Source organism: Pongo abelii, chromosome 9 (genome assembly GCF_028885655.2).
Source record: "Pongo abelii isolate AG06213 chromosome 9, NHGRI_mPonAbe1-v2.0_pri, whole genome shotgun sequence".
Taxonomy (NCBI): Eukaryota; Metazoa; Chordata; class Mammalia; order Primates; family Hominidae; genus Pongo; species Pongo abelii.
In genome coordinates this window covers 90,434,241-91,457,922 of record NC_071994.2, presented here as the reverse complement: position 1 = coordinate 91,457,922, position 1,023,682 = coordinate 90,434,241, and the positions used below count along the sequence as shown (strand labels likewise).

The following is a 1,023,682-nucleotide window of genomic DNA, read 5'->3' as shown; positions in this document are numbered from 1 at the left end:
CATCAGACTTTTTATTAGGCAAGAAAATCTCTGAGAAATCTTTACAAGTGGCTTGTGTTGCAGAGGCCAAGTTTGCAGCTTGCTGATAAATGTGTAATCAACTAGGAGATGTAAGCATACGTGCCAGAATTGGCTTTGCATTTCAGATATAGACCCAAATATTGTGTGAAAAAATACGCTTAAAGTAACTGCTAATTATGACAGATTCCAAATACACATGCATTTTGACAAGGTGATTTCTGAAATTAAATTTGTGTTTTATTTTGATAAAAGACTTTAATGGAGGTTTTGACTGATAAATAAACTCAGATTTCAAGATTTTTAAATAGCAGCCTCTGTGCCTTGGTTTTCTCTTACAGTGATCGTAGGAAGTGGTTTGTTTAGTTATTTATTTTAAATATCTAATGGGACACTTGGGAAATATTGAGGGCATAGTTACCTTATACCTGTTTTCCAAAGCAGATTGAAACAAAATATCTGGTAATATATATTATGACCATGTGGGTGTTGTTAAGCCTTGTCTTTTGGGGCAGTTGCCTCTTCCCTTTAACCCTTATCTACAAGTAATAGGAAGAATGCTTCAAATTAGAGCTAACAGACAGACAGAGCCCTGAGAGCCACAGCTATACCTTGAAGTTGTACTATGACTACATTTTTTGTTTTGTTTTCTAATATAAACTCTTTTCCTAACCTATTTCCTGGAACCTAACTTTAACCTTGAGCCTTATTTTTCCCTGTTGGTTAATAACCCAGCTACAGACTTTGAGACCCAAAGTTCGCTGCCACAATTGGCAGAAGCCTATTTGTTTGAGTTTTTGGATTAATCCAAGCTCTGAGTTTGTCTATTCCCAATTCAGCGCTTGAATTAGCCTATTATCCTTGATTCTGAGTTTTTCTCTGCCCCAGGGCTCAGAGGAGTCATGGAGGCACTGGCCCTGCCCAGTCACAGCCCCTTCTGTGCCCATGGTTGCTATAGCTCCCTGACGTGCACAATGTGCTGCAGAACCCAGTGACTTTATGGTAGATAGAGGTTCTTTGTGTATGAAGTGATGTTTGAAATGGAGTCAATTCTCATTATTTATGGTAGTTTTGTTCTATAAAGTTGCCACACAGACTGAATTAGTGAATAGCAAACCATTACTCTCAGATAGGCTCCCTCGAACCTATGATCAAATTTCCATCTACCTTTTAATATATAACCTTATATATGTGTGATTCTTTTTAAAGACACCTTATTTAATATATATTGTTGATTAATTAACATTGAACTCATCCCTGGACAAAGCTTATCTACCATATATATATAAAATCCACAAGACAAGAAGATATACTTTTTGTTTTATTCTGACAAAAGACTTTAATAGGAGGTCCTTAGGAACACTAAACAAAACTTCACTACACTTGAGGCTCAGCTGGGAACGTCAACCTGGAGAGACAAATGTTTGGCTGCTCTGCTCATGGCTGCAAATAACCATGAAAGTGCAGCAGGTATTAATTTGGGGGGTCACAAAAATTTTTAGCAAGCAGGTGATTTGCAAATATAGAATCTACATATAATGAGGCTTGATAGTATCTATTTTTTCTAGGTGTGGTAAATGGGAAGGAAGATTCTACAACTTTTTATATCTTCGGTTTTTATTCTTCACTTACTGATTTTGAACGAACTTTGGCATTTCTGTAGGAGACAGAGATGCTTTTCTATTTTGATTGGTCGGCCTTTCCTCTCGTCCCTTTCTTCTGCCTTCAAGAATAGAGAATAGAGAATAATAATTTGGACAGGGTGTGAAATTTTTATTGGTCCACATTTATTAATAGCTATGATTCTTGTGTATAAAGGATTACACATATATCTGTGTGCAGAAAAAAAGTTAATACACCAGGCCTGAGACTAATATCCTTCTGAGAAAAGTGTGCTTGCAAGCTTGTCTCTTGGCTGGCATTTGGGAACTTGAAATTTCAGGACAATTCTCATTACCCCAAATGATAACAATGACTGAATGTTACAAAACTTTCGTGCAAACAATAAGGTTTATAATGAACACCTGCTTTTTTTCTGGGACTCTGGAATTGTGATAAGTGCTAGGCAAGATGCCTGTGAGATCAACCTCCAATAAAAACCTTGGGCACTGAGTGTCTAAAAGAACTTCCTTTATAGACAACACTTCATGCAAGTCACAACTTGTTGCTGGAGGAATTAAGTGTATCCTGTGCGACTCCACTGAAGAGGACTCTTGGAAGCTTGTGCCTGATTTCCCGTGGACTTCACCCCACACACTTCATCCCTTTACTGATTTTGCTTTGTATTCTTTCGTTGTAGTAAATCATAGCTGTGAGTAAAAGTATACTGAGATCTTGAGTATCCTTAGAGAATTAGTAAACCTACGTGATACTGGGCACCCCTGACACAATTTGCATGCGTCTTAGTACCTTCATCTGTCATTGTCTTTTGTCCCTGGGAGAAAAGTGGAGGCAGGACTTTATCCCATATTCTCATTCTCTCTTCCATTTCTTCTATGCCATACGTATGCTAGACTGTCAATGAGGTTGCTGTCATCTTTGTTATGCTTCTTTTCTCTCTTTGCCTTCCTTTCACAATTTGATAGACTAAGGGTGGTAAGTGCCCCAGATTTGGAGTCATTTTTTTCTAACCATTGAAAGTTTCACTTGAGACTATTGCTTAAGTCTTGTGCACCAACCTAGCTTTAGCAGAGAACCCCAAACTAAAGTTAGCCACTGACATCGCTGGTAATATAACCTTCTTTCCCCTTTGCATATTGTTTATTGTATATTCCTCTGTCAGTTCCCTAACACAAAACAGAGGTGATTGGCAGGGCAGAGTTAAAACATTATAATATCACCAAAGCCCTAATATTCCTTGCTTTTTTCTCTGCTCATTTTTCTACTCAACCAATCTCCTCCCATCTTTTTCCAAAGTGGATTGTGGTGGATGTCATCTGTGTTGGTAGAATTAGCTTTTCCAAAGTCTTCTTTCTTCTCTTAGTAATCTTTCCTGCATTCTCCAATCTATCTCATTTCATTGAATCTCATAATTCCAACCTTAACCTAGACAACAGGTTATATTCCTAGGAAAAATAGAATATACCTCATCAGCTGTTCTTTTTGATGGTTTTATATACTACCAGTGACGAGTTTTTCTTCCAGTCTTTATTTTTTTAAATTCAGAATAAACAGTTTACCTGAGACAGCAATTTTAAGGTCAATACATGACACACTGATGCTGCTTCAACTGCTTGTCCAGGAGCTTTTAGGTTTCTGTCAAGATGATGGCTGATGATTTCTTTTAATTGACTTTATAGATTGATATCTTTCTGGACCTATTGAATTCCAGAACTGACCATATAATGTGGTGGTTACAATTTCTTCTGAGACAAACTCTCTAAAATGTAAAGTCATACTGCTTGAGTTAAAATCCTGCCTGCACCAGTGTGAGTGAGCTCTGTTACCTTGGACGATGTTTTAAAAATGATTATCAGCTTTAGTTTTTTTATCTGTAGAATGAGGGTTACATGAATCAATAAGATGTAAGGTATCTAGGGTCACAAAGTAAATTCTAAATGCTATTAATAACGATAATTTTACTAATTAGACAAAGATGAATTTGAAAGTCAAGGAAATAGTATGGATAGCATGAAGGATGAGGATGTAAAATCAGGAATGTATGATTAAAAGTCCTGGTCTCTCCATTTTACTAGTTGTGTGACTTTGGGAAGCTCTCTGTTCTTCAAGTGTCCTCCTCATTAAAATTGAAATAATATACTCATGTCCAGTGTGTATATGACAACTATATGTCAATTATATAGTGATTGAATTATGTCTAACATAGAAAAGATAGAAAGGCATCTATTATAATAATTATGAAAGAAATTGGGCCAACCTGAAGAAATAAGGTAGTGAACTATGGATAGTTTGTTATTTTTTCTATATTATGAACTTATTTACGAAAGTGTGTTTTTAAAATATTTTTCAGAAGTGATTACATTTTCGTTATAATTTCATAGGTATTTATCAGCTTGCCTGTCACCTCCAGTAAGTGTGCATTTCTTCAAAGTAGTACATGGTTTTAGAGTCTTAATCATCTTTTCACCCCTGAGTTCTAGCAAAATTTCTGATTTTCAATAAGTTCTCAGTAACTGGTAAATTAAATGTAATTCTCATTGTGTTGTTATACCTAAAAGCCATGCCTAATAGGAAATATTGAGTATTGTTAGGGGTACTTAGAACCATAAAAAGAATCTTAATAGTTTTCCTTAAAAATATTATAAAGAAAAACTAAATGGAAACAGTTAATTATGTGTATGATCAACACATTACTTTTTAGTACTTAAAAATTAGGTAATAGTCTAGTTAGAGAAAAGACTAGTTATTAGTCTAGTTGGAAAAAAAAGGAAAACTTAGGGAAAAAACAGACTTTCAAGTTGAATGTGAATTTTGATTTTTCCTCTCTATTATTTATGTCACTAAGTCCTCTTAATTTTCTCATTTTGAGGTTTCTCACATCTGTCCTTTTCTCTTTCCATGGCCACCATCCTAGTTTTCGAGATAATTTAACACCAGCTAGTTAATTCATTTTCTAATATGAAGCAGCGTTAAATTCAAGACTACTAGCAATACAAAATGTTTTTTCCATGTGTACTTGTAAATGTTTTTCATAAAAATTTTAATATCTATAGCTCCTGGTCTTCTTTTTTACTTATTGTCTGTGCCTACACTCAAAATATTTTTAGGCATCAACTAAGTATGTACCTTAATGAAGTTTTACAAGATGCACACCCCGGTGACCTGTAGTTTTTTGACGGGCAGGAGAGCAGGATTTCTTTTCTAGAAAAGCTACATTATTATCAAAGGACACAAACTTAAAATTCTCAACACACTCTTTTGGTGTTGGCCTTCAAACCTTGATTTAAGATACACCACTCATTTGAATAACTAGAAAGATCAGTTTAAATGTAATTATTTCCTTGATTTTTCCTTGATGCTACTACCAGATACATATACACACTTTAAACAATCACACACACCTGGCAGTAATCGATACCAACATGGTATATTGGAATATCTATGAACTTTGAGTTTAGCCATAGGTTTGGATCTCAATTTCATAGTGGCAGCATGACTTTGGGCATGCTACTAAGCCTCTTAGCATATCAGTTTCTTTATCTTGCAAGTGACGATAGTAATAAATTCACAAAATTTCAGTGACAATGCAATGAGATCAAATATGTAAAATACCCAGATCATGACACATATTATAAAATCCTCCCTAAGTATTAAGTCCATAAAATCTTCCATCTTTCATAACTCTTCTTCTATAGCCCTAAGCCAAATCTATCATATTTTTATAGCTTGGGAGTATAAATATTTCTTATATTTCTTCCTAGGCTGAAACCATCTTCAGGGCCAGAACTTCTTTCTAGCTACTTCTGTAGCCCCACATATCTTAGCCTAGCATTCTAATTTCAACTCATGTTTCATCCATTGATATCTGAAAATAATTTTTTTGAACCAAGCTATTTTTATGAATTATTCCAGTATTGCCTATTATTAATAACTTTTCTTTATGATCTATCATGCTGTGGAAGCTCTGATGGAAATGTTCACCATCTCCATCTAAGAACATTGTCTTTTAGAGTCACTAGAAGATTTATCACATCAGCATGCCTTCAACTCGTACTGAGGATTTTTCTATAAGTAGTTCCCACTTCTCAGTGTCACCATGTTTACCAGTTTGGGTTCTCTATTTCCTTTTAGTTGAAGTATTACCTAGTTTAATGCAACCTGGACTTCTTTGAGAGCTATCAGCAATCTTCACTTTTTGGAAGTCCTTGACATACTGAAGTGAGGGCTAGATCTTATTGTTTTTTAAGCATAAAGTATGTTTATTCTGTTTTTACTTTTCTCTATTTGCTTAGATTTAATTTTTGAAGAGTTTCACTTTCATTCTTCCATTTAATATTTATCCTATTCTTACTAGGGACAAGACATTGGGAATGTAATTTCTCAAAATTAATGCAGAATTTATCTTCATGAAATTTATTATCTAGTGGAAACGGATTCATAGAATTTACTTGCCAAAGTACTGAAAGTAAGTTGCAGAATAGCATGAAATAAAACTGGAAAGGGAGGCAGGGGCTAAAACAGGAGGTCTTTGTTGAGGGTTTAGAATTTAACTGGAGAGAAATATTAAGCTTCTGAAGTGTTATAAGCATCTTTTTAAATGGTCACTTTAATTGCTATGCAGATTAGAAGAAGGCAAATGGGGGAGTTAGAATTAAGTGGCTATTGCAGTAGTTTCAACGACAGAAGATTATGACTTAGTCTAGAACTGAAATAGAGAGATTGCTGTGATGTGACAGTGAGGGCATGTTAGAATGAAGTAGAGACATACCAAAGTCATTGCATATTGCAGGCAGAAATAGGACTGCTGCAAATAGATTAGATGTGTGGGAAACTATATCAGAGAAGACTTCCAAGTTTATTGCATGAGAAATAACCTGGGTACAGGTGTCATTTATTAAGTTGTGGAAGTTTGGATGAGAAAGTAATTTTTTTCAATAATTTTTAGGGGTACAAGTAGTTTTTGGTTACATGGATAAATTGTATAATGGTGAAGTCTGGGTTTTAAGTGTACCCCTCAGCCAAATAGTGTACATTATACCCAACAGGTAACTTTTTTATCCCTCATCCTGTTCCCATCTTCCCACCTTCTGAGTCTCAAATGTCCATTACACCACTCTATATGCCTTTGCATAGCATATGGCTCAGCTGTCATCTATTAGTGAGAGCATATGGTATTTGGTTTGTTCCTGAGTTATTTCACTTAGAATAATAACCTCCATCCATGTTGCTACAAAAGACATTATTTCACTGAGAATTGATATTTAGGATGATAGTAAGAGGTCACTTTTAGATGTGTTCAGTTTTAATTCCTATAAAATAAGTAAATTTTAAAATAAGCAATTGGATATATCAATCAGAAGCTCTAAGATGAAGCTTGGACTAGAGATATAAGCTTGGGAGTCATCAACAATTCTGGAATTTTAGAAAAGAATACTTAAGCAGGAAGTAGAATGGAAAGATGACAGTGATAAGATCATCCACGTGTAGTGGATGCTCTGCTGTACTGAACAGATTGTTCCTTAAGGACCAAAGCATTCATTTCCCCCAGCTACTGTTGGTGTTGGCTGCTGATTGCTCATAGCTGAGTCCCTCTTCAAGAACTGTGCTCACAGAAGGGAGTCTCTGGGCCTGAGTCTCTTGCCTGGGGCACCTCAAATGCAATGACTAGACAATGTGGGAAAACAAATGCTGAAGCTCCTGGCTTTAATGTGGGACAGTTCTAAAAGACCATCCCAACTGCAGATAGCTGTTGGATCACCTGAGACTTCTGGGAAACCTGAAGACCACTGGTGCCAAAAGTAGTCTTAGGAAGCATTCTCTGAAATAGGATTTTGCTGCTGGATAATCCACCAGTTAATTGGCAATGAAAACTCCATCACTAGTAGTAGTTGGAATACGGATAGCTCCTAGCATGATATAGTGGGCAATTGTTAAAAACTTTACCAGTATTAACTGGAATGGGCTTACAGAAGAACTGAATGCACCTGTAACTAAAGCACAATTTAGGGATTTGGGAAGTTCAAAGGAAGTGGCTCTTGTTGAGTGCTATTGATACATTGATGCTGAAAAACGACAATGAAAGTTTAGGGCTGACTAAAATGAATTGTGAACCCAAGGGATCTACAATTTAAGCTGAAATGTGGAGCTTAATCCATTGGAAAGTCTTTAAAAAAGGGTTTTGGCCTTTCTTTGTCAAAGAAACTCTCAACTGTGCATTAGCTCATGTGCTTGAGGTTCGAGTTTCAGTCATCTTATCTTCCCTTCCTGTTTGTTCTACAAAATTCAGACTGGTTTAGTCAACCCCTATAATTATGTGAGACAAATTTCTTATAAAAAGTTTATACATATGCTTATATATATGTTTATATGTTTGTATATATATTCATATTTCTCCTAGCTGCTGAGATCCCCATAGGGTGGGCTGAAGCCTCTATTACATTGCTTTTTCTCTTCCTTTCACTCCATACTTCTCTTACACCATTAGAGATATTAGTTCTGCAAGCATTTTACCTTTTCTTCTATTATTTCCTTTATTTGAATTTTTATTTATTTATAATCATGGAATGCAAGTGCAATTTTTGCTACATTGACATAGTTCATTGTGGTGAAGTCAGAGCCTTCAGTGCATTAATTACTGGAGCAATGTGCATTGTACCCACAAAGAAACCTGCCATTATCCATCCTCCTCCCACTCCTCAACCCCGTGGATTCCTCATTGTCCATCATTCCAAACTCTGCGTCCATATGTACACATTATTTAGCTCCTACTTATGAGTGAGAACAAATTTTACAAACACTTTCTAAAAAACCACCTGCATGCAAACATCTGCCTTAGAGAACTCAAACTAAAAAACCTTCAACATCTAGAGATAGAAGAGTTGAACCTTTTGGAAATGCCAAGAAGGAAAAAGCAGACAGGAAGAGAACACCTACAGGTGAGTTACTGCTCAGAAACCATAAGGAAAGAGTGTTTATGTAGAAGAGAGAATCAGGTTAAATGAGTACCAAAAATGTCATCTAATTTGTCAGTATAAACACCTTTGGTGACAATGGTAAGGAAAGTTTCCATAGAGAGGCAGAACAGAAAAATTGAAGTGTGTTAAGTAGTCAGTAAAAGACATAGCAGTAAAGGCCACAAATATAAACAGCATTGTTAAGAAGCTTGGCTATAGAAAGAAATAGGGCAAAAGCTGAGTGGAAACTCAGCTTTTTTTTATTTTGGCCTTTCTTGGTCAAAGAAACTCTCACCTGTGCGTAACTTATTTTAGCTCATGTGCTATCAATGGAGAGTGATTTTTCTTTTTTAAGTTAAGCATATCTGAATGCTGAAGTGTTAAGGACCCTACAGTATGGGAAGGGTTGAAGACACAGGGAAGAATGAGGAAAATTAGTGAAATAAAAACTCAGGAATTTCAGAAGGGTTGGGTTCCTGAGCTTACAAAGAGATGGGTGTTCCATAGGAAGGACACTTAATGGCAACAGTGAGTGATGTGGTTTGGCTGTGTCCCCACCCAAATCTCATCTTGAATTCCCACGTGTTGTGGGAGGGACAGGTGGGAGGTAATTGAATCATGGGAGCAGGTCTTTCCCATCCTGTTCTCGTGATAGTGAATAAGTTTCATGAGATTTGATGGCTTCATAAGGTGGAGTTTCCCTGTACGAATTATATCTCTTCCTGCCACCATCCATGTAAGATGTGATTTGTTCCTCCTTGCCTTCCTCTAAGATTGTGAGGCCTCCCCAGCCACGTGCAGCTGTGAGTCCAATTAAACCTCTTTCTTTTGTAAGTTGCCAACTCTCAGGTATGTCTATATCAGCAGTGTGAAAATTGACTGATACAGTAGGGAATAAAAAGAAGATCAATAAAACAAAAATCTAGGAAATTTGTAGATTTGCTGGCAGAAAAAATATTTAAAATCCCACATACCTTATTCATATAATTCAGTGTGTGTCCGTGTGTGTATGTATGTCTGTTACTATATCTATATCTACATATCTGTGCCAAAGCACTTTATATCTTTAAAATAAACTGGCAAAACAGTAGAATAATGAAAACCCTAATCAACTATTCTTTTCTCAATTGTTAAGGTGAAGTTCTTTTTCATGATTTTTTATCTACGTTGCTCTATCTTCACCTAATCTGAATTTTTCTGATTTGGTTTATGCCAGGGGTCAGCAGACTTTTTCAATCAAAGGCAAGATAGTAAATACTGTAGGCTTTGGGCCATATGGTTGCTGTTGCAACTACTTAGCTCTACCATTGTAGCATTAAAACATCAATAGACAATATGTAATGTAAATGAATGAGTTTGGCTGTGTTTCAATAAAGCTTCATTTACAAAAACAACTGCCAGGCAGGATTTAGCCCATTAGCCATAGCTTGTCCGCACTTACCTTTGCTCATGTTATCATTTTCTTCAGATTATCGATCACCTCATCTACCTGGTGAACTTCTGGGAATACCATTCAATTATTAGCTTTTCTTTGAAATCTTCTATAGCTCCCCTGATGATATTGTACCCCTGCAGTATTAATTATATTACTTCTATAAGACATGGAATATTCCTTTATGATGGTATTTATAATTTTGCAATGATTTGCTTATAGACTTTTTTCTCAGAGTACTGTGATTTCACTGTGAATAGAGACTAAATCTTATTAACATTTGTATCTCCAGCAAAGTGCCAAGACAGAGTAGGTGTTCTATAAAGACTTGTTCCTTGAATGAATGAGTGAATGATTAAAAGTGAACCAACACTCTGTAGTTCAGAGGAGTTTATCCTGCTAGGGACTGTTGGCCAAGGATGTGCATTAGGTTCAAGCCCAGTACCACATCATAGGTGCTTTAATAGCCAACTTTTGTTTATGAGCTAGAAGTCTATGTACTTGCATGATTAATATTTCTAGGCCCCAAATGTTTCTCTGTCTTAAAAGTACACTTATCATAATATCATTTTATTAAATAGGTACATTACTATTCATGGTTTTGCAAAATTATTATTGAAAAACAAAATGTGTGGTTATATTTTTATCTTTCTTTCTGAAAACAGGTAACATGTTGAGTTAACATACTCTATGAGAACTTGTGAAATAATAATGAATATTTATGCACTATTGTAAAGGCTTTAGATTTACTCTTTAGGACATTCTGAGGAAAGTACTATTATTACATGCATTTTAACAATGATAAAACTGGGGCACACAGAGGTAAGATAACTCACACAAGGTTATACAGCTAGTGAGAGATTGAACCAGGAATCAAATTCATAGAGTCTGACTTGAGATCCCACATATGTTAAAAATTTTCTCAAATGTTTAATGCACTTAATATCACAGCCTATGCCATGTTAAATTCACATGAAGTTAAGGCTCTAACTTAAATAAGGCTCTTCAGTTCCCCTCAAAGATAACTGCAGCATGTCTTCTTCTAAGTTCTTTACCTTTTAATTTTCTCATTTATTCTTTCTGATGTCCTTTTTTTAGACTCTTTTCTTTGCATTTTTAAGTCCACATAATCCTTTTCAAAAGCACTGTGGCAGTCCATTAGAAAAGTTATAAAAGTATTCATGTGCTTTGACCCAGAGAACCTACTCCTGGAAAATAACTTCAGATAAACAAAATGGTATATGAACCAAGATATGCATTACAATATTAAACAAAATGATGACAAAAGCTAAATCAAAACTGTTTAGTAGCAAGGAGTTGGTTATTACACTTCGACATAACTGAGTAAAATATAACAATTAAATTTATAATAAGAATCACCTAGGAATAACTAAACTCAAATCCAAGATAAATTACCTAAACTACTGAGCAGACGTGTAAACTTGGGAAGGTGTTTACCCTATTTCAACCAGTTTCCTTCCTTGACAGTATGAATGGTACTTATTCTCATATTGGTAACATGTCGATTATTAAATGAGTTAACATACATGAAAGTGCCTAGCACAGTTCTTTGAATATCACAACTACTGACTAAATTGTAACATCTTTGTTACTTATTTCTAATTGAAAAACTAGAAATCATAAGAATATGCCTTATAATCATGATTATGAAACATAAAAATTGGAAGATGAACATGAAGTCATAAGAATAATTTCTTACATTGCTATTAAGAAAACTCATAAAACAATAAGATAAACATGAACAATATAGAATTTTGGCAAGCCTTTCTTTAAAAAAATACTTAAATTCTTCCCATATTGTTTTAAATAGCTGAACAATTTGGAAGCTCTTGAGGTCTAAGTGGTTTCCATAGCCAATTTTAATTTTCATTACATTGTACAAAATGGCAAATGATTTTGAAAATAAGCAATAAAAAGTTTATTAAAAAACCAAAACTATTTTCACATTTGCATTTCAGCAGCTTTCAGAAGGCATCTAATCACAGGGGGAGTGGAACTTTGTTCTACTGACATGTCCTCCAAAACAAGCTTACAATAGGTGGCCCCAGTAAGGCCCTTTTTATGATGACAAAGAAATCCCACAAAATCAAAGCCTACACAAACAAGGAAAAAGCTAAAAACATCCGCCACTAATGCCAGTTGTTAGCCTACTGGAGACACTTGCTGAAATGACTTGTGCCAATTGCAAATGTAATTTCTACAGATGGAGAATTATATATTTGACTTGTTGGAAAGGTTGGATACTAAAAATACATTTTTTTTTTACGAAACACAGAGAGATTAAAAAAAGAGTAGCAGCTGCTTATTTCCCTTTTTTTTTCAACAGAATGTGGCTTACAATGCAGCAATGGAAAATAATAAGAGCAGAAGCATAAAATGAAGCAATTTGTAAAGGTCTCAGTAAAAAACAAAGCCATAGAATATAATGTTGATTATAATTTAATAGAACTGTCAGTTTGAAATATCAGTCATGTAATTTCTATGCCATATTGAGAAAACCATGGAATTAAAGTGATGATGGTTTCATCATAGATGCTGCTTGTATACAAATAGACACCTCAAGCCTCTAGAGAAACAAAATGATGTTCTATATTGAGGTGCGGTGATGGAGGGAATTGCCTGTGACAAAGGAAAAAAATGACTTTATATGGCTCCCTCTCAGTAACAATGACAATTTCTTAGGTGGACTTTTATTCAAAATGTGTTGCAAAAATGATTTAAACATACCACCCTGGACTAACATCTTGCCTTCAAATCAATCCTAGATGAGTGACCCACACATAGTTGTTTTGCAGTGTCCACAACACCTTGGCCCCTGTTAGGTAAGGCAGACCCACCCACACGTGTGATCTGTGACTAAAAGTGCCCCCAATCACCGTTATTCCTTCTTCAGAATCTTCTACAGACTATTGTGTGAATTTCTTTTCCCATTCCTTCTTGCTCTTCATTTAACTAGCTTCAATTCCCATCTATAATTGACTCTAATCCTCAGACGCCATTGTTAATGATCTGCTTGAAATCTTTTTTGCTGGTTGTGTACTAAGTTGAAGATATACTCCCTGGTATTTATCATTTCCTCCCACAGACTTCTACTGTGTCCGTGTGTTCTACTCCCCACTTCTTGCCAGATTTTCCTGCAGTCAGTATCAGAAATTAGACATGCTAGCTTAAGCCTGACAACTAACGAGAGTCAGAAGATGACTGCTGCTCTATTACCAAGTTTAGTAACTGTTAGGAATTTCTGATAATTAATAAGATAACTTCAGAAATAATTGTAAATTTTTACTTATTGTAGATTTTAAAATTAACCAAAATGTGTGGTTAGAACATGTGTGTGGTTAGGACATGTGTAAAGTAGGATGATATTTGCCTCTCTTTGAAATATAAAATGGGACTAAATAAAAAGTAATCATTTGAAAATTATGTGGTCTTGATTTTAGGTCAGTCTTATGCAGATAAAGGTGTTTTCAAGAGCTCAAATTTTTCAGCCAATTTATTTTTAAATGCATTTATAAACTATCAGAATGCTATGCTGCAGACCTTTTAGTAGTTATAGAATCTTGTGACTGAAAGGTACCTCATAAAAACCTGTGTGTCTCGTCTTAACTACCTTCCCAGAGATTTAGGGCTGAGATCCCAGACCCAGAGAGGTTTCTAGGAGCCTGGATTGAGTAGGTCTGCCTTTAATATGCCACCAAGGGACAGAGAAAGTATGGTGCTCAAAGATGACACTGGAAACAAAAGTAGTCAACTGAAATACTATTTGAAAATCCTAAGCAGACAAGCACAACTAGATATAAGGAAACTGAAGAGACTGGGAACACCTGGACAAAGTAAATTAATTTGGTTGGAAGGCTGGAAGAAAGAATGGTGAAAACCCCTGAAATAATGTGGAAGAGTAAAAGGGACTTTTTATAGAGCATGGTTAGCATTGCTTTACAGTGGGAACAGTTGGTAAGAACCCTGAGCCAATTTAAATAAATGTAATATACACAGACTCACTGCTTAAATTTTCTCTATAGATTCCAAATCAAATTAGCCACTCAATCCAGTATGTGAAGACTTCCAGTGGTAACCACTTACTATTGTCCAGAGATGTCCATTTTGATTTTGTAACTCTGAGTATTGAACAATGTTTCCCCTTATTGAACTAAAATGGGCCCACTATAACGTCTTCCCACTGGTCCTAGTCTTTTATGCTATGCATAGCCATAATACAAATGTAATATCAATTGTACTTTTTTTGGAAATCAATAGGGCCCCAAAATTAAGTAGTAGGATTATCTGAACATTCTAATTTGAAATCTTAATAGGCAAGGAAAATGGAAATGAGTTATTTCACTAGAACTGCAGAAAGGCTAATATTCAGATAATTGTTCAAACTTCAAATGTTTGATTGCATTTTAAACTTTCTCTAATAAGATACTTTTTAGAAGGTGAAAAGATGTTAATATACTTATCATCATTAAAATATTTAATGGACACATCTTGAGACAGGCACTTAGCTGGATGTGTTATAGAGGCTGGGCCCTTGTTCTCAGTGACCTTAAAAAATATCGTCAGAGCTATGACAGGAAAGAGCTAAAGGTTGTTTTCTATTTGAAGTCCATAATATATTTTGGAGCAGAAATGTAAAATATAGGGGAATATCATCCTTTCTGAAGAAAATAAAAATGTGTTTCTGAAGCCTAAAGGAGTCAGCTAATGTAGATTTCTCACTGTTTTATTAAAATAAAGAAGGGGTCAATAAAATATATATATATATTTATATATATATATCTTTAAATAATCAGAAGGCGAAAATCAAAATTATTTCAATTTTTTAAAATAAGAGCACTTTAATTCAGATACAAATAACAGTTCCTCATTACCAAATAACATCCTTTCCTTAGACATATGGGCTTAGGGGAAAATGTTAAAAGGGCTGAGTGAAAACAGCAAGACAAAGACAGGTGTGTTCTACCTGAGTTGGAAGAAGGCTGCACTTTGTATTAGGTTACAGTTTTGCAAATGGTCTTTACAGAAAAATACCAGCAGATATTCTCTGGGAACCTGGACATTACTTTGAGTTAGAGTGAGGTCAGGCTTTTTGGCCCTACTCTATTGCCTAAGCCTTTACAAATGGCTCTGATACAAGCTGTGGTAATCCTCTTTCTCCAGGAGGAGTGGCTGCTTTTCTTCAGGAAGCTGCTTTCTCTTGTGACGACACAGCAAGCTCACAAGCCCTGACAGCAGGGCAGTGAGGACGGCCCCTACCATCGCCGCCCCAAGGAGCCATGACCAGATCCGACTGGCTTGTTCCAAATAGGACTTAATGTAGTCTTGAAAGGAGTCTGGGTCTGAAATAGAAAGACATCCCATTGTTTTTATTGTTACCACCATTGTTATGATCACCATCACCTTCATCCTTTCACAGTCCTTTGGAGTAGACACCTGGGTTTGAAGGCCAGCTCTACTACTTATTAGCTGTAAGAGCTTGGGAAAGTTATACCTAATACTCCAAAGCCTCAGTTTCTTCATCAGAAAAATAGGAAAATAATACCCCCCTTGTTGGAACGTTTGAATTTTATAGATAACATCCGTAAGTGATTCAGAGCCTGGTATATAGTGTGTACTCAATTAAATGTTAGCTGTGATTTTTCCATCTTTTTCTGTAAAAGGATGTTGTAACTATTCCTATTATCAATAGAACACTGTTATATCATTAACCATTCACTAATCCAGTCTTTTAATTATTTGACAAACATTAATAGTAATGTTGGCAAATGCTCAGTAATCTTAGAAGCCTCCCAAGAACACCAGGGCATTTGAACAATCTCTGTATTCACAGAGGTCACAGTCTTAAATCTTGAAACAGATTTTGGTGCATGGGCGCCGTCCCTCTGCCCTAAGGCTTCGGGAGTGGGGGGCGCTCTTGGTTACCGGGCCGCAGTGGCATAGGAGTGGGCCCTGTGCCGCGGTACCCTGGAGTGCCCGCACTCTGGGCCTTTGTTTCTCCTCGGAGATGCACTCCCTGCTGAAGGGCAGGGGCCTGGCATTTATAGGCCTCAGGACTCTGAAAGTAAAGCCTGGAGGGGCGGGGCTTAGGGGAGCCGATACATGTAAGAACAATAGCCCTTCACGTCTGCCAAAATCAAACAACAACCAAAACAAACAAAAAAAACCCAAAAGCCTTAAATGAAACTACAGTGCAAAAAATATAAATAAAGAATTTTAAAAAGGGAGGAAAAAAGAAAACAGAATGAAAACAGTAAAAAAGTCGAAGAGGCAGAGCCTGAAGAATGTGTGGAAAAACTACTGGATCCAATTATAGCAAAAGGGAAGGTGGAGCATTTCCTGAAGTGGAAGGGACGTCAGATGTTGACAGTACTTGGGAACCCGCAGAAAATTTAGATTGTCCAGAATTAATTGAAACATTCATTAATTCTCAAAAAGCTGGTAAAAAAAAAAAAAGGTACAAAAAGAAAGTCTTTATCTGACAATGAATCTAATGACAGCAAATCAAAGAAGAAAAGAGATGCTGCCGACAAACCAAGAGGCTTCACCAGAGATCTTGATCCTGAAAGAATAATTGGTGCCACAGGCAGCAGTGGAGAATGGATGTTTCTCCTGAAATGGGAATATTCACATCAGGCCGACTTGGTGCTGGCAAAAGCGGCAAATATGAAGTGTCTTGAAATTGTAATTTTTTTTACAAAGAGAGACTAAGTTGGCATTCTTGTCAAGATGATGAAGATTAATTGTCTGCATTGTGATATATATATATATACACATATATACATATATACATATATATACAGATACACATATACATATATACATATATACACACATATATACATATATGTGTGTATATATATACATATATATATCTGGGTCTTGGCTTTTAATTAACTAGTGTGGAAAAATAACTACAATCTAATGAAAAACAGTTTTGATATGTTCATTTTAAAACTAGTATTGGGAGAGTTGGGTTTTTTTGGTGTGTGTGTTTTATTTTCATCAATATCACTGGTTACTTTGAACAAATAAAAGCTTTCTGTAGTTGCTTCCTTTATCACAAAAGATTTGATATCCTGTTCTTTTATGAATGTATTCATAAAATGATGTATTATTTCCTCTGCATTAGAGAACAGCATTTCTAAATGTCGGGGAAAATTTCCATAGTCATTACTCAATCAGAACTTGCGTTTAGCCTAAGGACCATTCTGGGTTGTGTGTGTGTGTGTGTGTGTATGCATAAAATGTGTACGTAAATGGCTTTTTGTGTTGTTTTTAAACATTCACCAAACAAAAATCATGGGTAAGCCCATGTTTTTGAGATGCCATCATTCTGAGCAACCTAAGAAATAAATCACATCAAATTAAATTCAAAATTTTCCTGAAGCCAGACATTTCAAATAAAACAGATGATTCTATAATTAGTTGGACAATTTAAATGAATCATTTAATAGTAGCCATATAAGAATCTCTATCTTATATAATGGGATCATTTATATCTCATATCTTTATATCCCTATCTCATATAATGGGATCATTTATATCTCATATCTTATATAATGGGATCATTTATATCTCATGTAAATGAACAGTTTGTTTGCAAAATTCCTAAAAGGAATAATTTTATTACTACCAACAACCTCCCCAACCAGATGAGGGAACTAGAGACATCCTGCTGTGTTTTAATTATCTAAACAAGACTTAATTTAATGGACATTTAAAGATTCCTCTAGCAGGCCATTCCTTTACAAAAAGTTGAAATCCCTGTGCTATACTGACTAAAAGGTAATGATTCATGGGATGTCTAAGACTTGACTTTAGGAACCCAGGCAGATGGTTGGAGATTTGGCAGTTTAGAATCTGCTGCCATAAATGGATGAACAACTTTTGTAATGTATTGACTTGCATATTTTTTCTTTACCTTAACTCATTTCTTACATGTAGACTCAGTCTTTTCAATATTCGATTTGCTGGTTCAGCAGAAACCAGGAAAAACAATAACTTGGTAGTAATCAGAATGTTATCCAATTGTATATTGATTCCTTTATTGTAAATGAAGGTGAATAGCGGTCAATTGTTTTACATTACTTTAAAAAGCAACAACAGATTTTGACCACATATGTTTTAACAATAATTCTGAACAAGGAAAAGTCTTTAGCCTCCTGATTATTTATATTCCTTCAAACCACATAAGAACATGGCACTGGGGAGAGACAGCATCCAATATGTTACTGGGTTAGCATTTCCTCTATTATCGTACCCATCACATTATATTCCAGCTATCTATTACATGAATTTTTTTTCTATTAAAATGGCTCATTGAGGGCCAATAGTATATTGTCATCATTGATATAATTCTGAATCTGGTATAGTGTCTGAAACACATATGAGAGAATGAGCATGTTTACTGAATGACCGAATGTGTTATTGGATCCAGAAGATATGGTGAAGGAATGTCCCTGAATGGCAGCTGTGGAATGAGAAGGGGAGACATACACAAAAGGATGTCACCCAGGGAAAAAATTTATAAATTACTCATATTTCACTATGTTATGAAGTGGTATTTACAGTTCCTTTTAAAATTTGGTATAAACAGTGATGGGTGCTTTAAAATGAAAAAAAAAGTCTTAATTACAATAGAAAAGTAACGTAGGAAAACAAATGTAATCATAGCATACTATTTGGTTGAACTGTAAATAATATTGTAGTAGTAAAAACAATAAAATTCCCAGATGTGAATTTGCCCCCAAATATGATAATACTATACTGAGAAGATGAATGAAAGAACAGGGAAGCTGTAAGAGAGTTAAAATCATTATTTAAATATGAAGAACTCCAAAGATAAACTTGATGAATTAACAGATAGTAATATTTCCCTATTATTTAGAAATACAGGGCAATATAGCAGAATAAATAGCTAAAAGGGTTACAGTAGCTGATATAGGGGCATAAACCTTTTGTTATAAGACTTGGAGCCCTCTTTGGCTTGTAAAATAACATGCATATAATATTTGCTAAAACAAAATTAAAACATATGCTTAACAACTTATGTGTATGTGGAAAAAAGTATAAGAAAAAGTACAATGGAGACTAAAACAGCACAAGTGATCCACCTAACAATAAGATTACAGGTGATTTTTATTTTTGGTTTATTCTATTATTAATTTTCCAAAATAAAAAAAATGTCTTTTTACTGATACAGTTAGCACGCTACTAAAAGTACCTGATGCAGTTAATAGATGATATAACTATATATTTAGGAAATCCATAATCAGATAATGCATAGTAAAAAAATAAAATACTGCTAGATAAGGATTACATAAATTAAACTTCCCTATACATCAACAATTAACCTATTGTTTCTATTAAAATGGCTCCTTTGAAGGCCAATAGTATGCTTTCATCACTGATATAATTCTAGAATCTGGTACAGTGTCTGAAACACATATGAACATGTTTACTGAATGACTGAATGTGTTATTGGACCCAGAAGATATGTTGAAGGAATGTCCCTGAGTGGCAGCTGTGGAAATGGGAAGGAAAGATTTGTTTTAATGAAAAACAAGTCTCATTCTCACAATCAACTACATATTTAAGGCACGTAGAAGTTAAGGAGAGATGTTTAAATTTTATGTAAATATAACTATAGAATCTATTTAGGAGACTATAAGATTTGAGTAAATAAGGAAGTCTGTAGTGAATATCTGTTCAGTAAGAGCAAATGGATTCTTTCTAACAAAACAATTCCTTTATAGAAGATGTTCTCTATAATGTATATAGAAGATATGTATGTAGAACATACACAGAAGATACTATAAATTTACTTTTTGACATAGCAGAAAGAAGAGAGTGCATCCTGGGCTTACCTTGCAGCAAGTCATGGCTATGTGACTCAAGTCTAGAGCAAAAATATATGTTTAACTTTGGGGGAAGTTCTCTTAAAAAGAAAAAAGTATATCTTTGACCATTTACCTTTTCCTTTCTGACTAGCTAGAATACAGACAGGTTGTTGGTCAGCCATCATGGACTATATAATCCAGTGTAAACCCTAGACCTTGAAAGTTACTGTTTTCAATATATATTAAAATTATTTTGAAAATGGGACTGCAATACTTAGCTTAAATTGCTGTTAGTGGCTTCAATACATAGTACATTTAAAATGTCCAAAAAAAGGCAGGGTACATAGAGGCTACGTAATGAATATTTTCTTTTTTGTTAAAGGCTCGGCTCAAGTGCTTTCATAGCTTTTAAATACTATTTCCATGTTGGTCCTGTTCTCCAGCTTCTCTTATTATTGCTCCACTTCAATTCACTCCAAGTGGTCTCAATTTTTACTGTCACCAAGGGACTGTCTTTGAGACACTTTTATTTCTCAACATCCTTAAAATTTGGACTTTCTTTCTAAGCCATCTGCGTTTGAGCCCCAATAGTGCACCTTTTTGTTCTGTCCCAATGTTGTAATTTTTTGATCATCTTTCCCTATGTGAAGTCCTATTTTTCTTGTCATCCATTCTTTTCAGAATAATTATGTAGAGTTTTGTTTTATGCTCTATCATTTCCAAAGTGCGTTAACATGCCCATTTATTCACAAAACAAACACATGAACTAGTTAGGGGCCATTACTCTAATGAATTAGGAGTCTGCCTGGAGCGATTAAACTAGACAATGTATGTATAGCCCTTGGTACAATGTCTACCATATAGAAAACAATTTACAACTGCTGTTGATTCTTATCATGATAGAATGATAATTTCATCAATATTTCAACTAAATCAGCTTACAATATGAGTTTTTCTTTCCAAACTTGCTTTGACTGCTGACTCAGCTCCATTCTGTCTTCTGGATTCTCAAACTAGTTTCTTTGCTGCCTTGTGACATTTGGCACAAATGTCCATTTATTATAATTATATCTATTTATATGTGTCTTATTTTTCAAGCTTGTCACAAACTCTCAAGAGCAAGTATTATGTCTTACTTGTTTTATCTTTCTTCAATTCATTTATTAAAATATCACATATTCATTGAGATACACTACCTGTTGGCTGGGAGTTGGGGGGACTCTGTCTCATTTACCTTTTCACCCTCAGCACCTGGCAGGTAAACAAATCATTTCGAGAGTAATGTTGTTCTGATGAAGATACAAAGGGATCATGGAGAAAAGACTTCCTACATCTCTGTGAAGTCAGGGAAGGCACCCCAGAAGACTGTCCCACTGAGTAAAAGAATGAATTAGACTCTGAGCATATAATGTTGATGGCAATCCATCCTAGGCAGAAAGGAACAGCATGCACACAGGTATACACAGCCAAACAGAGCTATTGAACAAATTCATGAATGATAGAAGTGTCAACAAATTCCATTGGTAGAATGGGGCATTGCAGTTACTGTGAACATTGTTTCCCCTTCTCATTTTTGAAACCAAATTTCTAGGTCTTTTGTAATGTATGGGAAGAAGGAAGCTCTCAACAGAGAGTTTTTCTGCTACGTAGAAAGTAAGATTACATTTATCAACAACATTGAGGACATAACCCTTCTTTGCCAAAGATTTTTGGCCTCACCTTGTAAATGAGTTGTACATACAAGAAAATCACCTGCTACTCAATTTTCTGAAGAATCACTCAATTCAATTATAAGAGAAAAAGTTTGATAAATGGCAGACATCAGCTGCCTTTTTACAGAAACCACTTAAGTAATTATAAACATGAGTACCTGGATGATGAATAATAATCCCCTTGAACAAAATTATATCAAGAAATTTTAAATAATCTTTTAGTATGCTTAAAATTTAGGTATGAATAGAGATAAATTTTAAACTCCTTGAAAGTACAACAGAAGCAACAATATGGAAAAATTCATAAAATAGAAAATAGGCAATTGGTGTTACTTAGTTTAGCTGTTTTGTTTTGCTTTGTTTTTAGAGATGAGTCTTGCTGTGTTGCCCAAACTGGCCTCACACTCCTGGGCTTAAGAGAACCTCCTGCCTCAGCCTCCCGAGTATCTGCCATTGCTTATTTTAAAGTCAAACTTCTCTAAAATTAACTTTGTAAATTCAAAGCTGTGTGAAAATTAAAGAATTTCAAATAAATTGTTTCTTTAAGTTTAATTGGAAATAAATACCTTCAAGCCTCTAATATGACTCATTGAGCCTCTTCTCCCCTGGCTCATCCAGGAAATTTTGTTGCCTTTGTAGTAAAAAGTATCCATTTGGACACTAGGGAAGTAACAAAGAGGTGGAGCATATGTGTATAAGAAAATATAGGGGTTAAAGGGAACCCTCTTCTCTGTGCAGTGATGGAGTGATGAAGTTTTGGATTCAATATTTGACACTAGATTTGTAGTTTAAAATTAATCACTTTAACTTTTTGAGTCTCAATTTACTTACCTGTGAAACAGAATAATAATCACCCCTCCATGGGGTTTTAAAAATTAGCCGATTCAACAATTTATATGCTGATGTCTCTCACATTCGGATCTGAGGGCCAGACATCACTTTTGAGTTTCAGGCCTGTGTATCCAACTTTCCAAGGCACATTTACCTTGCCATCCCATATAACTGCATTTCACTGTATAACAAAACCATAAGCTTTCCTCCATGTCTTTCTTTGCTCCTGTTGTTATTATATGAGTGAATTGTACTACCATTCATCAGTTTCACAGGCCAGAAAGCATAAAGCCATTCCTAATCTCCTTCATCTGGTGTATAAATCATTTTCCAACTTCTGTAAATTTTGCCTTCAAAATAATATCAAATTAATCATGCTTTCTAGCTCCCTTACTGCCACCACCACTGCAACTTAAACTACCTTTACCTCTTCCTCAGACTCTTATAATAGCATTTTCACTGCCTTTCTGCATGTGCTTTCCAACTACTAAAATTTTTCTGCATACTGAAGCTGCAATAATCTTTTGAAAATTCAAATTTGATTATAACCTGCTTAAAATTTATCAGTGGCTTGCATTATTCTAACAATATGGCCCAAATTCATAACCATGTCCTCCTTTTCAACTAGTTAATTCTACCTGTCATATTGATGTCATCTGAAATATCACTTCATTGACCCCTGGAGTTAGACATATCTCTACATAAATGAGTTTTTAAGCAAATGGTTAAGATCTTTCTCTTCCATTGTAAACATTGTGAAGATAGAGACTATGTTGTTTACCATTGTATCCATAGTATCTAAGGCAATGTCTTATTCAATAAATGTGTATGTAAAGAATAAACAACTCAGTACAGACACATAAAAAAAAACCTGGTGTGATAGAATACTTATAGTGTTTTAAAATATATATCCAAAAGTGACCTGAATATTAAGAGGTGTGGCATTTTTCTAGAAAACTTCACTTATATTAGTTAAGAGAAATGACACTTCATGATAAATATTACTTGCACTCAAATTGATTTATTGATTTCAGTCAATACCAGATACAATGTGATGCTTAGAGAAGCTTGCAAAATAAATTCTGATCTTGGGGGTTTGGGGAAGAATAAAACCCAGGACAGGTTCATACATAGAAAAAAAATGCTATGTAACTATGAGAAAGGCATGAGTAAACATCACTATAAGTATAAAATGATTTTTACATCTGAGAGTTTGACAAATGGAGAAATAGAGTCAGAATTCAGGCAGAAACAATAGCATATTTAAAAGCATGAACCCCTGAAAGTCTAGCGTGTTTTGGAAATGGAATCAGAGACCAAATCATAAAATCCTAAATGGAAAATATTGGAAAAATAGTTACCAATAAGCTCCCATTTTTATGTGCTGTGGTTTTCATAGAAGAGAAGACATGTTACTTGAGACTTACAGGAAGCCCCTCCTCTTACCACACCTCCACCCTTTGCAAATTTCTCTTTCTTAGTGATCTTAAGATTTTCCAAAAACTGATCTCCTTTGTCAGCTGTGTTAGCATTTTGTCCATTGGCTACAGTCTTCAGATAAAGCATAAAAGTTCAATTAAACTCATATCTTCTCAATTAATCATCCCTCAAAGGGCAGAACAAGGTTGATAACCTATAGGCTCTCCTGTTAGCCCCAAATTGTGTATGTACTATACCATATACTAGGTAAGTGGCCTGGGAAAATCAATTTATACTCTTTATGACTCTGTTTCCTCATCTATGGAAAATAAAAAGAAATAATGATACCTACTTCATAGAGTAATTATGAAGATTTAAGGAAGTAATACATAGGGCACATTGAGAAGAGTTCCTGGCTAATAAAAAATACTTAATATGTGTTAACTATTATAAACTGGGTCAACTTATTTCCTTCATGTCCTTTTCCACTGTTCATACTACTCAAATAGAATAATTCAGCATTTCATAAATATGCTGTACATTTTCCACCTCTACTGTTCTTGCTATTCTCTTTGCTTAGCATATCCCCTGCCCTTTTCTATCTGCCACCTGCTTACTCATTCTCAAGGCCTTGTTTTCTCTTTTTAGGTCGAACCCTTCAAAAGTCATGGCTTTCTCTTCAGCATTGCTGTGGGATTTTCTTTATGACTCTTTTACTGCACATAACACAGCCTGATGTTTTTTGCTTCCTTGCACAATTGTCTTACTTCCACACTGGAGCTTCTTCAGGTATGAAACTATGCCAATCATGTATCACTGGATTCGAGCACAAGAGTGAGAGGGTTGAGTTTCATTCATTTGTTTGTTTTATTTATTTATTTATGTATTTATGTGTCATTATCAATGAATACAATGAAACATCAATGCTTGTTAAATACCTCCTACCCACAAGCCGCACTGTTTTTGATAATTAACCCTCATGCGTTAGGTGAATTACAGTGTGGTGAGATGAGGAGGACCTCCTAGAATTGAAATCTTGCTTCTCCACATTATTAGTGTTTGAGAAAGTCACTTAAATTCTCTGGGTATCAGTGTTCTCACCTTTATCTTGGAAGAATAAAACTTAACTCCTATATGGTTTCTTAATAATACATGTAAAGAATATGCATGTAGTGGACTTTCAGGTAGAAGGAAACACTACTATCTGTTCCTCATTTTGTCAAGAAGATACTGACATGGTTCTATGCAGGAAGATTATTTAGAGCCCAAATCTAATTCTAATCCTGGGGTTTTATATTGCTATCTTCATCATAGGGCAATAAACATTATAATAGCTATTATTATTAACTACACTTAAGTTCAAGATTTCTACAAATTTTCTTGGTAACCCTAGCAAGAAACTTCCAAAAATGATTCCAAAACTGCTGGTTGTTTACCCTGTGTTACACTGTACTAGGCTCACTAATGTATTATTCTCAATAATTCTTTAAGGTGTTCTGTCCCAGTATTTCAGGTGAATAAACTGAGATTCAGGAATTCAGAGCAAATTTCCCCAGATCACATTACAGTCAGTTGATAGAGTCATGTCTCAAAGCCTTTTTTTTTCTTCTTCTTCTGATTCTACTGCTCTTCCCATGGTTGCCATGTACAAAATGGCCTATGTTAAGCAAAATGACTATGACTTTAAAGATCCTCAGAATTTGACTCCTGTGATAATAAACTGGTAATAAATTAAGGATTATAATGCACTTTCAGGATTTAAAGTTTCAGGAATAACATTGTCGAAGCATAAAGTTTTGTGTTATCTCAAAATAAATTGGTAACACTAGATTCAGCAATTCCTCTGAAAGAAAGTAAACTTTACCTGAATCTTGTAGATATCTATAGTCATAGCCCAGATCTTTGGATGAAATAAAGAAATCACCATTTCTGTACAGTGGTATAAAAGGAACCATATAGGATTCCCGGTTATGTCCAATGGGTGCATTGGCTTCCGGATAAACTTCTTGAAGAGGACGGTGCCTTCGGAGCCACTGCTCAAAAATACTGCAGAGGAAAGTATTCAGACTAAGAAACGTATTGTGTATAAAAGAAACATTTGAAAATTTTTAAAGTAAAATAAGGCATATATTAAAATCTGGAGACATGGAAAGATGTTGAATATATTCTTTATACTTCAAAAATATTTCGTAAAGTATCAGTTTATTATTTCAGGCCTTGAAGTTCACTCATTTAAAATAAATATTGAGGCTGGCTTTGAAAAAATAATTTCTTAGCAGGTGAATAAAATTTACACATTGAGTTTTAACCTTCAGAATGCTGCAAAATAAAGGTAACTATTGGTTGAGTGACAATTGAGTCATAGTTGTAAATTAAATATATTCCCAAAGAAAGACCAGAGAAAGAACACATAAAACTAAATTGGAAACAGTGCTGGAATTTGATCATTTTTTTGGTTCTGGTGGGAGGCTTTAAATGATTTAAACATTCATGTTGTGATAGGTGAAGTGTGGGCTTAATGAGTCTTGATGGGAGACAGAGCTTACCTCCAATGACAATGGTTTAGATACTTAAACTTTGTTTCTCGGCTTTTTTTAAAGTTAGAGTATGACCATATGATAAATATTCTGCCAATCTGACATACTCATTCATGACTTCGAAACAGGAGATAGTGACACAAAGAAGCAGGGACAATCAGAAACCATCCTAGAAATGGGCAGTGGCAGTTGATATAACAATATTTAGTTTTCAGGGGCAGCAAAGCCAGATGTACCAGCAAAGGAATCCATTGCCCAGCAAGTGCCCTGTGTTCTATAGCATGGTTTTGGCAGCTATCTTAGCTGATGCCCTTCTTGCTTATTCTCACCTGTTTCTCAACCTGCTGCTCCATGATTTTGTGAGCTGCTCAATAGCCGCTCAGCAAATTCTTTTCCTACTTAAATCAGGCAGAGTTAGTTTCTGTTTCACGCAACTAAAAACTTTGACTGGAACAAAAACTAAAAACTTAAAGGACTGAAAAAAGTCCGGTAAGAATGGAGTAGAAACTCAAGTTGTAGGGTAATTTATAGTGAGGCATTAACAATATAACAAAGAGAATGGCTTTGCATTATCGAGTCCTATGACATAGAAGAAAGAACACAAGAGCTGGAGTTGCGGAACTCTTCTTGAGGCCTAGCTCTGTGTTTTCATCTGGCTGTATAACTCTAAGCAAATCACTGAACTTGGAGATTTAGCCTCCTCATCCCTAAAATAAGAGTAATAATATCTGTCCTACCTGTTTCCAATATGATAGTTTTTGTGAAAGTACTAAATAAGTAAGCTATCGTTACTTAGCTGTACATTTTAAGCTAGCAGGTCAAAGGATGGTACATGGTAGAAAAGGTGGTATTGAAAAAGAAGCGATAATGCTTCAAACAAAATGAATACAATTTTAGAAAACCATTTTCAACATTTTGAAGCACAATAACGAAGAGAACAAGGAAGCCAAATGGAAGAAATGGTAATCATTTTTTCCATGACAGAAAACAATTTTGTTTATTAGAGGATCTGAACTTGAAACACTACTTGTGGTCAAAGTTGGTTTTCAGTTGTGAATTTAGTGAGGAATTGGCGGTCCACTGATAAACACTAAAAATCTGGTCCATGCAAACCAAATGCTTTCTAAATTAGTTCAATTATTAAACGAATATTTACTGAGTATCTACTGTAGGTCAACTTACACAAAGAACTGTGTAAAAATCCGAGTTCTATAGGTTGTGACAGGGAAGATGTGTAAAATTGTATCTGTTTGATCTTTATTCTACAAAATGGAAATTATACTTATGTCATGAAGGTAATGTAAGGATTAATTAAAATAACACAAAATACACAGTTAAGTGCTTGCCAAATGGTACATAAAAGCTATTATCTTTCTCACAGCTCCTCTCTTCTCTTCTTCCCCCTCCTAAATATTATGATTATACTGGAAAAACTTTAAAATTGATGAGACATAACATATGCTGTATTAGAAATGCCAAAGCCTTGTATATGTGAGCAGTGCCTTTAGTGATGGTTATTATTCTGATAGGCAAAAGCGAGAAATTAGAAGATTTAAGAAGATTAGTTTTTCTGTGCTTCAGTTTCCTCAACTGAAGAGGTTAGAAACTGGGTTGACAATAAACCCCAAATTTTATTAAAGTCCTATGATTTTATAAACTAGTCCTTTTGTTTTAACTTTTATGGTTTTCTTCTCTTTACAAAAGCAGTACTTATTTGTTATGTAAAATAGAGAAAATACAAACAAAAAGGAGAAAAGAAAAAATCACATGTAATTGCTCTATGCTTTTGTTATATCTAGTTTTTAAAATATGCATCCGCAACACTCTACATGTATTTTACCAAAAAAGGAAATCACATTACAGATAATTTTTAGTAGACATTTTATTTGTACTAAACCATGTGTTTTCAATTGGTAAATTAATTTTTTAAAATGAGAAGGAGGCTGTCTGATAATCCCTCCACCACCCCTGTCAAATTTTGACTGATTTTGGAACAGCCTGATATACAATGAGCCACTAAATAAGGGCTTGAGGCAAAAATTGTACCTTTTGTCAATTGAGAAAAATTACTTCTATAGTTCAATTTATAAATAATCTTGTTTCTGCCATGAAATAAAAATTCTGTACCTAAGTAGGACAAGGACATCAATTCTCAGCACCAAAGATTTAATGGATGAAACCATTAATGTGCTCACCCACCTCATCAACCTTTTCAAATGAAGGTATTAATCTTGATTAAGTTCTTCACCAGTGATTCTCAACTTCAGTTAATTTCACCAAACCGTGACTAGAATAGCTCACATGGGAATATTAATGTTTAACTTAGATAATTACATTGACATTTGGGGAGGAGGGGGTAGTCATCTTTTTAGCAAAACTTAATTTGAACTGAATCTAGATAGTTTTTCTGAAAATCTGAGTAACAGTGAAATTCACAACAGAAAAATTAGAAAAATGTAAAGATGACCACAGATGGAAATATGGAAAGATGTGTTTTATAAATAAAAGCTGGCATGGGACCTCTGATTTCAGGTCTGACATGTAAAGACTCTGGTCACTCTTATCCTTAAAATAAGAAAAAAATTTAGACAAATTAATAATCAACAAATTTTCTTGGACCCATGAGAGAATTGAAGTTGCATGGCAAACTGCCATCCTCAAAAGTGGAGAGATGGGTTCATCCAGAGGCACATAGCTGAGATCTGCTTACCAGGGGCAGGAGCAGCTGGATTCCTAAAGTGGTAGGAACACTGAAACACTTTGATGAATGGCTGGAGACTGAGTCTAGACTAGTGATGATAGTGGGAAATTCCTGGGTGCTGTTGTCTTATGGGAACTTCCACATGTTTGGGGCTTTACCTCCAAGAACTCCACCAGGTTTTTATGGTGAAGACTTCAGAAAGATACTCTCCTTACTCTGTTACAGGGAGGAGGAGAGTGACCATTGTGAAATATGCCCAGGACATTCTCCATATCAAAGCCCTATGATCCAGGGGAAATTGTTAGAGCCTTAACCCAGTTTCAGGAAGAGAATTCCTTTCAGTCCATACTCTTTCAGTCTTCCTGTCTCACCTAAGGGGAAGTAAATATAAGCCACAGGGGTCAGAGTTTCAAGGAAATAAATCGAAATACTGCAACCAGGGAAGCAAATAGAGGGGCAGAGGCAAAAGAAGAAAAAGCTGTATTGTGAAGCCCCAATGCACTGGCCTACTAAGGGACTAAGATTTAATTAGAATATTTTGAACACTCCCCTCTCTCATACTTCACCAGCATCCAACAAATCTCCAGTGGATTGCAGCTAAAAGAGCTGAAATACATAAACTATCTCTGAGGAAGAGTTTGTAGGGAAACCCAAAACCAAGAATAGAGACAAAAACAAATACACTAGAGAAACTTGAGGCCTCTGATCTCAAAACTAAAACAACTACGACAAACACTTAAGCATTGTCCAACTCCTTGCCAGAGTAACATAAATTTGTACACTAAAAGCCCATTTACCTTAGTTTATCTTACCTAATGAAACATATATGGCTTTTAGTAAAAAATTACAAGGCATGGCAACAGAGAAGAAAAAAAAATCTGAAGAGATAAAGCAATCATTAGAATCATTTATATCATATTAGATATGATATAAATTTTGGAACTATGAGACATGAAATTTGAAATAATTTTGAATAATATCAATTTTAAATAACTATGCATAATATAAAATTAATATATTAGAATAACATTTCTAATAGAAAAAGTCAATCAGATGCAAAAAATCATGAATAATGTAAGCAGAAAGATGGAAACTCTAAGAAAAAATTGAAAGAAAGGCTAGAAATCAAAAACACTCCAGCAGTGTTGTATATATCACTAGCATTGATATGTCCAAGAAAAGAATCAGTGAGCTTGAGGCTAGGTTAGTAGAAACTTCCCAAACTGAAATGCAAAGAGAAAGAATAAAAAATAATTAAGAATTATGGGATAATTTCCAAAAAAATGTAACATATGCATAATTGGAATGCCAGAAGAAGAAAAAGTAGGCAGAACAGAAGAAATATTCTCCAATAAAGGGAACTGGATCTCCTTGATGAAACGGCAGGCTCTAGGGCTGGCATAAGAAATATACAAGATGTATGTTGAGCATCTTTCAGTGCCATAAAGTAAGGATATGTTCAAAGAAATGACAACCACCCACAATGTTAGAGATATGTCAAAGGGACAGAGTAGTCAACTGAAACCACTCCTAAAGGCCAAAGCTGGAAGAGTTTGAGTCACAAAATAAAGTCATATAAAATAAATATAGAGGAGTCTATACAGATATAATCTATAAATATATAAATTAATAAATGGAGAGAAATACATAAATCTATCATGTGAAAGAATTCAAATAATTATGTAGATACTCTGCCTTGAAGGTACTATATATAACTCCCCACTCACTAAGTATGGGATGCACACAGTGACTTCTTTTCAAAGAGTACAGTATCAAAACATGGTGAAATCATTTAACAGTTTGAAAAACTTGACCAACACTACCTCTGCCAGGTGATCAAGGTTAACATTCACAATGGTAAGTTATGTTAATAGCATGGCCCTTTTGGGGTGATAGAGGTGTGATAATTTCTCTCTACCCATCATAAGGGTCATGGCCAACACTCCTATAACAAAAGACAGATTAACAAGAGAAAAGCATAATAAATTATTTAATCAAAGTTTTATATGACGTGGGAGACTTCAGAAAAGAAGAGCCAAAGACGCAGGGAAAATTGTCTATTTTTATGCTTAGATTTTATGCTTATGGCCAGTGTTGCAGAAATTTGGATGAAAGAGTATGATATAATGGTAACAGACTGAGAGAAATAACCCAGTAAGCCCTGTCTGTTTGTATTCTTCTTGACCTCTCTTTGCAGCAGTCCCTCCTCCTACATAAAGCACAGGACCTTAGTAATGAAGGTTTTATGACCTACTATCAAACAACGTAGGTCAGAGTATTTCTTTATGGCCAGCTGCTACACAGAAAGGTGGGAGAAGATGATAGTAATATTTCTAGGGTTTATGGCTTGTTTTGAAAAGAAGGGTTCTAGTTTTTATGATCTTGGGGAACAGGGAGTTTAGTTTCTATGGTTTATTTCACAGGAGAAAGAGGGGCCAGAGACTTTGCTTCTGAAGAATTCCAATCTCCTTTACTTCAAAATACTCAGCGTCCCAAGGCACCATACTTTGGGGTACATTTTTGAGTCCCTATACACCTTTGATATGATGTGAAGAGAATGGTGCTTTACCTCTATGGTTGTCCATCCCAAAACACATAACCCAGTTTAATCATGAGAAAAAAATCAGACAAATATCAACTGTGGGACATTTTACAAAATACCTGAGCAGTACTCCTCAAAGTTGTGAAGGTCATCAAAAAACAAGGAAAGTCTTAAAAACTATAATAGGCAAGAGGAACCTAAGGAGACAGGATGATTAAATGTAATGTAGTATCCTGGGTGGGATCCTGAAGCAGAAGAAGATATTAGGTAACTACTAAGTAATCTAAATAAAGTATTGACTGTGGTTGATAATAATTGTATCAACATGGTTCATTAATGTTGACCAATGTTCCATACCAAGGGAAGAGGTTAATAATAGGGGAATTGGGTATGGAAAATGTTGGAACTCTCCGTTCTATCTTTGCAACATTTTTACCTATAAAATAATTATAAAATAAATATTTATTTAAAAAAAGAACAAACAAGGAAGCCTTAAGATAGTTGGATATTTGGGAACTGATTTGTTGTAACACATCTACCACCACGATGACCACACACCAAAAAAGTTACATACACAGATATAATAGAAGACCTTTTTATTTATTTATTCATTCATATATTTCAAAAATAAATGAATATATTTTAAACATCTATAATAAACTGGCTCTGTGCCCAGCATTGATGAAGTTTTCTGCCCTATAGTATTTGGAGTCTAGTGGTGGAGATAGACACTAACTAGCAATTTCAGAAATCAACCTATACTTATGGACTGGCAAATATGGAAGCATGTAATATGGTAACAGGATTTAATGGGGAAGCCTCATCTTGTCTGTGGCCTGAGGAAAAGTCTTTGATGGTGCATTCTTCAAGAGTTGAAGAATGACCGTTTAGAGAAATGGTAGAAGAATATTTCTGAAGAATAGAATGGAATTTGGAAAGAATGATTGGAAGTATGCGACAAATTCAAGGAACTAAAAATTGACCAAGATGTCTATAGGGATCAAGGAGCAAATAGCTCCAGATGAGTCTAGGAAGGTGAACTGAGGCCAAATCATGAAGGGTAGCAGAGGCCATGTTAGGGAGATTTGTGTTTTTTTCCTAAGAGTGGTAGAAAGTCACTGTTTGTATCTAGGATGGTGAATGATAACATGAACAGATTATCATTTGTAAAAGACCACACAGATTTCATTGTAGAGAAGGGACTGAGGAAGAGTAGGAGTTGGTGGATATGCAGGCATCAAGGGGGATAAAGAAATCAGTGAGAAAATTTGCATCCAGGAAAAAAGATGATGTCCGGAAATCCAAGCAGTTCAACTGAGGGACCAGGTACCACAGAAAATGCCTAGTTTTCTGGCTTATGCTATTGAGCAAAGTGTTTGTATTACCAGATACAGAAATCCCTGAAGAAGTGGAATATTAGGGGAGGATGTTGATGTCATGATTCTAGATGTGCTGTGCTGCAAGATGTTTTTGAGACATTTCAGTGGGGACGTCAGGTCATTCGCTAGATATCTGGGTCTGGATTTCAGAGTAAGATTAACTTTGGAAACACAAATTGAGAAGTCACCAACCTCTAGTTAATAATTGAAGCCATGGGAATAATGAGATAATGAAAATACAAGAGAATCTGGAGTTATTTTTCTTGGATATCATCTTTCTGAAAGGCCAGGACAGATGATGTGACAGTCACACTCTCTTTGAGAACTGCAGCTTGAGATGCCTCCAGCCACTCAAATTTCTAGTCACTCAAAATTTATTTAATTGCAGTTGTATAATAGCAAGGCCAGTGCATTCCTATATTTTTAATTCTTTTTTTATTATTTGTTTCTTCATGTAGTACTTGTTTTGAAGCAGTCACTTGTTAAAACAAACTTGTAATTTTTAAATGATAATAAACATTTCCATTTAAACTTAATCCAATAAAACTCTCTAAGCCTCAGTGTGCTCATTTATAGAAAGGGGATGGTACTATCTATTTTAATGTATTTATGAGAACAAAAATAAAATAAGGAAGTCAAATGTCAAGTAACAATAGTTAAGGATAAAATGAGACAAGATAAATGATTGGCTTAGTTCTGAAAAAGCAGTAATTTGTTTTCTTCCCTTTCAAACCCCTCATTTTACAGAGGCAAAATAAAATTTGAATCCAAAGGTCACAGTTAATGGTACAACCAATATTGGAATCAAGGGGTCTTGTCTACCACTCTGTTACTAATAATAGTAAATACCCTGTTCTCTGTGTGTTTACACAGGATGACAGGGGTGTTTCTGCAGTTGCAAGTATGCATATGCTTCTACCAAATTCTGATGTGTAGATTTTCTCTCTCTTGGAAGACGCTCTGCTTGACCTTCATCTTGAAATGTAAGCTGTTTATCCAACAGACACCTGCATTAATTAGCATTAAACACCTTAAGTGTTCCTTTTCTCAGAGGACTCAGGACTCACACACTCTATACTCAAGGAGCAGCAATGAATACATTACAAGATCAGGAAAGGATATGTATTAGCCTAAGAAATACAACGAAGGAGATAATGTGAAATCATACTTAAAAAAAAAGGCAGAGAGAGAGAAAGTAGTGAACAAAGTTGGTAAGGGACTGAGTTAAGATGAGAACCCAGTTCTTCTACTTCTTTCTCTGACACTTTAGTGTTCGCTATCTAGGTTTCTGTTCTTTCCTTCCTTTCTCTCCATGAGGAGGTTTTTGTTACTTTCCGACTAAGCTTTGAGCGATGCAGATGGAGGAGAATTTGTCAACAGGGTGGGAAAGGTACAGAAAACAGATGCTAGATTGTCAGTTAAACACGCTCCTTATTTCAGAAATTCAGGATCACAATCAATCTTTTTTCTTTCACTGTGAGGGAACAAGTCCACATAGAGGCAGAGGCATTGTTGTTTTCAAAGCAGGCACAAGTACGTTGGAGGAATATCAATGCTGCCAACCAGCTGAAGAATAACAGCTTTTTATCTTTTGTTTTCTCAGTGCTGTGCACACAGATTAGGTGCCAACTATTTACCCAATAATCTTGAGTTTATAATCTAACCCAGATGACAAAGTTAGCAATAATGCAATTTCTATAAAATAAACTCTTAATATATTGTTAAATCAAGTTTAGCTGAAAGTTGTCTCCTACATATTTTAAGTTCAGCCTAAAGGTTTCTCTGTACATTGTGAACTATAACCTAAATGGAGTTGTAAACAGACTATAGTCTATTCTTGTGCCAATCACAGAGTTTTGTCTAACCCAAGGTGGCCAGCTGTTCAAACCGTGTTCAAATAAGTCAAACACCAAGCTATAACCAATCTGACTGTTTCTGTACCTCACTTCCATTTTTTTAACGTTATTTTTCTTTTTCTGTGCATTCATCTTCTTCCACCATGTGGCTGTGCTAGAGAATCTGAGCCTACTCTAGCTCAGGAAGCTACCTGATTCATGAATTGTTCTTTGCTCAATTAAACTCTTTTAAATTTAATTTGGCTAAAGTTTTCCTTTAAATAATATCTTGCTTAATATTTTATTGATTCCATTTTACAGAAGAAAAAATTGAGTCAAAGAGTTTAAGAATTTGCCAATAGTAACTCAACTAGAAAGCAGTAGAAGATCTGGGGTTCCATTTTAGATTCCTGTGACTTTTATTATAACACCCAGCTGGCAGAGCTAGGACCAGAATCAAGGTGCTCTGTTCCAAGTTTAATGCTTTTCCAATAACATGCAAGAAATTAGTAATTTGGAATTAAAACAGAAAGGTGGGCAAGGCCTTCATGTTTTGTTCCAAGCATTAGCAGGCCTTTCAAAGCTATACACAGAAGTGAGAACTAGGCATCTTCTGATTTCACCTCACGTGACAAACAGACATTTGATTACAACATCTCTGAGTATGTAAGAAAGGGTGACGGCACAGTTGTGAAACACTAATAACAGTAGTCTAAATTAGACATATGATTTATCCTTGTAGAATTGAAACCCTTTTTTATTCACAGGCCATGAGGAGCCGTAGACCAGCACTGGCTTAGTAGGGTACAAGGCAGCAACAGATAAGTAGGTCAAAGAGGATGCCATGAACATGAGATTCTGGATCTGGGCCTAGATGTATCCATGATGACTAGCTTAGAACACCCTCCTGAGAAGGGCCACAGAGTACTTGGGAGGTGACTTTAAGAGTGCTGAAAGGGACCTAAACAGCTCACATTCACAACAGGCAGTGGAAGTGAGGGGAATTGGGGAAAGCAGTACAATATATCTTGTTATAAACATAGGAAGAACCTGCCAGATGAACATACAAGAAGGGAAAGTCCAATTTTCACAAGCACAAAGGCTTATACAAGGCATCCTAACTTTGGCCTTGGGATGTGGGAGCAAGAAGAGAAGTCAGAAATACAAAACCTCCTCATAAGAAACCTTGTTTCAAATTCCTGTTATTGATTTTTGTGAGGAGAGAGAAGATAATCTCTGGAAGTCTCAGTTTACTCATCTGTAGAATGTGGATAATAACAAACTTCGAAGAGCTGTGAGACATAAATGAGATGAGGTACACTAAGGACAGTGCTTAATATGCAGTGACGTTACTTGTGGCTATTATACTTGCACAGAGCAGAAACCATTAGTTCTACAGCTTAATACAGGAGCCAATTAAATTTCCTTAGAAAAGACATTTTAAATATTTGCTATTTGTTCTCTCATCCAAGTACTAACCAGGCTAGACCCTGCTTAGCTTTCAAGAAATTGGTACGCCTATGGTATAGACATAGGCAAATTTTTGCTATTTGTGAATTATGGTGTACCACAAATAAAAGAGTTGTCCTAAAAATTAATTCAATAGGTCTATGAATTTTATTTCTTATTTTAAAATTTAAAAAGAGAATCATACAATCTAAAGGTTAGCCTCACAGATTCTGGAGCTAGATGATTGTGATACTTAATAATTCTGCAAACTGGGGCAAGCTACTTAACTTCATGTGCTCCACTCTTCTTTTCAGTGAAGTGGGGATTATAACATATTATGAGCTAAACTGTGTCTATGTAAAATTCAAATGTTTAAGTCCTAATTCCTAATACTTCAGAATGTTACTTTATTTGGAGATAAGATCTTTAAAGAGATAATTAAGTTGAAATGAAGACATTAGTAGGCCAGAATCCAATAGGAATGAAGTGCTTAGAAGAAGAGGAAATTTGAGCATGGGCAGGGACAGAGAGGAGACTATGTGAAGACACAGGAAAAAGATGGCCATTTACAAGTCAAGGGAAGAAGCCTTAAAAGAAGCCAACTCTGGTGACGCTTTGATCTCAGAATTTAATTTTCCAGAATTGTGAGAAAAGAAAAATTCTGTTGTTTAAGCTACCCAGTCTGTGGCACAGGTATACCACATTTTATTGCAATTCAATTTATTGCTTTATGCGGATATTACATTGTTTACAAATTGAAGGTTGTGGCAGCCCCACATTGCAGAAGTCTCTCAGTGACATTTTTCCAACAGCATGTGTTCGCGTCATGTCTCTGTCACAGTTTGGTAATTCTCACAATATTTCAAACTTTTTCAATATTACTAAATCTCTTATTATGATCTGTGATCAGTGATTTTTGATGTCACTCTTGTAATTGTTTTGGGGTGCCACAAACCACATCCATATACGATGGTGAAGTTTTGTATATGTTCTGACTGCTCCACCTGCAGGCCATCCTCCTTCCCTCACGCCTCCATCACCAACAGTCCTCCTCCCTCTCTTCAGGCCTCCCTATTCTCTGGCACATAGAAATATTGAAATTAGGTCAATTAATATATAGGCCCTACGGTGGCCTATAAATGTTCAATTGAAAGGAAGAGTCACTTTAAATCAAGAGGTAGGAATAATTACCTAGAGGTAAGAATAATATTAGATAAATATTAGAGATAAGAATAATAATGAGGAAAGCATGTCCAAAGCCAACATAGCTAGGCCTTTTATGTGAAATACAGTCAAGCTGTAAATGCAAAAGAAAAATTCTTGAAGGAAATTAAAAGTGCTACTCCAGTGAACACATAAATGATAAGAAAGTGAAACAGCCTTATTGCCAATATGGAGAAAGTTTTAGTGGTTTGGATAGAAGATCAAACCAGCTACAAACTTCCCTTAAGCTAAAGCCTAATCCAGAGCAAGGCCCCAGCTCTCTTCAATTTTATGAGTCGTGAGAGCAGTGAGGAAGTTGAAGAAGAAAAGTTTGAATCTGGCAGTTGTTCAAGAGTTTTAAGAAAAGAGCCCATTTTCATAAAATAAAAGTGCCAGGTGAAGCAATAAGTTCTGATGGAAAAGCTGTAGAAAATTAACCAGAAGATCTTGCTAAGATAATAGATGAAAGGCATTACACAAAACAAACAATTTTCAAGGTAGACAAATTGCCTTCTATTGGAAGATGCCATCTAGGACTTTCTTAGCTAGAAAGAACTCAATGCCTGGCTTTAAAGCTTCAAAGGATAGGCTAACTCTCTTGTTAGGAGCTAAGGCAGCTGGTGAGTTTAAGTTGAAGCCAGTGCTTATTTAGTTGAAGCCATTCCAAAAGTCCAAAGGCCATCAAAAACACTAAATCTACTCTGCCTGTGCTCTGTAAATAGAACAATGTTTAGATGACAGCACATCTGTTTATACCATGATTTACTGAATGTTTCAAGTCCACTGTTGAGACCTACTCCTTAAAAAAAAAAAAAAGATTTCATTCAAAATATTACTGCACATTGACAAGGTCACCCAACAGCTCTGATGGAGATACACAAGGAGATGAATATTGCTTTCATTCCTGCCTGCACAACATCCATTCAGCAGCCCATGGATTAAGGAGTAATTTTGACTTTCAATTGTTATTATTTAAGAAATACATGCCATAAGGGTATAGCCGACATAGAGTGATTCCTCTGATGAATTTGAGCAAAATGAATAGAAAACTTTTTGGAAGGGATTACCTATTTAGATACAATTAAGAACATTAATTTTCATGGGAGGTGGCCAAAATATCAACATTAATAGAGTGTAGAAGTTGAATCCAAACCACATGGATGACTTTGAGGGGGTTCAAGATTTCAGTGGATAAAGTTACTGCAGATGTGGGGGAAATTGCAAGAGAACTGGAGTACAAGTAGAGCCTGAAGATGGAAACAAATTATTCAATCCCATAATAAAATTTGAATGAATGAGGGGTTGCATCTTATGGATGAGCAAAGAAAATGGTTTCTTGAGATGAAACTTATTTCTGGTGAAGATGCTCTGAACACTGTTGAGCTGACAACAGAGTACTTAGAATATTCTATAAACTTATCTAATAAAGCACCAGCAGGGTTTGAGAGGATTGACTCCATATTTGCAAGAAGTTCTACTGTGGGCAAAATGCTATCAAACAGCATCACATGCTACAAGAATATATTTTTTGAAAGGAAGAGCCAATCAATGTAGCAAACTCTGTTTTTTTCTTTCTTTAAGAAATTGTTGCATCCACTCCACACTTCAGCAGCCATCACCCTGATTGGTCAGCAACCATCAACCTGCTAGACCTACCAGAGGTCTGACCTACCAGAAAAAAGATCACAACTTGCTGAAGGTTCAGAATATTCTTAGCATTTTTCAGCATAAAGTATTTTTAACATAAGGTATGTACATTTTATTCTTAGGCATAATGTTATTGCACCATAAATATACTACAATATAGTGTAAATATAACTTTTCATGTGCACTGGGAAATCAAAATATTAATGTGACTAACTTTATTAGAATGTTTGTTTTATTGTGGTGGTCTGAAGCCAAACCTTCCATATCTTAGAGTTATGCTTGCACTGTATTATGGAAGCCCTAATAAACCAATAGATAATAGTACTTACTACAAGGGATTGTTTTTAGCATTAACTGAATTAATGTATGTAAAATCAATTAGAGTAACGTGTAGCATAGAGTAAGTATTGATGTTATTATAATTGTTATTAAAATTATAAATACTTTGTTTTGGGATTTTTCTTCCTTAGGGGTTCTTTAAACTTTTATATTCTCCTACATCTTTTGCCCCTTTAAGATTAGCTCAATGGCTACATCTATGAAAACTTTTAAGAGTTGACATTTTCCTCCTTTGATTATCACATTTGTCATATTGCATTGCAGTTATTTCATCATGCGTAATTTTTTGCCTATATGGGAAATTCGCTGAAAGCAATGATATTGCCTTATTGGTCATTATATGTCCTGTGTCCATTACAGTGCCTGCCAGTTAAAAACAATATGAATTCAACCAGGAGATTGAATTCATATTATTTATAAAGTCTCATAAACCATATATATAAAATACATAGGAATTGTGTATTTTTCTCTGGAGAGTCCAAAATTTTTTCAAATTGTTTAAGATTAAATTATTTAAGATTAAATTCTTTAAATTATTCAAATTATTTAAACATTTTATGAATCACTAATTTAGTGTTTAGATATCAGAACTTGGAGAAGAAAGGATCTAAGAAACGTTGATGACTTTGGATTGAATCTTGGTAGATTGCATCATTCACTAATCCCCATCAGTTAGGACAGTGCCTGGCATGTAATAAGCATTGCACTGAGTGCTGGAAATAGAAAGCCAAATGAGGAAAGGTGCTTGTCTTACAAAGAGCTAAAGTCTGGTCAATAACTCAGCACAGTACAGTGTGAATGCCAGCAGAGAAGGGCCCTTCATGCCTTGGGAAAAAAGAGAAAGATGAATTAGTGTCCGCTTGGATGAGGGTTGAGTGGTGTCAGTCAAGGTGCCCCTTTGGTGACACTTGAACTTAAGTTTTAAAAAATGAATAGCAGAGATCTAGGCAAAGTAATAAGATGGAAAAAAGCACTCTAGGAGGAGTAAAGCACAAGCATGAAGGAACAGAAGTATGCTTCTGGGACCCTGCAAGTAGATCAGATGGATTGAAAGGAAGGATATTATGTGGATATCTGTAGGTATATGTGGTTTAACACAGATACTGTAGGGTTTGCATGAAAGGTAATTAGTCAATATTAGTTTAAAAGCTGTGAGGAGCCATTGGAGGATTTTAAGCCATGCAGTGACATAATTGTGCCTAGTTACTGTATAATTCAACGGACCAACAGCTGAGTTTGGGAGCTCAAAGAGAGCAACATGGTAGTAGACAGACAGCCTACTCTTACTGGGAAAAACTTGGAGCATCTATCTGGGTTTGAAATAATAGCGTCCCAGGAGCTCTATTTCCTCCTGATTCCTGGCTAATGATGAAACACATTTGAGGAGTGTCTGGAAATTTTCACTGAAAAACAGCCCCTTTAAGAGAACTCCACACTTTAAGAGTAGAGATTGTCAGGAATAAATAGCTTCAAATGAAAATCCTGTTATACAGCTAAGAAATTCAACTGTGGCCAATCTCAATTAACTACAATTTTAAGTATATAGTCTAGAAGTTCTTAACTTAGTTGAAAAAAGGGGAAACAAACCCTTGGGGAATCAGTAAGGCAGTTAAAATCAGATTAAAATACTTAAACTAACAACGAAACTTGGAGAAACTCAGTATAAGAACCAAAAAGGCCTAAATAATTAAAAGTTTAAGAAAGAAAGGCAGTTTCAGTGTTTTTTTTCTCTCCTTTTCCAAAAAACATTTAAGTATATCATTAAGTAGCGGGCACCCTGCTATGAACAATTCAATGTGCACCCAGGATTGAGAGACACTGCATTAGGCAGAACTTGCACTCCAATAAAATGAGCCAGGCCACACTGGCCACAGTAGTCAAGATGAATCTAGAAAATGTCTCCTAACAGACCTCCAGACAATGCTGTGTGTAAATGGGAGGTCTGCTATTCACTTGGCTTTCAATAGGAATTACTGATGGGCCTTCAAAGCCTCACCCCTCTTACCTGTGAAGTGGTGATAACAAAACTTACCTTACTCCCTTCACTGAGTTGTCCATTTATTTATTCAATAAATATTCTATCATGTTAAGAATCATGACATGTCAAGCTCCAGTGATGTAGAAGCATAGTCCCCAACCTCATTGATCTCCCTCCATGTTGTAACAAACGCATACATAAAGTGTTAAGGCAATGTAAATGATGCTCTTAAAGATGTGTATAAAGCCTATGGGATTACAGCAGGACCAGCTAACCAGATGTGGAAACGAGAAAGTGGTATTTAAATTGGTTGAGTAAATTATGGGAAAGGTATCACATAGAATGTGTAGACTGACAGGGACCCTGGGCACTGATGTAATTGAAAAATAAAAGTGATCTGGTGTGGGATGCAATGTAGAGCAGTGCGGGATCAACAAGAAGTGAGCCCAGAAAGGTGGAGGTGGGTCACACTGTGAAAGGCCTTATGCATATCAGGGTGGGGAGTCTGGGCTTGATCCCAAGGGTTAACTTGAACCTAAGTACTTTAGATAAGAAGTAACCATTCCTGGACTTTAATTTTAGAACTATGATTATAATGGATGTGTGTATTATATTAAATTATAATCAATCAAAATATAATACTTCTGTTTAGTGGAGATCATAGTATGCCAGGGGAGCAGTAGTGACTAAGATAACTTCTACATATGACAAATAGCTATTGCTTTTATTAAGATGGCTATGCTGCCTCTCTTTCTTCCAAAATTTCTCTTCATTTAACATAAATTATTGTTCTACTATTCTTCACTAGAGTGATGCTTCTGAGGCTCCTAGAATAATAAAAAATGACTGATTGCTTCAGTAATAATTTCAATTTATTGGATGACAGTCATGCATCCAGTGCTATGCTGAGAATTTTGATATATATATATATATATCATATTTATTTCTCCAACAATACTGCAAGAAATGTATTAGTAATGGTAGCAGTAGTGAGAGTTAGCTCATATACCACTGTATGCCAGGTATTATTCAAAGCACTTCACATACAGGAACTCATTTGAACCTCAGAACAACCCTATGAGGTATGTTATATTTGTATTTTACAGATGAGAAAACTGGAGGACAAAAGGGATATAAAACTTGCCTAAGGTTATACAGCCAGTAAGTGTGAAGTGGCAGAATCAACATTTGAAACGTGCAGTCTAAATATGATAAGTGTTCTTAGCCTTAATGAGGTATTTGTACAAAAGTACTCCCATTAAAATACATATAAAAATAGGCAAACAAACAAAAAGTGAGGGTTTAGGCAACTTTCCTCTATTTAGTTAGTAAATGGAGCAGTAGGAATCAAACATGAGTCTTTTGTACTTGGCACTTTCCAGGACACCAAGTGCTTCCAATTGTGTATTCTGCATACACACATACACACACACACACACATACACACAGTAAGCCTATATGACTTGCACATTTTCTAAGTTAATCAGGAAAAAGAAAAACATTGAAAAAGATCTTTGAGTGGAAAACTATGTGACATTTTACATTAGAAATAAAAACTTCATCTGTTCACTGCTATGTCCATAGAAAGGAGAATCGTGCCTGTACACAGTTGATAATAAATATTTGATAAGTAACTATCCCAGAGGGTTTTCAGAATGTATCCCCTGGGAATGAGGAGAATATATTATGTTTCTTTAAAACATATATTCAGAAAATAGATACTAACAAGCTATTACCTACAGGCAAGTACAGGAAATGTATGTAGTAAAATGGGAGATGAAAAGCTTCAGAAAGCAGAGTCCTTCCCTTAAGGAATTTTCAGGGAAGAAAGCCACTTAAACCATTTATATCTATTTTGTCTCTTTTTATATCTTTAATCATTTATATGATTTTTATATCTTCAGTCAAAGACCAAGAACTTGTATCTGATGGAGAAAGGTGTCTTCAAGTGCTATAAAGTAAAAGTCATTATTCAAGGTAATAACAGTTAAGTAAGTTCAAAGTGAGCATATGTAGTACAGGCACACTTTCACATAGCCAACACTCTTGTCATAGCACACAATACTTTCTGGTTTCCAACATCCTCACTGAAATATTCCCAGTACTATATCCCTAAGCCCTAAGCATCAACTTTCATGTGACATTAATAGCCTTACTGCTCTCCCCCTACTGTGGTAGATTTCACTTGATTCTGAGAATTACAGTGGAAAAGTTTATCATATATCTACTATCTGTACAGATATAGAACTCCTTTATTTTGAATGACAAGTCTTTCCCCCAGACAAAAGGATATCATTCCTGTTCTGCATAAGGCCCTTCAGACACAAACTGTAACACTTGTAGCCTCCCCAGTAATTGACATGGTTTGGTAGGAATCCAGAGGAATTATTCTTTATGTAATAATCTACATGATAATCTTCATGTAATAACCTACATGATAATCTGCATATGAACAGGCAAGGTTTCCACCTCTGCTTCAGAAAATGAGAAAAATGAGTGCTTAGTTTGGTGCTTATAGACTAAAACAATAGTAGAAAAGTGGGCAGCAAGAACAAAATAGCAAAAATCTGTGGGTATCAGCCCAAAGTATTTGAATTTATTCTGTATGTAATATATATGCAATGGAAGACTATTGCCATTTGAAGAGTGGAATTGTGTGAAAAAATAGTGCATAGAAAGAATTATATGGAGGTGTTATGCAGATTGGATTTTGTTGTTGTTGTTGTTGTTGGAGAGATTAGAGGCAGGGGACCAATACATATGATGGGGCTAAGTACCTATGGCCCATACTAAATGTAAGAAAAATCAGAGGTAATATCTGTAGATAAGACAAGAAAGCAAAGAAAGTAAAAAATATGTGAACACAGAGATGCCATCTAAAAGAAGCAAAATTCTCTGTGAATTATCTATGAACTCAAATGCTTCTTTCCAAAGAACAGCAAATATTCTATGCATGACTAAGAGTATTTATGGTTTACAATTATAGAAATATACAGAACACCAATACACAAATAATTTATCCAATAATAAAACTAATATCATTGGCAATTTAGATAAGAAAAAGCATGATGTGTTAAAGTCTAGCCTAATGAACAAAGAAGATAATGTAAAACATTCTTCAGAGAGCAAATTCAACTGAAGCTGACAACCTGACATCTTAATCACAACAAATGATCTGGACTGCTGGAGGAAGGACCCCAAGAAAAGATCGATCAAGTGCTAAAAAACAGACTATTTTCTTTGCGTTTTGCCCAAAAATAGTAGTTAGATATCCTCCCGTGTACTTACCATTTATTTCCTTCTCCAGCCAAAATTTTTATTTACCTAGTATTTCTTAGCTTTTTTTCCTTTTCTACTCTTCTAATCCTCTATTCCATTTGGAAAAATTGACAAACTAAAGTATGTCTTAAAAAAGCTAGTGATCTGAGCATCAGTCGATCTGGAGTTAAAAATATTAATTGCCACTTTCAAGAAAGGAAAAACTGATTATTTTATTTTTATTAAATCTCCACTATGGAAAGGGAGATAACATGGAGGAAAGGATTCCTATTTCTTCTGCTAACAAACAATTTGTGGAAGAGTGAGAGACTAGTGAAACCCCCTCTGAGAACAAACAAATAACAGAGGGTAGAACATCAAAGGAGAAAACTCAGAAACATCTCAAGAAGACTCCAGAATATAAACCAAATGGACTTGTGATAGTGAAAATTTTGAAATTTCTATTAAAATCCCAAGTTGATTACTTATTATCTATTTTCTCCGAGTGATTAGTAGTAAAATTCATGAAATGAGAAAGGCCCAGTTAAGAAAAATCAAGGGTAGTAGGAGCTATGAAGACATATTTCACTCCACAGCCAAGTGGTGAAGGCAGGGGAATTCTGAGGGGTGGAGTGATTGTGACAACTCTTACCAGCAAGCTCCTCCTTGGGCCCGTCTGACAAAGCTTATCCTTTTATCAAAGGTCAAAGGAGTAAACTCCTTGTTTGAAGGCTTTTCCCTACTCACTTATATATCCTTGGACAGTGAGAATAATTGTTTTTATCTCCCATATCCCTGAGTTCTTATGATTTGCTTATTTACTTTTAAAAGCATCAGTGAAGGTCCAATTTATCATTGTTTGTTGTTGTGCCCAAAACATTTGAGAATCTGTAATTGTTTAGAAGTTGTTATTAGGTATACTCACTGAAAAAATATGAGCGTCTCAGAGGCCTGATTACCTAATGGGCTTAGACTCAAAACTGACGTAACTATCAATAAAGCTTAAAAGAATTAAGTGTGCACTAAATACATAGATATCATTTACTGAGAAGAAAAGGAAAAGTGAACAGATTTCCTTGAAGGAGTGGAAGAGAAATGGCACTTAAGAAAAGCAGTTTTCCTTACAAAGGAGAGAGGAGAGTTCTTAGATATATAAATAACATATTAGACACTTCACAAATATTAGGGCTTGAAAGAACACTGCTCATCCATGTCCCTGCAAAGGACATGATCTCGGTTTTTTTTTGTTTGTTTGGCTGCATAGTATTCCACGGTGTATATGTAACACATTTTCTTTATTCAGTCTATCATTGATGAACATTTAGGTTGATTCCATGTCTTCGCTATTGTGAATAATGCTACAATGAACATATGCGTGCATGTTTCTTTATAATAGAATGATTTATATTTCTTTGGGTATATACTCAGTAATAGAATTGCTGGGTCGAATGGTATTTCCGTCTTTAGGTCTTCAAGAGATTGCCACACTCTCTTCCACAATGGTTGAACTAATTTATACTTCAACCAACAGGTACAACAAACTCCCATGACGTAAGTTTACCTATGTAATCAACCTGCACATGTACCCCTGAACTTAAATAAAAGTTAAAAAAAAAATACTGTCATCTAATCCAAGGGTTGATAAATAAGTCATCTAGAGTCCGTGAAATATTTGAGGACTTGCCACCCAAATGGACTTCGGAGACTTTACCCCAATCACAATTAGAGCAGTTCTACTTGTATCTGTTTTACATGCTGAAATGACATTCAGTGTAGGAATTTTTTTTAAACAAGGGTTTCTGGATTTCCACTTCTGGATTGGCAGTGGGAGAAGCTTCACGGACCTTCTCCTTTGCAAAATAAGCGTAACTAGTAACAATTATGTAAAAATAATACTCCCCCACTTAAAGTCTCTAGAAGTTATTCTAAGGGTACACAGAAAAGGCTGAAACATTTGTTCAAGAAAGTCTACTAAAACATTAAGAGCAGTGAGGCTCTGTGGCATTTGAATCATGATCTTCTAACTTCCTCTCACTTGACAGAGATTGTGTTGAATTTATAGACTAACTTAGAAAGTATTGTCATGTTAATGATAGTTAAGTCTTCCAATTTGTGAACAAGGGAGGTCTTCCTGTTATTTTATTCAGATCTTTATTAATTTCTTTCAATAGTGTTTTACAGTTTTCAGTATATAAGTCTTGCCCTGATTTGGTTAGAATTATTCCTAAGTATTCTATTCTTTCTGATATTACTGAAATTGTTTTCTTAATTTCCTTTTCAGTTTGTTTATTGCTAATGTTTAGAAATACAACTGATTTTTATATATTGATTTTGTATCTTGCAATTTTCCTAAACTCGTTCAAACTGTTTATTTGTAGATTCTTTATGATTTAAGACACTATTATCTGCAGAAATAGTTTTAATTTTTCCTTTCCGGTGTGGACAATTTTTATTCTTTGTCATGCCTAATGGCCCTGGCTTAAACCTTCAATACAATGTTAAACAGAAGTAGTCTAAGCAAACATCTTTGCCTTGTTCTTTACATTAGGAAAATTATTTGAGTTATTTTTCAGTTTTTAGTAAGTGAGTATGATGTGTTACCTGTGGCTTTTTCATAGTTGTTATTTATCAAAATGAGAAAGCTCTTTTTTATTCCTAGCTTGATGCATGTTTGTTTTTTAAATCATGAAAGGTACTATCTTTTTCTGCACCTATTGAGATGACCATGGGTTTTTATTTTCTGTTTATTATATTAATGTGGTATAATAAATTTATTGATTTTAATATGTTGAGCCACCTTTGTATTCCTCAAATAAATCCAATTTGGCTTTGACATAAATATTTGTATATGCTGCTGGGCAGTTTTTCAGTATTTTGCTTAGAATTTTTTTTCCATTTATATTTGCAAGTGTTATTGTGCTGTAGTTTTCTCTTGTGATGGTTTTGTTTGACTTTGCTCACAGGATAATACTGGCCTCGTAGAGTAAGTCAGGAAATGTTCCCTCCTACTCTACTTTTTTTGAAAGACTTTAATTGATGTTCTTTAAACATGTGAGAAAATCAATTAATTAAGCTATCTTGTCCTGAGATTTTCTTTGTTGATTTCTTTCTTTTTTTTTTTTTGGATGAGTAGCTTGTATCTTTACTTATTACAGGTCTGTTTAGATTTTTATTTCTTCTTGAGTCTGTTTTGGTAATTTGTGTGTTTCTAGGAATTTATTTTATCTACTTTATCTAGTATCAGTTGCTGCCATACAATTGTTTATAGTATTTCTTTGTAATTTTTTCTCCTGTGAAGACAGTAGTAATGTCCCTCTTTCATTCCTGATTTTAGTAATTTGAATCTTCTTGTTTTTTTTTTTCTTGGCCAGTCTAGCTAAATGTTTGTCATTTTTGTTGATCTTTTCAAAGAATCAACTTTTGGTTTCATTGATTTTCTCTGCTGTGTTCCTATTCTCTATTTTGCTTATTTCTACTTGAGTCTTTACAGTAATTTTTTTCTTCTTATTTGAGTTTAGTTTGATCTTTTATTTTCTTGTTTCTAAGGCTAGTGGTTATGTTATTAATTTGTGATATTTCCTTTTTTAATGTAGTCATTAATAACCATAAATTTCAGGCCAGGCATGGTGGCTCATGCCTGTAATCCCAGCACTTTGGGAGGCCAAGGCGGGCAGATTACCTGAGGTCAGGAGTTCAAGACCAGCCTGACCAACATGGTGAAACCCTGTCTCTACTAAAAATACAAAAATTAGCTGGGCCTAGTCGCAGGTGCCTGTAATCCTAGCTACTCAGGAGGCCCAGGCAGGAGAATCGCTTGAACCCAGGAGGCAGAGGTTGCAGTAAGCTGAGATGGTACCATTGCACTCTAGCCTGGACAACAAGAGTGAGACTCCATCTCAAAAAAAAAAAAAAAAAAATTTCCCTCATTGCCGCTTTTGCTATTCTCCATGGCTTTAGTTTATTTTGTTTTTAATTTATCTCAAAGCATTTTCGAAATCTCTTGTGATTCTTTCTTTAATTCAACTATTATTTAGCAGTATGTTGCTTAATTTCCCCATACATTCATAAATGTTTCAAATTTCTTTTTATTGTTAGTTTCTATTTTTTTTCCATTGTGGTTGGAGAATATACCTTGTATGATTTCAATCTTTTCAAAGTTTTGAGACTTGTTTTATGCTCTCACATGTAATTAATCCTGGAAAATACTCCATGTGCACTTGAAAAGAATGTGTACTCTGTTGTTGGGTAGAGTGTTCTATAAATATCCGTTAGGTGTCATTGGCATATAGTATTGTGCAAGTTTTTTCTTGCTGATTTTTGGTCTAGTCCTATCCCTTACTGAAAGTGGGGTATTAAAAAGTCTCTATTATAGTTGACTTGCAAACGTTTCCCTTCAATTTTGTCAGTTTTTGCTTCATGTATTGTGTGGCTCTGTTGATAAGTGCATACATATTTATAATTCTTGTATCTTCTTCAGCAATTGACCTTTTTATTGTTATATTATGTCTTCTTTTGTCACTTGTTAAAATTTTTGTCTTAAAGTCTGTTTTGTCTGATATTAGTATACCTATTCAAGCTCTCTTTTGAATATTTTTACATAAAATATCTTTTTCTTTTTCTTTTCAACCTATCTGTGCATCTAATGTGAGTCTCTTGTAGACAACATATATTGAGATCATTTAAAAAAATCCAGTTAGCCAATTTGTGTCCTTTTATTGCAGAACTTAATCTACTTACATGTCATGTAATTGCTGATAAAATGTCATTATTCTTGACATTTTTCTGTTTGTTTTCTATGTATCTTATGTCTTTCTTTATTGTTCCTCAGTTCTTCCATTACTGCCTTCTTTTGTGTTAAATACATAATTCCCAGCTGTTCCCAACCTTTTTGGTGCCAGGGGCTGGTTTCATAGAAGATAATTTTTTCATGGATGGAGGTTGAAGGGATGGTTTTGGGATGAAACTCTTCCATCTCAGATCATCAGGCGTTAGATTCTCATAAGGAATGTGCAACCTAGATCCCTCATATGCCCAGTTCACCTGCCGCTTAGCTGACAGGAGGCAGAGTTCAGGTTATACTCACTTCACCACTCACCTCCTGCTATGTGGCCTAGTTCTTAACAGGCCACAGACAAGTAGCAGTCCATGGCCCGGGGGTTGGGGACCCCTGTTATATGGAGCATGCTCTCATTTTTATGCTGTTATTGTCCCACATTTTATCTGTGTACATTATATGCCCACCAACCTGGATTTATAATTATAGCCTTATATATTTTCTTTTAAATTGGATAGAAAAAATAAGTTAAAAACTCAAAGAGCATTTTTGTAGTCTTTTAAATTTATCTATGCAGTTATCTTTCACAGTGCTCTTTACTTTTTCTTGTGGATGAGTCACTGTTTAGTGTCCTTTCTTTTCAGCTTGAACTGCTTCCTTTAGCATGGTTGGAGGAAGTCTACCAGCAATGCAATCTCTCAGTTTTTCATTTATTGGGAAATTTCTTTATTTCTCTTTCATATTTGAAGTATAATTTTGCCAGATATAGAAGTCTTGGGTCACTGTTCAAAGTTCTTTCAGCACTTTAAATATGCCAATCCTTTTTTTTCTGGCCTTCATAGTTTCTGGTAAGAAATCAGTTCTCTCTTCTCTCCTTCTAGCACTTCTGTTACACATATGTTGATATACTTAATGATGTTGCTCAGATCTCTTAGGTTTTTTCATTATTAATTTTTTTTTGCATTTTATTCTTCAAAGTGGCTAATCTCAATGAAATGAGAAGTTCAGGGACTTCTCTAAGGTAATAAAACTGTCTGATAGCAGATGAGAAACTACTGCACATGTCCTTGCCTTAACCCAGTTATTTGCTCATTCCATTGAATTAAAAGAAGATAAACTAAAAATATACAAGCTCTTTTTAACCAACAAAGAATGTCTACAAGTGGATAATTTTAGTTATCAGAGAAAACATAGCCCCTGGAAAATAACATGTCCAAAGTTACATGAATAGTAAATGGCAGGCCCAGGAATTAAAACAATGTTCTTAAGAACCAATCTGGTTCTTAAGCCCATAAACTCCTAACTAAAAAGAATAATATAATTAAATAAGAGGGAATAATTATTAATCAAAATTCAGATAGATTCAGTATAACAATAGTGGTGTGTATTTTTAAGAAGTTACATATGGTTCTGTCATTATGCATTGATGATTGTCCAGCAGATATGCTGGGAAGTTGGTAGAATGCCAGCTTGGAAGGAAAGATGTGAGGTCACAAGTAAGCTGTGCCTAGAATATTATTCTGGTTTTAGGTAGGGTAAGCCCCTGAACAGGGGATCCAGAGGTCTAAACATGAGCATTCAAGGAATTTTATGAATTCTGGTTTGACTTTGGCTTACTATTTTATTTCTTGGTCCTATTTCTTCCAACTTCTGATATTTTTTTTTAACCTAACTACATTAGCTACTTCAGAGTAGTAATATTTGATGTTATTTCCAAAGGAACCTAATTTAGTGTGAGATCTATTGTTCAGAAACAGGTGGTTGAGGTTATAGCTTTCGGTAGTCTGCCTGCTTGGCATTACTTTCTCAGTGATAGAAGTTTAAATAGTGTCAACCTTCTTGGGAAAAAGACTAAAAAGAATAAGGCCAAATACTAGTGTTCTAGCCAAATATTCTACACAACAGGGCAGAATTTGATTCTCAGTATGAGAAGGAAAGTGCTAAGCTTGCAGGGAAGATGTCTAGGCTATGTAAAAAAAGAGATTAGGAGAATGCTATAGTCATCGTGTTCTTAGAATTCATTTTTAGCACATCTGTGGTTACATAAATGTTAAGAATTCTAGACTCGTTCATTTTGGGCATGAATGCAATGGTTCTCAACCCATTATAATACTGATGCCCAGACTTCCATATCTGTTAATTCAGAATTTCTGTGTTTGGGGCTTGCACAAGGGTATTAAAAAAAAAACACCCACTGATTCGTGCAGCAAGGATTGAGAAATGCTTTTGCAATAGATTACCTATTCGGGTAGGTATGACTTAGAAAATGGATGAAACACACATAATAACAATGTATTAAGTAACTCCAGCTGAGAGAGGGTGGCAAAGGCACTGGCTGCTCCCCACTCTGCTCTGAAGGAATGGTGTTTTATCAGAGCCTCATAGTTGGTCTCTGGTATTAGATTTGGCACTGTATAGTGGGAATAGATAGGTCAGTCTTTGGAAGGAAGAAAGCCATATTGTTGAAGCTATGCAAAGGCTTAGAAAACAGGCCAGTGCCTATTTACATTGTTTACAATTAAATGTACAGTAAAAATACTTTGTTTTTCTTAAATTCACCCAATATCTGTCCACTTATCATGTTTGTTTCTTCATAATTTCATGGGATTTTTTCCCACATATTCTGTGATGCACATTATAAAAAGTGTCAAAGAGGATGATCATAAATCCTCGTTTTTTCTAATCTAACACCTAACTTTAAAATCTTTTCATACTTCACACTGAGCCAGAAACAGCCCCAACTTATTTCACTTTTTTTTTTTTTTTGCACATTTTCATTTGGCCAGATGTTGCCATATAGGTAATAAGAGATTTCCTTTATTTTTCCTTTGAGGAAAAGTTGTTACATCCATCAGGCTTCTAGCAAAAAAAAAAAATCAATTTTCTTTTTTGTTCTTGACTGATTTGATATAGATAGCTAATATGGAAACACAATTTTTCTCCTTCACTACTTTCAAGGTATCAGGTGTCATAATTCCTCAAATTATAAATAGTTAAAAGAAACATAAAAAACGTTTCTCATCTGTGTTCAGATAGAATCCATTTGAGAAGAAAATTTTTCACCTTTCACCAAAGCAATCAATATACACTCTGTTGTCATGCCACACCTTCAACATGAATTTAAAGGCATAAAAATAAGTGTTGTGGAATCAATTAGCACAATCTTTTGGGACTTTGCACCAAAACACAATTGTACATTGTTAAGTTTTAGGAAGAACATGATTTTTTTTTAAAATCCATATTCTCAAGATACATTTGGGGTGTTGCTACATGGTAGTGCAGGAAAGACTATATGCATGAAATTCAGGGCCTTCTTTGAGGAGTTTTTAGCATTTCTGTGTTCAATAATTTAATGGAAGACTACAGTAACCAAAGAAAGGTGAAAATCACTCAGAATTCAAATTCCCTAGGAAAGAAAGTTTGAGTCATTTGATAGGTAGAGATCCTTAGCCAGCCGAAATGCTGGCTGAGTGCAAATATAACATTTAATGGGTAGTAAAAAAATAAAATAAAATGAGGTCTGCAGCAGCTATGCATCTTTTCTTTCCTGGTCCTTCTGTGTTTTCACATATAACCTAATTTGTGTCTGTCTGTGTGTATACATATACAGTATTTTTATATATTAACATTTCATGTCTCATTATTTCATATGTGTTATCAATGATATTTAATCTTATAATTCCCTCTTTAGAGTACAGAATGTTTATATAAACCATGACAAAATTTGATGTTTATATGACATCTCCCAAAGACGGATAATATGGCTATTAATCAGAAAGGAATAATTAATCAGAATTGGCTTTTGGGACATTAGTTACCTCTTCATGGGGATAGAATGAAATAATCTTGGTTTGAAAAAAATAGCATAAGTTTGTTATTGTTATTGTGTGAAATTTAACTATGTATGGGAGGGTAAATGTGTATCAATGCCTGATAGCCAAGAGGTGGACTGTGCCAGTTTTTAAGCTATTGTTTCCAGCCCCAACGATGTCCTACTATATTCCATTTTGGGATACTGGGGCTGAGAATGTGTAAGCTGCATTTCTCTTTTGCTAGTTGAATCCCTGATAGACACTACATATAGGCTAGAACAGCAAAGGACTTGTTCCTTCTTGTTTATTTCAGTGACTGTTCTTGACCCTACGAAGAGCAGTAGAGTCTAGCTTCTAGCTTTCTTATCAGCACACCAAGAATCAGCCTTATCATTCCCCTTATGTAGTTTCAACATGCTTTAGGCCATATTCCCCATTCCCTCACACCCCTACATCCCTCTCTGCTCAAAAATCTGAGATCTAGTTCTGTAGAGCACTAGTATACTCATGAGCTATCAGTACCAGTTGACTAAAGCCTCCTACTCAGGAGTTTGAATTCCTGCCCTGTGAGGCTCCTCCTCCAATGTCAGGTGATATGAGATATCACTACTAAATAAACAGTGTCCCCTCTTCAGAAATCTGAGTGCAGGTTTTCGAAGCCCTTCCCAAAACTACTATATTCTAATATCTCTTACTACTTTGTTATTTTTCCCCAGCCCTAGGAGTGGTACTGCTTCCTTCAATGCCTATCTCTGTAATTTTTCAGTTTTTTTTCCACTTTTGAATTTTCAAATATCTATTTAAGCTATTATTTATTATTATATAAACAACTGACATTATTAAAACAACTAGCATTGTTTCTGTTTTTTCTCATTGAATCTTGACTAATACGAAACATGAACACGCACATACACACACACACATATACACAAGTACACACACATACCTCTATCATTTTGTATAAAACTATAGAAAACAAAGTTCTTTATAGCTAGTTGAATGTGAGTTAATGTGATTTTTTTAATACAAAGTTAAGAAAAACCTAGTAATTATAGAGTATACATTGAAGGCATATGACATAGGACAGTATCAGAAATACTTGGTGTGTATTCAGAATTCATACATTTTACAGGCAAAAACTTACGTTCACACATCCAAGTTGCTCTAAAAATATTTGTAAATTTTTCAATAACAAACAAATACCCGATTTTAAATTAAAGTTTAAAATTATATTCTTGAGTTTTATTAACAATATTTTAAGTGCCCATTAGCCACATGTGCAGATATAGGTCATTGTCTTTATTACTCATATTTCACCCTGATTCTATAGCAAACCATATGTAAAATTTTTGAACAATATATGGCAGTTTAATGATGTCAAAGATGAGAACAGAAGTAAAATGCCACTGTTTAATTAAAATATGTGAATTATTTTGTCAGAAGATACTAGACCAGCAAGTAATAATAATAAAAAATATCAAAAATTACTGAAATGTATAATGGAAAAACAACAGAGACCATCAAGTAAACTAAAGCTGCCTCTTAGAAAAAGACAAATAAAATGAAGAAAGGTCTAATTAGGCTGGTTATAAAAAATTAGAAGAGACAGAAATTACCACTAACAAGAATGAATTAGCGGCATCACTACAGAACCTACAGATATCAAAAGGATAAGAAGTATACATTATGAATTATTGTATGCCACTAATTTGACAATTTAAACAAAATGAACTACTTTGAAAACCACAAACTACTAATGTTCATTCAAGAAGAAATAGATTGGTTGGGTAACATTAAATTTATTAAACCAATTGAGTTTTAATCTTAAATCTTTCCTACGAGGAAAATTTCTAATCTAGCTGACTTTACTGGTGAATTCTACCAAACACTTAAGAAAGGAATATTGCCAATTAAATATAAACCCTTTGTAAAACTAAAAGAGGAAGGAACATTCATTTTATTTTATTTTATTTATTTAATTAATTTATTTTTCACTAGACAGGTCATCAAGACAGAAAGTCAACAAAAAAACAATGGATTTAAACTATACCCTGGAACAAATGGGCTTAAGAGATACTTACAGAACATTCAACCCAACAACCACAGAATATACATTCTACTCATCAGCACATGGAACTTTCTCCAAGATAGATCATATGATGGGCCACAAAACAAATCTTAATAAATTTAAGAATACTGAAATTGTATCAAGTACTCTCTCAGACCACAGTGGAATAAAATTGGAAATCAACTCCAAAAGGAACCTTCAAAACCAGGCAAATACATGGAAATTAAATAACCTGATCCTGAATAATCATTGTATCAACAATGAAATCAAGACGGAAATTTAAAATATTTTTTGAACTGAACAATAATAGTGACACGACCTATCAAAACCTCTGGAATGCAGCAAAGGTGATGCTAAGAGGAAGGTTTACAACCTTTAACATCAAAAAGTCTGAAAAAGCACAAATAGACGATCTAAGGTCACACCTCAAGAAACTAGAGAAACAAGAACAAACCAAACCCAAACCCAGCAAAAGAAATAACCAATATCACAGCAGGACTAAATGAAATGGAAACAAAAGAAATACAAAAGATAAGTGAAACAAAAAGCTGGTTCTTTGACAAGATAAATAAAATTGATAGATCATTAGCAAGGTTAACCAAGAAAAGAAGATAGAAAATCCAAATAAGCTCAATTGGAAACGAAATGGGAGATATTACAACTGATGCTACAAAAATACAAAAGATCATTCAAGGCTACTATGAACATCTTTATGCACATAAATTAGAAAACCTAGAGTAGATGGATGAATTCCTGGAAATACACAACCCTCCTAGACTAAATCAGGAGGAATTAGAAAGCCTTAACAGACCAATAACAAGCAGGGAGATTGAAATGGTAATAAAATTACCAACAACAACAACAAAAGGTCCTGAACCAGATGGAGTCACAGCTCAATTCTATCAGATGTTCAAAGAATTGTTATGAATCCTACTGACACTATTCCACAAGATAAAGAGTGAATTCTCCCTAAATCATTCTATGAAGACAGCATCACCCTAACACCAAAACCGGGAAAGAAGAACATAACAATAACAAAAAACTACAGACCAATATCCCTGATGAACACAGATACAAAAATGCTTAACAAAATACTAACTAACTGAATCAAACAGCGTATCAAAAAGATAATCCACCGTGATCAAGTGGGTTTCATACTAGGGATGCCGGGATAGTTTAACATACACAAGTCAATAAATGTGATAAACCACATAAACACAATTAAAAGCAAAAATCACATGATCATCTCAATAAATGCAGAAAATGTACTTGACAAAATCCAGCATCCCTTTATGATTAAAACCTTCATCAAAATTGGCATACAAGAGGCATACCTCAATGTAATAAAAGCCTATCTATGACAAGCCCACAGTCAATATAATACTGAAAGAGGAAAAGAGGAAAGCATTCCCTCTGAGAATTGGAACAAGACAAGGATGCCCACTCTCACCCTTCTATTCAACATAATACTGGAAGTCCTAGCCAGAGCAATCAGACAAGAGAAATAAATAAAGGGCATACAAATTGGTAAAGAGGAAGTCAAACTGTTGCTGTTTGCTGATAATATGATCATATACCTAGAAAACCCTGAAGACTCTTCCAAAAAGCTCCTAGAATTGATAAATGAATTCAGCAAAGTTTCATTATACAAAATTAATGCACACAAATCAGTAGCTCTGCTATACACCAACAGCAACCAAGCTGAGAATCAAATCAAGAATTCAGCCCCTTTTAAAATAGCTGCAAAAATAAAATAAAATAAATTACTTAGAAATATACCTAACCAACGAGGTGAAAGACCTCTAGAAGGAAAACTGCAAAACACTGCTGAAAGAAATCATAGACAACACAAACAAGTGGAAACACATTCCATGCTTGTGGATGGGTAGACTCAATATTGAAACATTCATTTAAAATGGTCAGCATTACCTAGATACCAATACTTGGCAGGGCTGTGTGTTACCTGGAAATGAAGTATTATGTAAGAGCAGAACTCAACAATACTAAATAAATACCAAAATAAAAACAGAGATTTGAAAAAAAAATCTTCAAGCAGTTAACATTTGTAGTTGGCAAATTCTTGTCACCTGTATGCAATGCTTATAGGCTAAGAAGTCTACTTTTGCAATAGGTACTGACCTAACTATAGAGAAAGTGAAAGGATCTTTCATTGACAAGTAAAGAAACAGAGCATAAGAATTAAGACAAATTCTAATCCAGCTGAAATGAGTTAGAATTCTGAAGTTTAAATTTGGAGGTATGACTAATTTGCTTGCTGTGTGGAAGAAGAAATAAAGTCATGTAATATAGAGAAATTAACCTAGATTTGGGATCAGAAGATTGTGGTTCTATTTACCACTTAACCACTTTGTACTTCAGAAGCACTTTTCCAAAATACTCAATTTATTTATTTTAAAAACAAATGGCTGTATGAGACTGTTTCTATAATTAAATGACATAACAAAGGAGTATTTCCTAAATGTTGCTTTCCTTTTCATGTTGAAGCATGAAACTCCTTAAAATGATCTTCGAGGAGCCTCATTACGTCCCCAATCTTATTCTCCTGTACAATCTCCCTAGTTTACAATGGTCCAGTTATTCTAATCAATCTGTTCCTTGAAATTCTTAGTTTGTTTTAATTTCAGAGGTTTTGCACATGCTTTTTCTGAATCAGTACTTTGTTTAATTTAAAAACACAAAACTTATATGGAGTGCAAGCACCAGGTTTCTAATTTTTCAGGGTATTATTTTACTATCCAGGTCTTGAAGGCTAAAATCTTCCTTTGACTTGTAGTGGATTTTGTTTTTCTACTATACTCATTCATGAATGATGCAGATTTCTAGGGTCTTTGATTTATGTGGACATTTTGGTCCTAGCCTTGGGTAGGCTCAAGTCTTTCATTTCTGCCCCATTATGGGCTTTAAAATCTTATGCCTTAGGTTATTGAGACCAAAACCCCAACAGCCAAGGTAAGGTACAGGCCAGCTTCCTAGATCAGTACTCCTGTTTTAATTTATTTTTTCTTTCCGAATCTTATTAGCCTTACTGTTCTGAGAGATAGATATGCATGTAAGATAAATTTTCCTATTATATTTTTCTGGCTTTGTACTGATCATCTCAAGGGAGTTTTCAGATTCTCATAGTCTAATATCTCACTAGAACAGAAAGCCATATATCAACTTTTAGAATTGCACATAAAATATCTTAAAAATAAATCAAATGTCTTCCTTACTCATAGAACATGAAAAAATAGAAGGACATTGGAAATCAGAAAAGCCAATGTCCTCATTTTGTAGTGAGGATAAAAGGAAATATATGCGGATGGCATAACTGAAGACGATGCAACTTAAGAGTGACACTACTACAACAAGGGCTTTTCTCAAGGCCTGCTTCCCTCACCTCCATACCTCAACACTGAGTACTAGAGGTAATTACATTTCAATGATTTAACTGATATGAGCAACTTTCTGATTAGTATCAAGGCACCTCACAGAACAGGGATCACTGGGGTTAAGGGATTTCAAAAATGTTATTTCTGTTCTCCAAAGCGATTGATTCCTGGTTTGGTAAAAGAATACCCCATCATGTGAATCTTGAAGCTTGTTCTCCTGTCTTTTTTTACCTGGCATACAGGAGCTGTGATGTTTCTTTTTATCTTGGGAAAGCACTTTTTCTAAAAACACAAAAACAAAACTTTTTTCCTTTCAGTAAATATGCTTTGTATAAGGACATAGCTACAGAAAACTTTCAGCTGCCATTTCCTCTTTGACTTTTTGAATTTAGTAATATTTCTTTCCTGAGTATTCAACAGATTCTTATCCTTATTGTTATTCTAGATTATTGTGACATTTTGTACTTGACAAGGTATTTCTTGGGCATGCTTTACTTTAGGATAAAAATAACATTTGTATTGTCCATGTATGTTATTATTTGTCCTCTGCTGTGGCAATCCGACAAGCAGAAATTTGTTTTGATACTTCAGGAAACCCTTATGTCATCAAAATTACATTAATAAACAGTCATATGATAAACAGATATGTTATGAATAATTTGGCAAAGGAGGTTTTCAAAATAGCATTTCTTATAGATATTTTATACATTAGTTATTGTTCTTTATTTATCCTTTGAGGAAAATCTGAGATAATTTCCCTAAAGAATATCTTTTGGAATTAAAGCCATACGTTTTATAGTACCTATTTAAACATTTCAACATGCTTTAATGTTTTTTCTCTCATTTCTTCAGCAAATTTCACTTAAACTATAGACTCAGTCACCTGTATCTTAAAATAAAAAAATCATTCTAAAATACTATATTCTTAATTCTTGCTCCCTTCAAATGATTTGTTTCCTTATTTCTCTATTTTATCGTCACAATTTTAAAAGCTAGGTCTGATTTAACATTTTCAACTTCAAGTCTGTCATTATTCCATTACAGTTTGACTTTCATTCTCACTACTTGTAACAGGCTGAATTGCTTCCATGCAAAATTTGTATGTTGAAGTCCTAATCCCAAGTACCTCAGAATGTGAGTGTATTTTAAGATAAAGTTTTTAAAGACCTTATTAGGGTGAACTCTAATGCAATATGACTGGTATCTTTATATGAAGAGAAGGTTAGGACACAGACACACAGACAGGGAAGACCCTATGAAGACACAGCAAGAAGATGGCCATCTACAAGTCGAAGAGAGAGGCCTTAGAAGAAATTAACCCTGCAGTCACCTTGATCTTGGATTTCTAGTCCCCAGAATTGTGAGAAAATAAATTTAGGTTTTTTAAGCCACCTAGTCTGTGGTATTTTGTTGTGGTAGCCCTAGAAAAGTAATATACCACCCTATAAATAATGTTTTTGATATGATTATCAGTTACTTCCTAATAGATATAATGACAGAATCAAAACACAGGGACTTTCAAGTAAGACAGAAGTGAGTTAAAGTCCTAATTTTAGTCAATTACTAGTGCTAAAACTTTGGGTGAATTATTTAATCTTTCTTTGCCTCCGCCTTCAGACTTTAAAAAAGGAAATAATTAATATTCATTTTTAAGGATTAAAGAGGATGGTTATATGGAAATGCCTTGTGTAATATCAAGCAGATAATAATGAAACTCATGACACTATAGTTCTTTCCTGTTGTCCAGACCAGCATGCTTCCTAAATTCAGACCACTGATATATTTAATGACATAAATAATGGATGATTTGTCTAATATTGTTTTATCTAACTTACATAAACTGTTCCTTTCTAATTCTTATTCTCCTAGTCAGCCCCCAGCCCCTTAAGAACTGATGACCTCCCTTCACACCTGAATAAGAACATAGAAATAACTAGATCGGTACACACTAATTTGTCCAAGAACAATACATGCATCTATACTCTATCCTGTGTCTCCATTCAGGCATAAAGGAAGGTTCCTCCCAACTCATGGCAAAGGCTCCTCTCTCCATTGGGCTTTAGATTTCACATCTCCAGTACCTTGCTGTGGCAGTCTTTTCCTTTTTCTCCTATGTCTCTTTCTCTGAATGTTTTCATTTTCAACAACATATAATCATTCTCTAATACATATCCTCTCTCTTAAAAAGAAAATCTCAAATCCTCCTTTCTTGTTCATATCTCCTTTCCTGCTTCCCACTTAAAAATGCTCCTTTTTTTGTGAAAACTTTTCAAAAGATTTGTTTAGAATCTGCTCCAGTCTGGTTCCTGAAGCTTCCATTCTACTGAAACTTTTCTGTTGCCAAGGGCATGATCATTCTTGTATTTTCAGACCCAATAGGTACTTTTCTCTCCTCATTTTATTGATCTCTTAAGAGTACCTGATTTATTTGTCCACATTTTTTTTTCTTTTTTTTTTTTGCTACTTGGCTTTTGTGGCTTAATGTCCTTGTTTTCCTTCTTCCTCACTGATCAATGACCCTCTGTCTTCTTTGCTTTTGCTGACTCATCTGTATCGGCTCATCCTTTTAATGATGGGGTATGCCAGACTGCTTCCTTTTCTTCTGTGTTTATACTCAATTCCTGTGACCTCATTCACTCCATTAATTTTAAATAATGCTAAATAATTAAGTTTTAAAACTTAAACAATTAAATAACACAAAGTGATTAACGCTAAATAGATAAGGCTAAAGCTACCAAATACATATATCTAACCTGATTCTCTCTTTTGAGCTTGATACTCCAAGATTCAACTGACTGCTTGGCAGCCTCTTTTGGGCATCTATTTGCCCTATCCTAAAAAGACCCAAAGATGTTCAAAGAAAACTTTAGTTCATTTTCTTTGCTAAATTTATTACTTACCCATCCTTTCTACTTCAGTAAACATCTCCACTCTTCTCTCTAATGCTTCTAATTATTGGAGTAATCTTTGACTACTCTTTTTTCTTTATTTTTAAAATTACTAACTACGTCTATATTATCACATAGTCCATTAACAAGCCCTGTTGGTTTTACCTCTGAAATACACAGGGTTCAGTTTTCTTTTTCCCAATAGCTCCATTGTCACCTCTGTGGTTGAAATCACTATCATTTCTCATTTAGACCAATGCAATAGAGTAATCCATGTCACTTTTGAAGTTTTCACTCTAACAGTCTATTTGTCACAATAGCCAAGACAACTTTTAAAAATGTCAATCTAAAAATTATTTCAGCACCTGGATTAAAATAATTTAAACTCTTTCCTCTGTACTGTACTTAGGGCTCTGTTGATCTCTGCTGATCCCTTCAATCTTATATTGCACGAAGTTCCTCTTGTTCACCATATTTAGCTTTTCTAGTCTCCTTTCCAAAATTGAAGCAGGACAAGCTCTTTTTTGCCATGGGACCTTTAAATGTGTGCCTTCTGCTTCCTAAAAATCTTGTCCCAGAGGGATTTCTATGGCTACCTCTTTTCTGTGGTCTCAGTGTCAAATTGTAGGTCATTTCCTCAGAGAAGCCAGCTATAAGTAGCCTATCTCAACTGGAACTTTCTCCCAGTAATTCTTTATAAAATATATAGATATTATATCACATCATAGTGCTTAACTGAATTTTGTGCTTATTTCTTTCTTTTCTGGTTTGCTTATGTTTCTCCTCACTAGAATGCAAATATTTTAATAGCAAGTTCCTTGTCTATCTAGTAACTGTGTGCTAAGAACATTGTTACATATATATTTTTACAATATCATACTAAAAATCAAAGCTGTAACTTTAGATGGCTACAAATATTAGCACCATTTTATGGCTGAGAAAAAGAAGGCTTAGGGAAGACTAAGCAGCTTGCCAGAGATTATGTAGCTAGATGTAGCAGCTTTGGGATTCAAAATGAGGCATGTCTGATGCTAAAATCTATGATCTTAATCACATGATTTACTGCCTCTTAGTCTCCTGATTTCTGGCCTTTTGATTTACTTTAGAGCTCTGTTCATCCCTTGGATCTGATATTTGGTGCTATTTCAGTGGGTCTGACATTTGGCTCTCTAAATAATTATGATAAAGATCTATCCTACAGTCATGCTGCTTCTGTCTGCCTAAATATCCTCCTGCTATGTTAAGTATATTCCACATTGCCCCCAGGATCTCCTAATCTTCAGGGCAAGAGGTTGACACACTTCCATCTGCTTTGCAGAAAACTGTGTGCCTTTGGGCACATCATCTTCTCTGGGTCCCAATTTCCTTATTTGTAAAATAAACAATTTGAATTATGATCTTGAAATTCTCCTTAAGATTTCAGCAATAATGACAAGTCATGTTTCTTTATCCCCCTTCCTTTAAGCTTTTTAAGTTATCAATATTTTAATTTAAGCAATTTAACTTTCCTAGTACTAGAATATATTAATCCTACAAAGAGCAGCTACATTGTTGTAGGAACATTCTTTAGGTTGTTCGTTATAGTACACGATGTCTTCATCACTTGATAGAAAGCAATTCAACTTTCTTAGATTAATATTTCACTCCACAACAAAATGCTATTGATAACCAGTAGATGCCTGCCTACCTCAGAGTTATCAATTATACAACAACTTAGTCTAATAAGTATGTAATGAATGTCTCCTATGTGCTAGGTTCTGTGCTAGGTGCTAAAAATGATCGATACATAGATGCTGTCTGCCACGAACCCATGATTTAGTGGGAGAGATGGGCAAACCATGAATCAATCTAACAAGCGCAGAGTGGTATAAGAGCTAAATCTAACAATAACATCAAAAAGAAAAACAGCTGTCAGAATATAGACAAGTATGACTATAATGGTGTAAATGTTCTTTGTTCTAGGGCATTAATTCTGCTTGAGAGAACAAATCAGGGAGCAGTTTTTAAAGCTGGTCACAATCCAACAGTGTAAAAAGAAACCCAGAAACAGACAGGTCCCCCTCTGCCATCCCATCTGATTGCTAGAATAGACTTTAAGACATTTTTCTGGTTTCCAAGCTTACCTACCCCCATAACCCTGAAATTTCTGCCTTTCTGAGCAAGCTTCAGCCTTGCAATCACCAGCAGGGAAGCAATCTGCTGTTCATTCCTGAAGCCCCCGGGACCTTTCTTACTGCCACCCTTCTGGTTGGACTGTTTCTGGGCTGCCAAGTTGGCAAGGCGTCTGGTTTGAAGGCATGTGGGTTAGGACAGTCTTCTTAGCAGGATGGCCCAGGGGAGGCTTGGGGAGTAGAGTAGAAGGGAAGCCTCACTGGAAAATACAGCCAAAATGTCACTCCAGAAGATGTAATTAATCTGTAGCTAAGGAGGGAGGCAGGCTGGCCATCCCTGGAGTGTATTGTTTCAGGTTTACACCTAACCTAGATTCCTACACATTTAAGAGACACGCTATGGGAGAATCAGTGAGGTGATGCCAATACTGGAGAGCATTTAGAGTACAGTGAGTAAAGAACAAAAGCATTGAATATTTTTTTAAGCCCCTTATACTTTAGCTCTTTACAGGAGCTACTCTTTGTTAATGTGTTATAGTTTATAAAGTATGAACTCAGGTTCTTATGAGGAAAGTAGTATTATTACTGCCTTTTTCTAAGTGAGGAAAATTAGGCTTGGAGATCAGCAACTTTCCTAAGATCACACAAAAGAAGCATGAAGCAGACCCAGGACATAATCACAGAACTTCTGACTCCAGGTCTCATGATCCTTCCACTACAGGATTCCTCTTCACAGTTAGAATTTAGTATCTAGACTGTGAGCTCCTAGTGGTGGATGTCATGTCCTGCCTTTTATACCTCGGTCTCAATTCCTAAGCTAGTGCCTGTCCAGTCAGGTTGACTCCTATGAGCCCCAGCCACATCAGAGTATTTAAGAATCAGTTAAAACTGCTGACCCAAGCTTCTGAGCATGCTAAATGGCACATCTCCCTACCCTTAAATTTTGGCCCAGTGTTTGTTCCTCTTCAGATTTTTTTTTTTTTTTTTTTTTTTTTTTTTGGAGATGGAGTCTTGCTCTGTCGCCCAGGCTGGGGTGCAGTGGCACGATCTCGGCTCACTGCAAGCTCCGCTTCCAGGTGCACGCCATTCTCCTGCCTCAGCCTCCCGAGTAGCTGGGACTACAGGTGCCCGCCACCATGTCCGGCTAATTTTTTGTATTTTTAGTACAGACGGAGTTTCACTGTGTTAGTCAGGATGGTCTTGATCTCCTGACCTCGTGATCTGCCCGCCTCGGCCTCCAAAAGTGCTGGGATTACAGGCGTGAGCCACCACGCCCGGCCTGTTCCTCCAGATTCTTCTTAATCCACATTTCCCTGTCTGCCTGCCCCATCTGAGCATGCTAAATTTTTTATCAACTTGTTTTGCTTAGAATGCCTCCTGCAGCAGTAACTGCACTGCTTGACTAGTGTTCAAAATAATCACTTATCCTGATAGTTCCTGCTCCCTTGTTGGAGGAAGAATATACTTTCTTTGTCTATATCCACTATACACTTTCCTTCTATTAAGCCTCCATCTAAACCTTTTATGAAGCAGTATTTAGTACCGGTTACTTAACCTCTCAGAATTTCAGTCTATTCTTCTGTTAAGTATTGACTGAATGAGTCAATTCATGTGATGCGCTTGGAATTTGGTGTGTAGTAAGCACACAATAAACCTTAGTTTTGTTTTTAGTATTTTCGTAATGTTGTAACTATTGACTGTTGTCTGAAGTTTCTTTCAACCACATACTTCTATACCTTTTTGTTTTGTTCTCTATGTATTGACTGTTTTTACACGCAAATGTCACACTAAAAAATCTACTCATTCTTCATAGAACCACCAGTCATAAAATTGTATTCCAAACAATAGTATCAAACAGCTGTTCATTGACTATCTTATGCTAGGCATAGTGATAGGTGCTGCAGATTTAGGGGTTAAAGAGGACTACTCCTGTTGTCCGTATTCTTTGGTGCTCTTTTTCGCACTTCCAAATATCCTGTCCTATTGAGCCACTATTACTGCAGAGTTACGTTTTGCTTTACATTACTTAGTTGTTGACATATCTGCCCTGGAGGAAACTAGGTGGAGAATAATAGTATTTAGTAATCACTTCATCTCCATGGTCTAATATAACACATGACACATAAAGGGTACGTAATGTTAGTTGAATTAACAGATGAAGGAATGCATATGTGCAGAGGTGTGTTTGTTTTTTTTTTCTGTATAAGCCATTCTTAAACGGGAATGTGCAAAGAAGGAAATATTTCTAAAGCCCCTTTTTTGCTGTTCTGACATTTATTGATGGTGCACCATCTAGCACCAACCCTTTACTTTCCTCCTCAGAAAGCTATGCACATAAAAGCTTCCAATCTACTGCTAAAACACGGGCAATGTGTAGCTTAAGACAAAATAGGTCACACAAAAGTGAGACGTGGATTTGCAAGAGTTAATTCCATGCAGAGAATTACCAAAAAGAGAATTTGAAGACCTGCAGAAATAAGGAGGAGCCATTGAATACATGGTTCTCGCCATAAGCAGGCCATGCTAAGCTGAGAGGGCATTTCAGAAGCTGGAGCTGGACAGAGAGAAATACAGAGTGTGTCAGGAAAAATGCAGAACCTGGAGCTCAACTGCCTAGTAGATAGATCTCTTTATTCAATCAATCTATGAGACAGATAATTCTGGAAAATATGAGTCACCAGTAATTACTTTAATAAAAATAGATAAAAGGAAACAAACACAATTTTAAGCAACCTTAAGAGTATAGGCAAATGATAACACATCCCTCTCTACCCTTTTGTATGTTTGTTTGCTTATTTATCTGTACAGTTTTGGAAATAGCCTCTATTTTTGATATTATTGCAAAAATGTACATATCCATTGCAAAAAAGTTTTAAAATTTGTAAAACACAAAATAAATAAAATTTATGCATAATTCTACCAACCAGAGGTCCATTACCAACATTTTTATACCCTTCTCACCTCTATTAATAGATATATTTGCATTTGAATATACATGCATATGCTTTTGAAATAGAATATTATTAAAGATCCTATTCTATAACCTTCCTTATTTAATAATAAATAATAAATATTTTAAAACCCAACAGTTATAAATACACATCATTTTAATGGTTACTGAATTTTCCATTGCATGCAAGAGTTCACTAAATGTATTTATAGAGTGCTTTGAGAAACGACATCAGAGAATATATTTCAACTACATTTCTTAAGTCAATTTGCTAGTTAACACACTGCAGTTGGACATTGTTATACTTTATTAATTCAACTAAACTTTGTGTGCTGGGAATTACCCTGAGCACAGAAAACTACAGATACAAAGATGTGATGGATAAAATGAGAATTGAAATTATAATTCAAGATCTTGCTAGGTAACTGGACAATTATAACTCATAATAATACAATTCTAATACAATGTCTTAAGCTCGACATAAAAGGTCAGCCCCCAAATTCTTGGAGACCCAAAAGACTGGAGTAAGGACCTTGGGGAAGTGGAGAAAGCTGCACTGACAAGGTGATGCTTGAACTATCTCTTGACTTATAAGTATAGGTGGAATCCCCATTTGCATGTACATTAACATGCCCGTTTAGGAAGAATGCAGAAGCTGAAGTGTCCAGTGAGTGGCCCACACATGCTAAATAAGTATTTATTGAATGAATGTAGAATGAATAGATAAAACGATAAAACGGAATCTTCTAAAACATTAATACTACCCTATAACATTTATATCAATTTATTGGGACCTCTAAACCCCAATAAAGCACTGTATTCCTTTGCCATGCCTACTCTGAAATCATGTAAAACCTATAAACTTTTGAGAATAACACTATTTTTGAAGAATAGGCATTCAAATTGTTGGAGAATGATAATTATTATATCATCTTATTATTCAGTATCACCTAAGTGTTATTTAAAATACTCCCAACACCCTGATAAAGGTGGTATTTTGTGATATCTATTATATAGAGCAGAGGCTCCGTGATTGGGTGGTTAACTGACTCATTTCTGAGTCGAGGTCTCTCTGACTCTTTAATTCATTACGACACTGTGCTTCCTACTCTTTATAGAGAGCATTTTAGATTCATACCTTCTTTGATTTCTATAACTTCTGAGTTGGTCAGGACCTCTTTAGAGATTCCCATTTTAGCGATGAAGAAAAGAAGTCTCAAAAAAGCTACATTATTTATCTGAACTCCCAGAAATACTAATTAACAGATTCTAAATGTAAAAAAAGTTTTCTTCCATTGGCCCACACTGCCATTAACCACTCCTGACACAATGTTCTATATGGAAAAATTTCTGAAATGCTAGTTGTCAGACTAGAGCCCTCCAGTTTATCTCCAAGGTCCAAATGACCACCTTCACCAAAGTCCTTCCACACTAGCAGGTCTATGTGCTATAAAGTCAATAAAGAGGCCAGGCATGGTGGCTCATGCCTGTAATCCCAGCACTTTGGAAGGCCGAGATGGGTGATCACCTGAGGTCAGGAGTTTGAGACCAGCCTGGCCAAATGGTAAAACCCTGCCTCTACTAAAAAAAAATGCCCAAATTAGCTGGGCATGGTGGTGGGTGCCTGTAATCCCAGTTGCTCGGGAGGCTGGGGAAGAAGAATCACTTGAACCCGGGAGGTGGAGGTTGCAGTGAGCTGAGATTGCACCACTGCACTCCAGCCTGGGTAACAGAGAAAGACCCCATCTCAAAAAACATAACAAACTAACAAACAAAGAAAACCCATAAAAAACAAAGTCAGTAAAGAGCCAAAGAAATCCCTTCTGAAATTTTATCCTGGACACTCATCTTTCTCTGAAATAATAACATATCTTTATCTTCTTCAGAAGTGTATCCACACCTGGCTCTTTCCATGCTCTTCACTATGCCAAAATATTTATAATATAATCTATGGTGGGAAACAGTATAATGTGATTTAAATTGCTCAAAAAATCTGGGTTCAAAACGTGGTATCATCTTTTAGTATCCATTTAAAGAAAAGCGAATTATTTTTTCTCTTTGTCTTCAGTTTTCTCATCTATAAAAATGGACTGCAATACCTTACATAATTGTAGTGAGACAATTTCACTATTATATTAATATGAAATATATATATTATATGTACAGTATATACTATATTATATAGTATATATAATATACTATATAATATCTATTATAGTAATATATAATATAAAATATATTAATATATTAAATTATATTAACATGTATACAAATGGACTGCAATACTTTATATAATTATAGTGATACAATTTTAGTGAATTGTAAGAATTAACTGAAATAATATTGATAATAACTTAAGCTTTTGAGGTTTTTGTTCACTGCTATAACCTATTGCCTAGTATAGTGTCAGGAGCTCAATAAGTATTTTCTAAATGAATTAATGAGTGAATAAATTCATTAAATTAATAAATATGAATGAATGATTGAATACAATATTTAAAGGGCTTAAATATTTACTGGACACATATCATATTTCTTGACATTTTGCTAGGTCCTAGCAATAAAACTATGAACAAACCAGATGTGATCCATGTAGAACTAATGGTGAACACTGTTAAGAAAACAGGCAAGTAAGCAGAGTACAGCATGATGAGGATGCACAGGGTAGACAAGAGTACATACGAGGATAAATTTAAGTGTATGAGGAAGACATTTCTTCCTGAGGCAGGTCACATCTGTAGAAGTAACATGAAAAATTTCCATCACAAGACCTGGAACTTAGTATGTTCCTAAATAGTTCTTCATACTTTCTACACCTTCTCCCACCATCCAAGTTGAAGAGCATTTATTAGGCTGATTTAATGACCCAAATGCCCTAGTCTTTAGTTTTTCCCAAATCTGATATTTGTGTAGAAACAGAATAAACAACTCTTCAACCAATTCTTTCTTTTGGAGTCTTCAACCTCCTCAAACTTTTCAACCCCATCTCCATGCCTGAAAGTTTTTTGTTTGTTTTTACAAACCTGAGAACAGCTTAGAGTCCCTTGTCGAACCTTAAACTGAATAAAGAAAAATAATTTTAACTATAAATTGAACTTCTCTATTTGTAACTTACCTATTAATCATAACTAAAAGCATGATTAAGCTGTAACTAAAAATCCCAGTAAAGACCTGCAACTGTACTAATGTATTACTGTCATTTCTTCAAAAAGAGATTATCCAGTTGTAAAGTCCAGAAAGGAAATTAGAGATTTAGAGCAATTCATTCTTTTTACAGATAGTACTACTGTATAAGAAACAAATGTTCATGACCTTAAAGCCATGAACAAATGACTGAATTAAAAAGAAACCACATGAAAAGGAATAACTTCTGAATAGCAAAAAAGTACCATTAAAACATTAAAAGATAATAACTAAAAAATATTTATAATGTTTATGACAAAAAGAACTAATTTTTAAAAATTGTGAACAACATATACAATGCAATAATAAAACCAAAATCTTTTTTTTTTTTTTTTTTAAAGTCAATAAATTTTTATTCAAGGAATTCCATGTTGTGATTTCTTCCACTGTCCATCAGGGTCACTTTAGATCCTCTAAAGAGCTGGAGTCAAAAGATATATCTTCAAGTTTGCCCTTTTTAATGAAACTGATCCAGTTGTCCTGTCAGCCCATAATTACTTTGGCTTCTGTGGTCTCGTTTTAATATGGGTATACTGATGAAGACTTCAAAATTCACCAAGAATCTTTGGGATCTAATTTCTTCAACCAATTTACTTTAGGGTCCTTTTTACTGTAGGTGGTGGGGATCTGCCTGGTTCTCAATTTGACACCCTGTCAACATGAATGAGTTCAAATCACATTCATTCCTAAGCGATCACTCAAGAATAGTACAGATGTGTGGAGTATGTCAATACCTAAGGTAAAAAAGTAGATTATCTGGTTTTTCATAACGTTTAGTAACCGTCTTTTTCAAACTTTTAGCAACTGTCTTGTAGTTCCTTCCCACAGATCTAACAATAGTCCTGTGAGTAAAGTAAAACCACAGAGTTACTCTATGAGGCGTTTCCAACGATGTGCAGGCTACAGGAAAAGCCCCATCGGGATAGACCTCAACAATAAAACCAAAATCTAATATAAAATAGCAAAGGAAGTAAATAGAAATTTCACAAAAATGAAATATAATTAATTTTGTTATTTTGTTTCTTTCTCCCCTTTTTGTATTTTCTGAATATTTTTTAGGTGGTAGGATAGGTTTTAGATAATTTTTCCCAATTGGATCCTTTATGTTTTATTTTTATTTTTATTTTTTGATTTCCAGCTTTCATTTTAAGTTCAGGGTACATGTGCAGGATGTGCATGTTTGTTATGTATGTAAATGTGTGCCATGGTGATTTGCTTCACAGATCAACCCATCAACCAGGTATTAAGCCCAGCACCCATTAGCTATTCATCCTGATGTTCTCCCTCCACCCCACCCCACTCAATAGAGAAACATAGGGCTTACACCACATTTTAAATCAAATGGACCCAACAGATATATACAGAACATTCTAACAGCAACAGAAAATGTGCATTATTGTCAAACATACATGGATAATCATATAGTTAGACACAAAACAAGTCTTAACAAATTTAAGAAGATTGAAATAATCAAGTATCTTTTCTGACCAAAATGGTATGCAACTAGAAATCGACAATAGAAAGAATTTCAAAAAATTCACAAATACATGGAAACTTAAAAATATGTTTCTGAACAACAAATGGGTCAATGAAAACATTAAAAAGGAAATTTAAAACCTTTAGAGAGGAGAAAATGAAACACAAACTACTAAAACTTATGGTATGCAGCAAAAGCAGTTTTAAGAAGGATATTTATAACCATAAATGCCTATATTAACAAAAAAAATTCCAAATACATAATCCAATGCTGTACTTCAAAAAACTGAAATAAAGGTCAAACTATGCCTAAAGTTAACAGAAGGAAGGAAATAACAAAGATCAGAGAAGAAGTAAATGAAAATAGCACAAAAGATAAATGAAGCTAAGAGTTGGTTTTTAACAAGGTAAACAAAATTGACATACCTTTATCCAGAATAAGAAAAAAAAAGAAGATGCAAATCAATAAAATCAGAAATGAAAGAGGAGACATTACAACAGATACCACAGAAATACAAAAATCATAAGAGACTACTAAGAACAACGAATTGGGTAGACTAGAAGAAAACAGATAAATTCCAAGAAACACACAATGTCCAAAACTGAATCATGAAAAAATAGAAAATCTTAATAGACCAATAATGAGTACAGAGAGTGAATTAGTAATAAAAATTCTTCCATCAAAGAAAAGCTTAGGACGTGATGGCTTCAGAGATAAGTTCTACCAACATTTAAAGAACTAATACAAATCCATCACAAACTCTTCCAAAACATTAAGTGGCGAGAATACTTTCAAACTCATTTCAGAAGGCCAGCTTTACCTTGATACCAAAGCCAAACTAGGAGAGTATGACAAAACAAAATTACAGGCCAATATTCCTAATGAATATAGATGCAAAAATCTTCAAAGAATACTAAAACACTGAATTTGACAGTGAGTTCAACAGAAAGCTGGTTCACTATCATCAAGAGGGATTATCCCAAAGATGCAAGGATAGTTAATACACAAATTTCACAGTTATATTTGTGAAAAATCACATGATCATATGATCATTTTAATAGATGTATTAGTAGAAAAAAGTTTTCAACAAATTTAATATCGTTTTGTGATAATACTCTCAAAAAATTAGGTATAGATGGAACGTACCTCAATACAATAAAGTTTGCATATATGACAAACCCAGTGCTAACATCATACTTCATGGCAAAAAGTGGAACTTCTTTTGTCTCATATCAGGAAGTAGACAAGGATACCCACTCTCACCACGACTAATCAACAAATACTGTAAGTCCTAGCCAGAGCAATTAGCTAAGACAAAGAAATGAAATGTATCCAGATTAGAAAGGAAGAAATTAAATGGCCCCGGTTTGCAGACATGATTGTACATACTGAAAACCCTAAGAAATCTGCCAAAATTCTATTAAAAATTAAAAAATGACTTCAGTAAGGTAACAGGATACAAAAACAAGATACAGAAATCAGTAGCATTTCCATACACTAACAATGAACTATCCAAAAAAAGTGAAGAAAGCAATCAATTTACAATAGCATCGCAAAATATATAGATCAAAACATCACATTGTACTTACTAAATATATACCATTAATTGTTAATTAAAAATAAAAATTTTAAAAATCCTAAGGAATAAATTTAAACAAGGAAGTAAAATACCTATACAATGAAAACTATAAAACATTGATGAAAGGAATTTAAGGAGATACAAATAAATGGAAATATATCTCTTGTTCAAAAATTGGAAGAATTGGCTGGGCACAGTGGCTCAGGACTGTAATCCCAGCAATCTGAAGTCTGAGACGAGTGGATCACTTGAGGTCAGGAGTTCGAGACCAGCCTGGCTAACATGGTGAAACCCCATCTCTACTAAAAATACAAACATTAGCCAGATATGGTGGTGTGTGCCTGTAATCCCAGCAACTCAGGAGGCTGAGGCACTAGAATCGCTTGAACCTGGGAGGTGGAGGTGGGAGTGAGCCGAGATCATGCCACTGCACTCCAGTCTGGGTGACAGAGTGAGACTCTGTCTCAAAAATAAATAAATAAATAAAAATAATAAAACACAAAATTTGGAAGAAAGAATATTATTAAAATGTTCATACTACCTAAAGCAATCTGCAGTTTCAATGCAATCCCTACCAAAATTCTAATGATGTTTTTCACAGAAATGAAATAAACAATTCTAAAATATTTATGCAACCACAAATGATCCTGAATAGCCAAAGCAATCTTGAGTAATAAAAACAAAGCAGGAGAATCATAGTATCTGACTGCAAAATATACTACAAAGCTGTAGTAATTATCACAGGATAGTACTGGCATAAAAACAGACATATTGACAAATGGAAAAGAATAGACATACCAGAAATAAAGTCAAGCATTTATGATTGATTTTCAACAAAGATGCCACAAATACACAATGGATAGGCTCATCAATATATTGTGTTGAGACCACTGGATAGTCACATTCAGAATAATGAAATTAGACACTTATCTCACACCGTATATAAAAATCAGATCAAAATTGGTTAAAGACTTAAGTGTAAGACCTGAAAATGTGAAACTGCTAGAAGAAAATGGGGGGAATGCTCCATGACATTGGTCTGGGCAATATTCTTGGAAATGATCCTCAAAGCACAGGCAACGAAAACAAAAATAGACAAACAGGATTACATTAAACAAAAAAGCTTCCTTCAGCCAAGAAAACAGTTAACAGATGAAGAGATAAAAATAAAAAGATAATTGATGTGTCCAAAATAAGGGACATAGAAAGAATGTGCTGTGAGTTAATAGATTAGAGCAGTGGTGTGTTGGCCATTATTTTAACAACTAGGTCTTTTGGAATAAGAGCCCTGATGTGTACCATTTGCCAGTTTCATGGTGTAAATACTCTCATCATGGCTGATTTCAGGCTACCAACTTGAGGTCACTTAATGCCAAGTTGGGAAATGGTATATTCATAATTAGATTTTGGAGTGATAGTTATAGACAGAAATGACCTGGGCATAGTTTATGGAGGAGGTCAAAACTGAAACTAATCTTGAAGATTGTGTACAAACTAGATAGGTCAAGAAAAGTAGGCTAGAGATTTGAGGAATGGTCTAAGCAGAGCCCAGAAATAGGAATAAATGTGGAATGTTTAAGAAAATACACTCAGTACATAGTTTGCCAGTAAATATATTTGTGCATAATTGAATGGCAGTCAATAGACCTGTCTGATTGGAAAAATGAGTCTTCATAGGTAGAAACTTGAGACGATGGCTCAGATGCCACACAATGATCTGTGGTAACCCACAGTTCTCTAGCTTTCTGTATAATGATAATTGAATCATCAGAATCTTCATCAGCTTTGTTAGAAAGGCTCAGAAATTACCTTGATCTTTGCTTATTATTTTTGAGTTATTTTAATAATTATGCAAATGTCTAATAATAAAATAGAATTAATAGAGAATTCTAAGGGGGCAGAAAATTCTAATTTTCAAAGGTTGCAGAGTGGCTTTTCATAGCTGTATATCTACATAATGACATTCTCTCTACTAAACAACCATGCCTACAGACATTGAATTTAATGATAGTACTTTCTTTAAATATAGGTGGGCTACAGAAAAAACAACTTCTTTCTCTTGTCTGGTGTGTGTGTGTGTGTGGTGAGTGTGTAGGGAATTTTGTGGTTTGGCAGGGATCCCCAAACTTTTTCTGCAAACGGCTAGCTATTAAATATTTTCCACATTGCAAACAATGTGGTCTTGGTCACAGCTACTCAACTCTGACATTGTAGCCCAAAATCATCCATTGACAATATGTAAATGAATGTCATGGCTGTGTTCCAATAAAACATTATTTATAAAAACAAGTGGGAAACATCAAGGCATCTAGACAAATTGACACTTTTAAAAATTTTATGTTTAATTGACAAATAATAATTACATGTATGTATGGGGCATAATGTGATGCTGATATATGTATATATTGTGGAATGATTAAATCAAGCTAAAATAACAATCACCTCATATTTATCATTTTATTGTGGTAAGAACATTTAAAATCTACTCTCAGCAATTTTGAAAGATACAATATATTATTATTTACTGTAATCATCATGCTGTGCAGAAGACCAGTAGAACTTACTTCTCATGTCTAACTAAAACTTTGTACCCTTCAACTAACATTTTCATTGACCCTATTCATCCCCTTCCACTCCTGCACATCACCTTGTGATACTACGATTCTATTTCCTAATCCTACGAGTTCAAAGTTTTTTAGATTCTGCATCTAAAGAAATTATGTGGTTACTTGTCTTTCTGTGCATGGCTTATTTCACTTAATGTAATGTCCTCCAGGCTTGTCTATATTATGATAGATGACAGAATTTCTTTTGAAATGGTAAATAGTATTTCATTGTTTACATATACCATATTTTCTTTACCCATTTGCCCAATTATGGACACTTAGTTTGATTGTATATCTTGCCTATTGTGAATTATGTTACAACAAACATGGAAGTACAAATAACTCTTTGACATACTGATTTTACTTCCTTTTGATATATAGTCAGAAGTGGAATGAGTGGATCATATGATGATTCTATCTTTAGTTTATTGAGGAAGGTCCATACTATTTTCCGTGGACTAATTTACATTCCCACACAAAAATGTGCATGTGTTCCGTGTTCTCCACACCCTCTCCAACATTTGTCTTTTATCTTTTTGATAAGAGGTATTTGAACAAGTCAGAGGTGATATCCCATTGTGGTTTCAGTTTATATTTCACAGGTTATTAGTGAAATTGGGCATTTTTCATATGCTTATAAGCCATTTATGTTTGGAAATATAAGTGTTATCATTTTATTGTGGTTCGCTTTATTGTGCTTCACAGATACTGCATTTTTTTTTCACAAATTGAAAGTTTCTGGCAAACCTGTGTTTAGTAAGTGTATCACTCCCACTTTTCCAGCATGTGTTCACTTTATGTCCATCACATTTTGGTAATTCTTGCAATATTACAAAGTTTTAAATTATTATTGTATGTGTTATGCTGATCTGTGACCAGAAATCTTTGATGTGACCATGGTAATTGTTTTGGGACACCATAAACTGTGCCAATGTTAAAAAGGTGACTTTAATTAATAAATGCATGTGTTCTAACTGCCCCACTGACCAACCACTCCTCTGAATCTCTCCCTCTCCTTGGGCCTCCCAATTCCCCAAGACACAAAAATATTGAGATTGGGCCAATTAATAACCCTAAAATGGCTTCTAAGTGTTCAAATGAAAGAAAGAGTTGCATGTCTCTCACTTTAAATAAAAAACTAGGGATGATTGAGCTTAGTGAGGAAGACATGTTGCAAGCTCACCTAGGCTGAAAGCTAGGCCTCTTGTGCAAAAGTTAGTGAAGCTGCAATTGCAAAAGAAAAGTTCTTGAAGGAAATGCAAAGTGCTACTCCAGTAAACACACACAATAAGGAAGAAAAACAGTCTTACTGCTGATATGAAGAAAATTTTAGTGGTCTGGATAGAAAATCAAACCAGCAACAACATTTCCTTAAACAAAAGCCTAATTGAGAGCAAGGCGCTGACTCTCTTAATCCTATGGAGGCTCAAAGAGGTGAGGAAGCTGCAGAAACAATGTTTGAGGCAGCAAAGCTTGGTTTACAAGATTTAAGGAAAGAGCAGTCTTCATAACATAAAAGTGCAAAGTGAAGCAACAGGTGCCATGGAAAGCTGCAGCAAGTTATCCAGAAAATTTAGGTATTAGATGAAGGTGGCTATACTAAACAACAGATTTTCAGTGTAGACAAAACAGCCTTCTATTAGAAGAAGATGCCATCTAGAACTTTCACAGTTACTAAGGAGAAATTAACACTCAAAGGATCATAAAGGATTAAGCTTCAAAGGATAGTGTGATACTCTTGCTAGGGGCTAATGCAACTGGTAACTTTAAGTAGAAGCCAGTGCTCATTTACTGATCTGAAACTCCCAGGGCCGTTATGAAATACTCTAAATCTACTCTGCCTTTGTTGTTTAAATGAAACAACAAAGCCTGAGTGATAGCACGTCTGTTTACAGCATGGTTTACTGAATACTTTAAGAACACTGTTGAGACCTACTCCCTGGAAAAACAATTCCATTCAAAATATTACTGCTCATTTATAATGCACCTGGTCACCCAAAAGCTCTGACAGAGATATACCAGGAGATGAATGCTGTTTTCATGCCTGCTAACACAATATCTATGTTGCAGCCCATGGATCAGAGAGTAATCTGGACTTTCAAATCTTATTTAAGAAGTACATTTTGTAAGGCTATATATTCCATAGATAGTGATTCCTCTGATGGATCTGGGCATAATAAATTGAAAACCTTTTGGAAAGGAGTCATCATTCTAGATGCCATTAAGAATATTTCTGATTCATGGAAGGAGAACAAAATATTAACATTAACAGGAGTTTGGAAGAAGTTGATTCCAATCCTAATAGATGACTTTGAGGAGATCAGGGTATCAGTGGTGGAGATAACTGCAGATATCATGGAAAGAGCAAGAGAACTAGAACTACCAGTGCAGCCTAAAGGTATGACTGAATTGCTGCAATCTCATGATAAAACTTGAACACATGAAGATTTGATTTTTATGGTTAAACAAAGAAAGTAGTTTCTTGAGATGGAATCTACTCCTGATGAAGATCCTGTGAATGTTTTGATAGTGTAACAAAGTATTTAGTATATTAGATAGACTTAGTTGATAAAGCAGCAGCAGGCTTTCAGAAGGTTGAGTCCAATTTTGTAAGAAGTTTTACTGTGGGTAAAATACTATCAAACAGCATAGTATGCTACAGAGAAATCTTTTGTGAAAGGAAGTATCAATTGATGCAACAAATTTCATTTTTGCCTTATTTTTTAAAATTGCTGCAGCCACCCCAGCTTTCAGCAGCCGTCACCCTCATCATTCAGCAGCCATCAAAATCAAGGCAAGACCTTCCCCCAGCAAAAGTTTGATTTGATGAAGCCTCAGCTGATTGTTAGCATTTTCTAGCAGTAAAGTATTTTTAAATTAAGGTATATAAATTGCTTTTTAGGCATAATGAGATTGTACACTTGTCTATGGTAAAGTGTAAACATAATTTTAATTTTTAATATTTTTTCTTTTTCAACTTTTATTTTAAAATCGGGGGGCATGTGTAGGTTAGCTACAAAGGTATATTGCGTGATGCTGAGGTTTGGATATGATTGAACCCATCATCCAGGTTATGAGCATAGTACACATTAGGTAGTTTTTCAGCTGTTATGCCCCTCCTTCTGTCTTCACTCTAGTAGTTCCCAATATCTATTGCTCCCATCCTTATGTCCATATGTAGCCAATGTTTACCTCCCACTTATAAGAGAAAACATGCAGTGCTTGGTTTTCTGTTCCTGTGTTAATTTACTTCAGATTATGGCCTCCAGCTACATCCATGATGCTGCGAAGGACATCATTTTGTTCTTTCTTATAGTATTCCATGGTGTAAATGTACCATATTTTCTTTGTCCAATACACCATTGATGAGCACCTGGGTTGATTCCATAAACATAACTTTTACATGCACTGGGAAACCCAAAACTTTGTGTCTCTCTTTATTGAGATATTCACTTTATTGTAGTGGCCTGGAACTAAGCCCACAGTATTTTGATGTGTGCCTGTATACATATATTGTGAATGGCTAATTCAAACTAATTAACATTGCATTACTTCATGTACTTACTTTTTGCTTTTTGTGTGCTAAGAACAGTTAAAATTTACTTTCTTAGCAATTTTCAAGAATACAATATATTGTCATTAACTTTAGTCATCACGCTGTACAACAGATCTCTTAATTTACTTTTTTTCTTTTTTTTTTCTTTTTTTGAGATGGACTCTCGCTCTGTTGCCCAGGCTGGAGTGCAGGGGCACAATCTCAGCTCACTGCAACCTTGGCCTCCCAGGTTCAAGCGATTCTGCTACCTCAGCCTCCTGAGTAGCTGGGATCACAAGCGCACACCACCATGCCTGGTGAAATTTTTGTATTTTTAGTAGAAATGGGGTTTTACTGTGTTGCCTAGTGTGGCCTCGAACTCCTGAGCTCAGGCAATCCACCCATCCCAGCCTCCCAAAGTGCTAGGAGTACAGGCATGAGCCACTGCGCCCAGCCTACTTCTTATACTTAACTGAAATTTTGTATCATTTGTCCAACTTCTCTCCAACCCACACCAGCTCCAGCCCCCGGTAACCATCCTCTACTCTCTAATTCTAGGAGTTTAAATTTTCTTTTGACTCCACAAATAAGTGAGACCATGCAGTTTCTGTCTTTGTGTGCCTGACTCATTTTATTTCACATACTGAACTCCAGGTTCATCCGTGTTCTTGCAAATGAGAGGGTTTTCCTTTTTTATGGCAGAATAGTGTTCCATTGTGTATATATACCACATTTTCTTAATCTATCCGTCATTATCAATATTTGGGTTGGTTTTGTATCTTGCCTTATATGAATAATGTTGCAATGAACTTGGAAGTTCAGATATATTTCCCTTTGGATATATGCCCAGGAGTGGAACTGCTGAATCATATGATAGTTTTATTTTTAATTTTTTAAGAAACTGCTATGTTTTCCCAAATGACTATATTAATTTACATTCCCATGAACAGTGCACAACAATTCCTTCCTTTTTTTTTTTTTTTTTCTTTTCTTTTCTTTGAGACAGAGTCTCACCCTGTCACTCAGGCTGGAGTGCAATGGCATGATCTTGGCTCACTGCAAACTCTACCTCCTAGGTTCAAGCAATTCTCGTGCCTCAGCCTCCCGAGTAGGTGGGATTACATGCATCTGCCACTACGCATGGCTAAGTTTTGTATTTTTAGTAGAGACGGGGTATCACCATGTTGGCCAGGCTGGTCTCAAACTCCTGACCTCATGATCTGCCTGCCTTGGCCTCCCAAAGTCCCTTTTTTTTTCTTTTTAACATAGTCTCTAATACTTCTTGTCTTTGTCTTTTTATTAATAGCTGTTCCAAAAGGTGTGAGGTAATATTAATATTATCTCATTGTGGTTTTGATTTGTGTTTCCTGATGATTAGTGATGTTGAGCATCTTTTCATGTACCTGTTGGACATTTGCATATCTTCTTTTGAGAAATGTCTATTTATATCCTTTGCCCAATTTTTTAAATTAGTTTTTCTATTTTCTAACTATTGAATTGAGTTTTTAATATAGTTTGAATATTAACCCCTTATCAGAGGTATGGTTTGCAAATATATTCTCCTATTCTGCAGGTTGTCTGTCTGTCATGTTAATTGTTTTCTTAGTTGCTTGGAGATTTTTAGTTTGAAGTAATCCTATTTCTCTATTTTTGTGTTTGTTTCCTTTGCTTTGGGGCTCCTCTCCAAAAAAATCGTTGCCCAGACCAAAGTCTTGGAACTTTTACCATATGCTTTCTTCTAGCAGTTTTACAATTTCTAATCCCTATATTTAAGTCTTCAATTCATTTTGAATTGGTTTTGGATATGGTGTTAGATATGGGTCCAATTTCATTCTGCTGAGTGTGGATATCCAATTGTCCCCAAACGACTAATTGCAGACACTGTCCTTTCCCCATTGTTTTTGGCATCTTTGTCAAAAGTTAATTAAATGTAAATTATTGGATTGACTTATGGGCTCTCAATTCTGTTTCAATGAACAATAAATCTGCTTCTATGCCATTACCATGCCATTATAATTACTATAGTTTTGTAGTATATTTTGAAATCAGGAAATGTGATGCTTTGTTCTTTTTGCTCAAAATTATTTTGGCTATTCAGGCTCTTTTATAGTTCCATATGAATTTGAAGACTGTTTTTCTATTTTTATGAAGAATGTCTTGGTATTTTGATAGGATTACATTGAATATGTAGATTTCTTTGGGTAGTATAGTAATTTTAACAACATTAATTTTTCTAATCTATGAATACAGGACATCTTTTTTTATTTTTGTGGTCTACAGTTACTTTTATCAATATTTTATAGTTTTCAGTGTACACGTCTTTCAGTTTCTTGGATAAACTTACTTGTAAGTATTTTATTTTTTGTTGCTGTCATACATGGGGTTGTTTTCTTAGTTTCTTTTTCAGATAGTTCATTGTTAGTGTACAGAAACACTACTAATTTTTTGTATGTTGCATTTGTATCTTGCAAGTTTACTTAACTTATCAGTTTTAACAGTTTTCCAGTGAATTCTCAGGCTTTTCTGTGTATAAGGTCAGATCATCAGTAAACAGAAACAATATCCTCTTTGTTTCATATTTTGATACTTTTTCTTTTTTTTTTTTTTTGCCTAATTGCTAATTGGGTAGACCTTTTAATACTATATTGAATGGAGGTTGCAAGAGTGGTCATACTTAAATCTTTAGAGTTCACTGGGTAGTTCTAGATATTAAAAATGGCAAAAATTTACACTAAAAAGTGATACAAAAATGACTCTTTAAAAAGTGTTCAGTGTATCTTTTCTGATAACATTTTATTCCAACACTATGCTTTTCTCTCTTATGTATGGGTTTAGGTGGTTGTGATGTTGGTATTCACACCGACACTTTGGTGTTTATACATGTTCTTATACACTGATTTCTGAATAAAACTTAACACAGACCGTTACTTAATTCTCGTTATATGAGAGTTGCCGTGAAACCAATGACAATCTGCCTAATGATTTTCCTGGATAATGGTCACTTTCTTATTTGATTTTATGTCCATGTTCCTGTGGACGTGAGTGAAGAGAAGATGTTGGTAAATTAAGTAAAATCTTTAATTCTCAGTTTCAGTTTCCTTATCTTTAAAACACGAAAAATAACTCCTCTTATTTTTACCCAAAAGGATGATAGTATTATGTTAATGGCAGGTATAAATATGTGCCCTTTATTCATTAACTGTGGTGAGAAAATTACCGTAGAGGGGACAAAGAACACTCCACAGCATTTGTCAGTCATGATTTGATGCTTTATTTTCTCCTTTCTTCTTGAAAATTTCAAGAGTAGACAGCTGACCTTCCTCTGAATACTTTCTTTTCTGCTATCACCTACAATTAAGTCTAAAAGCTAATATGTCTAAGACATTACACATGTAATGGAAGAGGGCTAATAAGGGGAATAAAAGCTCCAAGAGAATTAAATCACATTAAATAGGATAGTTGGGTCATAGTGCTCTCTGTCTGGAGAATTAATCATATACTGTTCAGGCCAGTGGAAGAGATCAGTTTGTACTTCCTTATATGAAAGTGTGTTAGGTTCAAAAAGAGAAGAAATAACCATACAATTTCCAGAAGGAAAGATATATTGATGACAGATGTAGTAGGTTAGTGCCAGGCCCACATGGCCTTAAATTCCTGTAGCAGTTCTGTGTGTCCATCCTCCTGCTTTTTCATTCTTTGCTCTTAACCACTTCCTCCTGAAGCCTTTAGAAGGCTGCCTTTGGGTACTGGGGCCACAAAGCCTATCTGGACTCAAGCTCCTGGGAGTTTTACATCCCCTACCTCAGGGCAACCTGTAGCCAATGGCTATTTAGCATGGAAGTACAAAGACTCATCTGTTTTTTTCTTAAGGTAGGACAAACTAGTGTGTACTTTACCTTCTACCAAGATCTAGTGGAGTCTGGGATTTCAACTGACATTGTACCCTTATTTTACTTTTCTTTCTTTTGTATCCTGCCTAATCCACCTTCTTACTAATTTATCTTTATAAACACTTTCTTTATTATACATTTGCATGCAAATTCTTAGCCTAAGGTCTGTTTTGGGGACAACCTGATCATAGACAATAGACTACCATAACTTCTTAGCTTTTATTTAATAAATTAAATCACATTTGATAGGCACCCTCTATTCAAATCCAATGAACACATAATTTATAAAGAAATATTAACCAACCTGTCAACAAATGCATGGTGAAGAAGGAAGATGGGATCGTTGGCAGATCCCTGTACCTGGGACATTGTTCCATTCATATAGATGTGCAAGGCATTGTGCATGCTGCTTTGAGAGGCATCTGCTATCCCAGTAAGTGGACTAGCAAATCCTGTTCATTAAAAAAAAATGAAAAAAATATGTTTACTTTAATGACTGAAAACAGAAGTGATTATCCCATTTGATTTATAACTATAACTTGATGACAGTTTCAAAATATAAATCAAAAATAAAATTCATTCCGTATTGAGACTCATTACATTTTGGATACCCAGTGTGTATTCAATAAATATTTGTGGAATTTAATGGCCAAAATTTGGGTACAATGGACAGCTTAACCAAGTAAAAGAGGCTGAGCCAATGTGTGTTCCCTCCTATTCCTTCTGCCTATAATTTCTGTTTCAATATGGACAAGTCATAGGAACACTTTATAATAACCAGCAGTCACTTTCACTTCAGTCTCTGACAACACCTATAGCAGATCTTTTCAGCCTGTTATGTGTCCCCTTGCTTTCAAGTTCTGGAGAATACTTTAAGTTTGGTTTCTGGTTCCAGAGAAAGCGTAAAATTTGTGACTCTTCACATTTCAATTCCTCTTTCACAGGAACATCTTTCATATCAGTTCATAATGTGTCTGATTTTACAAAACATTCATTTCAAAAATAATCAGAACTCCAATAAATATTTCCGTTTATTGCATCAGCAACAGTAATAATGGGTAAAATTTTAATAAGAGCTATTATTTTCTAAATGTTGAGTATGCTAAATGTTTATTGTGACATATGTTCTTCAATCTTTACAGTAACTCTGTTGGTTAGAAATTATTATCCCTATTCAAAGAAAACTGAGGTTCAGAGAAGTTCTGAGTTTACCAAGCTACCCAGGTAGAGTTGGAATTTTAATCCGTATCAATTAGACGCTAAGATATGAGCTCTTGGAATTTTGTGTTCTCTCTCATGTGCCCATTAAGAAGAGGAAGAGGAAGATAACTTTTTAGTGCCCACTCAGGCAAAACTGAGAGTTAGGACCAGAAAAAGAAGTTTGAATAACAAAATTGAATTGTAAGCAGGAACCAAGTTGGGGGAACATGACAAAGGGCATATTATTAAATTTCAGAATTAAGAAATATCAAGCAAGCAGAAATTGTGAGTAAGATTACAACGTAAACCAGAGTTATAACAGAAACAGTGAACAAAGTAGGATTTAGGCAGGGAAGTTCTAGCTTTATTTCATACAAGTAGAACTATTTTATTGGCAATATCTTCCTTATTAAAGGTGCAGTTCTTAATTTTTGCATCACATGCCTTGTGCTCTCCCACTATTGTGGCTGATAGTGTTTCTGCCCCTTTGGGTAGTGATGATTTTCCTCCTTTTACCTCCTTTTGAACTTATTTTATTCATTCTGGGAGACCATACCAATCCCTGATCCCTCTGGAAGATCAGCCTAAGAACATGCACATCCCTCTCCTTTACACAGTTTTGTCTATGACAACTTCTGTGAATATACATACATGACACTTAATCTGTGTAGAAATTTTTCTAGATCTTGACGTAATTTTATGTGACATTTAGAAGGATCTGACCAATTAAGTACTTAAATTATTATAGAAATGGAAAAAAATGGCTTAGAGGGGACAAAGAACTTGTCTAAGGTAAAATAACAAATTGGAGGTTAAGGTTAGAGCAGATGCCTGTTTTAGTATAGAACTTATGCTTCTAAATACAATGGTTTACTTCCTTTGCTATGTAGCAATAAATCATGTCACTGAGGACAATGTTCTTCATAGAAGTTGTTTTCAAGATTTTATCTTTGAGTAGCACCAAATGAAAAATTTAAAACCACTTATATATATACTATCTCACTTTTTAAAGTAGGTCCCAAACTGATTTTTTTAATTTAAAAGAATTTTTAAAGTTTTATATTTTTCATTGATATGTAACGATTGTACATATCGTTGAGGTACATGTGATATTTTGATGCCTATAATGTACAAGGTGTAATGATCAAATCAGAGTAATTGGAATATCAGTCACCTCAATCATTTATCTTTTCTTTGTGTCGGGAATCTTACAAATCTTCTCTTCTAGTTATTTAAAAATATACAATAGAATAAACTGTTGTTAAGTATAATTTTTCCGCTGTACTATCAAATTGTTTTAATGATAATCATAAATAGTTTCAGAGGATATAATAAAAGGATATTGAAAATAGTGTCAATTTAAAAATGAACATATAATATTACTTTCAAAAAATGTATCCACCATAATGATTTGATTCCATCATCCATATCAAAAATAACTTAAACTCTTCTTTGATAGTCTGTAGCTTTCTGGTTACCTTTTTATACTTGAACTTGTATTTGTATGCTATTTTTCTACACAATTATATCTAAATGTTATATATGTTATGCTTAAAATATTTAAAAAATATTAGTGAGGATTAAGGAGATGTTAGTCTAAGGATACAAATTTTTTGTTAGATAGGAGGAATAAGTTCAGGAGATCTATGATACAACATGGTGATTATAGTTAATAATAATGTATGGTATACTTGAAAATTGCTAAGAGAGTAGATTTTAAATGTTCTTACTACTCAAATAAGTATGTGAGGTAACAGATATTTTAAGTAACTTGATTTAGCCATTTCCCAATATATACATACATCAAAGCATCATGTGATGCACCATAAATATATACAATTTTTATTTATAAATTTTAAAAAGGGAAAAGAATAAGTAGCCTACCAAAATTCTCTGTAACAAAAATAGGTATATCAATTATATTCTAAATTAAAAAAAATAAATAACTGCCAAGAAGCTTTGTTCTCATAAATAACTAGATAAGGATAAATAAATTTTTATTTAAATTTTACTTACCTTTTTGAACTCATTTGAGCTAAATATGCTAATAATGATACAATCCAGCAAAAAAAAAAATAGTTTTTACAATTTGATCCATCAACTGACAACTCAAGCAAGAATTATTTGATAAAAGCAATTTCACAAATGATGAATTTATTTATAAACTACCCAGCTTGTAAGAAGTTTGTTGCCTAGTAATTAAAGTTATACATGTTGGCAACACTAGCACCAATAGTTTGGATTCCCCACTTGTTAAACACTCTGGAAGTTTTTCCCATTCTGGGAGCAGACTGTATTGAGAATGAATTCGGGATAGGTGGAAGATAGGCTCTTCTGAAACATCGGAGAAGGGAGATTTTGAAAGGAGAGTTTGTGAAGGAGAATCTTCAGGAGTCTTCTCAATCAGATTCATTTGGAAAAGGATGCTTGGAAGGATGAGCTAAAAATAAATTTTCTTAAAACTCTCTGCATCATGTACCCCTTAGAAAGTCTTTGTGAACCTGCATTAGTGTATCTATGCCACTTTGAAGATACTGCTGTAAAAAAGATTTTTGAACCGAGTAGAACTCTGCTTAAATTCTATGTTACATACTGGAAGTATAATCCTTGTCAAGTTATTTATATTTTTGGGGCTTCAATGATAAGAGAGGAAGTAAATAATGTCCATTTATCAGTTGGTGGCAAGGATTAATTTTGATAGCAGCTATAAAAGCACCTAGTATATATCTGGTGCAAAGTGAATACTTCCTGAGTAGTAACTAGTCTTTCTATAATCATGTTGCATGTGATAAATGGTTGCTGCTAACCAATAATATGGTGCACTCTCAATGCAAAAGTGTCTCTTTTGCTGCAACCATTAGGTACCACCCTAGCATCACGCATCTCCCTCCTTCCTAAACTTCATTGTTCTGTGAAAACCTGCCTGCTGCCTGCTGTCATCCTATATCAGGTGTTCTTAGGTGTCTTAGGAAGTAGAATGGACTGACATTTTAAGAGCATTTTCAGCCAGGCTAGTATTTCATTACTCACTACTATACTGACCTGACAGATGTTGCATCTAGAAAAGCCTTTAATATTATTAAGAAAAAAAAAAAGCAGCTAAAGAAAAAGCACACGGAGTTTGTCAGAATACATTGTGATATGTGCTTAGAAATAATGTAAAGGCCCAGGTTGAACCAAGATTCTTTGTAATACATACGGGATTAATATAAACAGTTGTAAACAGTTTTATTATAGTAACAATTTTAAATAAACTATGTATATATTGTCTCTTCAAATAGACTAGAAACACTTCAGAATTAGAGATCAAATTGTTTGTTTTGATTTTCGATAATCAAAATCAGAGACTTGAACACTTTCATATTTAAAAGATAAACAAATATAAAATACTCTCAATCTTTCATTTGTATATCCTACAGAGACTGGGAATAGGAGAGACAATTTCCAAAAAACCTATAAGGGAATTTTAGAGAGCTCTACTCTGGCACCTGTCAAGTGACAAAACAGAGAAAACGTTATGAATGACAAATAATATAAAAATGTAAACAAACTATTTTCTACTTTATCTTTTCATAAAGTTCATTTTCTTGGTTGGTGAAGTCAACTTGAAAAAAAATAGAAATAATTACTCCAACATTGGTAGCTTCTCTGGCTGAGATTTGACTCTGTTTTGGAAGAATAAGTCAAAGAGGAAATTCTAAGTACCCCAAAATAGTGCCCATATATATCCAGCTTTTCAAATATCTTTCATGTAAATAATCTCATTTGAATCTCAGGGCTACTTGTGATATGAATATTATCATTACCTCAATTTTACAAACGTGAAAACTACGGCTTATAGAAGTTAAATAACACATACATTAAAGCTAGTAGTTGGGGAATCAATGAACTGAATAATTGATTCCAATTCCTGTGCTCCTTTTTGCATATACAGTTGGGTAGTGTCTGTACTGACTTACCCTTGGAAATTTCTTTGCACTATACCCCTGCAATGAATTTGTGGACTTGCCATTTTTAGCTACCAAATTACAGCAAGGTGCAGAATGTGTTATTATCTCAACCTTGTCCAAGAATTCCTCATGGAAAGAAATTTTAATGAGCCAGTAGAGACATGTTAGTCACAGATGCCAAAATAGCTCAATGTTCTTTGTGAAGGGCAGTAAGAGTTCCCCCAAATTAAGTTATGCCTTAACATTTGCAAGCTACATTCCTATAGGAAATTAATAAACCCAGTTTCAGGTCAATGGCAACAATAGAATTTCTTTTTTTTTTTTTTTTTTTTAACACGGAGTCTCACTCTGTTGCCCAGGCTAGAGTGCAGTGGTGCGATCTCAGCTTTCTGCAACCTCCACCTCCTGGGTTCAAGTGATTCTCCTGCCTCAGACTCCAGAGTAGCTGGGATTACAGGCACAAGCCAGCATGTCTGGCTAATTTTTGTATTTTTCATGGAGATGGGGATTTCCCATGTTGGCCACACTAATCTCAAACTACTGACCTCAGGTGATCCACCTGCCCTGGCCTCCCAAAGTGCTGGGATTATAGGCGTGAGCCACCGTGCCCGGCACCCAGCAATAGGAAATTTCAACTAGTTGATCTCTTTTTGCTCTTTTCTTCCCTAATACTACTCTGAAAAGTTTATGTTTGTTTGTTTTTAATATTGATGCTAATTTCTCATACCTAGAGATTCAGATATAACTGGTTTAGAATGGGACTCAGGCACTTGGAGTTTGAAAACCACTCCGGGTCGTTCTAACATGTGACCAGGGTTGCACTGAACTGAATTAAGCTGGATTAATCTCCATTCTCTAAACCTGAGCTCATGCTTCAAAAACTTTACCTCTGAATATATGATTTCCTTGATGTGAAATTTTCACCTTTTATATTCTGACAGTCCAAAAATCCTTCTGCCTTTAAAATCTTACACTATAAACTTATGCCTTGACATATTTTCTTGCTGGTAACTGTTCCATGTTCCTTTGAAAATTATGATTTAAGAAATTGAGCAACTACTATGTAACAGTCACTGGCTAGACATCAGCACATATATCACCTCATATAATTCCGTATCGTTCCTTTTAGGAAGATGGGTTACAGATGTTGCACTTTAATCATACCTGCTAAGAGCCTGAAATATGAAAAGGTGTGTAGTTAAATCTTCAGAAGAATAGAGCACATTTATTGAATTTCATTTAAGTGCATTTTTAACCTATTTTAACGTTTCATAGTGTTTCAGAGATGGAATTGGAGAAAAGGAAATAAAAAGAAGATAGAAAATGTACATTAGTGCATCTGAAGATTTTTTAAAAAGTGACTTTAGACCCACTGACTTATATTCCTTCAATTTACTCTCCTAATGTGCGACTTCGTTGAGGAATTAAGTACACAGCTTCAAAAGGTTACGCACAATGGTTTTAGGAGGCTGTATTTGATGGCTGAATACTTTGAAAAGGCTTGTAATTTAAACTACTTACAGAAGAAATACAGAATTGCAGATCAAGAAACATTTTTGGATCTAAGCAAGTCCCTAGATACACGAGAAGCATTAACTTTCAACCAACTTCCAGTTTGCTCTAAGTGCTAGCTCTACAGCCATAAATGTAATTTGTTAGCATTTATGTTTATTAGAAAATACTTTTAATTTGACTCAGGAGATTTCTTTGATTATGAGGAATAGAGTAACGAAGCAAATGAAGTGGTGCATGAGTGTTTCATACTATGTAATTATTACAGCATAGCCCAGGGCACAAACACTCCACATATTTTGTGGTTTTCAAAAATGTGGTCCCAGAGTTAGCAGCATCACCTGTAAATTTGTTACAAATACAAATCCTCTAACCCTAACAGTGAATCACTGAACAGAAAGTAAGGTGGGGACCCATCCTGTGTGTTAACCAGTTTTACAGGTGATTCTAATGCACAATAAGGTTTGAAAACAGCTGCTCTCATTCTTTTCATTGTTTGCACAAAGACAATACAAATCACAATGAATTGTAAGTCATCTCCATAAATTCAGTAAAGGTTTTTGTGTTATTAAAGTGTTTATTATTTTAAGTGGGCTTCTTTACTTGTTAACCTCGGTATTTGTGTTTTCTCTTCTCTACTGCTTAATTGCCTCTCTACAACAAAGATTACTGCTATTACTACACCTTCTATTCCTATGTGGTAGGTGCTAGGCTGCATTTCCTTAAGTTTTTATGGAACTTCATCTTCATAGTAACTCTGTTTTTTTTGCTTTGTTTTGTTTTGTTTTTGAGTTTTGTTTTTTTGAGACGGAGTTTCACTCTTGTTGCCCAGGCGCTGGAGTGCAGTGGTGTGATCTCCGCTCACTGCAACCTCCGCCTCCCAGGTTCAAGCGATTTTTCTGCCTCAGCCTTCTGAGTAGTTGGGATTACAGGCACCCGCCACGCCCGGCTATCTTCGTAGTAACTCTGTAAAGAAGATATTATTTAACCAACTTTCAGGTGTTGAAACTAAGGCTCGAAGAGGATAGGTGGTTTATCTAAGGTCATTCAGTAATGATATAGTTTGGATATGTGTCCTAGCCCAAATGTCATGTGGAAATGTAATCCCCACTTTTGGAGGTGGGGCCTGGTGGGAGGTGATTTGATCATGGGGCAAATTTCTCATGAATAGTTTAGTACCATCCGTTTGGTGCTGTTCTCACAATAGTGAGTGAGTTCTCGCAAGATCTGATGATTTAAAAGTGTGTGGCACCTGCTACCCTTCATGCTGGCTCCTGCTCTGGCCATATAATGGGCGTGCTCTCTCTTTGCCGTCTACCATAATTGTAAGTTTTAGCCTCCCCAGAAGCCAGGCAGATGTCAGCACTGTGCTTCCTGTACGGCTTACAGAACTGTGAGTAAATGAAACCATTTTTTTTTAATTACCCAGTCTGAGGTATTTCTTTAAAGCAATGTGAGAACGACCTAATACAAGCAGATAAGTGGCAGGGTCAGAATTTTGGCCAATTATCTGCCAAACTTCCAAGCTTTGCTCTCAATTATTCTGTTACATTCTTTCAGTTAATATAAAGCCATTAGTTGCAATAAAATTTAAAATAGACAATAGATGTTGTGTTGCAGTTATGCTAGTCCCTTTATTTCCTTTAATTCTTGTCATATCCATTGGAATAAAAAGCTGAAACCCAGCTTTTTCATAAAGTACTCTCTTGGGGTAGAAAAGGCCCTATCATGCTGGTTCTTACTCTCTGGATGAAAACCTCATCAGCTTCCTATCACAGGACTCCAGGGCACATAGTCAACTGGATCAGAGAAGGCAAGAATTTTTGGTAGTGTCACCAAGATATTGTATAAGACCCAATACCCACATACTTATGGGTAATTTTTGTTCTTATCAAATTTAATTTTTTTACTAGATTGTAAGAATTTGTGGAAGGACATAATTTCATCCTAAAGGTTGCTTTTAAAAGCATTCTATCAGGCCGGGCATGGTGGGTCACGCCTGTACTCCTGGCACTTTGGGAGGCCAAGACGGGTGGATCACTTGACATCAGGAGTTCCAAACCAGCCTGGCCAACATGGTGTCTCTACTAAAAATACAAAAATTAGCCAGGGGTGGTGGTGCATGCCTGCAGTCCCAGCTACTCGAGAGGCTGAGGCAGGACAATCGTTTGAACGTGGGAGACAGAGGTTGCAGCGAGCCAAGATCACTCCACTGCACTCCAGCCTGAGCAATAGAGTGGGACTCTGTCTCCAAACAAACAAACAACAATAACAACAAAAAAGTCATTCTATCTTTCTGCTGCTCTTTACACTTTGGATATAAGTTTAATTTAGGACTAATATTTTCCTGAAACAGTTTTTGTCCAGTTTGAGTCTCAAGTCCTAGTCTATTGTTTGGAATTGGGCTCGAAAATTACAGTGTGTGCATCAGCATGCAAGACGGTAACTTTAAGGAACTTTTATTATTGCAGTAAAAGGATAGTTTTAAGTAATTTACAAATACTGACTTACGTAATCTTCACAACAACATATGAGGTAGGTGTTGTGATTATCATCACTTTGTAAGTGAGGGACCTCAGGCAAGGGCAGGTTAAATTTATAAAAGTCATTTAACTAGTAAGTGATAGTACGGAATTTAAACCCAGGTAGTCCAACTCTTAACCGCTTTTCTTTAGCTGCATCTAAAACTTGGCTTTTCTATTTGGAACACTTGAGGACATGATCTCCCTTGCTAATGATCCAGGTTTTCTACCTGTTAGGTCTGTAACATTTTCAATTGGATAAATTATCAGAATCTCAATTTCCTCATTTATAAAGTGTGCATAATAATAAATATGGTATAAGGCATTTAAGAGGAGTAATTAAGATAATGGATGTGAAAGGTTTTTAGAAAAGTAGGAGTGTAGTGATGTTAACAGTTGTTATTAATTACAGAGGTTATCTGGTAATTGGTAAGGTTATTCAGTAAAGATATAGGAAAGAATTTTTCGGTTTTCCTCCTTTTCTTCTTTGTACTTTACTGAAACTATTCCAGCTCATTCTTGGTGATATCAGATCATCCATACAAATTTCTTTGACAAGAAATATTTGGTTAGGTTCCTTCATTTAATGACACTTAAATTTGCCTCTTTTAATCATTTATTTTCTTTGGATTATAATTAGTTTTTCACAATCTAGTTCTTAATTATATTAAGTTTCAGGAGGGCAGAATCTGTCATTATTCCTAGTATATTGCAAAGTATCTGTAAATGTTTTTTAATCAATAAATTTGAGGCATATATTTCTCTTTCTAAAACATGTAGCTTTAGTTGCTGGCATAATTTTAAAATCAATTAAGCTAACTTTTTTGAAGATTCCTATAATGTTCTAAGGTTTATGTCTTTGAGTAAGATTGATGATGGCTTTGAATTTAACCCTTATGTTTTTATGTTATAGGCCTTTCTCTCAATAGTCTCCTGATGGAATAATTAAGGTGAATAGAGAGAAAGCCCTGAACAACCTACATGAAAAATAGTTTTGGTGGTGTTCAGCATGGAGGAGATAACAGTAGATGTTAGGATAGAAGAGGTAGCTGATTCTTCACTCTAAAAAAGTAGTTAATAGAAATAACTATTCACCCATAAAACATGGCATAATAAATTTTTGGGAAATACCATGGGAAAAAAGAATATGTAATGATTGTGGAAAACAGAATAGCATGATCTTTTTCCATGTGGTAAAAGAAAATGGCATAACATGGGAAACTATTTCAGAAAGAGTAGGGCAAGCAAGCAATTGTAAGAAAGAGAAAATTATCTATTCTTTCACAGTTAAGAATTGAGGCTTCAATGTATACATATGTAACTTACCTGCACATTGCGCACATGTACCATAAAACCTAAAGTATAATAATAATAATAATAAAAAGATTAAAAAAAAAAAAAGAAGTAATCAAAAAAAAAAAAAAAAAAAAAAAAAAAAGAAAATGAGGCAGGCCAGCCCAGGCCACAACTAAAGTTCAGGAATTACTGGATCCTAGAGGGAAAAATAAAACAAGGAAGAGACTCGAACAGAAAGACCCAAGACACATCCATTCACTGTGTTCAAAAAACCACTTTCCCTTAACTCCTGGATGCACAACCAACCTCACATTTATATGTGGCCCTGTGAATAAGTAGTGGGAGTTTATCAGAGTCCTCAGCTTTACTTTAGCAGGCTGAAGAAGGCTTTGTAGTGAAGTAGAATTTGTATCAGCCTTGGAGTCAGATGAATTTGGAATAGTAGACTTAACTGTAGTTGTTATCAACCATGTGACTATCAAGTTCCCTATCCGTAAAATCAAGGCAAAACCTATCTCATGCTGTAGTTGGAAATTTCAAGTGATTTATTTGAAAATGTACAAGGTATCAGGTGCTCAACAAGTACTAATTTTGTTTTCTCTGTTGCTCACTTGTAAAGTGGAAATGCAAGTATCTATTACCTTCTTACTATAATATAGCCAAGCTCTTTAGATATCAAAGAAGTCTATTTACGTTATATGAATCAAAGGCTAATGATCAGACTTGCAAATTGAAAACAGGCCACTCCTTTTACACTAGAGATTTTACTAAACAGAAAAATCTTTTCATAGAAACAGCATCATTTTTTTTCTGTCCTTGAGGTAAGAGGAGCTTGCAAAGAAGAGAAGTATAAGCCATGAAATAGTTAGTTTTTATAACCATATTTCTACAGTTGATTATAAAATCTGCTCCCCCTCCGTTAATTATTACATCATAAGAAAAGAAATGTGAATATAGTAACCAGCTATGGAGCAGAGCTGCCCTGTATGCCTGATCATAAAAATCACCTGAGGCATTTACTAAAGTTAAAGTTTCCTAGGATCCAGCTATAGAGTGTGTGTGTGTGTGTGTGTGTGTGTGTGTATTATGAAAATACATTCTAGTTTTGTATTATGAAAATACGTTCTAGAACCAAGTGAACACTAATCACATCTGGAATCAATATATGTGCCAGATAATTTGTAATAACCAATTAGATCAAGTTTGGGAAACACAATGACCTACTATTTACTATTAAAAAAAACTGCTTCATTTTCGTAGCTCAGCAGTGCATGCTTTTACTGTGGGATTTTCATGCTGTCCCTCAACTTTCCAAATACTAGAAGGTTGTGTGTGGACCTCATTCTGTTGAAGGCCCTCAGGATGCACCCAACCCACTGTAGACAACCTCAACAGCCACCAGAGAGAAAAGCAAGGTGACTAATGTACCATTGCAGGAAAACACCTTTTACCCTGCCCCCACAAAAATAACTGTGTGTGGGTGTGGGTGTGTGCTCTTTGTATTGATAATAAGGTTTAATATATAAATACAAATAATTATGTGATATATATATATATATATATATATATATATCCACACACACACATATATATAACATTATTATATAAGTCACCGTGGCTCACTGGAGGTCATAAACACCCCCATTTCCACTGCCAGACCTACTGAACCAAAATCTCTAGAGGAAAGGCCTGATAACGTACGTTGTTAGCCACCATCTCTTTGGATTTTGCAAATGTGCCTTTAGATGTCAACATTCTTTGACATTTCATCCTAAAAATGCAGAATTACATTTGAAATTAATAAGGTCTTCTCAGATGCCCTTATTTTTAAAAAAGAAATTATTCTACAATCCCAAGACTTTATTGCTTAACAAAATGTGGCCAACAGACCCCTTGAAGTCCCTGAAACTCTTTCAGAGGATTTGCAATGTCAAAACTATTTTCCTAATGATACTATGATGTGATTTTGCCTTTTTCTGTGTTCACATTTGCACTGATGGTGCAAAAGCAATGGTGGGCAAATCTTCTGGTGTCTTAACACAAATCAAGGTAGTGGCAACGAAGTGTACTGTAATTATTATATTCTTCACCAGCCACAGACTTGCAGTAAAAATGAATAAATGCTAGTTTCACTTAATGTCCTTAATGAAGCAATACAATTTTTTTAAACTTTTTTTTTTACATGCCTTTTTAATTTTCTGTTTGACAGACTGGAACCTACATATGCACCATTTATGCTGCATTCTGAAATATGTTCATCTAGGGAAAAAACATTTGTGCCATTATTTGTGTTGAGAGCTGAAATAATCATGTTTCCCACAGGAAATCATTTTCACTTGAATGTAGAATTCAGAGATAAACTGGCTATTTAGACAGGCATTTGGCAGACTTCTTCTTATGTGAACAAAGCAAGTCTGTCACTTAAAAAGAAAAAAAAGCTAATGGTATTTTTTTTTTTTTTTGCCAATGCTACAATTTGAGTTTTCAAGCAAAAATTTAAATTAAGAAAAATTGATAACATCACTATGAGCTTGACAATGTCTTCATACTTAAAGATATTTCTGATGAGATTGGTGGTGATATTAATAATGTGATTTTGAATATTGTATAATGAGATATGTTAACTTTTGGAAGATCACATAACTGAGTATTTTACAAATGACCAATACATGCTATTATAAAATCACTAATGGGTAAAATACTCATTCATGGTGCTAGACAGATCAACGGACTTTAATGTAGTAAGGACAGAAAGTTCATTGATGTGATTTCAGATTTGACAGTGTAATTAAACTCTGAGGAAATTACCATTTGTGAAGTTTTAGTATCAAAAAGAAAGGATACACCATTATCTGAAAATGTTTTTAAAAATACTTCTCTCTATTCTGAGTACATAGTTGTGTGAGGCTAGATTTTCATCAAGTTCTTCAAACAATAAATTATAATATATTGCATGTAGAAGTAGTCATAAAATCCAGATGTAGCCTGTTTTTAAAAAATAAAAAGTAGTCTCATTCCACTTAGTGTTTTTGAAATTATTAAAATTATACTATCACATAACAAGTTAATTTTTTAAATAAATTAATTCAAATATGCAAGATCTTTTTATTTCAGTTTTACAAATGAGAAGTAGTCATAAATATAACCCACATAAATAAAAGCTGGCAGAAATTTTTCATATATTGTAAGAGTTGTAAATGGATTCTGAAACCAAAATACTACAAATCATTAGTGTAGAAGATGACAAAGCAGTCCTATGTATGCATCAGACATTGTTAATTTGTCTTTGATACCTTGAAGTTAGGCCAGGCATGGTGGCTCAAGCCTGTAATCCCAGCATTTTGGGAGGCTAAGGTGGTGGATCTCTTGAGGTCAGGAGTTTGAGACCAGCCCGGCCAATATGGAGAAATCCCATCTCTACTAAAAATACAAAAAAATTAGTGAGGCATGGTGGCACACACCTATAGTCCCAGATACTCGGGAGACTGTGGCTTGAGAATCCTTTGAACCCGGGAGGCAGAGGTTTCAGTGAGCCAAGATTGTGCCATTGCATTCCAGCCTGGGCTACAGACCAAAACTCCTGAAGTCTTTTAACTCATATTTGTTTAATAAATGCATAAAATAGAGTTATAAATTTTCTTTGCAATATGCATTGCTAATGTGTAGTGATATTTTTCCCAAGACTTATCCCAAGGAAGTGAAATGTCTGTCTTAATGCCTGACTCTATACTTAGAAAAGGTGTATTATTATTCTGCTCCATAAAGATCTTCTAGGACCCTCAATTGAATTCTTGGAAAATGAGATTATCCCTTTTAAATAGCCATTTTCCACAGCAGTGAGTTCAAATCATGAAAAATTAAACAAAAGCTCTTTAGCATGGATAAATACACATCATGAAGACTGGTAGCCTATGCTAAATTATAAGAGAAGTTGAGAAGACTATTGAAGATTACAGAGAAAGTGGCAGGAGAAAAAGGGAAACATTTTTTTGTGTATGTAATAGGAGCTAGATGTACATAAATTCTCCTAATAACCTGAGCATTTAATTATTGAAAAAATTTTATAAATGAGGAAGTAGATGCCCAGAATTTTAGAACTGATACTGAAATCCAGTTCTATATGTCTTCAATATCAGTGTTTTCATTGCCCCTAAAGGACTCTGCACGAATCTGGGAAGTTTCTCTCTTTCTCTCTATCCAGTGAATCTTCCTATGACAGTACTTGCCAGAAGATAATACTTGCACCTTTTAATTCAGAGTGAAGATGACACAAGGCTTACATAAATTCACTTTACTTTCTCAATATTCATATTTGGCAAGGACAATAAATTGCATATGCCAGTACAACTAGAGGAGTAGAAGAAGGAATAGGTAGAAGAGTCATTTTAAAATGCATAAATATATGGGGACGAATGTTTTTTATTTTTTTTATAGAGAGAGCCCCAGCAATATCATTATTGCACTTACTGCTTAAAAATTACTGAGTATCAAGCAATAATACCTTCAAACTTTAAACTATTCTAAGTTCTCTCTGAAAGAAATAGAAAACAGTGACTTTCTACCACTCAAATGTCTCAACAATGTCACTGGTTATAAAGAACTCTGTCTCTGCAAAAATTAAAATACCCCCTAATCCTCAAATAGTCATTATTTCTAGTAGGCTATTACTGCATGCTAACTAGAGAATTTCTATAATAACCAGATGTGATAAACGTATTCTGGTCCTCCCAACCTTCTGCTTTGGGAAATAAGACATTGATTAAGAATTTGACAGGGATTTTCATATGTAGTAATTACACTTGACTTGTGTGTGTGTGTTATATGTGTGTGCACGTGTGTGGGTGTAGATGGGTGTGTGAAACTATTACATAAATATTAACTCTTCCCTGAGAGCAGCTTCTGCCTTCGATAATTTAAAATATACATAAATATCTACAAAGCTGTTATTCACAATAGAACATTTCCTATTTTCAGAATTTTAAAAACAGTAATGTTATTTTCTGATTAAATAACTACATTTAAAGCAAATACACTTGGAAAACAATACAATTGTCACTTGTTGAATTCCCTACATGTTATAGAAAGGGTTCTATTTGCTCTGAGAACTTGAAGAAAGAGAACAAATTTGGTATTTCATTGTGGTTTTGATTTGCATTTCTCTGATGGCCAGTGATGATACCATCTCACACCAGTTAGAATGGCAATCATTAAAAAATCAGGAAAGAACAGGTGCTAGAGAGGATGTGGAGAAATAGGAGCACTTTTACACTGTTGGTGGGACTGTAAACTACTTCAACCATTGTGGAAGACAGTATGGCGATTCCTCAGGGATCTAGAACTAGAAATACCATTTGACCCAGCCATCCCATTACTGGGTATATACCCAAAGGATTATAAATCATGCTGCTATAAAGACACATGCACATGTATGTTTATTGTGGCACTATTCACAATAGCAAAGACTTGGAACCAACCCAAATGTGCAACAATGATAGACTGGATTAAGAAAATGTGGCACATATACACCATGGAATACCATGCAGCCATAAAAAAGGATGAGTTCATGTCTTTGTAGGGACATGGGAAAAGCTGGAAACCATCATTCTCAGCAAACTATCGCAAGGACAAAAAACCAAACACCGCATGTTCTCACTCATAGGTGGGAACTGAACAATGAGAACACTTGGACACAGGGTGGGAAACATCACACATGGGGGCCTGTTGTGGGGTGTGGGGAGTGGGGAGGAATAGCATTAGGAAATATGCCTAATGTAAATGATGAGTTAATGGGTGCAGCACACCAACATGGCACATGTATACATATGTAACCTGCACGTTGTGCACATGTACCCTAGAGCTCAAAGTATAATAAAAAATATATAATATATAAAAAATAGAAAAGAGAAAAAAGTTATCTTTTGAGTAAAATGAGTGGAATGAGCTTGTAATGTAAGGACAGAGACTGTCTCCTAAATTTATTGGAATAATTACTTTGCTGAGAATGGTGCCTTAGTTTAATCAATGAAATGTCCTAGGACTGTTGTGAGGACTAAATAAGATAACATGTGAGAAGTATTAATGTCTGGCACTTAGGAATTCTTATTGTTATTATCAGGATTATTTCCTGATCAGAATACCAATGTGGTTATCAAGGTGGTAAATCTGGGGGATTAATTAAAACAGCCCCAGAAAGGTTTTCCTGGTCTGGCAATTATCTTTCAAAACCTTCTGCCTCTCTCTGAGTCAGGGTACACCAAACTACTGAGTTGCTGATTCCCTCAGAATTAGTGAGGAAGATACTAGGGAAATAATCTAGCCTTCTAATTACTAGAATGTGTCACTCCGTGTTAACTATCTCCTTGGCTATCTAGTTTATACAATTAGTGTCAAGTGAATTTATTTTTTGGATCTGTGTGACTTTTTTTTTTTTTTTTTTTTTTTTTTTTTTGCATGAACTAAGAAAGTCCATTTCTCAGGCAGGAAGACTGAAAACTAGATTACCTATGGAGGCTTCATTGTAGTTTTCCAGCTGGCTTTTCTCTGCAAATACACACACTATTCTTGTTTAAATGTCATTAAAAATTTCAAAACTTCCATTGTTTCTCATTAAAGACCACAGCTCATTTACCACTCTGTAGATTGCTCCTTAAAAAATCCTTGCATGTGAAGTGGTGAAATACTTCCTAGTGAAGTGTTTGACAGTGACATTGAAACAAAAAGGGCTGAAGGGCTGCAGAAAAAAAGTTAAGGTTCTAGAGAAGCATAATATCAGGTTTGTAAGTGCTGTTATATGAAAAGAAATTACATTTTTGAATGATATATAGCTTACTAGGACAAAAACAAGGACCAATTGTTAGAAATCAATCACAGATGTGTCAGAATCATCCTGAACTTGTTGCTTTCCTTGCTGCCTTACAGTCAGTCACCGAGAGCTTTTGATTCTATACACTAACCAACTCATCTGCACCCTCATTCTCACTACTTTAGATCAAGCTGTCATCCATGACTCCCCCCAATAGCTCACTGATTATCTTTCTGCATTCTACTAATGCCATTAGCATCATATATTTTGAAGTATAGGTAGGATGATATCAATTCCCTGCTTAATAACCTATCACAACTACCCTTGTCGATGGCAATGTTTTCAAGACAAATTTTTCAGACATACTTTTGAAGATAAGAATGTTACAGTTTTTAAACATTGGGTTTTTATGGTGATGACAGCTACTGTTTAATGTATTACTAATGAATTTATAACTCTTTAAAAGTGAAGATTTGAAAGAATCTTAGAATAAACTTCAGTTTCTTAATTCTCTAGGGATTTGTGAACATATTCCTAGAGGCCTATAATGTGTTTTTTTCCTTCAAGAAGATTGAGAGACACTGGTATACATGGATTTTTCTAAACTCCTTACATCTCTTGTTATTTCCCACTACAAACTCAATATTCTAGCCACGTAGAACTTTTCATTTTTTGGTAACTCGTCTCACACTTTCACACCTCTATGTCATTGCATATGTTGTTCCCTCTGCTGGAAATGCCTCTCCTCCTCTTCTCTGCTCAGTGAGCAGTTACTGATATTTCAAGATCCAATTCTATTTTCACCTCCTTGGGAAATATTTCTGGTGTATCTGGGTTCCTACCTCATTTTATATCAATTACCATTTTGTGTATTTATGTATTTGTGTGGTGTTTCTTCACTTGATGGTGAGCTTTTCAGTGAGATAAACTGTGTAAGTCATCGTTGTATTCTTTTGTACTTCCATAGTATACCATAATACCAGGTTCATGGATGCCTCTATTTAAGTTGAATGGAATTAGATTTTGATTTAGCCTAAAGAACTTCATATTTTCCCTTGTGGGGTAGGTTTTCCCTTGATGGGTCACATGGTGGTGTTATCCCAGTGGGCATCTTAGCATAGTGTGGGATGTCGGACTGAATATACTGAGAAGTCTCTTCCAATAGTAACTTTCCATAGTCATAAACTGCATTTGTTAGAAGGGGGTGGTTTGAAACAATGTATGATCAACCAAGATTGACTTGGTCCTACCTATGATTAATTTGATTTTATACCATGTCAGCCAATACTTAATGAGCACCTACTATAGGCAGCCACTGTGCTCAGAGTTGGAAACACAACATTAAACACCAACAAGTTGTTCCTTGTTCCTGTCTCCTCCTTCCCTTTTGGGTAACAGAAGATACCTTTGTTCCTGCTGTCACCTCATTTTTGAAACTTGTCTTGAAATCCTATCTGTCTCTAGAAACATTATTTATTTTGGGGTCTATCTTCATGAATTTTCTTTTCCATCCTCCCCTTTGCCTTATTTTTCCACTAAATGTAGGCCATTATAATATATTTTCTCAGAACTCACTGTAAACTTACTTTGTTAAGCTAATTGCCAGAGAAGTTAATGATTGCTAAGTTGTCAGTAATTAACCACAGCTTAACACAATACTGTTGTGCCCTTTGTTGAAAAAATGTTCTAACTACCTTACATGTATTACATCATTTAATTCTTTGAACCTTATACATTATCATTGTTATCCACATTTAACAGATGGTAAAACTAAGACCCAGAGAAGTTAAGTAACATACCCAAGGTCACACATCTAGGAAGTGGTTGAGCTAGGATCTAATCCTAGTCAGTTTGATTACCTTTAACCAATTCATTGAACTTTCAGTCCCCATGTCCCATTCTCCAACAGTGCTATTAAAAAAAAAAAAAAAAAAAAAAAAAAAAGAAAAAGCAAACAAAAAGATCTCTTGTAAACTCTGAAATATAGGACATAATGGATAGAGATTTTCATGAGAGAAAATTTTGTTTTAATGTGACAACTGACACTGCACAGGGTCCCCTATTTAACCTAATCAGAAAACTGCTTATAATACAGACATTTTTCTTTGCTTTATCTAGAAACATGAGGTTTTTATTTTTATTTATTTATTTATTTATTTATTTATTTTTGGAAAGAGTCTCACTCAGACTGGGGTGCAGTGGCATGATCTAGGCTCACTGCAACCTCTGCCTCCTGGGTTCAAGCGATTCTCCTGCCTCAGCCTCCTGAGTAGCTGGGATTACAGACATGTGCCACCATGCCTGGCTAATTTTTGTATTTTTAGTAGAGATGGGGTTTCTCTATGTTGGCCAGGCTAGTCTTGAGCTCCTGACCTCAGGTGATCTACCCGCCTTGGCCTTCCAAAGTGCTGGGATTACAGGCGTGAGCCACCACACCCGGCCATGAGGTCTCTCTTATACAATTCACAAATTACACATCTTCACTATTTCAGCAATGAAATCTCAGAGGAAAGCTGACTTTACTTAAATAACTTCAGTAGACAAAAATACAACAGTTCCTTTGTCCTAGCAATGACGATGAATATTTTGTTCCATAGGAAGTGCATTATATACTTTTCACAAGACCAAGAAAAAAAAGGAAGCAATAACTTTAAGGTATAATCAAAAGCAACAATTCCACTTCATATACATGTATTGAGGGAGCAGAGTATAATTTTGACATTTGCTCTCCTCTCAAGTCCTACTGTCCTCACTGCTATATTCACTTGCGTACTCCTTATAGACCAAGACACCACACATCCCTGCCCTATTCATGTTGTGAGATAAAATGTGTCTCTCTGGTGAGCAAAACTTGCTTCCGAATCTTGATCTTGAATTTCCTTCCCAATGAAAGAAAACATTTCTCCTTGGACTTATGGCTAATTTCAGGCCTGGAGCATTGTAGGTACAAGACGCTCTAAAATAATTTGCTTACCAGAGAGAGTGTGTGTTTTAAAAAATGTGTATATGAAATGGAGACATAAGAACCAGCTTGAAGGTATACCATGGACAAATTTTGGAACCATTGGAACACAAAGATAATTAAGCACATCAATGAGTTTTACACTATCAAACAATGGAAAGCCTTTACTCCATACCATTAATATAGATAGATAGATAGACAGATAGATAGATAGATAGATAGATAGATAGATGGATAGACAGACAGACAGATAGATAGATAGATAGAAAAAAATGGAGGATTCTTGCTAATAGTAGAATCCTGAATATTGGCTAATAAATTTAAAAGAAGTGCTGAAGTTGAAAAATCATAAATTTTTAACCATCGACGATGCCAACTGTAGAATAAATTGTGATAAGAGGTGAGGTATTTGCATAGTCTTAAAATGTCTCCATGTAGACAGTTTATTAAACAGGGGGAAGAAATAATTATACAGTGGGAAAATTGGACCACATCTGGAGTAGGCGATAAAAATTAACATCACCAACATGAGACAGATGGTCATGATGTGCCTCCAGATATGACACCATCTCAGAAAGATCCATAATCACCTATGTGGAATTTTGGCTAAAAGTGCATTACCTGGATCTAGTCATGAGGAAATATTAGATACACTCAAAATGAAGAACATTCTATTAAAAAAATGAGGAAGAGGAGGAACTGTATCCTCCAGAGCTGTCAAGCACATAAAGACATATATGTACAAGGCTATGGAAATATTTCAGACTAAAGAACCATGAAAACTAAATGCTATTTGACCCTAGACTGGATTCTATTTTGGAGAGGAAAAATACTGAAAAGGATATTATTATATCTATTTTTAAAAACTGATATACAGTAGATTTGATAAAAGCATTATATCAATATAGAGTTTACTGAAGTTGAAAACTGTTCTGTGGCTATATGAGTCTATTCCTATTCTTAGGAAATACACACTAAAATATTCAGGGGTAAAGAGTTATAGTCTATGCAATTTACCCTTAAAATGGCTCAGACTGGGAGAGAGAGAAACAGGATACAATGTAAGTAAGTTTGGGTAAAATATATATTCATGTTTTTTGTATTGCTTTTATTTTCACAACATCTCTGTAAGCTTAAAATTATTGCTGAATACAAATTTAAGAAAAATAATTTTAAAATGTGTACCTGGTAAAGAAAAGTTCTTCTTAGCAGCTGAGCTTAATGGTTTCTCACATTTTCTGTCATGACATGGGCTTCGTACAACAGGCATGGATAAGGTAAGTGGTGGTTTAGATGCAATTTGAAGGATTCTAGCTATTATTTACATACTCGGTTATCAGACACTTACTGGACGCCTACTGTGTGCCAGACAATATGCTATGTTGCATCTGTTTGCTTCTCAACACACTTTGCCTACTAAAGTGTGTAAGAATGATAATAAATTATGGGAAAAAATAATTTACAAACATAAATTATTTGTAGTAGCAAATTATTTGCAGTAAATCTGCTGTTCCCTCCTCACCTGTGTGTATTAGTCTCTCACTTGAAAACCACTGGCTGAGTTGACACATCTTGAGCCACTTTTTTTCTTTGACTTGAGACCCTAGACGAGTGATGTTCCCCTGTCTTATTTCTGCGACCAACCCGTGCTTCTTAATAATAAAATATATGCTTTGTCACTCATGGCTGAAAAACAGCAAAATACTCCAGTTTCCTTAAAGATGTGGCTTCGCTTTGCAATGTCATTAATATCAGCATTCTGAGTACTCTTGTTAATCCCTGAAGAGTCCAGTGGGTCACCCAATCCTCCCAGATTGTGACTTTGAAATTGTGTACCTTAGATTTGTTATATAGGCTCTGAGATTACCTGGCACTATGTCTTGCCTTCTTATATCAAAAGACCAAACTGGTATTGTCCACTTTAAAGAAACTGTCAACCCACTGTTGATTATCAGAGTGCAATGGAAAGAACTTGGACTTTGGTACTTGATAAAGCTGGGGGCAGATTATCTCTGCCACTTTTCAATGGGAATCAATAACCAAAAGACGAATATCTCTGATAATGTTCCCTCCCTAAAAAGTGGGAATAAAAAATATAATCTTCCTCAGGGGATAGTTATTAGAATTGAGTGAGTTAATGCCATACAAAGTGTTTGACATGGTGTTTTGGATACAGTGATTACTTTAAAAAGTTAATCATGAATATTACTATAGAAGAATAAACCTAATTTCTATTTTCATAGCTGGAAAACAGAATTCATCTTTAGGATGAGACTGTCCTTCAATTGATTCTGGATGTAAGACCCTGAGGTTATGGTTTTGAATAAAACAGGGAAATGAATGAAACAGTAAAACCACTCTGCACAGTACAATAATAAAAGTTAGGGTGTAAAACAATGACAAAAAGGAAAAAAAAGAACAAGTTAAGGAGAAAGGATTACAAAAGGGAGGAAAGTTTTTCTACATGGTAAGGTGTCACAGGCCTTTTAGGAGCTGGGATGTCTAGTGTTAAATTCTGAGTTGTCTGACTTGCCACAAGTCAGTGCCTATGTCTTCCCCAAACTCCTGTTAAATTTGTAACTTGAATGAGTTTTTCTTTGTTTTTGTTTTGTTGTGTTTGTTTGTGATTTTGTTTTCCTAATGCAAATTTATGTGAGTGAAATGGGTTTCATGACTGGGTCAGCTATAAGCAGAGAAGAATGAATAGATATTGAATGCAAAATGCAAGCAAGGTGAAAACATTTGTAGGAGAAATATTTAGGAGTTAGAGAAGATCATGAGATGCAATCTCTGATGAAGAACAGAAAACTTAAGGGATAATGAGAGGGAGGCTTGACCTATGTGCTGTGTCCTTATTACAGTTAAATGAATGAACTTACCTCAAATAACCCACTGCCTAGAATATTTTAAACAGGAGAAAACTAAAACACTAAAATGTAGGAAAATACTATCAGTCCATAGACATATATCTGAAATTCCACAATACAAAATGTTCTGGAAATGAAATTACTTTTTCTCTTTTAATGGAAAAAACTGACTTTACTCACCATTAGGTTGCCTATTGCCTGTATTTATTACCATGATGAATATATTCATATATTTCACTAAAGCTGCCACTGCTGCTGCTTCTGCTTCTACTGCTGCTACTTCTTTCTTCAAAGTCTCTCACTTTGTTACCGAGGCTGGAATGCAGTGACATAGTCATAACTCACTGCAGCCTGAAACTTCTGAGTTCAAGTGATCTGCCTGTCACAGCCTCCCAAGTAAACTGGGATTGCAAGCATGAGCCACCATGCCTGGCTCCTGAAGCTAACATGTTGAATTATAACGTGCTGACCAGTGTCAGCTAGGGTCATTGTCGATATAAGTATATACAACACGTATTCTTGGTCAACTCAGAAAATTCTGAATTCTCAAACACCTCCTAGGACTTTGGATAAGAGACTGTAAATATGAATTCAGAAAAAAAATTAAAAGTGAAAAGAAAGAGATTACCTTCCAGTGTATTTCTAAAGCTGAAATTGGCAGCTTTATCCATGGAACCAGATTCATATTGGGTCAAACTGAGGCAAAATTCTACGTCAGCTGAAGAGGGGAGCCTTGGGGTTCTGGATTTGTCATGGTTTCCAGGATTACGCCGTAAAGGTCCCTCGGGCGTTCCATTGCATAAAGATTGATGGCTGTTGTACTCCTCCAATCGGCTACAGACAATCTGTACAAAACACCCTCATGTTAAAGAAATTGTCACCACCACTGAGTCAGTAGAAGGCAGAAATGTTGGAATTCCTAATTACCATTTTTAGACTTCTCCTTAGGAGATTACTACAATCTTGTGTCTTTAATGACAGGGATATGTTCTGAGAAATCCATCATTAGGTGATTTTGTCATTGCGTGAACATCATAGTCAGCGTAGTTGCACAAACCTAGATGGTATAGCCTACTAAACATCTTGGCTGTTTGGTAAAACCTACTGCTCCTAGGCTACAAATCTGTCCAGCACATTACTGTACTGAATACTATAGGCAACTGTAAGATAATGGCAAGTATCTGTACATCTAAACCTATCTAAACATATAAAAGGTACAGTAAAAATACAGTATAAAAAAATTTTTTAAATGGCATACTTGTATATACAGGACACTTACCATAAATGGACCTTGCAGGACTAGAAGTTGCTTTGGGTAAGTCAGTGAGGGAATAAGGAGTAAATATAAAGGCCTAAGATACTACTCTACACTACTGTAGATTTTATAAACACTATATATATAGGCTACATTAAATTTATACAAATATTTTTCTTTTTTTAATGATAAATTCACCTTAGCTTCCTGTAACTTTTTTACTTAATTTTTTAAAACTTTTTGAGTCTTTTGGTAATAGCACTTAGCTTAAAACACAAACACATTGTACAACTGTAGGAAATATTTATTATATCCTTAACCTATAAGCTTTATGCTATTTAATTTTTTACTTATTATAAACATAATTGAAATTTTGTTAAAGACTAAGACACAAGCATACACACTAGCATAGGCCTACACAGAGTCAAGATTGTCAATATTATTGTCTTCCACCTCCACATCTCGTCCCACTGGAAAATCTTCAGGGGCAATGGCACACATAGAGCTATCATCTCTATAACAATAGCGTTTTCTGGAACACCTCCTGGAGAGCCTGCCTGAGGCTGTTTTACAGTTAACTTACTTTTTTATAAGTGGAAGAAGTGCATTCGAAAATAGTGATAAAATATAGATAGTAAATACATAAACCAGTAACATAGTTTTTTATTATCATTATCAAGTATTATGTAATGTACATAATGGTATGTACTAGACTTTTATACAAGTGGGATTTCAGTAGGTTTACACCAGCATCGCCACAAAGACATGAGTAATGCATTGTGTATAATATTATGACTGCTATGATGTCACTGGGTTACAGGAATTTTTCAGCTCCATTATAGTAGTGTGGGACCTCTGTCATATATGTGGTCCATCCTTGACAGAAATGCCATTGTGCGGCATATGACTGTATTTTAAAATTGTCGAAGGAATTAGCTTTTTGAAGGTTGCAGAATGAGCCATAAAAGTTAAAACCTAGAACAGGATTCTAGTGTTGTATCAACCACTTAAGAAAATGATTTAACTGTCTAGGCCTCATCTATCAAGTGAAGGTAATAACAACTACCTCACATAGTTATAGAAAATAAAATATTTATTAAATACCTATTATATATTAAGCACTGTGCCCAGTGCTGAGGCTGGGGTAGGTAACAATAGAGATAGGCATCTTTCTGTATATAAAGCCCATAGCACATGGCATGACCAACAGAAAACACTCAATAAACAGTAGCTTTAAAAACATTAATCTATATTATATTCAGAATGTCAAGGACTAGAAATAGTTTCACTTTGGGCTTTTTGTTCATAAAGTGTTGTGTTATTGTCCCTTTTTTTTTTTTTTTTTGATATGCAGTACAGTACTTGTGGTTGATGTTTTTTTTAAAAAAAGAAATTTCTCTGATCCTTTAGCTAGAACCAAGGTGATTTTCATTGTAGAAATACCGTCTTAAAAATAAGAACTTCTCACCTTTTTATAAGCAAAACTTTTTAAGAAAACATGGCACATGCATTGTTTCATTTAAATCACAAAGCAATACTTTTCACTTCACAAATAAGGAAAATGAGACTCAGAGAGGGTAAGTGGCATTTCTCAGCTTATATGGCAAATAAATGGCAATGTTGTGATGGCAACCCAAGTTTTCCAACTTCATCTTTAGTGTATTTTGTGCTTTTATAACTAGTCTAGCAGAGCTCAACATTAAATTTTTTTTTAAAGTAGGTTCTAGTTTAAAATACAATAGAGAGTTCTAGTCCTGTATCTCAGTTGTGGCTGACAACAGGATGTTGTTCTTTGTTGGTTTCCCTAAACCTTGATCAAATTTTTCTAAATAAACTGTCTTAATATAACTTGGTTTGGGTATCTATTTCCTACTGAGATCCTGACTGATGCAAACATTATTTCCTACTAATCTTTCCCTGTCCCTCTCTTCTGTATCTTCACTGGCCTTTCTGCACTTCCCAAAACTCACCAATCACTCTTATGCAACATGTTCTTGTACTGGTTATTTTTTCTGGGTAGACTGTTTTCCCTTGATACCTGCTTGGGTTATTCATATCTTCATTATCTTAATGAAACCTACACTAAACATCTATTTAACATAATATTGAGCCTTACCCACTTTAGCAGTGTTGTAGAGCTGGTTAACACTAGCTAGCAAAACTTCAAAGTGTGTAACCCTTCTCAATATTAGAATGTTCAGCAATATCCCATCATTAGACGGAAATCTACCATTGTCAGTATTTACACCACAACAATTGGCAAATCAGAATCATCTCTCCCTACTTTCCCATTCCCCATTGAGAACAAGTTATTAAACATTTACTGTACACCACTAATTTCTGCTTTATCTGTGCACTTAGCACCTTCTAACAAACTATATAATCGAAAGAACTCTCATAGAATAATTGATTTATTGTTGCTGCATTTCAAACCTAAGTTTTAAAATGTCTACGTGTCAGGCATTATACCAGAACACAAGAATACATATTGAACAGGATAAACACAGTTTTTATTTTTATAGAGTTTACAGTCTAATAAGTATGGTTATGAAGATTAAATGTCTATACCATATTGCCTTATTCATTGACTTAAACATTATTTTTAATAAGTATTAGCATTTTAAGCATTGAGTGCTTTATGTAACTTACCTTCTAGTGGAGTAGGTCTAGGAAGTCTGAGTGCGTGAGACAGTAAAGAAATATATATAGCTTATTATATTTTTTAACTCCTTAGCTTTTTTAAATAAAATATTATATATAATTTATTATATATATTGTTTTACTGTCTCACCACATAGACTTCCTAGACCTACTCCACTAGAAGATAAGTTACATAAAATACTCAATACTTAAAGTGCTAATATTTTTGCACATGAATTTTTAAATCAATGAATAAGGCAATATGGTGTATATATTTAATCTTTATAAACATACCTGTTAGATGATAAACTCTATCGAAATATAAACTGTATCCTGTTCACTATGTATTATTGTGTTATGGTATGGTGCCTGACACAAAGACATTTGAAAATTTTGGTATGAAATTCAATAACAATAAATCAATTATTCTATGAGAGGAGTTCTTTTGATATTTCCATCTCATCAATGAGAAAACAGGCTTATAGAGGTTAAGTGACTTCATCAAACATATATAGTTTATAAAATGGAGGGAGTTAATATTTGAATATAGACTGCATGATTTAAAGCTTAAATCTTAACAAGTATCTTAAATGAAAATTCCATTTCCTGGCTACCCATTCCCACATAAAGGCACTCTAGTCATCTTTTCCTGTCATCTCTTGACCAATGAATTTATGAACCTTCAAAGACTCCATATTATAAAATCCAATTATCTCTGCAAGTTCCCATGTTAAGATAGCATCGGGCACAGTTGACCACTTTCATTTTCACAAAACACATTCCTCTATCTACTGATTTCTATAATCACATCCCCTTTGATTTTTGCCTTTCTCTCTTGCTGTTACTACTTGGTGTGTCCTACTAGCTCTTCCTCGTCTATCTTACGTGTAAATATTGTAGTGCTCTAGGCAGGACTTGCTATGCAATTTGCAGCACCAGATAAATGTTGAGGCCTTAGCTGGGGGTAGGGAAATCAATATTCACTTTCTCAATCTACAGGGAATAGGTGTCCCACAGTTTCAGTCTATAGTTAATAGGTGACTCCCTAGGGATTGAAACCTCCATGCTAAGACTTGTTTGAGTAGGTGGGTAGATTAGTTCAGGCTGCCATAAGAAAATACTACAGACTGGGTGGCTTAAACAGCAGACATTTATTTTCTCAAAGTTCATGAGTTTGGAAGTCCAAGATCAAGGTATCTGCTGAGGCCTCTCTTATGTCTTGCAGAGGAAACCTTTTCTCTGTCTTTACATGGCCGCTTCTCTATGCATACACAAAGAAAGAGATGGCTCTGTCTTTTTTCTCTTCTTATGAGGACATCAGTACTATTGGATTAGGACCCCACTGTTAATGACCTCACTTAACCTTAATTACTTCCTTAAAGCCCTACCTCCAAATACAGTCACACTGGGAATTAGGGATTCAACACACATGTTTTTGGGAGACACAACTCAGTCCATAATACTGGGTGAGAGGCCCATATGTAATCACCTGTGCACCATGCTAAGGTGCAGCCAGCCTTGGTAGAGAAGGCCTCTGTTTCACCCTGAACCAATAAATCATGGGATCATCACCCAACCTCACACCTCTTTTTGCTTGCACCAAGGACCCCACCAGGGATGGAGAGTGACAGTGAAATGTTGACCTCTTCCCTCCCACCAGTGGCCTTGGGCAGAGGGTGAGGAGGTGGAAACTAGATAGGGCTGGTGGATGGGTAGTGGTAGCCAAGATCCATCCCAGGAAAACAAAGAACAAAAGGTCTGCAGGACGCATATGAACCAAGCATATGTTCCATTGTCCCTATAAATTCACTTATAAAGCACAAACCCAAAGATAAGATTAATAAGAATTTCAACACCAAGACCACAGATCATTAAACCTCAAATGTAGGGTCTGCTTCTGAGCATGGAGCATTGTACGATGGCACTGCTTTTATTTTGTCAATTCTACCTCCAAAAAATATCTCGAGTCAGGCAACCATTCTCCATGTGCTCACATTCTGTGTGATCCTGCTGCTAAAGTCAGATGGCCTACTTTCTGTGGACACTGCTTGTGCTTCTCCATTCTATGACTCTGATTGTGGCTAAGCATGCCTACTCTTTGCCATGCATCTAATATCCTACCCATTCTTTAAGGCCAAAGCAAATAATTAGTAAAAACAGGCATTGTTGACTCTGACTTAAAAAGTAACTCAAAAGGGGCTGACTCTGAATGTAAAAACATTTCAGGAATCCTTCACCAAATTATTATTCTTGTAGTTTCATTTATATGTAGGCAGAAGAATAAACTATGATAAAAATATATGACTACATAAGCCAAAAAGGGCTCTTAAGATAAAATAATTTGTTATTTTTCTTAGTGGTACATAAATTAATGCATCACTTAAATTCATTGATACCTTAGATTTAATAAAATAGAGTAATTAGGTAGTGAGAGAGAAATTCGAAGCAAAAGATGAAATTCAGGAGAGTCCACCCTGCCATCATTGATTGTTCACAACAGGTGCATGAATTCGTGGGAGGCTTGGGGCCACTAGGGAGATAACATTGTTCTTTACCCAACTTACACTTACTCATTTTCGTCTCTAATAAACAATGATTGTTACATCCCTTATAAAAACGCATCCTTCATGAAGACACATTTATTTTTACATTGTTGTTTATTTCTTTACTCTCAGAATCTAGTAGAGTTTCTAGCACTCTGTAGATGTGCAATAAGTGTTTGTTGGATGAATGAACAGAGTCAGTGGATGAGCCAAAGAATCTCCTACAAAAAGTATGTGTTGAGTGCTCATTTTTCTTGGTCATGTTGTTGGTACCACCTCTACCATAGAATATATTTCTAGAACTTATTTTTTTAAACCTATATGGAGTCACTACTCTGTCCTAGGCCATAAGGGAGATATCTCCATATACAGTAAAAATAGAAATTCTCACAACTACCCTGTGGATTTTTATGATTTTATCTCTATTTTCATGATAAGGATACTAAGCCAGACTGTGAAAGACTACAAAAGGCTAACGGGATATAAAGCCCTATGTTATGACTTATAATTTTGTGAACAGTAGGCGAGACACATAGAATAATAATTTAAAGGTAAAATGTCTTCCTGGTCAACTGTTTGCATCACATTTGAAAATAATCAAGACTGTTTTATTGGTCTCCTATCCCACTGAATTTGCTATCTATAAGCATGTATAAACAAATTTAGTCATCTCAAATAAAATTGAGTGGACAGTCCCCCACCGTAGATGGCTGCTACTGTGTTAGATAAGAAATGCTTAGAGAACCTACTCTTAATTTTTGGTCACTAAGACTTAACTTAAGAATTTATGCATTGTGTTGTAGAGAAAAAACTGGGCTCCGTAATGCAGGTAGATGCAACTTCAATTCTGGCTAATTTTCTTACTGGCAATGAACATGTTTTTTAGGCTTGCTAAATCTCAATTTTTTTAAACTGTACTATGACATAATATATGAAAAGAAACTATTCAACAAATAATTTCTGGCTCAACAAATGCCAGTTTCTAGTTTTCCTTATACTTCTCAACATTCCTAAATCCTTTTATCCATATGTAATTGAACTAGAACTGTTGAGTGACTTGTCCTAGAGTCATAGGACGTTTAGAGTCAAAACCAAAGCACTGAAACACAAGTTTCCCTATTCTGAAGCAATACCCACTACATTTATTATGATGTGTTAATGGCTTAGGAATGGTTTAATAAAACTAACCTAACTTTTACATTGAATGTAATATGTTGGATGCTTTTATAATTTTGGTTAACTAGACGCTACAAGTATATAGACTAAATCATTTTTATTCCTCTTTGAGTAATCTCAGGATATTTTCAAAAGATCCTGCTGCCTTAAAGACTCCTACAGCCAACTCAGTTAAATTAGAGAGGCTTGAATGAAACTATTTTTGCTGAAATGCCAACTTCCAAGTGACTAAGTGTTCGGATGACTGGAGGTATTACTAACGAGGAGAAAATCTACCCTGATTCCAGAAATAATTTGAAAAACTCCAAACCTTAGTCTTTATACTGCATATAGGAGAGGAGGTAGGCTAGGAGAAATTGTTAGTATTGTGCTTATGATCATGAAGATTCTAGTCAGAAAGACCTGGTTTCCAATACTGACCCTATTAGTTTCATGGCCTTGGGCAAGTTACTTAAGCTCTCTGGGTATTAAGTTTTTTCATCTGTAAATGGGAATTATACCTTTCTATCGATGATCAAATAATCTAACATGTATAAAGCACTTAGCATAGTGCCAGGTGTAAAGTGTTTAATAATGACAACTATTATAATTATTTTTGAAAACAAGACCATTGGGCAGGTCACCAAATTGTTTTTAACTTTGGGTGTATAACAGTGTTTGAATATTCATTATTATAATATCTAACTTTGATGTATCATTTAAAAATATATTATTTCCACACATGCAACTCAAACAATAGGTCAGATCCTAAACAAGCCATATAAACACATCTTATTGAATCCCTTCACAGTAATGCTTTAACCTATATTATTCTAATTTTAGGGACAAAAATCATCTCAGAATAATTAAGTAACTTAGGGTCTTGTAGCTAAGTAAGTATGAAAGTTCTGTTTTCCATTCCATTTAATCCTCCTATTAACATACACACAAAACATGTATAGATGGTAATTCTACCTCATTTTTTTTCTCTTTGGAAAAAACAAAGGTCAAAGATTTTAAGGAACTGGTCCAATGTCATCTACTAAATGGCAGAATTTGAGCCTGGATGTTCTGATGATGACTCTGTTCTTTTTCTATTTCAACACAAGTGATTTATAACATATGTTGGGGGGACGACCAAGTGTTCCAAGTCAAAGAAAAAAGGGGAGATAGAAGAAATAGATATATTAATGAGGAAGGTGAACTTAAATACTGTTCTTTTAAATTTAAAGAAATAGCAATAAACTGCCAGCTATTAAAAGCTTTTGGGAGCAAAGATTTTGTTATAGCATTAGAGGTTTATCTGGGGAAAAAGTGTAAACCATATGACATTCCACAAAATCTTTTTCATAAAGAAAAAGAGAAGCTGTTATTTCACTGAGCTGTTGTCATGGTTACCTAAAACCCATGACTCTCTGTTGAAATGTGACTTTTTTTCTTCTGTTTGCCTCCATGTGATGTGCTTTTCACCTGATGAGTGAATTCCCTGGTCACAATTCACTCATATCTATCAACTAGGAAATGTTTTTCCTCTTTGTTTCCGTTCATCATGACACCTATTCCTGATGCCCCTTTTATTTTTGTGGCTAGCTGATCTGTTGGTTGCATAACATGAGATCTAATTATGTTGAGCATGGGTAGTTTGTACTTAAATGTTATTAAGCAACCCTCTACCTCCAAATATAATGAACTATTTTAATTGATGATAAACATGGCCCCTACTTTAAAGCTTTGGGCGTTAAACAAATGAGCAAACAACAGACATGAATTAGGAACACAATATTTCCAAATAAATTAATTACCTGATTTTAACATATTTAATAGAAAACTCTGACCAATAAATATTAATTTCATTTAAATCAAACTCAGCTGTGTTGCAACTTGCTTCATCTTCTTTCTTGAATTCTGTCTTTCTTTGCATGCGCACGCAGACATACATATGGAACTACCAGAGAGAACGACACAAGATATATTATACCCAAATTTGAGTAAGTGGCTACTGTTGACATTGTTGTATCCTTGGCATTGGGAATCCAGTGCTATAAAAAACTGCAGTCAACGGTCCTAGAAATCTACCCGTGCAGAGTTTAATATTTTATGTATGTTAGCATTGGAGCTAACATTTCTTTGATGTTAAATTCAGCATGTATTTATAAAGCCTGTTCCATGTGTATATTATAGTCCTGTGCTCTGTGGATACAAAAATATTTAGAAATGATCACTACCTTGGAGCAGCTGACAGGCTGGCAGATACAGACAGGCTGGAAAGCCATTACATGTAATGAAAAGTTACAAGTGCTATGATACAAATCTGTATAAAGTACAATGATAGCACAAAGGGGGGGAAAGGGTCAACTCTACCTGAGTAACGGAGGTGGATCAGTAAAAGTCTCAGAATATTTTCATTATGATATAAATTAAAAGGACTACATCACTGTGTCTGCCTATGTTGTCTGGGGCAGGACAATTTTAAGGGAGTCAACGTGATTACATGTCAAATTATACACCCAGAAATTAGAGGGTTACTTGACCCCTTCTGAACCTAAATGGATCCTTACAAACAAGAAATAACATTGTTAACTTAAAAAGCACTGCAGTCAGAGCCGCTTGGTTTTAGTCCTCAGATGTGTGACTTTGGACAATCATTCTACCACTTTAGACTTTTCTATAGTTTTTAATAAAATGCACAGCTTACCCTAAATAAAATTGAAGATCTCTCAGCTCAGAGTTAATAAATGCTATCAAATCTCTAAAATCTCAATTTTGGGGTCAAGTAAAATGATATCTGAAGCCAATAAAAAAAGAAGGTTTTATGTGAAAGGTGCATCAGCCTAGCTAATTTGGAAGGTCTTAATTAACTCAATCTGGAAACTATTTGATCTCATCTCACACAAATAGTCTAGTTCTTAATTTCAGCATTCAATTTGGGCAAAGGCATTCAAATTAATGGTGTGTTTATTACAGAACCTGCATTTTTGTAAAGTGCAAGTAAAGAGATACCAAAACAATCTCCATATTCATTAACTCAATGATTCTCAGTGCTGGCTGCACATTAGAATCACAAAATGAGGGTTTAAAAATGCAAACACTTGAAGGCCCAGCTTGATGGCTCAGGCCTGTAATCCCAGCACTTTGGGAGTCTGAGGCGGACAGATCACTTGAGTTCAAGAGTTCAAGACCAGCCTGGCCAACAGGGTGAAACCCCATGTCTACTAAAAGTACAAAAAATTAGCTGGGCATGGTGGCTGGCCCCTGTAGTCCCAGCTACTAGGGAGACTGAGGCAGAAGAATCACTTGAACCTGGGAGGCAGAAGTTGCAGCGTGTGGAGATTGCACCACTGCCAAAAAAAAAAAGACACTTGAACTTTACAACCTCACAGGAGACCACCTGAATCTGAATTTCTGGCAAGAAATTAGGTGCATGAAAACCTTGCAACAGTTTTTTATTTTTATTTTTTAAATGGTTTTTTGGAAGCTTCCTAGGTGATTTTGACATTGAGAACTCTGAATTAAAGCAATGTAAGCAATCGATCTTAACTTTTTTAAGGACTTTGTAACCAGAGAGGCTGTGTGAAGGAATGGAAACAGCCAATGCGAGTGGGGTTTGACTGTCACCTTTGCCACTAATAATCCCTTGATACTACTAAAACACAGTAGGTGAGCAGCAAATGTTCATTTCACCTTTCTTAAACTGTGATTTGCTTGTTTCTCTTCAATCATCTTCCTTCCACTCTGTTTTCTAATTTTGTTTTTGAAACCTGTTTCTACACAGCAATTTAATCATAGAACAAGGTTGAAGTTGATAATTGTAACAATTTCAGTTCAGGGCTTACTGACTTGACACAATTTTTTTTTCTAGAAAGTATTAAAATTGAACATATTCATGAAGAAAGAAAAAGGAAAAAGTTCCACTCGACAATTAATAAGTAATTAGAAAAATAATACTCATATAGTTGTGGATAGCATCTGGTATTACACATCTCATGTAATTAAAAATCAATGTGTATCTATCTATTAAGATTTCCTGTGGATGTTGCAGCTTATTTTGGTAATTTAGACAGTCCTCCAACCTTTCTGGGTCAAGTTAAGCCACATAGTTAAATAAAGCATTATAACTGACTGAAAATCCCATGTCAAATCCTGGCAGTTTTTTTTAACAGGAACAGAGGATATGAGAGCTAAATGAGAATTTGCACATTATAGATTAAGGTAGGGAGGTCTGAAAGCTTATTGAAATAGATTTTTTTCCAAGCACATTTTTTCTAGCCTTTCCTGCACAAAACCCATTACATTTGGTAAATAGCTGACTAATAACACCAGAAATTATACAGTGGCTATTTTTTTAATGAACTTCAGTAGACTCCTTTGGGATGGGGTACAAACTTGGTTGGGCGGAGAAGGCCATCTACATTTCAAAACTGCAGATTGTGAGAAATTGAGTGCAAGAGTCTTCCCATCCCATTCACATATTGGGCTTAATTTCATAGAGCATTGCTAGTCAAAAGTGCTGCATTAGAAATTTTTGGAAGACAGGCAGAAAAGCATTCCTTTAACATACGGTTTTAAAATGATAAATCATTAAGCACATATTTCTTTGGTTACCATTTGCCCCTAATTCAGAATGAAAAAATCAGAATAGAAGAAATAGGAATTCAATTCCAAATAGTAATCATTCATATTTTATCTAAAGTTTTCAAGGACTGAGAAAGAAAGCTAACTTCTAATGCAGCCTAAAGAAAAAGTGAGACAGAATGAACCAGATCTTTTAGCTAAAGATATCACAGCAGTCACATCCTTGGAAACAGAATACAGTGGTCATACAGCTGGACTATTAGAGAATAAATGTGATTTTTTTTTTTTTTGCTGCTTATTAGCTGTATGATCTTATGCAAGTTACCTGATACCTTTATAACTTCTAAAATAGGGAAAGATTGATAAGAGCATGAAATGAACGAATGCACAAAAACACTTGCCGCGGGGTTTGCACATGCTAGAGGTTCAATGAATATTAGCCATCTTCATTATTTACCTGTTTAAGCCTCAGGATCGTCATACTTTCAAAAATGAACATCTAATCCAATAATTATTTCCCAAACATTCCTGATTAAAAGAATCACCACATACATTTAGTAAATTGTGCCTTCTCAGGACTCTCTCCTGAAGATTCTGACCAATGAATCTGGGATAGGGCCAGGAATATGCATTTTTAATTTGTACACCATATGAATCCTGTTGTGAGTAATAATTTTATTTTTCAGAAACATTAGTGTATATCATTTGTTTTTTTAATCATCCAGATATGCATTCATTCACTCATTTATTCAATTCACAAAATACGTAATGCACTATTGCCATTTTTAAAGGCACCATACTATGTTCTGGGAAATACAATAATGAATCAAGTACTCTGTTCATTGCAGTTTAGAAACCTAGTAGAAGTCATTAGACAAATAATTACACAAATATCTAAAGTGTGCTATTAAAGGAAAAATACAAGGTACATTGAGAGTTCTTAACAGGGCACCATTTCTGTCCTTGATGGGGGCTGTAGTGAGTGTTCAAGAGAGAAGTTTATAGCCTGCCTGAAGAAGTGATTGTTAAGGTTCCTCCCTGCTCTGACATCGTATATCTAGCATACCTTACCTGCCAAGAGGAGAAGAATGATGCTGGGCTGAGTAAGTTAGGATTTGTGGGGTGCTGACCTCCCATGTACTCATCTGTGCAAATGTCACACTTTTCTGCATCCCGCCAGTCCCAATATGGAATAGTGAAGTTTTCATCTCCTGTCAGCATCTGGATTTCTTGTTCCAACCGCAACAAGAAGAGTCTATGCCAAGGCAGAAAAGCTGGTGCTTCATGGGCAAAATCAATGTCTCTCCAGATTTCAGATCCCCCAAGCAGTGCATCCATTGACACATAATAATGCATCCAGACAAAGAGGTCATAAATATTGATGTCGTTAAACATGGGTGTTGATCCATTTTTCATTTGGCCGTAGGTCCCTATGGGGATGACATAGTCTGAGCTGATGGTATGCTTTGCTAAAGTGAGGTAGGCAAAAAATTTGTCCTTCTCTGGGGCACTCAAATCAAAGATGTTTCTTCTCACCAAGAGTCGTCTCTCTGTGCAGTTTGGTCCCCAAAAGCCAAACTTGCAGTTTCCACAGTTGAATCCCATGAAGTTGCCAGAGCACTGGCAGGTCCTATTATAAAAGACGGAAGGCCACGACTCCCGGTCATCCACCCCTGTGAAGGGAAATTGAGGCCCAAGTGGTGCATTGGACAGAAGGATATTCTGACAGGAACCTCTGCCTGAAAGCTGGCCACAGGGACTCCTGTCCCCGTTCCATGGTGGGCAGCATTCCTTCTCCATCAGGTTCTTAGAGGAGACACAGGCTCGAGGGAAATGGCCAGCGGAGGTCTGGAAACTCCACAGCAGGCAGTACAAAACAGCCAGGAGCATTCTTCCTCTAGTCCTCACAAGGTCTGCTGGAACTGGCTAATTGGAGTCACAGACTTCTCTTTCCAGCTATTCCTACAGTGATTATCACATGTCTTGGCTGAGACCTATATAATACCACTCCCACCTCCAGCATCAAACACTTTAGTCTTTATCTTAAGCTTTCATCCTCTGAAAAACACATGACTGACTTTTCTTTGGAATTGGCTCGTATCCCACCAGTGGGATAGGCCTATGTTAAAGTGAAAATCTCTATTCACCATTAATAGTTTAATTCTTATTGTTAGAATATTAACAATAAGATTAATAATAATGCCTGACCTAAGCAAACCCAGTTAATAGACTATAAAACTAATGATGATTTGAACTTGCAAATGAGAGGTAGTGTCAGGAATAGAGCTTCTCTTATTAAGAAAGTTTAGGAAGTATTAAAGATTATGGGCTTAAGGTGGTTATTTCTCAGAGACCATAAACAGGCTACAATGTTTGAAGAACTCAATATGCAGAGAGAGAGTGTCTTCAGAGCCCAGAGATAATTCCTTATATGTTATTGAATTTCAGTTTGTTTATTTTATACAAAGTATCAGAAAAAAAAATCTTTCTGATACTTTTCTCTGATAATCCTGATGCATTTTCTGACAACTCCTAAGGATAGCTCACTTTGATAGCTGGGCGATTTGCTTCATTGTGGGGATATCCCACGGCAAAGAGCTCTCTCTCTCTCTCTCTCCTCTCTCCTCTCTGTCTCTCTCTTTCTTATCTCTGTCTGCTTTCTCTCTCTCTCCTCTCTCCTTTCTCTCTCTCTCGTCTCTCTCTCCAATGTTGTAGCCATGTTGTTTTTTGTATAAATTCTAGAAATTAGGAACTTATTTGAAAATGTTTTTGCAATGTGTTTTGTGCAAAGAAATTCTCAATTAGTGAGTGAATGAAAAAGGAGAAATATATTTCTTCAGCAAATATTTTTTGATCATCTCAATTATTTCAAAAGTTCCTTCTCTGTGTATAGTGATCTAGAGAAACTGAAATTCATGGCTAAAAATACAACTTAACTATGTTTTCAAATGAGTAGTATAGATAATTAAACTTTTAATGAAAGAGATGGATTTGTGGGCTGATATTAGAAAGAATTGCATAATTTTGGATAATAATATGCAAGTGTTATCAAGGGAGTACCTTGATTAATATCTCAAAGGGTGGGCATAAGTTGGACAGATAATTGAGAATAGATACAACACCTGAGACGGGGAAATGTGCGGAGGTGGGAACTGTGTTTCATCTGTCGAATTAGAGCATTAAACTCAGGCCTCCACACATCATAGAAAATTAAACCTGGGACCAATCTATGGAGGGGCCTAAAGACTTTGTGGTTTGAAATAAAGTGAGCCCTTTTGTGAGCTGAAGAGTGACAAACAGAGTAGTCAAATCAAAGTTGCCCCTCTGAAGCTTCCTTCTTTGTCCTCCTCCATACTTAAAGTTGGGTGGTCCACTGAAATTAATGAAAAAGGAAAAGAAAGTGAAAGCTTTGAGGAAATCATTAGTATTTGGGTCCTTAGCTGAAGCATTCTAGGAAAAGCCATCACTATTTCAATGATGCCAGAATGTCAGACTGCTCTGCTTTTTTCTCTTTTTGCTGGAGTTTTGTCTCATTATTTAAGGAAAAAAAAAGTCAGGGCTCCTCCAAACAACTTTTTTGAGACAGAGCAGGCTTTGCAGGTACATGGAGCAGTGTGTGGGTGAAGAAGAAGAGAAGTTTCCATGGAAATGCTGCCTCTGGCTGGGATCAGGAAGTCATCACATGATCTCCACAAGGAGGCTTAATCTTTTCCCTCTCTTTCTTTCAGAGCCACAAAGAGATTAACACAAGACTTCTTGTCCCCGGGGAGCCTTGGTTCTGCATTACTTGTAACCACATGTGGCATTTCATAATTCTTTTCTATGTACTCGCAGACAGAATTCAACTTCTCATGTTCAATTTAATTAAGAATTTTGCCTTACACTTGCCCCACTATCAGGCTTCCAGTGAAATAACTTAGAAAGTCTTCATCATGCTCTTTAAGGGCTTTTGTGTCTGCTGTCCCGTCTATTTTTCATAATCTTTGGAGCCTGTTTAGAGGAATTACTAAAATGTACTTTGTCCTGTTAATTTCCTTTACAGGGTTGATTTTCTTAAATAGACAGACCTCTTTATTTGTCCCCAGTATAGGCCACTGTCTCCTCTGGCCTACATGTGTTGTAGTCTTCAGTCTTATTGCCAGTCTTGGGTTCCTAAGTATTAAATCCCATTTAGAGTGCTTTCTTCCTGACTCTAGATGTACATTCTTAGGTATCTTCAGCTGTGGGATTTGAAAGGGTCCTATCCTATTTTGGGAGATTATTGTATGACCTGACATGAAATTAGTGCAATGCTCTATAAAGTAGAATTAGGGGTTAAGTAAATACTCTGCAACTATTTACTTGCAGACATGGGGAGAGATGGGAATGCAATGGTAAGCATAACAAAAACATCTATCATCAGGAGGGATATTGTCTCTTAAAATACTATTTTAATTTTAGTAATTTTAAATAATATTTTAACTACATTACTTTAAATAACTTTTTTTCTGGATTAAATTATTTTTTAGGTTGCTATAAGAGAAAATAGAGAAATTAGGGAACATGACAGAAGGGCCTTTCTAGGCTCATGGGAGAAGGGATAGTCAGGGATAATTTTATGGGAGAAGTGACATTTCAACTGACACTTGAGGGATCACTAGAAGTCTGTTTGATGAAAGGGAGAACAGTAGGAGTGTGAGCTTTCCAGGCAGAGAGAATAGCATGTGCAAAGTCTCCAAAGTGGAAGTAGGTTGGTATATTCAAGGGATTTAAGGACAGTTAAGGTGTCTGCAACCCCCAAAATGGTAGAGGCGTGATATAAGTATGAAGGTGCGTGTATGGACCAGCTCATAGTCCATAAAGGCTTTGTAGCAAAATTTTGGGTAATGACACATGAATTTAAAACTTTTCACTCAAGCTACTGAGGTGAGAACAGATGTGGGATGGGAGCTAGACTAAATGCAGAAATTACCGTTAGGAGATTATTGATGTAAACCAGGCAAACATTGCTTAGACTAGAGTAATGATCTCTGAGATGGACATAAGTTAATGAATTTGAGAGATATGTAGGTGATAAATTCAAGAGCAGTAAGAAGCGAAAGGAAAGAAGATTAGGGATATGTACTAAGTTTTTGGCTTGTGCCATTAACTAAAATAAGAAACAATAGAGGATAAATGTTTGTGGGAATTGAATATAGGCTCAATTTTAGATAAGTTGAATTTGAATATAAACTAGCCACAATCACTGATCCTCTATTTCTGGTATTTGTATAGATAATTCAGCCACTCACTGGTGTTAACCTGGTCAATTTTTCTAATTTTCTTCACTCAGATCACTGGTATTTGCTCTTTTATTTGGTAGTAGATTGAATCCATTTTCTGTCTTTGTTTCTCAGCCCTCCTTTCAATTATAATAGTAGCTACCATTTATTAAATACAACTAATATCATTATCTCAGTATCAGTAGCTACCATTTAAAGAAAAAAATTTACTGTGGAAAGAAATATGCTCAAATCACTAAAAAATAATATAATAAACTAGCATTTACTTACCTCCAAGTTTCAACATCCAGCATTTTTCTGTTTGTTTTGTTTCTCCTAGTTTAAAAATTCTGGAATGTTTTAAAACGAAACTCAGATAGCATATTCTACGTCTAATTTTGGTATATATAGCTAACAATTAAGAACATAAAAACAAAACCATGTATCTCACACATAAAACACATCTCAAACAAAAAGAGAGAACAATAATTCTTTAATATCTGGTATCAAATTTATGGTTAATTTACTTTAATTGTCTCAAAAGTATTTTTGTCAAGATTCAAACAGGTATATACATTGCATTTTGGTTGATCTATTTTATCAGTTTCTATTAATTTATAAGTTTCCTTTTTTTAAAAAAAATGAAATTTTTTTTTAGAGGAAACTGAGTTTTTGCCTTACAGACTTTCTCACATTTCGGGGTTAACAACTTTTATCTCTATGAATTTAACATGGTCATTATCCTGTATTTTCTATCATTTTATACATTTTCAATAATAATATCTTGCATTTTCTACAATCAGGGAGTGAGATCTAGAGATTTTATTATATACAGGTTGAATTTTATTATTGCTTTTCTTAACAATTACTTCACAGGCATTGTTATGTACTACTTATTTTGATATACTAGAGGACCGTATTATCTGGTTTTCTCAGTATTTGTTTTTAAAATTGATCAGCAGCTTGAAGTGATGTCAGACTGTCCTTTCAATTACATAATTCTCTAACAAACTTTTATATGGTTTTATTTTCACTGATAAGTATATCCTACATTTGGTATTTTATTAAAGGTTGCAAGAATGGTTATCTCCTTTTTTTGTAAAGAATAACTTTCTTCATGAACTATTTAGTTACCCTGTACAAGAAAAGTAGGGTAAATGTTTGATTCTTGTCCTTCATTTTTTAATTTTCAGAATAATAATGTGGCTACCTAACAACCTCTAAACATGATATATTTTTAACTATCATGAAGACTTCTAAAGTTTTATGTATTTAGTGCATTTCTTTTGGGAGACAAATTGATGCATCTGTGTTCAATATTTTGCTAATTAGTGGATATTAGTCAACCTACATTATGATTTGTTGGTCAATGATCATTATGATTATGTTTGTGTGCGCATGTTTGGAGTTCAAGAAAAAAATATGTAGCCATCAACTCTTTATATTTGAAGTTTAGGCTCACTCATTTGTTCAATAAATATTGAACATCTATTTTCCCTAAAACCTTACAGTAAATACCTGGGGCATAAACAAATTGTATAAGTCACTGACCCGTAATTTGATGTTATGAAGTCAGAATCTCTGATGTAATATCCAAGGTCTGCCAGTTATTAGTCTCAGGCCCCATGGCAAGAGAAAAGGAGGAAGAGAATTAGCATATACTGAAGATCTGTTCAGTAATTTCACTTATCACAACCTGAGTGTGCTCAACTCTACTACACAGGAGTATTTGGAGTTTTAAACAATTTAATAGATATTAAACATTCAATATAAGGTCTGACACATATTAAGTACTTAATAAATGTTCACCATTTTCATTAAAGACCATAAATTTGGTGCTGTTAGTGTTTATCACTATAATGCTCTCAATACTTTTAGGCTGTTTTTGGTCTAGAGAGCTAGGGAATAAGTATTTTATTGGATATAATTAAATATCATTGTTTTAAATTGGCCTCTCCTTCTCACGTTAGCAACCTCAATTGTCTTTTTTTCTCCAATTAAAACCTTGTTCCTTAGGATACTGAACTTCTGCAATAACACTGAGATGTCATACTTCTATAGAATTTAGAAATTAGCACATGTTCTTTCTCTTAACAAATAATGTTTTTCTCTTTTATTCACTTGCATAATTTCTACACATACTGTAAGATACATCTCAGGTGTCATAGCTTCAAGAAAGCATTTTCTGATCTACAGACCTTCTCTGAGGATAAGCTGGAGGACTATCTTGCATTTTCTCATTCTACCCTCAATTCACCTTTGTCATTGCACTCACCACAATGCATAAAATCTACTGATGTTTCTCATGCTCTTTGTATATCATGAATCCTTTAAGAGTAAAAATGTGGTTTCACACCAAATGCCTAGAACATTGCATGTTAAAAATATCTTTAGTAGATGGAGAATGGATGGATGAGAAATTAACAGTTCAATTTCTTCTTTTGTTTTCCTTAATATTTCAGACATGCAGAAAAACATAATAAGCACTCATGAATTCATTACTTATTTAATAAATTTTAAAATTTTAGACTAATGGATGCACTTTTAAGATCACATAGTATCATTTTGGACACACGAAAAACAGAGCTAGAGGAGGAAGGGTAAAAGTATGAATGAGACTAGCCCTTATTTTGAATGAAGTGTCATGCAGGGCAGAACCCATCCATACATTCAGCATAGAGTAGAGAAGATGAGAAGGCCCAATATGAGAAGAGACTCACAGAACAGAATTAGGGACGCATTGTACCAGAACCTTGGTAGAAGTCTAGCTAGAAGGAGGAGACAAGTGTTTACCTAGGATTTATTCAACTATCATTTTCATGCCACATTATTTATTGGATGTCTACTTTGAGATAGGCATTTTGCATGCATTTTTTCTGATTCAGTCTTCAAGACTGTGAGGTGCATATTGTATCCCTTTATAATTAAATAACCTGATGTTTATGCTTAAGATTTAGCAACTACTAAACTGCAGAGCCATGTCTTTCTGCATACTTCCATGTCTCACTGATATTCTATTTCATTGTGTTATCTTCCACGCTAATGTTAGTTTTACTTGCTGATTGCATTTGACTATACTAATCCTGCTTCTAGTTTTAGACTTCATACTTTTCATGTTCTATATTCTCATATCTGTTCTGAATGTCAGCTTTAGGTACTTGGCTACATTTTTGATAGGCTTCTAGATTACAGATGGGTCTTTAGCCACCCTCTGCTCCAGTTTCAAAATGTTCTTTGTAAGTGACACACAACCTCAGTCATGCACTAAAGCCCCTCCTAAAACTGATCCTCATAGGTTGTTGAAGTGTTAAGAAAATTGTGGTCACCACAATGTTGAATGACTTACATTTTTTTTTTTCTTCAGTTGAACTATCTATAATTATTTTAATGGCAGACGGTATTGATCTCTGGGAAGCCAATTTCCTGATTATGTATATTCTACTACATGCAGAACTAGTTTTGCTATTACTTAATGCCTATACCACTTGTAATTAAATTCTATTAAAATTATTTAAATAGCATTACCAAAGAGCAAAATATGCTTTACAAGAACAGCAAGAATAATCTAAGACACGTTATGGAGAAAATGGGCTGGCAGGAAAATATAACTGTAGAGTTGAAGAATGGCTGCTGAGAGACAGCACAACCTCGGATGAATTCGGAACAGAACTAGCTAATGAACCAAAATGTAGAACTAAAATGTGCAACCTTCACAAGTTTGAAAAACCCACTCATTTTAATGTCAATAAACTGTGCAGATCCTCTAGGAGAAAGCACATGGCTTTCAATATTTATTGAACATAAATAATGACACAAACTGTCAGTAAAGTAATTCTCTTTTCTCGGAGCTCAGAACATGATACCTCCAAAGGATGACTTCCTGGTGTGCTGAGTATTTTCAGCTGAAGGAGACTGGGAGTGCCACAGAAACAAGAAGGTCTCTCTGCCCTTCCCCTGGCCTCTTTTCTCCCTTGAAGTGGGTCATAGAAACCAGAAGTCCCCAAAGCAAGCCATAAAACCTGGGAAGGTCACTCTCTGAACTCCTTCCTTTTCCCCAGAGGACCTTCATGTGACAGGTGAGTCTTCAGGGGGAGAAGGCCTTGCTTGTTTAGATTCTTCTTTACCCCAGGGGCCTAATTCTGAGCATTACAATCTCTGTATCATAGAGATAATTAGACATTCAGGCACAATAGGAGTTGCTTAGGCGTAGACAAAGGACAACAGGTTTTGAGTAGACAATCAGAAATTGTGAATTGTGATAGGGACTCAGATTTCAGAAGAAGTAGTTTCAACTCTCAAAAGTTTAAAATTTCTACCAAGTTAGCAAAATTAACATACCTCCTATGATGAAAAGAAAATAATCTCAGTGATTAAGCTTCAAGTGATATCTTTTCAAATAGATGTACCAAATATTGTTATTTGGTGCAATATTGTATTGCACCAAATATTGTATATGGTGCAAGTCAGTGGTTGAAAAGCATATTTACCTAAATAATCAATATCATGCTTATTTCTCACTCACCTTTCTCCAAATACTTACATAAATTGCCAAACTAAGTTTGGGTTTATAGAGATATTTACCTGTTAAATTAAGTTTAGCTTAAAGCTGCCTCTTTACATATTTTAAGTTCAGCCTAAAGATATCTCCCTTTAAACTGAAACCTAACTGGATGTGTAAACAGACTGTAATCTACTCTTATGCTAAACACCATGTTTTGGCCAATCAAAGGTGGCCAACTGTTCAAATCATGTTCAAATAAGGCAAATGCCAAGCTATAACCAATTGAGCTGTTTCTGTATCTCACTTCCATTTCCCCTACTTCACTTTCCATTTTCTGTGGCTGTACTGGAGTCTCTCTGAGCCTTCTCTGGCTCAGGAGGCTACCTGATTTACAAATTCATTCTTTGCTCAATAAAACTCTTAAGTATAATTTGCCTAAAATTTTTCTTTTAACAAACCTGATGTCAACTTGTGTGCCTCCCTTGGAGTTCAGCCTGCCCTGCCTATCCTCCTAAGCTTATTTAATGTGGCACTTAACCTGATGGCCTGTTGATTGCTCGCAAGATTAATTTGCCCTGAAACATTCCTTTTCATCATCTCACACTCTTATTTCTGAACAAATTTACATCCATTATAGAAAACATTTATTTAGACACCTGATATGAAGTACCACATCCAGAGTTCAGATAAAATATGAGGCAGTGACTATTTTTAAGGTGTCAGAACAATATGCATTACTTCTCTTCCTTCATTTAATCAAACAATTATTTATTTAATGTTAATTTTTGTACCAAGCCATGTGCACGGCAACAGACGATAACAGTGACAAATGAGCATGGTCCTTGTCCTGGAGTGGTTCACAGCCTGGTAAGGAAGTCAGAGAAATCAAGAGACAATTTCAGGACAGTTTATTAAGTGCATATTGTTCAAAATATGGAATGTGGTATCAGTCAGGGCCCTGGCAGGAAACAGCTGACACACTGAAGCTGTTTTTTTGAGAAGGGCTTAACAAAGAGACTATTTACAATTTTGGGAGTAGGGTTTAAGGAATCAAACAAGTGATCACGCAGTACACTGGGAATGAAGGGCAAGGGCAATGAACAATTGAACTGGAACACAGAGAAGATCACTGTATCGACTGAGCCAGCTGGCAGGAACTGTGGCCTTACAGAAGGATGCAGGCAACCACTGGCGACATGGCAAAGAGAGATTTGAGAACTAAATATCCTGACCACAGAAGTCACTTTCTTCTGCCCTCTGATCTTCTAGTCATGCACCTCTGGGGATGAAGCCAAGCTCAAGCCAGAGGAGCAAGAAGCCCGTTGATGCAATTCTTACAAGTCAGCCTCATGGGGCCCAGAACAAGGTGGAGAAGGGAAAAGAATAGGTCCAGGGGGCCAGAGGAATAATATCTAACACAAATGCCTACTCTATGCTTTTCATATAATGTTATTCATCTTTGCAACTACCCTGTATGAAATGGTTATTTTAATTTTGTAAATGAAGAAAATGAGGTTCACAAAGTTTAAACGACTTACTCGAGGTCATGCAACTAGTAACTGGTGGATTCAGGGTTTGAACTCACCAGTGTGGCTACATCTCCAGGTCTATGTATTGAGATTTATGTGCAGGAAATGATGGGACCACAAGAGAAACATGTAGCCCGTACTATCTGCAAATGGGCCAAGGGAGACAAGATTGCCACGAAAGGCTTCCTAGAGAGAGATGATGCCTGAACTGAGCTTGAAAGAAGATTGGTGTAAGAAAATAGGGAGGAAAAAAAGGGACAGAAATTGTTGCCCAGGTAAAGGGGGCAGCCAAATATAGAGATGACAAAATGCATTTAGGACTTCAAGTAGTTGATTATTTTTGAAACGGAGAGGGCAGAAGTAATGAGAAAATATGACCTCTATAGTAGCATTGTGAAAAATTAACATAATTTAGGGACATTTAGATGAGTTAAAGATTGTATGGTTTATGTCTCACAGTGTATAGGTATTAAGGTTCATAGGAACAAATGAATAGGATTATTTTAGGTGAAAATAAGAAGGGAGATAGAAAGATTTTTACAACAAAGACATAATGTGCTTGCTTGTTACTGAAACACATCTTTTTCACCATTGGCCCTCAATTTATCACTTTTGAGGTCTATGCCAACAATTTACAGAAGTTTTATTTTAAAATGTATAACTCTTACTACTGCATACAATATAATAATTTTGTGCCATTGATGTGGCTCACAGCTTCATCATAAATCCTGCATATGTAAAAAAGTCAATCACTAATGCAAAGGCTACAAAGATATTATGAAGACTTCTAGAAATTGTATAACAGTATATTTGTTATAGTGTGGTCCCCATATCACTCACATATAAACTCTACTGTTTTTGTCAAACATGCCTCTTTTATCCAGTGGCCAAAAATACAGCCTTTTATCTAGGGACAATCATGATACATAGAAATATCAAGGGAACAAACACACACAAAAATGGCCCTTGAAACAAAATAGATGATCATACAAAACTAAAGTTTTGTCTTATATAAACCATCAACTTCATTTGTTCCTCAGTTTCTCTTTAAGTAAAATAGGGACAGTAAAATCACCTCATAACATTACTGTTAGAATTAGATAATGTCTTCATAAAAGAAAGCTTCTACTTCCCAGATCCCCAAATAGTCTATACACTTCACTTCATATTTTATACATCTCCTTTCTGGAGGACATGCCATTACTTGACTTAGGAAGCACAGGGAAAACCAACAGATGTGGAATCCTATTTCTTTGAAGAATGCCATTGGTATTTTTATGGGATTGGTAGTATTGACATTTTAACGATATTAATTGGAATATTATTCTAATCCATGACATGGAATATCTTTCCAGTGTTTTGTGTTCTCTTCAATTTCTTTCATTGGTGTTTTACAGTTTTTTTTTTTTTTTTTGCAGAGCTCTTTTAACTTCATAGATTAAATTTGTTTCTAAATATTTTATATTTTTGTAGTTATTGTTAATGAAGTTGATATCTTGATTCTTTTTCAGATGTTCACCATTGACATATATAAATGATATTGATTTTTGTATGTTGATTTGGTGTATAGTCACTTTTGTGAATTAGTTTATAAGGTCTAACAGTTTTTTAGTGGAGTCCTTAGGTTTTTCTAAATCTAAGATCCTGTCTTCAAACAAGAGAGGCTAATTAATGGATTAAAAAAACAGATAGAAATAAAATCTAGTGTTCCATAGTTCAGTGAGGTGAATAAACAATAACTATTATATATTTTGAAATAGCTAGAAGAGAAAAATTTGAACATTCCCAGCATAAAGATAAATGTTTGGGGTGACATATATCCCAATTTACCTGATATGATCATTACACATTATATGAATCTATAAAAAGGTCACATGTACCCTTAAAACATGTACATCTATTATATATTAAAACAATTGAATTTTAAAGATATAGAATCAAACTATATCCAGTTTTCTTCTTATAGTAGCAATTCTAAAAAAAAGTTAGGTAATGAATATAAAAGAATATACAGAATTTTGAATTATGAACTCTTTTTCCATCACCCATTGTATCAATTTATTAATTAGTAATCTATATTTGTGCTACTAAGATTCTATATTATTTTTATTTTATATGCTAGGAAAACAGGCTGAGAGATTAAGAAACTTTTTCTTGATCCTTTGAGAATTTCATAGTTGTAACTAAATTCCTAGGCCTAGAATTCTCAATTCATTTTGATCCCTTAATCCCCTAAGGATCTCACATTTGTAAAGTCTTTTATATCATCAGATGAAAATTGCTACTGTACAGGAAGACATATTTATATCACATGATCAATGGCACTGAGAAACAGAGAAAACATGTTTCATACCATAAGAAAGCAACTCTGATGTAGTATGAACTTTTTGCCTTGTGTCAGTGTAGAAGAAGCTGGAGAGCAGGCAAATGCCCTCACATCACATTTATTTTATGACAGAGGTCTGGGGAAAGAGAAACTGGGGAAAAATCCAGGTTTCAACATCTACATTCACTGTCCATCTATCCAGAGAAGCAGGAACTCCCACCTACATCATGTTATATACAGCTTCAATTCCTTCCAATAACTATAAAACCAACCTGCTTCCCATCTTTTCCTCTGTCAAGAGATGATAGTTTATTATAAAATAGGAATATATGAAGCACTGATAGTGTTCAGATATACTTTTATGCTAACTGTATGACTCAGTTTCACTTTGTTGAGGTATAATGATTAAATACAAAGCTTTAAAAAAGGCTAAAGTGTACATAGGGTGAACTAAGGAAATCAGGGCTATTTCAGAATGACACAAAGGGAGGCTTTTCTTTGATTTGACAGCCTAGGCCCTACCTGAAAGTTAGGCTACCTTGTCAAAGCTGTTATTTAATGGTTTTGAATTTTTCCACCCAACAGCTGGCTAGCAGACTTATTTTCTTCATAAAAGTTATACAGTCTTCTTTTAGCAGCTACATTACGAATGCGTAAGAGAAGCTATCAGATATAAGCTTATGGTTATCAAACTCCTCAGAATTCATGTGATTCTTTCTTGTTCTAGATTATAAATATAATATATATTTACAGAAACATGATCCAGAGAGAAAACTGGTCCAGACTCTCACCATTTAAAATAAATTTAGCTTCTGGAAAAATATTGAAATATACATTAATTATTGAAAATCAAATAAGAAAAAAATTCTTGGTTCTGGAAATGAATTAAATTAAAGCCAGTGCATTAATCTTTCAATCTGATGCACTTAGTTTCTAGGAGGTTAATAATCCAGATATAGACTCTTCATGTTGGGATATGAGGCTTTAACGCTCATTTAGGAGCTTTGGTCCTAGGCATGTAAGAAAAGGAGAGCTGAAATAGAAAACCTTGTATAAACTTGGCAATGTAAAAAGGCTCCCCTTACAGAACGAGTTAGATGGGAAAAACATCCACCAGAAGAGAAAAGTTACAGCTGCAAATGATAGAAACTTTTATAGAGTCATAGAACCTGAGCTCACAATTTAAGACATGGTGAAACCCCATCTCTACTAAAAATACAAAAAGTAGCTGGGCATGGTGGCTCATGCCTGTAGTCCCAGCTACTCAGGAGGTGGAGGTTGACACACACACACACACACACACACACACACACACATATATATATATATAAAAAAATATGTTTTAACTATAATATTTTAGCAGTATATATCTACTGCTAAATGATATATATATACTGCTAAAACATTGTAGTAATATATTACTATATTGTAATTAAATATTATAGTAATATTATAGTAAAACAAAAATAAAACACAAATTTTAGAAACCTCACAGAAAAAACAGATTATTCCTCCCCACCCCCAAATTAGACAATTAAAAATAAAGGAATATATCCAATGTACTAAGAAAAAATAGCATCAAAACATAGAATTTCAGTTTAATGTATTATGATTTAAAAATGGAGTTAAAGGTATTTTGAGGGGAAAGGCTGCGAATATTTATCATTCACGGCTTTTCAATGAGAGAATGACTAAACCATGTACATGATTGTGGAGGAAAGAACTCAGAAACAATAGTGAGCAAAAATAACTAGTTAAAAACAACCTGTTTCCCCTTCCCTCATCTCATAGCAACGAATCACTCTAATTTCTGTTTCTGTGAGGATTTGAATATTTTAGGTACTTTATAAGTGGAATCATACAACATTTTTCTTTCAGCGGCTATTGGCTGGTTTATTTCATTTAGCATAATGTTTTTCAAGTTCATCCATGTTGTTGCAATTGGCAGGATTTGTTTCATTTTTAAGACTCAATGGTACGCCACTGTGTATATATACCACATTTTCTTTATCCATACATGTCAATGGACACATCAGTTGATTTTATATCTTAGCTATTATGGATAGTGCTGCAATAAACATGGGAGTACATGTATGTCTTTAAGATACAAATTTCATTTCCTTTGTATATATAGGATTGTTAGTAGTAGGATTGCTAGATTGTATGGTAGTTCTATTTTAACTTTTTGAGGAACCTCCATACTGTTTTTCATAATGGCAGTATCTTTCTATATTCTCAACGTTTCAGTTATGCCATATGAAACAGTTTTAAAGATCTGCTATATAACATAGTGCCTACAGTTAATAATACAGTATTATACAGTTAAACATATATTAAGAGAGCAGATCTTAGATTAAGAATTTCTACCACAATAACAAAACAAACACACACATACACACAAAGGGACATCAAGAAACTTCTGAAAGTGATGGATTTTTTTTTTTTTTACCTCCATTGTGGTGATGGTATCCTGAGTGTATATGAATATCTATCATCTTAAAATTGTATACATCAAACATGTGCAGTTTTTATTTTATATTAATAATATCTCAAAAAACTGTTTAAAAAGCAATTTATAGTTTCACTGGCAGGAAAATGGTGAGTGTGTCCACTAGGCCTTCTTCAATTCTGTGGTTTATCTATTTAAAATTCCTTGAAATAACTGGAATGTTTCTCTTTGTAGTTTCCAGCATTCATCTGTTTTTTCCTATTTTTAATTTGATGTTCATGTCCATGGAAACCTAATAGAAAACTTCACATTTATATTAAATTTTCTTGTATAAATTTTAAAAATAACTAGATAAAAATGTGAGAAATACACTGACCATAACAACAAGAGTGATGACAAATAATTTCAGTGGTTTAAAAATGATGTGAAACTAGAATATTATACATAACACAGAAAATGACTTTAAGCTAAAATTGTTATTAAGGATTAAAAAAAGCTGTTATTACAGATGGAAGAACCAATTCATTTACCAGATGGCTGAACATTTTCTAAATTTGCGTATACCTATTTATTGCCCCAATCTAGAATACAAACGTGAATATACCAAAAGGTTAAAAGTATAGGGATAGAAAAAGAAAACCAGGAAATTATTAGCCGAGCTAAAGCTGTTATAACTTTGATTATCACATAAAATAGTCTTCAAGACAAAAATATTTATTAAAGATAAAATCATTTCTTGACAAGAAAAGCAGTAATTCTCTATCATACAAATTAAAGGCTATTAAGATTCAGTAGCATTTTATTTTTATACAAAATTTCAATTATAGTGTTTCCGTTGTTTAATTCTAAGTATTTTACAATTTTGTACCAGAAATATACAATTCCCTAAATATTTTTGCTCCTATCAATAAAGCTACAAAATTGAACATTGATATAGAAGTATCCTTAACTGTAACACAAAATTTTAATGAATCTCTCAGAAAGTGATACACCAAACTTTGTTTAGTAAAATATGAAACATTTTAATAAACAGCCATCAACCTAGCCAAAAACTAAATATTAGAGAATACTGAATAAGCAAAATTATCAAGATGTGTTTTCTGGCCATGTTGTAATAAAAGTATAAATTAATTACAAAAAGCCAAAAACCACAAATGACATATTTGTAAATGTATAAATTACAGAAGAAGTAAAAATATATCTCACCTTATATTTATTTATTTATTTTATTATACTTTAGGTTCTAGGGTAGATGTTCACAATGTGCAGTTTTGTTACATATGTAAGACTTGGAACCAACCCAAATGTCCATCAATGATATACTGGATTAAGAAAACGTGGCACATATACACCATGGAATACTATGCAGCCATAAACAAGGATGATTTCATGTCCTTTGTAGGGACATGGATGAAGCTGGAAACCACCATTCTCAGCAAACTAGTGCAAGGACAAAAAAACAAACACTGCATGTTGTCACTCATAGGTGGGAATTGAACAATGAGAACACTTGGACACAGGAAGGGGAACATCACACATCAGGGCCTGTTGTGGGGTTGGGGGAGCGGGGAGGGATAGCATTAGGAGATATACCTAATGTAAATGACCATATATTTATAATTGAAAAATATAAACTTTATATATCAGAACTTGGAATATGAAGAAAAAAATGGCTTTTTGATAGGAACTCATAGCTCAAATCACATATATTACAATAGAGGTAAAACTATATTTTTTTAATGTTAAATACAAAATGTCAGAGAAAAAAATAGAACAAAATAAAAAATAAATGTAAGATTAGTAATTTTTAAAATATTTTAAGATAATATATTTTTGAGAACTAATAAAATAGACAGGTTTCTGGGAAATTTAATCAAGAAAACCAAGAGAAAGCACAAATTAACTCTTAACTTATAAAAGCATTATAACTATATATGCAGTGGTCATTAAATAAAATCATAATTCTACCAAAAATTTTCTGAATAAAATTATAAATCTGGGATAAAATGTATATATTTAAGGGAAAATACAATTCACAATGTTGACTTATAAGAAATAGAAAATCTAAGTAAACCAAAATTACTAAAGAAATTTATCAGTATTAAAATGTCTATTTGAAAATAACATTTCCTGGTGGTTTTACAATTGTGTTTTGTCAAAATACCTAGGAACACATATCCTCTATATTAATCTGTTATGGACAATAAAAATGGAAGACATCTCTGTAACTAATTATATGAATCCAGTTTACTTTATTGCAAAACCAAATCAAGACAACAAGATAAAATAAAACCATAGGGGACTATCACTAATGGACATGATGCAAAAATCTCAATAAAATTTTAGCAAACAAAACTAGCAAAGAAATTAAAAACCCACATGACCAACTAAGATTCATCTGTCACTCTTCTAGTTATGATATAAAATTGGAAAATTCATTAACAGATTTTGGTTAAACCACTTAATGTTACTTTCTGCTAAAGTTAAACAAAAACACATGATAAAGGTGATTCTTAAATGAATACATTCACAAGGACATGCCTAAAAGAAGAGGAGATCATACCCGTCTGGGAAGGTGGGATGCAAAGAGTGAATGGTAATGGTAGCAGCCCTGATCAGGCTGAACCCTACACTGGAAGAGTGGACAGCAACAAAGCTGTGCAATGTGCACTGCAGAAATTCTGAAAGGCTCAGGAATTGAACAATGTACCTCTGGAATGGGTGTGGAGGGAAAATCAAAAACAATGTGCTTATTTTAAAGTCTTTTTAAGATGCACTTTGCTGCCGGATCAAACATCCCAGTTTCTGCAAAGGTAGAGGTTGTCTCCATTGCAATAAATTGCGGTCAGAAGCACAGAAATATTCTCTAAGGAGGACCTTTGCAGTTTCTGCATTGAAAGACACAAGACAGTGTAAGGCTTTGAAAACAGAGGAACTAGAAAACGCTCCATTGACAGTTGAGCTGCCAAACCTCAATCCTCATCCCCAAATTAGTTCCTAGATTTCTGGAAGCTGTTATTTATGTATTTATTTATTTTCCTGTTAGGGAAGAGATTGGAAGTTTTTTTTTTTTTTTTTCTGAGAAGTCTGACCAGCCCTAGAAAACAATAATTATACAAATTACAAGTGGGGGTTCCCAGTGAAATCACTTCTTCAGACCTCTCCATGATTAAGCTTGTAGATTACAGTCTACAGGACTCTTCCAGGTGTCCACATTTACCAATAAACTTTATAGTGATTCAAGTTTAAGTATGAGCAAACATCACCCAATTCCTGAAGAAATTTCCACCATTAAAAAAAAAAAAAAGCAAAGATGTGACAGAAACTGTAAACCCTAGCTGATACAAACAATAATCTATTTGGACAGAAAGTCTTAGGTCAGAAGCTTTCTCCATCAAAATCTAAAGAGCAATATCCACTGACTTCAGACATTTGGTTCTACAGGGAAATATGAGGCCAACCTCATTTTTATTTATTTACAGATAACTTATTTTAGCTGTTTGCATTCTTATAATTCTTCTCTTTATAGGAAGGATACAAGTTTCATAAAGATATTGTAGGGGAGGGGAGGGGCCAAGATGTCCAATTAGAAGCAGCTGCGGTCTGCCGCACTCTTGGAGAGGAATGAAAGGGGCGAGTGAATAACAAAACATCTTTTTTAAGAGTATGATTTATCTTTTCTAAAAAAAATTTTTGATACATAAAAAATTATAATGAAGCTACATAATAATTTTGAGATTATTAGGTTGAAAATGTGATTTTGTCTTTTAGTGAATTAACTATTTGTATTTCCTTTATTCTTTTTTATGGAATTATATATTTATATCCTCTGATCCCATTGCTTTAGAGAAATTAATATTTTTAATAGTAATTAATTATATGTATCAATTTACTTTGCTTTTATTAATACAGGGTTATTTTCTAAACTAGGACCAATAAAATTCACATAAACTTGCTTTTGACTTTTTGTTATTTGTTAACATTTTGTTATTTATTTGACTTTTTGTTATTTGTTATTTGTTGTTTGTTATACTTTTGACTTTTTGTTATTTGTTATTTGTATATTGTTATCTTGTTTTTGACTTTTTGTTATTTGTTATTTGTTAATTCAAATAACAAAAAGTCAAGTATATGTGAATTTTATTGGCCCTAGTTTAGAAAATAACCCTGTATTAATAAAAGCAAAGTAAGTAAATTGATGTATACAATTAATTACTATTAAAAATATTAATTTATCTAAAGCAATGGGATCAGAGGATATAAATATATAATTCCATAACAAAGAAAAGAAGAAATAAAGGAAATACAAATAGTTAATTCACTAAAAGACAAAATCACACTTTCAACCTAACTAATTATCTCAAAATTATTATGTAGCTTCATTATAATTTTTTATGTATCAAAAATATTTTTTAGAAAAGATAAATAATGCTTTTAAAAAAGATGTTTATGAGACGGTTGTGAAACAAGCTGTCTTAAATACTGCCTGGGAAAAGATACAATTTGTCTGAACTTACTGAAAACAATCTGTCAATTAGTATGACAATTAGTATGTCAAACAAATACTGTTAAAGTCTCTGTAAAAGTATTAGTCATTTTTAGAAATATATTCTAGGAAAATAAGAGATGAAACTTATTTTAAATTTTTGGTGATTTCCTGAGACATGATAATGAGGCAATTCTGGTGACCACACTTTTAGGAATCACTGCTTTGGAGAAACTTTGTATTTCTACCTAAAGACATGTACAAGCTTCTTTACTACAATATTGTTTGTTGCAGATGTAAAAATTGTAATTAAAAATAAAATACCAACCATAAAAAGATGAGTACTAGGTTGGAATATAATTATAAAATATAACTCAGCTGTTAAGAAGAATGGACTAGGTCCTGAAACAACGTTGTGGGATCTTAAAAGTGCACTATGAAATAAGCAAGTTTCAGAGGGATACATATAGTATGCTATTTATTTAGCTTTAAAAAGCTTAAGATATTGTATATGATTTACAGGTACACAGCAACAAATGTAAAATAAAATGACTGAAATATAAGAATAAAATTCATGGCAATTTTGCCCCAGATAAGGATTTCACAATAAGACTGGAAATGGAGGCAAAGGCACTTAAACTTTATCCATAAATACTTCCTATTATAAAATAGGATTTGAAGCAAATATATAAAATGAGCATTTTCAAAACTTGGTGTTGGGAATAGGAGATTAATTTATCATTTCAAGTAATATTTAGCATCCATCTACTACAAGCAGGCAGTTTTCTAGGTTCTGGGGATACATAAATAAATACAATTCAGTTTAGATTCTAGCAGAGACAGTCAGTCAATAAACAAGTGAGTGTAGTAACTAAACATCAGGTGAGGATTAAGTACTATGGAGATAAAAGCAGAAAAACAGAAACAGAAAATTTAGAATGAAGAGGATAGGAAAAGAGTTAATGTATTATTTAGGAGAATTAGGCAGTGACAAGGATATTTGAGAAAGAGAGAGAGAGAGAGAGCACAGGAGCACTATGTAGAGGAATAGCACTTGCAAAGGATTTGAGACTTGTATGTCTGAGGAAGAGCAAGGAGCCTTGTATAATTTGGGTGGACCTATAGAGGGAGAGAGGAGAAGGAGATGAGGTCAGGAAAGTAATAAGTCATCAAGTTATTTTTATAATTACCTTTTAATCAAAATGTAGCACATACGGATATAAGTGAACAAATTATAAGTGTTTGGATAGATGAGTTTTCCAAAAAAGGACATGGCTATAGGGACAAGATGGCCAACTAGACATAGCAAGGAAGTGCCACTCCCACTGAGATAGACCAAAATATCAAGTAAACCAACATACTTTGAGCAGACCTCAAAGAAAAAACACCAAGAGTGGATAAAGAGTTACAGACTCTGAGGCTGAAGAGTGAGGAAGTTGGGAACACGGCATAGGATACCAGAATGGCTTCTAAGGAAGTGGTGAGTGAAGGGACTGACAGACTAATTTTATTATGACCCTCTAGGATCCTAGCTTTAACGAGACCCTGTGTCTCCCATGGACCCATGGACATTTGAGCTGGCAGTGGAATTAATGGCTAAATTAACTGGGGAGTAGTCAGAATCAGGGTTTCAGCTGCCCTGGAGTCCAGGGGCTTTTTAAATTTTTTTGGCGTGGAGCATCTCTGATGGAGCATAGCCATAAGTGCCCATCCCCCGGGGCTCTTCATGTCTTTCTGAGACACTCTAGCCCCAACTGACTGCCAGTTTGGAGATTTCTCAAAGAACTTTAAGCAGAGCTACCACTCGACCTAGCAATCCCATTACTAGGTATATACCCCAAAGAAAACAAACTGTTCTAACAAAAAGACACTTGTATGTTTATTGTAGCAATATTCACAGTAGCAAAAACATGGAACCAACCACCTAGGTGCCTATCAGTGGTGGACTGGATAAAGAAATGTGGTATATACTACATAGCCATAAAAAGGAATAAAATCATGTCCTCTGCAACAACATGGGTGTAGCTGGAGGCCATAATCCGAAACAAATTAATGTGAAAACAGAAATCCAAGCACTGTATGTTATCAGTTTTACATGGGAGCTAAACATTCAGTACACATGGACATAAAGATGAGAACAATAGACACTACAGGCCTACTGGGGCAAAGTAGAAGAGTGGAACATAGATTGAAAAACTACCTATTGGGTACTATACTCACTACCTTGGTGATGAGATCTGTACCACAAACCTCAGCATTATACCGTATTCCCATGTAACCTGCATATATATGTGTGTATATATATATGTATATATTGTATATATATGTGTATATATATCTGTGTGTGTGTCTATCTCTCTCTCTCTCTCTCTCTCTCTCTATATATATATATATATATATTTGCCCTGTATTTAAAATAAAAGTTGAAATTATTTTTTTTTTTAATGAAAACTCATTAGTGTACCACTGGTAAAAGAGAGAGGAGAAGGAGGAGAGAGGGATGGTGTGATGGTTAATACCAAGTGTCAACTTGATTGGATTGAAGGATGCAATATGGATCCTGGGTGTATCTGTGAGGGTGTTGCCAATGGAGATTAACATTTGAGTCAGTGGACTGGGGAAGGCAGACCCACCCTTTTCAGGTGGGCACCATCTAATCAGCTGCCAGTGACTATAAAGCAGGCATAAAAATGTGAAGCTATGAGACAACAGGCCTAGCCTCTCAGCCTACCTCTTTCTCCTGTGCTGGATGCTTCCTGCCCTCTAACACTGTACTCCAAGTTCTTCCATTTTGGGACTCTGACTGCCTCTCCTTTTTCATCAGCTTGCAGACAGCCTATTGTAGGACCTTGTGATTGCATTAAGTTAGTACTTAATAAATTCTTTCTCTTCTTTCTTTTCTTTTTCTTTTCTTTCTCTTTCTTTCTTTCTTTCTTTCCTTCCTTCCTTCCTTCCTTCCTTCCTTCCTTCCTTCCTTCCTTCCTTCCTTCCTTCCTTCCTCCCTCCCTCCCTCCCTCCCTCCCTCCCTCCCTCCCTCCCTTCCTCCTTCCCTCCCTCCCTCCGTTCCTTCCATTCATCCATCCATCCATCCATCCATCCATCCTATTAGTTCTGTCCTTTTAAGAGAGCCCTGACTAACACAGATGGGGAGGGAGAAAGGGAAAAAAAGAGAAAGTGAGATTGAGAACAGTGCAACACCCAAAATCTCCTTCTATGCCTCTTACCAGTCATTTATTACTATCCTTAGAACAGGTAACCACTATCCAAACACCATCAATTCATTTGGGCAGTTTTTGATGTGGTAGCTCAAGTTCATTCATTTTCATGATGTATAGTAATCAAAGACACACACACACAGTTTCTTCATTCTGCTCTTGTGGTTTTTATGTTCATTGTTCATTTGAGGAGGAGAACCTTTTCTAGTTTTTTACCACTGTGAATAGTGCTGTGATAAATATGATTTTTGTGAACAAAAGGGGCACATTTCTGTTGGGAATATACCTGGGATTTACATTGCTGCAGCATACTGTTTACATATGTTTCAGTCCCACTTACTACTTCTTTTTTTTATTTTTTAATTATACTTTTAGGGTACATGTGCACAATGTGCAGGTTGCTTACATATGTATACATGTGCCATGTTGGTGTGCTGCACCCATTAACTCGTCATTTAACATTAGGTATATCTCCTAATGCTATCCCTCCCCCCACCCCACAACAGACCCCGGTGTGTGATGTTCCCTTTCCTGTGTCCATATGTTCTCATTGTTCAATTCCCACCTATGAATGAGAACATGTAGTGTTTGGTTTTTTGTCCTTGCGATAGTTTGCTGAGAATGATGGTTTCCAGCTTCATCCATGTCCCTACAAAGGACATGAACTCATCATTTTTTATGGCTGCATAGTATTCCATGGTGTATATGTGCCACATTTTCTTAATCCAGTCTATCATTGATGGACATTTGGGTTGGTTCCAAGTCTTTGCTATTGTGAATAGTGCCGCAATAAACATAAGTGTGCATGTGTCTTTATAGCAGCATGATTTATAATCCTTATAAATAAATAAAGGTTATTTATTTAAAGGTATGTAATTTGCTGAATTTTTAAAAACATTTACAACCATGTAATCATCACTATAAACAAGATTATTTTTATTACTGCTGGAAGTTTCCTCATATCCCTTTGTAGTGAGTAGCCTCCATCACCCCCCTAACCTTTAGGAATGGCTGCTTCTTTCATTATAGTTTGTGTTTTACAGAATGCCGTATAATTGAATCGTATAATAATTATACATTAATCCATTCAAACCTGGCTTTTCCACATAATATATTTTCAAGATCCATTTATGTTATGTCATGTATCAGCAATTCCTTATGATGTAGAAAAATTGTTTTTTACTGGTTGATGAATATGGGGTTGTTATTTTCTGACTATTATGAATAAAATTGCTATAAACATTGAGGTACAGGTATTTGTGTGGACACAAATTTTTATTACTCTTGGATAAAACAAGATTGGGATTGCTGGGCCGTATGTTAAGTATTTGATTAAACTGGTTAAACTACTAACGTGTTTTCAAAACTGGCTGCGAGACTTTCCATTCCAACCAGAAGTATATGAGATCTTTACAACTAGACAATCTATTCTTTTCCATTGAAATCTGTATCTATGCTATGCCGATGCCACACTCCTTTAATTGCTCTTTTCAAATGATGCCATGAAGTCATATAAGTTCTCCAAATTTATTCATATTTTGAAATTATTTTGACTATTTGAGGTCCTTCATTTTCCCACAGTTTTAAATTGCCATTTTCTAAAAAGTCTAATGTAGTTTTGATTAAAATTATGTTGTATCTATAGATAGATTTTGTGGGAATTGATATATCACCTATATTGGGACTTTCAATTTGTGAACATGGCGCATTGTTCATCATCACTATAAACAAACAAAACAAAAATTTTTGTTTTTGATTTCTCCCTTCAATATCTTACAGTTTTCAGCACAAAAATTTTGTACATGTTTTGGTACATATCTTGTTAGATTTATCCATAAGGATTTTATGCATTTTAATACTATTTTGCAAATGATATTTTTATTATCCAAGTAATTTTTGTATGTTGACTTTGTATTCTTTTTTTTTTTTTTTTTTTTAAGATGGAGTCTCACTCTGTTGCCCAGGAGGAACTGCAGTAGCATGATCTTGGCTCACTGAAATCTCTGCCGCTTGGGTTCAAGCAATTCTCCTGCCTCAGCTTCCCAAGTAGCTGGGATTACAGGTACCTACCACCATGCCTGGCTAATTTTTGTATTTAGTAGAGACAGGATTTCACTATGTTGGCCGGGCTGGTCTCGAACTCCTGACCTCAAGTGATCCGCCCACCTTGGCCTCCCAATGTGTTGGGACTACAGGTGTGAGCCACCGCTTCCAGCCAAATTTTTAATTAATATTTATAATTTTTGTGGTTCTTTGGAATTTCTGGTATGTTGTATCATGTCATCTTGTAAAAAAAAGAGAAATTTTATGACTTCCTTTCCAATCATATGCCTTTACTCGCTGTGCTGTACTGGCTATAATACCTGGCACAATCTTGAATATGAGTGGTGAGAGAAGAAATCATTGTCTTGTCCCTGATATTAGGGACAAAACATTCCATCTTTGAAAATTAATTATCATGTTAGTTATAGGATTTTTGTAGCTATAATTGATCATTTTTTGGAAGTTTTCTTCTATTCATTGTTTTTTAAAAGTTTTTCTTTCCTTATTGTGGTTATCATAAATGGATGTTAATTTTTGTGAAATATTTAATTCTGCACTGAGATAATCATATGATTTGTCCTTTTCAGTCAATGAGTATGGTGAATTATAATGTTTAATTTTTAAATTGTTTTCAAACCGTATAGTCCTGGGATAAATTCCACTTTATGATGAGGTATTATACTTTTTGTATGTTGCTGTATCTGGTATGTTTATATTTGTTAGAAATATTTGCATCCCTGTGATATAAATATGATCATATGCTTTATAGGCTCAATATTTTAAAATAAGATAAACATAGAATCCTGGGATAAATTTTGGCTGAGAATCTGGTATATGATTCATTATAAGCCATCACTTCACTTTAACAATATCAATAAAATACATGTATTATCAATTTACAGTTTAAAATTTTTTCACAAGCATTATTTTATACTATCGTTACAATAATCTGCAGAAAAATATAATTTTCTTCATTTTTTAGATAAAGCAACTGAAATGGGGGAAGATAAAATGCCTTGCCCAATTTCTCGCAATTTATTAAGTTCCTTATTAGCACTTAGAGGTCTGCACTTTAATATAGCTATTATCGTGAAATATAAAATTTCTACCTCCAGATCAATTTTCTGATACCTCCTTGCAAACAGCTTGACTTTTAAGCTCCACTAGATATTGTGATGTAGATGGTTATTTCTGTGCTCCTACTCACCCTGTTCTGTACACTCCTTTTTGTCACTTCTTATCTCCGGTCCTGCAACCCTAGCTGTTTAGGGTCTGCATAATCTGCATACCAAGTCCTGCACACATACCGCAACACATCTCAATCATCACGACTGCTAGGCTTTGATTCACAGCATCATGAAGAATTATATTTTATTGAATCTGAGATACCATTACTTATTAGATGTACTGATTATAAATCGAACCATTAATTTATGTACTGTTAAGGGAGAAAAATGTTATTGCAAATGACACTGAAATATCTTCTTACCACATTCATTGTGATTCCACTAGTAGAAAATTCAAAATATGAAAAGGCTGTTTCAATTATCTGTTACTGTATAACAAAACACCCCCAACTGAGTGTCTTAATACAAAAAAATATATATATCTTTCATGGTTCTATAGGTTGACTTGGCTAAACTGAGCCACTCTTTCTTGAGTTTTCTTAAGCATGTTTTTTCATTGATAGAAGTGATAGCAGGAATTGGAGGACACCAGGATAGGCATCCCATAGATGGCAATTGATGCTACCACTGAAGAGGAGCTTAGCTGGAGCTGTTGAAGAGATTGCTACACAAGACATTGCTATATATGTATAGGCTTCATACAACATGAAAATTGAGTTCAGAGAGGGAGCTTCCAAAGCATGTTCTAAGAAAGAGGAAGTAGAAGTTGTCAGTATAATGAAGGGCTTGACCTGTAACCAGCATAGCATTATTTCATTTAACATCTATTAATCAAAGAAGTTACAGGGTCTCCTGATGCAAGTGAATAGAGAAACAGACTGCATTTTGATGGAAGTTTGGCAAGTGCAAATATGTTATGAATAGAAATATGCCTCTGTGAATTCACAAAAAATTGAAGTATATGTATTAACATTGTTACTTGTGATTGCCTCTGGTTCTAGAGTATTGAAAGAGCTAAAATTCTTTGTAGGATTAAAATTTAAAGGTTGGAATTGAAACAGATTTTTACTTTTTACAGTTTTCTCCATATTTTTGAGTACATTTTAAAGGGTATTAAAGAAATATGTTTTGAATCAAAATTGACTAACTGCCCTCTCCCAATTTTCCCAAGGCTCCTCAAAGGATAACAAAAGGAAGTAACTACTATTGGCATAATTTATCTGGACATTCCTCAATTCTTTCTGTTTTTCTAAAAATATTTCCTTTAGAACACCACTGCTGTATTTTCTTCCTCACTCCTACACATGAAAAAACTCTTGTAATAAGAGGTTGCTTCTGTAAATTATAGTCTTCAAATTTTTGGTAAAAGAATAATTCTTGCAAAGATAAAGGAAGACAATGGGACAAGTTAGGTTTAAACATTTTTTAATCTTTTGTATTATGTGGGATGATGAGAAGAGACAGGAACTGTGGGATACTGGTTGTAGTATTTTGCTATTTCAGCGTTAACTCTTAAGCAGTGAAATCTCTCCTTACAAAGCAAGGCCATGCATCAGTAAAAGTTCCTACGATCTGCCAGACAAATGGCTTCCACTTCTTTCTGTATTATATTTTCATGTAAGAATACCTTGATCCCTCAAAAGGCCACATCCATTAAAAAGGGAATGGATGGTGTGGGTAACTATAACAGGAACACTATTGATTCCTAATTAGTGGAAAATATAGTGAAGATTATTTCTGTGTGGACACTATAGGCATCAATAACTACTATTAAATTTACTTGAACTCCTCATCACATTTTTAGTAAAGCCCCACGGGGTGAAGAACAGTAAATTGCAAATGAGACTTTTGCAGATTTCAAAATGAAGTCTCTGAGAGTTTGAATATTGACATGCTCCAAATCTGTCATTGAAGACTTTGTAATTACTCCGTCTATGGGAGTAATTTCATCTGAATGCTCTCTCCTTGGGCCACACTACCTTTTGAACTTCTATTCAAACATGCTATAACAGTAGACACTGGACAAATAAGAAATGGATTTTGCAGTGTTTACATTTAACTTCTTTCCTGATTTTCTCTGTGTCCATAAAACTTCAGGTGTGCCACTTATCTTTTTTATAGATCAGATTGACACTGAGTAAGGTATACCTAGGGTTTGAGCCTGAATCTGTTATGACAGGCAATAAATCACCTAAAACATCTTTTTGTATTTGATGAGCAGTCAAAATCACTTATAGGAAGCTGATGACAGAGATTATTTTCTTTCCCTCAGTTGGCCCAAGTTTTCACTCACACCAATTTTGAGTTGTTACTAGACTAATGACCCAATTCAGTCAGATGCTATGATTTGTTTTTGTCATCAGTTTTGTGATCATGAAGAGGATGAAGTGTTAATAGTTCTGACATTTGTTTTTTCGTATCTTTTAATACACTGCTGAAGAAAAAATTCTTACTAATATTATAGAGTCTTCTTTTACATTGTTTTCTTTTCAAAATAAGTGAGAAATTCAGTAACATTTTTTAATAACATTTTTCTCCTAAATTCCCAGAATGTCACCACTAGGAAAAAGACATCTTAGGTAAATATAAGATAAATTTGTTAAACTTCAACTGGACCTTAGGTACTTCTGTTGAGTTTTTTCCACGGTAGATAATCGACACCTATCTCACACGCTTTGTTCTTCTTGGCAGATAATCTGGTGTATTAGTTAAGGTTCTTCAGAGAGAGAGAACCAATATGATGTATATGTATGTGTTTTTATACACAGATTTGTATATATGTGTACCTATATATACATATGTGTGTGTGTGTGTGTATGTGTGTGTGTTTGTGTGTGTTTATACAGAGAGATTTTTTTTTTAATTTAAGAAATTGGCTCACATGACTACGGAGGCTTGGCTCATCCAAAATCTGGTAAGAGTAGGCCAGAAGGCTGAAGACTCAGGAATTAGTCACAGTTAAAGTCCAAAGGCAGTCTACTGGTTGAATTCCTTCTTGCTCTGGTAGAATTCTAGATCAGTCTTTGTTCTACTAAGGCCTTCAACTGATTGTATGAGATTATGTAGGGTAAACTGCATATTTAAAATTTACCAATTTAAACGTTAATCTCATCTCAAAAGCACCTTAACAGAAACATCCAGGATAATGTTTGACCAAATATATGGACACCATGAGCTAGGCAAGTTAACATAATAAGTTAGCCATCATACTTGGTGTCTTACTTTTCTAAAAACTTTCTGCTGCTTCAGAAGAAGGAGACTTTCTACCCTTCAGAAGCTAATACTCTCTCTACCCTTACCCTTATTTTTTGATTTCTCTTATAACTTGTTCTTTCATCTGTCCTCCCAAACCCCACCTCCATCCCCTTATGACACCCTACTTTAGTCCTTCCAGTCTTCCCAGAAACTCGTCAGGTCTCTCCATTGATAAACTTTCTCTTGACCTTTTCAGGGTTGCTGTTCCTTGCCCTCATTTCACAGCCCAACTCCCCATTTCCCGTACTTCCATTCAGCACAGGAAACACAACTCTCACAGGTCAGCAGTAGGTTCCTAGTGGCTAGAACAATGAGTTTTTCTTTGTTCTCGTTCTTTGACATTTCTCTGTATCCTGGTCCTGTTATCTTCCTCTTCCCCATTGAATATCTCCCCATTTTGGTTTTCTGTGGTTTTGTCATCCTCTAATCATTTTATCTATTTCTCCTTCACTTGCTTTTCTTCTCCCTGTCATCCCTTATGTAGATGTTTCTCAAGTTCTATTCTCTGTCTTTTCCTTTAATCTCTTTATTTTTTCTGCCTGGATAAATATCTAAATTTTAATGGTTTTAAATATGTACTTAAAAAAAAAACGTGTTTCTAAATGTATGTCTTCTAAATTATTTCATTCTTCTGTATTTTAGCTTCCTGAACTAAAAATCTGGGAGTTATATGTAAAAATTTTCATTTTCTCATTTTTCTCACTTAGACCAATAAGCATTCCAGCAGGATCCTAACAAAGAAATACTTCTTCTACTTGAGTCATTTCCTTCATCTTTAGTGCCCAGCCATAATTTGAAGCTTCATAATCGCTTCTCTGGTTATTTGGTAAGTCCTGCTGACCGTTCCCACCTCTAATCTCTCTTTTTTGCATCTGTTTCTGTAATTTGCCGGAGCCTTCTTTCTAAATATGTGCCTAAACATGTCTCTCCTTGGTCTGTAGTGATTTTTGTGATGTCTCTTCAAAATGTGCTCCATCCAACATAATATCTGTTACTCTTTCAATTTATTATTACCATGTGATAAACCAATGTATACTTACTTCGTCATTTCTTAAATGTGAAAAATGAAACTTGAAGGACATAAGTCTGTGGTTGCTCTAATATCTGAAGATAGACCTGCAAATATGATTATAGTCCTGATTTTAATTTTTTGCTTATCATGCTGTTATACTAATTCAAACTAAGACAGCTTCTAAATAAATAAATACACAAATAAACAAAAGCCATTGGCATCTGTCATGAGAAATGAGTGTCTGTTGAGTAAAGGCAGTGATAATTCAAAGCAGTAGTTGTCAACCTGGCTAGATTATTAAAATCCCCAAGGGAGTTTTAAAAACGTTGATGCATAGGCATCACCAGAATCTCTGGAGGTGGGAATCTTACACCAGGATTTTTTTTTTAAAGATCACTAGTTGAGCCTAATCAAAAGCAAATTTGAGAACCAGCAGTTTCCCTTGCTATTTGAAGTGTACATATTTGAAAGTGGTCCATAGGATGTTATAAACACATATGTTTTTAAAAATCAAATTACTTAAAGCATAACAGAAGTGTTTAATTCTTTACCTATGCAAATGTATGAATTTCTCTTAGGAGGAAGTATAGTATTCAGAATTGGCAAACTAACTTATTGCAGAACAGTATCTTTGTTTCCCTCCCAGCTTTTTTGTAGTATGATTGACAAATAAAAATTACATGCATTCACTGTGTACAAACTGATGTTTTGAGACGCATATACATTGTGAAATAATTACCACAATACAGATAATTAACATATTCATTATCTCACATAGTTACCGTTTGTGTGTATGTGGTGAGAATACCTAGATCTACTCTTAGCAAATCTCAAATATACAACACATTATTATTAGCTGTAGTAATCATGATGTACATTAGGTCTATGAAATTTATTTATCTTTAAATGAAACTTTATGTCCTTTAACTAATATGCCCCCTTTTTCCTCACCCCCCAGCCACTAATAATCACCAATCTACTCTCCGTTACTATGAGTTTAACTTCTTTATAAATTCCACACACAAGTGAGAGCATGCAATGTTTTTCTTTCTGTCTGGCTTATTTTACTTAACATGGTGTCCTCCAGGTTCCTCCATGTCGTCACAAAAGATAGGGTTTCCTTTTTTCAAGCTGAATAATATTCAATTGAATAGTATATACCATACTTTATCCATTCAGTTGTAGATGGGCTTTTGTCAATAATGCTGCTATGAACATTAGAGTGCAAATATCTCTTTGATACAGTTATTTTAGTCCCATGGCTATAAACTCAGAATTGGGATTGCTAAACCATATGGTAGTTCTATTTTTAGTTTTTTGAGGAAACCCCATACTGTTTTCCATAATGGCTCTAAACAATTTACATTCTCACCAACAGTGTTAAAGGATTCTCCTTTCTCCAAATTCACCAACACTTGTCTTTCATTTTTAAAAATAATAGCCACCATAACAGGTGTGAAGTAATAGCTCATTGCTGTTTTGATATGCATTTTCTTGATGATTAGTGATGTTGAACATTTTTATATATACCTGTTGGTCATTTATATGTCTTCTTTGAGAAATCTTATCAGGTCCTTTGCCTATTTTAAAATTGTGTTTATTTATTATTATTCTTGATATTGAGTTACATGTGTTCCTTAATATTTTGAATATTGGCTTTTTATCAGATATGTGATTTGCATTTTTTCCCATTCTTTTGGTTGCCTTTTTGTTTTGTTGATTGTTTCCTTGGCTGTGCAAAGACTTTTAGTTTGCTGTAATTCCACTTATTCATTTTGGTGTTTGTCCCCTGTACATTTGGTGTAAAATTCAAAAAAGCATTGCCAAGAGCCATGTTAAGGAGCTTTTCCTTATGTTTTCTTTTAGAGATTTTATCGTCTCAGTTCTTACTTTTAAGTCTTTATTATGAGTTGATTTTGTGTAAGATGTATTATAAGGGTCCAGTTTCATTCTTTTTCATTTCACGGTATAATTCATTGAAGAGACTATTCTTTCCTTATTTGTATTCTTAGCACCTTTGTCAAAAATTAGTTGACTATATACATGTGGGTTTATTTCTGGGTACTGGTTTGTTTTTCACAGAATTCTTTGGGACTAAAATGTTCTCCAGAACATTTTGGTAAATACTGATGTAACAATTTTTCTCATAGGGGCACTGTTGGCATTTTGAATGGGATCGTTATGATGCTAGTTATTGCTAAGGACCTGCCCTACATGTTTCAGGAAGGTTAGCATTTCTGAACCCTGTTTAGTAAAATTCAGCAGCACTCCCCAGTGATTTCAATAATCAAGCACACTCCCGTAAATTACCTAGCACTTTCAAGTCAGTGATGCCATCCAAGGTTGAGAACTATTTTGTAGCTGGTCACTAGGCACAAAGAACAGGATGATTAAGTTTGTCAATTGGGAATGTTATTCACTGCAACTCTCTGAGTCTAGATCTTCCCCATTGTCTTTGGCCTATTACATAAAGCCTTGAACTCTGCTGGTATCATAGCTAGATTTGTCAAAGACTCATTCAGAGCATTACCAAAAGCTGCAGAGGCCCAAAGTTGTCAGAGAGGTTCTGTCTTGTGAAAATATCGGAAAACCTCATACGTCATGGGGACCATTGTACCAGTGATGTAGATGAGATTGCCTGGGCCAGAAAGACTTTGTGATCACATCAACTTTAGTTTTTCTTTCTCACATTTGAAATGGCCAAAAAAGATATTTTTTCTTAAATCACTCATCATATTCTGTCATTCCTCTACTGAACATTCCTTTATTGGTTTTCCATTGCTAAAGATTAAGATACAAGTTCTTAGTATGACATTTAAAATAACCATATCATAATAACAAGTAGCCTTCTTTACATACCTCGGCACACTCACATGCATACACCACCTCTCCATTTCTCCTTCTCTATCAATTACAGTCACATGACCATTTTCTGACTGAATCTCATTATTTGCTAAACAAGACATATAGTTTGTATCCCTAGGTTTTTGCTCTTATTACCTAGAATGGTCTTTTTCATTTGACAACCTGATGAAAATCCTACTTAATTTTTATAGCTTCTTAAAATTGTTACCTCCTCTGCATAAAGTTCTCCAACATTTCTATTTATCAGTCACTTTTCTGTTCATGGCTGCAGACACTATTATACAACCTGTCATAGAAATCCACCTTAAAATCTGCAAAGTGGTGTGTATGGTGGACAAAATCTTTTTCCTTTTCCTACATTCCTATCTGGACTCTCAGAGGAGAGCACTTCGCTAGACCGTGTGTCCTCTGGCATCATGCTAAGAAGGCAGTTTCCATCTTCTAGGAATCTCTTTATTGCCCCTGCTCATAAGATAAAGAGTAGTTAACATAATTTGTGAAACTTAGATGTAGAGTGAGAAACACTGGAAATGTACTTTACCATTCTCCTTGTTCTGACCACCTCACAGATGAGTAGGAAGATCAATGGAAGGACTCTTCTCTGTTTTCTGCTTCCATGTGGTACGAACATTTGGGTCAAAGTCCTACAGTTGCTTTCTAAAGGCAGGCCAAATATCCTCAATTACCCCTCCCCTCATCTGTCTCTGTGTCTGTCTTTTTACCTGTCTCTATCCCTTCATCTGTTCTGTGTTTCTCTTTATCTCCTTTCTCTTTTCCTATCTTTGGATGGGTTTTCTGTCAGTTTCTCTCATTGTCTTCCTCTCTCCTTTTCCTGTAAGTAACTGGTAAATGTGGAAGATCTGAATTATTTGTACCTGGCGAATTCAGCTCCTTCCTTAGGTTGAGTGTTCCAGACTATAAACATGGGTGAATATATAAGGATCCTTTTTGATGTCTATCTAAACCACATTCTTCAATCCAGTTTTACCATGAATACTGTGTGCTTTGGGGTTAGTAGGCATATGCTTTGCTGATTAAAAGGTTTTCACTTTGTTTTTATTTTCTTGTTTCTAGTTTTCCCATCAAATAGAACCAGTAGGACACCCTCCCTCCTACCTGATCTCCAGCATATTGCTGTATTGGAGGGAGGTGGTTGCAGAGAGTATTGGGAAAAAGGACGGTAGCAGCCATTTTGTGGTTATATTGATTCTGATTCTTCTAAAAATGCAGAATAAATGAGAAAGTTTGAGTCTTTCAGAGGGCAACTATTACAAAGGAAACCAGATTCCATTTAAATAAGACTCTTTTTGGATTAGACCAAAAAAATTAAATATTGATGGGAGAAATACACCATGGGGAGGAAGGCAGCCTCAGTAAGACTTGGTGTCTAGATGTGACATATTTGAAAATGTTTAAGTTTTGAAAGAATATAAGTGCATTTGAGATTCTTTACATGCCTTTGTTTTTTTCTAATTCCCATTTTTCCAAAATACCATCCAGATGTCTTTGCTGTGGTTTTTTTTAAAATGACGATCTAAACTCTTTTAAGTCCTAGTTTCTGAAAACAAAATCCTGCTTAGCATAATTTTTTATTTAACAAAATTTGTGGTTTAAAAATAATTCTAATTATTGGGTTTTTTTTTTTCCATGCATCTGATATAAGGAGAGCTACTGACTCATTTAACATGTTTTAACCTATACTTTGCAATGTTGCACTAAATAAGAAAACCAGTTGTGGTTCCTACTCTTAGAAATTTTACAGTCTAGCAAAATAGATAGCTCAAATAACTGTTTGAGCTAATCAACTTATGTTTTCTTAGTGTGATTCTATGTAGATTAAAAAATTTTGACCACTCACCAAATTATACAACTGATAATATTTTTTTCATTCAAGGACAAAAATAAATAGCAAATATTATATTCTGCATACTTGAGAGAGATGATCCTTGTCGTTTTCCTTTAAATATAGAATGATTTTCAGTCTAACTTATTTAAATGTTATCAGAATATTTTCTGAGGCAGAGAAGAATCATATTACTAAAATATGTTAAATCTAAACATCCTTTTGTTCAAGAAACAAACATTTTCAGAGAATTAACATTACCCTCATTGTTGATTATATTGAGTATGTTAACAATAATGGGACTAGAGAATTTAGTGTGATTACATGTCTATCTTTCCACCTGTTCAGTCTCACATGTGGTGGCTAGTGGCAAACATTAGACATAGTCAAAATAAACTTTGAAAGTCCCTAAGAAAGGTATATTCAAGGAGATGATTATCTTGTATCTCTACCCCAACAAAACTAGTACTTTCCAAATATTAGATGTCTCTTTTGTAAGTAATGAATGATGTAGTTAGTTTATGTTCAGGGCTGTGCAGCAGGTTTAAATTTCATTATATTACCCTTGCATTATCAATGTCACTATCTGGTCCTTGAAAAATGGTCATCCCTCAAGTCTCTTTAAGTTCTACCCAGAATCGAGCTATCACCACTAGATTGTCCTATCACTTTGTATGTTTTATCTTTTTGTTCCTCTCGGACTGTCCAATTTCTACACTCAAATTTTGTTTCTGGCTTAGGCTTTTTCTTGGATAGCTTATTTAGAGTCCCTCTCTGCTTTAGAAACCTTGTCTGATACCTCACCCAATTGACTCTCATCCCTCTCTACCCCCTTAGTTTTGATATCACTCATATCTACAGTCAACAACACTTATCTTCTGATCTATCTCTCTCCCATTGCTTCTCCTGCCCTGTTTTCCAAGGAGAATTGGACACACATTGTCACATTGTAATTATTTTCATAAACATTCTGAATTTGAGTCCCTGTCTCCCCACTGTTGCCTCAAAGGAAGGTCATGATCAACACAGAAACGACAACTTCTTCCTGAGATTAATCTTTAAAAGTTGAGATGGGCAATGATTTGAACTGGGATTTAACAAGCTGGGAGCCCAACTTGAAGCGTCATGTTGCTTACTGTTAGGGAATTCAGAGTAACTGACCTGTCCAGACAGCTGGTATAGCCGAACTGCCAAGGATCTATTTGTAAAATTCACTCAGGAAATGTATGGAAAATAACTCATTCCAAGAGCAAAGAGGTAATCTGACAAGCTAAATTCATGGACAATGGGGAAGGTAGTTATAAGTATGAGAATATGAGCTGCTCAGATTCCTCAAAGGCAGCATAAATAACAAGATATGTGTAGGTCTAATGATACATTAAATATGCTTGTCCTAAAAAGTTTTCAGCCATTGCATCATTGTCCTTGGCTCTCTCTCCTCTCCTTCTATTTAATTTTCCTCTAATCCTGTCTTTCTGTTCAGTTCTAATGTATGCAGTTTAACTGTCTTTTTTCACATCTTGTCACTTACTGTCTACCGCTGCCTTCAATGTCTCACCATACATGCCAAGTGACTTTTGAAAATGATTTCCTAAACACAAGTATAATTCATTCCTTAAGAGGAAATATGTCGTGAGCTGTTAAGATCATAACTCTTTTTCAGCCTGATGAATAACCCTCTCAAGTTTTTGCCCTGTGTATTCTCTACAATATCAGACATGCTGAACAGTCAATGCAGGGACCTCATCATTATCATTCCAGGTTGACATGGTCTGTTGAAATGCAAGTACATATTTTATGGTGACTATGCTATCTGTTTGCCTGAGTGAAAGGATGTCCATGGTAATAGCTATATAAGATTATTGCTGGATGTGTATAATTTATTTATTATAATTATTATAATTCTTCAGGGAAACATTACTTATAATTCAGCAATTCACTTTATCATCTGAATGTTTCTAGGCTTGATTAATGGGCCAATTTTGTATAGTTATAGTATGGCATTTTCTTATTTTGTTCACATAACTTTTTAAAACATATAGCCTTATATACACATACATATGTGCATATATGTGTGTATATATAAATATATGCTCAAATTGTGTGTGTGTGTGTGTGTGTATAATAATCTCTTTCAACTTAGTGATGCTGCCATGAGATCATCAGATCATCAGATAATCATTTTGGAAATTATAACAATTCATGCCCAAAGCATGATCTACATAACATCTTTGGGCATAGTTCTTCACTAAAGTCTAATTGTCATATATATATTTGCATTTGTATTTGTAGGTAGATTGCAACACTTTTAGGTATTACATATTATATAATGTACTATATTACATTTCTTATATGTTTACTTTATAAGATATATAATAATGTACCTGATATAAATAAATCTTCATCATAGGTCACTTTTTTAGATGTAATGCTAAATATTTTAAAGGTTTATGTTATTCTCATCAATTTTTACTTTTTATTTGTCATCTGCCTCTGTGTCTTAGCTAGTTCTTTTGGTTTTATAAGAAATTATAGAATTTTAGAGCTGGAAACCCTTACTGAGCATCAAAAGACTAGAGCCACTTATCTTTGAAGCAGTCACATGTTTTCTGACTTGACCACAGGCTCTGTTCACTCAGCCTGAGTTGTCTGACTGAATCATGGGGAAGGCTTTAATTCACTTTTCTGCCCTACTACCCTCTGAAGACTGTTACTTCCTCTATATTCTGGAGATGGAAAACAGAAAATAAAATAAATGGAATACAAATTCTTATTTGTGTAAATTGTAATGCCAAGCACTCATATTTTCTCAACCAAGTTGTCTTTGCTTTGCCGACTTTTAGCAGCTATTTCCTAGTGACAGCTCAAAATTTCTGTATAGCTTAATTTTGGGAGCAGCAGTCTGGTGGAAGGGTCAGTCAAGGCAGTTTTAAATCTGGATGTGCCCAGAAGGCACTCTCTTTTTATTTAGGTTATATAATACAAATAAAAAGAGCAAGTACACCTTCTAAAATGCTTCTTTTTGGTTTTATGTAAAATTTGAAAAATGTCAATGTGTTTATGAAACAGTACTACTTTATGAAACAATATTTGATTTCACCTTGGGATTTTATGTAGATTATTTAGGGGCAGGTGCTAAAGCTCCCCACAGACTATTTCTAGGCCTTATCAATAACCAGGCAACTTAGTTTATTTGAAAATAGTTTGTTTTATATAAAACAAATGTTTTATATATATATATATATATGCTGTTTTTAACAAATACATGTTTTAACACATATATGCTGTTTTTAAGTGGTATTTTTAAATAAATATGTACATATATACTGTTTTTTAATGACTTTTATTTATTTTTTTTTTTTGCAGTACCAACTATCAAGGCTTGAAAGCTAAGGGTATTCAAGATTAACATTATTTTTAAGTAACATTTTGTTAATGGGAAAGTCATTCATCCATTATACCAATGATTCTTTTATTTTCCTCCCTCCCTCGCTTCCTTCCTTCTTTTGTTCTCTTTCTTTTTGATTGAAAAATAATAGTTGTGTACATTTATGAAGTACAATGTGATGTTTTGATCTATGTATATGTCGTAGATAAGATTCAAGAAAGCTAATTAACTTACCTATCAGCTCACTAACATCATCATTTATTTGGGGTGAGAATGTTAGAAATCAATTTCTTAAGCAATTTAAAATTTACAATACATAATTACTAACTGCAGTCACTGTGCAGTACAATACATCACTAAAAGTTATTCCTCTAGTCTAACTACAACTTTGTATCCTTTTATCAGCATCTCCACTTTACCTATCCGTGGCATCCCCTAACCCCTCCTCAGTCTCTGTTTTTATGATACCAACTTTTTTACATTCTACGTATATGGGAGACTATAAGCAGTTATCTTTCTCTGCCTGACTTATTTCTCTTAACATAATGTCCTCCAGTTCTATACGTGTTGTTACAAATGACAGCGTTTCATTCTCTTTTAAGGTTTATTATATTCCATTGTGTGTATACCATATTTTCTTTATCCTTTCAATTGTTGATGGACCCTTACGTTACTCTCAAATCTTGGCTATTTTAAATAATGCTGAAATGAAAATGGAAGTGCAAATATCTTTTTACCATACTGATTTCAATCTCCTTGGAAACATACTCAGACATGGGATTGCTGGATCATATGGTAATTATATTTTTAGCTTTTTGAGGAACCTACATGTATTCTCCAAAATGATTGTACTGATTTACATTTCCACCAACAGTGTACAAGAGTTCCTTTTCTCCACATCCTCATCAATACTTATACATCTTTTTTATAGTAGCCATTCTAGCAGGTATGAGGTGATATCTTATTTTGTTTTTAATTTGCATTTCCAAAATAGAGATGTTGAGCATTTTTTCATGAATCTATTGGCCATTCGTATGTCCTCTTTTGATAAATGTATATTCAGATCCTTTACCCATTATTAACAGTTTTTTTTTCAGTTGAGTTATTTGAGTTCTTTATACATTTTAGATATTAGCTCCTTATCAGATATGTGGTCTGCAAATATTTTTTTCCAATCCATTGGTTGTCTCTCCACTCTGTTGTTTACTGTGCTATGCAGAAACATTTTAATTTGATACAATCACATTTGTCTATTTTTGCTTTAGTTGCCTGTATTTTTCATGTTGTATCTATGAAGTCAGTGCCAAAACCAATGTCATGGAGATTTTCTCTACGTTTACTTCTAGTAGCTTTGAAATTTCAGATCTTATGTTTAAGCATTTTAAATTTTTAAATTTTTTCCATAAGTTATTGGGGTACAGGTGGCATTTGGTTACATTAGTAAGTTCTTTTTTTTTTCCGTTAACATTTAATTTTTAATGTTTCTTTAAACATAACTCCGATAAAGGTCAAACATTAAGAAAGAACTGTAAAAAGGTAAAATGAGCCTTGGTACTGTGTTCAGAAATGCCTCCTGTTAACACAGATAATGGATTTATAGGTTGGAAGTAAAATTTTTTTCAAATGCATTAGCACAAATTGTTAAAATGGTGAGGACTTGGGTATACCCCATCAATTTATTAAATTGAGTGTAACTAAAACAAGAGTGGGAGGCAGCCAATAAATGACGGGCATGGTGCTTCCGCCAACAATACAAGAATAATTATGATGTAAATGTTGCTATCAAGTCAAAAGATACAATTTAACAGTAAATAACTACATTTCCAGGAAGAAACTACTTGGGGAAGTACTGCTTTTGTACCTTTAAGGCAATAATATTACTATTATTAATAAAAATGACTGAGCACTATGTGCTGTGTTTTTCTGAAAATAAAATTATAAACAATGAGGTATGTTTGTAAGGATCAGCATTTTATTTTATGAGTCATTTTAAATGTTAAATTTAGATACATTCTTCAATGACCCATAAATGTAACATTATTTTTATATTTTCATGAGTTTTTGCAACCACATACCAAAGCTTCTTCATTAGCATATGAATAATTACCTTTGTATAGAGGAAGTTAAATAGATAGTGAGATCCTTTCTTTACATTAGTAAGTTCTTTAGCGGTGATTTGTGATATTTTGGTGCACCCATCACCTGAGCGGTATACAGTGCACCATATTTGTAGTTTTTTATCCCTCCCTGCCTCCCACCATTCCCCCCAAGTCCACAAATCCATTGTATCACTTTATGCCTTTGTATCCTCACAGCTTAGCTCACATATTAGTGAGAATATATGGTGTTCGGTTTTCCATTCCTGGGTTACTTCACTTAGAATAATAGTCTCCAGTCTCATCCAGGTTGCTGCAAATGCCGTTAAGTCATTCCTTTTTATGGCTGAGTAGTATTCCATGGTATAAATATACTACAGTTTCTTTATTCACTCGTTGATTGATGGGCATTTGGGTTGGTTCCATGATTTTGCAATCGTGAATTGTGCTGCTATAAACATGTGTGCAAGTATCCTTTTCACATAATGACTTCTTTTCCTCTGGGTAGATACACAGAAGTGAGACTGCTGGATCAAATTTAAAATCCATTTTAAGTTTATTTTTGCATATGGTGTAATAGGATGGCCCAATTTCATTTTTCTGTATGTGGATATCCAGTTGTCCCAACATAATTTATTGAAAAGACTCTCCTTTCTCCACTGTGTGTTCTTGACATCTTTGTCAAAAATCACTTGGCTATAAATACTTGAGTTTATTTCCAGGCTCTCTATCCTGCTTCATTGGTTAATGTCTCTACTTTTATGGCAGTACCATGTGTTTTGATTATAATGTATTATAATGTGTTACTAGCTTTATAATATATTTTGAAAAAAGATAGTGTGATGCCTACAGCTTTGCTCCTTTTGTTCAAAATTGCTTTGGCTATTCGTGGTTTTTCTGGTTCCATACAAATTGTAGGATTTTTTTCTTTATTTTTGTGAAAAATGACATTGGAATTTTAATAGGAATTTAATTGACTCTGTAGATAGCTTAGTTTGAATGGACATTTTAAGACTTTCTCCACTTTTATTCAACATAATACTAAAAGCTCTAGCCAGAATATTAGGGGAAAAAAATAAAAAATGATTCATTCAGGAAGGGAAGAGGTAAATTTGTCTCTGTTTGCTGATGACATGACCTGATATATAGAAAATTTTCAAGACTCTACCAAAATACTGTTAGAACTAATAAATTTAAGTAAAGTTGCAGGTTACAAAATCAATATACAGAAATCAGTAGCATTTCTATAACAACAAGCTGTCTGAAAAGGAAATTTTTAAAAATTTGATTTACACTAACATCAAAAAATAAAATAAGAGAAAATTTTACCAAGGAGATGAAGATTTATACACTGAAAACTATAAAATATTGATAAAAGAAAGTGAAGAAGATACAAGTAAATGCAAAATATCCTATGTTCATGAATTAAAATAATTAATATTGTTAAAATGTCCATAGTACCCAAAGCAATTTACAGATTCATTAAACCAATGATTTCTAACCTCAGATTCAAATGCACATGAATGGACTTCAGCAAGGAGAAGAATACCCAAAAATTTAAACAAAATTCACATGGATACACACTTTATTGTAGAAAAGGCCTATAATTCATGGAGGCATACTGGATTATACTAGTACATATGAACTACATATGCTTAACCAAAACCCCCAATTCTGAAATCTTACTATGATAGCAATTTATTTCTTCCTCACTTAAAATTTCAGGGTAATATGTAGCCTTACTTTCTGAAATGCTCTCAGGTTCAGTTTTCTAAAATTTTTTTCCCACCATCTTATGATATTTATTGCTAGGTGGCACATAAAAAGATCAGCATTTCAGCCAACATAGAGATGCCATTCCTTTAAAGGCAAGTCTGAAAATTGTACCATGCTTTCAATGAACTCCCCATTGATTAGAACTTAGAAATAAAATCCTCATTCTGGGTGGACATGTGTTGAGGATAAAGGATTCTATTACAGTGGAGAAAGTAATTAATAGATATTAGGGACAACCAGCACTTTCTGGCACAAACATACATTGTAAAGTGCTTAGAGCAATACCTGGTAGATAATAAGTACATATTAAATTTTAGCTATTTTAACTGTGGATCTAGGGTATAAAAACTGGAAAAATCTGGTAGTAGCAGAGAAGTCAAGGTAATATGACTTATAAATTAATTGCCTCATGTAATATTGTCTTAGTTGTTTTATATGTAATTTGTTTATATTTTGAGTGGATTAAAATAATAAAATCTAATAGATTTAAATTCATATGTATTTTTCCCTCAGTGCTTGGTACACAATAATAGAACTGTTAGTTTACATAATTCCTGTGAGATAACTTTGATTTGTGATCATCGAAACAGCATTTTATCTGGTATGAGACTTTAGCCTTAGGTATTATTTCCCTACATAGGAATATATATTCTAGATTTGAACTAAAAGAACAATTGTTCTATAGTGATTATCTTGCGCCACTCACACCCCACATTGTTCTATTCAATGCAAGAAAAAGGGTTCTGAATATTAAAAAGAAATCTCATGCCAAGTGAAATATATTTTTGTATACCTGAAAGCACAAGTCTGGGATATAATATGTCAATATTTCTAAGCTATCATAAGAGTGAATATTATTACATAGATATTATTATTGATGTTAACTATTTCTACATGACACATTTGGTAGCCAGCTGTCCAGTCAAGACTTTGGAGCATCTTTGATTTTGAACTTCGTAAAACCTATTTATAAACTCCATAGGAAACTAGATCCATTACTTTATATACCTGCCACATGCCTAGAACTAAACAGCATTACTATTTTCCTTATTTGGAATATTTAGAATTAAATATCATTTATTTTTTCCATCAAGATGGAAGGCAAGGTGTTATAGTAAACCTGACATATTAATTTAATATTTTTTATCAAGAGGATTCAAATATTAGACTGGGAATTAGAATATGTGAGTTTTATTGCTCCCTTTTACTCCAAGAGGTAATTTGTATGTTTTTTTTTAAACTAATTTATAAGGGTTGGTTTCTAATTCTAATTCCATTTATAACTGTGTGGTCATGAAAGGGTGATCCAGATTTCCGATTTTATAATGTCAAATAATCCAATTCTAAAAATATCTAAGATTTATAACCACACCTAATCTTTGTGGGTATTATTATGAATGAAAGAATTTTTTTTTTTAAGAAAAGGTATTGACCAAGACTTTTGCATTTCAGTTGTAAGTTATAGGAAAACAATTTAAAATAAATTATTATTAATTTATTTGAAATACATTATTAAAATTGGGAGAAGTTTCTTGGAAGGCAACAAAAGCATCTATCTTGAAGACATTTCATGACCAGATGAATCACAGTGCTAGGTGCAGGAGATAACATGATCAGTCAGTCTTGGGCGTATGTCCACTCTTGTGTTTGCAGTACAAGGGGAAGCAGAAAATAAGAGTATTAGACAGATGCCAACAGTAAAACTAAAATTAGTTTCTAAAATGCTTTTGATCAACAACTGCATCATTGGTGTGAGTTATCTCCTCTTACGAGGGTAAACTGAGTGAACATTTGCAAATAGAAATACAATATAATACAAATGCATTAAGATTTTATATAGTATTTGTGCATTTATGTGTTTTTGTAAATCTAGATAATTGTCCAAATAAAAACTCACACATTCATTTGCTAGGGCTGTCATAACAAAATTCTAAAAATTGAGTGGCTTAAAACAACAGAAATTTATCTTGTGATCCTGGTGGTAGAAGTCTGAAACCAAGATGTTGGTGTGGTTGGTTCTTTCTGAGGCCTGTGAGGAAAGGCTCTGTTCAAGGCCTTTCTCCTTAGCTTGTTATGGCTGCCTTCATACTCACATGTCATTCTCCCTATACACATTTCTGTGTCACAATTTCCCTTTTTTTTTATAAGGACATCAATTATTTTGGATTAGGGTTCACTCAATCTCATTTTAACATGATTACCTCTATAAAGACCTTATCTCCAAATAAAGTCATATTTTGAGGCACTGCAATTTAGTTCAACATATTAATTTGTGGAGGAACAATTCTACTCATAACAACTGGAATGAGACCATAAAACCACAGGCTTAATGGATTTGATCTATTCTAGTAGTAGCCTTTTTATTCCTGGTTCCATTTCTTCCATCACTGACATATAATGTCATTGTTGTAAGAAGAATGCCCCTGCCCCCCCCCCCCAACACACACACATATAGTGAGGATGTCCACATTTTCCTCTACTCCAGTAGCTCCTCTACTAGTCAGGTAGGACTTACTCAGGTTATGGAAGGTGGGGCCAAAAAAAAAAAAAAGTCTTCCCCAAAGTGTTATGCTTGGTGGCCATATGGATAGTTAGAATTAGTGGCCATATGGACAGTTTGGTCTATCAAACTGATTGTCCCAGAGCAACTCATGCTGGTACGTATCCCTCCACAGTCTGTGGCAACTCTTATTTGGAAAATGTCCAGAGGTGCCCTCCCTGTGGTTTCCAAAATCACTGTTGTTTTTTTTTTTTTTTTTTGGCATTATATGCTCAATGACTATTTCCATGTGAGCCCCTCAAGACCAAAGAAACGAGAAACAGAGATTTTCAGCCTTTTCCACACATTTTTTTGGATACTTCTTTCTCTACGACCACACAGCTCTGGAAATGAGCCTGATTCACCTGCCCAGACTATTCCAAGTGAGTATCCCTTGGATGACCTTGATTTACTTTCTGCCAGCATTCCTCAGCCTAGTTGACTTCAAGCCATGAGATCGGAGAGATTTTACTGAAACTAAGTCTCAAAAAGAGAAAGGTTGACCGTAAATATATATACCTACAATATACCTGAAAAAACCAAGTATAAAACAAATTAAAGAAAGGTTGGAATCTAGGACCTGTATTTTTCTCTGAGGCTACTTGGTTTCTATGTAGATATTTTGACCCACTCATCAATGATATGAAGTAAATAGACATTATCAATTAACCACCACCACTTACCAAATATAATGTATTCCACACTTTTTTGCTAGAGTGCCAAGGACCATCTTTCCTTATATGACCTTAGCTAGATAGAAACAATCAAGAGATTTTTCCTAGAACAATAAGATGAAAAGGCCCACTCCGTCAAAATATAATTTAAAAAATATTTATATAGATGGCTTTCATACAAGTATATATTGAACACATTTCAAAATGTATTTAATTCTCTGAGGGAGCCAGCAAGATGGTAAAGTAGGTTCAAAAAACATTTGTACAGATTTTTGCAATCAGCCAGAAAAGAAATGTATAAATACATTTGTCAAGTTAAAATAAAAAACTGGCTAATATCCTACATGCCAATTATACTATAACCTTTGGGGTTATCTTTTCTACTATACGAAAATAATCTCCATTTTTTCTAAAAAAAATTTGCAAGTTCAGAATTTTTTCTTAGTTTAATGAATTCACAATATTTATAGAATCTATGAGTAGGGTCCTAATCAACAGCAAGAGAAATTTACTTATGAGTACATTCACCTTAAAAACAAGATAACCTTTAATTATGTGTTTTATTTAGAAAACCATTTTCACATTACTTTTTTTAGTGGCTACATAACTTTGCATTTTTTAAATACTCTTGGAAAATTTGGATAGGTCTATTAGTGCTTGAGTGTGGTACAGAAAAACATAAAAGTATCTTTTTGTGTTGTTTCCATATTTTAGATATTTTTTCTTAACTACTCTAAAGTTGTATAATGCCTGTCATAGCTTCATAAGAAAAATCAATCTTTAAAATTGTTTTCTCGTAAAAAATTAAATTTTTTTCATCACCTGGCATTCAGCTATATGTTAATTATTACAAGCAACTAAGGTCTTACAATTTATTATCCACTTGTATGACCACCTTTACTTTTAGCAACGTAGTGGACTACAAAAAAATAACAAATAAAAAGCGGAAAAGTGACATCGAGATGACACAGTAGAAGGCAATGTGCTCAAATTCCCCAACAACAAGAATTCTGTAGCCATTCACAGGTAAGTCTCTCTGCAGTAGCCTTGGTATTTAGGCAGGAGTTTTGTGAAACCCTGGTAAAGCACAGGACCCAGGAAGACTGTTTTGAGAATACAGAACAGCAACCAGGTTGCGGATCCACTGGTGATGTTCTCAGGCTCAAACCCAGAATCAGTTCCATTCCCCAAAGGCTTTGGCTACAGCACCATTTGGCCTTGAGCCTCCAACTAAAACCATTTGCCAAGGGAACCAGAAGGAATCACGAACACCAGTGTCTCATCAAGAAAAGATCATTTTCCTGTTGACATTGATCTCTGCAATGGACCTGAAACTTGTCCTGTGGCTCAATTCCAGTCCAGCCCAGTTGAAGTTCCAGCTTACAACTGCTCACACAAGGACCACAGAGAGACTTTCCCATATGTTGCACACAGAATCTGAGCCTCCATAAGGGGCTTACCAGCCTTCATCCCATAGCAGATCTTGAGCAAGCCCAGTCTCACCTCTGGGACCTCTTGTTGCAATCAGGAAACTATCCTACTTGTGCAGGGACCCACACGGATATGTGCATCCAGCTGAGCTAATGAAACAGGCTCACCAGCCTCTGTCTCACATCATATTCTGAGGGGGCCCTATTTTGGCTCCAGCTCCTGGCACTGTAGTCCATGAACTATTCTGCCTGTGCAGGATCCTGCTGGGAAACACATGCCTGCCTTACTCAGTGAGATGGGCTTGACAGCCACCATCCTACAGGAGGGCCAAAAAGCCCCTTTATCAGCTCCATTTTCTCCTGCTGCAGTCAGAGACCTATCTTTCCTGTGCCAAGACCTCCTGAGAGACATACACCCATCTGAACCAAGGAGATGGACTCCCAACCTCCATTTCACAACAGATCACCAGGAGGCCCAGCTCTCCTCCAGCCACACATGCTGTAGTCAGAAACCTCTCCTGCCTGTTTAAGATGCTGCTGAGATACATGCACCCATCTGAGCCAAAGAGAAAGGCTCACAGTTAGCCATCCCACAGCAGATCCCAAAGGCGCCCTGTCTCAGCTCTGACCCTTTGTGCTGCAGTTGGAGACCACTCTCACTGGTGGAGAGACATGCTAGGAGATACATACCTATCTGAGCCAAGGAGATGGGTGCACCAACCTCTACCCGACAGCAGATTCTGAATGGGCCCTCATTCAGTTCCAAGCCCTTTCACTGCAGCTGGTGAACTATCCCACTTCTGCAGGGAGCTTCAGTGAGATGTATGCCTGGCAGAGCCAATGAAACAAGTCACCAGCCTCTGTCTCATAGCAGATCCTGAGGGGGCCCAATCCCTGCTCCAACCCGTTTCACTGCTGCTGAGGGACCATTCTGCCTCTAAAGAGTAGTGCTTGGGGATTGTACCTGTCTGGGCCACTGGGAAAATCTCTGGCTCAAGTTTCTGGCCAGCTTTCCCACAAAGCTGAGGTACCCCCACCTTGAGTTTTCCCCAGGTCCATTTGGGCCAGAAAAATCATGCTGATCACAGAGCCCTTGCAAGACTTGTGGCAAACCTGTGCTTACAGCACCAGAGCACCCTCTACGGCTTAGACAGCTGCAGCGGTGACAGGCTCTGGCAACACAACAATCTGGTTAAAACCTCTAGAAGGCCCAATGAGAAGAATGAGCACAGGCAAAACCAGATTTTGAAGTTTGGAATAAATATATAATCCCTCGAGGCTCATGCAATATCACACGTCCACAAGAATCAACATTAAAAGAAGTATGATGTCACTAAAGCATCAAAGCAAAGCACCAGAGACTGACCCTGAATTAATGAAGATGTGTGATCTCTTAGAAAATAAAATCAAAGTAGCTGTTTTAAGGAAACTCAATACAATTCAAGAAAACACAAAGAAATTGTTCAGAAACTCATCAGAGAAATTCGGTAGACATAATAATACAGGATACCGGAGCTGAAAAAGACAACCAGTAAAATGAAAAATACAATAGAAACAATCAACAGTAGAGTCAAACAGAAGAAATAATCATTTAACTTGAACATAAGCTATTTGAAAATACATACATATTATAATCAGACTCTCAAAGGTCAAAGACAAAGAGAGGATTCTGAAAGATGTGAAAGAAAAGAGGCAAACACATAAGAGTGTTCAAATACCCTTGGCAACAGACTTCTCAGCAGAAACCTTGCAGGCCAGGAGGGAGTGGGAACATAGGGTGCTGAAACAAAGAAACAGAAAACACTGTCAACCACTAGTACAGCACCGGGGAAAGCTGTCTTCAGAAATAAAGTAGCAATAAATACCTTCCCACTCAAACAAACTAAAGGAATTTATTACTATCAAACCTGTCCTACAAGTAATGCAAAAAAAAAAAAAAAAAAGGTGGGGGTGTTCTCTAAATTGAAAAAAAATGATGCTATCATGTAATAAGAAAACCTGAAGATATAAAAGTATACCTGAAGACATAAAAGCCATTGGTAAAATAAGGTATATAGACAAAATATATTTACTTTAATACTTTACTACTGTAATCATTGTTTGTAAAGCATATCTTTAGTATAAAGACTAAATACAAAACTACCAAAGTATTTACATTAATTTGTTATGAAATAAATAATATAAGAAAATATAAAATGTAATACCAAAAATTTTAAAGGACAAAATGAAGTTCAATATGCATTTTTTTGTTATTTGCTTTTCTTTGCATTCAAAGTTAAGTTGTTATCAGTTTAAAATAACTTGCTATGACAATAGAATACTTTTTGTAAGCCTGATGATAACCATAAAAAAAACACCTATAAAAGACACTAAAAATAAAAAGGGAGGAATTGAAACATACTATGTGAAAAAAAAAAAAACACTTATGCACAAGGTAAGACAATAAGAAAGGAAGAAAGGGTTTACAAAAGTACTAGAAGACAAGTAACAAAATGGCTGTAGTGAGTTCTTACCCATCAGTAGTTACCCTGAATAGAAATAGATTAAATTCTCCAATTAGAGGACATAGAATAGCTAAATTGATTTTTTTTTAAATTACATGCTGTCTACAAAAAACTTACTTCATCTGTTAAAAACATTGAGACTAAAAGTGAAGAGATGGAATAAGATATTCCATGCAAACAGAAACCAAAAGAAGGCAGAAGTAGCTATACTTATGTCAGGTAAAATAGACTTTAAGTCAAAAACTGTAAAAAGAGACAAAGAAGGCCATTATGTAATGATGAAGGGGACATTACAGGGAAAGGATTTAGCAATTATAAATATGTATGCAGTCCACATGAGAACACTTATATACAGAAAATATTAATAGATCTAATGACAGAGTTAGACCACAATAAATAGGAGATTTAACACCCCATTTTTAGCAATAGATCATTCAGAAAAAATGTCAACAAAGAAAGATTAGTGTTAAACTACATTCTAAACACAATAGAACTAATAGATATTTAAAGAACATTCCATCCAACAGCCTCAAAATGCACATTACTCTCAACAGCACATGGAACATTCTGCAGAATAGACCATGTTAGACCACAAAGCAAGTCATAAGTAAGTTTAAAAAATCAAGTTGTATTAAGTATCCTCTCTGACCCCAGTGGACTAAAGTTATAAATTAATAACAGGAGGAACTTTAGAACCTATACAATACATGGACATAAACAACATACTCTTCAATAACAAATAGCTCAATGAATAAATTAAGAAAATTAACAAAATTTTTTTGAGACAAAAGGGGAAACAAAATAACCTACGGGATATAGCAAAAGCCCTAAATGTATAAATGACTAAAAATGTACAGTGATATGGCTTGTGTCCCCACCCAAATCTCATATTCAATTCCCACATGTTGTGGGAGGGACCCAGTGGGAGGTAACTGAATCATGGGGGCAGGTCTTTCCTGTGCTGTTCTTGTGAAAGTGAGTAAGTCTCACAAGATCTGATGGTTGCTGTAACAGGGGGTTTTCCAGCACAAGCTCTCTTTGCCTTATCCACGGAAGATGTGCCTTGCTCCTCCTTGCGTTCTGCCATGATTGTGAGGTTTCCCCAGCCACGTAGAACTGTGAGTTCTCCACTAAGCCTCTTTCCTTTGCAACATGCCCAGTCTTGGGTGTGTCTTTATCAGCAGCATTAAAATGGACTAATACAATCAATGAAGCAACAAGTTTGTTGTTTGAAAAGATAAACAAAATTTACCAGCCTTCTGCTAAACTAAGGAAAAAAGAGAGAAGACCCAAATAAATAAAATCAGGAATGACAAAGGAGTCATTATAAATTATACCATGGAAATATAAAGAATCATCAGGGACTACTATGAATCTATATCAACAAATTGGAAAACCTGAATGAAGAAGGCAAATTCTTGGACACAAACAACTTACTAAGATTGTTATGAGGAATTGAATACCTGAACAAACCAATAAAGAGTGCCAAGATTGAATCAGTAATAGAAAAGTCTCCAATCAAAGGAAAGCTCAAGACCTAATTAATGGCTTCCCTGCTGCATTCCACCACACGCCTAAAGAAGAACTAATACCAATTCTTCTCAAACTATTCCAAAAAACTGAAGGAGAGGGAATCAGTCAAAATTAATTCTAAGAGCCTAGCATTGTCCTGACACCCAAACCAGAAAAGAACACAACACAAAAAGAAAAATATAGGCCAATATCACAATCCTCAACAAAATACCAGCAAACCAAATCTAACAGCATATCAAAAAGATTTCTCCTCTTGTAAAGTAGGATTCATCCCAGGGATGCAAAGATGGTTCAACAAATGCAAGTTAATAACTGTAATACATCACATTTACAGAATGAAGGACAAAAATCATATGACTAATAGACAGAAAAGGCATTTGATAACATTAAACATCCATTTCATGATAAACACTCTCAACAAATTATGTATAGAAGGAACATACCTCAGCATAATAAAGCACATATATGACAAATCTACAGCTAATATTATATAACAGGGAAAAGTTGAAAGATTTTCCTGTCAAATCTGAAACAAGAAAATGTTGCCTACTTTCACTACATTTATTTAACAGAATAATGGAAAGCCCAGCCAGACTGTTAAGCAAGAGAAATAAATAAAGGACATCCAAATTGGAAAAGAGGAAGTCAAATTGTCCCTGTTTGCAGATGACATAATTTTATATAGAGAAAAACCTAAAGACTACCCCAAAAAACTGTTAGAATGAGTAAACAAATTTAGTAATGTAGAAGGATATAAAACCAACATATGAATTTCAGTAGCTTTTCTGTATGCTAATAGTGAACAATCTGACAAAAAAAAGCAATCCCATTACAATAGATATCAACAAAAATAAAACATATATAAAAATTTAATCAAGGAAGTAAAATATCTCTATGATGGAAAGCTACAAAATATTGATGAAAGAAGTTGAGGACACAAATACATGAAAAAGATACCATGTTCATGAATTGGAAGAATTAATGTAGCTAAACTGTCCATAATTTCCAAAGCAATCTATAGTCACAAAACACCCAAGACTTTCTTCATAGACACATAAAAAATCCTAAAATTTGTATGAAACAAAAATAACCTTGAATAGCATAAGCAATTTTGAGAAAAAGGAACAAATCTGTAAGCATCACATGATCTGACTTCAAAATATAGAACAAACCTATAGTAACCAAAACAGCATGCCACTGGCATAAAGAGAGCAGCATAGAGAACCCAGAAAATCCATGGATTTACAGCCAATTGATTTTTGACAAGAACAAGGATGGGAAAAGGACAGTCTCTTCAATAAACGGTGCTGAGAAAACTATATATCCACACACAGAAGGATGAAACTAGATACCTATTACTCAGTACTTACAAAAATCAACTCAGAAAGGAATAGACTTAAATGTAAGATCCTAAAGTATGAAACTCTTAGAAGAAAAAATCAACAGAAAATATTTATTTTGTGATATTGGTCTAGGCAAGTTTTTTTGATAAAACCTCAGAAGCACAGGCAACAAAATAAAAACAGATAAATGGAATAGTATCAAATTAAAAACCTCTGCACAGAAAAGGAAAAAATAAACAGAGCGAAGAAATAATCTACGTTATCTATATAATGCGATAAAATATGCTCAAACTATAAATCTGAAAAGGGTTAATATCTAGAATATATAAGGAACTCAAACGTTTCAATAGCAAAAAAATTAAATAATGACTTAAAAAAGGCCAAAACATATGGATAGACATTTCACAAAAGAAGACATACAAATGGCCTACAAGTATATTAAGAAATGCTCAACATTAATAATAATTAGGGAAATATAAATCAAAGACACTATGAGATATAATCTCAGTCCAGTTAGAATGATTGTTATTAAAATGACAAAAAAAAATGACATGAATGCGGAGAAAGGGGAACTCTTGTATACTATTTGTGGGAATGTAAATTCATACAGCCACTACGAAAAATAGTATGGAGGTTCGCCCCCAAATTAAAAATGGAAAAACATTTGATCTTGCAATCCCACTACTGGGCATATAGCCTAAAGAAATGAAATTGGTTTGTCAAAGAGATATCTGCTCATCTATATTCATTGCAACAGTATTAACAAGAGCCAAAATATGAAATCAACCCAAGTGTCCATAAATGAATGAAAGGATAAATATGGTATATTTACACAATGAAATACTATTTAGCCATAAAAATAATGAAACGCTGCCATTTGCAGCAACATGGATGAGCCTGGAAGACATTATGTTAAATGAAATAAACTAGGCACAGAAAAACAAATACCTCATTATCTCACTCATATATGAAATCGAAAAAAGTAGAGAGTAGAATAATGATGACCGGAGGCTGGAAAAGTAAAGGATATGGAAGGATAAGGAGAGGTCGGTTAATGGGTATAAAGTTACAGTTACGAAAGAGGAATCAATTCTAGTGTTGCATTACACATTAGGGTGACTATAGTTAACAATAAAACATTATATATTTCAAAATAGCTACAAAAGGATTTTGAATGTTCTCACCAAAAAGAAATGATAAATGTCTGAGTTGATGTGTAATTAGCATATTTTTATGGGGTACAGTGTGATGTTTTAGTACATGTGTACATTGCACAGCATGAGCAATATGCAATGTATGCATGTATTAAAACATACTGTACCCCACAAAATGTACAAGTATTATGTGTAAATTTAAAATAAATAAAATTTTTTTCAAAATAAAAAACTTAATTTCTCCTAAAGTATGTGCTGAACACAAAAATATACCTATTTATCATGGTAGGAGTTTTATACAAGTTGGCAAGGTTGTTATTTAATGCCACCACTAATTCACTAAAGTATTAAGTAATTGGTCCTAATCACTAGACCTGTAGGTGATGGAACAGGACAATTAGCCCTGCTATCTAAGCTCATAAGTCCACAATCTTTCCCCAATACCATCTCAAAAATGCCTTTTGACAATTCTCAGGGGAGCTTTAATAAGCTCCCTGAGTTAAATTTAATGAGGTAATTATCAGGAGTTTGGTCAAAAAGCTCTAATAGGATGGAAGTAAGTCTGTTTGAAATGACTAAATGAGCATGAAAGAATGCCAACTATTCTAATTCCATGTAATGGAAAAGCATTGTCAGCTTCTTTTTGTTTTAAACTGCACAATAGATATGACAATTCTGAAAAACAAAGGAAAGAAGGAGATGCCCTTAGGGTCAGAGTTAGAGTCATTGCAACTGGTTTGAACAGATGATTGAAATTAAAAAAAAAAAAAAAAAGCTGGGAAGAGAGGGTTAATGAAAGAAGTACAGCATAAAGATGCAGGAAAAATCTGGAGTCCTTGATTATAATCATACTCTACCACCAAATCTGTATGGCCTTAGCAGATTAATGTGCTTCTGTAAGCTCCAATTCCTTATTGTGTATGTTTAAATTGTCGAGCTAAATTGTCTCTAAGGCCCATTATAGCTTTAATATTCTTTGAACTCATTTAGGCGTCAATAATAGAGGACTAACAATATATACACAGTAACATTTTCTTGCTTAAAAATTTTCAGTCAGTCTCTATTGTAGTATAGCACTGTCATTAAGAATTTGCTTAATTTCCCTGAGTTGTAATTTTCTTCAATTTTGTGAATATTTAAGATATTTATAAAAGTATATCACAATATTCAGGAAATGGTAAACATTCAATAAACATTGTCACCATTTTTTGCCTTATATATCATACTGAAGAAACACAAACTGCTTATAGTTATCTTGTCCTTTATATATATATATACATATATATATATTTTTTATTATACTTTAAGTTCTAGGGTACATGTGCACAACGTGCAGGTTTGTTACATATGTATACATGTGCCATGTTGGTGTGCTGCACCCATTAACTCGTCATTTACATTAGGTGTATGTCCTAATGCTATCTCTACCCCCTCCCCCCACCCCACAACAGGCTCCAGTGTGTGATGTTTGCCTTCCTGTGTCCAAGTGTTCTCAATGTTCAATTCCCACCTGTGAGTGAAAACCCGTGGTGTTTGGTTTTTTGTCCTTGAGACAGTTTGCTGAGAACGATGGTTTCCAGCTTCTTCCATGTCCCTACAAAGGACATGAACTCACCCTTTTATGTGGCTGCATAGTATTCCATGGTGTATATGTGCAACATTTTCTTAATCCAGTCTATCATTGTTGGACATTTGGGTTGGTTCCAAGTCTTTGCTATTGTGAGTAGTGCCACAATAAACATATGTGTGCATGTGTCTTTATAGCAGCATGATTTATATTCCTTTGGGTATATACCCAGTAATGGGATGGCTGGGTCAAATGGTATTTCTAGTTCTAGATCTCTGAATAATCGCCGCACTGTCTTCCACAATGGTTGAACTAGTTTACAGTCCCACCAACAGTGTAAAAGTGTTCCTATTTCTCCACATCCTCTCCAGCACCTGTTGTTTCCTGACTTTTTAATGATCACCATTCTAACTGGTGTGAGATGGTATCTCATTGTGGTTTTGATTTGCATTTGTCTGATGGCCAGTGATGATGAGCATTTTTTCATGTGTCTGTTGGCTGCATAAATGTCTTCTTTTGAGAAGTGTCTGTTCATATCCTTTGCCCAGTTTTGATGGGGTTGTTTTTTTCTTGTAAATTTGTATGAGTTCTTTGTAGATTCTGGACATTAGCCCTATGTCAGATGAGTAGATTGCAAAAATTTTCTCCCATTCTGTAGGTTGCCTGTTCACTCTGATGGTAGTTTTTTTTTGCTGTGCAGAAGCTCTTTAGTTTAATTAGATCCCATTTGTCAATTTTGGCTTTTGTTGCCATTGCTTTTGGTGTTTTAGAAATGAAGTCCTTGCCCATGCCTATGTCCTGAATGGTAATGCCTAGGTTTTCTTCTAGGGATTTTATGGTTTTAGGTCTAACATTTAAGTCTTTAATCCATCTTGAATTAATTTTTGTATAAGGTGTAAGGAAGGGATCCAGTTTCAGCTTTCTACATATGGCTAGCTAGTTTTCCCAGCACCATTTGTTAAATAGGGAATCCTTTCCCCATTTCTTGTTTTTGTCAGGTTTGTCAAAGATCAGATAGTTGTAGATGTGTGGTAGTATTTCTGAGGGCTCTGTTCTGTTCCATTGGTCTATATCTCTGTTTTGGTAGCAGTACCATGCTGTTTTGGTTACTGTAGCCTTGTAGTATAGTTTGAAGTCAGGTAGTGTGATGCCTCCAGCTTTGTTCTTTTAGGTTACGATTGACTTGGCAATGCAGGCTCTTTTTTGTTTCCATATGAACTTTAAAGTATTTTTTTCCAATTCTGTGAAGAAAGAACATTCCATGCTCATGGATAGGAAGAATCAATATTGTGAAAACGGACATACTGCCAAAGGTAATTTATAGATTCAATGCCATCCGCATCAAGCTACCAATGACTTTCTTCTGTTCCTTCTTATGCTTTCATGAAATGAAGGGCATATAAAATATATAAAATATATATATATAAAAGCAAGAATAAAGCTTTCGTGAAATAAAGGGCATAGAAAATATATAAAAATGACCGTTCAAAGGTCCAAAGTCATCCTGGGTCTTTGTTTCTCATTCTTGATAAGTTAACATAAAATTTCTTACACTGCTTTTCCTCTTTAGTCTAAAAATTTGGCCCATGAAGTTGTGTTGAGATGCCTGTTATTGTAAATATTTATGTGGCATTAAAGAAAATCTTCGCAGCAAATACACGTTATTTAATGACACCATTTGCATGGAAAAATCAACAACGCTTACAGTAATAATCTCTTTACACAAATTTTACAAATATTCTTGACTTCACTGACACTTTATCAAGTGGCATGTCTAGTCCCAAAGTAAAGAGTGTGCATAATCAGTCAATTCACTTCCTGTGTTGTCACTAATCTTAATACTGTACTCCACAACTTCAAAATCTGTCCTCTACCATTGTGGAGAGCAAGATAAAAGGTTTAATATACTTATAATTTAACATTTTGACTAATTTATTTTCTGGTGAATTTAAAACTTAAGGCAAATTTTTTGAAGAAGGATTTTTCATTTGTTTTAACAGAGATATCGATATCAGCATTTAGATATATTTGACTTTTTCCTGTCAGAATAATCAATTAACTTGATTTTACCTTTCATGGTCCATTTAATTTCGTTTTGAAAGATTTCTTTTCTTGCCCCCCTACTACGCTGCTCCTTGCGGTGATTATGTCAAACAAGCATCTATTTTTCTATTTCTGGACACCATAAGACTACAAAGTTATTTATTTGGTTGATTGTTTGATGCTCCATTCCCCTTCAAGCCCCACCAAAATGATATGATGTAGCTTATCAGATTATTTAGGTGTAGTTGATCTAGCCTTGGAAACAGCATTTTTCCCCCATAGAACTAAATTTCAAGAGGAATTTAATACATGGTCCATTTGAAATGAACAACAAAATAGAAAATACAGACATAGCTTGGAGATACTGCAGGTTTGGTTCCAGACAACCACAATAGAGAAAAAGTCATATGAAACTAAGTCACACACATTTTCTGGTTTTTCAGTGCATATACATTTATCTTTATATGATACTGTAGTCTATTAAGTGTTCAACTCTTTAAAAAGTACATACATTCATTAAAAATACTTCATAGCTAAAAATGCTAGTGATTATCTGGGCCTTTAGTGAGTCATAATTTTTTGCTGGTGAGAAGTTTTGCCTCAATATTGATGGCTGCTGACTAATCATGGCAGTAGTTGCTGAAGGCTGGGGTAGCCGTGGCAATTTCTTAAAATAAGACAAGGAACTTTGCCACATTGATTGACTCTTCCTTTAACAAAAGAGTTCTCTGTAGCATGTGGTGCTGATTGATAGCATTTTACCCACAGTAGAACATCCTTCAAAATTGGAGTCAATCCTCTCAAACCCTGTCCCTGCTTTACTGACTTAGTTTATGTAATTCTCTAAATCCTTAGTTCTCATTTCAGCAGTTTTCACAGTATCTTCACTGGGACTGAATTCCATCTCAAGAAACCACTTTGTTTGCTCATTCACAAGAAGCAACTCCTTATCCATTCAAGTTTTATTATGACATTGTAGCAATTTAGTCACATCTTTAGTCTCCACTTTTAATTCTAGTTTTCTTCCTATTTCCATAACACATGCAGTGCAGTTATTTCCTTCACTGAAGTATTGAATCCCTCAAAGTCATCTATAAGGGTTAGAGTTAACTTCTTCTGAACTCCTGTTAATAATGATATTTTAACCTTTGCCCAGGAATCACAGATGTTCTTAATGGCATCTAGAATGATGAATCCTTTTAGAAGGTTTCCAATTTACATTGCTTGGATCCATCAGCGGAATAACTGCTATCTATGGCAGCTGTAGCCTTATTATATGTATTTCTTAAATAATGACTTATAGGTTGAAATTACTTCTTGATCCATGGGCTGAAAAATGGATGTTGTTTAGCAGGCATGAAAACATTAATCTCCCTGTACATCTCCATCAGAGCTCTTGCTTGGCTAGGTGCATTATTGATGAGTAGTAATATTTTAAAATAAAATTATTTTTTTTTGAGAAGTAGGTTCCAATGGTGGGTTAAAAATAATCAGTAAACTATGCTGTAAACAGATATGTTGTGATCTAGGCTTTGTTGTTCCACTTATAGGCACAGGCAGAGTAGATTTAGCATAATTCTTGAGGGCTTAAGGGCCCTAGAATTTTTGGAATGTTAGCAGGGCATTGGCTTCAACTTAAAGTCATCAGCTGTGTTAGCCCCTAACAAGAGAATCAGCCTATCCTTTTAGCCTTTTAAATCAGGCATTGAATTTCATCTATTCTCTTAGTTAGACCTTCTGAATATCTGAATAACTTGCTGCAGCTTCTTCATCAGCACTTTCTTCTTCACCTTACAATTCTATGTTATGGAGACAGCTTCTTTCCTTAAACCTCATGAACCAACTTCTAATAACTTCACACTTTTCTTCTGCAGCTTCTTCACCTCTCAGCCTTTGTAGAACTAAAGAAAGTTAGGACCTTTCTCTTGATTAGTCTTTAGCTTGAGGGAATGTGGCTGGTTTAGTCTTCTATTCAGATTACTAAAACTTTCTCCATATCAGCAATAAGCCTGTTTTACTTTCTTGTAATTCATATGTTCACTGGAGTAACACTTTTAATTTATTTCAAGAACTTTTCCTTTGTTAACAGTTTGGAATAAGAGGCCTTTCTTTCATTATTTATTGGCTTTCTTCATGCTTTCCTCACTAAGCTTAATCATTTGTAGCTTTTGATTTAAAGTGAGAGATGTGCAACTCTTTCTTTCATCTGAACACTTAGAGGCCCTTGTAGGGTTAATTAATTGGCTTAGTTTCAATATTATTTTGTCTCAGGGAATAAGAAGTCCAAAGGGGAGGGAGAGTCAGGGGAGGGGCTGGCTGGTGGAGCAGGCAGACCATACATACACAGCATTTATCAATTGAGTTCATGGTTTTTATTTGGGTATGATTTGTGATTCTCTAAAACAATAATAGTAGCATCAATATTATTGATCACAGATCACTGTAACAGACTCATTATTAATGAAAACATGTGAAATATTGTAAGGATTACCAAAATGTGACATGAGATGGGAAATAAGTATATGCTGTTGGAAAAATGCTGCCAATAGACTTGCTCTTTGCAGGGTTGTCACCAATCTTCAACTTGTTAAAAAGTATACACACACACACTATATATATCTATATAGATATAGATATATGGTACAATAAAGCAAAGAAAATGAGGTATGCCTGTACCAAACACCTTAATCTAAACAACCTATGTTTCTGCCATGACATGTGTGAAACAAATCAATACTGCAGGAAGGAATATCTCAAATTTCTTCTTTGCCTATCATTTGGCTGACTTAGCTACTCCATTTTTGGTTGTTGTCAACTGAACAAGCAATTGTATCTACCATCAATGAAGAAGTAAGTAAAAGTTATTTTGAGAGGCAAATGTTTAGATTTTCATACTCCTTCCATTTACATACCCCAAGAAATAAACTTGATAGGTTCCATGCTCCAAATTTTGTCTCATCATTAAAGCACAGCCTTGAATTTCATGTGCTGGATGTTCTTGCTGGATAAAGCTGAACCTCTGACAGCCATGCAATGATGTACAGAATAAAATAGTATTCAGGAAATACTTCAGTACTGACAGGACTATCAGACTTAAGATGAGTATTTATTTTGTGTCAAGTTATTTTATTGTAAAGTAATGAAATCACTTGATTGCTATTTTTCAGTATTTGTAAGAGGAAATCAGCGGACTCACATGGAGTGGAGTGAAATGAAGGGAACAGGTAAGAGGTTAAATTTTGGACAAACTTTATAGCAGTGTTCCAGGAGCAAATATAAACTTGCAGAAGACATTTCTCTAGGTTGGTTTTAAGAAGGGAAATCTTATACACATGAGATGTATAAAAGTATGTGTTAATCTAAGTTGACAGAAAGTTCATAAGAATAGAAAAACAGGCAGAATAGAGTAGAATGCATAAAAATAGACCCAAATTAATATGGAAGTCTATTGAGTACAAAAAAACTGCACCTCAAATCACTGAGTCACAATTGACTTTTTAATAGATGGTACTGGGACAATTAGTCATCTGGAATATAATTTTGATCCATCGTTTGGCCCGTCCTTAAGAATGCACTCTGAAAAGATCGGCAATGTAATAGTAAGTCATCACTCCATGAAGGTAATGGAAGACAGCAACATTTGTAAATGTTTTATTCCCCTTTAAATAAAACAGGTTAAATTGCAGTGCATTCTTCTTTACATAGGTGTAGAGAATGGCATTCTAACTATAAATCAAAATCCAGATACAATTAAAAAATTGATAAATTTGAATACATATAATTTCTAAAAACACTTTTCATGAACAAAAACAAAACCCACTACAAATGAAGTTAAAAGACTGACAAACTGGGAGAATACGTTTGCAACATATATATATATATGTATGTGTGTGTATATATATACATACATGCATACAGGTGACAATTGAATAACACAGGTTTGAACTGTGCAGGTCCACTTATATGTGTATTTTCTTCTGCCTCTGCCACCACCTAGACAACAAAACCAACCTCTCCTCTTCCTCTCCTCAGCCTACTTTTTGTTGATAACATTTGTATAAGAAAAAGAGACATTAGAACACAAACACATGTCTGTTCATTTTCATGGAAACAAATACAGGAAAAGTAAACAGAGAGTTTGATAATTTGGTTGTTTCTAGGTTTTGGCTAAGAAGAATAAAACTGCTGTGAAATTTTATATACAGATCTTTGGGTGTTTGCTTTTATTTTATTTTTTTTAGGTGAATCCTACTAATCCAATGGCTAGAATGCATAGTATGCTTATGTTTAACGTTTGGAAAAATAGAAAACCTTTTTCTAAGGGCTCATATCATTTTATATTCCAAATTGCAGTGTATTAAAGTTCCAGCCTGTCACCAACTCTTGTCACCATTCAACTGCAGGTATGTTAGCAGTTTGTAAAGCATTAATTTGTTGCGGTTTTAATTTGCATTTTCCTAACGGCTGATGTTGAGTAAATTTTTACATACTTATTTGCCATCTTAATATCTCCTTTTATAAGGTGTCTGTTGAAATATTTTTCCAGTTTTAATATTGGCCTTTTTTACTTATTATTGATTTGAAGTGTTCTATTTAATATACTACAAATGTAAGTTCTTTGTGAAATGCATGTTTTGCAAATATGTTTTTTCCAGTCAGTGGGTTTCTTCTTTCTCTTATCTAATGGAGTCTCCTAAAGGGCGAAACTTTTACATTTTTATAAAGACCTATTTATTCTTTTATGTTTTTATGTCCTGTTAAAACACCTTTGCCAAATCCAAAATCTTCTGTTGTTTAAATCTAGATGATTGATAGTTTTAGCTTTAGGTCTGTAATCTATTTTCAGTTAATTTTCATACATTCTATGAGGAAAGGTTTGAGATTTACTTTTTTTATGTATAGTTACTCAATAGTTTTGGGGCAACTTATTGAAAAGGTTATCTTTTCCCACATTGAATCACTTTAGTACTTTTGAACAAAAATCAGTTGACCACCAGGCCTGCTTTGCAAGAGCTCCTGAAGGAAGCACTAAATATGAAAAGGAAAAACCATTATCAGCCACTACAAAAGCTCACTGAAGTACACAGAACAATGACACTATGAAGCCACCACATAAACAGCTCTGCATCATAACAAACTAGCATCATGATGACAGGATAAAATTCACATGTAACAATAATAACCTTAAATGTAATTGGGCTAAATGCCCCAATTAAAAAATACAGAATGGCAAACTGGATAAAGTGTAAAGCCCCATCAGTGTGCTGTCTTCAAGAGACCCATCTCACATGCAAAAACACTCATAGGCTCAAAATAAAGGGATAGAGGAAAATTTATGAGCAAATGAAAAAGAGAAAAAAGGAGGGGTTGTGATCCTAGTCTCTGACAAAACAGACTTTGTCAAGACTTTATTAATCAAAATAGGAAGCATTATAATCAACACATTTTTGCCAGCAAGATATGTTTGTTTATTCCTGTAGCATAAAAATCCATGTGTTTGAGCCTAGTTATAATGATTTGAAATTCATGGTTTGAAACCTCAATTATGTTTGCACCAACCTAATATAATCAGTATTTTCCCCTTGAATGTTAAATAGAATTCACTAATGAAGGTCCCCTGTTTTCTTTGTGGGAAATTTACACACACACACACACACACATTTAAGTTATTTCTTTACTAAAATTTGAATTTGATTTTTTTCAAAGTGGTTGAAATTAATAAATGACATGAAATTTTTACTTTTCAAAATATTTTCCTATTATTCCTTTAATGTTGATTTTTTTTTCCTCTCTCCCTCTGCAGTCTGGCTAGGGGTTTATTAATTTTGTCAATTTTCTCAAAAAACTAGCTTTTGGTTTCTTTGAGTTTCTATATTGTGTAACTGTTTCTTATTTTAATTATTTCTGCTTTTCATTATTTCCTTTTCTCTACTTATTATAGACTTAATTTGCCCAACTTTTCAAGTGTCCTGAGGCAAAAACTAAAAAGTCATTATCTGAGACTTTCCTTCCTATTTAACATAGACTATCAATGCTCTAATTTTTCTCTGATTACTGCTTTAGCGGCATCTACAATTTTTGTAATGCCATGTTTTTATTTTTGTTCACTTAAAAATACTTTCTAATCTCTATTTTTTAATTTTTCTTCAAACCATGTATAAGTGTGCAATTTAGTTTTCAAGTATTTGATAATTTTCCAGCTGTCTTTCTATTATTGATTATAGTTTAATTTCATTGTAGTCAGAAAATACACATTTAATAATGTTTGTTTAATGAAACAGAAGATGGTCTAATTTTGTAATGTTTCTTATGTACTTGTATAATACACATAATATGATGTTGGATGAAGAGTTGCATAAATGTCAAATAAATCAGATAAGTTGATAGTGAGGTTAAAGTTTTATATATCTTTGCTAATTGTCTGTCTACTTGTTCTGTGAAATGTTGAGAGATATGCTCAAATACATTTTGGATTTATTCCTCCTTTTATTAGTATAAGATTATGCTTTCTGTCCTGTGAAGTTCTGCTATTAGATGCATTATTATCTTCTTGATGAATTAATTCTTTGTAATTGTAAAATTATTCAGTTATTCTTTGTCATAATTTTTACTCTGAATCATACTGTGATATTAAGTTTGCCGTTCTACCTTTCTTTTGATAGTGTTAGCATGATATAGTATTTCCTATCATTTGATTTGTCTTTATAATTAAGATGAATTTATTTTAGGCAGCACAGAGCCTTGATAACATTCAACCTGATTTTTTCTGCATTTTGATTGGTGTTTACATCATTTACATTTGATATGATTACAAATATAGTTTGGATTACATCTTCCATCTTGCTATTTATTCCCATTTGTCTCATTTTTACCTTATCAACATTTTCTCATTTTCTGACTTATTTTAGATTAATTCAACATTTTTAACTATTTTGCTTTATCTTCTTTGTTAGTTTATTAGTTTTACCTATGTATTAATAAAATATGAATAGTTATTCTTTAGGATTTATAGTTGTTCTTTTAAGATTTATAGCATACATTTTTAAATTATTTAGTGATATACCCTATGTACACTGGTAACACCAGAGCACTTTATTCTTCTTCTGCAATTCTTTGTAATGTTGTTAATATAAATTTTATTTGTACATATTTCATAAACTCTATATAATACATTGTTATTGTTTTTGTGTTGTCAATTATCTTCAAACATATTTTTAAAAGAGAAAATATATTCATTCGCATATTTGCCATCTATTATTTTTTTCTGTCTGAAGGACTTCCTTTAAAATTTCTTTTAGTGAAAACCTGCTGTTGAATTATTTCAACATTTTATATTTGAAAAACACTTTATTTTATCTTCATTTTTGTTAGACCTATTCATTGGTCACAGAATTCTTAGTTGACTGTTTTGTTTGTTTCCAGAAGTTTCGGGATACTGCTTCATTGTCTTCTGACAAGCCTTGTTTCTAACAGTAAATAATTTCCTTGTCATTTTTACGTCTGATTCTCTGCACAAAATATCTCTGTTTTATCTCCGGATACCCTTAATATTTCTCTTTACCAATTTTGAATCAATTTGATTATGATGTGTATTGGCCATTATTTTTTCATGTATTTTAATGCCTTTCTATGGCCCCAATTATGCATAATATGAGGCAGAGTTAGTTTTTTTCCATAACTCTCTGATGCTATAATTTTTTAACTACTTTTACCTATGTGTTTCATTTTAGACAGTTTCTTTTATTATGCATCAATTTCAAAAATATTTTTTCCCAGTGTGTCTATTCTGCTCCTTACCCTCTTCAGGATAGTTTTCATGTCATGCAATTAGTTTTTATCTCTAGAAATTCAATTTTGCATTTTTCTGTCTTCTACGCTTCTCTTTAAAGTGGGTATGGTCTTGCCTACTTTCTTTACCATATGGAATGTATTTTAACTCTTTTATGTTCTTGTTTACTAATTGTCACCTGTGTCTTTTTGTTTTTTATTGATTTATTTTTCTCCTTATTAGTGGTCATATATTTTCCGCTTCCTTCACATCTGTCAATATTTTATTAGATGTCAGGCATTGTGAACTTTAGCTTGATGAGTACTAGGTATTAGTTTCCTTAAATATTTTTGAGCTTTATTCTGTGGTTCTGTGGTGCAATTCAATTTCTTAGGATCAGTTTTTTCCTTTGAAGCCTGCTTTCTTAGCTTTCTTAAGTTGGTCTGGAACAGTGCCATTTTTTTCCACCCTATTCAGGTGATAGCCTCCTGAGTCCTCTACCTGATGCTTCATGAATTATGATGACATTTTTCACCCTGTTTAGTGGGAACACAAACTGTTTCTGGCCATTTTTGAGCTTCACAGCTTCTTCCTCTTGCCTCTTTGTGGTGTTTCTTTCCTTGGTCTTGATTAATTCATCACACTCATGCACAGCCATTACTCAGTGGAAGATTCAGGTGGAACTCTCTGTAGATCTCGCCTGCTTTTTATGTAGGCTGTAGTGAATTGTTGTAATTTTATGTCACCTTTGTATCCATTTTGAATATACACTTAACTTTCTCATACCAGAAGCAAGGCTTAGTTACTCTTAACACAATTTACACTTTTCTGCTTCCTCCCAGTTTTTCATTATAAAGGACAGATATCTGCGTTATACAACTACGTCTGGTGATCACCTCCCTGTGGGATTTAGAGATACAATCTACTTGACTTGCCCCACTGAGTCCCACACTCCACATGGACTGCATAGATATATCTTAATGATCACATCTTAGTCACAGTATGGCCCCACTGAATGCTTGTTTTAAACCCATGGATTAGAACTCTCCATAGGAAAGTTCCTTGGGTAACACCCCGGATCCCTATAAAGGCCTTGGCCCATAGGTCCATCTCTCTCTTTGGCTCCTCACTTTCAGGTTGAACACATGGCCCCTGTGATCTTTCCATTGGCCCTTGTTGGTACTTCTCTTTTCATGACCTATAAATAATAAATGGCTTCTGTTATTTTATGTGTTTTTGTTCTGTTGACTCCTCTGTGTCTCACCTGACTTACCCACCTGGACCTAACTTTTCTGCTGGTCAAGGCTCTCCTTAAGAGTAGATATGATGGTAGAAATAAACTGGACAAGGGTAAGAAAAGATATACAAGGGTGTCTGTGAGTATAAACAACACATTTTGAGAGGAACACCTGGTCATGGGTCAGATACTTAGGCATTAGGTTATTTGCCAGGATAAAAAAAGTATCCCCCAAAAGGCAAACTGCAAACATCCAAAACCACATCCATTGGATCCCCAGGAGAGTAAAGCTACTGATTATAGTCACTATCCAGAAAAACACCTCGAGGCCAAATTAGAGCAAACAACGTAGTTCCCTCCACTCTATGCCACTCTCTGCTCTGGTACCTGCCCCCAAAATTGTAGCCACCACAACCTTTTCATATTTCAATCCTGTCACTTTGATAGAGAGAAAGAGTACCAGGCTTTCTCAGGACTCCAATTCCCATGCTAAAACCTGGACATTATTCAGAAAGCAACCTGGCATAATAGTAGGGCTCACCTTGAAATTTCCCATATCTTGGTAATTACTTGTCCTAAATAGTGGTTGTGAAATAACTGAAAACTACTGTTGCATATATTATGCCCATTTTTTAAGTTCAACAACTTAAGATGAAAAGGAAAACCAGTCCCTATTATTCTATAATGTTTGTAAATGAAAAGTTAGCTGTATGGTTTAAACTAAGTTTCTCAACTTTTCATAGCTCTCTTTTCTGGAAGTGTAAAATGAAGGATATTATCATTACCTTACAGCGTTATGGTGAGGATTAAATAATATTGACCTTGATACAGACATGGTATAATTGTCTCTGCTTTTTAAGAGTTTTATCAAATGTTAGTTTCTTTCTTCCACTCATTCTCCTTAATCAAAAATAAATTAGCATAATTTGAATATGCCCTTTAGCCCATAAGGTAACATAATTTGTTGTTTTATGAGGAAGAAATAGAGGATAATCTGTCCCTTTAAAAGAATTGTCTGAAATGTGTTACAGCAAAAAATACTTTTTACTATGTTTTATCAGATTAGACTCACAGCTCCTGCCCTTCCCCCTGCAAATTTTATAGAAATCAAACAGAATTAACCTGCTGAATTAATTACTTGTGTTTTCCACAACAGATATAAAACTGCTGCTTTCACATATGAAAGCACTGAAGGTAGAAGCTGTGACTATACCCATGCATAGTTGCCAGCCTCTAAGATGGACCTCATATATCTTCCTTCTGATGCTCATCCCTTTGCTTAGTTGCCTCCAAAAATATATCAGGGCTGGTCTGTGTGTCCAATAGAATAAAGTAGAAACAAAGAAATGCCAGCTTGTGATTCTGGAGACCTTTCTAAAATAACTTACTCTGGGAAAAGCCAACTGCCATTGTATGAGCAGTCATATGGAGAGGTCCATATCGCAGGGAGCTGAGGCCTCCCACCAACTGCCATGCAAGTGACTTGGATTGGCTCCTCCAGGTCCAGTCAAGCTTCCGGATGACTACAGCTTCAGCATATATTTGGCTGCAACCTTCTGAGTGATCTTGAGCCAGAATCACTAGCTATACTACTCAGTTTCCTAATATTTAGAAATTATGTTAGATATTAAATGTTTAATCACTGAATTTTGGAGTAATACTTTATGCAGGCTAGATAAGTAATACTGATTCTGCTACTGCAATGTGGATATGCTATCATAACAAATATCTAAAAACTTGAAAACTAGGAAGTGGTTACAAGCTGAAATGATATTAAGAAGAGTGTTCATTGAAATGTTGAGCATGTGTTCTTTTTTTCCCTGCTATTTATAGTAAATGAGAGAAGTAAATGAAAGGCTAATATATGTGTAAAAAGTTGAGATTTCATAGTTTTAAATTTTTAAGCTTCCACAGGTAGCAAAAGATTTTAAAATTAAGACATGGCCTCTGAACAAAGAGCAAGGAAAACAAGGTCCAAAGATGCAGTAAATACCATGTTTAAAAATTATGTTTATCTTAGATAATTTGAAGGTGGTACTTCCACGTACACCGTTCTGTCAGGTAAAAGTCCTTCCAGACAGACTGGGCTTCTAGGAGTGTTATCTGTAGAGATCCAAGGTAAAGAAGGGCTTATTTTGGAGAAATTTGTGGGTGTGGATTTTACCTAATGGAATGAACTGCAAGAAGATTCACAAGAGAATTAAAAAGTTTTTAAGATAATATATCAATAGAAACAATGCCAGCTTGGATGAAAAGGGACAGAAGGAGTACAAAATGAAAGGCCTTTGGGCCTGCCAAATTTCTCCTAGCAGGAAATAGGCTTAAAGGACCACTTACCTGCAAATACATACTACATCTCCTATAAAAGGAAGAGTGGTTCAGTGGAAACAAGAATCCAGAAGGGAAAGTCAAGGGCTATGACTTCTGGGCAGAAGCAAACTGAGACTTAATCAAAGAACTTGCTACATTTTCCCAGTTGGATCTCAGAATTGCTAGAAACCAAGACTACTATGTGCCACTCATTTCTCTCTTTTATTGAAAAGGAATTGTAAATGTATATAGAAGTGTGTGTTTCACACTTCATTGGAGCCAGAGGGCACACTGTGGTAATAATCGTGTAAGATATCCCCAATTAATCCCCACCTCCTAGTACTCATGTCCTTGTGTATTCCCTTCCCACATTGTATTATGGAAGGTCTGTGTGCCTGATAGAATAAAACAGAAGAGACAGGGTGAGACTTTGGAATCTATAGGACATAAAAGACATTGAAAATTCTCTCTCTCTCTCTCTCTCTCTCTCTCGTTATAAACAAACCTATACAATTGATATTTGAATCACATTTTGTAGCCCATGTCAACCCTCCAGATGATTGCAGCCCCAGCTGACAGCTTGACTGCCACCTTGTGTGAGACCTTGAATTCAAACCCTTCATAAATCTGCTCCAGGATCCCTGATTCTCATAAACTATTAATATGAATAAAATGTTGATTTAAGCTGATAAGCGTTGGGGGTATTCCACTCACCAAAAATAGATAACTAATACACCACATGTCCAGAATAATGGTATGTGGTGAAACTGATCTGAGCATCACCCTGTCTTATTGTTTTACCTAATAAAAATTGAAGTGGAAGGCCGGGAGTATGGCTCATGCCTGTAATCCCAGCACTTTGGGAGGTAAAGGTGGGTGGATCACTTGAGGTCAGCAGTTCAAGACCAGCCTGACCAACATGGTGAAACCCCGTCTCTACTACAAATACAAAAATTAGCCGGGTGTGGTGGTGTGCGCTTGTGGTCCCTGCTACTTTCTGGGCAGGAGAATTGCCTGAACCTGGGAGGCAGGAGGTTGCAGTGAGTCAAGATCGCGCCACTGTACTCCAGCCTGGGTGAGAGCAAGACTCCATCTCAAAAAAACTAAACAAAACAAAAATGGTAGAATCCATTATGATCACTAAACAACAGTAGCATCTAGACATGGTTTCTGCGACTTAATTTTCCCTGAGCTGTTGTCTGCAGAAGGACTGAAAGCACCTTGAACTGGTATGTTGTACAATGACTTATTGAAAACTTACTGTGTTAACTTGGCTTTTACACTTCTTTGTTGCCATTCATACTTAGCACACATATAATTATTTACATTTCCCCAAAGTGTCATATTTTTTAACATCTTTATATCTAATTTTTCCTTCATCCTATTACCTCCTTGTCTATCTGATAACATTCTTATCCTCCTTCAAGATGTTGTTCACATAATTTCTATAATGCCTTCCATACCACCCTAATGAACATCAACTCCTTCCTTTGCCTGTTAATGTGCCTTGAGTATGATTCTTCTTAATAGTTATACTAAAATATTTTTATATTCCCAGTGTCTTATACAGTGACATACACAGAATATGTTATTAAATATTTTATGGGTAAAGGAAATAATTAACAGATGAGACAGCACTGTGAAGGCACCTGATAAATATTAAATATATAAGAAAAGCTCTAGAGTAAGGAGATGTCATGTGCAACGAGATAGGGACAATTATTATTACATTGATTCTAAAAGGATCAGTGCCTTATAAATTACAAATACTTCATATACCACAAAGACAGACTACTTAATTGTTTTATAGAATTCTCAGATTGAATTCTAAGAAGCTAGTAGGCAGGATCCATGTCCATTATTAAGCGCCAGCATGCCACAGGTGTTTAGTAAATGTGTGTTGAGAAGTCATGAAGGGGGAAAAAAGGCTGTGTTTTTTACTTTATAGATTATTAGTGAGAATAGCTGAGTATAACAGTCATTGACTTACTGTATCCCTATTTATATTTCCAAAAATCATAAATTATGTTTAATGACTAGATATATAGTCAAAAAAGAAGCCAAGCAATAGGACTTAGCCAAAGGAAATCCCAGCTTCAGCATACCTTTTAAAATGGCACTGAGAGAGTTTAGGTAGCAAGTAGCAGGACCAGAGGAGAGGGGTTTCAGCTGACTTCTCAACACACATTTATTAAACACCTGTGATACGCTGGAGCTTAATAATGGACATGGATCCTGCCTACTAGGTTCTTAGAACTAAATCTGAGAAATAAGAAAATGTGGTAAATGACTAATAGAATAAAGAATACAGTGCTGTGAAAGATGTGACAAATACATAGCAAATGAAAAGAGGGGAAAGGGAATTTGAAAGTATGGTGGATTATGAAGGGCTTGATGTAGAAGGAGACATCTGAAATAGGCTCTAAAGGTTAGATGCATAACCATATATTCAAGCCTTTATCTACTGATTGTAAGAATCAGCATAGCACAGGATAAAAAACACCACATTTCGAGCCAGAAAGAACAGAGCTGCAATCTTGCTTTTCATTATTACTAATTATAGGACCTTGACTATATGAAATTACTTTTCTGTGTCTCAATTTTTTAATATGTAAAATGAGGATAATAATAATAGTGACATCTCATTTCATTATAAGAGTTATGTGAAAAACTATAGAAAAATATTACACCACCTGGCAAACAGGCAGCAACAAATGCATTGAAGTTATTATTATGGTTACTATTGTTGTGATTTTAGCTACCTGGAGACCCACAGAGATGAACTGATCCCTTTACTCATTCTTACTGCCATGAAAATACGATACTTAAAGTTGGGGCAGTGTTCATGTCACCATGGGAAACAGCAGAGAGAATAATATAATGTTGGCTCAGCTTTCACTGAACATTTTAACCATAATGGCAGCATCTTACTGCCAGACTACTTGTTATGTGAGAGCTGTAATCCATTTATCTTAAGTCATCGTTTAACAGGTTTTCTTTACCTGCATCCCCAAACACTCCTAACTGATACGTTGATCATCCAACAAGGAAATTTTAGAGTGAATGAGACATAGCAGGCACTGTAAGACGTTATATGATTTTGATAGGTGGAAGTAATTTCATATTTGTTCTAGACGATAATATTTCAAAGACCCACTGGATCCGAGATTGAAAGAGAGGAAGCCAAGAACTTCATACACTCAAACTGAAAGCCCATACCTTTCATTCCCAAAATATTCATGACCATGACAGAATCTGGGTTTCCTCATTCATAAGATGAAAGTAAAGTATAAATACTTTATAGAACTGTTGTGAGGATTAAATACAATAGTCTATGAAAATTTTCTTTCCTAGTGCCTGGCAGTAGAAATCACTCAGGAATTGGTATCCATTTACATTATGAAAGCAGCATATTATCATTCCCTAGTGAATTTTCTTGAAAAAATTCTCAGTTATTTAACATGTAATAAATTAGTCTTCATTTGAAGCATACCTTCTTCCTGGATAGGGTTCAAATCTTACCCTTATTTTTGGTCCCTTCCCCTCATTCTCAGTGCCACAACCAATCACAGCCCAACTCAGAGAACATACTCATTTTTTGTTTTGTTTTATAGAAACAGGATCTCACTATGCTGCCTGGGTTAGTCTAGAACTCCTGGCCTCAAATGATCCTCCCGCCTCAGCCCCCAAAGTTCTGGGATTACAGGTGTGAGACACCACACCCAGTCACAGAGGACGTGCTTATTGAAATGAACATTTTCAAAGTAGCTGTAGGTACAGAACCATCACTATCTTTTTGCATATGGAGGCTGCTTCACACTTCCATTATATAGATGCAAATAACCTGAGAGTTGTTAAACAATTCTGTAATATCAATTTGTCCTTGGAAGTCAATATTTCTAAAAGCTAAATAGGAAAGCCTCGCCTAAGCTTTTCCTTGACATATGCATTTGGTTCCTGGGTATAATGAAGAGAAACTTGCAAACTGTGAGATAATTTCATTGAAATAGCTCATTTTGATTATAATTTAAGTGGTGATAATAAGGAAGCATCCTAAGCAATGGCTTTATTAGCATAATTTTTGGAAGTCTTGTTAACTCTATGTGACAGTTGAATATAAATTAATGAATAATTTAGAGATAAAAAGTTTCTGCTATAAATTATATTTCCAGGTTCTTGAAGTTATGAAGGAGAATAATTAAGGTCACAGGCACTTGGATCAGATAGACCTAACTATTCCCAGCCTGATTCTATTTCCTGTGGGATTTTGAGAAAAAATTAATATCTCTAAGCCTCATTCTTCATTTGTACAGTGTTGATGATCATTGTATTTACATAATAGAATTGTGATAATTAAACTAAAAATGTATTGGAAATGCATTAAATAAGACTGGCATACAATAATTGCTCAATAAAAATTGACTACTCATCTTGCAATTTTCAAGTATAATCTATATCTCAGTTAGGCTCTCCCTACTTCTTAATTTCTGCATTGCATTAGCTTGAACCCCACATTCCATACTTGAGTTTCTCTCTAATATTGCTGACATTATGAGGAAGGTCAGTTCTCATAGTCACGTTTCAATTTGGATTTCGGTTCTGCCGAAGGATCATTCTTTGCTATTGTGGGAATTTCCCTTTATTACCTCCTGGTATTCAAGTAAAACCAAATGTATTCCCCTAATTTTCTTATGTAACTAATTTAATCCTTATAAGACCCTATTGCCAAAGTAAGCACTAACGTTTACTTTTTTTTTTTTTTTTAACAACCCCAAACTCATTAATTCACTCTGCCAAACAACTGGGCCAATTCCACCTGGTCTCTATTCTTCCTCTACTTATCTGATAATAATGATACTAATGCTATCCACAACCTCCCTCCCCAACACAAATACATGAGAGAGCAGTGGGGACTGTGATTAAATGATAATGTTGATTTTTGCTTTCTTTTCTGCATTTTGAATAAAGAAAATGCAATTTTGTATAAGTTTTTACTGCCTTATATATGCACAAGTTTGAGTTGCAGTTAAGCACCCATGTAAGACTAAAAGGACAGATTTTACCTTGCAAAGACCTGCTTTTGGCCTATTCTTAGGTTATAATTTAAGCAGACTGAATCATTTTGCAAGGGGGGCCCATTCGTTCAAGGAAGACCATATTTACAGTCAAAATTCATGTGTTCTTGTTATGACTTCAGTATCCTCATCTGTCCAAAGATAGAACTAATATTTTATCCGTACAATAGGGTACTTATGATGGATAAGTTAGAAAATCAATGTTAGCACGCTTTGTAAATTATAAAACACAATACATGAGTTACACTGAATTGAATTGAGGCGACATGGCAGAAGAGAAGCAAACAAACAAACAAACAAACCTGGGCTCTAAAATGAAAAGACCTCAGTGGCTGACCCAAACAAGCCCTTTTTCGTCCCCTTTATTTCACTACCTCTCAGAAATGAGGCAAATGATAATAATTAAAATAATGCCTTTTACAGGTATCTTATAAAGGTTAAGAAAGATAAATGCTTTTTTATTTTCTTCTTTTGTTTGTTTTTACAACATTGTTGGAAAGGAAAAAAAAAAAAAAAAAAAAAAACCTCAATCCTTATTCCCTTCTCTGTTTTATTTTTTAGGCTTTAGATGGTAAGAATATTGTGTGGCTTTTAAACCAGAATTCCTGTTAGTTTTGTTTTGAGAGAGATGCCGGCAAATCTGCTTGACACAATTGACAGGTGGCAGTGTCCTGGCCCTGAGGAACACAAGGGACAAGGATGACCTTTGGGTTGGTTTGAACCAAGGGTCATGGGTGATGATCGTTTTAAGAAAATACTGCTTTCCTCTAATACATTTTCAGCTTTATCTGCTTGATATCACTGTCAGGGGACTGCTCAAATCGTTCAATATGTGGGAGGCTTCCTGCTAGGTCTGCCTCACAGAGGAGGTATTATATCTGGTTTCTGCAGAGCACAAGGTAGAAATAAATTTGTCATCCTGCTGCCCTTTTAAGAAAGAAGAACTGTAAAAATTCTCATTTGTGTTAATTACCTCTTATAATAAACTGATTAATGTTTGCAATAAAAATTATTGAGTGTTTATAAGGTGCCAGGTACTGTGCTAGTCCCTGGAATTGCAGCGATAAACCCCAGAGGTGGTCTTGGGTCCCACTTCATGTTATTCCCAAATAAGAGAATGATCTGAGACTTCAGTTTTATATACCCAGTTTAAGCAAGGGACTTGAGATTAATAAATGTTTACTATGGAAAGAAAGAAAAGTAAGGTCTGAATCTTGAGATCACATGGTATGCTTAGAAGCCATTATTTTCTTCATTAGGTGGAACTTAACAGGAGTTGAATGGGTAGGAATGACAAGAGAGGAACCTGAAGAATAGACAGAGACCATAGTAGAGTAGACATTCATGTCGTGGGATATACTTTAGGAATCTATATTATCTAAGGGCACTAGAATCGTCTCTGATACACTATACTCCCTATTTCTTCCAAGGCATGTGAAATTCAAGACCAGTCCCAGCTCTTATAAATAACATTCTTCTCAGGCCACTGCTTTAGCCAGTGAATTTACCTCTTGACTGGACTATATTAGTCATTTGTTTGAAGACAACTTCGTTCTTCAGTAGGGGAAGACCTAGGCCAGCAGCAGCTCTTACTCTGCAACCCTCTGCTACCCTCTTCTGGTGGTAGCCTGTCACTGCAATTAACCCTTCAAATCCAGGTGAATCTATTCGAAGTGTGGTTGGTAGTGGCCAATTTAGGAAAAGTGACATGGGGCAGAAAACATAGCTAGACTCAGCTCCTGGCTCTAGAAAACCAAGTCCGTTCACGGAATTTGACATCTTAAGGCTATGGCAAGAGACTTCATGTGGTGGGCCAGGCAAGCAGGCTGTATGAGGCCAGGGACATGCTAAATTACTGTCATGCTTCCAATAAGAGGGTAGGCATGTCAATAACAATGAAAATATTACTTTTCATTCAGCAATATTAGAAAGCACAAGCAGCAGCAGGTAAACCAGCACCTCCTTGTGTGGCCTTTCCTTGTCATCTTGCTTAAAATATCTTCCAATTTCTGTGTCCGTCCTTGTTTCCCTTTTCTCTATAATGCATTTTACCACCTAACATGCTATGTTTGTTTAATTTTGTTAGTTGACTGTCTATGTTATTAAAAACTAAGCTCCAGGAAAACATGTTTTGTTTGTTTTTTCTTTTGTCACTACTATATCCTCACTTATATTAGGACCTGATACCCACTAGTTGCCCACAGTAGATATGAATTGGGTTGCCAGAACTGAGCCCAAATATCATCAGAGTTTTGGAAAGTGTGATTGTTGGGTTTGACTAAAGTTCTCAAATGTTACAGAGCATAAGAATAACCTGGGAGGCTTATTTAGATGAAAATTCCTGAATCCCTACCTCCCCAAATTATAATTCAGTGGGTCTGGATTGAGATTCAAAATCTGAATTCTTAAGCACCCCCAAAATAATACAGAAGGCACTCTGATGACACTTTCAGGAAAACAAAATTAACCCATCATAGTTCAAGGTTAAAATTGTTTTTAGAGGTTAAGGGAGATTGTGCAGGTAGAAATTTTGCTTGTGAAAAAAAAAGAATGGAGGCAGAAGGTGAAAACAAGTGAAGCCTAGGGGTGTCAGATATCATTGCATGCCCAATTTCAATGCTTAATAAATTGTACTTTCTGCAATTATATTCTCAAAGATTAGATTTTAATATATAGTGAGTGATTCTGACACCAAAAGCACAGAAGTCATAGTTTAGAAATGCTGGAATAAAGGGAAGGGAAGGGAAAATATTTTACTTTCTATTATGTATATGTGCCAGACACTGTGCCAAGAGAACTTTACAAAAAGGTAAATATTATTAAACTTATTTTACAGATTAAAAAACATGAGAATCACACATGATATATCACAGAATCACTGTGCCAAGAGAGCTTTACATGAAGATAAAAACATTATTTTACAGATGAAAAAACACGAGAATCACACGTAATATAACTCCCTGAGGTCACACTGATAAAATAGAGGTGAACTGTGACTCAGATAAAAGGAGCCCTGAATCTATTCCCTTAGATTATTCTATTACATACCATGATTGTCCTGCAGCACATACATTAAGATTTGTTGAACAGATAAATGTGAGGATGATTTAGTGAACAAATGAATAAATGGTAGCATAGTCAGTTTAAAATAGGTGAATGTGAGAAAGCTGATAGTATCATTCTGAACCAAGACATTCATTTGAATCACTAATATAGTAATCTGATGTGATTAATCAATACTAGGTTTTATGCAATTCATATTTCTTCATTGACATATTTTGCAGATGAGGTCAAGTTTATTGATGTTCAGTGTGCACAGAGTATATACTCTTTTAAATAATTTAGTTACATAAATTTGGCCAACTGTATGCAGTTTTGTAACCCTTACCATAGTCAAGACAGACTCTTCCCTGGTTTAATTTTGGAATTACTCTTCCCCAACCACTAGCTCTTACCAAAACAACAAAAAAAATCTGATTCTACCCTTATAATTTCAACTTTATATCTTATCTTACAGATTCATCACTAGTTATTTTAGGGTTTTGATGGTACTGCAACCATTTTTAAAATTTTAATTTAAAATTGTTTCTTGCTAGTACTACAGCCTTGAAAGTGATTGCCATCCTAAATTTTGTATGCTAAGACTGTACTTTTGACTTCTCTTAATAACACTGTGGATAGTATAAAAAAATACAACTACATTTTGTATGTTAACTTTGTGTTCTGTGATTTTGTTAAACTGATTAGTTCTAGTAGCTTTTGAGGGGTGTATTTTGTGGGAATTTTTACATAGACTGTCATGACATCTATAAATACTCATTTATTCCTTTCAAATTCATATACATTGTCTTTGTCTTGTCATATTGTTTTAGTAATGATCTATCTCCAGTACAATATTAAAGAGATTTAGAAAGAAAAAATATTTTTGACTTGTTTCTGATTTTCAAGAGAGAAAACATTTAATTCTTCACTCTTAGGTGAGTTTTTTCATAGATATACTTTAATAGGTTGAGAATATTCTCTTCAATTCTTACTGTGGTGCGAGTTTTTATTATGAATAAATTTTGAATTTTTGTCAAATATTTGTGTAGGTCAGTTGAGATAATTATTACTTTTTTGTATTTTGTTTATATACTTAGTTAAATTACTCTCCAGTAATTTAATCTCCACTGACATAATGCTGGATTTATAAAACTAAACTTATTTAATAATGATATCGTATACTTTTGAAAATATATGGCTGGATTCAATTTGCAATGATATACCAGGCAAATATTAGCCAAATTATAATCAAATTGACTTCGGAATAAGAAACAAAGGTGGTTATGTGATTATGATGGGTTAAATTCAATAAGAATATGTGATAATCCAAAATGGGTATGCAAAGAATAACAAGGTTCAAAATACAAAAAGAAATAGCTAATAGAATAAATAGAAAATACACAATTGTATTTGTAGAGTTCTATGCTCCTCTCAAAATAATTGATAAAATAATTAGAAAAACATTTGTAAGGATATAGGAAATCTGCACTAAGCTATCAGCCAACTTGACCTAATTGTTATTTATAGAACATTATAGCCAACAAAACATATAAAGCATTATTTCATATGTGCACAGAATACATCAAGATATATATCCTGGACCTATAAAATATTAATAAAATGATTATAATCATATAAAGTATGCACATCAAGCACAATGGAACTAAATTGAAATAAAGGAAAAAATGAGAAAATCTTCAAATATTCGGAAATGTAAGTAACACATGAATAAGAAAGAAATCTGAAGGGAAATTTTAAAATATAAATGAAATAAATGGAAAGAAAAGTACAATATATTAAAATGCTAGATACAACTTAGAGATAAATTTATAGCACTAAATACTAATATTATACGGGAATAAAGCAATGAATCAATGGTCTAAGCCTTCAGTTTAAGGAACTAGAATAAGAAGAGTAAGCTCTAAATAAAGAGAGAAAAAATAATAAATATAAGGGAATAAATTAATGAAATAGAAATCAGTACAATAAGAATAGAAAACTAAAAACAATCGAGAAAAGGTGACACTGAAAGCTGTTTCTTCAAAAAGATCAATAAAATTAATCTCTGTTCAAATGGATCAATAAAAAATACAAATTACCAATATTAGGATAAAAAAGACACTGCATATATTAAAGGGACAATATATTATATGAAAAGACAAAAAATCTAAATAGCCAAACAATTTTAATAATTTTTATTATAGTAAAACACATAACTGAATTCAACATTGCAACCATTTTTAAGTGTATAGTACAGCAGTGTTAACTATATGCACACTGTTGTGCAACAGATTTCTAGAATTTATTTTTATTTTGCAAAACTGAAAATATATACCCATTGAACAACTCTCCCCTCCCCCAGCTTCGGGCAAACACCATTATACTTTCTGTTTTTAAGAGTTTTACTATGTTAGATATCTCTTGTAAATTGAAACATGAAATATTTGTCTTTTGTGACTGGTTTATTTTGCTTGGCATAATGTCCTCAAGGTTTATTCATGTTGTAGTATGTGAAAGGATTTCCTTCTTTTAATATTGAATATTCCATTGTTGATAAACATTGAGACAGCTTTCACCTCTTGGCTAATGTGAACACTGCAGAGTAAACATTGGTGTGAGAATATTTCTTCCAGCCCCAGTTATTAATTATTTTGGGTACATACCCAGAAGTGAGATTGCTGGATTGTACGGTAGTTTTATTTTTAATTTTTTGAGGAACTTTTATACTGTTTTCCGAAGTGCTGTACCATTTTACATGCCCACCAATACTATAAAAGAACCCAATTTCTCTGCATCCTTTTTGATACTTGTTATTTTCTGGTTTTTGTTTCTGTTTTTTATAGTTACCATTCTAATTGGTATAAGGTGGTAACTCATTGTGGTTTTGATTTGCATTTCCCTGATGATTTGTGATGTTGAGCATCCTTTCCTATAGTAATTGGCCATTTCTACATCTTTGGAGAAATTTATATTTAAGTCCTTTTCCTATTTTTCCATCAAGTTATTTGTTTTGTTGCTGTCATAGTTACTGAATTGTAGGTGTTGTTTTTATATTCTGAATATTAACCCCTTATCAGATATATGCTTTGTAAATATTTTTACGTATTCCATAGGCTGCTTTTTTAGTTAGTTGATTGTTTTCAGCAGAGAAGTTTTAAAATTTGATGTAGTTCAGTTTGTTAATTTGTTCATTGTTGATGTGCTTTTAATGTAATTTCCAAGAAATCATGCCAAGTCCAACGTAATAGAGTTTTTTCCTAAATTTTATTCTAGGAGTTTTATAGTTTCAAGTCTTATGTTTAGGTTTTTAATCCATTTTGAGTTAATTTTGGTACATTATATAAGGTAAGGATTCAACTTCATTCTTCCATATGTAGATACCCAGTTTTCTGATACCATTTGAAAAAGAGACTCTCCTTTTCACATTGTGTAACCTTGGCATCCTTTTCAAAGATCAATTGACCATATATGTGTGGGTTTATTTTGGGGCTCTCTATTCTGTTCCATTGGTCTATATGTCAGTCTTTATAGCAGTACCATGTTTTTGTTACTGTAGATTTATGATATGTTTTGAAACCAGAAAGTATGAGATCTCTAGCTTTGTTTTTCTTTCTCAAGATTGTATTGGGTATTTGGGGTCCTTGGAATTCCATATGAATTTTAGGATTTCTATTCTAAGAAAAAGGTGCCATAGGGATTTTAATAGGAATTATATTGAACCTGTAGATCACTTTGGGTAGTATGAATATTTTAACAATAATGATTATTCTAATTCATGAATATTTCATTGTATTTATTTACATCTTTAATTTTTTCATCAATATTTTGTAGTCTGTAGTGTGCAAGTCTTTCGCCTTCTTGGTTAGTTTATTCCTAAGTAATTTACTCTTTTTGATACTATTGTGAACAAAATTCCTTTCTCAATATCCTTTTGTGAATTGTTCATCATGAGTATATGAAATTGATTTTGTATCCTTCAACTTTGCTGAATTTATTAATTTTACTAAGTTTTTTTGTGTGGAATATTTAGTATTTTCTACAAGTAAGATTATTTCAACTATAAAGAGATATAATTTTGCTTTTTCCTTTCCAATTTGGATGGCTTTAATTTCATTTTCTTCCCTGATTGTTTCAGCTAGGACTTCCAGTACCATGTTGAACAGAAGTCACAAAAGTAGGTATTCTTGCCTTCTTTCTCATCTTGGAGCAATAGCTTGTTTTTTTTAACTGTTGAATATGATGTTAATTGTGGGTTTTTCCTATATGGCCTTTACTGAGAAAATTTCCTTCTATTTTTAGTTTTTTGAGTGTTTTTATTATGAAAGTGAGCTGCATTTTATAAAATGCTATTTTTTAACATCAATAAGATGATCATGTGGTTCTTCCCCCATTATTATGTCTCTTTTTATAGTTTTTGTAACAGCCTATTTTATCTAATTTAAGCATTGTTGGTCCTGCTCATTTTTGGTTTCCATTTATTTGGAATATCTTTTTCCATCCCTTTACTTTCAGTCTACATGTATCTTCAAGGATAAAGTGAGTCTCCTATAAGCAGCATATAGTTGTGTCTCATTATATCCATTTAGTCAATCTATATCTTTTAATTGAAGAAATTAATCAATTTACTTCAATGTTATTATTGATCAGTAAAAACATATTCCTGCCATTTTGTTAATTATTTTCTGGTTCTTTCATAGATTATTTATTCCATTCTTCCTCTCTTATTGTTTTTGTCTGTGGTTTGGTAGTTATTTGTTGTGCTAAACTTTATTTTCCTTCTTATATGTATATCTGTTGTAATTTTTTCTTTATACTTATCATGAAGCTAAAGTCTTGTAGTTATAATAGACTATTTTTAACTAATAAAAATTTTACTTTGGCCACATAAAAATGCCATTTAAATTTTCTTCCTCACACTCCACAATTTATATTTTTGTTGCCTCCGTTTACATCTTTATCTACTGTGGGCTCCTTAGCCACTAATCGTAGCTATTGTTTTTGACCATTTTGACTATAAACCATGATACTACAGGAATACAAGATTTACACAGCTCATTACAGCACGAGGGTGTTCCGAGTTTGATTTTGAACTTATCTCTACTCGTGAGCTTTATACTTTCACATGTTTTCATGATAGTAATTACCATCCTTTCATTTTTGGTTGTAGCACTCCCTTGAGCATTTTGTGTAAGACCAGTATAGTGGTAATGAATTTCCTAAGATTTTGCTTGTCTAGGAAGGTGTTTATTTCTCTTTCATTTTTGAAGACTAGCTTTGCTGAATATAGTGTTCTTGAGTACCATGCTTTTTCTTTTACCAATTTGAATATATCTCCCTATTCTTTACCAGCCTGCAGTTTTATGCTTGCAGAAATCTGCTGACAGAGTAATAAGAATTTGCTGATATGTAACTAGATGCTTTTCTCTTGCAGCTTCTAGAATTCTTTGTTTACAACTTTTTTAAAAAGTTGTTTTTAATTGAAACATAATAGTTATATGTATTTATGGGGTACAGAGTAATATTTTGATACGTGAATACAATAGATAGTGATCAAGTCAGGGTAATTAGTATATCCATCATCTCAAACATTTTGTGTGTGTGTGTTGAGAACATTCAACAACCTCTCTTTCAGCTATTTGACAAATACAATAAATCATTATTAACTATAGTTACCTTATAGTGCTATAGAACCTGAGAACATATTTCTCCTATCTACGTGTAACTTTATATGTATTAATCACCTCTCCCTATCCTCCCCTTTCTTTTACTTTTCTCAGCCTCTAATAACCATAAATCTATTTTCTACTTCTATGAGCACAGCTTTACTGCAGCACTATTCACAATAGCCATGACATAAAATCAACCTAAGTGTCCATCAACAAACGAATATACAAAGAAAATGTTACACACACACACACACACAGTGGAACACTATATCTGAAGATATATACACACACACACACACACACATGCAATGGAACACTATCCATCATGAGATGAATTAAATGCTGTAATTTGCAGCAACATAAATGAGCCTGGATGATATTATGTTAAGTGAAATAAGACATAGAAAGAAAAATACTGCATGTTTCACTCATATGTGGGAGCTAAACTTTGTCTTTGAAAAACGACAGTTTGATTATAACATGGCTTAGAGAGAATCTTTTTACACTGAGTCTAATTGGGGAATTTTTAGCTTCCTGGATTTGGATGTCCATATCTTGCTCAAGTATTGGGAAGCTTTCCATCACTATTGTGTAAAATAGGTTTTCTGTGCCTCCTTCAATAATATGATACTCCAAATATTTGTTCATGTAATGATGTTTCATAAGTCCTGTAGTGTCTCTTTATTCTCTTTTATTTCTATATTTTTCTGACTTTGTTATTTCAAAGGACTTGTTTCCAAGTTCAGAAATTCCTTCTTTTGTTTGAGCTAGTCTTTTGTTGAAACTCTCAATTGTGTTTTTTATTTCATTCATTGAATTATTCAGCTCTAAGATTTCTGCTTGGTTCTTTTATATGATACTTATCTTATTGTTGAACTTCTCATTCATATCACGAATTATTTTCTTGAATTCATCAAATTGTTTGTCTGTATTTTGTTGTATCCTGAGTTCCTGTAGGATCATTATTTTTATTTCCTGTTAAGGCATTTCATAAATACATTTTTTTTGGAATCTATTTCTGAAGACTTATGTTCCTTTGGGGTGTCAAATTTCCTTGTCTTTTTATGTGTATGGTGCCTGTGTGTTCATATCTGCAAATCTAGTAGAACAGTCATTTTTCCCCTATTTTATCAGGTACTTTTTTAGAAAAGACTTTTCCCTGAAGATGGGTCCTAGGATGTCAGTTGGGTAGGATGCATTGCCTTTAGCTGTGGATGGATTCTGTAGTATGATCTCCATGCAGTTACTTCAGTTGAAATCCTTGTCCATGATATCTGTTATTGCCTCTGTGGTCTAGGCTATAGGAGTCGGTGATGGTGGTGGTGTGGTATTGCTTGAGGTTGTGTCTCTGGGCTGGTCATGTTGGGTGCGTATGAGCACAATGTGCCAACAGGCTGCGTGGTGGGCTCTCTGGGGGACTGGGCTGTCACCACATTGGCTGTTGGATTAGGCACAGGCATAGGCACAAGCATTTTTCTTGAAATGGAGAGAGAAGTGAGGTGTTGCCTGTAATCCCAGCACTTTGGGAGGCCGAGGCAGGTGGATCACAAGGTCAAGGGATCGAGACCATCCTGGACAACATGGTGAAATGCCGTCTCTACTAAAAATACAAAAATTAACTAGGCATGGTGGCATGTGTCTGTAGTCCCAGCTACTCAGGAGGCTGAGGCAGGAGAATCGCTTGAACCCAGGAAGTGGAGGTTGCAGTGAGCCGAGATCACACCATTCTACTTCAGCCTGGTGACACAGCGAGACTCCATCTAAAAAAAAAAAAAAAAAAAAAGAAAAGAAAAAAGTGAGATGTTACCTTCCTTCAGGTCTAGTAAAGAGTGTCCCAGGAGAATCTCTAATTAAGAATGGGTTGGTTTATGAAAAGAGGATATTGGTATCTTATTAACTACCTGAGTAGTGGTGATTGAAAAACAAATTATCTGGCCTGTCAGTCCGGTGCATGGTGAGATTATTTTTGAGGGAGCTTGACCTAAAGTGTAGGTATGCATATGAAGATAAATATATTTGGTGTCTAATTTTAGTATAGGCATGTCTTAAATCTAGAGCCTTCTAGAGCAACTTAGGCCAGCAGAACTCTAAGATAAAATATGCTGTCTGAAGAAAATATGGTGGTGACCCTACAATATTTTAATTCTCTGATGATCTTGGAAGTGCAGAAGCAGGCTCCAGTGTTCCAATAGCTCCACATAAAGTTAATGAAAGTTAGCTGGGAGATGTAATTTAGGAAGCATCCTAGCCAGCTGACTGGTCAAGCAATAAATTTCCCAACCTAGAGAAGTGGTTGACAGCATGTATCTTTGGTGACATTGTTGAGGAACTTGGCTGTATTATATGAGTGGGTTCTTGAAAAGAGAGATAATTAAATGAATCTGGATACCATCAGAAAACTAGACTCATCAATAATACAGAATCCAACATATCCCTGGAGCATCTGAGCATCAAATTGTGTAAGGTCAGGGGTACCTTCTCCATACTACCATATCAGCAGCCACAAAAGAAGATTATTTTTCTCTCAATTCTTCTTCTTTGCCTCAGTGGTAAAGTAATGAGAAACTAGGATAGAGAGAAAACATGAAGGACGTTTAAAGGCAAAGTCATCTACTTCTGTTCCAGGTGCTAAATCAGGGAAAAATGTTCAAAGAATAGATCAACCATCTTTGTCCTCTTCTATTCTTCAAATTTCAAGTCTTTTCTGAATAGAATGGAGAGAATGAGGATTCTGATAAGAAAACTATGTTTTAAACTGAAAAGAACTGTCTTAAGAACCCAATGTAAACAAAATAATTACGTATTTAACATAAGCTTCCTTGGAGGGTTCTGCCACCTTATTGGGAAGCAATAATTTTAATAAATAACATAACACATTGGGAAGCATAACACATTAAGAAACAATAATTTTAATAAATATGTGTTTATATTAATACTTCAAATAGTGGAAGTTCTCCAAGAAACCAGTGGCACTATTTTTATGTTATTGTTCTCTGAGAAAAGTATGACCTTGAAGCTAAACTTTTGGATATGTATACTGAGAACTTTGAGGAGAAATAATTTATATGCAACTTAACTAAGCAGTTTAAACATGAAAAATGTATTAACCATAGTTCACTTAAATGGTTAAACCATAAAGGAGGACACAGAATACCTTGATTATACTTCCAAGGTGTTGGTATTAGATTGTTTCAGATAATTGTACATGCATCTTATTTGTCCTGACAGGGCACAGATTATTCTTTGGCCTAGGTTGATAAACTGAACTGCACCTTTATTCACAGTATGACCAATTCCTTCAGCAGAGTCTAGACATTTTGTGGCAATATTTCATTGCTGCTTACTTATGCATATTTGGTAGTTTCTTTGAGTGGACTAAATCTCCCTTTTTAGTCCTTGCACTCATACTTCTTATCTGAAAAAGGAACAAAATACTTGTAGAAATCTACCTGGTCACCTTATTCTGAGGATCTAGTCGTATGACCTGTCTTTCCATCTTCTCTCAGTAATTTAGAGGAAAGTACCTATCCATATAATCTGTCAAATAATTCTTGGACAAAATTTAGACATTTCATCTCTGATGACCACTAGGTAGAAGCCCCCCTACTGTCATGTTGGTTTCATAAATATCAGTGTTCATGCTGTGTGTGGGCTGATTCAGAGCTTTCACACACCTACAGTTCTATGCTAAAAATAAGAGGAAATCATTTGTTTCCTAGGCAACAATTTCATGGAACATGTATAGTTCTCCTTTGAAGGTGTCCTAAATGGTGAAGTTTAGTATTTGCAATATTAACATGTTCAGTTTTTAAAAAAAAACTATTAATAATGTGCTTTAACAATCATAGATTGCTAAATTAGGCAACTATTAATAAATGTTGACCAAGTTCAAACTTGTGCACAAGGAGGGCTAGGTGTTGTCTCTGTATAAACTCTATATAGAATATATAAAAGGGGATAGGGAATAAGAACAGAAGGAAGGAAGAAAGGTAGGAAGGAAGAGAGAGAAAACAAGAGAGAAAGAATCTACAAATAAACACCAAACCCACAGGAAGATTTTCAGATTGAAACAAAATGCTTAGTATGATGATTGGTAGGTATTATGTGTTCAATCCATGGTAGTTTTTAAATTTTGTTAAAATAAAAACAATCATTTCTGTGTAAAATACTTAGGAAAGCACTGGAGTGTTAAATGTATCATGAAATATAAGTTCAGTGTTTATTATAATCAGGCCAAAGATAACAATGAAGGCAAGACATTGATAGATCAGGAAAGGCAAATTCTTCTTTTGTTGGCTTAAATTTGTATTCATATGTACAGATATACAGCCTATGTAAATTATACCCACGTTTGCAAACCATTTAGCACCTCCTATCTAGAAGGTTTTATATAGAGTATTCATATGCATTAGCTCTTTAAATTCTGAGAACTCTAAAAGAAAGCTATCATTGTTGATATTTTAAAGATATGAAACAGATGCTCAGAGATTTCAAGTGATCATCTCAAGCTTGCACAACTAGTAAATCTAGGATCTAGAATTCAAATTAGGTCAGATCCTTGATGTTCAACCACACACTAAGCCAGAGGTCCTCTGCTTTGTTTTTTCCCTAGGAAAGTAGATCTAATATTTCCATAAAAGCAAAAAGTAGCTAACAGAACTTGACAAAAAGATGTTTAGATAAATTAAGCTATAATTTATCTAATAGAGAAAGGAATCAAAAACATTTGATGTCCCAGGCTATGAGTAGGACATAAGTCAAAGTTATAAATTATTTTGTTACTGCTTTTTCTCCAGAGAATTTTAGAGCTAGGTTAAAAACACAGTTTGATAAATACTTCTAATAGTGATTCATAGTATTATTATTTCAAACCCGAAACTTTCCTGGACTCATACAGATGCCTAAGAAACACAACTGCTACAGAATAAGTTCATTGAGTACTCCTGGGGAAAGCTATATCCTGTCTCCTTTATTTCTTCCTTCATTTCAAGTCTCTTTAAAAATAAGCCCCATAAAATGATCCATTAAAACAAGACATGAAAAATAGCTCTTAAGTGAATTAAAACTTAACATTCAGCTAGTTGTATAAAACTGTAAAATTATTTCATTACATTTACAGTAGGCTTTCTTATGTTGACATACTTGCATATTTTACAGGAAAAAGCTTATAATAAATTTTAGCTGTCATCTTGATTTATTTTTAAGGTGTCAAAATCTAATTGTTCTTGTCAATTAAAAGTATATTTTCTTTTATTTTTCTAGAGTTGGGTGTCATCCTCCTATAGGTTGGTGACATTGTGAATGTTTCAGTTAACAACTGGCTTGGACACAGGCATTCAACTGGTTCAACTTTTCTAGCTTACTCTCTTAGATAACAGAAGTAAATGTCTCAGTTTCCTTTGTCAGTTTAAACACAGATGATTAGGGTCATGCTGACAAATAAGATGCTCTGGGAGTTTCAGTTGATTCGATTCTGAAACTGAAAATACTTTTGCTGAAATTGATTGAATATTTATGTTCTGTTAATAGTGATTTGGCTACATTACTTTGTGTGACGTACTATGAGGGCAAACACAGATCAAGAGAGATAAACTTGAAAGAGTTACAGAGTTTTGTTACTCACAGTTCCCTAGGGAGAACACAGCATGCCATGCAGAGTCACTCAAGAGGAAATACCGGGACTGGTGTAAAATACACACACACACACACACACACACACAAAATATATACACACATACATACACAAAAATATATATATACATATGTGTACATACATATACATGTAAACATGTATGTGTGTATGTATATACACATACACATATATGTATACATATACACATGCATGCATATATACATATACACATGTACTTATATATGTGTATATGTACGTATATAAAATTTATATGTAAAGTTATATAAAGTTTTCTTTGTTTCTATTTAAATTCTTTAGACCTCCTCCTTCATTATTGTGAGAAATAATTCATTTTGTTAAGGGAACAAAGACAACCAGTTCCATTCTTCATTTTTCCTGCTACTGAGACTGAGCCAGCCAAACCAATATCCTTGCCATCTCTCACAAAGAGCTTATGTCTTCTCTGTGCACATACAAATATCTCTCTGCTCTTTCCAAGTCACATTTTGCTGCTCCTTCAGAAGGTAAAGAATAATTTTATGAAAAATTTTATGTCACTCTGATCTAGTAATTAGATCTGTAATTTATTACTCTGTACCATTTGGATGCTTGTGTAGGCATCACAATCCTCAGATTGGAGCTTACTCAGAGTAGATATGTAATAAGTATTTGTTGAATGGTTTCAACTCTACTTCACGCAAGTGCCCTGTGGATACCCAATCATGAATATTTTGAGGGTAAAACCCTAACTGTGTGGTTTGTCTCACATGCCTTAGTCCAAAACAGTATAGTTGATGGCTACCTCATTTATTTAACTCTATATTGGATTGTGACAGATATAATAATACATTGATACTGTGATATATTAACCAGGGTCATGTCTAGCAAGAGAAACATATACAGAGAAATGACAATACACATTCTTATTTCATTTCAATTGAAAGAGTTGCAGAAGTAACAAATAGAATGTAATTAGTGCATATTAACATGGAGATCTAACTTGGCCTGAAGAGCTATGGAAGTTTTCCCTGATAAAGTAATCATTTAAGCTGAGATCTAAAGAATAAGTAGGAAGGAGTCAGTAAATATTTTCACTTTACTTCAGTATTGTTCACCAAATTTCTAAATGTGATTTCAATTTACTGACATTCACATGATTATCTATTAGGTAAATCTACTTGGGGCATCAGATGGTTTTTAAATTTAAAAATGTGACTCTAGAATGAAAACTAGAATGCTATGCAGGAACACAATGTTTGTATTCTAAATTTCTTATTATCTCCAAAAAACTTTCATCCAAAGACTACATGTAATTTTTTATTTGCCTTGTTTTGTAGGCAATAGAAAAGAATTTTGGAAAAGTTAGCAACATCCGTAGTAGTGTTACACTGATGACTATGATATGCTAGTCCTGAAGTTGTTAAGCTTATACATTTACAGTTGGTTTTCAAAGAAGCAGTTAAGTAATAAATATTTATTTTATTGCACATTGTCTAAATATGAACATCTGCATTGTAATCAGTTACATCATATGTACTAATAGGGACTGCTGTTTATGATAGTCATTGTGTATGTCCTATGGGTACTCTCTTGAGATTCACGTAAGATAATGAACATGAAAGAGCCATGGAAATGATAAAGCATTAGGTAAACAACATGTTATATTTATGACATTCTTTTCCAATTTTCCTGTTGTTTAGACGTAAAAACATAAGAATTTCAAAGTGTTTCAAGAGAATACTTCAATGGTGGATCAAAGTTAACAAGAAGAAAAGAAAGCAGATAAAAGATAAAACTCCAAATAAGATAGTTTGAAAAAATAATCAGCAATGCACAACTTAAAGATTCTATTAAAGTTATGAGTAGCAGAGTAAAATTGATTGGATAACTCAAAAATGTAAATGTAACTAATATCACAGAACATTTAAAAATGGTTAAAATGATACATTTTATGTTATGCATACCTTACCACAATATAAAAGATAAAATGTTAATAATATTTTATTACTGCATTAAAATGCATTAATATTTTTATCATTATGCATACTTTACCACAAAACATTTTTTAAAAGCTTAATAAACAGATTCTAGAAACATATTAGAAGTATAATAAATCATTACCAGCTACAGTTTTCCAGGAATAAAACAATGTTTTATTATTGGGTAACCTATTAACAAATTTCCCTAGGAATGACAAATCACAATAATCTCAAAAAAGTTTATAAAAATTGTCAGAATTTAACATTTATTTTGTGCAAAATAGCAACAGTTAGAGATATATTATGCTTATTGGAAAACAGCATTCTCATTAAAGCCAGAAACAAAGCAAGGAAACTCTTTATTACCATCACTATATAGTATTATCTGTGAGTTATAAGACAATACAATTAGATAAAGGAAAATAAGAGGTATAAAAATTAGAAAGGATATGATATTATTCTCTGGAGATCTTGTAATTGTTTACTGTAAAACAAAATTTTTTCAAAACTTTTTAGAGTCAAAAATATTTATAAAGGATAAAATAATTAAGCTGAAAATTAATTTACAAAAACCAATTAGTTTCAAACAAAGAACACTACAAAACTATCATGGAGGTAAATTCCCATTTCAAATAAATGTTAAAAGGTAGTAAATATAATAAGCACAGGAGGACTCAATAAAGAAAATTTTAGAGGACAAAAGGGATACAAAAGAAGGTGTTGAGTGCAAATTAATATTTGATATAAGAGGTGTTAAAATATAAGGACAGCGATTATCCCTAAATTGTTTAACATTTAACACCATGTCAACAAAAATGCTTTGAGATTTACTTAGTACCTTGGGGGGTAGGGAAACATTTTTTTTCTTTTTTTTTTTTTTTTTTTGTAAAGTAAACAATCAGTAAAATCCAGGATTTTTTTTTTAAATAAAAAGATACATACTGAGGAGAGAATAGCCTTATTAGATGTTGTATTAGTCAGGGTTCTGTAGAGGACAGAATTAATGGAATTAATGTGTGTGTGTGTGTGTGTGTGTATATATATATGTATATATATACATTCTATTTTTTTATATATATGTATACATTCTATTATATATATATACTTAATAAACTCCTATTTTTTCCTATTTCCCACAAAATTATTTTCTATTTCCTACAAAACAAGGCAAATAAATAATTACATGTAGTCTATATATATTATAGGAGTTTATTAAGTATTAACTCACATGATTACAGGGTCCCACGATAGGCCATCTGCAGGCTGAGGAGCAAGGAGAGGCATTCCAAGTTCCAAAACTAAAGAACGGAGTCTGATGTTCAAGGGCAGGAAGCATTCAGCACAAGAGAAATGTAGGCCAGGAGGCTAGGCAGTCTCTCATTTCACGGTTTTCCGCCTGCTTATATTCTGGCCATGCTGACAGCTGAATAGATGGTGCCCACCCAGATTAAGGGTGGGTCTGCCTTTCCCAGCCCACTGACTCAAATGTCAATCTCCTTTGGCAACACCCTCACAAACACACCCAGGATCAATAGTTTGTATCCTTCAGTCCGATCAAGTTGACACTCAGTATTAACCATCACAGATATTATAGTAGAAAACTACAATAGTTTATACTGTATGATATAAACAAACAGATCAATGGACCAGAATATAAAGTCTAGAACAGTAGTGAGTAACTAGAACATTAGTAAAGTCTTAGCACTTTAGGGATGGATAATTCTTTTTTGTCAGATGCCGTCTGGTACATTGTAGGATTTAACAACATCCATGGCCTTTACCCAAAAATGACAATATCTCTCCCTAGTTATGACAATCAAAAACATCTCCAGAGACTGCCAAATGTCCGCAAAGGCACAAAGTTGCCGTTATTTAATACCTACTGATATAAAAATATATCCAAATATAATTGGCTATTTATATACAATAAACATGACCTTCAAATTAGTAGAGAAAAAATAGATTATTTAATTTTATGGTTGGTAAAAGTGGATAGAATTCTGGAATAAATAAAAATAGATCTATACCTCACACTTTAGAACAAAATAAATTATGATAACTCACACAATGAAATGGAAATAGACATGAAATATAAACTATAAAAGTCTTAGAAGAAAATAAACAATTTGATTATTCAAAATAGTGTTTCTAAATAGGAACAAAACTCAGAAGTCATTAGAAAAGATTGATAAGTTTGATCCCTGAAAAATTTTTAAAAATCTCACTTTATCAACAAGATAAAGTCAAGAGATAAATGGGAAACTAGAAAAATAATTTCAACTTGAATCACAAGGAGCTACTTTCCTTGTTAAAAAAAGATTACAAATCAATAAAGAAAACAGGATGAACTCAAAACAAAAAGTAGTAAAGATTAGGAATGGTTGACAGAAAAATTATAGCTGTTTCTTAAGCATATGAAATAATATTTTGACATATTCATTAAAAAATGCAAATTAAGATCCTATTGATATATAATCTTTCTTATGTCCTGTTTGCCAAGATCACATGTGTGATGACATGTTGCATTGGTGGATGTTTGAGGAAGTAGCTGATCTTGAAAGATGGATATGTATTTATTAGGAAAAGAAGGAGATAAAATTATGAGCATTTCAAAACCAAGAAACTACTAAGGAAGGAATTTTGAAAATATACTTCAAAATAACAACTGAAAATACCATTTGGACATATTCTAGAACATATTCACATTGTGCAAAATGATATATTTAATAACGATATTTGTTATATTATTGATAATACAAAAATTCTGGAATCAGCTTGTTTATAGGCGCTGGTAAAACATTACAGTACATCACTTCAAAGGAATGCTGTACATTCATGAAACCACTATAGTTGTACTGAAAAATAAAAAAATAAGGTGTAGAACAGTGTGCTTAATATGCTATACTCAATTTGTATAAAAATAAAGAACACATAAACATTTCACATACGTCTGAAAGGACATAAGAAAATAGGAGGTATACTTACTTTTACTCATTAATGTATTATATATTTTAAATGATATATCATGTGCATTTATGAGATATTCACAATGAGTAAATACAATTTTTAAATGCATTAAGGACATAGTGACAAAGCATCCACAGTCAGCACACAGGTATATCCTATGTGACTGCCTCTGTTGACTATTGAATGGAATTACCTATCACAGAATCATACGTTACCAATGGAGGTGTCACAATTTTAGCCTGGGTTCAGCGGTAGGAAGGGACTGGCTAGAATTAGTTTTGGCATCTTACATCTACTACTGGGCTACTTAAAGGGCAAACTAATCACGAGCGTTGCAGGAGCATGAAAAACATGCACTACTTAAAAAAAGATTTTCTGTTTTATTCTTGCTATTTGAAAATAAATATTGAAGCATCTATCATGGGGATAAATCAAAACATTATAGCACTTTTTGGAACTTTTTAAAAGATAATTTTAAATTTTCTTTGAATTTTTATGGAGGTGAATCTTAAGCATTTTCTTTCTTTTTTGTTTGTTTGTTTGTTTTGAATGGGGAGATTTAGGACCATTATTCATCCTAAAATAAATCCGTCCTGGTGTTCAATAGATCTCATTCACTATATAACATTATTTTCCTGCACCTTTATGTCACACTAACCATATACTATCCACACTGCCATTTCTTGCTAGGGTTGAATGTTATGAACCTCAGCACACCTTTCTCATAATGAAAATGGCATAACCTGGGCCTGATCATTTCCACTAGGGGAAAACAGCTGTTTGCTACTCTTTAGGGCCCTGGCAGGTCATGCACTAGAATGCCTCCATCTGTCTGACTTCAAGGATCATCAGCCACCTCAATGCCATTGTTGTGTATGTACCAGGCTGTTTCTCAGAGATGGTGATGCCCATTTGAACCCAGTATAACTTTGCTACCCTGTTTTGCATACTGCGAGCAGAGATTCTGGTTGCATTTCTTCCTTGAAGGAAGCTCTATGACTTATTTTCCATAGTCCCTGTAAGTTTGAGTCTTAACTGAGATAATCCCCAGTAGACCAACCATTAGACAAAGTGAATTTAAAGCAGAGAGGATAAAGAATAACTAAGAGGGTGAGAAGTTATTCATTCATTTATTCTAAAAATATTATTACATACTAACTCAGTATCAGGCACTGTGCTAAGTGCTAAAAATACTGAGATGTGTAAGGCTGAGTTGCTGTTCTTAGATACTCAAATATTATTAGGTAACTTTCATCAAAATTACTTTCAAAATTTCATAGAAACTGCCAGAGGCTTCATGTACTAATGCTTTCATGCATTCTAAAAAATTCATCAATAGCTACATTGTATTAGTCTGGGTGTTGCTTTTCGATGTTGCTTCTTTGATATCTACTGTAATTAATTACCACAGGATGTAGGCTCTTTGATTTCACAATTCAGCTTAAAGAGGAGAAAGGGCTTTTTCAAAACACCTGAAAGAATTTTACCATGGCCCTCCACTATAATCCCACTCTTGTATGCCAGTTACATGTTTTCGACTTTCAGTATATGTAGCTTCATACTGTACTATGGCTTTCTAACATTTGACCTCGAGATCTTAAATTTGTGTCTTGTGAATGCATCCAAAGTGCTTGTAATCTGCTCTCATGTAGCACCTGGACATAATCTTGGCACCCATCAGATCATATTATCACTGTTTTCCCTGCAAAGACTCGCAATTACATTTGAATTTCAGTAAAACAGCCTTATTTTTAGTGTAAGAATGTCCCATGAAATCTTTGGGGCACAGAGTTATGCAATTTTCATTATGAATGTATACTTTAAAAAATTTTGTTAATCTGAAATTCAAATTTAACAGCTTCCTGTATTTTATCTGAAAACTCTAAAGATGTATCATAGCCTGAATATTCTATAATTTTATCTTTAAATAGCATTTAATAATAAAGGACATGATTTAGTCCATAGCAATCAGAATTTAAAAAAATTAATCAACCCTTTTATCAAGTACTGTAGTCTGGGTTATATTCTTATATCTATATCTACATACATATATATATTATATATATATTATGTATGTATACATGTAATCTGCTGTTAATTTTTTTCTGTTAGCTAAAAGTTTTTCTGTTTTTTTAATTATACTTTAAGTTCTAGGGCACATGTGCGCAACATGAAGGTTTCTTACATATGTATACATGTGCCATGTTGGTGTGCTGCATCCATTAACTCGTCATTTACATTAGGTATGTCTCCTAATGCTATCCCTCCCCACTCCCCCCACCCCATGACAGGCCCCCGGTGTGTGGTGTTCCCCACCCTGTGTCCAAGTGTTCTCATTGTTCAGTTCCCACCTATGAGTGAGAACATGTGGGGTTTGGTTTTCTGTCCTTTTGATAGTTTGCTCAGAATGATGGTTTCCAGCTTCATCCATGTCCCTACAAAGGGCATGAACTCATCCTTTTTTATGGCTGCAGAGTATTCCATGGTGTATATGTGCCACATTTTCTTAATCCAGTCTGTCATTGACGGACATTTGGGTTGGTTTGAAGTCTTTGCTATTGTGAATAGTGCCGCAATAAACATACATGTGCATGTGTCTTTATAGCAGCATGATTTATACTTTTTGGGTATATACCCAGTAATGGGATGGCTGGGTCAAATGGTATTTCTAGTCCTAGATCCTTGAGGAATCGCCACACTGTCTTCCACAATGGTTGAACTAGTTTACAGTCCCACCAACAGTGTAAAAGTGTTTCTATTTCTCCACATCCTCTCCAGCACCTGTTGTTTCCTGACTTTTTAATGATCACCATTCTAGCTGGTGTGAGATGGTATCTCATTGTGGTTTTGATTTGCATTTGTCTGATGGCCAGTGATGATGAGCATTTTTTCATGTGTCTGTTTTGAGAAGTGTCTGTTCATATCCTTCGCCCACTTTTTGATGGGGTTGTTTGATTTTGTCTTGTAAATTTGTTTAAGTTCTTTGTAGATTCTGGATATTAGCCCTTTGTCAGACGGGTAGATTGCAGAAATTTTCTCCCATTCTGTAGGTTGCCTGTTCACTCTGAATGACTTTAACGAGTTGAGAGAAGAAGGCTTCAGAAGATCGGTAATAACAAACTTCTCCGAGCTAAAGGCGGATGTTCAAACCCATTACAAAGAATTTAAAAACCTTGAAAAAAGATTAGACGCATGGCTAACTAGAATAAACAGCATAGAGAAGACCTTAAATGACCTGATGGAGCTGAAAACTGTGGCACGAGAACTAAGTGACGAATGCACAAGCTTCAGTAGCTGATTCTATCAACTGGAAGAAAGGGTATCAGTGATTGAAGATCAAATGAATGAAATGAAGCAAGAAGAGAAGTTTAGAGAAAAAAGAGTAAAAAGAAATGAACAAAGCCTCCAAGAAATATGGGACTATGTGAAAAGACCAAATCTACATCTTATTGGTGTACCTGAAAGTGACGGGGAGAATGGAACCAAGCTGGAAAACATTCTTCAGGATATTATCCAGGAGAACTTCTCCAACCTAGGAAGACAGGCCAACATTCAAATTCACTAGAAAACACTACAGGCCAGAAGAGAGAGGGGGCCAATATTCAACCTTCTTAAAGAAAAGAATTTTCAACCCAGAATTTCATATCTAGCCAAACTAAGCTTCATAAGTGAAGGAGAAATAAAATACTTTACAGACAGCAAATGCTGAGAGATTTTGTCACCACCAGGCCTGCCTTACAAGAGCTCCTGAAGGAAGCACTAAACATGGAAAGGAACAACTGGTACCAGCCACTGCAAAAACATGCCAAATTGTAAAGACCATCGATGCTAGGAAGAAACTGCATCAACTAACGAGCAAAATAACCAGCTAACATCATAATTACAGGATCAAATTCACACATAACAATATTAGCCTTAAATGTAAATGGGCTAAATGCTCCAATTAAAAGACACAGACTGGCAAATTGGATAAGGAGTCAAGACCCATCAGTATGTTGTGTTCAGGAGACCCATCTCATGTGCTGAGACACACATAGGCTCAAAATAAAGGGATGGAGGAAGATCTACCAAGCAAATGGAAAACAAAAAAAAGCAGGGGTTGCAATCCTAGTCTCTACTGTTAATTTTTTTAACCATAAATCTGAATAGGTCTTCATTTCAATTTTTTTCTCGTGAATTAATGGGTTATTGAAGTAAATGAAAGGCAACTTTAAGGATGTCAATTCACGTATTCATTCAGTAAATATTTATTAAGTGGCTAAAATGTGGCAGACATGTTCTAAGCAGAGATGGTGACATGATAGAAAAAAATGAACTTTCATAAAAATAAAATTGGCCATACATTCATAGAAATAAAATGAAATCATTAAAATAAATAGCAAATGACTACTGTGAAATTGTGTGATTATGGAAATTTGTGGGACTTTGGGACAAAATCGACCGATTCATACTTTAAGGAAGGGAATTTGTCAAGATATATGAGTGAGGTGGAGATTATTAAGCTTATATCAGGAAGCCACTAGTGTTTACTGTTATACATTAATTCAATGTATTATTTACTTTTACTAACTGGAAATTGATTACTGTGATACAAGATATATAATGATCAAATAGAAAAATAATAATGTTAAAATTTTGAACTAATAATTATGGATCTGACAAAATTGAATGCTCACATTTAGATAGCATGTTTCTGGTTGAACAGGCCAAGGTTTCTAGGGAACTTTCTGAATTGTATTTTTCAGATTATTTAATGAAGGAGAGTAATATTTAGACTTTGTTGCATATAAAAATCAAAAGCAGTTATTGGTTATTAACTTATCCCCCAATAGCAAAACTTATGCTCCAAATACGTTTCTGTTTTCTCGCTAGCTCTCGATTGGTTTACAGAGTCCATGTTTCCATGAAAGATGGAAATCTAAGTTTATAACCATTTACTCAGGAATAAATACAAGGCTATATTATTCTATCTATATATTTCTAAATATTTAATTTGTGGTGCGCAATACCTCTTATTTCTCTTCCTTCTAATGCACCGTTGATAGTTTATACCTAACTTAAAGGTATTTAAGTTAAAGACAATTTTCTTTGGATTGCTTCAGGAATGGAGGAAAGATTCTGAAAACAAGTGTTGAGAGAAAATCAATTTTTCTTATTTAAAAGGCTCGTGAAAACGGTCACTATGGAAACAAGACATGAGTCCATGGAACATCAAGAGATCAGAAGAGAGGTGTTGAGCTGAGACTCTCAGTCTTAAATTTGGACATTTGACATCAATTTTAATCCTCATTTGATGATAACTTCTTTATAAATTTTGAGGTTTATTTTAGATTACATAGCCCTTGGATTTTTAAATTTCTGCATAATTGTCTGTGGCATTTGTTTTCTCTTCTTCCTTCTTACCTTCCTTCCTGTCTTCTTCCCACACTTTATTCTCACACTCTCTCTTTTTTCTTCTTTCCTCCCTCCCTTCCTCCCTTTCTTCCATATCTCCTATTTAAATGTTTTTTTCTCCTCTTTCTTCTTTTCCTGCCATTGCTCTTCATTGTTTTGAGTGACAATGTGACATGCAAAAAGAAAGGAGATGACAGAAAACTTTCTTGGCTTTTCCTTTTTTTTTTCCCGATTTCTTTTTTTATTTTTATTTATTTAATTTTTGAAATTTTGTATTTCTTGACCTAAAATATTATAGTATTCTGTCTCTGTTTGCATACAATGAAGATGCTTATGAAATACTGTCTAAAGATTTCCATTCATAGTAACAGTGGTCAGCTTCTGGATATGTGCAGAAACCAGTGTTAATGAGAGAAAAAAGTAAAAAGGGTTTTTTTTTTTTTTTTTTTTTTTTTTATATTAACAACAATACATTTAACCACTTGGTCTTTGGAGGATGTAGGATGGAGGGAGGCCGTCTATTAGTATTCAGGGAAAAGGACAGGTATATTGCTTCTAATTTTTCCTTTGAGGTTGTCTGCCAGACTAATTAATGTTAGAGGTAGCAAGAGGGTAATAGCCCTAATAGAGAACTCACCATAATGGACGGGGTGCTACCACTATTACCGACCTCAGTCATTTGACCTAGGCCTCTAGTCATTTCTCTAGCAATGAGATAATACACACCCTCTCTCAAAATCACATTCAGAAAGGTTTCTTATAGCAACCTAGTTATTGTCATTCTTTAGAAATAAAGCGCTTTCTGTTCAATTCACAGGGTGACTTGGCTAGTAGAGGGTTCCAGCCACATTCCCTTCCAGAGTTCTATAATCTACAGATAAGCCTACAAATATCTTGGCTTTTCTACACTCAAAATATTACTAAGAAGTGGGGAAAGCAATACATTATGTTAAAAATAGAAGTGTGAGCAGTAATTGAAAAATGGATTGCTTAAATATTGTAGGTAGTTCAGAGTACACTCATAAATAGGTATGAGCTTAAATGTAAATTGTTTTAATTTTAACACTTGCTTGAGGATATCCGTATATAGTTATATATGAATAAAATCGAAAAATGTGAAGTTGAAAATAATCATTAGCCACTGTATTTACAAATATAGGAAATAATTTAGAAAACAATTTCAAGTAAAACAATTAAAAGCTAGGATTTTGTGTATAACATATATGCAACTAGACTTTCAGAACCTTGAGGTTATTGCTCTTTGTAACCTCTATACATAGCACAGGGTGTAGCATATAACAACTGCTCAATTAATATTTGCTTAAGAAGTACATGGATGCACAGAAGTACATATATATGTTAACAGTTAAAAACAAAATGCAAAAAATATTCACTTAATTTTGAATTTACTGGACAATAAATATTTGTCATCCTATTTGTTTTTGCATAAAATATTGAATAAATTATCTTGTAATATTTTGAACATTTTAATTCCCAATATATTTTTATATAATGAATTGCTAATATGACTTTACTTTTTAAAATTTTTCTAGAAATGCTGTAATGTCTACTTGAGATTTTATAACAAAAATATTTTATTCTGGTATATGTGAATTAAGTATGTCAATATTCAAGATTTACACAGTTTAAGAGTCAGTGGGGAAGAGTGTTTACAGAGTTAGGATGCAGCATAAGATAACTGGAAATAGCACAAGTTTGGGGTTCTAGGATATGATTTTACATATTGGAGTTGCTATTTTAAAATTGTATGGTAGGCAGGGTGTGGTGCCTCATATCTGTAATCTCAGCATTTTGGGAGGCTGCGGCAGGAGAATCACTTGAGGCCAAGCGTTCAAGAACAGCGTGGGCAACATAGCAAGACACCATCGCTACAAAAAAATAAAATTAGCCAGGTGTGCGGATTCACACATGTAGTCCTAGCTACTGGAGAGGCTGAGACAGGAGGATTTCTTAATCCCAGGAGTTCGAGGTTACAGTGAGCTGTGATTGCCACTGCATAGCCTAAGCAACAGAACGAGAAACTGCCTCTTAAAAAAAATATAAGTGCTAACAACTTCACCTCTTTGGGTTTCGTCAGTTACTTCCCATAGTTGATATGAAGAATATTTGAGAGATATGTCTATTTTTGACATAAAGTATGCCTTAAAATTTTTACAAATCTGAAATGGGGGTATCCATTGGAAAAAAAAATTCTCATTCTCAGAAGGGGTAAACAGGGCATTAATCATATAGAAGCTCATTTATTCTCATGTTGACAAATTGCGCTTTACTTGATAAAATGGCACCTACACTCATATCTATGTCATTTGTACCAAATTAATTTAAAATAAACACAAAGGATGTAAAAAAGACTGAAGAGTGGTTCTGAATCTTGGCAGTACATTAGCACCATCTGTGAAACTCTTTAAACATTCCTTGAGGCCTCACCTGATATGAAGTAAGCCAGTGGTTTTAAAAGATCTCCCACGTGATTCTAACATGTAGCCAAAGTTCAGAATCCTTGCACTAAAAAGTCTATGTATCTGAACTAGTTTATGCTACTTTAGAATCTAGCTTGTGAAAATCTGGATTAATTGCTAGAACACATTAATTTATTTGTTAAAAGTGTGTTTGGTAACCACTACATGCTAGACACAATAGCCAGTACAGAGAATGCAAAAAATAAAATGCCTAAGAAGAGTTTGCATTATATAAGGCAACCTGATGAATAATCGCCACATAATATGGTATGCTAGGGCTTTTTAGCAAAGTTTTATGGTAGCTGAAAGACATGGTGTCCAGTCTTTCTTTTTTTTTTCTTTTTTTATTATTTAAGTTTTAGGGTACATGTGCACAATGTGCAGGTTAGTTACATATGTATACATGTGCCATGCTGGTGTGCTGCACCCGTTAACTCGTCATTTAGCATTAGGTATATCTCCTAATGCTATCCCTCCCTTATCCCCCCACCCCACAACAGTCCCCAGAGTGTGATGTTCCCCTTCCTGTGTCCATGTGTTCTCATAGTTCAATTACCATCTATGAGTGAGAACATGTGGTGTTTGGTTTTTTGTCCTTGTGATAGTTTACTGAGAATGATGATTTCCAATTTCATCTATGTCCCTACAAAGGACATGAACTCATCATTTTTTATGGCTGCATAGTATTCCATGGTGTATATGTGCCACATTTTCTTAATCCAGTCTATCATTGTTGGACATTTGGGTTGGTTCCAAGTCTTTGCTATTGTGAATAGTGCCGCAATAAACATACATGTGCATGTGTCTTTATAGCAGCATGATTTATAGTCCTTTGGGTATATACCCAGTAATGGTATGGCTGGGTCAAATGGAATTTCTAGTTCTAGATCCCTGAGGAATCGCCACACTGACTTCCACAATGGTTGAACTAGTTTACAGTCCCACCAACAGTGTAAAAGGGTTTCTATTTATCCACATCCTCTCCAGCACCTGTTGTTTCCTGACTTTTTAATGATTACCGTTCTAACGGGTGTGAGATGGTATCTCATTGTGGTTTTGATTTGCATTTCTCTGATGGCCAGTGATGATGAGCATTTTTTCATGTGTCTTTTGGCTGCATAAATGTCTTCTTTTGAGAAGTGTCTGTTCATATCCTTTGCCCAGTTTTTTTGGGGGTTGTTTGTGTTTTTCTTGTAAATTTGTTGGAGTTCATTGTAGATTCTGGATATTAGCCTTTGTCAAATGAGTAGGTTGCAAAAATTTTCTCCCATTTTGTAGGTTGCCTCTTCACCCTGATGGTAGTTTCTTTTGCTGTGCAGAAGCTCTTTAGTTTAATTAGATCCCATTTGTCAATTTTGGCTTTTGTTGCCATTGCTTTTGGTGTTTTAGACATGAAGTCCTTGCCCATGCCTATGTCCTGAATGGTAATGCCTAGGTTTTCTTCTAGGGTTTTTATGGTTTTAGGTCTAACATTTAAGTCTTTAATCCATCTTGAATTAATTTTTGTATAAGGTGTAAGGAAGGGATCCAGTTTCAGCTTTCTACATATGGCTAGCCAGTTTTCCCAGCACCATTTATTAAATAGGGAATCCTTTCCCCATTGCTTGTTTTTGTTAGGTTTGTCAAAGATCAGATAGTTATAGATATGCGGCGTTATTTCTGAGGGCTCTGTTCTGTTCCATTGATCTATATCTCTGTTTTGGTATCAGTACCATGCTGTTTTGGTTACTGTAGCCTTGTAGTATAGTTTGAAGTCAGGTAGCATGATGCCTCCAGCTTTGTTCTTTTGGCTTAGGATTGACTTGGCGATGTGGGCTCTTTTTTGGTTCCATATGAACTTTAAAGTAGTTTTTTTCAATTCTGTGAAGAAAGTCATTGGTAGCTTGATGGGGATGGCATTGAATCTATAAATTACCTTGGGCAGTATGGCCATTTTCATGATATTGATTCTTCCTACCCATGAGCATGGAATGTTCTTCCATTTGTTTGTGTCCTGTTTTATTTCATTGAGCAGTGGTTTGTAGTTCTCCTTGAAGAGGTCCTTCACATCCCTTGTAAGTTGGATTCCTAAGTATTTTATTCTCTTTGAAGCAATTGTGAATGGGAGTTCACTCATGATTTCACTCTCTGTTTGTCTGTTATTGGTGTATAAGAATGCTTGTGATTTTTGTACATTGATTTTGTATCCTGAGACTTTGATGAAGTTGCTTATCAGCTTAAGGAGATTTTGGGCTGAGACAATGGAGTTTTCTAGATATACAATCATGTCGTCTTGCAAACAGGGACAATTTGACTTCCTCTTTTCCTAATTGAATACCCTTTATTTCCTTCTCCTGCCTAATTGCCCTGGCCAGTACTTCCAACACTATGTTGAATAGGAGTGGTGAGAGAGGGCATCCTTGTCTTGTGCCAGTTTTCAAAGGGAATGCTTCCAGTTTTTGCCCATTCAGTATGATATTGGCTGTGGGTTTGTCATAGATAGCTCTTATTATTTTGAGATATGTCCCATCAATACCTAATTTATTGAGAGTTTCTAGCATGAAGGGTTGTTGAATTTTGTCAAAGGCCTTTTCTGCATCTATTGAGATAATCATGTGGTTTTTGTCTTTGGTTCTGTTTATATGCTGGTTACATTTATTGATTTGCATATATTGAACCAGCCTTGCATCCCAGGGATGAAGCCCATTTGATCATGTTGGATAAGCTTTTTGATGTGCTGCTGGATTTGGTGTCCAGTCTTTCAAGGGAATGGGCAGGCAGTGTTTCACTGGAGTTAATCTTGAAGGGTAAACATGCATTCATTAGAGGGAAAAAAAGGAGATTAATATTAAATGTCTTTCAAAACAATAAAGAGTCATGATAAAAGGGAAAAAGGGGAATTAGAGATTAGCGAGTCTTCTACTCTTTCTGAATATTCTGGAGATATTCATTCCAATATAAGGTTTAGAAAGCCTAGTGTTTCCTAGTTCCTGGGACTTGAATTATCAGGTTCAATTTGATTATAGGACTCATTTAAGTTGAATGATGACTGGATCTAAAGTGCTTACTAAATTATTATAAGCTAATAATAACTAACATTGTATGATTACTATTAGCAAGGCACTGTTCTGATGGCTTAGCAGAAGTTAACAGTTAATACTAACAATGGCTTTATGAAGTAGTTGTCACTAATCTTTCCCTCTACTTATAAAGAAATAAACTAAGGTACAGAAAGCTTAAATAGTCAATACACAACTAGTAAGCAACACAGCCAAGTGTCAAATCCATGCAGACTGGCTTCAGAGATCATGCTTTTACTCATGTGCTACAGTGTGTTAAATGCTCACCATGTACCAAGCTCTGCACTTTGCAAGTGTAACTAATTTAGTCTTCACAATAAGTTAATAAGATAAGTTATGGAACTAGCATTTTTTCCCATTTTACAGATAAAAACACTAAGAAAGAGAACTGAATGATTTACTGCTTCAACAAGCACATGGGCTCTTGGTCTGTCCATCAACGTTTCTGATAGATCTGTGTGTCTAGCCCAGCTCAACATTCTTTCTTAAAGAGGTATAAAAGGCAAATATTTAGTAACATAAATAAGCTCTCACCTCATCAATTTTCAAAATTCTGGCTTTCATTGCTTACTACATAATTTAAAATAATTACTGGCTTTAGCTCAATGAATTGTTTCTAGGAAATGTAACACTGAAAAACAACATAAATTTCCCAAATCACTAGAGTTATAGTGTGTTAAACATAATGTTAGATTTCAGGTGGCTTAGAATTCTCAAGACTAAATGTATTATAAATAGTTGCAACAGCTATATCTAAGCCATTAAGAGCATAATTGTCTCTTATATATGCAGTGAAACATTCCCAGCAATTCTATTAAGCAATGAGTCTGAGGTTCTCTTTGGAAGGACAAAAACTTCTGTATACCCTTACTTGGTCATTTACACGCAGTTCAGAATACTGCTGCCATTTTACTTAACCTATTTTTTATTGTAAGTGAAAAATTTTACTATCTTTGCCAAAAGTATTGATGAAGAATTACTATAAGACCTGGTCTTATAATTTAAATATATTTACAAAGAGATGAGCTCTACTAGACTAGAAAGTAGTTTTCAAATTTCCAAGTATCTTAAAAAGTGGACTTTATGTCCCAGGCTATGTTTAGTTTCTTGGTCATGCTAATGTGGGATGTAAATAACTGGATATTAAAATAAACTAATCCTCATTCCCATCATCATCACCACCAAATATCCTGTACCTGCCACATTTCAAGGACTGTACAATTGTTTCACATCTATTATTGTTTATCTTAGCAACCTCTACGTAGGTACTACTATTCATATATTACAGAAAAAACAAAACAAGAAATTTCCTGTCAGCATAAAAACAGAATTTAGAAAAGGATTTTCTTTTGTTATATATGACCCTTCCTAGTAATCCAACACTGTTATTCAAATTCTTGCCTATACATCACATTGTACTGGAACAAAGAGAGTCATATTGTGAGGAAATGTGAGGGAAAAAAGGACACGATTTGCTGAGACTTTATAGCACTTTTGATTTCCAGAGTGACTTTATATATAACAAAGAAAATTAGGTATTTTCTTACATTAACTTTTTGATTTTCCCATTTCCAGATAAGGAAAGGAGGTTCCAAGGTTCAGCAGCTTGTCCAAGTCCCCTACTCAAGAAAGAGCCAAAATTCAGTTTCCAAATGCAATCAGTTAGGACTGAAATCCAGTGGACATTCTGCCTCACCCTTGGATGAGTGCTCTGTGTCTTCACCTGGGATATAAAGGAAGTCCTTTGCCCCTTGTGATGAGACAGTTACACATACACACACACACACACACACACACACACACACACTATATTTTGTGTACCCAGAGTGAAGATGAATATCTCTGTGTTTGCCATATATGTGCCAAGAGTCTGCTTGGACAGAGGACTTCATCTTGGAACACACTGTCTAAAGGAGTTGTAGTTCCAAAGCACTAAAAGACTAAATACTTTTCTTACTGTATTTTTTACCAAGTATCATAACAAAAATTAATTCACAGGGCTATATTTCTAGGTCTGTCCTTCCTGAAGAATAGAGAGATGAATAAACATAGATTCATATATAAAAACTTCTTTGAATTAAATTTCCATGGTTTGTCTAGATCTTAAATTGAAGCTTTATATAAGAGTGCGTAATATAAAAAAGGTTCCTATTTTTGCTATAAAATCCCTGTTGAAAACACTGAGTTTTTAGGGACCATGTATATAAGGGTCTATATAATAGCTCTAGCATTTAGTAACACAGCAATAATAAAATTCTTTCTATGAACAGACTAAATTTCTTATATTAGATAATGATATAACTAAATATTTTCTGGTAAACCACTTTAGTCAATATGATAGGAGTATTTGTCATTTCCTTTTTCTGCATGGCTTTCATTTTCATTCTTAATAACATATATAATTGACTCATTCATATCTAGAAAGTTGGCAGATTAAATTTAGTAAATAAAATTAGATAAAATTACCTTCATTTGGGAGTTGAACAAGCTGAGCTATAGTTAAGGTTTGTCAAGCTCTACTTCATCTACCCCGATGTCTTTTCAGTTTCTAAAGCACAGCAAATGTTGTTCTGCCTCAGAGCTTCCACATATTGTTCCCTCTGCCTGTAAACCCCCTTAATTTTCTTCCCACTCTTTGATCAGCCACCCCTTGTTGATCACATCTCTTAACTCAAACAGAAACATAGACATATGTCATATTTTTTGCATAATAATACACTTTTTTGGTCTTGATTTAATATTTGTCTTAGAATTACGTTTAATGTCCAATTAAAACAAGATACCAGGCCCCCTCCTCATGCCCTGCTATTCTTTATAACTGTACCTTGTTCTTCATTGTATTTCCCATAAATTGTGACACATCAGTTAGTTTATTCATGTGTTCCTTACTTTAAGCCTCACAGGACAGGAGACGAATTCCATTTCATCCATCATTTTATCCCCAACACCTAGCCATTCCTGGTATATGATAGTTTAATAAATATTTAATAAATGGCATGAATGAATAAATTTAAACACATATGCACTCACACACACATATGTAATAACTTTAAGTTTTCTAAGGCCAAGTAAGTATATGTTAATATTTTGTGTATCATTCTATTATAGTGTTTTGTACAGTAACTGGCAAAAAATAATAGCAATAATAGATATTTAATGAGTGTTCATTAAATTGATAAAAACATTCAAAAATTTTTAAGCCACTTATAACCTTTTATTTAATGAGCTCAGATAACCACATACTTGCAAAACATTTAGAATTTGTGTAACGCCCTTGAAGTCTAGAACACGAGCTAGCTAAGTCTGAGAATCACAAATGCAAAAACACAATTTAAGAAGTGGGTAAGTGTGCCCATATTTGGAAAAGGTGCTGTCACTCAGTAGTCTTTCAGACCTCCTGCAAACATTCACATGATTTACCATCAGTGTTGCCAACTTGTACAATGAAGGGCAGCATATAACAGGTATACTTCTATTTTCATAAATATTCATTTAAATATTCTAAATATTTATTGAGAGGACTTAGGCTTTTACTCGGTGAAATCAGAAGTTACTGGAGAGATTCGATTTAAGATAAATTCTTTAAAAGATCACTCTGGATACTGTGCTGAATGTAGCCTGTACTAGTTTGGAATTTATTCCCTGTAAGGCAGGTAAAAGATGATAGTTGATGGGTTCAACAGGTTCTCTGTGAAGGTGGTTAGAAGTGGTAAGATTCTAGGATATATTTTAAAGGCAGAGCTAACAGGATTTCATGACAAATTCTCACACATAAGAAAGGACAGAAATGAATGGAGATTTCGAGTTTTAAGCTTGATCAATTCTGAGAATCACTGTGTTTTCCATTCTTTTTTTCTACTGTTCTACATAAGAATTAAAATATTTTGTTCATTAATAGCTCATCCTAAGGCAAAAGTTATACCCTTGAGCAATTTATAATCAGAACTTACTGTTTGAATGTAAAACATTGTTTCTATATTTCTTTTAATTTTAATTTTGCCTAATTCAGCACTTTACAATTATGAGATGAAGATATATTTTAAAATGTCACTGAGCAATTTTAAGATTATATAATCACGTTTTCCTTGTCATCTGAAAATTTTATTATTGTTCAACAGGGAGAATGTCCTTCACATTTTAGCCTTTAGAGCATAGGAAGTCGATATGTATTGGTAAGTAGGTATTACATTTATGGAGTGCTTTGTCATTTTTTTGACATGCTTTGACATGTCTTATGTCATCTCACTCTCATCATAACACTGGAAGACAGGAGAGAAGGAAATATGTGTAGGAAATTGAAAAGTTTAAGTGACTGAGTGGCCAACATGGTATCTCCTTCTTTCCCATTCACTAATGTATTTTGATCCAGCTCCAATTGATGGAGAAAAACTGGGAGCTTGGAGTGCCCTATGCTCACTCAAAGCTAAATGTCTCATACAAAAACCCAAATTTGACCTTATCTTTATTGTTAACGCCTCAGAAAACTGGATAAACAAATCACTGTATTCATCAGACTTAATCACATCACCAGAGTCATCTAGTCATGTCACCCTCCATTTTCTTGCGAACTCACTATTTTTTGTATTTTCTCACCTATGCCATCTTTCTATTTCTCATCTATGCCATCTTTCTTTCTTTCTTTTTTAATTAAGGAAGCTCACTCACAGCTTTCCTGGCCTCTCTCCAAAGTACTAAAACTTGTTTTGTGAATTGCAGTCAAAGAAATGCAAAAAGTAACAATGATCCCATCAGTAGACGTGAAAATGCAAGAAGATGCCATTGTAAAACTCAACAAGGTGTGGTAGATAGATCTTTTTCTTGTTGTTAAATCCTGAAGCTATCAAACAATAACTTACCTTTTTGACAAGGGTCTGGTGGAAAATCAAATGAGCATTAGTAATGAATGCCTCAGCATCAATCCCCTTGACTTAAGTGCACTCATCTTTTAATCTTTGACCCAGCTGCTGCAAGCACCTGGTTCCCAAAATTCAGCTAGGGAAATACAATGGGAATAATAATCATATTACTGCAATGTCTTTCTTTTCTTTAAATTAAGCCATGCAAGTAATTTATACCAATCTCCTTTTCAGAGGCAGAAATGAAGTCTGTTTTTGTATTTAAAGATAACCTCAGCATAGCTGACAATCCTGGTCAGTTATGGGGGTGGTGAAGGAAGGGAAGCAAAGTCAGTTGAGAAAGTAAAGACATTCAACTGCCAACGAAGAATAAATTTTAACGGATGCAGGAAGAATCGTTTGTAAGAAGTGCAGAAAATGCAAAATGGTATTATTAATAAGTAACATCATTAGAGGCCGTTCTTTCTAACCAGTCACACCTCTGAATCATCTCGGGCTTCCCTGACTTCCTAGCTTTCTCTACCCTCCAGCAGTGACGCCCCTTCTCCCAATCATTGTCAGGGGTTTAAGTGCCATAGTCAAAAAGAACCTTATTATCTACCTGCTCCCCCAGCTTCTCTCTGAGTGACACACCACCCACGCCTCCTCCGCACAGCTTTCCTCCTCCCATGGCTCCCAGAGGGAATGTGAGGAGCAGGAGAGGGAGACCAAGGCTACCCTCGCCTGAACCCCGAAACGACGAGGCTTTAAGACCCTTATTCACCCACTGAGTCTATGCCCTGGCCGTTCTGCCAACCCCCGCCGCGCGCTGCTGGAGTATAAGCCAGCCCTGCGCTGCGCTTCCAGCTGCGTCTGCCCGAGCGCGGCACGTGCTCCCGGCGCTGGCGCGAGAGAGCGAGCGCCACCGCCGCGGGCCCCGCAGCCGTTCTGCCTGCTGTCACCGCTGCCTCCATCGCCGACACTAGCGCTCCAGCTGCAGCCAAGGCCGCTACGAGAGCGCAGGAAGCCCTCGAGGAGCGGCTGCCTGGGGGCGCAAGGCTCAGGGCGCGCACCTGGTAAGCACAGCGCCTTTTTCTTTCTCTTGGCTGTAGTTACCACGGATATAGGATACCGCTGGAGCCCCTCCCCCAGTGCAGGGATGGAGAGCGATCAAGCAAGGGGCGGGAGCGGGGGCGAAAAAGACCCAGGAGGGCGAGTGGTGGGCAGGTGGAGGGCTGGTAGAGCCAGGAACGCTACGAGGTCCTGCAAGTTTAGAAAAGTCACCCTGGAAGGACGTGTGCTGTGTGAATCAGACATAAATTTAAGTCAGGAGCCTGGGCTACCGCGGTATCCCTCCAATGGGAGGTTTTTGAAGATCATTTTGCTTTTATTTGCATAAGTGAGGGATTTAAGTGGGCTTGTTTCCATAGAAAACGAACTAAAAAAAAATCAGAGGAGGAAAAAATAAAGATCCGAACCAAAGGATACGTTTGGATCTCTCTCTCTGTGTCTGTGTCTCTCTCTCTCTCCCTCTCTCTCTCTGTGTGTGTGTGTGTATTTGTGTGTCATGCCAATACATGTGCACGAAAGGCAAGGATTTAGGAAGGGAGATGGGCTCCTCTATCTTTGAGCCCATTAGGTGTTTGGGGGAGCTAATAAGAGCAGTTGCTGGTGCTTCACCCCAAAAAGAGGCAGCAAAGAAGGGACCCGATCGGATGTAAATGTCAGTGTTCCATTTCTAAAAGGACTACAGTACTAGGAGGGAGAGGTTTTCTGGAACTGTGGGTCATGTAAAGATGGTACACCTGCAACTCTGGACCTATAAACTCAAGTTCATATACTACCAGTGGAGCTAGGAAGACATGTTTACTCTTGGTTCCTTTATGGAACTTTGGCAAAAATAATCTCTCTCGCTCTCTCTCTCTCTCTCTCTCTCACACACACACACACACACACACACACAGAGACAAAGAGAATATGAAAGAAATGAATACAGGGAAGAGAAGGGAGCTGAATATGACTGAATAGGCTGAGTGGGGTAGTAGAAGGCACAAGAACAGGGTGATCGGGTTTGACATCACTGCGTTCATTCAGTTCTACCCTAGGTAGTTCCTGGGCAGATCTCTAGAGAAACATGACCTTGAACAAGCCCCTTAACCTTCATGTACTCAGTTTCTCTATTGAACAATGTAGAGGATCTTCTGCATTTGGGGACATGAAGGTCCCATGCAGTAGTGTCTATGTATGTGTTTGAAGATCTGAATACTAAGAAGTAAGAACACTCATAAAATATGGGTAAAGGAAGCTTCAGGGGATTCTTCCTCAAAGTACTAAAGGCAGTTGGCAAGATCCTGACTGTGCTGTTGGGATAATGCATGCTGAGAGGTCTGTGGAAATGAGTGAGGAAAATCCAACCTCCAGCCTGTAGTTCAGTGAACTTGGAGTTCTAAGAGCTGTTTAGAAATGTTCAGATCCAGAGAGCCTAAAGTCATATGCTATTTTTTTTAGTGTTTTATTATTTATTTATTTTTATTATACTTTAAGTTCTAGGGTACAAACCTGCCCGTTGTGAACAAGTCATATGCTATTTTTAAGGTTAGCATTGAGGAAGAAGCTGTGGTGGCAAGGAAAATAAGTGCCAATCCAGTTTAAAGATTAGGTAGTCAGGGCAGCAAGAAGAAGGTTTTAGAGTAAAACGTAAATGCAATGTAATCTGGGCAGAGGGGTTAGGAAGACGAAGATAATGGATATTCCTCCTGAGACAAGGATGTCTACACTCCTAGGAGACAACTGGGACCTACCATGTCCTTGACACTCCTTCCACCTGTCTGAGGAAGGCACAGGTGCCCTTTCTCACTCAATACAGGTTTATTCTTAGAATTTAGGGATTTGTATCCCAGGTGCTGAGATATGACGGTAAACATGTGAAAACTGAGTCCTGGGAGTGCCTCCAACTCCCTTGCCATGTGAGCATCTGTTTGCAGAGCTGGTCTACCCATCCAGATTCACCCAGGAGTCTATGTTCCTAAAGGAACTCACTGTGCCACTTGGTGGCACCAAAAAGTTGCGCAAAGAACTCTGTTCTCTATAAATACAAACTACCACCCCTCCCTCCTCCGCTCTCTCCCCTTCCCCCCATCCCCCCTTTCTCAGTAGCGGGGAGATTGCTGCACACGCCGCCCTCAGCTCGGCTGTTCTGCGCACGCTGAGCGGAGGGGATGAGCTTGAGATCATCTTGGGGGGGAAGCCGGGGACTGGAGAGGCCGGCTCTGCCCTGCTGATCCCCGTGGCCCAACTTTTCGGGGGGCTAGCTAGACCGAGTCTCACTGCTCGCTGCGCAGCCAACAGGGGGGTAAGCTTGCTAAGTGTCTGTGTGCCCAAGTGTCCCTTGGCCAGAGAAGGATTTAGGATCTATAGGCTTGCTGAGTAGCTCATAGTTTGGTTTGGGGGAGGGGGACGCGGGTGGAGCAGGGGTGGCCAAAGCCGATAAGATTCAAGTCTGATCCATTTGCGAACAGCCTTAATTAAACCTGTTGGGGAAAAAGGCGCGAGCAATGGGGTGAAGGAGGGAAGAGCTGCAAGGGTTGAAAAGGAGATTCTGCATGCCTTCGCATCCGAGTTCCCGCTCTCTAAGGCCAGGTGCGCGTGGTTTCGAATGCAGAGTGTGCTCCCGCAAACCACCCGAGGGCTCGGAATTGTGAGAAGCAAAGGTGGAGAGGGAAAGAGGACGGAGAATTGCTTTTCAATAGATCCGTTAGGGGCCACTTCGTGGCGCCTGCTGCAGGAAGAGGGGGGACAGCGGGTGGTGCTGAAAGCACATCTCTTTCACTCAGGCTATATTGCCTCTCTTTGAACACCAGCCTGAGCCCTCCCGCTCTTTCCTCTTCCATGGATTTATCTTTCCCCTCGAACACAAAGCCTGCTAGTTATCCCACGGCGGGAGCATGAGCGGCATGCCAAGGAGGAAGCCCAGGCTACAGCGACTTAGGGAAGAAAACCCAGGGCAGGCCCATGAGTGCTGAGGCTAGCCCGTGGCACGAGCCCAACGTGCATTAGGACCTCTCCAGTGAAGTGACAGGTCCACCTGGAAGGCTCTTTTACCTGGTACTCGAATTTACAGCTGCCCTCCTTTCCTTTCAGAGGAGTTGCTGTGTGGAAGGGAAATTTAGGAGAGGATAACAAGCGCTTGTGCTTATTTAGACACAATCTTGATGCTGCCTTAGCTGGACTGCAACATCGAGTAACCAGGGAGATAGGGTCTCCAATACTTTACTTTTTCAATAAGAAATTGATACAGACCAGTGAGAAGGCAGCTTCTCCTTTTCACCTTCTTCTCCATTTGCTACATGGTATTTTATTGTTCAGAGTTTCTCAGGACAAAGCTAGAGCTAATTTGTGTCTCTAATCCTGGGCACTGGCCATTTGAAGCAGCCAAAGGTGCATGGACCAGGACTACGTGCAGCCCTTCCTCCAGTGAGACATAAGCAGGGGTTTTCTGTGGAAGCCTTAGTTGCATGACATTCTACTGTCAGCTGTGGAGTGTTCAGGTATGCTACCTCTTGTTAGGTGTGCTTTTTGCTGTTTTCTTTATGGAGTGCAGGGAGTTTCCTCCTTTAATTTCTCAGTTACCTCAATGTAATTACACATGTAAGAATCAATTGTGGCTATTTCTGTCCTTTATGCATGTTTATTTCCATTTAAACATGCCATTGGTTTAGGACTTGAAAATACTGCGTCCTGAACTCATTGGGTTAGTAATGTGCGTCCCATCAAATTTCCAGCCTTCTCCCCGTGAAATCTTGTCAGCACTCTGGACAGATCTTTCAAGTTTCTTAGGAGAAAAATGTACATAGCACTTCCTAAATAACAGCTTCTCTTAAGAGAAAAAGCTTTCCCTAGTCATTTACACTCCACATGACAAAATATACAATGTAGATATTTTAATTGCACCCCCTAGAGGTTTGTGCTATCACACGGGAATGTTTTGGCTGCAGACTATACACTCACAAAAAGCCCAAACTCTTCAATGTTCACTTATGAAAGCATATGTCGAGATTATTTGGGAGAGGGAGTTGGTATTTGAATAATCCAAGTTTTTCACTTTACTTCCATAGGTAGACACAGGCCTTTACTATCGCTTTATAGTATACCTTATGGACATGATGACAAACACCCAGGGGTAAATTGAAAAATTCACTCATATCTATTATCTCTAACCAGCACAAACTATCCAGACTTTGGGAATACTTGATTAACTACATAACATTTTTAATTTTGGCTCTGATTATTAACATTGTTGCGTTTCATGATAAAATGACTTACCTCATCAAAGGTGCTCACTTTTGTGACTAAAGCATTTTAATAATTCTACTTTTCTTATATCTTTTCAAAACCCATTTAATATTTTATAGGAGTCTTACTATATTGTCTTTTACAGAATGATCATTTTGGTTAGAGAAACTAAATTAAGTGTCAATAAAAGGTAGGTGGTATTACAAGTAGAAAATGTGAGATGAGGTTGATCATTAAAAATATTGTATTTATTTGTATACCAATTTTATCCCAGGTTTTCTATACTCATGGGATGAAGACAGAGCTGTATCCAAATATTTTATCTTACACATTCTTATTGTATTATGTATATGTACATGTGAGGTACTTTTATGTGTATCTCAATATAGATAGATCATGTATAAACCAACTTTATAAAATATTAGATATTACTTTTTATATATGTTTATATATATGTTATCTGATAAAGCTGATTTGGCTGGTTTAGAGGTTGGATATATTGAAGATGTATTATTACAAAGCAGGAAGATTCTGCAGTTTAGAAATATGTGTTATGTGTTATATTCATATTCAGAGAAATATTAATTCTAGTCATTTTAGTCAGTGAGTGAAGCTTAGGAGAACATAAGAAGACATGAGCATCAAAAGAAATATATTTTAGTGCACGATGTATTTATATAACCCAAGAAAAGAAACTTCAATTTTGAGTTTTGAATTTTCAATTATTTGTAAATCAGATAATATCTTGATATTCCTTTATCTTAGTTGTTTAAAATGTGTTTCTAAAAAACATTAAGGCATAGGCTTAATGCTTTCATTTCCTTTAAATTCATAGGAGATGAAAATCTATATTTTACCTGTCTGAATTATATTTTAACTATATATAACTTTTGTCAGAAGGGCCATCAGGCAAAAGTCTTGGTGCAGACTCATCCCTGCTTTAATAACTACTATTTATTAAGCACATCAGGCATCATGCTAAGCAGCAGGTATGTTATTTTATTTAATTAGCATATCAACAATACAAGACATTATTTGTTTTTCCTTTTCAGTTATAAAAACTAAGTTTTTTATTCTACTGTCAAAGAACAGTGCATAGTTTATGCAGTGTTCACTGTGGATCACTTTATTTTTATTTGTGCAATTCCTTATACTCATTCAATAACATGTACTGCTATAACCCATCCCCCATTTTGAAAATAAGGAAACATATATTTCATTCATATATGTGTGTGTGTGTGTGTGTATATATGTGTGTGTATATATATATATATATGTATATATCTTTTACCATATATGTAAAAGAGAAAAATAATGGAAATATATATGCATACATATGCAAAAGAGAGAGATTTGATTTGTTTGGCACTAAAATTTACCCTGTTTCCATTGTATTGAGCTGCTTTACTCTGTGGTGTGGCTAAACACTAAACATTATGGGATTATTTTATTGTGGTTTCTAGTGAGTTGTGGTATGATTGGAAGTACAGGCTCTGACTTCAAATTGCCTGGGTTTGAATCTCAGCTTTGTGGCTTACTAATTGTGTGACGTTAGGCAAGTTACTTAAATTTATGTACCTCAGTTTCACTATTTTCAAATTGGGGGATGGGTTATAGCAGTACATTGCATGGAGTGAATATGATGAATTAATTGCACAAATTAAAAAAAAAAATAGGTGCAGGAAACCACCATGACACACACAGACATATGTAACAAACCTGCACATTCTGCACATGTATCCCGTTTTTTTTTTTAGAAGACATAAAGAGAAAAATAAATTAAAAAAATAAAGTATCTTACCCATAGTGAACAGAGCATAAACTATCAATCCTACCCAGGCCTTTGGACGTCAAGTTTTCTGCGTTTCCTATGTTATTACATTTAATGTTCAACTGCCCTATGGATTGTGTCTTATTTTTATTTTATGGCTTTAATGATAAAACATAATACTAACATAGATTAAATAACTTGTCCAATGTCCCACAGTACAAACAAAGGTGACAAAGCAGGTATTTAAATCTAGGATCATCTGATTTCCAAACTTTTACTCTTATGATACTGACCTACAGCTTACACACATATATCAGTTTTTTTGAATTCTACTAATTTTGAGTCAGCAGCCCTTCCTCTACAAGGGAATGTGCAAATATCTATTTTTCTCATATATTCAAGAATATTTAAAAATAAACATGCAAATGCTTGAAGATAATCAGAAATCAAAATAATACATAATTGCTATCTCAAATATCTCCTTTTTTAGTCAGACTGTAGAAGAAGTGTAAAAGAAAGACTTAGATGCAAAATATATATTTTATGTATATATTATTCTGTTGGTCTTGCCAATATATCAGATTCAAGAAAAATTCTCTAGTGATTAGTTGTTCACAATAATGCTGGTTCAGGCCATGGGTTTTAAAATTTTGATTATAAATGTTCTGAGGAAAATGAAAACTTGTAATCACAGTGATAATAGTGAGCACTTTAATAATGCAACCTTCTCCATTATATTTTACAGAAGAATAATCAAAAATATTTTTTAAAAAACAATTTGTCTAAATGCATAGTAATGTAGAATTATTCAAAGACATAGAAGTAAATAATAAACTATTATATCATTTGTTTAAAAATAAAATTATGAAAAATCAACGTGTAAATTACTTTATAAAGTTATCGTTATTGTTCTAGTCTTGTTAAAATTATAATAAACTTTGCATTTCATATCAAAAGCAGCCTTTGAATTTGGGAAGTATATCGTAGGATACTCTCCTCACATTCATTTCTTGTAATTTGTGATACTTAGAACTATGTATATTTAATGTAAGGTAATATCAACCTTGACTCTTACAGCTTAAATCTGTCTTTCTCAAATTGAAATTTTTAACTTTTCAACAAGATAATACAGACAAATAACTAAGTAAACATTGAGTAAGGCAAGCCTATTTCAACCGTCTCTCCTTAGCATTATTTGGAAGTTTCAGGTAGAGAATTTGTAAGACTGATGTGTCCAGATGATTGGCTCTTAGGTATGCTCTTCTTTCATGATTATGTCGACCTTTCCAGGATTAACTTTCATGTAATTAGTGTTTTTCAACTGGAAGTGACTTTGACATACAGGCGACATTTGCTAATATCTGAGGACATATTTGCTTATCAGAGCTGGGAGGGGATGGCATTGTCGTCTAGTGAACAGAAACCAGGGGTGCTGCTAAACAACCAACAGTGCACAGACAACATCTGCCCACAACAAAAGATTATCCACTCCAGAATGTCAGTAGTGCTCAGGTTGAAAAACCCTTATCTAAATGATGCTAGGAAACAGAGTTTCCTATATTTACTTGATTTGTTTGTATGCATTCTGATGAATTTATGTACATTACATAAGAATTTAATAGAAAGCAGAATCTCCAAAATGCTTTGCAATCAATGCATGAGGTTTGAATAACTAATTCATTTTTTTTTTTTTTGTGGGGAGACCTCATCATTTGTTTATTAAGTATGGGCTTTGGAGCCAAATATAGTTGGATTCATGTTCTAGTTCTGCCATTTATTGTAGGTTTGATACTTTGGAGAAGATTCTTGACCTCTAAACTTCGATTTCTAGAGGTAGTAACATAGGTAGTAATTATACCAACCTTACAGGGTTATTGTGAGTCTTACATTAAATAATTATTATACATTATTTAACAGAAAGAAGGCACTTTATAAATATTATGTATTAATAAGTAAGTGGAGATCAAGTTATGGAAATGTAAAACCACAGTCTCAAGCATTTAATGATAGGTAACGTAATATATAAATAATGCTTTACAGTCTTCAGAGGTATACCCTTAAGAAATCAGCTGAAGGCTACAGGATGGGTAAAAGTCTAAAATCCCTGCTTTATAATTAAACTGAGACTAGTTAACAGTGGATTGCATCATTGTTATTGCTTTACTGCAGAAGGCTGTTCCAGGTCTTCATAGACTGCTAAACCACTTGTTTAAATGATTTACAATGATTTAGTGAGCTCTATTGAACTGCCAGTACTTTTTAATTAATGCATAAAATTACAGATTTCATCGTTGTACAATAGTGTTTTATGGCCCTTTTTTTGTTGAGGGGGTTTCAGTTAAAATATGGCCTATACTTTGTGGGGCTAAACAGTGAGGATGCTGCATTTTCTTGTTTACAAGGTCACAAATGTGTGATTGAGATAGTAATGACAATGGAGCTTTCCTTAGACTACAGGGTTCTCTGTATCATTGCACCTCAGACTGTCTCTTATCTATGGTATGCACTTGTTTTCAGAAAAATATATCAGGTGCATTGATGGCATATGCAATATTGACACCCCTGACTGTTTGTGATGAGGCCACTGATCAGGCAGAAGAAATCATTTTAGTGTTTATGTCCTAAGCTGTGTGATTTGCTTGTGTGGAGATTAAGTTATATAAGAGACATCTGTGCCAGAAAGATGGTCAGTATTTTAGAAGATTGTTGAAAATAAAGGACAATGTGAGCTATGAATCTGATTATATAGTGTAGATTGCAATTTATGGCAAAGTTTATCCATCAATATATCTTTTTCATATCATTTAGGATATAATATGAGAGTGTGTGGTAACCTGATGCGAAATACTTTTGTATGTATTTAAAATATGTCTATTGTTTTCTATAATGTGCTAGTAATTAATTTACTATGCTAAGGACCCAGAAATATAACACCGAGTAAAGCATACTTCTGAAAATAGGTACTTGAACTAATATACTATATAATCAAACTGTTAATACGCTTACCCACTTTTTAGTGAATTAAATGTCACCATATTATTAGAGTGTAGATCATAACATTTTAAAAGCTTTTTTATCATTACAAGAATTAATGCCTCCCCATTATCTATAGGATAAACCTGCCCCTTTATTTCTACTGATATATTATCCCCACCATCTAAAAGCTATAACCTAAAGAAAATAATTTATTTTACTTGAGACTTTGTTTCCTAATATAAGAAATTGGGGTTCTTAGATATTTCTAGAAGTATTATTTTTAGGTAGACGTGAGATCAAGAATGAAAAAAGGCTCTTTACGCTGAAAATAAAGTATTACGGTATTTTTCTTTGTCTTTTCTTCTACTAGACACTTGTTAAAATAATGAATTAATCTTGTGGTGAGGTTGCACAGGAGAAATCTCACCACAAGGAGAAATGGCCTTACTTAGGAACTTATATAGAAGCAAGAGAGAGTAGATCTTCACAGAAAGAATATTGGATAGTTCTCAGAATTGATGATGTTAATGAGACAGATCTTGGAGTGAAGTTGATATCATCTTTTATATTCTACATTCATCAATTGTAAACTATGAGAAACATTCATGCCAGAAATATAATCTTTAAATAATTGTGCTACAAAGATACTTTCAGAAGCAAGCAAAATGCAACATTGTTTATGATATTAAGACAAATCTATAAATAACCTTAGTATCTAACAATAAGGAATAATTAAATATTGGTACACACATATAATTCAATGCCATGCAACTGATAAAGTTAAATAAATGTTCTAAATGTGACTCCTGGCTCTGCTACCACCCACTTGCTTGGGAATCTGGGCCAAGCCTCTGTATCTCTCTGAGCCTCAGTTCCTTTCTCTGTAAAATGTGCATACATAAATTATTTTACAGTTTGTATGACAACTCAATGTCATTTCATGTGAGATACTTAGCAAAGTGAACAACACATGGTATGCCCTCTATATATTTTAATTGTTGTTATAATTGTCCCCATCATCCAAATGAACTGATATGAAAGATATGTATATTATACAAAGAAAATAAAAATATATTATGAGATTTCATATTAAAATTTTATTTAAATAAAATAAAATATTATAAGCTTAGAAAATTATATGAGCTGATACCAAGTTGTAAACTATGATTAAAATTGTGTTTTGAGTGACATTTTGTTGAATTCAAGTCCCAGGTCTGCTATGAATCATTTGTTTTCCATGGATCTCAGTTAAATGGAATCATCTCCAGGGCCCTCTCTAGTTTTATGATGCTATTTTTGTTAAACATTCTACAATATTAGCTTGGTAATGAATACTATAAGAAAGTATAAATAAAAAATTGCCATGTGAGCTTGGAGGACAGAGCAAACACTGCCAGGTGAGGGATATAGTAATAATTTAGGAAGGGACTATTTTTAAATATTAGCTCATTCAATACTCACTAAAACTCTTTGGGGTAGGTACTGCTGTCACTCCAATTGCCAATAAAGGCATGAGGCTCAGAGAGGCTAAATGCCTAAGGACACACTGCCAATAAATGGCTGTGCCAGGATTCAAATTCAGGTCATTGGACTCCAAGCCCATGCTCTTAACAACTCTGCCTTGAAGACCATTGGAACAACTGCATATCAGGGATCAGAAGCAGCATGTGCAAAGCCATTGGAATAAAACAGTGTATACTTGGACAAGAGCCTAACTTGACTAGTAGGCTCCCAAGGAGGAATGGATAGAGGGAGATAAGGTCTCAAGGGAGAAAGTTGCAGAAATTTAGAAAGCATATCCCTCAGTTCCAAATTAAAAATAATAATGAATAGTAAATATGTTGTATTACTATATTTATAAATTTAGAAAACACTGATGAAGACAAGAAATAAAATTAAAAGTACTATATTTTTACTACACAGAGAACACTCTATTAATGTCAATGTATGTTTCCAGTCTTTATGTATGCATACATGCCTACCCATAATATTTATTGAGAAAATCAAAGCATACCGTCCCTTTATTTCTGCATGGTGCAACATAAATACTTCACATTTTAGTGCTTCTCTCTCCTCACTTCACAAAAGGAAGTTTCTATTAAAAAAATCCTTCAGTCTCCTTTGCTGATTATTCCTTACCACTGAACCTTGGAATTCCCTGGGGCACAATCTCTGGCACTAGTTTCTTTTCTCTTTCTAGTTCCTCAGTGATTTAATCCAGTTTCATGGCTTACAAAAAGGACTTCTGTATACTCACGCCTTCCACATTTTATATCCTGTTCAGACCTGTCTTCAGAATTCAGCCCCTTACATCCGCCTGCTCATTCAATGATCTCTTCTTGAGTTTCTAGTATGTGCAACTTGATATGTCAAAATTGAACTTATGTTGTTTTGTTGTTTCCATCCACATCTTTGCCACAGCATTCTCCACCATAGCCGATGCGACTCCATCCTTTTTGTGTTCGGGCTGAAAATCTTGGCATCCTCATTGATTTTTCTCTTTCTCCAATATCCCAAGTCAGCTCTAATAGCCAATTTGTTCACTCTACCTTCAAAATATATTCAGAATCCCAGCAGTTCTCACCACTTGTACTTACCGTATCTCCAATCCAACCACTGTCATCTCTCTTACCTAAGTTAGTGCAAATTTCCCAATTGCTCCTCATTTTCTGCCTTCGTGCTCTTATTCTTGTTACAATTTTGGGTAGAATGTGTTCCTCCTCTGTTGGAATCCTCCCAGAAAAACGTTCTTATGAAATGTTAAAGCCAAAGTCTTTTAAAGTCCAAACAGGCTCAACATCACCACATTATCTCTTGTTCTCCATGTCTTCCTTTCTCTGCATTTTAACTTTTCTACAGCCACATGAGCCTGTTTGCTACTCCTCAGCACACTAAACATTAAGTCTGTCTTAGGGGCTTTGTATTTGCTTTATCCTTTACCTGGAATGTTGTTTTTCTAGAGATCTGCATGATTCATTCCTTTAATTCTTTTAGCTATTTACTCAAATGTTATTTTTTGAGTTTATGCTTCTTTGGCCACATTACTCAAAATTTCCTATATCTCTGGCACTTTCTATACTGCTTCACTGCATTTTGTTTTTTTGCTTTTAAATACTCACCACCATGTAGCACACAATATTTTACATATTTATTTTGTTTCTTGTCTGGCAAACCCTCTTCGAGTATAGGCTCCATAATGATGTGACTTTATATCTATTTTGTCCATAACTGGATCCTTGGGCCATAGAAGGGTGTGTTACTCAATAAACATTTATAGAAAACACATGAGTGATGCTGATAGATTTGATGTATTCCTTTCAGGTCTATTTGGAATTTACTCTATGAATTTCTTGTATTTTGATTGCACATAAGATGACTTTCTATTTCACCTTATAATAATCTAAGTAATAGCACAGTTCTTTCGCATTTCTATGTCATAAATTTTTTAAAAGTATATTCCAGGTATCTAAGTTCATGGCTAATATCTGCCTCATCAGATTATGCTTCATAATCTGATGAGCCATAATTTGGGGTGGATATCCGGGCAATGTAAATACACTTGTACTAGATAACCTACACACTGTACCTTCTGTGTCTCTGTGAGCTGAATAATCTTTTCCCTGGAATGCTCTTTACTGTATAGTTTGAAAGGCGACTCCTGTAAGATTCTATATCTCTTGGATGTTCAAATTGTGTCTGGGTGGCCCTTCTTGTTTTCATGGACATTGATAGTATCTTTCATATTTTTGGTAGAAAGAGGCTGTGAGGCAGCAAGGAATAGTTAAAACAATGTGTTATAAAGTCAACAGGCGTAGACATAAATTCTAGCTCCATTATTTTCTAAGTGATCAGCTAGTTTTTAACTTATCAAAACCCATTACATCACTTGTAAAATGAAGGTAATAAAATAATACAGTTCAAACATCCCAAATTCAAAAATTAAAAATCGGAAATGCTCCAAAATTGTAGCATGTTTGAGTACCCATGTGACACTCAAAGGAAATTCTTAATGGAATATTTCCAATTTCACATTTTAGGATTTGGAATGCTCAAGCAGTAAGTAAGTATAATGTAACTATTCCAAAATCTGAAGGATTCTGAAATCTGAATTTTGGTCCTAAGCATTTTGTGTAGGGGTTGTTCAACCTGTACCTACATTTTAGGGTTGTTATAAGGATTATTGGTATACATATGCCACACATACAGACACACTCAAAGACATAGCCATTGTGTCAGAAATCTTCAGTGTATAGAATGTACATGGAATATAGTATCTTCCATGTGAATCAGATACGTTTTTCTCTGAAATATATAAGCCTTGCATAAGTCTTTAAAAATAAAGTACCTAAAACATTCTTTTTTGCCCTCTGTGACGTCATTTACTCTCACTTTATCTTCTTACTTTTTGTGTTGACTCCTTTTCATAGCTGGCTTTTCTCAAATCTGGCCCCTCAGCAGAGCTTATTTTTTAGCTGTACCTTTGCAATATTTATACTTCCTCTCCAGGTGATTTCATGCATTCTAAATATTTTATATATTGATGACCCTCAATTTGCATGTCTAAACCAAAACTCTCCCCTGAGTTCAGCCTTACATATTCACTTTCCTGTTTGACATCTTTACCTGGATTACCTCCAAGGCATCTCAAATTTTGCATTTTCAAATGAAGATCATTAATTTTCTTCTGCCCCTCACCTGTTTATGTGCTAGTCTATCCTATCTGTATTAATGCTGTCAAAATGCACTAGGCTCTCAAACTAGAAGCTAGGAGTAGACCCTGATTCCTCTCTCTACCTTACTACTCACATCTAGTCTATCAGCAAGTACAGTTGATTCAACTTGGAAAATATATCTGTGACCACTTTTCTCCATATCTACTGTCACCAATCTTAGAGAAGTCACCATCATTTCTTGCTAGATTATTACAGGTTTCTTTATAAGATTTCTTCAATTGATTATCCAGGAAAATGAGCAGCCAGAATAATCCTTTCTAAGATTGAATTGTTCCAGTCATTTGCTTAAATCTCCTCAATGGCTTTCTGTTGTAATTAACATTAACTTTTTTCTTTTTCTTGAGACGGAATCTCACTGTCTCACCCAGGCTGGAGCGCAGTGGCACAATCTTGGCTCACTGCATCCTCCTCCTCCCAGGTTCAAGCGATTCTCCTGCCTCAGCCTCCTGAGTAGCTGGGATTACAGGCGTGCACCAACACATCCAGCTAATTTTTCTATTTTTGGTAGAGACGGGGTTTCACCATGTTGGTCAGGCTGGTCTTGAAAGCCTGACCTCAAGTGAACTGCCCGCCTCGGCCTCCCAAAGTGCTGGGATTACAGGCGTGAGCCACCGCGCCTGGCCAACATTAAAATTTTTTATAAGAGCCTACAACATCCTACATGGCCTGGACCTTTATTGCCTTTCCATATTCATCTTGTATCATCATGCCTCCCATGTTCTTCATGTTGTACGCATATTTTTTACGTGACTGACTTTTTTTCATTCTTCTGTATGTTTTTCTTTTTCTTTTTTTTAAGACGGAGTCTCTCTCTGCCACCCAGGCTGGAGTGCAGTGGCACGATCTCCACTCACTGCAAGCTTCGCCTCTCGGGTTCATGCCATTCTCCTGCCTCAGCCTCCTGAGTAGCTGGGACTATCTTTTCTTTTTTTAACTTTAATTTTAAGTCTTTCAAATTAAAAATTCATGGGCACATGTGTAGGTTTGTTACATAAACTTGTGTCATGGGGATTTGTCGTACATATTATTTCATCACCCAAGTATGAAGTCAAGTATCCACCAGTTATTTTTCCTGATTCTCTGTCTCCTCCCACCCTCCAGTAGGCCCCGGAGTATGTTGTTCCCCACTATGTATACATGTGTTCTCATCATTCACCTCTGATTTACATGTGAGAACGTGCAGTATTTGGTTTTCTGTCCCTGTGTTAACTTGCTAAGGTTAGTGGCCTCCTGCTCCATCCATGTCCATGCAGAAAACATGATCTCATTTTTTATGGCTGTATAGATTTCGTGGTGTATATGTACCACATTTTCTTTATCCAGTCTATCACTGATGGGAATTTAGGTTGATTTTATGTTTTTGCTATTGTGAGTAATGTTGCAATGAACATATGTGTGCATGTGTCTTTATAATGGAATGATTTATATTCCTTTGGGTATGTAGCCAGTAATGGGATTGCAGGGTTGAATAGAATTTCTGCAGTGGGAGTATAAATTAGTTCAATCATTGTGGAAGACAGCGTGGTGATTCCTCAAAGACCTAAAGACAGAAATACCATTTGATCTTTATTTTTCTTTGTATTCATCAGGTTTCAGCTAAAGTTACCCTTTAGAATACCAATACGTAAGGCCCACAAGCATAGGGAGCTTGTATATTTTGCTCACTCTTGAATATTCAATTCCCAGGACAGAATTATAGCATATACATACCATAAATATCTGTTAAGTGAGTTAATGAATAGATGGGCATGTTAGGTGCTCAATGAAAGATAATAATGATACTTACCGATGCATGTTATTACAGTTCTTTGTTACATTAGTCTCTTTCACTAAATAGTTAATAATTTTTTGTTAAATAAGGAACAAACTTCGCATAACTTCAAAAGGCAATATTTTAGTGTTTTAATATGTATACTGTATCTCAACATGTAGGGGTTTCATAAAACAACTTAAATGAATAAAATGCATGGGATTGATATTTCACCCACACGAGCCTGACAGGACACCAGGTCTCTCATATCACTTTGATGTTCTTACATAAAAAATGAGTCGTGTTTTGTTATTTGTTCACTCACTAACATTCTGATTTAATAAGAAATTGTGCTTTCTTTAACTTTAGATATTTCTTTTTGTCTGCAGCAGAATTCACATGACCATGAGAATAATTATTTTAGGTCTTGGGTCTAAGGAAAGTGAAAGAAAGGTTTGGTAATATTCAAATGACTTGCCAATGAAAAAACTAACAGTCTTCATTTCTTCCTCTGTGTCTACAATGCCAACTTTCGTACCAAAACTATTTTTTTCTATATATTCCCAAATGTCTAGTTATTCTGGAACATCTGATTATTTGATGAAATATTAAAAAGTTTAACTTTTGTCGCTGTACATAGGAAGACTTTCTCTGTTGCCATAGGAAACAGTAGAAGGAAATAGTGAAAATGATGGTAGGAGTGATTAGAAACATGATTCAAGTTACATTCATTTTGTGTCTGGACTTAACTTTTTGTAGATTTGATGACCTTTGAAACCATTAGTATTCTTGTAAAAGTGCGATATTTACATACATTTGTGAAGAAATATCACCTGTTTTTGAAAGTCAGTGCTTAGAAAGATAGTCACTTTAAAATAATTTGAGATCCTTGGCTGGCAGAGTTGATAACAAAATAAGTCTCTTACACAATTCCCCTAAGTGATCAAATCACGAATTTGTCAGTTGTCTTTTACAAATTATGCTAGAATTTGCCATAGAAAATTTGGGACAAAATTTCTTTCTTCCCAGGAATTTAAATTGAAATAGATGATGACATTCATAGCTATACTAAATTTCTACCTGGCAGAATAGTTCCAAACATACATCCTTTTAGCCTTTGAGCTTTAGTGATGTGGAATTTTTTTCTGGATCAGGGCTAGAGGACTGATTACTGTGAATTGTATTGCAAGACTCTGTAATTACTTTGAAGACTCTCTGGAGGACCAAGTAGGTTGCCAGAGAATTTTCTGTCCTCACGACCTAGCCACAGAATGCCCTTGAAAATTTAATAACAAAAAGATGTTGTTTTGAATATGTATAGCACTTTTTAATTTGTAAAGCATTTATTTCATTGATATCTTATATTGATTGCCGTAAGGGACAGCCTAGCACATAGTATCCCCATTTTTCAGGTGACCAAATTCTGGTACCGAGAGGTTAAACAGTTTACTAATACTTCTTAATATAGGAACAGGGATTGAAATGTGAATATGCTTTTCTCTAAAAATTGGTGCTAATTTGACACTTCCTTGCAGCCTATTTGGGGGACATTGTACTCTATAATTTCCCAACCTTTTTCTTTCTCTTCTACAGTTTATTTAACATGAAACACCCACCTTTCTTCATTTGTTTTTGTTATATCTTCCACATTAATTAGATACAATACTTATTTATTCCTGAGAAGATTATTCAAGTTGCTTGACATTGTATTTGGAGAGAGAATATGTGGGGTATTTTTGAAAAGATAATTTTATTTTTGTAATTGCATAATTAATTACATACTCAAGGCTAAAGATTTCAAAAGAAAAGAAAGCCTAATGAAAATTTAACAACAGTTATCCACACTTTCATTACCAAGAGATCACCAATGTTTAATACTCTGGGATGCATACTTCTTGAAGTTTTCTTTTCATGGCGTAGTTTTGCTTCTAGGATGCTCTGTCATCTCTGCCTGAGAGTACAATACAGTTCTGCCTGCCACACACAAGATTTGGTTTTGTGTATTGCAGGTGAACAAAAAAAGACTATTAATCTAAGCAGGCAGGGTCAAGAAGCTACATCAGCTGCTTCATCAAATCACAAAGGAAGCAGTCAAAGGAAAGTCAGAAACATTTTTGAATTATTTTTTCTTTGTTATCTGCATCATCAAAATGTTTTCTCTGCTAACATGGATTATAGAACTTCCCCAAACTAGTTGCATTCATGTTTGTTAAAGACCCATGTTATTTTTTTTTTTTTCAGGTTTAGAAGATCATGACCACATGGATCATCTAACTAAATGGTGCACGGGGACACAATGGTCCTTTAGAGAATACATCTGAATTCCTGGCTAATTTCTTGATTTGCCACTCAACATAGGACATCGCTTGTTCGTAGCTATCAGAACCCTCCTGAATTTTCCCCATCATGCTATCTTTATTAGCTTAAACTCCTTTCCTAAAATGGTCCTTCTGTTGATCCTGTCAGTCTTACTTTTGAAAGAAGATGTCCGTGGGAGTGCACAGTCCAGTGAGAGGAGGGTGGTGGCTCACATGCCGGGTGACATCATTATTGGAGCTCTCTTTTCTGTTCATCACCAGCCTACTGTGGACAAAGTTCATGAGAGGAAGTGTGGGGCAGTCCGTGAACAGTATGGCATTCAGAGAGTGGAGGCCATGCTGCATACCCTGGAAAGGATAAATTCAGACCCCACACTCTTGCCCAACATCACACTGGGCTGTGAGATAAGGGATTCCTGCTGGCATTCGGCTGTGGCCCTAGAGCAGAGCATTGAGTTCATAAGAGATTCCCTCATTTCTTCAGAAGAGGAAGAGGGCTTGGTGCGCTGTGTGGATGGCTCCTCCTCTTCCTTCCGCTCCAAGAAGCCCATAGTAGGGGTCATTGGGCCTGGCTCCAGTTCTGTAGCCATTCAGGTCCAGAATTTGCTCCAGCTTTTCAACATACCTCAGATTGCTTACTCAGCAACCAGCATGGATCTGAGTGACAAGACTCTGTTCAAATATTTCATGAGGGTTGTGCCTTCAGATGCTCAGCAAGCAAGGGCCATGGTGGACATAGTGAAGAGGTACAACTGGACCTATGTATCAGCCGTGCACACAGAAGGTAAGTTTCCTTTGCATACATCGAGTATATATTATTATGCACTCAACAGTTAAAATTTCAGGTTTGGGAAGAGCAAACTATTCCTAATTATTTTGGATATTTTAAATTGTCCCAGTTATACCAGTACTATAAGAAAAGACTTGATGGCATATATCTAGAGAGACATAGACTTAAACTACAGAAGGGTGTATGTGGCCAATATTTGGTGAAATATAATTTTGTTTTAATTGTGAATTACATTCTTTACTTCTGCTATACTGATGCTATATTATACTTCTGCTATAATGATTTTTTATATTCATTGCTAGAGGTTTTTAAGTCTATATCTTCATTGAACATCTCACATTTTTGTCATTTCACGATTGTTCTAGGTGCCTATTGTTTCTAATAGTTAAAGCAAGGTACACATAAATACACATAGGACTGAAGGTAGTAGCCAGTTCTAACCTAGGTATGTTGTTATAGAGAATTACCAAAAAGTTTAGTCTTACAGCTATTTTTTCAGAAGAATTCATGGTCAAATCCAAAATGGAGATAAGAATAACTTAATTTTATCCTTGTATAGAACACATTTGAGAAGTATAATTTTAAATAATTCAACATGTTTGCTTTAAAATTTATTGCTTCTTTGTGCTGAAAGAATAGTGAGGAAAGAAAAATCTGACTGATGTTTTATAACAGTGAATAATAAGTAGCCCTTTGTTTTTTGTGGTGTTTTAAAAATCATTAGTTCTTGACCATGGCTGTTTGGAAAAAATTTGTTTTGACCTACAGAGGTTGTGACCCAAATGGGCAGACTCACTTGTTATGCAGCTCTTCTTCTAGAAAAACAAAATGTGTATATTAAACACTAGAATACTGAAGAAGATACAAAATACTTTTTTATAAATCATCGAATTATTGTATTTGTTGAGATTTTTACAATTCTGCATTAACGTATCAGTATAGTCCAAATATTTCGGTCCGGTAAAATGTGGAATTAAGTTACTAACCCCACTTCATAGGTTAGGAATATATTTATGCAACACATATTATGCACAAATACATATGCAAGACTCTCTGACAGTCCTGTGAAGGATAGCCCTTTGTTTTCTATATCACAGACTTCAGTGGGATTGCAATCTGGCAAAGGAGATGAGGCATGCACAAATACTTATATAATCATAATTCAAAATGACACAGTGTTACAAATCTGACTAAAGGAAATTGATGGAGAAAAAAATCACCTCCTCCTCTGTGGTTATAGGGGTCATGGTGGGAATCTTACAGAAGGAAATGGAATTTTACAATTGAAATTTAACAAGAAGAATACTGACAATCGGTGAAAATTAGCAGGGATGGCTTTCAGTGAAAAGCATAAGAAAATATGACTAGGTGAGAAAGTAAAAATGTGTTTGAAAAGGCTAATTATAAAGGTATGTTTTGGTTTGCCTCAAATAAATCATGCATTTTATTAGGGACTCCCTTCTAGCTTCAGAAGATCAGGGCTTGGTCACGGTGTGGCAAATGCTAATTCAATTGTGCCCCAAGGGAAACTCTTAGTCATGACCTTTGGCTTTTACTAGTTTAAACTGTTGTTTTTTCCTGAATTTACCCCAATAGCAATCTAATAACCTAATAAAATAAGTTATGATGCATTCAAACAATGCATTATCATTTAGCTATTAAAATAAATAAGACATTCTATTAGGTAATGATTACAATTTCCAAGATCATCTTAGTTGAAAAAAACAAGTGGCATCTCTGTATATATAACATTTTATTTTTTCTAAATGGGGTTTTTATACAAACAATTTGATTGGATATTCATAGAATTATTCTCAGAGGAGAGCAAAACTACTAAGAGTTGCTGCTTCTGAGAAGAAATCTAAGTTAAGAAATGAGGTGGAATATTTTATGTATAATTTTTATGTACATACACTTTAAGCTCTATATTAAATACATAATTTACCTACTGAAATATAACAATTACATGAAAACATTCTATTTGTGGGCAAACAAAAGACAATAGAAATTACAATGCCAAATTCAGGCAAAATATTTAGGTTGTACCACCAGGATTCAGGAGAGAACAAACCTTGGAATTAGACATTCAAAGGTTGGAAGAAATATTCCTTTGCTTACTGTTTGTGTGGTTGTGTCAAGAAATATTTATCTTGCTTTGATCCCAAGCAAGAAGTATGTGGATAACGAGGTTATGTAGTGTTAAGTCTTATGATTTATCAGTACAAGAATGGCATGGTAGGAATTTTCACAAGGTGAAACTCACCTCTGGGATCAGAAAAGTGAGAGTCAAACAGGATACAGCTTTGTTGGGTACTGTGGGAACTCTCCAAGGTCATGCTTTCTTTTTTTTTTTTTTTTTTTTTTTTTTTTTTTGCTGCTTGGTTTTTCAGAAAGTCTTGGTGGGATCTTCCATGAAATGATAGTGTCAGTTATCATCCAGTCTCTTTCTCTCACTGGGTTGAGGTGATTTTCTCTAGCATTAGGAGAATTAATCCCAGTACTTGATAATTTATCTTCATATTCTTATAATTATTCTCCTTTGTTCCATCAATATTCTCTTTCTTGAAGAGTATGGAAATTTCCAAATGCTTTCACATGAACCATTAAAGTCTGTGAAAAGATGTTGTCCTATTTTCAAAAAACATTTTTTCTCCTAATTGCCTATGTATTTTGTACTTAAACCTAACCATACTGTGTCACGGGTACCACAAGATGTTCCTTCAAGAAAGTGTATGTCATCACAGAATTCCAGAGGAGTGTACAAGGAAAACTGGGTTTCAGCTTCGATGTTAATCTCTTACACTTGCTATTTCCTGTGATTTATAGCTTTAGTAGGCTGTGTGACTGGGTATTTACCGTGGCTTGTTCTATTACACAGAAATTATGCCTAGAACTTCTAGGCAAAGAGATTCATAGTATAAAACAGAAGAAGAAAAAAAAAGAGCATTTTTTAAAGAGCACATCAAACTAGCTCTTCAACTGGGCAGAGAAAAGGAATATGCAATAACTCAGAAGAAAAGTAAAATCACTTCTTTTAATGGAGTCAGAACTCTCTCTGCACTAAGGAAATGTAAAGGGTCCTTTGCCTTAGTACTTTTGGAAACCTTGATACATGTGCCCACGATGACACAGGATTGACGGTGCTTGCCCGTTTAGCAGTGGGGCAGATTGCACTGATGACTTCTAATGGCGCCTCTGTGTTCACATCATTTGCTTTTGACTTGATAATTCCCTTTTACTTTCATGTAGCACTGGCCTTCTGACACTTTGACCAATAGCACTTGGTTGACGTGAGAACTTTCTTCCTAGTTTGTGCTGGAAACCTATCATCACCCTGTGAAGTATGAGAGCACCAAGGTTTTCCAAATGAGTGAATCTTAGACCACTTGACCTCAAACATGTGAGAGCATGCAATGCAGGTCAACAAAATTGCCTTCCCAACCCACAGCTAATTGCAGTCACATAATTGAGCCCAGCTGAAACCCTCAACATTAGCCAGCTGACTATTATTGTGAGCAATAAAAAATGCCTTCAGGATGGAGTCCAGTATAAACATACTCATCCCTTTCACTTTAGTCTCTAACTTCCCTCCTCCCAAATAAGATACTACTGCTTAAACTTCAAAAGCAAAAAAATAAACATGCATTAATATTCTTGAAATTTGAATATGAAATAAAACAATATATGCTGTGGGCAAGAAGGAATATTTAAAATGCTTTGCCTGTACTTCTGTGGCTAGAGATGTGATAGTTCCCTTAAAGTCTGAATGTTTCAAATAGTTAAGCACTTGAATATATTTCTTTATTATATTCTTTACCTTGATCTATTTGAACTTCATTGAGAAAAGTAATTATTGCATTGTGTTTTATACAAAAAATTTTTATATTGTACTTTCTGGGTGATTGACAAGATTTCACACTTCACTAGTTTTCCTTACTTTAGCTGAAAATCTGCAGTATATCCACAGGGCCTATTAGAGTGCCCATCATATAATAGGTGCTAAAAGACTATTTGCTGAATAGAGGAATTTGTATTAGTAAAGTACGTAGCTCACTGTTTATGACTATATAGTATGTGGATAAATAGCAGCCACTTGTAAGTTTTTAGTTTTGCTTCTTTATAAAAATGAGGTGTCAAAATGACTCCCTTTATTAATTCTAAATCCTGTTCACGCTACACTTCATTTTTTGTTTTCACTGGTTCTTGAATTTATTCTTTCTGTCTAATGACAGGAATGTTAATTTGTTACAGCAAAAAACAAATCAGTGATGTTCTGGGGAGAAAAATGTACCAATAAATTGTACTGGTAGCATACATTATTAAAAATATGGTCTTCAGGTTAACCTAGAGATTGCAAATTTCAGGTTATAATATGACTTCTCGTCAGTTATTTACTTAAAAATGTGATAACAATCCAGCTTTGATTGAAGGACCTTCAGTGTGATTCATAGTCTTTGTGCTTGTATGACTTCTAAAAAGTGGGAGTACACCTTTCCCATCTCAGCATTTCTACTAATTATCATTATACAAGACAACAATTTAGCTTGGGAAAATAATAAATGGCACTGTGGAAGCTACTGAATAATTTTTAAAAGGACTTTATTTTGTTTCTGCAGGAATTGAATAGTGCTGAGAGTTAAATTTTGGGACGATCACGGTAGTGATAAAGACACATAAATTACTATTCATTCCATAGAATGTTAACACTGTGTCTCAGGCCAGCATTTAATCTTCTGTATTTTACAGTTAAGGAAACTAAAATAGAAAGGTCACATAACTCTACCTTGCTTGTCAGATAATTAGTTGCAGAGTTGTGTCTTGGAACTCAAGATTTCTGTCCAGAACTTGGTTTCCAAAACATTGCTAGAGATTATTAGTCAGGTTCCTTTTTGCCATTTTTCTACCTCTCCATTGCATTGCTTTATTCGTTCTCCCTTTATCTCAATGGCACCAATATTTCTAAACAATTGACTGAGAGTGTTAATAACTATCCGAAGTAGTAGAAGGGACCACAAATGAAATAATTCATCTAAAAATTAGCCTTGACAGGAGAATTGCTTGAACCTGGAAGGCAGAGGTTGCAGTGAGCCAAGATCTCGCCATTACACTCCAGCCTGGGTGACAAAAGCAAAACTCTGTCTCAAAAAATAAAAATAAAAATTAGCCTTGAGAAGTAGCATGATCAATTTGCTCTTGATCTGTAAATTAGATGAAGTGCTCCTTTTCTTGGGTCATATCGAAGGTTTGCAGAAACTCTGAAAGATTTTCCTTTGCTCCACAAAAATTCTGAAAACGTGAGATCCCCAGAAATCTTTGAAATTATGGATTCATTGTATAATTATATTGGTTACCACTGACTTAACAATATATACAATTTAGAAGATGCAGAAACTTTTAGGGGAATTCTTTAGTAAGTTGGATCATGGATCCGTAATCTGGGAAACACAGTGGGCAACTCTAATTGTAAAGAAACAGTTTTTCATATTCATATATCACTGTCAGAAACTTCATTGCTAACAGTGAAAAAATTACAGATAGCTCTAGGAAGAGTGTTTAGAGGGGCACTCCCTCCTCTTCCCTTCCAGAAGGAACAGCCTATGGACTCAGTAAATAATTTCTAAGACAGTTATTATTGCCTATTTCAGAGAAAAATATAGAGCTTGCTGACATATCCACATGTGGTTTGGGCAGTGTTTCTTCTATATTCAGATTCATTTCTGATGATACAATTTCTGGCTTGGACTCTGGCTCACCTATAAGAGACTAATGCCTGGGATAGCATCCCACCTTCCTCTCTCTTAGGCACCATTGCTGTCATCAATTGCTGAAAATACTAGAAAACTCCCACAAATATTCCATGTCCAGGATGACTAAGCTGAATTAAAAGGAATTTTGTTTTCAGCAGATTTCACTGCACTGCTCCCCCATAATGCACAAATATCTCTGGTGATGTGCAATTGTGGACACTTCTACAGTTCTAAATAATCAGATGCTTGCCTAAATGTGAAGATCATCTCTTAGGATGTAGCCTATCAGGTATTCAGTATTTACCCATCTTATGGATGGCAGCTGCACACACTTGTGTTTTCCCTTCATCGCTATTATTCCAGATGTCATTAAAACCTTTTAGCTTCTAGGTTTATAGTGTTCAGCCACTTCTGTTGAAGTTGCTTCTGCATGAGGAACACTCGGGAATGAGAGGGCATGCTGTGAGATGTTTATGTTCCAATGTACAGCTTGAAACACATAAAACACAGAATGAAAAGCAAATTATGCACAGTAAATTCTGCCCAACATAAACTAAGCAAGCATGTAAGAGAAAGCAAGAATAGAGATCCTCAAAACTCTAGAGGGAGTATCTTGAGTATTTTTTTTCTTCCTTCCCTCCTCCTTTTCTTCCATCCTCCTTTTCTTTCCTTCTTTCCTTCCTTTATAACTTCTTACCTTCCTATCCTCCTTCCCTTTTCTTTGTCTCTCTCCCTTTCTCTCTCTCTTTTTTATTCTTTGAGACATGGTCTCTTTCTGTTGCCCAGGCTGAAGAAGAGTGGCATGGTCATAGCTCACTGCAGTCTCAACCTCTTGGTCTCAAACAATCCTCCTGGTTCAGCCTCCCAAGTATCTGGGACTACAAGCACATGTGACCACGTGTGAATAATTTTTATTTTTTAATTTTTTGTAGAGATGAGGGCTTACTGTGTTTCTCAGGCTGGTCTCAAACTCCCACCTGCCTTGGCCTCCCGAAGTGCTGGAATTACAGGTGTGAGCTGCCACAACCGACATTATCTTTCTTTCTTATTTATCATTTTTCCTCATCTCTTTTTAACTGGAAGGATTTTTGTTTTGTTTTGTTTTTGTTTTTGCAGGCTCTTCTGTAAGTCTGGTCATTATCCTGTTAATTTGATAGTGAATAGATAAAATATGAAGATGACATTAATACTATCTTGGAGTTGGAAAAATAAGTTAAAATGACTAACTGTGCTAAAAGTAAGATAACTGACATGAGAACTAAGGATTTTACTCTGTGACTCCAAGAAAGTCACTTCAACTCCTTGCATCTTTTTTTTTTTAATATACAAACAGGCACTACAAAGAAAGTTCATACAGATTTCTTCCAAGACTAAGCTTCTGTGACTTGCTATGCTCAAACTTCTGCAGACTACAGCTGGGCTACATTAAATGTTGGACATAGGGTGGGCAACATAATAAGGCTCTATCTCTACAAAAAGTAAAAAAAGAAAAAGAAAAAGAAAAATTAGCTAGATATGGTGGTTTGCACCCAGCTACTTGGGAGACTGTGGCAGGAGGATCACTTGAGGACAAGAGGTTGAGGCTGAAGTGAGCCAAGTTTGCACCACTGCACTCAGCCTGGGTGACAGGGCAAGACCAATATCAAATGCAACCAAGAAGGGCCTGTTCGAAGGAGAGTAGCCCAAATGGTTATGCAATTTGAAATCATATCCTCAGAGAATAAATTTAGTAGAGAGAAGACAAGACATGGCAGGGCCCTGACTGCTACCTTTAGGTATCTGATATATTTACATATTTTGTTTATTTAGATATTTGTAAATTCAGGTGGAAAAGGGCTAGGTTCACTCTGTATGGCCAGCAGTTGACAGAGACAGCTAATTACTAAAATACAAGAGTAACAAAGTATGGTTTAATTAAATTTTTTTTTGTTTATTAGCAGAACTGTTCAATAAAGGAATTGCCTCTCTTAGGAGATAGTGAGTTAGTTCTCTGTAACTCCTTGTGCACAAACCTGGAATGGACAATCACTTGGAGGACTCTGGAAAAATGGACTTAAACCTCAGTTGAGGAAAGAACGATGTTGGACTATTTGTTCTTCTGATAATTCCCAATGTTGACAATCAGTTGCCATTGGGATCTTACTAATCTGTGAGTTGAAACATAATCACTTTATATATATATATTTTTTTTTTTTAATTTTGAAATGGAGTCTCACTTTGTTGCTCAGGCTGGAGTGCAGTGGCGCGATCTCGGCTCACTGCAACCTCCGCCTCCCAGGTTCAAGCAATTCTCCTGCCTGAGGCTCCCGAGTAGCTGGGATTACAGGTGCGTGCCACCATGCCCAGCTAATTTTGTGTATTTTTAGTAGAGAGGGGGTTTCACCATGTTAGTCAGGGTGTTCTTGATCTCCTGACCTCATGATCTGCCTGCCTTGGACTTCCAAAGTGCTGGGATTACAGACGTGAGCCACTGTGCCCCACCACATATACTATATTTTAAATTTGCTTAGTTTGTTTATTTCATAACACAGTCTGATAAAGTAACCATTTTAGTAGAATGGACAAAGAAAGAGTGATTTTTTTCTGCAGCTAAAGTTAGTGGAAGAGCAAGGATTTAGATCCAAGGACAACTCCTTTGAAACAAATCTAAATCTCATTCCTTTACATTGGAGTAGGTGTGGCTCCAAGGAAAAGTAGAATGGACATCACCTGGTTGTTTTTCCTTCCCTGAGAAACAAAAAACCCTATTTGTTTCTCCACTGAGTATCTTTTGAGCATATTTTTGTGTCTTTTTATCTAGCTTTGAAAGCAGCACCTTTCTTTGTTCCCAAGAAATGGGTTAATTATAGTGAAGAGAAAACAAATTAAGGAGGAGGCCTGTGGTAACAAGTTGACCTCACAGAAGACCTCTTCCTGAGTCTGATGAAAAGCACAGACTGTGCTTGGTTGTTTCTATTTACATCTCCATCACAGGCTCCACACTCTGTCCTTCAGATGCCAATAATAGCAGGAAGCAATATGGTACAGAATTTTTTAAGAGCTGGAGGATATATTGTTAAATGATGTAGCCTTATATATGAAAGGCAATTCTTTGGAATTCATCAGGATTGTGGGTTATGAAATCTCATTTTGGCACATTTGCAAATACTCCAGAAAGATTTATCAAACATTCAAATGTTGAATTGAGGAGATGTTTTGGCAAGAGGTGTAATAGTCAAATACATTTATTTTAGGGGACTTCGTAAAGTGATTTCGGCCCAGTGTTAAATTTACACATTGATTTTCACACACACAGACACACACACAATGAGATTCTAAAGAAAGAGATGATCTAGTCCGTGTTTTTCGTTTTTTTCAAATAGTGGATAACTCATAAGTTATTTGTAAAACCAATTTAGAGGGTTGAAATCAGAATTTAATAGAGAATACATTAAAATAGACTAGAGTAAAATATAAATATCAACATGTATTACATCATAGGTTAGATATTTTGTAAATTTCACTTTAGTTACACATAGCCATAAATAGCCTGTGGGTTACCGTTTAAAATATATTTCTTCTGTGTCTTGCAGCTAAAAAATTAAAAGTTTAAAAGTGACTTACTCTACTTCTCTTTTTCATGTTGTTGCTAAATACTTTTCTAGAGAAATGTAACCGATACACAGGAATTTATTATTCTGTGACAATGTCATTTAGTTTGTATTTTCTGGAGTGATGGGTTTTAGGTCTTATTTAAAACAAGCAAAAATTTCAAGGCACCCATGGTAGGAAATGATAGAAGCATTGAACAACTATCTTTTAGGGCAGATATTTTTATCTCAATTTGATAATAAGGAAATTAAATTTACTTGTCCAAAGTCCCTCAACTAGCAAGCCTATTAATCAGTATTTGTACTCAAATTTGCCTGGGTTCATCCTACTACTTAAATGAGAATTATTTCAAAGGGTCAAAAATCAGATTCCAAAGATATATTTGCAACAAACTGTGAATTTAAGTTATTGCACTGTAGGTTACTCATTGAACAATTATACCAATTATGTAAATAATTGGTATAATTTTGGTAAATGGTATATGCATCAGGATAGGACAATGGAGTGGATACTAGACAAGGAGGTCAGGGGAGTTTCTAGTCCTAGTTTTTATCAGTGATAAAGACAGCCTGGGAGCATTTTAATTTTTAATATCCCAATATAGTACACTAAGAAATAAATGCCAAAAATATTATTATTTTGACATTAAACATATACATTTAACAAATTAACATTTCTAACTCCCCCCCCCACACACACACACAGAGACATACAGGTACAAGCACATAAAATATAACGTAAGGCATTTGTGCCATTTACGAGATAACTTTTTGGCTATATAAACAAGTCATAGTGCACCATATGTGCACTATGTGTAATAAGCCACAAGTTTAAATATATAAAGTGGCAATCTTCCACTATTCTCTGAGTGTCCCAAAAATTATATGAATAATTTCATTTGATATATAGTCAAGTCTAAAATTTAGACTTCTTTTGAGAATGAGAAGCTTGGGGCAAATACTATGGGTAAAATATAGTATAGTAATGTATGAGAGTGTGCTTTTAAAAGTATTATAAAAGTAGTTTAATGAAATAAGTAACCTACAGTGCAATAACTTAAATTCGCAGTTTGTTGCAAAAATATCTTTGGAATCTGTTTTTTGACCCTTTGAAATAATTCTCATTTAAGTAGTAGGATGAACCCAGGCAAATTTGAGTACAAATACTAATTAATAGTCTTGCTAGTTGAGGGGCTTTGGACAAATAAATTTAATTTCCTCGTTATCAAATTGAGATAAAAATACCTGCCCTATAAGATTGTTTTGAAAACTAAATATAAAGCACTTAGTATCAAGCTTGGCACATAGAAAACATTCAGTAAGTATCTTCTAAATTTTCCTGCCAAGAGCCTGTCTTGCTTTATCTTGGCCTTGAAGAAAAAAACCGTAAATGATGTTTCAATTCATCATTGCCCGGTTATAACTGACAGCATAAGGGAGTGGAGAATTGGTCAGGAAAGTTACCAATATATGTAATGAGTTTTAGACTCTTACTAATTTTCACTTTAGAAGATAAGTTTGCAATTGCACAAAAAAGGTAGGGTGCTTATTGCCTTGGCATAAGTACAAATACACCCCACACTTTCCTCCTCCAATTGGTGATGTATGTTGAGAGGCATTATGCTGTGGTAAGATGAGCAAGGCCTGGACAGTTCCAGAGCTGTGAACATGGTTATCTTTGATGTGCGTGGGTGTAGGAGATGAAACTAGAGGGGATTAAAGATGGAATCTTAATGCTATACTTCAAGTACTTTTGAATTCTTTTTTACATTTTCAACAAGCATAAGCAAATTTTATAGTGAAAAAAATAAGTGAAAGCAATAGATAGATAACTTCTTTGTAAATTTCAAATTGGACATGCTCATGTGCCTTTACTAGTCCAACTAGAAACTTTGTTAATAGAAACAAGTTGTAGCACACTGAGATATGGCATGGGCCTGATAAAACCAAAAGAAATAACATGGACCCTAGGAAATAGGCAGATTACATTTAATTGCTGCATTAGTTTGAAAACTAAATTAAATGCTCTGCCAGATTGTTGTAGTTCCAATAATAGCAATGAATATATAACTCATTTATCAAGTGTTTATTTTCAGAAATTGTAAAAGTTCTTTTATTCTATAAAGTGATGTCAAGGTAGATTTTCGTGCTGTTATTAATATATTATTAATACTACCTGAAAGTCAGTAGTCTCCTTCATAGCTGCAATGAAAAGTAGATAGAATAAAAATAGAATGAAAAGATACTTCTGCATTCCTTTCCTCAAGAACAATAAAAATATAATTATTTGTATTTTTAATGATTTCTTCAGAAACTGTCTTCATGTTGCTTGGTTATATACCCTCTTTTCAACTGTCATATATTTGACCTTCACCAGATTTGGGTTAGGATTTCAATCCTTGACTTTCCCTAATAAAGCTAGAGCGCCATTTTTGTTAATGAAAAATATATTACTGAATTACATATGATAGCATTTTATCCTTTGAGAAGCTGAAAAAATATAAAAGTTAAGTAAGACATACTGAAATACATGTCAGTTTAATTTCAGTTTTATGGAATTAGTGCACATGTACCCTAGAACTTAAAGTATAATAAAAAAAAGAAAAAAGCTACAAATGATGTTGACAATATGTTTTTATGGAAATGATTTCATAAAACAGGAAATACGTGAAGACAGAGAAATATTATATTATCTGGCTATATGATTTGTAATAAAATTAAATTTTATTGTTTTCAATTCTCAATACATTCATTCATTTCTTATAATTTGGATGATTGAGAATAATTGATATTAATTTTTTGCTCAGAGGATACAAAAACATGTAAATAACTATAGATTCCATTATATATTATGTTAAATCCATAGGTTTTATTAAAATATATATGCTACAAATCAAGCTTACGATATTATACAACTTTGTATTTATATAAAATTGATAACAGCAAAGCCTCTTATACTTAATACATTCCCTCCCAAAAAAAAAAAAAAAAAAAAGGATTTGAGGGCTTGGCGGTACTTTAATTTGACCGGATTTTGAACTTACAAAAATAACCTAAAACTTGTGCTTTCTGAGAAATTTTTGGACATAATATAATTTTCAATGAAATACAGATATTTGCATTTCAATGCAAATATATAGTCCATGAAAGCACAGCAAATAGAGCTTGAGGTCCATGTGATATTACCACAAACAAATTATTTTATTCATTAGTCTACAAATATTTATTGGGTAGATACTCTGTACTCAGCTCTGTGGTAGATACTGTGAAAAAAGTGAAATGGAAGCACATGAGTTTTCTCAGATATATACCAAGCCATGGCTCCACAAAAATAGAACATTTCCCCCATAGAAAGAATATGTTCATATGTAAGCAGAAACTCACAAAGTTATCTATATGGCAAGAGATGAATAGAATATGTATGGATAGCTTTGGTTGAAGTAAAAAAAAATCATTGTGTTGTGTTTTTGTTTAACACAATGTTATTTTATATCATTTAGAGCACCGTAGATGGTGTAGTAATTCCTTTTTGTTTATGCTATTGAATGGCTCTTATTCAGTATGAAGATCATCAGTACTGTTCCCTTTGAGATAGGACGTCTGAGTTGCACACCATTAATATCTTTTTTTTATAAAAGAGTTAGATTTTAAATCTTCTACACTGACAGATATAGCATACAACTTTAAACAATAACCTATAAAATCCATAATAAGTAATTAAGATATTCTCTGGCTTATTTAACAACAGTGAAACAATTTATTTTTAGGACTATTCGATCTCTCATAATAATTATCTAATTATCTGTGTGCAACTATCGAAAGACTTAAATAAACACTTTTTATATTTTAACCATGCTACATTTTTCTTGGTATAAATTTAACATTCTTCGACTGAATTGATTCATAATCTCAAATATTTCTTGGTATCTGTCTGTTTTTTGAAATTCTCAATCTTATTTTTATTCCTGGTTTTTTTTTTCTGAGTCTTAGCCTCTAACTTTTCTCTTCTTTTGAATAATCAATATAATTGATGGTTGGACTGAATTGCTTTCACGTATTTGGAATGTACCTTTTTTAAAGGAGACTTCATTATTTGTGACTTTAGAGATTAGTAATTTGAGTTTGTTTGGCTGGAAATTTTTCTCCTAGCTTCAAAACCTGTTACATACTTTTGCTTTTACCTTCAATCTGTCAATACGTGGAAAATTAATGCATACAATTTAAAAATTTGAAGAGGCTGAAGAGAATATAACACTTGTGCCATTAGCTGGATAAAAATATGTCCTTTAGAAACACAAAAAAGAAAAATTTTAAAATTCAAGATTTTATATATGAAATACTAAAGTGGACATGAATGGAGTTTTGTAGATTGTACACAATTTCTATACATAGGCAACTGAAATAAATTTTAACCATTCCCAAGAAAGAGCAGAAATTAATGCTGAAGTAATTCAGCTTGAATATGTAAAACTTTGTTTCTGATACTTTTATAAAATAAAAACAATTTAGTTTCAAGGTCAGTGGAAAGAGTATTAATCTTGGAATTGCTCTGGAAACCATATTTTATTTTCCACTTTGGGATGACCTTGGGCAGCTCACTTAACCTTTATAAATACACAGATCCTCATTCGCAAGATGACAGATGGCTGTACCTGCACTTTCTGTACTAATGTTTTGTTATGATGGTCAGTTGAATAATCAGTTAATGCACTTTGTAAGTGTAAGGCTGCCTGATAAATTAATTATTAAATGAACACTCACTATGTGCCAAGATCTATGCACTTGGACTAGGCTTTTAAGTTTTCTTACAAAATATTGAGTACAGTACTTTGAAAATTAGATGCTAATCAAAGACTTCATTAATGATGTCTTTATAACAGCAAAAACAGTGAGATATTGATTGGCTGGGGGAAGAAGTTAAAGTCCTTTTTCACATATTTATGCTCCATCAGTAATTAACAATATTCATAAAGTTTCAGATCTGGAAGTGACAGATCTGAGAGTTCTAACAGTGGGAGCACTGAGTAGTCATCAAGAAAGAGTGCAGACATTAAATTCAGATATACTTGGGTTTAAATACCAGGTGTTATCTTATGTGCTGGTCCGTCACTATTTGCTGTGGAAATGAGGCAAGTTCCCTATGCCTAAATTACCACATTTCAAAAAAGGGATGATTATCAACATTGTTGGCTCATAGGACAGTTGTGATCATTAATTTAGCGTAATATTTGGCACACAATAAGGGTTCAAAAATGTTAGTTCCTGCTAGTATTTGTTCTTTTTCAACCTCCTCATTTTTAGAAAAGAAACTCAGATCTAGGAAATTTAAGCAACTTGTCTAAGGTCACAGAGCTGGTGAGTAAGAGTGCTTGCACAGAACGAGGCTCCTGGTGCCAGGGTACTGTTGGGAAAATATGCTTAATATTCAGATAATATTTATTTTAAGGCACTCATTCTCACAACAAATGTATGTTCAATTGTAGTTGAAATATATATGTATATATATTATAGCTTTTTTTAGTTTACTGTTTTTATCACTGTGTTTAAGGACATAGATCTAGACTCTATGGTTAAATAAACTAGAATTTGAACAACTTATTTAACCTTTGTAAATCTCAATTTCATCAGTCGTAAAATGATTGATGCTGCTACTGCTAGAAAACAATTACATGAAATTTACCAGGTGTCCAGGCAGTTTTCTGAGCACATTGCATTCATTAATTTATTTAAACCAAGTCACAGAAAATGAAAATAATGGTAAACAAACATCAAATATTTATGCAAATTAAATTAATAGTATTTTTAAAAATATGTATGCAATATTTATGATGTGTAGTATATAATAGGCAGTCAATAAGTGCTATCTGTTAATACTATTTTTCTTATTTTTGTTTTGGCCTAGCCATGATTTCAAGTGTAACTTCTCGAGTCCTTTTTTTGCATTTTGAATTATTCTCGTAATATTCTGGTGTCTGAGAACAACTTAAACTATATGTATTAAGTGAAAATAAGGAGGATGCAAATAATATATTTTAAAAGATACATGATTTGCAAATATAAAGGTGATTTAATAGCTAGGTATTATTTAACATTCAGAAAAGAAACAAGAGAAAAAAAATTTTTAAGTCACTAATATTGCAACAGAAATAAAACTTTTTAACATTTTATTATCATTTCTAATTATCTTATGCACAATTTTAAAAAGCAGCTATATACATAATATTGGATGTTTTTGTTTGCATTTTTTCATTTTACTGAGCATTGTAAGGAGCACATTTTCTCTTGTTATTCATACATTTTATGGACATTGTTATTCATGGTATTATAATATCCTATCTTTTCTCCACAACATTGCCAGCTTGGGAGCCCTCAGAGTCTTTTTTATTTTTCACAATTCCAAAAAGCACATAAAGGAACATAAATATGTGATATTTATCTCTGCATTTAAGAAATCTAATTAAATTAATAACAACAAAAACAAAAATAATCAAAAAGATTAAATTCTTGTACAACTTGAAAATACATTAATAGTTTTTAAGATTTATTACTTATAACAGCAATATTGTAAGTGTTTTAAATGAATAATTGCTGGCATAAAAAGTTTAGGTAGTTTAAAAACACTCATCTTACTACTAGTTTAAGAAAGAAAACATTGTGCCTATCCCTTCCCATGGATAACCCACTTTAAGTTGCTTTTGAAATAAAGTTTTTGTCCTACAAAATATAATTTTGAAGTTTTAAATATATAATGTTTCCATATATCCAGAGTAAGATTTTTACTAAACTTTCGTTAGACCTCAACTCTAAGGTAAATCATCCTTTAATCTTTCTTCATAAGTTCTACTCTTAACTCTACAAGTAATTTTTATTTCAACTCTTCCAATAATTTTTTAAATCATCTAATTGGATAAGTTTTCCCCTACTAGACACATTTATATTTAGAATCATGTTTAGTTTTACTTCCACCATGGACTAGTTAGTCAAATACGCATGTAAACTATAGGATGTTTGTCCATAGTATTAGAATATTTTACCAATAATTCAGTGTTCTTAAGTATAATAGGGCATAAGATCATAGAATTTTGAATCAGATCATCTGTTCCTAAGATTCTCAATTTTATACTAACTTGAGAACATCAAACAACCCATCTTAAGGACTTTGTTTTTATATATTTTTAAAGAGTTATTCTTTAAACATATGATTACTTTTATTGTCATAGCTAATACTACTAACTTCTTAATATGTTCCAGCCATTGTGGTTCTATTTTATTTAGTTCTTATGATAATGTTATGAGTTAAGTACTTTTAATTACCATTTACCAGATGAGAAAATGAAGGCACAAAGACATTAAATAAAAGAACGTATTTATCAAAGTGCTCCCTGAGAAAGTCAATCTCACATGGCCTTATGATTGTTTCTGTCTTGCTTTTTCTCCTTTTGCTGGAGAAAATACTTCCCCAGGATGGATGGTGTTGATATTTTGAGATTACCACAAAGCTGTGTAACCACTGATAAAGCCAAAGAGACACAATATAGTGTATAAGAAAAAAAGCATTTGGGCTGTCTTATAAAGGCCAATCATTCTGAAGACACTTTTATTGAAAAAGAATTTTACTGGAAGAATTAGGGAAGAAGTCAAATATCCAAGTTTTATCATTTAGGAAGTACATTAGGGTTAGCTGATCAAAAAAATATGTTTCATAATTGCACCCATTGTCATTGTAATATTTTGAAAAAAGATGAATTCTGGTTAATAGATTTTGTACTAATGTCATGCTTTGTGTGTTGTTATTGGTGTCAATTTTAGAGTTCTTAAAGAGAGACAATGTCTCTCTTTCAGAAAGAAGGAAAAAGCAAGAATAACAAAGTATAACAATATAACAGGAGTAAAAAAAAAATGTGTGTAATATAACATCTGCAGCTTTGGTTGTCTCTTTTGTTGCTTCCGGTGGCACTGTTTCCCCGGAAACCCCGTATTCCTCAGTGTCTACTACCCAGCTAACCACCTTACCGCGATTATTCAGCAAGGAAGTTTTGTAAACAATTTAGTAGGAAATCCTGAATGAGAGACGTAAGGACTTTTTAATATAAGGCATTTAGGAAATAAAAAGTTTCAGTAGGCCTCATCCTTACCATGCACAACCACGATGACTCCTGTAAAATCTCATTAGGAATGCATCTGGAATAATCAAGTATACAGCATTCTGGTGTTAAGAAAACTTGAAGAAAGCCTCAATAAACTCAACTTAAATTTTAACATGTGTAACGTTAATGTTCAGAGTCCTTGTGATAGAAAACTAGAAAAGCATTCTATAGATTTATTGAAATATATGCTATACGTATGTATGTGTCCTGCTATCAAATTATACCAGAATCTGAAGAACAAAGCACTAGTATTAAGGAGACTTAAGTTTTCTATCAACCTTCTCACTAAGTATGGTTGAGTTAATTTATCTGACTTTGTTATGTCACTAATTATCACAGCTTATTTCCTATTGTATTGAATGATTCCTTCAAATATTATACTGACAGAATAATCCAAAAAGTTTTTTAACAGTGTTTCTACCAGATAACTTGTAGTTTTCTTTTTCTCATTAACATATTAAGCTTATTTGTATTACAAATTCTATAAGGTTTTGGTTAGAAAAATGCCCATCAGTGATAGACTGGATAAGGAAAATGTGGCACATATAAACTATGGACTACTATGCAGCCATAAAAAAAGATGAGTTCATGTCCTTTGCAGGGACATGGATGATGCTGGAAACCATCATTCTCAGCAAACTAACACAAGAGCAGAAAACCAAACAATTCATGTTCTCACTCATAAGTGAGTGTTGATTAATGAGAACACGTGGACAAGGGAAGGAGAACAGGGAGGGTCTGTACGGGGGTGGGGGGCTGGAGGAGGGATAGCATTAGGAAAAATACCTAATGTAGATGACGGATTGACGGGTGCAGCAAACCACCATGGCACGTGTGTGTATACCTTTGTAACAAACCTTCATGTTCTGCACATGTATGCCAGAACTTAAAGTATAATTAAAAAACAGAAAAGGTTAATTTAATTTTCTATTACTAACAAAATGAAATCAACCAATTATTTTAGAGATGTACTGAGGCATCTTTCCTTTTTAAGATCATTACATTGTGTGTTTATTAAGGGTTAACAAACACTTTGGTCATATGATATATGACTAAAAATTATAGTACTTCGAGTGTGTTTTGGATTTGTTTTTGTCTTTCTGACAAGGTCTTATTCTGTCACTCAGGCTGAGTACAGTGGCATGATCATGGCTCACGGCAGCCTCGACCTCTCAGGCTCAAGTGATCTTCCTGTCTCAGCCTCTTTCTCAGTCCCTGATCTGGAACTACAGGTGCACACCACCACTCCTGACTAATTTTTTATTTTCACTTTTTGTAGACACATAGTCTCACTATATTGCCAAGGCTGGCCTCAAACTCCTGGACACAAGTGATCCTCCTACCTTGGCCTCCCAAAGTGTTGGTATTACAGGTGTGAGCCACCATGTCTGCCAAAATTTGATACTTAAATTGTTAAAAAACAGATAATAAAAATTGTATTGGGATAAGTGCTGCATGGATGTTAGTTATGATTAATGAGGATGTAGGCTTCTTGTAGTAAGGGTTCGTCTTTGTTTTGTGCTGCCATACCAGACTACCACAGACTGGATTATTTATAAACGGAAATGTATTGGCTCACAATTCTTTTGGCCAGGAAGTCCAGTATCAAGACGCTGGCAGATTTGATGATTCTAAGATAGTGCCTTGAATGCTGTGTTGTCCTCCTGGAGGAAGAAATACTTCTCTCACATGGCAGAAGATCCAAGGAAAAGAGGGCAAATGGGGGCCTAATTCATTCTTTTAAAATGGCATTAATTCTACAAATGGGGGGAGAGCCCTGATGGCCCCATCACCTCCCAAAGTCCCACCTGTTAACACCACCACAAGGGCACATTTCAACATGTGTTTTGGAGAGGATATTCAGACCACAGCAGTGATATTAAATTTCTTTGACATTGTTCATAGCAGTTGACATAGTTCTGAGTACATGGAGGTCAAATAAATACATACTGAATTATATTTATTCAATGTTGAATTTAAATACGTTCATACGTCCTAATGAAAACAGAAATGCTAAATAATATGGAAGTGTTTCCTTTCAGGATTTAGATGTCACGGTCTTATTTTGTAGACTAGACCAGGGTGACTAATTTATGAGAGCTTGGTCAGTACTGCAACCCTAGGGTTAGGATTTTTTACTTAATGTAGAAGTGTGAAAATCAGAAACTTTGTCATAAACTATTTTTATCTAATAAACCAAACTTCCTAGTCTTCCTTGTTTCAGTAGCCTGTTTGGCACTGTAACTTAGTAACTAATTCCTTCAGGCTTTGAAAAATATTTGAGTGAGTAAGAAAATGCCAGCCAGGCGCAGTGGCTCACGTCTGTAAACCCAGCACTTTGGGAGTCTGAGGAGGGTGGATCACAAGGTCAAGAGATTGAGACCACCTTGTCCAACATGGTGAAACCCTGTCTCTACTAAAAATACAAAAATTTGCTGGATATGGTGGCATGCACCTTTAGTCCCAGTTACTTGGGAGGCTGAGGCCAGAGAATCGTTTGAACCCAGGAGGCGGAGGTTGCAGTGAGCCGAGATTGCACCACTGCACTCCAGCCTGGCAACAGAGGGAGACTCCATCTCAAAAAAAAAAAGAAAGAAAGAAAAGGTGGTACGGCTTTGTGGGGGTGGCCAGTGAGCACGCATCCAATATAAAAAGAAGGCAAACACCTGGAAAGGAAAACTTGTCTCTGTCTCTCGAGAAGGTGGGATGAAGCCCTTTTTCTTCTGTCCCATGTACAATCATTTGACCATTCCTTACTTCAACAACTCCACTTTGTCACATGGGTTACTTAAAACATATGACTTCAATAGGTTGTGAAATACTGTGAGAAGACAGAAATAACTAGTCATAAGATTAATTTTCCAGGGTGACTTTCCCTGTTGCCCTATGGAGTTCTCTTTTCTTAAAAATATTCCACTTAAAGGTAAAGAAAGTGTGATTAATCTAATGTGTTCCTTTTCCTTCCTTCCAGCAGGGCTTAGAATATGAGAAATACTAGTAGATTGTATACACTGAATGACTCTCATGTGTTAGTATTTTCATATATAGAATCTCATTTTATTTTCACATTGTCTTACAATGCAGACATAATTGTCTTTTATAGGAACCAAGGAAACTAAGGTAAAGAGAAAATAAGTAATATTACAAAGTCACAGTAAACTTGAGACAAAATTTTATTTTAGATGTTTCTGACTCCAAAGACTCTTTCTATTGCACCATGCTATCTATATTCAGTGTTCCAAATGCAGATGCTAAAGAAGTGTAAAGTGTCTATATGAAACCCTGACCCTCAATTCTACTCATGGAGTCAACTACTATTGGCAGTTTCACATTAAATTTTCTAATTTTTCTCTAAATTTTTTCCCCTTAAGTTTTACTTTAGGTTCAGGGGGTACATGTGTAGGTTTGTTACATGGGTAAATTGTGTGTTGTGGGTGTTTGGTGTACAGATTATTTTGTCACCTGTGTAATGTGCATAGTACCCAGTGGGTAGATTTTTATTCTCTCCCTCCTCCTGCCTTCCACCCTCAAGTAGTCCCCAATGTGTGTCGTTCCCTTCTTTGTGTCCATTTGCTTTCAATATGTAGCTCATCCTTACAAGTGAGAACATGTGGTATTTTTCTATTCTTGAGTTAATTTGCTTAGGAAAATGTGTGTTGCCAAAAAGGGCGTGGTTTTGTTTTTTTATGGCTGTGTAGTATTTCACTGTGTATATGTACCACATTTTTTTAATCTAGTCCACAGTTGATGAGCATCTAAGTTGATTCTATGTCTTCGCTATTGTGAATAGTGCTGTGATGAACATATGCATGAATGTATCTTTATGGTAAAACAATTTATATTCCTTTGGTTGTATAACCAGTAATAGGATTGCTGGGTTGAATGGTAGTACTGTTTTAAGTACTTTGAGAAATCACCAAACTGTTTTGCGCAGCAGCTAAACAAATTTATATCCCTACCAGCAATGTAAAATATTCTTTTTTCTCTGCAATCTTGCCAGCATAACTTTTCACAATCCATTTCTTTTCCTCCTTCCCTCTCTATCTCTATATCTTATTAAATCATATTTGAACAAAAATTAAGATTGATTTTTGCACCTTCCTTTGTGACTTAATTTAAAAAACAATAATAATACATCATGAACATGTTTTCAATTCCATCTGATGCATTTTGTAAGCGTAGACCACTTCCAGGTTATTGTGTAGTTCCTATTATTGCATGCTCCTTTATAATTAAAGGGTGTAGAGTGTATTGACTCTACGCTCCTTATGTCTGCATTAACCTTTCTCATATTTTCACTTTCACTGAAGTCTTTAGCAATATGATCTATCTTTCCCTTTCCACGTTGTCTCTTGTTGCCATCCTTAGCAACTTCCAAACATAAGTTTGCTGTCCATCTGAGCCACTGAGCTTACAATTTATTGTCAGCCACCAGGGCAAATCCAGTCTAGTGATATCTCTTGAACAGAGTTAAGGTTGCTTCCTGGTAGTTAGAGACACAAATGGAGGCTTTCTCTTCGGACTAGAAAAGGATGGTTCATAACATTTTTTTTCCTTATGCCACTACTCCCACATCCTCACATTACAAGATACAGAAGAAAAAATGAAGCCAATATAACGTGAAGATGACTTTCTAGATTTCATTCTTACCACACCTAATTCTCGGCTTCTCCTGCTAACTAACATTGTATAGATTTGTGGCTCGAGGCAGACATTAAGAAGATATAAATAAATCTTTTTTGGTGGAAAAATTGTCTATTAGCGGTGTAGAGCTCATTTGATTACCTGTCCTTTGAGATATTCACTTGTTTAACAGTCAGTTGTGGTTATTTAGAGAGTCTACTATGAAGCAAGTCTGGGCCAAGGTGTAGATAATTTGTTAGCAGACTGTGAAGGTCCAATATTATATTGCAAATCTTGATTCATACTTCAAGCTTATTGGCCAAGGTATTAGATTTGTTTTTTCCAGTAATACACATAAGAATTGAAAATATGTCATTGAAAGTTGGACAAAGTAGAAAATATTTGTTTTCCCAATATTTTTGGCCATAATATATTGTAATAGAATACAAATATTTTCTGTTATTTTGATCTTGAGATCTTTGAGCTAAAGAGGTGATATGATATACTTAAACATCCCTGCCAGTATTTTATGTTTAATAAGCTCTACCTCAATTGAAAAATTCTATTATTTGAAGCAAATTAAAAATGAATTTAATGCCAAAATAAGCTTATTTGTTAATTTGGTAGATGATCATAATTATTTTTGCTATGAAGATCCTGATATAAGAGTCTGAAATTAAAGGAGGCTGCAGATAATTTAGTGATGGTGCAGTTGAGGGATCATTAGGCATACTCTTCTCAGTATCTCTGGCACGGCAGGGCTAGCTGTCTGAACCTGTATTTATGTAATCTTTCAATGAGTATCTTTGGGATTAAAAAAGATACTTAGTATCTGATGAATAACTTTATTATTTATTTATTAAGATAGAGTCTCACTCTGTCCTCCAGGCTGGAGTACCGTGGAGATATCAACTCATTGCAACCTCTGCCTCCCAGGTTCAAATGATTGTCCTGCCTCAGCCTCCCGAGTAGCTGGGATTATAGATGTGGACCACCACGCCCGACTAATTTTTGTATTTTTAGTACAGAGGGGGTTTTACTGTGTTGGCCAGGCTGGTCTTGAATTCCTGACTTCAGGTGATTCGTCTCCCAAAGTGCTGGGATTAACAGGCATGAGCCACTGTGCCTGGCCTCTGACGGACAACTTTAATATTAAGATCATTATTTTAACATTTTTATTTATTTATTTATTTATTTATTTAGAGATGAAGTCTCACTCTGTTGCCCAAGCTGGAGTGCAGTGGTGTGATCTTGGCTCACTGTAACCTCTCTGCCTCCTGGGTTCAAGCAATTCTCCTGCCTCAGCCTCCCAAGTACCTGGGACTGCAGACATGCGCCACTATGCCTGAATATTTTTTTTTATTTTTTATTTTTAGTAGAGACGGGGTTTCGCTATGTTGGCCAGGGTGGTATTGAACTTCTGACCTCATGATCCACCTGCCTCGACCTCCCAAAGTGCTGGGATTACAGGCGTGAGCCACAGCCCCTGGCCTTAAAATTTCTTAATTGACCCATTGTAAGGTAAAATACTAAGGAAATGATGAACACACATGGCTGGACAAGGAAAGACCCTGGTATGTCTGGGACTAGAGTTGTGATCTACTCTGTATTACTTTGAGACTACAGAGGTTCTAAGGACCCCAGCAGTTTTTAATCTCAACTTGATAGCAATACTCTGTTGATTTAACATTATAATAGGTAGGATGCGTCTGGGAAGTATGGAGAAGAGAACAGAAGAAGAGTGTTTGGGGGTCACGTTGTGTAAGATGGAAAGCAGAGGCAAAAGAAAGGGATAACAATTTCCCCGATGGTGTATGAAACATTCTTCATCATATTCTGATATTCACCATGTACCCACACAATGAACGCACGTGTGCACGCGCACACACACACACACACACACACTTTGCATATACTTCATTCATGCCCCATAATAGTACAGGAGGGTGCAGTGATACATTAACTTTCCAAGTATAATACATCACTGTTTGGAAAAAACATAGCTGGAAACGTGCATGAAAATTACCTGGGAATGTGTCAGAAATACACATTCTTGGGACCCACCCCAGATTTTGTGAATCAGAAACTCTGGGGATGAGACATTTTAAACAGATTTCCTACAAAGCATTTGCTCCTACATTTTCATTTTTAAATCTAAGACCTAGTTCAAAACCCATTTCCTGCTTGAACCCTCCTCTAGCCCCATGATAAGTGATCCACTTCTTGACACAGAAAACATTTTATACTAAGGGACCTTATAATGCACTGTCGTTTATTGCAGTTCTATTTGAGCACATTTTACCTCCCAGGCCAGACTAGTAAGGAAAGTAAAAAAGAGTAAAATACTCTTTATCCATCTATCTGTCTCTCTGTCTGTCTGTCTGTCTATCTGTTTATTTGAGATGGAGTCTCCCTCTGTCTCCCAGGCTAGAGTGCAGTGGCACGATCTCGGCTCACTGCAATCCCCGCCTCCCTGGTTTAAGCAATTCTCCTGCTTCTGCCTCCTGAGTAGCCGGGATTACAGGCATGTGCCACAACGTCCAGCTATTTTTTTTTTTTTTTTTTTTTTTTTTGTATTTTTAGTTGGGATGGAGTTTCACCAGATTGGCCAGTCTGGTCTCCAGCTCCTGACCTTGTGACCTGCCCCACTTGGCCTCCCAAAGTGCTGGAATTACAGACGTGAGCCACCGCGCCCGGCCTATTCTTTTATTTTTAATCTTGCATAACTCCTACCTTATGGTGGATCATATTCATATTTAAATATTTGGTGTATGATGAACATGGAGTAAAGGTTCTATAATATCAAAATAGTTGAAGTTACGGTTAGTGTGTATAGTGAATATTGGCTCCTTTAGGCTATAAAAAACAGCTTTCACAAGTATAGAAAGAAAATGCATGAAATGAGCACTTACTAGAGTCCAGGCATGTGTTTAGTTAAAATGTAAATGGAATAACTGCTATAAACCAGGCCCCATGTGATAGGCTGGGGAAACATATTTCACCAGCCCCTCCCAGGATACGATCTATCACAAAACTCTGTTTTGTTTTCTTAAGAATGTTTGTTATCATCTCAAATTCTCATGTGGTTTAACTCGTTCTCTTGTTTATTGTCTGCCCCTTTCCCAAATCCATGAGATAGACTTTGTCTAATATATTAACAGTTGTATCCCAAATGTCAGGGGCAGCCTGGTACATAATATCTATGGAAAAAAATACTTTTGAATGAGTGAATGACTTAAAGAGTGAGTAACATTGTGAGGAAGACATTATAACCCCATCATAGACAAACTGAGATTCTGACAACTTAAGTGACATGCCCAAAAAATATAGAGTCTAGAGTTTAAAGCTCAATTCTTTCCAATTCTAAAAATTGCATTTCTTAGCTCTACTGGCCATCTTCACATGATTTTTCCCCTTTTAACATATCTGTCTCCAGTTTTTTCAAGGGATCATGGGAATTCGAGCTGCAGTTTTTTAGTACTGACTGCCTGCACTTGAAAACTTCTCAAAATTGTGCTGAGCTGTGCAGTTAATCATTTTCTTGAGTTGAAATGAATACTGCAACCTTGCATACCACCAGTTCTCTCAATAATTTTGGTATATACAGCCCCAGCTTTTGGAAACTTCCTTGAGAATCAAGGAAGCAGAAAGATAGGATTAAGGAAGCAGTTATCCAATGAGTTGCCAGTCCAGTGAGCTGACAGCAGGAACCTTGGCCGTGGGCTGATTTTAAAGAGGCTTATGCAGGTGATGGAGTGACCTTGTTAGTGATATTTTCTTTTTTATTTCTTCCTGCACATTTTGCTTTCTGTTTATTACATTGAGGGAAGCAGAGGACTTGTGAGGAACTTCATAAAGCTTTTTTTTTTTTCCAGGACTCCAAATATCCACTGAATCCCTTCTGTCCTTTTTTTCATTAGCTTCAAAATATTGCATATCAGACTGTTGTAATAATAAATCCATTCAGTATTCACTAATGAAGTTGTATAAAGATAACTATGACCTGGAATTTAGACGGTGAAATGAGGGGACTGTGGTCAAATGTATTATTTATCCTTCTTCATGGAGACTCTCACAGGATATTGGAAAGGAAATAGCCTTGGTAAACAGAATATCCTGGATTTGAGCCCTAATTCTGCCACCATTAGAAAACACTAATCTCACTAAGCCAGTTTTTTCTTTTTCCTGCCAAATAAGATTCATTGTGATTACATGGAAGGATATTTGAGAATTAAATGAGATAATGATTAATACAGCCCTAAGGATCATGCTTGGCACATAGTATATATTGCATAAATGTAGTCACACTTATTATTTTTAACATAAAATAATATGTAATGAATGGTCTCACAGGGATAATGGATCATTAGTTCATCAAAAACCAGATAGGCATGAAGCTGGAATCGATGGTTCCTTCGGTTCTGTGTCTAGGACATGTAGACCAGATTATATGGAGGTTTTTAAGTGAACTACCTACTAGTGTAATTGAATGAGGACCATCATGGCCATAATTTGGCTTGTTTTTACTTCTCTAACAGTGTTATAGTTTTAATTCTCTGACTGTCAGCACCCACTGATCTTTAGCAATTCCAACAGTCTATCACTAAATTCTGCTGTGGTCCACATTCTTAGTATGGACTTCTACTATTTCTCCCATTACAGGAAAGATGATGACTTAGTTTAAGAATGTTTCCTGTAAGTGAGCATGCTCTGAACCATCTGTGGTGGAAAATGGATGTGACATATTATTAATGTTGGATTGTTGCCTAAAATGTCTTTTGATGCTATACACATGAGATTGGAAGTCCAAACACCTGGGTTTAAATTCCTATTCTGCACTTACTATTTTGTGTTATCTGAGACTTTCACTTGTGCACTATAAATAGGACCGGAAATGCTTAACTCACATGGTAATTATGTGGGTTAAATTAAATTAGATAAGGTATATTCAGCACCTGGAATAGTGAGAATTAACAATTGGTAATGCTTTGGCTTACCTCCCTGTCCTTCCATAAACCATGCATGGCTGAACTCACCCTGTCCCTGCCCAGATTTTGCACTGTTGAGATTATGAGGTACTTCCTAATGGTTGCTGCAGCTGCAGCCCATAAAACAGAGCTCTCTGTGTGTGTGAAGAAAATCATAATAAAAGGGTCCTCCAGAGCCATGTCACGTCTCTCAGGCAGTACAGCCTCTTTCATTGAATCATATGAATGATTAAACCAAAGGTGTCTGATTTGTCTTCCTGTTTTATGGCAGAAACTTTTCTACAGGTTCTGGCATCAGAAATAATCCTTCTACTCCAAAATTTGGGAAGTATGGGAGATGAAAGGGTATGTTTGTTGTTTGACAGAGTTTTGCTCTGTTGCCCAGGCTGGAATGCAGTGGTGGTGTGTTCTCGGCTCACTGCAGTCTCCACCTCTGGGGCTCAAGTGATTCTCGTGCCTCAACCTCCTGGGTAGCTGGGATTACAGGCACCCACCACCACGACCAGCTAATTTTTTTTTCTTTGTATTTTTATTAGTGATGGGGTTTCAGCACGTTGGTCAGGCTGGTCTTGAACTCCTGACCTCAGGTGATCCACCTGCCTTAGGCTCTCAAAGTGCTGGGATTACAGGTGTGAGCCACCATGCCCAGCTGAAAGGGTTTGTTCTTGATATGACATTTTCTGTACAAAGCCTAGATAGTATGGAATGGTGGAAAAAGCTGGCAAACACTAATACCAGGTGATCAAGTGTAACGTAAACAATGATAAGGGTATGATGACAGCACATACCCTCGATATGATGTAAATAAGAATGGCACTTTGTTCTGTGATCTTCCTCCCCAAAACATACAACCCCAATGTAATCTGAGAGAAAAACATCAGACAAATCCCAGTGGAAGGACATTCTACAAAATACCCGATTCGTGCTCCTCAAAACTGTCAAGGTGATCTCAAACAATAAAAACATGACAATCAGTCACAGTTTTGAGGAGCCTAAGGAGACAGGACAACTAAATCTAGTGTGGTAACCTGGATGTGATCTCAGATAAGAAAAAGGATACTAGGAAGACACTAAGGAAGTCTGAACTAACTATAGGCTTTAGTTAATAATAATGTATCAATATTAGTTTACTCTTTGTGACAAATGAACCATATTAAAGCAAGATGTTAATGGGAAAATGTGGGTATGCAGTATATAGGGACTTTCTGTGCAATATTTACAGTGGTTCTATAAATCTACAACTATTCTGAAATGAAAAGTTTATTTTAAAATATTATTCTTATTTATCCTTCAAAATTCTGGGCGCTCTTTTTGGAAGCCTAACCTTTTATGTAATCCTATAATCCCATAACTTCCCACTCTCCCCCATCACCATGGTTTGTATTAGCCCCTCCTCTCTAGTCTTTATTGCATTGTATGACCATTTTTTCACAGAGCTAAATGTTCTTCAAGGACAGGTCTTTAATTTCCATATCCCAGTGCCTCTCATAGCATTTGGGATAGATAGTGGATAGATAAATGTCCCAGACATAGTAGAATAAATTTTTTAAAATATTGAATAAATCAATGTTAGAACAAATAAATGCATTTTTTAATGAATTAGTAACTGAAGGGGCAGAAATATTAAGCCCAGCAAATGACATCAGCTGCCTTTGTACTGATATGATGTTGAAAAGAACAATGACTGAGGGATCTCGCCACGGTACATTTCACATATTATCGCATCACTGATAACATAATTACTGACAAGTGGTTTGTTTCTGAGGGGCAAGGCTCTATTCTGGGGGTTGGATTTGGTACACAGATACTGCTTGGTGTTAAGCACAACTATTTGGTGTTAAGCACAACTACATGTGCCCTGCATGTGAGCTTCATTCACTAAATCATTCAACAAATGTGTAATGACAATGTGTAATGACAACAAATGTGTAATGACAATGTGTAATGACAATGACAACAATAGCTACCCTTTATTAGACAATTATTTGCCATATATTGTCTCAGATGCTGTATTGTACTGATTTCATCCATGCAACAAACCTGAAATTTAAATTATCCTATTTTATAGATGAGGCAATTGGGGCAGATAGTTTAAGTAATTTTATTTAAAGGGCCTATCATGCGCCAAGCAGTGGATATACAACTGGAAGAGTAGGAGGGAGGCACTGGAGAAAGGGGTTGTAAGAAGTAAAAAGAAAGTGCTAGTGATGGGCATATTGACGTAGACTTTTATCTAAATGCTTGGGTCACTTATGACCCTTTCTTTGTAGAAACTGAAAACCAAACATTCTGTAGATTTTCTTCTAAATCTCTTATTTTGCTTCTGGAATAGAAACTCTATGGTGAGTACTCAACAAATAACAGGAAACAACAGTGCATCTGATATAGTACTTGTGAGAAGAAGCATATTGTGTTAAAGGGTTCAAGCTTGGAATCAGATACACTTGGACTGAAATCCTGGGTCTGCCATTAGTAGCTGTTACCTTGGCCAGTCAGCTTCTGCTTCCTTTTTTGTAAGTGGGAATTATCATTCTTCTCTTGAAAGGTTGTTGGAAGGATTAGTCATAGGTATCAAGTACTGAGAGCAAAGTAGGTATTTATTTGATAAATGGTAAGAGGCATTTTCATTACACCTGTGGAGAGAAGTAAAACACAGTAGCTGGTGGAAGGAGGAGGTGTGCTGAAGGCCAGCTTTCAATTTCTGTACATTAAGCTATGCCTTGTTTGTTTTTTAATTTTGTTGAGTGAGTCTGTCTGAAGAATGACATTCTCAATAAAGTTTATTTTGTAGGGCATAAACTAGTATTAACAGAAGAGTCTACTTATCTTTTATTCATTGAGCATTGCTACAGACTAGAGCCGTGGTAATACTGGTAATACTCAGAAGTCCATTAGTTAAACCTTGGTGGTCTGAGGGTCATACCAGAACAAGAATGCACTGATGAATTTCTTATTTTTAATGGAGTCAAACATTTGCTTAGTTTATATATAGTTTATTCTATGGTGACAGAATGTTAAAGTTTGGAAGGACTTGAGAGCTCATCAAATTTATTCTTATATCTACCTCTGTGTATTCATAAATGAGAGAATATGAAGAAAGCTTCTTGGTGTTAATGATAGTGCTAGCCTTGCTACTTGTATTTGGTAGTTAAAGTATATAGCTTTTCTTTTTACAAACAATTTAAAGTACTCTCGTCATGTACTCCCATCAAAAATTTAATCTGCAGATGGCTATTATCCAGTTTGCAATGAAAAACTGAGTGGAAACAGTATTTACTTTAGGAAAATATCTTCCTGACTGTTTTATCCTATCCCACTAGAGGTAGACCTTAGTATGCATATACTAAATTTCAGGAGCCAACATGGTCTTTATTGACTTGGCCTCACAAAAGAAGCATGCCCACTAAAGTACACCCAGATGTGTAGAAACAGCCACATCATAATGGCTTACTGTTATACTTGCTAATTGACAATAAGAAAATCACTCCACTTCTCTAAATGCTAGTTTCATCCTTTCTCAAACAGGAGATAACAATTACTTTTCAGGGATACTTAAATAACTACAGACAGTGTATATAAAGGATTATGCATTGGTTAGCAAATACCACCACCACAAAATATTGGAAATGTAATATTAATTTATTTCTATAAGACAATTATTAAAGACAATAAGAATATTGTTATTCAAAGTCCTTATATAAAGACATGTCAGCATAAAAATTACTTTTGAAACAAATTTTACGAAAATATCTCTCTATATGAAAAACTGTTATTTCCATGCACATAATATGTACATATATGTATAATGTATATATAATAAATATGAAAGATGAATATATATTATATATGTTATGTGTTATAGATAAGCACAAATATGTTTTATGGTATATATAAATAAATATATGTATAATACATAACATATATAATGGTTCTATATATTTTATAAGATTTATATATAGATATAATTTACATGTATTTAGTTTTACTTTAACACTAGAAATATCAGCACTAAAATAAATTTTTGAATATAGTGTTTTTTTCCCTGTAGATGACTGATATCTTCTCTTTCCTTCCAACTGGGTTTTGATTGTTTCAATATCTGCAATCTGCTCTACTAAAAACCACATTTGATCACTTTTAGAAACAGGGAGGACCTCAGCTGGCAAATATATCGTGCCTTCTAGATCAGGAGAGTAAACAAAAGCAATAAGGTTAAATGACATGCCCCCTAACTCACATTGTTAGCTAATGGTAGAGGCAAGGTGAGAACAGCCAGGTGCTGCCTGGTATTCTTCCAAGCTGGTTTGTGTAATCACACTCAAAGGTGTAATGAGATATGAAACTATTTTCTGTCACATAACTCTTATCCATTTGGGAAGGTTTTCTAATGAAAAGTTCAATGTACATCCTCCAAAGTACTTGGCACACTTCCTGGGAAGTGGTATTTAGTGCTACCTGGGCTTTTAAAACACACACAGAATAAAGTGTTTCTCTCTGTGTAGCTTTGGATTAAAAAAATTAACTGGCCATTGCCTGGTGAAGTATGAGGCCCTGAGATATCCACGAGGGCAGACTAATATCCAGAAAAAAAATTTTTTTATGAGTGACTACCTCTATTATCTAAGGAATATGTCTTTCAAAACACTGCCAGCAGACACCCATTGATTTCTTCTCAGTCATGAGCACTGAGTGGCAGGAAGAAGCACAATAAAACTGCTAGCCAACAAATACCCTGCGAGTGCCACCAAGGTGATATCATGTATTACTTCACAGCGAAGGGAAGCAAAAGTAATGAAGTGTCTGCCTATAAATTTTAAATTGTGTGATCTGGTATCACTGACTTTTGTATGAAAATTCATAGTTTATAAAATTATATAAGGTAGCAATACTATGAAGTAGGTTTATGAAATTTTATGAGTGGATGCTCATTTCACCAATAAAGGATTTGAAGTTCAACCAGGCTAAGTGACCAGTCCAAGTTCAAATAAATATTAAGTTAGTAATATGTAAACTCACATCCTTTTGACACCTGTGCTCTTTCAATGAAACCATGTTATATTGTGTTTCATACGATTCCGTTGATTTATGTAAGCAGCAAGCTATGGTTCTAAATTGGGTTCTGGCCACCCTATGAATCAGCCCTAGTGAAAGATGGATGAGTGCAGCTCACTTGAACACATGCAGTGGGCACTATGCCCACAAGAAGTAGGCGGTGCCAGAACCAAGCATTCAAGAGTAATTGAAGCAAAGCTTTTAAAATTTTTTTAAAAATATTTTTAAGACTTTTTGTGGGTACAGAGTAGGTATGTATATTTATGGGGTACACAAGATGTTTTGATATACGCATGCAATATAAAATAAGCACATCCTGGAAAATAGGGTATCCATTCCCTCAAACATTTATCCTTTGAGTTACAAATAAGTCAATTGCATTTTTAAGTTATTTAAAAATATACAATTAAGTTATTCTTGACTATAGTCACCCTGTTGTGCTGTCAAATAGTAGGTCTTATTCATTCTTTCTATTTTGTACCCATTAATCATCTGTGCCTCCCCTTCCCAGCGCCCCCACTTCACTTCCCAGCCTCTGGTAACCATTTTTCTACTCTCTATGTACATTAGTTCAATTTAAAGAGGCAAAAAAACAGCCCTATCTTTAGGGGAAAATGAATTGAAGTAATAGCATTGAAACCAAGTTCAGGTCAGCTCAGCAAATTGTCTTTGTGCTTTTATGATGAGCCAGCACTGTTGACCCATAACACAAATTCTGTTTTCTGTACCATGTGCTGTGATACTAATGGTCTTGGTAGAGCTCTATGATCTCTACAATTATCTTTCCTTAAGTAGTCTAAATTTCTATTAAGAAATAGAGGTTGAGTTACTAGCAACAATTGTGAAAAGAAAAGGGAAGATACCTGTAGTGTTGTATTTGTTATTATGTGTTTGTGTGTGTATTTGACACATGCACAAACATATATATGTATGTTTGTGTATATGTATGTGTGCATATGATAATGGATATATTTGTGACTATGTAGCAAATATCTCCAGAATACCTGCCTTACTGATGTTGGGCACACTGTCTTTTCTGAACTAGAATAAAAAATATAAGCCTTAAAGATTCAAGTCTTTCCATACTTTTCAAACGTAATGTATTTTATAAGAAGTGGGAGGCTACATGAATAAGTGTTACCTAATCTCTAACCACTAGGGATTCACTTCTAGTCAATGAGCAAGGTGCATGCTCAAATAATTTTAATAACTATCTGGTAGGATGTGATAAGTACTGTAATAAGGTTAAAATTGTTAAGGGATCACAGAAGAAGGAGCATTGGATTTGGATTTGGGTTGTAAAAACCATTTCTCAGTAGAAATGACATTTCCCTGAACCCCTAATAATGAGCAGGGAGTTGACATGAGAAGATAAATAGCTTTGACAGTTTACAGCTATTTTTGCACCCAGAAGCAAGATAATTCTTCCCTGGTAGTAGTATGGGGCAAGTCTGCCCTCATAAAGATTTCGGAGTGCTTCAAAATACACAGAATTGTCAGGTGTGAGAATGAGGCTTTGGGCCTGAATTTGTGTTATTCACTTCACCATCAGGATTCTGACCAACATGTGCTGCTCCTAATGTGCAATGCAGAGATCCGTAAACCAGCTTGATTCAAGCCATACATGGAGAATGAAGTAGTACCCTCCCTCTTCTTGTGCTTTTAAAGCTATAAAATGAAAAATAAGTTATTTGCTTCTTTCTAATATTCCCATAAAGACAAGATTATTTGTGGACATTTGTTCTCTGTGGACCAAGTCAGGAACATGAGCAAGGAAAGCCTAAATATTTCCTCTAAAATAGTAATTGACAAATAAAGAAAAATAACACCTATGCTTAGCTTCCAATATTTGTCATCTATCGCATTAGACTTACAGAACTCTTACATGTAGCAACACAATGTGCTATCTTAAAGTCTGATCTTAACTGTATTACAAAGGGAGTACCTATCGACTTTGTCCACAAGATCTTAAATTCAGTGAAATATGGCAAATAGATCATAAAAAATTTGAAATGAAACAGCTAATGAATAATGAATGTTCTGTTGCTATCTATGGATAAGCGTCTGCAAACATATGTTTTTTCAGGACTTTAGAGGATGTTGATTTTATGCAAACTAGAAATTCTCTACCATCTGTAATAGGAAACGAGTTCTCTGTGCTATAGCTAATAATAGATAGAGCACTGAGTGAATTTAGGAAACTATTCAAACAGTATGTAATGATTCCTTCACATTGTTCTTTAGCATCGCTTTCTTGCTCTTTGACGATTTGGGCTGGCTGGAATGCTGACATGCTGAGGCTCTTTTAATGTTAATGTTTGGTCAATGTAGGGCCTTGAATATTGTTCAATTTTGCGAGAGCTTTGAGTCTATGTCTCCTTATGTTCATTTGCTTCTTCTTCGTATTAGGACATTGGCTATCAAAGGTTTCTGTGCAGCAGTTCTTGATTCTCTTAGTGGATTTGATCCTAGAGAGAGAATAATGTATGCAATCAATGTAGAGTCATAAGGTAATTATGTTTTTTACGCATCGTACATTTTCCCAAAAAAGATCCCTATTTGCAACAGTAAAGATCACCAAATAGACTCTCTCACCATGCTAGGTTAAATGGTTCAGACTCTGCTCACGGGAGCTTGATGTCAGAATTCGCTGGATTAGGCCAGAATGCTCTGACGTGAGGAGTGCGAGTCAGCTTCCTCCTGCTGGGCACCTACTTCATTGGCATGAGGAATTCCTGCTACCCCTACAGGTCTTTATTTGCAAGTATTATACGCAGATATATTTTACCTTCTTTTCCCAAATCTCCATTGCAACAAAAAGTCTAATCTTATTTTGCTGTTCATTTTTATCTTCAATGTCTTCTCCTCTGATTGTAGATTTTCTGCTTCTAAATTATTTGTTTCTTCTTTTTTCTCTTCCATTCTTCACTCAGTCCCTCCATTCTCTCTTTTTCCCTCCCTTTTTTTCTTTCATTGTAATTTTTTGATCATTATAAAAAATGTGTCCATTAGCCTATGCATTATTGCTATCAGAATGGGAAACAATGTAACTTGATAGTTAATGGAACTAGCTTTGGAATCAAGGTAATTTGAAGTCAAATCCAGACTTTTTTCCCTTAATCATTCTGTGAAATGATCAAATTTTTAATTCTCCTTAAATGCAAATTTATTCATCTATGAAAACATCTATGAGATAACATTGCTATAATGTAGATATATTAAGAGTAATAGCATCTATATAATAGCAATCCCATGAAGATTACATAAAATAATGTATGAAATATATTTAGCAGACTCTCTGGCCCCTAATAATCAATTCAGTTAATGGTCAAGATGCTGTAGGCTGCTTCATGGTTGGTGGTGGTGGCAGAGATCAATTATTATGCCTTATCAAATATATCATCTCAGTTTCTTTGAAAGTACATTGCAGATTTCATGTAATCGGTGTTGAGATGCCACTATGAATGAAAAGGCAATTTTGTGCAAAGCTCTGGTTTTCTGTAATCAGTTAGGATTAATTCTTACTTGTGGACAAGCTGAAGCATTCTTTAGCAGCTCCTGACAGCTTCTTTGTAATATACACATTTTCAACTAGACACCACTGAACTAATAATGAAGATGCCATCTCCCTTATAAGTTATTCCCACGATATTCACAACTGTTTTAGCCTGAACATTTTGATGAATAGACCTATTTGTTTTAAAATTGTTTTTTAAAATCTCTCCACCCTCAAAAAAATTCAAATTTTTTTGAATTTAAAATAAGAAACCTCCCTGTAAATTACCAAAAGTAAAGCTCATGAAGAATTACAGAAGTTTTAAAAGAAAAAAAAAAAAGAAAGAAAAAAGGGCTAGTGCATTACGAAAATTAAGCAGATGCACTGTGAACATTAATTACAGCTAACTGAGGTTTTGTTTACTGAGGTTAGCAGATTCTAACTCATTGAGTTTCCTTAGAAAATGGACTCAGTTATCCTTGCACCATAAGTTATAAAGCAGCAGATATTGTCTCTCTCTACAAATGGAACCACATTAAATTAAACATAGCTTTTCTTATTACTCTTTTGGAAAGCAAAGGAGGGAGTTACCTAGAGTCCATCAGGATGCCTCAGACCACTAAGGCTTCTTATTTTCTCATAATCATGTGCTGTCCTCTGCAGATATTAGCTTTGCTTTCGCAAGCTCATGGTGTGGCTTAATACATATGGCACCATGACATGGTCAGTTGAGGAGGGAAAGGAAGGAAGAAACCTGTGTTCTAATAACTATTCTCCCATTATCCAGTTGTATGTTCTCCACAGTCACTTTGGCTCTCTGTGTTTCCACTTTGTCATCTAAAAAGTTGTTTATATCAATAATTTTTAAACTTTTAACAATTATAACTCCCTTTAAGAATAACATGTCTATAATTTTAATTGGCATAAACATGAAATTTTCACAAAATACAGCTATATATCATTTTAACAATTCTGTGCCACCCTAAATCCCTTACAGTTGCATGAATTCTAGGCTAATGACCCTTATCTAGGTGGCCACGTGATACCTTCATAATTCTATGATCTTTGGGCATTTAAATTCTTTCTCAAATAGCTTATACTCATAGGGTCTATTGGGAAGCAGGGGTTATGTATATTTTACACATTCTCTAGCTCCGAATTTGCTGTAAGATTTGATCATGTTATACAGTTTCTGTGGCCCATGTTTATAGGGTAGTGTCGTGATAAAATCTTAGACTTTGGAATCCAAAAGATCTCAATGCAAATCATGGTTATGTCATATATTCACACTCCAACTTTAAAGGAGAGTATTCTGTGGGCATGCTTTTATTGCATATAATCCTGTATAATAGGCCATGATCTTAAGACTTTGAAAATTTACATTTAATAATCATTTGCTCAATATTTGCCTCAATCCTTTGTAATGTATATGCCCATATACATGTGTACATATATACATATATGTTCATATACATGTATACATATTATATATCTATATTATATATAATATGTGTGTATATACATATGTGGAGTTTGTAGCTAATTGATGTTTCAATTTAAATATATTTATTACAATTGTAAACATTTTGATTTTGTGTTTTTATTTTATGGCTTAGAGATCATTGCTCTTAGATCTTAAACACTTTTTGTATTCTGCACAATTTCATACATACTTTATTATATTACTTAATGAATATAATGGCCACTATGTGAGTCCTAGTTTTCTCATCTGTTAAGTTGATGATCTTGGGTAAATTCCTCTATTTCTCTGAGCTTTAATTTTCTCAATGGGCTGCTAAGAAACTTAGGTCAATTAGTGGTTAAAATAAAGCTGGATGTAATTATCTAATTCATAATTCATTTTTTCAAAATTGAAATTAGTTCATTACACTTGAAAAGGTTAAAGAATACCAAAGAAGGAAAACAGGTATGAATAAAGTCTCTGTAATTACTTGATTTACAATTTAGTGACATTACATCTTGGTATGCTAATATGTCAACTTACCTTTGTGTTAACAAATTAATTCATTTATACACTTAAAATTAACTTATAAAACCTGTGCTTATCTCATACATCTTAAGGTTTTTTATTTTTTTTTTTAGGTAGAGGGGTAAAGAAGGAAGAGATGCATAAGAGGGATCAGACATTGATGTTATCTTTTATGAGGTGTGTAAAACAATAGGGTTAAAGGTAAATTAGGCTCCTAATTAGTTGTAAGTAAAAAGTTATCACTTGTCAGTTATGTTTTTAAAATTATGCTAAAATGCCCTTAATTAAGAAACAAACTAAAGAAATAACAGAGGCAAATCAAAATACAAGAATATTCTTCAAAAACTTATTCATATTTATTGTTCCTTCTGTCTTCTAAACATGATTTTTCTTGATTGCCTTTTACTGTAAATCATTACTTATGGATGGTAATCATATTTGTAGTGTAATGTGAAGAAACATTTTTTCATGAGTTTGAATTAGAAATAGCAGAATATATAAAGACAATAGAGTACACCAAACTATTTTCTCCCACATGAGAAGTAATGAAATTTTATACTGGAGAACTTAACTTTATGATGAAACCAGTAACAACATGATTGTGTTATTTGAGTTCAATTATAACAAAAGGACTAACAATTAGTGAACTATCACTTATCATAGTTTTGGATATATATACTATTATCAAAATCAAATTTATATAACCTTGATGTCTATACAAACATAGCCATGAAGAATAACATTTTAGATGCATAAATACAGACTGTGTAGTAAAACAATTTTGCAGGAATAGTCCTTGTCTATTTACATATAATGGAGAGAAATAACACCAGAGGAAATGTATGATTTATGATAGAGATCTGAGCATACTTAAATTTTATTTTATTTTGAATATTTGCTTTATTATCCAGCTAACCATGTCTTTTATTTTGGTCAGTAAAGTAAATGGTTTAAGTAGTAAACATTATATATCCTTGAGTTTACATGTCAGCATTGCATACGAATTCTTTCCAGCATAGGTTCTCAAAGAAGAAATTTTGGTCCAAAGAGACTTTTTCTTCTCTATGCCATACTGTTTTTTCAGTTTCCTTTTTAATCAAGACTCAAAGAAAAAAAAAAACATATAATTTTATTACATATTTCTCCTCTTACAACAGAGATAGTTTCTTTCTGAGTACATACAATGTTATTGAAGTTTGGAATTCTAATTTTAAGTATTACCCAGGACTGTGTTTCTTTATTTGAAGTTATGTATAAATGCATTAATATTATGAGTGATTAAACAAGGAATGAAAGGTTGCCACTTTCACCAATCATATGAAGTTATTAATAACACAGCGTTAAACACAGGAAGATTAGAAAACTACAGGAAGATTAGAAAACTACAGAAACTGAGGATTCACAGTCTTCATTCAGTACCTTCTTTCACTTCTCACCTTGATTCATAAGAGTCTTCTAACTGCTCTCCGTATCTTCACTTCATAGTTGTAATTAATTTTGCATTCTGTCACCAGAGGTTCTTAAACATTGAGCTGTTCATCATGCCCTTCTGCTTAAGCCCCTTCCTCTTATACACTTGGATAAAACCCATATGACCTAACAAGATGTAAAACAAATAAACCTTTATTACCTATCTAGTCTCTTTGTACTTCCCCTAAGCATCACTTTTCTCCCTTCTTGTCTTGCATCTATGCTCTATTTATAAAAATCCTAAACATAAAATAGCAGCAGAATGATAATGGCAGTAATGAAAATCACTCTTGTTGACTGATTATTAACAATGTGACCAATCACTGGATTTGAAGTTTCATCTATTCCTCCACTCAAAAGATGCCCCTGAACACATACCATATACTTGGCACTAAACTTAGCAGACCATGACTCCAGGAGAGTAGTGAATATTTGCTTTTTCTTGAACTATAACACCACTGTTCTTTTCATGTCAGTTTATCTCTCTTCTTAGTTTAGTGCCAAGTATATGGTATGTGTTCAGGGGCATCTTTTGAGTGGAGGAATAGATGAAACTTCAAATCCAGTGATTGGTCACATTGTTAATAATCAATCAACAAGAGTGATGTTGAGTGGTGGAGAGTGAGTTAGGAGCAGGGGTCCAGGTGGAAGCAGGGAGAGAGTTAGAGTTAATGACTAGAGTCCAAAAGAAAGGAAGACTGTCAGCTCATTTGGAAATAGTGGGTGTAAAAAGAAATACTTTTCTGAAGTAAATGCATGACTTATCTCATTTAAGCCTCACAACTATGCCAGGGTAGATCTTATGAATCTCACTTTTCAGATCAGTACTTTGAAACTTAGATAAGTTGTATCAATTTGCTTAGTCCCGTGGCAGTATATGGCATAGCCGGGCCACAGAAACCAGGTTCTTTAATTCTAAATTATGTCCTCTTTCTACTACACTGTTCTCTTTCCGTATTCTGCAACGCTGTGCTTTTTACATGTTATAACTTTTCATTTGCTTTTTTTCTCAACTTGAAATATGCTTCCATTGTTTCAAACCCCTGGATGCCTTCTTCAACGACTGCCTCTTTATGCTTCCGGTCTCTGCTAATATCTGTCCTTTGTGCTTTCATAGCACATTTTGTTTTCCTGTTGTTTTATTCTTTCTCTACTAGACTATGCACTCTTAAATACAAGGAATAGGGCTTTCATCTGTATAGTTCCAATGCCTAGCAAAATGACAAGAATATGGTAGGTGAGCAACAAAATTTAAATTAAATGAATGCTTGTGATAACCGTTTAAGTCAAGCCCTCAAAAATCCCCTAAATCCTTTGTACAACATTTCTGGCCAATGATCACTGAAGGCATTCACCATTACATTACTGCTAATACCTTACTGATCACCTCCTAAATGCCAGGCACAGATATAAATACTTACCAATTTGCCGTATTTAATACTTGCACAATCTATAAAAATAGATATATTATAGCTGAGGAAAAACTGAGTAACTTATATAAGGTAACATACTCCAGAATTCAACATTAAAGGCATTCTGAATCCAGAGATATTTGATGTAGATTATAATATATCAATTCCCGTTACTGTTACCTTTGTTTGGCCCTTTATAACTATCCATTGTTAGATGGAAAATTACACCTTGACTTTCCTGACCCTAGCTTGACAAATTGGATATTTTCTCCAAGTCAAGCCAACCTAATACAAGCAAGTGGTTCTTCCTGACTCCTGATATTTCTGCTCTTTCCAATTTCTTCCTGATATGAAATGTATAGCCTGATTTTAGTACACAATGTAATAAATTTGTCAACTTCTGCTTAAATAAGGAGTCTTTCAACAAGCTCTGACAACTTCAAATTTCTCTTTCGTACTTACATTTAAACACATAAAATTTAGTAAAATATTTTAAAAACCAGTTGCAGAATCTTACTTGTCAGCATAAATCCAAAGATAGATTTCATCTATGTAAGAGTTTTGCTAAGTTGGTCCTGCTCCCAGCTGTGAAATCCCATAGTCAGAGAAGTCAGTAATGTCCTAAGCCTAGAGGCAGTCTGGTCTGCTAAAATGTATTCCAGTTTTGGAGGTGGAATCATTGAGTTTTCAATTGCGTGTAACCCATATGCTATTTCTCCTGGCTTTAGAGTTCTTGATTAGACTAAGGAACCAAGAAGAGCTCTGTTTGAAGGACAGTGTCTTTAAATAGAAGAGAGGCTTCTAGTCTCAAAAACGTAAATATTTCATCTATTTGCATATGGGATTAAATAATTGTAGATTTAAGTTCATGTAATCAAATTCCCTTTCTCACCAACCTTACAAATGGCTTCCTCAGAAATGCTTCAGAAAGAGGAAAATAATTTTTAGAAAGATAAGTAACTTGCCCAAGTCACAAAGCTACATTTCAAATGTAGATATAAATGATTCCAGAGCCTAAATTCGGAACTATTTAGATCTTACCTTGTGCATGCCCACTTTCAACATCTTAGGACTGCTAAATTTTTTCTTTTTGTTTCAGGTTAAGCATTCTCAAATTCCATAAGCTTTCCTTGTGTAATGTGCCCATACTTTGTACTCACCAGTGGTCCCCAATCCTGGTTAGTAAGAAAGTATTTTAAAGAAGGAAAGCTCTTAGATCCAAGTATAAGAGATTTTTGACGGAGATAATCAAATCTATAATAATTTGAGAAGTTCAATGTCATTTAAATTCCAGCATATAAATGCCAATATTAGAGACTTTAAAAATATTCTTTGCATTTAATAATCTACTCCCAATAAAATCATATGGCAAACAATTTAAACTTGAGTGAAATGAAAAACCTACCTTAGACATCTCTCTTATAATTTATCATAGAGGATAATAGATCATTTGGTCCAGCCTCTTGCATTTGAGAGAAAGTTGTAAAGTATTCATTTGAAAACATAGCATTTAGTACCTATTAATTTGCGAAGATCTCTGCTATTTATTTTAAATTATACGTCTTCGACACCCTGAACTCCAATAATTCTTTGATCTCAAAAGGATCTACAACTCACTATTGATCTTGCCTACCCTTCAATGTTCATTATCCTTCTTAAGCCTTCACTCCGACTTTATTCAGCTTATATTTCCAGTTCAGCTTTATAATCACTTGTTGGGATATCTCTATATCCCTTTGTACATTCTACCTGCCACCATACTTGACTGGAGCAACTCCAGCTTTGGCTAATTTTACCTGTCTGCCTAATTTACACCTGTGCCTGGGCCACTCAACAGGGCTGGATCAAACACAAAACACTACTGACTGGCTTTACTTAAATTTATTGTCACAAACCTTATATAGCTTCAATTTACTTCTGACCAATACCACAACTACATTTTATTCGTCAATTTACTCTCCCACTCTCCAAAATAATAATAATAAGTTGTTTAAATGTTCAAAGACGGGGTCTCAGCAGATTTCCTTTGAAACTCATCCTAGCTTTATAATTTAAAAAGCACTATTAAAAATTTGTCATTAATCTTTTAAGACTTGGTTCAATGTTATTCTTAGAGTTCTCCAGGCCATCTAGCTAGTCCTTTTTCCATGCTTTAAGAATCCCCATTTTTTGCATTCATCTCAATGCAAGCTATATTGTATTGCTTTTAAAAGTTTTTCTGTTTATTTATCTTCCCCCCTCACCCTGCTCTCTCTTTTAAATGACATTCCCTCATTAGGTAATCAGATTCCTAAGGATAAGAGTTTTAAGGACTGTGCTGTATTTTGTTTGTTTTTATATCCCAGGGTTTTTCAAGAAGCCCAGCACTACATCCCATATTGTACTGCGTTTATCCGTCTGGTTTTAATACCTTCCTCTCACCCCAACTCCAATCTTTTCCTCCACAGTGAGACCTGTGAGAGCAAGGGTTGTGTAGCATGTAGTTGATTCCACTGCTAGAATTATGCCTGGTACATTATAAATAGTAAGCAAGTGTTTGTAGAAAGCATAGCATAGCAAGAAAAACATAAGTTCTCCAACTTCTTCCATTTAACATGTTTTTGTTGAGCATATATTCTGTGCTTTTCATGAGAAAAATTTTTGTCATAGTGCAGTGAACAAGAACACAAAAAAATTCCTATAAAGGAAATGTAAAGATGGACACTAAGAAAAGTAAATGAACCCTAAAATGTGTTCGAGCGAGATAGGCTAGATTGAATATTAGATAAGGTTCTCTGGGTGAGCCTTACTGAGAAGACGACTTTAGAGCAATGATCTGAAAGAGGTGAAGGTACTCTCTAGGTGGCTCTCTGGGGGGAAAGCATTCTGAGCAGTGGGAATAGTGTGGCATCCTTCATAAAAATGGAAGCCTTTGGAGGGTTTTGAACAGAAGGGTGAGGTTCTCTGATTTATGTTAAAATACATAAGTGAAAATACAGGAGAATATAATCAGTGGTAAAATGTCCTGCAATAGATTATCAAACACTCATCTCTCTTGGTTCTGTGCTTTAGTAGTAAGTGACTCATGCAAAGTAAAAGTTGCCCTTGTTGCAGATAACATATTTAGTAGATGAATAAGTAAACTAATGAACTTGAATGACAGGTTGCCAAGGGAGTAACCTATCAGGATTCATTACAAAAGAGGCTTGTCTTTATGTGGGAATCAGGGGCAACAAATCTAGTTATTAGCATTGGCAGCCTCTTATTTCTGAGTTTTTTTTTAGGAAGCCAGAGCTCACAAACAGGATTCTTCTGTGCACTTTATCTAATGTTCTTGAATAACAAGATCAATGCATATCCGGTTTGCTAAATATATCCACTAGCTCTTTCCTTGATGCAAATAACTTACACATTTTAATAAAAGCATGTTAGCTCTTTGTTGTGACTTTATTTAAAGCATAATCTTCTGGAATTATTAATTACCATTACTTTGGCATCCTACATTTTTCTTAGCCTAGATACTGTTTGGAAAACATGCCAAAAATAGTTAAACTTGAAATAGAAATGTGTTCAATCCAAGAATCTTAGAAGATAATATGAGCTCCAGGCACTCACTTTATGTCCTTCCACATGCCTTTTAAAATGTTGTTATCAACCGTATCTCCGGCTCTCTAGGGGGAGAAAATAGCTCACATATAAGAAATGTAGGTGCTTTTTGCGTTAGTATAAGTAAAAATTACCCTTCATTTAGAGCATTAAGAACAAATGAGATTTAGTATTTTTGTTTTAAAAATGACAGTCTGTTTAAAATATATGTACTTTGTTTTTGTTGACATAATTATGATTAATGTGATGTGAAAGTCTTCAGATGACATTTTTAATAAGCCAGGTTGCTGGTGTTAGGACCCTTTTAAAGTAAACCCTTTGTTTTGAGATAATTGTAGACTCACATGCAATTGTGAGAAATATATAGAGAGGTCTCAAATACTCTTTAACAGTGTTTCCTCAAATGGTAACCTTTTGCAAAACTATGTACAAATTGTAGCCGGTGTAGTGACACTAATACAGTCAAGAACAGAGCAGCTCCATGGTGTATATGTGCCACATTTTCTTAATCCAGTCTATCATTGTTGGACATTTGGGTTGGTTCCAAGTCCTTGCTATTGTGAATAGTGCCGCAATAAACATACATGTGCATGTGTCTTTATAGCAGCATGATTTATAGTCCTTTGGGTATATACCCAGTAATGGGATGGCTGGGTCAAATGGAATTTCTAGTTCTAGATCCCTGAGGAATCGCCACACTGACTTCCACAATGGTTGAACTAGTTTACAGTCCCACCAACAGTGTAAAAGTGTTCCTATTTCTCCACATCCTCTCCAGCACCTGTTGTTTCCTGACTTTTTAATGATTGCCATTCTAACTGGTATGAGATGGTATCTCATTGTGGTTTTGATTTGCATTTCTCTGATGGCCAGTGATGGTGAGCATTTTTTCATGTGTTTTTTGGCTGCATAAATGTCTTCTTTTGAGAAGTGTCTGTTCATGTCCTTCGCCCACTTTTTGGTGGGGTTGTTTGTTTCTTTCTTGTAAATCTGTTTGAGTTCATTGAAATGATGAGTTCATGTCCTTTGTAGGGACATGGATGAAATTGGAAATCATCATTCTCAGTAAACTATCGCAAGAACAAAAAACCAAACACCGCATATTCTCACTCATAGGTGGGAATTGAACAATGAGAACACATGGACACAGGAAGGGGATCATCACACTCTGGGGACTGTTGTGGGGTGGGGGGAGGGGGGAGGGATGGCATTGGGAGATATACCTAATGCTAGATGACGAGTTAGTGGGTGCAGTGCACCAGCATGGCACATGTATACATATGTAACTAACCTGCACATTGCGCACATGTACCCTAAAACCTAAAGTATAATAATAATAAATTAAAAAAAAAAGAACAGAGCAGCTCCATCACCACAAAGATCCTTCATGTTTACTTTTTATAGCATTTGCTTCCCTACCCACTACGTCCCTGACCCCTGACAACCACTAACCTGCTCTCCATTTCTATAAATTTGTCACTTCAAGAATGTTCTATAAATGGAACTATACAAATATGACCTTCTGGGTTTGGCTTTTTCACTTAGCATTATTCTCTGGTGATTTATATAGGTTGTTGGCTGTATCAATATCTCTGTCCCCTGATACAGATATACCATCCATTGAAGTTTAAACATTGACCAATTGAAGGATGCCTGATCTGATTCTGGTTTTGGATTATGACAAATAATTCTGCTGTGAACATTCTAGCACTTTTTGTGTGTGTAAGCAGAAGTTTTCATTTCTCTAGGATAAATGCCCAGGAGAGTGATTGCTGTATTGTATGAGAGTGGAAAATGTAGTTTGGCATTTTTTTTCTCCCCAAGAAACCTCAACATTGTCTCCTGGAGTGGCTAGGTTATTTTACGTTTTCATGAATAATGTATAAACGACTGGTGGTGGTTTTATTTATTTATTTATTTTCTCATTTTAGCCATCTGCTACGGGTATACTGCTATCTCACTGTGGTTTTAATTTGCATTTCCCTGGTGACCAATAATGTTGGAAATTTTTTATGTGCCTTTTTTTCATCAGTATATTCCCTTCAGTGAAATGTCTGACGAGGACTTTGCCCATATACTAATGAGCATTCTTTTTAACCATTGAGTTTTAAGTCGTTCTACATTCTAGATAGTAATCCTTTGTTGAATACGTGGTTTGCAAATATCTTCTCCCAGTCTGTAGCTTATTTTTTGTCGGTTTTCTTTAATTCTTTTAGGGTCTTGTAAAGAGCAGCTTTTAGTTTTGTTGAAGCTCTATTTATAATTTTTTTCCTTTTATTTATCTTGTGTTTGGTGTCAAATTTAAGTGATCTTTGCCTAGTCCAAAGTCACGAAAACTTTCTTCTATTTTTTCCTAAAAATTTAAAATAATTTCAAGTTGTACATTTAAGTCCATGATCCAGCTTGAATTATTTTCTCTATAAGACATGAGGTTTAGGTTGAGATTCTTTTGTTTTTTCTTTGCCCACTGATGATGACTTACTCCAATATCATCTATTAAAAAGGCTATGATGTAACTTACTGCACATTGGGCACATGTACCATAAAACCTAAAGTATAATAATAATAATAATAATAATAATTACAATAAAAGAAAAAAATAAATAAAAAAAAAAAAAAATTAAATTGCAAAAAAAAAAAGGCTATGAATTGAATTGTTTTAATACCTTTGTCAAAAATCAGTTGGGCATATTTATGTGGTTTTATTTCTGAGTTTTTTGTTCTGTTCCATTGATCTGTGTCTATTCCTCTGACAATATAACATATTGTGGACTACTGTAATTATATAATAAAACTTGAAACCAGGTAGACTGACTTATTTTTCCTGTTCAAAATTGTTTAGCTAGTCTAGTTCCTTTTTTTATTATTATTATTTTACTTTAAGTTTTAGGGTACATGTGCACAACATTCAGGTTTGTTACAAATGTATACATGTGCCATGCTGGTGTGCTGCACCCATTAACTCGTCATTTAGCATTAGGTATCTCTCCTAATGCTATCCCTTCCCCCTCCCCCCACCCCACAACAGTCACCAGTGTGTGATGTTCCCTTTCCTGTGTCCATGTGTTCTCATTATTCAGTTCTCACCTATGAGTGAGAACACGCGGTGTTTGTTTTTTTGTCCTTGCGATAATTTGCTGAGAATGATGGTTTCCAGCTTCATCCATGTCCCTACAAAGGACATGAACTCATCATTTTTTTATGGCTGCATAGTATTCCATGGTGTATATGTGCCACATTTTCTTAATCCAGTCTATCATTGTTGGACACTTGGTTTGGTTCCAAGTCTTTGTTATTGTGAATAGTGCTACAATAAACATATGTGTGCATGTGTCTTTATAGCAGCATGATTTATAGTCCTTTGGGTATATACCCAGTAATGGGATGGCTGGGTCAAATGGAATTTCTAGTTCTAGATCCCTGAGGAATTGCCACACTGACTTCCACAATGGTTGAACTAGTTTATAGTCCCACCAACAGTGTAAAAGTGTTCCTATTTCTCCACATCCTCTCCAGCACCTGCTGTTTCCTGACTTTTTAATGATCACCATTCTAACTGGTGTGAGATGGTATCTCATTGTGGTTTTGATTTGCATTTCTCTGATGGCCAGTGATGATGAGCATTTTTTCATGTGTTTTTTGGCTGCATAAATGTCTTCTTTTGAGAAGTGTCTGTTCATATCCTTCACCAACTTTTTGATGGAGTTGTTTGTTTTTTTTTCTTGTAAATTTGTTTGAGTTCATTGTAGGTTCTGGATATTATTAGCCCTTTGTAAGATGAGTAGGTTGCAAAAATTTTCTCCCGTTCTGTAGGTTGCCTGTTCACTCTGATGGTAGTTTCTTTTGCTGTGCAGAAGCTCTTTAGTTTAATTAGATCCCATTTGTCAATTTTGGCTTTTGTTGCCATTGCTTTTGATGTTTTAGACATGAAGTCTTTGCCCATGCCTATGTTCTGAATGATATTGCCTAGGTTTTCTTCTAGGGTTTTTATGGTTTTAGGTCTAACATGTAAGTCTTTAATCCATCTTGAATTAATTTTTGTATAAGGTGTAAGGAAGGGATCCAGTTTCAGCTTTCTACACGTGGCTAGCCTGTTTTCCCAGCACCATTTATTAAATAGGGATTCCTTTCCCCATTTCTTGTTTTTCTCAGGTTTGTCAAAGATCAGATAGTTGTAGATATGTGGCATTCTAGTTCCTTTACTTTTCCATATGCATTTTCGAATAATCTTGTCTATATATAGAAAAAGCCTGTATACTTTGTAGATTTATACATCATTTTTTAATGATTGTAAATGGTAATTTTTTATTTTCAATGTCCTTATGGTCATTGCTAGTATATAAAAATACATTTGATTTTTATGTTTATTGTGAATACTGAAGCTTTGCTGAACTCACTTGTCAATTTTAAGAGTATTTTTGTAGATTCCTTGGGATTTTCTATTTAGACTGCCATGCCATCTCCTAATAGAAACAGTTTTATTGCTTCATCTCTAATCTTAGTTTTACCTTTTATTGACTTTTATTGCCTGTTGCACAGGCTAGAACATCTAGTGCTATTTTGAATAATGGGAAGATTGGTTAGCCTTGCCTTGTTCCTAATCTTAGACTAAAGCATTTGGTCTTTCAACATGAAGTATAACATTTACTGCTGGTTTTTTGGAGATGCTCTTTATCAAGCATCAAGCTGAGTAGTTTCTCTCTATTCTTATATTCCTGAGAGTTGGGTTTTTTAAATCAATGAATTTATGTTGAATTTTATCAAATGGTATCTCTGCATTCATTGATATGATCATGTCATATGTTATATTACATTGATTGATTTTCAAATATCACTCCAACCTCACATCCCTGGAATAAACACCACTTGGTCATGGTGTATAAACTGCTGAATTCATTTTTATGTACTGCTGAATTCTACATAATAATATTTTGTTAAAAATTTTTGTGGTTATATTTGCAAGGTAGTTTCTCCCTCCCTCCCCCGCTTCCTTCCTTCCTTCTTTACGGCTCACTTCTCTCTCTCTCTCTCTCTACTATTTTTCTTCTCTCTCCCCCTCTCATATTTTTCTTCTCCCACCCCCTCTCATTTTTTTTTTTTGTTACTAGTTTTCATACCAGGGAATACTTTCTTTGGCTTTGGTATCATGAATGTACTATATTCATAAAGCATATTGGGAAGTATTCCCTACTCTTCTGTTTTCTGAAAGAGATTGTATAAAATATATTTGAACTCTTCCTTAATGCTTGATACGTTTCTCCAGGGAAACCATCCTGGCCTGGAGATGACTTTTTTGAGTTTACATTATAAAGTCAATGTCATTAATAGTTATAGAATGTTGAAGTTATCTATTTATATTTAAGTATTTGAGTAAATTGTGATTGTTTATGCATTTCATGGAATTGATTAATTTCCTCAAAGTTGTCAAGTACATGTTTGTAGAGCTATTTGTAGTATCCCCTTACTATTCTTTTAATATTTGAAGGCTCTGTATTGATGTTCCACATTTCACTCATGATGGTGGTAATTCATGAATTCATGTCCTCTCTCTCTCTGTCTCATTTTTTCAGTCTTCTTAGAGGATTGTCAATTTTACTGATTTTTTTAAATGAAGTAACTTGATTTTCTCTATTTTTTGGTTTCAAGTTTATTAATTTTTGTTATTATATTTATTGTTTTCTTTCTGTTAGCTTTGCATTTATTTTGCTCTTTCTTTTGAGGTGGAAAATAATGCTACTGATTTAAGATTTTTCTCTTCTTTTTTTTTTTTTTTTTAATTTTGAGACAGAGTTTCACTCTTGTTGCCGAGGCTGGAGTACAGTGGTGCAATCTCGGCTCACTGCAACCTCCACCTCCTTGGTTCAAGTGATTCTCCTGCCTCAGCCTCCCACGTAGCTGGGATTACAGGCGCCTGCCACAAAGCCCGGCTAATTTTTTTGTATTTTTAGTAGAGCTGGGGTTTCTCCATGTTGGCCAGGCTGGTCTTGAACTCCTGAGCTCAGGTGATCCACCCGCCTCAGCCTCCCAAACTGCTGGGATTACAGGTGTGAGCCACTGCGCCTGTCCAGTGATTTTCTACTTTTCTAATAAAATCATTTAATGCTATTCATTTCTCAGCACTGTGTTAGCTGTGTTCCACAAATTTTGTTATATTGTCAACTTAGTTCAATGATTTAAAAAAGTTTTATCTTGATACTTCCTTTTTAGCATGTAGATTATTTAGCAGTGTATTGTTTAATATCTATGTGTTTGAGATTTTCTTGGTATCTTTCTGTTACTGATTATGTTTTGATTCCGTTGTGGTCAAACAACACATTCTGCATGATTTCAAGTCTTTCAAGTTTGTTGTGGTTTGTTTTCCATCTCAGTGTATGTTCCAAAGGCACGTGAAAAAGAAGAACGTATTATTCTGTTGGATGGAATGTTCTATAAATGCCAATTAGATGTTTTACTAGATATGTTTATCTATATCCTTACTGATTTTATGTCTAGTTCTATCAGTTTTTGAGAGAGTGGCATGGAAGTTCCCCACTAAAATGTGGTTTTGTCCCTTTTTCTTTTAAATTGTATCAGCTTTTGCTTCACATTACTAGAAGATTTGTTGTTGGTTGCATATAACTTTAGGATTGGGTTGTCCTCTTTTTTATCATTCTATAGTATAATGACCTGATGTATCATCATTCAAATTTGGCAAGTAATTAGTTGCAGCCATAGATAGTGTCAGAATTGTCATAACTTGATTTGTGTTGCGTGGCTTATGAAGCCCAAGTACACCAAATACCATTTCTTCTCTTCAGAAGTGCTCAGAGATGTCCTTTGGAAGTTTATCAGTATTGTTCTTCTCCAAAGGAAGATCATATTTCTTATGGATTTCAGAGATAAAGACACAGCTGTAATCAAATTGTGTGTATAGAAAATAGGCCATTTTGTAGTAAAATTCTCCCACAGGGTTTATCATGCTGAGTTGAACTGTGAAACTAATAAGTTGAGTGATAATTAAAACTGTCCTAAAAAATGTTAAGCTGTAAGATCTCATAGAAGCATACATTTACTTTGACTACCAGCTATATACTATTGTTTCTCTGTGAGGTTTTTCTTTTTTTTTTTTCTTTTCTTTGTTATTTCTTTGGTTATGGTTTTGATGACCATTTCTGAGGGAGATGTCAATTTCTGGAAATCCTTTGGATGAAGGGTTCAGGTGAGGAAAGCAGCCATATGGTTCTTCCTCTTTCCCTGCCCAGAGCCCCAATATGTAATCATTCTTCTTATACATTTGTAGATATTTTATTTGGAATTTCAAGATTTGAGTTTTGCTGGGTACCCTTCACATGTTTGATACAACCTGTATACCATTTTTCAATCATATTATTAACAATGAGAGCTGATATTTAGAAAATGTCAAATGATTTACATCCTACAAATTGCAGCAGCCATCATAGTTGTCATGTCCAGAGAATCTTTAATTGTCCTTGCCCAAGAATATATTCTACAACATTAGTGCACACCACTTCAGTACCTTGTAACATGTACCTCACTGGCCATTTTTTTTTTTTTTTTTTTTTTTGAGATGGAGTCTCGCTCTGTCACCAGGCTGGAGTGCAGTGGCATGATCTCAGCTCATTGCAACCTCTGCCTCCCGGGTTCAAGTGATTCTCCTGCCTCAGCCTCCCTAGTAGCTGGGACTACAGGTGCCTGCAAACACACCTGGCTAATTTTTTGTATTTTAGTAGAGATGGGGTTTCAACATGTTGGCCAGGATAGTCTTGATCTCCTGACCTCGTGATCCACCTCCCTTGGCCTCCCAAAGTGCTGGGATTACAGGCGTGCGCCACCGTGCCTGGTCACTGGCCTTATTTTAACTCACATGTTCACTTTTTCTCTGTACAACCAATTCTTGCTGGATCTCTTATTTCATATCTTGTTACATGTGGGTGCTATAATAACTGTTTCCTATTCTCTCCTCAAATTATTCTATGATTTTTAAAGCTTAGTTTCAGTATCATCATTGTTCTGGGAATTTTTCTAACCAGGCTCATGCTCACAATTCTCAAAGGTTAGGAGCTCTACAGCTAGACAATTTTGCTCATTTCTTTATCTCCAGGGTTTGGCAATTTATAGGTACATAATAAACATTCTTTAAATAATTTCATTTTAGTTATGGTTATGGGAAGGAATGAAAGCATAGGTAAATGTTCTGAGGATAAACTAAGAGGCAAGCTGTAGGTGAAGCGTTCCCTAAAACAATTAAGATAATTAAAACCATAACGTACAGTAACAGAGAAGCTCTATAGATATCAGTAGAACTTCACCCCCCACCAGTCCTTGGATCTTGATCTTATGGAACCTCATACACACTTGAGACAATGATTTTGAAAAAAAAACAAAAAAAAAATCAAAAAGAACTTTCTGATATAAAGTAAATTAAAATCTTAATCTGAGTTAAATCCAAATCATCCCAGGAACACCAACAAAGTGTTTTACTGGTTTTTTTTGTTTGTTTGTTTTTTTTTTTTTTTTTTTTTTCTGTAATGCTTTAATTCAGTGGCTTTCAAAGAATGACCATGGCTAACTTTGGTGTCTCAAAGATTCTCTCAGAGGATTCACAATGTCTATGTTATTGTCATATCAATACTTTGTAGCAATTGTAAAAAAAAATATATATATATATATAATAATCAGTTAAAGTGATAAATAATAATAATGGGTTTTTGTGTAAGGCACCTTACCAAGTACTTAAAAATACCTTCTCTCTTTTTGTGAAAAATGCTGTTGGAATTTTGATAGGGATTGCATTTAATGTGTAGATTGCTTTGAGTAATATTAACATTTTAACAATATTAATTCTTCTAATCCATGAACTCAGGATATCTGTTAATTTATTTGTGTCTTTTTAAAATATCTTTCATCAGTGTCTCATTGTTTTCCTTGTATATATCTTCTACCTCCTTGGTTAAATATATTCCCAAGCATTTAATTTTTTTATAGTTTATTCTATTGTAAATAAGATTATATTCTTATTTTTTTGGGGGGGATAGTTCATTGTTAGTGACTGAATGCTGCTGATTTTTGTATATTGCTTTTATATTATAAAACTTTACTGAGGTTGGTACAGTGCTTTGTATCAGTAATCCCAGTACTTTCGGAGGCCAAAGCGAGAGAGTTGCTTGAGCCTAGGAGTTTGAGACCAGCCTGGGCAACATATGGAGGTAACTACAAAAAGTCAAAAAAACTAGTTGGGTATGGTGGCTCATGCCTGTCATTCCACTTACTCAGGAGGCTAAGGTGGGAGGATCACTTCATCACTCCATCTCAGGGCTGCAGTGAGCCATGATTACATCACTGCACTCCAGCCTGGACAACAGAGTGAGACCCTGTCTCAAAAAACAAACAAACTAAAAACACCAGAAATAAAACCAGAAAAAAAATTTACTGAATTCATTTATAGTTCTCATATCTTTTCAGTGGGGTCTTTAGGGTTTTCTATATATAATATTACATTACCTTTACACAAAAACAGTTTATCTTTGAGAACCAAAAAAGACTCTGAATAGCCAAAGCAATTTTGAGAAAGATCAAAGCTGGAGGCATCACATTCCTTGATTTCAAACTATATTACAAAGCTACTATAATTTAGAAAGTATGGTACTCAGTTGAAAACAAACATATTTACTAATAGCGCAAAATAGAGAGCCCAGAGTTAAACATACATATATGGTCAACTAATCTTTAACAAGGATACCAAGAACACACAATGATGGAAGAAAAGTCTCTTCAATAACTGCCACTGGGAAAAATGGATATCCATATAGAAAAGAATGAAACTGGACACTTATCTTTTTTCTTTTTTTTTTTTTTTTTGAGACAGAGTCTTGCTCTGTCCCCTAGGCTGGAGTGCAGTGGCACGATCTCGGCTCACTGCAAGCTCTGCCTCCTGGATTCACGCCATTCTTCTGCCTTAGCCTACGGAGGAGCTAGGACTACAGGTGCCCGCCACCATGCTCAGCTAATTTTTTTGTATTTTTAGTAGAGGCGAGGTTTCACCATGTTAGATAGGATGATCTGGATCTCCTGACCTCCTGATCCGCCCACCTCAGCCTCCCAAAGTGATGGGATTACAGGCGTGAGCCACCATGCCCGGCCTGGACTCTTGTCTTACATACAAAAATTAGCTAGAAGTGGATTAAAGACTTAAATGTGAGATGTGAAAACATAAAACTTCTATAGGAAAACAAGAGGGAAAGATTCTTGAAATTGGTCTTCCCAATGATTTTTGGGGGAGGGTATGATACCAAGAGTGCAAGCAAAAAAAAAAAAAGCAAAAATAAACTCATCTGACTATATTAAACCAAAATTTCTGTACAGCAAAGCAAACAAGCAACAAAATAAAAAGGCAACCTACGGCTTGGAAGAAGATATTTGCAAACCACATATCTAGGAAGGGTTTAATACCCAAAATGTATAAGGGACCCATACGACTTAGTAGCAAAGAACAAGTAACCCAAATAAAAATGAGCAAAAAAATTGAATAAACATTTTTTTCCCAAAGACTTCTTTCCAAAGAAAATATACAAATGCAAAATTATAGTATAAAATCACCACCAGGATATTGACATTAATACAGTTAAGAAAGAGAAGTGTTCCATCACCACTAGGAAACCTCTTGTTATCCTTTTATAGCCACACCCACTTCCTCCATTTTCTCTTTTTTTCTGAACCTTGTCAACCACCAATCTCTTCTCCATTTCTATAATATTGTCATTTCAAGAATGTTATATAAATTGAACCATACAATATATGACCTTTGGCTTTTTCACTTAGCATAATTCTCTAGAGATTATATTAGTTGTTGTATATATTAGTATCAATAGGTTGTTCTTTTCTGTTACCTAATAGTACTCCATGAGATGGATGTACCACATTTAAATGTTCATCCATTTAAAGATATCTGTAATAAGCCTGCCATAATCATTTGTGTACATATTTATACGTAAATATAATTTTTCATTTTTTAGGATAAATGCCCAGGATTGCAATTGGTGGGTTGTATGGTAGTGGAATGTTTATTTATTACTTATTATTGTTAAGAAACTGCCAAAATGTTTTCTGGAGTTGGACATACCATTTTATACTACTATCAGCAATATATAAATTATTGATGTTGTAATTTTGCATTTTAGACACACTAGCAGTTGTGTTTTGATAACTTACTCTGGTTTTCACTTGTTTTATTTTGTTAGCTAACCCTATTGGACATAGATTGATGTGCATAATTGCATCTGCAAGTGTCCATACAGTAGAAAAGGACAAACAATGCTTTAGTATTGCTATGATAATAATACTGACATTGCAGATCCTCTGAAAGTGTCTTGGGGACACCAAAGGCATCCTTGGCTGTGTTTGAAAACTGCTGAATTTAAATTTAATATGGAAAATTGAAACATTTGGTGTTCTTGGTATGATTAGGACTTCATTTTGATTAATAATTTTTTTATGTCAGAAAGTGTTGTTTATTAAAACGTAGTCCCAAGCATACATGAGGTTTCATAAGATCAATATACAAGGACTCATGGGGTAAGCTCTACTGAGATCCACAGACAATAAATTGTGCCTTTAGTTATCTTGATTGCTTTAGGGAATGCTTCTCTAATAGCTTGACTCTTAGTTTATACTCACAAGAATCACCTATAATTTTATCCATTCTCTTAATTATGACTAAAATGAAATCATTCAAAGGATTTTTATTATGTACCTAAAATTTGCCAGAGTCTGGGGAAAAATAAATAAACAAAATTGGTTATATATGTAGGAGCATGAGTTATGGCATCTAACCTTTAGAATTGTGGGTATGAAAATAGTTTTTCCAGAGAAACGATGATACTTCATCCAAATCTTAAAAAGCATGGTGAGATTAAGAGAACTGGGTGTGAGAGTGGGAAGGCAGTCTTTATTCCTTTAGAGTGGCATTTATGGCTCTTGTGTATTTATTTCTTAGACTGGACCTGGTATCAAAGGACTTAATAAATGATTAAGTGGAATGGAGTAAAATTGAGTACCAGATTGATGATACACATAATACTGTGATTAGAAAAAAAGTTAGTCAAATTATTAAAATGGCATTTAAAAATATCATTGATAACAACATAACATTTATTTTCATGATTTGCCAGGTGTGTGTTCTTCAGATTTGAAGAAATTAGATGGAATGATTCTTTAGTATATGATGCCCTGGAAAATGAAAACATCCAAGTACTCTCTCTCTCTGTTTCCCCAGCAGTGCTGTAATTCAAATAAATACCTTTTTTTCTCCTATAGCTTTAATAAAGCATTTGAATGTTACATAAACTTTTAACCCTTTTTGATTAAAAATATATAGGTCTTACAAGTTTAAAGTGAATATCATTTATTCTAATTTTATAATCTTTATTTAAATTTAGGAAGGTAATTCTCAGAGTTAAGAGAATAAAGATATTGCTAATTAGCTGCATAATATACATTTATAGTCATATGTCACTTAACAATGGAAATACTTTCTGAAAAATGCAACATTAGGCAGTTTCATCCTGTGAACTTCATAGAGTGTACTTACGTAAACCTAGATGGGATAGCCTATGCTACACTTAGGCTATGTGGTATGGCCTGTTGCTCCTAGGCTACAAATCTGTACAGCCTATTACTGTAGTGAAAACTATAGGCAATTGTAACAAAATGATAAGTGTTTACATATATAAACATAGGAAAGGTACAGTAAAAATACAATATAAAACATAAAAAATGGTACACCCGTATAGGGCATTTACCATGAATGAAGCTTGAAAGATTAGAAGTTGCTCTGGTGAGTTGGTGAGTGGCAAGTGAATGTGAAGCCCTAGGACATTACTGTGTACTACTGTAGACTTTATAAACACAGTAAACTTAAGCCGTACTAATTTTATTAAAACACCTTTTTTCGATAATAAACTTACTGTAACTTTTTTACTTTATAAACTTTAAGTTTTTGATTATCGTAATAACAGCTTTAAACACAATCATATTGAAGAGCTGTGCACAACTATTTTCTTTATATTCCTTTTCTGTATGCTTTTTAATATTTTTAAAAGTTTTTATTTTTAAACTTTTTGTTAAAAACTGAGATAGAAACACACACATTAGCTTCGGTCTACAAAGAATCAGGACCCGTAAATATCACTGTCTTCCACTTTTCTCACTGTAAAATCTTTAGGGGCAATAATGTGCATGGGGCCATTACTTCCTATGGTAAAAATGCCTTATTCTGAAATACATCCTGGTGGATTGCCTGGGGCTGTTTTACAGGTGACTTTTTTCACAAGCAGAAGGAGTATACTCTAAAATAATGATAAAAAGTATAAAGTATATTATCAGAAGTACATAAATTAGTAACATAGTGATTTATTGTCATTAACTTGAGTATTAGGTACTGTATGTGTTAGATTTTATGAGATATTTAAAAAAAAGACTTTTGTGAGACTGGCAGCACAGGAGGTTTGTACACCAGCATTACCACAAACACGAGTGATGAGTTGCACTATGACATTATAATAACTATGACATCACTAGGCAATAGGAATGTTTCGGCTTCATTATAATCTTATGGGATCACCTTTGCATATATGATTTGTTGTTGACCAAAACATTCTGGCAATAGGTGGTGCATAACTGTAGTTACTATGCACATGAACTCTTTAGGTGCCAATTAAGATAAATTTGGGAAACAACTAAGGAGACAATAGAGTTTTATTTGTGTGTTAATGTAAAGTAGTAAGAGAATTGCTATGAGGAAGAAAAAATTGTAATGATATAATCCAACAGATTTATGTCAGTAGTCCAGACTTGTCTGTTATTGTTATAGCATACACTTAAAAAATGTGAATTAGAATGCCTGGCCAAAGAAACATTGAAAAGGGAGGCTATATCATGCCCGTAAAGATTAGCTAAATTGTGTGTGTGTGTGTGTGATGGAGTTTCGCTCTTGTTGCCCAGGCTGGAGTGCAGTGGTGTGATCTCAGCTCACTGCAACCTCCGCCTGCCAGGTTCAAGCAATTCTCCTGCTTCAGCTTCCTGAGTAGCCGAGATTACAGGCGTGTGCCATCATGCCCAGCTAATTTTTTACTTTTAGTAGAGACGGGGTTTCTCCATGTTGGTCAGGCTCGTCTCAAACTTCGGACCTCAGGAGATCCACTCACTTCGGCCTCCCAAAATGCTGGGATTAAAGGCATGAGCCACTGCACCTGGCCAATTTCTATACAAGATGGAAATCAGTACAAATGTACTGATTTTAACAGTTAAAAATTAATACTCCTCTATAATTTGTATTTTCATTACATTTCTTTCACAAAATTTAATTATAATGTAAGATATACTTTTAAAAATTTATCGTGTGTGTGTAAAACAAAAAAAAAATAGATAAATTGTGTGTACAGATACATGTATATATGTGTGTGTCTATTTCCCTGTATTTTAAAAACCTGGACAGTGTTATTCTCATAAATAATTTATTAAATTGATCAAAATTTTATAACTATATTACAAATTAAAAGAATTATTACACATAAAATAATTTGGCAATGACAAATTTTTATAAGATGGGTGGAGTTCTTTTTCCAAATGATTCATGGATCCATAGATAAATATTACTTCCTATTAGAATTGAGACTTATGTGAGCAAAAGGTTTATATATCACTTATTTGTATTTTTTAGATTGTATTATAAATGTAAGAGCTATGAAATACTGTTCACATAAATGAACAAGTAGGCTAGAAGAAATTCTATTGCAATGACATTGAATGTTTTTAATTCTTTCTATTTTCCAAAAATCACATGATGAACATGAGAAAATAATTTTAGTGACCAGCTGATCATCTGTTGAATTTTCCTTCAATTTTGATAGAAACAAAAAATTGGAATCTATTTGACTTGCAGAAATATTGGTTACCCAATACCAACAGCGGGATTTTGAAATGTCACTTTGCTTTCCCTAAGGTTTTTTACATGTTGGAGCAATACATCATAATAAATTGAGGATAGAAAATTCAAGTTATCTTGCATTGTAGGAATACAAAAGGGAAGAAAAAGTAACATGGCTGATCAATATTAAGATACAGCTCAGGTTCAAACTTAATTCAGCCTCCTAGATGCCAATTTCTCCTATAGGCAATTTATTTGGCTGATCTAATTTAATCCTTATAGCTATCTGTGATATAAGGACTTATTCTAATTCTTCAGATGAAGAAAGTGAGGGCTATAGAAGGTAACCACAATTTAAGGGCAGAGCTGAGATACGAACTTCAGTTCAATGACTCCTGGTTCTATGTTCTTTTCACTTGAACATCAATTAGGGATTTCAATTTTATAATCTGAAACTAAGAACCCAGTTGTTTATGGCAAGGTGGGGGGTAGAGAAATAATTTTTTTTGTATATACTATTTCTGACTAACTAATAAATGTCTAAATCAGCCAGAACGAATGACTGTCTCTCCTTGACTCATAGTTTGGAGAGCAATCCTTTGGTAATCCATTCCAATGTTTTGTCTGTAAATAGCATAAAGATCACAATTAACTAGATTAAGCTTCCATGTGAAATTTTTGCCGTTTAAAAATTAACTTTAAAGTATACTGATTCATTATCATTTTAATCTGGACAGTTTTGAGTCTAGATTTGGAAGTCACAGACTTGTACATATTGATGTTTCATTGAATGTATGTAACACTAGATAAATTACCTAATGTCTCTGAGCTTCAGTTTCCTCATATTTAATATTTGGGTAATAAGGTTCATATAATGTTTGAATGCAGTGGCATATCTAAAATATTAACAAAGTGTATGGCATAGAACAAACACGTGCATATATTGATGAAGTCAAATGCAAGAGAGCATTGATGAAATGAGGTTGAAGAGGCAGAGATCACAGAGTACCTTGTATGCCTAGATTAACATCTTTATCTTTGAGAAGAGAATATGGGCAAAAAATAGTTCCTAACCATAGATTTTTTTTAAAAACTCATTTTTTTTTTTCTGATTAGGGACCATTTTAGGTTTAAGAAAAGTTGTAGAAATAGTACAGATAATTTCTATATATCCTTCCCTCAGTTTTCCTTAATGATATTTTACATCACCATTTGTCCAAACAATTGGTATTATACTATTAACTAAACTACTACAGGTCAGGTCATATCCTTTTATTTTTATTTATTTATTTTTTTGAGACAGAGTCTCACTCTGTTGCCCAGGCTGGAGTGCAGTGGTGAGATCTCGGCTCACTGCAAGCTCTGCCTCCCGGGTTCATGCCATTCTCCTGCATCAGCCTCCCAAGTAGCTGGGACTACAGGCGCCTGCCACCACGCCCGGCTAACTTTTTGTGTTTTTTAGTAGAGACGGGGTTTCACAATGTTAGCCAGGATGATCTAGATCTCCTGACCTGGTGATCCACCCGCCTCTGCCTCCCAAAGTTTTGGGATTACAGGTGTGAGCCACTGCGCCTGGCCAGGTTATATCATTTTTATAATGGAAAAACTACTAGAAAAAATAAGAACACTTTTATTTAATTAAAATTACTTTTTAGGAGTGCATTTCTTAGATCTTTCTTAGATTTTAGATATTTCACCAACATGAGGTGGTCATTTGGTTGAGGACATCAATAGTTCTCTCTCCTGCTAAATGTTCAGAAACCACGTTCACTTAGGACTCTCTTAATTTCATTAACAAACATTGCCTAGATATAATTTATTTTTTGTTAACTACTCAGAACTTATTTACCAAAATTTGAATGCTTATTTTTAGCCATTTTAATTGAGTAGGTAATAGAGATATTGTATTTCTGATTAATATTTCCAATATTTTCAGCTGTGTTTTTTCAATTATAAAACTAGGAGCCAATTCTAAAAATATGCACTGAAGAATTAGTCTGTGGATAGAAGTCTGCAAAATCCAACCTCCACATACTAAGACTCTGTTTATCTCCCAATGATCATATCTTCATAATCTCCCACATTTCTTTACCTCCAACATCTAAAATTGTATAGTCCTTTATTGGGTAAATAGCCCATGCAATAAAATGCCTTACATTTCCAAGCTTTTTGCCCTGGTTAGGCCAATGTGAGGTCTTCAATAAGAATCTGGGAATTAGAAAGGACCATGACTTAACAGCAGCAATGTTAAAAAGAAATGTTAATGTCTGTCTCACATGTCTGCTCAGTTACTCATTGATTTCAGCTCAAGCCCCTATTAGGAAGTGATTTTTTTTCCCACAAAAAAAGGAGTATAAAGTGTTCCTCTCTCTACTGCAGCACAGGAGAGCCACAGACAGGAATTCACAGAAGCATCAGACCTAAGCACAGAGAAAGTCAGAACCAGAATATTAAACAGATGGGGCAAAAGACAACTTTGGGCAAAGCTGAACACTTTTCTACAAATACTAAGATGGACCCTGAAAAAAAGCAAATGGCATGGTATACTCACAAAACAGATCAGCAATAATCAGACATCTCTAAAGAGTCTTGACGCAAATAAGATAGTCTCCTAGCAAGGATTAATATTTTTTTAATACCTGTAAGGTAATGACTTGGAAATTTATGTCAGACTCACAAACATTTATCACTTGATATGTGTATTAATATTTAAGTTAGAGAATAAATGTGCAGTTTCTTATTCCAGTAAATGTTTGGTTCCAGTGTTTCAAAAAATCATTTTGTTTACATTTTGGAATCAAAAGTTCAATAAACCCTCCCAGCGTTATGAAATCATGATAGTGAGACTAGTTAGACCCTCCATGACTTGAGAGGCTCCTGTTGTTTTAAAAGACTGGTTTCTCTCAGGATAAACTAATTACTCATCACAGGAGAATTCCAAGGCCCTAATTCTCCTTTCATCTGCCTGTGACTTTCGCATTATTCATTAGGTTTAGATTATTTAAGAGTTAATAGCAGCATCAGGAATGAAACTGCATTGCTGAACAAGAAGATGAAAAATTATAGCTCTTTGTGAAATGAATTTTTCTTAAAACTAGGAGGGTTTTAAAGATGGTAGGAGGTATATGAAAGATTTTGATACACTGTATAGTGTTTATGTCTTTTCTCACACAGTAAAGAGTACAATCTTAAAGAAATATAAATTGAAGTTAGGAATCCTGCGTTCAATCTCGGCTCTTCCACTCACTGAATGTGTGTCTTTGACAAATTTCCTACTCTGAGCATCAGCTACCTCATTAGCAAAATGGAGATAATAGATACCTAATAGAGAATGGGAGGATTCTATGACGTAACAGAAAGCTTTTTGTATGGTTACTGGCACATGCAAGGTGCCCAAAATATTAGCTGCTTTTTTTTTCTCTCCAACATCAACATTTTATCTTTTCAACATTTTTAAAATTTAATTTCTTGACATACAAAATACTGTACATCAAGCTTGTCCAACCCTTAGCCTTGTAAGCCACATGCGACTACAGCCCAGGATGGCTTTAAATGCTGCCCAACACAAATTCATAAACTTTCTTACGACATTATGAGGTGTTTTTTTTTTTTAGCTCATCCGCCATTGTTAATGTTACTGTATTTGATGTGTGGTCCAAGACAATTCTTCTTCCAGTGTGGCCCAGGGAAGCCAAAAGAGTAGACACCCCTGCTGTACATAATTAATGGATACAACTTAATGAGTTTGGAGGTAAATATACACCGATGAAACCATCACCACAACCAATGCCATAAATATATCCATCATTTGCAAAAGTTTCTTCCAGCTTTCTTGTTTATTATTATTACTTTTTGTGACAGAACAATTAACATAAGATCTACCCTCTTTGCAAGTGTTTAAGTGTACAATACAACATTAACTATAGGCACTAAGTTTGTACAGTAAATACCTAGGACTTATTTATCTCGTATTTTAGAGCGGGCTAATTGTGAGGAAGATTGGCTACAGGTGCAGCAGAAACTGATCTACTACAAATGAAAATGCGCAGTTTTCTATATGATACCCAATAAAGTAGATGATATACTTAAGGATGTATAAGCAGAAATGCTGAATGAAAAGGTAATAAAACCATTTTGTGCAAGATTACTATGAGTTTGTATGTGTTGACAAGGGAGGTGTGTTGATGTGCAAGAGAAAGTAATTGTTCTCTCTACCTATCTTTCCCAGGGCATTGTGATGCCAAGTAACATTCATGTCAATTGTCATAAGAAGCACAGAATTTTGAGGTAATTCTACGCATGTTGCATCTGTCTTTCCCTCTATAGCAAGTGGCTTCTCCTTGAATATCCAAGGCAACAAAATATGAAATCTTGAGTTAAAATCTTAATCTTTCACTTGCAGAAATGTGCTTCTTACCTGCTGTGGTCATTTGCTTTGAGCTAGTCTCAAATTCTTGCGTATGAGACCACTTCAAATATTCAAGACCTTCATAGCTGACAGCAAGTAGATAATACTTTGGAAATTTAAATTTCTGTGTTCTGAATGGAACTTTATTTTTGTTAATGAGCTCAGTTTTTTAAAGACTTTGGCTCACTCCTGTAATCCCAGCACTTTGGGAGGCCGAGGTGGGCGGATCACAAGGTCAGGAGATCGAGACCATCCTGGCTAGCACGGTGAAACCCCGTCTCTACTGAAAATAAAAAAATTAGCTGGGTGTGGTGTCAGGCGCCTGTGGTCCCAGCTGCTCAGGAGGCTGAGGCAGGAGAATGGAGTGAACCTGGGAGTCGGAGCTTGCAGTGAGCTGAGATCATGCCACTGCACTCCAGCCTGGGTGACAGAGCGAGACTCTATCTCAAAAAATAAAATAAAAATAGAAACAAAAATATTTTATGTTAAATCACTTGGGATGAATTTCTCAAATTCATTTAAAAATGTTCCTTCATTTTGACAAAGACTTGTTTTAATCTCTTCAAATGAATCTATTATTTGAGAATAAAATCTTGCTAGACTCTAAATCTCCCCACATGAGAAATAGAGTTTTATTTGATCTATTAGAAATAGATCAAATAGAAATAGAGTTTTATTTGATCTATTTTATTTCTAGAAGTAGAAATAGAGTTTTATTTGATCTATTAGAAAATTAAAGTAAACTGAGAGTTTCTCCCTCAATATTGACTAGTTTACTAGGGGTGACATTATTCATTTTTTCTCTTTCCAACAGTATTATTTAAGGGTAATATGCTAAGTATACAGGAAAAACCAGCATACCTGAGTATTTTTTTTTGTATTTATAGAAAAGAGTTGGAGGAAGTAAGTCTTCACTAGCAGCATAAAAGAACTTCCATTTTTATCTCTGAAAAAAAAAAAATTGTGTGTGTGTCAGATTTACTGCTTAATTGCAACTACCACAATATAAAAACTTACTCTGGATGCTCAATTCAGCAAACAATTATTGATTGTTGCTTCTGTATATAATAGGGTGCTACTAATCCTAAAGAATACAATGTTGAAAAACTCAGCATCATCAACCTCCTCCTCAAATCTATTACTGGTAAAATTTACATAATAACAGCAATTATTAATTCTTTTTTTTTTTTTTTTGCCAAACTCTGTGTTCAGCACTTGGATTTTTTAAATTTTCTTACAACAACCCCATGTATTAGATATATTATATCTATTTATTGGATACAGAAACAAAGCCTTTGGAAGATAAGATTCAGGGTACCATAGTTCTATTTGAGAAATAAAAAAAGTGGCATTGAAGAAAGGAGAGGAAATGGTAGATTCGCAAGATTCACGAGACGGAAGTACACTCCAGCCATCTCTCAATTTTTGTTTTAATTACTGTCAGAGCCACAATCCGATTCTCTCCAACTTGGTCACAATTTTATATCAGTTTTTAAATATTCATTATATTTAATCAGTCAGTATCTGCACACTCAATGTATGTATTTTAAGTTGTAATTACCTAGGAATCAATTTTATTTTCCTCTTCTTGAGGTTAAAATCAATAATCATTAACTGGAATCATTTCACTTAAAGCATCATTAAATTTATCAAATTAACTAATCAAATAGGTAGAACCAACATAACAAATAAGCAATTTCACAAGCAGCCCTGTGCTAGCTGCAACCTGAATATTCATGTGAAAGTGTAAAACCAATGTGAGACCGTAGCTCTCTGTTCAAATGGAAGCTAGGCACATTATATTCATAACATTATTTCATTCTTGTTATAACCAAGGGAGGACACTACTATGATCTCCATTTTATACATAGGGAAACTAAGGTTAGTGGAGGCACAATTCACTTATCAATGTTTGGCTTCAAAGTCTGATTTTTTACCTCATAGTATGTTGGAATCAAAATGAGACCAACATTGTCATTTTAACAGAAATGAAACAAAATGTTATATAATACATTTAGATGGCAGTGCTTCACAAACGTTCATGCCCATATGAGTCAACTGGGGATAATGTTAAAAGGCAGTTTCTGAGTCAGTAGATCTGGGTTGGAGCCTAGGATTTTACATTTCCATCAAGCTCCTAGGTGATGCCAATATTTCTGGCCCATGGGCCACACTGTGGGTAAGAAGGTTTAATTTGGAGCCTTGAGATATAACAAAGGGTGGTCCTAGGTGGGAGGCATCAGCATGATGTGAGAGTTTGTTAGAAATTCAAACTCCCTGGCATCCTTTCAAACCCCTTAAATTAGAATATCTGGAAATAGGACCTGAAAATCTGTGTTTTAACAAGACTTCAAGATAATTTTTGTTCACACTACAGTTTGAGAAGCATTAATGTAAATTGCATATTGAATTTGTATCAGAAAAAGAAATGATGTCTTCTCACTCCCTTCCTCTATACCAGATTGTTTCTCCCAGTGCTGGAATTGACTGCCATCACGGTTTGTGAAACGTCAAGATTTTATTCATAGTCCTCTTTCTTTATACTTTGTATGATATATTTGAGAAATGTTATCTATTCAAAGCTTTAACTAGCAGCTACCTGCAGAAGAATACCAAACTTACATCTCTTGTTCTAACTTCCCTTAGTTTAAGTCCTAAATGTCTAATTCTCAAATACATATTTATCTGCACAAGTATGTCCCACTGACACATCAGACTCCTTATGTCTAAAACAGCTCTCATCAATTTTACATGATAAGTCTTCTCAATTATCTTTCTGTGTTTGATATTCCCATCCACTGCAATTATCTAAGACAGGGTCTTCAGAATATTGATTGAATACTTCTTATGAATCACTTCTTACACCTAATTATTTACCAAGTTTTGTCTTTCCTATTTTTCTTTCTAGTATGTTCCTACTTACTTACCTCATTTAATGGGGTGAGAGAGAAGACATTAAAGAGATGAGAGAGAAGAGATTTTTGTAGCAATTCATGCTAAAAGTTGATATGGTTTTAATGTAATATCATAAGATTGGGCACACAAAAGAAAATCTAAGACAAAAAATCATGATAGAATGTAAAACTTACAAACTGAAACACAAATGATGGCCTAGGGTGTTAAGGTATTCTGAAATGATTCTATATTGGGGACTATGCTCTAATAAAGCTGACATTTATTCACATGGCTAATATAAACTTGGAATATAAGATTCTTTAATTCATCCATTTATGATTCATTCTTACATACACCAATTAATATTATAAGCATTTACTGAACATATATTTAAAGCATTGTGCTAGGCTCTCTAAATACAGATTATCTATCTATCTCTCTATCTCTCTGTCTGTCTGTCTGTCTGTCTATCTATCTATCTCTATTGCCAGGGAGATAACACTGTTTATTAGCCAACTCAACAGATGTTTTTCAATCTTTTTCTCCATTTTTATATCTACTCCAGAAGCTGGGAAGGCAAATGCCCATCTTCACAGCTTCCCTCACAGTTGGGTATAGTTCTGGCTACTGAGATTTAAACAAATATTTTCTGGAGATCCCTAAAACAACATCTGCTTTCTTGATAAAAAGACACAGGTTCAACTGGCATGAACCTTTATCATCTTTCTCTACTCTCTTTCTGATCTTGAAAACAAATATGATATCTGTAGATACTATAGCCACTTCAGAACTAGGAAATAAATAGCTTTAGGATAAAGGCCAACATTTTGAGAGGATAAAATAGTAGAATATTTAGTGTCTGAATCCTTCTAGAAAGTGTTGATCTTCCTCTCATTTCATGTTATGCAGGCAATACCTTTGAACCTTTACTTAATCTTCTAATTTTTAAATTTTTAAAAGCATTATTCAGTAATTAAAAATTTACATAGAAATTGAAAAAATATAGGGAGCTCTTGTATGACTTTCACCCGGATTTCCTTGTTAACATTTCTCTTATTTTGAAAAAGTTAAGAGTAAGTTTCAGTTATGATACCCCATTACTCCTTGTATTAGTTTCCTGTGGCTGCATTAACAAATTACAACAAACTTGGTGGATTTAAATAACAGAGATTTATTCATTCACAATTCTGGAGACCAGAAATTCAAAATTAGCCTCATTGGATTGAAATCAGGGTATTGGCAGGATGGGGTCTCCTCCAGAGAGAGATCTGTTCCTTGCTTCTTTCAACTAATGTTGGTTATCAATGTTCCTTGGCTTGCCTCCATATTAACCCAATTTCTGCCTCCATCTTCACACTTTCTTTTTCTCTTCTGTCTGGGTTAAGTACCGCCTTGCGTCTCTCTGATAAGAGCACTTGTGGTGGTATTTTAGGGCCCACCTGAACAATCCAAGATAATCTCCCAGTCTCAAAATCATTAACTTACTCACATCTGCAAAGAACCTTATTTGTTATATGACAACACTTAAACAGGTGTAGGTTTCAGAACCTGATACTTTTAGGGGCTATTTTTCTTCCTACCATACCTGTTAATTCTATAATATATATTTCCTATGCACAAGAACATTTTGCCACATAGGCACAATGTATCCATCAAAATCAGGAAATCAGTATTGATGCAATATTATTTTCTGGTCGACAGACCCCACTTATATTTTCCTAATTATCCCAGATATACCCTTTTTAGGCCCACTAGCCAATCCGTACTCAGTGGTTTTATTCATTGTCATATCTCTTTAATACCTTTCAATCTGGAATAGTTCCTTATTTTTTGTTTGTCTTTAATGGTCGTAACATTTTTAAAAATTAGCCTAGTTACTGTGTAGAATGTGACTCCATTTATAATGTTTGTTATATTTAAGAATTTGTACATTTTTGGCAAGAATACCACAGAAGTGATGCTGAGCTCTTTGCAGTGTGTATATCAGAAGGTATACGTGCTCATTTTGTTTCATTATTGATGATGGTAACATTTATTATTTAATTAATGGTGCCTGTGAGATTTCTACACTAGAAAGTTAATAAGTATGCTATCAATAAATAATCAATATGCATTTATGGAAAGTTACTTTGAGACTGTGTGAATACTCCATTTTTCATCAGTCTTTTACACACCAGATTTGGCATTCATTGATGAATTCTGCCTGAATGAGTTTTCACTGATGATTATCAAGTGGTAATCTCCTAATTCCATAATTCTTTGTAGATTGATTAGTTGGCATGGAAGAATTCCCTTCCAATTCCAACACTACCCCCAATTTATATATGTATCCATTTATGTTAGTAAAATCTCATAAATTCTTATTTTACTCAAAATATTATAACTGGTCATTATTATTGTTAAGAGTTAAAGAGGAAAGAAACACAAAAAGTGGCTCAACAGTCAAAGACAGGTTTATTTTGGAGAATAAACCTGAGAGGGGCTTCTGGCCAATTTCAGTCAGGAGTGCTCTCTCTTACAGACTAAGAGTATGTGTTGGTTTTAGAGTGAGGGAGCTTATTACAGACTTGAAATGTTTCTGTGTGGGGGAGAAGTTTTATGGCAGGGTTGGAATGTCTCTGGTTGGAGGGGAGGTTATCTCGGGGCTGGCATGTCTCTGGTCGGGGAGAGGTTTATATTACGGTTGGAATGTTTCTGGTCGGAGATGTCATTTATGGTTTATGGTCATGCTAACCTTAGCCATTAGGCTGATGCCCTTTGGATTTAGGCAATTTTTGATCAAGGGGAACTTTAAGATGGCAGTGCTTGTGCAAGATGGCGATGCTCCTGCCCTGTCAATTATCACTTATTTCAATTCGTCCCAGACTTGACTAGTGGAAGCTCCTTCAACTGGTTCTTATGTCTTTTGCACATGCCCCTAGAGTACCTCTGGCACAACAGGATGTTGCCAAATCATCTTGTATTTTCCCTGCCTCAGCCCTGGAGTCAGGTACTCTTTCCCAGGAAGCTCTGGCTCCTTAGTATCTAGAAACAAAATAATAGGACACTATATGTGCTCCTTGTGACTGCAGTGTAATTACATGCATGTCCTCTAAAGAGAGTCAGTTAAAAAAATCTATTTATGCACTATTCACAGTGAAAAAGATACGGAATAAACCTAAATGCCCATTAACAATAAACTGGATTTTTAAAAAAGTGGTATATATGCAGTATGGAATACTATGTAACCATGAAATATAAAATGATCGTGCCCTTCGCAGCAGCATTGATGGACCTGGATGCCATTATCCTAAGTGGACTAACACAGGAATAGAAAACTAAATGCCACATGTTCTCACTTACAAGTGGGGACTAAATATTAAGTACACATGGATGCAGAGAAGGGGACAACAGTCACTGGGGCCTACTTGAGAGTGGAGAGTGGGAGGAGGGTGAAGATAAAAACATTATTAGCTTCCATGCTCATCATCTGAGCGATGAAATAATCTGTACACCAAACTCCCACAGCACCCAATTTACCTATATGACAAACCCGCACATGTGCCGGTGAACCTAAAATAAAAGTTAAAAACAATTAAATTTAAAAAAGCAAATTATGTATACAAATAATATGCACATATGCATATATCTATATGTTTTTATATTTTATTTTAATTTTAACTGGAGCTCTATCATATTTGATCATTGTGCACACTGGTGCTTCTACTTGCATTCCAAAACTGTCTCCTTTCCATATTCATAAGTCTCATTTTCAACAATGAGAAATATGTTTTCCACTACCCTAAATGAATTTCCTAATTTGTTCAATCCTGCCGGTGTTAACACACTCCTCACCATGACAGCAGAAAGCAGTGTCCTTGACTCACATCCATATTGGGTGTACTGGCTAAAAGCACACACAAAGGAAGGGGAGAAGTAGGGAAAGGAAGAAGGTAAAACAGGGCAGGAAGAAGGGTGAAGAAAAGGATATTTAGAAAGCACAACCGCAAAATTTCATTTCCCTGTATTAATATGCTGGCTCATGGCTGGGCCCCTACATGCCACTGCCCACTGCCCACTTCCCACTGCCCACATATTGTATACAACATCTGAAAGCTGAACTTTCAAAAAGGGAATGAGAAAAAGGGAGAAAAATTGATCAGTTAGAAATGTTGATTCCAGATATGTGACACTCATCACACCAATGTGTTGGCCCAAAGTGGGCCCTGACATGCTGTTCTCTGTCCCCACTGGGCATGCCTACCCAAAGCTTGACTAATGTAGTAGTTTAATTACTTTCAGTTTAATGTTGCTGCTAGCTGTCCAAGATAAATCAGTGTTTCTTCTTCCTATGTACAGAGTAAGGCTCCATTTCACGGCTTCCTTTTTAGCTACTGAGGCCAGATGATGATGTTTTAACCACTGGAATGAAAGTAGAATTGATATGTGCTGTTTCCAGACAAAGACATTTAAGAAGAAGCTATATCTCCTTCACCACCTCTTCACTCTTGCCTGATAGATGCAGATTTCAGTGAAAAGCTAGGGGAAGCAGGGACCATAGGATGGAAGAAGCAGAGCTTCGTAAGTTATGCTATGTGAAGCAGAGCCACCCACATTGAACTATTAGGTAGGTGAGAAAAAAACATCCATTTATCTTGGAGCCACTATACCTCCTATGATCTATTTGTTACAGAAGCTTATTCAAGTTACACAAACACACACAACATCTTAAACTAATATTATCTTTATAATATTATACCTGTTGAATAGTTGTGCATAGTATATTATGTGTACACTGAATAAGGTCACTTAATACATGTTAGACATAGAAGAAAATCAAGAAATGTTTCCCACAGGAGGTAATACCTACTTGAGTATGGAAAAAATAAGTATTAGTTAAAGAAGCAGGAAATAAGATTATGTTCCCATTAGAGATAACATCATGTATAAAAGTACGGCAAATGAGGCAGTCGATATTGTGTTTAAGGGGAGTCAAGTTTCTTGATATGACTATAACTCAAAATGTATGAAGACAGTCATGGAAAGATAAAGCTATACATGTCCTGCTGAATTTCTTTCTGTGCACGAAATTTAGCATTTCAATGGAAAATGCAAAGTATATACATATTCTTTCTTTTTGACATCAGTTTATTTCTTCCCTGTTAACGATGGTCTCATGTCTAAAGCAAAAGATGTAAAATAATCATACAGAATTCTTATTGCTATAAACATCTGAGCCTTGATGAAGCTATTAACATGAAGCCATGTTAATAAACATTAACACCTTTATATCACATATTTGATAAAGTTAAAAGTAATTTCAGCCCATTTGCTATACTCTATTTTGTTTGTACCCAGGAGCATTTTCTTAATAGGAGTTCCAGGAGATCACTGATTGGTTTCAGTAAAGAAATCACTGACATAAAGATGTTCTTTTGATGGGGAAATTAGATTTGATGTATTCCACAAGAAGCAGTTAGATCTTAATTTAGAGGGTAATTTGGTACCTAAAACTACCTGCAGAAGGTTTAGTTTGGGGTGTAAAAATACTGTCTCCAAGCATTTGGTAGTGTTTCTCACATGCTTGGATACTTGCATCTTATTTTTCCAGCAAGTAAATATATATATAATCAGTGACAGAAAAAATATAAAAATTTTTAAAAGCATAGGTGTTTTAGGTCATCTCCTAGAATGCACAATTGATGGGAACAAAAGTTAAATGACTGAAATGCATTCTTATATTATCCACTTAGTTTTCTCCTCACCTGTTGTTCGTTACTTCAATTCTGTATTCATTGTTATTGCTCCTGTTCAGGCCCTTATTTCCTCCTATCTATGCTAAATAATTGTCTTACTTTCAGGATTGTCCTTTGCTCTCTACAGTATACCTTCCACACTGATGCTGAAGTTTCTTTTAAAAAATCTAATCTTATTGTTACTACATCTAAAAAACCTGATCCTGGCTATCCACAGCCAAGAGAAATAAAGATTTCTTGTCATATCATCTAAACCGTTTGATTATCTGACTCTTACCTACTTATTTTTTTGTTTAGTTTTTATTTTTTAAGTATACAATTCAGTGGCTTTTTAGGCTATTTTCAAAGTTTGAAATTACTTATATTGTCTAATATTAGAACATGGTTATCACCCTTAAAAAAATCTTGAACCCTTTGTGTTATTTTTTATTTTTTAGAGACAGGGACTTACTCTGTCTCCCAGGCTGTAGTACAGTGGTACATTTATGGTTCACTGCAGCCCCAAACTCCCGGCCTCAAGCGATCCTCCTGAGTAGCTGGGACTACAGGTGCAAGTCACCACACCCAGCTAAGTTTTTTATTTTTATTTCTGGTAGAGATGACGTCTCTCTTTGTTGCCCAGGCTGGTCTGAAGCTTCCAGCTTTAAGTAATCCTCCTAAGTCGGCCTCCCAAACAGTTGGGAATACAAGCATGAACCACCATGCTCAGCCCTTGAACCCTTTAGCAGTAACTACCCCTAGTTCCTGGAAACCGCTATTCTACTTTCTGTCTCCCTAGATTTGCCTATTTCGTACATTTCACATAAATGAAATTATACAATATATTCCTGCCTGTTTAAACTTTCTCTCTTTTGTAACTCCATCTTTCATATTCTTCCAGGTGACCAGATCTAATTGTAACATACTGTATTAATTTTAATTAAGATACAGATTGACTACTGTATTGGACATTCAAAATTAATGATTTTAGTATGACATGTATTTCTTTCTGTATAAACCTGAATTGGGCTTTTTCACATAAAATTCTTCATTAAATTTTTAGCAGTCCTAAATCTTTCTATTCTGTTGCTCCACCATCAATAGACATCACATCCAAATTCAAATTCAAAGGAAGGGGAAGGCCTAACCATGACTCACCTGTAAATTTGATGGTCACTCTATTTTTGCTCTTAGGTGTAGTCTTCACTTTTTCCTTTTCTGTTGTATAATCCAATGGATGACCTTGGTAGGTTAGGTATTTCCTTCCTCTTGGTCTGTCTTGGGTGCATCTTCTATAGAAGCTGCCTTTTCTCTGTGCCTCTAGCCTCAGACAAATTGCCCATACCCTCATCACTCAATTTTCAACATGCATCCATCAGCGGGGAGCTTTAGCTTTTGGACTCATCATATAATCTGTTGCTATGAATTGAATATGCCCTCTGAAACTCATGTTGAAATTTAATCCCTAAAGAGTGTTGATAGGTAGGACTTTTAAAAGATTATTAGAACACTAGGACTTTGCCCTCATGAATGGATAAATGCCATTATTGCAGGAGTAGTGTCCTTATAAAGAATTAGCTGAGCCCCTTTATTGCTTGCTCTCTCATGCATGCACTCTTGCGTTTCAGCTGTAGGATTATATGGCAAGAACGACTTGCTAGATGTGGGCCCCATAGCTTCAGACTTCCCAGGTGCCAAAAGTATAAGAAATAAATTTCTGTTCATTAGAATTTATCTATCAGTGGTTTTCTGTTATAGCAACATACAATGGACTGAGATATCCCTCCATCCCTATAAGTGGTAGGGGCATCATTTTGTTTTTAATCTTTAATAGATAAAATACTTTAATAGATAAAATACTTTTCAGGAGATTTTATATATATGTGTGTATATATATATGTGTGTGTGTGTATATATATGTGTGTGTGTATATATATGTATCTATGTGTGTATATATGTGTGTATATATATGTGTATATATATGTGTGTGTATATATATGTGTGTGTGTATATATATATACACACACACACACACACATATCTTCTTTAGTAAGTTTTGATAAATTGTGGCTATTAAGGAATTCATTATTCTTGGCTTCTTGGATCGTCTGTCACTGTGTAAAAATGTCTTCTATAAAATATCGTCTGATTGAAACACTTAGATTGGTCTCAAATTTTATTAGATGTACTATGTCTGATGGTGTGTATGACATTGAATTCCACACATACATTTTGCATTTCTCTTGGCCTAGCTGCATGGCCACAGCTAGCTTTAAAAGATGGTGGAAAATACAGTCTTTATTCTGGAGGGCCATACACACAGCTAAAGATTATGCTTCATGTTTATTCCGTGAGAGGAGAAAACACTTGATATTAAAGGAAAACCAGAATTATCTGCCATAGTATGCACCTTGGTCAGCCAAAATCATTTGTGTACACTTCCTTCCACATAGAGAACATGTTCATCTCATACCCGGGGGGAAACTTCAAAGTCTCATTCATGAAAGTCCATTGAAGTCCATGAACTTGAGGTTATGAGTACTCACCTTTATTAGCTCTATCTATGGTTCTTCATGATCCAGTGGCCTATAACATACCCAAAATGCAGCAGTAGAGTGGGAACAGTATAACCACACTAAAATGTCCATCTGACTTGTCACATTTGTGGATATAGAGTTGCTCACAATTTTCCCTTGTTATTTTTGTGTCTGTGGAGGTATGTAATGATGTCCCTTATTCAATTCCTGATATTGGTATTTATGTCTTTCCTCGTTTTTGGTTGCCAGTATGACTAGAGTTTTATTTTTTTCCAAAAACACAGCTTTTTTTAAAACTGCTTTTCTGTTTTTAATTTCATTGATTTATGCTCCTAGTTTTTTGATTTGCTTGCTTTGAGTTTGTCTCTTCATTCTCTAATTTGTTAAGCTAGAACTTGAGTATTGATTTAAGATCTTTATTCTTTAATAAGCATTTAATGCTATACCATTCTCTCTAAATATTTATTTAGCTGTGTCTTACAAATTTTGATGTCTTATTTCTATTTTCATTCAGTTCAATATTTTTACCTTGAGACTTCTTCTTTGACCTCTAGGTTACTTAGAAATGTGTTGTTTAATTTCCAAGTACTCAAAAGTTTCCCAGATATATTTCTATTATTTATTTCTATTTAAATTATGTTATGGTCTATTATACTTTGTATGATTTTTACTTTTGTAAATTTAAAGTCTGTTGAATTTCCTATTCTATGTTCTGTCTTGATGAAAGTTTCATGTATGCTTGAGGGAACAGTGCATATTCTGCTATTTTTCAGTAAACTATTGCATAAAATGTCACTTAGATCAAGTAGTAGCTAGTATTTTTGAGGTCTTCTGTAAGCTTCCTGACTTTGTGTCTCCTTGTTCTGTGAATTACTGAGGAGTGTTGATGCCTCCAAATCCACTACAACTGTGTGTTTGTATATGTCTCCTTTATGTACAAACAGGTTTTATGTATTTACATATGTTGTTAGCTACATACCAAATTAAGATTTTAAAAATACCTTCTTAGAGAAATGACCTGATTGTGTAGCTTCTTACTCCTGATGATACACCTGGTTCTGAATTCTACCTTGTCTCTTATTAATATTGCTACTCCAGCTTTCCTTTGTTTGGTTTGTGTGTTTGCCAAATCTCTTTCCATCCTTTTACTTTTATCATACATAAGGCTATATATTTAATGTAGTACAATGGACTGAATGTTTATGTCCACCCAAATTAATGTGTCAAAATCCTAATCTCAGTGTAATGGTATTTCGAGGTAGGGTTTTTAGAAGGAAATTAGGTCATGAGCATAGAGTTCATGACCTAATTCATGAGTGGAATTAGTGCCCTTAGAAGAAAAGGCCAGAGAGTGAGCTAGCCCTCTTTCCTCCATGTGAGGATAGAACGGGAAGTCTGCAACCTTGCAAGAGGTTTCTCACCAGAAATCAACACACTGGCAACCTGATCTCATACTTCCAGCCTCCAGAACTGTGAAAAATAAATTTCTAAAGTTTATAAGCCACCCTGTCTAAGGTATTTGTAAAAGCAGCCTGAACTGAATAAAACAAGTATGTTTCTTGTAGATAGAATGTAACTACATTTATAGAAAATGCTATTATTGATGTAGTTGGATTATTATATACAGATCTGCTAGGTATATTGTATTTGTTCAATATGTTGTTTTATTGTTCTTTTTCTAACCACTTGAGTTAACTTAGCAACTTTTTAATGCAATTTTTACAGTTTTTCTTTCAGCACTTTAAAGATGTCATTCTATTATCTTTCAATTTGCACAATTTCTGAGGAGAAGTCTTATATAATTCCATATAATTCTTTTTTTTTAATATACAAAAGTAGGCCAAGTCTATTGCTGAGAGTGGATATAATTCCTATTCTTATTTCACTGTATATAATTTGACCTCATTCTTTGGCTATCTTGAAGAACTTCTCTCTGTCTTTGGTTCTCAGTAGCTTGAATATGATGTGCCAAGATATGGCACTTTTGATATGTATTGTGCTTTTTGTTCTCAGCTTCTTGGATACACGCTTTGCTGTCAGTCAATAATTTTGGAAAATTACGATGTTTCACTTCTCCCTGCAGGTGTGTGTCTGTTTGTTTATTGGTGGACAGTTGGTTGTCCTGTGACCACAGCACTTAGATGGGCTCAATAAAATTTGTGAACTTGCTGTTTGCCTGGCTTTTTAAAAATGTGCATGTTCTAGTTCCCCAAACTACTGAGCAAAATATAGAATTTAAAATAGTTTTAAGTCTGGAGAGTCTAGTCTTTAAAAAAAAAACCCTCTGTGTCCTGCCTATTCTACTGTTACTCTCAGAAAAATAAAATGAAAGCTATCTTTCGAGTCATCTAAAATAATATGTTTGGATGGGAAGGTAAAATCCTTAATTCGATTTTTGCTACTGTGGTGGCTCCAATGTCTGACTAACCATTTTTAATTAAAAACGCTTGGTGCCATATTCTTTTCTCCAGGTAAAGCACTTTTTCAGGGCTGCCTAATATTATTTTTCAACCTAAGTTACAAAATCAATTCACTTTTTGAATATATAAGGCCCCAAATTATGAAATTTTCAGTCAACCTAGATTACAAATTGCACATAAAGAGTGTGTCCCTGCACTGATCTGTAGAGTCTCCAATCTGTGTAAACTAAATCCCCACCCTAGTGTCCTTCATCTCTTGTGGGCTTTTACTAAAACCTAAAATAAGAATAAGAATATTTCTAAACATTTCCTCTTGAGCATAGACTCTCACAGGAAGGAGTTTTCTTTCCAAATATTAGGACAAGTTTTACCAAATATTGGCCGTAATGTACTGAGAGTTTTCAGCTTTCCAAGATGTGATATCTGTATCTTCACAGCCTCTCTTACTGTCTCAAAGAGAATGCCACGTATTTTATATTCGTTTAGTGAAACAGTCCATTGTATAGAATAAAGGGTCACATACCATAAAACATCCAAATTAAGAAATTACAAGTGGTTTAAACAAGATAAAAAAAGTAAAAACCAAAGCTAGAAGAGGTTGACCGGCACAATGTCATGGGGTCTAGAATTTTTCCATCCTATAATTCTGCCACCTCTACCAGGTTGCTTTATCTGCATGGTCCAACATGGCTAAATAGCATAACTGTATTCCAGCCAGAAGGAAGATAAAAGGGATAGCAAGTTTATTACTTCTTCTCCTTTTGAAACATAGCACGGATGTTGCAAACACTACTTCTGCTTACATTCAGTGATCAAAACTAACATAAATGGCAATACCTAACTAACTGTATGGTTAGTTAGTGAGGCTGAAAAAGTAAATTTGATTCTGGGCAACTATTTTGCCTAGCTTTTAATTAGTAATTTTATTACTATTAGAAAGGCATAATAAATATTGGGGAATGACCAACAGTATGCCACATATATCCTGTTATTTAATGTAAATTTGCATCTGCTTTACCATTTCCCATTGTCTGAAATGTTTCCTTTGTTTTCCAACTTGTCAACCTCTCTGTTTCTTTTAAGCCTGCATTTGTATATCACCTCCTTTGGTAAGTTTTTGTTTGTTTGTTTGTTTGTTTTGAGGCAGAGCCTTGTTCTGTCACCAGGCTGGAGTGTGCAGTGGCATGATCTCAGCTCACTGCAACCTCCGCCTCCTGGGTTCAAACGATTCTCCTGCCTCAGCCTCCTGAGTAGCTGGGACTACAGGCGTGTGCCGCCGTGCCTGGCTAATTTTTGTATTTTTAGTAGAGACGAGGTTTCACCACGTTGGCCAGGATGGTGTCTATCTCTTGACCTCGTGATCTGCCAGCCTTGGCCTCCCAAAGTGCTGGGATTTCAGGCGTGAGCTACCGTGCCGGGATGGTAAGTTTTTATTGAACTACTTCTCTCCATACAACAAAGATATTTTCTCCTTTGCCTCACATTATTTTTTTCTAGATTATTTGAATCAGACTGTAAGATACTGTGGGTTAGAGTATGTCTTACTCATTTTAGTATTCCTTGTATCTAGTAAGGGTTTGCTACAAAGAAGATACTTAATAATGGTAATAAATGGATATATTTTTAACAAATAGTTGAATAGGTGATAGAATTAATGGATAGATGTCAGGAATTTTTAAATTAATAGATGAATGAATCAGTGACTAAATGAATAAATCGACAGATTGGTGATGGTTTCAATATACAGATATGTTAGGGAATAAATGGATGAGTTAGAAAATAATTGGATGAGTAGATATATGAATGAATTATTTAGTGTATGAGTGAATGGTGAGTTGAATGGATGAAGAGAGTGGTGGAATGGATGACAAGGTAAGTGAATGGAAGAATTGAAGAATGGATACGTGAATATAAGAACAAATGAGTGTGTGGATGGAAGAGTGGATATTTGGAGGAAAGATGGGTGGATGGTTAAATTACGAAACTGATGGATAAACTGATGCATAAGTGTATTGGTGAGTGCATGGTGAATGGATCCTACATACATATATAACTGAAATGACACTTCTGCCATTTTGCACTGATTTGAGAGTTAGAACAGCCTGGATTTTTATCATACCTCTGCCATTGACTTTCTGATTTTTATGCACTACTTATGCATCTCAGTTTATCTATGCATCTCAGTTTCCTCGATTCTAAATTCATATTATAATAAATGCCTTGCAAGTTTTTGTGGGGATAAAATAAGACATTATATAATGTGACTGGCACAAAGTATGTGCTCCATAAACAGTAACTGCTATTACAGTCATCATTACCATCATCGAATTCTCAGCCAGCTCTAATTTCCTGCACAGCATTTCACTGATCACCGGGTGTACATGGAAATATATACGTAATCTTGGTTCTGCCTTCTAGGATCTCCTAGTAACTCTGGGTAGACAGGCCATATGCATAAAAGGATTATCACCATTAAAATGAAGGGAATGCTCAATGCCAGATAACAAATTTATGATAAAATTGAAAAAGAAAAAGATCATGAATAGTCAAGTAAGTCTTGGAATGTTATGTTGAAGTTTGGGAAGTAAAGAAAGGAAGAATTTAATTAGCACAGAGAAGGTGATAATATCTTGCCTGTACTTCTCAGTAAATTGCAAATTATCTGAAGGATTTCAAAGGAAAAATGAATAAGTAGCAAGAGTTCCATTTATCTGTGAGACAAATGAGGTCTCAAAACATTTAAATGAATGGCCCAAGGACAGACAGTGACTTTGACCCTGGCACAGTTGCAAATGGCAGCCTCAATTCTTGGCTGCTGTGTCCCTTTGGGTTTGCCAGTGTTTTTAAAACAAGCAAAAAAAAAAAAAAAAAAAAAATGCTGTAACCTTTTTTCTGAGGACAACTTGGCTGAGTTATTTTGACAAAATACAAATCACTGGGAACAGCTGAGCTGCTCGTACATTGCATCCATTTGTTTACCCACCTGTCTAGATGCTAAGAACAATATTCTAAAACATTGAGTTCATATATGGTGCCTACTTTTGGTGTTCTCCTTTTACCCCACCTGGCTCCAGTTAAACCTCCTTGATTTATTAAGGCTATTCTTGAAGAATTTCTCACCTAGAGATTCACAGGACCCCTAGCAACTATAAATTAAAGAGCCAGTGATATAATCTAGCAGTTACTTTAGGCCCCAAAGTCGAACACCATTGGATTGAAATTCAGACTCTACCAGTTACTAGCTATGTGTTCTTTAGTATACATGCTTCTTTCTGAACTTGTTTTCTTATCAATATCATGGGAATGCTAATATCTGTTAAAAACTGCTTCATCTAGAACATTTTTTATATATAATGTAATCAGAAATAATGGTTGACTTCACCTGAATTCATTTTTGGCTTACTGTTTATACTAAGGAAAATATCTTACGGTCATTTGGTTTCAGATCTGTGATGTTATTTTAGTGGTCTCCTTTACTTCCATTTCCGTCAACTGTAACTAACTCTACTAGGTCACCAGCAGTGATGGGGAATCTAGGATAAATCAGCTCAAACATGTTCATCTCACACATTTTTCCAAGTTTCCTAAAATTTCTGGGTATTGTAAGCTTCCCAACTCATCTTCCTGCTTCCACACTTGCCCTACTACTATCTAGTCTTAAGACTATCTAATGTGATTCTTTTAAACTAGATATTAGGTCTGTTGCACCAAGCATTAACCAGCACTCACTCAATTTTAGTTAGCAATGGATGTTCCTTCCTAGGAAATATTTGTCTTTGTCCAAAGGTGGTTTAGAAAGTCAATCTGAAGAATTTCACAAAGCCCTTTTAATATTTAGCAATATCCTTTTTGTGCCTACTTCATAGTTTTTTTATTTTTTATTTTTTTTGTGAGGATGACACAAGCTTATATAAAGTACTTAGAATAGAGCCTGACACACAGTAATTGTAATATGTGTTAATTATTGGATAATGTCTCTGTTCTTTTTACAGCCTTCCAGTCATTCCCAAATTCATTCATTCTAAATATAAATCGACCTACATAATCAGTTCCCTACTACTTCTCTGACTGCATGCCTTTCACTTGCCCCATTCATCCATCTTACTCTGGCCAAATGGTCTCCTTGCTCTTTCTCAAACATTCTAAGCACAAGTCTGCCTCAGATCCTTTCCAAGTGCAGTTTCCTCCGCTGAGAACATGCTTTACCCAGAGTCTGCATGGCTTGCTTCCTCCCTTCATCCAGATGTCTACTCAAATGTCATCTTATCAGCGATGACTTTGCTAAACACCATATGTTAAACTGAGTTTAAAATGTTCTATGGAAAACAAGGAAAGAAAATCTTTCCAAAGTCTAGCTGTATAAATACTTTCTTCTGTCAAGAAGACTTTGTTTGCCTTCATGATTTATTCCATCTCATCTTATCTAAACATAGCAGATAGGAGTGTGATTTTTAGCAATACACTGACCTCTTATCACATTTCCCTCTTCCTGGCTAGGCAGTGGTTCTAACCCGGAGCTCTGTGTCTCTGGCTGACTCAACTAAGGTCAATATCTGAACATTGTCTCAAATAAGAGGTGAAACTGTTACGTGGAGCAGGGAAGGAAGGGTGTTAGTAGTCTCTTATTTGTCCTTAAAATAGAGTATCTCAAAACTGCTTTAAAAAGAGCTATAACTGTCAGATGATTAGTATATTTTTATCAATTTATACCTGTAGAACTATGTTTACTTTAGAATTTGACATTTTAAAATCTAAAATGCATATAAAAATAGTTATTTAGAAACATTACATATATTAATGTATATAAAATTAATTATAATATGTTTATTTTATGTTCAGCATCTGAACATTAAAAATGACAAAGTCTGGATTATTAGTTAAAATTTGCATAATATTAATTTCTTAGACATATTTGTCTCTGATGGAGTCACTGGTATTTTCGTGAATATATTTATTTCAACACGACATCACAGTTTTATTTTTTCTATAAATTTGCTACAATCATCTTAAAATTTGTATTTTCAGTTACTAAAATTTAAATTGTTTACACTTTCAATTGACATTTTCCTGAAGAGCAGAAATTACTAATATGTGATCCAAAGACATTTGGAGATTCAAAATCCTTTCACAGGTCCTGTGAGGTCAAAACTGTTTTTATATAGTATTAGAATGCCATATATCTCTATTTCTCATTCTCTTATGAATATATGATAGAATTTTCTGTAGCCTTTCTGACACACGGTATCACAGCATTTTAAATGCGATAGATATAAAAATCCAACTATCTTCTATTAAGTTTGACACTTTGCAAACTTTTTAAAAATGAAGTAAGAAAAAATGCCACCCTTCACACTAAAAATGCCACCCTTCACGCTAAAAATATTTCTATATTTTCTATGGAAATATACAATTTTCAATAAAAATATTTGTGTTAACATGTAATAGGTTATTTAAGATCAATGAATATTTAAATTTGTGTTTTAGTTTTTAATATAGTAAATACCAGTGGATATTACCCACATAAACAAAAGTCATTTGGAGCATTCAATACTTCTTAGGAGTGCAAAGGTGTTATGAAACTTAGAAAGTTTGAGAATTGCTCTTGTAAACTATAATGGTTTATCTTAAAATACCTTCACTGCAAATACTGATTTATCTAATAGGTATCAGAACAAATTATGCTAAATGAAACATGCCTTTAGTTATATTTTATATTGAAATGTGTGAATATTTAAGCCTAAGCCTTAGAGGAACAATCATTTTTATTATCTTTAGAATATTTTATTTGGCAGATATTTTATAAGACAAAATTTATTCAACAAGTTGTTTTTGTGATTCTTTTAATTTTTTTTATGTTTCAAAAAATTGATTTTATGTAACTTGTTATATCTTCAGGGTATTTAAAAACAGAAAATGATAATTATGATTTATTTATCTGAGAGACGAACAGGGTACTACTATATTATGTGCAGTAAAAAGAAAAATTTATTTACATTATATATCTCTCTAATATTTTTTAAAGTGATAAACATTTATTCTGTGGTTTTCACAGCATGAGGAAGGGAGGGGGAAAACTGGAGAGGACCTGTGTGGGTGCTGTAGGGACTCCTGAAGGCTTCTTTCTGGTGGCTGGAGGGCATAAGTTGGGGAAGTAGTTGAGTTAAAGTGTTGTCCTGGAAGTTAATTATTTTGATAATTTTAGATGTTGAAAAATTCTATACCTTGTCAACTTCAATCTTTGGTAATATAAAAAATATAAATTTCTAAAATTAAAAATAGTTCTTAAGAAGATTCTACAATTTGAGATAGGATAAAACACAATTATAGAATTTAAAAATTAGAACACTATGCACAGTTTGAGATTTCTATTCTTCCCTTTCTGCTTTTGTGGGATAAATTTGGATACTTTTTTGTAAACTCTATTTAAATTTTAAAATGAATGAAATATTAATGAAGATTATTTAAAGAAAAAATAAAAAATATTGTCTCCATGGTGGAAGATCATTTTAAAGCACGAACTAATCCTGCAGTATTCTTCAATCTAATAGAGAGAAATTATCTTCATTCTTTCTGATATGATCCTGTTAGTTTTCCAGCAATAAATTATATAAATATAAATATTTATATATTATAATATATAAATATTTATATATATTATATATATTATATATAATATATATAAATATATTTATATGTCCGTTTTCATTATAGTAAGTTGGTGAAAAATCAGGAACATACTTTCTTCTGTGATTTTATAGTGATGTCTCAATCTCCATTACCAATCAGTACACCGTTTTAAGACATCCTCATTTTTTTCTTATCTTCGTCCCTGTTGTTTAGAACTAAGTTCAAGATCTTGTCATCTGTGTCCTGGAACTGTTGCAATAAACTTACAGCTTGTTTTCACATTTAATACTTCAGCACTCTAAAGTGTATTTCATCCCACACTGCTTTTGGTAAAATGGAAATACATCCACAGCCCTCCTCTTCTGAATGTTTATCAGATCTCTTTGTCATGTTCTTTAGTCTCTTCTCCATCCGCCTTCTGCTTTAGCCATACTGTGCTGCTTACAACTTACAATTCTCTTGAATATATTCTTCTGAGGATGTGTTTTTAATCGGAAACATCCATTCCTTTCTTAGTGATGTCACTTGGAAAATTCCTACTCATCTTTCAAGTCTTACTTTCAACAATCCTCCTCTGAGAAGGCTTCTCCAACTTACTTTGACAGAATGAGGTCCCATCCTTTCACATTTGCTTAGTATATTCTATTTTCCTTGTTCATAGCACTTTTCACCTTGAACTACAATTATTATTACTGATAATTACTGAGCACTTATTAAATTCCAAACAATGGACTAAATACTTTATGTATTTGCATACATTAGTTTCCTAAGTTCTCACAATAACCCAATAAGGTATGCAATTTTAGTGTCTCCATTTTACAGATGAAGAAATAGGCTCAGATTAGTTGATCAAGCTGAGAACAAAATAGAAGTTATTGTACCGAAGCTTTTCTTTTTTTTTTTTTTTTTTTTTTTGACGGAGTCTCGTTCTTTCGCCCAGGCCAGACTGCAGTGGCGCTATCTCGGCTTACTGCAAGCTCCGCCTCCCGGGTTCACGCCTTTCTCCTGCCTCAGCCTCGCGAGGAGCTGGGACTACAGGCGCCCGCCATGGCGCCCAGCTAATTTTTTTTTTTGTATTTTTAGTACAGACGGGGTTTCACCATGTTAGCCAGGATGGTCTCGATCTCCTGACCTCGTGATCCACCCGTCTCGGGCGCCCAAAGTGCTGGGATTACAGGCGTGAGCCACTGCACCCACCCAGTTTTTCTTTTTAATTTATTACATACTGTGCCTCTCCTAGGAGACTATGAATTCTTGAGGATAGGAACAATGTAATATTTATATTCAATCTAGCCTAGCAGAGTGCCTGGTGTATGATATATGCTTAATAAATATTTCTTGAATAAGTGAATAAAATACTTGCAACAAAATAATTCACTTAATTAAAATCAGTGTACCATGATAAATATCATCTATCACTAAGATTTTAATGTTATTCTCTGACTGCTCTACTTAGGAATTTTGTTAAGGGATTTGCATTCTGAACACTTTAGCTTTTACGTGCAAAGAGTGTGAAGGCAAAGTGTTAGGTGATTATTTATTCCGACAAAATTTTCAAACTGAGGGGACTCTGTGCCAATCTGCTACTCTAAGCTTTGCACTTTCAGATTCTCACTTGTGAGTAGTATCAGGAATGCCTGAATAGAGGTTTGAGTTTCTGATGCTGTTTGTGAAACTGATCTGACGTTAGCAAGACAAAATACAAATGCTGTTTCACAACTGGATTTTTAAAAAATAATTTGTAACCAACATTATTTAAGAACCTATCTTATAGGAACTTTAAAGAGATTCAAATGGTCTTCAACTCATGGTACATTCAGACTACTAACTAATAACAAGGCTTTCAGATAAATATCTATTGTGCAAAGTATGAGATCAAGGTCAGAATTGCTAAGAAAATACTGAACAAGGAGTGATGAATTCTGATGAGAGAAAAGACTTTCTGTAGTGGGAGGCATTTGATCTAGATGCTGAAAAATGTTAAGGTTTAGTAGGTGGACAGGTGGGAAGAGCACTCTGAATGAACAGAACTCCACACACAATGGAAAAGAAGCAAGAAAGTTCAGGATACATTTGGGACAAGGACAGAAACAAGGTATGATCAGAGTGTAGATGAAATGTGAAGAAATTAGATAGAAAAAAAAGCATTTTAAGCTAACGAAGAAGTTGAGAGTGGAGAAATAAATATGGCAAATTATTTTCTGTATGCTGTGGAAATATAGATTTTTTGTTAATTTTATAATTACATGAGTTTTATTATGTGTGCCTTCATCAAGAGTTAACATACATGGTTTACAAAATTTACTAATTTTCAAGAGATTATAGTAAGGCATACATAATCATCATTAACTGTTACCATTGAACCTGAGTAATCACCATAAGATCTTTTAGTGTCATTGTTTATACACATTAGTGATTAATGTATGACTCTAAAACATAAGCTAAACTGTTGGAAATATTTTATGTAGCAGATTGAAAAGAATTGTCCCCGCTCTTTTTATTCTTGAAGAATGATAATAGTAAACTCCTTCTGGTTCTGTAAGTGAACAAGTTACTCACCTTATCTTTGCTTTTGATTGTGTGTGTATACAAACAATACAAAATTACTTGATTGTTGGCTTTGTATTACCACTATTAATGCCAATGGGGGAAAAAAAACATGTGAAAGTGTTGGACAGGCCATAAATCATTATAGAAATTGTCTACATCATTTTTCAGGAAATTAGCAAATGGGAAAGTATCCCCATGTATTTTATTATTTTGGAAAGAAAAATAGATCTAAAAGTCTTTTACATTCAGTCTTTTAAATTTTAATCCTTAGCCCTTGCCATTGCAGCCTTTCTACATTCACCCATCCGAGCACCTGTTCCACAATGTACCATACATACCACCAGGCTTTAAGGTTAGAACAATTACAGCAAGCAGACTAAGCTTCCCAACAATGGTAACAAAATCAGCCAGGTGATTACAGGACAGAACACAGGGGGAATGACTACAGCTGTGTTGTCCACTACAGTGGCTAGTAGCCACATGTGGTTTCTTAAATTAAAATTAATTAACATTAAATAAATTAAAAATTCAGTTTCTCTGTTGCACTAGCCACATTTCAAGTACTCAATAGCCACTGGTATCAGACAGCTTACATTTATAGACCATTTCTATCACTGCAGAAAGTTCTGTTGAGCAGTGCTGGGCTCTCACGTTAGACCTGATTATATTACTAAATTGTTAAATAAACATTTATCCTTTATTTAGTCTCTCTGGTCTTGTTTTTCCTTATACGACATGTGTTAAGAATAATAACACTCACTTTACTTACCTTAGAGAGCACACAAATATTAAGTAAAAACACTTTTTAGCATTCTCTAGAAGAACACTACAAAATGTCAGGTATCTCTGTATTATTTTTGGAGGGCTCGTGAGGTCAATGACAAGCTTTTGAATTCTTAACTAATTTTCTTTAAGATATGCAGCATTTCCATCTTAGGTGGAACAGTTTTGATACTGTTGATGTATAAGGCACCACATGACTGGTATTGTGCTTTCCCAACTCTTCCACTGAGAAGAAACAACATTTTAGCTAACCTATGAACTTAACATTGAATAAAGCTGCTGAGAAATGACCAGAATATGAACCTAATTTTAATGAAAGGAGAACAGCAGGTTGATAACCATTCTTTGAACAGTAATTTTATCTACACCATTTATGAACCAAAAGACTGACATGAAATATAACTTGTTAACATAAAACATAATATGTTCTTTCAGTGGTGTTTACAGAAGCTCATTCTCCATGCAATGGTCAGAAGACATGCACGTTTAGGTAAAGTACTTCTCTTAAAACCTTGTAAGACAAGATGCTACATTACAAAAGTCATATGAAAATGACTGCTTGAAATATCTTTAGCAGCATAAAGCACTCAATTGTATGATTCTTTCACAATTTCTCTTTCTCCATTAAATGACATTTTGATTTTTTTCCCCATAAATCACGTGATTCAGCAGCATGGATATTAGGATTAAGTATCCAACATAGGCAATGTTGATATCGTGGATACCAAGGAGATGTGCTTTTCTGATAGCGACTGGCCACAGGACCCCGTGGAACACTGTGGTAGTCCCTGTGGCAAGGACAGAGGAAACAAATGAAAGTGGAGGCTCATGTGGTTTTATAGTTTAGAAGAGGTCAGCATATGTGACTTCAAGGGACCATCAGAGTGTATATATTTGGCTTACATTTCTGCTTCATGTACCTTCTTTTGCTTCTTTGAAGATATTGTCTTAAGAAAGAAAAAGATATGATAAAGTAGGCTGTTGCAATTTAAAGAAACAAATTAGTCATTCTCCAGGTCTTATTCTGAGAGCCTATTATCTGCCCAATCCTATGGTATGGGATTTTAATCTACTGGCAGAGATGTGCGTATGCATATAAGTGTGTGTAGATGTGTATACACTACAATGAATACATGAATTTTTAAAAAGTGGGATGTCAATATTTGTGTCTTGATCCTCTTTCCTCATAACCCTCAATCCGTAAACAATAAATACGAGTCTTACAAATTGCAAGGTACTATAATAGGCTGCAATAAATTTGATCTAGAGTATCAGGGTTTTTATTTCGCTATCTTTGCAGAAGGGTAAATGAAGGTAATTCAGAAACATGATTGCTTTCTTCACTCTCTATTCATTTTATTCATTACATTGAAGATAGTTTAACATTATAGAAAGTTTAGAAAACAGAGGGGAAAATCCTCCATTATCCAAACACTCAAATGTAATAACTATTACATTTTTATTTTTCTTACCACCTTCTCTATATTCCTTTTAGAAGATATTTTACAGATAAAAACAATTATGGAATAATGGATGGAAATAGACATCTGTTCCTGTTTTCTTTTCTCTTTTTTTCTCATTTAAGAAATGGAAATGATTGCCCAAGGCTGAAAATAAATTGCTCTGATTTATTTTTAAAATGGATACCAATTGTTTGATTTCCTCTATACATACATATTGAGAGAAAAATAAAAATACTGACATTATCAAAAACCCTGTGACTTTCCACATTAGCATTCCTGGGGATAAGAAAAAAAGCTCTCTTTCTGCATTCACCTTTTTAACTTACTATGGAATTTACAAGAGGTAGTAGGCGGTACTGAGAAGTTAATGGTAGAAATTTTTCTTTATGTTTTGGGATATGAATTTTGCATCAGAACATTCAACCAATATTCATTGAATGCATACTGATACCATTTACTCTACAATTTACCAGCAAAGAGACAGTGGAAGAGGGAGAAAAACCTCGCTCCTGTGCAGCCTTCAGGTTAGTATATGAGAAATACAAATGAACAGGGAATACAATCTATCCAATGCTACTGAGTGACAGTCGGAAGTTCAGAGAGCTATATGGGCACATTAGAGAGTCCAGGAGGTCAGAAAAACATTTCAGTGAAGAAACCTGAAAAATGTATAGGAGATTTTCAGAAAAGTGGCAGAGACTGGGTATCCCAGGAAATGGGGACAGGGTGCGAGTTAGCTTAAAGAAAAAGCAGAGAACATGGTGCATTTTAGCGATGTGTGAGTGTGTGTGTTTGTGTGTATGTGCACATGGTGGAAGAGAGCAAGACTTTGCTGAGAGCTGACACATGAGAAGTTGGCTGGGACATGAGTTATATGGAAAAGAGTGGCAGGAACAGAACTGCATTTCAGAAAGATAATTCTGCCTGAAGTGTCTTCTTTGTATCATAAACGAAACAGTGACCAGAACAGTCACTATGGAGCAGTCAAAAGCAAATAGACTGAATGAAACCCATGCTTGAGAAGTGAAGTAATGCATAGTTTCTTTAATAATGTATAAATACACACTGCACACATACATACACATGCAAACAGACATCCATGCCAGAATCAGTAATTAGTAACTATGATGACGTTTATTATGCACTTAATATGTGCCAACAATTGTACTTAAAATATCTTTAGCCTCAAAACATCCTTGCACTATAGACATTGTTGTTTACAATTTCTAGAAAGAAAACTGAGACTCAGAGGGGATAAGCAAGTTGCTACTGTTTCTCCTTTGTTAAATAGACAATATTTCTCTGACCAAAAACTCACACTATGTCTACCATACTATGCTCTTTCTCTATTGAACTGTCAACCCAAGGGAATAATATGAGCCATTGTTGAGATTGATAAATTGGAAAAGCAAACACAGGACACATCAGCTCTTATCGTCCAACACAAAATAGAGAGTTCAGCAGGTTCAATAGCAGACAGGCCACATAACCTGCACACTTGGAAGGAGGCCCAGAGCTTCCCGGTATGCGAAAGTTCTTCCCTTTTAACTTCTCATATCTCCCAAAATCTAATTTGTCAATATCCCATTTAACCCCAGAATAATTTTCTTCTACTTCAACCTTAGTTCTTACCTCATAGTTCTTCAGTAAAACATTGTAAAAGCAGAGACTGTTCTGGAAATGGAATTGATTCTGAAAATGTTAACCACTCTCTTTCAGGTTTGAATTCAGCACAGTTTTTCCTGCATAGCAGAAAGGAAATACATAGACATAGACCTCTATTCATTGCTTTAAAAACTAATGCAGATACTCTCTGTCACACACAGACACACACACACTCTAATCTGCCATTTGAGAAAAAGAAATTGTCAAGTAAAAATTCCTAGACTGATTTTTCTCTGCTAAATAAATTCATTTTCTGGTTTCTAGTCTTGGTTTTTCCCAACACTGATGGTCTCATAAAACTGGAGTATAACTGCATTTGATTTATACATTTACAATTTCTCTCACAAGTAGTATCTCCCTTGATCCTAACGACAAACCTGTGAATTAGAATCATGCTGGAATTTGGGTGAGGCAAAAATTCTGTTCAATGATAACAATAAAACTGGTTTTGCTACAAAACAGCTTTTTGGGTAGCTACTCTCACAGCAAATAATGACAGAAGTAGAGCGTTTTCTTGTAATAAGGAGAGGATAATATTTTGGAATATCTGGGAGGACTCCCTGACAGCTTTTTGAAGTATTTTTTCTAATTTCTTAGTCTTGCACTTCTTTTGCCATTCTAATAATGAATTGTCACATGTCAAAGGATCTCACTTTATAAAAACTTGTATTATTTTCAATAGTTTGCACATTATTTTCTAGTTCTGTTTTTTTTATTCTTATCATTAACATTTTAGTGCAAAAATTTAAGAAGGTATTTCTGAGTGAAAACAAAAACTCAAATTTTCCCAAAGAATACCATTGGTATTGTCTTGCTCTTTTTGACTTGTTTCCCTCTCTGTGCATATGTTACACACACACATACACACACACACACACACACTTATCTCACAAATATCTCTTAATAGGTTCTGTTTAGAAATATTTTCATTTACCTATTTTTTTCAATCAACAGTACAGCATAGAACATATTCCTGGTATTTTTCTAAACACAGATACAAAATGTAAATAATAAAGAGTAGTTGCCCTTAATGGTGTCTAATAGATAACAAAGAAATTCAGCCAGGCGTGGTGGCTCACGCCTGTAATCCCAGCACTTTGGGAGGCTGACGCAGGCGGATCACGAGGTGAGGAGATAGATTCCATCCTGGCTAAAACAGTGAAACCCCACCTCTACTAAAATACAAAAATAAATAATAAATAAATAAATAGCCAGGCGTGGTGGCACGTGCCTGTAGTCCCAGCTACTCGGGAGGTTGAGGCAGGAGAATCACTTGAGCCCGGGAGCCAGAGGTTGCAGTGAGCTGAGACTGCGCCACTGCACTCCAGCCTGGGCGACAGAGCAAGACCCCATCTGAAAAAATAAAAGTATTACATATTGATTACATTGATGTGTATATCATTTTTGGCTCCTAAAATACTGTTTCTAATGATTGTATTCTTATAGTATAGTATGGGTATTCAATAAAGTTTTTGCTATTTAAAAATATTGCGATGAGTATCTTTGTAGATAACACTTTTCATGCATTCATAATAATGTTAAAAATAATATATTTCAAAGATTTCCTTACGTTTTGCCTTAACTTTCTTTAAAAGTCTATGCTTTATTATTTTTACATTTGGTATATTTTAACAACTAAACTCTTACTTCATAAATTGCCCATGGAACACTGCCTAAGTCTCAATCATTAATCTGGTCAATTACTTGAAGTGTTTTTTCAACTAGGATAATATTTCATGGTTGTATGTTTTATGGTAGAATGTGTTCACTTAACAAATATTTATTTAGTATACCTACTGTATTTCAAAATGACACACAATGGGTATGTAATGGGAATCAAGTAGAACAACGTATTGCCTTCATAAGAATTACAGTAATGAAAGAGACATACTTAACAGGCAAGTGCAATATAGTGTGAGGATTCTATTGATGGAAGATATCCAGAGCTGTAGGAGCACAAAAGTAGAAGAGCACAACAATAAAGGTGAAACAATTGGAAGAATGTGAGCTCATGGTGAAACAAAGTTAGCTCCCTCTGGACAACACCTGGACTAAAATCAGGGTTTGATGCCTTAGGCACTGTACTTTTATTATATAATCCTACTCTTAGTGGTCAGAAACTGCTTGTTCATCTAGAGGAGTGGCTTCAGAGGACAATCAGAAAATCAAGTATCTGCACATCAACCTTCTATCTAGACAGTAAAGAGGAAACAAAGCAAGCCATTCTGGGCTTCATGTTTAGTTGGGGCACACAGTAATATCTTTCCAGATGTAAAATTAGGAAGTGACCATTTTTTGTTTCTCATCTGTCGCCTCTTTTGAATACAATTGTTCTTCATTTCTGCTCTTGTACTACTTTATTTGCACTTGCCTTTAATTGCTCTTCTTCCTTATTTGTATTACTTTCTTAGGTCCATATCTTATCCTTTTATTGTGCATTTTGAATTGTTTTCATAATTCACTTTATTTCTTTGGAATCTAATATTTGCACATAATAGGAGAGCAATAGCTTTCTTGATTTCATATTTTCTTTTGGAAATTAGTTTATTTCTAACAGTGAAAATAAAAAGGGTGTGTGCATGTTAGCTGGACAGAATACAGGAAAATAGGAATGATCTCCATATACTGTCATAAAACTTCTAGGAATTTTATGAATTCTCAAACTTGAACCCTTGCATTTAGCCAGGTTAGACCTAAGTTAACTGGGAAACATAATGCTTTCTTCTGTTAGGTGAATTTCATAAAGGTGTAAAAGAAGGATATAATGTGACCATTTCATTTTTCAGTATCATTGGTAAAAATTTATTTCTAGTCATTAGATAACAGTGGAAACTGAAAGCAGCATGCCATCCTTGAGGAAAGCAGTGAAACTGTAGCCACCTGTCTTTTGTGAACCACACTGGGAGCTTAATTAAAGAAACCTGCACCTGACTCAAACTGGTTTGAATACCAATAGCTGATTCATTAATTGCAGAATAAAGTTCTTAATGCTTTAAAACACTAATATGGGCAGTAAGAATGTTTATACCAGTAGTTTTCAATTAACATATAAAAAAAGCAGCTTTCTTGTTTTCTTTCTTTTAAGAAAAGGACGGTCATACAGAAAGCCAATATGTAAAACAGATAAATTCGGGACTTCTGTGGCTGAGATTAGGTTAGGTTGTCCCAAGCTCCCCTCCCTTCTCCTCCACCTATCCTTTTGGCCTCCATTTTCCTGCCACTCTCCCAATCACCTCTGAGGCATTTCCATGGAAGCTCTGTTTCTGCTCATCACATTTGAAAGCCAACGGCTACACTATCCAATTTGCAACTTCTGACTCCAGAGCTTGTTCTTATAAGTAAACAGTCGTTTCCAAGGGACATCTTTACACTGTGGAAATTATTTATATTATTAATAGTAGTATGAGGAAAGATGATAAGACTTCTTGAACTTTAAACATAGTAGATATTTATTTACTGCTTTTCCTTTAGCTCCGAACAAGGTTGTTCAATAAGGGGAGAGAAGCCTTGGTGACCCCTCTCCGGCCACCTAGTAAAGTGGATTATTTCTTCCAGTCATAATGGATTATATTATTTTATTAATCAACTAAATCTATACCAACAGATAAGTGGGTAGTTGGCAAATATAATACTTAAAGCCAGAGATGGTGTTTGAATAATGAGTTCACCAGGCAAAGATTAGAAAGGGATAATAGGGAAAAAAAAACTAACAATGCAAGGACACAATGGTAAAAAGAACACATTTTAGGTACCTAAACCTCCATGGTGTGTATTTGTAAGTACAACATTTGAGTCAGGAGGTGAAGCTTGTGGGTGACTCTATTGTCCTAGTGAGGATTTTGCATTTATCTCTATGTGGAAGGCATTGGCAGGCAAGTAAATATGCTTTTTGGAAATGTTGTTTAAAGTAACCAGAGTTAACTCAGCAAATATTTCAACAGAAAAAAATGAGCATACCAAAATAGAAATTTCTATAAACATTAACATGCAAGAACAGCAAAATATTAATGCAGGAGGTAGGATAAAATGGGGAAATTATTTAAGTCATGTGAGGCCTAATAAGTGATACAGTGAAAGGGAATCTTTTTTTTCACAATTCTCATTACAACCTCTCATTTACTTACATTATTAAAAGTTTGGTCTATAATATGTTTCCTAGTTCTTTGTTTAAAAAATTCAATATGTTCAATCCATTTTTAAAGCCAAAAAGCTTTCTACTGATAGACTTGTTAGATTCCTCAGTGAGTCTACCTATGCAAAGATTTTCCCCATAGGTAAACATTCTCACTGATTAAAGCACAAAAATAATAAAGCAGTTAGAGAATGGCTCCAGGAGATAATGTTTCATTGACTGGCATTCTGTCAGTAATGTGAATGCCATCCTGTTTTCATTTTCTCCCTGAACCCTGTAGGGAGGGCAGATTGAATAAGTAACCCCCACAAAAGAAAGAATTTCTGAAAATGTCAAAAACACAAACATAATTTGGTCTCTAAAATAATTTATTACTTTGCATGGACAGATCCAGAAGAGATGACATAGAAAATTTTTCAACTGTTTCTCCCGTTCACCCCTACTCTAGTAGTCCACGGTTTCTATTATCGCCATTGTTATGTCAATGGGTACTCAATGTTTAGCTCCTACTTGTAGGTGAAAACATGCAATATTTGATTTTCTCTTCTTGCATTAATTTGCTTAGGATAATAGCATCTAGCTGCATCCACGATGCTGCAAAGAACATAATTTTAATGGGCACCTGGATTGATTCTATATCTTTGCTAGTGTGAATAGTGATGCAAAGAACATGCAAGTGCATATGCCTTTTGGGTAGAAAGATTGGTTTTGTTTTGGATATATACCTAATAATGGGAGGGCTAGGTCGAATGATAGCTCTGTTTAAAGTTCTTTGAGAAATCACCAAACTGCTTTCCACAGTGGCTGAACTAATTTCCATTCTCACCAACAGTATATAATAATTGCCTTTTCACTGCAACCTTGCCAGCATCTTTTGCTTTTTGACTTTTTAATAATAGCAATTCTAACTGGTGTGAGATGACATCTCCTTGTGATTTTGAGTTGCATTTCTCTGAAGATTAGTGATGATAATTTTTTTCATGTTTGTTGGCCTCTTGTATGTCTTCTTTTTAGAAGTGTCTGTTAATGTCGTTCACTCACTTTTTAATGGGGCTATTCATTTATGCTTGTTGAACTGTTTACATTCCTTATAGCTTGTGGATACTAGACTTTTGTCAGATGCATAGTTTGTAGATATTTTCTTCCATTCTGACAGGCTGTCTATTTACTTGGTTGATCATTTCTTTTGTTGTGCAGAAGCTCTTTTGTTTAACTAGGTCTGACTTGTCAATTTTTGTTTTTGTTGCAATTGTTTTTAAGGACTTAGTCATAAATTCTTTCCCAAGTTTGATGTCCAGAATGGTGTTTTCTAGGCTTTTTTCTAGGATCCTTATAGTTTGAGGTCTTACATTTAAATCTTTAAACCATCTTGGTTAATTTTTGAATATGGTAAAAGGTAGGAGCCCAGGTTCATTCTTTTGCATATGGCTAGCCAGCTGCTCCAGCAACATTGATTGAAGAGAGAGTCCTTACCTGATTGCTTATTTTTGTTAATTTTGTTGAAGATTGGATGGCTGTAGGTGTGCAGCTTTTTTTCTGAGTTCTCTATTCTGTTCCATTGGTCTATCTCCCTGTGTTTGTACAAGTACCATGCTGTTTTGGTTACTGTAGCATTATGGTATAGTTTGAAATCAAAAGATGTGATGTATCTGGCTTTGTTCTTTTTGATTAGAGTTGCTTTGGGTATTCAGGCTCTTTTTTTTGTTCCATATGAATGCTACAATTTTCTAGTTCTGTGAAAAATGACATTGGTAATTTGATAGGAATAACATTGAATCTATAGATTGCTTTGAGCAGTATGTCCATTTTAATAATATTTATTCTTTTAATTAATGAACATGAAATTTTTTTAAATTTGTTTTGTGTCATCTATGATTTCTTTTAACAGTGTTTTGAAGCAGTTGTCCCTGTAGAGGTCTTTCACCTCCTTGGTTAGATGTATTCCTAGGCATTTTGTGTGTGTGTGTGTGTGTCTATTGTAAATGAAATTGCATTCTCGATTTGGATTTCAGCTTGAATGTTATTCGTGTGTAAAAACGTTACTAACTTTTGTACAGTGATTTTGTATCCTGAAACTTTATTGAAGTTATTTACCAGTCCCAGGAGCCTTTTGGTGGAGTCTTTATAGTTTTCTAGACATAGGATCATCTCATCCACAAAGAATAATAGTTTGACTTCTCATTTTCTTATTTGGATGCCTTTTATTTTTCTCTGTTGCCTTATTGCTCTGGCTAGCACTCCATTCTATATTAAATATGATTAGTGAGACTGGGAATCCTTGTCTTGTTCTAGTTCTCTAGGGGGATATTTCCAGGCTTTGCTGATTCAGTATATTGTTGGCTGTGGTTTTGTCATAGCTGGCTAATTGACAAATTTTAAGCATCCTAGTGAATTTCAGTCTCTGTTTTAAGCCCTTTGCAATCCACTGTATTTTTTATGAGCTACACACAACTATCTTTCTTTAAAAAAACAAGGGATCTGGAGATCTAATGTACTGCATGAGAATTATAGTTAATAAAATTGAGCCATAAACCAGATATTTGCAAAAAAAGGCACATAGATTTTAGGTAATTTTACCATACACACACAAAGGGTAACTATATGAGATGATGGATATATTATTAGCTTGGCTATGGTAATCATTTTACTATGTAAATATATATCAAAATATCATGTTTTAAACTTGGAATATATTCAATAAAATAAAGGAATAATTTAACAACTATTTAATTCTCCCACTGTGACCCAAACACACACATGCACACACACAAAACTCCATTATGTTTCTCTCTTACTTATGAACATTTATTGGTTCTGTAGCATCCAAACTCCTTAGTTTGTTGTAGGAAATTCCTTATAATCTGGCTTCTCTCTATTTTTCTGGCTTCAAGTTTAGCCTGTTTGCTTCTACATCATTTATTCTTTCAGAGTAAAATTCTTATTTCTCCCGCCTAATAAAGTCCTTTCATGAGGTCATAGCAACAATCAACTTATCCTTCAAGATGCAGCTCGAATGCATCTCTCTTTAGGCAACACAACTTTAGGATCATCTATTTTCTGCCAAACACTATTAAAGTGCCAAGCATTTGAAATTGATTATTCATGTTTACTATTCACAACTTCTTGAGGTAAGGCTAGACATCTCCATTTCAGAAAAGAGAAACAAAACTGAGGGCCAAAACAATTAAGGGTCTGTGCTCGGTTGCTTGAACATGTAGTGAAAATGTGAATTTGTAGCTATGGATGCCAAGACCCCTATATATGGACCTCTACGTTGCATACTGTAGTTTACTAGAACAAAAAGAGAGAGAGAGATCTGGATATATGAATGATATTGAAACCTATATGTTGAGGTAAAAGCAAATTCAATATTATTAAGATCAACTCCTGTTCTTTTGCTATTTCTCCTATACTAAAGCTACTTTTTGTTGCTGGTGGGAAGGAAAGGGTAAAGTCCTACAAGGCATCAAGAGTTCCCACTTGGTAGCTTGGTGTACATCATTAACTGATAAGGAAATTACAGAAGAAGGCGAGTTTTTAGGAGAGGACCATAAGCTTTGTTTTTGTTTTGGAATGTTATGAGTGAGTAGTAGCAGTATGCTTCCATAGATCTGTACAATAGAAAATTAGCCATTACAGTCAGACCTAGACTTTCACATTTCAGAATTGGGAGCATTTCTATGTAGAAGAAATGGTGAAAATGATTATCTGAAAAAGATTATCTGATTGCTGCTAATTGTGAAGCTAATGTATAGAAGAGAGACTTGGATAAATTTTTTGATGATTTCTACATGTCTGGAGAAATGTTCTGGAATACAGTCTTCACAAATGAAAGTTACGTTTGATTAAATGACCACTATAAATTGTAAAACTGCATAGACATCAAAAGGAATTGCCTAACACACGACAGAAGACATAATGTTGGTATTAGAGTTCAGCAGTTCTTTCCTAATGACACCTATATGAAGCCCTGTTAGGCAGAGTTCATCAGTCAGTTAATCTCTCTAAGCCTCAGAGTAATAACAGTTATTAATAACAACAGCAATAATGTACTCATATGGGACCACTTGTCCTTGGGCTTCCTAGGGGATTGGAAGGAATAAAGAAATGGTGCCATATTAGGAGAACAACTGGAGTTGCTTGCTTGATAGATGTTTTGCTCCAAAATTTTTGGTCTGGGATTCTAAAAGTGATAGATCTGAGATAACAATGATGTTGAAACATATTTGTTGAGGTTCTATAAAAGCAAATAAAATATTGTTAAAATCAGTTCAACTCAAAACATCAAAGTAATTTCAAACTTCGGTTGTGTCCCATTTTTTTTTTTTATTTAAACACTGTCATTTTACAGAGAAAATGACAAATCTAGGTCATTATATTATCAAATGAAAGCTCTTAAACGCTTTACTAAGCTTAAAAGTCTTCCCATAGGGCAATAGAACCATTGAAAGTATTCTTGGGTGAGAGGCTCATGTTTGATTTATGAATATATAATTTTAGGGAAACCTTTGAGGGCCATAAGACTAGAAACTGGTGTTGGCAGGAAGCAGGAAGCCAGTCCTTACTGCAATTTTCATGCCCAGAAGAAGGAATGGATGCACTTATCTGGGATTTAGGATGAATGAGACTGGTCAAATTGTATTTCCTGCTGTTCTATTTGTTTAGTTTGAAACAGACAAATCACACTAGAAAAGTTGAAAGAATGTTACAATATATACTCATATATCCCTCACCAAACTCACCATTTGTTAACATCTTACCACACACTTCCCTTTTGCCAAATCATTTGAAAATACGCTATGAATGTCATGACATTTCATCAATAAATATTAAAATGTGTATATTTTCAGAATGGTAAAATTTTCTGACACAGACTGAGCATACTTACAGCACAAGTCAACATTAATTTACTATCGTTATACACAGCCCATACAAATGTCCCCAGTTATCTAAAAGATGTCCTTTATGGCTGTGTTTTATGTTTTGTCTTTGCATTTCTGTGTTTTGTTTTTGTTTTTATGTCTAAAATCCCATTAAGGTGTATATATTTGCATTATTTCTTCCTAGTCACCCTTCGTGAAGCAACAGTCTTCCTCACTTGAATTTTTTTGTGTAACATTGAATTATTTGAAAAGTCCTGGTCTGTTGTCCTGCCAAATATCTTATAGTATAGAAAGGCCTGTCTTCTAATGAGATAAACTTACACCTAACATTTCAAGCAAGAATATACTATTGGTGATGTTGTATGTCTCCCACATCATCGCATCAGTAGGTACATATGTGCCATTATTTGGTTAAGATTCTGACCATCAAATATCTCCATTGTGAAGGAACTTTTAAACTTCGTAAAATTAAAATTGATATTATGTTCCCTAACAACATTTGTTAGGCCAATGTTTTAATGATCCCATATAAGCCAATTATTACTATAGTTGTTCTACATTTACAGTTGGCATTCTTTTCTGTAAGGAAGCTTTTTCCTGCTTTCCTTCCCCTCCCCTCCCCTTCCCTCTCCTCCCCTTCCCTCTCCTCTTCTCCTCTCCTCCTCTCCTCCTCCCTTCTCCTCCTCTCCCCTAATCTCCCGTCCTCTTCCCTCCTCTCCCCTCCTCTCCTCTCCCCTCCCCTCCCCTCCCCTCCTCTCCCCTCCCCTCCCCTCCCCTCCTCTCCCCTCCCCTCCCCTCCTCTCCCCTCCCCTCCTCTCCCTTCCCCTCCTCTCCCCTCCCCTCCCCTCCCCCCTTTCTCTTCTCTTCTCTTCTCCTCTTCTCCTTCTCTCTCTCATTATTAGGTATATATGGCTTATTTCTTTAAGTTCAAATATGTTATATTCGGTTAGTTTCATTATTATTTTTGATATTCAGAGTATTCCAGTTTTGTTAATGGGGTCGCCTTTAAACTGGCCTCTGTGTCTTTTTCACATGTCCCCATTAGACTTTGAGCATTTCTTTATTTTCTGGCACATTAAGGTGCTTCAGGCTCACCTTGTACTTTTATTTGCCTCAGTCTGAAATAAGCAATTTTCAGAAAAACTTTGTTTCTTATTAGTATAAAATGACGTTTAGAAACAAAGATCTAAGTTTGGAGTGTTTGTTGCCTCTTGCTTGTTTCATTGTGCTTTGGCCCTTTTGATGATAGAGTTAGGGGGAAAAATGTGTGTGTGTGTACTTCACACATTGTCACATATGAGTGCACATGCAAGTGTGTTCATACTGATTGCCTTAAATGAAATTCAGCATTACAAGGTTTTTTCTCATATTCTTCCATTTGATATTTGTATTTCTCTGTTTCTATAGTGAATATTCTTATTTATCAAAATATATATGTTTAGTCACTTTTTTTCAATATACTCTGAGTAGTTTCAGAATTGCATCACCAAGACTATTATCAGGAAATCAACTAATCAAAGTTCAATATTTTTTCAGTTTTTATTTTTATGCTATACTTCCCATAGGTTTATAGTCAACATGATGTATTTCAAAGATACTTGAATTAATTTTTCCATATGTTTATGGAATTTAATGTTCCATTAAATTTTTCATATGTTACTATTTTGCATCATATTAGGATTATCAGTATTTATTTTTATTAAATTTCAGAGTTTTATTTTTATATTAATTTTGAGTAGTAAGATATTATTGTTCAAAAGATAAAATTGTATAATGGGAGTTCTTTCTCCCATCACCATTCCCATTAAAAAGTCTTCTTTTCCTCAAGCAAATGACCAAAAAAAAAAAAAAATTGTCCCTGGAGGCTGAATTGCTTTTAAAAGGTCTTCCAAAAAAAAAAAAAATACATAAACCTGGGATGAGATCACACTATGTGAGATGATTTCAAATCAGGAAAAAAATGGGCCACTTAAATAATGTTGCAAATAGATGCTAGAACACAAAGAAAATTAAAATTGGTTTCTTCTTCAGAGCTATGGAATATATCACCTAAGGCCTGGGCACTAATAGAAGACTGAATCTGATTCATTTGGGCAGGCATATTTAATTTTGTGTTAAGAACCCTGAAGTTTAAAACTAGGCCACTAAGGTGTGAGAGAAATCAATAAGCTTCATTGAATGATATTTGAGCAAGATAACACATAATATAAAAGACATTCTACAATCTGATTCCTTTTATTACTGAATTATTCACTCTTCATGTTATATACTTTGATCTTTCAATTACTGCCACCCCAGCCTATGTAAAGTTATTTGCACATGGTCTGCTACTTCTCACTTCTGTACTTTTAGCCGTTGTTTGCAATGCTCCTCTGACTTATTTTTTCAACTAGGAGGCTACTACTTCTCAATAGAAGTTTTTTTTAGACATCAGGTACTTCTTTCCCTTTCCTATTTTTCAACATTTGTTTATTCATTATGTACTAAATGTCAGGTGTGCTCATATTGCTTCACCAAACATGTGCACACATACGTATTAGAATATTATTATTCTAATAATATTAGAATAATTATTCTAATCTAGTTTTGTGTTTGCTTATCTGTTTTTAAAATGTGAGCTACTTGGTTTAGGATAATGCCGTACATGGAGTTATCCAGTAAATATCGTTAAAGGGCCAAGTGAGAATTACTAAAGAAGAATGATCGTGATTTCTTCCTTTGTTACCCACATGTGCAGCTAAAATACACACATTACAACTTTTAAAAGTTATTTGCTTCAATTGTCCTAGTATCATTTGGCCTATTTTTCTCTACTGTCATCTTCAGGAGACATGATAGGATCATGTTGGTGCATCTGGTATGTATTGGTTTCATGAAAATACAATTAATGTGGACACCCTTGTATTACTTGATTAAAAATTATTTTGTATTATAAAAATATTATTTTAATGTAAGCACACCGGGTACCAAAGTTCTGGTAGCTAAAAACAAAACAAAATTGAGTAAACAATTCAGGCCTTCAGTGGTGACATTTAGAGAATGAAATTTGAATATATATTTGGTGATCTCAAGAGAAGAGAAATTATTTCAGATGTGCCAGAATAAAACAGAATTCTTGAGTCATCCACAGATGAATTAGTCATAAACTAAAAATATAGAATATGCAAAGAAAAAGGAAAATTATTGCAGAAGATAAAAAATAGAGCAATTGTGAATTTAAAATATACTGCAATCAAGAACATTTTAGGCAAATATCAGTAGTGCAGAAAACAGTACAAATTCACAGTTATGGAGAGAAAAGAGAATATGGACTAGAATCCATCCTGGAACATGTTAATGGCGACAGTTTGTTTGATACCATCTTGAAAGATGCAAACCTTATATAACTTAGGAAATCAAAAATATATGTAAGCTTTTCTAAATTTGGTGCTGATATATAGATGTAAAAACATAATCCAATTTTAATATTCGTTAAAAAAAGACATTCAAATGGTTGACCTACTTTTACTTGAACCCTGTTATGTGGAGATGAGATAAGAAGACAGTGAGGAGATAAACAGTGTTTGTACAGAGGACCCAGTGAATGAGAATGACTGGATTTGGTTCTACTACTTGCTGAATATTAACTTCATACAAATCACTTGACTTTTCTGGGGTGTACCTTCTTCTTTAAAAAAAATGAAGTAATAATAGCTCATAAAAATATTGTGCGAATTAAATTAGAAAGTATATAAAAAGAACTAGTACAATGTTTAACACTAAATAGAGACCCAATAATTATCTTTTTCTTTTTCTTGTTGAATATCAGGCTCTGTCTCTTAAGTAAATTTTCTAAATAATGGATATATAGTCCTTCGTGTATGAAAAATATAAAAGATGTCTCTCCCATTTAAAATAACAATGTATTGCTTTAAAACACAAAAATCAAAGTCATACTAAATACTTTCTTCTCTTGCTAAGAGGAGTAAAATGTGATAAGGCTAAGAGCTTCTTATCCAGCACACGCCTCATTATAAATATTTGGTTCCTCCCAGCTTTATTGACATACAACTGACAAACAAAATTTTATGTATTTAGTGTATAACATGATGTTTTGATATATTGATGATATATATATACATTGTGAAATCAATAAGTCAGGTTAATTGACATATCCATCACCTCACATAATCATTTTCCTTGTTGGTCGTGAGAACATTTAAGATCTAATCTTATAGCAATTTTCAAGTATATAATACATTATTTTCAACTCTAGGCACCATGCTCATTACGAATATTTGTAATCACATTTTATTTTAATTCAACTGTGCTATCTAAAGTTATTGAATCATTACAACTGTTTGCCTCTTTAGAAAATGACAGTGATTGTGTGAGATACAGTTTCATGCATTACTTCCCCTGTTTGCCCACATATCCACTGGCTTTGCTCACAGATATTAGTATGTGAATATAACAAACACCTCTTCTAATTTTCTGCTTCTATTCTGCAGTCAGCTTGGAAACTGGAGGACTGAATTTGCTTTAAAATTTGTCTATAAAATAAAAGATCCTCTACTGTATTTGAGGGCCTGGTGGGCTCTCTTGAAAAAGACATGCAGAGTCCAACAAATTTGTGTTACAGAATTTGTTTGGAAACATTTTGTTTCCTTCTAGTTAAAAGACTGTACTTTGTGTAAATATCCAGCCATGTGAATGCTGGATAAGAGAAACTTTACTATAATTGTTCTCATTTGGTTCATATGTTATAATGCTACTGATAAATGAAGCTATGCAAATTGTTAGCAGAAAGAATGAAGGCTGTGTTGTCATTGTTTGTTTAGAAAATGAGAAATCTGTCAGACTTCAAAGTCATTATAAATGTTGAAAGAAGACAAGTAAAGCAAATATAAATATTGTATTGCTTTATCAACTTCTCAAACTATAAGTTTTTTGTACTCTATACTGAGAATATCATTACCGATGTCATTTACCATTTATTTGATTTTAAGTACCGTAATCGCCAGTATATGTGGTAGCACGTTTTATCCAAGAAATGATGAGAACATTTCCACATTATTAAGGTCAAACCCAGTTGGTCCCTCTGAGCTCAAATTAAGCTCAATACTCACCTTTCTTAAAGATTCCAGACTCAAATGAACATGTTATAGATCACTTTGAGTTTTAGTGAGTTTTTTTTAAATTACTCTCAACAATGCTACTTATTTATTCTATAATAAATTGTAAATTATACCATAGCCAATATTGGAACTTCTCTTTCTTTAGGAATCTTCCAGCTTCTAATCTTTCCATCCTCCACTCCCTATACTTCAAAACCTAAAATAGCTAAACCTAAAATACCATTAGCATTCAAAGTGATTACTATTTCATAAACTATGTCCAGGCTTTGCTCCTTTCTCAATGTTGGGCTGTTCAATTTTAATATTTCAATTGGTCCAAACAAAACTAACTGAAAGGGTAAAGTGATTGGGCTTTTTCAATGCCCTTATATCTTGGTGTTTGTTTATGAATAAATGGGTTAATGATATTTTTATTAACGTTCATAATGACTGTTTAAAGTTATCAGTTTAAAAATAATACAGGTAGGTATTTTAAGCTTAGCTTTTTATCCAATTCATATTTCCATCCTTCATATCAAGTATTTGTTCTTACCATGTGTCTTGTTTAATTATATCAGCTTTCCTTGCTTTATGTTAAAAGATACTTTATTTCACATTGTTTTCCATGTTTTCACAGCTTTTCTTTATTTGACATAGTGGTAAACATACTAGTAAACAGAAGAAAGTATGAGAGATTATAATGAGAAAAAGCTTGATGACCCAGATAAATCTTACTGCTATTGGCCTAATAGTCAAGCCTCTTTTTTCTTTTAATAAATGTTTTTATTTGTTAAGTTTTCACTTAGGCTTAAAACAATATGGTCATCTGGCTAATAATAATACTCACCATACATTGACTTCTTGACAATTCTAGGCCTTTGTTTAAATATTTATGTTGTTATTTTGAATCTCTTACAATCATCCTGCAAGGAAGATGCTAGTCAGATTAGCAACCTAAATCTTAGGGAATTTAAATATCTTGACCAAGTCACACAGCTGCTGGTGGCTGAGACAAGATCTGAGCGTAAGTCTTTCTGACACACTTTTCACACCTGCCTGTAGTCTTGTACCTGACTCCATTAATCAGCATCTCCTCTTGGCTCTCTATTAATATTTAGAAAAATGAACTGTGGGATTTACTTTGTAGAATAATATGTGACAAAAGCATTAAAATAGATTTATTCTTTATGTCATCTAAATGTTGTCAAAGGGACTAGGATTAGTTGGGATTGTATTTAGTTTAATTTTTAATTAGTCTTACCCCAAATAAATTCAATACTAATGAGGCAATATTCTCTTTTCAGAAATGTTTGACTGTATCTTTTTTAAAATCTTTTAACAAAAAATATAATTAACAGGAAATAATATATGAACAACCTAAAATATGTGGTTTATATATGAAGGATATCCATCTTGTAAAATATGTATTCCTTTGAAGGTCTTCAAAAAGAGTATTTCCCTTATCATTCATCCGTTGGAGGAGTGAGGCTGGAACATGAGTCTCATCCTATGCCAAGCTGCCTTTTGTTGTCGTGAGGGACTTTTGACCATCACACTCTTCCTAATGGGGGAAGTTCACACGTTGCTCATGGATTTTCCTAAAGAAATCTCTATTTAGAATCACAGTTGCTCATATTAACTAGAGCACTACCTTTGGACCTAAGCAAGCAAGATTGATCATTCCTTCTCTGCCCCTTTTGAGCAACGTAACTTGCTCAGCCTCATTTCCTTATATGCAAAATAGGAAGTCAGTAATTGGAAGAGTGATAATTTTTTATATATATATAAATTATACACACACATACACTATTTTTTTGTCTTCATCTATGTGATCTTTCTTCACTATTCTAGACATTCTTGTCACCTTATACATTCCTTTTATTTTTGTCACTTTCTAACCTGAAAATTGACAGCTAACACAATTGCTTTGGAAGAGAACATGGGGTTGTGGAAAAAACTAAAATCAGAGTCTAAAAATCTCAGCTCTGTTGTTAATGAGGTTGAAAGCTTGGTGAAGTCACCTAATGCTTATATATCCTAACTTTTCTCCTGTGGTATGGGGATATTAACAGTTTGATAGCAGATTTATAGTGTTGATGTGAGAATTAAATGAAATTGCTAATCACAATTGTACCTAGCACAGTGCTTGGGACATAATAGGCCCACAGTAGGCAATTGACAGGTATTAATTTGCTCTTTCCTGTTCCTTCACGAAAGCTTTAGATCATAGAATTTGGCAAACCTTATTGTCTGTTGGCGGCCTGTTTCTATAGTCCAGTGTTTTTCAGACTTAACTTTCAACTCCTTTTAAAAAGAAAAACATTTGCCTGAAATCCTACCACTAACTTATGCATTTTTATTATAATAATATTTAAAATATAAAACTATTACATTATGAATTAGACACTAATATTTATAATGTATATTCAGTTATAAGACCAGAGCAAATTTTCAAATAAGGTTTGAATACAATTAAAATAAAATAAAATTCAAATAAAATCATTAAGTTAATGTGATTGAGGATGTTATCTTTCTGAAATTAAATCACAGTGTATAGCTGAATATAGTACTGGATATACTTTTGCATTCATCCTGCTTCTACCTCACCATTTTATGTAATGACTTGAGTCCCTTTTCACTTAAATTATTCAAATTTTTAATTTCAGCATTGGGTACTGGTATGATTTAACCCTCACCTGGTGCAAATGCGTCATGTAAATTTTGAATAGCCGTTTGTGTTTTCCTGAAAAATAACATGACAAATAGAGCAGCTTTGGGCACTAAAGATGTGCAATACTTAGTTATTAGGCTATCATCCAGAAGATAAGAGTTATTAACCTTGTTAGGTTATCTTTGAAATCAATTGACAGTTTGACACATTCTTAGAGCTCATTGTGAACTCTATTATCAAAGAATAGAGATCACAGCTTGAAAATCTTTCCGTATTAAAAGACCAATACAGGAATCAAGAAGAAAGCCTCTAGTAATTGTTTTGATGTTTGTGACATTATTAAAATAGTAAAAATTAGAGAAGTGAGTTGTGTGGCAGTGTGAAATGAAGATTTTTTGTTTGCTTTTTTTTTCTTTTACTTTTATGATGTTGAATCCCTTTTAAAAAGAAAGAAAATTATCAGCAAGATAAAGACAGATCTTATTATCTGTCCTTAAAAGTCCTTTTCTTTTTGCTGGTTTCTTAGGGTATGTTTTAATTTTAATAGGCCCAGGTCTGGTTCACTTTTACATTTCCTTCAGTGTCAAACATATGTAAGAGATGTTCCAAGCCCTTTACTGAAGAAAGGAGTAATTTTATTATCTGCAGAATATTTTAAAAAATACTTTATTTTTACCCCTTGGAGTGATTTAGGTAGCCTATGTGTAAGCAAATGAATGAATTAAATAACATTTTCAAACGTGTGATTTCTTGGTTTCATGGATTTGAATCTAGTGCAGCAGTAAGTAATGGATAGAATTAAGATAGTAAAAGTTGACTTATGCAATTGCGTGGTGTTAGATTGATTTACGACTCAAACGAAATAGTTCTTACAAGTAAGACTAAATTGGATATGTGACATGGAGTGATAAATTGAGAACGCTGTTGAAAGTATTTAAACTTTTAAAAATTGAAGAAATCTGTCCAAAGAGTAGCACATTCATGGATTTTGTGAGATAAGATAGAATATATGAGCAGTTGAGATTGCTTTTAAGTTGGTCTCAATACATCAGTTTGAAGTTTAGCAATGAACAGTAAGTCAGGAGAGTCCCAGCTAATGTAGCAAAGACCTTTCACCAATAGAGGAACTCCAGCTTATGTACTTTCACTTACACCTTCATTGCTGTTATTATTATATTTTAATTATGAACCCTGCACTTAGATGTTACTTGAGGAGAAGGATAACACAATTCTGTTCCACTGGCAAATCAAACATATGCTTACCAAAAAAAAAAAAAAAAAAAATGCCCCAAATATTTGAATTGCAGACCTGAGGTATTTTCTGAAAACCTCTCAATTTTTTGGAGTTTATTAAAAGATAGAAAGTAATATAAAGTTTAAATGTTAATTACTTATGAGTGACCTTTCTGAATTGCCCGTTTGGAAGACTTGTCTCTGAGATGATTTAAAAGAATCTCAGATAGTGTGTTTTCCAAATAAAATTGATTTGTTAAAAGGTCATACACATGATTTAGAGATATGTGGGTCAAGGAAAGAAGATAACTAATTTCAAATAAAATGTTTACTGTTTAGGCGGTCTTTAATGAAATCCTACCTGGCATTTTGGCAACATCAGTCATTAGAGACTTTATTTAATGAATCAACAGGGAACTGAAGCTTCCATTTAACACTGTTTTGTCTAGAGTGAATTTTAATTTGAATTGAGCCAATGTGATATAGAAATATTGGTAACCTTGGAAAATATCTACAGAACCCCTTCTTATTCATAAAAAAAGATTTTTAAATTACCAAAATATGTCCTAAATATAACAACTCCTAATACGTTGTTACATATGTAGCTATTTATCTCTCTATGACCATTCTGTATTTACAGGTATAAAACCTGCTTATTTTTTTATCTATTTATTTAACATCTTATTAATAACAGACACAACAGCAAATATAATAACTAAACTGGATTAAGTGCTCACTATATGTGAGGAACTATGCTAAGCATCACTTACACATATTATGAAAATTTCCATATCACTAGCTAACTATGTGCATATACATTGTAAGTTTTGATAGCTGCATAGTGTGTTATTATATGATTATACCATAACTTATTTAGCCAATAAACTATTGTTAGGCATTTATGTTATTTCCAAATATTTGTGTTTATATATACTAACATAAGATTCTTTTTAATTTGTGCATCCAAATTTATTATGTCAGGATCAGAAGTTTAATACCCAAACCAAAACATTTACATGTTCATTTGAAATTTCATTATTTAGCTGTTGTATCAAAAGATAAAAAATAGAAAACAGGGAGGTTTTGGAAATGCATTGTTGAACTGTAAACTCAGTAATCCCATGCTGGTCTATACACCCAATAAAACTTTGTGAGACTGCCTTCCCTACATCCTTGCTGACTCTGGTTTTATGTGTTTCAATCTTTGATGAGACTGGTCAGTCTTAAAACCGGTCAGATTTATTTTATTTATGGATGCACTCAATTGCTACTCTTTCTCCTAATAGATGCGATCAGATATTAGGATATCTTAATTGATGAACCATGCAGTGTGTTTTCATGACATATATGATGTGTTATATATCAGAGACAGTAGGGAAGATATAAATAATACTATCACTTTAGTTCAAAGGTGAACCATGAAAAAGCTTCAAAAATATTTCAGCCCACTTTCTTCATATACAGAAATAACAAATGGCAATATAAATAAGAAATAAGGTGAGATGTGACATCATCCACAATAAAATAATTCTCAGGTTATGATATAGAGCCGGTACAAAGGAAAAAACAACAAAAATAACACTGCATTTTATCTCTTTTAGAGCCCTGTGTGGGGCTAGAAATTCACAAGTCTCTGTCTTTGCTCATGCTAGTTCCTCAATGTGGTTTTCCAGCCCTGCTATTGGTTTCTTCTTTGCCTGTTTACATTGTACTTATCAATGGGACCCAGATCAAAGGCTAGTGTCTGTTTGCACCTTCCTTAATCTCTCTAATTAGGATGATTTTTTTTTTTTTACTTTGGTTCTTTCAATATTCTTTCTCTATCTTTGTGTTCATTTTAATTTTGCATGGTTAGGTGTTAATAAAGTCATTTCTCTCATTTTTATGCATATTCCTTAAAGTGGTATATATTTTACTCAATTGTGCAGCATAATCAGAACTCAATATTACAGTGACTGGCAAAGTACATAAAATATTTGTTGAATGAGTAAGATAAAGTGTTTTATTTATAATGCTTTTCAGATAGCATATAGTATTTGAAACTCGTTGGAGAACCACTAAAAATGACACTGAATTATTTTCAGGAGAAGTTTTAAGCTTTTCATTTGAAAATAGTCATGTGTTTATCTATAGCACATATAATAGCATTTAAAAAAAAACTCTCATTAAAAGAATGTCCTCCATTTTTATATACCCGTATATAAAATATAATTGTATAAAGCATGCTTTATATACTTTCCACCTCTAGAAATAATAAAATCAGCAACTGCAATCTCTCATTTTTTTAAAGAAAAACCTACTACACTTCCCTTCATCTAGAAATGAAATGGTTCATATATCTATTTACTTTTGTTCTCTACCATTAAGGAGTTAGCAATATGAGGCCGAGTATGGTGACTCATGCCTGTAATCCCAGCACTGTAGGAGGCCAAGGTGGGTGGATCGCCTGAGGTCAGGAGTTTGAGACCAGCCTGGCCAACATAGTAAAACCCCATCTCTACTAAAAATACAGAAAATTAGCTGGGCGTGGTGGTGGATGCCTGTAATCCCAGCTACTCAGGAAGCTGAGGCAGGAGAATCGCTTGAACCCGGGAGGCAGAGGTTGCAGTGAGCTAAGATCTCACCATTGCACTCCAGCCTAGGCAATGAGAGCAAAACTCCATCTCAAAAAAACAAAGAAGTTGGCAATATGAGGTAAAGTTGAATTTGAGGGCCACATGATAAAAGTTGCTTTCCTTTTTTCCTTGAATAATGCATCAGATAATTTACTTATTTCTGTATTTATTAGAGATGGAATCTTACTCTGTTGCCCAGGCTGGAATACAGTGGTACAAACACAGCTCATTGCAGCCTCCAGCTCCTGAGCTCAAGCAATTGTCCTGCCTCAGCCTCCTGAATAGCTGGGACTACAGGCATTCTTCACTATGCCAAACTAATTTTTTTTTTTTTAATTTTGGTGAACACTGGGTCTCACTATGCTGCTCAGGTTGGTCTCAATCTCCTGTCCTCAAGCAATCCTTTCTTTTCCGCCTCCCAAGTCATTGGTATTATAGGTCACTGCACCCCACACAAATTATTTTTTATCACTTTTCTTTACTTACGTTAAGACAGATGCTCCTTTTTTGGCATGTCTTATTTTCTTTGAGCTTGAGAAACATAGGCACCAAAAAACGTTTGGAGAGATGACAGTTTTTTTCTGCCTAACAAATTTGACTGTGTACATTTTGATTTATTTCTTTGAAACACCAGTCTGATCCAATAATCTTACTTTAAAGCAAACTTGTGAAATAGCCAAACTAGGATCCTTGGTGTGTTTAAACAAAACCCAAGTGTTTGAGAATAAAACATGTATCACTTATGCATATAGTGATTCAGTCCAGATTAACTGGGAAAACTTGTTCTCATTGTTTTGAGGCCCCTCTTGACCAAACTATTCATATGTAATTAGAAGCCATTTATAGAGCTTCACTAATAAGTAATAAATACATTTAATTTCATATTGTTACCTATTTTAAAAATGAAGAATTTGTGGGTCTCATTGACAAACATAAACTTAAGTTTACAAGATAATAAAATATCTTTGAATGATAACACAAGATGCTAAGTCATATAAAGGAACATTAAGAAACTCAAATTCTGTTGCTGGACTTTTCATCAGTATTAAATAGGCCATTAGACTGAACAAAAGCTTTTCATGATAAATTAGAATGGCCTTAGAGTTTTTATCTTGCTTTTGGATATACATAAGATAGTTTAAATATGAAAAACTAAATTTCCTAATTAAACATATTAAATCTATTTTTAATTTATGTATTTCATTCATGTTTAATAATAAAGAAGATGAAAAGTAAATTGTATGTTGTTAATTGTTTAAATCTTTACAAAGCATATTTTTATTATTGGGTTTATTAATATTTAACTAGTTTAATAGTTTAATAAATAATTTTCTTTAAATGATAATTGAAGAACTTTCTTTAGTCTTAGTTGGGTACACCTATCCATGGGAGTGCAAGCTGACCAATAAGCCAGAACCAAGGACCTATCAGAGGTAGACTGTAGGCTCTAATTTTTGAGCAACAATATGCCATGATTTGGTTGTTATTATTCCAATTTCACATGATGAATTTGAATTTAGATATGTCTGTTTATTTGACCACTTCTTTGGTGAGAGAAAGAGCTATGGTATGAACTTAAATTTGTCTAAAACTTATATTCAGCAGCCAAAGTACCAAAGAAATAAACTCTTGAGTATGTGTGTGTGTGTGTGTGTGTGTGTGTGTATATATAATATATATATATATATATATATACACACACACATACATAGGTACAGACCTCTCTAAAAACCAATAAGGGAAAAAAAATTCATCCATATTTCTTACTATCCATTTACTGCACTGATAACAAACAGTGTACATTTTAAAAATATGTTGGTATATGTTACACAGAAACTTATAAATTAAAACATAAAATCACAGACCCACATTTGGAATATTTAATAAAATATCTAAACATTACACTTTTTGAGCTGGACACAGCTTAGAATTGTTTGAACTAGTCCTTCCAATGTGTTTTGGCAAAGCTTATAATTGTCATTTTATCAGTGATTGATTCAGAAAACATGTAGTGACCAAAAACTACAATAAATTTAAGGATATTTTTAAATGCTTTTGTGTTCTTGTAAATCACAGTAACATCACCACTCATTATGAATTAATAGTACATATATATATATATATACACACACACACACATATATGATAGATTGTCAATCCATAGCTGAAGCTTGGTGCACTTATGGATTCACAGACCCACAACTACTCTTTGGAGCTGCAGTTATTGTGACCCACAAGTGTGGAACCACGATGAAGTAACTGGGGCCCACAGTAGCCACAGATGAAGTAACTGTGGCCCAGAGAAATGATTCGCCTACAGTTACATAACTGGTAAACACCTTATTACAATTAAAACCCGGAATTCCTAAATGTTGGTCTTACGTACTTTTCCCTACACCAAAATTTCTCATCAGTTTTGTTGATGTCTCCTTTGAGAATCAGATGCGCATATGTGCCCATCCCTGTGAAATGCTGCACATAATCCTAAGAGGGTTCACAAACCTTTTAGGGTCTACTCATGAGCCCCTGGTAATAACATCTGCCGAAGCTACCACCTTAATTTCTATGTTAAAAACCAAGGAGAGGGTGGGCTACTGGGCCCTGCTTCTGAAGTTAAGTGATTGGGGGGCTTTTTAAATCATATTTTTAAAGTGTACCTTTCCCTCAATTTTAACCAGGATCACTTGATCATCATAATGTGCATGTATTAATGGCTTTATTTGAGATATTAATAATATCCTTAAAAATATTTTTAAGAAATCTGAATCTCACTGTTATTTCTTTAAAATTAATTGAACACACACACAAATGAGAGAAAAGAGAAACTTAAAATCCTTCCTGTCTATACTGGTGGCTTAACTTTGTGATGTTTTTAATAGAAAATCCAGCCTTTAGCTAGGAGTTCATAAATATTGAGAAGCATAATCTTCCTCCAGAGAAAGTGCCTACCAATTTGTGTGGATTCTGGTTGCCAAGAGACAAAGTTTAGTCCATTCAAATTAAGTTCAATGGTTTAAAAATCCCAAATTTATGATAAAATGCTATCTTTTGTGGTCGAAAATGTTTATTTGAAGTATTTAGGCCTTAACATGTACTCTTCTTTTTAAATAATGACAAATATGTGCACCTTTGAAATTGAGGGTTTTCTTTTACTTTATCTTTTTCATTTGTTTGTTTCTCATTCACATTGCAAATTCAAAATAATGATGCCAAACAGTCAAAAGAATCTAAGTCTGAGGTTTTACTTCTAGAATATATTCTTTCTGCCAGACATTCCAAAGGCTTAAATTTTCAATTCTGGGGTATTTGGCTATGTGTAAATAGCCCTAGAAGAATCGAAATAAGGCCAACAGGAGGAGGGAGCTTCCTGAACTATATTGACTTCCTTCTTTTTGGTTCACCTTTAGTTTTTGAGCATTCCGTTAAGTTCATCCAAACCACCCCAGGATAAAGAGGGTTTTCTTTATTTAAGATGTCATGAGGCTGACAACAAATTAGCATTGTATGCATTGAAGTTTTAGTCTCCTGAAAAGAAAGGCTACAAGAAAAGAAATTGGTCATAGCATTTTCCTGTGAATAGTTCAAACATGTAAATAGTTGAAATGTAAATATTTAACTGTTAGTTAAATAGTTGTAATATAATTATCAAATAATTAATTTATATAGTCAAAATAGATGGACTAGATTCACTCGATCATTGAACAAGTATTTGCTGAGTAGCTCCCATAGATGTAAAGAGCCATTCTAGGTGTGGGATAAACAATGAACAGAACACCGAACTGCTCTCATAGGGTTAACATTTTGGTGGATCTTAGATTGATATCATTTAAGAAATAGATTTCTCTATGATTTAGAAGTCTAATTCCAATGGACCGTACTGTAAGATCTGGGAAAACAAATCAAAAACAGTCATTTTGAAATAAAATTAATATAGATTTGTAGAGATACAGATGAAAATTCTAGCTCCAATGAACCAAAAGTTGAGTTGCTAAATAGACAAAGTAGTCTTTAAGCAAATACAAAGGTATATGTGAAGAGATAAAGACTGAAAGGATGGAAAGGTCAAGTTTTATAGGACCACCATCAGTAGATATATACTTATGTTTTATATGAACACTCTCAGTAGATATAAACTTAATGCCTGGATGATATCTGTGGCTATCATTTTAAAGCAATAAGTACTTATTTTACCCATAAAATGTTATCTTTTAACATGCTAGTGGTAATCACAGTGGATTTGTACTACTTTTCACAACTCACACTGTAGAAAACAAAGTATAATTTGAAATTTGACATTAGCATAGCATCCAGGTGAGTCAGCCTGGTTTTTTACTTTAGAAGGATTTGGTTTTGAATATGGGCTCTGCAGACTGCTCCTTGTGACCTTATCTGTAAGACACAGAAGTAATGCATACATTGAGAGTTTAGGGAATCAAATGGGAAAAGGTGCAGGAGGCACCTAACATAGTGTTCTGCATATAACAGCTGGTCAATCAGTGGCTGGACATTTGTATTTACAGGACCAGAATTTGGATTTCATGTGCTTGATTTAATCCTGTGCTCCTTTGAGAGTGTACCTAGCTGCCTCCAGATATAGTAACGGGGAAAGTTTTAATGGGCAGGAAAAGAAGAAATATGCCTCACTTTTTTTTTTTTTTTTTTTTTTGAGACTGAGTGTTGCTCTGTCACCCAGGCTAGCGTGCAGTGGCACAATCTCGGCTCACTGTAACCTCTGCCTTTCAGGTTCAAGCTATTCTCATGCCTCAGCCTCCAGAAGAGCTAGGATTACAGGCATGTACCACACCCAGGTAACTTTTGTATTTTTAGTAGAGTCGTGGTTTTGTCATGTTGGCCAGGCTGGTCTTCAACTCTTGGCCTCAAGTGATCTGCCTGCTTCGGCCTTCCAAATTGCTGGGATTATGGGCATGAGCCACCACAGCACCCGGCCAGTGCCACATTTTAGAACACTCTTGAGGTGCTTTCTGATTTTTAGGTAAGTGTTTAAATCCATGTAATACATTACAATTGACTCAGTAAACTATTATCTATGCCTTGAAATTTGGATTAGGAACCCCTAAAGGTGAATAAAATTATGTTGTAAGGATGTGATATGTCAAATATCAGAGAGAACTACAGGACGGGTCAGCAATTAAGTTGCTAATGGGGCCAAGCATAGTACAAAGTAAAGGTGGAGGATGAGGTGGGACTTTGGGAGATGAAGCTAGTTTCTAAGGAAAAGGAAAAAAATAAAGCAACAAAAAGTCAGTATCTCTGATCCTTTCCTCAACTCTGAAAGAGTAATAGCTCTTTTCTTGGGCACTAAAACCATATTGAGACACAGTGGCCATTTTATAGGTGTCAGTTATTTTATCATTATTATTTTTATTTAAATCATGACACTGTTGAGCTAATTAAATCCTTCCTGACTATCTTCAGGCCAATCGATCATTTCTTTGCTTTGGTATCTATCTATGTTTCAATAACATGTGTAGTTATATACAACTACATAATTTTAATAAAAACACATGATCCTTATAACTCTTAAGGTTTTTTCCTAGCTGAAGTAAGACATCTGTGAGATATTTACAGCCTCCCTACCCCAAAATGATTTTTTTAATTTATTTTTATTGTGTATAGTTAATATATACAAAATGATGTTTTGATAAACATATACATAGTGAAATGCTTACTATAGGTAAGCAAATTAGTATACCCATCACTTTCCATAGGTAACTTATGTGTGGTGAGAGTTCCTAAAATCTACTTTCTTAGCAAATTTAATTATATAATACAATATTATTAACTGTAGTTAATAATATTATAATGGTGTACATTATAATATTAGATATCTAAACTTATTCATTTTACATAGCTGCAAGTTTGTATATTTTTGACTTACATCTCCCCATTTTCTCTTCCTCTGTGTCCCTGGTAACTAGCGTTCTACTTTCTGTTTCCATATACTTGACTATTTCTTAGAATCGACATGTAAGTGAGATCATGCTGTATCTATTTTCCTGTGTCTGGCTTATTTGACTTAGTATAATGTCTTTCAGATTCATTATATTGTTGCAAATGGCAGGATTGCCTTCTTTTTCAAGGCTGAATAGTACTCATTTGTATGTATATATAAAATAACAATTTATTTATCCATTGATGGACACTTGAGTTGTTTTCATACCTTTGTTACTGTGCATGATGCTGCAATAAACATGGGAATGTAGATCTTTCTACAAGGTGCTGACTTCATTTCCTTTACATAGATACCTAGCAGAGGTATTGCTGGTTTTATAGTAGTTATATTTTAAAAATTTTAAGGAAGCTCCAAATTATTTTCCAAAATGGTTATACCAATTTACATTCTCAGAAACAGTGTACAAGAGTTACCTATTCTCCACACCCTGGCTAACAATGATTATTTCTTTTTTTATTTTTGATAATAGCTATACTAACAGGTGTGAGGTGATATCTCACTGTGGCTTTGATTTTCATTTCCCTGATGATTAGTGACATTAAACATCTTGTCATGTGTCTGTTGGCAATTTGTATGTCTTCCTTAGAAAAATGTCTATTCAGACCTTTTGCCCATTTTTAGTATTTATTTATTTTTCCCTTTAATTTTTTTATTTTAATTTTTATGGGTATATAGTAGGTATATATTAATATATATGTGAATATATATTAATATGTATACTCACATAAATACGAATATATATGAATATATATATTCATGGGGTACATGAAATATTTTGATACACGGATACAATGCATAGTAATCACATCAGAGTAAATGAGATATTCATCACCTCAGGCATTTATCCTTTCTTGGTGTTATGGGCATTCCAACTATACTCTTTTTGTTATTTAAAAATGTACAATAAATTGTTGAGTGTAGTCACCCTGCTATGCTATCAAATACTAGATATTATTCATTCTATCTAAATATATTTTTGTACTTATTAACCATCCCCACTTTTCCTCTACTCCCCACTACTCTTCCCAGCTTCTGGTAACCATCATTCTACTCTCTACTCCATGAGTTCAATTATTTCAATTTTTTGCCCCTGCAAATGAGTGAGAACATAAGTTTGTCTTTCTGTGCTTGGCTTATTTCACTTAACATAATGTCTTCCAGTTCCATCCACGCTGTTGAACATGACAGGGTCTCATTTTTTTATGGCTGAATAGTGCTATCTTGTGTATATGCACTACATTTGCTTTATCCGTTCATCTACTGATGAACACTTAGGTTTGCTTACAAATCTTGGTTATTTTCAATAATGTTGCAATAAACATGGGAGTCTAGGTATCTCTTCAATGTACTGTTTTACTTCCTTTTGGGTACATACCAGTAAAATTGCTGAATCATATGGTGGTTTTACTTGTAGTTTTCTGAGGACCCTCCATACTGTTCTCCATAGTGGTGGTAGTAATTTATATTCCCAGTCTTTTATATCCTTGCCAGCATTTGTTGTTTCCTGTCTTTTGTATAAAAGCCATTTTAAATGGGGTGAGATGAAATCATATTGTAGTTTTGATTTGCATTTCTCTGATGATCAGTGATATTGAGAAACCTTTCATTTACTCGTTTGCCATTTGCATATCTTCTTTTGAGGAATGTGTATTCAGATATTTTGCCGATTTTAAATTGGATTATCAGATTTTTTACTATTGAGTTGCTTGAGCTTCTTATATATTCTGGTTATTAATCCCTTGTCAGATGTAGAGTTTGCTAATATTTTTCCCATTCTATGGGTTGTCTCTTCACTTTGATCATTTCCTTTGCTGTGAAGGAGATTTTTAACTTGATATGATCCCCTTTGTCCGTGTTTGCTTTGGTTGCTTGTAGTTGTTGGGTGTTACTCAGTAAATATTTGCCCAAACTCATGCCTTAGAGCCTTTCCCAAATGTTTTCTTTTAGTAGTTTTGTAGTTTAAGGTCTCAGATTTCAGTCTTGAATCCATTTTGATTTGATTTTTGTATATGGCAAGAAGAGAGTATAGTTTTATTCTTCTGCTTATGGATACCCAGTTTTCCAAACACCATTAATTGTAGAGACTGTCCTTTCCCTGATGTATTTTCTTGACTCTTTAGTCAAAAATGAGTTCACTGTTGATATATGTATTTATTTCTGTGTTATCTATTTTGTTACATTGGTCTATGTGTCTGTTTTTGTGCCATCACCATGCTGTTTTGTTTATTATAGCTCTGTAATATAACTGGAGGTAATGTCATTCCTCCAGTTTTGTTCCTTTTGCTCAGGATAACTTTGGCTGTTCTGAGTCTTTTGTGGTTCCACATAAATTTTAGAATACTTTTTTCTATTTATGTGAGAAGATAAATGGCATTTTAATAGAAATTTCTTTGAATCGCAGATTGCTTTGGGTGTTATGGGCATTTTAACAATGTTAAATCTTCCAATCCATGAACATAAAATATTTTCACCTTTTTTGTATCATCTTCAATATCTTGCATCAATGTTTTTTAGTTTTCATTGTAGAGATCTTTCACTTTTTTGGTTAAGTTTAGTCCTTGGGATTTTATTTTATTTGTAGCTAATGTAAATGGGATTACTTTCTTGATTTCTTTTTCATATTTTTTACTGTTGGCATATAAAAATACAGTTTTTTTATATTTTTATTTGGTATTCTGAAACTTTACTGAATTTATTCTAAAAGGTTTTTGATGGCATCATTAGGAGTTTCTAAATATAAGTTATCTACAAATGCAGATAATTTGATTTTTTCTCTTACAATTTAGAAGCCATTTACTTCTTTCTATTGATGGCTCTTACTAGGACTTCCAGAATTATGCTGAATAACAGTAGGGAGAGTAGGCATCCTTATCTTGTTCCAAATCTTAGATCCAAGGCTTTCAGTTGTTGTTATGTTCCTTCTAAGCCTGTATTTTTTTTTTTTTAAATGGAGTCTCACTCTGTCTCCCAGGCTGGAGTGCAGTGGCACGATCTCGGCTCCCTGCAAGCTCTGCCTCCCAGGTTCCCACCATCCTCCTGCCTTAGCCTCCAGAGTAGCTGGGACTACAGGTGCCCGCCACTACGCCCAGCTAATTTTTTTTGTATTTTTTACTAGAGACGGGGTTTCACCATGTTAGCCAGGGTGGTCTCAATCTCCTGACCTTGTGATCTGTCTGCCTTGGCCTCCCAAAGTGCTGGGATTACAGGTGTGAGCCACCACGCCTGGCCTAAGCCCAGTATTTTGAAGATTTTTACCATAAAAGAATGCTGAATTTTATCAAATGCCTTTTCAGCATTGATTAAGATGAACATATTGTTTTATCCTTCATTCTGTTGATATGGTGTATCACATTGATTGATTTGTGTATGTTGAACCATCCTTCTATCCCTGGGATAAATTCCACTTGGTCATGGTGAATAATTTTTTTTAACAATATTGTTTTTAATCACACTATTTTTAACACAATGAGATTTCACTTTATTAAAAAAAAACAATGCAATGCTCTTTTAAGTGTGGAATATTAAGATATTTTCAGGACTGAGGGTACAATAGATTCTATTAATTTGCTGATATCTCATTCACTTATAAGGAGGCCAGCTTTGAAAGCCTTTATAACCTGCACATATATGTTTTTAAAAAAATAAAAATAAGAATGCTCTACACTTACGTAGCACTTTGCCTGTCAAAGTAGATTTGTTCCTATTTTCCATTGGGTAATGTGAGGTGAGGCAGGTATTGTCACTGGGCTCTCAGAGAACAAGGGTTGATAGGTGCAGCAAACCACCACAACACATGTATATCTGTGTAACAAACTGGCATGTTCTGCGCATGTATCCCAGAACTTAAAGTAAAATGAATGATGTTTTTAATGCATTGGTGAATTTGGTTTGCTAGTATTTTGTTGAGGATTTTTGCATCTATGTTTATCAGAGATATTGTCTTGCATTTTTGTTTTTTTGATGTGTCTTCGTCCTGTTTTGGTATCAGGATATTACTGGCCTGATAGAATTAGTAGTACTTTCAATGAGTTTGGAAATATTCCCTCCTCCTCTATATATTTGGAACACTTTGAGTAGTATTTGTATTAGTTCCTCATAAGTGTTTGGTAGAATTTAGCAATAAATCCAGTGGGCCCTGAAGTTTTGTGTTTTTTTTTTTTTTTTTTTGGCTGGGAGAATTTTTCTTATGACTTTAATCTTCTTACTTGTTATTAGTCTATTTAGGTTTTAGATTTCTTCATCATTTGATACTGGTAACTTGTATGTGTCTAGGAATTTACCTGTTTCCTCTAGGTTTTCCGATTTATTGGCATATAGTTGCTCATAGTAGTCTACAATGATCCTTTGGATTTCTGTGGTATCAGTTGTAATATCACCTTTTTCATCTGATTTTAAAATTTTGATCTCTCTTTTGTTTTTAGTCTGGCTAAAGATTTGTTGATTTTTTTTTATCCTTTCAGAAAACCATCTTTTCATTTCATTGATGTTTTGTATTTTCCCGTTTCAATTTCATTTACTTCTGCTCTGATCTGTATTATTTCTTTTTCTCTACTAATTTTGAGTATGCCTTGCCCTTATTTTTCTAGTTATTTAAGATGTGTTATTAGGTTTTTTATTTAAAATTTATATGCCTTTTTAATGTAGGCACTTATTGAAATGAACTTTCCTCTTAACATTGCTTTCTCTGTATCCCATAGATTTTGGGATGTTGCATTTTCATTTTCATTGGCTTCATGAATTTTTAAAATTTTTGTTTTAATTTCTTCATGGGCCCACTGGTCATTTAGGAACATTTTGTTTAATTCCCACGTGTTTTTATAGTTTCCAAAGTACCTCTTGTTATTGCTATTTAATATTATTCTATTGTTCTCTGAGAAAACACTTGATATGATCTCATTTTCTTTTAATTTTGTGAGTCTTGTTTTGTGGGCTAACATATAGTCTATCCTTGAGCATGATGTATGTGCTGAGGAAAAGAATGTATATTCTGCAGTTGTTAAATAAAATATTCTGTAAACATCTATTAGATCCATTTGGTCTATAGTGCCTATTAAGTCTGATATTTCTTTATTGATTTCCTGCCTGGATAATCTGTCCAGTCCTGCAAGTGGGATGGTGAAGCCTCCAACTATTATTGTATTTGGATCTATCACTCTCTTTAGCTCTTATAACATTTGTTTTATATATCTGTGTTCTCTAGTGTTAGGCACATATATTTTTAAAATTGTTATATCCACTTGCTGAATTGACCCCTTAATCAATATATAATGACTTTCTTTGCCTCTTTTTGTAGTTATTGTCTTAAGATCTATTTTATCTGATATATATATATATAGCTACTCCTGCTGTTCTTTGAATGCCATTGGCATGGGATATCTTTTTCCATTTGTTTTTTTTTTTTTTTCCAGTGTATGTCTTTATAGGTGAGGTGTGTTTCTTGAAGGCAGCATATTGTTGGGTTTAGTTTTAATGCATTCAGCCACTCTACTTTTTTTTACTGGAGTGTTTAGTCTATTATATTTAATGCTATTATTGATAAATAAGGACTTACTACTACCACGTTGTTATTTGTTCTCTGATTGTCTTGGGGTCTTCTCTTCCTTCTGTCCTTCCTGTCTTACTTTTTGTGAAAGTGTTTTTCTCTGGTGGTATGTTTTAAGTTTTTGATTTTTATTTTGTGTGTGTGTGTGTGTGTTTATATTTTTTAGGTTTTTTGATTTGAGGTTACCATGAGGCTTGCAAATAACATAACTCATTACTTTAAATTGATGACTACTTAACTCTGATTGCAAAAACAAAGAAAAACTAATAAAAACTGTACACTTTAACTTCATACTTCTTGCTCTTTAACTTTTTGTTGTTTCTTTTTATATCTTCTTATACTATGTATGTCTTTAAACATTGTAGGAGTTATTATTTCAGATAGATTTGTCTTTTAGTCTTCCTACTCAAGATATGAGTAGTTTACACACCACAATTACAGTTAAAATACTTTATATTTGTCTGTGTACTTATTTCCAGTGAGTTTTGTACTTTCAAATGATTTCTTATTGCTCCTTAATGTCCTTTTCTTTCAGATTAAAAACTTTCTTTAGGAAAGATCTGGTATGGATGAAATCCATCAGGTTTTGTTTGCCTGGGGAATTTTTTAATTTCTCCTTCATGTCTGCAGGATATTTTCACTGGATGTACTATTCTTGGATAAAAGATTTTTTTGTTTGTTTGGTTTGTTTTTGTTTTTGTTTTTCCTTCAGCACTTTAGATATGCCATGCCACTCTCTCCTGGCGTGTAAGGTCAAGACTTTAAGTCTGCTGCCAGATGTATTGGTGCTCCTTTGTATGTTATTTATTTCTTTTTTTCTTGCTGCCTTTATGATCCTTTCTTATTTTTGATGTTTGGGAGTTTGCTTATTAAATCTCCTGAGTTAGTCTTATTTGGGTTAAATCTACTTGTGTTCTATAACCTTGTTGTACTTAAATATTGATATATTTCTGTAGGTTTGGAAAGTTCTCTGTTATTTTTTTCAATACACTTTCTACCCCAATCTCTCTTTCTATCTCCTATTTAAGGCCAATAACTCTTAGATTTTCCCTTTTCATGCTATTTTATAAATCTTGTAGGCATGCTTCATTTTTTTTGTTATTGCTCTCCTCTGTCTGTGTATTTTCAAATAGCCTGTTCAAGCACACAAATTCTTTCTTCTCCTTCATCCATTCTGCTCTTGAGAGACTCTGATGCATTTTTCTGTTTGTCAGTTAATAGGGCTGTTCCAGAATTTCTGCTTGAGTTTTTAAGATTATTTTAATCTCTTGGTTAAAATTATCTGATGGAATTCTGAATTTCTTCTCTGTAATATCTTGAATTTCATTGTGTTTCTTCAAAACAGCTATTTTGAGTTATCTGAAAGGTCACATATCTCTGTCACTCTGGGATTGCTCATTGGTGCCTTATTTAGTTTGGCAAAGTCATGTTTTCCTAGATGGTCTTAATGCTTTTGGATGTTTGTCAGTGTCTGGACATTGAAAAACTAGTTTATTCTAATCGTTGCAGTCTGAGCTTATTTATACCCATAATTCTTGATAGGGCTTTCCAAGTATTTAAAGGGAATTGAATGTTGTTCTAAGTCTTTGGTCACTGTGTGCATTAGGGGGTACCCCAAGCCCAGTAACACTTTAAGTCTTCCTGACTCATACAGGTACCGCCTTGGTGATCTTCAGTAAGATACAAGAGAATTCCCTGTATTACCAGGTGAAGTCTTGTTCTCTTTACTTACTTTCTCCCAAGCAGTGTCTCTATTTCTCTTCGTACTGAGCTGCCTGAAGTTGGAGAAGGGGTGTCACAAGCCCTCCTGTGACTACCATTGCTGGGACTCTTCTTGGTCACAGCCGAGGCTAGCACAGTACTGGGTCTTGCCCAAGGCCTATGGTGACTACTGTCTGGCTATGGCTGCTGTATATTCAATGCTCAAGGGCTCTTTAGTCAGAGGTAGTGAATCCTGCCAGGCCTAGGTCTTTCATTTCAGGGCCACAGGTTCCCTTCTGGCCCAGGGTGAGTCTAGAAACGTCATCTTGGAGCTATGTCCTAGTATTGGGGTCTTTATGAATTAGCTTTGTGCTTTATTGTACTATGGGTGAACTGTTACCGAAGTTGCAAGACAAAGTTCTCTTTACTCTTCTCTCTCTTTTTCTCAAGCTGGAGGAATTCTCCCAGAATTGTGAGTTGTGTTGCCAGAGCTGGGGGAGGGATGACACTCCCTTTGCTGCTCCAGCTGGTTTCTTACTGAGTTACATGCACCCCAAGTCCACTGGCTCCAAGCCCAGCAAAGCACCAAGACTGCCCAGGAATTACAGTCCTTGTGGTCTAGGCAGCCTTTCTAATTTATTTAGGATCTCAAGGCAATTTAACTCATGGTGGTGGTGCTAGCCATGGCTCAGGTTCTTACTTCTTGGATGTGCTATTTCCCTTTGACTAGGGCTGATCTAAATCCTTCCTCCTTGGAGGCTGGCTGAATTCTGCCTTGCATTACTTTCCCCTGTGACAAGTCAGCACTCAGTTACAATGCGAAGTCTCAAAATCAATGCACTCTCCCTCTCCCAAGCATACAGATTATCTGTCCTACTGCCTTGTGGTGAACTGGGGGATAGGGGAGGGGTGGTGTACGCAAATAAAGACTGTCTTTCCTACCTTTTTTCATACCTGTTTCCTTGATATGAGGTTAAAGGCATGCATTGTAATTGCTAGCTTGATTTTTGGTTATGAAGATGCTTTCTTGTGTAGACAGTTGTTCAATTTGGTGTTCCTGCAAGGGGAACAATTGCTGGATGCTTCTCTTCAGTCATCTTGTTTCTCCTCCTACCAAATGAATAATTAAGAAGAATAAATGGCACAGCCATTATTTACCTAATTCTCAAATTTATCTTATTATTATCTTATCTTATAAGAAATTTATTGTGACCATAGCCTTACAGGATTGTTTGACTATTCTGTGGTAGCTTTTGTTTTCTTTACTTAAGTAAAAACTTCATTTTCTTCAGAAGATAAAAGACTATTTGGCCTTCAGTTTTCTAGACAACCATGAGACTAAAAACCTGTTCTTAAGGAACATAATGTCTGCACAACAAAACCTCTAGTTATCAAGCCTCTTCCTGACTGGCAGATCTGAAGTTAGAAGATGTTGGTAGTGGTGCTTTGAAGATCCTCCAAAGAAACCTGTTTGCAGCCCATACATATTGTCAGATTATTTCCTAAGAACTGAAGAAATGGATTGTCAAATAACTGTTGAAGATCCAGGTCCAAAAGCCTGTCACATAAGTATTAATGGAATTTTAAATTAATTAATGCATTATATATTAATAGTATATCTTTGATTAGATAATGAGAGAATATATGACCTTTGCAAGAAAATTGAATTTAGTCTTGGATAGCTACAACAGCTGTAATAGAAACAGATACTCTCCATAATGGGGCAAGGGAGCAAGAACTTATCCCCTTCCCCTTATTTTCAATTAATTACACTTCAGCTCTCCACTAATTTATTCTAATATGACCTAGATATCACTGGTTTTTGAATCAAACTTATGCTGCACATTAAAAAAAGAGTCTTACAATTCAACAACAAAAGATGGTTGCATTTTGTTTTATAAACCACCAACCTTGTTACTTTAGGAAAGCCCTATAGGGCAGCTTTATTTCTGGGGAACTACTTCATAGTATATTTATTGATGTTTTCTTTTCTCCTCCTCCTCCTCCTCTCTCTCCTTCTCCTTCACTGAATTTCTCTTGCTCTCAGTATAATTAAAGATTAGATTTTTTTTTTTTTATTCTACGAAGAGCAGGTAGAAGTAGTCAAACCTAGTGCTCAAAATAGTATAGTTATTCATTATTCCATCTTCTGGAAAATATGACCTTTTTGTTTTTGTAAAAGTTACTAACAAAACCATTAAAAATCTTGTTAAGGAAACCTTAATTTTCTGAGTATTTTCTTACCCATACCTGAATATTGAGGCAAATTGAAGATGATGATCCCTTTTCATTTCATTTTAGATAATTTTCCATGAATAATTAAATGAACAGCTTTCATTTGAGTTTTAATTTCTTTCACAGTCCCCAGGAATATTACAACATTTTTCTTTACGTTTGAGAAAAGAAGAAAAATACCTAACATGATTGCTAAGAAAAAGGAAAATTATTTTCCTTGAGTCTAAAGTGGATATTGTTGACCTTTAATTCACTATGCAGTTATTCACAAATTGTTTGTAGTAAGCTGGTAAAGTACAGGATAAGATATGGATCCTACCTTGGGATTCAATGGAACAGAGAAACAGGGCAGCAAGGATGTGTGCTGAGTCACAGAATAACCTTACCACCTGCTGCCACTGCCTTAGTCCAAGCTGCCATGTCTCCTCACTTGTATTATTCTAACTGTTCTTGCTTCCTCTCCTGGATTCTGGCAGTGTATTCTCAATACAGCAACCAGAGTAAAACTTCTAAATTAGGCCAGTCATGTTATTTAGCTTCTTAGAGGCCTCTGGTTTATATCTTTGATCTCTCACAAGAATCTCACTAAACTCCATTAGGATAGAGAATTTGATGTGATTGGTCACTACTATATCTCCAGTTCTTGGGAGACAGAATGCTTGATGTATAGGAACTATTACTTCATATTTTTGAAATAATGATATTCTGGAAGCATGATGTCTCAAAGATAGAAATTTGAGCACCCTCTATCAGTCTTCAGAAGATGATTGGAAATGTGGAAGGAGACCCTGGATCAGTGACTCAGTGAAGCAAAGAAAGTCAACTTCGTCTTTCTAGAGAAATGTCCAAAATGTATGCTAACTGGAGACATTAAGAGACATATGACACCAACATGCTGAGTGATTTATCAGAGCATTGGCAAGGTACAGAATTTACCCCGTATGGTTCAAATGAAGATGGTTCTTTGAAAGGAATGCATATGGTATGTGATCAGGATTAAAGGAGCAGAAGCAGCAGGAAACCATTAATACCCCCTAGGGCTGAAGGAACAAAGAGAGAAAACAGTATTGTGTGACCAGTGAGATATGGAACTGTAGGCCACATGCAGTGGCTCACACCTGTAATCCTAGCACTTTGGGAGGCCGAGGTGTGTGAAACACTTGAAGTCAGGAGTTTGAGACCAGCCTGGCCAACATGGTGATACCCCGTATCTACTAAAAATACAAAAATTAGTCTGGCGTGATAGCACATGCTGGTAATCTCAGCTGTTTGGGAAGCTGAGGCAGGAGGATTGCTTGCACCTGGGAGGCGGAGGTTGGAGTGAGCCGAGATTGTGCCACTGCACTCCTTCGTGGGTGACAAAGCACGACTCCACCTAAAAAAAAAAAAAAAAAAAAAAGAGAGAGAGAGAGAGAAGGAAAAAAAAGAAGATATGGAACTGTAAAAGAGGGACCAATCAGTAGGAATTCTCATCAGAGAGGGATGCGGTTTTTACCAAAGAGAGGGATGCAGCTCTGAGACAGGGGAGGGGAAGGAAATACCCTGAATTCTCTCTTCTACGTTGCCCTCCCCTATTGCCTTCCATTAACCCAGCTGGATGCCAGGCAGGAAGGGATCTCATGCTACCCTTTGCATGAGTTGGCCTTCTTGGGCTCAGAGCAGGGCAGAGAAGTGTTGAGAGACTGGATCTTGAGGGGGTGAGAATAGAGAGGCACAGGAGATATCACCATGGGATATAATCATGCCTCTGATTTTCTCACTGATCAGACCACACCTAGAGCATTGTGCTCAGTTCTGGCCATTACCTTCTAACATGGTCATTGACAAACAATCCTATTTAATACCAATGATCATGAACAGATACTGTAGGAACTGGGGTTATTAAGCTTGAGAATAGATGATTTAAGGATTATGCATAACTGGCTACATAATTTGCAAGGCCCACTGCAAAATAAAAATCAGGGAGCATTTGTTCAAAAGTTATTAAGAATATTAAAATAGCAACAGGAAGGATTGAATCAAGCATATTGCTACTCAAATTCGCAATCCCGAGTTCCATGCTCATGTATGTAGACCTGGGAACATGTCAGCCTCCATCAGGCATTTAAGGGACTGGCATGAGGACAACAGGTCAATAGGTAAAGACTAGTCTGTGTCTTAAGAGAGTAAAACTCACATCCAAGGAATGGAATTTTATCAAGTGTTTTTGTTTGTTTTAAAATAAGTTCAACTGTTTCATAATGGAATATACTTTGTATTACTGGAAAATCTTTAAGAGCTACTATAGAAAGATTGAATGTTAGCATGGATGTTGGACAAAATGACTATTATGGATGCTTTCAACTATAAAGATTGAGACATCTGACATTTTTAAAAAACTTATGAACTGAAATATTATTCTTCATTACGGACAGATTAGCCTGAGCCCTCCCCACTCCCACTGACACATACACATGCATGCATATACATACACAGTATATAAAGATCTCCATGGCAAAAGTGTGACAATGCAGAGAAAGAGAGAGCAAATCAAATGCATAGAGGGCAAATGCAAGCGTTTACCTGTGCACTTTAGGAAGCCAAGACCAGATGAGAGCCTTGTTTTCTAGTCTACTGTTATTTCCATGAAATATGAGAGAATAAAGTTCCTTAGGATAAGTCAGCCCCTTTAAGAAAGTAACAAACATCAATTTGTTTGATGGCAGTAAATTGAAAAATGTTGCATTGTCATTATTTTAGTTATACCAAAGTATGTACATTTTTAAAAATGTATTATCTTGATGTGGAATACCTATTGAAAAATAACAATGTTATTTTTGAAGCAGTACTCCTGCTTCATAATCTCAACTTTTGAATGCTCTAATACTCTTCATTTGGTCGTTTTAGGAAGTTCTACAGATACACGTTCCTCTGAACTTCGCCAATACTTACAGTATTGTACAATACTTATTTGTGACTTCTCATCAACACCCCAACTGGTTAGATGCTGTTATTTTTACTGGTTGTATATTAAGACAATAAATAATTTCATACTTGGGTAGCAAAGAATTGTTACTGACTAGTTCATATTTCTAGATTCCCCACCACCATTTCCAATAGAGGGACTTTTTCTTCTTCCCAAATAAAATTGTGCACAGATGCCAAATGCATAAGGCAAATGAAAGTAAAACCACTGTATTTAAGTAAGCACAGTGAGCACAGAGCCCTCCTAATTTACTTCCCCCTCATCTCCAATTTTAGCTTCTGAGGCAACACAATGTGTAAACCAGTGATCTGGTTCGACTTGCTCAATTTACGAATAAGGAAACATAGCCTAAAGAGGTTTAGTGACGTATTCAAAGTCAAACAGCTTATTAGAAGTGGAGCCAGGATAAAAACAAAGTCTGTGAACCCTAATGCTGTTTTCTATACACTATGCTACCTGCGTGGTACACGAATTAAATACACTACCCATCATACGGATAGAAAAGAGTTTAGAGCACTTTAGTGAGGGAAAGTGTCACTTTTGAGTACAAAAAATCTATATGCTTTCTCATTTGTTTGTTTTAATTTGTTAAATTTGTTTAATTTGTTAGCTTATTTAATTATTCATTTTTCACAGGAAATGAACAGGAAACACAGGATAGATGAATAAATAGAAAATGATAAAGATACAGACACCACACAAGCTATGCAATTACAGTTCTGTGTAGGCGAAGGACTTGTTAAAAATGAATCTGTTCTCTTATGAGTGCCCAGAGATTCCAACTAGTTATCCTTATGCCTGGAGCAGAGCTTTATATACAGTGGGGACTAGTCCCTTTTTTATTGTTTTTAGATGCTGTATGGTAAATATTTAATCTTTTTCATCTTTTGGGAACACGTGAGTTGCATGGAAAAATCAAGAAGTGACTAGGGAAAAATATATTCTTATTCACAAAGCAACATTTTTTTTCCAAACATGACTGAATGCATTTGCTTGTTATTTTAGAGCATTTCAATAAAAGATTTAAACCTTAAAATTCAGGAGAACTTTGGATTTATGTTTTTGTTCCCATTCTCTAGCTACTGAAAATAGATAGAGACCAGCAATTTTAAAATATTTCTTGGATTTTGGGTTGCATATTTTAGGACTTTATCTGAAACAAACAAAAAAATATGTTCTACATTTTGTGATTTTTAAGTATTGAGCCCATTTATATGGCTATATATTGATGTGAATAGACATTTCACCTACTGGATTCTTGCTTGAAATACATTTTAAATGTATGGCTTATCATGTTCTTGCTTAAAACTGCTGCCGATTCAAACCATATAGGATATTTCTCTTTGTCTAACCATTTGACAATTTTAGACATATATAGTCTAAACATATATGTTTGAGAATTGTTCAGGTTTTTGTCTAATTCACTCCCTCTTCACAGTCTCAGCTAAAGAAAAAAAGCCAATCAAAACTATACCCATCACAATGTAAAATGATGTAACTGCCGTGGAAACCATTTGGTGGTTCCACAAAAAGTTAAATGTAGAATTTACATATGAAACAAAAATTCCATTCCTAGGTATTTGAGAACTCCCAGGTTCTCAAAGTATTGAGAACAGAAACTCAAACAAATATTTGTATATCACTGTTCATAAAATCATTGCTTATGATAGCCAAATAAACTTGGTGTTCATCAGTAGATAAATAGATGAACAAAATGTTGTCCTGTATATTCATACAATGGCATATTTAGCCTTAAGAAGGAATGAAGTCTCATACATGCCACAACACAGATAAACCCTGAAAACACGAGACTGAAAAAATAAACTAGATACAAGAAGACAAATATTGTATGATTTCAGTTATATGAAATATCTGGAATAGATACGCTGATAGAGATAGAAAGTAGAGTAAAGACTACCAGGGACTGGGGAAGTGGGAACTCGGGAGTGATTGCTTAATGGGGATGGAGTTTCCATCTGAGGTGAAGTGATTTTGGAAATAGTGCTGATAGTTACTTAGCACTGTGAATGTGTATGATGCCACTGAATTTTACCCTTAAAATGGTTAAGATGGAAAATTTGATTATATGTATTTTACCACAATTAAAAAAAAAGTATATACTCATAATCTCTAGAGGAAAAACACAAGTAGCAGGAAAAATCATATTTGTCCTCAAAATGACTATTATTGCAGTAGGTGGGCTTCATGCTCCAGAGCTTTGGGCACTAATATTAGATGAGAATGAATTTGTTATTATTGTGCTCCTCATTCGTGCTAGACACTGCTATGGTAACTGGGGTTACAGAGGTGAGTAAGAAAGGCACACCCTCTGCATCTTGGAGATACCAGTGAGCATGGCCAAGAAACAACAAGCAAACATAGAAAGAAGCAAATGTCAGTTATAAGTGCCATCACGGAAACAAGCAAGAGATGAAAATAGAAAATTGTGTGTGTGTGTGTGTGTGTGTGTGTGTGTGTTTACTGGTGAGGATGAAGAGTTTGGGAACATCCTGCTTTATTAAAAAGAAGCATGGGATTCAGAGTAAAAAAAAAAAAAGACAAAAATTCAGAAAAAAAAGAGATGGCAGTGTAGTCTGGCCATTGATTTACCTGGCAGTGGAAAGTAGAAAAGAGTAATATGAACGGGTCTGGAGACACTTTTTACCTTAGACACCAGCCACTTTGAGGGAGGAAGTATATGAGTAAGAACAGGATGGCAATTTTGCTAATATACTACATGTACGATAAGTTTTAGATTGCTGTTAAATGTTGTTTGGCTAGAGAAACCCAGGATTAATAGAACCATGCTTTATAAATCATCTATTTTCCACAAGGCTTCCAAGGCAATAATATACTTAAGGAACAAGGACAAATGAGAAATGAAAGATCCACTTTAATTTTAGTTGGGGCAGTGCCTGTAACTGCCAATTAAATGTTTTGAAAAATCTGGATTCAAGTACAATATATAAATTTGGACTCAACGTCTCCAAGAAAGGACTTCAGCCTCAAAGTCCAAGTCATACCACTAACAGGCTGCCAAGTTCAAAGTGATTAGGGTTTCTCACCATCAGAGTACTAATACAAAGCAACTAAGAATGCTAGAATAATGGATTTCCTTGCAGTATGGAGAGAAGGGACCACCATATGCATATAGGTAAACTCACACTTTGTAAATGTGACTCATTCACTGGGCATTCTGAAATCTGAACAAACAGTTTAATATCTGCTCTTGGTGAAGTTTTAGGTTGAACTGAGATATTAAAAGGATTTTCACAGTCAAATAATGAGGAAATCATAATTCATGTCAGTCAGAGAGAGAAAATGACCCCAAACTTGAAGACTGTATTCCAATATACCTAGAAAATGAGGTACTTTGTTAAAATAAGGTATAATAGGATAAGAAGCTGAAAATAGAACTTAAGGCCATACTACTTTTAAAAAACAGGCAAAAAAAATAGCCTCTTATTTTTATGCTTTGAGCAGTTATTTTTAAGCTTGTGGAAAGATAGTTACCGAATCTGGGTTTAGAAAGATACATTCTGGGGGCTATATGTGAAAGAGGTGGTGCAGAGGAAAGAAACTCCTAGCAGGGATGGTAGTAAGCATGCAGTCACTACTTATCAAACCCAAGATGATCATTTTTATTCATATTACTAGAAAAGAGACTAACAAGTTTTTTCCATCATGTAAGAAAATATGGTGAATCATGACCATTATTTTCAAAATCTATCATGCGATCATAGACTTTTCAGGAGCAATACATCCTATTACAGTTCCTAGGTAGAAGACAGGGGAGAGCAGGTTTGCAAGATGGACAAAGTTGACAAGTATTTTCATGGCACATATAATTTTCTCAAATATGGAAAACATGATGTTTGTATTGAATGCTAAAATATGGATAAGTATAGATAAGAAATATTGCCCCATATTTTCCCTCATTTTAATAACCATAGTCAATATCTTAGGGCATATTCCCATGTTTTCTGTGGAATTGTTTAATAACCACTTTCTCCAAAATTGTCTTATGCTGCATTTAGTCTCCTCAGATAATATTTTTTCTAATCATGGTGGGATTACACGCAAATTATATAAATTACATACAACAGACAGAAAAATTGTTTTTAAAGCTACCATTTATGTGCATCACCACTGCCAAATTTTCTGCTATGAGATGCTATAAATATATATATGAGAATAAACAATTTTATTGAAATCTTTAATAATTCTGAGGAACATTTCTGAATTACTAGTTTTCAGATTAAAACACTGAGGCATAGAGAAGTTAAAAGACTTGACCAGCTAGTAAACAACAAACCTGGGATCTAAGCCTGCTTGATTCCAAAGCTCTGGTGTTCACGATTAAGTTATTCTGCTCTTCCACCATGTAAATGGTAAAACCCTAAACAAATGTTCCATGTAATTATAATAATTTCTAATATTCGCAGGAGTAAATACGGCTGCAGAGAAATTGTGACATTTTAAAGTCATACAAGTATTTAGTGAGAAGATAGAGCACTAGAAGCCTTCCAAATTCTGCTCTGTTTTGATAAAATAGCATTTTGTTCTATTTTCACAATTCTCTCTCTCTTACTCTCATTCTCTCAGTCTTGCTCTCAGTTTCTATGTCCATGTGTGACACTACTAGCAGTTTTGGACAGAGTGGGGTCATGGAAGGCCAGAGGAGGAGACTCCTGTGGTCCCTTTGTGGGACACTAGAGTGTGGCCAGCTGTGGCCTCCCAGCTGTTGGCAGGCTTTCAGGAAAACTCAGTGATGATCGCTACTAGCTAATATCCACAGGGCTGACATGACATTCCAGACAAGCCTGTAAGTACTTTACAAGTAGTAATTTATTTTTCATAACCATCCTCATTATATAGATGAGGACATGTGGCCCTGAAAAGTCAAATAATCTATCCAAGGTGAAGTGTCACTTCAGGCAAATAGAATACCGAGAAATTGAACTCAGGTATCTGCTTCTAGGCCAGGATTCTTTCCTTGTTAGCCAAACTGCCCCAAATCCTCAAAGGAACTCTTTTTAACTGCTTCGAATAGCTAGGCAAAATATAACCTGTTACTAGCAGTACTAGATGTTCAAACTAGTAATTATTTAGTATTTTAAAAATTAATAATGGTAATTGATTAACTCCTTAATTAGCCTTTTCTGGCATGGATTCCTTAGCACTTTCAAATGTGGCATTATGTTTTAATTCATACAATGGCTCCATGGAGTTTCCATTATTTACTCAATTTTTAGCAGGTGAATATGATGTTAGTAAGATTAAGTGACTTGCACAAGGTTACATAGCTCATGTTTACTAAAACTCAAAATTTATGCCTTATTTTCCAACTCTCTGTTGAGTATTACATTCATTACACCATAATTGTGGTTATTTCTGACACAGAGAATTTCCTGTATTTTGACATATATGTATTTTCCAAAACCTTACCAACATCTATTTATCATAGAAATGTAAGTTTGCTCCTGTCTAGAAAGTAAAATAGAAATCCAGGGCTTTTGAACTTTTTTTTTCTCCCAGATGAAGTAATTACCTCTACAATGGTACAAATATTTAAGTAAGCCATCTGGTGAGATAATCTCATGAAATTAACTCTCAGATTTATGTATGAATGTCCTCAAAATTTGGGGAGCGCTAATAAAGTAATAATGTATGTCTCACATCCTAGAAAAATCACTTGAGGAACACTCTTGTTTTAGTTGCCCTCTGTTGTGAGTCTTTCCTCAAAATAGACCAATATAAGTGCTGAAAACTCCCCAATGACAGAAATAAGAGTAGATGAAATTAAGAAGCCAGTAACCATAAATGCTTTTGATTTACTTGTCAATAAATATCAATTGTTTTATCTGGCTAAGAGAGACACTGTAAAATTAATTTGCGTTTACAAAACAGAAGGTAACCAATATAACTCAGCTTTCTCTTCTGTTATACACTAAGTAAATTTGAATATAATTTTAAAGTCCTTAACAGTGTTCAGATCTTGCCCTTTATTTGTTCTGACTTCCCCTCCTGTTTTATTCTCTAAAAAATGAAAGTATAATAAGATTTGAATGTAGAGAATGCATATGTTTCTCTTCCTTGTCCCCCACCACTGCCTCCTGCCTTGCCACACTCCAGGGTTGATGTTCTCTAGAGTCAGAGACTTTTATTTTGTTCATTTGCTCATCTCAGTGTCTGGCATTTAGTAGGTGACTCAAAAATGTCTTTCAAAATGAGCTTTGCAGAGAGACTGAAAGAGACTCAAAGTCAGGTATCACTAACACCATCCTCCAGGTGAACCAATCTAATAAGAGGTCCTACCCTGTTTAATAAAGTAACCTTGTCCAGGCATGGTGGCTCATGCATGTAATCCCAACACTTTGGGAGGCCGAGGCGGACAGATTACTTGAGGTCAGGAATTCCAGACCAGCCTGACCAACCTGGCGAAATCCCGTCTCTACTAAAAATACAAAAATTAGCCAGGTGTAGTGGTGGGCACCCATAATTCCAGCTACTCGGGAGGCTGACACGAGAATCACTTGAACCTGGGAGGCAGAGGCTGCAGTGAGCTGAGATTGCACTACTGCACTCCAGTCTGGGTGACAGAGCAAGACTCCGTCTCAAACTAAGTAAATGAATAAATGAATTAATTAAGGAATAAATAAATAATAAAATAAAGTAAGCTCTTGTCCACATGGGCCTATCTTTTGCTCTTTGGCAGGCTCCTGCTTTCCGACCCCTCATCAATATGGCCCTATCGTTGGGAACATGTACTCAGAGATGGTTAATTTCCACATTCTTCTCTACCTCACAATCTTCTCTCCAGTGACAGTGACTTATCTGTAAGGGTAATATTCTTTACTTACAAAGTTTCTAAGATAAACAAATATATTATATAGACACATCTGAACTGAATCTTCTGATTGGATGAAGATGTATGACACATTCATGCCCCAAATTAAATTCACAATTCAGCAGCATAGTCATATATCAATAAGAAATAAAACAACTATTGACTAGATAATAAGAGCTTCTGTTTATGAGATCTTTTATATTAACATAATAATCTTAGATATTTAACAAATAATGCAGCCTGATAGTTCTCCTTTCCAATACTCATTTTTCCAATAAATACCTCTGCGGTGAATTGAATGGTATTCCCTACAATGATAAGTCCACATCCTAACTGTGTAAACCTGTGAATATGACCTTATTTGAAAGCACTATATACACAATATATACATATATTCTAGAGATAAAATGCATTGTGTGTAATACATGCACATATATGACGGAATACGTATATAATGGTTATGTAAGATACACATTCTATCTGTAGGTTTACATGAGTAATTTGAATCCCACACTTATGGTTTAGAGACTCCTAGGATTCCACCGAAAAAGAAAAGGGAGTATACAAGCTAAAGCTGTTTCCAGTGTTTAAAAGAAACCAATGGATAGAATATATTAATTGCAATAAAGTAGTAAGGTTGATGGAAATCATAGGTTCATTTGCTCTTGGCTAGAATGGTGACTCCAGGAGAGGATGACATTGCTTTGCTGTCGCCCATTGGAAGTTGAGATTGAGGTTACTTATGGCTTTGAAAAAACATGGTGGCATTAATTAATTATAAATAAATAATCTTTGGTTGAGAAAATGTTTTTAAAGTATGGGTTCCTGAAGGAAAATAAATAGTCAAAAGAGCTGTAGGCAATGAAAGCTTGACAAGTGGACCCATATATATACACATACAAATTGACAATTGTGCATAAATCACAATGCCTTTGTCTTAATTTTCTCTTTTGTGAGGTCAGTCTAGTTTTACTTCTTAACACTTCATTTGTCAACTCTCTGCCCTTCCCTGAACGTTATCTTTCTAATGCATCCTCTTCATCAGTTGGCTACTATACCCTTAATTATCTGAATCTGTCTCGAGACCCTTTAATCATTTATTTCATTCTCAATGAGAGCATCTTCAATGCATTTCATAATGCTATTCCAAACCCTGAAATTCCTTTCATCTCACTCAGCATGAAATCTACAGTTTTTACTTGGCCAACAATCCCTAAAAATCTGTCACACCTTTTTTAATAAATATATGGAATGCAAGTATAATTTTGTTATATCCCTAAATTGCGTAGTGGTAAAGTCAGATCTTTTAGGGTGTTCATCACCCAAATAATGTACATTGTACCTATTAAGTAATTGCTCATAATCTGTGCTCCTCTCCACTACTCAATCTTCCTAATCTCTATTATCTATCATTACACATTCTACATTCATGTGAACATGTTATTTTAGTTCCCACTTATAAGTGAGAATGTTGAATTTGTATTTCTGTGTCTGATTTGTTTTACTTAAGATAATGGCCTCTTGTTCCATCCTTATTGCTGCAAAAGACATGATTTGTTTTTTTAATGGCTGAATAGTATTCCATTGTGTATATATGCCACATTTTCTTTATCCAATCATCTCTTGATAGACACTTGGGTTGATTCCATATTGTTTCTATTGTGAATAATGCTGTGATGAACATATGCGAGTAGGCATCTTTATGATATAATGAATTCTTTTCCCTTGGGCAGATAGCCAGTAGTGGGATTGCTGAATCAAATGGTAATTCTATTTTTAGTTCTTTGAGAAATCTCCATACTGTTTTCCATAGAAGTTGTACTAGTTTAAAAATGTGTCACAATTTGATGCTCACCCTCTTCTCCTAACATTGTCCCTCTTAAACATCCTCTCATATCTCCTCTTCTACCAAATCAGTCCTTTCTCTTGCTTTTCTTTCATGATGACAGAAACCCTCTAGCCTCAGGGTCTTTGCATTTGCTTCGCCCCCGCCCCAACCCAGAGAGTTACAGATCCCTCTTTTCACTCAGGTGCATGAATAAATATTATCATAAACAGGAGTCTATCCCTGTCTACCTTATCTAAAATAACACTTCCCCTGCTGTTGCTTGTCCTCTTACTCTGCTTTCTTTTCTTTCCTTTTCTTTGCTTTTTTTTTTTGAGATGGAGTCTTGGTCTGTCACCCAGGCTGGAGTGCAGTGGCACGATCTTGGCTCACTGCAACCTCCGCCTCCTGGATTCAAGCGATTCTTCTGCCTCAGCCTCCCTAGTAGCAGGGACCACAGGCGCATACCACCATGCCCAGCTAATTTTTTTTATTTTTCGTAGATACGGGGTTTCACCACATTGGCCAGGCTGGCCTGGAAATCCAGACCTCATGATCCGCCTGCTTTGGCCTCCCAAAGTGCTGGGATTACAGGCATGAACCACTGCACCCGGCCACTCTGCTTTATTTTCACACATATTTATTTTTCTGTTTGGTGTCTTTCTCCCTTTGAGAGAATGTAAGCTCTAGAAAAACCAGGGAGCAACTTGGATGTGCTCTCTGCTACCCTTCCAGGTCTTAGAAATGGGTCTAGCACCAATAAATATTTTCTGAATGAATAATTACATTCATTTTCTTACTCTTCATTTAACATTTGAGTACCTAATAACAATAATAATGGTTTTTGAATGATCAGTATGTGCTAGATACCATGCCAAGTGCTTTACATGGACCACTTAATCCTCACAAAAGCCTTTTGAAGTGAGTTGTTGGATCTTCTCTTCCCAGATAGAATGTGAGTCTGGGGGAAATTTTTAAATGTTCCCAAGTCCACATGACTATTAAGTAGCAAAGGTAAGGTTTAAACCTAGACATCCTAACTACAGATCCCAAGTTCTTCCACCCTAAGTTATACTGGCATTGCATCAGGTTCAAAAGATAAACTCATTTAAAAAACAACCAAAAAAACAAAAAGAATAAAACAAAAAAACTTTTCTCTGCCCTTAGGCAGTCTGCAGCCTAAGCCAGAAACAGAAAAGCAGCATATACAGTTAACACAGGGGCATTTTGGGACCTTCTCAGGGGATCATCTAAATCATAAAGAATAAGGAGAATTTTAGCCATGCTAAGAAATGTAGAAAAGGATGGGAACCACACCCTGAAATGGGAACTACTTATATAATTCCAGAGTTATGGAAAAACCTGGCTCATTTATGGAATTTATTTTGGCTGTTTGCCTAAGAGATGGGAACACAAAATTGAAGCATTTGGCTTTTTAGCCCTAAGTTTGAGATGCATTCAGAAAAGGTGGCTTCAAAAATGTTAAGTAATTAAAAATAAACAACTCAGAAGAAATGAAAAGAAAATATCAGAGGCTATGGGAAGAATTCTATTGAGAGCAATCAAGCAAATGATCACTTTTCAAAGGACAAGGAGTGAATAGGCCTCCCTCCTAAACTGAGGAATATTGCTGAAAAGTTAATGGGAAGACTTGGTGGCAAAATTCCCTGGCATTTTCAGAGCTCATTCACCATAATGCACAAACATGAAGGGACATAGCCTGGGTCTTTGATTTCCCTAGCTCTGCTATGTTGCCATCACAGCAATTAGGGGAACATTCCAAGATACTTCTGGGGTCAAAGAACATGAAGGCTGGAAACGACTTCAGGAAATGTCTAACAGATTAGAGTCAGAAAGAACTAGGTTGGAATTCTACCTCAGGTCTTTCCTAACATTGAAATTGTATATAGCTTACAATTATCTCAGATTTATCTAATATAAAAAGAGAAAGAAGGATATCAACTTTATAGGATTGTTGTGAGAACTGAGTGAATTAATGTATGTCAAGGGATATAACAACATCAAAGTCAATCAATAGACATTAGCTATGATTTTATTATTATTATCCACCCCAAACCATTGTTTTTCCATTGATAAGGAAACTGACATACCAGAAAATGACTTGACTAAGCTCACACACAGATCTCACAAGTTACCCAATCCATCAGCATTCCTCTAGAGCTCTCCCTACCTGTCCACATCAGGTAATATGTTTAAGTTCCATTAAAGATCTGATAACTGGCCTAAAAGTTCTATCTTATTTTAAGCCTCTGTTTACCATCCCCACAAAATCATGGACCTGCTTTACCTTCAACAAAATTTATAGAGATCACTTCAAATATGGGATCAAAGTTGTAGTTGGCAATACTAGGAATAACTCTAAAGTAACAGAGCCTGTGTTTCATAAGGTGGTTTTGACAACATCATTTTCCCAGAAAACCATCCCAAACAAGACTGGGCTAAATGGCTCTTCTCTGTACTGCGGGACAGATGCTTACCTCTATCTTAGTATTTATTCTTCTGTCTACTGGAATTATGCATTTGGTGGCCCTTTTTATAATGCAAAAATAGAAACTAAGTCCTAGCCATCTGTGTATCTCCTGTTCATAGCGCAATGTCTCATATACAGTAGATGATCTCTAAAATTGTATATAATTGAATATTTATTTTATTACAGTTAATATGAGCTCCATACAGAAGGCCATTATACCATGTTTTAATAGCATCAGTACAATTATGACTGTAGATTTAGATATTCAAAATGATCATTTTAACCAACATGCTTTTCGGTATATAACATTTTCAGTTTTACTTAAAAATTCACATAGATTCTTTGCTTTTGTATCTGTTAAAATAGTCATCCATTTACATATCTATATGTAAGCAGTGGTGTGTTTCAATTTGTCACACTGACTTTCAAGAGTTGTGTCCATCTCTCCCCAAATCTTTGTTCAGTGATTTCACATTTGTGGCTTGAAACTGGTCATGGTAGGAGTGCTTGTGCCACGGAAATCAACTAATGTTAGAAAGCAGAGATTTTTTTCTTCCTCGGAAACCAGGTTGTTATACATTTACAAGTACATCACTATACATATAGTTCTTTTTTTTATTTTAATATTTTCTTTTTATTATTATTATTATTATTATTATACTTTAGGCTCTATGGTACATGTGCGCAACGTGCAGGTGGAGGGAGGGGGGAGGGATAGCATTGGGAGATATACATATAGTTCTTAATACTATCCACTCTAGTCTGTGTAGTTCTGCATTTATGGTTTTTATCAATCTAAGGTAGAAGCTATCTCTAATTTTCTGTCTCTGCTTCATTTTTTTTTATTATTATTATACTTTAGGTATATCTCCCAATGCTATCCCTCCCCCCTCCCCCCACCCCACAACAGTCCCCAGAGTGTGATGTTCCCCTTCCTGTATCCATGTGTTCTCATTGTTCACTTCCCACCTATGAGTGAGAATATGCGGTGTTTGGTTTTTTGTTCTTGCGATAGTTTACTGAGAATGATGATTTCCAGTTTCATCCATGTCCCTAAAAAGGACATGAACTCATCATTTTTTATGGCTGCATAGTATTCCATGGTGTATATGTGCCACATTTTCTTAATCCAGTCTATCATTGTTGGACATTTGGGTTGGTTCCAAGTCTTTGCTATTGTGAATAATGCCTCAGTAAACATACGTGTGCATGTGTCTTTATAGCAGCATGATTTACAGTCCTTTGGGTATATACCCAGTAATGGGATGGCTGGGTCAAATGGAATTTCTAGTTCTAGATCCCTGAGGAATCGCCACACTGACTTCCACAATGGTTGAACCAGTTTACAGTCCCACCAACAGTGTAAAAGTGTCCCTATTTCTCCACATCCTCTCCAGCACCTGTTGTTTTCTGACTTTTTAATGATTGCCATTCTAACTGGTGTGAGATGGTATCTCATTGTGGTTTTGATTTGCATTTCTCTGATGGCCAGTGATGGTGAGCATTTTTTCATGTGTTTTTTGGCTGCATAAATGTCTTCTTTTGAGAAGTGTCTGTTCATGCCCTTCGCCCACTTTTTGATGGGGTTGTTTGTTTTTTTCTTATAAATTTGTTTGAGTTCATTGTAGATTTTGGATATTAGCCCTTTGTCAGATGAGTAGGTTGCGAAAATTTTCTCCCATATTGTAGGTTGCCTGTTCACTCTGATGGTAGTTTCTTTTGCTGTGCAGAAGCTCTTTAGTTTAATTAGATCCCATTTGTCAATTTTGGCTTTTGTTGCCATTGCTTTTGGTGTTTTAGACATGAAGTCCTTGCCCATGCCTATGTCCTGAATGGTAATGCCTAGGTTTTCTTCTAGGGTTTTTATGGTTTTAGGTCTAACGTTTAAGTCTTTAATCCATCTTGAATTGATTTTTGTATAAGGTGTAAGGAAGGGATCCAGTTTCAGCTTTCTACATATGGCTAGCCAGTTTTCCCAGCACCATTTATTAAATAGGGAATCCTTTCTCCATTGCTTGTTTTTCTCAGGTTTGTCAAAGATCAGATAGTTGTAGATATGTGGCATTATTTCTGAGGGCTGTGTTCTGTTCCATTGATCTATATCTCTGTTTTGGTACCAGTACCATGCTGTTTTTGTTACTGTAGCCTTGTAGCACAGTTTGAAGTCAGGAAGTGTGATGCCTCCAGCTTTGTTCTTTTGGCTTAGGATTGACTTGGCGGTGCGGGCTCTTTTTTGGTTCCATATGAACTTTAAAGTAGTTTTTTCCAATTCTGTGAAGAAAGTCATTGGTAGCTTGATGGGGATGGCATTGAATCTGTAAATTACCTTGGGCAGTATGGCCATTTTCACGATATTGATTCTTCCTACCCATGAGCATGGAATGTTCTTCCATTTGTTTGTATCCTCTTTTATTTCCTTGAGCAATGGTTTGTAGTTCTCCTTGAAGAGGTCCTTCATATCCCTTGTAAGTTGGATTCCTAGGTATTTTATTCTCTTTGAAGCAATTATGAATGGGAGTTCAGTCATGATTTGGCTCTCTGTTTGTCTGTTATTGATGTATAAGAATGCTTGTGATTTTTGTACATTGATTTTGTATCCTGAGACTTTGCTGAAGTTGCTTATCAGCTTAAGGAGATTTTGGGCTGAGACAATGGGGTTTTCTAGATATACCATCATGTCGTCTGCAAACAGGGACAATTTGACTTCCTCTTTTCCTAATTGAATACCCATTATTTCCTTCTCCTGCCTAACTGCCCTGGCCAGAACTTCCAACACTATGTTGAATAGGAGTGGTGAGAGAGGGCATCCCTGTCTTGTGCCAGTTTTCAAAGGGAATGCTTCCAGTTTTTGCCCATTCAGTATGATATTGGCTGTGGGTTTGTCATAGATAGCTCTTATTATTTTGAGATATGTCCCATCAATACCTAATTTATTGAGAGTTTTCAGCATGAAGCATTGTTGAATTTTGTCAAAGGCCTTTTCTGCATCTATTGAGATAATCATGTGGTTTTTGTCTTTGGTTCTGTTTATATGCTGGATTACATTTATTGATTTGCATATATTGAACCAGCCTTGCATCCCAGGGATGAAGCCCACTTGATCATGGTGGATAAGCTTTTTGATGTGCTGCTGGATTCTGTTTGCCAGTATTTTATTGAGGATTTTTGCATCAATGTTCATCAAGGATATTGGTCTAAAATTCTCTTTTTTGGGTTGTGTCTCTGCCCGGCTTTGGTATCAGGATGATGCTGGCCTCATAAAATGAGTTAGGGAGGATTCCCTCTTTTTCTATTGATTGGAATAGTTTCAGAAGGAATGGTACTAGTTCCTCCTTGTACCTCTGGTAGAATTTGGCTGTGAATCCATCTGGTCCTGGACTCTTTTTGATTGGTAAGCTATTGATTATTGCCACAATTTCAGCTCCTGTTATTGGTCTATTCAGAGATTCAACTTCTTCCTGGTTTAGTCTTGGGAGAGTGTATGTGTGGAGGAATTTATCCATTTCTTCTAGATTTTCTAGTTTATTTGCATAGAGGTGTTTGTAATATTCTCTGATGGTAGTTTGTATTTCTGTGGGAGCAGTGGTGATGTCCCCTTTATCATTTTTTATTGCATCTATTTGATTGTTCTCTCTTTTTTTCTTTATTAGTCTTGCTAGCAGTCTATCAATTTTGTTGATCCTTTCAAAAAACCAGCTCCTGGATTCATTAATTTTTTGAAGGGTTTTTTGTGTCTCTATTTCCTTCAGTTCTGCTCTGATTTTAGTTATTTCTTGCATTCTGCTAGCTTTTCAATGTGTTTGCTCCTGCTTTTCTAGTTCTTTTAATTGTGATGTTAGGGTGTCAATTTTGGATCTTTCCTGCTTTCTCTTGTGGGCATTTAGTGCTATAAATTTCCCTCTACACACTGCTTTGAATGCATCCCAGAGATTCTGGTATGTTGTGTCTTGGTTCTCGTTGGTTTCAAAGAACATCTTTATTTCTGCCTTCATTTCGTTATGTACCCAGTAGTCATTCAGGAGCAGGTTGTTCAGTTTCCATGTAGTTGAGCAGTTTTCAGTGAGATTCTTAATCCTGAGTTCTAGCTTGATTGCACTGTGATCTGAGAGATACTTTGTTATAATTTCTGTTCTTTTACATTTGCTGAGGAGAGCTTTACTTCCAAGTATGTGCAATTTTGGAATAGGTGTGGTGTGGTGCTGAAAAAAATGTATATTCTGTTGATTTGGGGTGGAGAGTTCTGTAGATGTCTATTAGGTCCGCTTGGTGCAGAGCTGAGTTCAATTCCTGGGTATCCTTGTTGACTTTCTGTCTCGTTGATCTGTCTAATGTTGAGAGTGGGGTGTTAAAGTCTCCCATTATTAATGTGTGGGAGTCTAAGTCTCTGTGTAGGTCACGCAGGACTTGCTTTATGAATCTGGGTGCTCCTGTATTGGGTACCTATATATTTAGGATAGTTAGCTCTTCTTGTTGAATTGATCCCTTTACCATTATGTAATGGCCGTCTTTGTCTCTTTTGATCTTTGTTGGTTAAAGTCTATTTTATCAGAGACTAGGATTGCAACCCCTGCCTTTTTGTGCTTTCCATTTGCTTGGTAGATCTTCCTCCATCCTTTTATTTTGAGCCTATGTGTGTCTCTGCACGTGAGATGGGTTTCCTGAATACAGCACACTGATGTGTCTTGAGTCTTTATCCAATTTGCCAGTCTGTGTCTTTTAATTGGAGCATTTAGTCCATTTACATTTAAAGTTAATATTGTTATGTGTGAATTTGATCCTGTCATTATGATGTTAACTGGTTATTTTGCTCGTTAGTTGATGCAGTCTCTTCCTAGTCTTAATGGTCTTTACATTTCGGCATGATTTTGCAGTGGCTGGTATCACTTGTGCCTTTCCATGTTTAGTGCTTCCTTTGGGAGCTCTTGTAGGGCAGGCCTGGTGGTAACAAAATCTCTCAGCATTTGCTTGTCTGTAAAGTATTTTATTTCTCCTTCACTTATGCAACTTAGTTTGGCTGGATATGAAATTCTGGGTTGAAAATTCTTTTCTTTAATAATGTTGAATATTGGCCCCCACTCTCTTCTGGCTTGTAGAGTTTCTGCTGAGAGATCCGCTGTTAGTCTGATGGGCTTCCCTTTGAGGGTAACCCGACCATTCTCTCTGGCTGCCCTTAACATTTTTTCCTTCATTTCAACTTTGGTGAATCTGACAATTATGTGTCTTGGAGTTGCTCTTCTCGAGGAGTATCTTTGTGGCGTTCTCTGTATTTCCTGAATCTGAATGTTGGCCTGCCTTGCTTGATTGGGGAAGTTCTCCTGGAAAATATTCTGCAGAGTGTTTTCCAACTTGTTTCCATTCTCCCCGTCACTTTCAGGTACACCAATCAGACGTAGATTTGGTCTTTTCACATAGTCCCATATTTCTTGGAGGCTTTGCTCGTTTCTTTTTATTCTTTTTTCTCTAAACTTCCCTTCTTGCTTCATTTCATTCATTTCATCTTCCATCGCTGTTACCCTTTCTTCCATTTGATCGCGTCGGCTTCTGAGGCTTCTGCATTCTTCACGTAGTTCTTGAGCCTTGGTTTTCAGCTCCATCAGCTCCTTTAAGCACTTCTTTGTATTGGTTATTCTAGTTATACATTCTTCTAAAGTTTTTTCAAAGTTTTCAACTTCTTTGCCTTTGGCTTGAATATCCTCCCGTAGCTTGGAGTAATTTGATCATCTGAAGCCTTCTTCTCTCAGCTCATCAAAGTCACTCTCCGTCCAGCTTTGTTCCATTGCTGGTGAGGAACTGCGTTCCTTTGGAGGAGAGGTACTCTGCTTTTTAGAGTTTCCAGTTTTTCTGCTCTGCTTTTTTCCCCATCTTTGTGGTTTTATCTACTTTTGGTCTTTGATGATGGTGATGTACAGATGGGTTTTTGGTGTGGATGTCCTTTCTGTTTGTTAGTTTTCCTTTTAACAGACAGGACCCTCAGCTGCAGGTCTGTTGGAGTACCTGGCCGGCCGTGTGAGGTGTCAGTCTGCCCTGCTGGGGGGTGCCTCCCAGTTAGGCTGCTCAGGGGTCAGGGGTGAGGGACTCACTTGAGGAGGCAGTCTGCCTGTTCTCAGATCTCCAGCTGTGTGCTGGGAGAACCACTGCTCTCTTCAAAGCTGTCAGACAAGGACATTTAAGTCTGCAGAGGTTACTGCTGTCTTTTTGTTTGTCTGTGCCCTGCCCCCAGAGGTGGAGCCTACAGAGGCAGGCAGGCCTCCTTGAGCTGTGGTGGGCTCCACCCCGTTCGAGCTTCCCGACTGCTTTGTTTACCTAAGCGAGCCTGGGCAATGGCGGGCGCCCCTCCCCCAGTCTCGCTGCCACCTTGCAGTTTGATCTCAGACTGCTGTGCTAGCAATCAGCGAGACTCCATGGGCGTAGGACCCTCTGAGCCAGGTGTGGGATATAATCTCCTGGTGCGCCATTTTTTAAGCCCGTTGGAAAAGCGCAGTATTCGGGTGGGAATGACCCGATTTTCCAGGTGCTGTCCTTCACCCCTTTCTTTGACCAGGAAAGGGAACTCCCTGACCCCTTGCGCTTCCCGAGTGAGGCAATGCCTCGCCCTTCTTCGGCTCGCGCACGGTGCGCGCACCCACTGACCTGCGCCCACTGTCTGGCACTCCCTAGTGAGATGAACCCGGTACCTCAGATGGAAATGCAGAAATCACCCGTCTTCTCCGTTGCTCATGCTGGGAGCTGTAGACCGGAGCTGTTCCTATTCGGCCATCTTGGCTCCTCCTCTGCTTCATTTTTTATGCCACCTGGTACCCATAAATAATTACCAGCAGAGTTGTTTATATATTTAGCAGACACTCATAAAATAAATAATTAATATGAGACAGTCTCCATATCTAACTAATTGTTCCTAATATATCATTTAAAGTCTTCTTACATTTTATTAAATGAAGTTGTGAGGATCAGCTTTGTGAGTGAATCAAACTCAAATTTTTGTGGACTGGACAAAAATATATTTTGGAACTAGAAAACAATGTCTTACCAAAATTGCATATAAATTTAATCAGCTGACAAAACTTTTGCACTGCCTTATTTACGCAAAGAAATGTGGAAATAAGGCAGTTATTCAGACTTTTCTTAAAAGATGTAAGGCAGAGATTGTTTTATACACATAAATGAGGTGTGGGCTTATTCCCACTTCAGATTTTTTTTTTCAGGATAATACAAGATTATTTCATGTCATTCTACTATTATAAATAATTGGTTCAGGCCCCTAAATGGAGCTTAAATTTCAAACTGTAGGTTATTATTATAAAGTAATCTTTGGTGATAAATCAGTCTATTTCCTCTGTAGTTACTTAAGGGTGGAAATGTTCAAGAACATGGATATATTTTAAAATTACTCTTCTCAGTTCTTTCCCTCATAAATAATTAGTAAGTCTACTAATTATTTTCTTCCAAAATTATCTACTTCCTAATTATCCACTATTTTTTTCTTCCAAATATAGTAAATGGGCAAGAAATAAGTTTTATTTTAAAATGGTTATATTACTCTCCTATCTCAGGGTATATGAGATAAAATTTAACAGAGATCAATGGACGTCTAAATTTTAGCCAGCTTATTTACTGATGAGACTTCTCCCTATACCCTCTGCTTGACGGAATGTTCATGTTGCTCAAGATGAAATAACCTAAGGGAGCAATAAATTATTTTGGCAGATATTCTGAAAGAAAGCTCCTGGGAAACTGCTGTAGATGTCATTAGGATTTTAAAAATCTAAGTTTTTAGGCTAGTCAAGAAAATCTAAGGTCACAATCAGAAACCTGGGAAACTGACAAGTAACAATAATGAGAATGTACACAAACACATACCAAAAGCAAAATACGTATATCCCTTTGATTCGTTCAAATACCACCTAAACTCTGACCACTAAGAGAAATTCAGGTATAAAGGGCATTTTTGGTAAGCTCTAGGCATGTTCATCTATCCATTTTTCCATTTAGTCCTTTACTTGATAAGTAAATTATTAATTAGTAAACAAAGTTATGTATCAATCTAAAAATTACTGCAACAGTTTCTAATATCAAAATAGTAGCAAGCCAGATAAATAAATGGATATATAGTTCAAATATAATGTAACGAATGGAAAGAAAAATACATCATGTTTTGTGTGAACACCAAAGAAACATAAATACCTGGGAGAAAAGGGAAAGTTTTATACACACACATACACAAACCTGTGTATTTATGTGTGTGTGTGTATATATGACATATATGACTGGATAACAGGGTGCCCATATATATATTTGAGCACCTGTGATACAGCAGCTGCTATACTAGTTGGTTTTCCATAGTTTATTTCTTAGTCCATTTATTTTAATCTTTCAATTAATGCTACAGACAGTATTATTTGCATTTTACATATAAGGAAACTGAAGTTTTGGGAAATTAAGCAAACTGTTGTTTTGGTTGAATTGTGTTCCCGCCTCCAAAAAAGAGATGTGAAAGTCCAAATGCCCATTACTACAGAATGTGACCTTATTTTTAATAGGGCCTTTACAGAGTCAGTCGAGTTAAACATATTTTGAGTTAAACATTATTATTAATTATTATTATTAATCAAGTTAAACATTATTAGTGTGGGCCTTTATTCAATATAACTGGTTTCCTTACAAAAGAGGAAAATTTGGATACAGAGACAGACATGCACAGTGAAGGCCATGTGAAGATGGAGGATTGGAGTGATGCATCCATAGGCCAAGGAACACCAAAGATTGCTGTCAAACCCTCAGAAGATGAAAGAGGAAAGAAAGAATTTCCCTACAAGTTTTAGAGGAAGCATGGTCCTGCAGTTTGTTTTTCTAGCCTCCAGAACTGTGAGACAGTATTTCTGTTGTTCTAAGGCACCTGTTTTATTGTATTTTGTTATGGTGCCCAAGGAAACAAAGTCGGTCAAACATGGGGCTAGTAAGTAGTGATGCACAATCATCCTTTCCTGGTTCCAAAGCTTACATGTTTTCTCCTTTACAAAGAAAATTATCTTCACCCAAACCTTTTAAGGACGAATTAAAGCTTATAAGGTGGAAGGGAAAGGAAAGTGCCTCCTTTTATCGGAAAATTTTGTGAGTTCAGGCTAACTCTAAAGGCCGTCAACCTTAGCAATATTGACAGTTTGAACTGAATATATATATATTTTTAGGTGGTCTTTCCTATGCACTGTAGAATGTTTGACATCATCTCTGACCTCAACCTACTAGATGTCAGCAGCACCTCTTTCAGCTAAGACAGTAAAAAATGTCTCCAATTACCAAATGTCCCTCAGGAGGCAAAAATGATCCTGCAGAGAATGACTACCATCAGTAACTTGCTGATGTTCACCCAGCAACAGTATTGCAAGCACATTTATTTCATGCATCTTACCTGATTAAGAGTAGTTGCCCAAAACATGGTATTAAGAAGGAATAATAGACTTTTTGAAGATAAAGAAAAAACGTTTCATTATGAAATTTTTGTGTCTGCTGTGGGCCCAGGAGGGGAAATATTGGGCTGTCCTTTATAAATTCTGACTTCTAGGTAGTAGTTCTAGACAGAAGAAAAGGGATGAACCCTATGAATATTTGTATCAAAATTTTAAGTTTGGTAAATGTCAGTTTATCCAACTGCATATTTTTTCTTGCCTGTTAAGAGTTTGAGAGGAGTTTGAATTTCCTTTTGCAGTTCCTCAACTTTGTCTTTTTTAGAAGGTTGATTTCTTCCAGACATATGGTTATTATTAAGGAATAATTTTTTTCTTGTCAAAACATATATTTGTAAGCCGAATCCTATTTCCTATATTAGTGTTGCCTTCATTTAAGGCTGGGGGCTGGCTCCAGCATTTTTTTTTTAGTATTATACTTTAAGTTTTAGGGTACATGTGCACAATGTGCAGGTTAGTTACATATGTATACATGTGCCATGCTGGTGTGCTGCACCCATTAACTCGCCATTTAGCATTAGGTATATCTCCTAATGCTATCCCTCCCCGCTCCCCCTACCCCACAACAGTCCCCAGAGTGTGATGTTCCCCTTCCTGTGTCCATGTGTTCTCATTGTTCAATTCCCATCTATGAGTGAGAACATGCGGTGTTTGGTTTTTTGTCCTTGCGATAGTTTACTGAGAATGATGATTTCCAATTTCATCCATGTCCCTACAAAGGACATGAACTCATCATTTTTTATGGCTGCATAGTATTCCATAGTGTATATGTGCCACATTTTCTTAATCCAGTCTATCATTGTTGGACATTTGGGTTGGTTCCAAGTCTTTGCTATTGTGAATAGTGCTGCAATAAACATGCGTGTGCATGTGTCTTTATAGCAGCAAAAAAAAAGGAATAATTTTTTAGATTTAGCCACCCATGATTGAACTGATGTTTCATCCTGTGTTTCAGAACACTAGTTGGGCAGTTCGTTTGATTAGGGTATTTTGTCCTGGAGTTCAGGGTCTGGGATGTTGCCCTTAAAAAGATCTGCAAGCTCAGACATTTAACAAATTTTGCACTTTATGATGGTTAATTTTACGTGTCAACTTGGCTGGATTGCAGGGTGCTCAGATATTTGGCTGAATATTGTTTTTGGTTATATCTCGGAGGATGTTTCTGGAGATTAGTATTTGAGTCAGTAGTCTAAGAAAAGCAGACTGACCTTCCCAATGTATATGGCCATCATCTAATCTTTTATGATGCCCAGTAGAACAAAAGATAGGAAGGGAGGATTCACTCTCTTTGTTTGACTTGGGACACCTAGTTCTCAGACTAGGACTCACACCATTGGCCCTCTGGTCCTCGGAACTACACCACTGGTTTTCTTCGGTCTCAAGCTTGCAGATTATGGGATTTTTTTGCTTCCATAATTGTGTAAGCAAATGCCTTACAATAAATAAACCTCTCTATATTAATAGATAGACAGATAGATAGATAATAGATTCTCCTATTGCTTCTGTTTCTCTGTTGAACCCTAAAATACTCTCATTTCCCACTCTGCCCCATCTCGACTCTTGTTTTTGATACTTGCTATTGTTTTATTTCCTCCTTTTTTTCCTATCCCTTTCTATATACTTCCTTTGGAAATCTTTGTTGTTATCTTCTTATTTATGATATGATGCCTTTCCCTTTTGGAATGTTCAGGGAAGTTTGAAATGCTTCTCTGATAATTGCCTTATTTATGTATGTCAGTGATTAGATGCACAAGTGTTGGAAACAGGCAAGCTTAGATTTGAGCCTTGGCCTACCCTCTACTAGATGTAGTTATCTCATCAAATTCATTAAATTCATCTATGAAATGGAGTAGTTATTGTGTAAGTGATATATTTGTTGCAAAACTTTCAATACATATTACCTTCTTTCTAATAGGCAGTTAATAATACAATTTGAAATGCCTTGTCCATTTCTTTGCCTGGAGAACCTCCTTCAAAATTCTAATTTTATTCTAATGTTACTTTTCTCAATTCTAGTGCTATTTCTTCTAAAACATTATAAAAACTAATCTTTTATAGCAGCATGATTTATAGTCCTTTGGGTATATACCCAGTAATGGGATGGCTGGGTCGAATGGAATTTCTAGTTCTAGATCCCTGAGGAATCGCCACACTGACTTCCACAAGGGTTGAACTAGTTTACAGTCCCACCAACAGTGTAAAAGTGTTCCTATTTCTCCACATCCTCTCCAGCACCTGTTGTTTCCTGACTTTTAAATCATGCTGCTATAAAGACACATGCACACGTATGTTTATTGCGGCATTATTCACAATAGCAAAGACTTGGAACCAACCCAAATGTCCAACAATGATAGACTGGATTAAGAAAATGTGGCACATATACACCATGGAATACTATGCAGCCATAAAAAATGATGAGTTCACGTCCTTTGTAGGGACATGGATGAAATTGGAAATCATCATTCTCAGTAAACTATCGCAAGAACAAAAAACCAAACACCGCATATTCTCACTCATAGGTGGGAATTAAACAATGAGAACACATGGACACAGGAAGGGGAACATCACACTCTGGGGACTGTTGTGGGGTGGGGGGAGGGGGGAGGGATAGCACTGGGAGATATACCTAATGCTAGATGACGAGTTGGTGGGTGCAGCGCACCAGCATGGCACATGTATACATATGTAACTTACCTGCACATTGTGCACATGTACCATAAAACCTAAAGTATAATAATAATAATAATAAAAGAAAAAAAATAAAAATAAAAAAATAAAAAATAAAAAAAAAAAAAAAATAAAAACTAATCTTTTTTACTAGTAAATATACATTTTTAAACTTCTACATCACAAGCACCTAACATAATGACTAACACTTAGAAGATGCAATAAATATTTGTTGAATTACATTTGATCACACAGACCTGAATTCTATAAGAGATGTGAGAGGCATATTATTGCACAGTGTATGCCAATAAGCAGCAAATATTTTCATAGAAAAACCAATTTAAAATAGTTCACACATTGACATTATTGTTTAAAAATAGCATAGATGTTAAGAAACCAAGTGATAATTATATGGTGGACTTGTTTTTTTCCATTTTTGCCTTTACAAATAATCAGATTAGCTTGTGGGAAAACATAATGAATACCAACAGTAATAAATTCTTCAGAGTTTATAAATATTTTCACAATCCAATTATGATAGTTAATACTCATTGTTGATTGTGCAAAATTTTTACTATATTATTCAATTATCATGGTTTAAGATATGATTATGGTTACTGTTCCCTCTTTACAGTAAAGAGACAGCCTAAGGTTTAGTGATGCACTTGAAGTCACAAAGCTACAAGTTGAGGTTAAAAATTCCAGCCTGTCTACTGCCAAACTGATATTCATCATTCTTTATAGCCTAACTAGGATGTAGGGTTACTTCCACTTTACTGATGAGGAAACTATTTCAAAAAGATTGTAATTATTTAATTATGTGTTACAAATCACTTTCCCCCATCCAAAACAATTGAATTCTACAATGAAAAATCAACTCAGTCTTTTTTTAATTAATTTACTTTTTTAGTTATTTTCTTAATTGTTTCAATAGGGCTTACAATATATATCTCAATTTATCAGTCTGCTTCAAATTTACACTAACTTAATTCCAGTAATATGTATATTTTAATCCAGAGTTATCACTGTTGTCTCCTCTCTTAGTCAGTTCAGGCTGCTATAACAAAAATAGCACCAGGTGGCTTCAAAAACAGAAATTATTTTTTCTCACAGGCTGGAGGCTGGGAAGTCCAAGATCAAGGTGGCAACAAATCTGTTGTTTGGAAAGGCTTCACTTCCTCATTTGTTGATGACAATCTTCACATTGCGTTCTCATGTGGGGGAGAGCAGAGAGAGAAAAAATGTGTTCTTTCATTTCTCTTTTTATGAGGGTACTAATTCATTCATAAGGATTATGTCTTCATTACCTAATATTGTCCCCAAATCCCCGTTTCTTAATACTCTCACTTTGGGGATAGGATTTTAACATATGATTTTTTGAGGGGAACACAAACGGAATAGGAACAAACAAGCAGTGAAGATAAAACCGATCCTGCCATTAAGTTCCAAGTTCAAGCACACAGCCAGAAAAAAGTTCTGAAATTCTGAAGGTTAGTGCCTGGGAGGCACTAGAACACAGGTTAGAAAATTGCAGTGGTGGGACCAAAGAGAAAGTACCTTAGTGCCATAGACAGACCTCAAGATGAAGCAGCTACATTGTCTGTGGTATAAACCTGGGGTTCGTTGTCACCCGCCAGGAAAATTTAGGACACGGACAAACACAAGGAGTACAGGAGCTGAGGTTTAATAGGCAGAAGAGAAGAGAAAGATAAACAGCTTTCTTTATAGAGAAAGGGGTTTCTGAGCAGAAAGGACCGGCTGACAGCAAATGTGCCAAATTTTGTAGTCCAGTTTGAGGTGGCGGTGTCTGATTTACACAGGGCTTATAGATTGGTTCTATCATATATGATGTTTACATAATGCACAGGGAAGTCTGGTCTCCCCGCCCTAATGTTATTATGCAAATGGGCTGTCCAGTTCATCAGCACAATCTTGTCTGCTCCTTACAGTATACATAGCTAACAGAGAAGAGAAGATGGAGCCACCATCTTGAAAATGTCTAGTGCTTAGTTTCTGCCGGCATTCACCCATGCAAACTCCCAGCTTGCTTGTCTACGTCTGCAGGTCAATTTTACAGGCTACTCTTTGTTAGTAAATGTTTTGGGGCTGTGTTTCATTAAAAAGAAAAGCATTACTAAAGACTGTTATACCCTTGCTATCTGCCTAAGTGATTTCTTCTTAACTCCTCTATCATTCCCCTCTCTGGAGTGGTAACCCTAACTGCTGTTAAGGGGTGTTGGATGATGACTCTTTCTGGCTACTTCCGCTGAAAAGGGGCATCATGTGTGGAACAGCAGCTAGGGCTCCTCTTGGGTCGATGTAAGGGTTCCTAGAAGAAAGATGCATCCATGTGTGGTTCAGTCTAAAGCTCCATTTGGAGTTTGATTGCTGTCAGTCATTCCAATGGGTTGTGATACTGGTTTTCCTCCACCAGGTGCTGCTGAAATATTAATATACAAGTAACATTCTTTTTTGAATAAGTGGTACTGGATTTGGGTAGCTAGAGTAACTTTAGTGTTAACCTTGGCTAAATCTTTCCTGTAATTATTAATTCCTTCATTACTTCAACAGACCACCTAAGACGTGCTTAAACTTGTCCTAACATCCTTCTTTTTAAATGACCAACCATTCTTTTTAGGACAGGTATTTACCATCCTTGTAATCTTTTCTTGACTTCCACAACCATCTATAACATGCTCAAACCTTCTGACTTCTCCTAAACATCCCTCTTTTAAACAACCAACTGTTCTCTTTAGGAGAAGTATTTATCATACAAGATCCTTTCTTATGTAAAATATTTTTCCTTTATAACCGTTGTATATAGCCAGGGTGTGACATTACCAAACCCAATAAGAAGTTCTAGCAGATTCAGTGATAGTAAAACTTCCATACTTCTTTTTCTTTTCTATTTTTTTTTTTTGGTAACTGTTATCTCTCCTGTAAGGATAATAATTAAGCAAAATACTATAGCAATGGAAACTCTCTGTCTGATATTCCAGTTAGAAGGTGCTACTGTGGATAGCCCTACTGCGAATAGTAGAGGGAGTATAGCAGTTTCTGCAAGTGTGGTGTAGTAGATAATTTTCATCTAAAATTGTACCTGCCAAGATATAGAATTTCCCTTTGGGGGGGCCTATGAAGTTTCTTGGCTTTATTTTCCCAAACAAATAAACCTCTGGGTTATGGGCACCCTACTCACTTTCATTACCTGGCAGAATTTGCAGAATACTTGCCCAGAACTAGCATATTTATCCAGATTTTCACATTACCCATCTCTCTTTGTTTTTTCCAAGCTGCAGGAGATCACCACTTGATTCACAGAAATAAGCAGAGTTAGTCTAAAATGTAGGTTAAAGCTTGAAAACAATTATTGTGACTAGGATTTAATGACAAATGTATGATAAGCTTTGGAGCACAATTTATCTCTCCAGTCCTCATTTTTGGTAAAAACAAATTATGATAGGACTGTGTTGTTTGTAGAATAAACTTTAGCCTTATACTTGGCGTGAATATTTGCATAAAGTGCAGCAAGAATAATTATCCCTACATAGGCCTTTTGGGTTGGCTTTGATGGAACTCTGTTCCATAAGAAATCTCAGATAAGACCTCTTCAAGCCGAGTTCAGCAATGGGTTTTTATCCCCAAATACTTTACACTTAAGGTCCCAAGATAAACTTGGAGGTCCTGGACATGTCAGAAAGTGACATTCTTTACTGACCACAGGTTAAGAAAGCTGTCCAGGGACTGTGTAGACAAGATATGAGGCCAGTCTTCCCCAAGGTGCTTTTATCAGCTCTGCAAGCTGAGATTGACTTTTTAAAGGGGGAAGCATACACTTCCTGTCAAAGCTTTGATAAAATAACCAGTTTTTCTAATTGTGTCTTATTGAAAAAAAAAATACTTCTTGTGGTGCTGATACAACCAACTATATTGCCATAAGTTAAGATTACTCACAGATAGTTTTCAAATTCTAGAGGAACCAGGTACAGAAAAACAAACCTGCTCCAAATTTTGTTCACAAGAGTATAACTTACTCAATTATTAAAGGCTGTACATAGTTCAAAATAAGTTTCCTTGACTCTTAAAAAACAAAATAAGGATTGGCAATATTCTAAGCAAAAGTCAAAAAGATTGCTTTAGCTTTGAGTACAGTCCATTTAAGTCAACTCTTGTTTCACATGATATTCATAAACATTTCAGTTCTTCATGAGTCCTGTACATTTTTTCCAATGTTACAATCTTCAAATCTATTGGAAATCTGCATTTGAGAGCACCTGTTAAAGTCTTATAGCTTGATTATATCCCATCTTTTGAGAAGGAACACAGAAAGATAACAATTGTCTGTAAGTGACAAAATTTTCAGGGTAGTTACAGTTAAAAACATGACTGACAAAGAAGTTTAGTTATCTCCATGGTTTACAATAATTTTAAAATTAATTATGATTGATAGTATATACTGAGACATTAGAATTTTAGAAATCCCATACAATTTTGGAACACATATTGGTATTATTCACAAAAATATAAGTTAAGATTGGACATCATTTTGGCAATCCCAATGTGATTAAACATGTCAAATAATCCTGTTCACCTATTTTCTGAATGTTTCAGGGGCCCCCTGAACCATCTAGAAAGCCAGGCATCAGGAAAGAGAATTTTGAAACTTGAAGTTTGATTTTGGGATGTCTGTTAATGTTAGAGGTTTAAAACAGTTGATGTTATGAAATAGAATTCCAGATAGTCATAAATTACTTATTTTGCCAAAATGATGACTCAAAAGGCAAAAACCTTTCATTAGCCTTTACTATTACATAAAAATCCTGCTCAAAGCCAAATTTTACCTTTGCATTAATTTATTAATGTTAACCCCAATTTGATTAAATGCCACCCTAAAGACAATTCCATCTAATCTTAACCAATTTGACCATGAGATGAAATCCTTACAAACCCTTTATAACCCATTTTGCTAAAGGGCAGATTAGTGTCTTAAGACAGCATTTCGGTGCTTTTATTTCAATGCTCAGTTTATGAAAAGACCATCTTTCCACAACATACTTAAGCCTGTAGCTTTATCTTATCAAATTTAAGATAATTCCTCATCCCTGGGCAGTATTTACATTTCTATGGTTTCTTATAATCCTTTACTAAAAAACACATTTTACTGTTTTTATACACCTTATCTTTAAAATCGTTCAGTGATCTCAAATACATGCTGCACTGTTAACTCTTAGCAACTTTTACATTTGGTGAGAAAACTGGTTAGTAAGCAATTTTAATTATGTACTAGGCGTGGAGCCTAGGACCCAGACAGAAATGCAGATAAGATCTGACTCTTTCCAGCATCTAACTCCGTGTGTCCCAGGCCTTACTTATCTGTAAATCAGGCAGTATGCAACCTTTGAATATTTAGCAAACCTAGTATCTGTTTTACGATTTAGACCACCTATTTGGATTTTGATGACCCTTGCATTTTACCAATAATCCTTAAGATTATTTTTATTTCTTAAAAATTAAAGTCACATGAACTAAAACGTATTTGATTTAAGCACTAGTTTTTAAGCCAATTAATTAGAGCTCTTATTATAGACATTACACACAACACATATATAGCGACACAAACAGAAGATTCAGCACTTGTAAGAGTTTTCATTTGTCAGTTTCTTAATTGGATTACTGGCTTCAGGGTGGAGCCTTTGGTGGAATTGGGCTAGGTAGCATGTATTTTTAGGGCCTAATAAGTAGGCACAGCTGAAGGCAAAGGCAGATGCCTAAAATTAAGTGTGTCATTTTATACTGGATTTTTGATCCCCTAAAGGAAGGAGATACTATGGGAGAAAACAGTGCATTGCTTCTACCATGTATTTCATTGCAAGGCAACCCAAAGCTAATCAGCTTTATCCCCCATGGGAGTATCATCTCTCAGTCGGGGTTGGGGATGTTTCCATATCTTTCAGGTGGCCAAGAGCATGCTTCTCTGATTTATAATTACTATTTGCCATCCCTTAAAGTGTATTTCCTACATACTTATTACACATCAAAGCTCTCTCCTAATGTGAAGTATTTTGATACACCCAAAACTCAAAGTGGTCAGAACACACAAAGCAAAACTGAACAGAGCCTTTAATTTTGAGAGGGAACTATCTGCTCTTAATTCCTGGGGTTTCATGAGGAAAAGAGAGTTGTTTTATTTTTCCCCACAATGGGGTCTGTGGCACCTCCTCTGTTTTTCCCAAGGACTACCAGAAGTTATCTTAGGGCCTCTCATGCATGCATTAAGAGTGTCAAGAAATAAAATGGAGAAAGATGATTTAGTTAACTGAGAAAAATTAAAAAAAAAAAAACTTTTTCCAGAAAACAAGATCCAAGAAGAGAAAAATATAAAGGCCTTTTAAATATATTTATTACTTGAATACCCAGTTTTAATTAAGCTGAGCACTCTTTAACAAAATCCCTTTAAATCCACTGTTACTCAACTTTAGCTGGCCAAGCAGTTAAGACTTTCAGCTTTTGAACTTTACAAAAAGTAACCTCACAGGTGAAACCAACAGCCCTAATTATGTTATGATGTAACTGAGTGTACAAGGTGTTTTTAAAGGGGTGATAAGCAGCTTTTGAAACTGTCATTGCAAAATTGTGACTGCGACAGTGAAAGAGATCTGACCCAAAGAACTCTATTTTTTTTCAAGCCTGGAAGCTGTCCTTGTCCATCCCTGGGTGTAGGCTGAACCAACTTTGGGAGGCACTTGGTTTACAATTTAGACTCTAAAAGATGATATCAGCCCTTTCTTGAAATATACTTTCCTCTTGCCTAGCCTGGGTACCAGACCAAGAAACTAGCCACAAGATTAAAATCCATGGCTTAGGAGTCACACAGCTGGAGGCTACAAGATTTTGACCATCCCTTAACTTAGCCCTCAAGATTAGTGCTTAAGATATTTTGTAAACCCTGCCCTTGATCAATCAGCTGGCAGCTCCCTGATTGAAAAACTGGCTTATCTGATTTTGTGGCCCTCACCCAGAAACTGACTTAGCATAAGAAGTCAGCAAACACTGTAAAATGGCGGAGACTAAAACAAATTATTGCCACATGGTTACAGGTCATGTTCCCAAGGACAAGAAGCAAGATGGAGGCCTTTAGCCAAGTTTATTACTGATCATTTTGTTGGGCTGGCTTGAACAGCAGGCTTAGGGGGTCCTGGGTCTGCATCCTAACCTAAAGTAACTTTTCTTTTGACAGAACCATACAGAAAGACACACAAAGCACACTAGATTATCTACAACTTAAGGCCAACCTCACAAATCCTTTCTCATTAATTAAAACTTTTTCAGAGAATATAAACAGTGATCCTTATTATTTCTTTTACCAGTTTACACAGGGATAGAGAAGCCAAAAACCCAACTAGTAAAAAAAACTTTTACCCTTTTGCCGGCATGTCAGGCTTCTGGGTTTTCTTTCTCCCCCAGCTCAACTCTAAGCCAAGCATTTTAAGTTTTGGGGAAATTAACTTCTCCCAGGTTGAATGAACATCATAAAAGAGCCATTGAAAACAGTGAGAAAAGGAAAAACACCATAGGAGAGTCTGGGTCTTCCAATTAGTGTTTCAAGAGGTATTGCCTCTCTTCCTACTGGGAATGGTGTTTCCCCTATTTCTTCACTTTCTCTATCTTCTCTTTTCCCATTTGGCCTACTATAGGAGACCTATTGCTCACCTCAGAAATTCTCTGCTGCTTGCAGAGCTGTCTGTTTTAGCTGCAGTTAGGGTTTGGCTTAGGAGCAACATAACATCCGTCCATGAGAGGTCAAATACCTGAGTTAAATTCTGGAAAACTTCTATATGCCTATCAGGGTCATTAGAAAATTGGCCTAAGTCTCCCTTTAATTGCCTGAGGTCTTGCAATGAGAAGGGTACTTGAATCCTAGTGGCATCACCTCAATTATGTATTTTCTGTAGGGGTAAGTGAGAAGGTGATGGAATGGAAAATTTTAGAGATGGTGGAGGTAGAATAACTGGTGGTGTGGTTGGAGGCAGCCCTGGTTAAGGAGGACTGGAAGGGCTGGTACACCCAATAGCTGCCTCGGATGGTTCCCCTAGAAATTGCTTTTCTCATTTTGGGGAATTATTCTCTTTTGGCCTGCCTGATATGATTGCTAAAAGAACTGGATTCATTTTGCAGTGCTTGCAAGGATCTAGTAAAAAGGCCATGCCCTTGTTCAAAAGAAAATGAGCTGCTTTTTCTTTAAAGTCTCAGGTTAAGTGGAGTCCCTGTGCTTCAGAATGCACTCCAGAGGAGTGCAGGCTGAATATGGTACCCATCTAGAAAGACAAATGACAAAAAGGCATCCGTTTAGTCTCCTTCCTTTTTGTGTGACACAGAGTGGAGAGGAAGACAGTGGGGGCATTCCCCTTGCTGTATTCCCTCCATGGTTCCTGGGTCCCAGCACCTTGTTGAACATGCCACCCATGGTTGCAGGCATGACTGCCAGCCATGGAAACAGAGGCACTTAGAGATTGGGGTTTGTCACACTCACCCAAGTGGCTCTAGTCCTCTGTCCTCTGCCTGTGATTTCCCTTTGACTTCCTAGACTTGTGTGACCTGTCTGGCTCCCTGAAAAATAGATCTCAGAAAAAACTACATAATAGTTGGGCAAGGCCTCTTTAATGGAGGGGTCATGGTAGACTGAAATCTATATCTGATATTATGGGCTGTACTAAAGCATTTACCCTTAGAGAATGGTTCTGGTTAACTTCCAGACTTAAAATCCCCTTACTAATTAAGTACCATTCTAATTGGAGGCAGAATAGGTGCCTTAAAAATGTAGGGACTAAATGGCCATTTTCCTGCTGATGGGACAGTATCAAGGACTAACATTTGGTTCCAGAGGACATTTTAATCCTAATTGTTGAAGGTAGAGTTTTCCTTTTAACAGAAGCAGCATAAAGCATGGTGTCTAGTAGAGGGATGCAAAAAGGGAGAGAATTGGGTAGCTAGAGTGTTTTGGTAAAGGACCAACGATGTGCCTCATGGAAAAGATCCTTATTCCACTAGGTGGGGCTGTTGTCCTCGAAATGTCGTGTGCTTTTCAGACCAAAGGCAGAGAGAGATGCTCCCTGTGGTGAGGGTGACCCTCTGTTCCTTGAAAATCACAAAGATGCCTTCCCTTGAGCTATATCCCTGGTTACTATGACATTCCCTGATCTTGCCAAACAAGATTACCTCCCTGAACTATACAATTTCCCATACATTGCATACACAGAGAGGATGAAATAGATATGATGATCGCACACAGGAAAGGAGGAAATTATGATAAAAAGTTGGAGATTCTGTTGCCGACATCTCATCAGGGTAGTCAGAGGCCGGGGTCGGTTCAAATACCTTTGGTTAACAGTGGTGGTAACCCTGGCCGGAAATCCTCAGGTGCACCAGGATTTCTTCCAGCCCCACATGACAGCTAAGTCCTCCGTGAAAGGAAGCTGGTTCAAAAAGCGCCTGTATGCCCAGTGACCCATGGGTACTGGGGCATGCTCCATGTTCTCTCTAGCAATCCTGTCCCCCAAGTCTTGTAAAGCTGGCAGCCATGCTAATCATTTTTAAGTGGCTGAAAGGGGCCCCGTATTTGGTTTGATCTGGTTCTAAAATGGAAGCCAAGGGCCTCAGAATAAAAGGACAGAGTTGGAGTCTGCTCCTCTACTCACCATCTCGATGAATGTTGTATGTTGTTATCCCGGACGAACCCCCATTATAAAGTAGCTATGTCTGGGGTGTAAACCCAGGGTTTGTTGTCACCCACCAGGAAAATTTAGGACACAGACATACATGAGAAGTTTACAAGCAAAGGTTTAATAGGCAGAAGAGAAGAGAAAGAGAAACAGGTCTCTGAGTGGAAAGGACTGGCTGGCTGCAAATGCACCAAAATATATAGTCCAGTTTGAGGAGGCAGTGTCCGATTTATATAGGGCTCATAGATTGGTTTGATCAGGTATGATGTTTACATAGAGTGCAGAGAAGGCTGGTCACCCCACCTTAATCTTATTATGCAAATAGGCTCCAGTCGATCGGCACCATCTTGTCTGCTCTTTACAGTATACATGGCTGGCAGAGAAGGGAAGAATGGAGCTGCCATCTTGAAAATGTCTAGTCAGTTCCTGCCATCATTCACCTGTGCAAGCTCCCAGCTCGCTTGACTACATCTGCAGCTCAACTTTCCAGGCTGCTCTTTGTTAGTAAATGATTTGGGGCTGCTTTTCATGAAATAAAAAGCGTGACTGAGGATTCCCAAACCCTTGCTATCTCCCTAAGTGATTTCTTTTTAACTTCTATATCAAAGAGACTGGAGATTTTCTTTATGAGAACTGTATATTGCCTCTTTGGTTTGGTTTGTTTTAAAGGCAGGTTATCTATGGAAACCTTATTTATATATTAATTTGTTTCTCTTACTGGAGCTGAAAAACTTTTTAAGGAGGGATACTGTACTATTCAAATACCTTTCTAAAGTCCCCTAACTCCCAGCTTTAAACACAGCTGGTTCACCAAAAAAAAAAAAAAAAAAAAAAGGTAACTATTATAGAATTCAGAAATTTTACTAATGATGACTGTAATTTAAAAATCACAGTTCTCAATGGATTTTTCTATAGAAGGATTTCTAATTATAATTAAATTTAAGTGGAATAATCATAATACTTTTACTGAGTTGCCATTTGTTGTGTCTTTATAAAACATATGCTTCAGAGGATTTAATCTTGATTTGCATTTTTTTCCTTTCTGCACGTTGAGTTGTGGTTCAGTAGATGGAAGATCTAAAAAATAACAATTATATATTTAAACTGATTTAAACTAGAGCCTAAAAAATAGGATAAAACAAGAATGGGATATACCTCATTTTATAATATATATAAATTCAGAAACATTTATAAACATATAAATAAAATATTATTTTAAAAATGGCTTCTTTTCAGATATTAGGAATGAGTAATTCAGTTAAGGCAGTAATGTGGAAATTTTGAAATGTGGAAATACTATTCAATTTTAAGGACAAATATGGTGTATTAGTCTGATCTCATGCTGGTAATAAAGACATATCCAAGACTGGATAATTTATAAGGAAAAAGGTTTAATGAACTCCCAAATCCACATGGCTGGGGAGGCCTCAGAATCATGGCAGGAAGCAGAGGAGAAGCAAAGTGATGTCTTATATGGCAGCAGGCAAGAGAGAGAGCATGTGCAGGGGAACTCCCCTTTATAAAACCATCAGCTCTCATAAGATTTATTCACTACCACAATAATAGCATGGGAAAGACCCACCCTCATGATTCAATTGCCTCCCACTGGGTCCATCCCATGACACAGGGGAATTATGGGAGCTATAATTTAAGATTTGGGTAGAGACACAGCCAAACTGTGTCATTCTACCTCTTACCCCTCCCAAGTCTCATATCCCTTTCACATTTCAAAACACAATCATACCTTCCCAACAGTCCCCAGAAGGTTTAACTCATTTCAGCATTAACTAAAAAGCCCACAGTCCAAAGTCTCATCTGAGACAAGGCATGTTCCTTCCTCCTATGAGCCTGTAAAATCAAAAGCAAGTTACTTACTTCCTAGACACAAAGGGGTACAGGCATTGGGTATATATACCCATTCAAAATGGAAGAAATTGGCCAAAACAAAGGGGCTACAGGCTCCATGCAAGTCCAAAATCCAATAGAACAGTCATTGAAGTTCCAAAATGATCTCCCTTGACTCCATGTCTCACATCCAAGTCATGCTGATGCAAGAGTTGGGTTCCTGTGTCTTGAGGCAACTCTGCCCCTGTGACTTTGCAGTGTAGAGCTCCAGCTCTTGTGATGAGCTGGCATTGAGTATCTGTGGCTTTTCCAGGCAGACAGTGCAAGCTGTAGGTGTATCTACCATTCTGGATTTCTGGAGGACAGTGACCTTCTTCTCACAATTCCACTAGGCAGTGCCCCAGTGGGGACTCTGTGTAGGGGCTCCAATCCCACATTTCCCTTCCATAGTGCCCTAGCAAAGGTTCTCCATGAGGGCCCTGACCCCGTAGCAAACTACTGCCTGGACATTCAGGCATTTCCGTACATCCTTTAAAATGTATGTGGAAGTTTCCAAACCTCAGTTCTTGACTTCTGTGCACCCACAGTCCCAACACCATGTGTAAGTTGCCAAGGCTCAGGGCAGCAGATGAAACAACTGGGATGCAAGGCACCATGTCCTGAGGCTGCCTACAGCAAGTGGGCCCTGGGGTCTGCCCATTAAACCATTTTTTTTCCTCCTAAGCCTCCAGGCCTGTGATAGGAGGGACTGCCATGATGGTCTCTGACATGCCCTGGAGACATTTTCCCCACTGTCTTGGTGATTAGTATTTGGTTTCTTGTTATTTATGCAAACTTCTTCAGCTGGCTTGAATTTCTCCCCAGAAAATTGGTTTTTCTTTCTTACTGCATCATCAGGCTGAAAATTTTCCAAACTTTTATGCTCTGTCACCTCTTGAATACTTTGCTGCTTAGAAATTTCTTCCACCAGATACCCCAAATTATCTCTCTCAAGTTGAAAGTTCCACAGATCTCTAAAGCAGGGACAAAATGCTCACAGTCTTTTTGCATAGAAAGAGTGACCTAGTTCCCAACAAGTTCCTCATCTATATCTGAGATCACCTGAATGGGACTTCATTGTCCATATCATGATCAGCATTTTGGTCAAAGCCATTCAACAAGTCTTTAGGAAGTTCCAAACTTTCCCACATCTTTCTGTCCTCTTCTGAGCCATCCAAACTGTTCCATTATCTCCCAGTTACCCACTTCCAAAGTTGCTTCCATGTTTTGGGGTATCTTTACAGAAGTACCTCACTCAACCAGTACCAGTTTACTGTATTAGTCTGTTCTCACACTGCTATTAAAGACATACCCAAGACTGGTTAATTTATAAAGGAAAGAGGTTTAATGGATTCACAGTTGCACGTGGCTGGGGAGGCCTCAAAATCATGGCAGAAGGCAAAAGAGGAGCAAAGTCATGTCTTACATGTTGGCAGGCAGGAGAGAGCATAGGCAGGGAAACTCCCCTTTACAAAACCATCAGATCTTGTGAGACTTATTCACGGTCATGAGAAGCATGGGAAAGACCCACCCTCATGATTCAGTTACCTCCCACTGGGTCCTTCCCATGACACGTGGGAATTATTGGGGCTACAATTTGAGATTTGGGTGGGAACACAGCCAAACCTTGTCATATAGAAATACAAAATAATTAATAATAATAATAAACATGACATCAGCTGTTTGATCTTGAATTCAATGAAATTGTTGAAATTATTAGCTATTTATAGGCTGACATATTTATTAATATAATAAATAAATTGTAGTCTCCACACAATTTTACAAGGGGCTGAATGAGAGGTGAATTTCATTCTATCAATTCTTTTTTTTTTTTTTTTTTGAGACAGAGTCTCACTCTTTCGCCCAGGCGGGACTGCAGTGGTGCTATCCCGGCTCACTGCAAGCTCCACCTCCTGGGTTCACGCCATCCTCCTGCCTCAGCCTCCCGAGTAGCTGGGACTACAGGCACCTGCCACCACGCCTGGCTAATTTTTTTTTTTTTTTGTATTTTTAGTAGAGACGGGGTTTTACCGTGTTAGCCAGGATGGTCTCGATCTCCTGACCTCGTGATTTACCCACCTCGGCCTCCCAAAGTGCTGGGATTACAGGCATGATATTTTTCTTTTTATTATTTATTTATTTATTTACTTATTTTGATTCAGAGTGTCACTCTGTTGTCCAGGCTGGAGTGCAGTGGCAGAATCTTAGCTCATAGCAACCTCCATTTCCTGGGTTCTCCTTCCTCAGCCTCCCGCATAGCTGGGATTACAGATGCTACCACACCCAGCTAATTTTGTATTTTTAGTAGAGACGGGGTTTCCCTGTGTTGGCTGGGCTGGTCTCAGAGTCCTGAGCTCAAGTGATCTGCCCACCTTGGCATCCCAAAGTGCTGGAATTACAGGTGTGAGCCAATGTGCCCAGCATTCCATCAATTCTGATTTGTATTTTGTATAGAAAATGACAAATTTCCAAGAACTCCAAAGCCTCAAGCAGCTTTATATAAATACTCATTATACCATTGGATTCTTTCTTAAGTAGGATATGATTTGTATTCAAAATTTTTGAATAATTAGTTTGTAATTTTCACAGAACAATAAGGATTTTTTTTTTCCGTTTTGTGTTTCACAAAACCTGAAAGTCTCCCATAGGAAATTGGAGTATTGAAGCTGAAGTTAGCAAGAGCAAAACAAATGGCCACTATTTAAATGAGAACTAGAGAAGTCTAAGAGAACTGAGTTCACATGATTTTCATCCTTTGTTACTACAGTTTCCATTTATACTTGAACTCAGTTTCATCTTTCTGAAGAGTTACTGCTTTTCTTCTAGTGAAGAGAAAATAAATACGTGCTTGATTACTTGCTATTCCATATAACTGAAACCAAACTAACTTGTTTTTTAAGTTTTCAGGTTCTTTTGATATATTATAGTTTAATATCATTATTTTATCGCAGACGATGATTATCTTTTGCCATCTGCCAAGTAACTTTTTACAGTTATTAAATCCATCAAGTTCATCTCTTGTTGATCATCATAGTTGAAGAAATCAAGGTGACAGTTTTTTTTTTTTGAGGCCTATTATGGTTGAGCATGGTAACATTTTTAGAGAAATTGTTTAAAATCATTATGATAGTCTCAAACTTTTAAAGTCTCAAATCCATTAAAAATTAAAGTTTTTTTTTCTTTTATTATTATTATTATTATTATTATACTTTAGGTTTTATGGTACATGTGCGCAATGTGCAGGTAAGTTACATATGTATACACTTCGGGGACTGTTGTGGGGTGGGGGGAGGGGGGAGGGATAGCATTGGGAGATATACCTAATGCTAGATGACGAGTTGGTGGGTGCAGCGCACCAGCATGGCAAAAATTAAAGTTTTTAAGAGGATTCCTTTAGAAAGAAAATGAGATGGAGTTAACACAGTCTTATTTCTAATAATATTTTTTTTTAATTTGAAGCTTACACTGAAAAATACATGTCACTTAATGTCCTTCCCCTGACTATATAAATCCTACTAAGGGACCAAAGAAAATGCCACCTTCATTTAGGCTCTCCTGGACTTCTCTAATATGTGGTGTTATTGCCTTTTACCATAATTCCTGTCATTTATTGAGGGTCATTGTTATGTCCTTCTTGACCTATATTAACTATTTAATTTCACAACAATTCTATAAGATAGGTATTGCAATTTTTTCCCCAGACAGTACACTGTGTCTTAAAGTAATTTGTGTAAAGTTACACAAATAGTATGTGCAGAAAGAGAATTGACCCCAATCCAATAAGACTTTAAAGTCTAGACACTTCCCATCACACTTAATTGTACCTCTCCTTTGTCAGTAAATCATGTTTCCTTTAAAACATTCTATTAAGATTTCCCAATAGGATAACAAGTTTTTGAAGCCACATGTCTTGTCATGATATAAGTCAAATGGTTTTGTGGGAAACACAATGGACCAGGGTCAGAAGACCTCCTACCAAGTTCTTGCTCAGTAATAACTTTAAAGTAATTCAGAAATTTCAAATTTAAAATGAGGAAAGAATTGTATTCCAGGGTTGTTGTTTAAATGTAAATATAAGGAAGGCTTTTTAGAAGGTTAATTCAGTGTATGTTATTCTTATATAGAACTATACCAATTTTGGTTCCTATTCACAAAAGAGCTGACTAATACATATTGTTAGAATGGATGAATAATATGAGAGTTAGAGAAATATACAAAATGTACAATTTTTACTCACTTTTTTCCTATTGCCATAATCTCTTCAATGCATATTTGCAATTCCATTTTATTTATTCATGTGCTATACCTAATATTTACGCATTGCTTGCTCTTCACATTTTTGTTTCTGTTAAGACCTTCTTTTTCCTTTATTTCATGCTTCTTTTCTCTTCCCTGCCTCTTAGCCTTCTTTGTTGGCAATCAAATAGCCAAAAATTGCATGCTGTCTATTTCACACCTAGCAAAAGATGCTTCTATTCTTGTCTAAGACTTGGCTGGCTCATGTCAAAATTCTCGTACCAACTCCTTTCCAGTCTTTCATATTGAAATCTCAAGCATTTCTCCAGAAATTCCCTGTGTACCCAAACCACTTCATTAAAGGCTTATTCATTTTCTTCATTAAATACATGTATCTATTTCTCTATAATAAGGCTAGTGTTTAGTTTTGTTTCCTCCCACCCCACCTTCCATCCTCATGGAAATATTAAGTAATATTTAATAAAGACTGAAAATTTGCTGCAAAGAAAGAGCTGTGATTTCAGCTCTATAGGCAATCTTCTGAGAGCCTCATAGTACTAAAAGCAGATTATCTGATAATGCCATACTGATCATTTCATCTACCAAGGTAGATGAAAGGTAGATAAAATAAACAGGTAAAAAATATTTACTCAGGAATTATTTCATATTAATCGAGGAAAAATAAGCTCATATAAATATAGAAAGGTGATAAAAATCTTGGAAACATATGACTGACATTATAAAAGAAAGAAAGGGAAGGAGACTGGTTGCAGGTAGATTTCTCACCAGCTTTTTTAATGTGTGTGTTTTTCTTACATTCATTTATTACTCTAAATTTTTCTTTTGAAATTTGCTATTGTCCATTATTCATTTTTCTACTAGCATTGCCATTTTTTAATTAATTATTAATATTCATATCTAACTTTAAGACTTAAGCTCTTTTATGGTATGTCTATTTAAAATTTTCCCAATTTAAAAAATTGTTTATTTTCTTGTTGTTGATTACTAAGATTACTTTCTATATTCTGGATACAAGTCAGATCTGTGATTACCAGATACTTCCTCCCAGTTTGTTATTTTTAAGAGAGGAAAATGTTACATTTTAATCTATTTAATCTATTCACTTTGCACTCATAACCCCTTTTATTACATTTATATTTAGAGTCCTTCTCAGTTAAATATTTATACAAAATTTTTCCTCACATTTTATATTTCATTTACAATTTCCATAGTATTTCTTATCCTATAACTGACATCTAAATTTATATACAAAATTCACTTTTTGAAAAAATTCTCTTTATTGCTTTTGACAAATATACACATTTTTATCACCAAAACTAGGTACAGAAAAGTTTCATCAACCCCCCCCCGCCAAATTGCCTAAATGTAACTTGTGCCAGTCTTTTTTATCTGCTGCAACTGCTGATCTGATTTTTATTTTTATAGTTTTGACTTTTCCAGAAAGCCCTAAATGGAATCATACAGTATGAAACCTTTTGAGTCTAATTTCTTTCTCTTAGCATAATACATTTGGAATTTATCCAAGCCATTGCATGAACTACTAGTTTGTTCCTCTTTATTGATGATGAGTATTCCATTGTATGGATGAACTACACTTTGTTAATTCATTCATGTTGGAAAAGACAGTCTCATGAGTACAGTCTTTCTCCTACTTAGCCATCTAATGGATTTTGGGCCTGGAATACTTTCTTACCAAGATAAAAAGAGTGCACACCACCTGTGCAGGGCCTATTGCCTTGTGTGAGAATATCTTTCTCCACTGCCAGCCTAGTATATGTCCCTTTGTTCTGTTTAAGCAAGTGTATCACTTGGCACTTGGCCAGCTCCACTGTGGGGGAGAGAATAGGGACCTTCTACAGCACTCAAGGAGTGTGCATGGGCAATTACCCTGCATTCATTGCTGAGAAACCCCCTGACCATGGGGTATTGAAAAATACTCTCAGAATGAATTTTTCTCTGTTTCCTCTCTATGTGAATAAAGAGTTGTTCCATCCAGTGCTTGACTGTGTTGTGATTCCCATGATAACTGCAATACCAAAATGCAATGGGCAGAAATATTTGGTGTCCTCTCCAGGGATTGGCAACTGGTGCATGGTGTTCTGCTTAATAATTCACCGATTGAAGAACATCTGTGCTTTTTTGTTTTTTCCAAATTTGGCAATTTTATATACCTGGAGTAAATAAATAAACATTGTGTAGATTTTCTGTGAACATAAATTGCTATTTCTCTTGGATGATTACAATAAGATTGCTGAGTCACATGGTATATTTTACTTTCCTTCTCTGCCTTTCCTTCTTTCTTTCTTCTTTTGTTTTCTTCCACAGAGTCTCTCTGTCACCTAGGCTAAAGTGCAGCAGCAGCATATTGGCTCATTGCAATCTCTGCTTCCAGGGCTCAAGTGATCCTCCTACCTCAGCCTCCCAAGTTCCAAGCAGCTGAGACTACAGGCATGTGCCACCATGCCCAGCTAATTTTCATTTTTTTTTTTGTAGAAACAGGGTTTTGCCATGTTGCCCAGGCTGGTCTCAAATTCCTGTGCCCAAGCCATACATCCATACATCTGCTTTGGCCTCCCAAAGTGCTGGGATTACAGTCATGAGCCACTGACCCAGGCTGATATGTTATATTTCTTAATGATAAACTGCCTTAATAATAATAATAATAAACTGCTTAATGAAAAAGATAAATATTTCTCTTCCCCAAATATCTACACCATTTTGTATTCTCACCAGTAATGTATGAGAGTTGCCCTTGCTTTACATCTTTGCCAGCATTTAGTTTCCTTTTTTTCACTTTAGTCTTTCTAATACTTGTGTGAAATTATCTAATTGTTTTTAATTTGCATTCTTCTAACGTCTAATGATGGAAATATTTTCATGTGCTAATTTACCAGGGTAATTAGCATATTATTCACCTCAAACACTTGTCAAAATAATCTCTTCTTGCTACTTTGAAGTATATCATACCTTATTCTTGGCTATAGTCACACTACTGTGCAATAAAACACCAGAACTCATTCCTCCTATCTAACTGTAATTTTGTTCCATTTGACTGACTTCTCCCCTCCCCTCTTCCCTGCTACTCTTTCCAGCATCTGGTAACCACTATCCTACTCTCTACTTCAATGAGCTCAACTTATTAAGATTCCCATTATGATTGGTATCATGCATTATTAGGCCTTAGGTGCTTGGCTTCTTTAACTTAACATAATGTCTTCTAGTTTCATCCATGCTATCACAAATAACACAATTTCATTATTTTTTATGGCTGAATAGTATTCCATTGTGTTTGTATACCACATTTTTTATCTGTGTTTATGGAATCCCAAATCATGCCCATCTATGTTGGTGAACTTAATCAATAAACGTTTGTGTTCTGACTGCTCCACCAATGGGGCACTCTCCCTTTGGTGTACTGCTCCTTGGGGCTTCCCTGTTGTCAGAGACAGAACAATATTGAAGTTAGGCCAATTAATCATCTACAATGGCTTCTAAATTTTCAACTGGAAGAAAGAGTCACATGCCTCTCACTTTAAATGAAAGCTAGAAATGATTAAGCTTAATGAGGAAGGTGTGTCAAAAGCCCAGATACACTAACCAATCTAGGCCTCTTGTGCCAGCTAGTCAAGTTGTGAAGGCAAATAAAAAATTCTTGAAGAAAATTAAAAAAATGCTACTCCAGTGAACGCACAAATTATAAGAATCTGATACAGCCTTATTGCAGATACAGAGAAAGTTTTAGTGGTCTGGATCAAACCAGCCACCACATTCACTTAAGCCAAAGTCTAATTAATAGCAAGGCCTTGAATATTTTCAACTGGCTCAAAGCTGAGAATGGTGAGGAAGCTTCAGAAGGAAAGATTGCAGCTAGCAGAGTTTGGTTAATAGAGTGTAAGGAAAGTAGCCATCTCTATAATCTAAAAGTGCAAGGTAAAGTAGCAAATACTATTGTAGAGGTTGCAGCAAGTCATCCAGATATAAGATAATTGATAAAGGTAGTTACACTAAACAATCCAGTTTCAATGTAGACAAAGCAGACTTATATTGGAAGAAGAGGCTATCTAAGACTTTCATGCTAGAGAGGAGAGGTGAATGCCTGCTTCAAGGCTTCAAAGGACAGGCTGACTCTCTTGTTAGAGATAATGCGGCTGGTGACCTTAAGTTGAAGCCAGTGTTCTTTTATTGTTCCCAAAACCCCGAGGCCCTTAAGAGCTATGCTAAATCTACTCTGCCTGTGCTCTAAAAATGGAACAGCAAAGCCTGGATGACAGCATATCTGTTTATAGAATGCTTTACTGAACATTTTAAGCCCACTGTTAAGAACTACTCTTAAGAAGAAAAGCTTCCTTTCAAAATATTACTGCTTTATGACAATGCACCCAAGAGCTCTGATGAAAAGTTACAAGGAGATTAATGTTGTTTTCATGCCTGCTAAGACAACATCTATCCTGAAGCTCATGGATCAGGGAGAAATTTTGGATTTCAATTCTTATTACTTCAGAAATATATTTCATAATTCTATAGCTGCCACAGATTGTGATTCTTCAGATTAATCTATGCAAAGTAAATTGAAAATCTCTTGGAAAGGATTCAACATTTCAATTACCATTAAGAACATTAGTGATTCATGGGAGTGGGTCAGAATATCAATATTAACAGGAATTTGGAAAAAGTTGATTCCAACCCTCATGGATGATTTTGAGGGGTTCAAGACTTCAAGTAGAGGAAGTAACTAAAGATGAGGCAGAAAAGTAAGAGAACCAGAGTTAGAAGGTGAGCCTGACAATGTGAATTTATACAATCTCATGGTAAAACTTGAGTAGATGAGAAGTTGCTTGTAATAGATAAGCAAAGAATGTGCTTTTTTGAGATGGACTCTGCTACAGCAAAGATGCTGTGAGCCTTGATGAAATGACAATGATTTAGACAATTACCTAAATCTAGTTGATAAAGCAGCAACAGGGTTTTAGGGTATTGACTCCAATTTTAAAAGCAGTTCTACTGTGGGTACAATGTTATCCAACAGCATTATATGCTACCAAGAAATCTTTCATGAAAAAAAAACAGTCAATTCATGTGGCAAACTTCATTGTTATTTTAAGAAATTGCCACAGCCACCCAAACATTCAGCAGCCACCGCCCTGATCGATCAGTAGCCATCAGTATCAACACAAGATCCTCTATCAGCAAAAATATCATGCCTTGCTGAAGGCACAGATATTCATTAGCATGTTTTAGCAAAAATGTATTTTAAAATTAAAGTATGTCCATTTTTTATACCTAATGTTATAGCACACTTCATAAACTACAGTGTGGTATTATAACTTTTATATGCACTGGAAAAGCAAAAAATTGTGTGACTCACTTTACTGTGATATTTGCTTTATTGTAATGGTCTGAAATCAAAACGGCAATATCTCCCATGTATGCCTATATATTCTTAATATTAACCCCTTTTCAGGTGCATAGTTTACAAATATATTCTCCCATTCTACAGGTTGTCTCTTTACTCTTGATGTTTTCCTTTGCTGTGCAGAAGCATTTTAGTTTGATATAATTCTCTTATTTGTTTACTTTTTCTTTTGTTGCCTCTGCTTTTCAGGTTTTATTGCAAAAACCTTTGTTCAGATCCATGTCATAAAGCATTTTTTCCTGTGTTTTCTTCTAGTATCTAATAGTTTCAGGTCTTACATTTAAGTCTTTAATCCAATTTTAGTTGATTTTTGTAAGTGGTAAAAGATACGGTTATAGTGTCATTCTTCAACATGTGAGTATCCATTTTTATCATCACTATTTATTAAGGAGACTGTCCCTTCCCCAATGTGTGTTCTGATACTTTGTCAAAAAGCAGTTGGCTGGAAATGCATGGATTTATTTCTGGGTTCTATTCTGTTCCATTGATCTATATGTCTGTTTTTTTTGTTTTTTGGTTTTTTTGCAAATACCATGCAAGCATGAATTTACAAGGATTCCTTGTACTTCCTTTTTTTTTTAAATCATCTCAGAAAGATTGGTATTATTTCTTCTTTAAAAGCCTGATAGAATTATTTGGCAGTGAATATATCCAGTGCTGAACTTTCCTTTCTGAATCAATATCATTACTTATTAATGGTCTGTTCAGGTGTTCAGTTTTTCTGTGTCTTCATTATTCAATCTTGGTAGGTTGTACAAATCCATAAATTTATCCATTTCTTCTAGGTTTTCTAATTTGTTAGGGGTATAGTTGTTTATAACAGTCTGTAATGATCCTTTGTATTTCTGTGGTATATTTATTTTTAGTCTATATTCTGTTTATGCTCTGATCTTTATTATTTCTTCATTCTGTTACTAGTTTGGGGTTTATTTTGTTCTCATTTTTCTAGGTTTTAGAAACGCAACTTTTGCTTATTTCTTTGGAATCCTTCTACATTTTTGACATAAGTGTTTTTGCTATAAACTTTCCTATTATAACTTCTTTTTCAGCATCCCATAGGATTTGGTATGTTGGGTTTCCATTTTCATTTGTATCAATATTCTTCAAAAATGTTTCTTCACAATTTCTTCATTACTCATTAGTTGCCCAGGAGCATGTTGTTTAATTTTCATTTATTTGTACATTTTCCAAGGTTCCTCATGTTATTGATTTCTAGTTTTATTATATTTTGGTTAGAAAAGTTATCTGATATAATTTTAACATTTTTAAATGTGATAAGACTATTTTTTTTACTTCACATATGGTCTATCCTAGAGAATGTTCCATGTGCTGCTGAGAAAAATACATATTCTAAGGCTGTTACATGAATATTTCTGTAAACGTTTATTAGGTTTATTTGGTCTACAGTGTGGCTTAACTCGTAAAGAAACTGATATTTCACTATATCTGGATGATATGTCCATTGCCAAAAGTGGGGTGTTGAAATCCACCACTATTATTGTACGGCAGTGCAATCTCTTTCTTTAAGTCTATTAATGTTTTCTTTATATATTTAGGCACCCCTATGTTGAGTGCATGTATATTTATACTTGTTCTATCCTGTTGCTCTATTGACCCTTGTATCATTATGAATGTCTTTATCTTTTTACAGTTTTTGGCTTAAGCTCTATTTTGCCTAATGTAAGTATAGCTACTCCTGCTTTATTTTAGTTTCCATTTGTGTGCAATATCTTTATCATTCCTTACTTCACTTTCAGTCTTCATGTGTCTTTATAGATGAAATGAGTTTCTTGTATGCAGCATATAGTTGGGTCTTTTTTTTTTAATTCATTCAGCCTTTCTGTTTTATTTTGATTGAAGAATTTCATTTACATTTAAGGTAATAAATGATAGGTAAGGGGTTACTACTGTCATTTTGTTACTTGTTTTCCAGTTGATTTGTTGATCCTTTTTTCATTTCTTCTTTTACATTTTTTCTTTGTGATTAAGTGATTTTTTCTAGTAATATGCTTTGATTCCTTGTTTTTTATTCAATACCTCACAATTGCTGTGTTTTCCCTCTCCAAATTCCCAGAGATGCTCTCTGTCACTGCCAGTGTGAGGAAGGGGTGGTGTCAGTGATTCAGGTCTGTTTATTAAAATCTCTTATTCTAGTTTCTATTTGTGTGAAATATATTTTTCATCCCTTCCTTGCAGTGAGAGAGGGAAGATCTTTGTAGCTTTCTATTTGCCATCTTCTTCTGCCTCCCTCACAATTTATATATTTTTAAATATTGCCTATCTCTTAATAATAATAGCTAATATATAAAAATACAAAGGTCTTGAAGGAGAAATAATTGCAGCCTCACCTTAAATTATCATGAATTTATCTTTTAGAAGGCTCACTTTAATAAAATGTAAAATTTAAATGATTACTAATTTGCATCACTTCTTTGTGTTATAATTTTTAGATGATTGAATTTATCTTATTACATTGTGTTAGTGCTTTGTTTCCTGCATCTTGATATGTTTCTTCCTTGGTGATTAATTTTATATTTCATTACTCTGTGCATTTATGATAATATGATATCTTCTGAAACATGTAGCTTTCATTAGTCTCACAAAAATTTCCAGGAATACCTTAACAATGCTTAATAATGTTAATTTGTTCCTCTCTGTCCATCTCTTTTTTTTTTCTCACTAAAAATGTAGGTTTTTCTATTAGTTGAATGATAATTAGATTTACAGGTTTCTGTGTGATATAATGGAAACAGTGCTTGATAAAATTAAGCAGCCTGGTTTTTTTCCTAACATTTATTAATTTTGTGACCTTCAGTATGTTAATGAATTCTATTGAACTTTTTTTTCATCTGTTTATAGGGTATAATTATTTCTAACCTATTATCCCCTTTTTGTTATGAGATTACAAAATATTTAAGAGTCTAGTAAATAACTTTAATAAGTTATGTAGTTTGAAATCACAGCAATTTGTTCAACACCTATAAATTCCTTTTCAGTACACACAGTATTTTATATAACTCTGAAGAATGAAAATATCACATGAATAAAATCTTCCTTAATGTGCTAGGGTCTTCCTTGCTGATGTGGATTTAACTGACTTAGATTGATTCTCTCCTTTCTTTCATTTCCATATACTAGAATTTGCATTCCACAAATATTCTTTTTACCTCCTATTCTTCATCCTAACTTTGCACTCAAGTCTGATTTATGCTCTACTGCTTCATTAAGACAATGCTGCTGCAGGTCACTAACCACCGTGTCTTGCTGCCTTCTTTCAGTCCTAGTTATCTTTATTTGCATTATGGCATTTAACACTATAGGGCACCTTTGCATTCTGGAATCATCATCTTTCTTAGATGCATGTAGGTCTCCTCTATTTCCAGTGACCACTTTTCTTTCCTGCAGTAGGTTGAACAGGCTTGTGTATAAATACCTAACTTTGATATTAGAACTAATTTTTAGTTCTTATTTTGTGTCCCTTTAATAGTTATTTGACCTTGAGTAAGTGTTTAATCTCTCTGCTGTAGTTTCTTCATCTGGGAAATGAGGATAATATTTCATTCCAGTCTTACTGGGTTGTTTTGAACATTCATTAAGATTATGTGCATAAAAGCTTACCCAACTCTAACTCTCAATAATGTTAGATGTCATTGATATATTTTTTCAACATTTTTAAATTTTATTTTTAATTGACAATAATAATTGTACATATTCATGGAGTACATAGTGGTGTTTTCAATACATATAATGTATAGTAGTCACATCACACTAATTTAGCATATCCATCATCCAGACATTTAGCATTTCTTTGTATTTGGTGGGAGCATTCAATCTATTATTATTTTCAAACAACCTTTCTTCCCTTTAATCATTTATTTAATTCTGAGCAAAAGCTCCAGCGTAAGCTCTCTGTTATTTCTCTTCACTCAGTTTCTTGGCTTTACCTCTCATTTTTACACGTACATGCATATCCCCCACTGCCCAGACCTCTCATGAGAGCTCCATTATTAGGTTAATTTTTGAGTCCAAAATGTCATTTTGTAGATTCCTTGTGGTAATCCATGTGTCCACAGTGGAACACAACATTCCCTGTCAAACATCAGCTTCTACTGCCTGGCTATCCTATCTGTTAGTTGGTCTATCAGACTACAAACTATGAAATCATTCTTAACTCTTTCTTTTTATGTATTACTTAACCCCAGACAAAATATGGTACCAAACACCATGATTTCTTTGTAGAAGTGGCTTTATGGTTAACTCTTTCTTTGCTTTCTGTTGTCTGTGACCTATTTAAAGTTCTTGTTATTTCGCAATTGGATTTTTTTCAGTAGCTTCTCAATGGATCTCTCTCACACACCATTTTTGCCTCCAGTCACCTTTATGAACCATTGCCAGAAAAATATTTTTAAATATTATTTTCATTCTACAACTTTCATGCTTGAGACATAAACTGTCTGCATTGCCTAGTGTATTACTAGGTTGCAACTCTGTCTGACTTGGGGACTTCTCTTTATTTTAGTGCTTTCTCCCATTGTTCACCCATATGGGCCCTATGATTCAGAAAAATCTAATGACAACCAAAAACGTAATTTATATCCATATCTGTCACTCCACTCCCTATAAAGCTCTGTCCCATATCTAGAATATCTTCTCATATAGTGAAGTATTTCTTCTTTTCTACCCTTTCTTTGTGGCCTAACTAAAGTTCTAACCTCTCCCTAGAATTATTTCTTCACTTATATTTTTTCTTACTTCTATTAGAAAGACAGGATGCTATCACTGTAAGTTATGGAAATTAAAATCAAGCAAAAAGAATCTACTTGTTTATGTAATTGTGAAAAAACAGGGATATAGTAGGGGCCACTAAAAAAATATAACCATTCTGTTAGCTTCTTAAGTATGAAAAATGTAACCAAAAGCCCCGATGAGCAGTTTAGGTAACATCTCAGTCCTTTAAGCCAATAACTGAGGTTAGGGGGTTGAAGAGTTATAAATCTAAAATCAAATTGTACTTTATTAAATATAAATTATTATAACACTTTTAAAAACTTACGCCTTACAATTTATTAAATAAAGTGGATCGTGTACACATATCAAATAAACAGAGAAACAGGGATCTATTTCCAGGAAAAGGGATTATGAACAGTCATTGCACTGCTGGAGTTCTTGGAAACTGGACAGGTACCATTTTTGTATCAATAATAATGAGTTTTTAATTAAACTTAAAGCACATCCATGATTATTTCCTTTTTCCATAGCTACCTACACAATTTCATGAGCTCATGACCCAGTGTAATCCTGAGTCCTTGAAATGTTTCTAAAACTGATTCACCCTCTCAGTGAAATAGGAATAGATAGGACTTCCATTTCCAGGATTTTTCTCAGCCAGAAGTGTCCCCTGGAGGCTTGGGCAGAATTACAGATATCTTGAGATTAAAGGAAAAAAAGGAGCCACATTGGCTGCTTCCATCTGCTTCAGAGCAAAACTTGCTATTCCTGTGTGTTAGGTAATCCCAAATGGTTTTTACATTCTAGTATCTCAAAGGTATGATTAAAGGATTAGTGTGGAAGGAAAACAGCAGACATTAGTGCAGCAGAGTTGAAAAAAGCCAATACTTTGGTACTATCCTGGGATTTCATCAGCAGCAAAATGAGGACAGGAGAATTAGACCATAAGTGATTTTATTAAAACACTAGGGGAATCCAATCAAGATGCTTTAGCTATTAAGATCCCTGATTACAGGGGTTATATCTGTTCTAATTTGCTTCGTGAGGTGCCTACATAAGCAATAGAGACAAGGACCATGTTTTTAAGAAGTACTAAGATGTTGTTACTTTGGAAAAACTACTGAATACTCAGTGCATATCTAATGAGCAGTTTTAGTTTTAAATTTCTAGGAAGAATGCTTGGCAATAGTTGAATTAACATTTGCCAGGTATCTAACTGAGAATATAAGTTAGGAGCCATATGTATTAGTGAAACATGGAGAATAGATGGTTTTCTTTCAGGAGGGTATCATAGTTGTGACAAACACCAACAACTAAGAAGTTAGTAGCAAAATAAGAACTCATAAAAATGTGTGTAACTAATATTAAAAAATACTACTCTAGCCTTATTTATATGTCAGGCTCTGATATAAGCACTTTCCGTGCAAAATCGCATTTAATCCTCATAACCACCTTATGAAAATGTTATAGATGAGAAAACAAAGGCTTAGAGATATTAGGTAACTTGCTCAAACATCCAAACTAGTAGATGTCAGAGTCAGGATTTGAAATCAGCATTGATTAATTCAAATGAAGTTCAAATTTCATCTAATTTCAGAGCCATTCTCATAAGAGCTCTTTATGATTGCCTACTGAGAAGAAGATATTATGAGAGAGCTAAGACAGAAACTAAATTTTGTTGAGTGTCTATCCTGTGCCAGACTTTGGTCTGGTGATTGGCCTACTGTATCTGATATGGTTTAAGAAACTGAAGCTCAGAGACATTTAAATAACTTGTCTAAGGTCATGTATCTAGGAAATTGTGGATACAGGAATCAAACTCATTCTATATATGGCAAAGGCCAATGCCCTTTCCAAGTATTATGATCTCTATGACAATAAAATTAATTTCATCTTGCCTAAGGATTTGGGTACTCTTTGTGATTGCAAGTTTTGTTCATCTGCAGAGGACTATACTAGTTAGCTTGAGCTACTATAACAACAAATCCACAGACTCAGTGGTTTGTAAACAACAGAAATGTATTTCCTTATAGTTTTAGAGGCTGAAAGTCCAAGATCAAGGTGTCAATAGGCTGTGTTCCTTCTGAGGATCTGTCTCCTTGGCTTGTAGATGTCATCTTCTCCTTGCGTCTTCACATGATAATGTGCAAGTCTATTTCTTAATCTCTTCTTATAAGGACCCCATTCAGCTAGATTAGGTACCACCCATATGATTTTTTTGCCTTAGTTTCCTTTTTAAAGACCCTGTATACAAACACAGTCACATTCTGAGGTACTTGGGGTTAGGATTACAACACAGGAATTTTCTATAAGACACAGTTTGGCCTATAACAAAAGCCAACAGTGCTCTGACATGACACTAAGAAGTTAATATAAACTTCTTATGAAAAAAGACACAACAAAACATCCTAAAACTGAACAGCTCATGTATGATATAGTCTTTGCTTTCATCACTTTCTTTCAAGTTACTGCCGTTTCTCTTCTGGACTCCTTACTACATTAGCCTCCAAACTAAGCTTCTTGCATTTTCTCATATTCAACCCCAAATGAAGTAACATTTTGCCAGTAATTTGTAGATTCAATGCTATCCCCATCAAGCTACCATTGACTTTATTCATAGAATTAGAAAAAAAAACTTCTTTAAATTTCATATGGAACCAAAAAAGAGCCCGTAGAGCCAAGACAATCCTAAGCAAAAAGAACAACGCTGGAGGCATCACGCTACCTGACTTCAAGCTATACGACAAGGCTACAGTAACCAAAACAGCATGGTACTCATATCAAAACAGATATATAGACCAGTGGAACAGAACAGAGGCCTCAGAAATAATACCACAAATCTGCAACTGCCTGATCTTTGACAAACCTGACAAAAACAAGCAATGGAGAAAGTATCCCCTATTTAATAAATGATGTTGGGAAAACTGGCTAGCCATATGCAGAAAATTAAAACTGGATCCCTTCCTTACACCTTTTACAAAAATTAATTCATGATGGATTAAAGACTTAAACTAATACCTAAAATCATAAAAACTCTAGAAGAAAACCTAGGCAATCCCATTCAGGACATAGGCATGGGCAAAGACTTCATGACTAAAGCACCAACGGCAATGGCAACAAAAGCCAAGATTGTATTGCATAATTCCAAAGATCATTATTTACTTTGTATTCCAGGGGAAAGTCAAACTCTACCAAATTACATTAAAAAGTGGCCTTGCATATTGTCAATGCTTCATTTCATGGTAAACATCCAAAATCAGGCCTTTGTTCATTTTATGTGCTTTTATTTTTATGTATTTATTTTTTATTATACTCTAAATTCTGGGATACATGCGCAGAATGTGCAAGTTTGTTACATAGGTATATACATGCCATGGTAGTTTGCTGCAATCATCAACCTGTCATCTACATTAGGTATTTCTCCTAATGCTATCCATCCCTAGCCCCCAGTCCCCTGACAGGCCCCCGATTGTGGTGTTCCCCTCCCTGTGTCCATGTGTTCTCATTGTTCAACTCCCATTTATGAGTGAGAACATGCAGTGTTTGGTTTTCTGTTCCTATGTTAGTTTGCTGAGAATGATGGTTTCCAGCTTCATCTGTGCCTCTGCAAAGGACATGAACTCATCCTTTTTTATGGCTGCATAGTATTCCATGGTGTATAAGTGCCACATTTTCTTTATCCAGTCTATCATTGATGGACATTTGGATTGGTTCCAAGTCTTTGATATTGTGAATAGTGCTGCAACATATGTGTGCATGTGTCTTTATTGTAGGATGATTTATAATCCTTTGGGTATATACCCAGTAATGGGATTGCTGGATTAAATGGTATTTCTGGTCCTAGATCCTTGAGGAATCGCCACACTGTCTTCCACAATGGTTGAACTAATTTACACTTCCACCAACAGTGTAAAAGTGTTCCTATTTCTCCACATCCTCTCCAGCTTCTGTTTCCTGACTTTTTAATGATCACCATTCTAACTGGCCTGAGATGGCATCTCATCGTGGTTTTGATTTGCATTACCCTAACAACCAGTGATGACGAGCTTTTTCCATATGTTTGTTGGCTGTATAAATGTCTTGCAAAGTGTCTGTTCATATCCTTCACCCACTTTTTCATGGGGTTGTTGTTTTTTCTTGTAAATTTGTTTAAGTTCCTTGTAGATTCTGGATATTAGCCCTTTGTCAGATGGATAGATTGCAAAACTTTTCTCCCATTCTGTAGGTTGCCTTTTCACTCTGATGCTAATTTCTTTTGCTGTGCAGAAGCTCTTTAGTTTGATTAGATCCCATTTGTCAATTTTGGCTTTTGTTGCCATTGCTTTTGGTGTTTTAGTCATGAAGTCTTTGCCCATGCCTATGTCCTGAATGGTATTGCCTAGGTTTTCTTCTAGAGTTTTTATGGTTTTAGGTATTAGTTTAAGTCTTTAATCCATCATGAATTAATTTTTGTAAAAGGTGTAAGGAAGAGATCCAGTTTTAGTTTTCTGCATATGGCTAGCCAGTTTTCCCCACACCATTTATTAAATAGGGGATCATTTCCCCATTGATTGTTTTTGTCAGGTTTGTCAAAGATCAGGCGGTTGTAGATTTGTGGTATTATTTCTGAGGCCTCTGTTCTGTTCCATTGGTCTATATATATTTGTTTTGATATGAGTACCATGCTGTTTTGGTTACTGTAGCTTGATGGGGATAGCATTGAATCTACAAATTACTTTGGGCAGTATGGCCATTTTCACAATATTGATTCTTCTTATTCATGAGCATGGAATGTTTTTCTCTTTGTGTCCTCTCTTATTTTTTTGAGCAGTGGTTTGTAGTTCTTGAAGAGTTCTTTCACATCCCTTGTAAGGCTCGTTCAACATATGCAAATCAATAGATGTAATCCATCACATAAATAGAACCAATGACAACAACCACATGACTATCTCAATAGATGCAGAAAAGGCCTTCAGTAAAATTCAACACCCCTTTATGCTAAAAACTCTCAATAAACTAGGTATCGATGGAACGTATCTCAAAATAATGAGAGCTATTTATGACAAACCCACAGCCAACATCATACTGAATGGTCAAAAACTGGCAGCATTCCCTTTGAAATCCTGCACAAGACAAGGATGCCTTCTCTCACCATATTTAACATAGTATTGGAAGTTCTGGCCAGGGTAATCAGCCAAGAGAAAGAAAGAAAGGGCATTCAGATAAGAAGAAAGGAAGTCAAATTGTCTCTTTGCAGTTGACATGATTGTATATTTAGTAAACCCTATCATCTCAGCCCGAAATCTCCTTATGCTAATAAGCAACTTCAGCAAAGTCTCAAGATACAAAATCAATGTGCAAAAATCACAAGCATTCCTACACAACAATAATAGACAAACAGAGAGCCAAATCATGAGTGAACTCCCATTCTCAATTGCTACAAAGGGAATAAAATACCTAAGAATACAACTTTGTTCATTTTAAACTCTGTCATTGTAATACTCTATTGTATCCTTCTGGAGCGCCACTGTACTCTCTTATCCTATTATTGCCAGTGTAGTCTTACTTGCAGTTTAATTCATGTTACCTGCCTTCAGAAACCTCTTCTATTGCACCTCTTTATGTATCAAGTTTGGGCCTCCCTCTTGTAATCTTAGCCTACTTGCCCTCCCATCATATAGCCTCAACCGTAGGCAGACTGGATCTTGACCACATACTGCCCACTTTAACCTGCCTATGCTCTGTTTACTCCATCTAGAATGCCAAAGTCCACTCCTTCTGCAGGGTCAAATTTAAATTATACTTTATGAACAGACCTTTTCCTAGTACAGCAAAACAGAAGTAACAATATTTTCCATTTTATATCATTAAACTTTCACCTTTATTGTACTGGATCTTTATAAAAAGGGAATCTCTATTATAGCCAGTTAAGTCAGTGGTCCCTTCAAAGTCATGGAGTAACTGAAAATATGACAGAGATCATTGACTAGAAGAATTTTAGGATATTTTATTGGCATAGTCCAGTGTTGTGCTGGAACCAGCTCATCTAGGCAATTGTAAGAGAAATGTTAAATTTTTAAGAGTCTGTTGTTAAACACAGCCATTATTAAAAATTAAATTCTATAAACAATAATTAAACTATAAAAAATAAAAGTTAAATATCAGACAATTCTAATTAAACATAATTCCTTTTAATGTATTTTACAGTTTTCTATTCTCTTTAGGCTATTTTCAGCTCTACTGTCTATGTGGTCAACATAATATATATGAGTGTGTTGTTCCCCTCCCCGTGTTCATGTGTTTTCATCATTCAGCTCCCACTTATAAGTGAGAACATGCGGTGTTTGGTTTTCTGTTTCCCAGTTCATTTGCTAAGGATAATGGCTTCCAGCTCAGTCCATGTCCCTGCAAAGGACATGGTCTCATTCATTTTTATAGCTGCATAATATTCCATGGTGTATATGTACCATTTTTTTTTAATCTGGTCTATCATTGATGGACATTTGGGTTGATTCCATGTCTTTACTATTGTGAATAGTGCTGCAATTAACATACACATGCTTGTATATTTATAATAGAATGATTTATATTCCTTTGGGTATATACTCAGTAATGGGATTGCAGGGTCAAATGACATTTCTGACTCTAGACCTTTGAGGAATTGCCATACTATCTTCCACAATGGTTGAAATAATTTACATTCCCACCAACAGTGTAAATGTGTTCCCATTTCTCCACAACCTCGCCAGCATCTGTTATTTCTTTACTTTTTAAAAATCACCATCTGACTGGCATGAATTGGTGTCTCATTGTGGTTTTGATTTGCATTTCTCTAATGATCAGTGATGTTGAGCTTTTTTTCATATATTTGTTGGCTGCATAAATATCTTCTTTTGAGAAGTGTCTGTTCATGGCCTTTGCCCACTTTTTAATAGGGTTGTTTTTTTCTTGTAAATTTATTTAAGTTTCATGTAGACTCTGGATATTAGATCGTTGTCAGATGGATAGATTGTAAACATTTTTCCCTATTCTGTAGATGATCGGTTTGCTCTGATGATAATTAGGAAGAGCATCAGGAAAAATAGCTAATGCATGCTAGGCTTAATACCTAGGTGATGAGTTGATAGGTGCAGCAAATACCCATGGCACAGGTTTACCTATGTAACAAACCTGCACATCCTGCACATGTGTCCCAGAGCTTAACAAAAATGAAAAAATAAAATCTTCCCTATAGATACAATATCAATACTACACAGTCCTTGTCACACTAGTCACCATATAGTAAAAAGACAAACATTAAATTTTATAATTAGAGTAACGCAACTAGAGGCACCATAGAAATATGCATAGTGGATATATCTATTGACATTTATTCTATTTGAATTTAAAACAATTTTTAAGTGTTTGTTATTCATTTACTCTGCATGTTAACATAAATAATGTTTTATGAAAATAACTATATTTCCCCAAAAAACAATAAAGTTTACTAAGTGAAATAAACTAGTTACAAAAAGAAAAAAATATATATAACAAAATAATGTAGGGAGCAGGTCTAAAAATCCACTCTCTAAGGTTTCTCAGCATACATATAATTTTGTAATTGAGGAGACAAATTTACACAAAAAAGGTAAGTCATTTCCCAAAAACCATGTAAGTGATAAATCAAACAAATAGATTTTCAATCACTGTGTCCTCACTCTATCGAGGGCACTTGTGACTAAGCTGTGCTGTCCTTGATAATATATCTTATCTTAGCCCAGCTTAGTGCTTTTATATCACAATGAATGCAGAGTAGCTTCAATAACAGAAGCTGCTATACACAATGATTCATAGTGGATGCTCAGTAATTTACTTATGAAAAATTGCTGCTGATTTTCTAAAATTTATTTATTCAGCAAATACTTAGGTTGCCTAGGCTCTAGAGATAAAGGGGGTAATTAACCCCTTTGTTCAACTATCTCAGTCTTTTATGGAGTAAGACAAATACGTAGTTACAATAAAACATAAACAATATCCTATGACATTGGAGGGGAGTTAAGCAATGAGAGCACAGTGGAAGATATCTGTTTAGAACTGTGGGCCAGGTGTGGTGGCTCATGCCTGTAATCCCAGCACTCACTCTGGGAGGCTGAGGCTTCCCAAAGCCTCCTGGGATTGCTTGAGCCCAGGAGTTCAAGACCAGCCTGGGCAACATGGAGAAATTTAGTCTCTACAAAAAAAATACAAAAATTATCCGGGTGTGGTAGTGTGTGCCTGTAGTCCCAGCTAAGGGAGGCTGAGGTGGGAGGATCACTTGAGCCTGGAAAGTTGAGGCTGCAGTGAGCCATGATTGTACCACTGCACTCCAGCCTTGGTGACAGGAGTGAAACCTTGTCTCAGAAAAAGCAACAACCACAACAACAATAAAAACTTAATTTAGAGAATTCTGTCACTTTCAGCAGACTCTTGAAGGATGGGTAGGAATTAGCTAAACAGAAGGGTATTCCAGGAATAAGAGAGATTGTGTGAAATTTAGAGATGGAAAAAAGCCTAGTGTATTTGATCTATGTATCCTTTGTTATGGCTGGAGCATGTGCTGTGCCTCAGGAAAAGGCAGGCAGTGAGACTGGAGAGAAGAGTCAAGCAGCAGATCATGAAAAGTTTGGATGCCATTAAATATCCTAAGAAGTTTGAATTCTACCCTGAAATGTATAGGATCTAAATTTCTTTGCATGCCTAAAGTGGTACTGTCTAACAGAAATGTGATGTTAGCTATATTTGTAATTTTAAGAAAAAGTAAAAATAAATGATATTAAATTTAATAATACATTTTATTTAACCCAGTATATCCAAACTTCTATCATTTTAACATGTAATCCACATATTAATGGGATATTTTGCATTCTTTCTTTTATACTAAGTCTTTGAAATCTATTTTGTGTTTCACACTGATTGAAGATCTCAGTGTGGCAAGTGGCTATTAAACTGGACAGCACAAGTCTAAATTACATAGGAAAGTCACCAAGGCTGTAATGCCTGAGTACAGCATAGTTACCCACTATTAAATGAAGCTCAAAATTTGGCAACAATGACAGAACAGCCATTACACTACATTTTAATTCTTTCTTCTCATTTCTGAATCCAAAGTGAGTTCCTCCTCTCAGTACTGTGTTTAGACACCAAGCCCTTCCAAAGGGAATCTGGCTACAACAGAATCCAGACAGCACAGATCTAAACTGGAGAAGGTGGTGGCAGGCCAGGGAGCTGCTGTCAAAGAAGCGACTTTTTTTCAGCAAAAGCTGTCAAGCATGAAAAGTTTTGGCTATGCTGTAGAGTATTTCCTGCCTTCAGCTGGTGATGGGAGAATTTCTGCATTGTCATTAGATCCAGTTAGAATCAAGGATCATTGGTGACTAGTGAGCTAAAACAGGCGAAATAAATAACTCACCAATCCACCCGACCCATTGACACACAGCTCCATATAGAGTTTTGTCCTTTCTGTGGAAACGGAATTACTTTTAATGAGACAAGCGCCGAAGGCTTCAGCTGTGAATTTGACAGCTTACAAAGAAAGCAGAAAGAAGTTGAATTCTGGAAGCTTAGAGTGGGAATCTGGGTCATAGCTTCTGTCCTAAGTTTTTATTTTCCTCTAGGAAGAATAGCCAGAGGAAAAAAATGAGGAAGACTCCAATATTTTTAAGAAGATTAAAAAAGTGATTTTTTTCATTATGCAAATCTCAAACCATTTTAAAAAATAATAAAAGCTTGGAATATTACAAAAAAATTAACACCAAAATCACTGGTTTTTGTCATTTTCTATGGTCCCTCTGAAGTTTCTCCCTCTTCAGCAATGATGTAGTTAAGTAACTAATACAAGATAATATGGTACGTCTATTTTCAAGAACCCCCCTCTTATTTTACAGGACTTTGTCCATAGAAAAGCTATGATTAAGCATTGTGTATTTTGTAGAAAGGCTCTGAGATTTAAACACCATCTATCAGCAACATGAGGACTGAATCATTTAGTGCTAAATCACATACATCTATAATCTTTTGGAAATTAAGCAAAATACTTATATATTAAATAATATGCTGAGACAAATTCAATTCAGTAGCATTTGGAATTAGTTTCAAATGAAACATTTAGTAGCAGGCCTTTGGAAGAACCACAGGACTAAATTGAACAATTTTTACCCAGTGTCTTAAGAGTAACAGTATATGGAAGGCAAAGAGCATGGGCTTTGAAATTTGACAGAATGAGGGTTGAAATTTCAGCTTTTCTACTTACTAGCTGTCAATTATTTGGCAAATTCTTTCAGCATCAACACCTTATTTAGAAATGTGGGAAATAATAGCAACTTCATTAGGTTGGTTGATTTTAATAATAACACATTTGGAGTGAATAGTGCAATAATTTGTTCATATTATTATTAACCTTTTACCAAATAATTTTACAGGATCTAGATAAATGTTGAGGATGGTGATGACGATGATTATAAAAAAAATCCTGTATTCAGTGCTTACTCTGTTCCATGCTCTGGGCTAAGTACTTTACCTAAAATAACCCCTTCTTAATATGAGCAAACAAAACTTCTTGAATTTCCAGATTCTCTTCTAATCGCCACCATACTCTTAGCTCTTGTTCACTGCCAAGTGTCTCAAAAAAGTTGTATAAATATATTGTCTTCACTTTTTTTACTCCCATTCACACAAGCCTACTCCTATGTATCTTCTACTATGTTGCCAGAATTAGTGTTTTTTTTCACTACACATCTTACTTTAGTTTTCAACAGAGTAAATGTTTTTTAAAAAAAAGAATGTAAAAACAGTTTCTTTTCCTGATTTCCATAAGAATATATTACCTTGGTTTCTCTTCTTCATTGTCTTTGTGAGCTATTCCTTCTCAGTTAATGCACACATATTTGAATTCTTTAGGGTATAACTCAGAGCTCTCTTTCCTTCACTTCCTACAGTTTTATCTATTATTGTTGCTATCCATACTCTGAGGACTCCCAAATAGTTCCAACTCAGAATGTTCTTATTTAATTTCCTACTTGGCATTTCTACTTGGCTATTTCACAGAAATTTAAAAATTTCTTTCCAAATTTGGTTTTCTTTCAATTTTGTTTGTATCAGTTCATTCAACCCAATTATATGAACTAGAGTTGCTGGAGGGAGTAGATACATGTTGAGAATCAACTTTTGATTCCAGGGCTCAGGAATTTACCAAACCAAATATGACACTCAAACTTGTTGTCCTCAACATGTATGGCAGTTAAAACTGTCACGTATTCTTCTTTAAATAATCTGATTTCCTATTTTCTACCATATCTAAATTTATTTTGTCAACATGTACCTTTGCGCTTAAGATCAAACTTCTTTCTCTAACTCCATACTTGATAGCCAGAAGAAAATTTCACCAACTCAGCATACCACTCAGCAAACCACTTGGCATTTACTTTTACGGCAATATTCAGTAGCCCTGGTTAGTATTACTTTAAATAATGTTTTATACATATAGTTTAAAATCCCTGAGTGGGGCTATGCATAGTTATAAACTTATAACTTATCTACGTTTATTACATAATTATACTAGCAATTTGTTTTCTGCTTAATTTACTGTTGAAGAGTTCATCAAATGTTACTACATAATCCATTCCTAGAGTAATAACTAAAGCAAATTTTCTAAATGAGATCCTTCTGGTACTTCCAATAATAAACAGCTAGGATGAGATTCAATAATGCTGTGCCTTATGCTTAATGCTGTGGTATATGGGTCGTGTTACAGAAAGACTCCAGGGCAGGATGAGAAATAATTGGGCCATTGTTCAAAACTTGGAAAACTGTTTGTTAGCAAAGTTTTCATATCCATGACATTTATAATTCAGGTACCTTGATGAAGGTGCATGATAGTGATAACTTTTTATTCCAGTCCTTTGGCTTTAAAACTTTCACATTAATCATATGTCCAGGTTCCTAAACACCTAAATCTCAATTATATAGGAATTTTTGGGAATATTTCTTGCATCATTTAACTTCCTTCTTTATTTGCATAAAAATATGTATATACAATGTTGTGAAGATAGAAATATTTGCGTTAAAGAACACTGTCTAGTAACAGGAGATAAATATAAACAAATGAGTGTAATACAGAGTTTAGAATTCTACATCCATTGCACATATGGCTGTAGTGGGAAAAATGGCATCAAACAAAAGAACCTCTTTATGAAACTATTAATAAAATAAGAGGTGCTTCACTGTCAAGCTTTTCCCGCTCCTGGCCATTTTGGTTAATCACTAGTTTAAGCCACAACCCTGTCAATATGGGCAGTTTGGGCTAAGATCTCTTGATGAACCAACACTTCTAATTCACATTAAAGGACACGAAGTGGAGACTGGACACTGCTTATATGTATATTTAGGGGATGATATCATGCCAGACTAATGTCACAACTCACATGATAAATGACTGAGTTTTACTTCACTAGTAGTTGTCAGTAAAATGAACTGTGTTTACAGTAAGCAACAGGATATTAGTAGTTAAAGCCACTTGAAATATACTTTAAAATAATTGTTTATATTGGGAATCTTAATTTCCTTGTGAGGAAAAGATAATTTGGACCAACTAAGATGGAAAATAAAGTTCTATAGTAGAAGGTTAAACTTATTCCTTTTCTTTGCAAAGATTTAGTATTTCCTGAAGTGAATACTTTCTGAAAAAGCATTTTCCACATTCTTTTAGCATCTGCTTGGTGTTCTGCTTAGAAAAATGTATTTACTCTTCCAAAATTTTTTTTCCCTATTTTTCTGTACTTTTCTGTACAAGAAATATGTAAGTACCTACCATGTGTTGATATGTAGTTAAATAAAGCATTAACTACCCTCTATGGGCTCACAGTTTTGAAAAGAAGGATATGTAAATACATCCAAAATATAATGAATATATGCAATATGCAACATATATAATATAGAATATCTATTTTAATTTAAGCCTAATTTATTATAATACTTAGTACCTTAACTCATTTCCTGACTCTGAGGCATTTTAGAAATCCCATGATAAAACACATTATTTAAAGTGAGTTATATTTCCTAAGAAAAAAATTCAACATCATGGTTTATATTTTTAACCAAGTTTTCAGCATCAAATAAATAATGAGTATAATCAGCCTTGTTATAAAGGTGAAGGATCCACAATTATAAACTTTTTTAGCAATTACAAATTACAGAGATTATACAAATACTGTAATTAAATAATGGCACTATGGAGAAGATGTAGTCTTCATCCTAAAGGAATCTAGGGAATTGAACTTGTACAACATGGAAAAAGGTATTCCATGTAGAAAGAACAGCATTAGTAAAAATAAATAAATGAGAATATGTGGGGTGTCTATGATACATATGAAAGAGAATAGTAAAAGGTACACAACAAAAAATAGTGGTTGGTAGGGTTTGGAAAAATGAAAAATAAGAGATGATAGAGAAAATAGTATACAAGCTTCTATGCAGTGAATCAGGGTCTGATTTATGGAAAGGGAAGTAAAGATACTATGAAAAAAAGAAAAGTATCAAAGAAAACAAAATTACTTATCTTTTCTATGATTATAATAGTTTGATTTTGATTCTAATGATAGTTTTCCCTAACACACGAAATTAATAAATTTAAACAATATATTTAATGGCTATTTTGCCAGAAAAATGAATATCTCACTAGGTATACCTTGTCTATGCTGTTTTACTTTATTATCTTTATCTTAAAGTGGCCACTGTAACACAGTTGTTAATGATATTGAACTTGTACCATCTGAAATAGCATTTACCTATGATTACAAATGACTTACTAAAGTATGATTCCGTGCCTTTTAACATACAGTTCAAATAAAAAATGTTTCCTAGGTTAGCAGAAAGTTTTTTATTTTATAATTTAATTTAATTTAATTTAATTTAATTTTATATCCAGGGTGTTCATGTGCAGGTTTGTTACATGGGTATATTGCCTTTTGTTGGATTTGAGGCTTGTAGTGTACCCATCACCCAGATGTGAACATTGTACCCAATAAATAATTTTTCAACCCTTACTCCCTTCCTACCCTCTTCCCTTTTGGGATCCCCAGTCTCTGTTACAGAAGAAAGTTTTAAAGTTACTCTTTAACAAATCCTGTTTCCAATGTGTGCTTTGTAGGGTCAATGTAGGTAGATACTTCCAGATCCCAGCTAATGCAATTCAGGTCAAATAGTATTAGTGAAAGCACTAGCTTTAAACAGTATTTGAGGTTGAATTATTAAAATCTGTTATGATCTGAGGAAAAAACTGGAGTCCTCAGGGTAAATATTTTGATTATTGTGCAAGTCTGTTCATGTTTTAAGTGAAATATTTTATAATAGCTTATTAGAGTGATGCCCCCTAGACACAATGTGGCAATCCTGATTGCTGGCCACATTGTTGGGCAATTATTTTAATCTGGAAATAGACATTGATTATTTTGTACTGCTCATTCAATAATTTATTTCTTTATTAAACATGTGTTATCTAACAGGTCTCATTAGCGGTACAAAAGTGAATAATATACTGTTGTTGCAAATGGCAGAAATTTTTCTTTTTAAACCCATTTTTTAGGGTTTTTAGGCTGACTAGTATTTCACTGTGTATATATATACACCACATTTTTTAATTCATTTATCTGTTGATGGATATAACTTGGCTTTTGTAAATAATGCTGCCATGAACGTGGTAGTTCACTTAAAATTAGCTGGAAAGGTAGCCAGAAGTAGAGGTGTTATATCATATGATAATTCTATTTTTAGTTTTGTTGAGGAACTTCCATGAAGCTTTCTATTAATGGGTGTACTAATTTACATTTCCACCAAGAGTAGCATATAAAGAACTTCTGTGAGTTTTATCCCTAAAACAGGATAAAATGATAAAGCAAAGCAAAGACAATTAATTTTAAAATTATCTGCATCAACTCTCTCCTTTCAATGACTTTTAAGTATGCTAGTTTATTTTTGTCATTAAATGTATATTTTCATATTTTTAAAAATCAAATAATACAGTAGGGCTTAAAGTGAAAAAAAAGTGTTTTAGTTTTTCATCCTTTCATTTTCACCTCCATATCTCTAATATGAATATGTCTTTTTTAAAAATAACTACTTTTAAATGACTATAGACATTATCTCTTACCTTGTACATCTTCTTATTCCTTCTTTTAATATAATTCTCTCACTACATTAGCTGCCTCCTGATTATTTTAGGATCAAATACTTCCCTTAATCACATATATTTTATTTTCTGTATATCTTGACTTCCAAATTGGGAGTGGGTGATTTTAATGGCCTTCCTCTTCCCAACAACTTCCCCTGCATCTACCTCTCAGCCTTCATCATCTTTCTCTTTAATTGTCATTGTAAAAGTTGCTAACAAATATATTTTATTGCATGATGAGTTTTTCCATTTGTCTATAGGTGGATTCTTAAGGTTGAAAATCAATGATTGACATTTGCATCATTATACTTGTAAGTAGTGTGAGCTACGAGTGAAGACATTGGGCTATGATTACATTTTCTCCACATAATTCCAAGTTGTAAACCCTCTGCTACCTAAAGAAGAACGTTCTATGGATTCTGTCTTACTTCTATTCATTGTTTAAAATGAAGTCACATGTTAGTTTCATATTTTATACCACACCTTTCTTTCTCAGTTACTTGTTTCCCTCTATTGGAAAAAGTAATAGTTGCTTCCTTAGCTTTTTCCTCATTCTACATATTACTTGAAATGTGTTCTATTCTTATTTGAGAAGCCTGTAGACTTTTTTTTTGGTTGCACATTTTTCATTATTTTAAAATGTATAATTATAGAATACAGTGTTTCTATCAACTACCAGAAAGTCTCAACGCTTCAGTCTTTTCCATTTTATTGGAAGACATATTCTCTTTGTCTCCCAGCTTACAAAGGATTTCTTTTGTTAAATCAAAATTATATTCTGTAAAATTTTTATGTCACACATGTATTAAAACTGTTTCTTATTTAAATGTTTAAAGTAAACTTTCTATCTTAGAGCAGTTTTTGATTCACTGCAAAATAGAGTGAAAATTTTACATATACCCCCTGCCTTTTTTAATTTTAAAGAGTACAGCTTGGGATTTGCTCTGGGAAAATAATAATTTATTCTGCTAGTGTAAGCTTATTTTTTTAGCCTAGTGTACAGTAATAGTGCCATTTGCTCCACTGTTTGTTTTGGATGCTCCAGTAAAGAGTAGCTAAACTCTGTCTAGAATATTCTTTATAATTTCAGTAGGTTCAATTAATTGGGTTCAGGTGACCTACCAGATAGTTTGCATACATTAAATATAATATTAAAATATCTGAATATTAAGCAGTGTTACTTTAGAAAGCTCAGATTAAAAAGACTATATAAACTGAAGTTGAACTCAGGTTTCTCTAATAACAAAGTTCTTTCCACTATTTCAAGCTGCTTCTCTACAACATATTGTATAAACAAAAACAGTGTTAAAGCTGTTAGGAACAAAGTGCTAAATAATCTGAATTTGTTAGGTGTCTTTTCTTGTTTAACAGTGAATGTATTGAGAATAAAAGTAAATAAATGATGTGAAATTCTCAATAAATTCACATCACAATCACTATACCTAATTTCAAATTATTTATGCAGCTGCCTCTGCATTAAATCAAAACATGAAATGCAAGACAGTCTGTTGAAAAACAGAGTTAGCTAAAAATAAATCAAAGAATAATAGATTACTCACATTAGTGTAAAACTGGTAGTAATTTAGGCCCATTGGCACATTTTTCAGAAAGTGCCCTTTAAACTTTGTTAATTGCAAAATAACTAGATTGCCCACCTGCCATCATGACAGAGGCTTCTTGTTGCTTTTAATTCTGGAGAAGGAGGGAAAAGATGCAGCTGGCTCACCAGTACTTTTGGCTGAGACTCAAGCTGACCTGCTCTGCTCTGCCCTTTGCAGTTTGTTCATGGAGATAAAACTTCACTAAAATCCACCCTCAAAGTTAACAGATTTCATTTGCAGCAAGGTACCTGTGGTATGGTAGCACCCATATCAGGACAGGAATCAGAGATATATGTTCAAACTAAGATCCTGACACCTACTATCTGTATTTGAACTTCAATTTTATCAGCCAAGGGGAGATAACATTAACCTTTATCACAGAGTTGTTGTAAGGAGCAGTGAGCTAACATATATAAACTGACTTTCCCAAAATCAAATTGTTGTGGAGTTATATTTATTGCAGTTATAGACATATAGTGAACCCTATGCAACTGAATGCCCACAGTGCTCCTTATTAATTTGATATCTACTCTTCCTGATGAGATTCCAGTTCCTAGGTCAAGTTGATTTTTAGGTCAGTCGCATCCTTATATGTTCTACAGCTTGGTTATCTTGTAATAGCCTCTTGTATTCTTCAAAGCAATCCCCCTCATATATCTAATATTTTGAAAATTCAGAATATGAGCCCTGTATAAAATATAGAGCCTTAAAATGTTCCAAAAATATCTAAAATTGGAGGATTGTCACTCTGAAATGGGAAAGAGAAATGCAGGTGTAATTAGAATTCTGAGACTCCGAAGAGTCAGCCTTAGACAAGTAGAGGAAGCAGAACCTATGCTATTAGATCTGTGAATGGAGTTCAGCCCTCCACTTACTGCTAGTGTAACTCCAGGTAAATGTGGACCTAACTGCTCTATCTGTTTTCTGATCTATGTATGGAATGGAGCTCATAATATCTACATTGATATTTTATTGTGAGTGCTAAATTAGATCACATATATAAAGGTCCTTGTGTCCTGGCATATAGCTGACTGTCAATATTAATCCCCCTTTTTCATTAATTTTAAAAGAGTAACATTAGTTCTTAGTCCTCAAATTTTGCAAAAGACTTTGAACTTTTTATCCTTATCAATAACTTCCCCATGGTTGTATAGGATAAAACTGTAAATGTTTTTCATAAGTTTACACATTCATCTGTGACAAGACTAAATCTTAAGCAAGGATCTCAGTTTTTCAATTAAGACCAAACCATAAATTCTCATGATTATAAGTATATAATATACTGAATATAATATATAGTATAATACTTTATAAAATATTTATATGGCAACATCTATACTATATAAACTACATATATTACTTATATGTACTATATCTTTAAATACAAAAATCTCAGTGGGATGAAATTGTCATCAATGAGAAGTAAAGGGAAGTGAGATAGAATGCAAAAAAAAAGCAGATAAATATTTCCATCAACTCATATTTAGAATAAGAGCTATTTTGAGTCCTAAAAGGATGATGAATTGCTTACACTTTTTATATTATTCTCTCCATCACAGTGAAAATATAAATGATCAATGCGTATATAATGTGGTTCAATTGTAATTTGCCCAAAATAAGCAATTCAGCAAAAGAGCAAAAACCGAAATTCAGGTCTTCAGGTTGCAAGTCCCATACCAATGACTTTCATGCTCCTAACACCTGCATTCTAATTATACCCAATTAATGCAACACTCTCATTTCATTATCCCTCTGCTTATCTATGTTTTCACACAGGCAACTATGGAGAAAGTGGGATGGAAGCCTTCAAAGATATGTCAGCGAAGGAAGGGATTTGCATCGCCCACTCTTACAAAATATACAGTAATGCAGGGGAGCAGAGCTTTGATAAGCTGCTGAAGAAGCTCACAAGTCACTTGCCCAAGGCCCGGGTGGTGGCCTGCTTCTGTGAGGGCATGACGGTGAGAGGTCTGCTGATGGCCATGAGGCGCCTGGGTCTAGCGGGAGAATTTCTGCTTCTGGGCAGGTGAGTGATAATAAGAAAATTTACATGGAGTTAATACCAGGAATTTGGCAGCACCGAAGGATAGCTTTTAGTGTACAATAAAAAATTCTTTCAAAGCTTAATCTGTGCAGTGGAAATAGAGCTTAAATTTCATAACGCACCTGTGCCTGGAGAAAATCATGGAAAATAAGTAGATCCTCCATGTGCTGATTAATAGTAACAGGAATCAACAAATGAAGATGATGCATCTTTAAGTCCTAAAAACCATGACTGTAAGGTAATGAAATGGATTTTTATATCCTTGAGTAATTCACTTGGAAAGTAAACATGACTCAAACTCACAGTTGCTTTTAAAACTGATTTTGAGAATGACTACATGAGCTTGGTTTATAATGTAGAATCATAGAATTTTGGATTTGCTTTCAGAGCACATTTTTAAAGCATTAGAAAATTGGCTTGTTATTTTATATCACAAAAATGTAGGTGCCTGGTGACCTACATTGCTTCTAGACAAGATACTAAAATACTAGCTTCTACAGAGATTGACTTTAATTATCTGGATAATTCACTTGATTGACACAACTCAGCACATTCCCTGTTGTTGTGGCTGAATCAGTGTATTAGTCAAATTCTCCAGAGAAATAAAACCAAAAGTATATACATATATAATAAAAAATATGTATATATGTGTCCTGCACACATATATATGTATGTATAAATTTTTTTTGAGTGTGTGTATATATACATATGTGTATATATATATACACATATGTGTGTATATATATATACATATATGAGATTTACTACAAGGAATTGGTTCATGTGATTAAAGACCGAAGAGAGCCAATGTGTAGTTTCAATCCAAGTCCAAAGGTCTTAGAACCATGAGAGTTGATAATATTAAGTTGCAGTCTGAAAGTTGGTAGGCTTGCAATTCAAGATGAGCCAATGTTTCAGTCCAAGTCTGAAGGCTGAAAAAGACCAATGTCTATCTCATGCTATCAGGCAAAAAACATTACCTCTTAGCCTTTTAATACTATTCAGGTCTTCAGTTGATTGTTTGAAGTCCATCCATATTAGAGAGAGCAATCTGCTTTACTCAGTCTACTGCTTCAAATGTTAATCTCATCCAGAACACTCTCACAGACACAGGCAGAATAATGTCTGTTAAAATGTCTGGGCACTCATAGCCCAGGCACTAGACACATAAAATTAACTATCATAATTAGTAAGACAACACCGTAGTTTTGAATTTGTGAATGAGGTGCACTTCTGAGATGGTAACACTGGAAGTCATAAGTGGTAGGGAAGCTGCTTCATTGCATACCTTTAAAACATTGTGTACCATATATCTTTTTATTAACATGTAGCCAATGTAAAGAACAGCAAAAACCTTAGAAACCACTGCATCTTTCTCAGGATTTCTGCCCCAAATAGAGAGCCAAGTCACTTGTTATTAACTTTTGATGGCTTATTAAGGGAAATGTACTCCCTTCATTTTCCAAATGCTTAACTGACCGTCTGTGATCAGACTTAGCTCCAGCTGGGATACATTTTATGACAGCCATTTTATGTACCCAATTCTTTTCTGTCCGATCTGATGGCAATAGATTGATGGGGCTATTTTGGTATGAGGCCACACATCCTTCAATAAAAATGATATTGAGTGAGATTCCTTTTTTATCAATGTCATACATTTTGTCAAAATCATCGCTAGTTGGCAGGAATGATGCACCAGTTAGTTTCATACAACCCACGAACATGCCAACTGCCAATATTCTTATACTGTATTCTGAAGTGCAGTGTTACCACTGCAGTAAAAAGAACAGAAAAGAAAAAAAATCTGGCTTTAAGTAGTTCTGTTTTTCTGATAGGGAATAAAGAATTCACGATTCGTATCTGCTCCATTTGCCAGCATTAATAAGAAAAATCAGCAGCATTTGTTTTCAGTCATATGGTGTATTTGCCAAAAAGCAAATGTTCTTTGATCCCATGTACACCAAGTAAAGAGATTTGCTTTTACAATATTTGCCATTTTCCATGTATGATTTTATTTCCAGAAGCACTGCAAAATTTTATATTTTGTGTATTTTAAAATTAATTTTGTATATGATAAACATAGAGTTCTTTCCATATCGTTTAATTCATGGAATACTAAATTTATAGCCTTTAGTTAGATTTTTTTATCCCCCCATTAACTGGCTATTTAGTAATTCGACATTTACTTGAACATCAGTTTATTTCATTTTTGAGCAGTTTTGTTAGATCTTCCTTACTCCAAATTTTAAAACTGTTTCCCTGTAGTTTCTGCCTTTTGGCCCATGTTTTTTTATTTTTCTTTAAAAGTAACATGTGATGCTCTTTCAAATATTTGGGAACAACAGTGTGGTCCTCAGTACTCTCCAACTTCTCTTTGAAATATCCCAACTTCTTCCAACTATCTTAGTGAGATGGCACTGTGGGCGTTAATAAAACCACTTATCAGAACCATTTATAGGACCATTTATCAAATACTTTGTGCCAATTACTGTGCTAAGCACTTTACATGTATTGTTTCATTTAATCATTATTTGACAAATGTTGAGTGTTTACCATATGTAAAAGTGCTATGAAACTTACAGATAAGTTAGATAGAAGGTCATATAAGTGTTATGAAAAAACCCATATCTAAGAACAACCTAAATATTAAGTACTATTCTATTTTATACACAGGAGTTCTAAGTAAGACTCATTAAATATTGATGTGTGAAATGGAACAGAAAAGCAAAAGTTAATAGTTTGTAAGAAAAAGTTTACATTTACTAACTCTAATTTTACAAATGAGGAAACTGATACCTCCAAAATCTGGATGACACAATTAGCCAACTACCATAACTTATAATCCAGTATACTTTTCTACTAACTTGTCTTCTGTAGAGTAGAAACAGAGGGAAAGTTATTATTTGATAGCAAACCCTAGGTTCTACATAGAACCTGAGTTTATTTTTAAAAAATTTTAGATAATTCAAATTTTTAATTTTAATTAGTATTTTATATCAATGCTACCTCTTGAAAATTTTTATTTAGTTCACCCTATAACTTCTTTCAGTATTCTAGTGTTATTTTATTTACAAATATTCTGCAAATCTCTCTTTTTGCTCCTTCTCTTCCCCAATTCAACTTGAATGAATGGCTTTAGGAACTAGAAGTCAAAGCTATGTGGAAAAAAAAAAGGCTATATTTAGAGCCTACTAGAAGGTCCACATTTAATAGCTGTAGTTACTTATAAATATCTCCAACTGCCTTAGGTCAACCATGTTTAATAGGTCGTTCAACTTGAGTGCTTGGCAGGACTAAGACAACTCTGCTGCTGAGACAACTGCATCCATCAACACATCTCACCATCTGCGCTGCACATCAATAGAATGTTAGAATGATACACACCTGGCCACTAGGTCTTTCCATTTGAGCTGTGGGTAATCTGCTGTCTCATTGCCAATAAAAATATCCTGTTCAGGTCCCTGAAATAGTCTTGCTAAACACTTTGGCTCTGACAGCAGGCTGAGATCAATAATCTGAACAGTAATGGCATTTCTTAAGGGGCTTATTTTCTAGAATGAACACACTGTCTTAGTTCTAGATCTGGGAAAGAATTACTTGAAATACATTATTTAAAAGTTAGAAATTTAAATAAGACTTGGAAACAACTAGTTTTTAGCACATTAACTACTGAAAGATAGTTTTATTTGATCTATAATTAACTTTATTTGAATAATTTGAGAATATTATTTAATACGATGATTATTACAAAGCCACAAAAAGGAAATGTACTTAAATTTCAAAAGTACTTGAGGGTTATAAGTAGCATTTCTTAGTGAGAGGTCAATCTACGTCAATATTTTTCAAAATGGAAATGATAAGAACTTACTGTAAGAAATATCCTTGCCAATGAAATTACAGTTTTTCTAGTCAAACTATGATAGTGGCTATTCCCCAGAGGTAGATATTATTCTTTATCTTTACATGTAGCAAGAATGTCTATTCCAAATTAAGTCATTTTCAAGCAAGTATACAGGCATTCCTTGGAGAAAATGTGCGTTTGATTTCAGACCACCACAATAAAACAGTATCACAATAAAAATCACACAAATGTTTTGTTTTCCCAATTCGTATAAAAAGTGGGCCGGGCGCGGTGGTTCACACTTGTAATCCCAGCACTTTGGGAGGCAGAGGCGGGCGGATCACGAGGTCAGGAGATCAAGACCATCCTGGCTAACACGGTGAAACCCCATCTCTACTAAAAATATAAAAAATTAGCCGGGCGTGGCGACGTGCGCCTGTAGTCCCAGCTACTCCGGAGGCTGAGGCAGGAGAATGGCGTGAACCCGGGAGGCGGAGGTTGCAGTGAGCCGAGATTGCTCCACTGCGCTCCAGCCTGGGCGACAGAGCGAGACTCTGTCTCAAAAAAAAAAAAAAAAAAAAAAAAAAAAGTTATGTTTATACTATACTGTAGCCTAATAAGTGCACAATAGAATTATGTCTAAAAATATATAAATCTTAATTCATATATACCTTATTGCTAAAAAAAAACAAACAAAAAAAACAAGTGATCATCTGAGCCTTCAGTGGGTTAGATTCTTTTTGCTAGTTGAGGGTCTTGCCTCAATGTTGATGGCTGCTGACTGATTAGGGTGGCAATTGCTGAAGGTGGCACTGACTGTGGCAATTTCTTAAAATAAGACAACAATGTAGTTTGCCACATCAAATGAGTCTTCCTTTCACAAAAGGAAGTGGTATTTATCTGTAGCGTGAAATGTTTGATGGCATTTTACCCGCGTTAGAACTGCTCTTAAAATTGGAGTCAGTCCTTTCAAATTCTATCACTGCTTCATCTGCTGTTTAGGTAATATTCTAAATTATTTGTTGTCATTTCAACAATGCTGATAGCAACTTCACCAGATAATATTCTGCTTCAAGAAACCGCTTTCTTTGCTGATCTATAAGAAGCAATTACTCATCCATTTAAGATTTATCATGAGATTGTAGGAGTTCAGTCCCATCTTTAAACTCACTTTCCAATTCTAATTCTCCTGCTCTTTTCACTACATCTTCAGTTACTTCCTTGACTGGAAGTATTGGAACACTTCAAAGTCATCCATGAGGGTTGGAATCACTTCTTCCAAACTCCTGTTGTTGATATTTTGACCTTCTCTCATGACTCGTGGATGTTCTTAATGACACCTAGAATGGTGAATCCTTTCCAGAAGGTTTCCAACTTACTTTGCCCATATGCATCTGAGGGATTACCATCTATGACAGTTATGGCTTTATGAAATGTATTTTAGAAATAATAAGACATGAAAGTCAAAATTACTTGTTGATTCATAGGCTGCAGAATGGATATTGTGTTAGCAGGCATGTAAACAACATTAAACTCCATGTATGTCTCCATCAGACCTCTTGGCTGGCCGGGCACATTGTCAATTATTAGCAGTAGTATTTTGAAAGGATTTTTGTGTATATGTATATATGTGTGAGTAGTAAGTCTAAAAAGTAGACTTAAAATATTCAGTAAACCATGCTGTAAAGAGATGTGTTTTCACCCAGGCTTTGTTTTTTCATTTTTAGAACACAGTAATACATGTAACATAATTCATAAGTTTCCTAGTCTTCTCAGAATGGAAATGATTATTGTCTTCCTCTTCAAGTCACCAGTTTTATTATCTCCTCATAGAAGAGTTAGCCTGTCCTTTGACAATCTGAAGCAAGGCCTTGACTTCTCCTCTCTAGCTGAGAAAGCGTTAGATGGCATCTTCTTCCAAAAAAAGGCTGTTTTGTCTACATTGAAAATATGTTGTTGAAGCTTCTGTATGAGTCTGCACTTGCTGCTTCACCCAGCACTTTGATGTTATAGAGACAGTTTCCTTCCTTCAACCTCATGAAATAACCTCTGCTAGCTTTACACATCTTCTGTAACTTCCTCCCCTCTCTCAGCCTTTATAGGATTAAAGAGAGTTAAGTTTTTGCTCTTGATTAGAATTTTGGTTTACAAGAATGTTGTGGCTGACTTGATCTTCTATCAAGACCATGAAAACTTTCTCCATATCAGCAATAAGGCTGTTTCTCTTTCTTATCATTTCTGTATATTCACAACTTGCCTGTTTTTTTGCAACAGGCCTAATTTTTGGCCTATATTTGCTTCCACCATACCTTCCTCATTAAGTATAATCATTTCTAGCTTTTGATTTAAAGTGAGAGACTTACAATTCTTCCTTTCACTTGTGCATTTAGCCATTGTAGGGCTATTAATTAGCCTAATTTTAATACTGTTGTGTCTCTAGGGATAGGGAGGCCTGAGGAGAGGGAGAGAGACAGAAGTACAGCCAGTGTGTGGGACAATCAGAACATAACACCCTCATTACTGTCTTATATGGGCACAGTTTGTGATGCCCCAAACCAATTACAACAGTAGCATGTTCCTAACACAAAGAAATAATAAGTGTCTGCGGTGATGGATATGTTTATTACCCTGATTTGATCCTTATATATTGTATACATTTATGGAAATATCACACTGTATGCCATAAATGTGTACAATTATCATGTAAATTGAAATAATAATATAAGCAAAAAAGATCACTGGTTACAGAGCACCATAACAAATGTAATAATAATGAAAAAGTTTGAAATATTATGAGAATTAACAAAATTACACAAAATGAGACCATGCCATTGGAAAAATAGTGCCAACAGATGTGTAGGACAGAGTTGCCACAAACCTTCAATTTGTAAAAAATGTAATATCTGTAGAGTTACAATAAAATCAAGTGCAATAAAAAGGCATGTCCATAATTTTCTTCTACTGGGCCATTCAGTGTCATTAATTTGTAATGTGGGATAAAAGTTAACAATAGGAATGATAGTACCTTTACTGAGGTCATTGGGAAATGTCAGATATGAAGTAAAGAGCAGATCATGAGTTCAGTTTTGGATAAGTGGAGTTCAGGTACATTTCAAAGATAAAAGTAGTCTACTAGGTAGGAGAATATGTAAGTTGAGAGCTCAGAAGAGATATATAGGCTGTAAATAGAACTGAGAGAATCATCAGGATAATATCAAATCAAGGATGCGTTTGTTAAAATTAAGAGAGGAATTCTAAGAAATTGTCTTTGAGGGACCTCAGCATTTAGGTTGAAAAAAAAAAGATGAACTCTAAATCGGAGAGAGGAACAGGCAAATCCAGAGATGCAGACAGGAAACCAAGAATGTGTGTCATCCAAGTCAATGGAAGAGAATGTTTACAGGCAAGACCACCAGTGTCAACTGAATTTAGGAGATCAAGTGAAAATAACACTGAAATGGCCATGTGGATTTATTGAGGTGGAGAGAACTGGCAATTTAACAAGACATGGCTGAATAGAGTAATAAAAGCAGATTAACAATGAAGTAGCTAAGAAGTGAGTAGAAGATTAGAAAATGAACCCATGACATATAAGCCAGTATTTTGGGAAGTTGAACTAATAAGGAATGAAGAATGAAATCTACAGTTCACCCTTGAACAACATGAGTTTGAACTGTGCAGGTCTCCATTTACATATTTTTTTTCAGTTGATAGGCTGAAATTTAATTTTGAGATTTGCAATAATTTGGACAAACTCACAGACAAACCATGTTGCCTAGGAATATTTTTTTAAAAATAAGAAAATATGTGTCATAAATGAATATAATATTTACATATACTATTTTATCATTTACTACCATAAAATCTACACCAATCTATTATAAAAAGTTAAAATGTATCAAAACTTTTGTGCACAGTTGTGAGCCATTCCTGATTAAGAGAAAAAAAGATTTACTATTAAATCATAATTACATAAAATTAACTGTAGTACATGTTGTACTACTGTAGTAATTTCAAAGCCACCTCCTATTGATATTGCAATGATCTCAAGTATTGTGAATATCTGCTTAAATCACAGTTTGAGGATAATCATCTCCCTGTGAACTGTTCATTTTACCACTAAATCACACATCACAGTGAAAAGTGATTGTTCCTGGTTATTGCACATTTTTTATCATGTCTCCTGCAATACTGTGAACCTTAAATAACACCATGGGAACAAAAGTGTCAGTAGTGATGCTGAAACTGCTCCCAAGAAGAAGAGAAAAGTCATGATATTACAAGAAAAAGTTGAGTTGCTTAATATGTACTGTGGATTCAGGTCTGTAGCTGCAGATGCCCTTCATTTCAAGATAAACAAATCCAGCATAAGGAAAGAGTAACATAACGAAAGAAAAGGAAACATATGGAGCCATCCCTGTGGCTGCACCAGCAGATGTGAAAACCTTGCTTTTCCGGGGAAATACCTTTTTATGTAATTTTGAAAATGCAGCTTTTATGTAGGTGTAGGATTAGGCATAAGAAAGGCGTACATATAGAGTCTAATATTATTCAAGAAAAAGCAAAGTCATTAAAGGATGACTTACTCAAAAGGAAGGTGAAGGATCTAAAGCTGGAGGATTTAGTGTTAGCAAAGGATGGTTTGATAATTTTACAAAGAAATTTGGCTTAAAAATTGTCAAGATAATGAGAAAAACAACTTCTGTTGCCCAAGAAGCAGCAGACAAGTTCCAAGACACCATTAAGAAAACCACTGAGGAGAAGGAATATTTGCTGGAACAGGTTTTTAATGTGTGTCAAAGTGCTCTATTCTGTACAGAAAAATACCACAAAGAACGTTTATTAGTAAAGAAGAGAAGTGAGCACTAGGATTTAAGGCAGGAAGGAGTAAGCTAACCTTCCTGTTTTGTGACAATACAGTCAGGTTTATTATGATCATGACTTTTCTTATCTACACAGTTGCTAATCTCCTAGCATTGAAGGGAAAAGATAAACATCAGCTCCCAGTCATTTGGTTGTATAAGAAGAAGACCTGGACATTTAGAGCTATTTTCCTTGATTGTTTCCATCAGCACTTTGTCCCTGAAATCATGAAGTACCTGGCTAGGAAGGACTGCCTTATAAAGTTCCTTTGCTATTGAGCAATGCCCCTTACTGCCCAGAACCTCATGAGTTCAACATGGAAAGTATCTACTTGCTTCCAGACACAAAGTCTCTAATTCAGCCTCTAGATTAGGGGTCATAAGGACCATAAAGGCTCATTACACACAGTACTCTATGGAAAGGATCGTCAACGGTTTGAAGAGGATCCAAATAGAGACAACATCATGAAAGTCTGGAAAAATTATACCACTGAAGATACAATTGTTGTTATGGAAAAAGCCCTGAAAGCCATCAAGCCTGATACAATAAATTCCTGCTGAAGAAAACTGTTTCCAGATCTTGTGTATCACTTCACAATATTTATGATAGAGCCAATCAAGGAAATCATGGGATCATGGGTATGAAAAAAAAAAGGTGGGGGTGAAGGGTTTCAGAATATGGATCTTGGAGAAATTCAAGAGCTAACAGACATCACACTACAAGAATTAACAGAAGATGACTTTGATGGAGATGAGTGCTTTTGGACCAGTGCCAGATGAGGAGGAAGACGATGTTGAAGAAGTAGTGACAGAAAGCAAATTGACATTAGATAATCTGGCAGGAGGGTTTCAGTTATTCAAGACTGCTTTTGACTTCTTCTATGACACGATCCTTTCTATGATATAGGGACTGAAATTAAAGCTAACAGTGGAAGAAGGATTGGTACTGTATAGAAACATTTTTAGAGAAATGAAAAAGAAAAAAAAGGCAAAAATGCATTTCCTTAAATGTGTTAAGTTAAACTAAGTGTGCCTGCCTCTCCTGCCTCCCCTTCCACCTCATCTGCCTCTTCCACCACTGCCACCCCTGAAACAGCAAGACCAACCCCTTCCCTTCCTCTTCCCCATCAGCCTACAGTATGAAGACAATTAGGATGAAAACCTTTATGATGATCCACATCTACTTAATGAATAGTAAATATATTTTTTTCTTCCCTATGATTTTCTTGATAACATTTCTTCCTCTTGCTTACTTTATTATAAGAATACGGTATATAATGCATACAACATACAAAAATATGTGTTAATCAACTGATTATGTTATTTGTAAGGATTTGGGTCAACAGTAGGCCATTAGTAGTTAAGATTTAGGAGAGTCAAAAGTTATGTATAGATATTTGACTGTGTAACATGATGTTGCCTGTAACTCCTGCTTTGTTCAAGGGTCAACTGTATATTTTAAGGGAAAATGAGGTAAAGAGAGATTTTTTAACATTAACATTTTATTTCTCTCCAAAGATGTAATGTATAATCATGTAAAATAATTTAAGTGGTGAACAAAATGTATAGTGAAAGGCACTTGTATTTCTGTGTCGACTCATGGTATTATTAAATCATTTGCACTTTGATAATATTATGAATGAAAATGGCATCATAATGTTTTAATTTGTAGTTTTAAAATTATGAGTAAGATAGTAAATATTATCTTATGTCAATATTTCCTAAAAGCTACCTATCCATGTACTAAGATAGTAAATATTATCTTATGTCAATATTTCCTAAAAGCTACCTATCCATGTACTAAAACCATTTTTTTGTTTATTTTTCCTTATTGATTTCTAAAAACTTTATAAATTAAGGAAGGTAGCTCATTGGAATATGTTGAAAATATTTTTACTCTTGTCATTTAATGTGGGCTTTATGATCTTCAGACAATGCCAAGCTTTATAATTTTTAGATTTTTAAAATTTTATGATATGTAGTATCTGTATCTTACATGCAAAGGTCAGTTGTTTATTTAATTGGTTAATTTTGGTATCCAGGTAGGATAGGTGATTTAATTAATGAAAAGAGGGTTATGAATAGTATAAAATGCATAGAAATGTGGGAAGGGGTGGCATTTAAAGTCTAGGTGGAGGAAACCAACTGAGAAGATGTACTACAGAACTAGAACAGAAATTTAAAAATGTGTTGGGGCAGATATAACTTAAAAGTTTAGAAACAGAAAAATCACTTGATGGCCTTTCTTCCTAAATTTGGAGGCAAGCGAAGGAAGTTTGTGTGTGGGTGTGTGTGTGTAGCATAAGGGGTGTGGCAGTGGGTTGAGAAACAGTCAGTGGAGATTGGAAACCAGGAAACCTATACTGCTAATAAGTGGTTTCATTTATTATTTTTGAAAGATATTACTCCATCTGTTATAAACAATGAGGAGAGAAAGCTTTCGTTAAACTATAATGCAAGATATTTTTAAAGTAACACCAAATTTAACATTTGTAACTGTAGAGTCACATAAAGTATTATATTAATTTCTCACTGTTAGGGATTTAAACGTTCATTAAACAATAGCCCTTTTCTTAAATTAAATACCAGCAAGAAGTCATGGAGTTAGTATATATTAGCTAAATGAAAACCAAATCTTTGATCTGTGACCAAATATTCTTCTGCATCCCCACAGTCACAGACAGGGCTGCACAATCACAGGACTTGCTTGCTTTAATAGATAGCTTTCAGAAGGACAACAGAAAAACTCTTAGGTTCAGAGAACAGACTGCTCCATAAAAAGAAGAGATGGAGTCATACACACTTAACCCCTTCTCCAGTTTCACCAGACAGGTGAGTCACTATCCCCAGAAGGGATAGTAGGAAGATGGTGGAATGAAGCTGTGTATTTTCCTTCCATGCTTTCCTCTCCTGGAGCATAAAAGTTCCCCTCAAACACCCCTATTAAAATGTAAAGAATTAGATATTTCTTTTATTTCTCACAAGTCCCTTCGGAAGTGAGTAATATTAACCTAACTTTATAGATGAAGAATCTGAAACTCAGAGACATTACTTATTTTTTTTTATTTTTTATTTTTCTTGGGATGGAGTCTTGCTCTGTCACCCAGGCGGGAGTGCAGTGGCGCGATCTCAGCTCACTGCAAGCTCCACCTCCTGGGTTTATGACATTCTCCTGCCTCAGCCTCCCAAGTAGCTGGGACTACAGGCGCCTGCCACACGCCTGGCTAATTTTTTTGTATTTTTAGTAGAAACGGGGTTTCACCGTATTAGCCAGGATGGTCTCGATCTCCTGACCTCGTGATCTGCCCACCTCTGCCTCCCAAAGTGCTGGGATTACAGGCGTGAGCCACCGCGCCCGGCCGATGTTACTTATGTCTTTAAAGGCAACTCTGCTTGCTAGATGTAAGCTGAAATGTAAATAATACCAGTTGCCGTGGGAGGTGCTGTAGGTCTGACAACTGAAAATGAACGGGGGCTTTTGATGTTATTGGATGAAGAAGTATTCCTGTGTCCAGGATGAAACCAACCCAGGACTTTGAAGCCCTCTTCTAATACTAGAGCTTGTGCTTTAAAGTAATCTGCATCTCAAAGTGCGCTGGTGGCTTTGAGATTGATTGCACTGAGAACATTTGTTTACATAAATATTTAAAACATTTTGATAATAATCACTTTTTATAGAGTGATCTTTATTTAGTAAGCACTGTTCCAAGTGGTTGATCTTCATGTATTAATTTATTGACTTTTTATAGGAATTTTATTTGTAAGCTATTATTATTAACTTCATTTTATAGCTGAAGAAACTGAGACAAAGAGAGACAACTAATTTGCTCAAGGTCCCACAGGCAGTAAATGGCAGTGAGGATATTAGAAGGTAACCTGTATCCTAAACCATTCTGGAAAACCATCTCTGGATCTTTGATAATCCTCAATTTCAGTAATAAATTTTGTTCTTATAGTATAAGATAATATGTTTTTCTCTATTTTCAAGATAGATAATTTAAACAAAGGAAAATGTAGAATTAAAGGTGATTCTGAAAATGTTTCTTTTTTAAAAAAAAAATAAGATTAACAAACTAGGAGTAATTACCCTTTCTGTAATCAAGAAAATTTAATAATTAGATGGACTATTCAAACTGCACTTCCATTTTCCCAGGAAACTAAACTTTTTGATGAAACTTTAGTTTTTAGTAAACACAGAAAAGTTTGAAGTTGCTTTATAAGTGTGTGTAAACATCTACAGAGAAACAAAGGCAAACTGAATATTATTCTGAGCTGAATTCCGGTCAAAAACATTTGCTCTTTATTGTTTTCTAGATTTGTTTTTTGTTTGTTTGTTTGTTTGTTTTTGAGACAGAATCTCACTCACTCTATCACCCAAGCTGGAATGCAGTGGCGGTATGTCAAGTCACTGCAGTCTCTGTCTCCTGGGTTCAAGCGATTCTCCATCCTTAGCCTCTCAAGTAGCTGTGATTACAGGCATGCACTACCATGCTCAGCTAATTTTTGTATATTTTTTATTAGAGACGAGGTTTTGCCATCTTGGCCAGGTTAGTCTCAAACTCCTGACTTCCAGCGACCTCAGCTTCCCAAAGTGCTGAGATTACAGGCATGAGCCATCGCGCCTGGCCTGTTTTCTAGAAGATTGACATGATTTGGTGGAATTAACAGAAGATGTGAACTATCATACATATATATACATACACACACACATTTATACACACATATACATATGTATATTTCTATTAGTTGACAGGCACTGTGATAAATCATACTAAAAACAGTGACTGAGTAACTGAGGCCCATCAGCTGAATTCTATTTTTGTAGGATAGTTTCATTGGAACATAGTCGCATTCATTGACATAATGTCTATGGCTGCTTTGGGGCTATAATTGCAGAATTGAACAGTTTTAATAGAAATCATATGTCCCATAGAGCCTTAAATATTTACTATCTGACCCTTTACAGGAGAGGTTTGCTACCTGATCCAGAGTTTTTTCATCTGTGAAGATGAATATGCCTACTTACATAGCAGTATTAAGTTTTCAATATTACTCAAAAGTAGTCATGGTTTGCACATAAACTCCACCTTTTTTTTTCAATCCTTCTTGAGGGTTAAGGGCTTCTGATGGGTTATGAGATCGGACAGTCTTAGGAGTGTTGGTTGGAGTTGAGGGTACAGACTTGAATGCCGTGATTCTCAGCGGAGAGGAGACCCAGAACCAAGGAGCTTTTTTTGACTTCAACATCCTGGAACATAATGTTCAAAGCAATTGCAACAGGCAATGCATTTGAACTATCTCCTCATTCAACCCTAAGTGATTTAATTTTACCTAAAATAAAAGAATGTGCTAAGTTTAATAAGAAATGTACTCTTTGGGTATAGATATTAGTCTTTTTAATACAGTTATTTTTGCACCTCTCATTTGCTAAATTGTATCAATAACATGGATTAAAAATGCTTCTTTTCTTTTTTCCTCATCCCATCGTTCCCAGTTTCCTCGGAGTTGTTTTTCTATAAAACAAATGTAATTGTGTCATCCTTCTGCAAAATGATCTTAGTTGACTCCCCTTTGCCATCATAATCCACTCCATAATTTGGCATACACTACATGGCCTAAAATCTGCCAGTCACTTCCTATGATACTCAGCGGTGAGATTTAAAATATGTGACAACTAGTAAGATGTGGATCCAATCAAAACAGATGCAAGTCTTACCCAATGGGTTAATTCATGCTGATGCATACCAGCTGAATATCAGAACTGACACACTTCTGCACCTTCCCACTGCTGTATCTTCACCTGTTCTATCTCAAAATGCTTACAATTCTCTGAACATATCTAGCTTACAGTGTAACCTACACTGTTTTCTCCCTGGAATTACTTCCCTGTCTTTTACCTATATACTCAGGTTTATATATCAGGTTTATCATGTAAGACATTTCCCGGCAGTTTGGAAGACATCCTGAACTCCAGCAGGATTTCCACAGACCCCTTAAAAAATACCTGGAACTTTTCATTTTTTATTTTTCTGTTTTCTTCTTTTTCCTCTTACACTAGAATATAAGCTCCTTGAAAGTGTGGATAAAGGTTTATAAATCTTCATACCTTTCATACCTAACACATTATAGATATTTTAGAGTGGCTGAAACTGCAGGGGGAAAAATTGGCAGTAATGGAGAGGCAGAAAAACGATTCTCTTTAACTCAGTCAGCCTAAGTAAAAGGCAGGACTCTCAAACCCTAAAAGTGAAAAAGTAGACTAAATGTATGTTTCTCTGCAAGTTAAGTCAGCTAAAAATCTCCTGGTGGAGAACAGAGGTGACTCCCTAAGACACCCTCCCCATGAGTTTATGACAGATCTATTTCATAGCTTTTCTTACTGAATGGTGAATTTCTGGCCTTTGCAAAGCACGTCTGAAGAAATAAGCCCTTTCTATGAGGTTTAAACATGCATTCAACTAATCAATCACTTGCAATAGGAAAAGTCAAATTATTAGTAAAGTGGTGAGACAAGGAAGACCAGATACATTCTTGGACACATGTCTGTGCTGTTTTAAAGGAAGCCTTCATAGGTTTTATTTCCTTTCAAAGTCAGGGAAAATAGATGTAGTTTCTTCAGTACTCTGACTTCATATTATTAGACTTGCCAGCTAATAAAGTGAATATTGATTAGATATCATTCAGTCATTAGTTCAGAATATTTTAAAGCTTTATTGTTTTCTAATAGCTTATCAAGTCATGAATACAAGTCTTTATGCTTCAAGATGATTTATAGAGATTCTCTCAGTTTACCTTTTTGTACATGTCAAAATCTCTTTTCTTACTTAATTTTACTTTAAAAAATAATATTTGGCAATTTTTTTGCAAAAAGTAATTTTTTAAATTCCTTTTGTCATGGATACATATTTGTACATATTTATGGGGTACACATGATTTTTTTTTACAGTCATAGAATGAGTAATGATCATGTTAGGATTAGGGTATTTACAATATCCATCACCTCACGTATTTATCATTTCTATGTGTTGGAAACATTTCAAGTTCTCTCTTATAGCTATTTTAGAACAAACAATATATTTTTGTTAATGTTAGTCTACTCAGCTAACAAACATTAGAATGTTTTTCTTCTATCTAATTGTACATTTTTACCCATTAACCAACCTCTCTTATTTACGCCCTACCCATGTACACACCCTTCTCAGCCTCTGGTATTCACTTCCATGCGAAAACCTTTTTTTTTTGGTCCCACATATATGAGTGAGAACATGTAATATTTGTGTTTCTGTGCCTGGCTTATTTAACTTAACATAATGAACACCAGTTTCATCCATGTTGCTAAAAATGAAATGATTTCATTATTTGTTATGTGCTAATAGTATTTCATTGTGTTTATATATACCACATTTCTTAACAATTCATTGATGGATACTTAGATTTATTTCATATCTTGCTTTTGTGAATAGTGCTGTAATAAACATGGAAGTGAAAATATCTCTTTGATCTACTTATTTCCTTTTCTTCAGATACATACCTAGTATTGGAATTGCTAGATCATACAATAGTTTCATTTTTTCTTTTTTGAGAAACCTTTATACTGTTTTCCATAGTGTCTGTATAAATTTACATTTTTACCAACATTGTATTTCCCTTTTCTTTGCATTCTGGCCAGCATCTTTTATTTTTTGTCTTTTTAATAATAGCCATTCTAACTGGGATGATGATACCTCATTGTGGTTTTGACTTACATTTCCCTGGTGCTTATTGATGTGGAGCATTCCTTCATGTATGTGTCGGCCATTTATACGTCTTTGAGAAATGTCTATTCATGTCTTTTGCCCACTTTTTCATGCAATTATTTGTATTTTGGGGGGGCAGTGGGAGTTAGTTTTTTTTTTAAGCTGTTGAATTAAGTTCCTTGTATATACTAAATACTACTCTCTTGTCAGATGAAACATTGTGCAAATATTTTCTTCCATTCAACAGGTTATCTCTTCACTCTGTTGATTGTGTTCTTCACTGTGCAGAAGCTTTTTAGTTTAAAACAATCCCATTTGTTTATTTTTGTTTTTGTTGTCTGTGTTTTTTAGGTCTTAGCTATAAAATCTTTGCCTAGCCCAATGTCCTCAAGTGTTTCCTCTATGTTTTCTTTTAGTAGTTTAATAGTTTGGGGTCTTACTTTGAGTCTTTAATCCATTTAAGATGTTTTTATGTATCATGAGAGATAGGAGTCCTGTTTCTGTCTTCCACATATGGACATCCAGTACTCCCAGCACTATTTATTGAAAAGCATGTTCTTTTCTCATTGAATATTCTTGACAACTTTTCCAAAAATCATTTGGATAAAAAATGCATGGATTTATTTCTGGGTTCTCTATTCTGTTCTGTTGGTCTATGTATCATTTTTCATATCATGCCATATTGTTTTGGTCACTATATTCTTGTAATATATTTTAAAGTCAGGTAGTGTGATGTCTCCAGCTTTGTTGTTATTACTTAGGATTGCTTCGGTTTTTCAAGCTCTTTTTTGATTCCATATAAATTTTAAGATTTTTTTTTCTTTTTCTGTGAAGAATATTATTGGTATTTTCAAAGGAAATGCATGGAGTCTGTAGATTGCTTTGAGCAGTATGGTCATTGTAACAATGTTAATTCTTTCAATCTATGAATATGGGATGTCTTCATATTCAATTAAGTTCTCTTAAATTTCTTTCATCAGAATTTTGTAGTTTTCTTTGTAAAGGTCTTTCGTTTCCTTGGCTAAGTATACTTGTAGATTTTTTTATTAGCCATTGTAATTGGGATTGCCTTCTTTATTTTCTCCTCAGCCAGTTCATTATTGGTGTATAGAAATACTACTGGTATTTTAGTTTTAATTTTGTATACTGCAACTTTACTAAATTTATTGGATCTACAAGGTTTTTGGTATAGTCTTTAAATTCTTCTAGATATGTAAGATCATGTCATCTACAAACTAGTATCTGTGGTATTGATTGGATGGGGCACTTTGGCTCTGAGTGTGTGCAGTAGTGTAGTTTTTGTATGATTTCTTTGGGTATAGGCAGTGTCAGTATTGTCTGTGATTTCCTTAGTAGCTTATGGTACAATTGGTAGTGAAGTCTGTAGTGATGTTTTGCTGGAGACAGGAACATCCACTGAGATAGTCCTCAGGCCCCAGTGATGGCAATGTCAGGCTAAATGTGCCTGGGTCTCACCAAGCACAGCATTCACTGGCACCAATGTTAATGGGCTCAGGCTAGCTGATTCTGGCCTCCAGACAGCTTGCTCAGGTGCTGGTAGTGGCAGCTTTGCATTGGGCAGGTAGGTAGATACTCAGGTCCCTGAGCAGTGGGTGTTATGTTGGTGATGGGAGTAGCAGTGACAGAACAATCCTTTGGATCCCAAGCAGTCCAAGCTGGTGTTATCAGTGGCTGCAATCGCTGGCCCACAGTTGGTGTGTGTGGATAGATGCCAGCTGTGGTGGTAGTGGCAATTTGGGTGGGCTCATCCTCAGCACCATGAGAGGTGGTGGATGGGGCAGAGCGATTGCCAGACCCCCAGATGCCAAGTGACATGTTCAGGCACTGGGGGAAGGATACTTAAATGGAGTGTGACTGTCCTGAGGTCCCAAATAGGTACATGCTGATGCTGGCTGTGGTAGGCATGGGCTGAATGATGCCCAGATTCCTGGCAGAATGCTTGGTTAGGGAGGCAGTGGCTGCACTGTGGCCCTGCTTCTGGGAATGGTGGAGTTGCTTTCAGTGGCACAAGCCATAGGCAGGAGGCTGGGAGTTCAAGCTTTAGCCTCGAGTGGTGGCTACAAGTGAGATAGCCTTTCTTCATGGCACTTTTAAATGCATGATGGCCCTGCTACTTGTGGCAGTTGGGGTTGCTGCTAATGGCTTGTACTTGGCATTGGCTATAGCATCTGACAGCAGCATCCATCTGTGATCAGGGGATGTCAGTTTTACTCCAGGAATAAGGAGATGCAGGATACAGACTGGTGGTGACTGGGCTCTCAAAATGGTACCTCACTGTAGTTGTTTAGGGCTTGAGATGTGTGCGGGATCCAGCGTGATATGGTTTGGCTGTGTCCCCACTCAGAACTCATCTTGAATTCCCATGTGTTGTGGGAGGGCCTCGGTGGGGGGTAATTGAATCATGGGGGTCAGCTCTTTCCCATGCTGTTCTCATGATGGTAAGTCTCATGAGATCTGGTTACTACAATGGGGAGTTTTCCTGCACAAGCTGTCTCTTTGCCTGCTGCCATCCATGTGAGACCTGACTTGCTCTTCCTTGCCTACCTTCGTGATTGTGAGGTCTCCCCAGGCACGTGGAACTGCAAAATCCAATTAAACCTCTTCCTTTTGTAAATTGCCCAGTCTTGGGTATGTCTTTATGAGCAGCATAAAAACAGACGAATACACAGTGTGACCTCCCTTTCTGGAGCCATACTATCAGAGCTGTCTCCAGGTAGCTCTCTCTGTTAGTCTCACAGCCAGTGTGGGTAGAATGGCTCTGGCAAGTATTGCAGGAATCCGTGGTGGGGAATATGGACCATTAGGGGTCACTCACTTACTCTTTCCCCACATTGGGAAGTCTCTCCCGGCTCCTGGCAGAGAAGGCTGCCTCACTTCCCTTTCCTTTCTGCCTTAGGTGTTTTCTTTTACTTCTCTGTTGAATTCCAGCATTCTTTCTAAGGCAATACATTCAAAGTGTGATTATCCATTTGCTTGGAGTTTTTTTAGTTTTGTTTTTGTTTTGTGGAGGAAGCAAGTACCAGATACCTCCAGTCAGCCATTTTGAAGCCTCTCTCTCTTACTTTTATTTTAAATATATTTTAAATATATTTTATTTAAATATATTTAAAATATTTTTAAATATATTTTATTTAAATATATTTAAAATATTTTTAATATATTTTATTTAAATATATTTTAAATATCTTTAAATATATTTTATTTAAATATATTTTAAATATCTTTAAATATATTTTATTTAAAGATATTTAAAATATTTTTAAATATATTTTATTTAAAAATATTTAAAATATTTTAAATATATTTTATTTAAATATATTTTAAATATTTTAAATATATTTTATTTAAATATATTTTAAATATTTTAAATATATTTTATTTAAATATATTTTAAATATTTAAAATATATTTTATTTAAATATATTTTAAATATTTTAAATATATTTTATTTCAATATATTTTAAATATTTTAAATATATTTTATTTCAATATATTTTATTTAAATATATTTAAAAACATTTTAAATATATTTTATTTCAATATATTTTAAATATTTTTAAATATATTTTATTTCAATATATTTAAAATATATTTTATTTCAATATATTTTAAATATATTTTATTTAAATATATTTTAAATATATTTTATTTAAATATATTTTAAATATATTTTATTTGAATATATTTTATTTAAATATTTTTAAATATATTTTATTTAAATATATTTTATTTAAATATTTTTAAATATATGTTATTTAAATATATTTAAAGTATATGTCATTTAAATATATTTAAGTATATGTTATTTAAATATATTTGAAATATATTTTATTTAAATATATTTGAAATATATTTTATTTAAATATGTTTGAAATATATTTTATTTAAATATGTTTGAAATATATTTTATTTAAATATGTTTGAAATATATTTTATTTAAATATGTTTGAAATATATTTTATTTAAATATATTTTTGCTATATTGCTGTAACAGAATGTCAGAAGAATACTTTCCAAAATCCAATCCGCAAATCAAATCTTTGTTTTCATTTGCCTTTTCCTCTTTGATGCTTTGCAATGTGTCCATTCATCCTTTTTAACATGTAGCATTAATATAAGTAGACATTATGCTAGTGCATATTTTTTTTTAATTTTTCCATTATTTGTTTTGTTTTCTTCTTTCCATTATCTCTTTTGGTTTTTGTGGTTTTGTTTGTTTGTTTGTTTTTCCTTTTGTCTACCTTCTCCTCTCCCTTCTTCCTGTCTCTTCTTACTTTCTCCCCAGGTAACCAGTGTGAATATGGACATTCTCTTCCTCACATTTCTCTTTGGCTTTATAATCATTGACGTACAGATTTCCCCTCAATATAAACTTTGGTTCTACGATATTGATTATGCTAAATTTGCCATTTTTTGGTTGTACATAATCAAATACATATTTAAAAGTTATTTTATAGCTTCTTCACTCCCCTTTTTGATCCAAAAAATTTCTCTGAAAACTGGCAAAGTTTTGTTTCCTTGTTTTGTACCTTTATTCATTTAATCCAACTACAATTTTTTAAATTAAAATTGGTGCATTGCGAGGTCCTTTGAGATAGATGATCAGATGTGCCTGCATGATTTAGTAAATAAAGGATTCTTTCCCACTGAAATAACATTTCTTCATATTTCATTAAAATTGTACATATTTTAAATTATATATTTTCTGTATTCTATTATATCATTTTAGATACTCTCTTTGGTACTATTGTTTTATTTGTCTTTTCTTTTGTAGCAGCATAGTAGGTGGATGTTTGTTTGTTTGTTTTTGAGACCAAGTCTCACTCTGTTGCCCAGGTTGGAGTGCAGTAGCACAATCTCAGCTCACTGAAACCTCCACCTCCCAGATTCAAGCAATTCTCCTGCCTCAGCCTCCCTAGCAGCTGGGATTATAGGCATGTGCTTCCGCGACCCATGAAGTTTTGTATTCTTAGTAGAGACAGGGTTTTGCCACATTGGCCAGGCTGGTCTCGGACTCCTGGCCTCAAATGATCTGCCTGCCTTGGCCTCCCAAAGTGTTGGAATTATAGGCATGAGCCACCAAGTCCGGCTGACATAGTGTTTTGATTACACTGTTTTTCTATTATACTTAATACTTGTAAGTCATGCCACTCTAATTATTTTTAGTTTTCATATACTAATTTTGTTTTTCTCTTAAATATTGTTGGTCTTTAAGAATTTTTTAAGATTATTTTCTAATTATAAAATTAAGTTTTTAAATATTAATATTTAGAGGGCTGAAATTTTAATGATATTAAATATTCTAATAAAAAAGAGAAGACATTTAATTCCTATTTTTACATTCTGCCATAAAGACAGATTGCTTTATAAATATTTTGTGTTTTCTTCAATTATTACCACGTTTTGTAATTTTGTTAGTATATTTTTGATTTCTAACTAACTGTTGCTAATAATGAGACAAGCCACTTAATGTTTGTATAATTCAAAATTCTTATTTAATATTTGTAGTTTTCTCCAGAAGTTTTGGATTTTATACATGCACAATAATTTTATTAACAAAAAGTATCTGAGTCAATTTATCTCCAATCCTTATACTAATGATATTATTTTCTTGATTTATTACATTCACCAAAATTTTTTAATCACTGGTGTATAATAATTGTGGTAACAAGTATCCTTTTCTTTACTTTTTATGGGATTGGTTTGTTATTTTACTATTTAGAAATAACATTTTATATTTTTGTCTTTATCAATTTACTTATTTTCTTCTTCTTACATTGTCCTGTCATGATCCTGGGTCCTCATATCTCCAGTTCCAAATAAACACTTTAAAGAAAAATACATATATGCCCAAATTAGAACAAATAAGATTGGATGAGAATTAGGATCCTAAGTTGTGAATGTACAATTACCTGTATCTCAAGGAACACAAAACAATTATATCTGGATTCTGGTTTAGATGGTAACTAAAGTATACAAGTTTATCTTTTTTCTCCTCTAACAATCCATCTAATTTACTTGCCATTTATTTACAGTAAAACCCACAGTCTTACACTATGTTACCAGATTAACACACACCTCTTCTGCCTTTCCCATCCATGTCCTATTGCTCCTCCCCTGACCCACTTCACTTCAGCCACAGTGGTCTTCTTGCTGTTCCTAGTCTCACTTCCACCTCAGGGCTTTTGCACTTACTGTTCTCTTTGCCTGAAACAATCTTCCCCCAGATATCAAAATCACTAGATTTGTCACATAAAATCTTTACTCAGATGTCACCTTCTCACCGAAACTTCTCTGACCATCACATTTAAACATAAAACATACCCTACCATTGATAGTCTTTACCCCCCACCCACTTTATTTTTGTCAATAATATGTATTGCCTTATAACATGTAGCGTATTTGCTACAAAATTTATTATTTATTTGGTTTATTGTCTCTCTATGCTAGAAGATAAGCTCCATAAGGAAAGGGATTTTGTTTGTTTACTGCTCTATCCTATGTCACTATAAAGAATACCTGGTACAAAATAAGCACCTAATGAAATAAATAAGCTGAAGAAACCTTAATCCATATTTTAGCAGAGAGGATTTTTTAAAGTTTCTCATTTAGAATCCTGGAATCATCTGAGATCAAAATAGCAGGTCTGGAAGAAGCAGCAGGATTCAAACAACCAGCCAAGTGAGTAGTTTTATGTTCTGGTACAAAATGAGCACAGTCAGCTGTTCAAAGAGTGTTAGGGTGAAATGAAAATGGCGTAAGCAGGGGAACTAGCTGACTCTTCATTTGTCCTAAAGCAAAGTTTACATAGCAAGAAGAGCATAACGTATTTGTAGAAAATTAAAAACTAAAACATCTAGAAATCTCCATGAAATATGAGGTATAGAAATCTCTGTGAAATGTGAGTATGCATGTAAGGATGTGTGACTAGACATCCAGAAAGATGAAGTGTGCTGGAAGATTAAGGGAGGAAAATGTAACATTGCTGATGTGGAGTAGTGCCAAATGAGGTCAGTAGGTTAGGGTAATGGAATTACAGGAGAGGTGAATGGCACTGCCCTTAGCACATTGATTAAATTACTTACATAGGTCTTGCATTTGAGGTTATTTACATAGAGGTTTGTAAATAACTGGTGTTTAGATGTCCTAATTTCTCAAGCAAAATAAACACATTTGTCATTTGTACAAATTGCTTATTCAGCCAGAGAAGACAGTGCTGTTTAAAAAAAAATACTCCATTACAAATAAACCTCTTGCTTCCTACAATAGAATCTTGCTCTAATGATATGCCAAGAAACTTTCAAGATGTATTTATATTTAATATGACATCTCAAGAGACTGTTATAGCCTGACACTTCCACTTTTCCATTTTTGAAGTTTCTATAGCAGGCTGGATTATGTGCAAAACAATTGAAAAAGTTAGTGATTACCACTCCTATGGGAAAATTTTATTCCTAAAAGTCTACATAGTCTTGTGATTTTTAAGTAGATAAAGGGAATTTTTTTCAGCTCAGCATTTGTTACCATGCATTCTGAGGCAATATCATAACCGTAACAGTACTAATTCCTTATATTTATTTAGTGCTTTAAAGATTACAAAATGCTTTCTATGGGCATTATGCCATTTAATCCTTCTTGTCCAGTAAATATATGACAGTCACCAGTGACAGTATGTCCAGATGGTGGAAAACGGACATCAGTTACCTAATATACGTTAGACTAGTGGCTACCAAATGCTGGTCTATTGGCCCTTGGAAGGCTTTAATTAAATTTTCAAAAGTCCAAAATAAAAGAAAAATAAATAAAAATAATTATATATATAATTATTTGTACATACATGTGTGTCTGTGTATTTGTAGTTGATGATGGCCTTTATTTTAAAAATGATTTTTTCATCACTAATTCCTATAGAACTTAAGGTCTAAGAAAAATAGCAAATATGTACTAAATATTTAATACTTAATTTTGGTAAGTCCAACGAAGAAACTATCTTTTTTATTTTGGTAAGTAAAATACTCTTTCTTGTATTAGATGACAGTAATTTATGGTAATTTGTTTAGATTAAAAATTGCTAAAACTGAAAATTGAACTGTCAGTACTCTATTGGCCTTACATTATTTTGACATCATAAAGGTCTCTGCAAACTACCATTCAAGGCCTCCCCAATTTGTTCATATACCTTTAAGGATATTATTCTAGAGGAAGACACCTCTTAATACCAGCTTAACACCTAGAGTGAGATTCATCATTTTCTTTTATATAAAAATAATTACTTCTTCCTACATAACCCAGTGACTGTCCAAAAAAATATAATGCATTTTGTTTCTAACTTAGAACATGGAGTTTGGTTAATGTTTAGAGTAATGTTTGGGCATGCTTTGTGTTAACAGGTGAAATGAATTAAGGAGAACTGGAAATATTAAAGAAAACATGTAGTGTTATTTGCACTAAAACCCAAGCCACCTTAATTTCTTTGAGTGTTCCTTCAGAAATAGGCAAACAGTGATAATCTCTCTTGTGGTTAAAGCCAGTATTTGCCCTAATTTATTGTAATTCTAAAAGCTGTAATCATTTGAGTCCAGCTTGTCTTTCCACTTTCATATTTTGAGAGATTTATTCATATTTAAAACATAAAGCAGCTTTCTAGCATTAGTTATACCCCACTTGTGATTTGTGTTGTCAATTTCTTTTACAAGAGACACCCACACTGTATGTCAAGTATCTATTCCCTCATCTTGATAAAAGTCATAGAAAATGTTGATTTGCTGATTTAAGACATAACTCATTTCTCAATATAATGAAGATGGTAAAGTGGCAAGTAAGGAAAGTAAAGACTGCCTCTGGTATTTCTGAGCAGATTGGGCTAATGCAAATATAGTACCCCTAGAGGAAAAACTGAAGGCAACTGATAGTATGGATGAAATAGCAAAATTGTTTCAATCTTGTTTGAGGGGTGTTCACAATAACAATATACATCAACAAAGAAAAAATTCAGCAGTACTTAAGAAAATAACAAATCTTAACTCAAAAAAACAAAACAACGGTTCAGGATCCAGTGTAGTTGATTTTATCCTGTTAACTGAAATAACTGAGATGATCCTTAGCATAAATTGAATAGCCATCAGACAGGTAATAAAAATAAAGACTTGCACATGAAAAAGTAAAAAAAAGAAAACACGGCAGAGCAAGGCACTAAGAAATGTGCAGGGTACTTAGTTGCAAACTTCATGCTTAGTGAAGTTTTCACATGAGTTCATAAATATTAACTCATCTGTGTTATATATCTAAAATTAAAACACATGTTTAGATTTACAAATACGACTATGCATGTAGTATATGTTACTCAGAAAATGAACATGCAATACGAAATATGACTCATAAAAGATGATGGTAGTTAAGAAACCTCAGTTTGCCATATACATATGCATACCCATCTACACACACACACATACCCATATATAGGTACTAGCAAATTATTTAGAGCAGGGATCCCCAACCCCCAGGCCAAGGGCCAGTACAGGTCTTTGGCGTCTTAGGAACCAGGCAACACAGCAGGAAGTGAGCAGTGGGCAAGTGAGCATTACTACCTGAACTGTGCCTCCTGTCAGATCAGTGGTAGCATTAGATTCTCATAGGAGCGTAAAACCCCTATTATTAACTCTAGATGCAGGAAATCTAGGTTGCGTACTACTTATGAGAATGTAATGCCTAATAATCTGAGGTGGAGTAGTTTCACCCTGAGACCACCCCCCTGCCCCGCCCCACTGTCCTGTGGAAAAATTGTCTTCCATGAAACTGGTCCCTGGTGCCAGTAAAGTTGGAGGCTACTGATTTACAGCTTTCTAAATAAACCACAGAGCTTGTGTACAGGGTGGTGGGGAGGAGAGCAATTCATATAGCAATTCCAAGGGATAAAAGAATCTTTCCATGTAATCTAGCTCTGGTAGTTCCTTATATGTTCATCGAAGACTGCTAATATCCTCAGTCCTTCTCCCTCACCCCCAGAAAATTCTGTGAAGCCCACAAAAGCCAATCAGAACAACTTCCAATAATGACAGCAGATTGAACACTGACATTTAATTTCAGGGTTTTTTTTTTTCTCTTAATGTTTCCAAACAGAATAAAGAAACATTGCCCTTAAATCTTACAAAGACCGAAGGAATGCAAGAAGAGATGATAACAACACAAATTTTAAAATGGACAAGTAGTAACTAATTTACAAAGAAAGCCAAATTCTCAGCCAAGGAGTAATCTGATATGCAGTATAGAACCCTCCAAAAGCTCGGAAATCTGTCATAGCAGTTACTTCTGGAAGCTGGAATGATCGTAGTCCCAAAAGAAGCAAGAATAATAAAAAGTTTGTTTAAGTAATAAACATCCCCAGAATCCCATCTAGTTAGCCAAAGAGTTGAAATTTATCCGGAGTACAGGGTGAAAAAGAGGATCTCTGGATTGAAGGTCCCAACATCAGGTGAGAGGCAAGGCACTATACTGAAATGTGTAAATAAGAAAACTTTTACAAACTAAATGTTGATAGCCCAAGTTCTCTTCTACAGTTGGGATCCTAGAATGCAGGTAGCCACAACTTTCTCTCTATGCAGGAGAGTGGGAGTATCTTCTTCCCTGAGACCCATGAAACCAGCTCAACATCAGTGATCAGCCAGAGAGCATCCTAGTCAGTAGCACTTCCTGATGTAAAATCTACAATAGACAGGTCCCACTCACAGACACAGTCTCTAGTCTTATTTTTTTTTGAAATCCCCTAACATTAATTATGAAGAGACCATTGCACATCACTAGTACATCTGAGGAAAACTTCTAACACTGAAGACAGAGCACAAAACCAATAAACTTAAAATACTGAAGGATATAGAAACTCTTCAGGGAGATGGAAAGTTAAAGAACTAATAGTAATATCCTCAAACTCAAAACAAAATATACAGCATCCTTAAAAGTGGAAGGAAACGCTGTACAAAGGAATATAATAAGGTCTTAAAATGAAAGCATATGTAACAAATAAAACATCTAATAGAAGGTTATGAAGAAACAAAATCGAGGAAATATCTAAAAATGTAAAAAAAAGGCAGAGGAATAGAATAGAGGAGAGAAAACACAAGAAAACTGGAGAACTGCTCTGGGATTTCCCAGCATTTGAATAAGAAAAACTTGCAAAAGAATAGAGAAAATGAATAAATTATTAAAATCATGTTTTAAGAAAAATCCTCAGAACTGAAGAACATGAATTTCAAGATTGAAATTACCCTTTTAATTCCTGGATGGTTGAAAACTATTGAGCTGCGTTTTAGTCACACTTCAAAAAACTGGAGAGAAAGAAAAGATACCTCAAATTTCCAGAGAGAAATTGGGGGACAAAAGGGGAGGGAGAGAAGGAGGAAGGGAGGAAAGGAGAGAGAGAAAGAGAGAGAGAGAATATGGACTGAAAGGTTGAAAAGATTGGCAAGCAATATCACCGAGAAGAAACAAAGACTTAAAGGGAAAGATGTACCACATTCAGGAACCGGAAGAGTCAGTATTCTTAAGAAGGTAATTGTATTCCAGCCCTGTCTGCTGCCACACTTTCACATCTTTTATCAGCTGAACTGAATTTGTTTGAATTCTTAAAATATGCCAAGCTTTTCTCTGCCTCCGTATTTGCACATGCTATTCTTTTAATTGGAATGATCTTCTTACAGTTTTAGCTCAGCTAATTCCTACTCATCCATCAAATATCAGTGTAGATGTCACTTCCTCAGTGAAGTCTTCCCTTGCTACCTAAAATAACTTCACCTCTTTTGCATGATTGCTTATTATCCTGCATCTTAAAATCATTGCCTTTATGTAATTTGTAATTAAATGTTATTTGGCATTTTTATCTATATATCTCTTATTCACAAGATCATAAGCTCAACTATGTATAGCACAGTGGCTATAACACAATAGGTCAATATCAAAGTATGTGTCATCCTGTACAGAAATTACTCATTTAATTAATTCTCTTTCCAACTAAGACATAAATTCCAGAGGACATATATTATATCTATTTCTTTACCATTGTATTCTCAGTGTCTGGCACTTAGCAGTTGCTCACAAAATATATGGTATATGAAGTCACTTAAATGATTTGATCTAAACAATAATCTGGGAAAGTAATCATCTCTTCTCAATTCAAAAAATAATATATAAAAACTTCCACTGAAATGATTTTCCATGAAACAGTCATCAAAAAGAATTAAGCATAAGCTGCTTTATGATAAAATGTAAGTAGGAAATTGGGAACTCCAGTATTCAATAATTCATTCTTCACCGAGAATGTATTGAGGGCCTAGCTCTTGTCTCTCATCTAAAAGGGACAAATGAGTTCATGGTGTTCATGAGTTAAGGGTGTTTTTCAAGTTTTAATTTTCTGTGGCTAGAGAAGATTCTGGAAACATAGGTTCAAAATTTGAAGTAATTTATTTTCCAGACTAAACTTTATCCTGAAAGCAGTAGAATTATAGAAGATTTCAAGCAGGGGGAATTCAGGAGCAAGTTTTGTATCTAAAGGATCACTCCAGGAGTAATATGGAAGTGAATCAAAAGGAAAATCAGACTAGAGCTTGGGAATATCAACTGACCTATCATTGCAATAGTCCAGAGAAGAACTGCTCAGGATTGAAAGCAAAGTAGTATTGGAGAAGGAACAGAGAAACTAAGGATATGGCTTACAAATCATGGAGGAAGGTGACATTGAAAGCTGAGCCACTCTTTGTCTGGGGATGGTCTGGAAATATTTTGGAACTATGACCCTTCCTCCTCCTACCTTATGCCCCCTGCTTTTTTTTTTCTTTTTTCTTTTTTCTTTTTTTTTTGGCCCCTCAAGCAAATGTCCAAAGACGCAGAGAACAAAAGATAAGGGAGTTACGAACAACCCTTTTAATAGAAAACAGGAGGCCAGTGAATGGAATAAGCCCAAATTCTCTGCTTTCACTTTTCTCTTTTTAGTGGTTTGCTTTCAGAAACTTAGAACAGCTCTTTCAAATAGATTCTCAGGGCAGATAGTTAATTATCTTGTTATCTATGGCCATTTTAACACTGATGTAGAGCCCTTTCAGGAATTCAACTTAGGTCATTGATTATTACCTTGGCTTAAAAACTTCCTGGCTTCAGTGATGTGTATCTGTAGGCAACACCCTCCATTTGTATATGTTTCTAAAATGATATCTTATACATCAGAATAAAAATAATTTTTCTTTCCTTGTATGAGGCTATATTTTCTAGTGCCCCCAAAGAAAATCACTTTCAACAGGAATAATTTTTGTGCTTTTGTTGGCTTATGCAAATTTTAGAAAAACTATTTTTTAGTGCTGACAGTATTTTCTACTTGTATTATATGTTTAGGAATCCATGCCTCCAAAGGACACACTTAGAAATACTTCATTCTGTTTCACAGAGGAAAGTGAGATGGTAACAAAACAAGACATAGAGAGATAACGTTTGGAGTGTGATGTTTACTAAATATTTTGTATACGTTATTTCCTTTAATTTTCATCACAAATTGACAAATTAAAAAATGTTTTCTGCATTTCTACCAGTTAGCAATTCAGTGCTCCGAGAGGCAAAGCTATTTGCCCAAGATTGCAGGGTTAATAACTGTAAAAGCCAGGTTCATCATAGTTTTTCAAATTATAAAGTGCTTTTATCTAATACTTCTCTGCAAAGACCAGCAAACCAGTGAACACCTTATTTTCAAAAGGTACAGGGCTCGAGAAAGAAGAATAGCAATAATGGAAAAATAATATTACTGATTATATTTACATTGGCTTGTTTTTTTTTGTTTTGTTTTGTTTTTTTTTTTGAGATGGAGCCTTGCTCTGTTGCCCAGGCTGGAGTGCTGGGGTGCCATCTCAGCTCACTGCAAGTTCTGCCTCCCGGGTTCACACCATTCTCCTGAGTAGCTTGGATTACAGGTGTGCGACACCAAGCCCAGCTAATTATTATTATTTTTTTTTTTTGTATTTTTTAGTAGAGACGGGGTTTCACTGTGTTACCCAGAATGGTCTCGATCTCCTGTCCTCATGATCTGCCTGCCTTGGCCTCCCAAGCTGCTGGGATTACAGGCGTGTACGTTGGCTTATTTTTAAAAATTAATCTGCTATGATTTGAATATGCCCCCCAAAGTTCATGTGTGGGAAACTTAATCCCCAGTACAACAGTGTTGAGAGGGAGGACTGTAAGAGATGATTAGGTCATAAGGGCTTTGAGCTCATGAATAGATTAATTATATTATAATGGAAGTGGGTTACTTATGGCAGGAGTGGGCTCCTAGTAAAAAAGATGAGTTCAGCCCCTTTCCTTTCTCTCTCGCACACATATTTGCTTGCCTTTTTGTCTGCCAACATAGAATAAAGCAGCAAGAAAGCACTTGCCAGATATGGGTCCCTGAACCTTGGACTGCCCAGCCTCCAGAACTGTAAGAAACAAATCTGTGTTCTTATTAAACCACCCATTTTCAGGTAGTCTGTTATAGCAACACAAAATCAACTAAGACAAAGTCCTTAAAAAGGAATTAAGTTTTCCACAGTAACCCACAAATATTTGCTAAGGACGATTTAAGAAAAAGTAAACTTATTTTCATTTTTAACAAGAATTAATGACAAATCATGGTATTGCCATTAACAACATGAATTCTTTCATTTTTGTTTCAAAAAATGACCATTGAGATAATAAACTTAGCAGAATATCTTGGAAAAATCTGTACAGTTATTGTCTAAGGTTATATAAATGTGTGAGTTTAGATGAATTAATAGCTACATGTTAATTTAGACCAATTCATTATTTAAATAATGTTTATTAATAGCAACTGAAAAATATTCTTCAGTAGCATATCTACTGCACAATCTAGACAAATATGTAAATTTATATAGTCATTTTCAGTTGATAAAGTATCTTCATATTTTGATACATTTTCTCTGCTTCAGAGGAGAAAGCTGGAGTTCACAGTGTTATGTGATTTGGCCAAGGTCACAAGCTCAGAAACTATGGCATCAAGCCTCAAACCTATTTATTTTGATTCCAAGACCTATGCTCTTTCCACTCTATTAGGACTGCCTTTCTCTCTTTGGAAACATTCTTATTAGTGATTTGTATGAAGTCATGAAAATGTTGCTTTTGAAATTTGTCCTTCACATAGAGCTGGAAGTTTGAACCAATGTGACTAATTAAAGAATAAGAATTGGAAGGAAAAAATCCTTTCTGATGGAAAAACTGGACATATTCTAGAAAGTTGAAATTTATTAAGGACAAATATAAACTCTCATAATAGATTGAATTAATGGATTCAATGACTTTGGGGGTTCTGTCCAACCATAACAACTTTTTGAGTCTATACAATAGTGCTGTCTTTTTTTTATTTCCCTTTGCATAAAATTGAAATCTGCATTTACTTTTAGTGTCTTCTGCTGATTTCATTGAATATTTATATAAACTGTGATTTAGAGACATATGTTTATCAGTCAGCTTTGTTCTGCAAATGAACTACTTTATTAGAGCTACTTTCAGAATAATAATTGAATGACAGGAATGAATAATGCGTTCTGCAAATATAATAAATATATTGGTCTACTATCACTTGCAAAGCAATAATTTCTATGTAATAAGTGTTTAAAAATAATAAGAAAATTATACAAGTATCAAAGCAGTCCTACATTTATAAATCTAATCTTGCTACTAGAAAGAACATGACTTATTCACATCTTAAAGATGTATTCATCATTCTACTTCTCCAAGTTTACTGAATAAAATAATTTTTCTGATTTTTATAGAGCCAAAAGACAGCATATCATCATGTATATAGTTTTAAGATATAGGTTGGGTAATACTTTTGCACAGAATGGAGGCATTTGAGGAATGTCACTGGCTGATAATTTTTCTGTCATAATCATGATATAACATATTGCTGAATAAAGCCAGCAATAATGGTGTCAAGTAAACCAAATGTGGTGTCCCAACTAAGACATAAAATTTCATCTGTCCTCCAAGGCATTATAAAAATCAGGCTTTCACAGATCCGTTAGCCAGTTCATTCATTTTCATTTTTTTCTTTTTTTATAATAGAGGTAGATTTATAGTTTTGTATGTTTATATTTTATAAACTATCTTTTCATACCAAAAAGGAACTGAGGTTTAGATTAGTTTAAGTAATGAAAATGTTAGCAATCAACTTTCTCAACATGTAATAAGCATTCTGTGAGTACTTACTGCTTCTAAGTTACAATGACTATAGAAATGAAAGAAACAGACTTAGGGAAGCAGTGTAACATGTTGGCTAAAAATATAGATTTCAAAGTTTAATAGAGCTCATTCAGTTCTTAACACTGTGGATTATCAGCATGAGATCTCAGCCAAGTTATTTAATTTATTTAAACCTCATTTTCCTCATGCATAATGATGATTATAAATTAATCTCACATTTTTTTAGGAAACAGAAAAGATATTTAAAGGACTTAGTACCTGGCTACCATAATGTTAGCACCCAATAATTTAATAAATAACTCAGTATTATTATATTTCCCTCAAGGAACTTTCAGTTTGTTTTCTAACACATTCAGAGTGATTTTGAATTTTTGTATGTTGACTGGTTGGTAGGTAATAAAAATACCTTACACTAGTTGATGCTATTTTTATAAACGTTAGTCAAAGAAATTAGAAATAAATGCAAAAATTTAAGTATGGTTAAATATTAACACTTTTTGAGTTGATATCACATGATGACATGAAACTGGAAAATAATTTTTCAGGGTTTGGGAACTGTGTCAAGTACAGCTGAAAACTGGATATGTCCACAAGTTCAAACAAAGAAGTCTAGTGGACAAATAATCAATAGAAAAAAAAAGAGAAATTTAAATTCTGTAGTATCTAATATTAGAATTTCCTAAATCAAAAGGGCATTTCATATACTGTTTACATGTAAACAGTGGCAAAATAAGCAAACATACCCAAAATTATTTGTGTAAAATATCCATATACGTTTCTACTAAAAAATTCCAAACCAATTTGAAGATATTTTACCACTAATCAACTACATGAACCAAATTTTGTTCTCTTCATAGAGTGATATTTTGGTTCTTTAGTTTAATTATGTATTTAATAAACCAATCTCAAATTATTAAAATAAACTCAATCAAATATGAAGTTTTTTGCTTGTTCATTTGTTTGGTAAAAAGGTACACATTGATTTTTCAAATTTATGTATATAGATAGATAGATAGATAGATAGATAGACAGATAGATAGATAGATCTGTTAGAGTTAGCTGTTTCTTCCAGAATTAATTATGAAGGAACTTTTCTATTTTATTTAAATTGTCAAAATTGTGGGCATAAAATTGTTTACAATGTTTTTTTACAATATTATATAATTTGTAGCAGTATAACTTCTCTAAAAACTCATATTGGTTATTCGAATTTGTAGCAGTATAACTTCTCTAAAAACTCATATTGGTTATTCGTGCCTTTTCTTTCTTTTTTTTTTTTTTTTTTTTGGACCAATCTGGATAGAGATTTATCAGTTTTATTGATTTTTCTCAAATAACTAGCTTTTTTGATTCACTGATTTTTTAAATTGTTTTTCTGTGTTCTCTTTCATTGATTTTTGCTTTGATTTTTATTTTCTATTTTCTGCTTATTTTTATCTTCATTTGTTCTGTTTCCAATTTCTTTTTTTTTTTTTTTTTTTGAGACGGAGTCTTGCTCTGTTGCCCAGGCTGGAGTGCAGTGGCATGATCTCGGCTCACCACAACCTCTGCCTCCTGGGTTCAAGTAAATTCTCCTGCCTTAGCCTCCCAAGTAGCTGGGACTACAGGCACGTGCCACCACGTCCAGCTAGTTTTTGTATTTTTAGTAGAGATGGGGCTTCACTATGTTGGCCAGGCTGGTCTCAAATTCCTAATCTCATGATCCACCTGCCTAGGCCTTCCAGAGTGCTGGGATTACAGGCATGAGCCACTACGCCCAGCCTGTTTCCAATTTCTTAAGGCAGGGGCTGAAGCCTCTGATTTGTGATCTTTTTCTCTGGTTTGCATGTTTGTCCCCCAAACATTTAATGTTGAAATTTGATTTCAATGTTGGAGGTGGGGCCTAATGACAGGTATGTGGGTTATGGGAACAGATTCCTCATGAATAGATTAATGCCCACTGTCAGAGATGAGTGAGTTCTCACTCTGTTAGTTCCCACAAGCAGTCGTTGTTAAAAAGAGGCTAATACCTCCCCTCTTTCTTTGTTTCCTCTATCACCATGTGATATCTGCACATACAAGCTTCCCTTCTGTTATTTTCCACGATAAGTGAAATCAGCCTGAGACCCTGACCAGATGCAGATGACCAATCTTGAACCTTCTAGACATCAAAATTATGGGCCAAATTAAGCTTTTTGCTTTATAAACTAGCCAGTCTCTGGTATTCTGTTACAGCAACACAAACTCAATTAAGAACCTTCTTTCTTTTCTAATATAGCATATAATTCCCTAAATTGATAACTCACAAATTTTAATATGTTGTGTTTTATTTGTATTTACTTCAAAACACCTTCTGATTTTCATTTTGATTTTTGTCCTTGACACATGAGTTATTATAAATGTTTTATTTAGTTTCCAAATATTGAAGATTTTTCAGATATCCTGCTGGTACTGATTTATAATTTAATTCTATTGTGGTCAAAATTATACTTTGTATGACTTGAATTGTTTTAAATTTATTAAAGCTTGATTTATGGCTTAGAATATGGTTCATATTGGTAAGTGTTTTGTGTGTCCTTGAAAAGAATGTATATTGCTGCCATTGTTTGGTGGAATATTCTATAAATTTCAGCTAGCCCTTGTTGAGTGATGGGTTGTTCAGGTCTACTATATTCTTATTTTTCATTTGACTTGTTTTGTCAAGTTATTGAGAGAGGGGCATTTAAATTTTGACTGTGCTTGTGAATTCTTTTTATTTTTACAGTTTCATTCATTTTTGCTTTATGTATTTTACAGACCTGTTATTAGGTGCTTACATGATTGGGATTATTCTACTACTTAATGAATTGACACTTTGATCCATGGTAATGTTTATTTCAATTCTGGGAAAGTTTCAATTAATTGTTATTTTTTTTCATTACTGGTTGTTTTTTCCCACTATTCTGTATGCCTGGTAGCTTGTTTAAATTGCAATTCAGATATTATAAATTTTACTTTTGTGATTGTTGTATTCTTTTTATCTTTATAAATCTCTTCAAGTTTGTTCTGGGATGCAGTTCAGTTAGTTGGAAGCAGCTTGTTCTTTACTGTTACTATTTTATAATTTGTTAGGTAGGACTACAGCTGTGCTTAGTATATATATAGAAATATTCTCCACTATAGAGGCAAGAGTCTTCTGAGTATTCTACTGTGTCTGTGAATTATAAGACTTCCTACTTAAATTTATGGGTACAGGCACTAATCTAGGTCCTGTGTGTATACTGAGTACTGTTCAACCCAATACTTTCAGACTGTATGTTTTGCAGGCTCCAATGGCTAACTCACATTCAGGTACTGATAAATTATCTGCAAAATACTCAAAAAAGGCCCTCTGTGGATTGCCAGAGTCCTCTTCTCTAGTCCTCTATCTTGTAGATGTTAGAAGACTTTGTGTCCTCAGACTCCTGTTGCAATGGCCTGGAAATTCCCTCATGGCTATGGGCTAGGGCAATTATAGGGTTCATCTTGTTTGTTTCTCATTTCTCAGGGATTACTCTCCTACATTGTTCAATATTGTATTTCTTGAAAACTATTGTTTTGTGTATCTTGTCCAGTTTTTTAATTGTTTCACATAGGATGGTATATCTGATTTCTGTTAAAACATGGTCAGAAGTCAGAGTCCAATAGTATTAATTTTGGAATCATTTAGTAATTAAAAGTACTATTACATCCAATAAGCAACTGGAATTTAGAAAGCTAAGTCTTGTTTTTTTTTATCTTTTGAATTAATGGTTAATCAGGGAAAGTATTATTGTAAAAATTGTTTTTAGGATATATAGGTGGAGTCAAATGAGATGAAATTAAAAGATAATATTTCTTTTCTAAAACATTATGAGCCAGTTTATTCAGTGTTATATATTCTTACCCAAGCCTGAAATTCCCTAGATGATTCAACATTTTATATGAATCTTTATATGTTATATGTAAAAATATATGCATACTCATCTGTGTATCTACTTTGCTTAATTTCTAGAGATACTATGGATCAGTACAAAAGGTTCATAGTCTGTTTCACTTTCTCATGAAACTGTTGTGATATAAAACTGTGGCTTTTTGAGATATGTTTAGAAAACTTGCACTGGAAGAAGCTGGGAAAACTAGAAGTCCTTCCACTAATATGAGCCTCCAAATGTTTCAAGCATATGGCAGAATTTTCATTGGTATTCTTTTTTTAAATGAGTTATAGAAAACTGAAGTAAAGTAGATGGTGGTAGAATAAGTCGCAGTCAGGCTGACTCTGAAGTGGTACTCAAGGAATACTGATTGAAATATCTTGGCAAACCTGGTGAGAGAACTAAAAAATCCCAGCCTGGGGTGCTCCCCTTTGTGCTGTTCCATTAATCATTCATGCACTTAGCAGACAGCGTTTAGTACCCCCTACCTGCAAGTCACAGGGATACAAACATGAATAAAATGTCAGCAACTTGTTGGAAGACTGAAAGACGGTATTTAAAAGATTTATTTGTGATACAAACCTGGTAAGAATCACCAGTTTCTTTTGCAAGAAATTTAAATTTTGGAGGACATTAGAATACTAAAGCAGTGTACTGAAATGCACAAATAGAAAATATTAAAATGAGATAAACACTATTGTTCCCCTGGAGTTAAAACAAAAATCAAATATAAATATATGAAATTCAGGATGAGTGATAGGGAGGTAAGACAGAAAGATAAGGATTTACCAGAATTCAGGTGAGAAAAGCTATAAAATATGAATGAAACAAGCATAGGCAGAGATTGAGAGGCCTTTATTTAAGTAATTTTCTAGCTGTGAAAACTATGTTCAAAACATTTAAAATATTTGTTTCAGTTTCCCTACATGCAAAATTGGATGTTTAGTATTCTAGCTTCAAAAAGAGTATTTTAATTCCTGGAGGTCAAAGTTTTCTGTGTTAAAACCTGGGTTTTGGGAAAAAAAAATGAAATTTTGTCTTTTATGATGAAAGGTTTTCATAGGTTTCTTCGCATTTTATTGTAATACACTTTAAGGCAGAGAGACGGTGTCAGCCATATTAACATCAACAGTAAGAGTTTGTTGATTGAAAAACATTTTTGTCTCTTCCACTTACTGAACAATGCAGAACAAATAACATCTCCTGGTCTTAGTTGCTTTATCTCTATAACAAATCCATTAGAAAAAAATTAAGTCAAAAGACCTGGTTCAGAACCATCTCTTCCATTTCGTGGGCAATCCTAAGCAAATAATTTAACATTTCCAGGTCTTAATTGCTTTATCTCTGTGATAAATGCATTAGACAAGATCCTCTCCAGTTGGAACATTCTATAATTCTAAGATTCTTATTCAGACATAACTGAGCAGCTCTCACAAATATGGTTTTTGCAGTTGATGTATCACATATAATTATCTCAATTTTTGGGGGCCTCTTCGGAGCCTCATCACTAAAATGGCTTTTCCTGCTGAGCTAACTTCAATATATATGAATATTAGGACAATTTCTCTTGGATATTTATGAAATTATCAAAATACAGTATTTACTTTGGCAGCAAATGGTTAATATTGAATGTAGGTTATCATTTCAATATTGTAACCTTCAGACTTATAAAACAGAACTTCCGAAGCAAGGGAAATTAACTTCACCTTCCTCTTGTTACCACTTGAAGGCAGAAACATTAACAATATCACCACAGTGGCCCAGAGTGTACTCGTTTAATATGAGTCTTATATAACTGACCTAATTCTACCCTCTACACTGCAGAGAAAACTCTTTTTTTGGGAAGAGTATGTCATTTCTGGCTGTTATCACTGATAGGTGCTGTAAATTTGTACCACTGGGCTCCAGGTAAATTGGCGCGTGGTACCCCTGGAAGGGGATATGCATTGGATCTGGAAGGGTAGGGTATGATTGGAGAGGGAAGGAAATCACCATATATTGTGTGCCTGTGGTATGCTTTATATATGATATCTCACTTAATATATACAACAGTACATAATTTTGTATCATTACTTCCCAACTTGTCATACATATAGTTTGTCCTATAGGTATTAAATTATAGAGACCGTTCTCCCTAATTTTGAGAATTCATTCTACTTTCATTCTATAGAGTGAGCCCAATCTGCAAAAATGCTCTAAGGCTGATATCAGTCCAAAAAACAAATGTTCTTCTCTACTTCTAAGAGAGACCTGCTGGAATATTTTCTTCTCTCTGTGTCTAAAAGGACCCAGGGTCATAATTTTTCTACAGCACAGAGTAGCAGAGAATACTGTGGATTCTACAACAGGTCTTTGTTATAAAATATTCAAACTGAGTTTCTGTTTCCTGGTTCAAATTCCCAAAGTCCTTGTTTCCTTATATTTTACATTTCATATCCCGCTTTTAATGCTCTGTATCTTTTTTCTCCAAACTGTCACAAAGTCTATCAAAATGTGTTCAGAATGTTTTCCAAAAAAATCTTCTGTTATTTGTCCTCAAAGGCACCAGCTTAGTCTCTGTCCTGCTGGAAATACATATTTGAATACTTGAATTGTTGTCCTTCTAAGTGATCCACCCCCAGTGTTGTTAAGGCATAGCATCTTGAGAATGGAAAAAAACAAAAAAGGTGTTTCTAGAATAATGGCTTTTCCATAGGAGGGAACTTAGAATATTAGAGCTGAGATAATCTTTGCCTAAAACTTATCTAATAGAATCTTTATACTTTTTCTCTGAGATAGTCTTGTTCCCATCTTACAGATGAATAAACTCTGTTAACTTGTTAATAGCACAACCAGATTTCCTAATTCCAGTTCTGTTTCTCTTAAGCAGTGACATAGTTTTTTGAACTCTTTGAGCACAAGGAGACTATCTGCCCATATTGACTTCCTCTTTGGACATAGATGGCAATAAATAGATTAAACAAAACTCTTTTTTATTCAATGATCCTGGTTGGCATTGGTCATCTTCATACTGACATACATATTTATACTTCACAATTAATTTAACTTTGAATATTTAATATAATAAAATATCAGTGACTGACACAAATGCAACTTCTCAATAAAAGCTGTTTCCCTTCCTCCTATGCTGCATGTTTGTTGGAGCAACGAGCAGGATTCATTCTGCCTGTTGATGCCTTCTGAAGGATGCTTACTCTAACAGCTCCCTGACTGATCTTCAGTATCTACTCTCTTCCTAATTTAATCCCTGTCTTGCTGGGCCCCACCATACCTTGCTAATCTTATTTATGAGCATTTACTTTTTTCTCAGCTGTTTCTTCATGTAATATTTATGTAGCTACAGATGTTTGTACAGAATTGATATTTGAAAAGGACTCATTCCCATGTTTTATTTTTACTAATGCCACCAGAGACTAATCCTCTTTTACTCCTCTTCATATACTCATCTTTCAAGAGCCAGCCCAAGTCTTTCTAATAGCTTTACTCAGCTATCCAAACCTAATTATTACTGGCCTTTATGGATCTCAGTGTTACTGCCATACATAGCACCCTTCCATTATCTCAAACCTGCTAATCTAGGCTGCCGTTTTTCCAAACCATTTTTACTCTTCAGTCTTTCTCATACTTGGGGCCTAATCTCCAAGAATGAAAGTCATCATATTAGATGTGAAATCAAAGCACAGAGGTCCTGCTGTAACAGCTGTCCCAGTTCCTGTCCTCAGTAGTAGAGGCCTCTCTAGCCTTTATTTCTTATAAAGGAAAGTCCCTGAGTAGGGCAGTCAGATAAAATACAAGACACACAATTAAATTCAAATATCAGGTTTAAGAAACACATTTGTTTAGTATCAGCTGTCCCTAAGATTGCATGGGATACACTTATGCTAAATTAACTAGTTTTCTAAAATTTAAATTTAAGAGATATTTGATATTTCAATTTGCTAAATCTGGCAACCCTATTCCTGAGGAATCTCCTCAACTTTTTTTTTTTTGACATATTAACTGCATTATACCTGGTCTCAGTTCATCTTGATTGAATGTCCTTATATGATGTCATATCTTACATGTCTTTAATGCTGCCTTGTTTTCAAAGTACATATATTATTTTATTTCTTCCCCCAAATTGCCCAAGTGTATGTTTATTATCTTTACCAGTCATTAACTTGGTTGTTTAATATCACTGGGTTTCCATTTTCTAGAATATAACAAAGTTAATCATGCCTACTTTGATGAACAGTAAAAATAATAATCTTTACAAAGATTAAATGAGATGAACTACATAAAGCAAAGTGCCTGGCTGACCAAAGGAAACAAATGACCAAATGAATCTATATAACCTCTACACTCCTCTGTCACCATCCTAATTGACTTGCTTAAGATTGAAAAGCCAATACATGATGAAGCTGAGTGCTTAAACTTGAATAAACTGGTTACAGTTAAGAGCTTATTAGAATAAGCCTCTAACTTGCCCCTTAGAGGGGAAGGAAGTCTGATGAAACATAAGAAAATACAGTGACTTATCACCTCCTTTCCTCCAGCTGGATATTCCCTTGTCTCCACGATGAGACTATTTTTCAATTAATTCCTCCCTTATAAGAAATATATGAGATAATGCTTTGTTCTTAATTTGAATCAGTTGCTCTATGCTTTTTCTCAGTAACTTGTGAATTAAAAAAGAAATAAAATGCTTTTAAAGAGTCTAAGGTTAAACTAATTAACAGTCTCCAAACAGAAACAAACAGGTTGTTAAAAGATAAAGGAAGTGGATTGTTAGATTATGTCTATTCTTCCCCGTGGACATACAAGGATGTTAATTAGTGGAACATGGATGCCGATAAATGCTAAACAATTATTTCTCATAAATCTTTGTGAAATGTGAAAAATAAAAATATATCCTGGGAAGCAGGGTTAATTCATGTTCAGGGATCATATTTCGAGGTACATGATTGGTATTCATGAACATGGAACGAGCAGAATTCAGAGATTTCTGCCAAGCCAGGAGTTCATCTAGGAAGACTAAGAGATTGAAAAAGAGAAGCTGTTAAGATAGCTAATTTTGATGCCATTTTTATTATCTTTCTTGCAATAATATTTTAGATTCCAATATAACATGATGACACTGTGAAGTGTCATATGTTATGGTCACTATGTTACAATGTGGCTTTGAGAAATTCTCACCTCTTAATAATGTCTATGGAAATTTACTTTTTCACTTCACTAAAGTGGTTTTTCACAAATCCAGGCTATATAACTATAAAGATCCATGCCATTCTCTGCTTATCTGTTCCTGTATAGTGGAAACATTAAAAATGATAATCTAAATGCAAACACATTGTTTTAGTATTCTTTTTATTTATTTATCTGACCATCTGTAAATTATTTTAAATATACAGTTTACATGGTAAATACATACCCTGCATGCTGCAACTAAAATTCTATGACTGTAAAGTACGTATATACAGTATCTAAGGACAGCCAGATTTTCTTATATCTTGCTATTATAGTTAGAGATTAGAAAATAAAGTCATTTCAAAACTTATATTCTAGTGGAAAATTCAAATATGAGATATGAAGTAACAGGGCTTAAATACACGTCTGTGCATTCCATATATATACTATGTAAAATGTCTCTTCTATAAATAATTGCCAGTATGTAATATATATACCATCACATACACAATTATTAAATAGTAGATATTATACAGTGTAATCAGTAAACACCCTATTATAGATTAACCAGTATCTAGAAATTTATAAATGAATATTCTACCAAAACATATGCTATAAAATGTCTGATATGCCTGTTTTTGGGATTAAAATTATTCTATAAATGATAACAAATACTGAGAAATAAATGTTCTAAAGTGTTATAAAAACTGCATGGCAAATGAGAATCAGCTTGTTAATTGACTAATAGGTATAACTCAGTTTCTCTTAGCACATTTTTATTCAAATTGTATAAAACATGTTATTTGAATTTTGCAATTCATTAATTTCAGATGCCTAAAAAATAGTGGTTTATATGAAGAAAATCTCCTGCCTACACTCTGTTTTTTGAAACACTAAATGCAATTTGAATATCAGATCTCTCTTTTGGTGACAGACTTGCTTAACAGACTGATTACCAATGATAACTTGTAGTTTGAAGGTTTCTCAAAAAGGTGGCATACCATCAATTGCTCGACTCACAGGGCCCAGCAGTGAGTGCTTACCAAGTGGGTCCTTTTCTTATTCTCCCACTGACACCAGCCTAGTTTCAATCTTAATTACTTCCCATTTGAGCGAAAGTCTCCTAACCAGTTTCTCTTTTTCTTTTCTCTTCAGATTTTAAAATAACATTCCTATTGTAGACAGGATAAGCTTTCTAAAATAAAATAAAGTGACAAGATTTTATTGAATGGACATTACAGGCTAGGGACAGAGTTGAGTCTAGTATAGGTTTGTAGGTAGGGTACAAATTCAGTAATATGCTTCATTTGAGAGGATTCCAAAGATCCCCTTTCTAAGGTTGCCTGAAGGTTTAAGACAGCTTTTAAACATTTTTTGAAATTCCAACATTTTCCACCCATTCATTTGTTCAATAAGCATTTTTAATACTATGTCAAGGTTTATGGTAGACAATGCAGATATAGAGGTAAAACAGCAATGCCTTTACCATTAAGAGATGTAGAGTCCAGTGAGAAATCCATGTCAACAGATAATTTGTACAACATAAAATAAAATGCAAATACAGCCTAGGGAAAGTAAAACCTTGTTTTGCCTGGGCAAGTTAGGGAAGACTTCACAGAAGAAGCAATATTTGAATCAAGTCTTAAAAGAAGATAATCATTGCCTTGAAGTTCTCTTTTAAAATTTAAGCAATATCTTACAGTTTAGGGGTAAAGAAATGAAGATGTGGAGAGGTAACAATACTATCTGGGGACCAATTAGTATATTAGAACCTTAACACATTGAAAGAATACAAGTATAAAAAGATAGGGAAAGTTTCACAGGACACCAAAAAAAATCCTAAAATACTGTATGCCCATGTGATTCCCAGGATGAGGGTGTTGAAGGGAATAAAAAGCACCAGAGATGAGCTTGATCTACTCCATAATTAGGTATAAATCTAGCCCCATGTAAAATAACCTCAGTATTGTCAGCCACAGAGCTATCCTCTCTAGCATTAGTCAATTCTTGAAAGCTAGTTATTTTCACAGTTGAGATCAACTGCCTAAAATATTCTATATTACTTCCTTGCCTCTAGAACTTGATTAACGATAGGCAGAAACCAAAGGAATTCGAACTCATTTGTGAATAATTAAATTGACCATTAAAATTGATGATTAATGGAATAATTAAAATGAATTATGTCAATGTTGAAACATCTAGTGTATTTCTTCCAGAGAATTTAAAATAAAAAGAACACACCATATCTTTAATAAATTCTTGCTAAATAAATGATTAAGAATTTCTGGAATTTCTGAAACTACAGACTGTGAAATTTATGGATCATTTTAGAAAAACAGACATTTTCTTGCTCTCCTTCTCCCTGTGGACCTACTGAATCAGAATCTCTGTGTATGAATCTTGGCTTGTGTATGTTTAATAGAGGTCCATAGATGGTTTTGGTGAGCACTTCTAGTTAAGAACCACAAAGTTTTTTCTTTACATTGTGCAGATGAGAAAACCGAGGTCCAAAGGGATGAAGCAAATTGTTCAATGCCATGCAACTAGTAGATGCAGAATTGGGATTTGAATTATTATCTTCCTTTCCATTGCTATTGGCAGTGCTTGACAGCTGCCTCTGGAAGAGTCTGACCCTAGAGATCTGGAGCAGAGTAGCAAGTCAAAGCTAGTTATAGAAATAGAAGCCCTAATCAGAAATTTAATATGTCAGTGTCAAGGAAGAAAATAAAGGGAAGATTCCTACACCCAAAAGTTCAGATAATTGTCAATTAGGGGAAAAACGTCAGAGAGATATATTTAATCATGAGATTGATGGGTTCCCTTACTGAGAAAACATTATTAAGTACATATTATGTGCTAATCACTGAGAACAAAAGGAAGAAGACAAAACATGAACCATAAGACATACTCTCTAAGTCTTTAGAATTTTTAAAAGAATGTTTGATTAGAAGAGTGAAGATTCATAGTCAAATCAATACTGTTCCATTTGCATTGAAATTTCTTTTTGCTTTGTATTAGTAAAGCTATGAAGATGGTTAAATTGCTCTATTTTTTTGGAAACCAACATTTAACATATTAAGAATCAATATTTTCTGTTTTTAATAAGTATACGGGCCGTGCGTGGTGGCTCACACCTGTAATCCCAGCAGTTTGGGAGGCCAAGGCGGGTGGATCACAAGGTCAAGAGATTGAGACCGTCCTGGCCAACATGGTGAAACTAAAAATACAAAAATTAGCCAGGCATGGTGGCGCGCGCCTGTAATCTCAGCTACTTAGGAGGCTGAGGCAGGAGAATCGCTTGAACCCGGGAGGCGGAGGTTGCAGTGAGCCGAGATTACGCCACTGCACTCTAGCCTGGCAACAGAGTGAGACTCCGTCTCAAAAAAAATAAATAAATAAAATAAAATAAGTATATGGAGAAATATCAGCACTCATGAGTTGATGCATGTGAAAGTTGATACAGCAGAAACTCTGGCTCCAGCTCTTTAACAAACTGCCTACTAGGGTTGCAACAATCCCTCCAACACATGCATTTACAGGAAGCAGTCTGTAGAAAAATCACTGAATTTATTACAATCAAGCTTTTGGCTTAGGACTTCTCTTTTTTTAGTTTTTTAATTTGTTCAATTTAAAGGATATAAGTGCATTTTTTACACGAATATATTGTGTAGTGAAGTCTGGGCTTTTAGTGTAACTATCACCTAATAAGGTACATTGTACCCATTAAGTAATTTCTCATCCCTCATCCTCTCCCACCCCGCTATGTTTCTGAATCTTCAATGTCTATAATTCCCCACTGTATGTCCATGTGTACATGTCATTTACCTCCCACTTATAAGTGAGAACCTGCAGTATTTGACTTTGTTTCTGAGTTGTTTCATTTATGATAATGACCTCCAGTTTCATTCATGTTTCTGCAAAAGACATGGTTTTATTCTTTCAATGGAAGAATACTATGTATACACAATGAATAGTGTATATAAATTTTCTTTATTCAATTATCTGTTGATGGATACTTTGGTTGATTCTATGTCTTTGCTATGTAGAACTTCTGATTTTTGTGAGCTGAGCTGGACCTCAGAGTCTTAAAGCCTACACCAGAAGAAGTGTTTTTCTTAGTTCTTTGTCTTTATGACCCTACTCTTAAATGTTGATCCATGAGCTCTCATCACTGTCACTGCAAGATTTGAAAGCAAGCATAAAATCAAAGAAACCCAGGAAAAAATATAACCTATCTTCCTGAAACTTAAAAGATATTCTAAAGCATTTCTCCACATCTCCCTCCCCCACGCTTGTTTCTGCTTGGTGCAGAGAAGGGGTTTCCTGCAGCTTAGGAATATTCCTGACCCTTATTGCATCATCCACATGGGTGTAACCAGAAAAGGGTTAACCTCTGCTCAGCATACTAAATTCTCTGGCTCCTGACACCAAGGCCTATATAAGCTTTTCTCCTCATAGAGGTTATAAAATTTGATAATGTATAACTAGTAAATAGAAGGACTAGAATTGAAATTCAAATTTAAATGGAGAAATGTGTGCCTTTGAAGCAAATGTGCCTTTCATTTCACTATACTATCTCTGTGAAACAAGTCAAATTATTCTATCACGTGGGTTTCTCACCTATGCCTCACTCTCACCTATGCCTCCCACATTGTCCTCTTAATACACTCTTTTAACTCATACAATTTATGTTTGTGGGTTTTGTTAAGATTCAGTTGTTCCTTAATTTGATGCTAATAGCCCTTGCATGGATGATTGTTTACAAGTAGATATATTTGTCTCAAATAACTAAATTGTTCTGTGCAGTTCTAGCAGACTGCTGGCAATATGAAATTTAACATTTACAATGTCTCCTATACTAGAAGGAATCCAGAAGCATGAACCGTGTTAGGCTGGTGCAAATTACCTTTGAGAGTGCCTCTCAAAAAGTAATTAAATTATTTTTAATGGCAAAACTGCAATTACTTTTGCACCAACTTAGTAGTAATTTATAGCTTCAGTGAGACACAAATAAAAATCTCACATCTGGAGACATATAGGAACAAATCCTTTGGCCAGCTTCTCAGTATCTACATGGCAATGTAGTTTTCTTATTCCCCACCAGCAATTATTTATACATTTTAGGAGAAAATTTTGGAACTTAAAATCTCTACAAGTTTATGGAATCCCCAAATCTGTGGATGTATCACTCAAAAGTCAAAGGCTTAATTGTATGCCTCTGGGCTGTCATTACCCCAGTACAATATAGCCAATGACTTTGGATTTCTAAAAAACATACCTGAAGCATATAGCATATATCAGTAGAAACAATCCTATATATTTTATTTTACTATAGTGGGCGTTGTACTTGAATGGTATGCCCTGAAAAACTAGACCCTGTTTAAAAGCCCCCCACACATATTCCTTCCTTTCATGTAATAATTTGCTATTAATAAAATTGCTCTTACTTTCACATTTATCACAATTGATCGTCATGGCCACACTGGAAAGTAGCCTAGCAGGTATGATTTCTGCCAACTTATGAATAAGGAATGTGTTTCTCAGGGCAGTTGAAGGTGTTGTCATTGCCATTAGGAACTGATAGAGGAGGGACTTACATCCAGGTGTCAACTATCAGAACTTGCTCTTTCCATCATATCATAATGTCCCTTGGCTAGTCCATTAAGAGTGCCTCTCCTCACTAGTGAATCTAATGAACAGGATAAAACATTCATTCATTTGTGAAATATTTGGTGAGTACCTGCTATATTTTGTGCCATGCAGTTGGCACTAAGGATTTAAGGTAAACACAATATGATTCTTGTCCTTCAGGAACACAAAACTTACTACTGGAAATAGATAAGCAAAAATTTTGATATTGTTTTGCAAGAAGTCTAGTAGGTTTTTTTTTTTTTTTAAGTACTGTAGAACCATGAAAGAATTACATAACTCTGCCTGTGATTGTCAGAAAAGGAATTGCTATGACAATCTCTCTTTGTCAAGAAAATTACATAGCACACAAAAACAGTACTGTTTTGGCTGGAGAGTCCTACATAAGAACTGCACTAGGTTAGGAATCAGGAGATTTGACTATAGAACTAATTTTTAGAGCAACTTTGGCAATTTGCCTTCCTTTTAAGCCTCAATTTCTTCATCTGTGAAATGAAAGAATCAAGCTAAATGATAGGTAAATTCCCTGCCAGCCCCAAGGTTTTGTTTGTTTATTTATTTATTTTTTACTTTTCTCACAGATGTGTATAAACTCTCTGTGGGGCTGTTTCAGAAATTGCTTCTTAGATTTTCTTTCAAGTTAGGACCTCATTCATGATGTTGGTTTCTCTTTTCACTGGGAGGTTGATTCTCATTTCCATTGCCTATTGGCCCACAGAGTCTGTTGTTTGCCAGGAAGTCTGGGATCAAAGCCCAGACTGTTTCAATTGGGATTATTGATATGTGCTTTACTACATTATCCAGTATTTAGTCTGAGCTGAGAACTTTCTAAACTATGAATGCCATTTTCATTTCTGTAGGTGAAGAATAAGAAAAAGGAGAAATCTTCTGACTTTTATTATCGTAGAACCGCTGTGACTATGGATACACAAAATAGCTAACGTTGCTCTAGGGAAACTCAAGATTGGGGGCCGTATATATCCATATTTAAACTTAGGCTGAAAGCATATCTCGTTTCCATTAAAGATGATGAGTGTGTTATTTTAAGTTTGGGATATCTTTGCTGTACGAGTTTCTACTTCTTTGTATTATTTATTTCATTGTCTACTTATCCATATTATATATAACTCCACTGCACTCATAATAAAACATAATTTGTTCATATGCTTCAAAAATTTCCATGCACTCACATACCTTTATCAAAATGCATCACATGTATAATAATGTGCCTAATTATCTTGAAGTATACATATATAGATAGTTACAAAAAATGATATTAATACTATATATACTATTTTGTGGTCCCTAACTTAACTATTGTTGATAAATTGCTATGTTAAATGGTTAGCTTTAAATCTTCATTTTTTAATGTGTTTAATCTTTTTTAAGGTTCTGCTGTAAGTTATTTAGAAAATTAATGCAAATCTAATTTTCATAATTATAAGCAGCAATTCAATTAAAATTCTCATATAAAAATATGTGAACACTTTCTTAGTAGCTTTTAAGAGAAATTTCTAAAAGTGCCATATACTTTTTAAGTTAAAAGCCATGTACTTTTTAGAACACTTTATGCGTATTATAAAATTTCCCTTCAAAAGGGCACAAGAGTTTCTGTTTTTCACATCTTTACTAACTTTGGATACTAAACAGAGATTTATTTATGAAAACAAAAGCTTTTATTTTTTCTTTATACCTTTTTAATTTAACATACATCTAGAGATAGCTTAGAACAGGTGCCAAGGTTGCATGCTTTACCCCTTTTGAGTCTTCCCTGGATTGTCATATAAAATAAGTTCCACTGTGGTACAGTTTTTTTTTTTTTTTTTTGGTGTTTTCATTAGGTAGTGAAGAGTAGAGAAACACTCATGACTTTGACTCAGTGTCAGGAATTTCAATCCCAGCTTTCTCTCAAATGCTCCTATCCACAAAACAACAATTATGACCGTGATAAATAACTTTACAACACCACAGGCTTTCCAAAAACATACATATTTATTTTCTCTTTATTTTCCACACCAATGTTGTTAAACCTGGGGAAAAGACATAACTTTTAAACTTAATGATGTGAGATGAAGATGGTTGTTCTTTGTCCTGCCTTGATCGCTGCCCCACATTCACCAGCTTTTCATTTAAGACGTTTTCTTAAAATAAGTTTTGTAGAATTTCCTTGATGTATTGTAAGGTCCCATTTATTCATTCTACAAAAGTGTTTTCTGTGTAATGTACTGAACTTAAGGTCAAGAATTTCTAGCAACAAATACAGTGCTTTACACATATTAAATATTTAATAAAAGTTTTGGGACTGATAGATGAAAGTTTAATTGAACATAGTGCCTGCCCTCAAGGCATTTTTCAGACAAATGAAGAGGATAGGAGAAAAAAAAATTGAATGATATTGTCATATCCAATGATAAGATTGATTGAAATCAAAGCTAAATATCACTCGACACTGATTTAGGTAAAGGGGAACATGTAGTCTCAGAAAGATAATTTCCATTAGAAATTGATACTTGACCTGGGACTTAAGGAACAAAGAGGAGTTTGCTATTTGCTAAGAGAAAGGAGAAAGAGCAGACAGGAGAGCATGAGATTCCAGTCAATGAGAGAGCAGCATGGGATAAAGGAAACATTATAATATCCATGGAAGGAAAAACCAGCATGGTATTTTACCATGTGTCATGATAGTCATGACATATTAAGGGTTATTATTTTCTATGTTTATTCTTAGCTCCCCAACTAAATATAAAGGGAGGTGAGGCAAGAGAGAAAGAGAGAGGAAGAGATCAAGATCCATAATGCTTTTTTTTTTTTAACAAAAGCAATTCATGAAAATGTTTAAAGGGATGCAGTAAATAATATTTTCAAAATCTAGATAGAAATAATCAAAAACCCATCTTAATTATCTTATACCAAAATAGGATCCTATATTGTGACAGGTAAGAGAATCCAACAAATTTAGAACCTATTTTAAAAAGCAAAAGAAAAAAGAGATTATTAGCATTGTAAAATTAGTGATGCTGGACTTACTAAATTCTAGTTTCTGCTGCTTACAGTGTCTTAGTATCATCTCAAGCAAATTAGAATAATTTAATGGTAAGATTATTTGTGCTATTGCTTAGGTCATTTAAGATATGCTTATTGTATCTGGCATTTTCTCACGATTTTTTTAAGTGAGTTTATAATTAAAAACCCAATCTTGGGCTGGGCTCAGTGGCTTACGCCTATAATCCCAGCACTTTGGGAGGCCAAGGCGGGTGGATCAGGAGGTCAGGAGTTCAAGACCAGCCTGGTCAACATGGTGAAACCCCGTCTCTACTAAAAATACAAAAATTAGCGGAGCGTGGTGGTGCATGCCTGTAAACCCAGCTACTTGGAAGGCTGAGACAGGAGAATCTCTTGAACCCAGGAGGCGGAGGTTGCAGTGAGCTGAGATTGCGCCACTGCACTCCAGCCTGGGTGACAGAGCGAGACTCTGTCTCTAAAAAAAGAAAACCAAAAAACAAAACAAACAACAACAACAAGTAAAAAAATCTAATCTTCTCATGTTGAACACCTAGATCTTGCAGAGATGGTATCAATGTTTGTACAGTCTCTGAAACTAATTTGGTATACATTAATTCAACAGCAAACATTTCCTGTTTGTCCACTCTGTACTAAGAAATTATCCAGGTTCTTAGAGTGTAATAAAACTATGCTTGTTTCTGTATATATATACATTCTGTATATATATACACACACACACACACACTCTCCTTTCATCTAGGTAATCACAAAAAGAATACAGGCACCTATTTCTTTCCACATCTTCCCTAGAGAGCAATATTGCTTCATGATCTTCACAGAAGTCAACTTGTGACAAAGAAGAATTATGTAAAGATCCTAAGATCTCAAGAGCATTTTTATCAGTTTATGAAGTTCAAATCATTTTAGCCTATTTATAAGACATGTATAAGGTAGGACCCATGGCAGATATGACTTCCCATGCTTAATGAAAATCAGTCATGAAAATATCATGGCACTTAAAAAATAATTGCATTCCTTACCATTTCTGATCTAATCTTCACTAAGTCGTGGGGAGTGTCATATGTATATTTTAAATTATGTCTTTTGTAAAATTTAAAAGAAAAGGCACTTTTATAAAAATTTAATTCACTTGTTCAGCATACATTATTAAGCATCTTTTATTCCAAACAGCATACTAGGACCCAGAAGTATGATATTAAATAAGATAGTAACTTTTCTATTAAAAAGGTGTTTAATAGTTATTTGAAATTGATGATTCGTAGGAACAAAAATATAACAGAATCCTAATTGCTGGAAACAGTTCAAATACTGACCTTGCTTTGCTTTCATTAGCTAACCACATGACTGATTCCTTGAAACACATTGTGTCCATGGATCTTGTCTCTCCCACTACTTATTTTGAATTACGTTGGAAATGCAAGTAGTCCTGAAGATCAGTAGTAGTGTTTATGCTAGCAGTAATAGTACACTAGGCAATTTAATTATATCCTTCAGAAGACTTTTCTGGACCAATTAGTTGAACCCATTTTCTCTGAGTAATTCATTGTAGTCCATTTCAAATTACTAATACGTTTCATTAAATAAGTAACAATCCAGAGGATTAGCTAATTGTTTTTCTTTTTTTTATCAAGAAAGCTTCTAAAATGTCTCTCCAGGGCTCTCCTACACAATAGGGACATATGCAACTATTAAACTCGTTGTTTTCTCAGGCTAAGGGACCCACTGTGATATCCACATTGGCAATATAGCAAAATGGTTATGAACATAGGCTGAATTCTGGGACTCAGTTCAGCTGCTTACTACAGAAATGATTTTTGGCAAATTATACAGTCTCTTTAAGCCTTCATTTATGCATATGTAAAATGGAGAGTGCTAATAATATCTCACTGATAGGGTTGTCATGATATGTTGAACACTCATCACAGAAGCTTGCATTAAAAAATCTGTTCAATATTGTAGGTATTATTGTTATTATTAACAGTAATTAGTTATTTCTAATGGCTTCACAGATACCTTCAAACGGAAAGCAATCCTTTCACTATTTGCCCTTCCCTAGTATATGATCCATCCTAGTAGAGTACCTTTGTTCATGATCAACTTATTTTCCCTTCTCTTCCAACTGCACAGTCCACTTCAAGCCTTTCCTTTATGGTGTCCTTGAGGTAGTCACAACACTGCTCTTTGGCCTTGTGTAGCCACCATTATGTAGCATGGAGGTCACTGGGCTGTGAATCTGAAACTGGATTAGAATCTGTAACCAGCTGTACAAATTTGGCCAAGTTGCCTGCCCCTCTCTGGGATACTGCTTTCTCTCTTGTGAATTAAAGGCCCTTTCAGTTCCATATGCCCTAGTATTTGTAGAATTTCTACATATGGAGATCTCAATCTCTCTCAATATAGTCTTATGTTCATATATGGGAATTCTACCATTTTTCCACATGTTCTAGCTTTGATTGTTAAGACATTCTTGTTTGTTCTTATCTGAAATTTCAGTAAGTTCTACTTATTGCATTTTGGTCTTTCATTGGAGGCACACAGTGGAGATTCTTTCTTATGCAATAGATCGTGAAGGATGGTAATCACACCATATCAGAGATCCCTGGTCTTTACAGCCATAGCTATCTTAGCTATTTTTTGCACTAACTGGTCTCATGAAGAACATTGGATGCTATGTGTAGCCCATCTAGGAGGAAGATTTATTATGAAATGTACTATTTAGCCTAATTCTTTATCCAAGCAGACAAAGTAACCATAATAACCCTCCAGTAACAGGATATGATGCTTCACGTTAACACTCGTTCATCATCCTCTTCTTTATTGCTCAAGTTTGAAACTATTTAATATCAAATGCATATACTTTATTTTCCAGTTCCATTAAACTTACCTCCATAATGCTCCTCACATCCATGCCCATGGACTCACCTTACTTTATGTTCCTAACATGTCAGCTGGAATAGATTTCTAACTGATCACCTTGCCTCTAGTGTTTCCACCTTGATTCATCCTCTAAATGTCTAACAGAATATTCTTTAAAAAAAAAAACAGAATTTATTCAGTCTGTGGTCTGACTGTAACCCAATTTTCCAGGCTGACTACACTCTCACAGATATGCCAGGGAATTTTAAGCCATGGTAAATAATTCAGATTGATAAGAACAAAAAGTGTCCACAGAAAGGTGTTACAGAGGAAAGTGAAATAACTCATATTACTAGAAACATTTTAATTTAGTGCAAATAGTGGCTTGAATATGGGGTAAGATTAGAGGCAGGTAGACCATTCAGGAGGTTATTGCACTAGTCCGGGTGAGAGCTGCTGGTCCCCTGAAGAAGAATAGTGGGGACGGGAATGCTTAAGAACATGCATGTTCCAGATATATTGAGGATTCCAAACCATTATATTAATTATCTCTCACCTTCAATCCCAGCATTTTGCGAGGCTAAAGGCTGAGGCAGGCAGATTGCTTTAGGCCAGGAGTTCAAGACCAGCCTGAGAAACATAAAGAGATCCTTGTCTATGTATAAAATTAGCAAGGCATAGTGGTGTGTCACACATAGTGGTGTGACTACTCCTTGAGTAGTCACAGCTACTCAGGAGGCTCAGACAGGAGGACCACATGAGCCCAGCAGGTTGAAGCAGCACTGAGCTGTGATCACACCACGACACTTTAGCCAGGGTGACAGAGCAAGACCTGTCTCTACAAAACAAAAACAAAAACAAAAACAAAAACAGTCTTCTCTGTTGTTTCCTTTCCCAACCTATCCCTTCTTCTTTCAGATCCTTCTTTCTTACTTAACTTCTTGAGTGCTTCCTGACTCCAGTATTGGCCCTCCCAGTAGGTTTGTTCTGAAACTATTATAGTTCTGGAAAGTTATGTAATGACTATATCATAAAATATAAGCTTTACTGAGAATCCCAGAAACACATCTTAATTTTTATATCCACATTAGGAACGTTATTCTTAGATCGAATTAAAATTCTTCCCAATATTATTATTTCTATTTCTGTGTCTTATAAAAAAAAGAACCTTCCTCAGAATATGTAAAAATATACTATACTTTAAATGCCAGATTGATACTACAGTTCTACCATCAATGAGTTATTCCCATGTTTTTAAACCTGAGATCCAGAAATACCTAGCAGTCCTTAGATGTTCACTATAAAATCCATTAATTCTCTCGAATTATATGTCAAATTTTTATATATGTGTAAATCTGGAAAGCCCATAGCTTACATCACAGGTTAAAATTAATTGAAACAATGAAAAAATACAGTTCATATATATGCTTTGTTGTTCCTATAGAAATCCGTACCTTAGGTTTAAGTTTGGGCTAGATTATTTAAGTGCTGTTGTGCTTTCAGTTAGGATTGATATGAGTTATTCAGGTAGGTGTCAACTGCTCTGTAATACTTATCATCAATTTGGAGATAAGAATCTGAACAGAAGGGTATAATCTGTAACTATAAGAATGAGTGGTGATCATAAACATAAGGCTAGTGCTATACTCTAAATAGTATCAGAAATAGATCATGATGATGCATATTGCAAGGCCCGTCTTTCATGTTTAACACTGTAATTTTTAAATATTTTTCAATAATACTTGCACATATTCTAAGTGTATGTAAACACAAATGGTTATGGTATGATTTCATTAAAAAACACTAATAATTGGTTTAAGAAAAGACAATTTAAAAAGCAGTATTTCACTTCAGAACCATGTCTCGTAGTTTTCATACCCCTTCCCAAATACCTCAGTATGTTGGGTGGGACACACAATATGTGCAGACTAAATATTGATTGAGTTGTATAGAAAAATTCCCATCTTTAAGGTAACTTTTTTACAATGGAGAAGTAAGCTGGAGCTTTATCAGACCAATCTCTAGAAATATCCCCTAGTTGTAATGTTACTGTCATTTCTTTGATACCAGAAATAATAGGAGTCCTGTCGTAAACATGTTTTGCTTTTTGAACACAGTATGTTAATGGAAACTCATAAAAAGAGTAGTTTTCTTGGTCACTACATTACCACATTTGTTTAGCTTTATTTTTTTCTTTTTCTATTTAGAGATTGGGCACCAAAGATGCTAATTCTGGCCTATAAATAGCCCAAATTAGAAAAATAGAATAAATGTCTTAAGTTCCTCATAAACAATATTGCCCAGGTAAGATTCATACATGCAGACTCATCTATGCATGAAATGGACTCTTTCTAGAGCAATAATGTCTATGAGATATTTTCAGGCCCCTACTAAGAAAACAGGGCTATTGATTTTAGTGTAAGGCCCAATTTTCTTTGTTTTGTTTTGTTTTATTTATTTATTTATTTTAATTATTATTTTTTTAATTTTATTATTATTATACTTTAAGTTTTAGGGTACATGTGCACAATGTGCAGGTTTGTTACATATGTATACATGTGCCATGTTGGTGTGCTGCACCCATTAACTCGTCATTTAACATTAGGTATATCTCCTAATGCTATCCCTCCCCCCTCCCCACAACAGTCCCCGGAGTGTGATGTTCCCCTTCCTGTGTCCATGTGTTCTCATTGTTCAATTCCCACCTATGAGTGAGAACATGAGGTGTTTGGTTTTTTGTCCTTGCGATTGTTTGCTGAGAATGATGGTTTCCAGCTTCATCCATGTCCCTACAAAGGACATGAACTCATCCTTTTTTATGGCTGCATAGTATTCCATGGTGTATATGTGCCACATTTTCTTAATCCAGTCTATCATTGTTGGACATTTGGGTTGGTTCCGAGTCTTTGCTATTGTGAATAGTGCTGCAATAAACATACGTGTGCATGTGTCTTTATAGCAGCATGATTTATAATCCTTTGGGTATATACCCAGTAATGGGATGGCTGGGTCAAATGGTATTTCTAGTTCTAGATCCCTGAGGAATTGCCACACTGACTTCCACAATGGTTGAACTAGTTTACAGTCCCACCAACAGTGTAAAAGCATTCCTATTTCTCCACATCCTCTCCAGCACCTGTTGTTTCCTGACTTTTTAATGATCACCATTCTAACTGGTGTGAGATGGTATCTCATTGTGGTTTTGATTTGCATTTCTCTGATGGCCAGTGATGAGCGTTGTTTCATGTGTTTCTTGGCTGCATAAATGTCTTCTTTTGAGCAGTTCTGTTCATATCCTTTGCCCACTTTTTGATGGGGTTGTTTGTTTTTTTCTTGTAAATTTGTTTGAGTTCATTGTAGATTCTGGATATTAGCCCTTTGTCAGATGAGTAGGTTGCGAAAATTTTCTCCCATTTTGTAGGTTGCCTGTTCACTCTGATGGTAGTTTCTTTTGCTGTGCAGAAGCTCTTTAGTTTAATTAGATCCCATTTGTCAATTTTGGCTTTTGTTGCTATTACTTTTGGTGTTTTAGACATGAAGTCCTTGCCCATGCCCAACTTTCTAATGCCACTACAATATTTTTTTAAAAAACTAGGTTGTTGGTAATAAAATTGGGTGCTGAGATGAAACAACCTAAAGAGTGAGTCTTATTCCTGGGATTCCATATTCTGTCTAACATGGTCTCCCAACTTTCTTTGGTTTCAAAACATGTTCTACTACCTAGCTTTTACATTGACCTAGGTAGTACACTGATCAATGCCATAAAATCCATTTTACTCTTTTTTCAGCTAAGTAAAATGGGCTGTTACAAATTATTGAATAAGAAATTAGTGACATAAAGCCCAGAGAAAACCAAATGAATTTACAGAGTACAAAGTAAACACTGATTAAACGAAAGAATATAAACCTCTAACTAGAAGTCAAACATGAATTAGAATTGATTTCATTTCAATACTGACTATGCCACAAACTTGTATGCTTTTAAAATATTGATAGAGGATCTTAAAACAATTTAAATGTCCTTTATTTAATAGCATTTGCCCCATATACTTCAGTATATATTGTAATGTTGGTCATTTGTCATGTATTCATATTCATATTCTAGAACATATAATAGAAACAAAAAGGGCTGTCTTTGTCCAAGTTATCAAGTTATCAATGAAATTTCCATTTATTGAGTCTTTATTATATGTCAGGAGACTTGCATCTATTAGTTTTCTAATCAAGGGAGCTTGGAAGTGGGTGATAGTATCAGTTCAACATTAGCAGTAGCAGCTCAGCATTTGCTGAAGGTTCAGTCTTTATGTGTGGAGTTGAGAATAAAGAGTAAACAAGACAAAGTTGCTCTTCTCAAGCATTTTATTATGTTTTCTTTAATGCATGTTTTCAACTCACAATTCTCTCCTAATGTATTCACCTGCATATTCAGCTGCTTATATGACATTTCCAGTGCATTTTTCATAGGCATCTCAAACTCAGTCAGTGCATTATCTTACCATTGACACTTCCTCCTGTCCTCCTCTTGGTTTAAGTCTTGAAAAAAATGAGAGTAGATATAATATTCTCTTACAATTTTATCCCTAAATTTTAATTAAGGAATAAATCCTGTTCATTTTACTGGTTTAATTTCTTTCCTATGTGTTCATTCCTCTGTGTTCACACTATCACGGTTTGCAGACTTTTGTAATCTCTTACCATTCCAATTGTCTAGTATTTTCTGCTTCCATTTCCTCTCCTGTGCTTGCAATTCATCTTTGACATTGCTGCCAGTGATCTTTCTAAAATTTAATTCTAACTGTTATAAATTTCCAGAGGCTCCCCATTCTCTGCACGATAAAGTTCAAATTATTTATCATTGCATTTGCAGCCCATCATATGCTAGCCGTTGCCTTCCTCTCTAAACTTATCTTCTACTGTGTTCAATTTTACTCCTAAATGCTCCAGATTTACCTTTCCAAACTACAGTATATCGTGATATTTCCTACTTTCAAACCATTACCTCTGTTGCCTAAGATACCCTACCCCTTGTCTTTATTCCTGATTTGTACTTCATGCTTTTTCTCTTCCATTCCAGGCATCCTGTCCTCTCCTACTATCCTGAGAGTTGATCTGTCACATACATCAAGCCTCATATATTTATTTTTCAAATTAGTTATTATACCTTCTCTCCTAGTACTATTCTATGTATTAAAAAAGAAGAGTTTCATGCTTCATCTAAAGTTGTAACTCTCATATGGTAAAATTTTTCATAGAACAAACATTTCCAGCCAAAGTTGCTGTTATGGAGTATCTTTAAAATTAATTCATGCATAGTTTTTAAAAATTAATTTGCTTATTCAGGCACATATAAGCAAGACAGAATTATGTTACTCAAGTCAAAGTTTGATGGGAAAGACAAACACAAAGATTGATAAACACAGTGCAGTGTGATGTTCTGTGTTTGTAAATAATATGACTCATACATTATGAATGAATTAATGGGTAGATAGAAGAAAATATGGATTTAGAGCAAAAATAGTATACAGGATATGGGAGAATACTTAGAAATTGCTTGTACGAGCCAGGTGCGGTGGTTCATGCCTATAATCCCAGCACTTTGGGAGGCCGAGGAGGGTGTTTCATCTGAAGTCAGGAATTGAAGGCCAGCCTGGCCAACATGGCAAAATGCCATCTCTATTAAAAATACAAAAATTCGCCAGGTGTGGTGTTGCATGCCTGTAATCTCCCAGCTCCCAGCTACTTGGGAGACTGAGGCAGGAGAACTGCTTGTACCCGGGAGGCGGAGGTTGCAGTGAGCCGAGATTGCGCCACTGCCCTCCAGCCTGGGCGACAGAGTGGGACTCCGTATCAAAAAAAAAAAAAAAAAAAGTTACCTTGTACATTGTAGATGTTCAATAAATATTTGTTGAATTTTGGGAAGCTGCAAGTACATTAATATTGGTACAGCATATAATTTACCATAAGAATAAGTGGAAGGAAAGGTCATTTGGACTGGTTAACTTCATATTCACTAGCTATTCTGTAGGCTTTGGAATGCCACTGGTGTGTGGTTTGAGGAGTTAGAAAATTTCCTTTGCATTTTTAATATGGTACCACAAGGGAATAATCAAGAGACTTCTATCATTCTAAAAGATAAGGTTCATAAAAGGATTTTAGGAATGTTTATAAATTCTCTGAGTATTAAAAACATCAAAAATGGCTAAATATAGTGTACTTGAACAAAAAATGTTCAATTTATGACAAAAATGAAAATCATTATATATTAGCAGGTACATTAACTTACAGATAAGCCTTACCGAAATAATTCATTCTCAAATTTTCACTTAAACTTTTCTTCTCTTTCTTTTTTTCTTTTTTTCTTTGCTTTTATGTTATTTAAATTGAGCTTGGCCTCCAGACCTTGACAATTGATCTCATCACCCACAATTTCCTTCTTGTTAAAGGTATTATCCTCTACTTTGTGGATTGCCATTCACCTTTCACTCACAGATTAAATGATTGTAGATAAAAGGAACTCTAACAATTATTTCACTCATATCCAGATGCTGGAACTGGAGACCAGGGAAGAACTAGCTTTCCTAAGTTCATATCTGGGTCTGGTTTAGAACATGATTCTCCTAGTTTTCAGCCTAGTGATCTTTCCTGTAACTATATTAACATTATTGGTCCAAAAAGATCTTAGCTTTTTTTCCAGGATTACTCACCTTCCTTAAGAATACATTCCCCAAGAGGACAATGAGAACATTGCTGCCCTCCAAAATAACAATGGTTCATGGTAAGGGAGGCACAGAATCTCTATCAAACTATCAATTGAGGAGGTGTTCGTCCTTCACTTAGCATTTCACACGTTTTCTTGCCTATGAAAAGTTTTATCTAACTACTCACATCTTCCACTTAATGTATTTTGGAAAATAGATTTCCATATACAATTTAATAGCCCCCTTTCTAGTTTCCCTAGCAACTGACAGAATTTTGAAAACAGCATAGTTGCTTTAAACAGAATTGGAAATTAAGAAGCATTTATGTTTTAATCTACTTCCATCAGATAGTCACATTTCTAAATATCTCAAATATTTTAACGTATTTTTAGTAATTTATCATTACTACTTTTAGAGCCAAGTTGGACTATGTTTCTGTTCTCAATTAGAAGAGATGTCATGTGAAATATATACCCTGTGGAATAAAATATAAAATTATAATTTCAATACTTTTGGTAAATGGAATTATTGAATAACAATATGATCTGCTTGTTCATAAAATTCTTCCCACCATCCCATTTTTTTCCATGTACTTTAACACCTCACATGGCCCATGGCTTCCTTTGACTTTATTCCCGCTGTTTTCCAGTCCCTCTCAGGATCTCTGAGTCTAAAATTCTTCATATTTCCTCTTAAAATATTACTATTATGATTGATCTGCTTTGTTTCTTCTAAAAATACACCACCTAGCTTATTGTGTTATATCCAAAGGGCTCATCAGGTCTATTTTCAAAATGAAGTAAAATATTTTTGAAAAGTTATTCTGGAGCTAACCATTTATATGTGATGGCCTGTTCTGATCTAAGGAGCAAAGAAGAATAAGGATATGTTCCTCCCAAAGCTAGAGTGCCCAACGTGTCTAGCTGGTAAGCCCAGCAGGATACAAAAATAGTAGTCTTTTAGGGCAACATTTATAAAACAACCATTTTGCCAACTGCTGACCTAGGGATGAATACAGTAAAATATCTTCCCTTGGGAAATTCATTGTGTAATGATGAAGACAGGCATAGATCTAGCCTATGTATTGACCTGCCTACCTGACATCTCCACTTGGATATCACATAAGCCTTTCAAACTTAACATATCCAGAAAGAAATCAAGTTTCTATCCCATTTTTGTCCCTTTTCTCCCATTCATTTCCCAATATTCCCTATCTCAATAAATGATATTATTTTATTACCAAAGCCAGAAAATGAAGAGTTGTTTTTCCTCTCTTTCTCTTTTCTTTACCTCCTAAATGCAATCCAACACCTAATGATCTATCCTTAAAGTCAATCTTAAACATATCCATGTATCACCATCATTAATATTCTTAACCCAAATCATGGTATCTCACCTGGATGGCTATAAGAGCCTCCTATTATTCCAGTTCCATTCTTGTCACAGTCCTATTCACGCACTACACAGGATCTTTAAAAGAGAAGACTCTTTAAAATCTATAGGAAATCATGCCATTTCCCTAATTAAAATCATTTGATACTTTCCAAAAACTCTTCAAATAAATCCAAATGCCTTATTGTGTCTCCTGCAACCTTGTATGGTGTGGCCTCCACCAATAACCCTTGCTCATTCCACTGTCTTCCACATTCTCCCCTTTTTAATTTTTGTGATATAAAAAAATTTCATTTCTTTCCTGCCCTGGATATTTTTTAATACTTACTCCATCCTCTGCTTTGAATAGTACTGACCTCTGCTCACCAACTCTATAAATGAGTGCTGCTTGGATGTCGGATCTCAGCTTATCTCTTCAGAGGGGCATTTTCTGATTGTCCTGGTTTAAAAGACACACACACACACACACACACACACCATCATATCATATCATATCATATATCATATTTTTAAATAAAGATATCTGCTTGTTTCGTTCATTCTATTAACTACAATCTGTAATTAGTACATTTTATTTACTTATTTACTTGTATATTGTCAGTCTTTTCCACCTAACAGCCATCTTCAAAGGGCATCTGAAACACAAAAACTTACCATGTATTCTGAATAATACATACATTATTTCAGTTTTAAATCATTTTACAAATATTTGTAGATTGCCTCTTATGTGCCAGAAGCTCTTCTTGTCTCAGAGTCCAGCAATGAGCAAAACAAACAGAAGCCCCTGTCTTCATGAAGCTCATATTTAAGTGGAGCGAGGAAAGGGGATAGATAATAGACACAGAAAGGTATGTAACATAAAAAAATAAATAAAGCAGGAAAGGGGCATTAAAAGAGTGTCTGTGGGAATGATGTTTTAAAATAAGGTAGTCAGGAATGTCCTTACTGAGAAGATGATATGTGAGAACTTACTGAGAAGTTCTCCCCATCTTACTGAGAAGATGGGGCAGAGGGAGCCATGTTGGTATCTATGGAAAGAGCTCTCCAGGTTGAGGGCACAGCAAGAACAAAAGCTCAGAAGTAGAACGTGTTCCACACATTGCGGAAGTAGCAAAGAGTCTCGTTGGCTGAGATGAGTTGAAGGAGATGAGTTCAAAAAGCTAAAGAGAGTAGATTGGTTAATGTAAGAACTATAAGCACTTTGGCTTTTGGAAGCTTTTAGAGGATTTGCAATGTTAGCTAATTATATCAAGTCATGGCAAAGCAATGCATTAAGGATTCTGTGAGCTCAAAGGTACCACCTCAAATTCATTCTGGGTGGTGCAAGGGAGCAATGTCAACAATGACTTATTGGAGAAAATTATAGCTGAGATGAAATGACTCTTACCTATCAAATTCCTATTCACATTCAGAACACATATCCAGTGTTACCTCCATCACCTACTGCTACATCTTATGGATAGTTCCATTTCACTATGCTGTATGTTTATCATCTGTTTCTCAGACCACAACTCTCTTTGTACTAGGGACCATGTCATATTCATGTACCTGGCACAGTGTATGACAAATATTTAATATCTCTTGGACACATGAGTTTAAAAGCAGAGAACAGAAAATGTATGCTTCCCCTTGGTAGTTCTGAACTAGCAGATTTTTACACTAAGTGAATGGGCATCCTATCTAATGTGTCAGTACATGAATAGGTAACATTTATTGTCTTTGGAACCCGAGCAAAGCAGGAAAGTGCTCTTACACATCAAGATATCAGCTTGTTTTCTTTCCGGTAGTTTACTTTCCACCCTGCCTGAAGATAAATGGTGCATAGTCACTACTATTGTTGCTAACCATGTCAAAAATGGTAACATATGGATACTCGTTCTTAACTTCTTTAATTATAGAATGTTTAATAAAAATTTGAGGCTTCACTTCATCAGTCACAACAGAGTTTTCCTAAAATTTGCAAATACCTGTAGTAGAAATGACTAATTGGGCCAAAGAACTGAATGCTTTGACTGCATAATGTTGTGTCTCTGAGGATAATACATCATTTTCCATGATGTTTCTAACATCGTAAGTACACAAATATTCTTAGATATGATTGTTTATCTGCCTAATTATTTTAACTGTAGATGTTTTGAGGTCATAAGTAATAGGACAAAAATCTTTATTTCATCTTTTTCCATTTATTTTTTGAACAACTTACGTCCATTTCTTCTTGATCTATTCATCTCCAAATCAAGTTTTGGTACAAACTAGCCTTTCTTCTTTAAAACGTAAAAAAGCATTTGGAGAGGAAGATCATGCCCACTACATTTAGAAATTTACCAGAATAACTACCAAAACAGAAAGAATGAAATTCTGCCAAAGTATGTAATTAGTTCTCAAAACTATTTATTTGAAGGCCGCTAATTGTAAGGGAACTTAATTGCAATTTTAATGTTACTAAGTAACCAAATGCTTACTGTGGGATCATTTCAGTTGAGATAGAAAGATAATCCCATACACTCCACCTCCACTGACAATCCTCTGCAGAATACATTTGGAATATTTTAAGAGGTCTGTTTAATTCTAGTAATTGAAATGTCCTGCGGTTTTAGTGTGTTCGTTAACATAGTGTGCTAAACTGAATATAAAATTTTATACCGCAACATCTCTTGAGAATGATTTCAAAATGTTGGCTAAATTCAGCTCTTGGTCTATGATTTATATGTCATATAGAGAGCTGTAAATATATTTCATGATAAATTTACAAGAAGAGATTATGTGATGGATAGAACAGTTAAACATTTGCAACATGTGACCAGAGATTAACATTCCCGAAGACGGGCAGGCCTGTATCTGCTAATCGGGTTTATGGACTTGCCTTTTATTTTGTAATTCTATAGGGAGAAATGAAATCCTGCGTTTATGGAATCATGTTTTAAAAGCCTTCATTTCCTAATCCCTCAGTTACCTTCATTTATAAAATGAATAATTTCTACCCATTACAACACAGTATTTATTCAATAGAACGAGAAGGGATAGAATATACTGATGAAGAACACAGGCTTTGCAGTCTGTGTTCTAGCCAGCCAATCTCTAACACAGCTCTTCAACATTAGTTCCTTTACTTAGCCTTCTGAGCCTTATTTTATTCCTTTGTATTAAGTGGTGGGTGATACCTATCAAAGAAAATTACTTGCATGATTAAACATGATTTGTATTCAAAGCACTTAGTGTAATATGTGACACAGAAGTATGTGTAAACTCAGTGAGAAGAGTGTATTGATCAGTTAGTCCTACAGTGGGCACATAAGTGGAGAATAGGAAAAGTGTGCTTCCTACTGGTATTTCTGAACTAGCAGATTTTCACTGTAAGATATGGAAAATCTCATCTAATGGATCAGTATATAATTAGGTCACATTGCATTGTCTTTGACATCTCAGCAGAATATGAGGCTACTGCCTAACACAAACAAGATATATGCTTGTTTTATTTCCAGTAGTTATTTTCTAACCTACCTGCTACTAAAAGATTTCCTAGAGGAAAGAATATGGCAGATAAATTATGGCCACGGTGGTATAGTGGTAAATGTATAAAAATTGAGCTTAATTTTTAGCATCATTAGAAGCTGGGAAGAAATTAATGTAATCGGCTCCTGTAAGCTGGTAAGAGGCTGTCATCAGTACTCCACTGATAATGGGGAATTATTTTTTCTTCTTTGTACAGAAGGACTCACTGCTAGCAGATTTATGGGATCAAAAGATGGAATGTGTTTCATATGTGCCAGTGTATAAGATGCTTTGCAGGTACTAACCTATATAATCCTCCTAAAACCCTGAAAAGTAGGTATTTTCATTCATTTTCATAAGAGAACTAATGGTAAGATGTCTTCTAAGTGCATACAAAAAAGTAAGACACAGAAGTGCCCTTTTGAGTCATTCATATATCATCTGTGCCTCAGTCACATGGACGTTCTAGCATCCAAGATGAGTATGGGTGGAGTTGCCTTCATTTTCCAGAGAGAGAGAGGGAGAAAACAAAACATTCAAATTAAAAGTCAAACTCTTGGAAAATCATGGTTATTGTTTAATAGACCTAACTATACAATATGGTTGCTGCTCAAACTATGACATTTGCTTCTATTGTTTCCCTTGTCTTTGCATTTATTCCAATTACAGCTCTGACACACCTACCTACCTGCATTATTATTTTTTTCTTTTTAGTGTGCTAGTGCCTGTAAAATTTTAAATAGCCACCTTGTATGTGATAAATAGACAACATCTAGAGTGATAAAATATTATTTCACAGCAGTTCAATGATAATGTGTATGGACAATGAGGAAGATACCCAAAATTTAATGTTCGATTGTTTACAGGATTCTAAAGATTCAGGTCTGACTATAATTCATAAATCATCTGAACACAAGTCCTTTATGTTGAGTTTGATTTGAAGATGTCCCAAAATTACTGTAAGAGGGGATAATTAAACCCTTAACATTATGGGAAAATGTGTTCTCTCCCTCTTAAAAGTGTAGACACAAACAAAATGTTTAGGAAATAATTGATTTAAATACCACTGGTTAGCATAGTAATGTAGAGTCCAGCCTTTAAGTTAGGCGGATTTAAGTTCTGGATCTAGTTTTGCCACAATCTAGCATGGTGATCCTTAGCAAATAGCTTAATCTCCAAACTTCAATTGTCCTCTGTCAAAAGGAAACAATATTAATTTTTAACTAATACATTTGTTGCCGGGATACAAATAAATAGTATCTGTGAAGGACTTAGCACTCTGCTTGGCATATATAGTGAGTGGTCCATGAATGAGTTCAGCCATTATCACTATTGATGTTTCCTCTGAAACCTGCCAGAACAACAGCCCGTCAGCTTTGGACCATGTGAATTGATATTTTAATTATTTGGGAATTATATTCACAAAGACCATTTTTCTTCCATAACGTGGTGAAACCTAAAGCTTTCCAATTTTCAAAGAACAGAGACTTAAAGCTTCATTTATAACAGGGACAATCTTAAATAAGCCAATATATATGAGGTGATATGGAAGTGTATGTAAAAAAAAATATGCAATTAGTAAAAGTTACCCATTGACATGGTTTGACTGTGTCCCCACCCAAATCTCATCATGAATTCCTACGTGTTGTGGAAGGGAACCTGTGGGAGGTGATTGAATCACAAGGGCAGGTCTTTGCTGTGCTTTTCTTGTGACAGTGAATAAGTCTCATGGGATCTGATGGTTTTAAAAATGGGAGTTTCCCTGCACAAGCTCTCTCTTCGCCTGCTGTCACCCATGTAAGATGTGACTTGCTCCTCCTTGCTTTCCACCATTATTGTGAGGCTTCCCTAGACACGTGGAACTGTAAGTCCATTAAACCTATTTCTTTTGTAAATTGCCCAGTCTCAAGTACATCTTTATCAGCAGTGTGAAAACAGACTAATACAGCAATTATTGTTATTATTATCAGTGCTACTTCTAGAAGAATTGTCATTTTCTTATTAGAAATTCATGTTTTAAAGGCTTTTGTAAAAAATTAGATTTAATAATATACATATGAATAAATGCCATGCAATACAGTAACAAAATCTGTAGAGAATCTAAATTATAATAAAAATTATAATTTTATGAATCACAATACTTTTCAATGAATAAATGCAAAATTTACACCCAAGAAGGATAGCATGTGAGGAGTGCTTGGAAATCAAGTGTGTGAATCCAGTACTGTGTTAATGTGATTCTCTGTCACCTGCTGTCATGCAGCAATGCTGTGGGCAGCCCCATTGCTTGTAATTCTTCTGCTCAGCATGGGATTTCAGCTTTGTTGGCTTGTCAGTTTCAACAGGTGTCATTTAGCAAAGAGATGATTTAATCCATGATGCTAGTTTCCCTGTGGTGGCCAGAGGAGATTGTGGTCAGCACATTAATGTCTTCCTGCTTTGTTCATGCTTAGCAGGAATCCAGGAACTCTTCGAAAAGTCACAGAGCAGCAGAACAAGCTAACTACTTGCCTTACAAATGGACCTGGTTGGATGCAACCAGGGAATCATTTGTGAGAATCAAATGTATTTATGATGACTGGAATCATAGCCAGGACAATCAGCCTGCCTGGAAATTCTGAGCAAAGTACTGCACCATGCCTTTGCCTCCTTTAACTGTATATCCAGACATAAATATGGGCACAGAGGTCTGAATACAGTACTTTGAGTCCTGAATATATCTGTGAACAAATGAAAGATGTGTACCTGTATAATTAGGATGCTTGAATGTATCTTGTGAGGTCCATCTCCATTTATGTAGTGTTTCCAGTTCTTTGCTGCTGATTCTCAGAGCATATTTTAATACTCCTTAGAGTCAGACATGCCCAGTTATGATAATCACATACATGCATCTTACAGATGTTGAATTTTCTCTTTCCCTTCATTCTTATTTTCTTAAACACCTCCGCTCCCACATGCTCTAAAAAATAAGCCTCTGCACAAAAGGATACACCAAATATATATATATATATATATACGTATGTGTGTATATATATATATATATATATATATACACGTATGTGTGTGTATATATATATATATATATACGTATGTGTATATATATATATACACGTATATATATAAAACACAGCTTGGTTGCTTCGCTATTGTCTAATTTATGTGTTTTTCCAGCTCTATATGCCATATGGATGGTTACTAAGAAAGACTAGGATCAGCCTGAGGTTATTTTCAATAAGTAAGTTTAAAGATTTCTTAGTGGAAAAAAAAAAGCCATGTTTAATGACTACAGAAATGAAATGTGTGAATAGATCAAAGGAGGATGCAAATTTGTCTCACACTTGAGAGCTGTTCCCCTTGGTAATGGGAATTTGCTTCTGAGAAGTTATATTGAACACTTTTTCTATAGGAAAAATATACAGGGTCTGGCATGGTGGCCCGCGCCTGTAATTCCAGCACTTTGGGAGGCTGATGTGGGGGGCCAGAAGTTTGAGACCAGCCTGGGCAACATAGTGAGACCCCCATCTTTACAACATTTTTTAATAAAAATAATGAATAAATAAATATACAGATACCCCTGAAATGTAAATTAATATTTGCCAACTTTCATGGACATTTTGTTTGTACCCTCAAATATATTCTCTGAATTAACTTTCATCTGTATATTACCTGATTTACTTTTATCTGTAAAGCACTGAAGGGTTCAGTACTATTATTATCCCCATTTTTCACTTAAGAAGATTGACTCACCTACAAGCTAAGGTACTCTCCCAACATCATAAAACTTAACGGCAGCTTGATCAGCCTTATATAGGGAGGCTAAGAAGAGGAGTGTTAAGTCATGACTATAAACTCATGTTCTCAACCAGCTATAATGGGAGTTAGAAATAAATGAATAAGCACTTGTTGCATTTATAAATATTTGAGAAATTTTCAAAGATGCCCCAATGGAAGTAATACAGGAAATTGTTTATTAGAAAAAAGCAGCACAGTGTAGTATAAAGCAGCCCAGCATAATATTTAAGGGCATTCCAGCAGGGAAGACAGCTATTAAGGATATGATTGTACAATTAATTGTTATCATTGTAAGTGCCACAAGGAAAACAGGATACCATGAGAGCCTATTAAAAGAAGACCTCCCTCATTTGTGCAGGTCAGGAACAGATTCTGCAGAAGAGTTGAGGTCTGAAAAATTAGTCAGACTTAGCCAGAGAAAGAGGGCATGGGGAGAACATTCCAGGCGCAGAGCATAGCTCTCAATTCTGAGGAGATTAAAGAAAAACAAAATGACTGGAACATAGTGAACAAGAGGGAGATGGGGCACTAATCCAGGAAAAAGGAATGGGACCAGTGACTAGGGCAGTTGCCATGACAAAGAACAGGGGAAGGATGCAAGAAACATCATGGAGTTGGAATTCACCGACCTTAGCAACAGTGTTGATGTACGAGGTGAAAACGGATCATTTGAATCAGATGATTTCTGATGTTTGCTTTTTGGTGACTAAGAATCCAAATAAGGAAAAATTTTAGTTGCAATGTAGAACTTAGGAGGAGGAGCAGCAGTTCCAAGGGTGATGAATCTCCTGTATAGCGCTGTGCGTGGGTGGGTATGAGGGTGTGTGTGTGAGTATATTAATTTCTTTAATTCTGAAATTAGAAAACTTTGATGTCATTTCCTCTTGTTTCTGAAAGAGCACAGAACAAAATTCTGTTATTGAAATTTTCAGATAATTGGGGGTTTGCTAAACATTAGGAAAACTGAGCACTTATCTAGACTCGACGGTGCTCCTTCCTGCCTTCCTCCTTAACTTCCATTGCAGTATGGTCCTCTAAACCCAGCAGAGTCTGATGTATTCCAGGCACCAGAGGAAAAAATATGAGAGATGCTTATTTTCTTTAGAGCAAACATTACCACGCTAGGTTCTGCCAGATGAAGAATTGAAGGAATATCAACTTCTTACTAATCCCAAACAGCTGTGAAAGGCTAAATAATCCTTACAGCATTCCTATTGACAGCTGTAGCAGCTTACACAAATACTTCATGTGTTCTGAAGCAGTTGAGAACAGCAGAGAGAACACAAGCTTTAGATCAAGAACCCCATTTAAATACTATGTTTACCACATTCTGATTAATGTGGTTGCTTAAGCAAATTGCTCTCTGAACATCAGGTTCTTCATCTATAAAAGATTTTTGTGAGGATTAAACTCAGTAATAAATTATGTAATCTATTTATTATACAAATTGCTGCACTGGTCTACATGGTGTAAGCACTCAATAAATGGTAGCTCATTTTATTTAACCCAGAAGGGCAGTAGGCCAAGATCTTCCTTGAGTAGAAAACAGTGAAAATGTTATGTAAAATATATTTGAACTTCATGAAGCCTAAGTGAAAATTTTCTTAGTGACAGATAACTTGAAACAACTCCTTTCCCCAGTTAAACAGAGAAACATTTTTTGTTTAAAAATATCCAGATCACTTAAAAACAGGACCTGGCATTGATCATAAGTTCTCTGGGCCATAGGTTCTTTCTTTATATAAAAAGCAACTTAGACTAGACCAATGTTGTCTAATAAAACTATAGTGTGAGAGGACTCAAATATAAGCCAATTCATAGTTTTAAGTATTTTAATAACAACATAAAAATGAAAAGCATTGGGCATTCCAAGATGGCCAAACAGGAACAGCTCCGGTCTGCATCTCCTAGCGTGATCGATGCAGAAGACGGGTGATTTCTGCATTTCCAACTGAGGTACCTGGTTTGTCTTACTGGGACTGGTTGGACAGTGGGTGCAGCCCACAGAGGGTGAGCCAAAGCAGGGCAGGGCATCACCTCACCTGGGAAGCGCAAGGGGTTGGGGGATTTCCCTTTCCTAGAAAAGGGAAGCCGTGACAGACTACATGGAAAAACTGGACACTCCCGCCAAAATACTGTGCTTTTCCCAAGGTCTTAACAACTGGCAGACAAGGTGATTCTCTACCGTGCCTGGCTCAGCAGGTCGCACACCCATGGAGCCTTGCTCCCTGCTAGCACAGCAGTCTGAGATTGCTCTGCCAGGCTGCAGCCTGGCTGTGGGAGGGGAGTCGCCATTGCTGAGGCTCGAGTAGGTAAACAAAGTGGCCAGGGAAGCTCCAAATGGGTGGCGCCCACCACAGCTCAACAAAGCCTACTGCCTCTAGACTCAACCTTGGTGGGCAGGGCATAGCTGAACAAAAGGCAGCACACAATTTCTACAGACTTAAACATCTCTGTCTGACAGCTCTGAAGAGAGCAGTGGTTCTCCTAGCATGGCATTTGAGCTCTGAGAATGGACAGACTGCCTCCTTAAGTGGGTCCCTGACCCCTGTGTAGCCTAACTGGGAGATACCTCCAAGTAGGGGCCGACAGACACCTCATATAGGTGGCTGCTCCTCTGACATGAAGCTTCCAGAGGAAGGATCAGGCAGCAATATTTGCTGTTCTGCAATATTCTCTATTCTGCAGCCTCTGCTGGTGATACCCAGGCAAACGGGGTATGGAGTGAAACTCCAGCAAACTCCAGCTGACCTGCAGCTGAGGGACCTGACTGTTACAAGGAAAACTAACAAACACAAAGAAATAACATCAACATCAACGAAAAGGTAATCTACACAAAACCCCATCTGTAGGTCACCAACATCAAAGACCAACGGTAGATAAAACCACAAAGATGGGGAGAAACTGGAGCAGAAAAGCTGAAAATTCTAAAACTCAGAGTGCCCCTTCTCTTCCAAAGGATTGCAGCTCCTCGCCAGCAATGGAACAAAGCTGGACAGACAACAATTTTGGCGAGTTGACAGAAGTAGGCTGCAGAAGGTTGGTAATAACAAATTTCTCCAAGCTAAAGAAGGATGCTGAACCCATTGAAAGGAAGCTAAAAACCTTGAAAAAAGATAAGACGAATGGCTAGCTAGAATAAACAGCATAGAGAAGACCTTAAATGACCTGATGGAGCTGGAAACCATGGCACGAGAACTACGTGATGCATGCATAAGCTTCAATAGCTGATTCAATCAGATGGAAGAAAGGGTATCAGTGATTGAAGATCAAATTCATGAAATAAAGCGAGAAGACAAAGTTAGAGAATAAGGAGTAAAAAGAAATGAACAAAGCCTCCAAGAACTATGGGACTATGTGAAAAGACCAAATCTATGTTTGATTGGTGTACCTGAAAGTGAGGGAGAGAATGGAACCAAGTTGGAAAACACTCTTCAGGATATTATCCAGGAGAACTTCCCCAACCTAGCAAGGCAGGCCAACATTCAAATTCAGGAAATACAGAGAATGCCACAAAGATACTCCTCAAGAAGAGCAACCCCAAGACACATAATTGTCAGATTTGCCAAGGTTGAAATGAAGGAAAAAGTGTTAAGGGCAGACAGAGAGAAAGGTCAAGTTACCCACAAAGGGAAGCCCATCAGACTAACAGCAGATCTCTCAGCAGAAACCCTACAAGCCAGAAGAGAGTGGGGGCCAATATTCAACATTCTTAAAGAAAAGAATTTTCAACCCAGAATTTCATATCCAGCAAAACTAAGCTTCATAAGTGAAGGAGAAATAAAATCCTTTACAGAGAAGCAAATGCTGACAGATATTGTCACCACCAGGCCTGCCTTACAAAAGCTCCTGAAGAAAGCACTAAACATGGAAAGAAACAACCAGTACGAGCCACTGCAAAAATGTGCCAAATTGTAAAGACCATCTATGCTATGAAGAAACTGCATCAATTAATGGGCAAAATAAACCAGCTAGCATCATAATGACAGGATCAAATTCACACATAACAATATTAACCTTAAATGTAAATGGTATAAATGCCCCAATTAAAAGATACAGACTGCCAAATTGGATAGAGTCAAGACCCATCAGCGTGCTGTATGCAGGAGACCCATCTCACATGCAAAGACACACATAGGCTCATAATAAAGGGATGGAGGAAGATCTACCAAGCAAATGGAAAGCAAAAAAACCAGGGGTTGCAATCCTATCCTATGATAAAACAGACTTTAAACCAACAAAGATCAAAGGAGACAAAGAAGGCCATAACATAATGGTAAAGGGATCAATTCAACAAGAAGAGCTAACTATCATAAATATATATGCACCCAATACAGGAGCACCCAGATTCATAAAGCAAGTCCTTAGAGACCTAGAAAGAGACTTAGACTCCCACACAATAATAATGGGAGACTTTGACACCCCACTGTCAATATTAGACAGATCAACAAGACAGAAGGTTAACAAGGATATCCAGGACCTGAACTCAGCTCTGAAACAAGCAGACATAATAGGCATCTACAGAACTCTCTACCCAAAATCAACAGAATACACAGTCTTCTCAGCAACACATCGCACTTATTCTAAGACTGACCACATAATTGGAAGTAAATCACTCCTCAGCAAATGTAAAAGAACAGAAATCACAACAAACTGTCTCTCACACCACAATGCAATCAAATGAGGACTCAGGATTAACAAACTCACTCAAAACTGCTCAACTACATGGAAACTGAACAACTGGCTCCTGAATGACTACTGGGGAAATAATGAAATGAAGGCAGAAATAAAGATGTTCTTTGAAACCAACGAGAACCAAGACACAATGTACCAGAATCTCTGGGACACATTTAATGCAGTGTGTAGAGGGAAATTTATAGCACTAAATGCCCACAAGAGAAAGCAGGAAAGATCTAAAATCGACACCCTAACATCACAATTAAAAGAACTAGAGAAGCAAGAGCAAACACACTCAAAAGCTAGCAGAAGGCAAGAAATAACTAAGATCAGAGCAGAACTGAAGGAGATAGACACACACAAAAAAACCCTTCAAAAAATCAATGAATGCAGGAGCCGGTTTTTTGAAAAGATCAACAAAATTGATAGACTGCTAGGAAGACAAATAAAGGAGAAAAGAAAGAAGAATCAAATAGATGCAATAAAAAATGATAAAGGGGATATCACCACTGATCCCACAGAAATACAAACTACCATCAGAGAATACTATGAACACCTCTATGCAAATAAACTAGAAAATCTAGAAGAAATGGATAAATTCCCCGCACATACATGCTCCCAAGACTAAACCAGGAAGAAGTTGAATCTCTGACTAGACCAATAACAGGCTCTGAAATTGAGGCAATAATTAATAGCCTACCAACCAAAAAAAGTCCAGGACCAGAAGGATTCATAGCCAAATTCTACAAAGAGGAGCTGGTACCATTCCTTCTGAAACTATTCCAATCAACAGAAAAAGAGGGAATCCTCCCTAACTCATTTCATGAGGCCAACATCATCCTGATACCAAAGCCTGGCAGAGACACAACAACAAAAGAGAATTTTAGACCAATATCCCTGCCGAACATCGATGCAAAAATCCTCAGTAAAATCCTGCAAACTGAATCCAGCAGCACGTCAAAAAGCTTATCTACCACGACCAAGTTGGCTTTATCCCTGGGATGCAAGGCTGGTTCAACATATGCAATAAACCTAATCCATCACATGAACAGAACCAAGGACAAAAACCACATGATTATCTCAATAGATACAGAAAAGACCTTTGTCAAAATTCAACAGCCCTTCATGCTAAAAACTCTCAGTAAACTAGGTATCGATGGAACATATTTCAAAATAATAAGAGCTATTTATGACAAACCCACAGCCAACATCATGCTGAATGGGCAAAAACTGTAAGCATTCCCTTTGAAAACCGACATAAGACAGGGATGCCCTCTCTCACCACTCCTATTCAACATAGTGTTGGAAGTTCTGGCCAGGGCAATCAGGCAAGAGAAAGAAATAAAGGGTATTCAATTAGGAAATGAGGAAGTCAAATTGTTCCTATTTGCAGATGACATGACTGTATGTTTAGAAAACCCTATTGTCTCAGCCCAAAATCTCCTTAAGCTGATAAGCAACTTCAGTAAAGTCTCAGGATACAAAATCAATGTGCAAAAATCACAGCATTCCTCTACACCATAAACAGACAAACAGAGAGCCAAATCATGTGTGAACTCCCATTCACAATTGCTACAAAGAGAATAAAATACCTAGGAATCCAACTTACAAGGGATGTGAAGGACCTCCTCAAGGAAAACGACAAACCACTGCTCAATGAAATAAAAGAGGATACAAACAAATGGAGAAACATTCCATGCTCATGGATAGGAAGAATCAATATCGTGAAAATGGCCACACTGCCCAAAGTAATTTATAGATTCAATGCCATCCCCATCAAGCTTCCAATGACTTTCTTCACAGAATTGGAAAAAACTACTTTAAAGTTCATATGGAACCAAAAAAGAGCCCACATCACCAAAATAATACTAAGCAAAAAGAACAAAGCTGGAAGCATCATGCTACCTGACTTCAAACTATACTACAAGGCTACAGTAACCAAAACAGCATGGTACTGGTACCAAAACAGATATATAGACCAATGGAACAGAATAGAGGCCTCAGAAATAATACCACACATCTACAACCATCTGATTTTTGACAAACATGACAAAAACAAGAAATGGGGAAAGGATTCCCTATTTAATAAATGGTGCTGGGAAAGCTGGCTAGCCATATGTAGAAAGCTGAAACTGGATCCCTTCCTTACATCTTATACAAAAATTAATTCAAGATGGATTAAAGACATAAATGTTAGACCTAAAACCATAAAAACCCTAGAAGAAAACCTAGGCATTACCATTCAGGACACAGGCATGGGCAAGGACTTCATGTCTAAAACACCAAAAGCAATGGCAACAAAAGCCAAAATAGACAGATGGCATCTAATTAAACTAAAGAGCTTCTGCATGGCAAAAGAAACTATCATCAGAGTGAACAGGCAACCTAGAGAATGGGAGAAAATTTTTGCAATCTACCCACCTGACAAAGGGCTAATACCCAGAATCTACAAATAACTCCAACAAATTTACAAGAAAAAAACAAACAACCCCATCAAAAAGTGGGCAAAGGATATGAACAGATAGACACTTCTCAAAAGAAGACATCTATGCAGCCAAAAGACACATGAAAAACTGCTCATCATCACTGGCCATCAGAGAAATGCAAATCAAAACCACAATGAGATACCATCTCATGCCAGTTAGAACGGCAGTCATTAAAAAGTCAGGAAACAACAGGTGCTGGAGAGGATGTGGAGAAATAGGAATGCTCCTACACTGTTGGGGGGAGTGTAAATTAGTTTAACCATTGTGGAAGACAGTATGGTGATTCCTCAAGGATCTAGAACTAGAGTTACCATTTGACCCAGCAATCCCATTACTGGGTATATACCCAAAGGATTATAAATCATGCTGCTATAAAGACACATGCACACATCTGTTTATTGTGGCACTATTCACAATAGCAAAGACTTGGAACCAACCCAAATGTCCATCAATGATAGACTGGATTAAGAAAATGTGTCACATATACACCGTGGAATACTATGCAGCCATAAAAAAGGATGAGTTCATGTCCTTTGTAGGGACATGGATGAAGCAAGAAACAATCATTCTCAGCAAACTATCACAAAGACAGAAAACCAAACACCTCATGTTCTCACTCATAGGTGGGAATTGAACAATGAGATTACTTGGACACAGAGCGGGGAACATCACACACTGAGGCCTGTAGGGGTATGGGGGGCTCGGGGAGAAATAGCATTAGGAGAACTACCTAATGTAAATGATGAGTTGATGGGTGCAGCAAAGCAACATGGCACATGTATACCTATGTGTCAAACCTGCACATTGTGCACATGTACCCTAGAACTTAAAGTATAATAAAATAAAAAACAAAAATAAATAAAGGGTCAGATAGTAAACAGAAATAAAATTTAAAAAGTACATGATTGATATTTAAAAGAGTTTTCAAAAAGGAATGTAAAAAATAAAGCAAGTCTGCGATGAGGCAAAGAAAACGTTTAAGACCTTCTTACTGCCTTCATGTGTATTTGAGGATCAGAGGAGTGCATCCACATTTTGTTTCTTCTCTTTTACATTTTTTTTGCTTTCATTTTTGTTTTTACCAATCACATATTAGTCCTGAATTTAAACTAAGAGCAATAATAATGTTTCAATATATATCTTTATGCTTAAAATAAAATGTTAAGAGTTTCAAGATACAGTAAGTAAAACAAAACAAAATGTCCTTCAGTGGGTGAATAAACAGTAGAATATCCACAGGGAATACTGCTCAGTTTTTTTTTTTAATTTTTTTTTCTTTTCATTATTATTATTATTATTATTATTATACTTTAGGCTCTATGGTACATGTGCGCAACGTGCAGGTAAGTTACATATGTATACATGTGCCATGCTGGTGTGCTGCACCCACCAACTCGTCATCTAGCACTAGGTATATCTCCCAATGCTATCCCTCCCCCCTCCCCCCACCCCACAACAGTCCCCGAAGTGTGATGTTCCCCTTCCTGTGTCCATGTGTTCTCATTGTTCAATTCCCACCTGTGAGTGAGAACACACAGTGTTTGGTTTTTTGTTCTTGCAATAGTTTACTGAGAATGATGATTTCCAATTTCATCCATGTCCCTACAAAGGACATGAACTCATCATTTTTTATGGCTGCATAGTATTCCATGGTGTATATGTGCCACATTTTCTTAATCCAGTCTATCATTGTTGGACATTTGGGTTGGTTCCAAGTCTTTGCTATTGTGAATAATGCCACAATAAACATATGTGTGCATGTGTCTTTATAGCAGCATGATTCATAGTCCTTTGGGTATATACCCAGTAATGGGATGGCTGTGTCAAATGGAATTTCTAGTTCTAGATCCCTGAGGAATCGCCACACTGACTTCCACAAGGGTTGAACTAGTTTACAGTCCCACCAACAGTGTAAAAGTGTTCCTATTTCTCCACATCCTCTCCAGCACCTGTTGTTTCCTGACTTTTTAATGATTGCCATTCTAACTGGTGTGAGATGGTATCTCATTGTGGTTTTGATTTGCATTTCTCTGATGGCCAGTGATAGTGAGCATTTTTTCATGTGTTCTTTGGCTGCATAAATGTCTTCTTTTGAGAAGTGTCTGTTCATGTCCTTCGCCCACTTTTTGATGGGGTTGTTTGTTTTTTTCTTGTAAATTTGTTGGAGTTCATTGTAGATTCTGGATATTAGCCCTTCGTCAGATGAGTAGGTTGCAAAAATTTTCTCCCATTTTGTAGGCTGCCTGTTCACTCTGATGGTAGTTTCCTTTGCTGTGCAGAAGCTCTTTAGTTTAATTAGATCCCATTTGTCAATTTTGGCTTTTGTTGCCATTGCTTTTGGTGTTTTAGACATGAAGTCCTTGCCCATGCTTATCTCCTGAATGGTATTGCCTAGGTTTTCTTCTAGAGTTTTTATGGTTTTAGGTATAACATTTAAGTCTTTAATCCATCTTGAATTGATTTTTGTATAAGGTGTAAGGAAGGGATCCAGTTTCAGCTTTCTACATATGGCTAGCCAGTTTTCCCAGCACCATTTATTTAGAAGGAGAACTAACAGAAAGGACATCCACACCAAAAACCCATCTGTACATCACCATCATCAAAGACCAAAAGTAGATAAAACCACAAAGATGGGGAAAAAACAGAGCAGAAAAACTGGAAACTCTAAAAAGCAGAGTACCTCTCCTCCTCCAAAGGAACGCAGTTCCTCACCAGCAACGGAACAAAGCTGGATGGGGAATGACTTTGACTAGCTGAGAGAAGAAGGCTTCAGACGATCAAATTACTCCGAGCTATGGGAGGATATTCAAACCAAAGGCAAAGAAGTTGAAAACTTTGAAAAAAATTTAGAAGAATGTATAACTAGAATAACCAATACAGAGAAGTGCTTAAAGGAGCTGATGGAGCTGAAAACCAAGGCTCGAGAACTACGTGAAGAATGCAGAAGCCTCAGGAGCCGTTGCGATCAAATGGAAGAAAGGGTATCAGCCCTGGAACATGAAATGAATGAAATGAAGCGAGAAGGGAAGTTTAGAGAAAAAAGAATAAAAAGAAACGAGCAAAGCCTCCAAGAAATGTGGGACTATGTGAAAAGACCAAATCTACATCTGATTGGTGTACCTGAAAGTGACAGGGAGAATGGAAACAAGTTGGAAAACACTCTGCAGGATATTTTCCAGGAGAACTTCCCCAATCTAGCAAGGCAGGCCAACATTCAGATTCAGGAAATACAGAGAACGCCACAAAGATACTCCTCAAGAAGAACAACTCCAAGACACATAATTGTCAGATTCACCAAAGTTGAAATGAAGGAAAAAATGTTAAGGGCAGTCAGAGAGAAAGGTCGGGTTAACCTCAAAGGGAAGCCCATCAGACTAACAGCGGATCTCTCAGCAGAAACCCTACAAGCCAGAAGAGAGTGGGGGCCAATATTCAACATTCTTAAAGAAAAGAATTTTCAACCCAGAATTTCATATCCTGCCAAACTAAGCTTCATAAGTGAAGGAGAAATAAAATACTTTACAGACAAGCAAATGCTGAGAGATTTTGTCACCACCAGGCCTGCCCTAAAAGAGCTCCTGAAGGAAGCGCTAAACATGGAAAGGCACAACTGGTACCAGCCACTGCAAAATCATACCGAAATGTAAAGACCATCGAGACTAGGAAGAGACTGCATCAACTAACGAGCAAAATAACCAGCTAACATCATAATGACAGGATCAGATTCACACATAACAATATTAACTTTAAATGTAAATGGACTAAATGCTCCAATTAAAAGACACAGACTGGCAAATTGGATAAAGACTCAAGACACATCAGTGTGCTGTATTCAGGAAACCCATCTCACATGCAGAGACACACATAGGCTCAAAATAAAAGGATGGAGGAAGATCTACCAAGCAAATGGAAAACAAAAACAGGCAGGGGTTGCAATCCTAGTCTCTGATAAAACAGACTTTAAACCAACAAAGATCAAAAGAGACAAAGAAGGCCATTACATAATGGTAAAGGGATTAATTCAACAAGAAGAGCTAACTATCCTAAATATATATGCACCCAATACAGGAGTACCCAGATTCATAAAGCAAGTCCTGAGTGACCTACAAAGACACTTAGACTCCCACACATTAATAATGGGAGACTTTAACACCCCACTGTCAACATTAGACAGATCAATGAAACAGAAAATCAACAAGGATACCCAGGAATTGAACTCAGCTCTGCACCAAGCAGACCTAATAGACATCTACAGAACTCTCCACCCCAAATCAACAGAATATACATTTTTTTCAGCACCACACCACACCTATTCCAAAATTGACCATATACTTGGAAGTAAAGCTCTCCTTAATAAATGTAAAAGAACAGAAATTATAACAAACTATCTCTCAGATCACAGTGCAATCAAGCTAGAACTCAGGATTAAGAATCTCACTCAAAACCGTTCAACTACATGGAAACTGAACAACCTGCTCCTGAATGACTACTGGGTACATAACGAAATGAAGGCAGAAATAAAGATGTTCTTTGAAACCAACGAGAACCAAGACACAACATACCAGAATCTCTGGGATGCATTCAAAGCAGTGTGTAGAGGGAAATTTATAGCACTAAATGCCCAAAAGAGAAAGCAGGAAAGATCCAAAATTGACACCCTAACATCACTATTAAAAGAACTAGAAAAGCAAGAGCAAACACATTCAAAAGCTAGCAGAAGGCAAGAAATAACTAAAATCAGAGCAGAACTGAAGGAAATAGAGACACAAAAAACCCTTCAAAAAATAAATGAATCCAGGAGCTGGTTTTTTGAAAGGATCAACAAAATTGATAGACCGCTAGCAAGATTAATAAAGAAAAAAAGAGAGAACAATCAAATAGATGCAATAAAAAATGATAAAGGGGATATCACCACCGATCCCACAGAAATACAAACTACCATCAGAGAATATTACAAACACCTCTACGCAAATAAACTAGAAAATCTAGAAGAAATGGATAAATTCCTCAATACATACACCCTCCCAAGACTAAACCAGGAAGAAGTTGAATCTCTGAATAGCCCAATAACAGGAGCTGAAATTGTGGCAATAATCAATAGCTTACCAACCAAAAAAAGTCCAGGACCAGATGGGTTCACAGCCGAATTCTACCAGAGGTACAAGGAGGAGCTGGTACCATTCCTTCTGAAACTATTCCAATCAATAGAAAAAGAGGGAATCCTCCCTAACTCATTTTATGAGGCCAGCATCATCCTGAAACCAAAGCCTGGCAGAGACACAACAACAAAAGAGAATTTTAGACCAATATCCTTGATGAACATTGATGCAAAAATCCTCAATAAAATACTGGCAAACTGAATCCAGCAGCACATCAAAAAGCTTATCCACCATGATCAAGTGGGCTTCATCCCTGGGATGCAAGGCTGGTTCAATATACACAAATCAATAAATGTAATCCAGCATATAAGCAGAACCAAAGTCAAAAACCACATGACTATCTCAATAGATGCAGAAAAGGCCTTTGACAAAATTCAACAACCCTTCATGCTAAAAACTCTCAATAAATTAGGTATTGATGGGTCGTATCTCAAAATAATAAGAGATATTTATGACAAACCCACAGCCAATATCATACTGAATGGGCAAAAACTGGAAGCATTCCCTTTGAAAACTGGCACAAGACAGGGATGCCCTCTCTCACCACTTCTATTCAACATAGTGTTGGAAGTTCTGGCCAGGGCAATTAGGCAAGAGAAGGAAATCAAGGGTATTCAATTAAGAAAAGAGGAAGTCAAATTGTCCCTGTTTGCAGATGACATGATAGTATATCTAGAAAACCCCATCATCTCAGCCCAAAATCTCCTTAAGCTGATAAGCAACTTCAGCAAAGTCTCAGGATACAAAATCAATGTAGAAAAATCACAAGCATTCTTATACATCAATAACAGACAAACAGAGAGCCAAATCATGAGTGAACTCCCATTCACAATTGCTTCAAAGAGAATAAAATACCTAGGAATCCAACTTACAAGGGATGTGAAGGACCTCTTCAAGGAGAACTACAAACCACTGCTCAAGGAAATAAAAGAGGATACAAACAAATGGAAGAACATTCCATGCTCATGGGTAGGAAGAATCAATATCATGAAAATGGCCATCCTTCCCAAGGTAATTTACAGATTCAATGCCATCCCCATCAAGTTACCAATGACTTTCTTCACAGAATTGGAAAAAACTACTTTAAAGTTCATATGGAACCAAAAAAGAGCCCGCATCACCAAGTCAATCCTAAGCCAAAAGAACAAAGCTGGAGGCATCACGCTACCTGACTTCAAACTATACTACAAGGCTACAGTAACCAAAACAGCATGGTACTGGTACCAAAACAGAGATATAGATCAATGGAACAGAACAGAGCCGTCAGAAATAATGCCACATATCTACAACTATCTGATCTTTGACAAACCTGACAAAAACAAGAAATGGGGAAAGGATTCCCTATTTACTGCTCAGTTTAAAAAAAAGGATTGATAGGCGTTGATACATGAAGCAACTCAAGGGCAGTATGCTGAGTAAAAGAAGGTAGTCTCCAAAGGTTACAAACTACATGATTTCATGTTTATGACATTCTCAAAAAGACAACACCATAGTCAGGGAGAACAAACCAGTGATCGCCACGGGAATGGAGGGAGATGTTCAGGGAGATGAAACTTTTCTGTATGCCGATTATATAAAAATCATTGAGCTATTTTGCTTTCTCTTTTGATACTAAGTCTTCAAAACCATGAGTGTATTTCACACTTACATAATTGTGATTATTAATGTTAGAAGTCAACTTGATTGGATTGAAGGATGCCTAGATAGCTGTAAGTATTGTTTCTGGGTATGTCTGTGAGGGTGTTGCCAGAGGAGATTAACATTTGAGTCAGTGGACTGGAGAGGAAGACCCACCCTCAATGTGGATGGGCACCATCCAGCGCCCATTAGAACAAAGCAGGCAGAAGAAGGTGGGAGAAGCTGGCTTGCTGAGTCTTCTGGCTTTCATCTTTCTCCCATGCTAGATGCTCCCATCTGTTACTCTTGCCCTTGAACATCAGACTCCTCTTGCACTTACACCAGTGGGTTGCTAGGGGCTCTTGGGCCTTCAGCCGTGGAATGAAGCCTGCACTGTCAGTTTCCGTACTTTTAGGCTGTTGGACTTAGACTGAGCCCCTCCTGGCTTCTTTTTTCCTCAGCTTGCATATGGCCTATTGTGGGACTTTACCTTGTGATTGTGTGGGCCCATTCTCCTTAATAAACTTCCTTTCATATATACATATATCCTATTAGTTCTGTCCTTCTGGAGAACCCTAATACAAGCATGTCTTAATTCCTACTAGCCACATTCAAGGGGCTAGAAGCTACCATACTGGACAGGCCAGGGCTAGGTGATCTCTAAAAATATTTCCTTGTCTGTCTATGCTATTAGCTACATATTAACACATTTCTTTTCTGATTTTATCAAATATTATTTTTCTGAAGCACATGGGTTTGCAATGTAGCAAGGGATACATGTCTGATATAAGTGACTAAAAAATGAGGAAAATTCATTTAAATTTCTTGGCCACTGCTGAGTGGCAATGTGGTCATATCTGTCCAGGAATCCATTCTGACACTAAGTGAAAAATACACCTTTGTTATTCTATTTCAAACCGAATACATTATCACATGATTATATTTAGATTAACGTTCTGACAAATTCTAGTAATACATGTGTCATAAAAGATTTAAATCATTAGATGCCCCCAAATTGTAACCCATATCAATTTCTGTCAAGAATACATTCTTTTCTGGAAGCATATTCCTGTTACTCCTTTCATGTGATAAAATTCTGTTCAGTTTTGGTGACACATACCATCCATCACATAGTAATAAATCAAATATATAACCAAGCCAACAATTTCTGCTTTCCACAAGGTTAAAACAGGAACTATTTAGTTATATCATCAATTAACGAAAAGCAACATTTGTTCAATTGATTTTCTATGAATCAACTTCATTTTTAAGAACAGTTTCAGATTCACTAAAAAATTGAGCATATAGTACAAAGAATTCCTACATTACCTCTCTTTCCTCTGACATACACAGTTTATTATTAACACATTAGATTAGTGTAGTATATTTGTTAAAATTAATGAAACTATCATTACATAATTATTTATTAAGAGAATATTTATTAAGAAGTCCATAGTTTATTAAGATTCCCTTTATTTTTATCTAATGCCCTTTTCCTGTTCTGGAGTCACATCCAGTATACCATGTTACATTTAGTTATTTGTACTCCTTAGGCTCCTCTTGGCTGTAACAGTTTTTCACACCTTATTTATTTTTGATTACTTTGAAAGTTTTGATGAGTATAGGTCAGGCATTTTTTAGAATGTCTCCAAATTGAGATTTGTCTCATGGCTAAATTGGGGTTATGGGTTTTAGAGAGGTAGATCACAGAGGTAAAGTACTATTTTAATCACATCATACCCAGGGTGTATACTATCAACGTGATTTATAACTGTTAGTATTCACCTTGATCACCTGACTGAAGTAGTGTGTGCCAGGTTTCTCCTCTGTAAATTTACTGTCTCTTCCCCACTTCCATATTTTACTCTTTAGAAGGAAGTCACTCTGCACAGCTCATACTTAACAGTGGAGAGTTTTGCTCTCCCTCCTTTTGGATGAAGTATTTACATAATTTATTTGGAATTCTTGTGCATGGTTGATTATTGTCCTCCATTTATTATTCGTTTTTTTATTCAAATCAGTTTGGACTTGCAGATGTCAATTTTATACTTAGAATTAAAATCCAACACTATTTTGCTGCTCAAATTGTCCATCTTTGTCCACTAGGAGTTCTTTCAGTTGATTCTTGTGCCTTTTTGACATGCTGCCATCAATGTATTTTGTTCTTGCTGTTGCTGTTATTGTTGCTTTGTGAGGGCTTCCTTACCTAATGGAACCACAACATGCTCCAGGCTCATCTTTTATATTTCCTGCACCTGAACCAGCCATTTCTGCAAGCAACACTGGTTCCTTTCATTGGAGAATAATAATAGAAATCAAGATCTGGATCTGGGTGTTACATATACTCATTACTACTCCAGTGCCATTTCTTTTAGACACTTACAGTTGGCAAAACAAAGAAATAAATGTGTGTATAATGACCTTTGTATATACACATGTCCATAAATATCTCTACATGTAACCATCTATATCTATATTAAGTTGAACATGAGTTCTTATTGTTGTCTCCAAGTCTAAACAATTACCATATGGATCAATCTCACCTCCTCACCATGCCAATCCACAAATTCCCACTCCAGAAGTGGAAAACCTGGTTGCCACCATGAGCTATTCATTTGCTTTCTTGCTTAAGGAATATTTATATATCAGAATCAGAATTGTTACCTCATATCCCTATGGGAAACAAATTTATTGACTAGAGCACAGTACTTACATGCAGTTTCTTTAGCCTAGTCTTACAGATTCCATTCATTTCTAAAGTTAACTTAGGCCAGAAACTCCTTGGTGAGGCTATTTTATTCATGGAGGTTTGAAGGGAAGCATAAAACAACAACATTTTATTCTGTTACATTTCTGGAGGTCCAATGTATAAAGTGAAGGTGTCTTCTGGGCTACATACCTTCTGGAGCCTTCAGAGGGAAATCTTTTTTTCTTGCTTTTTTCAGCTTCCAGAGGCTGTCTGTATCCTTTGGTCCATCTTCAATAACGCCTTTTCATCACCCCTTCACATGGCCTTTTCTTCACGTCATGCCAATTCTGTCATCCCATCTCTCTCCCCATTCACGCTCTTGTCTCTTTCATATAAGGACCAGTGTGATGACCTTTAAGGTGTGGCTATTTTTAAATTATCTCTTTTTTCAATTTTTATAGGTGGTTAATACATATAACAAAAATGGATCATATTCAACATTGCTAAGTGTATGGTTCACTGGTATTAAATTCATAATGTTGTGCAAACCTTACCACCATCTATCCCCATAACTCTTTTTATTTTGTAAAACTTAACCTCTATACCTATTAAACAGTAACTATCCATTCTCTCCTCCTACCAGCCTCTGGTAACCACCATTCTACTTTCTGTCTTTATAATTTTGACTACTCAAAGTACCTAATATAAATGGAATTATACATCATTTGTCTTTTCTGTGATTGGATTACTTCATTTAACATTATCTCCTCAAAGTCATCCATGTTATAGCATATGAAAGAAATTCCTTCTTTTTAAAGTTGAATAATATTTCATTGTATGCATATATTATGTTTTCTTATCCATCCATCCATCCATCAGTGGGCACTGGGGTTGCTTTCACATTTTAACTGTGGCAAATAATACACTTTGAACATGGGTGTAAACATTATCTCTTTGATACCTTGTTTTCAATGTTTTGGGTATGTACCCAGAAGTGAAATTTCTGGATCATATGGAAATTATATTTCTAATTTTTTAAGGACCCGTCACACTGTTTGCCACAGCAGCTATACTGTTTTATACTTCTATAAATAGCATACAAGGGTTCCAATTTCCCTACATTCTTACCAACATTTGTTATTTTTTTCTTTTTATAGTGTTGCTATCCTATTGGGTGTAAGGTGGTATCTCATAGTTTTGATTTGAATGTCCCTAATGATTAATTATGCTAAGCATCTTTAATTTTTATTTAGGTTCTGGGGTACATGTGCAGGTTTGTTAATATAGGTAAACTGGGTCTTACAGGGATTTGGTGCACAGATTATTTTGCCACTCAGGTAATAAGCATAGGATCCAACAGGTATTTATTCTGATCCTCTTCCTTCTCCTACCATCCACCCTCTAGTAGGTCCCAATGTCAGTTGTTCGCCTCCTAGTATCCATGTTTTCTTGTTGTTTAGCTCACACTTGCAAGTGAGAACATGCAGTATTTGGTTTTCTGCTCCTGTATTACTTTGCTTAGGGTAATGACCTCCAGCTTCATACATGTTGATGCAAAGGACATTATCTTACTCTTTTGTATGGCTGCATAGTATTCCATGGTGTACATGTACCACATTTTCTTTATTCAGTCGACCACTGGTGGGCATTGAGGTTGATTTCATGTCTTTGCTATTGTGAATAGTGCTGCAATGAATATACACATGCACGTGTTTTTATGGTAGAAAATTTACATTCTTTTGAGGATATGCCTAATAATGCAATTTCTGGATCGAATAGCAATTCGGTTTTAGTTATTTGAGGAATTGACACACTGCTTTTTAAAATGGCTGAATTACACTCCCACTAGTAGTGTATATGTGTTCCCGTTTCTCTGCAACTTCACCAGCATCTTTTATTTTTTGAATTTTACATAATAGCCATTCTTGGCCAGGAACAGTGGCTCAGGCCTCTAATCCCAGCATACTGGGAGGCTGAAGATGGGGTTGCAGTGAACTGTGATTATGACACTGCACTCCAGCTGTATCAAACAAGAGAAAAAAATTAAATAGCCATTCTCACTGGGGTGACATGGTATCTCACTGAGTTTTTTATTTGCATTTTTCTAACGATTAGTGATGTTGAGGATATTCTCATATACTAGTTGGTCACATGTATGTCTTCTTTTGAAAAATATCTGTTCACATCCCTTGCCCATTTTTTAATGGGGTTGTTTGGTTTTTGCTTGTGAATTTGTTTAACTTCCTTACAGATACTGGATATTAGACCTTTGTCAGATACATAGTTTGCAAATATTTTCTTCCATTCTGTAGGTTGTCTGTTTACTCTGTTGATAGTTTCTTTTGCTCTGTAGATGCTATTTAGTTTAATTAGAATTGTCAATTTTTGTTTCTGTTGCAATTGCTTTTGGCATCTTTGGTCATGAAATCTTTGGCTGGTCCTATGTCCAGAATGCGATTGCCTAGGTTATCTTCCAGGATTTTTATAGTTTTGGGTTTTACATTGAAGTCTTTGATCCATTTTGATTTGATTTTTGTGTGTGGTGTAAAGTAGGGGTCTAGTTTCAATCTGCATATGGCTAGCCAGCTATCCCAGTACCATTAACTGAATAGAGTTCATTCCCCATTGCTTCTTTTTGCTAGGTTTGTCAATGATCAGATAGTTGTAGGTGTGTGACATTATTTCTGGGCTCTCTATTCCATTCCATTTGTCTATTTGTCTGTTTGTGTACCAGTACCATGCCATTTTGGTTATGGGAGCCCTGTAGTATAGTTTGAAGTCAGGTAATGTGATGCCTCCAGCTTTGTACTTTTTGCTGAGGATTGCCTTAGTTATTTGAGCTCTTTTGTGGCTTCATATAAATTATAAAATAGTTTTATCTAGTCATGTCAAGAATATCATTGGTAGTTTGATAGGAATGGCATTTTAATCTACTAATTGCTTTGGGCAGTATCGCCATTTTAATAATATTGATTCTTCCTGTCCATGAGCATCTTTTCATGTGTGTATGGACCATTCAGATACCTTCTTTGGGTAAATCTCTATTCAAGTTCTTTGCCTTTTTTTGAATCAGATTGATTTTGTTGTTGAGTTTTAGGACTTCTCTATATTTTCTGGATATAAGTCCCTTATATATATAAGTTGCAAACATTTTCTCCCATTCTCTGTGTTTTCTTTTTATTCTGTTGATAGTGTATTTGTATACACAATTTTAAAACATATTCCTGAAGTCAAATTTGTCTATTTTTTGTTGTTGTTGCCTGTGCCTTTGATGTTATATCCAACAAATCATTCCCAAATACAATGCCATGAAGCATTTTCATTAAGGTTTTTTTTTCTTTGAGTTGTATAATTTAAGAACTATATTTAGGTCTTCCATCCACTTGAGTCAATTTTTGCATATGGTGTTAGGTAAGAGTTCAACCTTATTATTTTGTGGGTGGATATCCAGTTATTCGAGCATCATTTGTTGAAGACTGCCATTTTCCCTTCTCAAGAATGGTCTTGACACCCTTCTCAAAAACCATTTGACTGTATATGTGAAGGATTGTTTCTAGGCTCTCTGTTCTATTCCATTAATCTAGATGCTAAAACCACAGTTATGATTACTATGACTCTGTAGTAAGTTTTAAATTGGAAAGTGTAAGTCCTTCCACTTTTTTTTTTTTTCAAATTGTCTTGGCTATTTGAGCTCACTTGAAATTCCATATTAATTTTAAGAAAAGTTTGAGAAGTATTGGTGTTAGTTTTTCCTTAAACAGTTGGTAGAATTCACTCCTGAAGCTATCAGACCCAGGGCTTTTCTTTGTAGGGAGATTTTTTTGATTCCCTGGGCTTTTCTTTTTTGGGAGACATTTTGCTTACAGACTCAATATCCTTACTACTTACAGGTCTATTCAGATATTCTATTTCTTTATGATTTAGTCTTGGAGGTTTTGTGTGTTTGTAAGAATTTGTTCATTTCATCTAGGTTATCTAAATTGTTACTGTACAATTATTCATAATACTCTTTTATAATCCTTTTTATTTCCCTAGAATTGTTCATCATGTCTCCACTTTTATTTCTAACTTTAGTAATTGAGTCTTCTCCCTTTTTATTTGTCCATCTACCTAAAAGTTTATCAATTTTGTTGATCTTTTGAAAAAACCAAGTTTGGTTTTGTTGATTTTCTCTATAATTTTTCTAGTCTCTATTACTTTTCTATTTAAGTTATATGTGCTCTAATCTTCATTATTTCCTTCCTTCTTCTATCTTTGGGTTTAGTTTGTTTTTATTCTAGTATCTTAAAGTCAGGTTGCTGATTTGAATTTTTCTAATTTTTTAATATAAGTGTTTATAGCTATAAATTTCCTCCTTAGCACTGCTTTTGCCGCATCCCATAATTTTTGGTATATTGTGTTTTCATTTTCATTCAACTTTAAGTATTTTCTAATTTCCCTTGTGATTTGTTTGGTTTTTTTGATTCATTTATTGTCTAAGAATGGTTATTTATTTTCCACAATTTTGTAAGTTTTCCATTTTTACACCTGTTACTGATTTCTAATTTCACTCTTTTGTAGTCAGAGAAAATAACTTTGTATGACATCTATAAAAAAATCTATTGAGACTTAATTTGTGGTAAAATATATATATTTTATTCTGGAAAATGTCCCATATGCACATAAAAACAATGTCTATGTTGTGTTGTTTGGTAGAGTGTTCTTCTGTATATGTCTGTTACATCTAATTGGTTTATTGTGTTGTCTTTATTTCCTTCCTTATCTGTTGTCTTGTTGTTCTAATCATTATTGAGAATGAGGTGTTGAAGTCTGCAACCATTATGGTAAAACTATTCTCTCTCTAAATCTGTTCATTTTTGCTTCATATATTTTGATTGTCTGTTCTTCTGTATGTAGATGTTTATATCTTCTTGTTGTATTGAACATATTTTCTCAATATGTGATGCCCTTCTTGTCTCATGTGATACTTTTAAATTTAAAGTCTATTTTTTCTAACAGTAATATAATAATATTTTCTGTCTTTTGGTTTCTATTTGCATGGCGTATCTTTTTTCATTCTTTCACTTTCAGTCTATTTGTGGCTTTGAATCTCAGTGGGTCTCTGGTAGACAACACAGATTTGGATCAATTGTTTTGTTCATTCTGCCAATCTCTGTCCTTTAATTGGAGAAATTATTTACATTTAAGGAAACAAATGATAAGGAGTGACATTTCTGTCATTTTGCTTTTTTCTTTTCTATATGCCATCATTTTCTGCAATAATATCTTCCTTTGGGTTTATCTGATTTTTTATCGTGACAAATTTTATTTTTGTGGATACTCTATAGCTATCTTATTTGTGGTTACCATGGGGATTACATTTAACACCTTATACTTTTAACACCATAATTTGAATTTATACCTGTTTAACTTTAATAACATATAGAGATTCTGTTCTTTTAACAACTCTGTCCTCACCTCTTTGAGCTGTTGATTTTACCATTACAATTTTATACACTGTGAGCCCAAACACATGTGCCAATAATACTTTAAACATATTTGTCTTATAAATTATGAGGAAAATAAAATGTGGATTTACTAATCAAAGTTAATCCTAGCTTTAAACTAATAACTTTGAAGTGTTTGATGATGTGATTTAGTCATGTAGAAAACAAGAAGTGGCATTGGAAACCATTGTCACAATGGTAGTAATTTTTATGACTGTGGACATATTTACCTTCAGTAAAACTGTTATATCTTCTAATGGCTTTGAGTTATTATCTAGTGTCCCTTAATTTAACCCTACAAGACTCCCTCAAGGCCTATTTCATGTATAAAAGATTTAGTGCTAATTCATTCTTTCAGCTTCTAATTGTCTTAGAATGTCTTAATATCTCCCTCACTTTTTTTTTTATTATACTTTAAGTTTTAGGGTACATGTGCGCAATGTGCAGGTAAGTTACATATGTATACATGTGCCAGGCTGGTGCGCTGCACCCGTTAACTCGTCATTTAGCATTAGGTATATCTCCTAATGCTATCCCTCCCCCCTCCCCCCACCCCACAACAGTCCCCAGAGTGTGATGTTCCCCTTCCTGTGTCCATGTGTTCTCTTTGTTCAATTCCCATCTATGAGTGAGAACATGCGGTGTTTGGTTTCTTGTCCTTGCAATAGTTTACTGAGAATGATGATTTCCAATTTCATCCATGTCCCTACAAAGGATATGAACTCATCATTTTTTATGGCTGCATGGTATTCCATGGTGTATATGTGCCACATTTTCTTAATCCAGTCTATCGTTGTTGGACATTTGGGTTGGTTCCAAGTCTTTGCTATTGTGAATAGTGCTGCAATAAACATACGTGTGCATGTGTCTTTATAGCAGCATGATTTATAGTCCTTTGGGTATATACCCAGGAATGGGATGGCTGGGTCAAATGGTATTTCTAGTTCTAGATCCCTGAGGAATCGCCACACTGACTTCCACAATGGTTGAACTAGTTTACAGTCCCACCAACAGTGTAAAAGTGTCCCTATTTCTCCACATCCTCTCCAGCACCTGTTGTTTCCTGACTTTTTAATGATGGCCATTCTAACTGGCGTGAGATGGTATCTCATTGTGGTTTTGATTTGCATTTCTCTGATGGCCAGTGATGATGAGCATTTTTTCATGTGTCTTTTGGCTGCATAAATGTCTTCTTTGGAGAAGTGTCTGTTCATATCCTTTGCCCACTTTTTGATGGGGTTGTTTGCTTTTTTCTTGTAAATTTGTTGGAGTTCATTGTAGATTCTGGATATTAGCCTTTTGTCAGATGAGTAGGTTGCGAAAATTTTCTCCCGTTCTGTAGGTTGCCTGTTCACTCTGATGGTAGTTTCTTTTGCTGTGCAGAAGCTCTTTAGTTTAATTAGATCCCATTTGTCAATTTTGGCTTTTGTTGCCATTGCTTTTGGTGTTTTAGACATGAAGTCCTTGCCCATGCCTATGTCCTGAATGGTAATATCTAGGTTTTCTTCTAGGGTTTTTATGGTTTTAGGTCTAACATGTAAGTCTTTAATCCATCTTGAATTAATTTTTGTATAAGGTGTAAGGAAGGGATCCAGTTTCAGCTTTCTACGTATGGCTAGCCAGTTTTCCCAGCACCATTTATTAAATAGGGAATCCTTCTGCCATTTCTGGTTTTTGTCAGGTTTGTCAAAGATCAGATAGTTGTAGATATGTGGCGTTATTTCTGAGGGCTGTGTTCTGTTCCATTGATGTATATCTCTGTTTTGGTAGCAGTACCATGCTGTTTTGGTTACTGTAGACTTGTAGTATAGTTTGAAGTCAGGTAGCATGATGTTTCCAGCTTTGTTCTTTTGGCTTAGGATTGACTTGGCGATGCGGGCTCTTTTTCGGTTCCATATGAACTGTAAAGTAGTTTTTTCCAATTCTGTGAAGAAAGTCCTTGGTAGCTTGATGGGGATGGCATTGAATCTATAAATTACCTTGGGCAGTATGGCCATTTTCATGATATTGATTCTTCCTACCCATGAGCATGGAATGTTCTTCCATTTGTTTTTATCCTCTTTTATTTCAGTGCACAGTGGTTTGTAGTTCTCCTTGAAGAGGTCCTTCACGTCCCTTGTAAATTGGATTCCTAGGCATTTTATTCTCTTTGAAGCAATCATGAATGGGAGTTCACTCATGATTTGGCTCTCTGTTTGTCTGTTATTGGTGTATAAGAATGCTTGTGATTTTTGTACATTGATTTTGTATCCTGAGACTTTACTGAAGTTGCTTATGAGCTTAAGGAGATTTTTGGCTGAGATGATGGGGTTTTCTAGATATATAATCATGTCGTCTGCAAACAGAGACAATTTGACTTCCTCTTTTCCTAATTGAATACCCTTTATTTCCTTCTCCTGCCTAATTGCCCTGGCCAGAACTTCCAACATTATGTTGAATAGGAGTGGTGAGAGAGGGCATCCCTGTCTTGTGCCAGTTTTCAAAGGGAATGCTTCCAGTTTTTGCCCTTTCAGTATGATATTGGCTGTGGGTTTGTCATAGATAGCTCTTATTATTTTGAGATATGTTCCATCAATACCTAATTTATTGAGAGTTTTTAGCATGAAGGGTTGTTGAACTTTGTCAAAGGCCTTTTCTGCATCTATTGAGATAATCATGTGGTTTTTGTCTTTGGTTCTGTTTATATGCTGGATTACATTTATTGATTTGCATATATTGAACCAGCCTTGCATCCCAGGGATGAAGCCCACTTGATCATGGTGGATAAGCTTTTTGATGTGCTGCTGGATTTGGTCTGCCAGTATTTTATTGAGGATTTTTGCATCAATGTTCATCCAGGATATTGGTCTAAAATTCTCTTTTTTGGTTGCGTCTCTGCCCAGCTTTGGTATCAGGATGTTGCTTGCCTCATAAAATGAGTTAGGGAGGATTCCCTCTTTTTCTGTTGATTGGAATAGTTTCAGAAGGAATGGTACCAGTTCCTCCTTGTACCTCTGGTAGAATTCAGCTGTGAATCCATCTGGTCCTGGACCCTTTTTGGTTGATAAGCTATTGATTATTGCCACAATTTCAGATCCTGTTACTGGTCTATTCAGAGATTCAACTTCTTCCTGGTTTAGTCTTGGGAGAGTGTATGTGTGGAGGAATTTATCCATTTCTTCTAGATTTTCTAGTTTATTTGCGTAGAGATGTTTGTAATATTCTCTGATGGTAGTTTGTATTTCTGTGTGATCAGTGGTGATATCCCCTTTATCATTTTGTATTGCGTCTATTTGATTCATCTCTTTTTCTTTATTAATCTTGCTAGTGGCCTATCAATTTTGTTGATCCTTTCAAAAAACCAGCTCCTGGATTCATTAATTTTTTGAAGGGTTTTTTGTGTCTCTATTTCCTTCAGTTCTGCTCTGATTTTAGTTATTTCTTGCCTTCTGCTAGCTTTTGAATGTGTTTGCTCCTGCTTTTCTAGTTCTTTTAATTGTGATGTTAGGGTGTCAATTTTGGATCTTTCCTGCTTTCTCTTGTGGGCATTTAGTGCTATAAATTTCCCTCTACACACTGCTTTGAATGTATCCCAGAGATTCTGGTGTGTTGCGTCTTTGTTCTCGTTGGTTTCAAAGAACATCTTTATTTCTGCCTTCATTTTGTTATGTACCCAGTAGTCATTCAGGAACAGGTTGTTCAGTTTCCATGTAGTTGAGCAGTTTTGAGTGAGTTTCTTAATCCTGAGTTCTAGTTTGATTGCACTGTGGTCTGAGAGACAGTTTGTTGTGATTTATGTTCTTTTACATTTGCTGAGGAGAGCTTTACTTCCAAGTATGTGGTCAATTTTGGAATAGGTGTGGTGTGGTGCTGAAAAAAATGTATATTCTGTTGATTTGGGGTGGAGAGTTCTGTAGATGTCTATTAGGTCCGCTTGGTGCAGAGCTGAGTTCAATTCCTGAGTATCCTTGTTAACTTTCTGTCTTGTTGATCTGTCTAATGTTGACAGTGGTGTGTTAAAGTCTCCCATTAGTATTATGTGGGAGTCTAAGTCTCTTTGTAGGTCACTCAGGACTTGCTTTATGAATATGGGTGCTCCTGTATTGGGTGCATATATATTTAGGCACAGACAAACAAAAAGACAGCAGTAACCTCTGCAGTCTTAAATGTCCGTGTCTGACAGCTTTGAAGAGAGCAGTGGTTCTCCCAGCACGCAGCTGGAGATCTGAGAATGGGCAGACTGCCTCCTCAAGTGGGTCCCTGACCCCTGACCCCCGAGCAGCCTAACTGGGAGGCACCCCCCAGTAGGGGCAGACTGACACCTCACACCCCCGGGTACTCCTCTGAGACAAAACTTCTAGAGGAACGATCAGACAGCAGCATTTGCGGTTCACGAAAATCCACTGTTCTGCAGACACCGCTGCTGATACCCAGGCAAACAGGGTCTGGAGTGGGCCTCTAGCAAACTCCAACAGACCTGCAGCTGAGGGTCCTGTCTGTTAGAAGGAAAACTAACAAACAGAAAGGACATCCACACCAAAAACCCATCTGTACATCACCATCATCAAAGACCAAAAGTAGATAAAACCACAAAGATGGGGAAAAAACAGCAGAAAAACTGGAAACTCGAAAAAGCAGAGCGCCACTCCTCCTCCAAAGGAACGCAGTTCCTCACCAGCAACTGAACAAAGCTGGATGGAGAATGACTTTGACGACTTGAGAGAAGAAGGCTTCGGATGATCAAACTACTCCAAGCTACAGGAGGAAATTCAAACCAAAGGCAAAGAAGTTGAAAACTTTGAAAAAAATTTAGAAGAATGTATAACTAGAATAACCAATACAGAGAAGTGATTAAAGGAGCTGATGGAGCTGAAAACCAAGGCTCGAGAACTACGTGAAGAATGCAGAAGCCTCAGGAGCTGATGTGATCAACTGGAAGAAAGAGTATCAGTGATGGAAGATGAAATGAATGAAATGAAGTGAGAAGGGTAGTTTAGAGAAAAAAGAATAAAAAGAAATGAACAAAGCCTCCAAGCAATATGGGACTATGTGAAAAGACCAAATCTATGTCTGATTCGTGTACCTGAAAGTGACGGGGAGAATGGAACCAAGTTGGAAAACACTCTGCAGGATATTATCCAGGAGAACTTCCCCAATCTAGCAAGGCAGGCCAACATTCAGATTCAGGAAATACAGAGAACGCCACAAAGATACTCCTCGAGAAGAGCAACTCCAAGACACATAATTGTCAGATTCACCAAAGTTGAAATGAAGGAAAAAATGTTAAGGGCAGCCAGAGAGAAAGATCGGGTTACCCACAAAGGGAAGCCCATCAGACTAACAGCGGATCTTTTTGCCGAAACTCTACAAGCCAGAAGAGAGTGAGGGCCAATATTCAACATTCTTAAAGAAAAGAATTTTCAACCCAGAATTTCATACCCAGCCAAACTAAGCTTCATAAGTGAAGGAAAAATAAAATACTTTACAGAGAAGCAAATGCTGAGAGATTTTGTCACCACCAGGCCTGCCCTAAAAGAGCTCCTGAAGGAAGCATTAAATATGGAAAGGAACAACTGGTACCAGCCGCTGCAAAATCATGCCAAAATGTAAAGACCATCAAGACTAGGAAGAAACTGCATCAACTAATGAGCAAACTAACCAGCTAACATCATAATGACAGGATCAAATTCACACATAACAATATTAACTTTAAATGTAAATGGACTAAATGCTCCAATTAAAAGACACAGACTGGCAAATTGAATAAAGAGTCAAGACCCATCAGTGTGCTGTATTCAGGAAACCCATCTCATGTGCAAAGACACACATAGGCTCAAAATAAAAGGATGGAGGAAGATCTACCAAGCAAATGGAAAGCAAAAAAAGGCAGGGGTTGCAATCCTAGTCTCTGATAAAACAGACTTTAAACCAACAAAGATCAAAAGAGACAAAGAAGGCCATTACATAATGGTAAAGGGATCAATTCAACAAGAAGAGCTAACTATCTCCCTCACTTTTTTAACTTTTATTTTAGGTTCAGGGGTACATGTGCAGGTTTGCTATATAGGTAAACTCGTGTCACGGGGGTTTGTTGTACAAATTATTTTGTCACCCAGGTATTAAACCTAGTACTCATCAGTTATTTTTCCTGATCCTCTCCCTCCTTTCCCACTCCATCCCCTGGTAGTCTCCCACATCTGTTATTCTCCTCTATGTGTCCATGTGTTCTCATCAGTTAGCTCCCACTTGTAATTGAGAACATGCAGTATTTGGTTTTCTGTTCCTGTGTTAGTCTGCTAAGGATAATGACCTCCATTCGATTCCATGTTTTTGCAAAAGACATGACCTCATTCTTTTTTATGACTGCATAGTACTCCATGGTGCATACATACTACATTTTCCTTACCATTCTACCTACCACTGATGGCCATTTAGGTTGACTCCATGTCTTTACTATTATGAATAACTTATGTGTGCATGTGTCTTTATGACAGAACAATTTATATTCATTTGAATATATACCAAGTAATGAAATTGCTTGGTCAAATGACACTTCTGCTTTTAGCTCTTTGAGGAAGTACCACACTGCTTTCCACAATAGTTGAACTAGTTTACACACCCATCAACAGTGCATAAGTTTCCCCTTTTCTAAGGAACCTTGCCAGCATCTTTTATTTTTTGACTTTTTAATAATAGTCATTCTGAGTGGTGTGAGATGGTATCTCATTGTGGTTTTGACTTGCATTTGTCTAATGATCAGTGACACTGAATGTTTTTTCTTATGCTTGTTGGCTGCAAATATGTATTATTTTGAAAACTGTTCATGTACTTTGTCCACATTTTAATGGAGTTGTTTGCTTTTTACTTGTAGATTTAAGTTCCTTATAGATGCTGGATATTAGACCTTTGTCAGATGCAGTTTACAAAAATTTTCTCCCATTCCGTTGGTTATTGGTTTACTCTGTTGATAGTTTCTTTTGCTGTGCAGAAGCTCTTAAGTTTAATTATATCTCATTTCTCAGTTTTTTATTTTGTTGCAATTGCTTCTGGTGTCTTTGTCATAAAATCTTTGCTCATTCCTATGTCCAGAATGGTATTGCCTGGGTTGTATTCCAGGTTTTTCGGGTTTTACATTTAAGTATTTAATCCATCTTGAGTTGATTTTTGTATATGGTTTGAGAAAGGGGAACAGTTTGAATCTTCTGTATATGGCTAGCCAGCTATCCCAGTACCGTTAATTGAATAGAGGGTCCTTTCTCCATTACTTTTTTTTCTTTTTTGTCAGCTTTATCAAAGATCAGACGGTTTTAAGTGTGGCATTATTTCTGGGTCCTCTATTATGTTCTGTTGATCTATGTGTCTGTGTACCAGTACCATGCTTTTTTGGTTACTGTAGTCCTGTAGTATAGTTGGAAGTCAGGTAGTGTGATGTCTCTGGCTTTGTTCCTTTTGCTTAGAATTGCCTTGGCTATTCGGGATCTTTTTTTGGTTCAAGATGAATTTTAAAATAGTTTTTTCTAGTTCTGTGAAGAGTATCATTGATAGTTTGATAGGAATAGCATTGAATCTATAAATTACTTTGGACAGTCTGGTCATTTTAATGATGTTGATTCTTCTTATTCATCAACATGGAATGATTTTTCATTTGTTTGTGTCATCTCTGATTTCTTTGAGCAGTGTTTTGTAATTCTCCTTATAGAGATCTTTCACATTCCTGGTTAGCTGTATTCCTAGTTATTTTATTCTTAAGGGAGAAGTTGTGAATGGGAATGTGTTTCTGATTTGGCTCTTGGTTTGATGGTCGTTGGTGTTTAGGAATACTAGTGAACATTTTAATGTTGATTTTGTAGGCTAAAATTTTGATGAAGTTGTTTATCAGCTTAAGGAGCTATTGGGCCAAGACTATGGGGTTTTCTAGGTATAGAATCATATCATCTGCACACAGGGATAGTTTGACTTCCTCTCTTCCTACTTGGATGCCCTTTATTTCTTTCTCTTGCCCGATTTCTCTGGCCAGGACTTCGAATACTATGGTGAATAGGAGTGGGAGAGAGGGCATCCTCATCTTGTGCTGATTTTCAAAGCAAATGCTTCCAGCTTTTACCCAGTCAGTATGATGTTGGCTGTGGGTTTGTCATAGATGACTCTTATTGTTTTATGTTCCTTCAATAACTAGTTTATTAAGGGCTTTTTAACATGAAGCAGTATTGCATTTTTTGAGACTTTTCTAGATCTATTGAAATAATCATGCAGTTTTTGGCTTTAGTTCTGTTTATGTGATTCATCACGTTTATTGATTTACATCCCTTGAACCAACCTTGCAGCCCAGAGATAAAGCCTACTTGATCATGATGGATAAGCTTTTTGATGAGCTGCTGGATTTGGTTTGCTAGTATTTTCTTGAGGATTTTTGCATCAATGTTCATGAAGGGTATTGGCCTGAAGTTTTCTTTTTTGTTGTATCTCTGTGAGATTTTGGTATCAAGATGATGCTGGCTTTGTAGAATGAGTTAGGCAGGATTCCCTCCTCAATTTTTTGAAATAGTTTCAGCAGAAATGATACCAGCTTTTTTTTGTATATCTGGTAGAATTTGGCTGTGAATCCATGTGGTCCTGAGAGTTATTTTGGTTGGTAGGCTATTTATAACTGATTCAGTTTCAGAGCTTGTTATTGGTCTGTTCAGGGATTCAATTTATTCCTGATTCAGTCTTAGCAGAGTGCATGTATCCAAGAATTTATCCATTTCTTCTAGATTTTCTAGTTTGTGTACACAGAGGCATTCACAATATTTTTTGGTAGTTATTTGTATTCCTGTGGGGTCCATGGTGAAATCACCTTTGTCATTTCTAATTTATTTAGATCTTGTCTCTGCTTTATTAGTCTAGCTAGCAGTCTATTTTATAATATTTCTGAAAAAAACAACTCCCAAATTCATTGATCTTTTGAGTGTTTATTTGTTTCTCAATTTCCTTCAGTTCAGCTCTGATTTTAGTTATTTCTTGTCTTCTGCTAGCTTTGGGGTTGGTTTGTTGTTGATTCTCTAGTTATTTTAGTTTTGATGTTAGGTTGTTAAATTGAAATCTTTGTAACTTTTTGATGTGGGCATTTAGTGCTATAAATTTCCTTCTTAACATTGCTTTAGTTATGTCTCAGAAATTCTGGTATGTTGCATCTTTGTTCCTATTAGTTTCAAAGAACTTCTTGATTTCTGTCTTAATTTCATTATTTACCCCAAAGTCATTCAGGAGCAGATTATTCAATTTCCATGTAATTGTATGGTTTTGAGTGGATTTCTTAGTCTTGATTTCTAATTTTATTTTGTTGTGGTCTGAGAGAGTAGTTGTTATAATTTCAGTTCTTTTGCATTTGCTAAGGGGTGTTTTATGTCTGATTATGTGGTCAGTTTTAGAATATGTACCATGTGGCAAATATGTACCATGTGGCAAATATGTACCAAAGAGTATATATTCCTTTGTTTTGGGGTGGAGAGTTCTGTAGATGTCTGTCAGGTCTATTTGATTCAGTGCTGATTTTAGATCCTGGATATCTTTGTTAATTTTCTGCCTCAATGAGCTGTCTAATACTGTCAGTGAGGTGCTGAAATCTCCCACTATTATTGTGTGGGAGTCTAAGTCCCTTTGTAGGTCCCTAAGAACTTGGTTTATGAATCAGGGTGCTCTTGCATTTAGCACATATATATTTAGGATAGTTAGTTCTTCTTGTTGAATTGAACCCTTTTCCATTATGTAATTCACTTCTTTGTTCTTTTTGATGCTTGTTGGTTTAAATTCTGTTTTGTCTGAAATTAGGATTGCAATGCCTGCTTTTTCTCTGTTTTCTGTTTGCTTGGTAGATTTTTCTCTGCCCCTTAATTTTGAACCTTTGTGAGTAATTGCCTGTGAGATGGGTCTCTTGAAGAGACCGTACATTGGGTCTTGCTTCTTAATCTAGCTTGCCACCCTGTGTCTTTAATTGGGGAATTTAGCCCATTTACATCCAAGATGAGTATTGATATGTGTGGATATGATCTTGTCATCATGATGTTAGCTGGTTATTATGTAGACTTGTTTGTGTGGTTGCTTTTTAGTGTCACTGGTCTGTGTACTTCAGTGTGTTTTTGTAGTGGATGGTAATGATGTTTCCGTTCCATATTTAGTTCTTTCTTTGGGAGTTGTAAGGCACGTTTGGTGGTAACAGGTTCCCTCAGTATTTGCTTGTGTGAAAAGAACCTTATTTCTCCTTCACGTATGAAGCTTAGTTTGGCCATATATGAAATTCTGGGTTAAAATTTCTTTTCTGTAAGAATGTTGGCTTCAATCTCTTCTGGCTTGTAGGGTTTCTGCTGAGAGGTCTACTGTTAGTATGATGGGTTTCCCTTTGTAAGTGACCTGAGCTTTCTCTCTAGCTGCCACTAATATTTATTCTTTCAGCTTGACCTTGGAGATTCTGATGATTATGTGTCTTGGGGATGATCTTGTGAAGAATCTTACTGGAGTTCTCTGCATTTCCTGAATATAAATATTTGCCTCTCTGGCTAGGTTGTAAAAATTCTTATGAATGATATCCTGAAATATGATTTCCAAGTTGACTCCGTTCTCCCCAACACTTTCAAGAACACCAATGAGTCTTAGATTTGGTCTCTTTACATAATCACATATTTTTCTGAAGTTTTGTTCGTTCCTTTTTATTCTTTCTTCTCTATTCTTTTCTGACTGTCTTATTTCAGAAAGCCAGTCTTAAAGCTCTGAGGGTCTTTCTTCAGCGTGGTCTGTTTTGCTTATTACTTGATAATACTTGCAATTGCATTATGAAATTCTTGTAGTGTGTCTTCCAGGTCTATTGGGTTGGTTACATACTTTTCTATACTGGCCATTTTGTCTGTCATGTCATGCATCATTTTACTGTGATTCTTAGCTTCCTTGGATTGGGCTTCAGTGTACTACTGCCTCTCAATGATCTTCATTCCTACCCAATTCCAAATACTACTGTCATTTCTGACATCTCAGCCTGATTGATAACCCTTTGCTGGAGAGGTAGTGCAGTGATTGGGAGGAAAGAAGGCACTCTGCTTTCTGAGTTAGAGTTCTTGTGCTTGTTCTTTCTCATCTTTGTAGGCCGGTGTTCGTTCAGTCTTTGAAGTTTCTGTCCTTTGGATCGGTTTTTGTTTTTTTTTTTAATTTTTTTAAAAATTTTTTTAAATTGTATTATTATTATACTTCAAGTTTTAGGGTACATGTGCACAATGTGCAGGTTAGTTACATATGTATACATGTGCCATGCTGGTGTGCTGCACCCATTAACTTGTCATTTAGCATTAGGTATATCTCCTAATGCTATCCCTCACCCCTCCCCCCACCCCACAACAGTCCCCAGAGTGTGATGTTCCCCTTCCTGTGTCCATGTCTTCTCATTGTTTAATTCCCACCTATGAGTGAGAATATGCAGTGTTTGGTTTTTTGTTCTTGTGATAGTTTACTGAGAATGATGATTTCCAATTTCATCCATGTCCCTACAAAGGATATGAACTCATCATTTTTTATGGCTGCATAGTATTCCATGGTGTATATGTGTCACATTTTCTTAATCCAGTCTATCATTGTTGGACATTTGGGTTGGTTCCAGGTCTTTGCTATCGTGAATAGTGCCAAACTGAATCCAGCAGCACATCAAAAAGCTTATCCACCATGATCAAGTGGGCTTCATCCCTGGGATGCAAGGCTGGTTCAATATATGCAAATCAATAAATGTAATCCAGCATATAAACAGAACCAAAGACAAAAACCACATGATTATCTCAATAGATGCAGAAAAGGCCTTTGACAAAATTCAACAACTCTTCATGCTAAAAACTCTCAATAAATTAGGTATTGATGGGACATATCTCAAAATAAGAGCTATCTATGACAAACCCACAGCTAATATCATACTGAATGGGCAAAAACTGGAAGCATTCCCTTTGAAAACTGGCACAAGAGAGGGATGCCCTTTCTCACCACTCCTATTCAACGTAGTGTTGGAAGTTCTGGCCAGGGCAATTAGGCAGGAGAAGGAAATAAAGGGTATTCAATTAGGAAAAGTGGAAGTCAAATTGTCTCTGTTTGCAGACGACATAATTGTATATCTAGAAAACCCCATTGTCTCAGCCCAAAATCTCCTTAAGCTGATAAGCAACTTCAGCAAAGTTTTGTTTCTTTTATTTGTTGGCTTTGAGGATTTGATTGTGGGATAAGGTGGGTTCAGTTGATTGGCTTTATTTCTGGAAGATTTTAGCGGGGCAAGGCTCAGCTTCCAACTCCTGGACTGTGCGCTCAAACTCTAGGGGACTTGCGAGTCTGACTTTCCTCTCTGGCTCCTCAAGGTTAGAAACCAACTACACTGGGTGGGCAGCGGGGGAAGCCATGGTGCTCTTGGACCACTGGTCCCTAAACATCAGTGGTAGGTGCCAAAGCATTTTGTAGGGCTATGGCAGCAGGATCCATTCTTGTTCACATGTGCCAGTGGCAGAGGTAGCATGGTGGGGTGCACACTCATTGACTGCAGCAGGGTGCTAGTGGGTGCCAAGGTTCCTGGCTCTGTATGGCATTCATAGCAGTGGGGGAGACAGCATAACTGGAGGAGGGCATCCCTTATTGGTGACTGTGTTTGTGGTTCCACTGGAGGTTGTGTTAGCAGGGGGGTGGGACATTGGTCGGGGTGGGACACTGGTGGGCACAGGTCTGTGTGCACCCTCTGTGGCTGCTCAGAGCAGGCAGGGGTGGTTCCACTGTTATCCATACTAGTTTCACTCTAATGGCAGGGTTGTTGCAGGAGCACAGCATTGGTGGGGGTGAGACTGGCAGGCTCTGTGTTCACAAAGGCTCCAACTGCAATGGCAGTAGGGTAGGGGAAGTGGGGTGGAGTGCATTCCACCAGCAGCAGAGGCATGGCAGAATGCACATGCACACATGTGCTAGCAGGACAGGGAATGCAAAAATCTACCTGCATACATGTGCACTGGCAAAATGATGTGGAGTGTGGCCGCGGTCCTGAGGAAAGCTTGCAGTACATCTCCCAAACTTTCAAAGGACATTTTTGCCAGATATGGAATTCTTGTTTGATAGATTGTTTTTTTTTCTTTGACTGCTTTGAATGTATATTTTCCCCAGCTCCTGGCCTCAGATATTTCTGGATGAAAAATCTTTTTTTATTATTTTTGAGGACCCCTTGTATGTGATGAGCCACTTATTTCTGATTGTTTTCAAGATTTTCTCTTTGTCTTTGTCTTTAAAAAGTTTGATTTTAATGTATCTTGGTGTGAGTTTCTTTGAGTTCCATTTAATTGGAGTTCATTGAGCTTCTTAGATATTTATATTTATGTCTTTCATCAAATGTGTGAAGTTTTCAGCCATTTGTTCTTCACATATTCTCTGTCATCCTTTCTCTTAGTCTTCTGGGACTGCCACGGTACATAGGTTGTCCTACTTGATATTGTCCTACAGATAGGTCCCTTGGTCTCTTTTTACTCTTCTCCTACCTTTTTTCTTTTTGTTCCTCAGACTCAATAATTTCCATTGTCCTATCTTCAATTTTGCCTATTTTAATGTATAACATACAACGTATAATTTATAGTTTATAGTTTATATAACAAAGTTATAGTTTATAATTTATAGTTTAGAGTTTATATAACATAGTTACTATATAATTTTTATATGTATTCCTCATTTACATTTATAGAAACTCAAAAAATCATATACTACTATATGAGACATATTAATTCTACTTTATATTTTGTATAAAATCTTGTCATGCTGATGTCTTATCTCTTATTTTATAACTACAAATGCCATGTGAATAACTGCCTAGTGAACTCTTGCTGACTGAATATGACAGCACAGATGTAGAAAATGAAAAGATCTGAGACCTTAAAATCTTGAATTATAATGCTAGACTCTTCTACTGATTTTCTGTCTTTGGATGAGAGTATTTTTCTGGGTTCTAGTTTGTCATCTGTAAATTTGAGTATTGGAATACATGATTTATATGATCTCTTCCATTTATGACCACTCATGACTAGTATTTCTTTATTTTAAATGGCAATTTTATTGAAGATGAAACTGGAATAACACAAAACAGAGTCAGACTGTTCGAATGCTAAAGTAAGGCTGTTTCCATGTCTATTGGAGGCAAACATTTATAAAGCTGTGGATTTTCATAGATCACCAATCCCTAGATGGGTAGAATGTAGAGATAGAAAACGGCTGCTAGAAGCAGATACAAAGAAGTAAATATAAGCCTTGTTCATGGTGAGGACAATCAGTCCCAACCTCTGTTTTATAAAGTCATATTTTTATGGCTTTTGTTTTAGTAAGAAATTTAGGGAAAACATAACTGGGCCTGTAGTTAGAAAACCTGGCACAGTGTCCTACTTTTAGCATCCATTTCCTGTGTGACTCTGTGTAAATCGTCACATTCCCTAAGGTAGAAAATTCTCACCTTGACAATAAAAGTGCCAGATTCAGTACTCTCAAGGGCAGCTTCTAAATTCAAAATTATTTAATTCTCTATTTGGAGGCAAATGGGTCCTGGTAAATGTCAGAGCTACTTAAAGATCATAGAGGCCATCTTTGGGCATAGAAAAAATTTTCTGTGTCTCTAACTCATCAACTGCCTAGGCCCCACTACAATATCATAAATTATTTTAATTATATTTGTCTTAGCAGGGGTGGATATAGAGAGTTTGCACCAAGATCATGCTAACATCTGTTATTGCAATATAAATATAAAATGAAAATACTGATTTTCTGGATACTTACATTTCCATTGTGATAGGACACTTTTCACTTAAAAGAAATTCTTTTTTTTTCCTACCATGTGATTAAAAACTCTTCCTAACCTACACAGATATGGTAGGTCTCATCTTTAAACCATAATTTTATGTGGAAAAATTAATTTGGTCAAGTTCATGTTAATATTGACCAAGTTGTTCTGCTTTATGTTTTTTCCCATTTCAGATATATTAATTTACGGCACCTTGTACCTTCTCTGAGACTCCGTTTTCTGAAACTATTGGGAGAAGCTAGTTACAATTTGAGCTCTTGAGAATCCCCAAGCTCTTGTCTTTGATGAGATATCTTCTATTTCCAAATGCCTTATTGAAACATCTAAATACACATTTGCTTCAGTTTCTTATAAGGATTGTTAATCCATTATATTTGTCTAGTGTTTAGCAGGATTACGGAGTGTTCTTCAATATAATATTTCATTCGAATCTCAGTAATTCTGTAGAGAAAGTGGGGATATCTCTGTTTTGCATATGAGGAGAGCAAGGCCTACAGAAGTGTTGTAAAATTGTTCAGAGCTGCATAGCCAATGAGTGATGACCCAAAAATAAGCTGAAGTCTTTAGGAGCACTTAGGCAGAGCACAGAGACAATTGATTTGGAGAACAGACCAACCCCAACTGTAATATAACTGCAGAATTTGATGTCAGACTTTGGCAAGTTATATTTTGAGTTTCCCCATCTTTGAATTTAGGAGGGGATAAAAAGGTGGAAGAATATGATAATGATAGTTCATATGTATGAACACGGATACATACAGACCCTCACATATGCACTTATAATTCTCAAAAAATGTAATACCCAATAATTGTAATTTTTTTATAGAAAATGTAGGAATTGTTAAGGATACATCTAGGAGTGTAATGACCGCCTTTGAGAATCTCAGATGTAGATTCAAGTGCCTACCTTTGAGTACTGGTTCCCTTCCATTCTGGTAGAATATTCAATGTTGTTTTCTTGCCCCACCTGATAGAGTCAATATACCTACATTATAATGAATAATTAATTTTCTTCTTCAACTTTAAGTTCAGGAGTACAGGTGCAGGATGGACAGGTTCATTATATAGGTAAACAAGTGCCATGGTGGTTTGCTGTACAGATCTTCCCATCACCTAGGTAATAAGCCTTGCATCCATTAGCAATCCCTCCACCACCTCCCCAGCATTCTCTGACAGGACCCAGTGTGTGTTGTTCCCCTCCCTGTGTCCAGTGTTCTCATCACTCAGCTCCCATTTATAAGTCAGAACAGGTGATGTTTGGTTTTCTGTTCCTGCATTAATTTGCTGAGGATAATGGTTTCCAAATCCATCCATGTCCCTGCAAAGGACATGATCTTGTTCCTTTTTGTGCCTGCATAGTATTCCATGGTGTATGATATGGTTTGGTTCTCTGTCCCCACACAAATCTCATCTTGTAGTTCCCATAATTCCCATGTGTTGTGGGAGGGACCCAGCAGGAGATAACTGAATCATGGGGGCAGGTCTTTCCCTTGCTGTTTTTGTGATAGTGAATAAGTCTCATGAGATCTGATGTTTTTAAAAATGGGAGTTTCCCTGCTCAAGCTCTTTTTTCTTGTCTGCTGCAATGTGAGACATGCCTTTCATCTTCTGCCATAATTGTGAGGCCTCCTCACCCATGTGGAAATGTGAGGCCAATAAACCTTTTTCTTTTGTAAATTGCTCAGTCTCGGGAATGTCTTTATCATCAGTGTGAAAATTGACTAATACAGTATATATGTAACACATTTTCTTTACCCAGCCTATCATTGATGGGGATTTAGGTTGATTCCATGTCTTTGCTACTGTGAATAGTGCTTCAATGAATGTATGCGTGCATGTATCTTTATAATAGAATGATTTATATTCCTTTGAGTATGTACCCAGTAATGGGATTGCTGGGTCAAATGATATTTCTGCCTCTGAGTCTTTATGGAATTGCCACACTGTCTTCCACAATGGTTGAACTAATCTACATTTCTACCAACGATCTCACCATCATCTGTTATTTTTTGACTTTTTAATAATCACCATACTGACTGGTGTGAGATGGTATCTCATTGTGATTTTGATTTACATTTATCTAATGATCAGTAATGTTGAGCTTTTTTCATATGTTTGTTGGCCACATATATGTATTCTTTTGAGAAATGTCTGTTCATGTCCTTTGCCCAGTTTTTGATGGGGTTGTTTTTTCTCATAAATTTGTTTAAGTTCCTTGTAGAATCTGGATATAAGATTTTTGTCAGATGGATAGATTGCAGAAAATTTCCCCCAATCTGTAGGTTGTCTGTTCAGTCTGATAGTTTATTTTGCTCTGAAGAAGCTCTTTAGTTTAATTAAATACTATTTGTCAATTTTTACTTTCGTTGCAATTGCTTTTGGTGATTTCATCATGAAATATTTGCTCATGCCTCTGTCCTGAATGGTATTGCCTAGATGTTCTTCTAGGGTTTTTATAGTTTTGAGTTTTACACTTAATTCTTTAATCCATCTTGAATTAATTTTTGTATATGGTGTAAGGAAGGGGTCCAGTTTCAATTTTCTGGATACGGCTAACCAGTTCTCAGAGCACCATTTATTAAATAAGAAATCTTTTCACCATTACTGTTTTTTTTCAGGTTCGTCAAAGATTAGATAGTTGTAAGTGTGCAGTCTTATTTCCGAGTTTTCTCTTCTGTTCCATTGGTTTATGTGTCTGTTCTTGGACCAGTAGTATGCTGCTTTGGTTACTGTACTCCTGTATTATAGTTTAAAGTCAGGTAGCTCATGCCTTCAGATTTGTTCTTTTTGCTTAGCACTGTCTTGCCCATTTAGGCTTTTTCTTTTTTTTTTTGGTTTCATATGAAATTTAAAATATTTTTCTAATTCTGTGAATAATGGCAAAGGTAGTTTAATGAGAATATAATTGAATCCATAAATTACTTTGGGCAGTATGGCCATTTTCACAATATTGATTATTCCTATCCATGAGCATGGAATGTTTCTCCATTTGTTTGTGTCCTCTCTCATTTATTTGAGCAGTGTTTTGTAGTTCTCCTTGAAGAGGTCCTTCACTTCCCATGTTAACTGTATTCCTAGGTTATCCACAGTTTTGTAGCAATTGTGAATGGGAGTTCATTCATGATTTGGCTTCTGGCTTGCCTGTTGTTGGTATATGTGAATGCTAGCAATTTTTGCACTTCGATTTTATATCCTGAGACTTTGCTGATGTTGCTCCTCACCTTAATAAACTTTTGTGCTGAGACTATGGGGTTGTCTATATATAGGATCACGTCATCTGCAAACAAAGATAATTTGACTTTCCCTCTTCCTATCTGAATACCATTTATTTCTTTCTATTGCCTGATTGCCCTGGCCAGAACTTTCAATACTATGTTTAATAGGAAGTGTGAGAGAGTGTATCATTGTCTTGTGCCAGTTTTCAAGGGAAATGCTTCCAGCCTTTGCCCATTTAGTATGATATTGACTGTAGATTTGTCATATATGGCTCTTATTGTTTTGAGGTATGTTCCTTCAATACCTAGTTTATTGAGAGTTTTTAATATGAAGGGATGTTGGATTTTATCATAGGCCTTTTCTGCATCTATTTGGATAATCATGCGGTTTTTGTTTTTAGTTCTGTTTATGTGATGAATTACATCTATTGATTTGCATATGTTGAAACAACCTTGCATCCTGAGAATGAAGCGAACTTGATTCTGGTGGATAAGCTTTTTGATGTGCTGCTGGATTCAGTCTGCCAGTATTTTATTGAGGATTTTTGCATTCATGTTCAACAAGGATATTGGCCTGAAGTTTCCTTTGTTGTTGTATCTCTGCCAGGTTTTGGTGTCAGGATGATGCTGGCCTCATAGAATGACTTAATGGGGAGTCACTCCCTTTCAATTGTTTGGAATAGTTTCAATAGAAATAGTACCAGCTTTTCTTTGTACCTCTGGTAGAATTCAGCTGTGAATCTGTCTGGTCCTGAGCTTTTGTTTGTTGGTAGGCTATTTATTACTGCCTCAATTTCAGAACTCATTATTAGTCTATTCAGGGATTCAGTTTCTCCCTGGTTCAGTCTTGAGAGGGTGTATGTGTCCAGAAATTTATCAGTTTCTTCTGGATTTTCTAGTTTATGTGCATAGAGGTGTTTATAATATTCTCTGATGGTTGTTTAAATTCCTGTGGGGTCAGTGGTAATATGCACCTTATCCTTTCTGATTGTATTTATTTGATTCTTCTCTTTTTCCTTCTTTTTAATCTAGCTAGTGGTCTATTTTATTAATTTTTTCAAAAGAACAACTCCTGGATTTGTTCATTTTTTGAAGGGTTTTGTGTGTCTCTATTTCTTTTATTTCCACTCTGATTTTGTTGTTGTTTTTTCCTTGTCTTCTGCTATCTTTGGGGTTTGTTTCCTCTTGTTTCTCTAGTTCTTTCAGTTGAGATGTGAAGTTTCTAACTTGTGATCTTTCTGGTTTTTGATGTGGGCATTGAGTGCTATAAATTTCCCTCTTAACCATGCCTTACAGCATCCCAGAGATGCCTCTTTATACGCATTAGTTTCAATAAACTTTTTGATGTCTACCTTAATTTCATTATTTACCCAAGAGTCACTCTGGAACAGGTTGTTCAATTTTCATGTAGGTGTGTGGTTTTCAGTGAATTCTTAATATTGAATTCTAATTTGTGCTGTGGTCTGAGAGACTGTTTGTTATAAGTTCTTTTGCATTCGCTGAGGAGTGTTTTACTCCCAATTATGAGATCAATTTTAAAGTGATGTGTGGTGGTAAGAATGTATACTCTGTTGAATTTGGGTGGAGAATTCTGTAGATATCTATCAGGGCCACTTGATCCAGAGCTAAGTTTAGGTCCTGCATATCTTTGTTAATTTTCTATCCCAATGATCTAATATTGTCAGTGGGCTGTTAAAGTTTCCCATTATTATTATGTGGGAATCTAAGTCTCTTTGGAGGTCTCTAAGAACTTGCTTTATGAATCCAGGTGCTCTTGCACTGGGTGCATATATATTTAGGATAGTTAGCTCTTCTTGTTGAATTGAAGACTTTACCATTATGTAATGCCCTTATTTGTCATTTTTTATCTTTGTTGGTTAAAATCTGTTCTGTCAGAAACTAGGATTGCAACCACTGCTTTTTTCTGTTTTCTATTTTCTTGCTATCCCTCTTCCTCCATCCTTTTATTTTGATCCTATGTGTGTCTTTGCATGTGAGATGGGTCTCTTAAAGACAGCATTACAATGGATCTTGGCTCTTCATCCAGCTTTTCATTCTGTGTCTTTTAATTGGGTCATTTAGCCCATTTACATTTAAGGTTAGTATTGTTATATGTGAATTTGATTCTATCATCATTATGCTAGCTGGTTATTTTTCAGACTTGTTTGTGTGGTTCCTTCGTAGTGTCACTGGTCTGTGTACTTCAGTGTGTTTTTGTAGTATCTGGTAACGGTTTTTCCTTTCCATATTTAGTGCTTCCTTCAGGAGCTCTTGCAAGGCAGGCCTCATGGTGAAGAATTCTCTCAGCATTTGCTTGTCTCAAAAAAAAAATTCTCCTTAGTTATAAAGTTTAGTTTGTCCAGATATGAAACTCTGGGTTGGAATTTCTTTTCTTTAAGAATGTTGAATATTGTCCCCAATCTCTTCTGGCTTGTAGGGTTTCTGCTGAGAGGTCCACTGTTAGTATAATAGGTTTTCCTTTGTAAGTGACCTGGCCTTTCTCTCTGGCTGTCCTTAATATTTTTTCTTCCATTTCAACCTGTGAGAATCTAATGATTATGTGTCTATGGCTTGATCTTTTTGTGGAGTATTTTACTGGGTTTCTCTGTATTTCCTGAATTTGAATGTTGGCCTGCCTTGCTAGGTTGGGGAAGTTCTCATGAATGATACCCTGAAGTATGTTTTCCCACTTGGTTCCACTTTCCTCGCCTCTTTTTGGTACCCCAATCTGTCATAAGTTTAGTCTCTTTACATAATCCCATATTTCTCAGAGGTTTTGTAATTTATTTTAATTCTTTTTTATCTAATCTCGTCTGTCCGTCTGATTTCAGAAAGATAGTTTTCAAGGTCTGAGATTCTTTCCTCCACTTAGTCTATTCTGCTATTGATACTTGTGAGTGCATTGTGAAGTTCTCTTGTGTTTTTTATCTCCATTACATCAGTTATGTTTCGCTCTAAACTGGCCATTCTGGCTATCAGCTCCTTTATTGTTTTATCATTTTTTGCTTCTTAGCATTGGGTTACAACATGCTCCTTTAGTTCAGTGAAGTTTGTTATTACTCACCTTTTGAAGCCTACTTCTGTCAATTCAGCCATCTGAGCCTCAGTCCAGTTCTGGGTCCTTGCTGGAGAGGTGTTGTAGTCATTTAGAGGAGAAGAGGTACTTTGGCTTTTTGAGTTTTCAGCATTTTTGTGTTGATTCTTTGTCATCTTTGTGGGCTTATCTACGTGTGACCTTTGAGGTTGCTGACCTTTGAATGAGGTTTCTGTGGGGCTTTTCTGTTGATGTTATTGTTGTTGTTTTCGGTTTGGTTGTTTTTAACAATCAGGCTACTCTACTGTAGGGCTGCTGTGGTTTGCTGGGGGTCCACTCCAGAACCCAGTTGCCTCAGTTTTTCCCATACCTGGAGGTATCACCAGTGAAGGCTGTGAAATAGCAAAGATGGCAGCCAGTGTCTTTTCTGGAAGCTTGGTCCCAGGGGGGTACTGACCTGTTGCCAGCCTGCATTCACCTGTAGGAGGTGGCTGGAGACCCCCATTGGAAGGTCTCACTCAGTCAGGAAGAACGGGATCAGGGACCTGCCCAGAGAAGCAGTCTGGATGCTTTTTGGTAGAGCAGGTACACTGCACTGGGGTGAACCCTTTCTCATCCAGACCACTTATGTTCTCCACAGCCTGCAGGCTGGAGCAGCTGACTCAACTGAACCACAGAGATGATGGCTACCCCTCCCCCTGGGAACTCAGACCCATCTCAGGAAGACCTCAACCCACTGCTGTTGGCTGCCTGGGATTCCAAGCCAGTGGTTCTTAACTTGTGAGGTGACATGGAAGTAGGGCCTGCAGAACAATACTGCTTGGCTCCCTGGATTAAGCTCCCTTCCTAGGTATAGGTATGGGTGGCTTTCATGCCTTGCTAGGAATCCCAGGGCTGGAGTATATAAAACTCCCAGTCTCTGTGTGTGCCTGAGTGGCTGCTCTGCTGAGACTCCACACAACTCTGTTTATCAGACCCAAAGCCCTGGTGGGGATCTCCTCATAGGGGATCTTTTGATCCACGGGTTGCAAAGATCCATGGGAGAGGTGTGGTTTCCTGGGCAGGGTTCTACAGTCACTTACCGCTTCCCTTGCCTGGGGATGGGGGTTCCTTTGGCTCTCTGCCACTCCAGGGTGGACCATGCTTCACCTCTGACTTTTCTTCCTTCTTCGTGGGTCAGGTTGTTTGCCTAGTCAGTCCCAATGCAAGAAGTTGGATATTTCAGTCGAAGGTGCTGAATTCACTTGCCCTTTTATATTCCTCTCCATGAGTGCTGCAGACCACAGCTGCTTCTAATTGGCCCTCTGGGTCAATGAATAATTAATTTTAATAAAAAATAACAAATCAGTTTCTAAGCAGAAGGTGGTCAAACAATTATTAAAATGGTATTTCTATATGTTTTTAGTCCATTATTCTGTGTCACTCCTTGTTACGTGATCTTTTTTTTTTTTTTCCTGGATAGCCAGTTAGACAAACTGTACTCACTTTTTCTTACTGCAAAATCTGAGAAATAAAGTATGTATATTCTAGTGAATTTTTCTTATCTACCTACATGTTAGATATGGAAGAACTACTTGACACCTTTCCATTTTTAGGAAATCACTCTGTAGTCCTTACACTTTACTGTGTGTATCTATCATCTAGAGAGGCTTTTTAAAATTTAGAGGTACACATACAGCCTAGAGTTCAGTAATATTCTAGTGGGGTCTAGTGATCTGGTAGTTTAACAGGAACATAAGTAAGAAGCTTCATGTTTATCTAAATTCAGGCATTTATCTTCATTCTACATCTACTCCAAGTCTTAGGTCAGTTTCAGTCATAATCTGTTTATCTCTGAAGCTTAAGTCTAAGTAATGTGTTACCCAGCTTGTTATGCTATATTCACATTGACATGGTGAAAACCACAGGCATCTGAATAAATCATTAGAGCTTTGTGGAAAACAATTTGAAATCATCCTCTAACAAGAGCTGTGTTTTTGAAAATAGTTTTGAAGCCTTAACTCATCACTACCAGGAAATGGGAAACCAGGTTGAGAGCCTTTGGTTTTAGTGAGAAACAAAAGGTTGTTAGAAATGGAATATTATCTCATTAAAATAATTGGATAACAGGGTGTCTTCTTTATGCAATGACAATATTATACTCACAGTATACTTACTTTGTGAATCTTGTTCATTACAAAGTAAAAAATAATATATGACACTTTTAAAAATTCTGTTTAAATTGGATATTCTCTATACCTGAAAGTTTCAGAAAGAAACACAAGGTCTAAACGATATGCTTCATTGATTATTGGATTTTTATGGTTAGGTTTCTTGACTCCATTAAATTTTTAAATTTTGATATTGGCAACAGCAGCCATACTTCTTTATTTCCAACTTCTTACATGTACTTTTTTTCTGATTGCAACCATCTTTGATGTGTGAATATATAGAAACTAGCTATTCTAGCATATTAACAGTCTCTGTCTTTGGCTATAGCAAGAAGTCAGAAACTCAGACAATTTATTTTCGTTTAATAAGCAGTTAGTATATGCAGGTGGAAATAAATCAGCTCATATATTGGAAAAATATGTTGGCTTAAGCGTATTTTTTTTTTTTTGTCTCCAGAATCATTGAGGCCAAATTGAATCCCATTTCTGCCTCAAGAAAATAAATTGTCCACTATAGTCTCCAGTATAGGAATAATTTGTTTGTATATGATATCTGGGATTAATTCAGCACAAATGTGACACTTACTAGGCTAGAATCACACTAAACAAAGATACCTTAGGCGCCATCCCTGTTGTCAAGCATATTATTGCCCAGTAGAAGGAAAAAGGAAAATTAAAGGGGAAAAACTACTTTACAGTGTTGTAGAAGTTATTGTGGAAGTCTATATATATTTCAGAGGAAACACACAAAAAATGTATTATTAACCAAGCCAGAGTTGTGGGAGTAAGAATAATGATGATGCTATTCCTAGAGAGATAACACGTGAGTTAAGCTGTTTGTTGGGCCATGTTAAAGAGGTCAAGGAGGAGCAGAGGGATTCCAAGGGTTATCAATCTAAGGATTTTTCAAGCATGATTAGCAAAGGTTGGAACCAAAGGGGGCCATAATGATCAACATTTATTGTGTGCTTATTACATGCCAGGCACTCAACAAAGAGTAAAAATTCTTCTAATTTTTACTCAAGCTTCAGAGATATGTGATCTTAGGTTCATTTTAAAGATGAGGGAACCGAGACACAGACGGACTAAATAATATTCCCAAGGTCACTTAAGTAGTAGATGGGGCTTATCAGAACTGCCTACTTCTTGAATGCCTCAGGAATTTCTCAGCATGAGCAAAAAGTGATTGAATAAAAATGCTGAGGTGGATTGGCTGCTAGAGGCTCTATCACTAGAGCCTACCAAAAGCAGCTCCTCTCACAGATATCACTATTGACGTTTTCTCTGCCAACAATCTGTGAGGTCTCACACTGGGTGTTGGAATTAAATAGAGAGATACTGAAGTTTTCCATCTTTTTGGAGACACAAGACTGGTACAGAAAAGAATCATAAAAGTTGGAAGTTAGAAAATATGAAGAAAATAAAAGACAGAAGTTTCAAGATCTACAAGGCCAAGGTCCAAATGAACTGCTCAGCCTGAGAATGTTATAGTGAAGAGTAAAGAGTATCAGACTGGGCATGATGGCTCATGCCTGTAATCCCAGCACTTGGGGAGGCTGAGACAGGTGGATAGCTTGATCTCAGGAGTTTAAGACCAGCCTGGGCACAACGGTGAAACCTTGTCTCTACAAAAAATACAATATTAGCTAGGTGGGGTGGCACGTGCCTGTAGTCCCATCTACTTGGGAGGCTGAGGTGGGTGGATGGATTGAGCCCGGGAGGTTGAGGTTGCAGTGAGCTGTGATTGTACCACTGCACTCCAGCCTGGGTGATAGAACAGAACAAGATTCTGTCTCAGTACAAAAAAAAAAGAAAAAAAAAGAAAAAGTAGGAGAAGTGAGTAGTAGAGAAAAAGCAAAAGCTTTGGGTGACCATAACCCTGGGTTTAAAATCTGGCTTTTCCATTTCTTGACTATATAACTTGTGAAGTCACTTAACAATTCTATGGTATATTTATTTGTTATCTGTAAAACATAATAATTATAATTGAGTATCAATGAAAATAGTCTAGTATAGAGACAGGCATACACTCTCTCTTCAATCAATGTCAGTCATCATTTTTAATCAATGTACTCTACTAGACTTCCTTATTTCTGAGTAAGCATATAGATACATATTCTGGAGTACGTAGGACTTACCTCAACCTTAAACTCAGTGTTTGCCAAATGTTTTCACTTTTTAAATGGTTCTTGGATATTATTTTTTAGATTCTCGAAAGTACCTTTGATAGAGTTGTTATGCGTTGATTCCTGAGTCAGGATTGGATTCTAATACCAGAGCAGTGCTGGTTCACCAAATAAGCCACCTTTCTTTTTAGAAAGGCAGCATGGTGCAGTAGGACATGCCCTACCATGTCTGCTGTGAAGCATTAATTTCCTAAAGCATGACTTGAGACCAGTGACACCTGACTTTCAAGGTTCATGTAGGGATTGAAAGGTGGGGTGTGTGAAAGGCATAGAAATGTACATTTTCATACCATAGGTGCTCGATACTTGTTCCTTTCCTTCTCTTCCATTCCCCACTCCTGGGTTTCAGTTGCAAAAGCTATAAAATAAAGGGGCGAGGTTTTATGATTTCTGAAGTCCCCACTAGCCTATTATGCAATGACTGCTGAATATCTACTTAAAGCAAAGGTGACCTTGTCATAAATAATGGTTTGCTGCACAGAATGTCTAGCTGTTAATGTCTCCCTGTCTGTTTGTAATGTATTGCTATTAGGCCTCGATATAATTTTCTTTCTTGTCATTTTTTCCCTCTGGCCTTTCATTAATATTATTCACTTGAAAATACTTAATGTAAATCAAATTGCTCTCATTTGGCTTTCCACTGCAAGAAGATGCAAAGTTATTTATCTAACTATGGTCCTAGATTTTTAAATTTAGACCTTAGGAAATGGGAGGTATATGATTAATCTGCCCTTAAAATTGTGATACAGGATGGAACCTTACTAGTATGCTTCTTATATTAACTTCACAAATCTGTGGACAGCTGCCTTGTTCAGCAACCTTTGTATCATTTCAATATTTTCTTCAAACAGCTTTGAATTTTGCTTTTGATGTTTGCCTAACTAAACTAGTCAATACAAGCTTCATTACCATTGATAATTAACTGCAATTACTTCTAGAATGTATAGCCAAATCTGTATGTGTGGTCAATCATCTAGAGCTAATTAGAAGTATCTGCTGCTTATGGGGCTACAATCTGCCATTTTTGGTTAGCGATTACTTGTGGAAAATTGTTGTTAGGTTTCTGATATGATGCAATGTGCTTGTATTTGCCTCAAATATCCTCCAGCCAGGCTGTTTGGTTCACCGATAATTTGGATCCTGGTAAAATGGCCTAAGGCTTATCCTGAGGCTTTGTAATCATATCTCTTTCACTGGCTCTGAATCCTGCAAGCCCATTCAGCCTGTGAGAGCCCACAGAAGAAAAGATACAATGCCTTCTATGAGGAGGTCACCATTGAGGGTCATTATGAGAAAGGCCTGGCTCTGTCATTTCCAATCACCCTAAACTTAATCCAGCAGTGAGGGCAAATTATTTGGCATGAGAAGTGTGGATGTCCTAGATGTTTGGAAACTGAGATTGAGATAAAGTTCCATTATACTCAGGTTATGAAAATATCATCTGCTCACCACTTTCCCCTTCCCCCTAGAATCTTGTACTAGTAAAACCTGAACATAACATGAAGTCTATTGTATACCCAGTTTGGTGCCAAGTAGTGGAAGCTTGAGTAGATATTTTCTCTTGATATTTTCCTCAGAGCTTTACACATTTACTTGCCTACTGGATTCTTACAGAAGAAGTGAGATGGTCCATCACCCTTTTCCCTTAAAACTGTGGGTCCTGCTGTAATAGCCCATGCAAGAACAGACATGGGGTTTCTATAAAGCAGGGCTAAATGGCAATTCTGTTGGAAGGAGAGCCTAGGAGAGTCTCCTTGAAGGTATATTTTCATAGCAATCTCACTGTTTTTAAATGCATCTTTTCAGAAGTTAATAGAATTTTGGGGGGCTATATCCTCTCTAATACTAGTCCTTGATGCTACTTCTGCATGAAGAGGAGCTGACTGGAGCTTCCGCCTCATCTTGTTTCTGCTTCATCTATTCTAACTGGGGTGGGGGGACTTAGATGGTAGAGCCTACCAACACTCTGTAGAAGCAATTCTGTAATTACTTCTACAATTCCCAGATGGCATCAATATTCCCAAATGGGCTTGTTAAAAATGCATTCCTCACACCCACAGATTCTCAAATAGAAAGCCTGAGGTAAGGACAAAAATATTCCTTTTCTACAAACTGCCAAAGAGAAACTAAGATAGGTGTTCCAGAGAGGTCGTACTTTGAAGGACTTTCTCTTTGTAACATGATTTCTCCCTGTCCTCATAGGCTCTTCATAGGAAGGAACAATAAATACCTGGAGAGTCACCAAGAGAGGATATGAGACTCCCAGTTGCTAAGTATCAGCTATCCCTTGGTTAGCAAATTATAGCAGGTGGTATTATGGAAAGAACATTGGATAAGAGGTTAGAAATCTGGATCCCAGATTTGACTCCACTCCTTAGTGTTATCGTCTCTAGCCATTAACATAAATTTCCTACCGTCTTAAGTTTCCTTTTCCAGGAAATAATAATTTTGATATTATTCCTGCTTATTTCAGAAAATTGTTTTGAGGATCAAACAAGATAATGGCTATGAAAGTGCTTTATAAAGTATTATGCAAATGTAAATAATTATTATTACACCTTTCTAGAATTAGAAATGATCAGAGATTGAACTCCATGACCACCTAGATCTTCTGCAGCTCTAATCTCTATTATTAGGAAAGGGGTTACACAAATGTCATTCAATGCCACGCTTTTACAGCTATTTAAGAGTCTATAAATATCTGTGGCACAGCCTAACCTTCCTTCCACTTCACCGCAGCTGAACATGCTAATCAGATGCCAGTGGGGGTGGTTTTCATGAATTTCTTTTACTGGGGTAGATATCTTGCTGGGCCACTTCCATATTGTTTTAAATGTGTTTGCTTTTATAACAGGGGTATGTTCCTGTTGGTACTTGGCTACATTTCTCTGCCTCCATTATCCTCACGAGTGGATCTATTTCCTCCAGGAAATCCTCTCTTAACCTTCTCACCCACATACACCACCAGAACTTTGAGCCACTACTGCTTTCCATGTGTGCTCTGTACTTATTAGAGAACTACCTCACTAGAAAATAAATTACTTGATAGTATAGATTAGTATAGTATAGATTATGTCTTGTATATATTATTGGAGAACTACCTCACTAGAAGATAAATTACTTGATGGTATAGATTAATATAGTATAGTATAGATTATGTCTTGGTCATGGTCTAACCCCTGCACATTTGCATGGCACATTGTATGTGTTTGATAAGGAGTGAATGCATGAATGTAAGAATAAATGTCAAAGGAATCACATGTATAGGTTCAAATATTTACAGTTTTTCAGTTGGAACTGTAAAGACTTTCCTGGCAGGAGCAATAAGAATGTCAGAAGTCTCAGCCCCATCAAATGAAGTTTAGCAAGAAGTCTAATCACTCTAGGCCTAACCCTGGGAGTGAGGTTACTGTGTTGCTACACCTGCCAGAAGCAGGTGCCCTATTGCAACCAAGTTGCAATATTTCATTCTCCCTACTGTACTGGTCCAGTTGCAAAACTGAATTTTTGCTTCATTTCTGTACTCTGTAGTTTGCCTGGTTATCTTCATGGTATTCCAGACCAGTAATGTCAGCTGGTCCTGACTAGCCACCCTGATATTTGTTATTTTCATCATAAATATCATTTAATTACCTACCAATGAACTCCTCTTAAGCTGTGGTTGCCGCCTAGTTTCCCAACTCTTGGTCTGCCTTCTATATTTGACTAATTAATTGCTACAGGTAAAGCTGTTCTTCTATCCTGAACCCATAGTATACAATCCTAATCTACTATAGCAATGAACATAGCAGGAAGATACCACCAATAGATCCCATTTGGGCTATGATGGGACCGTATTCTGGTATATCTCAGATTGCTCCACCATCCTCACTAGGACTTACCTCTGCAGCTAGATAATCTTCCTCCAACCTGCCAAATCGTTTACTCTTGGAAGCAAATTCTGCTTAATCCTAGCTTCCTTCACCACCTCCTGGTCCCATGATGCTGAGATCTGAGCATGCCTTGTGCACATACTGGCTTTGGTTGAAGATGTGCTAATGACAAGAGAGAGAAAAACTACTCCTGAGTCTCACGAAGCCTTATTAGATTAAATTTATTATTTCTGTTAACAGCATGGACTCTAAAGCCAGATTGCTGAGGTCCTAATCTCAACTCTGTCACTCTGGTGGAGTAATGTGGGAAGGTTACGTAATTCCCCTGTGTCTCAACTTCCTCATCTTTGAAATGAGTGTGGTAACACTACCAACTTCTTATGGTTACTATGACAATTAATAGTTGAAACAAGTGGAACACTGAGAACAGTACCCAACTGAATCTTAAACATATATATATGTACTGCTCCAAGATATATTTAATAGTCTTATTAAAATATTAGTTGAACAAACATCCGTGAGTCAATAATAAGAAAGGTAAATAACTAAATATAAATAAATTGAGTATGGAAAAAGTTAAAAAGATGGAAAAAATTATCCTGTGGTAAACACCGAAATAATAGTTTCAGTAATCAATAACAGCTAAAATTAGTGTGTGGAAGTAATGAGAAATAGGATATTTTCATATTCTGAAAGTATTCTGCAATGTACTTAGCCATTAAAAAGTAAAAATAGTAACCTTATACTGGAGAAACTTGATAAAAATAATGTTAGCCAAGTGATCAAATTGAACACTAACATAATGAGACAAATCAGTATCATGAGCTTCTTTACATAATGTCCCGAGAAGGCTCAAAATAACTTCTGTTGTGTTCTTACTATAAATGCCTAATCTACATATTAAATATAATCAGGAGTAATATGGACCAAACCAAATTGTGCTATATTCTGTAAAACAATTAGCCAGTGTATTAGTCCATTCTCACACTGCTATAAACAACTGCCCAAGACTGGGTAATTTATAAAGGAAAGAGGTTTAATTGACCCACAGTTCCACATGGCTGGGGAGGCCTCAGGAAACTGACAATCATGATGTAAGTAGAAGCAAGTACCTTCTTCACAAGGTGGCAGAAAAGAGAAGTGTGAGCGAAGGAGGAACTTGCCAAACACTTATAAAACCATCCAGTCTCGTGAGAATTCACTCGTGATCACGAGAACAATATGAGAGAACCCGCCCCCATAATCCAAACACTTTCCACCCTTCCCACGTGGGAATTACAATTCAAGACGAGATTTTGGTAGGGACACAAAGCCTAACCATATTAGCTATTATTCTTCACAAAGTCATCAAAAACAAAGAAAGGCTGAAAATCTGTCCCAAATTAAAATAAATGTAAGATGATACAATAAGTAAATGAAGTATATGATCCTGAATAAGATTTTTGCCTATAGAAGACTTTAGTAGGCAATTGATAAACTTTGGAAAAGGTCAATGCATTAGTTAATAGTTTAGAAATGGTGTTCCCTGATGTTGCAAAACTGTACTAGTTTATGTAATATGTCAACATTTGGTGAATTTGAGTGAAGAATGCATAAGAATTATGCATTAGTGAGATTTTTGTAAGTCTTGTTTACCATATGCCAAGGAGAATAGTAGTTCTAGTTCTAAGAAGGTTATAGAAAGCAAACATAGGGTTTATAAGTCCAAGTGCTTATAGTCTAGTAAAGGATATAAAATGACAATGTAAACAATGCTATGTGCTATGAAATATGTAATTTTAATTTTATGGAAATTTTGGAAATATAGAAATTTATTCTAATGGATAATAAAAAATATACTTCATGAAAAAGGCAGCATTTTAGCCACACATTGAATGACATCTGGAATTGGAGCATGTAAAGATAGGCGAAGAAGAGAGTGTAAGAAATGCGTGACCAAGAGCCAAGAGCAGTTGATTTCAATGAAAGGTTCAGGACTGGAGCACTGGATATTTGTAGAAGGCTAGCTGGGCATGAGTATTGAGATTTCATTAGGGAGAGTGTTGAAAGCAATGACAAAATGTCATGATTTCATTCAGTAGTACGTAAGAAGCCATGGAAGGTTTTTGGGCAGGATAATGTCAAGATTGGTAAACAGAGATGTATAAGAGTCACTGTGTTAGATGAGGTGGAAGGAAGGATCAGGGCATATCCATTGACCACTTTATATTATTTAAACATTCAACATTGAGAGAAGAAGAAGTATTCCACAGGTATTTGCATTGCTTTCTTAACTGTGAAATAGTTATTCATGTTTAAATGGACTGATCAAGAATCATGAACTCAGAGCTCTTCACATTTGCAGAAGCAGATGGTGGAATTAAAGAGACCTCTTACTATATTTTTTACCCAGCGTTTCCTACAATAGATGGGACAGTTTTAAATAAAGGCTTGGATGTGCATACATATTTAATTATAACAAAATTTAGGAAATGCAGCATTTCAAGGGCAATTCTGTAATCTGAAGACAACATTTTTCTGTGGTTCTGACCATTGATTTTTCCACGACATTTATTAAATATTTATTTATTGCACAAATGTTGAAACTTGTTCCTTAAGTTACCAGTTTATATAATCTTTTTTCACTTCATTCTGCCACATATTATAATAAAAATAGATTTTATAATTGTGCTAAAGTATAAATAATAAAATGATAACATAAAATACAGAAACATTTCAAAAAATTCCAGTGATTTCAATCATTTAGCCAGACTCAAACTGTCTTGCTTCAAAAATACTGTCTGAATACATGAATTTTAAAAATCTATTTTCACTAGATGAAATTTCACAACTGTCTTTATTCTAGTTTATTCATTTTCACATCCATCTTTCAAAAACATCGTAATCATGAATTGTATATTTGTTGGAAAGGTTCATGAACATGATAATTATAGGATTGTATAACTGCTCTCATAAAGTTTCCAAATATAACTTGATGACATTTAAAAAGTTATTTTAAAGCTAAATTTCAGTTTGTCTTTTAAATCTGTTTAAATGGATCATGTATATTGTAGTATAGATAGATGTGAAAGAAGATTAGATGTGATAAAAATCTATGGCCAAGATGAGCCTGCTTAAAATCATGACAAGCTCCTTCCCTTCCTTTTTATTTTCTAAATATATGATGAAAAAATATCACAAAATATTCTGTACAAGACTCTCATGTAACTATTTTGTTGTTGTCTCCATACTGGCATGTCAGTACAGAGGACAGATCACTATACTTGGGCTTTAAAAAATCAATAATTATTGTTCCATTCATAAGCATTATGGACTCTCTGAGGTTCAATTTTCTTATTTTTGAAGCAAGAAATTACCTGTAAAAACTTAGCCCATAAAAGGTGTTTAATACATGTTATACAGTCCTGAATTTCATTACTTTTAATCAACATTTAAGTGTTCACTGAATACCTACTGGATTAAAGCACCAAGCCTCCCAGAGAAAAAACACTCTTCTTGACTTCAACATTGCTGCGGAGGCTACACATGCAGGGACAATTCAACTCTTACCTCTGTGAAAAGGTTGAGACCTAGATGTGTGTCGTGATAGCATTATACTGTTAAAGGGGGCATCCACAATGAAATCTGTGTCTGAGCATAAGAAGCAGTAACTTACAAGAATGTATCATTTTCACTGAAGACATGAAATCTTTTCACAGTGTGAGCTTTAAGTTGCAGGTACACCTAGGTCTCAACACAGTATGTGTGATTCAGTTTTTCTTTCTTCCTCTAGTGACCTCCTTCCTCCTAATCCTAGATTCTATAATCAATTTGTTTAGATAACTTATTGGTTTAGCATTTAATCTGATCTATCCACTGCATGTATTTCCTAGATGAAGGGACAGACTTGGAGGCTGTGCGACAAGGCTGCTGAGGCACAGCATGGGAACCTTAGCATAGGGGTCAGACCTTTTCCAACACTTTTCTTGTCAAACTGAGTTGCCTCATTTTTAGTATACTGATAAACAAACAGTTCAGTGTACCTAGTATAATGGCTACTGATACCATGAAAGTGGCACTTTAATCTTGTCATGGTGTATTACAGTATTTTCATGCAAGGGATTACATGGCAGAGAATCAGTGAATTATCCAGAATCCCCTTCAATTCCCATCCTGCAGGGAAATGTGCCTGAGTAGACCAGCTGGAGGCACCATGAAAAATGCCAGCAAAGCAGGACCCCATGCCCCTCACACTCACATATTTGTAACAAAGTTGGAAAGGAAATCAGGGAACATTAACTCTACTATGTAATAAGAGACATTTCTTGGTTGAGAAAATAGCCTTTTTAGTAAAGGGGGGGCTCCAAAATTCAGTTGCTAGTATCAACCTGCCCTGTTTTTGAGTTGACTAAGATATACACATCTAGCCACTTGCAAAGAGATACAAAAATTTGGGAGAAAACAAGCCTCCAGGACCTTCAAAACTTACCCTTCTTTACCTGAGTAAGGGTTGGATACTCATAAAACGCAAAGATCCCACAGAAGTCAGTTTCTGTATCCAAAAATAAAGTTAATTTCATGTAAACGTTAGGAATCTGTTACTTTCAGGAAAGTTTTTTTTAGGTTTGTTGCATTTCTGTGTACTTGAGGCTGACCTTATATTTTGTAAATGTTAAAACTGAAATTGTCATTAGAAATCATAGTGTTCAATCCCTTTAACTGAGACTAAAAGAGGTGAACAGGTTTTTCTAAGGATATAAATAGGTTGACCACAAATGATTATCTAAATGATTGTCTAAATGACCACAAATGATTGTCTAACTTCGAGAGTGCTCAGGAGTGTTGTAACTCTGGGAGAACAATCATAAAAGGAAATGTCACAGGAAAACCAGGCCATATGGTTGTTCCAGCATAGAAATAATTAAAAATTATATCTTTTGAATTTGGTTATCAATTACACGAGTACACCACCTCATGATCTTGGGAAACAGCCTGTGGCTGGCTGTGTATATAGTGTATCAGTAATGTGAAGGACAGTATTAACCCAGTCAATGTCTCCTGAACAGTCTGACATTTTGACATGATGACTTCACAGATTTGAGGTTAAAATGAAAGGATGTTGAATTATTTTCCAGTTATAAATTAATGGAAAGACAGAATGCACAGACAGATGTCAATGCAAGTGTGTGGCATTGTTCCTAGGTACACCGTGGGGCTGCCTACCTGCCCAGGATATTAGGCATGAAGGCAGCAGACCCATTTCAGATCCTGTTTACCAGTCAGTGGGAAGGAAGCCCCAACCTACTTCCAGGATTTCTTGGCTCAGAGGCTGAGGACTAAGCTCACTCCTGGGCAAGTTATTATTGCAGATTGCTATGTGGAGAGAAAGTTGGCAAAGATGATAGCAACAGGAACGAACAAAGTTTTACCAGTTTGGAACCAAACAACAAGGTAATGGGCACAGAAAATGTTTATCCTGAAAACTCGTTTTATTTCATTTTTCAGCAAAATGAATGCTGGCAAAGCTACATTTTCAGACAAAATTTACTGACCACAGAGTGCCAGAGAAGCTGAGAGATTTCATTTCACTGTTAAAGTAACAGCTATCTTTGGGCAAATGAAGGAAAAGCCCATGAGACAGGAGTGAGAATGTGGTGAATATCATCATTTTAAAAAATAAAACTAAACTTAATGTATTTCTTCGAGTTATATAAGATGATTTTATTAAGAATGAATAACTCAAGTGTTAGAAAAGCAAGACGAGCTTAAGATCTTAAGATAGGTTTATTTTGAATTGTAAAAATCAAACGTGCAATCTCAATAAGATGAAATTAGTTTATGAGTAGATTAGAGAACTTATTTATTTTAATATGTAACTCTCTAATTAAAATACTAATTTAGCAAACCCAGAATCCATCTATGATGTCTCTCCTTGGTCAGCTAGCACAGCCATCTGGTTACCAAATATTGTCGGCTCCATCTCTGGAATCCATTTCCAATTTTCCATATTCATTGTCAATAACAAACACTTAATAAATCCATAGTTGGTTGTCTTTGTTTAGCCCTTACTGTACCAAGTGTTATATTTTGAAGAAAAATGATACACAGAACTTTGTTACTAGCATCTGTGACAGACAGAAAATGATGGAAATATTCTGTAATCTAAAAAGTTACAAAGTTACAACATGTTAAGTAAGTGTAACCAAGAGAATTTACTATTTTGCAAGAAAAAGTTTAAAATAGAAGATATTTGGATCAACTTATGTTGTAACTGTTTCCTGAACTTCAGTCATTCATTTATTGGAAATAACTGGCTATAGTGAATAATGTTGCAAAAAACATGGGAGGGCTGGTCTCTTTGAGATCTTCATTACAATGCTTTTAGATATATATCCAGAAGTAGGATTGTCATATTATATGTTATTTCTGTTTTTCATAGCTACTGTACCATTTTACATTCCTCCCAACAGTGTACAAGGGGTCTAATTTCTCCACATTTTTGCCAACACTTATCTTTTTAAAAAATAATAATAACAGGTGTGAGATGATATCTTATTGTAGTTTTGATTTGCATCACTCTGAAATTTGTGATATGGAGGGTCCTTTCGTATACCTATTGGCCATTAGTGTGCTTTCTTTGGAGAAATGTTTATTTGCTCTTCTTTTATTTGGGTTATTTGATTTTTTGATACTGAATTGTAGGAATTCCCCCTCTAAGTGAAAAAACAGCAATTTTATAAATATAAGTTAATTATAAAAATGCATGACTATTGAAATAAAAATATTCATCAATAATGACCTAAAATAATCTTGTATATTCCCAGCATCCCTTATGCCATACTTTGGTAAATACTGTTCATGGTCTTAGAAATGCCAAGCAAGCAGACAGCAGGAAACTAGCGATCTAGAATCAGCAAGAAACCTCTAAGGTAAGGGTAGGATTGGTCATAGGCCCTCTTTTTCCCTATTTTTTTCTCACTACTGCATTTTGTTTTCATGAATGCCAACTGCCTTTGTCTAAAGTTTATTAATGTCCTTGCACTCCCCTAGGACAATAAACAGTTACAAGAATAAAATTTACACATGTTCTTGAGAAGTTTATCTGCTATTGTATAACATAAAGAAGCAGAGAAAATATCTAGACCTGTGGGTCAACTCTCAGAAATCTTAATATGTAACCACAAAGACTGCTATTTTCGGCTTCTTAATTTTCACTTGTTAATGTGTCTAAAACTACCATAGCTTAAATAATAGCTTACAGTTTCTGAAAACAGAAAATCCGATAGAAAATTCGCTGGGTTCTCAAGGCATGCCATATTAAGACAACTCCTAGCCTCCAACATGCTTAAATTGAAAAGAGATAATTCAGAGTCCGGAACGTGGGTTCCATCCCTCACAATGCATAGTCTGAGGAGTATCTGATTTCACTGAGTCTCATATTTCAGATACATATAATGGAAAAATTATTTCTTCTCTCCACCTGTATATTTTTATCAGGATTTCCAGAACCTTCCCAAACAGATAAGAGAATGATATATATTTTAAGTTATTCGATGACTGACTCTTTTTATTGGCAGCTCTTATACTCAAGATATTATCTTAGATACTAGGGATAAGCAGCTAAGCTGAATTTGTTTCTACTTTCACAAAGCTTCTAATCTAGTGAGAAGAATAATGCATCAATACTCAGAGAAGCTACATGTTATAGTACAAGGTAGAACTCTATCCTATAGAAAATGAATTTTTCCATTTGCTGTTATAATTAAATATTGATAAATGGATTTATTGGGTCATGTCTATGAAATTCATTTAGCAAGATCAATAGATTGTGCTATAATAAAAGTACAAAGGAAATTCATAAACAAACAGAAAATGCACTGAAGAAATCATTGCTTTGAAAGTCTTCTTTGGCAAGAATCTTAATTTAAGGCATCTATCGCTGCCACTCAGTCCTGGAAAACTATAGCCAGGACAGGACATCTACAGTCTCTAGGGCAGAATGATTTCTATCTAACTAGAGGGGTGGGCAGGGGACAATCAAGTGGATGGAAGGAGACCTTGTAATCTAAGCCAATAAAATTTTGCGTGGTAAAGAGTATTTTTCACTCCACTAACCCTTAATCAGAAATCTTTTTATCTTCTTTCTTCATATATTCACACTCATTCTGAGTATTTTTCACTTTAAGTCATATTCTCTGAACAGCAGGAAAAGAAACTTTGATATCAGAAATATCTTAAATTTATAATCCTTTTCGCTAAATTCAAGTGTCCTCATCTGAAAAATAAGACGATTTTATTTACAAGTTGTTGTGAAGGTGTGACAAAATAACATTGACAAAGTCCCTCGTGCCCAGCACAGTGTGTAGCACATCATAGAAGTTCAGCAAATGTCAGTTCCTTCCCCAGAGTCAAGGTTAATTATATCTTGTTTTCAAGTATTGCAATTTTTTGTTTTATATATTTATGACATTTATTAATAACACTACAACTCAACTAATTCCTTGGGACATAGGTTCATTGGTTCATTCATTTGAAAAACATTAATTGATATGTCCATGGGCTAGCCACTGGATTCGATTCTTGAAGTGTAGAAATTAATGAAGTAATCTTGCCTTCAGGGAATTTTCAGTCAAACAGGAGGCTACATTTCAACAATTGGTTTTAGTTTAGTTTGCTAAGTGCTATGATAGAGACACGTACAGTGTGTAGTGGGGCTCAGAGAAAGGAATGGTCAAAGTTGGTGGTAGGCAGGGATGTTTCAAAGAGGGATTGGATGAATAATTATTGCCTCAATTAGTGAAAAGGGCACTAGAATGTAATCCAAGAGACTCTGGACAAATCTTAACTTTTGTGGTCATTTTTGCAAGGCATCACTTATACTGAGCATTGATTCAATGGTCTTAGGTCAGCTTAGCCTGCAGCTGGAACACACCCTTTTTATAGCCTAAAAGGAATAAATTCTGATAGCTGTTCAGAAAGTCAGAAAATTCAATTTTAAATAAACTATTAAGTTATCTAGGATGAACAAAACGGATGCTGTGATTGTTTCGGTAAACTACTCTTGAGCAAATCTGACACATCTTAATACTGGTTTACCTTGATCTTTCATTTAATTTCTGTAAATATAGGTCAGGTGGCTACTCCATGCCAGGCACATTGTAAGGCACTGGAGATATTGCAGTTAACAACAACAACAGCAACAAAATCCCATCAATAATGTCACTCCTAGTCTCAAGAGTGATAGCAAGATAAACCGAAATATTCCAATGATGTTGGTTGAACTTGGCAAGTGATTCACTTTCTTCCATTAAACATTCGTTGAACATTTGCACCATGATGTAGGACTACACAGAGTGGTGTGACAGCATAGAGATATAATTGGCCTGCACTGGTGTTCAAAGAAGGCTTCTTGAAAGACTAGAGGTCTAAGGTGTATCAAAAGAATCAAAGGTGGTTTGTCAGGCAATGGGAGTGCACCTTTCAAGCAGTAGAATAATACTAAGCCATGCCACGGAGCTACAAAACAGCATGATGCCTGTGGGTATTAGGAAGCAGTTCAACATTACTAGAGACTCATGTATAAGTAGAAGTGGTGAATTATGAAGCTGGAGAAGTGGGCGGGAATGAAGTCATGAAAACCTTGTCCATATGATAAGTGTGTATCGTAAAGAACTTTATCAGCTTTCTGGAGCCATTAAAAAAAAACGGCATTTTTTTGTGGATAACAGGTTTCTGTTTTCAGTAGTGCATTAATAAATTGCTCTTAATTCGTAGTAACTACTATCCAGAATATAATATTTATGTTTTTTTATTATACTTTATGTTCTGGGATACATGTGCAGAACGTGCAGGTTTGTTACATAGGTATACACGTGCCATGGTGGTTTGTTGCACCCATCAACCCGTCATCTACATTAGATATTTCTCCTAATGCTATCCCTCTCCTAGCCCCCCACTCCCTGACAGGCCCCGGTGTATGGTGTTCCCCTCCCTATGTCCATGTGTTCTCATTGTTCAACTTCCACTTATGAGTGAGAACATGCGGTGTTTGGTTTTCTGTTTGTGTGTTAGTTTGCTGAGAATGATGGTTTCCAGCTTCATCCATGTCCCTGCAAAGGACATGAACTCATCCTTTTTTTATGGCTTCATAGTATTCCATGGTGTGTATGTGCCACATTTTATCTAGTCTATCATTGATGAACATTTTGGTTGGTTCCAAGTCTTTGCTATTATGAACAGTGCTGCAATAAACATATGTGTGCATGTGTCCTTATAGTAGAATGGTTTATAATCCTTTGGGTATATACACGGTAATGGGATTGCTGGGTTAAATGGTATTTCTGGCACTAGATCCTTGAGGAATTGCCACACTGTCTTCCACAATGGTTGAACTAATTTACATTCCCACCAACAGTGTGAAAGCATTCCTATTTCTCCACACCCTCTCCAGCATGTTTCCTGACTTTTTAATAATCGCCATTCTAACTGGCATGAGATGGTATCTCACTGTGGCTTTGTTTTGCATTTATCTAATGACCAGTGATGATGAGCTTTTTTTATATGTTTGTTGGCTGCATAAATGTCTTTTGAGAAGTGTCTGTTCACATCCTTCACCCACCTTTTGATGGGGTTGTCTTTTCCTTGTAAATTTGTTTGAGTTCTTTGTAGATTCTGGATATTAGCCCTTTGTCAGATGAGTAGATTGCAAAAACTTTCTCCCATTCTGTAGGTTGCCTGTTCACTCTGATGATAGTTTCTTTGCTGTGCAGAAGCTCCTTAGTTTAATTAGATCCCATTTGTCAATTTTGGCTTTTGTTGTTTTAGTCATGAAGTCCTTGCCCATGCCTATGTCCTGAATGGTAATGCCTAGGTTCTCTTGTAGGGCTTTTATGGTTTTAGGTCTTACATTTAAATCTTTAACCCATCTTGAGTTAATTTTCGTATAAGGTGTAAGGAAGTGGTCCAGTTTTAGTTTTCTACATATGGTTAGCCAGTTTTCCCAACACCGTTTATTAAATAGGGGATCCTTTCCCCATTGCTTGTTTTTGTCAGGTTTGTCAAAGATCAGATGGCTGTAGATGTGTGATGTTATTTCTGAGGGCTCTGTTCTGTTCCATTGGTCTATTTATCTGTTTTGGTACCAGTACCATGCTGTTTTGGTTACTGCAGCCTTGTAGTGTAGCTTGTAGTCAGGTAGCGTGATGCTTCCAGCTTTGTTCTTTTCATTTAGGATTGTCTTGGCTATACGGGCTCTTTTTTGGTTCCATATGAATTTTAAAGTAGGTTTTACTAATTCTGTGAAGAAAGTCAATGGTAGCCTGATGGGGATAGCATTAAATCCATAAATCACTTTGGGAAATATGGCCATTTTCACAATATAATTCTTCCTATCCATTAGCATGGACTGTTTTTCCATTTGTTTGTGTCCTCTTATGTTTTGGGACAGTGGTTTGTAGTTCTCCCTGAAGAGGTCCTTCACATCCCTTGTAAGTTGGATTCCTAGGTATTTTATTCTCTTTGTAGCAATTGTGAGTGGGAGTTCACTGATTATTTGGCTCTCCATTTGTCTGTTCATGGTGTATAGGAATGCTTGTGAATTTTCCCGCATTGATTTTGTATCCTGAGATTTTGCTGAAGTTGCTTATCAGCTTAAGGAGATTTTGGGCTATGATGATGGGGGTTTCTAAAGATACAATCATGTCATCTGCAAACAGAGACAATTTTACTTCCTCTCTTCCTATTTGAATACCCTTTATTTCTTTCTCTTGCCTGATTGCCCTAGCCAGAACTTCCAATACAACGTTGAATAGGAGTGGTGAGAGAGGGCATCCTTGTCTTGTACCGGTTTTCAAAGGAAATGCTTCCAGCTTTTGCCTATTCAGTGTGATATTGGCTGTGAGTTTGTCATAAATAACTTATTATTTTGAGATATGTTCCATCAGTACCTAGTTTATTGAGAGTTTTTAGCATGAAGGGGTGTTGAATTTTATCAAAGGCCTTTTCTACATCTATTGACATAATCATGTGGTTTTTGTCACTGGTTCTGTTTATGTGATGGATTTTGTTTATTGATTTGCGTATGTTGAACCAGCCTTGCATCCCAGGGATGAAGCTGACTTGATACTGGTGGATAAGCTTTTTGATGTGCTGCTGGATTCATTTTGCCAGTATTTTATTGAGGATTTTCATGTTGATGTTCCTCAGGGATATTGGCCTGAAATTTTCTTTTCTTTTTGTGTCTCTGCTGGGTTTTGGTATCAGGTTGATGCTGGCCTCATAAAATGAGTTAGGGAGGAGCCCTTCTTTTTCTGTTGTTCGGAATAGTTTCAGAAGGAATGGTACCAGCTCCTCTGTGTACCTCTAGTGGAATTCAGTTATGAATCCAACTGGTCCTGGGCTTTTTTTGGTTAGGCTATTAATTACGGCCTCAGTTTCAGAACTTGTTATTAGTCTATTCAGGGATTTGAACTCTTCCTTGTTTAGTCTTGGGAGGGTGTATGTGTCCAGAAATCTATCCATTTCTCCTAGATTTTCTAGTTTATTTGTGTAGAGGTGTTTATAGTATTCTCTGATGGTAGTTTGTATTTCTGTGGGATTAGTGGTGATATCCCCTTTGATTCTTCTCTCTTTTCTTCTTTATTAGTCTGGCTAGTCGTCTATTTTATTAATCTTTTCAAAAAACCAGCTCCTGGATTCGCTGATTTTTTTTGAAGGGTTTTTCATGTCTCTATCTCCTTTAGTTTTCCTCTGATCTAAGTTATTTCTTGTCTTCTGCTAACTGTTGAATTTGTTTGCTCTTCCTTTTCTAGTTCTTTTAATTGTGATGTTAATGTGTCGATTTTAGATCTTTCCTGCTTTCCCCTGTGGGCATTCAGTAAATCTCCCTCTAAACACTGCTTTAGTTGTGTCCCAGAGATTCTGGTACATTGTGTCTTTGGCTTCAAACAGCTTATTTATTTCTGCCTTAATTTTGATATTTATCCAGTAGTCATTCAGGAGCAGGTTGTTCAGTTTCCATGTAGTTGTATGGTTTTGAGTGACTTTCTTAATCCTGAGTTCTAATGCACTGTGGTCTGAGAGACTGTTTGCTATGATTTCCATTCTTTTGCATTTGCTGAAGTGTATTTTACTTCCAATTATGTAATCAATTTTAGAATAAATGTGATGTGGTGCTGAGAAGAATGTATATTATGTTGATTTGGGGAGGAGAGTTCTGTAGATGTCTGTTGGGTCTACTTGGTCCAGAGCTGAGTTCAAGTCCTGAGTATCCTTGTTAATTTTCTGTCTCATTGATCTCTCTAATATTGACAGTGGGGTGTTAAAGTCTTCCACTATTATTGCGTTTCAATCTAAGTCTCTTTGTAGGTCTCTTAGAACTTGCTTTATGAATCTGGGTGCTCCTGTATTGGGTGCATATATATTTAGGATAGTTAGCTCTTCTTGTTGCATTGATCCATTTACCATTATATAATGCCCTTCTTTGTCTTTTTTTATCATTGCTGGTTTAAAGTCTGTTTTATCAGAGAGTAGGATTGCAACCCCTGATTTTTGTTTTCCATTTGCTTGGTAGATCTTCCTCCATCCCTTTATTTTGAGCCTATGTGCATCTTTGTACATGAGATGGGTCTCCTGAATACAGCACACTGATGGGTCTTGATTCTTTATCCAATTTGCCTGACTATGTGTTTTAATTGAGGCATTTAGCCCATTTACATTTAAGGCTAATATTGTTATGTGTGAATTGAATCCTGTCATTATGATGCTAGCTGGTTATTTTGCCCATTCGTTGATGCAGTTCCTTCATAGTATTGATGGTCTTTACAGTTTGGTATGTTTTTGCAGTGGCCAGTACCGGTTTTTCCTTGCCATATTTAGTGCTTTCTTCAGGAGCTCTTGTAAGGCAGGCCTGGTGGTGACAACATCTCTCAGCATTTGCTTGTCTGTAAAGTGTTTTATTTCTCCTTCACTTATGAAGTTTAGTTTGGCTGGATATGAAATTCTGGGTTGACAATTATTTTATTTAAGATGTTGAATATTGGCCCCCACTCTCTTCTGGCTTGTAGAGTCTCTGCCAAGAGATCCACTGTTAGTCTGATATCTTCTGGCTTGTAGAGTCTCTGCCAAGAGATCCACTGTTAGTCTGATGGGCTTCCCTTTGTGGGCAATCCGACCTTTCTCTCTGGCTGCTCTTAACATTTATTCCTTCATTTCAACGTTGGTGAAACTGACGATTATGTGTCTTGGGATTGCTCTTCTCGAGGATTATCTTTGTGGTGTTTTTTGTATATTTCCTGAATTTGAATGTTGGCCTGTCTTCCTAGGTTGGAGAACTTCTCCTGGAGAATATCCTGAAGAGTGTTTTCCAACTCGGTTTCATTCTCCTCATCACTTTCAGGTACACCAATCAAACACAGGTTTGGTCTTTTCACATAGTCCCATATATCTTAGAGGCTTTGTTCATTCCTTTTCATTCTTTTTTCATTCTTTTTTCTCTAATCTTGTCTTCACACTTAAGTTGATCTTCAATCTCTGATATCCTTTCTTCTGCTTGTTTAGACTATTGATATTTATCTATGCTTCATGAAGTTCTTGTGCTGTGTTTTTCAGCTCCATTCAGTCATTTATGTTCTTCTCTAAACTGGTTATTCTAGTCAGCAATTCCTCTCATCTTTTTTCAAGGTTCTTAGCTTCTTTACATTGGGTTAGAACATGCTCCTTTAGCTCAGAGGAGTTTGTTACTACCCACTTTCTGAAGCCTACTTCTGTCAATTCATCAAACTCATTCTCTATCCAGTTTTGTTTCCTTGCTGGCAAGGAGTTGTGATCCTGTGGAGGAGAAGAAGCAGTCTGATTCTTGGAATGTTCAACCTTTTTGCACTGGTTTCTTCTCATCTTCATGGATTTATCTACCTTTGGTCTTTGATGTTGGTGACCTTCAGATGGGGTTTTTTGTGGACATCCTTTTTGTTGATGTTGGTGCTATTCCTTTCTGTTTGTTAGTTTTCCTTCTAACAGTCAGGCCCCTCTGCTGCAGGTCTGCTGGAGTTTGCTGCAGGTCCACTCCAGACCCTGTTTGCCTAGGTATTACCAGCAGAGGCTGCAGAACAGCAAAAATTGCTGCCTGTTTCCTCCTCTGGAAGCCTCATCCCATAGGGGTACCCACCAGATGCCAGCTGGAGCTCTCCTTTATGAGGTGTCTATCGATCCCTGATGGGAGGTGTCTCCCAGTCCAGAGGCATTGGGGTCGGGGACCTACTTGAGAAGGCAGTCTGTCCCTTAGCAGAGCTTGAGTGCTGTGCTGGGAGATCCACTGCTCTCTTCAGAGCTGGCAGCCAGGAACATTTAAGTCTGCTGAAGCTGTGCCCACAGTCACCCCTTCCCCCAGGTTCTCTGTCCCAAGGAGATGAGAGTTTGATCTATAAGCCCCTGACTGGTGCTGCTGCCTTTCTTTCAGAGATGCCCTGACCAGTGAGGAGGAATCTAGAGAGGCAGTCTGGCTACAGCAGCTTTGCTGAGCTGCAGTGGGCTCTGCCCAGTTCAAACTTCCTGGTGGCTTTGTTTACACTGTGAGGGGAAAACCACCTACTCGAGCCTTGGTAATGGTAGAGGCCTCTCCCCTCACCAAGCTTGAGTGTCCCAGGTCAGCTTCCTCACCAAGCTTGAGTGTCCCAGGTCAGCTTCAGACTGCTGTACTGGTGGCAAGAATTTTAAACCAGTGTATCTTAGCTTGCTGGGCTCCATGAGGGTGGGATCCACTTGGCTCCCTGGCTTCAGCCCCCTTTCCAGGGGAGTGAATGGTTCTGTATCATGGCGTCCAGGCACCACTGGAGTATGAATAAAAACTGCAGCTAGCTCGCTCTCTGCCCAAATGACCACCCAGTTTTGTGCTTGAAACCCAAAACCCTGGTGGCTTAGGCACCTGAGGGAATCTCCTGGTCTGTGGGTTGTGAAGACTGTGTCAGAAGTGTAGTATCTGGGCCAGAATCCACCGTTTCTTATAGCACAGCCCTAGCCTCCCTTGGCTAGGGGAAGGAGTTCCCCAACCAACCTCTTGTACTTCCCGGATGAAGTGATGCCCCACCCTGCTTCAGCTCACTCTCCATGGGCTGCACCTACTGTCTAACCAGTCCCAGTGAGATGAGCAAGGTACCTCAGATGGAAATGCAGAAATCACCCACCTTCTGCATTGATCTCCCTGGGAGCTGCAGACGAGCTGTTCCTATTTGGCCATCTTGCCAGCCACCTATGTTTGTTATTATCCATCCATTCATTCAATAAGTACTTATTAATATATTGCAATGCCCCATCACTATTACTGGTCCAAAGAATAAACTAGTGAGTAAAATAGATGCAACCCTACCATCACAAAACATACTATCTAGAGAAGAAGATAAATATCAAGTTGAGAGCTGTGCAATAACACCATGGAGGGCACAGTTAGGAGTAAGTATGGAGAATTGGGAAGCAAGTAACTTTAGGGCACAATGTAAGCAGAGTTCCAGGGATGGCCTCCTGAGAAAAGGTCAGTGCAGAGGAGACCTGAAGAAAGAATATGATTTTAACAGGTGAAGATGGGATAGGAAAGAAGATACCTTTCCACTATCAGGGGTCATATGTGCTTAGGCTCAGTGGCAGATTAGTAACTAAACACTCATAAGACGGATCTGGAGGAATAGGTAGTTACGAGCACATGTAAGTCCTCGTAGATTATATTAAGGATTTGAACTATCTCCTAAGAGAGTTTAAATTTGGATTTTCATTTGTAAAAGGGCATTCTCAGTACCTATTGAGTATAATGTTCACTATTTAGGTAATGGATATCCAAATAGAAGCCCAATCCCCAGCAGTACATAATATACCCATACAACAACATGTACATGTACTCCCTGAATCTAAAATGAAATAAGATTTAAGAAGTAAAAAATAAATAAATACAAAGGGCATCCTGGCTGCCAAGTGAACAAAGAGCCTGAAGTGATACTACAAGAGTAAGCATGAGGTTAGAGGGTCCTGATGCCTGGCTAAGATAAGGATCATGCTAGGAGCTATGAAGAGTGATGGAGTGGGTACACAAAGGTTGACACTGCTGTTTAAAACATCAATGATAAGGGCAAGGAATGTTCCACAGTGAAAGGTTGTTACCTAGTTGCTTGAGTGTTCAGAGGTTTCCCACATCTTTTGTAGAACTCATGTAGCTTAATGACCTCTTCCATAGTAACAACCATTTGTTTGACAGACAAGCAAAAAAAAAACATGGAGCAACAGGAAGTCTCATTCATTGCTTGTGGGAATTCGAAATGGTATAGCCACTTTGGAATACAAACAAACAAACAGTTTCCTACATAATAAAACATACTGTTACCATACCACCAAGCAAACATGCCCCTTCGCATTTTGCCAGTTGAGTTGAAAACTTATGCCCACACAAACACCTACACATAAATATGTATTCATGAATTTATTCATAATTGCCAAAACTTGAAAGCAACCAAGATGTCCTTCAGTGGGTGAATGGTATAAATTGTGGCACATTCATACAATAGAATAGTAGTCAGTGATAAAAAGAAATGAGCTATCAAGCTGTGAAAAATCATGGAGGAGCCTTGAGAGCATATTGCTATGAGAAAAAAAAAGCCAATCTGAAAAGACTACATAGTGTATTATTTTTAATATATGACATTCTGAATAAAGAAAAACTATGGAAACAGTAAAAATATTAGTGGTTGACAGGGGTTTCAAGGGAGTGGGGAGCAGGAGAAGAAGGATGAATGGGTAGGGCACAGGGGATTTTTAGGGCCTGAAACTATTGTGTATGAGGCTATAATGGTGGATACATGTCATTATAAATTTGTCAAAAGCCATAGAATGTACAACACAGAGTGAACTAAAGTAAACTATAGACTTCAGTCAATAATAATGTATCAATATTGGTTCATCAGTTGTAACAACTATTCTATAATAATACAAGATGTTAATATTAGGGGAAACTGGGGATGAGGTGGTAGATGGGAAATCTGTATTTTCTGATTATTATCTTTATAAACATAAAAGTATGCTAAAAATTAAAATCTACTTATAAAAAAATTATAGCATAGCCATGAATTGCTGGAAAATCCAAACAAAACAGACCATTTTGTTATACAGTAAACAATGGTATATTTCTAGCTTTTTGTCCAGGTATCTCCCTTGTCTTAGTACATAAAGACTGATTGTGCCAGTCCCTCCTGGACAAATCTGAGAGACCTAGGAAGTAGAGCAGCTGCACTGAGATTTCTGCATGTTATGGCTTCTGAAATATACAAAAGTTACCATAAAGTAATTCCTCTCACTTCGGAGTTCTCCCTCTGCTCAACACTTACAGAAGTGTCAAAAAGGCAGTCACAGCAAGGGCCCTGAGGCAGGTTGGAGTTGTGTCAGAAAGCTCAGCAGATTCCCTAAGAAGCTACAAGTGGTTGGAGGCAGATTTCACACCAGGTCATCAGGACATCCTTACAGTGGTACCAACTCATTTTTCCACAGTTTTAGAGGAGTGGTTTAACAGTATAATTCTGCTATTCCACCCTCCAATAAAGGCTAAAACCGAACATAATGCCAAATATGGTTTCAGGCTAAATGCACAGGTGTTAATTGTTAGTAATTCTCAGCCAGGCAATGAAATTTTGACCAAATGTGAACCAAGAGAATATTCCATTATTTGATGTTTCCTTCTCACTGCTTTGCTAATTAATTTAGAAATGTGAATTGACCAAATACCCAGTGTCGGGCCATGTGTTCAGTTTGTGAAAATTAGATATCACTAGTCATTCAGTCACACCTTACATCCCCAGTCTGTTTCTCTGGAAAGAAATTAAGAAGTAATGAGGTATATCTTCATAAAAGTGAACAGTCTTTCAAATTTGCATCTGTGGAGAACAAAAGCCGTCTTTTCTTTTGTAAATTTCTTTTCACATATTTGATGATTTCGGTAAAAGAGGATGTTTTTATCTATATTCACCTTGGAGGCATAAAAACTTCATTACTGAAACTGAATTCATAGGATGTTTTTCACTCATTTCCAACCATCAGTGACAAGATAGAGACTTACCCAAATTACACAAAATCAAGTTATGGATGTGCATTTGTAACAGTATGAATCTGGAGATGTTTATTCTTATTTGGAATAATTATTAACATTTATATTAACAAACAGTATAAGCATGCATGATTAAAGTCACTTATGAAAGATAATGCTATAAACTGTAATATTAGACTGTGTTTTTGTAACCACCAGATACTTGGTAAACGTTAGAAATTAAGAAGAGTGGTCCAACTTTTGTACAGTTTGCAGTGCTATATTCTTCAGTTAATAGAATCAATAAAATATGAAATAGTGCATTCTTGGTTCAAATTTTCCAATGATGTAGGGGTGGCTTTAATGACAAGATGCTACCTCTTCCAGGGACCTTTCTCAACCTTGTACTCCCACCAAAAAAAGAATGAATTTCTAGAAAGGAGAAAAATTGGTTGCTCTTTTCATGATGAAAATATTCACTGTTATAGCCAACGATTGTTGAGTGTGCTATGTGTCACCATCGTGGTGCTAAATGTTTACATGTACTCTTTCATTTAATCTCCCTAAGTATCCTATTTTAAGGTTCTATTATTACCAAATTTTTGCACCTAAGGAGAATAAATTTTAGGAAGGTTAAAGAATGTACGTAAAATCACACAAGTGGTAAAGTGGTAGAGCCAGGATTTGAAGCCACATATAGAAATGCTACATGATGGCTATCCCACATTAACCACTGTGTATTTGTTTTTAAATTATGAAAAAACACATCTGAGGTATTGTGAACCTTACTGGATTTTGTTGCTCTCGATAGGGACTGGTTTTGTGCCAAGCAGTATAAACTCAATACAGGCGCACACGCCCATGTGCACACACACACACACACACACAGTAATGATTTTCCTACAAACCTGTGTGAGTCTGTCCATACAAATGGCTTTTGTACAGGGAACATAACAATTTTCATGGAGATTAGACAGAAAGACACTCTCCAATATTATTTTTAACTTTTTCTAAAATGTGTTGAGTTCATTTTGGATAAGCTGAATATGTCTCCCTATTACAGAGAAAAAAAAATGGCCAGTAGCAGTTTTTTTCTGCATTAAGAGTGTTTTCAGTTAAAACTGTTTTGACTATGATTTGTGGGGTCAAACTTCATAGCCTTCTTCACCCAGTTGGTATGAAAGTCAGGATCCTGAACAGGATTTCAAGGTAAAAGGCTGGCTCGCAGGCAGCTCCTCTCCCAAATTACCTTGTACCACAGGCTGAGAGTGGCCTCTTAGCAGATTATTTACATGTAATAAAATGATGCTCACGTCCACCTTCACTTAATTGTCTGCTAGGGAAAACATATCTGCACTCAGTCATAAGTATAAACACTTTCCACTCAAAGCTTTTTCCAGAGTATTATCTTAAAAGTTCACAGCCACTCATTTATTGTCAAAACAATATTCAAAAAAGGGCTTAGATGGTGTATAGTAGAGACCTTCCATTTTTCCTGTCTTCCATGCATATCTCTGTGATTTTGTACATGACATGGATTTGTTCAACAATTGCCAGTTGGATACCTCCTAAATGCCAGGTTCTGTCTTCATGGGACTTATATTTTAGGGGAGAGAGTCAAGCAATAAAGAGTTTCTACACAACAAAAGACACTATTAACAGAGTAAACAGACAAGCTACAGAATGGGAGAAAATTTTTGCAAACTATGCATCTGACAAAGGTCTAATACCCAGCATCTATGAGGAACTTAAACAAATGTACAAGGAAAAGACAAACAACCTTATTAAAAAGTGGGCAAAGGACATGAACAGGCATTTTTCAAAAGAAGACATGCATGCAGCCAACAATCATATGATAAAATGCCCAACATCACTGATCATTAGAGAAATGCAAATCAAAACCACAATGAGATACCAGCTCATGCCAGTCAGAATGGTTATTATTAAAGTCAAGAACCAATAGATGCTGATGAGGTTTGGGAGAAAAGGGAACCCTTATACACTGTTGGTGGGAGTGTAAATTATTAGTTCAGCCATTGTGGAACTCAGTGTGGCAATTCCTCAAAGAAAGACCTAAAGACAGAAATACCATTTGATGCAGCAATCCGATTACTGGGTATATACCCCAAAATATGTAAATTATTCTGTTATAAAGACACATGCACATGTGTGTTCATTGCAGCACTATCAGCAATAGAAAAGACATGGAATCAACCTAAATGCCCATCATGATAGACTGAATGAAGAAAATGTGATACACATACACCATGTAATTATATCCAGCCATAAAAAAGGATGAGACTGTGTCCTTTGCAGGGACATGGGTGGAGCTGGAGGCCATTATCCTCAGCAAACACAGGAATAGAAAACCAAATACTGCATGTTCTCATTTATAAATGGGAGCTAAATGATGAGAACACATGGACACAGGGAAGGGAACAACATACACTGGCTGTTTCAGAAGGTGGAGGGTAAAAGGAGGTAGAGCGTTGGTAAAAATAACTGATGGGTATCAGGCTTAATATCTGGGTGATGAAATAATCTATACAACAAATCCCCACGACACAAGTTTATGTAACAAACCTGCACTTGTATCCCTGAACTTAAACTAAAGTTAAAAAAAGAAATAAAGTATGTCAGATGATAATAAATACTAAGGAGAAAAATATAAGGGGGAAGGAGAATAGTGTTTGACAAGAGATAGCATGAGGCAATTTTAGATAGGGTGGCCAAACATGCTTCACTGAGAATAACAAGGAGAAGACAAAACATTTAATCAAAAGTCAATTTCTCAGTGAAGTCTTTTACAGAATCTGTGACTTCTTTGAGAAAGAATTCCACATGCATGTTCAGTTGTAAGCCAATGTATACTATGAGTGAAGGCTTCAGTCTATAAAGGTGATTTAGACTTTGTGCTTTCACTCATATTATAGAAAATTATAGAAAAATTTCGTGCAGAATATGTAGATATAGAAACAAAAATCAAAATGGAAACTAGGAAGATAGAGAAGTGAACTGAGCCTAAGAGGAATTCAGGGAGGCTTTAGAAAAGAGGCAGTCTTTTTGAACAAAGGATTAAAAGATGACAATGACTAATAATAATATCTCAACTTTACTTTTCTGTCAGAGAACATTTTAATAAAATATGTTTCCTCCTCTTTTGATTTTAAATTATATAAGTAATATATGAATACATTTGCACTGTAAAACTTTGAAACAGAAAGCATAGAGTAAATGTGAATGTTATACACCACTCTTTTAATTCCACTGTCTCTAAAGCCTGGATCATCTAATCACTTTGTTATACTGAAAATAGAGGGAGGAGTAGGTGAAAGAAGATCACTTATTTGTTCTACAAATATACATTTAAAAAGGCTTACTGTATTGTAAATACTGTGTTAGGAAAATTGGATGCCAGAGTTAAGATGATATGACCTTTTCCCTCAAAAACATTATAGCTTTGTGATTCCAGGCAAATGGAATCACATATATAGGCATTGACTTGTGAAAGAATATAGTACCTTCAAATGATATGGTAAAATCAGAAAGTAGAATATATCTTACGGAGAGTTTTAAGAATTAATTCTGGAAAGGTAGCCAGGGGCTAGATTATAAAGGATCTTGTACGATAACTCAGCCATTTGGATTTTTAAAATGTTTTCTATGATGAGCCTGTCAAAATTATAAGCAAAAGAATTATATTTTTGCATTTTCATAGTCTGTTGCCTAAATAAAAGCCTTCTCATTATTTTGATGTATATTTCCTTATAATCCTACTACATTAATAGATTCTATTTTAATTATTAGTATGTAATTATCTTTCTAACTATAAATAGTTATTATAGAAAATATGAAAACAGAGATGTTCTGAGCAGAGCAGAAGAGTACATATATAATTCAACCATTTAGTGAAAAATGTGAATGTTTCGATGTATTTCCTTGAAGTATTTTCGTAAATGTATATATACATTTCCTTGATATGTGTCATACACCCTTACTCTTGTGCTATGGACATTTTCTCATGCCTTTAAATATTATTCAGAAACCTAATTAAATAGTTATAGAATGATATTCTGCTATATGAAAATATTTATTTACTTAGAGCTAATTCAGTGATGTGTTTCAGAAGATGGGCTGAAGATTTAAACCAAATTAGGCCTTGCATTAAATTTACCAGCAGGATGTTTAAAGGAATTCAATCTTTGTAAAATTTAATTTCTTCATCAGTAAAATGGAGATCAAAAGAGATCCAGTATACAGAGTTTTTATGAAAATCAAATAAAATATGGAAAGCATTTCAAAAGCCTAATGCTTAGAGACAATAACCATTTAATAAATAATGTTAGCCACTATGATCATTAACACGATTAACAAATGTCATTTATCTATAATAAAATATTAACAACTGTTTGCCTATGTTTCAGTGTTTATAAAACAACCCTAGCCTACACAAAGACTAATAATAAATGGCTTTTTTTTAAGCATATAACTCTCAATGGCCATTATATTGATTCTCTGTAATGAAGAGAACTGATTCCTATTTAAGTGGCTTTGTCTAGAGAAGGTGATTTTGTACGGAGTTTCTTTTTTCTAAAGAAGGAAAACAGTTGCATTCTTTAGCTTTGCTAATAAGGTATAGACATACATGATAATTTACTATCTTACTAAGAGAAAAGCCATTGGAAATACAAGCAACTGGGCTGGCTTATTCTTCATAATTAGTTTAAGTCCCTTGAGTTAGCCACACCTGAACTAAAGTGCAAAGCAAACCAAATAAAACAGTGGGGCGTTCTAGGCCTTAGAAAAAATGAGTGAATTTATGGTCACTAAGGCATATGCTAGAATAAAAACCATCATGGTGATTTTTCTAAGTGACAGTTAAAAGAGAATGGTAAGTACTTCTCAACTAAGCCTGAAGTTTAGACCATGGCTTTCACATAACCATGGGTTAAATATAACTGAGTCTCAGTTTCCCTACAGGAAAATGAGACTAATGTCACTAATGTCACCTGCCTCAGTGGGTAAATCTAAGCATTAAATGGTTTAACATGCAAGCCACTTTACAGTATTTGGTACACTGTGGGTGCTCAAGAAATACTAAGCCTCTCCTGATTTCTTCTTTTATTATATTTGTATCTTAACATTGTTGACTAGCACTCTGAAAGCATTAAGCAGTCAATACAAATCACCCACACACTACATAGAATGCCTAGGGAATGCAGCTTCATTTGTCTTATTTAAAACCTCCTTTGGGTAGTCCTCATTGGGGCCAATTCAATCTCGTTTCTAACTGCTGATCAAATGTCGGTGCTTTCCTATCTCAATCCTCAGCCTAATCACCCACCCACCACCCTAATAATAATCAGCGCTTAAGCAAAAATTCACTGACAGTTCACTATGTGCAATACACTATGCTAAATGCACTCATTTAAACCTTCCTGGCCTACTCTTTTGTACTTTTCACTAGCCCTCCAAGATAATCCATGCTATTTCCTATCAAGTACCTAGGGAATCTGCATCTGGCCTAAACCATTTAGAATTTGGGCTGGTGCTGGCCCAAGCTGCCCATGACCTTCCAGAACAAAATCTCCTCCTTACAAACTCTTATCCTTCTTTTGCCTTAATGCTCTGTTGGCAGAAACATACATTTCTTTTTTCTCCCTATTTTTGTGAGAAAGTTCTGTAATGATAGAAAGTCATAGAATTCAAAATCTGGAAGGGATTCTAGCTTGCATCTAATTCAGTGTTTCCTAAATGTGACTGTGTATCAGAATGATCTGGGGCTCTTGATAAAAATAGAAATTCCCAGACCCAAACCCAGATAGTCTAATTCTGTTCTTTCAGCAAACACCATGGGTTATTCTTACATACAACCAGGTTTTAAAAGCACTGATTGGATTCTTCTTTCCGCCGAAAATAAAACTGAGCAAATTCAGGCAGGAATTGTATCTTTTCTCCACTATATCTTCCTTTTCTAATACTGCATACCCAAAGCAGGAAAACATAGTTGGCACACAGTAAATACCTGTTGAAATGAAAATGAAATCACAGTACACCGTCAGCATTACTTATTTGTGTGATTATGTTTTCTCATCCTTGTTCCAAAAAAAGGATTTGAGGCAGCTGACAAAGATTCATGTAAAATCTGTCTCTATTCTACTGATCAGTAGGGGAGGATTTCATTGTAGAATAATCCAGGGAGGTCAGCAGCTCTGCCTGCTTTATAGATAACTTACAAATCAGTAACATCTACCTTATTGACAATTATATAGTTTATTTTTTTTCATGAAAAAATGCCATCAGGGAGGGATATTAAAATATAGTTGAAAAATCATATGTCTTGCAGTCAGTTAGACCTGCATCCCATTCTGAGTTTTCTCACTTCCCACATGCTCTATGCCTAGCCCATAGTCTCTCTGCAGGTCGTTTCTGAGAAATGTACTTAACTGTTCTTTACTACTATTTCTTCAGCTACAAGATTCAATTCAATTACTCTTTTTCACAAATACTAATTGAGCATCTATTATAGTATGTAACAGGTACTATTTTAAGCACTGACAACAACCACTGCCCTAGTAATGCTTTTATTTACAAGGCATAATTATGTCTATTTCAGAGGATTTTTATGAAGGTGAAATATACATAAAAGCCTTGTATATTTTCAGTCATTCAATAAATGTTAATTCCCTTCCCTATCTTTTCATTTTCATCAAGTGATATACAGACCCCAAAATATCTTTGTGAAAATAATTATATGTCCCTTTTGAACATATATTCTAATTCTGAAGAAAACTCAGTCAGAGGTTAGGGTCCAAAATAGGTCTTTGGCCTGTATCTAGGCTCTCATTTTTCATGCAGTGCTAGTGGAACTTACAGTCTCATTTGGGATTTTTCACATTGACTCGTCCTCAGGAAGATCTAGCAGTTTGCATCTTCACAGAGTTCTGGATGCAGCTGTACTACAAATGAACTCAATATGCATCACAGGAAACATGAGTCCAGACTAATTCTGATGAGCATGAAGCTCCTTTCACAAGTGTGTTTAAGAGCTTTATGAAGTGACTGTAAATGCACTTGCAAGCAGCAGAGGCAAATTCATTACATCTAGGAAATAATCAAACTGCAACTACATCTCAAAGAAGAGATTATAGGGATTTGGAGGACTATCCAGATTTGTAATGTTATATGGCTATACCTGTAAACTATAATATATGCTCTAGGTTTCCATCACTTTTTTAAGAATGTCTCTACCACAATAATTTTCCTCCATTTTTACCATGAATGAACACAATGCTTTCCCAAAGATGGAAGTAGATGTCATATTTTGCAGCTGGCCTGTCTGCTGATCCCTCTACCCACCACCTTTATGCATGCCTGACATCAGGGATACCTTTTACTGCTCACTGAGAAACCTTCCTACCCCTCCCCTTTCACCTACCACTGCCTTAATGGGCCCTGAAAACCCAGTACGTGGCCTGTATCCTTTAGAAAGAAAACCATAGCCTCCTGTACCCCAATGTGACTTCCCCACCTTCTAAGTTTCTCCAAAAGTTATTCTCTATGCCACTTTGTCACTGGTTAACTGAAACAACAAAACAAAATCCTAAAGTATATATCAAATTAGAATTGAAAGATATGAAAGCTAAAATCTATGTTCTTTGCACAGAAAAACATCCACCTATTTGAACTCTAAGAAATTCTTGATAAGTTAATTATAACCCATAATATTCATAAATCTTAAAATTTTACAAAATGTCAATATTGTTTCTGCATAGTCCTTGGAAAATATTTTGCTTTCAATTGAAAGAAAAATATATGATTTTGTTAATTTCATGAAGAACAATCAAAATTTTGGGAAATTTCTAGAGATAATTGGAATATTTTTTTCTTTTGTAGCATTTTAATCATTTAGGCCCCCAAATGAATTTAAGTCTCCTAAAACGTCCTTTCATCAGAGAGTACCTGTATATGCTGGCAGGGACCAACAGAAACAGACATATATCCCATTGGAGAAAAAATATTGTTTTTCTTTCTTTGATGTCTGCAACATCATATTCATGTTTGTGACATTCTAATATTTGAGTGTACAAGAAAACATGCCTCTACCCTGGGAGAGTAAAAGAAGATGGGTAAATATTCTTCATATAACAGCATCATTTCTGTCTGTCACTATGTCGCAGTTATAGAGAGATCTGTTTCTTTGTGTGTCCTTCCTAATAATAAACAACTAGTCAGCATTAGTTCAGCACCTATTACATGACATACAATGTATTAAAGCTTTATAATTACCAAACTTGTTTCATCTGCATAGAAACATTAAGTGGTAGATATAATTATCCATATTTTACACATGATGGAAATGGAGGTGTGGAGAGACATCAGGTTATCTACCCAAAGTTCTTACTCTATATCTGCACTGCACCGTAATAAGCCATGAACATCCCTAGGAAACAGCAAATTTTATTAATTTTTATTTAGAGACCCCTTAGCTAACATAGCACCTGGCTTTTAATACGTGATTAATAAATATTTGTTTTTTTAAACTAAATGTTCACTGTGACTAAGAGGCACAGTATAGCAGTATGTTTTCTGGTACGCAACTGCAAGCTGTGAATATTCCAAAATTTTGCCATAAACCTACTAACATCTACCCAAATCTAGAAGGGAATAGAAGGCAGTTATTCCTTTTTCTAAACTGGAGCCTACCTACACTTGGCATAGCCCCAGGCCTTGACCAAACAGAAGAAACAAACCTCACTGAATACCAAAGATACCACATAGGAAAAAGAATGTATATTTGTCAAATACATTAAACAGAAAAATAATAACTTTGGCTTTACATTATTCTTTATATTATTCACAGCATGTTCACAGATAAAATTGCATCTGATTCCAATGTCATTGCTGAGATGATGGCAAGGCAAGTTATTACTCTGAATTCACACGTAGCCAAATTGACAACTATTCAATGTTTAGGAAACAACTGTCCGACTATCAGTGACATGGCCCATGTCTCCTGACTCCTAGTCTATTTTCTGTGTGGTTTTATGGGCATCAAACCATGAACAATATTCATTATAAGACTATTTTAACCCTAAGATGACTGAGTTGCCTCTACTATAATTTAAGAATCCTACCTTATTTCCGTGCAAGTAAGATGTTAAGATGATCACCTTGGTAATACACTTTCAGACTCAGTTTCACAGAGAAGCCCCAGGCTGTCGTCATACTTTCAGTGCAAGACAAAATAAATAAAACTCCAATGAGACCACTAAAAGCATATGTTAAATAAGACATCATTTCTCTACCAAACCGTAACAAACACCCTAGACTGCAGAGAATGTTGGCTCTAACATGCTCTTACAAGATATAGATCATCTCTGCTTGTAGGACATACATGGGATGTCCTGGAGACGGGGCTACTTTAGAAATGGTGATTCAAATATTCAACCAAAATAATGGACCTCAGAGCAATCATACAATATGTTAATTTTTTACAATATATTACTGAATCTCAGTACCTTTTTGAAAAAGCCAAGTTATATCTTGTTATTTATAGAATTATTTATACAGGACAAGAGAGAAGGATTTTAGACCTGCAACGGAAGTTCTCCTCTGTCCTCCAGTAATTACTTCTATACCTTCTGTCACTGTGCTTTATATACTCATTCATCAAACACTGTCTGAGAAAAAACTCATATGCGTAATGGGTTCCTGAGATGCAAAATGAATGAGACATAATGCTTGCCTTAAAGGAATTCACAGTGTAGGAGAGTGGTCAGGGAGGGTGTAGATTACCATTATTAGACTTGCTGTTTTGAAGTGGAATCTCTTTCTCTCTCTCTCTCTCTCTCTCTCTCTCTGAGTTCTCACATTGACTAGTTATATGATTTTTTTTGGAAAATTCTCTAAACTTTTGTTCCTTATTCTTTGAAATGTCAATTATCTGAGTCAGGAGAGGAAGCATTTTTGTAGTGCCTACTGTTTGTCAGACACTGTTTTACATGTTTTCAATGTATTATTGCATTTATCCTTTCAATAATCCCAATCAAAAGTTACTATTGTTATTCCTATTTTATAGATGAAGAAACTGAGAGATGATATGACTTGTTTATGGTTACTTAGCCAACAAGTGCTTGGTACCAGCCATCAACTCAAGCAATCAGAGTGGAGAAGTACCTGTCAGCATGAGAACCATGGGTGCTAGAAGGCAAAGGATTTTGAGGCTAGAAGCTTCTCTTTGCCATTTGATTAGACATATTCCTTTAGAAAGAATGTCCCTTTCATTTGTTCCTCCAGACCCACTCTCCCTTTTTCCTTGCCCTGGCCAGTGCCTTGGGAGCTGACCCAAGTGGATCATGGCATCAGTAGGCTCTTTTGCCTTTGGCTGCGGTAAAATTCAGTCAGTGGAAGGTACCAGCAAGAGGATAGACAGAGGAAGGCAAATGAGGTCAGAATATTTATGGCTTTGTTAAGTTTCCTTCCTGTGGAGCTGTCTGTGCTCCTTTCACAAACTGTACTGTCAGAGCCCTTCTTCATTCAAACTTTTCTATCCCTGGGTCTCTTTAAGGCCACTGCTCCCTCCCATTATCCTTTTGTTTTAGGGTTGGTAAGTAGGCCCCAATGGTGCACTATCACTAGTGATTTCATTGCACCTTGCTGACACCTTTATAAACCTTTATTCATCTTCCTCAAATTTCCCTAAATTATTTTAACCTGAGTGTCCCATCTGTTCCCTCCAGGGAATGAGATAAATACCAGTTTTATAAAGCACTAAATGATCAGCATTCCTGGTCCCAACTCACCCTGTATAGTCTAATTTTTCTAATTCATTTTTCAGCATTACTGTCACATGAGCCTTTTTAAATCCTCAAACTTGGATGCACCTTCTTTTTGTAGAGATTTTATATATCCTGTTTCTTCTACCTGGAATGCACCTTCTCAATCTCACTGCTCCCCTCACCCCAACAAACACGCATGCATGCACACACACACTCAACAAACCTACTTGCCACATATAATAGATCTCAATATTTTTCAATTTAATTCACAGAATTAAAAGCCAGAGACTGCCTTCTTCAAATTTTTCTTGAACAATTTTTATCCTTTAGAGTCCTATTATTATGGAGCAGTTTATAGTAGCATATTATATTTTCCTAACACATATTCTGTGGGAGTGGAAAGCTGAGTTCTGAGTAACTTAAGTGACTTGTTTAAAAAAAAAAAAAACTTAAGTAGTAAGTGACAGCACCATGATTTAATCCCAGGTCTACTTGAATTCATGCCTCTTGGGCTCTCCCTAGCGAGGCAGGCCCAGGCAACACTGTTCTGCATGCTGCTCAACAAAGGTTTCCTGTCAGGCCCTAAAAATACAAGGGGCTTCAGTAAAACATTTAACGGATGTGGTGGAGACTTTTTTTTTCTAGACCTTTCTTTTTCTGTTTTGTTGTCAATATGTTCTTTCTACCCACTACTTTTATGAAACCAAACAAAGCAACACTTTCTGTGGTGAACATGATTGCAATTTTGCAAGTGCCTTATTTTTGAACAGATGAAGGAATAATGGCTGTCTTCAGGGAATCTTATTTGAAACCTCTTAGATTGCAGTGAGGCACAATAATGAGAAACATTAGCTCAGGTAATTCAGCTCCTGGGGTAGTTTAATTTGAAACAATTGAAGTTGTGAATGCGAATACCCAGCATTTTCCCTCTGGTTTGTGGAGAGAGAACCAAAGGGGCCTTCAACAGGGAGCTGGAAGAGGCAGCTTGGTAGGCAGCAGAGCTGTGACTTGCTTTCTTTCCAACTTCCTCCTGCCAACTCCAGCAGCACAGTTGTTTCCTATTGAGAACAGATTCTGTTTGTTCAGTGCATGTTTGTGAAGAGAGAGATTTTCAGACACTCAGATATAATGGGGCATTCACACATTCAAAACTCAGCTAAATTTGCCCCCAGGGCACATGGAGATGATGCCAGAAGCACAAGCTTGCCCGGAAATGGTGATGGAAATACAGCCTCTGTTGACTTAGGGTGAGTCCAGGCAAACAGCCCAGCCACCCAGTGCCACAGATTCATGTCTAGAGCATGCTGGCTCCTGCTCTGACCCCTCAGGATGACACTGAGGTGACCTCCTCTCCAGAGCATTTCCTTGATTAGTTCAGAGAGGTGGGTTGGATTTTGATTTCTAATAAGTCTCTTCCTCATTTTGCTCCTCAATGTCGTTGCCTACTTTCTTCCATGCCAGTGACCCAGTGAAATCTATGGATATTGCAAATCAAGTCATCCCAGATCCTTGCTTAAAGGATTTCTTATTCTTCAGAAAAAAGTCCAGATCACTTACCCTGGCTCTCCATGATCTGACCTATAAATCACCTTTTAGCCTCATGGTCCATCCCCTCATTCTCCCCTCATGCTGCTGCTGCACAGAAAGCTTCATGGGCCCTGAACATGATCCCTTACGTGGCTATGTCTTTGCACATGCCACTCCCTTTCTTGTCAATTTCCTCCTCCCTTGGTCCCTATCACTAAGCAAATCCTCCTTTGGAGTGCTTTTTCTGAGGTATACTTTCCCCTGCCCTGCCAAGAGCACCAGAAGTCCAGGGACTTCTCTCCAAAATAGTACTTACCATTTTCATCTTTACAAGATGGCATCAAATATAAGGCACATTTCACATAAATGTGAAAATATGAAAAAAAAATGGGCTAACCATAACTGATTAAATATGGTACTATAATTTTCTGTTTACCTGCTTCTGCCATTAGACCTTTTGCAGACAAGTGTTTAATCACTCACTTCTGTAACTTAGTTCCTACTACAGTGTCTGGTTCATATTAGGCCCTTAGGAATTTTTTTTTCTTTTTATTATTATTATTATTATTATTATTATTATACTTTAGGCTCTATGGTACATGTGTGCAACGTGCAGGTAAGTTACATATGTATACATGTGCCATGCTGGTGCGCTGCACCCACCAACTCGTCATCTAGCATTAGGTATATCTCCCAATGCTATCCCTCCCCCCTCCCCCCACCCCACAACAGTCCCCGAAGTGTGATGTTCCCCTTCCTGTGTCCATGTGTTCTCATTGTTCAATTCCCACCTATGAGTGAGAATATGTGGTGTTTGGTTTTTTGTTCTTGCGATAGTTTACTGAGAATGATGATTTCCAATTTCATCCATGTCCCTACAAAGGACATGAACTCATCATTTTTTATGGCTGCATAGTATTCCATGGTGTATATGTGCCACATTTTCTTAATCCAGTCTATCATTGTTGGACATTTGGGTTGGTTCCAAGTCTTTGCTATTGTGAATAATGCCGCAATAAACATACGTGTGCATGTGTCTTTATAGCAGCATGATTTATAGTCCTTTGGGTATATACCCAGTAATGGGATGGCTGGGTCAAATGGAATTTCTAGTTCTAGATCCCTGAGGAATCGCCACACTGACTTTCACAAGGGTTGAACTAGTTTACAGTCCCACCAACAGTGTAAAAGTGTTCCTATTTCTCCACATCCTCTCCAGCACCTGTTGTTTCCTGACTTTTTAATGATTGCCATTCTAACTGGTGTGAGATGGTATCTCATTGTGGTTTTGATTTGCATTTCTCTGATGGCCAGTGATGGTGAGCGTTTTTTCATGTGTTTTTTGGCTGCATAAATGTCTTCTTTTGAGAAGTGTCTGTTCATGTCCTTCGCCCACTTTTTGATGGGGTTGTTTGTTTTTTTCTTGTAAATTTGTTGGAGTTCATTGTAGATTCTGGATATTAGCCCTTTGTCAGATGAGTAGGTTGCGAAAATTTTCTCCCATTTTGTAGGTTGCCTGTTCACTCTGATGGTAGTTTCCTTTGCTGTGCAGAAGCTCTTTAGTTTAATTAGATCCCATTTGTCAATTTTGGCTTTTGTTGCCATTGCTTTTGGTATTTTAGACATGAAGTCCTTGCCCATGCCTATGTCCTGAATGGTATTGCCTAGGTTTTCTTCTAGGGTTTTTATGGTTTTAGGTCTAACATGTAAGTCTTTAATCCATCTTGAATTGATTTTTGTATAAGGTGTAAGGAAGAGATCCAGTTTCAGCTTTCTACATATGGCTAGCCAGTTTTCCCAGCACCATTTATTAAATAGGGAATCCTTTCCCCATTTCTTGTTTTTCTCAGGTTTGTCAAAGATCAGATAGTTGTAGATATGTGGCATTATTTCTGACGGCTCTGTTCTGTTCCATTGATCTATATCTCTGTTTTGGTACCAGTACCATGCTGTTTTGGTTACTGTAGCCTTGTAGTAGAGTTTGAAGTCAGGTAGCGTGATGCCTCCAGCTTTGTTCTTTTGGCTTAGGATTGACTTGGCGATGCAGGCTCTTTTTTGGTTCCATATGAACTTTAAAGTAGTTTTTTCCAATTCTGTGAAGAAAGTCATTGGTAACTTGATGGGGATGGCATTGAATCTGTAAATTACCTTGGGAAGGATGGCCATTTTCATGATATTGATTCTTCCTACCCATGAGCATGGAATGTTCTTCCATTTGTTTGTATCCTCTTTTATTTCCTTGAGCAGTGGTTTGTAGTTCTCCTTGAAGAGGTCCTTCACATACCTTGTAAGTTGGATTCCTAGGTATTTTATTCTCTTTGAAGCAATTGTGAATGGGAGTTCACTCATGATTTGGCTCTCTGTTTGTCTGTTATTGATGTATAAGAATGCTTGTGATTTTTCTACATTGATTTTGTATCCTGAGACTTCGCTGAAGTTGCTTATCAGCTTAAGGAGATTTTGGGCTGAGACGATGGGGTTTTCTAGATATACTATCATGTCATCTGCAAACAGGGACAATTTGACTTCCTCTTTTCCTAATTGAATACCCTTGATTTCCTTCTCTTGCCTAATTGCCCTGGCCAGAACTTCCAACACTATGTTGAATAGAAGTGGTGAGAGGGCATCCCTGTCTTGTGCCAGTTTTCAAAGGGAATGCTTCCAGTTTTTGCCCATTCAGTATGATATTGGCTGTGGGTTTGTCATAAATAGCTCTTATTATTTTGAGATACGACCCATCAATACCTAATTTATTGAGAGTTTTTAGCATGAAGGGTTGTTGAATTTTATGGGTGATGAACCAGGTGGTATCTCTAGAGTGTTCAGATATGATCCAATATAGAATTAGGAAAGCAAGTCTTTACTACTCCTAAAATCTTGGGAGCTGGATATAGAAAAAACTAATTTTCCTCTACAAATTTTCAATAAATTTAGAAAAAGTATTTACTAAACCCTGAATGTTTGAGGCTTAGTGTGGGAGGAACTTTTACATATATTGTCTAATGTGATTGTCACTAAATCCCTGGTGTAGATGTGGACTTAAATGTTTGGAGATGGAAACAATCTCAGAAAAGGAAAATGGTTTGTAAGATCAAACTACAAGTTACGTGACAGAGACACAATTCAAAAACAATACTCATATCTCAAAGTCTTTAGTCTTTATATTATGTTGCTTTGCTTCTTTCCTATTCCTCTCAATATTTCCCAAAATGTGAGATGTCTACAAGAGATTTGTAAAAAGAAAAAGCACTAAATACCATTGAATCTCATGCTGACAAAATTATTCCCTGTTTTATTCAGCCTTTTAGATCAACTCAAGAAGACAGGCTCCCTTTGGTGCTGGGACACATTTACTTACAAAAATGTGCTAAGGTATTTTTGCAATAAAAGGGGAGCAAACCTGGGACTCAACATGTTGGCAAGCAGGAGTATCTGCTTAATCACTGTTTTCTTGTCATCATATTTATTTTTAGGCTATCTTCTATTTATGATAAGCTAAATGGCAATTTTGCTCCTACATTTATAGTAGTGACATAGTGTTTTCTTTATACATATTTAAGTTTTCAAATATGGAATATAAAGAAAACTGAGGAAAATTGTAGTGCAGGTGGTTCTCAAATAAGGAAAAATCCATGAAGGTGATAAAAGAAAGACCATAATCTGGAAAATCGGAAATGCCTTCCAGTGATGGTAACAGAGTAATTATAAGTTTGTAGGCTACCTGATCTGTCTTTGATCTATCACTACTTAATGCTCTTCACTCAATAAAAGCATATGGTTTTAGTGATATGAGATTAGTTAAAGGCACAAATAATTTTCAAACCTTGTACTGCTAAATGTCCTTTCTCTCCAAATAATCCTAAAGAACTTATATATTATATGGAAAGTAACACTTTTCATTAGCTGGCCACAGTCATCCCTCGGTATCTACAGAGGATTGGTTCCAGGACTCCTACAGATACCAAAGTCCACAGATGCTCAAGCCCCTCATATAAAATGGTGTAACATTTGCATATAACCTACACACATCCTCCTGTCTACTTTAAATTATTTCTAGATGATTTAAACCTCAAAATTATATTATCTGCTGGAGGCCCCGTGGCATAGAAATTTGAAGTGATGACCAACACACTCAGCCAGATGCAGAGAAAAATATATGGACAGGTGTCATATATGAGAGAAGTGGAGTAGTTACGGATAGGAAGACATCTCTATCTCCCCTCATGTGGGTGGAAAACAGAAGAATGCCTTTACGTTTACAGTGACACTGTCCATTTATTTAATTAGGATATGCTTATATAGAACCTACCAAATCCCAGGCACTGAGTATTTTTAGATATTAACTTAATGCACAAAATTTTCTATATGTGATAGGTACTGTAATATTTCACAGATAAAGAAACTGAAGCACAGTTAAGTAATCCATCCAAGATCACACAGCTAATGGGAGGAGTGAACCCCATACACTCAAGTATCAATACCACATTCTTAATCACTAAGCCAGGATCAATCTGATCATCCACAAGTGTTCTCCTGGAGGGACTCAGAAGTGAGTTGTGCAGAGCGATGCATAATCATTCCTTGGAGCACTTCCAGCAGAAATAAGACACAGAAAGAAGGTTCTACTTCACTGATCCTCAAACATTGCAATATGTGTACATGTCAGTCAGCAACAAACTTAAATATAAGATCGTCAACTTCAAGAACTTTTCCTCAACAACACCATTCATTTGTCATTTTAACTAAGTACCATCTCCTTTAACAAGATACTGATTCCATTCAATTACTAATTCTTACACTAAGATACAAGCAAAGGTGTAGATGTTGAGGAATTATAAGCATTCATATCTTGGAGAATTTGTACAATCTGACTCACAAAATAAAAAATACTTAAAGGCAGAACATTTTCTGTATTATTTCTGAGAGGATTTGGTTGATAAGGCATTAGAAAAATCACCTTAGAAAGCAGTTTTAAAAATAAGGTGACCATCCATCCAGGTTCATACCTATCACCACAGGAAAATTATTAATAGCACCTTCCAAAATTTCCTGGGTTAGATGATAAATTGCATTGCAATACTACTAAAAAAACATTTCATGTTAGGGACTTCACTCTCCAATGTGGTGGAGGATAGTAATACAGAGATAAAAGACATATTTGCTGCCTTCAAGGATTTCACAGACTGGATTTTACTCTGCTTTAAGGGAGATACTTTAATAGAAAATTACAATATGGTGCAATAAATGCCAGAACACAGATGTTGAAACAATGTGCCTGGGTAGTAGAGAAGAGGCCCTAAATCTTGAGTGAGGAAGGGTGAGGGCTTAGGGACTGCTTCCAGGAATGATAACACAACTGGACCTTCAAAGATCACAGATATTGATCAGTATACTTGAAGATCTGATGGAAGATAAACATTCAAAATAGAAGGACAACAAGTGAACTTTGATGGGTTATGTAAGGCAGGTAATAACACATACTCATCAAGAAGCACAGGATTTGGGAAAAGAATGTCAGATTTTGAATCCCAAGACTATGAAATTCTAGCTGTGTGTCTTTGGGAAGTTAGTGAATCTCTCTGAGTCTTAGTTTCTTCATTGGTACAGTGGAGAATAGTGATAATCTAACACTTAGGGTTGTGGTGAGGCTTCAGTAAATTAATACATTTAAGCACTCTAAAAAGTGTGTGATACATAGTAAGTGCTTTAATAGATTGGTTTAATAAGTTTGATATATGTATTATGAATGTCATAAGTTGAGAGATGGACACAGATTCTTGGGTGACATACCCAAGAAATTTGTACTTGATCCTAAGGGAAATAATTATTGAAGGGGAGAGAAACATAGAGGAGTGATAAGATCAGATTGGATTTTTTAGAGATTAATCATTCTTGGCAAGTGTGTGGAGGATGGAATAGAGATTAGATTAGCAGAAAGCAGAGAGAAAAGATGTGGCAGTCGATGATGAATGGCAGCAAGGAAGGAGAAAAAAAAAAAGCTCTGCTCTACTCAGGAAACATTTTATGCAGCACCACCTAACTCCATGTTGAAACCTTCACCTTCACCATGCTACAGTGCATCCTCACCACAAGAGCTAATTAACCAAAATAAGGTGTGGGGATGAAATGTGGGCCTTCAAAACAGTGATACTTTTAGCATCTGTTTTTAAAAGATACATTTAGAGGTGACTGAATGTTAAAGCCAGAAAATACCTAAAGGAATGGTCCAATCCAATGGTTCTCCAACCTGGCTGCCATTAAAATCTCTTGGGGAGATTTTGCAAAATACCAATCCTGAGTGAGTACTCACACTTTGTGAATTAAGTAAGGGTCCCTGGGAGTGCAGCTCAAGCACTGCTGAGTCTTCAAGCTTGTCAGGTGATTCTAATATGCTTCCAAGCTGAGGAACCCCCATTGATCTCATCCAACCCCACACTGGACAGAGTAGAAAATGAGTCTCAGATATTCTACTTCTTTTATGATATGGGTAATTATTGTGTTAACTGTCTTACCTATAACATATGTAGCTTCTTACATACTTATAGCAAGATTAGAACCTCTTGAACATTTGATATAAAATCATATATTATGTTTATGCTGATGCTAGAGATGGTGAGATAAAATAAGAGATGAAAGGAAAATTACAAAATAAAGGAAAAGAGGTAGAGGGAAAGAGTTTATGCAAACAATATTAAGTGAGACCATGTATTCATTTCACAGACCAAGGGAAGACAAGGCTAAATATCATAGGAAAAACTAGCTTCCTTCCAGAGTGAATGGGGAAATGGTAGTTAGGGGAGAACAGAAAAAGTATAGAGTGAAGAAGAGGAAGAAAAAAAATCCTCCATCAAAGCAAAGGGCTGTGCCTAATTTGTTCATTTTCCATCCTCAGCACCAAGGACAGCACTTTCCAAATCGACTAGTCCCATGTTTTATTTAAGGTCTAAATAAATGGAAGAAAGGCAAGCATGGAGACGGCAAAAGGGTCAAGCAGTTACTCATCTGCTTTTTCTCCTTGGTCCATTAAGTCTGGCTGAACAGTCTCAGAGATGAGAAAATAATTTTCAAAATGTTCAGTTCCTCTTATATGCTGGGCTTATTTTTCTGGCAGAAATGGCTTTGAGTTTCTTTAGCAGAGGAATTATCAATGGTTCTCATCCTAGATTTGGTGTTCTATGTAGACATGACTTTTACTGATGCTCTGTGTGTAACAGTGTGGTCTCAATGGAGAGTAAGTTCTGCTTTTAAAATCAGGCCCTGTTCCTTACCACCTGACTTGGTGCAAGATCCTTCAGTGCTTTTAGCATTAGTTTTCTTAAAATAGGTACTGCTATCGATTATTGTTTCTGTTTCCCTCAAATTCATATATTGACACCCTAAGCCCCAATGTGATGGTATTTGGAGGTGGGCTTTTGGAAGATAAAGAGGATTAGATTATGTCATGAAAGTGGGACCTCATAATGAGATTCATGCCCTTATAGAAAGAGAAAGAGACAAGATATCTCTTTTCCTCCATATGCATTCACCACAAAAGGTCCATCTGAAGATATAGTGAGAAGACAGATGCCTGTCAGTAAACCAGGAAGCAGGCCCTCACCAAACACCGAAGCTACTAGGGCCTTAACTCTGGACTTCCTAGCCTCCAGTACTATAAGAAATTAATGATTGTTGTTCAAAAAACCCAGTCCCGGCCGGGCACAGTGGCTCACGCCTGTAATCCCAGCACTTTGGGAGGCCTACGTGGTCGGATCATGAGGTCAGGAGATCGAGACCATCCTGGCTAACATGGTGAAACCCATTTCTACTAAAAATACAAAAAATTAGCCGTGTGTGGCGGCATGTGCCTGTAGTCCCAGCTACTCAGGAGGCTGAGGCAGGAGAGTGGCGTGAACCCGGGAGGTGGAGCTTGCAGTGAGCCAAGATAGCGCCATTGCACTCCAGCCTGGGCGACAGAGCAAGACTCTGTCTCAAAAAAAAAAAAAAGAAAAAACCAGTCCCTGGCATTTTGGCAAAGCAGCCCAAATTGACTAAGATAGGTATATTCCAGGTATTGGAAGGGTTGATGAGGTTGATGCACATGAATTTATTAGGACCTTAGCATATTGTGAGTGCTTATAAATGTTAGACCTTGTATTGTGGTACTGCATTTATTGTATTGTTATTTTAATGATTATAGTTTGATCCTTCCCACTTCACACTGATGAGAGCAAAAAGCCAGGATGTAAGAAACCACACAATTAGGAGTTGGTAGGGGTAGATGCCATTTTACTTGTTGTATTAGTCTGTTCTCATGCTGCTATAAACTGCCAGAGACATGGTAAGTTATAAAGGAAAGAAGTTTAATTGACTCACAGTTCTGCAGGGCTAGGGAGGCCTCAGGAAACTTACAATTATGGCAGAAGCATCCTTCACATGGTGGCAGGAAGGGGAAGTGCCCAGCAAAAGAAGGAAAAACCCCCTCTAAAACCATGAGATCTCATGAGAATACTCACTGATTATCACAAGAATAACATGAGGGTAACTACCCCTATGATTCAATTACCTCCCACCGGGTCCCTCTCATGACATGTGGGGATTATGAGAACTACAATTCAAGGTGAGATTTGGCTGAGGACACAGACCCAACCCATATTGCTTGTCCTTTGCCCAACCTTTTGTTTCAAACTAAAAACTCCTAATTAAACTAGGTTTGCTTTGGCCCATAGTCCCATTGTGATCACAGATTGGGGATAAAGTGTTTTAAGGTAACATGAGATGTCTATATACCATCTCTCAGGTACTGTCCCAATGTGACAAGTTTCTTTGCAAAAGATTGCAATTATTATTCTTTAGAGTATAGTAAAATAAATAGGAACTACTGTGACTGAAAAGAGAATTATTCTTTCTTTAAATATTTGTCTTAGTGATCTTGATTATTCCATGGGGGTGTAGAGGGTTTACAACATGGGACAGAAAGGGGTTATCTAGGGAGAGGACCCAGCCCTTTCTCCAGGTTACAGACACCTACCAATGCTTTAGAGTTTATATATAACAACATTTTAGGCTGGATTCTTCATTTTGGATTGCCCATGTTGAGAAAATATTTGCTAATTAAGTCAAAAAAGATATAATATCCCCCAATTTAAAGCAGGCTTAGGTATTAGTTTGCTAGGCTGACCTAACAGAATATCACAGATTGAATGGCTTAAACAACATAAACTTATTTTTCCATAGTTCTGAAGGCTAGAAGTCTATGATCAAGTTGGTTAGCAGGGTTAGTTTCCTCTGAGGACTCTCCCATTGACCTACAGATGGTTGACCTACAGATGGTTGACCTCAAGCTGCCTACTCATGTGGCTGTCCCTCTGTGCATGGTGTCCTTATAAAAGGAGAAATATACACCAGGGGCATCAGTTATATTGGATTATGACCACACAAAAACAGCCTCATTTCAACTTAATCACCTCTTCATATACTTATCTCCGTATATGATTACATTCTAAGGTCCTGGAGGTTGGGCTTCAACATATGAATTTTGGGCAGTCACGTTTCAGTCCATAACACCTTATCAATGAGTCTTCAATGGATCATATGACTGTGATCATATGAAATGGTCCTAAAATATCTTTCATATTACTGTCAACTACATGGTATCTTCTCAGAAAGCCAAGTAAACACCAAACATTTAGGAGTAGCTGAATTTCTTTTTGGGATCATAACAAATATAGGGGTTTTACTGGATAGTAATTTTGGTGACACCTGTGAGAGCTGAGCAAAGCAGGACCAGACAGAAAGAGAAGCTGCACTGTGAGGCAGTTGCAACAGAGTTGTCAGTTCAACTGACAATTTGAAACTCTTGAACTGGATAACCTTTCAGGGTAGTCCCAGTTTGAGGTATTTATTCCTTTTTGTACCTCTGTATTAGAAGACTGCTGCCATGGATGGGGAATACCTCAGATAAGTCAGATTCCTTGTATCTACCACAGGCTATATTGTAGATATAGTTACTTCATAGTAACTAGATAGTGTGTAAACTAAAAATGAAATCCTAACCCCCAACCAACAGACTGAATTAATGCCCCCTTGGCTAACAGGACACCAAACAACCTTAAAAACTGAATTCCCTACCATAATAGGAAGGGAGGTCAAATATAACTCATTTTATCCCTTCCTTTTTGGACTTTAGACACAACAACTGGCCAGCATTAATGTTAGAATAGAGATCGTGAGACTAACAAAAGATACTCTCTTTGATAATAAGATACCAAATTATAAACATGACCTAAGTCTATGCCAGACAAGAGTTAAGTCATGTAACCCTACAGGTCATGCTGACCCAGTGCATTGGTTAACAGCCTTCCTTGTCTTATCCTAAACATTCCTTTATGTTCACTCCAAGTTTTTAGAAAAGTTTTACTCCTGTAACCAATTGCAAATTAAAGAACACATTTATGACCTGTAAGTCCCTGCTTCAAGATGTTCTACCTTTTTGGGCCAAACCAATGTAATCTCTATGTATTGATTTATGACTTTGTCTGTAACTTCTACTTCCCTAAAATGTATAAGACAGAATCATGACCTAACTGTCTCTACTAGAAATAGCTGCTCAAAGATTCTGGTTGGTTTCTTTTCCAGGGAAAATATACAAAAGCAAGTTTGGTGGAACAAACTACAGGTTCCACCTCTGAAGCTGACCTTGAGTCCTTAGCTGTTGCTATTGTTACCCTCTCCGGTGCATTCTAAAGTTCCCTCACTCTTCCAAGAACCCTTGACTATGCTTGTCTTGATCGCCTATCTAATTGTGACCCAGAATGTCATCCCTGAGGGGTCTGACTTCCTGATCACCATGTCCTTCTTAGTCCATGACCACTGTACTTGTCAATTTTCTGTCAAGATATGTCAAGGAGGTACCAAAAGACACTCCAGTGATTCTACTTTTCCCTGTCATGGTAAAAACTGTGTATCTGCAGCCCCACCACTCTATCAAGATGGTGGTTTCTTTCCTTGCTTGTTGACTTCTTCATTCAAGAAGCCTACAGTGGCTGAGTGGCAGCTAAATCTAAAAAGTTATTGGGAAACTCACTCTGTCACTTGCTGGAAGCATTCCCTCCTTGGGAAGCAGGACCTCTGGAGCCACAGAATCCAGATTTGTAGGGATGAAAAGCACAGAAAACCCAAATGGGACACTTGGAGTGATGGTTAGGTGGGACCACTCATATATCAATTGTCTTGTTGCTGCACAAATGTATTCTGCCTACTAGGGACACAGAAGCACTTCACTGGTTAAAGTTGTTTATTTCATCTTATAAAATGGCACCCCATCCTTGCAGGGCATTTTACCTAAGCCAGTATCTTAGTTGTACCTTCAAGAGCCTGTCCCATTGCTGTATATGTGTAGCAGTTTCTGGTAGGTGCCAAATGTGTAGGACCAGTGAGTCCCATCTGCATGTGACCACTGTCACACCTTCTTGGCTGTTCTGTGAATCCCTTTGTCTAGTGCAACATTATAAAGGATGCCATGGTGGTAGATTACTCTATGAACTGCCATAGTGGTTCTAGCTGAGACCCTGTGAAAAGGAAAGGTAAATCTTTACATGGAAAATATTTTGATTTCAGTCAAAATAAGTTATTTGCCCTTTCAAAGTAGAAGTACAATGCAGACAACATTCTACCAAATAGCTGGTTGGTCTCCTTGAGCAGTTGTGCCATACTGGGGACCCAGCTGTTGTCTCTATTGCTTCTAGGTTGTATTTTTGAAAGTGGCAGTAACTATATCAATTCTGAAGAATGAGATCCCATGCTTTCAGATCCATGCATCACCCATAGCTACTCTCTTTTTGAGCTCATCATGCTAGCAATGGGACACCTGATAACAGAGGATAGCTAATATTAACTGGTTATTTGATACCTCCTGTGTACTAGATGCTCTCTGATAAACTTTAACATGAAACACAAAGATCTTCACACTCTGGTCTCTCCCATAGGTTCATATACATACCTTTTCCCCAGTCTTTCTGGTTGATCCTGATTACCTTTTATCTATTTTATTTGCAGGCCTTTTCTAATCAATCAGCCAAGCCATTCAACTCTGTCCAATAATTCATACTTATTCACTTTGGGCCACTTTTCTTCCCACATGAAGTAGATATTCACTAAAGTTTTATCCATTGGGAGGATTTCCTGTTACCATTATCTTTCAGGACTCCCCTAAGGTCTATGGTATAGAATGCCTCCAACTGCACACTGTCATCCCCAAATCTCTTTTGCTATAAACATACACAGAACTTGCTCATTCATGAATCAAGCTTACCTTTTGTATTCTCTGACATCGAGTCATAGGAGACTTCTCATGCAGCCACAGGTGTTAGCTCTGGGAGAAATGCTGATGTAACAGTATTTAAATCAATATTTAAGTGAATGGCATTAGACCTGGACTCTCTGCTCATGCAGCAAATTAGTGTCTACTAGTCTTGCTCATGCTTGATCCACATGTATCACATTTACATCTTATAATGAAATTCTACTGCCCCCTCCAGAGTTGTCTCTATTTGAAGTAAGAGGGGCAGCTTTTGTACTTGCACATATACCCTTCGTTGGAAGCAGGCTGCCCTCATGGAATGGGAGTGCCTAGGGTAAGGCAGCTTCCTAGCTGCTCTTAGATGATGGAGATGCCCAAAAAGAGACTCAGCTGTGAGTTGTCAGCAATCAACACTCCTGGCAGCCAAAGGAATGATTGCCTTGGTCCTGAAGAGAAATCTTTATGGCACCTCACAGCTTCTACTGCACACGTTTTAAAGGATAATAAGAAAGAGATAAGGCCTAGGAAATGGGAGAAGTTTGGAAACTCTCAACCCTGCTTGGGATCTGATTCCATGGTAAGTTTTTCATTCATATAGTTTTTTTAAAAAATGCTGTAGTGAAAAGTTAGGTTCAAAGCCTCTGTCTCTACCTACAAGTCTAAGTAACTTTCACAGCTGACCCGTGTAAAGAATGTGAATATAGAACACATTGTCATTCCCAAATTTCTTAGAGGCCATAAGTAAGAATGACCCTTAGAGAATAACTCGTTTTTTTGTTTTTTGTTTTCTCAGAATGGGAGACTAATGCAGAATTGTTCGTTTTCTAAGTCTCAGTTTTCTGCATCTGTAACTTGAAATAGCAATAGTCCTTACTCATAAGTTGTAATCACTTGCATAATCCAAGACCATATAGCTAGAGAGTGGGTGGAAAGGGCATTTGATCTCAAGGAAAATGGTTGTAAATCCTCCACTTTGTTCAATCCACCATACATTCATAACTTCTACTTGTACAAATATTATGCTTAGTGAAGGAGACCATTTTTTCATTCATTCAGCCTGTACATATGGATGTCTTCTCTGTACCAGGAGCAATGCCAAGACCTGAAAATTTGACCATTAAGAATACTTCCTTTCACTAAGCCTACAGTCTAACTGGAAAGATTCACATTCATCAAAATATTAACGAGGAAATAAAAACATATTGCCACACTGGGAACTCAGCTGTGGTCTCTGTTGCTTCTAGGCAGACCCTTTGATGGTGGCAGTAACTAGATCAAATCTGGAGAATAAGATCCTATGCTATTGAATCCATACGTAGCCAATAACTACTCTCTTCTTGAGCCCATTGTGCTAGCAATGTAACAAGTTCTCTGAAACAGAGGATATGGTTTCATGAATTTGCATAATAGTGGAAGTCATGGAAGATTTTGCTAAAGTAATATGTGCAGCATATATGAAGCATTAAGGAGTGAATTTGTAGAAAAAAATGTTTTTAAGTATTTCAGGCAGAGGAAACAATACATGCTGAGAAGCTCTGCTAGAAGAGGACATGATACACATAAAGAATAAAAAGAAGGTGATTCTAGCTGGAATAGAGAGACCAAACAGGAGCATGGCATAAAGAGAATCTGCAGGACAAGCAGGGCCAGACCATATAGGGTCATGTTCAGGACTTTTGTCTTTACCCTGAGAGAAATGGCAAACCACTTTTTATTCACGGGAGTTAGTAATCAGATCTGCATTTTTAAAAGTTTCCCTAGCTACCCTGTGGAGAATGGATGGGCAGAGGACAAGTCTGAATGACAGTAAATAATTTTGAGTCTATTGCCGTTTTCCTGATGAAAGATGATGATAGCATGGATTAACTGTGTTGGCAGAGCTGGAGAAAAGCAGATGGATTTGAGCAGAATTTAGTCAGTAAAGTTGACAGCACTTGATACTGGATTATATATGAGAAAGAAGATGTCCAGTATGACTCTCTGGGTTTTTGGTTAGCACAATTGAATGGAAGTAGTGCCAAGATATAAACATGAAAGAATTCTCAGGCAAAATGTGATTATATATTTAATGAGTTCGCTTGCATACAAAGAGAAATCTATTACTTTGGAGCTTTTGTCAGTGTTATGATCCTTGATTTTTGAATTGTTCTTCCTTTAGGATATTAATAAAAGTTATAAAACATCTGTCTAGACAAAAGCACTTTCCTAGTCACTCACAATTGTGCATGTATTTTGTGGGTCTGCTTCATTCAAGTAAGTTTCATATCACATGACATTTATATAGTCCATGGATCTGAGGCTAGGAAACCACTAAATCTTTATAATGTGTACCTTGTGGCTGCACTTGTACATTGTAGTAAACAAAGTTGGAAGACAAAGAACATGATCTTGCATTGCTGCTACAGGTATCCATTTATAGTATTTTACTGTTGGTTAACAAATGAGTATTGAGTGAGCACTTGCAAAGCACTATCCTAATCTGTGGAAGGAATTGCAAAACATAAATGGTCCTCTGGGAACCCATACAAAAGCGCATCAATCCTAGTGACAGAACCAAACACAAGGGTCGCCATGGCACTACTGTCAGGAAAAAGTGCCGCAGAGAAAAACTGCCTTCTGTCAGCTGCTCTTCATATTTATGGCTTTGTGTGACCTTAGGGGAAAATAAAAAATTTCCTTCCCCAGGGAAAGAGTCATTTGGATGCAGCTGCATTTGAAAGAGAATTGCTGACTTAGAATCTAATTCCATGATGAACATTTTATAAAAAATACTATATATAGCAATTATATACACTACATACTGTATACACATGAGACATAAATTATATGCCAAATCAGCTCTTGTGCCAATTTGGAAATATTGAAAAAAGGATATGTGCTTAAGTTGCAGCTGTCAGGCTTACAAAGAAAAATTTTTTAAAGGAAAATCACATACACAGAGATACAGCATCACCTTCTCCAAAGATTCTTTTAAAATTACACAATCATTTGACACGAAGTTTAGTCTTTTTTTGGAGTTTAGTGATAAGTTATCAAAGATTTCTTCCATTTATCTTATTCAAAGGTAATAACACCAAATTACATGTTGAGGGCTTACTGCATGCCAAATACTGTGCTAGCACTTTACATACTTTATGTCATTTAATCTTTACAACCATTCTATGAGATAGGTAGCATTATAAAACCCATTCTGCTGAAAAATAAACTAGAGTTAGAAATGTTACATAATTTTCCCAGCAGGGCTTCATTATCAAATATCAAATGTCATAATCCAGGTGTGTCTGACTTAGAAATCCCAATTATTAGCTTACAGATGACCACTTCACTTAAACCACATATCCCACCAAGGTGGACATAATGATTATTTAATGTTCAAATCACATATCATTCTTAACCACAGAAGGGAGGCAGGGATGTGCTGGGTAGAGAAGGGTGGAGTCCCCGACAAAGGTCCACCCTTGGGTCTGTGCCCACAGACCTAAGTGATAACAGGCACTCCTGTTTTTGTGCCCAAATGTTGCATTTTCCAAGACTGCTCTGGCCTGCCACGCCCCCATTCTGTGCCCATAAAAAACCCGAAACCCTAGCAGGCACAGACACAAGCAGTTGGACATGGAGAAAAGCAGAAGAGCACACCCACAGACAGACACCAGCAGATGCTTCCAGACCATCAACAGTGAAATTCAGCCAGGAGCAGTGGGAGGAGAGCCCCACCGCTGGGCAGCCGGACTCCAGGGGAAGAGTACCTTCCCATTCCATCCTCCTTCTGGCCTCCCCATCCATCTCACTGACAGCTAATAAAACTTTGTACCTATCCTCCAAGGCCAAGTGTGACCCAATTTTTCTGGTACACTAGGGCAAGCACCCAGGATACAGAAAGCCTTATGTCTGTGTGGTAAGGCAGGGGGTCTAATTGAGCTGATTCACACAAGTCGCCTGAAGAGGGCAAAACTGAAAGAGCAAACTGTAACACATGCCCACTGAGGCTTCTGGAGCTGTAAACGCTCAACCCTGGATGATGCCGATGGAGTTGGAGCCCATAAATGCTCCACACAACCTACCCTTCTGTATGCTTCCCCTAGGGCTTCTAGCAGCAGAGCATGGAAGAAGCAAGCCACACCCCTGTCTCACGCCCTGTGAGGGGGATAAGGGAAAGACACTCCTGTTTCGATAACACAACTACCAAAAATAGGTGTTGATTCCTTGAAAACTCAATTACAAATATCCTTTCAGGACCATTGTATTTGGAAGGTACAGAAAAGCCCCAGGAAATATTCAAATATAAAAGTGAATTTAATCTAAGCCATCTTGTTATATGAATGTTTCTTTGGCAATGGGAAAGATAAAAATTACTTGGGATCTAGAGGACTTAGTCAAAAAAGTCATAGTTATTTCCTAAAAATACTGACCTGAGGCCATTCAAAGCAGTAAGTAATATCACACAAAGTAGAAATGTACCTTTGTATGAAAAGTTCTTTTTAGTGAATTTCAGTATTTTGCCTTACAAAGCAAGTAGGACAGCTCCACTATATAAATAATGGAAGTACACACTTGGAAGATGGCTGGGTTAAGAAATGATCAAGCCATCTTTTTTTTTCAACATCTAAGAACTGCATATTATAAAACAAACTTATTTCTACATGTTATGTAATTATTTCTAGAGGTTATTAAATTTCAGAGACAACTCCTTTTGGTCTCCTTCTGAAAATATATTTGATGGAAACGAAAAGACATGCAAGCTCTTTGCTATTTTCTTTCTCTCTCCTTGTCAGATGTCAAACCTAGAGAGCTGTGAATAAACCCTCTCAATTATTCCATAGCTTTTGACCCACATGCATAACTTATCTCTCTTGCATCAGTCATTACATTGGTACAAGGCCATGTTTTATATGGTTAAGTTCAGAGCTCATGTGAGAGTAGATGCTTCATTGGGGAGTTTAAAAATGCTTCCATTTGAAGATCTCAGTTTTTCATGTAGTCATCTTCTTCAAAAATTATCTGTGTGGTAGCTATCCTTTAGCATCCTAGCATATACATATACAAGAAAAATAATCTGTCCCGAGAGTACCATGTAATCAATAGCCTAATGTGATACTGCAGTCATAAGCAATCATATCTATATAATAAAAGAAAAACATCCATAACATTGCTCTCTAAATAACCAACAAAGTACATTCTTAAATCATCTTCAGTTATATGGTCATGATAGTTTTATGATTGTCCAATCATGCATTTAAAAGCATCTGGGACCCTGAAGAATTAGAGATATCATTTTTTGGTTCAGTTTAACACTTTTCAAGCTCATTGGCATGGTCTCATTAAAAAAAAAAATTGTTCTCTAAGAAGGATGGAACTGGAAATGAAATTATGCCAGCTGTTCTTTCCACCTGTATTCCCCTTTGGTAGTCTTCATTTAAATTCACACCACATCACTTACACTTTGTCACATCCTTGCATTCACCTCTACATTTTGTTGTGTGCTATTCATTGTACCTGCCTATGCTGCTCTCTCCTGTCCCCACAATCCATACCACTCTCCTCCTGTACTGATACATAATAGCAATATAGGAGACCTAACTGTGTGTAAAAGGTACAGTTCACTTCAAGAAAAACACAATACACAGGAATTTGATCTCACCAAGCTGATAAATTGAAAGGAAATAGATCATTTAATAAAACTTAAAATTCCAAAATTAATTTGTAAAGGAAGTGTCTGATTATGCAGCATATCCCCATGCTCAATCATGCTAGTGGTTAGATATTATTGCAGCTATTTATTGAGTTCTGTGAAATGGGTACTATTATCTCCAATTTGCAGATTAGAAAACCAGGCCAGAGCATTTAGGTGACTTATTCAGATCAAAAAAGAGTCAAGATTAAACCATGTCTGTTTTACTACAAAAAGAGTGTTCTTAATCATGACATTTTTCTGTCTCCTCAGGACCTGCTTACAATGTTCACATTTATCTATTACCCAGCCTGAGATGTCCTTCCTTCCCTCTCACCATTAAGATCCTATCATGCATTAGGAATGTATTTTTCCCACACCTAACATTTCATTCCTTAGAAGGAGATCAATTAGTGTGGCTCTAGGCGTTTCTCAGAGGAGGAGGAGTGACTTATTTGGTAAGTTTCAGAAGAGTATCTAGGCTCAGCTCATCTTTACCTTATTTCCTTGGGGACTGATAATTCTTTTAGAGAAAGAGCTGTCCTGGGGTTCCAAGTCTTGCATGGGCAGCCCATCCATATGGAGAGGTGAGCCTAGTCTCCCAGTACCGTGATGGGTGGGTAAGTCTGCCTATTTTCAGGGGTCAGTTTCAGCAAACCCACTTGACATTAGACAAAGCTCCCAGCCTAGTGTCATCAGTATTTATGGTGAATACTATTTTTCCTCCACCTTTTGTTTCTCAACATTTTCAGAATCAGACAGGAGTGAGGGAGACTGTTTGAGAGCCTGCCAAAAATCCCAGGTTCTGCTTCCTTGAAAGGCTTTTCCCAGGCCCCCAGTCAGAAATCACCTTTCCCTTTCGTATCTCCTCACTACTTTGTATTTCCATACTAGCCTTTATACATGTTCATTTATATTAGTGGAAAATTGTACAACTATCTGCATGAAACCGCAGAAGCTCAGAACTATTTCTCTCATCCATTTATAAGTGCTTCTCCCATAGTACCTAACACAGTGTTCTGTAGATAGTAGGACCTCAAAAACTCATGTCTTGAATTGAATTGAACTGTTTCTGTGCTATGTAATCTTCGTGTATAGCTTTAAACTTTTTTTTTTCCATTTATATTTTCCTTAATTCTGCAGTCTGTTAAGAGCCGTAGGAGATACAAACTCCATTTTCGCCTCTCTGCAGTAGACCACTCAGTGCAGTGATTCAGGCACAGTGGAGAAGCTATAAAATTGCCAGCCTTCTGACTGACAGTGAGCCAGTTAACTGTTCCCATTAGGAGAATTGTCTGTTTGTTTCTCCTCATGTTGACTATGATTACCCACCCTGTGCAGGCCTCCAGGATGGAGGCATGGAGGGTGGCCCTGAAATTAAGAGAAGGAACTTCGAGTCTCAGAAGTGGCAATACCCCCATGTTTGAAGCTGTGACATCTTCAGGAGTAGCTGGGAGCCAGCTGCCATTAAGTCTATTGTAGGCATGAGAAAACCTAGCATTTTTAACAGAAAAATGGAGTCTTGTTGCATATCTTACAGTTTTATTCCAAATGAATATGAACATGACAGTTTTTCTGAAGCAATGAATTTAACACCTAGCATTTTAAGAGCTTGAGCTTATTGCTGAAGCACTAATTAAGCTTTACAGATGAGACACTAAGTGACTCACTAGAGGTGACAGAGAACGTCAGTGATAGGACTTTCGGATGTCATAAGGGCCTGTGGGGGGGTTGGAGCCTCTTCATTCAGCATTATTCTTTATTTGAAGCTATTCTGTAGCTAATAATAATCTAGTTCATTCATTTACTCACTCATTCATCCATTCATGCATCTATGCCTTAAAACATTCAATAAGCTTTTATTGGGCACTTAGTCTATATAAAATCCAATAGGAATTGCTAAAGACAGAGATAGGCAAATCATTGTTTCTGCCTTTAAGGAGCCCACAATGAATGACAGATCAGAAAATGAATTAGTATAGTACCTAGTGATAAAGTCTATAATAAGGTAAGGGAGCTAAGAAAGGATAAAAGAGAGGTTCTAACTATCCTGGGGTCTAGAACAATCTCATAAAGGATATGAGGTTTGAGCTGAACATTGAGACTTTAGCAGGCATTAACAAGAAACAAAAGAAAATGGTGTGCAGCTTCCAGTGTTTCTGGGGCAGAATATTTCTCTGGAGAGAGGTATAGAAGATTAGGAGAACGGAGCACCAGCTAAGGCCAGATTTTGAAGAAGCCCATAGGCCATGCTAAGCAAGTATTTTGGACTTTCCTGCTGCTCACAGGGAGCTGCTTCAAAGGGGAGGATCATGTCATAAAATTTACATTATAAAAAGTTTATTGTAGAACCAGATTGTCGATTGTTGTCATATTCCTTGTCTAATAGGAAAAGACTCCTGTTTAAGGGATTTTTATGAAAGAATAACAGAACAGAATCCTGATTAAATGCCTGGTTTTGGGGAGTGTAAGTCATAGAAAAGAGACAAGTGGAACTCAGGATAAACCCTAAAATTCCAGCTTAAATACATGAGTGGATGGTCGCATCTATCGCAGTGTTAGAAAATACAAAATGAAAGTAGATGTTGAGATTGAAGTCTGTAAAATACCCAGATGGCAGAGAGCAGACATAGCAAAGAGAAGGTGAGAAGTATGATCAGGAGGTATAAAATAGTCAATGATAAAGAGATATTGGTTAAAACTATGGATGTAAGTGAAATCTTTGCTATATCCAACCATATTTCTAATTGCTTTGGCTGCATAGTGATTTCTACTTTTAATAAGAAGGTCACTTTAAGTTTATTCTACATGGCTGAAGTAACTATTATTTTTTGAAACACCACACACCAGAATTTTGACACATTTATACATTATTCTCAGGAATATGGGAAAATGACTACATGGATCAATACAATAATTAAATTATGTAAAAATGTGACCCTTTCTCCAGTGATCAAGAAAAAAATAAAACTATGGTTATGGTAGAAAAAGTGTTTGATTTAAGCCCCTATTTAACTTTATTAGAAATATACTATCCTCTCCTACACCACCTTTTGTGCGGCTCTCCTCATCCAGCTCCCTTCCCAGCCCATCACTCTCTGCAATTTGAAGGGCTTAACGTTAGTTTCCACCCTCTCTTCAAGTGTCAGTGGCAACTTATTTAGAGAAGACCTTAAAGGCAGGGAGCCTCTTTGTGCTTTACAAACTTCACATATCAGACTAAAAATTTGATCCATAGGCTGGTTTTAAATTGCTTCTTGTCCAAACTCTACCTATTTAGGTTCCATCTAAAGAGCTAAACCAAACCACTGAGCAGAAAGATGAATAAAGAGGTGAAGTCGAAATTGAATGTGGATTCCACAATTATAGAATTTCCTTTTAATTCTCAGGGCAGGTTGTACCTCTGGCCAAGAAACCTTGTATGGCCACCTCTCACTGCCAACCCAACCTGATTTATAACAAAAGAGCCCTTTTCACACCACATCAGAACAGCTTTTATCTGTCTGTGACTGAAGTGACAGATCCTTGAGGGGAGGGACCTTGTCATTCATTTGAGGCATCTCCACACCTAGTGGTGACATCAAATCCAAAATAGGCACTCTCAGCAGTTTTCGGAATTTAGTTATTTACCTATCAATGCCAAATTATGATGGTCCTTAGGAATTAGGAACTTTCTTAAAATAAATTGTAATTAATTCATTTCAGAACTCATTGTTTTTTAAAAAAAAATAAAGCAGCATGAATAAAAATATCACTGGGGAGTTGTGCATAATATTCTATTTTATGAATGAATCTATTTCATGATATTACTTTCTTTGTTCAAGGTTTATAATACACCTTCCCATAATGATGGAGTTTCTTTTCTCCCAAAAAGAAAATGGATTTCTGTTCAAAAACAAAATGTGGACAATTAAGTTAGAATCAAATATCTGAAATTCAGGGTAAAGCAAGTTTCTCATATTGTAAAACCATTTCTGTAATAAAAAGAGTTGATTTAATCATAAAGCAGAAAATAATAACACTGTGATGCCTCTGTTATATATATTCAGTTGTATTCTTATGTATCTGAGTCAAAAAAAATTTACTACCAGATAAGAATCATCTCTGTGTTATAGATATTTTCATAGATTTTTATCAGTGCCTCCCTTGCTGTATGTATTTGTTTTTATGTTATTTACCCAGTTGGAGAACAAGCTCCTAAAGGACAGTTTATTTTGATTCCCCAGTACCTATGACAATGTCTGGCATAAGGAAGGAACTTTAAACATATCTCTTCAATAAAGGACAAAAAAAAGTGTTCTTTTAATTTTGGAATAAAGAGATCAGGCCTGTTTATACCTCCCTGGCTTAGTCTTAGATAGTGTCTGCTGGTTATTTGTATCGCTATGCTCCACAGCCAAGCCTCTGACTTCTTGGCAAGAACAATGCACAGGTAGGAAGTCAGTGAAGGTCATGAACTGACGTCAGACACCAGAAGGCATAGGCATGACCTTAAAGCTGAGCAGGTAGAAGAAAAACAGAGCTGGGGATCAGAAAGTGATCTGCTAAAGCTGAATTCAGATGAAAGGGATAACAACAGTGTCTTAGGGACTGTCTAAGATCAGCACCTAAAGAAGTTAATGAGTGACAAATTAAGAAAATTAGCCAATTTATCTGCAGTATACAAGTTCCTCACACAAAACCACACGAGCCCAGAATAAGCCATGCTTTCTTAGTATTTATACTGTTCCTTTCACCTATAACTTACTTTCATCACTTCAGTTCTTCTGCCATCTTTGTATGGCTTATACATCTCAGTTATTCTCTAAGAAGTCTTCACACCTCAAAACTACACTGGGAACACTTTCTATAAGGTCATATTGTTCTTTGTGCTGCCAAACCCATCACAGCGTCTGGAAATAGTTCATTCAGGGATGTGTTTTACTAATTTTTCTGAAAGTTGAACTTATTCCCAGTAGCTAGAGCTTAACACAGTGCCTAATACAGAGCAGGCATTTGATAAATATTTGTTGAATGAAATAAGGAGGCATGTTTTGTTTTTAGAAATGGGAAGTAAACTATTGAAACATTGAGTAGCCTAATTTAGTATCACAGTTAGCAGTATCTAGCATTTGTTTACTCAACAAATATTTATCAAGTTCCCAGGTACTGTACTAGATTCTGTGAGCATTATACTATTAATTTTTTAATGTTACAATGACCTCTTTCATTTCATGTCTGTTTTATATGGGTGCTTTTAGTATTTTAACATTAATGATAAAAATAAATGTGTAGATTTGGTTCTTTTGTCTCACATGTTGCAGCTAATGAAAGCATGTCTCATGGAGGTTAACTAACTGTTCCAGGTCTAATCACCTAACAAGATGAGGTGCTAGAATCAAACCCAGGTCTCTCTGATCCAAAGACAATTATTTCCCTACTATGAAACTATGAATATTTATAATTAATATAATTTTCTAATTTTGTGAGCAAATAAAATAGAGAGATTCTGTTCAGCTTTGATGTCTTTGACAATAGTGAATAAATAATTGGATGATTTTGTTTCCTTGGAACTTGTCTATATAACCAAACAAAATTCTCAGGACTAGAAAAAAAATTTCTAGCTAGATCTCTCTATGTACGTTAATTACTTTTCATTAGGCTATATTTAATTAAGAAAGCAAATAGGCCTTATTAAAATTTAAGAATTCCAACTTTTAGTCAATATTTTATGGAGGCTATTGAGCTTTGTACTGAAATCCACAGTATATTTTTCTGAGTTCTTATCTGGGCTTCATAGGGCCAAAGCATCAGAAAATTAGTTTTCTTATTGTCCATTTGCACTTATTATAGTTGTAAATATCCTCTGATACCCCAATAGTGGGAATAAAATGATTTAATATTAAGTACAATTAAGGAAAATTGAAAGAGATTATATAATAACTAGTTGTTAAAATGTAAACTATATTTTATCCACTATTTAGTGCCTTCAGGACATCTATTTAAACTGATTCTGAGTTTAAATATTTAGTATTTACATCCAGTACTGAAGGAAGATCTTTATAGAGCTTCACTTTTACAGGACTATAATCACACTTGTCACTGCTCTCCTCACTTTGTCCAAGACCTTTCCAAAGTGCCCAAGCTTCTTGACCTCTTAATGTAAATGGATATTTATATGCAAAGCCTGTGAATGTGTATATGTGAATACATGTAGTGAAGGAAAGCAAAAGATTAAAAATTAAATCAAGGTTAAAATTAAATATTTGGGACTTCAGAAAAAGCTGTGTTAGGGCGGAAAGAAGATTGCAATTGTAACAGAGTTCTAAATTTGATTCTCAGTACTATCACTATCTCATAATCTTAATTAAAATGTCTGAAGGGTCTTGACCCTTACTTTTCTCATATAGACTTTAGTAATACTAATAAATAGTTAACTAGCAGGAGAACTCAGATGAGTTAATTAAATAATGTTGCTGACAGAGGTTTTGTAAATATAAAGCACCATACAGGGGTATATATAGTATTGAAAATTACCATTTTTCCTAGTGTAACTATGTAGAAATAGGTTTAGATGCAGAGCATGTATAATTCATTTCCCTCCATCAGGTAGGCATATGTGGAGAATATATATATGTGTGTGTGTGTGTGTGTGTGTGTGTGTGTGTATGTGTGTGTATATATGTATGTATGTGTGTGTATATATATATTTTTGTTTGTTTGTTTGATTTTGAGACCAAGTCTCGCTCTGTCGCCCAGGCTGGAGTGCAGTGGAGCGATCTGGGCTCACTGCAAGCTCCGCCTCTTGGGTTCACGCCATTCTCCTGCCTCAGCCTCCTGAGTAGCTGGGACTACAGGCACCCGCCACCCCACCTGGCTAATTTTTTGTATTTTTTTTAGTAGAGACGGGGTTTCACCATGTTAGCCAGGATGGTCTCTGTCTCCTGACTTCGTGATCCTCCTGCCTCAGCCTCTCAAAGTGCTGGGATTACAGGCGTGAGCCGCTGCTCCCAGCCCGAATATATTTTTTATGATGAACTTCTGAATGATTTTCCTACTGTCAGAGAATGTGAATCTAGAGTTGTACCAGAGCCTAATTTAGATGGTGGGGTAGGATGAAGGAAGGCTTTGGGGAGGAAATAGCCAAATGAATAAATATAGGCCTGATTAAATGCTGGGAGTAGTCAGGCCTTGGGAAAGGAAATAACATTTCCAGTCAGCCCCAATGGAACTCTCAGATGAGACTGTTCTCTGTGGGTTTAGTAGAGAAGATAGATAAATCTTAAAATTGTAATAGGAGGCAAAATCTTGTCAGTGCCATGAGAGTCTTCATTTTCATGCTGCTGACAAAGACATACACGAGACTGGGAAGAAAAGGAGGTTCCACATGGCTGGGGAGGCCTCAGAATCATGGCAGGAGGTGAAAGGCGCTTCTTACATGGCAGCCACAAGAGAAAATGAGGAAGATGCAAAAGCGGAAACCCCTCATAAAACCATCAGATTTTGTGAGACTTATTCGCTACCATAAGAACAGTACGGGGGAAAGTTCCCCCATGATTCAAATTATCTCCCACTAGTTCCCTCCCACAACACATGGGAATTATGGGAGTACAATTCACGATGAGATTTGGGTGGAGACACAGAGCCAAACCATATCATTCTGCCCCAGCCCCTCCAAATCTTAAGCCTTCACATTTCAAAACCAAGCATATCTTGTTTTGGAACTACTCTTCTGAATTCTTATTTTTCCTTTTCATTTCTGGCTCATATTTCCCCTACTGTTTACAAACTCAAGAGGTTGAGTTCTTTTTCTTTTTTGTTTTTTTGGAGATGGAGTCTCGCTCTGTCACCCAGGCCGGAGTGCAGTGGCGTGATTTGGCTCACTGCAACCTCCCCTCCCGGGTTCAAGCGATTCTCTTACCTCAGCCTCCCAAGTAGCTGGGATTACAGGTGCCCATCACCACGTCCAGTTAATTTTTGTATTTTTAGTACAGACGTGGTTTCACCATGTTGGCCACGCTGGTCTTGATCTCCTGACCTCATGATCCACCCACCTCGGCCTCCCACAGTGCTGAGATTACAGGCGTGAGTCACTGTGCCCAGCCCCCTTTTTGTTATTCATGTTGTATGCTCTTTTCTTTTTGTGAAAGTGGAAAACCATTTTCATGGTTATTCCTTGTCCTACTCATTAAATGATCCAAATTGTAGCCACTGACTATACTACCACACGTTTAGCTATGAAAAATATAGTGTTCACATAGGACAGCAAGATTACCAATATTTGTAGTACAATTTAAAAATTATGATTACTGTTTGATTTAAATCCAATAAACTGATTTTGAGTAACTGAGAGTCAGGGCCTCCAATAGATAACTTACTTCTCTATGGATTTGACAATCATCTCTATTGATATTGATTCTGAAATTTATTGTATCCAGGCCAGACCTCTCTGCTTGAGCTCCAGACTCATCTACTCTGTATGTATCAGTATACGCCTATTTAGGACACCAGGAAGGTGGCTGAACTAAGGAGGCAGGGCCTGTGAGATGTAAAGCAGGATCATGCAACTTTCTTGTGAATAGAATATAAACATTTAGCAACTACCTAGCCTTGGGGAATAATGATTTTAATTAAAGTGCTGAGCTTACAATTCAAACCAGAAAAAAGCAAACAGTGGCTATAATCAGGTTATGTTGTTAAATATAACCAGGTATATCAGTAATACACAGGACAGTGAGATACCTACCTACTTAGCTATATGACAACTATCACCAGAATATCAGTTACTCAATAACTGAAACATTTTTTTTTTCTGTTTAAATCCTACTTTCCTTCAAGGATACATTCTGGCATTAATTACTTTTTGAGTTACCCAATCCTCCCTTCTCTCAATAATGAATTTATTTTTCATATATCTGCCTATGATGCTTTGTTTATATTTCTGTTAATGCAGTTCTCTCTAATCATAGTAAGACAGGGCATATTTAGGTGTTTACCTGTGCATGCTACAGCTAATTTCTGATCTCTATGAATTAAAGAAATATAGACTTTTTTCCTCCTTTCTCACTTCTTCCCTTTCTCTTCATTTTCATTCTTTCTTTTTTTCTTTGTATTTCCCACAATGTCTGGCTCATTATAGGTGCTCAATAGCTTACTGGTGTTTAAACAGGATAGTTTTTTTTTTAAGTAATCAGCTGACATTTTAGGCAACCATTTCATATTAAACATTTTATGTCAATTTCATTACAACTTTAAGTAGTTAATTTCTTAACTCATAACAGAAAACAAGATACTTCCCTCCCAGCTTATATCAGCATTATGTTATTAATAAAATTTCTATCCTATTTTTCAAGGCACTTTTCCTTCTAATAGTTGCTGACAATGAGTCACAGCTACAATGCCACCACAGGCAGGTCTCAGGGGATCATTGTCCCCACAAGGCAGTGCATTAATTTCACACTGTGGTTCATTAATGGTATTGTCAATGCCCCCATGGGGTATGGGTGTTTGTGAATCCATGATGTTTCCTGATTACTTGGTTTGCACTCTATTCCTTCTCCAAAAAGTCGTTCCCACTATGCTGTCACCAGTGAAAACACTGCCTAGTGGTACATCAGGTAAACTATGCACACAGTCACATTCTATTACTTTAGCATTTTATATTGCACCTGTTGATTTTATTTATGAATTGATTTTCCTTCTGCTAGGCTAAAGCATGTTAATGATTTTCTGGGTATAATGTGATAAGCTATGCATGGAACTTTCAGATGAATCTGTCAATTCTCATTGTCCTCAAAACTCACTAATATTCCCTCAGAGGATTTTGAAAAGCCTTATTTGGAAATTAGTTTACCGTATAAATTAATTTATAGTTGGTAGTTTAAAAGGAACTCTTTCTGCTCTTGTGTAAAATTCAACATCTACTTTAGGTAAATGTAAATTTATTATATAGGAAAAAAAATTTAACAGCTAAAAATATTTGATAAGTGCTAATATGTGTCAAGCACACGTCTAGGTACTGGCAATATATGATAAGAGATAAGAAGGGAGTTTAGAAGTGCATGTAGCACTGGGATACAAAAGCTAAGAGAAGAAGGAATTTCAAAAAGGATTCAAGAGAAGTCAAAGAGCAAAAAGTAAATTGCAAAAAAGAATGTTAGCATTTAACAAAGCAATTTTGTAGGAAGTTTTGAAGAGAAGATGACTTTCAGAAGGCAAGGAATAAAGGAATGGAAGTATAAAATGTGCTCCATTAATACAAGTTTGAAAGTAAATAGAAAGAGAGAAATATAATAAAACTTAGGAGGGGATGAGAGCAAATTAAGACTTCTTTTTAAAAAAAGATGTTGAGAATTGTGTAAATTTGAATGTCCTGGAAATGGTGAAATGGTGAAATTCAACGAGAAAAATTGAAATACTGACAAGAGTTCTGAGAGCAAGTCCATACATGTGTCTTGAAGGGAAAAATCTGAGGTGTAGAGACAATGAAGACATTGACTCTGAGACATAGAATAAGTCATGAGGATATCTTACAAAAACCACAGAATATTGCATACTTCCTACTGTAACTGTGTCTCCTCTATACTTCTCAGCTATCTTTCTCACATAGTATTTGACGCTGTGATGAATTACAGGGTGGATCTCATATTGTTACTCCTCCTTCTCCATATTCCTTACGTAATTCTTTCAGAGTGCTTTTCAGACCATCATCAGGAAGACCCTAGAAGGAAAATGATAAGGGTGATGTAACAGAAGATGGGATGTAGACATGATGAAAAATCAAGGTGTGAAATATTAGTTTGATGTTGGTTCCAAGTCTTTGCTATTGTGAATAGTGCCGCAATAAACATATGTGTGCCTGTGTCTTTATAGCAGCATGATTTATAATCCTTTGGGTATATACCCAGTAATGGGATGGCTGGGTCAAATGGTATTTCTAGTTCTAGATCCCTGAGGAATCGCCACACTGTCTTCCACAATGGTTGAACTAGTTTACAGTCCCACCAACAGTGTAAAAGTGTTCCTATTTCTCCACAAAATGTCCAACAATGATAGACTGGATGAAGAAAATGTGGCACTTATACACCATGGAATACTATGCAGCCATAAAAAATGATGAGTTCATGTCCTTTGTAGGGACATGGATGAAGCTGGAAACCATCATTCTCAGCAAACTATCGCAAGGACAAAAAACCAAACACCACATGTTCTCATTCATAGGTGGGAATTGAACAATGAGAACACTTGGACACAGGAAGGGGAACATCACACACCGGGGCCTGTTGTGTGGTGGGGGGAGTGGGGAGGGATAGCATTACGAGATATACCTAATGTAAATGACGAGTTATTGGGTGCAGCACACCTACATGGCACATGTATTCATATGTAACAAACCTGCATGCTGTGTACATGTACCCTAGAACTTAAAGTATAAAAAAAAATAAAAAAAATTAGTTTGATATTGAGAATATCACAGAATTAACCCTCATAGATTGCCAGCACAATAGCAGAGAATAGACTACATTCGGTGTAAGAGAATTAGTGGTTTAATAACTGCAGTTGTATCAACTCTCAGGCATTTTTGTCTTATTTGTTTTTATTAAACAGATTAAGATGATGAAGAATGAGGAAGGTGAAACTAAGGTTTAAGAGAAAGTGTATTCATAAATAGAATGGTGCCTTATTTAAAATAGATTTGTTGAGCATGTGGTAAAGCTTTTGTCTTACTGAATTTCATTAATATAAATCAAGTATGGTGAAGCTAAGTGACAGCAACAGAGATATTGCTGAGAATAACGGCACATGCTGTTCAACTATTCACCTTCCAGAATTGCCAAATTCAATCTAGCTTCCTCTCAGCTTCTAAATTAAAGGGACTCATAAAAGTATTTGAGCCCCAGGATACTATCATATGTGAAGCTAACTTTGAGTCAACTTTCCAGTAATACAAGGAAATAAAATCCAAATAGACTGATAGATAATAGATAGATGATAGAGGGATAGATAGATTGAATATACATACTATATATATACTGCAACCAAAAGAGGCTTGATGCATCATTCTCAGATTCATATTTTCAATGTAAAATATTTGAAATTCTAAAGTAGTATATGTAATGTTTCTACTTGAATATCAAGTCACCATACTTAAAATAAATCTCATAATCTTGTTCCCAAAGCTAGTTATTCTCTGTGTACTTTTTCTTAATGGTTGTTTAAGCAAGAAATTTAGAAGTCATATAATCTTCTGAAAATTCCATAGCTCCATTCCTCTGTATTTCTTAAATTTCCTCACTCTTTCCCATCTCCATTGCCATGATCCAAACTGCAGTGACCTCTCTCCCGAATCAGTGCAACTGAAACTTAATTTGCAATTGCATCTTCCACTTTTGCCTCTGTTCTCTAATTTTTCATATTGTAACTAATATGAAGTTGTTTCTAAAATAGAAATCTGATCCTCTCATTGCCTATTTACTTTTCATGTATTTTCATTGCACTTCAGATGAAAACTAAACTCTTTAAAATGGCCTGTGATTTCCATATGATGTGGAGTTTGTCTTTTGCCGCTATCCTCCTCATTCTCTGTACTGGCCTTCTTTCACTTTTTTTTTAAATGAGTCAAGCTTCTTTTTACCACAGAGCTTCAAATGGGATACTTTTTCTTCCTGGGATATTGATTTACCTGGCTAATTATTACTAGCATATTTCTTCACCTAGTTAATTACCACTCATCTTTGGAGCTGAGATTAAATGTTCACTATTCATGGAATTCTTTCTAGCCTCAGAGTAGATAAAATCAGTTTCTTCATTATATTTCTTTCCATTGTGGTCATCAATTTGTAATGAAAAAAATATCATTTAAATTTGGTATTAGCATTTTTCTTAACTCTTATGGCATCAAAGGTATATTTAGTGGGTATTTTGTACCTGAGTTCAATGACTGCATACAGGATATGCTAAATAAATGCAGTTGAAGAGATGAAAGAATAAATGAGAAAATTATGGAGGAGAAAGTATGAGCTAATTGCTAACCTATGTTGAAAGGTTGAAAATGAGTACTGATGGTGAGCAGATGAAAGAAGTAATTATGTGGATGGTGTGGTCCAGATAATGGACAAGTAAGGTGAAGTTCAAGATGGACTAGACCAGTTGAAAATGCAACATGGCTGGGGGCCATGGCTCACATCCATAATCCCAGTGCTTCGGGAGGCCAAGGCAAGAGGATTGCTTGAGCCCAGGAGTTCAAGACTGGCCTGGCTGACATAGAAGGACCCTATCTTTACAAAAAAAATTAACAATTAGCTGAACATGGTGGCACACACCTGTAGGTCTAGCTACTCTGTAGACTGCAATGGGAGAATCACTTAAGGCCAGCAGTTTGAGGCTGCAGTGAGCTATGATTATGCTACTGCACTCCAGCCTGGGAGACAGAGTAAGACACTGTCACCAAAAAAAAAAAAAAAAAAAAAAAAAATTCAGAAATTAAAAATGAATAAAAATGCATCATGTTTGTAATCTTAATTCCACATTATTTTATATATTGTGATTTTAATTTGTTGTCAATTTTCAATACGATCTATTAATTTCAACATTTTTAAATGTGTACAGCCCAACTGTTGGTAACTAATTATCTGAATATAGTAACAGCATTCCATGTATTGTGGTAATATGCATTATCAAGCTAAAATCTTGCCAATTTCTAATATTCAATAAGATGTCTCTTCCTTATAATTAAATATTTAATGTAACAAATCAAATGGAAAGATGCAGCCTAATGATCAATGAGAAATGGATAATCACATCTCAATTTAACACCTCCTTATAACACTTAATATTTTTGTCACTGATGTAAATAATAGAAAATTCATTGCAGATTGGTTTCAGCATTAAAGAGGATTTATTAGCTTATATAATTAAAAAGTTCAAAGTGATCAGGCTTAAGGTATAGGGTGATCAGGATTCTGGCTCCATTCCTTTGTAATTCTCCATATTTCCACTTCATTCTTGGGCTAATTTATCTTGTTGTAGAAGAATCACTGTAGCAATCACCAGCCTTACAACCTCATATACTATTGTCCAGTGAGAGAAAGAGAATATCTGTGTCCCACAATTCCCAGGAAAGGTTCTGACTATGCTAAGACAAATCCAAGTGCTAAACAGATTGACTAAGGTTACCTAAACTCATAACTAAAGCAAAGAGAAGAATTATTCTGGTTGACAGAGACAAGTATGGACCCTCTAGAGTTAAAATATGAATTTACTACAGGAGAGGACAGGAGTGAATATTGGAAGAAAAACATTACCCATTATATTAAAAGTCAGGGCTTCTAGATAATGCTGTAAATGTACAACCGAAAAAAGTTATTACGTATTGTATATATATCTTCTAGTCACATAAATTAATATAGTAAAATTAACTTTACTGGACATCAACATAAATACAAACATGCAATTATAGGTGGCCTATCAAAGAAGTGTAGAGTTCTTAATTAGTTTACCATACAACCTTTCATCCTATTACTCTAACCATACTTCCACAGCTTTCAAGTATTTTTTCAAGCACTTAGGTAATCAGAAGAGATTATATTTTTATTTCCCATATAATTAGCTGTTCTACAAATTCAGATGAATTACTGAGTTATTTCAACAAAATGACTTTTTCCTGTCCCCATTTGAGCACAAGCATTAAATGCAATGCCTCGCACACAGTAAGTGCTACATAAAAATGTGTTAATTAAATGAATGAATTAACTTCAAGTTTTGAAGATGCATTAACTTATCAAGACTATAATTTTCACTTTAAAAGTATTTTCATTATATAGCATCTTGAAAGCAATGGAGTATTTGAATTGAGGGATTCATAGTATGTCATACACTTATTCATTCCAAAATTTATCAACACAATTGAAAATCTCTCTGAAATATATTGTGCTAGGCAATAAGTAATTATTCATCATTTTATAGTTTCTATAGCATCTTGTGCATATTTAAATCATTGTATTTATAATGTTTAAATTGTCATTCATTAATTTAATAAATATTCAATGTTTACCATTTGCCAAGCACTGGAATATAAATATATTGAATATACAATTCCTGCCCCCAAGGAACTTCAAGTGTGTACGGGGTGGTGGTGGAGGTAGAGGTGAATAAAGAACAGCTTATTTGTCATTGTATCTCAAATGATAGCATAGGCATATAACAGGTGCCTAATAAATATTTGTTACCTTTACAAATAATGCATGTGAAACTGAATAAATAATGTCCTTTGAAGAACTTTACAACTCACTCAGTTTCTCTGGAAGTGCTGAGAGTGGGGCTCTAATCAATCATGGTTATAAAATCGATCAATTAGGAGAATAAAACACTGAATTATAAACTGAATTGTTTGAAAGTGTTATAATAAAATGCAAGACGTTAAATTACCTTTTATAGAATGATGGTAACTTCCCTGAAGGATAAAATACTTTGACTTTCCTAATGATCCCTCTTGCTGAGTTCTTTATTATAACTACCCTTAGGGTTTTTATCCAAGAGTTCATGAAAACAGAGCTGCAGTTCCCAGCATTGGATGTTTATCACTCTACAAATACTATGATTCTCTTACGTGTGAGAATGCTTAGACTCTCAATATGGCCATCTGTTGTTTCTGTAGTTCCACATTCAATCCTGTGTTTAACCTTCTACATGGCCACATTGGACTCCCAATTCTTGCTTGTTGCTGATTCCACAAACATTTATAGAATGCCTATTACATGTCTTTGACTCTGTGAGAAACATGGGACAATGAGTCCAAGGTTTTGGGTTAGGATGACGTGACGGAAGTCCAAACAGAGCAACTAACTAGGGAGAAAACTCAGTTTAAGTCTTGTCTTTTCTTTAAAGCTTGCTCTCACTACTTTTATTCCTGTAAATAACCTTACAGTTCAACTCCTCTTAATGTGTTCATTATAATAACGGCCATTTGCTTATATATAGCTTCGGGTTGTTCTAAGTTGTTTTCTATATGAAAATTTTGTTAATCCAAAATACTCTAATTTTCTTGAAGACAGAAATACTCTAATTTTCTTGCAGACAGGCTCATATCTTCCTTGAGTCTAAACCTCAGCATAACCTCCAAAGATCCTTACTCATTTAAATTGCCGGCATATCTTTCTCTTTCTTCTTATAATAGTCTTTCTTCTCTAACAATTGCCTCACTCTGTCCATTTACTCAATATTAAAGACACCTTCTTTACTGACAAACAATGAATCCAGTGAAGTGCTAGGACGATGGAATGAAATAGTGTCTTGAAAAAGAGAAGCACATAACAATTAAAATTACAATGTGATTCACGCTAAGGCAGAATTAAGCACACAGTGTTTAAAGTACAAAACTGCTCTTTCCCACATGTAGGATCACAGAAGACTTAGAATAAAAGGCATCTGAAATGGTATGGGGTTAGAAAAACAGCCAGAATATAGGAAAACGAAAAGAAAAAGCACTGGACTAAGTGAACATGAAGTGAACATTTATACCATAGTAGGGATGATTAATAAAAAATGTGATATCTTCCAACACTATGTTGAATAGAAGTGGTGAGAGAGGGCATCCCTGTCTTGTGCCAGTTTTCAAAGGGAATGCTTCCAGTTTTTGCCCATTCAGTATGATATTGGCTGTGGGTTTGTCATAGATAGCTCTTATTATTTTGAGATACGTCCCATCAATACCTAATTTATTGAGAGTTTTTAGCATGAAGCGTTGTTGAATTTTGTCAGAGGCCTTTTCTGCATCTATTGAGATAATCATGTGGTTTTTGTCTTTGGTTCTGTTTATATGCTGGATTACATTTATTGATTTGCGTATATTGAACCAGCCTTGCATCCCAGGGATGAAGCCCACTTGATCATGGTGGATAAGCTTTTGGATGTGCTGCTGGATCCGGTTTGCCAGTATTTTATTGAGGATTTTTGCATCAATGTTCATCAAGGATATTGGTCTAAAATTCTCTTTTTTTGTTGTGTCTCTGCCAGGCTTTGGTATCAGGATGATGCTGGCCTCATAAAATGAGTTAGGGAGGATTCCCTCTTTTTCTATTGCTTGGAATAGTTTCAGAAGGAATGGTACCAGTTCCTCCTTGTACCTCTGGTAGAATTCGGCTGTGAACCCATCTGGTCTTGGACTTTTTTTGGTTGGTAAGCTATTGATTATTGCCACAATTTCAGCTCCTGTTATTGGTCTATTCAGAGATTCAACTTCTTCCTGGTTTAGCCTTGGGAGGGTGTATGTATTGAGGAATTTATCCATTTCTTCTAGATTTTCTAGTTTATTTGCATAGAGGTGTTTGTAATATTCTCTGATGGTAGTTTGTATTTCTGTGGGATCAGTGGTGATATCCCCTTTATCATTTTTTATTGCATCTATTTGATTCTTCTCTCTTTTTTTCTTTATTAATCTTGCTAGCAGTCTATCAATTTTGTTGATCCTTTCAAAAAACCAGCTCCTGGATTCATTAATTTTTTGAAGGGTTTTTTGTGTCTCTATTTCCTTCAGTTCTGCTCTGATTTTAGTTATTTCTTGCCTTCTGCTAGCTTTTGAATGTGTTTGCTCTTGCTTTTCTAGTTCTTTTAATTGTGATGTTAGGGTGTCAATTTTGGATCTTTCCTGCTTTCTCTTGTGGGCATTTAGTGCTATAAATTTCCCTCTACACACTGCTTTGAATGCATCCCAGAGATTCTGGTATGTTGTGTCTTGGTTCTCGTTGGTTTCAAAGAACATCTTTATTTCTGCCTTCATTTCGTTATGTACCCAGTAGTCATTCAGGAGCAGGTTGTTCAGTTTCCATGTAGTTGAGCGGTTTTGAGTGAGTTTCTTAACCTGAGTTCTAGCTTGATTGCACTGTGATCTGAGAGATAGTTTGTTATAATTTGTGTTCTTTTACATTTATTGAGGAGAGCTTTACTTCCAAGTATGTGGTCAATTTTGGAATAGGTGTGGTGTGGTGCTGAAAAAAATGTATATTCTGTTGATTTGGGGTGGAGAGTTCTGTAGATGTCTATTGGGTCTGCTTGGTGCAGAGCTGAGTTCAATTCCTGGGTATCCTTGTTGACTTTCTGTCTCGTTGATCTGTCTAATGTTGACAATGGGGTGTTAAAGACAAAAACAAGAAATGGGGAAAGGATTCCCTATTTAATAAATGGTGCTGGGAAAACTGGATAGCCATATGCAGAAAGCTGAAACTGGATCCCTTCCTTACACCTTATACAAAAATCAATTCAAGATGGATTAAAGACTTAAATGTTAGACCTAAAACCATAAAAACCCTAGAAGAAAACCTAGGCATTACCATTTAGGACATAGGCATGGGCAAGGACTTCATGTCTAAAACACCAAAAGCAATGGCAACAAAAGCCAAAATTGACAAATGGGATCTAATTAAACTAAAGAGCTTCTGCACAGCAAAGGAAACTACCATCAGAGTGAACAGGCAACCTACAGAATGGGAGAAAATTTTCACAACCTACTCATCTGACAAAGGGCTAATATCCAGAATCTACAATGAACTCCAACAAATTTACAAGAAAAAAACAAACAACCCCATCAAAAAGTGGGCGAAGGATATGAACAGACACTTCTCAAAAGAAGACATTTATGCAGCCAAAAAACACATGAAAAAATGCTCACCATCACTGGCCATCAGAGAAATGCAAATCAAAACCACAATGAGATACCATCTCACACCAGTTAGAATGGCAATCATTAAAAAGTCAGGAAACAACAGGTTCTGGAGAGGATGTGGAGAAATAGGAACACTTTTACACTGTTGGTGGGACTGTAAACTAGTTCAACCCTTGTGGAAGTCAGTGTGGCGATTCCTCAGGGATCTAGAACTAGAAATTCCATTTGACCCAGCCATCCCATTACTGGGTATATACCCAAAGGACTATAAATCATGCTGCTATAAAGACACATGCCCACGTATGTTTATTGCGGCATTATTCACAATAGCAAAGACTTGGAACCAACCCAAATGTCCAACAATGATAGACTGGATTAAGAAAATGTGGCACATATACACCATGGAATACTATGCAGCCATAAAAAATGATGAGTTCATGTCCTTTGTAGGGACATGGATGAAATTGGAAATCATCATTCTCAGTAAACTATCGCAAGAACAAAAAACCAAACACCGCATATTCTCACTCATAGGTGGGAATTGAACAATGAGAACACATGGACACAGGAAAGGGAACATCACACTTCGGGGACTGTTGTGGGGTGGGGGGGAGGGGGGAGGGATAGCATTGGGAGATATAACTACTGCTAGATGACGGGTTAGTGGGTGCAGCGCACCAGCATGGCACATGTATACATATGTAACTTACCTGCACATTGCACACATGTACCATAAAACCTAAAGTATAATAATAATAATAATAATAAATAAATAAATAAATAAATAAAAAATGTGATATCTTGCAGGCACCTACAGTAATGTGGCATACAGAAAGAAAAGGGGAATGAGAAGAGAGACTACTGAGAAATTACAGGATGAAGGATCTTATGTGCCTCCTCAAGGAGTTTGAACTTTATTTAAAGACAGAGAGCCAAATTAAAATGTATAATCAGAGATGTAATATTATTACATTTGTGTTTTAGAAATCTCACTGATAACAGCAAAGGGAGAACAGTAGCACCTAATTCAAGTGAGAGATAATAAGGTTCAAAATAAAGCCATCACTGTGACAGTCAGGGAAAAAAATAGCTTCCCAAGACACTGAGTCAATGGAATCATCATGACTTTGTCTCTGGAAGGAGCAGATTCCTGGTAAGAAAGAGTGACACTGCCCCAAACCTATAATCCTTGTTTGAACAACTAGAGGAACAATGGTAGCATTCCTTTAGAGATATATGGCAGAAAGGGCAATAATTTCTACTGGGGAAATGAACAGTACTGATATTTTAGGCCAGTTTCATTGGAGGTTCCTCTGGAGCAAGCTGTCTAGTAGGTGTTGAATATTTTAATCTAGAGCACAGGAAGAATAACAAGGCTAAAGATAGATATGTAGAAGTAATTAGATATAAATGGTAATTGGAGTCATAGGATAAAATCCAAAAGGGAAACTATACAAAAGTGCAATAGAAAAATTTCAAAGACAAAGCTCTAGGAAATATCTAAACTTGGCATGTAGGATGACAGACTCACCTGGAGGATAAAGAGGAAGAAAACAAGGTGGCGAGAGGAGTGTTAGGAGAATTTGTTACTATAGAAGCCATGGGATGAGATTTTCCAGGAGAAAGTAGTCAACCATCTCAAATGCAGCAAAGGTCAGTGACTCCCAACACTCCCTCTCACACCCAAATACAACCCTGAATGATTCTTCACTTTACTCTGACACTGACATTTCTTAGATCCAGCATACAAATGAGATGTGTCGATTCTTCCCTCGTACTTGTTTGAATCCTCTCAGTGCTTCTCTATATATAGGTCTAAGCTTCACCCTCACATCTGCTTGTTCCAAACACAACCTACAACAGAAATGCTTGCTAATTATACTCTACAGTATGTTTTTTTTTTCCAAAATAGTGTCACATCCCCTGATCTGAAATTACAGATACTGAACTATGAACCATTTGGCACTGCCTGTTTCTCTATGCTTCTCTTATAGCCTGGGTTCATGTTTTCTACTCAATACATCTCCCTAAGCAGATTTTTGTCTCTTTCTGTCTCTGAGATATGACTTATGCTCTAACTGGACATTCAAGTATGAACAGCCAGTACATTTAAACCATTTGGGGGCAATACAAACTAGAAAAGAAATTTTGTCAGACTAAAAAAGTATAATAAATGAATTTCTCAATTGCTTGTAACATGCAGCATCCTCATTGGGTGATCACATTCCCTTTACCAGTTCTACCAAATATAGATTTATTGATAATATCTGAATTAAATATCTCAGGCCAGACTTCTCTACATTTCAGATTATATGTGTAGCTGCATCTGTGACATTCACTTGATTGTTTCACAAGTGTTTCAAAGTTAACATGTTTAAAACTAAACTTCCCCAAGAAACATATTTCTCTTTAGTAAATGTTACTAATCACTCAAATCAGAAAATTCGGTGTCATTCTAGATTTGTTTTCCTTCCTCACACTCCATAGAATATTAGTCACAAAACCCTGCCTCTTTGGCCTCATAAATACAGTATTTCTTACTTCAGTTCCTTATTTTCCATCCTATAATCACTTCCTTGTTTCAAATCATCACTTCTCACCTGACTTATGGAAATGGCCTCCTAATAAGTATCTGAAAATGGAAAACGTTAAAATCCGTTTTCAAAGAAGAGTCATCTATAAAATAGTATAAATTAGACTGTGTCATGTTCATGTTTTAAATTTCTGTGAAAATTAAGTGGCTGGAATTTTCCCTACATAAAAAAATGTGGATTCATGTCTCTTTGCCTTTGTTCATATTTGCAGTGCTGCAAATGCCATCTCCATTTTTATATCTGACAATTTTGCAAAAACTTCAAGACTCGATACAGTAACTTCTCTGTCTTGATTACCACTGTACCCTCAGCATATAATAAACTGCTTCACATATAACAGGCACTTAAATATGTATTTGCTGATTGATTTATTCTGTCTCAATCATGTCCATTTTACTTTTTAGTACCTTTCAGTTTTTCCAGTTATTAGCAATGTCTTTTTATAACATTATTGCTGTAATTATTATGTATTATATAAATATGGCCTAGAATTTTATATTTTACTTTGAACATTTGTTTCCTGGACCACAGTGTTTGCTCCTATCACATTTGAGTAAAAATATTTCTGCTGTATTCAGCAAGAGAGTTTTCTCAAAATTATCCTTACTTTTGTACATTTCACCAATTGTCAGCTCTTTGACACTTTAGATTTGAGACCAGATATCAACTTATAAAAAATAAAATAACTTTTCTTCAAGACATGGGCCCAATTTCTCGTGTCTCATTTTGTATAGGTCTTTGTTATACATATTATTCAATTGTATTTGAATTATTCTTTTCTGTAGTCTTTCCTTCTTCAAGTCTTTCTTTCTTCAAGTCTTCCACCAGTCTTTCCTTCTTCAAGTCTTTCTTTCTTCTGTCTTTCATGATTTAGGACAGATATAATATGTTTGTCATCAAATTTGACTTAGGCTTGGAACATAGTAGATGCTTAATAAATGTTGATGTACTTGAACTGTACTGAATTTGGTCCACTATTTTCAGATTCCAAAAGGATTTTCTAAGAATTACAAATTTCAATATTTAAGCCTAAATATGGATAATATAACTCAATGTTAGCTATAATCGGTTTTATCATTATATCAGTGGATTTTTAAAAAAGTGATGGCCAAGGACTCCAAGATAGTCTTAAAGACGCCTGAGCATTTGAAGACTCCTAAGAATGAAATGAATTAATGATGAATCTCCTTTAAGTAGAATTTGCTGCTGAAATTTTAGAAGTCAGCATTATAAATTTCTTGACTAATCAGAAGTTAAGTCTTAAGTTTTCTGTTTAAATAAAAATATTTTAACGCATCATAATATACAACCAAAAGAGCACAGAAGCCATGATGTGTAGTACATTGAATTTGCATGAAATTAACAAGCCCATTTAAACACCAATCAGATCCAGAAATAAAACTTTACCAGTGCTCCAGTGAGCAAGGTCCCAACGTTCCAGCTTGCTCATTCCAAGTCTAACACACTTTTCAAAAGGAACCAATGTTTTAACTTCCAATATTCTGGGTTATTGTCTTCTTCAAAATTTTATGTAAGTGGAATATGTATAATCTTCTCCTTTCCATATATTTTCTTTAACTTGGTATTATGTTTATTATATTACTCATTTTCCTTCATGTAACAGTAGTTTGTTCATTTTCATTGCTGTTTACTACTGTATTATATAAATAAACTGCAATCCATTATCCTTTCTACTGGTGATGAACATTTTGGTTGTTATTAAAATGAGACTATTTCAAATAGTGCTACTGTGAATGTAAGAGTTGAACAAAGAGGAAAGAAACACTAAATGCAGCTGGCAGTTAAAGACAGGTTTACTTTAGACAAAACCTGAGAGGTGCTCCTGGACAATCGTGGTCAGGAGCACTTTCTCTTACAGACTAAGAGTATATATTGGTTTTAGGGTGAGCAAACTTATTACAAGCTTGGAATGTTTGTGTATGTGGAGAAGTTTATGGCAGGGTTGGAATCTCTCTGGGAGAAGGGGAGGTTATCTTGGGGCAGACATCTTTCTGGCCTGGACTGGGGTTATCTAGGATCTAGCATGTCTCTGCTTGGGGAGGATTTTGGAATGTTTCTTGTTGCTGGAGATGTTATTTGTGGTTTATGGTCGTGCTGACCTTAACCACTAAGCTGATGCTCTTTGGATTTGGATGGTTTTTTATTAAGGTGAACTTTAGAATGAGGGGTTTGTCCAAGATGGCAATGCTCCTGCTCTGTCAGTGAACATTCTTCTGTATGCATTTTGGTGTGTATTTAATAGCATTTCTGTTAGGAACATACTTAGGGCCAGAATTGCTGGGTTATATTGTATGCTTATATTCAGTTGTAGGAGATATTGCCAAATAGTTTTCCAATGTAGTTGTACCAACCTATGCTCTTAAAATCAATGATTGAGAATTGCAGTTGCTTTTCATTTTATACTGAACTATGTCGATCGTTTTTAACTTTTTGCCATTTTGGTCTGTGAGTAGTGCTATTCACAGTGGTTTCAGCTTGTATTCTCCTAATGATTAAAGTTAACCACTTTAAAAACATTCACTGGTTATTTCAAATCCTATTTTGTGAGGTGTGAAGTGTTCAAGCTTCCTGACCACTTACTTTTCTATAGGATTTTCTATTTTTATATTATAGAAATTATTTATATACTTTAAATATGAGTCATTTTCAGACTATCTTTTTGCCTATCTAGCTATCATTTTGGTATCTGTCATCTGTATACACAACACATACACACATACACACACACACTACAAGATCTTCTCCTAATTTGTGGCTTACCTTTTTACTCAATTAGTGGTGTCTTTAGACGAAAATAAGCCATTAGTTATATTATAGATACCTTTAACAATTTTGACTTTAATAGTTCTTTCTATGCCCTTTTTGAGAAATCTTTCCTATTCTATGGTGAAAATATCTCCTTTTGTTATTATCTAGAAGATTTATTATTTTATCATTCCAATTTAGGTCTACAATCTATCTTGAATTTTGATTTTTGTAAATGGTGTGGATTAAGTATCAAGGCTTTTTTCATAAGGACATATGATTCACCTAGAATCTTTTTTATTAGAACATTTTTTCCTACTTCTTTGCAGCATTGCCTTTGTTAGAAATTAAGTCTCTCTATGCATGTGGGACTCTGCTCTACTGGTCTACTTATCTATTTCTACAAATTATGTCTAATTTTCTAAAACCTTAATATCTAATGCTACATTTTCCAAATAAACTTTGTTATTTATTAAGGTTATCATGGCTATTTTTGAACTTTTACATTTCCCTATAAATTTTAGAATCTACTTGTAAATATCCTCTCCACCTAAACCCCACCAAGGAAAACTCACTGGAATATTGATTGAGATTACAATCCATCTATAATCGACTTTAAGAGAATTAACTGTACATTATTCATTCATCCAATTTATGAATACAGTATAACTCTTTATCAAGTAAAATCTCCCATAATTTATCTTGTATGCATGAATAGATCTTGCACATATTATTTAGGTTTATTTCTTTGTATTAAGTGGTTTTTAAGTAATATATTTAAATTTTTAATTTGTATTTGTTTTGGATATATAGAAATTAAATGTATTTATGTATGCCAAACTAGTATGCACCAATTTTCTAAATTCCTTTGTTATTTGTAATAGTGTATCTGTAGTATATCTATAGATTATTTCAGATCTTCTAGGTAAATTATTACATTATTCTTGGCTAATGACAGTTTACTCCTTTTTATTTCTTTTCTTTCCTTATTGAACTTGCTAGAACCCTCAATAAAATATTGGGAAAAAGTAGTGAGTGAAGACATCTTTTACTTATGCTGGATATCAGGAAGAAATATTTCAACATTTCACTGTTGTGTTATCTTCACTGTAAAGACTCTGGCATAGATTAAGGAAGTTATCTTTTTTAGCTAGGTTGCCAAGGTCATTTTATCAGAATGATGTTGAATTTGTCACGTTTTCTTTAATTTATTGACGGCATTATGTTGTTAATGTGGTAAATTAAGCTGACCAGCTTTAGAAAATTAAAATAATTTTATATGTATATACCACGTTTCCTTTATCCATTCATCCACTAATGAACATTTAGGGTGTATCTACATCTTGATTGTTGTGAACAATGCTGCAATGAACATGAGGGTGTATATATCTCTTCAAAATCCTGATTTTCATTATTTTGGATAAATACCCAGAAATAGGATTATTGGATCATATGGCAATTCAATTTTTAATATTTTGAGGAATCTACATACTGTTTTCCATAGTGGTTGCACCACTTTGCTATGGATAAACTGTGAGAACATTATGCTAAGTGAAATAACATAATGTCTGCCAATCACAGGAAAACAAATACTTCATGATTCAACTTAGATGACTAAAATGGTCAACTTGATAAAAGTATAAACTGAATTGTGGTTGCCAGGGGTTGGGGGGATGAAGGAAATGGGGAGCTACTATTCAAGAAATACAAAGTTTCAGTTCTGCAAGATGAATAAGTTCTAATTATCTGCTGTGCAATATTGTGCTCATAGTTAACAATATTGTACTGTACAGTGAAAAATTTTTTAAGACAGACCTCTTGTTACCTGTTTTTACCACAATAATAACAATAATAATTTTTCATTCCTGGGGTATACCAAATTTGAATGAGTATTGGCATTTCTATACATTGCTGGAAACAGTTTCCTAATATGTTATTTGAGATTCTTCATTGATATTTATAAGAGTTTGGCCTACATTTTGTCTTTATTTTGAAATCATTTTAATATTTAGATATTACTGTTTTTCTGGACTTATAAAATGAAGTTTTCCTCTTTGCTTTTTTTGGAAAAAAAAAATTGTTGAGTATTGGTGTTATTTCTCGTCTAAAGGTATAGAATAATTTGTTAGTGAAGTTGGTGGGCCAGACTATGTGTGTGTGTGTGCGTGTTTCTGGGGATGTTTTAAATAAACTTCCACTGATTTAAGAGATATAAAATTATTCTGTTTTATGTTTGTTTCTGTTTCATAATTTAATACTTATGTAGGGATTTATCTATTTTATCTAAATTTTCAAATTTATTTCCATAACATATTTCACAATATTCTTTTTGGCTGCCCTTTTACAATTACTTTTTAGTGTATAACTTGTGCATTTCTCATTTCTTTCATTGTTGCCAAGTGTTCATAAATGTTCATCAGTTTTATTAGTCTTTTCAAAGAATCAATTTTGACTTTAACATTTTTATCCTTTTTTTTTTTTTTTTTTTTTTAATAGAGTCTCCCTCTGTCGCCCATGCTGGAGCAGTAGCGCAATCTCGGCTCACTGCAGCCTCCACCTACCAGGTTCAAGCGATTTTCCTGTCTTAGACTCTCGAGTAGCTGGGACTACAGGCGCCCGCCACCACATCCAGCTAATTTTGTGTTTTTTTTAGTAGAGACGGCATTTCACCATATTGGCCAGGGTGGTCTTGAACTCCTGACCTTGTGATCTGCCTGCATGGGCCTCCCGAAGTGCTGGGATTACAGGCATGAGCCACTGCGCCTGGCCTAACTTTTTCTTTCTACTATACTTTTTTTAAGCAATTCTCCATAAATTTTTATTTTTCTATGACCTCTAGCTTTTGGAGGGTTTAATGTGCTTGTTTTTCTCACTTACTGTATTTTACTTTCAATAAATTTGCCTTTCATTTTTAGCAGCTTTACTATGATAAACCTGGGTGTGAATTACTTCATATTCATTTTGCTTGGATTCATCATACTTATTAATCTGTGTTTTAGTATGTTTCATACTGGTTGCACATTTGGTTTTGGAAATACTCCATCATTATCTCTTCAAATATGATTTCTACCCTATTCTCTTTTTTCTTCTCCCCCTGGAAAACTAATTATCTGACTTAGATGTTTTCATCATATTTTATACTTTTCTATATTCAAAAATTGTGTTTTTCCATGTTTCAGTCTGGATATTTTCTATTCCTCTAAGTTTTCTAAACTTCATCTTTGGTTGTGTTTATTCTGCTGAAGCTGACACATCCATTGAGTTCTTAAATTTTTAAATGTTTAGTTTCTTAAATTTCTCTTTTTAAAAAAATTACTGCTTTCAACTTACTTCTCTGACTTTTCATCTATTTTCTTGAATATATTATTCATATTTGTATTTAAGTTCACTCTATTGATTCTAATGATTGGGATGGGGCTGATTTCATTGACTGTTTTTCCTGGTTTTCAATCATTTTATTCTTTTTCTTTAATGCTTTGTATGCCTGTCCATTTACTACTGAAATGATAGACAACATGTATAAAAATTGTAGAGGTAATCTAAGGCTACATCTGGTTGTATGTTCATCCAGAGAGAATTTGCTGTTGCTTGTTTATAGCAGTTAAAAGAGAGGAAGACCATTCTAAGCTAGCTTGATAGTGAGAGGATTTGAAGCAGTTTCCATTTTTGTTGGAGCCTATCACTTTCCAGTTTGTCTTTACAACTAAAATATAACCTCTAATGATCCCAAATAAAAACTCAAAGTGGTTACTATCTGCAGTGGTTTGTTTGTTCTCAATAAAACTCAGGCTGAAATTTGATCCTCCCTGTGATGTTGTTAGGTGGGGCCTAGTGGGAGATGTTTGGGTTATGAGGGCAGATCCCTCATCAATGGCTTGTTGCTCCTCTCTCCTCCTGAGTGAGTTCTCACTCTTGAGAGACTCGATTGATTCTCATGGGAATGGATTAGTTCCCGGAAGAGTGAGTGATTATAAAGTCAGAACACCTCTCAAGTTTCCCCTCTTTGCATGTGTCCACTTCCTTTTCCACCTTGTGATACAGCACAAAAGCCCTCACCAGAAGCTAGAGGCATGCCCTTGAAATTCTTAGCCTGCCGAATAAAAAGTAGAATAAACCTGTTTTCTTGATAAATTACCCAGTTGTGGGCATTCTCTTATAAACAACAGGAAATGGACTAATGATCAATTACAATTCTTTTTTTCTTCAATTCAGTATGACTGCCTAAAGCTCTTCTCATCTGTCCAGTCTCCTAGGCACTTCGGAGATTTTCAGCAAATGCCTACAAATTAGCAAAGGATTCAAGGGAGGAAATAATATCTGCTTCAGATATCTGTGCTTCTCTTCCCTCCCAGATATTCGCCGATAGGATTTTAAATGTAATATTAGCCCCGAACTCAAAAATGTTCAAAGCTAACCTGGCGCTTCTGTCCCAACTTCTTAGCTTCTTATCAATGAGTTCAACTTCAATGAATTGTCACATAGTTCAAAGGGAAAGTCTTTCCTCATTCCATTTTTTTTCTCTCCAGGATCATGGCCCCCTCAGTACTGGCTGACTAGATAGCTTTATGACAACTTAAACAAATTAAAAAAAATTATTCAGCCTTTCTAGTTGTCTTCAGAGGAGGGCTTGCCTAATCTATCACAGGCAAATGTGGAAGCAGCTGTTCAGTTTCTATTATGTGACTTAAAATTTAAGTCTACTTGGATTAGCTATTGAGCATATGATACCTAAATTTTTCAGGAACTTAGGTTTTGAATTTTGTGTCACTTCTTGTACAATGATTATTTCTAAAACTTAATCTGAATCCCAGTGTAATTTTTGATTATTTACTCTTCCTCTATACCTATAAATTTTATTTGGAAACCATATTAAATAAATGTGAGAAGTTCACAATAGGTTTCCCTGAGTGTCGTGGGGATATTTTGTCCAGGAAAAACATGTTGCCTCAAAGTGAAATGTGAATGGAAATGAGTCCATTCTGTGTTTATGTACAGAAATCAAGGTCTCTTAAGCATCTTCTAATTGGTCTTTTCCATGTTATTAGAGAGACTCTTACTAACAATGATGGGGTACTGAACAATACAGAGATAGACATTTTATCAGAATATTAGTTTAATGGTTTAAGGCAGTTCTGTATTTGACAATTCAGGTAGAAGGAAAAAAAAGACAGAAATTCCAAGAGGGGTGTGTGTGTGTGTGTGTGTGTGTGTGTGTGTGTAAATAAATTATCTCTTCTATCTACATTTTATGTATATACCTTTGGACACAGATTTGTATTAAAGATCACATTTAACACATTGTTCTAGTTCAGTTTTAATGTCTAGATTTAGATAGAGTGGGTTTAAATATTGTGCGACCCTGGGCAATTTGCTGCTTTGCAAGCTAGTTTCCTCATGTGGAATGTGAACATGTAAAATTATGTACTTCAGTTTCATACATAGAGTCTTTCCTTAGTATCTTTGAGGGATTGATTCTAAGACCCTCTGTGGATTCTAAAATTCGTGGATGCTCAAGTCACTTTTATAATAGCTCAAATCATTATCATATAGAATTTGCATTTAGCCTACATACATACTCTTGTATACTTTAAATAATCCCTAAATTACTTATAATACCTAATACAATGAAAATGCTATGTGAGGCTGGGCACTGTGGCTCACACCTGTAATCCCAGCACTTTGGGAAGCCGAGGCAAGTGGATCACCTGAGGTCAGGAGTTCGAGACCAGCCTGGCCAACATGGTGAAACTCCGTCACAACTAAAAATACAAAAATTAGCCAGGCGTGGTGGTGCGCACCCGTTGTCCCAGCTACTAAGGAGGCTGAGGCAGGAGAATTGCTTGAACCCAGGAGGCGGAAGTTGCAGTGAGCCAAGATCATGCCATTGCATTCCAGCCTGGGCAACAAAGCGAGATTCTATCTTAAAAAAAAAAAGAAAAAAGAAAAGAAAATGCTCTATGAATAGTTGCTATACTCTATTGTTTAGGGAATAATGACAAGGGAAAAAAGTCTATACATGTTCAGTACAGATACAACCATCCATTTTCTTCCAATTTGTTTTATCTGGGTTGATCGATTCTACACATGTGGAACCCAGGGATATGGAGGGCCAACTGTATATATAATATTTAGCAGAATATAAGCATAAGCATATATTGCTTAGGACAATGTTTGGTAGGAAAAAAACACTACATACATTATCATAGTTATCATTCAAGTAATTTTTTTCATTTGCCTGACTCTAAGTTTGAAGGGAATGATAATTTTTCTTCTCTTTATTCCTCACATGCAGCACTCTGCAGAGAACTTAGCAAGTATAATGTTACTTGTTAGATTTTACTAAATGAATCAGTAATGTTAAATAATGCAGGAAGTTTGAGGAAAGTATGAGGAAAATATAGATTTGAAATTATGAAGTCCCTAGTGACCTGTTATGATATAAAAAGAAATAAACTGGGAGGTGAGGTTTATATTCATTGATATCATCTTGAAGACTATCTTATTGCTTAGGTGTTCAATAAAAAAATTACTGATTTAATATTGCACTTAGCACCGTGCAATCACCTTGATTGTGCTCTCTGAGGCTGTTTGGCCTTCATAAAAGAGGCAATTAAGAAGAGAAGGAATATTTTTGAAAAGATGTTATCCTAGCACAGTCATGTAACAGAAAACTCTAAGCACCAGTCCCACAGATAAAAGTTTACAAGCTTAACAGAAGGAATTAGTCCAATTCAGTGGAAGAAGGGTTTATAGCATGAAAACTGGAAGATCATCCTAAGAAAGGAAACTTCATGAAAAAACAGAAAAGGTTATATAAAGCTATGGATACAATAGCTCATTCAAAGTGTTTTCTCTGTTGAAATGGATCATTTTGCTTACTAAATTGTTGCACATTTTATACAATAGCCTCAATTTTTGCATTTTTCCAAATGGCTATAATATGATGAGAGAAACAAAAGATTGGGTAACACACAACATAATCAATCTATTTATAAAGATATTTATCAGCTTCTCCTCTTTAAAGCATGCATATGACGAGGAAGCATCCCTGGAGCTACAAGACATTAAACCAGAGGAGATAATGCCTGTCATCCTAGGACCAAAATCAAGACAGGATGGATATTCCAACTATTCTAATAGGTTTCTCTTACTATCTGTTATTTTCTATAATCCCCACGTCTTTGTAAGTCAGTCTATACTGACCACACCCAGAATTAGGTCAGACCGCCTAAGATTTTCTCTCTTCAAATATTAACAGGCATTGGCCTTCCAACTGAAGAAATGCAGAATAGAGTTGGGAAGTGAGTATTAACTTTATATTGCTGCGTAACAAATTATAACAAAATTAGCAGCTTAAAGCAAAATGCATGTATTATTTCATACTTTCTGGATGTCAGGAGTCTGGGTATGGCAACTGGGTTCTCTGCTCAGGGTCAGACAGGCTGTAGTCAGGGTATTGGTGAATTGCATTTCTTTTTGGAGGCTTTGTGGAAGAATCTGCTTCCAAATACATTCAAGTTTTTGGCTGAATTTGGTGGTCTGTGGGTGTAGGCTTGAGTCTCCATTCTGGTGCTGGTTGTTTGCTGGAGGCCATACTCATTTCTGAGAGACCACCTGCAATCCTTTCCCTGTAGCTCCCTCCATCAGGAAAGCCAACAATGGAGATTCTCCTCCAGCTCTCTCACGTCAAGTCCGTCTCATATAAATCTTTTTTTTAAGCAGAAATCACCAGTCCCTTCCAGGACTCACCTAGTTAGATCAGATTCATAGAGGGTAGTATCCCTATTTTAAAGTCAGCTTGTTTGGAACCTAAAATACATTTTTAAAATCCTTCCAAAGAAGCACTTATCTAGATGAGTGTTTGACAGAGTAACTAAGAGAGGTGTGTATACCCCAAAGATCAGAGGTCTTGGGTGCCATTTTAGAATCTTACCTACACATTTTCAACATACAATCTGATCCCTGTTTTCCAATACATGTCTCTTAAATAAAATTCATCAAGACACAGTTCTCTGCTGTCATTACTGTATGTCATTACTTAGCAGGTTTATGAAGTATGAAATGTGCTGAAGTTTTGGAATTAGCAAGATCTGAGTTTATAACCCCTCTACATTTGCCATGGGGTTTTGAGTAGGTTATTTAATCCCTCAGATTTCCTGTTATAAGGCTAGTTAATCCTCCAGTTTTCTCAGATGTAAAAACTAGGGCTAATAATTATCTCTAAGGCCTGCAGAACTTTAGAAAAAGTCATACAGTGGAAATCACCTTATGATATACAGGTGGCAAATTTCAAGTTCCTGACTTTTTCCCTTCTTTTGAATGTTCTCATATCACTCTTCCAATCTACCTCTACTTACTTTTTATGAATCCTTTGAAATGAGAAATATTGAGATTCATACACCTCAGAAATAAGTTGATTTTCAGTTGATAACATTATCTTTTTCTCAAAAATTCTAAATGTTGATTCTTTTTGGAATTAATTCATTAGTGTTGGCTGGGGTATATTCATAAGAAACTTAATTTAAAATTTCAAAGCCAGGCACAGTTGCAAAGGCCTGTAGTCCTAGCTACTCCAGAGGCTGAGCCCAGGAATTTGAATCTATCCTGGGCAACATGGTGAGACTGTATCTAAAAAATAAATAAAATAAAATAAAATAGAGTCTCAATATTTTTCCTTGATTTTCACCACTGTATAGAGATTTGAGACTTCCTACTCCTCCTGGGGTGCAGGGAGCAATATCATGTGAAAACAGCCAAGTAGTCCGTAGACTCCCACTATTAGAATTTTTAAAATCCCAAAATATCTGTTAAAATCTATTGGTAAGAGATTTGGCAGGATGATGATTACATGTGGGTAGAACAGCAGTTTCCATAATAATTATGTGGGTTGCAAACAGATTTTGAAAAAAAAAATACTGAGATGCAGCCTAATGAATACATTCATTAACCTTAATAACATCAGGTAGATAACAAGAGGACCATTCTGCACAGGGGAATCAACTCAGCCTTTCAGAGTCATTTATAAGGCACATTTGACAGTGTTGTTTTCTCAATTAACAAATGAGTAGATGTAGTTATCTGAAAAGAAATCTGTGTTATTTGAAGTTTTCCTTTTAAAACCTAATTTTTAAACAAGTTATATTAAACATTTCTTGAGTATTTGGTATGTACTGAGCATTATAATAAGCAGTAAGGATACAAAGATGTGCAAAGTATAAAATTTGTAGTCTACTTTGGGGAAGCAAAAATAAATGTAGCTATCTTTAATACAATGACAATTGCAAAACTAAAAGGATCATGTTACCTCTATGAGAGCAGAAATCTTGCCTTCCTTGTTCACAACTATATCCACATATTTAGAATATTAGTTACACAATACTTTTTCAGTGAATAAAGCAATGAATGTCACTGTATTTTGGAAGCAGAGCAGAAGGAACCATTAAGCCCAGAGGAGCTTTTTGATAAGCTGCATTCAAGCTAAATCTGTCTGCTTGATGAATTACATTTTATCAAATCAGAAAACATGTGAGAAGTTAAAAGAATAGCACTCTGTGCAGAGGGAACACCATACTCAAAGGCTTAGGAGCGTGAAACTATTAACATATCTAAGGAATAAGATTCAATGTTCTATGTCTCCGATGAACAGGATGTGTGAGGTTCGTCTCAGCAGTACCAGTTTCATCATGATAAGCATAACTAATGATTTCAGTAGGCAAGAATAACTGTGTGGCCCTAGCATGCCCTACACATAGTTACATTTCCTGACACAAGTTTAGTGACCACTAACTTCTAGGAATATTCATTCAGATTCCAACATTTTTAGATTGGTATTGCTCCTTTGGGTACAGAATGTACTTATGTTGTTTGCCTATGGCAGGTAGGACCATGGGATGCCTTCCTAAAACCTCCATGGACTTGTAGTATTAATAAATAACCATGTTGCCATTTGAGAGTTCAACTAGTGAAAATCCATGCCCATTGTATATAATTAGTCTTCCATATAAATAAAGCAAGAGATTATAAATGTAAGAATTAAGAACTTGGAAATATCCAGAATACTAATTGAGGTGATCAGAGAATAATCTTAGAAAGGCAAGAAAGGAATGTGATTTTCAGTAAATGATAATTCAGTGACTGGAAATCTAACAATTTCTACTGTTTATGGAAAGATTGAGTAAAAAGGAAAGGGAATGTTTAATTTGAAGGATAAATGAGAAAAACCCAATGGACTGGAAGCTGGCAATGCCCATTCAGGCAGGTCATGCCTAATGGATTGTTGACTCCTTGAGGGCATGGCCTGGAACCTACCAGTGTCTGGCACAGAGGAGGCATTCAAATGTTTAGTGAATTAATAAACTGAAATGAATAAAACATTGAGACTGTTACTAAAGGATCACTCAATGCAATTTTCAGGGCTATGTGTATTTTTCTGTTTTCCATAGCAATAACTTATAACATATATTGATAGGAAATGAAGAAAGAAAGAAAAAATTATATTGTCTGCATTTTATGGATTTAGATTTCATTAAGGGAGATAGATTTTTAAATTATTTGGCATTGCTGCCCTAACATTCCATAATCCTTAGACTTTTTTCTTCATAATTGTCCAAGATTTATTTTTTATGTATTCCTGTTAGCATATAGCACTCAGGAGGTTTCACATTCTAGCAAAAATAGATTGTGATATTCAGCCTATTGGTTGTTAAATCCTATCATAATTATTTATAACTATAACTATTGGTCTGCTTTATATTTCATAAATTTAATATAATGAATGATAGAAATAATTATAAAGTTAAAATACTTTTAGTATAAGCATACAATGGTGTAAGATATAAATCTTTACAGATGTATAATTACCATTTTTTTCTCATGTTTTTGAGTGCCAACAGCTATTGCACAGCAAACAAAAACATACATACAATAATACAAAAGAGTAGGTTAATATCATACTGGAACCACAGGTAAGAACATTGTTAACTTGCATTTTTAACATTCAAACCAGTTGCATGTGGAGAGAATATGTAGAAATCCAGGAGAAAAAGAATTGTGAGAGATCATATAAAGATAAATCTGAACATCACAGATCCCAACTCATATTCATTTTCTTCCTTTTTCACACAAAACCTGTTCTTTTCCTGTACTGTCCAGCCTAGGACATGGAGCTACATGCAATGTTGTTATTCTCCTCCCATGAATCATTAAAATGCTCCTTTACCTTCTATGCCCCACAAGTTTAGAGGTTCTACGTTAAGATTCCTTATAAATAGGGCTCTTCATTCTTACTGTCACTCCCTTAATTCAATTCTCCATTGGCTTCCTTGACCATTGCAACATATTTTCTAACTTGATTCCCTAACCTTCATCTCCAACAGCTCTAATCTGTCATGTAAGCTTTTAGCAGAGTTCATCTACTTCTCACCATGTCTTTGTATCATTTCCCACTTTAAAAGCCATCACTGGTTCCCCACTACCTGTATGACAAAGTTGGAAATCTTTAGGATGGCACAAAAGAACACTCACAACTGATTCTCTTCAGCTCACCCTCTCATTACTTCTCTGACCTGTGCACCCTACATAGCTGCAAAGCTCCATATTCACTATTCCTTGATTAACAATTTGTTTCAATATATAGAAAACAATATTTCAAAATGCTGGTATCACTCTATTATCCACACTTTTCAAACTTAGTTCAACTCTTATCTCCCTAAGAAGTGTTGGTCAATTATTTATTGATCTGCTCTCCCACTGCATTTAGGACATGCCCATAATAATCATTTGTATGTGGTCACTTACTTATATCTGTCCTCCTTTCTCATCCCTCCAGTAGACTTGTGAACTGCTGGAGCAGAGTCTCTAAAACCTATTTAACTCACGTTTTTTCTCAGTTTCAATACAATTTCAACACACAGCGATGCTGTCAATTGCATTTTCTTCAAAATATACACTGCTCCTCTCCATGGGAAAAATCATGGATGCCTGTCCCATTCAGGTCAGGTTTAGCCATGTGATTTGTTCAGTCAGTGAAACGTGAGCAGAAATAACATGTGCCACTTTTAAGCAGAATCTTAAGAACCATTGTATGATTCCCCTATCATCTGTTTTTCCTTCTACAACAGCGGTCCCCAATGTTTTTGGCACCAGGGACTGGTTTCATGGATGAAATTGTTCCCTCTCATAAGGAGCACACAACCTAGCTCCCTCACTTGTACAGTTCATGATAGGATTCACCATCCTATGAGAATCTAATGCCTCTGCATTAGATATAACAGGTGACAGAGCTCAGGAGGTAATGCTCACTCACCCAGGGCTCACCTCCTACTGTGCAGCCGGGTTCCTAACAGGCCATGGACAGGTACTGGTCTGAAACCTGGGGTTTGGGGACTCCTGCTCTACAAGATTGGTATGTCCCAGAAACAGACTATTCTTTTAGACTTCAAACTCAAAATGAAGATGACATAGAACAGAGTTATAGGCCATCTGCAGTGAAATAAAGGCTGAAATAAACGTCTGTTCTATACCAGTGAGATACTGGGACTATTGATTGTGACAAAATAATTTAGTCTAAGATGGGTAGATATTTAATAAATGTTGAAGAAAAGAAGGAAGGTTATAGAGACCTAGAAAAAAAATAGGGTAATTCAAGAGTCAATTTTGTTTTAAACAAGAACTGTCTGTTGAAAAGAAAGAAAAATTAAGCTTTCATGAGTTTCTTGTTATGAGAAATCATAGGAATTAGAGTTGAAAGGAGAAAGGGGAAGAGTAGATTGTAGAGAAAGAGTATATTTTTGGTAATGCAATCTTGGGAAGAAAGTGAAAGTAAATTCTCTCTAGATTAGAATGTTCTTAAGATGTCTGCAGGGAATATTTAAAGGATCTAAGTATCTGCTAGTGAGGTGTTTTGAGAATCCAGTACATATGTATAAAGAATCCTCCTTTAGTTAAGCCAAGCTAAGTAAGTTAAGAATGCTTTTTCTATTTTAAATGTCCAAGTTATTCTGCTTCCATAGCCAAAGAAAGGCTACAAACCTGACTAAAACAACATCCAGATTAAGACTATATGTAATTACCGCCAATTCTTATCATTCACAACAATGTTCTATAAACATGCAGCAAACAGTAAATTAGTGAATAATGACCATTACTCCTGGAGGAAATACAAGCTTAGGTTGCTGTGAGCCTTTAGTCACAATGTGTTCATCAAAACATAACTTTGTTTTATGTGTGTTCTTGTTTAAAGACACCTTATTTAATATATATTGTTGACTCACTAACATTGAACTTGCAGCAACAGCACTTTATTCATGCAACTTATTTAACATATGTATTGTCTATATACAGTTATCCCTAGTCCCTTGATATTTGCAGAGCATTGGCTCCAGGACACTTCCTCCCCTCACCCCACCAATACCAAAATCTAAAGACGCTCAGGTCTCTTATATCAGGTAGCTTAGTTTTTACATGTAACCTGTACACATCCTCCATTATACTTTAAATCATCTCTAGATTATTATCCCTAATATAATATACATGTCATATAGTCATTATACTGTCTTGTTTTTTATTTGTATTATTTTTTTCCAAATATTTTCAATTAATTATTGATGAAATCTGTGAACACGGAACCCACAGTTATGAAGGGCTGACTGTATTTTCTATGTATATTACAGCCATCTTGTGCTTAGAAACACTAGATAACACATCAGCTTTATTCTTGGAGGCCAAGTTAAACAGTAAAATCACCAATAAAAAAATACGAACATGCAAAAGATGGCACTAAATAGATACTGAAAGTTTGTAGTATGAGAACTGAAACAAGAAAGCAGAGAGTCACCTTTTTCAACCTCAGATGGGGACATAAACTTCAGTAGTCTCAAATGGGTACCACTCTCTGCATGCCCATGAATGACTGCAAAAATGCCAATATTGATTCTGGTATTGCAAATAAACTTCAGCAAGTAGCTAAATTTGTAAATGCAGAATCTGTAAATAATGATGATCAACTGTATATCCAAACAACTGAAAAGAATACAATGGATTATGAGGAGTTGGGCAAAATGCCCACCAGTGAGAAGAGGGAGAAATTGCATGGATGGATGAATAATAAATCTAGCAAAGTGCCTTAAATGTGGTAGAGTTTTAGAAATGTTAGTTTCCTTCCCTATCTTTATCCCTTTTTTTTTTCTTGCTTTGGTAAAATACATGTCACCCAAAAAATTAAAGTAGTATAAGAATATTGAAGGTCCACTCTATCAAAGTAATAGAAAGCATTAGGTGGCAGAAAGGTTTTTTCTTAGCATTTCATTTTACTGCTGAATTTATTGCATCATACTTAAAGATGCCCTATCATCTTAATGCAAATCTTAAAAGCATATTTATATAAAAATGTTAATATTTAATAAGCTAAAGTCAATACAGCACCCTCTAATTCAGCCAGTGTTAAGTTGTCTTTTTTGGGATTAACATAGCAGATATTATCCAAAAATTTAAATAGAATGACCCTGTTTTGTCACATAGATATTGGGATTTTCTGTTTCCACACTATCTCCTTTATGATTTATATTGTGCTGTTAATTGGAAACATCTGAAACAAAAATTATTTTAAACTCACAATTCTAACTTATAAGGCTAATAACAAAACATCATATTTTTCTAAGTTATTAAACTTACAGAAAAGATATATACCAAAAAAAAAACAGAGAAAGTACATGATGAGAGATGAGTAAATTATCACTCTCATCCTGACAGTTTTCTTTTATGGAAATATCACCTGCAAAAAAGTTTATCAAGACAAACTTTTTACAATCCCTGTTAAATTCAATGAATGAACTGTGAAGGGTAAATTGGAGCCATTATAATCTTACATTTCTTATGTAATATTCATAATCATAGTGTTACATAAGAGCGAGCTAATGTTAACAAAAGGAGCAATTTAAATTCCCACTTCCTTGGAGAATGGGGCTCTGCTTGACAAACAGCTTCCTGTCCCATTTGCAACACGCCCATGCTGCTCCTCGAGTGCCAATGAGACCCACACTCTCATCTCAGTGATATAATAAACCCTCCAAAACAGAGGAGAAAATGAGGCAAACAAGCCCACTTCATTTCAACTTGTCAGCTTTAAATAAAATCTTCTGGAGCTGAAAATGGGAAACTTGAGGGAAGATAATGTGTGAAGTAACCAAATTCAACATTGGGACAAAACATACTACATTACTATTTTTTTTGTCTTGATCTGCCACAAAAGTTTTTGAAATTTCACTATAGGTAATTTTTAATGAAATATCTTTTTGTCATGGAGGACTTAGAGATAAACAGTGTTCTTTTTGTTTATTTTTTCCCTTCTCCCCACCCACTGATGCCCTAGCTAATATCTCAAGTCATCTCAAGCCCTTATGATATCTTAATGAGTAATATATGACCTTTGGAATAACTCCAATTATCAATATTTATATCAAAGTTGGTACAGCAGAGCATACTGAAAAAAGTGCATGCTTTCTGTGTAATTTAAATTAATTACTTACATAATACTTTCTTGGCACTGATTTTTTATGCAAAATATTGGACCATGCTTTCTGCATAGAAAAAAAATGTTAAGGGCAAAAATGCATTGAAAGGAAAGTAAAAATAAATTAACATTCTGTTAAATGGAAATATTTGAATATCACCAAGGTAGGCAGTGATTGGTAGTGTAAATCTCTTCCCATGTCCTCTCCCCACTACCCACTGCCCCTACCCCCAGCTCACCTCCTAACACTTTTTCCTGCTTTGCATTTAGGAGGCTCTAGTCTCTTCTTCCCCTTAAACCTCTCTATATTCCTTCTCTTCTCTCTTTGAGGTTACTTGTAATTTAGTCAAATTTTCCCTTTCCCCATACTTCCTTTACAAGCACTTGCACTTCTTCCAGGGAAAGACAGTACCACTGGGTTCCAGCAGACATACAGCACAAACTGTGTATATACCAATGTCAGTGAAGAGGGACAAGTCACTTTCCTTCTTCCTTAGATGCCCTAGGATGTACCCAAATTGTATACAAACATCTTTTCATGCCTTTTATTTTTATTTCCAATACAATGTTTCATGTATTTTCCAAATCATCGTAGAAGACTTTTTCTTATTCTGTTATACTCTCCTCTAGCATTATAATATGAGCCCTCTGATTTCAAATCCTTTTATCTTAAAATTCCTAAATAACTTTGAGTGAGCAGTGCATAGAATGATAGTTATATTGAGGAGTATGATCCCTTCACCACTTTTGATGGCACATTGTTCAGAAGTTCTTTTGGGCACTCTAATATAAAATGTGATTTCAGATGTACATTTTTAATATATTTTAGAGATTCCATGGGATAGAAAATAGTGTATGGACTATGGACTACAAATATTTCAGTTTGAGGCTTGGCAAATTAACATTTAATAGAGTAACCATAATCAGCAAATGATTTTTTAAACCTATTATTCACTTGTAAAATTTGAACAAAAATGTTGTGTCACAGGATGATTAAATTAATATTAGGTATGCTGGAGGATATTTTTGATTCTTATTTTATGATCATTATAATTATTATTATAAAGCCAAAGAAAATAACGTATTTAAAGTTAACTTTACCTGGCTATTAAATGTCCATTAAAAATGTGAATGATGATATTATGCAGCTTCCATGTATATACTATATTTTGCAGCCAGTAAAATTGTGCCAGAATCTCCAGGTTATTTTCTGCAGTTTAAGGTAAGTGAGGTTAGTGCCTTTTATCACTCTTAGGCCCAAAGTTTCCATGGTGTTATTGCACTTTTTATTCTAACAAGCTTCTATATCAATAATCACGTCGGTGTAATATAGAACCATCATGTGGCCTGAGGTATCCATTTAATGACTAATCTTGTCAAAAGGAAAGCAAATGGACTCATTTGCTTAGGAGATATCTGTTCTAAGCTGAGGGTTTTTTTATTTCCCCACAGTGATGGCTGGGCTGACAGGTATGATGTGACAGATGGATATCAGCGAGAAGCTGTTGGTGGCATCACAATCAAACTCCAATCTCCCGATGTCAAGTGGTTTGATGATTATTATCTGAAGCTCCGGCCAGAAACAAACCACCGAAACCCTTGGTTTCAAGAATTTTGGCAGCATCGTTTTCAGTGCCGACTGGAAGGGTTTCCACAGGAGAACAGCAAATACAACAAGACTTGCAATAGTAAGCAGATTTATTATTTCATTTAAAATGCATAAGGCTAAGGCTCCAATTTAAATAAACCATGTCATGGGGATAGTGGCTGTAATATGTTGCAAGGGAGGACTCTTACATAAGTAGAGTGGCTATTGCCACTTATGGTGATAAACAGGTTTTAGTCTCATTAGGAAAAACATATCAGAGCAAGTATTTAGTGATATTTTATGTGATTAGATCATTTCTATTTGTATCATTCAAAAAATTGAATGTATTTCCATAAGGCATTTTGCTAAAAACATCACATGAGCTCCAGAATGGAACTATTTCTGACATCCTTGAATGTAGTGACTACATTCTGCTCATTTCTATTATCCAGAGTAGTTAGCACAGTGGAAGCACATAGTAACGGTTTCATATATGTACAAAGAATGAATAAATGAGTGTTGAAGGACAGATTGAGTTGCTACTTCCATAAATAAACCACAAAATAGTACCAGGGATTTGCTATATAAAATTGTGATGCTTCAGGAAATGTAACCTATGTAGAGCCATTCATTCAAGCATTCAACAAATACTTATAAGAGGCTAAGAATGTACCAAATTTTGCTTTAGCTGTAAGGATACCAAGATGGAGAAAGCTAGTTCCTGCCTTCAAAGGTTCACTATCTTGGAAGGGAGATAGTAATGCCAACAAAAATTGCAATTGAAAATTATAAGTGATATGATAACTAAGTGTTTAAAATAAGGGCTTGAGTTAATATTATTTGTAACATGTCCAGAAAGAATCTTGATTCTAATAACCAGGTAGAGCCAGCATATACTTTATCTATCTATATCTGTATCATCTATCTATCAAATATTTGTTCCTGCAAAGGTTAAAGTTTGTAAAAGTTGATAAAGGATTTTTTTTTGGAACCGACTTACCTTACATTGTGTTATAAGAAACCCATATGCATTTGCATTGGAGGAAAATGCAAATTGAACATGAAACATTGTTCAAATTTTTGAATGATATAAATAGTAATAAATTATCTAAAATCTTACTAGAGTAAATACTTGCTCTGATAAGTTTTTGTTAGTTGGTGGTATAGGTGCCTTTACCCATGGTGCTGGAACACCAGAATTCAGTGGGGCAGTGGGCTTGAAATCCTGGTCCATTACCCAATTCTAGTCCACAAAGAGGTTGTCACATACCAGCAACAAAATGATAAAAACAGAAACAATTTAGTGAGCTATTCATAAAGATTTCTCCCTCTGAGGTCATGTTCATCCTATGTTTCTGGTATCAGTTTGTTCTTCTGGGAAATGATGGAGATAGTCAATGGTGGTTTGTGATTGTTTTTAAATGTAATTGCTTCATAAAACAAGGACCCAACAATCTCATATCAGTTCCTATTTGGGTAGAAGAGGAAGGGAGGAATGCTGGAGTGTGGGATAATACACCTGTCAATGAAATCCAGAAATCATTGCAACATAGTGTGAGGGTCGTTTGCTTCTCTCCCACTTAAGATCCTTCTAACTCTGACCAAATCCTCAAATGCTTACTCATTTCCTTTGTTTTCATTTTTTATGGCAAAATATGTGAGAAACAATAGCATTGTCACTTACGGCTCACAATTTCAAATTTGTAGCTAATTTCATCTTTTAACAGTTCTATCTAGTTTCTGAAGAAAAGAGATTTCTTTTTTTTTAATTTAATTTTCTTATTATTATTATACTTTAAGTTTTAGGGTACATGTGCACAATGTGCAGGTTAGTTACATATGTATACATGTGCCATGCTGGTGTGCTGCACCCATTAACTCATCATTTAGCATTAGGTATATCTCCTAAAGCTATCCCTCACCCCTCCCCCTACCCCACCAACAGTCCCCAGAGTGTGATGTTCCCCTTCCTGTGTCCATGTGTTCTCATTGTTCAGTTCCTACCTATGAGTGAGAATATGCAGTGTTTGGTTTTTTGTTCTTGAGAATGATGCAGATTTCTTTTCTCTCTTGAGATTTGAGGATCGTATGTCCTTCTGTGGTCTATTCTATGTTTGTCTACTTATTACTATGTGTAGCTTCATTGAAGGAGTTCTGAAAGGTAAGCAGTAGCTCTGATCTCATCTTTAGTTCCTCTTTATGAGGAATTAGTGACAACACTAACCGGCATATTTAAGAGAATTTTTCCAGTTGGCCTGCACCCTCTTTATTAATTTCTTCTCTTCCCATTGTTTTTTGGTCTGAAATGCCTCCTCTTGAAAATAGTTATTTGTTTCTCTGACTCTTTATTTGCTGGAAGTCCTGCTTAAATATAGCCTTGAAAACTTTACTTGATTTCCATGAAAATATCATTTCTGTGGAAACCATTCTGTAAAATCCTCCCTTGACCTTGCTGCTGTAGCTCTCTATCTCTCATGTGAGCATCTTGGTGTGATCTCTCTGCTCAGAATCTGTTCTTTACTGCAGTAATGGAAAGCACCACTTAGTCCCCCCCACCCCGAATCTTGTCTGACAACAGATGTCATTTGGTACATAGGCATGGACACTTTATATGTACTACCTCTGTTATTCTTTTTAATGAGAGATGCATAATATTATCCTCATTTTAAAGATAACAAAAGCATGATTTAGAGAGACAAAATAAGTTCCTCCAGTCATATAACTATTAAACATTGGAACTTAAAATTGAACTCAGATTTGTGTAGAGTTTAGCCAATATGCTAAATAAATTAAATATAACAGATTAAAAATCACCATCAGATCTGCGTTATATAATAGTCAATATATAGTTCACAGATACAAGGAAAATAATTCTTAGATTTATGTCTTACTATGAAGTGCAATAAAAGATACTCAAATATTCACTACCCGCTACTTTTGACCCTAGTTTCCTATGTAGTCCAAAGCCAATTGAACATTTCTTCCCTATCATATATGAGAGTTTAAGTTTTTCCACACCCTTGTTAATACCTGGTTTTCTCTTTTGTATTTGACAATCTGTGAGTGTGTAGTTCTATCACACGGTGATTTCAATTGGCTTTTTCATGGTGTATTTCAAAGTTAAGCTCCTTTTCATGTTTTTGGAAAGTTGGTATCCTCTTTTGTGTCTGTTCAAGACTTTTGAACATTTCTTTGAGTTTATTATCTTTTTAATATCTATTGGAAGAATTCCTCATATAGTATGGACATGAGTCCTTTGTCAGCTATATGTATTGTAAAATTGCCAAAACAGAAGTTTGGCTTTTTTATTACCTTACTGTATCTCTCATTTACTACTTGTTTTCTTTTTGTCCAATTTGTTATTTAGCCTTTGATTCCTCTGTCTTTTCTGCTTTGTTTTGTATTAATCAATAATTTTTATTATTCCCTTTAACATTTTTGTTTCATCTCTTTGTATAATTTATTTGGAGCTTTCAATAGAAATTACCAAATGAGTCATTAGTTTAATACAGAATATTTTAAGTTGGTTCTTAGCACATTCAAGAAGCTTGCAAATATTTAAATCTATATACCCCTTCAGAATTTTTTCTGCAATTGCCATATAGTTTACTTTTATATGTACTCTATATACCACAGGACTGTGTTATGATTATAGTCATAGATGATCAATAGTTTTATATTTATTGAGGCTATTCTTCTTCATTCCTTCTTGTACTTCCATGCTCCCATCTATAATTCTTTCAGCCCAAGGAAATTTCTTTAGTATTTCTTGTATACACAGATTTACTGCCAGGAAGTTGTATTAGTGTATATGTTTCTTAGAACATTTTTATTTCACCTTTTATTTTTAAAAGCTCTTTTCACTGAGTATAGCATTTGATATTGGAAGGTTTTCTTTTGTTCGCTTGCTTTGTTCTTATTTTTTTCTTAAAAAATGTCATTTCATTTTCTTCCAGATTTTGTGATTTCATTGAGAAGTTAGCCATCATTCTTAATGTGTTTCCCCTGGTGGCAATATGGCAAATAAAATTATCAAATAAAATTTCAAGAATTTTAAAATTACATATATAATATATATAATTATACATAATATATATTATACATACGTAATGTATAATATATATTATACATTACGTATGTATAATATATATTATACATTACGTAATGTATAATATATATTATACATAATATATGTAATGTATAATATATATTATACATAATATATGTAATGTATAATATATATTATACATAATATATGTAATGTATAATATATATTATACATAATATATGTAATGTATAATATATATTATACATAATATATGTAATGTATAATATATATTATACATAATATATGTAATGTATAATATATATTATACATAATATATGTAATGTATAATATATATTATACATAATATATGTAATGTATAATATATATTATACATAATATATGTAATGTATAATATATATTATACATAATATATATTATACATAATATATGTAATGTATAATATATATTATACATAATATATGTAATGTATAATATATATTATACATAACATATGTAATGTATAATATATATTATACATAACATATGTAATGTATAATACATAATGCATAATATATGCAATATATAATATATAATGCATAATATGTATTATATAATATATATTACGTATATTACATATAATATACGTAATATATTATGTATATTACGTATATTATATGATATATATGTAATGCACATATATTATATATGATATATATGTAATGCACATATATATGATATATATGTAATGCACATATATATCATATATGATATATATGTAATGCACATATATATCATATATGATATATATGTAATGCACATATAATACATATATAAATATATATTACATATATGTATTATATATTATAATACATGTAATATATATAATATATATTATATATATTATGTATATTAAGTTTTAATGACCATAATGAACTTTGGTGTTATTTCCTTTGTATATTACTTTCTTAGGGTTTCCAGAGCTCCTTAAGCCTGTAGAATAAAGAATTGCATTAGTTTAAAAATTTCCCCTTAAACATTCCTTCTGCTGCCTTTCTCTCTCCACTCCTACTAACCAATTACACCACTGTTAAGCCATTTTACCATGTCACACATATGACTTATTCTCTGTGTAGTCTTTTCTTTTTTCTATGATTCAGAAAGAAAATTTGGCCTATATCTTGAGGAAAAGGCCAACTAAAGTGTGAGGAGTCTCCATTCCTCAAGTGAGCTTTTCTTACAAATATTACAAAACAATGAGAGATTTGAATCTCTCTGTTGAAACTCTTGAGCCTCTCATGTAGCCCCCAGAATCAGCAAGTGAATCATGGGAGAAAATGGTTACCATGCTTTTGGGGCTCCTGGAATTTATAAAGCGTCATCGTAATATCCAAAAGCATTACTGGTTCTTCTTTTTTTAAGGAGTGTCTTATACTGGGTTGAATTACCACTTGCTACCTTTTCCTCAATTCATGTCTTTTGCCAGAACCTCAAAGTATGATCTTCTTTAGAAATAGGCTCATTGCAGGTATAACTAATAAGGATGAAGTCATACTGTAGTAGGGTAGGCCCCTAATTCAGTACAATAGATGTCTTTACAAAAAGAGGGGAAGAGACATAGAGACAGAAAGAGAGACAAGGAGGACACCATGGGATGACACAGGCAGTGATTGGATTGATGCAGGAGCAAGCCAGGGAATATCAAGCCAAGGAATATCACCAGAAGTTAGGAAGAATTCTACCCAGAGTCTCAGAGGGAGTATGACATTGCTGATACCTGATTTCAGACTTCAAGCCTCCAGAACTGGGAGAAAATAAATTTCTACCGTGTTAAGCCACCCAATTTGTGGTTTTTTTGTAATGGCAACCTTAGAAAATTAACATTCCTTCATTTTAACCAAGAGAGATCCTCAAACTGAATTCTGCAGTCAGAACCTGCAAGTATCCTAGGCAACAAAAGAAGTTGATGACACCCTGCTTCTTTGCTGCTCTTCTCTTTGTGTTAGTTCATTTTGTCTTTGTTGCTTCTATATATCTTCACTGCCTTTAAGATTTTTGACTTTCCCATTTCTTTCACCTTTTCAGGTATGCAGTAAAGGAATTTTCATTTGCTTCCTTCTCCATCCTACCTAACGCCAGTTCTTCCTCTACTCTTGATTCTTAGTTGTTGCTACTCCTGAAATCCTAATGCTGTTGTATAAGTAAAGCTTGTCACTTATAATGTCTAAAGTGTTTGTAGCCTTGTTAATTTTTGTTTTCCTTCTGAGCATTTAAAAACTTAAATCAAAATATTACTATGGCCCTTAAATGTTTTAACTACTTGGTATTATTTAAGTCCAGAAATATATACTATTAACAGTAAGCCTGATTTCAGTACGTTTTATTTAAATGGTACAATTATGGAAAACTTAAATTATAAGTTGAATTTAATAATAAATTAAAAGTAATAAGAAGTATTAAGAGTATAATTTTTCTTTAACAGTATATTTAACAGTAATAAAGCTACAAATAATTAAGTTAAAACTGTTTCCTAATAACTATGCTATTCTATTTTTTAAGGATGATATCCTTTACAGCCATACTGTCACTTGCTGACATTCATTTATTGTCTCTTTTCTATAATTTCTCCCTGTCATCTCCAGTAGTTTCCAGGAGTGTCACTTAAGACAACAAACAGACATTTTCACCTAAATTTCCTAAAAGCATCTCAAACTTAAACATCTAGAATTAACTTCATTATAACTTCTATAACCACCACCTCAAACTTTAGGTTCCTCCTTTTTTATGTCCCCAGTTGAAGTAAATGATATACTCATCCATGCTGTATCTCAAGGTGTAGGAGTGAGTAGTCCTCACCTCCTCCATCTGCATAGCCAACTGGTGACAAAACAGTGTTCATTCTATTGTTACACCATTTTATACTTCTGTTCCCTCCTTTTCATTGTTACCTGAATTCACGTCTCTGTTCTACTGTTTTCAGTATAATTTTTATTGTCCCTCACCTTAAATATTAAAATTCCCCTATCTAATGTTTTTGATAACAGCTTTTTCCTTCCCCATTTGATGCTAAAAATTAGTTTCAAAAGTCTTCACCTAAAGAGCAAATCTCATCAATGTTACTCCCATTCTCAAAGATCATCCTTGGTTCTACAATGTCTACAAAAGGAAGCCAAACTCTGCCTCAGTCAAAACTCTTCAAATTGGTCATTTATATTCTTCATGCCTCATCTCCTGTTTCTTAAACCCATGAAATCTGTGTTCCCACCATTTCATGAATTGTGATCTTTCATTTTAAAATTCCATGCCCAGTTAAGCTCCTGTGTTTCTGTACATGCTAAATCTTGCTCAGTGAGAAGTCCACTTCAAGACATTTATCAGTTCCAATGAATTTACATTCTCATGGTTTCTAATCGCTCCAGTTTTCTGTTCTTACTTTAACTTTAATTTTCTCACTTTTCACCTCATTTACCTTTTGTCTTCTTTTTGCTACAAGGGAACCCAGGCACTGAGCACAGATATACTTCCCCATTTTTTGTTCCCCCAAGGAACTACTCACACAACCATCTCTATGTGTACCAAACTACTGTTAATAAAATGAAGATTAAATGAATGGGTTCAGAGCAATGTAAAAGTACACTGGCAATGAGGTTTCTCTGGGTTGTAGCAATGTCATTTATTGATTCAGCGGTGGTTATCAGGGTGTGTTTATCTTAACAATTCATGTACCATTGTGGTTTTTGAACTTCTTTACATTAATGCTTTACTGTCATAAGTGTTTACCTTAACAACCACTCCCCCATAAAAGTGACCCTTTGGTCACTAATATAGTGACCAAAATAGATTTCTTTCCATGTAACATTTCCCCATAGCACTCTCCTGTATACACTCCCACTCCTCTACAAGCTTTTTGCCACCGTGGTGCTTAATTCTCTTCCTTTCTTTCTCTGTAATCTTTCCCTCCTCTCTTCTCAGTATTTCTACACACTAACACAAGTTTCTCTCCACTTCATGTGTAGAGCTATTTAGCTGTTTCTTTGTTTCCTTGTATTCTTCAAAAATTCTACCCTTGGACAGAGATGCTCAACTTTTGAACCCAAAACTGCTTTGGGATAAAGTTACTTTGCCACACAGAAAGTAATTTACTGCAGAAATAAAAATGATACCATCCACAGATGCTGAAGTGACTACAGTCAATAGAATTTTTTCTTGCTGTATTACATCAACAAATAAGTAGAATTTTTCAAATTGTTAGACCAGCATGCAAACATTTTATATTCATCTTTCTCCATTAAATTATAAATGTCTCAAGGAGAGGAGCTATCTTTATCATCTCTGTTTTCCAAATCCCTATCACAATGCCTTGAATATAAGGCAAGCATTTTATAAATGTTGTTAGATAAATGCTACTTTATTTCTCATAGTGTTAAAAAGCTAGAGGACCTAGGACCTCAGTGTCCAGTTTGTGGGCTGCAGGGACTGTGGGTCACTGTAGATACTTTGCCTGGGTCTAAAATCCTCATATAACTGAGCATTGTCCATGGACTGAACTATGCCTTGCATATTCTTGTGTGTATGTACAAGCTGTTGCCGTTACAAAATCATAAATTAAGAATTACTGAAATCATAGTTGTTTATGGCCATTATGTGTTCACTAAATGAAAAGTACTAAAAATACAAATAATATTTGTAGAATGTATGCAAGTTTTTCACATTCAAAGGGTTTATATTCAAAAAGGTTAGTCTCACTAGCTTAGAAGTGTTTCTTCTTCTCTTAAAGTAAGTTTCAATCTAGAGTTGTCTGCAATCTCTCTGATGTATATGTCTCACTAGTATTTGAAGTGGGTTGTTAGAGGATACTTCCTTATGCATCAGAATGTTGTCTTCTGCCATCTTTTATGCCCTTTGAAATGTTCATTAATGGCTTAGCCATAGCTCAGAACACTGGAGCATCTCTCAAACTGAAAATATGACTGGGGAAAATAAAAAAGTCTACTGAAAGAAAAGAATTGCTTGGGAGAGTGTAGCTAGAATACAGGAATAGTACTTTAAGAGCCAAATCAAATTAAATTAAATAACTGCTACAGCTAACACCCAGATTTGAGATTCCTCATCCTTGTACCACATTAACATTTTCAAGATTGTATTTGGAGAGAACAGTAATCTAGTGTGAGAAAAGGATTCCATGGTTAAATTTTGGAGGATTATTCCCTATTCATATTTTAGAGACTCAAGATATATCAACATGTTATAAAATGACAAACTCTATTCATAATTTTATTATAAATTCTTCATAGCAGAGTTTGTCACATCAGAAATTATATCTATATTATATATAGATATATAATATTACAAGAGTATATGTGTATATATACACTGCACAAACGCACACACACCTAAACATAAAAATGTTGTTAGATAAATGCTACTTTATCATAGTGTTAAAAAGCTAGAGGACCTAGGACCGCAGTGCCCAATTTGTAAGCTACAGGCACAAACACACACATACACACACACTATATATATTATATTATATATTATATGTGTATATATGATATATACATGTATACATATATAATATACTATATATACATATTTGTATAGATACATATATACGTATATATGTATATATGATAGATACATATATGTATCTATACATTATATATGTATATATGTATATTATTATACATATATACTATATATATGTATAGATACATATATAATATACATATATAATATACATGTATAATATAATAATATATATAATACGTGTGTGTGTGTGTGTGTGTGTGTGTGTGTGTGTGTGTGTGTATGTTTGTGTTTATTTGTCCACAGTTTCTGGCTCATAATTCCCAGAGTTCTTGTTATATACTTTTGTTATAATATTAGGGCCTTTTAGGCCTCAGCAGCAGGCCTCAGAGTTAGACCTCAAAACTAAAAATATACTCTAATCTTCCTTTGTCTTTCTAGCTTGGAGCAAGCCATAAAGAAATTTTCTGACCTACTTCTTCTTATTGTAGATCATAAGATCTTCCTTCAGAAGGGATCCTGTTCCATATTCTAGAGGAAGGAATGCTGCACAGAAAGGCTGATATAGTTTGGATATTTGTTCTGCTCAAACCTTATGTTGAATTGGAATCCCCAGTGTTGGATGTGGAGTCTGGTGAGAGGTGATTAGATCATGGGAGATATGTTCTAATGAACAATTTAGCACCATCCCCTTGAGGCTGTTCTTGCAATAGTGAATGACTTCTCACCAGATCTAGTTGTTGTAAAGCATGGCACCTTATCTCTACCCTACTCTATCTTTTGCCCGTGCTCTGGCCATATGATGTGCCTGCTCTCGCTCTGCCTTCTGCCATGAGTAAAAACTTCCTGAGACCTCCCCAGCAGCAGGTGCCAGTGCTATGCTTCCTGCACAGCCTGCAGAACCATAAGCCAATTAAACATTTTTTTCTTATAAAGTACCCAGTCTTAGGTATTTTTTAATAACAATGTAAAAATGACCTAACACAGGAAATTGGTACCAAGGAGTGGGACATTGCTATAAAGATAATTGAAAATGTGGAAGCACATTTGGAACCAGGTAACAAGCAGAGGTAAAAAGATTTGGGGGGCTCAGGAAAAGACAGGAAGATAAGGGAAAGTTTAGAACTTCTTAGAGACTAGTTAAATGTTAGTGACCAAAATGATGATAATGATACGGACAGTGAAATTCAGGCGAATAAAATCTCAGATAGAAATTAGGAAGTTATTGGGAACTAGTGAAAAGGTCATCCTTGTCATGCCTTAGCAAAGAGCTTGGCTCATTTTGTTCATTCCCTAGAGATCTGGGCAAGTTTGAACTAAAGAGTGATGATTTACAGTATCTCGCTGAGGAAATTTCTAAGCAGCAAAGTGTTCAAGATGTAGCCTCACCGCTTCTATCTGTCTGTGCTCAGATGTGGGAGCAAATAAATGACCTAAAATTGTAACTTATATTTAAAAGAGAAGAAGAGCATAAAAGTTGGAAAAATTTGCAGCCTGACTATGTGGCAGAGAAAGAGATCTTTTTCAGGTGATAAATTGAAGCAGGCTGTGGAGCAACCACTTGCTAGAGATATTTGCCCAACTAAAAGGGAACCAAGTGCTATCCAAGATAATGAGGGAAAGGCCACTTAGGCATTTCAGAGACCCTTGTGGCAGCTGCTTCCATCACGGGCCCAGAGATGTAGAAGGGAAGAATGCTTTTGTGGGCTTGGTCCAGGACCCTGCTGCCCTGTGCAGCCTCAGAACGTTGTTACCCACATCCAGGCCACACAAGCTCTAGCTGTGGCTCAAAGGAGAACACGTACATCTTGCACTGCCACTTTGGAGAATGGAAGTCATAAGCTTTGGTGGCTTCCACATGGTGTTAAGCCTGTGGGCATGCAGACTGCAAGAGTGAAGAATGCCTGACAGCCTCTACCTAGATTTCAGAAGCTATATGAGACAAACTGGGTGCCCAAGCAGAAGCCTGGTGCAGGGTTGCAGCCCCAACAGAGAACCACTACCAGGGCAGAGTGGATACGAAATGTGGGCTTGGAGCCCCTACAAAGAGTCCCCACCAGGGAACTGCCTAGTGCAACTGTGAGAAGGGGGCCACCATCATCCAGACCCCAGAATGGTAGATCCACTGGCAACTTGCACCCTTCATTTGGAAAAGTCACAGGCACTCAACTCCAACCCATGACAGTAGCCACATGGGTTGAACCTTGCAAAGCCACAGGGGCAGAGCTGCCCAAGGCCATGGGAGCCCACCCCTTGTACCCACATGCCCTAGAAGTGGGACATGGAGGCAAGAGAGATTATTTTGGAGCTTTAAGATTGAATAACTCCCCTACTGGGTTTCAAACTTGAATGGGTCTTATAGCCCCTTTCTTTTGGCTAATTTCTCCCTTTTGGAATGGGAATGTTTACCCAGTGCCTAAACCCCCATTGTATCTTGGGAGTAAATAACATATGTGATTTTACAGGTTCATAGGTGTAAGTGACTTGCCTTGTCTGAGATGAGATATTGGACTTGGGACTGTTGATTGAGTTGATGCAGGAATGAGTTAAGACTTTGGGGGACTGTTGAGAAGAAGTGATTGTGTTTTGCAATGTGAGAATATGAGATTTGAGGGGCCAGGGGCAGCATAATATATTTTGGTAATGTGTCTTCTCTAAATCTCATGTCAAATTGTAATTCCCAGTGTTGGAGGTGGGGCCTGGTGGTAGGTGATCAGATCATGGTGGAAGTTTTCTAATGAATGGTTTAGCACCATCCCCTTTGTGCTGTTCTCATGACAGTGAGTGAGTTCTCACAGAATCTAGCTGTTGTAAAGTGTGGCACTTGTCCCAGCCTCCACTCTCTCTCTTGCTCCTGCTCTGGCATGTGATGTGTGTGATCCTGCTTCACCTTCCACCATGAGTAAAAGTTTTCTGAGGCCTTCCCAGAAGCACATGTTTGTACTATACTTCCTGTACAGCCTGCAGAACTGTGAGCCAATTAAACTTCTTTTCTTATTAAGTTCCCAGTCTCAAGTATTTCTTTATAGCAATGCAAGAACCCCCCAACACAGAAGCCAAGAAGAATCTACAACTTTTGTCCAATCATATTTTTACAGTATTGTCAGTCATGTCTAATTAATGGCATCTCTATAAATTACAAAGAGAGAGGGTTCAGATAGACTCCCAATAGCTGAACTAATGGAGGTTCCTGAGGATGATGCACCCAGGGAGAGCGTGGAAGCTCCACACCCCTCCCCCCATACCTCACTGTATACATCTCTTCATGTGTATCTTTGTAATATCTTTTATAATAAACTGGTAAATGTAAGTTTCTATGAGTTTTGTGAGCCACTCTAGCAAATCAACTGAACCCAATGAGAGGTCATGTGAATGTTACCTTCAAGCCGGTTGGTCATAATTTCTGGAGGCCCAGACTTATTACTGGTGGGAAGAGGGAGGTGGTCTTGTGAGGACTCCATTAACCTGTGGGATCTGATGCCATCTCCAAGTAGATAGTATCAGAATTTAATTGGAGGACACTCAGCTGATGTTTGCTGCAGAACTGATTGCTTGCTTATTCATGGAGAAAATCCCACATATGTGGTCACAGAAGTCTTCTGTGATGATTGTTGTTGAGTGAGAAAATAGAAAAAGTACAGTTCAAGTTTTTACTCTCAGAACTCTGAACTCACATTATTATTTAACACTGATTAGCATCACACTTTAGGAAAGACTATACTAGAACAATAATAACAGACATTGAAGAAAAATTTTGATCACATGATACTAGTGCATGTAGTAAAATATCCTGATCAGAAGCCCATTTGTGTCTTCATATCAGACAAAATTAATTAGAATTTCATTTGACACTATTGTCTTAATACCCATTCTTGAATTATTTCTATTTTGATATGTTTCATGGCCAAAGAAATGAAAGGTTGTCCATGTTGGAGTCAGCATTAAGGAAATAGAACATAAAGCCATATCAAAGCCCCAGCTATGAAAGTTTTGAGAGAAATAATTTTACACATTTCTTATTTCAATTCCAGAGTTTAAGAAATGATTGTAATTATCCACCCAAGTAAGTGTTTAGTGCAGGCAGTTTTCAATGATGAATATCCACCATCAAAAAGTACTCAATGAGATCCCAGAAGAAAGCCCTTAATTTAGAAAGACCAATTTTCTACAAACTCCTAAGGCACTAGAATTTGAACCCAAGGTATGTTAAAGATACTTAAAATTCACCAAATTGAAACCTGATAAGCTTGTTGAAAAATACAAAAAATTAGCTGGGCGTGGTGGCAGGCACCTGTAGTCGCAGCCACTCTGGAGGCTAAGGCAGGAGAATGGCCTGAACCTGGGAGGTGGAGCTTGCAGTGAGGAGAGATTGTGCCACTGCACTCCAGCCCGGGTAACAGTGGGAGACTCCATCTCAAAAAAAAAAAAAAAAAAATGAACTTGCAAGATTATCATGAGGCTTAAATATGATGATGTATGGGAAAATGGCTGCTTCTTTTGAAGATGAAGTAATAAAAATGGAATTTACTCTCCTGCTTGAAATAACTACAGCAGCAAAACCAGACAAAATTCAGAAAACAAGTTTGCAAGACACTGGACCTCAAACAATGAAGACAATTATTCTCAAGATACGAGAAATAAAAGATGTGACCCTTCTAAGGTGAGAAAATGGAATTGAGTTCAGAGAGATCAACGAAGCTAGAGTTTGTAGAGCACAGACTCAGAGAGGAAAGAACTGCGTGAAGAGAGAATGCTGGAGATGTGTAGAGGCTCCCTCCTGAGCATTCAGCTGAGTATTCATTAAACACGCATGACCCAGGACAGAACCACTTAAAACAGAACACTGTTCCCAGCAATCATATGGTAACGGAGTCAGACTGGAAAAAACATGTAGTTCAGATACCTCAAACAATATTTTAAGGACATATTCTAGCATTAAATATTAGGAAAAAAAGACACAAACCAATGGCCACAGCTTCCACCTCAAGAAATTTGTAAAAGAAAAGCAAATTAACCACAAAGTAAGTAGAAAAAGGAAATAATAGATCAGAGTGAAAATCAGTGAGACAGAAGACAGAAACACAACAGAGAAAATTCAATAAAACTAAAGTCTGTTTCTTTTAAATGATCAATAAAATTGAAAAACCAAATTGATCAGAAAAAGAGAAAAGAGAAACAATACAAATTACTAATATCAGGAATGGGTGAGGCAACATCACTACAGGTTTTATAGATATGAAAAAAATAAATACTATGAGCAACTTTATGACTTAATTTAGCTAAAATGAAAAAAATTCATTGAAATTAACATTCTACCAGCCTTCACTGGAGGATAAAGAGAAAATATGAATGGTCCTATATTTGTTAAACTGAATTTATAGTTAAAAATGTTCCCACAAAGAAAACTCCAGGCCCAGATTGGTTTCACTGGTGAACTGCTGCCAAACATTTAAGGAAGAACAGATATCAATTCTATGTAAACTCTACCAGAAAAGTAAAGAAGTAGAAAAACTTCCTAATTCAATCAACGAAGACAGAATTACTGATACCAAAACCAGACGAAAATATCTCATGGAAAACAAAACAAACAAACAAACAAAACAACTATACCCCAATATACCTCATATAGACCTCATGAACATTGATGTAAATATATTAAACAAAATTTTTTAAATCAAATCTAATAATACATTTAAAAAGTATAACACATTATGACCAAGTGGTGTTTATCTTGAAATGTAAGGTTGGCTTAATATTCAAAAATTGATCCATGAAATTGTATTAACATATAACATTTTTTAATGAGAAAACCTATTATAATAATTGTTGATGAAATGACTCGCAAACTAAAAATAGACAGAAACTCTTTTTTTTTTTTTTGAGACAGAGTCTCTCTCTGTCACCCAGGCTGTAGTGCAGTGGCACAATCTCAGCTCTCTGCAACCTCACCTCCTGTATTCAAGCCTCTCAGGTTCAATCAATTATCCTGCCTCAGCCTCCTGAGTATCTGGGATTACAGGAGCATACCACCACGCCCAGATAATTTTTGTATTTCTAGTAGAGGCAGTGTTTCACCATGTTGGCCAGGCTGGTCTCGAACTTCTAACCTCAAGTGATCCACCCACCTTGGCCTTCTAAAGTGCTGGGATTACAAGCATGAGCCACTGTGCCTGGCAGAAACTTTTTCAATCTACTAAAAATATTTTTCCCTATGGTCAGGCAAGGAGGTTGGCTTTCAACTCTATAGGTTCTAGTCAGTGAAATAAGTCAAGAAAAAAATAAGTGATGTCCAGATTTTAAAGAATGGAGTATTTGTCTTTGGTTCTGTTTATATGCTGGATTACATTTATTGATTTGTGTATGTTGAACCAGCCTTGCATCCCAGGGATGAAGCCCACTTGATCATGGTGGATAAGCTTTTGGATGTGCTGCTGGATTCGGTTTGCCAGTATTTTGTTGAGGATTTTTGCATCAATGTTCATCAAGGATATTGGTCTAAAATTCTCTTTTTTGGTTGTTTCTCTGCCCAGCTTTGTTATCAGGATGATGCTGGCCTCATAAAATGAGTTAGGGAGGATTCCCTCTTTTTCTATTGATTGGAATAGTTTCAGAAGGAATGGTACCAGCTCCTTCTTGTACCTCTGGTAGAATTCGGCTATGAATCCATCTGGTTCTGGACTTTTTTTAGTTGGTAAGCTATTGATTATTGCCACAATTTCAGAGCCTGTTATTGGTCTATTCAGAGATTCAACTTCTTCCTGGTTTAGTCTTGGGAGGGTGTATGTGTCGTGTCAAGGAATTTATCCATTTCTTCTAGATTTTCTAGTTTATTTGCATAGAGGTGTTTGTAATATTCTCTGATGGTAGTTTGTATTTCTGTGGGATCGGTGGTGATATCCCCTTTATCATTTTTTATTGTGTCTGTTTGATTCTTCTCTCTTTTCTTCTTTATTAGTCTCGCTAGCAGTCTATCGATTTTGTTGATCTTTTCAAAAAACCAGCTCCTGGATTCATTAATTTTTTGAAGGGTTTTTTGTGTCTCTATTTCCTTCAGTTCTGCTCTGATTTTAGTTATTTCTTACCTTCTGCTAGCTTTTGAATGTGTTTGCTCTTGCTTTTCTAGTTCTTTTAATTGTGACGTTAGGGTGTCAATTTTGGATCTTTCCTGCTTTCTCTTTTGGGCATTTAGTGCTATAAATTTCCCCCTACACACTGTTTTGAATGTGTCCCAGAGATTCTGGTATGTTGTGTCTTCGTTCTTGTTGGTTTCAAAGAACATCTTTATTTCTGCCTTCATTTCGTTATGTGCCCAGTAGTCATTCAGGAGCAGGTTGTTCAGTTTCCATGTAGTTCAGCAGTTTTCAGTGAGTTTCTTAGTCCTGAGTTCTAGTTTGATTGCACTGTGGTCTGAGAGACAGTTTTTGATAATTTCTGTTCTTTTACATTTGCTGAGGAGTGCTTTACTTCCAACTATGTGGTCAATTTTGGAATAGGTGTGGTGTGGTGCTGAAAAAATATGTATATTCTGTTGATTTGGGGTGGAGAATTCTGTAGGTGTCTATTAGGTTCACATGGTGCAGAGCTGAGTTCAATTCCTGGGTATCCTTGTTAACTTTCTGTCTCGTTGATCTGTCTAATGTTGACAGCGGGGTGTTAAAGTCCCCCATTATTCTTATGTGGGAGTCTAAGGCCTTTGACGAAATTCAACAACCCTTCATGTTAAGAACTCTCAATAAATTACGTATTGATGGGACATATCTCAAAATAATAAGAGCTATCTATGACAAACCCACAGCCAATATCATACTGAATGGGCAAAAACTGGAAGCATTCTCTTCAAAAACTGGCACAAGACAGGAATGCCCTCTCTCACCACTCCTATTCAACATAGTGTTGGAAGTTCTGGCCAGGGCAATTAGGCAGGAGAAGGAAAAAAAGGGCATTCAATTAGGAAAAGAGGAAGGCAACTTGTCCTGTTTGCAGATGACATGATTGTATATCTAGAAAATCCCATTGTCTCAGCCCAAAATCTCCTTAAGCTGATAAGCAACTTCAGCAAAGTCTCAGGATACAAAATCAATGTACAAAAATCACAAGCATTCTTATACACCAATAAAAGACAAACAGAGAGCCAAATCATGAGTGAACTCCCATTTACAATTGCTTCAAAGAGAATAAAATACCTAGGAATCCAACTTACAAGGGATGTGAAGGACCTCTTCAAGGAGAACTACAAACCACTGCTCAAGGAAATAAAAGAGGATACAAACAAATGGAAGAACATTCCATGCTCATGGGTAGGAAGAATCAATAACGTGAAAATGGCCAGACTGCCCAAGGTAATTTATAGATTCAATGCCATCCCCATCAAGCTACCAACGACTTTCTTCACAGAATTGGAAAAAACTACTTTAAAGTTCATATGGAACCAAAAAAGAGCCCGCATTGCCAAGTCAATCCTAAGCCAAAAGAACAAAGCTGGAGGCATCACGCTACCTGACTTCAAACTATACTACAAGGCTACAGTAACCAAAACAGCATGGTACTGGTACCAAAACAGAGATATAGATCAATGGAACAGAACAGAGCCCTCAGAAATAACGCCGCGTATCTACAACCATCTGATCTTTGACAAACCTGAGAAAAACAAGCAATGGGGAAAGGATTCCCTATTTAATAAATGGTGCTGGGAAAACTGGCTAGCCATATGTAGAAAGCTGAAACTGGATCTCTTCCTTACACCGTATACAAAAATTAATTCAAGATGGATTAAAGACTTACATGTTAGACCTAAAACCATAAAAACCCTAGAAGAAAACCTAGGCAATACCATTCAGGACATAGGCATGGGCAAGTACTTCATGTCTAAAACAGCAAAAGCAATGGCAACAAAAGCCAAAATTGACAAATGGGATCTAATTAAACTAAAGAGCTTCTGCACAGCAAAAGAAACTACCATTGTGAACAGGCAACCTACAAAATGGGAGAAAATTTTCGCAACCTACTCATCCGTCAAAAGGCTAATATCCAGAATCTACAATGAACTCAAACAAATTTACAAGAAAAAAACACACAACCCCATCAAAAAGTGGTCAAAGGATATGAATAGACACTTCTCAAAAGAAGACATTTATGCAGCCAAAAGACACATGAAAAAATGCTCATCATCACTGGCCATCAGAGAAATGCAAATCAAAACCACAATGAGATACCATCTCACACCAGTTAGAATGGCAATCATTAAAAAATTAGGAAATAACAGGTGCTGGAGAGGATGTGGTGAAATAGGAACACTTTTACACTGTTGGTGGGACTGTAAACTAGTTCAACCATTGTGGAAGTCAGTGTGGCGATTCCTCAGGGATCTAGAACTAGAAATACCATTTGACCCAGCCATCCCATTACTGGGTGTATACCCAAAGGATTATAAATCATGCTGCTATAAAGACACATGCACACGTATGTTTATTGTGGCACTATTCACAATAGCAAAGAATTGGAACCAACCCAAATGTCCAACAACTATAGACTGGATTAAGAAAATGTGGCACATATACACCATGGAATACTCTGCAGCCATAAAAAATGAAGAGTTCATGTCCTTTGCAGGGACATGGACAAAACTGGAAACCATCATTCTCAGCAAACTATCGCAAGGACAAAAAACCAAACACCGCATGTTCTCACTCATAGGTGGGAACTGAACAATGAGAACACTTGGACACAGGAAGGGGAACATCACACTCCGGGGACTGTTGTGGGGTGGGGGGAGGGGGGAGGGATAGCATTAGGAGATATACCTAATGCTAAATGATGAGTTAATGGGTGCAGCACACCAACATGGCACATGTATACATATGTAACAAACCTGCACATTGTGCACGTGTACCCTAAAACTTAAAGTATAATAATAATAAAATAAAAGAATGGAGTAAAACTCTATTAATAGATGGCATAATTGTCTTTCTAGAAAAGCAATGGTGTTTACCAACTAAGTCCTAGTGAGTTTATTACATTTTTGTAATAGAAGATATGAATTATACAAAAATGAATTGTATTTCTATATAATAGCAGTAAACAATTAGAAACTAAAATTTTAATACATTAATATCATTTACTGGATATCCACATGTGGAAAAATAAAATTGGACCCTTATTTCACACCATAGATGAGAATTAAAGGCTTAAACATAAGACCTAGAAATATAAAACTACTGGAAGAAAACATATGGGAAAATCTTCCTGATAGTGGCCTGGACGATGATTTTTTGGGGGTATAATCCCAAATGCATAGCAATGAAAACAAAAATAGACAAGGAATTTAATCAAACTAGAAAGCTCCTGCACAGCAAAAGAAACAATCAACAGAGTGAAAAGACAACCTAAGGAATGGAAGAAAATATTTGCAACCCTATATCTGATAAAATTCAAAACATAAATGAAGTGCAAACAACTCAATAGCAAAATTAAAACATACACACATAAACACAAATAATAACATATCTAAAACCTGGACTAAGGATTTGAATACACATTTCTCAAAAGAAGATATACAAATGTCCAACAGATATATGAAAAGTGCTTAACACTGCTAACCATTAGAGAAATGTAAATCAAAACCACAATCAGATATCATCTCACACCTGTTAGAATGGCTACTGTCAAAAAGATGAAAGAGATGACGTGTTGGCAAGGATGTAGAGAAAAGGGAACCCTGTATACTGTTGGTAGAAATGTAAATTGTTACAACCATTATGGAAAAAAGGATGGAGGTTCCTAAAAATATTAAAAATAAAACTACCTTATGATACAGCAATCCTATTTCTGGATATATATCCAAAGGAAATGAAACCAGTATATCAAAGAGGTATCTGTACCCAATGCTCATCACAGCATTAGTTGCAATAGCCAAGTGGTGGAAATAATCTAAATGCCAAAGGATAAGCTTTTTAACAAACGCTACCGAAAAATTTGTATATCCACATGCCCTTCCTCCCCACCGAAATTCAGTCTATACCTTGCAACGTAGAGTCATGTGCTACATAACGATTCAGTAAATGATGGTCCACATATACAACAATGGTCTCATAACATTATAATGGCACTGAAAAATTATTGTTGCCTAGTAATGTCATGGTGCAACACATTACTCATATGTGTGGTGATGCTGATGTAAATAAACCCAGTGCACTGCCAGTTGCATGAAAGTATGGCACATACAATTATGTATACAACATAATTTTGAAAATAATAACATGTTTATGTATTTACTATTATATATTTTTATCATTACTTGGGAGTGTACTCTTTCTACTTATAAGAAATAAAAAGTTAACTGTAAAACATCCTTAGGCAAGTCCTTCAGGAGGTGTTCCAGAAAGTATTGTTATCGTAGGAGATAACAGCTCCATGTGTTATTGCCCCTGAAGACCTTCCGGTAGGATGAGATGCGGAGGTGGGAGACAGTGATATTGATGATCCTGACCCTGTGCACGCCTAGGCTAATGTGTGTAGGTATCTTAGTTTTTAATGAAAACATTAAAAAAATAAAAAATAGGAAAAGATTATGGAATAAGAATATAAAGAAGAAAATATTTTGTGCAGCTATACAATGTGCTTGTGTTTTAAGCTACGTGTTATTACAGAAGAGTTGAATAGTTAAAAATAAATTAAAAGTTTATAAAGTAAATGTTACAGTAAACTACGGTTAATTTGAAGAAAGAAAAATAATATTTTTTATAAATTTAGTGTAGCCTAAGTGTGTATTGTTTATAAAGTCATAGTGGCATACAGTAATGTCCTAGGCTATCACATTCCCTCACCACTCGCTCACTGACTTGCCCAGAACAACTTCCAGTCCTGCAAGCTCTATTCATGGTAAATATCCTATAGAAGTATACCATTTTAAAACCTTTTATGTCATACTTCTACTGTACTTTGTCTATATTTAGAGATACAAATACTTATACCTTTGTATAATTGCCCACAGTATTTAGTACAGTAACATGCTGTACAGGTTTGCAGCTTAGGAGAAACCAGCTATATCATATAGCTTATGTGTTTAGTAGGTTGTTCATAACCACCCTCTAAGATGTTCAAACAGTGACGAAATTGCTTAGCAGCACCTTTCTCAGAACATATCCTTGTCATTAAGTGATGTATGAATGTATATAAAAATTAACTAAAAATTAATTTTAGCTAGTTACGGTGGCTCGTGTTTATAATCTCAGCACTTTGGAAGGCCAAGTCAAGAGAATCATTATAGGCCAGGAGTTCAAGACCAGTCTAAGCAACAAAGTGAAACTACCCCCTGCCTCTTTACAAAAAATAATAAAAAAAAAAATAGTCAGGTAATCAGGCATAGTAGTGCCTGCCTATAGTCCCAGCTACTTGGGAGGCCAAGGCAGAAGGATTGCTTGAACCCAGGAGTTCAGCACTGTAGTAAGCTATGATTGCACCACTGCACTCCTCCCTGAGTTACAGAGGAAGAATCCATCTCAAAAAATGAAAATTATGGATATAAATGTGAAACCTAAAACTATGAAATATCTATAAGAAAACATGAAAAACCATTCATGACCTTATGTTAGAAAAGGTTTCCTATATATGACAGCAAAACACAATCAGTAGAAGAAAAAATGACTGTGTTGGACTTCGTCAAAATTAAAAACACTTGCTCTGTAATGAGAATGGAAAAGAAAAGCCACAGATTGGAAGAATCTGTATATAATTTACCTATATTCGGGATAGATGTGAAATTCTTAAAAAACAATAACAATGCAGTTTTTAAAATAAGCAAAATGAAAAGCCATTTCTTTTAGTCATTTTTAATTTTTGTGGTTTATGTGTTTATAGGATATATGACCCAATAAGTGTATAGTGGTATCTTATTGTGGTATAAATGTTCACTTTCCTAATGATTACTGATACTGAGCATCTCCTATACCTATCTGCCACCCATACATCTTCTTTGATAAAATGACTATTCAAAACATGCTTGTTCAAAATATTGATGAACAGTCATTCCATCAAAGAAGATATAAGGATTGCAGATAAGTACAGGAGAAGATGCTCAATATGATTAATCATTAGGAAAACAAAAATTTATATCACAATAAGATACCACTGTGCGCTTATTAGTATGGATAAAATTATAAAGCCTGGTCATATCAAGTGTTGGGAAGAATGTTGAGGAACAAATATTCTCGTATACTGCTGGTGAGAATATAAAATGCTGTAACCATTTTGGAAAATAGTTTGATAGTTTCTTAAAAAGTTAAACATATACCCACCATTTGGTGCAGCCATTCTACTCCTAAATATTTAAGGAATAATGTTCAAAATGATGTTATTTGTAATAGCTCAAACTCCAAAAAACCTAAATATTCACCAACAGGTGTAAGAATACACAAACTGTGATATATTCATGTAATGGAATATTACTCATCTACATAAACGAATGACCAATTAATACACTCAACAACACAGCAAAAATCAAAATAATTATGAGTCTAAGTAGCCAGAAAAGCCAAGGCAGGAGGATCACTTGAGGCCAGGAGCTCGAGATCAACCTGGGTAACATAGGGAGACCCCATCTCTACAAAAAATAGAAGCATTGGCCAGGTGTGACGGCTCCTACCTGTAGTCCTAGCTGCTTGGGGGTCTGAGGCAGGAGGATTGCTTAAGCCTGCAGTGAGCTAGGATTGCACCACTGCACTCCAGCCAGGATGAAGGAGTTAGATCCTGTCAAAAAAAAAAAGTACATACTGTGTAATTCAATCTCTATGAAACTTTAGAAAATGCAAAGTAATCTAGAGTGACAGAAAGCAAATCAATGGTTGCCTGGGGATGGGAACAGGGAGTGATGGATTACAAAGGTGCAGGAGGAACTTCATGGAGGTGATGGATATGTTAAGTATCTTGATTTTTGTGTGGTTTCATGAGAGTATACATGTGTGAAAACTTATCAAAGTGTTCAGTTTCAATATGTGCAGTTTATTTTATGTCAATAGTACTTTAATAAAGCTGTTCAGAAATGTATAAGGACAAATATCTATTTGTCCTTTTATATATATATATATATATATATATATATATATATATATATATATATATATAAAACATAAAATAATCCTCTGCCAGACTTATTTCTCAGGCTTCAAAGAATTCTAGCAAATAACCAAGTCCCTTATCTCTCATATCTTTTGTGATTTTGATGTCTGTAACCAAATGGAAATTTACTTTACAAAAGGATGTTTTTCTCCTCCTGCTTTTAATCTCTAAGCTTATCTATCCCTTTTGAGCTGCTCAGTGATTCATTCTCTCCCAGTCTCTCAGATGGCTCAGGTAAGCCATGCTGTGAAATGAACAGGAGTGAGAGCTTTGGAGTGATCACCTATGTTAAATTCAGCTCCACCATTCACTCACTCTGTAACCGGGGGACAGTTACTTAGCCTTGCCTTCTTCATTTATACAATTCAGACAGTAATTATATTTTAGAGTCATTATGGAGATAAAATGGCATGATATAGGTAAAGATCCTATAAAAGGATCTCAAGAAATGTTATATTAAAACTTTACACTTACGATCGATTGTGCTTTAGAAAATATTTGCATTTAAGTTATTGTGGAAAAGAAATACAATGTGTGATATTAGTAAATATATATGTCAATAATATCTAGGCTAGGAATGATGATTTATAGCATATTACTAGAATATAACATTTAATATTAAAAAAAAACAGATGTTTCCTCTGCCTGTTCATAACCTTATTCTTCATATGCATGTAGGTGTTTTAGTGCAGTATACCTGTTTTATAACAGGTGCCATTCTCTAAGATATTATTAAATCTAACTTTAATTTCAATTTTATGGCTGAGTGTCAGATGCTATATATGAGTTTACCCACATCACCATGACAACTATGTGGGAAGGTTTTTGCCACAGCCCTCATGGTTGGCCTAGTGTTTTGACATTTCAGTAATTGCCAGTGTGACAAACTTTAAAAATTACAGAGAACTGACACCTAGTCCAGATGGCTACTAAATAAAGAAAATGCTGTCCCCACAGCTGTGATGTGGTACTGAAGACAGGAGAGCCTTCTATCAAAGATATGGTCACTGAGAAATGATGTGAAAGATCTTGACTTATAAAATATAATAAATGGCCGGGTGCAGTGGCTCATGCCTGTAATCCCAGCACTTTGGGAGGCCGAGGTGGGCAAATCACCTAAGGTCGGGAGTTCGAGACCAGCCTGACCAACATGGAGAAACCCTGTCTCTACTAAAAATACAAAATTAGCCAGTCGTGATGGCACATGCCTGCAATCCCAGATATTTGGGAGACTGAGGCAGGAAAATGGCTTGAACCCGCGAGGCAGAGGTTGCAGTGAGCCAAGATCGCGCCATTGCCCTCCAGCCTGGGCAACAAGAATGAAACTCTATCACAATGTGTGTGTGTGTGTGTGTGTGTGTGTGTATTACATTAGTAAATTATTATTAAGCCCTTTGCAACATTGGGCAACCCTGGAGTGGAATACAAGGAAAATATATGATCTAGTACTTAACTTCAGGGTCTCTAGATTCTGCTAAAGAATAAAAGATATACTAAAAGATTAAAACTAGAAGAGTCATTTATCCCTTCAGCAAATACTTATTGAATAACTACTATGTATCAGTAGGCATTTTAGATACTGGAGTTACAGAAGTAAACAAAACAGACAAAAATTCTTGCCTTCGTGGAACATACATTCCTGTTAGGGGAGACAGAGTAAAACAAAATAGATAAGTGAAATATATATTATATTAGATGGTGATAATTGCTAGAAGAAAAATAAAGCAGGGAGATAGGATTTAGAGTGTTGGGGATGGTGAACCTTACCTAAGAAAGAAACTTTGTATAAAGCCCAGAAAGTGAGGAAGGAGTGACCCAAGTCATTAAGGAAGAAGATGATTTCAAGAGAAGGAAATCACAGGAATAAAGCCTAGAGAGGTGTGGGAACTGTCATAGGTAAGGAAACAGATGGGAGACCAAAGTGGCTAGAGCAAAGTAAGTTGGGGAAACAAGTAGAAGATGATGTCAAAGAGGTCACAGAAGGGGAGATCTTGGAAAGCTGTGTGGGCCACTGTGCTGACTTTGGCTTTTACTCAATTGAGACATGAAGCCACTAGAGGACTTAGACAAAGACAGGACTTGAACTGGCCTTTTTTGTAACAGATAACATTGACTGCCATGGAGCTGTAAACAGATTGTCTGATTATCAAGCATCACTGGAGTGTGTGACTCAAAGAGTAAGTCATGGAAGTCTGTGGACAGGAGAAATCAGTTCAGGTCAGAGTATCCAAGGGCAATTGGAGGAGACAGCATGGGTATCCTGTGGGTAAGTGTGTGTGGTATGAGTAAGTGGCCAAGTAGAGAGAATAGCCTGAGGAAATAGGGAAGTGGAGCTGGAGTAGAAGAGTCCATCATGAAGAGGTTTTCTATTTGTCCGTGATCAATAAAGAAGGCATTCTAATTCCCAAAACCCTCTACCTCTGGAGGGGGTCTCAGAATTTGCCTGCCATGTTCACAGACAGAAATGGATTAGGAAGATTAAAACAAGGAGAGAAGACACTACACATAAGTAGAGATAAAGTGGGATAGATAAGGTGCAGCCAAACTATAGATATGTTTAGTGCATAGCTGACATATTTGAGCTTGAGAATGAATAGCAATGCAGTTGTTGGGTATTACTGAGCATAGCCCTGCCATGGAATTCTACTAAAGAAGGTCTGGTCATTTGAAGGAATTTTATGTTAAAAGAATTTTGTCGCTACCAATAGACCCAGTGCAAATGCCTTTTCAGGGTCCTTCTTCCAGAATAATAACCATCAGATCCAGATATCAAATTCCTTCAGGTGCTGAAGTTTTGGTATGGCAAAGATAGGCTAGATGTTCAGCAAATCCATTTCCATTTCCTGAGCACATAGGAAAGCACCATTTGCAAACCTACTTTGCGGTACCTGACTAGAATTGGTCTATAGAATATGAGCTAAAGTGATGTGTGCTATTTAGAGGCCTGAGTTCTAAAAATTCACAAAACATCCTGGTCTCAATCTCCCTCCTACATTCATGTGACTAGAAAAAAAGGGATCCAAAGATGGCAAAATCATGCGTTAGAAAGGGGTTGGCTCCCTGAGTCACTTAAAAGACTCAGGAGCACTTCACAATCTACTTTAGATTGTGATATAAGCAAGAAATAAACTTTTATTGTATTAAGCTACTGGTTATTTAAGTCTGTTGTCATAGCAGCTATTGTTAATTACCCTGACTTGATATACCTTTCTCCTGCTCCTGATGGACAGCAGCAGGCCTTTGTCATGATATGTAAATGCCAATCTACACCAAAGTGACTACAAGAAATAAAGGATCCATCTGTTACCATAGTGATTCCCACTGACCCTGCCAATTCAATTTATTTTGGAATAGATCCAGGATATTTGAGCTGTTGCTTGGAAAACATTTTACTGATCAGCTCAAGGGTTCATGACTATCAGAGCAGATATTAAATATGACCTAAATGGTACATGATTTCTTTCCAATGAAGTACTGATACAAATTCAAGGCATGAATTAAATTTCTTTCATATCTTCTTTATCAAATTATCACTTTTTAACATCCATTAAGCAAGATCCTCAACTGGTTTTAAGAGTTACAAGAGAGGAGGCCAAGAATAGTTAGCGGTTAATCTCTTCCATCAGGTATCTTATAATTTATCTGGGAATACCTTCAATACAAGGTTATACATGATAAGTAGAAAATAGTTGAAATGTGACTTAAGGGCTCTAAGCATTAGAGAAGTAGAGAATGCATGCATCTGGGGAAATTAGGCATTAATGACATAGCTAGTCTTTGAGTTGAATCCTGAAGTTTAGTTGGGCTGTGAGACAGGGAGTTGGAGGCAGAGTATTTCAAGCTTAAACAGCTTGGCAAACTGAATAATGGAGTTGAGAAAATACATGTCCTACTCAGTGTCATAGATTGTAACAAATAAGGCTGGGAATGTATGTTTGAAAAGATTTTTTTAATCATGCATGCCAAACCATGATTTGGGAATTTTCTTCTATATCTTAAGTTAATTGTTGAAGAATTTTGAGGAAAACGATGTAATCAAAAACCATATTTAAAAAGATTAATCTGACAGTATAATTCAGAGTTTGTTAGGTGAGGGAGAGATTACCTTTATCTTATTAAACTGCTGGGAATTTGAGGGTGTCATAGAAATTATTGTTAGGTGACAGAAGAATTAGGTAAACTTGGTGATCCTCTGCACCACTGAAGGAAAGGGAGAAGGCAAGGATGACTTAAAGGATTCAATTTTAGGTGACTGAGAACATTTTGTAAATAGAGAAATAGGGAAAAGGGTGAGATGGAGGTAGAGAAGATGAGTTCTGCTTAAAATATTTCAAATTTGAAGTATGCACATGTGGCTGTTGTACAGCCAATTAGGAGGAGTATATCTGACATCTTAATGACATGCAGTGGTAATGAAGAATCCCTGGTGCAAAATTACTAAGAGTGAATAGAAGTCTAGAAACTATCCCTAATGTGCATCTTTCAGATAGTAACTGCAGGAAGAGCTGGGTCCATCAGACCTAAAAAATGTTCCACAAAGAAATATAAGGTAAACTCATGTATCTCATATTAATAAATGTGATAATGTGATTAAATTGATTGATTTGTGAGTGGTGGGTTTATGGAAATGAAAAGTTATGCACACTGAAGACATCACAGCAAAGTGGTTTTGTACAAGCTTTGGCATTTGACAGGCTAGATTTATATCCTGGCTCTGCCACTTAATAGCTCTATGACACTAGACAAATTGCTTAAACTCTCTTTCTTCACTTTCTTCAGTTGTAAATTTGGGATAATATTAAAGGCCTAGCAGATAGAGATCTTATGAGAAGAACATGGAATAGTACCTATGAAGCATTTAACATAGTGTTAAGTCAGCTTGGGCTGCCATAAGAAAATAACATAGACACAGTGGCTTAAACAACATTTTTTTTTTTTCACAGTGCTGGAGTCTGGAAGCCTGAGATCAGGATGTGAACATAGTTGGGTTCTGGTGAGGGCTCATTTTCCAGCTTACAGACAGCCTCCTTCTTGCTATGTCCACACTTGGCAGAAAGGGAGAGAAATTCAGGGCATGAATCAAATTTCTTTCCTATCTTCTTTATCAAGTCACTGGTATCTCTTCTTTTAAGGACATTAACCCTATCATGAACAGGCTACCCTCATAAATCTAATTACTTCCCAAAACCTCATCTCCAAATACCATCACACTGGGAATTAGAGTTTCTTCAACATATTGGGGGTATTTGAGGGGACGTAATTTAGTCCATAACACATAGTCTCTGGCATTTAATAAAACTCAATAAATTACAACATTATTAGGAATATTTCTTCTGCACTTTTTTTCTAGCAATTTCACAGAGCCGAGAATCGCAACACTTCTGAACACATAAAACAATGTAAATCTAAGAAAGAATTCAACCAAAAATTACATTGTATGGAGAAATGAAACTCAAATAAATGGAAGTCAGAAATCTCTATGAGTCACAGTGGAGAGGTTTGTGCATTTATAAACTAAGTGCAAACTCTTATAGCCAGGTTTCTGATTAGACTGTTTTATATATTCTGCTTTAATTGTCACATTTTACATCTGTGAAATTCTAGCAAAATATAAAAGCAACATTTAGGAATGTTTTATGGTCTAAAACCTCTTATCTATACTATAGCTATGTAATCCATGGCATTATACAAAGCCTTGTTTAGCAGTAGTGCTTCTCTGCCATTTTCTGTCTCTGTAACCTTGAGCAAGTTGCTAAATCTCTCTATATTTAGTGTAACCTGTAAACGCTGCTCTCAATTTACAAAATTTTTGGAAATATTGGCCAAGAAGTATGTCTGTGAAAGTTTAGTGTGAGGTAATCTGGTAAAAACATAAGCTAGTCACTTAAGACCTGCTCTGTATGTGTGACATTTCTTAGAGCTCACTGCCTGTTGCCTCTGAATTCTACTTGGAATTTTTGTGTTTTGCCTAGACTGTGGCACAGGAGAAATCATTATAGCTTTCTCCTTTGACCAAAGCTACAAATTATCCCTTCTTTTCTAGGAAGAGTTTGGATTTGTGTTGTTGCTGTTTGATTTTTTTGTTGCTTTTATTTTCATTTCTTTTTAAATTCTTATTTTAGAATTGGGGCTATGTGCACACATTTGTTACAAAGGTTTATTACATGATGTTGTGGTTTAGGGTATGGTTAGACCCATCACCCAGGTAGGGAGCACAGTAGCCAATGGGTAGTTCTTCAGCCCTTGCCCCCCTCCCTTTCTCTCCAATTAAACATTCCCTCTAGGTTACAGCATCTTAAGAGTAAGTTGCATGGCCTATTCATGCCCACAATTCTATAGGATAATGCCGGTACGATGCTAGTGCTTAATAATTTTTAAATATGAAGGTCAAATTGTGACCCCTGGAGAAGAAAATCCACCCAATACTTCTTTTCTAAGGATTTTTCCTTAGAAAAAAATTACTCTTTGTGTAATAATTTGGCTAGATTCCAGGATACTTACTGGGCCACCTGTGACAGAGTGCAGAGGTACTATGGATTCAAAGTCAGGGACATGGGTATAGCCTTTTCTCTCTTTCCTCATACACTTTTGCTATGGAAATAAGTTGAAGTGGGGCACATTCTTATCTGGAGGCAAGCCTGGCCGTTTTGTTCCCTGTTCTCTGAGTGAGGTAGAAATCCTGGGTCTCTGGAACTTCGGCACCCTTGAGTTCTTTAGCCTGTTCCCTGTAGAGCTGCCAAATCTTACTAGTGTAAGATTTGCATCTGAGGCTGAGGAATAGGTCCCTTTGATATAAAATTTAGGTTTATTTCATTCCAAATGACCATGTTTTGAATAATAAGGCATTTTAATTTCACATATGAGGTATAGTCATTGTTTGGTAAGACTGTATCACATAAGTAAACCTCATGCAGAACAGTGGCTATAGTTTTACAAAATTCTGTATTCCTAGATCACCTAGCAATAACACCATCTTAGTTGTATCAAAATCTTACCTCTGTTTCTAGCACAGAGGAAAATTAAGTCTGAAACATAGTAAATAACTTCAAAGGGGGATTTTTTAAAAATCCTGAATAACTAGGTATTATTGAACATCACATGGAAAAATTTAGAAAGCAAAACTGATGTTTTCATTGATTGTCTAAGAAGCACATAGCAAATTTTCTGCAATAAGGATTCCCTTGATGCCTGAATTTTTAATTTTTATTCTTTACAGACAGGGTCTTGCTCTGTCACCCAGACTGGAGTGCAGTGGTGCCATCATAGCTCACTGCAACCTCAAACTGCTGGGCTCAAGAGATCCTCCCGTCTTGGTCCCCCAAAGCACTGGGATTAGAGGCATAAGCAACCATACCCAGCCTGAAGTGTTCAGTTTCTTATTTCAGTTTCCCTCTTGTCATTGTTCCTTCCTCCCATGTTTCTCATTCTCTTTGGAGTACGTACATAAGTACATCCAAAAGGCATGGCCCAGGGTTTTCTCTTATCCTCTCAGGTAATATTTAATTAAGTTTATTCAGCAGACAAGAGAGAGAAGAAAATTCATCTGGTGATTCTTTCTCTATACAGAATTACTAGATTCAGCTAGTCACAGATAATTGGAAGGTATTCTCCCTTGTGAAATCAGGTTCCAGAGTGCAAGGCATATGCTATTCCAGATCAGGAGAAGCCAGTAGTGAACTGAATTTGACATCTGCATTTTCTTTCTTAAATAATTTGGCTCAGGAAAACTTTTGGTCCATGGTTCTACTTTGATATAAAGTTGAATAATTTAATTCTCTTGGACTATAGGCCTTCATACAAGCCCATCAAACACTGAATAGAGCCAAGACACTCATTATTATGAAAATCAATAGTTGAATTGGAACTTCAATAATTAGTAAATATGTATCCAGTTGATTGTAGGTTGCTTTTCCAAACAACATTTTGACTCATGACAGGGATTTTGTTGCGATCACTAAAAACCAATTTTAGTTTGACTTTTTTAAGATAAATAAATGAAGTAAATAGTATTGGTTTAAATAATATTGCCCACCCCCACCACCCAGATGTACTAGTAGCTAGAAGACCAAGTGTGGAAAGTTGGCCCAGGTCCAAAGGATTCCAGGCGGCAGCAGGAAACTCAGCTTTTAGCAATTTGGCCAGAGTATGACTACATTTGCACCCTATCACGAACTTGATTGCAAATAAATACTGATCATTCTTTTGCTGTACTCAGCTTTCTCCAGATTCCTGGAATACAGCTGCCAATTTACTGAGCCTGGGTTACATTCCCATTGCTTGGCAGTCAAGTAAAAGGAACACAGGAGAATAAAAGCTACTTTGATTTCCCAAATGAAAGAATAATACAGTTTTCCATAATCTAGGTAAAATAAGGGGTCCATCAAAATTAGAAAAGCAATTTGTATTCTATGCAGCCCAATCATGAAGACTTCTATAGCTAAATTTGATAATTGAGGAAAATATAAGTGGTCTCTGGCCGGGCACAGTGGCTCACGCCTGTAATGCCAGCACTTTGGGAGGCTGAGGTGAGCGGGTCACCTGAGGTCAGGAGTTCGAGACCAGACTGTCCAACATAGTGAAATGCTGTCTCTACTAAAAATACAAAAAAATTAGCCGGGCATGGTGGTGGGCAGCTATAATCCCAGCTACTCAGGAGGCTGAGGCAGGAGAATCGCTTGAACCTGGGAGGCAGAGGTTGCAGTGAGCTGAGATTGTGCCATTGCACTCCATACTGGGCGACAAGAGCGAAACTCTGTCTCAAAAAAATAAAAAGTAAGTGATCTTATTATCATCATCATTATCATAATTAACACTTAACAAGCAGTTGCTTGCTAGGCTCTATTCTTACCCACACTTTCCCTATACTATCTCATTTTATGCTCCCATCAAATTTTATGACATAATTACTATTAGTGTCCTTTTAACAAAAATCCAATAATGTTTAGAGAGAATAAATAACTTGCCCAGGATTACACAACTAGTAAGTGGCAAAATAGTTTCAAACCTAGGTTATATGACTCCAAATAAGCTAAACCATATGCATATGCATGAGACTAATTCCTCTACTGCAATTTTACGGATTTTAGGACACACCAGATTCTTAACAAATATTTACTGAAATCTCTGTTAACTAGAACACCCTGGCACACAGTTGATGCTCAATACATACTCGTTGAATAAATACATGCATATGTATCATGTTTTGATTAAAAGATCAGATGTCAGAAGGCAGGTGTCTGCCGCCCCCCACCCCTTCCCCGTAGCTCCCTCCAGCATGCAGCTCCTGAGCTATGTGCTGAGCTGGGTGATCCCATAAATCAAAGGAATTGAAGTCTGGGTTATAATGAAATAAATGTGTATTCATAATGGTAAGGTGGATAGTGCATTTAAGCAGTTTCTTATCTTTGTTACTTCTTTTTAAACATGATAATAATTTAGAAAATGTTCCTTTTAGGTATACTGCAGAAGCTTAGGTATACTGCAGATAGCATAGTCTAAAGAGTCAGATTGAACTGGGTTTGAAATTCTCCCCAACTATGTTTTAGCTTTATGTCATTTAGCATTTTATTCTAACTCTTGGATCTCAAATGTTCTCATCTAAGCAAGGATAGTAAATGATGCTTAGCTTATGTGTTTCCTGTGAGGGCTACACGAGGTCATGAGTGTAAACCACCTAGAATGTAGCACCTGTGGGATACTTTCCTCTCCTCTCTCTTCTTTAATGGCTACCTTTGAAATATTTCAGAATAAAATGGCTTATAGAAAATAATTATTGCCATGGTTGAAAATAACATTGTGATTTTAAAGGAATATCTATACCCTACAAAATTTGTACCATTGGTACAATAGCCACTACACTCAGAAGAGGGAGCTTCATAAATACTTTTTGATAAAAATGATTCAATATTAATCATTTTATATAGATCTACTTTCTACCCTAATCAAATCTCTTGTATTAGAGATGATGATTAATCTCTCATGTGTGCAATATGTGAACTCTGCATTTTCTGGTTCAATTCTTTGTAGAAGGTTTACATACTGCAATGTAATTCGTTTTTGCAATTTTCTACTTCATTTCAATTACAGTGCTTATTATAAGAGATGGAATTCTCATTTAGCATGCTCATTATTTTTAATTAGAAATAAAATCTTGAAGGAGCTTAAATTTTTTGCATCTCTTATTGTCAGAAGCATAAACTCTAGAACATTGTGTGAATAAATAAGTACAGTAATTCTCAAATTTTCAAAGATGGAAAGTGTTAATTATATAAATATACCAATAGTGATCTTGTGTATGTAAATTGTACTAGATGTACAATAACAACAGCAAGTTTCTAATTATTTGGTACCTGTTGTGGGGTCATAACTTCCATATGTATTATCTCTAATTCTTACAACTCTAAAAGAAAGTATTATTTTTCTCCTTTTCAAAGTGAGGAAGCCCTGAAAAAAGAATCATTTTCAATTCTACTTGGGAAATGCTATCGAGGATTCATCATAGAGTGACCACTAGACTGTGTTTTAACGTTATGATAAGAAGCTAATCGGACAAAAATGAGAAAGCCACATCTTCAGGAAACATTATAAAACACAGTTAAAATATAACTCATTGAAAAGAATGGTGGCGATGAAGATAAACAGACAGGGCCAAGTGGGAAAAGTCTGGTCTAGGGGTTTTATCTTAGTATAGTAAGAAGACTCTAATGCTATGGTTTTTGCCACACAATCTTTTAAATAATATCATAACCATTAGCCCTCATGTCCCTGTGGAATTCTTCTTTCATTTACACACCATATGGAAGTTCTGCAAAATACTGTAATGTGAATGAGAGATATGGTATCTAAAATAATATATCCATCAGAGGACTGCCAACCGGCTGTTCACGGTGAATCATTTAAATTTAAAATTTGATGTTCTGCACGTAGAAGTGTGCAATCCCTGTTGAATTTTTGAAGCTCCCTGAAGAAGCCTCTTCTTTCTGCAGCTGCTGTGTTCATTTGCATTTCAATATGAGCATTCAGAGGTCAACTGCCTGTCTTTTGGGCACAAAATAAACTGGAGATACAGCAAATATTATGAACTGGTGTCTCTACAGGCATGTGGATACAGCTCTGGGTTTCCAGTATTGCCACGCTGCCTGACAAAGAATAGGCAGTATAGTGTTAGGCATAGGATGAATGATTTATGTGATGTCATCAGTTACTCTAGCCCTTTCATAGACTATTTTTTTTCTTCCCTACAATACCAGTCACTGCCCAAGCCCTAAATCAGTAGCTAGTCATTAGTTTTATTAAGCTTGATCTATGTTCCCAAAAAGCTACCTGCACCTTCATTGTAACATTCATTTCTCTGTTGGGCCCACTTTATGTTAGTTTCCATACAGTAAGTCTATTCCACCTTCAACCATCATAAGTATGATCCACTGGTATATTACTGACAATGTCGAGCAGTGTTCTGGGTGCTGGAAATACGACGATAAACAAGATCAATGTGTGTCTGATCCACATAGTGCTGATTTTCTACTCTGAAGTAATCTCTGAATCCCATGATATGTTTAGAGGCTTTTGCACAGAATAGGCATTTAGCAAATGCAAAATGAAGAAATGGATTGCCTAGTCTAAGCCATGGTTTTGGAAACTATGGAAGATCCAAGATAAACATGACAAATGTTAGCCTTCAGGGAGTTCCTACTCTGTGGTGGGCATAGACAAGCACATAGATAATTCTAATGCATAGCAGGAAGTATTGTGTATTGTAATAGAGATATAAACACATTTCTGTGGGAGCATATAATGGCAAAAGATTAATTCTGGCTTGGAGGGAGGGATGTTCTGCCCTTCTGTCACAGCAGAAAAAATATGGTATCATCCACTGTGCATAACTGAAATCCATTTGCCATATGCATAAAGAATGAGTAGATTCACAAAATAAATGAGAGTAGGGAGAATTTGATTCACTGCAGTTTTTCTTTTTCATTGCAATGTTATAGTATGTTATCCAGTGGTATTTCCCAGATTTATAATCATCTTCCAAGAAAATACTTGGATCCCTTCCCTTATATCTTCCTTCCTTTTACTATCCTTTCCTTACTAATGGGTACAGAAGAAACAGTGAGGACAATCTGAAAGTATTTTAGTACCTAGAATAAGAACTAACACAAAGATTTAACTCAATATTTTTTAAAAAATAAACTGCTACTTGTTTTATTACTCTATGGTCATGAGTTAATTTGCCAAAATCATTCTCACATTATGAAAATAACACTACCCAAGAAATTAGGAGGCAAGTATTCTGAGGCTAGCTGCTACTAACTAAAGGTATGACTTTAGGGAACTCATCTTGGTCTTATTTTCCTTAGCTGTAAAATTAGTTTATTGGACCAAATTAGAAGGTCACAGTCTTGGATGAGACAGGGTCCAGAGCATTTGCCATGTGAGAATATGGAGCCAGTGTTTTCACATCTTCTGAATTATCAAGAGAATCCACAAAGCTTGATATTAATGTAAGATTTCCATAAAACGGCATTTAGGCCAAATAAAACATATCTGAAGACCAAATTCAGCCCAAGGGCTTCCTTTCTTCAGCTTGTTGAGTAGATGCTCTCTGAAATCTCTTGCATCTCAGACATTCTTTGATTCTGCACTGTTAAGACAGTCTGATTTTCCTTTGTTTAACAGCTACTTCAAAGTTCCAGTTTCCCAGATGAATTAAAGAACATGCTTTGAGGGGCTGTAAAGTTAAATTGTAATCGCAGATTGGAGAGTTGTAGTTTCTGCTAATCCTTTTGGAGGCTTCTGATTTGTTTAAACAATATGAAAATTAGGAGTGAATGTTAAGTGGTCTAACTCAAGGATCTAGTTTTGAATAAAGAAAAAAAGAAGGAAGAGCAGCCCTTTCCTGCTTCCATTTCCTCTCTACATGCTGCTGTGAGGCAGATCCAGCCAGAGAGAACCTGGCAAGTCAAGTCGGCTTAGAACAGAACCTCATGGCTAGGTTAATCCTGGCTCACAGCAGACAGGATCGTTGAACAAAGTAAATACTACTGAATGAAGTCCTGTTCTTTGGTGCACTATCATGCCAACTAATTAACATGCCTACCATTTACTGGATAAGAAAAGAACTTTGAATAAAACAAACCATTTTATTATGTGCACTTAAGACTTTAAAGTTTGTCTAATAAGATGAAACTCCTTTGGTCCCCACAAGCTTCAACCACGGAGCCCATACTTTATATGTTGAATCGTTGTTTTTTTTTTTTGTTTTTTTTTTTTGAGGACACAGATTCATCTTACTTATGTTTCTGTCAGCAGCATCCAGCATGGTGTCTGACATGCAGTAAGTACTCAATAAATGTCTTTTTAATCAATGACTTAATCTCTGAATGAGTCAACTAATAAATTATTTAATGAGCCAGAATTTCTCCCTAGGGCCAAAGCAGCAAGAACAAAGAATTGAATATAACTCAATGAATTTTACTAATCATTTAAAGAAAGATGATATCAACAGTCTGAGTTTAAAAATGATGCCAGAAGATTAGTAAAAGTTTCTGGGCTCTTTACATCACTACCAAATAATTGTATACAGTTGCCATATTCTGGACATTTCAAATATAATGTTATGCAATCTTGGGTGCTGTTTAAATCTAATGGAAAATATTGATTTTTTTTAAGTATAGGCAAACAACCTGGTTAGTTTAGTCTGTACGTTCCCACTTACCTTCTTAGTCTGTGCCTCCAACTGTCAGTTTTCAAAGCCTTTGCAGTGCTATCAAAGTTTATCAAACATATGCCTCATTGAGTGGTCAGTCTTTAGCTCTGGGCATTGTTCCATCCCATAGTTGAGTTCTCAAAAGTTGGTATGCTGACCAGAGTCAAATCAATGCCTATACAACTTAGGGGCAAACTAAGAGTTCATACTCAATGCTATAGGACTACTTTCTTAGCACTCCCCACCTCCCTGCCCTATGTCTCCCTGTCCCACTCCAGGTTCCAGCCTCTCCCACCCACCTGGTCTTCTGGCTAGAAATCTGAGACTTTAGTTTTCACCTATGACTCTCACTTTCTGTTCCTGAGATCACCCTGCCATGGGAACCAAGTGGGGAAAGGAACCAACAGAGAATTTTCCCACACACACTCTTGGGATACAGTTCCTTTGGTTACAAAGAAGGGTTTCCATCCTTAGAGTTATAAGCATCCACCCAGACACTGTTGCCTTTGCCACCACCACTTACTATCATCACCTTCCCAGGGTTACCTGGGGGCTTAACTAGAAGAAAAGAAAAAACAAAAATAGAATTTTCTCCACTCTCTCTGATTTGTAGGGTGTCATTTTCTTTTCCTCAGACTGGAAATAAAGAACTTCTCTTGGAGCTTTTTCTGCTTACATCTGCTGCACAGTTCCATGATTTGGCTGCTTTTGAGTCTAAATCTGAAGATATTGGGGAAAAAAATCCAAGAAACTCATTCATGATTCAGTGCTGTTTTGAGTTCTGTTATTTTTTCCCCAATCCACTTATTACTACTTATTTTTCAGTTCTCAACTAGCTTCTCCAGCTCTGTCCAGGATTTTTAGCTATTTTCAGTGGGAGAATCAGAGTGTGCTTACTCCATCTTGATTGGACCAAAATTTTTCCCATGTAGTTTTATTAGATGGTGAAAATACACGAGATTGCTTAATGGGATTGTCTGGTCCACCTAACAGATCCTGCTGTAAATTGGCATTGCTATGTTTAGTTTTGTTTAAACAAGTGCTGTTCTACAAAGGAATGCTTTCTGTCTGGTAAACTGACTTGACAATCTGAGAATGAGACCTTTATTTGATCACACTCCTTGAGGCATCCTGTCATCCCTTTGGCCTCATTCATGTGCTTAACATATATTAATAGAGCCAATTGTGTGTCAGGTGCTATGCTAGATACAAGGGCTACATCTGTGAGGAACACAGAATCCTTGTCTCTAGGGAGCCCACAGTGTCCTGGAAATCAGTGACAGATCATCGCCAATGTTACAAGACAGCAAAACTGAGCCTTAGATCCACGTTAGAGATAGTTATGTAAACAGGCAATTTTTGTATTGAATGTTTAATATATGATAAAAATCAGTATCAGTATTATAGGAAAACAGAACAGAAACGTAATCATGTATTAATGACTTCTCACTTCTCAATTAATGACAGTCTAATCCGTCTACTTACTTAACTGAATACTTGGACTCATCCTTCATTCTTTATTTTTCCTAACACTCCACATCCTATCCATTAGTACATTCTATTCTCTATGCTTTCAAAATATATTCAGAATCTTACCCCGGACTAAGCTACCATAATCTCTCAGCATTCTGTCACAGTATTTCCTGTGTTTCCCCCTTTTCCCACTCTTGTTCTATTTTCCATGCAGCAAAGTAAAAAATTTTTAATGAAAATCAGATTGTAATGTTTCTCTGGTAAAAAAAAAAAACACACTCCAAAGTCCTATCTTACCCAACCCCCATCTCTCTTGCCTCATATCCTATTTCTCTACCCCTTATGTTTCAGCATTACTTTTATTCCTCAAAGAACATATTAGGCATATTTGCACTTGCTAATGCCTCTGGCAACATACTTCTCCCAGATCTTTATATTTTGAATGTGAAGAAATAAATCATATTATTATTAACAAAACTTGGGTCAGGGACCAGGTAACATAAATCAATTTATTTTATCAAATGCTTTGTTAGTATCAACTTGTTTAAGTATCATCTCAATCTGCTAGATACTATCTTTAAAACCATTTTTTTCAGGCACGGAGAGGTTAACTAACTTGCTAGTAACAACGAACAGCAAGAAAATGGCAGAACTGTGATTATAACCTGTCTACTTCCAGAATCTGTGCTCTTATATGCTATGCTCTGCTCCTCTTAATAGTTGAGAGGCATTCTCTACACAAAGTGCGATGTCATCTTGCATATTCACCCCCTTCAGCCATGTGTGGAATTATGGAGGGAGTGGAGATAGATGGGGACCTAAACCTGGAGAGATAAGAGGCAAGAAAATTCCCCAATTTACCAATATATTCACCACATCTATAATATTGAGACTAATGTATTAACAAATGTCTCTTGTAAATGTGGATACCAACCACACCTGGCCCCAATTTAAAAAAAAAAAAGCTAAGCTTGCCAGCTATTCACTGTAACTTTGATTTTTTTTTTTCTTTTAGTTTCTTAATCTATAGTGGAAATAGCCCCTAGCTGATTTGGTTTTATGAGATTAAAGCATTTTGTAAAGTCCTGATTTTGTTAGCACACATTTCAATAGAGCTCTCTCAGCTACCTGAAGAAGGTGAAAGTTCAGCCATGTGCTTCCTTCTCTGGTGGAGGAAGAAGGCTGGAAAGTAGGTGAAATGAATTTTGTCAAAGGCCTTTTCTGCATCTATTGAGATAATCATGTGGTTTTTGTCTTTGGTTCTGTTTATATGCTGGATTACATTTATTGATTTGCGTATATTGAACCAGCCTTGCATCCCAGGGATGAAGCCCACTTGATCATGGTGGATAAGCTTTTGGATGTGCTGCTGGATTCGGTTTGCCAGTATTTTATTGAGGATTTTTGCATCAATGTTCATCAAGGATATTGGTCTAAAATTCTCTTTTTTTGTTGTGTCTCTGCCAGGCTTTGGTATCAGGATGATGCTGGCCTCATAAAATGAGTTAGGGAGGATTCCCTCTTTTTCTATTGATTGGAATAGTTTCAGAAGGAATGGTACCAGCTCCTCCTTGTACCTCTGGTAGAATTCGGCTGTGAACCCATCTGGTCCTGGACTTTTTTTGGTTGGTAAGCTATTGATTATTGCCACAATTTCAGCTCCTGTTATTGGTCTATTCAGAGATTCAACTTCTTCCTGGTTTAGTCTTGGGAGGGTGTATGTGTTGAGGAATTTATCCATTTCTTCTAGATTTTCTAGTTTATTTGCGTAGAGGTGTTTGTAATATTCTCTGATGGTAGTTTGTATTTCTGTGGGATCGGTGGTGATATCCCCTTTATCATTTTTTATTGCATCTATTTGATTCTTCTCTCTTTTTTTCTTTATTAATCTTGCTAGCGGTCTATCAATTTTGTTGATCCTTTCAAAAAACCAGCTCCTGGATTCATTTATTTTTTGAAGGGTTTTTTGTGTCTCTATTTCCTTCAGTTCTGCTCTACACACACATATGTATAAACATCTGTTACTGGTGTTAATATTACAATGAAAAGAGTGACTTTCAAAATAGCTTAGGAATTAGCTCTGATTTTAAGAGATGACAGTTAATTTATTATTTAAATAAATTGGGCAATGCCTATAAATATAAATTTAAACTAAAAAAAAAGAAAAATTACCTTCACTGCCCATCATGTTGTTAGTGGTTAAAACCTACCATTTAAATTGTAAGCTGCAAAATCTAAATGGAACTGCATGTGTGATCTTTGTCACCTCATTTTCATGAATGGAAAAGAATATTGACACAAAAATTACATACTTAATTCTAAAAAAAAAAAAAAAAAAAAGTAGGTGAAATGGCACAGGCAGAATTTAAACATGGATTTCTATGACTTGAACTCCTGATGCCTCATGAATGCTAAAATAAATCATGATGTCTTTCTGTAAAATATGTAAGCATCAAAATGACTTAATAAGAAATTACAAAAGTTAAACTTCTATTTGTTCTCTTCTGGTATTTTGTTGGTTTTCCAATTATTATTATTTTTATTATTATCATTTTGAGGGGGAGGAATTTGCAATCACTTGGGCCTTTGGGTGATTGAGAAAAATAGTCACCAGGCACTTCTACAAGATCCTAATGCTGCTCAAATAGGCCAGTTGTTCCCAAATGCTCAATAATAACAAATGATTTAACGAACTATGAACAAACATTGCATCCGTCAGTTTTTAAGCTCTTGCTTTTGATCGGCCCCTTCTGTACATACCTGGGCCCAGGCCTTGGGCAGTGCTAGCAGGCATTATCTGAGAGAACAGACACATGGAATTGTATAGGAAAAATTCAGTATTGTTGCCATTTGTTTTCTCTAAGTTTATCTCTTATTTAGAATAATTTTTAAAAAGGTGATACAGGGATTTCTTCTTTCCAATGAATAACAATATAGTGTAACAAGAAAACTTGTCATGACATTACAAGTTTCTGTCTACTTTTGATTTTTACCACCTTAGTGACCACGGAAAATCGACTTCACTTGTCTACAGCTTAGTTTCTTTATATATACAATGTGGATAGTTTCTGCTGTGCATTTCTATCTTGTAGGGTTGAGGCACATGTCGGATACATGCAAAATTATGTTGAAAAGTGCCAAGCAAATGCAAATTGTCAGTATTGTCCCCATTCAATGCAATAAACAGTACAGTAAGCATGCCCTAAACACTGTGATTTAATTTACAAATTAAAAAGGCTCAAATTTGCCTTTGTGCCAGTTGCTGTCTATTGTGGTCAAGGCATAAATCAAAATCAGAAAAAAAAGCTAAATAGTGACTGCCTGAGAGTCTAATGGGCATCCCATCAGGTGAGACCTTTCACTTACTTTTATACTCTAAAGTCTTGACCAGAAATATATAGTGACTAAAGGTTATTATGATTTACATTTTGACACAGTTACTACTTATGAAGCATCTTGTGCCAGGCTCTGTGTGAGGTACTTACGACTTTTCTATAACATTTAATTCTCATATCATCCTTGTAAAATAAGGGTCATCATTTAGCAGATGATTAAACTGAATGTTAAGTAATTGAAGTAACCTGTCCAAGTCACAGAGCCAGGAAGACACATAACAGGATTCAAACATAGATCTCCATACCCTGTTCATAAGAGAGAAAAATAAATGAATGAGACTCAAACCCACACCTTTTGTAATAGCCAGAAAAACATGTACTGCTGAACTCTGATAGTGGTTGGGAGGCAGAGTTGCAGAACATGGCTTAGGGTCAAGGTAAAGCACATAAGTGTGGACTCAGAGATTGCCACTGAATACCCAATCTTCTGGAAATAGAATCAATCATGTGAGTAACCTCTTCTTTACTTAGCATGTTAAATAGGGAAAGGTAGGTTATAAGACTGACCTAGGAAACGGATGTTTCAAACTCTGCTCCCCTAAAGTATTCCCACAGTTCTATAATAAGGTATATAGAGTGTCAGAGAGAGGTCTAGAGAAAATGATCCAGAGTTCAAAGTGCAACTTAATTTTAATATCTGCAATCATGGTGGTCTTCAAGAAGGAAGTGTTCTTGGATCCTTTAAAAATGGTTAGCAGCTAATAGCACAATAACAGGATCAAATTCTCACATATCAATTTATATCCTGAGTGTAAATGGGCTAATGTCCCCTCTTAAAAGGCATAAAATGGCAAGTTGGATAAAGAAGCAAGACCCAGCTGTCTGCTAACTTCAGGAGACCTATCTCACAAGTAACAACACCCACAGGCTAAAACTAAAGACATGGAGAAAGATCTATCAGGCAAATGGAAAACAAAAAACTGCAGGGATAGCTTTTCTAATATCGTATAAAACAGACATTAAACCAACGATAATTTTTTAAAAGACAAAGAAAAGCATTGTATAATGGTAAAAGTTACAATACAAAAAAGAAGACTCAACTATCCTAAATGTATATGTACCCAACATTGTAGCACCCAGATTCATAAAACAGGTTTTTAGAGATCTATGAAGAGATTTAGGAAGCTACACAATAATCTTGGGGAACTTCAACACCTGACTGACAATGTCAGACGTACCATCAGGGCATAAAACTAATGAAGATATTCTGGACTTAAACTCAAGACTTGACCAACTGGAGCTAATTACACATCTACAGAACACTCCATCCAAAAACAACAGAATATACATTCTTCTCATCTGCACATGGCACATAATTCTAAGATGAGCACGTGCTCAAGAATAAAGCAAGTCCAAGCAAATTCAAAGAAACTGACATCATACCCAACACACCCTCGGACCACAGCACAATAAAAATTAAAAATCATTACTATGAAAATCTATCAAAACTGTACAGTTACATGGAAATTAAACAATGTGCTCCTGAATGACTTTGGGATAAAAAATGAAATTAAAGCAGAAATCAAAAAATTCTTTGAAACTAATGAAAACAGAGGCATAACATACCAAAATCTTTGGGACATAGCTAAAGCAGTGTTAGGAGGAAAGTTTATAGCACTAAATGCCTACATCAAAAAGTTAGAATCATCTCAAATTAACAACCTAACATCACACCCAGGAAAGGAAGAAGAACTAGAAAAACAAAAGCCAAACAACATCAAAGCTAGCAGAAGATAAGAAATAATCAAAATCAGAACTGAAATGATTGAAATTGAGATGTGAAAATCCATACAAAACATCAATGAAAACGAAAGTTGGTTTTTTGAAAGATTAAACAATATTGATAGGCTGCTAGCTAGGTTAATAAAGAAAAAAAGAGAAGATCCAAATAAACACAATTAGAAATGACAAAGGGACATTACAACTGACCCCACAGACATACAAAATATCCTCAGAGACTATTGTGAACATCACTATGCACACAAACAAGAAAACCTAGGAGAAATAGGTAAATTTCTGAAAACACCCAGCCTCTCAAGATTGAACCAGGAAGAAATAAAAATTCTGAACAGATAAATAACAAATTGTGAAATTGAATCAGAAATAAAAAGCCTATCAGCCAAAAAATGTCCTGGGCCCAAAAGAATCAAAGCCAAATTCTACCAGATGTTCAAAGAAGAGCTGGTATCAGTCCTACTAAAATTATTCCAAAAATACAAGGAGGAGGTACTCCTCCCTAACTCATTCTACAAAGCCAGCATCATCCTGATATCAAAGCCTGGCAGAGACACAACAATAAAAGAAAACAACAGGCTCATATCCCTGATGAACATAGATGCAAAAATCCTCAAAAAATACTAGCAAACAGAATTCAGAAGCACATGAAAATGTTAATTAACCACCACCAAGTAGGCCTTATTCCTGGGATTCATGGTTGGTTTAACATATGCAAATCAATAAATGTGATTTACCACATCAACAGAAGTAACAAAAACCACGTGATCATCTCAATAGACGCAGAAAAAGCCTTCCATAAAATTCAATATCCCTTCATGTTAAAAACTCTGAACAAGTTAGGCAACAAAGGAACATACATCAAAATAATAAGAGCCATCTATGACAAATCCACAGCCAACATCATACTAAACAGGCAAAAGCTGGAAGCATTCCTTCTGAGAATTGGAACAAGACAAGAATATCTACTCTCTTCATTTGTATTCAATGTAGTACTGGAAATCCTAGCCAGAGCAATTGGGCAAGAGACAGAAATAAAGGGCATCCAAATAGGAAGAGAGGAAGTTAAGCTACTTCTTTTTGCAGACGATATGACTCTATACCAAGAAAACCCCATAGATTGCACCAGAAGGCTTCTAGAATTGATAAACAACTTCAGTAAAGTTTCAGGATACAAAATCAATGTACAAATATCAGTAGCATTTTAATAAACCAATAACGTCCAAGCTCAGAGCAAAATTAAGAACACAATCTCATTTACAATAGCCAAAAATAATAATAAGGAATAAACTAGGAATACAATTTACCAAGGAAGTGAAAAATCTCTGTAGGAATTACAGAACACTGCTGAAAGAAATCAGAGATGACACAAACAAATGGAAAAACATTCTATGCCCATGGTTAGGAAGAATCAATATTGTTAAAATGGCCATACCACTCAGAGTAATTTACAGATACATTGCTATTTCTACCAAACTACCAATTTCATTTTTCACAGAATTGGCAATATGTATCCTAAAATTTATATAGAACCAAAAAGATCTCAAATCAAGCAAAAAGAACAAAGCCAGAGGCATCACACTACCCAACTTCAAACTATACTACCGGGCTACAGCAACCCAAACAGCATGGTACTGGTAGAAAAACAAACACATAGGCCAGTCAAACAGAATATAGAACCCAGAAACAAAGCCACACATTTACACTCAACTGATCTTCAACAAAGTCAGTAATAACAAACAGTGGGGAAAGGACTTCCTATCCAATAAATGGTGCTGGGATCACTGGCTAGCTTTATGCAGAAGATTGAAATTGGACTCCTACCATTCACTATATGCAAAAATTAACTCAAGATGGATTAAAGACTTAAATGTAAGACCTAAAACTATATAAACCCTAGAAGAAATCCTAAGAAATACCATTCTGATCATTAGCCTTAGCAAAGAATTTATGACTAAATTCCCCAAAGCAATTGCAACAAAAACAAAAATTGACGCATAGAACCCAATTAAGCAAACGGCTTCTGCACAGCAAGGGAAACTATCAGCAGAGTAAACAGACAACCTACAGAATTGGGGAAAATATTTGTAAACTATGTATCCAACAAAGGTCTAATATCCAGAATGTGTAAAGAACTTGACTAAATCAGCAGGCAAAAAACAACCCCATTTAAAATGGGCAAATAATATGACCAGACATGAATCCAACTACTGAGTGTATGCCCAAGGGAAAAGCACTCATTCTACGAAAAAGACACATCCCCTTATATGTTCATCACAGTGCTGTTCACAATAGCAAATACATGTAATCAACCAAGATGCCCATCAGTGGTGGACTGGTTAAAGAATATGTGGTACATATACACCATGAAATACTACACAGCCAAATAAAATCATGTCCTTTGCTGCAACATGGATCAAGCTCAAAACCATTATCCTGAGTGAACTAATGCAGGAATAGAAAACCAAAAACTACATGTTCTCATTTATAAGTGAGAGCTAAACATTGAATACACATGGACATAAATATGGAAATAACAGACACTGGAGACTGCTTGAAGAAGAAGGGTGGTAGGGAGATATGGTTTGGAAGGCTACCTATCAGGAACTATGGTCACTACCTTGGTGACAGGATCATTTATACACCAATTCTCAGCAACACAATTTACCCATGTAACAAACCTGCACATATACCCCTGAACCTAAATAAAAGTAAGAGGAAGAAAAGGGTTAGGACTAGTATTAATGTAGGATTAGGGAGAAAAAGTTAAATAGAAGGGTAGTCTAGAGAAGACAGTTTGTTAATTTAATTCATTCACCAAATATTTATTGGTGGCCAACTGTGTGCCAGAAATTGTTCTAGGCATTGAGTAGAAAACAAAAAAGAAACTATCCGGGCCAGGCGCCGTGGCTCACGCCTGTAATCCGAGCACTTTGGGAGGCCAACGGGGGCCAATCACGAGGTCAGGAGATCGAGACCATCCTGGCTAACACGGTGAAACCCCGTCTCTACTAAAAATACAAAAAAATTTAGCCAGGCATGGTGGCGGGCTCCTGTAGTCCCAGCTACTCGGGAGGCTGAGGCAGGAGAACCGTGTGAACCCGGGAGGCGGAGCTTGCAGTGAGCCAAGATCGCGCCACTGCACTCCAGCCTGGACCACAGAGCGAGACTCCATCTCAAAAAAAAAAAAAAAAAAAAAAAAATCCCTGTTTTCATAGAGCTTATATTTTAGTGAGTGGTGTTTGAGACAGCCAATAAGCAAGATAATAAGAGAAATTTATAAAATATGTTAGGTGTTGGTAAGGTGAAAATAATGTCACAAAAGAAGATAGGGAGTGTTGGTGGGGGGAGGTAGAGATGCAATTTAGACAGGATATCCAGAGAACATCTCACAGAGAGGATGATGCCTGAGTAAAGTAATAAATTGGGAAGGAAACATGCTCTGCAACTTGTGAAGCAAGCTCACCAAGCACTGATTACCAACTTGTGTGACAGAACATACTCATATGCAAGTTATGGGAAATGGGTTTATTACTTACAGATAGGCAGCAAAAAACATCAGACACCTAGGACTTATTCTGAGCTGCTCCTCCAAGGCTCAGAAAGCTGCCTAGGGTGGATGGAGTCTCAATTGCATGTAACCCACTTGCATAGCAGATAAGGGACCCTGGAAAGCAGCCTGCCCTGGGTGTTATATCCCAGGGTCACATGACTTACTGTGCTAACTCATTGAAGGACATGCTGTTCTGGTGAGACTGAAACAGAGCCTAGGCTCTTCTAGCCAGTCTCTCTCTATCTCAGTAAGTTACATTATCAGGCCATCATACAGTTACTGTTGAGAACTACAAGCAAGAAAGGGAGAAAAACCTGGTCAGTCCAAGGCCATCTGGAGAACTGTCCTGCACAAATCTTGTGGGCAGAGCATTCTAGGTAGAAGACACAGCAATTACAAGGGCTCAGAGGCAGGGGCATGCCTAGCATGTTTGAAGATGTGGGAGAAGGTCAGTGTGTCTAGGGCGGAATAATTTATGACAAGAGTATTAAGAGATTGAGTCAAAGGAATAAGGGGTGAAATACCATGAGGCAGGCTCCTGTATGTCTTTGAAGGCCATTGTGAGGACTTTGGCTTTTACTTTTAGTAAAGAGAAAAAAGTCACTGGGAAGTTTGATCACAGGATTGTCATGATCTGACTTCTAGTTAAGGCTATTGTGCTAAAAACAGGCTGGAGTGCAGGGAAGATGGGCAAAAGGAGAAAGTAAGAAACCAGTTAGAAGACTATTGCTGTAATCTAGACAGGAGAGGATATATATTGAGTCTGGTAGAAGTAGATTAGTGCTAAGTAGTCTAATTCCAGATAAATTTTGAAGATAAATCAAATAAGAGTTGTGAAGGTATGAATGAAAAAGAGGAGTCAAAAGTGATACAAAAGTGTTTTACTTGGCAATTAGAATAATGGAATTTCCAGCAGTGTGAGGTAAAATGTGGAAATATGAATCCAGTCTGTGTGGGGAAGGAAATTGTAAGATTTGCCTAGAGTGTAGCCTGGGACCATTGTCTAGTCCTGAGATGGAAGCAGGATTTCCCATCTTACATTATGTCAGAATTCACTATGCCAGTTTCTCTAAGGAGACTCTCTACTGGGGAAATTTAAGGTGTCAGTATTTGGGCCAGCAATCAAGATAGAGATGATAGGCCTCTACAATTTGGGAAGCCATAAAGCAACATACTATTTTTGGAGAGTTGTTGTTGTTTGTTATTGCTGAAAAAAAAATACACCTTTCTTAAAGAAAACATTTCTTCCAAAATGATAAGCTCTGGCTTTACCTCAGCTCTTTCTTTCACCTATTTTTTTTTTTTTTTTTAACCACACTCTTCCTATATGTCTTAACCCTATTCATTCTACAATCACCAGGCCTGGAAATAGATTTCACTTCCTAGACACCTTTGCCGTAATCATGGCCTCTACCACAGGCAGGAACATTTTCTTCTGTCATTGGGATCACTGCATTCCCTCTTAATGAGTTTCCCTGACAGTCCTACTCCTACAGCCCTTTAAACCTTTCTCCACAATGTAGCCAGACTGGTCTTTCTAAAACAGAAATCTGATCATGTCCCTCCCTAGCTTCAACACTTCAATGGAAGCCAAAGCTCTTATCATAAAATGCAGTAATCTTTTTTGTTTGTTTGTTTGTTTGTTTGTTTTGAGGCTGACTGACTTCCCCTCTTGTTGCCCAGGCTGGAGTGCAATGGCGCCATCTCAGCTCACTACAACCTGTACCTCCTAGGTTCAAGCGATTCTCCTGCCTCAGCCTCCTGAGTAGCTGGGATTAAAGGCACATGCCACCACACCCAGCTAATTTTGTGTTTTTAGTAGAGACAGGGTTTCACCATGTTGGCCAGGCTGTTCTTGAACTCTTGACCTCAGGTGATCCACTCGCCTCAGCCTCCTAAAGTGTTGGGATTACAGGCGTGAGCCACCGCACCTAGCCAAAACGCAGCAATCTTAACACGGCTTAAGCATCTCTGCCTTCCCCTACCATTTCAGCTCTCTCCTTTCTCCTACCTCCTACTCTCTGTGCTGGTCATTGATTTCCTTAAAGTCTCCCAAACATAGCATGCTCTATCTTATCTGTTATTCTTCAAAAATGCTTGGACCATTCTTTCTCCCCCTTCATCCAATTGATACTTAGCCTAATGCTCAGCTTCAGAGAGCTTCTGGGTCTGATTCACTATTCAGTCCTGTCTCAACACTTACCAAAACACATTATAATTGCCTGCTTAGATTGATGCTCATCTGCCCTTAGACTCTAAGTAAATGAGAGCAAGAATCACATCTATCTTGTTCAGCATGATGTCCCTCACTCGGAGCAAGTTCTGAGAAGTTAGAAATAACAGGCACTAAGTCCATATTTGTCAAATCAGTCATCAATAAGAAACTTCAGTTCCTTTAGTTCCTTAGTTCCCAAGAACCTTCTATTGGAAGGGATATTTCTCACTACTTTGGGCCTCTATAGATTTTACCTCCACATGTTTTACAGATTTATTATATTCTACCTTTCACTGTATTTACATAATTTCTCTCTGTTATTGGACAAGTTTCTTATGTACAAGCTCCATGTTCAAATCATCTTTTTTTCTCTAGATGATAAATTACACAGCTTTATGTATATTCTGACTCTAATAAATGTTTACTGAATTAATTAATGAATTAAAGGAGTTTAAATGTTATATTTTATAGCTTTCAAATAGGCCAGTTTATAGAGAGCATATGCTTTGAGATTAGAAGTACTGGGTGATAAATCTAAATAGGTAAATTTATATCAGATGGTGGAATATCTAGTATCGCCAGGTAAGAGAACATAATAGTTTAGAAACTGGAGGTTTGTTGAGGATTTCTGAACCAAAAAGGTATATTATCACAGCTCATACTAATGAAATGAATCTGTCCTTAAGATACATTTTATGGTACGGAAATACAGTTCTATCCTGCATTCATACTTAGAGTTTGGTTTTGGAAGAAAGTGGATCTTGCTACTGTTGGTGATTCAGAACTTTTTTCAGAGTTCTGGAAGAAAAACCTGAATACAGAAGACAACTATCAGGCCCATTATGTTGGTACTGTTTCTCAGTGTTACTCATGGTTCTAACTCTGACAAAATTGCTCCAGTGCATTCTCTAGTTACAGGTAACCCATTATTCAGTACCCAGGAATGTCACGACAGTAGATGTGTATCTCAAAGCTATGCTTAATTTGTTTCCCAACAGGTTCTCTGACTCTGAAAACACATCATGTTCAGGATTCCAAAATGGGATTTGTGATCAACGCCATCTATTCGATGGCCTACGGGCTCCACAACATGCAGATGTCCCTCTGCCCAGGCTATGCAGGACTCTGTGATGCCATGAAGCCAATTGATGGACGGAAACTTTTGGAGTCCCTGATGAAAACCAATTTTACTGGGGTTTCTGGAGATACGATCCTATTCGATGAGAATGGAGACTCTCCAGGAAGGTATTGTTACAATTCTCCTCTAGACAGTAGAGACTGAACAACAGCCAACTCTTGATCATGAAATGTCTCTTTCTCTCCTTTGTGGTTAATCTAGGTTTCCTGGTAATGTTTCCCCTTCCCTGACATCCCAAATGAGCAAAGATAGAGAGAAGAAGCCCCATTTCCTGTGGCCAGGAAAAAAGCATTTGTGCTGATGTCCAAAATGTGCTTTGGGAATCATCACATTTCAGAGACCTAAACTAAGAGGCAGGAACCTCACATGATCATAGATAAATATAAACCATCTCTGTGGTTTCTCTGTACATGCTTGTCATGTTATTCCCCATATTCGGATATTTTCTTGTGTAATAGAACTATTCTGAAATAGGAACAATTTGATTTCTGGTAATCCAGAAATAGGGCTGAGGTTCTCTTCTGTTGTTTGCTGTACCTACAGCAAGTGAGTCATAAGTCATATTTTATTTTATTATTCTCCAGCTGGATCACTTTCTTCCTTGTTAAGGACTAAATTGTTTTTTTCCTCTGAAATTTTACCTTTTATTATTTGTAGAGGAACTTGAGGAACATAAACTCATAAGTATAGGTCAGTCCCCAGAGAAATCACTAAGTACCCAGAACTTATCATAATTCACATTTATCTTCTACTCCAAATTCTTAAATTACTCTACACAGTCATTTAAGACTTATAGACACTTTTAATCTATAAGGAATAATGCCATTGAAATGATATTTTGAGTTGTAGCAGGGCTGAGTCTTCACTCAGTCTTGTATCAAAACAGTAGGGTCCTTTGGTCCCTCAGTGCCCTTCTAGCAATAGCTCATACTTAACAACTGTGCTTGGAAAACTGTCTATACACTCTCTTTGTAGTTGACCCTGCCAAGAGGTTTCATGAATCCTCAACAATTCACACCACACGTGCCCACACATTCTGTCAGCAACCTTGGTTTATCACACTTCTACATTCTAAGATGAGCTGGAGCTTATCCCAAATGCAGCTGTTACTATTTCACATGCCAGACTTATAAGTGATAGCTAGTTTCAGGTCATACAGCCAAATGAAAACCTAGGTTTTATTTTTTTTTCTATTCCAGAGACTTGAAGAATATTGCTATAACTAGGCTGTTTGCCAAAATAAGCTGAATTTTCACATGTTGTTTTCTACTTTTTGGCTCTTCCGTATATCCATGAAGGAAAAAATACAAGCATTTTCTCAGGGCCAAACAAAACTTCATAGTTGTAAATCTTTTAAGGGCAGGCTGACCAATGAGCTCAGTCTTTAGGCTCAGGTCAAGGCCTGGGCTCAGATATCTGCACATGAATTTATTATACCCATGTGCATCTCTAGAGTTCTGACATCAGCTTAGGACTTGCTGATAGAATCTGATGACTGTAGCTCCACCAATTCAAGAGTTTTTATGTCAGGTACCCAAACCATTCCACAAACCAGGGAGGGAGGAGATGCCTCAGAAGGTCCGGCTCTATTCCAATGGGAAACCTTGATGGATCTGGCAGAACATCGCTGCCTTATTCATAATCATCCAAATATGTTGTAAGTGGTTCTTAATCTTTTTTTGGAACAATCATCCCTTCAAGACTCAGACAAAATGTATAGATATTCTTTCAAGAACAACATACTTAAAATTTTGCAAACAATTTCTGGGAATTCAGGATTGCTTTGAGTCTATCCTTGCACTACTAGGTTTGAGTATAACATTAACCCATGAATAAATTATCAGAGTTGGCCTCTAAGGGCATGAAGCAGACTCAGGAAAAGGTGAATTACCACCTTTTGTTTCTCCAAATAATCCAGTTACATTTACAAAAAAAATTATAACTAGCATATATTGAGCGTGTGTTCTGAGCCAAACACTAAGCCAAGTGTTCTACTTTTTAATCCTATGAGGTAAGTAATGTTACCATTCTTTTTTCCAGCTAAAGAAAACCAAGGCTTAGAAAAGTTCAATGACTTGCCCAAAAACACAATCTAGTAAATGATAGAGTCAAAATTTTAACTCTGTCTCCTGGGCTTCAACTTCTAACCTTATACAACAGCCTGACAATTAATCAACCAGGATCAAAATTTTAAAGACACTGTATTCTGAGAAAATTTCTTTGTAGACATTAGGTTGTTATTTTTGTGGGGTAAAAGCATTCTGCCAGATCAAAGGCATTCCTGGCTGAGTGAGAAAGCAAAAGATCCTGGGGTGATTAAGGAATCCTCTACAATTCCAGAGTTACAAGTGGAGGATCCTAAACAGAGGAAGCTGAGAGAGATGGCAACTCACTCTGGCACACACTTGCAGACTGTTAGAACGCACGTTTTAATCATTGTTTTTAAATCTCGCATCTGATTAGTCTACTATCAGTACCCAATGGTCTAATGAAAACCACGGTGCCAGGTGTTACAGAACCCAGAATTTTTGAATTTACAAAAGCCTACACAATCATATAATGCCCCTAACATAATATGTAACAGCACTCTCTAATAAACACATTAATATTTCTGCAGCAAAACATATGAATATTCACATTAATTGTGATAAACAAGACTATAAATAGCCTCATTTAGTTCCAGTCACATTTCATCCCTAGATAAAGTTCAGGTAATGTCATGTTTTGCTGCCAAGTGAGTTAAAAAAAAAAAAAAAAAAAAACAATTTTCAGAGCTCTAAAGATTTCACAATTACAGATAAGAAATATGGACCTTTACCATTTTACCATTAACAGACTAGATCACCAGTCATCAGTCATCAAACTATGATCTGCAGACCACATGGAGTCTGCTGCTTGTTTTTATAAGATAGGTTTTTTGGAACCCAGTCACATTCATTTATTTAGGTGCTATAGCTGCTTGTACACGACAATGGCAGAGGTGAGTAGAAACCATCTCAAAGCCCAAAATATTTACCATACGTCCCCTCACAGCAAAAGTTTGCTAATCTCCGGTTTAGGGACTGCATTGAGAATTAAAGTTTAAGATGCGTCGCTGCCACCTGGAATTGACCATAATAGGCAGAGGAAACATGGACACCCAATGTTAGACTGAGTACAACTAACTAATTAAAGCAAAAAACTAAAACATTGTATTGTGGGGTTTGTAAGTATATGGGTGCAAAGTATTTGAAAACAATGGCAAAAATGAAAAAGAATTTGAAATTGCACAAGGCCAAATTTCTTATATTTTACATTAAGTGACTCAATATTAAGTAGAATAAAAATGCATATTGTAATCTCTTGAGCAACCACAAAAATTTTAATACAAAGAGGAGTATTTAAAAGCCAATAGAGAGATAAGAAAGAACAAAAGAGAGAAAAAGAATGAGAGAGAGAGAGAAAGAAAAAAAGAAAGAAAGAGAGAGAAAGAAAGAAAGAAAGAAAAGAAAGAAAAGAAAAGAAAAGGCCCAAAATAGGGCAGGAAAGAAAGAACAGAGGAGCACAAACAGATGCGGTAAATAGAAAATATGAGGCTAGAATAGTAGAAATGGCCGAGAAGGACTTTGTGTGCACGCGGATTCTTGATGTATGTCTCTGCTCATAGAAACAGATGTTCTGCTTCAATGTCCAGATTTTCCTGGTAAAAAATCTGTGTCATAAGAAACAAAGAGACATGCCCAAGGTTGCATAGTCAATTAAATAACAGGGCAAGGACATATGCAAATCTCAGGCACAATCATCAAGTAAAAATTTACCTTCTTTTTTTTTCTTATATTACATTTGAAATGGTTCAATGTATTAATATATAGTATAAAAGTGTTGCATTATGAGGTGCCATTCACGTGTTTGGTCTAACTAACTCTGTGATCTCTCATTACTCTGTGATTATCCAACGCCAAAGGCACAGATCATTGTAATTGCTTTGTTGTATGGGCCAGGGTTTGGGAGTATCTATTATGCCAACCCACAGATAATTTAGCACACATTTAAGAATTTTTAACAAAAGCACCTTAGCATCGGAATTATAGATTGAAAGAGCCTTAGGACCCACATAAATGCAATACTCTTCAGTCTTCTCCAAATGATCTTTCACTTTCTCTAATAACAACCCTGTTTCAGCCCCTTGAATAAATCCCTCATTATCATCCGAAGACAATCTTCTCTAATTTTCAGAGTTCTAGCCATTTAGAAAGTTCCTTATTTCTGTTCAATTGAAACCTGACTTTCTCAAGTTTACCTTAAGTGCTTTAATAGAACTTTTTGTTGTTGTTATTGTAACATATTTTGTTTATTTTGATTTTGAGCAATATATAAAATTTATTTTTAAAATTATTTAGAATATTCTAGGTTTAAATTGTGGCTGGTTAAGGAAGAGCAGACATGAGGAGGTAGAGAGTAAGGGGAAGGAAGGGACAGGTATTAAAGAAGATAAATTACATATACAAACACACTGTGCAGAGAAAAACATTTCAGAAGCAGAGAAATATAGAAACCAAGAGGTGCAATGAGAAAGAAAGGCCGGGGGAGGGTGAGGGAAGGGGAGGGAGAGGGGGAAGGGGTGGGAGGGAGGGAGAGGGGGAAGGGGTGGGAGGGAGGGAAAGGGTAAGAGGGAGGGGGGAAGGGGGGAAGGGAGAGGGGGAAGGAGTGGGGGGGAGGGAGAAGGGGAAGGGGTGGGGGGAGGGAGAGGGAGAAGGGGTGGGGGGGAGGCAGAGGGGGGAGGGAGAGGGGGAAGGGGTGGGGGGGAGGGAGAGGGGGAAGGGGTGGGGGGGAGGGAGAGGGGGAAGGGGTGGGGGGAGGGAGAGGGGGAAGGGGTGGGGGGAGGGAGGGGGAAGGGGTGGGGGGAGGGAGGGGGGTAGGGATAGGGGGGAGGGAGAGGTAGAAGGGGGAAGGGGGAGAGGGAGAGGGAGAAGGAGCAGGAGGAAGAGGGAGAAGGAGCAGGAGGAAGAGGGAGGAGGAGGATTGAGGAAGAAGAGAAGGAGGAGGAGATACATGGGAGGAAGGGGATGGGAAGGAGAAAAAAGAAACTGGGCTGGAGATTTATATTAAAATGTCTTGTGATTGGAATGACACACTAATCTTTGCTTCTGACACTGAATATGTGCAAGTTGGATCTTTACTAAAGCCATCAAAAACAAAGAGCACACTGAATTACTGTTTTTTTGTTTTCTTTTGAGACAGAGTCTCACTCTGTCGCCCAGGCTGGAGTGCAGTGGCGCGATCTAGGCTCACTGCAATCTCCGCCTCCGGGGTTCACGCCATTCTCCTGCCTCAGCCTCCCAAGTAGCTGGGACTACAGGCGCCTGCCACCACGCCCGGCTAATTTTTTGTATTTTTAGTAGAGACGGGGTTTCACCATGTTAGCCAGGATGGTCTCGATCTCCTGACCTCATGATCTGCCCGCCTCAGCCTCCCAAAGTGCTGGGATTACAGGCGTGAGCCACCGCGCCTGGCCTCCTGTTATTTTATTGGAAAACAAAATACAGTCTTCTAGATTGAATCATGGCTAAAGATTGCAAGAAGCCATTATGTCTTTTGATTCTTAACTAAAAGTTACATAAGAGTATGTTTTAAACATTCACTTTATTTTCCTTTTGTTGGAGAATAAAAGCTATATTCTATCTCTGAAAATTAAAGGGGCTCATACCAATTCACAAGTGAAGGGGAGAATATTCTTTTGTGGAGACATATTATCTATTTCTTTTTTTAGTGTACTAAAAAAAGATTTTTAAAGCAATGTTCTATTTTCACAGCTTAAGCCGTGAGTGATAATATCTCTTTGTGTTTGCCTTGTATTAAGAAACAATGACCAGAAATCTAAAGGCTAATTCCAAAGGGAGAGTTCATTGTCTCTAATGTAATTATAACAAGTTTATTGAGTTCAATTGAAATTAAAGTTTAACTTTCCTTAAAACAAGTTCCCTGTCAAATATGATTTTCCAATCTATAGAGTTTTCATGTTTATTTTTCAAAAACTGGATCCCTTTACTTTTTACCATTTGTCATACATAAAACAAAGAGGCATGGATATAGAGATAAAAGCCTTACAATATAAATTGGTTCAAATTTTTATAATATTGAAGCAAGGAAAATATGATCTCTTAGCTCTACCCAGGATTTGGAGCAGTACCCAGGATTTGGAGCAGTCTAGTAAGGAAGAAGGAACTGCAGACTTGAAATCTAAAGGCTTGGTTTAGGTCCCAGCTCTGATGCTTACATACTCTGTAATCTGTACTAATTAACATCACTGAGCTTCAGTCCGTTATCTGTAAAATTAACAGTATGAACTAAACTTTTCAGACTTAAGAATTGCTAGAAACAGAGTTGATAGCTCATTTTTGAGTAAGGAATGACACCCACATATTTCTTCAAATTATCAGCAGCAAAGAAACAAGTCTGAGACTGACATTTCTCTTTCTCCCGTCCTACAATCTTCAAAGGTTATTTGCTCATAGAAAGTCACCCTTTGAATACTTAAAGCTCATATATTTGAAGTAGCCAATGACATAACACATGAGTTCTTTTTACTTCAGTGTTCTGTGCTCTAATATCTCAACTCATTGCATGCACAGAGGCCACAGGATAATTGTGACCAAGAGGGAAGGAAAGTATCCTATAAATTGGTATTTTTGATTTAGAAGTAGAATTTAGACAGTTACACCAAATTGTTACCGACTGCAGGAAAATCCTCAAGTTACTGAACAACCAAAAAAACAAGAATGAGGTAAAAAAAAAAAAAGACTACAGTAAAAAATGTGACTGGGGGTGAAAACAGAATGGCATCATTTTATAACATAGGTTTCAATAAATTGATGCCAGTTTTGTTCTCAGTATTTCTGTACAGAACATTGGTTTGTGTATAGTAATCTCATCACTTGAATCCAAAAGCGAGAACATTTTCCGTTCATATCAATTTCCAGATAGCTACACATGCTGAGCATAGGAAGTTGGAGGAGGCATTTATATGTCTATCTGTCAGTACTATAAGTCCTGAGGGGGTAAACTGTATAAAATACTATGTGAACACAGTGTGTACCTGAGACATACCTGAAGAAACTGAGATAGTGGTGATATTGCTTATCCAATATCCTCAAATTGGAAAATTATTTCAGAGATTCTTCTCTAGAAATGAGCTTACTTATAAGAAAAGGCTTGTAAGTTAGCACATTGATTTTCTCTTTTTACATTTCTATCCACATACTCAAAAAACAATAGCTAGCAAAGGCTGAGAACTCACAAGGAACTACTCTCTTCCAGGATTTTTACATTGCATGAGGTGCTTTAGAAGCTATTTTCAAACTTTTTTAAACGTCACTCTCAAAATTATCTTTGTACAATGAATTTAGCCATTGATAATGGGCAAAGTAAGAAAGGTAAAATGAGTCTGTTTGTAAATTATCCCTATATCCCCTAAAGCTGAAAATAAGATGAAAGATTTACAAAATTTCTCACTTGGTTAGTAAATGTAAGTTTTATCATTTTACTTGAATACAGACAAAAACCTTTCTATCTTTTGTAGAAGCCTAACAGTAGTACTTGTTTAAACTTCTTGAAGTTATTTCGAAACTGTCTTTCATCCTGCTGAGGTCAAGTCACCTTCTCACATGGGATTACTTTCTATTTCAGGTGTAAGCTTGAAAGTACAAAAATGGTCTGTGCAGAGAAAGTGAAATCGACAGATTTTTTTTGTTATTCTAAGTGTACTGTCATAGAAAATTCCAGTGTTACTTATATGACAGTAGACACATTTTTGGGAATAAAATATATTGCCTTTTCAAAGCTGAATATTTACATCTTAAGCTGCATAATTATCATATTCTTATTCCTAAGGTATGAAATAATGAATTTCAAGGAAATGGGAAAAGATTACTTTGATTATATCAACGTTGGAAGTTGGGACAATGGAGAATTAAAAATGGATGATGATGAAGTATGGTCCAAGAAAAGCAACATCATCAGATCTGTATGCAGTGAACCATGTGAGAAAGGCCAGATCAAGGTAAAATGGAATCTATGTTTCTTTCATTTTTGTTGTAAATTCAACAGTGTTAATTATCCTTGGCTATTTTTAAAGATTTTAGACACTTATTTTACTTTTTATATTGTAAGCTTCTAATGTCAGAAATTCTTACTCATTCCTTGTGAAATCCCATGTGCAACTCACAATAGTCTTATTAGTTGGTTTGATTGAACCAGTTGATGAGTCATGTTTTCCCACACCCTTTCTGCTCATACAAGCCTTTAAAGACATAACTTCCTGGGAATAAAGTTTACAGTTAGAAAAGACACTAATTCTAATTTATTTAATAAATATTCATCAAATGTTTATTAATATAATAGTTAATATTGATTAGGCAAAAATCAATAAGACACGCTTTATTGTCAGAAGACTTACAGTCTATGTGAGAAAATATCATGGACACAGATAAGCAATATCATGTAAAATGTGATGATTTCGTTAAGAAAGAAAAGAAGAGGGCTATATAAGTTTGCACAAAAGGGATAGAGATATTTCTACTGAATAAAATGTCAAACATTGGACCATAGAAAATGAGTATGATTTCAGCGAGAGAACATTTACATAGAAAGAACAGTAAAAGAAAAGGGACAAAAGTGGTCAATTGAAGACTGTCCAGCAACAAGTGAATAATCCAGAGTGCAATGCTCTAAATGGTTATTATAAAAGAGAAAGTTGAAATAAGTTGAACCCAGATTTGTGGAGAGTTTTGAACATCATACTAAATACATAGAACTTAATTTCTATTAAACTGGGGTCAGAGAATAATTTTGACCAAGATGCTGGCATAAGTTGAGCTGTGGTAAGGAAGATGAATAAATAGATTTATAAAACAAGAAAGAAGAGACAAGTTAGAAGGATGCTGTGATAGTGGTAACAAGGCCTTGAATTAGGGAAGAAATAGAACGGAAAGGGGCCAGAAGACATATTTGGAGAAAACATTTGTAGATTCAGTCAGGCTGACAACCAATTTGATGTCGAGTTGTGGAAGATAAAGAAGTCAACACAATCAACTGAAATTCTAAGTGTTAGTAACTATAAGGTTGCATTTCCAGGGATAGAAAAATGAGGATGGCCTTAGAGAAAAGACAATTGGTTACTTTGGGGGCATGTTGGTTTTAAAATAGCCATCCAGTGATTAAAAGCTTGGTCTAGAGCAATGAAAAATAAAGCTAAGAATACAGATTTAGGAATTGATTGAATAGAGTTAAAGTTGAAGCTATTAAAATAAATAAAATTGCAGAACCTAAAAGTGTAAATAAAAAATAAATACGGATCAAGAATATACCTTGGAGAATTTCTGCTTTCAAAGTATAAAAAAGGAAGAAAAGGTAGAGGCTGAGCAGCAACAGGTACAGAGAGAGAGACAACCAGAGAGCACACTGTCACATAAGATGGTAGTCAGTGGAAGAGAAAGGTCAAGGAAGAGGAACAATGAGGGAAAGGCATGAAAATTGAGGGTTCACCCTTCATCTGGGCCTGCCAGATTGAACAGAATGTAATGGCAATTGAGTATCAAGATGAATGGATAAAGAAAATGTAGTATATCTACATAATAGAATACTATTCAACCATAACAAAGAATGAAATCCTGTCATTCACAGCAACGTGGACAGAACTGGAGAACAGAATGTTAAGTGAAATAAGCCAAGGACAGAAAATTAAACATCACGTGTTCTCACTTATATGTGCAAGATAAAAAATGTTGATCTCACAGAAGTAAAAATTAAAACAGAGCATACTAGACGGTAGGAAGGGAAGGAGGAAGAGAGGGATAGGCAGAACTTTGTTAAACGAAGCAAAATCACGGCTAGATAGGAGGAATAAATTCTAGTGTTCTTTAGCACTGTAGGATGAATATAGTTAAAAGTAATCTATAGTTTCAAATAGCTAGAAGGAGGATACTGAACATTCCTAACATGAAGAAATAATAAATATTTGAGATGATGGCTATGCTAATTAACCTGATCTGATCGCTATACATTATGTGTATCAAAACATCACTATGTAACCCATAAATATGTACAATTATTATGTGTCAATTGAAAAAAATAAAGAGTATAAGAAAAAGAAGTATGTGATAAAAAAGCATGTAAGGGATAATTTGGTAATTTGAGGACATTAAAAAATTACTCTTAGGCTAAAGAAGATGTGGCCACACTTACAGGAAATGAAAATTCAATGAAGGAAGAGAAGACAAAGATATAATAAACAGGGAGTTAGGGCAGCTATTGATATGCAATGCCATAGGGAAAAATGACATCAAAATAATTTATTTGCTAATCAAAGAGTTCTTGGAGCACTACCATACCACATTTCAGGCAATGTATTCCTAGAGCCATTGGACTTGGTGTTTTCAATCAACCTTACCTTCACTCTGTTTAGAAGACATTTCATGTGTTTTTTCATCTGTGATTAAGACTGAAACTGAAATATTTTAATACTGATAGTAAGGCCCTGAAAGGGTAGGTCTGAAGATTTGGAAAGCATAAGACCAGAAAGAAGAAAGATAAGGTAAATGAAGATAAAAATAAATTCATTAATGTCTGCTAAATGGCTCAAAATATTAGATATCTGAAATTTTCTGTATGTCTTGTTATGGTATATAGCAAGAGCTGGTAAACTGTGGCCCACAGACTAAATCTGACCTACTACCTGTCTTTGTAAATAAAGTTTTATTAAAATACAGCCAAGCTCATTTGTGTATATATTCTCCATGGCTACTTTCCTGCTACAGTGGCAGAGTTGGATAGCTGAGTTGCTGAGTTGCAATAGAGACTGTATGGCCCAAAGCCTAAATATTTACAATTTGGTCCTTTGTACAAAATAATGTTTGCTAACACTTGTTATATCAAGACAAAAGAGGTTTCCACCTTGGCCAATTATCTTGCAGTTAAACTCTTCATTGTGAGGGGTTTAAATTCATGTACAATTATTTACATATCCACCAAGAATATCAATATGCATAATTTCCAGTGCTTCCTGTAGAAAGATTACACAGTGTAAATTACCACATAATTTTTGTTTATTTTTGACCCTTCACAGCAATACATTTTGAAAATGTAACTTCTAGGGCCGGGCGGGGTGGCTCACGCCTGTAATCCCAGCACTTTGAGAGGCCGAGGCGGGCGGATCACAAGGTCAGGAGATCGAGACCATCCTGGCTAACATGGTAAAACTCCGTCTCTACTAAAAATACAAAAAAATTAGCCAGGCGAGGTGGCAGGAGCCTGTAGTCCCAGCTACTCCGGAGGCTGAGGCTGGAGAATGGCGTGAACCCGGGAGGCGGAGCTTGCAGTGAGCTGAGATCGCGCCACTGCACTCCAGCCTGGGTGACAGAATGAGACTCCGTCAAAAAGAAAGAAAGAAACAGAGAAAGAGAAAAAGAGAGAGAGAGAAGGAGGGAGGGAGGGAAGGAAGGAAGGGAAAATGTAACTTCCAACGCAGATTTTTTTTTTTTTTTTTTTTTTGAAACGGAGTCTCGCTCTGTCTCCAGGCTGGAGTGCAGTGGCACAATCTCGGCTCACTGCAACCTCCGCCTCCCGGGTTCAAGTGATTCTCCTGCCTCAGCCTCCAGAGTAGCTGAGATTACAGGTGCGCACCACCACACCTGGCTAATGTTTTTGTATTTTTAGTAGAGGCGAGGTTTCACCATGTTGGCCAGGATGGTCTCAATCTCCTGACCTCGTGATCCACCCACCTCAGCCTTCCAAAGTGCTGGGATTACAGGCGTGAGCCACCGCACCCAGCCTATTATCATATTTTTAATACTGGTTATTTTGTGATAATATTTGCTTAGTCCTTTTTTAAAAATCCCAAACTCCGTTTTCCTAACCAGATGTCATTTTTACTCTATTAAATATACAATTTACAAGATTTTCTTAATATGGTTTAAGGTTGTAACGGCAATTTCATTCATGATACCAACATCTCATGGCATTGTCCAGAATTTGTAAACTTAGTTTCCATGAAAGGGTTTAGTCTAGTAAAGGTTCAGATATGTTATATATTGTTATTCATAAAGAAAGCACCGCTGGGTGGGTGCAGTGGCTCATGAGTATAATTTCAACATTTTGGGAGGTTGAGGTGGGAGAATCCCTTGAGCTCAGGAGTTCAAGATCAGCCTAGGCAATTTAGTGAGACCCCATCTCTTCAAAAAAATAAGAAACAAAAGTAATTGGGCATGGTAGCACACATCTGTAGTCCCAGCTATTCAAGAAGCTGAGGTGGGAGGCTCTCTTGGGCTGGGGAGGTCAAGGCTGCCATGAGCCAAGATGGCGCCACCGCACTCCCAGCCTAAGCAACAATGAAAGACTCTGTCTCAAAAAATAAAATAAATAAAAAAGAAAGCACCACTACTTCCAGAATGTTAAATTGCCATGAAAGAGAATTGTCACTACCTCGTGTTCAAAATAAATGTGAAACAGAACATAAAATATGAAAACATAAAACAGTTTCTAAATGATCAGAGGAAAACATATTAAGTTATCACTATTGATTCAAAAAGAGATTGTAATATTGGAATTCTTCTTGGAAAAGGGCATGAACTTATTTTAATAAACACCTGAAATTCACAAACCAATGAAAACTGAACCATAAGAAATCAAGGTATTTCTAGTGGGGGGAAATGCAGCTGCTTTTATTTGCTAATCCCTGCTAAGGTCTGAAAGACACTCCTTCAGCTTTGCAATATGCCTGTTTGCATTACAAAATCTAATAATTGTTCAAGGATGGTTTTGCCAAGTGTGGTATACCTTGAAAATGAAATTCTTCATTTCTGTATATGGACATTTATGTGCATATTATTAATGAAATGGGTAACATTATTAGAGTGTTCTACACTTTACAAATCACTGTGTTGTTTTATTTAATCCTAAGGAAATCCTATAAGGTAGATATTATTATCGTAAAAGCAATAGGTCCAGTTAAAAGAAACTGAGCATTAGCTGGAGGACTGCTCAAGGCTGCACAACTACTTAGTGGCTATAAATAAGACTAGAACCCTGGTGCTACTTCATTCCCAAGCCAGTGCTCTTTCCCCTGCATCTTTCAAAATATCACGCAGTCTATCTTCCAATAGGACTCAATGTTTATAAGCAAGAGCATTTGAAGTCCAACATACATTGTTTGATCCCTCATTTACCCTAACATGCTATGTGAGCTAACTTTACCTTAGTTTTCTCCCCTAAGAAAATAAAAAAAAACAAACCAGCTACTTCATACAGAGCTGTTCTAATGTTTTAATGGGATAACAGTATGTGACAAGTACTAAAGAGCCTGGAAATAGTCGATATTATTATGAAGAATACTTTAATCAGGTCTAAGGAGCACTTTTGCCTCTCTTATTTAGTTACTTTAGGGAAAAGCTATTTCAGGCCCTTTTGCCGTTATTCCCTGCTTGTATTGTTGTAGTTTTAAGAGTCAATACGAGAAATACTACAAAAATGTAAGAAACAGTTGTCAGCTTACAATTATATTTGGCTATAGGTATCTAGCTGATGTTATTATCAAAGGTCATTACTAGAGTCAGCATCTAAGACTAGAAATATAAAGTGCAATCATTACTGTGTCTGGTCATTGCTGAATATTAATCACAGTTTTAATTATTTAAAAGAACATTTAATGAATGCTGTCTATTCCGGAGACGCTTTTCATGCACCAATGGTGGGGAAGAAAAGGTACATCTATTTCGAAAGAATAACATCTGTGACTCTTTCAACTGTTAAATTATTTCAATTATTTTCCATTACCTTAAAAAAGTCAAATAGATTAAGAGGTATATAATAGTCTCAGTGACCTCATCTACCTTCAAACAAAACAAAGCTACCAAAATAGGAAAGAATGGGCTGAATTGTTGAATCAGATTTTTAGTAGAAAGAGATCAAGAGATCATCTCCAGGAAAATCTTAATCTTTTGCTTTGTTCTACCCAATACAAACTCCTAATTATTTTTATCAATATGGACAGATTTTAGAAGATTAGGAAATATACAATGTTTTTTGCCCACAATTATTCAACTAATGGAGGGAAGGAAGCTAAAGTAAATCCAGGGAGCAGAAGTTCTTAACTTAAGGAAAGGAGAAGCAGAGCAGATCCTGGGGTGAATTCAGTTATGTGTATGTACATATGAGCACAAGCACAGGTACTTAATTAAATACAGGTTTCCAAGGCTAATTATCCAAAGACTTGCATTTAATTTAATTCTTTATCCTGCCACCAGCTAACTTTATGATGTTGGACTTGTTTAAACTCAGCCTTACTTTCTTTAATTATAAATTAAGAATATTAACAATTGTACTGCTTATCTGATAACATTTAAAATAATGTATGCGAAAGGCCTTTCTGCTTTGCAAAACAGCACATTGGAATATAGAATTGTTGGATTTTTATCTATGCAAAAAAAATCTAAATTTCAAATATTTGCCTTAGGTGATCCGAAAGGGAGAAGTCAGCTGTTGTTGGACCTGTACACCTTGTAAGGAGAATGAGTATGTCTTTGATGAGTACACATGCAAGGCATGCCAACTGGGGTCTTGGCCCACTGATGATCTCACAGGTAATCTATCACAATCTCACCACATATAAATTAACTGAAAAAAGATGCAGACGTGGGAGAGGGGGGTCACATCCCCAAGCATTACTCATCTTGGGTAGTCTTATTTATGGAACAAATAATTTCCTTGGGAACACAAGCTTCCCAAAGTCTGAGCTACTTATTCAAATCTTCAGATCTCTGGAAGAGAGCTGCCTATATGTCCGTCTTCACTCCAAAATTAGATCAGAATTCCTAGCTTGTCTACTGGGCATTCTTCCCTCATTCCCAGAAGTTCCTAAATAGGGTCCCAGTTACGTGTGTCATTTTAGGTGAAGAGAAAGAAGTTTTAGCCAGTGAGGAAAATATGTCATGACATATCCAAGAACAAAAAGGTATCACTGAATTGGGCAGAATGTCATCTAAAGTTCTCTTCTTCTCTTAATTGTTTTTATTAATTGAAATAGGAGTCCCCAACTAATAAGTTTTTAAGTATTGTTGGCACAGGGCAAGACTTGATTTTACTTATTTTTTTTCTTTTTTGTTTTGTTTTGGCTTTTGCTTCTTTGTGCCAACAGATGTTAAAGAATATGTCATCATGTTCTCCAGTCTATATTTCATAGTCTTTTCTAATTTTTACAATATATAAACAGAATATGATTCCTTTCATACTGTCTTCCAATTTTTCTTCAATAAACATTTATTAAATGCGCTCATGTGCTTATTTTCCTACCACTAAAATAAAAATATAGAAATAAAAGTACTACCTCTATCTTAATGAAGTTCACAGATTAATAAAGGAGGCAAAAAAGTAAAAATATGATTACAATATAATAAGAGGACATAGATTTATAGACATGGGAGCATGAGGAGGGCACCCATGAACTGAGTATACAAGAAAAAGAGGAAAAAAGGCTTGCAGGCAGAGAGCCCTCCATGTGGTATGTCAGGTTGTCTAGTGGTTTTAGAATTCAGATGGATTTAGCACAAAACTTCTAGAGGCTAGAAGATCATAAAGTCATCAGTGTTAGACCCCATCCCTCCCAGGACGAATGATTTTATTCATAGTAGTTGTATTCACTTATTTCAAAAGTCCAGTTATTAAAAATTCCATGATCCTGGGTCTTTCAAGACAGCTCACCTTTTTTTGGTTAAGCTCACCTTTTTTTTTCTTAAAAAAAAAAAAATCTAATTTAATAAAACATCCAAGTGCCTTTTGATTGCATTTTCATCTTATTTTCGCCATTAGACTATGAGCTTTCTGATGCTCTTATTCATCCTGTTTTCCCCAGAGCTGACTCAGTGCTAAACACAAAGCCTTCAATAAATTTTGTTGAATAGATGATCTGTAGTGTGCCTGTGTGCACACACACAGTAAAAATGCCAAAAAGAAAAAAAATACTCTGATTGGTTTTCTTGAAGAAGGGTGTGGAGCAGTATTCCTATCTTTTCTTTATACTATTTATTTACATGTTTTTCTAATTTTAAACTGGATTATTGTGAAAATAAAAAGCTGTCTTGCATCGTCAACTAACTTGCATGGCTAAGCACCTTGTGAATGATTATACAGACGTAACTTTTTGTCTCATGTTCTGTAAGACTATGATATTGAGAATGAACACACTCTTTCTTTCACTATTTCAACAGATAAATATTTTATTATTACTATTTTCATTATAATATTAGGTACTTGAGAAATTGAGGTGAAAAAACAGCAATGCTTCCTGTGTCACTTGTTCCCTATATCCTAGTCCTTATATATCTTACCGTCTTGTGGGGAAAGAGACATAAAACAACACATGCACATGGCTAGTGAGCTCTTTGTTTGCTAATGGGCTATTTGTGTGCCTCACTGACAAATTGTATATGAAGTCAAAGAACAGGAATAAAAACATGGAAATATCAGAGAGGTCATAATTTAAATTTGTGGTCATATAATTTCTCTCTGAAGAAGTAAAAATTAACTGAGACCTAAATGACAAATATAAATATTTAACAAATAATAACTAAGAAGAGATTTCAGTCTGGGGTAACAGCACATGTGAATGTCTGTATATGGGTAAGCAGGCAGGAGAACAGTGTCAGAAGAGGTCAAAAAAGTAGCAGGGGAAAGAACCTATGCAGCCTAGGAGAACATGTTCAGGGTTTGAGTGTTTTATTATTAAGACAATGAGAAATCACTGCAGGGATTTTAGTATAAGAAAAATACATGATTATAAATATATTTTTTAAATATTATTCTGGTTACTGTTACCAAGAATAATTTGGGGAGGGATAGAAAGTGGAAACAGGAAGACAAGTTGGGTAGTTGCAGACAAGAACTCTTAATGTCTAAGTAGTGCATTGGAAGATTTGAGATATACTTTGGGGTAAAACCAACAAGACATATAGATGAATTGGATGCTGAAGGTGTTAAGGAAGTTGCCAAATTTTCTTTTTTGAAGGCTAAAAAAATAGATTATTTCATAAAGATCAAAAGTTTAGTTATAGAAAATATCAGAGATGTCTTTAAGATTTTCAAGTGCTAATTGATTAATTTAACAAATTTAGGCCTTAGTTTGTGCCAGAAAATGTAATTTGGATTGGGAATACAAAGATTTAGTCTAAGTTCCTAAGAAATTTATAATCTTGCAAAAGAAAAGCATGTAACCAGGTAACAACAGTGTTATTGGGGCTATTGGTGAGGATTAAACAAAGTATTATGGAAGGGCGGGGGGCAAAACTAACCCTGGATAATCTGGTAAAGTTTAATCTTGAAACATGAGTTGAAGCTTACTTTATTAAAAAAAAAAAAAAAGTGAAGAAGATACTAGAAAGAGGAAGTTACTATTTCAGAATTATTAACATCATAACCTAAGGAAGATGAGGAATGCCTAATGGGCTATTGGTTTGCCTCATATAAAAGGTGCACACACATCCTTATATACTGTGTGTTATCCCAGAAATGTCCTACTACAGTGTAAAGACAAATCCAAATCCTTGCATTGTTAATTCCATCTCATCCCTCTTTCCAATCAGCTTTCTTGAGTAATAAATCTTTCTTTTATCTTCCTCACTCTTGATTTATCAAAGCAATTTGCCTCCCACCCTTACCATGCTATCAGAAATATTTTAGCTGAAGATGTCTGTGGCCACCACATGGCCAAACTACTAGGCCCTTGTCAGTCCTTATTTTACAAACTTTTGTGCTCACTTTAATGGGCTTGATGCTGCACAGTCTCCTGAAGTTTTCTCCTCTGCCAGCCATATAACATAAGTTTCTCTTACCTACCTAAACACCACTTCTAGGTGTTTTTGTTTCTGTTGTTGTTGTTGTTGCTGTTGCCTCTTCCACTTAATCTAGATCATTAAAAATTGAAGTTTCCCAGGGTTTCATCACAAGCTCATTGTACTTTTCCCCCTACACAATCTCTCCAAATGATGTCATCTGCTTTGATGGTTTTAATTATTACCTGCATGCTGTCGATTCCCAGTAGCACAGCTCCGCCTGTATTCTTTTCCTGAGTTTCAGGATCATGACTAACTGCTTGCTGGATTAGTTCTCACTAACTTGGTTAGTCCTCACTTAATTCAGTGCAGTATATCCAAACCTTATCATTTCACCATTGTACCCCTTTACTAATTAGCTGTAAACGTGCTTTTCTATTTTCTGGGTGGATATGGCCACCTATATCCAGTCACTTATCCACTCTAATGGTTTGAATTGCCAAATATTCCCAACCACCTTTCCTCCTCTCCTAGTACAACTCTTCACTCAACTAGGTTCTCATCATTTCATATTTAAATATTGCAGTAACTTTCCAATTTATTCCCTTGCCCCTAGATTTACGCCACATGCCTTTTAATCCACTTTTGATCTTGCTATTTTTTCAGAGATAATTCAGATCTTTTTTTAATGACAGGAATTGCACGGTTTATTATTTTGAGACAATTGTTGCAGACATAAATATTTAAAATTTCCTAAGCAAGGTGCTTTTAACAGCAAAAATTTTTAAAGTTGGAAAGAGCCAATAACTTAGATCATAGCTCACACAGAATTCCCAATTAAAGTGGACTCCATTATCTCCCTAGATTTTGCAAACAATGCTTTGTCTAACACTTCTTTAAAACAACAAAGGAGACAGCAAGCTGAAACTTTTTCCAAGCACACAAGAAATGGTGTCATCACATTACTTGAAGAAGGTGCTGACAGGAGAAGATGATCTTGCTACTGAATAATGTATCCAAAATACAGATCAGTCTTTTTTATTTCCTTGCTCATGTAGGAGAAAGTAATTATCGTTTCTTCCCAGCCTAGGTTTGTGGATTAAATCCTTGGAACAAAACACAAACTAACAAGAGAAAAGCATGTACATTTATTAAATATAAGTTTTACATAGGGAAAGGAAAACACAAAGAAACAGGAAAACTTGTGTATTTTTATGCTAGGTTTGATAGAGAAGTGGTAAGTCATTGAGGAGTACGATTGGATTAAAAAAGCATGATCTAATGATAGTTAGCTGAGGAGAACTCAGCTATTCCTGTTTGTTCAGATTTCTGTCAGTGACCTTGCATTTTTAGAGACATACAGATGTTCACTTCCTCTGGTTACACAGAGAGCACCTGTTAAATGAGAGTTTTATGACCTGCTTCAGGGGAGAACATTGTGGGGAAGGTGAGAGTTACCTTCCTGCTTCTGCTGTTTTCTCAAATGCCAAGGTGCCACACTTCAGGGTACTGTGTCCTGAATCCCATCACTCAAAACTTACCACTGGTTTTATAACTATCTATGATATATTCCAAGCTTTCAACATGTCATACAAAATGTCCTCTTTCCCAGCCTCCTATGATCTTTGTAGTTTCAATCACCACTGCTTTTCTTTCATTTTACATTCTGTTGTCAAAGACTGCTCATAATTCTCATCCACACAGAATGCTATTTTATTCCTCCCTGTCTGTGTACATATTGTCTTCTCCACCTGGAATGTACTTACCCCTCTTTCTTTACTTGAGTAACTCCCACTTACCCTCCCTTACTCTGCTCAGGTGTTACTTTCTCTATGAAGCCTTCTTTGATATACTTAGACTGCTGTTTCCTCTTCTGTATTTCTAAAACAAATTCTGCTTTCCCCTTTAAATCACTTTGCAAACTAGATTTTAATGATCTGTGTACATATCTGCCACTCCTACAGAAATGTTAGTCTCTCATGGACGTAGCTGTCTCTTAAACATATTTGTAATCTCAGCACCTAATACAATGCCTGACATAGAGTAAGCTTTCAGTAAAAATGTGTCAACCTCCAGTAAAATGATGGAGAGTGTTACAAATGAAGATTATAGTAGGTATTAAGGCCAGCCTGTGAGTAAAGCCTCTAACGAGTTTGGAATTTATCCTATAGACAGAGTGGGGCCGGTGGAGGTTTTCAAACAGAAGAATAAAATGATTTGTCTCTGGCTAGGTGCATACATGTGAGTGTGTGTATGTGTGTGGGTGGTCTGGGTAGGGGACAAATGCCAAACCTAGAAATGACTTTGCATTGATGTTATGTGAAGTTTAACCTTTAACTGGAATCTGCAGAACTTTTCCAAAGAGCCTATAGCTGTGTGCAAGCCCACCTCAGTGACTCTGATTCAAAGTAACACATCACTTGGAATTGCTAGCTAGAAGAATGTCCTGATGGCTTCAGCTATTCCAAAGCCTGCCACAGAAAGGCTTGGGGCCAGTTTTAGGAAATATTGTAAGCCTTTCTTGTATGCACTTGGCTTATAGTTACCTTACTTCAGCCTATAATGTGACAGCTCAAGTTACCTTCGAGTCAGTGCCTTCATTGTGATAATAACAACCAGTACATATATAATGCTTTCCATGTGACAGGAACTGTTTGCAGCATCTTGGAAATGTTATTTCATTTTATGCCAACACAATCCTATAAGATTATCAGCATGGCTAAGAGATCTCAGCCCACCTGGAATTAAACAATTGTTCAGAAAACAACTTAAAGTAGCAATCAACTGACATTAATGTCTACCTATATATTTAGCCATATACTTTTTGTATGTGTATATATTTTTTTCATAGAAAAATATTCTAAATGAAGGCTACCTAATGTTAAGATGTTTACAGGTGGTAGGATTACACGTTCCTTTTTTTACACATAAATACATGTGAATATGTGTGTGTGTGTAAACATGTATGCAGAGCATTGAATGATATTATGAGAATGTATCTTCATCAATAAAATCATCAAAATGATGTTTAAGCCAGCCATATTCTCAATAGCAGTCATAAATTCTTAGGAACCCCAGGAATTAGGTAGAGAAATAAAGAGAATCTGGTATGAAAACCAAGAAGACATGAAAAAAATGAGAAATAATGGGAGAATGAAGTCAGAACATAGCCCATGTCCCCAATTCAACTTATTTTCATTGAGGACAGCAAGCAGTTATTTCTTTGTCTTATAATTAACAGGTACCTATGCTAGCAGTAAATAGGATAAAGAGGATCCCTGCCCTCATGGAGATTATTTTCCCAAATATTGACAAGTAATAAAAATAAGATATTGAGTATTGACAACAGAGAAGACCAGAATGATGTGAGAGCCCATAACAGTAAAAGCTAACTTAGGTGATATTTAAATTGCCTCTTCAATGAATTGTGAGCATGCAAAAATTGGAGTAATGATGGGAGTTGGCCAAACTAAAATGAAAGAGAAGAGTGTTGTGGACACAGAACACAGGAACTGAAATGGAACTGAGAGTATAAGGGAGAAATGAGACAAGAAAGCAAAGGCCACCTTTTGGGGAGCCTGGTAAACTATGGTAAATATTTTAAAGTTTATCTTAAGGGAAATTTAAAAACATTTATTCATTCAGTCATCTAGTCATTCATTCAATAAATGTGTATCTAGCACTTTCACTGTTCCAGTTGCAGGGGAGGAAATATATATTTTCCCTCTACCCATCTTAGGTTCATTGGCTGGGGCCCCTGTAACTAAAAACAGATTAACAAAAGAAAAGCATACACATTTATTTAATGTAAGTTTTATGTAACACTGGAGCCTTCCTAAGGACCTGAAGAAGCAGTTAAACCTGGCTGTTTGTATGCTAGGTTTGATGTAAAACGAAGAGTTGTAGAGAAAGAAGATAGGACAAAGGGCATAAGTAAACTCAGGTAAACTTAGCAAGGCCTGTTCCTTCAGATTCCTCTGAGATAAGGATGCTCCTTCCCTCCAGGTCTAAGGAGAGCACCTCTCACATGAGGGTCTTATGACCTGCTTCAGGGGTGAAGGGTGGGAGAAGTACATAAAGTCTTTCTGCACTTGCTGCTTCTCAAATTCCTTCAGCTTAAAAAATTCAATATGCCAAAGTGCCATATTTTGGAGTAGAGTGTTGTGAACCCCATCTCAGGCAATGTTCTAAATGCTGAAAATATTTCTATGAACAAAACCAATAAAATTATCTGCTCTTATAATATTTACATTCTAGTGGAGAGAATAGTTTTAAACAAGGTGATTATCTCCAGGAATATTCAAAAATTGAATATGAGAGAAAAGGCGCTTGGTGCGGTGGCTCATGCCTGTAATCTCATCACTTTGGGAGGCTACATTGGGTGGATTACCTGAGGTCAGGAGTTCGAGACCAGCCTGGCCAACATGGCAAAACCTTGTCTCTACTAAACATACAAAAAATTAGCCAGCCACAGTGGTGCACGCCTGTAATCCCAGCTACTCAGGAGTCTGAGGCAGGAGAATCGCTTGAACCTGGGAAACCTGGGAGGCAGAGGTTGCAGTGAGTGGAGATCACGCCACTGCACTCCAGCCTGGGTGACAGAGCAAGACCCCATCTCAAAAAAAAAAGAAAAGAAAGAAAATGCAATCATGATGGGCTGCTTTATAAATATTATTTACATAGTCACAATGTGAAGAGTAGATATTGTATAAAAACATGAAAAGGAAGGATACAGATTTCAGAATAGCAGTATCATCTGGTAAGAGAAGAAAGGGAGTTAGATGGGAGATACAAAACAGGTTTTAGTTATAGCTTTAGCGTGTGTGTGTCTGTGTGTGTAATTTGAAACATATATGACAAAATATTAACATTTTTTAATATAGACTTTATTTGTTCCATACCATTTATACTTTTCTCTGCATATTTAAAAATTTTATAATTTAAATGATTCCATACTATTTGCACTATTTAAACATTTAACACTAAAAGATAAGATTTTAAAATATAAGACTAAGTTGGGAATTATAAAGAGGGATAAGAGTAAGAAAATTTTGCAAAAATCAGTGTGAATCTACCAGTGGTTTGGGTAAGGATAATGTAGTGTGAATCAAAAGCAACAAAGATTTGATTAGGAATTAAAATCAATAGAACAAGGTAATTAGTTCTCTGAGAAAAATGTAGTCTGGTTTGAGAGAGAAAGGAGAAAAAGTAGTGAAAGGCAACAATTTGAGCTAGACGTTCAGAGAATTATCTGAAAAGCGTTTGCCAAGACGCTTTTTCTGGGACACCATTCCCTGCCACATATCTGCAAAAACTGTCCTAGAAAGAATCTTTAATTTGTTTTTTATCAAAGAATTTAGGAGGAGATATAAGTAGTAAGAACTCTAAAGATCTTTAGGTCCCCAGACCAAAGCCACAGAAACACTTCCAGGTGGGGCTTACCAGATGCTGCCAACCTTCCAATAAACTAAGTAAAAGGAAAGAGCAAAAATATCGCGTCTTTCAAGAAGTAACCAGGTGGGAAGTCTTATGACAGGAAGTTAGCATTATCTCCTGCTTTTCAATCATAAAAGAAATGTATCTTACGTAAGTCCAAAGCTGTAAAATGCTTCCATTTTATTCCATCCAAGGCAATACGTGTCAACAGCTTAATGTCAATTAAGTTACCTAATTGACCTAATGTCAATTAAGTTACCTAACCCTGAGTTACCTAATTGCTTTGGAGGTTGAAACATTTGTCTCTTAAGAGGAAAAAAGCCGCAGAGTTAAACAAAGAGATGTTGGTAGGAATCAAGGAGGGAGCAGAGGATGAGCTCCAAGAGGTGTAACCACTGGCAGGTTTTATAACTCCCGCGTTTGAATTGCTGTCTTTTTAAAAATGTGCATTTAATTTGTGTTCCTCATCTTGTCCTACTTTTCTCAAGACTTTTTTTTCTTTACCTTTTAATAAATAAGCACATTAAATAAAAACATGGGGAAGATTACTTTTCATTTCCAATTATTATAACTATCTTAAGCATTATCTTTTTGAATCCTTAAGGTAGATATTATTATTATTCTACAGCTGAATGAAACAAAACTCAGGAACATTCTATACATGGACAAGACCACAAAACTGGTGGAAAAGAAATCCCAGGTGCTATGATTCTGGGGTTTTTATGCTATACTACCTGTCTCTCTCCACAATCACATTTTAGAGCCCCATATTTTCAGGAAATTATAGAAGGAAAAAAAAATCAGCTTCAAGCTGGTCACATGTTAATTATCTCCAGGCTGCTCTGATATTTTTTATTCCAAATGTGCTTAAAATGTGCTATTTGACTATTATAATTAAACTTAGATGAGGAAAGGAGGGAAAATTCTTGTCATCTATTAAATATTGTTTGTTTCTGATTCTTTAGGGGAAATTTCTGATGAGTTTTGATGAGAAATAATTTTAGTTTATTATTACAATTTTAATAAATATTTCTTGTTAATATTGAAACTGGAATAGCTTTCAGAATTCTGCTATCTAGCTTCTTGGTTTCTAGGTTAGATAGTAATCTGAACAGGAGCATATACCATACAGCTGGCTGTCTATCATTCATTAATTCACTCAGCAAAAGATATTTTATCACGTTCCTACTCTTTTTTTAACACTGTGCTGAGTTCTGATGATACAAATATAAATGGAAGGTACCTAACCTTACTTAAATAATTGCATTAAATTATACCTATAATACATACAATAATTAAACCACACACCAAATGCAGTGGTGGCAGAAAGGATGAAATTATTCATTAGCACATATATGAGTTCCAACTAGTGCCAAACATAGCACTAGATCCAGTATTGGGCACACAATGGTGATCAAGCCCCACTTCCTGCTCTCAAGTATCCCAGAGCCTAGGCAGAGACATATGCAAATAAAGAGGCAATTTCAATACATTAAGTATCCCTGCCATAGAGTAGGAATCAATTTAATGTTTGAATCATGAAGGAATAAAAGAGAGGGGAGGAAATGCAGAAATGAATGAAAGAAGGAAAGAAAGTGCTAGGATGGGAGTAAACGTTGATGAGAGGAAATTAACCAGCTCTTGGAAGTTCAGAGGTAGCTTCTGGGTGGAAAGGGAATTCATGTATGTGAAAATAAGATGCTAACCAGGTAAAACAGAAATGAATTTTCAGGCAGAAAAAAAGACCATAAGGAATGATACATGTCATATCTAAGGAATGTATGTGTGTCTCAAAATGCTTTTTCCAATATAACATTCAGAGCAAGTACACCACCATTTCACGGTTGCTTTTTCATCAAAGCCTCTATTATGGGAACTATCCTTTCCTAAATACCAAACATCATAATGGTGATCAGCTGTAAAAGATAGTGACTTTTGTTTAACAGCAGAATTCCCAGGTCTCTAAGCACTTTTTAGGTTTCTCTAGATAAGTTCACTACATTACACACTCACCAGCACAATCTAAGGAAGTTGAATTTATGGCAAATGTAGTGTAACAAAGTACAGCTGAGAATTTGGGCTGCATAAAATACCAATCTGCAACAATTCATCTTTATTTTCTTCTAAGAGTGTAGTGGTTTAAATCAAAGGTTTTGGAGTCAAACATGCCCATGTTCAAATTCACACTCCACCAGTGACTCATTGTGCAACTTAAAGCACGGAAATTTTTATCTGTGTCAGCTTTCTCTTCCATAAAATTGAGATAACAGTAGTAACTAGTTCATAAGATTATTAGAGCAATTTTATAGCATACAAAAAGTTTAGTACCCATTATCACTCTACTGTTAATAAAGTTTTTAAAATATAGTGATGAAAAATGAATAGAGAGATAGATGGATTGATTTAAGAATGAATGAACAAGAAAATTTGGGGAAAGTTTTAACCTGTGTTTATTTATTTATTTATTTAAATTTATTTATTTATTGAGATGGAGTCTTGCTCTGTTGCCCAGGCTGGAGTGCAGTGGCACGTCGTGGTCTCAGCTCACTGCAACCTCCGCCTCCCGGGTTCAAGCAATTCTCCTGCCTCAGCCTCCTGAGTAGCTGTGACTACAGGTGCATGCCACCATGTCAGCTAATTTTTTGTATTTTTAGTAGAAACGGGGTTTCACCATGTTAGTCAGGCCACCTCGGCCTCCCAAAGTACTGGGATTACAGGTGTGAGCCACTGTGCCTGGCCTAACATGTGTTTATTAAATGTCTTCTACATTTGAAAGTAAGATCCCTTTAAGTCAATGACTGTCTAGCCCAATCAATGGCAGAGAGTAGACAATTTTTATTTGTTGAACTAAGCTTACTGTTATAAACATCTCTGTTAACTTCATTTAGATTAGTTTCATAGCCCTTCTGATTCTAAATGAATAAATTGCAGAAGTTTAATGGTGACTTGGAAATCCCAGAAAGCCATAAGCCGTGACAATACTACACGGCACCTGCAATTTTTTTTCTATCTTATCATTGTCCCTGATAAAAAAGGTTTCTAGTTTCACTGATCACTTCATTATACACTTTTGATATTTTCCTCCCTGGCAAAAAAATAAAAATAAAAAAATAACCTTCCCAAAAAGGATCTAGCGTCTATTGCCACTGATATTTTTACATTTATGAGTTTCAAATAAAATGAAGGCTATTGTGTTGGAGTGCTCTACAATGAAGCTGTCTACACTTGCTTCATTGGTGATCATACCAAGTTTCATTCATGTCATTAAATATCATCTATACAATAAGCATTTTGATGTAAAGTATCTTGTCCAGATCTCTCACCTAATCTCCAGACTTAAATATTCCATTGCCAACTTGACATATTTTTTTGAATATCTAATAGATACCTTAAATTCTACACTTCCATCACTGAAATCCAGGTCTTTACCTTCTTAATCTCCCAGGCTGCTTTATCCGTACTATTACATTTCATCTGATGAGAAACCCATTCTTTCATTAGGTAAGACCAATAACTTTGGAGTCAATCTACTGACGTCTTGCACATCCTTTAGTCAGTAAAGAAATCCCATTGGCTAATCCTTCATATCCCAAATTCCACCACTTCTCACTACCTCCAGTAAAAGTGCCTAACAATCATCATTAATCATCTTTCTTCTGAAAATAGCCTCCTAACTTTTCTCCTTGATTCTACCCTTACCCCTACTTACAGTCTCTCCTCAACATTCCAGGCAGAGATATCTTTTTACAAAATAAGCCAGGTCATGTTACTCCATTGTATAAGAATCTACAATGATTTCCCATTTCATTCAAAGTAAAAGCCAAAGTACTTACAAATTCCTGTTTTGTATGACCTGGTCCTTTGTCATGTGTCTAACCTACTTTTCCCTTCACTTCATCTGGTTCTTCCTCCCAACACATTGGTCCTTTTGTTCTTCCATTAAAAGGTCAGAAGGGCTCTTATCCCAGGGTAATTTCCCTAGCAGTTATCTGCCTGGAAGGCTTTACTGCAGATAACCACATGAGTACTATTCTTTCCTTCCTCAAGTCCTTGCTCAAATGCCTACCTTGAGCAACCTGTTTAATACTACAAACTAACCCCCCTCGTATCCAGTTCTACTTCTTCTTTTCTCTACCTCTTATATCACCTCATACTATTTTATATTGTTTATGTGTTAATGTATTTTTGCTGACCATATACTGCTGATCCTTCAGCTAGGATATAAGCCAAAATACAGTAACTTTTGTATATTTTCCTCATTTGAGAATACCAGGCTGCTAGAACATAGTAGATATTCAATGAATATTCACTAAAGAAATGAATACAGGATGGAAGAAAGGTAAGAAATCCCCATGTATTGAGTACCTGTCACCTATCAGAATAGGAAGTTTGTGTTCCATCACCTAATCCTCCTGACAGCTCAAAAAGGTTGGAATCCCTACCAGGTACCCATAAAAATTAAAATAATAAAAATAAACTTTAAAAAAGGTTGGAATCATGATTTCCATTTTACAGAAAATTGAGTTTGAAAATTGAAAATATCCTTGCTCATGATCACACAGTAAGCAGGAAGGTAAGGCTCAGACCCTGTTCCATCTTTCTGTAAAACTAGTGCTTTTTCCTTGACATGATGCTGCAGGAAATATGGAAGTGACTGTGAATCACTGGATTCTTTCTGACAGGATCTCTAAAATGCAATGAAAAATTTTGTGCACTGTCTTTTTTTTTTTCAAACAATAAGCTTGATAAAGTTGTTTCAGTTAACACTAAACACAACAATGTTGTGTTTTGGTTCTTTTAAAATGAGATTCCAGGGCTTACACATTGATAAATTCTTAAATGCCTTCTTACCCTTCCAATTTCCCAACGTTCATTAACTTGTAATAATTTTTTTCCTACAAGATGAGTCAAAAAGACAGTATATTTAAACTTGTAAACACCACTGACTAAAGAAGAAAAAAAGGGCTGAAAGCCCCTCTCTTAATGGAACTTATCAAAACAGGTCCCTGAAAAGAACATAAACCAGTTTTCATCTTGCCAGAAACCACTCAATGAAAAATGTTTACCATGTTCTTCTTCACAATGATAAATTTGTGGTCTGACCAAAACAATGGCATTGTGGTCAAAAACCACTCTGACATGGCCAGACTGAAGACAATAATGTGATTTCATTGATTTCAGTTTTTGGTCAATGTAGCTTACCCAAAATAAATTATCACATTTTCCCCTTAGAACATGAAACATTATGATACAGTGCTAACTATTGCATTATCTAACCTACTTGGAAAATGCTTCACAAAGCATTGATATATTATATGAGTAATATGAAGCAGATAAATTCCTCCTATCTTGACACCTCTTAAAAAATCACATTAATTGAGGTGATGAAAAATTCAAAGCATTATGGGCTGTCTTGTACTTACAAACAATTTAAGACAACATAATACCATTTACTTGGGGCTACATATACCTAAACAAGCTAGAGAGAGAAAGTAGCCTGGCTTTTCCCCAGAATAATAAAGGATAATCTAATAAAACAGGCATTTTAGCAGATGTTGAGTCACACCGTTTTGTATATACGCTTCCCCATTTCCACTTTCTCTCACTTCATAATTATTATGCCACTGTTCAAGTTATTTTATATGGTCCTCACACTAATCCTTGAGAGGCAGGTAGATAGGTATTATCACCTTCCCTCCTAAAGCTTTTGCTAATTTCCCATCTGAACTATCAGCAATAATTCCCAAAGACATTGTAATTCTCTTGATACATTACTATGCTGTAGAGTTTTTTCCTCTGCATATCTGATTTTTGCATTTTGGCTGTTTCCTTTACATTTCTTCTGCTTTTCTCTATGTCTGTGTTTCTCTATCTATGGTTGCTTTCAAATGCTTTTTAGTTCCAACAGAAAATAATTTCCTTAACTGAAAATAGATGAAATAATGGTCCCTATCGCATGAGGACCTTGTAGGTATTAAAGAAGGTAATAAGAATAAAGTGTTCAATACAATGACTAGCAGAGTAAAGTCACAGAGCCTGAGCATTTGGTCAATACATTATTTTAAAGGAACAATTACCTTTCTATCACCATAGTGTAGACCAAGTGGTATGAATGGTGTAGGTGCTCGAGAGTGAAATGCTGTAGCTGTGCTGTGTGAACAATGTTCAATCTCTTTAATGGGTGGGATGAGGCATTAATCTTTCCCCTTGTACACTTTTCTTATGTGTGTGCACTTTGTCCCCATATTTTCTTTCTGTAATAAACATGAGCATTTGAATAGTTAAATGTATGCCCATAGCTCAACTGGAGAATACTTAACGATACTTAAAATTTAGGAACAAATAGGCTTAGAAAGAGAAAAAGGAGGTAAAATCTCTGGCAGAATATGCATACAATTTTGCAACCTTCCTTAGGAAAGGTAATGTAATTTCAGGTCTTAGAACAGTCTTGGTATGCCTCAAAGGAAAAGAAAATCAAGGGTATATGGGAACACAGAAGGAATATAGTGGGGCCTGGAGAGTGGTTGCAAAATTCTGAGTCATAAAATCAGAAAGTTATTGAACATTTGGATGGACGACCAGCTACAGGAGGAAAGTGCTTTTTAGTATGCAGCTTATTTGCAAAATAAGCAATTTTATGAGTCTGACTAAAACTGCGGAAAGGGATCTTGACAAGGGTCTGGCAACCTAGCAAGGGTAAATAGAAATGACTCATAAAACCCAAATTATAGCTCCTATTATGTGTGCAAAATTCCACTGATACCTATAGGTTTTAAAATGATGAGTTTAATGTTTTATTTCAATAAAATACAAAAACAACTTTAAGCATTTTATAAATTTATTTCTGAGAAATTGCTTCACTGACCTTTTTCAGGTCATTGGTCTTTAATTTCTCATCTATGAATTCTTCTGCAAGGGTTTCTCCAGATTAAAACCCTAATTATAGATAAGATAAGTCTGTATTATTTTCATTTTATGTATGAAAAAATTGAGACATAGAGTAAAAGGCTCATATTATTAGGAAATATTTGTGTGCAAGCTGAAAATGAAGGGCATGTCTCCTTATTCCTTACTTGCCGTCTTCTTTGTTAATCATTCATTCATTCAACTTATTTAACTGCCTATTGTGTGCCAGGTACTATGACTAGCACTAGAAATACAACAAGCAAAGCAACAGTCTCCTCCTCTCAAATTGCTCAATCTACCATGTCAAAGAGACAATACTAATACACAATTAGTAAGAATGCGAGTGCTATGATGGGTACAGGCCCATGGAGCCATTTGACCACATGAGAGGAATCTGTCAGTCAGGCTCAGGGAATCAGAAAAGTCATAAGCATAAAGGAGAATCTGGAAAGTAGAATAAGGAGAAGTTAGCTAATAAAAAGGGACTGGAGAAAAGTAGAAAGGGAGGGAATTATTCCAGTCAACACACTTTATTATTTAAATTCACATGCTGTGTTTTGCCACTCTTATTCCTGTGCAGTATGACCGGAAGTCATATTTTTCAAAGCTATTTCCTACAAATGTGCATCTGTGATCACATTTCCCTTTAGTACTCTTCAGTACTATTAAATCATTCTTTATGTCTTAATTATAAAATAAATCTTTGCACACAATTTCAAATTCCCCTATAAAATATAACCAATTAAAAAAACAAAAATAAAAACTATAGCTCTGAATTTTCAGCTCTGTGAAGGAGTTCTATTAAGGGAATCTAAAATGAGATGTGTAATAAACCTTGAAGGATGGGGAATAGGCTAGGTCCTATGACAAATGGATGGCTGTGAGTCTACTCTGTAGCAAAGTTGGGAATGTCCCGTGAATGATCATTCAGAACATTTTCTATGCCAGAAAACTTTAGGAACCCAAGAAAAACAACTGATCAATCAGTGTCTCTGGCAGCAACTCTAAGGACACACAGCCCAGAGTGAAAATCTTGCTGAAGGGTTTGAACCAGTGAGATTTCTTAAGAGGAAGCATGGATTTATGTCAAGATAAAACTATCAAATATTTATGCCACCACTAGCCCCACATTGCCCATGCAGACATTGTTAATTAATCATGATTCTGTTTCCTACTAAATAGACTTAGGACTTCTTTCAGAGGAGTAATTGGCCAAGTTGCCTCCCCTGATGTAGCAAAGATAAAATAAATAAATTAAATAAGCTACTAGATAACCACAGAGTTTTAACCTCAGTCCCAGAAAGTTAACATATCTAATTAAACTTCATATTGCCCCCTCTGAAAAACAGAGATAATGATATTTACCTCATTTTTTATTATGATGATTACATAAAACTTCTGGGATAACACATGATACATAGTAGGCATTCAATAAATTTTAGTCTCTTCTTTTTTTTAGAGGAATATGGCAGCTTCCTGTTGAGTCAGTTACCAATAAAATTTGCCTAACACCTTGGATAAAGACTCTATTTTTATTGGAGAAAGCGATCATGCCATATTTTGTTTCATGCTAAGGTAATGGTAAAAATCAATCAACTATAGAATATGCCTTCCTTGAAGAAAACTTGGGAACTTTTCTATTTTTTTTTTCTATCCTGAAGTAAAAAAAAGAAAAACAAAAGTTACAATTAACAGCCTCCTCAAGAAAAGTACATCTATCTGACCTTCATAGTTGGATGGCACTTTTTAAAGAATGACTTTACTGGTTACTGTCTCCTTCTTTCCTGTATACATACTTCCCAGATCCAATGAATTACTCAAAATTAGATTAATCAGTCACAAAAAATGGCCCAAATGACTAGTCAGCATGAGGTATATTTCTTTTTCTTTGAGATGGAGTCTCACTCTGTCACCCAGGCTGGAGTGCAGTGGTGCAATCTTGGTTCACTGCAACCTCCATCTCCTGGGTTCAAGCGATTCTCCTGCCTCAGCCTCCTGAGTAGCTGGGACTACAGGCACCTGCCACCACGCCTGGCTAATTTTTGTATTTTTGGTAGAGATGTAGTTTCACCATATTGGCCAGGCTTGTCTTGAACTCCTGACCTTGTGATCCGCCCGCCTCGACCTCCCAAAGTGCTGGGATTACAGGCGTGAGCCACGGCACCCGCCCATGAGGAATATTTCTAATGTGAAACATGTCACATCCCTAGGCAGAAGTAAGTTTTTGAGCTGCTTATCTAGTTTTGCTCTCTTTGGGTTCCAGAAACTAGACTCAAATTCATGTGTAGTGAACTGATTTTAGACTTCTGTCTAAAACAGTACATAATAGTTCTGTAACTTGGGACTTCTAAAGGAAACACAAAAGTTTTTTGAGAATGACTTATCCATGCACTAGAATTAGAATTCTATATTTACTTGTATAGAAAATATATTAATTTGTAAAATGCTATATTAACCATATGAATGAGGCACTATGCTCAGTACTGAGGACCCATTTGTGTGCAAAAGAGACAAACTCCCTATCATCAGGGTGCTTCTAGTCAAGTAGAGAAGACAGACCTTAATGATATAATCAATCAAACTCCTCCTACCACAAAATAGATTATAAATACAGTAAGTGCTACAGAGAGAAATGAGTTTCCTCAATGTCTCACATCACACACAGACACCCATCACTTCAAATTCTCTGAATTATGGAAGTGATGGAAAATTTTAGCTCAGGCTAAGTAAAGAAAAAATATTAAAGGATCAGGGATATGAACACTACAGAAAGAATTCTGATTCTGTATCACCCTGCGATCCCAGTTCAACATCCATGAGATCCAAATCCAGAGAGGTAAAGAAAGAAGGAAAGGCAGAAAGATGGCTTATTGGTTACATAGATGGAAAGCAAGCATGATGTTGTTAGTCATCAGTCAACACCTTGTGCTCTGGTCAGATCTGTTGCTCACATATCAAAGGGCAAACCCACAACAGCCGTTTGTCCGTTCTGTATCCCCATATTAGTTTTAATAGATCAGTTTTTTATAATCTATCTTATATCTTCCTTCTCACTGTATACCTGAAATGACCTAACCAGCAGCTGAGAGCACATACATCCTATTCTCAGAGATTCTAAATAGCAACTTCCTTTATCCAAAATATACAGGAATTTAGGCGCTTGGTAAGGAGCTCTTGTTCAGCCCATTTTACAGAACATCAGGCATCTCTCCCTGAAGAGACACTTGGAATAGGGTTTGAAAAATGCAGCAGTCTAGAAACTAGTAACTACAGGAATATTAATACTGCGACACTAACAATCAAACACTAAGCATGAGTACCAGCTGTGAATGAGCAGTCACATCATTTTTTAGGGGTCCAGAAAATCAGTAGATCATCCATTCTGCTATTAGACTTATAGGAAACACATTAGTGAAGTAAAATAATGAATGTGGACAATATAGTTTTGGCAGCTCACTTTCCCTCTTAAGAAAAACTTGTCTTTTCAATGTATGTCAGTTCCAGCTATGAAAAGATGGATTATACAAGAGAACCACAGATGTATGAATCAAGTATAAAAGGGAAGAAAAATGAAAAGTGAATAGCTACCTAAATAGATGTTATCAGAAAATGGACTGCAGTTTTCTAATCCATGTTTCATCTGCATTTCTAGAAAATAATATAATATTGTGCATTTTCTGAGAACCAGAGAAATGGCAATATGCTTGTTAGGAAGAAATTTCACTGACATGATCAAGATTATTTAATTTAAAATATAATAACATATGCTAAATCGATAAAATTCATAATAGAACTATACATTATATGCGCTTTAGACTCTTAGGCAACCTCTACATACACTTCCAGTAACTTACCATTACAGTAAGGATGAAACTGGGATAAAAAATAAAACCATTGATGGAAAAAATGCCCAGTGATTAGAAGAAAACAAGGAAGTTAGGAACAATAACTACACAGATATTCATATAACAGTGTACCTAGTAAGGGTAGTTATCAATGAGAATTTAAATTTATATCATAATAAGGTTAGCATTATTTCAAGATTCTGAGATTTGGTAGACCTTATTTCATGTTAGAAAGTATAATATCCCTTATTCAAAAGAAATAAATCTACTACTAGTGAAGGGAAAAAACATATAATTATCTAATGTCAGAAGCGATATCTGTGAACCTGAAGCTTGAAGCTTTGTGCAAGCTACTTGGGTAAGAATTTTAAAAAGTAAAACAGAACTGATATTCTTAGAGGAGACCGTGGTGGGCCATCCAATTAACACTTTTCTTTGGCTTCTGATACACTTCCTTCCTTCTGTCTGATGTTACATCTTCCCTGACATATTCTCTCACTCTCTCATTCATTAGTATTGGTGTTACACACCAGACTGCTAGGCTCTGCTCTCATCCACATCTAAGAATTTCCTCATTGGTTGTGTTTATTTCCATGTCTCTTATTTTCTGCTTCTATAAACAGATGATTCCTAAAGCTGTAACTTCCACACTGATAGCTTTTAAAACTCACTAGGTCAGACCCAGTACAAACAGTATGCTGAAACCGGAACTAGGTATCATTCCCATGAAATGTGACCCTTTGCTTCCTAAGCCCTCATCTTAGTTAACAGTATTGCTATCAGCTACAAAGCCTTTCTTCTTGATTCTTCTATCTTCTTCATAATTTCTTTCAATTCCAGTTCTGAAATATCTTTACCAACTAATTGTTTTCTCTAGTACAGTGACTTAGTTTTTGTCTTTATCATCCCCGTCTACTTGTGATAGTCTTCTGACTGGTTTCTTCATTTCCAGTCTTCATTTGCCATCACAACCTCCTGCCTTTTCAATCTATCTCCCCACCGCCACCACCAGTCCTGCCCTTGAGACGATATATTTTATAAAAAGCCTTAAGTAAGGTTAGGATGATTACATCTTGGAGTTATCATATAAGGCATTTGCACAATGGGTAAGAATTTGGCTTGATAATCTCTAAGGTTAAATTGCAAACCAAGCACCAAAGACTAATAGAGCATTACTGAAGTTGCTTATTCAAAATAAAGATTCCTTTGCCCCACCACAATGTACTGACTCAAAATCTTCTGAGTTTAGACTCATGAGTTATAGTTTGTAGGCTTCCCAAGTGATTGTGATACGCATCCATTTTTTGGAAACTCTAAGATCTTATTCAGTTATAAGATTCAGTGATTATAACCCTTTAATCGAGTCCAGTTTGCTATTCTTAGAGAATAGTTACAACAGTATTTTTTGCAATGAAGGCATCAAACTAAATGTAAGACTTTCTAAATGGTTTACATTAAATAAAATAAACATTCATTTAAATATATAAATTCTGAAAAATTTGTGAAAATAATTACATCACGTTAGAGGCAAGCTTCATGTACATTTTTAACACATATATCTAATGAGTTTTCTTTAGTTTCACACAGATGTTAATAAGCTGAACATGAAGAGTTCAAAAATATATCTGATAAAAATAGTAGTAAATGTTATTCTATGCAAAGTATTTAGAAATTAAACTGTTAATTACATTAAGATGAAAACGATTAAGATTTAGCAGAACAGTAGGAAAAAATGGGGTGAAACTAAAGTGTTTAATTACTTTTTCCAGCTCATTCTTTTAGGTAATGAAAAGATTCCTGCCCTATATACAAACATAACATTTCCTATGTAAGTAAATTGCTATGGACGTTAGCAGCATATGACCTAGCGGTAGAAACAGACCTCTATGTAGTTAATAAACTTTACTGTCAAATCATTGCTATAAATGAACTATTATAACATATTAAATATAGGAATGGGATAGGTACAGTGGCTCATGCCTATAATCCCAGCACTTTGAGAGGCCGAGGCAGGTGGATCACTCAAGGCAAGGAGTTCGACCAGCCTGGCCAACATGGTGAAATCCCATCTCTACTAAATATACAAAAAAAATTAGCTGGGCATGCCTGTAATCCCAGCTACTCAGGCGGCTGAGGCACAAGAATCGCTTGAACTCGGGAGGCAGAGGTTGCAGTGAGCCAAGATCACACCACTGCACTCTAGCCTGGGCGACAAAGCGAGACTATGTCTCAAAAAAAAAAACAAAAACAAAAAACAAAACAAACAAACAAACAAAAATGTATATGTATATATATGATTAATACTTTCTTTTGTAAAACAGCCTCTCCAAGGAGCAAATTTGTAAATATAAGCCTCAACTCTATGGCATACTAAAGTATCAGAGGTTGAATTCCAACTATATAGGAAGCACATGGGAACGTAGATGACTAGAAATATGGATATAGGTATATTAATTAGCAATGAGATATGTATTTTTATACTTAATGAGGTCATATAACACAACTGTTTTGTATTTAGTTATATTTAGTCTGAGCTATCCACAATTTTTTAAAATTTAAAGCCCTTTGTTTCAATATTAAATGCACAATTATTTAGAGTAAGAATACATTTTCCCATAGAAACATTTTGCAAAGTGTGCTGAGAATCCCAGGCTAGCTCATAACTCCTATTAAACCCATTATGACTTTAATTATAGTACTAATAGTACTATCTGAAATGTGAGATCTTAAAGCAAAACAGCAGCAGGGCAGAAATAAGGGGAAGAATAATTCCCTTCTCTTCCCTTTTCCCTTCCCCTTCCCCTTCTCTTTCCCTTCTTTCTTCCCTTCCCTTCCCTTCCCTTCCCTTTCTACAATGAAGCTACCCTTAGGCATATTTTGAAAGAACTACATGCTTCCTTGCTGTCATTACTTGTTGTTGCCTCCCCTACCTCCCAGTAACCATTGATATTCAAAGCCACTGACTGCAACACCCTTAATCATGGGATAGGACAAGTTAATAGGGAAACTTTACTCCTTATCAATGAGGATTTGTTTTCCCTGCATATATCAAGAAAATAAATAAATAAAGGAAGCTTAAACAAAGAAGATGTAGATATGCATAGTCCACAGGTAGTGGGGGGTCCATGTTTCTCAGGGAGTGGAGCCCCCTCTGTTTTGCTCTTCCAAACCCAGAACACATTTTCTGTCCTTCAAGTTACCTTAAAGTCCAAAACAACTGCTGGAGCTCTAGCCATCATGTTTATACGCCAGGCAGCAGAAAAAGAAAGTAAAGAAGGGAAAAAGGTTACTTTCTACCATGAGTCATTTTCCTTTCAGGAATCCTCTGTGTACATGTTATTGGCTAAAACCTATTCATATGCCACAGTTCACAGCAATGGTTGATGAAAAATGTAGTGTTGTAACTGATGCCTTTACCATCCCAAATGAAATTAGAGGTCTATTGCTGAGAATGAAAGGGAGAATAGATGTTGACATGCAATTAGTCATTTCTGCTACATTCCTTAAATGCCCAATGCTGCAGATTACTTGCCTCCTTTCCTACTTACTCAGTGAAACTATCTCAAGTCTATTTTCTTTAAAAGTCTAACTGACAAGAATGATCATCCTAGAACAATGGTTCTCAACTTTGCTTGCACATTAGAAGCACTTCCAGTATTGTTAAAAAATCCTGATGCTCATGTCACGCTCAGACAAATTAAGTCAGAAGCTCAACCAATGGGACACCCAGGTCTCAGGATTTTATATATTTGTGTAAATATGTATATATATAGTCTTGGTGATTCTAGTGTGTAGCCAACTTTGAGAACCACTGTCCTAAAAAATTGTAAAAGACAGATAATCCAAATGATGCTATATTCTGTCACTATTTTTCTGCTATATAATCAAGGAATAATTTTAAAAACTCCATGTTATAAGTAAGGAATAAGGAATGATTTTGAGAGTGGTGCACTTCCCTTGCCTGCCAATTGTTTGCCTTTGGGGTCAATTTTCTTACAAAACTGAACATCCTCCTTTTTTTAACAGAATCTTCTAAAACATCTAAACCACAAGATTCTCTGAAAATTCTAACTCTTCTTTACTAGTGTTGGTCATATTTCATACCTTTTTCACTTTTCACACACTCCCACATCCATTCAAACACTCTATATGGCTCTAAAATAAGTCTTAAATGTGTCCACACCTTTATCTCATCCAAAACCCACATAGAAACCAAAGAAATGTTTAAAACACACACACACATACACACACACACACACACACACATGCACACACAAATCTGAGCCTGTCATTGCTCTACATAGATCCTTAGAATAACTTCCTACTGACCTAGGACTCCCTAACCTGCAAGATCCCCTTCCTGCCTACCTCCCAGCCTCATCTTAAGCCACTTGTTACGCTATCATACAGTGGCTTCCTTTCATGCCACTCTTCCTTACAGTTAATGTAGTTTAACTGTAAGTTTGCCAAGCCCATGAAATCCCCAAATCCATCAAACCAACACATTTATTTGCTAATTCCTATTGTAGGAGGCCTTTGCTGCTTTCAGAGACTGCTTAGAACCCATGTTATACCTCTTCATGACCCTTATCACAGTTATAATTGTTTAAAAGGCCACTGATTATTTTTTTGAGTGCAGGAAACATGTTCTGCCTTATTTTGTTTCAGAACCTAGAATAGTTCCTATCACAGACCATGTATGTGTTCAGTAATCAAAATTTTCTGAATGAATACATGAAACAATGAGTAGCATGAGATTCTGAAATTAGAAAGGTAGATGGGGAACAAACTGAAATGGTCATGAACAGCTGCTTGTAACTTAGGGATATGTGACCCAAGTCAACATCTCTCCCTCCTTTACAATATGTGTTTGTGTCTCTGCAGGTTGTGATTTGATCCCAGTACAGTATCTTCGATGGGGTGACCCTGAACCCATTGCAGCTGTGGTGTTTGCCTGCCTTGGCCTCCTGGCCACCCTGTTTGTTACCGTAGTCTTCATCATTTACCGTGATACACCAGTAGTCAAGTCCTCAAGCAGGGAACTCTGCTACATTATCCTTGCTGGCATCTGCCTGGGCTACTTATGTACCTTCTGCCTCATTGCAAAGCCCAAACAGATTTACTGCTACCTTCAGAGAATTGGCATTGGTCTCTCCCCAGCCATGAGCTACTCAGCCCTTGTAACAAAGACCAACCGTATTGCAAGGATCCTGGCTGGCAGCAAGAAGAAGATCTGTACCAAAAAGCCCAGATTCATGAGTGCCTGTGCCCAGCTAGTGATTGCTTTCATTCTCATATGCATCCAGTTGGGCATCATCGTTGCCCTCTTTATAATGGAGCCTCCTGACATAATGCATGACTACCCAAGCATTCGAGAAGTCTACCTGATCTGTAACACCACCAACCTAGGAGTTGTCACTCCACTTGGATACAATGGATTGTTGATTTTGAGCTGCACCTTCTATGCGTTCAAGACCAGAAATGTTCCAGCTAACTTCAACGAGGCCAAGTATATCGCCTTCACAATGTACACGACCTGCATTATATGGCTAGCTTTTGTGCCAATCTACTTTGGCAGCAACTACAAAATCATCACCATGTGTTTCTCGGTTAGCCTCAGTGCCACAGTGGCCCTAGGCTGCATGTTTGTGCCGAAGGTGTACATCATCCTGGCCAAACCAGAGAGAAACGTGCGCAGCGCCTTCACCACATCTACCGTGGTGCGCATGCATGTAGGGGATGGCAAGTCATCCTCCGCAGCCAGCAGATCCAGCAGCCTAGTCAACCTGTGGAAGAGAAGGGGCTCCTCTGGGGAAACCTTAAGGTAAAAGTTGCGGGGGCTTAGAGGGGCGCTGGCCCCTAAAACTGGAGCAGAGGCTTGTGTTTCCTAGGTCTTTTAAATGGGAGAAATCTGAGTAAATGAAACCATGTGAGGCAGGGTGACTTACGGCATGGACCTTCTCATAAAATGTTATTTATGGGGTTAATGGGATGTAGGTCCAATTACTTAGGCCAAGTCTAGAAACATGGAAGTAAAAATCTCTAATAAAGCAGAGTTACAGCATATGGGGAGTGAGGTTGAGAGGGCAGACAGAGCAGAGTTAGCTCACAAAGCCAAGGCAAGGATCCTCAAGTTTTGAGGGGACACAGTTATATTGTGGGTTAAATTCTAGTTCACCAGAACAGAGTAAAAATATATTACTAACAAAGATTATACTGACAGCAAAATGCCAAGAACTCGACACATCAGTCTGCACTTGCACGTGCCTAAACCTTATTCAAGGCAGAAGAGTGCTTAAATGCCCATCCAACAGAGGCACAAGAATGTAGGATTTATATTTTAGTTCTTAATGGGCAAGAGGAAATCTTCGGGAGATGTCTAAGCTGCTGAAAAGAACAAAACAACAAAGTGAGTTTGCACATAAAAACAACCAGTCAGCTTCCCAATTCTTTGTTGCCTATAGTCTCATCCCACCCCAAGTTCAATATCACAGGTAGTAGTTATTTGACCATTTCAATCTGAAAAGAATCTAAAGCCAGAAGCCAATGATTTCCCCCCCATGTAAGGAACTTACTTATGCGATAAATCATCCCAAAGCACTTCAAAAGATAAGATCGTGTTATCATTGGCTTGGGAAAAATGTTGAAGTACTAAAAAGGCAACACAGATTGTTGATAATTGGGACTAAGTATCACCTCTATTTAAGAAGTGTAATGTGTAATCAAAAGAGCTGGTCAAGATATCAGCCCTGCTAACTCTTCTGAAATTTAACAGTATTTCTAAAACCTAGAAAAATAAATGGAAGATATGTAGATTTCAAATGGAAGCTACATATCTAAATAACATTGTTTGAACTATTCTCCTATACTATCACTTAGCCTGCAGGAAAGTCCTACTTTTCTGTCAGCCCTAAATCTTCAAAGCATGACTTATTATGATGGTAAAGATACTACGTCTGCTGAGGTTTGAAAATAACTCAGAGGATAGTTGAATTTTATCCACAAGGTCCAATTCGTTTACATTATTAACTTGTACTCTTACCTCTTTCAACTCTTTTCTACTTGTTTTACACTTCTTGTCTCTTTCTATGTACATTGTACAAGACATTCAATTAAACTGTAATTCATGTCTTCTTTTTCAATAAATCCTGGCAATGTCATGGTCTGCACACAGCAGGCCTTTCATATATCTAACCTGCTGGCCTATTTTCCATCTGCCTTCCTGACTCCTCTATGAACCATTCTTTTTCTGAAATTTCTGCAAGATCAGCCTTTCCTTTTGGCTAAGAAAATTTATTTTTCAAACTTTTGTTTTATCAGCTTTTCTTCAAGTTCTATCTGTAAACAGAATCTCCCAGGAAAGCCTGGTATATAAAACAAGCATATTGATGGAGGGAGGGAACTGTGAGTCTATGTCTGAGCACCTAAAAAACTCACTACAGAAAGCCCCTTAGGGAGACAGCATGGCATGGTGGCAGAGAACACTGGCTGCCTAGCCAGATTGTTTTGGGTTTGAACAACAGCAGTGCTACTTCATCTCTCTGCACCTTATTTCTATCATCTGACAAACTGGATTGTAAAAAGTAAAGGAGATAATATGTGTAATGGCTGGCACATAGTAGGCACTTTATTGAAGGTAGCACAGTATAATAGTGCTAGAGAGCACTGGGATTAAATACTGGCAGCATCACTTAGCAGGTGCAGAACCTTAGGCAAATTCACTTAACCTCTCTATGCCTTGATTTCTTCCTCTGAAAAAATGGAGATAAAGAAATGTATACTTCATAGACTGGTTGTGAGGACTGAATAAGTCAACATGTGTATAGTGTCTGCCACATAGTAAGCCCTTCTTAAGTATTTGCTATTTTGATTAACTAAGATAACCATTGTCAGTCTTCTTTTACTCATGAAATTTACTGTACCAAATACACAATCAGGATGATCTTAACAAAGACAGCACTATAAACGGCAGCACAAACCTATGGAGACATTGATTATACAGTCTGAGTTTTCCAGGGCATCTTGATCTTATGTTGTCCAGCTCCTTGCCATTCTGTATAGCACATCCTATCTTCCAATTTAAGCAGAGCAAACTCCTTAGGGGTGGAGGCCTTCTTTACCTTGCTCATCACTGTGCCTCCAATACCTACCTGTACCTTGAAGGGTGCTTGGCACATAGAATATGCTCAATAATGATTTTTGGTATGTTTGTTGCATGAATTTGGGATGGTATTAATGTGGTAGGTACTTTTTTGCTTGTCTTCAAATGTGCACACTCTTACCCCCTAGTTGTACTATTAACTTTTATAAGATTAAGACAAGAAGACAAGTGTTTGGTCTTCTTTCTGCAATCTTGGCAAATCTTGATCTGTCTATGAGATTATAGCTGACACAGGCCACAGTCTGATTATATGGAGATTTCTTTTTTTGCCATCAACTGGAATATTCAAGCTAGAACCTGCTTTTGATATGGATAAGAAAAAGGAGCAGGGAAAGCTATAATTCTTTTGTATCACATGCATCTGATATCTGCTCTCCTTTTTAACCCACAGTCATTAGAAAGAGACGCAAACTAAAATTCCTTTCCTCTATAGCTTCCATGAGCTCCGAAACTAAATATTTCTTCTCTGTGATACAAAATCAAGTTGTTTAGCTTATCTATTACACTGTAGGATATAGCTGGTTATGCAGGTATTCAGCTCCCATTTGATAATTAGTTTTATAAAACCCAACGTATAACACATGGTTCGCCACACTTTAGCTAAACTAATGGGAAACAAATAAATTCAGGTATTTCTAATATTTTTACATTTTCTTCTCAATCGCTTCATTGAGTTGTGCTTCTCAGGCTTGAAAATTTTAATATGCCATTGAGCCCATCTCTTGGGATGTCATGTGGGCTTAAATAGGTAAATCAAGTCTCTGGATGTAGGTCTTTGGTGGAGAAGCATCTACCATGCTCGGCCCAGCCCTGTTCTGCTGTCCTCTGTCAGGTGTATGAAGAAACAGGCTGCTATAATCTGAGATTGGGTATGCCCTCTGTTTCTGGATGGGGTCGTGTGTGTCCCTTCCACATGGAATGGCAGATGGTAAGGGCTCTCTATCTTAAAGAGGATACTAATTGTATACCTCAAAATGAAGAATATAATAATATCTAAGATTATGGTAACTATGTCTCTGAAAGTTAGTATAGGCTCCTGGAAAGTTGTATGTACAGAGATGGAAAATGCAAAGGCAGCATACTAGTTTAGAGTTCTGGCTTTGGAACCACACCTGGATTTCAATTCAGCTATGAATTTGAATAAGGCACTTTAGTCTGTTTTCTCAACTGTAAAATGGTAGATAATAATTCCTATTTTGAGTAGTAAATGAGGTAATATGCATTAAGTGTTTAGTACCAGCCGTAGAAAATATTCAATAAATGCTACCTCAACCTTTTAGAATTGTGTCTGCAAGTAGCAGAAAGCCTGTTTTCAAACACTTACACTCTTTGGGGTTCATTTTCCTCACGTTATAAAACTTGTGGAGGGAGATTGCTTCAGATGTTGGTTCAGTGATGCAAAGGCAAACACTTCTTCCATTCTCTAGGCCTTTTACTAATGGTTGTAATATAGTTGTCATGGTTCCATACATTCTGTACTTTCATTAGGGAAAACGAAAGTCTTCTCAGAGTCCCATAAGAATTGCCCTTGTGTCTCACTGGCCCAAACTGTCTAATATAAGAGAATATGGGAAAGTGACATTTAGCCTCTTCCATCTCCATCATGGAAATGGAAAGAAAAAATGGTATGTCAGGTGTTTGTTAGATAATCCAGTGCATAGTGCCTCAAATGTTAGCACCTAGTAGTAGTCCCATTGGTAGTAGTCACAGAAGGAAGAGGAATGGAACAGAGAAGAGGGCAAAGAAGAGGAAGGAAGTAAGATGAAGTGGAGCACAACGTAGGAGACTGGAAAAAAGTTTCAAATCAAAGTAGTCCCCCGAAATGGTTCATTTATTACCTACATACTATGTTCTGCCACCTTACAGAACTTTTCGTATGTATAACTAGTCTAACATTTCTAATTGTCACAAAACACTGCAAGTTGAAGCAACAATCCTCCCATTTTTCACATGAGGAATTTGAGGTCCTGCACGGTGAGAAGACTTGCCTATTGTCTCATGACTAATGAGTAATGGAGCAGTTTTTAAATTAAGGTCTTAGCTGATGATTATTAGAGCTGAGCATATATGGACTGTTTTCTTTGGAAATTTAGTGTATTCTTTGAAAAATTAAATAGCTCCATGAAAAAGAAATTATTTGGTCAAAAAGGTGAAAAACTCTATTCTCTTATTGGAGATAAACACTGAGAAGTCTTGCACTGTAGAAACCTATCATCTATTTGTTAACTCTTTCTATCATTTTGCAAACATATACACAAGACCATATTTTTCCAAGTAAACCTCTTAACATTCTGAAGAACTGATGCTCCAAAGAACTTACTTCGGAAAACATCATCAATCATCATAGACCCAAGAGAAGGCATGTTTATGAGGCCTGAAGAGTAGTTCATATCTTTAATGAGAAGGGGGCTAGACGAAGCAAATTTCCGCTTCTCATCATGGAGAAAGCATCACTTTGGGCTCTCTGAGCACCTAAGGAGATGACAGAGGTAATTCTAACAGATCCAACAATTTTCTGTGAAGTTAAATTGGCTCAACCTAGAGCACAAATAGAAAAGTGCCCAGAATCAGTCATTCAATTCACTGAAATAGCAAAGGGAGATTTTTATTTAAATGGAAATGAGTCACTACAGATTTTTTTATATGGAAACATGCTATTTATGCCATCAATGTATAGAGGTCCCTGTGATTAACATTTTGGTTCTAGACACTAATTTCCAGCACAACATGGTGCAGCATGAAATCATTGTCAAGCAGATAATGCCAGGCTTCCGTTTAAGGCATTCACTTCAGCTGCAAATTGACAAATGAACACAAGGCCAGTTCTGACCTAAATAAAGCATTGAATCTGATGAATCTAAAGTTCTAGCTCTGCAAGATTCAGAATTTCCAGGCACATGGAACTGGGGTTCTAAAATGCAATGGGCCTTTCATGGCTAACTTGATGACAGAGACCTACAGCTGGAAGTTATAAATTTTCTTAGACGGCAAAACCCGCCCTTGGGATTCTAGTCAGGTGGCAGAATCATTAGTGTTGCCTCCACCTTAACTGAAATTTAGAAACTGCCATTTGCCACTTCTGTTTTAATTAACTAATTAACTTTGTTTTAATTAGCACTGTCATGAGGGCCCACTTTGGCTGTCTGCTAAAGCAACTGCTGGTCTCCCCACATTCATTGGCCGAATTACAATATGCCTAGAAAACTGGTTCATTTGTGTGAATTCCAATATGCCCCAATTGTTATCAGAGCTTTCATAATTTCCAATGGCTTATATTTCCTTCAGGCATTATTAGTCTGCATGAAGTGATGTTCATCCTATTTCTCTTTCTTTAGAGTCCTCCACCTTTTCCTTCTATCTCTCCAGATCCTACTCATCTTCCAAGGCTAGGACACCTCAATGAGACCCTATCAGATTTACCCATCTCACAGATTTTCCCTCATCTGGACTCTTGGAGCATTTATTATGTATACCATATATTTCACACATATCCCTCACCCTTTCTTCACTTGTTATTTATTCACAGACATTGACTGAGGACTGAGCAATACCACCACTGTGCTAGGCCCTCGGGATATAGAGTTTGTTTAGCGTACATATGTAACATTTTCACAACTATCTAATGCTGTCTTCAGCGTATTTATATCTCCCTTGGTGCCTAGCACAGTGCTTGCACAGCAGTGATTAATAAAGAGCATACAGAAGGACAGGTGGATTAGAGATCTGTTGGGCAGCACCTTATGGAGGTCACACTGCCTTCAGAGGGAATAAGATTACTCACTTTGTTGACTTGATGGGCCAGATTTTATCTGATAATGCTTTGTCCTAAAAATACAAGAAAAAAATGCTTTCTTTCTAAAATGAACTTTTCTTTTTAAAATCAAGCTTCCATTGAATGCCTACTCAGCAGCATCAGCAACTGTTCCAGATCCTAGGGATACAGAGATAGATAAAAAACAATCTTTGAGAAGCCCTCAGTCTCCCAGGAAAGGCAGGATTAGTCACAGTAAGTTCAATAAAGCAATACAGTGCCATGATAGGAGCCTACAGAGAAACAGAGGGACCCAAAGGTAGAAGTAGTAAATTCTGTCAGAAATTAGAAATAATGTTTAAAAGATACTAATTCAAACAAGAGAAACTATCTAAGTGTTTTAAACCCTGTTTACAAGCCTTCAGGGCTTCTCCACCCAGTAGGACAGGATAGAGCCAAATTTCTTTTGCATAGTAGGAAAGGCCCTTGCTAATCTGACTCCTTCACCTTTAGCTAGCCTTGCTTCTGGCCACCCCCTGCCTGACTTTCCACTCTGATCCTTATATAATTTCCTTGCTCTAGGGCCTCTAGAGAGGCAGCTACTTTGGTATGAAATACACCTACCCCATCTCACCCTCAACTCTCACTTAGCCAACTCATACTCATCTTAGATACCAATTCTTCTGGAAAGCCTCTCCTGGCCCTCTGAGACTGCATTAAGTTCCTCTCCTTATGATCCAAATGAGCTATGTGCTTCTCACTACAGAGCATTTATCATCCCACGTTAGAATTGTCTGTTTAATTGAAAGACTCTTTTACACCATCATCTCTAGCCTCGCCACACACACACACTATACCATGAACTTATTAAAGAGAGGAGCTGTATCTTACTCATTTTCTGTATCATTTGCACCCTGCACAGTGCCAATCACATACTCAATACTCAAAAAATGTTTGTTAAATGAATACATGGATAAATAACTAACGATGTCTGAGCTGCACTGGCATTTGCCAGTGAACAAGAAAAGGCTGAAGCTAGGGAGTAATTATATTTATTGAGCACTTGCTATGGGCCAGGCACTGCTCTAAACCCCTTAAATGTAATGAATCTTTTTATATCCACAACAATCTATGGGGTAGGCATTATTAGCTCATTTATTGTACACATGAGGAAACTGAGGCAAACAGAAGCTAATTGACTTCCCCATTCAGACAGTAAGTAGAAGAGGAAGAATTAGAATGAAAGGAAGCTAGCTTCATAGCCCACTCAGTTAACCGTTAAGCTGCGTTCCCTATTCCAGCCCTTATGACAAATATGGCAGCCCTAACTGAGGAAAAACTGACATTAATAAGTAAGGAGTAGAACTCCCCACCAAGGAATTTCCTTGAAAACTGCTCCCTGTATCTTTATTGCACTGCACACTTTTGATTCCATCATATCCTGAATGAACCTAATTTGATTGTGAATAGAGTACACAAAAGCCTCTGAGATAAAATTTAAACCTTAAGAACTGCCTGAAATTTGGTGGTGATTTTCAAATATTTGTATAGATTTTGTTTATGAGAATAAAATCTGACTGACTTTTTATTATGTATAATATTTTTACAGGAATTGAGAAGACTTAGACTACTTTTTTTTTTTCTTTTATTGTAATTATTATTATTATTATTATTATTATACTTTAGGTTTTATGGTACATGTGCCCAATGTGCAGGTAAGTTACATATGTATACATGTGCCATGCTGGTGCACTGCACCCACCAACTCGTCATCTAGCAACTTTTTTGTATAATATTTTTAGTTACAAAGTTTTTATTATAAACTTTTATTATGAGCTCTTTATAAACCACATTTTTACTCTGCTTCTATTTACTAATTTTTCCCTCCAAGAAGTCCCACAAACTTAAAAAAATAGAACTTTATTAATATACTTTGAGGATTATGCTGTTTTGTTGTTGTGTTGTTTGTTGTATTTTTTTTTTTTTTTTTTGAGATGGACTCTCACTCTGTTGCCAGGCTGTAGTGCAAGGGTGTGATCTGGGCTCACTGCAACCTCCACCTTCCAGTTTCAAGCGATTCTCCTGCCTCAGCCTCCCAAGTTGTGGGACTATAGGCACGCACCACCACACCCAGCTAATTTTTGGATTTTTAGAAGAGATGGGGTTTCACCATGTTGTCCAGGATGGTCTTGATCTCTTGACCTCATGATCCACCTGCCAGTGGGTCAATGTTTCAAGTCATCTAACCCTTTCCCACTCTCTCCCCTTAGAACAAAATTACAGGAGTGCAGGCTGTGAAATCTCAACAGCAGAAATTGCAACCCTTTTCCAAATCCCACCTATCCCTTAGCACAATGGTATTCAACAGGTGCTTACTTTGGATAATAACAATGAATGAGGAACTGCAGAAACACTGACTGGAATGACAGCTCCCAAAAGCAGTGAGAACAACAAGCTGGGATTGTTGTTTCGAATGTGGGGCTGTATTTACAAACTCACCTAGCCATAAATCGCCAAGAGCTGAGTCACAAACCCTGATATAGTTACTTTTCTTTGGAGGGAGTGCCTAATCTGAAGTGAAATGAAATAGGCAAAGGATCCTTATGCTTCCCACCTTGGTTCAGTCCAGTGTAATTCAACCAGAGTTTTTAGAATAATCATTATATACTGGGTACATTGCTGAATTCTGGGAGAATAAAGATAAACAAGACACAAAGCCTGCCCTTTGGAAAAGCTCACAGAGTAGTGGGGAGATCAATTCATACACAAAGCAATGTTTTAGAATATGAAGTGATGAGGGAGAAAAATGCACAGAGAAATCAGAAGTCACTGAAGAATAAACTGAGTCCAATTTGAAGGTTTCTGGAAAGGTGACACTTGAGTTGAATCTCAAAGGGATAGCATTAGGAGAAATAACTAATGTAATTGATGGGTTAATGGGTACAACAAAGCAACAAACCACCATGGCACATGTATACCTATGTAACAAACCTGCATGTTCTGCACATGTACCCCAGAACTTAAAGTATTAAAAAAAAAAAAAAAAAAGGATGAAGCCATGTGAAAACCGTGGAATACACCATACTGGGAAACAACAGGAGCAACAGCCCAGAAGTATGAAACAACATGGTGTGTGCAGGGAATCACAAGCATGTAAAATGTGTGTCAGCAGGTAACAGGAGATGAAACTGACAGGGAAGGGGCAGAGGAGGATCCTCTATTGTTTCCTTATAAGCTTAGCCTCAAGGAACCATCAGCCAACCACCTTCCAGCTCTCCCAATTTCCTTTCAGTTGCCTCTTTTCCCTTCTTAACACCCACTTTAGACATCCAATACTCATGGCTAATACTCATGGCTACCTCCCCAGCATCAACCTGATGCCTCCACACACCATATGCAATCAAAACTTCCCCTCCTCTCTGCTAGAGAACAGATAAATTTATCTGTGCTATGATGATAAGGATTGATAATGGCTTGCTTCATCCTTTAAACACTTACTGAGCAACTACTTTATGACAGATACTGTGCTAAGTACTTTTATCTGTTATCTCATTGGATCTTCACATAGTATTTTAAAATAGAAACTATCATCGCCTATCCACATATAAAGAAAAATTAGTAACGGAAGCACATAGAGGCCTAATACCCTTTAGTTAGTGAACTAATAGGTGACAGAACCAAAATTTAGGGTTCAAACGCAGGTCTATATATCTTCAAAGCTCTTTTTCATTCCAACATTGCTTTACTGGTGGATTTATTTTCTCAAGCATGTATCTCATTTTGTTCTTGTTACTGTTGATAAATAAGGTCATGATGAATGTATTTCTGCCACATATTTTGACACAATTTTTTAGTCTCAGAGAAATAACCCTAAAGGCAACTTTTTTTATTTTTTTGGTATATAGGCAAATCAGTCCAAGTGACCCTGATGGAACAAGGTAGCCGTCGGTGTCTCTCATGTCATAATTTGAAAGAAGTAGTGTGGTATAGGGAAGTGAGCTTTGTCAGCGAAGACATGCATTCTAATCCTGACTTTGACATTTACAAGCCAGAACCCTAGACTAAGCACTTAAATTCTCAGAGCCTCTAGAAAATAAGGACAAAAATATTCATTTCACTCTGTATTGTGCTCAAAGGTCCACTGTGAACATAATAGAGAATGTATCCCACAGGGCCGCACACGGTGGCTCACGCCTATAATCCCAGAACTTTGGGAGGCTGAGGCAGGAGGATCATGAGGTCAGGAGTTTAAGGCCAGCCTGACCAACATGGTGAAACCTTGTCTGTACCAAAAATACAAAAATTAGTGGGGCATGGGGGCGGGCACCTGTAATCCCAGCTACTTGGGAGGCTGAGGCAGCAGAATTGCTTAAACCCAGGAGGCGGAGAATGCAGTGAGCCAAGATTGCACCATTGCACTCCAGCCTAGGTGACAGAGCAAGACTCCATCTAAAAAAAAAAGAAAGAAAGAAAGAAAAGAATGTGTCCCACAGTTTAGATCCATGAAATGTGAGTCTTCTTTTCACTAATCCTGGGGTCAATCTCATGACCCCACCTAATAGACAGTCCTGGTGACAATCTAAGAGTAGGCTATATGACTTTATTCTTTAGAATGCTACTGACATGAAAATATTTGACTTCAGGAACCCTGCCTGAATTACTAGGAAATCATTGGTCTATCCTGGGGATCCATGGCCCTCCAAATTTTCATTACATCCTTCGGTGGCAAGTTAATAAGTTTCTGCTTAACTGCTTTTCTAGAAGTCAAACTTTCCTCAGGGTTTAAAGGCAGTTTGTGAGTTTTAGCCATTTCTCTCGTTCCTGTTGTGGTTTGGCAGTGCATTTATGGTTCTTCATAAAAAATATGAGTTTTAACTTGGCCCAGAACATGTGGATCCATCTTTACTTAATTACATAGAAACTAAATGATGAATCACTGCAATAAATTTTATGCATCATATAATATGAAGCTGTATTTGGTGAGGCATATGTGCGCTCATGTTTTTCATGTATATTTAGTCAAAAAAATTTAAAAAGCAATTGAAGAAAATAGTCACAGCATCTCTCAGGTGCATAAGCTTTCTGCCTAGCCTTGCTCTGTGGCATCACGACAGCACATTCTGGATAAAGAAGTTGCCAGAGTGCGTGACTCCCCCTCTGCTGAGTTAAAATGGCACAGCCAGAAATATAAACTAATAATGCTGTTTCTTTCATTTATTTATGTGACTTTTTAGTTTGAGAAAAAAGAGAGAACACAACTTGGTAAACAAACATAAATCTGTCATTGGCCATGCTCTTCCAAAACAAACAGTAACTGAAAAGCAAAAAGCATGGTGAATATAATGAGGCTCCCGGTGAAAAGAATAATTACAATTAGCATTTGTTAAGTAAGTCCCAGTCATGTGAGACACTTTTCCATGTGTTTTCCATACTACTATTTTATGGGGTAAGACTTCCCAACCCAGAGTTTCTGATTCAGTTAGTATGGAGTAGGGCCAGAGAGATTGCTTTGCTAAGGAACTTCCAAGTAATGATGGCATTCCTGGGTTAGGAATCACAATATAGATTCACTTAGAGAACCATGGACTTACATATTCTAAGCTCACAACAGTGATATGAGTCAGATATTATTAACTCTGTTTTAAAAGTGAGAAACTTGAAGCTGAGAGAGGTTAAGTGATCTAAGATTACATGGCTGGTAAGGGACACAAATGATCCTGACATCCAAAGTTGTCTGAGTCCAAACAGCATGTTCTTTCCACAGTACCATGATTGGTAAGCTTTCAAGAGGATATGTCAAGTGGGTAATTGCTCCCTCCTTCCTGTTTGCTCCATACTCAAACTTTTGTTTTGCAGATTCATTAAACTCTAGGACATTGCTGGCCCACCTGAGGGTAAGATAATAACACTGCTCTTATAAGAGGCTTGCTATTGGTTATTAAGCATGCTCTCCACTCTGCCCATCTGGTAAATTCCATAGCAGTCTCAGAGATGATGCTAAAAGTCTTCATCCACCTTCTCCACTTCTGGTTGAGGGGAACACTTTTTCACCTCACTAGGAGCCAATGTCCAATCCAAAAGACTATTTGCCATTCCCCTACATTCAGGTCCAAACAAACAACTGCATCAGTGCCAGATGCAGGGACACAGTTAATTAACAGGGAATTAGAAAAGAACTTAGGATATAAGTTAGCTAGTATCTCAGCATCACCATGTAGAATTGCTGTAAAAACAAAAGCTAAATTAAACAAAAAAACTTATTACATCTTCAATAGCACGAATAAAACAAGGGAAGTAATAGGATAGAATAATATCAACCTGGAAGTCCTCTTTAGTAGCCAGATGATGGCCCCTAAACATGGTCACATGCTATTCCCTGGAACCTGTGAATATGTTATCTTATATGGCAAAAGGGACTTGCAGGTACAATTATGTTAAGGGAAGATGATCCTGGATTATCCAGTGGGCCCAATGTGATCACAAAGGTATTACAAGAGGGAAGTGGGGTGCCAGAGTCGGAGAGACATTTGAAAGTGCTCCTCTGCTGGCTTTGAATGTGGAGGAAGGGTATAGAAGCCAAGGAATGCAAGCAGCCTCTAGAAGCTGAAAAATACAAGGAAATGGATTGTCCCCTACAGCCTCCAGAAAGGAATGTAGCCCTACGGACACCATGATTTTAACTCAGTGAAAGTCATTTCAGCCTTCTGATCTCCAGAACTGTAAGATATTAAATTTCTTTTGCTTTAAAGCCACTAAATTTGTGGTCAACTTTTAAAGCAGCAATAGAAAACTAATACACCCTTCATAAGATCTGGATCCCAGATGAATGATCCTTTCCTAACCACAACACTCCTTAAAAGGTAGACTATCTTGGATTGGGCAAAAGGAGAGGAGATTTTGGTCTTTCCTACCCAAAACTCCAGTGAGTTTTCATGACATCTTACAAGGTTTTACTTTGGTCATACGTATCACACAGAAAGTCACTGTATTTTTCCCCCAACATGCATGTTCTACTAGAGATCATTGAGGACAAGAATATATTAATCCCTAGGTTGGTTCTGAGTAGATAATCAGTAAATCACTGTCGTGGTAATACAAGGTGTAAAAATGAGAGCAAGTCCTACCAATTCCCCCTACTTATATTCCTCAGGGATAAACAAGCTCCTCCTGTGCTATACCATCCATCTTAATTTTCCCATATGCTGTGGCCTGTTCACTTTACTCTGGATCCCACTGGAGTCTTGATTAGAAGCTGAAGAGAGCAGGACCACACTTGGCCCATTAGTGAGAGTCAGGCACACCAGACAGTGTGCTCTGCCTCAGGCAGACACATTATGACAATGCAGAAAAGGCACAGAAGGAACATCAGAGGAAAATGAGGGGGAACAGGAACTCTGAGTGAACTGTGGACACATCTCTCAGGAACTATCTAGCCACTGGATACAGCTGAGTGTACAGCTTATTGCTAGAGAATGGACCACGACAAAAGTAGACTTTTCTCGTCCATGCACAGAGCTAGGGCCTGCCAGCATAGCAAAATGAGAACCAAATGTTCTAGCCCAAATGGACTAGCAAGCACTTTTCCCTTTCATTGATTAACTACTAAAAACACGAGAAAAATTGATTTCATCATTCACTCACAACAGAAGTCCAACTTCAGGACTTGTCTTAATCTAAAGAATGTTTAAAATGTCTGATGGTACTTGAGAAAAACTGAGCAAATTGACTTTAGTGAAAAACTTAAAAAAAAAAAAAAGACACGTTAGCAGAACGCTAATGTGCTGAACTGGAGCTAAGCAGATGCAGACTTCTGATGTCTTGGCTGTCTTTTTCACCTTCAAACTCCAAATCCCTACATCAAAGCACATGTTATCTAATTTCCCCTTGGAAATTTTTAGAGGCTTTTGTTTAATTGCATTCACTGTACAGACACTGCTCTGTGACTGTATCTCCAGGGAGAATAGTGCCAGACAGACTACGAGTTGTGGGCTGAAAGGAGCAGACAGCCTTTAAACTCCGGGGCATTTCTGACCATCCTCAGTAATGCTAGAGAAGAATCAGACTTTGTGTGTCAACAGTCTACGGACTGTTTTTCCTCCTCCTTTTCTTCTCCCCTCAACCCCTGACCTGGGCCCCCAGCAGTCAGTCGACCAGGTCCCTTTCCTGGCCAGTAGGTGGCAGGCGAAGTTCTTTGGGCAACTCCAGTGAGAGAGCCTTTCTGCCCAAGATGCACTCAGCTTGTGTAGCAATAATCAAAGACTACCACTGTGGGTTTGCACAGAGAGCTCAATGTAAGCAGCAAAGACAAACTTTTGCAGAAGTAATGGTAAGAGAAGACGTGCTGATTACCAGATGGACCAACTGAAGAAGATTCCTAATACAAATTTCTAAATTTCATCTCTTGGTTTGCTGATTATCATTGATATCACATTTCCATACCCATAAAAATGATATAACAGTCCAGCCACGATGGCTTACGCTTATAATCCTAGCATGTTGGGAAGCCAATGTGAAAGAATCACTTGAGGCCAGGAGTTCAAGACCGTCCTGGATGACATAGCAAGACCCCATCGCTACAAAAAAATTGAACAAAATAGCTAGATGTGGTGACAGAGAGCTATCATACCAGTTACTCAGGAGGCTGAGGTGGGAGAATCACTTGAGCCCAGGAGTTTGAGGCAACAGTGAGCTATGGTCATGCCACTGCACTCTAGCCTGGGCAACAAAGATCCTGACTCAAAAAAAAAAAAAAAAAAGATGTGACATTTAAAATTTGGAAAAAATTAGCTGTAGCTGCTTCCTAGAATGTTGATGCTAGATTTTAAAAACATATACCTCACATACCATAGGAGAAGCCTTGCCTAAATATCCTCCTAGCAGTCATTTTTGACACTGAAAATGCCTTTACAATTCAATGAGTTCTGCTTCCAGTGTTAATTCTTCAGAGTCAAACTACCATTATCTTCAATTGATTGGTGATGTACCATGTGCCCATGTGTACTCTCTGTTTAATCTAATTCACTTCTTACAATAACCCTGTAAGAAAAGTTTATTAGACCCCTATACTGATGAGGACATTGAAGTGTGGAGAGGGAAAGAAACTTGCCCAAGTCAGTGAGTGGCTAAACTAAGGTTTGAATTCAACTGTTGAGGTTAAGAACTTTAGCTCTAAAATCTACTAAAATGTATCCATTTCTCTAAAGCTTGACCTTCTGAATAAGAATCAAATCTGCCTTGTCACATTCTTACTCACCCCATTTCTGGACGGGAAAAAAGAATTATGAAGGGGCACGTAGTCTTTTACTATCAGGAAAAATTAATATGTCAGAGTCTGCAACATTTTATACCTAAGTAAGTGCTCAATGCAAGTATGAAGAGGTTGAGGTCTGCTGGTGGGAGGTAGATGAGAAAAGAGACCAAGAATGAAGTCAGACTGTTTTTGCAACTATCACAGGATTTGAAGTTAAGTTCTTGGACACTCCAGCTAAAGTCTAAATAGGCAGAACCCACAGAAGGGAAAGTGGAATGAAGGATGTGGAAAGGGGATGATAGGGGCTAATGATAACTAACTTTCAATGAGCATTTATGATGTAGCAGGTACTACTGTCAGTACCACATAGACATTCACTGAACCATTAAAACAACCGCATGAGACAGGTAACATTACTATTCCCATTTTATAAATAAGAAAGTTGAAACATGTGCGGTTAAATAAATTGCCCAAGGACAAACAGCTGGAAAGGATTGGACTTTAAATTAAAACCTAAGCAGTTTGTCTCTAGAGTCCATTAGCTTAGCTACCAGAAATTATAAACACTAAGATTATATTTGAAAGACTGGTAAATAATTTGTAGGAATCAATGAAATGTCAGTATTGAGAAAGACATTTGGGAAATTATCATCATTACAACTTGATTTCAGTTAGGAATCTTCCTATTTAAGCCTCTTGATAAACTGAATGAATGACTATCCATTTCCCTGTTTTCTTTTTTTATTCCCCCACTCCCTTATCAGTTTCTCTTTCGGAAGATACAAAGCCACTGTCTGAAGTACTCCTCTGTATTATAATCCAGTCAACGTCTGAAGACAATATGGTTTGGTCATGAAAGCAAACATACACAAGAAGCACCTTTAAGTTTCTTAGCTGAAATGTCTACATAATGCCATCAGGGCTGACTTGAACTAAATTGGTACAAGGAGTTGGAAGTGTGTCCTAAAGACAGATTCAGATGAAGTACATGGTTTCATTTTATCAGTTTTATTTTTATTTCCTTTCTTCAAATGAAGACTACTTCTAAAGTTGTTGTGGAACATATATTGTAGAAAGTGGTCAGGTACAGTTCAATTTCATCAGCTATTTCTTAAGCACCTACCTAGTAGAAATACTTAAGTCAATTTTTAGAATTAAGTGTACTTGACAATCTGGATAATTTTAATGTTTAAATAAGATCATTAGAAGAAAATACTATTTTGACCAAGAAATTAAGTGATGATTTTATCATCACTTCTTCAGATCCTGATTGAAGTTTCTTCTTCTTCTTATATTTCTTCTCTGGATAAAAGCTGTAACTTCAACTAATTGCCCAAACCTGTGTCATCCTTAACAGTTCACTTGCTTTGACCCTTCACATCCAACCAGTCATTTCTCCTACTAATTTTACCTCATCTTTTGCATTTTCACTGATATCTTCATGGATGAGGTCTTCATAACCTATTGTCTGAACTGCTGACATAATTTTCTATATCTCTCTTATTGATCCACCACGCTGTCCCAGCGGCTACCAGAGTAATCTTCCTAAAGTGAAAATGTAATCACATTATTCAATACTCAAATTGATTTCAGGGGGCATACACGCCTTACAATATAAAAATCTAAAACTCTTACACATGGCTCACAGAGCCTTAATGAACTGCCCCTTGATGACTTGGCCTTCCCAACCTTGGATCCAGCCACCAGTCTGCTACATCAAGCCCCTAGAGCCCCCACCACCAGTGTGCCTCCAACCAGCCTCCAAACACATACTTCAACACGGTGCCAAACTGCATATAGTTCCCAATTACAACAATCCTTAGACATTTCTTTTATTGTTGTTGTTTTTTGGGGGGTTGGGGTATGATTTGTTTCATTTTGTTTTTTTTTTTTTTTTTCTTTGAGACAAGGTGTGGCTCTGTCACCCACAGAGTGCAGTGGCATAAGCAATGTCCATGGCCTGGGGTAAAGTGATCCTCCCAAGTAAATGTAACCACAGGTGCATGCCACCACACCTGGCTAATTTTTGTATTTTTTTGTAGAGACCAGGTATTACCATGTTGCCCCTACTTGGTCTTGAACCCCTGAGCTCAAGAAATCCACCCTCCTTGGTCTCCCAAATTGCTGGGATTACAGGCATGACCAACTGTGCCATTGCTTTGGTATTCTTCCTGCATCTACTAATGCCTGAATTTATCTCCCTTTCTATTACCTAGAAAATGCCTTCTTACTCTCCAATTCCTAATCCAAATGTTTTACTTATTTTATCAACTGTATTTCCATTAGATTCTCTAGATCTCCTAGAAAACTATAAAAAATCAGGTTGTATTGTACCATTGATTTGCATGTTTTTCCCCTGTGCTTGACTGTAAATTTCTTGTAGGCATTGCTTTCTTTCCCTCCACCCTCAGCAACTAATTTGGTGCTTGTTTTTAGCAAGTTATCTGATAAATATGTGCTGGGTGACCAGCAAAGATTCACTTCTCTAGTCTCTAGTGAAGGTTTAGCTCCTCCCTTAATGTGAATCAACACTCAATAGTAGTTCATTTTCCAAGAGAATAAGTCAACTTTCCAAGTGCTCCACTAGTGCCTAGTAATATACTTTTTAAATATATTAATGTCTCTCACTGGAGATGTAGAAGGTAAATGCTAAGAAGATTTAGATCTGGCAAGTTGTAATGTTATGAATGATATATTTTAAAGTGTTTTATTTTGAGGGAAGAAATGCTTTGTAGTGATTAATTAAAAGGTTTGGCTCTGTAATAATTGAAGTATATTTGTGGAGCTATTAAAGACTATGTCTGGATGATTTTGATGAGTTGCATCTAAAACACTCCCTTCACATAATGAATTGATATTTTTGAGTGCTGTGATTACAGTGGATTTTTTTAATTTGCATGTGATGTTAGTGGCCTCATTTGTTACTACTTAAATTTGATTGAAATGTTTTTGATTAATTGTTACAAATTCTCTGAATGGTAAGGCAAACTAAGCAGTTTTATTTTCAAAATTCTGTCTCAAGAAATGTTCCTTTTATTTACATTAGTCCTGTTTAGAAGTGGTCTTGCTGCACCATATCTGGTGCATGCAAATCATATTTCCTTCAGAACATAACATTTTATATCAGAGAAAAGAATGCCTCAGGCATAATTCTGTGAGTTAACAACTCTCTTCTCTCAAGCAGCATTCCTTTGGTAACAAGGAAAGAAATAAACAAGAGAAAGAAAGGAATATCCTTTTCTCTAGCCCTTTGGCTAAAATAAGTTTTCTACCTTTTCTCAATCATGTGGACACACATTTTTGGTCTTACCTTCTATGTTCCAACTCCTTCTCCTCCCCACCTCCAACAAGGCATTTTGTAGATCAAATATTTCCATTAGTTGGTAGGCATAGGGATATAGCTGGTGGCCGGTTAAAGAAGAAAACATATTTATCAAGTTCCTTCAAAGTACTGTGTGCTATTTCATATTATATCTTATTTCATTGTGCAATAGCCTTGCAAAATAAAAATATACTAATTTTTATACTTGTGAAAGTTGAGGCTCAGAGAGGTAAAATAATTTGAGCCTGTATGCCCAGCTTGTTATTGAGCTGATGTGAACCCATGACTGCCAGCCTACTCCTTGTGCTCTTCACACTATGCCTTATTATAGCCTCCATTATTCTTTAGCTGAAAAATATCTGCCTGTCGGTCTGAAAAGAGGGAATCAGGTATAGAATTTCAACTCTCAAGTTATCTATTAAAGGAACTCATAGAGGAGATAGCCTTGAGTACAAGAATAATGGGAGTGTTTGAGTTGCTTATATAGGGAAGGCATTCCAGCAAGAGATAACAGCAGGCACAAAGATAAGGTTTGGGGCTACTTGAGGCAGTCTCCCATCTCCTAACTGAGGGTATTCCCTAAGGTCAACCTGTGGTCCTTGAGTTCTGTCTACTTTTGTTTTTTTTTTTGGAGAATTCAACCATCCCATCATTACACTTTCAATTATCGAGTATTAGTCTTCCTTGAGTTCTGGTTGTGAGTCTACAAATGACAACTACATAGCTCCACTTTCATACCTGGGATCACTTCAACCTTAACATATCCAAACTCACTTTCTTTTATATCAAACAAATCCATTTGTAATAGTTTCTTTCTTCCCAGGTTTCTATTAAGTGCAACAAATTTTTCTACTTCCCACTCTGAAAATGTAATCATGTTTAATTTTTCCTGGTCCTCAATTTACCCATTTTTAATCAGATATAGGTAAAACTGTTTTTTAATGTTTTGATTTTGTATCCTCATTTTAATTTCCACAATTGCTATACAATTGAATATCATATATCTATACATCTTAATTAATAGAAGAATGAGAAACCAATACATCTGACCAACTAAAAAATATTCAATACCTCCCCATTTTTGTTGAAAAATACACTACTGGCAATTCCTCATAGTATCTTCAGCTTGCTCTTCTTACCTTTTCAATTTAACCTTATGCTTCTCCTTAGCATTAATCTTCTGCATAAACCAAGCTGCCTCACCACTCAAATTGTTCTTGTACATTGCTGTTTCTGCAAAGTAAATTCATTGAATTTACATAAATTCATTTACATGAATTTCATTAGCATGAAATTTATCCCCACGCATCAAGCTTACACCACGTACAAAGTCTTTCTTCACTATCTAGTCTACAGAAGTTTTGAACACATAGGGCCCATATTAAGACTTTACCATTCACTGAATTGGCTATGATCATATATATATGTATACATCTTCCTAAAAGGAAGAAAACTCCATTTAGCCAAATTCCAAGCAATCTGCAACAAAAGTTTTAATATATATAATTATTAAACATAAAGCAAAGCAAAAGTCATTGTAATAGAGGACAATTCTGGGGAACTTTAGCTATAATTTAATATCTTGAGTTTACTCATTAGCACATTCAGTAACTATTCATTGAGAATATGCTGTGTGCCAGCAACTGTTCTATGCTTTGAGGGTAAAATGAAAAACAACCTAAAATCTCAGCCCTCAAAGAACTTCAACTACAGTCAGAGAGAATGCCAATAAAACATAAATATATAGTATTAATTGCCATTAAAAAAGAGAAGCAAGATGAGGTATTACAGTGAAATTGATTTGGGACTAATTTTAGATATGTTTAGATATAGTGTCATGAACAGCCTTCTGAATAAGTTAAAGAGAAGGAAGAATGAAGCAAGAAAATAAGACACACAGAGTTCTGGGAGGTGGAGGTATGTATCCCAAGCAAAGACAGCAACAACCAAAAAGATCTTAAGGCAGGAAACAGATTTTCATTTTAGAGGACTAGCAAAAACTCCATTGTGATTAAAGTAAAATGAGAAAAGGAGAGAATGGCAAGAGAAAAATGTGGACTGGTATTTGGGGATCAGACTAGGTGAGGTATAGATTTTGTATATTGTCCTGAATGTGATAGGAAGCTTCGGAAGCTTTGAGAAGAGGAGTTACATCATAAGATTAATATGTTCAAGAAATCTTTCTGGTTTCTGTAGACAGAATAAAATTTAGAGCGACAAGAAGAGAAGAGGGAAATCAGATGTCCATTGCAACAGGATGGGTGAGAAATCACGATGGTTTCAACTAGAATGTGTAATGATGAAACTTAATAACTGATTGAATGTTGCGTATAAAGAAAAGAGAATACTTAAAGTTGGGTGCTAGATTTTACCTTTGTGAATGGAGAATTTGGACCTGTGTAATTCAACCTCGAGGGGCAGAGGTTTGAAGGGTAAAATCGATAACTAAGTTTGGACAGGTTTATATTATGTCGTATGAGCTCAAAGGAAAGGTTCAGGCTAGAGAATCAAAGTGTGGGGGAGGGGGAGCCAACTTCATTTGATAATAATAGGACTAAATTAGAAATAATTTGGATTGGAGGGGGTAAGGTAAAAGAGAATAGGTTTGAAGAAATATGTGTTTGTTTTTGGAACGATTAAATTTAAAATTTCTAAGATTAAATTTAAAATTTCTAAGAGACATCTAAGTGAACAAGTCCAGGAACCTGCGAGAAAATTGGACCAATAATTAGGAGAGTTTGGGGTTTGTTTGGAAGCACAATTTGGAAGAACCAAGAAAAGAGCCCAGAGACTAGATAAATAAAGAAAGTCCAAGAACTGAGACCCAGATACAAGTGATAGCATGACAGGAAAAATGTGTTTCAAAGATGAAGAAGTAGTCAATAGTTCCAGTTGCAGATGAGTCAGGTTATATAGAGTTAGGAGTCATCATTGGGTATGGAAACCAGATGTTGGTTGAGGGTTTAGCAAAAAGCAGTTTCAGGGCCCATCTCTTTGAGGAAGGTTTTTGTCTCCCAAAGGCCCAGGCAAAGATGTAAATCAATGTTCATTCGTCAAATAGAACATTCTCATTAGTTGGCTACTGGATTCTATAGTGCAAACCTTGAAATAATGTGCAAACTATCAAGATGCAAGTGTGATACTCATCGCCAAGGATTTCGTTGGTACCAAGAGCACTGAGACCCTGTGGTAGCCTCTTCAGCCTCCTCTTGTAATGGGTTTCAGTTCTTGACAGACTTCTTGCTTGCTTATGCCCAAGTTTAATGTTCCTAAATCAACTGCATTATATAGCCACACATTTTATACGGGGGACTGTAGGAGCAGGCAAAGGAGCACTGAGGCTTGGCAGCACTGTCATGACACTCCTACACTAGGATTGTGTTGCCAAGTGCAGATCCAACTGGGCCCTGAGAAGTGTGTGATGAACAAGGCCCCCTAGAGGGCAGCAGAGCCTCACAGCAGTGGGGAGAAAGCCCAAAACAGAGGTTAGTGGGGAGTTTCACTCAAGGAGACACAAGGGGGCAATGCACACATTTATGGAGAATGAAGTTAAGCTTTGTGAAATGAAGGAAGTCCGTAATACAAAGAGCAGAAAAGTCTAAGATGTGAACCAGACAGCAAACACGAGGCTCGGCTGGGAAAGAAAAGAGTGACCAGAAGTCAGTCACAGGAAAGCAAGGCTGTCTGCTCAGTGAATGTTATTACCCAAGCAATCATAATAAATAGGTACCATTTCACCATTTTCCTAGTCTGTTTTGTGTTGCTATAACAGAATACCACGGACTGGGTAACATTATTTAAATGAAATTTATTTCTCAGTTCTGAAGACTGGGAAATCCAAGACCATGGCACCAGCATCTGGTGAGGGTCATCCCATGGTGGAAGGGCAAGAGAGCATGTGTATGTGTGTGTGAGAAAGAGAGAGCGTGAGAGCAAATGGGAGACAAACTTATCTTTTTACCAGGAGCCCACTCTCCCAATAACTAACCCACTACCATGATAACAGCATTAATCCATTCGTGAGGGCAGAGCCCTGACAACACTCACCCCCAAATGTCCCACCTCTTAATACTGTTACATGGCAATTAAGTTTTCAACACGTGAACTTTTGGTGACATTTTCAAGCTATAGCAACCATGTTGTCTGCTATGGGCTAGATGATAGGTTAGGCAGTGAAGATATAAAAATGAATACAATACCATCCTTCCCCCAGATAACTTTTCTCTTCATAATAAATTCAGAGTCATAAAAAAAAAATGTTAGTAAAGAAGTATAGGTAACTTGATCCTTTGTAGGGGACACTGTGGGTATACAAAAAGGGAAATAATTGTGAGAGAGGACAGGAAAGGCCTCAAAAAAAAAAAAAAAAAAAAGGATAACATGATGGTATGGGTCCTGGTTGTGGGGTTTTTATTTTCCTCTTCTCTGATTTCTCTATGTCTTCCCTGAAATAATATTGTTCTTTCTCATTTATTTATTCTCTCATTCAGCACTTTTTTTATTATTGAGTCTTGCCAGGCCCCACTCACTGTGGTGGGCACTGAGATATATACATGGTCCCTGCCTTCAGAAACCTTCTGCTATTTTATTTGCGGTGAACGTGACAGTCACAAGCAAGGCAGTCAGCTTGCACCCGTTTGTTGCCTCCAATGACACATTCTACACCCTGCCCTCTTTCTAGGCTTAAAGGAGAAAGCTTAAACGGTCAGCTCTACAAGGCCCCATGTGAGAAAGAAAGGTAACAGATAAAGAATATCAAGTCTTTTCACTTAATCAGCTCTTATCGCTTATGCAGTTAACAAATAGTTGTTGTGCACAGTATGCCAAGCTTGTGCCTCTCAGGCCAGGGTAAGTTCAAATTACACCATGGCATTTTCCATTTTAGTTGTAGGAGATTTATTTTTTCACTCTAGGACACCTAGGTGTTATTATCTTTTTTTGAGATGAAGTCTTGTTCTGTCGCCCAGGCTGGAGTGCAGTGGCCCAATCTCAGTTTACTGCAACCTCCACTTCCCGGGCTCAGGTGATTCTCCTGCCTCAGCCTCCTTTGTAGCTGGGATTACAGGTATGTGCCACCATACCTAGCTAATTTTGTATTTTTAGTAAAGACGGGATTTCACCATGTTGGCCAGGCTGATCTCGAACTCCTGACCTCAGGTGATCCACCAGACTCGTCCTCCCAAAGTGCTGCGAGTACAGACATAAGCCACCAAGCCCAGCACGTGTTATTATCTTTACCATGAGTTTAGTGTGCTCTATTTGTTTGTCTATGACAACCTATGTTTATCATCCCCATTGGATTCTAAGCTCCTTGAGTTGAGAGGCTGTGAAATGTATTTTCTGGATGTCAAGTAGAAAACCAAGAACTAGGCCAGGTATCTAGAAAATACACAATATATGTCTAAGTATATCATTTACAAACAGAAGAACCTAGCTTTGAATTCCAACATCAACATTTATAAACTTTGTGACCAATAGATCTCTTTTAAATAGTATCATCAATACCCCTCCCCAGGGTTGTAAAGAGACAATGTTTGAAACAATGTTTAAAAAGCTCTGAGTATAGTGCCTGTTACATATGCTTGCTCTTCCTCTTTCTTTTCTTTATTCTTTGCCCTCTACTTGATTTTTTTTGTTTTTTTTTCTTTTTAGTCATGCCTTTGGTAATTTTGGTTATTTTCTTTAACCTAGTGTTCTACAATACAAGCCTCAGTGTTCAACAGCCCAAATATGAGTCCTGGCTTTGCCTCATCTAACTGTGACTTTCAGCAAGCTACCCAGCCACTCTGTGCCTAAGTTTTTCTTATCGGTGAAAGGGGGATAATAATAGTACATATGTCATAGTGTCTGTATTAGTCCGCTCTCACCCTTCTATAAAGGTACTACACGAGATTGGGTAATTTATAAAGGAAAGAGGTTTAATTGACTCACAGTTCCACATGGCTGGGGAGGATTCAGGAAACTTACAATCATGGCCAAATGTTAAGCAGGCACCTTCTTCACAAGGGAGCAGGAGAGAGAAGAGAAAGCAAAGGGGGAAGAGCCCCTATAAAACCTTTAGATCTCATAAGAACTCACTCACTATCATAAGAAGAGCATGGGGGAAACTCCCCTTCACGATCCAATCACCTCCCTTCCTCCACACATGGAGATTACAGATCCCTCCCTTGACATGTGAGAATTACAATTCAAGATGAGATCTGAGTGGGGACAGAGAGCCAAACCATATAAGAGTCTTAGTGAAATTAAATGCTAAAATCTACCTAAAACATCAATCCTGTAAATTACGTAGTATTTCTTCCATTATTCAAATAGAAAATTTGAGAAAAAGTTATATGTTATTCATAACAATACAGCTAGTAAGTGGTATTGCTGAGAATAAAATCCATGTTAATTAACTCCAAATCCAGTACACTTAATTACCATAATATATCACCCATCTCAGGCAAAGTAAAGCCCAGTCAAGTTAGACAAATCTGAAGAGCTATGGTATATCTATCTATATGTATGTTTACATAGGTATATGTGTGTGATTGGGTGTGTGTATATACGTGTATCTGTGTCTATGTATTTGTATATGCTTATATACGTGTGTTTATACAGATGATACTACTTAACTTCATGCATTAGCTTATCACACTCTGATATGATAAACTCCTAATATCCATAACAGATCACAGTAAAACGCCTAGCTTAGGACCTAGCAAATACTAAGTACTTAAGAAACATCAGTAAATGTTTCTTTGGATATTTTGCATTGTGAAATTAAAGTAATCTCACTTTCCTTTATTGTGACAGACACTCAGCAGTGTGGAAATCTGCTTGGAAATGACAAAATTAGGAAATCCATCTGTTGTAATCATGTGTGATTATAATTAACCATAAAACATTATCCTAACACCAGGGAAATATAATTACCTTTATTAAAATAATACTCTTAAGACAATGTGATGGGGCTGGGTGCGGTGGCTCATGCCTGTAATCCCAGCACTTTGGGAGGCCAAGGCGGGCAGATCACGAGGTCAGGAGATTGAGACCATCCTGGCTAACATGGCCAAACCCCATCTCTACTAAAAATACAAAAAAATTTGCCAGGAGTGGTGATGGACACCTGCAGTCCCAGCTACTCAGGAGGCTGAGGCAGGAGAATGGCGTGAACCCAGGAGGCAGAGCTTGCAGTGAGCTGAGATCACGCCACTGCACTCCAACCTGGGTGACAGAGCAAGACTCTGTCTCAAAAAAATAAAAATTAAAAACAGAAATAAAAATAAAGACAATGTGATGAAGAATAGAGGAAGTGGAAAGGTAATCTCTAGTCATAGACTTGTGATTTTAGTTCCCTCCTCCCCGTGTCATGAAGTAGAGATGATTCTTTTGATGGCCATGTAAGTGCACAGCTTACACTAGCTACCTGTAATTGCATGCCCAGGACTTTCCAGAACTGCTTCTGTCTCCCTGGGTGTCATTCCCAATCTTGGGCAGCTGCAACTATCAAAAGTAAGCATGATTCCCCTCCCTTCAGTCTTCACCCCTCGCATGTATATAGGCAAAAGAAACATCCCAATCTCCTTCCTCCACCCCTATTCTCATCTTGTTCTTGTCAAAATCCAGTTATTTTAAATCCTGAAATAAATGGGAACTAAGCTTCTTGGCAAAATGTAGAAAGATTTTTGTTTCTAAGTAGTCCAAAGACAAAGGAATGAGGAAAAAAAAGACAAGTTTTATGTGTTGAGATAGGACAGGAGGGGTTAAAAGGGCAACAAAGGTAAAGGAAGAAGGCTAGAGGAAGAAAGGAGGGTGGCAAACAATGATTTAGTTGCGACAAGAACTGGTGAATGAACTTCTGTGTATGATAGAAGGGGGAGGCTAGTTTGGATGTGGTTAGATTTAGATAAATAGTACTGCTTTGCCTTTGATAAATGTCCCTGCTTTTACCATTTCACTTGTTGAGTTGCTGCTCTATACTAGGCCCTATGCTAGATACTTGTTAAAAGAAAAGACATGCCCATGTAGCTATAAAGTTTATGGTGTAGTGAGAAAAACACTTACTAAACTAGTAGTCGGCAGATATTTAATTATAATTTGTAATAATTGGTATGAAGGAAGTGAATAGGCCCTATTACAGATGAACAAGGGAGACAGGCTGAGATAAAGTAAAGAGAAGAGCATCATTTGTCTCTATACCATTTTCAAATCCAGCCTAAATCACAGCAGCATAAATTAGGGTATGTGGGAGCAGACGGATCCAGATGGAGGTAGGTCCAGATGGAGATAGGTCCATCTGGAGGTAAGAAAATCAAAGATGCATTAACTTAAAAGAATTAATGGAGATATTATTGGTTATGTCTCGTATGAGGAAGCACTATTTCATAAGTGTTAGGGGCCGTGTGGAGGAAACAGGACTAATATTTTGTATCAGAGCTATCTGGGAAAAGCCTGCCTGGTTATAGAAGTTATTAGTACAGAAATAAATGACAGATATGAAAGCAACATTATGAAACAACTATAAAATCAAGCATTTTGAAAGATGGCCAAACAGGAACAGCTCCGGTCTAAAGCTCCCAGCGTGAGCGACGCAGAAGACAGGTGATTCCTGCATTTCCATCTGAGGTACCGTGTTCATCTCACTAGGGAGTGCCAGACAGTGGGTGCAGGTCAGTGGATGAGCGCACCGTGCCCCAGCCGAAGCAGGGGCGAGGCATTGCCTCACTCGGGAAGCGCAAGGGGTCAGGGAGTTCCCTTTCCAGGGGTGACAGATGGCACCTGGAAAATCGGGCCACTCCCACCCGAATACTGTGCTTTTCTGACGGGCTTAGGAAACGGTGCACCAGATTATAGCCCGCACCTGGCTCAGAGGGTCCTACGCCCACAGAGTCTCGCTGATTGCTAGCACAGCAGTCTGAGATCAAACAGCAAGGCGGCAGCGAAGCTGGGGGAGGGGCTCCCGCCATTGCCCAGGCACGCTTAGGTAAACAAAGCAGCCCGGAAGCTCGAACCAGGTGGAGCCCACCACAGCTCAAGGAGGCCTGCCTGCCTCTGCAGGCTCCACCTCTGGGGGCAGGGCACACACAAACAAAAAGACAGCAGTAACCTCTGCAGACTTAAATGTCCCCATCTGACAGCTTTGAGGAGAGCAGTGGTTCTCCCAGCACGCAGCTGGAGATCTGAGAACGAGCAGACTGCCTCCTCAAGTGGGTCCCTGACCCCTGACCCCCGAGCAGCCTAACTGGGAGGCACCCCCCAGCAGGGGCAGACTGACACCTCACATGGCCGGCGGGGTACTCCAACAGACCTGCAGCTGAGGGTCCTGTCTGTTAGAAGGAAAACTAACAAACAGAAAGGACATCCACACCAAAAACCCATCTGTACATCACCGTCATCAAAGACCAAAAGTAGATAAAACCACAAAGATGGGGAAAAAACAGAGCAGAAAAACTGGAAACTCTAAAAAACAGAGTGCCTCTCCTCCGCCAAAGGAACGCAGTTCCTCACCAGCAACGGAACAAAGCTGGATGGAGAATGACTTTGACGAGCTGAGAGAAGAAGGCTCAGACGATCAAATCACTCCAAGCTACGGGAGGATATTCAAACCAAAGGCAAAGAAGTTGAAAACTTTGAAAAAAATTTAGAAGAATGTATAACTAGAATAACCAATACAGAGAAGTGCTTAAATGAGCTGATGGAGCTGAAAACCAAGGCTCGAGAACTACGTGAAGAATGAAGAAGCCTCAGGAGCCAATGCGATCAAATGGAAGAAAGGGTATCAGCAATGGAAGATGAAATGAATGAAATGAAGCGAGAAGGGAAGTTTAGAGAAAAAAGAATAAAAAGAAATGAGCAAAGCCTCCAAGAAATGTGGGACTATGTGAAAAGACCAAATCTACGTCTGATTGGTGTACCTGAAAGTGATGGGGAGAACGGAACCAAGTTGGAAAACACTCTGCAGGATATTATCCAGGAGAACTTCCCCAATCTAGCAAGGCAGGCCAACATTCAGATTCAGAAATACAGAGAACGCCACAAAGATACTCCTCGAGAAGAGCAACTCCAAGACACATAATTGTCAGATTCACCAAAGTTGAAATGAAGGAAAAAATGTTAAGGGCAGCCAGAGAGAAAGGTCGGGTTACCCACAAAGGGAAGCCCAGCAGACTAACAGCGGATCTCTCGGCAGAAACCCTACAAGCCAGAAGAGAGTGGGGGCCAATATTCAACATTCTTAAAGAAAATAATTTTCAACCCAGAATTTCATATCCAGCCAAACTAAGCTTCATAAGTGAAGGAGAAATAAAATACTTTACAGACAAGCAAATGCTGAGAGATTTTGTCACCACCAGGCCTGCCCTAAAAGAGCTCCAGAAGGAAGTGCTAAACATGGAAAGGCACAACCGGTACCAGCCGCTGCAAAATCATGCCAAAATGTAAAGACCATCGAGACTAGGAAGAGACTGCATCAACTAACGAGCAAAATAACCAGCTAACATCATAATGACAGGATCAAATTCACACATAACAATATTAACTTTAAATGTAAATAGACTAAATGCTCCAATTAAAAGACACAGACTGGCAAATTGGATAAAGACTCAAGACCCATCAGTGTGCTGTATTCAGGAAACCCATCTCATGTGCAGAGACACACATAGGCTCAAAATAAAAGGATGGAGGAAGATCTACCAAGCAAATGGAAAACAAAAAAAGGCAGGGATTGCAATCCTAGTCTCTGATAAAACAGACTTTAAACCAACAAAGATCAAAAGAGACAAAGAAGGACATTACATAATGGTAAAGGGATCAATTCAACAAGAAGAGCTAACTATCCTAAATATATATGCACCCAATACAGGAGCACCCAGATTCATAAAGCAAGTCCTGAGTGACCTACAAAGAGACTTAGACTCTCACACATTAATAATGGGGAACTTCAACACCCCACTCTCAACATTAGAGAGATCAACGAGACAGAAAGTCAACAAGGATACCCAGGAATTGAACTCAGCTCTGCACCAAGTGGACCTAATAGACATCTACAGAACTCTCCACCCCAAAACAACAGAATATACATTTTTTTCAGCACCACACCACACCTATTCCAAAATTGACCACATACTTGGAAGTAAAGCTCTCCTCAGCAAATGTATCTCTCCTCTGAGAGATAACGAACTATCTCTCAGATCACAGTGCAATCAAGCTAGAACTCAGGATTAAGAATCTCACTCAAAACCGCTCAACTACATGGAAACTGAACAACCTGCTCCTGAATGACTACTGGGTACATAACAAAATGAAGGCAGAAACAAAGATGTTCTTTGAAACCAATGAGAACCAAGACACAACACACCAGAATCTCTGGGATGCATTCAAAGCAGTGTGTAGAGGGAAATTTATAGCACTAAATGCCCACAAGAGAAAGCAGGAAAGATCCAAAACTGACACCCTAACACCACAATTAAAAGAACTAGAAAAGCAAGAGCAAACACATTCAAAAGCTAGCAGAAGGCAATAAATAACTAAAATCAGAGCAGAACTGAAGGAAATAGAGACACAAAAAACCCTTCAAAAAATTAATGAATCCAGGAGCTGGTTTTTTGAAAGGATCAACAAAATTGATAGACCGCTAGCAAGACTAATAAAGAAAAAAAGAGAGAAGAATCAAATAGACGCAATAAAAAATGATAAAAGGGATATCACCACTGATCCCACAGAAATACAAACTACCATCAGAGAATATTACAAACACCTCTATGCAAATAAACTAGAAAATCTAGAAGAAATGGATAAATTCCTCGACACATACACTCTCCCAAGACTAAACCAGGCAAAAGATTAATCTCTGAATAGACCAATAACAGCAGCTGAAATTGTGGCAATAATCAATAGCTTACCAAGCAAAAAGAGTCCAGGATCAGATGGATTCACAGCCGAATTCTACCAGAGGTACAAGGAGGAACTGGTACCATTCCTTCTGAAACTATTCCAATCAATAGAAAAAGAGGGAATCCTCCCTAACTCATTTTATGAGGCCAGCATCATCCTGATACCAAAGCCTGGCAGAGACACAACCAAAAAAGAGAATTTTAGACCAATATCCTTGATGAACATTGATGCAAAAATCCTCAATAAAATACTGGCAAACCAAACCCAGCAGCACATCAAAAAGCTTATCCACCATGATCAAGTGGGCTTCATCCCTGGGATGCAAGGCTGCTTCAATATACACAAATCAATAAATGTAATCCAGCATATAAACAGAACCAAAGACAAAAACCACATGATTATCTCAATAGATGCAGAAAAGGCCTTTGACAAAATTCAACAACCCTTCATGATAAAAACTCTCAATAAATTAGGTATTGATGGGTCGTATCTCAAAATAATAAGAGCTATCTATGACAAACCCACAGCCAATATCATACTGAATGGGCAAAAACTGGAAGCATTCCCTCTGAAAACTGGCACAAGACAGAGATGCCCTCTCTCACCACTTCTATTCAACCTACTGTTGGAAGTTCTGGCCAGGGCAATTAGGCAGGAGAAGGAAATAATGGGTATTCAATTAGGAAAAGAGGAAGTCAAATTGTCCCTGTTTGCAGACAACATGATTGTATATCTAGAAAACCCCACTGTCTCAGCCCAAAATCTCCTTAAGCTGATAAGCAACTTCAGCAGTTTCAGGATACAAAATCAATGTACAAAAATCACAAGCATTCTTATACACAAATAACAGACAAACAGAGAGCCAAATCATGAGTGAACTCCCATTCACAACTGCTTCAAAGAGAATAATATACCTAGGAATCCAACTTACAAGGGATGTGAAGGACCTCTTCAAGGAGAACTACAAACCACTGCTCAAGGAAATAAAAGAGGATACAAACAAATGGAAGAACATTCCATGCTCATGGGTAAGAAGAATCAATATCGTGAAAATGGCCATACTGCCCAAGGTAATTTACAGATTCAATGCCATCCCCATCAAGCTACCAATGACTTTCTTCACAGAATTGGAAAAAACTACTTTAAAGTTCATATGGAACCAAAAAAGAGCCCGCATTGCCAAGTCAATCCTAAGCCAAAAGAACAAAGCTGGAGGCATCATGCTACCTGACTTCAAACTATACTACAAGGCTACAGTAACCAAAACAGCATGGTACTGGTACCAAAACAGAGATATAGATCAATGGAACAGAACAGAGCCCTCAGAAATAATGCCACATATCTACAACTATCTGATCTTTGACAAACCTGACAAAAACAAGCAATGGGGAAAGGATTCCCTATTTAATAAATGGTGCTGGGAAAACTGGCTAGCCATATGTAGAAAGCTGAAACTGGATCCCTTCCTTACACCTTATACAAAAATTAATTCAAGATGGATTAAAGACTTACATGTTAGACCTAAAACCATAAAAACCCTAGAAGAAAACCTAGGCATTACCATTCAGGACATAGGCATGGGCAAGGACTTCATGTCTAAAACAGCAAAAGCAATGGCAACAAAAGCCAAAATTGACAAATGGGATCTAATTAAACTAAAGAGCTTCTGCACAGCAAAAGAAACTACCATCAGAGTTAACAGGCAACCTACAAAATGGGAGAAAATTTTCGCAACCTACTCATCTGACAAAGGGCTAATATCCAGAATCTACAATGAACTCAAACAAATTTACAAGAAAAAAACACACAACCCCATCAAAAAGTGGGCAAAGGACATGAACAGACACTTCTCAAAAGAAGACATTTATGCAGCCAAAAGACACATGAAAAAATGCTCACCATCACTGGCCATCAGAGAAATGCAAAACAAAACCACAATGAGATACCATCTCACACCAGTTAGAATGGCAATCATTAAAAAGTCAGGAAACAACAGGTGCTGGAGAGGATGTGGAGAAATAGGAACACTTTTACACTGTTGGTGGGACTGTAAACTAGTTCAACCCTTGTGGAAGTCAGTGTGGCGATTCCTCAGGGATCTAGAACTAGAATTTCCATTTGACCCAGCCATCCCATTACTGGGCATATACCCAAAGGACTATAAATTATGCTGCTATAAAAACACATGCACATGTATGTTTATTGCGGCATTATTCACAATAGCAAAGACTTAGAACCAACCCAAATGTCCAACAATGATAGACTGGATTAAGAAAATGTGGCACATATACACTATGGAATACTATGCAGCCATAAAAAATGACGAGTTCATGTCCTTTGTAGGGACGTGGATGAAATTGGAAATCATCATTCTCAGTAAACTATCGCAAGAACAAAAAACCAAACACCGCATATTCTCACTCATAGGTGGGAACTGAACAATGAGAACACATGGACACAGGAAGGGGAACATCACACTTTGGGGACTGTTGTGGGGTGGAGGGAGCAGGGAGGGATAGCATTGGGAGATATACCTAATGCTAGATGACGAGTTGGTGGGTGCAGCGCACCAGCATGGCACATGTATACATATGTAACTAACCTGCACATTGCGCACATGTACCATAAAACCTAAAGTATAATAATAATAAATAAATAAATAAAAAAGAAATGGAACTACTCTGTTCAAAGCAACCCTGGAGAGTCTAGGAGCTCACCTGTTGGGCCTCCACTGCCCCTGCTGGCACTTATAGGAAGTGATTTGAAGATCACCTGACCAACAAAAAAGAACCCCCCCAAGGGAGGAGTCAAGAAATGAAATACCTCATTTAAGTTTACCAATAGCTAGCTGAAATCCCATCTTTAATACCATATCTCATCAGTTTAAGGCTTTGATACCTGGTGAAATCCTACCCCACTCTTCTTTCTCAAAAGAGTGATATTCAGAATTCTTGTCAGTGATTCATATCTCAATGTGAATAAAGAATATCAAAAGGAGAAAAAAAATCAAGCATTTTATATGAATTGTCTTACCTGATCCTCAATATTTCCATTGTATATATGGAGAAATTTTAACTCAGAAAGCATAACCAACCCTATGAACATAAACACAGTTTATGATTCCCTTATGGGTCAAAGGTAAACTCTGGTAAACAGGTAGATCCAGGCTTTGTGAGACCTAAAGTTCCTTCTACTTGGGGAGCTTTAGTTAAGAAAAAGATTACAAAATGTGAATACAAAAATAGAAACAGGGCCTTGCCAGGGGCATCTGTGAGTGAGGGACCCTGATACTCCATCAGCTTTAGAGCAAATCTGCTTCCATCGAGCACTACTGAGGTTTAAGTTCCATTAGTCCCCAGACTGAGAAAATTAAGTTGCTGGTGCAAATTTTAATCAAAGTTAGTATCACAGAGGGATCAGTCTTCCTATCCAAAAGGGTAGAAAGGGCTCAAGTAAAAGTATAGGCAGTAGCTCAAGCCAAGGAGATTATGGGAAAAAAAAGATGATAAGGTTTGAAAAATAGTACAGTTGCCTGTATCCCTTAGGCCATTTAAAGACAGAACTAGGTTTAACAAATGGCACAGCTACCATTTGTAGCCAGCATTTTAGTGAGAAGCAATTTACCTCACAGTTGACCATTCTAGTAACCTGGGCAAATCACTTAATTTCCTGTGTCCTAGTTCTTCATTTGTAAAGTAGGAATAATAATAGTACCTAACTCAAAAGACTGTTGTAATGATTAAATCAGTAAATTCAGGGACTTAGAATTGTGTCTGGAATATTCCAAGTGCTCAGTAAGTGATGGCTCTTATTACATTTATTATCTAGCTTCATCTGACTTCACAGCATTTCGAGTTGTTCATGTATAAATATGTGAGGAAAAATCTCCATTGGAAAACTATCTATCGCTCTTTAGAAACTGTAAGTTATCCGTCTGAAAATTCCTCAGTCCTGTAAGATAGAAACTAGCAACTTTTAATTAATGCCATAATGAAATGTTTCCTATGGAGACCCTTCTTATAGTTAACATTTTGTTCCTCCCTGAAAAGTTTTCCCTACTGAGGATGTTGTATAAGCTTGTAAAGCACCTTAGGATTGGTTTTGAAATCTGTATCTTCCTGAATTTCTATTGATTGTGCAACAAATAGTAATGCTGAAGGAAAATACACAATAAAATGGCAATGACTTATGATGATTCATATCTGAAAACAAGCTCTCATCATAAGCAGGATTAAAATACATCCTTTGGGAATTCTTCAGAAACTAAATGAAAGGCTTTACTCAATACAAAATTTAACACATTTCCATAATATTGGTGTGCTGTAATTTTTTAAACTATTCTCCAGTGGTTGGTTTGTTCTTGTTTTGTTGAGGGTTTTTTTTCTGTTTTCTATAACACTGAAGGAAAAAATCTTTGTGCAGAAACCTTTGAGCTTATGTTGAATTGTTTCCTTAGAATAAATTCCTAGACTTACTAAGTCAATACAGCTGATTTTTTACTTTTTAATTCCTTATTTGCATTGCTTCCCCACTTTTCAGCTTTTACCTTTCCATTATTTTCATAGAACACAGTGAAATATGTTACCTGGTAATTTCTCAAATCATTTTACAACTTATGTTCACTTTGCCATTAGTTTCTGGAGCTATTAATCATGCTCAATTTTTGTTTTTAATCTGATTTATCTGAAGGAATCAAGTTGACATTTCAAGTCTGTGCAAAAGATGTTTTTCCGTGCATGGAGATCACAAGATCTGATGGAATATCTAGTAAATCATTCCAATATATTTACATATATAGATACATAGAAGGTTGAGAGATGATATTGAAGAAAGGAATTACTTTGCAATAGTACTGCATAATATTGATCTTTTTAAATTTGGCTTCACTCTTTCCCTCTAACCTAAAGATCCATAATGACTTCCCTTCTGCCTTCATCTAGAATTTTCCTCTGATCAATTAGACTTGGAAGGCTGACTTGGGCTTTCCTTCAGCTCTCTTTGTAACACTTTGGAGTTGTTAAAATATTCTACTCTCATCCCTGTCTGTCTTCTGCTATCACACTGTATCCCACACATCGAAACTGATTGTCAGCTCTTCTCAGTGATGCCTCTTTTACAGCCTTCAGATTTTTGGTGCATTTCTGTCTAGGAAAACTCCAGCCAGAGAAATGCTAATCTGCTTGTGTGTTAGCAAGGGGCCCAGAGGGTGATTTATTCCACTTGACCATTATGTAGTCAAATTTGACCTTTTAAAAATTAAGCATTTATTGTGCTTAAAGCCTAGCTCCACTAAGTATACACTATTAACTTCATGTATGACCTTTTCAGTCTCAAATGTGCCATCAGATTATTTAAATAAGGGGTTTTTAAGCATGAAATAATGAAAAAGGTAAGTTGTTAATGAAGAGCCTGAGATTTGGAGGTAAAACATTTGGTTTCTAGTGGCACTTCTGAGACTTACAAGCTATGGGGTCTTGACCAAATTGTGAAGCTTTCTGAGCCACAGTTTCCTTATCAGCTGGATGGGGATAATTACGTTCCTGAGTTTGTTAAGAAAATTAAGTGATATAGGGAAAGTTTTTCTATAATAATGTGAATGCTATTCAAAAGTATATTACACCATAGTTTCTCTCTTCACTTTATGACTGCCAAGATCCAAAATTAGGATGGTCCCAAAAGGAATGTGGCAATAAATCTGTAGAATAAGATGCAATGTGCAGCATTCTACCTTATATATTTTCCCTAAGATGTTTTAAAATTATAAACTGTGTTTCTGGGTGATCGCTAAAGATATCATCTAAGGGTAGATGTCTGATCAAAATTTCACCTGAGGTCGAAAAGCTGAGGTCTTGGCTGGTGTTCAAGGAACCAACATGGGAAAAGAATTTAATGTGCTCAAAGCTGTTATAAAGCTTTGTGTTGGCACAAAGGGGGAGTGGATACAATAACTACATCAAAGTCAAGATTAAAAACTAAAGTCAGAAAAATTCTGTCTCAAGCCAGGGAGGCAAAGGGAAAGAGAGAGCTAAGAAATAAAAACTGGCTCCAAAACTTGCTATAATTGGTCTCAAAGAAGATGGTGGCTAGAAAGGAACTCCTAAATCATCATTGAGTTGAGCCAGGACTACTTGTATATGGATCTGTCACTGACTAATAAGGAATAAGCACATAAGCACATTGAGGTTCATTTTCTTTTTTGTGTGTGTGACACTTTCTTATTTGAATTACACAAAAGATAATTGCAAACAATTTTTGTTAAATATGTATAAGCCCATGCCAATTCTTCAATATATGTGAACAAAAGTGTTTTCAGAGTAGTTATAAGGCTTCAGTGCTATGAGCTGAATCATTTCCCATTACCTAATCAGTTTAAGAATGTAACGCTAAACTCACAGTAACTGGTTATGACTGTAACTAGCATAGCTTTCAGGAAATGAACAAGGGTGTTTCTTCCATGATTATAAGGACCAATTGTTTAGGCTTTCTCTAAGTGTGGATTATTGAGAAAATAATACTTTGTTTTACCCAATCGATCTCTCTCTTTTTTGCTCCTTACAGATCTAACTTATTAACTCTCACACTTATTTTATATAAATGGTACATACAGAAAGGAGCATTATTTAAAAGAACGCAAACATCTAAGTAAAACTAAAGTATTTATTAGTAGTAACTTCTTTAGATTCATCATATATATACACACACACACATGCGTACACACAGAGAGACACCCACAATATTTATAAACAGTCAAACCTAAGTAAATGCTATAAACAATTTCAGAAATTCTTAGACTCAGTTTTGGAAGAAAAACTAATGAAACCAAGTATAGCAGGTAGGAGGATTTCAGCCTCAGAAAATCTATAACCTAACTCAAAGTGGCTTAAATGATAAGCAAATTAATCTCACATAAAAAGAATTTCTGACACTAAAAAGGCTAATTCAGTAGCTCAAAGGACACAATGGCTCAAGGACCTACTTATTTCGACCTTTCCAGTCCACCACTGAGTCACTGGACAACAGTTTTTGAAATGTTGGCTTAGCTTCTCTCATGCCTGCCATATGGTTGGAGCATTGTCAGGTATCACATCCAGACCACTGTCCACAGAAAAAGAGACTATGTTTTCCAGTGTTTTATTAATACTAAAGAAATTGTTCTCAGAAGTCTCCAGAAGACTCTCTCCCATGATCACTGGCTAAAACTGATGAGTAAAGTGGCAAGTGAATCCGATAATTACTATTACCGTCTTAATCTAATCAGTGTCTACATCCTGAAGGTAAGGATGGGACTGCTTGTTAAGAAGAATGTGACAATGCAAAGGAAAGGCAAATATTTTAAAAAATAAGTATCTTCCATATAATTGTATTAGTTCATTTTCATGCTGCTGATAAAGACATACCCGAGACTGTGCAATTTACAAAAGAAAGAGGTTTAATTGGATTTACAGTTCCACATGGCTGAGGAAGACTCACGATCATGGCAGAAGGCAAGGAGAAGCAAGTCCCATCTTACAAGGATGGCAGCAGGCAAAGAGAGAATGATAGCCAAGCAAAACAAGTTTCCCCTTATCAAACCATCAGCTCTCATGAGACTTATTCACTAACATGAGAACAATATAGGGGAAACTGCCCCCATGATTCAATTATCTCCCACAAGGTCCCTCCCACAACACATGGGAATTATGGGAGTACAAGTGAAGATGAAATTTGGGTGGGGAAACAGAGCCAAACCATATTATTCTGCCCCAGCCCCTCCCAAATCTCATAACTTCACATTTCAAAACCAATCATGCCTTCCCGACAGTCCCCTAAAGTCTCAAATTATTTCAGCATTAACTCAAAAGTGCACAGTCCAAAGTCTCTTCCAAGACAAGGCAAGTCCTTTCCACCTATGTGCCTGTAAAATCAAAAGCAAGTTAGTTACTTCCTAGATAAAATGGGTGTACAGGAATTGGGTAAATACAGCCATTCCAAATGGGAGAAATTGGCCAAAACAAAGGGGTAACAGGTCCCATGGAAGTCCACAATCCACCAGGGCAGTCAAATCTTAAACTTCCAAAATGATCTCCTTTGACTTCATGTCTCACATCCAGGTCACGCTAATGCAAGAAGTGACCTCCCATGGTCTTAGGCAACTCCACCTCTGCGGCTTTGAAGAGTACAGCCTCCCTCCCAGCTGCTTTCACAGGCTGGTGTTGAGTGTCTACCGCTTTTCTAGGCACACGGTGCAAGTCATCAGTGGTTCTACCATTTTGGCGTCTGGAGGACAGCAGCCCTCTTCTTACAGCTCCACTAGGCAGTGCCCCAGTAGAGACTCTGTGTGAGGACTCTGACCCCACATTTCCCTTCTGCACTGCCCTAGCAGAGGTTCTCCATGAAAGCCCCACCCCTGCAACAAACTTCTGCCTGGACCTCAGACATTTTCATACATCTTCTGAAATCTAGGTGGTTCCTGAACCTCAATTCTTGACTTCTGAATACCCACAGGCTCAACACCACATGGAAGCTGCCAAGACCTGGGGCTTGCATCCTCTGAAGCCACCGTCTGAGTTCTATGTTGACCCATTTCAGCCATAACTAGAGTGGCTGGGATGCAGGGCACCAAGTCCCTGGCTGCACACAGCTCAGGGACCCCAGGCCTGGTCCACGAAACCACTTTTTCCTCCTAAGCCTCCAGATCTGTGATGGAAGGGGCTGCCTGAAGACCTCTGACATGCTCTGGAGACATTTTCCCCATTGTCTTGGGGATTAACATTTGGCTCCTCATTACTTATGCAAATTTCCTGGAAATTTATAATTTAATTCTCCTTTTTGTCAGTCATTCATGCATACCTCATTCAATAAATATTATTACCTATATGATCATAGGCACTGGGAAGATAGCAGTGAAGCACACAGTTCAGAACCATGCCTTCATAGAGCTTACATTCTATCACAGATTCCACTGGGGGGAAACAGAGAATAAATAAAATAAATAAGTAAAATATAAATTATTGTAGATAAGTGTTCCTGATAAAAGCAGGAAATGGTAACAGAAACAGTAGAGTGGTAGTTGCCTTTTTAAATAGGGTGGTCTGGCAGGATGTATTGAGAAAGTGACATTTAGGCAAAAATTTGAAAGAAGTAAGCTTTGAGGATATTTTTAAGGAAAGCATTACAGGCAGAGGAAATGGCCAAAGCAAAGACACTATGCTGGGAGGATATCTGGTGTCTTCAAGCAACAAGATCACTGTAGATGAAGCAATGTGAGCAAGGGAGAAAAAGTGAGTTTTCAGATCAGAGATAGTCAGGGAGTGGCAGATAAGTGTAGGGATTTGTAAACCATGATAAAAAATTCATAATTTACTCAGAGAAATGAGTAACAGTGTTTTGAGCAGAGGAATGATATGAAAAGATTTCTATTTTGACAGGATATTCTGCTTGCTGGGTGGAGGCTGAAATGGGTTTGGTTTGGGTTGGGGAAATTTAGTAACAGACAAAGGAGAACCAGTTTGAGAAACTGTTAAAATTTTAACAGGTATTGGTGGCTTGGGCCAGGGTAATAAATACTGGTGAGAAATGGTCAGATTTTAGGTATGTTTTGCAGATGGAGCCTGCAGTATATGCTGACTGATTACAAAAAAGTCTGTTCTTTCCTCCTTTTTTCTATACTTACTTTATCTCAAAACTCTGTACATTAGTTACCACTTTCTGTAAACATCGTTAATATTTTCCATCTTCCTTGATCTCTTGACCAACATGTACAGAATGTCTTCAGTTTGTATTTATTATTAAAAACAGAACAAATAACAACAGCAAATCCTGTTGAAGATTTCATAATCCCTAAAGTTACAATTCCATTTTGTTCATTTATTCATGGAGGTATTCCCTCAGAAAATGTTGGTTGAGGGCTTACATAATGCAGGCACTATGTTTAGGGTTTACTCATGTCGTCATTTTTCTTTAAGTCTCTGCACTTCCATGTTTATGCTCAAGCTTAGTCTTAAAACTCTGCCATCTTTACTGCAATTTTGGTATGAAAATCCCTTATAGGATTTTCTGTAACATTCACAGTGAGTTGTCATATGACTATAGTTCAAATGTCCCTCACTCAATAACTTTTACTATTTTTGGCACATTCTTGGCCAAAAAGACTCTTTTCCTCTCATATTGTTTTTCTCTGCTCATACCATACTTCTATTCTAAATAATAAAAAGTAGTTGAGGAAAGAGAGAATTTAAATTTGCTTTGTAAATGGGATGCATCTATATTGGTTTAAATGAGAGGTTTCGTTGAAGAACACACTCCTACCCACTTACTCCCCAGACTTACCCTCCTGCCTCATTAGTGTCCATTCCATATTGAGTTACTAAAATTTACACATAAGACATATGTGAAATATGCAACATTTTCCAACTCCCTTTCACAAACTTCTTAGAGAAATCATGCTGTTTTTTTCTATGAATAGTTTAAAGCATTATAGCATGAAGTAAAATAGGTATACTGTGGTTTCTACACATATAAGAAAATATCTCCCTGTGGTTTTCACTAAGCTGAATGACAGCTAGCTTAGGAATGGAAAACGAGTTTAAGTGCTCACAAGGCTTAGCACAATGCTCCTTCAAGGGGAAGACTATGGGGCATAGTAGATGTCAGTGTGAGAGAGAAAGTGGTGAAAGAAAATTATTTTTTAAGACAATTTTATCTATTGGAAAGAACAAAACCTGGAGCAGGATAAGCCTATGACAAAACTGGAGTAAGGGAAATGTGCCTCTGGTGCCTTTAGCTTTCTCATTTGCTGTGTTCTTTCCCCTCCATTCTTGAACTCTCTAGGAAACTTAGGCCCTTTCTCCACTCATTTTTAACCAAATATGTTCGCAGAGAGTCTGCAATATCTATCAGAAAACATGTCTCTAAGTATGCCATGGGATACTCACAACAGCATTTGAATCTTGAGTGTCCTCACTCGTATAGGATGGAAAACATTTGTTCCTTGGCATCAGAGAAAAATGAGGGAAGAATTCATCAATGGAATCTTCCTAGCATCTCATAAGTTGTAGCACATTTGTAAATTCTATTTCTATATATTGTTCTTTGCTTCATCCACTGACCTTTCCCTTCCAAACCATATAGAGGCCCTGTCTATAATTCCTATTTAATGATAAACCCCCCTTCTTATTCAACCGCTTCACTAAACACTCCATTTACTGTTGTTTTCTTAAACTGAAACCCAGTTCCCTCCTAAGGACATTTCTACCCCGTATCTCTCTCAAGTAAAGTTTCTTATTCTTCCATATCACTTGTTTCACAGGACACAGAGATGGAGGTCAGCAACTCAACGCTGCTTCCAGACATATTTCACACCCTTACATACAAAAATGTGAAAATTAAACCTCTGATTGAATTTAGACTCATGGAATCTAGTTATCCCTCTATCTTTTAGCTTCGTTTATAACTACTATTTACTGCCAACTTCTGGATAAAGAACTTCTGTCTATCCCAAGCCCGGCTATCATTCTGAGTGAATTTAGTGCTTGTATAAAGGACAGATGAGTACCAAGCTTCTTTCTTCCCCCCACTTCTAATACATTTTAATGTTCCTATTCCTGGTCACTTACTCAAACTTGATCAGCCTCACATAAGGCATCGTTATTTCCAATATCAAAATCTCTCCTTTTCTGCCAGCTTCAGACATAATTCTCCATCTATCTGCTATTTCACCTAATATACACATTTATTATTTAAACTTGTTTATTTTCTTCTAGTCTTTCACTTCATTCTGCACTCATTTATGCATTCTGAATCACATAGCCAATATAGAAATTTCAGTAATACAATATTCAGTAGATATTGGTAGGAAAGAGGAATTGAGGTGAAGAAATGAAATTTTTGATCCCAATAATAATGGAAAATTACATTTACTATCTGATCCTAAGTTATTCTTACCTGCACATCTTTTAGATTTACCAGATGAACGTAGGCTCTTATAGAACTCGGTACAGAAGAGCTAGAACTTCCTGGGAAAAGAAGGTACAAGAAGAACAACAACAACAAAAATCTTTACAGAAGATAAGCAAAACTTATTTCAGAATAAGTCATTCTGAAATGTATTAAATCTATTGTGAGAGTTTTTCATGCCAAGCTTCTGGCCTGTAAACTAAAGTGTCAAAGCTGTATTAGGCATAAATCTAGAAATCCAGAGTTTATAAGAAAACTTACAAGTTTATAAGATTGAAGAGCCTTGAACTCCATGTCTAGCATATACAAGGCACGCAGCAAATTTTTTTTCTGTAAATGTTTTAAGGGAATGCTTACACTAACAGTGTTATAAAAGTTTTTGGACGGGTAGAATGAGCATGGCTATTCACCTCCTTTCCACTGTCTACATAGTTTTCCTGTTCTGAATATTTTCAACCATTCTCATTGTATTTGTAACCATCGGTATGTTGAGAGCTCCCGTGTATAACAATCCTCTCACCTCCAAATGTTTATACTCATGTGTCTGCTGAATATGTCCACTTGGATGTCCCACCAGCATCTCAAATCAAATATTCCACAATGAAGTTTTTCCTTCCTTCCCCAAATATACTCCTTCTCTTGAATTTTCTTAACTCAGTTAACTGCACCATCCAACACAGTAACTGGAGTATCATTCTATACTTCTCCATATTATACTTATCATCCAATAAATCCTACTCATTTTTGCCTCCTAAATAGTCTTGAGGCTGTGCTCTATTTTTCATCTGTATTATCACTACCCTGAGCATTAGCTTATCATCTCTCACATGCATAACTGTAGTAGTATTTCTCTATCTCTAGTTTTGTTCCTTCAAGTCCATTGCATTTTATCTAAATGTCAACTCTGATACTGTTTTATCTAATGTAAGGATTCCACAATGACATCTCATAATCGACAAGCAAATTCATCATTTTTATATGCTTCTCCATCTGCTTTCCCCTTTGACCTCCTATTTTATACTTCTTACAACAAAAATTACTAAACAGTGTTTCCCAGTATACACCATGCTGCTCAACCTCTCTACATGTTTGCACCTGATTTTCTCTTCACGGTGTATGTCTGCTCAATTTTTCAGATTTGTCTTACGTATCATATCTCACTATAGTGTTCTCTGCCAATCTAGTATGGGTTAAGTAACCCTTCTTGTATTTGTTTCTATAATAAAACTTCTTACATTGTTTGGAAATTATCTATTTACATTTCATCTTCTCACTCAAGACTATGACCTTATCAATGACATAATCACCCATATGCTCCTTATCACACTGCCCAGCACATGGACTATTCAGTAAACGGTTTTGAATGATGTAAACTAAACCAGCCTGGTACAGGCATAGGGACCTAAATGAAATAACAAAATTTAAAGTCCTATCACTAGATTCTCTACTGCCTGTACTTGATAACTCTGCTCCTTATTTGCAAAACGGGGTCAAGAAGAGAAAAGGTAAATAATAAGCTTTTGTAATTTTGTTTTTAAATGTAGTAACATTATCACTTAGAGGAAAAATTAATGGAAATAGCATGAGCTTTAGAATCAGAGAAACCTGATTTTTAACCTTCGGTTCTCTGCTCATAAGCCACATGAGGTTGGGCTTACTGACACTGATCCTCAGTGTCTGCTTCTTCAGAATGAGAATAATAGCAGCTGCTTTGTATGGCTGTTTTAATAATTTACAATAGTGTACAGCAAACAGCCTGGCATGCTCAATATTTTGTCATTATCACTTTTTATTATAACTTTGAATATAACTATAGTAAATTAAACATTTCATTTGAAAAGTGAGTTAATACTTGCAAAGTACTTGAAACAGTGCCTCGCAAGTATGAGTGTATGGGTGTTTTAGTTTCTGATATATAAATTTATTATGTAAAAGAAATGAAATTTTAAAATTGATATTCCATGAACTGTAAATTTTGAAAAGCTTAAACTATTTTTAATTGACAATTCCATATTTCTAAAATAAACTCAACTGGAAAAAAATGTTGAGTTTTTAAACTCAACAGTTGAGACTATTAAAGCTATTAGTAACTTTGAACAGGATATTACTGGTAAATGGGATAATGAGTAAGTGAATGAATAAAAACATAGTCTATTTAAATATCTGGTGAATACAATTACATGTACAGACAGGCAAGAAGGGTCTTATCTGAAAGTAATGATGAGTTTCCCATTCTGTATTAATGCCATTTTCAGCTTGCATTGAGTACAAAAACTGCTTTAAAGTTCCAAAAAGTCTAAGATATTGCTCACATTTTTAAAATGAGTTTTGTTATTATTGTTTGTTTTGAATTTTCATTATTTTGTTTTTTATATGTCAGTGAAAGCTTTTACCAAAAGCATTTAGGCTTTGTCTTTGTTTTTTGTTTTTTGTCTGGTTTCTATGGTTTTTCTAAACTTTTAGGTTCAGGGGTGTATGTGCAGGTTTGTTTTATGGGTAAGTTGTGTGTTGCAGGGGTATAATGTGCAGATTATTTCATCACCCAGGTAATAAGTATAGTACCTGGTAGGTAGTTTTTGATCCTCACTCTCCTCCCACCCTCCACCCTCAAGGAGGCCCCAGTGTCTATTTTTCCCTTTGTGTCCATGCATACTCACTGTTAAGCTCCCATTTATAAATGAAAACATCAAGTACTTGGTTTTCTGTTTCTCCATTAGTTTGATTAGGATGATGCCCTCCTGTGCTATCCATGTGTAAAGGACATGATCTCATTCTTTTTATGACTGCATAGTATTCTATGATGTATATGTACCACATTTTCTTTATCCAGTTTACTGTTGATGGGCATTTAGGTTGATTCCATGACTTTGTTATAGTGAATAGTGCTGCAGTGAACATATACCTGGATGTGTCTCTATGGTAGAGAGATTTATATTCCTTTAGGTATATGCCCAGTAATGGGATTTCTGGGTCAAATGGTAGTTCTGCTTTAAGTTCTTTGAGTAATTGCCAAGCTGATTTCCACAGTGGCTGAACTAATTTCCATTCCCACCAGCAGTGTGTAAGCATTCCTTTTCCTTCACAGAGGTTAGAGTTTGATAGAATAGGATGCTTAGGATCTATTCCATATTTCATAAACAGAGGTCACCTGGCAGAGTGTGTGTGGTCATGACAGAAAGAGAAAGAGAAAGAGAGAGAAGAGCTTATAAGCATGAAAACTGTAGGTTTCTTAACTCATCTGTGAAATATTTAGCGATTAATTCACAATTAGCCTAACAGAAGATATTCAAAAATATGTTAAGGATCCCTTTGTAAGGAACTGAATGACCACCAATAATTTATTATTCTATCAATATTCTTTTAATTTGAGCTATAGAGCAGTATTTTGGCTGAACAATCCAATCCACAAATAAGCACAAAATACTTTGCATTGAAACGTTGAGCATCATTTGGCCATTGGTACTTCTAAGGTATTTTCTTGGTAAAATTAAGTCTACTCAATCTAACTTGGTCTGATGATTTACCTCCTTTAACAAAGTCCCTAAGTTCTTTTCCTCTCTTCTTCATGCCTACATCTAAAGTTACTTGTGTACGTATTTCTTCTTTCCTTCCTTCTCCTACTGTTAGGTAAATTCTATCAGGCACGGCCTGCAGATTACTTATCTTTACATCTGTAGTGCAAAGTCCATTACCTAGGATTTAATAAATGCTCAACTAATGTCTGTTAAATAGGTAATCCATTAAATTCATTTTACTTGATGTAATAAGCCATTTTTCTTCAAATACTAGATACTTTAAACATTTTAGAAGGGAAAAAATTTAAGAGGAAGGCCTCTGCCCCAGGATCAATAATGATGTTGACTTTGTTGCATTTTGTTTTATTTTATACTACTTTTGAAACAGCAGGAAAATAAACTAAAAAGAGTGTGACTGTACTGAGATAAACAAGTCTTATTATAGTAACTCCCTTTATCATAGCCTATTGGATACCAGGAAGGTGGATGAAGTGGTATTATACCAGGCTCTAGTTTAATTAGCGAAAAGGTAATAAAACCTTAAGAGCTTTGGGCCCCTGCAAGCTCTACCGGTGGTTACACTCTACTGATGAGTCTTGTGACTTTCATGAAGTCAGTTCAGTAAATCTAGCTTCCTTATCTGGCAAATGGAAATAACAATTCTTTTTTAACAGCCTTACAAAACCAATGAGTAAAAGAGGTTATTCTGTGAAATTATGTTAGCTCGAAAAACTGTCATTGAGATACAAGAACTCATCTTGATGCACCACGTAGAAGAGTAATATTGGGAATCTCATCACTTATTTTAGATGAAATATCTGGTATCTTCAAAGGGCGGTGAACTGCCAATTATAATACAAAAATAATGGCGGCATCCCAATACTGACAGTCAAACTTCAGCTTTTAATATCCAAAGAACATGTCTTCTCTCCTCTGTTATTACCAATGTCTAACAACATCCAGAATGGTATCACTCAATGAAGGCTTGCTCAAGATAATAATTAGCTTAAAAACTTGATAATGGAAGGCAACACATTATAATGGCTGAAGTGTGGGTTCTAAACTTAGATTCCCTGTATTCAAAATCCAGCCCAACCACTTACTTAGTTAACTAATCTTTGATTAATTTACTTAACCTCTATAATCTTAGGTTTCTTCATCAGTAAATGGAAATGATAACAAAGCCTCTGGCCCAGGGCTGTTGCCAGGATACAATTTAGGTAAAGTTCTAGCATGGTGTCTGACACATGGTAAGCACTGAATAGATTCTAATGTATTGATTGATATTCATCTTTTTCTAAGATGCTAGAAATTGCACACCTTTTGCCATTGACTATTAAATGTGACATATTCACAGTTTAATAGGCAATGTGAAAGAATGGGTTATGTGTGGTTTAACCAAAAAGTAACAACGTCATCCCTGATGTTGTCCATATGCCATCACATTCATCTAATAAGTATCACGAGTTGGTCATTGCATTTAGAAGCAGGAACCCCCATTTTGGCAGAGGGTGACCATCTCCACAGTCACGGCCATTCCTCAGCCTGGCAGTTAAGCACACAATCACGTCTTTCTGTTTGCTCCTGTCCTTGTTCATGCTCACCAGGTACAAAGACAGGAGACTGGCCCAGCACAAGTCGGAAATAGAGTGTTTCACCCCCAAAGGGAGTATGGGGAATGGTGGGAGAGCAACAATGAGCAGGTAAGCAAACTATGAGTGGCCTGAGGTGGTGTGAAATAAATGTATGCAAGCTAGAGGAACAGGTGGCTCCCTGGTCTGGGTCCTCACTCAACTGTGCAACTCATACAGTGTGTCCAACCTGGGCTACTACTGGTTTTCTGTGTTTGATTTGCAAAACCTATGATATCCTCATGTGTAGTAATGGGAGCCTCCTGTCCCAGATGCTGCTGTTTCCCAGGGTTGTGCGCTTTGCATGTCTGAAGCCTTAGCTCACAGTCAGTCCTCCTCTGGGTTTTAACTTATTGGTCAAATGGTTCTGGAGTTTGCAAAGTGGAAGAGATTGGAGGAAATTGATATTTCAGGGCTATCCAATCACTCAATAAAACAAATGCAAAAGCTTAGAACTGGTTTTAAGGAAAGGACTACAATTGAGGGAAGACTCCAGCACCTGATCCTGGACAAGCCTGGAAATTAATATACCTTACTTTGAATGTAACATCATCTCACAGCCAAGGGCAAATGCCTTGCCAAACTAGTGGACTGTAGAGACAAGTGGCTTTTCTCGAACTGAAATCAGGAAAGCTAATCCTCCTCTAGCTACCATAGCTTTGCATCTCCTTTACTTCCTTGTGTTTGGTGATGAACATTCTCTGTTGCTGTGCTGTGCATGTTCCTTTATACTAGGCACTCCCGATTGAGTTGTACCTAGTAAACCGGAGTATTTGGAAGTATAAGCATTAACTAAGCTGTGTTGCATGAAATAAACGTGCTTTATTGCATGGGATTTGTTTTTAAGAAAAGGGCCCTGGGGCCGGGCGCATTGGCTCACGCCTGTAATCCCAACACTTTGAGAAGCCAGGGCAGGTGGATCAGCTGAGGTCAGGAGTTCAAGAACAGCCTGGCCAATGTGGTGAAACCCAGTCTCTACTAAAAACACAAAAATCAGCCGGGCATGGTGGCACATGCTTGTAATTCCAGCTACTCAGGAGACTGAGGCCAGAGGACTGCTTGAACCCAGGAGGCGGAGGTTGCAGTGAGTCAATAATGTGCCATTGCACTCCAACCTGGGCAACGAGAGTGAAAACTGTCTCAAAAAAAAAAAAAAAGAAAGAAAGAAAGAAAGAAAAAAGAAAAGGGCCCTGGAGACAAAGACAGTCAAGAATGACATTAAACAGTTCCAGAATGTTGAAGGAGCCTTGAGTTGAGGAGTCACTTGCCATCACTTAACTCTTCACTTCTAATTTGTTGTGACATTTCTCAATCCATCTGCCGTGTAGAGGTATGGAAGGAAAACTTTTGCAAATCATCCTGGATCACAGAAAAGGAAAAATTCAATAAGTAGAGTATGTGCATATGCGTGTCCATGTGCTGAGAGCAGAGCTTGAGACCTAATTGCATAACAAGAAGATAATCCTGTTGAAATTTCACCACAAACATTGTGTTTGCTTCCTCAGTGGTGGGCTCCTTCCTATTTTCAAAATAATGACTAAATTTTTCCAAGGCCCACCATATTGCACAACTGCTGGAGGACTATTCACATTGCAATCTATGAAAATGGTGCCCAGAACTGTTCAGCATACAGTTTGAGCAATCATAACAGCCCTGGCCAAGGGCTTGGCTAACTTTGTCTAAGGTTCTCAGAGACAAGGCAATGATAGTGTGTGTACATGTGTAGGCATATATGTGTGCACTTTGGTGTATCTGATGGCCTTATGCCTACAATCCCTTTATACAGCTATCTTTGGATCTCAGTGCATCTGCAAAATGAGTCTCAGAGGATCATTTTGTGGGAGTGACTCAACAGAATGCTATTGGGGCTCCTATTTTCCTTCCACTTAGATATAACAAAGTAGCATAATTCATGTCCTTGAAAATTAGGCAAACAGCACCAGAGTAAGCTGGACAAGGTTAAAGTGACTTCACCAAATGAGTGCTCAAGGGTTCTTCCCAGAGTGACTTCTAATTTGAGGTCTAAAACTGGAGTTCCCAAACCTGGCAAACTTAGCTGACTATCAAACAGACTGAGGCAAAATATTGGGCAATACAACTTAGGAATCTGTCATGTAACAAGTTTCTTAGGTCATCTCAAAGAATCCAGTGCATGAACTGATATTTTAGAGTAATCCATTCATGTAGGAGATGACATGGAGCTGTTTGTTGCAAGCATTTGGTCTCAATTATGCCATTTGATGCTCTTAGCAGTGTTTAGTCAATACTTAGAAGCTTTAGATCTGATCATCCCAGAAATTAAATTTGCTCAAGGCTGTCTTGATTGAGAATGAGGGGAAAGGGACAGAGAGGGTAGTATACAGAGAGTAGGAGATCCCAGATAAACATACGAGGCTTCCTTGGGTCAGTTCCAGATCTACAAAGGTAGTCACTTGATGTATCTCCAGCAAGAATGGTCTGAGTTCCTCTACAACAGCAAGATATCATTTAATTTTTGCTTCCTCACTTGTTTGGATATAGCCAAGATAATAGAAAGGCTTATTACACTGATATATCCTGGTGGAGGAGAGAGGAATAATGCATGCTACAATAAATACAATTGTGTTAGATCATCCACCTCAGCCACACAGATAAGCAGAGTTAATTGGGAACAAATGATCTTCCCTTCCTAGTATCTCTTCCTTCTCATTTATTTAGCACTATATAAAAACTGACACGCACACACACAGAGAGAGAGAGGAGAGATCTGCCATGCTTAAGCTTTCCCTTAGGGAGTAGAAAAGGCCTAGAGATATCAAAAGAGATGCCAAAATTCACAAGGTCTTGGTATCTTTTTTCCAACTTCACATTTGTTCACATAAATACAGACACACATGCCTGCACACACATATTTATCCAGGAGAAATAAGTTTAAAATGAACATTAAGAGAAAGATGTCAGAGAGGAGATAACTGTGATGGCAGCAGTTTCTAAGTAAGGGGTTGGAGTAGTTAATCCAAATTTGCTTACTCAGGAATTGAATAGAAGGGCTGGAGAAAGGTTAACTCTATGTACGTGAGACTTTTATAGGTATTTTTAGTGTCAACCAATAAGGCCTTTCTTTGTAATTCATCCCTACTCCACCCCCTGTTACTTCCAGGAGTCAAAGCCAAGCATCACATTTACTCTGCAAACATCTGGGACTCCTCTGTGGCCATTATTGAATAACTAGTTCCAGGGAGGGGTGAAGGGAGCTCAAACAACCACAGAAAACCAAGAGTGTCACTCTGCATCTCATTTGCCTGTTTTCTGTAATGAAGCTGTAGAATGGACAGTACTCTATGAATTCATGCCTAGGATGATTATCCCAGAGCCAAGTTGCCTGGTGGGGAAAGAAAGCATTTCACGATGTTTACAGTTGAAGCAGAGCAGAGCACTATTTTCTGATCTGTAACATTAGCAGGGCCTTAGACAGATGCTCCCTTATTTCTGCCCTCCTCCCTCAACCCTCATGCTGGGAAAGGAATGAGAATATAATATGTACCCATAGCACACTAGCTTCCTGAAATATGTTGCTGTTTTCTGTTTATGTGAAGAGGATTTTTTTTTAACCTCATGTCTGAATATAGTATAACTTGTCATCTTTTCATATTTTCACAGTGGACAGTCTAAGTGTGATTTAGAGCAGAATCCTCCTGATTGCAGGAGAAGTAAAAGAGAGTCCCAAACAGGGAGGTGGCTCTAAGAACTGACATTCTCTAAGCCCTGTTACCATGTTAGTCCCTAGCAAGATGGTCCAGCCTCAGGAATGACTGAATGACTGAAACCTCAACACTGAATGTTATTATCCTCTGTGTCAGCAGGGGCATGGCACTGGAGTACTTGGAATCTGCTTGCTTGCTTGTTTTTTTTTTTTTTTTTTTTAAGACAGAGTCTGCACTGTCGCCCAGGCTGGAGTGCAATGGTGTGATCTTTGCTCACTACAACTTCTGCCTCCCAGGTTCAAGCGATTCTCCTGCCTCAGACTCCTGAGTAGCTGGGATTACAGATGCCCGCCACCACACCCGGCTAATTTTTTGTATTTTCAGTAGAGACGGGGTTTCACTATGTTGGCCAGGCTGGTCTCGAACTCCTGACCTTGTGATCCACCCACCTAGGCCTCCCAAAATGCTGGGATTACAGGCGTGAGCCACCACTCCTGGCTGGAATCTGCTTTCTGATGTGCTCATGTTGTAGGCCACGTAGGAGAAACAAAGACATTCTGAGCCTCTTAGTCTCTCTTTGAGGAAGGGCTCCCTCAGTCAAATGAAACAGACAGATCTCTAGTCCCCCTCCAGTGCCAGAAGGAAGAAGGGTGGTATGGGGTTATTTTTGAACAAAAAGAATTATTATTGTTACTCTTTTGTGATATAAGCTATGCGAACTATTAACTTTCAATTAGTTGAGTAACTGATTTTCACCTGTGATATGCAGCATCTGATTTTAGTAGGTATAAATGTTTAATAAAGCCTTGGAGAATTTGGTAAGAGTTATGTCATAATAGTCCTTGCTAAATGAGTAGGACCTCAGATAGCCCCAAATATAATGTCTTGTGTTAGGATTGCCTTTCATTCATTCAATTATTTCTTCCTTCAGGTAAAGCTCATTTATTAAGCACCTATTATGAACCAAGCACTCAAAAGACTCTAGAGATAAATGGATGACCAAGATATGACTAATGCCCTTGAAAATCTGAAGTCAACTGAGAAACAGTCAGAAAAACAGATAACTGCAATGCAATATAAAACCCCTCTAGCACAGGAGAGTTTATGCCTCAGATTAAGTCCCCATTTCTTATCACGTGCTATAGTTTATACCAGTACAAACAGAATTAAAAGTAATAGAATAACACATAATAACAGATCTAAATTGAGTATTCAGAAAGTGTAAGGCATATAGTTATATAATTTAAACTCCATAGATAAAAGAAAGATTCTGCCTTTCCAGTACAGACAATAGAAGCCAGCTGGTTTTTGAGAATAGATTAGAATTTCTACAATAATCTTCACTTTATTTATCTCCAAAATCAATTCCATATTAATATTCTAACATATTCTAAAAAATAAGAAGAAGAAGAATTAGTAACATTGCTATGATTAGCATGTATCACACACTATACTAGTCCCTTCATGGAGGTTCTGCATTAAGTTCTCCCAAGAACATATAAAGAAGGTATAATTTTTTTCTTTCCATGCTACACACAGGAAAATCAGGATCAGGGAAATAAAATAACATACACAGTAGAGCAATCTCATGAAAAATCTAAAATCAAAGGAACTTCAATATCTGGTTCTGGCACTAGCCAGTGTGTGACCTCGGAGTGCCATTTCAACTCTTTAATATCCATTTTCTATAAATGTCAGATTATATTATAGCACTTATCTTACTATGATGCTGTGAAAATTAAATGGAATTATATAAGTACAGCACTTAGCATATTGCCTGACACACAATAGGCATTCAATAAATTTTAGCATGTGCTGTTACTATCCAAGGCCACCCAGTTTAGAAAGGTTGTTTTTTATGTATTTACTATTTTGTCTTGTCTTTCTCTACCCTGCCACCATGGTTGTTTGCTCAAAAATCAATTCTGGAAAAGTAAGTAAAACAAAATCTAATGATAACAAAAGAATAAATTCAATGATATAATTTCCCTGTTTTAAAATTCATGTTCTCCCATGTTTACCTATAAAAGCAGCCAACATTTATTGAGTACTTAGATACATGAGACACTGTGTCAAATGCTTTATCTGCAAGATTTCTCATTCAATCTTTTTTAAAAAGTTGGTAAAGCCCATATTAGAGCCCAACTCAGTCTGATTCTGCAGTTCACACACTATAATCACTATGTTATCAGCCACCCAGGAAAAAAATACAAACTCATGAACTCAGAATACAAGGTTCTTCATAAACTAACCCTAACTATTTGACCATTATTCCTTCTGCTTCTGTACATATGTTCTCCTTTCCAGACATCCCAGATATACAAGTCTCCAAACATGCTGACTATTTTCTACAACAGCACATCTTAAGACTTAAGACATGCTGTGTTTCTGTCTGGATTATCCTTCATTTCTCTTTCTATCCATCTTCTTCCAGGGAGAAGGAACTCCCATTCCTGCTCTACCTAGAAAACCTACTCAGGTTTCAAAACCCAACTCTAATGTCCATTCCTCCTTGACGTTCATAAAAGTCTTAGTCTAGCTAAACTCTGCCCAACTTCATAATTCTAATGTATTTTACCTTTACATCTGATATTGCATGTTATCTGGTTGCCTGTGTCTTCTCATTAAACTTGAGGCTTTTAAGGCCACAAAACAGAAATGTATGTTCACTTTTACGTCTTCAGTACTCAACAGTGTGAGGAGTCTATTGATTCAATCAACCACTCAATAAAAGTGCCCAGATAATTTTTGTGTATGTAGGTAGCATTGTTTTAGGGACCATGTGGTGTTTGGGGAAGTATAAAATAATCTCCACCCTAAAGGAAATGACAATCTTAATAAAGAAATAAAACTCACTCTGATGGAACCTGCAAGAGCAATAGTCTACATTAAGATTTTAAATCTATGGTACCAATAACAAGGCCAAGATTTGGATGGTGGTCAGGATTGGAGGGAAGCAGGGATGACAGTATGGCTAACAATAATGGAGCCAACATATATGCTCGTATGCCCTTCTTGGAAATTCTCAGTGAATAGTTACATAAAAACTTGATAAATTCATCAGAAATTAGTTTAATTTGTTTAACTTATTTGACCCTGAAACCATTTATTTGACCCTGAAACCATTTATTCATGAACCATCTATTGTCATTCTTTCTATACCATTTGCCAATTAATTTTATAAAAAAATTAATCAAAAAACATAGCATCAAAATTATGTATGATGAATAGCTTATAATAATCCTTGAAATCTTATTATAAGCATTTTTCCAGATAAGTCCTTATAAGAGCAGCAAAAACCAAAAAGATTAACTAATGTTTGGTGACTGGAATTGAAATTTACTAGCTTTATTAAGTACCACAAATATTAACCAGATTTCTAATTTCTTATTTTTCTGAAAGAATTACTAACTACTCAGAGTATATTCTATTTTTATATTATTAAACTGAACATATTCTATTTTTTATATTATTAAATTGAAGTCTATTTTCTTAGCGTGTAAGAAATGTAATACACAAATGTAACAGGAATACTTGAATTCTATGACTCTCTCATCTCAGTTTCAGCTCAATTCTCTTCTTATCTAATACTCTTTTTACTGAAAAAAGGAGGAGCTGGTCAAAGCCTTGTGTGAGGCTGCTGTTCTTGCCTGTGAAAAACATTTTGTAAATAGACATATATATGTACACACACATCTATATGCACACATTTATGCACAAACGTATAGTTTTTGTAGATAGTTCAGTAGTTATATACAATATATATGCATATATTTAATCTGAAACAATAGATTTGCTAGCTTGTAATTTTCTATAAAAAAGGAAAAAGGAAATAAAAATCATTTCTAATGGAAAATGCCAAGCCAAAATGGGAACAGCCTGACACGTAGTCATCAAGTCCAAACTTGTATGCTCTAGAGAGGGAAGTGAATTTTAAGGAATACTTTCTACTTTTATTCTCACCTAAAGATATGGATAAAATTTGGGAATTGAGTCCAACTAATCTTCTTGGCATATTCCCATTATGTATAATGGTAATATTGAAATGTAGACGAAAGTTACTCAGCAAAGCTGAGTGCTCTGAAAATTTAAATCAATCATTTTATCTAATCCCATGTTTAATGAGTTAGTTTGAATTAATTCTTCAACACAAACGTTATTTATTATTAATCATTTTTAAAAACTTTTTTTGCCACTGTGTCTCACATGCCTTCAAAGCACACTAAGCTTTTACACACACTGTCTTCCATTCTCCAAGAATCAGTAACTTATCAAAAATCTTGGCTTTACGAAGATGTTTATACCTTAAGTATTTTCTACTTTTATGTACACAAGTTCTTTGAACCTCTCTAATCCTCAGTTTTGTAGTCAATTTAATAGCATGCATATGACAACACATATGCACAGATATTTTTAAAGATTAAAAGAATTTAAATGAGGGGATCAGAAATGTACGTGTGTGTGTGTGTGTGTACAGAAGCCAATGTATTACAATCATAAGAAAAAAGTAAACATTAATCAAGAATAGCTGTATGTTTGTGTAACCAATTAATTGGGTACACAATTAATCTAGAAATATTAAAGAAATATCTTAATCTGGAAATATTAAGGAAATGTCTTAATTAACCTACCCAATTAATTTTCTAAGGGTCCAGAGAAAAGAAAGATTTCTATTGTCTTTGAGGAACCAACAAGATTTACATTAAGCAAAATAATGGTGTCCATGGTAGATTTAAATTTGTTTTAATAGTACAAAGATACAGTGCACAGCATCCCAAGAATTCCACAGGAAATGGGACTCGGACAGACAGATATAAGGCATGTGCCCATTTTATCCAATTAAAAAAAAAAAAAAAAACCAGGATAACCAAGACACTTCCTTCTTAAACCAAGAGACTTCACTGACAATAAACATATTGGTGGTGAATCTGCACCCAGGATTCAAACCTCATAACTAACATCCCCTTCGTACATCAGATTTAAGTAACAAGCTTCAGCTGAGGTGCTCTAAGATAGAAAGGAGTCTTCTGCCTAAACAGAAATTATTTTCCCAGCAACTATTCTAAACATCCTGGGACAACTTTTATCTTATAGTCCCTCAGGATTTATCTCAGCAATGTTGATGCAGAGCTTTAGAATTTATCAGGTTATTTTATGGGCAAAACCTGAGGCACTGCTATCTTGCATGCTCCACAAGGGTATGTCTTGTTAGCCCCTTAGTTCATGTGTGTATCTTGGCATTCAGTACAGAGACAATGGGAATGACTCTGGATTTAGCATCAGATTTGGGGCACTGTCCTGCCATTTACTTTGACTTGGGCAACTTAGTTAAGTTCCATAAGCCTCATTTCTCATATCTATAGTGAAGGTTAATAATACCTGTCTATATCAAACATTCAAGATCATATAGTTCACTTTATTTCACTAACACTCCTCTGCACTACTCTGCACCAGATACATATTAAGCACAGGAGATACATGTAGCATCTGCCCTTGGAATGCTCTAGGTTTAGTGTGGGAACAGACTTGTAAATAAGTAATTAAAAAACTATCTGATAAATGCTACCCTAGACAGCTGTTATGAAGGTAAAATATGATGACATAGGTGAAAACACCTTGTGAGCTGAAAAGTTCTATTAAAATGGAAACTATTACCATTCCAGGATTCTCCTCCTTTGCTACCAATCCCAATTCCATGTTTTATTCAAGGTTTAAATCAAGCTGAATTCCTCCACAAAGTCTTCCTGACTGCAGCAGCTTCTAGACACAAAACAGCTATGTCTGGCTTTGTTCTCTATTTACTAAATTATAATTGAGCTTTATAGTAATTGCTGGTAAAAATCATTTCCTGTTTTGAAAAAAAAGTACAAAAATCTAAAATTCTTTCTAATCTCTGTTAAAGCATCTCTGTTAAGACCTAGAACTTAAATGTCAGGATGAAGAGTAGTTTAGTGAGATTTTTTTTTAATTTATTTTTAGTTGACAATAATTGTACACATTTATAGGATATGGAATGTTTCCTTACATGTATACCAAGTGTAATGACAAAATCAGGCTAATTAGCATAGCGATGACCACAAACATCTATCATTTCTTTGTGTTGTGAACATTCAAAATCCTTTATTCTAGCTTCTTGAAAATATACAACAAATTATAGTTATCTATATTCACCCTACAGTGCTGCAGAACACCAGAGCTCATTCCTTGTATCTAGCTGTAATTTTGTATCACTTTACCAACTAATACCATTTAGAGTAGTTTAGTTTTGAAGCCAAGTCCAGGTAACAGAATTGTGGATCAAAATAAATAGTTTGATTTGAGAAGGAAATATCTGTGATGACTCAACACAATTCCAATGCTTGGCATATGCTCCCGTGTCATATTCTCCTTTGTTAAGGTGCTTGCTCCTTATGAGGACTCAGGGGAAGTAGTGACTGTACTAGTACCATTAAGCACTTTAATAACCCACAGTGAATGAACATGTAGCTTCTGAAAAGGCTTCCTGTTGCTGTTAAGCCAAAGACTAGTTAAGAGAGGATCGAGTGATTCTCCTCCCACCAGGAATTTATTAGGGATTAAATGCCTGGTAAGAAAGATTCTCTGGGGGAATTATTGTGGAAACATGCAACCACTGCTACTTAAGAGAGAGGTGAAAATCCACGTCACTTAGGGCTGTTGGAGGAGTTTCATGGGATTAGGCATGTAGAATTAGTTTCCTTTCCATATATGCAATACATGTATTAATTGAGATTTGCTTATCCATGCTATTTTAACATCCCCAAGCTTTAAGGCCTTGTTAATATCCACTTTATTTGCAAATCCTTCCTTGAAACTTCTTTCCTCAGTGAACAACTTTTTCTCTGAATTCTTCTAATCCTGATAAGAAAAACCCAAAGTCTTTTTTTTCCGCAGTAGTTTTCATGTCAATACATTCCTTTCCATCCTCATTTTTGTCATACTTGTGAATACCTTAACACTGTATTCCTGTATTGAATTATAAATTCCATTGACTTTTTTGATGGTCAGACTTTTTTTTCCTTTATTAATGTTTGCTTCCTAATGATGGTGTACCATGGCAGAATACTCTAATATCTGCAGTTTGAGCAGAGGAATAGAGAAACTGGGTGAGGTCATTGACATGACATTCAGAGCCTGCTTGAAAATGAATAAATTTGCTAAGTGTCTGATATGGAAGGGAAAAACAGGAAAAATAAACCTCTGAGAATAAAGATAGAAAGTATCATTTTGGCAGACCCAAAATGTAAACAAAAACTAATGAAACAAATAAACAAAAAACTTAATCCTCAAATAACATTATTGATATGCTGCTGTTTGTTTTTCAGAAATAAAGAGCAAATAATTATAACAGAGAGAACATTAGATGGCATCATATTATATTTTGCAAAAGGTTAAATGGTGCCTCGAAGACAGCAAGAAGTTACCTTTGGTCCCCTCCTCAGATGTGGCAGATCATTTCATCTTGCCCCTTTCTCCTCCAGTCTTCTTTCCCTCTCCTTTTCTAATGTCCAAAATATTCAGTGAGGGAATGTGACGTGCCATAGATGGGTAAAGAAAAGTTCCTTTTCATTTTTCTTACTTCAGCCCCCAAGGACAAACATATAACATGGATGCTGAAAAAAAATCTCAGCCTAAATAATAAATACAACATCTTAGCTCCACTGAATAGAAGATTTAATGTTAATGAATAACCCCTTGCATTTGCAGAAGGGCTATGCTCTATAAAGTACCCTCATATGTATTATCCTTTTGTTTTTTCCCAGACATCATGCAAGGTGGGCAAGGAAGGTTTATTTCTTTCTTTTCTTTTTTTTTTTTTCCAATAAAGAAAGAAGCTCAAAGGTGGCAAGTGATTTGCTCAACATCATTCTGAGTCAGATCCTGGACTGAGAATCTGGGTCCTTTCTCTTTTCCACTATCACTACTTACTGCCTCGATAAGATTTCACCACTGAGCAATTTCACTAAGACAGATATGAGTTATAAAGAAGTAATTATTTTGCGATTTTCATGGCAGATATCAAGCTTTCTATTTTCATATTTAACGAAATTTTTAAAATATGTAGACATTGAGTACTATTGATTAAAGGGAGGTATATAAGAAGTAAAAGTAGATCCATAAGGCAAAATAGAGCTTCATTAACATTGAATTATTTTAAAAACTTAATTCTAACAGAAAAACAATTCAGTATAAATTTTAAAAATAAACTGCATTTTATCTACTCAATCATTGGCCCAAAAATATTATTGAGCACTACCATGTTCTAAACAATGCATGGGTACTACTGGGCATATAGGAAAGAGCAAACCCTCCGTTTGTGCCTTCATAATGTCCCATCAAGCAGGTGAGATAGACGTATAGCAAAGAGTTATGATATGCCTGAACGCAGGGGCCATAGGAATCTAGCCTAGCAGGGTCAGGAAAGCTTTAAGACAAGACAATTAAGGTAAAATAAACTAAGAAAAAAAGAGGATACAGTTAAGCAAAAAGGAAGAGAGGATGTAGCACAATGAAAAAGCATTTGAGGAAGAAGGTTAATTTGGAATTTAATGGGGTAGAGGTGATCACCCAAGAAGATAGTTTAGGGTGTGAAAAGAGGCCATGGATCATGGAACTCCAGGTCAGGTAAAAGAGAAAGAACCTGAAAGGTTTTATGGCTTACCAAATATTTTACTTTGCACTGAATTCTCCGTTCCTTAAACCAGGGTTCAAAATGGCATTGAGTATACTTTTTATTTTCTGAAGTGCTGTATTCACATAAAATACAAAAACTGAACATCCTTAGACACCTTCTCTTTACCAGCTCTTTTCACCTACATTGTCTCATTTAATCTCAAAACAAACTTAACCAAATGAGACACTGTCTGCTTCTTAACGAGGCTTAAAAAGATTATTCCTTTCCAAGCATCTAGGATGGCAGATCCAGAATAAGAAACGGATTTTAGGATCTCTATTCTATTGCACCTTCCATGACACCCCACAGTGGCCCTGTAAACTAAAAAATCCTATTTATCCATCAAATGCTTATTAAGATCATGCTGAGTGTCACTGAACAAGATAGATAAGATATGTGTCTTCATGGAATGTACCTTCTACTAATAAACAGAATAATGTCGTGAGTAGGGAGTTTGTTTGTTTTTGTTTTTTTTTTCTTAAGAGTTCTCATTTACTTCAGGGAAAAAAAGATTTCATGTTCAAAAGAATGAAATGAAGTACTCACATTTGGACTCCATTTCTCTGGGTGTCTGGTGTTTCCTGTGTCCACTTTCACGTTATTCAGATGGTCTGGTGCTCTTTCTCCCTTATGGCCATGGGCACTGTAAGCAAAGGCACAGCCAGGAAAGTTGTCAATACTTTGTACATAATTGGTTGATTAGGATGGTTTCCTCATCACACACTCACCTAGAGGTTTTGCAACATGCTATCATGTTTTGGGGCATGGCTACAGGTGATTCCAAAGACTGTTACTGCTAACATCCAAAGTTATGTTCCATCATGTTCAACTAAAGGCATTCGAGAGAGAGAAACTTTTTAAAAGCTAGTGTTTGCAAAACAAGGCTCTCTGTACTAGGAGCAAGAGTGTCCCTAAGGTAAAAGTTGGTGGAATAAATCCAATTAGTCTCCTGATTTCAAGTCCATGCTTTGTATTAAAAGGGGCCTTAGTGACCTGAAAGAATAGTTGTACCTTTCGAAACACCTGTTTTTTATCCTTCTGATAGGAGAAAGGGTGTAGTTGGCAACCATCCTCCCAATCAAATCCCGTAAATAAACTGGCCCATTTCTTCTCTGCCATATTCTGGAAGCTAGTGGACACCTGGGAAAAAGCATTGTAATACACGTAAGTCAGGCTAATGCAAAATTGAAAAATAAATCCTGAAGCTACTAGAAAGGAACGCCAACTGTTTGGCAGTGCCCCCTCTGCTACTATGGATGCACAGCAACCTCCAAACCTGGAAATGGTTCATTCATCCTTTCCAGGAAGGGCAGGGTGAGGTGGAAGAAGCTCATATTCCAGGATTCTGAAGGACATGAGACTACAATATATTAGGTAGATTACACGGAAAGAAATTTTACAGGAAAGAGCGGAGAAAGAAAGACCATGAAGTGGAAAGGAACAGATAAAGAAATGGGAAGCAGTGTGAAAAGAGGCAAAAAGCATGTCATTAAAGGGGATGCAGAAATGGCGGTCTGTTACCAAGGCAGTGGGTTTCTCAGACAGAGTGGATCCTGCAGGGCCAGTTAGGCAGCCTCAAGGCTGGTGGATTCCAAATGAGGTACATGCCCCAGCCCCCTCAAAGGCAAGCCACAAGCCAGCCCTCCAGCAAGGGGGCCCACGGGGAGCGATGGGGATCTAGAAAAAAAGGATGGCTTTCTGCCAGAGTTTCTCAGATTGTGAAAGAATCTGAGAAACAAAGTGCTTCAGAATTACTTTGGGAGCAGAAGAACAGAATGCTTGTTAAAAGCATAGATCCTTGGAAGCCAATCCAGACAATCAGACTCTCCTGGGGTCACATCTTATATCTTTGACAAATGCCCTAGATGAGTCTTACACAGAATTTAGTTTAATAACCATAGGCTGTGATGATAAAACTGCAATCTTCAACTTCTTTTGTCATCAGGCTGCTCAAAGCTATCTATTGGTCACAGCCCCTAGAATAGAGCTGTCTTGACTGAAAATAACAGACCCCCTAGTAACAGAGATCTTGGATTACTTTGTGATGGGAAACTACACCAGAATCTCTTCATATAACATTCCTGGCCGGGCGCGGTGGCTCACGCCTGTAATCCCAACACTTTAGGAGGCTGAGGCAGGTTGATCACTTGAGGTCAGGAGTTCTAGAACAGTCTAACCAACATGGTGAAACCCCGTATCTACTAAAAATACAAAATTAGCTGGGCGTGGTGGCGCATGCCTATAATCCCAGCTACTCAGGAGGCTGAGGCAGGAGATTCGCTTGAATCCCAGAGGCCGAGGTTGCAGTGAGCTGAGATGGTGCCACTGCACTTCAGCCTGGACAACAAGAGCAAAACTCCGTCTAAAAAATTAAAAATAAAAAAAAATCTTGAGTGTCAGGCCACATTCTCTGACCTTTGTAAAGTTTCTGAAAGAACGTCTGCAGCTTCAGAAGCTACTGTGTCAGCTTTTAGTGGTAAGGAGAGGTACTAGGGCACTGAGGCTGAGGCACCAATCACATCTTGAGAGTGGCTTTCAGACACCATGGTGGAGGTGCAAAGGAGAAAGAGAGAGAAAGGCCTTTAAAAAATGTCAGTCCCACAGTATTCACCAGGATCCTAATTTGAGATCACTCTGCTAAGTGCCGAAGGCATTATACAGCACTCTCACTCATTGAACTGTTATTCAAGTATAGAACTTGAAATACATTTGTGAGGTGAATTTCTATGAAGAAAAGAAGTTCTCATTAGAAATGTGTGTTCATTAAATTTTTATTTTCCAGCAGGTAAGGCAGCCTAAGTAACACTATGTTCAAAATCAGGGGTTCAGACAGAAAACCCTAGTTATATATATACCAACTTCCAGAATAAAGGCGGAACTGGAACCACTGACTACCTCCTGGTAATCCCTGACTCTCTTACCCCTTCCCTCCTCTCTGATGATTGTTGGTGAGTTTGGGTCCTAGTGGTAATGTTTTCATTCAGAGGCCACTAACTCTAGGAAGCCCCTGTCCTGTACCAGGCACTTCTGCACACAGCCGGGACACTGCAGGCCCTTGCATCTGTGTGCTGCTGCACTCACAGGTGGGCTCAGAACTCCCGCAGAATCCTGATAAACACTCATTCATCCTGACAAGCATCCCCTTTGACACATTTTCATGATAATGATAAACTGAAGCCCTGATATAGAAAGCAGCCTTTAACTCAAAACAAGCAAAAGAAAACCACTTCCAAGGTCTCTTTCCATGATGTCCTTTTGATGCTGTGTTTCCTGAAAGAATGAGAAAAGTCCTCCCCAGTCCGGGGCCCATGAGCAACCACCATTGGGGAAGCGGCATCCAAGCCCCCTGGGCACCTCTCTGAGTCACCTTTCCTCCCTCTTCTCTCCTCAGCTCCAATGGAAAATCCGTCACGTGGGCCCAGAATGAGAAGAGCAGCCGGGGGCAGCACCTGTGGCAGCGCCTGTCCATCCACATCAACAAGAAAGAAAACCCCAACCAAACGGCCGTCATCAAGCCCTTCCCCAAGAGCACGGAGAGCCGTGGCCTGGGCGCTGGCGCAGGCGGGAGCGTTGGGGGCGTGGGGGCCACGGGCGGTGCGGGCTGCGCAGGCGCCGGCCCAGGCGGGCCCGAGTCCCCAGACGCCGGCCCCAAGGCGCTGTATGATGTGGCCGAGGCTGAGGAGCACTTCCCGGCGCCCGCGCGGCCGCGCTCACCGTCGCCCATCAGCACGCTGAGCCACCGCGCAGGCTCGGCCAGCCGCACGGACGACGACGTGCCGTCGCTGCACTCGGAGCCCGCGGCGCGCAGCAGCTCCTCGCAGGGCTCCCTCATGGAGCAGATCAGCAGCGTGGTCACCCGCTTCACGGCCAACATCAGCGAGCTCAACTCCATGATGCTGTCCACCGCGGCCCCCAGCCCCGGCGTCGGCGCCCCGCTCTGCTCGTCCTATCTGATCCCCAAAGAGATCCAGTTGCCCACGACCATGACGACCTTTGCCGAAATCCAGCCTCTGCCGGCCATCGAGGTCACGGGCGGCGCGCAGCCCGCGGCAGGGGCGCAGGCGCCTGGGGACGCGGCCCGGGAGAGCCCCGCGGCCGGGCCCGAGGCTGCGGCCGCCAAGCCAGATCTGGAGGAGTTGGTGGCTCTCACCCCGCCGTCCCCCTTCAGAGACTCGGTGGACTCGGGGAGCACAACCCCCAACTCGCCAGTGTCCGAGTCGGCCCTCTGTATCCCGTCGTCTCCCAAATATGACACTCTTATCATAAGAGATTACACTCAGAGCTCCTCGTCGTTGTGAATGTCCCTGGAAAGCGCGCCGGCCTGCGCGTGCGGAGCGGAGCCCCCCGTGTTCACACACACAATGGCAAGCATAGTCGCCTGGTTACGGCCCAGGGGGAAGATGCCAAGGGCACCCCTTAATGGAAACACGAGATCAATAGTGCTATCTCATGACAACCAACGAAAAAACCGACGACAAATCTTTTGGCAGATTTTCTTCTAGTGGCCTTAGAAAACATGGGCTTTTAAGAAACACGGCTGATATCTTTGAGGGCTGACAAGGCGTCTCTTCAAACAGTTCCATACCAAGTGCTTTGCTCTAGGGAAGCAGTGCGTGTGAAACAGCGTAACGGAGGGTGAAGAGCATAGTTAATAAGCAACTGTAAAAAGTTTTATTTGTTTACTTTAATTCTTTTCCCAGAAGAGTCTTTGATTCACCAAACATGAATGTACATTTTCTAACAAACTCAAAATCTGGGACCAAAACATCAACTTTTTTCTTTTTTCTTTCTTTTTGTTTTTTCTTTCCTGTAAAGACCTTGAAAAGCAGTAACTTGGGTCCAGTATTTACTGAGGCGTTGTGAATGTGTCCCATGCATAACACACTACTGGATAGTGAGTGCTGCGCTAATGTACTACGTAGGGCTTCTACCAGAGATTATCCTCTCCAATTGGGTTGTGAAATATCTTCCAAAAGCCTGCATCGGGGATTCCACCTACTTATTTCACATTCACCTCCATTAACCAAGAAAACCAGTGGAAGATTTCTTGACTATTTCACCATGTTGCCAATCAATACTGGAGTAGCAAAAAAATATTTTCTGGAATACTGTTTTGTAATTCCCTCACTGGGGTGCATTGTAGCTGGAAATTCTCTTTATAATAATCATTCTTGAGCTCCAGCCTGGCTATCTCTTTCAAGAAACATGGCCACTCTTTAGGAATGCTGTTCCGTTTGCATTGCCAACTAAAATATTAAAATATGCATTGGGGCTTCTTCATTCCTTTATTTTGAGAACCTGATGCACAAAGAGCTCCTTTGTTCTTTTCGAGTCCCACCACTGGAAGAGTGGTCCATAGACCCCATGAAGACATTGTCATGATTTGAGAGACTGTTGTTGAAAGGATTGACACAATCTTAATACACTGAAAATTTTAAACTGTGTCAAGTCAGCTTAGTGGAGATTTAGCTATGCCAGTGAGCAGTGATTTTAACTATTCTTGGCTGCTTAAACAGGGCAGCTATGAACTATGACAAATGTAGATTTTTCAAAGCAATACAAAATACTAAAAAAGAGGAACCTTAATGAATATTAACCACACAGTCTTTCTTAGCCATTCCAAAAAGAGGCAAAGCAATTCTTATTTTCTTTTTTAAAATAATGATTAATATGATTTTGTGCACTTCATACTGTCACTTTTTAAAACTGCAGAAAAGAGATTTAGAGTATAACAGAAACAAGTGTGCTTTGATAGTCTCAAACAGGTAGAATTCATAGTTCAAGACCTGAATCCACTGTCATCTCTTTCTTCCTCCCGTTGCAGCTATCCTCAGGTACCAAATGTTTTGATTTTTAAATAAGGATAGTAATAAATGGAGGAGGTGTCCTATAAATTTAAAGTTCAGTTGACCCAGCCTTATACTTAAGATAGCCTTATGAAAAATATATGCTGTGAGGCAGAAGTATATTTTGGCAGAGAGAAAAATAAATAAAACTTTTTCTTTTAGCTCAATATCCTTATTTTGGTAAGTACTTTTTTTTATTTCACATCTACTTAACAGAAAATAAACTGAGAAATAGAAGTCAGTTCATTGGCATAATTTATCATTCTTCACTTTAAAAAATTCTAATAAATATTCTGCTTGAGTTTTCTTTTCTGCTATTTGTTCTTACTTGCCACTTTAAGTCAAACCTCCCAATACAAAACATTAAAAGCTAACATTAATGTACTAAAGTATTAATTTAAAAGAAATCGAACCTCCCATGCTGGATTTGAAAATAATATCATCACAGCACCCTGGTCCCAAATATTATACCGAGGCTTTTGAAATGTAAGTGAAATCTAGCTAAGTTTCATGGTTCGTTAAAAGCAAATGTCTGCCTCTATCTGAAAAACAAATGGAAATCTTTTGAAGTATTAATACCCTTTGTATCCTCATCAAAAGGATGGCATTCACCTGAGGATTCCTATCTTGACTTCTTAGGTATTAAAAACCTTTCTTGATATGCTTTACATTTTAAAATCTGTTTCATAAAATCCTTATGTTGATTTTCATTTTATTCTCAAGTATAATACGTTTCACTCTAGACCAATTGAAGAACATGTTTAAACTTTGTTCATGGTCAAATTCATTTTCTATTTTTTTAGTAACATATCTCTTAAAAAGTACACTACCTTACAAAAAACTTCATTAGAAATTAAATTTAATGCAAGTAAATTGCCATCTGATAATTCCACATGCTATCATAATCAACTGTAATAATAAAAATGATTTATCCAATTAGAAGAGAACAAGATATATTTTTCTCTGTATTTCTATAACTTTTGCCACTCCATTGAATACATTGTATGTTGGACATAAGATTATTAGTAACGCATTCTTGAGATCTTTTATTTTGGAATGATGCTAACTCTGTCTCTTTGCCAATTCTAATACCAGGTTCCAAGTAATAACTCTACAGTACAAAGAGAACTGAATATTCTCTAGGGCTATAGGATATGAACTTCACAATTCATTTGGGTACATTCTCATTGAATTTCCTTCAAAACAATCTGTTCCTGGTGCCCAGTGATAATTCAGTCGGGGCCAGCATGACTAAAAGGAAGGGGATATGCTAAGGCTCAGCAAAGTGACCCTAAAGGAGAGATATGTCCCAGGATGGAAAGAAGAAGACGTGGTTTAACCAAGTTATACTGACTAATCTAAGCAGTCCACTCCTCCTTCTATTTTGGGAAAGGAGTGGGGGCAGCCTAAGAAGAACATATCTGGATTGGGAAGAACCGTCTTTCTGGGCTAGGGATGGGGAACAGAAAGGGAGTATGGAAAGAAAAATTATAAGAGATTTGACAGAAGCAAGGGAAAAAAGCAAATCCCCAAACATGCTAATCCTTGAAAGTAACTATCTTTCCCAAACTACTGCTGTTACCAGCAAGTGATCAGGAAGACTAGGAGCTATTTCTGACTGTAAATGAATTGTATAATAGCTCTGCTGCAGTTCTGTGACTTCCAAGCCAGGAATTAAATGCTCTTTTTAAGAATAACAAAAAACAAAAGCATTTCCTATGCTAGTCTCCCGGTAAAATGTACATGTTTTGGAGACTTCAAAGGTATTATGTGAGTTCACATTTAGCAACGGCTTATTAATAACCCTCAAGCTGTCAGAATCTCTATAGTTACCATTTACAATTTTATACTGTGAAAAAATACAGATCAGTGAAAGCATAAAGACAAGTCAGAATTCACTTTGAAGAGGGTCTGAGGCCTGGGAGAGTCTCTACTGTCTATTGAAGAATGAGGCATGTATAAAATAGTTGGTTGAATTTCACTGATCTTCCCAATGTGAACAAATATACTATGTATATTGTGTGTATTTCTAGAAATCAATGGCAGCTGCTGATGGTGTTGTAATTAGAAATCTATATAGATTATAGATGTTTTAGAAAGATGGTGCCAATCCTAAAAGATTTGTGTGGGCTAAAAGTGCTTGTACTACTTTTTTCTGCACTTATAACTGATTTGGTTTTAAAATTGTGTGCGTGTATCTGTTCTTTCTCTGTTGTGACAGCTTGTACTATTAAAATAATAGAGAATGTTAAATTATTTTGATGTGAATTGCAAATGATTTTTTCATAAAGTTTAACATTTTTATCAGCATTGTTTTGCTTTGTACTTGTATAAATATGTTTTATTTTAGCACTTCAAAATATACTTGCCTGTTTCTCAGCTGTCTAAATCATGTTGTACTTGGTGTTTGTGAAGCCAGTTACTTTTCAAAAAACATTAAAAAAACTATAATATGATCTTAAGATTATTCACCTCAAATGTTTAGAATGTTGTCTTAATAGTGTTTTCTAAGATGAAAAGAGCCATGCTACTAATTAATCTTGAATACTGGATGATCTATACATTTGAATTATGGGGCTTACAAAGTAAGCAGTGGACTATATAGATTTAAATGAAAATATAAACCAACCACAAACCAACCAGAGATGTTGTCCCCAAAGACATCTACAAACAACTGTTACATAAAGAAGTACTTAAAAGAAAAGAAATATAGGAAATATGCATTGTTTATGTGTCTAGACATACAAATTATAGAAATAGTTTCATAATTATATGTGGTGATAGAGGTAACATCACACAGATAAAATAGATTTGTGTGTGTATAGATGTGTGTCTACAAACATACATATTTATATAGACATTTGACTTTTGAGTCCATCTGCATGTGTGTCTCTGTGTATATGTGTGTTTGTGTGTAGATGTATGTGCATATTACATAATTTTTCCAGAAAAAAAAAGTTTTACTTTGACTGATTCTTAAGCAAATATACATTCCCTGGACACAAATTAGTGAAAAACTAACAGCAGAATATAAGGTAGATGCTTGATGTACGGAAGAGAAAAACAAGGTATATTTAAAAATATATTTGATTTATGCTTCTGACATTGTATTAAATGCATAATGATATATATACATATGTAGATACATATATTATTATACAAAATGTGTTTGATCTTAACAAAGAAAGCCATTTTATCTGTTTTGTCAGACTCTTCCCTTCAGTATCTTTTATTCTAACGTGATACGAATGGTAATATGTTCACATAAAATTGAGGATGAAGTGACATATACAAACCAGGTACAGGAAATTACCTTCTAAAAATCCAAAGAGCCTTATCAGACTCCATCAAATTATGGAAGGCCATTTAAAACCAGCAGATGTAATAGAAATAGCATTGAATTAAAAGCCAGGATCTCTTACCCTGTCACCAACTGACTTTGGATACATCACTCTGATTTCTCTACAACTTGTTCCTCTTGCTTTAAATGCAGAAGTGAGTTAAAATAATCTGTGAAGTTTCTATCATTTCAACATTCCTGATAAATGCTCAACAGTAGCTATTATTAGTGGCAATGTAGCATTTAGTATACAGTTAATATTCAGCAGGAAGCTTAAATTTGTTATATCAATGTTATTTGTGGAGATTAACAAGTTCCTCTCCATCTTAAAGCATATATCCCGGAGGAAACATATTGAGGTTTGAACTCATATGCAACCTTGGTACTATCAAGGACAATTTAGTAAATTGATATTGAACACCGCAAAGAGAATGCTTTTCCTCTGTTATAATTTCTGCTGAATGCTGGCCAAGTTTTTGGTTATGCTGTACATGAATGATCAGTTTTAGAACATAAACAATTTTCAAATATTTACTTTGTATGATAGCTAGGCAGAAAGGTAGGTAAGTACATAGATAGGCAGAATTATATTAATGAAATTATCTCCTTAAGCAAAAGCTTGGTATTTACATTTTCTCTCACAGTATCTTAAAATTCAGAATCAGTTATTACATCTCACTCTGTTTATTACTTTTAGATTATTATGTTAGTAAATAAGTTCTATGAAGAGAATGTTTAAACTCATCTTCTCCAGCCACTCTTAGAATCCTGAACCAAAAGTTTCCAGGAACACTTAACCTCCACTAGAATAAATATTTTAAATTACTGTTACACCAGGACAAAGACATTTATGTTTGCCAGGACATAAGTCTCTTTGAGGTATCATCTATATACAGGATAGCTATGTGATATACATATCAGACACTTTGGCTTATTTATATATAGCTTGTATTTTTATTCATTGACGTTAAAAATAAAAATTTTCATACTATCAGATTTCTATGATGAGATAGATGTTATATTTTAAATTATACAAATTCTATGTCCGTGAAAACCACATAATATAATAAAGTGTGGCTTTACTGATTCATAAAAGTTCTTAGAGTCTTAAAAGTTTGCAAAATGTAATAATTCCAAGTCAAATGGCTGTCTTCACTTCGGAACTTACCAATTTATAGTTTGTTTTTTTTTTTTTTTTTTTTGAGACGGAGTCTCACTCTGTCGCCCAGGCTGGAGTGCAGTGGCGTGCAGTGGCGCAACCTCGGCTCACTGCGAGCTCCACCTCCCGGGTTCACGCCATTCTCCCGCCTCAGCCTCCCAAGAAGCTGGGACTATAAGCTCCCACCACCGTGCCTGGCTAATTTTTTGTATTTTTAGTAGAGACGGGGTTTCACCATTCACAGGATGGTCTCGATCTCCTGACCTTGTGATCCGCCTGCCTCGGCCTCCCAAAGTACTGGGATTACAGGCGTGAGCCACCGTGCCCGGCCCAATTTATAGTATCCTAATATCCATTAACTTTGCTAATGAAGCTGTCTCCTCAGAGTAGAGTTTCATGAAAAGTATTTTGGAAATGCTATGATATAAAAGTTATAATTTATACACACTTTTTCTTTTAGTTTTCAAAATTCATTGCCATTTCCATGATGATCTCCTTAGGCCTTTAGAGAAGTAAACACAGATTGTTAGAGTTATAACATTGTCTTCAGGAGCCATTTTACTGAACCATTGGAAGTCTTGCTCAATTTTATTATTCATTCTCTTCCCATTTTTTGATTTCTTAGACCTCTGTCAGCACATTTACTTTACTTTCATGGGTCAAGCTGAGGGATTTCTTTTACAATTTATGTTCTTTCATTTTGGTTCAAAACGTTTTGAACCAAATGAAATTAAGTTTCCTTAACTTCAACAGCCTCAGATGAAGCAATATGTGAGATACAGATTAATAGATGTTGCCTAACCAGTGAAATGTATTCCAAAAGCAGTAGAAGTCTATCAGTGTATTATCCAGAAGCTATTTTTAGAAACTCTTTCTAATTTAAAAACATAAGAGCAAAACTACATGAACACATCTATAACACATACTGCATAAATGCATTTCTACTCTTGCATATTTAAGATAACGACTTTAGCCCTTTACTTCCCTATATGTGTGGTACTCTCTATCATATTTTCTGAAGAGCTTAAATCCCATCATTAGCCCTAGTAATTCATCTCACTCTTCAAAGAGGAATGAAACAATCTAAATGTATACAGAGAAAAAAAGATCTTGTTTTGGGAAGATAAGTACCCACTCTAATAACCCGAGACAACTTAGCAACAAAATTAGGAGAACATCCTAGCTAGTTCTATCCAATCAGTATGAAAGAAGCCAGTAGAAATGCTTTCTTATTTTTTGTATGGCTATAACAAAAAGCACCAAAGTTGGCTGGGTGACCCATCCCAGCACTTTGGGAGGCCAAGGCAGGCGGATTACTTGAGCCCAGAAATTCAAGTTCAGCCTCGGCCACATGGTGAAACCCTGCCTCTACAAAAAATACAAAACTTAGCTGAGCCGAGATCATGAAACTCTGTCTCAAACCACAACAACAACAACAACAAATAAAATGAAAGAAAAAGAAAGACAAGCACAAAAGTCAAATCCCAAAGAATAAGACTAAGATACAACCATTTCTGATTGACAAAGCACAGGTCAGGAGTGCAAGAGAAATGTGAGTGATGACCACAGGGCCAACAAACAGACTTAAATGCCCAAATAAATTAAAGGAAGTTAAGAAGCACTCAGAAAAAGAATAATGCAACCATGCCCTTAAGTGACGGTATTTGCTGAACCAGCAACATCAGTTAACCAGTTCTGATATAAACAAAGCATTTGAAGGGGCAAATGATAAAGGCAGGTGTAAGAATATTAATGTCCAATAAGAAATAATTAAAAATAGCCGTTAAAAGGATTAAAATAAATATTTAAAATTGATAAAAAATCTACACAGAAGATAGAACAGTGATGAACCTATATGTGCTTAAAAATAGGGCTTCAAAACCTATAAAACAAAGATTATTGGAAACGCAAGAGGAAAAAAAAAATCCACAATCACAATGACTTGCTGTAATATATTTAACTGGCAAATACAGCAAGAAGCCATAAGAAAAAAAAATCTATGTAATTAAGAAACACAAATAGCAAGAATAATCAAACACATCTACTTAGAGGTTTGTTCCTATTAACAGAGGACAGACATTCTCTTTCTCATCACTAAAACATTCATAAATATTAACCTTGGATTAAACCAGGAAGAAAATTTTAACAAATTCCAGGAAACAAAAATTAAACAGGCTTCATTCACTGACTAAAAGAAATCTTAAATTTAAAACAAAAGTTATCCAGAAGAAATATTTCACTTACAATCTCTCTTTTAAGATAGCTTTCTGGAATGAAGAGAAAAACTTAACTAAAATCACATCCTGTTTATAAATGAACATTGGTGACAGTTCTGTATATTAAAATCTGTAGAACAGCCAAAGAGTACTCAAAAAATATTTTATCATAAATGTATATGTTTTTAAGAAGACTGAAAACATTCAACTGAAGATGTTGTAAAATAAAAGAAATCAAATACAATACAAATGATTAATGTTCAACAAATCAAAGTAATACAAGCAAACATTTTAAAAAATTAAAAGTAACCATTAAAACCAAAGTCATCGACTGGATAAACAAAATGTGGCTGTATACAACATGGAATACTATGCAGCCATAAAAAAGGATGAGTTCATGTCCTTTGCAGGGACATGGATGACACTGGAAACCATCATTCTCAGCAAACTATCACAAGAACAGAAAACTAAACACCACATGTTCTCACTCATGTGGTTGAATAATGAGATCACATTGACAGAGGGAGGGAAATATCACACACCAGGGCCTGTCAGGAGGTGGGGGACTAGGAGAGGGATAGCATTAGGAGAAATACCTAATGTAGATGACGGGTTGATGGATACAGCAAACCACCATGACCCATGTGTACCTATGTAACAAACCTGCATGTTCTGCACATGTACCCCAGAAGTTAAAGTATAATAAAAAAGAAAAAAAAAAGATTAGACCCAAGTAACCATGACAGCTCTCCTTGCCTTTTGATGGAAATAAAAATTAGGGCAAACAATTTTGGTCTTCTGAAATAAACATTATAAAAACTAAAACAAAATGAAACAGTGTCCAAACACAATTAAGGCTCAGTAATAATAGCTCAGTGTGAGAAAAAATATTGATGTTATTTATCACATGAAAATACACAAGCACCTCAATAGATATGGAAGGGAAAAAATAAATTTGATACAATTAAAAAAAAAAAGTCATCTATTTGAAAAGACCCACATGTTAACATTCATCAAATCTAATTGAGTAAAAGAAAACACAAATTATAAACATAAGCAAAATTAGTAATAAAAAATATATACATAGAAATATAGACATATCAAATTTCTAAGTAGAAGTTTATGCTAATAAATTTGAAAATATAGGTAAAATTAATATTATTCTAAAAAAATATAATTACCAAACTGAAATAAAAGTAAAAAAAACCCTAGACCATAATGATAGAATATTGTAAAAGATAATTTTAAAATATCTTACTCTAAAAAGTATAAGCCTAAATGTTTTACAGGTAAATTACACCATAACATACAAATATAGAAGATGAAAAAATATGGAAATATTTATAGCTTATTCATGAGGCTTTCATAACTTTGGTACACAAATCAGACAAATATGGAAATAAAAGGAAATTATAGTCAAATCTCATTTAATCAAATTTCATTTGATCAAATATCAAGTATATATCATTATTTTTTAAAATACTAAAGTATTTATATATAACACTATAAAACCTAATAAACTATTAAATACTTTATGAAGGAGTATATTTTGCCCTTAGATTGTAAGTTTTATTCAAAACTAGAAAAATCTATGAATATGGTTTACTCCATTAACATATTAAAAAGAAAATGTAATATATAATATAAAAACATTTGATAAAATCCAATACTAATTTTTGACTAAAACAAAATAAATTAGCAACTAAAACTAAAAGAAAACTTTCTGAAGGTAGAAAAAAAATCAGACACCTATAGCAAATATAATACTAATAACAAAATATTAGAAGAATTCCCATTAAATCGGGTGTAAAAGAAGTATGTCATATATGCACAATTTCTAAAGTGAATATGTAAGCTTTGTCCAAAACAGGTCATTTTTGAGAGTTAAATAAAGTGTTAGTGTTATTTGGAGAATGGCTTTACCTGGGAAATCTACTTATATCTGGACTCTTTTGAACAAACTAGGACATAAGCCCACTTTAACTTATTACTATTCAATAAGTATTTAACCTTTCAGATAAAACTCTATGAAGTGCCTAGCATAGCATGGAACATACAGTATGTTTTTTGAATGCTAGCTGCTTTAGTAGTAATACTACTAGTGATACTAGAAGTAGTGGTAATAGTAGCAGTGTTAGATGTTTAGATCTAACTAATAAAATATTTAAAATATAAAACATAAAACATGAGTGGCAATATTCCCATGCAAAATTAGTTATTGCTGCTTATATTCTTGTGTATATATGTATCTTTCCCTAACAATTGAAACACACAAAAAAATACTAATCACTCATATTGTTGCAACAAATATCAGAAGTAAATGTAAGAAATGAGTTGATATAGCCATTTACAACCAGATTAGATTAAATGAAAAAGTGAATGAAATTGTTTCTGCTTAGTAAGTAATGAAAATACATAAAGAATACTCAATTACGCCTGCAGTGAGCCGAGATTGCGCCACTGCACTCCAGCCTGGGTGACAGAGCAAGACTCCGTCTCAAAAAAAAAAAAAAAAAAAAAAGAATACTCAATTACAAAAAAAAATGGGAGATGTTGTGGCAAAGGCCTGGTGTTCAAATCAAAATAGTTAAAACTGGAGAGAGAGAAAAAAAGAAACTTTAGAAGAATATAAACTACATTATATATGACTTTGGTGAAGAGACTTCTTCAGTCTGGAGCCGCCTTCATTCAGGTAAGCCCCCTTCTGTCCATCTTTTTTCTTTTATAAGTTAAAACAACTGTCATACTTAGATCAGTGTTACCAAAAATTTCAGTTATTCTAAAACCTTAATGCCATTAAGGCAGTATAAACATACATTTTAACTTCTCTTTTTTTTTTATTGTGGTGAGAACATTTAATATGAGATCTACCCTTGTAAACATTTTTAACTACACAATACATTATTGTTAACTATAGACACAATGTTTTACAGCAGATCGCTACAATTTACTCAACTGCATAACTGAAACTTTGTACCCTTTGATTAGCAGCTCCTCCTTTCCCCCTAACCCTTGCTCCTGGCAACCACCATTCTACTCTTTTAGCCTATGAGTTTGACTGTCTTAGATACCTCATATACATAGAATCATGCAGCATTCATCCTTCCATGACTGGCTTATTTCACTCAACATAATTTCTTCCAGGTTCATCCATGTTGTCACATATGAAAGATTTCTTTTTTTTTAATAGTATTACTGCCGTATATTACAATAATAATCCATTGTATGTATATACTTTATTCATACACTGATGGGCATTTAGGTTGTTTCCACATCCTAGCTACTGTGAATATATATATATATATATATATATATATATATATATATATTTATTTATTTAGATAACTATATTTATATAACCAAACCAGTGGTTTGGTTATTTTATATATACTCCTTAATTTATATAATTAAATATAATATACTTCTGATTTGGTTATATTTGTATAACCAAACCAGTGGTTTGGTGGAACTGAAGTACAGAGATCTTATAAGATCTATATATCCATATGTAGAGATATATATAGACATATATATAGATATATAATATATATCTATATTTATATAAATATATAATATATATCTATATTTATATAAATATATAATATATATCTATATTTATATAAATATGTAATATATACACACACATACACACATGCACATATCCACATATATCAATGAATAAAGATAATATAGGAGCAAATCTTATGTAATATGTAATTGTTATATATATAGATCAAAAATAAATTTTTAAGCTTAAAGTTACTTCTTAATCATTACTACCTAAAAATTATGACCTTTTTAATCCTAACGGATGTTGTGAGATTACATATCTCTATGAAAGGGGTTCACTAATCAAAGACTGAATAATACTTTTTTATATTATCCTTACAGTTAATTTTAGCTTAAAAATCACTGAACTTTATAATAGAAATGGAAGCTTTAAATTATATCTACCCGAGCAATAATTTTTCACAAGTGAAAAACAGACATTCCATGTTGTAGTTGAGATAAGCTTGATCAATAAATACCTCAATCCTAGCTCTGGCTCAAAGGCAAAGTACAGAGCCAGTTTCACTAATACTCTTACCGCAAACTACCCCATTAAACTTGGGGACTCAACATCACTCTTATTAAGCAAGCTATTTGTTGGTATAACACTCTCCAAACTTTTCCTTCTTGAAAAGTATGCAGCTGGTCAGCAGAAGACCTGGGATTCAAAACTGTCTCAGACTCCAAGATCCATCAATCATTCTAGCACATCTTACATCATGAGACATAAATAAGATGCTTCCCTCCAAAACAGCCCACATCTGAGTCCTACACCTCATTCTACAGCCAGGAAAGAGATAGGACCTTAAGGAGAAGAGCAGGCATAAGTGTTCATGGGGCATAGAGCAGGACAAAGTGGTGGTATTTCATCCAGCAGAACACAGAGCACTTTGCCCTGGGGCATGCCATCACCTGAAGGTAAGGAGCCATTGCAACAACTAAGAGGCACCCAAACTAGTTGTTGAGGGTTATCTAGGGAAGTTTTCTAGAGAAGGTGTTGCTAGAGGTAGGATTGAGGGACTGCTACCCACAGGATATTCTGGACAGTGGAAACAGCATATACAAAGACATGAGTGTGAAATGCAACTATCTGTAATAAAGAACCAGTGGTTTGGTGGAATTGAAGTACAGAGTTCTTATAAGTATTAGGAAAACAGCAAAAACAGGTTAAAAAAAATTTTAAGGGCTTATATGCTTTGCCAAGAAAGTTAGGCTTTATCTTTAAAGTGATAGGGAGACTTCAAAGGGTTTTAAGAGTAGATTGGCATGTGTAAATTTTGTTTCTAAAATATGATTTTGATAGTCATGAAAACAAAGAAATAGTGGATGAGAAGCCAGGCCAATGTAGATGATAATCTACTGGACTTGGGAACTAATCAGAGCAAGAATTGTGCAGATGGTGATGAAGCAGTGAATTTAGAAAATTTTCTGAATGAGGATTAATATAAATTGATATAAAAAGAGTGAGATGGAGTGGTACAGGATGCCACCAGCTGTCTTTTGACTAGCAGAGAATAGCATCAATTGCTGAGCTGAGGAGCAGGTTTGTGATGAGTTCTATATTGGATTATAGAGTTGAGATGACTGTAAAACTACAGTCAATATGCCCAGTAAACAGTGGATAAAGGGAGTAGATCTCAGGAAAGAGAAAGCGAATGAGCAGGAAACAGCACACCCAAAATGATCATTGAAAATGTGTTAATGAATACATTAAAATTACAAAGACAGGAGCAGGGTTAGGAAACTAACTAGGGATTAGCAGAACTAGTAACAATATGAAGTTGCCATGATCCCCAGCCCTGAATCGGTAAGGGAAGAATTTACTTAACGGATAAGAGCTGCAGCTATAAGAGAGGGCCACCTAAAGGCGCTGTGGTCTTGGAACTGGGAAATGTCATATTCCCTGTCTTCAAAGTTGCCCTCACATCTCAAATGGGCTGCCTGGAAGTATGGCAGTTGAGTGCATGAGATATGCTTACCCAGGAGAGGGTAGTCATTAAACTCTCATAGTTTGTTCCTTGTATCAGCCTAGGAGACTGCCCATTACCAACACTTTAATCAGTCACTCTTGGATCAATGCAGTATTATATTTTTTAAGTAACACTGATAACTGTATGTCTATGTAATCCTAATTTCCTGATAACCAGGAAAATCAGTGTTTTAGTCCATTCTTACACTGCTATAAATAAATACCTAAGACTGGGTAATTTATAAAGAAAGGGGGTTGAATTGGCTGATGGTTCTGCAGGCTGTACAGGAAGCATGGTTGGGGAGGCCTCAGGAAACTTACAATCATGGCGGAAGGCAAGGGGGAAGCAGGCTCATTTTACATGGCCAGAGCAGGAGAAAGAGAGAGAAAGGGGAGGTGCTACACACTTTTAAGTGACCAGATCTCACAATAACTTACTCACTATCACAAGAACAGCACCAAAGGGGAAATCCACACCCATGATCCAATCACTTCCCACCAGGCTCCACCTCCAACATTGGGGATTACAATTTGACTTGAGATTTGGGGGGGACAAAGACCCAAACCGTGTCTGTAAAACCTACAAATCATGAAAATTAGAAAAGACCATGGAGACCACCTACCACATCTTATCATTTCCATATCTCTGAATAGTCATGTAACTAGGAACTAACACTGTGATGGGGACACATGAAACCAGAGAATAAACACAATTATAAATTAAGGCATTCATTGTATATTAAACTTATATATTTAAAAAAACCATAGCATTGTGCTTAGCAATATTGTGTCTGAATATGTATTTGTTTAATTTTCATGTCTTTTTTAGTTAGAGATGAGGTTGCAGAGAGTACTAATTTGCCCAATTCCACCATTAATTCATAAAAGAGTCAGGACCAGGAAGAAGGATTGAGCACCTGCTATGAGCCTGTAACTCGAAATGGAAGACATAAAGTGTCATTTATCTCATGCAAAAGCCATTGTGGATTAGACTGGTGCCCATTTCCTAGCTCTCATTCTAAAGGCTTTCTGCTCCAGCATGCTGTTTTCTCTTTGGTTTGGCACGCTGCTTGTTCAATGTATAATTTCATTAGCTGCCAATGGCAGAAAAGCCCATGGAGACATTTACATCTAATTTGCCCTCTTGCTGTAGCCTTTCTCCTGCTTGCCATGCTGACAGGTGGCTTGAAAACCATAAACAGATAGGATTCTAGAGAGGCAGAACAGAGCAGCTGGCAAGCCAAGGTCAGGATGACATCCAGGTTCAAATGATTCTACAAAATTGGAATCAGAATTGGAAATCTTTCTTCCTTCCAAATTCTTTCCTGGAGAGAGTAATTCAGGATGGTCCCAAATAAGTTCTCACTTTTTAAAAATAAGGAATATCATGTGCTCATGTAGTTGCCAGTTTGGAAACATTTGCAGCAAAGAAGTGAGACAGGGTATAGAGCAGCATTTCTCTCAGCATTCTCCAGAGATGAGTCTGATACACTTCTGGCTCAGAAGCCCTGGCCAAGAGATTGTAGCCACTGCTAACATCATCCATCTGTGTGGACAATATGCTAAAAATCCATTCTTCCAACAGATAGGCAATGTTGCATGGGATAATGTCTAAGTGAAAATGGTTGCTTTTCAAGATTATACCTTTCTTTCCCTACTCAGTCCACTTTGATTAATTTATTTTAACTCAGTCTCACCATCACATGCCCCTCTGCTGCTCAGGAAGGACATGCATAGCATCAGGAGAGGCATTCAGAGTGCTAAGAGACATGCAGTTATCTGAACCAGGCAAATAACTCAATATAAATTCTCCTTGCCATGCATCTAGCCTTGACTCAAGTGACAAACTGTATCTGAACAGAGAATGCACACAGACGTAGAAGAGGGAAAGGAGGGGCTCAGCAAGCTTTTAGATAGCATTTTTATTTTATTATTATTTTATTTTTTATTTTATTTTATTTTATTTTTTTTGAGATGGAGTCTTGCCCTGTTGCCCAGGCTGGAGTGCAATGGCACAATCTTGGCTCACTGCAACCTCCACCTCCCAGGTTCAAATGATTCTCCTGCCTCAGCCTTCCGAATAGCTGCGATTACATGTGCCTGCCAACATACCCAGCTGATTTTTGTATTTTTAGTAGAGACGAGGTTTCACTATGTTGGCCTGGCTGATCTCAAACTCCTGACCTCATGATCTTCCCTCCTCAGCCTCCCAAAGTGCTGGGATCACAGGCATGAGCCCTGTGCCCAGCTGATAGCATTTTTATTTAAAAGTTTTAAATAGGTTTGTGAATTCTAGTCAAAATTATTGGTAAATGAAATAAAGAGAAGTTGACCTAGGTTTTCCAGAGGACTAAGAATGGGAAGGTTCATACAAAAAGCAATGGACTTGTAATCTCCCCAGGTCTGCTTCTTACTAACATTCTCAGAATCCTTACCAGTTGGAAGGACTTCTTTGCAAGATAAATGGTGGCTGAAGCAAAATAATGCGTATGCTCAGTGTCATATGTTACTTGTTAGTTATCATTAATCTCCATTATAATGAGCTCCATTCTAACTAAGATTTGCATTAGCTTTTTGTTAGGAATGTGATCATATATCCAGTATGTTTGAATGCTGAAACTTGAACTGGATCTTCTAACTTCTGTCCTGATGTAAGGACTACCTTCACAATACCACATTTCCTCCTCCTTTTTATTAAACTCTGCTATAACACAGCATTTGTAAAGGAAGTTGCCACTTTTGGATCACAAAGGAACATGGCTAAGTGTGTTTGTTTCTTAGAGAAGCAGAGTCATGCAGTTTAACATTCCTCTTTCCCTTCACCTTGTGTCTGCATCTCCACAGAATGGTATTAGATGACAGCTGCTTTGGTTACATAGGTTGGAATATAAGAAAATAGTGTGAAAGTAGAAATACTTTTAGTTTGAATAAATATCGGAGCAATAGCAAATTAAAAGGCAAACAGACAGACAGTGACCTAGATTTGGTTTCAACAGACCTGAGTTAAAATTGGAGTCCATTACTAACCAGCTGTGGGATCTTAGGCCACATAATTGAATTTCCCTGAATCATAATTCTATTTTCTGTAAAATGAAGAAGATAATTGTGTCCAGCCTATTTCAGTGTTGCTTTGAAGCTAAAATAATTTTATAATGTGTACAAATGCCTTTGTAATTATAAAGGACTATGAAAAATACTAGCTGTTAGCTGTTATACTAAGCACTAAAATATTGAAATGTTTCTGTTCAATCTTCTATAAACTCGATTCTAGTTTCTTAGTCAAAATCTAACCTTGACTTCATTTTTCCTTTATTCCTTTTTCATGTCTTCATAGCTCTCATTCAACATCAAAATATGTACAGAATCATGCAAATTTACTGAATTTATTTATTAGTTCTGAGAGCTTTTCAGTGGAGTCTTGAGGGTTTTCTACATATAAGATCAGGTCATCTGTAAATAGGGACAATTTCACTTTCTCCGTTTCAGTTTGGATGCCCTTTATTTCTTTCTCTTGCCTAATTGTTATGGCTAGGACTTCTAGTACTATGTTGAGTAGAAGTGGTAAAAGTGGGCATCTTTGTCTTGTTTCTGACCTTAGAATAGAAGCTTTTATCTTTTGCTTGTTCAGTGTGATGTTAACTATGGGTTTATCATACATGCCCCTTGTTATGTTAAGGTGCATACCTTCTATACCCAATTTGTTGAGAATTTTTACCATGAAATGATGGTGGATTTTGTCAAATACTTTTTGTCTGTTGAAATGCTAGTATTGTTTTTGTCTTTCTTACTGTTAATGTGGCATATCGCATTTATTGATTTGCATATGTGGAATTACCCTTGCATCCCTGGGATGAATCCCACTTGATCATAGTAAATGATCTTTTCAATGTGCTGTTGGATTTGGTTTGATAGTATCTTGTTGAGAATTTTGCATCTAAGTTTCATCAGAGATATTGGTCTATATGTTTCTTCCTTTGTTGTGTCTTTGTCTGGTTCTGGAATCAGGGTAATCCTGGCCTTGTAAAATGAGCTTGGAAATATTCCCTCCTCTTCAGTTTTATGGAATAGTTTGAGGAGAATTGGTATTAGTCCTTCTTTAAATGTTTGGTAGAATTTTGCGGTAAACCATCAGGTCCTGGACTTTTCTTTGATGGAAGACTTTCAATTACTGATTCAATTTTCTCACTCATTAGTCTGTTTAGAGTTTTTATTTCTTCATAATTTTATCTTGATAATTTGTATATATCCTGATATTTATCCATTTTTTTCTATATTATGAAATTTGTTTAGTTGTTCATATTAGTCTTTTATGTTTATTTACGTTTCTATGTTAACAGTTGTAATGTCTCCTTTTTATCTTTAATTTTATTTGAGTGTTTTCTCTTTTTTTCTTAGTCTAGCTAAAGGCTGGTAGATTCTTCTTTTCAAAATATCAGCTCATGATTTCAATGATGTCTTGAAGGATTTTTAGTCTCCATTTTGTTTCCTCTGCTCCGAGTTTTATTATTTCCTTTCTTTTACCAATTTAGGGCTTAGTTTGTTCTTGTTTTGCTAGTTCCTTGTGGTATATATTAGGTTGTTTATTAGAAGTCTTTCTTCTTTTTGAGGTAGGTGTTTCTCACTACCATGTGTCAATTAAATGTGCGTGTATGTGTGTGTGTGTGTATACAGAACCAGAACACTTCACACCAATCCACTCCCAGCTGGTTCAAAATACTATTGTCTTTTGTCTGAATTTCAGCAATAGCTTTTTAAAGCGTCTCTTTGCTTCCACTTTGCCTCCTGCTCCTTTCCCCAGTGTATTTTCAACATAATAGCCAGAATGATTTATTTAAAATATAAGTCAGATCAAGACACTCTTTTGCTCAAAAGCTTCCTAGACTTTTACGACAGTGAAAGCCAAAACTTTTACAATAACCTCCAAGAGCCTTTTATTTCTTTAAAGCTGTCTAGCTAATGAGTCAGAACATATGTGTCAACACAACTCCTGGTCTCTGAAGACTACCTAAGAAAAAATGAAACCATTTACCTCCATCTCCGACAGGGCTTGACCTAATCTCAAGCCAGTTCCCTTTCTGCTGTTGTTTCCTTGCTTCTTTACAAAATTTGGCTTTAAACTAGGATCTCCAAGATTCAGAAACCAACTTTTCAACATAGGTGCCACCTGGCATTCAACTGAAATTCTCCGAAAGTTAGGGGAATCACCTGATAGTCAAGTGAAGAGAGGAAACAATGTTGACTTTTATTCTAAAACCAAAAGAGACCATTCTACAATGTTAGGCCTTTATGTCTATGCACACAGTGTTCACTTTGCCCTAACTGCTTTTTCTCGTCAAAATCCTACCCACTATTTAAGGCCGAGTTTAGATGTCACTGCCTTCCTGGATCCTCCGCTAATCCATCCAGTCAATTGTGGTTGTTCCTTCCTCTACCCTCTACCCCCATAATTTGTCTTTCCAGTTTAGTCTGTAAGTCATTTTCCACACATCTTAACTGACTGGGTATGTCTGCTAAGTACTGATGGACTCCTTGAAGACAAAGTTAGTAAGTGTCGCTCATTATAACATTTTTTTCCAAGCAAATAGAAAGTAGGTCCTTCAGAACTTAAGGATGGAAGTTGAAGGAGATGGAAGAAGGCAATACTTTGCTGCAGAGTAAAGTACCCTTTCAGAGAGATCTGGGCTATCCCTTTCACATCTCCTTCCTTCTGTCTCTCACATCAACGTATTGACTTCATTAGGATGTTGAAGTCGTAAGCTGGCTGGGTGTGAGGCCCATACCTGTAATCCCAGCACTTTGGGAGGTGGAAGTAGGAGGGTCATCTGAAGCCAGGAGCTTGACCAGACTGGAAAATACGGTGAGACTCTGTCTCTACAAAAAAATCAAAAATTAGCTGGGCATGATATCATGTGCCTCTAGTCCCAGCTACTCAGGAGGCTAATGCAGGAGGATCTCTTGATCACAGAACTTTGAGGCTGCAGTAGCTATGATCGCCTTACTGCACTCCAGCTGGAATGACAGGGGAAGATCCTATCTCAAAAAAGAAAAAAGAAAATTGTAAACTAGCCTAATGACTCCCAAAAACAGATTTAAAAGAATTCTTCAGCAGAATCATCTGGGGGAAAATTTAAAAACATAAGTTTCTAAGCTACTTCTCTGGAATTCCCAGAAGTTCAGATTAAGTGGATCTGACCAAACACCTAGTTGGATGACACAGTATTAAATGATCAGAAATTTTAGAAATAATTTGCTTAAGGCTAATTTTAATAATTTTAGGGGAAGACAGAGGCTTAGATGGGGGAAAAATAAAACTGATATAGAAATAATTTGCTTAAGGCTAATTTTAATAATTTTAGGGGAAGACAGAGGCTTAGATGGGGGAAAAATAAAACTGATATAGAAAGTATCACCTCAATATAGTACACAAAAGGTGATGTAACCAGATGATGCAATTTCCAATGTAAGGTCATTTTATTTTATTTGTTTTGTCATTATGTTCACTAATAATCCTCAAATAAAATTTTGAGTTCTGCTTAGGTCACCATCATGGAATGAATATCTGGGCAAAAGATTACAGTATCCTTTCCTTTAGAAGTTATGCTACTCAGTGTAAATTAATAATTGACATCCTAGTAACCGTACATCAATCTCCATGTACTTGTTTACTGTGAGTTTGTTCTAGGAGACACATTCACAACCATATATCAACAAAGTCAGCTTTCTGAACCTGTAAACCTCCAGGTCTTGAGAGGATCAAGTATATGTTTACCCTATGAAAGACCTATATATTAGCCTCTGGTAAATACTCCACTACTTTTTTCTCATTCATCTTTAGTTAATACATGAGAAATGAAATGTAGAAGGGGTCGGGAGTCCTAGACATAAGTTTTGACTCTGTGACTGATTTGCTTTGTAATATTTGTCAACAGTAATTATCATTTTTGCGTTCTACTATTATGTTCCATACATTGTCCTTGACATCTTACACACATCATCCTGTTTAATTATCCTACCAACCCTGCAAAAAAGACTTAATGTATGGCAACTATTTCTATATTCCTCCACATTAGCAATTCTTTCATTCATCCTTAGAAAAAGAATCCCAATTTCATTAAAGGGTATTGATGCATAGAACATATACAAAATAATTGGAGCTCTAACAGCTGCCTTGGACCGTAGGGTGATTTTAAGTATAGAAGTCACTTGCTAAGGATGCAGAATAGGAATAGCTTGGATTCCTGATGATAGCAGAAGCCACTATACCTTCCCTGGCTTTTCCACCTCTGTAAGTTTTTTACGTAAGAAGGAAACATGCCACTGTTATTTTGGGCTTTCTTTGTATATTCCAAACATAACACAAACTGCTACAGAATTGGATTTATTTTAAATTGAGGAAACAAGTTACAGAAAGATTATTTAACTTAAGATCACACAGCTAGCATGTACTGAGCAACAATGCTTGGCCTGGCAATACTATTCCAAAACCAAAATTCTTTATCATGTTTTATGACCTCAAAAAAGATATTAATACTTTTTATGCTTTATGTTTTGTACAGAAGAAAACTTGTATCTACTGACACTTTTTATGTGTCAGGCACTGTGTTGTCTATTGTCACAAGGATATACATTGCCTTATGTATCATTTAATCTCAAGATTCCCTGTGTCTAAAATTTAAGTGATATCTAAAAATTTAGAGATAAAATATCTCTTTTCATCTCTGTGAAACTAAAACCAAACCTTTTTGTACAATCTAGCAGGGAACACTTGTCAATATGTAGCCAAACATTGACTAACATATTTTCTCCAAGGTAGGCCAGCTTCACCAGAGAAAATGATCTCTTCAACTTTGATAAACCCTCATATACAAGATTCAGAACAAGTGAACATCACACTTGTTCTTTTCTTCTGATTCCTTTTCAAAGTCACTCTCACACTGTAAGTGTTATTGTTAGAACCTTAAGACCCATTAGAAACAGGATAAAAGAAAATAGAAGTAACTAGCTCTCCTATGGGGGGAAGAGATGAAACAAGAGAGAGAAAGTTTTGTTCTCCAAAGCAGCAATTCCACATTATGAGATTATATAAAGAAGAAACACACACACTCACATGTACACCACTCACCACACACACACACACACAGAGAGAGAGAGAGAGAGAGAAGGGGGGGAGGTGGAGGAACACATAAAAACAGAGCAAGGATAAACAAAAATTAGAACATTTTGGAGGGAAGGGTTCCAGATGGCTGACTAGATGCAGCCAGGATGAGCCTCTGCCACAAAGATGAACCAAAATATCAGGTAAATATTCACACGTTGAAAAGATTTTTTGAAAGAGAACACTGAAATTCAATAGAGAGGCAACAGAAGACACCATGAGTGAAGAGAGAGGAAGCAGGTCTGCCTGCTCAGCATTGCCGGGTGCCAGGACCAGCCTCCAGACCTGGACCCAGATCCAAGGAAGGGACAAGTGAATGAACCTCAGGGCATAACATTCCTACCATAGACCTCTGAGATCCCAGCTACAAGAGAGTTCCATGACCCATGTAGATCTTTAGACTGGCAGACAAAGCTCGCTGGTGGCAACCTTGAGTCAGGGAGGAACCCCCCCCCCCACCCCACCGTCAGAAGAAAGAGAAAAGTGTAGCACAGGTTCATGCAGTGGCAAGGGAGATGGGTACCCCTCCCTTCATAAGACTAGACTGGGAAGAGTGAGGCCTGATGCCATGGTTTCTGTTCAAGGGAGTCTCACAGCCCAAAACACCTGGAATGACTAAGTGATCTGAATGCAGATAGCTTGAGTCTAGCCTAACCATTTTGGCCTGCTATCAGCAGCAGAATGTTGGAGGGAGACCTGCTGCACCAGGGGTGTTGGAACTGGGCCAGTCCCACTGCTGCCTGCTGGGCAGAAAACCCCAGGCCACCCAAATTGCCTTAAGCAGATTCTGTGGTATAGGAGAGGCACCTCAGCCCCTTGGCCCCAGCTGCCTGAGAGTGTGTGCCTATAGCCCTGCCAGGACTGGGGCTTGTGCTCACCTCAGAAAGCATGGTCACAGGTTTGCCTGTCCCAGCCCCACCCAGATTTGCTTCCTCCAGCTGCCTGGGTGGCAGAGCACAGGACAGGAACTCCTGGAAACCCCAGGGTCCAGCCCATTGCCAAGGATACTCTCATACTTCCCCTCATTAACAAAGGTCAAGTAAAATTTCCACGGCCACCACCACAACTACCTCCCGCCTGCAAGTGCCACCTATTAGCCAGAAGGTCAACCTATATGTCTCATCACAACTTCTGCTGACACCATTATAGAGCACTCAGGCAGCTCATACTTGAAAGTGCCACCTACAGGCCAGTAGAGTGAACTGCAAAAGCCAATATAATTCCTGCTGACACACATGCACAGCACTTAGGAATAAAGTTCCAGAGACCTCCACCTCCCATCTCTGTAAAAGACAACAAGCCTGCTGACACATGCAGTACACTGTTGCTACAATCTACAAACAGCCAGCATTTAAGAAAACCACTACATGAAGGCTATCTATAACCAAGGAATTTATACAGATCTTTGGCCCCCTAAAAGCACAAGAAACAAAGAAAAAGAATGCTCACTCAAAGTGGGGAAAAGTCTCATCCAAATGAATGTAAACTCACAGCTTCTCTGGAAAGAATTTTGGCAATGGCTATTTTCCCAGGAATTAACACCAAAATTTATATGCAAATATGTTCATTGTCTTTTTATTTACTGTGTGACCTTTGGCTTTCTCTTAAAATAAAAGCCACCTTTAAATTATAACGTTTAATTCCTATTAAAAATATTAATTTAACAAAGTGTATGACAGGTTTTCTTGCCTTCCATAAATGATTTAGTAATACTAGACTCATCAGGGGAAACATGAAGTTTCCCAAAGGTACTTACCTGTAGGTGCTCTAAATTCTTTAGAATGTGAATATTCTCATATGATGACTAGGACAAGTGTCTCTCTCATTCATTCATTCATGCATTCATTCATTCAACAGATGGTTTATGATTGCCTACTATGTGTAAGGCACAATGCTAGGCACTAACGATGCAATGGTGAAAAGAAACATGTAGTTGTCACTCTCTTGAGCCATCTAATCCAGGAGTAAAGATAAATCAAATAATTACACAAACAAATATGAAAGCTGCAAATGTAAAGATATGTTTTGAGTATCAGCTGTCAGTCAGGAAACAGACAACATAAAAAATAAGGTAATAACAAATTTTTATTTTATTGTGAACTTACAAGAAATTTTATTTTCACAAATTTTACTGTCTTGGTTTTAACTATTCCATGATATACTTGAAAACCTCTTATACTTAGCTAACGAATGAACCTTCACCTTGGCTTTGTTGTTCTCTCTTCAAACATTTGAAAATTTGTGAAAATCTCGGGACTTGTTCCTCATAAACCACAAGAGTTTATCCTACAGTCAGTATTTCTCCCAGGATTGACCTATCTGGAAATTAAGGCTTTAACTGCCTTTAGTGCTGTAAGATCAGGATTTGTTGTATTTAGGGCTATATCCTCTGCACCCAGTATCTACTATATAATGAGGGCCCAATACATGATTGTTTATTGATTGAACTGCTGGGATAGTTTGTTTAGAATAAGTAAAAGGAGGCTCTTAGACAAGTAATGCATGACCTTGCCTACTTGTCAGAACCACCTGGTGAACTTAAAAAAAAAAAAAAATCCTTGTTGTTCTTTCTTGGCAATTGTGAAAAGGAATAACCAGCATAATTTTGATAGTACCTACTGTCACTCTCAAAGTGTACCAATTTGGTTGGTAAATTATGTGAGATATATGTGTGTATATATATATATGCCTGAATATCAAATATAAGAAGACAATATCAAATATAAGAAGAAAATAGAAGTCAAAGATGGGTGTTATTGGATGTACCTCTACCATACACAGACTTTAGAGTCAGACAAACCTACATTCCAATCCCTGCTCTTCTACTTACTAGTGGTACCATGAGTTAAGAAAAAAATCTTACTTAAACTGGCATCTGTGGCAAGTTACTTTACCTCCCAAAGACTCAGTTTCATCAACTACAAATGCAAATAATACTGGTTTCTTACTCATAAGGCTGTAGAGATTATTAATAATGTGGAAAGAATGTTGGTATGGCACAGAGTAAAGAGCAGGTGAATAAAATGGTTTCTCCCCAGTACATATATGCAGTGGGTTCCCAACTGTCTTTTTCCCTTAAGTTAAGAAATGAGACCCACACCCTTGAAGGGGACATAGATAATGGTTTGCACATGACACACTTAATGACCTGTGGGAAAATACTTTCATTTCACATCACTATTTTGTTCAACATATCTGGATTATACTTTCTTTCCAAATAACTAGCTGTTGACTTGAAGGATGACACATGCACAAAGACTTCTTGTTATTCAGGAGGAAACAAGATAATTTAAATGTTCCAATTTTTACCTCTTTGTAACTTTCTTTTGTGATTTGTTTGGGGATGTTAAAAAGGCCAAATTCCTCAGATGTAGCCTTTCAATAACATGTCAGTTTACATTATCTGTGAGATGAACTCTACCTCTTATACAATGTCTGCAAGTTTTGCAGCCTACCAGTGAGAAAGCAAAAGACAGCAAGAAAAATGGGATGTGCTAGGAACACTTTCTTCTCAAGCCCTGTCCTCCCCAATCTGCCTAAACATTCTGCAAGGACTATTTCTTGTGAGACGAAGTCCTTAATTCAGGCTTATGGGATAAGTAGGATTGTGATAGGCAGGAAAGATTCCAGAGGGAACAAAGATATCAAGATACAAAAGGACTAGACGGATTTAAGAAAAGTGAATAATCAGTCTAGTGAAGGTGGAGTATAAGTGATGTCAAGGATAAACTGGGAAATGAGAACTGAATGCTGTGTGGGGTCCAGATCATGAAGACCTTTGAACTCTAGATTGAGATTACATGCTATTCTCTAATTAGAGTTTGTGGGGAATAGGAGAGCATATTTTCTACTTGAAATGGACAGCTCTTATTCAGATAGGGCAGATCAACTCTATTCTGCAATGCACTTCAGAGCCTATAATCCTTTACTTTGGGAGCAGTGTAAAAGACAGCTAGACATGTGGGCCATCCAGTGGGCCACATATGATGAAATGAGGATATATAGGATAGAGCAGTAGCAGGGGCTCCCAGTTCAACAATCAATAGGACTTAGTGACTGATTAGATTCAGAAAATTAAGAGAAAAAAGAAGTCAGATGTCTGACTGTGATTTTCAAGTTGGATTGCTTGGAAAATGATGATGTCCTAAAACACTTTAGTTGTAGACCATTTTGACCTAATGTAAGCCTCAAGTGGGAATTTATTATAAACAGTGTATCAGCTAATAGTTATTGAACATTTACATTGCCAGGAACTGTTAAGAATGCATTATAGCTATTATCTTATTTACCTTCTCTTCATAGTACTGATAAGATAGGTACTTTTTTCATATGAGCAGAGTATTTCCATATCACCAGAGGTTTAACCAAAGTCACATAGCTGATAAAGGAGAGGTGTAGCATTTGAATCCAAATAGCCCAGTCCAGAGTGCTCTTAATCAGTAGTCAACATTACCTCCCCATGGTTAACATTTGCCTCACAAAATACCAAACCCTTAAAAGGAATGTAGCCAGCCTTTAGGAAGGGATGAAAAGAAAAATAGGAAAACGGGTGGCAAATAAAGCAGTATTCAGCTTTGATCTCTCAGTTCTGCCGCACCAGCCACCTGGTGGAGTATGGCAACCAGAGGAACATGGCAACCCAGAGTTCCTGAGTTTACATAGTTGAGTTGTAGCCCCCATGGGTCTCTCACTCTTTTTATCTCAGTTTTATCTTTATTTATACTCTTATTCTCTATCCAGTGCCAAATCCCTAGCAAAGGAACTGTGACTAAAGTGTGAGTATATGCCCAACTCGATTCAGTCATTAGGGTCTAAGGTGCCCACTAACAACAGCTACTGGAGGGATCATCTCTGATATAAGAGGCAGTTATTCCTCAGCAATGACTGTAAATTGCACAGTCTACCCAACTTTTTATCATCAAACATCCTTGGACTTGAAATTTAAAAGGCCTAAAATTACATTTGTGTTATACAACTACCATTAACAAGTCACTTGTTCTCTCTGGGTCTTGATTTCCTCAAAAATAAGACACTCATAATTATCTTTGCACAGTCTACCTCACAGGGTGATTGTGAGGGCCAAATGGAATAACTGCTTTCTAGTATAGCTAAAACTAATAAAGTGCGTATCATGCATAAGCACTATTTTAAGTGTTTGGTATATTACTGACATTAACTCTCTGCTTGACCCTATGATATAGATGCCAATTTATTCCCATTTCACAAAAGAAGAAACTGAGAATCAGAGAAGATAAGAAAACGTGCCCAAGCTCACACAGCTATAATCAATACACTATGAAACACAGCTTTTGAGTCTGTTTTTAACCACTCCTTACATGGGTATGAAAAGACCTAGTAACCTACCAAGCACTATCCAAACATGATAAATTGTTACTACTGTCAACCACTGCATTTAACAGCAAAAAAACAATGTTTAATCTAATCAAATGAAATATGATTGGGCGTTTGGATTTTTGTTCCTACAAGATTTTAGTACTCTGGTTTTGCTCTATTTCAGTCTTTGTAGGGAAGATACATATTAATTTTGTCTTTAATTTATTTCATGGGAGTCTTTTGGAAAACATTTGGTTCGACTCTCATGACAAATATGTTGAAGGCTCCATGATAAATTAATTTGTTGTGTTCATTTGGTTTTACGGCTCATGAAATTTGTGTAATTTATTGCTGCCTTGCGATGTCAGTTTCACTCAGTTCTAGTTCCAAAGGTCCTACAGGAAAAAAAAAAAAAAAGGAAAGCGTGAGAAAAATGGTGAGAATGGCTGAGTTAAAGAATAAAAAGCCAAAAGATCTAGGCAGAGGGCCAGGGAAGGGAGGAAAATCTTGGTCACTTCCCAAAGGAGTATGTTTTCTAGGAAGAGATGTTAGTAAGTAAGGCCTTATTTATAGCTTAGAAAAAAATGAAGGGAGGTGTGGTTAGAATATGTTGGGGCTCAAAAAATGTGAGTACAGGACATTTGGTGTAGCTGAGCATTCTAGGAGCTGGGGCTAGAAACCTTAGTAAAGGGCAAGAGTCATCATCAGGAGGCACACCATTTTTGTAACTCAGTAGTTGTGTGTGCAACAAATTCACCTCTTTTTTTTCTACTTCCCCCTAATTCAGTTTATCAATATATGTAAACCAAATGCAAATTACAGGTTATCTTTTTGCAGCAGTTGAGATAGCCAAACTGTGATTCAGATGTTTGCTTGGGTCTGATAAACTACAAGGGAAGATTCAAGGTGCCTACAGTGTTTACTTAGCCAAAACTATGTGAAAGAGTATATTATAGGAGAAGAGAGTTTGACTTGGGTAGACACACCAAACTATCCAATATCATTCACTAGTCCTGACTAATTGTGGACTTATGAAAAAGATACAACATAGCCCAAAGTAGGTAGTTTTTCTTCACAAAGTTTGAGCTCACTTTTGAAATATCAGACTATCCAAATAAACAATAAAACATATAAAACTAAAAGAGAAATTGGTGTCTAATGAAACACTTCATGGTGCAGTAAAGACAGTCAGTGCTGTATAAACTCAGAGAAAAATGAGCAGCATAGAAGAAGGTTCCCTGAAGAGCTTGAATGTCACCTGGGCCTGGAAAGATTGCTGGATTTGGATTGGGATCAGTAAAGGCCATTCCATGTAGGGAAGACTGGAAAGGGGAGATTTGATTAAGAGATTTATTTTAACTGAAACTCTTATGTGCCAGATCTCATAGTTGAATGTACTTGAGTGCTCCATAAGTTCCTGACTAATGAATAGATGGAGAGTCTGCATAAATCAGAGAGATGTATTAAATAACAGGAGAAGGTAGAGAATTGAGATGGGACCGTATTATAGAGGGGCTTGAAAGCCAGGTGATGGACATTCAGAGACAAAACTATTGAAGGAGCTTAAATTAAGAAATGTTATAATAAAATTGACATTTAAAGAAGATGAATTGAGCTGTAATGTACAACCAGGAGGCACTAAAGACAACCAAAAGAATATGGCCACAGACTAGGTGTGAATTATTGAGGACCTGGTCCAAGTTTTTGCTAGAGCACAGAGAGGAAAACTGACATGAATGATTGTCTTAGTCCACTTAGGCTGCTATAACAAAATGCCTTAGATGCAGTAATTTATAAATGACAGAAATGTGTGGCTCAAAGTTCTAGAGGCTGAGGAGTCCAAGATCAAGATGCCAGCAGATCAGTGTCTGGTCAGGGCTTGCTTTCTGCTTCATAGAGAGCACCATTTTTATTTATCCTCATATAATACAAGGAACAAACAAGCTGTTGGGCCTCTTTTATCAGGGCAATGATCTCATTTCATGAGGACTCTAACATGAGCTAATCACCTCTCAAAGACCCCACCTCTGAATATTATTGCATTGGGGTTTCAACATGTAAATTTTGGTAACATACAAACATTCAGATCATTGAAACAATGTCCTAAACGAAAAAGAAGAGAATAAATAAGTGGTATTTTTGAAATCTTCATGCTGGAGCTAGAGGTGATGTGTAAGTTAGAGACAGGGAAATTGGGAAAAGAGTATACTTGAGTATCTTCCTAAACGCTGAATCATCCTGATGATGATAGCAAGTAGTAAACTTGTAGAGCTCTCATTATAACTCTATGAATGACATAGTCAGGCCATTTATTTTCTTGTCCTTTTCTATTTTTTCCCTGACTTTCTCATTTCTTACACCTGATTTTGAAAGGACACAAAGAAACAGGTCTTAATATCAAGCTTCCTCACGTCTTCAGTGAATGACAAATCTGTACTTGGCAGTCATTGTTAAGAAAAGGATGGTTGTTCCCAAATTGAAAAGCACTCCAGCATGGCATGTAACAGCTGGCTGTTTACCCTAGAGCACATGATTATTTTATTGGCACAGTGTTTTACTAACTGTGGCTTCTTTCAACAGAAGCTGCCACACGGAGTTAATGGCCCTGGCTGAGGAGTTGAGAGAAATGGGGAACAATGCCTAGTTACCTAGGACGAATGCCAGTCTCATTTTACCCCACACCAAGGGAAGCAATGGCTTGTATGTTTTTCACCTACAAAGTAAGTTGTGCTCTGAGAGTAGAGCACCAGGGACATATATCCTGATTGTAGCAGAAAAGCTCACCTGGACCAAATGACTTAAAAAAAAAAAAAAAAAAAGTGTGTGTTTGTGTGTGGGGGGCGGTGGGGGGGGTGGGGGCGGTGGGGGGCATATATTATTCACTGTAAAAGTACTATTCTTCAATCCTAAGAAACAAGAAACATTTTCCCCTCTTAAGCCTCTTTATTGCACCAGAGTAGAAGACTGAAATACGCTATTCCTTTTGGTCCCTGTTTTAAAACTCTTGGGTTTTTTTTTTTTCTTTCCATGAGAAGGTTGAGTGTCTTCATAAAGAGCCTGACCCAGAAAAACTGTACCAGAGGCAGCATCTTGGAGACAACAAGGGATTTGTGTTAGGATTTTCCATGCAGCTCACTGTCAGTGGCTTTTTTTTAACCTTTTGAGCAGAATAGCTTTAATCCAAACAGAACTGGGAAAGCATGACAGCTAAGCTGTGGTTGATACTCAATAAATCTGATTGAAAGATGCGAAATTTAATCCTGCTGATGTCAAATTTCTACATTATTCCTCTCAAGTGGGATTCTGGTCCATAAAGTCAAAGCAGCTTGGGGGATGGTTTATTTTTTATTTTACATTAAAGCCTCACTCAGATTCAACTTCATTGTTGGAGTGAAACAAGAACCTCCATGATGCCATCTCCATCTTCAGGTGTTCTCCAATCTTAATCCATCCTCAGTGCCCACATTAAGTGAAGCTCTGCTTAACAGCTCAGCAGGGCCTAAAACACAAAATCTGACCTTTACCATTTGAGAACCTCCATAACCCTACCCCAACCTAAATCTTAACTCTACCTGTCCCCAGCACACAGGCTGTGTCTCACTACGTCTCTGCACTGCATTATCTTCTTCCTGATACCTGGAAAGCCCTTGCCTTTTGATTCCAAATATTCACATTTAATCTTTATTTTAAAATCCAAAGTATGGAGATGAGGGAATGGGAAGAGTCAGCATTTACTACCTGCTAAATACTATGCTATTAATATATATTTGATATAATTAACCCATGTAATTTTCCTAATACCACAATGTTGGCATTATGATACCCATTTGAGAAAAAAGGTAGATGAGGCTCATTGAATTTAACTAACTTTTCCTTGATATAATAGTTAAGATTTGAAGCCAATTCATCCAAAGCTTCAACGCTTATTTTCCGTCATGCTGCTTATTTGACTTTTATTAGCCTGTGCGCAGGATCAGTAGGATCAGCTCTCTCTCTCACCTGGCTCTGCTGGTGGTTGCTGACTGCACACTGACTTTCCTCTGCACCGCTACACTCCTTCCTCAGCAAACTCTTTGAACACAGAGTCTCTGCAGAAAAATCCTTTTTGCTTACACTCCCTATAGAAGTTTTAGGACCTTCTCTTCTTACCAGTATCCCCAGGCTTCCAAATGAGGTCATTCTTACTACTTCCTGGGTTTGTGCTATTTCAAAGGCCAACCCGAAGGAGGCCCCAAATTAAAATATATCTAACCGTATTTTTTAAAGATAATAGCCAATTAGTGTTAATTTCATGTAGCATCAAGCACATGGTTTTCTAACAACTTTCTATTAAATATAATAAATACAGAAAAGAGTACATACCAGAAATGTAAGCTGAACACAGATGAAACCAACACACAGAAGGGCCCCTTCTGCTTCCTTTCTGCCTCTGCCTCTCCCAAAGACTAAACACTCTCCTTACTTCTAACATCCTATATGGGATGTGCCTTTTTCTATGCTCTCTATAAATGGAATACAATTTATACTATTTGTATCTGGCTTCTGTCATTCAATATTATGTTTGGGAAATTCATCCATATGGTTGGAGCACTTGTAGATTGATCACTCTTATTGCTGTTTAGTTTTGTGCTCTCTTGATTTGCTTAGTTGGTTAATCTCAGAAATTATGAAAATGACTTACTTCCAAAAGTTAGAATTCCACATAAGCAATGTCTTTAGGGAAAAGAAGCCTAAAAGTATATAACTTGTTAGGATTTATAGGCCATTTGATCCAATATTTTTCAAACATTTTTGCATCTAACCCTTAGTGGTGGTGCAACCACAGACAAGTCAACAGACCTTATCTGTAAAATAGAGATGATACCTACTCCAGAGAGTTGCTACCCAGATTACATGATGTGATATTTGTACAAATGTCCAGCAGTATGCCTGACAGACAGTAAGAACTCAAGTTTTTTTTACATTTAAATTGAATAGGTAGTTGTGTTTCTACAACCAACCTGAAGCAAGACTTGCGGCCATCACTGTAAACTAGCAGTCAAAAGCTGGCGGGCCACATGGATGTGTTATACAGACAATTGCTTCCTCATTTCTGAACACCTGGATTCTATTACTAACCTCCCCTCTTCCTACCTAAAGTACTTTAAGGCTTAACCTTTTTAGCCTCAATGGTCTCATCAGTTAAATGAGGATATTATATGTTTGTGTGTGTGCTCTTGTGTATGTGTGTATATATATGTATGTATAATTATACATCTCATGGGATTGTTGTGGTAACACACTATATTCAGAGGTACTTTGTAAAATAAAATATTTTAAAGTCCAAATGACTCATATTGCTGTAGAAAAGACCATGAACCACCTATCAGTTTTCACATCACAATTATCATAGAGAAAAAGCATCATGGTATCACTTAGGAGAGAAGTGAAGAGGTTTTAATTAGATTCTTAATAGCTACACATTGTAGAGAACCTACAATATGCCAGTCACTGCTAAACACTCTATAAACACATAAACTGATTTCCTAATTCCTCACAATGACCAGGATTTAGCATTACTGTCTTTCTCACATGAGGAAATTGGGGTTCAAATAAGTTAAGCATACTATCTAAGGTCACTTGGTAATGGGTAAGACCAAGGCACAAGCCCAAGTTTGTCTGGCACCAAGGCCCATGCTCTTGGCACCACATGGCACTGCCTCAGCAATGTGAAATAACAGATGCTGCCCAAATTAAAACTACATGGAGTTATGATTAGCACATTGGCACGGGCTCTTAAGTGGGCAGGACAGATGCTGAAACTAGGCAGAAGTAAGTGTACCAACTGATGGGAACCAGGACAAACAATCAAAGAACATGCCTATGAAAAAAAAATCTGTTGCTCTCAGAATGTTAAAACGTTTTTGTTTAAACAGAATCCTCATGTCCTTGTTATGAGGAACAGTCAGAGATTTAGTGAAATATTCTCAGTGAGTCAATCAGGAATGCTGTTAAAAGTTAGTGTGCCTGGTTCTGGGAAGACTCCATAGGTATAATGTGAACTGTAAATGGAATTTATTTAAAGTGTGATCCTTCAGTCCATCCATGTCCCTTTTGGCCATATTTTTAAATTGCTTATAAACATGTCACACAGATTGTTAAAGGAAACACACAGGAAACTTTCAGTCTTCTTGGGTAATATGATCATGAAATACCTCAGGGAAAAAAAATACAGATGTTTTATTTGGAAATTGTGTTCTTTCTAATAGGAGTAGAACTACAGCAACTCTGTTAATTTACCTAAGGTTGAATTTGAAAGGAACAGAGAACATAGTCAGTTCTGTCCTTACTACCTGGTTAAAAAGTCCTTTCTGAAAATACCATCAAAATGGACACTTTTAAAAAATGACAGAGATCCTTTAATACAATCTGTGTTGTATCTCCCAAGTAAATATCCATTTTATGTTTTGTTCTAATCATAAGCATAATGTATTCTTGTAATAAATATTTTAAATGACGTAGAAAAAAATGTCATTACGCAGACGTGAACATTGTTAGAACTTAGATGAACATTCTGCGACAGATATCTCTTCTCTGTCTCTATTTTTTTTCCACTCTCATGCACACCTCACACACATCTGTGCATATGCATACATAATCTTATATAAATAAAATCAAATACATTGAACATTTTATTAATCTTCTTCTTTGAACATTTCCATAGATATTTTTTCCAAGGTTTCCATCATCATGTTTAGTGGCTGCTTAGCATTTTATTTTATGGATGATAAGGCAGACTGATAGTATTGATTAAATATCCTGGAATCAGAGACAGCAGTTTCTGTCCATTCACAACAAGTCCCTTTCTCTCATAAGATCTTAAGTTCCTTACTTGTAAAAGAAGGTGACTGAAGTAGGTGGTTTACTTAACACCGGCATTCCATAGAGGAGTATTCTATATCCTAAATGGAATTGTTCTTTCCATTTTCATGTGCTCCATCTTCCTAATACCCTAGAATTATTTACCTACGGTACTATAAATGAGGTGCTGTGATAGCACAAGAAGAGAGAGCAAGAGATTACTTAATTTAAAACTCAAAATATGTTTATGGAGGAGGGCTTTAAAAGAGGAACTTGATTTTGAGGAACCAGTAGCACTGAATATGTGGTATGACATAGAAAAGGCATTCCAAAGCACGGAACAGCACTGATACAAGGTACTGAGGCAGGACAGAGCACTTTATCAGATGAGACTGATCAAAGGAGCTACTTGAAGGAAAGTGACAATAGCTAGTTGGGATCATATTATAAAGGAAAGGCATACATTGGGGGAATTTTGAGGGGAGGAAGGAAAGGGGTAGGTAGTGAGAGTTTCTGAAGGTTTTAAGTGGGAAGAAGATAAAATAATAAGAACAAGATGATTTTTTTTTTTTTTGCTTCCCTTCCCTCCCTTTACCCCCTTTTCCCTTTTTGATGGTTTGGAAAAGGAGAGTTACTAGATGCAGGAAAGACCATCTGGGCTATTAACAAACCTGAATCATGTTGGTAGTACTACAACAGGCAGGCAGCAGGAGGCAACACAATGCAGTCACTAAGACCCTTTAGGACCAGAGTACCTGGTTTTGAATGCTTTCTCAGGGTTAAATAGCTTTATGGCCCCAGAGAGTTACTTGATTAAATATGTTAATGTCTGCATATACTGAGCACTATATGTGTTTGATTAAAGTATTATAAAGATGTGATGAATGCAAGAGACATTTCACAGATAAAGTCATTGGGACATTTAGGGGAAAAGCTTTGATGCTGTGAGACAAAGAAAGTAAAGATGATTCCAGGTTACTAAGAAGGAGCAGAAAGAGAGCTGGGGAACAAGAGGGCAGCAGGTTTGCACAGGGAGACTGACTGGTGTCAGGTTCATGCTAGGTAGATTTTGAGGTACAAAAAGAAAATTAGCAAAAAAAAATATGCAACTGAAGATTTGAAACAGAACATGGCACTCAGGAACCCAAGTAGAGGTATAGATTTTGGAGTCATGAGCTTCACATATCATTTGGAGTGATTGTTGGGTTGAGATGTGATAAGGTGATAATTCTAGGCTTACAAGATATATAACATGTATTTATCCTATAAATATATCTAATACGTGCATAGAAAATTATCATTTTAACATTGGTCCTGTATAACAGGAATCCATTTGTAACCTAACTTAAAACTATTATTACATCCAAGTAAACATTGATGATACTGTGTTTCTCACACCCAACCAGTCTGTTAATATAAATTCCAAGATAGGAGGAGCCAAGATGGCCGAATAGGAACAGCTCCGGTCTACAGCTCCCAGCGCCAGCGACGCAGAAGACGGGTGATTTCTGCATTTCCATCTGAGGTACCGTGTTCATCTCACTAGGGAGTGCCAGACAGTGGGCGCAGGTCAGTCGGTGAGCGCACCGTGCGCCAGCCGAAGCAGGGGCGAGGCATTGCCTCACTCGGGAAGCGCAAGGGGTCAGGGAGTTCCCCTTCCAGGGGTAACAGACGGCACCTGGAAAATCGGGCCACTCCCACCCGAATACTGTGCTTTTCCGACAGGCTTAGGAAACGGTGCCCCAGGAGAGTATAGCCCGCACCTGGCTCAGAGGGTCCTACGCCCACGGAGTCTCGCTGATTGCTAGCACAGCAGTCTGAGATCAAACAGCAAGTCGGCAGCGAGGCTGGGGGAGGGGCGCCTGCCATTGCCCAGGCTCGCTTAGGTAAACAAAGCAGCCTGGAAGCTTGAACTGGGTGGAGCCCACCACAGCTCAAGGAGGCCTGCCTGCCTCTGTAGGCTCCACCTCTGGGGGCAGGACACAGACAAACAAAAAGACAGCAGTAACCTCTGCAGACTTAAATGTCCCTGTCTGACAGCTGTGAGGAGAGCAGTGGTTCTCCCAGCACGCAGCTGGAGATCTGAGAACGGGCTGACTGCCTCCTCAAGTGGGTCCCTGACCCCTGACCCCCGAGCAGCCTAACTGGGAGGCACCCCCCAGCAGGGGCAGATTGACACCTCACACGGCCGGCCAGGTACTCCAACAGACCTGCAGCTGAGGGTTCTGTCTGTTAGAAGGAAAACTAACAGAAAGGACATCCACACCAAAAACCCATCTGTACATCACCATCATCAAAGACCAAAAGTAGATAAAACCACAAAGATGGGGAAAAAACAGAGCAGAAAAACTGGAAACTCTAAAAAGCAGAGTACCTCTCCTCCTCCAAAGGAACGCAGTTCCTCACCAGCAACGGAACAAAGCTGGACGGAGAATGACTTTGACGAGCTGAGAGAAGAAGGCTTCAGACGATCAAATTACTCCGAGCTACGGGAGGATATTCAAACCAAAGGCAAAGAAGTTGAAAACTTTGAAAAAAATTTAGAAGAATGTATAACTAGAATAACCAATACAGAGAAGTGCTTAAAGGAGCTGATGGAGCTGAAAACCAAGGCTCGAGAACTACGTGAAGAATGCAGAAGCCTCAGGAGCCGATGCGATCAAATGGAAGAAAGGGTATCAGCCCTGGAAGATGAAATGAATGAAATGAAGCGAGAAGGGAAGTTTAGAGAAAAAAGAATAAAAAGAAATGAGCAAAGCCTCCAAGAAATGTGGGACTATGTGAAAAGACCAAATCTACGTCTGATTGGTGTACCTGAAAGTGACGGGGAGAATGGAAACAAGTTGGAAAACACTCTGCAGGATATTATCCAGGAGAACTTCCCCAATCTAGCAAGGCAGGCCAACATTCAGATTCAGGAAATACAGAGAACGCCACAAAGATACTCCTCGAGAAGAGCAACCCCAAGACACATAATTGTCAGATTCACCAAAGTTGAAATGAAGGAAAAAATGTTAAGGGCAGCCAGAGAGAAAGGTCGGGTTACCATCAAAGGGAAGCCCATCAGACTAACAGCGGATCTCTCGGCAGAAACCCTACAAGCCAGAAGAGAGTGGGGGCCAATATTCAACATTCTTAAAGAAAAGAATTTTCAACCCAGAATTTCATATCCTGCCAAACTAAGCTTCATAAGTGAAGGAGAAATAAAATACTTTACAGACAAGCAAATGCTGAGAGATTTTGTCACCACCAGGCCTGCCCTAAAAGAGCTCCTGAAGGAAGCGCTAAACATGGAAAGGCACAACCGGTACCAGCCACTGCAAAATCATACCGAAATGTAAAGAACATCGAGACTAGGAAGAGACTGCATCAACTAACGAGCAAAATAACCAGCTAACATCATAATGACAGGATCAAATTCACACATAACAATATTAACTTTAAATGTAAATGGACTAAATGCTCCAATTAAAAGACACAGACTGGCAAACTGGATAAAGACTCAAGACCCATCAGTGTGCTGTATTCAGGAAACCCATCTCATGTGCAGAGACACACATAGGCTCAAAATAAAAGGATGGAGGAAGATCTACCAAGCAAATGGAAAACAAAAAAAGGCAGGGGTTGCAATCCTAGTCTCTGATAAAACAGACTTTAAACCAACAAAGATCAAAAGAGACAAAGAAGGCCATTACATAATGGTAAAGGGATTAATTCAACAAGAAGAGCTAACTATCCTAAATATATATGCACCCAATACAGGAGCACCCAGATTCATAAAGCAAGTCCTGAGTGACCTACAAAGAGACTTAGACTCCCACACATTAATAATGGGAGACTTTAACACCCCACTATCAACATTAGACAGATCAACGAGACAGAAAGTCAACAAGGATACCCAGGAATTGAACTCAGCTCTGCACCAAGCGGACCTAATAGACATCTACAGAACTCTCCACCCCAAATCAACAGAATATACATTTTTTTCAGCACCACACCACACCTATTCCAAAATTGACCATATACTTGGAAGTAAAGCTCTCCTCAATAAATGTAAAAGAACAGAAATTGTAACAAACTATCTCTCAGATCACAGTGCAATCAAGCTAGAACTCAGGATTAAGAATCTCACTCAAAACCGCTCAACTACGTGGAAACTGAACAACCTGCTCCTGAATGACTACTGGGTACATAACGAAATGAAGGCAGAAATAAAGATGTTCTTTGAAACCAACGAGAACAAAGACACAACATACCAGAATCTCTGGGATGCATTCAAAGCAGTGTGTAGAGGGAAATTTATAGCACTAAATGCCCACAAGAGAAAGCAGGAAAGATCCAAAATTGACACCCTAACATCACAATTAAAAGAACTAGAAAAGCAAGAGCAAACACATTCAAAAGCTAGCAGAAGGCAAGAAATAACTAAAATCAGAGCAGAACTGAAGGAAATAGAGACACAAAAAACCCTTCAAAAAATAAATGAATCCAGGAGCTGGTTTTTTGAAAGGATCAACAAAATTGATAGACCGCTAGCAAGATTAATAAAGAAAAAAAGAGAGAAGAATCAAATAGATGCAATAAAAAATGATAAAGGGGATATCACCACCGATCCCACAGAAATACAAACTACCATCAGAGAATATTACAAACACCTCTATGCAAATAAACTAGAAAATCTAGAAGAAATGGATAAATTCCTCGACACATACACCCTCCCAAGACTAAACCAGGAAGAAGTTGAATCTCTGAATAGACCAATAACAGGAGCTGAAATTGTGGCAATAATCAATAGCTTACCAACCAAAAAAAGTCCAGGTCCAGATGGATTCACAGCCGAATTCTACCAGAGGTACAAGGAGGAGCTGGTACCATTCCTTCTGAAATTATTCCAATCAATAGAAAAAGAGGGAATCCTCCCTAACTCATTTTATGAGGCCAGCATCATCCTGATACCAAAGCCTGGCAGAGACACAACAAAAAAAGAGAATTTTAGACCGATATCCTTGATGAACATTGATGCAAAAATCCGCAATAAAATACTGGCAAACAGAATCCAGCAGCACATCAAAAAGCTGATCCACCATGATCAAGTGGGCTTCATCCCTGGGATGCAAGGCTGGTTCAATATACGCAAATCAATAAATGTAATCCAGCATATAAACAGAACAAAAGACAAAAACCACATGATTATCTCAATAGATGCAGAAAAGGCCTTTGACAAAATTCAACAACCCTTCATGCTAAAAACTCTCAATAAATTAGGAATTGATGGGACGTATCTCAAAATAATAAGAGCTATTTATGACAAACCCACAGCCAATATCATACTGAATGGGCAAAAACTGGAAGCATTCCCTTTGAAAACTGGCACAAGACAGGGATGCCCTCTCTCACCACTTCTATTCAACATAGTGTTGGAAGTTCTGGCCAGGGCAATTAGGCAGGAGAAGGAAATCAAGGGTATTCAATTAGGAAAAGAGGAAGTCAAATTGTCCCTGTTTGCAGATGACATGATAGTATATCTAGAAAACCCCATTGTCTCAGCCCAAAATCTCCTTAAGCTGATAAGCAACTTCAGCAAAGTCTCAGGATACAAAATCAATGTGCAAAAATCACAAGCATTCTTATACATCAATAACAGACAAACAGAGAGCCAAATCATGAGTGAACTCCCATTCACAATTGCTTCAAAGAGAATAAAATACCTAGGAATCCAACTTACAAGGGATGTGAAAGACCTCTTCAAGGAGAACTACAAACCACTGCTCAAGGAAATAAAAGAGGATACAAACAAATGGAAGAACATTCCATGCTCATGGGTAGGAAGAATCAATATCATAAAAATGGCCATCCTTCCCAAGGTAATTTACAGATTCAATGCCATCCCCATCAAGCTACCAATGACTTTCTTCACAGAATTGGAAAAAACTACTTTAAAGTTCATATGGAACCAAAAAAGAGCCCGCATCGCCAAGTCAATCCTAAGCCAAAAGAACAAAGCTGGAGGCATCACACTACCTGACTTCAAACTATACTACAAGGCTACAGTAACCAAAACAGCATGGTACTGGTACCAAAACAGAGATATAGATCAATGGAACAGAACAGAGCCATCAGAAATAATGCCACATATCTACAAGTATCTGATCTTTGACAAACCTGACAAAAACAAGAAATGGGGAAAGGATTCCCTATTTAATAAATGGTGCTGGGAAAACTGGCTAGCCATATGTAGAAAGCTGAAACTGGATCCCTTCCTTACACCTTATACAAAAATCAATTCAAGATGGATTAAAGACTTAAATGTTAGACCTAAAACCATAAAAACCCTAGAAGAAAACCTAGGCATTACCATTCAGGACATAGGCATGGGCAAGGACTTCATGTCTAAAACACCAAAAGCAATGGCAACAAAAGCCAAAATTGACAAATGGGATCTAATTAAACTCAAGAGCTTCTGCACAGCAAAAGAAACTACCATCAGAGTGAACAGGCAACCTACAAAATGGGAGAAAATTTTCGCAACCTATTCATCTGACAAAGGGCTAATATCCAGAATCTACAATGAACTCCAACAAATTTACAAGAAAAAAACAAACAACCCCATCAAAAAGTGGGCGAAGGACATGAACAGACACTTCTCAAAAGAAGACATTTATGCAGCCAAAAAACACATGAAAAAATGCTCACCGTCACTGGCCATCAGAGAAATGCAAATCAAAACCACAATGAGATACCATCTCACACCAGTTAGAATGGCAATCATTAAAAAGTCAGGAAACAACAGGTGCTGGAGAGGATGTGGAGAAATAGGAACACTTTTACACTGTTGGTGGGACTGTAAACTAGTTCAACCCTTGTGGAAGTCAGTGTGGCGATTCCTCAGGGATCTAGAACTAGAAATTCCATTCGACCCAGCCATCCCATTACTGGGTATATACCCAAAGGACTATAAATCATGCTGCTATAAAGTCACATGCACACGTATGTTTATTGCGGCATTATTCACAATAGCAAAGACTTGGAACCAACCCAAATGTCCAACAATGATAGACTGGATTAAGAAAATGTGGCACATATACACCATGGAATACTATGCAGCCATAAAAAATGATGAGTTCACGTCCTTTGTAGGGACATGGATGAAATTGGAAATCATCATTCTCAGTAAACTATCGCAAGAACAAAAAACCAAACACTGCATATTCTCACTCATAGGTGGGAATTGAACAATGAGAACACATGGACACAGGAAGGGGAACATCACACTCTGGGGACTGTTGTGGGGTGGGGGGAGGGGAGAGGGATAGCATTGGGAGATATACCTAATGCTAGATGACGAGTTGGTGGGTGCAGCGCACCAGCATGGCACATGTATACATATGTAACTTACCTGCACATTGCGCACATGTACCATAAAACCTAAAGTATAATAATAATAATAATAATAATAATAATAAAAGAAAAAAAAAATAAAAAAAAATAAAAATAAAAACACTTAAAAAAAAAAATAAAATAAAATAAATTCCAAATGATTTTTTCAACAGCGCTGCATAAAACAGTGACAAATCCTCTACTTAATGAGCCTCAAAGCAATTAAGACACAAATACATTGGAGAATCCCATTGCATTTAATCATCAGAAAAAGAATAAACAAGAATGCACTCTGATGATGAAATAAATTTTATAAATCAATTATAATTTAATTTCCTGAACAGATTTTGAAAGCCACAGATCTCTGATATGACATAGTTATAGGTTAATTGTTAAGTACTGACAGAATTAGAGGAAAATAATGAGAAAAGTACTTGGCCAGGATTTAGAAAAATGGGGTTTTTGTGCTCTTCAACTGTTTTTATGACTTTGGTCAAATCATTATGCTTCCCTGAACCTCAGTTTCCTTATTTATCAAATTCCACTAAAGATATCTTTTCTGATACTATGATGAAAATAAGAACGATACTGCAAGTAGAAATTACAGTAGTCCTCCCTACTGGTGATTATGATTTTTTATGGTTTCAGTTACCCTTGGTCAACCTCAGTCCATGCTAAATGGAAATAATAAACGGAATACTCTAGAATTCCATTCTAAATGGAATCCTAAATGGAACACTCCATTTACTAAATGGAATATACTAAATGGAATACTAAATGGAAAACTCCAAAAATAAACAATTCATACATGTTAAGTTACACACTGTTCTGGGTAGAGTGATGAATGAAATTTTATGCTGCCCTGCTCCATATCACCTGAGATGTGAATCAAACCTGTCCAGGGCATCCATGCTATATGTACTACCTGACCATTAGTCCCTCAGTCAACTTGGTTTTCACATAGAAAAACATAGTATATATATAGGGTTCAGTGGCTTCAGGCATCCAACTAGGGTTTTGAAATATATTCCCTGAGGATAAGGGAGGACTACTATATTTTGAAGTCTGCTGACCAGTTTTGCTAACTAATACATGCAGGTACAAGTTGAGATTGGTCTTTGGCATTTGCGGCAAAGAGAGTGGCCCTAAGTGCCAAGAAATCCCACCACAGTTTCCTTATCACTTTGATGTGTTTAACTTATTGTGCATCACAGTCTGGACCTCAGCTTTGCAGGCTCAGCACAAGGAGGACAGGTGCATTTCTCAGTGGTAGACTCTAATATACAACTGAATAAAATGGGGGAAAAAAACAAACTTTCAATGTTCTAATCTATAACAAGATATAATAATCTGAAAATTTAATACTTAAAATAGAAATCCCATCACTTTTTCTCTCTTCTGACAAACATTCATGAGAAGAAAGATGTTGATTGTGTTATTTAAAATATGGAATTAAAGATGTGAGGAATTACAGTTGGTCCTCTAAATCTAAAGGTTCTGTATCCACAGATACAACCAACTGCAGTTGTTTGGGGGAAAAAAACAACAAAAAAAATAACAATACAACAATAAAAATAATACAACTTTTTAAAATACTGTATAACAACTATTTTTAAAGTACCTAGGAAGATATGGATAGTTTATATGCAAATACTATACCATTGTTTATAAGGGACTTGAGCATCTGTGAATTTTGGTATCCATGAGGGTTCCTGGAACCATTCCTCCATGATACTAAGGGATGACTGTACATAGAATCAGAAGTGTAACTGCATGATACTATATGCAAACCAGTTATAGGCGCCTCATAATAGAGGAGGTCTTGTCTTGGTGTAAGACTTCTACTCCTTTGGATGGCATTAGATGGCTGTGGCCCAAATTTCACATCTGTGATTTTAGTTTTCTAACCTTTAGTGATAGAACAAACACCATTCTAAGAGCTCACCTTTGCAATCATAGTTTACTGTAGCCTCAAATTCTGAACTCCTGGGTTCAAGCAATCCTCCAGCCTCAGCCTCCTGAGTAGATGGAACTACAGCCCAAATACTTTTTTATTTTTATTTTTAAGAGAATGAGGTCTTGCTATGTGGTCCAGGATGGTCTGAAACTCCTGACTTCAAGTGATCTTCCCACCTTAGCCTCCCAAGTAGCTGGGATTACAGACATGAGCCACTATGCCCAGCTAGACAATTTTTAATATGTATCTGAGTCACGACTATCGAAAAAAACAAAACCAATAGGAATATATTATATATGTATATACACACACATTTTTACATTACATATAAAGAACTTTATATACAAGATATTTTTATACATTTACATGTTTATGTTTATATATTTATATATTATAGATAGAAGAGTAAATATATATTAAAATATATGTAAAATATATATTTATTTAGTTTTTTAATATAAAGACATATGTATATATGTAAGATATATAGATAAGAAACTATATATCTTACATATATAGATACATCTGTTTTTATATATAAAAAGTTTATGTATATATGTAGATACAGATATATATATCTTTTTATATATATATATATATCTTTAAAAGTATATGAGTAATTATTGAGAGTGAGAAGTCCGAGATCTGCTCTCTGCAAGCTGGGGCCCAGGAAAGTCTTTGCTGTAGCTCCTCCATACTGGAAGACCTGGGGACTAGGGGAGCCAATATCGTAACGTCCCCGTCCAAATCCAATGGCTGGAAACCAGGATCACCAAAGTCCAAGAGCAGGAGAAGATACATGTTCCAACTTAAGTAAAGAGAGCAAATTCGCCTTTCCTCCACCTTTTTGTTCTTTTCAAGCCCTCAACAGACTAGATAATGCCCACCTGCACTGATGAGTGCAGATCTTTACTCAGTCTATGCCTAGACTCAAATGCTAGTGTCTTCTGGAAAGATCTTCACAGACAAACCCAAGAATCATGCTTTATCAGCTATTTGTTTAAAAACTTAACTACTAATACCCTACTATTGACCAAAACCCTTACTGATAACATAAACACTGATTAACTCATATTTGTATGTTATATGTATTATATACTATATAATAACAATAAAGTATGCTAGAGAAAAAAGGTTATTAAGAAAATCATTAGGAGGAGAGAATATATTTTTAGTATTGTACTGTATTAATCAATACCATAAGTTCATGTCATCTGTCTACAAAATGAATTGTCTGTCTGAAGTGGCCGCCAAATGCAGCTGGCAACTCTGTCAAGTTAACATGTAAAATTAACCATCATAACAATTGTTATAATATTCTCTGCATCTTCTAGGTTTTAAGGTTTTTGTCAAAGAGTTGCACATAATATTCTTATATGTGTTTGCTTCAATTTCATGAGGAAATATATCTCTGGATATACAGTTGACCCTTGAACAACATGGGTTTAAATTGTGCTGTCCACTTAGAGGCAGACTTTTAAATAAATACATTGAAGGGGTTTTTAAAGATTTGTGACAATCTGAAAAAACTTACAGATGAAACATGTAGCCTAGAGATATTGAAAATATTAAGTACAAGTGATGCATGTCATGAATGTATATGATATACGTAGATACTAGTCTATTTTATCATTTACTACCATTACATACACACAAATCTATCATAAAAAGTTAAAATTTATCAAAACACACACAAGATCACTCACAGACCATACATGGCACCATTTGCAGTTCAGAGAAATGTAAACAAATGTAAAGATGCAGTATTAAATCATAACTGCATAAAATTAACTGCAACACATACTGTGCCACTGTAAAAATTTCAAAGTTATTTCTTGTTGCTATTGCAGCGAGCCCGTGTCCTGAGTATTCACTTAAAATACCATGTGACAGTAGTCATCATGTAAGCATCTTGTCTCTCCAGTAAATTATGTATTACAGTAAAGACTGATTTCTTACAGCTCTCATGAATTTTTCATTGTGTTTATTGCAATATTGTAAATGTTGAATAACCACCCATGGGACTCAACGACATGCCACTAATGAAGTTAGAACTCCTGAGAAGCAGAGAAAAGTCATGACAAACAATGAAAGTTGAACTGCTTGTTATATACTGTAGAGTGAGGTCTGCAGCTGCAGTTGGCAGCTACTTCAGATGGATGGTTCATCTTGTAAACAGATAACATAAACTTATGGTTTTGACTAATACAGTACAGTACTAAAAATGTATTTTCTCTTCCTTATGATTTTCTCTAGCTTACTTTATTGTAAGTATACAGTATATAATACATATAACATACAGAATATGTGCTAATAGGTGTTTATCTTATCAATAAGGCTTCTGGTCAATAGTAGGGTATTAGTAGTTAAGGTTTTTGGGGTGTCAAAATTTATACATGGATTTTCAAGTGTGCAAAATTTTGGTGCCCCTAACCCCCACATTGTTCAAGGTTCAACTGTATATATTTTTTTTATTCCTAATTTCAACTGTTTTTTTTTTCTCTCACTGTTTCACTTAAGCATTATATATTTTATTGGCCTTTTCAAATGACAACTTCAGAATTCATTTTTCTAATATATTTATTTTTAATTCTGCTAATTTCAAAAGTTATTGATTATGCTACTTATATTTTGGATAATTTTTAATTGCTTTATCTTCTAAATTAGTGTTATACATATTAGATTTCTTGATTTTTGTCTTTTTGTTCTTTAATAATGAAGATATTAAAAGTATGCATTTTTGGCCAGGTGTGGTGACTCATACCTCAACCCTAGTATTTTGAGAGGTCAAGTCAGGTGGATTGCTTGAGCCCAGGAGTTCAAGGCCAGTCTGGGCAACATGGCAAAACCCATCTCTACCAAAAGAAAAAAGAGAAAATAAGTAGCTGGGTATAGTGGTTTGCACGTGTATTCCCAGCTACTCAAGAGGCTGAGGCAGCAGATTGATTGAGCCCCTGAGGTCCAGGCTGCAATGAGCTGTGATCAAGCAGCTGCGCTCCAGCCTAGGTGACAGAGGCCCTGCCTTAAAAAATAATAATCATAACAAAATAAAATTATGCATTTTTTTCTGTTAATTGCTCTGTCTCCCATGGGTTTGGTTTGAAGTGTTCACATTTTGTCTTTTTACAGGAATTAAGTAATTTGATTTTTATTTCTGCCATGTTCTAAAGGTTACAAGTACTTATGCTATTTTATTATTTATTTCCAATATGTTAGCTTTCTATCAGAATGCTTTTTCTACTTTTAAAAAATTAAATATATTTTATAGCTAAGTACATGACTATATATGTTAGTTATATTAATATGTAAAAATGTATGTGTTCTCTTGAAAGGATGAAATGAAGCATCTGTAATGTGCTAGTTACTTCTATGAGTACTGCAGAAAAAGCAAGGAACACAACAGATGAAAGTGTCTGACTCTAAGGATCTTATATTCTAATTTACAGAAAACCACAATAATATACAACAAATAAAGACAACATGTATTAACTTAGAAGGTGATAAGTTGTGTGGTATTGGAAATATTTAATAACTGGTAGAGATATAGAAAATTCTAAGTCTAAAACATTAAAATTTATTCTCCAAGTCAAATACTAAATGATACAAGTTGTAGGAATAAGTATCTATTAGATCATTCTTGTAATTTCAAAACAATTAGTTTATTTTAGAAATTGGTGGTGGGTGTCTTTTGATTGATTCAGCTGTTAGATAAATGCCTTTTTCTGTGTCACATTTTGACACATTTTAACAGAGAGCACCACATTTGTATTTTTAATGAATACTTCCATTAAAGATGTAACCTCAACAAGTTAAAAAAAATGTCTCTTAACAAAGATAACATTGTTCATAGTGCTGAATCCTCTCTGAGTAGTATCTCTTAAACAATAATTACATTCAAAATGTTTTTATACTCTTTTAGTATTACCTGAGAGTTTAATATATTCAGTCTCAAACTATAGTAACCAAAACAGTGTGACACCAGCAGGAAAAATAGACACATAGATGATTGGAGCAGAATAGAGAACCCAAAAATAAATCCACACATCCAAAGTCAACTCATTTTCAACAAAGGTGCCAAGAACATACATTGGAGAAAGGACAGCCTTTCAATAAATGGTGCTAGGAAAACTGGATATTCATATGCAGAAGAATGAAACTAGACCCCTATGTCTTGCAATATTAAAAAAAACGAATTAACGACTTACATCTAATTCTTGAAACTGAAACTTCTAGAAGACAGCAACATTGGGGAAACACTCCAGGACATTGGTCTGGGAAAAGATTTCTCGAGTAAAATCTCAAAAGCAAAAATGGATAGAAGGGATTCACATCAAGCTAAAACACTTCTGCACAGCAAAGGAAACTATCAACAAAGTGAAGAGACAACTCACAGAATGGGAGAAAATATTTGCAAACTACCCATCTGACAAGAGATTAATAACCAGGACATACAAGAAGCTCAAACAACTTAATAGGAAAAAGTAATCTGATTAAAGGACAAAATCTGAATAGTCATTTCTCAAAATAAGACATACAAATTGCCAACAGATATGTGAAAAATGCTTGACATTACTAATCATCAGGGAAATACAAATTGAGACTACAATGAGATATCATCTTACTCCAGTTAAAATGGCTTTTATCCGAAAGACAGGCAATAACAGATGCTGATGAGGATATGGAGAAAGGGGAACCCTCATACACTGTTGGTAGGAATGTAATTTAATACAGTGAGTATGAAGAACAGTATGGGGGCTCCTCAAAAAAACTAAAAATAGAACTACCATATCACTTAGCCATCCCATACCTTGATATATATTCAAAAGAAAGGAAGATGATATATCAAAGAAGTATCTGCACTTTCATGTTTATTCCAGCACTATTCACAATAGCTAAGATATGGAAGCAACCTGTGTCCATCAGTAGATAAATGGATAAAGAAAATGTGGCAAAGCTAGACAATGGAATATTACTCAGCCATTAAAAACGAAATACTGTCATTTGCAACATGGATAAAACTGGAGGACATAATGTTAAGTGAAATAAGCCAGGTGGAGAAAGACAAATATTGCACTTTCTTGCTAATAAATGGAAGCTAAAAAAAAATTGAACTCAGAGAGAGAGTAAAATGATGGTTAACAGAGGCTGGAAAGGGTTGTAGGGAGAGAGGGAGAAAATAGGGATGGTTAAATGATACAAAAAATGCAGTTAGATAGAAGAAATAAGATCTAGTATTTGGTAGCATAATAGGGAGATTACAGTTAACATTAACTTATTGTTATATTTTCAAATAATGGAATGAGTGGAACTGGAAAGTTCCTAACATAAACAAATGATAAATCCTTGAGGTGATGGATATCCCAATTATCCTGATTTGATCAAAACACATTGTACGCTTGTATCAAAATATCACATGTACCCCAAAAATAGGGTACAATTTGATAAAAGCATACCTTATTTGGGGGTACATGTGATATTTTGATACAAGCATACACTGTGTTATGTGTCCATAATAATTTAAAATAACAAATTAAAAACATATATATTCAATCTCTCTACTTTTTACTAAATGAGGAAAATCATTTATTAGATTTTAAGTATTTAATAGAATGTGATTTTGTTATCTTGATTTTATTACTATTTTTGTACTGCTATTTCATAATTCTTTGCACTTATCAATGAGCCAAATTTCAGGACTCAACAAGTTGAAAGGAATGGAAAATTTTATTTTGATTTTCATGTTTATCATCTTACAACAAGCGCATTTTCATATAACTTGTAGACAATCTAAGCCTTTAGAACCGTTACTTTGTTTTGCTTCAAGGAGTATATTATGTTTCTTCATTTCTAGTTTCACTTCTCTTTTATGAATCCTTTGTTTTGTTTTATACATTCAATTATTTGAACTGTTTTTTTTATTTGTTTAATTTTTATTTTTAAAATAATGTACCAATATCAAAGAAAATATGAAAAAAATCTGTGATATCAAACATCACTAAATTTTAATTTATAAGTCTACTTAATGCAAATTTTGTATTTTATCATCATTCTTTTTTTTTCTTTTATTATTATTATTATTATTATTATTATACTTTAGGTTTTATGGTACATGTGCGCAATGTGCAGGTAAGTTACATATGTATACATGTGCCATGCTGGTGCGCTGCACCCACCAACTCGTCATCTAGCATTAGGTATATCTCCCAATGCTATCCCTCCCCCCTCCCCCCACCCCACAACAGTCCCCGAAGTGTGATGTTCCCCTTCCTGTGTCCATGTGTTCTCATTGTTCAATTCCCACCTATGAGTGAGAATATACGATGTTTGGTTTTTTGTTCTTGCAATAGTTTACTGAGAATGATGATTTCCAATTTCATCCATGTCCCTATTTGAACTGTTTATCTAATTAATCTATCAGCTTTATTAGTGATATGTCTTTTGTGAAAGGAAAGGGAATACTAGCATCTCTGTCAAATATATCATTTAGAAAAACCAAACCTAGCTAAAAAATTAATTTTCAAATATTTAATGATTTTCATTTTATAACTTCCATTAAGGTAAATATCTAAGACCTGATACAATTTACAAACCATTTCTGTAGCTAGAACACAAGAGCTGCCAATTTGGCTGTCATAAATTTTCTTCCAATTTACAATTTCTAATTCCTTAGACATACTATTTAATTCACCTTGATATTTATGTGTTGACTAGAAGTAAATATAAAATTTACTGAGAAAATATAATTTTAAAATGATTAAAATGACTTACCTAATTATTGCATTGTCCAGAGGAACTTTTATTTGGAGACAGTACCAATGAAAACATCAAAAAATGTTCAAAATTTTGGCTGAAACTCTAGTCTCTTTCTTTAGTATTATATTATACCATCTGCATGAAGATTTAATAGTTTTTAAAGTTCTCAGTAATCCCTCTTTTCTCAGTCATAAATAATAAAACTACATATATTACTTTATATAATGTCTATAACAGTCCACAAGGTAAGCATAAACCACAAAAATAATTCAAAGCCATGAATTTTACATTTTAATTTTTTAAACGAGTAAAACTGTTGAATAATTGAAATGTTGTTGATGATTGAATTTTTAAAATATTTTTGAAACACAATACACAGAAAAGTACACAAATTATAAGTTTGTAGCTCAGTAAATTATCATAACAGAATGATGTTACTGACATTTTTTGGAAGACTTCCTGACTCTCCAACATGAAACAGAAACTCCAACCTCAACTTCTCCCAACAACCCTGCTTCATTTTTCTCTATGACACTCACTGCCATCTGATGCAGAATGTATTTCCTTCTTTATTTGCTTAGATTCTTAAATTTGCCATCTAAGTCTACCTGCTTCCAGTCATACTGTCTTGGTTCTTACTTTCTCAGAACTTCATTTTAAGAGTTCAGTACTGAAATAGCCGCACTGCTTTTTGTTGTTGTTATTGTTGTCTTTATAAATTAAGACAATTTCATATCATTTGGTAACTGATAGAATTGTAATTGTGCTAAACAGCAAGATTAATAACAATGTATTATATTCATTTCATTGGTTTACACTGATTGTTTTAGGATGCTACAGAATACCACAGGGGCATTAGACTGCTATCACGGCAGCATCTGCCAAACAATCATGGTTCTGTCTTACAGTGGGCCTGAGTTACGGTCAGTCACAAGGCTAATCTGAGGATTGTTTATGAAACACTTTGTGCTTCAGAGGAAGCACTGGTTTATCATTTTCCTCCAATTATGTTTTGACTAATACTTCTGCATTTCAATGAATCTTCTAAATCTACGGGAGAAAAAAGTACATCAACAATGAACCACAGTCTAGAATTTTTTGTGATAGTGTGCAAAAGTCAGAAATGCCTGGAATATCGATGATGTGGAAGAGTCAGAAGAAAGCCAAATTGATTATTTCAACCAAAAAATATCAATGAGTGACATATTATTGCTTGAAACATAAAGGTTTGACGAAAATGACACTAGAAAATTGTAACACAAAGCCTAAATGTTTGAGGTGATAGATACCTCACTTGTCCTGATGTGATTATTACAAATTGTATACATGTATCAAAATATTCCATATACCTCATAAACATACATGACTACTATATGCCCACAAAAACTAAAACATAAAGTTAAAGAGAAATATTTGTCATTAATAATTGAAAGTGCTAGGTATTTACATATTTCTATCAGAATGGTACTCATGATCTGCCTAAAGTTAATGGTTCAAATAAAGAACATATACAGTTATCAAAGAGGAAAATCTCTTAAAAGACTATGAAACAATTTCATATTAAAGCAATTAAAAATAGAAATTTGGGAATTATTCTTAATCAGAGTGTTTATAAAGAAACAAAATAGGTTTATGATTTTGGGGACTCTAGCCAAGATGGCCGAATAGGAACAGCTCCAGTCTACAGCTCCCAGCATGAGCAACACAGAAGACGTATGATTTCTGCATTTCCAACTGAGGTACCGGGTTCATCTCACTGGGGATTGTCAGACAGTGGGTGCAGGACAGTGGGTGCAGGACAGTGGGTGCAGCACACCAAGCATGAGCCAAAGCAGGGTGAGGCATTGCCTCACCCAGGAAGCGCAAGGGGTCAGGGAATTCGCTTTCCTAGCCAAGGAAAGGGGTGACAGACGGCACCTGGAACATCGGGTCACTCCCCACCCTAATACAGCGCTCTTCTGATGATCTTAGCAAACAGCACACCAGGAGATTATATCCCATGCCTGGCTCAGAGGTTCCTATGCCCATGGAGCCTCACTCTTTCCTAGCACAGCAGTCTGAGATCAAACTGCAAGGCAGCAGCGAGGCTGGGGGAGGGGCTCCAGCCACTGCTGAGGCTTGAGCAGGTAAACAAAGCAGCCAGGAAGCTAGAACTGAGTGGAGCCCACCGCAGCTCAAGGAGACCTGCCTGCCTCTGTAGACTCTGCCTCTGGGGGCAGGGCACAGCCAAACAAAGCAGAAACCTCTGCAGACTTAAATGTTCCTGTATGACAGCATTGAAGAAAGTAGTGGTTCTCCCAGCACGCAGCTTGAGATCTGAGAACGGACAGACTGCCTCCTCACTGGGTCCCTGACCCCCGAGTAGCCTAACTGGGAGGCACCCCCCAGTAGGGGTAGACTGACACCTCACACGGCCGGGTACCCCTCTGAAACAAAACTTCCAGAGGAACGATCAGGCAGCTATATTTGCTGTTCACCAACATTCGCTGTTCTGCAGCCTCTGCTGCTGATAACCAGGCAAACAGCGTCTGGAGTGGACCTCTGGCAAACTCTAAAAGACTTGCAGCTGAGGGTCCTGACTGTTAGAAGGAAAACTAACAAAGAGAAAGGACATCCATACCAAAACCCCATCTGTACGTCACCATCATCAAAGACCAAAAGTAGATAAAACCACAAAGATGGGGAAAACACAGAGCAGAAAGACTGAAAATTCTAAAAATCAGAGCACCTTTTCTCCTCCAAAGGAACACAGCTCCTCACCAGCAATGGAACAAAGATGGGTGGAGAATGACTTTGATGAGTTAAGAGAAGAAGGCTTCAGACGATCAAACTTCTCTGAGCTAAAGGAGGAAGTTCAAACCCACGGCAAAGAAGTTAAAAACTCTGAAAAAAGATTAGAGGAAAGGCTAACTAGAATAACCAATGCAGAGAAATCCTTAAAGGACCTGATGGAGTTGAAAAGCTCGGCATGAGAACTATCTGATGAATGCACAAGCCTCAGTAGCCGATGCGATCAACTGGAAAGAAGGGTATCAGTGATGGAAGATCAAATGAATGAAATGAAGTGAGAAGACAAGTTTAGAGAAAAAAGAGTAAAAAGAAATGAAAAAGGCCCCCAAGAAATATGGGACTATGTGAAAAGACCAAATCTACGTCTGATTGGTGTACCTGAAAGTGATGGGGAGAATGTAACCATGTTGGAAAACACTCTGCAATATATTATCCAGGAGAACTTCCCTGATCTATTAAGGCAGGCCAACATTCAAATTCAGGAAATACAGAGAACGCCACAAAGATACTCCTCGAGAAGAGCAACTCCAAGACATATATTTGTCAGATTTACCAAGGTAGAGATGAAGGAAAAAATGTTAAGCGCAGACAGAGAGAAAGGTCGGGTTACCCACAAAGGGAAGCCCATCAGACTAACAGCTGATCTCTCAGCAGAAACTCTACAAGCCAGAAGAGAGTGGGGGCCAATATTCAACATTCTTAAAGAAAAGAATTTTCAACCCAGAATTTCATATCCAGGCAAACTAAGCTTCATAAGTGAAGGAGAAATAAAATACTTTACAGACAAGCAAATGCTGAGAGATTTTGTCACCACCAGGCCTGCCCTACAAGAGCTCCTGAAGGAAGCACTAAACATAGAAAGGAACAACTGGTACCAACCACTGCAAAAACATGCCAAATTGTAAAGACCATCGAGGCTAGGAAGAAACTGCATCAACTAACGAGCAAAAGAACCAGCTAACATCATAATGACAGGATCAAATTCACACATAACAATATTAACCTTAAATGTAAATGGGCTAAATGCTCCAATTAAAAGACACAGACTGGCAAGTTGGATAAAGAGTCAAGACCCATCATTGTGCCGTATTCAGGAAACCCATCTCACATGCACAGACACACATAGGCTCAAAATAAAGGGATGGAGGAAGATCTACCAAGCAAATGGAAAACAAAAAAAGACAGGTGTTGCAATCCTAGTCTCCGATAAAACAGACTTTAAACCAACAAAGATCAAAAGAGACAAGGCCATTACATAATGGTAAAGGGATCAATTCAACAAGAAGAGCTAACTATTCTAAATCTATATGCACCCAATACAGGAGCACCCAGATTCATAAAGCAAGTCCTTAGAGACCTACAAAGAGACTTAGACTCCCACACAATAATAATGGGAGACTTTAACACCCCACTGTCAACATTAGACAGATCCACAAGACAGAAAGTTAACAAGGATATCCAGGAATTGAACTCAGCTCTGCACCAAGTGGACGTAATAGACATCTACAGAACTCTCCACCCCAAATCAACGGAATATACGTTCCTTTCAGCACCACACCACACCTATTCCAAAATTGACCACATTGTTGGAAGTAAAGCACTCCTCAGCAAATGTAAAAGAACAGAAATTATAACAAACTGTCTCTCAGACCACAGTGCAATCAAACTAGAACTTAGGATTGAGAAACTCACTCAAAACCACTCAACTACACGGAAACTGAACAACCTGCTCCTGAATGACTACTGGGTACATAACAAAATGAAGGCAGAAATAAAGATGTTCTTTGAAACCAACGAGAACAAAGACACAACATACCAGAATCTCTGGGACACATTTAAAGCAGTGTATAGAGGGAAATTTATAGCACTAAATGTCCACGAGAGAAAGCAGGAAAGATCTAAAATTGACACCCTAACATCACAATTAAAAGAACTACAGAAGCAAGAGCAAACACATTCAAAAGCTTGCAGAAGGCAAGAAATAACTAAGATCAGAGCAGAACTGAAGGAGACAGAGACACAAAAAACCCTTCGAAAAATCAATGAATCGAGGAGCCGGTTTTCTGAGAAGATCAACAAAATTGATACACTGCTAGCAAGACTAATAAAGAAGCAAAGAGAGAAGAATCAAACAGACGCAATAAAAAATGATAAAGGGGATATAACCACCGATCCCACAGAAATACAAACTACCATCAGAGAATACTATAAATACCTCTATGCAAATAAACTAGAAAATCTAGAAGAAATGGATAAATACCTCGACCCATATACTCTCCCAAGACTAAACCAGGAAGAAGTTGAATCTCTGAATAGACCAATGACAAGCTCTGAAATTGAGGCAATAATTAATAGCTTACCAACCAAAAAAACTCCAGGACCAGATGGATTCACAGCCAAATTCTACCAGAGGTACAAGGAGGAGCTAGTACCATTCCTTCTGCAACTATTCCAATCGATAGAAAAAGAGGGAATCCTCCCTAACTCATTTCATGAGGCCAGCATCATCCTGATACCAAAGCCTGGCAGAGACACAACAAAAAAAGAGAATTTTAGACCAATATCCCTGATGAACATCAGTGCAAAAATCCTCAATAAAATACTGGCAAACTGAAACCAGCAGCACATCAAAAAGCTTATCCACCATGATCAAGTGGGCTTCATCCCTAGGATGCAAGGCTGGTTCAATATATGCAAATCAATAAATGTAATCCAGCATATAAACAGAACCAATGACAAAAACCACATGATTATCTCAATAAATGCAGAAAAGGCCTTTGACAAAATTCAACAACTCTTCATGCTAAAAAATCTCAATAAATTAGGTATTGATGGGATATATCCCAAAATAATAAGAGCTATCTATGACAAACCCACAGCCAATATCATATTGAATGGGCAAAAACTGGAAGCATTCCCTTTGAAAACTGGCACAAGACAGGGATGCCCTCTCTCACCACTCCTATTCAACATAGTGTTGGAGGTTCTGGCCAGGGCAATGAGGCAGGAGAAGGAAATAAAGGGTATTCAATTAGGAAAAGAGGAAGTCAAATTGTCCCTGTTTGCAGATGACATGATTGTATATCTAGAAAACCCCACTGTCTCAGCCCAAAATCTCCTTAAGCTGATAAGCAACTTCAGTAAAGTCTCTGGATACAAAATCGATGTACAAAAATCATAAGCATTCCTATACACCAATAACAGACAAACAGAGAGCCAAATCATGAGTGAACTCCCATTCACAATTGCTTCAAAGAGAATAAAATACCTAGGAATCCAACTTACAGGGATGAGAAGGACCTCTTCAAGAGAACTACAAAACATTGCTCAATGAAATAAAAGAGGATACAAACAAATGGAAGGACATTCCATGCTCATGGGTAGGAAGAATCAATATCGTGAAAATGGCCATACTGCCCAAGGTAATTTATAGATTCAATGCCATCCCCATCAAGCTACCAATGACTTTCTTCACAGAATTGGAAAAAACTACTTTATAGTTCATATGGAACCAAAAAAGAGCCTGCATTGCCAAGTCAGTCCTAAGCCAAAGAACAAAGCTGGAGGCATCCCGCTACCTGACTTCAAACTATACTACAAGGCTACAGTAACCAAAACAGCATGGTACTGATACCAAAACAGAGATATAGACCAATGGAACAGAACAGAGCCCTCAGAAATAATGCCACATATCTACAACTATCTGATCTTTGACAAACCTGACTAAAACAAACAATGGGGAAAGGATTCCCTATTTAATAAATGGTGCTGGGAAAACTGGCTAGCCATATGTAGAAAGCTGAAACTGGATCCCTTCCTTACACCTTATACAAAAATTAATTCAAGATGGATTAAAGACTTACATGTTAGACCTAAAACCATAAAAACCCTAGAAGAAAACCTAGGCATTACCATTCAGGACATAGGCATGGGCAAGGACTTCATGTCTAAAACACCAAAAGCAATGGCAACAAAAGCCAAAATTGACAAATGGGATCTAATTAAACTAAAGAGCTTCTGCACAGCAAAAGAAACTACCATCAGAGTGAACAGGCAGCCTACAGAATGGAGAAAATTTTATCTCCAAATTATTTCCCTTTATTCTGACATATAAATAATGTTTTAATTGTGTATGAGTCTAGTGTAGCAGTCCCTTTGTCATCTAAAAATGTTATTCTTCGTATTCTAGATTCTACTACTTCAGACAAAGTGTCTAACACACTCCAATGCTATTTTTTTTAATTTTGTAAGTGACTTTGTTTTTTATATCATAAAACTTTTAAATTTTTATCTTTACTCTTAGAGTTCACATATTTTACCAGAATATGTGTATGTGCATATCTTTATTTCATCAGTCTTGTCAGGAACTTGATGAGGATTTTAAATTTGAAGATTTAAATGTTGAGAGATTTTCTTCTATCATTTATTTAATCATTACCTCTCTTACATCAGCTGCTTTTTCTCTTATAAGTACTATTGACAGCAAGTTAAATCCTTTGGTTTTTTTTCTTCCAAGTCCTTTATCTTTTTTTTCATTCCTGCCATCTCCTTATATTTTATGTTTGGACATATTTTCCCCTTGATCTTCCAAAATACTAATCACTGTCTCAAAGTGTTTGCTTCTTCTCTTCATCTAATTTTTAAATTTGAAAAATTAATTTTTGGAACCAGAAATTTGTGTATGTACTATAGGTGAATTTCCATACAGACTCTTTTTTTAACTTCGAGTTAACAGTGGTGTCCTACCTCAGTTGTATTTTGCTACAAATTTCCCAGTCTGAGCATTTTACTTTTCATCTTCTATTTGGCTTTTGGCTCCCTTGAGTGTGCAATTTATAGTTATTTAGTTACTCATGGTTAAATCTTGAGCTCAAATACAGCAGAAGCAAAATAAGCATGGTCACATTATATTAGTCTTTATCTCTGGACCAATATTACCTAAACTACCAATTTGTCAGTTGTCTACTAAGGCACTAGGGAGAAGACTCTCTGCTTCACGGTATACTTAGAAGAAAATTCCAGGACTCCCTCACCCTTCTGAGTAGGGAAATCTTAGCTACCTGTTCAGATTCCCATGTGTTCAGCTAGTGAGAAAGGGAAGCAAATACGTATTCACCTTAATATTTGTAAAGCTCAGCACCACCTTTTCTTTAATACGTCATAAATCTCTACACAATAAGTTTTTTTAAAAAAACCTATAACACTCTGATTGACCTTTAATTCTAACTGTTCACTGTTGATCACTAGGCTGATTTATGGCACTACACCAACATTGTCTGTTCTCAATGGTAGATATGAAGATCTTTACCAAATACTCTAGGCCCTGCTTGAAAGCTCTAGCATTTGTTGCCCAGGAAATGTGACAGATGGTTCATCAAGGTACAAATTTATTAGCTTAGTTTCACAAATGGCTCCAACAACATTTACTTTTCGGCTAACCCAGTGAGCTCTGTGTAAAAGGAGAGAAAGAGGAAGAAGCTCTGGACACAGAGGTATGCAACAGAACAGACCAACATTCAGGAAAACAAAAAGTAAGACAAAAAATCCATGTGATCTACGGGTTAAGGATTTGCATAAGCTTAGAGTAGAAATTCTTATTACAGAATACAGCAGCCAAGCAAGAGAATGAGGAGTTCAACCTAATGCATCACCCATAAAAATAAAAATTAGTGTTGTAAGTATAATAATAAAAGCAAGATTAAAATGCTAAAGCATTTCAGAAGGAATAAATTACTTTCATAGAGAATATAGGTGGAAAAGACTTGGGAAATCTTCCTAGAAAGACGGTTGTATTAGTTTCCTGTTGCTCCTGTAATAAATTATCAGAAACTTAATAGTTTTAAAACAACACAAATGTATTGTCTTACAGCTCTGTAGATGAGAAATCTGAAATGGCTTTACTGGGATAAAATCATGATGTTGGCAGAGCTGTCTTCCTTCTGGAGACATAAGGGGAGATTCTATTTATTTATCTTTTACAGCATATAGAGGCCATCTGTATTCCTTAGCTTGTGGTCCCTTCCTTCACCTTCGAAGTCAGCGGGGCAACATCGTCAGATACCTCTCTGATTCTGACAGTCTTGCCTCCCTCATATAAGAACACTGTTATTACACTGGGCCTAACTGGATGATATGGGAATTTTTTCCCTTCTCAATATGTTTAGCTTAATCAAATCGGCAAAGTCCCTTTTCTCATGTAAGGGAACATATTCACAGGTTTTGGGAATTAAGAGATAGACATATTTGGGGACCATTATTCTGCCTATGACAGTCCACACTTTGGCCCCCAAAGCTTCACATTCATCCCATGTGAAAGTTAACACACACCCATGCCAACATCACCATAGGTCTCAACCCACTACAGCGTCAAGTCAAAGTCTAAAATTTCATCTAAATGTCAGTTAAAATGTCCCAAATCTTATCAACTAAATCATCTAAATCAGGTATGGGTGAGATCCTGGGTATAATCACCTACAAGCATATTTCTCTCTTTTTAAAAAATATTTAATTTTTAATTATTGTTGATTACATAGTAGGTGCATATATTTATAGGATACACGAGATAGTTTGATACAGGCATACAATGTGTAGTATTCACATCAGGGTAAACAAGGTATCTATCACCTCAAGCATTTATCCTTTGTGTCATAAACAATCCAATTACACTTTTTCAGTTTCAAAAATGTACCATAGGCAGGGTGCAGTGGCTCACGCCTGTAATCCCAGCACTTTGGGAGGCCAAGGCAGGCGGATCACGAGGTCAGGAGATTGAGACCATCCTGGCTAACACGGTAAAACCCCGTCTCTACTGAAAATTCAAAAAATTAGCCGAGCGTGGTGGCAGGTGCCTGTAGTCCCAGCTACTTGGGAGGCTGAGGCAAGAGAATGGCGTGAACCCAGGAAGCAAAACTAGCAGTGAGCCGAGATTGCACCACTGCACTCCAGCCTGGGGAGAGAACGAGACTCCACCAAAAAAAAAAACAAAAGTATGATAAATTTTTGTTGACTATAGTCACTCTGTTGTGCTATCAACTACTAGATCTTATTCATTCTTTCTAACCATATTTTTCTACCCATTAAACACCCACCCATCTTCCATTACCCTTCTCAGCCTCTGGTAAACATTGTTCTACTTTCTAGCTCCGTTAGTTCAATTGTTTTAATTTTTAGCTCTCACAAATAAGTGCGAACATGCAAAGCGTGTCTTTCTGTGCCTGGTTTATTTCACTTACCATAGTGACCTCCTGTTTTATCTGTGATATTGAAAATGACAGGACCTCACTCTTTTTTATGCCTGAATAGTACTCCATTGTGTATATATGCCACATTTTCTTTATCCATTTGTCTGCTGATGGACACTCAGGTTGCTTCCAAATCTTGGCTATTGTTAATAATGCTGCAATAAAGATGGAGTGCAGATAGCTCTTTGATATACTGATTTCCTTTATTTGGGGTATATACTTAGCAGTATGGTTGCTGGATCACACGGTAACTCTATTTTTGGTTTTTTGAGGAACCCTCAAACTGTTCCATAGGGGCTGTACTAATTTACATCTCCACCAACAGTGCATAAGTGTTCTCTTTTCTCCATATCTTTGCCACTATTTGTTATTGCCTGTCTTTTGGACAAAAACTTTTTTAACTGGAGTGAGATGATATCTCATTGTAGTTTTTATTTAAATTTCTCTTAATCTATTAACCTGTGAAGCCCAAAAAAACAAGTTATCTTTCCCCAAAATAGAATGGAATGGAAAATGGTAGTAGGAAAAAAAAGTCACTGGTCCCAAGCTATTTTGAAATACGACTGAACAAATTTCTTTAGGATTTGAAGTGTGGGAATTATCCTCTGTGGTTTGTGTTAGGTTTTCAAGGGAAAGCAAGGGTTAAAGAAGGACACAGACACACACACACACACACACACACACACACACACAGAAAGAGGGCAGCTCAACAGTAAATTCAGGCTTTATGCCCAGCATAAAACCTACAGAAGTGGGGAACCAGCCCAATGTCAGATCCCACTGCAGCTTACAGGCTGGGGCAATTTATAGGTATGGGTGGGAGGGGTCTGGGCAGTATAGCTTGCTGCGGGGCAAGATATTGATAAGATGTTCCCATAATAAGGCAGTTCTGGCTCTTGTTCCAGCGGAATGTCATCGTGGTGTTCCTTGGACCTTTGTCCAGCAAGATATGATAGGGTTGTTTCTTTAGTTGGGCCTCTGACTACCTTGTGGTCAGGTGGTTAGGCAGGATGTTTCTCAAGGCCCGAACTCCCATGAAACGTTTGCCTCGGACCAAGGTCTGCAAAAGAGCAGGCAGCTTACAACATGGTTCAGTTTGGTCTAACAGTTTTCAGCTCTGCCATCTGAGCTCCCAGCTCTGCCCCAATGTCATCGTTTCCTTTTTCATGAAGGGCAGCATGTGTTTGCAGCAGAAGCATTTTCTCAGCCTGTTTCTTCTTGCAGAATTTGGGGAATATAACAGCCTTCTTGTATTTTGTCTTCCTTCTGTCTTTTTCAGTTCAAGCTAGCAGTGTTTCTGATGATAGAACATTTTTAAAATCCTTGGAGGACTCTCATGTATGTCTCAGAAATTCACTCCATTAGACAAGAGGCTCATCCCACAGCTCTTTCCTACATAATTCCATCTGTATTCCTGACTTCCACTTATATGGCTGAGGGGATCCATGAGTCACATTCCCAGTCTCTTCTAAGAGCCTACCATGTGACTGAATACTCTGGCTTTTTTATCCTTCAAAACAACTGGCAAAACGTTGATCATTGATCTGCACACCCTTGGTATTCTGTCCATAGCATGCTTCCCTGCCTCCCTTTTTTCTTTCCTTTTTTTTTTAGCATGCTTTCCTGACAGAGAATCTCCTAATTTCAGCATCTTTTACAATTTGGATAGGCTGAGACTTTCCAAATAATAAAGTTCTGATTCCTTTTTCCTAACAGTTCTTCTCTCAAGCTATTTCTTTTCTCTTTTATTTTACTAAGCAACAAAAAGAAACTGGTTCATATCATCACTTTGCCTGGAAATCTATCTCAGTAAATAACCAGTTTCATTACTTACAAGTTATGCTTTCCGTGTAACTACAGGACACAATTCAGCCCAGCTTTCTGCCACTATAGAATAAGGTTCTCTTTTCCTCTAGTTTTGAGTAACAAGTTCTTCATTTTCTTCTGGCCCCTCACCAGCAGCACTTTTAATGTCATTTTTCTTTTTATTATTATTATTATACTTTAAGTTTTAGGGTACATGTGCACAATGTGCAGGTTAGTTACATATGTATACATGTGCCATGCTGGTGTGCTGCTGAGTTAAATGTCATTTTTCTACCAACAATCTGTTTATGATGTTCTCTAAGACAATATAGGTTTTCACTACTGTGCTTCTTACTTCCTTCTGAGTCCATAATAGCAGAGTTCAATATCCATATTTATACTTACAGTCTATTTAAGGCAATCTAGGTTTTTGCTATCATGCCCCTCAAAATTCTTCCTTCTTCTGCCCAACGCCCAATTCCAAAATCACTTCCACATTTTCAGTATTTACATAGCAACATCCCACTTCTAGATTCCAAAATCTATATTAGTTTCTTATTGCTGCTGTAGCAAATTATTTTTAAAAACAACACAAATTTGTTATCTTACAGTTCTGAATATTTTGAAATCAAGTTTCCAAATATCTAGGTACTGTGGTTTGGCCTAGTTGGCATATAAAATTGACCATCACACATAATAAGAGATTTCAGGGATTAGGAAATGAATATCTTTGTAGAGCCATTATTTTATGTGCCACAGTGATGGTCTACAAATGTGAAGAATAAAAGGAGTAAAATAAGCAGACAAAGTGCCATGAAGGGGAATGTGAGGTATAAATAGAGTTGTAGAAAGGCATTTCAAATAGATATAATTTGCAACAGTGTGGAGGGGATAGATGGGAATGCAGATCTCAAAAAAGTGGCAAGAAACATAGCTGTAGAGATGGCAAAATTATACACATAAGGAGTTCATCTTCATAAATGACTTTGATTTTTACCCTAAAGTGAATCCTTAGGTATGGATGATGAGAATACCTATACTGAGTCATTGATGAGTTTAAGTAGGGAAAGATGAGCTCATCATTGTGGTTGAGAAAGACCATTCTGGTGCCAGTGAAAAGTCTTGACTTCTATGGAGAAATATTGAGGATAAGGAAAAGACAAACAGGGACTGAACCAACACTGTTGGGACTGAGGGAAGGAGCTCAAGGCATACTCAATAAGACTTGGTGATTGATTAGTTAAAGATGATAAATCATTAAAAATATGCCTACAAGCATTTGAAAGATTATGTTCATGTCTAAGACAGAAATGTTATTATAAGGACAAACGATTGCATTATTAAAGACAATGTAGGCATCTGGCAATGTTTTGTTAGAGTGATGATATTTGATTATATTCTAGGAAAATACCATGGTTGATTGGTAGGAAATGATGGTGGTTTCTCACTACTAAAATGTCTCAAGGGAATTTTAAAGAGTCTGTAGTTAAAAGACCTCTCTTTGGAGTCCCAAGGCAAGAGTAGAAAGCAGCACTTAATGAGGACCCTAAGAATAAAGTGGAAGCTAGAGAAGTCTCCCACCTTATAAGAGAGAGGAAATGAGGGGAAAACTCATAGTTAAGATTAAAAATCTTAATGACAACTTATATTAAGCATATTGTCAGGCTCCAGCAAAAAAATGTATACATTTATGGTTTGATCTTCATATATACCTGGTATAGTATATATTTGCCATCAGTATTGCCATACTAATGATGAAGTGATTGAAGTTTAGAAACCTGACATCTTACCCAAAGTCACACAGTGGAGAAAGACGAGTTCAAACTCAGACCTCTCAGACTCCAAAAACTGTTCTCTTAAGGAAAGAGAGGCAGGTTCCATCTCTCTTTATTGACGGTCTTACTTGGCATAAGCATGGACCCAATAGCAGCTATGGTGTTATATACAAGATGCACATTACAAAGAAGGGAACAACAGACACCAGGACATACTTGAGAGTGAAGGGTGGAAAGAGGGTGAGGATAGAAAAACTACCTATTGGGTACTACGCTTATTAATTGGGTGACAAAATAATCTGTACACCAAACCACCATGATGCACAATTTACATATATAACAAACCTATACCTGTACCTCTGAAGCTAAAAGTTGAAACAAAAACAACTGCAGAGCCAAGAGACTCAGAGTTGCTACTCCAAATGCCCAGTGGCTAGCTGTGTGACACTGAGCAACACTTGACTCTCTCTGTCCAATTTTCCTCATCTGGAAATTAGATCCATGTTTTCTACCCACCAACCAATGAACCAATAAAGCAAATTCTTTAGCCTTTTGTGATTATTCTTTTCACCATTCTCCTCTGTAGGAGTTTGGGGCTCAGATTCCCCTTCTTCTTGTCCCACATTCCATATCCCACCTGGTAGATGGTGACACTGATGCTGAAGTATGATTTGATTTGCAAACTATCAGACATAGGACCTCTGAATTCCCTTCTTGATCATAAAGTCTACTAATGAGCTGCAGCTGATAATACTTCCTTTTTTTTTCAAACTGTAAGTATATTCAACTGTGAAAAATAAATTCTATACTGAGACACTTTTGAAGCTGCATTTATTTTGCACTAAGGAGAAATTTCACTGAAAGAAAAAAATAAAGCTGGGGAGAAATTTTCTCTGTGGGAGAGGTTAAAGAAATACTAAAGTGTCTTAGCAATGGCATGTAAACAACATAGAATCATTCCTGAACTTTGGGACACCTTCAAACTCTGAAATTAGCTATAGACAGTGGATGAAAAAAAAAAGAAATATTCCTGGAGTGAACCCAGACAAAGCAATTTGATATTCACAAAGCTCTTTAGTCCTGAATCCCCCCCAAAAACATATTGTTTATTTGACTTAGAAATTTAATTTAACAACAGCTGCCAGTCACATGGAAGTAGCGGGTGGACTTTTAAACCTAAACAGTGCAGTATAGAAACTATTATGTGTGGGAATCATACTCTGTGACTAGCTAAAAAGCAGTATCTTCCCTCAGTAGAAGTGTATGACAGGATTTGGTACTGTTAAAGCAACTGAAGTTCCTCATAATTGGGAAATTGCCTCTTTTGCACAGTCCATCAGACACTCACTTGGCTGTACTTAATGGAAGATGCTGATGGAAAGCCACAAAAATGTCACTGGGGTGACATTCCATTTAAAGTCACCCCAACCAGACATTGTGAGCTTTCCAAGGGGAGGCATAAGTGCCAGGCTGGAAGCAGGTGAGATGATAACACAAAACAACTCGGGAGAGAGCTCTACAGCCCAGTGCCTGAGAGATGAGGCTCTATGGGTGAGTAGAATCTTTGCTACTTGTAGATGGATTTTGTTTCTCTCTCACAAGACCTTTCTAAGTCCTGCCTGCTCCCTGGAGAAAGAGCTCAGAATGTGAAAACAATGTACACTTTTATTTGACTGAGAATTTATATAAGCAAAAATAAAGAGTAGAAAGAAAAACAAAAGCCCTGCATAATGGCATGAAAACTACATTAGAAAACAGGAGAATGACTGTATTTGTGGCCTCTGACAATTTTAGCCTCTATTTTGTCATTAGCAAATGAAGGGCCTTAGATGATGTCAAAGTTAGCTTTTAAGGTTTATTTCTGTGAATTAATAATTGTTTATTTTAGTTGAAGAGAAGAATTTAAGAAAAAAAAGAGAAAATGTAAATAAACTAGTAGGTCTTTCTAAGAAGTAAAAGGGAAAATTGGCCTAAGTTGATTATGATGATTGTTGATAACAGGACATTCTACCTACTGACTGACCCCTTTAAAAATAAATAAATAAATTTAAGGGGTACAAGTGCAGTTTTGTTTCATGGATATATTGTGTAGTGGTGAAGTCTAGACTTCTAGTGTAGCCATCACCTGAATAATGTACATTATACCCATTAAGTAATTTCTCATCCCTTAGTCTCCTCCCACCTTCCCACCCTTCCTAGTCCAAAGTCTATTATTTTACACACTATGCCCTTGTATACACATTATTTAGCTCCCACTTGAATTTGTTTCCCTATCTCCATTCTGTTATCTGTTCATCACCTATACATTGTCTCAACCATTAAAATACTTCCCCGTGGATTGCCCTGCCTCTATTCTTATCACTTGCCAATTTGTTTCCATTCTGCAGCCAGAGACATATTTTCCAAAATACCATTCTGTTCATGTTGCTCCCTTGCTTACAAATCATAAATAGTTCACTGTTGGCCTCAAAACAAAATTCAAACTCCCTAGCATGCTGCATAATGCATTTTGTGATATGGCCCTAACGGAGTGCCACTCACAGTTGCAGGACTAGAGAACAAGCTTCCAAGGACTGAGGTGCTCTCAGAAAGTCTTCTTGGGACAGAGAACAGGAGTCATGTATTTAAAGAGGTGCACAGAAACTAGCAGGAATGCATAATATCAAATTTTAAGGGTTGAGAACAAAAGCCTGAGGCCCAGAAGTAAATTCAAAAAGTCTGAAGCAGAACAAACAGAAATAGTGCAAAGACTGGGTAAAGGAGACACTTTGAACAAAGATAAAGGTGGAGTTCTTCATAAACTTGCTGCCCTAGTGTCTTCTAGGGGACAGGAGTGATGACGTAAAGGAGCCAGGAGGACTGGAGACTGCACCCCTTTCCAGCATCAACTCTTGCCACTTGCCTTCATCTATGCTGTCCTCTAGCCATGCTCAACTCCTCTGTGGTCACTGAAAAATACTCCAGGCTCTTTCATATGACTTTACCCATGCCTTCCCACTCTGGAATACACCTTTTTCTTCTGCCTAATAAACTCTTATTCAATCTTTAAGACTTGCCATAGATTTCAAACACTGAATAGACCCTTCCAGAGGCCCTGAAATAGTTCATTGTTCCTTCCCTCTGTCTCCACAGAAACTTGTACATACCTAAAGGGTATCGAATAGTATATACCATTATTGTTTGTTAATGTGGCCATATCCACACCAAATCGTGAGTTTCTGGAGGATAAAGACATTCCTTATTCAATACATTAAGTGTAGGAGAAAGAAATTGACAGACTAAGATCTGTTAAAGACAGACATCTTTCTCATAAATGAACTTGAGGTATTAAAATAGTATTATTTTTCCAACTTCAAGTGACCTCGGGGGATATTTTATTCTGATTAAAAATAGCTGTACCAAAAATATTCTTTCTGCCTACCCATATAAGAGGGACACCTGTAAGGGCTAATATCCAAAATCTACAAAGAAACAGATTTACAAGAAAAAAACAAACAACCCCATCAAAAAGTGAGCAAAGGATATGAACAGATACTTCCCAAAATAAGACATTCATGCAGCAAACAAACATATGAAAAAAAGCTCATCATCACTGGTCATTAGAGAAATGCAAATCAAAACCACAATGAGATACCATCTCACACCAGTTAGAATGGCAATCATTAAAAAGTCAGGAAACAACAGATTCTGGAGAGGACGTGGAGAAATAGGAACACTTTTATGCTGTTGGTGGGAGTGTAAATTAGTTCAACCATTGTAGAAGACAGTGTGGTGATTCCTCAAGGATCTAGAACTAGAAATACCATTTGACCCAGCCATCCCATTACTGGGTATATACCCAAAGGATTATAAGTCATTCCAGTATAAAGACACATGCACAGGTATGTTTATTGCGGCACTGTTCACAACAGCAAAGACTTGGAACCAACCCAAATGCCCACCAATGATAGACTGGATAAAGAAAATGTGGCACATATATACCATGGAATACTACGCAGCCATACAAAATAATGAGTTCATGTCCTTTGCAGGGACATGGATGAAGCTGGAAACCATCATTCTCAGCAAACTAACACAAGAATAGAAAACCAATCACCACATGCTCTCACTGATAAGTGGGAGTTGAACAATGAGAACACATGGACACAGGGAGGGGAACACTGGGGTCTGTCGGGGGTTGGGGGAATAGGGGAGAGACATTAGGAGAAATACCTAATGTAGATGATGGGTTGATGCGTGCAGCAAACCACCATGGCATGTGTATACCTATGTAACAAACCTGCATGTTCTGCACATGTATCCCAGAACTTAAAGTGTATATGTGTATATATATATATAAAAGAACCGGGGATCAAAATACTAGAAATGTGGGCTAAACAGTAACTTGCTTTAGGCATCACATAGAGTTTAAAAGTTGGTTTTCGGCTGCCTCCCAGAGCAAGTTGACGTAAGCTGCCTAGTCTGTCTTCCTGTGAATTTTCCATTGGTGGGGTACGGGGGATAAACAGTAAAGACAGCTGGAGTTGGATCTGGCACTGCTTACATCACACCAACACTTTCCTTTGGATGAGAGGCTACATGTCTAGAAAGCTGGATTTGGGGAGAGAAAGCATTTGGAAAGACATGAATATCAAAATCCTAAAGTTGATAGGTTTTTCATTGCTCCATTATCTTTCTGGGATGAGAAAAATGCTTTGCTGTAAAAAAAAGAATTCAATTTAAGTAAATTCAATTTCACAAATGTATATTAGGTTTCTGCTGGGATAAAAGGTCCTATGCTAAGTTGAGGAAAATCTCAACTTGAACACAAAAAGACAATCAAAAGACATAGAGATAAATCAGATGTTGAAATTATTTAACACAGATATTAAAGTACATATAACAAAAATAGGAACATTACAAATAGTCCTATAACAATTAAAAATAGAAATATTACCAAAGAAATGATATTAAAAAAAAACATTTTAAAACTAGAAGATACAAAAACCAAAAAAAAGTGTTCACCACTCTTATTTAACATATTAATAGTATTAGAAATTCTACCCAGCATAATATGGTAAGAAAAATGAATAAATAGCATATAAATTGAAAAAGAACAAGTACTACTATCCTTATTCACAGAAGACATGATTGTCTACATAGCAAATCCCAATCTACCAAAAAAAATTAAAACTATTTTTAATATTTTTAAATATTAAAATTCACGAGTTCACCAAGGTTGCAGGATACAAAATCAACACACAAGAGTTCATTGCATTTCTACATACTAGAAAAATTAAAAACAAAATGGCATTTACAAATGTTCCAAAGAAAACAAAGTACTTGGGTATAAATATGAAAACCTTGTATAATATCTATATGATAAAAATTATAAAATACTAATAAAAGAAATAAAAGATGACCTAAACAAATGAAGAGACATACTGCATTTATGCATCAAAAGACCAAAAACAGTAAAGATATGAATTCTCCCCAAATTGATCCATAGGTTTAACAAACTTTCTATTAAAATCCCACTAAGAACTTTTGTGAATATAGACAAAATTATTATAAAACATATACAGAAGGTAAAGGACCTAGAATAGCTAAAACAATTTTGAAAAAGAAGAATAAAGTGAAAGGAATCACTCTACCTAATGTTAAAACTTATTACACAACTACAGTAATGAAGACAATGTAGTTTTGGCAGAGGGATAGGCATGTAATTCAATAGAACACAACAAAGAGCTCAGAAAGAGCCCCACACAAATATCATCAACTGATTTTTGACAAAGGTCCAAGAGCTAATTTGATGGAGAAATTATAGTCTTCAAAAAAAATCGTGCCAGATTAATTAGACATACAGGGGGGGGGGAAATACACCTCAATTTAAATAAGAAAGAAAAGAAGAAAACATAGGCGAAAATCTTCAGGACCTAATACGATATAAAGAGTTCCTATTCTTAATACAAAACCATGCTCCATAAAATGTAAAACTGATCTCTTTTTTTTTTTTTAAGTAAAAACTTTTTCTCCGCAGAAGACCCTGTGAAGGAGATAAAAAGATAGTAAGATCCAGGCTGAGAGAAGACACTTATAAACCACATATCCAACAAAGGAATAGTATCTAGAATACTTAAAGAACTCTCAAAACACAACAGTAAAAAATTACAAAATTCAACTAGAAAATGAGCAATAGACATGAATAGATGGTAATAAGCATATAAAAAGATGTTCAGTATCTTTAGCCATTAAAAGAAGACAAATTAAAACTGCAGTGAGAAACCACTAGACATCTATCAGAATGACTAAAATGAAAACTTGTGATAACAAGAAATCCTGATGATGCAGAAAAACTGGATCATTCCTACAATGCTGGTGGGAATATAAACTGGTACGACCGGTCTGGAAGAATAAGGCAGTTTCTTATAAAACTAGGTGAAAGGTGCATGAGATTTCTTCAACACTGTTTTTTTTTTTTGCAATCTCTTATAAATTACCACAAAGCAAAAAAATTTAAAATACATATTTACATTGTTTCTTTTTGCAATCTCCTATAAATTACTACAAAGCAAAAAAATTTAAAATACATATTTACTGTTATCTTCTGTGTGATCATGTTTAAACATTCGTAATTGACTTCCTATTATGGAAAATGAGGATTTTAACTTTTTTTTATTCTCCCTTTCCCTTCATCCCTCTCTTCCCCCATTATAGTTATTATGACAATTATTGGTTAAATCTATGTTTAGTATTTGTATAATTAAGGTATTCTAAATATTATTCACTGATGAAACAGGTAGCCTATTATCACTATATTTCTTTTCTTGAATAAATTCCTACTTAAACTGGTGTTAAAACCTCCTCTTTTTCCCACTCGTTTATAGTAAATATATAGCTACGCCTTGGCCCTACTTTTTCGACAACTATACACAATTTTATATACAGAACACCTGTCAGATAGCCAATTCCATTTCCCCCTCAGAGACTTTGCTGAGATTCCCTGTTCTGTACTTTGCTCCAGATGCTGGTCTACAGAAGTCGTGCTACATGGTGGAAGACCTGAAAGTTCTGTCATCATTCTGGGAATTCTCATTTGTTTCCTGTGTTTGGTTCCCTGCTTCCTCAATTCGATGTTGTCCTGTCTTGGTTTACTCCCTTTTTTTTTTTTTTTTTTTGGAGGTGCACATATCTAGCAGCTTCCTGAGAAGACATGCATGCAGACAAATATTTTATATGGCTGAAACTATTTTAAATTTACCTTATACCTGATTGATTAGTGAGCTGGGCTATGATTCTACACCGAAAAAAAAATTTCTTCTCAAAATTTAGATTAGTACATCATAAAAAATTAATGCATTTATCTACAATTTTTTATTCTTAACATAAAGAATCTTAAATTTTATACATCTTAATCTTTATATATACTGTTTTTTACTATCTAGATCAACTTAAAATGAACCTTTATCATTGTAAATTTATGATTATTTCTTTGGGTGAATTCTCAGTGGGCTTTTTGCACCAGGAAACTCCTAAAAATTTTTCTTGTATCATTTCTTTGACAATTTCCTTCCTTTCATTTCCTGCTCCTTTTGTTCCCAAAATCCTTTGGTTAAACAACACCTTCTAAAGTAATGCCCTAAATTTTATTGTATTTTTTTGTTTGTCTGTTTTGTGACGTTGTCCCGTTGTCTCGCTCTGTCACCCAGGCTGGAGTGCAGGGGCGCTATCTCGGCTCACTGCAAGCTCCGCCTCCGTGGTTCACACCATTCTCCTGCCTCAGCCTCCGGAGTAGCTGGGACTACAGGCGCCTGCCACCACGCTTGGCTAATTTTTTGTATTTTTTAGTAGAGGCCGGATTTCACTGTGTTAGCCAGGATGGTCTCGATCTCCTGACCTCATGATCTGCCCGCCTCGGCCTCCCAAAGTGCTGGGATTACAGGCGTGAGCCAAAACGCCTGGCCTATTTCTTCCATTTTTATCTCTGCCTTTTTGGCTGTACTTTGTGGATGATTTCATTGACTTTATATTCTAAACATTTTACATTTTTAAAAATTTTGAATACCATATTTTATTTTCTGATAATTTTCTTGCTTTCTGATTGTTTTTTAAAGCACCTAGATTACATCTCACCAATACAGTATCTTCCCTTATCTCTGTGGCTATTAATTATAATTTCTTTCATGTTTTCTTCTACTTATTGGATTGTCTGTAATTTTTCTAAGTTCCTCTTTCCTTTCTGTTTGCTTTATTTCTGTCCTTCATTTTAGGTATGTCCCACAATATTCAGTGATTGTTTCTTATTCATATTTAAAAATGAGACCCTAAAGAGCTTGTTGAAAGTTCTGTGCATATATTCAGGGCTTCTTAACTGGTATATATCACTCTAAACTGACCAGGAAGTATTTTAGACTTTTTTTACACTTCTCCAAATTTCAGTACATGTAGGCCTCTTCCCTGAATCAGTTATGCTTCTTTCACTTTTCCTCCAGAGGAGAATCCTTTAAACTTCTATCAGGGGATATAAGCCCAGCTACTGATATTTTGAAGCTAGTTGAACAAATGGATCTGGATGGGAAATCTTACCTTCAATACAGACTTCAATCTAATCCCCCTGACATGTTTTGGATGTTTGTCCCCTCCAAATCTCACATTGAAATGTTACCTTCAATGTTGGGGTCGTGAGACCTAGTGGTAAATATTGTACAATGGGAGTGGATCCCTCATGAACAGCTTAGCACCATCCCCTTAGTGATGAGTTCTTGCCCAGCTCACACTCAACCTGTTTAATAGAGTGTGGCACATCTTCCCTCTCTTTCTTGCTCCTACTCTCACCATGTGACATGCCTGCCTCCCGCTTCACCTTCCACCATGATTGTAAGCTTCCTGAGGCCCTCACCAAAAGCTGAACAGATACTGGCACCATGCTTCCTGTACAACCTGAAGAACCATGAGCCAAATAAACTTCTTTTCTTTATACATTACCCAGCCACAAGTATTTCTTTATAGGAAAGCAAAATGTGACCAATACATACTGTTTTAAGTACAGAGCTTTACTGTTCTGTTGAGTGTCCCCAAATCCATAGCCTCTCTCAGTATCTCAAGAAAATATATCTCCAGTTTTTTTTCGCTCATGAAGGAGCGGGCTAAGTCCTCCTATGAAGACTTTAAAATAGTCCTTCAATTGTCAGCCCAGCCAGAAATCTCAAGAACTTTTTTTTAACTTGGAAAAGAAAAAGAAGAATGCAATTATTAACTCAGTTCCCATTATGTCTCTGATACTATGTTGCCACCATATTTACATCATCTTATTTAATCTTCCATACCTTATAAGATATATTATTCCTATTTTACAGAAGAGGAAGCTGAAGCTCAAGTGGCTAATTAAGTTTCTCAGCATCACACAACTAGTAAGAGTTCAACATAATTTATTAACAATAAATTTGATATAATGTATTGTTGGAGTTCTTTACTATTTTATCAAAGTTTGTGTGAAAGTTCCAAGGTAGGCACCAGAGTATTAGGAACATCCTTGTGTATCAGCCAATACGGATGGCTTCTTAGATGTTCATGGACCTAACGCACATTATCCTGCCTTGCTGATTCCCTAGGGCACAGGCATCTTTTCCAAGTTGGGTAATGGCAATGGCTACCATATGGATAGCATACAGCTATCCTTAGCTGCTCCACACAGGCATATGCTCTATGGTGCTGAAAACACTCTGGAGGTTGAATCATAATGGGATATGAGAACTTGCTGTTTTCAGAACCCATCAACCTTTATCTGTTTCCCAGGCTAAGGAAATCTCTCAAAAGTATTTATATCACTATCATCTCTACTTTTCAGAAACATGAATAGCATAATCTCTATAAGCTTAAGTCTTTTACAGAAAAATAAAGAAGAGTGATAGATCTAAGAAGCTTCTGTTTCCCACTCTAGAGAAAATAATGAGGCAATGAATTAGCCTGATGAAATATTTTTTGGAATGGGAGATGGAAAAATAAAGGTAAACAAAACAATTTAATATCTGATCAATTATTCTGACATATACATACTACTTTTAAAAATCTGGCCATTTCAGCAAACTGTACGACACCACTGGTTTTTAAAATCATGTCTTTTTGTTGTTGGTTGAGGCCACTTGCAATATACAATGTGAATTGCTTTTTTTTTTTTTTTTTTAAAGAACTTTCCTATTTCTCTAGTAGACTTCCCTTCCAGATGTCTTATGATGCTGTGTCATTACTGTTTTTTCTCTGAATTTCTTGAAATCTGATTCTTAAAGCAAACTTCAGGCTATGCTTACTGTTTCCTGCTCTCACTATTACAAACTAGCAACATATGGCAGCTTTCTACTCACAGGCAATTCTCTTTCACTTCATTATATGTTTAGGCCTCAAGTGTCAGTTCCCCCTAGATACTTTCTCTTTCTCAGGAACAAAATTATTAAAAAGTCAAGAATCTGTTACTCTTTTAGCTGAAGGAGTGTTTTTGCAGATGCTGTGGGATTGGCTTTGTGTGCTTCTTTGGTTGGTGTATGGCAGATGCACCTGATGGCAATAACAGCATATCCTGAGAATGCCCCTATGGTCTAAGAACAATGTGTGTTCAGAGTTCTGAGCTAAGGAATCTGGGAGCGGCCAACCTGGAAATTTATGCCTTATGTATGAGGAACATCTGAACCCTCAGTCCATCCCATGGAATACAGGCCATACAGAGGATCGAGGCCCTTTGTATGGGCTTAAATGAAGATTGCCAGGTGGAGGTTGTGCTAAGAGGAGGGTGCTAAGTGAAAATACTATATAAACTTCATACCTTTTACAAGCGGTTGCAGTTCTCCTGTCCAGCCTGCTACTACTGGACCACCTTGCATGTAAGTCCCCTCAATAAATCCTATGTCTTATTCACTGGCTCTAGTTCTCTTCTTTGACCTCTTAAACATGATGCTATCCCTACGGAAGTAAATATGGGTCGAGCATGACAGTTGGGACATGTTGCTCATTTCTGTCATGGGTCTCTGCTGCTTGTATGTACAGCTACTGTGATGTCACCTCTGTTCCTCTCCTGCTATCCCCACGAAAATCGACTCTAAAATCTAATTTAAAGATTTCCACAGTATACACACTTTGATATACAGTAGAACCCTGCCTCCCTGTAAGGTACATGGATGTGCTTTGGTCAAGGATAGGCCAGGGTGCATACATATCCAGGCCTACATGACTCACCAAGTTTGAGGCACAGGTGCACACCTCCATCTGTTATATCACCTGTTTTTGTAAGTTCATACTTGGCTCTGAGCCACTATTGCCTGTAAAAGGTATAATTGCCCTGCTAATGCTGTACAGGGGCTCTTGGGGCTCTGCTTGGTTCAACATGGATCTTGTGCTTGTGCCCAGAGAGAGGGCTAAAGCTGTCCCGTCTTGCAGATGCACAGAGGGGAGCCACAGCACGGCTCACACTGGTGCCCAGATATAGAGTTAAGCTACTCACCATGAAGGCAAGGGGGAGCCAGTGGTGCAGCTGCAGGCATGAGGGCGACAGGAGCCATAGAGCCAGAGCAGACAGCCAAGATAAAGGTGCATACCGTAAAGTAGTTAAGTAAGCTGTCGATGACAGCTGCTGCTGATTAAAACCATATTCACCTGCCTACAGCCCCCTAAGTGCTCTTTCTACCCATCCACCCACTCCCCTCAGACCGCAGCATGGGCTGGACCTGGACCCCAGGATCTGACAATTGACAATGTGGATGGGAAGATGTGGGCAGGTCTTCAGTCTCTGAGGGCTCCCTGGTCAGCTATGAGGCTGCAGCATGAGCTGTGGTACCTGGTGGCGGCGGTGCTGCTTGGATGGGCCCCAATGGAAACATAAATGATAGTGGATGGGTCTCCTGGGAGTGTGGAGAAGGCGCTGCAGCACCTGGAAGTGCACAGCATCAAGAAGAAGCATGACTTTACAAGCAGAATCAGATGGCCATTTGTGACTGCGCTGTAGGGCGTGCATGCCCAGTCCTTGTAGGACGCAGTGCGGGGAGAAGGAAGAACCTCCATTGCAGGCTCACCCAGTGATCCACATGAAAATAGAGCATGAGCAGCTGTCAGGCCCCAAGGGTGGGCCATAGACCCCACTACTGTGGTGGAACACATTACCTTTGGTGCCTGTGTCCTCGCTAAGTTGTGGGAGTTAAGCAAGTAATGTCGGCAGTCACGTACAGACTTAATGCAAGTCATTTGGGAGAAGGATATTGCTTCACGGCCCAGTCCTGCCCTGGCATTCCACTTCAAAGAGTACCTGCTGCCGTTAGTGGGAGTGTAAAGCCTTTTCTGTTTGATAAGAGAAATGGTCGACATGCCCGGCTTGTGGGGGGCACCGGACAACCAGAGCTACCTTTGGACTTGGCAATCTACTGGTCTCTGAACCCGGATAAATTTCCAGGCAGAGCTGCATTTATTAATGGCTGTGAAGACCAGTCAGTGAAAGTGAAAACCTGTGTCTTTGCATCTTGGCATGGGCCGCTTGGCTCTCTGTGTATGCACTGTGTCTCTCCCATACCTGAATGCATTCTGGGGCTGAATGTTTTGCATGGTTTGGTAACTGTGATGTCTGTCACGGGCTTGATGGACCATTTGACAACAGAATAGGGACAGTTCACTGACAGCCAGGAAGTTTGCCTTCATGGGAGGGCAACAATGAACTTTCACAGTGTTGTTGCAGGGCTATTGTATAGCCCCAACATATGTTGTGATTTTGTTAATAATGTAATGTTAACCTCTAATTCTCTTGCAGGTTGAAAAGTGGCAGTGCCCTCTCTTGCCTGGAATTAGGATGATGAGGCTAAGACAGCCTTTCTGTGTAGTAAATCAAGGGTGCCCATTTACACTAGATGTACATCTAACCACAGATAGTTTTGGCTAGGGCCTATAGCAGTGCATGGAGTGATTGGAAGCGCCAGCGGGTTGTTAGTCTCAGCTGTGGAAGGGAGTTGAGCTCTGGTGTTCATTAATAGAGAAGCAGTTAGTAATAGCAGGATGGGTGTGTTCCTGGGTAACCAGCCCCCGGACTGGGAAAGCAGCTAGTGACTGCATATGCTGCCCTTCAGGCCCATAAAAGCATGGCAGGATGGGTTACAGTCATCATGCAGACAACTTGCCCTGTAGCTGGATGGGTGCATTTGTGGGTAATGAGCCCCTGGACAAGGATGGCGCAGACATCCACTTTAATGAAGTAGGGTGCCTACTTAGAGCAGTGGAGTATGCTGAGTACAACTCCCTTAGCAGCAGAGTTACAAGAAGTTTTAGGGCTTGTAGTCCTAATACAAGATAAGGCCATGGGGTGTGAGGCACCACTAGACCCTGAGCCTTCACCATTAGGAAGGGCGTCCCCCCATTCCCAATAGGGCATGGTACACAGCTGAGTCTAGCTGGGGTGCTACTGCTGCCTGGACTGCTGGTGCAGCCCAGCCTAGTACTGACACCATGCGGTTTAAAACCAGGTGTAGGCAAAGTTGCCAATAAGCTAAACTCAGGGCAATGTGGATAGTAATCACCAAGGAAGTGACACCTACGGTAATCTGCGCCAATAGCTGGGCAGTTTATCAAAGCTTGTATATGTAATGGACCTGCATGCCCAGAAGCTTATGTATGTATCAGGCCTGTATGCCCAAAGCTTATGTGTCAGGCTTATGTGTCAAGCCTATACGTATGTATTGGGCCTGTGTGCACAAAGCTTATATGCATAACCTGTGTGTCCAAAACTGATGTCTCTCTTGGCCTAGGGGGTGGAGTGTAAGGTACATAGATGTGCTTTGGTCAAGGATAGGCCAAGGCAGATATCCAGGCCTTCATGACTCAGCTAGTTTGGCGAACAGGTGCACACCTCTATTTGTTATATAACCTGTTTGTATAAGTTCATACTTGGCTCTGAACCACTATTGTCTGTAAAAGGTATAATTGCACTGCTAACACTGTACCGGGGCTCTTGGGGCTCAGCTTGGCTCAACATGGCTCTTGTGCAAGCTCTGGTGTCCAGAGAAAGAGAGAGAGCCAAAGCTGTCCATCTTGAAGACAAAGGAGAGCCACAGCATGGCCCGCACTGGTGCCCAGGGAGGGAAAGAGTTAAGCTGCTGACCCTGAAGGCAAGGGACAGCCAGCCGTGCAGCTGCAGGCATGGGGACAGCAGGAGCCACAGAGCCAGAGTAGATGGCCAAGATAAAGGTGCACAGTGTAAAGAGCTAGTGTAAGTAAGCTGTTGATGAGAAATGCTGCTGAATAAAACCATATTCACCTGTCTACGCCCCCCTCCACCCTCCCGCACCCCACCCCACCCCACCCCCGGCCCCCTGCATGTTCTTTCTGCCCATCCACTCACTCCCCTTGGACCACAGCATAGGCTGGACCTGGACCCTGGGATCTGACACTCCCACACTACAAAAATGTACTGTTTTTGTAAAGAGCTTACCCTTAAGCCACCATTTTCCAAGTTTGAGCTTCAACCCAGAAAGTCTTAGTAATTTTAATAGATTTGTATTGGTTGCCTGATGTGCTAATCTGAATTTCACATATGAATATGAACATATACCCTTTCTGGTCTTCTTTATTTTTTTTTTAGAGTTATAAAATACTTGATGTTTTTCTGTCTTTACTCTGTATCTTGTTTTCTCTCACCTTCTCCATATTTCAGTGCTGTTAATTGACAAAAAAGCTATCTAGTAGGCCATATATTCTCAAAACTCAATGCATAAGGAGCACCTGTAAAGCTAATTTACAGAAGTTAACTCAGTGTCTTCCAACCCCCTTTTCCTGCTGAGCTCAGTAAGTTGGTGATAAGGCCCAAGAATTGGTATTCTGCAGACCACATATTGAGAAGAGCTATTCCAGCCAAGCAAGTGTCCCCCACTTCAGTGAGATGAGCTACATTATCCAAGTTTCATCATTCTGATATCTTAGGCCCTTGTCCAGAAATTCAAATGATTGCCAATACCATCTGTGGAGCCAAATGTTCAACTCCACGATCATTTTTCTCTTTTAAAGTCTTCTGGATAGGAGGAAATGTTGAACATACCACCTGGGATCTGTAGTGTCCTTACTTCCTTCAACTTTCTACCCAAACCTCAGAAAGCATTATATTTTCAAATGCCACCAAGTCAGAAAGAGCAAGAAATGGTTAACTCTTTTGCCAAAACTTATCCTTCCCCTATACAATACATGCTTTGGAAAAATAGGACATCTCCTGAAGGATAAAGATGTTTACATTCATTTGCATCTAAATGAATCAGTAGAAAGTTACTAATCACTGATAACGGGTACCTGCCTCCTATGTTCAAAGGCAAAACTTACTTTACCCAAAATTACTTGAAAATTATTCTTACTGGAGCATGTGTTTCCCAGGATCTAATTTATCTCAATCAGTGGTTCTAAACCAAGTGCAATTTTGACACCAGGGGACATCTGGCAAAGTTTGGAGACATTATGTTTGTCATGAGTGAAGAATGCGGGAGCTACTGACATCTCGTGAGTAGAGACCAAGGATGTTGAAGTACATAGTACAATATACAAGACACCACTCCACCCCGCAAAAAACAGGAAATAAATGTAAATAGTGCCCAGATTGAGAAACCCTGCTGTATACAAAACAAGCATCATACCTACCATGAAAACACAGTAACTACCATATGCTATTTGTATTCTTATTAAATATATGCATCATGTTAGATCAGTGTCATAACTTTTCAAAATTCATTCTGATGCCTCAGCTTTTGGCTTTCTTATATAACTTTCTATTCCATACATTACTTTTTTTTCTTATTTTTTCTGTATTAGAGGCATTATCGTGAACATCTGTGTTTTTGTATCTCCAGCAACTCTTTAGCGAACAGCATCTCAGCTGCTGCATGTGATTACTATAAGCCAGCCAATCATGAACTCCCAAAAATCTTAAACACATGGGTGATAACAGGGCCCAATGCTAAGCCGATCTTTTCATGCTGGGAATGACACACTTAAGTGAAGACACACAAGAGTACAAGATCTTTGTAACTAAGTCATCCAGTGGTACTACTCTAGAGAGAAGGGTTACACATTTCTGCTGCTGCAAGCTGCACTGAGTTCTTTATCTTTTAACTACTCAGAATATTTTCACTTTTTGTTTGTTCATTATAAGACTGATACGTGTTGCTGGTAACCAAAGAACAAGAGATAATAAACGTTTCTTTTTTTTTTTTTTCTCTCACACTGTTGCCCAGGCTGGAGTGCAGTGGTGCAATCTCGGCTCACTGCAACCTCAGCCTCCTGGGTTCAAGCATTTCTCCTGCCTCAGCCTCCCGGGTTCAAGCACTTCTCCTGCCTCAGCCTCCCGAGTAGCTGGGATTACAGGCAACCACCACCATGCCCAGCTAATTTTTGTATTTTGGTAGAGATGGGGTTTCACCATGTTGTCCAGGCTGGCCTTGAACTCCTTACCTCAAGCAATCCACCCGCCTCGGTTTCCCAAAGTGCTGGTATTACAGGCGTGAGCCACCGCGCTCAGCGGGATAAATATTTCTTTATTGTTGATCTGCTGACACAGAGAAGAGAGATTCTCCCAGCTGCTTCACTTCTTCCTTTTGAAAGAAACTAGCCTGAATGTGTTCACGGTTATTTAGGACTTACCTCTGGTGAGGAAAACAGTATGTATCCCTTGAAGTTCTGAAGCCCTCGCCTGAGCCCACTCAATAAACAGAATATTTTACAACAGTGCTACTTAAAAGGTGGCCTGCCTTCCAGGAGTACCTGTAGCTTATTAGAAATGCAGATTATGGAACTCACATGACTGCAGGTCTCAAATTTCAGCCTGCATAAAAATCACCTGGAAGGCTTGTCGAATGAAGAGGCCTAGTTTGCCCCCACAGAGATTCAGCATGTCTCGCATGGGGCCCAAGAATTTTCTTTTCTATCCAGTTCCAAGGCAGTACTGCTATTGCTATTGTTCTTCAGACCACATTTAGAACAGCTCTGGGAGAACATGTCACTTTTTCTCCTTTTTAATCTTTATCTTATCTGACATAAAGCTCAGTTGCTTCAGTTGCAAATAAAAGAAACCCACCTCAAACTGACTTAAATAATAAAGGGGACTTATTTCCTGATACAAATTGCAATTTAGAGGTTTGAGGGTTTCAGCTGTAGCCCAATTATATTGCCAACTGCCTGGTTCCTTCCAAGTAGTATTCTTTTTGAATATTGCTGAAAACTGTGAAGCTGTGAGGTCTGATGTGGATGTATTTACTAATGTAGTCACTACTCAAATTTATCTTTAACCATATCCATATAGCATTTTTAGCATATTGTAGGCCTTCAATGAATAATAAATACAGATCTCTGTCATTCCTTTTTCTTTGAACAAGTTGTTGTCTACCTGGAAAATAATTTTTTATCTACTCATATATCCCTTCCTTATATCACAATAACTCCCAAATGTCAAGAACCCTTACATGCTAGGTAGAGAATAGAGAACAAAACAGCCATAGTACTGCTTTAAAAAGCTTTAATAACTTTCTAAGAAGCTTTCCTAACGTCCTACCCTTATTCCCATTCACTAAACCAACTTAGGAATACTTGCTAGTGCCATCTTCCTCTAATACTATGTACCCCATTATATTGTATATATAAAGTAAATAGAAAAACATAAATAAGTATAAAGTGTAATAGATTCAATAAAGTAGAAAGAGATGACTCGGGGAATGTGACAATGTGGATATAAAGGCCATGGGGATTTTGTAACTTAGATCAGGATCCTCTCAAGTGATCTTACTACGATACTCTCATTTTGAAGTGTGAAACACACAGGGTAATAAACATTGGGAAAGCATAAAAAATCCCGTAAAAGAAATTACATTATGTTTTATTAAATCAGAGTTTAAAAATATCTGATTATGTCTTGAAAAATCAATAACATTGTATTCTTTTTTAATAATACTCTTCTGTCTTGGGATAGTTAACTGTATTTACTGTTATTTTTCCACATAAGCAGAAAAAATAAAGCCATGAGGGTATGTGTTGAAGGTGTCTGCAGTTGAGTCAATCCTCTAGAGTACAGAGTTGATTTATAACTCCATTTGATCCATTTGCTTTACTGATGGTCTTTTCTCTTCCAATCCAGCATGGTAAAGATCTGTCAAAGAAAACAAATGACTCAGACTCCATGTTCTGTGTCAGTGTACAGTTTATCTGTCATCCTTCATGTTCTTCCCTTATGCACAACTGACAATGTCTCTCAAGGTTAGTGAAAGAGTGAGCATACCTGCTAAGCAAATTGGAAATAAAACCAGAAATGTTTTTTGGAAAAGTGCAGCAAAGAAGCCATCTCCTGCCTCCTGCCCCAATTTATGATGTCTTTAAGATTTTCTTTTTTGTCTTCTTCATCTCTCAACTCATTAACTTTGGCATTGACATAGCCAAGATGATTCTTTTCTTTCTTTATTTTTTTATTTTTATTTTTATTATTTTTTTTGGTTGGAGAAGGGGTTACTCTTTGCTGCCTGGGCTAGAGTGCAGTGGTGTGATCAGAGCTCATACCACTCACACTACTGGGGAGTAGTCCTAGCTACTCCAGAGGCTGAGGCTCAAATGATCCTCCCACCTCAGTTGCTGGAGTAGCCAGACTACAGGGATGTATACCAGGTCCAGTTAATTGGTTTTTTATGTTTTGTAGAGACGAGATCTGGCTATGTTACCCAGGCTGACCTTCAATGCCTGGCCTGAAGTGATCTTCTCACCTTAGGCTCCCAAAGTGCTGGGATTACATGTTAGAGCCACCATGCTCAGCCCAAGATGACTTTTTATGGTTGAATTTTCATGTTTCTATAAACAATAATGATGGTGATGGTGATCTGGTGGCTTTGTCAAAGGTCAAGAAATTTCCAGGACTGTTGAGTTAGAAATAGCGTGTCGTGTTGTTTGGGTCATTCACAGCTGACAGATGGGCAAACCACAAGCAAAGGAAATGAAAAAGACATCTGCTGGGCAATTCTGTAAAAGAGAGGATCAATTTTTGTGGGATAAAGGATTCTTACAATTTTGGACACCGCACTAAGAAAAAAGGAATGCAAAGTAACAAAGAAATTGTATGAAAAGTGTTTAGAAAATGAAGAAAAGAAATGGGAAAAAATTACAAATATAAAAGTGCTGATGGATACCACAAATATCACAAAATTCAGAAAAATAACAATATTCGTATTAATAAACACTATCTTCTTTTCCATTACATACTCCCAATTGTAGATGCTATAGGGCACTTTTATATATAGCAAAATAACTCTGGCCCTGGAGGTTCACATTATGATACTAGGTAAACTGCATGGCAAGCAGTTAGGAATAGAACTGACAGTCATTGCTATACTTAACAATTACTTAGCTATTTACAAAAAGACTGCAAAGCTCATAAACTCTCACTAAACCCAAATAAAATGTATTCCCATTTCAATTTCCCCTTTTCTATATCCTAAAGTTGCCACAGGCTACTCTAATGCCCCTTTATAGGAGGCAGAGTATGCCAAGGGGTTGCAGTGGAAAGGGGCAACAGACGGAAATGATGTGGTTTAAATGTATTACAATAGTATATTTTACAAAGGCATAGAAGCAAGTTGATGATGATTCTGAAAGAGGACCTGGAAGGAGCCCCAGCAGGTAAGGAGCCCTGAGGCTTAAGACTCGTCAGCTTTATAGTAAATCCAACCAATGTACTAGGTGTACATATTGAGGAACTTGACTATAAAAATTCAGTAAATGTTTTGAGAACCTGTACTAGACAAATTGGGGGGATTTATGATGCACGTGGTATGGAGGAAGAGAACCTATTTATTTATATTTTCATCTTGGGATTTTTATCTATGTGAATATATTACCTGTTCAAAAAAATAAGTAAATATTTTTAAACAGAAATTTTAAAAGAAACCAATGAGACATGGTTCCTACTCCCAGCTTTGATAAGCTTTCTCAAATTATGCAGGGGTGAAAGAAGAAAAAATAACTGAGAGGTTCAAGAACCCTCAGGAATGAACCAAGATATATGAGAATACCTATGAGAATATCTATATCTATAAGAATATCTATGAGACTATTGGAGCATTCAATTCAGACTTAATTCTGAGCAGGAAGGGAAGAAGAATGAAACCACATAGGGTAGAAGGGTATGCAGGTGGAGCCATTGTGACATTAGAAGTTTGGTGCAGTCACAAAAGTCCATTTATAAACTCTCGTGCAGAATGAGGGTCAAGCCATCTCAGATGCTAAGTAGGAATTCAGAAACTGGAAGGCCAGGCAAGGCCCAGTTGAATAGGCTGGACCAAAGTGACCAGAGGAAGAAGTCTGCCTTTAAGCAAATTGTCACATGCCCCTGCTTACCACACACTCACTAAACAAGCCAAGTGGTCCATTACTTGTCTTGTCTAGGAGGTAGCCTCACACCATAGATGTGTGACAAGCTTCCTCCCTTAGCCCTTTATGAGCCCCTGACCTACACTTATGTGAACATAATAAAATAATTGTCATTTTAAGCCACTACAGTTGGGCGATTTGTTACACAGAACTGTAGCCAGAACACTATTCTTCATCCATTTATTTTTGAAGCAAGATACTAAGAATGTTGAGTATAAATTATTTTGAACCAAGTTAGAACATTTTTGTCCAAAGGTCTGGAGGAATTCTCTTAGTGTGTTATGACATATTGTTAGATGAGTAGATCGATAAGTAACAAAACCCTCAGAGAGTAGCAGTTGCTGTAACCTCCAAGAAGCAGAGTGTGTGCCAGTCCTCCTGTACAACTGCATTCGAACCATGCTGAGCTCCCAAGGCCTTTGCAGCCTTGCTGTGCCCTCTTACCTCTAACCTACGTGTGTGCTATCCCTTTTTCCAAGAAGTGCACTTTCTCCTTTCTCCTACAGCTTCTCGCGTGCTATTTCCTTTCTACTACCTTTCATTCCTTCCATCACTTCCGTCCTCTCACCACCACCTTCTTCTTTATCTAAATCTACTTGGCACCACTTCCTCTAGCAAACATTCTGTATCGAACTCCATACAGGGTAAGTGAGCTTAGCTTCTCTAATTTTACAGCCCCCTGCTTTTCTCTTTGTGAGCAATCACCACCTGCAGGTTAACTGCCTATCTGCATATCTCTTTCACAAAATTATAAAATCCCTGAGGATAGGGAAAAAGGCTATTTTATTGTGGTACCACCAAAGCTCTAACATGCACCTAGAATTTAGCTCATAGTGTGTGCTCAATATTTATTGACCAAAAGGATAAATGAACTATAATGTGTCCTTTAATACTGCAAGGATTCACTTAAGTGACCCTTCACCCCACTTCAGTTTTTGTTATTATGCATTATGGACTAAATATTTGTGTGTCCCTCTCCCCGTCACCCCACTACAAATTCACATGTTGAAATCCTAACCTTCAATGCAATGGTGTTGAAAGGTATGGCTTTTGAGAGATAATTAGATTATGAGGGGGAGCCCCCTTAAATGGGGTTAGCACCCTTATAAAAAAAGACTCCAGAGAGTTCTCTTGCTCTCTTTCTACCATCGGAATATACAATAAGAAGTCAGCAGTCTGCAAACAGGAAGAGGGTCCTCTCCAGAACCTGATCATGCTGGCACTCTGTTGTTGGACTTCCAGCCTCCAGAGCTGTGAAAAATAAATTTTTATTGTTTAAACAATATAGTTTGTAGCATCTTGTTATAACACCCCAAGCTAAGACAGTGTATATTGGCCAAATGGGACTGAACCTTTATTCCATTCTCAGAGGAGAGGAGGAACCATTCTGTGAACCAATGACCTGGTTCCTAATATTCTATGACCAACTATAATGGGCCAGTAATAAAGTGATACCCCCAATTCTGTTGGAAGTAATATAACTTCAGAAGGATCTGCCCACACTCTCTTTCAGGAGGCTTTTCAATTAAGCCTGGGCCAGTGTGGGCCATACCGGGCCCATCTCCACAATTTAGATGTTCAGGTGGCTGTGTTAAAGGAGAAGTTCAGGCCTACAAAACATGGTCACGCTGACCCTGACTGAGGCTAGGCAAGGCTGCTCAGAAGCATGGGAAGGATGCAATCCTTAGTCAAATTACCTGGCCCAATTTTTGCTCTGCAACATATTTCCCATGGACGGGGAAAGCTGTACTCATTGATTGCTATGGTCTGAATGTTTGTGTCCTCTCCAAATTCATAGGTTGAAACTTAGTCACCAATGTAATGGTGTTGGGAGGTGGGACATTTTGGAGGTGATTAAGTCATAAGGGTAGAGCCCTAGGGAATGGGATTTGTTCCCTTATAAAAGAGGCCCAAGCGAGCTCTTTCACTTCTTCCATCACCTGAGGTCACCACTAAAAGGCATCATCTGTGAACCAGGAAATGGGTCCTTACCAGGCACCAACTCTGCTGCTACCTTGATCGTGAACTTCTGAGCTTCTAGAATGATGAGAAATCAATTTCTGTTGCTTCTAAGCTACCCAGTTTATTATATTTTGTTATAGCCTGAAAACAGATGAAAAAAATTAATAAAATGAAGAAAATGGTAATAGCCACATCACTAGAATGTTCTTGAGATAAATTAGCTGATAAATGGGTAAAATGTAAAGACTTAACGAGGTATGGATAAGACATGGTAAAAACATCAGTAAAAGATGAAGGACATCATCTCTATTAATACAGCAAATAAGTGGCTCAGCCATTTACCCATGGCCTTGAGCAAGTCACTTTATCATCTTTGCACCTTTCTGCTCAAATGCAAAATGGAAGTAAAAGTTGTATCTACCTACATATGTTAATAAATGTAAAATGCTTAACCCAGAACCTAGCATGCACTAAATTCTCCTTAAAGACTAATGAAACACTGGTATGTATTCTTAAATGCCCTTTGAAAGTTTAAGAAGGTTTTGTTTGTTTGTAAGAATTAAAGGAGGCTTCATGATGAAGGAGGTATGTTGTCTGTGTTTTGTTTTGTTTTAATTTATTTATTTTATTTATTTATTTATTGTTTGAGACAGCCTCACTCTGTTGTCCAGGCTGCAGTCCAGAGGTGCGAACTCGGCTCACTGCAACTTCCGCCTCCCGGGTTCAAGTGATTCTCCTGCCTCAGCCTTCCAAGTAGCTGGGATTACAGGCGTGCACCACGAAGCGCAGCTAATTTTTGTATTTTTAGTAGAGACGGGTTTCACCATGTTGGCCATGCTGGTCTTAAACTCCTGGCTTCAAGTTATCCGCCCGACTTGGCCTCCCAAAGGGTTAGGATTACAGGCATGAGCCACCATGCCTGGCCTGTTGTCTTTGTTTTAAAAAGTAAGTAGCATTTGGACATAGAAAGACAAGGAGAAAAATCTAGGAAATTTTTTCTAACCTAGAGAATTAAACAGGTACACTTTGCCCGCCGGCACTATGGCATATTGTAGGCAAGAAGCAGTAGGGGTGGAGAGAAGAGACAGGTAATCTGAAGACTTCTCGTCAGTCCAACCCTTGGCATTTCACAGACTGGGACCCATAGAGGCAATATAGAAACTGAACCAGACCCTTTATTCTGGAGGAATTTCCAGTAGATAATTAAAATTCAGTTTTTACTGCTTGGTCTAGTCTGTTAAAAAAAAAAAAAAAGGAAAAAGTCAATTTTAAAATTGTTCATCAAATGATCTGCTCTGTTTTTTACAATTGGAAAGATAATTACCTTTTCTAAGTCAAGGTCTTACACACACACACACACACACACAATTTTACCTCGTAATTAATACAGAAATCCTATCCCACCTTTTTGACTTTTCTACTCCACCCACATCCCCCCAACCCAGGACAATTTCAGCCACTCCAAACAAAAAAACTAGCTGATAGAAGTGTAACCCAAACAAATTATTAACAACAACAGCAACAGCAATAACATAAATGTTTATTGCATATCCCAATAGGCTTAACTAGCATTAAAATGATAAAGAAAACCTCATTCTGTCTCATTGTCAACTGTTCTACTCTAAAAACAAAATCTGTTAAAGATAAGAAATATTTTTTAGAAAATCAATAAACAAAAAGAAAAAAAAAAGTCCCCTGGAGGGTATTAGAGTGTTTACCACTGGGAGAGAGCTGCCATCTGAAGAATAAAGGCAAATTACTGGCTTTTCTGAGCCTCATTGATGGCGAGGGAGAGGAAGAATTAAGACAGCTGTTCTTGTCTTAGTTGGAGAAGCTGCGAAGAGGAAACTGTGGGTGGTATGTCTGCTGAGTAAGACTTCTCAGAAAAGTGGTTCCTCCAGTTTTCAGGTTCCTGGAGGCCACATGACAGGTTACTTTCTAGCACTCATTCTGAAGACTTTGGGGTCAAGAGCAGCCCTGGCCCCCTATCCCTACTACCTACTGCTATCTCATATTTTCTGTGCTTTGGGGCTTTTCGCCTAATAAATAACTGTCCCTTGAGTAAAAACACACCCTCCCAAATGCCAAATATATTTTAGTGATGAAATAGTGAAGGAATGGCCCTTTGAAACTTAGAACAGGCCTCACTGAAAAATAGTATATTCTTGTGACTTTAACCTAGGGTCTTCTATGTTGGTTCAGCTTAAATCCTCTGTTATCTCATTATAGAAAACTCACTTTTGTAGGGTTCCTCTAATTTTCTGCAAAAGCTTCAAATACTTGTTGTTTTAAGTCTTCCTTGTCCATAGAGTGTGACTATGAAAATGGAAAGAATCTTATTTTTGAGGTAATCTAGCCCCTTAGACTAGTCCAGATTTGACTTCTTCAAGCAACATAATTCAGAGAGCTCTTCAAATAAATGATGCTATGATCCTATCTGGGCATCACCCCAGGAGGCAAGTGTCAGAGATCCCTCAAACTTCTGGACCCAGGCTCTTTGCACTTACTGCAAAGCCTTACTGTCTCCAGAACACTTCCTTTCTGTTCTCCCTCTCCATCTTGTATTAGGATTCTCTTCTCTGTACCGACATCCCATCTCCTTCATGTCCATTAAGTCTTGCTAGCAGGAAGGCTGAGATCAGTCACTTATGGCTCAGTTTGAATTTGAATCCCTACATTCACTGTAAGGAAGGAGAAGATTTGCTCTTGACTTGGAAAGTTTTAGATTCTTCTTATTTATATGACCAAGAAGAGAAGTTTAAGAGGAAGCCTCAAAATTACACCACAAAAACATTTGCTCACTTATCCCAAACATAAGGCAGATATTGAATATGGTGAAACATGGGCTGGAGAGAGTTGGAAAATTCACTCCTCCCTATGCCCTGGGTCCCTCCTCAGCAGGAACAGCCAAGTCATTTCCAGCTGACAGCAAACCAGTCCTGACATCCTGTTCTCATGACACACACAGGCCCTTCACTGTTTCTGTTCATTCCTGACTATCTTTATGCCAGTTGGAAATCCTGCTGCTGCAGAAACTAAAAATGACTTAAAAGTACTCCTTCTCTTTCTTCCAAAATTGTGTCTCTGCACAGCCTGTTCTGTGACCATCATATGACTCCACATTTGCTCATCTGTTCTTATCTGCCATCAAGTCCTGAGGTCTTTCTCTGGAATCCTCTCCCCAACTCATTGCTCTTTCTCGTCTCTCCACAGCCTGGTTCTGAGACAGAGGGCAGCAAGTTCTCATCCCAAATGCCTCGTCTGGGCTTGCAGAAATTAGTCCAGAGACAGGTTATGAAATCTTCATTGTCAGTTCTTGGCCTTCCCATCCCCTTTGAGACTCTTCTTCCAGTGGGAAAATTACGCAGGCACGATATGTACGCATACAAGTACTCTTTTATGTGAGTTTTGGTGTTACTAATTTAGCCACACAGTATGACCTAAGCAGCATAGGAATTAAGCCGTAAATATTTCCTAATCATCTGTAAAGTATTTTTCTCCATTTCCAATATATTGTCCTGGTTCAGGCCTTCATCAATTTTTTTTTTTCTTTACCTGAAACTGGTTTCCTGAGGAGTCTCCGTGCTTCTCACCTGCCTCTAACCTCTTCTTTCTCCATATGTCACACTACCACTGCTGTAATCTACCAAAAATGCAAGTATGACTATTAGTGAATCCCCTGATTAAATGTCTTAGCACCTGTAGGATAGAATTTAAGACCCCTAGCACGATATTCCCAATTTCCTCGGGAGTTGTCTCCTGCTCTACCCCAAGCTGTGCTTCCGGCCACAGGAACTATATACACATGATAGTGTTTCTTGACCACTCCATGCTGAGCCTCTACTTCTCCTGGGTCCTCCTCCTAAAATGGCATTCTCTAGGTTCTTTCCTGCAAAATTTCTATTCATCTCCACTCTGGCATCATTTAATTCTGAAAAAAAAATAAATTTACGTAGACCCATAACGTCCTACATGTAATTCCTTTATAGTATTTGCTACTTCATATTTTTATTAAAATGTTTTCAGTTATTTTTCTATTCATAAAGTGCATTTATAGCAGGCGATTTGAAAAATACAGAAAAATATGAAAAAAGACAAAGGAAATTATTCAGAGAGAAATATACTAACATTTTGAGGTATATTTTCCAACGTTTGTTTCTATGTATACAGTCACATTTTTCTCTACCTTTTTCTCTTTCACACAACACACCTATATAAACACAAGTGTAGGTATGCCAGATCTTATATATTTTGTAACTACTTTTATATTTTACTTAAAAATATGAGTGTTGTTATAGCCTTAAGTGTTCAGAGAGTAAGCTCTTTGAAGAACAAGAAGTGTGTGTGTGTGTGTATAGATATGTGTGTGAGAGAATGTGTAAACAAATACATAAAAACATCCAGCTGAGTGAATAGTATATAATAGACTCTAAATAATTATTCATTGAACGAATTTACTAACAACAATGAAGGAGACTTGGGAGAAAGAAAGAATATGAGATAAGCTGGAACATATGCAAGGTAAAGAGATGAAGAGAAGACAGTCCACCATTTGGAAAGCATTTATGACTTTTAAAGTTTTTATGTACTCTATAGTTGATGCTTACAATAGTCTTCTATTTTATGTTATTTTATTTTTAATAGAGACAGGGTATTACTGTGTTGCCGAGGCTGGTCTTGAGCTTCTGGGTTTAAGTAATTCTCCTGCCTTAGCATCCCAAACTGCTGGGATTACAGGCATGAGCCACCACGCCTGGCCACAATAGCTTTCTGAAGTAGCTATAGCAATTATTTTCAAATCAGGAAAGTGAAACTCAGAGAGGTTAAGTGACCCACCCTAGGTTGTGCACTTTATAAGTGGCAGAACCAGTTTTTCAAATTCATAAACTATGTATTTACATTACTTTACACAGCTTCTGGGGGAAAAAGGGCAGCAACATGATCCCTACCAAGGTCTGGGAGCCTGAAGTGGTATCCACACTGCCTGGAATGGTGCCTGGCACAGAGTGCTAAAACAGTGATTGTCGAGCACAACTAAAAAGCAAATGAGAGAAAGAACAAACAGTAGACAATAGTGAGTACATAGGGTAAGGCACCACAATCCACTTTTCTCTATCCTCACCATGCTTGTTTGATCTGAAAAAGCCTCCTAAATGATCTGCCTCCTGCCATTCAACACCCTTTTCATCCATCTTCCATAAACACAAATTGATCATGACAAATGATGTATTGGTTCCCTTTGCTCTTGGGAAAATATTCAGAATATTCTCCTAGCTTATAAGTTTCTTCATGAAGAAACACTTTTTTTTATCTTGATTTCTCATTTTCCTTTCTCTTGTACATGCCACTCAGGCATATTCAACACCTCTAAATCCCTGAAAGTGCTGAAACATTCTTTTCCCTGCTATTCCTGGATTACTGTTATTTTGATAATTTTTTTTTTTACTAATTGTTATTAGTTTTCTATTGCTGTGTAACAAATTACTGTGCTGTAAAAATGTAGCACTTTTAAACAGCACAAATTTATCTCACTATTTCTATAGGTTAGAAATCTGGCACAGTGTGGTTGGTTTATCTTTTCAGGGTCTCATTAGGCTAAAATCCAGGTAGTATCCAGGGCTGCAGCTCTCATCTCGGACTTATGGTCTTCTTCCACACTCACTGGGTATTGGCAGAATTCAGTGCCTCATGGTTGTGGGACTGTGGTCCCTATTTCCTTGCTGCGTGGTCCTCTTTCTCTTCAAGCCAACAATGGTACCTTGGTAATCCTTGTGCTTTGACTCTGATTTCCGCTTCTGCCTTCTGTTTTAAGGATTCATGTGATTACATTAGGCCCATCTGGATAATCAAAGATACTCTCTCCATTTTAAGGTCAATTGCTTTGTAACATTACATCTACAAAATCTTTTTGCCATTTAATGTAACCTATTCATGGACATAAACACCAGAGAGTGAAGTCCATGGGGAGCCAACATTCTGCTTATCACAATTATAGCATCAAATTTGGCTGAGGGGCCCTTCTTATAAGATTCATGCTCATTTATTTCTCTGCCTCCATTTCTAGAGTTTAAGCCTCATGATGTCAGTGACTATGTGTACTGCACAAATCTGATGTGATGGAGCTGGCTTGTACTAGCTAAAAAGTGCTTATTATTAAATTTTCAGGAATTTTTCAATCTGTTTGTTAAACATAGCTATTATTTTAAAAAACAAATTATATTCTCAAAACATAATAAATGCTCTAATTCATTTCCTGTTTATTGTCTTAGTGTTTACTACGATTTATTATCTTGAGGTTATTTTCCCCAATTCAATCCTTATGGTGGAAATACTATCTATTGATGGACTACTGCACATCTTTTCAACTTCCTGTTCAGTGCCATTATTAGGTTGGTGCAAAAGTAATTGCAGTTTTTGCCATTACAACACATTATGTTGGTAGCTTGAAATTGACAATAGTGGGTGTATTTATACCAAATAAATCAGCAACACTAGTTGACATCTTGTTTTTTTTTTTTTTCCAGATGGAGTCTGGCTCTGTCACCCAGGCTGGAGTGCAGTGGCGCGATCTGGGCTCACTGCAAGCTCCACCTCCCAGGTTCATGCCATTCTCCTGCCTCAGCCTCCCGAGTAGCTGGGACTACAGGCACCCGCCACCACGCCCGGCTAATTTTTTGTACTTTTAGTAGAGACGGGGTTTCACCGTGTTAGCCAGGATGGTCTTGATCTCCTGACCTCGTGATCCACCCGCCTTGGCCTCCCAAAATGCTGGGATTACAGGCGTGAGCCACCGCGCCCAGCCTAGTTGACATCTTGATGTATTGTTTATTTGATTGTTTAGACTTGAGAAAATGATGGTAAAAGTGTTAACAGCACAGATTAAGCTTAAAGCAGGTCATGTCTATAGCCATTACACAAAAATTTAAAGAAATATTATTCTTCCAGTATCTAAAACCTATGATTCAGCAAAGAAGCAGCTCATGATATTGACAAACAAAGGAAGTTACAACTTACTACCTAATTTTACTTTAATCTTATTAATACAAAAGAATCAAGTAATATTCTTATATGAACTATATTCATTCATCAGATACAACCATAGCTTGGCTAAAAATACAATAGTTTAGCAAAAAATAAAATAAAAAAATTCTGTGGAAACAAAATGGCTATATTACATTTAAAATAAAGAGTAAATTGTACACTATACATTCTTTATATTAATGTTTTATATTAAAAAGTATACACATTTATGCATGTGTGCATAAACATACATTTTTACACCATCATGAAACATTTACCAGCCCACCATGGAATGCATTGAATATACTCCCAGAGCTCATCACAATGCCTAGCACATATGGCGTGCTCAGTAAATGTTTGTTTAATGAATGAATGGATAGAAGCCATGGTCTACATGATTGACCAGAAAACACATGCTGAGTGGAAAGGGAATAGAGGCCAGAAAAGAAGCAACAGTTTGGGGAAGTTGGGAGGATTCCAAGAACTAAAGGTCAGTTGAGAATTTCTATAAGATTCTACAGAAGTTATAAAGTAGGAGACCAAAAAATAATTAAAGGAGCTCTGACAAGACAAAGCATCTTAGGAGTTAGAGAAAGCTAGGGACTAACCATGTGCAAGGCCCTGCACTGTTAGTCCACTTTAAGTTAATCTTTTATAGTACTCACAAAACCTTCATTTATCCTCACTTTATAGGCAAAGAAACTAGGTAATTAAGGTTAATCAACTGGCCCAGACTCATTCAGCTAGTAGAGGGTAGAGGCCAGAGTGTTCTAAACCCAAACCCTGCACTCTTGAGGGCTACACCAAATGGAAGTGGGAACAAGGCTATGAGGAGTTGTAATTCAAGAGCTTACTACTCACAGTGTGTTCTGAGGAACAGAAGAGGGGATTTTTGTTAGAACGTTGATTCTCAAGCCCTACCCCAGATCTACTGAATCAAATCTTTTTTTTTCTGTCTTTTACAAGATATACTGGAAATGCCTATGCACCTTGACATTTGAAAACCACTAGTTTAGGAGGCAGTTGTATCAGCAGTTAACCACATTGCAGATGGTCATTAAAGTCAAAGAAGTCGAGAAGTACTATCAGGTATATTGTAAGACTGAACTTGCCCAAGTAAAGTGAGGGTGCTCCTTCTAGCATGTGGCATATTGAAATCACCTAGAGACCTTTGTAAAATGCCAAGGCATTAGTAATTTTAAAGTGATTCCAATATATAACCAAGGTTGAGAACTTATCAGGAGTATCACATTAGTCATGCCATTCCTCTCAGATATGAACAGTAGCCCCTACTTATCAAAACAAACAACGAAGCAAATGTCCGTGGATCTGACTTGAGAGGCTGAAGCATCTCCTCCCCAGGATATAATTACTCTTCTGCCTCACAGTGGTTTTCTAGCCTTGCTCTTTACGCAATAGCCCTGCCTTCCAACCCCAGAAACAGACTGGCTTATAGGATTTCACATTTCATGTGCCTCTCACCTGGCACACCCTCTTTTCTCCTTGCCACCAGGCCACATCCTTTCCTTCCTCCAGCCCACATTTATTTCTAGACCTAAAATGATTTCTTAATGTCAACCTTTTATTCTGCTCACATGGCATCATACCCCTCACCAGGATTAAATTGTACCAAAGATCCTTGGAAACAAATTATACAAAATAAACAGAATTTTAGGGAGGCTACACAGTTCTATTTGTTCAAATCAAGTATTCTCCTTTTAAAAAAAAAGTCACTAAAGCTAGTTTCCTCTATCTGGATCCTCTGCTGTGCAGTAACAATACAAGGCCCACAAAAGAGGGCTGAGTTCCTTCCCACATGCACTGCTTTTTCTCCAGTAATAGACTGTATTTTGGATGACTGCCAGGCAACAATAGTTGACTCATGCTGGCCAGCTCTCAACATAGGTCTCTGAAGAAGCTGGGGAACAGGGCAAATTGATGCTTCTAGTTTTCCCTCAATAATCCCTCCCCAGGGTTCAGGTTCACATGTGGACTTCTGTTTCCAACTTTGTTTGATCTCTTTAAAGAGGTCCCTTGCCTCCATTTGGGTGACATGAAGACTCTATAAGAACAGCAATAGGAATACTTAAGAGCTTCTTGTCACATGATAAACAGACTGATTAGATCTTCTGGTTTAGTGACTTCCTCTTCACTCTTATCAGCTACTATAAGTGCGGCCGATCACTTTGATTGGGGATGTAATTGATTCTTTGAACTTTGCTCCATTCTTAACAGTATTCCAATACTGTAATTAGATAGTGGGCTGTATAGACTGAAAAATGGTTTTGCTAAGTGTAATGGGAATTGTTTCCAGGTTACCCTTTCATCATAAGAATTCACTAAGGCATGCAAACCAATTTCATTTATTTCTTCTTCTGTTTCCCAGAAAAGGGCCTTTTTTAGCAGGGTGGTGGTGGGGAGGATGGTGATAGCTTATAGAAATTCCAGAAAACAAGGGATGGAGATGAAAGATGTTTAAAACAAGCAAACCAAAACAGTCTCTAAGAAGGAAGTCAAACAAAATTCTTTTTGATATTTGAAAAGCTTTAGTTTTGATTTATGCCCAGACTTGTACTCTGTTACTTAAAATTCCCTGTATTTAGGTTATAACTTCTAGGAGCATAGATACTCATCCTCATTCATTGATTCATGCATACATACACTTAATCAGTAATTCATTCATTTATTCAGTAACATTTACTGGATATTTGATAGAAACAAAGGGTTCAGGATAAACAAAAATAAGACATGTTCCCCAACCTCAAGTAGCTCAGAATCTAAAGGAGCAGAAAATTTCTAAATTGTCCAAAACTTATACAAGTGCTAAAATGTAAATCTCTAGAAAATACAGTGGGAACCCAGCAAATATCATGATCGACTCTGTAGGGGCAGCAGTAGCAGGGTGGAACTTTTTTCTTAGTAAAGAAAGAAGAAAATTCCAGAAAAGAAAAAAAAAAGCTTCAGAACCAATTTTCTATAATGAAAATAGAGGTGCTCAGATTTTGTCTAGTGCTATCTTTTATATGAAACTCATATGTCAATTGGGGTAAGGCTTCCACTTAAGCTAAGGCTACTCAGAACCCCCAGGCCATAGTCAAAGCTTTTTCTAAGAGTTCTATGAATCTCTGGAGGATCTGGGTTTCTATTGTTACTTCTAGTTCTGAGCTCCTGCTCCCATAAATCAGTTCTATTTATGAATTATTTTATCTTCCTTGAATGTTGCCCCTGACTTACACCACTTTCACTTGGATATGGACTTTCAGGTTTTTTCCTTGATCTTAAAAAATATCAACAATAATATCATGCGGGTATGGTGCTTGTAACTGTAACATCAGTGTAGGGAGCAAAGAACCAAATCCCTGTGTGAACCAATCCTCTATTTGAAACAATCCACCCCTTGTCTTTTGTCCACCCAGGCACACTGGTGTCATGTGCTCTTTCTTCATCTCAGTGGCTTCTCTCTTTCTCTTCCCTATGATCTTTTTTAAAGTGGACTTCCAGGATTGCTCCTAGCAACTCCAAATGCTTTTCACGCCATGCTGAGTAATGCAGTTCTCACCAGCTCCAATCCCAAAAGTCAGCTCAAGGACATTTTTGCTTATTCAAAATCCTCTGGTGTTTAAGTAATCCTTGGATGGTACTTTTGTTCCCAGAAGAAATGCTTCTGCTATGAACAGACACTTCTCAAAAGAAGACAACCACGCGGCCAACAAACATGAAAAAAAGCTCATCATCACTAGTCATTAGAAAAATGCAAATCAAAACCACAATGAGATACCATCTCATGTCAATTAGAATGATGATTATTAAAAAGTCAGGAAACAACAGATGCTGGCAAGGATGTGGAGAAATAGGAACGCTTTTACACTGGTGATGGGAGTGTAAATTAGTTTAACCATTGTGGAAGACATTGCAATGATTCCTCAAAGATCTAGATACCATTTGGCCCAGCAATCCCATTACTGGGTATATAACCAAAGGATTATAAATCATTCTATTATAAAGACACATGCACAAGTATGTTTATTGCAGTACTATTTACAATAGGAAAGACTCGGAACCAACCGAAATGCCCATTAATGATAGATTGGATAAAAAAAATTGGCACATATACACCATAGAATACTATGCAGCCATAAAAAAGAATGAGTTCATGTCCTTTGCAGGGACATAGGTGAAGCTGGAAGCCATCATTCTCAGCAAACTAACACAGGAACAGAAAATCAAACTCCACATGTTCTCAGTCATAAATGCGAGTTGAACAATGAGAACACATGGGCACAGGGAGGGGAGCATCGCACGCTGGGGCCTGTTGGAGGGTGAGGGACAAGGGGAGGGAGAGCATTAGGACAAATACCTAATGCATGCGGGGCTGAAAACCTAGATGACAGGTTGATAGGTGGAGCAAACCACCATGGCACATGTACACCTACGTAACAAACATGCACATTCTACACATGTATCCCAGAACTTAAAGTAAAAAAAAAAAAAAGAAAGAAAGGATGCTTCTAATACAATCTACTTTTCTTAAAAAGTGCTTATCAATTTCCTCCAAGCAACATTACAACCAATACTCTTCATATTTGAGGATGACGTTACTATTCATCAAAACCCACTTTTGGCCGGATGCAGTGGCTCATGCCTGTAATCCCAGTACTTTGGGAGTCCGAGGCGGGTGGATCACAAGGTCAAGAGATCGAGACCATCCTGGCCAACATGGTGAAATCCCGTCTCTGCTAAAAATACAAAAATTAGCCGGGTGTAGTGGCGGGTGCCTGTAATCTCAGCTGCTTGGGAGGCTGATGCAGGAGAATGGCATGAACCCAGGAGGCGGAGATTGCAGTGAGCCGATATCATGCCACTGCACTCCAGCCTGGTGACAGAGCAAGATTCCATCTGAAAAAAAAGAAAAAGAGAAAGAAAAAGAAAAGAAAAAAAAAACACACTTTCTTTTCTTCCTACTTTTGTTCTGGTATTCTTTGGAGATGGTTTGCAAGAAATCCACTTCCATTACCGTAGAGCTATGCCTCACTTTGAACTCTAAACATTGTTAGTCTGATCACAGTTTTGTTAAATCTGGATGTCTTAAGTCTCTAAAAACCCCAAACACCCCAGGAACAAGTATTACTCACCAATTACGGTATTAAAAATGAGCCACTGTCTCTGAGTTCACTTACTTGTTCTATAAACATTAATCATGCACCATGCATTGAGTTAAGCTTTGTTCTGCTCTAGAAGAGCTCACAGTCTAACCAAATACAAGTTCCAAAAAAGCTTTAAGGAAAGGCAACATCTTTGGAATTCATTAATAGCCTCTCAAGGGGATGGCTTTAATGGGCAATCTTCTTTTGGAGCCTATTTCCCATTCATTAGTTAAAACATTGATCCTATGCTTTGCCATTGTGCCTCATACATGTTCTATCTCCTGCGATATAATGGCAGTAATTTAGGAGCATCCCCTGAAAAGAAAAAAACATTTGTGGAGATATAAGTTATAAGACTCTTTCCCCCAAATTGTGACTTATAAATTCCTCTTTCATATACTCATAGAGCCTAGAGCATTATATAGTATGTTATAATTATATTATTATTGTGCAATTACTTATCTGTCCCCTCTCTTAGAAGTGAGCCCCTGGGGCAGGTTATGATTTATCCAAATTCAGTTCCTAGTATAGTGTTTGAAATTGTCGGTGTACTCACAGAAGACCTGGGAAAGAAAAAGAAAAGGAAGGGAGGGAGAAAAGGAAAAGGTAAGGGTGATGACTATCATTAGTGTGAGTCAGATTACTCTGCACAATTTCTTCTATTTGGCACCTGGGAGGCTCGCCGTTCAAAGGTGTGGTCAGTCTTACACAGAATTTGCAGATGGCTCAGCACAAGGACCTCAGCTATCAGCTAAATTAGGATGAATATTTTGTAAAAACTGGGATTAAATGCCTTTTGTTAGATGGGCAAATAATACTGAAGTCTCGTTAATATTTTATGTTAAATTCTATGACCTGATACTCCATAAATATCATAGCTGCTAGAAATAATACTGAGATTCTAACCTTAGGTTTTGCTTTGTTTTTAATTTAAAATGTTATCAATTTGTCATATCTTAGTGCTGAATTTTGTGCCCGCAAAATTCAGATGTTGAAACCCTAACCCCAGTACCTCAGAATGTAACTGTGTTTGGAGATAGGAACCTTGAAGAGGTGATTAAAGTAAAATGCTGTCAGGGTGGGCCATAATCCAATCTGACTGGCATTCTTATAAGAATTGGAAATTTAGACAAATGAAGAGAAGCCAGGTGTGTGTGCATGCAGAGGAAACACCAAGGGAGTGGTCAATGAGAAGGCAGCTATCTGCATGCCAAGAAAACAAGCCTCAGAAGAAACTAAACCTGCTGACACGTTGATCTTGGGCTTCTCGTCCTTAGAACTATGAACACAAGGTTGGGCATGGTGGCTCACGCCTGTAATCCCAGCACTTTGAGAAGCTGAGGCAGGTGGATCACCTGAGCTCAGGAGTTCGAGACCAGCCTGGACAACATGGTGAAACCTTGTCTTCACTAAAAATACAAATTTTAGCCCGGCGTGGCGGCAGGCACCTGTAATCACAGCTACTTGGGAGGTTGAGGCAGGAGAATTGCTTGAACCCAGCAAGCAGAGGTTGCAGTGAGCTGAGATCACACTACTACACTCCAGCCTGGGCAACAAGAGTGAAACTTTGTTTCAAAAAAACAAACAAACAAACAAAAACATGAAAACAATTCATTTCTGTTGTCTCAGCCACCAGCCTGTGCTATTTGGTTATGACAGCCCTAAAAAAATTAATACACTTAGCATTGATATCAAGCTACAATCATTGAGACTAATCCTGGCTCTTTCACTAGCCAGCAGTTACTTTTTAAAAATTTAACTTAAAAACTTGAATGAATATCCATCATGGATGACACTACTAAAAAACAAACAAACAAACAAAAAACACAAAAATGAATAAATAAATGAATGGCATGAGTTATGAAGTACGAAGATCTAAAAAAAATTGCAAGTTAAAATTGAAAAGAAGTCTACCGTATGGTCCTGGATAAATCTCTTATCTTAGGAGGATCTGAGTTGTCTAGTTTCTAAAATAAGGCTGTTGGAAAAATAACTTATTTTATCCCTTAAAATTTAGGAGCTTGGAATTTACTCTTAAGCACATCACTGATAATGTTGGTGATGATGATGATCATGATGATGATGATGATGGCAAAAGGTAAAGAAATTAAAGCCAGAATTTTTTCAGAAAGTATAGAAAGAAAGTAGTAAGTATAGGTTTTCTGTTCCTCCCATTTGACAGAAAGCCTCATCTTCTCATGCATCACCAGCCTCATCCCTGAGACACCATGGCGAAGCTGAAGGCGGAAGTCAACAGATTTGGCCATATTGGGCACCTCATCACCAGGGCTGCATTTAACTCTGGTAAAGTAGATATTGTCGCCATCAATGACCCCTTCATTGACCTCAACTACCCCTTCATTGACCTCAACTACATGATCTACATGTTCCAGTATGATTCTACCCATGGCAAATTCCATGGCACCATCAAGGCTGAGAATGGGAAGCTTGTCATCAAGGGAAATCCCATCACCATCTTCCAGGAGCGAGATCCCTCCAAAATCAAGTGGGGTGATGCTGGGGCTGAGTACATGGTGAAGTCCACCAGCATCTTCACCACCGTGGAAAAGGCCGGGGCTTACTTGCAGGGAGGAGCCAAAAGGATCATAATCTCTGCTCCCTCTGCTGACGCCCTCATGTTCATGATGGGCGTAAACCTTGAGAAGTATGACAACAGCCTCGAGATCATCAGCAATGCCTCCTGCACCACCAATGGCTTAGCACTTCTGGCCAAGGTCATCCATGACAACTTTGGTATCATGGAAGGACTCATGACCACAGTCCATGCCATCACTGCCACCCAGAAGACTGTGGATAGCCCCTCTGGGAAACTGTGGTTTGATGGCCGCAGGGCTCTCCAGAACGTCATCCCTGCCTCTACTGGTGCTGCCAAGGCTGTGGACAAGGTCATCCCTGAGCTGAACAGGAAGCTCACTGGCAAGGCCTTCCGTGTCCCCACCACCAATGTGTTAGTAGTGGACCTGACCTGCCATCTGGAAAAACCTGCCAAATACGATGACATCAAGAAGTGGTGAAGCAGGCATCAGAGGGCCCCTTCAAGGGCATCCTGGGCTACACTGAGCACTAGGTAGTCTCCTCCAACTTCAACAGTGACACCCACTCTTCCACCTTTGATGCTGGGGCTGGCATTGCCCTCAACAACCACTTTGTCAAGCTCATTTCCTGGCATGACAATGAATTGGCTGCAGCAATAGGGTGGTAGACCTCATGGCACACATGGGCTCCAAGGAGTAAGACCCCTGGACTGCCAACCCCAGCAAGAGCATGAGAGGAAGACAGAGGCCTTCACTGCTGGGGAGTCCTTGCCGCACTCAGTTCCCCACCACACTGAGAATCTCCCCTCCTCACAGTTTCCATGCTGACCCCCTGAAGAGGGAGGGGCCTAGGGAGCCCTTCCTTGTCATGAACCATCAATAAAGTCCCCTGTGCTCTGCCAAAATAAAAAAAAAGACAGTAAAAAGTATAAGAAGACCTTAGAATCCACAGATGGCACATGTTTTCCTTGACTTAAAGATATGATTAGAAACCAACATTGTTAGTCTGAGGAGAGAAAAGTTGCAAATCTATAATGCAATTGTATTTTAGCACAATAGGCTAGGTTGTACTACATTTAAAAACAATGTCCAAATCTCAGCAACCAAAAAATAATTGATTTATTTCTCTTTTTCATTGTAAATTTCAGGTCAGCACAGCTCATACTAGTAACTCAGACACCCACTCTGATAAGGGTTTAATCTTTAACAATTACTTTGGCAGAGAAAGAGATGGAAGCAAATTAATCATGGCTCTTGAAATTTCTGCTCAGAAGCAGCCATATGCCACTTTCATTCAGATTTCATGAGGAAAAGTGAAGCACATGAGTATGCCTAACATCAAAGTGAGTGGGAGTCCAATTTTTTCTATGTGATGGAAAGGACAGGAATGAAATATTTGGCAATAGACTGGTGATGATTGACAGCCAAACTGGTGAAGGATGCTCACAAAATTTGATTGTGTTTATGGGTGAACATAATTTGGAAATTTTAATCTATTAAACCTAGGAAACTGCTTGAAGCTTGAAAGAGTTAATTTAACCACAAGAACGAGGAAACGGAGAAGGAGGAGGAGACTTATCTCTTATATTAAGAAATAAATTCATGAAGTTCTTTACCTCAAGAGTTGCTACAGACTAAAAAATGCTTCAGAAAAAGTCTAAATTAGTAGATGAAATTGACTCCATGTCAACTGAGAATTAAAAATTTTAAGATATCTCAACATTCCTAGTTGCTGAATCACTCTGTTGGTTTTTTATTTGTTGTTTTGGTTGGTTGGTTAGTTGGTTGGTTGGTTGGTTGGTTGGTTAGTTTTGTAAACAAGTAAGCTTGGTATTAACACAATGTGCTAATTTAGTGGTGACAACATTACTGGGTATCCATAAAACAAATATAGCGTGTCTTGAAATTTGAATTTTCTGTCAGCCTGTGTTTTACCTATTCAATCTGTGAAAGAAGACAGTCCAATTTGTAGCCTAAAATACATTGCAGGTAAAAAATCCAGGGAAGCCACCCTCATCACTGTTTAGTATATAAATTGCTCTGAATGCCTATTAAGTGCAGTCTCTCTGCTAGGCACTTTTCATACACTATCAAGTGTACTCTTCTCCTCAACCTACAGATGTAAAGTGCAGTGATCCTGAACTGTTCTCAAAGGCTTGTAGGGTCACGATTCACAGACATGTGACATGAAACCATCCTCTCTCTCCTGGAAAAAATTAAGTTTGATCAAATTACTTGTGGCTCTAATCTCGAATATAGTATCAAAGTCTCTCCCAGTGATTACTTAGGTAACAAAAAAAGATTATAAAAGCATAAGGTCATCTTGTCCTTTTGAATTACTGATCAAATCATATCCATGAACTACGAACTTGGGCAGACTTCTTTTAGTTTCCAGTCCTCATCCTTACAGAGGGAGGTGATCTTTTTAATAAGTCTTTCAAAAAAATTTTAAAATCTCAAGCAAAAGAAGGCCCAAAAAACATAAATAGGAAATATATATATGTATACACACACACACACAGACACACATACACAGACACACACACACACACACACACATTTATCTTGAAATCCCAAATTTAAACCATTTGTCTTACAAAAAGAAAAAAAAATTATTAATTTGTGTGACAAAGGAAAGAGAGTCTCTTCTGATCATTGTTGAAGAATCCTGGAACAAGTGTTATTGGTTCAATGCTACAGATGAAGAAAGCGAGGTCAAGTCATCAACACAAAATCCAAAACTGATCTCTATTCACTTTCACTTTCTGAATCCTCATCTCCCTTTTTACTTCTTTCTATCCAGCTCAAACACCTGCCTTTTCCTGCTCACTGCCAGAATTTCTGAATCCAGGATCACGGGAGTCCCCACTGAGCTGCATTCTCAAGAAATACTGATACACACCTCCCCACCCTCAGGCTTTTCCCAGACCTTTCATTTGTTTCCTAAGGGGTTCTGAGAGACATTTACTTATTAATGTTTGTATCAGGGTTTATATTTTAAAAGAAAGTTTGAGATGGTGATTGCTTTTGGTGAAACAAGGAATTCTTCGTGTTGGGACCAAGGAACTTCAATTGGAAAGAAATGTGAGTAAAGGCTTTTCTGGTGTCCTTAAAATCATACTACCACACTACCAGCCCTCATTGAATGATGGCTTTACCCTGATTCTTCTAATTCAGATATCAGAAATCTACTATTCCAAGATGATTACCCTTGAGAAAGACTCATAAATTAGGAAATTTAAACCAAAAGAAAAGGTTTCAATAATATAGGGCATGCAGGGAATGATTTCAGACACTTAATCCAACCACAGTGTTTAAAAGCAGAGAAAATCCATGAGTACTCCTGTTGTCATCGGCTCAAAGATGAGTCATCTACTTTCTTTGTTTTTTTCTGTCAGTCATTTAGCCTGTGGCTCTCCTCTAATTAAAACTCCCACAGATGTTTCCAGACGGGCTATTGCACTCTTTTGTCACAGCTCACTGAATCTCTACATTGTATACAGTATGATCTCTTTCAGTTGGTGCTCAGAAGCATTTGAATACAAGACTGGCATAAGGATAATCAGAACTGATCAGAGGCAAATCTGTAGCTAAAGAGAAGATATCCAAAGGAAATCTATGCCTACCAAAATTTCCCCTATACTTCAGTTAAAGAAAGACAGGAAAACAAATAGAGAAGCTACTTTCCAGCAAGTTTTGATCCTGCCCTCATTTTCCCATGGCTATGTGGCACACCAACAACACTTCAGTTGAATTTCCTTGTTGGTACTTGTCTGGTCTCTTTTTTTCCCCAGTGTTGCAACTTGATTACCTAAGCCTCATCAACCCACTTAAACAAGCATAAATGGGAATTTCCACTAAACACATTTCAAAGAATATTCAATATTGTTCATTGAAGTGAATTATCTAATGTATGAAAAATGAAGCAGCTGTGAATTATCTAATGTATGAAAAACACTAGTTAACCCCTTTCACTATCATCACCCTTCTATTCTAGCCTTTTAATGTTCAGAGAGATTCTTAGAATATCCCTCTTTGCTGAGAGCTGTACATACATTTAAAAAGTTAAATCAAACAGATGAGTCTAGAAACTAAATGTGACGTGGCAATGGGACATTTTTCTGTGGCTTCTCATTAGATGTCTGGGCTCTAGAGACTACAGGTTGACCCACAGCTTAATAAATTTCCATAGAAATTTGTTGAAGAATCCTGGAACAAGTGTTATTGATTCAGTGTTACAGATGAAGAAAGCGAGGTCAAGTCATCAACACAAAATCCAAAACTGATCTCTATTCACTTTCACTTTCTGAATCCTCATCTCCCTTTTTACTTCTTTCTATCCAGCTCAAACACCTGCCTTTTCCTGCTCACTGCCAGAATTTCTGAATCCAGGATCAGGGAAGTCCCCAGTGAGCTGCATTCTCAAGAAATACTGATACAAACCTCCCCACCCTCAGGCTTTTCCAAGACCCTTCATTTGTTTCCTAAGGGGTTCTGAGAGACATTTATTTATTAATATTTGTATCAGGGTTTATATTTTAAAACAAAACTTGAGATGGTGATTGCTTTTGTATGAGTCATTGCAATCAATGTATCATGGATACATGGATACAAAGGAGAAAAAATCTTAGTTCCTGCCCTTATGTTTTTCACCGTCTCTCATCACAGGAAGAGAGAAGTAATAAGTAAATTAACCTGTAACTCTACTGGTGACTCTAGAAGGCAGACACTTTGCCAAGTGATATTAAAAATAATCCTTAGAGAGGAGCATGAAGTGGACTGGTGCTCCCATGATGTTGATAATGTTGTGATTTTTTTTTTTTTAATGTAGGCATGTTCAGTTTGTGCTTTTATGTGCTCTTTTCTGTATGCATTTCTATATGGATTTTGCCTGTATTCTGTATTTCTATATTCTTTATGCATTATTTTAATTTTAAAAATGCTTTAAAATCCTTTACACGAATTACACATATTTAGCTCTAAATCCAGCATTGTTTCCCAATAACATCTTAGTGATATATTTACTACTTACCTAAGCATGTTTTTAGGCAAGGGGGGATAAAAACAAATGAACAGCAACCAAAACAATGTTTCCTTACTTAACTGCTACACTATGCCATGCAATGATCAGGTATTAGGCCTCGAAAGCCATAGTGAAGGAAAGAATTTTCTTGGCCACGATAGCTCTCAAACTGAGACTTAGGGCTGGCTGTTCTGTGCTTTCAGGCACAGGGTTCACGGCGTGAAGGAGCGAGGAAAGAAAAAAGAATCTGAAGACATCTAGGTGAAATATGCTCTTTCCATTTAATTACTAGCCCACACTATTTACTATTATTTTCTGCCCATCGGTTTCACATATTCTGCCCACCTGGACGGCCCAAGAGAGCATTCAAATTTCCCAAGCAGTTCTAGGCTCTTCTATTCTCACTGCTGCTCTGTGCATTTTAATCTTTCAGGTCAGCATCAAGCTGTATGAGGAATCACCAAGCAGCCTCCCAGATCTCCAAGCAGCTACCGTGTGGTAAACACAAATCTACAGGCCAGGCTAGGTAGTGCCCCACATCAATAAAACTAAGAGTTAACTATCTTCTACTATAGAAACTATGGAAAGGCTAGAGAACTCCTCATTAACCTTTTAAGTAATCCCAGTCAGCACTACCATCCTTAGTGCAGCAAGTTGATCCAGAGCTCAACACATTTATAACCAAAGGAGTAAAAACAAAAATCATAACCAGTTTTTATTGTTTAAGATAAAATGGTAACCTTCATGTATTTTAGGAGATAATAAAATATTTTCCTTCGGTCTTATCCTTTTCATTCCATCTCCATCCCTGCATCCTTACCTCCCTGTCCCAGCCATCTCCTCTGCTCCTGATTGCTATGTCACTGTTAATAACGCGGTGGTCCCTCAGACTATGAGGCATTCGATGACAGTGCTTTTATCTTACTTATCTTGCCTGCACACTGCCTAACACAGTGCTCAAACCAGAGTCACTCAATAAATATAGGTTAAATAATGAAGAAAAACATATAAAGACCAAACTATATGACATTAAGTATATTCCCTAAAACATAACAATTTAGTCTGCTAGAAACTTAGAGCCCACTATAAAAGATTAGAAATGGAAATAATCTTATATCTACTTTAATATAACCCCCTTGTTTAACAAGTGAGAATGCAGATACCCAGAAAAGTCAGAGAGACAGCTGGGAAAAAGCCTCCCTCCAGGAGTCACACTAGGTTCACCACCCTAGGAGCAGTCGTTTCTGATTAACTTCCCATTCTCATCACTTGAAGTTTTGGTATTGCCTCAGCCAGCCACCCAAAATGTTCTCATGATTTTTTTTTCTCTGATTTGCTTTTTGTCAGTTAAGTAACTTTTGTTTTGCTTTGTTTTGTTTTGTTTTGTTTCATGAGTCAGACTCCTCTCAATAACTGTAGTGACCTTTTCTCAACCTTCCAGCTACTTCTCATTTGTTTAAACATTCTCTAAGTTGCCTACATTCCAACTGTTTATTCATGTTTAAGATAGAATGCTGTTAAAAACTGTGTCTATTAAAAGAGGGATTAGAAGCCCTATCCCAAAATGTGACGTGAGTTAGTGGAGAAGGAAAAAAGGGAAGTGTCCCAGGCTGGTGAGGAAACTCACCAGAGCCTGGAGGATATCAAGTCACACAGGACACACACAGGAAATCTTGATAAGCAGCCCCCAAAGACATTTTTTGCAAAAGAATAAAAATAAATGAATGAGAGGGCTCATCTGGAACATCTTTCCAAAATGTAAGCAATGTAAACGTGAAACAAGGTCTAAAGCTGGTAAATTCATTCAAATATTTTCTTCAACTAACATTTAGAAATCATGTTTATTTTTACCAAATCTCATACCAGATCACTGGGTTATAGTAGAAAGAAGTCAATCCCCTCTTCAAGGAGTTTAGGTTAAAGGAACAAAGGAATGTTAGATAAAATTTCCCAGATGTATTGATGTTGAGCGAGGGTCTAGGTTTATTTCAAACCGTCAATAAGAGTACTCACTTCAAAGAAAGTCGATTCAAATATTGCTTCTGCAAAGAGTATCTTTCTAGTAAAAGCCAAAATAAATGAAAATGACAAAAAATTCTTATCTTGATAAGAGTGTTAGTCTAGGTACTAGAAAGGAATGTCTGCTAAAGTTTTTGATCTATTCACAAGATTTTAAGTTTGTAATACTATCATACATGTATCAGCTTTGTAGGCTAAACTCTAACTTCACTGATGGGAATGTTAATCAGAAATATTACTAATTGATAAAGAACAATTCTTAAAGTATCAAAAAGTATTAATGTTTTGCTCAGGTTTGAGATATTTGTTTCTTTCTCACTACCTAAAATTTCTCCTATTAAACGGTGAGACATATATACTGAAATTAGAACATATATTGTCTATCATGAATACAGATAGTGACCGGAGCTTTTTGTGATTGATAAGAATTATTAGTAAAAGTGAAAAACAACAGTATAAAGTGTTCAATGTTTGTTTCATTGAGTTATAAAGATACATGGTCAGTGTCCTCAGTGGGAGAATGTCAGTGATTTTCTGTTCTTTGCCACAACCTAGATGAAATATTCTCTCAACTAACATATTCTCTTCACTCTGACTCTCATACTCAGGTATTATTTTCATCAGATATTCTTTTACTGTGCTAGTGGTGAAAAGTTCTGTGTGGTCAGAGAGACGTGGTTTTAATATCTGCCCCACTACTTAACCAGGTTTGGATATTGGAAAGCTATTTAAACTTTCTGAACATCTCTTTCCCCATTTCTAAAATGGAAATAATTTCCCATCAAATAGAATTGTTTGAAGATTACAAAAGATAAAGTATATAATGTATTACTCTCACAAAGTAAGCATTCAATAAATTATAATTACTTTAATTATATCATCATTATCATTATCATCACCACCACCATCATCACCACCACCACCACCACCATCATCATCATCATCATCATCATCATCATCATCATCATTTTTTTCAGGCACTGTGAGTATTCTCTGCCCATTGCATGAAGTAGATATCAAAGAATCTTAGGTTTGATTCTCTGCTTCAAAACTTAGTAGCTTTGAAATGAGGGGAGATTATTTAATGTTCTCATTTGAATTTCTCATCTATAAAATTGGGATAAAGAAAGAACTACATCACTGTGTTGTAGTAACAACTAATTTAAATAATATGAGTGAAGTGTCTACTATTGTATGGAGTAGGTTCTCACTAAATGACATTTCCTTTACCCAATATTGGCATTAAATTTGTTGATTTGTAAGTTTCGTTAGTGTGAGGCTGTCCCCTACGGCCTGCTCATCCCTGGAGAAGGTAATCAAATCACATTACAGATCCTGTAAAACTGCAGACAGGATCAGGGTCTCTCATTAAGATTTATTCACTTAAGAAGCTCCATCCCATGAAATAATTTGTTCCTGGTTTAAACCAAGTGTAAATATATTAAAAATAACTGAAAATGACAGTATGTATATATAGTAACTGAGTTCCATGTGTATGCCTAAGAGGGGAAAAAGATAATGGTTAGAAAATTCCTGTGAATAGAGTCAAGGGGAGAGTTTCATTTGAGGTCCAGTTGGCTGCTAATCACAAGACTCATTTCTCATGGGTACACATCCTCCCTCACCAATTCCCTGGCTCGCTCCCACGTCCTGTGCATTGGGATCTCTGTTCCAGGCTCCAGCTATTAGGAACTACCTGCTATTTTCTGATGATTTTGTGATCCTGCATTTCAATGCCTCTGTACCCTCTAGTCCCTCTGTCAGAAGTGGCTCTATACCCCTTTCATTTACCTTTCTTCTCTACCTACATACCTTTTACAACTCAGGTGAAATATCAACTTCCTCCTTAAAAAGACTTTCTTCTCTCATTCCATTAACCTCCTTCCTCTGTGTTTCTTTGTCCTCTATCTTGACCTTTACTATTGACATCCCATGCAACATATTTTATTCTGCAACTCTTCTAAGCATTAGAACTCTTTTGGTGTAGGCACTTGGTCTTATTTGTCCATTTATAATTTTGTTGGTTCTTCAAGGTGAAGCTCAGCTCAAATAACACAGCTCCACTGACATTTGCCTATGAAGCTTTTCTAAAATAACCAGATATCTAGGCTTTAGACTTGATTGTATATCCCAGGTCTTCCATTTATTAATTTTCATCTTTGATTGGTCACTCACAGACTTCAAGGTTCTTTTTAAAAAATTTTCATCTGTAAAATAAAGATACGTCATTTATCTTACTAAATAATTGTAAATGGCCAAAACAACATATAGTGCAAAGTATCTAGTGTCTAATAGATGCTCAATAATCTTAATAATTATTTCTATTCTTCTCAGAATGTTTTTGGCATTTTTATTATATCAATTATTTCACATATTGTACCACATTTTGCCTTGTATTATTAGTGTCTATGCATTTGTCCTCTCCCTGTCATTGGATTTTGGATTATGCTCAGATGTTCTTTCTTAAGCATGTGTCTCTGCGTGCATGTATGTGTTTTTGTTAGCAGAATTTATCCATGGCATAAACTCAATAAATGTGCACTGAGGTTATCATCAGAAAAGAGGGTGGTGTCAAGATTTAAACTAAGGTAGGTAAACATGAGAAACACACAAACATTCAAGAATCCTATATAAACAAGCACAAAATATATCTCAGTAAACATTAACATACTATGTGAACTATAGAATGTTAGACAAACACTAAGAATTATTAGAAGTAGGATAAAATTTGAGTTAAAATCGTGCCTGTTCTACAGTTACCATTAAGAGTTCATTTCATAACTTCTTCCATTGCTTTCTTTCTGTAAGAAGTGAGAAAGGATGACTTCCAGATGAGGGAAATTAAGCTCCTGGGTCAATTTTTATCAAGAAATTACGTGATAGAACCACACACAATTCTGTAACTATTATTTCCTAAACACTGTGGGGAAGCTCTAGGCATATCTGGTGTAAGCAAACAGAGACAGACTGCAGCACATGACAAATTATTCATATATACTAGAGAGAAACTTGATTTTTGTCAAGTTCTAAATTTGAGGGTACACAGCAAAAAAAAAAAAAAGTGGTCTTAAAATATTTTTTGTATTTCAGATACACAGATTTTTTCCATCCCACAGGAAATCGACAAAAATAAATACACCAAACTGTTTCCCTGTGTGGTAGTTTCCTCTTATCTATGGTTTCTCTTTCTGTGGTTTTAGTTGCCTATGGCCAACTGCTGTCCAAAAATATTAAATGAAAATTCCAGAAATAAACAATTCATAAGTTTAAATTGTGCACTGTCCTGAGTAGAGTGACGAATCAGGGGCTGTTCCACTCTGCTCTACCCAGGTCATGAATCATCCCTTTGTCAAATGTTATCCACACTGTATTTGCTTCCTACCCATTATCAGATCCACTGTCACAGTATCAGGTTATCAGATCCACTGTCACAGTATCACAGTGTTTGTGTTCAAGTAACCCTTATTTTATTTAACAATACTTAACTAATAATAACTTTATTAGTCATTGTTGTCAATCTCTTATGGCACCTAATGTATAAATTAAACTTTACCATAAGTATGTATGTATAGGTAAAAACATAGTATATGTAAGGTTCAGTAATATCTATGGCTTTAGGCATTTAATGAGGATCTTGGAACATATCCCCCACGGATGAAAGGGAACAATTGTATGTAAGGTTCACCTTTGTGTTAGTATTAAGATCTTGTTCCCAAATTCGTTTCTCAGGAAGTTGAATTTTAGCTTTGAAGTTGTTGATCCTTGTGTGTTTCTAAGAAACTAAATGTTACCAAGTGGTTACTAAGTAGAATTAAGAATTGGGACTAAAATAACGAATAAAGACAACTAAATATATTTCATGCCCTGATTTTTTTTGAAGCCTTGAAGCTAAAAGTTGCTTTTTTAAATAAAAGAGTTCGTGTTACGACCCTAGGTGAAAATACTTCTATCATTGCCATTTTACTCTGCAGAGCATTAAACTAACATGGAATCTAGGTTGCTTCTAATTATATAAAGATGGGAATAGACAGAGACTTTTCATGTGTGGAGCTCTCCTGCCTGCTCTAGGGATTTCTATTTAAACAAAATGCAAGAATATTTGTGTTAGTCCATTTGTGTTGCTATAAAGGAACACCTGAGGCTGGATAATATATAAAGAAAGGAGATTAAATTGGCTGAAGGTTTTGCAGGCTCTGCAAGCACGGCTCCAGCATTTGCTTCCAGTAAGGGCCTCCGGAAGCTTACAATTATGGCAGAAGGCAAAGAGGAGCAGGCATGTCACATGGTGAGAGAGGGAGCAAAAGAGGGGAGAGGGGAGGGGCCAAATGCTCATAAGTAACCAGTTCTCCTGTGAATGCACAGTGAGAACTCACTCATTACTGCAAAAAGGGCACCAAGACATTCATGAGGGATCTGTCCCATAACTCAAACACCTCCCACCAGGCCCCACCTCCAACACTGGGAATTACATTTCATCGTGAGATTTGGAGGGGGCACCCATCCAAACAATATCAGTATTCAAAAATGTTTATTTCTTAAATTAAATTTAAAAAGATTCTAATAATCAACCCTAACACATCTAGGGCAAAATGTGTCTGCAGAGTACTCACCCTTTACATATATAAACTCTCATTTCTTCAATAATGATGACATATGAAACATCTACTATATGTGAGGTACAGTACTAGTTACTTTACATATTATACCTGTTGGTCTCAGTGCAATTCCCCATCCGCCTCTCTCACTGGACACACACACACACACACACACATACCATAAAAATTCTGGAACCAACAATCTTAGAAAAGATGTGGCCAGCTAAATCTACCACCCTGTTTTACTTAATAATGTCCTGATATGGTTTGGCTGGGTCCCCACCCAAATCTCATCCTGAATTTTAGCTCCCACAATTCCCATGTGTCATGGAAGGGACCCAGTGGGAGGTTATTGAATCATGGGGGAGGGTCTTTCTTGTGCTATTCTTATGATAGTGAATAAGTCTTATGATATCTGATGGTTTTACAAAGAGGGGTTCCCCTGCACAAGCTCTCTCTCTCTTTGCCTGCCACCATCCATGTAGATGTGACTTGCTCCTCCTTGCCTTCCACCCTGATTGTGAGGCCTCTCCAGCCATGTGGAACTCTAAATCCATTAAACCTCTTTTTCTTCCCAGTCTCAGTTATCAGCAGTGTGAAAATGGACTAATACAGTAAATCGGTACCAGAGTGGGACGTTGCTGAAAAGATACCCGAAAATGTAGAAGCAACTTCAGAACTGCAGAGGCAGAGGCAGAGGCAAAGGTTGGAGGTTTGGAAGGCTCAGAGTAAAAGAGAAAAATGTGAGAAAGTTTGGAACTCCCTAGAGACTTGTTGAATGGCTTTGACGAAAATGCTGATAGTGATATGAACAATAAGTTTCAGGCTGAGATGGTCTCAGATGGAGATAAGGAACTTGTTGAAAACTAGAGCAAAGGTGACTCTTGTTATGTTCTAGCAAAGAGACTGCAGCATTTTGCCCCTGCCCTAGAGATTTGCGGAACTTTGAACTTGAGAGAGATGATTTAGGGTATCTGGCAGAAGAAATTTATAAGCAGCAAAGCATTGAAGACATGACTTGGGTGCCATTGAAGGCATTCCATTTTATAAGGGAATTAGAGCATAAAAGTTTGAGAAATTTGCAGGCTGACAATGTGATAGAAAAGAAAATCCCTTTTTCTGAGGAGAAATTCAAACTTACTGCAGAAATTTGCATAAGTAATGAGGAGCAAATGTTAATCCCCAAGACAATGGGGAAAATGTCTCAAGGGCATGTCAGAGGTCTTCACGGCAATCCCTTCCATCACAGGCTGGAAGCCTAGGAGGCAAAAGTGGTTTCCTGGGCCAGGCCCGGGGTCCCTGTGCTGTGTGCAGTCTAGGGACTTTGTGCCCTGTGTCTCAGCTGCTCCAGCCATGGTTGAAAGGGCCCAATGTAGAGCTTGGACCATGGCTTCAGAGGGTGCAAGCCCCAAGCCTTGGCAGCTTCAGCATAGTCTTGAGCCCATGAGTGCACACAAGTCAAGAAGTGAGGTTTGGGAACCTCTACCTAGATTTTAGAGGATGTATGGAAATGCCTGGCTGTCCAGGCAGAAGTTTGCTGCAGGGGTGGAGCCCTTACGGAGAACCTCTGCTAGGGTAGTGCAGAAGGGAAATGTGGGGTCAGAGTCCCCAGACAGAGTCCCTGCTGGGTCACCACCTAGGGGAGCTATGAGAAGATTGTCCTCCAGACCTAAGAATGATAGATTCACCTACAGCTTGCACCATGTACCTGGAGAAGCCACAGACACTCAATGCCAGCCTGTGAAAGCAGCCAGGAGGGAGGCTGTACCCGGCAAAACCACAGAGGTAGAGCTGCCCAAGACCAGGGGAATCCACCTCTTGCATCAGTGTGACCGGGAGGTAAGACATGGAGTCAATGGAGATCATTTTAGAGCTCTAAGATTTGACTGCCCCACTGGATTTCAGACTTCCATGGGGCCTGTAGCCCCTTTGTTTTGGCCAATTACTCCCATTGGAATGACTGTGTTTAAAAATACCTGTTCCCCCATTGTATCTAGGAAGTAACTAGCTTGCTTTTGATTTTACAGGCTCATAGGTGGAAAGGACTTGCCTTATCTCAGATGAAACTTTGAACTGTGGACTTTTGAGTTAATGAAGAAATGAGTTAAGACTTTGGGGGACTGTTAGGAAGGCATGATTGATTTTAAAATGTGAGGACATGAGGTTTTGAAAAGGCTGTAGTGGAATGATATGGTTTGGCTGTGTCCCCACACAAATCTCATTTTGAATTATAACTCCCACACTTCCCACATGTAGGGGAAGGGATACAGTGGGAGGTAACTGAACCATGGGGGTGGTCTTTCTCATGCTGGTCTCATGACAATAAATAAGTCTCACAATATCTGATGGTTTTATAAAGAGCAGTTCCCCTGCACAAGCTCTCTCTCTTTGCCTGCCACCATTCATGTAAGACATGACTTGCTTCTCCTTGCCTTCCACCATGATTGTGAGGCCTCCCCAGCCATGTGGAATTGTAAGTCCATTAAACTTCTTTTTCTTCCCAATCTTTGGTGTGGCTTTATCAGCAGTATGAAAACGGACTAATACATGTCCCAAGATGTAAAACTCTTTGTTCAAATGTGCTTTTAGGTACTCAATTACTCTCATCCATCTCCTCATTCCTCTTTCCATACAAACATCCATCTAATAATTGAAGCTTTTTTAAAGTACGCATAGAGTACTTGCTGTAAGTTAGGCACTTCCCTGTGGGATGCAAAACATATATGGCTCCTTTTCTTAGAGAACTTGCAGTTGGATAGAGGAGATAGACATAAATCAATTAGTTACCTAAATACTTATATAATTATATATTAAAACATGAGCTATTGTAGAAAGGAACCCTGTGCTATGAGAAAGAATAACAATAAAGTCTAATTTAATTTGGCAGCTTGGAATTCTTTTCAAATAAATGGCATTTAAGTGTATCTCTAAGAATGGTTAGGAGTTTGTTAAATGGGAAATGGCAGGCAGAGAGTTCCAGGAAGGAGCTCTCGAATTGCATAAAGTTGAACAACATTGAACAAGGTGTGAGCCTTGGTGAAACTGAAGGAGGGTTAGTGGGTAGGAATATAGTAAGTTGAGGTAAATGTAGAAGGAAGCAGTAGCCAGGTCATGGAGGAACCACAATGCCTTTGAGAAGTTTTTAGGCCTTTTGGAGGAACCAAAATATCCATTAGCAGTTTTAGACATACTTCATTGACCTGCCCTCTGCCTCCAATGTGGATACACTCCTCACTCCACTCAAGCTACAGTACCTTCTACTGCTCTGGCCCTACCATAAGGACATCCTCTTCATCCAGTTCCTACTCCAGCACCCTGTGCTGGGCCACCTCCCTCACTCTTGGGCTCTGAGGCCATCACCGTAGCATCATCCTATAAAGATGTCTTCCCATCCCCTTTGGGCTTTGCCTCCCACTCTGTGGCACCATGGGTGCCCTCCCAGGACAGAAACCTACAATATGTGCCACATAATGTTTTCGGACTGAATGATTTATGAAAGAAAAAAATAAAAGAAATAAAATGAAGAGAAAAGAAATGAAGTAAAGTATGGAAGAAAAGAAGAAAAATAAGAACATTTTAAAAAGATGAGAAAAATGTAGGTTTTGGGAAAACAATACTAAAGTCACATGCTTTAAAGAGACCCTAAAGAGTACCCAGTTTAGTTATCCCTAAATCTGGCAAAATATTGGAATTACCTGGAGGACTTTTAAAAATTAAGAATCATGAATGGCCTGATAGAGTGGGTGTTATTCAACCTCTGATAACATGTTAATGACACATTCTGGTGCAAATGTTTTCAGTCTCCCCTATGCAGGACCCTGCAGTTGCCTTGAACTTTAAGAGACTCGTGTGTGTGTATGTGTGTGTGTGTGCGTGTGTGTGTGTTTGTAAGTGGGAAGAGTGTGGGAAGGAATACATCTAATAAAATCTCTCCACTTCCACTGCAATCAGGACAAAATAGAACTCCGAATATATTTTCTGTACTTATCATTCATGCAGTATTTTACTAGAAGGCTTTTCTGTTTTAAAACAGTGTGAAAGCATTGCACTAGAGTATTTGGGTTCCCTTAATCACACATAGAATATAAAAAGGAAACTAGAGAGTCTCACTGCATTTGGTCTTCACTATAATGAAGGCAAATTCTGAAAATACTGAAGGATTTTTTTCAAAATACAAGTATTCTTCAGTGCAACAGAAATTACTCCAATTTGCCCATCTCCTTTAATATTGTATCTAATAATATTTATCATTTAATAATAGTTTAAACCTACCTAGTAATAACTTTAATTCTTTTATAGACAGGGACAATTCAAAAAACTCATTTATGCTTTCTGAAAAAAACACCTGACACTTTGGAAACACAAATATTTACAAAAGATTTGCTAGATAAATTATGACAAATATTGTAGCTATAGTTACTTTTTGATGACTGGGCAGATTAAATAAAAATACATATGAAGATTTTTCAGGTCACAAGGACATTCATTTGTTACCTATTTATCATGAGCTCTCAGTGGGTTCAGCACCACGCAAAATAATTTAAAAATGGTCAGATCTCTAAAGAAGGAGTTCATATTCTATCTGGAAAGACACAAAGAAGAGAAAAAATAATGCAATGATATTTGTACAAGTATAAAGATAAAGAGAGAGGGTTCTGTGGAGCCTATAAAAGGGCACATAAGCCAGTGTGGGAGTTTTAGATAAGGCTTTCTATAGGAGGTGAGGTTAGAGCTACAAAGCTTATTCCCATTGATTGTTTTAAAACTGCCTTTTGATGTGGCCTAGATGAACTTCAGCCTGTAAAGTTCCCTTTGTTGCATTAACCTCAATGCAAGATCATCTAACAAGCTCTATGCCTTATTTAGATAAGCATTAGTGGTCAGATTTTTGAATCATGTCATCATTTATTCCTTCCACACCTCATTTAATAAGCATTAATAGTTTTGTTTTTGTTTTTGTATTTTTTCATGTCTGTTTATTATAAATATTTGGGAGCTTTCCTGTTATGGGAGAAGGTAGAAAAGATCTGAAGTTAGTCTAGATTTTAGAATTGGATCCTCCACCTGTTAGTAACTTGACCTTGGCAATCCATGTAAATATTTACAGTTGCTTCATTTGTAAAATTGACATAAACATATCTTTCTAGCTAGTGGTGTATCATAGAATTAAGCAATATATGATCATATCTTTGTCATGTTTAATATGTTTTCTAGATGTTAAAACTCTTTGATAATGAAGTGCATCTTTCTGTTATGTTTAATATGTTTTCTAGATGTTAAAACTCTTTGATAATGAACGCTCTTTTTTTTTTTTTTTGAGACGGAGTCTCTCACTGTCGCCCAGGCTAGAGTGCAGTGGGGCGATCTTGGCTCACTGCAACCTCTGCCTCCTGGGTTCAAGCAATTCTCTGCCTCAGCCTCCTCAGTAGCTGGCATTACAGGTGCCCGCCACACCACGCCTGGCTAATTTTTGTATTTTTAGTAGAGACGGGGTTTCCCCATCTTGGTCAGGCTGGTCTTGAACTCCTGACCTCATGATCCATCTGCCTTGGCCTCCCAAAGTGCTGAGATTATTAGGCGGGAGCCACTGCACCTGGCCAGGTACATACTTTCATCATTTTAAAATAATGAACTTTTTTCTCAAAATGATGACAAGCTGATTCTAAGTAGTATTATAATGCATCTGTCCTGGCAAAGTCGTAAGTGGTCAATCTATCCAAATGTTATTTGCAAAGGTAATACAAATCTAGTATGCTTCTTATCTGAGAAGTGTGAGAGATGAGCCAATATAAATAAACTAATAGATCATCATTTTATGAGTTTGAAAATGTGTGTAAATCATTCCAAGCTAGAGGAAATCAGAGAAAGCTTCATGGATAAGTAACATTTGTTCTGTAAGGTAGATATATTTTCAACCAATGGAACAATATAAGAAAGACATAGGGATAGAGTAAGATGTCTTTGGTTGTTAGCAAATTCTCATTGGAACACAGTTAATGGAAGCATAGATATTCACATATGAACTAGGGTCTGAGCTGTAAGGTTAGGTCAAGAAGTTTAGATTTTTTGCAAATGATAATATAATAGCATATTTAAATAACTGAGTGACAGACTTAAATCTGAAACTTAGGGGAATTAAAATTATTCTTGCAAGAGATTTGGGGAGAGGAGAAAAACTGCGGGATTGGATAAAATTGTCAAATGCAGACTACCTACTAAAATCTACTTTTTAAATACTGTTCACTCATTCAATAAACTTATATTGAGGATCTCTTATGTTCCAGGCAAGATGTAGGTTAATTCCTTATTATCAATTTGTTTCATGTCATTTCCTAGTTTATGGGCATTATTTTAAAAATAAAAATGACTGCCCATATCTTGATTTCTAAATACCATTCTCCACAAAATGAAATGAGCACTCATTGGAGAAATGACTGGCTTATGGGCTGGAGCAGAGAAACTACAAGATGGATCTAGAACATCTTTAAGTAACAGAAAGTACAAAGAGTCTAAATAATGATAGGACTCGTCAAAGGACACAGGGGCCAGCTCTAAGCAGTTCCCTTGGGCAAACATAGAAAAATTAGAACATTGCCGGGCCCAGTGGCTCACGCTTGTAATTCCAGCACTTTGGGAGGCTGAGGCGGGTGGACCACCTGAGGTCAAGTGTAAGACCAGCCTGACCAACATGGTGAAACCTTGTCTCTACTAAAAATACAAAATTAGCCGGGCATCATGGTGGGCACCTGTAATCCCAGCTACTTGGGAGGCTGAGGCAGGAGAATCGCTTCAACCCGGAAGGTGGAGGTTGCAGTGAGCCGAGATTGCACCGTTGCACTCCAACCTGGGCAACAAGAGCCAAACTCCGTCTCGATTTAAAAAAAAAACATTAAAATAGGGATAGCAAAGGATTATAGCCCTCGAATAAAGAATTCTGAAGTTCACACTGATATAAATAAAATATGTAAATATATAAATTTAAAAAGTGGAAAGTTTTTCCTCCCAGTGGATAAGGAAATGGATAAGGAAATATAAAATTACAAAATTACAAGTTGTCAACCATCATAATAATTGATTCAGGCAAAATGTGTCAATACTTGCTAAAGCTAGTGGGTAAAATTTGAGAGAATATAGGATATTTACAAATATACAAAGTATTTCCCCACAGCAACATTATGTAAAAAGTTGAAAAAATGTAATTTTCAGTACAGAAATGTAGCAATCAAGGAATCAAAGTTAACATCACAAGTAATGTGATTAATAGATGCCGTATACCATGCTGATACACAGAAACATATGAAAAACCCAAACTGAGAGATATCTACAATTAAATGATCTATATTCTTCAAGAAAATTTCAAGATAAGCCAGTTAGGATATAGAAGGCTGAAAAATCACATCACTTTCACTCAAGCAATGAGAAAAAGTAGAAAAAAAATCTACAAATTGTAATTGTATTTGAGCCAATCAGAGAACTGAGATCACAAAGCAATCAAGGAAATGGAATCCTAAGGAGTGATGGGTTCCTGATGAGAGATGGGACACACGAAATATGTTACATTTGGTAGCACACAGAAGGAAGAGATGATCATCATAAAAACAGTTAGAAGAATACAACTGATATTTTAATAAATTTCTAAAAGCTAGATGTAGATTAGTGTGAGTTTAATATCCTGGGAGATCTAGATACATGGGAAGCCCATTCTTTCTCACTAGTTTGTTTGTTTCACTGCCCCTTGCAGAGCAGGGATACCCCACAGGCAGTGTGCCCAGAGTAGCCCTCACTAGTTTGTTTTTTGTTTTTGTTTTTGTTTTTCTGTTTTTTGTTTTTTGAGACAGAGTTTTGCTCTTGTTGCCCAGGCTGGAGTGCAATGGCACAATCTGGGCCCACTGCAACCTCCACCTCCCCGGTTCAAGCGATTCTTCTGTGTCAGCCTCCCAAGTAGCTGGGATTACAGGCATGTGCCACCGTGCTCGGCTAATTTTGTATTTTCAGTAGAGACCGAGTTTCTCCATGTTGGTCAGGCTGGTCTTGAACTCCCGACCTCAGGTGATCCACCTACCTCGGCCTCCCAAAGTGCTGGAATTACAGGCACGAGCCACTGCACCTAGCCTCACTAGTTATTTTCCATGTGCATCTGTTACGTGTTCATGAGAAAGATGGGGACGGGGACAGAGACCTGAAAGAGCTGCGTTAGTGACATGGGATGCTGGGCCTGGCTAGGTGTGTGGGTGGAGGAGGAGCACTTGGAGAAGCCCATTTTGTACTCTAGGCCCTGCATGAGTATAAGGTGGGGATTGGGTGCCACTTGGGAACAGAAAGGAATGCTGAGGCTTCTGTGGACAGGGACTAGGACAGGGACTATGTAGATTTGAGGCTGCAGCAGGAGAGCCAAGAAAATTCTGCTCCCGCCTCACTCTCAGTAACAAACATCACCAGCCTATCACTAAGGGAAGGGCAAGGGTGCAGAGAGAAACCACCAACGTGGTTTAGGAGTGCAGGCCTACAGAAACCCAACGGTGGAAAAGGAATTCTAAGAGAAAGCCTCCAGCACTCTGGGCCATGCATTAAGCATAAGATAGTGGTGGTTTGCTCTAAAGGAATTTGAAGTCTGTGGTACACAGAAGGAACCTAGCAACCAAAAAGCCCAAAACCAGCTCAGCGACAGACTAGATTTACTCAACCCTTCCCTTCAAATTGCCTGATAGAAGAAAAAACTGAAAACTTCCAGGCATAAATTTTAGTCACCTAGTCTCAGTTTTATTCATCTAGTTTTAATGTCTTCCTTTTACTAACAAAGTCTGACATTTATCTAAACATTATGGAACACATAAAGCAAGTAAAAGGACATATACTCAAGAAAGAAAAGAAATGAAGAGAAGCAGACATGGAGACACTTCAGAGGTTGACAGTAAGACAGGGAGCTTAAAATAACAATGACTAATATGCTGAAGGAATTGGGTAGTGGAAAAGGTGAATCCATGAACGAAAAAATGGGAGATATTCAGAAGGAAGGAGGAAAGTTTAAAAAGAATCAAATGAAAATGCTGAAAATAAAAACACAATATCAGAAATGAAGAATTACTTCAGCAGGCTTTTCAGCAGAATAGTCAGAGAAATGGAAAGCAGCAATAACTTGAAGATAATTAAAACACAAAGAGGAAAAAAAGAGCTAAAAGGCAAACAGAAGCATGGAAGAGTTGTGAAACCAGACAAAATCATTTAATATACACATACTTGGAATCTCAGGAGGAGAAGAAAGAATGAAGCAGAAGAAATATTTGAAGAGATAGAGGCCAAGACTTTTTCAAATATAATGAAAAATAATAAAGCAGAGTTCCTGAAGCTTCAGAGAAACCTAAGCAGCAGGACAAATTTATTTTAAAGAGATTTCAATTATATATTAAAGAGATTTAAAAATATTAAATCTGTTCTATACACCCACATTGTAAATTATATTTTAAAGGCAATTCTATTTTAAAGACATTTAAAAAACTAAAGTCTGTTATATTCACCCACATTATTACTGTGTCCAAATGTCTTTGTGTGACTATGCATGTGCATGAGTGTGTCTGTGTGTTTTCCTTCAGAAGTTCATCTGATATCATGCTCAGTTTGCCAGATCTTGCCGTAACATCTCTTTTCATGCAAATTGGCTGGCAATAATTTATCTCAGTTTTTGTCATCTGAGAAGCACATTGCTTTCTTATTTGCAAGATGTTTTCACAGGGCATCATTGTAGGTGGAGAGTTGCTGTTTCTGTGTTTGCTTTCCATATGTCAAATAAGCAACTTTATTGTCTTCTGTCTGGCCTCATTTCAGAAGCCAAGTCTGCTATTTCATATCTTTGCTTCCTGGTAGAAATTGTTTCTTTTCTCTTTGATTGACTTCAAGATTTTCCCTTTACCTTTGTTTTCTTAATCATTTGACCGTGAAGAGCTAGAGTTTTTCTTTGTATTTATCCTGAAACTCTGAAATTAGTATATCAGATAACACATCCCATTTATTTTTTGAGGCCAGCATTGTTCTAGCAGCAAAACAAGATACTCTTAAAAAAAAAGATTAATATTAATAATGTAAAAAAATGAGCAAGTCAAATCATAAATGTATTTTAAGAAAGGAAAATATATCATGAACAAATAAGGGATTACTATAGAATTCAAGGTTTGGGGCCTGGCGTAGTGGCTCACACCTATAATCCCAGCACTTTGGGAGGCTGAGGCCAGTGGATCATCTGAGGTCAGGAGTTCGAGATAAGCCTGGCCAAAATGACGAAACCCCATCTCTACTAAAAATCCAAAAATTAGCTGGGCACGGTAGTGCATCCCTGTAATCCCAGCCACTCAGGAGGCTAAGGCAGGAGAACCAGGAAGCAGAGGTTGCAGTGAGCCCAGATGGGACCACTGCACTCTAGCCAGAATGACAGAGTGAGACTCCATCTCAAAAAAGAAAAAAAAAAAAATTCAAGTTTTGTTTATTATTTGAAATCAATCAACCAGTAATTTCTATACTATTATTGGACTGAATAAGAAAAGCCATAAGATTATTTCATTAAATGCAGAAATAACAACTGACAAAATTCAACATACCTTTAAGATTAAAAAAAACTAAGTAAAGTAGATACATGGCTATATGGGTTATTTATTTATTCCTGGTGAAATTTGTTACTTTGTTCTTTTAAAGAATTTGTTCACTTAATCTGTGCAGTGAAGTTTTGACATAAAGCTGTTCAAAATATTTTCTTATATTCTGTTAAATTTAGAACAATATATAGTTATGCTTCCTCCTGCCCTTTCATTTCTGATATTAGTAAAATGTGCTATCTCTTGCTGTTAGAGATTTACCAAATGTATTGAATTTTGACAAGAAGCAGTTGTTGGTTTCACTAGTTTTTTCTATTGGCTTTCCAATTTAATTTTATTCATTTATTTTCTTGTCTATTATTTGTTTCCTTTTCTTACTTTGGGTTTAATTTGTTCTTCTTTTGTTAGTTTATTTTAGATAGCATTATTCAGGTATAATTGATATACAATCAAATGTATATGTTTAATGTATACAGTTTATGAGTTTTGACATAGCATATTCTCATGAAACCATCATCACAATCAATGTAATGCCCATATCCACCATTTCCAAAAGTTTCCTATGTCCCATTGTTTTATTGTTTGTTTGTGGGTTTCCTTTTTGTGATAAAAACACAACATAAAATTTACCCTCAACAATTTTTCAGCGCTTAATATAGTATTGTTAACTATAACTATTATTCTATAGTGCAGATCTCTAGAACTAATTCATCTTGCATAACAAAAACCTTATATCAACTGAACAACAAGTCCACAATTCCCTGTCCCCCTGCTCCCTGGTAACCACTATTCTATTACCTGTTTTTGAGTTTGACTATTTTAGATACCTCATATAAGTGAAATCATGTAGTATTTATCTTTCTGTGACTAGCTTATTTCACTTAGCGTAATGTCCTTCAAGGTCATCCATGTTGCGGCAAATGGCAGAATTTCCTTCTCTTTTAAGGCTTAATAATATTCTATTGTATGCAAAAAAATCACAATTGTTTTCTATCCATTCATCTTTCAACAGGTATTTCAGTTGCTTCCATAATTTAGCTATTGTGAGTGATGTAATAAATACAGGAGTACAAATATCCCTTAGAGATCCTTATTTCAATTCTTTAGAGTATATGCCCAGAAGTAGGATTGCTAAATTATGTGATAGTTTTATTTTCAATTTTTCGAAGAACCTCCCTACTGTGTCCCTTAGCAGCTGCGTTATTTTACTTTCTCACCAACAGTGTAAAAAGGTTCCAAGTATTATATATTCTCACCAAAATTCAACTTTTGTTTTTTTGGTGGTATGAGATGATACCTCACTTCAGTTTGATTTGTATTTCCTTGGTTGTTAGTGATGCTGAGCATCTATTCAGATAACTGCTGACCATTTATTTGTATGCCTCTATCAGAAAAAGTATCTATTCAGGTTTTTGACCATATTTTAATTAAGTCATACTTTTTTGCTATTGAGTTGTAGTAGTTCCTTAAATATTTTATATACTAACCCCTTATACATGGCTTGCAAATATTTTCTCTCATTCTGTAGGTCGCCTCTTTACTCTGTTGTTTCCTTTCTTGTACAGACAATTTTTTGTTTCATATAGTCTCACTTGTCTATTTTTGCTTTTATTTCTTGTGCTTTTGGTGTCATAGCCAGGAATCATTGTCAGGACCAATGTCATGGAGATTTCTCCCTGTGTTTTCTTTCAGGAGTTACACAGTTTCAGATCCTACCTTTAAGTCTTTACTCCATTTTTAGTTTATTTTTGTGTACAGTGTAAGATAGGAAGCCTATTTCATTCTTTTGCTTGTTGACACCCAGTTTTCCCAACACAATTTGTTAAAAATACTATTTTTTCTCCATTGTGTATTATTGGTACTCTTTCAAATATCTGTTAACCACATATGTGTCGGTTTAATTCTTGGCTCTATATTCTATTCAATTGGTCTTACATAACTCTCTGTATGTCAGTACCATAGAGTTTTAATTACTGTAGTTGTGTAATATATTTTGAAATCAGGAAGTATGATAACTCTAGCTTTATTCTTTCTACTCCAGGGTGCTTTGGCTATTCTGGGTCTTTTGTGATTCCATATGAATTTTAAAATTGTTTTTTCTATTTCTCTAACAAATGCCATTGGGATTTTGATGGCAATAGCATGAAATGTACAGATTGCTTTGGGCAGAATGGGCATTTTAACAATATTAAGTCTTCCAATCCATAAATATGGGTTGTGTTCCCATTTGTTTGTGCCTTTAATCTCTTTCATTAATACTTTGTTGTTTTCTGTGTATAAGTCTTTCACTTTCTTGGTTAAGTTTATTCCTAATTGTTTTAGTCTTTTTGATGCTATCATAAATGAGATAGTTTTCCTAATTTTCTTTTTGGATAGTTCATTGTTACTGCCTAAAAATGTTACTGAGTTTTTTAGGTTAATTCTGTATTCTGCAACTTTGCTGAATTCATTTATCAGTTTTAACAGTTTTTTGGTGGTCTTTATGATTTTCTACATATAAGATAGTATGATATTCATATTATCTCCATTATTAGTTCATTAGCTATAACTTTAAGTTTCTTAGCAGCTGTTCTGAAGATTATAATAAACATTTATGACAGTACCACAAAATTTTAGAGAAACTATATGAAAATATTCTGCTGTAAATTTCTTTCATTATATGTGAAGTACAAAAACATCATTTAAAGATTAATTATGATAAAGATACATACTATAAACCTTAGTGCTACTGTTTTTTTTTTTTTTTTTTTTACACATTAATAGTTTTATTTGTGTCCTGAGAGTGTATTCACTTTTTATTTATTTATTTATTTTTTCTTTTTTTTTTCTTTTATTATTATTATTATTATTATACTTTAGGTTTTATGGTACATGTGCGCAATGTGCAGGTAAGTTACATATGTATACATGTGCCATGCTGGTGCGCTGCACCCACCAACCCGTCATCTAGCTGTTAAGCAATAGCAACACAGGTACTGTTTAGTCCTATGAATGTTACTTAGTTTCCTCTATTTTGACAATTTTGAGACCAGCACCCCAGTCCTATTCTGCTAATATGCAATATTCTATGCATATTGTTTTGTGTTGATATTGCTATGGCTCAATTGTGCCTCTCAATACATATGTTGAAGCTCTAACTCCCAATAATGATGGTAGTTAGAGATGGAATCTTTGGCAGGTAATTAGGATTAGATTAGTTTATAAGGGTAAGGTCTTTGTGATTAGGTTATTGCCCTTATAAAAAGAGAAAGAAATCTCTCCCTTTCTCTCTCTCTCTTCATCCTCATGCACACAAACAAGTCATGAGGGCACACAGCCAGATGCTCATCACCTACAAGCCAAAAGAAGAGGCCACAGAATGAAACCTACCTTGCGAGCACCTTAATCTTGGACTTCCCACCCTACAGAACTGTAAGAAATAAATTTTTGTTGTTTAAACCACCCATCTATGATATTTTGTTATGGGAGACCAATACAGGTATTAACAGAAATCTTCTTAAACGGATGGAATTACACTTTACAGAAAATCTCTCCATGTTACATAAGGCTAAATATAGATGAATGTAAGAACCTTCCTTATGTCATTTGCCAATAACTACAGAGAATAATGTTAAGGAAGAAAATACTAGTAAATGTAAAATTAGCAAAAGATTTTTAAACATTAAAATAATAAAGAAAGCTATTTAACACAAGCATAAACCAGTGGGCTTCAAGTTTAGGGGCATGTAAATAAAATTGGCTACAGGAATTACATACAGAGTGCTCTAACACTCTGTATGGTAGTATAGAGAAAAAAAGTCCATTATTAGAATTTAATGTTGTTGATTATTTAGAAGGATAAGAATTTATATTGTATTTATGTTTCCTACAGTACTTAGCATAGCATTCTTCATATTTTAACTGCTCGTTAATATGTTAATTCTATTTAATTTTATTCCTTTTGATTACACAATTAACATTGCTTTCACCTTGTAATCTTTTTTAAAAGGCAAAACACTGTATTACAATACGAGAATATGGAACAATAAAATGAGAACACACTTAAGATAACAGACCTTGGATAGATTCCATTGTGGAGAATGTAAGCAGGTCATTTCACCTCTTTAGAGTTCTGTTTCATCTTCAGGAAAACAACAGGGTTGGCAGGGTGATCCTATAATCTCATGCATTTATTCATTAAATGACTCTGTTTTTTGAGTACCTATTTTATTACAAAGATTAAATTAGGCACATATAATAAATCTCTGGCTTCATGAAACTTTATGAAACTAGCTTTATTTAGATTTTTTTTCCTTTTTTTTTGAGAAAGGGTCTTGCTCTGTCACCCAGGCTGGACAGGCTACAATGCAGTGGTATGATCACAGCTCACTTCAGTCTCAATCTCCCAGGATCAAGCCATCCTATCGCTTCAGCCCTCCAATAGCTGGGACTACAGATGCATGCTACTATACTCAGCTATTTTTTCTGTTTTTTTTTAGACGGGGTTTCACCTTTTGCTCAGGCTGGTCTTGAACTCCTTAGCTCAAGTGATCCATCTGCCTCGGCCTCTCAAAGTGCTAGGATTGCAGGCGTGAGCCATCATTCCTGGCCAGAATTTTTAGAATTATTATTTCATCCCATTGCGTCATCAGAAACCTTAGCATCTTGCAATACAGTATATGTTGGGACAAAATGATTATGATGTATAGGATACTGTGAAGCAGAGGCTGGAAAGCTGAAAATCAAATTATCCAGATTCCCTTGAAGCTGAGATTCTGGATATGTTTATGTTTCACCAATCAGATGCACAAGAGTGAAATCTGAATTTAAATTGTTTTAAGTAGAGAGAAAGGCCAGGTGTGAGACCTCTATTTTGCTGGTGTGAGTCACAACAAAACAGAGAGGGTATGGAATTTTCTGTAGCAGCAGCTTCTCAATTCAACAGTTAGATTCCTGATTATGGTGGAAAGAGCAAAACCCTTAGAGATACAGTTCTGTTATGTGGTTTTCCAAGTGATTTTTGGAAGTTCTGCCTAAAAGTCTGTTATTTCATTTATTCCCCAAATTCTGTTGGCCATTTAGCACACATTTATAATTTATTTCTCCTAGAATTATCTACAGTAGAGTCAGTACTCTGCAACCAAACACTGACCGACAGAATCAACTAATAAAAGAGAACATATACTTGGGAATAACTGTGTAATAGTCCAAGTCAAAAGTTTCCTGGCTGATCTGAAATTATTAGTGAACTGAGAGATGTTTGCATAAGTGTTTAAGAATAATGGATTTCTTTTCAGTAGGACTTCTGAACATTTTTAAATGGTTAATTTATCTTTTAAATCACACTATACAGCATTTCCTCCAATGTATTTGACCAGGAAATTAACTGTTCATTTCAGGGGAAATCTATTATCAGCTGGAGAAACACAGTTTGTGAAACATTGGTCTCATGTATTGCCCAGCAATCTGAGCCAACAACCTTTGCTTTTGTTCCAAGTCGATTTGTTCCAAGCAATTTATTTAGACTTTTATTTTCCATACATCTTGTTGTCATGCTATAGTATTTTTCTAAATAACAATATCAATCTCCAGCCAGTTGAATACAGTGTACATTCTTTCATTATAAGTTGATGACATTATTTGCTTGAACAAACAAATTCCTTTGCAGCCTGCATAAAATAATAAAAATGAGATGTAAAGGCAAAACCAGTTTATTTCAAGAGCTGACAGAAATAAAAGGGAAGACAAATAGATTTTGTCTTTATTTTCCAGTTTTTTTGTAGATTTAAATGAGTTTAATGGGGGTAAGACTTGTAAAAGTCAGAAGGAACTCTGAATGTGTTTGAGATGAGAAGATATTTAACTACTAGAAAATCTTGGGCACTGAGATCATCCTTAGCTATACAAAATTAATGACATTATTGTGTAATGTGCTAAGTACTATCATTTTCTAGAGTAAAGAGAGGAGTAATTTTAGCCTACAATGGTAAGGAAAGTAATTGCAGAAGATGCAATGTTAAAGTTCCAGTAGGCTTATTACAGCTAGAGTTGACTAGGGTAGAATAGAATGTAAACAAGATGATTGAGGGTGGGTCAGTGTGATTGCAGACCTGGATATAATTTCTACAGATCTAATGAATTCTGAAAAGCATAATCAAGTCTCACTACTTGACTATGTATCATAATGTAAATCAAATGCTTAGAAAAGGGAAATAATATCTGTGTCAGTATTATGATTAATTATCAGGAATAAACTTAGATGATATTGTTACAATTACAAAATTATAAAATGTGAGAATTAAAATGAATTTTTGAAACTATGTTATTCAAATCCTATACCCATCTTTCCACCTAAAATTTAATTCGGTACAAAAGAAGAGGGGAAAAAATGGTAGCTATATTAGACTAAGTTGGCCACAATAAAAAAGTTAAAAAAAGATAGGCTAAAAAATACTCAAAGAAATAATGGCTAAAAATGTCCCAAATGTGGCAAAAGACACAAACCTACATATTTAAAAGCTGAACAAACCCCAAAGATGAACATTGTATAATAGAGGCTGTTGATGTCCTGCCAATATTCTTTTTGCTACTCACTGCCCTGACCCCTCCAGTTGTTGGAAGTAGTAGTGTTGTCTACCACCCACAGTTTCTCCCTTCTGTAAAGAACTGTCCTTGGTCAATGGCAGCCTCGTGGCTCAGGAGGTCAGCTAACCTCACTGTCTGTCCATCCCTTGGACCTTGGCAAAAAAAAAAACCCCAAAAAAAAATGACTGATGCAGGAGTACCAAAGGCCACTGCCTTACTCCAAGGGGATATTTACACCGTAGTAGACTTTTCTCCAGAGATTCTGTGAAATTAGAATGAAGCTAGTCTCAATCTGAGACAATATTTTGTTAGCTTTTTTCCCACGCCCATCTTGCTATCTTTACTCACCTCCTCATAAGAATATGGAGAATAGCTAGAATTGTATTAATGAAGCAGTAGGATGCTAACTACAATAGTCAGGGAAGCCCTCCTGGGGATAAAATGCTTAGGCTTCCATATGAATGAAAAGGAACTAGCAGGAGCAAGTTCTGTTTCTGTTCAAGAAAAAAACAGTGTTGTTGAAAAACAGTGAGTAAGAGGAAAAGTGAAAGAAGTTATGATCAGAGAGGTGGTCAGAAGCCATGTAGACTGTGGCAGGAAATATATATATATAGTATATAAAATATATGTCTGTGTATATATGTGTATATATATATGTGTATGTGTATTATATGTGTGTGTATATATATACATATACACACACATATATATAATACATATATACATATACACACACACATATATACAATACACACACACATATATATAAATATTTAAAAGTACATTGGCTGCTCTGTGAGGATGGAGTTTAGAAAAGCAGGAGTTGAGGCACAAAGACCAGTTAGGATGCTAATAGGATAACCCAAATGGCTTGGATGCACATAGACATGCTGCAAAAGGAAAGAATCAGGATATACTTGGGAGGTACAAATGATGTCACTCGCTGCTGCATTGGGCATGGGGAGTGAGCAGAAGAAAGCAATCGAAAACAACTCCTAAGTTTTTGGCTGAGCAACTGAGCACATAATGGTACCTTTTACTGAGAGGAGGGAGTTTATGGGAGAAATAGATTTGCTGAAGTTGGATGAGAGTTAACAGTTCTTTTTTGGAAATGATAAATTTGAAATGCCTATTGATATTCAAAGTGAAAATGTCATGAATTTAGTTGTGTATGCAAGGCTGGAGCTCACAAAAGATGTCCAGATGGAAATTTGGAAGACATCAGCATACAAGTAGTACTTAAAACCCTATTACTGGAGGATATTTTCTTTTTATATATATATATATATATTTTATTATTATTATTATTATACTTTAGGTTTTATGGTACATGTGCGCAATGTGCAGGTAAGTTACATATGTATACATGTGCCATGCTGGTGCGCTGCACCCACCAACTCGTCATCTAGCATTAGGTATATCTACTGGAGGATATTTTCTATAGGAAAAAATGTAAGAAGGCAACAGAAAGAAATCTGAGACTCAACCCTAAAGTACATCAACAATTAGAGGTTGAATAGGATAATTTAAGGCAGAAAAGGAGACAGAATGAGGTCTCAGTGAGGCAGAAAAAGAAATGTGTGGTGTTAAGGAAGGCAGAATAAATAAATGTTTCAAGAAAGCAGGAGTGACTGCTGGTCAAGAGTTCTTAATAGGCTAAGTCAATGGCAGAGAAGTAACTGCTCTACTTGTTTTCTTGGCTAGAGCTGATTGAGGGTAGCAGCGGGAACAAAGACCAGGGTAGGAGTATGTTGAGGAGGGAGTGAGGTGGGTGGCGGGTGGCGGAGAGACAGGGAGTCAAAGAGGTTTATTTGTGCTTCTTTTTATGTAACTACTAGAGAGTCTAAATGATAAAGCAAATAATTTAATAAAGAGTAAAATAGCTGATGAGAGAGACAGAAACACACGAAGATTAGAGGATTTGTGAAAATATAAAAGAATGGAATCAAGAGCTAAAGAAGAGAAGGGGCCTTCAAAGAAATAGCATCTCATCTCCCATAACAAAAGGAAAATAATAATAATTTCTAAATTATCCTTGCTAGTATGTAAAATTACCATGCATTTTTGTATACTGGACTTATCAATCTTTTTTATTTTTATGTTTCAGTTTGAATAATTCCTATGGACATCTTCCAGTTTACTTTTTTTTTCAGCTGCATTCAGTCTGATTATAAATATTCAATATTATTTACCTTATCTTTTTTTTAATTTCTAGCAATTCCACTTGATTATATTTATTGTTTCGATCTCTATGAGGAAATTCATCTCTTTATGCATGTCATTCTCCTTTTTCTTTAGGTCCTTTATTATATTAATCATAGTTATTTAAATGTTCCAGTCGGAGAGTTTCAGCTATAGTTTCAGCTATCAGACTCAACTCTGAATCTGATTTTTCTTGCTTCTTCTTTTTTTGTTTGTTTGTTTGTTTGTTTTTTGAGATGGAGTCTCACTCTGTCACCCAGGCTGGAGTGCAGTGGTGCAATCTCGGCTTACTGCAAGCTCCGCCTCCCAGGTTCACACCATTCTCCTGCCTCAGCCTCCCGAGTAGCTGGGACTACAGGCACCTGCCACCACGCCCGGCTAATTTTTTGTATTTTTCAGTAGAGACAGGGTTTCACCATGTTAGCCAGGATGGTGTTAATCTCCTGACCTCATGATCCGCCCACCTTGGCCTCTGACAGTGCTGGGATTCTTGCTTCTTATTCTTGACAATAGGGTCATTCTTTCTTGCTTTTGTGGGTACAGAACATAATTGTTACTAAATATTGGTAATTGTATGTGGAAAAACAATAGATACAAAAGTAAATAGTATTTACGCTTGGAAATGTATCCTCTACTTCTGAGTTGAGTCAATCTAGTTAATATTTAGACTAGATTTGGTAATTGTTTTTGCTATTGTTACCTGAAGTGTACCACACACTTCCAATTCCTCCAGTGATGGGATATGTACATTGTGCTTAGAGTGGTTCCTTGGGTACCAGAACACTTTTTTCAGTATTCCTGATCCATCCCCTGCTTTCAGCCATTCTCTACCACAGAGAGAATCTCTTACCACCCTTTGTCCTGGTCCCAGTTGGTAGAATATTATTGCTGGTTACTCAGTTTGAAGCTCTTGGAGAGAAGATGAGATTCTTGGCTCTAATGACCCAGTCTCAGTCTTAGGCAGATCCTATACACCCAGGCCTTGAAGCTTTGGCTTCTTAGCATTCCTGCTCCCCTTTTCCCCCTGAATCTTGCCCATACTCCAGTTGTAGCAGACCTCTGCTTTGTATCAGTCCAGGAACCTGGGCCCAAAAGTTTTCTTTCAAATTTCCAAGAGGTAGAGATATTTTAATTCTATCCTTCTCCCAGAAGGAATGGGTCTTTTTCTGGATCCTGGAGAAAGAAGGTTTTCCTACCTTTTATGTTATCACTTTCATATAAGCAGAGGACCTTTTTCTGGCCCTTGATGTTGGAGGGGTTGTTGCCTCTTTCTCAGTGGCTTAGTAATTTGTTTTATTTGAGACATGAATCCAGAGAAGTGAGTAGTAATTTCCAAATTACCCCAGTGGCAATCAGTCACTATCTGCTCATCTGCACACTGGTGCCACCAAGGGTCCTGCATCCAGTCTTCTGCATGAACACCTCTGGAAGCCTGTGGAAAAGAACATGTGAGTTAGGGTCAACTCCTTTTGTGTTTAGGTTCTCACGGTCATGAATAAGCTATCCTACACATTGCTTTAAAGAATTTGGTAACATTGTAACTGATTTTTAACATTGTACCTGCTTTTAGGACAGCAATATTTTTTCCTCTTACGTTCTGTCAGAAATGAAATAGTTCTTTTGTCCCATCCCTTCTGCGAGTAGTATGCCATTCATTGGAATTCAGTTGGTTTGCCTTGCAATGTCAGCTCTCTTATGATTTCAAAAAAAAATTTTATGATTTTGTAGATTGTCTAACTTTTTCTCATTGTTAAGAAGGGAAAGACATTCTCTTGTCACACTCTATATCTGAAGAAGAAATGGACATCCTCATCTATGAATTTTAGCATCAGTTGGTAATTCTTGCCTGAAAATCATTATTATTGAGGTCACACATTTTTCTAATTTCATTATCATTTCCATATTTATTAACTGACATTCAAAAGCTTGTGCTTTGAAAAAATACAGGTGAAAAAGGACTGTGGGAGTATCCATGAGTAATAAGGGTACCCCACACTACATTTCCTGAATTGTATGAACTATGAAATATTTTCCAGAAAATTCTAGTAACTTTTCTTAATTCTGCCTCTCCATCAACATATAATTAAATTCCATAATCATTATTTCAGGGTTTACTAACTGCCTAACATTGAATTATGGACCATGCTAAGATTTATCGATACAAAAGAAAATGATCTATTATCTGTTCTCAAAAATAGTTAACCTTTACTCAACACTTACCATGTCTCAGGAACTCTTCTAAATGATTAATAAGTATTGCTTTACTTAATCCTCACAACAATCCTATGTGTTGTGTACTTTTTTCATTTATAGTACATTTAACCACAGTAGAGATTCATACAAATTAGGTAGTCTGTGAGAGACAAAGTAGAGATACAAACCCAGGCAATCTGATTCTAGAACCAATGCTACTATGCTCCTCTGCCTCTAAGTGTGGTGGAGTAAAATGGGCTTGAGATCTCTTGTTAGTCAGATCTGGGTTCTAATCTTGGGAACAGCGCTTACTATACGTGTGGCATATGGTCAGTTTCTGTTCATCTCTCTTTAGTTTGTTTTTTTAAATCTGAAAAATGGGGAAAATAATACCAATGTCCTCAAGCTAGTCTAACAATTAAAGAAGAGTACAGAATGCTAAAGAAAATCCAGTACTTTGTCTGACATAGTAACTCAATCCTTAGTTTTCGTTTATTTCCTTTTTCACGAAGGCTCTCAATCTGGTGCAAATAAAACATGTTTCAGTGTGGCAGTGCTATGCCAAGAGATGTACAAAGTACTCTCCTAATGCAGAATAATTAGTTATTCTCAACTGGAGAGGAGGCTAGAGAGAGGTTCACAGGGCAAATGAGCCTGCAGTGTCATAAAATGCATGGCATAACCTGTGTACTTGAAAAGGAATGATAGTAATCACAATTTAATGCCAACTTCCTTTTAATCTTCTGAAAATACTCCACTCACATTAGCAGATGTAGCTACTACACGAGTCTTCAAGATAATTTTTAAAAGCACTAGACCTTTGGAGGAGAAATATTTTTTCCACAAACTTGTGGGTTCTGACTCTGGACTTTGCTCTCTGCTGTCTATAGTAACACTGAGAAGACTTTTTTTCACGTCCAATTGTGTAGTCTTAAGAAACTAATGGATGGCATTCATGTCCCCTTGAGGTCATTTTTTTTTTTTTTTAGTCTTACAAAACATCTCCAGGTTTCTAAACTAATCTTCCTATTCTGCAAAGTTTTTTTTATTCTAGAGACATTCACTGTCATTCTAGGCTATAAGAAAGGTGTTGGAGATGTAGTAGTGAGAGTTACTAAATTCCCTGCTCTGAAGGCATGTACAGCTAGAGAGAAGACAGACAAGAGAAGAGATGTTTTCTCAGGGTGCTATGGATTACAGACTCTTATTCCTCCAAGCCTCCATCTCTAGAAAAACACCAGTAAAATATGAGCAACCCTCACATTTCAGTCACATTTGACAATGTGCATAAAATTCTTGGAAAATAAAAAAGAACAGAGCAACATTACAGTGAAATTATATCTCCTTTATCTGGCACTGAGATTATTCTTGCCTCTGGTTTAGAAAAAGCTGCAGAATCAGAAAAGCAAATGTGCCTAATCCTGCAGAGAAAAAGAAGAACTTGGAGGCAGGAGAGAGCAAAGCTAGCTGGTTCAGAGTCAGTTTCGATGAGCATATAAACCACTTGATGCAATCTGAACCTGAGACTAACATATTTCCTGTTCTCATGATCAAGTGAAGTTTCCTCTCTTGAGAAAATTTCTTTTTTATGTATTCTTATGATTCAGCTGACTGAATCCTTAAGGAATCAATATTAATCAATTGGGTTCTTTAACCAGTAGCCCGTAGCTGTCAGTGTAATTTGAAGAGTTCAATAGAATTACTTCAATCATTTTTGCTCCATCCACGTTATGTTCATTCATTCTCTTTCTCTCTCTCTCTCTCTTTCTTTCTTTCTTTTTTTTTCACAGAGTCTTGCTCTGTCACCCAGGCTGGAGGGCAGTGGCACAATCTTGGCTCACTGCAACCTCTGCTTCCCAGGTTCAAGCGATTCTCCTGCCTCAGCCTCCCAAGTAGCTGGGATGACAGGTTTGTGCCCCCATACCTGGCTAATGTTTTGTATTTTTAGTAGAGATGGGTTTTCATCATGTTGGCCAGGTGGGTCTTGAACTCCTGACCTCAAGTGATCTATCAGCCTCAGCCTTTCAAAGTCCTGAGATTACAGGCATAAGCCACCATGCCTGGCCCATTCACATTATTTTCATTTTGAATTTTTTTATTTTACTGTACTTAAAGAGAGATGAAAACACCTTGGCAGAGAATTTCCTATGACAGGTTGTGGTAGAGTTGGGGGAGAAATTCTTCCCCATTTTAAAAATTCTACACACTCTACATCCTTTCCACGTAAAAAAGGGGCCACTGATACATGGTCAATAGTTTTCCTGTTTTGCACACTTACGACCAAAAGCCCACATTTATAAGATGCCCAGCTAAGGTTAGCAGTTCATTCTGTGACCATAGATTAGGATTTTTTCTCAAAGTACAGCAAAGGAACATCTGCAAACACCAAACTTTGAAAACACTAAGTCCTTACTCTCCAAGATCATTATTAACCAACCCAGGGCCCTGGACAACATAGCTATCTTATCCCAAAGGTTTGAAATTAAGAGAGATGTGAGTCCCTCAATTTGTCCAAAGAAAAATAAAGTTTCATGTCAGAAGGAAGATGTACTGATGCTTTAAGGGGAAGATAATGATAGAGCGAACTCTTTAAATATTTCTTTTTAAGTAGACTCAGGAGAAAGAGATTGATCCCATTACCCAGAGACATACATGCTTCTCTCAGCCTCAGAGCTAAAGGAGGAGACTGTACTTGTTCTTCTGAATTATGCTAACCTTGCATAAGAAAATAGTGTCACGGCTTCCACAAACCATAGATTTCTGAAGGTACTCAGAGGGAGAGAGCTAGGTTAATTTTAGAATTTTTATTTAAAAACTAATAGAAGTAAATGTCTTTGTTATAATATGTGTGGGGGGGAAGGGGTGGTAGTAGGGAAACACTGAAGTACTAGGCTACAAGGTCTGTGCTCTTGATTTCCAACTGTGGTTGCCAGAATTGTGTTGATTTTCTCACGCTTCCTTGTTTGCAAAGTTTGCAACCTTACATGCTACACATGGTATTAACACCACACTCTAACCAACTGAGCTAACTGGCCTCCAACAATACATGTGATAAATGCACATTCAACTTCTAACTAAACAAACGTTTGACTGAATAGTTTTGCTTTTTAAACTCTGTAGACATTTGATGCCCCCTCTTAGTTACTTCACCAGTGTCATACATGACTCATTAAAAGCCATTTTTATTCAATACAAATATATTAAATATGTACTTGGTACAGGGATTGTGCTAGACCTCTTTTTGAGAAGGGGGTATAGAGATAAATCAAATATGAATTGCATACATATATATAGATAGTGAGATAGATGGAGATAAAGTGATGTGGAAATGATGGACAGGAAAGTGTCATTGTTGCCAGGTGAGTTGGATAAGAGAGAACCTCAGGATTAGAATTGGCTCTGGAAGGATGGGTAGAATTTAAACCTGAGAGATGGAACATTGCAACCAGAAAGAAGAGTCTGAGTAGGAACATGGTCCATGGGGATCAGGCATAGGTTTGAAGGGAAATATTGAAAATAGGTTTCAGGTCCAGAAATACTGAGCAAAAGGCCTGGATTTACCTACCACCGAGAATTACAGTTATACTCATTATTGAACAACTTGGCTCTATAAAACATGCTGACTACTTTCCTGAGTTCAGTTCTCTTTGTCTGAAATTCTTTCCCATCTTCCCACCTCCATCACTATCCCTGGTCACTTTTTTCTACTTAATTTTTGCCCATTATTTGGATATCGGCCTAAATATTACTTCCTCAAGGAGATTTCTTTAACCCATCTGATGAAGTCAGAGCTTTTTAAAATAATTATTCACAATGCCCTATGATTTTCCTGCAGAGCAGATATGAAATTTTAATTACATAATCTTGTGTTTAATTATTATTTTCCCTGCTAGATGATAAGCTTCAGGAAGGCAGAAATAATTTTCATCTTATTTAATTCTATATCCTCAGTGTCTAGCAAACTATCTGGTTTATAATGGGTGTTCAAATAAGTATTTCTGGAACAAATGACAAACTAAATGAAGATATAAAGAGAATTAGCAGTATGATATGCTAAAAGTAGGGAAGATAAAGACTTTAGGGTTCCCAAAAGCTAGGGGTGAGCAATATGACAGTACTGTTTTCAATCAGGGTTTAGCTGACAGAGAAGTCTTTAAAGTATGTGCTATGCCAAGTCTTCTAATATACATTTGAGGTGGCACCACTAATATAAACGACAAAATAATAGCTCCATATATCAAGGGCTTATTGGACGTCAGGTTGCCAGGTTATACATGCATTACTTCATGCAGAGATGAATAAGACATGAGACCAGCAATTCATCATTAATTGGGGAAAATGATAATGAGTAATGCAAATAATTAACTTTAATTTAATGTGTAAACATCGTCTCTAAGATAGAAGTAATTACTGAGACTTTCAGAAAACAGAGGGCATGGGAGAAATTAATTTGGCCTATGGGAATCAAGGATGGATTCAAAGAGGTAACATTAAGCTAGGCCTTGAGTACAGCAGGTAGATAAGGACAGAGTGGTGTAAAGGTATTAGTGAGAAAACTGTGTGAAAAAAGACATGAAAGTTTAAAAGTGCTTGTCAAAGTTCAGGAAAGAATGAGTAACATGTTGTGAGAGGAAAGTGAATGGGAAGTAGTGTAAAATAAAGGTGGAAAAAGTAAACTGGGGCCAGATTGTGAAGGTCTTGGCATAAGAAGCTAAGGAGTTTGGACATGACAGCATTCTGAAAACAGTGTGGAGACTTCTAAAGCTTTTTTTTTTTTTTTTTTTTTTAAGTAACAGAAAGACAAAGTGAGATCAAATTTATAGTTTAGAAAGATGCTTCCTTTGGTCCAAGACCTGAGGAAAGCTTAAAAGAGATCCCTATCAGCAAAAGGCTGCACTTGGTTAGCAACTCCTGTGGGTCTCCGAACGGAATGAATACCATGTTATCTTGGCATCGAAAGGCAGCTGATTCTCTGCACCTATCATTCACCCACACTTCCGCACAAACATTGCAACTACCCTTAGCAACGCCATTCCAAATTGAGATTAAATGTACAGTCATGTATCCTCTCCCTTTCTTATGCTGGTGTAGTCAATATTCTAATGTTCACAATTGTTTATGAAATATTTTGTCTATTTTTCCTATAAAATTGTAAAATCTTAAAAGATAGAATACAAGTTTTGCATAATTTGAATCCTGGCTAAGTTCCAGTGAGTGTAAAATAAGAAATTAACATATTTACATAGATTTTTTAATTTCAAGAAGAAAATACGCTTTTAGAATATACAAGCAACACTTCAGTGTATAAACCCACCCTCCAGTGAAAACCACCATGGCACTTTGTTTTATATATTATCATATATCTTTATGAATAGACAAATACACATGCACCAACTTTTTATTTTTCCCTTTGGAAAATGGATTTACCATACTATGTATATTTTTGACTATATAATTATTTTTTCACTTAGACTGTCATGGACAGCTTTTCAAATCAGTATTGGAAGATCTAATATATACTTTTAAAAATAGCTGTACAAAATGGCATAGTATGAAGATATGACAATTTATTTAACTTTTTTATTAATGATTATTTAAGGTATTTAATTGGTTTCTAATTATTAATTCTCACAAATTATGCTGACATTATTATTTGAGTTCTTGAACACTTTCAAGCATTAATTATTGTACTACAGGTTACCAATGTCAGTACTGCTAAATCGAAATATGCACGCTTTTTCAATACATTTTTTCAAATTATTTTCTAAAAGGGGTATATAAGTTTATACCACTATAAAAGGTTTATTGAACTGCCTATTTTCTCAAACCAGTGCTGTTCAACACAGAAGCCACCAGCCATATGTAGCTACTTAAATTTAAATTTTAAAAAATTAAAAATTCAATTTTTAGTAACATTGGCAATATTTATTTATTTATTTCCATATACGATCTCACCCTGTCACCCAGGCTCTGGAGTGACGTGGCATGATCATGGCTCACTGCAGCCTCGAACTCCTAGGCTCAAGGGATCCTCTGACCTCGCTTTCAGTGTAACTGGAGCTACAGGTGCCTGCTGCCACACCTAGCTAATTTTTTTGTTTGTTTGTTTGTTTTTTAGAGATAAGGTCACTGTGTTGCCCAGGCTGGTCTCACACTCCTGACCTTAAGCAGTCCTCCCACCTGGGCCTCCCAAAATGCTGGGATTACAGTTGTGAGCCACCACACTTAGCTGGCAATATTTTAACTGACCAATAGCTACATGTAGTTTTTGGTCACCATAATGAACACCACAGATACAGAAAGTTCCATCATCACAGAAGGTTCTATTGGACAGTGCTACCTCAAATTATGGTTAACACTGGGTGTTATGAATCTTTATGAATCTTTTACATTTTGGGCAATATAATTTTTTTCTTTTTTTTTCTTTTTTTTTTTTTTTTAGAGACAGAGTCTTGCTATGTTTCTTAGGCTGGCTTCAAACTCCTGAGCTCAAGTGATCCTCCCACCTCAGCCTCCCAAATAACTGGGACTACAGGATCCAACACTGCAGCAGCAATATGATACATTTATCAAGGCCTCATTTTAATTTTGGTTCTTATTCAAACTGTAAGCATTCTTAAAGTGTTTATTGATTATTTCTATTTCTTCTCATGTTAAGTGGCTGTTCATATTCTTTCTTCATGTTTCATAGGATTGCTTGACATTTATTATTAATATGCAAGACAAATATTTATCAATTGACTCAATGTATCTATGATGTAGCAGAGCAAAACACGATTTAAATAACATTACTGTGACATTATTTAACCCATAAAAAGGGTTTGAACATATAATAAGCAATTGCTTGCAAAGAAATGCCTCATAATAAATTATAAATTATGTATCTTTTCATCAAAATAATTTTCCAAATATTGTAGATTGTCAACACTTGATTAATACATTTGAGATTATTAATTGAAACCAATAAAACTGCTTTTCTTGATAAAGAATTAAATACATCTAATTCATCTTAAATAAGCCCAACTTTATTCCCGGTTTTCCTTACCTAGGAAGGCTTTAGTGAATTGAGAGACAGACTGCATTAGGTCCTACCATGTTTGAAAAAGTGCATTACAATAAAGATGAGATTGTAAAGCCCTCTCCTCCAAAACATAAAAAAGGGTACCTCTGTATGCTGTAGATGTAAAAATGTAGAAGAAATCAAAATGTAAATGAGGTTTTTCATGCTTTTAGTTTTAATGATTATAATTTAGTGCTAAGAATTTACTAGCAGCTGGCTGGAAGACAGAAACAATAGCAATTTCAATGTTTCTATAGCACGTTATAATTCCCCACAAATTTTCACACAAATCACTCTTTGAACAAAAATAAATGAACAACAACAATGAAGTTGGGAGAAAGCTTGAAAACGCAGAGTTGGAAGGTTAAAGGTTTAGGTTACAGGAGTCAGAAAAGCTTTTTTTGGAGTCTTAGAAGCTTTCTTGGTACTGGCCAAAGCTTTTCTTGGTACTGGCCAAAGTCAATGTACCACAAAAGGGAGGTTTGCTCAGATTGGCCCTGATGGTGCACAACAGAGGCATTGTCACCCAGGATGTCACTTGGCAGCTTGGAAAGTAATGGGGTCTGAAGGCTAGAAATAGACCCCGAGAACTGGGCACAGCCCAAGGAAATCGGGGGAAATGAGAAATGAGTTAATGTCTGAGAGTAATTCCAAATATGGGGATTGGAAAGAATGGACCACATAACCCAAGATGGAAGATATAAAGGTTTTTTGACGTGTAAAATAATGACGATGATGATGATGATGATGATGATGAATGATGGTGATAGCCACCTATGCTAAGTAACTGTATTTAATCTTCACAATGATTTTTTTTTTTGAAAAACCTAATGTTCGCTTTGACAAAACTGGCTCAGAGGTGTAATAAGTTGCCAAAGCCTAATCACAAGCAGATCCATGAGTCTAACTCAAATCTTTTAACCTAAAATTTTATGCCCACAACCTCTCCTATCTCTGGGGAAGTGAAATAGCCTGAGGATCTGTCTCTATCTTTAGGCGCAACTGAAATGAGTGACAAGACTGTTCTTTAATAAATGAATGTGTATAGGTTGAACTCCAAGATTCCAGACATTGCCCGGAAGCAGTTTTGAACTCTCTTTGGTGGATTGTGTTTGTGTAAGGAACAGAAGCTTCTCTTTAGGGGTGATCTTATCACTACACAACGTCAAAGACAAGTGTATTTTCAGCCTCTGCATTAAACTCACCTTGCCACCTCTTTGTCTTTGCTCTCCTCACATCAAGTGCCTCAGCAGCCTGTGATTCTGTGTTTTTATAATCTCTCTGGTTTCAACCAAAATGGAAAAAGCAGTCTTAGGTATATATGAAGGAAGAAGAACAGCATGATCTCACCTAAGAAGGACTGAGGCTATCCAGTAATGAAAATCAAGAAAAACCTGCAACAGAGGGTTCACCCCCGTATTGCGGGTGGGGTGGGAGTCTCACAGTGAGATGGCATCACCACTGCATGTTGCCCAATACCCTTGCTAGAGTGTCTCTTAGGAAAAGTCTCTAATATGAACCTAATATTTTATTTTCTTTGAATTCCCTCAGATATAAATTTGAGATAAGGACATGTATCTGACTGGAGTTGTAGGAAGATTAAATGTGATGATTATGTAAGCATTAATCAAGTTCCTGAGTTGAAAGAGGCACTAATAAGAGGAGACTTTTTGAAGTGATGGTGAGTCATTTCCTCCTTACAAAATCTCTCTGAATTGTCTTTTCTCACTGATAAAATAAGGATACTAGTACTGTACTGTTACTGTGACAATTAAAAGAGATGCAGATGCAAAGTGCTTGGCTTACAGGAGGTACACAAGAAGCAGAAGGTACTAACATAGCTGTTTCTTCACTAGGGTCTGTCTGTGTAGTAAGAGGATTTGTAGGAAACATCTCTGGGATCCCATCCCTAATTTTCTTTTTAGCATCCTCAATGATTTATGTGTAGACACTAACAACTCACTAGATTACAGATCCATTAAAGGGGAAAGGTGTACATATCCCAAATGCCCAAATATAGGGGAATAATTATATACATTTTGAGGCTTCTCTTTGATGGCATATTCAGTGTAACTATTACTAAATTCAGATAATAAAATACTATGTTACACAAAATAATAGTAGGCATAAGTTCTATGTAACAGCAGTGTAAACAAATATATGTACACAGATAAAGTCTGTTAACTCTATAAGAGCAGAGACATTAGTGTGGGAGTGTGGCTGGGGTTGGAGAGGGTGTTTGCTCTGTGAGAGCAGGGACATGTGTGTGTATAAGTGTGTGTTTGCCTATGCATTGCAGCCGTGCAATTGTCCAGTAGGATGCATGGCACAGATGTATTAGTCAAATAATTTATGAAGTAGGGGAAAAGGAACATAGAAAAACAAAACAGTTCTCTTAAATAGAGTTTAAATTTTGCTTTAAAATTTTTCTGTGCTGAATTTACAATATGAAAAGCAGGCAATAAAAATCGTAGCCTCCTGGAATATCAGAGGAAGTTATCATTTGGAACACAGAGTTACATACATGTTACCTTCCCTCCTACCCCACCTCAAAGCAACCATTTTTAAGAGTTTTCTGGTTATCTGAGACTTTTTAAAAATACATATACAAACATAAAATTACACATATTCTCTTACCAGGTAATTTTTGTTGCACATCATGTATTTTGGCCATCTTTCTATGTTTTTATTTAAAGCTCTTATTCTTTTCTTGACAACTCCATAAATATTCCATAGTATGTGTTTTTGTTTTTGTTTTTGCTTTTGTTTTTGTTTTTTCGAGATGGAGTCTTGCTCTGTTGCCCAGGCTGGAATGCAATGGTGCAATCTTGGCTCACTGCAACCTCTGCCTCCTGGGTTCAAGTGATTCTCCTGCCTCTGCTTCCCAAGTAGCTGGGATTACAGGTGTGCACCACCACACCTGGCTAATTTTTGTATTCTTAGTAGAGATGGGTTTTTGCCATGCTGGCCATACTGGTCTTGAACTCCCAACCTCAGGCGATCCACCCGCCTCAGCCTCCCAAAGTGCTGGGATTACAGGTGTGAGCCACTGTGTCCGGCCAATAGTATGTGTGTTCCTTAATTTTCTTAACCATTTGCATATTACTCACTATTTATGATTATAAGAATGCTACAATTACTTTACTTTTTTTTTTTTTAATAGAGTTCCACTGCTCTTGTGGCCCAGGCTGGAGTATAATGGCAGGATCTCGGCTCACTGCAACCTCCGCCTCCTGGGTTCAAGCTATTCTCCTGCCTCAGCCTCCCGAGTAGCTAGGTTTACAGGCATGCGTCACCATGCCCGACTAATTTTTGTATTTTTAGTAGAGATGGGGTTTCACCATGTTGGCCAGGCTGGTCTTGAACTCCTGATCTCAGGTGATACACCCACCTCGGCCTCCCAAAGTGCTGGGATTACAGGTGTGAGCCACTGCGTCCGAACTGTAATTAACCTTTTATCCATGGAATTGTAGAGTCAAAGCACTACATGAACTTAAAATTTTGATCAACATTGACAGATTGCTCTTCAGGAAATGCTGTTTCTATTATTGTACCCATCAATAGTACAGCAAAGTGCCTATTTTCACACATCTTCATCCAAACTGGATATGATTAATCTATTACATTTTTAACAATCTTATAGGTAAAATTAATATATATTTTAATATGCATCTTGAAGTATTGATCAGAATTATTTTATTTCATTTAAACGACTAATTTGTATCTCTGGTTCATTTTTCTATTGGGTTTTTTTCTTTTCTTTTTTTTTCGAGATGGAGTCTCTCTCTGTCCTCCAGGCTGGAGTGCAGTGCTGCGATCTCGGCTCACGGCAAGCTCCGCCTTGATGGTGCACAACAGAGCTCCACCATTCTCCTGCCTCAGCCTCCCAAGTGGCTGGGACTACAGGCGCCCGCCACCACGCCTGGATAATTTTTTGTATTTTTAGTAGAGATGGGGTTTCACCATGTTAGCCAGGATGGTCTCGATCTCCTGACCTCGTGATCCATCCACCTCGGCCTCCCAAAGTGCTAGGGTTACAGGTGTGAGCCACGGTGCCCGGCAGGGTTTTTTCTTTATTAGTAAAGAATATGTACTTGTTCAAAAGGAAGTCTGAAATGCAATCACTAAAGACCCACGTTAAATTTAATTTTTTTTTTCCCTGGGAGAAGCAAATCATTTACCGCTAGGGAGAGTAGAAAAACCCTGACTAGGAGCAGAAAGAGTGAGAATTCAAAGTTGACAATTATTGCTAGAGCTGGCTTTGCCCTTCTTCCTTGCTCAAATGCAGAGAAGGGCTTCTGTTCGTGAAAACAGGTATCTTAGCCAAAAACCAGGGTTGAACATTAGGGCTCTCAATTTTCCACTGGGGAGCGCAGGTTCTGCGTGTGCTTGGGATACTTCACCTTAAAAAACAAAATTAGTTCATCCACTCAACAGGTAATTGCTAGTTAATGTGGTTACAGCAGGATAAAACAGATGTGGTCAGTACCGCTTAATGGTGAGGAGAAAAACAATTCTCCTTCCTGTCTTCAGTAGAGGTTGAAGGATAGGGGCAGGTGGATGAATAGGGGTGAAGGTAAATAGGGATGAATATACAGACTGATGCATTTTGAGAAACTTGTCAGAATGGGGTGAGAAAGAAGATACAGGGCTGGTGAACATGCTTTTGGGTTATTATTTAACAAACATAATGGTAAAACATTAAATTATTCTTTCACTGGGTAATTTTTTGTTATTAATTATTTAGCAAAGCTAATAACTGAAAACCGTTCCTACATTGTTTTTTTCTTATTTGGTTAAGTTTTCTTTCAGTAAAATCTCCTTTGCTCTCCTCACCCCATTCGAGAGATACTGAATTTGCATTCAATGAGTATATACTTCTGATAGCAGTATTACTCTATTTAGCTATATTAACTTGTTGGAAAAAAAAAACAATAGATGCTTTGTGCTTTCCATTTCTGTCTATTTCTAAAAATGTCAAATGTTTTTAAATGTTTTATGGATACCCATTTAAAATACATTTTTAAATGTAAAACTGTGATATCAGGATATCAAAACTAAAAGAATAAACACAGTCAAATTCTCTACTTTTAGGAAAAAGAAAGCATGACTCAAAAGTTTTAAAATACTTCCCCCTATGAAAACATTCTGTTCCTCCCTTTCACACCCTTCATTTGTACAAGAAAAGATGAAGCAAGGGAGAAAAATAAATGGAAATTAACATTGAGTTTAGGTGGCGTATGTATTCCAACAGGGCATATGAGGGTTTTATCAGCAGCTACAGAAACCACTTCCTCTTTTCAGTGTTAGTTTACTAATCCCTTGAAGCTTGCGTGCACCTTCCACTCTTCACCTTCTGTAGCCACTCATCTCCTCTCACATCCCACATTACACCTCTATGTGCTATGGGATCCATCTAGGCAGTAGTTACTCTTATTTCAAAACAAGGATGTTAAAAATTACTCTACTCATCAACAAGTGAAAGATCATGCCTTGCGGCTTTGTGAGCTGTGCAAGATGGCTTAGCTTCTTGACTCCGAAGCTTTCCTAAAGTAACAGATATTTGCTTACTATAAAGCCTTCTTGAGTTGCTACAGGGGTAATTTGCAAAGAGGAAGCAGAGGCTCAGGAAAATGCTAGATTTTTCATGTCTGGGTGGATAGGAATCTTTCCTTTTATGTTCATAAAATTAAAAATTGGGTGCATTTGGTATATGGCACACTGACAGAGCATGGGAACTGGACACTGACCAAGGTTTGAATGGTGACACTGCTATTTACAAGCTGTGGACTCTCTACAAGATAAGTATCAGAGTATTATACTATCTCAGGGTTTATGGGAAATATATATATATATTTGTATTTTTATATATATTTGTATATTATATATATTTGTATATTTTATATATATTTGTATATTTTATATATATTTGTATATTTTATATATGTATATTATATATCTTTGTATATTTTATATATATATTTGTATATTTTATATATATGTATATTATATATGTATATTTTATATACATATATATATATTTATATTTTTAGTACAGATGGGGTTTCACCGTGTTAGCCAGGATGGTCTCGATCTCCTGACCTCAGGTGATCCACCCACCTCAGCCTCCCAAAGTGCTGGGATTACAGGCATGACCCACTGCGCCCGGCCTATGGGGATTATATTTTTAAGGTAATTCAAAATATCTGAAATAGCAGATGTTTGATAGAAGCAGTTTTCTCTCCTTTCTTCTGAAATTCAAATAACCAAATTTCACATCGCTGGAATTTTGGTAAATCTTTATACAGGGGAATTATCACGCCTGAATCTCATTCAAGTACTTTTCACAATTATAAAATATTCTTTCTTGATTATTCTAATCCACATTTTACTAGCACAGAAAAATTAAGTCAAAGACTCAGTGAGAAAAGGTGGTTTTCCCCAAATGACCAGCTAGTTAATGGTAGAGTGTGGCCTGACATCGGTTTTCACGACTCCAAGGTAGGAAATGCCAAAAGCAGTCTTTCAAAGATGGTGTGCAGTAGTCTTTCCCACATTTTCATTTTAAATTATTAAAACAAAAATTGTTTGTCAATGACAACTTCCATTTTCCCCAACTTGGTAGCACTGCATTTATAGTTAGTTGCTAAATAACATATATTTTGATTAAATAGCTCTGAATTATCTTATATAACTTGTATTTTATTAATCGCAACAGGGTCTATTAACATGCACACATGAGAAAGTCATGCATGAATAGAAGACATACTACTGATTAATATGTGTCTTTGATGCATTTTGCTTCCTCCACTCCATAAATCAACTTCACATGGTCTGAATTTGGAAAACCTGGATATAAAGTTCTTCCTTGTTTATTGTTTTCTGCTTGCTACTCTTTTCTTCTCAAAAGAACTATGAATTTCTTGAAGTTTGGGAGAGCAGATTCTTAGAAAAAATATGAAGAGGACCAAGGTTTTTTATTTTTCTATGTTTCTCCCTTCCTTTTTTCTTAATCTCTGGAAACCTCCCACACTTCAGGGCCCAGGGCCCTCCTGCTATGATGTTCTCTCTGGGCTTTATATAAATTCAAATCTTTCACCACTTTTTCTAGTATCACTAAGGGATTTTTGTGGGAAAAATAATCTTAGCTAACTTTGAAGTTAGAAGTGATTTTTTAAATTGTATTAGTGGAGAGGCCATAATGTACGCATATTTTGTTACAGTTCTCAGAAGTGTTTGTATTTTAACCAGAGGCAATTAAATTCAATAAATATTTATTGAACCCTATGCTAAACCTGAATAGTGTCAATTACAGGACCTTTCTGCCATGCCCACCACCTATAAAGATGCTCAGGAAGGCAGACAAATAAATAAATTAAATGAAGCATGCAGTCAGTGTGGTGATGCAAGCAGGTACACTGTGTAGCTGTTGTACAGAAGAAGGAATGACTAAGCATACTTGGTATAACAGGGAGGGCTTTCTCAATGACCCAAAGGAATTCAACAAAAAAGTGAAATTTCAGACATCAGTGATAAACTAGTAGAAAAATTGCTACCCCTAAGCTAAATTTCACTGTTTTGTCACATTGAAACTTTATGCAAACAAAATAGAAACTTTCATGTCTCTTTGCCAAATTTTTCCCTCTGCTAATGGACCTACCTAAGTCAGTTTCTCTTTTTCTGTCTCTCTCTGTCTCTCTTTCGTCTTCTCCTTCTCTCTCTTGCTCACTAGCTCTCGTTCTCACTCTCGCTCTTACCCTAAAAGCAAAACATCTGCAACCATCACAGACTAGCTATAACCTCTCCTCCTCAGATTCAAATCTCTTCCTTGCCTTTAGAAGAATTAATGGTTCCCTTCTTCAGGCTCTCCTCACACTGTATTTAAAACTCACAGCCTTTATCATATTCTGCGTATTAAAGTCACTCCCACTCAGTTTAGTAGTAATAAACCTTTACATTTCTATTATAAATCTTACAGTTTACAAAGTAGTTTCACATATATCATCACATGTGATCCTGACAACAGCTCTCTAAGGTGAGAATTACCTTTGGTTTTTTTTCTTTTTGAGACGGAGTCTCGCTCTGTTCCCCAGGCTGGAGTGCAGTGGCGCCATCTCGGCTCATTGCAAGCTCCGCCTCTCAGGTTCAAGCCATTCTCTTGCCTCAGCCTCCCGAGTAGCTGAGACTACAAGAGCCTGCCACCACGCCCGGCTAAATTTTTTGTATTTTTAGTAGAGATGGGGTTTCAACGTGTTAGCCAGGATGGTCTGGATCTCCTGACCTCGTGATCTGCCCATCTCGGCCTCCCAAAGGGCTGAGATTACAGGCGTGAGCCACCGCGCCCAGCCAAGAATTATCTTTGTTTTATTATGAGAATATCTAAACCTCAGAGAATTTACCCAAGATAATACATTTAGTAAGCAGCTGCCAAAGTTAGGTCTTCTAACGCTAAAGTTATTTCTCTAATGTAATTTTGAGACAATATTCTTTGCATAACATCTTACAAATTGAGGACATCATACTGGATTTGAATGGAGAAAATAAGCTACATATTCTTGAACTTTATAGTTTCCTTGCCTCTCATGTTTAACTATCCAGTAATTTTTATTTATCACACATTTTTAACATTTATCTTCAAAACTGCAAGTTCTGTTTTTGTTCCAGAAATATTCTGTGGAATTAACATGTGCATAGAGTCAAACTACTTGAATTTTATTTTAAAATATATTTATAAAGGTCTTTCTGCGCATAATGTATTGGATCACTTGACTCAAGTAATTAAACTATATACTGTTAATATTATGACTGTGAAATTTCCTTTAAATAAAGTAATTTCAATTATTCATTCAATTGTAGGTTTGGGTTTTTGCCCCTGCTACATGGAATAACTAAATCATATAATTTAAAGTACATTCAAGTTTAGACAGAGTATATCTGGAGCTGTCATTTAATGGAAACGGCTCAGAGAAGTTGCTACATCTAACTAGTGTCAGAAACTTTCCTAGGTTAGCTAACATTTATGAGGCAGGAAGAAACTCGAGTCACTATGTAGCCAACTTTCCGTTTTGCCCACGATAATGAATGTCATGTGCTCATAATAGTAACCCTTTCTAAAACACGAAAAAATATTTACAGTAAAAAAAAAATTTAAAAGTTAAAAAAAAATAGGACTTTGGAGAGGCATTTCTCCGTGGCATTTTTACAGATCTTGTGTTAGGCTATTTTTTCAAGGTTGTTCCCATAGCAAAGAGCTTCTTGGAAGCTAGAAATGGTGTCTCCTTACAGGTCAAAGGACAGATTTATTTGCTAACCAGGATATCAAAGATGAGATGTTTCTATCTCCTTCCTGGAGACACTCCAGCATAATCAAGATATTGTCTTTTCCAGAGGAGAGGTGGATAGGTTTGCCAGAAATCCCTGTATAAAATTAGGATATCCTCATCTGAGAGTTCCTCAATTGTGACAGAGATTCATGGAGTGATTATTATTTACCTGGGCCCATGTCTGCCTTGCCCCCTCCTTTCTTTTAATATTATTAAATAAATATTTTCCATTATTATGAACTCCATGTACAGATTTTTATTAGCTATAAATATTTCCTCATTTACACAAACCATAATTTTTTGCTCACACTTATATAATTTTCTATTTTTCTCTACTACAAATACACATTAATAAACATCATTGTTCTTAATTTTGTCTGTATATTATATTATTTTTAATAGGATAGCTGTGCAGATGTGAAATTATCTAATAAAATGCTAAAAGGATTATTTGAGATTCTTATTTCATTTTACCAAAATACTTTCCAAAATATTCGAACCATGTTGTGTTCTCACTAGCCATGTCACAATGTGTTTTCATAACTATAATCTTTCACTTCTTCTCCACCACTCATGGTTTTAGCTATTCTGGATTATTCACACTTCCTCAAATTTCTATAGACCTTTTCAACATATTCTTCCCTTGACTTTAAATGCTGTTGGCATACACAACTCCTACCCAGCAGAGCTCAGCCTATCACTTTCTCAGAGAGTTCTCTGACTTCCTAAACTACCATACGTTAGTTATCATTATGATACTGACACTTACCTTTGTGATACTCATCCCACATGTAACTGAAGTTTTATTTCTGGCTTAAATTTAAGCTCCAGGAGAGCAAGGGTCTCATTTGCCATGTTCATTGCTGACTCCCTGCTGCTAACACAGCTTAGCATGGAGTAAGTAAATATGCACTTGTATGAATGAATGAATCTTTATTGAAAAAGTGAATTTTTTTCAATGTTCATAAAAATCTAATGAGATAGGCATGGCAATTATCCCTAATTTGACCTGTAATGACTCACAGAAATAGTTTGATCTTCTCAACATCCAAATGAGTTGGTGATAGAGATATAATTATAAGCCAGGTTTCTTGGCTCCTAGCAGATACTTTTTCCAATATATGTTTCAGATATTTTGAGTATTTCTGTGATTTAAAATGACAGTTTTGTGCAAATTGAGTTCTAGGGAGAATCATAGAGATTCTCTAAATATTTATTGTCTCTATGTCTATAGAGATATCTAATAATACCCCTGAATCAATAATTTTTCTATTAATGGATTCAATTTAACAAAACCAGAAATTATAACCACAGGGGGAACAGTTTGTTTTTTCAGTCTTCCAGGGAACCATGTTAAACTTAGTTCAGAAAATTAGACGATAGTTTCGTTTTGACTTTCAGACATGTCATGTGAATCACGTGCAGATGAGTTTTTCTTAATTAACTCTTGCAATTATGCAACAGATTTGTTGCCTACAACTTTTAAATTTTCTAAAGAAAAATCAAGAAAGACAGTCCAGCATCAGACCCTAATTTTTATTTATTCCTCCTCATTCAGGTTCTAAGCAACTAGAAAGTTCAACTTGTGGTAATGTTTCCAAACGCTTTTATGAGAGAAAAATGATAAGCTGACATTTAAAATGTTTAAAAAGCATCTCAGTACATGACACATTGTGGTATAACGGTATAATGAAAACTATCAGGTTTAACATGCTGCTCAATCTATAGCACAGAACCACATGCTCATAGTAATGTACATCAGGAGTGGCCACACTGCAGTTTCAGGGGGCCCTAAGTTCTCTAGGAAGTTGGGGGCTGTTGACTCCAGATTTCTGATCAGTGTCCCAATAAACTGGGAATATTTGCCAGGAGCCCAAGAAATGGGACACCAATTTGACATATGGTCCTGAAGATAGAAGGCAAAGTTGGCTATGACTTAGGGATGGCTGAAGTAAAAATTCATTCATCAAATATTAGACTCAAAACTTCCTTTCTTTCATCATATCATTCTTTCTTACTTGGTCCTTTTTCTGCATATCTTAATTTCTCTTTTATGAACCCCTTTTCTTAAACATTTTTGTTAAATTTTATTTTAAACTATCTTCAGCCCTTTCTTTCCCCTTTTTCCCCTGCATGATATAGGCTTTCTTTGGGTGATCTCTATGCTTGTAATGTCAGCTCTCCTTTATTCAGTGATGACTAACAAAAACTGTGTTAGCCAGTGCCTAAGGTGCCTGAACACCTTGTAAGTATTCTCATTGTCTGCCTATTCCTTGAAGAGAGTAGATGCTCAATAAATATTTATTGCATGATTGAATGACCATTCCCGAGTCCTACATCAATATTCCCAGCCATTTACTAGACAACTCCATTATTACATCCCACAGGTGCTTCAAAGACATATCCCCATTTGAATGAACTTTTTTCCAAAAATATCTACTCTCCTGTCATTTCCTCTTGCTTAGTAGCCGCAACACTTACTAGTAGGTACTGCATGTTGAATAGATATTTATTGAACAAACACCGTTTTTAAGATTAAAAAAGTATTATATTTATTATATATGGATGACCATTTATTCAGTATAACCAGAGTATCTTTTTAGTCTGTATACAAGTAAGGCAGTGTGGTACACTGGGAAGAAATAAGTATCTGACTTTTCATAAATTGAAAATCAAACAAGATTTCTAGTTTAGCTACTTATTAACTGCATGTTTATTGAGATGCTTAATCTCTTTGTTTGTAACACTTTTTCATTTCCAAAATGAAGTAAATAATGCCTGCCTTATAGTGCCCCTGTAAGGATTAGACAGTGTGAATATGTACAAATTGTCTATAGATAATAGACACTTAATAAACAGTAACTGTTATTATAAAAATGAGATTGGGCATGGTGGCTCACGACTGTAATCCCAGAACTTTGGGAGGCCGAGGCAGGGGGATCACAAGGTCAGGAGTTCAAGACCAGCCTGACCAACATGGTGAAACGTCTCTACTAAAAATACAAAAATTAGCTGGGCATTGTGGCATGTGCCTGTAATCCCAGCTACTCAGGAGGCTGAGGCAGGAGAATCGCTTGAACCTGGGAGGTGGAGGTTGCAGTGAGCCGAGATCGTGCCACTGCACTCCAGCCTGGGTGACAGAGCGAGACTCCATCTCAAAAAAACAAACAAAGAAAAAAATGAATTATACCCATACCTGCTGCCTCTCTCCATGCGCTCACCTTTAACTTAATTTCTTTGTTCCTTCTAGTTTATTAATAATACTGTTGTCAGTAATTTGTACCCTACATCAGTGAGAAGGCCTGTTAACATTATAGAAGTCAAAAAAGGAAAAAAAAAATTAGAAATTAAAAACAAAAGGCACCTAATAACAGTAAGAATTTGCATTCCTAGAATTCTCTCCTTGTAAATTCAATCTTAACTAGATGCTAGAATGAGATAAAACCCAGCACTGGCAAGCTGACAAGTGTTTGAGAGAACATTTGAGGCTGTAGGCTTAGGCAGAATTTCCAGAAGAGAGGGCTATAGTGCAACACTTATGAATAGGCAAAAAGTATAAGTTACAAACAAGATATAATATACATACATGGATGTGTACCAAATAACATAGCAACTAAATCTGTTAAGAACAAATAATTAAAATAACTGAAAAGTTAGAGTGAAGTTACATTGAAAGATTTCAATTACTCTTTCAGAATTGAAAGTTGTAATAGACAAAAGAAAAAAAAAGCAAGTTCATAAAGATATTTAATACAATCACATTGAGTGTATATCACAGGCCTGTTGAGCAGTAAAATGTAATTTTTTATATGTTCATTTCATAAAACTCAGCCGTTAACTTCGCCACAAAGAAAGCATTAATAAAATCTTAAATATTGGCATTTTTTAGGCCACATTCTCCAAACTAACTACTAAAATAAGAAAATAAATTATAATAAAAATTGAACTTGTTATAATAAGAAACTGACTCCTTAATAACCTATAGAACAAGCTAGAAATCAAACATAAATTATAAACTTTTTAATACAAAGGAAAAGAAGCACTTTATATTATAACTTGTGAGATGCAAGTTTGTCTCGAAGAAAACTTAGAGCCTAATATGTCTTTATTATTTAAGGAAAAGATTGAAAATGAGGTACTAAGTACTATGTTAATAAATTAGAATAGAAAAAACAAACTGAGACAAAGTAGGAAGAAAAAATTAGAACTAATAAAAGATGAAATTAATAAATTAAAAATAAACAAAATATCAGGGTAGATGAATACATCTAAAGATGTTTTTTAAAAAAAATTATATCCAAATTTAGATCCATCAAATGCTTCATTAAATAAAAATATACAATTTTGTAAGTAATAAAAAATTTTGAGAACAAAAGTGTGATCCTAAAATTTACATGGAGGGGAAAAAATGCCAGAGAAAAGCTGAGAAATATATAAAAAAGAATAGTGACGGAACTTGCTTTAAAGCTAATTACTGAAACAAAACAGCAAAATACTCCAGAATTTGTTATTGAAATTTAGAGGGAAAATAATATTTGTTTATTTATTTTTTATTATTTATTTATTTATTAAAAGATGGAGTCTTGCCCTGTCCCCCACCCAGGCTGGAGTGCAGTGGTGCAATCTCGGCCCACTGCAAGATCCGCTTCCCGGATTCACGCCATCCTCCTGCCTCAGCTTCCCGAGTAGCTGGGACTACAGGTGCCTGCCACCACGCCTGGCTAATTTTTTGTATTTTTAGTAGAGACGGTGTTTCACCGTGTTAGCCAGGATGGTCTTGATCTGCTGACCTCATGATACGCCCATCTCAGCCTCCCAAAGGGCTGGGATTACAGGCGTGAGCCACCGCGCTCGGCTGGAAAATAATATTTATTTATTAAATGGTTCTGGTACCACTGACTAGATGAAAAGACAACTTAACTTATATATCACACCATATAGAAAACTAGGTTTTAGGTGTTTCAGAGAGACAATATTAAAATTAAAAAACAATTATTTGAAATATTTCAACAACTTGAAATATTTAAATTAAAAAAAGTTTAAAGCAACTCAGAAGAGAATGGAAGTGTTTGAGGAAAGGGTCAGGTGGGATGTGAAAGGACTGACATTCCTGGTGGAAATGTGATTAGCTAAGTCTGTTCTGGACATTTAATCTAGCAATGTCTATTGATCTAGGAATTAGTTCTCATCACATTCCTATAGAAATAAAAGTATCTGTAGGAAGGATATATGTTCAAAAATTTTAATTGCAACATTGTTTGCATTGGCAAAAAATGATAATGCTAAAATACCTGGAAATAATCCAAATGTCCATTGATAAGAAAACAGTTTTAAATAGGTGTGTTACAGACCTTAAATCCCATTCAGCTATTTTCTATAAATGAATTCAATTTCTTGATGTCAAGAGATATGTGTAATGTATTTTTAAGAATGGAAGAATTTTGTTAAGAATGAAATCAGGTTAAGGAGAATTAATGAAAGAAAGAAAATTTGGTTGAGGAGAAATGTATATAGTATGTTCCCTTTTCATGAAAATAAAAAGCCACAAAAATCCATACATATATGCAACAAAATAATAATAATAGCGCCTTTACAGTGCTTATTCTATGACACTATTGTTCTAAGCATTTCACATAATAATTTATTTAAAACTTCATTATAACCCTATGAGATAGGTACTCTTATTATCTTGGTTTTACAGATGGGGAAACCAAGTCACAGAAGATAAGTAAGTTTCCTAAAGTCACACAGGTAGGGTCAGTGCCAAGATTCAAACCATGCATTCTGGTTCCAGAATCTGTGCCCTTAAGTAATATGTCCCCTACTTCTTACACATATTTGTAAATGGCTAGTTAAGTTTAATAAAAGAGGGAAGGATACACACCAGGGAGTGAACATACGTTAGCTTGCTTGTCAGGGTGTGTATGGCAAGAAAAAGAGGGGAAAGGAAAGTTAAGGAAAAGAACAATGACAATTACAGCACAATGGCAAAATGCACTTGGTGTAATGTTAAGTAAAATTTAGAGAATTTTATGTCTCCATCATACAATATAAATATAAATATAAATAAGTAAAAGAAACAAAGACAAGAAAGGAGTAGGCACCAATGAAAATGAGGTCTTTTATTCTTCAGAGTTCTGTTACCTTAGTCTTTAGTATCTGCAGCAAAGTTATTTATTCACGTTCTTTCTATTTTTATATCTATCTAGCTAGCTAGCTAGCTATCCGTCTGAAGGGTGCTGTGTTTAAAGTGAAAGGAGAAGCCAGTTGCAACGGCTTACACCTATAATCCCCGTGTTTTGAGAGGCTGAGGTGGGAGGATTGCTTGAGGCCAAGAGCTGGAGGCTGCAGTGGACTATGCCACTGCACTCCAACCTAGGCAACAGAATGAGACTGCCTCTAATAAAAATAAAAAAATAAAGTGGAAGAGTCGTGTATTAATGAGCCTGATTTCTGCAACTGATTATGCAAATACAGTATTTTAGATATCCCCCTATCATTACTTGGGTAAGTTATCTGATTCTTGGAAAAGAAATGAAATCTCTCAACTGGGAGAAACTGATAGTTCTGACCTTTAAACGTGCCATCCTTAGACCAGCTGCTGGCCTGGCTTTGCTCTCTTCATGCCAAGACTCTCTAGTTTTGCTTGTTTAAAATTTGCCTTGTTTGACTTCATGTTTCCCTCTAAGCAATAGCCTATAAGGAGAAGAGGAGTCAAGTCACACTGCAAAACTTTGAAGATAAACCCTTTGACATAGGGTTTAACATCCTATTACCCAACGCATGTTTATAACTTGAATTGAAGTTAGCAAGCTAAATATATGTAAAGTCATTCAGGGTCAACTTTCATAGCTTCCAAACTAATCTACACTAGCATGTTGATGTAACATCCCTGATGCTGCTGGGGCTCACCAGATCCCTTGTGCTGGATAAATATCTCTGAAAATGAAGTCCTTGTGCTAGATGAATATCTCCAAAGGTGAACAGTATGAGGTAAGAAATATAACTTGGCTGGGCACGGTGCCTCACGCCTGTAATCCCAGCACTTTGGTTGGCCGAGGTGGGTGGATCACTTGAGGTCAGGAGTTTGAGACCAGCCTGGTCAACATGGCAAAACCCCATCTCTACTAAAAATACAAAAATTAGCCAGGCATGGTGGCGGGCGCCTGTAGTTCCAGCTACCCAGGAGGCTGAGGCAGGAGAATGGCTTGAATCCGGGAGGCAGAGGCTACAACTGAGATCACACTACTGCACTCCAGCCTAGGTGACAGAGCGAGACTGTTTCACAAAAAAAAAAAAGGAAGAAATATAAAATTTATCATCTATTGACACAAATGCTTGGCAAAGGAAAATTTGCTCCCAATAAACCTGACTCTTTTGTTGTTGTTGTTGTTAGAGTTAAACCTGGAGAGTAAGTAGTTTCCATCAACATTAAATAAATATTATTGAGCACCTATTATGTGCTAGGGATATAGTAGTGAATAAGACAGACAAGGCTCAGGCTGCATAGAGTTTATATTCCAGTGAAGCAGATACATAATACACAACAAATTCCAAAAATTACAGGCAATTTTAAGTATTACCTGGAAATAAATAGCGTGATGAAAAATGAAAATGAAACTTAAGCTCCTCAACAGACTGAATGGACCCTTTCTTGGCCAAGGGTATCCCAGAGAAACCTTGAAAACTGAGTTACCAGCCACAGTGGGATGGGAAGTTGGACATGCCTCGTTAAACCCCACTGCTTCCTAACCACCATTAAACTTTCTTTCCTAAGGGTTAAAGCAAGCTTGTCCAACTCACAGCCCATGGGCCACATGCAGCACAGGACGGCTTTGAATACGGACCAACACAAATTTGTAAACTTTCTTAAAACATTATGAGATTTAAGTTGTGTGTGTGTCTTTTTCTTTCTTTCTTTCTTTCTCTCTTTCTTTCTTTCTCTCTTTCTTTCTTTTTTTCTCATCAGCCATTGTTAGTGTTAGTGTATTTCTTTTTTTTTTTTTTGAGGCAGAGTCTTGCTCTGTCGCCCAGGCTGGAATGCAGTGGCGTGATCTCGGGTTACTGCAAGCTCCACCTCCCAGGTTCACGCCATTCTCCTGCCTCAGCCTTCCAAATAGCTGGGACTACAGGCGCCCACCACCACGCTCAGCTAATTTTGTGTATTTTTTAGTAGAGACACGGTTTCACCATGTTAGGCAGGATGGTCTCGATCTCCTGACCTCGTGATCCGCCTGCCTCGGCCTCCCAAAGTGCTGGGATTACAGGCATGAGCCACCACGCCCGGCCAGTGTTAGTGTATTTCATGCATAGCCAAAGACAATTCTTCTCCCAATGTGGCCCAGTGAAGCCAAAAGTTTGGACAACCCTAAGTTAAACAGAAACCAGCCCTTTGGAAATACTTGCTCCATCACTGATATCAACCAATGCCTGATGCTGCCCCTTCTTTTTGCTGTTTCAACAAGATAACCAACCAGCATTCCTTCCTGATGAGAGACCACCAACCACGGAGTGGTTCTGGAAGTCTATAGGAAGATGAGTAGTGAGGGTTTTTGTGTCCTCTGCTTCACCTTTTGATATGAGAAGGCCAAAAACTCCGCCCTCAGATGGTGCTAATGCCCCATTTTTTGCACATGGTTCCCACAGAGACGCATGGAGCAAAATTGCACATGCACATATTTCTCCTTTCATGAATATTCATGATTCCTCCTATACCTTATTGAATATGTATATTTGTCCACCTCATTCAGTATAAATCCCTGTCTTATTCTTTTCACTCTCGAAATATCTGTTTCTGGCTTCTGGACAGAGGCTACACTTCCTGGCCTGTCAGAATGGCCACCCTGCAGGCTACAACCCTTTATAAGAAACAAAGCTCTCTTTTCTGTATTAACTTTCTCATTTTTCAGTTGACAGTGATAAAAGTGAACAGCTGGAAAAGGCCACCATAGATATTATGGTTAGTGGAGGCCTTTCTGAGAAGGTAAAATATTTATCAGTGAGAATTTCACAAACAGTGAGAATGAGTAGTTTTTTGAAAAATGATGTGAATTATTTCAGGCAGAGAAAAATAGCAAAGTGAAAAGGTAATGAAGAGAGAAGTCTAGAGGGTTTGAGGATCAAAGAGAAAGCAGGTTCCTGGGAGAGTGAACAACTAGAGGATCAAAGGGATAAATGGGGCCAGTGATGTAGGGTCTTCTGGGATTTTATTCAAACATGACAAAAAGGTAGCCTACTGAGGAGTATTAAGCAAGGGAATTAATGATTTACATTTAAATTAAAAAAAAAGGAAAGTGGTGATGATAGACTCAGTCGGACTCACTGATCAGATACGGGGTGGGAGACAGGAGAGGGAAGAGCCAAGGAAGGCACTTAGGTTCCTGGCTTGTGCATTAAATTCAATGAAAAGAAAATGAAATTAGAAAGTAATTGCCATAGTCCAGCAAGAAATTATGGCATATTGGACCAGAGTGGTATTGGTGGAAACAGAGCAAAGTGGACACATTCATGAAGTTTGTCCTTGTCTCTTCAGCATTTCTCTTACTAGTGTGGTCTATGGGATAATCCTCATCTATTAGCAAACAATAACGCTTCTGAAAATTTTCATTTCAAAAACTTGGTTTATTTAACAGAAATAGTGAAGTGAGAATGGGATCACACAGTAGAGACTATCTCAGTAATTCACAGTTCCACAGGTGACTCAACATGCATCATGTGTATAGTTCATTTGTAAAATCTTTGTTTTTCTTGATTTCATATTTGTCTGCATCAATAATTAGACAAAATCTCATTCTCTTAACTCCACTCTAACAATCGGACTTAAAGCCAGAAGTCTTGTTGATTATCAACTTTCTATTCACCAGTAGTATTTTTATTAAAAAGTCACTTATCGCTTCCGAGCCTCAGTTTCCTTATTTGTAAAATGGGAGTAATAATATCTGGAAGATGATTCTCAGGTTGACACAAAACATGAATGTACTATGCAGCTGGTAATAAGCTATTGAAATAGAAAGCATAATGACTATTTTTCTAATGTTATAAACTCTTATTCCATCACGTTAAAAATTTCCCCTATTATTTTTTACATATCTTAACTGAATAAACCTAGAATATTCAGATGCCTGATATACAAAAGTAACACTAGTGAGCCACAATTTGTAAGGGCTATGCTTTCTGTGGTTTCTCCATTCTTGCAGTTGTGTCATAGTCATCCAACCACTCTCTGCCCATCCCTCTTTGCCTTATGACAAAGGGCACATATTTTTGAGATAGCTGTCAGTGAAAGATCTCAGAGTGGAAAATTATTATAGTGAAGAGGTTTTCAGAGTGTGCTCCAAGGACCTATGGGGATCCTTGCAGGAGTTCTCTACGTTCCTCATTTTCAATTATATATCTGTATAATGCTGGTTTTTTTCATATTCTTCAACTAAAGCAACATATTTCAATAGATGGAATGCAGAAGTAGATAAGACAGCACTCTTTCATTAAGCCAGATATTAAAGATTTTGCAAATCTATAAGATAATGTTGTTCTTCCCATTAATTTTTGTTTGTTTGTTTTGGAACTACAGCTATATCTTCAAGAGTATTACTTTCATTTTTTTTGTTAAATGAATAAGTCAATATTCTATTTTTGTACGTTTCATTTCGAATAGAGTAAATATTATCAGATATTGACTATATAAGCAAAAGCTCTTTGGGTTCTGTATATCGTTTAAGAATGCAAAGGAGTCCTGAGAACAAAACTTTGAGAAACATTGGTATTGTGCAATCAACCAAGCTGGGCAGCATTACCAAAGCAAACCTGTTATTTCTTTTCGTCCACCATAATAGTAAGGTCTAATTAGCTGAGTTTTCTTGCACAGAAATTTCATTATTCTCTCCTTCTGCCTTCCTTCCTGCTTAGCTTCATATCTTTTTTCCTTTCTTTTATACATTTTATTGAGTGAATAAATGAATAAACATTTACCAGGTTCTGTGATGAACCTTGATGTACGAAAATAATATATTCCTGCTGTCAAGGAGCATGGAGCCTTATGGAAAAGACAGTCATTCACTCAGATAATTGTAATGAATTATGAATGCAGGAGCATGGGGTCATAGGAGAGAGAGTTTTGACATCTGCCTAGAAGATCAGGAGACAGAAACAGAGTACAGTACCCAGGACATCATAAGGCCTGAACAAATGGTCCAGCCTCCTTCTTATGCTTTGAATCAACCCATAATTTCAAACAGAAGTTTCTCCATTGTGGCTGCCATGGTGGCGCTCTGCTCCCATTTCTCTTCCAGAGAGCACCTGCCATAGGGGTGTCCTTTGCTGACAGCTTCCAGCCATCATGGCTTCAGGATTCACCTCAGCTTTTCAATCAAGGCCAACTGCTAAGTGCAGCACAGGTATGAGGCCTGGCCATTTGGGCTTAAGCCAAGCTCCCTTATGGGCAGTCTTTGCACCAGAGTTCCCTGCTAGGCTGGCCGAGGCTATCTCAGAGGTGTATCTCTAAGTCTTCTTTGCCCCAGTCCTCTTTCCCTCCTTCTTTAGCAGGTGTCAGAGAACTACCCTGTCATCTGAGTTTCTCTTCTTATTCCTGTTCCTTCCCTCCTTTTTCTTCCACAGGCATTGCTCTCTAATAAATTATTTGAGCCTCAATTTGATCAGAGATAAAATAGAAATCAGGTAATACTTTCTTTATACAATTGTGAGATGATTAAATGGGATAATATTAATATATGTTTGTTATTTTGGTAAAATGTAAAGTGGTAAATAAAATTATTATGATCATTATCATTACTACTAATTACAGAGGTATATACAATAGCAAACAACATAGTATAATATTAATATATCAAATTCTTCCTCTAAGATCTTTCTTAGTTTTGATATGTATTCTAGCATAGTTTTTCCAATTTATTCATGAGGCAGAGAACATAGAAATCATACTGTTCTTTGCCAAATATTATGAATTATAGATAGATTTATATCAATCATAATATTCATTTATTCAACAAATATTTGAACTTTTATTTTGTGCTAGGAGTTATTCAGATTGCTAGGATTACATTGAACTGTATTTGGAATCTATTGTCTAATTAGTAAGGAAAATTTTCCAATAGAAATACACACAGTAATACATGTATGTAGTCAGATCTCCACAGAAATCTGTATTATCTTATTTAGTCTTCTCGGAGCCAGGTGAGGTAGTAGTCATTGGGAATATAATTACAAACATTTTACAGGTGAGAAAACCAAGGCACAAAAAGAAGTAAAATAACTTTCTCAAAATTAAACAGCTGCTGAGTGTCAGAACCAGACTTCAAATAGAGGTAGTCTGGCTGGAGTCCTTGCCATTAATATGTAAGCCAGTGATTCTCAAATTTTAGTTTATATCAGGATCCTCTCAAAGGTAATTGTTAAAACACAAATTGCTGGGATTTACCCAGACATTTTCTTATTTGGTAGATATGGGACTCAGGAATTTGCATTTCTAACAAATTCCGAGGGCACGCTACTGTGGTTTGAATATAGTTGTCCACTAAAATTTATGTGTTAAATTCATGTGTTAGAAGTTTGGTTACCAATGCAACAGTGTTGAAAGGTGGGGCTTTTCAGAGTTGATTGGGTCATAAGAGCTCTGCCTTCACTAATGGATTAATCCAATCATAGATTAATGGATTATGGGCTATGAAGGAAGTGAGTTAGTTATCATGAAAGTGAATGTGTTATAAAAACCAGTTTCTCCATTTCTTGTGAGCTTCCTCACCGTGTGATGCCTTGCACCACCTCTAGACTCTGCAGAGTCGCCACTGGAAGGAGACGGAGACCCTCACCAGTTGTGGCCACCTGACCATGGACTTCCTAGCCTCCAGAACTGTAAGAAATAAAAGTCTTTTCTTTATAATTACCCAGTCTCAGTTATTCAGTTATAACAACAGAAAATCAACTAACACAGAAAATTGGTACAAAGAAGTCGGGCTGTTGCTAATAGTGAATACCTGAAAATACAAACATGGCTTTGAAACTGGGTAATGAACAGTCTGGAAGAATTTGGATGAGCGGGCTAGAAAAAGCTTGTATCACTGTGAATGGAGCATTAAGGCTGATTCTGGTGAGGGTTTAGTAAAACAAAAAGCTAGAGAAAGTCTGAAACTCCTTAGAGATCAGTTAAGTGGTCATGATCAGAATGCTGATAGAAATATGAACAGAAAAGACCATTCCGATGAGGTCCCAGATGGAAATGAGGAACAAGGTATTGGAAACTGGAGTAAAGGCCATCGCTGCTATAAACTGGCTAAGACCTTGGCTAAATTGTGTCCGTGTCCTAGGACTTCATGAAATGCAGAACCTAACAGTGATAAACTAGGATATCTGGTGGAAGGAATATCTAAGCAGCAAAGTATTTAGGCTACTAAATGCCTTCTTTTAGCTACTTATAGTAAGATATAAGAAAAAAACAGAATAGAAAAAAATTAGAAAATTTGAAGCCTGGGCATCTTAAGAGTGAAAGGGGTGTTTGGGTATGGTGAAGAGATTTCTAAAGAGGTCACCATGGATAGAATGAAGCCAAAGGCTATCTAAGACAATGAAGTTAAAAACCCCAGAGGCATTTCTGGGATCTTTGAGGCTGCCCCTTCCTCATAGGCCCTGAGCTCTAAGAGGGCAGAATAATTCCGGGGGATGGACTGCTGCCCAGGGCTGCTTTGGGTCTCTACTCCCTGCATTCCAGCACACTGCCCCTCAGCGCCCCCAGCTGTGGTTCAAGCAGCCACAGGTGCAGATTAACCTGCAGCTCTAGGATGTACAAGTGGTAAACCATGGCAGTATCCATGTGGTACTAATTCTGCAGGTGCATAGAATGCAAGAGCTGTGGAGGCCTGGCAGCCTCCATTTAGATTTTGAAGAATGTGTTGGACTGTCTGGGGGTAGAGCTACTGCAGAGAGCTTCCACTAGGGCAATACCAAGTGGAACAGTGGAACTGGGGCTGTTGCAGAGGGCCCCCCTAAGGGCAATGCCTAATGCAGCTGTAAGAGCCAGACTGCCACCAAAGGCCCCAGAACAGTAGAGCCACCAGCAGTATGCAATACCTGCCTGGGAAAGCTGAGAGCACCAGGGTGCCTTGAAGCCTCCTGAAATACCCCATCCCCCAATGTGCACAAGATGCTGGACACGGAATCAAGAAAGATTATTCTCCAGCCTTAAAATTTAAGTCTTCTCTGCTGAGTTTTTGACTTGCTTGGGCCTGTTACTTCTTTCTTCTGGCCTATTTGTCTCTTTTGGAAAGGGAGTGTATACCCTATACCTGTCCCACCATTGTATCTAGGAAGTAGATAACTTGTTTTGATTTCACAAACTCACAGATGACACATTAGATTTTTGAGTTGGTGCTGGAACAAATTAAGTCTTTTGGGACTACTAGGATGGAATGACTGTATTTTGAATTGTGAGAAGGCCATGAATTCTGGGGGCCAGGGACAGAATGCTGTGGTTTGAATACAGGTTGTCCCCCAAAAGTCATGTGTTGAGAGGTGGGACCTTTGAGAAGTGATTGGCAGTGCCCTCATGAACGGATGAATGTATCATGGATTAATAGATTAATGGATTATGGAGTTATCAAGGGTTAGTTATCATGAGGGTGAGTCTGTAACAAGCACTAGTTTGGCCATCTCTTATGACCCCCTTTGCCATGTGATACCCTGTACTACCTTGGGACTCTGCAAAGAGTCTCAACCAGCAAGAACTTACCTGTCTAGGACTTACCTGTCTCTAGAACTATAATTTTCAACAATTATAGTTGAACAACTATAATTTTGAACAACAAATAATTTTCTTTGTTTTAAATTACCGAGTTTCAGGTATTCAGTTCTAGCAACAGAAAACAGACTAAGACAGATGCTGATGTCCCTTGTCCTAGGCTACACTTTGAGAACCACTGCTAAGTAATGCTGCCTCTTTGTAAACCTGCTTTTAATGATGAGAACCTAGTGACAGACTGTGTTTTGCACATAAGCTCACTTTTGCTTTATATAATTTTAACATATACTGAATTTTTGGGAATGCAACCTCTTGATAAACCTTCAACAGAAAATTCTACTTTGTTCCCCTGGGAATTTGACCAAGAATTGTCTAACATCAACAACTTTGGTATGGTGTTTGAGAGATTATTTGATAAGGATTTGAGTTATAACTCATCAGAAATCATTTGTATTCTCAGAAAAAAGTTCGTATCACATTTACCATGATTCTACAATTTTACATAGAAGTGAAACCACCTTTGCGAAAATTATAACTGTGAAAGAAATCAGACCTAATTGACTCCATCTGGCTTCTAACCTTTAAGCTGTCCTTTTTCATTCCTGGGCATAGGTGGAACAAACTTTGGGAAGTAATTCAGTTCATGGTTTGATTCTGAAACAAAATTGATAATAGCCCTTTCTCGAAAAGACGCCCTTCTTCCCTGGGGACCAGTCTGCCTTTGCAGGACTAACAAATTAGCTACGAGATTAGAAATCACAGTTTAGGGGTCATGTGGCCTCTGGCTCCAAGAGTCTGCACCCTCCCTCCCTCCAAGTTGCTCCTAGGGATAACATCTCTATTGTAAAATCTAAGATCAGTGCTTGAGATATTTTACAGACCCTGCACTCCATAGATCAGCTAACACCACTGAGACCAGCAATCTGGCTCAACCATATCTGCCATCCCACCCAGGAACAGAAGACAGCAAGAAAAACCTACTTAGACCCCCTATGATTCCATCTCCAACTTGACCAATCAGCATTCCCCACTTCCCAAGCCCCTACCCACCAAATTATCTTTGAAAACTCTGATCCCTGAATGCTCGGGGAGACTGAGTGATAATAAAACTCCCGTCTCCCCCACAGCTGGCTCTGCATGAATTACTCTTCCTCCATTGCAATTCCCCTGTCTTGATAAATTGGCTCTGTCTAGGCAGCAGGCCAGGTGAATCCATTGGGTGGTTACAGAAGTGTGAAGAGCAAGTATCTGAGTGCCTCATTATGTTTTCCAACACAGTCAAACTTGAACATTTCACATGATGGGATATATCTTATTATATTAGAAATATATTTAAAATATCTGATTTCTTCTTTATATTACATTTGGCATTACTTTTCTTTTTATTAAGTGTGTAAGTGGTTTATATATTAATTTCATTTCAGAATAGTAAAGGATTTGGGGTCTGTTCGGTTTGAGAATCAATTTTGTGTGTGTGTGGAATGGAGAGTTAGTAGTTATTTTTGAGAAAGAACAGTATGGGAATTATTAGATTAGTAGAAATAAACTAAACTGAAAATCAATGTGCCTGAGGTTCATTCTTAAATCTCACTGAGTGGCAATATGACATTCAGCAAGTGATTTAACTCTCTGAATCTCCATTTCCCAATTTTAAAATGAATCCATTAGACTAAGAGGTCCCCAAGATCTTTTTCTATTATTCAATCATTGAATAAAGACTGTTTTAAACTACTTTACAATTAAGTGTGTTACTTTGATTACGTTCATCAAAGAAATTTCAATCTAAACTGGCTCTTCAATATTGATGACCTAATACAAATTTTGATGTTTTAACAATCAGTAACACACTTTCCCAGAGATTCAGGAAGGGAAGCTTAATCTGTCATGGTATCTTTAAATAAATAGTGTGTTAGCTTAATTATACAATGTCAGCTTTTAATTCTAAGAAGGTATATAAAACCTAAAAGTAAGGTGTTCCCCAACTCCCCCCACCAACCCCGCCCCAGGCTTTTGAAATTTGTGCCCCCATTGAAGAGTATTTTCACCTCTGAACTTTCAAGGACAACTCCTTTTGCCTCATTGAAACTGGCTTTCAAGCTTGGCAACCAAGATAAGAATATTAAGTACACTTATTTTAACACTCAAGGACACTTTCTGAATAAACCAGAATCTAGGGAGATATAAATGAATAATTTGGACCTGCTCTCTTTGAATGTTTATAATCTGGTGGAAAAAAAATGGACATATGAATATTGATTTGTGACCAGTGTAAAGGGGGCAAAAATTCATATCCCAAAGAAAACGGGGACACATCAGGTCTGTCTTGTTCATCACTGTGTCCACAGGGCCTGACACCTAGTAGGCTCACTGGGAGAAAGGAGCCCCAATTACCAACAAAAGCCAGGAAAGAACGGGAGGCTCTTACGGAAAAGGGTGATATTTAAACTGAGCAAGGAGGCACCTGGAAATAGTGCTACCTAATAATTTTTGGCGATCAGACTGGCACACTAGAACGGTTCATAAGACCAGCCTTCTCCCATTGGCTAGCTTCCTTCCTCACCCTTCTCACCCTGGGCAAGCCGCTTCCTCTCTCTGGGCCTCCTGCTTTTCCTCTGTAACATAAAAGGGGTTGAGCAATATCATCTCTGAGAGAGCCATGTGTGTGCGTGCCAGAAAGAAAACCCCCATAACGCTAATACACCAAAACTGCAGGTTTGCACAACAACTGAATTCTGCTGAATGCAAACAGGCAAACAGCATTTACCAGGAAACAAAACAAAATCAAGCACATAAAAAAGTAGGAAGAGTTGAAAAACGGAAGGAAGATAAGTTCTCAAACAGCTGGAATAGTTGATGTTAGCTAGCTAAGTTTTTCAGAGGAAAAAAAAATTTGGTTATGAGGCAACTGGACCTGAGAAAAAAGACTAAAGGGGAAGACTAGCAAGTAAAACAGAACTCCACTTGCTAGATCTCTCCTTCTGTCGCGCTCTTTCACCTGACCCACCCCCTTATTCCCCCCACATCCTTTCCTTCTCTCCCTACGTTACTGCACAGGAACGAAGTCTGGGTCATGTGAGGACTTCTTGTGGGTCTTAAATCCTCTTTTTGTCACCCTGGCCGTGCAAAATTTTGAAACGTCCCTCGGCAAAAAAAAAAAAAAAAAAAAAAAAAATCTGTGCCTGGGATCTTCCCTAGTTCTGGGTCCACTTGCAGTAAAGTGAGGGGCAGCGCGCGCTCCCAAGTCCCCGCTTCAGGGACGGGCACTCGCCTGGCGCCCAACCCCCAATCCCCTGCTGCTCAGTGATCCCGCCCCCGGGTTTCCGGGCCGGCGTAGCTATTTCTAGGCGGGCGCCTAGCGGTGGACTCACCGCTAGCCCGCAGCGCTCGGCTTCCTGGTAACTCTTCACCTCTTCTCTCAGCTCCCGGCAGCATGGGTCCTGGGCCCGCCTCGCTGCTCGCCGCCCTCCTGCTGCTTCTCTCCGGCGACCGCGCCGTGCGCTGCGACACACCTGCCAACTGCACCTATCTTGACCTGCTGGGTACCTGGGTCTTCCAGGTGGGCTCCAGCGGTTCCCAGCGCGATGTCAACTGCTCGGTTATGGGTAAGCCGCCGGCTCGGCAGTCCTCCGGGTCGTCCTTTCTGCCCTTGAGCCCCTAACGCAGCGCCACGCCAACTACCGCTTCCCCCCAGGCAGACGCTTGTGGGTGGCCAGAGCATCTTGACTGGATTCGGGGACCTTTGGGGACCTTCTTCCCCCAGGCCCGCGAAATTAAAGTTCATCTGCTGAGAACTTCTAACTCCACACTTTATTGGTTATCTTGGGGACCCAACACTTTTATCAAGAACTTTTTTATCCCTCCCGCTTAATTTTGTTTGCTTTGAGGGAGACTTGGGAACTGCAATCGTTTGATTCTCCAGTCCGATCTGGTAGCGTTATTTTTAAAATTTATTTTTATTTTTTATTACTATTGTACTAGTGAAGATAGATGAGCTCAAAGACTGTCGAGGATATAGCAAGAAGTTTTCTCTTTTTGTTAGATGGTGGGAAAGGGACTTTCTGCCCAGCGATTTTGGTTTGAGCGTGTGTTGATGAGTACTAGAAAACGTCTAGTACCACTCTGCGTTGTTTCATGCATTGCAGGGAGCTAAAAATTAAAAAAAATAATAATAATAACAAAGAAAACTTAACTCTGAACCTAGTAATTAGAAATGCCCAGAGTCGTGCACAATGCTTGGCTCATGGAAGGCTCTCAATAAATACCTAGTGTTTGAACATACTGGAGATATTCCATATGCTTTCAGATAACATGGTTACCCCTAGAACAAAACCTAGTGAAGGGGGTGGGGTGGAAAAAAGACAATCACTAGTTAGAAGAGTCACACTGTGGTCTACCCAAACCCTCTTACAGCCTGTGACTTTTGCAGAGTCAGTAAAAAATCAGCTATAATTTTCTTGTCAGCAGAACAAAGATTAAGTCATTTGTTACTAAAGAAAGACCTTTTTAACTGACTGTATAGCATTTCATAATCCTGAACATTGTAACTTTTTTTTTTTTTGAGAATGGAGTCTTGCTCTGTCACCCAGGCTTAGTGCAGTGGCGGGATCTCGGCTCACTGCAACCTCCGCCTCCTGGGTTCAAGCGTTCTCCTGCCTCAATCTCCCGAGTAGCTAGGATTACAGGCACATGCCACCACGCCCGGCTAATATTTTGTATTTTTAGTAGAGACGGGTTTCACTGTGTTAGCCAGGATGGTCTCGATCTCCTGACCTCGTGATCCGCCCGCCTCAGCCTTCCAAAGTACTGAGATTACAGGCGGGAGTCACCACGCCCGGCCTTTTTTTTTTTTTTTTTTTTTTTTTAATTTGAGTTTGAAGGTTGGGGCAGAAAGAGATCAGGATTTGCACTGCCCTGTCACATGCAATCTCCCATGTCAGAGCATTAATCTCAAACATGGAAAAACTGTAAAATATAGAACTCTCCAGATGGACACAGCTGAACCATTTTCAGGTAGGCTCTGCCTATAAAATTACCTTTGGCCTTAATCCAGTAATTAAAGGCACCCACAGGTCTGAGCCCTCATCTATAAAGGTTAAACGTTTCATTCCTATCAGCACAAATTAGTTTTATAGGATACAAACCTCTAGTTTGCTGAATAAACTTTGGAAGGATTCAGATTATGAGGTTCTAAACTGTAGAGCCTTTGAGGAGAAAGGTACCCCATTTCTTCTCCGAATAGATCATTTTCTGTCTTCTCCTGGGCTTAGCACATTGTTTTCCTTAGGATCTGATAGTCTGTTTATTTATCTTTTTGTTGTCATACCTTTTATTCTTGCATTTCCCACTTTTGACTAGCATTTTGCCTTTTCTCCGTTTCCGGAAGCCTGTAATTTTCAACATTCCCCGTTTCTCCTTTTCTTCAGTGGAAAAATTTCTTCAGTGTTGGGATGCTCTGGAAAGGTGCTGTACTTTTGGGGGTCTCCCTGCCTGCTGGGCTGCATAGCATATCTCTCTTTTTTGAGACAAGGTCTCTCTGTGTTGCCCAGGTTGGAATGCAGTTGTGCAATCATAGCTCACTGCAGCCTCCAACTCCTGGGCTCAAGCAGTCCTCCCACCTCAGCCTCAGCCGCTCAAATAGCTGGGACTACAGGCAAGCACCGCCATAACCAGCTAATTTTTAAAAAGTATTTTTATAGAGACAGGGTCTCACTATGTTGCCCAAACTAGTCTTGAAGTCCTGACCTCAGCCCCTCAAAGTGCTAGGATTACAGGCGTGAGCCACTGCTTCTGCTTGCATTATCTCAAATTTTTAGAGCCTAACTGCACAGTCTTGCCTGAGAGCAGGAACTGTTTGAGGCAACAAGATGGAGCCTCTGGTTTCTTCACTAGGCAGACTGCTCAAACTGGGTAGCATGAAAGGAAAGCAGCACAATTATAATTGAAATTGGGGGATTCTTTCCCCTATTGAAATCCAAATAATTTTCCTTTATTGTGCTTTTTTTTTTTTTCTTTAGGACCACAAGAAAAAAAAGTAGTGGTGCACCTTCAGAAGCTGGATACAGCATATGATGACCTTGGCAATTCTGGCCATTTCACCATCATTTACAACCAAGGCTTTGAGATTGTGTTGAATGACTACAAGTGGTTTGCCTTTTTTAAGGTTAGTTTTGTTGGAAGTTGGATTTACATTTTCAGTGATTTGATATCTGAAACCTCTTCTGATTAGTAGACCCTCAGAATTTTAATTTTAGATTAAGAAGATAACTGGAATTGACACCAGTCTTCCTAAGAGTAGTAGTTGGTATAATTTTGCCACTTTATTTAAAATTATGATTTTAGTAGGTTTAAGAAATACCAACGCTACGTTTGAATATGTATAAATTATGTTTAAAATTTACATTTTGGTAAGTATGACTAAATTCTTAATTTATTTTCATTATTACTACCACTTTATTTCTAAATGTTGCCATAGTCATTTGGTTTTGTTCTGAATCTGTAGGAAAGATATAGAGATTACACATTTTGTTTTCTTGCAGTTATTATGCTATCCTTCCTTTCACTACCTGTTGGCTATGAGGTAGTGATAGGCCTAAATGATTCATTACGCTAAATGTACTAAATATGTTGAGTAATTTTTTCTTCTAAACTAAGAGAAAGAGAGAACCTAGGAGTTACTCCCTTAGGCTGGTTAAAGTAAAAGGTAGCCAAGTCAACCCAGCTTGTTTCCTTCTCTCACTAGGAAAGAACTATTTCATTCTCCTAACACACTGCTTCCAATTGCAAACATACTCACGGTTAAAATAGTTTAGCACAAATTGCAGCCCATTTCATTTGTTCTTCTCAAGCTGGAACTTTTCAGCTAAATATTAAATGGTTCAAGTAAATTGGATACATAAGCCTGAAACTAGGCTTTTCTCCTTATACATAGAGTATAATTAAAGACAGACTTTTTCATGGTGAAAGGTTTACAGCCTTTAAAACATCCGGAAAGAAGTGGGAAAGTAGGGAATAACTCTGTTAAATATGATAAAAGGCAAAGCACCAACAAAGGCCTAGTTCTAAACTTGTTATAATTTCTTATGGGAGTTGTGGTTTGTCACAAGGTTATGGCGGTCCAAGCAAGTTTACAACATTTTTTAGAATAATAACTCCCAGAAATATTTTTAAAACAAAGACCTTTCTTTAATATGGAAAAAAAATGATGAAATAGAGAGGAAGAGGTTGCCTCTCCTCAACTGGATTTGCTGGTATGATGTGCAGCTGGTGGAAACCAGTTTGTCCACGCTAGCTGTTGATGGCCACCGGTCCACTGAATTAGTGGAAACCCATGCTTAACCAGTTGTTAACTATTTTTAGTATCATTTCCAGATGGTATGCATTTTTTTTTGGTAAAAAACATACTTATAATAGTATCTATATAAATTTTAAAAATTGTAGTGTATATGTGGTATATTTAACCTGAAAATAATCTTCGGTGTATATGTTGATGAGCCTAGGCCTTTGAACACCTCTTACAGTGACTCTGTCACAGCCCTTCAAAGGTTCTTTGACTTCAGATTAAGAATCAATTGCCTGTGGGATGCATGTGCAAAGGAAGAGATATTCAAGGCAATTGTTACCATGTACCATAAACCTTGTACATAATTTTCTGTCGTTTTCTTTTCCTCTGTCTCTGTCTCTTCTTTGACGCACAATAGACACCTAGTCAATTTATTACAAAAAAAAAAAAATGAATGAATGAAATGGAATTCAGTTGGGAAATAGGTTAAATAAATTATTTAGGAGATGAGGAGTAGATAAAAATAGACAAGTACATAGTTTATTCTTTTGACTTAGAAAACTTTTGATTCTTAAATTCTGCGGAATTGGAGAAACTGGTGGGGAAACTTCTAAAATCATTATTTAATTACCAGAGATGTAATAGATATAGACAGAAGCAGTTTTCTTCTTTTATTATTTTTTCATCAGTTTGTTCTTAGCTTAAATAGTAGTCCAAAGCTGGTAGGGATAGAGGGAATTAGCTGGTGGCTGAATGAAGAATTGTATCACTTCTTGTGAATCACGGTGTAAGTACATTTGGTGTTTTGCCATTGCCTAAGAACATTAGTCACATTAGGTCAATAGAAAATCACTTCTTAAAGCCAAATAAAGTTATATGTGTTCCCAACCATAAGTTGGAAAGAATTAATATATATGCTGTTGGAGGGTAGAACCCTGCCTAATCATATGGTTCTGGATGGCATTGATCGAATCCTTATTCTTTCATTAGGAATAACAATAGAAAAAATACTCCTGCCCTACTGATTTCAGGATATGTACGTTTTAAAGTGCCCATTTGACAGAACCATTATCAGGGCCATGTTTTCTTTTTCTGCAGAAAAATCAACCACTCTGGTCAGTAGTTAGGTCTTATGGCAAGCACCATAATTTCCTTAGGCAGAGTAGAATATAATAGGATACTTGTTTTTGAAACTTAATATAATCAGGTAGTCCCAGATAAACATAGTTTGCAAAGTGATAAAATGTCATGTTATTTTAGTAAATCCAATTGCAAGAGTGATGGGAAGCAGAGTTTAAAAACTTAAGAAAGATATTAAGATGGAGTTGACTTTGAATAGTAAAGTCATCCACTGTTGATGGGTGACATTTATTAATACAGAAAGTTTACAGATTTTACCACAAGCATCAGGGTATTTCCTGCAGCTGGGGAAACCGTGCTTGAAAGGATGCTTAACTCAAGGAAAACACAAGCCCATTTAATAAGTATTGCATGTGAGAATTGTTCCTATAGAATTAGAAAGCATCTTTTACATTAAAATTTATTTTTGTAAAAGGAGAAAACATCAAAACTTGAGTAGTATTTGCTATTCAAAGAGTCTTACATAAACAAAAACATACTCAACCTACTGCCATTACAGAAATATTTGACATATTCTTGCCATGCTTACCTCCCATCGTTGTTGTTATCCTACAAATCAATTGGATTTTCAAACCTCTCCACTGACTGGAAGCCTACAACTTGCTTCCTTTTACCCTCTTTATATATGCTTCAGATATGCTTGAAGTAGATTGTTTCTTACTGTTCTTGCTGCTCGAGTTTGTTGAGTAGTTGGTACATGCAGAGTATTTGTATGTTATGACATATGTAGGTTTTGTCCATGGTTCCTGGCTCATAACTCACTCCCAAGACCCTTGTTACAGAAACCAGAATCTCTCTCTCTGATCTTCTCCTACCCTCCTTTCATCTGCCCACCGCAGGACTCTAATCTGATTATGGGTTCTAAGACCCTCATACCAGAGAGTATTCTGCCCCATACCTTAGCAGAAGGAACACTGCACAGAGATACCAAGAAGAATCTGAACAGACAGGCCTTGTTAGGTTTAGATCATGCCCTTGTAATCAAATTACATTTCAACATGGTTATCCATGTTTAATCATGTGTATTCAATGAACGCTCCATAAAAGCCCAAGAAGAACAGATTTGAGGGAATTCTGAAGCGCTAAACACGTAGGGTCTGACAGGAAGGTGAAGAAGAACTCATCATGCTGGAAGGGTGGTCCACCCTAACTCCACAGGGACAGAAGCTCCTGTGCCTGGGAACCTTCCAGACCTTGCCCTATGAATCTCTTCAAGTGCCTGTGTATTTACATCCTTTCAAATATCCTTTGTAATAAATCATAAACGTGTTTCCCCGAGTTTTATATGCCACTCTGTCAAATTAATTGAACCCAAAGAGGGGGTTATGGGAACCCCAATTTGAAGCCAGTCCATCAGAAGTTCTGGAGGCCTGGACTTGAGACTGGTGTCTAAAGTGGGCAGGCAGTCTTGGGGACTAAGCCCTTAACGTACGGGATCTGCAACTGTCTCCTGGTAGGTAGCATTGGAGTTGTACTGGAGGACACTGAGCTGGTGTCTGCTGCAGAATTGATTGCTTGCTTGCTGGTGGGGAGAACTTCCTACATATTTTGGGGTCACCGAAATCTTTTGTATTGATTGTTGTTGCTGACTGAGAATAGGAAAAAGCACGTTGAGTAGTTTTTCCACACCCCAGCATTCTTTTAGGCTCCTGCTTTTACCTTCTGCTTCCCTCAGCATCCTGCATCTCACCAGGAGAGTCACAGCTTCTTCCCCATTCTCGGCATTCCACTTCGGAATCAATCAGAATAGCTCCTATTGCTAGAAACTTGCTTTATTAAGTTCTGCTTATTCGGGGCTTATCTGAAAGAGAAACATTTTTTATGATTTGAGATTTCTAAGCCTTTTTAAAACTTGGTTTTAACAGCTTGAGAAATTGGGGGTATAGTAGGGATGGAGATACATGTATTTGGATGTGACTTAAAGCTAGATAAAAGTTTGGAAGGAATAAAACTTTGACATCTAAAGTTTTTGCATAGTTTGAGTTGAGCAGGAGGTACTAGGTATGTTTTTAAAATATTTTTTTCAGCCAGGCACAGTGACTCATACCTGTAATCCCAGCTATTCAGGAGGCTGAGGCAGGAGAATTGCTTGAACCCAGGAGGCAGAGGTTGCAGTGAGCCGCGATCACACCATTGCACTCCAGCCTGGGTGACAGAGCGAGACTCCGTCTCAAAATAATAATAATAATAAAAAATAATGAAAGATTTTTTCTTACTCAGCATCCTCCAGGCATTTTATTATCTGAGCACTTTATGGGAGTTACATATTAAATTTAGGGCCCACTCAGGTGGGTGGGTATCTAAGCATTTGAAATAACCTTATGTAAACTAATAAGGAGTAATTAGGCCTGTGGCAAGATGGAAACAGTCTTAGAGGCATTCAAATTCAAATTTCCTTTAAAACACTGGGCTGGCCAAAACAAAAGACAATACTATCTACAGGCCAGTTTGTAAGATTATCAGATTTTAGTAGCATTTACCATTTCATTGTACTTGGCACACTTTAGCAAATTTGCACTTCTTAAAAGTACCTGCAGGCAATCTCCTATATAAAAACACAATGCAGGCTAACTTGGCTCCTGCCTGTAATTCCAGAACTTTGAGAAGTTGGAGACTAGCCTGGCCAACGTGGTGAAACCTCATCTCCACTAAAAATATGAAAATTAGCCAGGCATAGCGGCGCACGCCTGTAGTCCCAGTTACTTGGGAGGCCGAGGCAGTAGAATCGCTTGAACGCTGGAGACAGAGCTTGCAGTGAGCTGAGATTGCACTACTGCACTCCATCCTGGGCGACAGCGTGAGACTGTGTCTTGAAACAAAACAAAACACACACACACACAGTGTAACAACACAAAACAGAATACTGTGAAAATGCTTAATTATGTCTGACTTTACATGATGGCTGGATAAGTGATTATTTTTTCTTCTTTGTGCTCTTATGTACTTTGTTCATTTTTAATGATGATCATGCGTAAAGCTCCTCTGTGTAGCATCCTCTCCACCAAATTGCCCAGAGACAGGAAGTCCTGTAAAACAAACTAAGCTCCAAAAAATGACCTCCTGTTGAATAGGCTTTTTTTTTTTTTTTTTTTTTTTTGAAATGGAGTCTAGCCCTGTCGCCCAGGCCCTCACTCCTTCCACCTCCTGGGTTTAAGAGATTGTCCTTCCTCAGTCTCCAGAGTAGATTCGATTATAGGTGCCCACCATCACGCCCAGCTAATTTTTGTATTTTTAGTAGAGATGGGGTTTCACCATGTTGACCGGGCTGATCTTGAACTCCTGACCTCAAGTGATCCGCCCACCTGGACCTCCCAAAGTGCTGGGATTACAGGTGTGAGCCACCACGCCCAGCCTGAATAGCCTTTCTAACCTTTTACTGTTTCTCATTTTACTTTCTCTGAGGCAGTAAAAGAAACTGACTCTAAAAGGGAGCAGTAGAGAAGGGACTCAGATTTTATTTTGAAGATTAAGCTACCCAAGGGCTGAGGAAATATGTAGAGGGGAAGTAGACTCATTATGGCTGGAAATTTTATTTGGTGATAGTGAAGCAAACCTTAGGGCTTTCTAATTGAGCTCTTGTTTGGAGCCATCCAATCTTAATAGAACTATAAGCTAAAAAAAATGACCATCAGTGTTTCTAAAGCAAGTTGCTACCCAAAACAAGAACACTTTGGGAGGCTGGGGCTGGTGGATCACCTGAGGTCAGAAGTTGGAGACCAGCCTCAACATGGTGAAACCCCTCTCTACTAAAATTACAAAAAGTAGCCGGGTGTGGTGGTGCACGCCTATAGTCTCAGCCACTTGGGAGGCTGGGGCAGAAGAATCGCTTGAACCCGGGAGGTGGAGGTTGCAGTGAGCCAACATTGTGCCACTGCATTTCAGCCTGGGTGACAGAATGAGACTCTGTCTCAAAAACAAAATAAACAGAAACAAGAACTCTATGTTGAGAAATCCATACTAGATGATTTAATTTCTCACTTTGTGTGCTAATGATTAATAAATTTCAAGCTTATCACACAGCCAGAAATGTCGCCTGTGTTTCTACAATAAAAGATTTGGGAATATTGTGCCATTTTTTCACTGAGCCTTCTGGGTTCATTATTAAGATATAACAATTTTAGAAGACTTATTGAGATAGGTATGCTTTTTAAAATATGGATTCAATATATCAAGCTCAGCATTTTTTCTTTTCTTTTTTTTTTAAACAACTTTGGGTTTACTTGTAAGAGTATTTCAGTGGAGGGAAAGTATCAGAAGTTTAGCACTGAGTGCCTGCCTAACTATTTTACGTCTTTTTTCATGATGATGCTTAATCTCAACATAATGACTCAGTTTACCATTGTAAACTCTTTGTAGGATGTCACTGATTTTATCAGTCATTTGTTCATGCAGCTGGGAACTGTGGGGATATATGATTTGCCACATCTGAGGAACAAACTGGGTGAGCTCCATTCAAAAATTTCTAACTTTTTTATTAAAAGCAAGCTTCCCCACTTCCTGGTGGCTTATGCAAATTAATGCCTATTTATTCATCAGAGAGTGACTGGAGAGATTATGGTTTTCTTATGAATTTCTTGCTTGAGCCTGCTTGTCTGCTGTTTCTAAGTTGTCTGCACTTTTTTATGTGAGTAATTTTCTACTTTATTATGTTCTGTTTTCACATGTCAAATCAGCTCTCCCAAGAATGATACTTGTAACCTAAGTAGACGTGAACCGAAAAGGGTAAAGACCCAGCTAAGAAAAAGGTTGACTCAAGTTCAGTTCACATTCATAAAGTAGTTATGCTGCCTTAGGTTGCTTATTCTTTTCTTGAAAAGAATCCCTCGAGAGAGAAACATGTGAGGCCACAGCAGCTTAGATCTGTCTTCCACAGAGAAGGTAGCTTTTACAGAGAAATTGACATACTCATCAATTACCTGACATGACCCAGCTTTGTAAAACTGGCTTCTATTAAAATAGTCTTAATAGACTATTCACTGAGGAGAAGAGAATCTTATTCACTCTTTACATTCTCTTCACATTTTCAGAATAGATGTTTAAATCATTGCTCACACTGGATCCATAAATGTCTAAAATTTTGATGAAGAAATAGGTGATTAGAGAGTAAAATTAATAGAGACTTACCCTTCCTTGCATTTTAACATAATATTCTTTCCCCTTTTCCTTCCTCTGTTACTTGGCTCTTAAATACCGGAAGTGAGATATGAAAAAGGGAACTGGGGACAAGTATTGAAAGCACCATAGGTTTATCTTATAGTAGCATTTTTCATACTTTATAATGGACCAGCAGTGGCCCACACATCTGCCGGGTAGGAATTGCTCATCAGTTGTGTCACGTTATCTTGTTAAGCTTCAGCAATGTTCCATACAGCCACTAATAACAGATCAAAGTGAGCATTAGAGTTGAAATTAATAAGCTGTTTCTTCTCAGTTCTTTCTGGTAGTTGAATAAATATAGAACGTATTAAATAGTTTTCTTTATTTCAGAACTTCTCAGAATCTGTAATATATTGTGTGGTGGTAGCTTAGGAGGGAGATACAGTAGGAAACTTTTCCCAGATAGGTTCACTATTTTTTTTTTCCACAAAAAATAAGCTGTTCTCAAAATACAGTTTACAAAATTTTATTCTTAACTCTTCACTCTTTCTCCTAGTTAGGGAGACTGCTCCAGCAGTAGAAAAGATAAACCCTGGTAATTTGTTGTGTAAATGGGATAAATAGCCTAGTACCTAGTCATATGGATTCAGGCAGCACTGAGCCTAAATTAAAGTTTGTAAGGTATACATGTTAATCTATCTAAGTTACTATATTTAGCCTGTTTCTTAAGTATATTTCAGAAACATATTCGTTTTTTTCAGTGGCAGTTATCTTCAAATGCATGTGCTTCTAAAGCATGTTGGTTGCATGTGCAATACATGTTGCTTAAGCATTTAGCTTCAGAATGGCATCTTTCTTGTGAATGTCTTAACATTTACAAAAAAATACCAGGATCTCAAATATTAGTGCTGGTATTTTTTTTTTACTTAAAGAAATTGATATGATTAAATATTATTAAGAGACAATATGATCCTTGTTGGCTTGTAACCCTAGTTTTTATTGTCTTGTAGTTATTAAATAGAGCATCTGTTGAGGGACTCTTTTAAAACCACAGCCATGAACAGACGTTGGGGCTAAGAGACAGAGCAGCCTGCGACAGTGTGGACCTACCTGTAGCAGCTAGCAAAGGCCTCTAGCAGCTACAGTCCCTTCTGGAGTCTTTATTTGCATGCAAAATGCAAAGGAGTCCTGGTGATCTACCTCCAAGGCAGCTGCCCTCCTGAACATTCCCTTGGAAAACAGTAAACATCATTTTGGAATGTGAACAACCAGAGACTACAGAGGAGAAAGGAAAAAAAAATTCTGGAAGATGGAAAATCTTGGGTGGCTTCACCATTCAGTTTTTTAATAAAAGGAACAATAAACAACACATTGTTCTTTTTCTCTTTTGAAATCCCTTCTATTACAGTGATTTTTTTCTAAGATTGTCAGGATTTGAAGTGTATGTTTTGTTTTATTCACAGCGTAAATTTTATTCACAGTTTAACTGTCTCTGCCTGAGTGTCTTTCCTTTCTCTAATTACCTTGAGGATCCCAAGAGCCTGTTGTAAGGAGAAAATAAGGCCCTTGGATCTCTTGAGATTCACAATATAAGTTAATGAAGGGAAGATGGTCCTATGGAGGACATATTTAAAGAAGGGAAAAAAGAGGCTTTCTCAGATATGTCAGACTGCTATAGTATACTTTACAGATTATAGACCTCCAGTACCTCTGGCCAGAAAGATGGTATCGGAAACACCCTTTTTTTTTTTTTTTCTTTTCTTTTTTCGTTAGGTACAAGCTTTGTGCTAAGAAGTTGACATACTGTAAGCTACGAAAATTCTGTAAAGTAGATATAACTAGTTCCATTTTATAGATAGAGAAAATTAATCTCTTACAGTGCTAAGCTCACAGAGTTTCTAACTGTAAAATGCTAGAACTTGTCTTTCAAGCCTAAAGACTTCCTTGGGGCTAAATAGTGAAAAAAGCCATTTCACAAATAAGTAAATGGTATTTAGAGGCATATTTGGATTTCCTGGTAAATTCCAGTCTGTGAGCATCATGAATATTAGTTTAATGTTGCATGGGCTCATGTTGAAGTTCTAAGACAAGAATTGCCTTGAAGCTTAGGTTTCCTTAGCTATTAGGCTACTGACTTTCTTGCCTAAACCAGGGTTTTTTCATTGAATACCAAAACTTACCTTCTCCTTCCCTTTGTAGTTTGGAAATTGGTAGAAGAGCTTTGTAAACTTCAAATTAAGTACAAACTAAGTGTCATAGTCAAATTTACTAATCTTAATTACAGTATTGTTCACACTGATTGCTATCTTCTAGCTCTTTCCTGCCAAATAATGGTCTTGTTTCCTGCTCTGTTGGTTTAGAGCTGACTACTTTCAGCTTTGGTAAGCCTGAAATTATGGGGTTATGTTTAATTCATATTGTCTGGGTGGACTTTCCTCTCTTGCATTTCTGCTTGAATAGAAGAATTTTTCTCTAGAGAGTAGTTTGTCATCCTTACTCTATTGATTCAGATGACTCTTTGTATGATCTGAGAGGTATACTGTTCTGCTATTCTGAGAAGAAGTATTTCATAAAGATGAACTAAGAGTACAGTGGACTGCTCCCACCTGGAAACTTTTATCTATCTCACCTCTGGACCTGATAAATTCTTTATCACTCAGGACCTTGATGACACTGCTCTCTGAAACCCTCCCCAGCTCTCTCCATTACTGTGAGAAACATCAGAACTTTGGTTCCCATTGCATATCACAGGTACCTCTGCTTTCATGCTGTGCTGTAATGGAGTGATTGGGTAGCATGTTTTCATCTCTTTCCAGATTGAAAATCTGTATTTCTCCCTGTATATCTTCAACACCTAATGCACATAGAACTTTGTAGGTACTTGGAAAATGCACCACAGTTCTCTTTTCTTTTTTGCAGACTTTTCACAGGTAATACCAACTTACAAAGAATTAATTTTGTAGGATTCTAGAAACACAATCAGGAATGGTGCTATATGCATCTTTTTTGATTCCCTGCTCTAAAGAATATTATCAGGTTACCTTCCTGCAGAGTTTTAAAAGAATTGCATATTTCAAGCTGACTTTCAGGATGTAAATATAACCAAAGCAACTGATATGTAAAAAATATATTCAATGGCATTCCTAGATTTTCTTCTAGGGTGTTTTATTGTTTTGGGTTTTACATTTAAGTCTTTAATCCATCTTGAGTTAATTTTTGTATAGGTGTAAGAAAGGGGTCCAGTTTTAATTTTCTGCATATGGCTAGCCAGTTCTCCCAGCACCACTTATTTAATAGGGAATCCTTTCCCTATTGTTTGTTTTTGTAAGATTTGTCAAAGATCAGATGGTTGTAGATGTGTGGTCTTATTTCTGAGATCTCCATTCTGTTCCACTGGTCTATGTGTCTGTTTTTGTACCATGCTTTTTTGGTTACTGTAGCCTTGTAGTATAGTTTGAAAGATAGCATGATGCCTCCAGCTTTGTTCTTTTTGCTTAGGATTGTCTTGGCTATACGAGCTTTTTTTTGGTTCTATATGAATTTTAAAATAGTTTCTTCTAATTCTGTGAAGAATATTAATGGTAGTTTAATGGGAATAGCATTGAATCTGTGAATTACTTTGGGCAGTATGGCCATTTTCAGATATTGATTCTTCCTATCCATGAGCATGTAACGTTTTTCCCTTTGTTTGTGTCCTCTCTCATTTCCTTGAGTAGTGGTTTGTAGTTCTCCTTGAAGAGATCCTTCACTTCTTCTGTATTCCTAGGTATTTTATTCTCTCTGTAGCAATTGGGAATGGGAGTTCATTCATGATTTCGCTCTCTGCTTGCCTTTTGTTGGTGTATAGGGATCCTGGTGACTTCTGCACACTGATTTTGTATCCTGAGACTTTACTGAAGTTGCTTATCAGCTTAAGAAGCTTTTGGGCTGAGATGATGGGGTTTTCTAGATATAGGATCATGTTATCTTCAAACAAAGACAGTTTGACTTCCTCTCTTCCTATTTGAGTACCGTTTACTTTTTTCTCTTTCCTGATTGCCCTGGCCAGAACTCCCAATACTACATTGAATAAGAATGGTGAGAAAGGGCATCCTTGTCTTGTGCCAGTTTTCACGGGGAATGCTTCCAGCTTTTGCCCATTCAGTATGATATTATCTGTGGGTTTCTCGTAAAAAGCTCTTATTATTTTGAGATATGTTCCTTCAATACCTAGTTTATTGAGAGTTTTTAACATGAAGCGATGTTGAATTGTATCGAAGGCTTTTTCTGCGTCTATTGATAATCATGTGTTTTTTGTCTTTAGTTCTGTTTATGTGATGAATGATGTTTATTGATTTGCATATGTTGAACTGGCCTTGCATCCTGGGGATGAAGCCAACTTGATTGTGGTAGATAAGCTTTTGGATGTGCTGCTGGATTTGGTTTGTCAGTATTTCATTGAGATTTTTTTGCGTCGAAGTTCATCAGGGATATTGGACTAAAGTTTTCTTTTTGTTGTATCTCTGCCAGGTTTTGGTATCAGGATGATGCTGGCCTTATAAAATGAGTTAGGAAGGAGTCCCTCCTTTTCAATTGTTTGGAATAGTTTCAGAAGAAAGGGTATCAGCTCCTCTTTGCACCTCTGGTAGAATTCAGCTGTAAATCCATCTGGTCCTGGACTTTTTTTTCATTGGTAGGCTATTTATTACTGCCTCACTTTCAGAACTTGTTATTGGTCTATTCAGGGATCCAACTTCTTCCTGATTCAGTCTTGGGAGTGTGTATGCGTCCAGGAATTTATCCATTTCTTCTAGATTTTCTAGTTTCTTTGCATAGAGGTGTTTGTAGTATTCTCTGATGGTTGTTTGTACTTCTGTGAGGTCAGTGGTGGTATCCTGTTTATCATTTTTTATTGTGTCTGTTTGATTCTTCTCTTATTTTTGACAAAGCTGACAAAAAGAAGCAATAGGGAAAGGGCTCTCTATTCAATTAATGCTACTGTATATCTGGCTAGCCATATGCAGAAAATTGAAACTGTTCCTGTTTCTTAATCCATATACAAAAATCAACTTAAGATGGATTAAAGACTTAAATGTAAAACCCAAAATTATGAAAACCCTGGAATAGAATATAGGCAATATCATTCTGGACATAGGAATGGGCAAAGATTTTATGAGAAAGACACCAAAAGCAATTGCAACAAAAGCAAAAATTGGCAAATGAGATCTAATTAAACTAAAGAGCTTCTGCACAGCAAAAGAAACTACCGTCAGAGTGAACAGGCAACCAACAGAATGGGAGAAAATTTTTTCAATCTATCCATATGACAAAGGTCTAACATCCAGAATCTACAAGGAACTTAACAAATTTACAAGAAAAAAGGAACCCCATTAAAAAGTTGGCAAAGAACATGAACAGACACTTCCCAGAAGATATTCATGCGGCCAATAAAGATGAAGAAAAGCTCAACATCACTGACCATTAGAGAAATGCATATCAAAATCACAATGAGATACCATCTCATGTCACAATGGTGATTATTAAAAAGTCAAACAACATACTAGTGAGGTTGCAGAGAAATAAGAACGCTTTTACACTGTTGGTGGGAATGTCAATTAATTCAACCATTGTGGAAGATGGTGTGGTGATTCCTCAAAGATTTAGAACCAGAAATATCATTACTGCGTATAGACACAAAGGAATATAAATCATTCTGTTACAAAGATACATGCGCACGTATGTTTGTTACAGCACTATTCACGATAGCAAAGACATGGAATCAACCCAAATGCTTATCAATGATAGACTGGAAAAAGAGAATGTGGAACATAAACACCATGGAATACTATGCAACAATAAAAAGGAATGAGATCATGTCCTTTCATGGATGGAGTTGGAAGCTATTATCCTCAGCAAACTAATGCAAGAACAGAAAACCAACCACCACATGTTCTCACTTATAAGTGGAAGCTGAACAATAGAACACATGGGAACAGGGAGGGGAATAACACACACTGGGGCCAGTCGGGGTGGGGGGCAAGCTGAGGGAGAGCATTAGGAGAAATAGCTAATGCATTCTGGGCTTAACCCATTTATGCCTAGTGTTCCGTTTCTGGATCGCTAAGCATGTGGAAGTTCTTTATATCCTGCTCAAGGTCATCGTCAAGGTCTGATTTTTCACGTTCAACAAATTGCAACCTCTGGCATAAATGGGTTAATACCTAGGTGATGAGTTGATAGGTGCAGGAAACCACCATGGCACATGTTTACCTATGTAAGAAACCTGCACATCGTACACATGTACCCTGGAACTTAAAAAATTTAAAATATATATGTATATATATTTAATATGGAATTTTAAAAATTACTAATGAGTTCTTTTGTTTATCTGAGTAATTTTGCATCAACATGCTTTTGTTATGGAAGAGAAGATTCAGTGAGTACAAAATTGCAGATACATGTGTCAGAAGATCCCTGAATATAATAAGGCTTAGCATTCTGTGTCATAATTGCCTGTTAGTATTCCTCTCTGGTCTTTAAACTTCATTAGGGCAAGGATCAACTCCATCTTACTAACCATTTGATTCCCTATGTATTACACGATATATGACAAATAATAAGCCTTCAATAAATACTTGTAAAATAAAGAATATTGTGTAATATATCATGTGGTATTGTTTTATTGATGTGTTCTTTGAAGTGTTGTTACCTTTGTGTCCTTAGAGGCTATGGCGGACCCTTAAGCCATAAATGTTGGATGATTTAGTGGAAAAGAGATTAGACATTTATATTTTATTCTATTTATTTATTTATGTTTTAATCTTGTGTAAGCCTGTAGAGGCCAAGATAGGGCTCAGAGTTAAAAACAGTGATGTTCTAACTTTCAAAACTACTAAAAACAAAATGAGCTATCAAGGGAAATCCTGAGTGTTCTGACTGCAGGGGTTCCCCAAAGCCTGGAGGACCGAAGCTTTGAAATGCTGCATGGTGTGCCTCACCTCTGTTGAGTATAGTGAGGAACATGAGCTGAGGAGTGGATTAGATGAACTCTTAAGATTTTTTTCCAACTTTACAGTTTGAGTTTATGAGTGAGTAAGTGGGGAATGAACCCAGGGACTTTGACTACTTTGCTGTGCAGTAAATTGCTGTTTTCTTAGCTAATTCTGGAATGTGTATTTTGGTTTTAATGTAATGTCTTTTCAGCACTGGAAATAAACAGATTTATGACCCTCCATTTTCACATGTAAACTTCCAGTTCCTTCAGTAAAATGCTGGAGGTTGCTTGGCTGTAACCACTGTAACTATTTCCTGGCAGTTTTGCATTTTATTACAATTCAACTTTTTAAATAAATGGTTCAGTCCAGTTAATAGGCAGAAAACTATAGCTATTCCTTGGAACTGACATAGGGAATTTGGTTTCTTTCTGAGGAAAGATGTGACATTCTCTGATGAATTTGGCAAAATACCAATTCAGTAAAATTTGCCTGGTTCCTTTCTGACAGCAAATGGAGGTAATTTGTACATATATAGATTTCTACAGTAAACAAAGGGCAAAAATGGAAACATTGTTTGTTTTTTAATGTTACTGGAATATAATATTTCCATATTTGGTTAATCATCAAATCATTCAACTCCATGCAAAGTACTCTTTTCTGAGATGATAAATCATCTTGATGGATTAGACTTAGATGTCTAAATTTTTTATTATGTATTCTAAATTATCTATAGGTACAGTTTGAAAATTATATATACATGTATCACTGTACTACTACATTTGTTATAAAATGTGAAATATTAAGCGATTAAATAATATTTTATTAATGTCATAAAATTGTACCCTACCCAAAATATATTTCAAGAAGATATCATTTGAAAATAATGTAAAATATTATTCATTATTATGATTTTGTTGCCAAAAGTAATGTTAGAGTCCCTGTTACTGATAATTTTCATGACTGTAAATTTTCAACATTTGGAAACAAAATTTTCTGATGTGTTTTAAAATCTTAAAGAATTTCAGTAGATTTTGACACATTTTTGTTAAAAGTATGAAAGTGTCACAGCTTTAGAAGAATTTAGAATAATTACTGATTGGTATTAGGGATGACAATTTTAATAGACAGATTTTAACTGAAACATTTGCTTTATTGATGACTAGGACTAAAAATATTATGGTGATGGAACCATTTCAAAACATCTGTTTTTAAAAACTTCTTTTAACATGTTTGACAGAAATCAGAATAGGGTAATTATAAACTTTGCCATTTTCTTATGTTTGCATCATTAGTATTTGCAAATCCTTGTTTCTTTGCAAGTGTATTTTAAACTGCTTGTTCATTTTGTGAGTGTTAGCCTGATTAATTCAGATAAGATGCTCAAGTCAATTTAAGCAGGCAGATGTGGAAAAGGGAATATGCTGTGCCTTAACCATCTTGTAGGGACTTACTAGCACACTGTACATAACAGATGAACATCTGATATTGGATCTGATGGGCACACCAATGTTGTTTCATATATTAAATAATAGTGGAAGTTTTCAATTAATTTTTGTTTTGTTTTGTTCTTTTTGAGCCGGAGTTTCGCTCTTTTCGCCAAGGCTGGAGTGCAGTGGCACATGGTTGCAGCTCACTGCAATCTCTGCCTCCCGGGTTCAAATGATTCTTCTGCCTCGTCCTCCCAAGTAGCTCAGATTACAGGCATGTGCCACCATGCCAGGCTAATTTTTGTATTATTAGTAGAGACAAGGTTTCACCATGTTGGCCAGGCTGGTCTCAAAATCCCGACTTCAGGTGATCCACCCGCCTCAGCCTCCTAAAGTGTTGGGATTACAGGCATGAGCCACTGCACCCAGCCAATTGTATTTTTATGTTAGAAATATATATGGGAGTTAGAATACTTTGTTTCCAATGTTCCTCTGGAAACCACTGGTTGAAAGGATAGGTCCCAGTGTCAGCTGCCCAGTTGGCAGTTTTGGATAGAATATAAGTTCTATGAAGGCATGGATGAAGTATCCTTCATGGTAACGATGGTAATGTTAGTATAGTCACTTGTTTAATGTTTTATAACTTTTTAACTCTTCCAACTGCAATTTCATCTGTATCTTTCATAGCAGTCCAGTAAAGTAGTATCAGTTATAGATATCATTCCTACTTTCAGATGAAGTAATTGAGGCTCACTAGTTGTGACTTGCTCAAGGTTACGTAAATGATAAGTGACAGAACTGGATTTAAAGGGCGGAGTCCACTTTACTAAACTGTCTCTGTCTTCTAGCCAAGTGTGTTATGTAAAGTAAGTATTCAAACATTGGCTAAGTATATTATTAATCAGGAAAACAGCAGAACAGGTTTAAGGAATTTTTTTTTCACTCTCCTCAGTGTCAAAAAGCAGTCAAGTAAAAGATCCAAGATAAATAACTTCAGTTCCCAAAAATAACTTCAGTTCCAAAATTTCCCTATGACTAGGTAGATCTAATTGGATAGCTGATAAAATGAGTGGGAAATTGAAGAAGGGGTATTTTGAGAATGTGCGGCAACTTAATGGTAATTTCGAAGAAGCAAATGGATAGTTATTGAATCATAATAGTTTTCTAAACTTAAATACTGGGGCTTGATCTTCAGAGTTTAGGAAATTATCTATTTTTTGCAGTAGAAATTGGCATAAATGTATGGAAACTTAAATTATCTCATCTGTGCAAGGCAGTCTTCAGAGATTGATGTTTATATAAGTGAAAACCCTCAGAAAAATTTTTTGGCTGCATTTCAAGCTGGATAGCAGGGTCAAAACTTCAACTTCATAATTGGTGATACAACGTCAGAAATCACAAAAGAAGTATTTCACAGGAAAAATGACACACCCCGAAAACATTCAAATCAAGAAAATCACAGGGGTACAGTGGATGGTCCTCTTTAAGGTACTACATACTTGGCTTCCCCACTGGTAAATGCCTGTCTTCTACTAAGTTGTTCTCGTGCAGAGTGGCATTGCAGCTCTGTCCTTTTACAGAATAATTTCAGGTTCTAAAATTGATACATTATTTCAGATTGTGAAGACTACAGAATAGCATAAAATAAAATTTTAAAAGGGAAAATAATTCCATCAATTTAATGGAATTTGTAGGGTTTAAGTTATAACAACAAAAACAAAGTTGTAGTTTCTTAGGATTACTGTTATATAAATAAAGAGTGTCTATATTAAGAATTACTGGCTTTATTAATATTAAATAAGAAGGCAGGGTATGGTGGATCATGACTGTAATCCCAGCACTTTGGGAGGCCGAGGCAGATGGATCACCTGAGGTCAGGAGTTCAAGACCAGCCTGGCCAACATGGTGAAACCCTGTCTCTACTAAAAATACAAAAATTAGCCGGCTGTGGTGACGCATGCCTGTAATCTCAGCTACTCAGGAGGCTGAGGCAGGAGAATTGCTTGAACCCGGGAGACAGAGGTTGCAGTGAGCTGAGATCGTGCCGCTGCACTCCAGCCTGGGTGACAGAACAAGACTCCATCTTGAAAAATAAATAAATAAATACATAACCACAGATGTAAGGATTTGCAATTAGAAAGCTTGAAGGGAAATTTTTGGAACTTCTAGGTCAACCTGAATTTACAGATAGGGAAGCAGCTTTGGAGAGGAACATTTGCACTTCTGAAGTAATACTGTGATTTGGACTGTCAGACATTGTGATATATTGGCATCACCACACCTCTGTTAATTATAAACTTATGTATTCTCAGTGCCTTGTTAACTGTTGAAATAGGACTTGACATTTGTTGTTCTTCCTCTTCTGTTATTCGTTTATTCACTCATTTAGTAATTAATTACTTCCTGGTGCGAGCTAGTTTTCTAGGTACTGAATAAACAAAAATCCTGTTGTCATAGTTGTGTTTTTGTGGAAAGAACAACCTGGTAGGCTATCGTGAAAAATAAATGAGTTAGTATACATAAAACACAGCCTGTGAGATAGAGTCTGTAATTATCATCCCTTCTTTATTTATTTATTTATTTATTTATTTATATAGAGAATGGATCTGATTCTGTCATCCAGGCCGGAGTTCAGTGGCTGGATCATTGCTCACTGTAACCTCAAAACACCTGGCCTCAAGTGATCCCCCAACCTCGGCCTTCCAAAGTGCTGGGATTAAAGGCATGAGCCACTGTACCTGTCCATTGCACCTGTTTTAAAGATGAGGAAACTGAAAGTACAGAGAGAAAAGTGACTTGCTCAGGATCGCACAGCCAATAAGTGGCAGAGCAGTCTAGGCAGCCTAGGCCTGAAGGCATTATTCTTTCTTTCTGTTCTGCATCAAAAACCCTAGGCAGACATGGTAAAAAGACTGAAAGAGCCAAGGCAACATAGGTACCTGAATAGTGGGAAAACACTATGAGGACTGCTGGAAATTTTAGGCAGCCCTTTAAAGGCCTTGGGCAACAATTTGGACGTGACTCATGAGTCAGTTAATCCTCCGCAATGTGTGGTTTTTTTTTTTTTTTTTTGAGAATACAATGGATAAAGCAATGACCTATGTAACATGTAAACCTGTATTTGAATCCTTTCCTCTCCATTTAATTTTGCAGAGTCACCTTTTCTTCATTAGAAAGAAATTTTATCCCAAAGAGATTATCGTGAGTCTCAAATAATATAGGTGGAAGCCCTTTGGGTTTAAAAAAAAAGCTTCTCTGTCATTTCTGGGTATCTCCTGTCAGTGATTTTAGTAATTGTTTACCTCTCTGGCTCTTTGTGAGAAGACAAATTGTAGGAAGAAGTGGAGGATGGCGTTGGGTAGGATGCTTAGTTCTAGTTCCACTACGTCCTTAGGTCTTTTTTTTGTCCCCCAAGACTATATAATTTCTGTGTTCTCTTGAACCTGTAAGATTTATGAGTAATCTGTACAATATTTATAAAGTATGAAATCTCTGCCACTGTGGCACAAAAGTAGCCATAGACAATGTATAAATGAATGGGCATGCTGTTCTCCAGTAAAACTATATTTATAGAAATAGGCAGCCTTCTCCAATTTTAGTTTGCTCACCCCTTTCCTATAGAACTCAGGTTTATCATATAAAATGTTACACATTATTCCTTTGAATAAATTGTTTACCTAATACTTTTTAAATTTGGACATTTTCTAGGACATTCTATTGTTTTTATTTTTAACTTGTGTTACACTGCAGTGAATGTCTTCCTGTGTGTAGCATTTTGTTTGTGTATGTGTGACAATATCTATAAAGTAGCTCTTAAGAACTCTGGAAACATTGTCAGACTGCTTCCTCAAACAGCAGAGGTAGGAGGGAGCATCGGCCTAACCCTACCTGGCCTGCCTTACCAGCATGCAACCAAGGAGAAGAGAATAGGATCAAGAGCCAGTGCCAGAGAGAAATACATAATACAGCTTTATGGAGTTTAGGTTGCATCCTATAAAGTTACCATGTTAGACTGTTTTCGATCTACCAAAGTAGAAGTTTTACATAGTTTAGTATGAAGTTAATTTTATTAACCTTTTCACACAACACACCCTCTCATATTGCTGCCCAACAATGTCCTGGGCCTTTGTTTCCATGGTCATCATATTGAGTAGGGTTTTAGCAGGGACTTGAGTAGTTGGGAACTGAACTCATGCTAGTGAAGCCATTCATCACTAGAAGCAGACATATGGGATTCAGAATATCATGAACAACCAGCCAGGTACAGTGGCTCACACCTGTAATCCCAGCACTTTGGGAGGCTGAAGGAAGCAGATCACCTCAGGTCAGGAGTTTGAGACCAGCCTGGCCAACATGGTGAAACCCTATCTCTACTAAAAATACAAAAATTAGCCAGGCCTGGTAGCACATGCCTGTAGTCCCAGCTACTCGGGAGGCTGAGGCAGGAGAATCGCTTGAACCTGGGAGGCGGAGGTTGCAGTGAGCTGAGATCTTGCCAGTGCACTCCAGCCTGGGCAACAGAGTGAGACTCTATCTGAAAAAAAGAGAATATCATGAATATCACCAAAGATAAAAGCAAGATGTGGATATGAGTAGCCCAGAGTAACTTTTCCTGTGCTATGTAACATAGTGGTGATTCCCATGATTCAAGTCCAGTTTTTCTGGATTCTAAAGCCATACATTTTTAACTCTCCCCCTAAATATGATTTGAATTCAGAGACTCAGATGCAGTAAGGTAATTTTAACTTTAAGTGTAGTTTAGCCCACACATTTCTCTAAACTGGGGGTTGGCAAACTACAAACCTCTTTTTTGTAAGTAAAGTTTTATTGGAACACAGCCTAGTTCATTCATTTATGTATTCCCTTTGCACCTTTTAGGTTGAGTAGTTGCGACTGAGATCTTCTAGCCTGCAAGCCTAAAATATTTACTATCTAGTCCTTCAAAAAGAAGTTTGCCATCCTCTGCAAACAAGTGAAATAATGTGTATTAGAGTAGAGCAGGAGTCCACAAACTACAACCTCTGGAGCCAAAACCACCCTACTGTCTGTTTTTGTAAATAGAAGTTTTATAGAAATATAGTTGACCCCTGTGCCAATTTGTTGCTTTTGACGGCTTTTGTGCTACAAGGGCAGAGCTGAACAGTTGCAAGAGAACTAAGTGCCCTGCAAAGCCTAATGGTCTTTGCTGTCTGGCCGTTATAGGAAGTGTTTACCAAACTCTGCATTTGATTATGGAATCCCAGAATGTTTATACCTGCGAGGATATTTTTTTCTACTTTCCTTATTTTACAGATGAGAGAACTAAAGCCTAGTAAAATCTTGCCCAAGGTTCTACAAATAGTCTTTTCTATTAAATTAAGTCAGAGCCTCAAATTATCTGTGCCCAAGTCTCTCCTCAGAAATTTAGCACAGCATTTTCCCTTTCTGTCTCCCACATGCTACACAGTCATCCTGGATCATGTGCCCCGCCTCCATGAGATGTTCTAACATGAGGGTGACTAGGCTCTGGAGCCAGAGCATCTCGGTTCAAATCCTGAATCTGTTAAAAATAATAGTTATTTTTCAGTTCTAACACTGAAATAAGACAAAAGGCCGTATTAGTGAAATAAAGTGTAAAGAATATATTTAATACTCAGGTTACTTTAGCCCCCTCATGATCGGAATATGCTAATAAATTGAGAGATTGACAGAAAAAAAAGGATTCTGTTTTACTGTGGCTCGCACCTGTAATCCCAGCACTTTGGGAGGCCGAGGCGGGTGGATCACTTGTCTGGAGTTCAAGACCAGCCTGGCCAACATGGCAAAACCCCGTCTCTACTAAAAAATACAAAAATTAGCCAGGCGTGGTGGCGAGCACCTTTAATCCCAGCTACTCAGGAGGTTGAGGCAAGAGAATCGCTTGAACTTGGGAGGTGCAAGCTGCAGTGAGCCAAGATCACACCACTGCACTCCAGCCTGGGCGACACAGCAAGACCCCTGGAAAAAAAAAAGTTCATCATTTGTTCTTGTAGTTTCCTAGTGTGGCCCTTGTCTCAGTGGAAAATTGTAGTGTGATAGACTGAGGAGAATTCTGTTTCTGCCACTTAACAGCCCTGTTGCCTTGGTAGGAGCTCCTTATCTCTGAGCTGAGCTCCTTTTGTCCTTGGTAATATGTGGTTATTATCATCTGCATCCTCATAGTCTTCTTGTAAGGATTGTGAAGTCACTTTTGAAAAATGCCTTGAATATGCCAGATGCTCTGTTTTCTTTGTTTTTTGTTTTGTTTTGTTTTGTTTTACCTTGGCCTTCATTCCTGGAAGTGTTTTGTTATATACATTTTGTTTGGTGGCCAACAATGCTAACCACAGAAAAGTTTGTATCTCTTCTTTTTCTAGAATAATTCTTCAGTGTAACCTCTCAGGGTGAAGTTTTTGTTTTGATTGGCACAGGGTGAAAAGCGGCACATGTACTGTGAATGAGAGCCGTGGAAATGGACCTGAAATTTAAAGACAGATTTTACTTGGTTTTCTTTTCCCTTATTTGTTTGCAGTATAAAGAAGAGGGCAGCAAGGTGACCACTTACTGCAACGAGACAATGACTGGGTGGGTGCATGATGTGTTGGGCCGGAACTGGGCTTGTTTCACCGGAAAGAAGGTGGGAACTGCCTCTGAGAATGTGTATGTGAACACAGCACACCTTAAGAATTCTCAGGAAAAGTGAGTTGCTACAAGTGAGACATATGTTTAGTCTTGTTTTATAGTATATATGAATATGTGTGTATATTTTTGGAATTTTAGTTTGATTATACAAAATACCTTTGGCTTAGAAATATTAGGCATGCTATGTAAAACCTTACTGGAAAAATAAATCGACCAATATTATTGAGAGTATTTTTTCAAAGTATTCCAAAAGTAATGGACCAATGATTACTTTAAATGAAATCATGTAGTGGACCACAGAATTGCAAATTACTAATAAAGAAAAGCCATTTTGCTTGTTGCCATGTAATAACATGTTGCATGATACAAGTAGATACGTATGTTTATGCTGCAACAAGTGTAGGTGATACTAATTGGGCAACTTTTAAACAAGACCATAGATAACTGAAATCAAAGTTCTTAGTATTTATGCAGCCTGTTGGTTTGCGAGGGCTGCCATAACAAAGTACCACAGACTGGGTGGCTTAAGGAAGATTGTTTTTTCACAGTTTTGGAGGCTAGAAGTCCAAGATTGAGGTGTTGTCAGGTTTGGTTTCTTCCAAGGCCACACTCCTTGGCTTGCAGATGTCTGCTTGCTTACTGGGCCCCTAAACAGTCTTTTCTGACTGTCCTAATGTCCTCTTCTTATAAGGACATCAGTCATATTGGATTGGGGCCCACCCATGTGACCTAATTTTACCTTAATTACCTCTTTAAAGCTCTGTCAAATACAGTCATATGGCTGCGATACAGGGGGTTAGAATTTCAACATATGAATTTTGCGGGGGACACAATTCAGACTATAAACTGCAGTTAATGTTTACTGTTAAATTAAATCTATAGCTAAGTAAACCACACAAACAGGAGATTTCAAATGAGACTTTATTAGTTTTGGAAGGAAGAGATGAAATGTTGTTACCTTTTCTGTTTTATGTAGTTGTAAAAGCCACTGAAAATGTACATGTACAAATCATCCCAAGCCAGGCAACACTAGTAATTAATGACTGTAGCACAGAGGTAAGAGAGATGATTTAAAGGAGAATGAATGTCTGCAAAGGTGCTGGGCAAGATCTAGACTAATTCATCCCCTTCATTTTAAGTTTAGGTTTTAAATAGCTTTGTTTGGCTTGATCCTAGAGCTACACATTTACTTTTAACTTGTTTACTTTGTAACCTATCATTTAGGATATGCTATGTACTATTGTACTCTATTTGATATTCCAAACATTGTCTCATTTAGTGAAGAAGCTCCCAACCGGAGTGCTCAGAACCTGCATTGCCTCACCTGTGAAATGAGCATGTGGGACTGAATTGCCTTTGGGGTCTCTTTCAGCTCTTAATAATCTGTTATCCCATAGTAAGATACATTATTTTTAATCTCGTTGGATCTTAAACACCAAAAATAATAGTATTTAAGATGTAGGATGCTATCTTGTCATTATTTTAATGCACACATCAACACATGAGGTTTTGCTAGATGTTATGATAAAGCAAGGGAAACAGAGCAGGCTACTGCTCCTCAAATATCTACAGTCAATGAAATATTGACTCTCGTTGTGGGAAAATATCTCAAAAGTATTTTATTTACAATTTAAAATATATTCTTTTGCCTAAAGAAACAATGAAACAACTATAACTTGTTTTTGTTATTGTGTTAGTGTAGTCATACATATGATACAGTTTTATAATCTGCTTGATAAAGGTACCTCTCTGGTTTTTTCACACTTTGCAACAAGTGGGAAAGAACTTCGACAAAAACATTAAAACGTTATCAACCTGGTTGCACGTTTTTCTGATTATTTTCAGTGCTCTTAGGTTCTTAGACCATATCAAAATTCTCTCTCTGCACACATGATTTATAAGAGAAAGGAAAGTTTGCAGTATGCCTAAAATGTTCCTCAGGTTAATTATATCTTGTTTTGCATAGTTGAATGTTTATGGAAGTCTTAGTGAGTCACTCTGAAACCACAGACTCTTATTTAATAGTAATAATATGGTGAGTTCTATAATTCCTAGCGTCTAGCACACAGGTATGATAAATGTTTTAATTAAGTGAATAATCAGCTTCCTGAATTTTTCTGTTTTGTAAATATGCTCTTTGTGTGTTAAGTCTATTTACATATGTATCCAAGCATTTGGCACAAGGTAAACCAATGTGGCTGAGATTTTAATGTTATTGTGAATCACTTGGGGATCTTGTTAAAAAAAAAAATGGAGATTCTGATTCAGGTGATCTGGGCTGAGTACTTACAGTATGCATTTCTAATAAACTTCCTGGTGTTGCTACTGATATTGGTTCAAGAACTAAATTCTGAGTAACAAGTATAAACCAAATGTCCATAAAGTATAATTTCTTTTAGTATCATATGGTTATAATGCTTGCATTTTGTATATATGTTGCATACAGGTTTTGCTGTTCTCTTTTTTCTTATTAAAAAGGTTATAAAGGTACACTATAGAAACTGTAGGGGGTAGGAGAAAGCTTGGCATCTCATGCCACCTCTCAGAGGTAACCATGTTTGGCATTTTAAAAATGCATTTATAGTGTGTGTGCACGTGTGTGTGTATGCATACATACATACGTATGTATTATACATACACATTAATATACATATAATATATATATATTACTGTGCAAAAGTTGATAAATTGGTTATGATTATGTATAAACTTTGATATCTTCTCATTTAATATAATATAGTTGTGAGCACTCTTCCATATCATTAAATAACTTTCTAGACATTTTTAATGAATATATTATATAGAAAATGAAATATCATTAATCAGTCCCTTACCTTAGAATATTTATTTCTGTTATTTACAATCTATTAGTAGTTTAAAAGTACTTCATGGAAAATCCTTATACATGCATCTTAGTTAACTTGAACTTTTATTTTTAGAGGAGACACGCCAGGCTATTCTAGGCTATTGATACATGTTGCCAATTACCTTCCTGAAAGATTGTACCACTTTCCACTTAGGCGCAGAGTGTGAATGCCTGTTTTAATTACTCTATTTACATCAGTAAAGACTACATCTGAAATGATCTCATTTTTGGGGACAGGTATTCTAATAGGCTCTACAAATATGATCACAACTTTGTGAAAGCTATCAACGCCATTCAGAAGTCTTGGACTGCAACTACATACAAGGAATATGAGACTCTTACCCTGGGAGATATGATTAGGAGAAGTGGTGGCCACAGTCGAAAAATCCCAAGGTAATAAAGCACACATTTTATCATTAATAAAAATATGAATGCTGAATACCATCCTCCCTCCTAACCAGTCCTACCGGTGTTGCTCGCCATTTTATTGGTCACCCCAGTTGTAACTTTTTATGTGATCTGTTAACGATCTTTATCTCCTATTGATACATATTCTGTCACTCTCCAAGTCCTATTTATGAGTTTTTCTTTCACATGTCTATTGTTTCCATTGCCCCCTTTCCATTTTCTACGCTCTGGCATGCAGAGCCACATGCTATGGATTAGCCTCCTGCCCGTAACCACCTGAGGGGTTCTTCCTGCCTGCTGCATAAAGAAAGACCATGGCAATATAGTAGAGAAAGACCTTAAGAGATACTAGGCTGGCCATGCCACGTGGGGGATGGAGTTCATATTCAAATTATCTTGTCCAAAGCTCATAGGTAGGGGTTTTTCAAAGGCAGCTTAGGGGAAGGGGTGGGGGTGGCCAGGTAACAGATGCTTGCTGCTGATTGGTTGGGGTAGGTGAAATCACAGGGAGTTGAAGCTGTCCTCCTGTGGGCTGAATTGCTTCTAAGTGGGGCCATAGGAGTGGGGTTGCTGGGTCCAGGTAGAGCCATGGGTGTCAGACATGCAAAAATAAAATAAAATAAAACAAGATAAGATAAGGTAAGATAAAATAAAATAATAAATAAAATAAATATAAAATTTCCCTGAAAAGATATTTCAAAAAGCCAGTCTTAGGTTCTACAATAATGATGTTATTTGCTGGAGTAATTGACGGAGTTGCATGTCTTATAACCTCTGGAATAATGGCTGACAATCTCTCAAGTCTGCGCCTTAGCTGGACGCAGGTTCCTCTTCTCCCCACAGCCTGACTGCCTCCATTAGCTTCACAAAAGTGGTTGGGTTTCAGGGCAAGGCCCATTGTCATTTAAACTATAGCCGAAATGACTTCCAAAGTTAGCTTGGCCCAATAGCCCAGGAATATTTAAGTAGAAGGCAAGATGGGGGTTGGGTTAGCTCAGATCTCTTTCACTCTCATAGTTTTCTCACTGGTATAATTTTTGCAAAGGCGGTTTCATGCCTGCTATCTCTTTGGTCGCTACCTCTCCCGGTTCCCATTCTTAACTGTTTTATGAAATGCTTCTAGTTTCATCCTCTTATACCAAGTTCTGGGAGACTGATTTGAGTAATAATAAAACTCCAGTTTTCCATACAGCCGGCTCTACATGAATTAAACTCATTTTCTATTGCAATTTCCCTGTCTTGATAATCAGCTCTGTGTAGGATGTGAGGAAGGAGAACCCGTTGGGTGATTACGGGAGTGTGTTACTGCCCACTACCTAATGGATACATTTAGCCTGGTATCCAAACCCATCTAATTATGACCATAACTGTATTTATCACCTTGCTCTGCTTTCAAACGATATGACACACAATGAATGAAAACTTTCATTTTTCATCTTCATTTGTGCTGTTCCCTTTGCCTCAAATAGCCCTCAACTTGCCTACAGTAACTGTAAAATTTGCCACCTAAAAAAAAATCTCAAAATCCTCTCCATGCTTTGATGTCCAGCAAAAAAAAAAAAATTATCAGTATAGCTCTACTACTCTCAACCAGAGGTGGCATTTTTCATCTTTACCTATAAGCCCCATGGTATATTTCTTAGTTTGGGAAATTATATCATAATACTTCGAATCTATCTAGTCAGAAATTTAGATAATTTTTAAAAAAATTAGTTTTTCGAAACTATAGCTGGATCTAGCTTAGGATCTACATCTATCTAATATAGTTCCTTTAGGATCATGTGACTAAGGGGTAAGGAATTGGAAAGCAATGGGGAGCTAGCAGAATTTGAAAAATTATATAGGTAGGTTATTTTTCCTTAATACATTGAAATAGCCTCAAATTCTCAGAGAATACAATGTTTAATCCTCTAATATCTGTAGAGTTCATGGCTCAAATTTGTATTATTTGAATAGGCTACTAATTGATTAATAATTACTCAACTAAAACACTTTGAAATGTGAGAGTTCCGTTATCCCCCTCGCAGGCATATGACAGAGGTGTGGCTCCTCACACCTTTGGTTGCCCACTGCCCTGCCACCCAAACCCCTAAGGGGAGCATGCAGAGGGGCAGGTGCAGAGGCCATGGGGGGTGCTTTTGGGCTCTGGCCCCACAGCAGTGTCTAGGAGTGGATGTTGGAGACTCCCGAAGGCCAACTGGGCATGTGTTACAGTGTGCTCTTTCAGCTTTGCCGTCTACAGATGGCTTGTGTTAATCAGGTCATTAGACCCCATGCCTTATTGCAAGGACAGGGGGCCAATGTGACAGTCTAAGTTCTTGCTCAGTGTACCAGAAGAATCGGATCACACGTGGGCTGGAAGGATGAGCACAAGGTTTTATTGAGTGGTGGAGATGGCTGTCCGTGAGATGACTCTCAGCCAGAGAAGGGGGATGGAGGGGAAAGGTGTTCTTACCCTGGAGTCCACTTGTTCCTGTTCTCCTCTGGGTTCAGACACCTCTTCCCTCCTTTTCTGCTGTGCTGCCCCACCGCTCTCCACAGCTCTGTGCCGCTCTGTTCCTCTGCTCCTCTCGATGTACAGCTCCTTGTGTCTGTGCCCGCTAAGATTTTGGGTTTATATGGGGGAAGGATGGGGGGCGTGGCGGGCCAAAAGGCACCTTTTTTGGTATGAAAACAGAAATGCCTGTCTTCACTTAGGGCCTTGGGTCTTCAGGCTTGAGGGTGGGGCCTTTGCTGAGGAACCACCCTCTTCTACCCAGTATTTCCCTGTCTCCTGTCCATATCAACATTACTTTTTCATCTGCAGACTAATAATGCTAAGGTGTGGCATTTTTCAACTGTGAGACTATGTGAAGGTTTTTCCTATCCAACTGATGGCATCCTCCCATAATTCTACCCCTTTCTTAAAAGAATCTTTTGCAGTATTTCTCAAAGTTTATTCTAGGGAATTTCTTGTCTGTGAGATGCTGTAGTTAATCAAAATTGGAAAACGGAGCATATCATATCCCCTTCTCAGATTCACTAAAGTGAAGTCGTAATGTGTCTTAATGTATCTGTATGAGACAGGAAGCTAAGATCTATTCAACAACAAAAATCCAAACAAGCATCAAGAGGAGGAGTGTTAGCACTTGAGCCTAGGGAGACTGTGGCTCCTGCCTGAAGGATGGGAGCCTCAGTCACAGCTGCTTTACCATGTGTCATATGCCATGTTTCTGAGGACTCCTCCTAAAGCTCCCTTCTCCCTCCAGCCAACCACTTTTTTTTTAGACAAGGGCTGGGTTTATGAAGGACTGTTTTCATGACTAAAGCTTTATAGAAGGTTTAAGATAAGGAGATGGAATTGAGTGAAGTAGGAAATATGAAAGCAGATATTATAGTCTGGCTTCCTGATTTTTCACTAGCATTTTTGTATATAAATTAGTTCTGTTCTAAGAATCCAATGACATAATAGAAACTCTCAAAGATTCTTAACTTGAGATATAGGGAGTCTTTGAAACTGTTGAAATTACAGACAACATTTATTGTTTATGAGCATTTCTGAATCTAGAGCTTTCACTAGATTTGTAAAGAATGTGGGCCAAAAGATTAAGAGCCAATCATGTATCTTGTACTCAAAATGTTTGTAATTCTCACCCTTTTATCCCCCAAACTCCTCTTGCTCTCTCTTCATTTTCACAGTGTTACTGGAAAGTGGTCCTGATCCAGACCCCAAGAGAGGGCTCTTGGATCTTGAGCAAGAAAGAATTTAGGGCGAGTCCTCAGTGCAAAGTGAAAGCAAGTTTATTAAGAAAGTAAAGGATAAAAGAATGGCTTTTCCATAGACAGAGCAGCCCTGAGGGCAGCTGGTTGTCCATTTTTATGGTTATTTCTTGATTATATGCTAAACAAGGGATGGATTATTCATGCCTCCCCTTTTTAGACCATGTCATGGCGTTCTTTTTTTTTTTTTTTTTTTTCAGACAGAGTCTCACTGTGTTGTCCAGGCTGGAGTGCGGTAAAGCAATCTCGGCTCACTGCAACCTCTGCCTCCTGGGTTTAAATGATTCTCCTGCCTCAGCCTCCCGAGTAGCTGGGATTACAGGCATGACCCACCATGCCCAGCCAATTTTTGTATTTTTAGTTGAAACAGGGTTTTGCCATGTTGGCCAGGCTGGTCTTGAACTCCTGACTTCAGGTGATCTGCCCACCTCGGCCTCCCAAAGGGCTGCGATTACAGACATGAGCCACCAAGCCTGGCCTGTCATGGCATTCTTAAACTGTCATGGTGCTGGTAGGAGTGTAGCAGTGAGAAAGACCAGAGGTCACTCTCATCGCCATCTTGGTTTTGATGGGTTTTAGCTGGCTTCTTTACTGCAGCCTGTCTGTTCTATCAGCAAGGTCTTTATGACCTGAATCTTGTGCTGACCTCCTATTTCATTCTATGACTCAGAATGCCTTAACTGTCTGGGAATGCAGCCCAGTAGGTCTCAGCCTCATCTTACCCAGCTCCTATTCAAGATGGAGTTGCTCTGGGTCAAACACCTTTGACAACATCATTAAGCCTCAGTTCTTACACTGTTTTTGTTTTGTTTGTGTGTGCAATGATGGGCAAATCTCTGCCTTATAGGATGGTAGAAAAAAGGAACTTAATATTGAAATGACTGTTTTGTGCCAGATAATTGCTTTAAACTGTGTCAGCATCTTATTTAGTCCTGTTAATGACATGGATGTTATCTTCATAACAGCTGCCATTTTATTAAGGACTTATCAGACAAAGGCACTGTTCTAAGCACTTGTTACCCATTATTACATTGAATTTTCATAACAACCCTTTGAGGTAAGCATGATTATACCCACTTAAATAGAAGTGAACTGTAGTTTCGTAATGTTAGGTTCCTTGCCAAATGTTAAACAAATAGTAAGTGATAAAATCATATGCCCTGAAATTACATTATGCTGCCAAACGTAAATTTCTTTTTTATCCTTTATATTAGTATATTCTTAGGTTTAAACAAGACAACTAGTTAACACATACTGGATTTTGTCCACAGTTCCTGGCTCATAACTCCCATAGCCCTTGTCACTATCTTTTAACGTTGGGGCACATTAGGCCTCAGAAGTAGGCCTCAGAAAACAGAATCTCTCTCTCTCTCTGATCTTCTTCCGCCCTCTTCTTACCTGACCAGGGCAGCACTCTAATCTTCTCCTGCCTTTCTGATCTTGGGTCATAAGACCTTCATTTCCAAAGATGTCCTGTGTCATACCCTAAAGGAAGGAACGCTGAACAGAGAGAGGCTCAGAAGAATCTGGACAGGCCTTGCTGTGTTTACATCATACCCTTTATGTCCAGTCACATCTCTACATGGTTGTCAATTGTCCCTATTTAATGAAGTCTCCTTATAAGGCTCAGAAGGACAGGGTGCAGAGAGCATCCAGATAGCTGAACACATGGAAGTTCCTGGAGGGTGGCTTGCTCAGGGAGGGCATGGAAGTTGTGTGCCCCTTCCCCCATACCTTGCCCTACTCATTTCTTCATCTGTTTCATTTGTAGTATCTTTTATAATAAACCACTAAACATTAGTTAGTATTTCTCTGAGTTCTGTGAGTCACTCTAGCAAATTAATTGAACCCAAGCAGGGTGCCATAGGATCCCCACATTATAGCTGGTTGGTCAGAAGCACAGGTAAACAACCTAGGGCTTTCAATTGGCATTGGAAGTAGGGGGCAATTTTGTGGGACGGAGCCCTCAGCCTGTGAGATCTGATGCCATTTCTAGGTACACAGTGTCAAAGCAGGATTGGAGGACACCCAGCTAGTATTCACTGTGAAATTGGTTGTTTGCTTGATTTGTGGGGAGAAACCCACATGCATTTGATCACAGAAGTCTTTTGTGTTGATAGTTGATAGTGTTCAGTGAGAGAATTAAAAAAAAAAATTGAGTTTCTTCTTCAACATACTCTCTCAATGTGAAACCACAGAAATTATTTCCATTCAAAGATGGAAATAGTTTGTTTGCATCTTAGTTTTTATTTATACATCTTAGAAGAAATGTCCAAGCTTTGTTTTTTCTCTCACCCTATATATAAAATTACCTATGAGGCATAGATTTTTATGATCCTTGATTATTTAGACTTTTTCCAAATTGTGTGTTTTATAGCATTACTATAACTTCTATTTGTTATAGTAATCTTTGTGTATATTATGCCTCTTAACATTGTCTTCCATATTGTTAATGACCATCTCATATTTATCTCTGTATCATGTATATCTTCAACCAATGTGACTGGCTTAGGAGAAAAAATTAGTGAACAATTAACTAGCGTTTCTCTAGTCTAAATTGTCAGGGTTACAATTGCTATTTTTGAAGAAATCATTGTTGTTTTTCTCTTTGTTTCATCTCAGTTCCATTTTGTCAGGTATTCTTTTTTTTTTTTGAGACAGAGTCTTGCTCTGTCACCCAGGCTGGAGTGCAGTGGTGCAGTCTTGGCTCACTGCAAGCTCTGCTTCCTGGGTTCATGCCATTCTCCAGCCTCAGCCTCCTGAGTAGCTGGGACTACAGGCACCCGCCACCATGCCCAGCTAATTTTTTTTTGTATTTTTGGTAGGGACGGGGTTTCACTGTGTTAGCCAGGATGGTCTCGATCTCCTGACCTCATGATCTGCCCGCCTCAGCCTCCCAATACTGGGATTACAGGCGTGAGCCACCGCACCTGGCCCCTTGTCATGTATTCTTAACCTGTGTTATATCTAAGAGAAGTTGTGAGAGACGGGACCATTTGTGGATAGGTGCAGAGGGCATGAAGTAGCCCAGAAAGAATCTTTGCCATTGACTAAATTTTAGCCTAGTAAAAAACATCTGGTAACCACTGAAAAATTAGAACAGTGTGATATGACAATGCTCAGTTGAATAAGAAATTCAAATAGTTTATAGTAACAAACAATAATTTTTACCACATTGTGACTGTAGTGCCCTAAAAAAAAATTTGAAGGAGCAGAGAGAGAGAGAGGAAGTGAGTTTTCACTGGGGGCTGGTGAGTGGAGGCTACTTTATGAGCAGTTTTAAAAATTAGAAGTTAGGGAAAAATTCTTAGGGGAGTTTTAAGTGGTGAGCAACAGGCATTTGAGGTTACAGGAGCAGCAGCATAAAGATATAGAACAGAGAGGCCATTTGGCAGTCTTGGGGAAACTCCAAGAAGTCAAATGTGTCTAAAGCTGTGGTTCTCTCTCTCTGTGTGTGTGTGTGTGTGTGTGTGTGTGTGTGTGTGTGTGTGTGCATGTGTATGTATGTGTGAAATCGCTAATACAGAGAAGCTGTTAGAACAATTTTCTCACTTCCCAAAAATGTCTGTTCATTCATGGGCCTAGGCAACTCTCCTTTGTGTGTCTTACAGCCCAACACTATCATATAAGGTGTGGTTCTATAATGAAACAGTTTTATCTGTTGTTTACGGAGCTAGTCAGCCTGTGTTATGCTTATGTTGCTGGTTGAGGGTGTCCAGGTTCTTGGCTTCTTGAACAAAGAATTGGACAAAACACACAAATGAGGCAAGGAAAGAATGAAGCAACAGAAGCAGAGATTTATTGAAAATGAACACACTCCACAGGATGGGAGTGGGCCTAAGTAAATGACTCAAGGCCCTGGTTACAGAATTTTCTGGAGTTTCAATACCCTCTAGAGGTTTCCCATTGGTTACCTGGTGTATGCCCTATGTAAATGAAGAGGGTGGAGTAAAGTTACAAAGTCATTTACTCAGTATGGGCCCTGTGTTAATGGAGAGGATGTTACTCCTGGGGGTTGTGTCCCATGTAAACGGAGAGGATGAAGTGAAGTGACAAAGCCGTTCACATTCCTGCCATTGCTGAAGTGTTTCCATTTTATTTAGTTCTAGGAAGTCAGTGTGAATTGGCCTTATGTTCCCTGCCTCCAGAACCTATTCTCCTGCCTCACATAGACCCTTTTTTCCCTTTGCCAACTTCACTTCTTTTACAGCCACCCCACTACCAACGTGTCTGTCTCCTAAGTCAAACATCAGTGATTCCTCCGTTTTCTCTAAACCCTTCTTATATCTTCTACTTCTCATCTCTTTCTTGGTCAAAAATCTTTCAAAAATGAGTAAGAATGCAGCTATTCAGGCAAACTAAAAATAACATCACAGTGATATACAAAACCAGTGTCATTTCACAAGGGAAGATTGTCAATACTAGATCCTGAAAAAGAAACAGTGAATGAAAGCCATTTACACAACTCCGTTGTGTAATTGACACATTGAATCACTCATAGAACAGGTGTTCTTTGGGTCTGAATCTAGATCCTAGCTAGTCTGGTAGCTGAAATTATAGAATTATAATAGAGTTTAGGAAATCATCCTCAAAGGAAAGATTATATGTTGATATCAAATGTATATTTCCTTTCTAGGCCCAAACCTGCACCACTGACTGCTGAAATACAGCAAAAGGTTTTGCATTTGCCAACATCTTGGGACTGGAGAAATGTTCATGGTATCAATTTTGTCAGTCCTGTTCGAAACCAAGGTAAAAAATAAGCCTAAGTTTTTTATTAATTTGTTCTGAACTATTGAACAGTTGCTCTGTGTGATGGATTTCGGGGATACCTAAATGGAATGGGCATGATCCCCCTATTACAGAAATAGAAAATAGGTGGCCTATGAATTATTCTTTCCTTTTATATCCATGACAAACTTTGGTAAAAAATTTTCTTTTCTACTGAGCTTAGCATTTCTTCAGTACACTTCTCAATATATTTTCTAGGTAGCTAGTGACAATCAGAGTGATATGTAAGACAAACTCATTTGCCCTCCTAGTAGGAAAGATTCTAGTAGAAGCAAAGAATCGTGTACCATTCTGCAAGTGGTTTGTTGGAATCTTTCTTTGATACCTGTTCCTCTATTCCCCCACCCCCATTAATTTAGTTATTAATTACTACATGAACCCGTAAAATAAATCCTTAAATTATTTTCCTGGTAGATTTTTTGAGCTGTGTAAGGACCCTTCAATTCACTTTGCATTAGAATACGATATGTGATGGTAAGTATTAACCCAGCTTCCTGAGCGATGGCATGAGGGCAGAGCCCAGGTTCATGAAAAGTATTCCTATCATTGAATTTTACCAATTATTTTCAGAAATTTGATACAATATGAGTTGATTTTGTAACATGTCCTCTAACTGCACTTGATAGCAAATTATCTTGTTATCCTGAGTTTTAGCCAACAATGACTTGGAGAATCTATGCAATACTCAGTTTTATTACTTCTAAGCTCATTTTGAAGATAATGCTACCCATGGCTGATTTGTTACTATAAAATAGGTTTAGTATTTGCTGTCTGGAAACATTCTGATTAGTGTCTCCTGGGAGGATTATAAATTTATAGTACCCAAAGATAAACTGTTGTTTCCCTTTCCTAAACTTTTAGTGATAATCAGTCTCTGCCATGTCTCATTTTCATCACTTGCCCTCCAAGCTCCCATCTCACTGAATTCTTGTAGTGTTCTGAATGTTGAGGGCCCCAGGTAGGTCTTATAACAGCCAGTGAGCAACATTTCTGTTTTTCATCAGACACCAAGGGTCTTGTCTCTTTGCTTTTCTACCAGCTATTCTGGGCTCTTCAGCTCTAAAGAAAGTATAGGTCCTGAAATCTTTCCCTACCTTCTCAATTTCCTGGGGAGGGCTTCTTTGGAAAGTGGGATTGGAAATAAGATAAATTTGAAGATAATTGAGAAATGAATGGAAAGTGAAATTGAAGGGTGCATGTTAAGAGATTGCAAGTTACGCTATCACCAAATAGATTTTTTATGCCTATTTAAGAGGATTAATTAATAGTGCATATCATGTGTTGACTTGATCATTGAGGTCCTGGCACATGACTAGCATTGGCATGATATAATGTGAGCTACTGATACTATAGTGTTGCTTCTGGTGTTGTTACCAGAACATCTAAAATATGTTAGGATTTTTTTAATGGCAGAGGAAATGAAGACTAACGTGACATAGTCCTTCTCCTAGTGATTTACAGTTTAGCAAGACATACAAGCAAAACATTAAAGTAAAACATGATAACTACTTTAATAAAACATTTTTTAAATTCATTGGTAACATAAGAGAAGGTAGAAAAGTTTAGCAAACCCTTCCCAAAAGATATGATTGACAAGTTATATGAGATAATAATTCAGGGAAAGGAAATTTGACTTTCTAAAGCCAAATTATTTGACATTGGTTTTCATATAGCTTGGTAAAAGCTGTTATTTTCTCCCATGTTCTTTATTCTTTGACTGTTATAAGTATGATTTGTACAGAGAAATGGCAATTTCAAAACAGAGGGCTTTGATGGATTAATCGCTTTTGAATTGATCCCTCATCTACAGTATCTTGTCAGGTACTTGAGAAAATAATGTACTTAAAGGTTCCTCTTTTGACTTTCTTTTGGTATTCTATACTGTAAGTTGGAGAAAAAAGTATTTTCTCTTCCTGCTAATTGGGCTACTTGAAAATTCCCACCAACTTTGCCAATACCAGTGTTCTGTATAACCCAGAATTCAGAATTAGCTGCAATTAAGGGAATTCACAGCTTTTCTGTAGTCAGAGAGCAAATTGAAATTAAAGAAAAAAGAAATAGTGGGAGGACAAATGAGGTTTTACCTTTACACTTGAAAACAGATTTAAGAACAAGCCTTATAGCTAGATTTATTAATACTTTGAGGTATGAGAGGGAAGAGAAGCTTAGAAATAGGGCAGAATGGGCTTTCTTTGTTCTTCTCCCAGCTATGCTGTTTTTATTTATTATTGTATTTTTAAGAGAGAAAGGAAGTGTCTCTCCTGGGTCACATTAATTAGGAAATACAGAGTGTTTTCATAATGCGTAAAGTCTAGTCCATTTAAGTCTTGTTTCAAAATGCTGTTTATGTTATTTGAGCAGGAAGGCAGAGACCTTAAACTGCTCCACCCAATTCATTTTACACAAAAGATTAAAAAGAAAAAACAGTGTCAAAAGGTCAAGTGTCCAGTGTTGCACAACTAATGATAGGCAAAACGAGAGGAGGGGGAAAAAAAAGAATCCTGACTCCTGACTCCTAGTTCAGCATGTTCTTCACTGTTAGAAGGTGCTGCTGAACATAGTTATACCATATGAAAATAATACTATCTATTTGAGATTGTAGAAATTTGATTATTGCAGAGCTCTGGCTGGGCTAGATTTGCTTCTTATTCTTTATTGCATTGCAGTATTCTTAAGAGATAAATGGCTCTTTTAGAATCAGATTGGCCTTGGCTGTTGAAATGAGGCATTAATTACCTTGGTAGCTGACACATTCTTACAGGTCAGGGGCTTGATGAAGGTTATCTTCTTCCCTTGTTCCTGTGATTGCTCTGTAAATAGAACACATTCAGAGCCCTTGAATGCACTTGCGGCCTGTGCCTCCCACAGTGATCAATGGTCGGATAATGGAAGTTTAATGACCAGTACTGAGAGAGATTATTTCCATGGCTGCTGTGGGCCAAGAAAGCTGGGTGGTCAGAAAGGGGCCCTTTCCAGACTCTCCTGGGATGTGTTATTTCTTTGACATTGGTTTCCTTTCATGAGGCGCCAAGGTGTATTTGTAAGTTGTCCAGTGTTGCACAACTAATGAGGGGCAAAACAAGAAAAGAGGAAAAAAAAAAAAGTATACTCACTCCTAGTTCAGTGTGTTCTTCACTGTTGGAAGGTACTGCTGAACATAATTGTATGTTCAGTGTACAATGTACAATGTTCTTTGACATTCCATCATTTGAAGGATGGGTCCTATGGATAGTATCATCTGCATGGTTTTGAAAACAAAAGATATAAGCTAATTTTGCTCTGTCTAGTGACTACGAGACAGGGAGAGAAAATCTGAATATTTGTTAAAGTAGACACAGACCCATAAATTGAAAAGGACACTAATCCTGCCTTAGGAGACAGTAAGGCACTTGTCCCTGCTATCTATTAGCTGTGTGTCCTGGGACAGCTCATTGCTTCTTTCTGAGCCACCGTTACATGTTATCTATCAAGTGAGCATGTTGTACACTAGATGAATTCACAGGACCTTCTTCCAAGTGCTTTTCTGATCTTCATAATTTAGATAATGTCTCAGTAGCAAAACAGTGTACAATATGGTCAATCTGAGATTTTTAGGGGGAGAATTTAGGGAACATCAGAAATGGCAGTAGTTAAAAGGAAACAGGGCTCACAGACTGACTTCTCTCTATAACTTCACATGGTAGAAGGGATGAGAGTTCTCTCTGGAGCCTTTTGTATTAGGTCACTAATCCCAAAGGCCCCACCTCCTAAGACCATCACTTTCGGGATTGGGGTTTTAACATGATTTTGGAGGGACATAAACCTTCATCTCATTGCATTAGAGATATTTGAAAGCTCAGCTCAAGTGTATTCCTCCACAGTTTTCTCCCAACCTGATGGCTTTGAATGTTGTAGACATAAATCCTTTCATCACTATCAAGAATATTGCCAAAAGCTTCTCAGAAATTATGAGGGGTTTTTTTAGTTTCTAAAATGTTGTCAAAGAAAGTCCCATGTACTAATGTTTGCCTTTTGATGAAAAAGGATGAAATCTTAATGATTGCCTTAATAAGCTCAACAATGCTTGTTAGTCGAGTCTTCTTATTGTGCTGATTCTTATAAACAACAACATTCAGTATAAACATTAATGTATGTGATTCACTAAGGTTTTTGCATGATTCTCTGTGAGGCTTCAGATGTCTCTTGGATTATGTATCTTTTTTTCATCGCCAGCATCCTGTGGCAGCTGCTACTCATTTGCTTCTATGGGTATGCTAGAAGCGAGAATCCGTATACTAACCAGCAATTCTCAGACCCCAATCCTAAGCCCTCAGGAGGTTGTGTCTTGTAGCCAGTATGCTCAAGGTAAGTGTTGCATTTCAGACACCATTTATGAGCTATTTACCTGTGTGCGGCTGGCTGTTGTTGGCAAAGGCAAAAGGATAATGCAGTAGAGAGAGCGCAATGTCTATAGTCAGAAAATCTGGGTGCAAGTCTGGCCCTATCACTTATTAATGGATGGTTTCTCATGGAATTCACTGTGCCATCCAGCAAAATGTCATAGTTACTATATATTGAGTGAGCTCTGCCTGTTACATATATTGCCTAACAATGCTCAAAACTCTGAGAAGTAGTAAGCATAATCCCTATTTATGGACAGGGAACAGGAACAAATAAATTTTTCTAATAATTTGAAGGTCTCACAGCTTTTAGCATTGGAGTTTCACTTCTAATCATCATCTCCAAAACCCAACTTTTATTAAAACCATACTAACACTGGTTTCTCTCTGGGAGAATTTTAAAATTCTGTACTTAGGGCTAGGTGCAGTGGCTTATGCCTATAACCCCAGCACTTTGGAAGGCTGAGATGGGTGAATCTCTTGAGTCCTAGAGTTTGAGACCAGCCTGGGCAACACGGCGAAACCCCATCTCTATTAAAAATACAAAAAATTAGCTGGGCGTGGTGGCATGTGCTTGTAGTCCCAGCTATTCAGGAGGTGGAGGTGTAAGAATCACCTGAGCCTAGGAGGTCAAGGCTGCAGTGAGCCGATATCATGCCACTGCACTCCAGCCTGGGGAACCGGAGTGAGGCCCTGTTATGAAAAAAAAAATCTGTACTTAGGCTTTCAGATCCGGCTGTATGTGATGTATGTTGAAAACACAGCTATAATTGATTGAGGGAGAAACGTTACCATTTTAAAGGTTTATGCTGTCAAGCCCAGATTTGGCCACTAGGAATTTCCCAGCTCACCAGTGAAACTGCTGATGAGTGATTATTTGCCAGTGAGCCTTTCATTCTTTCTAAAATATGTAATACTAGTTGTGACTTGTAGGCTATAGGGGCTATAACATATCAAGACAATCTTTATCCTCATGAAGCTTACAGTTAAGTGAGAGATAGAGATTAAATAATTATAACAACAGTGTGAAGAACAGTGAAGAAAAAGTACAGAGTTATAATATATATAATAGGGCCAGGACTGCATGAGGAAGGTAGGAAAGACATTTCGGCAAGAGGTTGTCAGGGAAAAGACTTGCTTGAGAAAGAGCCAAGGTGTGGGGTCTGGCTGCTTAGCAAAGACCATAATACCTAACTTTTGCTATTTTTACATGAAGTAACTAATTTAACCCTATGAGGAAAGTAGTACTACCATCTAGATTTTACAGGTAAGTAAGCAGAGATACAGAGAAGTTAAACTCTTCACACAGCTTTGGCTTTAAACCTATATAGGCTTCAGAGCCTCCCCACTTAACCACTTTGCCATAGCTACATCCATATTAGGTGCTAAGTAGATACCTGTTAAGTAGAAGGAGGATGAAAGGATAGTTAGCTAGTTGGAAAATGGATGGATGAATGAAGTGATGCTTAAGCTAAGAACAACTTTCAGGGGTAACATGCAAAGAATAATGGAGCAAAGAAGAAAAAATAGAAAATGGGATAATCCTTTTTCTACTAAGGGATAACCATATGTGTTATTCATCTTCAGGCTGTGAAGGCGGCTTCCCATACCTCATTGCAGGAAAGTATGCCCAAGATTTTGGGCTGGTGGAAGAAGCTTGCTTCCCCTACACAGGCACTGATTCTCCATGCAAAATGAAGGAAGACTGCTTTCGTTATTACTCCTCTGAGTACCACTATGTGGGAGGTTTCTATGGAGGCTGCAATGAAGCCCTGATGAAACTTGAGTTGGTCCATCATGGGCCCATGGCAGTTGCTTTTGAAGTATATGATGACTTCCTCCACTACAAAAAGGGGATCTACCACCACACTGGTCTAAGAGACCCTTTCAACCCCTTTGAGCTGACTAATCATGCTGTTCTGCTTGTGGGCTATGGCACTGACTCAGCCTCTGGGATGGATTACTGGATTGTTAAAAACAGCTGGGGCACCGGCTGGGGTGAGGATGGCTACTTCCGGATCCGCAGAGGAACTGATGAGTGTGCAATTGAGAGCATAGCAGTGGCAGCCACACCAATTCCTAAATTGTAGGATATGCCTCCCAGTATTTCATAATGATCTACATCAGCTGTAAAAGGGAATTGGTATATTCACAGACTGGAGACTTTCAGCAGCAATTTCAGAAGCTTACAAATAGATTTCCATGAAGATTTTTGTCTTTAGAATTAAAACTGCCCTTAATTTTAATATACCTTTCAATCGGCCACTGGCCATTTTTTTCTAAGTATTCGATTAAGTGGAAGATGGTCAGCTATGAAGTAATAGAGTTTGCTTAATTATTTGTAATTCAAACAGATGCTATATTTTTAAAAATCAATGTGAAAACATAGACTTATTTTTAAATTGTACCAATCACAAGAAAATAATGGCAATAATTATCAAAACTTTTAAAATAAATGCTCATATTTTTAAAATAAAGTTTTAAAGATAACTGCATTATAGAGTTTATGTTTACTTCAGGAAATTTTTATCACTGACTCGGTAAGATTCACTTATGTTACCTATGTAAGCACTTACTTAAAAAGGAAAAGCATTTGAAGATATTTCAATTAAAAACAAAACTATGAACCTTTATGACAGGGAGATATACTCAGATAATGCCTAGTGAATCCTAAAATTATCCTTGGATATTTGATGAGCCTGAGACCTCAGAGAAAAGAAATAAGAGTTTTGACAAAATCTGGATATTGGTGAATTTATTTTCTATGGTGTGTATCTTGTATTTGGGAGTATTGGTTAGTCTTCAGTAGGTGAGCAATAATAGCTTAATGAGTGAAATACTAGCAGCTTAGATTTAAATAGATTTTTGGAATCTCCCAGAGATATTTCACAGTGGATATGAAACCTCTATGCTAAGTAACATATGCCTTCTCTTAGAAATTATGTGACAGGAGAATAAGGCAGTCAGAGCTCTGAAACATAAACGTGGACCACAGCCTTTTCAAGCTGGAAAGGACCAAAAAGATCATGTAATTTAACCTCTTTGCACAGATACTCAATTTAGAGGGCAAGTGATGTGTCTAAGGTCACACAGCTGGCAAGTGATGAAGTCATGCTTAAAACCTAGATCTTCAAAACCGAGTTCTCTTTGAGCACCTTCGAGCACTGAATCTCAGCATTTCCCACCAGAGTATCTGCAATCACTGGGGATACTAGCTGCATGCTTGGAAATTTCACCTTAACATTCTGAGTTTCAGAGTTTTGTGCAAAACCCACGTATTTTCTGCATTAAAATTCGCTATAATGATGTTTTTACCCTCCTTGAACTGCAGTAGGGCTCCAGGAGTATGCACCATTTAAAGTTTGGCTTCCTGGACCTCCTGGCATGCTGCCACATACCTTTGAACTTTTCACCACATGGTGGCACAGAAATAGCACTGGAAGGCATAGCCAGGGTCGGAATCATTGGAAGGCCTCCAAGGAGACGAGATACATTTTCTTTTTATTGTTACTGATTGAATATAATTTCCATCCTATTTTGTGCCCAGCCTCACTGCTATGTGAACATATAAACAGACTTTTGAAATCAAGCATAAATTTTTTTTTCACTAAAATTCATGAAGATACTATCTGTCAGTTTAACAAACACAATTCTATTTAACATGTAAGCATGAATTTATTCTCTGGTTTTCCAGTTGGACAGCAGTCGGCTGATACATGAGAACAACTAACTCATCATGATGTAGAGTGCCTGTGATTTTGCACTATTTCATGAGGGCCCTGACTGGCTCTTAAGTAAATTCATTGCTGGTGTCATTCATTAAATACTTTAGG

The 1,023,682-nt window shown here is 36.1% G+C and overlaps 3 protein-coding genes, 3 long non-coding RNA genes, 1 other non-coding gene and 1 pseudogene across 15 annotated transcripts; 3 read left to right on the top strand and 5 right to left on the bottom strand.

Moving 5' to 3' along the window:
- Positions 1-15,035: 15,035 nt before the first annotated feature.
- Positions 15,036-120,255, bottom strand: TYR (tyrosinase). The gene is given in 9 exon segments (XM_063728305.1): positions 15,036-15,092; positions 15,094-15,131; positions 15,134-15,163; positions 15,166-15,195; positions 15,198-15,383; positions 25,710-25,891; positions 83,283-83,430; positions 106,718-106,934; positions 119,326-120,255. Coding segments are annotated over 9 exon segments (1,707 nt in total). The 5' UTR covers positions 120,145-120,255.
- On the bottom strand, positions 70,694-70,825 carry LOC129049006 (small nucleolar RNA SNORA18). The gene has a single exon (XR_008511712.1). It is a non-coding gene; the product is annotated as a small nucleolar RNA SNORA18 (small nucleolar RNA).
- A 28,908-nt stretch (positions 120,256-149,163) lies between the features above and the next one.
- GRM5 (glutamate metabotropic receptor 5) lies at positions 149,164-814,089 on the top strand. Of its 5 annotated transcripts, XM_024255290.3 has the most exons (13): positions 149,164-149,251; positions 179,360-179,416; positions 180,546-180,595; positions 199,760-199,798; positions 246,400-247,260; positions 444,231-444,480; positions 654,777-655,012; positions 705,672-705,918; positions 713,681-713,849; positions 720,297-720,423; positions 744,678-745,617; positions 793,211-793,306; positions 809,001-814,089. In XM_024255290.3, the coding sequence occupies exons 5-13, from the start codon at positions 246,600-246,602 to the stop codon at positions 809,905-809,907; spliced, it is 3,633 nt and encodes a 1,210-aa protein (XP_024111058.2). In that variant the 5' UTR covers positions 149,164-149,251; positions 179,360-179,416; positions 180,546-180,595; positions 199,760-199,798; positions 246,400-246,599; the 3' UTR covers positions 809,908-814,089. The 5 variants fall into 5 exon arrangements, with proteins under 5 accessions (XP_024111058.2, XP_063567392.1, XP_063567393.1 ...); XM_063711322.1 differs by lacking the exon at positions 793,211-793,306; XM_063711323.1 differs by lacking the exons at positions 199,760-199,798; positions 793,211-793,306.
- Positions 552,919-564,821, bottom strand: LOC129048728 (uncharacterized). The gene is made up of 3 exons (XR_008511308.1): positions 564,546-564,821; positions 560,955-561,022; positions 552,919-557,632 (listed from the first exon to the last, which is right to left on the bottom strand). It is a non-coding gene; the product is annotated as an uncharacterized LOC129048728 (long non-coding RNA).
- LOC129048727 (uncharacterized) lies at positions 622,481-804,548 on the bottom strand. Of its 3 annotated transcripts, XR_008511306.2 has the most exons (9): positions 804,360-804,548; positions 790,746-794,593; positions 788,077-788,147; positions 787,068-787,122; positions 765,417-765,510; positions 764,266-764,356; positions 762,367-762,500; positions 678,123-678,226; positions 622,481-624,518 (listed from the first exon to the last, which is right to left on the bottom strand). It is a non-coding gene; the product is annotated as an uncharacterized LOC129048727 (long non-coding RNA). The 3 variants fall into 3 exon arrangements; XR_008511307.1 differs by lacking the exons at positions 622,481-624,518; positions 678,123-678,226 and adding an exon at positions 778,872-778,926 and having other exon boundaries at positions 761,655-762,500; XR_008511305.1 differs by lacking the exons at positions 622,481-624,518; positions 678,123-678,226 and having other exon boundaries at positions 761,655-762,500.
- A 77,464-nt stretch (positions 814,090-891,553) lies between the features above and the next one.
- LOC134759422 (uncharacterized) lies at positions 891,554-978,309 on the bottom strand. Of its 2 annotated transcripts, XR_010135521.1 has the most exons (6): positions 978,138-978,309; positions 943,110-943,200; positions 896,094-896,204; positions 895,120-895,352; positions 892,442-892,694; positions 891,554-891,966 (listed from the first exon to the last, which is right to left on the bottom strand). It is a non-coding gene; the product is annotated as an uncharacterized LOC134759422 (long non-coding RNA). The 2 variants fall into 2 exon arrangements; XR_010135522.1 differs by lacking the exon at positions 895,120-895,352.
- Positions 910,456-911,482, top strand: LOC100451633 (glyceraldehyde-3-phosphate dehydrogenase-like; annotated as a pseudogene).
- On the top strand, positions 978,310-1,022,344 carry CTSC (cathepsin C). 2 transcript variants are annotated; one of them, NM_001132140.1, is given in 7 exon segments: positions 978,457-978,692; positions 981,105-981,250; positions 1,003,537-1,003,703; positions 1,006,750-1,006,905; positions 1,015,316-1,015,431; positions 1,019,683-1,019,814; positions 1,021,437-1,022,344. In NM_001132140.1, coding segments are annotated over 7 exon segments (1,392 nt in total). In that variant the 5' UTR covers positions 978,457-978,520; the 3' UTR covers positions 1,021,940-1,022,344.
- The last annotated feature ends 1,338 nt before the right edge of the window (positions 1,022,345-1,023,682 follow it).

Coding starts and splice junctions, on each gene's coding strand:
- GRM5 (XM_024255290.3), top strand. CDS start 246,600: ATGGTCCTTCTGTTGATCCTGTCAGTCTTACTTTTGAAAGAAGATGTC. Junction 247,261..444,230: donor ATCAGCCGTGCACACAGAAG/GTAAGTTTCCTT, acceptor GTTTTCACACAG/GCAACTATGGAGAAAGTGGG. Junction 655,013..705,671: donor ATACAACAAGACTTGCAATA/GTAAGCAGATTT, acceptor GTTTCCCAACAG/GTTCTCTGACTCTGAAAACA.
- CTSC (XM_009246927.4), top strand. CDS start 978,521: ATGGGTCCTGGGCCCGCCTCGCTGCTCGCCGCCCTCCTGCTGCTTCTC. Junction 978,693..981,104: donor TGTCAACTGCTCGGTTATGG/GTAAGCCGCCGG, acceptor TTTTTTCTTTAG/GACCACAAGAAAAAAAAGTA. Junction 981,251..987,865: donor AGTGGTTTGCCTTTTTTAAG/GTTAGTTTTGTT, acceptor AACTCTTTGTAG/GATGTCACTGATTTTATCAG.